We start from the raw sequence: 1,137,570 nt of genomic DNA, 5'->3' as shown, positions 1-1,137,570 counted from the left end.
GAGCCATTCTATTCAATATCTTTATTGATAATCTGCAAGAACCAATCAATACATTTTATGCTCTGAAGTTATAGCAAAGATATAAAGGTCAAAGGTGAGCTGAAAATTATTTTAAGGTTCTTTCTAGAAATGTCAAAAATATACAGGGAGTTTGGCATGAATAAGTGTGGAAGAGAAGAGATTATTTTCCTTTCTGAGCTTGTCCTTTTAGTGTGCACTCTGTCATATCTTTTACATAGAATTTAAATATGATCCAAGGGAATATGTAAGAATTTATATTAATTGTGCATATATACCCTTCTTAGATTATTGCTGGATCTAGGTACAAATAACAGAATCTCTGGGATGTTTAGAATACTGGGACAGAGTGAGACATTAAAAAAGAGTTACACTAGTCAAAGTCAGCAAGAAGTAGTTCTTTGTCCATTTTTAAAGGTTAAGTGTCATATCAGAGGGAAGAATGTGCCCCTGCGTTGGAGGCTATTTAAGAAGAGGTGGTCTTCCAGGGTAGCTGTATTACTGAAGAGGTAAGAGAGACTGTATAAGGAGGGATGCATCATTTTAATGTGATAGTAAATAGACCTTTGCTGATCTTAAGTAAATTTTCAATGTAGTACCAAGAGTAGGAACTGAATTAGCCTTAAGCTATTTGCCCGGAAATCATATATCATGTACAATAAACTCATGGAGTTTGCAAATAAAGAGAAAAAAAATAAAGTAGTTGTAAAAAGGTTCAGGGTTAATTTTGTGCATGACTTGTTCATGACTATTTCCTATGAAAAGAATCTGTGAGAGAAAATGTATTCTAGATAAGGGCAAAAGATGTTATTATCAAGTGGCTAAAGACTCAGTGATGAATACAACATTTGTAAAGTGTTTTCCTTTATGTTTCCTAATATTAGAAATGCAGTGAAATTGTTTCTGGAAAAAAAAAGGTCAGCAATGTATGTTAGCACTGATATTGGTGCATCTTTCTTTTTACTGTATTGCAACTTGCATTTGCTCTAAACAAATCAGAATTCACCCAAATGATTCTTTTCTGAAACAAGTCTAAACAGAACATTTATAAAGGTCCTTGAGTGAGTCATTCAAGATTGTATAATCTTTTCCCATTATTACTCATTTCTGTATGTTTAGATCCCAGCTGGACAAGAAAGAGCAAATGCCAAAATAGAACAAGAATGGTTTTGTTGAGGTGTTTACAGAATAAGCAAAGCCTGGGTTTTAATTGGAATTTAATTCAGAGTTCTGTCTGAGTCTATCAAATGATCCCTGTTGAAGATTAAAAGTTTACTGCCTTAGGCAGTAAGTCTTAAATTATTTTTGATAGTATTTATTCTAAAATTTTAAAAACTGTGTACCTCTCACAGTTTAAGTTGTCAACAAAAATTTTTTTTTCATCATAAAGTTAAACAACGATAGAGGATGTAATTTTTGACCTATTTTAAATATTGCCATTCTAAAACAAGCGTATAACATCACTTTCAGATATATTCAGTGGAATCTAAATAATCTAAATATCATAGTAGTTTGACCCCCTACATCATTCTTTTAAAAATAGTCTTTATTAACAGTCAAAAATTTTTTATTTTTACTTTCTTAGGATTAATGTTAAAATTTAAGTTCCTCTTATAGAATGTTATCAAAAATTATATATTTATATGCTTAGAAGTCTTCTATTAAGCCATCAAACTTAAGTACATCAAAATTTGTAATTTAAAGTTTAAATTTTTTTTCCTTGTGAACATAATCCTATAAAAGTTAAAATTTTCCTGGACTGAGTTATTTTTGTAGCTTACTAATATACAATTGATCAAAACAATATAAAGCTATTATAATGTTTGAAATATTACACAAATTGTAAAATTTTGTTGGAAATATGTCTTAATGAGGTAATTAGGGCTGTTTTTCCCAATCTGCATTTCCATAGGGAAATATTCCTTAAAATTAGAATGTGGCATAGCTTAGCACATTTCACTCTCATTTTGTTTGATAGATTTACATACCGAGAAAATCTGTTTACATAAGTAGATGAAAATGATAGTTTTATTGTGCACTGCTACTCATTTTTTAAAGCAATTTCTGAGTTATATGCCAAAAATCACAGTGATCTCTCAAAAGTTATTTTCAAATTACCTCTCAGCTGACATGTCAAGTCCTCCTTAATTTTTTTTTTTTTTGTTTAATAAACACTTGGTTTGAAAAAGGATTTGTCACACTGGCATCAGAATTATTCAGTGTGAGTTGTCTTTTATTTGTTCTAATTCTTGCATTCCATGGCAATGTATCCTAAGACTCAGAATGGATAAGAGGTATGTTTCATGTAGTGGTTTATTTATTTATTTATTTTTTATAAAGTAGTAAAGGAGCAATTGTCTAAAGTATTGGTCCTCAAAGTTTGTTCCCTGGAACAACAGCATTAGTTTCACGCAGGAACTTGTGAAAAATGCAAATCCTCAGACCTTACCCTATCGAGTGAGAGATTATGGGAGTGGGGACAGCAGTATGGGTTTTTGCAGACACTCCAGTGATTCTCATGCATTCTAAAGTGTATGAGAACTGGCATAAAGGGGGACGCAAAAGCAGAAGCAGGAGCCTCCACCACAGACACCTCCCTAGGCAAATGAGTTTTAGAAAAGCATCCAGGTGGTAATCAAAGTTCTGGAAATGACTTCACTTTTGTATATCCCTTGGAAAGTCTTAGGGCACTCACACCGTAGGAGTACTACCCTGGGAGTATACTAAGTTTTCGCCAGGTTTGGAGAAAGCTGCTTTAAGATACAGAGTCCTTCAAGTGCTTTCTGATTTTTAGTACGTCATCTGTCCATATTTCTGACCTATGTGTTCTACTAGTCTGGTGGTGATTACTTCCCAACCTTTTAATGGGCCTCTGGTTTTAAAGAAAAATGTGAGAAAGGTTTTCTTTACAGGAAAAACTGAATAAAGCAGCATGATTAAAAATACTAATTTCTTAAAGACCTGATACAAAGTTTTAAATGTAGGAATTAAGAGAAATTTAAAAACAGAAAGAGAAGCAAAGAAGATATATTGTAATTTCTCTTCAAGAGCCAACCAGGAAAAGGAACCTCAAATTCAATGATGAGCCTTAAAAGAGGCATAGGTGGGAGAATCCTTTGGAGTGCACTGATCTCTACATTGCTTCAGTTCCCAGATCACCTCATCCTCTCCTATATTCATAAGCCAGATTAAACCCATTTTTCATATAATAATACATATTGAGCACTTACCAGGTTCCAGGCAGTATGTTAGGTGCTGGGGATACTGTCATAAACAAGATTAGCTGAGTTTCTGTTTTTAGGGAGCTTACAGTATGATGAGAAAGATTAGTAATGGCATTAAAGTAGGAAGAGTCTGATTTCTCAAAATGCGAAAGCCTCTGTTCTTGACCATCTTTTTTTTTCCACTCTCCATCTTTGCCAGATTCCATTCGTAACTGTAGCTTAAATCCCTACATGATTACTTCCGTGTCCAGTTGGTTGGATTCTACAGGCACATGAAGATCTTTATCTTTCAAGTTGAACTATTATCTCTCTCTCTCCCCCAACCATTTTTTATAACTAGTAGTCATTCTGGCTCCTAATTTAATGCCCATGTTTAATCAATTGCCAAATTCTGTAATTCTACCTCCAAAGCCTTCTCATATCCATTCTCTTCTCTCTATCCCAACTGTCCTCAATATCTCACATAGCCTTACTATCTCTAGACACACTGCTTTCCAAATTACCTTTCAAACTACTGCAGAGTATTCTTTAAAATGTGCACATCAGAGCTTGGCATTCCCCAGCACAGAATTCTTCAGAACTTAATGCCTACGAAATAGAATCTAATTTCATATGCATAGACTTTACCTACTTGTCCAATCTAATATTCTGCAAAATGCTGTGAACAAAACCCCATACTATTTGATTTCATGTCTTGATTTAGAAATCGTAAGTGGAAAAACTATCGAATTTAAGTTCTAATGTTTTTATTTAATTGATCACTTTGGTTTCCTGTTCAGTCTCTGATCAAATGTCAGACTCTTCTTGTAGCAATTGTATGGGAGGCAGAAATGGAAGACTGAAACTGCCATTTGACTCAGTAGGACATAGGTGTGTCTTTCCAGGTAAACTCTGCACTCTTCTCCTGCTCTGTGCTCTGAGATACTGACAGTATAGACTGCTCCTATTGGGTTCAGCCACGGAGAGCATTGCAGGAAATCAGAACCAGAGAGGATAACTCTATATCAGTGTGTAGCCCCTTGGCTCCTCCCAGTCCTGTGGGATTGCCATGGGCTGGTGGTACTCTATAAGAAAGTTATTAGATCCTCCTGGGCAGCAGTCTCCACAGAGTCCTCTTTGCCTCCTGGTTCCACAGCTGCTCATAAGACCTTTCAGGACTGGCCTAGTAAGAGCTCTCCACTGTTTTTGGCCCCACGGATACTGTATTATGAAGTGTGATTTCCTTAAGCTTCTCACTTTTGTAAATAATCCCTTTATTAAACACTCTGACTAATTTTATTCGTGTCATCTATTTCCTGTTGGATTCCTGGCTGACAGTGTTATTTGATGCATTTCTTCAGGGGAAATGATGGAAGTAACCCCATTCATTTCGTTCATAGGATAGGCATGCTGCATTGCACACTGGTTCCCTTGGGTTATTTCTAAGGCGTCTTATTGTGTACTTATATGAGGTTATAGCTTTAATTCCTTTCTGGTAACCATTATACACAAAGCATGTGATTGTTGTAACTGCCAGCCATTTTTCTGCCTCAGCTATGTATAAACATGGCCACACTGCAGACTTCTTCGTCTGAACGTTGTGTTTTCTGGCTTAAATTTCCAAAATAAAATGTATTACTCCTTAACTTGAGTTCACAATCAAGGTCAGTTTTCAATGCTTGTTTTGTAATTAGGAGGAAAAAAAAGAGGAGGAGTGAAGTAGTATAGGTGCATAACAAGTTTCTCTGAGACTAAATTCCAATATTTTTGGAACTTTATGCTTTATGGTTACCCACAGATAAAGTAGGATGAGAAGGGAGGAAGACATTGCTATTTTAAACCTGCCAACAGATATTGTTTCTTTGGATAGAAGTATGCCTTTATCCTTCAGAGATGAATTTTTCCCTCTAGTTTTTGGAGAAGTCATCCCAGGGGAGGTCTTCAAGTTACACAAATTTAAGACCAAGTTCATACTTTGGGATGAATTGGTAAAAGGAGAAACTGAGCTGCTCTGCATTAAAAAGTAGATGTTGTTCTCTTCTCATACAAAATGTTGTATCTTTTAGATGGAACTTTAATACATATTCTGTTCGTTTTCTCTGGGGTCTTGATAAATTCTTGGCCAAGGCTTTCTGTGTTGAAGAGGAAAGCTGAGTCCAGCAACATGGTGGCAGATGTGCTGAAATCAAGAGAAACCTCTCCTAGAGATCTGTGCAGAGGCCTATACACTCTGGAAGTAGTCTACTAAAGTACACTGTTTTAAGTGTGGCTTGGTTGTGTTAGAATTCTTTACGTTTCCTTAAATTCTCAGGATAATTTAGTTAAGTCTTGGCTATGCTTTTCAGAACTAAGACATGGACCATGGCTTCATTTGGGTAGGGTTGAGCAATAATAGATCAGCAGCAGTCTTGGTAAGCCTCATAAAGATGGTTGGGAATCACATGCGTGGTATGCGAAGGCTTGCTGGGGTCAGAGTGATGTGCAGGGCAATTTATGGAACAGGGCAGCGTTCCTTAACAAAATGTGCCAAGAACATTTTGTGAGAGGGGCCTCATATGATTTTTAAATTTTTGGCAGGTAACGTGTGTTTTTGGGAATGCTGTTTTGGTGATAAAGAGAAGTGCAACTTCTTAAAACTAAATTTGGGAATATCTATATGATTCAGGCTTTCTTATAAGTAGTATCTTCATTGCTTAATATGTGGCAATATTTTGACTTTTAACTTTGAATATCTTCTCCTTAAACATGAGGTAAATTAATAGATAATTTCATTTTGGATAAGGATATGTCATTCAAAAAAGTGATTAGGAAAATTGTTAATGAACATAATAAGCAAAGAAAATAAAAGTAACCCAGCAAAAGAAGTAGAAGAAAATTAGTTCCAATGGTGGGGGAAAAAAATAGAAAATTAGTAAAGTAATTCCAGATGAATGAGAGTAAAACAACAATATCATTATTTTGGAAAAAGATTGAGGAAAGAAAGAAGACTTTCAGGGATTTTAGAGGCTCTAATAATCTAGGTTGAGCCAAAACATACCATTAAAAAGCAGGCTTTGGGATTCAGTGATGCTCTGATTATGAAAGGAGGAAAGATGAAAATGGTAAGTGCAACATTTAGCATACAGAATTGAGGAAAATAGAAATAGTATAAAGCATTAATGTCAACACAGTAGACAGTTTACATGGAACACCAAGAAATATTGGAAGCTCGCTACCAAAAGGACTAATGTTAGTGAAGGGCTTGGGAATTTCAGATTTTATAAGAATGAAACAAATTTAGAATTATTTTTTATTTAAATGAAGGTTTGAAAATACAAAAATAATAGCCCTGCTTATCCACAAAGGAGGAAGTTCAGGATAGAGATTAGACCAAAGGACGAGAGATGCTGAAACAACTGAGAATGAATGGGCCACTGTGCTAAAGCTGGAAAATATGCAGCTAGGCTGAAAATGGCATGGGCAATTAGTACTTATTGAATATTGCCTAAATCATAACTCTCCATTGCACACCATGAAAACATTCCAGATATGTGCTAAATTATGTCCTTGCTCTTTTGTTGTTGTTATTGTTAATTTATTAGCTAAATAACACCTGTTCAGTGTAAACTTGTGGGAAAATACAGAAAAGCACAAATAGGAAAGTAAATATTCAAGAGACTGTTTCCTTCAGATCACTACTTTTAACCCACACGGATCCAAAGAGTGCTCAATAACTGTATGTAGAGGGAACTATTTATTGGGTGCCAGTCACTCTCCTAAGTGTATTGCCATCTGTTTCTTTTCACAAGAAAGTAAACTCCGTGAGCACAACGCCTCCTCTGTCTTGTTCATCACCATGTTCCTAACACCTGCAATAGGGCCTGGCATGCAGCAGGCACTCAATAAATATTTATTAAATGAAGGACTAAATCACCTCTTCCAGTGTTCCTATCGATTTTATTGTCATGCCTATTTGCTGATGAGGAAACAGAGGTACAGCGAGATTATGCTGACTTCCCAAAGCTGCTTAGTGATGGGAGGTAGAGCTAGGATGTACACCTAGAAAGTTTGACTCTGGAGCTCATTAACGCATTTGGTTATTACTCCGTAGGTAGTGGGGAGTCGGTAGAAAATAAGGTCAACGTGATGGTATTAATAACATCACACTGGGCTGGGCGCGGTGGCTCACGCCTGTAATTCCAGCACTTTGGGAGGTGGGCAGATGATGAGGTCAGGAGATCACGACCATCCTGGCTAACACGGTGAAACCCTGTCTCTACTAAAAATACAAAAAAATTAGCTTGGTGTGGTGTTACGCACCTGTAATCCCAGCTGCTCCAGAGGCTGAGGCAGGAGAATCACTTGAACCTGCAAGGCGGAGGTTGCAGCAAGCCGAGATGGCGCCACTGCACTCCAGCCTGGTGATGAAGCGAGACTCTGTCACAAAAAAATAAAAAATAAAAATAAAAAATAACATCACACTGAAACTAAAACAGAAACCCCTTACCTCCATAAGACAGGTATTGTCAATAACCTATTACATTATTCATTGAGCAGTTCTGTCAACCAGCAGCATCAGAAGCTGAGGACAGAAAAAGAAAACTGTAAAGCCATTTGTCTCTCACTACTCTGCTCCAGAAATACGCCATCCATGGTTGTCTGGCACCTAAATTAGTGGCTGAATGATTTAGCAAATAAGAATCACAGAGCCTGTTGGGATTTCTAGAAGTTCACATAAATGAATGTTTAGAAAAAATATAGGTACAATTTGTGTCTATTTAAGACTGCAGAGTCAGAGTGAATGTCAGAGTCATTTCATTCTGGATTTCAGCACATTGTGACTTTTGTTGTTGCCTATTTTACCAAAATAAATATTTGCCACTTATTTTGGGATGCTGGGAACACGCCAGGACATCAGTGGAAATGTCTAGAACAGAATCGGAAGTTGTTTTCCAGCAAGCTGTGGACAAATCTCCATGCAGCCATTTTGCATGATCCTGGAGATCAAGAAATGCTTGCATGAATTTTCAAATACAGTTTACATTTTAGCATTCACAGGAGTCACTGATATGCCTATGGCATACCCTAGTTCACATAAGCATACAAGTCTGTGAATTTCTGAAGTGAATGGAGATTAAATAAAACAATCCAACTTTTACTTTCAAAGAAAATGTAGCAGAAAAAAATGACAACGTGTTCTAAGTTTTGATAAACCTTAGGAATGTACTTCAAATTAGGCTATAAATGTAAGAGCACAAATTCATTCCTTTGTTCATTTAGTTTTTCATTCATTCACAATGCTTTTTAAGCACAAACTACATTTCAGATATTATTTTATTTCTGAGATTCATTTCAGACTTTGTTACATTGTTACTACAATAGGACAAGACTCTTCTGGGTTTTAGTAATTGCTCCTCAAACATGAAACATTCAAGCCTCCAGAAACGACCTGACAACATCCAACACTTATACTGGCACACTGAAAAGATATGTTATCTGTATCAGGATTAAAGACATCACAAGGTAGAGCAAGCTTTGTTGGAAACTAGAAATAGCCTGTGAGTTCAAGTTGGAAATAAATGTTTGGAGGCAGGAAGGAAGATTGGTATTCAAGCAACAAGTAGTTGTAATAATAAGTTTGTAATAATTCTGTGCCAAATAGGGACTCTCTATTTGAAACTATTGCCTCAAATATTTCATTCAACGTCATGTCTTATGCCTTCTTGTAAGTTGATTTAAGACGTACTGAGACAATGTCAAAAAACACAATGTTCTAGCTGAACTTTCTTTTCTTGTGTCTTTCAGTTCCTTGTTTAGGAGTTGGGAACTGGTTACTTACACTCAAAATAGACAGGAAAGCCCCCTTGAGTATCCCGAATGCCACTGAAAGATCCCGAGTTGACCTGTGGACTGGGGCAAGGCAGGATTGTCAGACCACAGTCAACAAAGGCAGAGCAGGTGTGGTAGAAAGCAGATGGGCCAGAAATCAGAAAATGTAGGATCAGGCCGGCGCAGTGGCTCACACCTGTAATCTCAGCACTTTGGGAGGCTGAGGCAGGTGGATCACTTGAGGTCAGGAGTTCAAGGTCAGCCTGACCAATGTGATGAAACCCCGTCTCTACTAAAAATACAAAAATTAGCCGGGCATGGTGGCAGGCACCTGTAATCCCAGCTACTCGGGAGGCTGAGGCAGGAGAATTGCTTGAACCCAGGAGGCGGAGGTTGCAGTGAGCAGAGATTGCAGCACTGCACTCCACCGTGGGCGACAGAATGAGCCCCTGTCTCAAAAAAGAAAATGTAGGCTCATACCCCAGTGTCTATCCAGTAACTGAGGGACTTTTGACACCCAGCCCCTGAGATTTAGTTTCCTCAGATAATGTGGCTGGCTCCCAATTGGACCTAAGCTGGTGGTTAGGATTTGGTACTGTCTGACAAACTGTGAAGAGGTCATTCTTAGGTATCATTTTTATGAACACATGTTTTGGGGGGTTTTGGTTTAGCTGAAAACTAAAGGAAAAGATTTTTCCTTCTTGTTTCCTTGGTGGAAAAGTGAAAGGACAGAGGTCTATCCTATGTATATCTACCATTTAAGGCAGAAGAAGAAGGAACTACTTTTATTAGAGATTGAAACCAAGACATATGCAGCGCTGTGCTTCACAACATGAGGGGCAGAATGTGATCTGTAGTCATAGGGCAAGAGGCAAGGGAAATTGTGTCACTCTGGTACATGAGGGCTTCAGGGAACATGCCAGGGCATCAGTGGGAATGTCTAGACACCCAGACAGAACCAGAGGCTGCTTTGGGAGCTGGAGATGCTGTTAGGGCCTCTGCATAGATGGAATCAAGAGTCAGATGATTAGTTATTTAAGTCATTATGATCCCTTCAAGGCTGTTCTAGTGAAAACGGGGTAAATGAGGCTAAAAGTGTTTCAGACATTTTCGTTTAGTAGTAGTAGAGCCCTTTCTACTCACAATGAAAGCGTATTCTGAACACAGACACATAATACAGATAGAAGTAGAGCTCTCTGTGTTGAAATGGTAAGAACCTGGAGCTATCGACTTCGCTCAACCAGCATCTCTGTTTCTGACAGCTCCCTAAGTGCTTCCAATTTGCAGCCAAGGTGGAGGACCACTGCCTTAGAGAAATGCTTCTCAAACATTAATGTACTTACTAGTCACCTGGGGATCTTGTTAAAATGCAGGTTTCTATTCAGGAGGTCTGGGATGGGGTCTGAGGCTCTGCAAGTCTAACAAGCTCCCAGGTGATTCTGATGTTGCTGGTAGGTAAAACACACTTCGACTAACAAGGTCTTGGAGCACTGGTTCGCTCACGTTCGTGGGCATAAAAATCTCATAGGGTGCTTATTAAAACAAAGATTATTGTGTTTGGCTCTCAGAATGTTGGATTCAGTAGGTCTATAGTAGGGCCTGGTAATTTGCATTTCTAATGTGTTCACAGGTGATCTAGCTCTGGGCATGATCACATAGGGCAATATTTCCAAAACCTGGCAGAACTTGGCAACCTCATAATGTATACTCATGCTTGGCACCGCCACCCCTCCCCACTTCCCTTGGCCCTCCATCCCTGCCACTTGCAGAATCTGCTTTAAAGGCTCCTTGGTGATTCCAATCAAACCATTGACATAAGACCTTGTAGGTCACATGAGGACTTGAGATTCCATTCTGAATACATAATATATATTCATTGTCTCTGCTTTTCAAAATAATTTTTGACTGGATTAAAGATATTTTAAAACAGATCACTGATGAAATCCTAACACCTGAACTATACATTTTCATCTGGTTCCCTATGAATTATGTCATCTGAATATTATCTGATGAATATTATTTCAGCAAATTATTTCATCTGAATAATTCCCATGAGGTAGATACTGCCTCCATTATCTCTTTTATTACAAGTGAGGGAGACTCAGAAATGTTGTTAGCCAGACGGTTCTTTAATTCCTGTAGAGAAATAGATTAAGAGGTTCAAAATTGGTTAATTTTGGAATCTACTCATGCCAAACTAGCTATATTGTTTTCCTCCCACTTTCTATTAACTTGGGTCTGTTCCATTATGGGTTATGTGGCAGAAGCTAATTACTGGGAGCCTGTAATTTGAAGTGACAGGTAATTGAAACTTCAGTCTCTATGAATATCTGTGTAATGCATAATACATTATTAAGAACTAATTATTTAAAACACAAATGAAGCTGATTGAAGTCAGCTGCAGGAATTGGTGGTTAATATTAAAATTGAACTACAGATAATTAACTTGGGTCCAAAAAAGCTCATTTCAAGCTAGCTAGCAAAAATTATTTTTTGTCATTTGTTATTAATTATGACATGCTAATAAGCCTAATTTTATTTGGTCCATGTATATTTGCCTCATGTACTCAGGATAAAAAGCAGAATAGAAGTTCTAAATCCAAGAAAGGAAGAAAATAATCTATCCCACACTTGTATTAATATTTAACTTTTTGTTGAATTAATACTCTGAGGTTGCCAACACAAACCTCAGTGGAAATGGTGATTCTTTTGAAAGAATATTAAATTGGATTTTAGTTTCAAATGGGATGTTATTATTTTATAAAATTTTATCACCCAAATTTTTCTAAATGGAATATCTAATTAGAACAATAGGATGCATATCCCAATAGTTTATGTATATACACTGTAAAAATATATGCTATATAAATAATATATAACATATGATATATCATAATATATTATATAACATATGATATATAATAATATATAAGCTATTATATATGATATATCACATATAATATATTATATATCATATTGAGATATAATATATTATATATCATATTATGATAAAATATATTATATATTATATAATACATTGTATATTATATCATATATATAATATCATACCTAATTTCCTTCTTGGTTTTTGTTTCTGGAATTGTCCACCTGAGGCTTTGTATCCTGCAGCAGCATATGATGATGTATCTTGTATAAGCACAGGAAACAAGTGAAGATTTTTTAAAGTATAGTTGAAGTAGTACCTATTGATAAACATATTTCTGTGGTTTGTGGAAGAGATCCCAGAAGTGTACATTTCTCCAGTACAAATACGCCATAGTGCTATGAAGATAGCAGCTCTAACTTCCTCTGCCACCTATCTGCAACTTTGGGCATTGGGAGCAAAATTAAAATCCTTGCCCATTAAAATCCTTGTGGGGCTTTAGAACTATAACCTCTAGTACTTAGTTTTCTTCAAGAGCAACAATCTCCAAGGCTAGCTACCTTGAGGATTTATAAGTTTAGTATAGATAGAAATGACAGATTTTCCTGCCCCCAGGTCTTCTTGTTGATTATTAAAAAATATAGATTATTTTCCTCATCAAATATTTAGGGGGAAAAAAACTGATAAAGATAAGATTTCTTAAAGGTCCCCTGGCCAAGGTGGACACTTTGGCAGTACTTTTTTTGGTAGCATTTGACTCAGTTGATCTTTCACTTAAACTCCTCCTGTAAACATTTTCTTCATTTGACTTCCAGGAATCAAATTCTCCTGGATTTTATTCTATTTCTTAGACATCTTCCTTGCTGGTTGCTCCACATGTTTTCTATTTATGTTTTCTCTCTTGTTGATATTATCCAGTCTTGTATTTGTAAATGACATAAATGTGTTTATGACTTGACCTAGACCTCTACATTGAGCTCCAAACATAGCCTACCCTACATCTCCACCTGGATGTTAATAGGGATCTCAACTTAACACACCCAAATACAAACTCGTGATCTCCCTCCTACTTGCTCTGTCCATCACCTTCCCTATTTCAGCACCACGACTGCTACCACCCTGGTCCAGGTCACCACTATTTCATGCTTGAGTTAAGCACTAATAGCCTACTAGACTGTTGGGTCCATTCTTTCTCCACTTTGGTTTAATTTTATCAGGGCAGCTAGAATGAGCCGATTCAAACCCAAATCGGACTATGTCACTTATTATTGAATGTCTCCAGTGAGTGCCCATCTATCTCAGAGTAAAAGACACAATTGACTCCATTCCTTCTGCTGCTGTTCTCCCTGCGCTCACTCTGCTAAGGCCTCACTGGTCGTCTTGCTGTTCCTGTGCATGCCAGGCCCACTCCCTTAGTGCTTTGCGCTGCTTTTTGGTCTGCCTGGATCAGTTGTCTTTCAGATACCCGCTTGGCTTTTTCTTTCACCTCCTACAGAACTTTGCTTTAAAAAAAGTGCCACTTTCTCAGAATAAGACTTACTTTTTTTTTTTTTTTTTTTTTGAGACAGTCTCACTCTGTTAGCCAGGTTGGAGTACAGTGGCACGATTTCGGCTCATTGCAACCTCTGTCTTCCAGGTTCAAGTGATTCTCATGCCTCAGCCTTCCACGTAGCTGGGATTACAGGCATGTGTCACTATGCCCAGCTATTTTTTATTTTTATTTTTAGTAGAGACGGGGTTTCACCATGTTGGCCACATTGGTCTCAAACTCCTGACCTAAGTTGATCTGCCTGCCTCAGCCTCCCAAAGTGCTGGGATTACAGGCATGAGCCACTGTGCCCAGCCAGTAAAACCTTTCTTGAACATCTATTTAAAATTCCAACCCCCTTGTTCAACATTCGTCTTCACTGACAACAAGAACAACTGGCCCCTTGTAGGCACCCAATATTTGTTGAATGAATGCATGATTATCTCCCTATACATAATTCTTCTGAACATTTGAGCAATGGGTGACCCATGTTTACAGAACAGTATCTTACCATACTCTTTCTCCATATTTCTCATTGCTTGTTTGTTCTAAAAGCTAGATTTCCATTTTCTATTTCTTTCATTCAATAAATAGTTATTGATTTATTTCCATGTGCTGGACCTGTGCTAGGTGCTGAATAATACAGTAATGAAACAAACATTGTCCCTATTATCAGAGAAAGACATCGAATAAATAACACAAAGACATGTAATATTATAAATTGTTGTAAGATGTTGTGAAGGAAGAAACAATGTACTGTGAGGAACAGTAACAGTGGAGGGAGGGTATTTACTTTGGTGGGATGGGAAGGCCACCCTAAGGAGGTGATATTGAAGCTGAAGTGAGTTGTGAAGAACCACAAGAAACCAATAAAACAAAATATGAAGACTGGGTTGGGTGGGGGAAGTACACATTTCAGGGAAAGAAAACAATCCTATAGGAAAGCTCTGAGAAAACAAAAAACATGGCATATTTGAAAAATCAAAAGGAAGCCAATGTAATTAAGGTGGGGGATTGGCAGTTCCTGTAAGTTCCACAACATTGTATAATGATTAAGGGCTTTGATCCCTAGAGGCCGACTCCCTGGGTCAAATTCAGGATTCACCTCTTAATAGCCTGTCATATTTGACAAGTTATTTACTCCGTGCTTTAGTTTTCTCATCTGTAAAAGAAAGACATAGTGCTTATCCCATATGGTAATTGTGTTACTAAATTAGTGATTGGATGCTAAGTACTTAGGATATCTTCTGCAATGTAGTGTCTTAGTCTGTGTGAGCTGCTATAACATAATATCTTTAATTGGGTGGCTTATAAACAAAAGAAATGTATTTCTCACAGTTCTAGAGGCTGGAAAGGCCAAGGTCAAGGTGCAGGCAAGTTCAGTGTCTGGTGTGGACTTGTTTCCCAGTTGCCTTTTCCTGTGTCCTCACAGGGTGGAAGAAGTCTCTTTTATAAGGGCACTAATCCTATTCATGGGAGCTCCACCCTCGTGACCTAATCACTTCCCAAAGGCCTTGCATTTGTCACAATCCTCCCTTTCTTTCCTACCCAATGAATAACAAGGGTCTTCCAGAGATTTCTGGTAAATAAGATTTTCACAAGTCAAGTCTTCTAATCGACTCATTAACCAAAATACTTCAACAAAGCTTTTAATTCAAGTTAGCACCTAAAAGCTAAACACTGACATCAGGCCACTAGAGTGAACCCAGTAAAGTGGAACATAACTTTCAATATTCTATTTGCATCTAAAACTCGTTTTGCTAAAATAAAAAAAATTTACTAGTTGATATCACCAATTTGCATTAGCACTGGTTGTTCAGTCTAAATTAGTTTTCTTTTTTGCTTCCAGGATACCATTATATTTTTCATGCCTTATTTCTATAAATATAATAAAAATATATTAAGAGTATCCATACACAACTTCTTGGCTGCAGACTAGGTCTGAATGCAGAATTGGCAACACATATTAGAACAATTACCAACAAAAAAGTCTTTTTCAAAGTTCTTTATGTGTTTCCCTTTCATGACACAAAGGACTAAGCAATGCATTATTTTCTATGCTATAATAAAATCATCCATTTTTAGCATTTTAACTGGTGGAGAAAATTATTTTGCTCTAAATGAAAATAGAAATTCTAAGTGCTAGTAGATGAATTCATATCGAATTATCTAAATTCTCTTATGGAAAGGCAATACTGGGATATTTAAGTTGAAATATTCTGCCTAGAAATCAATGCACCAGAAGCCTGATTTTCTGTAGAGAATGTTCCTTATTGTTGTAAAACATATTCCAAATTTCTGTGTATAGATTTATTTAATAAATTTTTACATTAATCCAATTTTAGTATTTAAATATATTTTCAGAGGGAAGGGGAGGGCCCTCTCTTTGCAATAAAAACCTTGTGTTGACTCTTAGGATAGTTAACTTCTTGCAGACACTTACGTTGTATGTTCCCTTTTCTAACAGTCAGATTTGTAACAAGCTATCTGGTATAGTGACAAATAAGCAAGAATTGCCCAAATCACCATGGAAGATCAGGGCACATCTTGCATTTTGCGTCCCCCAGAAGCATCTACTCTGCAATCTGCTCTAGTTGTATCATTTTTCTTTAACCAACCAGATCTGAGATAACAAAGATGAGTCCTAGGGAAAGAACAAGGAAATTTTATGTAGATTATTCTAACTTTGCATTTTATATCTTCTATATTACCCATGGCATCCCAAAATAGTATGATACTGACTTAGGGTAATAAGGGCCTGGAATACAAATGGAGAAAAGACAAAATACTCTACATGAACTGCCTGTACGTGAAATACTCCATTTGTAAGAAGTCCTTACAAAGAATAAACAACCATTTGTAGTTATAAAAATTATGTACAAGGACTTGGACAGTTCCCACCAGGATAGAATAATAGAGACCAGATTTATCCTTTTAAGCAAGAATTAGCAAAACAAAGTATATAAAATAATGGTTTTCAGATATTGAACATCATGCAGCACAGGACAGTCATCTCTGCAAGAAAAGAAAGCAATGTGGCAACTGAAAAGATGCCTTTCTATTTGCATAGATGAAAAGAATATCGCCGAGAGAGAATGTACCACTGGAGCAGGGGCCAGAGGGTGAGAAGGATGCGACATGGTACAGGAGAAAGCAATCCTTAAACTCTGGCATCAGCAAGACCTGTCCTTCAAGCTCAGCTCTTCCATTTACTCAATACACACAGCAGGCATCCAAAAACAGGAGAAAATGTTTATCAGATATCACATTTGAGGCAGAAATTATCACGGAGGGAAAGAATAATGAATTCAGAAATAAAGAGAAAAGGTTGTAGAATAGGCCATTTTTTTTCCTTAAATATTGCTTCTGCCCTATTCTCTCATCCCTTTCCTTCCTATACTCCAATTAAACAGATTTATACCTTTTGATTATGCTTTGTACATCTCTTACTTTATGTTGTTTCTTCTATTTTTGTTTCTCTTTATGCTTCTTTTCTGCATATTATTTTTCTTCCGTTTTCTGATTTACTGATCCTGTTTTATATTGGGTTCAGTCCATTATAAAACCCATCCAATGATTTGTTAATTTCAAATACTATATTTTTCTATTCTAAAGCATCCACTTGATTTTTTTTTATATTTCAATTTTCAGCTTAATTCTCAATCTTTTCTACTATTTGACCAAATTTCCCTCTAATGCCTAAATCACTTCTCTCTCTCTCTCTTTCCCTCTCTCTCTTAGTTTTTAGTAAACCTAATGTATCCTAGGTATTGGAATGCCTCATAGGTTTGGATATTGTGAGTAAAAAACAAAGAACTGTAGAAGTTCTTATTGATTTCTCGCAGAGAGAGTTATTTTTAGTTCTGGTGGGCAGATCTTATTAAGGTGTGATTTTATGCTCTGTTAGGGTTAGGCTAAAGTTTTCTGCCTTATTTGCTCTTACGTGTTGCACTTAGTTCTTGTGAGTTTTTTCCACTTCTAGTGCCTGCCCCATCTGAGTGTCTAATAAAGTTTTGTGATATTTACTGATGCCTCTCTACTTTGGTGGAGCTTAACCTCTATAACCTCTGTTTTCTCAATGCTGTATGCTGCGGAAATCTGTGATCAGTTTTTTAGCTTCCCAGCTGCTCTGGGTTTTGTAGAGTCTCACTAGACCATGTGCAGCTAATGTACTGACCAATAGCTTGTGGGGAACACATATATCATTATCTGAGCTTCTTTTCTGAGTTTGACTCAGTCTCCAGAAATTTGCTTCATAAGCCTGGGCCCTGACCACCAATATCTGTCTCCTCATCCCTGCAATACTTTCTACTTGGACCCAATTTTCACAGGGTTGAATGTGGGAAAAAATGCTTTAGAGAAAAAGCAAGGGGAAATGTGGAGCTCGCCTTGTATGTTTTGTTTCTCTCAAGGGTTATAGCACCTGTATTGCTTTCTCTCCAGTATCAAGCAGTTGTTTTGTATATGTTATCCAAAGCATATGTTTTGTATGTGTTTCATTAATCAAGGACAAGATTCTCTATCATGGCCAGAACTGACTCCCCTTTACTCTTCAACTTACTATAATTTCCATCCTATTATTCCATTTAAGCTGTTCTTGATAGGGTCACCAGTGACTTTCATGGTGCCAATCCAGGGTGTTCTTTTCAGCCCTTATCCTACTCTATCTCAGTAGCATTTGACACAGTTGACCACTTTCTGTCTTTTTTGGATTTCATGCCATATACCCATATACCCTCAGTTTTCCTTTTATTTCAGTGGCCATTCTTTCTCAGTCTCCTGTCCTGACTTAGCACTCCTTTACCCAGCTTTAATGCTGGACTTCCACAGCCCTCTGACAGGAGTCTTAGGTGCTCTTGTGTCCCACTTTACAATCCTTCTGTAGGTGATCCCATTCAAATCCATAACCTAAATTTATCTCTTCTCATGATTGCCACAATATGCTGAAACTTTCAAATTTATATTTCCAGCCCAGGCTCCACTTCTAAGCTTCACAACTTAGATCTCATGGTCTACTTGAGATCTCCACTTGGATGACTTACAAGGATTTCCAAACTTAACAGGTCTAAATCTGAACATTTTTGTGCTCTATACTGATCCCTTGCCACACTTGCTGTCCCAGTTCCCCATTTCAGCAAAGGACATCTTTCTTCCCCTTGTGTCTCTTGCTCCACATGTGAAATTCATCCTTGATTCTTCTCTCTCATTTGAATGCACTAGATTTCAGTACCTTGTATTTTGGTCAGATTTTCAACTTCATGAGAGTCCCATAACTTTGCTGGCTGATGACCTGACTGTTGTTCTGCCCTGGACCAAGTCCACAGTTCTGGAGCCCTCAGAATCTTTCCTGTTAGGGTACTTGAGGGCATAGGGGCTGTGAACCCTGAAATCTCACTGTATCGTAGCGTAGCATAGCACAGATACAGAAATTTGTAAGCAAGACCAAAGTAATAATAAATATTAATTCTTGTCATCTATGCTGTGTTTTAGATGGTTAGAACATTTAGGATTAATTTTTAAATGATTTCTAAGAGTTTTAGAAATGTTGAGAGCTAGAGAGATGGGATAAAGATAGATTCTGTAAGGTTTTTCTTATGGAACAGAGTAACCGTTTCATGAAACAGCATTTGCAATTTCTGAAACTCTATTAACTGGATGGACCATCAATTTATGTTTTACAGGTTGAAATTTCAGGCTTTTATCACTCATAGATAACTGAAAGCTTTAGATTTAGCATATCCTCCAGTCTATTAAATGTCTTAAAAAATTAAAATGCTTATTAAAAAGAACAGTATATTTTAGCTAAAGAGTTCGTACAGAATGATCTGAATCGGGGGTGTCCAATCTTTTGGATTCCCTTGGCCACACTGGAGGAAGAATTGTCTTGGGTTACACATAAAATACACTAATACTAATGATAGCTGATGAGTTAAAAAAAAAAAAAACAAATCACAAAAATATCTCACCTTTTAAGAAAGTTTACAAATTTGTATTGGACTGCATATGGCCTGCAGGCCACAGGTTGAACAAGCTTGGTCTAAAGAAAACGATATTTTTATTTTGTTTTATTTTATTTTTTGAGACGGAGCCTCACTCTATCGCCCAGGCTGGAGTGCAGTGGCGCATTCTCGGCTCACTGCAAGCTCTGCCTCCCGGGTTCACGCCATTCTTCTGCCTCAGTCTCCCGAGTAGCTGAGACTACAGGAGCCCGCCACCACGCCCGGCTAAGTTTTTGCATTGTTAGTAGAGACGGGGTTTCACCGTGTTAGCCAGGATGGTCTCGATCTCCTGACCTTGTGATCCGCCCGCCTCGGCCTCCCAAAGTGCTGGGATTACAGGCGTGAGCCACCGCGCCCGGCGATATTTGTATTTTTTGTAAAATTGCTTTAGAATCCCTAGATACAGCTTAGGACCCACTGACCCTGGGTAACCTTGAGCAGGCCACTTACCTCCTCCATCTTCATTTTCCTCATTTATGAAATGGTGAGCACGATGGCTTTGCATGGGCAACAATAAGTAGCAGTGAATACTTCCCCTGTGCCAGGCGCTCTATGAAGTGACCTGCATCTGATTTCATTCTTACAACTACTCCTCTAGATAGGAGGTAAAAAAAAAAAAAAAAAAAATCATCTTCATTTTACCTGAGGCTTGGAGAAGATAACCTGCCAGAAGTCACACAGCTAGTAAGTGTGGCATCCAGACAGTGTCTCCAGAGCGCAAAGTTTCTAACCACCACTCTGAGATGATCATGATCATTCTTTCCCAGTGGGCGCTTATGTCTTACTTACAGAGTGATGCTTAATTTTATGTGTCAACTTGACTGGGCTGTGGGATGCCCAGATGCCTGTTTCGTGTTGCTGTAACAGATTACCTGAGACTGCCTAATTTATAAAGAACAGAAATTTATTTCTCACAGTTTCGGAGGCTGAGAAGTCCAATATCAAAGAGCCAGCAGACTTTTGTGTCTGGTAAAGTCCTGGTTTCTATTTCCAAGATGGTGCTTTGAATGTTATGTACTTTGGAGGGGAAGAATGGTGTCCCTCACACAGCAAAATGACAGAAGAGAGAGAGCCCACTCCTGCAAACCCCCTTTATAGTGGCATTAATTTATGCCCTTTAAACTTTCCATTAAGGCCCACCTCCCAACACCATTTCATTAGGAGTTAAGTTTCTAACACATGAGCTTTGAAGGGAACAGAAACATTCAAATCATGGTGCCAGATATCTGGTTAAACATTATTCCTGCATGTATTTGAAAGAGTGGTTCTGGAAGACATTAGCATTTGAATTGGTGAACTGAGTAATGCAGAGAGCCTTCCCCTGTGCACTCATTGGGTTGAACATCACCAATCCAATGAGTGCCTGAGTAGAAGAAAAAGGCAGAAAGAAGTCAAATTCTCTCTCTCTGCCTGACTGCTGGAGCTGCGACTTTGCTCTTCTCCTGTCCTTGGGCTGAGACTTACACCGCTGGTGCTCCTGGTTCTCAGACCTTCCAACCAATGTTTATACCACTGGTTTCCCTGCATCTCCAGGTTGTAGATGGCAGATTGTGGGACTTAGCCTACTTCTCTATCAATGTATCTGTCTAAAACTGGTTCTGTTACTCTGGATGACCTTGACTAATAAAGCTTTTGTTGTTGTTGTTGATGGAGTCTCATTCTGTAACCCAGGCTGGAGTGCTGTGGTATGATCTTGGCTCACTGCAACCTCCACCTCCCAAGTTGAAGCAATTCTCCTGCCTCAGCCTCCTGAGTACCTGGGATTATAGGTGCCTGCCACCACACGTGGCTAATTTTTGTATTTTTAGTAGAGATGGGGTTTCGTCATGTTGGCCAGGCTGGTCTCAAACTCCTGACCTCAAGCGATCTGCCCCTCTCGGCCTCCCAAAGTGCTGGGATTACAGGCATGAGCCGGTGTGCCTGGCCCTAACAGAGCTTTTAGGCATTGGAAAGCAGCACAGATTTCAGTCAGGCCTCTGCATTTGAAAACTGTCTGCAGTTTTGTCTATAGTGGTCTTTGAGATTGTCCCCTTATTGGAGTGAGACATCTCTGTTGACTTCTAGTGCAGTTTGGGTCTAGCCTGATTCAGCAGCTCACTATTTGCTTCTAGAGATGAATAATGGGAACTTAGACTGGCCTTTGTTCCTTGATTTTTGGCTCATCTCTGTCATTTCTTTCTTTCTAGGATATATTTGCAATTATGACAAAGAAATCATGCAGACTGTAAGCATTATGTTACCTCTTTAGCATTTTCTCCACTGAATCATGTCCTAGTTTCCCTTGGCAACCATACAGATTAACCTCTTACAAACCAGGTCTCCCCATAGTTTTAGCATTTCATAACTGAATCCTGTTTGTCAATATAATTGCATGTTATCCAGAATCCAGATTATTCTTGCAGTGGTGTTTAGGGGACAGGATATTTTTCCATTTATTATTTAATACCTTTTCAATCCTGATGGTGAGAAGAACAGACCAGGAAGAAGGGAAGGATGATAAAGTGTCAGGGTAGTGTGTTTTCAGACCAGCAGGCTTTTGTGCTATCTATTTAATCACTGTGTTTGGTTGGGGTGGGTGGGGATTTGTCTACTCCTCCACACAGGGCCAGTAGAATCAGTAAATGTTAGTGTTAGAAAGGATCACCCAGCATTCCAGTCACAAAAGAGATGAGGACATAGAGGCCCCTAGGGGCTCATTGCCTTTCTCAAGGTCCAGCAGTCAATATACATTTGACTAGGACCAGCTTCCCTGGCACCAGTGCTGTCAACTGTGTGTGGTGTCACCTCTTCCACCCCCAAACCACTACAAAACTGAATCTGTGGACTGGGATTCATACCTTTTGTGTTTCTGAAAAAGATACGTTCAAGTCCTCACCCCGGCACTGTGAGTATGACGTTATTTGGAAATAGGTTCTTTCCGATGCAATCCAGCTAAGGTCATATTAAATTAAGATGAAACCAAAATGCATGGACTGGAATGCTTACAAGAAGAGGAGAGGACACGAAGAGACTCACGCAGAAGTCCATATGAAAATGGAGGCAGAGATTGGAGTGATGCACTCAAGCCAAGGAATGCTCAGGATTGCTGGCCACCACTAGAAGCTAGGAAGAGGCAGGGAGGGAATCTCCCTGAGGTCTTTGGAGAAAGATGGTTCTGCCACCACCTTATTTTAAACTTCTAACTTTCAGTCTATGAGAGAATAAATTTCTGCTGTTTCAAGCCACCCAGTTTATGGTTATTTGTCATGGCAGTCCTAGGAAACACATACAAGGTGGCTATTACGTATAATTTTATTTTTCTGTAATTCAACATGACATTTATTTTTGCCTGAGTTCTTCCAGGTTAAGTAGATACTTAAGCTCGGTCAATTTAGGTTCACCAGGCTGGGCATAGTGGCTCATGTGTGTAATCTCAGCACTTTGGGAGTTCAAGGTGGGTGGATCATGAGGTCAGGAGTTCAAGACCAGCCTGGCCAACATGGTGATACCCCATCTCTACTAATAATACAAAAATTAGCTGGGCATGGTGGCATGCACCTGTAGTCCCAGCTACTTAGGAGGCTGAGGCAGGAGAATCGTTTGAACCTGGGAGGCAGAGGTTGCAGTGAGCCAAGATTGTGCCACTGCACTCCAGCTTGGGAGATGGAGTGAGACTCCATCTCAAAAACAAAACAAAACAAAAACAATTTAGGTTCACCTGCCCCTTTCTTCTTCCCAAGGTGGTGTCTAAGCTACAAACCCTTCACGCTTGTCCCACCTAGTTGTTGGGAGATACTCCTGTTTGTGTCCCCATGACCTCTACAGGTCCAATGGCCCTAGTAGCTTCCAGCATATCACAGGGTACATGATTCTCAGACAGGCAGTTCACACTCCTGTACACCTAGCTGTGGTGCTATAAACATTTTCTCAGTGAGAGTTTTCGTTGTCATGACAGCTCTGCCAGGGACGAAGGCTTTGGGTCTCCTTTCCCAAGACCACTATGTATTTCTCTCATCTTTACCCTACCTCTGCAATCATGAAAAATAATTAGATCCAATTTTCCCCAACCTCATTTCTTAGCACGCTTCCTATACTCTTTATCTACGTTCTGAATTCTCTTTCTTAGACTTTTAGACCACAAAACCCCAATATTTGACTGCTTTTTCAGTGTTCTGTTTTGTCACATCCCTCCCCTGAGGCAATGACTGCAGAATACTTGCTACAAGGGAGAATGGGAAGGAAAGTGAAAAATACTGATGGAAAACCAAAAAATATTAATTAGTCAAAACTATTTTCTAAATAAATGTGATATGGGAGAAAAATACAGTCCTGAAGCCAAAGAGACATGGAATCAGATACCGATGATGCTACTTTCTAGCTTACTAGGGCAAAGTACATTTTGTCTCTGTAGGCTTTGCACTCCCATTTACTCATATGGGGAAATTAAAAACCCCATCTTCTAGAGTTGTTGTGAGGATGAAATTTAGTGAGATAATACATGCAAAGTCAAAGTGTCTCCCAGGCTGGTGTGGTGGCTCACACCTATAATCCCAACACTTTGGGAGGCCGAGGAGGTCGGATCACTTGAGCTCAGGAGTTCAAGACCAGCCTGGGCAACATATTGAAAACCTATCTCTACAAAAATACAAAAAGTAGCCGTGCATGGTGGCATGTGTCTCTAGTTCCAGCTACTCAAGAGGCTGAAGTGGGAGAATCTCTTGAGCTTGGGAGGTAGAGGCTGCAATTGAGCAGAGGTGACAGAGTGAGACACTGTCTCAAAACAACAACAACAACAACAACAACAAAATGTCTCCTTTCAGCAGAAGCATAAAAACAAAACAAAACAAAACACCTCGCCAATATTGTTGCAGAAATTATTTAAGACTGAGCTGATTTCCCAGTTCTTCCTAAGTGGTTCTTTAGGAAGACCCATAAAGCCTCCATAAAGACACCAGCTATTGAGTTTGAATATTCATGTTGAATGTGGTTTCCCACCGGTAAACAAGATGCTGCTATGGCAGATGTCTGGCTCTTTAATTTTCTTCCTTTTGTGAAGGGAGAAATAACCTGATGATGAGAGCTAGATTTTCAATTCATTATTATCTTTATTTTTGAGCTTTAGTGCACTTTGGCCCTTGTGCTTTCCTGTATCCACGGGAATACGCTATAGACAGAAAAACATTTTATATTTTAATCTTCCTGGCTCTTAAATTGTAATGCTATTGAACACTCCTCTAAGGAATTAGGTGTGCTGTAGCGCTTTTTCAGGAGCTGGCAAAACCCAGGCAGAGCTGGTGTTGACTTTGCCAGATTTTCCTTCTCTAAGAAGTTGTCATGCAGAGGCTGAGCCACTAGATGTCACAAATGGGGAAGTGTTCTGCCCTGCTCTCTGCGGTTTTCTCCTGCAAGGAGAGGGTGAGACCCTATACTCCTTCTTCAGCTGGAGTGATCACCAGCATCTTACCAGTGACAGGCTGGGAATGTCTGTGGTCCATCTTTATAGCCAGGAAGGCTATACATCTTCTCTATCCATATACACACACACACACCTATATATATATTTAATATATGTGCTTATTTTATATATATATATATATATATCTCCAAGATGGAGATTGTTTGAGAAGACTTGACTTGGAATACTGGCTATGCAGGATAAGAGGAAGATAAAATGATATAATTGAGGCAAAGACTACGGAATTACCACCCTAGGGATTTTTTGTATTGTCTTGATAAGTGGTTCCCACAGTGACCTATGACATGTGAGGGACTGTACTAAGGCCTAGGAAAGAAATGGCAACAAAACAGTGGGTTAGTGCAGAACGCAGAAAGGTGGACTATAGTGAAATCAGAAACACAAAGACACGTAGTGAGTTTTCCTGTAGCTAAAGATATTTACCTTGAAGAATTGGCCTTTCAAAATTATTTCTGTTTTATGTTAATGTTGAAATCCTTTTATTTTATGAAATGATAATATTAGTAGGAAGACGTTTTTATTTTAATATTCTTATTGGAAAAATTAAAACTTGGCAGCTTTATTATAGTATTCTTTTTTTTTTTTTTTTTTTTTTTAAATTCTCTGGTCTTTAAAGTCTTCAAGTCTGGGGGCCCTTGATATCTCTAAATGTCTATACTCAGAACTGAAGATGCCTCCCACTACAGATTGTTATCCTCATCACACCCACTTCTCAGCCACTACCACTGGAGAAGCCAACAGAGAAAGTAGAAGGAAACACCCTCCAGATAAATTCAGATAAAACTGAAAATAAATAGAATTCTATATTGGGTAATGAATAGCATTAAAGCTTTCCCTAGGGAAACAGTTTCACTAAAGTACAGGGTTTTGACAGAAGATTGTTGCTACGTATTAAATTTGGATCTCTAAAATTGCTTTATAGAACATACTTTATTTTTTACAGGGTCCCCAGTGGAATTTAACCTATCCAGTATTTTTCTGGCAAACAGTTCCGTGGGGTGGGGTGGTATCAGATTGGATAACTCTCTACCTAAAATAACTGACCCTATCAAATGAACACAACGTTCTCCTTCCCCGTCATAGTCCATTTGGCTCAGATCATTTAAGAATCTATAGACAAACCTGTTACAAAAGGATGTTTGGCTAATGCCCATGAGAATCAAAAAATGATCTACAAGCCAGGCCTGGTGGTTCGTGCCTATAATCCCAGCACTTTGGGAGGACAAGGTGGGTGAATCACCTGAGGTCAGGAGTTCCAGACTAGCTGGCCAACATGGTGAAACCCTGTTTCTACTAAAAATACAAAAATTAGCCAGGCGTCGTGGTGCGTGCCTCTAGTCCCAGCTACTCAGGAGGCTGAGGAAGGAGAATTGTTTGAACCTGGGAGGCGGAGGTTGTAATGAGCTGAGATCATGCCATTGCACTCTAACCTGGGCAACAGAGCATGACTCCATCTCAAAGAAAAAAAAAAAAAATCTATGAATATCCTAAAACTAAATGTGACCATATTAGTGTATGTACCAATAGCCCTCAAGTAGAGAACTTGCTTTTATACTGGGGACAAATGTTTAAGAAGTCAAGAATATGCATGAATGAGAGGAAATGGCTCTTTTCTCTAGAATGGTGAGCAGGACAAAGAGTGAAAAGAACTAAGCTCTTCAGGACAGCTCTGGTGTACTCCAGGATAAACTATACTTCATGATAAGCATCTTCTTGGTGCCTACAAACATGAACAACGCTGGACAAAGAGCAGGGCTCTCCTTGACTGGAGAATTCTAAAGGAAGCAGAATTGGCATAGGCTGGCAAGGTAGTGGTGCAGAGATTATTCGAGTACCAGGCACAGCACTGTGTACCTGGACAAGTGTCCAAAAGAACAGAGTAATTTCCCCAAGACAAGGAGATACATGTGACGTGAAATGGCTCTTTAAGGAAGGCTTATTGGAAGTGTTCAGAAAATGGTCTTTAGCTGTCATCCCTTGAGGAAGTGGCTGTGCTCCAGATGTTCACATCTTGCCCAAAGACACATCCTTCCTAGGGCAGCCCACGTCCAAAGACTGACTGCTATATAAAGGCTCAGAGTCATTTCACCACAATGTGGGACTACTCTGAATGGCCATTTGAACTCCAGGACTCCTCAAGGAATCAGCTGAAGCTGTGCTAGTCTGAATCTTTTTGTCCCTTCAAAATTTATATTTTGAAAATTAGCTGAGCATGGTGGCGGGTGCCTGTAGTCTCAGCTACTCGGGAGGCTGAGGTAGGAGAATGGCATGAACCCGGGATGCGGAGCTTTCAGTGAGCCGAGATTGTGCCACTGCACTCCAGCCTGGGCAACAGATCGAGACTCCGTCTCAAAAAAAAAAAATTTATATTTTGAAACCTGATTCCCAATGTAATAGTATTAAAAGGTGGAGCCTTTAGAAGGTGATTGGATCACGAGGACTCCACCCTCATAAATGGGATTAATGCCCTTATAAAAGGGGCCTCAGAGAATTTGTTTGGCCTCTGTTATGTGAGGACACAGCAAGAAGGTGCTATCTATGCAGCAGAGAACCCTCACCAAACATTACATTTGCTGGTACCTTGATCTTTAAATTTCCAGCTTCCAGAACTGTGAGCAACACATATTTATTGTTTATAAATTACCCAGTCTAAGGTATTTTGTTATAGCAGCCCATAAGGACTAAGAAGAAAAGGGGTAGCAAGAGTGGGGTGCTGATGTAACAAATACCTAAAAATGTGGAAGCATCTTGGGAACGGGGTAGTGAATAGAGGCTGGAAGAATTTGGAGCTGCATGCAACAAAAAACCTGCCTTGTTATACATGTAACATTAAGGTGGATTCTGGTGAAGGCTCAGAAGAAGAGGGGAGATGTAGAGAAAGCCTCAATCTTTCTAGAGATTACCTAAAAGATGGCAGGCAGGATGTTGGTGGAATTATGGATGGTAAAAGCCATTTGGATGAGGTCTAAGATGGAAATGAGAAATATTTTATTGGAAACTGGAGGAAAGGTGATCCTTGTTATAACGTGGCAAAGAAGTTAGCTGAATTGTGTGCATGTCCTAGTGCTTTGTAGAAGGTAGAACTAACTGATGAAAGAAGATGTTTGGTGGAACAACTACCTAAGCAAATTGCTGAGGTACAACATAGCTTCTCTTGACTGCTTATTGTAAAATTTGAGAAGATTAAATTTATAGTAAAACATGAAGCGGAACTTATGCCTGGCCATGTTGTAAAGAACAAAAAACATGTTCAGGACAGAATACCAATGGTGTAGTCAACCTAGCCATTGACAGGGAGATTAGATGGAAGGAAGTCACATGCTACTTATCAAGATGATGGAAGAATAACCCTGAATGCATTCCAAAGATCACTGGGGCTTGCCACTTTCATCACAGGCCCAGAGTGCCAAGGCCCTGGGGACAGAATTATGTCAAAAATGGAGACTTAGGTGACCGTGGGGCTTTGGTGCTCATCCTGTGCTGCCTAAAGTCTCTGCTCCTCTCATTGTGGCACAGCACTCCTTAGCCGTACCATGTGGTTCAAGGTGATTTAAGTGTGGCTCAGGCCACCTCTCTAGAGGGCAGAGATGGTAAACCTTAGCTGCATATGTTCAATGCCATCTCCAAAAATGTGAAGAATACACAAGCTGTGCAGCATTGCTGCCTCCCTTTAGATTTCAAAAGATGCCCTGTTGAGTCTTGGGGCTCTGGTGGAGAACTGCACTCAGGAGTGGGGTCACCACAGAAAGCCCCCACGAGGGCAATGACTAGTGAAGCTGTAGAGGCAGGGGCACTGCAGAGACTCCTTACTAGGGCAATACCTAGTGGAGCTGAGAAAGTGGACTCACCCTCAAGAACCCAGCTCAGTAGAGCTAGCTGGGTGCAACTCCACTCTGGGAGATATGCAAGCACAAAACTCAACCCAAGAGAGTTGTGGCATTGGCCACACCCATCAAAGCCATGGGAACAGGGCCACCTAGAGCCTTGAGGTTCCAGCTCCTGCCCTTGTGTGTCCAAAAGACAGAAGGTCAAGCCAAAGAACATTAGTCTCCAGGCCTAAGATTTAATGTTTGCCCTATTGAGTTTTGGACTTGCTCGATACCTATTAACCTTTTCTCTTTTTCTCTAATTTATTCCTTTTGAAATGGGAATATCTATTTTATGCCTGTCTTACCATTGTATTTTGGAAGCACATAATTTGTTTGATTTCCCAGGCTTGCTGATGGAGGGAAATTTACCTCAGGGTTGAATTGTACCTTGAGTGTCACCTATGTTTGATTTAGCTGATATTTAGGTGAAATTCTGAACATCAGACCTTTGAGTTCATGCTGGAATGAGTTAAGACTTTGGGGCTGTGGGAATGAATGTATTTTTCATGTGAGAAAGACATGAACTTGGGGGTGCAGGGGTAGAATATTAAGGTCTGAATATGTCCCCTCAAATTCATGTGCTGAGATTTAATTCCCAATGTAATAATTAAGAGGTGGGTGTCTTTGAAAAGTGCTTAGGTCATGAGGGCTCCACTCTTAGAAATGGGATTACTGCCTTTATAAAAGAGGCCCAAGAGTGCTCGTTTGGCCTTATACCTTGTGAAGACACTGCAAGAATCTATGAACAGCATCTATGAAGCAGAGAGCCCTTACCAGATACTGGTGCCTTGATTTTGGGATTCTCAATCTGCAGAACTGTAAGAGATAATTTTTTGTTGTTTATAAATTACCCAGTCTAAGGTATTTTGTTACAGCAGCCCAAACAGACAAAGACAGGCTGCTTACTAATCCTATATGACAGCTTGCCTTCCTCCGCTGCTAACTGTTTCCTTTTCCTCTCCTACACAGGCACTCCCTAATAAACATTCCACATGCTAACTCTCCCTCAAAGTCAGCTTCGTGGAGAAACCAACCTGCACTGGAGTAACATTCAAGGTTTTTCTTGTCATCTTGAAGCAAAACTGGGACACCTTTTAGCTGATGTAGCTGGAGGAAATACTGGTTACAAGTATAAACAAACAGTGTTACTGTACATAAAATAGTAGATTCAAAAAAATGGTAGCAAATAATGTTTTACTATATTCTAATTCCAGATAACTTGGTGAACTCAGTTCTTTTCAAAATCCAGTTTAAATGTCTGTGACCCTGTTATTTTCTCTGTAGCTTTCTCAGAAAAAAAATCAATCTCTTCTTTTATTTTGCTCATAGATCACTTAATACCAGTGTCATACCAAGGGTATGGGAGATGGAAGGGGTTTGGAGAAGAGCAGTCAGTCCTGGGCAGGTAACAAAGGGGTACATTGTGGAGAATTTAAAAACTATAATAAAACTGATTAGAAGCCAGCCTACTTTGTATTATCACTGTGTTTGTGCAATTTTAAGTGATGTCAGTAACAAAATACTCCTTCCATCCATGGAAAGTGGTTTCCCCTTTCTACCCTCACAACAATTACACACATACACTCCCTTACACCTTGTTATACTATGACTCAGTGTATGGCATACATCAGCTACCTTGCATTATATTATTAACTCCCAGACTATGAGTTCTTCATGTCAAACTTAAGTACAGCTGATCTTTGCCCCCTCCTTTTCATCTCTGTATGATCCTTATTAAAGTAGCTGACCCGGAGTAGACACCAATAATTTTTAGTTGAAGAAATAAAGGACTGTAATTCAGTTCTTCATCCACATGTGGGAGTAGCTAGTTAGCACAGAAATAATAAAGTCTTCCATCCCCAAAGCTTAACCAATGTCCCAAATCAATGCCATTACATTTCCCTCAAATGTGTTTCTCTTAGTTTTCCACATAGTTATTAAGTCAAAACTTCACTCTTTCTGGTGATGGGGTTCAGGATACAGTAACCCAAAATATGACTGTAAGAGACCAGAATATTTTTACTAAAATGCCAGGGGTTTAGTTTTGGTCCCATTGCTTGTCCCACAGAAAGCCAATCACCAATACAACAAGTATTGCCAGGAAAGAGGCTTTTTATTTAGGGGACGTCAGCTGAAGAAGTGAGAGCCATACCTCAAATTTGTCTCTTCCACTTGACTAAAATTTGGAGTTTATATGGTAGGGAAGGAATATAGTTATGTTCAGGGAAAACAGGAATCAGGGACAAGTAAGAAAGCAATCAAGATGGATGAGGGGCATGGCTTCTCACTGTCTGGATTTCAGGAGTTGCAGTTTTTGCCTGAGGGTTGGTTTCCTGAGGAAGGAACTAGAGCAAGAAAAATTTAAGTTTCAAGTTTTAAAACCAGGGAGAGTCAATTTCTGTGTTTATTAAAAAAATCATAAACACTACTTCCATGGGACAATTGAGCCAGTTTCAATATGCTACCCCAAATAAGTCTCTTTGGCATATGGATTATTTTGAGCTGGTTATTTTGAGAAACTGCTGACTAAGGAGTGGTTCTTAAAGGTTATCCTTTGGTTAGAGAAATTTACATCTATGCAGGAAATCTCCGTGTATAAGAGTGTCTCCCTTTCTGCACCAAGAAAAGGTAGGATGACTAAATCACTAGAGATTCTTAATAGATGGAAAAGGCATCAACTTAAATGTCCAGAAATCCTTACCAAAGGCACCTGGTGTAAGGGGGAAGTGGGCCTGAGTATCAGCATGTGCTCAGCCTATCAAGCAGTGTGTCTGGTGCCATAAGGCGATGTTCTATCTCAAGGTGATATATCTGTCTTCTCACAGATGTCCTGCAGGGTTGACTTTTTTGATTCACAATCAAGAGAATGGTGAGAAGTCTGAATGAGAGAAAAGAAGGGAAAGGGCTAGAGAAGCAGATGGCTAGGACTGAGAAAGGAGGCTTTTAGGAGAGTTAGGGTGAGAAAGGACTGAAGCAGCTCCAGGTTGGGAAGGAAAGGCTAGGGGAGAAAAGGGATTTTAAGAAGCATTGCTCATATGTAGAACCTGAGCTACTTTGAAATTTCTTTTGATTGCTAGGCTATGTTTTCTTTGTCTGCCATAGTGTTAGCAAAATCACATTACATTTCAGACTCTATGTCTCAATTTAAGTAGTTAAACCATCAGTTAAAGTCTGTAACTGCCTTCCAGGTCAGTGTGTGTCTGGGACAATGAAGGAATCCATTCATCTTTGAATTCACCAACTATTTGACCTTGAGAAAGTCAACACTTTTTGAAACATCTACTTTTTTCATCTGCAAACTAAGGTAATAATGGCACCTCTCCCATAAAATGATTGTGAGAATTAAGCAAAATCATGTATGAATGAAGCCCTCCGCTCAGCCTTTGTCAAAGAAGGAGTGCTAAATAAATGATAATGTCCTGTTATTGTTTATGTTGTTAGAATAGTAAAAATCAAGCAGAATTCTTGGCAGTCTCAAAGAAAAATTATGTGTCCTAGCAAACTAGATGGGGCCAAGAAGAACCCCTGGGACTAACTGAATTACAGTGACTGGAATCAAAACATTCTACTCCTTGCAGTGGTTCCTGTCATCTGCAGATGCAACATATTTTTATTTCTAACTGCAAACATGTCATATTTTCCCTAAATAGTAGTTTCCTATGTTAAGCATTTCATATAATTTTAGCATTATTCTGTATCTCATTAGCTTAAATATTTTTCTTCCATATTCCGTCTTGTGTGCTTGCTTCTACTAAATCTTCCTTCTATCAAAATAATACAAAGATTGTAAAACTCCTCCAAATTTGAATTCAGTGATGAAAATGAGCTTAACATCCCACCTCTTTTCTCTCATAGTCATTGCCCTTTCTCTCCTGCTTCTAAGCTTATTCCTTAGACATTTCACCTGAGAATGACTTGCTCCTCAAGATCTCAGCTCTTTCACTTTCAGAGGTAAAAGAGGGAGAGGCCTTTAATCAGTTGAATCTTCTTGTCTCATAAGGAAGCAATAGCAATAACAACAAAACCACACTGCCTTAACAGCTAGTTGTAATTAGAAGCCAGATACAACTTAAAATAAAATTCAAACAAATAAACAAAACACTAGGACAAAAGCTCTTTGAGCCATAGTGGTCCAAGGGGATGCTATCTGTCCCTTTGTTTCCTTTCACTTTCTTCTACAGCTCACTCTTTGCTTGTTGTATTGCAGAGTTCTGTCCTCTCACACCATTTCCATATGTACGTTGTTCTTAATCAATGGTCTGAGGACAGTAGCACAATTTCTGCCTGGAGTCCATGAATTTCAAAACTTTTAACAATGTGTGTGTGTGTGTGTGTGTTCATGTGCACAGGCAGATATTTTCTGGGAAAAGGATCGTATCTATCAGGAAAATTCCAGATGCCCCTCCAAAGTAAGTCATACTTTGCAGGACTTAGATGGTTTATCCAACCCTCAATTCCATTTACTTCTGTTTTCTTCCTGCTCTTCTCATTGCACTTATACTATTTTTGTACACTAATGGTTCTATGTAAACATTTTAGATTTCAAAGCAGATATATTTCTTGCTTTTTCACTACTGTCTGAGAGGATTTTCTTTTAGTTCAATGCCTATATAGTAGGCATTTCGAGTCAAATGGCATTTTCAAACAGTGCAGATGGCTGGTGTAACATGAGAGAATTAGGCATGACTCCTGCTGTCCAGGAGCTTATAATATAACAGGAAGGCAGATAATGTTAAAGAAAAACAACTACAGTAGCAACAATGAAGAATTAAACATGGAGAGCTATAAGAAGTATAGATGAGGAGGTTCTAAATCTGCCCAGGAAAGTTAGGATAAACCTGTTGAAATAGGTGACATTCAAATGTGTCTGGAAAGGCCTTGGTGAGTTTTATAGGGAAAACAGGTAGGAAAGAACATTCCTGGCAGAAATGGAAACAACAGTGACACAGTTTTGCTCTGTGTCCCCACCCAAATCTCTTCTCGAATTGTAATGCCCGTGTGCTGAGGGAGGGACCTAGCGGGAGGTGACTGGATCGTGGGGGTGGTTCCCCCGTGCTGTTCTTGTGATAGTGAGTCCTCACGAAATCTAATGACTTAAAAGTGGCACTTCCTCCTTTACTCTCTCTCTCTCCTGCCACCATGTAAGATGTGCCTTGCCTCCCCTTCACCTTCTGCCATGATTGTAAGTTTCCTGAGGCCTCCCCAGCCATGTGGAACTGTGAGTCAAATAAACCTCTTTCTCTTGTAAATTACCCAGTCTCAGGTATTTCTTTATAGCAGTGTAACAGTGGACTAATACAAACAGTTAGTTTTGGTATCTCTGAGGCATGAGGTGAATGTAGGTGTGGTGGGACCTGGGACTGGAAGGGAACACTGGAGTCACATGAACGATCCCAGTTGAATGACCCAGGATATCAAGCCAAATCATATATGCATATATATGGGTGTGTATGTGTGTGTGTGTGTGCATATGTGTGTGTGGTGTGTGTTGCATCCTTACCTATGTGCCTATGCAGAGAAAGTATACTTTAGGTAGAAGTTTGCTAAGTTGCCAAGCAGTTCCAAGGCTGTGGAAAGCAGGAAGGCAGAGGTTGAGCAGATACGGACCATTCAGGAACCGAGGAATGCAGCATCTGAGGCCTAGAAATACAGGTCCAAGTTCAAGTTGGAGATAGAGACAATTCCCTGAGGCATGAGAAAGGACCTGAATCTGCCAGAGGGTAAAGAAGCTAAATTTGTTATATACATTATTCGATTCTATGAACATTTAAAAAGGCATCATGAATATAGATCCTTAAACATTTATGTTTGTTATTTAAACTGGGCTCTTTCAGCTTATTTTATCAGGAAGATTCCTGAGTTTTGTGAAGAGCATTGTGCAGGGTGCACATGGATCAGGTTATGCAATTATATTCTCAATGAAACCCTATTATGTGCTGATAAAGGTCAAATGTGAAATGACTCTTTTTGTAAAGGTGACTTTCACATAATTCTGTTATACTTTAATAAGTATCATGGTAGTAGACACTTTATTCTGAGCACATTGTAAGTGCTTTCGCAAACAGGCCTACGTGTTGTTTTCACTGATAAACACAGTATTGATGGCAAAGCCTACAGGCCAATTCTGAGACTAAACATTGTAGTTGTTTGTATGTTACAGCACTCTGTGAAAGAAGCCTTTGCCCAGGGCTTTTTAGAGGTAGTTTGGCTGTCAAATAAAGTTACTAAATGGACTTTTAATTTACTGTATATATATTTATATCAGAACCTTAGGATAAGTTTGCAGGTATCTGAAAATTGGCTAATGGAGCAAGATAAATGTGTCTGTTATCACTGCTCAAGGGACTACATTTGAATCATTGTTTTAATTTGCAGAACTGAAGTATTTTTAAGGAGGTGATGATAAAATAAAATTGAATTAAGTTTAGTGGGCAGAGTAACTGTGGAAAGATTTCTGCTCTAAAAATGGGTTTTACCTAAGGCCCTTTTCATGATAAAGATAAAAAATTTTATAGGCTGATGTTTTACTTGCCATTTAGTTTTTGTTTTTCTTTTTCTTTGCCAAGTAATATCTACTAGTTGTCTTTCATGATGACACATTCTTGTTTCTTCATTCGTTACTTGATGATTTTGTCTGAGCATGTGGCTGGTGCATGGGTTTAAATCAGGAAACCCTAGGGTCTTGCAGGAAGCAGGGTGTGTGTTAATGTTTTATAGGATATCACAGAATGTAGGATTTACTAGAAATGTGGGGAGGTTTTTGAGGGAGCCACCATCTGGAAGTAACTTTTCCTACCAAAACCTACAATACACTGTAGAAATTGTGACCAGTAGAGCCACAGAGAGAAAAAGCCTTCCAGAAAGCCCCAGGAAATACGTTTGCAGATGAGAATTACCAGAGAGTGAACGTCTTAGAGTCTGGCCTTTCAGGGATCTAGATGTATTGGATACAGACTTTCATCAGAAAAATTGAACCGTGTTAATAATGGCTGAAAGATATTTCTCCATCTTTGGTATATTAACCTTAACACAAAAATGTAATACATTCAGTGCAGGCCAGTGTAGGACACAGAAGAGGAGAAGCAGACAGTCCAGACTTCAAGGTCACGACAGAAGAAAACCTGGGCAGAACTTTCTCCAAACCTATCTCCTTGAAGGACAGGGATATCTTTAAAATCCAAGTGTGGGGGACTTGACTAGGTTTAGGCAGATCTTTATCGATTTTTGCTTGGGTAGTGGGTTGAAGAAATTATTGTAGCCACTGGCAGTGGAATTCCTGTTAAAGAGGAAGGTGTCTGTATTGAGGGAAATAATTTGTGAAATGGCTTGGGGTAAAAGATGAGAGCTTGGAGTTGGTCAACTAAAAAAAAAAAAAAAATGGCATAATGGTTGTGCATTAGGAATAAACAAAGATTTAGGGGAGAAGAGATTCAAAATAGAAAAGCAGTGGCATGGATGAAAGACACGTAGCAAAAACATTTCAGAATAGACATTCCTAAGGTTCCCTTTCAAGTTTTGTTCCATGCTAGAAAGACATTCAGTCTTTCCAGCTCACAAAGATGGTTAATGGAGTCTGTTGTGTACCCCCAAGCCTTTGTGTAATTGCTAAGACAACACTTTATTTTGGTTATTGGAGGTGTATGCAAATGATAAAAGAATAAAAATATATGTAAGTGTTCTGACACTGATAAAGAACACTTTATCTCTTTAAGTACAGTTTTATGATGTTAAAATGTTAATCAAAATGTTTATCATATACAGTCACATTTTAAAAGCAATTAAATAAAAAATTATATATATAATATCTAGGCTTCATAGGATTAAAGAGTTCTATTTAGAGGTTTTCTGCAACTGTGATTTTCTGGTTTTTATTTTCCTTTTTTGGTAATCCATTTGAAATCCTTTCTGGATTAAAAAAATAACTTTACATAGTGGTTCAATGTGTCTTTATCCTACTTTTTATAAAGCAAGTTATGATTGCTATTTAAAAAGCAATTTATTCGTTCAATGTTACACCTTGTCATAACCAATTAACTTTGGATGCTGGTGCTCTACTTTGATTTCTAAAACTTTATGTATCCCTTACATTGTTAAGTTGTATCCCTTACCTTGTTAGCTAAAAACATTTTGTTCAGAAACGTCACCAGTTAGCAGTTTAACTCTCTACAAAGCTTTCTCTTGTTTAAATAGAAATCATAACTTATGCTTTTATCTAGGGACTACTTATGTAGAAATACAGTTGTTTTAAATTGTGGATAAACCTCATCACATAAAATTATAGGATATTATACATTTCAAAATATTACCATCCTCCCCTAACAAAATTTAGTTATAATCAAAACTACTGCCTTGTAGAAGAACCCTATTAGCTTATTTAGAAATGTTTTTCTCCTAAAGACAAAGACTAGGTCAGTGTTAGTTCAAAAAGATCAATTAGACAGTTGGTGTGTGGCACTCAATGCTAAACACTTTTTATATAAAGATGGTATAAAGCTGGGCATTGTGGCTCATGCCTGTAATCCAAGCTACTTGGGAGACTGAGGTGGAAGAATCCTTTGAGCCTAGGAATTTGAGTTTGAGGCTGCAGTGAGTTATGATTGAGCCACTGCATTTCATTACAGTCTGGGCAACAGAGTGAGACCCTGTCTCTAGAAAAGAGTTTTAAAGGTAAAATCTAATAAATAAAAATTATCCAAGTAGTCACATTTTTAAAAGCAATTAAATCGATACATCTTGGCACATATCAGGTTTTTAAAAATTGTTTTCTCTTCTTTTTAGCCTAATCTTGAGTTGCTTGAGCAAATTTGTTTTGTATCTATTAGTGTTAACCTTAGAAGCTCATTTTTTTCAGCATTTCACACAGGAGCAGCAGTCCTATATTATCATGATGTTGTTGTCAATACTAAATGTTTATAATGTAATTTGTAATTTCAGGAAGTATTCCTGTTCTCAACACTTTAAAAAATGTATATACATGAAAAAAACTAAGTTTCTCATCAATGTTGATAGAGAAATTGTTTACTTAAAATACTTGTTTCTTTAAGGTATTAATAGTTATTCCCTGAAGCTGTTTGTGTAAATGCATAGTTTTATATTTTTGTTTGACGAGAATGCATAAAAAAGAGCTGTTAAAATTTAAGGTATTTTATTATCATGGCTTATGTGTTTCAGAATCTAGAAAAACCAGTCATTTGACCTATAAAAGAAATTATGATGGTAAATTAACTCTGTAGAAATCACAAAAATCCTCATTTGGGCATTACATTTCTGAGCAGTGATGGTGCAGACGTGCTCCTTTGATATTACTACAGTAATTGTATAGTATTCCTTATAACAGGAATGATGATACAGGGCTGACTGCTTCTGATTTCTCTGCAGGGCTGCAGAGAAAAAAATTTATAAACCATAATTTTTAATGTTTGACTCAAGGCATGGCCAGGGGATCGGAATTATCTTAAAATATATTTTTTTACTGCTGATAACCACAGGGCTGTTATACCTAAAATAAGACCTGGGAGTTGCTGATGATTAAAAAATTTGAATTTACAGATTTACTGGGTCTCTTCTGTGGCTGAGAAGGAGGAAAATGGGATTGGAAGAAAACATTTATATCAGCTTGGATGATACTGAGTGTCCCAAACCCAGTCCCCACAGCACCTCCTCTGCCAGCAGCAGCAGCAGCAGCAGCAGCATCTCCTTTCTTGATGCATGAAGCTGGTCCTGCTTGCCTGGTAATCTGAAACCAAAACATCTGAAATGGTTACACTGCAAAGGCGGTGCTGACTTTTCTCATGGCCTACCCTTGCTATCTCTCATTGCTTCCAAATGATGGGGTATAGGAAGCCCTACCCGCAAATATGGCATCTTGACATACTAAGAATTTTAAGCTGAAGGAAACTGAGAAAATGAAGAAGCAGAAAGGTTTCCCTAACCTTCTCCTATCTCTTCTCTCCTGACAGGTGTCCTGCCCTATACCTAGAGGATAGGCATGTTACGTAGAAAGGCAAAGAAGAGTCTGACTAGGGTCTCCCAATTTCTTACCATTAGATCATATCCCCTTTTTGTCTAATCATACTTATACAAGAATGTCTGTTCTTTATCAAACTGACACATAAAAATAATTTTACCTGGGTCTTCGGGTTTTCATTTCTATAGGCTTTCTTGTCACATAAAACTTTGATTAAATAGATTTGTTATGCTATTCTCTTGTTAATCTGTCTTTTGTTATAGGAGTGTCAGCCATGAACCTTGCATTGGACAGGTGAGAAAAGATTCTACTTTTCTCCTCTACACAACTCTATATCTAGAGTCAGGTTCCAGCAAGACCCAGGAAGACATACAAAATGTGACTTGAGAGGAGAATGATGACAAAAAGACCTGCAAGATTTTGACAATTCATGTAATCAAAAAACCAAAAGGTAGACACCACCTCCCACTCATTAGGATGGTTACTATGAAAAAAAAAAAAAAGAAAATATCAAGTGTTGATGAAGAAGTAGAGAAATTGGAACCCTTGTGCATGGTTGGTGGGAATGTAAAATGGTATAGCTGCCATGGAAAACAGTATGGCAGGTCCTCAAAAAATTAAAAAATGCAATTGCCTCCCAGCACTTTGGGAGACCAAGGCAGGTAGATCACCTGAGGTGAGGAGTTCAAGACCAGCCTGCCCCATCTCTACTGAAAATACAAAAATTAGCTGGGTGTGGTTCTGGGTATCTGTAATCCCAGCTCCTCAGGAGGCTGAGGCAGGAGAATCGCTTGAACCCAGGAGGCAGAGGTTAGAGTGAGCCAAGATTGCACCATTGTACTCCAGCCTGGGCAACAAGAGCAAAACTCTGTCTCAAAAACAAAAAAAGGAATTGCCATTCCATTTCAGCTGGATTATTCCAGCCGTTCCTCTTCCGAGTATTTACCCAAAAGAATTAAAGCAGGGTCTCAAAAAGATATGTGTACACTCATATTCATAGGAACATTAGTCACAATAGCTAAAATGTAGAAGCAACCCAAGTGTTCGTCAACAGATGAATGAATAAGCAAAGTATGGTAGAGCCACACAATAAAATACTATTCAACCTTAAGAAGAAAGGAAAATCTGACATATACTACAACTGGGATGAACCTTGTGGATATGCTAAGTGAAAGAAGCCAGTACTATGACTTGAATGTTCATCTCATCCAAAACTACTGTGCTTGAAACTTAATCATCAATGCAACAGCATTGGGAGGTAGGGCCTAATGGGAAGTGTGTAGGTCATGAGGACTCTGCCTTCATGAATGTATTAATGCCACAACAAAAAGACATTTAGGAGTGGGTTCACCCCCTTCTGCTTTTCTGCCATGTGAGGAACAGTGTTCCTCCCCTTCCAAGGACACAATGTTCAAGGCACCATTTTGGAAACAGAGACTGGGCTCTTACCAGACACCAAGCCTGGTGGTACCTTGACCTTTTTGTCATACTGGCATTGTTGACTTTCATTTGTGGTGAATTGGGATGGATTTTGGTGAAGGAAATGCACTGGTGGGTACAATTTCTAGGTGTTTCAGGTTCAGAGAGAAATTGTAATGATAAGGGCCATGAAAAGAGATGGCTGCTGCTGGGGGCCATTGATGAATTAGAGAAAGACAAACAAAAACTGAAGGTAATTACTCATCAGTCAACAGTAAATTGTGAAATTCAGGAGATGTCCTTGGAAGCACATAAAGAAACTTTCACTTCTGTTACTGTACGGCAGAAAAAGCTAAGGCTCAGGCTCAGGACTTAATTAGAAGAGTAGCAAAGCTTCAGAGAAGGTATGTTGAAAGTCTACCCCCAGCAAGTCTGTGTGTCAAAGTCTGGGCCACTACAGGGAAAGTATGGGGTCTTGAGAGTGGAGTTTGATGAAATGATGTACTTTCATCAATTCTACCTCTGCTAGTGGAAATTGGATCAATTGCCAGAGTTGAGTCACAACATAACCTGGCTAGGAAAGTGCTGGGTGTACTAGGGAACGAAAGGCTCTGTGCCCGGAAGAAGCTATAGGACTTAGCTGACATATACCAGTAGGAGTTGGGACCTGATTAATTGGGCAGGATTTTGAGCATGCTGTATCAGGAGAGTAGAGTGTGAAGTTGGGTAAGAGACAGTTTTTTCAATATGGGAACAGCCTCCTGTGATACAAGATTCAACACCTTGACAATGACCTGGAAGATACTGTCAGCACTCTCTAACGACAGCTCTTACAAGTTTGGAAAAAATAATGGCCCACACGAAGTAAAGTATAAGTGTCAGAACTGCTGAGGCAAGTAGTGGAAAAAGATGAGATCCAAGGCTTAAAGTGGGCATGCTCTGTAGATATATTAGGTAAGGACAAAAAACATACCAGCTGGAGCTTTCCAGAGGAAACTCCAGGTATGATGGATTTAGGGATGGTGAGTCCTATCACATTACCATTTAACTCACCTGTTTAGCTCATTAAGCTCACAGATGATTCTGTTAAGTAACCGTGCATTATCGTAAGCTTAATAAAATAAGTGACTTCAGATGCAGCTGACGTTTCAACTTTCTTCACTGGAATAATCAATAGAACCCTGCACCTGATAAGCACTTATCAAGTAAGCAACGCTTCCCACCAATTTATTTAACCTGAGCTTGCCAGAGCAGTTTTCTTTTTTTTGACTAAGACTGTGCATCTTCATTGTTTTACATCAGGGCTACATCAAATAGTCTGGGTCTGTGTCATATTTCATTCCACAGAGACATTGATCACCTCTCCATAACACGAGGCATCGTCCTAGGACATTATTGACATTCAGGGTAAGCCAGAGAGTAACGGACATCCTAGACCCCTTGGTAAGACATTTACATAGCAGAGGGTGAAATATAATCACATAAAACTTCAGATACCTGCCACTGAAACGGAGTTGCAGGATAGTCCAGTGGCCAGGGAATGAAAAGATAGTCTCTCTAAAGTGAAACATGAGTTCTTATACCTTAGATTCCTTATTATTAAGAAAGGGGCACAGCATATGGGAGCAACATATCCCACATTTGGGTGCATTGCTCCAATTCACTTAATGAGAAGTACATAAAACTATACAGTTTTGGCCGGGCACGGTGGCTCAAGCCTGTAGTCCCAGCACTTTGGGAGGCCAAGATGGGCAGATCACGAGGTCAGGAGATCGAGACCATCCTGGCTAACATGGTGAAACCCCGTCTCTACTAAAAAACACGAAAACAAATTAGCTGGGCGTGGTGGTGGGTACCTGTGATCCCAGCTACTCGGGAGGCTGAGGCAGGAGAATGGCATGAACCCGGGATGCGGAGCTTGCAGTGAGCCGAGAATGCGCCACTGCACTCCAGCCCGGGCGAAAGAGCGGGACTCTGTCTCAAAACACAAACAAAAAAACAGAACAAAACAAAACAAACCAAAACAAAAAAACTATAAAGTTTAGAGTCCTGGTAGAGACTGAACTCATAACTAATAAATAGAAAGTATCTATGTGGCTTGAAATACTCTTCATGAACTGCATGTTTCTGATTCAGAAAATGATAGAATTGGATCAAGCCATCATCAAATGAAAGGAGTATATAGGAAATTGGGCTTAGACAGGTCTTAAAGGCATGAAGAAGTTATGCAAGTAGATGGCTCAACCACCCAGTGCACCCATTTGTTTGGCATTACCACCCTTGCCTCAGTCAACATTTGTGACACATTTATTAAGGAAGAAAATATTTGTCTGTTTTATAGGTGATTGTACCAGAAATAGACAGAAGTGGACTGTCATGGTATTATAGTACCATTCAAGAGTGGCTCCCAAGCAGAGAAGGGAAAAGAAATCCTTTCAGTGGGCAAATGTTCATCCATGTATCTTTCTGGTGTTCCTTTTTGCTGGAAGATAATATAAACAGACATATAAACATACACCGCTTTATGGGTAGTGGCTAAGAATAGATCAAGATAGTCAAGGGCCAGATAGCCCCTGAATCTTGGAAATCAGTAAATGAATAAACCTCTCAGAAGTGGTTCATGGGAATCTCACCAAAGTAAACTCACTGCAAAGGAGGCTTTTAATAACCAGGTGGATAGGATGGGCCTTTCTACTCAGATTATTTAGCTTCTCCCCACTACTATTCTGGTGCCTGATCAATGACTTATCAACAAAGAGGTCATGGTGGCAAGAATGGAGATTATGCTGGGTTCAACAATCTGGACTTTCACCAATCCTAGCCTGGCTATCATCACTGTGAATTTAAGTCTGTCAACAGTGGAGAGAAATACTGAGCGGCTAATAAGAAACTATAAGCTGTTAGAACCAACCAGCAACCTGGTTCCATTATGGAGGGGGAAGCAACTCATCCTCACTGGAACGGGTCATTGGGTTGTATCCAGTTTTCATACTTCCTCAGATTTTCTTGGCCCCACCCATCCCACTTGTTTGCTCAATGGAATGCTCCAGTCTGGTCATCACTACCATTGTCTCATCTCAACTCCTGCATGCTTTCCCTTCCTTGAATGAGGGCAAAGGGGAAGCCTACTTTTCCCATCATGTTCAAACTAAATTGAAGCAACCTGCTTTGGAGCATGATATCTGGCTCCCCAGTGACTGCCCAGAGGCACTAAGTAGCACAACTTGGAAGTGTGGGGGAGTTAAGGCCTCAAATGGTGAATTCTGACCAGCAAAAGATAGGGAAACAGAAAGAAGCGGCAGCATAATGAGTGCATATTTGTTTGCATGATATTGGTGGGAGCATGTTGTTGATCCTATTTGTCGTTGTTTAGAAGCTCAAGTATACATAGAAGAGTATACATCTATGTTGAGTAGTCAAAAGGAAGGCTTGCTTTGGCTCTGGTGGTTTGGCAGTCAATATTGATTTTAATCACCTGTGTTGCCTTCCTATGTATTGAAAACTAGAAAAGAATTTTTTAAAGGTACATTTCCAAGTCTTCCTTGCCATGATGTTTTGCTATATAATTTAAGTTCCACTGAAAAGATTCAAAAGATGAAAATATGGAGAAAGTCATTTTTCTGATTCTTTGACTTTCTGTTGGCAAGGACCATTTGGCAACATTGAGATTTTTATGCACTGCTACGGTTTCTAGTCACTAATTTTCATGAATATTGAGAGCCAGCTGCAATTTGCAGCAGTGGTTTTCTCCCTGTGTCACAGCTGTAGCAGTGTCCTTAGCATTTGGCATATAGGAGAAACTCAAAAAGTGCTTACTGAATTGAACTGGATTTCATAGAACTTGTAAAGAAAAACAAAACCAAATTTATGCTGTAGTCCATAAGTGCCAAGGTAGACATCATTTGCAGCCAATAACTGTATTCATCACATTTTGAGCCTCCCTTATTTGTGTATTTTGTTGTTTGTTTTTAACTACATATGTATGCTGAGAAAGAGAGTAAAACAGGGTCTGTGTGCTCCCTCACAATTCAGAAGGGGCTTTCCTCCTCTCCTGCAAGGCACACAAGTCTCCTCTGTTCTGGATAGGTCGGGTAAGGGGCTGGGCAGAGTCTTTTGGTACAAACCATGGTGGATGGTTGATGAACAGGCAGTGGGCTGAATGCTGGCAATTGGTGCTCCTGACAGGGCATCAAATCTGTACTGATTCAGCGCACAAACCACTTCCTAACACTGATAGGGACTACTTAGAGTCTTTCTATTTCTTTCTCATCCACTCTTCTGTTCACATGGCAGCTCCCTGTTCTCTCCCCTCTCACTCAGTGCATCATTTTTCTAGTCCTGGAGAGCAGTGAATTCCCTCTGCAAGCATGCATCTGAATCTCCTCCTGTTAGACTGGAAGGCTGCTGAAGGCTGCTGAAGAATTGAATATTTTAGCTTTCCTTCATAGGCTCTGCATGGGTGACTTGCATCTGCCTTTAAAAACTTGGGAGAGGAAGCCCTCAAGATGTGAGTGAACAAAACCGGTATTTGGTAGAAAAGACACAAACTGATAATTCAAAACATTATTCTACCACAATGTGAATTGCTGTATTGTTTGCTCTTTGTGAGTTGGCAGAACATAATTTGAGAACTGCTAAAATATGTAACATCACTTAACTAGACCCATTAGGAAATATTTCAGTCAAAGCTGGTCTGAAGTATTGGTCTGTTTTAAAATCTGTGTGCCTTCGCAGGTTCCACTAAAACAGGTTACACTCATTTCCACTTAGCAACCATTTCTTTAGAATGCTAGGGACAAGTTGTGGTCTTGGAAATTTATCTTATGATCCCAATTTCTTTCCATATTTACCAAGGTTAACTCATATTAAATCACCCAATAAAACCTGAACAAGCGTCAATAATATTTTCTCCTTACACAATTTGCTTTCTATTGAAGGCTACATGAAGAGGAGAAGCTCAATTATTTTAAGATAAAAATGTTAGATTAGGTGGAACTCTGCATATTTGCCAGCCATCTGGTTCAGTCACAAACTCCCCAGGAATCCTGAACATATTTGCAACCAAAAATAATTTGAACTTGAATGACTGTTAAATTGGGATGTAAAATGTGGTAACCCAAACTATGCACAGATACTTACAAAGGACCAATTAATAGATTTATTTTGAGCCTTATGCTCTGCGATATTTTATTTTCTTCAGAGATAACTAAAAGGATGCAAATATTTGTTAATAATTGAATAAAAACTCTCCCACCTGTAAAATATATTATAAATTTATCCAAAGTGTCTTCTGCTCCAAGGTTTCAACAAAAACAGAATCAAAAACAAGAATCAAAAACAGAATCAAAAACAAGAATTGCATTGTGTATAATCTTTCTCATTTGCCAGTTTGCAGGGAAACAGTAGTTAAGTTCCTTATGCAAAGGAAACTCCTATAAAGGAAACGCAAGGTCATTCATGATTAGTCTGGAGACGACAAAGTAACAAACCTAATTTTTGTTTGTGGAATTATTTTCGCAATTACATCAGACACACCTCTTCAGCTATCAAGCTGCAAACTTGATGGAAGGTATACAGTGAATAGTGTAAATGAGAGCACATGCTGCTGGAGCTATGAAGGAAATAGAAAACTGTGTACAATATTTCATCTCAAGAAAATTGTGATGTTTCTGTCAAAGGCGTTTGAACCAGAACAACTCCATCTTGAATAGGAGTTGGAGAAAATAAGGCTGAGACCTACTGGGCTGCATTCCCAGACAGTTAGGCATTCTCAGTCACAGGATGAGATAGGAGGTCGGCACAAGATACAGGTCATAAAGACTTGTATCCTTGCTGATAAAACAGGTGGCAGTAAAGCAGCTGGACAAAACCTACCAGAACCAAGATGGCAACAAGACTGATCTCTGGTGGTCCTAAGGGCTACACTCCCACTAGCGCCATGACAGCATACATGTGCCATGGCAATATCAGGAAGTTACCCTATATGGTCTAAAAAGGGGAGGCATGAATAATCCACCCCTTGTTTAGCATATAATCAAGAAAAAAACACAAAAATGGGCAACCAGCAGCCCTCAGGGCTGCTCCGCCATGCCTATGGAGTAGCCATTCTTTTATTCCTTTCTCTTTTTTATTCCTTTACTTGCTTTCACTTTACTCTATGGATTCATCTTGAATTATTTCTTGTGAGAGATCCAAAAACCTTCTTTTGGGGTCTGGATAAAGACCCCTTTCCAGTAACATTTCTGTGCCAGAGATGTCATGCATCAAAATGCAAGTCACCAAGTTCTATGCCAGAACACAGCTGACGTTCAGTTTATAGTAGTACGTCTGGCAAACACCAATTTTAGATCTTGTTAAAATCATTGGTAAGAACCTTCCCCCCACCTCATTAATTACCTAAACTGCATTTACCTTCGCTAAGGAACTGCAGACTGTACCAACACAGGCCACATGCTGTGTTCCAGGATTATCATTTAAAGATAATTCAAACTTTTCAAGTATGTAATTGAGAGTGAATAATTTTGAGATATTGACTCTAATTTTGAATCCTAGAGGGAGGATCTTAAATCAATGAAAGAAAGCTTCACTTACTACAAGAAGATTTGCTAAGGTAGGAAGAAAATATTTTCAGTTCAAATGTTACTGGTCTTATATATTGAAAAACTTTAATCTAGCCAACAGAAAATTTCCAAAGGAGTATGTGTACCTTGAAATTTACATTATATTTTGTTTTGCAACTCAATAAATGTTTGTGAACTTACCATGGCTCAAATTTTGGCTGCTGAGCAGGAACTATTTAAGTTTTAAGTTGATCACCTTATTGAAGAAGAAATAACTTGCTTTGTGCAGAGCATGATATACTTATTATAAGCTTCCAGGCTTAGGCAAAAATTGCTATGTGGTACACTGTATACAAAATTGCTATCTGATGTCCTGTGATGGCAAAGGCAATCACAAATAATGAAGGTGATAATGATGAAGAAGATGATGATAATAATTGATGATTGCTGATGAAAATAACATTATCAAACCCTTACTATCTGCCAAGCACTCTTAGAAGCACTTACACACACTAATGAGTTTAATCAGCAAATAAGCTTAACCAATGAGGTAAATGCTGAGATGAGCTAGTTTTTCTCTGAATCTCTGGCACTGGTAAAAGAACTGCTAATAAATAAGAAATTAGGGTAGCTGAAATACCTAGGCACTTCCTGGAGAAGCTCAACCTTGATGGAGCCCATAGTGGGTGGTTGGCTTAGGAAGGAGCATGCTTATCTGGCTCTGGTGACATTAAGGCCGGAACTTGGTTGTGGCCACCTCATAGCAATGTAATAAAGCTCCACTGGGGTGCAGTATAGCTTCTTTAGTCCCCTTCTATCTGATCATTCACTTTCTAACAAAAAAACTCAGCCAGTTCTCTAGAACAGTACTATTTGCTATCTTGGGGATGTAGAGAAATGTGTGTCTTGTGTTTTGAGTTGTCACAATGATTGGAATTCGGTTATCACTGGCAATGAGCTACTGGAGGAATGAGGGATGTTAAAGTGTCTTAAAAGCTAAGATAGTCTCAGATGGTAAAGAATCATTTTATCCAAAATGTCCATGGCTCTCCTTTGAGAAGCAGTGATGATGGATGATTCAGGCCCTCCTCAAGTGACATCCAGACTGGCTTTTACAGTGGCAGAACTGGAATAGAAAATGGTGTGGAAGGGAAGAAATTACAGAGTCAAATCTGGAATATTTTCCCTCAATTAAAAAAAAATATTGTTAGGCTGCAATGAGAACGTACTAGTATTGCAGTACATTTATTTGTTCGATAATTGTTTTGGAATACATCTTTGCGGTGGAAACTTTAGAAGTAGGAGGGAAATATATTTGATGGATGTATTGAATGAATTTCCTTTCAGGCATATTATCATTATCATCATCGTTATTATTATTATTATTATTTTGAGACAGAGTCTCGCTCTGTCATCCAGGCTGGAGTGCAGTGGCACAATCTTGGTTCACTGCAACCTCCACCTTCTGGGTTCAAGCGTTTCTCATGCCTCAGCCTCCTGAGTAGCTGGGATTATAGGCACATACAACCACATCCGGCTAATATTTTGTATTTGTAGTACAGATGGGGTTTTGCCATGTTGCCTAGGCTAGTCTTGAACTCCTGAGCTCAGGCAACCTGTCCACCTGGCCTCCTGAAGTGCTAGAATTACAGGTGTGAGCCACCGTGCCCGACCCTCAGGCATATTAATCGATTGTGCATAGTAGACATCATACAGACAGCACGTATTTTATTTATTTGTTTACCTATTTATTTATTTATTATACTTTAAGTTCTGGGATACATGTGCAGAACGTGCAGGTTTGTTACATAGGTATACACGTGTCATGGTGGTTTGCTGCACCCATCAACCCATCATCTACATTAGATATTTCTCCCAATAGTATCCCTCCCATAGCCCTCCACCCCCGACAGGCCCCAGTGTGTGATGTTCCCCTCTTTGTGTCCATGTGTTCTCATTGTTCAACTCCCACTTATGAGTAAGAACATGCAGTGTTTGTTTTTTTTTCTTGTGTTAGTTTGCTGAGAATGATGGTTTCCAGCGTCATCCATGTCCCTGCAAAGGACATGAACTCATCCTTTTTTTATGTTTCATAGTACTTCATGGGACAAAGCATATTTTAAAATTGCTATTTTGATTATTTGCTTTAGAATGGAGTCTTTCAGAGCCTCACATCAATAGTGTATACTTATAAATTCTGGGCTTCTTTAAGGCTTCTATATGTAAAACACCATTAAATATTTACCTCTCTTTAAATATTTAAAGGAATAAGCTTTAATTATATTTCCAGTGTTCCATTTATCTTTGCATTATTCCAAACAAAATTGGAGGGAATTTATTTATATTACATGTCAAAACTGTCTTGTGAAGGGTTCTTTAGCTAATATTACAGAAAATGATAAGCCAGAGTATGACTCTTTGGTATGCTAAGTACTTTGAACTAAAGGAGATTAGAAGGCCTCAGAAACAGCCTCAGAAGCAAAGTCTCTCTCTGACCTCCTGCCCTCCTGTCTCCTGTCCCTCTTTCTCACTTGAAGTGAGTAATAGAAACTGGAATTCATCTTCCTCTTCCCTAAAGCAAACCATAAAACCTCAAAAGGTCACTCTCTGCCTTCTCCTTCAACAGTCTCATTCCAGCGGGGTCCTGCCCCATTCCCAGAAGGAAGGAAAGCTTCACAGCCAGAAGAATCTGCATAGACAGGCCTTGTGGGTTTCCAGCCTCGATCTATTACCATTAGATCATACTCTCTGTCCAATCACATTTCTATACGGTTATCTGTTTTTTATTAAACCTAAGCATATGATAAGTTTCCCTTGGGTCTTTGGGTCTTTATTTCTGAAAGCTCCCATGTCACATAAAACTTAGATGAAATACATTTATAACGTTATGCTATTCCCTTGTTAACTTGCATTTTGTTATAGGAGTGTCAGCCGTGATCCTTATGATGGGCAGAGAAGCTATTACACCTTTCTGCCCTTACATTAATACGAGGTAGGCATTTCTGTAAAGCAGCTGTCATAGAGATAGCTTTTCTCCATGGACTTTCTACAGCATTAGGCTGCAGTCTCTAGTCACTGTTAGGCTGCTTACCTGCCCAAGAGTTTTCAAGTTTCCAGAGTACATCCTGAACAGTGCTCTCCCATCAAAACGTCAAAACGCTGATGTCTGAAATTTATTCTCTGACCCTTAGAATGAAGTCAGCTCTGAATGAATTTGTCATACTTCATCAGTTTTCTATATTTCTTGATGACAACTAAGTGTTGTTATATTTTTAGTGCACCTCTCTAATTAATATTTATCCTTTTTAATGTGGTAAGATACTTGCTTATTACCCTTTCTTTAGATTAGTCTTCCCAGTGGAAAAGATACAAAATAGGACTTTATTTCTTTTGCACAGAAGTATGCTTGTCTGAAGCCTCTGTGTCTTTAGCTACGTGTCTTTTCTTTGTGTGCTCTAAAACTAGAGTAGGAAGAAGGGAGGCCCTAGTCCCCTGGCACAAATGCTGGGCCTTAACTTGTGTCTCTGTGCTCTGTTAGAGAGCCACCGAATTCAGGAATCTAGAGCATGGCTGAAGGAGTTATTAGGCTAACCCTCCTAGTGGGATCATCCAACATTTAAAGAAGTTTATTATTGAATTTTACTGTTCATATCTCTCACCTGTATCAGGGTGAGTTATAGCAGACTCCAATAGCTATACCATCCCCACAGGTCAGTTTAAACACTCGCTAAATTAATTAATCAATCCTGGAAAATATGAAATATATAAAACTATGTCTTTAAGAAAACTATAAGTGATATTCCTAAAACTCTGGGTATGATGATCTAATTTTGATTAAGAACTATAATTTATTCACATACATAATGATAAATATGATATTTTAAAACAAAATTTGTGTCATTTTGTCCCCTAGATATTTGGATTATGAATTATAATAAATTTTCATTTTCTTTTTGTGCTTATCTGATTTTTTCAATATTTTTTCTATAAATATGTATTCAGTTACAAGGAAATACAAATTGTCAAACTACATTGATAGCACTATGCTAGCCCTTGCAGTGAGGTTGAAGGATTATTAAAATAACATTATGTAGTCTATGCTTTTAGAAACTTATAATTTGGTTTATTGACCAAGGACATATGCAAACAAAAATTGCAGTAATTATATATTAAAGATTTAAAGAGTATAAAAAACAATGAACATATTTTGAGGTAGTATGTAATGATAAGTGACAATGAAGTTTCTATCTTTAAATAATCTTATTTATTTATTAGAAAATAAACCTTATAATGTATTTTGATCCCCTTTGTTAGAATGAGAAAACTGAGGACTGTTTTTTGATCTGACTTGTAAACCTATATATAGATTATAACATAATAACAGCTAATATTTACAGAGTACTTATTGTGTGCCAGGAACCGTTCCATGTTTTCCCACGAGGTTAAGTATGATACAATGGTTAAGAGGGCGTTTCCTTGAAACTTCTGCTTAAGTCTTCACTTTGCTATTAAGAGAAGCCATGTGAACTTGGGCAAATCATTTATCCTGACTGGGCCTTCATTTCTTCATTTTGAAAACTAAGGCAATGATATCTGTCTTACAGGGTATTAAGTGGATTAAATAAATGGCATACATAAAATAGCGCAAATGTGGTATTGTGTTAGCTATTACCACAATATATTAACTCATTCAAATTTTATAACAGTATCAGGTAAGCATTAATGATGTCATTAATATTAATATGTCTACTTTTAGATGGAGAAATCAAGGCCAAGAAATGTTAAATGATTTACCCAGAAATACTAGGTGGCAGGGCTAAATTTGAACTACGGTACTATCACTCTAGTGTCTATGCTTGGAACCACTCTATTGAACTGTGTCTTCCAATTATAAACAGTCCAATATCTTTAACATTATGAATAAGTTGCCGATAAGTAACAAGTAATGCATGTCTTCATTATGCCATAAAATAAATATGCTTTTGATTATCTACGTAACGCATGGTATTAGAGTTTTAATAAGTAAAGAGTTGTCTCTGGTATTTGGTAAACTAATTTAATCAAATCATATATTATTAGTGAGGAAAAGGGTAGAATTCTCTCTCCTCTCTCCTCCTTCTACCCTCTCTCTCTGTCTTCCTCTCCATTCCACACTCCCACCCATTCTTCTACCTAGCTAGAATTGTGTTGCTTTTGTTTGCCTGAGTGTCAGTGTTGGTAATGGAAACCTCACAGTGAATTCACATCTTTTTCTCTGAGATATAATTGAAATCTCGGAAGTCATTGACTTCAATGTGGAGTTCAAATTCTTATTCCAAAATATTTTGCGTGATTATTGCCATACCCTTAACTTTTCAGTACTTTAGATGGGAAAGGGTTTGATAATATAAATGGTTTAAAATAGTTTTAATTGAAGGAGTAACAATAATAGGGTAGGCACATAATTTATTTGACATATATTTGCTAATGTAATCGGAACTATCACTGGAAAAGAAGGCAAATCAAAGCAATTAAATACTTATGCTTGAAGAATATTCTAAGTTCAATAAAATTTAAACCAATTAGAGAGTTTTTAAATTATTTTAAATTGTGAGTCATAAATATCAACCTAATTATATACCTGTGGAATGGCTTTGTTTTGTGACCCTAAAATAGTTAAATCCAGTGGTTCTCACCCCTGGCTGCATGTTAGAATCACGTTAGAATGGGGCATGGGGGTTAAAAATCCTGATCTCCACTTTACACCATTGACCATAATCTGTGGGGGAGGGACTCAGACCTCATTTTTCTGCAGATTCCCAAGTGATTCCAATATGCTGAGTACAATTGCTTTAACAGATTCCTGAATGTTCATGTACACTGAACTGAAACTTTGGCTCTTCAAAGGCATTCTATTAGAATAGCAGAATTTGCTTCTCAGCCACTTGAAGTTTGGCTCTCATCGTAGGAGCAAGCATCTTCCCATAGAGAAAGGATGTTCAATTTGGCAGAACTCTGAGCACAGGAAGAACCATGAAGGACATTATTTATCTTTTCCCTGGGCTTGCGGCAATCATTACACACGAACATGTTTATTTATTAGAATAATAAATGGTTTTGTTTTTAGATTCACATGCAAGAATCTCAGCATCTTCAAAGAAGGACCTTTCATAGTCTCTAAAATTTCAAACTCACTTGTATTTTACCTTTCCTTGCTCTCTGCATGTATATGAATTTTGGCAGGCAGAATTTTCATTGATTAAAATCGAAGAAATATTTTTTTCAAATAATGTTTTAAAAGACCCAGATATTTCCAACAGATGAAAAGCGGCAATTGGGTCCCTTGCTTTGAAAGAAAAATACAAGGATACAATATTCTTAGAAGTCTATTTCTTTCCAAGAATCTTACATTTGTTGTTAAAGCCCATAGCTTCATTGTCAGGTAATAGCAAATCAGAGCATTCTCTCTACCCTGGGGGTACTCTCCTGAATAAATGGAGCTCAGGCTGCTGTCAGACACCAACTAAATTAAAGAGCCATCTTTTAATAGCTGAAGCATGAAGCTATTATCCTCCTGAATATACCACCTACTGGGAAGCAAAGACTACAGAACCATCTTAAGACATGCCTCTAAATAATCCTAAATGGAGGGCTCAAGAAGTAGAGATAGGAAAGGAAATATCTTCTTCTCACACTTCTGGTGTCAGTTTCTTCTTAGTTCATTTTCTTCCTCATATTCTCCAATAATCTGGGCTTTTATGACTCCTCTTATACATCTACCATCATAGACAGGGTCCATCCTGCACAAGAGTAGTCTTATTATAATATTAAGCTCTGTCACTCTGTAGGAAAGTAAGGACATCACAATAGTTTACTTTTTTATTTAAACATTATGAAACTCTGTAAGATCCTTCAATATTAGTATCAAGCAAGTTTCATATAAGACCAGGCCATAATATACAAAAATTGCTGGCAAGGTGAAGATATCATCCATCTGTGTAAGAACTGAAACACTGAAAGTAAATGATTTAATTTCATATTATTCTTGGACTTTTTTCTTCTCCAAGGCAATTAATGTATTGCAGGTAAGTATGGGAAAAATTTTAAGGTACATTTTTATGTACCTTAAAATTGTCAGTGTCAATGACAAACTCATTTAGGTGTGTTTCTGTTCAAGTCATTGCACCAGCAATAGATCCTTGCACTCAAGAATTCATTTCTGTATATCAGAAAAATCCAGAAACTATTTTTTATGTTGAAAATCCAGAGCAGGCATGGAAATATTGCAAAATATATTCCTTGTTATTGGAAGTGTAAAGTGCTAAAGAGAAGAACTTAAGTATGAAAAGAAAAACCTTTCTTTTAATTCAGCACTCATGATTAAGTTATAAAGCATTTAAAATGTGTTAATCTAATCAACAACACCATAGATTTCTGGGATTGCTGAACTGGTGGGCAAAATAAATTATGCTTTGAGTCATACACAAAGAGAAAAAAGTCAGTATATTTTGGGATAATACTATAGTTGATTTAGCGACATCATATATATGCTCTTTTTTTTGACTTTGCAAGAGTACTAGGAAATGAAAATTGTACGTATTTACAATTTGAAGTCAAATGTATCAGAACAAGAATGAATTAAATGCCTTTTTTTTGAAATAATGTATTTACAGAGTTTGACACAAAGAAAAATAGCTAAGATTCTACAACTCAGAAGAATTAAAAGATACTTCAGTAACACAAAATTGACTTTTAATGTACCAGTTCATTGTATCTTACAGAAAATGAAAACTTTTTTTTTTTTGGTAATACAGATTGATTCTTCTTAAATTTATACTTGATGTCTATTAAATGCCTTTAAATATTGGTTTTCTTTCAATCAGGTGGCTTAATTACTTTTGTATTTTTCATCTCTTTCGTCGTACATCCATTGCCGCTCTGGCAGTAGTGAGCTATGATACAGTTAACTTCTTAACAAAACGATGTCAGTTATCCATTGATATTTCTTAATGCATTCTATGCTAAAAACTGATAAGTGATTCCCTTTTAATCCTCCCCTCCTTAGTGGTCAGCTACTCCATGAGACCACCATATTCTTTGGAGTACTAAAATCAAGAAACCCAGAATGGCTGCCAGCAACCAAATTGGAATCTCCTTTGAGTCTACTTCTAATTGCCAAAATAAAAAGTGACTATATTATTGCATAAAATAACACTTTAACAGGTACCGGCCCCCTTTCCATGAGAGAAAGTTTAAATTTACAAATGCCATATTTGGCTTAAAATTACTGTGATACAATATGGCAGTACTCATTTAAAGATGGCTTCCAGTGTTAATGTGAACAACTTATTTTCACTCTTATATTGTCTTTTTATTTGAATTGCTTCTTTTTGTTTGGGTTTTCCAATGCAGATGTCTCAGTGAAATGTGCAGATATACTTTGTTCCTTACACGGTCACCAGTGTTAATTATGGACAAATACATTAGAACAAGGGTTCCTAGCCCAGCCTCCCATCTAATCTCTTTGCTACTCTTGGAATCTAAGTCTGAGGAGCGATTTCTGAATTAGCCAGTGTTGTACCAAACTTTCTGTTAGAAATTGTATTAGAATAACCTTTCTTTTTCAGACATGCTCAATGAGACATCTTGGGTAATGAAGTAGGAAAATAGACATTTGGTGGAAAAACAGCAAAATAAGAACATTAAAAAGACTAATTCAAGTAGGACTATAAAGGGCATGGAAATTCTGATCCTTTGAGCAAAATGAGAAGACAAAATTTCTGCTCAGCAGTATTCATTGTGTTAAGATTTTTTTGTTTTTTACACGAATGGAAAAATGATGTGTAATTGCTATAGATTTTAATCAGCTAACAGTCACTCCAGAGATTTTGATCAGCACCAATTCCTATACTAGTAAGTATTTAAAAGTTAAGAAATACTACTACATTTAACATTATAAAGGTAGAGTTCCGGACATAACTGAAAATTAGATGCTTGCTTCAATAGAAATTTGTTCTACTTGTATTTCCAACAAAATTATCAGAACATACATAATAACAGTTCAAGTATGGACTTCTTCCAGTGAGCTAGCCCCCATATTTGAGGTGTTAAAGTTGTTATTTGGGAGAAAGTCCCCTCTTTAAATAACATATCATCTTATCCTAGACCATTTAGGTATCTTCTTTAATTTAGAAGTGTAAGTTCTATTTATACCACCAGTGTTTGAGTTTAAACCTTACAAAATCTTTGGATTTATAGTTTTGTACAGTTTGCATATCAAACCTAACTTAAAAATGTGCATGCATAACATTGTCATCTTTTAATATTAAAGCATCTGAAAATTTTCAGGTATGTTTTTGATCAAAGAAAGGACCTACTTTTATTACAGTATTTTGTCTGAATAATATATGATTATAGTTATGGTTTCATGGACTTCCAATTGTTCTATACCTTCCACACACGTAACTCTATCTTTATAGAGTAAATTTATTAGAATTATTACAGAGCCTTAAATGCAACCACAATCCATTCAGGAAACAGATTTATTTACTCATGTTCATGGGAGGAAAATCTACATAAAAACATTCATGAAAGCATACCAGCTATGTCATACTTGGATTATTATAGTAAATCCCATTTATTAGAATTCATTGTGAAACAATGGGAAACCATGAAATGTAATTTGAATACAAATATTGGTCCCTGTGGGGTCTCAGCAGTCATAAAAATATAGGAAAACAGAGCTTTATTTAAGATTGGAGCTGCTAATGTGGAAAATTGTGTTTTGAAGCTGGACTTAACCATTTATTCAAAACCCTGAAGATTTTAGTGTAAACTCTTTGATGACAGCTTCAGCATTTGATTTAAGCCAGCAAGGATGACCAGCAAGGAAAGTGACATCATTAACCACATTTTCTATTTGGGATAAGGTTTAGAACTACACTGTTGACTTTTCCCCCCAAACACAGGCACTAGTTGGGTTTTCTAGTGTATATACAAATAGGAATAATAAGAATTTTGAAAGTTGGGTCTTTGTTTCTGCATTAGGGATTCCTTTTATAATGTAATTGATTTTCATATAATGTAAATATGGAATATTAAATAAGTTTAAAGTTATTTGTATAGGACAATAACATTTCATAGGCTAACAGAAAATCAAGCTGCTAAATTTTACAATTTTTCTGTCCAGCAGTTTATCTATATAACTGCCCTGAGTAGATGCTAAATGCTGCTTAGCAAATGGCCCTTAGAATTTAAATACAACTCAGTAAAGCTACTCAAAAGATAAAACAATTCCTCTCAGACATGTGTAATTTTAATTATAAGAAGGTAGAAGTCTTTCATGGTTAAATATTATCTGCTTGTTTATGTGTCATACTTCATATAAATGGGATTATTAAGGAGTTTTAACTGTGCTTGTTACTATGGATTGGAGTTCATATGAATTTTTTTTTTTTTTGGTCAAAAAGGCAGGATTTTAAAGAGTAAAATATTCTGTCTATTGGAGACTTGAAATATTAACTTTTAGAAAGGTATAGATTGTTCCCTTGTGAAACTGAGTTTTGTATAACCTCTCAGTTTATGTAAAGAAGCCTGTATTTCAAATTTGTTGCTCTAATTTGTTTATTGTAGTGCATTTTAAAATTGTAAAAATGTGTAAAGTTTGTGCTTGTAAAACCTGCTGCTCTGAGTAGCTTTACTTTCCTTAATTTAATCCTAGCAATTCTCAAGCTATTGCATGCCCCGTTCATGAAAGGATACTTTATTGGGATGATACAGCTTAAAGAGTTTGGCTCTAAGTCTCCTTACGTAGAGCTTCCCTTAAGTTTATATTAATTTATAATATATATTGAATGATAGCTTTACAAAAAACAAATCAATGAATTGATCTTTATGAAAATGACTCTTTACAGTAAGTAAAAAAGGGTAATCACAGTTTTGGTAACTTGCATGAGTTCATATTGGAAAAAAAAAAACACCTTTCACATGTTCTTTATGACTTTAAAACTGATGTGCTCTAGGGGCACATTCAGTTGTATGCTCTGAAGCAGTAGACACCATACAGCTTATGCTTTTTATCTGGGAAACCCACGAAGCGCACTGCAGCCTCAGTAGGACTGCAGCGCCTTCTTGGCCTAGAGATAGGGTAGCGGACACTGCCATCCGCCAACCAGCCCGCATCACAGCGGTCATATCCAAGAAGTTGCCAGGCAGCAAATATCTGGCCCACTTTTGCAATCTGAGCACCATCATTGAGACAAGCTTGTACCGCTTCATCATAGGTCAGTTTGGTGGGGTGGATCAGATAGTAAAAACGGCCTGTAGAGAGAAGGAGACAGAGTCAATGGGCTGGTCTTCAGTGAAGCCACACAGAGATAGAAGGAACCAAAGACGGAAGTGTTTCTCAATGAAGGGGGATATAGAGCAATGTTTGTAAAGCTTTGAAACATAGAAATGTCAATTGAATGTAGTGTCCCTAGGTCACTTCCATTAAATTAGTTTTTCCCTTGCCCCTTAATATGTGTCCAGACATGCCCGTTTTATAGCTTTAAAAAGAAAAGGGAAATGGCAGATACAGTTTCTGTTAGCTAATTAGTGACTAAAAGAGCCCTTCTGTGGCACTAGAGAAGACAGAATTCCATGTTAAAAGCAAGGGCTATTTAAATTCTAGCTGTAGCAACACTGAACCCCAGCACAAGTTTCTGGAGAGGCAAAATTTGAATGTGAAAGGATCAAAACACATTCCTGACATAAAAGTCCATTTAAAAAAAATCAAAAGCCCTCAAGTCCTTTTCATTACAGGTATCAATTAGACATTATTCTCATTCAAAGACTACGTATGAAAATGCATAAAATACAGGAAGTCACTTGCTACAGATAATACGTACTCAGAATGTAAACTTAGTCTGTGTTGGTTCGCTAGCAAAGAAGACAAATTTGTTTAGTTTTTTCAACTTCCATTTGTTGAAACCCTGACACCTAACTATTTCTCGATTTCACTAGAAAAACAAATTAGTCTCGATCACTTATTGAACAGTGTTAATTACTGAGATTCCTTCAATATATATTAAATATGTGCAAAATGTGTAAAATATGACTTCAACTGACTGAAAGTGATAAATACATACGGACTGAAGATTTTCTTATGCATCTTAGTTTTTGGTTGAATCTAATCAGCCTCTCTTACCTGATTAGAGATTGTAATATGATGTTTCCCTGCCCCTCATTAGATATAGGTTACTGAAGTATAAATTAATGCTTGCCAGTTCTTTCTAGACTGAGATGATGTGATTTGGAGAAAGGGTAGTGGCCACTGGAACATTAACCAGAGGTTAAGTACCATCACCTATACCAGAGTTCAGCAAACTATACTGGAACATTAACTAGAGGTTAAGTACAATCACCTATACCAGAGTTCAGCAAACTATAGCTCAGGGGTCAAAAACTGGCCTCCTACCTGTTTTTGTAAATGGAGTTTTATTGGAATACTGCCATCTCCATCTGGGTTTAGTATTTTGATGGCTGTTTTTGTGCTATAACATACACACTTACAATGAGCCATTGCAGCAGACACCATATGGCCAGCAAAGCCAAAAATATTTACGATACGGCCCTTTATAGAAAAAGATTGTTGGCCAGACACAGTGGCTCACGTCTGTAATCCCAGCACTTTAGGAGGCTGAGGCTGGCTGATCGTGTGAGGTCAGGAGTTGGAGACCAGCCTGGCCAACATAGTGAAATCCCATGTCTCCGAAAAAACAAAACAAAACAAAAAAACAAACCACAAAGCCAAAAAACAAAAATTAGCTAGGCATGGTGGCACACACCATAGTCCCAGCTACTCAGGAGGCTGAGGAGGGAGAGTCACTTGGGAACCAGGGAGGTGGAGGTTGCAGTGAGCCCAGGTCATGCCACTGCACTCCAGCCTGGGTAACATACAGGGTGATACCTTGTCTTAAAAAAAAAAAAGAAAAAGATTGTTGACCCCTGACCTATAATCTCTTTCTATTTTTCCCAAAGCATATCACCAGGGACCTAAAATATAAATGATGGGGCCAGGGCTTGCTTTGTAGGTGTGTGACCTGTGTCCTCACACAGGGTGCCACATGGAGAAGGGCTCTGCATTTAGTTTAATGCTCTGCTGTCACCGTCTTAAAGTTTTTAACATTTTTGAACAAGGAGCTCCACATTTTCTTTCCTTGTTTGTTTATTTATTTTTTTTTTCTTTTAGAGATGAGGTCTCACTATGATGCCATGTCTGGTCTCAAACTCCTGGTCCCAAGCAGTCCCCTTGCCTTGGCCTCCCAAAGTGCTGGGATTACAGGCGTGAGCCACTGCACCCAGCCCACATTTTCATTTTAATAATTTGTGGGCCACACAAATTATGTGGCTGGCTCTGAACAGAGCAAGAGAAGGGTTGAGAGGAGTATGAATAAAATGAATCAGTCATCAACACTGCTGCAACCTTTCCTTCTGCTTTCACCTTGAGAGTTAGTTCTACTTTCTTTTTCTTGCTTATTCCCCACTTTGTCCTGAGTTCTGTTGATCATCTATGAATAAGTGTATATGTGATTGTGAGAGGGACAGCATGGGTAATAATGAAGGCACACTTACTTTGAGAGAACCATATCCTACGGAGGGCACACACTGGCAGCATCATCTTTGACAACAGGTAACAGACCTCAAACCACATAACAGTTTCAACTATTTCATATAAAAATGGGATGAAATAAAATGTAGGAGTACTGAGAATATGTACTTGTGCTTGACTTATGTGGATATTTAAAAATTATGGCACTCAATAACTTTTTATATCTTTTAAAACTAGAGCAAAACTTCAAAGCTTGTTTTCGTTTGTTTTTCTAAGAAGATAAGATTAAAAGCCAAGTGTAGTGTTATAGTATGGAGTAGTCTCTGAGACAAGAAAGAAGGCAGTACAGTTATTATCTTACCATTGAAATTGGATGTAAAACAGAAAACATCATATCTGCTTTTATCTTTATCCCAAAATCCGTAGTTCCTGACTCCAGGCACCGTGTTCTGGCCCCCACAGGGCTCTCTGGGCTTTGTGATGGGATATTGCACAGAGCCGTCACTAAGCCAGCCGGCGTTGCACCAGTCCAGCCCGCCCCGCCAGGCGTCGTACAGCTGGTCGAAGGAGGCGATCACAGCATCCTGGTCCAGACACGCCTGCTGAGCCTCGTGAAAATTCAGATTGTAGCGCCCCAGTCGTGGAAAGTAAGGGAATACCACACCTGTGCAAAGGAGAAAGCAAGGAGTCATTAGAAGCCCCAAAACTAACAACTCTGAGCAAATCCCACCTAACTGGTGAAAAACACAACAGACCCTCCGTCAGATGAGACAGTAGTTTTTCGTCAACTAGCAACTGTTTCTCATGATCCCTTTCCCCTTCAAGCAGCCTGTCGGTTCTGAGAATCTCATGATCAGCTTTTTTGTTTGATAACTTCAGTGATTTACTGCTTTGGCTATGAATTCAACTCAAACCTTAAAATTCTCCTTTCTGAAGACATCTGTCCTCAGATTACAGTTTCCAAATAGCCCTCCCTGAGAACTTACCATTTACTGCCAGTTCCTAGCCCTATAAGGGGTTACTACTGAGCTCCATCACCCAGGGAAAAAGTCAGTATTGAATACTAAGAGTTGGTGGCAGATATAGAAATAGTCAGTATTGAATACTAAGAGCGGAGGGGACGTAGTGCTCAAAGAGAAAGTATTTATCAAAATTCACAATGTTTTTCTTAGTAACTTTTCCTATATAATTAGTTATTAGTTTTATGTAGCCTTTTAAATGTATAAAGAAGCATATTAACAAATGATTCAAATGTAGATATAAAACTCTTTTACATGGTCTTCTAATAACTTGCAGATAAGTAACCTTCACTTAGGGGGGATTCTTATTTGGAGAAACTTGAAAGCAAACTTGTCCAACCCATGGCCCATGAGCCACATGTGGCCCAGGACAGCTTTAAATGCAGCTCAACAAAAATTTATAAACTCTCTTAAAACATTATGAGTTTTTTTGTGATTTTCTTTTCTTTTTTCTTTCTTTCTTTTTTTTTTTTCTTTTCTTTTTTTTTTTTTTTTTAGCTCATCAGCTATCATTAGTGTTAGTATATTTTATGTGTGGCCCAAGACAGTTCTTCTTCTTCCAATGTGGCCCAGGAAAGCCAAAATATTGGATACCCCTGCTAAAGTGGATTCCTTTGCATATCTAACAAGAACATAATTAAACAATCTTATTTCACATCAGACAGATCTGTACGGTGAGGCACGCCTCCATAGAAAGCATCATGATACTCTTATATGTTTACTTTTAATGTAGCCCTTAATGCTATTTTTTTCCTGCCCTTAAATAGCACGACTAAAATAAGGGCTTTAATTTAAAAGTATTTCCATTACTATTTTTCAACTTCCACATGTGTATATTGCAAACTGAAAGTAAGGGGTTTGAAACATTTTTATTATAAACAGGAAAAAAAAAAACTTCTCTAAGCTTGTCGTATAAAAGGTAGGTACAGAATAGACATCCATTGATTGACTAATGCCAAATAATTAAGTTAAATATTTTGAGGACAAAAGTTCCTTAGCAAATGTGAACAGTGTGACTTGGCATTTGATTTTGCCTGGGAAGATGTATGGCTTTCCAAAACATTTCTTTTGGTCAAATAATTATGGGAGGTGACTGAGCTGTCTCACAACACTCTGCCCAATTTCTTTAAAGCCTAAGGATTACCAAATAAGAAAGCAAAGTTACATCACTTGCTGAACTTTGAAAAGGACTACTGTGTCAGAGTATTTCTCCCATGGTTATTAAAAGATAACTAATTTAGAATCATTATTCAAGGGCTTGCCTTGAATTTTTGAATATAATTAGAAATAATTAGTATTTTAGCATGTGGAATGCAAACATTTGTCCCACTGACACAGTAATTTGGTGAGTTATAGCACATGTGCTATTTTACGAGACTGCAGATGCTATTCAAGATGAAGTACAAACTCACTAATAGCATAACCATACACAGGAAATATTTCCTTACTAAATTGTCCTAGAAGACACTACAAGAAGAAATTTCAATGGCCTTAAATCAAGTCACATCCACTGAAGGCCTCCGTAGGACATGTTTGTCCCTGTAGGGCAATCCAGCTGGCACCATCCATGAAAGGCAGAGATCCAAGAAGGCTTCCTGATCTCATTCTGCCTTCTCAGGTTCTTGGCTGAAGGATCTATAATCTGAATCAGAGCCAAAAGGAAGGAGTAAAAGCCTCTCTTGGTTGCCACTAACTCCTGTGGTGATGGGGAGGGAAGGCCTGGACATGGGTCTATCTAAGGAGGGCTCTGTCCAGGCACTGAGCTGGGAACCCAGTAAGTGCTGGGAAAAAACTATTATGGTGCCCTGATCCCTCATATCTTTTATCCTCTTTCCTCGGCAACCCTGGGAGTGCTGATGAAAAGGAAAATATTCAATTTATTCAGTAGACATTCCCTTTTTGGCTAGATCTTAAAGTGACAGAAAATCTCAAAGTGTCTGAACCTGAAGAGAGAAAGAAACCAGTGGGGTTGACTTCCATTTCCAAAATGGCTGAAGATGGTAATATTGGAGAATGCAGAATATTTTAATTTATATTAATTTTAAAGACCTGCATAATCTTTCAGGTTTAAATTCACTGTAGTGTATTTTGGTAGACTCTCATAAACATCGGGAAATTTTTTTCTCTAGTAATTTGTCCTTGATTAACCACTGAGCATTACTTAAATATGATTGATTTAGTTCCACATCCAGTGCTATATATTTTTATTTGAGTTGTTTTCAAATTTAACATAATTTCATACAATCATGTTTTAGAGTCAAAGTGAAACTTATGTTAAAATTTTAGTATTTTTCAATTGTAAGAATTGTCAACTAAGTGTTGTATCAGCTCAAAAGATTTACTTAACAAATTTGAATTACTGTTTGATATGCTGGAAATAACATATTCCAAGTAAATCACGGTAAAGCTCTATGCTTTACTCAAAGTTTTAAAACTTTCCCTATATTCTACAAATTTCACATACACATTTCAACAGCAAAATGTCTCTTACCAGCAGGACCATTTTTGGAACTTCATGATTGTTAGTATTTTATTTGTTTACTTGTTATACTTCTGGCTAGCTCAGATTTTAACATCCAATTGCAGCAACCTTCTTGGCTCTGTAGAAAAAATGTGCAATTCTTGCAGCTGAATTATGGAGCCAATGGTTGCTTTTATCCAGTGTTGCAAAAATAAGAAAAGTTAAACTTTTATGGATGGGAAAGAAGGTGGTATGATTATCCAAGAGATAACTGACTAATTTATCCTTCATACTTATATGTCAAAATATAATCAAAAGGGACATGTAAAAGTTAAAGTAAGTTTTAATAATTATATAAAGTAAATATTTCTAGTAATAAAAAGGCAGAGACCATATAGCATAAATAATATTACCTTCCTTAGTGCCTGTCATAGTGCTTATCAGTGCTATGCACATTATCTGAAATTGTGTTTCTCTTTCTGATAGTTCTCAGACTATAATTTTGTATATTTAGCCCCATTTTCACCAATGGAAGTTTGGAAGCATAAGTGTCATGTTTTTCATATCATTATTTGTGTATTTATTGTTTGCTGCGCTCAGTTGAATTGCTGATTCTGTAGTCCAAGCTTCTCCCTGAATTCCTAGGGACACTCTTTTGTTATATCTGTATAAAGCTTGTTGCTTGTTGGGTGCTATTTCTAGGTAGGTAATTGGCGGCAATCAGAGGGCTCTGTCCTATCCAAGATTCTGTATGAAAATACTGTGTTTCCATATCTAATTCCAACTCAAATGGAGGTCAGTGTTTGTTAAGGATTTACAATTATTATTATTTTTTTTTTGTCAGTGTGATTATACGGACAGTTCTTAAACAACAACTGACAGCAAGGCACTGTGCTTGGTACTCTAGGACATAGGTATGGGTGTGGCCTCTTCCTACATTTGACAGGATATATATCTATATATATATGATTTGAGCTCAAGACAGAATAAATATATGTAGTTTGGAGATATATGTATATATATATATATATATATGGTTTGAATCCAAGGCAGAAAAAAAGCTTGCAATACAAATAGGAGCTATATAATTTAGGCATCATGAAGAATAATTTTTTTTTCTAATTGGTAAAATTCTTTAGTGTAAATAGCATTTAAGCTGGTATTAAAGGACCAACACAATTAAAGATAATGTGCAATTACAGTTGGAAAAGCAGCTCAATCAAGGCATTTAACATGAGATGCTTGCCTGGCCCTTTGGTGCATGTTAGAAGACTGACAGGGAGCTTGAATACCACTGCCTGACTGGTAGATAGTCACATATAAGAATGTAATTGATCATGAAAAAGGTTAAAAATGAGAATGAGAGCTAATAAATGATAACCAGAAGGCATGTCTTTTGCCATATGTGGTTCAGCACAGATTTCAAACTCTTACGCATAAAATCTGCTGCATCTTGAGCGTCTATCCCAGAATACGTGGAGATTGTCCTTAGCTTATGTTAAGTTTTCTCAAATTTTATTTTTATGGCTTTTATTTTATTGTTGTGGCTATCTTAATTTGTTGTAATTTTACTTTGAAATATCAATCCTCATCTTACTCTGAAGTATATTTAGATAAAATAATATCCCATCTGAGTTTTTCTTGAAAATTATTCTGTGGTAGTGGGAGTAAGAAAGCAAACTAAAATAAGATTGGCTATATCATGATACTTTTTGAAGCTGGATAATGATATATGGATTCATTATACTATTCCTTTTACTTTTCCAAATGTTTGAAATTAGCGACAATGAAAAGTTAAAAATTTTTATCCCACCCTGTCACCAATCTGAGACTTAATGCAGGCAAGCTGGAATGCTGTTGGTGGTATCTGTTGTTCACATATTTGCTTTGAGGAATTTCTCTCTCTTATCTATGGTGCCCTCTCTCCTGTTTTTCATGCTCTTTAGCTTTTGAAAGGCTTACCTTCATGGTCCAAATCAAGTATCTCTTTTTTTTTTTTTTTTTTTTTGAGACAGAGTCTCGCTCTGTCACCCAGGCTGGAGTGCAATGGCACGATCTCAACTCACCGTAACCTCCACCTCCTGGATTCAAGCGATTCTCCTGCCTCAGCCTCCAGAGTAGCTGGGATTACAGGCGTACACCACCATGCCAGGCTAATTTTTGTATTTTTAGTAGAGATGGGGTTTCACCATGTTGACCAGGCTGGTCACAAACTCCTGACTCCAAGAGATCCACCCGCCTCAGCTTCCCAAAGTGCTGGGATTACAGGCATGAGCCACCGCACCCAGCCAAGTGTCTCTTTCTTAAGAATGGTTTCCATGACTCCCACATTGCACACACACTTTTTGTATTTGAAAGTACATTGCATGCACACTTTTTGTATTTGAAAGTTTAAACACTTTATTTCAAACATTCTTTTACTTGTAAACTATTTACTGAGCATGAATTTTGTTCTTGGCTCTTGAATGTCCTCAAGTAGATCAAGTTTAACAGACAAATTTACAAATATTTACAAAACAAAATGTGATTAGAACTATAATTGAAGTCTACATAAGGTGCTATGAGAACATCACGGAGGAGGGAAATTTAACAGCTACCAGGAGCACAGGACAGGTCCTAGCTTATTGCTCCAATAACTTTGGGTCTTTCAGAATTTTCTGAAGCCTGAAGCTGCCGAATGCTGCTGGTTTTTTTTTTTTTTAAAGCCTCTCCTCTACCAACAGAAAATTTCTCCTTCTTGCAAACCCTCAAATCACAGTGGATAGAGCATAGGCTTCATCCAATGCCTTTGGTATCTAATTCCAGCTCTAGCTCTTACTAAAGCTAGTCGTGTTATCTTAGAAAAAGTGTTTGTCTTAAGTGTCATCTATAAAGAAGGTTGACTGAACATGAACAAAATAAGTAGAACATATGATTATAGAAATTTGTGCCCACTTATTTTACTGACTTCTGCCTTATTTCATTAAATTATTTGAGAATCTTTAATGGACTATACGTTTGTTGAATGAAAAGAGCAAAGATTGGAATTGTTTCTATCTCATGACACCAAAACAGCACTTGTAAAAATATGTATCAATTAAATTGGTTTCTTGGACCGCATTTACTTAGCTCATATGCACATATGCTATATGGCAGGGAATGTTCCCTAAGCGTGGAGAATCTGGAGATTTGCAATGGTGCAGAGCCTAGGAGAAAAAAAATTGTTTACTTAGTCCCCTTTCAGCATCCCTAATTGTGTCTTGGAGGAGACTTGATTTGACCCTATAATGCATTATGCTGTAACATAGGCTGAAGCTTCTTTTAAACAATGACCTTATTTTTATTATATTTATTTTTATTATTTCCTTCTATTTCTGGTAAGTTATACTGGTTTCTTTTAATTTAGAGTTTAATTTTGTAAAATAAACATAGATAGATAGTAAATATTGCATGTGAATTACTTTAGTTTAGGAAATATTTTGCTATATAAAGATAGGCTTTTAGAAGAAAAAGTAACAAGAGATAATATAATTCAAACTCATTTGAGGATAAGTGACCTGCCCCAATTACAAAACTGATACCGGCAGAGTTGAGGTGAACCTAAGCCTCTTAATATTACTAGCTCAAGGCTCTCTCCAACCTTTAATGCTCCTCTGATAAATAGTTTTAATTAATATTTGATGACCGACTGTCTTCTCTAAGTCAACTCCTTCCATCCTGAATAATGCCAATGTTCATGGATATTAATGTGAATCAATAAAAACTTAAAGCACAAGGTGGCATGTACTCAAGGCTGAGAACTATCTATGAGAGACAAGGAAAGGTCACAAACATGTACTTTACAATGTTGTGCAATTTATTAGATGTATAAAGCAAATAAATCTCCATACATGTGATAGGATTGTATGGGATTCAAAAGGTCAAATAGTCAGTGATACGCTAGTGGACCAAACAGATATTTTTCCAAAAGCCACAAATCTGTCCTCGGGGGTAAAAGGAGCTTCTAGCAAGCATACACTTAAGAGTTTTATGTAAACAAGGAAGGAAGGCATTCTATCAATGCTGCCAAAATCCACCCTTCAGTGTAAAATAATGCTGAAATTTATGAAAAATAAGATGTCTTGTGATCCATGAGAAACTAAGGAGAGGAGTGTCTCTAGACATTGGGCAGAGGGGAGGCAAGGATAGCAAGGACACTTTTTATTGTACGGCTTTGTACACATGTTGGTTATTAAACCTATTGGATGGCTTACTTATTTAAGCAATAGAATTCTCCCACAAAATGCCCTGACCAAATGGCTAACAGACTCTGAACCCTTAGAAAATCACTTCTTTAGAAGAATATTTAAAGCTAGAGGTTACTTTTTTGTTGAATTAAGGTTTTGCAGTCATTTTACAGAATACGATTACATATATTTTAATTAGCAGATGTCCTTTACAAAACATGCCATTATTTTGAAACTGAGATAATTTTAGAAACATCATACAAAGAAGTACACAATCTGAATTTCTCAATAACGATATAACGGAATTTAAATTTTGAGTAGCATAAGGCAGTATCTGAAAACCGTTAATTCAGTTCCACTGCACGTTTCTCCTAGTTACAAACAGCTTCAATTTTGCACATAAGCATTGTGTATACATTTCAAACATGAAAACTGGAATCAAAGGCAGACTATAGAATACAAAAGAATAGAAAAAGATGCTGGGCAAGGACTTTCGGTTTTTCACTTTATTACTGTGGTAACCACTAGACATTACTCCTCATGAAAAAACGCAACTATTAATGATCATTTCTATGTTGAACGTGACTTATAGATACCTACCTTGTAAGTCCAGTGCTACCACAGCAGTATCGTCTTCTAATCCTTCAATCACCTCACACTTATATCTCCCATAATCTTCCAGAGTGAGGTCTGTGATGACCAGAGAAGCATCATTATCACTGCCTCCCTTCAGAAACACCCTACCCTGGTAGCCTCCATAGGTTTTTTTGTGGTATCCCATGGAAACAAAAACATCCACTTCCTTGAGGTAATCCGAAGTTAGCTTGGTCCACTTAATTCGGATTTTATGGATTCCTGAGCCAAATGCTGTAGGGTCTCGATAAAATTTGCATGGCAGTGTAACATTGCCACCTCTGTGTGAGAACACCTTGGCTTGCTCTGCTTCCACAAGTAGACGGGGGCCATTTTCTGCTATAATTAAAAAGGAAAGAAAAAAAAGAAAATAACTGTTAATATACTTTCAGACATTTTTGTAAAATGAAATACGTTACATATACAGGCTATCTGACAAAGGATAGCTTTGGGTGGTTAGCTTCTCTACATAATCTCTTTTGAACCGTATAGAAAGTGACCTCTAATAACTAGAGGGTATCTCTAAAGTAGTCATGTATTTTAAACCAAAGGGAAAGAAGTTACATTATCGTCAGTAAGAAATATTGGATATAAGACTTCACAGTCATTTGAAGGTCAATGATTTCATAATAAATTCTATTTATTATTGTTTCAATTTTTTTCTTCTACATTTACATATCAAAAATATAGAAACAAGACCAAGAGAAGTGAGAGAGTTGCATGACGGGTTCATCAGTATAAACCCAAACATTTCAAGGTAAGGTAAACCCAGCTGGGCTTTCTAATACAGTAAGTTTGTATTGTACTTACAGGCAAAATATGAAGCAACATGATTCACTTTCATTGTACTGTTCTGGCCAAAGAACTCAGAATATCCTCACATTTATGACTTCTAGTCAAGTATACACCTGTGTTAGGCTATTTTGAAACCTTTCAGGAAATATGTATTTCGTTTTCACAGAAAGATTAGACAAAGGTAATTTTAGTAAACGCTTTTGACAAATTCCAGAAGATTTTGAAATGTATTCCTCAAAATTTGAATGTTAAAAGCATATCCAAAGTTATACTTCTTTTCCAATTAACCAAATAATTATTTCCTTCTTTACCCCCTTAAATATCCTTCTATTCTCTCTCTTTGCTTTCTGCTATGTCTTATTTTGCAGTTATCTTATTACTTCCACCTTTCCTTTCCTTGTCCTTTTGTTTTCCTCCAAGGACTTTATTGCCTTCCAAAGAGCACCACAATATCCTGAGTCTGCCAAGTCAGCAGGTCTGCCATTTTTTACATACCAGCTGTTATTTTCAGATCTTGGCTTTCTCTGGGGTTTCCCCCTGGCTAGCACATTGTGCTTTTGACCTTGACAGTGTCTCTTGAGGATGTGCAAGATTTGAAAATGAGAAAGCGATATAAGCTTTCCTGGATATGGATATCTTTGTGTCCATACGCAGCTTTCAAAGCTGCCAAAGCTGCCCTTCACACAACTCTACAGACCTCCTGCCTTGGGCAGATAGGTGTTGAATAATCCTTCACCATGAATCATTTAAGATGTCCAGGTCACTGAGAAGAGTAGCCATGTTGAGACACACAGTTATTGAATGGCAAATATAGGATTTGGATTTTAAAATAGAAAGCGTCCAAAAAATAGACATAGCATCTCTTTTTTTAATCACACAGCAATCAGAATTAATATTTTTAATGAGCATATCATTTCATTTATAAATGAGTCCCAAGCCTCAAAAAGCTGAAAGGTTTAGCAAAGCCATCAATGCCCCTCACTTTGAATAGATAACGAAATGCAAGGATAATGGCTTCATTTAGTATTTAGTTAAGAGGAATCACAAATCCAGCTCATTAAGCATTTCCTTTATATTCCATTCTTGAGCTCATTATTTAGGACCATAGAATCTCAAGATATAAAAGATAAATCTGTGTAATTCTACCCTACATACAATTTTTCCCAGGCAATATCCACAATGCCTGCATGCAAGTTCTACTGAAACATCTCTAGTGTCTTCTTTCTAGGAGGAGGAAAAAGTGCTGTCGACTAAGTTTTCTCAGTAATGCCTGAGGGTCATAGGAAACATTTCCTTACCAGTATCTTCTGGGGGGCAAGGGTTGGGGGTGGAAACTTCCCATACTGGAACATAGTTTAGATAAGACACATAGCTACAAGAGGTCTCAGTTTCATTATTCTTTCAAGTTGTTTGGTTAAAAGTCAAAAATAATGCCCAAATGCACTGGCATAGAGGATATTATACAAGTTGAGAACAAGGGCTCTAATGTGACATCGACCTTGGTCTAACCTCACTTCCTCAATTTACTAGCTCTGTAGCCTTGGGCAAGTTGTGCAACCCCTAAGCCCTAATTTCCTTGTATGTGAATTACAGATACTATTGCCTACAATATACAATTAACCTAATACACATAAAGGGCTTAGGACAATGGCTGACCAATATGAAGTGTACACTGACTACTAAACTGTTCCTACTGCATAGATTTTACACAGTATTTTCCAACTAAGATACTGCCCAATATAGAGCATAGTTTTGTCATACATTAGTCTTCCATAATTTCACTTATTTATAAAGTTTTGAATCATGTGGAGTAAAAAGTAAATATATAAAATGCCACCTGTGAGACTTGGAAATAGGAGACTTGGAAAATTGGGAGGTTCAGTGTAATCATAAACGGTTCCAGAATGAACACAAGGTCTAAATGTTTTATAAATTAAAGGGTTAAGGCAAAGATCAAAACTCTTGTATAAGGGACTCAGACTTCTAATTTTTTTCTGTGGTTAACTGTAAACCATCTTGCAGTATTTTAGAAGTGTAGGCTTCTGATTTTGTTTGTGTTTTACTTCTACTCCAGCACTGTGACTAGAGAATGACTTGTGTGGTATAATGTTGAAAATTAAGCAGACACCAAACATCCACTGACCCTCACCCAAAATAGTTTTTTAAACAAGCCTATCAAAATGTATAAAATTCTACCATTCTCATTTGTTTTGGGGTGTGTGTGTGTGTGTGTGTGTGTGTGTGTGTGTTGAGGTAATAGATGCCAGAAGTCTTTGACTGAAATTCAAAGAACCCTAGCAAAGGTATGTAATGTATTTACTGACTAAGGCCATTAAGTTTCCTTAGGCTAAATCTCCAAAAATGGCCTTGAGAATAATGGTTTTGTTTGTTTGTTTGCTTTTAGAAGATCTACACTGCAGACTACATAGCACTGAGCATTGCTGGAGAAGTGGTCTGTTGCAGGCTCTCCCATGCCTTAGCTGTTGGACTCTGATAAGTCTACCTCATGAGAATCTTGAGCTTGCAGTTTTTACCAGGTGCTATGTCACAGGTTGTCATCACAGGGACCAGCCAGGAAACACGCTGAAGTAGACAGGGAAAGGAAAGGGATGAAGACAGAGGAAAGGGAACCACAAGTGCTGATTACAAACTTTGCACACTCGCCTAGAGAAAGTCTTGCATCTGATCATTGGATTTAAACTCCTGGATCAGTTTGAAATTAATGTTTAAATCAAAACTGTTTGATTGGGGCTGTGTGCAGTGGCTCACACCTGTAATCCTAGCACTTTGGGAGGCTGAGGCAGGCAGATCACTTGAGGTCAGGATTTCGAGATCAGCCTGGTCAACATGGTGAAACCCCGTCTCAACTAAAAGTACAAAAATTAGACAGGCATGGTGGTGCATGCCTGTAGTCCCAGCTACTCAGTAGGCTGAAGCAGGAGAATTGCCTGAACCTGGGAGGCGGAGGTTGCAGTGAGCTGAGATTGCGTCACTGTACCTCAGCCTGGGCAACACGGCAAGACTACGTCTCAAAAAAAAAAGAAAAGAAAAAAAAAGAACTGTTTGATTAGCAGGCTGTTGCACAGCAATTGAAACGCAAAAGATAAAAATAAACCTTGATCATTAGAATAAGTATTGCTTGTTTTTTTTTTTTTAAATAAAACTATGTAGCATACAACTGTCCATTTCTCCTTTCCCTTTCAGTATGAAAAGGTGCACATAAACATTTGCATAGTGTTGAAGAGCTTAATTTTGTCCATAAATGAGGCTGAATGTTGAAATTGGGGAAACTGCAGATGTCCAGTGGGGGACAGAAATTTTTTAAAGTGCAATTTACAAGTAAATAATTTCCCCATTTCCATTAGTGACAATGACTTGAAAGATCTGATGCCCTTCAAAGCTCAGAGTTGTCTCCAGGGGAAACAACAGGGCCTGGTGAGAACACTAATGGGGACTCACTGAACCGCTGGGGCCTCGTTATTATCTTACAAATTCTGCTGTGAAATCCAGAGGACATCATTTAGTTTCACCAAATAATAAAAGAAATGGCCTGAGCAAACAACTGATCTTTCTACTTGCTATGAAATTTAGATGAAGACTTTTAAACAATAGGACAAACACAACTGGAGAAGAAAAACAATTTAAAACTATGACATTGAACCACTGCCTATTTTTCTTAGTCCTAATAAAAGCATAAAAATTTGTTTGGCAGTTCATACCCACAGAAATCTAGGTGACAGGAAAAAGGAAAGGGTGCTTTGGATCAAAGTTTATGTGTGTTTTTGGCTTTTTTTTTTTTTTTTTTTTGAGACAGAGTTTCACTCTTGTCGCCCAAGCTGGAGTGCAATGGTACTATCTTGGATCACTGCAACCTCTGCCTCCCAGATTCAAGCCGTTCTCCTGCCTCAGCCTCCCAAGTAGCTGGGATTACAGGTGTGTACCACCATGTCCAGCTAATTTTTTGTGTTTTTTAGTAGAGATGGGGTTTCACCATGTTAGCCAAGCTGGTCTAGAACTCCTGACCTCAGGTGATTCACCTGCCTCGGACTCCCAAAGTGTTGGGATTACAGGTGTGAGTCACAAAGTTTATGTTTTTAATCCATACAAAGTCACACCTTAAACTTAGGTCATTTGTAGTTATATACTGTATGAATCATCATGGGAAACGATGACGGTACATGAAATTGGGAGCCATCCTGGAGAAGGACAGGGATGATCAGCTGTCAGGGGCTTCCTCACTCCTCTCCAGAGAGCCTTTCCCACTAGAAAGCCGCCTTTTTCATCCCTCCCTTCTCATGGTCCTTACACCACTCATTTTGAAAGTGAAGCCCTTGGGAACCTCCCTGATACAAATCAAAATTTCAATGTTAAAAAATAAGTTTATCTTTTTAAAATGAATTGAGGATGGTGCAAGATAGCCAGTCTTGATGTTGGTTACTTTCTCCACCGGTGTATGGATGAAGTAGCCTTGTGACTTTTGGATTTCCTAGATCAATAATAATAATAATAATAATAGTAATAATAATAATAATAAATCCAACTGGGGAATGTGTTTAAGATGGCTAAATAAGAACATTAAAAATAATCTCTCCAGCCGGGCTCGGTGGCTCACGCCTGTAATCTCTGCACTTTGGGAGGCCAAGGAGGGCGGATCACGAGGTTAGTAGATCGAGACCATCCTGGCGAACATGGTGAAACCCCGTTTCTACTAAAAATACAAAAAATTAGCCGGGCATGGTGGCGGGCGCCTCTAGTCCCAGCTACTCGAGAGGCTGAGGCAGGAGAATGGTATGAACCCGGGAGGCGGAGGTTGCAGTGAGCCCTGATCGCTCCACTGCACTCCAGCCTGGGCGGCAGAGTCAGACTTTGTCTCAAAAAGAAAAAGAAAAAAAAAAAAATCTCTCCAAGAAAAAACTCTACCACCATCATTTAATTTTGTCCACTGTGGTAAAATATATATTTTAAAAATTGCTATTTTAACGATGTTTACATGTATAATTCAGTACCATTAATTACTTTCACCTTGTTGTGCAGCCATCACCACTATCCCTTTCCAAAACTTTTCATCATCCCAAACAGAAAGTTAATTTCTTTCTGACTTTCCAAACTATAGACATAGACTCAGTTGTCAGCTCCATAATGAGTTATTTGGAAAAAAAAAATGCACAAGGGTTTAAAAATACTTTATTTTGTGACTTTTGTTAACACTTTGGTGAATTTGGATGTGTAATACTAACACTTTGGAAGCTGTTATTTTCCTTAATGTAGCCAAAGCCTGCAGGAGAATGAGCAGCCAGGATGGATTTGTGTCCGTCACTGTGCTTACCATAGTCTATTGCAAACAATCACTCTACCTTGTTTACGTTCTTTCTCCAGCACCAACATAGTGCCTAATGTAATAAGTGTCTGTGACTGAAATATACTAGTGCTGCATACAGCTGGGACCTAGCTGTGTCAGTAAACGTGGATATCTGAGCTTGCTTTACACCATACTACCTCTCTAAAATGAACACACTTTATAAAAATAGTTACGCACATTAAAGACACCATATTTAAGTAGAATATGCAATTTAAACATTTGTCTCTCATTGTACTTCACACGTTACATTTTTGTAGGACACATAATTTGGAAAATAAAGAGTGCCTTACTTATTAACCTTTAACTTTATAATTATTTTGTTTCCTTCAGACTGGAAGAAATCTAATTTTTCCTGAAACTGCTCACCTGGAGTCAGAAGAACCTATCTTTTGGTCACACGATTCTAATGTGTCTAATCAGATCGCATCAGAAACCTTTCCAGGTGCCCACCCCCATCCATGCTGACCCCCTCCCTTCGCATCCAGCCTTTACTGTTCTTTCAAATAGTTCATTACTTTTATCAGAGACCAAGTTTTAGCTTGCTTCCTAGCTATTCTTGAATGCAGAGGATCTTGAGCCTCTAGAAGGGAAGACAGTAAGAAGGGTAGTAGAAAAATGATCTCATTCTTGCCTTGTGCCCTCACCTACCTGATTTGAATTTGAAACCTGGAGCTGGGTGCAGTGGCTCACAACTGTAATCCCAGCACTTCGGGAGGCTGAGGCAGGTGGATCACCTGAGCTCAGGTGTTCAAGACTGGCCTGGCCAATATGGTGAAACCCTGTCTCTACTAAAAATACAAAAATTAGCCAGGCGTGATGGTGTGTGCCTGTAATCCCAGATACTTGGGAGGCTGAGGCAGGAGAATCGCTTGAATCTGGGAGGCGGAGTTTGCAGTGAGCCAAGATTGCACCACTGCATTCCAGCCTTGGGTGACAGAGCGAGACTTTGTCTTAAAAAAAAAAAAAAAAAATCTGGAATTTTTCTCTGGCACATCTTTGCTTTCACCTGGAAGTTTAAACTTTGACCTGAAGATACAGAGGAATATGCGTGCTTCTTACCATTTGTGAGAATTCAAAAGTTTGTGTAGTTTGGCATAAAGTATATCTGAAAGGATTCACACGAAACTAACAGCTTTGGTAGACTATGAGAAGCTGTGGGGAAAAGTGGGTAGAGGAAGGCTTGGGACATCTTCACATGTACACTTCCATAGTAAAACAATTTTGAACCCTGTGAATGTACCACCCATGCGCAAACTAAATAAAAATCTTATAAAAACAAGTGTAGAAGTTGAGGGAATTTAATTAACAAATAGACAAACAAAAACCGTTTATCTAGAGTCTCTGGAAATACACACAAGAAGCTGGTAGCCATAATTATATTATATTATTATAATTGAAGGATTTTATTTTCTCAGTATACCTATTGCTGTGTTTACTAAAAATGTGATCTTTAAACATGTATTTAAAACATGAAATACATGTTTCATCGCATTTCCCTATTTTTTTTAAAGATACTATTGCCAAAGATAGTAATTGTTGTCTAGTTTTGAACCATATAGGAAAAAAACCTAACGCTGAATATAGGATAAGTGGAGATTGCTCTTTGATATAAAGTGATTGGTGCTGTTTTTCATTATCGTGACCCTGCTGTTTGGTCTCACAGGCTACGAGATCGTATTCCTCCCATCCAGCCCATTTCCCAACCCTGCCAGGGGCTACCTTCTCCGTACCCACTGTACAGTCTTCATGCTCTGCTCTTTCCTATCAATCTGCAGCTAAATTGTGTTTTTCTAATTTCTCAAACAGCATGTTTTGCCTTCCTGTTGAGATATGCATTATCACACGTGATATGCTATGAAGCATGCTTGTAGGTATTGACCAAATCCATCATTTTCTCTTTCCTTAGAGCTAAATGGATTATGTGATGAGAAACTGCTCAATAACAAAGGATATCTAAGACAAACCTTTTCCATGTAATCTTATAAATGTGAGCCTCTCTGCTTGAGCTGGGCATCACGAGGCCCCAAGGAGCTCTAGGAGGTCAACTGAGCACAGTTTAAAAATCACTGTTCTGAGATGTACACCAGAAACTCTGTTAATATCCTGATAAATATTCTGTTTCCTCTTCATTCTCTTTTCTGAATCGTTTTTTCTAGCAGGAAGAAGTAGAGTGTGAGGAGGAAATTTAGCTCTGTTCTGTTGATAAAGTTCTTTGTGGCTTCTGCCTTTCCACATTCATTATTTCATTTCTTTTCTCAGCAGTTATAGAGTATTAGTTAAGCATATGGACTATACCTTACATTGTGTCACTTAACTTTTCTGTACCTCAGTTTCCTCATCAGTAAATGGAAGTAAGTCATCTTCATCCCTGGGCTCTTATGAGGGTTAAAGGAAGTAATTCACATTAAGAACTTAACTTGGTGCCTGCTCTACAGTGAGTGCCCAGCTCAGGTTGACTCTTACTAGCAAACATTTACATGTCCAAAGTGTGCCAGGTGTACAGAACAGCTTCTATCTTCTACACTGTCTTCTTTACTGTGCTCTTCCAGAAGGCAATTCCTAGAAAGTACTGGTACCTGAGAAGTTCACATCTCATCAACTCTTGAGGATTGCCTAATCTAATGGTTCTTAGCAAGGCAGGGGTGCATTTCAGGACTACTATTTTAGAAGCCTTTTTAAACAAACTTATCACTATCTTTCCACCTCTGTCCATGTCTTTGTTATCTATATCTATGTCATTTATATCTATACCTGTGCCTGTATCTATCCATCTATATCTACATTTATATCTACCTATATCAATAGCATTCAAATCCTATCTGCCCCTTCCTCTATTTCCTTGGGAGTTTCAGAGAGTTTGTCTTTGGGGTGGGTGTGGAATGTATGTATTTGCAGCTGCCATCCATTCCTTGCTCCTCTTACCCCTGTTAAGAATTACAATAGTGGCCTGTGAGAAAAGTTTCTCTAAAGCCCAAGACCAAACTTTCTTTTTCTTAGTGATTTCTTCTGAAACATAGTTATATAAATTGAATGGAATAAAATGGGGACCATTTTAACCTATTGTGTCATGCAAAAGATGCCATGAAAAGGCTTTGATATTGCTGTATGTTCATGTATGGGTTTGGAGCACTGCCTGCATTTAATCTCATCCTCACCACCTAACAACCTCGTGACCTGGGACAAGCTATATAACCTCTCTCAATTTCGGAGTTTAACCATCTTTTTTTTTTTTTTGATACAGAGTTTCATTGTTGTTGTCTAGGCTGGAGTGCAATGGCATGGTCTCAGCTCACTGCAACTTCTGTCTCGGCTCACTGCAACCTCTGCCTCCCAGGTTCAAGCAATTCTCCTGCCTCAGCCTCCCAAGTAGCTGGGATTATAGGCACCTGCCACCATGTCTGGCTAATTTTTGTATTTTTAGTAAAGATGGGGTTTCGCCATGTTGGCCAGGCTGGTCTTGAACTCCTGACCTCAGGTGATCTGCCTGCCTTGGCCTCCCAAAGTGCTGGGAGTTGTGAACCACCATGCCCGGCTGGTTAACCATCTTTATAGCATCTTGTGATGAGTACTTAATGAGATGACCCAGGTAATGAACTTTTTATGAGAAATACACATGGTAAGTGATTTTAAATGTTAATATTAATTTATTACTATTGTTATCATTGTTAATTCTGATGGAACTTGTTATAGAAGTAAAAATAATCTTAGTATCTTTGTCAACTTAGAGTTGCCTGCTCTGGTTAATAATTTTCAGAATTTAAATTTATCTGTGTTATCAAAGATTTATGGATAAATAACTAGCATTTAATTTTTATGTTTTAGACCTAGAAAACACAAACCAGGTTATCATAATTATAGAACGATTAAAGAACACAAGAAAACGAAATAAAATTAGAATATTTCACTAATGTGTTGAGTGACATTCTTAATATAAACATACTCTTCAGGATTTTAACTATATTAGAGGTTTGTTTCAAAGGATATGGAGAAACCAAAACATTAGCATGAGTCATTCTTCTTCATTAGGCTGTAATTATCTACCACTCCTTAATTACTGGAAATGTGCCTTTATGTGGTAAAGGCGTAGAGCTCAACTCTACTTGTCTCCGCTCAGACCACTTCCACTTTGTGGTGAAGTGTAAGGTTAAGTAATTTGTAATTTGTAGAATGACACTGTTGGTTGTATACACTGATAAGGCTAATATCTTCACTTAGTAAAGAAGACGTCAAGATAATACCATTACAGGAGTCAATCCTAGAGGCAATAGAGGATAAAAAGGGAACTGTGATTTTTTTTTACCTAACAAACATGAGTCAGTAGCCTACAGTGGGTCAGGTAATAAGTTCAGTGGGTCAGGTAATAAGTTTAGTGCTGAAACAAAAAAAAAGGTAAGTCAAACACAAATGCCCAGGTGGGCAAGGCTGAGGGGAGTGAAGTGAGCACCTGGGCATGGTGAGGATGATAAAGAGTGGAAAAGGTTGTACCTATTGTGGGGAGCGCAGGCCCTGTTCTAAACAGGCAGCAGATACAGGTTCCCAGTGATGCTGTCCTATGAGGACGAAAGCTGAAAAATAGCAGGCCTTAGGATTTTTCAACAGAGGCTAGAAATGCATCTTTAATGCAAAAATCTCCTATATCCAAGTGCTTGCAACTAATTTAAATTTTTAAAACATCATATGAGAAAAGTAATTCCACACATCAGTGATCAAGGTTCAGACTCTGGGAAGTGAATATGTGACCTCTGCATTTTCCTTTATCCTAGCTGTTGGTATTGAGGGTCTTCAAAACTCATACCAGGTCTGTCTTCTTCCCTTTGTCTGCATATCCCCCCTCCCCAGGTGATCTCATCTGGTCCCATAGTGATAAATACCACTTATGTGCTGATGATTCCAAAACATTCTTGCATTATACTTCTTCCTGAGCATGAAACTAGAAAACTCATCTTCCTGTTGGTCCTATATTAAATGACAAATAACTAACTTGAGTCCCCTGTCCCTTGCCCAAATCTGTTCTCCCAGTCTTTCTCAATTTAGTTTATGCCTCCATCATCCATTCTTTAGTTCATGCCAAACTCTAGCAGCTGAGCTTGATGTGTCTGTTTCCCTTAATTCCTACATCCAATCTATCAGTAATTGCTGCCATTTCTTCCTTCACTTTTTTTTTTCTTTTCAAATTGGTTCATCTCCATCCTTTTCCACTGCTACCATCCTGGTCCCTGCCACCATGATTTCTCACCTGAACTCTCAAGATCCTCCTAAAAGGTAGCCTCGCCTTTACTCTTGGCACCCCGTAATCCGTTATTCACATGGACTTTTATAAATGTAAATCATATTGTGTCACCCCTTGCTCAAACCTTTTAAACATTTTCAAATGATTTTGGAATAAAGTCTGAACTCTGTACTCCGGACCACTTATAAAGTACTGTGGTCTGCCTCCTGCCTACTCTCTGAAAGCACAACCTCCATTCTGACGGGCTGCAGTCTCTTGGGCTTCTTTTGGTTTGAAAGCCCAAGGCCTGATAGCCTATTCCAATCTCAGAGAATTTGCATTTTCTACTTTTTCTACCTGGAATGCTCTGCCTCTGGTTTTTGATATGACTTTCTCCCACTCATTATTCAGATCTCAGGCTGATGTCCTTGCTTAACGAGCACCTCCCACACTAGTCCTCAATGGCGAATGAACGCCATTGAGCTCACTGCCCCCTCAGTGCTCTTTCACAGTCTTTTTTCCCTTAAAAACACTTTTTTTTTTTTTTTTTGAGCCCGAGTCTCACTCTGTCACCCAGGCTGGAGTGCAGTGGCGCAATATTGGCTCTCTGCAATCTCTGTCTCCTGGGTTCAAGTGATTATCCTGCCTCAGCCTCCCAAGCAGCTGGGGCTACAGGCATGAGACACCAGGTCTGGCTAATTTTCGAATTTTTAGTAGAGACAGGGTTTCACCATGTTGGCCAGGCTGGTCTTGAACTCCTGACTCAAGTGATCTGCTACTCTTGGCCTCCCAAAGTGCTGAGATTTTAGATGTGAGCCACTGTGCCTTGCCAAAAAGAACTTTTATATTTATTATTTATATGTACATTTGTTTTCATTTATTTATTCAATTATGTACGTAAGCCAAATAATGAGTTATAAGAAAAAAGGCCGAAGTTCAAGAAGCTTTATTTTGGAACACACTTTGATTTTAATATATTCTGGGAAGTCTATAAGATGCTGTTACTATATGCATCTTTTAGAATAAGGTATTCTGTTTATACAGAAACATTTAAATGAAGCATTAACTATCTAATCAGCTTTTCAGTGCTTCAATACTTTAAGCTATTAGGACCCTTTGTTAATGACTGTGATAAAAGTCAAAGCAAAATGAGGATATAAAGATAATCACATGCAGATTTTTGCACATTTAAAGTCTGACAGCATAATTGACAACATTTTTCAGGATAAAGTAAGAAGTAATTGTTCATAACCCATGTAATACTGGAGAAGAAAATTTGAAAATTTAAAACTTTATAATTTACCTCTCTGTGCTGAAGAAACCAAAAAAAAAAAAAAAAAAAAAAGAGAACAAAAAGCCTTGTATAAAAGTGTTCATTATTTTTTGCTAGCAATATTATTAGTCATAGATAATCATGAAATCATTCTGAACAAATATAGTCATCTACAAAGAAAATATATTTGTGTCATATATCTTGTAATGTATAAAGGCTACATTACACATATCTTTGACTTACATGTCTTTCCTTTCACCTGCTCTTTCTCTACCCTTCAGTAACTCTGAGCCAAAAAGACAAACATAATTTCCAATGCTTTCCAGGAACAAGCTAAAGCAGGGAGGGAAGCAACATTTCAAATAGACTCAGCTAGAAGTGGAAATCTCCTCTCTTCAAGGGTATATTTTCAAAGCGTTTTTAATTTGAACTTTCAATCCCTCTTTAGAAATAAGATAGGACTCTTTGTTCCTACTTTTTTACTGAGTCTCCGTTCTTGACTGTAGTAAAATGCTTCTTGTTCTAACATACTTCATTCGTTTTATACTTGATGGATTACGGCCTTTCTGGGTTTTCCAAATCCAAAATGTCTGTTTTTCTTTTGAGTCGACAGTGTTTGGAAAAGGTAGGCAGAATTCTTATTTAACTTATTTTGTTCAATACACTCCACAGCACAATCCCCAAGCATGTGAAAAATTACTCCACCCACCTTAGATGTGGTGATTAGTCACTGACTAACAGTGAAGTCAAGTAACCAACATGTTGAATTAAGCCAAGATTAAAATGGTACCATTTGTACTGACTACTTGATAATCATTCTTGAAGGCAGACAAGTCTAGGGGTAGTGTACTGTGACAACACAAAATACACAAAATATTTTTGAAGTAATTTTATTTTGAATAATTTCCTATGTTTTTAATGTTTTCATTGGAAATAAGAATATTTCTTTTAAAAAGATTTCATTTCTCCCCTTGATACTATTAGTGTGATAACCTCTTGATTGAATATTTTAATTTGTTAGCATTTTGGTGTTTGTATTCCAAAAGACTCTTCTAAAATGGTAATTTTCCACTTTCCACTTAAAATAAAGAACATAATCAATAAAGAATCTAAAACTATTATTTATTGATATTTGGTAAAATCAGAGCATCATCGTGTTGAAATCACTGTAACACTAAGCCATTAAGCTATAGTTAGTTCTTTAGCTGAGTCAAGGTTCTTGCAGAGCTGCAACCAAAGAGAAAGCCTTTACTATTTAATAGGGTTTTCTTGGTATTTGGGAGAGTTTCCAAATAATCATTGGCTTCACACATACTATGCTGATTACAGCACAAAGGATGACACAGGGAAAGCAATGTCTGTTTAGTATGAATTTGTTGCTACCTGCAAAGATTATTCAATACAAGCTTTTATACCTGGAAATATTATAGAACAATACTGCTTTAATAGTTCACAGAATAACATAGAATTCAGCATTCTAGATTTTTCAATATCAAGTTTAGAAATATTCTTAAAATGTATTTTATGAGTTCAGCTCTATTAAGTGGTTAAACATTTAATGGATATGGTTCAAAGTTCTAAATAGTAAGCTCTTTTAGTTTGTTAACTAATTACTCTTTTCTCCACATTTGCACCTTCATTTAACACTTATTTTATTTTTTCTTGCTTGCTTGTTGCCTTGGTAATATTGTCAGTAAGCACACTGAAGAGATGGTTTATATTTCCACGGAGAATAACCCAGTGTTTTGCATGGAGATGGCCAATGTTCAGCAAACGGCTGAATTCTGTTTTCTCAAAAGGACACACAAATGCAAAGAAGACTAGGACATGGGCTAGCAATTATGCATACTGACAGAAGCAAAGTTGGTAAGAAAATATATATTTCTGTTACCATGATTAATAACTCTTTATTCTTAGTAATGACTGTCTCTCTCACTAGACTATAAGCTGTTGAAGGCAGACACTGTATGTTTTGTCATCATATTCCTAATGTCTCCACATAAGTGCCTAACACATTTGTTGAATAAATAAGTTGTCTATGGGTGTATATGCATGGGTGCAATATATGAGTATTTTTACATATGTATGTATATTCCTACATATATACTTTTGTTCTTTACTTTTAAGCTCATTTATTGTATTAATATGGTGATATTCTAAGTTTGATCAAATGGCAAGTCTATGTTTAATGCGGTAGGTTCTTATTATCATTTTTGGTTTCATGCCCTCTGGTAAATTGATAAGAAATTTTAGATTTAGTTATCTAATATGGATGGTGTGCTAATTTTTATAATTCCATGATGGAATTCTCTGATGTTTTATAGCTATTGGTTTTTAGACAGAATTATTAACTCTCTCTCTTTCTCTCTCTCTCTCTATATATAAATACACACACACACACACACACACACACACACACACACACACACATATTTCCCCCTATGATTTATGAAATATTTGCAGAATTTTTCCTGGTATTTGTAGATTTTGCATTGGTGACTGCAAATAAGATATTCTGCCTCAAAAAGACAAAAATAAATTGATTTAACTTTTCCAAACAGACTCAGAGAGTTCAAATAAGTTTTAGGTGGGAGAGAGAAAATTAAGACTGAGTAACACATATCCAGTTCTTCCATAAAACTTTGGCTGTGCAGATGGTTTGTGATCATACATTATTAAATTCACCTCCTCCTTGTGATACATTTTATGCCACCAAATCCCAACTCTGCAATTATTACATAAGGAACAGTATAGCATTGCAGTGACCAAATGTAAATCCAATACTCTTCAAAGCTGCCTACATGCATGAGGAAGATTGCTGCAACCTGTCTTTGGTGGACTCTCATGGAGTATCAGATGCTGCATGTTATGTGGGAGCCATGCACAAGACCAAACAAAATTTGCTACCCAAATTCATAATTCTCTTGTTCATCTGCTGCTTCTCATTCCATCAATTGAAAATATTTTCCTGGGATTTGGAAAGGCTGAACCAAAACTTGATTAGAAAAAATAACTGGATTTTGGTCCTGGATTTATTTAGCAAACATGTATTGATCACCTACTCTGTGCCAGTTATTGGGTTTATGTGACTGGGATACATCAGACAAAGATTCCTGCCTTTGCAAAGCTGTTCAATATTCTTGTGGTAGAGACAGATGACAAACAATTACATAAAAATAAGTAGAGTATACAGCCATTGCTACAGAGAGAAAGAAAAGAAGGGTGAGAGAGATTAGGACACCAGCGTGTGACAGATTGCAGTAGTCAGGATGACTTCATTAAAAAGGTGAGAAATGATCCCAGATTTGACAAAAAGGATGGGGTTAGCCAGATAAATAGACTTTTATCAGCCAGGTAGCCTGGGACAAGCAATGCAAAGCTCTGAATCTTGATTTCTTCATTCGTGAATTGGAGGATTGGTCTAGACCATCTCCACCAAAGTCCTTTTAAGTTCTTAAATTGTGTGAACTATGATATAGCTGATGCCAACATTACGGAGTGAAAGCAGTCATCTAGCTAATGTTCATTAAGTGCATACAATGTGTCATGTGCTGCTAAATGCCAGCGATGTCACAGCATTCAACAAATGCTCATTATGGTAGTGACAATTTAGAAGTATCTCATTACATTCTTCATTCATTTGCTCACTCACTTAATCAACAAACATATATTAAGCACCCACTATGTGCCTGGCACTGCTGTATAGTTGGAGTTAGTTATAAAGCTGAGAGACAATCTGATGAGGGAGGGAGGCATGTTAGCAGGAAGTCCACGTGAAGACTGAGCCAGATCTGAAGAAGGGGAGGCAGGTTCAGGACACACAGCAGGAGGAGGAACAGTGAAGCTGAGAGAGGAGTGTGCACTTCTGCCAGTGGTTCTGGATAGACATTATTATTTTCTACTTACAGACACAAGCTTCTGGCAATTTCTTCTTTAAGCAAACCTACTTGTTTTATTTGTTGACAAAAGTGACCATTACTTTTACTTATTAAATAGAAGGACACAGTTTTCATTTCTGGGATTTCCTCTTGTTCTTCCTTACAAAAATTTAAAGTAGTGGATCTGTGCTCACACAGTAAGTACATTAAGGGAAAATATTATTTGTTTGGAAAGCTTTAGTTTCTACCAGGAAAGTAAAAATGGTCAGATAATGTTTAATGTGACTGGGGAGCCTAGGCACGGTGGCTCACGCCTGTAATTCTAACACTTTGAGAGGCTGAAGTGGGCTGATCACCTGAGGTCAGGAGTTACCAGCCTGGTCAACATTGCAAAACCCCGTCACTACTGAAAATACAAAACTTAGCAGGGCTTGGTGGCAGGCACCTGTAATCCCAGCTACTTAGGAGGCTGAAGTATCAGAGTTGCTTGAACCTGGGAGGCGGAGATTGCAGTGAGCTAAGATTGAGCCATTGTACTCCAGCCTGGGTGAGAGAGCAAGACTCCATCTCAAAAAATAAAAATAAAAATAATATGAATGGGGAAATTTTAAATTGTGAAATTAAAGAAGGCAAAGAAGAGAACTTATAAAATGTTTACTTTATTAGAACTAAAGTGATGATATGGTTCTGTTAACAAATGTACTTCGAAAAGTATGACTTTTTTTGACCAGTATTTGTAGTCTGTTTTCTATTTAAAAATCAATTTTCCATAACAGGGAGGAAGCAATAAACATAATGATAACAACCACCTGGATAAGTATCAGCTCTTGGGAACCAGGTACTGTACTAAACACTTTCCACATATTTTCTCATTTAATTCTCACAAAGCTCTATGGAATAAGCAGGCATTAGGCCCAATTTTACAGATGAGGTAACTGGGATTTGGAGAGATTAAGTAAATTTTCCAAGGTCTAAGCTAACTAGTGGCATTACAGGAAAGACTCAAACTTGTCATCAGAAGACATCTGCTTGAACACCAGATGCAGGAAGCACTGACTCTGACCTTGATGAAGTCAAGCAGTTACATGTTCATCTATTTTGCTTTGTATATTGGTTAATGGGCAAATGGTCATAACATTTCTCTCTTATCTATAAATGTCTTCTAAAAAGTTGTGTTTTAAAGAGTGTATTCTTCATCTCTGAAATTCTACTGGTAGTTGAAAGGCTACACAAAGTTTTTGGACCTGATACAAATATTGTAAATATTATTCTTTCTGTGTGATTTGATACTCCATATAAAACTCTTCCTAATGGTCTCAAGTTTCAAAGGATTTAAAAGTAAAGTAGCCACATTGTGACATGAGGAACAAAATCCATTAGTTTAGAGTATAGAGAGGGTATTAACAGTAGCCCCTCTTCCTGTAGAAGTATTTGAGAAGATAACTATTGCCTACATTGAGCACAGTATGTTATATACAAGCTAATATCTTGATTGCATATTTTTAGTAGACTTTGTGGACAAATGAAGCTTGCTTTCCTGTATGACCAAATTATTTCAATGAAAAATGAAAGGAAATGGATTAGTGCATGTGAACTTTTTATCTAAAGCTAAGTCTTTTTCCATGGGAAGCTGGGAGAGATTTTTTTCATTACCAGAGAAATGTTTTTCACTAGAAACACTTTGCATAGAGGTCTACACTTGCTATTTTCTTTACTGGTCATCTGCTTTTTTCCCCTTCTCTCTGTTTCTCTCTCTCTCTCTTTGTAATATCCAGATTAAACTTTTTTTGTGTGTCTATATATCTATAAAACCTCTCCCAACAACATTATGAGGAGGCCTTCAGAAAAATAATTAACTAACTCATACACGTGGAACTCAAAAATGTATCATTAAAATGTTGAGCATCTGTATCAAGGCAGCCAAGAAGAATTTGAGGATGATTTGCACTATTTTCCCAATATTGTTCAGACCTTGGGAACTTGGTATCTATAAAATAGAAATTTAATCAAAAACAGGAGAGAGTAAAGATGTTTTTACAGTAACATGAATTTTCAACTATTTTCTGTCACTAACAGAAGCTCATACTGCTTATCAGCACCATTCAAGAATCTGAGATTGAGATAGCTAATTTAATCATCTGACTAAATTCTTCAAAAAATTCGTGAGGATTTCAGCTCCCTAAAATTCCTTCTGGGCTATGTTTGATAAATAAAAGTTTTAAATACAAGAAAATATGCAGTATTTCAAGTAAGCAATGAAGCAAGTAAGTAATCTACTTTGTTGATTCTTGTGCTATCTGATTTATTTTTGCATTGTAAAAGACAACTGGAATTACAGAAGGTCACTTGGAAGCAGTTTCTCTGAAGAACTATGGGATTTGAAAATTCAATCTGAATGCTATCATAAAAAATTGTTGGGAAAAAAGTAATGAGAACAGGTATTTGGTTTATGGGCATAATATCATAATCCTATGACTCAAATCACATTTCAGCATTAAATTTCCACAAGCCAAATACAGTTCTATTACTTGAAAGCTCTTTAGCAACTCTTCGAGGCAAGCCTGCACTTTCTAAGAATATGAATTTACAATTAAAATGAAGTGGACTATCAAGCCTTTTTAAAAATGTGGACAGTGTATGCAAATAATCTGGATGATCCTGATATTCTGGGTCAGAAATCCCTTTGCACTAAATTTCAGCAGAGGAGATGGGAATGGAAAGGCTGGAGTAACGGAAGTTTTCCTGCCTGAGATAACTTGAGTATGACTTATAGGAGTAATTTTTCAAATGTTAGTACATTTTAAAAATACTGGTCTCATACTCTGAGTGCAATTTTGATTAAATGGTTTGTACACAGTTTATAATACACCCTTGGTATCTGTCATCTAATAACTTGAAACCACGGCTTAAGTTTCTATTGCATTGGATATAAAACTGGCATTATTAATAATGAGTAGGTATTATTATTTTGGCTGAATTGAATTCTGTCACTAGAAGGTAAAAGGGTATTATTCCTTATTAGAAATTTCTACGTGTAAATATCATATGGTATTTGGGAAACAGCTCTGATTCTACTATATATCACAGAAACAGCTGAGTCAGCAGCTTGCAGAGTAAAATTTATGATTACAATTTCTTTTCTCAGTTCAACAGAGAAAAAAATAAATCTGTTGGAAGCAAACACAACTAAAAGAGATGTGTCTAAAATAGCTGGACATAGACAAATTCAGAATTCTATTTTGGTAGTCATAATACGTACAGGAAAATACTTCTAGACAGATTTACACTATCATTTGACCTTCACAAGTCATACTTTTCACAGTGAATGCAGTTTACTGAGGCTACGCTTTTGACCTTGAAGATATAACTTAGAGTTTTATGTCTTTTGGCAAACTTATCATGCCTCTGGTACCCCGATTGAGTTTATCTAAAATTATCATCATCTGCTTAAACTGTTAAGTTCTATAATTCCTTTTTTAATTATTCAGCATCCAAGGGCAAGGAGAGAACTGCTCCTCTTATTGCATAAGTCTCAGCTTTCTTAATGCAGGATGTCCCTCATCTGAAGCTGGGACTGAGGAAATAGCTGCATCGTACTGCAGCCTCAAATCTTGCTACGGCTCTCAGGCTTAGGATTCAGCTGCGCTGAACAGAAATGTGGAGGGGCAATGTATTGGTCTATAGGAGCTAAAGCTTTCCTGAAGCAGATTATAAGAGGGTAAAGTACTTTTTTCCTGGACAATAGCTTGTCTAATTTTCATTTTATCTATACTGTTTCTCTTAATGATTAAACAGTTACTGTAACAGAATGACCTTATATCCTAAGTTTTACTTCCTATTTTCTCTCTCTGACTTGCATTTAAATGAACTTTATGCCCTCCATTTTACTTGAAGATAGCAACTGCACCTGACAGCCTTGAACGATCACAGCAACTCACTGCAGCTGGACATTCTTAAGCTACTCAACTTTAATTGTCCCCAATTCTTAACTCTACGGTAATGCAATAGTGCTCAAAAGGCAGGGAACACATTTGCCAATTAGCAGAAAGGGAAAGAAAAAGCCAATGCAGCAGAACTAAAATTAAGAAACACTAGCCCAGCATCTCAACTCTAAGTCACTTGAAATTAATTAGGCTTTGGTAAGAGAAGCTGTGTTTCCTTACCTTGGAGGTGAATAACTCTGTCATGATCCAGAGTGTAGTTGTCTGAAAGATGATCAGCCCAGCAGATTGAAATCAGCACCAGAAGAAGTAGACTCTTCATCTTTATAGCCCAAAGAATCTTCTTCACTGCGAGAGCATCACATACAAAGAGGCTTGTGAGATTTGGAGCCCTTTGGAGTGTTGCACTGCACAACTTATTACCGCCTTATCATCATAGAATGGGTCTGTAAAAATATTTAACCCAATCTTTTCAGAAAGTTACTGTAGCTGCCTTTGAGAGCTGAAGACGGCAGCTTTGAACAGTTCCAGCTACCATCATGCAGCCAGAGTCCAAATAGTGTTTAACTCTATCTTTGCAGAACTGTAAATCTAGAAATTTAAAACACTGTAGTTTTGATACAGAGAATTACAGCAAGTAACAAAGAGATGTGGCAAAAACATAAACAGACCCTTAAAAAAATTTAAGCCTCTGAATTTGCAACACAAGTTAATAAAACAGCAATGTGTTATGTCTCTATATGAGTATTTATCACTTGGTCTAATTAGAAATTGAATCTGAAGCCAGAGCAGATAATATTTGCATGAAACTTGACATCATCATTCATTTTACATGTGGCTTCCTAAGCAGGTTAGACTTGCTCGTTCCAAATAGAAAAGAGGACAAAAAAAAAGTGCCCGATTAAGCAGAAGCAGCACATTTGTTAGAGATTCACTTACCATCTTAAATACTGCTTGGGTCTATGGTGAATAGTTGACAATTATGAACAAACTAGGTTAGAGTTGTGCACGCTACCACTGCAGTCATCCTGATTGATTTTTCATTCATTTCAACCTAAAATGCTGACGCACCAACTTAGAGTGCCAGGTAGGGTCTCTGCAGTCAGCAGAGCCACGGTTGCAAGGAACGTCCCTGCCAGCCTCCCAGGGCAATTAGGCAAATGAAAAGCTGAAACAGACAGGGAGGCACAGCTCTGGTCCTAAGTGAAAGAGGCAGAGCCATCACTCGCCTGTCCTTTATCGAAAGACTGATGTCTTAAAAGGGGACATAACCTCTTCCCTCCCAAAAGTTTGTCATTGGAAGGACCAAAAGTGATTCTAATTGATACGAACCTTATAACCTTTGCAGTATTTGGCCAGGCAAGAATTTCAGTGGAGCTTCTCTGTTTTAATGTGGAAGCCGACATGAAAATTAACAAGGACCTTCTTTTTCTCTCATGCACACAGCAGCCTTAACAATACTGGCTATTTTTAAAACTGAAATTGCACAGTACTGGCTTCTCACACTAATTTGTTTTTTCCAAGAAAGCCTGACTGCCTGGAATACTTATTAAAGAGCTCTGAGTCTGTTCCTGGAGGTCCTTGTAGGAGAGCCTCTACTCCAGAACCGAATTCACTTATTCACAGAAATTCTCCAAGTCTCTTCTGAGACTGAAACACATCTCTGCATTTTCCCCTGTGAAGATTTGCACTACTGTGAAGCTGATGGCTTTAGTCTTTCACGTGTGCTTTAAATCCTTTCTTTTTCTTCATTATATCACAGAAAGAAGATAGTAGATAAGCAAACAAATTGCGAATTTTTTTTTGCCCAGGAAACCAAGAATGTTACCTTCAAAATTCTACCTGATTTACTAATCTTATTTTCAGAAGTTCACTTTCTTTTTCCTCTAAGGACTTTTTTGAAATGCTTATTTTTGTTGTTGGTGGTGGTGGTGGTGGTTTGTAGTCACTAACTTTTGTCCAAAAAATTACAGTTTAAGATGTTACCTATTTTCAGCCCAGGATTGTGCTTTGGGTGAACAAATATAAAGGTGGCCTTTTGGAATTTGGAATATAATTGAGATAACTGTAAACACAAATATGAAACAATAGACAAACAGTACTAGAGGTGTGATGTGCTCTCTGCTTGTTTACAGAAATCAGAGAAGGGGGCGCTGTGGAGGAGAGGGTATAAAGAAGGTGTATAATTTAACGATCAAACACAGGAGACATTCTAGATGAGGAGTCAAGATGAGCAAAAGTGGAGAGTTTGCTAAATTAATGTTCACATTAGTGTGGTCATGTATAGTGTAATTTATAGGAAGGTGCATATGATACACACACTAGGTTAGAGTTGTGCATCCTATCACTGCAGCCACCTTGAATTTCATTCATTTAAAAAAATATGACACATCTGTCTATATATCTCCTTTAATTCCACACCATAGTATTTAAAATTATACTACTAAGGGTCCATTCCAATGCGTTAAAGTACTGACCATCCAACAACCTAATTTAAAATTGCAAACATCTTGAGTGCTTGTGAGGGAGTACGGGGAATAAACAAGGATAAAAACACTTTTCATGGAATGTCTACTGCTCGCCAGCACTATGGGCAGCATTTTGTCTGCAATGGCTCATGGATTCCTTAAAACAGTAATGTGAGACAAATATTTCCATTTCTTGGGATACAGACAGTAATCTTGCTGGAAGGCACACATCTAGTAAGTGGCAAAGTCCGTATTTGCCTTCAAGCAAATTTAATTTATTATTTCTTTTGTTGCCTTTTTAAATTCAAGCTTTTAAACTTACAACTACTATGATCTTAAAACTTTGACTTGTGCTATGTATGAACATACACATTTTTCCCAAGGCTTACATATTGAGAAGGCAGTCAGGTGGTATTTTTCTTAACATGATTTGCCCTGCCTCATTAATTATAACACTCTGGTACCGTGACAAAGTCTTGATAAAACCAAATCAAATAACGATTTGGAAGCAATATACCTTATCCAATGTGAAAGAGTAATAGTTTGATAGAAATGCAGACACACATACACAGAGATACACAGAAAGATAGATACATACCATCTTTGAAAAATTCAAGTACGTTGGACATGTGCAGTAGTTTGTGATTAGAGGCCTCTATCAGTGAATACTTTGGAGTACCCTGTGCTGGCATCAATGCAATCCAGGGAGGTGAGAATGGAAATTATCTTTGCTACCCTGGCAAGCACAACAACCATCTCACCAGCAGACAGGAAACTAGAAAAGTATACTTTAGGGTTCCAGTCTTCAGGTGTCTGAGCCATCAGATATACAAAACAAGGTGCTCCACACCAGACTGAGGTCACTGAAGTCAAGGGCTGTGCCAGGGGTCTGTGTGCTGGTCCCAGTAGAAAAGGACAGCTCAGGCATAGTAGGTGGTCATGTGAGTGAATAAATCCGAGTCCTACTTTTTGCATTTTGTAATCATGCCTCCTCTCAATGTCTAGGTATATTAGGTAAAAATTTGCATGTTTTGATATGAGCTAAAATTTAGACCATCTGGGGGACTTTTACACAACCAGCTATTATCAGCTCCTGAATGAGTGCTCTCAGTTCACCTGCAATTCACATATTGAAGGTCTCCTTTCACAGCCTTACAAACCCTGATGCTCAAGCAGCCAGCTACAAGATGAATCCAAACTGAAATGTCTATGTTCATAGTCAAAGACAGATGATAGGAATGTAATTTTACAGTCCTGCTTTCTTGATAATCGAACAACGATTTGGAAGCAATATACCTTATCCAATGTGAAAGAGTAATAGTTTGATAGAAATGCAGACATACTAATATCAACAGTCTAATACCAAGATGGTCAACTGCTATTTCTTAAGTGTCTACTACATTATCATTATCATGATCATGTTAGGTAATGTGGAGATAAAAGCAAATGAAAGGCATGTGTGCTACTTCATGTACCTTGAGAGCTAACACTATGTATTTCCTGAACTGCTATTTCTCAGAAAAACTCAGTTGAGGTAAGTATGTTGTTAGACACATTTTGCGGTTCTAGAAGTAGAGTCTTAGGGTGGTGAGGTACGCAGCATGTACAGCAAGGAGCTGGTAATCTGGGCAGTGTGACCCCAGAGACGCATTCCCAACTACCATTTTCATTGTCCCAGGTCCCCTGATGAGTGCTGTCGGCTCTCTCCTAGCCAGTCTTGCAACCCCTTTAATGCTTCTTGCAAGCTTGAATTTTCCTTGTCATATTGCATAGTTCTGTGAAAGTTCAAGCTACCAAGTCAGCTTAAAAGCTTTTCTGATGCCATGGACTGGATGTCCAGCCAAGACCTTTTCATTGTGGTGAGCCTTCAGTCTGGACATGGGCAGCCTGTTGTTCCCTTACCCTGGGCATGATCCTTTGGCAACCTGACAAGCTAGGAAAAATCATAGATCAGAAGGAAGAAAAGTGAGCTCTATTCCAGATCTCACAACCAGTACATCAGGTCTCAATTTCTTCACCTACAAAATAGAAATAATGACAACGTCTCCCTGGTTTAAAAGTATTCTTGAACAAGTATACAAATCACAAATACTAAGGTATTGTTATTAAGTTGGTAAGGACTGCCTCAAACTTGATTGATTGTTATGGATAAATGTAAGAAAAATAGCAAATCAAGGACATCTCCATCTCAGAGACAGATGAAATCCTCCCATAAATCTGCTATTTGGAATGAGTTCAGGAGTCAATTCCCAGCAGCAGCAGCAGCAGCACTTGGAAACTGCTAGAAAATGGAAATTCTTGGTCCCCTGATACACTGAATCAGAAACTCTGGGGGTGGGGCCCAGCCATCAGCATTTAGCAGTCTCCTTCCCCCTCAGTGATCCTGATGCCTGCTCAAATTTGAGACCCACTGGTCTAAGTTTTTAAGATTACTGGGCGTTCTTCTTCTGGGTGTGGGTTTGAGCTTCTGAGACTTCCCAATTCTTGGAAATAACGCCATGCTTATGTTCATTTTTCCTCTCTCTACTTTTCCTCATTTTTCTTTTTATCTACAGTGCGTGTGTGTGTGTGTGTTTGTGTGTTGTAATTAAAAATGTTACTTTAAAACACTGGAAAGGAATGCATATAACATATTAGTCATTTTCTAAAAATAATAGGCAGATGGCTGAGTATTTTCCTTTTATTTTACAAACTATATTGTTGCTACATTTGTAAGAATTAAGGCGAAAAATGTATAATCAGAACGATTCTCATCCACAAAAGGTTAACAATTTAAACAATATATTTGTCATTATAAACTATTATTTGCCATGGTTTATTTCCTGTAAGGTTAGGATAATTGTCATTTTACTGATGGTCTCGGAAATATCTAACACTGGCTGTGGACTTTGGATGATTTCAGCAGGACTGGCAGTGCAGGTCCCTCAAAGCATCACTCTGGGCCCACTGCTCTTCTCTGAAGCCAATACACTGCTCTTATGGGCTCAATTATCAAAGGGTAGAAAGTGGGTGGAAATGGAGTAGAAAAGAGGAAGAAGATAGAGGAGATTTTAAGAGAGGACAATTAAGAGGAAGAGAAGGTCACTCAAAAATAAAAGGAAGGGCAATAAAAAAGTAGCAAATGTATAATAAATGGTGAATATTTGGCACACTGCCTCTAAGTTTGAAGAAATGAAATGTCACAACAAAATGAATACTGAACTACAATTCTCAGATCCAAGAACTTCTTAACATGGCTTCTCTATGAACAATATTTGTTATGGAGTTTAATGTCAAGTTTTTCTTGCGAAGATTTGGCAGGGTATGGAGAAAAAGATTCAGTGGCAGAAACAGAAATGAGCAAGTCAACCATAGACTTCCCAGTTTTTTATGGGGGCAATATATACCACCATATTTGAGTGATATAAGGACATATATTTCAGTTTAATATTTATTAGGCTTGCCAATGCCTGAAGTTACTGCTAAAGGAATCTCCAAGTATACCTTAGCCACTTGCATAGAAACTGCTTAGATTTAGAGCAAATCATTTAAAATGACTGCTTTTTGGAGTATCACTTAGCTGTGGATGTTTCCACAATTTACTTGCGGTTTCTTTTCTAATTAAAGATCTCAGAAATCTCACTTAATCATGAATTTGTACCATGCGTATAAAACATGGGAGGCTGAACCTAGGATCCTCATGACTCGGAAACCTGCATTCTTAAATGTACAAATAATTTATATTCCATTTTCTCCTCCATGTTTTGAAATCAGCCTATTTCTATCCTGTTTTTCCCCCAAATTTTTTATTCTCTTTCTAAGCTTTTTCTGTTTTACTTTCTTGATTTTATTTATCCATCCATCACCTCCAAATCTTTCTCACCCACTCTTACATAATTTATTCTTTTCTCTTTTCTCTATATTTCATATTTATTACATTATTTGATATTTGATGTGGTCATAGGATTATTTATCATCGAACCAGGCACAGAGTAAGTAGGATAACTACTTACAACTATACTAGGAAAACAGTAACATGTAAATTGGAGCTATCCTGGGGAGTTGGGGAAATACGGCAATGGGTACAACGGAGGAAAGGTAGAATTTAGTTTCATTTCTTCATCTACCCCTTTTTAGCTGTGTGACCCTTGAATAAGTGATTCAACTGCTTTAAGGTCAAGTATTTTTTATCTGTCAATTAAAAGAGTTGACGCCAAATATTCAAGCTCCATGTTAGTTGTTACGATTATGATTTAATTTTTTCTTACTGGAGATATCAGATTGTATATTCTACTTATGTTGCATTTTAGGACTGTCCTCATTAGCAAATAAATTCGTGGATTTTTAAAGGGATAATATCAATAATGCTTGTTTAAGTAGCAATTCAATTTACTTCCTGTTTTTGGCTGTTGCTCTTTGCTAGCTCTCTCTCAGAGAATATTGACAGAGTTTGAGACAAACTCAGCACCTTTTCACCTAATCGAAGTGCATTTGCTCAGGCTGCTCACTGGCCCCTTAGAACCTGCTTTAGATAATCCTTGAGATGGGGGTTAGACTTCTCCAAAACCAGCTTTTTAAGTGGATTCTGCAGTTGTTTTGTTTATTTATTGATTTTCTAAAACAAATATAAAAGTCCTATCTGAGCAAAAGCACACATCGTTTTTTGTGTTTATAATGTTCATGTCCACAGCCTTTAAGCAAATATTTAGGATATATGGGGAAAGTAGTACACAGATATATTAATAAATGTAGGGATCACGTATTTCTTGTCTCTGAGTAACTAAAAGTCTAGAATACCTATAGATAATATTTAGCATGTTTCTGTAGGTATTCTCACTATCTACTAAAAAATTTTTCAGTTACATGAGATTTCATATAGGTTTTTATGGGCATGTGTTCCATAATTAATAGCCTGTTTCTGGACCAGATAGTAGAGGAAGTCAATAAATAAATATTAAGCAATACATTTTGATGATGATGGTGACATTAAAAGGAAATAAACCTCTTATCTTCCCCTGTGTTTATCTCTGAAAAACTGATCCTATTTTTTATGCCCTAAAATCATAATTTTGCCAAAGAACACTAAAAACTAGACAACCAATATGAATATTACATTGTGATGCTATTAAAAATGCATCCTCCATAGGCTGCAGTAGAAAACATCTATGTTCTATCATTGTACATAAAGATCATCAAAAATAAAATTACCTCATGAACAATTCTTAAAAGACAATTAAATCTGTCAGAATATAAATAAGTAATGTTGCCACTTCTCATGCTAACTCATAATTTCTTTGTGGTTTAATATGCTAAATGCTACCATGGTATATTTGCTTTATAATAAATACTCTTTAATGGATATGCTTGTTAGACATACTCATATAGGAAAGATATCATTTTACAGATTCACTCATTCTTGATTCTATGATAAAAAATCTGATCAATAACAAAGCATTGTATTAAATAACATAAAGTTCGACCTTGAAAATATTTTTCTTAATGTGTAAAATCAAATGACTCATTATTATGATCAGTAATAGTAAATGAATTTTGAACATTGACAAAGAATTTGGCACTAAATTAAGGACTTTACAAAGGTATACATGACTTATTCCCTAGTGAATTTGAATTTAAATAGAATGAACCTAAACAGAGGCATTTTAAATTGATCAGAAGGCCCCTTGTAACCAATTATGTATAATTTTGTCTGGAACACTCTAAAGGAATGTTCTGGGAATTATCAACAGCTTAGATTGCTATCTCATTGTTTCTTATCAAGCACAAATAAAATATGGACAAAAACAAATAAAACAACTTTCATTTAAAATTATTGTTTTACATCATTTTATTTTAATTAATTAATTAATTAATTAATTATTTGAGACAAGGTCTGTCTCTGTCACCAAGGCTGGAGTGCAATGGTGTGATCACAGCTCACTGCAACCTCGACCTCCTGGGCTCAAGTGATTCTTTCACCTCAGCTCTCCAAATAGCTGGGACCACCGTCACGTGCCACCACACCAGGATGATTTTTGACTTTTTGTGGAGAGGAGGTCTCCTTATTTGCCCACGCTATACATCATTTGAAATATATAGAATAACTCTCCTCTTCATATTATAATGTACAAATAAAATTGAGAATTTTTAGGAAATTTAGAATTGGCCAGGCGCAGTGGAGGAAATTTAGAATTTAGAATTTTTAGGACGGCTTTTAAATGTAGGTTATATAAAAATGAGTTTAGACTCTTGTGCTCTCATGCACACAACTAAATGAATACAAACCTCTTTGTTACAGGTTTTATAATTTGAAACAAGAGTTTTTAAAATAAGATTTCTAGCACTAGGGTTTTACAGGTAGGAAATTGATCATTACATCAGTTTCAACTAAATGCATTTGAAAGTGTTTCTAATTGAGACAACAAAACAATATTTTAAGACTCAATTTCATTACAATTTTTAATCTCTTTAAAAGTTCAAAATTTCAACAGCTGTCAGTTAAACATTATATTAACATTGGATCTAAAAATACAACTGCAAAACATCTACATGACAGCTTTGGTGCCATCACAAATGTGGCAGTAACAAGTTCTCTACATATTGCAAAAACACTAAGCTCACCACTGCATCCCATGTGTCATTCTAAAGTAGTTAATAAACAACAAGAATCAGGCAACTCACAGATATTTTAAATGATGACCAGACTCTGAGAAGGCATAGAAAGATTTTAAAATATGGGTCAATTCTGATTTTTGACTACATACAATGAAAAGTTTTATGATCATTGATTTACTGTGGTACCTAGTTATACTAATTCATAATAAAAATAAAAATAATATATTAATAGTTTTTAGCAGCAGAAACGTCTATTCTCTCCAATGTACTTCATGCAGTCAGTCCTCATCTCTGTTGGCTGCCTCTTTTCATGTATCTTCCAAAATCCTTAAGAAAGTTTACTATTTGTCCCCATCCTACGTCAAAACATGACCTCATCAGAATTCAGTTCATTGATTTATAAGTAACAAAGTGTGTTCTAGCCAAAAGGGCTGTGTCTACACAGCTCAAAAAAGGGAAAATACAATATCTTCCAATTAATTTAGCAAATATTGACAACAAAGCTCATTAAATTGAGTTTCCAAATTGGCTTTGTGATGCAGGATATAGCTCAATAATTCATCCTAATAGGTTTTTAAATTATAGTGATCTTTGAAGGTGTTTTTTAAGCTTTTAAAACTAAATAATTCTCATTTACAACTTCTTTGGCTGAGGAATTTGTTCATCCTGAAAACACATGAAATCATTTAACCAACTTTCTTCACAGGCATGGAATCTTAGCTAGAAACTACTACTCAAGACTTCAAAAATATCTACATAATTTGTAGCTTTCTTTTACGAAGAACAATGACATTTAAAACTTTCACGTAAGTATAAAAGCTTGCCATTGACTCAGAACTAAATAATCATAGATGAGCAAAATAGGTAACAATATGGGCACTATTGTCCTAAGAATGAGGGAAGCTGGGTATAAAAAGTCTCAGGTTTTACATTATTCTAAATACTACAAAATTATCAGCTCCACACCTCTCTCACAGATCCTCCCTTTCAACCTGGCCTCCAAATTCCCATCATTACAGTTACCAATACAAAGTTCCCCAAGGTTGTTTCCATTTCAAACGTGCTCATGGTTTTGTGGAGTATTATAGCAGTGAGGGCAGTGTAGAGGTGGCAGGGTTCCTGGGTGAGTACTAACAAAGTTAAGAGGAAATGAGCAGCTACAAAGAACTAAGCTTCTCTCTTCCATAATTTTCATAGAAAGCCATGGTAGTGCCATGAGCAATTACATAAAAGACTCAAATTCTCATCAGTGTTGGACAAATGACAGTTGAGGATAATGTGCCTGCAGTTGAGGATAATGTGACCTTTGAATAATCTCTTATACCTCATTAACTTTAGCAGATACACAGATACATTTAGATCTGGATGATGAAGTGTAATCCTAAAAATACAGAACCTGGAAAGCAAGGGAAGTGGTGACATTACGCACTTCAGAAAGGAACTGGTATTTAAAAATTGTGGAAAAACCTCACATACACAGCTGCCAGTCATCACCCTCAGAGGTTAGTAATAACTGCACACCTCAAAATAAGTCTTAGTGAGCACAGTACTGCAAATACTGAGAGAATACTGACCATATAAATGTCATGGGAAATATAACGTAGATCTGAGATGGACTTCTAAAAGTGTGCATTCTCAGCAGGCAATTGTTTAAAAAACAGGCCCCCTACTGCCGAGAAGCAAACAGAAAAGAACAGGAACAAAACAAAGAGGGAGAAGCAGACTGCGGGGAGGAGGAGGGGGCAGAAGGAGGAGGAAGATAGCAACTGAAAAGAGGTCAAGGAGTAGTGTTTTTTAGTGGTAATGAACATCTACGAAGAGACCAGCAGCACGTCCCTTGAGAATGGGAGCAATGACTTGAAGGATAGGCATTACAATAGGGAAAAAAACCACCAGATATGCAAGTAAACAATCTGAGCATATCCAAAGAGAGAAATTCCAGCCTTATATATCTCAGGGGTGCCTAAATTATGTGCTGTGCCATATGAAGCTGTCATTCAAAAAATTATCCATTGAGAATCCATCTTATACCTGGCAAGTAGAAATAAGGCTCAGCTTCAGATCCCAAAGCAGTTACCCTCAAGAGAGGTTGGGAAGCAATATAAAAGAACAGGGTGGCAAGTACATAGAGGCATAGTCAGGATACTATTGGAAAAAGAGGAGGGGCTCTCCAGCATGCAGTCGGAATGGTGTCCACTGAAACTGTGCAGAGTGGGAGACTCAGCAGGCACCTAACCCAGCCTGGCTGGCGGGATATAGAAACTGTTTCAGAAAGGTGATCATTCAACTGTACTGAAAGACAAAGAGGAGATAGAGAAGAGGGGAAGGGTTTGCTGCTTAATCAAATGAACTGTGAGGGAGCTTGGCCTGCTTGTGTGACCGCATGGAGCTCGTGTAATTGGAGAGTGGGGTGATTATAGTAGAGTGGCTGGAGGTGAGATTGGACAGGGAGTCAGGGGCAAGACAAAAAAGCCTTGAACATAAAATTAATGAGAACTTTCCCTAGTGCAATCAGGCCTTCTAACCAGTGCGACACCACTGCAGGTTACTTACCTTACCTTTACATACCTCATAAGAAGATATAACTGTGTACAAAGTACACAGTACAAAGAGGGAGCTTCTCAATCTGCCATGCATACTCTGTTTACTAGGGAAGATGCATGTGGAGCACACTTTTAAAAGACTTTCCATTTTTTATAGAAATAAAATGTAAAGATTTCAAAATACAATGGGTTAGCCTTTAGCTACTAGATTCTCACTTATTCTTTAGTAAGGGCATACTAACATAGCTATTGTTATAAATTCAATGATCAGTGTAATCATTTATACATCTAATACCCATTTTCATAATGGGTTATATCAAAAGATTGTCAAGCCACATACTTTAAAATGGTACTGGAAAAATGGTATGGGATTTGATAGCAGAAGCCAGCTCATCGTCTGCATGTATAACTACTAGAATGCAAGCTCCAAGAAGGTAGAAACTATGTTTACCGCTGTGTCCTCTGACACACAGTAGAAGCTCAGGGATGCTATGTATGCATCTGTGACTTTGCACTGCACACTGCAGGATAGATGGAAGCCCCCAGAATTATACAGTATACAACCTGCGCAACCATATGCTGCAGACTTCTAGATATTGTTCAGTACACAACCTGTACAACCATATGCGGAAGACTTCTAGATATTAGACATCACACACACACACACACACACACACCACTTATTGACTAAATCATCACATTTCATACAAATGTAAAAAAATCATTTGATTCTCAAACTATTAATGAAGCATCTAAAACAGTTTGACCCCATGCTAATATTACAAAAGTGTAAACTTCCTGAGGACAAGGACCACATTTTATTAGTCTTTATACTCCTGGATTTATTAGTCTTAATCTTGAGTTTTCAGTGAGTGTTCAATGAATGAATAAGGAGACTGGCATTTCTGTAGTTCTAAACATAGCTGTATATGACCGTGAACTAGAGGTAACTGGAATTATCTGAAGTATTTACTAAGGGAATTCAGTTACTCTATTATTGGAGTTGATTGGTGTGACCTTTTCTCTCTTGTCGGTGCCTCGATCTGAACTTGTCAAGGGCAAATCTTCCAAATATGTGCTGCTTATTTGAAGCATAAGATAGAAAAGGGCCATTTTTGGCCAAGAACATATGACTATCTATACTTTCTTGCAATTATTTCCACACAAGTTCTTGAAGTCCATTTGTAGGAGAACATAAAGCATATGGGTTTTTGATTTTCACCATCATTTCCTACTCCATTTCTCTACCCTGGCACACTGGAGATTATTTGAAATTGTACTATCACCAATGACAGAGCCAAAACAACAATTAGAGATATAAAATGTAGCAAATAGAAAAAAAAAACAACAAAGGAAAGGTCAAGACTTGAGGCCAAATTACCAATCTCATTTCCTCCTACGTGCTAATTTAAAATTTGCTTAAGGATTGTCCCCTTTGATCCACTCCTGGCATAATTAGCCTACCTGTCTTAAAAAGAGAAAATTATGACAGGTAAAACAATGAACAGCTGTTGCTAGAGGTGAAAAGGTAGAAGAGGGAACAAGACCAGCCTGTCAAATAGAATCAGTTCTAGTGAGGCTTTCTGAATTCTGCTTGTCCTTTCTTGCCAGGCTTATGGAAACTTCCTTTGTCTTGGTTGAGAGACAAAAATAGTGAAATCTACATATGTTCATTCTTATCTTAGTTGGCAATAGGAATAGCAACAATAAAGTAAGAAGGATCAATGTTGCTAGTTTTCAGGTAGTATGTTCTAGTGATGAACTAATTCAGAGACAACCATGCCACCTCTTCATTCTGTTAATGCTGACTAAAAGTGTTATACATCAAATTCAATGCACACACACACATGCGCCTCATCCCCTTCACCGTCCAGCCCCCAGCACCTGCCGTCCACCTGCCATTTTGGAGACAGCAAGTGAATTTAGGGAAGTTCTCTAAATCCGCACTGCTGGGCCAATGGGTGGGAGTAGACAGTACAGCAGGTGGGGTGCAAAGTGACAGAAAACAAAAGAAGATCACTTAAATTTCAGGGAGTTCAAGAGCAGGATGAGGTTTATTTCCTCTACATCTGGAAGGGTGTGTTGTTTTTTCATTCCTGAATTTCAAGGGAAGAATTTTCATTCTGTAAAAATGCCATTGTTAAAAATAAACAACAATAACAGCAGTTAATAGGCGGAACTGACTGTTTGAAAGTGAAGGTGACACGTATTTTGGAATATAGAACAAGAGGAAATGCCCTCAAAAATTACAAATATGTAAAACAAAACTGGTATAAGGAAGAGCAAGTGGTATTTATAAAGCAAATCCCTCCCCAAAACCCACAGGAAATAAGGAAAAGAAAATGATTCATTTAATTTCAGTGCTGGCGCAGTCAAAATCAATTTATAAAAACTGCAAAAAATGGCCAATTTTCTCTCAGTATGTAGTGAATGGCCTAAGGACACATCTGCCATTCCTCTCATGGAGGAGAATAAAGTAGTCTTCAGTTAGGAACCTCTTGACCACAATTTGCATTTTCTAGTGATAGTTTAGGAAGGTCTTTTCAAAATAAGCCTGTCAGCAAGAGAATAAATTTCTGTTCAGGCGTATGCATAAACAATATAAATAGCTACTTGCTGGCATCATATTCAAAACATTCATTCGACAGTGTTTTAGGAGCAAGTACATAAAATGCAATCTGTGTCCCCAAATATTTCTCACTATTATAGCATCTAAACAAAGAATAACCACTTTAAATCTCAATCTCAGCATTTGGTGTCACACTAAGTGATTAGATACTCAACTTTGCTAATTAGAATGCAACTTACTTGATGAGAGCAATGTCCACATTGTATTATTAATCCTTGTATCTCCAACACATATGCTGAAAAAATTTCTTCATAACTATTTTGCAAGTTATATCTGTTAATTGTAATGTTTTGACATATTCTATTCCTTCATTTATATATTGGGGGGAAAATGAGAGTATCAGAAAGATGGAATATACCTTTGATTTTTGCTCTTTGGTGTTAAAATATTTAAATACTGGAAATGCATTTATATAGAACATTCTGAGTTATTGTTCGTGTACTGAAACATCAAAAGGCTGTTTTTACTCTCTTGGTTTTCTTAAGATACAAGCATTGGATAGACAAGAATTTCTATGACACAAAATAGGCCAACTGGGATGAGGCAAATTTGCTTTCACATCTGCCCATTGCTTCCTTTGTCTCAATCTCTGTCTTTTCTCTTTTTAGAACACTCTGGTATCGAGGACTTTCTAGCTACTCATGCATATACACTTCCAGGATTTCTTGTCAGACCGAAGTGTTAGCTTCTTCCTGACCCTCTCCCATTGAAACCATCATTTTCTTTCCCTTTAGTCTTCTAATACTCTCTTGCTTCTCCACTAATGCCTTTGACTTAAAGGTTTATTTTCTGTAGTGTACATTTTAGTTATGGGGGAACTATTTTGTCCAAGGAGACATCCCAGTGATCACTGACACACCATCCACTTTGGCTACCTCTCATGAGGCACCAGGCTCCACATATCTCGATGTAGCAGCAGAGCTCCTGCCATTCTCTATTTAGTTCTCTTCACATGTTAAACTTTTCAATACCCACAATAGATCTGGCATGAGCTGACTGGCACAGTCCCCACTTTAAGAAGTCCTCATTCTCAATCGTAAAATGAAGTTGCTTCAAAATACTAGCGTAATTGCCAAATCAAATTCTTTCCAATAATTAAACGCACATGAAAAGCAAATGGATGTTGACCTCTTTTGTGGGCATTCACAATTTTGGAAAATTTCCTGTGCTAGTATTTGCCAAATGCAGCTTTTGATTCTTTTTTTTTTTTTTTAAATTAGGAGAATGGGTATTTGAGGAAAGCTTATTTAAATGGAAGACATTAATAGAGACTGAAGAGAGAAGACACAATAACTCTAGAAAACGATGCATTCAGGGCAACGGTAGACAGAAAAAGAACTCTTCTATCACCCTCTGCTATGTACAGTGAGAAAGAGCTACTAAAAATTCCTCTAATAAAGCCATAAACAAAGAAAACTAAACTGAAGACCATGTCAATATTCATTTGCCAACAATGACCATTTGGTCCATATTTGATGAGGCTGAGCAGAACCATGGGAACTTAAATTCAAGGCTCGGTGTTGAGGCTTAAGTACAATTCTTAGTACATGCATTGTATTTGCATAGGCAAAATGCCATTTAGAATGAACTTGCCTGGAAGGATTCACAAAGCCGACAATAGGCACATGGTCTACCTTATTTAAATTTACTCAGTTCAATGGCCAATCAATCCCACATATTAAGCTCCTGTTTGTAGGAAATTTCCATTTTTCATGATAAAATTATTTTGACTATCCTTCCTGTTCGGAAGAGTGGGGCGAGGAGGGTTATGGATCAGTGGATTTAGCTAATACCAAAGTTGAATATGCTGAGCACCTAAATAATGACTGTCCTCTTTGTCAAATGGCTACATACACATAGCTCTTGTATTAATGAAAATCAAAGTTATGGGCATTTGCATAAGGAAGATTACTAATATTACTGGCTTGTCCTATGTTTCCCTGGAAATATAGGTAGCTACCTAAATGAACATTTTCATTAATAAAAGGCCTTATAACTGAACTACAATTTTTTTTCACTCCCCAGACAAGAAGAATACAAGGGAAAAAGGAGTCTCTGGAAGGGAATTAGAGTGCCCACAAAACCAACTTCAACAACGTTATTGTTTTACCTAAGGCAGGCTGCAGTGGAGTGATAACATCAAGGGCACATGCGGGGTGATTTTAGACTAGAAAGTGAAATCAAATGTGCAGAATAGGTTAAATAATGGCCAATTTTCTCAGAAAGAGAGAGTTTTTTTATTTACTACATATCCCCAGATATTTAAAATTTATTATACAGTTATTTTACTATAGAAGGTTGTGTGTGTGTGTGCATGCACCTATAAAAGTAAACAAATCAGATAGTTTACACACATGACCCAAATTACTGGCTAATTCTAAGCCCGAATATATAAACTTAAATTTTTTTCATTGGATTTATATAGAATTTTTCCTTCTGAAAGGTCAGAGATAGGAAATTGTATATGAACAAACAAAATATCTAATTGCTATTCATTCTTTCTTAGCTTCAAAGCTAAAGAAGTAATGTTATTTTACATTTACAGTATTATTAGTGCACTGCTTTCTTCAAAGAGCTATTTTCTAGAAGACCACCCAGAAGTTTCAACTAATTGAGGAGGCAATCTTCAGTTTACTTAAATAGGAAGGCTACGTGGGACACATTCCTGGCATCAGTACTCCTCTGTCGTATCTATTTGTGCTGGATATAATGCAAACGGCAATGTTAAATTCTGAAAATACCCTAGACTGTTTCCCCCCTTCAAACAACCAGAGCAAAAAATAGTTAATTTCAGATACCTTTTTCAGAAAGATTGTTTTATAATCTGGGCTTTGAAAATTCCAGGAAAAACGAGCCACCCAAGGCGATCATAAAAGCCAAAGTTACAGATGTGGAAACAGGTTTTTTAGTAGTGTGATGGATTTCTGAGACTGGGGAAAGTGTAAGATGTTATTTGAAGTGGAGCATTTAAACCACAGAATTAGCTGTTTGGTCATGGGAGAAACATCTGTAAATGGGAACTAAAAGGTTTTATGAACGATTCTTTGAGAAATATGTTGGAATCTAGAATAAGTAAGATTCGGGGTAATTTCTATGTGGAGATACGTTAATGCTGTTTTCACAGATTTCATTGTAACATGCTATGGTTTATTAAATTGGTTTTATATATTTAAAAAGTCACATATTTTTCTTTTCAAATAAGGCCTTTCCATTTTTATCTGCTAATTTATGAATCCGCGCACCCCCTGATGTTCTCTTCCTTAGGGAAAAAAATATCTGACGTAATTTCAATATTGTTAAAGACATTGAAAACTATTTATATAACTATTGTATATTCAGGCATATCATTATGATCAATTACTAAATCTAGTCCTTTAATACTATCCTGAGTATTTTATTAAAATAAGTCACGTATTTTTATTATTAAGTTTTATATGCATGCATGTATTATTTTAGAGAAACTAGAAAAATGAAGAAAAGTAAAACTATGAAAATAAAACCACCCAGGACTTCTGTTTCTGATCCAGATGAAATAAGAGGCGCAGCATTTACCCTTCTTTCTTAAACAACTAAAAAGTTAATGGACATAATACAGGAAAAAAAAAAAGACACTCAAGATATTAGACATCAGGCAAAGAACAGTAACTTCTGATTAATAGAAAACAAATGAGGTGAGTCATATAATTGTCCCAATTTATTGCCTAAAGAAAGTTTTCATACAGTACAGGAAGAAGGAACCTACCTAGAGCCTGTTCAAAAACTTGAGTTGAGGCGATGAGAGCCAAGAGTTCTGAAAATTGACGGTTCCTAGAGGTTGCAAGTCACAATAATAGAGATGAGAGGAAAGGAGAGAGTGATGCAGACTTAACTTGGGATATTTAGAGTTTTCTCCTAGAATATTCAGTTGAGGACTGACCAGTGCATATGTGTGAGAAATCTATCCAAGTCTAAGGAAAAAATGATCCTAAAGGATTAGTCTTCACCCAGCACTGGCAATAGCACCTGTTTCCAATAGGCAGTCTAAAAAGCCTCATAATTCTTGGAGAAGGTTTAAAATCTTAAGAAGAATCTTTACTCAATAGTGGAGGGAAAAGTAATACTAAACTTATGACAGCTCTAGGGCCACCTAACACAGTTTAAAAGAGTGATCTGAAAGAATCACACTGTTTCTAAGTACCTTAACCATATCTCTGAACAATGTATAGTAGTATTTGTAGGGATAGGAAGTATCCAACCTTAAACAAGTAAAATTTAAAACATACGGAATCCAACAGAAAGCTACTGGGATTGCAAAGAAGCAGGGCATACCAATAATAATAATAATAATAATAATATGAAGAAGAAGAAGAAAACTTAGTCAATGGACAGACCCAGAAATTATAAAAATGATAGTAGATATACACAATAGAAATAGATAAGAACATTAAAATGCTATTATATTCATATTTCAAATGTTCAAGAAGCTAGAAGAATTATTGAATATGTTACATAGAGGCACGTAAAAGACATTTATAACCGGCCTATATAAAACATTTAGAAATGAAAATGACATTGTCTAAGATAAAAAAAAATTGAATGGGATTAATAGCAGGTTAAACAATTCAGAATAAAAGAGTGAAGTTGAAGATGTTGTAATAATCAAAACTGTCCAAAATGAAGCAGAGAGAGGAAAAATGGCTGAAAAGTAAAAAGGAAAAGAGCATCTCTAAACTGTGGGACAGCTTAAGTGGCCAAAATAATATGTAATTGGAGTCTCCAAAAGAGAGAAGGGGCAGAAAAAAATTTGAAGAAGTAATGACTGAAAAATTTTAAATTTGACAAAAACTATAAACTTACAGACCCAAGAAGCTCAGCAAATATTCTAGCACAAGAAACATGAAGAATATTAAACCAAAACCCTCAATAATGAAATTGCTTAAAGCCAGTGGTAAAGAGAAAATCTGAAAGAAAGGAAGAAAAAGACCCATTACTCACAGAAGAATAAAGGTAAAGATGAAGGCTGGTTTCTTACCTGAGACAAAGCAAGCGAGAAGACTGTGGAATAAGATCTTTAAAGCACTGAAAGAAAATTGTCCACCTAGAATTCTTTATCCTGCAGAAATATCGCTCACAAACAAAGGCAAATAAAGACTTTGTTAGACATACAAATCTAAAATAATTCATCAATAGCCTACATAGCAATAAATATTTAAGAAACTTCTTCATGCAGAAGAAAAATGATAACAGTTGGTAATCTGGATTTATGCAAAGAATGAAGAGCACTGACTACACTAACTATAAGTAAGCATATTTTTCTCATTATGTAAATGTTTTTCAATGATAATTGACACGTTAAGGTAAAAATGGTATGAATGTATGGTGGGGTTTTATATTTAGAAGCAAAATGCATGACAATACTTGTACAAAGACCATGTCTAGGGGATATAGAAATATATCATTGTAAGATTCTTATATTGATACTTTATGTGAAGTATAGTTGTCCCCCTTATCTTCAAGGGATACATTCTAAGACACCCTGTGGATGTTTGAAACTGTGGATAGTACCAAATCTTACATATAGTATGTTTTTTCCTCTACATACATACATATGATAAAATTTAATTTATAAATTAGGCACAGTAAGAAATTAACAATAATAAAATAGAGCAATTATAACAATATACTTTAATAAAAGTTATATGAGTATGGCCTCTCTCTCTCAAAATATTTTGTTATACTATACTCACCTCTTTTCTGACTGTCATTGACTGCTGGTAACTGAAGCCAAAGAAAGTAAAATTGCAGATATGTGAGCAGGACTACTGTAGTAAACTATCACCTGAAAGTAGACTGTGAAAAGTTAAGGTATATACTATAAAACCTAAAGCAGCCAGTAACAATTTAAACAATGACTCATAGCTAATAAGCCAACAAAGGAGACAGAATGGAATTTTTGGAAAATATTCAAATTATTTCAAAAGAAATAGAAAAAAATGAGGAAAGATAATGAAGAACAGAAGAGGCAAATAGAAAAATTAGCAAGATAGTGGATTCAGAGCCAAGCATATCAATATTTTAATTAAGTGTAAATCATCCAAAAACCTCCATTGAAAGGCAGAGATTGTCAGATTGGATTTAAAAGAACCACTATATATATTTTTAAGATACTCAATCTAAATAAAAAAGACAAGAATATATGACAAGTAAAAGGATGGGAAAATACATAATATGCTAACACTAACCAAAAGGGAGACAGAGACATTATATTAAAATCAGACAAAATAGATTTCAGAATAAGAAATATCAGCAGGGGAAAAGAGAGCAATTTCTTAATGATAAAGTGTCCAATCATCAGGAGAATATTACAACATGAAAAATGTATGCTTCTAATAACAGAGGTTCAAAATACCTGAAGCAAAATGAGATAGAATTATGAAAGATTAGAACATCCCTTTATCAACAATTGATGAAATAAGTAGACAGAAAAATCAGAAAACATACAGAAGACTTGAATACTGTAAACCAACCTCACCTAATTGATATTTATAGAACATTCTACTCAACAAGAGCAAATACACATTCTTTTCAAATGTATACCAACCACTTACCAAGATAAACTATATTCTGGGTCATAAGATGATTTTCAATAAATGCAAAAGTATTTACATGAGGCAAAATATATTCTCTAAGTATAGAATTAAGGTGGAAATCAATAACAAAAAGATATGTGGAATACTTCTATCTATTGGGAAACTAAAGCACAAAATTTTAAGTAACTCAAGGGTCAATGAAAATATCAAAAGGGCTATTAAAATTATTTTAAACTGAATTAAAATTAAAACATAGCATATCAAAATCTCTGGGATGCAGTGAAGTAGTACTTCATTTAAAAAGTATCCCCTAAACACATATTAGAGAAGAAAAGTTTCAAATCAATGACTTCAGATTCCACATTAAGAAACTAGAAAAAGAAGAGGATATGAAACCCAATGTAAACAGAAGAAAATAATAATAATATCAGTGTAAAATAAGTGAAAACAAAAGATGGTTCTTTGAAAAGATCAATATAATTAATAAACCTCTATACAAGCTAATCTGATAAAATATAAAAGACATGAATTATCAATATAATGAATGAGGTAATATCTCTATCAATTCTATAGAAATAAACAATAAGAAAATATTATGAAACTTAATTTTAATAAATTCAGTGAATTAAATGAAATAGTGAAATTCTTTGAAAGATAAAAATTGCCAACACTCACACAAGAAAAAAAAATAGCCCAAATGCCCTATATCTATTTTTTAAAAATCAAATTTTTAGTTTAAAAATTCCCATGAATAACAACAAAAATGAACAAACAAATAACCAAAACCAATTTCAGGCCTGAGTGACTTCACCAGGGAATTTCACCAAACATTTAAAGAAGAAATAATATCAACTTTACACAAACTCTTAGATTAAATTGAAGAGGAGGGAATATTTCCCAATTTATTCTATGAGGTTAGCACTATTTCAATACCAAAATCAGACAAAAACATTTCAAGAAAAGTAAATTATGGATCAATTACCCTCACAAACATAAAGGTAAAGAATTTTAACAAAATTTTAGCAAATCTAATCCAAAAAGATATAAAATGGATTAATACAAAATAGAATTTATCCCAGAAATTTAAGGTTTTCTTTACATTAGAAAATCAATGTAATTCATTATATATATATTTTTGAGACAGAGTCTCGCTCTTGTCACCCAGGCTGGAATGCAATGGCGTGATCTCGGCTCACTGCAACCTCCGCCTCCCAGGTTCAAGCGATTCTCCCGCCTCAGCCTCCCGAGCAGCTGGGATTACAGGTGCCCACCACCATACCCGGCTAATTTTTGTATTTTTAGTAGAGATAGGGTTTCGCTATGTTGGCCAGGCTAGTCTCGAACTCCTGACCTCAGGAGATCTACCTGCCTCAGCCTCCCAAAATGCTGGGATTACAGGTGTGAGCCACCACACCCAGCCGTAATTCATTTCATTAAGAAATAGAAGGCCGGGCGCGGTGGCTCAAGCCTGTAATCCCAGCACTTTGGGAGGCCGAGACGGGCGGATCACGAGGTCAGGAGATCGAGAGACGATCCCGGCTAACACGGTGAAACCCCGTCTCTACTAAAATGCAAAAAAAATTAGCCGGGCGTGGTGGCGGGCGCCTGTAGTCCCAGCTACTCGGGAGGCTGAGGCAGGAGAATGGCGTAAACCCGGGAGGCGGAGCTTGCAGTGAGCTGAGATCCGGCCACTGCACTCCAGCCTGGGTGACAGAGCAAGACTCCGTCTCAAAAAAAAAAAAAAAAAAAAAAAAAAAAAAAAAAAAAAAAAAAAAAAAAAGAAATAGAAAGATAAGACACATCAATCAAACGATTGCTCGACAGATAAAACAGATCCCTAAATAGATGTGTATATATATAATTTATTTATTTATAATATATTTTTATATATACATCTATTTAGTGTATCTATTTTCCTGTATCTATTTTCCTGTATCTACTGGGATGTTTATGTAAATATATATCTCTATATCTCTATAAATATATCTCTATATATTTATATTTATATAAACATCTCAATAGATACAGGAAAAGTATTTGACATAATCCAACATCCATTCCAAGTAAAACTCTTAAAAAAGAAGCAATAAAAAGGAACTTCCTCAATCTGATAAAGGGCATCTATGTTCAACCCACAGCTAACATCATATTTAATGGTGAAAGACTAAATTATTTATTCCTAAAACCAGAAAAAAGGCAAGCATTTATGTTTTTACCATTTACTTTAAACATCCTACTGGAGGTTCCCAGAGAGTTGAATTAAGGCAAGAAAAAGAAATAGAAATCAAACAGATTGGAAAGGAAGAACTAAAACTTTTTATTTACAGACGACATGACTACACAGAAAAATCATATAAAATCTACAAAAAAGTTACTGTAACCTATAAACTAATTTTGAAAGTTGCTGAATATATGATCCATGTGCAAACATCAATTATATTTTTATACACTGGTAATGAATAATCAAAAATTGAAATTTAAAGAATGCCATTTACCAAAGCATAAAAATATTTAGGGAAAAGCAGCCAACAAATATGCAAATTGTACTCTGAAAGTTACAAAGCATGTTCAGATAAATTAAATGAGACATAAATAAATGGCAAGATATGGTATTTTCATGAAACAGGCTCAATATCGTTAAGAGATTCGGTCTTCCCAAGTTGACCCATAAATTCAATGCATTCAAATCAAAATTTTAGCCCACATTTGGTAGAAAGGTACAAGGTAATTTTAACATTCATATATAAATGTAAATTCCCTGGAATAGCCAAAACGTTTTAGAAAAGGAATTTACAAAAGAAAGAACAAAGTTGAAAGCACAAAGAGTTGTGCTACTTGACTTTAAGACTTATAATAAAGTTATAGTAATTAAGAGAGTATGGTATTTGCAATGTGGTATACAAAAAGACCAGATACAAAATTTTAAAAAGAATTTCATTCATATAGCCAAACTGCTCTTCAGAAAGGTTCTCAAGTTTCATTGCTACCAATAGATTCAATAAAGAAAATACTCTTGCCTATGTATAATTTTATTTAAATATATAAATTTGATAGACAAAAATTTGGTAGGCTTATGTTTGTATTAATTTGCTTTGCTCTAATTACAAATGACATAAAAAAATTTTGTCCATGGTCATCAGTCACTTATATTTCTCCTTTTGTGAATTGCCATATTTTAACTGTTGCCTATTAATTGCTATTGAGTTTTGAAACATTAAAAAACTAATGTAATTTGTATGCCATAAAATGCACTCTTTAAGCATACAATGCAGTGGTTTTTAGTACGTTCCTCAAGTTGCGCAACCATTACCACTACCTGTTTCCAGAACATTTCCATCACCCCTAAAATAAACTGTGTACCCATGAGCTGTTATTGCCTATTCCCTCCCCTAGCAGGACCCCTGGCAACCAATAATCTACTTTCTGTCTCTATGGATGCCTATTCTAGATGATTCAATGAATTTAATGATTTAAACAAATTTAATGATTCAATGAATATTCTAGATGATTCAATGAATCTATTCTAGATGATCCAACAAATCATCTAGAATAGGCAAATTCATAGAGACAGATGTATTGATTGATGTAAATTGAATCATATAATTTGCGGTCCTTTTATGCCTGGCTTCTTTCACTTAGCATAATGTTTTCAATGTTCATTCTGTAGCAAGTATCAGTACTTCATTCTTTTTATGAGTGAATACTCTTCCATTCCATCTATATAGGTACCACATTTTATTTATCCATTCATCAGTTGATGGACAATTGGGTTATATCCACTTTTGGGCTTTAATGAATAATGCTGCTATTAATATCCATGCACAAGTTTTTGTATGAACATACTTTTTAATTCTGGGCATTATCTACCTAGCAATGGAATACGGTAACTATATGTTGAACTCTTTGAGAAACTGCCAAACTGTTTTCCAAAGCACTGCACTATTTTATGTTCCTGCAACCATGCATGAGGGTTCCAACTTCTCCACTCTCCACATCCTCACTGACACTTATTATTGTCTGCCTTTTTCATTATAGCCATCCCAGTGGGTATGAAGTGATATCTCATTTGAGGTATGATTAGTATTTCCCTAATGACTAATGATGTTGACTGTCTTTTGATGTGATAATTGGCCATTTGTACATCTCTTTGGAAGAAATATCTATTCTGATCTTTTGTCCATTTTTCAATTGGGCTGTTTATTTTTAATTGTTGAATTAGAATTTTTTATATATTCTGGGTACATATTAGCATGTGATTTGCAAACATTTTTCTCCCAATCTTTTGGGATGTCTTTTTATTTTCTTGATATTGTCCTTTGAAGTACTAATGAGGCCTCATTTATTAATATAACTTTGGTTGCTTGGCTTTTGGCGTCATATGTAGGAAACCACTGCTTAATCAAAGGTCATTAATATTTACACTTATGTTGTCTTCAAAAGTTTTATTGTTTTAGTTTTTATATTTAGTCTTCAATCTATTTTGAATGAATTTTTGTTTATTTATTTTTTTTCAATTGTTATTTAGTTTTTATTTCATAATCATAAACTTAACTCTGCAATCCAGCTAGGCATGGGAGAGAACAAGGAAAACATGGAACCCAAAGGGAACTGCAGCAAGAGCACAAAGATTGTAGGATACTGCGAGCAAATGGGTTGGAGGGGTGCTCTCCTGAGCTACAGAAGGAATGGTCTGGTGGTTAAGATAAAATACAAGTCAAACTTATTCGAGTCGTCCACAGTCAGCAATGGTGATCTTCTAGCTGGTCTTGCCATTCCTGGACCCAAAGCGCTCCGTGGCCTCCACAATATTCATGCCTTCTTTCACTTTGCCAAAGACCACATGCTTGCCATCCAACCACTCAGTCTTGGCAGTGCAGATGAAAAACTGGGAACCATTTGTGTTGGGTCCAGCATTTGCCATGGACAAGATGCCAGGACCTGTATGCTTTAGGATGAAGTTCTCATCTTCAAATTTCTCCCCATAGATGGACTTGCCACCAGTGCCATTATGGCGTGTGAAGTCACCACCCTGACACATAAACCCTGGAATAATTCTGTGAAAGCATGAACCCTTATAACCAAATCCTTTCTCTCCAGTGCTCAGAGCACGAAAATTTTCTGCTGTCTTTGGAACCTTGTCTGCAAACAGCTGGAAGGGGACGCGGCCCAAGGGCTCGCCATCGACGGCAATGTTGAACATGGTAGGGTTGACCATGGCTAGTATTAGGGGACTTTCCTGGGCGGCAGCGTCTGCAAAGCGGCCGAATTTTTGTTTATAATGTGAGGTAGGGTCCAACTTCATTCTATGTCTGTGGCTATCTACTTATCCCAGCATCTCAGGTTTCCACTGAGAAGTCTGCTGCCAGACATACTGGAACTCCATTGTATGTTATTTGTTTCTTTTCTTTTTCTGCTTTGTAAGCAGTATACTTTCCTCATTGAATTTTCTTGGTACTCCTGTCAAAAATCTGCTATTGATTTTTAAAAACTCTTTGCATATTAAAGATACTGCTTCTTTTTCTGTGGCATATGTTTAAAAAATTTCCCTTTATTTTGATTTATAGTTTTTATGTCTAGAATTAATGAACATTTATGGAACTAAATCTATCAGTGTTTTCTTTAATGAATTATTCTGCCATTACTATTATAAGAAATCCACCTATAGTTCCCCTAGTAGTAGTTTATGAAAATAATATAAATAGCTACCAATTGTTCATTACTTTCTATGGTGCTTTACATCTATTATCTTGGTTTTACATATATAGTATCTTGACTACAAACACTATGATGCAAATATTATCAAAAATTCTATTTTATAATGGATAATAAAACTCAGGGCTTAAGTAATTTGCAGAACTGATACACAGTAAAAATCTTAATTAGAATTTAAATTCAGGTCTACTTGACTCCACAGTACAATCTCTAAAATAAGTGAAATGAATTTGAACTTCATCAGCATGGATATAAAAGGTTTCTCCAAAATTCTTCTAATACAATATCTTATACATGATACTCAATTCTATTTAAAGAGCAGCATTTTTCAATTAAGTAGAAATATAATATTTTTAGCAGAGAATATACTATTTTAAATTTTTAAAAAACTTATTAAATGTGTTTTAAATTCCCATTTAGTATATAAGATATGAAACATCAAATTCACTGTTGTGTATAAATTATTAACCATTGATGAAAAAAAGTGCTAAGGCAGTAAAAAATGAACTTTGTCATACAAAGAGTACATTAAATGAAGAGGCTTTGAGAATGTAAAGAGCCAAACGTAAAATATGTATATAAATAAATGCAGTATACTTTACCATCAAACAACTATTGAAGGAGACTATTTTTCTCAAATGTGTCCAAAATGTTTGTTAAAACTATACAGTGACTCTACTTTATTAGGGCAATGTACATAGTGGCTGCTTGCTCTGAATGATGCCTTCCAGCAAAGGTGTCCTTAAGAAAGAACTGTACAGTTTAGATTGTAAATCACCAAGGCCCAGGATGCCACTATTTTACTTCTAGCAGAAATCCTGCGGGCTAGTTAGAAAACTGCTCTGCTACTGAGAGATCTTTAATCAAAAGGTGTAAATGTTCCCCAGAGCATGAATATAATTATGTTAAGATCTAAACTCCACAGTCAATATACTGAGGCATTTTATGTATGCGTACATGTTTTTCCAATTGTGTATCAGAGCCCAGATGATAAAAAATGTTTTACCACCCATTCAAATCTAACTTTTCTGTCCTCTTCACCAATATGCCAAAAATTCAGATTTGTGATTCATGGGAACATTCTGCTACATAAATGAAATGTGTACACAAAGAAATACCTGATTTCTGATATATTGAATATTAAATCAATCCTGCTCCATAGTTTCTGAAAATAAGCTTAACAACCAATTACACTATTGATAATAATAGGAGCATGAAGCAAGCTACACTTCTACTTTAACATTGAGAGCAGAGTACGGAAATGCTTCCTGCTGGCAAACTGAAACAATTGTTTTATTTAAAAACTACGCCTTCACCCCTGTAAGCCCAGCACTGTGGGAGGCCGAGGTGGGCAGATCATGAGGTCAAGAGATCAACACCATCCTGGCCAACATGGTGAAAACCCGTCTCTATTAAAAATACAAAAATTAACTAGGTATGGTGGCTCATGCCTGTAGTCCCAGCTACTCGGGAGGCTGAGGAAAGGTGGAGGTTGTAGTGAGTCATGACTGTGCCACTGCACTCCAGCCTGGGTGACAGGGTGAGACTCCATCTCAGAAAAAAAAAAAAAAAAAAAAAAAAAAAAAAAAAAAAAACCACCTCCACCGCAACAAAAATTACACGTATCTACTCTGATACTGCATACAAATAAAGATTTTTTTTTTAAGAGAAAAGCATGGAATTCCAATTATTGCCAATGTGTCATGCTTGAAGGACCCTTTTCCCATGCATCAGTTTGAGGTGACAATTACTGGTTTATAGCAATATCCATCACCATTCAAAATTTAGAATATTATTACGCAGGAGTCACATACTGTTCACCTCTCATCCTCACCATGGACACTGTCATCCTGGTGTAGGCAAGGAGGAATAGAGAAAGGAGAAAATTTTGCAAAGGAGGAGAAAAATTTGCCAAGAATATATAGTAATATAAATTAAGGTCACATTTTGCTTTATACCAATTACAGTAAATTGGTATTTTCCTTTAAATGTTTATGTCTCAAACTCTCCCTTCAAACTGTTTTGTTTTACTTTTGGGCGACTAATGTACTACCATTCATAATGACTATTAGACTAAGCTAGGTTTCAATTTTTGCTGTGATATATCAGTTTAAGGATTCAGATAGTGAATGATGGCACAAAGCTCCTCTCATTCTGCTCTCTGAAAATTAATTTGAAATAGTAACCATATGAAATGAAATTAGGACACAGTAAAATAGTGCAGGTGATTAATGCCTTCTATTTTCAAAATAAAGTTTTTGAACTCTGCATTAACATTTATTTTGCATTTCTCTCGTGCACTAGCTATTAGTTTAATAAAAGGAGACCTTTCCAGTGACAAGGACATTATCTTATTAATTTCTCTAATTCTGTTACACTATCAGTCAAGAGGTTTACTTCCAAGAGATACTAATATAAGCAAAAGTTTTCCTTTTAGTCTTATAGTTTCAAGGCTCAAAGCCTGTATATGGGTAGTAAAGCTAATACTAGACTAATTGCAATGTGACTTGAGAGCTAGAATAGAACCATCTGCAAAATTTGGAATGATGTGACCAAAATAACAAAATTTTACAGGAAAATCATAATCCTTTGCATTTAGAAATAAATGGCCCAAATATGGAAAAGCTATTAAACTTATTTCGTGTAGCTTCACAAGGCAAAATTAGACCAAGTGGGTGGAAGTTAAAAAATCAAATTTTGCACAATGTCAGGAAGAATTTCCTAATAAGTCATCTAAAAGTGAAATGAATTGCCCTGTGAAATACACAGTGCTTTCTGCCACCGCAGGTGTTTAGGCAGATCAACAAACATCTGTCTATCGTATTACACAAGGGACTTGAGAGTAGGTGGTTTGGAACACATTTGGTCCTTTGATCTCTATAATTTAAAAACTGACCTTTCAGCTCAGAATTTTGAAGGATGTAAAGATGGATAAAACAAACCATTAACAAAGACACTGTAAACTAATAACTAAAAGAAAACTAATAACTAAAAGACATTTCAACAATTGATTATATTCAACACATAAAAAACTATATGAGGCTGGGCACAGTGGCTCAAGTCTGTAATCCCAGGAATTTGGGAGGCTGAGGCGGGAGGATCACTTGAGGTCAGGAGATCAAGACTAGCCTGGCCAACATGGTGAAACCCTGTCTCTACTAAAAATACAAAAATTAGCCAGATGTTGTGGTCCCAGCTGCTTGGGAGGCTGAGGCAGGAGAATTGCTTGAACCCAGAAGACGGAGGTTACGGTAAGCCAAGATCGCTCCATTGCACTACACCATGGGCGACAGAGAGAGACTTCAACTCAAAACAAACAAACAAACAAAAACAAACAAAAAACAACTATATGAAGTAAGGGAGGTACACATAAAATGTTAAGAGAGAACTGAGAAAGAGGTGATTAATTGCAGCTAGTGGTACAATACAAGGTTTCCTGAAGGAAGTGTTACATTAATGATGAGAGCATGAGCCATGTTTCAGGTGGGAGGGATGAAATGATAAGGGATTCCTGCTTGAGAGAAGTGTATGGGCTCAGAATTAGAGCAGTATAACTGCATAAATGTTTGGGAAGAGAAGTCAGATATCCTGAGAGATTTTAATGATTTGAATCTTTGTGATAAATTTGGCATTTACTTTGGTTGCCAAGGCCTGCCTTTCACGGCTTAAAAAATAGAGATAACATTGTCAAATATCCTACATAAATTATAAACTTTTCAGTCATCATTTTTCGTTTTATAATTTAAAATAACACTAGATAGTGATAAAGATGGATATGAACATCTCAAACTGCTTCCAGAATTTTGTCTTGTTAGCAATAAGATTGTACAGCATCTGCAAAAGATTGCAGGAACTGAGTCCCCACTAAAATTTATCTCAGCGCAGCCTCTTCAGGGAGAGAGGCACACCGATAATCCCTCTAGGCTTGAAGAGTTTGGTCTTTCAGAGAAAGCAGGCCACGAAGGTAAGGGTTACCCAGCCCACTGATTTTTGGCATTTCTTAAAGTGGTAAGAAAAGGAAATTTTCCAACTAGCTAATTTTCTTTTTTTCTTTTTTTTTTTTGAGACGGAGTCTTGCCCTGTCGCCCAGGCTGGAGTGCAGTGGCGGGATCTCGGCTCACTGCAAGCTCCGCCTCCCGGGTTCATGCCATTCTCCTGCCTCAGCCTCCCCAGTAGCTGGGACCACAGGCGCCTGCCACCGCGCCCGGCTAATTTTTTGTATTTTTAGTAGAGATGGGGTTTCACCCTGTTAGCCAGGATGGTCTCGATCTCCTGACCTTGTGATCCCCCCGCCTCGGCCTCCCAAAGTGCTGGGATTACAGGCATGAGCCACCGCGCCCAGGCTTTGGTGTTTATTCTATTGGGGCATTGTAGTGCTTCTTGAATCTGTGACTTGTTGGACAGCCACAGACGTTATTTCTAAAATATTTTTTCTGCCCCATTTGCGTTTACTCCTTCTGAGATGCCTGTTTCTGTATCTCACATGTCTGTTACTACCACTAGCCCCTGCTCCTGGAAGTTTCATTTTTCTCTCCGATTTTAGCCTGGTTATTTTTGTCAGACCTATTTTCCAGTTTACTAATCATCTCCTCAATGTTTCTAAACTTTCCTAAACTCATGTATTGAGTTTTTAATTTTAGTCATTACATTGTTTTTAATTCTAGAATTTCCAATTTGAATGATTTTTTTTGTAGTTTCCAGTTCTTTTTAAAAATTCTCTATTTTAATATCTAATTTCTGTGCTTGCTTAAGTAGCACACACACTAAAATTGGAATGATTAGCATGGCCCCTGTACAAGGATGACATACAAATTAGTAAAGTGATCTGTATTTTTTCATAAGTATTATCAGCATAATAGACCAAGCTGAGGGAAGATTCTCAGAACTTGAACACTGGCTCTCTGAAATAAGACAGTCAGACTTATGAGGACTTACAAAGAAAAAAGAGTGAAGAAGAATGAACAAAACCTCCAAGAAGTACGAGATTACGTAAAAGAACTAAATCTACAAATCATTGACATTCCTGAAAGGGACGGGGAGAAAGCCAACAACTTGGAAAGCAGATTTCAGGATATCATCCTAGAATCTGGTGGGGGGTCTCTGTATTTCCTGAAGTTGACTGTTGGCCTTTCTGGCAAGTTTTGGGAAAGGCTCAGAGAGGCCACAGTTAACTTCAGGAAATACAGAGAACCCCTGCAAGTTTCTACACAAGAAGAACATCCTAAAGACACATAATCATCAGATTTTCCAAGATGGAAATGAAAAAAAAGAGTGTTAAAGGCAACTAGAAAGAAACGGCAGGTCACCTAGAAAAGGGAAGCCCATCATACTAACAGCAGACCTCTCAGCAGAAACCTTACAAGTCAGAAGAGATTGGGGTGCCTATATTCAACAGTCTCAAAAAAAAAAAAAAAAAAAAAAAAAAAACCACACACACACACACCCACTTCAAGCAAGAATTTTATGTCCAGCTGAACTAAACTTCCTAAGTGAAGAAGAAATAAGATCCTTTTCAGATATGCAAATGTTTAGGGAGTTCGTTGCCACCAGATCTGTCTTACAAGAGATCTTGAAAGGAGCACTAAATATGGCAAGGGAAGACTGCTACTAGCTAATACAACAGCACACTTAAATATATAGGCAAGTGACGCTATAAAGCAACCACACAAACAAGTCAGGGTAACAACCAGCTAACAACATGACAGGATCAAATCCACATAAATCAATACAAACCTTGAATGTAAATGGGATAAATTTCTCACTTAAAAGGCACAGAGTGGCAAACTAGATTAAAAAGCAAGACCCAATAGTATACTGCCTTCAAGAGAGATATCTCACATGTAAGGACACTCATAGGCTCAAAATAAAGGGATGGAAGAAAATCTACCAAGCAAATGGAAAACAGAAAAAAGCAGGAGTTGCAATCCTAATTTCAGACAAACAGACTTTAAACTAACAAAGATCAGAAACTAACAAAGAAGGGCATTACATAATATAAGGTGTTCAATTCACCAAGAAGAGCTGACTATCCTAAATATATATGCACCCAACATAGGAGCGCCCAGATTAATAAAGCAAATTCTTAGAGACCTGCAAAGAGACATAAGACTCCAACACAGTAATTAAATGGGACAGTTCAACATTCCTCTGACAGTATTAAGACAGATTGTCAAGGCAGAAAATTAACAAAGATACTTAGGATCTGAACTCAACATTGGACCAAATGGATCTGATAGACCTCTACAGAACTGTCCATCCGAAACAACAGAATATACATTTTTTTCTCATCGACGAATGGCACATTCTAAAACTCAGCCAATAATTAGATATAAAACAATGCTCAGCAAATGCAAAAGAACCAAAATCATACCAAACACACTCTCAGACCATACTGCAATAAATAAAGAAATCAAAACTAAGAAAATTGCTTGGCCAGACGCAGTGGCTCACGTCTGTCATCCTGGCACTTTGGGAGGCGGAGGCAGGTGGATTACAGGAGGTCAGGAGTTCGAGACCAGCCTGGCCAACATGACAAAACTCTGTCTCTACTAAAAATACAAAAATTAGCTGGGCATGGTGGCACGCACCTGTAATCCAGCTACTTGGGAGGCTGAGGCAGGAGAATCACTTGAACCTGGGAGGCGGAGATTGCAGTGAGCCGAGATTGCGCCATTACACTCCAGCCTGGGTGACAAGAGTGAAACTCCGCAAAAAAAAAAAAAAAAAAAAAAAAAAAAAAAAAAAAAAAAGAAAGAAAGAAAGCAAATTGCTCAAAACCATGCAGTTATATGGAAATTAAACAACATGCTTCTGAATGACTTTTGGGTAAATAATGCATAAAAGGCAAAAATCATGAAGTTATTTGAAACTAATGAGAACAAAGACATAACATACCAGAATTTCTGGGACACAGCTAAGGCAGTGTTAAGAGGGAAAGTCATAGTACTAATTGCTCACATCAAAAAGTTAGAAAGATTTCAAATTAATGACTAACATCATAACTGAAAGAATTAGGGAAGCAAGAATAAATCAACCCCAAAGCTAGCAGAAGACAAAAAACAATCAAAATCAGAGCTAAACTGAAGGAAACTGAAACACAGAAAAACACTCAAAAGATCAACAAATCTAGGAGTTGATTTTTTGAAAAAATTAATACGATAGACTGCTAGCTAGGCTAATAAAGAAGAAAAGAGAGAATATACAAATAAACATAATTAGAAATGTCAAAGAGGATGTTACCACTGGCTCCATAGAAATATTAATAAAAACAACCCTCAGAAACTACTATGAACACCGCTATGCACACAACCTAGAAAACCTAGAAAAGATGGATACATTTCTGGAAACATGCACCCTCCTAGGACTAAACCTGGAAGAAACGGATTCCCTGAAAAGACCAAAAACAGGCTCTGAAATTGAATCAGTAATAAACAGCCTACCAACCGCCCCCCCAAAAAAAAACAAAAACCCAGAGCCAGATGGATTCACAGCGAAATTCCACCAGATGTACAAGAAAGAGCTTGTACCATTCCAAAAAATCGATAAGGAGGGACTCCTCCCCAATTCATTCTATGAGGCCAGCATCATCCTGATACCAAAACCTGACAGACACAACAACGTCAAAAAACTTCAGGCCAATGTCCTTGGTGAACATTGATGCAAAAATCCCTAACAAAATACTTGAAAACGGAATCTAGCAGCACATGAAAAGCTAATCCATCATGTTCAAGAGTAGGCTTTATCCCCACGATTCAAGGTTGGTTCAACATATACAAATCAATAAATGTGATTCATCACATAAACAGAACTAAAGACAAAACCCACATGATTATCTCAATAGATGCAGAAAAGCCTTTCAATAAATTTCCACATCGCCTCATGTTAAAAACTCTCAATAAACTAGGTATTGAGGGAACATACCTCAAAATATTAAGAACCATCTATGACAAACCTACAGCCCACATTATACTGAATGGGCAAAAGCTGGAAGCATTCCCTTTAAAAACCAGCACAAAACAAGGATGCCCTCTCTCACCACTTTTATTTAACATAGTGTTGGAAGTCCTAGCCACAGCAATCAAGCAAGAGAAAGAAATAAGGGGAATTCAAATAGGAAGAGAGGAAGTCAAATTATTTATGTTTGCAGATGACATTCTATATCTAGAAAACCCTATAGTCCTGGCTCAAAAACTCCTTCAGCTGATAACTTCAGCAAAGTTTCAGGATACAAAATAAACACACAAAAATCACTAGCATTCCTATACACCACCAGGAGCCAAGCCAACAGCCAAATCAGAAACACAATCCCATTCAAAATTGTCACAAAAAGAATAAAGTACCTAGGAATATGACTAACCAGGGAGGTTAAAGATTTCTACAGTGAGGATTACAAGACACTGCTCAAAGAAATCAGAGAATACACAAACAAATAGAAAAATATCCCCCCCATGCTTATGGATAGGAAGAATCAATATCATTAAAATGACCTAGTGCCCAAAGCAATGTACAGATTCAATGCTATTCCTATCAAACTACCAGTGACGTTCTTCACAGAACTAGAAAAAACTATTTTAAAATTCATATGGAACCAAAAAAGAGTCCAAATAGCTAAGGCAGTCTTAAGGAAAAACAAGAAAGCTGGAAGCATCACATCACCCACCTTCAAACTACACTACAGGGCTACAGTAACCAAAACAGCAAAGTATTGGTACAAAAACAGGCACATAACCCAGTGGAACAGGATAGAAAGTCCCCAAACAAGACCACCCACCTAAGACCATCTGATCTTTGACAAAGCTGACAAAAACAAGCAATGGGTAAAAGACTCCCTATACAAGTGGTGCTGGGATAACTGGCTAGTGATATGCAGAAGATTGAAGCTGGATCTCTTCCTTAAGCCATATACAAAAATCAACTCAAGATTAATTAAAGACTTAAATGTAAAACTAAAAACTGTAAAAACTTTGAAAGATAATCAAGGCAATACCATCCTGGAAACAGGAACGGGCAAAGATATCATGACAAAGACATCAAAAGCAATCACAACAAAAGCAAAATTTGACAAATGGGATCCATTTAAACTTAAGAGCTTCTGCACAGAAAAATAAACTGTCAACAGAGCAAACAACCTACAGAATGGGAGGAAATGTTTGCAAACTGTACATCTGTAAGAACTTAAGCAAATTTACAAGAGAAAAACAAACAATCCCATTTAAAAGTGGGCAAAGGACATGAACAGACTTTTCCAAAGAAGGCATACATGGGGCCAACAAACATATGTTAAAAAGCTCAATATCACTGGTTGTTACAGAAATGCAAATCAAAACTACAATGAGATACCATCTCACACAATCAGAATGGCTATCATTAAGAAGTCAGAAAGTAACACATGCTGGTGTGGTTGTGGAGGAAAGGGAACACTTATACACTGTTGGCGGGAGTGTAAGTTAGTTCAAACATTGTGGAAAGCAGTATGATGACTCCTCAGAGAGCTAAACCAGAACTATCATTCCACCCAGCAATCCCAGTACTGGGTATATACTCAGAGGAATATAAATCATTCTACCATAAAGATACATGCACACGTATGTTCACTGCAGCTCTATTGACAATAGCAAAGACATGAAATCAACCTAAATGCCCATTAATGACAGATTAAATAAAGAAAATGGGATACATATACACCATGGAATATTATGCAGCCATAAAAAAGAAAAAGATCATGTCTTCTGTTGGAATATGGATGGAGCTGGAGGCCATTATCCTTAGCAAATTAACACAGGAAAAGAAAACCAAATACTGTATGTTCTCACTTATAAGTAGGAGCTAAATGATGAGAACTCATGAACTATAAGAAGGGAACATTAGACAATGGGGTCTAGTTGAGGGTGGAGGTTGGGAAGAGGGAAAAGAGAAGAAAAAGCAACAATTAGGTACTAGGCTTAATATCTGGATGATGAAATAATCTGTATAACTAACCCCCATGACACAAGTACCTATATCACAAAGTTTTACATGTATCCCTGAACCTAAAATATAAGTTAAAAAAAGTATTCTAAATTAGAATAAGTATTCAACTAGTATCTACTAGTTACATAGTAGATATTCTTCCTTCTGTTACATTAAAAATATTTATACTTTGAAACAGCAGGAGGAGTATGAAAACATTTCTATTAAATATCTAAAATTATCAGTTCTTTCTTTTTCTTTTTCTTTCTTTCTTTCTTTCTTTCTTCCTTTCTTTCTTTCTTTCCTTCTTTTCTTTCTTTCTTTCTTTCTTTCTTTCTTTCTTTCTTTCTTTCTTTCTTCCTTTCTTTCTTTCTTTCCTTCTTTCTTTCTTTCTTTCTTTCTTTCTTTCTTTCTTTCTTTCTTTCTTTCTTTCTTTCTTTCTTTCTTTCTTTCTTTCTTTCTTTCTTTCTTTCTTTCTCTTTCTTTGTCTTTTCCTTCCTTCCTTCCTTCCTTCCTTCCTTCCTTCCTTCCTTCCTTCCTTCCTTCCTTCCTTCCTTCCTTCCTTCCTTCCTTCCTTCCTTCCTTCCTTCCTTCTTTCTTTCCTTCTTTCTTTTTTTTTTGACACAGTCTCTGTCACCCAAGCTGGAGTGCAATGGCATGATCTCAGCTCACTGCAACCTTTGCCTCCCACATTCAAGCTATTCTCCTGCCTCAGTCTCCTGAGTAGCTGGGACTACAGGCATGTGCCACCGTGCCCTATAATTTTTTTTTTTTTTTTTTTTTTTTTTTTTTGAGACGGAGTCTGGCTCTGTCACCCAGGCTGGAGTTCAGTGGCGCGATCTCGGCTCACTGCAAGCTCCGCCTCCCGGGTTTACGCCATTCTCCTGCCTCAGCCTCCCGAGTAGCTGGGACTACAGGCGCCCGCCACCACGCCCGGCTAGTTTTTTGTATTTTTTAGTAGAGACGGGGTTTCACCGTGTTAGCCAGGATGGTCTCGATCTCCTGACCTCGTGATCCGCCCGTCTCGGCCTCCCAAAGTGCTGGGATTACAGGCTTGAGCCACCGCGCCCGGCCCACCGTGCCCTATAATTTTTATTTTGTATTTTTAGCAGAGACGGGTTCCATCATGTTGTTCAGGCTGGTCTTGAACCCCAGATCTCCCAAAGTGCTGGGATTACAGGCATGAGCCACCGTGCTCAGTCCAGTTTATCTTCCTAGCCATGTATTTCTCTAAACTCACAGAGATATCTGGAATTCAACTAACTAAATATGTAAGTAGTGTGCTTGTATTTTTCTGTATTGCCTAACTTATTTTCATATTGGGCAAACGTTCTTTTTACACAGTAAATAAAAGTCAAAATGCTTTCCTAAAAAAATCTAATTTCTTAAACATATTAATCACATAAAGCCTATGTCTGAAAAGTCCAATATTTACACCTCCTATTGGTCTATTTCTATTTTCTGTTTTGCTATCTTGGCTTTTTTTGGTCATTGAATGCTGTTAGCTAGTATATTGGGTAATTTTATTTAATTAATTTAATTATTTTACAAAATTTCCATTTTTATTTTAGATTCAGGGAGTGCATGTGCAGGTTTGTTGCAAGGGTATGCTGCATGATGCTGAGGTTTGGGCTTCTAGTGATCCCATCGCCCAGACAGTGAACATACTGTATTGAGTAATTTTAGATGAGGCTGCTTTCCAGCTAAGAGCTCAAGCCAGGTCACTAAGAACCTTGTAAATCACTTAAAGTAATTTGGACCTAATTGTCACAGCAATGAAAAGACATTGAAGCACTTTAAGTGGGGAAATATTTTCATATTTACATTTTAGAACAGTGACTCTAGCTAAAGTGTGAGGGAATAAATTAGAAAGTAACAAGATGGGAGACATAGAGACTGATGGGTGAGATTTGCAGCAATTCAGTAAGAAAGGATAATAATGAAGGGCAAGAGTTATGCTAATGGAGAGAGATACTTATGAGACAGAATCCATAGGATGACTCCCATGTCCCTGTTTTTGAAAACTGAGTGCCGAGAAAATGGTGCTATTTACCAAACTAGATAAAATTGGGGTGGTTCAAATTCAGTAGAAAGAAAAAGAGTTCCTTATGGACTTGTGGAATTTGACACATTTGTGAGATGTGCTAGTGGAGGTGGTTTAGACACTCAGGAGAAAAGTCTGGATAGATCAAAAGATGTGGATGTTGCCAGCACATAGCTGAGTGCAGTGTGATGCATGGGCATAGATGGAAGTGCACAGGGAGAATATGTGGGGTGGGGACAAGCATCTTGGGCAGAAGCCATTGGAATACAATCAGCCAAGAGGCCAGTAGACTTCTCTTTAGAAGCCTGAAATGGAGACTGAGATAGAGTAACCAAAGAAGCCTGAAATCTAGGAAAGAATGACGTCACAAAGCCCAGGGTAGAGATTGTTGTGAAGGGAACATGGTCACCAGTATTAAAATGCCACTAAGAAAGCACTGAAAAAAAAAAAATCATTGTTGACCCCACTGAGGAGCATTTCAGTGGAGTAGCTGTGGGAGAAAGCACATGACAGTAAGCTGAGGAGAGGATGGGGGTGAGGAGACAGACAGTGAACACAGGTAGTTCAGGAAAAACAAGTGGCTCTCATGAAAAGGAGAAAGATTGATAGAAGGTATGTGACATTAGAAAAGGTTTATGTTTTTAAGATAAAGAAGATTTGACTATAATGAAATGCCAATAAGAAAAACAGGCTGAGCGTGGTGCCTCACGTCTGTAATCCCAGCATTTTGGGAAGCAGAGGCGGGTGGATGACCTGAGGTCAGGATTTCGAGACCAGCCTGACCAACATGGCAAAACCCCGTCTCTACTAAAAATAGAGAAATTAGCTGGGTGTGGTGGCAGGCGCCTGTAGTCCCAGCTACTCTGCAGGGGGAGACAGGAAAACTGCTTGAGCCCAGGAGGCAGAGGTTTCAATGAGCCGAGATCACACCATAGCACTCCAGTCTGGGTGACAGAGTGAGATTCCATCTCAAAGAAGAAAAAAAGAAAAATTACCAGAGTGGGAGAAGTTGACAATACAAGAGAGAATAGATCTAATAAATAGAGATTTCTCCAAGAAAAATGGAGGAAATGAGATCCAGAGCTCGGGGGCAACATCCACATTGGGCTCTTTGAGGTTAAGGAGATTTGAAAAAAAATTATTCTAACAGAAAGGAAAAAAGAGATAATATTTTGGGGGCACAGATCAGAAGCTAATTTTAGGTAAGACAATGACAGGGTGGCTTCTATTTTCACTGTGAATTAGAGAGGCTTGGACATCTGCTATAGGGAGCTCAAGAAACAATGGACATTTAAGAAATATGGTAGAACTGCCATATAGCATGAAAGATCCGGCTGACATCAAATACCATAAAGTTCTAAAGTTGTCCCATTCTGCAGGGTGATATTTACTTTTCTTAGCAGTTCCCAGAAAATTGGAGCAAGTGTGGAGGAAGGGGGCAGTTAGATTCATCATGAAAAAAAGATTTTGTTTGTTGGATCCCTTTTCAAACAACAGAACAAGGACATGGAAAGTGCTGGCAAGTATGATGGACAACAAAGAAAGACGTGAAGATGAAAGGGAATGAATAGATAGGAGGAATGAAGAAAATCTGAGGTAAAGATTCCAGTTCACTGCCCTGGACCTGTAGTTGAGAACAACAAATTTTCTACTTTGGGTGATTGCTATTATAAATATTTTTAAATTATACATAAGTGACCAGTTTGCTTGGAACAGTCTTTGTTTATGCCTTTTGTTATCATTGTTAGTAAGCCATCCCCTTTGACTCTTGAAAGTGTTCTGGTTTGACTAATACATTTTATTTTCTTTATATATAAAGAGAGATGACACGAACTAGGCTTGGTCAAAGGAAAATAATGAGTTCAGTTCTAGAAATGTTAAGTTCATGAGGCTATGGGAAATTCAGATTGAAACGTCAAGGAAACTGAACATACATACAGACACAACTAAATTTATCCATAAAACATAAATTCAGACAGTACTGAATAAATTATAATTTAGTGATTGACTCAAGAATGATATACTAATTTGCAGAGAGACTCAGAAAATATTTGCATTACATTCTTGAAATTATTTTCTGTGTATTAAATTATACAGCAATTTGGATAAAGTGAAAATATTAATCATGTGAGGATGAGGAATCATGTTAACATTGGCCAAATGGTCAAGCTGGACTTTTACATTGGGTAATACCTCAAAGTGTCACAAGGTGGCAGCACAACCACAACATAACATGTAATTAACAAGGGTCAAGATCCTTTCAGGTATTCTGCAGTTAGAATTTATACCTGTTGTACATTATACATATATTTTTCTGAGTGTGTGGTCCTTAATTTAAAAATGATTATTTTGTTTTATCGTTATTGCTGCCTTGAAAATGGAGCATATAGAAAGTTTAATTTTCTAATATGTACATTATTTTAAAATATTTTAGCTAGAATAAAAAACATGATCATGAATGTACATTGATGGCATTCTCAGGATAATTATTAGCGCATAGGGTATATAATGTCATAGTTATAAATGCTCTGTAAGTTTGCATCTTGATTAATATATTTCAGTTCAACAATTTTATTTAGATCTTTTAAATATGTCTATCTCACTAGTAAAATAAAATCTGTAACTTTTTTCACTGACCTGTAGAAGGAGTGTTCAGAAATTTAATGAAAAAATTGTTGTTTGTCATATTCTAGTTATAGTAACTTCAATTAGGGGATAGGGTTGCCAGGTTTAGTTAAAAAAAATACAGAATATCCAGTTAAAATTGAGCTTTAGAAAAACCAGAATTTTTTTGGTATAAGTATGTCCCGTGAAATATTGGGGACATACTTAAACTAAAGTTATTCAATTATTGAATTATTTTTTATATTTTATCTAGCATTCCTATTAAGGGGAGGGAGGAGAATTTGGGGAAAAAAAAAAAAAAAAGGAAGTTGTCAAGAAGTCCAGAGAAATCCAGGATTATGTACTACAAATTCGACCTATGATTTAGAAGTCTTCAGAATCAAGGAACTAGAAAAAGAATTATAAATAGACTTGAATTAGTCTGCATTCTGTGGTAAACTCATTTATATGGTAAACTAAACAACATGGGCTATGGTTAATCAAGTACTCTGGTGAATTACCATCTACACCACACATTGATTACTGATTTTTAAACAACAAAATGCAACAACATATATTTAAAGTTAGTTCGGTATTGGACAAAATGCAATGAACAACTGTAATCTAGACATTTTGGGGTCTTACCCAGGGTTATCATTATGAAAATCTGTCATTAGAGCATCAAGGCACGGAAATACCATTTTAATTTCCTTTAATTCAACAAACATGTCTGGCACCTTCTATATGCAGCGGACTGACTAGGACTGTGAGATATAAGGATTAATGAACATTGCTGTTATCCAACTCAGGGGACATTTATAGTTAATAAAATAAAAAGTTAAATTCATGCATAAATAATGTCAAAACTCATTCTTACTAATTTTTCCCTGGGTTTCAGTTCTTGGTTAACTGCTTCTCCCTTAGTATATCCCTGGGATGATCAATCCCCTGTTCTCTTCCAGATGATTTGCAACTACCATTTTAATGTCAGAGTCTTCCAAATCTCCATTTCCGCCATGACTTCTCCCCTGTACTTAAGAAATGTACATTCAACTCCTATGAGTTTTTGGCTGTCCTGTTGTCACTTCTTCCTGAATTAGACTAATCATTTCTCCCAGAAACTTCTATTCTTCTCTATTCCTAATCTTAGTCAATTGCATCCCTCCTCATGTAATCATCCATCCTTAAAACTGTCACACTATCTCAGACTTCTCGTCCACATCCAGTCAATGCACCCTCATTCAATCATGCCTACACTGTTTCAATGATCTCTAAACGGGTTTCTCACCTCTAGTCTTGCTTTCCTTAAATTTAGAGATGTACTGAAATTAACAATTAATTTTATTTACATGATTAATTTTATACTGTAGTGATTATCATTTACATCTTAAAAGAGTTTATAAATTTAACAACATTGATGGGTAAGAAAAGACATAAGGAAACAAAAACAGAGCTGGGGAATGGCTTGGGTTTGGAGGTATTCAGGCATCTGAAATACAGGCACTTGGGATAGAAAGTCAGGACACCCCTGAAGCCCCATATTCAGCACTGTGCTGGACACCAACAGCGGCAACAGGATGTCAGGCATTTGTATCTCCAAGCCAGGTGAATAATGCAGGCTAATGACCCCTCTCCTCTAGGCTGCTGGAAAGATAGGGAAGGAAATCACCTGTGTAAATCAGGGTCATCAGTCCTAGAAATTTAATAAGCTGTAAGCACATCCTTATGTTGTAAGATCAGAACAATATCTTACAACAGCACCAAACGATGGTAGCATAATCTAATGGGGTATAATTTAAAAAAAAAACTTACATGAATTAATGAAATACTTAATAAAATACGGCTATGAGTATGCTGTATGCTAATTAAACATAGTTATGTTTATGAGAAGATATTTAAACAAATGACTCTGATTCATGTCACTTTTATAAAGCCAAAGCAGATTTTCACTATTTTCTTTTTTTCGTAGTTAGTTTTCCAGAAGCTAAGATCAGCATCAATGCTGAAATGTCTCTGAAAACAATTTTACTGTACTTAGGTACCTGAGCAAATATTTTTAAAAGATGTTGGCTTTGACCCGTATTTTCAACATGATGACTGATTCCTTTGCTTCTCCTATGCATATTCCTTTTTCATCTCCACGACTTTGAGGAATTCTTGGACCACGAATGTGGATTCTCACTGCTCCCTCCCATGAAACCTGGATATTTGGGGTGGCATAAGGGCTCAAAATTGTAGAACTTAAGAAGTTATGGATGCACTACCTGTCCAGGGGCCACAGCTGAAGCATTGTCATGAAGGGCTGAGGGGATCTAGAGCAGAGGTTAAGGCAGAGTGAACAGGAATGTTAACACAAGATGGATGCTGGAAGCCCCTTGGGGCAAAGGGAAGAGGGGAGGTGGAAGAACAGGTTGATCAGGCTCAGCTAAAAGGAGCCAGTAGTTAACATGGTCCTTCAAATTTCTGGAAACAGGCCTTGAGGGAATCCGTCTGTTCTCACACAAGGAGTGGGGATAACTGAAAGGCTGAAGACCTTGGGGGATTGAATCAGGCTTAATTACACCCTTTGGTGTAAGGATGGAAAGGCTCCCAGATGTTTTAAATTCTTTTTACAGAAAACAAAACATTTACTTTAAAGAAATAAAGGACTTAAAATGTAAATGCATGAGTGAAACTCATTCACACTTAAGTGTAATGCATGAGTGAACTTCATTCACAATTAAGCGTAATCAAGAAATCAATAAACCAGAGAACTATCAGATCCTCTGGGATGCAGGGGTAAAGAGCAGGAGTCTCTTTATGAGATAGAGGGGTTAGAACGCCTGGGTAAACGCAAAGAAAGGGAGCCAGGAAATTAGGAAGGCAAATTTCACCTACTTGGCAAATTTTACTAGTGATTCATGATGTGTATCCATCTGTCTCCTCCACTGGTTTGTGAAGTCCTTGAGCCAATTACTATGCAACACCTAGCATGGTGACTGCCTGGTGCAAATGGTAAGCACTACATCATTCTTGCTTAATCTGAATTTTAGTTTCAAACTGGTGGACAACAATTCTGTGCAAATGCATTTTTGCGTTTCCTGTCCATCCAAGCAGACATATTATTGGAACCCTAGGCCTCCTGGGGTTCTGGAGTGTCAGAGCTGCCTTTCCAGGCCCATCTGTGTCCACACAACCAAGAAACAAAGCTCTTATCCACTCAGCTCAGCGTTTGCACACAAGGGAAAATAAGTTTTTAAAATGCATGCTCAAAATTTTCTTAATACCAAAACTATGAGGCGAGAACTTTTTGGTTATTTTTGTTACTCAAAGTACACTTCGGGACCTTGTAACATTTCAGGTTTATGACATCAGTTTTCACTTTCTGATTATTTTAGAATGGACTTTCACAGTGTAAAGTGAGGGGGAGCAGATGGCACTAGCACAGTGCCTGGTAAACAGCCAGTGCTCAATACATTTTTGTTGAATAAACAAACGGACAAATGAATGATCAAATGAGATGATCCCCCAAATTCAAAATAACAGAGTAAAAATGAAAAAAAATTCACAGAGTATGAATGAAGACAAAACCACGGATTATCCATAAGACTTGGTGAAAGGCTTAGGGAAATCCAGACTTACCATAAACATAATTTGAATATTATTTAATTTAATTGAATATTATAGTAATTGGAATTTAGTAAGCAATAGAGTAAATTGTGTTCTTTTTGGATGTTAGATTGGGCAGAAGGGAAAATTTCTGTTGTCTTGAACAGATGGAGAACCAGTTCTTTAACTTTAGTAAGTTTTCCAAGATATTTTCACTCTGAATTTTTCTTTTTGTTTTGTAAATAGTCTCCTGGCCTTATAGCAATACCCTGATCTCAAGTGTCACCCCTGTTAAGCTGTAAAACAATCAATGGATTCTCAAAATAGTCAGCAACATTTGATACTTAAATTCTGGCTATCTCTGGGACGCATAGCTAAAAACTCTTAATACCAGTTATCCCCTTCCATGCCTCTATCAGTGGGAGGAGTTATTATGTGGAGCAAGGGCAATATAACTGTAAGCATCAGACCATTTCAGAGAGCTTGGCTGGTTTTCTCTTGTAAAGTTTGTTCTTGTCTAGTATCCTCAAGTCATCCAAAATCATTAAAACTTCTTGTAACATGGTAGAAGACTTTAGAAGAAGGCCGGGCATGGTGGCTCAGGCCTGTAATCCCAGTACTTTGGGAGGCTGAGGCGGGTGGATCACCTGAGGTCAGGAGTTCGAGACCAACCTGGCCAACATGGCGAAACCCTGTCCCTACTAAAAATACAAAAATTAGCCAGGCATGGTGACACATGCTTGTAGTCTCAGATACTCGAGAGGCTGAGGCAGGAGAATCGCTTGAACCTGGGGAGTGGTGGTTGCAGTGAGATAAGATCTCGCCATTGTACTCCCGCCTGGGTAACAGAGTGAGATTTCATGTCAAGGAAAAGAAAAAAAAAAAAAGAAAAAAAACTAGAAAAGTCCATGATTAAACTTCTACGTTAAGGACCTCTTTTAGGCAGTCTCTCGCTAACTCTCTCACTAGAATGAGTATGCAATTCATTCTAAATCACAAGGATGATCCAATGAAATTATTAACAGAAAGTGGTTTATTTTTTTTCCTAATAGATAATGATGTATTGGAAATAAAGCTTAAAATAATCTGCTTTATTTTATATGATTGATGTGCTAATTCCAAACAGTACCTCCAATCAACACAGGTTATAATTTTGTGATATTAATGAAAAACAACTTAATGGGCAGGTCTCCTTCTTTCACTGTGTGGGTTTCCCTGCCATACAAAAACCAAACGCTTCTAAAGAGGAAACTTCCATTCCACAACAGCAGCCCTAAATCTATTTGTGGATTACACCTGAAAAACTCCCCAAGTAACAAATTCATCATTTTTCTCTACTGAGGCATTTTACCTTCCTATATGAATTTCACAACTTGTTTTGATTCATGCTGATTGTCCTGAGAACTGTTGCAATTGTCACATATCTTGCAAAGAGCTAATTGGAGTAATAATTCATATATCTTTTAAAGAAAAGATTTTTAAAGCTGTCAGTGCAATACTCAAGTGGATGAATCTTCTATGGTATCCTAATACTTCCTTCAAGTGGTGGTTTCCCAAGTAATTGTTTTTGTCTAGGATTTTTTTTCTATTAGATCAACTTAATGGAAGCCAGGTTCCTGCTTCAAAACTCCATGGGAACAACAAGTATAGATGAAGTTGTTTTACATGCTCAGTATTAGTGTTTGAGAGCAGTATTTTATAAAATAGACCTCATTACTCAAAAACAACTTGTACTACTATCCTTTTCAATTTAATGAAATAATCAAAGAATATGAAACACAATGTACAGCTGCGTGGTAACCTTTTAAGCTAGTGGTTGTTTACCCAACTAAATTCAGTAACACTAAACCTTACAGAAGGAACAGTGATTTAAGATGGTCAAACGCTTTCCACCATTCCTTGAACAATTCCATGACCTGTCTGTCTAAAACAAATCCTATATTAGAAGTGAGTTGCAGTTATGAAGCTATATCCTTGTGGAGGCAGAAAGTTAATGGTAAAGTATCCAATAAAGAGTAAAGTGATCTTAAATACAACCACTAGGGATTTCATAAACTGTTGAGTTGTACCTTAATTTTTAACTTATATAAACATCACTTGCTTTATTTTCTACCCTGAGCACCTATTCCAACGTCTGGCACGTAGTTAATGTTCAACAAACGTCAACCAAAGGAGTCAAGAGTATTTTAAGAAGCCGGTGAGAAAGCCTTATTTGACTTATCCACTAGGTGGCACACAGGGACCATGCTTCACACAGTTAACCACCACAGACCCTCCCGTTCATAGTGTAAATAAAGAGATGCATTATTAATTTATACCACCTCGTCCTCTCTACTCCTAATAATTGTTTAACCAGCTGTTTCCTCTAATCCTCCTTAAACACTATTGATTAAAATCCTAAGTATATTCAGGTTTCCATCCTTTCCTACTTCTCCCAACAGCATTTTGTTACCTTTAAATGACAGGCTGAGTACACTTAAACTACATAGCCTAAGTACTATGGTTACTAATCATGGCTGCAGGATGTCAGAAAATTAATCTGAAGCATTGTCAAAGTTATTTTCAAATTTGCCTTGTATTTTGTCAGAATTTTAACTGGTGAGATACCATTATCTTAAAAATGCACTCTGAAAAATAAAATGTGCATGGGGCAAAAAGAAGTGAAAAAGAAAACTAGTTTATTTTCTAGAGAAGGGAGTCATTTTCTGAATATAACTCTTGTTCATCTTTACAAAGATGAAGTGCATTACTACCTTAAGATTCAAAAGACTTCTTCAACTGTTCAGAAAATACCAATATTCCACACCCAAGATGCTAAAAGGTAGGATTGTTTAGTAGATCGTTTACACATAAAGTATCTTTCTGCCTAATCTGAATGTATTTATCCTGGATGTGTTACTTGCTCCCAAAGGAAGGAAAAGGAAGTGAAACCACTAGGGATATAATGAATTGATTCTTCTCTGTGAAAGTCTCTTCAGTACTTCTAAATTATGGTGTCAGTCATTCCTCTGAGAGACAGGGCCTTGCTGAAAATAAATGGCTCATTTTATAAATAAGAACATAGTGTTTCCCCACCTTCTTGTTTCTCATAGAAAACCCAGGCCCATCAGGCATTGCTGTTGAGAATACTGGCCTCTGGGTACATTCTTCCTGTAGACCAGTGGTCTGTAGAGGTTGTTGGTTATCTCTTGTTCATTTAATTAGCCTTAAGCAACATTACTTCTTATCTAGTTCTGTTTTTAAGCTGTTTCCAATTTAGTGGAAGAGGTCATCAACAAAAATATAAATTCATTTCTTAGCTGAAACAATTAAATTTTTAAAAATGAGTAGTATAAAAGTGGCTAAAGACTAAAGCTAATCACTGAAGAGTCCTTTGGTATACATTATATTTTACTGAATGGAAGGAAAACTTTCATTTTTGTAAGTAAATGGAATTTGGTAACTGATGTAAGAATTATGAATCATATCACATTAAAAATTCTCCAACAATAACTACTATGATATACTTTTGATAGAACAATATTCTCATTCCATTAAAATACTGAAATGACTGAAATGTGTATAAAATCTCTGCAAATTTAGTACACAGAAATAATCACATAGAAATAGTTACCAGAAACTGTATTTGTAATGAATAAATATTACATTCATTTAGAAATTAATCCAGAGCCTTAATTTCTTAAGAACTATTAGCTTCCAAGAAGCCAGCCAGTATGTTTGATTTTATGACATCACACTGGAACATGCACAGGAACACTTTCCACCCTAAAAATTCCCAAATGTACTGGCCACTCTGTGTATTTTTCCAGTGATAAATGAAAATAAAGCAACTTATTCTCAAATTAATAAGCCATCTTATTTTGAACACAATAGTCACATTCAATGGAAGAAAACTACTTAATCGAAGCCCAAACAAGTTTAGGTTTGTTTTGGTGGTGAACAGTCTCAACATATAAATAATTTCTTTAAGCAACTTTTAAAAGTAATCTTAACTATGACTATAAATTCTCTTCAGTGCATTAAAATTATCCATCAACATCATCGTATATATGAAATGCATCATTATTCTATGATGTTAATTTCATAATTAGCTGGAGAAGCCTGGGTCAAAAACGGCAACATTTCTAAGATTATTAATCTAACAGGTATTACCTATGCCTTAAAGTAACCTTCTTTTTCACATAACCCTATATATTCTCTAACACAAAATTCATAAGCCTGGCTGGACATTCCCATTCCTCACCTTTCCCTTCAGCCTATACTATCCTTTTTTTCATCTCAGGTGCTATAAAAATGGTTGTTAAAATACAGATAGAAAAGTCACCACTTGGACACCATGACACTACCAGATTTGCAGTAACACCAGCAGAAGCCAGCATACTAGAGTTAATTCTGTCGCCAATTCTAAACCGAGCCTGTTTATTGTAGTGAAATATTTTATCCGACAATATGAAACTTTTTAAAAAGTTGAGGTGTCATATTAAATTAAAATGAAAGCTAAATTCAAAAGAAAACAATAAAATTTGTATAATGTATATATACATTACATGTGTATTGCCCTTTGAAATCTTAAAGGCACAAAGGTATAACCAAAAGAGGGGGAAAATTTTTGCAAGTTTTACCTTGTCCTGAAATCCAGGAGTTCGGATGCTCTCAAGTTCTGCTTAAGTTGGAAGCTGGAGATCAAGTGAAGCTAGCGCTCTTTCTCCTCACCTTAAGTTTGTCTCTGGGCGAGTGTGAGTGTGTGTGTGTGTGAGAGAGTGTGTGTGTGCAGAATGTCTCTTTGTGGCGCTGGATGGCAGAGGTCCTGATCCTGGGAAGAAGGAGGCACTTTCTCACCAAGAGCACAAGAAAAGCAAAGCGTCACCAGGAAAGCTCTCCTCCCAGATCCCCTAATTACAGCCTAACGTGCACTTCATGCAAACTTCAGGGAGGAAGGGAGGGGCAGCTCTGTGCCCAGACCTTGTAAAGCAGCAGCCTCTTAGATGACTTTCCCCTCTGCTCAGATCTCAAGTATCTCGCTCTGGGGTTCAGGAAAGCCGGCCGCTACAACCACACAAGCCCCCACCACACCACACCTCCCAAACCCTCACCCTCACCACTCCTAGGTCTGTCCAGAGGGGATGGGACATGGGGTCTGTGGAATGATCTGCGGGACAGCGATGTGAGCACACTCCTCAGGACAGTCAGTTTGCGCTTTGTTTTATTAGCCTCTGCTTAAAAGAAAAATCCAAGGGTCGGAGAGGTCCTCTCTTTCCCGCCTTCCCCTCCCCAAAGGAAATCAAGGATAACAGACAATGATGATAACAGCACATAAAACTTCCTAAACTGGAGATGGCCTTCCACCCAAATCAGCAGAAGCATATTTTCTGGTTTACTGGACTCAGTATTGGTGTTGAGTTTAAATTTCTCTTAACAAACAACTGCTATTGTATCCTTGGATGACAGAGCTCAAAGAACCTGGATTTATTTATAGAATGAGGAATGCGAGGGAGAGACGGGATGGGTGGGGTTGGGCTGTGGATCCATACCCAGGATTAGAACCAGATGGGCACAGGGCGCCCGCGCCCGCGCGCGCGCGCACACACACACACACACACACACACACACACACACACACTCCTGAAATAACCACTGGGGAAGATGCTGGGACACGCGGGAAAACGCCTCCTGAACAAATAGACATTTATTTATAACTCCTGGGAGAGTATATAGGTCCATTGATTCCCGCCTTGAGTAACCAAGGGTTTTGGAGAGGAAATGGCTTCATATTTCAATAACAGAGCCACCTTTGATGGAGTCTAGGAAGGGGAAAAAAAGAAACACACCGCAGGAAGCAAACGGCTGTTGGAGCAGCCGGGAGGAGGGAGTGGGGCTGGCCCTGGGACTGAGGACAAGCAAACAAGCCCGAGGGGCCCGCGGCCAGGGTGGAGGCGAGACGCAGGCCGTCCCCGAGTAGCAGCGAGCCCGGCCAGGTGGCGCGGGGCGCTGGGGGCGTGCGGGGGATTCGTGTCCGTGCTCCCAGCTCCAGTCGCCGGTTCGGGCAGCGCGGCGCAAGCGGAACTGCGGGCTTCTCAGGGCCGCAGCCGCCGCTCGGGCTGGGGCGCCGGTGGGGTAGAGGGTCCCGTGGGCCGTAGGGAATGGGGGAGTCGTGAGTGCATGAAGTAGTGGGGCAGGAGGATGGGCGGGTCCGGGGCGTCCTAGAGATGCAGGTGGGAGTAGGGACCCGCGAGGCAGCCAAGATGCTGGGGAGGCCGCCGGGACAGGGGCTCTGGTTGGCAGTGCAGGTGGCCCGTGGGCAGATGAGCCAGCACGCAGGGCGCGGGGCAGGGCAGCATCCAGGATGCTGGATCCGAATCGCGCGGGTGGCGGCGAGCGGCGCTATTGTCTTAAAGATAAAGCCTAGACCTCGGGAACTGCCTCCTCCTGGACTCTGGAGAGAGGCAGGAGAGATTGCAGGGGAAAAAAGGGTTCTTCCCGCGTCTTCTGAGAGATTTCACCAGTTCTTGCCTCCGGGCTCCTCCTTACCATTCTGTCTTTGGTAAATCGACACGTGCCTCTTGGAAAGGTTTCATTTCAAAGACAAACCGAACACTCACACACCCTCCCTAAATGAAGACAGTTATATTCAAAATGAATTCTTCATCAGGCAGTTCAACAGTTTCTTGGAATTCCAAAACCGGGGTGAGGGCGCTTCTCTTATTTTTCTGTTTCCCCTCCCGCACAGGGAACAGGCTAAGGGTTTGAAGTTTTATGTCCCTAATCTAGGGGCTATTGAGGCAGCTGTTATGTAGGGCTCTACATTAACTGCCAGTAAAAATAAGATACATCTCGGGTTTTCCACTATGCAAAGGGTTTCTATGCTATTAATATTTCTTGTAAACGTTCAGGGTGGTGTGTATTTTAAAACGAATTAGACTTAAAAACAAATATCCAATTTTTGTATTAAAGCACCATAAAGGTGGCGAGGCTGGTGGTGTGTGGCTATGATATCATATAAAGACAGTTTAAATACCGATCTTGTTCCCTCAGCTTAACAACCTAATTTCTGGCGATTGCCTGGAGCGTAAATCAAATCAGCTGGTTCATGACTGGCACTTGTTCCCCTATTTTGTGGTCTGCTCTATACACTTATTCCGGCACAGCATTAAGAGAATTTAATGTATTCTGTTCTGAAATTGTTTATTAACCACGCAAGACAAACTCTTTTGCAACTTAGTCACACCATTGTGAGCTACCCTAGCTGTGTTTTCAATTTCAGGTATGGCCCCAACCACTGAGATAGACTTCCAGAGATAATGACAGCTACTTACCTCTGAGTCATCCTGTCCCTACTGGTCCTCCCCTATTTCCAACCTTCCCTTCCCCATTGCCTCCTTACTAGTCCTTGTTAAAGATCCCCAGTCTTTTTAATCCCAAGTATTTAACCTGTCAATAGTGTGTGTATGAAGTGTTATTCAGGCTTAATTTAATTGACGTTATATACATTTTTCCATTCGTTTTGGGGTTCACATGGTTTTCTAGTTATTTAAAATTTACATTGGAATTAGCTTTAAGAGTCTTTAGAAAAGATTTTTATGTTCAGTTAATTAATGTTCAGCCAAATTGTGCTTTATGGAGGCATACATTACTTTGATTAGCCCTTATAATTTTTCATCAGGGCACAGGCATTATAATAAGCCATGGTAAAAAATCAAATCAAGTAAATACAGGAATAAATACAACTCTATTTTCATGACTAAATACTTTTACAAAGACTTAAATTGTAAAAATAATTTTTGAAGACCAAAATATCTTCTTAAAGAAAACCATATCAAAAAAGTATTCTGTATTTGAAGATTTCCTGTATTTATTAACATTAGTAATCCATGTAGAAATCCATATCTTTCATTTGACAAATCAAGTTTAGCCTAAAGCTGCCTCCTTACATATTTTAAGTTTGGCCTAAAGGTTTCTCTGTACATTGTGAACTATAACCTAAATGGAATTGTAAACAGACTGAAGCCTACTCCTGTGCCAACACTGAGTTTCAGCCAATCACATGTGGTCAACTGTTCAAACCCTGTTCAAATAAGGCAAAGGCAGAGCTATAACCAGTCCGGGGGTTTCTGTACCTCATTTTCCTTTTTCTGCCCATAAACCTTCTACCACGTGGCTGTGCTGGAGTCTCTGAGCCTACTCTGCCTCTGGAGACTGCCAGAATGGTTCTTTGCTTAATCAAACTCTTTTACATTTAATTTTACTAAAGATTTTTTTTTTCCTAACACACAGCATATTGAGGTTTGTTTTGTTATGTTTTGTTTTGTTTTATTTTAATTTGGAGAAGGCAAAGAAGCCATTTTCTTTTTAAGTTTCAAGAGAAACCAAAGTTTTTTTGATTTTTCAGTAATATATTTTGATCTATTTTTCATTCTTATAAAATACTCTTATGCTAAACAATATTTCAAAATACGCTGACATGTATATTATATATAATTATATATATCAAAATATTCTATATATAATATATACAGCCTATTTTGAAATGGTGTTTTTTAACATAATACAAGAGTATTTTATAAGAATGCAAAGCAGGTCAAAATGGTGTTACAAAATGTAACTTTGCATTCTTTTGCTAATTGTAAGACAATTTGAGTAATTAGGTTGAACCAGATAAAATGGAATATTCAACCTTTTTCGACCTACCAAAAAGCAATTTCAGCTGGTTTTACCTTATACAAATTTGAATATGTACATAGCATAAGTGTAGCAGGAACATTTTCAACACTTAAAAAATATTGATCTGCAATATCATGAATATTTAATATGTAAGAAATTCCCGAGCAGAATAGTATCTCTGCTAGCATATTACACTCGTAACAAAATATACATTTATATTCAAAAGGAGATTATCTAAATTCATCTCCTCTTCAAACTCCAAAAGAGGCTGCCCTTATCCACTAAATTCCAGAGAATTGCTTCCCTCTGAGCTCTTGTTTCCTGGAATTTTTGCCTTAGGCTAATATTATACCTGGTTGAACATCTGCTAGGATAAAGGTGCAGCTTTGTGCACTTTGGAGGTACAGGGGGGAGGAAAGCCATTTGACCTTTCCTGTCTGAGGGCTTAGAACTTCATTAAAGCACCTCCTGGGATTGTAGGCATCACCATGAGAAAGACATCATTTGTAATTAAGTCCTTCCCACTGGCTATATTCCTGTTGAACTCGATGATTAAAATACAAATTCAATATTCTAAATGGTCACAAAGCATTTGATAAAAGGTTATTTTGCTTTTAATGCAATGAGGGGGAGGGATGACTTTCTAAGAGCCCACTTTTTGTGCTCACTCTCAGAAAGTGTCCAGCAGACAGACTCTTCAAAAGGGCACACTAAATAATTAGGCAATAAATTGTTCAAATGTTAAGAGCAGAGCTCTTCCAGAAGCTACTGAGGCCAAATGAGTATCATACCAAGTGATAAATATCCTTGGCTCCTAAGAAATAAACGCCTGCTTGTCCCTATGTTTGTCTGTTGAATTGGTTTTGGGTTCACAGCATCATCCATTATCTTTCTTGTAATTTATCGTTCTGTCAGTGTGTTTCTTTTGTCCAGAACAGCTGAACTCTTCCTTCATTTCTTCAATAAATTGGTGAGTATTTCATTATTGTCCTGATTTTACTAAGTTTGCAATAGGACCGACCCAGATTCAGTCCCATCTCCTTTGTCAACTTTTTGTTTCTGTTTGTACCTTAAATGAATTTTAAAACATAACTTTGTAATACTTTATTTCTTTTAAAATATCTGACACAAGTATGACAAAATATTAACATTTTTCAAATCCGATGATTGAAAACATTGGTCTCATTTTTTTTTTCTATTTCTTGTTTGAGATACAACTAAAAAATATATAAATAAAAAAGATATAAGAAAAAAGAAGAAAAAAATAAGTAAGGCTCACCAGAATGTCAGCTCCATAGATCAGACATCTTTGGTTGGTTTGGTTTTACTGGCCTATAGCAAGCACAGAGAACAGTACCTGGCACTCAGTAGGTACTCCCAGAGATATGATTTGAAGATTTATGGCACTCATGTCACTATTTAGAAGTTGAGATGCAAGGTCACATAAGTAGGGAGTGAAAAAGCTGGCATCAAACCTAAAGTCTGCAATACTTCCCCTGTCCTGTGTTGCCTAGAAAGGCTAGATCCTTCCATGTTTTTTTTGTTTTCTTTTTTGAGACGGAGTCTTGTTGTGTCACCAGGCTGGAGTACAGTGGCATGATCTCGGCTTACCACAACCTCTGCCTCCCGGGTTCAAGCGATTCTCCTGCCTCAGCCTCCGGAGTAACTGGGACTATCGGCGCGTGCCACCATGCCCAGCTTATTTTTGTATTTTTAGTACAGACGGAGTTTCACCATATTGGCCAGGATGCTCTTGATCTCTTGACCTCGTGATCCTCCCGCCTCGACCTTCCAAAGTGCTGGGATTACAGGCGTGAGCCACCATGCCCGGCGATTCCTTTGGTGTTTTTAAAACACAGATATATCCATGTTTCTCTGCTCAGAAATGGTAGAGATTTGAAGGTAAAACTTCCTCTGTGTTTATGAACTTCTCAAGGGCCGAACTTTTAATACTTACCTCATTTCTTACTTTTTTTCGTTCTTTCTTCTAAAAATAAAAACAGGATACATGTGCAGAGCGTGCAGGTTTGTCACATAGGTATGCATGTGCCAAGGTGGTTTGCTGCACCTATTGATCCATCCTCTAAGTTCCTTCCCCTCAACCCATCCTCCACCCCAAGACAGGCCCTGGTGTGTGTTGTTCCCCTTTCTGTGTCCATGGGTTCTCAATGTTCAACTCCCTACTTACCTCGTTTCTAGTGCCCAGCACAGTTCAGTGTGCAGAGTGAATTGTCCTCGTTTTTGTGACCATCTGTAGTAGAGTTTGTGTGATTTGGCAAATGATTCACCCTTCTTCTGTGTGCTTGCTGATAATCCAATTCTACTTAACTTAGAGTTTTTAAAGTAGTTCTAGGAACTTGAATCATCACTGGAGATGAATGTCTTTCTTTCACAACATCAAATATTGGTTCCCTTATTGATGACAATCAATCCAAGTAAGTGATCCTTATATGCAGTTCTGTCTGTTTGGGAGCGGATTGATAAGAAACCAAAAGCAATGGCAACAAAAGCCAACATTGACAAATGGGATCTAATTAAACTAAAGAGCTTCTGCACAGCAAAAGAAACTAACATCAGAGTAAACAGGCAACCTACAGAATGGGAGACAATTTTTGCTGCCTATCTATCTGACAAAGGGCTAATATCCAGAATCGACAAAGAACTTAAACAAATTTACATGAAAAAATCCCATCAAAATGTGGGTGAAGGATATGAACAGACACTTCTCTAAAGAAGACATTAGTGGGTCAACAAACATATGGAATAGAGCTCATCATCACTGGCTCATTAGAGAAATGCAAATGAAAACTGCAATGAGATACCATCTCATGCCAGTTAGAATGGTGATCATTAAAAAGTCAGGAAACAACAGATGCTGGCAAGGCTGTGGAGAAATAAGAATGCTTTTACACTGTTGGTGGGAGTGTAAATTAGTTCAACCATTGTGGAAGACAGTATGGCTATTCCTCAAGGATCTAGAACCAGAAATATCATCTGACCCAGCAATCCCATTGCTGGGTATATACCCAAAGGATTATAAATCATTCTACTGTGAAGACACATGCACACTGTTTACAATAGCAAAGACTTGAAACCTACCCAAATGCCTATAAATAATAGACTGGATATAGAAAATGTGGCACATATACACCATGGAATACTATGCAGCCATATAAAAAGGATGAGTTAATGTCCTTTGCAGGGACATGGATGAAGCTGGAAACCATCATTCTCAGCAAACTAACATGGGAACAGAAAACTAAACACCACATGTTCTCACTCATAAGTGGAAGCTAAACAATGAGAAAACATGGACACAGGGAGGGAAGCATCACACACCGGGGCCTGTCAGGGGTGATAGTCTAGGGGAGGGATAACATTAGGAGAAATGCCTAATGTAGATGATGGGTTGATGGGCACAGCAAACCACCATGGTATGTGTATACCTATGTAAAAGTCCTGCATGTTCTGCACATGTATCCCGGAACTTAAAGAATAATAATAACAAAAAAGAAAGAAAGAAAAAAAGAAACCCTTAACAAAATTGGGACTATTATGGGAAGACTTGGGGCAAATGTCTACTCATTAGGGAGGGACTCCAAATTATTTTCAAAGACTTATTCCTGTTACTTTTGGTGTTTCATTCAATAAAATCTGGTGTATCTTATTGACACACCCATACAGATTAATGCATAGGAGTAGTCAGAACAAAAAAATGAGATATGCCAAAAAAGTGCTTAGGATAAACTGTAGTCACTGAATCTGAAGATCTTTCTCAGTGGTGACTGTTCAGACTGGCACGTTTTAAACTTCGATGAAATCTGAAATGTCTTAGGATCTAAATTTTAAAATTCATGCTGTCAATGGGGCAAATTATTTTTGTGCTAGGAAGAATCCTGAGAATTTGGCAACCTCTTTGGTTCTTGCGTTTTGAGGATTCAGAATTAGAAATGGCCCACTTTTAGTAAATGTTGGGCATAACTGTCTTCCTTTGGACAGTCTCCTTGTTCTTAGTGATGCCACAGTAAGCTTCAACCTCTTGGTCCTGCTCAGTACTATTTCTATTTTAAGAAATATAAAATTTAACTAAAGGAATTTCTAAAATTTACATAAACATTTTTCCCTCATCACCATATGTATTCACTCCTAAAAACTCATGTTTTTTAAAAAACACGTTTACGTATCTTTCCCCATTCCTGCCTGAATCTTTATCTTATTTTTTTTCTTTTCTTTTTTTTTTTTTTGAGAAGGAATCTCACTCTGTCGCCTAGGCTGGAGTGCAGTGGTGTGATCTCGGCTCACTGCAACCTCCACCTCCTGGGTTCAAGCAATTCTCCTGCCTCACCCTCCTGAGTAGCTGGGATTAGCTGTGCACCTCCATGCCCAGCTAATTTTTGTGTTTTTAGTAGAGACAGGGTTTCACCATGTTAGTCAGGCTGGTCTTGAACTCCTGACCTCATGACCCTCCTCCCTCGGCCTCCCAAAGTGCTGGGATTACAGGCGTGAGCCACCGTGCCCAGCCTGAGTCTTTATCTTGACTCCTCCCTTTGTTGGATTGTGTCATAGAGTCAGTTACTGGCTGATTTAGAAGAGCTAATGGTGACTTTGGTCTATGCATTTTTGTGTTTTGTGAAATGTCTGTCTGTGATTTCTGAACTGGTGTTTCGTAAGTTATTTTCCATTCAGCCATTGCTAGTTTGTTGCTCTTCCTGATTACTTTCACCACTAAGACATTTGGATAGGAAAGAACCATTGTCTTTACAAGGATTAAGCACGTATAAGATTGCCATGAAACCCACTTCATGTTGCAGGAGGTTCAACTTTTGAATAAGATTCAACCTTTGAATAAGATAGAGTATTAAATATTTGAATCTATATTAATTGTACATTGCTTTCTAAAGGTTTTTTATTTTAAACATTGATTTTTTAGTGGATAGAAATTGTAATTATTTATAGTGTACAATATGATGTCTTCACATTTGTCTACAATGTAGAAGGGCTAAGTTGAGCCAATGAATACACAGTTGTCTCACAGAAGCATCCTTCTTCTGTGGTGAGAACACTTAAAATCCACTTGCTTACGTCATGCGGTCTTTGATTGTCCTAATATTAAGAAACTTCTTGGCTGGGCACGGTGGCTCAAGCCTGTAATCCCAGCACTTTGGGAGGCCAAGGCAGGTGGACCATGAGGTCAGGCATTGGAGAACAGCCTGGCCAGCACAGTGAAACCCCTTCTCTACTAGAAATAAAAATAAAAATAAATTAGCTGGGCATGGTGGCAGGTGCCTGTAACCCCAGCTACTTGGGAGGCTGAGGTAGGAGAATCGCTTGAACCTGGGAGGTGAAGGTTGCAGTGAGCTGAGATCGTGCCACTGCACTCCAATCCAGGCAACAGTGTGAGACTCCGTCTCAAAAAAAAAAAAGAAACTTCTTTCTCCCTCACAATTTCACATTACTATCTAGAACACCATTTGCTACTTTTATACTACCTTATATTTTTATTTGTATTTTCATGTATTTAGTTACTTTATTGGGTGCACCATAAGGTCTCTAAGGGCAGATATTATATCTTTACATCTGCAGTTTGTAGCACAGAGCCTTGTGGTTAAAAGCTGATCAAAAAATGTTTATTCCTATCTTTGAAGATGACAATGAGATTCTTTATATTCAGGAAAGAAAAGAAAAATGAATGAAGAAAGCTAGTTATTGAACAAACTAGTTCAGAGTGTTTTACATCTAACAGCCAAAGGCATAAATAATAAATCATCAAAAGTTGATTAATAATTTTATCATTGTTATTGATCACATAGAATCAAAAGAAATATAATACATATTTTTCTTCCATGCTTAGCTGATAAATATGATTGTATAAATGTTAATCAACAAAAGTAAAATGTTTATTCTTTTAAAAAGCTAGGTTGAGGTTAGCAACAAAATTAGGTTATTGTCTTAGGATTACAATATCAGTCACTTGAATATTGGCTTTTTTCACTTATATTTATAAAGTTCTTCTAAATTTAAACTAGTTCTAATTACCAGTAAATTTAGTTCTTATTGCCTTTTCTTTTTGCTCTTTTTTCTTATAAGCTTTGCAGAAAAGTTTGTCAACTCTAACTGGGCTACAGTGATTTATATATAGACCTTCTTAGGGCAAAATGGGTGAATTAGCTAATGCATCAAGGTTGGCATAGGGGAAGACTGCTCAGAAAGCCTGAAGGGTAGGGCTTTGATTATTTGGAAGTAATAGAAAATAGTCCAGAGTTGTTAGAAAGACGGAGAGAAAGACAGAAATATATGTATCAGAAGTCTGTGAAGAAGAAGTTTGAAAGGGAGACATTAGTAAAGTTCCAAGTTTATGAGCAGTTCTACTAGAATAAAATATTAACATAAATACTTAAAAGCACATACCTCTTAGTAAACTTTGAATTAAGTGGTTTGGAATAAATGTCTAGAAGGTTTTGACATTTCACATATAAGTCTGTGCTAAACTTTATAGGTAATGTCTAATTTTTCTGAATATCTCCGTAAATACACCATTCTCTCTTTATATCCAAGTTTTAGGCAGGGGCTAGGTAGTTTTTTTAAAAAGAATAGCTAAGGTACATATCTACATCTCCATATACATACATATACATATATCTTTCTTGCATTGAGGTCACCAGAAAGCTCACTTTTGGTTTATTTTAAGTACTGACAAAGTAACAAGACTTTGGAAGGAGCCTTTCAATAGTGGATGTAGAAATAGCCCTACACACATTTATCTTAGCACTTCCTTTCACAGACTTGTCCAGCCAATTGCTTATACTGCAAATTGGAAATCTGCGTGTTTTTCTTTTTCTTTTTCTTTTTTAGCACGATCTAGTTGTTCCAACATGTAGCTAAATTAAGGCATGAAGGCTGAGCTGGAAGGAAGGCTCTAAGAGCAACAGAAGAAAAGAAGAGGAAGTATTTCTCCATTTGTGCCTAATTACTGCTACCCTCACTGCTGAATACATAGTAATTCTTCCCTAATACTGACCTAAATGTCAGCTAGAGAATACTTGCTGGTACAAGTACCTGATGAATCTCTTGTAAGTTTAAAGCAGGTAATTTAGGTACATGGAAACTACAGAAATGATGCAAAGTTGGAGTGACTGTCTCACAGCTCATTCAGGAAAACAGTTGTTGGTAACTTTACAATCTGTGATCTCTGTGAAATTTTCCCCTATTGATGTCCTTTACTCTAAGCTCTCCTTATCTCTCCTCATCTCCTTCCCAACAAATAAAAAGAAGGATAATTTTTTTAGAATTAAAAATAAATCGCCAGACCCAGTGGCTCACGCCCATAATCCCAGCAATTTGGGAGGCCAAGGTGGGCAGATCACTTGAGGTCAGAAGTTGGAGATCAGCCTGGCCAACATGGTGAAACCTCATCTCTACTAAAATACAAAAATTAGCTGGGCATGGTGGCAGGAGCCTGTAATCCCAGGTACTTGGGAGGCTGAGGCAGGAGAATCGCTTGAATCTAGGAGGCAGAGGTTGCAGGGAGCTGAGAGTGCCACTGCACTCCAGCCTGGTGACAGAGCGAGACTCTGTCTGAAAAATAAATAAATGAATAAATAAAAATTTTAAAAAAACTTAAAATGATCTAAGTAAATGCTTCAGTGTTTTGATAAATAGCTGTTCTTGTGGCAGTGAATAAGTCTCATGAGATCTGATGGTTTTATTTTTTATTTTTTTCTTTATTTCTTCTAAAAATAAAAATGGGATACATGTGCAGAATGTGCAGATTTGCTACACCAGATATACGTGTGCCATGGTGGTCTGCTGTCCCTACTGACCTGTCCTCTAAGTTCCCTCCCCTCACCCCCTACCCCCAACTGGCCCTGATGTGTGTTGTTGCCCTCTCTGTGTCCATGTATTCTCCATGTTCAGCTCCCACTTATGAGTGAGAACATGTGGTGTTTGGTTTTCTGTTCCTATGTCAGTTTGCTGAGGATGATGGCTCCCAGTTTCATCCATGACACTGCAAAGAATGTGATCTCATTCCTTTTTATGGGTGCATAGTATTCCATGGTATATACGTACCACATTTTCTTCATCCAGTCTATCATTGATTGGCATTTGGGTTGGTTCCATGTCTTTGCTATTGTAAATAGTGCTGCAATGAACATACGTGTGCATGTGTCTGTATAGTAGAATGATTTATATTCCTTTGGGTATATACCTAGTAATGGGATTGCTGGGTCAAATGGTATTTCTGGTTCTAGTGAAAGGACACAAAGATAGATGTGTACCTGCCCCCCACCCGCTACACCCTTGTTCTGCTCTCTAATCTTTGCACATACCAGAGATTTCGTAAGTTCTGTGAGTACCTGGTTTTCTGCACGTACCAGAGATTTTGTTTTGCACATACCAGAGATTTTGTAAGTTCTGAGGCAAGGTCACAAGACGTGTTTAAGTAAGATAAACTCTTGCTGCCATAAACCTGCTCTCCCGCCTCAAAGTTTGAACCAAAATATCAGAAATGGCGGGAACCAATCATAGTTAGCCAAATCGCCTTGTTCAAACACTAGCCAATCATATATCTGATTTGTATAATAACTCTATGCCCACTTTTCTTAGACTATATAACACTGCTCGGAGCTCAGTGGGGGAGCTCTCCTGCCCGTCTCGTTTCACGAGCGAGGGAGAGTTCCAGGTTCGAACCTGTAATAAAGATCCTTGCTGCTTAGCTTTGACTCTGGACTCTGGTGGTGTTCTTCGGGGAATAAACGGTCTGGGCATAACACTAGATCCTTGAGGAATCGCCACACTGTCTTCCACAATGGTTGAACTAATTTACATTTCCACCAACAATGTAAAAGTGTTCTTATTTCTCCACAGCCTTGTTAGCATCTATTGTTTCCTGACTTTTTAATATTTGCCATTCTGACTGACCTCGCCCTGTGCCTGGAGATGTTACTCAGGGAGGCTGGAGAGCAGCAAAGATGGGTGTCTGCTCCTTCTTCTGGGACCTCTGACCTAGAGGGGCACCAACATGATGCCAGTAGGATTGTTCCTGTATAAGGTGTCTGACAACCCCAGTTGGAGGGTCTCACCCAATTGGGTGGCACAGGGAGCAGGACCCATTTTACAAAGCTCTTTGTCCCTTGGTGGAGAAGGTGTGTTTCGCTAGGGGAAACCCACTCATCCTCGCTGCCCAGATTTCTCAGAACTACCAAGAGAGTCTAAGTCTGCTGGTCCACAGAGACTGCCGCCACCCCTCCCCCTAGGGGCTCAGGCCCAAGGAGATCTGAATTCTGTCCCTGAGCCTCTGCCTGGAGTTCGATTGGAGATCCTGCAGGGAAGCCCCACCCACTGAGAAAGGATGGGTCGGTGTTGGGCCTGAAGAGGCACTCTGGCCGTAGACTGCCCCAGCCAGTGTGCTGGGCTGTGGGGACAAGACTTAGGACCAAGCCATTCAGTCTCCCTGGCTCCAGCAGGGGAAAAGCACAGCCTGGAGCTATAGGAATGGACGCCACCCTTCCGCCTGCCCAGGGAGCTTAGCATGTTAGGTAGCTGCGAGTCCCAGTGCTGGCTGGTGCCCCTCCCACAAGGAGCTCAAAGGGCTTAGACAGCAGCCATCTGCAGCCTGTGCTGGTCGCCCCTCCCCCTGAGAGTTCAGAAGGCTTAAGGAGATTCCTTCTGAGAGGCTGTAAGGATCTGTGCGTTCTGGGTTTGGGACACTAAGCCCCAGTGGTGTAGGTTCGCGAGTGGGATCTTCTGATCAGTGGGTTGCACAGTTCCGTGGAAAAAGCACACTTTCCCTGGTTGGGTAGTGTGCTCACTCACCACCTCCCTTGGCTGGCGTCGGGAGTTCCCCTTCCCCCAGTGGCTCTCAGGTGGGCCACTAGACGACACTGCTCTTCCTTCTCTCCATGGATCATGCCAGCCTTCTAGTCAATTTTGATGAGAGAACATGGGTACCTTAGTTGCCAGTGAAGGATTCACATTCACATGCTTATTATGTTTTTTTTAATGGGAGCCTGCCATCGCTGCAGCTTCTAGTCAGTCATCTTGGCCCCTCCCCCAATCTGATGGGTGTATACATGGGAGTTCCCCTGCACTAGCTCTCTTGCCTGCCACCATGTAAGATGCGATTTATTCTCCTTCTTATTCTCCTTCTTATTCTCCTTCTGCCATGATTGTGAGGCCTCTCCAGCCATATAGAACTGTGAGTCAATTAAACCTCTTTCCTTTATAAATTACCAAGTCTCAGGTATGTCTTTATTAGCAGCATGAGAACAGACTAATACAGTAAATTGGTACCAGTAGAGAGGGACAGTACTCTAAATATAACTGAAAATGTGGAAGCGATTTTGGAACTGGATAGCAAGCAGAGGTTGAAAGAGTTTGGAGGGCTCAGAAGAAGGAAAATGTGGGAAAGTTTGGAACTTCCTAGAGACTTACTGAATGGCTTTGACCAAAATGCTGATAGTGATATGAATGATGAAGTCTAGGCTGAGGTGGTCTCAGACAGAGATGAGGAACTTGTTGGGAACTGGAGTAAAGGTCACTCTTGCTATGCAAAGAAACTGGCAGCATTTTGCTCCAGTCTGTGGAACTGAGAGATCTGTGGAACTTTGAACTTGAGAGAGACAATTTAGGGTATCTAGCAGAAAATATTTCTAAGTGGCAAAGCATTGGAGAGGAAGCAGAACATAAAAGTTTGGGAAATTTGCAGCCTGGTGATGCAATAGAAAAGAAAAACCCATTTTCTGGGGATAAATTCAAGCCCACTGAAGAAATTTGCATAAGTAACAGGGAACCTAATGTTAATCTCCAAGACAATGGAGAAAATGTCTCCAGGGCATGTCAGAGACCTTCAAGGCAGCCCCTCGTATCACAGGCCTGGGAGGGAAAAAATAGTTTCTTGGGCCAGGTCTAGCCCCCACCTGCTGTGTGCAGCCTAGGGACTTGGTTCCCTGCTTTCCAGCAGCGCCAGCTGTGGCTAAAAGCGGCCAAGGTACAGCTCAGGCTGTGCTTCAGAGGGTGCAAGCCCCAAGTGTTGGCAGCTACCATGTGGTATTGAGCCTGCGGGTGCACAGAAGTCAATAATTGAGGTTTGGGAACCTCCACCTAGATTTCAGAGAATGTATGGAAACACCTGGATGTCCAGGTAGAATTTTGCTGCAGGGGTGGGACCCTCATGGAGAACCTCTGCTAGGGCAGTGCAGAAGGGAATTGGAGCACCCCCATAGAGCCCCCACTGGTGCACTGCCTAGTGGAGCTGTGAGAAGATGACTTCTGACCTCCAGACCCCAGAATGGTAGATCTACTGATGGCTTTAACTGTGGACCTAGAAAACCTGCAGACATTCAACATTAACCCATGAAAGCAGCCAGGACAGAGGCTGTACCCTGTAAAGCCACAGGGACAGAGCTGCCCAAGGCCATGGGATCCCACCTCTTGCATCAGTGTTACCTGCATATGCGACTTGGAGTCAAAGGAGATCATTTCAGAGCTTTAAGATTTGGCTGCCCCTCTGGATTTCGGACTTGGATGGAGCCTGTAGCTCCTTCATTTTGGGCAATTTCTCCCATTTGGAATGGGTGTTTTTATGCAATGCCTGTATCCCCATTGTATCTAGGAAGTAACTAACTTACTTTTGATTTTACAGGCTCCTAGGTGGAAGGGATTTGCCATGTCTCAGATGAGACTTTGGACTGTGGACTTTTGAGTTAATGCTGAAATGAGTTAAGACTTTCGGGGACTGTTGGGAAGGCATGATTAGTTTTGAAATGTGAGGACATGAGATTTGAAAGGGGCCAGGGGGGGAATGACATGGTTTGGCTGTGTCCCTATCCAAATCTCACCTTGAATTGTAATAATTCCCATGTGTCAAGGGTGGGACAAGGTGGAGATAATTGAATCAAGGGAGTAGTTTCCCCCATACTGTTCTTGCAGTAGTGAATACGTCTCATGTGATCTGATGGTTTTATGAGTGGGAAGTCCCCTGCATATGCTCTTACCTGCCACAATGTAAGATGTAACTTTGCTTCTCATTCTCCTTCCACCATGATTGTAAGGCCTCCCCAGCCATGTAGAACTGTGAGTCAATCAAACCTTTTTCCTTTATATATTACCTAGTCTTGGGTATGTCTTTATTAGCAGCATGAGAAAGGATTAATAAAGTAACTGAGTCTAGTGAGATTAAAGAATTTTTCCAAAGTCACTCTGGTATCCTGATAGGTCTGTGAAGTTTCCCAGCCACCCATTTCTGCATGTCAGAAAACTTAAAATACAGTTTCAGTTGATGTATGTCTTCTAGAATGTAGCTAGGAGTTAATTTTTTCTACCTCAGTGATCATTATATCTATATTATGGAACTTAGTATAGTTCAATGGATTAGCTAGGTATTTATTGGTCTCTTTCATTATGCTAGGAGCATATTGCTTGTTCATATCTTATTCATTCTTAGATCTTCCAACACTGCTTCCCAACTCACCCCAAGCACAGTGCTTTATTCATGTAGGGGTAGAAACAAATTTGTTGAACTGAATCATGTTAAAACCGTAGAGTACATAATGTTAGCATGAAGAAATTGGGAAGTGATTTCAAGTCAGATGTTCAGGTTTATCTTCTATAAGAAATCGCAATGTGTTTTGATTTGGGACTCAACTTGACTCATTTTGTGGTCGTTGGTCCTTCCCTCCTTCCTCTTAATTTCTGCTTTCAGCATCTTCGTGCTTCACCATGCAAATACTTAACCTATCCTATTACTTAGAAATTGCCATGTCTGAATCCTGTCTCCAGAAGGATATCTGGAATGTTTCTCATACCTGTGTCTTCTTTTTTTTTTTTTTTTTTTTCATTTGAAATATCCTGTTATTACTTGAATCTCACTCTTTTGTAGTAGCATCCTGGTTGCCTTCCCTGTCCTTTCCTCCCCTTTGTGGGCGTCTACTTCCACAAGCCCATAAGGCTATTTCATTCCATCTTAGGTCTGAATGTAGCATTTCCTTTATCAAAAACTTTTTTGACAAGGCTTTCTGGAGAGTTGAGCTCAAAAAACCCAAGATGTGTATTTGATTTTGTGACCTAGATATTAAAACCTATACTGCTTTACTGTATTTGATCTGAGAATGGCATTCTTTGCTCTTTGAATTAATTAAATTGTTTGGAGGCAGGAGAAACTACCTTTAGATCAACTTGATTGAATACGGTTGTTCCTCAGGCTCTGGCAACTACTAAAATACATTTTTTTGATTACCTAAATTGCTAGGCATAAAACTTTCTTAAGTAAATAGGCCTCTGCTGAATGGAATTTTGTACTCCCATTTCATAGACAGTCACTCTGCTTCATTCCTGTATATCTAAATTTATAAAATGATAGACAAACATTTGTGGAGTAAAAAATATACTTGAAACTTCTGTATTATGGTTTGATGACTGTGGATCTTCTTGTAGCTATTAGGTTTAGTATTATTTGAGTATTTTTTATCATTTGGATATTATTATCAGTGTGCAGATAATTTAGAAGCCCCTTCCCTCAACTGGTGTATCATACACACACACACACACACACACACACACACACACATATATATATATATATAAAACCTAAATGTGTACATTGCCTTACTGAGTTTTCACTTTTAATGCCACCGGATAATTTAAGAAGCTAGTAGTAAGCTTCCATGATATCTCATCCCAAATGAACATTCATAGTCCTAACAATCACTAAGAAAACACAGAAAAGCACAAATTTTGAGCTTTTAATACATGCTGTTTCATTCAAAATATATTTTAATATATTCCCTAGCTTCTATATAGCTCAGCAGAAAGAGAGGGTATAAATAAAAGTTTTGAAGTAAAATAATTCAGTGTGTTAGGAGTATATTCCTGATACTTTGATAGACTAAAGCTTTGTTTCTGTTTAGTGTTTTGATGAGAGGACTGTTTTGGGGAAGGTTTTTGTTGTTTTCATTCCAAAATGAAAGTTAATTTTACCTAAACCATGAATTGGGTAGCCACAATTAATAGATCAATAAAATAAACAATAATCTCTTAATGTTTTAAGTCAACTTAGCTTATATTCCTGCATCAAAATGTTCATAAAAAATTATGGGCTTGTTTGCTTTATTCATTCTTTGTCATGCATTGGAGACAAAGTTAATAATTAAACTTGAAACGTGTGTGTGTATGTGTGTGTGTGTGTGTATTCTTTTATATATTGGTAAAATCATTCACTATAGAAGTCTTTATATCTTCCTTTTCAATACAACACATGTCCTTTCAAGGAAAGTTTTATATCCATGAATCATAGATGCTAGGGAAAGTTACAATGGGGCAGTAATTTTAGAATCCTAATTGCCTTGCCAGATAAATTTTTGTTGATTTTTCTCAGACATCAGTTGATTCTCTCCTCCTACAAAGTGTTTACCAGCACATAGGTAAAAAGAACTGTAATCATTTCTGGTTTTATTTGCACTAAAGAACTAGATTTTGGGAAAAATCATCCACTTAACCTGTCAAGATAGTAAAAAACTTTTGCTTATGCTGTCTCTGAATTTCAGTCTCTACAAAATTATATTTTAAACTGAATTAAGCTATTATATTTGTAATATATAAGATCACTACCTACCTCATTCTAGTCATTTTTTTTATAATTAGGAGTACAGTTAGGGATAAACAAGAACCAGAAAAGATCCTCAATTATCTTTTACTCCGTTATTTTCTTATGGTATCTTTCATATGAGGAATAATACACTGTAGAAACTGTAATAGATTTTTAGGTAATGATAACCAAATTTTTCTTCTTAAGAAATATAGCTTCAGCTGGGCATGATGGCTCACACCTGTAATCCCAGCACTTTGGGAGGACGAGGTGGGTGGATCATGAGGTCAGGAGTTTGAGACCAGCCTGACCAATATGGTGAAACCTTGTCTCTACTTGAAAAAAAAAAAGGAATTAATACAAATACAATGTCAAGAAGTTCAAAATACTTAGGGAGTATATGACAGAAAAATTGAAGCTATATTTCTCTCTTTTTTTGTAAGATGGAGTCTTGCTCTGTTACCCAGGCTGGAATGCAGTGGCGCAATCTTAACTCACTGCAACCTCCGCCTCCCGGGTTCAAGTTATTCTTGTGCCTTAGCTTCCTAATAGCTGGGATTACAGGCGTGCGCCACTACACCTGGCTAATTTTTGTATTTTTAGTAGAGATGGGGTTTCGCCATGTTGGCAAGGCTGGTATAGAACTCCTGGCCTCAAGTGATCTGCCCACCTCAGCTTCCCAAACTGTTGGGATTACAGGCGTGAGTCACTGTGCATGGCCTATTTTTATTGTTGTTTTGATATTTGTCTTCTCTGGTGGAGTTTAAGTTAGTTAATCCATTTTAATTCACTGCTTTGTCTTTGGTGCTTGTGGCATAAGTTGTTGACAAATATTTGGCAATTTTTAAAAAAATAAAGTTTTATTTTAAAAGTACAAAAATAATCTAAAAGGTAAAACCCCATCATTAAAATTGAATTTCTGTCCAGAATATCCTTAATTGAAACTTTGAATGGCTTGAAACTTGAGAGAGAAGAGTTTTCATTTTCTCCACACTTCTCCTCACAAATATTCTTCCAAATCTATTAATAAGAAATTGTATTGAATTAGTTTGCACTGGGATGATCCTACTTGTAAACAGAATAGGAGGCAACATTAGGTATAATTTGAGGAATTGAAAGAGATCTGCCTGTTCAAAAACAGCTCGCACCTAGCTACCACGGTATTTTAAATGCCCATCACTGAAGCTGTTTTGTTGTTTTTGTTGTTGTTAAATGTGACTCGGGGGTAGGGGAGCATTTTAAGATTGCTTATTCTGATAGTTGTAAAAAGAAAATGACTTGCCCTTTATGGGGCTGTACTTGTAATTAGGGGTGACTATATGAAAGATAACCTTTTTATTAGTAAAATAGCATACAATGTGCTATTACTTTGTTGAATAGGCAGAGATCTTTTTTTTTTTTTTTTTTTTTTTTTTTTTTTTTTTTTTTTTGTTATGACGGAGTCTCACTCTGTGACCCAGGCTGGAGTGCATTGGTGCGATCTTGGCTCACTGCAACCTCTGCCTCTCGGGTTCAAGTGATTCTCTTGCCTCAGCCTCCTGAGTAGCTGGGATTACAGGCACCCGCCACCACTCCCGGCTAATTATTTTGTATTTTTAGTAGAGACGGGGTTTCACTGTGTTAGCCAGGATGGTCTATTTGAGAGAGAAAAAACTTATAAACCTGTAAAAAGATTTGTTTAGCTTCAGGTAATGATTACGAGATACTTTTTTTAAGGAGAATAAGAGGGTAGGAGAATAAACAATATCAGTGATTAGAATATATGTACAAAGTTTAAGAAAAAAAAAGAAAAAATGAAATATCCATGAAATACAGAAGATCCCACGGAACATGGAAAATTAATATATTCTATGTTTTTTGATTATAGAATGAATATGATGACAGGGCTAGAATTCAATGAGCAGTTATGTGTGGGACAGACGTGGGGTTGAGGAAGGAGAGTTGCTTAGCAACCCAAAGGCCACCAAAGCAATGAGACCTTGTAAGAAGAGATGCTTTGGCTTATGGGATCACCATCTGCTCATTTACCTAAGCCAGGAAGCAAAGGAAAATGGAGCTGGGAGTGGCACAGATTTCACTTGTTTCATAATTTTACTTAAGGCTGACTTTCTTATTTTGAGTTCACCTTTTCTATTTTCCGTTTTCTCCTTGGCAAAGGTGAAAATGTGTTCTGCAAGTGGCTAGAAGGCACAATCAGGAAAGAAGAAAAGAAAATAATAGATTTGAGTTATTCCCGTAATAAGTATTCAGGCTCTTGAGTCATTTAGAACTTGAGTCAATTTCTGTTATTTTTATTGATTTACTCCCTTAGCAAATTTTAAGTACTTACAATACAATATTGTTAGCTATAGGCAGTTTGCTCTATTGTAGATCTCCAGAACTTATTTATCCTGTATAACTGAAACTTTGTACCCTTTGACCATCACCATCTGTTTGTTTTCTTAACCAAAGATTTCCTTCACTGAATGGATGAATGGTGTGCATGTGGAGGAGAATCCAAGGTGAAAAAACTGTAGTGTACAGATTGTGGCTATTTCTATTCACATCTGGGCACTCCCCATCCCTAGTTGCATCCTCAGGCAGGTTATTGAACCTCTCTAAATTGAAATGTAATCCATTATAAAAATGAAGTCAATAAAGGCTCCTGACTGCTGGGTTATGTGAGGGTTAAATGAACTAATGCATGAAGAGAGCATAACCCATACCATGTTGACAAACTGCTTAATAAATGTCAGTTATTATTCATCAGGGGAACACCCCTTTCCTCCCCATAGGCTTGATCAAGCAGGAAGGATCTTAGAGTTAATGATGACCCAGAAATTCTTAAGCTGTCTTTGGAGACACCAGTTTGACACCCTTCTAAGAGTTAAACTACGGGTAATTATACGAAAGCAAAATCCCCAAGGGCTCCCAATTGTAATAAGAGATATCTGTCTCTCTGGCACAAATATGTTATAAAAGGAAACCTTTGATCTATAACAAAAGTGACATTTTATTGAGCCTATTTCTCTCCTAGAAGATTTGAATCATAGGTAGTTTATGTTTCACATGAAGTTAACGTTAAGTTATTAGGGAAATTCTTTGAACTATAGTTGTGGAGAATTTTAAGTACTACATGCCAGATAATTTACTTAACAGACAAGCTATTGCTGGGCAGAACTAATTAAATACCCACCGTTTGAACTTCCTTCTTGCACATTAAGACAGACCTCTTTCTTTTTATATGTTTTTTGGCCCAAGCTCTATCACTGTTCCCAGATAATGCTCTAGAATCTTACAGTAGCTTCTTTCATTCAGCAGTACCCTTTTAATGTTCAGCCGCTGCAGCCTGGCTGCTGCCTCATCCACTTTACTGTTCTCATTGGGGATATTAATGGCATCTATAGTGTCAACTCTAAACCATAGGGTACTCTTCAGTCCATGTTTGTAGCTTTTGGTACTAAGGATCACATTATATGTTTTTAAAATTATTTATTGTATTTGCTTTCATGAGGATATTCTCTCCTTGTTATAAATCTCTGACTGCTGTTTCTTTGTCTGTTTTGCAGGTTTTTCCCTCTTCTGCCATCCCTTTAATGCTTCCTAAGGTTTGATCCTTGGTCTGTTTCTCTTTCCTTTTTCCATATTCTTTTTGGATGATCTCATGTATCTACCATCTATATGTCAATCACTCCTAAAGCTGGATCTCCAGATTTTAGCCTTTTATTTTCAGACATCTATCTGACCGTATGTCCAAGGTCACCCCAAACCACCCCCATCACAAATGTGCTCTTCTTTTTTTTCTGCTTTGGCTTATGAAATCACCATCTGCCCATTCACTTCAACCAGAAAGCCTAAGAATCGTTTTCAACTGCTGTTGCATCATCCCCATATCGAAATCCAGTCAAATTTATTACCTAGTGTTTCTCAATCTGTGCTAGGTGCCTCAGTCTTTACTGCTGTTGCCTTCATCATGTATTTATTATTTCAAAAGCTTTCTAAATGCTCTCAATTTTCCAGTCTTACTCTTTCAATGATAATGATGATGACAGCAGACCCTTAAGTAGCATTTCTGTGTGGGCCTCTGTTCTAAGTGCTTTACCTATAAACTCATTTAATCCCCAAGACAACTCCATAAAGTAGGTAAACTTATTATATGCTTTTTACAGATAAGACATTGTGGTGCAGAGAGGTTAAGTAACTTGTCCAAGACCACAGAGCTAGTAATGAACAGAGGAATGATGTAAACCCAGGCAGCCGGGCTTCAGCATCTTTTTTTTTTTTTTTTTTTTTTTTTTGAGATGGAGTCTCGCTCTGTGGCCCAGGATGGAGTATAGTGGTATGATCTTGGCTCACTGCAACCTTTGCCTCCCAGGTTCAAGCGATTCTTCTGCCTCAGCCTCCCAAGTAGCTGGGACTACAAGCATGTGCCACCACACCAAGCTAATTTTGTAGTTTTAGTACAGACAGGGTTTCGCCATATTGGCCAGGCTGGTCTCGAACTCCTGACCTCATGATCCGTCCCCCTTGGCCTCCCAAAGTGCTGGGATTACAGGTGTGAGCCACTGCACCTGGTCGATTCTTCTTATCAGAGTAATCTGTGTACAAGGAAATGATCTGTGTTGTTTCTCAGCTGCCCATTGCCAACAGAATAAAGCTTACTCTCTTTAATAAGGCCTAAAAGTCTGGTCTTTACCTTTCTGTGCTTCTTCACTTGTCTTCCACTTCACACTATGTTGTAGCCACCTTCTGTTTGTACCGTACTCTAACATTACACATCATGTACTGTACTATAGCAATGATCAGCTCTTCATCTTTGCATAGCCACGATGCAGTTTGGCATTCATTTTCTCTGTTCTTGTACTGATAAGTTTTTTGAACACACAGTTTACAAATGCTCTAACACTTTAGACAGTTTGTTGAAAGTGTAATATACCAGGAAGAATTTTAAGATGGTCATCTCCTCAGATTCCCAGTCCTTGGTGTACACACACCTTCTCCTAGTTATTCGAGCAACCATGAATCTAGGTACTGCCGTACATTTCAGTTCCTGCAAATGTACTGGGGTTTGTCTCATGGGCCAAAATTCCTTCAATGCTGTGAAGGAATTTTGCAGATGTTATTAAAGTTCCAAATCAGTTGACCTTAAAATAGAGAAATTACCTTGTTAGGCCTGACCTAATCACCTGAACCTTTTTTGAAGCAGAGGGTTTCTCCCAGCTTGTCACGGAAGAGGAAGTCAAGAAATTCAAAGCATGAAAAAGATTTGATGCACTGCTGTTACCTTGAAAATGGAAGGGACCCCAAGGCAAGGAATGGGGGAGGCCTGTAGAAGGTAAAAACAGCCTCTGGATGAAATCCTGCAAGGAAACAGGAACCTTATTCTACAACTGCCAGGAACTATATTATGCCAACAATCAGAATGAGCTTGGCAACTAGTCTTTAAATACAAGATTATGCCATCTGCTAGTGGAGATAGTTATAGTTTTTCCTTTCCAATTTGAATGTGTCTTATTTCTTTTTCTGCCATAATTTCCCTGACTAGAACCTCTAGTACAATGTTGAATAGAGGTGACAAGAGTGGACATACTTGTCTTCTTCCTGAACTTAGGGAGAAAATTCTTAGTCTTTCACCATTAATTCTGAGGTTAGCTTTGGGATATCTGTAGATGCTCTTTATGAGACTGAGAAAGTTCCCTTCTTATTCCTAGTTTTTTGAGTGTTTCTTTTATCTTGTTGAGAGTTTATTTTATATAAAAAGGGAATTGGAATATGTCAAATGATTTGTCTGAATTGATTGAAGTGATCATATAGTTTCATTGTTTAATCTATTGATATGTTATATTACATTAATTGCTTTTTGGTGTTAAGGCTACCTTTCATTCCTAGGATAAATCCCACTTAGTCACAGTGCAAAATCCCTTTTATACATTATTGGATCCAGTTTGCTCGTGTTATGTTGAGAATTTTTATGCCTATCTTTGTAAGAGACATTTTCCTGTAGTTTCTTTTCTTATGATGCCTTTACGTGGTTTTAGTATGATAATAATACAGGCCTCAAAATGAATTGGAAAGTGTTTCCTCCTCTCCTATTTTTTGGAAGAGGATTTCATTTTTATTAATTCTTCCTCACATGTTTGGAAGAATTTGCAAGTGAGGCCATCCAGGCTTATGATTTTCTTTGTGAAAAGTGTTAAAATTAGTCATTTAAATTCTTTACTTATAGATTGAGTCTGATCTCCTACTTCTTTTTTTTTTTTTTTTTTTTTTTGAGACGGAGTCTCGCTCTGTCGCCCAGGCTGGAGTGCAGTGGCCGGATCTCAGCTCACTTGAATAAGTTTCAGTACTTTTTGTCTTACCAGGAATTTCTCCACTTAAATTATCTAAGTTGTTGCCATATGATTCAATATCCTTTCGTAATTCCTTTTGTTTCTGTAAGGCTAGTAATTATATTCTCTCTTTCATACTGAATTTAGTCATTTGAATCCTCTTTCTTTTTACACTAGTCATTCTAGCTAAAAGTTTATCAGTTTTGTTCATCTTTTTAAATGATTAGCTTTTGATTATCTAGATTTTCTTTAATGTTTTCTATCCTTTATTTCATTTATTTTTATCTACTATTATTTTATTTTGTTTAGTTTGGGTTTACAGTTCTTTCTGTAACTTCTTAAGGTGAAAGGTTGGTTATTGATTTATTTTTTTTTAACACGTGTTCACAGCATTGAATTTCTCTGTAAGCACTGCATTAGCTGAATCACATAAGCTGTAGTGTTTGTGTTTTTTATGCTTCTCCAGTGAAATTTTCCTTGTGATTTCATCTGACCCTTTGCTTATGTAGTACTACATTGTTGAATTTTCACATTTTTGAATATCTTAAATTTCATTTTTATTGACTTCTAATTTAGTTCTATTATGGCTAAAAAATATGATTTAAAAATTTTAATTCTAGCAAATGTTCTAGGTTTGCATATGGTCCAGCATATGGTCTATTCTGGAGAATGTGCACTTGAAAAGAATGTGTTGTGTAGAGGAGGGTTTTATAGATGTCTCTTAGCTTGTATCATTAAAGTTTTCTATTTCCTTGTTGACCTTCTGCTAGATGTTCTATGCTTTGAAAATAATATCTTGAAGTCTTCATCTATTTTTCTTTTTCTTGAATTGTCTTTCTCCCTCTAATTTTGTCAGTTTTGCTTCATTTATTTTGGGACACTGTTTTTAGATGCTTATAAATTTATAATTGTTATGTGTTTCTTATCAATTGACCCTTTGACATTATAAAATGTCCTTCCTGTTCTCTAGTAACAAATTCTGTTTTAAAATCTATTTTGTCTGATATTGGCATAGCCACACCAGTTCTCTTTTAGTTACCATTTGCATGGTATATATATATATTTTTACATCCATTCACTTCAATGTATTTGTGTATTTAAATATAAAGTGTGCTTCTGTGGATATTTCACATATATAGGCCATTTATCTATTCTTCTAATCTCTGCCTTTTGATTGGGGTGTTTAACCTATTTGTGTATAATACAATTACTGATAAAGTAGGATTTATGCTGGCCATTTTGTTGTTTGCTTTCTATATGTCTTAGTTTTGTTTCTCTACCCCTTTATTTCTTCCTTTGTGTTAAATAGATGTTATCTAGTGTACCATTTTCTTTTCTTGTTGAGTCTTTATGTCATTTTAGTTATTTCTTTAATGTTTGCCTAGAGATTTACAAATTAACACCTTTACTTGAAACAATCTAGTTTAGATTGATATCAAATTAATTTGGATGGTATAAAAAAACTTTGCTCCAACATAGACTCACTCTCTCTCCAATCCTTTTTGCTATTACTGTTATACGAATTGCATCTTTATGAATTATCAGCTTATCAACATAGCTTTATAATTATTGCTTTATTCAGTTATCTTTTAACTCATATAGGAGGAAAGAGTTAAAAACAAAAATACATTGATATTATCTTTATATTTACTTATGTAGTTACCTTTACTTAATCTTTTTTTTAATGTGGATTTGAATTTCCATCTGGTATCATGTCATTGTTACCTGAAGAACTCCTCTCCCTTTATTATTTCTTTTTTCTTTCTTTCTTTCTTTCTTTCTTTCTTTCTTTCTTTCTTTCTTTCTTTCTTTCTTTCTTTCTTTCTTTCTTTCTTTCTTTCTTTCTTTCTCTCTCTCTCTCTCTCTCTCTCTCTCTCTCTCTCTCTCTCTCTTCTTTCTTTTTTGTTTTGATACAGAGTTTCTCTCTTGTTGCTCAGGCTGGAGTGCAGTGGCATGATCTTGGCTCATTGCAACTTCCACTGCTGCCTCAGCCTCCCAAGTAGCTGGGATTACAGGTCACTGCCACCACGCCCAGCTAATTTTTTTGTATTTTTAGTAGAGTTGGGGTTTCACAATGTTGGCCAGGCTGGTCTCGAGCTCCTGACCTCAAGTGATCCACCCACCTCAGCCTCCCAAAGTTCTGGGATTACAGGTGTGAGCCACTGCGCCCAGCATATTATTTCTTAGAGGACATGAATGTTGTTGACAATTCTCTCAGTTTTGGTTTGTCTAGGAACATATTAATTTCCTTGTCAGTTTTAAGGGATATGGAATTGTTGACTGACCTTTTTTTTTTTTTTACAGCCCTTTGACTATGTCATCTTACTTACTTCTCATCTCCATGATTCTTGATGAGAATTCAGTTGTTAAACTTATTTTAGATCCCTAGTAGGTGACAATTAACTTTCCTCTAGTTGCTCTAAATATTCTCTTATCTTTGTTTTTTTGATAGTTTGACTATTATCATGGCCATATTTGAGTTTATCCTATTAGAGTTTGTTGAGCTTCCTGGAAATTTTGATTAATATTTCTCATCGAATTTGTTTTACAATCTAACATATGACCATAAAATATTTGGCCATTATTTCTTCAAATATTCTTTCTGCCCTTTCTCTCTCTCCTTTTTTCTTTTGAACTCTCATTCTTAAAACATGTTTATGGTAGATGATGTTTTACAGATATCTGAGGCTCTACTCATTTTTTTTTTATTTTTATTTTTTCTGTTCCTCTGACTAAATAATCTCAACTGACGTATCTTCAGTTCATAGATTCTTCCTTCTGCCAACTCAAATCTAATGCTAAGCCCCTTTAATGATTTTTTTTTTATTTTAGTTGTTGTATTATTCAACTCTAGAATTTATCTTTGGTTCTTTTTAATAATTACTATCTCTTTATTGATATTCTCTGTTTGGTGATACATTGTTTGCAGTTCTTTTTTATTTCAATTCCTTAGATATGGCTTCCTTTAGATTTTATGCATTTTTGTAATAGCTGATTTAAAAGCTTTGTCTAATAAGTCTAACGTCTATGCTTTGTTATGGATAGTTTCTATTGACTGCTTTTTCTCTATTTATAGGCATACTTTCCTCTTTCTTTCTTTCTTTCTTTCTTTCTTTCTTTCTTTCTTTCTTTCTTTCTTTCTTTCTTTCTTTCTTTCTTTCTTTTTTCTTTCTTTCTTTCCTTCCTTCTTTCCTTCCTTTCCTTCTTTCCTTCCTTCCTTTCTTTCTTTCTTTCTTTCTTTATCACTCTCTCTTTTCCTTCCTTCCTTCCTTCCTTCCTTCCTTCCTTCCTTCCTTCCTTCCTTCCTTCCTTCCTTCCGTCCTTCCTTCCTTCTTTCCTTCCTTCCTTCCTTCCTTCTTTTTTTGACAGGGTCTCACTTTGTCACCCAGGCCAGACTGCAGTGGCATGATCATGACTCTCTGCAGCCTTCAACTCCTGTGTTCAAACAATCCTGCTGCTTCCCTCTCAAGTAACTGAGACTACAGGAGTGTACCACCACACCCAAACTTTCCTGTTTCTTTGTGTGTCTTGTAATTTTTGTTGGAAAATAAATATTTTAAATAATATACTTTGGTATCTTTGAAAACTAAATCACCATACACCATTATTGTTGCTGTTGTTGGTCATTTGCTGGATAGTTGTTGCTGTTTCCTATCGTTGTTCTTATTTGTTTGTTGAATGTCCTTCTTGGACTTACTCTCTATTCTCTATCATAAGCCACTGAAGTCATGGATAAGTTAGCTTAATGATCAGCTAATGATTATACAGTTATTTCCTTAATTGCCTTTATCCAGTAAGTTTCCACTGTGCTGAGAGGCTATCTGTGTGTTGGGCTACATCTTCAGTGCCTTGGCAGTTTATAACTCTGCCTTAGTCTTCATTTCCTTTTTGTTCAGGATCTCAAGTTCAGCCAGGGGTGAGAGATAAGGGCCTTTCTGTGTTTTTCCTCAATATGTATCAATCCCTGTACATAAACATGGCCTTCTAGATTTCCAGGAATATGTTGGAGGTCTTCCAAGACCCTTATGGACATTTAATTACCCAGATACTCCTTTTACATTTTTTTTAATCTGCCTCTTCTTTTCTTCAACTGGTATCACTACTTAAGGCAGTTGCACTGCTAGCAATTGTGGCTAATTATTTTTGGCAAAGATTCTATGAATAGGGATTTTCCTACTGAAGGAATTTTGAGTCAAGTCAAATAATGAAAAGCCCCGTGAATGGAGATTTTCCAGAGAGCTGGCAGACAGAGAAACTAGAAGCAATTCTCAAAGGATACTGCTTTTTAAGGAGCTCCAAACCTAGTCGGCTTTCTCCAGTTGCTGCTAGGCTGATGGTTTTCACAGTTGCCATGGTTATAATGCTGCTGATTTTCATGACTCCTGTAGAATTGGGAAGTAAGGGATGGAAATAGGGCAAGCTAAAACACCACAGAAGCTTGCTGTCCTTACCAAAATTTAGGCAATTTCCTTTAGGCACTCCTTAAATTCTTGCAAGCCTTTAGTTCATTTCCAGGGTTCTGACAGAGTTGATTTTGACAATTTTGTCAATGTTTTAATTACTTTTATGGAGAAGTGAATTTTTGGAGCTCCTTACTCTATCATTCAAAAAGCCTGCCTCCTGAACAGTCCCTTAATAGTGTCTATTCTTCCCTACTTGGAGCAGGTATGTTATTTTTTAATAACATCTCTGAGCTCTAATTTCCTCATCTGTAAAATGAAAATTGTAATATATGCCTTGTGGAGTTGTTATAAATATTAAATGAGAAATTACTGAACACTGTGCCTGGACTATAGTAGGCTGTTTGGAAAGGTTGTTTCTTCACTTGCTCTTTTACACTGCTGATTTATTTTATACCATTTAAATATTTTCAAAATCTAACTTAGAAATCAGCCATGATTATTCATATTTGTTAAAGTCTACTACTCTACTTAGCTTTCAGTTTCTTCCATAATAGACCCCCTGTCTTCCCTACAGATTTGCAGCCATGCTTAGCTTTAGCCAAGCTGTTTCATTCACTTTTCCTTGAATTGCAAGTGATACAGAGTTTTGTTTCTAAGCATTTATTATTTATTTCCTGAATTTGCCTTCCCTTTATTTCTGCTCTCTCACTGGTACTGTGCAAACTATTTTTTATCCTCTAGCCCAAACCAGGGGAGAATCAATGAATCAAGGCATTTCTTACTTCGGTGAAATGCAGATACATTTGGCTTCTGCTAGCAGAGTTATTTCTGGGTTCCTCCACCTGTTTACTAAACAGCCTTCAAACTTCTCTGTCCTCAGTCTATACACCTTTCAGGACTTCAAGTATCATCTCCTTGTTAAACTGTTCATTCATGCTAGTTTGAAACTCTACTTCCGTATGTAGTTACAGTCCATTTATTTATCTTTTATCTTTTGGTCTTTTTCATTGCTTTATGACCAATGCTTTAGCAGGGCCTGTATATCAGCATATCAGTACAATATTACCTTGAGTCGAATTACAAACATCAGAAGAAAACATGAATTTAAAAGATTTGAGTATAAAAGCAAGCAATATTTCAGAGAGGGATTAATAAAAAGAGTTTTTATGCAGTTTATTCCTGCAAATTTTGCCCAAAGCTCCTAAAATAAAAGTGAAATATTTTTAAAACAGTGCGAGTCAGAAAACTTTAACTCTGAAAAGTATCTATTAAATACTGCTGTAAAAGATTAGGAAGTCAGTGCACATATATTTTCCCACTTCCTATGAACCACCTTTGTACTATTGTTGTTAGTCATATTAATTTTTTTTAATATTTTTAAGGCTTATAATGTATAAACCTATTATGCATATAAACACAAATATTTTCTTAACCTAGCCTTTAAAACTGAGCAGTAAATAATTACATCCCTTTAAGATGATAAATATATTTTATAGCATTTGTTTTATGGGTGCATAGTATATTTCATTATATGGTGGTACCATAGTTCATATAACTCATGTCCCATTATGGGGCACGTATGATATTTTCCATTTTTCCTGTGTAAGCAATATCTGATGATCATCCTTAACTAAGTTTTTGTTCACATAATATTTTCATTTTTTCTTTCCTCAGTTTACAAAGAAAAAAAAGACAAGCTTAAAAAATTTTAAGTTTGGATAATCATTGGCTCTCATGTTGACCAAGCACAAAGGAATTTCAATTAATGTACACTGAACCTACTGTAGTTCACCCATAAAATTAAAATGCAATGTCTTTTTCCCCAGGGTGTTTAAAGTTACATTTAGATAACATCTGAAAAAGACATGCTATCAAACAGTGCAGTATATTACTAATTTCATTGTTGAGGCAGTTTTATGAAACTACTGCCACCACAGCACAGCTTTTATGGTTTATTACCTTTTGTCGTAAATGACTACTTACAAAAACTGAAAACACTATGAAAATGTCAGAACAGTCCAAGGTTCTCACATCCCTGGCTTTATAGACTGTAGCAGATCTTAAGGTTTCAAAGGATGCTATCATTAGGAATTCTTAACACATATCCTTTTGGAACAATGAATGATAATAACTTTTTCAAAAATTTCTTTATTGACTATTGTATTCTAAATTACAAATATAAAATTTAATATACAAGATTATTGATACCATAATTGCAGTATTATCCCAGTGATTGCAGTGATGGTATTTTGTTTACGTAAGAATAAAATCATCAGAGTTCAGGTAAGATGGCCAAGTAGGAACAGCTCTGGTCTGCAGCTCCCAGTGAGACCAATGCAGAGGGCAGATGATTTCTGCATTTCCAACTGAAGTAGCTGGTTCATCTTACTGGGAATGGTTAGACAGTGGGTACAGCCCACAGAGGGTGAGGAGAAGCAGGGTGGTGTGTTGCTTTATCTGGGAAGTGAAAGGGGTCAGGGAAATCCCTCCCCTAGCCAAGGGAAGCCATGACAGACTGTGCCATGAGGGACGGTGTTATCTGGCCCAGATACTACACTTTTCCCAGTCTTCACAACCTGCAGACCAGGAGATTCCCTTGGGTGCCTACACCCCCAGGGCCCTGGGTTTCGAGCACAAAACTGGGTGGCCATTTGGGCAGACACTGAGCTAGCTGCAGGAGTTTTTCTTTGTACCTCAGTAGCACCTGGAACCCCAGCAAGACAGAACCTCTCCCTCCCCTGGAGAGGTAGCTGAAGCCAGGGAACCCAGTGCTCTTGCTCAGTGGATCCCACCCCCAGGGAGCCTGCAAGCTAAGATCCACTGGCTTGAAATTCTCGCTGCCAGCACAGCGGTCTGAAGTCAACTTGGGACACTTGACCTTGGTCGGGGGAAGGGTGTCTACCATTACTGGAGCTTGAGTAGGTGGTTTTCCTCTCACAGTGTAAACAAAGCTGCTGGGAAGTTCTGATTGGGCAGAGCCCACCATAGTGCAACAAAGCCACTGTAGCCAGACTGCCTCTCTAGATTCCTCCACTCTGGGCAGGGCATCCCTGAAAGAATGGCAGCAGCCCTAGTCAGGAACTTACAGATAAAACTACCAACTCCCTGGGACAGAGCACCTGGGGGAAGGGGCGGCTGTGGGTGCAGCTTCAGCAGACTTAAACGTTCCTGCCTGCTGGCTCAGAAGAGAGCAGCGGATCTCCCAGCACAGTGTTTGAGCTCTGCTGAGGGTCAGACTGACTCCTCAAGTGGGTCCCTGACCCCTGTGCATCCTGACAGGGAGACACCTCCCAGCAGGGGTCAGCAGACAGCTCAAACAGGAGAGCTCCAGCTGGCATCTGGCAGGTGCCCCTTTTGGGATGAAGCTTCCAGAGGAAGGAGCAGGCAGTCATCTTGGCTGCTCTGCACCCTCCACTGGTGATACCCAGGCAAACAGGGTCTGGAATGGACCTCTAGCAAACTCCAGCAGATCTGCAGAAGAGGGGCCTGACTGTTAGAAGGAAAACTAACAAACAGAAGGCAATGGCATCAACATCAACATAAAGGATGACCATGCAAAAACCTTATCCTAAGGTCACCAACATCAAAGACCAAAGGTAGGTAAATCCACAAAGATGAGGAAAAATCAGCGCAAAAAGGCTGAAAAATTCCGAAAACCAGAATGCCTCTTCCCCTCCAAAGGATCACAACTCCTTGCCAGCAAGGGAACAAAACTGGACAGAGAATGAGTTTCATGAATTGACAGAAGGAGGATAACAGCAAACTCCTCAAAGCTAAAGGAGAATGTTCTAAGCCAGAGCAAGGAAGCTAAGAACCTGGATAAAAGGTTACAAGAACTGCTAATTAGAATAACTAGTTTAGAGAAGAACATAAATGACCTGATGGAGCTGAAAGCACAGCACGAGAACTTCATGAAGCAGATACAAGTATGAATAACAGAATCGATCAAGCAGAAGAAAGGATATCAGAGATTGAAGATCAACTTAATGAAATAAAGTGTGAAGGCAAGATTAGAGAAAAAAGAATAAAAAGGAATGAACAAAGCCTCCAAGAAATATGGGACTATGTGAAAAGACCAAACCTACGTTTGATTGGTGTACCTGAAAGTGACTGGAAGAATGGAACCAAGTTGGAAAACACACTTCAGGATATTATCCAGGAGACCTTCCCCAACTTAGCAAGACAGGCCAACGTTCAAATTCAGGAAATACAGAGAACACCACAAAGGTACTCCTTGAGAAGAGCAACCCCAAGACACATAATTGTCAGATTCACCAAAGGAGAAATGAAGGAAAAAATGTTAAGGGAAGCCACAGAGAAAGATTGGGTTACCCACAAAGGGAAGCACATCAGACGAAGAGCAGATCTCTCTGTAGAAACGTTATAAGCCAGAAGAGAGTGGGGGCCAATTTCAGCATTCCTAAAGAAAATAATTTTCAAACCAGAATTTCATATCCAGCCAAACTAAGCTTCATAAGTGAAGAAAAAATAAAATCCTTTACAGACAAGCAAATGCTGAGAGATTTTGTCACAACCAGGCCTGCTTTCCTTTCCTTCCTGAAGGAAGCACTAAAGTATGGAAAGGTAAAACTGGTATCACCACTGCAAACACATACCAAAATGTAAAGATCATCAACACTATGAAAAAACTGCATCAACTAATGAGCAAAATAACCAGCTAGCACCATAATGACAGGATCAAATTCGCACATAACAATATTAACTTTAAATGTAAATAGAAAAAATGTCCCAATTAAAAGACACAGACTGGCAAATTGGATAAAGTCAAGACCCATTGATGTGCTGTATTCAAAAGACCCATCTCATGTGCAAAGACAAAAATAGGCTCAAAATAAAGGGATGGAGGAAGACTTACCAAACAAATGGAAAGCAAAAAAAAAAAAAAAAAAAAAAAAAAGCAGGGGTTTTAATCCTAGTCTCTGACAAAACAGACTTTAAACCAAAAAGACCAAAAAAGACAAAGAGAGGCATTACGTAATGGTAAAGGGATCAGTGCAACAAGAAGAGTCAACTATCCTAAATATATATGCACCAATACAGGAGCACCCAGATTCATACAACAACTTCTTAGAGACCTAGAAAGAGACTTAGACTCCCACACAATAATGGTGAGAGAATTTAACACCCCACTGTCAATAGTAGACAAATCAATGAGACAGAAAATTAACAAGGATGTTTAGGACTTGAACTCAGATCTGGGCCAAGTGGACCTAATAGACATCTACAGAACTCTCCACCCCAAATCAACAGAATATACAGTCTTCTCAGCACCACATTGCACTTATTCTGAAATTGACCACATAATTGGAAGTAAAACACTCCTCAGCAAATGCAAAAGAATGGAAATCGTAACAAACCATCTCTCAGACCACAGTGAAATCAAATTAGAACTCAGGATTAAGAAACTCACCTAAAAGTGTACAATGACATGGAAACTGAACAACCTGCTCCTGAATGACTACTGGGTAAATAACGAAATTAAGACAGACAATAAAGACATTATTTGAAACCAATGAGAACAAAGCCACAATGTACCGGAATCTTTGGGGCACAGCCAAGGCAGTGTTTGGAGGGAAATTTATAACATTAATGGCCACATGAGAAAGTGCAAAATATCTAAAATCAACACCCTAACATCAATATTAAAAGAACTAAAGAAGCAAAAGCAAACAATTTCAAAAGCTAGCATAAGACAAGAAATAACCTAGATTAGAGCAGAACTGAAGGGGACAGAGACATGAAAAACCCTTCAAAAAATCAATGAATCCAGGAGGTGATTTTTCAAAAAGATTAACAAAATAGGTAGACCACTAGCCCAACTAATAAAGAAGAAAAGAGAGAAGAATCAAAATAGACACAACAAAAAATGATAAAAGGATATCACCACTGATCCCACAGAAATACAAACTACTCTCAGAGAATACTGTTAACACCTCTATGCAAATAAGCTAGAAAATCTAGAATAAATGCATAAATTCCTGAACACATACATCCTCCCAAGACTAAACCAGGAAGAAGTCAAATCCCTGAATAGACCAGTAACAAGTTCTGAAATTGAGGCAGTAATTAATAGCTTACCAAACAAACAAACAAAAAAAGCCCAAGACTAGATGAATTCAAAGCTGAATTCTACCAGAGGTACAAAGACAAGCTGCTACCATTCCTTCTAAAACTATTCCAAACAATAAAGAAAGAGGGACTCCTCCCTAACTCATTAGATGAGGCCAGCATCATCCTGCTGCCCAAACCTGGCAGAGACACAACAAAAAAAGAAAATTTCAGGCAATATCCCTGATGAACATTGATGTGAAAATCCTTAATAAAATCCTGGCAAACCAAATCCAGCAGCACATTAAAAACCTTATCCACCATGATCAAGTTGACTCCATCTCTGGGATGCAAGGCTGGTTCATATGCAAACATATGCAAATCAATAAATGTAATCCATCACATAAACAGATCCAATGACAAAAACCGCAGGATTATCTCAATAGATGCAGAAAAGGCCTTCCATAAAATTCAACACCGCTTTCATGCTAAAAATACTACAAAAACTCGGTATTGATAGAATGTATCTCAAAATAATAACAGCTATTTATGTCAAGCCCACAGCCAATATCATTTTGAATGGGCAAAGGCTGGAAGCATTCCTTTTGATAACTGGCACATGACAAGGATGCCCTCTGTCACCACTCCTATTCAACATAGTACTGAAAGTTCTGGCCAAAGTAATCAGGCGAGAGAAAGAAATAAAGGGTATTCAAAGAGAAAGAGAGGAAGTCGGGTGGGGGGAGAAGGTGTGCCCAAGATGGCCAAATAGGAACACCTCCAGCCTCCAGCTCCCAGCATGAGCGACACAGAAGATGGATGATTTCTGCATTTTCAACTGAGGTGCTGGGTTCATCTCACTGGGGCGTGGTGGACAGTCAGTGCCGGTCAGTGGGTACAGCCCAACCAGCAAGAGCTCGAGCAGGGCGAAGCATCACCTCACCTGGGAAGTACAAGGGGAAAGGGAATTCCTTTTCCTAGCCAAGGGAAACTGAGACACACACACCTGGAAAATCAGGTAACTTCCACCCTAATACTGCACTTTACCAAGGGTCTTAGCAAATGGCACACAAGGAGATTATATCTCACACCTGGCCTGGAGGGTCCCACAGCTATGGAGCCTCCTTCATTGCTAGCACAGCAGTCTGACATCTAACTGCAAGCCTGCAGCGAGGCTGGGGAGGGGTGCCCACCATTGCTGAGACTTAAGTAGGTAAACAAAGCTGCTGGGAAGCTCGAACTGGGTGGAGCCCACCGCAGCTCAAGGAGGCCTGCCTGCCTCTGTAGACTCCACCTCTGGGGACAGGGCTAAACAAAAAGTAGCAGAAACCTCTGCAGATGTAAATGTCCCTGTCTGACAGCTTTGAAGAGAGCAGTGGTTCTCCCAGCACGGAGATTAAGATCTGAGAACGGACAGACTGCCTACTCAAGTGGGTTCCTGACCCCTGAGTAGCCTAACTGGGAGACATCCCCCACTAGGTGCAGACGGACACCTCACACCTCACATGACTGGGTATACCTCTGAGACGAAGCTTCCAGAGCAAGAATTGGACAGCAACACTCGTTGTTCAGCAATATTCTATCTTCTGCAGCCTCCGCTGCTGATACGCAGGTAAACAGTGTCTGGAGTGGACCTCAGGCAAATTCCAACAAACTTGCAGCTGAGGGTGCTGACTTTTAGAAAGAAAACTAACAAATAGAAATGACACCCACACCAAAACCCCATCAGTACGCCACCATCATCAAAGACCAAAGGCAGATAAAACCACAAAGATCGGGAAAAAGCAGTGCAGAAAAGCCGGAAATTCAAAAAATCAGAGTGCATCTCCCCCTCCAAAGGAATGCAGCTCATCGCCAGGAATAGAACAAAGCTGGATGGAGAATGACTTTGACGAGTTGAGAGAAGGCTTCAGTCAATCAAACTTCTCAGAGCTAAGGAAGAACTACGTACCCAGAGCAAAGAAGCTAAAAACCTTGAAAAAAGAATGGAAGAAAGGGTAACTAGAATAATCAATGCAGAGAAGTCCATAAACGACCTGATAGAGATGAAAACCATGACAGGAGAACTACGTGACAAATGCACAAGCTTCAGTAACTGACTCTATCAACTGGAAGAAAGAGTATCAGTGGTTGAAGATCAAATGAATGAAATGAAGCGAGAAGAGAAGTTTAGAGAAAAAAGAGTAAAAAGAAATGAACAAAGCCTCCAAGAAATATGGGATTATGTGAAAAGACCAAATTTACATCTTATTGGTGTGCCTGAAAGTGACAGGGAAAATGGAACCAAGTTGGAAAACACTCTGCAGGATATCATCCAGCAGAACTTCCCCAACCTAGCAAGGCAGGCCAACATTCAAATCCAGGAAATACAGAAATGCCACAAAGATACTCTCCGAGAAGAGCAACTCCAAGACACATAATTGTCACATTCACCAAAGTTGAAATGAAGGAAAAAATGTTAAGGGCAACCAGAGAGAAAAGTCAGGTTACCCACAAAGGGAAGCCCATCAGACTAACAGCAGATCTCTTGGCAGAAACTCCACAAACCAGAAGAGAGTGGGGGTCAATATTCAACATTCTTAAATAAAAGAATTTTCAACCCAGAATTTCATATGCAGCCAAACTATGTTTCCTAAGTGAAGGAGAAATAAAATCCTTTAGAGACAAGCAAATGCTGAGAGATTTTGTCACCACCAGGCCTGCCCTACAAGAGACCCTGAAGGAAACACTAAACATGGAAACGAACAACTAGTACCAGCCATTGCAAAAACATACCAAAATGTAAAGACCATCAATGCCAGGAAAAAACTGCATCAACTAACAAGCAAAATAACCAGCTAATATCATAATGACAGGATCAAGTTCACACATAACAATATTAACCTTAAATGTAAATGGACTAAATGGTCCAATTAAAAGACACAGACTGGCAAATTGGATAAAGAGTCAAGACCCACCAATTTGCTGTATTCAGGAGACCCATCTCACATGCAGAGACACACATAGGCTCAAAATAAGGGGATGGAAAAAGATCTACCAAGCAAATGGAAAACAAAAAAAGGCAGGGTTTGCAATCCTAGTCTCTGATAAAACAGACTTTAAACCATCAAAGATCAAAAGAGACAAAGAAGGCCATTACATAATGGTAAAGGGATCAATTCAAAAGGAAGAGCTAACTATCCTAAATATATATGCACCCAAAGCAGGAGCACCCACATTCATAAAGCAAGTCCTTAGAGACTTACAAAGAGACTTAGACTCCCATACAATAATAATGGGAGACTTCAACACCCCACTGTCAACTTTAGACAGATCAACGAGATAGAAAGTTAACAAGGATATCTAGGAATTGAACTAAGCTCTGCACCAAGTGGACCTAATAGACATCTGCAGAACTCTCCACCCCAAATCAACAGAATATATCTTCTTCTTAGCACCACATCACACTTATTCCAAAATTGACCACATAGTTGGAAGTAAAACACTCCTCAGCAAATGTAAAAGAACAGAAATTATAACAAACTGTCTCTCAGACCACAGTGCAATAAAACTAGAGCCCAGGATTAAGAAACTCAATCAAAATCACTCAATACATGGAAACTGAACAACCTGCTCCTGAATGACTACTAGGTACATAATGAAATGAAGGCAGAAATAAAGATGTTCTTTGAAACCAATGAGAACAAAGATACAATGTACCAGAATCTCTGGGACACATTTAAAGCAGTGTGTAGAGGGAAATTGATAGCACTAAATGCCCACAAGAGAAAGCAGGAAAGATCTAAAATCAACACCTTAACATCACAATTAAAAGAACTAGAGAAGCAAGAGCAAATACATTCAACAGCTAGCAGAAGGCAAGAAATTACCAAGATCAGAGCAGAACTGAAGGAGATAGAGACATAAAAACCCTCCAAAAAAATCAATGAATCCAGGAGCTGGTTTTTTGAAAAGATCAACAAAATTGACAAACTGCTAGCAAGATTAATAAAGAATAAAAGAGAGAAGAATGAAATAGACACTATAAAAAATGATAAAGGGGATATCACCACCGACCTCACAGAAATACAAACTACCATCAGAGAATACTATAAACACCTCTAAACAAATAAACTGGAAAACCTAGAAGAAATGGATAAATTCCTGGACGCTTACACTCTCCCAAGACTAAACCAGGAAGAAGTTGAATCCCTGAATAGACCAATAGCAGGCTCTGAAATTGAGGCAATAATTAATAGCCTACCAACCAAAAAAGTCCAGCACCAGATGCATTCACAGCCGAATTCTACCAGAGGTACAAGGAGGAGTTGGTACCATTCCTTCTGAAACTATTCCAATCAAAAGAAAAAGAGGGAATCCTCCCTCAATCATTTTATAAGGCCAACATCATCCTGAACCAAAGCCTGGCAGAGACACAACAAAAAAAGAGAATTTTAGAGCAATATCCCTGATGAACATCGATGCAAAAATCCTCATAAAATAATGGCAAATCAAATCCAGCAGCACCTCAAAAAGCTTATCTACCATGACCAAGCGGGCTTCATCCCTGGGATGCAAGGCTGGTTCAACATTCGCAAATCAATAAACATAATCCAGCATATAAACAGAACCAAAGACAAGAACCACATGATTATCTCAATAGATGCAGAAAAGACCTTTGACAAAATTCAATAGCCCTTCATGCTAAAAATTCTCAATAAATTCAGTATTGATGGAGTGTATTTCAAAATAATAAGAACTATTTATGACAAACCCACAGCCAATATCATACTGAATGGGCAAAACTGGAAGCATTCTCTTTGAAAACTGGCACAAGACAGGGATGCCCTCTGTCACCACTCCTATTCAACATAGTGTTGGAAATTCTGGCTAGGGCAATCAGGCAAGAGAAAGAAATAAAGGGTATTCAGTTAGGAAAAGAAGAAGTCAAATTGTACCTGTTTGCAGATGACATGATTGTATATTTAGAAAACCCCATAATCTCAGCCCAAAATCTCCTTAAGCTGATCAGCAACTTCACCAAAGTCTCAGGATACAATATCAATGTGCAAAAATCACAAGCATTCTTATACACCAGTAACAGATAAACAGAGAGCCAAATCATGAATGAACTCCCATTCACAATAGCTACAAAGAGAGTAAAATACCTAGGAATCCAACTTACAAGGGATGTGAAGGAAATCTTGAAGGAGAACTATAAACCACTACTCAGTGAAATAAAAGAGGACACAAACAAATGGAAGAACCTTCCATGCTCACGGATAGAAAGAATCAATATCATGAAAATGGCCATACTTCCCAAGGAAATTTATAGATTCAATCCCATCCCAATTAAGCTACTAATGACTTTCTTCACAGAATTGGAGAAAACTGCTCTAAAGTTCATATGGAACCAAAAAAGAGCTTGCATTGCCAAGACAATCCTAAGCCAAAAGAACAAAGCTGGAGGCATCATGCTACCTGACTTCAAACTATACTACAAGGCTACAGTAACCAAAACAGCATGGTACTGGTACCAAAACAGAGATATAGACCAATGGAATGGAACAGAGCCCTCAAAAATAATACCACACATCTACAGCCATCTGATCTTTGACAAACCTGAGAGAAACAAGAAATGGGGAAAGGATTCCCTATTTAATAAATGGTGCTGGGAAAATTGGCTAGCCATAAGTAGAAAGCTGAAACTGGATCCTTTCCTTACTCCTTATACGAAAATTAATTCAAGATGGCTTAGAGACTTAAGTGTTAGACCTAAAACCATAAAAACCCTAGAAGAAAACCTAGGTGATACCATCAGAACATAGGCATGGGCAAAGACTTCATATCTAAAACACCAAAAGCAATGGTAACAAAAGTCAAAATTGACAAATGGGATCTAATTAAACTAAGGAGCTTCTGCACAGCAAAAGAAACTACCATCAGAGTGAACAGGCAACCTACAGAATGGGAGAAAATTTTTGCAATCTACTCATCTGACAAAGGGCTAATATCCAGAACCTACAAAGAACTCAGACAAATTTACAAGAAAAAAACAAAAAACCCCATCAAAAAGTGGGTAAAGGATATGAACAGACACTTCTCAAAAGAAGACATTCATACAGCCAACAGTACACGAAAAAATGCTCATCATCACTCACTATCAGAGCAATGCAAATAAAAACCACAATGAGATACCATCTCACACCAGTTGGAATGGCAATCGTTAAAAAGTTAGGAAACAAGAGATGCTGGAGAGGATGTGGAGAAGTAGGAACACTTTTACACTGTTGGTGGGATTGTAAACTAGTTCAACCATTGTGGAAGACAGTATGGCGATTCCTCAAGGATCTAGAACTAGAAATACCATTTGACCCAGCCATCCCATTCCTGGGTATATACCCAAAGGATTATAAATCATGCTGCTGTAAAGACACATGCACTCATATGTTTATTGCAGCACTATTCACAATAGCAAAGACTTGGAATCAACTCAAATGTCCATCAATGACAGACTGGATTAAGAAAATGTGGCACATACACACTATGGAATACTATGCAGCCATAAAAAAGGATGAGTTCGTGTCCTTTGTAGACATGGATGCAGCTGGAAACCATCATTCTCAGCAAACTACTGCAAGAACAGAAAACCAAACACTGCATGTTCTCACCCATAGGTGGGAATTGAACAATGAGACAACTTGGACACAGGAAGTGGAACATCACACACCAGGGCCTATGGTGGGGAGGGGGTTGGGGGGAAGGATAGCATTTGGAGATATACCTAATGTAAATGACAAGTTAAAGGGTGCAGCACACCAACATGGCACAGGTATACATATGTAACAAACCTGCACGTTGTGCACATGTACCCTAGATCTTAAAAGTATAATAATAATAAAAAATAAAAATAAAAATAAAAAAGGAAGAGAGGAAATAAAATTATCTTTGTTTGCAGATGACATGATTGTATATTTAGAAAACCCCATCACCTCAGCCCCAAAACTCCTTAAGCTGATAAGAAACTTCAGCAAAGTCTCAGGGTACAAAATCAATGTAAAAAAATCACAAGCATTCCTATACACCAATAATGAACAAACAGAGATCCAAATCATAAGTGAACTCCCCATTCGCAATTGCTGCTAAGAGAATAAAATACCTAGGAATACAACCTACAAGGGATCTGAAGGACCTCTTCAAGGAGAACTACAAACCACAACTCAAGGAAACCAGAGAGGACACAAATAAATGGAAAAACATTCCATGCTCATTGATAGGAAGAATCAATATCATGAAAATGGCCACACTGCCCAAAGTAATTTATAGGTTCAATGTTATTCCCATCAAGCTACCATTGACTTTCTTCACAGAATTGGGAAAAACTATTTTAAATTTCATATGAAATCCAAAAAGAACCCGTATAGCCAAGACACTCCTAAGCAAAAAGAACAAAGCTGGAGGTATCACACTACCTGAATTCAAACTATACTACAGGGCAACAGTAACCAAAAAAGCATGGTACTGGTACCAAAACAGATATATAGACCAATGGGGCTCATGCTTGTAATCCCGGTATTTTGGGAGGCCGAGGTGGGCAGATCATGAGGTCAGGAGATCGAGACCATCCTGGCTAACATGGTGAAACCCCATCTCTACTAAAAATACAAAAAATTAGCCGGTCGTGGTGGCAGGGGCCTGTAGTCCCAGCTATACTCGGGAGGCTGAGGTAGGAGAATGGCATGAACCCGGGAGGCGGAGCTTGCAGTGAGCCGAGATCGCGCCACAGCACTCCAGCCTGGGTGATAGAGCGAGACTCCGCCTCAAAAAAAAAAAAAAAAAGATATATAGACCAATGGAACAAAACAGAAGCCTCAGAAATAACACTGCACATCTACAACCATCTGATCTGTGACAAACCTGACAAAAGCAAGCAATGGAGGAAAGATTCCCTATTTAATAAATGGTATTGGATAAACTGGCTAGCCATATGCAGAAAACTGAAACTGGACCCCTTCCTTACACCATATACAAAAAGTAACTCAAGATGGATTAAAGATTTAAACCTGTGACCTAAAACCATAAAATCCCTAGAAGAAAACCTAGGGAGTACCATTCAGGAGATAGGCATGGGCAAAGACTTCATAACTAAAACACCAAAAGCAATTGCAAGAAAAGCCAGAATTGACAAATGGGATCTAATTAAACTAAAGAGCTTCTGTACAGCAAAAGAAACTATCATCAGAGTGCACAGGTAACCTACAGAATGGGAGAAAATGTTTGTAATCTATCCATCTGGCAAAGGGCTGATATCCAGAATCCACAAGGAACTTAAACAAATTTACAAGGAAAAAACAAACAACCCCATTAAAAAGTGGGCAAAGGATTTGAACAGATACTTCTCAAAAGAAGACTTTTATGCGGCCAACAAACATATGAGAAAAAGCCCATTATCACTGGTCATTAGAGAAAAACAAATCAAAACCACTCTGAGATTCCATCTCATGCCAGTTAGAATGGTGATCATTAAAAAGTCAGGAAACAACAGATGCTGGAGAGGATGTGTCAAAATAGGAACACTTTTACACTGTTGGTGGGAGCATAAATTAGTTCAACCATTGTGGAAGACAGTGTGGCAATTCCTCAAGGATCTAGAACCAGAAATACCATTTGGCCCAGCAATCCCATTGCTGGGTATATACCCAAAGAATTATAAATCATTTTACTATGAAGACACATGCACATGTATATTTATTGCAGCACTGTTCACAATAGCAAAGACTTGGAACCAACCCAAATGCCCATCAGTGATAGACTGGATAAAGAAAATGTGGCACATATACACCATGGAATACTATGCAGCCATAAAAAGGGATGAGTTCATGTCTTTTGTAGGGACATGGATGAAGCTGGACATTCTCAGCAAACTAACGCAAGAACAGAAAACCAAACACCTCATGTTCTCACTCATAAGTGTGAGTTGAACAATGAGAACACATGGACACATGGAAGGGAACATCACACACTGGGGCGTGTTATGGGGTGGAGAGATAGGGGAGGGACAGCATTAGGAGAAATACCTAATGTAGATGACGGGTTGATGGGTGTAGCAAACCACCATGGCACTTGTATACCTAGGTAACAAACATGCACGTTCTGCACATGTATCCCAGAACTTAGTCTAATAAAAAAAGAATAAAATTGTCAGAAACTCTGCATGCACATTGTAAATATAAATTTTAGCCAGTTATCTAGTACCTTTCATAATATTGCAAAAGAATATGCTGAAACACACATCTTCATAAAATTAATTGAGATTTGAGGAATTTATGTTTAAGAATCTACCTTCTGAATATGTGCTTAGGTTAAAGGAGAGGCAGTCTGCATTAATAATTCAAAATGCTCTGTTTATCCTTGCCTAATTAAAAAAGGAATCTTCACTGAATCTGTTGAGTGGAATGGTGTGTCCATATGTCACTAAAATCTCTGCACCATTGGCTTTTCTCTTCTCTTTAGAAGTATTTAATAGAAGAGCAAATGCCATTGTAAATATGCCATGGCTTTACAAGGGGAGGACAGTTAATCCCACATGTATTAAGATACTACTACATAGCAGGCACTAAGCTAGGTGTTAGGGGCTCTAAGATCAACGTGACATAATTTCTGTCTTTGATAAGCTTATACGTTAGAGAGACAAATAGATAAAGAGGTCATCTCAAGATCATAGTTTTACATTAGTATTAGGGCAGAAGCATTCAAGGGTTTTTTTGGAAAAAAGAGTGCTGACCCAGACTGGTAAGTTAAGGTAATGCCTGAACTGAGTCTTCAAAGATAAAAGTTAGCCAAGCAGGGATAGTTCAGGCAGTTAGAAAGACACGAACAATTTCAACCTGGTTCTAGTCCTGCTGTGGCTAGTATGCTGAGCACGGTTGTGCAGGCTGTGCTCTGAAGTCCAGCCCACTTCTACCTAAGTACTTTTTTGAAATTCACCTGCCCACCTTTCTATAATTTCTCTATTGAGAATTGAGATTGTTTTATATTTGTTTTCTCAGAAGGGGCACTTTTCTGTAGTTTATACAAAAGCACTGTAGTTTTAGTCTGGTGCTGTTGGTCAGAGGGTGAGGATTTATCTTCACATAAACTTTAACTCACAAGTTTTCTAAGCATCAATTAGTTGTTTAGCCCCTTATTCTCTCTTCTTGAAGCTTGTAAGTATCCTGATGTTTCTGCCTCTGGATTGTGAACAGGTTGCTATGAGTTACAGATTGAGAAATAGGTAAACAGAACTAGGTTTCACTCTGGATTGGCCCTCTGCTGTCTAGACCAGAGTCAATACAAACCGACAGTAACATGGACCACTGGCCAACCACTTAAGGGGGTGCTCCTCAAAAGGGAACAAGTGCACACTGAGTTTGCTTCCAGGAAAGTTAGCTTCCAAGGGCTTGTGCATTCTCCAGAATCTTCTTTCCATGTAGTGTCTCTCTTTTTATTCCTTCCTCTCAACTGGTTGCCTCTAATGTAGACTGTGCCAATTAAAATCTTCCTCTGCCATAAGCCTCCAAATCTCTCCCTCTCTCTCTTTCTCTCTCATGTTTTTGCAGTAGGTGATTCACATCTACATGTGAATCATGCACATGTTTGTGTGCAGACTTGGAAGAGGGAAAATGTCCTCAGAGGCACAAATCGAAGAGTTCACTAAGTTCAGAGAAAGTATGTGTGTAGGCAAAAACAGATGAAAATGCATAAGTATTATATTACCATATGAAATGGAAATCACTTGCAAAAAAACATTTCGGAAACACCTAGAATAGTGATTGGGGCATACAATCACTTAGTTTAACTGGAAGGAGTCATATAAAACAAACTTTTGAAAAATATTGGTCTAGTACTGCTAATGGACAGTGTTCCATTAGGATATCAAACTCAAATAAGCAAGGAGATTACTTTGATTAACCACTGTCTTAGGAGATGTTAGGCAAATATTAACCCCATAGATAATAAAGGATTGAAGATAAGTAGTTTAATTTTTTTTTCTACTCGTTTGGCAAACATGAGGAAGCCTCTAAGTAAATTCAAAAGGTTTTAAATTTCTAGTTTGGTATTTCTGAGGGCTCCAAGGAAAAGGTTGCCAACTGAGAATTATGACTCTGAACAGTTGTGCTTGGGGAAGTCCTAATCCAGCAAAGTTTTGCTTTTACTTAGCAGTCAGACCAAATCTTTGATCCCTAGCCAAGAAAACTAGTAGTTTGTTAGCGGCTATCAATTGGCAAGTAAAATACACATTACAGAGAGGAAAGCGTGTTGGGATAGAGTTATCTGGACAAATTAGAGGATGAGTTCATTTGATCAGGGTTACTGGGAGCAGCGGATATTGTGATATGAGCATGACTTAAAGAGATTAAACAAATACTGCTACTTACAGTAGGCAGGAATATAATTTCTGGCAAGGTTTTTAAAAGTCTGCAGACATTCTGCCACCACCCTGTACACCACCTTATGACAACGCTTCCAAGGTGTAGGCTGAGGACTGCATGCATCAAAATCACCTGCAGTACTCTAAAATATCAGATTCCTGTAGTCTACTCTGGGTTTACAGCATCAGTATCTTTTAGAGTGAGGCTCGAGAATCTGACTATTTTTAAAATCACTGAAGTATTCTTAGGTCCATTACCATTTGAGAATCATTGACATATAGAATACCATGTACTATATACAGCACTGATTTGCAAACATATAGCAGTTTATGCAAAGAAGCTATAGATATAGATTTCAAGATGTAGAAATTCCATGATATGCATGTATCTCCTCATGGGAGGAATAGAGAAATACATTTCTACTTCAAAATAAACCTGTGCCTACTAAACCAATATACTTTTCATTTAGGTTTTCCCTCCTATAAAAAATTTTTTTTAAATACTTCTATATAGATGAACTGGAATGAACTGAAACTGAATAGATGAGCAGGAAGTTGGGGGAAAGTCTGGTATTCACATAGCCTGTTTATAATTAAAGCCATAAATGTGGATAAGTAAGTTACATTGAATGGTATGCTGGTGTTTAACAGCTAGCACATCAGGAAGGAGTCCCGATTTGTAGAATTTGCTGATTTCTATGGTGTGAAACACCTCTAAATTGGTTAATTTAAGCTACCGATATTTTAACAAATGGCTAGCAGAGTTCCTAAATTTGATAAATCAGTTTAGATGAACCAGTATCAGCCAGCTCCACTAATTTTATGTATGTACCATTATTTATGCCTAATTTCTCAAAGTTAACTTTGTAACTTATTTATTACATTGAGCAGTAAATAGTGTCCTCTCTCAGCTCCAGTCAACATTCACATGTCCATGTAATTTTTCCCATTTTGCTGTTCTTTTAAAATCATTATAATTTTGATATGTTAAGACAACCAGTGAACCGCTTTCTTAGAATTACACTTTCTTAATGTGCTTTGAAAAGGAACAAAGAGATCTTACACTAGTAGTGGAAACTAATGATAACCATAAGATGAAATAACTTAAAGTCATTTTTAGAAAGTATTTCTAAAACAAAATGGCATCAATATAATTAGATATCATTTAATTCATTAAAAAAGAACTATCTTCTGCAAAATAATTTGGTTCATAGATTTGAAGAATAAGGAGGTATCTGGCTCAATTGCTTTGAAAAAACCAAAACCCTAAATAGCTGTATTTGATATTCACGGAAAAGTGGAACCTGATTGCTCTGGCAGCCAATAGGTCTGACAGGGAAATAGTTATATAATTTTCCTCTGGAAAGAAAGGAAAGGTATGGAAGAAATTTGAGGGATTTTTTAAATTGTGCCCAAAGATACCCACAAGCAACTTTTCTGAGTAGGAAAGTAAAGTATCATGTGAGAAAGACACATATATTTTGGGAAAGCTCCCCATGATAATTCTGATTGAATTGTTATATACCATCTCTGGACTGCTCCCCTTGCCTCTGCCCTTATCGCTACCCATTGCACGCTCCTTGAGAAACACTTCATTAGAGTATAGGCAGAATACTGGATTTGAGTTTTGATTAATTTGGTTCTACTTGAAAATGTTATTTTTAGAGGAATTTAGGAATCAGGAATTTAATTTTTCATTGTGCCATTAAATTGTTCCTCTAGTGAGTAATTCAGCTAAACTAATATTGGCTACTTAGTAGGGAAGGATATTGTGGTGACATTGATTAAAAATGCCAAATAACTGGACTGTATATTCTTGTGGACTAAACTGTCTTCCCCCAATTTTATACGTTGAAGCTCCAATATGAATATGTTTGCAGACAATGGCCTTTAAGGAAGTAATTAAGGTTAAATGTGGCTACAAGATGTCTCTAAGAGAAGGAGAGGAGACACTACGATGTCTATCTTTCTCTGCATGTGCACAAAGAAAAGGTCATGTGAGGACACAGTAAGAAAGTAACCATTTGCAAACCGGGAAGAAAGCCCTTACCAGAATCCAATCATCTGGCACTTTGATTTTGGACTTCAAGCCTTCAGAACTATGAGAAAATTAAGTTCTATTGTTTAAACCATGCAATCTATGGTATTTTGTTATGACAGCCCGAGAGGACTAATACATATATGTTATAAAATATCATTTTCGTTATTTTCACAAATATAATTAAAAACAGGCCACATATTCTTTCAATAACCACAACTATAACAATAATAGCTTATATTGATTGAATTATTTTTATCAGGCATAGTCTCGATTTCTGTGCTAATATTGACCTGTTAAATCTTTCCAAGGCTATTAAGTTGGTAACCATTATTGTTTTCCCTGCATGAGCAAATAAGGAAATGGAGACAGAAGAGTTTAAGGAATTTGCTCAATGCCACATACCACAGAAGTGGTGGCATTTGGATTTGAGCCCATAATTCTGACTTATGAGTTCAATAAGTTCTTCCTCACTATGCTTTAGGAATAATACATGACTGATAATTATTTTATGCTTATATAAAGGTTTATTTTCTAAAAGCAAGTTCTTTATCTAAATTGCCTTTCATCTTCCTCCATCAAGTTACCATTTGTCTCAGTTCATTTTGTGCTGTTATAACAAAATATCTGAGACTGGGTAATTTATGAAAAACAGAAAATTATTTCCACAGTTCTGGAGGCTGGGAAGTCCAAGATCAAGGAATCAACAGGTTCAGCTCTCCATGAGGGCTTCTCTCTGCTCCCAGGATGTTGCCTTGATGCTGCATCCTCTGAAGGGAAGGAAAGCTGTATCTTCACATGGCAGAGGGCAGGAGGACAAAAAAGATGCCAACTCCCTCTGTCAATCCCTTTCATAATGGCATTAATCTATTCATAAGGATGAGGTCCCATGAATTTTAAGGAAATACATTCAGACCATAGCATTCTGTCACAGCCCCCCAAATTCCTGCCCATTTTCAAGCAAAATAGATTTGTTTCATCACAATAGCTCCCAAAGTCTTAACGGATTCTAAAATCAATTCAAAATCTAGAGTCCAGAGTCTCATCTATATCAGATATGGATGAGAATCAAGACATGATTCATTCTGAGGCATATTTCCCTCCAGCTGTGAGTCTGTAAAATAAACAAGTTATTTGCTTCTAAAATAAAGTGATGGGACAGGCATAGAGAGAATAGACATTTTTATTTCAAAAGGGGGAAATAGGTAAAAAAGAAGAAGTAACAGGTCCCAAATAAGGTCAAAATTCAATATGGCAAACAACACAAAGACTAGAGAATCATCTTCTTTAACACCATGCCCCACAGCCTGGACACATGGCGTATGGGGTTGGCCTCCAAGGCTCTAAGGGACCCTGTTGCCATTGCTTTCAAGACTTGGAGTTGGGTGCCTGCAGGTCTCTCAGGCTGGTACTGCACACTGGTAGCTCTGCAGTTCTGAGATCTCCTGCCCTCAAGGCTTCATTAAGCACTACCCCAGTGGGGGCTGTCTACAGTAGCTATAAGATAGAAGTTCGGCAGGACTGGTTTCACAAGATACAGGTCACAAACATCCCATTGATAAAACAGGATGCAGTAAAGAGGCTAGCCAAAACACACCAAACTCAAGATGGTGAAGAAAGTGCCCTTTGATTGTGCTCACTGCTCATTATATGCTAATTACAATACATTATCATACTAAAGGAAACTCTCACTAATGCCATGACGATTTACAGATTTCATGGCAATGTCCAGAAGTTGCCCTATATGGTCTGAAAAGGGGAGGGACCCTCAGTTCCGTGAATTCCCAACCTCTTTCCTGGAAAACTTACAAATACTGTACCCCTTATTTAGCAAATGATCAAGAAATAACCACAAAAATAGGCAACCAGCAGCCCTCAGGGCTGCTTTGCCTATGGATTAGCCAGTCTTTTATTCTTTTACTTTCATAATTTACTTGTTTTCACTTTACTTGGCCAGCTTCCTCTGGAATTTCTTCCTGCATGAAGCCAAGAATCCATGTGGCTTCCTTGGCTGAACCCCAGTTTTGGCATTCTCCCTGTGACATCTTCTTTGGTGACCCACAAAAGAACAATGGAGACCTCCATGAAAAACCCAAATTAAAACTGATTGGCACCATTTGGACCTGATGGGAGGATGAGTCTCCCTTTGTCCAGATTCAACTAGCTACCTTTTTTCCCCTTCAAGTTTGGCTCCTCTGTCCTTTCCTATGTTCTTTTAACTTTGGACAGACTGAGAAGTAGATGTGTGACCCTGGCCATTTCCCATTGTCTGTGTATCCTGGACAGCAGCATGCCTGGTCAGCCACATCCTTTGTAACTCCCCTTGTTACTCCATCGTTCGAAACTTTTCTCTTTAATTTCGAATGAATGGTCATTTTACTTTTTTCTTCTTAGTGCTGAAATGAATGCTTATGCTCATTTCATTGTCACATTTGTAGTCTTTGTATTGGCTATTTGGGCAATTGTTTAAGGTAGGACACTTGGTTATGAGGGGTCCCCTGTTCTACTGACCTTGGGATGCCAGAGCAATGTTGTTCTATGGCCCCATATGTGTTAGGTCTCACACACACATTTGGTGTTCACTGTTGGCCATCCTTTCAATGCTCTATGTTTTTTGGCATTTGGTGTGGGGAACCTCATTGGCTTTGGTACTGTTGACAACCCCTGGGATGCTCTGGGATTTTCAGCATTTGCATTCCTTCTAGGATTTGTGGGCGAGATTCCCACCCTAGGTGGATTTCGGTCTCACCTTTTCTTATTTTCTACTCCAAAGTTATTTTCTGTAACAGCATTTTTTTTTTCTTATTTTGCTTTTATTTAATGCTTTGCTACAGGAGGTAGGAATTTGCAGGGGAAAATAATTGGACTTTCTCTAGAGTTAGAAAAATGTGTCTAGTAAAGATACTTGTTAGACATGGGGACAATGGTGAGCCCCAAAGGACTCACCACTAGGGTGTCTTTTAGGGAACTGGAGCAAATTCAAATTAGCAAACAAAGTTTAGCCATGTGAAGAAATCCCAATTCTGTCTGATAAATAATTTGGATCCAGCTATCTTTTATAAAATAATGAGTTTGTCTTCCTGTGTCGTGGCTAGAGTTCCAAGATAAAAGTCATTGGATTTTTGCTTACGTGTGCATATACATGTCCAGATGTGTTTATGTGTATGTACATTTATTATGGTATATATTGTGTCTGTGGAGTACCAAATAGCTTATAAATAAAAGAGCATACATAAATTAAATAAGTAAGTCCAAGCATTTTTCAAGTTCACATGACTTGTAAGTTCACTAAAATTTATGGTTACTAAAAATTCATATATAATTCCGTATATAAAATGTGTCAAAGAATATATGCTCTTATGGAAAAAAAAATGTTGGCCCATTCAGATGTTATGTAAAGAGGAGTTTAAAACATGTATTTAGGAAAAAAATAGAAATAAGGTGGAAGGAAAACAAAAACCAGTAAGTAGTGGAGAGAGATGTGAAGAAAATCATGGATATGAAGATGCATTTTCGTTAAGGAAGGTTACAAAGAAAATAAATTTTATGTGACAATATTACATGGTAAATTCTTGTCCTAAAGTAGAATGATTGATTATTTAGGAAAGAAGGAATTATAGGACAAGTCAGAAAGTCCATGCATGTTATAGATGGTCTGTGTAAGTTGTAATAAGGTTCATAGAAGGGAATTTATTAAAAATTGTATATATTTAAATTAGCCATAACTGAAAGGAAATTTATTTGTAATCATTTATGTAAATTTTGATCTCCTATGTTAAAGCAAGTTTGTTTTCTTTTTTTAATGTATTGGTTTGCTTTCAGTAAGATTGCAAGAAATATTGACTTTTGACTTTAAAATCTGTTTCCTTTTAAGGCTTCTCAGATGTATAGCTGTTCCTTTTCCCTTGAAAAGGTATATCCACTGTAAGTTCAAAAATGGCTGCTCTAGACACCTCTGGGAAGAGCAAATGATGCTCCCCTCATGCTGTAGCTCATCAGCTAAGGCTTTAGCTTTTTATGTTGGTGGCCTGGGTTCAATTCCTAACTTAGGGAATGTGTTCTTTCTGGTTTGATACTTGTGGGACTTTTGCTATTTACTTGTTCTTTTTCCCTCTATGTACAGTTTCTGATTTCCTGACTTGAATTTTCTTTTCTCTGAGCTACTGTAGGGGTGATTCTAGATCTTGTAAAAACCACTTGCCATCTCTTTGGAGACACTTCATGTGTCTGTGGTGAAGTTATAAGTTTAGTTAACGCTTATGGGTTTTATTTGGGAAAATACTTTTGAGAAAAAAAAAAAGGCTTAAAAACCAGAGCTTCAGCAGTTTGTCCTGGCTACCATCTGGTCCGGTATTAAGAGATTTAAATATATATTTTTAAAAAAGCTCTATAGATGAAAAACCAGCTTAATTAAAAAGGGACATCCAAGCTGCTATCTATCTATCTATCTATCTATCTATCTATCTATCTATCTATCTATCTATCTATCTTATATATATTTAAATATATATATTTAAAATATCTTTATGCTTTTTCTTTTCTTGGATCTTTTGTTTTTGATAAAAAGGGATTTTTTTTTCCCTTCCCAGTTGACGGAATTATTTCTCCAGTCTGTCTTCTTGCCATCCCCAGTGTCCACATGAGAGAATCTAAGGTAATTTCTGGCAGTCTGGGACTCCTTGAAAAACACAGTGGAGGTGCCACACACTCCATTTTGGAGAAAACCTCTGTTTTCTTCATGGAATCCCTGGGATTGTGAGTGGATAGATACTTCTCCACATCTAGGGCTTTTCTCTGTTTTGCATTGTGCTAGCTGAGCTTTTTGACTTTTGAGAGCATCAAAAATTACATTTTAAAAAGCTTTTAGCCTTGGTGTATAATAGAAAGGAAATATACTTTTGGGGATGGCTAAGGGCAGTTACTGAGGAATGGAATACTTCACTCTTTGATGTTGCATAAGAAAAGTATGCTTTTGACCTCCTGGAAGGTATGGAAGCATTTTCAACCCCCACTGAGAGGTAAGACTCCCATGGGGGATGGGCTAATTATAGATGGGCTAATTGGCTTTGGGTTACCCACCAGCCTGGGGGGAATGCCCTTGCAATAAAATGCACAGTGAAAGCATTGCACTGTGTTACCCATGGTGTTTGCCACTTTTTTAGGGACCAATAATTCAATTTAAAAATGAGATTAATTATTTTTGTGAGATCTCCTTTGGCCTTCTAGCTGTGCTCACCAATGAGGCCCTAGAAACTGCATGCTTTCTTGGTCTTGTTCTGTAAAAGTCTCCACACAAAAGCCAATAATCCAATTAAGATTTTTACATGTTTAAGGAAATCTCCAGGTGTAAGGGTGTCTACTTTTCTTAACTGTTTTGACTAAACTTTCAGCCATGATATTTTCCACTTAAAAATTACCCCTTTAAAATGCAAATTTGGAACTACTTGGCTGACAGTTGTTTAGAACAAGGGAACAGGTAATCAGGAGACTGGTGGTTTAAAATTAAAAAGAGAAACTTTACTACAAATAAAAAACCTTATCAACCTACCAGATCTGCCTCTGTCTGTGAATTTATGTGTGGTATGTGTAGTATTTCACTAACAAAATATATGAAAGAGCTCTAATTAATTGGCTTTTAGAAAAGTCGCTTAGGCCAGGTGCGGTGGCTCACGCGTGTAATCCCAGCACTTTGGGAGGCCAAAGCGGGTGGATCACGAGGTCAGGAGATTGAGACTGTCCTGGCTAACATGGTGAAATATCATCTCTACTTTAAAAAAAAAAAAACTTAGCCAGATGTGGTGTTGGGCGCCTGTAGTCCCTGCTACTAGGGAGGTTGCAGTGGGAGAATGGTGTGAACCCTAGAGGTGGAGCTTGCTTGCAGTCAGTGGAGACAGTGCCACTGCACTGGAGCCTGGGTGACAGAGCAAGCCTCAAAAAAAAAAAAAAAAAAAAAGCACTTAAGTCACATATTTTGTCAGAAAAATAAAAACTTTAATGCTTTTTAGTTCATGTGACTCTAACAGTATTTTAAAAACAAAGACAGTTTAAAGATTACTGGTAAAATAAAATAAAAATGTCTTCAAATTTAAATATTTGGTCTAAATCATGCTGGTCCTACATTAGATTTACTAAATGCTTTAAGGATATAAACCACTTTCATTACTTTTGATAATTTTTGACTTACCTACTCTAGAGCCATTAGATACTAGATAATGCCTGGGGACATATAGAATTAGCAATGCTTCCTAGCTATGCTGGAAAGAGTCAGATGTTATTTGGAGTTCTGTCTTGTACCCTAGGCTCTGCCCCGGTAATTAATTAAAATTGTTCACATTAAAAATAATACAAATATATGTTCTTGGTTAAAAAAAAGTATGAGAATGTGATTTTTTAAAAATAGAGTACTTTTGTCTAATTTAGAGGGTTTAAGAATCATTTTAAGTTAAACTAAAAGTTTAAGTAAGTTGTGGAAAATTTATGAAAAATTTAGCCTTTTAAAGAATTCTGTGTATGAGCAAGTTGACTAAAATAAAAAGAGTATTATTTAGTTTTTCCATAAATAGAATACTCAAATAAAAGCATACTGATATATGCTTTTATTTGGGCCCATATGTCAGACATACTTGGGCCCATATGTCAGAATAAAAGTTTTGGGAAACAATTGATCTGCTCTTTAATTGAAAATTATAAAGGATTATAGAAGGTTTATGAAAATCTTACCTTATGGTAAAATGAATTAAACTTGGATAGATTTATTTATAAGATTTTATTAAAAATTAGCTTTAGCATTAATGATACATTAATGCAAAGATGAAATTTAGTTTCTCTTTTGAATAAGATTATTGCATAATACTGAGAAACAATAAAAGATTTTTGTTTGCCTTTTAAATAAACTACAGGAAAAAAGGGGGTTGGAAACGAAACAGGTTCAGTTGGGCTTGTGCTGTGTTTATTGGATCTTGTTGTTTGAAAATCTGTCTGCTCTCTCAATCAGTAAATATTTTTGCCTTTTTGAAATCTTTGAGTTATCATTTTGGCTAAATAAATGACTTACAGTGACCTGGGATTCTATTGTGTAATATGAAGTGTTTTAAACCTTTGATATTTGGCAAACTTTCCAAAATCAAATTTTAAATTAAGGTTTTTTGGTTTTTTTACCTGTTTAAGACTTTTGATATTAGATCCCCTAATGTCCAAAAGAGAAATATTTGGCCTATTCGATATATTAAAATCATGCAAGGAGTATTGTCAAATATAAAATATAAATTGTTGTCCACCATACCAGATTTCCATGTTAATTGCATCTTAGGACTATGGCTGTCCTAAGGCTTTTGTTACCCATGGACAATTGTTGTCTTGTTCTAATTCTTTTCAAAAGGCAGTTTATACTTAGCTATTGGAGCCTCACTCTGTTGCCCAGGCTAGAGTGCAGTGGCATGATCTCATCTCACTGCAACCTCCACCTCCCAGGTTCAAGTGATTCTCCTGTCTCAGCCTCCTGAGTAGCTGGGATTATAGTCACACACTACCACACCCAGCTAATTTTTTATGTTTTTGGTAGAGGAGGGGTTCCACCATGTTGGCCAGGCTGGTCTTGAACTCCTGACTTAAAGTGATCTGCCCACTTCAGCCTCCCAAAGGACTGGGATTATAGAGGTAAGGCACAGCACCCGGCTGATGGGTACTCTTAAATGCAGGTCTCTGATAACTTTGAAAATTGTGCCATTCAAATAGAGAAAAAACTCCAAAACCCCAAAGAGCAAAATAAAGGAAAAAAAAATCTTCTAAGACTCTTGTAGAAAGTTCACATATTCATAAGGATTGTTGACCCAATATTGGACAAAACAAGAGTTGATAGCATGGACTAAATTAATAAAAGACTTAAATAATCTTTTTATGACTTTTTGCTGGAAATGTTGCGGATCCTTTCTGTTTCTTTTTCAGAGTCAAGGTAGGTTTTTTCTTTTGAGCTATTTATAGCTTTCAGCAATTGAGCAAAGAATACTACTGTAAGAAAACTTTGGAGCATATGGCTTTCTATCTGCCTGATTTATCTAGAATTTGGAAACCATTTTTGGGTATTCTTAACTTATGGCAATATAGTTATCTGCGTAAGTGCAATAGGAATCTGTTTTCTGGGCCGAGCGCGGTGGTTCAAGCCTGTAATCCCAGCACTTTGGGAGGCCGAGACGGGCAGATCACGAGGTCAGGAGATTCAGACCATCCTGGCTAACACGGTGAAACCCCGTCTCTACTAAAATGCAAAAAAAATTAGCCGGGCGTGGTGGCGGGCGCCTGTAGTCCCAGCTACTTGGGAGGCCGAGGCAGGAGAATGGCGTGAACCTGGGAGGTGGAGCTTGCAGTGAGCTGAGATCTGGCCCCTGCACTCCAGCCTGGGTGACAGAGTGAGACTCCGTCTCAAAAAAAAAAAAAAAAAAAAAAAAAAAAAAAAAAATCTGTTTTCTTTCATAACAGGATACAATTAGAGATGATGGTTATTTTACTAACACTTTGGAATGGCATGCTTTCAAATATAAACAGACTGCTTTATGATATCAAAGTTGACTTAAAGAGTCAATAAAAGCCCCTTGGGAAAACTATCTTCATAGTTTGTCTATGTAGTCCCTGTACAGGGTTTCTGACCTGTGGTAAGCAAAGAATGTTACTTTCTGACTTACCACAATGTTACTTACCTCTTCTCAAGAGGAGAGGAATTCACCCAGCTCATATAGATATTTGCAAGCATAGATAAATCTGATGCTGAGCTCAAGGCTTTAAAAAGTCCAACTGAGATTCCTTATGGAACAAAGTTCCATCAAAGCCAATTTTAAAAGGGCCTATCTGCAAATAAATAGTTTTGCTGCACTTTATGCAGATTAGGCCAATAATAATAATTAATAATAATAATGAGGAAACTTATTTTGCAAACAATTCAGTCCTACCATGATTTGTCTTTGGTAAAAAGGAGAGACAGGAGAGAGAAAAATTATGTTTCAAAAAAAATTATAGTATACCTGTTGTTAGATTCTACTCTTGCCTATTGTTTTTGAGTTTTTATTATGTTCTGCAATTTGGACTGACTCATAAATTCTGTCCAGGCTACAAGTCCACAAACTAGCATTTTCAAAGTTTTCTTCCATCTTTCTGACTAAACTCAATAATATTACTAGCACCTTTTTCCTGAGGCCTTGCAAGCTACAGCTTATTCCTTGTGATACAAGCAAGGAAAACAAGAAACAGATTGCCACTGCCTTACTTCCCTATAAGCTAAGGATGTTTTAAGTCTAACAATCTAACATCTGGATAAATTGTGCCCAACATTAATCTTTCTTTGTCTTCTGTTTCCCAAAAAATCCATTTATTATAAATCTGTTTTGCTTTGTATTTTAAACAACAGGAGACTGATTTTCTAGCCTATTCACTTAGGTTTCAAATGGCACCCTCTTTCTTTTTATAAGCATTGCTAATCTGGGCTTAAGCATTTTATGATCACTAGGTGCTATTTGAGTTTTTTAAAAAATAATTGTTTGTTATTTTCAACAGGCTTTCTGACAGCTAAAGTTTATGTTTTGAAGGCTACAACAGTTCCAGACAAAAATGGTAATTGGCCCAAGGGTTCCAGCCTTTGCCACTGCACAATAGATAACATCCTTGTAAGTCATTAGATCCAGTAACAAGAAGTTTCTATGCCTACAAAGCAGGTAGGGACAATGGCCCTTGTTCAGCATGAAGCAGTTACAGAGGACACACTCTCATCCTTCTATAGCCCCTTAAGATTAAGGAAGAATATATAGTATGCAGCCTCTGAGATGGGAGAAGGGGATGAGATAGGAGCTCAGCAGGACTGGTTTCACAGGATAAGGTCACAAAGACCTTGCTCATAAATCAGGATGCAGAAAGAAGCAGGCCAAAATCTGCTAAAACCAAGATGGCAATGAACGTGACCTCTGGTCATTTTCACTGCTCATTATATGCTAATTGTCATACATTACCTTGCTAACAGACACTCCCACCAAGTCCATGACCATTCATAAATGCCATGGCAATGTCTAGAAGTTACCCTACATGGTCTGAAACGGGGAGGAACCCTCATTTCTGGGAATTCCCTGCCTCTTTCCTGAAAAACTCATGAATAATCAACCTCTTGTGTAGTATAAAATCAAGAATAACCATAAAAATAGGCAAACAGCAGTCCTCAGGGTTGCCTTGCCTATAGAATAGCCACCCTTTTATTTCTTCACTTTCTTAATATACTTGATTTCACTTAATATACTTGATTTTACTCTGTCGGGTTGCTCTGGAATTCCTTCCTTTGTAAAGTCAAGAACCTACGAGGTCTCCTAGGCTGAATCCCAACTTTGGGGCTCACCCTATGACAGCTCCACCCCATGGCAGTTCTCTGCTTGGGACCAAGGCTGTCTGAGACTCTCAGGGGAGGTAATCATGCCTCCTCAGCTCTTGCACTCTATGCATCTGCAGAATTAGCACCCTGTGGATGCCACAAAGGCTCACTGCTTGCACCCTTTGGAGTGGTGACTCCAGCTGCACCTGAGCCCACTGAGCTATATAGCTTGGGTGGTGAAGGAGTGCTGTGCAGAATGCAGAGAGCAGAGACCCTCAGTGTCCTTGGGAAGTGAGCTCCAAGATCACACAGAGGGCCTGGGTCTCTTTCCAAAAAATATTCTGCCCCACTGTGGGCTGGGAATGGGTATGGCAGCTCATAAAGTTTCTGAAGTACCTTCAGGGTCATTTTCCCATTTTCTTGAATGAAGATCACCTGGCTTCCTTCTCTACATACTAAAATGACCAGAGGTCATTTTCATTGCCATGTTGGTTTTGGCAGACTTTGGCTGGCTTCTTTACAGCATCCTGATCTATCAGCAGGGTCTTTGTGACCTGTATCTTGTGAAACCAGTCCTGTTGAATTGCTTCTTATCAAATGGTTGCCTGACCACACCCTTGGCTTTCTCTCCTAAACACACTTTTTTATTCTTTACATGGTCAACCTGAGAATTTTCCAATTCTTTACATTCTGCTTCCCATTTAATTATAAATTCCACCTTTAAATTATTTTGCTCTTCTTGCATTGTACTATAAACAATTAAAATAAGTGACACGGCATCTCGAGTACTTTGCTGCTTAAAGATTTCTTCATCAAATATCCTACTTCATCCTTCTTAGTTCTGTCTTCCACAAAGTCCTGGGAACATGGACATAATTCAGGCAAGTTCTTTGCCACTTTGTAACAGAATTGGACTCTCCTCCAGTTTCCAGTATCTCATTCCTCATTTCTAAGTCCTCATCAGAGTGACTATGGCCTTTACTGTCAATATTTCTACCAGTATTCTGGTCACAATCACTTAAGTAATCTCTAAGAAGAACGAAGTTTACCCTACAGCTCTTCTCTTCTTCTGAGTCTTCATCAGAATTGTCCTTAATGCTCCATTCATGTAAACACAGGATTTTTCTAGCATTCACTTCAAAACTGTTTCAGCCTCTACTCATTACCCAGTTCCAAAGTTGTTTACACATGTTTTAGGTATTTATTACGGTGACACCCCATTCCTCTGGTGCTAATTTCTTTTCTAGTCTGTTTTGTGTTGCTATAACAAAATACCTGAGACTGAGTAATCTATAAAATACAGAAACTTCTTTCTCACAGTTCTGGAAGCTGGGAAGTCAAAGATCAAGGCTCATATCTTGATCAAATTCAGCTATCTGGTGAGGGCTGCTCTCTGCTTCCAAGATGGTACCTTGATGCTGTATCCTTTACAGGGGAGAAACACTGTTTCCTCACATGATGGAAGAATGGAAAAGTGAAGAAAAGGAATCAAATTATTCTTGTTAATCCCTTTTTAAATGGCATTAATCTATTCGTGAGGATGAAGCTCTCATGACTTAAGCACCTTCCAAAAGACTCCAAGTCCCAACCCAGTTGTATTGGGAATTAAGTTTTCAACACATGAATTTTAGGGGACATATTCAGACCATAGCACCATATATATGCATTATTCTCATGAGAATGGGAGTAAAGAATAACATTAGACTTATACCCATGTTTCTTCAAAATCCATCTTTTCTGACCTCCATTTCAAGTTGAGACAGCAAGCCCCTATTAGTTACTAACAGGGATGTGTTACATATGACAAGTGCAGAGAAAGAAAATATTTGAGAGCCACTGGTTAATATCACTAGATTTTTTAAATTAATCATGAGAGGCCTGAATGAAATTTCAGCCCAGAAGTTCTGCCTAGTTGATGACAAAGGCAGTATAATTCTTAGAAGCATCATTACTTGAACAAGTCAGTATTTTTTAATATCCAGAATTGTTAAGCAGTATGAGTTAATCAGAAAAAGCAAATCAAAATTTGTCTTCTTTGAGTTTCTGTCATAGTGAGAAAATTCTAAGAAATCTTGGAGAACAAAAAAATTTCAAAGTAAAGAATTATACTTCAAGGTTGAGATGAAAATAATTTAAGGCAAGTATCTATTGCCCAATTATCTGTATTATTTGATAGTAAATATAAATTTTACTTTTCCATAAAATATTTAAGGTGGATTTTAAAACAAACATATATGTCACTATAAACACATATGTTTCATGTATATTCCTATATGTGGCAGCATTACAAATAAAAAGTGAAGTCAGAAATGGCAAAGGGAAAGCAGTTTTTCTGCCCACCAGGGATAAGATGGTTTATAGAAGTACACATTATACTGGTTCTGGGAGTCCTTGGTTTTCAAGGAATGAGTACTCATATAGGTTGCATTGGTCTCCTTGTTCATATTATTTACTTTATCACTGTGGAGGAGATTTTATTGTCCAAACTCTGATTAACATTCTGCTGTGGAACAAAAACAGTTGATTTCTAAAAAATGAATGATGATAGGTTTATAGGATATTAGCAATTTACTTCTGTACAATCTTTTCTTGTGGCCTCTCACTTTCCTTACAAGCTATGTGGATTGCAGTATCCCACACACTCTGGCTTAGTGAAAAGTAAGAAGTGCTGACTGCTGTGTTTTTTTTTTTTTTTTTACCTATATTATCTAAATCTACATAGATTCAGTCTTATTCTCCCTCCCTCCCTTCCTCTCTCTTTCTCTCTGTCTTTCTCGTTCTCAAACACACACATACACAAACTCTCTCTCTCTTAAGTTTCCTGGCTAAAACAAAGGGTGACCTCAGTAGTCATCAAGATCCTTCCTGTCTTTGCTATATTTGGCTTCTTCCTACTTTATTCCCCCTGGCTCCTCAGGTCCTTCTGACTCCCTGACTTGCCCATTTCCTTGAACTCTGAACATCCTGTCCTGTTATCCCTTTCTGTAGTAGTCACACTCTTGTCTCTGACAGTGAAAGGTCTTTGGTGTCTTTGAGGCTTCTAATTTTCTGTCCTTTTTCTTCTTCTTCTTCTTCTTCTTCTTCTTCTTCTTCTTCTTCTTCTTCTTCTTCTTCTTCTTCTTCTTCTTCTTCTTCTTGCAAAGAAAAAACTATCCAAAGATTTATTTTTTGTTTCAATAATTAGAATTTAATTCATTAAAGTTATAAGTTCAAAAACCTAGATCTTCCTTAAGAGTAAGTTCTAAATTTTAGCTTGCAAATCTTACTACTGGAATTCATAAGTCCAGCAACTTTTTAACCATCACATTTATTAAGTACTTTTGGAGTAATATTTGGTACCATTTTACATTTAATTAGCAAAACCTTCACAGATATTTAGCTATATTTATAAATTAAATATATTCAATATAATTCTCAAGCATTCCCATTGTCCAAAAGGGAATTCCCATTGTCCAAAAGGGAAAAGATGTTCATTTTGGAAAGATGCTCATTTCCCATAGTAAATAATTCCAATCGATATGACAAATGTAAAAATACTTTTTATTTTCCTGCTATTTACATAAAATAGTATAACCTTAACTGAACTCTACCCTCTGATGCCTCATCCCAAGAGACTGTGGGTTTCTTCTTGGGTTGTAGTTGGCTGTCATTATGCTGTTGACTATTTTCCTGAGGGGAAGAAACCATATAAATATGATATTATCCCATGCATTTCTTTCATCAGTTTCTGCCTGTTTCTGTTCTCTCTTCATTGTTTTCAAATAGTTGTCTTTTCATAACATGTCCAAAGTTTTCATTGTTTCCTGTGGGAGGGTTAGTCTGATACCAGTTACTTTGTCTTTACCTGAATTGGACCTCTTGAACCAGAGGCTCTTGATTTTTCACCTGTTCAATGATTATAAGGTGAAGGCTGGGAAAATAAAGATGTCCCAGATAAATGCACAATAACAAATTATATCTTATTTTATAAGCAAGGCTGGAAACTTTACATGTAACATTCATACTTGTGTGTCATACCAGTAATGTAAAATGTTTGAAATTCTCTTTTGTTACCTGCAAAGTTATTAGTCTACTAGTAAGGCAATCTTGGCACCAAGAGAGAAGCTGCTTTTTGTGATGGTGTGAGCAGCAGTTCTCTTGAGTTGGCAGTGGCACACAGTTGGATTTTTGAAACTGTGATCCAGAATAAATGTGAGTCATTATTCCTCAAGTTGCCTAGATACCTGACAAATAGCAAAGTATTATCCTTTTAGTCTTCAAAAAATAATGGCTATGTCTTTAGTGTGTTGAGACACTTATGCAGACATTAGTAACTATGAATTTTATTGGTTTAAAATTATAGTAAAATTTGTTACTACTCAGTTTGAAACTTACATTTTTACAAAGTGTTTCCTTAAAAGTTGTGAAGTAAAAGTAGCAAGAAACTAGTACAGAGACGGATTATGGAGGAGATCATTTTCAATGAAACTTGGCACATAAAATGCATCTGAGAATAGGGGAAAAAGGTAGGAAGATGGGATAAGAAGCACTTTTGTGACCCAACCTAAGCCAATTTTGCTGGCCAACAATATTAGCCAGCTCAGGTGAATAGATACAGATGGGTTCTCTATGTCCCCTTTTCACCTTCATGCTACCAGTTGATATTTTCTTATAAAAGCAAGTCTTTGACCCAGATTCTGCCTAATGTACATCTACTAGCAGATAGGGGCAAATACAGTCATATGGTCTTGCTAACTCTATCCATCTCTGTTCTCTGCTTCTCTGACAAGCATATCATGTGAAAGATTCACCCTGAGGTCAATGCAACAATACTTTGATGGCAGGGTCAGTCAACACTTAGTTGGGCCAATGACAGAGTTGTCCTTGAAGTGGAGAGGTCCAAGGTTTTGGACCTCTGAATCCCAAATGATTTATAATTTGATTTTGTTGAATTTTTCTGCCTTCTTTTTTAATGCTCACATCCTCTTTTTCTAGCCAATCATATATCTCAGAAACTATTCATTCCAAAAATGAAAACTTATTGGTAAGCTTTCTTACATGAAAAAACTTCTTGTAAAGATTTTGATAAAATGTTTGAAGTGCTTGAGCGTACTTCCTGAGTGTGGATTCGTCTTTAATTTATTTCAAATGCTATTAAATGCCTCTGTCATGAGGATTCAAGTCAAACTATACATGTTGTATTCATCCATTTTCTGTTGCATAACAGCATACTACAGACTGGGTAATGACAGAACTTTATTTCATTCATGGTTCTGGAGGCTAGGACATTCAGTAGCAAGGGGCTGGCGCCTGGTGAGTACCTTCGGCTGCGTCATCCCATGGTGGAAGGGCAGAGGGCAAAGGACAGGAGAGTGCATGGAAAAGAGAAAGGCACCAGAGGCCAGACTTGCTATGTAACAACCCACTTCTGTGATAACTAACATACTTCCTCAATATTGACATTAATCCTTTCCTGAGGACTTTGCCCTCATGACTCAGTCACCTCTTATTAAGCCCTACCTCCTAACCCTGTTTCATTGGGGATGAAGTTTCATTGGGGGACATATACAAACCACAGCACTTGTATACATTATACTACTTATGATGTTTTTTGTTTTTCCTTTGAGATGGAGTCTTGCTTTGTCTCCCAGGCTGGAGTGCAGTGGTGCGATCTCGGCTCACTGCAACCTCCACCTCCTGGGTTCAAGCGATTCTCATGCTTCAGCCTCCTGAGTAGCTGGGATTACAGGTGCCTGCCACCACACCCAACTAATTTTTGTATTTTTAGTAAAGACGGGATTTCACTGGGTGTGGTGGCTCATGCCTGTAACCCCAGCACTTTAGAAGGCCAAGGCGGGCGGATCGCCTGAGGTCAGCAGTTTGAGACCAGCCTGGCCAACACAGTGAAACCCTGTCTCTACAACAGTTTTAAAAAGCAATTTATTATAGAGACAATACCCTCAATCACAATCAGATTTGTCTAGAATTTCTTAGCCCGAATGAGTAGATTTGAATTACCACTCGTGCACTAACAGTAGACATTGCAAATGAATAATTAACTGCTCCTCTGAGTGGAGGAGGAAAAATATCAATTCTTCTGAGTTCTCAACTGAGGTCTCTGTAACAAAAGATCAATTAACAAGAGAAAAACATACACATTTATTTCATATACGTTTTACATGATGCAGGAGCCTTCATAAGAAAGTGAGGACCCAAAGAAGTGGTTAAACCTGAATGTTACTACAAGAGGTTTGATGAAGAGTGGAGAGTTGTGAAGAAATAAGACAAGACAAAGGGGAAGTGAATGAGGGCAATTATAAAGTGGGGGGAACTTGAAGGCCTCTTTGTTTACATTCCTCCATGTGTCCCTTTGTCTTTGGCGGTAAGGTGCTCCTTTTCTCCAGGTAAAGGAAGGGCACCTCTCACATGAGGGTCTTATGATGTGTTTCTGGGAACGGTCAGAAAGTCCTTCCGGCACACGACATTTCTGAAATTCCTTTAACTTAGAATATTCAACATGCTAAGGTGCAATATTTTGAGGTAGCATGTCCTGAACCCTGCCATCTGCTAGGATTAAATATAGATTCATGATCTTTAACAGAAAATGCAGCCACTACCAATCAGAATCTTCAGTTAAGATACAACATGTTATCCTTTCCTTAGTCCTTCCTCAGTTTAATATCAAACATTTATTTTATTTAAACATCTAGGTAATAAGCAACATTCTCCATTTTACATCTATGACAGCAGTTTCAGGGAATACACATTTGACTTTGCAGTCTTTAAAAATTTGTGGGGTTTTGTTTTTTTTTTATTTTTGTTTTTCCTAATGAAGATGAATAAAGTGGGAGGAAGTTCAGTCCTGAGTATTACAGCTTTAAAAGATGTCAACATTTCAGATGACGGCTTAGAAGCTGAGCAGCAAAGAGACCACCTATGAGGAAAATAGAGATAATTACAAACAACAATCACAGCTGTTAACAGCAGCACTCATAACACATTCTCCGCATGAAAAAATTGTAACTAATGCATCAGTTGTTCAGTCATACGCAGTCACTGTGCTGGATCAAGCATAGACAATGTATAGACAAAGCCAACACTGAAATCATAAGAGGTCAGAATTATAGTCCATAATTTACATTGCATGAGAAGTTTTTAATCATTTCAGAATTAAGGCCCACAGGCTTAACTTATTTTGCATAAGAAATATATTATCCAAAGGTTACATATCAATCAACTCTGCAAAGTTTCTTACCATACTTTAACATTTCCTATAGATGGCACTTGAATCATTATGCTTATTTTTTCTCAACTGCATAAAGAAGCACCCTTCACTGCAGAATATTGTGCTCTGCATTCTGTGGTTCCAAAGCCATTTAGGAAACACTTCATCACTCAAGGACATACGACTTTTAGTAGCCAAGGACTGAATTATGTTGGACTCTTCTCCAGAAAACTAATTATGATTTATTTAAGAATATTAATTTTTCCTGTAAAGTATATTTATTATTGAGATTGTTTTGTAAATGTCTGTTTCCCTCTAATTTCTTTTGCATTAGTTTTTTACCAAGCCCACAGGATAACCAGCAACCATGACAAATCAAGTAATATAAAAAATAAGCCATTTATAAAAATAATAATTGCGTAAGTCCAAGAGATTAATTCAAGTCCTGACAAAATCACGTATAATTTAAACAAATATTCTTCATACTACTTCAAAATAACCAGCATAATCAGAATATGTTAAAATTTAGATATAAGGTAGAGTTAGACAGGATTGCCATTGCCTCTTCACTTTGTGTTCCAAATCTGAAAATCCTGTTAACATAAATTATATGCATTTGAAATGTTGATTGGCACCAAAAAAGGTGTCTGTTCCTGGCAAAGTGTTAGTATATAATGTGTTTGCTTGAGATACTCTGAACTGCAGAAAAATACTGATGAATTTAGTTTCTGTTTGAAGTGAATATGGGTTATCCGATGTGTAGTGAGATTTAGTTGGAGGTATCTAGTTGAGACAAAAGCATACGGATTAGTGCAGCGTTGGCTATAAATGAGCTTGCATGGGGAAATGTATAAAGGAACATCTCCTATCCTAAGTGAAGAGAAAAGCAAATAATGTGTTTAGACTTAGATCACTTAAGGAGAAGGGAGAGATATTAAGGGAATTCCTGTATCATAACTGTTGTTTTCTCTTAGAAGAAAGATGAGGTCAGTTTTAAAACCCATGGTGATTTTTTTCTTAGATATCTGGAAAGTAGCTCCATTTCTTTTTCCTGCCTTAGTCTGTTGGTTTTTTTTTTTTCCCCCAAATCTATTTTATCTCCTGCTAATGGTGATTTTGGGAGAACTTAGTAGAAAAGCTTAATTTTGTCATAAAACCAGACCCATGGCAATGTGAAGATGTGCACGAGTGAGGTGATGACAGTATAAAAACTGCTTTCTTACTTTGATGCTTTTCCCCATCTTTCATTTGTGACAGTTAGTTGAAGAATTAGGAAGGTTTTGAATATCTCCAAAAATAATAATGCTTTCTACCTATGAAGTATATTAAGTTTTCTTAGCACTGTCACATATAATAAATATTATACTTGATTTGAACACTAATTCTGAAAGTAGAAAGATATTCTTATTATTAAGAAGACAGTAACACTAACAACACCTCACATTTACAGAGCATCTGATAATATGCAAAGTGTTTTCACATGATTTTCTCATTCCAATTTCAAACAAATTATTGGAGTATCAGGACTATTTGCAGTAGAATAAATATAATTAGTTAGTATTCACAAAAGTTGCTCAAGGTCACTTATGACCAAAGAAGTATAAGTTAAAATTATTAAAAAATTTTTTCACCTGTCAAATAACTGAGAGAATGATACATTCAATTTTGTCAAAGGCATGTGCTGGCAAAAAAGGTACCGTTATAGGCTGCTGGTAAAGTTATAATTTGTTACACTATTTCTGGATGACATTTTGGCACTAGAACTTTATTCTGAGGGGTAAAGGGAGATATAAACAAAAGTGTACACTCAAATGAATTCATTACTGAGTTATTTATAATGTGGAATATTGGAAATCACATTTATTTGGGCAAACATAATTTAAGGCTGTCATCTTGGAACACGCAGAGACCTTGGAAATGGAGGCCCTATTAAAGAAACAAAAGATGGTAGAAGCCTAGGATCAGAGCTGCCTTAATTGTCTGTATTACACGCTCCTACCTTTTATATGAGAACAATAAAACGCTTGTGTAAGGCACTGCACTATTCTTTTAGGACTCTGTTGCTACAGCAAGATCCAATTCTAACTGGCATATTTATATTTGTTTGTTTATGTATATGTGAATGCATGTATTTAATATTTTAAAAGTTGTGTTTTGGGAAATCTCTCAGTGCTTTTATTATAAACATAGAAAGAGTGTTACCAGATAAATTACAGGGATGGGCCAGGGTCGGTGGCTCACGCCTTTAATCTCAGCACTTTGGGAGGCTGAGGCGGGCAGATCACAAAGTCAAGAGATCGAGGCCATCCTGGCCAACATGGTGAAACCCCATCTCTATTAACAATACAAAAATTAGCTGGGCGTGGTGGCATGCGTCCAGCTACTCCAGAGGCTGAGGCAGGAGAATCGCTTGGACCTGGGAGGAGGAGATTGCAGTGAGCCGAGGTCGTGCCACTGCATTCCGGCCTGGCGAAAGAGTGAGACTCCATCTCAAAAACAAAAAGAAAAAACATAAATAAATAAAAATAAAGATTGCACGGATGAGCCCAAATGGTAACAAAATGACTTGGTAGCTCATTGCAGAGCCAACAGATATTAAAAACCTAAAGTTATTTTTAAAACTATTGGAATGTACTTCTCTGATTAAGCTAGTTTAGGTAGTATCTTTTATTCTGAATCTAAGACTTGATGATCCTGAGATTTATTTTAGCTTTAGGAATCTATGATTGATGTAGCAGCCACGTTTATTGTTTGAAGAAAGTGAGAAAGATGGCGTTAAATATTCCTCAGAGAGAAATCGAAGTTTTAATTATTATAGGACATAATATGAGGGAAAGAGACATTGAACAGTTCAATTCCAAGCCTAAGACATTTTCGCTGAATATTTTAAAATAGAATAGTGTGCTTAGTCAATTAGGACGCTCTTGGTGTTGGTTTTCACTGGGCAAAATTTTGACCACCCAAGGTATTATAATGCTTCCATATTAATAAAGAGAAAACTTTCTTTTAAGTATTGAGTAATGCTCCCTTTTGGCTTCCACTTAAAACTGATGCTACAAAAACCATGTAACATTTTTCACTAGTCTACTATGAATGCATATTTTGTAGTATAAATTAAAGGCCATCCTCACAGTTATTGAAATCTGCAAAGTTAAATTCAATGTATTGGGCTATAGAAAATTCCCAGATTTCTTCTCTTTTTGCCTTATAACAGTGAAGATAGTTGACATTTTAACTATTAACACAGCTTTGCTTAAAGAATAGTGTTTGTCTTCTACTTCAGGTGTCCTCTCTGTCTTCTCAGAAGACATTGTTTCTTTTACGATAATCCTCATACTACTTAATCTTCCTATAGCATCTTATATTATTTAATATTATCTCCTTTCTCCCTCCCTTTGTTCCTTCTTTCTTTTTTCCTTTTTAGTTTTTGAGATCAAAGTGTTGGTACTACTACAGATAAAAACAATGGGAGACTGTGGCTTAATTTGAGCAGCCAATTGGGCATAAAATACTCCCCAAGAATGCATTTATCTACCTGGACACTGGCAGAGATGAACCTGCAGGGCAGCCTGTTCCTGTTACGGTTACTACACTGTGGGGAGCAGAAATGGCCTCTTTACCTTAAGAGGACTTGGTGGATCCAAAGGAGAGCTCTTCTCTTCTGAAAACTCTCTCAGCCCTTGGTTTCTGTCTCTGAACATCTTGTCTATCTAGTTTCTTTTTTCATTGCCGCCTCCTCTTTCTTTAGCTTGCTGTCCTGAGACATGGGCATTCCTGAGGTTCAATTTTCTTCTTTATACCCTCTCCCTTAGGGGTCATTTTCTTCATTTGTAGTTCACCTATTAACTCTATGAGGGCAGGCACCAGATATATTTCTCCAGCCCCAGATTCTGAGCTCCTCACCGGACATCAGTTCGCAAAACTTGTTTTCAAAATTAAATGCATTCTTTTTTCTCTTATGAAAACATCTCTTTGATCTCCCCCCCTTTTTTTTTCTACTGTATCACCACCGCTTTCCAGCCACCCAGACCCAGAAAGTCTGATATCCTCTACTTTAATCAGGCATTCCTTTGCCATGTCTCCTGAATCCATCCCTTCCTTTCCATTCCCATTGATAGATACTGCGCCAGCTACATCCACTGTGAGATCAGTCAATTGCACTGAATCTGAAAGGGCCACACATAGATTAGCTTATACTCCCTGTGCTTTCAGTTTGTCCTTCTTCCAGTTCACCCTGCATCCATCAATCTTCTTTAAGGTTAATCTCCCTCATGTTAGAGATTAAATCCCTTTCTTCTGCATATGAGGGCTCACACAATTTACCTTTTATAAATCTTTTGAGCTAATCTCCTTTTCTCACACAAACCTTTTAATCCAATCCAACTTATCTAATCACTATTCCTTTAATGTTGTTTTCCTCCATGTCTTTGCTCACTTAGTTTTCCCTACCCAGGGGGTCTTCAACACATTTCTCTATCAAAATCCCACTCCTTTGTGGCCCAAATTAAATTTTACCACTCTTTGCATGCTTCTCTCAACTTAAAATTCTAAATGTTTCCTTTTAAACCCAACAATGAGTTTTTATAGCACTTTTTGTTAGTAATCAGTTTTATGTTTCATGGTATTTTTGCTTTTATATCTTTCAATGTCTTGTTTCTAGTTAGATTATAAGCTACTTGAGAAAAAGAAGTTTATTTATATCTTATTCACCATATGGAATTATCAATGGTTAGCTGGAGATTTTCTTCTATTATAAAACTTTTTCACCTCTCACTTAAGGTCATCTTCTGTTTGGAAACTTTTCACCTTCCTCTGAGGCTGTTTTCTATTATATAACTTTTCACCTTCCTTTGCTCCTTTGCTTCCTTTGCATGAGTGATGAATACTTCTGAATTTTATTATTCAATATCAGTACCTAAATAATGGGAATTGAATTTTTCTTGATATTATATGTACTTAGGTTTTTCCCCACTTGGGGTGCCAATGCTTGTTTCAGTTCATTATTACTTTTATTTTTCATTATATTTTTTAATTTAGTTTAAATTTTCATATAGTAATTGTACATATTTAAGGGGTACATAGTAATGTTTGGATATTTTTAAGGTGTGATGAGCAGACTAGGGTAATTAGCATGTCCATCATCTCAAACATTGATCATTTCTTTATGTTGGGAACATTCAATATGCTCCTTTTAGTTATTTGAAATTACATAATATATAATTACATATTATATTGTTAATAAGCTAACCATATAACATATAGGATATAGTTATCCTATATATAATAAAATATATAGGACTATATAACTGTATGTAGTTATACTATATATAACTATAGCCTATATAATTAACTATAATATATAGTTAGACATAACTATATATTGTATATAGTTACGTGTCCATATCTCATATACAGTATATATATAATATATAAGTCTTTCTATAAAATTATATAGTTAATTATATAGGATAAGTAACCGTAGTTATCCTATGGTGCTATAGAACACTAGAATTTATTCTCTTATTTAACTGTAATTTTACATCCTTTAATAAATCTCTTTATATACCATCATCCTATTCCACCCTTGAAGGACTCTTAGGGTCTTTAGGGTTCTAAGGCTCTATTTATCTTTGGTAAATAATATTATCATGCGTAAAAATAATCAATCCCAGAAAATCAGCAAAACAAATTTCCTCCTTGTTTAACCACATGCAAAATTCCCAGATTTAAACTATGTCTGCTCCATAAGAAGATTATTCTGTTACAATCTTTAAAACTTTAAAGAAGTTTCCAAGATTAAAAGTAGCACATAGCCAACCCAGGATCCAGCAAAACTAAGAGAAATATTTTTCCCTAAAAGATAGTGTGGTTATCTTGAGTCTGGGAAATGATCTCCACAATGCCCCCCATAAAGTGATGTGTGTTGACAAGTAGGCTAATAGGAGATTCCCTTTCAACTTTGCCAACAATGTTTGGAAGCTGGCAGTAAGAAAACCAGTACAGTAAAAACAGTTGCTTAATTACAGAAGCCACATTGCTTACATTTCAGCATGAAGTCAAAATTTGTTTGAATCCATGGAATTCATGTTGTTCTAAAAAGCAGCTCAAAAATAAACAAATAAATAAATAAGCAGTTTACATAATTTGCAGTACTTACGCTATTCTTTTGCAAAAGAGCACCACGGGAGAGCATGACCAGCAAGTGATACAGTTGCCGACAGAGAAAGCCCTGTGTTCTCAAATGTGAAGTAATTTTGACTTTTATATATTGAAAGCAGCATTGAGTGGCAGCCAATTCAGAGTTGTAAAGATCTATAGAATTCTCTTTAAAATAATTTTTATTGATTCATCTGTAAGCAGAAGTATGAGAATCCAATTTTCCATAAACTGCTTTTACCAGATATTTGTGACAATATTCCACCAGAAATGCCTCTCTTCCCTATCTCTTCCCAGATGACTGCAGCATATAGACAATCCAAGCTTAAGTCAATTAAAATGTAACTAACCACACCTTTTCCAGTAGCAGACAAATGTGGATTCAAGTCCACTCTTAAATTATAGCACAACCTTCTAGCACATACTCAGTTCTGGTTAATTGATAAACATCATCTCATAAATAGCAAAGAGGGGCTCTCCGAAGTAGATGTATCTGGGTTAAAATACTGGATGTATGAATCACCCTTACAATTGTGATGGTGACCTAGGAAAAATATCAGTCTCTAATTCTGGGAACTTAAGATATTTGCTTGAAGAGCAATTTTGACATCCAGATTTCATTTTCAGGACTCAACAAGACATTTCTGTAATACATCAAATCCAAGTCTGAAATCATTTCTGCAGCTGTTTATGGCTGCTGTCTCAGCCAGTCCAAGTGGAGGTTAAAGTTGATACTTCCATGTAGCTTCCTATTCTGAAGTCGGGCAGTCTTCTGCTCTTTGGCAGTCTGTGATTTGTTAAGGACCTCAGTGTATTGCTTGCAATCTGTATCTTGATTGCTAAGGTTTTCAGACTTCGTTTTTAAAAAACTTTGGATTATTTTATTTGCAAGTACTAGTTTTAATTGATCATGTTCATCATATATTTAGAAATTAAAGAGACAGTATCTGGTTAGATGCTTGAGACATTGCTGAGCAAAAGGCAAAAATCAAATGTTTAAGTAAATAGGTGAAATGTCTGCATCCTGTAAGTGAGCTTCTTAAACATAAAGACTGAGAGTCATTGTGTCAGGTACTTTACTGAAGTTTTATCACATATCTGTCATGATGAGCATAAAATAGGGGTAAGTAGACCATGTCATGGACATCTGGTATTTTTTGAATTGCCTTCATCTTTTTCTTCCTGAAACTACCCATCCAAATAATTCCAGTGGTATATTCTATAATTGTGTCTTCATCTCCTTTTGACATAAATCAAATTCACCAATCTATATCTAATTCCACTATCCAGAGTTATTGTCTCGAGGGTGAGCAGAACTCAAGAAAAGCCATTCAGAATCCATTTTGGAGATTTGTCTGACTTTTGAGGGAGAGACACAGGGCCTTTTTAACTGAATCGTCTAGTATCATGGGTACATATACCTGCAATGGCAGGGGCCCATCTTTGCTGCTCCATGGGGAGAATCCTCCTGTAAACAAAGCAAACCCAGAGGAGAGTAGAGCCAATAAATTATGTTAATCCACACATTCTTTCTTTTTTTTTTTTTTTTGCTTAGAGCCAACTTTATTAGAGTTTCTGGCATTTACAATCAGAAGAACTCTAACTAATATTTCTTTCTAATTGTACACACATGAGATCATCTGAGTTGCCCAAATACACACAGCAAGTAGGTGGTAGGCCTAGGATTTGAACACAGGTTTCTTTGATTCCAGAACATTGGTGATATAATGCCCCTGAGGGAAGCATGGGAAGTGTTGGAACTAGTCTGTTATTTAAACATCAAGATAACCTTGGACTATGATTCCAAATTGTGCAAACCATTTTCTTCCCAAGAAGTTTTTGTATGCCCCTGAAATGATAAGGGGAGGATATGGCCCAACAGATTCTAGCACATACCTTTTTTGTTGTTGTTAAGACAATCTTGAAGAATGCTTGCTTATCTTAAACCGAGGCAAGTGAGAATATTTCATGGAAATTGTCTTTTTCCTTCTATCAGTGCTGGCTTGTATGTGTTATAAATCCTGATGTTTACAGTTGTACAAATAGTCAATGTAATTTAATATCAGTTTATGAGAAATGCTGAGAAAATCCCTTGATTTTCATCACCAACCTTTCCTAAAGTGGACCTTCCTGATATGTACTTTCACAAGTCAAACAGGGACTGTTTTTCCTCTCTGGTCCCTGCTGTGTTTTGATGACCTAGATGGTAAGAGGTCGCTGCTTGGAAGGCACAGATAACTGTAACAAGGGAAAACTGCTTCTTTGATGTACCAGACATTTAGTGAGGTCTAATCGTGTGCTAAATATTCGTGGCCCACTATATATATCACCTTTGATAAGAATTCTTTTCAAACCAGGATATTCCAAAATTTGTTCTAATATGTTGAAAAAGAAGTTACAATGTTGAAACAGAAGGTACAGTTTTTAGTTGTAAAGATGACCACCTTCATTTCGTACTCAAATTTAAATCTCTTAACAAACATTTGTGAGGATAGATTTGCAGGTGTCTAATAATTGAAGTGTTTCAGATTTAACGGACACAATGAGAATTTGTGAACGGTAGATGGGTCTCACAGTTGTTCAAGTTTTTGTTTTATTTTTTGGATCTTTTGTTTACTTCAAAGCAGAAAGGAAACCATTACGATACTGATACCAAAAGTTAGGATTCAAATATTCAACACTTACTAGAGCAGGCATTTTAAACTCAGTTTACCTAAGTTCCAGTACAGAGGCTGAGTTTAAAATCCTATCAAAATGACTTTAAAGTGTGTTTGTATTGCCTGCTATCCAACTATATTTAGTTTTTAAATGAAAGACTCTATCTCTATTGTTAGAAAATCTAGTGTTTTGGGATTATGAAAAATTAGCAGATATCTCTAGTTTAGTATCAATTTTTAAAGGCTTTTTAGAAGAAATAGTATATTATAAAATGCAAATTGGAAAGTTAAATATGGTCAGTTGCCTAGGTGTTAGCCTCTGCTGCCTCCTGAAACTAAAATAAAATGACAGTAAAGGTACTTTTTAAGGTTATAAATAAGCAAAGACTAAAAGATTGGAAGAGGAGACATCAGCAATGAAATGCTGGAAACTGAAGAACAAATGGAAGAGTGGTAATTGACTTAGCAGATCCTAGAAAGCCAAGTCCTAATCAGACACGGGAAGCAAAACACTAGTTCTAAGCAAACTGATTTATACCAGGAGACCTCCAAAGGGCTTGAGAATTGCTGACACTAGACACTGCTGGAAGTGGAGATGAAGGTAAACTAAAAACAATGTTTTTTAAGAAAGTTAGTCCTCCAGGGCTCTCCTCTACTCTGTGCAGCCCAGCATTGCTCCTGCTCATTGCTGGTGGGTTGTTCCTGAGAAGAGAGAAGGTCTCACTTCTAGAACAGAATGCCTCACTGTAGGCGGAATGAAAGTGAAGATTTGTGTGCTCTATGTTGACTCTCCAATTCCTAGATGTTATGATATTTTCAAGCAGGAGAGCAAAGAGCAAAGGAACCATCTCTGGAGAATCTCACTGGACCCTGAAGTAAAGATACTGAGTGTCCTTAATGGATTAATATAGGCAAACAATGAAAGAATACTCATGCAACATTCATCTTCCTCCACCACATGTAAATCTTCTTATCAACAGTTTGTGGCACACACACACACACACACACACACACACACACACATACATTCGAACAGAGAATTAATAACGACCACTTCTGGCATAGAGTGATGAAGAGGTTATAAAATTACATTTCAATTATTTATGTATTCTTTGAAAAAATTTTAAAGCTTGTATTACCTTTATTTTTATATTTAACTTGGTAACTTTTATGAAAGTTATACATGAACATAAGTTAGAATAAATAGCTCTTGTTTCAAAAAACAGCATGCCTCTGTCCTCCCATGTGTCATGCTTCCTGGTGCCCAGAAGCAACCTCTTTCAAATCCTTTAACAACTTTTTTATTAATTTCTATTAATTTGAGTAATTTGCTTCAATTGCTTCTTCTTGACCATTGAGTCTAAAACACTATTGACTTTTCACTGTGAGGAGGAGGTTACCATCATATCCATTCATACTTTCCATCTTTCACTTGCTCAGTATAACCAAATCATAATTTTTATTACATCAACAGTCATTTCTCAGTTGTGGTATACTATGTCATATACTAAGATAACTTTTCTTTTCTGCAAATTTGATTGACACTGTTACCATAACTTTTTTTTTTTTTTTTTTTTTTTTTTAGATGGAGTTCTCACTCTGTTGATGGGCTGGAGTGCAGAGTGATCTCGGCTCACTGCAACCTCTGCCTCCCAGGTTCAAGCGATTCTCTTGCCTCAACTTCCTGAGTAGCTGGGACTATGGGTGCCCGCCACCATGCCTCCCAGCTAGTTTTTGTATTTTTAGTAGAGACGGAGTTTCACCATGTTGGCCAAGATGGTCTCAATCTTGTGACCTCATGATCTGTCCCCCCTTGGCCTCCTAAAGTGCCGACTAATAAACATTTTATTTCTATATTCCCCCACCTGTTTCTTAAGTCTTCTCTAAATTAACTCAAACATGTCAGATATTTCAATACATTTTGGCGAAAAAGTTTCTCATACAGTAAGGATGTGTTTTAATAAAAAGTACTCTTTTGAACTTCTTTCTGGGGATTCTTGTCACTTCTGTCTTATGTTATACATCTTTTCCATTTTATCAATATGTAAATATAGTAGTCAAAATAATAACTCGATGAACTATTGATTCTCTTTACTAATAAAGGTTTATCTAACAGTGCAATCTTCAGATGCATGTTCTAGAGTGTTTTATTCTTCTTAATTTATTTAGAAATTCCAGTGAAAGGTTCAGATAAATCATTTAAGAAAAATTAGATTAAACCAGAATCTTTTTAACAGAGACAAGAATGTGAATACAGGAAACACACATTGGGGGAAATCTTTACCATTTAACATAACAGTAAAATTGTTCAGCACAACTTATTCATTGATTCAAGTATTGTCATTGTACATGCTGTAACAGAGCAATGAGCTATAACAAGAGTTTTTAGACAATCTATGTGTTTTAGATTATAAATAGAAATATCAACTCATCTGAGGAGTACTCACCTCTGTAAGAAATGGTTCATATTAATAACCATATTCAGATTTATTGGCATTTTGTGATTCAGTTTTCAGGCTAAAAATATATTTTCTTTTCTTTGTCAAAACATATGCCTGTTTATTTATACTTAGTCCTGAGTAGAAAAAAAATAATATGGAAAATACCACAATTTAAATATTATAATCTTCTTTAAAGGAAGTTTTATTCTTTGGGAAAAGTTGCATTTTTATGCTTGATGCAATGAATTAATCTTTAGCTCCTCTTACTTCTGCATAAATGGCAATCTGATTGCTTATATATTCAGAGTAGACATTCCTAATTTAAAATACAGAACCTAATCATTCTATTTTCCTTGCTTTGGAGGCCTTGCTTTACCAGCTAACCATTCATCAGAGGACTTTAAATTGCTGTAGGCAAGCAGAAAAGGATTTCCTTCTTTACATTTTCTTAGTATATTTTCACAGAAAAGAAAATTAATAGATGTGTAAAAATTCCCTGAGAACTTTTGCGGCCACTGCAATTTAGAGATGTTATTGAATTGGTTTAAAAAGTATGAAATAAGAAAAACAAAAATATTAGGTTAAGAAAGCTGAAGTTTGGTTTTTTAAAAATATTTCTGTGATAAGCAAGAAAAAACTAAGGTTTCGGCTGCCAACCATAAAGCTTCAAAGCATACAGCTCAGCAAAGACTGACGTATTCACATACACCATCTCACGAACACAAATGTTAGATGATGGTGGAAAATGCAGCCACCAATCTCGCATTTTTTTTGTTTTTGTTTTTGTTTTGAGACAGGATCTTGCTCTGTCAACCTGGCTGGAGCACAGTGGTGCAAACACGGCCCACTGCAGCCTCGACCTCCCGGACTCAGGCAATCTTCCCACCTCAGCCTCCTGAGAAGCTGGGACTATAGGCATACACCACCATGCCTGACTAATACTTGGCTTTTTTTTAAATTTTTTTTTTATTTTTATTTTTTTAGAGACAGGGTTTCACCATGTTGCCCAGGCTGGTCTGAAATTCCTGGGCTTAAATTATCCTCCTGCCTCAGCCTCCCAAAGTGTTGGGATTGTAGGTGTGAGCAACTGCATCCTGTCAGATCTCATTCTTAATAAAAGACAAGTAAGTAAAAATTGTAATGAAAAACTGTTTACAGTATCAGTCCGGCAAAGATAAAAAGGTTTGATAATATACTGAGAGCAAGTGTATGGGAAAAACAGAATTCTCTACTTACACACTATTGCTGGAAATGTAAACGGTGGAAACTCCATTGAAGGTAACTTGGCAATATTTGCCAAAATTAGAAGTGCTCATACTCTTGGCCTAGAACTATATTTTTAAAACTGTATCCTACAGAAAATGTGCATTTAAATGTGCAAGGATATTCATTGTGACTTTTTCTTTTTTTGCAAATAAAATAATTAATAAACCAGGGAGTACATTAACTGTCTTATCAATAGACTGCTGGTGGAATATTCTGCTAGATAAGTAAACTACGGTAAATTTATAATAGGAAAAAAATTATACCATACACAACAGGTATTAATAAGGGCAAGAGCGTGTGTAAAGATGGAGAGCTGCCTTTTGAATTTCTTTTTCCCTTGAACTTTTTATTTTAAAGGGTTTACAGAATGCTTCAGAAAGACTATACAAACCTGGTTACACATTTTTGTCTTGGGAAGGGAGGCTTGAGGAGGTCTAAGATAATCTATTTCTATATACCTTTTAATATTGTGGGGAAAAAATGATCATGCCAAGTACAGCATTTTCTACCAGGTTAAAACTTAAAAGAATAAAACAGCAACTACAGTTTAATGGGTTCACATTCCTACCGACAACTGCAGCTTTAACCTATCACCAATACCCCTAAATGTCCAATGACAGGCTCCATAGCTGAAAGAAAATTGGAAAACAAGTGGAATGGAACAAAGATTGTGACATAAATAACATTAGAAATAATATTACCTCACGTTTTGTGAACACTTGTGATGTATCAGGAGTTGGTATACGCATTTTACTTGTATTAACCTTCTTAATCCTCACAACTGTCCTAGAAATTACGTGTTGTCATCATCCTGATTTTATAGACAAGGTAGGCCTGAGAGACAGAGAGGTTGAGGAACCTCTCTAAGATCACAGTTATTCAGTGACTGCTCACAATTTCAATAACTACAAAAACAGCACTAGCAAAGCAGAGAGCTTCCTGTGGCCCCCACTAGCATGCTTCTGTCCTTTCTCACCAACTGTATTCCCCCCAGCACAATAAAATATATTTTTCTCTGTTCCGTCTCACAAAAGGGAGACCTGTTTGGCTCACTATTTTGATTTGTAGACCTTTTCAAAGACTGTGTGGGTGTTATTAAACCTGTTTACTTCTTCAGAAATTGAAAGGCTAAAAAAACAAAGAAATGAGTGGAAGATACGTCAGACAAATGCCAACTGAAAGATACTGGCTTACCCATGTTAAGATTAGAAAACACAATACAAAAATGATAATATGAGAGGAAGATGTTTTAAAATGTTGACAAAGATTAAATTTCCACAGTGAAAATATCACAGCCATAACTGTTGAATCATTAAATAAAATCTATGAAATATATACAACTAAAGATATTAAAAATTCAAGAAGAAATTGACAAAATTACAGTCATAGGAGCAGACTTTAGCACACGTCTGTGAAGCAGGCTCACTGTACACTGGTTACCAGCTTATCTGAGGCTGGTGAGACAGAACGCCTACACACATCACAAGTTACGTGATGCAGGTTTATTTCTTACATATAGAAAACACGGGTGGTAGAGGCCCAGGATTCATTCTGAGTCTGTCCCCAACGGCTCAGAAAAGCTGCCCAGGATAGAGGGATTCTCATCTGCATGTACCTCGCTTGCACTGCAGCTGAGGGACCCCAGAAATCAGTCTGACCTAGGGTTTTTTTTTTCTTTTTTGAGACAGAGTTTCTCTCTTGTTCCCCAGTGCAATGGCATGATCTCAGCTCACTGTAATTTCCGCCTCCTTGGTTCAAGCTATTTTCCTGCCTTAGCCTCCCAAGTAGCAGGGATTACAGGCATGTGCCACCATACCGGGCTAATTTTTGTATTTTTAGTAGAGATAGGGTTTCACCGTGTTGGTCAGGCTGGTCTCGAACTCCTGACCTCAGGTCATTCACCTGCCTCGGCCTCCCAAAGTGCTGGGATTACGTGAGCCACCACGCCCAGCCTGATGTAGGTTTTATAACCTGAGGGCTAATGACACACTGAATTAAATCAGTGAAGGATATCCTGTTTCTAGGGGTCCCTGGAACACAGCCTGGGCTATTCTGGTCAGTACCCCCCACTTCAGAGTTTTGCATTCTCAGCAAATTCTACATTTATTATTGAGAACTACAAGTGGGGAAGGGAGGACAACTGAGTAAGACCAAGGTCACCCGGAGAACTGTCCTGCAACATCTCCATCTGTCTCTGTTACATCAAATAGATCAATAATAATAACAACAATGACATCAATAATAATAAAGAAATAAAAATGTCTTGGTCTGATTTTTGTTTCTTATAACAGAATACTTAAAACTGCATTATTTATAAGAAATATATATTTTTTTCTGCTTTGAGTAGGGAATATTTCTGTGTTTCTTGTTTGGTTATAATGGTCAAATCGGCAAATTGCTGGTTTTTCAGTGCTTGGCTATTCACTGTGCAGCATCTCACTGGAACAATTAAAATGGTACAGAAAAGTCAGAGCAGTGGAACCAAAGCTGGGGATTTCTTGAGAACCAGTGAAGATACTTAGCAATTTGAACTACATAGACCTTGGACATATATAGGCCAACAACCATGCATTAAATATATTTCAATTTTTCATGGAATCTCTCTTGGGTGTCTTTTTTCTTCTATTTTCAAAGACACAGAAAGAAAGAGGCAGTGTCATTAAGCATAAATTATCTTAAGCATAAATTATCTCATCTCAGAGATGAGATGATGTAGGTCAAGGTCCAGCACCCTGGAAAGATGGAGTCTAGTGTAGCAATTTTCCTAACTTCCTCCATGTCTTCTAGCTTAGGTAAGCTACTTCCTTCTAGTTCTGATATATGCTATAAATGTATAGCCTGTGTATATATTTGACAACCTATAGCAAACCTTGTTTTAGAATGGTAGGGAGAGAATACAGTAGGTAAATCTAACCATCCCTTTTTGCGCAAGACCCTCTGTCCATATCTTTACTTCAAGAGTCCTTTTAGAGTTGGAAATCAATAGAGTGGAATTCTAGTACTGTCTCTTTTTCAAGAAGACAAAAAATCTTCATGACATCAGAGGATCTGGAATTTATTTGTGGCCACAGAGGCAATCCTTTTCATGCAATGAATGAACTAGCTAATAATACCCTGCCTTGAGCATATTATCTCTGGCTGAATCCCTCTTTTTGTCCAGTTGTATACCACAGAGTATTCATTACTGAGAAATGCATTTGCTTGTAGAGTGATTCTCTCCTTGTGCAATTGTTTTGTTGTTTGGATTTTGAGGTCTAAGGTTTGGTCTGAAGGAGACTTGGGTTATTACTAAGCTCATTACCAAGATGTGGAGGAAAGATCTCAGTTCAAATTAAATTGCATATGTTTGCCCACAAATTCACATTTGTATTAGCATCTTAGCCTGCCTTCTAAGAAATGAAATTTATTTCTCACAGTGAAGGCTGGAAGTCCATTGTCATGGGGGCACAGTAAGAGCCTTCTTGCTTGTTGGAACTCTACAGAGTCCTGAGGTTGCATACCTCACACGGCAAGGAGAATGAGTATGCTAACATGCTAACTCAGATCCCTCTTCTTTTTATACAATTACCAGTCCCATTACCTGATAACCCATTAAGCTGTGAATGGATTAATTCATTCATTAGGGCAGAGTCCTCATGACCCAGTGCTTCTTAAATAGTCCACATCTCTCAACACTATCACATTGGGAATTACATTTCAACATGAATTTTGGAGGGAAGAAACATTTAAACCACACAAAATGGAAAAATAAATCAAAGTAAAATAAACCTCCTTAGCGTTGCTCAGTGGCAGTATTATGACCAACGAGCTCCATCTGAGGCATGATTACTGCTAATTGAAAACTTTTCCCAATACAACTATTGAAATATAGTTTGGATTGGCATTTTTTGGACAGTCTGTATGGAAACTAAACTTTGTTAGTAAGAAAATAAAAATTAATGATAAATAAAAAACTGCTGACTTAAGTTGATTTATACTTCTGTATCTCATAAAATTGGAATATACATTTATTAAAATTTGTAGCAGTCTAGGAATTTTGACGCTAAGGTAACAGGTGGAGTTTTCTTCCTTATACACCTCCTTGATGCTAGAATAGGGTAATTTATAAGGCAAGAATAAGATCTGAATATATAATAGAAATTGTTTTTAGATGTAAGCACCAGTAGCATTTTAAGTGAGGCAGATAAAATAGACTGCTAATAAAGTAACTGGAGTTGTGTCATAAGATACTGTCAATCTTAGAAGTAGAAAGCTGTGCTTGTCTTATATCTCTTTCACCCTGATGCTGGATCAGGAAGAGTAGAATTTCTTAAATGTCTTCCTCTTACAAGAAGGGCCTGAGAAAACCATCAAAGGGGACCAAATGACTGGCAGCCCAGGCCAGAGTCCATGCTAAAGCAGCAGTGACATGCAGAGGCATAGAGGGCCATCGAGGGAAATATCTCATTTAAATATTTATTGATACTAGGGTTTCCTCTGTGAACTATCCAGTGGGATCCTTAGATGCATTTTAAAATTAGTTTTCTTATCTTTTACTTATTGGCGTGCAAAAGCTCTTCATAAATTAACTATTTTAGGCATTCGAATAATTTTTTTTTTTATTTTGGGTGTAATGTTTTTTGTAAACAAAAAAGCCTACAATTTTGTTTGTTTGTTTTGAGATGGAGTCTTGCTCTGTCCTCCAGGCTGGAGTGCAGTGGCGTGATCTCGGCTCACTGTAACCTCCGCCTCCCTGGTTCAAGCGGTTCTTCTGCCTTAGCCTCCCAACAGATGTTTTTATTTGGTACGGTGAAACATGTTTATCTCCTTTATGGCTTTTGGGTTCCTGCTAAGCAAAACTTAACAATTTCTAAATGCAACATTTCCTTCAAAATTGGAAATTTAAACTTATATACTAGTAGCTCACCTTACTACTTCTTAGTTGTTTTAATTATTACGTTGATTTCTCTTTAATCTCTTGCGTCTGTTTCTCGCCTTAACCTTGGAGATAATCCTTCACCAAAAGCTCAGTTTTGGAAATACTCTCAGTGACTCTTCTCTTCTTTGTTACACTACTTGGGTGGTTCTTCATTACTTCCTATTTTCTCTTTAGCTCTCTATGTTTTGCTGCCTGTGATCTGCTCAACACTCATTTCCTAAAACCTGGCCCCCAGGAAGAAATAACCACAATTGCCTTGATCAATAACAAGACACAGAATGTTTTCATTTCTGTGTCAGATTTTGCTTTTCCCAATTACCATTTATAATTTCAAAATATTCACTATCTAAGCAACATAGGAGTAAATACACTTACATTTACATTTCCCTATATTTCTCTCCTCCTCTGGGACCTTAACATGCCGCTAATCTTCACTGACTCACATCCCTCAGCTGATCTCTTTAAGTGGCACCTGTCACCCCAAGAGGGTAGTGAGGGCTGCCTCTGCTCTTTAGCTCATATTGTACCCCAATGCTCTTTGGAACTGTCTGGCAAGGACTCTGTTCTCTCTCACTTACCTAGTAGGTGTGCATTTATTTGTTGGTGACCACCTTGAATCTTCATGGTACCAGTGATTTGAGGTGGTCTGGCAGAGTGGATGATAAAGTCTTTTTACTCTTTGTATTACACTCTTTCAATGGAGTTCAAAAGTTGAGTTATTTAGGCCCAATGAGACACTGAGTTCAGTTAGATTAGATTCCTCAAAAGTCAGACTCTGGGGCAAGAATGTGGGAGCAGGTGGTTTATTTGTGAAGTGTTTGCAGGAAGCAAAAGTAAAGGAGTGGAGAGAGAGAGAGGAGGAGGAAGCACCAACAAAGGTGTATTAAACACTGTGTGTATGGAGGAACAGTGGTTCTATCCTACCAGGAACTCTCTGAAATATTGGTTAGAATACGACTCGGAATTCTCCTACTGGGTGTCTGGGAAGGTTGGGTATTTATCCACTGACTCTCATATCTCACTTGTTAAAGGATGTCCCTGGAGGTTAAATCTCCAGCATTTTGGGGCCATCCCATAGCACTGAACGAGCTCCCACAACTCTGCAGAAAGCCCCAAGACTGAAAAACAGAGACATATAGGCTCTGAAAGGCTGTCGGCCATGCACGGGAATGTCCACGATGGGCTGTCAGCATGCATGGGAATGTCCACCATGGTTGTTGGTGAATGAAGCAGGACACTGACAGCACCTGCCTTTGAGAAATTGAAATTGCATTTTGTAATTATAGCCCCCTTGCTGCATTTACGTGAATACATGTTCCATTGTATTTTCTCTGAGCCAGTGTGAATGCTGGCTGTCTTTTGGGGAACACATTTGCTATCAGCCCACTCCCTACCCTCCTACTCTTCTCCTGCTGATACACTTCTGTCTGGCCTTTCAGTTTTCCAGAACTGTGCGAGTATGTCTGAACCCCAGCAATGTAGACAGGTTCAGTTATTTCCTCGGGGTCCCATTAGGCTTCCATGCACATAGATTTCCCAGTAGTTCCCAAGCTATGGCCTTGACATATCTTAACTCTCACCAGTGGACACAGCTGTGCTCAAGCTGAGAATCATACTATACAATCTTAAAAATCTGATCTTTTATGTATTTTCTCTTTCCTGACCTCTGCCAACTGGTATTTGACATATTCTATATAAGGTAAAATAAAATGTACTTACAAACAGTTTTTTGCCAGGTTTCCCTAGATACACTTAGCAACCAGCTTCTTAAAACACAGCTTAAGTGCAGACTTAAAGTGACAGCTTTTCTTTAAAAAGGACAGACAATTAATTAGTTCTGTCATGTGTAGAATGCCAAATAATTATCTTCTTTTCTTTGCTGCATGCAGTCTCCTCCAATTATTACCTTACAAAGATTTTAGAAGAAATATCTCAAAGAAGTTTGACTTTGGGCAAGTGACATTCTGTCAGAACCATTCCAAGGACAGAAGAGGATGACTGGGACTCAATGACTACTGAAGTCTACCCTCTTCCATTGATTGATGTTACAGCTCTAGGCAAGGGGACCAGTTTCTCTGCATTGCATTTCCTTCAGTTTTAATACAGAAATACTAGTATACTAAAGCACTCCAGGGAAGTAAACCCAGAGGGGCAAGAACTGCTCATGGCAGAATGGCAAGAGGAGCCATGTGGTCATGTTTGCAAACTCTTGTTTAAAATTGACATTAGTTGAGCTTAACTTGCATTGAGGATAACTTCCCAATTAGCAGCTCTTCTGAAATTGCCCTTATAGGGCTTAAGCATTTGTTGTTTGGGTTGTATGCATTCTCATATTGTTGCATATGGGTTGCAGTCTGATTGTTGTCTTTCTTTTCTTTTTCTTCTTTTCTGTTCTTTTTTTTTTTTTTTTTTTTTTTTGAGAAAGAGTCTCACTCCATTGCCCAGGCTGGAGTGCAGTGGTGTGATCTCGGCTCACTGCAACCTCTTCCTCCTGGGTTCAAACAATTCTCCTGCCTCAGCCTCCCGAGTAGCTGGGATTACAGGTGCATACCACCTCACCCTGCTAATTCTTGTATTTTTTTTTAGTAGAAATGGGGTTTCACCATGTTCGCCAGGCTGGTCTCGAACTCCTGACCTCAAATGATCCAACCACCTTGGACTCCCGAAGTACTGGGATTACAGGCATGAGCCACCACGGCCGGCCTGATTGACGTCTTTCTGGAGAACTTAGTTTAGTGCTTTATCCACGGTGTATTTAATAAATGCCAAGTGATGTGTTGCATGACTCCTCAGACTCTTATTGATATTTTTCTCCATATTTAGGGAGGCATATCATAAATTCAGAGAGAAATTCAGAATTTATCCTCTTCTATAACTACACAATGAGGGAAGACTAAGCTATCAATATCTGTCTGCATGTCTCCGCAGTTCATATCTGTGTGTCTCTGCCTCTGTACCTCTATGTATGTATCATTCTTTCTCTCTTTTCTACAACAACATACTCTTTAGATTCCCTGTCCCCTCCAAAGAGCATTTCCTACAATTAAGATGAATCACAATCAGTCTTGCCTTTTCAAGACCCATGAAAGGGGAAACTAGGTGGAATGTAAAAAGCCTAGGTTCTGGGCTTTGTTGCCCAGAATTCATTGTTGTTGGGCGCAGTGGCTCATGCCTATAATACCAACAGTTTAGGAGGTCAGCTGGGAAGATTACTTGAGATTGAGAGTTCAAGACCAGCCTGGGCAATATAGCAAGGCCTCATCTCTTAAAAAAAATTAAAATTATTAGCCAGGCATAATAGTGTGTGCATGTAGACCCAACTACTCAGGAGGCTGAGGCAGGAGGATCACTTGAGCTGGGAGTTCAAGGTTACGACGAACCACGATCACACCACTGCACTGCAACCTGGGTGGCTCTGTTACATGACCTGCAAGTTACACCAACTTTTTAAAGTCTTAGTTCCATGAGGTTCAATATATTTGTAGGTCCTCATAGTGAGAGAATGACACATCTCTTCCCATGCCTGCATGGCTCATGGTACGTCTCTCTGAGGGAGGATTAGACATCCCTCCATTATAGTACACTTGGCCATGTAACATTTAGCCAACATAATGTGAACAGAAGCTCTAAGAGCCATCTTATGGCACTAATATTGGTCTTTTCCTTTGTTAAAAGATCGGTACTGGTGTGTCATAGGTAAGGGTTGTTCCTTCAGCTTTGGTCTCAGTAAACAGGAGAAGATGTTGAGCACAGAAACAGTTGATTCACAATGTAGACCTGTAATGTGACCAGGAAATAAATATTTCTTGCCGTAAACTTCTAAGATCACATTGTACCTTAGCATAAAGTGATGTATGTATTTTCAGATCTATAAATTGGGAATATATCATTCATTTTTGCCAAGCTAATGTCAAGAAACAGTGAGATAATACATATAAAACTCAAAATACGGTAGTCAATGCAAGGCTTGGAAATAGTAGCTTAAAAGCTTTGGGGGCAGTTCAAAAGACATATTTTTGGAGTCCCTACTTCTTTATTATTATTATTACTTTTTTGAGAGACAGTCTTACTCTGTCACCAAGGCCGGAGTTCAATGGTGCGATTTCGGCTCACTGCAACCTTCACCTCCTGAGTTCAAGTGATTCTCCTACCTCAGTCTTCCAAGCAGCTGGGACTACAGGTGTGCACCACCACACCTGGCTAAATTTTTGTATTTTTCGTAGAAACGGGGTTTCACCATGTTGGCCAGGCTGGTCTCAAAATCCTGACCTTGTGATCCGCCTACCTCCCAAAGTGCTGAGATTACGGGCATGAGCCACTTTGTCCAGCCAACTTCATTATTTTCAAGGTTGCTTTTGGTCAAGGAAAGGCACTTCTTTCTGAAGTAAGCTTTTGCTTCCCTTTGTAGAAAATATCAACGTAGAATTCAAGATACAGTTCTAATTTCACCTCCTCTCTACAGCTTTATCAAATCCTCTGTCCCTAGCAAAATCAATTGCCTCTGTATAGCCATAACAACATTGTGTTATAAATGTTACATAGTGACTTTCCCACTAGTCTATCCAGGCTTGCTGTGGTTTGAATGTATTATTAAAGCTCCTGTGTTGAAAATTTAATCCCAAATGCAGTACTGTTGAGAAGTGTGACCTGTAAGAGGTGATAAGGTCTTGAGGGCTCCGTCCTCAAAAATGGATTAATGTCATTATTTCAGGAGTGGATTACTTATTGCGGTAGTGGGTTTCTGACAGAAGGATGAGTTCAGCCTTGTTCTCTCACTCTCTAGCCCATGTGATGCCTTCCACCGTGTTATGACACAGTCAGTAGCCCATCACCAAATGTGGTCCCTTGATTTTGGACTTTCCAGCCTCTGGAACCATGAGCCAAATAAGTTTGTTTCTAATAAATTACTCAGTCTGTAGTATTCTGTTAAGACAGCATAAAACAGGCAAAGACAAGACCTTTGGGGTGGAAGTTGATTTTTATATTCATCCAAATAGGCAGAAATTGCAGTGAAGCCTCATCGTATAAACAATTTTAATATATGCCAACAAACAACAAAACTTTATGATTCTATTATCTTGTGCAATAACAAACACATCTAGTAACATGTATTCAAGTTATTAGTTTTATATTATAATGGAATTTTTTAAACCTTGCATGCCAGAAGAATGTTTCTGAATTCTTCACCCTATCCATCTCTTCATCATTGAGTTTATAAGCTCAGTGGTTTGAATGCCTCAGTATCTGGATGCACACTTTCCATTTGTCCTTTTGTAAATCTACTTTTTTGGTTTCCATAGTTTACTCTGCACAAGAATGTCTGTACTGCATACATAATATATGTATGTTTATTATAGCATAGGGGCAAGTTAGTGGGTTTTCAAAGATAACTTAAAAAACTTTATCGGATAGCAATATAATGTATATAGTTAAAATATGCAATTTGAAAAGTTTTGATAGATGTATACACCTATGAAACCATCATCACAGTAAAAATAGTGAACATATATCTAACACCTGGATATCTTCTTGTGTCCCTTGTCATTCTTCTTCATTAACCACTCCCCATTCCCAAACAGCCACTGACCTGCTTTCTGTACTGCAAATTAGTTGTATTTTCTAGCGTTTTATATAAATGGAATTATGTAGTGTGTACTTTTTTGTTTGGCTTCTTTCATTCAGCATAATTACTTTGAGATGAACATTTGTGTCATTCCTACTTGTGGGCTACTACAAATATAATGCTTTTTGGAACATTTCTATACATGTCTTTGTGTGGGCATTTGTTTTTATTTATCTTGGTAAATATCTACGAGTGGAATGGCGAGATCATATTCTAAGTTTATGCTAACTTGTTAAGAAACTGTCAAGTGGTTTTCCAAAGTGGTTGACCATCATAGATTCCCACTGGTGGTGTATGAGAATACCAGTTCTTCTACATCTTTGCCAACAGTTGGTTAGTCCTTTAAATTATAGTCATCCTATTAGGTATGCATCTCATTGCAGTTTTAATTTGCTCTTCTCTAACAATTAACACCGTTTAGAATCTTTTCGTATATGTATCTGCTATTCACGTATCTTCTTTGGAGAAGTATCTACTTACATTTATTTAATTTGTTTAATTGAACTATTTGTATTTTTTAAATTGCATTTTGCATGTTCTTTTTATATTTTCAATAAAAGTCTTTTATCAAAAATAGGCTTTGCAAATATTTTTTTTCCCAGTCTATGACTTTCTTTTTATTCTTTAAGAATGTCATTTGGAGAGCAGAAGTTTTTAATTTTGTAAAGTCTGCTTTACCAATATCTTTTTCACTGATAAATGATTGATATTTAAGAAATTATTGTCCAACCCAAGATCATATAGATTTTTTCCTCATCTTTCCTCTAAAAATTTTATAGTTTTATGTATTACATTTAGGTCTATAATTTCTCTTGCATTAACTTCATTATGATATAAATTAGGTATCAAAGTTCACGCTTTTGCATATGGGTATTCAGTTGTTCCAGCCACTACTTACTGAAATGACAATCCATTCTCTATTTTTGCATCTTTGTTGAAAATCAGTTGTCCATATGTGCAGGTCTATTTCTGCAATAACTACTCCATTCCATTGATCTATTTGTGTGCTAGTACCACACTGTATTTATTGATGCAGCTTTACAATAAATCTTGAAAGTAGTTAATGTTAACCCTCTCACTTTGGTCTGCTTCTCAAAGTTTTATTTGACAATATTAAGTTGTTTGCATTTCCACATGAATTTTAAAGGCAGCCTGTTACTTTTTTTTTTTTTTTTTCCCGAGACGCAGTCTCTTTTGGTCACCCAGGCTGGAGTGCAGTGGGGAGGTCACTGCACGCTCCGCCTCGCAGGTTCACGTCATTGTCTTGCCTCAGCCTCCAGAGTAGCTGGGACTACAAGCGCCCACCACCACACCCGGCTAATTTTTTTTTATTTTTAGTAGAGACAGGGGTTCCACCGTGTTAGCCAGGATGGTCCTGATCTCCTGACCTCGTGATCCACCGACTTCGGCCTCCCAAAGTGCTGGGATTACAGGCGTGAGACACTGCACCCGGTCTATATTATTATTTTAAAATTATAATATCCAATGCCTATTGCTAATATATAAAACTAAAATTGGTTTTAGCATATTAATCTTATATCTTCCACCTGACTAATCTGTACAATCTGTAGTGTTGTCATTTTTCCAATTTCTGATACTGGTAATTTTGTCTTCTTTTTTCCCGATCTGCCTGACTACAGTTTTATCAGTTTTATTGATTCTCTCAAAGAACCAGCAATAGTTGTGTTTATTTTTGTCTGCAGTTTTTTGTTTGTTTGTTTGTTTTTAGTTTTTTATATTTGCTGATTTCCTATCTGATCTTTGTTACTATTTTTTTCTTTTTGTTACTTTGGGTGCAGTGGTTAATTTGCCATTAATCTATTTGGTGTATATTTTATATCCCATATTGTAGGTTTTCTATTTGTGTGTTTTTATGTCTTTCATGTCTTTACTTACTTTTTTTACATATGGAATATGGTTATAATAATCATTTCAATGTACTTGTCTGATAATTCTAATATCTGGGTCAGATTCGATTAATTTTCATTTTATTTATGATTCGTATTTTTGTTGTTCCTTGCATGCCTGCTAATTTTTGATTAAGTGACAGGCATTGTGAATTTTGCCTTGTTGGCTCTGGCTAATTTTTTTTTTTTTTTTGACAGGGGCTCACTTTGTCACCCAGGCTGGAATGCAGTGTTGCAAACATGGCTCACTGCAGCCTTGACCTCCCAGGCTCAAGTGATCCTCCCACTTCAGCCATCCAAGTAACTAGGACTACAGGTATGTGCCACCACACCCAGTTAACTTTTGTATGTTTTTTGTAGACATGGGGTTTTGCCATGTTGTCCAGGCTGGTCTTGAACTCCTGGGCTGAAGAGATCTGCCTGCCTCAGCCTCCCAAACTACTGGGATTACAGACATACGCCACAGCACCTGGTCTTTTTTTTCCCCATCTTTTTTATTTTTTCAGACCAGAGGTATGTTTAATCTAGGACTAATTATTCCTCACTACTGAATCAAGACCATTCTGAGTGTCCTACCTGAATGTCTTTGCCAATTATAAGGCTCTCTAGTCTGGGTGGTGAGAACAGGACAATCCTCTGTCCTTTTTGAGTTTCAAAAACCGTTCCCTGTTATTCTTACAAGTGGTTCTGTCCCATAGACTTGGGTAATTTCCTCACATTTTTGCATTGATATAAACTCTGCTGAATATTTCAGAGACACCTCTTCAGATATCCAGGGTTCTTTCCCTATGCAGGTTTCTATTAAGTCCTCTGTCTTGATAAATATACCCTCTTGGTCTCTGTAGAGTCTCAGCTTCCTTATTTTCAACTCAGGGAACCTCAAGTTCCACCTTGCTTCCCCCTGCCCATAGCATCATCTGGAAGCTCTTGAGACGTAAGCTGGGTAATCCTAAGAATCACTTTCTTTATTTCCCATCCTCAGGGATCACTGTTTTTCTTTGCCTGAAGTCCAGTGTCCTAAAATCCGTTGTGCCAAATATGTTGTCTAGATTTGGTTGTCTCTGGCAGGGGATTAAATACAGTCCCCGTTACTCCATATTGGCCAGAAACAGAAGTTCCTCAAAGCTAATTTTGATTATGTGATTTTTCACCTCATTAAATTAAATTGAGAATAACTAATTGATTTGAAGGATTGTGCTGCTAGTAAATAAAGCCGAGTTTGGCATAGTTAGAGCTAGAACTTATAACCCAGTCTCTGTTCCATGTGACAGTCAATCGCTAACAAATTGTAATTTATAAAATTTTGCATGTACGCATATGTGTATTTGGGCATGTAAGTACAGCTATACCATTTTTTGGATGTCTGATAGCTCAGTTTCAATCATTCACACAAATACCAGCAAAAAATAGTAAATGCAATGATATGGTCGTTTTCACAAAGAAGATATATTCCCAGTCTGCATGCCTACTGTTACTGTAGTGTAAATTTACCATTATCTAGTGTGTTATAAAGCTAACAGATCTAATTTTACAGTTTTTCCAACACCAATCATACAAAGCTGTGAACTGACAGCTATATGTTTATTTTGCATCAAGCATATCCTGGAAGGTGAAAACTTACACCCGTATACCATGATTTTTATGCGGAGATAATGCTTAAATTAACACATGTAAATGAAATTTAATTTCATTTACATATTTTAACATTATGAGAAACTATATCTGCCAGATTTGTTGGTGAAAGCTATGTTGTAGATTGATTATTCTAAAAGTAGAGTTGGCTTCTTTCTGTTCATTATTGGCAAATACATATTAATTGCTTCCATCTGGGAAAAATTCTTAGCACTGAATGAAATGTATCATAGAAGAGTTTCTGGCAAGGGAGATATATATATATATATATATATATATATATGTATATATGTATATATATTCAAAAAATTTATTGAATGAATGAATGAATACTTGCATGTTTCTTCAAGCTCCTAACCATAATTTTTATTGAGTCATTTATAAATTTATAAATATTCACAAAGTACCTGTTAAGTACCAGGCACTAAGAAGACACAAAGATGAATAAATTACAGTTGCTACATTGAAGGAGCTGATGGTCTACATATTGCATGAGCCACAGGTACATTCTATGGTACAAGGTGGTGTTTGTGGGGTTAATGCCATAAAAGAGTACAAAGAAAACTCCACAGGGAGCAATCACTGCAAAATCAAAGAGCGTTCACCTACACTTGGGAGGAATTGGGAAAATAGACAAGACATTAGAAATGGATTTAGAAATATAAATAATGTTTTGGTAGGTTAAAACAGGCAACAAAGAAATTCCCTAGCAGAAGAATATCAGGTATAAAACCATGCCTGCTCAGGTAATCGAAATGTTCTAGCAATCTGGTGAACAGAGAAACTGCAGACAGAGTTAAGCGATGAAGTTGGAGTGGTACAAGGCCTGAAGTAGAGGTTACAGTGTTAGCACCTTTGAAAATGAGCAGGATGGGTTTCTATTTAATGTCATTAGGTAGTTAGAAGACATTCGTGTATTTTAGTAGGGATTTTGCACATGACTGAAAGTGTGCGTATGAAGAACTGACACGTGAATGCAGGAAAGAAGTGGGCAGTATTCAGAGATGTGGAAGCCCAGTTGAAGGTGAAACAAAATAATTTTGGGAATTAATCATTGAAGTACAATATGGGGTCTATCGTAAAGATATTTCAGAGGTAAAAATCTATGGAATTTGGCAATTGGTTGAATACAGGCTATCGAAGTGAAGGAGAGGGGATCTTGCTATCAAGAAAGAATTTTACAAATATATAGGCATTCCTCATAGATATTGTGGATTCTAGCCAAGACCATCACAGTAAAGCAAATATCACAGTAAAATTAGTCACAAATTTTTTGGTTTCCCAGTGCAAATAAAAGTTATGTTTATACTGTAGTGTACTTTATTAGATGTGCAATAACATTATGAATAACAATGTGCAAAACTTAATTAAAAAATAATTTATTGCTAAATGCTAATGACCATCTTAGCCCTCAGTGAGTCACAATCTTTTTGCTGGTGGAGGGTCTTTCCTCGCTGTTGATGGGTGGTGGTTGCTGAAGGTTGGGGTGGCTGTGGCAATTTCTTAACATAAGACAACAATGAAGTTTGTCACATCAATGGACTCTTCAGGAAAGATTTTACCTACCTTTCAAAATTGTAGTCAATCCTTTCTTTTTTCTTTTTTTTTTTTTTTGTTTTGTTTTTTTTTGTTTTTGTTTTTTTTTTTTTGAGACGGAGTCTCGCTCTGTCGCCCAGGCTGGAGTGCAGTGGCGCGATCTCAGCTCACTGCAAGCTCCGCCTCCTGGGTTTACGCCATTCTCCTGCCTCAGCCTCCTGAGTAGCTGGGACTACAGGCGCCCGCCACCGCGCCCGGCTAATTTTTTGTATTTTTAGTAGAGACGGGGTTTCACCGTGGTCTCGATCTCCTGACCTTGTGATCCGCCCGCCTCGGCCTCCCAAAGTGCTGGGATTACAGGCGTGAGCCACCGCGCCCGGCCTAGTCAATCCTTTCAAGCCCTGCTGCTGCTTTATCGACTAAGTTTATAGAGCATTCTGAATCCTTTGTTGTCCTTTCAACCTTGTTCACAGAATCTTCAACAAGAGTACATTCCATTTCAACAAACCACTTTCTTTGCTCATCCCTAAGATGCAACTCCTCATTCTTTCAAGTTGTATCATGAGATTGGCAGCAACTCAGTCACACCTTCAGGCTCCACTTCTAATCCTAGTTCTCTTGCTATTTCTACCACATCTGCGTGACTTCCTCCACTGAAGTTTTGAATCCCTCAAAGTTTGGAATAAACTTTTTCCCAACTCCTGTTAAGATTGAGATTTTGACCTCCTCCCATGAATCAAGCATATCCTTAATGACATCTAGAGTGGTGAAGTTTTTTTAGAAGGTTTTCAATGGACTTTTTCCAGAAGATTTTCAATGGACCTTTTCCAGAAGATTTTCAATGGATCCATTGAAAATGGATCCTAGCAAAAGCAGTTATAACCTCACAAAATGTATTTCTTAAACATTGAGAGTTGAAAGCTGAGATTACTTCTTGATCCATGGGCTACAGAATGGATGTTGTGTTAGTAGGCATTAAAAACATTAATTTTCTTGTACATTTCCGTCAGAGCTTTTGAATGACTATGTGCATTGTCAATGGGCAGTAATATCTTGAAAGTAATTCTTTTTTTTTGGAGCAGTAGCTCTCAATAATTGGCTGAAAACATTTAGTAAACCATGCTGTAAAAAGATTTGCTGTTACAGAGGTTTTGTGTTTTTTTTTTTTTTTAATTTATAGAGGACAGGCATGATAGATTCAGCATGATTCTTAAGGATCCTAGGAGTTTGGAAATGGCAATGAGCATTGGCTTTAACTTATAAGTCACCAGCTGCATTATTCTGTAACAAGAGTCAGCCTATCTTTTGAAACTTTGAAGGACAGGTATTGACTTCTTCTCTGTAACTGTGGAAATCCTAAATGGAATCTTCTTCTGATAGGAGACAGTTTTGTTTCCACTGAAAATCTGTTGTTTAGTGTAGCCACGTTCATCAGTGATCTTAGCTAGATCTTCAAGATAACTTGATGTAGCTTCTACATCAGTACTTGCAACCTCCCCTTGCACAAAGTTGTGGAGATGGCTTCTTTCCTTAAATCCCATGAACCAACCTCTGCTAGTTTTCAACTTTTCTTCTGAAGCTTCCTCACCTCTTTCAGGCTTCATAGAGCTGGAGACAGTTAGAACCTTGTTCTGAATTTGGTTTTGGCTTAAGGGGATGTTTTGGCTGGTTTGGTCTTCTATCCAGACCATTTAAATTCCTGGTCTCAAGTGATTGCCCCTCCTTGACCTTTAAAAGTGCTGGGATTACAAGAGTAAACTACTATGACTAGCTCTGAAGTAGCATTTTTAATTTTCTTCTAGAACATACCCTTTCATTCACAACTTGCTCAACTGGAGCAAGAGGATTAGTTTTCCACCTAACCTGGTATTCGACATGCCTTCCTCACTAAGCTTAATCATTTGTAACTTTTGATTTAATGTGAGAGATGTGCGAATCTTCTTTTCACTTGAACACTTAGAATCTATTGCAGGTTTGTTAATTGGCTTAATTTCAATATTGTTGTGTCTCAGAGAGTAAGGCAGCGCAAGGGGAAGGAGAAAGAGGGGGAAATGGCCAGTCAGTGGAACTGTCAGAATACACACAATATTTATCAATTAAATTTGCCATCTTATATGGGCACTGTTTGTGGCACCCCAAAACAATTACAATAGTAACATCCAAGATCTCTGATCATCCTAACAGACATGATAATAATTAACAGGTTTGAAATATTGTGAGCATTACTAAAATGTGATGTAGAAACACAAAGTAAACACATGCTATTGGGAAAATGGCACAGATAGACTTGATCAACGCAGGGTTGCCACAAACCTTCAACTTGTAAAAAATGAAATCAGCGTGTGGAAGAGGTATCCACACTTCTGTGTTTAATTGCAGCACTAATCACAATAGCCAAGATATGGAATCAACCTGAGTGTACATCAATGGAAAAGGACAATATGATATACAGACATATACATATATGTATTTCATATATATATGAAAATAGTATTCAGTCATAAAACAGAATGGAATATTGTCATTTGCAGCAACACAAATAAGTCCAGAGGACATTATGTTAAGTGAAATAAGCCAGACACAGAAAGACAAATACTGCATGTTTTCACTCATTTGTGGTAGTTAAAAAATGGATCTTATGGAGGTAGAGAGTATAATGGTGGTAGCTAGAGTCTGGGAAGGGTAGGGAAGAGTGGGAGATGAAAAGAAGTTGGTTAATGGCCACAAAAAATACAGTTAGATAGAAGAAATAAAATCCAGTGTTCAGTAGCACAGTAGGCTGACTACAGTTAACAATCATGTATTGTATATTTTAAAATAGCTAAAAGAGATTAATTCAACTATTTCTAGTACAAAGAAAAGACAAATATTTAAGATGATGGATATCTCAGTTACTCTGATTGAATCATTACACATTTTATGCAGCTACCAAAATGTCCCATGTACCCAATACATAAAATAGTTATTATGTATCATTTAAAAAAATGCAATAGCTGCTAGATGTAATAAAGCCAAGCACAACGAGACAGGTCTGCCTATACTGAGTTTGTTTTTAGCTAATATTTCCAAAGAAGAAACCACAGAATACTGAATATGATGATGAAGTGTGAGCGAGCACATGGTAATCTGAATATAAGCTGTGTCCTTAGATCTGTACACAGAAATTGAGGCCAGGCAAGTTAAGACAACACAGCAGGGTAAATAAAGTTTTGAAAACTATTCCCTTTAATAGCTGGGTTTTTTTTTTTTTTTTTTTTTTGGTGAATGATTTGGACATTCCAATATTATATGGCTGGTGGAGGAGGCATACTATTTCTGCAAGTTCAAAGATCAAGCTAATAATTGATTACCATCAATCATATCTCTTCTACATCCCCTAATGGATACTAGACCATCAAAGCAAAACAAAACAAAACAAAATAAGACAAAGAAACACAACGTGATTTTCTTCTCTCAAACTAAAATTGTATTCAAGCTTCTAGGTCAAAAGACCCGACAGGCAGTTGGAAATGTTTATAGCAAAACTAGTATAAAAAACCAGTTAGACAATACCTTTTTCAAGTTGTTTGTGAATATTCTTTGATATTCTTTGTTTTATATAATTGTTCCTGATTGTAAATAACTCATTCCCTACCCCACCTTCACCAGTTTTATGGCTATCAATTATTTTATTATCTTTATTTTTATTTTCAAGAAAATACATACCTCTTCTTGCCAGCACTTATAATATTCCCACTGAATTTTCATTAATCAGAAATGATAGGATGTATGTTGACAAAGCACGACAACAGCAAACACGTTGTAGCCTGGCAATTACCCTGAGAGAACAGATTGAAATGACTGAACACAACTGTAAAGCCCTGTTCTTTGTATGCAGAAAAGAAACAATTTTTGTTCTGCTTGTAAAAATCTGTAGGTTGACAAGTTTATGAATACAGGAGAATGCAGATTGAAATGAGTCTTTCTTTTTCTACTGTTCATCCAGGAAGGGGTAAACAAGGACAGCCAGGCTTTTCCTTTTTCCGCTAAGGAAAGCAGCAGGCTCAGTATGATGAATACTTCATTAATGTTTGGACAGTGCCTGAATTCCCGTATACAAGAAAATAATAAGAAACATTCATGAAAATATTCTTATTGGACTTCTCAGTGAGAAAATGCCTACAACCTACTGGCCTCTCCTGTGACACTATATTCTAAGAGCTCTCAAAGACTTGGGACTTTAGCTAGTCTCTGGTGGGTGCCATTGAGCAGTTGGAGTGGGAACTCTTCTTCTCTCACCAAGCCTGTGCTGAGACAAACGCCTGCTGTCACAACACATTTTCTACTCAGCAAAAGAAGCAGATATCTTAATATTCTCCTTTTTATATATTTCCTTTTGTAAACTCCCTTTTCTCCCCCCTCCCCTGCCCCAACACTATGCTTTACTTTTCTTGAAATTGCACTAGTTCCTGATGTGCAAAGGAAGGGAGAGTTTAGAGGGAACTTCTGGGTCTTAGAAGACATTGGTTACAAGCCTAGAAATTAGATGACAACAGCAAAAACAGGCAAATTGTAAGGTTGGAAACTAAACTCAAAATATACAGGAGAAGAGCTTGTATGCAGCATGGTGTATTGATTACTTACCTTTTGTCCTAAGTAGGCAAAATTTTATAAGGTTACTTTTGTATAAAACAATGACAGTTGTATTTTCCCAGTTCAGTTTTATTGATGGCTTCAGAGAACTGAATGAGACTGAAAATGCGATCACATTTTATTTGCCCCATAAATTAAGTAAGAAGTTGAGAAAATGTCTCTTTTGTAAGAGCACAGATCTATTCATACAGAAGAAGTGGACAATACAGCTACGTAAAAATAAAAATCCATCCAGATAAATATGACTCTATTTACCAGATTATGTATTGCCTATTGACCAAGGATAACATTCTCAAGCTGAAGAGTTACGTGTGGTTGTAACATCGTTTTGTGTTATTATTTGTATTGCTCATACATTTTTACAGTTAAATGACTAGAGCCATATGTTGCAAGATTTATAGAATGCTTTTGATTTCAAACAAGGATTCTCAACAGGGGGTAATTTTGACCTCCCTGACTCCCTGCAGGGACAATGTCTAGAGATATTTTTGGTTGTCACAATTTCAGCGTATATTAGTGCTATTGACTTCTTGAGGGTAGAGGCTAGAGATGCTGCTAAATGTACTACAACTCACAAAACAGCTCCACTATATATATATATATATCTCCATCCTCAAATGTCAGTAAATGCCCTGGTTGAAAAACTCTGATGTAACACATTTTGTCCACTGTTGTCTTGCACGCTTGTCAGCTAATGCGTTCTGGCATTCCTAATTGGGAATTTAATAAGTGGTATCCAGTAATTTTATTCTACAGTCAGTGCCATTTATATCAGGTCTTGCAGTAAAAGTACTTTTTTATCGTTTGCATGTAAAATTGGTGCCTATTATACCACATAAATGTACTTTTTGCTTTATTTCAACTTTGCATTGACATTTCCATACAGTTTGTGCAGGCTTATTAGGCCAGTTACCCATCGGTAACATACTCTAAATCGACAACAAAGTGCTTCTGCAAACATAGATTGGAATAACAAGTTAATAATTTCATTACAAGGAAGTCTCAAAAATTTAAATAAAGAATTCCAAGCTCTAAAACGTGACTTTCTTTTAATGACATTTAATTTGCTGTAGTTTTCACAACCCTATGGAATAGGCACTAACATTCTTAAACTTGGACTAAAGGTGAACTTTTTTACCCAGCAGTTACAGAATGACTGAACATACTGTTCCTCCTTTCCAGCCTCTCCTGCTTCACAAAGGGGCCATTTTGGGTGTGCACATAGCTGGTGGTGGGACTGCAGCTGGACCTATGAGTGGGTGTGAATAATCTTTCTGTGGGTTGAGTTGCACCCAAGAACAAAGTAAGACCTGAGCCTCAGAATGCAGCCTCTGTACTCTGTTTTAGAGACTTTTATTTATCTTTAGGTTAAATAACATTCTAGAATATGTAAGCAAAGTCCCTGCGGCACATGGTATAGTGGTCAGAACAGATTGTACAAAAGCAAAGATTGTATTAGGTATGTTGTGTGCTTAGTGTTCTATGAAATTACCAGGATCTTATGCATTTTCAGAAAAATGTAGGTGTTCAATCTATAAGCCAGTCTGAGTAGGGCATAAATGTGATGCATCTGGAAGTATAAAGGTAAAATCACATCTAACATAGCTGGTGTGTCAAAAGGGCAACAAATTATTCCTAAGCCCTATCTCCTTGACTTTATGATCAAAGCTCACTGTGCGTTGACATTTTAGAAATGAATGTGACAAAAATGTGTTTCTTCATCCTCTTGAGTTTCTATTCCACAGAGAAAACTAGTTGTCTAAGGTTGCTTTCTTCTGATTCATGATACAACATTTGCAGTATGATTGTGTGTTCGTTTTTTCCCACTTACTCAGTCAATAAGGAGGTTGAATTATATAACCTCAGAAATATCAGGTTCACTACAAAAATTGCTCAGTCAAGGTTAAACCACTTCATTGTTATTTGTGGAGAAATAGAACCTCAGAAATATCAGGTTCACTGTAAAAATCGCTCAATCAGGGTTAAACGGTTTCATTATTTGTGGAGAAATAAAGCATATACCACCAAATTTCAAAATACGTGTACAAAATTGAAAATATAATGCAGATATTGATTTTCAGTCCTAGGTTATATCACTTTTGGAAACAGTTTAAAACATTTTAAGAAATTTAACAAAACCAAGGCTGACTTATTTGCTTGAATGCTTCTCGTATGTGAGAAACATTTTTACTGGCCTTCTTAAAAGCAGCAGTTTTAAAATCGGACTCATTGTCTTTGTAGGGCAAGAACTACGAGAAAGAAGAAGGTATTGAGGAGATACGGGAATATGATAATAATGGAATTTCCAATGTTTCTATGGCATAGTATTTGTCCATTTCTTAATGTTGATTTTTACTTTCTTTCGTTTTTCAGCTTTCATTTTAGCAACAGGGGTTACTTGCAGGATTGTCACAGAGGTATATTGTGTGATGTTGAGGTTTGGGGTATAACTGAACCTGTCACCCTGGTATTGAGCATACCCAATAGGTAGTTTTTTAGCTTTTGCCCCCATCCCTCTCTCTCCCTTCTAGGAGTCTTCAGTGTTCCCATCTTTTTTTTTTTTTTTTTTTTTTTTTTTGAGACGGAGTCTCGCTCTGCCGCCCAGGCTGGAGTGCAGTGGCTGGATCTCAGCTCACTGCAAGCTCCGCCTCCCGGGTTTACGCCATTCTCCTGCCTCAGCCTCCCGAGTAGCTGGGACTACAGGCGCCCGCCACCTCGCCCGGCTAGTTTTTTGTATTTTTTAGTAGAGACGGGGTTTCACCGGGTTAGCCAGGATGGTCTCGATCTCCCGACTTCGTGATCCGCCCGTCTCGGCCTCCCAAAGTGCTGGGATTACAGGCTTGAGCCACGGCGCCTGGCCCAGTGTTCCCATCTTTATGTACATGTGTACTCAACATTTAGCTCCCACTTATAAATGAAAACATGCAGTATTGGATTTCTGTTTCTGTGTTAGTTCACTTAGGAAAATGGCCTTTAGCTGCCTCCATGCTTCTGCAAAGGATATGATTTAGCTCTTTTTAATGGCTGCTTAATATTACATGGTGTATATGTATTACATTTTCTTTACCCAATTATCCCTTGATGAGCAACTGGGTTGATGTCATATTCTTGCCATTGTGAATAGTGCTGTGATGAGCATACAGGTGAATGTGTCCTTTAGGTAGAACAATTTATGTTCCTTTGGATATACACTTAGTAATGGGACTGGCTGGGCCAAATGGTAGTTCAACTCTTAGTTCTTTGAAAAATCTCCAAATTACTCTCCACGATGGCTGGATTAATGTACATTTCCACGAACAGTGTATAAGTGTCCCCTTTCTCCCATAGCCTCACCAATATCTTTTTTTTTTTTTTTTTGACTTTTTAAGAAAAGCCATTCTCACTGGTGTGAGATGACATCTCACTGTGGTTTTGATTTGCATTTCCCTGATGATTACTAAGGGTAAGCACTTTTTCATATGTTTATTGGCTGATTGCATGTCTTCTTTTGAGAAGTGTCTGTTCATATCCTTTGCCCACTTTTTAATGGGGTTATTTGTTTTTTGCTTATTGATTTGATTAAGTTCTTTACAGATTCTGGATATTAGACCTTGGTCAGATGCATAGTTTGTGAATATTTTCTCCTATTCTGTGGGCTGTCTGTTTACTTCCTTGATAGTTTCTGTTGCTGTGTAGAAGCTCTTTTGTTTAATTAGGTCCCACTTACCAATTTTTGTTTTGTTGCAATTGCTTTTGGGGACTTCGTCATAAATTCTTTGCCAAGACTGATATAGAGAAGGGCATTTATTTGGGTTTCTTCTAGGATTTTTATAGTTTGAGGTCTTACATTCCTTAATCAATCTTGAGTTAATTTTTGTATATTAGGGTCAAGTTTCAATCTTCCACCTATAGATAGCCAGTAATCCCAACACCATTTATTGAACAGAGTATTTGCCCCATTGCTTATTTTTTGTTGAATATTGGGAGAGTATAAATGTGCAGCTTTATTTCTCAGTTCTCTATTCTTTTCCATTGGCCTATGTGTTTTTGTACTGGTACCATGCTGTTTTGGTTACTGTAGCCTTGTATTATAGTTTGAAGTCAGGCAATGTGATGCCTCTGGCTTTGTTCTTTTTGTTTAAGATTTCTTTGGCTATTTTGGACTATTTTGTCATTCCATCTGAATTTTAGCATAGTTTTTTTTTTTTTTAATTCTGTGAAGAATGTCATTGGTAGTTTGATAAAAATAGCATTGAATCTGTAAATTACTTTGGACAATATGGCCATTTTATCAATATGGATCCTTGCAATCCATGAGCATGGAATGTTTTTCCACTTATTTGTGTTGTCTCTGATTTTTTTTTCAGCAGTGTTTTATAGTTCTCCTTGTAGAGATCTTACATCTCCTTGCTTAGATGTATTCCTAGGTAGAATTAGGCTGTGAATCCACCTGGTACAGGACTTTTTTTGATTGATAGGGTTTTTAAAAATTACTGATTTGATAAAAAAAACAAAAAAACTTGTCAGTCTTTTCAGGTTTTTACTTTCTTCCTGGTTCAATCTTGGGAGGTTGTGTGTTTCTAGGAATTTATCAATTTCCTCTAGCGTTTCTAATTTGTGTGCATGGAGATTTTCACAATAGTCTCTGAAGTCTCTAAGGATCTTTTGGATTTCTGTTGGATCGGTTGTAATGTCATCTTTGTCATTTAGGATTGTGTTTATTTGAATTTTCTCTTTTTTTCATTTTCAATATAGCTAGTCATCTATCAATCTTGTTTATTGTTTCAAAGAACAACTTTTTGTTTCATTGATTTTTTGTATGAATTTTTTTCATCTCAATTTCATTCAATTCTTGTCTGATTTTAGTTATTTTTTCTTCCATTAACTTTGAGGTTGATTTGTTCTTTTTTTCTTAGTTTCTGTAGATGCAATGGTCCTTTTTTTGTTTTGTTTTGTTTTTTGAGACAGAGTTTCACTCTTGTTGCCCAGGCTGAAGTGCAGTGGCACAATCTCTGCTCAGTGCCCCCTCTACCTCCCAGGTTCAAGCAATTCTTCTGCCTCAGCCTCCTGAGTAGCTGGGACTACAGGTGCATGCCACCATGCCTGGCTAATTTTTGTACTTTCAGTAGAGACAAGGTTTCACTATGTTGGCCAGGATGGTCTTGATCTCTTGACCTTGTCATCCACCTGCCTCAGCCTCCCAAAGTGCTGGGATTACAGGCGTGAGCCACCATGCCTGGCCAGATTCTTAATTTGAAATCCTCTATCTGTAAACTGTCCTCTTAACACTGCTTTAGCTGTATCCTAAAGTATCAATAATTTTCATAAGAGCCTAAAGTATCAATAATTTTCATAAGAGCCTCTCACTTTTTCTTTGTTCCTCCTTTGGGTTTACAACTTTCAGGTTTGACTAATTCAAAAACACATACTTAAAAGATTTCTAAGTTTATTCCCCTCCTCCTTCCTTGCATGCATTAAAATAGTCAGTGCAAGACACTCTGTTAAGGTCTCGGGGGATAGAAGATTCTGTGATCCATGGTACTTCTTTCAGAGAGAGCTCAGCACTACTGTAAAATTGGCAGACTAGCAAATAGAGAGGTTCCAAAAAGACAAATCTCCCCTAAAGCTCACCTTCATCAGCACAGTGCCCTCACTTTCCAGTTTGAATTCAAATTTTCACATTGAAAATCACTATTATTTATGATTGCAAATTTACCTAAGCCTATTTATCTGCTTAGCTAATGTTAGGATTTTTTGATTGTTTGTTTGTTTTTGTGTTGTTTTTAGCAAATTTCAGAGCTAGGTGCTGATGTTGTGCTACTATTCCTATGAACTAATAGCTAGATTGTTTGTTACAACAAAAGCACATCTGAGACCAAATTGTGCCAAAGGTGCAAACATTTATTAGTAAAATGTCAAAAGCAAGCATGGATTGTGTACAAGTTCTGTTCTTGTAGCTTGGCTGAAACACCACATACACCCTTAAAGCTCCAGACTAGTACTTGCATGAACAGTTCAATGTGAACTAGATGCAAGCTTTTCTTTCTTACTTTTTATTGAGATATAATTGCAATATAATCATAAACATTAGTTTTTTGAGTTTTATTAATTTCATATACCCATGTAACCATGTTTAAAATAAGATATAGAATATTTCCTCCTTTTCAGAAAATAACCTGGTTCTCCTTCCCAATCATCCCCTACGCCCGCCACTTCCAACAAGTGTTTGGTTTCCATCATCATAAATTCGTTCATCTGTATTTAAATTTCATATATGCAATGATGTTCTGAAGCAAGCTTGTAGTTGAATTTGGAGACTGAACCACTGTGCAGTGGAGGGATATATACACTGCCAGATCAGCTGCGTATTCTTAGTCTTCCATTACACCAGAGAATCGGGGCTGTGAAGACTTTCTAACCAGGTACATACCTTAAATAGCACTCATTTCATGGATGAAGATTATTTTTATACCCATTCTATGAATTAACAAACCCTCTATCATAGATTTCAAGAAGACTATGTGAAGTGGCTGTCCTGAGGAATATATTGAAGTGTTCACACTTTCATTGTATATTCAGAGACAGGGGATCCATAGAGGAAATTGTCTTCCGAAGGTCTTGCTATTGCCTATTCCTTCTCTCTTTTTGAATAAATCCCACTCACTTTTAACTATGTCATTGAATAGCCCCTTCCCAACTGCCATAGTAGAGTTTATTATTTGTTCTGTTCCCCAAGGTTCTTTATTCAAATCTTGATTATAGCATTATAAACAGTGAGTTTACCACAAAATATGCCCTTTCTTGGCATGTCGATTTTTTTCTTCAGAGATTGTATCTTAGATGTCTCTGTATTTTCCATGTCCATTTCTGTATCTTCCAGCACAGAATTCTAACTATGGTTACAATGATGAATAGATGAAGAGTTAAAATACACAGTACCCAGTCTTTCTCAAAAATTCGTTTTTCAAAAATTTATGTCATTGTTTAGTTGTTGAGAATGAAATATGTTTTCTTTTATATTATCAAGCCTTATTAATAGCTCCTTTCTTTTCTTTGATCTTCAGGGTTCTTATCTATAAAGCAGGCTTAAAATGCACATTATTTCTACAGTTGAACAAATCAACAAACGTACATGTATGCAACTCTCAAAATATTCCCTGAAACCAAACCTTAAAGCAATTGAAAACCAACTGGAATGAAACCTGAAAACCAACTTAGAAAATTAGCTAGATGAAAGAACAAGTTTCACTTGTCATTTAACATCATATAGAGCTTAAAAAACCAATGTTTGACTGAAGTTCAATTTTTTTCCCCTTTGACGATAAACTGATTGGTATATAGACACACATAAGCCTTGGCTCATGAAAACACTTGAGTTCCCTGTCACCTCAAGTCTAACTGCTTTGTCTTTGGCTTTTAAGGTTCTCCATCAAAAGGCCCCACTCTCCCTCTCTACCTAATTTCTCACCATTTCCTGATATTCACCATTAACTTGAGTCAGGCTGGTGTTTTTTCTCTGTGTCCTCCTCATGCCTTGCTTATTTGGGAATAGAATATTTTCACTGGGGAGATTTTTAACCACAAATGCTCTCTGGATGAGTGGGCCAGAATGATGCTACCAGATCTGAAATGCACCTCCCCAAGGCTTTAAAAAGAGATAGATGATGGTGCAGTCTACAAAAATAGTTTTCTTTTTCTCCCCTGTAATTATATCTAGGATTTTCATTACTTTCTTACCATGACAGGCTTCCTACTTTCCTCCCTTCATCTTCATATGAGGTGTATTACAAGAGGATATAAAAGGTTAATCCTGTCACTGAGTCAGCTAGAATTCTTTGCAAGATTTGTAAGATTTCATCTCTACACTATTGAGATGACTGGCTTAGAATGAAAAGTTCCTAGAAAAGGATGTTTTGGATATCCATGACCACTTCTTAGCCATGACTTTCACCTTCTGGAGTGATAGATAAAGCCTTTCTCTGAGTAGAAGGACTTATGTTTTGACATATCTTACCAGAAAAAAAACTTCAGTCTAAATTTTATTTGCTTAATGCACCAGAAAACAGTAAAATTCTCAATGACTGTTGCAAGTAATCAATTAATGGATTCTAAGTTGGTATAATCAAAATTAATTTTTTCTTAATTTCATATGAAGGACATGTGCACCTCTTTAACTAGAGAGAAAATTTTTTTATTGCCTAATGGATTCTTAGCACTAATTAGGCTTATACAATTATAGTTCAATGAATTAAAGAAGAATGCTACTGAGAAAATTAGCACACTAGTTAGGTTTTTAAATATGAAAAGGAGAATGCCTTTATCTAAAGAACTCTACTCTTTTGTCTCTCCTTCCAACTCAGGAAAACACTCCATTTCTAGCTATGTACCCTTTTCCTACCTCACCTTTCAATCTCATGACTTCTTTCTTCTGCCAAGGTCTCCTTTGAGTTATTTCCAACATAGAAACCAAAAGGAATCTAATAAGCTGCAAATCAAATTATGTCGCTTCTTTCCTGAGAGCCTTCTTGTGACTTCCCATCTCACTCAGCCCTACAGATCATCATGATCACTATAATGATGGAGTGATATAGTTATATATAGTGATATAGTGATAGCCTATCACTGTCTTCCTAGGCTGTAAGCAACCCTGACCTTCCTCTGAACATGACACTATATTTTCTGATGTTCTTCACTAGATAAGCATTTTTTAATTTTATTATTATTTTTTAATCTTTCTTTTTTATTATTACACTTTAAGTTCTAGTGTACATGTGCACAACATGCAGGTTTGTTACATATGTATACATATGCCATGTCGGTGTGCTGTACCCTTTAACTCATCATTTACATTAGGTATATCTCCTAATGCAATCCCTCCCCTCTCCCCCACTCCATGACAGGCCCTGGTTTGTGATGTTCCCCTTCCTGTGTCCAAGTGTTGTCATTGTTCAATTGCCACCTATGAGTGAAAACATGCGATGTTTGGTTTTCTGTTCTTGTGATAGTTTGTTGAGAATGATGATTTCAAGCTGCATCCATGCCCCACAAAGGACATGAACTCACCCTTTTTATGGCTGCATAGTATTCCATGGTGTATATGTGCCACATTTTCTTAATCCAGTCTGTCATTGATGGACATTTGGGTTGGTTCCAAGTCTTTGCTATTGCGAATAGTGCCGCAATAAACATATGTGTGCGTGTATCTTTATAGCAGCATGATTTATAAACCTTTGGGTATATACCCAGTAATGGGATGGCTCGGTCAAATGGTATTTCTAGTTCTAGATCCTTGAGGAATCGCCACACTGTCTTCCACAATGGTTGAACTAGTTCACAGTCCCACCAACAGTGTAAAAGTGTTCCTATTTCTCCACATCCTCTCCAGCATCTGTTGTTTCCTGACTTTGTAATAATCACCATTCTATCTGATGTGAGATGGTATCTCATTGTGGTTTTGATTTGCATTTCTCTGCTGGCGAGTGATGATGAGCATTTTTTCATGTGTCTGTTGGCTGCGTAAATGTCTTCTTTTGAGAAATGTCTGTTCATATCCTTTGCCCACTTTTTGATGGGGCTGTTTGTTTTGTTTTTGTAAATTTGTTTGAATTATTTGTAGATTCTGGATATTAGCCGTTTGTCAGATGAGTAGATTGCAAAAATTTTCTCCCCTTCTGTAGGTTGCCTGTTCACTCTGATGGTGGTTTCTTTTACTGTGCAAAAGCTCTTTAGTTTAATTAGTTCCCATTTGTCAATTTTGGCTTTTGCTGCCATTGCTTTTGGTGTTTTAGACATGAAGCCCTTGCCCATGCCTATGTCCTGAATGGTATTGCCTAGGTTTTCTTCTAGGGATTTTATGGTTTTAGGTCTAACGTTTAAGTCTCTAATCCATCTTGAATTAATTTTCATATAAGGTGTAAGGAAGGGATGCAGTTTCAGCTCTCTACTTGTGGCTAGCCAGTTTTTCCAGCACCATTTATTAAATAGGGAATGCTTTCCCCATTTCTTGTTTTTGTCAGGTTTGTCAAAGATCCGATGGTTGTAGATGTGTGGTATTATTTCTGAGGGCTCTGTTCTGTTCCATTGGTCTATATCTCTGTTTTGGTACCAGTACCATGCGGTTTTGGTTACTGTAGCCTCATAGTATAGTTTGAAGTCAGGTAGCGTGATGCCTCCAGCTTTGTTCTTTTGACTTAGGATTGTCTTTGCAATGCGGGGTCTTTTTTGGTTCCATATGAACTTTAAAGTAGTTTTTTCCAATTTTGTGAAGAAAGTCACTGGTAGCTTAATGGGGGTGACATTGAATCTATAAATTACCTTGGGCAGCATGGCCATTTTCATAATATTGATTTTTCCTATCCATGAGGATGGAATGTTCTTCCATTTGTTTGTGTCCTCTTTTATTTCATTGAGCAGTGGTTTGTAGTTCTCCTTGAAGAGGCCCTTCACATCCCTTGTAAGTTGGATTCCTAGGTATTTTATTCTATTTGAAGCAGTTGTGAATGGGAGTTCACTCATAGTTTGGCTCTCTGTCTGTTATTGGTGTATAAGAATGCTTGTGATTTTTGCACATTGATTTTGTATCCTGAGACTTTGGTGAAGTTGCTGATCAGCTTAAGGAGATTTGGGGCTGAGACAATGGGGTTTTCTAAATACATAATCATATCATCTGCAAATAGGGACAATTTAACTTTCTCTTTTCCTAATTGAATATCCTTTATTTCTTTCTCCTGCCTGATTGCCCTGGCCAGAACTTTCAACAGTATGTTGAATAGGAGTGGTGAGAGAGGGCATCCCTGTCTTATGCCAGTTTTCAAAGGGAATGCTTCCAGTTTTTGCTCATTCAGTATGATATTGGCTGTAGGTTTGTCATAAATAACTCTTATTATTTTGAAATACGTTCCATCAATACTCAATTTATTGAGAGTTTTTAACATGAAAGGCTGTTGAATTTTGTCAAAGGCCTTTTCTGCATCTATTGAGATAATCATGTGGTTTTTGTCTTTGGTTCTGTTTATATGCTGGATTACGTTTATTGGTTTGTATATGTTGAATCAGCCTTGTATCCCAGCGATGAAGCCCACTTGATCATGGTGGATAAGCTTTTTGATGTACTGCTGGATTCGGTCTGCCAGTATTTTATTGAGGATTTTTGCATCTATGTTCATCAGGGATATTGGTCTACAATTATCTTGTTTTGTTCTGTCTCTGCCAGCTTTGGTATCAGGATAATGTTGGCCTCATAAAATGAGTTAGGGAGAATTCCCCCTTTTTCTATTAATTGGAATAGTTTCAGAAGGAATGGTACCAGCTCCTCCTTGTACCTTTGGTGGAATTCGGCTGCTAATATGTCTGGTCCTGGATTTTTTTTTTGGTTAGTAGGCTATTAATTATTGCCTCAATTTCAGAGCCTGTTATTGGTCTATTCAGGGATTCAAATTCTTCCTGGTTTAGTCTTGGGAGAGTGTATGTGTCCAGGAATTTATCCACTTCTTCTAGGTTTTCTAGTTTATTTTCATAGAGGTGTTTATGATATTCTCTGATGGTAGTTTGTATTTCTGTGGGGTTGGTGGTGATATCCCCTTTATCATTTTTTATTGTGTCTATTTGATTCTTCTCTCTTTTCTTCTTTATTAATCTTGCTAGCAGTCTATCAATTTTGTTGATCTTTTCAAAAACCAGCTCCTGGATTCATTGAATTTTTGAAGGGTTTTTTTGTGTCTCTATCTCCTTCAGTTCTGCTCTGATTTTAGTTATTTCTTACCTTCTGCTGGCTTTTGAATGTATTTACTCTTGCTTCTCTAGTTCTTTTAATTGTGATGTTAGGGTGTCAATTTTAGATCTTTCCTGCTTTCTCTTGCGGGCATTTAGTGCTGTAAATTTCCCTCTACACACTGCTTTAAATGTGTCCCAGAGATTCTGGTATGTTGTACCTTTGTTCTCATTGGTTTCAAAGAATGTCTTTATTTCTGCCTCCATTTTGTTATGTGCCCAGTAGTCAGTCATTCAGGAGCAGGTTGTAGTTGAGTGGTTTTGAATGGAATCAGGAGCAGATTTCACGTAGTTGAGCGGTTTTGAGTGAGTTTCTTAATCCTGAGTTCCAGTTTGATTGCACTGTGGTCTGAGAGATAGTTTGTTATAATTTCTGTTCTTTTACACTTGCTGAGGAGTGCTTAATTCCATCCAGAAATACCCTCACAGACACAGGCAGAACTAATGTTTAAGTATCTGGGCACCTCACAGCCCAGTCAAGTTGACACAAAACTAACCCTCACACTTGCTATAGTCACACAAGTTTCCACAAATTATTCATGGAGACTGATAAGTAAATTATAGTGTTATCAGGATCCAGTGTGCTCAGACTGTTGTGTGCAGGGCCATCTTTACCCACAAATTTTAGATAATCAATCATGGCAGACAGAAGTTTAGTCCTCCTTAGTTTCTCACGTCTGTTGATGTTGATATTAACAAGGTCATGCTAAAGCAACTGAGAATAATGAATTCAGAACTATAAGGGGACAAGGCAATTATCTTTACAATATAGGAAGGATGCTATAAAGATTATCTCCAGATGTTTGATTGCCCATGGAGTTGACATGGTGATAGAAATAGAAGCATTGTACACTGAAAAACAAAATATCCTTGGTTCATTTTTATCAGATACCTAAAACATTTGAAAGTTTCTTAGGTAATGGGGCTCAAAACAGGCAAGGGCAGGTCAGAGTGAAACAAAGAAGATTGTCTCTGAAAAACTGGAGCACTGTGGAATGTATATCTAGCTGAATTAGGAAAATAATTGGAAAAAGGAAAGAAAATCACCGGTGTAGTTTATAACTGTGTGGGCTGAACCTAGCCATCGCTGTCTCTCTATTCACTTTAAGAGGTCAAAAAATCTGCTTTCTTTTTAACATCTCTTGTTTTTTCACATGAACAAATAAAAATTTTAAATCTCTAGATCTGGATTATGGGACTGAATCTTTGTTATTTTCCTTGGACTTACAACTATGGAATATTATGTCTAAGATTATTTTTAAATAGTTCTTTTGAGAAAGGTGCAATTCAATATTTGATTTTTATTCATATCCGATAAAGTAGTGCCAAAAAATAAGTCAGAGGGAACAAATTATTTGACCTGCTTAATTTTTAAATAAAGTGTTTGACAGTTAAATTTACACCTTCATATGTACAATGTATTTTTAAAACAACCTCATAAAATGTAGTCATTATCTAGGTTTCTTCTAAGAAAAAAAGTTTTCAAAATAGTTGTGTTGTTGCTTTTTAGTTCTGAAAGAGTCAGAACTTCACACGTTAAAAATTACCTAAGGTTATTATTTTTAAAAAATGGCTTTTATTCATTAAAATCTCACAAGACTTCAATTCATTTGAAGCTTTAACTTCCCTTTTGGTAACCTATTTATTACTTCCTGAGATTGGCCAATTTCCTAGGTAGAAATGACTAGATTTCTAGAAATGGCACCTCAGTGAGTCATTGTTTTAGTCTGAAAATCCCATTTCCAGCGGTACAACATCAGGGATAGTGGCACACCCATTATGAGACATATATTAACAGAAATGAAACATTTATGCATTAAAAAAATTTTCCTAAGGTTTTTGGTTGAAAACTAAATAAGAAGTCACTCAGTGGGTATGGCCAAGGATTGGTTTGTGCAATGGGATTATGCAACTACATACTAGCAGTGTTTCAGGGAACAGTTCCAGAGAAACTATTGAGAAAAGATCTAGGGTAGGAGGTAAGAAGAGAGTTCAGTAGTTCAGTAGTTGCCAAGCCCAGTTACTAGGAGTCAGAACCAAAAAATCCCAAGGTCAGGTGGCACAGATAACAGAATTAAAATTGTGAATGGACAACCACAATTGAGAACCAGTTGAAGCAAATACATCTGATAGGGACTAGGGAAATAAATAATAAGACATTCTGATGAAACTGGCTAATACAGACTTCCTGGCTAAGCTTACTAAAAAAAATAAAGCTTCATATGGTTCTCATAAAATTGAAATAAAACTTTGTGTTTATAAAATTAAAAATCAAGGAGAGAATTTACATCTTTACAATTTTAAGCCTTTCCATCCATGAATATATCTCTATTTATTCAAGTCTGCTTCTAAGTGTTTTTAAGAAAATATTATTCCTTTAAATTCTTAAGGTTTTCTTTTCTTAAGTTTATTCCTGACTGCATGATGATTTTGGAGTTGCTTTTGTTATCTATAAAGGACAAGAAACTTTAAATTATGTTTTCTAATTGGTTATTATTGGTGATCTTATTAATTTTTATGCTGACCTTGCATCCTGCACACTCTGTGAAATCTACTAGTGAAAATTCCAAATAATCACATAGATAGCCAGTACCTATCATTTTATTTCTTCATTTCCATTATATTTCTAAATTCCAAAATATTTTCAATATATTGCATTGGTTAAGACTTAAAATTCAATAGTGAGATTAGCATCTGCATTTATTTTCTGAATGTTTTAAAAATCATAGTTGTTTGAATTTTATGAAACTTTTTTTTCTGCATTTACTGTTATGATCATGTGGTTTTCCCTCTCATCTGTTCATTAGTGTAATACTTAATATCTTTTCTATTATTGAGCTCTTCTTGTATTTCCAAAATAAACAGAAATAGGCCATGATGTATTATTTTCCACACAAGTTTGCTCATCTAGATCATATTTTATTTAGGATTTTGGCATATATATCAGATTGGTTTCTGAACTTAATTTGGTTTTAAATGTGCTTTATATCTATAAGTGTGTCTTATTTCATTGCTAATTACATAAATGTTTTATTTTATTAATTAGTCTTATTGGGTGCTTTTCTATTTTTTTCCCACAAATTAGATTTTTATTTCATTAATTCTTTTGTTTCTTTGTTTTCTATTTCACTAATAACTGTTCCTAACTTTATTATTTTCTTGCTTCAACTTTCTTAATTTTCCTAAGCTACTGTGTTAAATGTTTAATTCATTTAGCTTTTTAAAAAAGTCATTTAGTTTTAAAGTATTTTCCTTTTCAAATAAATGAATTTAAGTTTACATATTTTCATTCTTGCAATTGTGAAAACTGGATCCCACCTTTTCCCGGTAGTATTTTCATTGTCATTTGTGTCTAAATGTTTCATAATTTCTATCATAGTTTCCTCTTTATCTCATGAGCTACTTAGTAGAACATCTTAAAAGATGAAAAATTGATCTCATCTGAAGAGAAGTCAGAGTATCATTTTAAGGTTCTAATTTGTTTGTGTGTATGTTTGTGTTTATATGTGTCTATTCATTCCTATCTAAGTTGCTTGCATCGTGGGTAGAAAACAAAGTCTGTATTGTATTAATTATTTGAAATGTTTCGAGACATTCTGTGTTCTTTGGTTTCAATGTCTGGTTTGCAGTTCTAAGATTACTTCCATCTAAACTCATAGTACAGAACTAGGTCTCATAATTATGGTTTCAAGTTTCTTCCCTGCAGTGATATTGAAGGATATAAGCAATCTGGAGACTACAGGTCTCTTGATTTAAAATTTTATTCCACACTGTTTCTGCGTTCATTACCTTCTGAAGTCAGTTGCTCCATAGAAATAACCTTAGGAAATGGTTGGGAATAGTTTGTTGCTGTTATTGTTGTTGTTGTTAAGTGTCTTTTCAAGGGATGGAGTAGGTGGTAGGAAACTTCTTTCCTGTCTGTAACTGGAAACAGTGGTTTCTGACTCACCTGGAACAGTTTTGGTGTCTCTTGCTCATAGGAGCTGAACCCTTAACTGCTCTGCCTGCTTTTGGACACTTAGGTGACCAATGGCTTTGGAACCCACTCAGTGTCTTCAATTTATTTTCTGTTTCTGATTCAAAAATGTTTTATTTTGCTTTTGATCTTGTTATGCCCTTTTGCTTTTTCCTTTCTATATTTTATTCCTATGTGTTTGGAACAGAGGGAGTACATTAAAGCATAAACTTCTTGCACTCTATTGACTTAAATGCTTTTATCTTTAAAACATTTTGAATTATTTTTGTGTACAGCATGAAGTGAAAATCTAACTCTTGTTTTTTTTTCCTGTCTTCAAAATAGATTAAAAGTATGTCACTTATTAGATAACTCAGTCCATTCTGTGCAATTGAAAATATCACAAATGGTTGACTTCAGGTTGAAACTGCCTTGTAACTCACAGAACTGCTCCTCCTCCTGCTCCTGCTCCTGCTCCTGCTGCTGCTGCTGCTGCTTCTTTTATCTTTTAGAATTAAAGTAATTTTGAAAGGGACAATATTTACAGTTTGATATAGTCGACAATCTTCTCTATCATCTTACAACTGATTTCACCCATTCGCATAAATTGCCCAACCCTTTAACACACATTCAAGTGTGCATTTTAACTTTTATTTTAGGTTTTGAGGTACATGCGAAGGTTTGTTACATAGGTAAACACATATCACGGGGGTTTATTGTACGTATTATTTCATCACCCAGGTATAAAGCCCAGTACCCAACAGTTCTCTTTTCTGCTCCTCTCCTTCCTTCCACCCTCCCCCATCAATTAGACCTCAGTGTCTGTTTCCTTCTTTGTGTTCATAAGCTCTCATCATTTAGCTCCCACTTATATGTGAGAACATGCTATATTTGGTCTTCTGTTCCGGTCTTGGTTTGCTAAGCATAGTAGCCTCTACTTCCACCCATGTTCCCACAAAAGACATGATCTTGTTCTTTTTTATGGCTGCATATTATTCCATGGTCTATATGTACCAAATTTTCTTTATCTAATCTGTGATTGATAGGCATTTAGGCTGATTCCATGTCTTTCCTATTGTGAATAGTGCTGCAGTGAACATTTGCATGAATATGTCCTTGTGGTAGAATAACATATTTGTCTTACGTGGATACCCAGTAAAGGAATTGCTGGGTCAAAAGGTAGTTCTGCGTTTAGCTCTTAGAGGAATGACCATACTGTTTTTCACAAGGGTTGAACTAACTTACATTGCCACCAACAGTGTGTAAGTGTTTCCTTTTCTCTGCAACCTCTCCAGCATCTATTATTTTTCAAATGTGCAAATTCTTTGTTCAAGTGCAAGTCCTTTATTTCAAGTTCATGCATGCTATTATTTTTTTGTTAATTAGTAGAAAGATTTTTGACAATTTTACTTCACAAAATATTTTTTCTCCCAGTTTTGCTTGCATATAACACTATTCCCTTCAGACTGCAAATGAGGTATCTCCAGAGGAAATGGTTAATGGCTAGTCTAGAATTCTGCAGTAAATATTCAGAGCAATAAATTATCTTGTAAAGAACACTGAACCACACTTGGTCTTAAATTCCTCAATCAGTTAAAATGAGAGAAATGGATTTTCTGACCTTTGGGATTTGTATAGGAATATGGCTGTGCCTACAGCCAGAATCTGAATAGATAAGATAATACGAATAAATGGTATTTGGGATAATCTACCATATAGTTTGCAACTGAGTGTGATACTATGCTTAAACATGTTAAATTAAAATTCTTAAAAATCCATTGGTGAGTTAAAAGACAGGGTGAAGAACATACTAATTACGTGGGCAAATATTCTACAGAAGGAGATGTTACAAATACCAGGAAGAAGAGAAATGATAGATGCGATTTATTACATATGCATATTACATATGCATAGCCAAAAGAAAGCAAAGGACTTGCTGACTAATACACACACATCATGTTTGTTATTCTAGCAAGCATTTTTCTTAACAAGCCAGATTTTCCTATTGTTTAAATTGTTTCCTTAATTATTCCAGGCGATTGAAGTGCTATGCCCTGGAGTATCAAAACTGCCTTTAACGTTACCCTGATGTCCCAAATGATATACTTCCAAAACTGTAGTTTAGACAGTTGAGAAGATCTGGTTCAATTTAATGTTCAATTTTAAGTACCAGGGGCTTTTGCATGATATCTTATTCTCTCCCTGGAGGATTGTATTACTTGGAACAGGAACACTGAAGGGGTAACACACTTAGCATTATTTATCTCTGCATTAGGGACACTAAGGACCTATTTAGCTGATGGGAGAATCAGAAGCATCATTTTCAGTTCCTAAAGAAATCCAGTTTTATCCCTAATCCTCTGCATGTCTCACCAAGCCCCTCTCTTGCCTTAATGAGCTATTCACCTTTACAAAGGAACACTAAGAATTAATAACAAATATGCATATTATCCAAAGGGACCAGCATTTTGTCTGCTTCTAGGCTTCCGAATTTTTCAGATTTGCTGACTGTAGCATAAGTTTGGTTATTTATTCTTTCATATTTTTGTTGTTGCTGCTACCGTTGTTGAACATCAAGGCAATTTCATAATGTTGAATACTTTCTTCTGACGACCTAAGAATTTTATTTCAGCATATCTGTTCAGAATTGCATAGATCAAGTTTAAAACAAATCTCTCATATCTAACACAGTGAAACCGCGTCTCTACTAAAAATAAAAAAAAAAAAAAAAATAGCCGGGTGTGGTGACAGGCGCCTGTAGTCCCAGCTACTGGGGAGGCTGAGGTAAGAGAATGGCGTGAACCCAGGAGCCAGAGCTTGCAGTGAGCCAATATCGCGCCACTGCACTCCAGCCTGGGTGACAAAGCAAGACTCTGTCTTAAAAAAAAAAAAAAGAAAAAAAAATCTGTCATATCTATCATAATGTAATACAGTACATGCCCTTCAAATTTCTTTCTTTTTCTCAGATTTTGTGTGTGTTTGTTTAAGTTTACCCTTAACTGAAGTCTCCCTTTAGAGCTGGCTTTTTTGGTCTTAAAAACGTATTCTTTATGTTTAAAGATTTTAGAGATACTATACAGAGGAACTGAAAGGAAATATCAATGATAACCTATTAAAATGCATTTAAACAGACTTCCACACATTTTTATCTGTACTCCTCCTTTCAAGAATAGAAAAGAGCAGATCATTTGCATTTCTTCTTCCTTACTTTCGTCCTTGAGAGTGGCCATCACAAAACTTGTATTTTCATACATTAAACCAACATTTATTTTATAAACCACTTCTTCTCTTTCATCTGTCTTATTTTTTATATTATAAGTAGTGCATACTCATGTATGCATTGTACAAATTGCTGAATTACATGAATTCCTGAAAGTACACAAAAAGATGCAAAGAAAAAAACAATAAAATATCTCACCCACATTTTTATTTCTCCGAGGTACCTACTGTACCATTTTGCATATTGTTAGTGTCTTCTAAAATTTTTTTGCATGTATATTACGTTCACAAGACTTTTTATCAATTTGGTATTACCTTTGGAGAACAGTGACCATTGACCACCAAGACGTGTCTATTATTCTAACTTTTAAACATTTGAATGTTATTTAAAAAGCAAAGTGATCCATTGCATCATTATTTGCTGGAAAAGCTCAACTGAGGTCAGGGTCATCTCTGCATCAGGCTCCTGAGAACTCAAACCTGCAAGGGAGACATTGCTCCTAACCACTATTGCCTATAGGCGGGCAGTCACAAGAGATAACTGCTTGTAGACATCGAAATGATTCAGCTTTCTCCAGAAAAGAAAAACATTTAATATAGCTTGGATATTTGTCCCCACCCAAATCTCACACTGAATTGTAATCCCCAATGCTAGAGGTGGGGCCTGGTGGGAGGTGTTTGGATCATGGGAGCACATCCTTCGTGGCTTGGTACTCTCTTCATGATAGTCATTTCTCAGGAAATCTGATCATTTAAAAGTGTGGCACACCCCCTTACCCCACCCTCCATTTCTCTTGTTCCTGCTCTGGCCACGTGACATGCCTGCTCCTGCTTTACCTTCCACCATGAGTAAAAGCTTCTTGAGGCCTCCCCAGAAGCAGCCGCTGGCAGTATACTTCCTGTGCAACCTGCAGAACTGTGAGCCAGTTAGACCTCTTTCCTTTTCAGTTACCCAGTCTCATTTCTTTATAGCAGGGCAAGAATGGCCTAGTACAGCAACTGAAAGGAAAATATCAACTTGATAATGAAAATTAATGAAATAGCATTTTATTTCTTTGGTTGCAAAAAAAAATGCATTTAACTGACCATTTTGAACATGTATATAATTTATAATTCTAAAGATGGTATAATGTAATCAATCAGTCTCCCTGGTAAAAGTAATCTTAGTTTGCCTAATTTTGTGATTTCTTTCCCAAATATTTCTGGACTTAGTTGCTAACATCCTGTTAAGACCACAGTACATTTCACTGTACAAATGTCTGAGTTAAGTACAGAGTTTTGTGTTTTAATCATTTCATCTTCTACCAGAAATCACATCTCATATGACTAAAACTCTTAGTCTATCAAAAATGTCCAGTAGGATTCTCCTGTATGTACAGTACTGAATGAGATCAGAGGGCATCAAATGGAAAACCATGAACGAGACCTGCTCACAGTTATCTTCCCTTAGGTATAAACTTTAAAAAACCATTTTAAAATCCTTTGCCAACATTTCAAAATCGGAACAATACACTTCATATTGTGAAATGCTTTTCTTTTTTTAATTTTTTTAAAATTTATTTTTATTTATTTATTTTCTTGAGATGGAGTCTCACTCTGTCACTCAGGCTGGAGTGCAATGGTGTGATCTTGACTCACTGCAACCTATGCCTCCCAAGTTCAAGTGATTCTCCTGCCTCAGCTTCCTGAGTAGCTGGGATTACAGGCTTGTGCCATGCCTGGCTAATTTTTGTATTTTTAGTAAAGGCAGGGTTTCACCATGTTGGCCAGGCTGGTATTGAACTCCTGACCTCAGATGATCTGCCCACCTCAGCCTCCCTAAGTGCTGGGATTACAGGCATGAGCCACCACACTCAGCCGTGAATTGCTTTTCTTTCTCCTTCTCCTTCTCCTCCTCCTCCTCCTCCTCCTCCTCCTCCTCCTCCTCCTCCTCCTTCTTCTCCTTTTCCTTCTCCTTCTCCTTCTCCTCCTTCTCCTTCTTCTCCTTCTTCTCCTTCTTCTCCTTCTTCCTCTTCCTCTTCTTCTTTCTTTTTGTTTTTGTTTGAGACAGAGTCTTACTGTGTCACTCAGGCTGAAATGCAATAGTGCAATCACAGCTCACTGCATCCTCCACCTCACCGGGCTCAAGTGATCCCCCCACTTCAGGTTCCTCAGTAGCTGGGAATGCAGGCATGTGCTACCATGCCTGACTAATTTTTGTTCTTTTTGTAGGGACTGGGTTTCGCCATGTTGCCTAGGTTTGTCTCGAACTCCTGAATTCAAGCAATCTGCCCCGCCTCAGCCTCCCAAAGTGCTGGGATTATAGGCATGAACCACCATGCCCAACCACCTTGCTTTCGTTTTTTGTTTTGTTTTGTTTATAAATCAAGAGATTAGGTAATCTTTGCATTGCATTCAAGCAACCATAGGCTTGAACCCAGTAGTGCTACCCACTTAAATGTGGGGCATGCGCTCTCGCTCACCATCATTCCACCATTTCCAGGTCCTCTACACCTGGCTACTTTTGCTCGTTAACCTATGTCTGTATTTGGGTTTTTGACTTATTTTTTATGTGCTAACCATGATTTCCTCTCACCATTTAACCTCTTCTTAGGCTAATATTCTAGCTGCACTACTCAACCAATTATTTTGCTTAACTTAGATTTGTTCCTACATCTTAAATACCCTTTTTATGTTGTTGTATGTTTCAGTAGGTCCTTTCTCTGTCTATTGTTATAATTATCTCTTGTCATATTTCCACACTCCAGATACATTTAGAATTTTCTGGTTTCACACGGTCTTACACCTGGCGGAATTCCTTCAGCCTGTGATGTTTCTGCTTTTCAAAATACCCTTGCTCTTCTTATCCATTCTTGGATATCACTTACGCATTCTCTAAGAATCACTACCAATGCTACCTTTTTTTTTTTTTCTGACACAGCTTGTCTCCCCACCAGCTAAGTTAGGAGTTTCTTTTATTGTCTGCCAATGATACCTTGGATATAGTTCTATCAAAATATTTACCTCATTTATAGGTCGGGTGCAGTGGCTCACACCTGTAATCCCAGCACCTTGGGAGGCCGAGGCAGGTGGATCACTGGAGGTCAGGAGTTTGAGAACAGCCTGATCAACACGTAGAAACCCCATCTCTACTAAAAAATTACAAACAAAAACAAAAACAAAATATTAGCCAGGCATGGTGGCACATACTTGTAATCAAGGGAAGCAGGAGAATCACTTGAACCTGGGAGCTGGAGGTTGCAGTGAGCTGAGATGGCGCCACTAAACTCCAGCCTGGGCAACAGAGTGAGATTCCCAATCAAAAAAAAAAAAAAATTACCACATTTATCACCCTAGAGTGCATTTGTTGATTTGTTTACCTATAGCCCCTAAGTAAGTTTCTCTACTCCCAGACTTGTTCCTTGAGGTAAAGACTGTGCATCGTGCAGGCTTAATGTGTCCACACTCAACTGCCTGCTCAGAGTAGGAGCTGAATAAACACGGGTCAAATAAATGAATGAGAAGTAAAATATGTTATTAAAGATATAGTCCATTTTATAATTCTCTAATTGTTTCATTAAGTTGTGGTTTATTTGACAACTTTCATTAAATTAATATTTAGTTTTTCTTTTTTCTTTTCTTTTCTTTTTTTTTTTTTTTGAGACAAAATCTTGCTCTGTTGCCCAGGCTGGAGTGCAGTGGCATGATCTCAGCTCACTGCAACCTCTGCCTCCAAAGTTCAAGCAATTCTCTGCCTCAGCCTCCCTAGTAGCTGGGATTATAGGCACCCACCACCGTGCCTGGCTAATTTTTGTATTTTTAGTAGAGATAGGGTTTCACCGTCTTGGCCAGGCTGTTCTTGAACTCCTGACTTCGTGATCCATCTGCCTCAGCCTTCCAAAGTGGTGGGATTACAGGTGTGAGCAACTGCGCTCAGCCTAAACTAATATTTCTAACTTATGTGGGTACAAGTCTTCTCCCTACCACTTCTCTTCCCTTTCTCCTCTTTTCCTTTCAGATCTCCTGCAGTCTGGAGCAACACACATACACTCAGACACAGACACTCACACACACACTACAAATACCACCACCTCTACAATTACATAGCAGAGTAATAATAATAAGTATCTACTAATTTGAAAGGTTTTGGTAGTACAGAAATACAGGTTTAGCATTTGCAATATAAATATCAGACTTGTTACCTGCCACACTGCCTTTTATAGTTTATTAAATTTTATTTAAAAAGTTATTTTAAAGTAAACAATAAAAATGATAATTTCATCTAGAGCTAGAATTGAAAAGAAATTTTAAAGGCTCCAAAGATGTTTACCTAGTATGAATCATGTAGAAGGGGCTGTTTTCAGAAAAGGGTTTAAAATTTTTTCAGTGAGCTGTGAAGGAAGGTAACCACAGAAAGCGCTCCATGATCAGCTTCGTGTCTAGTTGCAAAAGTGGGCCTTGAATACCCTCATTTGTGTGTGCTTAATGTGGAGTTGTCTGTCTTTATGGGATTTTACACAGCTGACAGCTAATGCAGGTGTTTAAATGCAAAATCTGACACTGACGTTTTCCCCTAAATGACACTTCAATTCATAAATTATATGAATATGAGTAGCACTATTCATTTATGAAATAATGCAGCTATCACTTAGTAATGCAATTCAAAACATCTTTCACTTTATTTAGCCATTTCCAACCCCATTACATGTGACTATGAAAAGAATAAAAATTGATTAGACAAGGAGTGAAAAGTGGGCAAAAGCATTTCCCAGCATGTTGCCCGCCTCATGGCAAAATGATGGAGCTGTAGTATTTTATTTCCTATTGAAGAGATGTTTCTTGCTTAGGTGGCCTGTTTCTGATTAAAAGCATCTTTGTAATATTGCATTCATTTCCATAAAAAGAATATGCTCTGTGCCAGGAAAGAGTCTGGTACTAACTGCAAAAAAAGATGTTACTGCGGCAAGACAGGATATTCCTGATTCTGAAGCTTGTAGGAGAGGGGGTCTGGAAAATGCAGCATATCATTTCCCTGTAGCTTCTACTTTCCCTGTGTTGGGTCAATAATAAAAGTGGAAATGATACAACCATTACCAGCAGCTAAAACATCAATGATAGCTATAATTTTTTCAAGGCTTTCCAAATATTATTTTCTTCAAATATATTATTTACAATTGTCAAAACAACCTGGAAATGTGGAATTATTATCCTGCTTTCCAGAAGTGGACTTTGAGGCTCAGCTACGTTAAGTGACTTGCACAGCTAGGTAATGAATGCTAGACCGAGGTCTGTCAGGCGCAAGCCCATGCTCTTTCCACTTTCCCAGAGAGTGACTTTCTCCAGAATGTCAACTCCTCATCTCTCATTCTTGTAACTATGTAATTTAGGGTTTACAGTGCCTGTGTGAGGAATGATAGAAAGCTCCCACTGACTTCTTCCCAAATGTGGTTCACAGGCCTGTATGACAGGGGAGCTATTTGCTTGCTTTCATAATTTTTTGAGATTTCTAATTAAAGCATTTTGCTGTTTAGGGTTTTCTTTTTGAATTTTGGGAAACATTTAGATGCAGATCTAGTCTATCTTTTTTGGGGAGAGAAGGGAGAACGCATGTCTGTCTCTCTGGTGGCACTTGGGGAATGTCGTGCTGGCCAGCCATTCATCCTCTATGAGCTCCGGACTCAGACTGTGGTGTACTCATGCAGGGAAGCAATTGAGAAGCAGCACAAATTAAAGTTCTGTGAAGAATAGCTTGTCAAAGGATAAAGGACATATTTTACATTTACTTTTATGAAATGTGGTATTTGGGACGAGGATCTTGCATTTTGAGCAGAATGTTGCTAATTTCTCACGTAGTCTTTATTGAGAAGTACAAACTCAGCGGGCAGTGTACAGTGCGAGGAACATGTCCCAGGAAGGTTGTGAATTACACTGCCAGATGGCCTCAGCTCCCCATGGGCTGCTCCAAAGTCATACAGATTCTTTTTTCATTAATTTCAAAATTTCCCTAATATTTTCATAGGTATAAGACTTTTAAAGGGGGAAAATATCCATTTTAATTAAAAAAATAGTAAGTTTGGACATACACATTTTGCAGGTGAATACAATCCTATGTTTATTAAAAAATGAACACGTGATATGATAATATCTATATTCAAAATACATTTACATTTGTAATGCATCGCTTATTAGAAATAGGTAAGTTTTATCATTGCTTCCCTCTCAAGATTGTATGCTTATTAGTGGCAGACAGAGCTTTATAGACTGGCTGTTTCTGTGGTCTATTCTAAATGACATGAAATTTATTACATAGAACTTCCCTCCTTTTTCTCTTTTATTTCTTTTCCAGAATCGTATATAATCCTGATTCTGAATTTTCATCAGCTGGACTCTTTACCAGGTCTGTACAAGAAAAGGTATCAGATTGGATTCTCAGGCTAAAATTGCCATAGTTGGAATGAAAGGAAAGGATTTAAGTAAACATGGCCAACCCCGAAAAACTTTCAGTTAAATATAGACAAGAAGAATATAAAATAATGGGTAGAAATAGAATGTGTTTCTTTGTTTTAAAACCCCACCCTCAGGCTTGTAACCATAGCATAATTTCTGAAGCAACTGTCGTGGATATATTCTGGAAGACCAAAGAAAAATTAATCCTATCCTTTTGACATTGATATAAATTCGTTGGGTTTATATATTTTTTCCCTCTATTGTGCAGAAACTGAAAGTGGTATTCTTGAAATTATTAACACAGTACAGATGGCCTATTCTAATCAATCTGGCGTCTTCACAGTCCATGAACACATCATGTTTGCTCCACCTCAGATGGGTTGTTCTGTTTCTGTCTATTCACCTGTCTCCGTTCCTGCCTCCAAGATCCACATATGACACTTTAGTATCACAAAGTCTGCTCTAGTGAGCTCAGCCTTCCCTTGCTTAGAAAAAGTGTAGCTCTTAATTGTTCTTTAGTACTCTTTGCTGTGCTTCTCTTTGGTATGAGTTTGTCTTCACAACTATATTGTGCCTTCCCAACTATATTGTGGGCTCGCTAAAGGGAAGGAACCTGTCATATACGTCCCTCAGCACAAAGCAAAGCTTGGACTCTCAGGAAGAACTCATTGACTTAGAGCCTGCTTTCTGCTACGTTATTTTTTATTGTTTTATGGAGGGCGATTCTGCAGAGCATAAACTATGTCCTTGAAATCAAGCACTCTTGGGAACTATATTAATTTAGGGCACATGGGCCCTATTTATTTACTGTTTCAATATACTGAGTCATATGTACTATCAATCACACAATCTGGCAGTATTTTAAAAATGCAGTACTTCTTCTGCATGTTTCAGCTTTGCTCCTTCTCTGATGACCTTTTGGAAGCAGTGGAGTGGCTCTAGGAGAAGAGAAGTACTTGTCATGCTCCGTCAACTTCTAGAACCTGAATTTAAAAACTTAAAGAGATCAAGAATTCCTTTTGTCATTTTCTTAAAGAAGAAATACCCTCTCCACCAGTACAGAAAAACATAGTATAGGCATACCTTCTTTTACTGTGCTTAGCTTTACTGCACCTCACAGATAATTGCATTTTTTACAAATCAAAGGTTTGTGGCAACCCTGAGCCAAGGAAGTCTATTGGTGCCATTTTTCCAACAGCACGTGCTCACTTCATATTTCTTTGTCACATTTCAGGAATTCTAGCAATATTTTAAACTTTTAAATTATCATATCTGTTATAGTGATCTGTATCAGTGATCTTTGATGTTACTATTGTAGTTATTTTGAGGAACCACTAACCACACCCATATAAGATGTGAACTTAATCTAGAAATGTGTGTGTTCTGACTGCTTCAACAACCAGATGTTTCTTTGTCTCTCTCCCTCTTCTTGGTCATTCCTATTCCCTGAGATACAATATATTGAAATTAGGCCAATTAATAGCACTACAATAGCCCCTAAGTGTTCAAGTGAAAAGCTGCATTGCACGTCTGTCACTTTAAACCAAGCGCTAAAAATGATTGACCTTAGTGAGGAAGGAATGTCAAAAGCCAAAACAGGCTGAAAGCTAGGCCTCTGTGCCAAGCAGTTAATCAAGTTGTGAATGCAAAGGAGAAGTTCCTGAAGAAAATTAAAAGTGCTACTCCAGTGAACACACAAATGACAAGAAAGCAAAAGAAACTTCTTGCCGATATGGAGAAAGTCTGAGTGGTCTGGATAGATAAAACCAGCCAGAACATTCCTTGAAGCCAAAGCCTAATCCAGAGCAAGGTCCTAACTCTCTTCAGTCTATGAAGACTGAGAGAGATGGGGACACCAAAGAAGAAGAGTTGGCAGCTGAAAGAGTTTGGTCATGAAGTTTAAAGAAACAAGCTATTCCATAACATACCAGTGCAAGGTGAAGCAGCAAGTGCTGATGGAGAAGACGCAGCAAGTGATCCAGAAGATACAGTTATATCATTGATAAGGTAACTACACTAAACAACAGATTTTCAACGGAGATAAAACAGACTTCTATTGGAGGAAAATACCATCTAGAACTTTCATGTCTACAGAGGTGAAGTCAACACTTGGCTTTAAAACTTCAAAGGACAACATGAATCTTTTTTTAGGTGCTCATGCAGCTGGTGACTTACAAGTGGAAGCCAGTGCTCATTTACCTTTCCAAAAATCCTATGTCCCTTGAGAATTATGCTAAATTTATTCTGCCTTTGTTCTATAAATGGAACAACAAAGCTTGGATGACAGTATATCTGTTTACAGCATGGGTTACTGATTATATTAAGCCCATTGTTGAGAGCTACTGCTGAGAAAAAAAAAATCATTTCAAAATATTACTGCTCATTGACAGCGCATCTGGTCACCCAAGAGCTCCAATGGAGATGTACGAGGACATTAATGTTTTCATACCTGCTAACACAACATCCATTCTATAACCCATGGATCAATAAACTATTTCACCTTTTAAGCCTTATTATTTAAGAAATACATTTTGTAGGGCTATAGCTGCCATAGATAGTGATTTCTCTGTAGATCTGGGCAAAGTCGATTAAAAATCTGGAAGGGATTCACCATTGTAGATGCTACTAAGGACATTTGTGATTCATGGGAAGAGGTCAAAATATCAACATTAACAGAAGTTGGGAAGAAATTGATTCCAGCCCTTATGGATGACTTTGAGGCATCCAAAACTTTAGTAGAGGAAGTCACTGCAGATGTGGTAGAAATAACAAGAAAACTAGAATTAGAAGAGGAGCTTTAAAATGTGATTGAATTGTTGCAATCTCTCAATAAAACTTGAATGGATGAGGAGTTGCTTCTTAGTGAATAGCAAATAAAGTAGTTTCTTGAGATGGAATCTACTCCTATTGAAGCTGCTATGAGCCTTGTTGAAATGGCAATAAAGGATTTAGAATATTCCACAAACTTAGTTGACAAAGCAGTGGGAGGGTTTAAAAGGATTGACTTCAATATTGAAAGAAATTTTACTGTGGGTAAAATACTATCAAACGCATTGCATGCTACAGAGAAAGAATTCAAAAAAGGAAGAGTAAATCAGTGTGGCAAACTTCATTGTGACCTTACTTTAAGAAATTGAGGCTGAGTATGGTGACTCATGCCTGTAATCCCAGCTCTTTGGGAGGCGAAGGCAGAGGAGAATCACTTGAGGCCAGGAGTTCAAGATTGGCCTGGATGAAACAGTGAGACCCAGGTGCTGCTAAAAAAAAAAAAAAATTAGCTAGGCATGGTGGTGTTTGTAGTGTAGCTACTTGGGATACTGAGGCAGGAGGATTCCTTGAGCCCAGGAGTTTGACACTGCAGTGAGCTATAATCATGCCACTACAATCCAGCCTAGGCCACAGAGACAGACCATGTCTCTTCAAATAAGAAAGAAAGAAATTGTTACAGCCACCCCAATCTTCACCAATCACCACCCTGATAAGTCAGCTGCCATCAACAATGAGGCAAGACCCTCCACCAGCAAAAAGAGTATCATTCATGAAGGTACAGATGATAGTCAGCATTTTTTTTAGCATAAAGTATTTTAAATTAAGGTATGAATATATTTTTTGGACATAATACCATTGCACACTTTTAATAGACTACAGTATATTATAAACACAACTTTTATATGCACTGGGACACCAAAAAAATCATGTGACTCACTTTATTGTGATATTTGTTTTATTGCAGGGGTCTGGAATGGACCTGCAATAACTCCAAAGTGTGCTTGTAATTTTAGTCTGCCTTAGAATTACACTCATTGAATGAGAAGGTGAATGCTTACCTCATAGTAGCATTTGTCAAGGTGCACCTATGACATATTCCTGTTTTTTTCTTTTCATTTAGAAGCCATCTGATTTCAGTATGTCTGAGATGTCATGGTGCATACGAGGCCTATATAGGACCAAGCCCCCAGGCACTCTTAGTCAAGGTACATTTCAATAACGTATTGTAAATAGGGCTTCTCAGGCAATCAGGTTCTGTGGAAGCTTTGAGTTAGATAATGGATCTAGTAGAGAGCAGCTCAGAGTAGCAGGGTTGGGACAGATTAAGTCTCAGGCAGAACCACTGCCTAAATCACTAACTCTATCTGACACAAAAATTTTGTTTATTTTATATTTTTTATTTTTTTGAGACGGAGTCTTGCTCTGTTGCCCAGGCTGGATGCAGTGGTGTGATCTTGGCTCACTGCAATCTCCGCCTCCCAGGTTCAAGCTATTCTCCTGCCTCAGCCTCCTGAGTAGCTGGGATTACAGGCATGCACCACCATGCCTGGCTAATTTTTGTATTTTTGATAGAGACAGGATTTCACCACGTTGGCCAGGTTGGTCTCGAACTCCTGACCTCAGGTGATTCATCCACTTTGGCCTCCCAAATTTAAAATGTATCCAGGTTAGTGTTGCAACGTCCATTGTTTGAAGGATGTCTGAGCAGAGCAAAAAAAGGACAAAACTATCTTGCATAAGGGATACATAAACCTGGAGCCAGCCCAACAAAAAGGTACTGCCAGAAACACTATGAAGAAACTAAGATACAGGTCCTTTTGACCTTAGCAGGGATTATGAATGAGAAAGAGAGATTTAGGCTAAAGGCTCAACAGCTAGGTCAGACCCACATGTAGATGTGGGGTGGGGATGGGGTAATCTGAAGTCTGATGCTGTCACAAATATTCTGAAAGCTAAATCCATCCTGAAAATGTTGGGGCACATGGCAGATCTAGCCCTGACCTTCCTTGCTGGGGTGTGATATCCTCTCAAACTGCTCCCCGATCTCACTCTCATTGCCTCAGGGTTCCACACTCAGCACATTACCGGCCTCACTCATGGCAGTATAGGGGTTATTGGGAACTCTCAGAAAGGCTCCTGAGAGACCAGGTAGGTTTTGGCTTTGACTTGAAGACGGCATTAGGTGGCCCAAGACTGTTTAGCCAAAGTGGTTCTTGCCCCGTCCTAGAGTGAACCCAAAGCCTCAGTCGCCAAATTACTCCGATGGGTCTCGTGGGCTTTCCAAACCGCAAGGGCCCTCTGTGGGCAAGAGTCTGACTCCAGGATTAACCTCAAGCTCAATGTATTTCTTTGGAATCCTTCTGGCATGGAAACAGCCTTCCCCTGGTAGGCAGCCCTTGTGTGGTGCAGCGTTGCTCAACACAGCACATTCCCCTTAATGTATGACTTCAGAGGGAAGGTGGGGCTAAGGCTGGAGGGCTGAGGTTAGAGGTTTCTCAGAAATGCCTGTCTTACAAAGCAGTTATTTTTCTCAGTTGAATGACTTTGAGCCTATTGCTTTCATTTTCCTCAAATATCTATCAGTGCCTTGTACCTTATGAGCAAACAAACTGAAACAGAAAGTCATTTTTAAGTTAATTTTATATTTGGTACAGGATTAGAAACTGTGCTGTATTCACCCACCAGCTATAGTCTGTAGCACAGAAGCCGTGCCTGCTCTTCCAACACATCGCAGTGACATTCAGTTAGAAGGGGATTAAGGATAAGGGGGAAAAAAAAGGTCAGTATCTATTTGTAGGTAATTCTCAAAGTTTCCTTTCAGAATCTCAATTAGTTCTTCTTTCTTGTTTTTTTTTTTTTTTTTTTCCATGTGTGTCATGGCCTTAGATTTTTTGGAAATAGTAACGTCCTACATTCTCATCAACAGCCATGGATCAAAATGCCAATTACATTTTATTGCAGTGTCCTGAGCTGCCCAGTCACCTCATGCTAAATTTAGGTTTAAATAAATAGAACATTTTAGTTCCAGTGGTACTAGAAAGCAGCTGGAATAAAGACAGGTTGGTGTATTATTTTTGTACTGCTGAAATATGAAGGATAATTTTGAGAGTTATTTTTGGTTTTGTTGTTTTAAACTAAACAAATATATTTAAGATACTGATCTTTTTCATGAAAGATCCCGAATAAATTAAATACATAACCAGATCTAGTTTCCATTCTGAAAGTCCCAAGTAGAAACAGAGTTGCCAGCCTCTTAACCACTTTGACTTAACCTTTGACTATGTTCAATGACACACTTCTGGTATTATTCTCTAGTTATTCTTGCCGGTGCATCTTCTCTCCCCAGCAGGTGCCTAAGAAGAAGGACTCGTGTTCTTCTTCCCTGGACTCTCTGGGAGTACCCACCATGGACCTGGTATACAGCAAGGGAGTCAAGAAATACTTGCTGAAATAATTTGCCCTTAATATAAAATTAAAGTTATAATGTCTAGACTTACTTTTAAAACACTATTTTGGCCAGGCACGGTGGCTCACACCTGTAATTCCAGCACTTTGGGAGGCTGAGGCAGGCAAATCATAGGGTCAGGAGTTCAAGACCAGCCTGGCCAACATGGGGGAAACCCCATCTTTACTAAAAATATCAAATATTAGCTGGGTGTGGTGGCGGGTGCCTGTAATCCCAGCTACTTGGGAGGCTGAGGCAGGAGAATCACTTGAACCCAGGAGGTGGAGGTTTCAATGAGCTGAGATCGTGCCACTGCATTGCCCGGATGACAGTGCAAGACTCCGTCTCAAATAAAACAAAACAAAACAAAACAAAACAAAAAAAACACCGAAACACACACACACAGACACACCAAAAAAAAAAAAACACTATTTTTTGAACATACATACATCTATGCAGTACAAAATATAAACTTAGAAATAAGGCTTCTCTTACCCCTATCTCCTAGTAACCCAGGTTTCCTCATGAGAGGCCACTAGAGACTTCCCATGTAACTTTTCAAAAATACTACATTCACTTATACACATCCACTTAGAGAAATATATATGTATGTATCAAATGCCAGAAAAGTATATACATTGTCCTGCACTTGATTTTTTTTCACCTAATAATATATCCTGGAGAATGTCCCACGAAGCTAGTACCTTTGTTGTTGGCATTTATTTTATTTTATTATTTATTTATTTATTTATTTATTTATTTATTTTGAGACGGAGTCTCGCTCTGTCGCCCAGGCTGGAGTGCAGTGGCCAGATCTCAGCTCACTGCAGCTTCGCCTCCCGGGTTTACGCCATTCTCCTGCCTCAGCCTCCCGAGTAGCTGGGACTACAGGCGCCCGCCACCTCGCCCGGCTAGTTTTTTATAGTTTTAGTAGAGACGGGGTTTCACTGTGTTCGCCAGGATGGTCTCGATTTCCTGACCTCGTGATCCACCCATCTCGGCCTCCCAAAGTGCTGGGATTACAGGCTTGAGCCACCGCGCCCGGGCGGCATTTTTTTAAGAGCTGCATAAGAATACAGTCTATGGATGTACATTTCCCTAAACTTATTACTATTGTAATTATGTAATAGTAGTAGTTTTGTACACATGCCATTTTATAAAGGTGTAGGGATAAATACCTAGAGATAAAATTGCTTTGTAAAGGCATTGACAAATTGCTGTCTACTAATTTTCTCTCCAACCAACTTATGATGCATGTGGTATTTCCTTGACATGCCCTGTGATACTCAAGTGAAGAATGTGACATTATTAATGGCAAACACTTACATGGTACTTAGTCTGTGCCAGGCACTGGTCTATGTGCTTTACATACATCATTTCAAATAAGACTCACAGCAACCTTGCAAGGGAGGCCCTTTCATGATCTCTAACTTAGAGATGAGATAAAACATTTTGCCTTAGGTCATCCAGCTGGTAAATAGCAAATGACATCTGAGTCCAGCCTGTCTGGCTCCAGGAGCCAGCTCTTGTAACCATGGCCCTAAACTGTGCTAATTATGACACTTTTTCATAGTTACTCTGTATGAGATAAAAGAAAAATTTCTCAAGAAATAAATGTTCTACAGTTGAATAAGGAGGACTATAACCCTCCTTGTTGTAGTCCTTTACACTGACCGAGTTCCTCCCCATCACTTCCGAAAGAATTGAGCTCCTGGTTCACTAGCATATTCTCTAACGTCAGTGTGGTCATAATTTAGGGGGATATCGATGTGCATGTAGATGAACCTCTTATTGCCTTGGCCTCTCAGTCTCAATGACCTTACCCTCTACTGTACCTCAGGTCTCTTTTCCTGTCATTATAAATGACATCTACATGTTGTCATCATCAGTAACTGCATATCTTTTATCATGTCCATTTCAAGCTTCCCACCCTCAGACCAATAGTTCCTATTTTTCTCAGCCACTCCCTCTAACATCCTTACTCTACCAGACCTTTCACCCCAGTGAGGTCTTCATTCTTTTGATTCTATCATATTTTTCATTGTCTACCCCTACATTGATGCCCTCATTTTCCCCCTTATGCAGCAGCTTAGGTTTCACAGTCCATTGCTGCAATCATTCTTAACAAGCCTCTTAACATAGCCTCTTAACAAGTCACTCTGCTCTATTGCCCCCTTTCAATGTATTCTCAAAACAGCAGGTGACTCTATTAAAATGTAAGTGAGATTAAGTAACTTGTCAACTTAAATTCCTCCAATATCCTCCCATTTTACTCAGAAAAAGGCAAAGTACTTTAAATGGTTTACAAGGTGCCACACAGCATCTCTCACTTTATTTCATATAATTCTCTCACTTCCTTACCCAGCTTAAGCCACACTGGTTTTGCTTTGATTTCTCTGACTCTCCTGACTAGCTTCTGCCTTGAAGCCTTTGTATTTGTTTTGTGCCTTTGCCCAGTACATCCTTCCTCCAGATAGCCACATGGCACCCTCTCTCACTTCCACAATCGCAAGCAAGGTAGCATTGCAAGTATGATAATTTCAGTGGCAGAAGTCAGATGTGCAAATATTTACTTTATTAATTTTTGCTACTGAGTTTAACATCATACATTTCCTTTCATGAACTGAACATCTAATCAAACTCGAATCATTTATTGTTAAAACATTTTGTTAAGTTAGGAAGCTTTCTAACTTAACAAAAAATCCTCTTTCTCATACTCTTTTCCTCGTAAGTAATATAAATTGAAGATAAGAGCTTACAGATCTAACATAAGAATGGGGATGGATTTGTTCCAGAGCGATAGGCTCTGTAGAGATTGATTTTTGCTTGAAATGTATACTTCCTATTTAGCCATTTGCAATTTGTTTGTAACAACAAAGGACTGGAAATTGCTTCGATATCTGTAAGTAGAAGATGATGTCTGGCATATTTATATGATAAAAGACTATATAGCCATTAAAAAAATCAGTGAAAAATATCTGAAAATGTTGACAAGGAAAGGTTGTCAAACTAAGTGAGAAAGAATTATAAATAAGAAAAAGATATAGAGCAGTGCATATGAAGTGATTTCTATATATTTTATTGACATACAGCTAAATGATATTCTAGTTAGTATGATATAAATAAATAAATAAATAATATTTCTTTTAATTATACATGAGAAACCACGAAAAGTTTACTTTGGGAAAAGAGTGGTTAAGGAGACTTAGTTTTTATTTTTTATTCTATTTTGCTACAGTTTTATTTTAAAATCATGCACATATTTTAAATTTTTGTTTAAATTTTAAGTTATACTAAAATATTAAACTGCATTATGTAGTATGAACTTATTTGTTATTCAGTAGACAGCATATCACTTTCAGACTCTTACTGAGAATGTAGTACCATACCAGGTGCTGAGGCCATAAAAGAAGAAGAATCATTGTCCTAAGGAAATTTAAAATATGATAGGTGACATGGACTGGCTGTGTCCCCATCCAAATCTCATCTTGAATTTCAGTTCTCATAATCCCTGCATGTCGTGGGAGGGACGTGGTGGGAGGTCACTGAATCATGGGGGTGGTTACCTTCATGCTGTTCTCATGATAGTGAGTTCTCACAAGATCTGATGGTTTTATACGGGGCTTTCCCCTGTTTTGCTTGGCACTTCTCCTTCCTGCCACCATGTGAAGCAGGATGTGTTTGCTTCCCCTTCTGCCATGATTGTAAGTTTCCTGAGTCCTCCCCAGCCATGCTGAACTGTGAGCCAATTAAACCTCTTTCCTTTATAAATTACCCAGTCTTGGGTATGCCTTTATTAGAAGTGTGGTGCCAGACTAATACAATAGGGAAAATTCAATTCATAGGAACAACAGGAGAAGAGCAAGAAATGCATACCATTCAAGCCAATGTCCATGCAGCAGATGATAGATATCATATGAATTGAGACAAAGAGAACCTTGGTTGGCAGGTGCCATCAGGTAAAGGTGATGTAACCTGAATTTGGTGTTGAAAGAGATATAGGAATTAGACTAGAATAAAGAAATCGAAAAGATAATCCAAGTAGAAATAATATGGATCAGAAAGCTTTAATAAGGCCACAGGTAAGAAACCAGTAAGCTGAAATGTTGTAGAAAGGTAGATAGGTACCAGCATGAAGACTGATAGAAATGGATAGAGAGTGGGGAGGAAATAAGTTTGAAGACAGAGAGAGAAATGAAAGCCTGAGTATTTCAGTCTGAAGTGGAAGAAAATAATTTGCATATAGAGAAAAGGATGAATCCAAAATGTAATGAAAAAGAAAAAAAAAACACTCTCATATAGAGCCTGATTAAATATTAGCACAGTAAAATGATTTTCGGAAAATAAATATTTCCAAAAAATTTTCCATTGCTCTTTGGGCACATATTGATATAGATAGATAGATAGATAGATAGATAGATAGATAGATAGATAGAAAGAATACCATGTCTGTACAAGTAAGAGTTGAAGAATAGGAAAACAGTTTTATAAAGGGTTTGGCAATACAATTAGAGATAGAGGTGGATGCAAGTAACTATAAGTCTGTTAACAAAATTGAATATAAATTCCAATCTTATTCCAAAAAAGCAGGAAAACAAAATAAAACATACTAAGAATAAACGATGGCAAAAATTTAGGTGCAACAGAAAATATTGATAACCTGGGCAGACAGAATGAGAAAAAAAAAAAACACTGTTAACTCATTGTTTCTATGAGGAAGGAAATGAATGGTTCTATGGAACTCTTGATGTAATGCTTCAACCTTGACTCTAGACATGAGGAAATAAAGTGTTGTTTTCCTGGATACTTCCCTGAATTGGCCCTGCCCTCCAGGATGATGTTAATAGAAGGGAGTAGAATCCAAGAGCTGGGCTGACAAGGGCAGGGAGTAGAATTCAAGGTCTAGAATGATTACATTGCCCTGAACTGTTACACAGAGTACCAGAAGACTGAACGTCTGCCTTTGGTGAAAGAACATTTCCTAATATAATAGGGGTTCCTTGCTTTTACACTGTTGGTGGGAGTGTAAATTAGTTCAACCATTGTGGAAGACAGTCTGGCAATTCCTCAAGGATGTAGAAGTAGAAATACCATTTGACCTGGCGATCCCATTACTGCGTATATACCCAAAGGATTATAAATCATGCTACTATAAAGACACATGCACACGTATGTTTATTCTGACACTATTCACAATAGCAAAGACTTGTAACCAACCCAAATGTCCATCAGTGATAGAGTGGATTAAGAAAATGTGGCACCTATACACCATGGAATACTATGCAGCCATAAAAAAGAATGAGTTCACATCCTTTGCAGGGACACGGATGAAGCTGGAAACCATCATTCTGAGCAAACTATCACAAGGACAGAAAACCAAACACCACATGTTCTTGCTCATTGCTGGGAGTTGAACAACGAGAAGACATGGACAAAGTGCGGGGAACATCACACACTGGGGCCTATCATGGGCTGGGAGGCTGGGGGAGGGATAGCATTGGGATAAATACCTAATGTAAATGACAAGTTGATGGGTGTAGCAAACCAACATGGTACATGTATACATATGTAACAAACCGGCACATTGTGCACATGTACACTAGAGCTTAAAGTATAATAAAAAATAAAAATAAATAAAATAAAATAAATAGGGGTTCCATTAAGCAGCAGTGCCATAGTAACTAGATGAGACAACTTGGATGCAAAACTACAACTCCATGATTTATTACTTAGCATCTACGTCAATCTAAGTCAGCAGGAGTAGCAATAAGTCTGCGATACCCAGAAAGTCTTTCTTGTGCTTCATTTTACGAGTGTCACATTCTTCTCCTTCATTGACACTTATCTTAATCTCCATTAAAAATCATTTCCAAACGTCTTCTAGACTCTCCTAATGTGGCACTCCAAGCTACATACAGCTCCTCCCTTAATTATTGTTTACTTCATTTGCAGCTGGGTTTCTTTTCTTTTCTTTTGTTTTTTTTTTCTTTTCTTTTCTTTTCTTTTCCTTTTTTAGATGAAGTCCAGGCTGGAGTGTAATGGCGCGATCTTGGCTCACTGCAACTTCCGCCTCCCAGGTTCAAGTGATTCTCCTGCCTCAGCCTCCTGAGTAGCTGGGATTACAGGCTGCCACTATGCCCATTTAATTTTTGTATTTTTAGTAGAGATGGGGTTTCACCATATTGACCAAGCTGGTCTCAAACTCCTGACCTCAGGTGATCCACCTGCCTCAGCCTCCGAAAGTGCTGGTATTACAGGCGTGAGTCACTGCGCCCGGTCTGCATCTGGTTTTTCTTATGAAAATTTATTTTAATACAATAAGGTTCTTTCGTCAAATCAATACAATAAGGTTTTGACCAGAACTTTTAATGCTGCCTGGTCTGGTTTCTAATATGTTCTGGCCTGCCCTTTTATGGTATACTGAATAAGGGCTCTGAAAATGTCTACACTCTAATCTCGGGAATCCATACATTTATATTAGATGGAAAAGGTACTGTCCAGATGTGATTCAGGTGTAGACCTTGAGATGGAGAGATTATCTTGGAGTATCCATTTGAGCCTAATCTAGTCACATGAGCCTTTAAAAGAGGGGTAACTTGCAGCTGCAGTCAGTTACAGAGAAGTGCAGTGTGAGAACAAATCATCACTGATTTGAAGACAGAGGAAGAAGGCTATGAGCCAAGGAAAGGGGGTGAAATCCAGATGCTGAGAACAGCTCTCAGCTGACAGTTAGGAAGGAAACAGGACCTCAGCTGTACAATTACCGGAACTGAATTCTGTCAACAGCCTAATTTAGTAAGGAAGCAGATTCTTCCCCAGAACGTGGCACTCCAAAATATGCCACTTTGGCATAAGGATGATTTTGAGTTGAAGGCTTTAAGATTTAACAGATGCGGAAAGAAGGCTTCCTTTATCTGACCAAAACAGAAGCTTTTGAGAAATGAGGGCTGTTGTGAACTCTCTCCAGAGGAAGTTTTGTGTCCATGAAGAAAGAGGAAAGTTGGCACCAAGATGACCTTTACAGACAAGCCTCGCTCTATTTGTTTCCTCCTTCTATTTACCTTCTGACAGTTTGCCACCTTGGAAGCCTGAAGCCTTTTGTTTTGTCACTTCTCTACAAATATATTGTTCTTTGTTAAAATGTTTATGTAAGCCCAAGTTCTAACCACTCCTTTGAGTTGCCCGCCTCTAAGTTTCTCCCAGGTGTATTCTGGGAGCATGTGTTAATAAATGAATTCTGCTTGCTTTTCTCTTGTTAATCTATTTTCTTGTCAATTTTATTCACAGGACTTCTCATCTACAGAAACTGTGAGATTATAAATTTGTGCTGTATTAAGCCAATACATTTATGGCTATTTTTACAGCAACAGTAGAAAATGAATACACCTTCCTTGTGTGGTTAAGAGAATGCAGGTTATTCCCTGGGTTTTACTTTTCTCTGTTCTTATTTTATTTTTCTTTTCTGCTCAAGATGAAATGAATAGACACAATTCTTCATTTCATAATCTTTCAATTGCTTCTGGCCAATTCTGATGTTTATCTGTGTAGCATAAATAGATTATCTTTCTGATAAATGCATCTCACTCAACATAGAAGTTAAATAATGTTTAAAGAATATGATTTAAAATAGGATGAATGTGATATGAAACAATAGAAAATAGTAAAACAACTGTTTCTATATTTGTTTGACTCTTTCGGAGTCCATATGGCAGAAATTAGAAAATAAAACATCAATAAAGCATTATTAAAAACAAATAGAAATTATTTAGCAAGTGAACAGAATAAGATAAAATATTTGTATTATAATAAGAGATGTAAATAGGAGAGATTAGTCAGTAAAACAAAATTCAATGACACACTTAAAGAAACACAAAAAGATTAAGCATTAAAGCAATTACAAAAGCATATCTAATACATTCAAATTATAAGAAGGCATTGAATACAATCATATTGGACAATGAATAAAAACAAAAAGTGCAAAATAAGATAAAAGCATTCTTCTTATATTATTAAACTATATAATTTACACACAAAATTTAATGACAATAAGTCTTCTATTTAATAAAATTTTATTAAAGTGTATAAACTAAAACTGTTAAGGAGGAATTAAAAAACAAAAAGTTAAGGATTTAAAAATATCTTGCGGTATTTGACAAAAGAGTAAAATATAAGTAATGGTAGCTGTGCTCTGAGTTGAAGAATATGATTTACTTAAATATACTAAATATATTTAAGCATATGCCTTATAAAAAGATACGAGACCTTTGTCTTTTTCCAGTGCCCATTAATTAGCATGCTAATAAATTCCCGAAAAGAGACATTTTATAGGTCTTCTTTATAGGACCTGTTCTTAAAGTCATATTCCTTAAAAAACTGCTTTATTTAATATTAAAAATTTGCAACAATAGATTAACCTTAAAAATATAATCATTTAGAAATATTAAAATACTTTACTTAGTATTTATTGCCTTAAGGTAGAAATCACCACTATAATACAGAATATTTACAAATCAATAAGCATAAGGAAGCCATATGGCATCTAGCCAAGGGAGCACTCAGAGGAAAATTTATAGGATTAAATAAAAAAATAGGAAACTACAGCACGGATAAGAGCCATCGAACAGGCAAATAAGACAGATGGTATACGCTTTTCTAGGGAAATGTAAATTTAACCAAAATTAGTTGAAAGATAGTATGACTAAATAAAAAATATAAATGCAATTCTTGTTTAAAAATTACCCTTATGAAAGTTCCTCTGACCCCTCCACAAAACCACATTTGTTCTACTCTACCCTGAGTCTAATGCCATTCTAAGAAAGGGACAGGAGAAATTTATGTGTGGGTATAGTAGATGGTTGCCATCCGTGATTAGTTCTAGGCAGCAATGGGCAGACTTCTCTGATAGAAATGTGTACCCCAATAATACACAACATGCCACCCTAAGAAACACAGTTCTTCACAGTTTTTTAAAAGTTCACCTGCCTCTTAAAGATATGAACCATCGAGACTATTACACCTAGATGACTTTATTGGGTTTCTTTACTCCACAATGAAAAGAGCAATGAAGCAAAATGGACCTTTTTAATTAATTAATTAATTTATTTATTTTTTAAGACGGAGTCTGGCTCTGTCGCCCAGACTGAAGTGCAGTGGCCGGATCTCAGCTCACTGCAAGCTCCGCCTCCCGGGTTTACGCCATTCTCCCACCTCAGCCTCCCGAGTGGCTGGGACTACAGGCGCCCGCCACCTCGACCGGCTAGTTTTTTGTATTTTTTAGTAGAGACGGGGTTTCACCGGGTTAGTCAGGATGGTCTCGATTTCCTGACCTCGTGATCCGCCCGTCTCGACCTCCCAAAATGCTGGGATTACAGGCTTGAGCCACTACACCCGGCCAAAATGGACCATTACTGTGGTTTTGGTTTACAAACACTTCAAAGACCTTGTCCCCTCTTCTTTCTCCAGCATTGCTGCAGTAATTAGTTCTTCCCAAGCCTCTACCACATTTGCACAGGTGTAATCTGATGATACCTTGGTTTGGCTGGCTACACACACTTCTGGCCTGTGTTATAGATTTCTTTAATGTGGAGGTACGGGATGGCCACTGAAATTCCCTTTTTACTTATACATTTGTATCCTAGGAGTGTGGGAACATTAGTGTGCAAGGATTATCCTCTACCAAAAAGGGAGGAGAACATATGGCCAATTGCTTCCCCTCTAACCCCGATAGTGGAAGGCAATTCAGTAACAAGCTCTTGACTTGACTTTCACTCCTTCTGGGTTTCAGTTGCCCTGCTACTCATTCCTTCTACCTGGATCACTTCCTTCAATTAGTGGTTAGCTTTTTCTATGGATGTTAAAAATCACTGACTAGTAAAAATTAAAGGAATTAAATTCCTCCTGAAGAATTCTACCTACTTTAGGGCTAGAGAGAATGGGTGAAAGAATGGAAAGAAGAGCATTTTTCAGCCATTTCACTTCATTTTGCTTTCACCTGTTTAGTATTAAGTAACAAGACTAATTTAACAATCCTTTCTCACGCTCATAAACTCTCACATCCAAGAGAGTTAGAAAATATTCCCCTTAAATTTTTTTTTTTTTTTTTTTTTTTTTTTTTTTTTTTTTTTTTTGAGACGGAGCCTCGCTCTGTCACCCAGGCTGGAGTGCAGTGGCCTGATCTCAGCTCACTGCAAGCTCCGCCTCCCGGGTTTACGCCATTCTCCTGCCTCAGCCTCCCGAGTAGCTGGGACTACAGGCGCCCACTACCTCGCCTGGCTAGTTTTTTGTACTTTTTAGTAGAGACGGGGTTTCACCGTGTTAGTCAGGATGGTCTCAATCTCCTGACCTCGTGATCCGCCCGTCTCGGCCTCCCAAAGTGCTGGGATTACAGGCTTGAGCCACCTCGCCCGGCCTCCCCTTCAATTTTGAAGAATGAATCCTGTCTGATGCTACCAATGTACGTGAACTATACTAGTCTTTAAATATGTATCAATTTTTCAAAGCCATAGGTTTAGAATAAAAGGTTAAAAAAACACATTTCAGGAAAGTCAGGGACACAATGACAGAACCTTTGCATGAAAGCCCTTTGGCATTCTTTCAGAAATTTTAAAACTTATTACTCAGCAAAAGAAAGACTGTGTTAATACCCTCTGTGATTTCAGAGAAATTAACACTTCAGCAGATGTCAATGATGCTTTTTTCTTTAAGTGAAGGCCTTGCTCAAATTCAAGCTCTGGAGCAAATTTTCTACAGGCATACTCATAAAGCATTTATGGATTATAATGAAGGTCTATGGTAGGAAATGTCTGAATTATCCAGTTTGGGGAAAAAAGAAAAAGCAAACATTAAAAGCAATGGGGATGAAATATATGAAAGCCTGTGGTTTACATTTTTGTTCACTATTTTTTTCCACTCCTCAGATCAGAGCTTTTTTTACAGCACACCATAAATACATATTTCTGTTTTATAATGTATGTGTTATTGCACCATGGGTGACCAAACAGAAGGTTTTTGCTTTTGTTTTTGTTTTTCCTATTGACTGCTAGCTGTCTGTCTTGCCAATAGTGTTAGAAATGAACAAAGCTGTAGACCTCAAACTTAGGTTATCAACCCTGGAGACACTAATCTGCTCAGAATTTAGGGCTCTGAGATTGGTCTGGATCTGTCCAATTATAATGTCAATCCTGAGGGAGAAGAACCAGAACACAAGGAGGAAGAGTAAGCACCAAGCTGGAGACAGATTCAGGCAGTCAGAAACAGTGGTGCGCTCTGACCTTGAATGATATTTTAGATTACTGCTTCACTCTTCCTTTCTTTGAATGTGAAGGGACACTGTAATTGTGTAGCATAAATTTTCAAGTCTCCATTTTGGCTATAGGGAAAAGTGTAAGAATTCCAATTAGATTTTACGTTTATCTTTACCCTTTTTAGTTCCCCGCTGTGAGTCAAGGGAATTATATATGAGCAGTAGTTAATTGTCCAGGGGTTAGAGATATCTATTATTAAGCACCAATGAGTACAGAAGTACAACCTATTTCAGAATCCACACTCTATTCTAATTTTCCTTTGGGTCGGGGAAGAGCAAAAGCAATGGCATGAATTTAAATTCTTGTTCCACAAGAGAAAACAATGTCCAAGAACCAAATTGTTTTTCAAAAATAATCAGCTCTCCAGTTGGCTGGGTTCCATTATGGATTTACTCTTAATACAGAAGCTGCAGAGGTAAAAAGTGTTCTAGAGGCCGAAGATTACTCTGTAGTCTATTGCAGCCACAAGAGAAGTGCATGCATATGCATCTCTTTATATTACTAGAGAGCACTCTATGGGAAGGATCTGGTGGATTCCTAAATTCCCTACAGTCTGCAGTCTCTGAGATTTCCTTTTCTTACAGTTTACATTTATAGACGAAAAGATCTAAACAGCTTTGCAGTTTCCTAGTTAATCTGATCATTTGGGGCAGGCAGATTAAATAATTCAGGTCCTGGTTGAAATACGATTGACCTGGATGACCTGGTTTGCCAGTTTGCAATTATCCAGTTGACCCAGATATTGCCAAATCTCTACTTCATGGCAGTTTTACAACACTTGGAACCACTGCTTTAAGTATCCGTCTCCTGAGACCTAAGCTGGCTCCTGCTGCTAATGAGATTAGTTACACACATGTTGCCTACTCCTAACCTCCTTCATTGCCAAAAAATCCAGCTTTAGAAGGAGATAAAACACAATGAGATTGTTAGAGAATTAGGGTTCAATACCATTTTGGAGGGTTAGCCAAGGTCATATCTTCATAGTGTAGGAGGAACAGGAATATCATAGGAATTAGGGAAAACTGATAATTTCCATTTTCACTTCAGCCTCACTGGGGGCTTGAGTTAGAGTAGCCACCACATTAATGGGGCTTCTACAACTACCGAGGGCAAGCTTTCTGTAGGGTGTCCTTGGTGACTGGGTCTACGTTTAATCAGGAAATCCTGTTAGAATTTTCACTTGCAGAGCTGTGGAAAGATGGCAAGGCTGCCTAAGAGCCCCACCTCCCTAGTATGTTCTCGTTGGCAAGACTGCCAACCAGAGTGGCTTTGAGCCCAGACTGAGTGGCCAAAGCTGCCCCAATTTGGCCGTGGAGGCATGCACAGTGTGCATTTAGTAAAGCCCTGGTTGGCAGGCATTTGGGGTCATGTAGACTTAATTTTCATTTTCAAAAACATCCCTGAAGCAAGCAGTGGGTACCCCCAAAGAGGTTTGCTGCGTATTTTGCCCCTCGTTCTATATTACCTCATATAAATAAGAGGTAGTTTTCTCCATGGGTTTAGTTTCATGTAGAACACTAAACAGGGAATTACAGCTGTGGCACAAAATTGTAGTAAAAATCGAATCAGTAGGAGCAAGTCACAGAATGTGCTTTTACCTCAAGAATTTTCCTCATTTTCACCCTTGTATTGCAAACTACCCCGTTACATATCACATAAAGAGGTGTGTTTATAAAGGTCAAATTTCTCACTCTAATTTATGCATCAAAAGTGAATATGCAGTCATAAGTAATTTTAGTCTCATAACCAAAAAGGAAAAACATACCTCTAGGTATATTTATCTAAAATATAACAAAATATGCTTATATACGAAAAATAATGAAACAACAGAAAAAAAGAAATTATCTTAAATTGCAGTCAAATAAACTTGTATTAAATAAACTTGTATCTTTACAAGTCCAATAAACTTGTATTGTTTTAAACACTGGTATTCCAATATGTTCTATTAGAAGCTTTCTAATTCTAACTCTGGAATGTTTTCTGAAGAGAAACGATGCTATCTGGTTGTCAGAAGATTTTTTTTAGGTAAGATTTAATTAATTAATCAACAAATTTTCAGAATGACTTGTTATTTAGAAGCAGAAGTGAAACTAAATGATTTTTAGAAGCCCCTTGTGAACCTAGATTTCTATATTCAATGTCTTGATGATAAATTTGCCTTGTGTACCTGGGAGGCATAAATACTAAAGGGCACACTAGACTCTCCCTACTCTACATTCACCCTTTCCTTTTAAGAAAGCCCTTCCTGGAATCATTCAAGACGACTCAGTAAAAAGCAGTTAACTTCAAAGTGATACCAGGAATCGGCAGTTTCAGCCCACATTGTAGTGGTGTGCTAGGGTATATGGATCCTGGATTTCATTATAATTATCTGTTCTTTTTCTCCCCATCCCCCTTACCCCACCTGTTTTTAGAGCAATTTATCAACCCCCTGATAATTAGGGTGGTCAGTCTTGATGGGAGTTTGAATTTCAAAATCTTGAAAGGGTTCTTGGATTGTTAAACAAGACTAAGATGAATGTTATTTGCTGCAGGGGAGGAGGGAATCTTAGGCACTGGAAGGTGTCAGAAGTCCAAAGCATTTTTAGGATTCCCATTAGGAAAGCCCCTGGGAGTGGGAATTGTCTAGTAAATATCAATCAGGTGAAAGGCTTTCGGGGAGTTGACCTAGGTGGTCACAGACAATTTTTTTTTTTTTTTTTTCCTAACTGGAATTTCTACCTTACCTCTCTGTTTCCCAACCTTGTCCCTGATGTTGGGTTGCTGTCTCTCTCTTGAATGTCAATAACAACCTCATTTTTAACCTTTTTTTAACCTCTTTTTGTTTTCCTTAGGCCTCTGGAATTTGGGCCAAAATGACACCAATTGCATACTCTCACGGAGGCTCAGCAGTCTCCTGGACTTCATTTTCATCTTACTTTTTCTCAGTGATGACAGCAAAAAAGAAAGAAAATAAAAATGTATTGAAAACGAGGAAAATATGGGCCTAAAAGGTGTTAAGAAAGAAAGGGGACTAACATTAGATCAGAAGAAGACACTATTATTTAAGCTAGAATATGCTAGAATACTCTGCAAAACACAGAAACTCATTTTCATTGGATTTTTTTTAAATCAAAATCAGACAAATGAGACTGTCAGAAACACCGCATCCACCTAGTAATTGTATCTGCCATCCGTACTGTGATCCTTAGCAACCAATTGTTATTACAAGTATAAGGCTATATGAAATGCCCAGAGTGTCTCCAGATTCTACAGATATTTTAAAAAGATACAGTTTTCATTCTGGCTGCCAAAAAAATAAGCAAACAGAATTATATCATAAAAGCAGGGTCGAAATCAAGCAAAAATTGTTTCATTAACTTACTTGAACTGTCATTTCTCTCAGTGTTTTAAACACTGGTATTCCAATATGTTCTATTTACTCTTTTACAATCAGATAGTCTCTAGTGTCATTTCCATAAGTATGTGGGAATAGTGCCAATCCCCAGGAATGGCACCTGGGCCCAAGGAACATCCCTATACACGCATGCTGCTACAGGGATAGAGGTGTAGTGTTTGCTACCTACATTTGAAGTATTTAACTGTCTTCTCCAGTTTCCTCTCCAGGGCCAGCTCCCAGCAAAGACATAAAGCAAGTGAAATGTGCTTTTGGTGCTCTAAGCTTTGCCATTTTTATTCCCCATTCTTCAGCATTCACTACTCTCAGTTTTATTAACTTTGTCAAAATTCAGTCTCAGGAAAAGGTCTCCTTGAAATATTTTTAAGTCTTGGCATGAAATTTGAAATGTCACTCCTTCTAGGGTGATTTGTGTTTTTATTTTTAGTGCTAACTATAGAATAAAATTCTGTATCACTTTTAAGGAATTCCACACATTATTGGGCAGGTGAGAAAGAGGTTCTGGAGGGAGATCAAAGAAAGCCCTCTCAGTTCACAGAACACTCCTTGAGTTCACACACACACACACAAACACAAAGGTGAAAGAATTAATGTATATCATCTTTCTGGCATGTTTTAGAAGGCACAGCAGTTATCATTGGTGTGTTTCTCACTAAATTCTATGCTGCAAGTAAGATTCAAGAGAGAGGTTAAATTATTTCATGATGGTCACACAACTGTTTAAAATTAAGTCCATAATGAAAACATCAGCCCACACCTAGTCTCTTTTCTCTGTATGTTCTAATCATTTTTGTTGATTTGGGTTTGCATGGAAAGCATTAATGGAGCATTTTCTGGGCTCAAATTCATATAAAATTATCAGAGAAACCAAATGAGAAAAATGCAAAATCCTCTCAGAAACCTCAGGGGGAAGCCAGACCAATTTTAATGTCTGAGGTCTTCATTCATTTTTTTTTTTCCATTTCTGAACAGACACTTCATTTATCATCTTTGTGTCATCCTTTCCTTTGGTTAACGGATGGTGTTACACTTATTCTTTGATTACTAACTGATCTTTTATAACTTCTATTTTGTGAGGCATGAAACATTTTGCACCACGAAACATTGCATTTTCACTGTGGAGTAACTACATATTTATTTCCCTGAAAATGTCCCTGAGATCTGGGTGCTTCATTTTCAGATTTTCCAACTTTTCCCTTTTTATTGATTTAATTATTACTGTCAACTTCTTGTTGCAAAATTGTTTCCTTGAAAATCATAGGCAAAATTAATATAGCATTTGTTCATGAATGCTATGGTATTCTCTACTTCCTATGAGAACGCATGTCCTAACATTAGGTGAACTTACAGGCATCAGAACAGGTAAGAAGTGCCTGATATTGAATCTTTTTAATGTTTGACCTTTCTTCATTTACTGCTCTTTAATTGCCTATGTGCATACCAAGAAGAAGAGGTCATAAACATCATTTCATTATTTAACTATTACTAATTAAGTAAAGGCATATTAAAACAATAGTTGACTTCCATTAGCAAGGCAAGTCAAGCAGTTCATAAGTTACCTGTTTTCATTTATGCAATAAATATTAGTAACCTCCTATCACATATGTCAGGCATTGTTCTTGAATTAGGGAAATAATGGGGAGCAAAAGATGTGTCTCTGCTCTCCTACAGGTTAATTGGGGAGACAAGTAGTAGTCAAACAGAAATGCAAATGAATTTATGATTACAAATTAAGACATGTATTCTATAAGAAAAAAAAAAAACAAAAAAACAAGGCAGAAAAGAAAGAAGGAACCAAAGAAAAAACAACTTTATATGTGAGTTTAAAGCAAGGGAACGTACCCTAAAATGAGTAGTTGAGGAAGTTAAAGGGAAGCTTCAAGAAAAAGGGACCTCTGAGCTGAGATTTGAAAGATGAGGAAGGTTAAATTAACAGAAAAGGATGAAAAAGCTTTTATAAACAGAGAGTATAATCAAATACATGGCATTCGGAAGGAGAATGGAGACTTTAGAGATAGACAGAAGGCAACTTGGCTGGAGCTCATAGATTGAGTGACAGAGTGATCACTGATATGGTTTGGCTGTGTCCCCACCCAAATCTCATCTTGAATTATAGTTCCCCTAATCCCCACATGTTGTGGGAGGAGCCCAGTGGGAGGTAATTGAATCATGGGGGTGGTTATCCTCATGCTGCTGTTCTCGTGCAGGTGAGTGAGTTCTCACCAGATCTGATTTTTGTTGTTGTTGTTGTTGTTTTGTTTGTTTGTTTTTTGTGTTTTTGTGTTTTGAGACAGAGTCTTGTACTGTCGCCTTGGCTGGAGTGCAATGGTGTGATCTCGGCTCCTGCGACCTCCACCTCCCAGGTTCAAGCGATTCTCCTGCCTCGGCCTTCCAAGTAACTGGGATTACAGGCACCTACCACCACTCCCAGCTAATTTTTTGTATTTTTAGTAGAGATGGGGGTTTCACTGTGTCGGCCAGCTTGGTCTCAAACTCCTGACCTTGTGATCCATCCACCTCGGCCTCTTTAAGTGCTGAGATTACAGGTGTGAGCCACCGCATCCGACTAATCTGATGGTTTTATAAGGGGCTTTCACCCCTATTGCTTACACTTTTCCTTGTTGCCACCATGTGAAGAAGGACATGCTTGCTTCTCCTTCTGCCATGATTGTAAGTTTCCTGAGGCCTCCTCAGCCCTGCAGAACTGAGCCAATTAAATTTCTTTCTTTTATAAATTACCCAGTCTCTGGTATGTTCTTATAGCAGCATGAGAACAGATTAATACAATCATTAATAAGGCTAGGGTGATAAGCAAGCGCCAGACCAGGTGGATATTTTAGGCCGTGTTGAGGATGTTGCTGTTTACATTAAGAGCAATGGGAAGTAACTGCAATGTTTTCAGCATGGGGGTATCATAATTAAACAGCTTTGCATTTTGAAAATATTTTTTATGCTACTGACAGAGTTTAGGTTTGCTGAAGACAGTGAACTCAGTGACCAATTTTGTCCTTTAACGTCCAATTATTATTATTATTATTATTATTATTATTTTTTTTTTTTTTTTTGAGACGGAGTCTCGCTGTGTCTCCCAGGCTGGAGTGCAGTGGCGTGATCTCGGCTCACTGCAAGCTCCGCCTCCCGGGTTCACGCCATTCTCCCGCCTCAGCCTCCCAAGTAGCCGAGACTACAGGCGCCCGCCACCACGCCCGGCCAGTTTTTTGTATTTTTAGTAGAGACGGGGTTTCACCATGTTAGGCAGGATAGTCTCGATCTCCTGACCTCGTGATCCACCCGCCTCGGCCTCCCAAAGTGCTGGGACCACAGGCTTGAGCCACCGCGCCCGGCCTAACGTCCAATTATTATAAAGATTTGATGGGAGAGAAAAATGAAGGATAGACTCTGTAATGCTATTAGGGAATTTCTTTCTTCCTTTCTCTCTCCTTCCTTCCTTTCTCCCTTCCTTTCCTTCCCTCTCTCTTTCTTGAATTGATAGTATCACATCCCACTTCTTCAAATAGAAAAAAAGCTACTTGAGAAAGGCATTCACTAAGCTTCACTTAGAAAGATGTGTAGAAAACTTTGAATTCTTATACACAGTGTGAAGAAACAGTAATAAATAATAACCAGTGGCCAAATGCAGATTTATAATCTAGAAGCAAATTTGTTTTTCCATTGGATATAATGTGGCACAAGGGAAATATAATTCCATCTTTACAAAGATGCTCTAATCCAGAGTGGAATGCTATTGAAAAAAAAATGAATGTTTGATAAAATTATATATTAAAAGGAGCCTCTTTATCTAGACAGAAGTACACCAATAAATACTGAGCAGATGTTTATACTATTTCTTTTAGTGCTAAAAGACCTGAATATTTAATTTATTTATTAATTAATTCATTTACTAATCGCATTTTTATGGATCTCAACCCTATGCCAGGCACTGGTTCTTAGGATATAGGAGAGAACTGAGGAGATAATGATTTTGTTTTTATGAGGATTATATTTTGAGTGGGGTAGACAATAAAGAGGTAAGCAAGGATGGTATGTTAGATGGTGCATACAAAGGGAGGTGGGATTGCAAGGCTGTGACTGGGGGGCTTGAGATATATATATATATATGTTTTAAACATTTATATTTATATATTTATAATTGTATATATGAAAAATCACCATCAGTGAGGTTTTCTCTTAATATACCTATCTCACACAGGTAATACTTATGAATGTATTAGGCATGTGTATGCATATCTATATGTGTGTGTGTATGTGTATATATATGAATGTATATATGTATATTAAAGAAAACCTCACTGATGATGTCGCATTTGAGCAGGTTAGAATGCTGACACCCTAAATCAAAGAAAGCCCTTTTACAATTTTTTATCAGCCCACTGGGTAAAGACACTTAACGAGTCACCTTAAATGTTACTTTTTTTTAACATCATGTTTAAATGTTGTTTTCTTGGTATTTGATATTAGAAGATCATGCCTGTGCTATCTCATCCACAATCTGCCATCCCCTCTTCTGCTTCATTTTTAATTGCTCTAGGCCAATCTACTTCTGGCTCTGCCTGAAGTGCCTGCTATTTGATGATTATGGATGCTATGAATAGCATGTTTGGGAAAAGATTCACTTCATTTGCAATACAGTTTAATTATAAAAGAACTTTTTAAACTAATGTTTTCTTGCTAATTCCTTTCTCAAACTTGGTCTTTCTCTTTGTTTAGCAGATGTGTTTTCATTATACACCCATTTGGCAATTTTGAAACAAGTTCACAACAGAGCCCATTTTCTAAACAAATCTGCACAAATATGCAAACTGTGAACTTGACATTCAGCTTTACAGCTGCAACAATCAAAGGATAAATAGTTTTGTCAAGAATTACCATTCTGAGATTGGAGATTAAATCATTTTCATTAATGAAATTCATTTTCAGGGCGGTATCATCAAGTACTATTACCTGTCTTAATATTCAGAAATAAAATATTGTATTTATTTATAATAGCATTGATCTTAAAGTATTTAAGAATCTACTTCTTCAATTCAATAGTATGAAAATATGTCAAGTAAAATCTACACACATTTTAAAAATGGCATTTATGTAAATACTTAAATAGGTTGCCTGTCTGTTGTTGGCTTCAGTATTTCATAGAATTATTTTTAAGTAGATCAAATTATTCAATGTGCACATATGGCTTGTATTATAAGATATTATGGACTAAATGTTTATGTCCTCCCCCACTTCATATGTTGAATCCCTAAGCCTCAGTGTGATGCTATTTGGAGACGGGGATTTTGAGAGAGATTTAGGGTTAGATGAGGTCATGGGAGTCGACTTTTGGTTTGATGAAATGAGTATCCTTGTAAAAGACACCAGAGAACTTGCTCTCTGCCTCTCCTCTCTCACACAAAGAGATCATGACTGCATACAAGTCAAGGGAAGAGGACTCAAAATTAAACCTACCTTGTTGTTATCTCGATCTTGAACTTCCCAGTCTCTAGAACTGTGAGAAAATAAATTTCTGTCATTGAAGCTACCCATTCCATCATATTTTGATATGGCAGCCTGAGAAGACTCAGATTCAAGCTATATCTGTTCTGCTAATAAGTGAATTCATTGATAGATGCAATATGACAGAAATACTAATCTGATGTTTTTCTGTGTAGGACATTGGAATAATGGAGCAAAAATATAAAAAGAAACTGGCAAAGCACATGCAGAACGGGCATTCAAGTCATCTTACTGAACACAAGTACTTAAGAAACACTGACATCATGGGGTCCTGATTCTCCTTACAGACCCTTAAAATTCAGAAGCATATGCAAATGAATAGTCCACCTTCAGGCCTGCCTAGTTTTCAATAATGTTTGACCTCTTAGGCAATACATTAAGGAAAATGAATAAAGTTGACATCTCACTATAGTAGTGATGTTTATCTTATGACGTTGAACTCTTTTAATTTTAAGGAGTATATGAAAATTTTAAACTTTTGTTTGGTTTTTGGACCAGCAGAGAACTATTCAAGACATAACTCAAGAACTTATATAAAATTATTGCTAGAATTTAAGTATGTTTTTTATTTTGTGGAAATCTGAATAACATGACATAGAAAGTTATATTCAAGAACAATCATTAAATATGGTATGAGAGAGATTTCATAACTAAAATTCCCTCGAGGATTTATGAAAAATGCTTAAAACCACATATGATTTCCTGTTTTTTAAACAATCACCTCAGTCAAAGTGAAAGGTAAGTCCATAATGCAAATATTACTTTTACCTAGAGATTAAGGATATGAGAGGGAGGTATTGAATTTATTTTCTCAGTCATGTTTAAAATTAAGCCAGTTTACCTTCTCATTTATACAGTCCACAATAATGTTATAACTTGCCCTTAAATATCTGGTGAGTAACAATTAATGATTAATTACTTGGTCTTTTCAAATTTTTTAAATGGTTTATTATAGGAGATAGTAAATACTAACTTATCCCTTGGTTATTCTTTCTTTTCAAATTAAGTTACATTAAGGTTTAATTCTATCTGAGCTGAAATAAATCATGCAATTGGGTGTAATTTGTTGGGGGAAAAAGTCTCAAAACAAAACATAAATCATATGCACACAAAATTAATTAAATTAAATTTGATTCAGAAAAATCTAAAGCACTAAGAAATCAGGACACTCTTTTTTTTTAATTTATTTATTATTATTATACTTTAAGTTGTAGGGTACATGTGCATAACGTGCAGGTTTGTTACATATGTATACTTGTGCCATGTTGGTGTGCTGCACCCATCAACTCGTCATTTACATCAGGTATAACTCCCAATGCAATCCCTCCCCCCTCCCCCCTCCCCATGATAGGCCCCGGTGTGTGATGTTCCCCTTCCTGAGTCCAAGTGATCTCATTGTTCAGTTCCCACCTATGAGTGAGAACATGCGGTGTTTGGTTTTCTGTTCTTGTGATAGTTTGCTAAGAATGATGGTTTCCAGCTACATCCATGTCCCTACAAAGGACACAAACTCATCCTTTTTGATGGCTGCATAGTATTCCATGGTGTATATGTGCCACATTTTCTTAATCCAATCTGTCACTGATGGACATTTGGGTTGATCCCAAGTCTTTGCTATTGTGAATAGTGCTGCAATAAACATACGTGTGCATGTGTCTTTATAGCAGCATAATTTATAATCCTTTGGGTATATACCCAGGAATGGGATGGCTGGGTCATATGGTACATCTAGTTCTAGATCTTTGAGGAATCGCCATACTGTTTTCCATAATGGTTGAACTAGTTTACAATCCCACCAACAGTGTAAAAGTGTTCCTATTTCTCCACATCCTCTCCAGCACCTGTTGTTTCCTGACTTTTTAATGATCGCCATTCTAACTGGTGTGAGATGGTATCTCATTGTGGTTTTGATTTGCATTTCTCTGATGGCCAGTGATGATGAGCATTTTTTCATGTGTCTGTTGGCTGTATGAATGTCTTCTTTTGAGAAATGAATGTTCATATCCTTTGCCCACTTTTTGATGGGGTTGTTTGTTTTTTTCTTGTAAATTTGTTTGAGTTCTTTGTAGGTTCTGGATATTAGCCCTTTGTCAGATGAGTAGATTGCAAAAATTTTCTCCCATTCTGTAGGTTGCCTGTTCACTCTGATGGTAGTTTCTTTTGCTGTGCAGAAGCTCTTTAGTTTAATGAGATCCCATTTGTCAATTTTGGCTTTTGCTGCCGTTGCTTTTGGTGTTTTAGACATGAAGTCTTTGCCCATGCCTATGTCCTGAATGGTACTACCTAGGTTTTCCTCTAGGATTTTTATGGAATTAGGTCTAACATTTAAGTCTCTAATCCATCTTGAATTAATTTTCGTATAAGGAGTAAGGAAAGGATCCAGTTTCAGCTTTCTACTTATGGCTAGCCAATTTTCCCAGCACCATTTATTAAATAGGGAATCCTTTCCCCATTTCTTGTTTCTCTCAGGTTTGTCAAAGATCAGATGGCTGTAGATGTGTGGTATTATTTCTGAGGACTCTGTTCTGTTCCATTGGTCTATATCTCTGTTTTGGTACCAGTACCATGCTGTTTTGGTTACTGTAGCCTTGTAGTATAGTTTGAAGTCAGGTAGCGTGATGCCTCCAGCTTTGTTCTTTTGACTTAGGATTGTCTTGGAGATGCGGGCTCTTTTTTGGTTCCATATGAACTTTAAAGCAGTTTTTTCCAATTCTGTGAAGAAACTCATTGGTAGCTTGATGGGGATGGCATTGAATCTATAAATTACCTTGGGCAGTATGGCCATTTTCACGATATTGATTCTTCCTATCCATGAGCATGGTATGTTCTTCCATTTGTTTGTGTCCTCTGATTTCACTGAGCAGTGGTTTGTAGTTCTCCTTGAAGAGGTCCTTTACATCCCTTGTCAGTTGGATTCCTAGGTATTTTATTCTCTTTGAAGCAATTGTGAATGGAAGTTCATTCCTGATTTGGCTCTCTGTTTGTCTGTTACTGGTGTATAAGAATGCTTGTGATTTTTGCACATTAATTTTGTATCCTGAGACTTTGCTGAAGTTGCTTATCAGCTTAAGGAGATTTTGGGCTGAGACAATGGGGTTTTCTAAATATACAATCATGTCATCTGCAAAGAGGGACAATTTGACTTCTTCTTTTCCTAACTGAATACCCTTGATTTATTTCTCTTGCCTAATTGCCCTAGCCAGAACTTCCAACACTATGTTGAATAGGAGTGGTGAGAGAGGGCATCCCTGTCTTGTGCCAGTTTTCAAAGGGAACTTTTCCAGTTTTTGCCCATTCAGTATGATATTGGCTGTGGGTTTGTCATAAATAGCTCTTATTATTTTGAGGTACGTTCCATCAATACCGAATTTATTGAGCGTTTTTAGCATGAAGGGCTGTTGAATTTTGTCAAAAGCCTTTTCTGCATCTATTGAGATAATCATGTGGTTCTTGTCTTTGGTTCTGTTTATATGCTGGATTATGTTTATCGATTTGCAAATGTTGAACCAGCCTTGCATCCCAGGGATGAAGCCCACTTGATCATGGTGGATAAGCTTTTTGATGTGTTGCTGAATCCGGTTTGCCAGTATTTTATTGAGGATTTTTGCATCGATGTTCATCAGGGATATTGGTCTAAAATTCTCTTTTTTTGTTGTGTCTCTGCCAGGCTTTGGTATCAGGATGCTGTTGGCCTCATAAAATGAGCTAGGGAGGATTCCCTCTTTTTCTATTGATTGGAATAGTTTCAGAAGGAATGGTACCAACTCCTCCTTGTACCTCTGGTAGAATTCAGCTGTGAATCCATCTGGTCCTGGACTTTTTTTGGTTGGTAGGCTATTAATTATTGCCTCAATTTCAGAGCCTGCTATTGGTCTATTCAGGGATTCAACTTCTTCCTGGTTTAGTCTTGGAAGAGTGTAAGTGTCCAGGAAATTATCCATTTCTTCTAGATTTTCCAGTTTATTTGCGTAGAGGTGTTTATAGTATTCTCTGATGGTAGTTTGTATTTCTGTGGGGTCGGTGGTGATATCCCCTTTATCATTTTTAATTGCGTCGATTTGATTCTTCTCTCTTTTCTTCTTTATTAGTCTTGCTAGCGGTCTATCAATTTTGTTGATCTTTTCAAAAAACCAACTCCTGGATTCATTGATTTTTTTGGAGGGTTTTTTGTGTCTCTATCTCCTTCAGTTCTGCTGTGATCTTAGTTATTTCTTGCCTTCTGCTAGCTTTCGAATGTGTTTGCTCTTGCTTCTCTAGTTCTTTTAATTGCGATGTTAGAGTGTCAATTTTAGATCTTTCCTGCTTTCTCTTGTGGGCATTTAGTGCTATAAATTTCCCTCTACACACTGCTTTAAATGTGTCCCAGAGATTCTGGTATGTTGTATCTTTGTTCTCATTGGTTTCAAAGAACATCTTTATTTCTGCCTTCATTTCGTTATGTGCCCAGTAGTCATTCAGGAGCAGGTTGTTCAGTTTCCATGTAGTTGAGCGGTTTTGATTGAGTTTCTTAGTCCTGAGTTCTAGTTTGATTGCACTGTGGTCTGAGAGACAGTTTGTTATAATTTCTGTTCTTGTACATTTGCTGAGGAGTGCTTTACTTCCAATTACGTGGTCGATTTTGGAGTAAGTACGATGTGGTGCTGAGAAGAATGTATATTCTGTTGATTTGGGGTGGAGAGTTCTATAGATATCTATTAGGTCTGCTTGCTGCAGAGATGAGTTCAATTCCTGGATATCCTTGTTAACTTTCTGTCTCGTTGATCTGTCTAATGTTGACAGTGGAGTGTTGAAGTCTCCCATTATTAATGTTTGGGAGTCTAAGTCTCTTTGTAAGTCTCTAAGGACTTGCTTTATGAATCTGGGTGGTCCTGTATTGGGTGCATATATATTTAGGATAGTTAGCTCTTCCTGTTGAATTGATCCCTTTACCATTATGTAATGGCCTTCTTTGTCTCTTTTGATCTTTGATGGTTTAAAGTCTGTTTTATCAGAGACTAGTATTGCAACCCCCGCTTTTTTTTGTTCTCCATTGGCTTGGTAAATCTTCCTCCATCCCTTTATTTTGAGCCTATGTATGTCTCTGCGTGTGAGATGGGTCTCCTGAATACAGCAGACTGATGGGTCTTGACTCTTTATCCAGTTTGCCAGTCTGTGTCTTTTAATTGGAGCATTTAGTCCATTTACATTTAAGGTTAATATTGTTATGTGTGAACTTGATCCTGCCATTATGATATTATCTGGTTATTTTGCTCGTTAGTTGATGCAGTTTCTTCCTAGCCTCGATGGTCTTTACATTTTGGCATGTTTTTGCAATGGCTGGTACCGGTTGTTCCTTTCCATGTTTAGTGCTTCCTTCAGTGTCTCTTGTAAGGCAGGCCTAGTGGTGACAAAATCTCTAAGCATTTGCTTATCTGTAAAGGATTTTATTTCTCCTTCACTTATGAAACTTAGTTTGGCTGGATATGAAATTCTGGGTTTAAAATTCTTTTAGTTAAGAATGTTGAATATTGGCCCCCACTCTCTTCTGGCTTGGAGAGTTTCTGCCGGGAGATCTGCTGTTAGTCTGATGGGCTTCCCTTTGTGGGTAACCCGACCTTTCTCTCTGGCTGCCCTTAAGATTTTTTCCTTCATTTCAACTTTGGTGAATCTGGCAATTATGTGTCTTGGAGTTGCTCTTCTCGAGGAGTATCTTTGTGGCGTTCTCTGTATTTCCTGGATTTGAATGTTGGCCTGCCCTACTAGGTTGGGGAAGTTCTCCTGGATGATATCCTGAAGAGTGTTTTCCAACTTGGTTCCATTTTCCCCCTCACTTTCAGGCACCCCAATCAGACGTAGATTTGGTCTTTTTACATAATCCCATACTTCTTGCAGGCTTTGTTCATTTCTTTTTCTTCTTTTTTCTTTTGGTTTCTCTTCTCGCTTCATTTCATTCATTTGATCCTCAATCGCAGATACTCTTTCTTCCAGTTGATCGAGTCGGTTACTGAAGCTTGTGCATTTGTCACGTATTTCTCGTGTCATGGTTTTCATCTCTTTCATTTCATTTATGACCTTCTCTGCATTAATTACTCTAGCCATCAATTCTTCCACTTTTTTTTTCAAGATTTTTAGTTTCTTTGCGCTGGGTACGTAATTCCTCCTTTAGCTCTGAGAAATTTGATGGACTGAAGCCTTCTTCTCTCATCTCGTCAAAGTCATTCTCCATCCAGCTTTGATCCGTTGCTGGCGATGAGCTGCGCTCCTTTGCCGGGGGAGATGCGCTCTTATTTTTGGAATTTCCAGCTTTTCTGCCCTGCTTTTTCCCCATCTTTGTGGTTTTATCTGCCTCTGGTCTTTGATGATGGTGATGTACTGATGGGGTTTTGGTGTAGGTGTCCTTCCTGTTTGATAGTTTTCCTTCTAACAGTCAGGACCCTCAGCTGTAGGTCTGTTGGAGATTGCTTGAGGTCCACTCCAGACCCTGTTTGCCTGGGTATCAGCAGCAGAGGCTGCAGAAGATAGAATATTTCTGAACAGCGAGTGTACCTGTCTGATTCTTGCTTTGGAAGCTTCCTCTCAGGGGTGTACTCCACCCTGTGAGGTGTGGGGTGTCAGACTGCCCCTAGTGGGGGATGTCTCCCAGTTAGGCTACTCAGGGGTCAAGGACCCACTTGAGCAGGGAGTCTGTCCCTTCTCAGATCTCAACCTCCATGTTGAGAGATGCACTGCTGTCTTCAAAGCTGTCAGACAGAGTCGTTTGCGTCTGCAGAGGTTTGGGCTGTGTTTGTTATTGTTTACTGTGCCCTGTCCCCAGAGGTGGAGTCTACACAGACAGGCAGGTTTCCTTGAGCTGCTGTGAGCTCCACCCACTTCGAGCTTCCCAGCAGCTTTGTTTACCTACTGAAGCCTCAGCAATGGCGGGCGCCCCTCCCCCAGCCTCGCTGCTGCCTTGCCGGTAGATCACAGACTGCTGTGCTAGCAATGAGGGAGGCTCCGTGGGTGTGGGACCCTCCTGGCCAGGTGTGGGATATGATCTCCTGGTGTGCCTGTTTGCTTAAAGCGCAGTATTGGGGTGGGAGTTACCCGATTTTCCAGGTGTTGTGTGTCTCAGTTCACCTGGCTAGGAAAAGGGATTCCCTTCCCCCTTGCGCTTCCCAGGTGAGGCAATGCCTCGCCCTGCTTCAGCTCTCGCTGGTTGGGCTGCAGCAGCTGACCAGCACTGATCGTCCGGCACTCCCCAGTGAGATGAACCCAGTACCTCAGTTGAAAATGCAGAAATCACCGGTCTTCTGTGTCGCTCGCACTGGGAGTTGGAGACTAGAGCTGTTCCTATTCGGCCATCTTGCTCCGCCCCCATCAGGACACTCTTACAAGTTAACCTTTGTCAATACGTTCACCGAATTTGAAGTTATTTTGAATAGACAATAAAGCTACCCAAACAAACTGTGCTGTACATGTACACATTAAACCTTGACCAACATTAATTAGCAAGCAGGCACACAAGAGTTCATGCAGTATCTTTTTTAAGCTCTCCATCCTTTGAGGAGCTACAATAATCAATTTATACAAATTATCACTCACAGCAGAACAAAGAATCTAGAGGTAAGTTTCTCTTACCGTCTGGTTGCATCAGGCAACCAGAAATCATTTGAATTCAAACACTTGAATTGGCAAGAATAGGGCTTATTTCATAAATATCTTAACCAACTTATGTATATTGAATATCTTTAATTTAACCAATTAAAACTCATTTCTACCATTTGTGATGATAATTGAAAAGTCACTATTTTCACCTATTAAAGCCTACCTCTTACCTTTAAATGTAGTAATTAGCATATCCTTGACTGGTGATGGAGAAATGGATAACAAAATCACTTTGGGCTGTCTCTAGAATGGACTTCAGAAATAGAATGTCAGGGACTGATTTAGCACCAAGATTGTAGCCTAGCCCAAAGAATACACATACAACGTCATATTCATACTACACAAAGAATTTTAAACCTGATGAACTCATCTCTGTCCAACTTACCATTAGGCTATGTCTGACACCAATGATATATCCTGAGATCTAATTTAATGCAAAACAGATTAATGCTAATTGTAATGTCATCTAAGAGTGATTTTAATTGTTTTCATCTTGACTTTTCTATTCATTTTGTGTCACATTTCCAGTATGCCACATATTGTATTAAACCACCCACATTGTTGAACTCAGACTTTGTGATATGACTTCGTTTGACCAATAAAATATGAGTAGAAGTGGAGTGTAACACTTCTGAGAAGCTTTAGGAGGCAGAATATGGTCAACTGTGTTCTCTTTTCTCTCTACCACAAGGCTGACAATATTTCAAGTAGATAATTCTCACCAGTGTGGGTCAAGAATTAAAATATGGAGCAAAGCTGCATTCAACTCTTAAGAGTCATATAGCATAAGTGAGAAATAAATCATTGTTGTTTTTCTGCCACTGAGATATTGGAAACATTATAACATCAATTAAGATATCCTAACAGGGTGTAGCCACAGCAAACCACCCAGAATTACAAGTAGAGGCTTAGTATGGTTTCATTCACAAACCTGGAGTGTGGAATTTGAAAGCTGCTAAGTCTGGGTTACATCCTGACTGCAGCTGTTACTAACTTTGTGACTTACTTGTCCACTCTATTTTCCATCTCATTAATATACAGCTATTAATAATAATTAAAATAGAACTAATAATATTATTCCGAGACTCTAATGAAAGTTAATTGAGAAAATGTGTCTAAAATTCTTATGATAAGGCAATATATTATGTAAATCTTGTTATCTTATTATTATAATGACTTAATTGATGTCCTAAAAAATACTCTACTGTGAATCCTTTCTGTGGATAAACCTTATAGGCATAGCACTTCTACTTACAAAAGGAGTTAGGAGTTTGTTTTTATACTTGTTCATGAAAAAGCTTATTTGCAATTTGATTTCCTAGCACAACTTTGGACATTTTCTTATACTTTTTACATCCAAGGGTGATTATTGGAAGAGCCTCATGATATTGGCAAACTAGAGATATATGCTGAAATATCCACATTTTAGATCAGCAGTTCTCAAAGTTTCTGTTCTTAAAAATTTCTTGGAAATCTCAACAGTTATTGAGGACCCTAATGTGTTTTTGTTTATGTGGGTGATACATAATGCCTTTATTATATTAGAAAAGAAGGCTGAGTGCGGTGGCTCATGCTTGTAATCCCAGCACTTTGGTAGGCCGAGGCAGGCAGATCACCTGAGGTCAGGAGTTTCAGAACAGCCTGGCTAACATGGTGAAACCCCGTCTCTACTAAACATACCAAAAATTAGCCAGTCATGGTGGCGGACACCTGTAATCCTAGCTACTCAGGAGGCCGAGACAGGAGAATCACTTGAACCTAGGAGGCAGAGGTTGCAGTGAGCCAAGATCGTGTCATTGCACTCCAGCCTGGGCAATAAGAGCAAAACTCTGACCGAAAGAAAGAAAGAAGGAAGGAAGGAAGGAAGGAAGGAAGGAAGGAAGGAAGGAAGGAAGGAAGGAAGGAAAGAAGGGAGGGAGGGAGGGAGGGAGGGAGGGAAAGAAAGAAAGAAAGAAAGAAAGAAAGAAAGAAAGAAAGAAAGAAAGAAAGAAAGAAAGAAAGAAAGAAAGAAAGAAAGAAAGAAAGAAAGAGAAGAAAGAAAGAAAGAAAGAAAGAAAGAAAGGAAGGAAGGAAGGAAGGAAGGAAGGAAGGAAGGAAGGAAGGAAGGAAGGAAAGAAAGAAAGAAAGGAAAGAGAAAGAAAGAAAGAAAGAAAGAAAGAAAGAAAGAAAGAAAGAAAGAAAGAAAGAAAGAAAGAAAGAAAGAAAGGAGGGAGGGAGGGAGGGAGGGAGGGAGGGAGGGAGGGAAGGAAAGAAGGAAAGAAAGAAAGAAAGAAAGAAGAAAAAGAGAGAAAGAGAGAAAGAAAGGGAGAAAGAGAAGGAGAAAAGGAAAGGAAAGGAAAGAAAAAAGAAAACCAGGGAATTTCAAATTTTTTATTTGTTAAAAATATTACCGTTACATATCATTAAAATAATATTTTTATAAAATAATTTTATTTTATGAAACAAAAACTAATGAGATGAATGGAATTATTTTAAATCTGTGCAAATCTCTCTAATGTCTGACAATTAAAAGGTAGCTGGATACTCATACTGCATTTTGTATTCTACCTGTTATCATATGTTACTTTGGCTGAAGTTTGTAGAAGAAATATGTCTTCAAACAGATATGTAGTTGCAAAAGGAAGAAATATTTTAGTAGCCTTTTTAAAATTATGGATATTACTCTTTGATATTATACCAAAACTTGATATGTGGTAGTTTCTTAAAGGTCAGTTGTAGTGTAAAATCTGAAATTATGTAAATGAGCTTTTTATATTGTTATATTAAAATTCAAAGGTCTATCTTGCACTTTGAACAAATCTGTTCTGCATTTATGATTAATTTTATAACATCACAGGTTGGTCACTTGAAAATATAGTTTCACTGAGGTACATAGTTTTTTAAAAGGCTGACATATTTTACTTTATATCAAAAAACAATATTTATAGCCAAGCATGGTGGCTCACGCCTGTATGTAATCCCAACACTTTGGGGGGCCAAGGCAGGTGGATCACTTGAGGCCAAGAATTCTTGAGCAGCCTGGCCAATGTGGGGAAACCCCATCTCTTCCAAAAATACAAAAATTAGCTGGGCGTGGTGATGTATGCCTGTAATCCCAGCTACTCCGGAGGCTGAGGCATGAGAATTGCTTGAACCTGGGAGGCAGATGTTGCAGTGAGCTGAGATTATGCCATTGCGCTCCAGCCTGGGTGACATAGTGAGACTCTGTCAAAAACAAACAAACAAAAAATCACATGTATTAATATCCCTACCAATCCCATCAGAAATGTCTTAAGTTTTAGGATGCTCTCAGGTTCACAATGGCAGATATAATTTATCATTCTAATTTCCACGTGGAAGTCATATTTTATTACTCGCAACAAATATCATGAGTTGTTTTTCTGAGCTGACAGGTTCACATCATTCATTTTGACAAAACACATGCCAAATACACAAGTCTGTATTATTGTAATTAGTTTTCAGTCTTTCCTTCAAATAAAAGTTGGTTTCCACCAAAAAAGCAGCATAAGTGCCTTTCCTGGAGATCACTGTCATACTCCTACATGTGGCAAGGGTGTCTTACACATGTTTCCTACTCAGTTACACAAACTACTCAAAAGACGTGAACTCAAATTGATCTCATAGAAGTAAAATGTAGAAAAGAAGATACTAAAGACTAGGAAGGGGAATGAGGGTTATAGGGAGAGAATTGCTAAAAGAAAAAATTACAGCTAGATAGGATTGTTAAGCTCTAGAGTTCAGTAGCACAGTAGGATGACCATAGTTAACAATAATATATGATATATTTTCAAACACCTAGAAGAGAGAATATTGAATATTCCCAAAACAAAGAAATGAGAAATGTTTAAAATGAGAAATATACTAATTACCCTGATCTGATCACTATACCTTGTATGTATTGAAACATCATTGTGTACCCCATAAATATGTACAATTATTATGTTTCAAGTAATAAGAATAAATGATCTAAAAATGTGAACTCAGAGTAGAACCTTAAAATAAAACTCATTTTATTCATCAAAGACTTTAAGTACAATGGTCTACTGTGCTCCCCCCACCCCCATCTTGTTTTTAAACATGGGAGTACATGAAGAATACAACAAAGACTAGTGTGGTTTGATGCCATTGCCCTGATTGTGCTAAGATGGGAGTTTTATCTACAACTGCTTTTGCAGTATGAGTACAAATATCAACACAATGAATAAAAAACACAAATAATGTTATAGTTCCATTATAGAAATAGTTTTTACCTCTTAGATTCACTTAAATGGTCTTGGGATCTGGGGGCTCCAAAGATCACACTTTGAGAACTACTGTTTTAGATAAGTGGTTTCCACCTTTGTTTTTAATTTGGGGATAATGGACCGCTTCAAGAATTTGATGTGAAAACCATAGTGATAATAATGATAGCTGCCATCTATGCAGAGCATCTAATGTGTCAAATATGTACTAAGAATCTTGGACATATTATTTTATTTAACCTAAACTAGAGAGCCATAAGAGATGTATTATTAGACCCATTTTACAACGAGAAAATTGATGGGCCTGAAAGATTAAGTAATGTTCCAGGATCTGCTAGCTTTTAATTTGTGGAGATGAGACTAGTATTTCAATTACAAAACCCTAGTCATTCTTAACTACTAGGTCAATTCATTTTTAATAAAAATACATAGAGTAGTCCCTACTTATTCATGGTTTTGCTTTCTACAATTTCAGTTACCTGTGGTCAATCTGCAAATAAGTGAGTGCAGTATAATAAGATGTTTTGAGAGAGAGAGAGAGAACACATTCATCTAACTTTTATTATAGTATAGTGTTATAATAGTCCTATTTTATTATTGTTGTTAAGGCTTAATGTACCAATTTTTAAATTAATCAATTTATCAATTAATCAATTTTAAATTTATCATAGCATATATAGGATTTGATGCTATTTGTGGTTTCAGGCATTCATTGGGGGTCTTGGAACATCTTCTGTGGATAAGGAGGGACTATTGTATTTGAACATAAATTGGAGATGACGCAGGAACCTGAAAAGTCAATTTATATAGATAGTTATTATTTTTGAATCTATCTAGATCACTTATACGTATTCCAAGTAAGACTTTTTCTTGGATGGTTTGCCATGAAGCAACACTATTTACACCTTTTCCTATAGAAAACCCTTGCTTTTGTTCTATCTTTTGATTCCTATTTCTACATTATTTTCCATTGTAAAAATTTAGTCTCCCATATCATGGAGAGTCATTTATAAAATTTTGTTAGAAAAGTTGACAATGTCTTTTTTAAAGTCTAGATCCGTTTTTTTTTTTAATTGATGGAATTTCAGTGGTTCTATTTTATTCACATGCTCACTTGAGATCCTCATATCGCTCTAGATTAATCAGACACAGCTGCCTTTTCCAAAAGGGTGTTATTTTCTTTTAGATGCTAAATCTATGGGAAAAGGAACTTGTTTGATGTCTATGTTGTCTCCTGTGTGACTCCAGATAAGCAAGACATGGCAATGAGGGGGTGTCCCATATACTTTACCCTGCCAAGGACTGATAACCCAATGGAGTGTGTTCATTTCCTACTTGGATTGATTCTTCCCTCTCAGACGACAAGTTCGTGGAATTTGTGGGAACTCTGCTCAAAGAGTGATAACCAGGTGCCTTGCTAGTCACCACATCTAGGCTGAGGGAGACTGGCTAGCCATCAGCATAGGACACATAGCTGTGTGCATTCTGTGCTTTTCTCAGAAGGCAGAGGACGTGGTTGCTGGCTCTGCGTGGCTGCCATTCACACCCACTTCTGGACTTGAGCTGGCAAAAGAGGAGTATCTATTGCTATTGAAAACTCATATAACCAAACACTCTTACCGAAGATAGGCTTCAACAAATAGTTCCTGGGCACTTATTGCAGGCACAGTGTTGGAAACACGGAAGCAACAGAAGCAAGACAGCAGGTTCCGGCTCTCGCAAAGTCTGTTGTTTATGGGTGAAGTCAGCTGTAAATATATAATTATACACCCAGTTATTGTCTACAAGCAAACACATCGGTGGAGTTCTTTTTACTTCTGCTTGGTTATAAGAAAAAAATTACTTTAGAAAAGGGAAACATCTTTCAAACCACCCACCTCGTCTCACCCCAGGCTTCCGCTGTGGGCTACTAAGCTGCAGCCACACAAAACACCTTCCCGAACATACCATTCGTTCCTTTGCCCCCTTTCTCTTCCAGGAAAGTGACTCCTTCTTTAAGCCCCAGTTCAAGTGTTACCTTATCTGTGGAGCCCTCTTCAACTTTCCAGTGAGAGCAAATTGGTCCTTCTGTTGTGTTTCCTGGAACTTGGAGAAAGCAAAAAGCATGAAGCTTCCTTCCTAGGAGTAGGAATTCAGAGCTCCCGAATTTGAAGCCCAGCTCTGCTACCTCTTGTGTGATAGTGGACTACTTGCTTAAAGTCACCAAGTCTCAATTTCCTCAACTAAGGTATGGAATAAGTTGACTGTGCCCCTTTGTGAAATAACACCAGGAGGCCTAGTGTATAGTAAGCACTCAGGGTTTATGTCTAATAATATCGTAGTGACTGCAATTCATTTCTTAGTAGTGTAATTAGTTGTTGTATATCTGTCTTCTTCATGAATCTGAGAACGAATATTTAAAACCTAAGTTACAGCAGCTTTCCCTCTGCCCAAACTCCTACAATGGCTCCCCTGTCACTCGGAGTAAAAATGAAAGGCCACAATGACTTACAGTGAGGCTCTAGTTAATCTGTCTAGTTAATCTGGCTCTCACTCCACTCCAGCCACACGGCTTTCATGTTGTTCTTATAAGTGAGCAGCCTCCTGCCTTTGAGACTTTGCTCTTGCTCTTCCCTGTCCCCGGAATGATCTTTCCTAAGATGTTCTCTGGGTTTACTCCTCTACCTCATTTGCTGGCTTCCCTGTCACCTTTCCCCAATCACCCACAATTGATGTATTCTTATTTTATTTATTTATTTATTTATTTATTTATTTATTTATTTATTGAGACAGAGTCTCCCTCTGTTGCCCAGGCTGGAGTGCAGTGGTGCAATCTTGGCTCACTGCAACCTCCACCTCCCGGGTTCAAGTGATTCTCTTGCCTCAGCTTCCTGAGTAGCTGGGATTACAGAAGCTCACTACCATGCCTGGCTAATTTTTTTTTTTTTTTTTGTATTTTTAGTACAGATGGGGTTTCACCATGTTGGCCAGGCTGGTCTCAAACTCTTGACCTCAGGTGATCCACCTGCCTTGGCCTCCCAGAGTGCTGGGATTACAGGCCTGAGCCACCACGCCGGGCCTAATTGCTGTATTCTTCTCCCCACACTCTTTAGTTCATTTTCTTGCTTTATATGTCTTTACAGCACTTATCATTGCTGTGTATCTAGTTTACTATCTACTCACTCTACTAGAATATACAGTCTATTAGGTAGAAGTAGAACATATATTGTGTCTCTTTCTTTCACCACCAAACTCCTGAGCACCTCGAGGAGTGCCTGGGGTCTAGTAGGTGCTCAATAGTTACTGCTGAAAGAGAAAAGAGGGCTGGGTGTGGTGGCTCCTGTCTGTAATCCCAGCACTTTGGGAGGCTGAGGCGGGTGGATCACCTGAGGTCAGGAGTTAGAGACCAGCCTGACCAACATGGCGAAACCCCATCTCTACTAAAAATAACAAAAATTAGCTGGGCATGGTAGTGCAAGCCTGTAATCCCAGCTGCTCAGCAGGCTGAGACAGGAGAATTGCTTGAACCCGGGAGGTGGAGGTTGCAGTGAGCCGAGATCGCACGTTTGCACTCCATCCCGGGCGACAGAGCGAGACTCTGGCTCGAAAACAAAGGAAGAAAGAGAATATAAATTGCCTCCCCTATTCCTTGGAGTCTGTGCATAGTTTAGTTTAGAGGAGATACTGAGTAAACACTAATTTAGCTTAAAAAAAAATTCCTTGTGGTAGGTATTTGAATTTATGGATTATCTCATTAGTTTGTATCTTTAAAAGAGACTCTGGGCCGGGGGCGATGGCTCACGCCTGTAATCCCAGCCCTTTGGGAGGCCGAGGCGGGCGGATAACGAGGTCAGGAGATCGAGACCATCCTGGCTAACACGGTGAAACCCCGTCTCTACTAAAAACACAAAAAATTAGCCAGGCGTGGTGGCAGGCCCCTGTAGTCCCACCTGTTCGGGAGGCTGAGACAGGAGAATGGCATGAACTCGCGAGGCGGAGCTTGCAGTGAGGCGAGATCGTGCCACAGCACTCCGGCCTGGGCGACAGAGTTTGACTCCGTCTCAAAAACAAAACAAAACAATAAACAAAAAGAGACTAGGAAGGATGATTCCTTGTGTGAACAAGTTTTTGTATTCCACTGAGCTGTGGATTTTCACTGCTTGAATCGAGGTCATTTTTAGAAACCCCTTCTGAAAGTGTTTATTATTTAGTGCTTTCTTCCCACAGCACTCACCTCACAGCTAGAAAGTGTAGAAAATGTTATTTATTTTGCATTGAGAGGGGTGTGTGTGTGTGTGTGTGTGTGTGTGTGTGTGTGTGTTTTCTCCTGTGTCTGGAAGCTTGAAAGAAGGTAGAACTTATTTTTGCACTTGTGAAAATTTTATTTGGGCTTTTGAATCATAAAAATTTTTCATTAAGAGGTTTAGATAGTCCATAGCTAGTTTTTACTCTAGGAGGCAGTGCCATATTTACAAGAGCTTAGAGGGAATAATTCTAGTGCAGGGTCAGATTACAGCCAGTTTTTATAGTAATTGGCTTTCCCATCATTCCATGGCTATTACCATTTAATAATTAAGTCTACAGCCAAGTTGCAGGGTCATTCTTTCTCATTTGTTCAATATTTTAAAATATAAATTATGTGATGTTATCGGAAAAAAAAATTCAGCCTCCTAATTTTGTTCTTTTGGAATGTGTCTTTCAGTCTTTAAAATATCAGTGTTTATCCTAAGTATATTAGTAAAAACCTTTTGTTCAGGTTACAGGTGACGTGTACGCATATGCACAAATACACTGCTAGAAAAGACAACTACATATGTGTATAAATATAACATTTCTTTGATAGTAGGGGAAGCGAATAAGTAGAGTATTAGTGATGCTCAGACATCAGTTACTCAGAGAAGTACATGTTACAGATTTCTAATAATTAATTTTTTAAATGGCCACAGAGCCAACAATCTATGAAGCCACCAGATTAATTTTGTATTGTTTTGTTGCAATATGATTTTTTTGCTTGATCACTGAAAAAGAAAAAATGAATCTCTTTTACTGATTCAATAGTGTAACACCAAATGTAAAATAAGCCACTAAACATAAGGTGTAAGTCTTTGGGTGGGAAATTGCAAAATTTAAATGGCTTTATTATCAAAGGAAAAGGCAAGAAGAATAGAAATGAGACTCTGTTCAGTTTGGTATGGGGTAATTGCATATGTGAGTGTTCTGTGCTCCCTTGCAGGTCGTTGTGAGTTGTTTTTTGTTTGTTTTTTTTTTTTTTTCACTGTTTGCTTTTATTGGGAAACAGACACAGGGCATATCAAGGGGTGGGAAGCCAGTGGATGCCTTCAGGCTAGACCCACAAAAACTGCAGCCAGAATCGGGAACACCTCCATGGCCAGGCCTCAGCCCAACACCGCAAGGGTATGGGCAAAAGAGGTCCAGCTTTCCAGGAAAGGTCACGAGCCTTTTCCAGGAAAATCAGTGGCCCCGTAGTGAGGTATGCTTTTTTGTCATGCGCCTGCAGTTGCTAGAAGCAGACTTGTGCCACTGTGGGGCAGCCTTCTGGAATGACCTAGAATGCCACAATCACCCTGTTAAGGTGATATGCACAGATGTCAGCATTGTCTTCTACTGGGGACCAGCTACTGGAAAGCTTGCTGAAGGAACAGGCTTTGTTTAGTTGATCTGGGGCTTGGTCAATCAGATTGACCTTCAGATAACAGGTGATATATATTGTGTTTCTGGAGACATTAGCAAAGTGGAAGACATTCACTGTGAATGGGAGAGCCTAGTATAATAGGGCTTTGAAGGCAGAAGAGGCATCCAAGAGACCATCCACAAGACAGCCGTGGAAGTCAAGGATGGTGTGGAGAGGCACTTTCTCCTCTCTACTGACACTGTGGTGGTGAAAATGGCTCATGATTTTCTGAGAAGCAGGCTCTTTAGCCCAGGTCTGTCTGCTTAGCCTGAAAAGGAACCGTGAGTGTCATATATAAAAACTGCTTTCTCACCAGGGCTGAGGCCATGTCTGTGTACTCAGAACCAATTTAGCGTGTAAGAAAAGATGTGTGTGTGTGTGTGTGTGTGTGAGAGAGAGACAGAGACAGAGAGAGAGAGAGAGAAAGAGAGAATCTTTGTAAACCTTACATGTATATTTTATTTTCTCCTAATAATTTTATCATCACTTAGTGACAAGAAAATATATTCCAGAGAAAATGATCATCCCTTTTACTAGCCTTGGAACTATTTACAAATTGCCCTCTCTGGGTCTCAGTTTCTTTATTTGTAAAATGAAAAATGTTAAGGTGATTGTGAAGATTAAATGACTTCATAAATATAAAACACTTATAACTATGTCTGGTTTATAGTGTGTGCTTCAATGAGTATTAGCCATTTTATTGTCAGGATGGTTGTCATTTTCTACCCAATGAATTTGTTCTGCAATTCATTGTCATAAGTAGTGACATTAAGTTTGATGGCCAGGTGTGGTGACTCATGCCTGTAATCCCAGCACTTTGGGAGTCCTACGCAGGAGGGTTGCTTGAGTTCAGGAGTTCGAGACCAGCCTGGGCAATGTGGAGAAACCCTGTCTCTGCAAAATATACAAAAATTAGCCGGGCATGGTGTCATGCACCTGTAATCCCAGCTACTTGGGATGCTGAGGCAGGACAATAGCTTGAATTCCAGAGGCAGAGGTTGCAGTGATCCAAGATCACACCACTGCATTTTAGCCCAGGTGACAGAGTGAGACTCTGTCTCACAAACAAACAAACAAACAAACAAAAACACAAAGAAAAGTTTGACCAAATCTCTCAAGGGAACCACTTTTTGGAGATAAGGTAATGTATACGCTACTACTGTACTCAAATCCAGTTCTGTAACAATTATATTTGGAGTCACTACTGTTGCATGCAGTAAGCACATTTAAGATCAAGGAAACACTTTACTATTCACTGGACGAACTTCAGGTATTTCCTAAAAATAAATGGTTCTCAAATTTCACTGTGCAACATGGACATCAGGAAGACTTATTAAAACACTGATTGGACCATGTCCCCAGAGTTTCTGATTCATTTGTCAGTCTAGGTTTGTGCTCAAGAATTTGCCTTCCTAACAAGTTCTAGAGTGATGCTGATACTGCTGGTACATGGATCACACTTTGAAAAATAAAATGAAATGATGCATTTGTTTACCTGCCTTTTCACTCCCTTTGCATTTCCCCTATCTGTGTTTTTGTCTTTAATAGTTTATTTCTAGAGCTTTTGGTTTTAGGTTTCAGATTGGAAATTGGTGAAGGCTAGATCCTTGGAAGCATCGAAAGAGAAGCAGGGACAGGTAGGAGACTGCAAAGGTTGACAGTGATTTTGACTAAATGGCATTCTTTATACTTCCAACGTTATATTTGAAAAACCACATTAAATTTATTTTCCATTTTACAGTTGCTTTGAAAATCTTACAGAGATTTCCTCTTGTACCCATCTTGTGAGTTGCATGGCCACCATTTCTGGCCTTGTGAAACAGTACAAAACATTAGTAATAATTCACTTGGTGTGTTTCTTTATAAAAATGTTGAGGGATGTTTTGCTTTACTAATCTCCTTTCTCTTGCTCTCACAGAATTTGATAATCACACATTGACTAACAAGTCAGATTTAGAATGTCATGTGAGAGCATGTATAATACTCAGGATGTGAATGAAAATTATCTTTTTAATATTTATTTTATAAGCTGCTTTGGCATATAAGAACATTATTAAGAACAGCAGGATCTCAGTTCTAAAGCTACATTTTTCTTTTTTTAATTTAGGATTCTGAATTCTGGATGAGTACTTTTCAGGGTTAATGGTTGCCATCTCAAGGTGGGTTGCAATGGTCTAATTTTTTGAAAATTAGAAAATCCTCCAACTACAGAAATGCAATAAACTTTGGAACACTTAAAATGAGCAATTGGTGAGTGGCAATAGGATCTGTCCAACTAATTGTAGGCAATATCCACAGACTGTCTCTTCTTATTGGTAAGTTGTTATTTTGCATGTTTTAAGAAGTGGTCATTGATGCAAGCTAGAAATGGAGGCCTTTCATATTCAAGCATGAATTTGCCCATTTAACATTATAGACCTTTCCAATAAAGGTATGTACAGTTTCTATCACATCCGTAACTAAATTCGACCTTGTTTTGTAAGCATATCACCTTGTGTATGTATGCATTTGAAAACACTCATTTTAATTTGAAATATATAATTTAGTATATTTAGCCAAACTTTAATACATAGTGACTCAAAAGATACTCTCCCATATACCTCAAGCAGGAGGCCATTTGTAAGACATCCAAAGACAAGTGACCACAGGCATGAGGCCTGGGCAGGGGATTTTGAAATAGCAGCCAAAGTAAACTGTATCTTGTTAAATGAGCATGTTATTTAGAAACAGAGTTGCCCTATTGAGAAGTGTACTTTTGAAATGTTTCCAACTTTGCGGTGACATTAAGCGAAATAAGAGTTAAAATGGAGTCCTTCAACCTTGTACTCTGTTGATCTCGAAGTTAGGCATCAGGCTCCTCAGCGGAGGTACCATTTTAGGATTGGGATGGAGAAGCAGCTGAAGAGAAAGAAAAGCACTTTGCTAAGATAGGATATGCCTATGTACTCTGTCTCCACAGCTGCATCTTCAAAGAGGATAAATGAGGGCATATTCACTCATTAATCAACCTAGAGAGATCACACACACAGAGAAAGGCTCCAATCAAGTTGCTTGGATGTTTTGGTCCGTAAGTGCAATCACTAATTGCCTGGATTTGTGCCTGCAAGTCTGAGAGTTGGCCCAGGGCCGCTCTCATTGGGAATCCAGTCAGACTTGCAAGATCCAGCTTCCCAAATCCTGTCGATAGCTAAAACCTCAGATCTTGACATGCTCAGCTATCTCTTGCTAGATTTCCCGGAAAGGAAGTGGCAACCGGATTTTAAGCAGCTTAGAAACCTTAATGGCTGAGGAGATAGGGCTGGGAATGAAATGGTGGAATCCTACGTCTTTCAGAACAGCTTCACTTATTTAATTTGGTTTATCTCTGTATTTTTTTCTTTACATCATAGGTAGCTTTTACTTACAAAGAAAACATGTTGAAGACTCTACATTTAACGAATGTCAATGACACAGTGCATGTCCGCTTTAAGCTAAGTTCCTTATGAGCCTGAGAGAAAAGCTATTTCCAGTTTGGAATGAGTTATAAGGCGAAGCTGTGCAGTGGGATCTAGACAGCAATTCTTCACAGCAAGATTTTATTATTTAAAGACACACTGAGAGATGCTTTGATTTGTTCTGCTGTAAGGGGCCCTAGATTCAGTCTCTGCTCTCACCCTTTATTTTCCCTTAGAGGAGACGAGGCTGCAAAGGGTCAATAACTCGCAGAGATTACTCAGTGGTAGATCCCAAACTAGTTCCCTAGTGTTTTGGTTCTCACTACAGCACTTCAGTTTGAAGTGAATTTCCAGATAATTCACATTCAAATGTAAGAACCAAAACACATTCTGAAGTAAAAGATAAATAATTTTTCTCACAGACTGTTTTGCTTGCTTTACTTTTATTAGAATAGTCCATTCTGAATTATTTGCAATGTAAATTTTAAAAGGCGAGTCCACATCTACCATGAAGTGATGGAAATAATCTATAATGTATTAGCTATACTTCGAATTTTACGTCCCGTAGGCACATTGTAGGAAAGTGGGTTTAGTTGCAGATTGGAAAGAGACAAGACTGTTTTATTAAAGCTTTGCTTTTTTGCATGTATGTATTTCTCTTCAGCTCTCTAAACATGACAAAATTTGTTCTTATATCCTTCAGGTTATGTGGACAAGTGTTGTGAGGTGGGATTGGGGGGCCATCCCTTGGACAAACTGGGTAGCCTCCACATAGGCATAGTATATTTTGCTGAGACTTTCAAATATGCATCTTGAGAGAAAGTACGCCAAAAAGACTAAATTAGAAGATGGTAACTGGTATGGTTTGGGCCTGTATCCCCATGAAATCTCATGTTGTATTATAATCCCCAGTGTTAGAATTGGGTCCTGGTGGGAGGTGATTGGATCACGGGGCTGGAGTTCTCATGAATGGATTAGCATCATTCCCTAGGTGCTGTTCTGGTGATAGTGAGTGAGTGAGTGAAATTTCACAATTTCTTCCTCCTAGTCCAGCCATATGAGGTGCTCACTCCCATTTTACCTTCCTCCATGATTGTAGGTTTTCTGAGGCCTTCCTAGAAGGTGAGCAGATGCCAGCTGCTATGCTTCCTGTGCAGCCTGCAGAACCCTGAGCCAATTAAACCCCTTTTCTTTACAAATTACCCAGCCTCTGGTATTGTACAGCAATGCAAGAACGGACTGCTGCAGTAACAGAGATGTTAAAAACATTTTAAAAAGAGGGACTGTATGCGTAACAGAAAACAAGGGAGAGATTCTGCCTTTGCAGGTTTGAATGCAGCAGCCAGGTTTTCCTCAACAGATTTTGACATCATGGAACAGTTTCAGTTTTTATACATCTTGTTTGCCTTGGAAGTTTCTGCAAATTTTACCTTCTTGAAAACTATAATTTTTCTTCAAGAGTGTAATCTTCGTAATTTAAGAAATTATTGTATATTGAACCCAGGTTACATAGAGCCTCAAAAAAAAAAAAAAAAAAAAAAAAAAAAAAAGCATGAACCATACAGTAAGTGGGAATCAGTCCCAATGCTCTTCTTGTCAATAGAAGTAAAAGGTCCAATCAATAATAGGACGAAGGGGTTGAATGGCTGTCATTGGCAATTTAATACCATTCCATTGCACCTCTTCTTTAGACCTGTCTCTCCTTTACTGTCAACCATATCACTTTGCAAAGTTTGGCTTTTTAAGATTTTTAAGATGGCATTGCTGGTGGTAAATCCAAGCCACGTGTACCATAAAAATATTGAAATAAAAAAATTAAGAAAAAATATGTTAATTAAAAAAGGAAATAAGCATGTTAGGTAGTTTTGATAGGAAGCACACAATTTTTGGAGTGGGGCTGCAGTAGGGCTGGGATGTACAATCAGAATGGGGCAGAGATGACCACTTCTAACTCACAGAAACTCAAGGAGAGAGAAGGTTGCCACTTACTCAGCAAGTGTGTTTTGCATGAAACTCTGGATTTGAAGGGAAAGAATATCTTTATGAATCCTCTTTTTGTATACGTGTGTCTCTATGATCAAAACTTTAGTCATAATAGCTTTTGACTCTCTTAAAATTAAAATAGACATTTCTTGTGTTTAAAAATAAATGCACGTTCATTGTAAAAAAAGAAAAGATTGAAAATACAGAAAAGTGAAAAAAGATAACTCCTATAATTCCATAGAAATAAATACTGCTAACATTTTTAAATCTTCCTTCTTGCCCATTAGTCACAGAAAAGAAATCTTTGTATGTTAAACATACTGTTACCTTCTGTTTGTTATATCCTTGAGAGACTTTTAGGAAGTTTGCCATTTGCCTACAGATTCTACTGATTTTGCTTCTGAAACTTTGAGTTAAAAATAAATCTTTGAATTTAATGCTATTCTATCCTATCTTTAATAGTTTCCAAAAATCAACAGTGTAATTACATTCCTTCACATCTTCTTCTAGCATTTTCTTCTTTAAATTCAATGTTATACTTAATTGGGAATATATCTTCGAGTGTAAAATAGTGAATCTGTTAAGATACTTTATTGAATATCAGTCCATCCTCTCCTCTCTGATGTGAAATAACGTTTTCATATGTATATATGCATAGCTGGGTTTTGATTTATATTCTATATATTCTATATTTATGACAGCACCATTATATTTTAAGAATTGTTCTTCTATATTTCTATATCAAGCACAGCATACTTCCCTCAGTCATACATGTATAAAATATTTTCTTGCATTTTGTCAATAATTTATTCTTCTACACATACTGGAAAATCAAACCAAAAAATCCAAAAAAGAATTCCTAAGATTTTTATTAGAATTCACCAGTTTCTAAATTTATTGTTATAATTTTGACATTAAATGATTTCTATTTTAATTTAATGAAGTTTTTCCCATAAGTACTTTATAAATGCTTTAAAAATACAGTTTTTATAGAATTACCAAATCGTTTTTCTATTTTTTAAAAGAGCTACAGAGATGTATTAGAGATATATTGGTCTTCCCCATAAATGGGTTTTGAAAATTTCCTGTATTTCTGACAGTTTAACTCCATTTATGTTGATATTTTATTATGGGGCACATAAAGGTCAATGAGTCTTGTATATTTATTGAAAACTCTACCTATTAGCAATATAAAATAATGAATTTCTGATGTGATGTTTTTCCGTGGATTTGTTTCTTCTTGGGCTCATATTTACCATCACTGTTTTCTTTTATTTACATTTTTCTGATCAGTTTTATTGCTCATTCTTTTATTTCAAACATTTTACCTTATTTTATTTTAGATACTTCTTACACAAACAGCATTTTTGTAACAGAGGAAAATAGTATAATTTAAGATTCAAATTGATTTAAACAGCATCTGTCTTGAGGAACTAGGGGGAGATATGGGAACAGGTGGTAGCATAATTTATATTCGTGAAAAAAGAAAATATCTAGCTCTCTCGCATTTACATAATTTTATAGAAGAGGGAAAGTGAATTGTGAACTTTCAAAGCCTATTCTTCTGGGCCTCTAAAAGATGAGACCCAGAGTAGAAGAGTTGTTTGAGTAGTGATGTTATTGACTTTGGAAGAGCAAAGATAGGATGGAAGTCTATTTGTGGCTCAAAAGCTAGATAAACTACTCTTCTTAAGAAAGGAGGGTTGTTGAGTTTTCCACAAGCACAATGGGTAAGGAGTTCTTGGAATTCTGAGAGGGCTGGAGATTGGCAGGGAGTTTTGATGAAAGAAGGACATACAACAGGGTGACACAGCACTTTCCATGGCACCCAAGCTTCAGTGATGACTGCAACCCCTACCACTGCTTGTCTGTGAGGATGGGAATGGGGAAATTCAGGAAAAGAACAGGAGCAGAAGATGGAGAAACTGGAGGTCAGATGAAAGTGAGATTCTGAGTTCAGAAATGAAAAGACTGTAAGCCCAGCAATGACTATATGCATATACCACCCCAGAGCATTGATCTTGTAAAATATGGGATAATACAAAGAGTGTTTGTTTTAATTTTATAGGAGAGTGTAATCTCACCTACATTTGAATTACATAGATTTGGGATTTTGTTGTTTGTTTGTTTAACTTAGCCTGGCATTCTTTACGTTTTAATAGGAAGCATAATCTACTTATATTAGTCACCATATCTGATATATTTGGGCTTCTTACTATCACATTGTTTTCTATAGTTACTTGTTATTTTATTCTACCCTTTTCACTTCCATGATTTGGAAGTTACATGTGCTGTATATTTTTAATAGTGGTTACATTTGACATTTAAAAATATTTGGACTTACTGTTTCTGCTTAATATTCAATGTGAAGAGTGAAGCTGTAATTAGAAGTTAGGTTAGATGAAAATTAAGTCTTACTTCATTTTCCTTCTCATCTGCCTTACCACATCTTAGCGTCTTATCAACAATCACTTTTCATTCTTGCTCTGTTGTGATTGTTATTTATCCATTTGTGAGTTAAAACAATATCTAATCATTTTCAGAAAGGGTACATGAGTGAATTTCTTTTTTGACCACTTAATGACTATAATGCCTTTCTATTGCTTTTTCACATGAACAGAATCAAAGATGGAGAAATAAATCTTGGGTTTAACTTTTATTTTTTTCTTCTCAAAACTCCATGGCTATGGCTTGATTGTTCACTGGCAAGGAGATATCTAAATCAAACTTGAATTTTGTGTTCATTTGGAAGTGATCTGCTTTTCTATATGGTAATTGGATGCCTCCTAGCCCCCTATGAAATGTAAGGGTCATAACTAGGATATATGACAATATTGTCACTTCTCATTATTAACATTTTATATTTGCCAAATCCCTTTGATAAAGATTTAGGTCTTCAGCCTAAACTTCTTAAAAAAAGTTTTTTTAATTAATTTTGTAATTTCTTAAAAATTGTTTTTCTCTTTCTGGAATGCCTATTATAGGTTGAATTCTCTGAGTCTTCCACATTTAACATATTTCACCGCATTATTTTCATCTTTTAGTTTTGTTTGAGTTCTGGGTTGATTTCCTGAGTTTACATTCCACTACAGTAAAATAACCTTATGCAGAATCCAATCTACTGTTCATTCTCTTTATCAGAGCTTAGTGTGCGGGCAATAAGGGGGTGCATTGTCTGAAGAGACTTTAAAAACAATAATAAACCCAACTAAAAGTCAGTTTGCTTTTTATTATCATCATGTGCTAACATTTGTAATAATGGTGACTTAAGGTATAGCTTGAGTCTTCAATCATCAATTTGAATAGTGATTGTAAAAATTAATAATCAGATCTGTAGTTATTTGTCAGTTTTCCTATGTGATCACCTGGAGTTTTTATTTGTGTTTAAAATGGAAAGGAATGAAACAGAGCGAGAATGGCAAGGTGATCACATTTTTCTAGTAAGCACAAAATTTACTTCAAGCATGAAATATTTTCCTGCATTTAAATATTTTTTAAAATAAAACTTTATTCCATTGAATGTTAACTGTTTTAAAACCAAAAAAAGTAAGTAAAATAATGATTATTACTGATTATTACATGATTATTATTTTTGTCATATAGAGAAAGGTGGTTTAAAAATTATCTACTCTGGTTATCAAATGTGCTAGGTATGCCACTTCCAACTACGATGATAGCTTCTTGTAGCTGCTCACTCCGTGAAGAAGTTTTATCAATTAAGTTTTCTCTTTGGGACAGCAATCTGTTCTTCAAGAAAGTCCCCAGTTGCTGACATTTCTTTATCTGATTGCTGACTCTGGAATAGAAACTCCATAAACTGAGATGCTGTTTGGTGTGGCCATCTGGTGTACCCCAATCTCCTTTCTCTCCCTGTACCCCCAACCCTGTGTGAATTGAACCATGTGGGATTTGTTCAAATTCTCCTCCACTTATTTCCTAGGTAAATTCAATTTTTGCATGCCTCTAGATCTCTCTTAGTCCAGTCCTGTCTGGACTCTATCTTGAAGAAATTCACCAAAGCTTCTGATTTTTGATGGCACCTTTTCTAATTTCCAGATGGGTAGAAGTTTTTCCCTATTTTTTATTTTTATTTCCAAAGACCTTCCATACCTTGAGAGGGTAGTGGGAAAACATCTTTGCTCATGTCAGTATTTTACCCCAAATTCTCTTCTCCTTATTGTTTTAAATTCCCCAAATTCTCCCATTAGATTCATTTCTGGAAGAGGTGTTCACAAACAAGGTACGTGTGTGTGTGAAAGTGTATGTGCACATGAAGCATGTGTGGGTATTAATTTTAAAGACCGCAACTGTTCAAAGGAAGCATTTGAGTAATCCTATAATTATAGTGTACTGAATAGTTTTAATGAATCCATGCAATTTAGTTTTTCTTTCTTTTAATAAAATTCATGTAGGAGTCTGAATAAGGGTACTGTTATGACAGATTATTGACTTAGAATTTTTTTAAGTCTAAACATGCTTGTATTCATCAAAGAGGACACCCAGGAAACAGCTTTAACCAATTCAGGAAATATAACTTTTATAATCCCAAAGAGAACACCCACAGTAGCTTGTAGAGGTAGCAGAACAGGTTAAGAATTATTGTTTTGAAGCTGAAAGTTCAGAATCTGATTAGGGAATTGTGGTATACCTAAGACTTTAAAATTCTTTATTTCTAGTCTGTGTCTTTCAGGGTTGATGTTTTTCTACTCCTAGATTTATCCAATGTAATGTAACTTTGGTAAAAATTGATTCTATACAATGTATGTGACTGATACAATGTGATTGAATCCCTGAATCCCTGGCCTTGAAGGCACTTACCAGCAAGCCGGTAATTCTGGCTGCACGTACAGCAAGGATGTCCAACTTCTGGGAAAGGTCAGAGGGATTTGGATAGTTCAGTACTGAGATAAGAATCTAGGGTTAATAGGTAAAATCCTGTTACGGAGAGAGTATAATTTTCTAAAAGTAATAATTAATTTATTTGAAAAATTAATATTTATGGTGTTAAAGAGGTAAGTCCATAAAGAAGGGGGAAGGAAGGCTATTCAACAAATGCAAAACTTTTAAATAAAAATAGTATCTTACAGGACAAAAACAAATCATTTGTGCAGGTGGGGGCAAGGAGATATTTCAAATTCTAGCTTCCTCTGCGTCTCTGGCTTATCTTCTGAGAGTATGTCTCTCAAATCCATTTCACCATAGGATGTCCTATGCACATCCTTTGCCCTATCTCCAATGAACTGTGGATCATTTCCTGAAAACAATTTTCATAGCATTCTTCCTTTGTATACAGTAATCCTTCTCCTTGGAATGTCTTTTCCATTTTTAATTGCCTTGAAAATTTCTACTTATGCATCAGGGCCCAGTTTGCATGTCCCTTATTCTACAAAATTTTCTAACCAACTATAAGTACACAGTGGAAGTTACTACGATCCCTGTGCCCACAATACCCCATTATCTTCACCACATCCATCATTTTGTTCCTACTAGCTTCTGCTATATTGTTTGTAATGTGTGCCTTTTTCATGTCCCTCTCCACTGGTTTGCAAGCTCCTTGAGAACTGTATTGCAGTATCTTAAACAGTGTCTGCTATTTAGTAGAAACTCAAATAAGTTAAACAAATGAAGTGAATAAAACAATTATATGATATTAGATTCACCTTCATAACATAGACAAAATAAGTTGTCTAAGAAAGATGGATATATTAATATAACTGCATATATTTAACTCAGGAATGAAGAAACATTAGGAGTGCTGTAGTACCTTTGGAAGGTGAGCTTCTAAGAACACTGAAAAATTATAGATACAGATATCATTTATGGGAAACAAGGCACTTGACAATGCTTTTTCCTTGTAGATGAGAAAATTCATTTACATTAAATTTGTATCAGGAACAAGGATATTTGTTAATAGTCTCTTTAAAAGAAGTATATAGATCATGGGTGCAAGTTTTTCTGGATTGGTGATGAAAGACTGCATGTAAAAGAGTTCTGGTATAACAAATATTTTGCTTCTTTCTTAACACTGGCAGGATCCTAAAGGCAAAGAGTATCCTGAGAAACTGAGTAGAGGAACCAGAAAACTCACCCTAAAGTTATGTCATTCCTGCAGTATATTCTATAACACCAGCTACAAGTGATTCATTTGGTATCCTTGACTGAATAAATTAAGAATTTATAACAGGTATATATGTATGAACTTTCTCTGCCATCTGTGATCCACCTGCAATGCTGAAAATTATTTATATAGGATTGCATTGATCATTTTCATCAGCACTGCTCTTACCAAAGATTGTACAATATGGAAGGTCTTCGATTTCAAAGAAAAGCTCTTCAGACCCCCAGTAAAGCATTAATGGAAATTAGGTTAATGTGTATTTAATGTGGATTTGCAAATGTGTCCACTTTTAGGGCATTCATAAACATGTGTGCGGCTTGCTTAAGATGATCTGATAGTTAACCTACGACCTAGTTGATCATATCTGCACCCGAACTCATCCTCTGTATGGTTTTGCCCTTTCCGCTTTGAATGGTAGTTCCTATTTCTAAACTGGTAGAAATGTAAATGGTGTATTTCAGAATCTGTCTCTGTCTTGGAAAACTGTGGCTCTCGCAGCTGATTATAGGAAGCTTATTAACCATTGTGCTGAGGCACATTGTGTGCCTGAAATGGTATAGATGAGACATTGACCTTTTCATTCTTCAGAGTGGCCAGAAGCAAGCCCTAGGATGGTATCTCTGACTACAAGCAGCCTCATACTTTCATCTGAGTCTACAGATTAAATGCAATTCTTCTTTTATGTGTGCCATGATGTGAAAAGCTTGGAAAGCACTGAATCGTAGCATGTTGCTACTGAAACCCATGAGATGTATCTGTAAGAGAATTACAGAGACATTGAGAGGATCGTAGCATGGTGGCCAGGAGCTTGGACTTGATGACATGCTGCCTGAGTTTGAATCCCTGCTCTCTTCTGTATTAGCTGGACAGCATTGGATGAATACTCAGCTTCTCTATGCCTTACTGTTCTTAACTGCAAAATGGAGATAATAACAGAAGCTAGCCTATAGGATTGAGAAGATTGATTAACTTAATGCAGCTAGTCAGAGGACTTAGAACATATTTGACATATAGTAAAGGCTATGAAAGTGTTTACTATTATGATTGATTTTCTTGGTAAAGAATATGTTTAATTAAATATCATAGAGTTGAAAAGAACATTTGTCTTTCGCACTTAGATTGCCATCATAGACATGTCTTCATCTGTAGGAAACATGAGCAAGCTCTCTATGTTCTTAGTTATTTGGGTAAAATGTATAGTGCTAAGGACTTTTCAAATTCTCATTTTATTGATATCAATCTGTAAGCAGAAGCTTCAAATTCTAGATAAGTTTTATAAAAATTAAAATTTTTTTTATTGGGTCAAATCATCTGTGACTTAAATAGATTCATGATAGAAAAACAAAACAAAACAGGCCGGGCGCGGTGGCTCACACCTGTAATCCCAGCAGTTTGGGAGGCTGAGGTGGGTGGATCACGAGGTCAGGAGATCACGACCATCCTGGCTAACATGGTGAAACCCCATCTCTACTAAAAATACAAAAAATTAGCCAGGTGTGGTGGTGGGCACCTGTAGTCTCAGCTACTCAGGAGGCTGAGGCAGAAGAATGGCGTGAACCTGGGAGGCTGAGCTTGCAGTGAGCCTAGATCGCGCCACTGCTCTCCAGTCTGGGTGACAGGGTGAGACTCCTTCTCGGAAAAAAAAAAAAAAAAAAAAAAAAAAAAAAAAAAAAAAAAAAAAAAAAAACGGGTGAATTGTAATAGTTTGTAAGCAGATAATTCAGTTCACCATAATTTTAACTAGGGCAAAAATGTGGGGAGCAAACAGACACTGACAGCTCCATCATTCCTATGAGGGTAGTCAGGTGATGGGCATCTGCTTAGGAAATAACATACAAACGGGTTCCAGAACTTCAGTTGGTTTTGTATGTGGGCTTGAGAGTGGACACCCCTGCTACTTAAAAGCTGAGGGCATGCCCCTGACAGGACATTTTCTCATTCAAACAGTCTCCTATACCAAGCAACATTTTAAATAAGACTTTAGGACTTATCTTTGATAGATTAACATGAGGTAGAGGTCCCAAATGGATTCAAAATTATGATTGAATTGACTCAAACTATAACATTTCATACTTAAAAATGTGTGAAATGTGCTGATTATGACTCTTTTTTGAACTATACGTGGCACGTGTGTAACTTTTTGATTTGTACTTAAAGCTGACAAGACTTGAATATTTCAATAGCATCTTTATTAGTGGTACCCAAAGAATTGTTATACAAATTGAAAACATTAGGAATCTTTCCTTTTACATGTGCCATTATATTTAAAGGATACAAACAAATATTTTTTTCATCCCATAGTGTTAATTCAATGCTTCAGCTCATTTCAGTCCAACACACATCAGATAAATGCTCCCTCCCTGAACATTCTCTATCCGTTAACTAATATTGTGATCAAGCCATAAATTAATCAGGCAGTTTATTCACCACACTGCTTCAGTCATTCTCCAGTAGCAACTTGGATGCTTCAGAGAGTAAGTTGACTATGGAAGTGCACAAAATGGCATCTTAATGACCTGAAAGAGCTAATATAGTTCTGTAAGTGCCTAGCTAAATATCACAGAGTGACTTGGACGCTGGGGAGAGCATGGCTCATTATTCCACTCTGCTGAGCTAAATCATTTGGGTTCTCTCTATTTGCTGTTGGCATTTCTCTTTTCCTTTCTCTGCTCATGCATAAAGGATATTGATTTAAATAAAAGATACTGTAAACATGCACTCTGTTAGGGAAATCTGACTATGCAAGTATAATTTCAAAGGTCAGAGTTCTCCCCCTGCTTGATTTACATTAATTTGTGCTTGAAGAAAATGCCTACTTGAGTAAATAAATGTTTAAAAAATTTGATTCACATATTGTTCTGTGCTCTTCTATCATGTTCTCCCAGAACTGATCAAAGAGGAAAATCATATTTACTGGAAAACCTCATACTTGGAATCAATTCCATGTAGTACCATAGATTAAACCTCCGGGAAAAATAAGGAGCCTGGAATTTAAGTTTGTCTGAAAGAATCTGGAACTCTTCCTAAAATGTTTTGCTATAGTGAAGTAATCCGTTTTTATTTTTAAAGACTATTTTACAACTTTCTAGGACAACACACTTTTTTAGTTCCACAAAGAAATTTTAAAGGTGTATCTTTACTGACATGCAAAAACTGACCAAAAAAAGAATAAAATGATATAAATATGGCCTGTATATTGCAAAGATGCCAAATAATGTAATGCATTTTACTCCAACAAAAAAGTTGCCTTTAAATACCATTGTTTCGCACATAAATTCACCTTTCAGGGTTGATTTGCTCATGTTAAAATGTTCTGCCATCAATAAGGTTAATCAACATTATCTTAGAGGTCTGTTCCTCCCATTTTCAATTGTTTATTTAGCATTTTATCACTTTAGTTACTCCATAGAGCCAAAAGATAAATATGAATTAAATCTTTGTAAGCTAATGACCAAATATAGTTGACAACAGTGATGTAAGCACACAATTTATTAATTAGGCAGTATCACATATACATATTTTTAATCTTGATTTTTTTTTTGTTTGTGTGTTTTTGCCAGACAGATTTGTTTCCAATTTACAGCTTTATGCTTTATTAGATGAATTGTGAAATGGGGATAATCATTTCTACCTGAAAAATTGTTGGGAAAATTACTGATAATAATGGTGACCAGTTAGTGATCATCTTATTGTGCTCACTCTTCCTGCAGCACGCTAAGTACCACATTGTTTTATTTTAACCTTATGACAAAACTTCGAGGTAGATAGCAAGATTGTTATATTTACAGATGAAAAATTGAAGTCAAGTGATGTGATATTCAAGATCACATCGCTACGAAATTGCAGAACCAGGAAGGGAATTTTCCCAGTCTGACTCTCGAGAAAAAGAAAAAGAAGAAGGAGCTTAACCACTGAATTGAGTTGTTGCTGACTCTGGCTGTGAGTAGTGTTTTTAAAGAATGTAGACTGTTGCCTGGGCTCTGATCTGATAGGAGCTCAGTAATTAGTAGCTATAATTAAACATCATTATTGCTTTAATATTCAATAAAAGTCATCTTAATTATTGAGAATTTAAAATTACTGCTGGAATTCGTGAGGTTTTACTTGTCTTGGTAGTTGTAATTCGAGACCTACCATCAGCTTATATTGTTGCATTACAGTATTTCTGATAGCATGGGTTTTTCTGTGCTTCAATTCGAACTGTAAGCCCAATACTTGCTTTCACTCTCAAATCCTCTGGAATTATAAATACTTTTGACAGATTTATAGTCATTAAGTGGTCAGATGTGAATACAGAATCAATTCTCTATCTGTTTTAGGCACATGTGGGTTATTTGTTTACCACTCCAATCCCATAAGATTTCCTTAGGCTTCCACTGCTTAGTTCATAAAACATTCTTTCATTCACTTGAATTATTCCCCATACCCCAATTTACATCCCTTCACCTCTGCTTCTTCTTTTTTATTGACTCCATGCTCATTTTCCCCCATAAAACTGTTATAGTACAGAACATACATAGTCCAACTTTTATGTCACTCTACATATTTCTTTACTATTTGCCTCTGTCTCTAGATGCTGCCAAAATCCTCAATAATGTTTCCCAGGAGGAGAATACTAGAGGCCAGGTAGTTCATATAAAATGCTTTTTGCATACCTTTAATTATTACTCAGACGTTTGTAGTAGTTTTCTTTTAAGGTGAGCATAGCCCTTTGTTGTTTCATGGTATAGGTAATTTTTTCTTCATAAATGCCAAAAGTGTTGTGTTCAGGTATGGAATTATGATGAGGCTTTGTAAACTTGAGGTGTACCTGATATTTTCAAGTCAAGGAAAGCAATTCGGACCTAGAAATAGATCTGGCCATTTTTTAAGAGTAAAATGAATAGTTGTTGCTAATTCTGCTGCTCTTTAAATTATCGTATCTTGAATTATACATTTTGGAATAGAGGGCTAGGAACAAAGATCAAAAGACTATTTAATTTCTATGACGGCATTATTCTGTCATTATGTGCTATAGACCAGAGGGTGTTTATTCACGCCCAAGAAATATAATAGGCTAAAATGTATATATGTATGTGTGTATACATATGTAGAGTTTTGTATATATTTGTATATATACACATGTATTATATATAATGTGTGTCTATATATACAGACACATAAAATCACATGAATTCTAAAGTGATATATTTATACAAATAATATACTATATGTTTTATATGTGATAGAGTATATCATATATAATTCAGTCAAATAATTCCTTTTATTTACAAAAACTAGATATTTAACTATATTTTATTTGGCTTCAATTATATGGCAAAAGGTTTAGTTTTCCATTTCTCTCTGTGTGTGTGTGTGTCTATTGGGCGCATGCGTGCGTGCATCTATGTGTGTGCATCTATAGAGTTAATGCATTTAATGTAATGAAGAGTTTTGTTATTTTGTCTTTTCAATGGTATCATGTATCTTGAATGTTCTTTATGGTGTCGAGTAATTTATCTCTCACTTTAAAAGAGAGTACCTGAAAAATGGATTTATTTCCATCAACATCACATTCGGGCTTAACTTTATCATTATTCTTTTTTCTTTTCTTTTTTTTTTTTGTTGAGATAGAGTCTTGTACTGTCACCCAGCTGGAGTGCAATGGTGCGATCTCAGCTGCAAAGCTCACTGCAGCCTCTGCCTGCTGGTTCAAGCGATTCTCCTGCCTCAACCTCCCGAGTAGTTGGGATTACAGGCACCTGCCACCATGCCTGGCTATTTTTTTTTTTTTTTTTGTATTTTTAGTAGAGACGGGGTTTCACTATATTGGCCAGGCTGCTCTCCAACTCCTGACCTCGTGATCCACCCGCCTCAGCCTCCCAAAGTGCTGGGATTACAGGCGTGAGCCACTGCGCCCAGCCCATTATTTCTCTTTTTTAAGTTTAACAAAGTCAAGCAGGAAGTCAAATACTGCATGTCCTCTCTTCTAAATGGGAGTTAAACAATGCATACACAAGCACATAGAGAGTGGAATTACAGACATTAGAGACAGAAGAAACAGGAGGGTGGGAGGAAGGGTGAGGCATGAGAAATTACCTAAAGGGTACAATGTACACTATTTTTGAGTGATGGTTAGACTGTAATGCCCAGACTTCACCACAGCAGGATATATCCGTGTAACAATACCACACTTGTACCCCCTAAATCTGTAAAAATAAAACTTAAAAAAAACCCCACAGAATCATATAACTTTAGAATTGCAGTGAATCAGAATAGGAATAGGTTATTAAGTCAGACTCTTCATTTTACATGATATTTAAAACTGAGGTGTGTGGGTATGTTTATGCTTTCATAAATGAATAATTAAAACAAAATGCTTGATACTGAAGTGTTGGGGTTTTTAAACATCTTTTTAAACTCTTAGGATTTTCTGTTGACATTCTAACAAGGAAGGAAAAATTATCCATTACTTGGTTTTCAAGTTCCTTTTAAAAATTTTGTAACAGCATCACTTTCTGGGAAAGTGTCTCCTAAAATGGCCTGAGGTAACCTCTATGGGATAATGGTTTATAAATATATTTTAGTTAGTTCAGTTGTAATTAGTGGCACATGAGTGAAGAAGCATATTTTAAGTTCATGGATACTGAGCTTACTGAATGATGTTTTGCTTTATAAGAGTCTGTTGGGGGCCATTATGAATAATGATGAGGAAAGAACATATATTTGCATCTATAGTGCATGCCCCATGGCAGCAAGGCCTTGAGAAACCTCACTGTCCAGGTTCCATTGCCTGAGTGACATTGCAGACTACCCTCCCCAGCAGAGCAAAGCTGCAATCAGCGTGTTTCTACAAGGATCATTACCTTTTTGACACCACTTTTGTTGCTTCTTTCATCCTAAATTTCTTTGAGGATGAGTTTTATTCAATCTATAACTATAATACATCTAGTTTTGACATCTTTTATCAGTAATTACAAAAGAATCAGTAGCATGGAATTTGGAGCAATTCAGATATTTTCTAACTCAACTGTGTCTCTTGCTTATGTAGAGCTTTTGATATGAAATGTGACAAGCAAACTTTCCTATTTTGTACAGTGAGGACCAGGAAGAGAGAATCTGCTCAAAATCTCCTAATTCCAGGCAATCTTTGCACACTCTTTCTAAACCAACACCATCCTCATCTTTCTCTGTTTCTTTTTTTCTACTTTGTGTTCCTTCTAGCATGTATCACTCCTTGACATTATAATATTTAATTATTATTTCACACTCTATATCCTCAATGGAATGTAAGTTTTATGAGAATAAGATTTTTGTCTATTTTCTTCCCCATTGACTCTTTAGTGCCAGAAATCTGTCTGGCATATTTTTATTGGATGAATGAATGATTGGATTCTGAGTATGAGAACTTTGAAACTTTGAAGCTTATATACATTATATATGTATATACGTGTATAATATATAATATATTATATATAATATATATATTATAATATAATATATTATAATATAATATATAATATATAAGCTTATATACATTATATACATATATGTCATCACTTTATAGGTTGACAATTCCAGGGCAGTAGGCTACAGCATTCATCCCATACTAATTCTGACTATGTTCCAGGTTTTAGAATATGTGAAGATGAATAAGATAGAATCCCTCCACATATAGATCTTATCAACTCATAGAACATTATATTAATCTAATTTTCTGGGGCTGGGCTTAAAAACGGTAACAGTAGAAGAGCTTCTTTTACTTATAGAAAGTGTAGGATGCTGAATTAGAATGTCATGAAACACACCCACAGCAAATCCTAGAAGAGAGTTAGTCTAGGAGTTAAGCCATTGTTTACATCAGACGTGAATGAATGCAATATTAGCATATTAGCAAGGGGTGGTAACTTATTCACCCAATAGCACTTATGATAACAGTTTTTATTAAAACTGTTGATTGAACCTAATGTGTTCTTTGTATATCAATATATATTTATGTCTGCAAATTACCTAGAAGGGAGCACAGGAGAAGATCAGATTTGTGGGGGATTGGGGGTCGGGCCTGAGAGAAGTCTAAATGGAGTGCAGAGTTTCATTATGAATTTTAGCCTTACCAAGGAGGTGGATCTGGGGTCAGCAGCGAAGAACGCAAGAGGCCAAAGCACCTAGTAGATGGCATTAAAGGCAAGCGAAAGTCAAATATGGAAGTGATGGTGTACCAAAGAATAATGTTTATGATTTTGGACTTTCCATAGAACTTTAAGTTCAATTCAGATATTAGAAATCATCTAGGTTAATCCTTCATTGTAGAGATGAAGAAAACGAGTCCGAGAGAAATGTCTGGTGACTTGCCTGTGGTCAGTTGCTAGAGCAGTGAATATTTGACAAGCTTGGTTTTATAATCATTCAACGTTCATTTATTTCTTTTGGTAGCAATCTCTGTGTTTTGTTTGAGGATTGGCCCTTCTTTTATTTAAGGTTTTGTGATATATCAGCCACATTCCCTGACTCCAGAGGTGGAGTAGGAGACCTCAGCCTTACCCAATCAGAACACCCCATTTCCCTGGACACACTGTTGGTCTCGGTATGACTCACGTTACAAAACTTAAGTAACACATTGCTACTCCCAATCTTTTGATCTGAGCCAGGGAATAAGTATTCTCTATTTCTAGTTTGACTCGAACTTGAAAGAATGAGAAGTTAAAGCTCCTTCAACCGTCTTACTATCACCAGGTAGAGGCTGTCTGTGACTGGAGCCAAGGGAGAAGCAGAGGGAGCAGAGGGAGCAGGGGGATTCTGGAACCTGGTGTCAATGGAACCTCAGCATAAAGCAAAAGAGAAATATTATCACCTCTTCTGGAATTCTCAGTTACCTGAGCCATTGAGCTCCTTTTTTTATTGCTTATACATGCTTGGACTAAAGGTTGGAGTTGTTTGGTTCTTTTGCAATATAAACGTCCTAACTGAAACACTGTGGATTCCCAGTTCAGTTTTCACCTGTTTGGTGGTTGAACATGTTCCTTTGTACCCTGACATATGGGAGGACAGTCACATAGAGGAATGTGCCTATTTGGTAAGATGAGTTTTAGGCCTAAGAGAAGGCTGTGAAAAAAATCAGTATTGTGTACAAGTTAATAGTACCAAGTCTGAAATAGAAAACCTGATTCAAATCCCACTTCTTCGACCTTTGGTAATTTCCTTAAACTATCTTCTTTTCAACTCTTTCAGATGCAAATGGAGATAATAATTGTACTTGCATCTTGAGGTCATTGTGAGGATTTAATGAAATTATGTGTCTATAGTACCCATCAAAGTCCAGAACATTGTAAACACTCAAAATTATGTTATGGTGATTAACATTGTATTCTGTTAACAATCGCTGAGCAGAGAAACTGGCGTGGCATAATTACTGACTAAATGGCTGATGAAAAATCAGTAGTTTTGACTGGGCAAGGTGGCTCACGCTTGTAATGCCAGCACTTTGGGCAGCCGAGATGGGTGGATCATTTGAGGTCAGGAGTTTGAGACTGGCCTGAACAACACGGTGAAACCCCATCTCTACTAAAAATACAAAATTAGCCAGCCGTGGTGGGGCATGCCTCTAATCCCAGCTACTCGGGAGACTGAAGCAGGAGAATCACTTGAACCCGGGAGGCAGAGATTGTGGTGAGCTAAGATCATGACATTGCACTCCACTCTAGGCGACAAGAGCAAAACTCCATCTCAAAAAAGGAAAAAATAAAATAAAATAAAAATCAGTAGTTTTAGTATGGGATCAGAAGACTTTGACCTTATTGTCTCCTTCAAAGATTTTACTCTTTGAATTTCATTCTGATCCTTTTTCAGTTTTGTAACTTTTACTGAGGCAATGTGTTTTAGGCTCTCGTTTCTCTGTATTGTATCAAAAGACCGTTTCGGGATTTTATTTCCATTACTTCTATATGGTTAGGTTATTTAATAGACAACCTGTCAGCTAATAAAATATGCTTAGAGAAATGGTCGATCCATTTATTTTTGTTTCTAATTTATTCTTATATAATCTCTATAAATGTTTCTTAAAAGTTTTATTTTCAGAGATACCAATAATTTTTGACCCAATAAATATCACTGTGTGCTTTGGAAATATGTATTAGAACAGACAGAAAAAAAAAAGAAAGATCTTTCAGTGTGTGTGCAATGATTTTACCTTTTTCACAAGGAAAAACCTCTTTTTGCATTAACAGTTCTATGTATTTCTTTTTTAAATTAAAGTTTATCCTTATTTTTAAAAATTGCACTATTCAAATTTTGGATTTCTCTGATTATATGTTAACTGTCTCTCATCACTGTTAGCATGTACCAGAAGCACAGTTCTAAGTTAGAATGGACCACATGTTGAAGGAATGAGATAACCTAGACAGTGAGAATTTTAATCAGTATGGTAACTTGGGACTCTCCTTGTAGTTTCCTTACTGGGTGATTAATGAGAATCTGGGTAGAAAGGGTAATTCTCAGGCAAGATTTTCCAAATACTTTTATTTCATTCTATACAATAACTTTTGTTCATGTGTGATGGGTGCTTCTGTATATTTGTCAGAGGCATGTAAACCAGAGCAACTCCATCCTGAATAGGGCTGGATAAAATGAGGCTGGCCTTCATTCTCATACGGTTAAGACATTCGAAGTCACAGGATGAGATAGGAGCTTGGCACAAAATACAGGTCATAAAGATCTTGCTGATAAAACAGATTGCAGTAAAGAAGCCAGCCACAACCCACCAAAACCAACATGGCCATTAGAGTGACCTCTGGTTGTCTTCACTGCTACACTCCCACCAGCACCATGACAGATTACAAATGCCATGGCAATGTCACAAAGTTACCCTATATGGTCTAAAAAGGGGGAGCATGAATAATCCACTCCTGTTTAGCATATCATCAAGGAATAACCATAAAAATGGGCAACCAGCAGCCTTCAGGGCTGCTCTATCTATGAAGTAGCCATTACTTTATTCCTTTACTTTCCTCAAAAACTTACTTTTACTTTACCCTGTGGAATCGCCCTGAATTCTTTCTTGAGTGGGATACAAGAACCTTCTCTTTGAGTCTGGATCAAGACCTCTTTCCTGTAATATATTCAAGCAAAATTCCAATAATATAGAATAATTTTGATTAAAATAATATTGTTTATAGTTCTCCAAATAGAATATCTCCTAAAACCCTAAAAAGAAGTCTACAAGTGACCTAGAATACAAGAATAAATTTTTAGCACATGGGAAAAGCAATGGTTCTGGCAGCCCTTCTAACAACCAGTGTCCTGAGTGAACTACTTGGATAAAAATCTATTAAATGTTTTGTCGATGCTACATAAAAGTATGATTCTTTTATGGATAGAACATTTCTCTGAATCAATGTGACCTGGTAGCTTGAATAATAGATTTTTATGAACTTAGTACATCTAATTTAGAAATTAAAATAGTGACACTCACAGTTTTGTAAATTCATCCAGCTGTAAATTTCTAGGAAACATGAATAGGGTGTCTGAGAGAAAGAAGTATAGTTGAATAGACTGGTTTCTTCTCACAGCATTGACTTGTCCCTCTCCCCTTGTTTCTAGGTCCTACTATAAAATGGAGAAAGAGAGTAATAGTCAGGTTTTTAGCTGCAGAACATAAAATCCATTCTATCTGGTTTTAATTCAAGGGTCTATTGTGGCTTGTGTAATCATCGGCAAACCTCATAAAACAGACACTTTCTGGAATGATTTTTCTAACCGTGCAGCAGAGCTTGATTACAAAGGGAATAACAGATGATTGTTTCAAGAACCTGTTGAATCAAGAAACCACAGCCACAACTGTCAACTCCAGCCTCATAAAACCCATGCCACTATTTGCACCAGAAAGATGCATGTCATACGCTCTGCTCGTCTCCTTCTATGGAATTCAGCTTAGATTCAGTTTTCTGGGAGTATACCAATTGGCAGATCTAAATTATGTCTGGAATCCTAGCAGCTAAAGAGTATGGGAAATCTTGTTTTTAGCCTTCAAGCCAATGCAGACAGGAAGGCAGACTAAAAGAGGTTTGGAATGATTGCTGAGTGAGCTGGCCACAGTATCTGCTACATGGGGTCTGGAGGTGTACATGTTTTAATAATTTAAGAATCTGACTCATGACATCCTTAGAAACAGACAATTCAGATTCAAGTATTGAAATATTTGGATTATAAATATTATTATTTGGCAGTGGGAATAAAAGGGAGGGAGACAGATGGGAGTAAACAGAAAGGATTAACAGAACCTGGGACCCTAGGTTTTGACAGATTCATGTTCATGAGACCACTTTTAGATTAGTCAGTTTCTATATAACTCTCTGTACTCTGCTTTCTTCATGGCGTGTCGCTTGCATAAAACATAATCTTGGCTTACCTCTTTATCTGGCTCATTCAACCTCTTAGTGGAGGATAGAAACCACTTATCCCTTTGGATAGGACAGAAAGTTTTTTTCTGTAAGCAAGGAATAAACAGTTTTCTCTGTGGTTCTTTCATTTTTCCATATGACCAACATCAAACGCGCCATCAAATATACTGCCATCCTCCCACCACCACCGCTACCCAAGAAAAGATTTTAAACTTGCTCTTTACTAGAGGTGTGCACTTTGTAGATTTGGTGCTCCCCTTGCAGAGCTTGATGCTATTGCCAGCAATGTCTTTTCAGGGAATGCTCAAAGACTGTTGGGGTTTGGCATCGGTATAAATGCAGGGATGGGGATCTGATGTATTAGCAACTATATTATGGCCCCACATCAAACTCTCAATTCCCCAGCCTTGCTGAATTAGCTGCTTCTTTCCTTGACTCAAGTGGCAGCATGTGGGCAGAAACTTCAAGATGAGGAGCATCTGTTGCTACTCTTGAATTTTTGGTTTTCCCTAAAACTCAAACCTGAAACCTGGTGCACAGCTGAGTGAATAAGCAAGCTGTGTTTTTGAGTGGCAAATCGCAGTGTGACTACTCCCTCCTGGAGCAGTTCTGTAGCCTTCCTCCTTGTCAGGAAGCACATAGGGTCTGTTGTCTGTGGCTCCTTAAGGCTGTCTCTCTGCAGGCAGGGCTGCACTGTGAAAGAATTGAGTTGATTTTAGAATTTCCTTTCGATGCTCTTTTGATTCTAATTTTCTTTAAGAAGAACTGAGATATTGTAGCCAAAATTGGAAAAGCCATCTTCTTTTCGTTCTCTCAATATGTTCAACTATTGGGAGACGAAGAATTTTTGGCTTCATCAGAGTGTTTTGGAACAAGTATTTGCCAAGAATTACCTAGTGGCCCTTGGTAGAGGACTTCCTTGCATTTTTGTTTTCCTTAGGAAAAGAAGTATTCCAATTGTTATTTCAAAAATTCTGAATTCTGTGAATGTTTTATAAGATGCCAGGCATTATCAAAGGTCTACAAAATAGACTCTTTCTTTGCCTGCACAGATGCCCTTGTCCATTTAAACGATTCAGCACAGTTGACTGGGTGAGTCAATTCCATTAATGTCTGCTATTTGGTAGAAAATAAGTGGTCATTCGACTCTAGTAAAGGACAATAGTTATCTTCTAACAGGGATTGGCAATATTAAATGTTGGATTTAATTGCTGGAAGTATAAAACTGTATGTCAACTGGATAAATGCTTTTCCAAGTGAAGAGAAAATTCAGATGGTTAGAAATGCTTTCATTTTCAAACTTATAGTCCTCAAGTTAATAAAATTTAAATTTAATGAATATATATCCACATGAATGTAATGCTGAAATAATTTGTCTAACACCAGGATATGCTGCTGCTATCAGTTCTAATGGCATTTGTTACAAACATGCCTTACCTAAAATGTTTTACGACAATAATTTCTTTGTCTATTAGTATTAAGTGAGTTTCTTTTGAAATAGCCTATGTAGAGGAGGGTTGAGGGTTTTATTTGCTGTTGTGGGATGCTATCAATACAGTATGAAACATCTACTTTTTGAAATTTTAAATCCTGTTCACTTGTTATTTAGGTGAATTGGGGCAAACATTCTGCATCTGTTTTCTCATAGGTAATCTGACAATAATCTGAAATTTAAAATTTTCTGGACAATTAAATGTAGTCATTGATTTGCTGAAAACAATTTATGGGACACCTACCCAGTACCAGGCACTAAGCTACTATTTTGAAATAAGATCCATTACTGCCACCAAGAAACTATAATCTAGAATACGAAAAAACACTTTGGAAACATGGCCAGTGCTAAACAAATACATGTAGTTACTATTTAAAAATGTAAAGGCAGAAGTAAAACTACTTAAAGACAAAATATTCAGTGGTATAGTCTTAGAAATACCTTAAAAGCAACTTTTCAATATTTGATGAGTTTAGACAGTGCATTCTCTTAAAGAGAATCCCTGCTTCTCAGAGACTTCATCACAAGTAACTATGATGATAATGTTTTTGTAATCCAAACTCTATCACATGACCCAAGCAAAACCTTCACTATCTCACCAACAACTAATTTACAACAAGGCCACGGACTGTTTTATCTAATCACAGCCTCACTTGGGTTTTATAGTGTTTGAAACACATAAATGTGGGGGCCATCTTTAAGAAAACAAATCTAAGCCAACAATACTTTAAAATACATCAGATACCACAAACAACATAAAATTCAAAAATAGTGCTGTAGTAATTAACTTTCTCTAATGATGTTTTCCTGTAATATTGTCTGCTTACTCCTTGATCACCTCTTCTACGAAAATCATTTTTAAAAATCACTTTCTGTAGACACAATAGAGTTTAGTCTCTTGTCAAACATGGTAAATTTTGATAAAGATTGATAATTTTGTTTTCTTTTCGTTTTCTTTCTTTTTTTTTTTTTTTTTTTTTGAGATGGAGTCTCACTTTGTCACCCAAGCTGGAGGGCAGTGGGGTGATCTTGGCTCACTGCAACTTCTGCCTCCTGGGTTCAAGCGATTCTCCTGCCTCAGCCTCCGAGTAGCTGGGATTATAGTCATTGCCACCACACCCAACTAACAACTTGTATGTTTAGTAGAGATGGGGTTTTGCCATATTGGCCAGGCTGATCTCGAACTCCTGACCTCAAGTGATTCGCCTGCCTCGGCCTCCCAGAGTATTGGGATTACCAGCATGAGCCACTGCTCCCAGCCTATTGATGGTAATTTGGAAATGCTTTTTCAGCTTCACAGTTCCTTATTGATAATGTTACGTACAGCTTTAGGGTTTCTGTCAAGTTTAGGAAGACTTCTATCAAGTGTCTTCGGAATGTAAGTTAAACTATTTGGGAGAATTTTCCTTGGTCCTATTCATTTTTAACCTGCTTTCTCTTCTGCTACTATGTACTATCTGCCAGGCATTTGCATACAAATTTATATCCTGATTAGGTCTCTGTCCCTGCAAATATGTGTTGTGAAGCTGGGTGAGCTGGTGTAGCTAGGGGTAGAAGTACTCCTGAAATTCATTTCTACACTGGGATGTCCATCAATAATTTAACCATACATGGAAATGATTGGAAGGAACTGTATAATATATCTCATTAAATCCAAGCTAACCATATCTTCAACTCAACTTCCCCTTAATAGGATCCCCCAAATCTCCACAACCTCTCTAATGCCACCCACATGCAGGGAGAGTAGAGACAGTGGAAGGAGGAATAGAAAGAGATAAGTAATTATGTGAGAACCACCTTAAAACTGTAAGTATAAGAAGTACAAATGACCATGCAAACACACTGTTAGAAACCCTTTCCACCTCCTGGAAGGGCTGTGAAAGGAGCCTGTGCAGTCAAAAAAGACCTAAAACTATGCTTCATTATCCAATGGTAGATTTGCCTCTGTGCTTAGTGTAGGCATTTCTTTACAGAGCAGAATATTTATTGGATGGGTGTTATCTTTGAAATAGTGTTATATAATTGTAGCATTTTAATGTGACAGAGTCATAGGGTTCTATTTTCCCGAATAACACCTTTATTTCAAATATTATCTCTATCAGCTGCTAGTTTGTTTTCAAGCATTTGTTCTTAATTTATTCAGGCAGACATCACACACGCTGGATACTGTGCTAAGCTCTGCAAATGATCAGAGATATAGAAGAGTTATCCACTACCCTCTTGAAATTGTAGTTAGGTTTATAATAGATAATACAGAATTTCCAAACCCATATTATCATTCCTTGGCACTCCTTTTATCTGAGATTTTATGAATAATGCAGAAAAATCACTGTTTCCTGAAATGTCTCTTAGTAATTTTCTCAAAAACCAGTGGCACACTTCTAATAGTCTCTAACATTCTTTATTTTCAAGTGAATTATGCCACATCTTACTAGCAGTATGCAGACTTCCCAGGCTGTCTCTCTTTGCTCCATGTAGCTTTATAATTAAATGTTTATAGCTATGTCCCTTGGCAGAGACCGATGAAGGACAAAAATCTTTGAACATCGCTAACAGTCTTAAAATGCTATCTCATTACTAGATCCATGGGGCTGTCTAAGCACCTCATTTTCTTGTCATGCTTTTTTCAAGCATTTTCACTATGTTGAAGATATTTTCCTTTTGTATTTATTTTATATATAATGGTAATCACCCAGGGTCCTCTTGCGTGTAAGTTGGTGAAGTGTAAGATAGGCTGAACTTGAAAGTATGTGTGAGGACTGTTGTGGTGAGATTGTATTCACACAGGGTAGAGAATATCAAAAGTTATCACTAAACAAGGGGAGAAATGCTAAAGTTTTACCCACTCTTTTTACACTGGCAGTTTTAAACTGTTCTTCACATTAGAAAATAGAACACTTAACCTCCCAGGGAAGTATGTTCCATTGGATTATGTCTCCAAAATATGGAACAATTCATTTCCAGGAAATAGGTACTTGAACAAGAGGCTTTATGAAAGTTATTTTTTCCAGACAAAGTCATATTCCCACTTCCCATCCATTTACAAGAAGCAAAGTCTTAGTAGTGTTATAATGAATAGTTATCTTTACTTCCATTTATTAACACTTAAGAAATATTCAGATCTAGCCTCAAAGTACTCAACCATGTAAGCAAGAACAACTAATGGTTTACAACATAAAGTCCAGAATCCATTAAAAATTGTAGTCTGGTCATTAGGTGATGAGTGGCAAAAGACATTTAAAAAATGTTTTGAGGCATTTTAAATAACACTAGACTAGACGAGAATAGTTTGTATATGGAATAGTGATTCGCACCGTTTTTATATCGTAGATGCCTTGAGAATTTTATGCAAGTATCGACCCCCTTAGAAATATGCACACACAAAAAATTTAAGGGTTTCATTGAACCCTGTAAGTCGAGTGTCTATCAGTGTTTGAATCTTTCTTTGCTCTGGACTTGCTTTCTGGTGCTTCTTTCCTTAGGAATCCACATGCAACATGATGACTGCGGAAAACCCAGAACACTTGAGAGTAATGGAATCACATAGCATACTTCTGAATTTCACGAAACATTGGATTTTGATCTTAATGAAATCGACTCCTGTATTACCAGTGCCACTGTCTTTCTCATGACCTGGTAAAGGCTTGCTTTGGCCGCCGGAATAGCCTCTTAACTGTTCAGTCTGTTACTTTTCTTGCATCTTCCACTCCCTGTCACACTGGCTGCCGAAGCCATCAATCCAAAATATTAATCTCACAATTGGAACCCTTCACTGCCATCTCAACCTCATAAGCCCAAGCCCTGTGCCATGACCTTTCATCTTGCCCCAGGGTATCACTCCAGCATCACATCCCACAGTTCCATTTTCCTCATACCCTCATTACATGCTCAATAATTACACTCCACTCTTGCAGAAACTTTTACAGTTCCCTGAAACACAACATTGTGATCTATAATCTTCATTCTTTGCCCATTTGCTCAGACTCGAGTTTCATCTCTTGCTCCCCTTGTGAACCATTCCTAATTCTTCAAAACTCAATGCAGAGTTCCGTTCCAGTGGGAAACCCTCCCAGACAGTGTTAATCACTTCCCCCTCTGATTCATGGTATCTTGAGCAGGGTTCTAGTGTTGCTCAATAGGAGTCAAATAGATATTTTTGAATGAGTGAATGAATGAACACAGAGAAGATGGGTTGCAAAGCACTTTTTTTCTTTCTTGGGGAACATTGGTTGACTTGTGAGGTGAGAGCACAGGGTACATATTGGGATGCACTAGACAGCTTCTCACATGGCCCCATGCTACCACTTTTTGGTTTTCATGCCCTTGTACAATCCCCTTCTCTAGAGTGTGGGCAGGCCTCACTTCTAATGCATGATGCAGCAAAAGTGATGAGATGAGGTTACCAAAGAATGACTTCATTATTGCTTGCATTCTCTCTCTGACTCTTCTTGCTTCTTGCTCTGTTGAAGCCAGATGCCAAGTTGTGAGCTGCCGTATGGAGAAACCCATGTGGAAAATAACTGAGAGTAGCCTCCAGTCAATAGCCAGGGAGGCTACTCTCATCATCATGTTGACATCCTGCCAACAATCGTGTGAGTGAGCTTGAAAGCAGATTCTTTTTCAGTTGAGTTTTGAGAGGAAAGCAGCCGCAGGTGACATTTTGAATATAGCCTTGAAAGAGATGCTGAGCTAGAGAACCCAATTAAGCCATTCCTGGATTCCCAACCATCAGAAATGGCAAGATAATACATGTTATTTTAAGTCACTAAACTTTAGGGTAACTTGTTGTGCAGCAATGTTACCGATACGTGTGTGGTGGGAGTTCAGACCAGAAAGACAGTTTGAGTCTACGTGGGGAAGGGCCTTGTATGGCGTGTGAAAGAGCAGTAGGCAGAAGAATGTCTTCTCACTACCCACTCCCAAGATGTTCACTTCCCAATTCCTGACAACTGTGAATGTATTAGGTCACATGGCAAGGTGGAATTCCGGTTGCTCCTGGAATTAAGGTTGCTAATGAGCTGACTTTAGAATAGGAAGATTAGTTTATCTGGTAGTCTCAATGTAATCACAGGGGTCCTTATAATGTAATCACAGAGGGCCTCGAAGAAGAAGGTAGGAGAAACAGAGTCAGGGAAAGAGATGTGATGTGATGATGAAGGCAGAGGCCAGAATATTACAATTTCTGGCTTTGAATTTGCAAAGAGGCCATGAGCCTCGGAAGAAACACAGTCAACCTCTTGAAGATAGAAAAGGCAGAGAGATGGATTCTCTCCCAGAGCCTGTAGAAGAAACACAACCCTTTTAACACCTTGATTTTAGTTCGGTGAGACCCATTCCAGACATGTGATCTGTAGAACTGTAAGATGATAAATGTGTCTTGTTTTAAGCTAAAAAAGAAAAATAATTCTAGTTCTGCGTTTATTATACCATACTTCAATTTTTGCTGTTTACTTATTTGAATTGCCAACTAGATAGAGGGGGTTTCTTGTGACTAGAAAGGTTTCTATCTTCAGAGCCCAGCACCATAACCAGTGCAGTATAGGTGTAAGCTGCAAGGCCGTTGAATTGAGAAGTGCAAGAGTTGTCTTTTGAAACTTTCAAAAAAGTCTGTCTTATGCTTAATAATAACTTCTTTATGTGGAGAAAACGAATAGCAACATTTTAATTAATTGTGTATTCAGGCATTAAATTAGTAAAATAGCAGTAGTTTTTGAAAATCATCTGAAGCCAATGCTATAAAACGAATCCTTAGAAGGAAAGAGCATGGATTCAAGTAATATGACCAGAAAAGAAAAGATGAGGGGAAAAAGAGAAGAAAAAAAAAAAAAAAAAAAAAAAGACATGTAGATGAGCATCTTTATGTAATAAATTGGCAAATATTTTAAAATATTACCTCTGGGCTGGCCCCAAATCCCTGACGTCAATTTAAGGTGCAGGAAGTTGACAAATTAGTGGTGATTTTTATCTCAAAGAATAGTGTACTTGACCTACTGAAGCTTGCAGATATCACTTCAAAATAACATTTGAGACATTTTCTAATTCAACTGCTCTAATTACTTAGCATTAGAATTAGATAATCATTATGATTCTAATTTTAAAGGCTAACCTTTGTCTTTTAATATATCTTATTCAGTTATTTATCTCAGACCATTTATTTCAAGAGATGGTTGTTTTAGCCATGAAATATAGCAGCTACTTTTAAAACTTTCTACTGATAAAAAAGGTCATTCTTGATATTTCTAGTAAATACATATATTTATTCTGTTGTAACAATAGGATAAATGCCATTTTATTTTGTAGTTAATTATCTCTTTATTTTGACCTTTTCATGTTTCCTGGAGATATTTTCCTTTATGCATTGTTACCTTAAGGATGACAATATTCTAGTTTGTTGAAACAATTAAGTACAAATCACAAGACAACAGGAGTAGAAGAAATGCTGCTGCACTGTTAGTAAGGCACTTGTTCTGTTTTGTTTTTAACATCAATCTTACGTTTTCTCAGTATATATGTTAATTATTTGATACAAAAACAATAAATCACATCACTGAATATAGAAATAGAATTGACATTCTAAAATTTTAGTTGGCTATAACTGGTGTTATTTTGGAAACCGTGTTAATAACAACAAGCAAAACGTGATAATCAAATAAATTTAGAAAAGTGGAAGAATAATATTTGTGGAGTTTTCATGCACCGGAAGAGTAGATTAAGCTTTAGAATGGGACTTCAAAATAAGTAGTTGATTTTTTTTTCACATATGTGATTGCATAGATGATGTGTATATATTAGAATATGTGTATATACGTATGCATCTATAAATGTGAATAAATATAATTACATATAAACAATAATAATATATGTTTATATATAACACATACAAATTATCTTTTTTATATAATATATAACCTACATTAATATCAGTAAATTACATAATAGTATATGTGTGTATACATATATGTGTGTGTATATATATATCTCCAAGAAGAGAAACATCCATGAAGTAATTAACTTTAAGTGAACTGAAACTTTTTTTTTTAACATTTCAGAAATCAAAGCCTGCAATTATGATGTTAAGATATATGTATGCCAATTACCCATGACACTCAGTTTACCTATATAGCAAACCTACAAATGTACCCTGGAAACTCAAAAAAAGTTTAAAAAATGTGCTGCAGTTACTTGATTTATCAGTTTTAAGTAATTTGTTCCTATGAAATGTGAGCAAATCAGGGCACTAAAGCTTTCTCCCTTCTTCCCCTACTCCGTCTCCTGTTTCTTTGTTATTGATTCAAATTATTTCTTTTTTTTTTTTTTTTTTTTTTTTGAGACGGAGTCTCGCTCTGTCGCCCAGGCTGGAGTGCAGTGGCCGGATCTCAGCTCACTGCAAGCTCCATCTCCCCGGGTTTACGCCATTCTCCTGCCTCAGCCTCCCGAGTAGCTGGGACTACAGGCACCCACCACCTAGCCCGGCTAGTTTTTTTGGTATTTTTTAGGAGAGACGGGGTTTCTCCATGTTAGCCAGGATGGTCTCGATCTCCTGACCTTGTGATCCGCCCGTCTCGGCCTTCCAAAGTGCTGGAATTACAGGCGTGAGCCACCGCGCCCGGCCGTTTCAAATTATTTATCTATTCCAATATTCCTGTTGCTATGCTTTAATTTGTCCTTGCAAACAGTGGCCCAAATCAAAAACTATTGTACTTTATATGAGTGTTTCTCTCATACTGTAAAATATTATTTTCTTCTGGAAATAGAGAAAAAAATCTATTGCTTATATGTGAAAACAAGTAAAATTCATGAAACAAAACAAAACTAAAATAATCACTTCATAATTACAGGGCACTTAAATATGGTAACAGCTTTGTCAGAAGCTGGGTTCTCAGAGGTCTCAGGAAACATCAGCGCCCGGACCTAGAAAGTGTTTATTTACTCTGTGAATGGCAGCAGGTCCTTTCTCCTCTGAGGGTAGGTTGTCAACCGATATATCTTTGAATCGATACCATTTTGAAGGAGTCACCAAGTTAATTTATCCTTATAGTGTCTCCTGTATATGGATTGACAGCTAGGCAGACAGCAAGAGTGTAAACCTGTGTTTCTTAAGATAAAATAGTTGGTGGGGAATTCTAGGCCACTCTAATTATTATCACTCTAACTTAAACATAATGGCAGGTTGCCTTTTGATTCAGACTCTGATGGTGTAAAGGAAATGAAACAAGCTTTCAATTTCCTGTTCACAGAGGATTGAACTGGCCTCATATAGGCAAAGCAGGGACAAGCTTTCAGTAAAACTGATAGAAATAAAACGTCTTAATTTCCATTTAGCCATAATTATGATTATCATGCTGATTAATCACAGGCCATGTCTTAAGTTTCTCAAGATTTAGGGACAGGTGAAATTGGAATAATACCTTTGATCACTTATTGGGTGTTAATGATTCTAAATGGAATTGGTCCTCTTGACCCTTCCCTTGTCACACAGGAAAAGGTTCCTGCTTTGTCCTCCTGAGCCTTGTTTTTGTTGGAGCATCTGCTTCCATTGGCTCTGACAGGAGCTCTTTCCTTAGGGAGTCCCATTCTTGCCTTTTTCCTTCTAATTATTCAGACTGTTTCTCTCTTTCCTTTAGCTACCTGCATCAAGCAAAGCTGTATTCAGTGATTTCTCTTGAGATAATGCTCTGCTGGCAACTCACCATCGACAACACAAATGTGACAAGAAGTCATCTAACAACTTGAAACTGTAAAAAAGTAGAAAATATACCCATGAAGCCTAAGCAAAGAGGATATCCACGTAGTAGCCTTCTTGGTGTTTCAAAGATCTTCCAGAAAAGGGACTTTTTATCTTGCACATAGTGGGTGCTTAAAATATACTCTTTGGTAATACCAATGATGACTGTTGTAGCTGTGCCTCTTCAAAAGGAAGTACAAGGTAATCATTATGGCTTTCCAGCTGCTGAGTTGGGCAGTCTTTCAAATTTGTTTGCTGGTTATTCAATTTTCCTTAATATTAGCTGCACATGGAATAACCTGGGGAAGTTTAAAATATTGATGCCTGGATCTCATCCTCAGAGACTCTAACTTACTTTGGCTAGCATGTAGCTAGGACCTTGGGATTTTAAAAACCTCCTACGTGATGTGTACATGCCGGCAAGGTTGATAATCGTTGTCTAAATTGCATTAGCTGCTATATGCTTGATGCTTTGGTGCCAGCCCTGTACTAGGTGCATTACATATGGCATCTTGTTTGCTCAGCAAAACAATGCCATGTAGTTGCAATTACTACCTCCATTTTGCAGATAAGGGGAACCAAACTCAGACAGGCACAGTAAATTTTTCAAAGTCACGTGGGGCTGGTGAACAGTCAAGAAAGGATTTCAACCAGCTCTGTCCACAGTTATATGCTGCTGACCATCTTCATTGGCAGGTTTTTGACCAACGTAGAACACATGGCTGGTACATGTTGTGCACGGTGTGAGGGAGATTCCTTTGTTACCAGGAGGTTGAGCTGGCTAGTGTTTTCCAACCTTTCCTAGTGATGAGAATTTTCTGGGGTTTCCAAGCTTCTTCCCTGGAAGCTGATTCAGCAGTTCTGGATTGGAGGTCCAACAATTTTGTTGTTGTTGTTGTTGTTTTTGTTAGCAAATGCTTTGGTTGATTCTTACTTTAGAGAAGCTGGGGAAGCTCTGGAAGAGATGACTGGTGAAGAATCCTGGGATTCTGTGATGAATTCTCCAAATCCTTCTAAAGAAAAGCTGGAAAACTCTGTGGTTCTGAATCCCAGTGAACCAGCAGTGACCGGGATAACCTTTACACCATGTTCCTTTAAGTTGCAGGCTCTGCGTATTACCTTGGCCCCATGTTTACAGTCTCCTCTTGCTGCATCCATCCTGGCAGTGTTGGGACCAATGCCTTTTACATACTTTTGGGCCTGCTTCATCATTTAAGTTCTTTTCTCTCATCCGAAGAGCTGATTTTGCTCATCTGTGCCCATCTTACCTCTGTGCTCTGTGATGTCAAATTGATAGCTTGAAATTGGCCATGATAAGAGGTTTTTATTTTATTTTTTAATTTGAATCTTACAATAGAGTAGTTTTATAGGTACAGACAAGTTACAAAGACAGAAGAGAGATTTCTCTTATACTCTTTGGTGGACGTTTTTACAACATAAATATCAGCAAATGCTAAAATTAGGACTCTGCCCCATTTCCCACACACCATCCTGAAGCCCATTTTTAGACATTTAAGGCACACCACTATTTAAGCTTTCAGCACCACCTACAGAGAGTGTTAGCATTACTGGCTGGAAAAGGAAAAGTTTCATTAGATATTTTCAGATGTTTTGTGTTAGTAAGATTCTCACTTAAAAAAAATACACAAATCTAGGAGAATGTATACTCAAAGGACAGGAGATGGAATGCAATGCTAATTCTGCTTGATAAATATTAAACAGTAGTGAACATACTGGGAAAAAAGCAAATGATATCTGTATTTTATATTTTATATATCTAAAGATAAGAACTGGTAAATTTGATCTGAAAAATTCTATAAGCATCTATTGGCTCAAACTAGGCCTCTAGGTATAAAACACTTATTTTTTATGGAGTGTTTATATAATTAGAAGCTTCACTGCAACTCGTATTAAAATTTTGCTTCATATTTACTTCATATAGTTTAATATTTTAAAATTTCTATCTAGGAGACTTATGGACTTATGACTTATTCAAATATTTTAGGGATTTTATAAAGCATTTTAATTTAGGAAACAAAAATCATTGCCAGTTACAAAAGCCATGTTACGTGTCAAATCAATGTGAGCTTTGCTAAATCTAACTTCTCAGTCAAGAGCAAGGCCAGGTCTCACTTACTCCAGAGAGCATTTCCTGCCCACTCCAGCCAAGAATGTTCCTTCCTCTTTCTGATCTATTACTGCTTTTCCCCACAAATTGTTATTTGGTACTTCACATCAGAAGACCTGTTGTAAGGTTGTCTTTCAGCTGTCTTAAGATAGTTCCTGTTTTGTTACAGATCTTTGGCTTTGATATTTATCTTATCATGTGTATTTGTTTCATTTTTCTTGCACAGATTTCCTAGAATCTTAAATTTCCTTTTGTCTTTGGAAGAGATTTTAAAGGTCATCTTTCTGATACCTATTTGGTGATATCCCCTTACAAAATCTCCTCCTTGCTACTATTTAGTCATTGAGCCAAGGTAGGCTTCAAGGGCATGTGACCTGTGCAGTTACCCAGGACTCCTTGTTCAGAAGAACCCCACACTTGATTTAATGCTCTGCAGTTGTGTCTGAAATTCTTAATAATTTTTGAACAATGGGTCCTGAATTTTCACTTGGCACTGGGCCTACGAATTATGTAAGCAGTCCTGCATCCAGCTGTTGATCACTTGAGGACATTAATCACATTTTTTCTTTATAAAAACCCCATTACTTATCATGAATTTAGTGCTCATTAAATATTTTCTGATTGGCTTGGCTTGGTGGCTCACACCTGTCATCGCAACACTTGGGGAGACTGAGGCAGGTGGATTGTTTGAGCCTAGGAGTTCAAGACTGGCATGGGCAACATAGTGAGACCCTATATGTAAAAGATCTCCAAAAGAAAAAAAAATTTTAATTAGCAAGGAGTGGTGGTGCACGCCTGTGGCCCCAGCTCCTTAGGAAGCTGTGGTGGGAAAATCGGGCTTGAGCCCAGGTGGTAGAGGCTGAAATGAGATGTAATCATGCCACTACATTCCAACCTAGGTCACCATGTGAGAGCTAATCTCAAAAAAAAAAAAAAAAGAAAAGAAAAGAAAAAAAATTCTGATGGTATAGAAAAGACTTCCTGCCAATCTTTGCTGACCCCACCAAAAAAAAAAAAGTAGTCTAAGAAGGTGTCCAATCTCTTTGGAGGTAAAACATTTCACAGGGGTAATGGGTTTTATTATGCAATTAAATGGTTGATGTTAGCTATAGAAAATGAGACTTTTTAGGTAAATAGACATGTTACATTATTTTACAAGGTAACTAACATTAAAAGCAACTCTATAGTACTAAAAATTAATGGTTTAGGCTTTGTGTATAACTTCAGTAACAATAATTTACATTAAAATATAATAACAACGTAGGAAAATCCAACTGAGATTTCTTGTCTCATTTTCACTTAAGCCTGAAGGTATAAAAACACCAGTTGGCAAATGTAGGTTTTGAATAATCAACTAGCAAAGCCTAAAACAGTCCTTAATGTTTGTGAAAGTAAAGAAAAAACAAAAGAAAGGAAAACAATTTTTACTAGAGATTCAAACTGAGCTTGTACTGCTCAGTGGGAAACATTAATCAGTTCATTATTGTTGGTTATTTTCCTTCATTGTGTAAGTGAGCAACATTGAAAAATAAAATAATAAGGAAGAAGGTGGTCTTGGGTCTGTATTTGGAAAACCAACAAAACATCCACTAGCTATTTGAAAGCTAAAAGATTCATACAATTGGAGTTTTTGATCACTGTATTTTAATATTTATATGTGGAAGTGGTAAGCATGTATGATATGAAAGAAAAATACTCACTGGTGTATAAGGTGCTACCTAAAATACTGAGCTAAGCAGTTTTATTGATGCTGTATACATACTAATACAACAGTCTCCTCTTTATAACTGAGAGTTTCATAATTGAATGGGAGGAAATACTTAATCATGTAACTATATTGTTGTAATGGTGTATTGACTTCTTAATGTGAGATATAATACTTTTTAATGTTTAGAAATGTAAGGAAACGGCCGGGCGTGGTGGCTCACGCCTGTAATCCCAGCACTTTGGGAGGCCGAGGTGGGCGGATCACAAGGTCAGGAGATCGAGACCATGGTGAAACCCCGTCTCTACTAAAAATAGAAAAAATTAGCCGGGCACAGGGGCGGGCGCCTGTAGTCCCAGCTACTCGGGAGGCTGAGGCAGGAGAATGGCGTGAACCCGGGAGGCGGAGCTTGCAGTGAGCCGAGATTGCGCCACTGCACTCCAGCCTGGGCGACAGAGCGAGGCTCCGTCTCAAAAAAAAAAAAAAAAAAAAAAAGAAATGTAAGGAAACAAAACTCGTTGATCGCTATATATTTTGATACTGAGGCTATCTATACATAATAGTACACACTTTAGGAACAAATAAGGCATTCCATTGGCAGTAATTACTGTATATTGAGAACTTGCCCCTTCTGACTGAACAGGCAGTTTCTATTCAAAAGACCCTGTTTACCAAGTAGTGAGTCAAATTGTGTTATTTTTATCCACTCAAGTTCCATGCTGAGAAATATTTCAGAGTAAGTGTTCAACAGTGAAGAATATAAAGAGTTCTACATTGATGTGTACTTTACCTAAAAAGAAACTCTTTATCTGACTCTTGCAAGATTTGAGCTTTTCAAGAGTTAGATTTCATGTGCCATGTCTGTAGTTAACTGAATTGAAAGGGGCAGCATTCTTAGTTAAAAGCTAAGGTAAAATTATAAGCTAATTTTTGGTTTAAACATGAGAGATTAATAATATGAACACATGTAAAATTGATTGAAAAATGGCAACTTTAGAAATCAGTTAAAGTTTCTCAAATAAATCATTGCATTCTGTTTTAAATTATGATTCATATATACATCAATTTCCTTGTTAAATTGTAAGTTCTAGTGGGCAAGAGTAATATCTGCACATTTTTGCATATAGCATATTTGCTAAAATATATTTATAAGAGGAATTATTGAATTATTGTAAGTGTGGTAAAAACTAGAATAACATGATTAAGTAGCTACACAGTTCAGTAAATCAAAACCATTGGCAACATGTGAAAAAGATGCCACCAGAAATGTCAAAATGTTCACTTGGGCTTTCTAGGGATATATTATTATATGAAATCCATCAAGCCAAAGCTTTGCTCATTTCCCCAAGAAGTCTATATTCTTTAGAATTTGCAGAAAAATTCCCCCATGCTAGCAACCCCACACTAGGTATCTCAGGAAATTGGATCCTCTGGACCACAAATAATCTACACATCAAGCCTGTTTTTCCACTGTTATACTTCTGCAATTTCTATCTTCTGAATATGTTTGCAAGCCCATAGAATACATTATTTCAAATTGTATCTATAATAGCTACTTAATTTCTAGAGGTTATGCACAAAGTTAGGCTCCAAAGTAGTAGGTTGGCTGCTCATCTGCTAGTGCTAGTGTTGGAATCTTGCTAATTTTCAAGGAAAGCTGATCCATGCTAAGGCAAAAGTGGAGGGCAGAGTCCAGGCCTAGGCAGGCATTAGGACAGAGGTCTCTTTCTACCAGGCCCAGGGACACATTATTTCACCTGGTGGAGCAAGAAAAGATAAAGCCTGAAGGCCAGATTTCTGGAAATGCTATATGAAATTTGAAAACAGACTTCCTATGAAATGTAACATTTTCTCATTAAACTAATGACGGGAGAACAGCTGTTGACTTTAGTTCAGTGAGCTTTGGGGTTTTCTCTTATTGCATTTTTCATAATATACAAGTGTTAGTGTTAGGATAAAATCTTGGGCTTGCAGTTAGGTGATCTGAATTCAATTCCCTTTGCAGCACTAATAGGCTGCGTGGTTTTCATCAAGCCTTTCCTCTGTCATGCTTCATTGCCACTTATGAAATAGGGACAGTAATAAGGTGTCTTTTAGAGATTTTGTAATTTTTGTTTTAGCTATTCTATTAACAGGGAAACAGGTCTGCCACTTTTATTAGATGGTTTCTTGTCCTTTTCTAACTCATGCTCTCTCTGTCTCTAGACACTTGTGTGTTAGTTTGCACATGTGCACACTCACATTTTTGGGGGCTTAATGGAAAATATTTGTGGCTAACCTTCCACGCAAAGGTGCTCCAGTCTTTAAGATCATCTAAAATGTCTTTGTGTGAATCTTTATGTAACATTTTTTCAGTCACAGTGAGTTTATTTGATTTTGCAGTTCATGTTCCCTACTCTGCATTTATAGGTATACACTGCACACACCCTTTGGTCAAATCTCAGTTTGCAGATTGTTTTTGCTCACATCGGAGGGTCCATTAGTGTGCTTTGGTTCATAAAAGTCTGCATTGAGTTTGTAGGAAATGTTTAGAGAATGTGACCTTTAAAACTAAATTTACCCTGGGAGAAAGATAGTGTGTCAGTAAATCTGTGGTTACACAATAATTTTCTTTTTATGAAAAAATTAGACTAATGCAAGTGACTTAATTATTTAAGTGATGTAAATTGATGATTATAATTGTATATATTCTATTTCACAGTATGTAAAAGAAACTGAGTATTCTATGATTTTAAATTTATTTTATTTTTTAAACCCAATTTGCATTCAAAATGGTATGGTGAATTGGAGCAATTCCTTAAAATCCATATTTTTACAGATGGTAAAAATGGAGGATCTTTAAGCTGCCTAGTTATTAAATTTAAAGTCAAGTCTTCTGACTAGATTGCACTGTTTCTATTAAAAAAACAAACCAAAAAAAAAACCAAAAAACAACAAAAAACAGAAACCTCAGTGAACTCTATTGTTCTAAACACTTGGTGTCTTCCTGTTGTGATTAAACTGACCTAGTTCCATTTACTTGGGATTCAACAAAGCTTAATGAAGTGTTGAAGCGGTGAATTTATCAAATGACATCAACTGCAAATTTTTTAAAAAATGGTAAAAATAGGACATAAACTACAACAAAAAATGGAAAATAGGATCAAAGACTGTGATGCGGGCAGCGGGCTGATGCTTATGGAACTTTTTGGTCTTATTACCTTTCCCAGTATCCTGAAGCAGCTGTCTTGGTAGAATGGTGGAATGGCCTTTTGAACACAGGTACAGTGCCAGCTAGGTGCCCTTACCTTGCAGGGATGGAGAAAGGTTTTTCAGGAAACTGTGTAGGCTCTGAGTTGACATTCAATGCATGGTGCTGTTTCTCCCATAGCCAGGATTCATATGTCTAGAAATCAAGGGGTGGAAATGGGAATGGCACCACTCACTATTACCCCTAGTGATCCACTAGCAAAATTTTTGCTTCCAGTTCCTGTAACCTTATGCTATGCTGACTAGAATTCTTAGTTCAAAGGGAGGAATGTTTCCACCAGGAGATGCAATGATTTCATTGAACTGGAAGTTACGACTGCCACCCAGCCACTTTGGGCTCCTTTTGTTTCTAAATCAACAGGCAAAAAAGGAAGTTACTTTGCTGGCTGGAGTTATTGATCCTAACTATCCAGGGAAAATAGTACTGCAACTCCACAACAGAGATAAGAAAGACTATGTCTGGAATACAGGAAATCCCTGTCATGTGATTAAAGTCAGTGGAAATTTACAACAACTCCATTCAGGCAAGACTACTAATGGACCAGATCCTTCAGAAGTCAACATTTGGATCACTGCAACAGGAAAAGAACCATGACCAGCTACCAGCTAAAGGCAAAGTAAATACAGGATAGATAGTGAAAGGATGTAGTTGTAAATCCGTCTATGACCACATGACCAGTTACAGAAACGAGGGCTCTGTCAAGTGTTTCTTCCTTATTTTGTTATGAATATATTTGTGTATGTGTATAGTAGATATCTTTGTTTTCTTCTCTTTCTTATCTCCTTGGTATGTAACAAAAGATATATTGACTTTCTATCATAGTGTTTAAATATCATTAACTTTACGTCATAATATGTAAGTTATAGAATATCCAAGAGAAGAGTAAACATCACCATGAACTTTGCAACCCTTCTGAGGAAAGGGTTAATGCATTTTCTGCCACATACAGGTTAGTTGTATCATGTTGTGTAAAAGTATGACCTTGTTATCTTTATTTGGAGATTAACGTGGTTTAAGAAAATGTACATGGGTGCCAAGTGGAAAAAGGATGGGTTTGTGATGGATTATTTTTTTTGTGCCAACTTGGTTAGGCCATGGTACCCAGATATTTGGTCAAACATTATTCTAGATGTTTTTGTGAAGGTATTTTTTTTTTTAGGAGATTCATGTTTAAATCAGTAGACACATAAAGCAGATCATCCATAGTGGGTTAGCTGTGTTCAACCAGTCAAAGCCCTTAATAAAAAAGACTGACTTCTTTAGAAGAAGAGGGAATGCGGCCAGCAGACTGTCTTTGGACCTGAACTGCAACATCAATTCTTTCCTTTGTCTCCAGCCTGCTGGTCTACCCTGCAGATTTTGGACTTACTGTCTCCACAATGTGTAAGAATTCTTTAAACCAAATTTATTTTTCTCTTAATTGTTCTCTTTCCCTCTCTGCCTTTATATATGCATGTATACACACACATCCTATTAGCTCTGTCTCTCTGGAGAGCCCTATCTAATACAGATGAGTTTCTGAAACAATGGAAAAACTATTAATAGTGATAAGCTGTCATAAGTAACATAATGGGATTCCACTAAGATGTAAGCTCAATGATGGGAAGGTATCTGTCTCTTGATTACTGCTCTCTACAGCACACACAATATTCCCCAGCAAAGAAAGGCAGTCAAAAAATACTTGTTAAAGTTATGAATGAGAAGCCTGTGGAGAAGAGTCATCACTTGGCAAATGAAAAACTATGAACACAGCTTATGAAAGGGAATAGTCAAATCTGTTAAATACTTAAAAGCTAGATGTGATGATTAGTTGGTCATTGATAATGTTAGAGGAGTGGATTTACTGAGAAATACAGAAATAATTACTAATAACCTTTAAAAAGTTTGGTAATAAAAGTTTCACTTGCTGTGCTTTATTCAATTTACTCATCTATAGGTGAGTAAATACGTGATCATAGTAAAATGATTATGATTTTATAACACTAGGTTTGGGGTGCATTGTTACTCAATAGTAACTGGAAATCAAAAGGTGGTTGCTAAAATGTCCAATGGGGGATTGCATGTTATCTTCACAGCAAACTTAAAACGAATGTGGTATTATTATTATTCCTATTTATCATAGAATATAACTGAGGCGCAGATATGAAGATATGATAAAGATTCTCTTCCCAGTGTCACAGAATTAACAAAGGTAGGTAGTATTGAAATGCATTTTTTTTTTCACTTTACAATAGAAAAAATGTAGAGAAAAGAGCAGATAGAGAGACAAGGAAGAACCCAGGTGGGGATAGTGTCTGTAGGTCTCCCAGAGAGGCTGGTTTCCAAGAATATTACTGCTTCTGAGAGTGAAGGAAAGCAAAACTGTAATGGTGGGGATCAAGTGGAGCTGGTGAACATGGCTGGGAGCCCTCATCAACTCAAGTCCCTCGGCCCCGAGTAAGGGGCCCTTGTTGTGTCTGAGGGATGAAGGAAACCCATCCTAGGCTAGATTTAGAACACCAGTGTGGGGCATGAGAGGGGAGCTGGCCAAAAAACAAACAAACAAAAAAGGCAAAAAGACCACTGAGCAACACTGGGCAAGGAGTCCATAAGGAATTGCAGATGAAGAATTCGTCACGGCAGCTTCTGCATAGTACTGTGACTTTCCTCTGAGGTGACATCAGTCCAGATACAAGCCTTGAAGAGGTAAGTCTTGGGACTGGTTTAAGGGTAGAGATTTGCAGGATCAGGGTGCTGGAAGCATGTAGTGAAATACGGGGAGAAGGCCATTTACTCAATCATAAGATAAATATTTTTATCTCCTACATTCCGCGCTCTCAATAAATGCTTGAGGAGTCAAGGGATGAATTCCTTTCCCCTAGGGAATGAAGGTCTGAATGGGAGCGACAAGCAGTTATATCAGTGTAAGGATGGGTGGGATCCTGATTTATAGGAGAATGTGGTTAGAGAGTGAGGTATAAAGTTTAAAATATCAAAGATGTAATATATCTTGATGGTGACAAGGTCTTGAAAAGGGTATAGCTATCTCCAATGAGTGAATGATGTGGTAGACATGACGAAGTCAAAGAACTATAACAGCAGACATTATATTTGGCCCATCCTTCTGTTCCTTCAATTTGTTTGACACAAAGACTTTCAGGGTCGACTTTTAATCATGAGTAGCCTACTCCCAGACGAAAAAAGTGAGGAAGGGGATTCTACAGTCATGGAAAGCAGCTTCAATAGAGGATCAAAACAGAAAAACCCTTTGAGCCAAATTGTCTCAATTATTGCCTTAAAAATAGTGGAAACAGAAAGCAATTATCACAAGGCAGAGGAGAGGTTATGCTCTATCCTAGGTAGAAGTACTTTCTCGATTGCAGCCTCTCAATATATTCAGTAATGGTAGCATTTTGAATGAGGTCAATCTGTGTTTACAATCACAAAATAATTCATTCAACTATGAATTTGAGCACATTGCTTATAAAATGTACACCCAGGCTTTGAATAGTTATGTGAAATGTGTAACACTTTTGATATCACTGTGCTCTACATTCTTCTTTTCATGCACACATAGAGGTGAAAAGAACTCTTGATTTGTAGCCAAATAGTATTAGCAGTGAACATGCATGTACATGCCTAATTTAGATCTTGGGAATCGTCAGACAGCTGGACGAAGGTTATGCTTTTCCCTCTGTACATTAAAGAATATCAATAAATGGTTTTATGGCTTCATAATTCAGAGAGCATTATATCAGCCAGTCTGAAAAATAAAAATGTTGGTAACAATTCGGCTACAGTTACTCTATAGAGTGAAGTGTCCCCAAGGCAGCAATGTATGAAGCTCCTGCTACTAATTACCACCTGTGTTCAACATGCTCATCACACAAGCCTGAGCCCCATGTGCCACTTTGGGCTCAGGAGGGCACTGTGATACTGAGCAAAAGGAAGCAGCCACTGAGTTCACAGTGACCAGAAGAGAGCATGAGTTTATATTGTATCACAAAAGAGGACTGCCTGAAGTGGCTGTTCTGAGGCTGCAGCTGCTCAGTGGAGCAATTTAGTAAAGTAGGCAGAATCCATGCTTTTGGCAATACTTGCCTCTATGCAGACATGCCAGCTTCTGGACCTTTCTGATATATGGACAACAACATGATCTTCCTCTTCTCTGTTTCCACCGTCCCTGCTTTAATCAGATCATCAGCACACATCCAGCCTGCTTGATATTCTTCTAATTAATCTCCTCCTTCTCTCCAGACACTCTATTCACTTCTAAAAAGTATGTATCTCAAAACACTGAACTTATTCTTCTGTAAGGCAGAGAATGCTAGCTATTTCATAATATCTATCTTCTCCTCCTTTGATGTAACAAATACTTAAGCTGAAGAATACATTTCCCTGCTTGCTTTGTAGCTAGGTGTGACCATGTGATTAAATTTTGTCCAAGGGGCTATGCAAAGAATTGGTGGGTGCAAGTTCTGGCTCGTGGACTTAAAAACAAAAGCACTATGTCGTCCTCTGCCCTGTTCTCCTTTAGTGCTGACTAGAATGCAGATGTGATGGTGGCGGCTGCATCAACCATCTGAGATACCTGCTAAAGGTGGCAGAGCAACAAGGCGGAAGGGGCCTGGGACTCCAGAAATGGGATGCTGCCCTAACAGCTCTGGATTGCTTATCCTTGGATTGTTGTGAGGGAGAGGAAATAAATTTTCACATTGTTTAAGACACTATTACTTTGGCCTTTATTTTAACAGTAAATAAAGGTAATATATTCTGAGGCACTTTGGTTAAAGGTTTTCATTGGCTCCCCATTGCTTAAAGATAAGTCCATAGCCCAAATGAGGGCATTTAAGTTTCTTCCAAATCCAGGTTCAGTTCACCTTTTCAGCACAATTCTCTGCCAATAGCCTAGACCTGATGGCACCACATCTGTGCTGCTTTCCTGGACTCCCTGTAATTTTTTCCTGGCAGACTGAATTTTTTCTTCCTCAGGGCTTCTAGAGCAGTGTGCATGTGTGTGTGTCTGTGTGTGATTTGCATTTCCTTATAATTGCTTATAGTATAATTTGAGTTTATCTCCCTCTCTAGAGATTATTCCACTGTATCTTATTCACCAGAAGTAGACTCCACCCCAGCCCTCTACCCCTAGTTTTGTCACAGGTGAAGTGAACAGTGGATAATCAAAATGGACAAAAAACTGAGGAATGTGTTTTTCTTAAGGAGTGGAACTCTGAATGAAATTGAGTAAAGAGGAATGGAATGAAGGTTTGAAGGCATGTTGCATCATTTTTAATTAAAATGTCTTTGGTGATGGGATGGGGGTGCAGAGGGAGGTCAGGAAATCAAACAGCATGGGGCAGATGCCTTTGGTTACTGGATTCAAGCTGGAAAAACAGTCCCTGACAGGCTGCAGTCGTTATTGTGTGTTTCTAGAACTTTGAAAGATAAGGAGGAAATCTGCAGACAAGCTCCGTAGGGAGGAAAGGACTTGGGCTGGTGAAGTCCCTGAGAATAGGCATGTCTGGCTTCACTGCATGTGGAGATGGCCTCCAGTATATCTGACATTGACAGATGTCCTTTGACATGCAGCTTCCTGCCGTCTCTGACTGGCGCAGGTCCACTTGATGCCCAGTGCAAGAACTCACAGCCAATGTGTTTAGTTTAATTTGCTTTATACACTGCCCAGCACTTCACCTTAAACAAAAGATATCCTCAGTAGTCAACATTTGTGAATGACGAATGACATGTCTTAGCATTTTAAGTTTCTATTGAAAAATTATCCTCTGCTTAGATGCATACTCCAAACATCTAAGCCTTTTGAGAAAGGTCTCTGGAATAGTCTTACGAATTCTAGTTACATGAAAGTAGGAGACGAGGGGAAAACTGTACCCATCTAAAGTTACAAACTGATTTTGAAAATCAACTTTGACATGAAACCAATGATACAATTTTTGTTCTTGTCCTTTTCTTTTTAAACTTCTGAATAAGCTATAAGCTTTGCACAGTACAGAAGGCAGGATTTTTCATGAGTGAATTGAAGCTTGTCACATAAACATAGTGACTGAGAACGTTGAGTTCAAGATCAAATTGTATGGACACAGGGCCTTGTTCCACTCTATTATAGCAGTATACTTAAACACGCTGCACTTCGATTTCCTCATATGCAACATGGAGACAATATTACTGTCTACCACATAGCCCTCTTGTCAGAATTAAGTGAGATAAAGATATGAGGGCTTCCTTTAGTGTTGCACACAGAAAGTACAATAAATATTAAAGCTATCCATTTTTATTTTATGTAACATTCATTTGTCTATTAATACTCCTTTTCTTTGACTTCTTACACAGTCTGAGACAATGAACTGTTTCAAGGATCATATCATATCACAGGGACTGGTAACCTTATAAAAAGAGAATGTCAAGAATCCAATATCATCTTTTGTGGTTAGATAGTATGTGACTTGGGAAAATACAAGTGGGGTCTAAGTAATGACTCCAGATGTGGTTTAGAAAAAGGGTTTCTATTATGTTGGTTTTTGTGAAGGTGTGGACAGGACTGGCATATGGTGAAATTTTGTAGGTAGGTTTTTGTAGGTGGGTAGTGGATAAAATCATAAATGTGGTGTGTGGGGGTAGGGGGAAGGAATCTTAAAATTAACCCAGACGGCATTTTTGGCACAAATCTTTATGTTGGCCACCCCTGAGACAGTGTAAGGGTTTGAAATGGACTTATGCCCAAATTCTTCATGGCATAATTTAAAAGATTTTAAGCAAAATATGCTGCCACAATGAACACACACTCTGCTTTATGAATGGCCTGTTTATTGCTGTGGTTCCGCCTAGCTAGAACAGACTGGTCTAAACCAGACAAATTCATGCAGAGTCATGAAGTTGTACTTTAAATCTATTCCTCACTTCCAAATCCACTTTCAACTACATTAATGTGTAGATATTGCAGTGAAATATACTGGGTTGTGCACCTTTTAAACAACTCTATGCGTGTCAGTATTTAATGTGGAGCATGAAAGAATCTCTGATTACCAGGATTCAATGTGCTCTTCCAGCCTGCGTGGCTCTGACTGCAGGAAATAGCAGCTCAATCTTTGAAGCAAAGACTTTTCCTTTGCCTCTGAGAGTAAATAGCCTGAGAAAGAGAAAGCTTCCTCACTCCAAGGAAGTCTAGATAAATGTGTGATAGGAAGGGAGAGGGCTGTCTGTTGTGTCTGTCAGAATGACACCTGAAGGAAGGCAGCTGGCTCCTGTGGAGTGATAAGGCGAAGGTTACTGAGGCAAAGATAAAAAGCTCAGTTGGTCAAAATACATTACAAACGGAAAGATCCCCAACAGGAATTTTTAGCGTTGCACCCCCAGTCTTTCTCTGAACAAAATGACAATCTGTTCTGATTTTTTGAGGGAATATAAGAAGCATACTCTGCTAAGTGGAACAAGGGCAGAAAACACACACACACACACACACACACACACACTCTCTCTCTCTCTCTCTCTCTCTCTCTCTCTCTCTCTCTGTCTCTCTCTCTCTCCTGAGAAGCTGGTTTCACTAGCTGTAGGTGGCCGACTCCTTCTCTAATGGAGCACTTTAAGAGAACAAGTCATTTCAAAGAAGCAGGATAGACAAGAGAGGATTTTATTGCTTGAAATGGGAACTTTATTGCTCCAGACACATTCATTTTTGTTGTTGGTGATGGTATTAAAAGTCAGGGAGCTAAAGGAAAAAGACAACTAGATGCATAGGGCCGTGGAAAATCTCACTAACTCAATTCTGTGGTTGGTGTTATTCAAAGATCTTAAAACCCTTACCTGCTTTTGACAAACAGGCACTTTTCCTTACTGTGAGGTATCTTCTATCCCTTCACAATTACCCCCCAACTCTATCCCAATGTTGCTTCCACAGCGATGATATATATTCTACGGTATATATTCCCTGAAAAATTTGTTTCCCCTACCTGCAAAATACAAGATCATATTATCACAGTGACCAGGTTCTTTTCATACTGTAGAATACTCCTTATGTCCACACATAAGGGATTACCTCTCTATCATTCCTCGGCCCCTCTGTGTATTTTCCCAACCTTTATCTATTTATTTAATTTTTAAGACTTACATGCTTCTTGATACTTGCTTTTCCTAAAAGTTACCTGACAAACTATGTGGTGTAATAAGCAGGACTTAAAGGGAGACAGTTATTACTTCCATCTTTCAAAGAATTAAGAAAAAAACATTCCCTTTTGCTAGCTTCTTTGAGATGCCATTTTAACCTCTATATTTTTTTCCATTCCTTCCAGCAACAATCCATAGTGCAGCAGGAATTCCTGAAGAGGCTACCGTTAGACCACTGCCAATTCAGACCTGTCTTCATGAGCAAAACCACCAGGGGGAGCTCCTTGAGTGAGCTTCTGTGGGATCTCAGGAAAAAGGCAAGGCAAACCAAGAAGAGGGTAGTGGATTTGCAAGACTGACATTGCCTGCATTCAGGGGCCAGCCACAAAGACCACCTTCCCCGCTGGGCAACTTACTGGGTAGGAAAAGAAACACCCCACTAGAAAGAAGGAAACTCATAGTGTTTAAAAGGAGATGGAAGGAAGCAATGTTTGACTGTTGGATGGCCAGGGGTGGTGGTGGTAAGAAGTTGAGTGCAGCATGGTGGGCATTCTGATAATTTCTAGGCCTAGATTTTAGGAATCCATAGCTGAAAACATGGATGAGAGCAGATAGTTTTATGAGGAATGGGGTAGTGGATCATCACCAGGTGGTGGTCTACTGATGGAGTAAGTAACAAAAGTGAACGAGAGACAGGGGTAATTCTGTTGGCACCAGTGGAGTTTGTTTGAGCAGAGTATAGAAGCAGCTACAATCATACCAATGTGAAAGGCTAGATCATTTGTCTTCTAAATGATGGAGGAAATGGCAAATGTCACAAGATGGAAGAAAAGGAAAAATGCATAGATGACCTTTTCCACAGACTTTTTTGAGCTAGAAAGAAGGAATTTGAAGAGACTAGAAGTTCCAGGAATTCTGCTCATAGTCCATGAGTCAGATTTATTGTTCTGATACCATATTAAAATCCTATCATCTAGGATGACTTGGGAAAGGCTATGCTGAATATTTTGTTTGCACATACCAATCAAACAATATCCTATATTTCCTGTCACAAAGACAGGGTATTTAGACCTTCAAATATGATATGATAACTTTCTATTTCCAGCATGTCTAAATAATAATTTCCCCCCATATAAGTCATATTTTCTTTGGTAAAACAAAAATGAGAAAGAACCAGAGCAAACTAAAAGGGCTAGTATTTTTCTCCCCCAGTTTGTGGGAGAGAATTCCATCTTCAATGCCATATTTATCTGTAGCTTCACTGTAGTAACACTGGCCTGCAATCTCTCAGAAAGACAGTGAACCATTCCATCAGGCTAAGCAATAGTCTTCCACATAGTGGAGTGACGGGCAGACACATCAATCACGGCTCTAACTGAAAGTTATGGTTGGCACAGTTCTGGCACTGCAAACGTTAGGAAGACGCCACCACAATAAACCCTCCATGGCCCCATGAATGGCTCCTTGAAAGCTGCAGTAGTCTGACCCTGGAACAGCTGGCTTAAAAGAGTTCTGTGTGCAATAGTGTTTTCCAGACCTGCAGGCTGAAGTAAAAGCTGCATGCAGTTAAACAGACATTTTAAATGGTGTGTTTGTATTTTGACACCCATGTTGGGGACACTGGGATAGTTGAGGCACATTAATAACTCCTTTCCACCATGCTTTCTGAACTAAAAAGGGAGTGAATTCAGAAACTTGTGGCTTTAGATGAGTTAAACCTTTACAAGTACATTTCATTTTTCTTTCTTTCTTTTTTGCCTAACCAGCTATTTCTGGATTGATGAGCAAAAATTTCAGGATCAAAAATGAGCTGAAGGAAGATGAGAATGAGAAAGGAGAGATAGAAAGACAAAAACAAATAGACAACAAATGGGCAAAGAGAGAGACAGGGTAACCAAAGGAAAATTTATAGATAAGCTTTCCAATGTCAAAATATTTCTTACCTCTTTTAGTTTATTTAGCAATACCTATTACATTAAATTATAACTATACCAATGACAATCCTTTACTTGAGTATCTATGATTAGCTTTTCATATATTTTTTCCTGCAGAATACAATTACTAAGAATTCTCATGTATCTATTTTGAACTATTTAATTTTACATGCAGTTATACAATCACTCCCAATTGCATTTAAGACCTGCAAATAAAGAAACAACAATATATGTTGTATCACAATTCATTGTGCTTTAATGAATGATTGTGAGTGCTTTACCATTTGCATGTTACTCAGCTCCTTCATTTTATTGATAGGAAAATAAGCTGAGAGGGGGTTAAGTTTTGCTTATGAATTTGGCTCGGTTATGTATTAATTATTGGCTAATGTGTTCATTCTCCATAGACCTTCATATCTTTCATTGCAGTCTTCTCCCAACTCTTTAATTTCAAGTTAAGATAGAGAAACTGGAGTCTAGGTGTCACACAGAAGTATTTTGGGGGCAATCCCTGCTGAATGAGTTACATCTCCTATACTTGGCACTAGCCAAGATCATCTGAGCTTGGGAGGAAAGGTGTAGGGGAGGGGAAGAACAGCTCTTTTGCATTGGTGTAGGGTATACACTCACCCGTTTCTCCCTTTGGTGCTGTGGGGGACATCAATCAAGACAGGAAGCGACCTGTGGCCTGCTGTCAGTCCAGAATCATGGGAGTTGGTAGCCTCACAGATGTGCTTATCCCTTAGTGTCTTGGATTCCCTACAGTGAAAGTGGCTGAGGCAGGGTGCAGAGAGTGTCTAAGGATAGCTCCATGTCTTCCTCCCTATGGATAATCTCATGATAAGCTGTATTAGTTTGTTTCTTCATTCATTCATTCATTCATTCATTCATTCATTCATTCTACAAGTACCTATAGAAAATAGATGTCTGAGTAGGACTATGAATCAGCAGTGCATGAAAGCCCTCATGGACTCTACTCTAATGAATCTTCCCAGACACCCGAAGAAGGGATCACTGCCAGGTAAAGTAGAGGCAGTGGTAAAGGATGGTAGCTTCTGATGGCATGATGGAACAGCAAGTTACCAGATGGAGAAAAAGCCTCCAACATGGATGGCAACAGAGAGGCCATTGATAGGATAGGTTGCTTCTGTATATCTCGTCAGATGCCAGATAAGATGAAGTGAGTGCTTCCTGTTCCACTAATTCACATGGCCTTCTATATGTCCTAAAGCTTAGACTAACCCCAGGATGAAAGAATGGCAGGGGGCAATGAATGAATTTGAGGAGAAACTAGTAAATTTGTAAAATAACTTGGAAATTACGAAGGTAACTGAATTTCTTTTGGAAATGACTCATTTACTTTCGTGTGTGTGTGTGTGTGTGTGTGTATGTGTGTGTGTGTGTGTGTGAGTATTAGGTGAAATGTAAAGAAAATAACAAACTTGTGTGGTTTTGTTTTGGTGTGTTTTTTTGTGAATATATTCCTGCCACAGTGACAAAAATAAAAAAAAATAAAAAACCCCTGAAATTTGGTGAGCACCTCTGATGAGTATCAGGGACAGGTATAGGTTTTATATATATGTATATATACTTTTCAGGTCTAGAATATCTATATGTCAGGTCTAGTATGTACATATTTTCATAGGAATAACTTTCCAGAGGAAAAACTACTCATAAGCTGGAGAGAAGATTTGAACTCTGGAGGTCTGTCTGATTTCCAAACTTGAGATTTCTCTTTTGGAGGCGAAAGCAAAACAAAATCTAGTTTCACTAACTGATAATAGTAATGATACCAATTATTTGCACACATGGGCACTCTGGGTGTGTCAATTTAAAGAAAGCATATCTGCAAAATGAAAGAATGTGCTTCTTGCCAACAGATGCTGCAGAATCTTGTAGGACGTCTAATGTACTCTCTTGGGATAGACTGGGAGAATTAGGTTTGCAAACAGAATTTACAATTTTAAAACACCTAATTTAGGTCTATGCTAATAATTAAAGTTTCTATATTTGTATTTTTTTTTATAATGTCAGAATGTTTGAGCTTGTGAATAACTCTTTTGTTTTGTTTTGTATTTGAGACAGAGTCTTGCTTTGTTGCTCAGGCTGGAGTGCCATGGCGCAATCTCAATTCACTCAACCTCCATCTCCCGGGTTCAAGCAATTCTCCTGTCTCAGCCTCCTGAGTAGCTGGGACTACAGGCACCCACTACCACGCCCCACTAATTTTTATACTTTTAGTAGAGGCAAGGTTTCACCATCTTGGCCAGGCTGGTCTCAAACTCCTGACCACAGGTGATCCACCCACCTCGGCCTCCCAAAGTGTTGGGATTACAGGTGTGAGCCACCATGCCAGGCCTAACTTTTTCTTTAGAAACAAAATCTGTAGCACAGGCAAGACTATAACTCTCAAACGGATCATTATTTTTGTTAAAAGTTAGCTCATAATACTGAAACCACTTCATTGGAATGAATGTCTTCTGATAAATGTTCTTGACACTACAGTAAATTCCAGCTGAGCCACAGTTACCGTTTTAGGGCTTGAAATGTGATAGAGGTCAATTACATTTTTATTTAGCCAGTGTTATATAAATTCTGAAAGATAAAAGGATATGCAAACAACAACAAAAAATACAACTTGTATAGAGAAACTATTGCTCTTATTTCCATGTGGTGGTGAAAGTCAATATATATAAACCAGAAGATAACTGGTTAAAAGATATGTACTTTTAATATGTTAATGTTTTTACTTTTTGTCTCTTGAAAATATACATCAATGACTCTCATTTCCCATTAATTTTTAGAAATGTCCTAATGAGAATAGTGGAACTCTCTATCAATTCAAGTTTTCAGAAACACAACACTTTGCCTTTCAATCCATTTTCTTTTCAGTAATATGCTATTTAGACCATAAACTATGAGACAAATATACAATTATTCAGTTTTACTTGCATCCTCCAATAAATTCTTGATACAAAGAATTACAAATAATGTACTTTGAATGAAAAAGTAACTCAAATATTTTGCAAATAACATTACAAAGTAAATCTTGGCAGTCAATATTTTACCACTTCAAAACATTTTCAAGAGCCTGCGCCATGCTTTTTCTAGTGGCCACCCTACCCACTGCTAGCTCCAAGGCTACATACCAGAGTCCAGGCTCCAAGAGAGCAATGTGCTCAGAGCTCTGCCAGCACAAGAGCTAGCTCCAGGCACAGGAACCTGTTGGATATGCACTGACTTGGTTATTCTGCCTGGGGTGTTGGTTGAGGATTCCTGCTCCAAAATGGCCTACTAGATGCAGCCAGGAGGAACATCTCCCATATTATGTAAAGAGACCTAATATATGACTCACTGGCATCTGTGAAAGAGATGTGGAGAATGGAAGCAACATGGAAAACATATTTCAGGATATCATCCATGAGAACGTCCCCAACTTAGCTAAAGAAGCCAACATTCAAATTTGGGAAATGCAGAGAACCCACACAAAATACTTCACAGGAATATCATCCCAAAGACAGATAATTATCAGATTCTCCAAAGTCAAAATGAAAGAAAATATGTTAAAAGACTCAATGGTATGCTGTCTTCAAGAGACCCATCTCACATGCAGTGACACCCCTAGGCTCAAAATAAAGGGCTAGAGAAAAATCTACCAAGCAAATGGAAAACAGTAAAAAAGCAGGGGTTGTAATTCTAACTTCAAGCAAAACAGACTTTAAACCAGAAAAGATAAACAAAGACAAGGAAGGGCATTACATAATGGCAAAGGGTTCAATACAACAAGAAGACCTAAATGTCTTAAATATATGTGTGTGGAACACAAGATCACCCAGATTTATTGATATGGTTTGCTGTGTCCCCACCCAAATTTCATCTTGAATTGTAGTTCTCATAATCCCCATGTGTTGTGGGAGGGACCCAGTGGGAGGTAATTGAATCATGGTGTGGGTTTTTCCCATGCTGTTGTGATGGTGAATAAGACTCATGAGATCTGATGGTTTTATAAAGGGCAGTTCCTCTGTAAACAATATCTTGCCTGCCGCCATGTAAGATGTGCCTTTGCTCCTCCTTTGCCTTGCGCCATGATCATGAGGCCTCCCCACCCATGTGGAACTGTGAGTCCATTAAACCTCCTTTTCTTTATAAATTACCCAGTCTTGGGTATGTCCTTAGAGCAACATGAGAATGGACTAATACATTTGTAAAGCAAGTTCTTAGAGATCTTCAAAGAGACTCAGTCTCCCACACAATTATAGTGGGAGACTTCAACACCCCATGGACAGTATTAGATAGATTATTAAGGTGGAAAATTGACAAAGATATTCAGAACCTGAAGTTAACACTGGACCAAATGGACCTGATAGACGTTTACAGAACTCTCCATCTTAAAACAATAGAATATAGGTTCTTCTCATTGCCACATGGCACATGCTCTAAAATCAACCACATAATTGGATATAAAACAATCCTCAGCAAATGCAAAGTAACTGATTACTACCAAACATACTCTGAGACCATAATGCAATTAAAATAGAATTCAAGACTAAGAAAATTACTGAAAACCATATAATTACCTGAAAATTAAACAACCTGGTCCTGAATGATTTTTGGGTAAATAATGAAATTAAGGCAGTTATATAAAGTCATTAATGCAATAAGAGAGCTTTTTCATCTGTTGCGGGGGGGCGGGGTGGTGCGGAACTGGCATCAGCTCCTGCCTAAAATTCTACTAGCATTATTAGCAATCTTTCTGAGTTTAGGCTGAATGTCAGCTTGGTTATCTGGATACCCAACTCCACATAAATTTATTGAATGAGTGAAGAAGATCCTAGAATTTTTGTTTTCTTTTTTTCTGTCTAATATACGATTCAGCTGATATATTCTTACAATAACTAGTCTAGCCACTTTTGTAGGAATGAGAGTGAGAAAGAGAGGACTTTCATACTCATTTCAAATGCAATGTGTAATCCTTAGCACAACCAGTGGAGGGGAGATGGGAGCAAAAGTTGGAAGTATCACTTCTATGCTTAAGGTTTAACTAAGATAGGAAATTTGCAGGCTATGTTAAATGCATTGCATGACTGTCAGATACCCATAGTCTCCCATGCTGGAAGGTTGCCTTTAATAAAAACAGTAGACAGGTATTGGAACTTATCAAGACTCCATCCTTAGCATGTAAGATTTTAATTAGAAAAAGGGGGCTCTTCTGCAAATATGATATACACAAAAGCACTATCTGTAGACAGACCTTTGTCAGGACTTTTAGCTTGCCATATCAAAAAATGTTGGATTTTGACTCGCACTCATGCCCCTTGGCCTAGCTACTTTGTGCATGGCACAACCAGTTCAGCCTTATACAGATGCCCTGGACGGAAATTTTATCCTTTATATTTGAATGAATACTTTTGTTTTGGCCATTAGTAGACACTCAGTAAATTTCTCAGTTGATAGAGTGCCTGCAGCACATGTTTCTAATCATTATTTACTGTTAAACGGCTTTAAAAAGAAATAAGTGTACATATATGACAATATACTTTTCCTTAAGAAGGAAAAGGATTTTGGCCAAAGGGAAAGGATGTTAGCCCAAACCAAGACCTAGAATAACTTAATGTATAGAAATCAAGTACTCACAGTAGAGTACAGATTGAACATTCATCAGCCTTATAGGTGCTGCTGATAAGCCTACAAACAGTTAAGGATCTTAAATGATCTTTTCACCACATTCAACATGCCTTATCCAGTTTCATGCCTTACATTTTTGGAAGATTATTGAACATTGGGTAAGTTTGAAAAAATAGACAAAAGAGCAAGGGTATTTTCTTTTTTCAGAAAAGGACAAGAACAAAGTAATTGTAAAGAGACAATAACAACCAGTTTTCAGACTAGTGAAATAACATGGATTCAGCTTCACTAAAGATTAATTCAAATATTAGTAACAGTCATTGGCCATTAGAATTGGTAAAGACTTACTTAGGCTATGCTATCCTTTCTTAAATATTGGATGAATAAATGACCTAGGGAATTAAATATTTAAACAAATGTATCTCAGGGTTGGTGGTCCCTTAATTCCAGTTACCTAACATTTTTTCAGTTTCTTCTGGTTTACTGATGAATAATTAGCAGAGAATGGTCTATTTAAATCAAGTTATATAAATTTAATGTACTCAATACATTAGGTTATATGGGGTTATCTGTAACTGATTAAGGTCCTAATTCTGCTAAATTAAAAGTCACCAGATAATGAAAAAGACAATGTCCCATTGCTAAGAAGCTGGTTCCTTAAATTGTGCTGTCACTATACTTTATTTTCTAAGATATTATTTGCTATTCAGCTTCTCTTCTAGTTAAGAGTATAATTCTTCTTTTACTAAAACTTTTTAAATACCTGATATTTATATACCCGTTATTATTGGGTACATGCTATGTTTTGATACAAAAATAGAATATGTAGTGATCAAGTCAGGGATTTAGGATATCTGCCACCTCAAATATTTATCATTTCTTTGTGTTGGGAACATTTCAAGTCCTCCCTTTTAGCTATTTTGAAATATACATTATTGTTAACTATCAGCACCCTATTGTGCTATCAAACATCAGACTGTATATCTTCTATTTGGCTGTGTGTTTGTGCCCATTAACCAACCTGTCTTCATCTCTTCTTTCAACTTCACACCATTCCCAGCCTCTAGTAACTATCATTATACTCTCCACTTCCATGAAATTATGGTAACTCTTAAATATTGGGAACTGGAACTCATGACAGAGTGTTCTTGAATTTTCTTTGTATTCTTTGGAGTTTTTTGTTAATGGAAATACTTGTGGTTTTTCTTATCTATGAAGCACTGCTTTCAGATTTTTCTTAAATAGAAATGTGTTTGATTACTGTGTTAAAGATTTCATGCTCTTCATATGCAGATAGTCCATTTACTATGTCTTGGAATAGCAGAAGCTTTGACATCTTGGGATTATTACTCACTTTTTAAAAAACTAATGCATCATATAATCTCATAGTAGTTCATTAGCTGTTCAGTCACTTGTGGATTTTTTAAAGTGTATTTGTGTGATAGTCAACACTTCATCCACAAATTATTTAAAATATATGTTATCAGGTAATACCAGTGTGTTAAATTATTTTTACTAATAGGACAATATGACAAATTGTAGAATAAACAATTAGCAACTGCTTGGCTGGAGGCAGGTCCTTCCTGTTGTTCTTGTATTCGTATGTAATGAAACTCATTTTCAGTACAGCTTGACTTACAAGAAGAAAGAGTATTGAACAGGGGTGAAGGATGTCCTTAGATCTATGTACAAATTATAGCCCTGCAACCTGGGCAGATCTCTTCATTTCATTCGGCTTTTCTTTGTCCTCTTGCAAAATGGAAATGCAAATCCATAGTTACCATGAGTAGTAAAGTGTATGTTAGGTGTCACAAATATTAAATTTGAGGGTTTTGGGAATATTTTAGATGTTACCCTTCCAGGATGCCTTCCCTGATCTGCCTCATTGATAGGTATAGGTGCCTCTACTCTATCTTCTCTTTACACATGGGGCATATTTTTGTCATAACATCCATCATAATCATTTGCTTTCTTGTCTACCCCAGCTTCACCCTCTATACTGTGAGTTCCTGAAAATCACTGTATTTTCATCTCTGTATTTCTAGATCATCATATAGTGGCTGGTACAAAATAGATGCTTAGATTTTACTGAAAAAAAAAAAGATTAACAACAAAAGAAGTTGAATAATCTCAATATTTTCTTAAGACAAATACAGTAGTTTCTCCAAGTGTATTTTTTATGAAAGAAATTAGCTTTTCTTTATATCGCCAGTGAAAGTGAAAACATATTTTAAAATTTTACAGTAATTATATTACAGCCTAATGCTACAGTCTGGAAGTACAAGTATCTGTTATATTAGGCTTGGGTAAGAAAACACTCAGGAAAGGAATTAGTGTTATGAGCTCCAGAAGTATGGAATTAGAAGGTTAGAATGAGGGTGTGGAGGGCATTTGATTATGAATTTTTAAACCAGAGGTCGCTTTAGAAAAATCTACTTAAAATGCATCATGGTTTATTACAACAAACAAACAAACACCGAACATATGGATCTGCATTGTGATTAACCCAGAGTGGCAGGTCCCTCACAGGCAGCCTTGACTCATGCTGCAAGCCCACCTTCAGGCCATATTCAATACTTGGGTGAATCTTCTTTAGCTGAACAACGAAATATGATGGGAAGACACTGGTATTTTGTTAGAATATTTTATGGGGAGAAGGGCAAAGGGCTTTACCTACTATATAGGAAAAAATCACACGATTCTGTGTTATACACTTTGTCTCTTAAAAACCCTCTTAGGCTTCCGTCAGCACACCTCTTCTCTCTTCCCACCAAGCCTCTAACAACCTTCTGTTTATAGGAGCCATACAACTCTGGCTCTAAACTCACGCCAGCCACCCAGTATACCAACAACTGGCAGCTAGCAGACACCACCCATTTAGAAAGCAGTTAAGGAGACTGCGTTGCCGTGGTTTTCAACTTTTATGTCTGTCTCTGAGTTAGAAAAATAATTTACACTGTGATCACGAACACATATATACTCAGGAATATAATTGAAATAAAATGTTTGTAAAATAATTTTTACAAGGGACTTATATTTTTCTCTCCTAACTCCTTCCTTCTCGTCTCTCCTCTTGTCCTAAAGTATTTAATTTTTTAAAAAAGATACTACTAGTCTGGACCCAGCAGTTTCCCTATATTAGCAGTTTGAAAACATTGTTTTACTATTGTTTGCATGTGGTTCTCAGACTCTCAGTCCACGTCTCAAGCATCTTATCAAGGTGCTTACACCACTACAAACAGGGATTTTGAGCATGGAGTGGGTAGGGAGGCTGCTTCTACTGTTAAAAAGTAGCATTTAAAAAATATTATTACCTAAGAAACTTGAGAACAGAGGAAATGAGGCTGCCTAATATCGATTATTTAGTGCTTCCTTTGAGATATGCCATTTTTAACCTCTTTGCCCAATTCCTCTTTCCTGGGTCCAGGCAGAAAAGGTCTTTAGCCTTGAAAAGCACTGTGCTTCTCATGTTCCCTAGGGCCACTGGCCTGCTAAGGTTTCTCTTCCTGAAAGGCAAAGCCTTTTTTATTGTTAATGTTGCTTTAAATCCCAGCTATACAACCTCTAAAAAGTGGAAAAATGATAAAATATGTGTAAATTCATGTTTAATCTGTCACTTATTCATCACTGAAAACATTCCTCATCTCTTTGTCATATGCACAGTTGTCTTCCCTCGAATTCTCAGGAATGTTTTTGCCTGATGCTTATGTAAGTTGTCACAAGCTGTTTCCATATTGGCCATGGGGGATATATTGTTTGTTTGTTTGTTTTTAAACGGAGCATTGCTCTGTTACCCAGGCTGGAGTGCGGTGGCGCGATCTACCCTCACTGCAACCCCCACTTCCTAGGTTCAAGCGATTCTGCTGCCTAGCATCCACAGTAGCTGGGATTATAGACACGTGCCACCACGCCCATCTTGTTTTTGTATTTTAGTAGAGACTGGGTTTTACCATGTTGGCCAGGTTGGTCTCAAACTCCTGACCTCAAATGATCTGCCCACATTGGCCTCCCAAAGTGCTGGGATTACAGGCATGAGCCACTATGCCTGGCCAGAGATATATTGTTTAAATGCACCATCAGTCTCACTGCCACCACTCCCTTTACAGGTGGCAGCTGGTTGAGCTTACATTGTAATTTATCATCATTAACATATATATGTGTGGATATATGAAGGGCATTATGGGGATTTTACATGAATATGGAGCAGTGTGGTTCATACCTTTAAGGACATTAAACTAAAATTCAATCAGAAGCAGTCACCACATGCAATGCTTAATCATATAATATGGTGACCATTTGCTGATGGTTCGACACCGTATTTCCAAAGCATCAATGCTTTCAAATGACTCAATCAACTTCTGCGAAGTTATGCAAAAACTGCTAAATGCAGAGCCTTTTATGTTTTCCTATTTTTGCTACCAAATTCATTTAATAGAAATAACTCTTTGAGTAAGTGCACTTGCCTACGGTGGAAAACACTTTATTTGGTGGCAGTGTTGAAACAGCCAATATGAATTATAGGCATTTACTGAAATAGAATCAAGAAACCTATTTCCCCCTTCGAAATCAATAGAAAAATTGCTACTTACACTAGGTATTCTTTGTCTTTGTAAAGACAAATGACAGTGCATTCTGTTTCATGGTAGTTGAAACATTTCTCAACTGGCAAAGTTGTTTGGTTCTCTATTGTACCTGTGCAGATAAAAGGATCCTTTTGCATCTCAAAGGCTAGAGGTAATGTTTTTCACAAATAAATAACATACTAAAGTGAATGTTAAGTTTTTAAAAATTAGCCTTTTGAAAGAGATAGCACTGAATTTCTGACAGTAAAAATTAATGTTTCTTTATCAAAATCTTAATTAAAGTCTGAAATGGTAGATCTTTGAAAATTCAGGTTATATAGAGAGAATATTTTCCATTCATGAAGTTATCATTATTACTTCATAAAAAACACAAATTTCAGCCTATGCAGACTTTTCTTCTTAGAATTTGAAATGCTTTTATTATTTTTGCATCTTGAATCAGTAATCTTAAAAATTTTATACTTAAAAATTTTCTGTTGGATAATTATTAAATATTTTGCTGTCACAATAAAATTTTACCATGTATAGATGTTGTCATGATTCCTTATTAGTGCTACTGAAAATATATATGTATAATTTCTCTTATTTAATAAAAGCACATTTATTGTTTGTTTATGAGTATGTGCAAAAATTAGGCAAACAATGGAATCCCGTTGATCTGCTCATATTAAAATGCATTTAAATGGGAACATGTATGAGTACATAACAGTGACTAGTCGGTACTGGGAGCTATCAGAGATTCGCTGAAGTTCAAACAAGTAGTAACCTTTCATATCTTAATTCTTCCCTAAATTGTTTGCATCCTAAGAAAATATCAAAAAAATAGCAAGTACACAGATTTAGTATTTCACCAGTGACTTCCAGAGAGCTAGAAACAGGATTTATGAAGAATCCACGTTATGATTTTCATTATTCAATAGCTAATGTTACATGGATAAATACATTATAACTGTTGTATTATTGCTTACTACTGACTGGATTTCTTCATTATACTCCTGGGCATCATGAACTGAAAAAACTATAGAAATGACAGCAATATCATCTGATTAACAATGGGCAGATCAGTCCTGGTACACAATGCTTTATACATGAGGCCAAAAATGACTTTGGATTAAGAATATTTTAGTAAAACTTCTGCATCTAAAAGGAGCAGGAAGAATGCACACACTTTAATCATCTTCAAAAGACCAGTTTAGCTAGTATCAATGTATATTTAGAGGTTGTTGTAATTTCTGTTTTTTCTGTAGCTGTTCAATTGTCCTGTGCAAAGCAAAAATAAACCAAGTATGTGGTCAAGAGTAGTGGGCATTCACATTCAGACAATTTGTGTATTCTTATAAATGTGTTTAATTACAACTGCTTCAAAAGAATCCCAGATTTTCAAAAGTTTATTTTAAGTTTGGAGACTAGACAAGGTCATACTGGTTTTACATCCTACGTGATATAAGTATATATACAAAGAAAAAAACAACATTGGAATATTACACAGCTTGAAGGTTTGCAAAGGTTATTTGTGTCTTAGTTATTTCTGTACTTAATGACACATCTGACGCATTGAGTATTATATTTCATAATTTGTTGACTAGCAAAGATACAATCATTAGTAACCCAAGTCTTCAAAATTCACATCAAACTTTATGAAGTCATTCAGAAAGAGAAAGTCAACCCTAAAATTAAAATTGGCAACTATGATAAATACTTTCAAAAGGATGTAGACAAAATGGACATGTTTAAAAGTTTAGTTTCATTAATTGTAAAACTAGCACGTTATAGTTACTCAATATAGTGAAGACTAGGTGATTCTTATGTGTATTCTAGTTATAGTATTTTATTGGTTTTAGCGTGAATTTAAATAGAATAAATTTACTTCACTTTGATGTCACTGACATGAATGACACAAAAGCTACTTCATAATACTACTTTACAATAATTTTCAACATTTCCATATGTTGGAATCCCTTTGCTGTCATCAATTTTGGGTGTCATGGGACAATAGGTATCCCGTTGGACATGATGTACTGTGAAGAGCATATAAAGCAGAGAGAAAACGAAAAAGCAAGAGAAACTCATTTCAGTGTGTTTTCTAAAAGGAAACAAATATAATTTTAATCAACTTCCTTGGAAAATATTTTTAAAACAGGTAACAATAGAAAAAACTATAAAACATCATATGAAATGAAGTAATTTTGGAAAAGTAAATCATCATAAAGGATAAGTAATAATCTTAAAAATATACTCTTAAGAATGCATGTAATTTGCAAAGGAAAATGGCTAGATATTTGATGGGACAGTAAACCTTGAAAGAAATTGGCTAAAGAGTAAGTGTGTGTATATTTCTGAACCTAAGTAATTATCTGTCACATAACTTTAAAATTTAGCCAGTTACAAATATTTTAGAATCCTAACTTTAAAGTTATCTAAAAAAGGCAATATGGAGGAAATTGCAATTTTGTTTTTGAAAGATGTTGAAAACTGATTACCATTTCAGAGGCTTCAAATTCATAATTTCATAATAAGAACAAGAAATACAAAGCATATGGGCAAGGAATCAACATGTGACCAGACAGTCCCCTTAGACCAACTAATTTCGCTCTTATTAAAAATGCCAGTACGATTGACTTTCTCTTTAAATTCTTCACTATTATTGAAGACCACTCCATATATACATCATTAAGAAATGCTGTTAACACATGGACAGACAAGACAGTAACAGTCTAGTGGCTTTTGTTATGCAGCACAAATATTAAAGGAAAAAAATAGCAGTGTTGCGTAGGATCTTAACATTTCGTACACATACCATCCTTTCTTTTCCAAGACATTTAATTTAAAACTCCAATAATTCTGTCTAAGCCTTATAAAATAAATACTTGTAAAGCTTATAAATTAGATGTTGAAGACTTTTATGGAGGCAGTGTGAACTTTAATTTGAGAGACATGTCAATGAAACCTCCAGTATCAATAACAAATTGTTATGATAATTGCTTATTTTTTCCGGATCTTTGAAGCAAAATAAATAGAAATCAATTTTCATTTTGAAAATGGTTTACTACTTTGTCATTAGCAAACACTTTGTTTCTCACAAATAACTCCACCTGTGCTTTCCTGGGAAACTACCACCAGTTTCAAATCTCAATAAGATGTTAGTTTCACAGGAAATGTGGAGATGAACAAAGAAATGATGAGTATGCTTGGCCAAGGTATGCAGCACTATATTAATGTTTCTTTGCTAAATTTTTATAAAATAAACAAATAATGAGTCTGTTTTTAAAAGTAAACATAAGAATATGTAATTACCATCTAAATGAAGATTTAAATTTAAAGAAACATAATATATATATTTTTTGTTCCTTTGTGCAAACTGAGAGTATGGCATTCTTTATGAAGGAAGTATTTGGAAATTAAATAGTTATGGCTTCCTTCAAAAATAAAACTGCAGATTTAATTAATGGATATTAAATACAGATCAATCTACTGATACGCAGTCATGTTATATATATATGAGTAAACATGACACTTCTTTTAGGCAACTAATAGGAAATTCAGTTAGGAAAAAAGCATTGAATTATTCAGGTAATACACAATATAAAGAATATAGAATAGAACCAAAAGAAAAAGAAGTCACATAATGTCTTATTAGAAATAATGAAAGTAAAATGAGAATTATAATGTCAGTACTGCATGTTACATATTCTTCTTTAAAATTTTGTAATAAACATTGACAGTGTTTGGTAGGCACAGGGAAACAGGATAATGTAGAGTCATTACAGAAGAAAAAAACTTATTGCTAACATTGCAGTATTCCTTTTATCAGAATTAGGTGAGTATTGGTTGTAAAAGCTCTATCAACTGTTGCTCTTATTTGATAACTTTGAGATTTTTTTTACTCTTGCTATAAAAAGAAGGCTACTTTCTTTCCCTAATATATTTCTACCAATGTAAATAATTCAGGAAACAATGAGAAAAGTAATTCACACTTAATGTGATGTTACTTAAGTGATTTGACCAATAAAAAAATCAAATTAAATCATTGAAAAGGCAGGCTTAGACCCCCTTAAAAACACAGTTAGTTGCCTACCATAATTTGAGTACTTTTTCATGAAAAAAGAAAAAGAAAAACATTCAGTTTCCTACAGATTTTGCACAGTTCATTCCATGGAGATACTTTTAGGGAAATAGGGAAGAGGGTTGTGAAATGTAGCCTCTCCTCATTCCTCCTCTGTGCAGCCCAGCAGCTCTGACCGCAATGTGATCCTCCCATACCAGGACCAAGGAAGGATTCTTATGTGTCGTGCATAGATGGGAGGGTCGATGACGTTTTTTCTGTGAGTGTCATTGTCAAAATTGCCCTGGAAGACCTAACAAAGAAGAGCAGAAAATGTCAGTCATATAACCTTTTTTCTTTGAAATTATTTTTATGTTCCTGTTTGGAACATTTTCCCCAAACATGATATTTGATAACTATTCATTTTCTTTTCTTCAAACTATATTGCAGCTTCTTTTTAATAATAATTATTTTAAACTAAATGGTCAATTAATGTTTAAAGAGTTAAACCTTGATTGTTTAATGCAGGAATTCATAGATCTGTCATTTTCCTCTGCATGTTTCTCTCAATTAAAAAAATGCAACAGGTATTCATTTTTTGCTTATGTCACAGGCTGAACGTTAGTCAGGTAGTTTGCTGAAGATGCTCTCTTCCAAGGAGTGACTCAGAGATCCAAGCTGCTTGCAAAGTACAGCTGTCATTTGGAGCATGTAGCCTCCACATTCACAAGGGGTACGGGGAGGGGAGAGTTAGCAGACTATGCAGGGTGTTTAAGAGAACAAGTATGGAAGCAGCTTATATTACTTCTGTATTTATCTGTTTCACCCTACCTAATTATATGACTCCAGCCTAACAGCAAAGGAGGCTGGGCACTGGAAAGAAGCAGAAGGCTATCTGGTGAGCACTAACAGCCTCTATCACAGTGCCTTTTGCTCACTTCTTCTCACATACAGAATAAAATTAGCCCATCTCCAAATGAGACAACACAATCAATGCTGTTTTTGAACTGTTTTTTTCTTCTTTTTTGGCTTCATCTATTAATTCCTGGATCCATACAATACTATTGGGATAAATGTGAGTTATAATATCCTGACACTTTGCATAGAATGTCTGTTCTTCTTTGGTAAAAATGCTTTCTTTTTTGTTTTTTGGAGCTTTTCTATTGCCACATGCTCTTCCCTAAAAGACTTTCATAATAACTTGGACAAATGTCTGCTTCAGAAAACAAAACAAATTTAAAACACTGGGACCACGATAGGAATGGCATTAAATTACAAATTATGTTGGGGTAAACTGAGGTATTTACATGTTTTAGTCTTTATCTGAAGAATTTTATCCTTCTTTTTCTTATAGATTCTGAACATTTCTTATTAAAGTTATTTCTAACTATTTTATATCTACATTTTTTTAAAATTTAGATTTAGTTTAGATTTTTAAATTTAGTTTAACTTTTTAGAGTAAAAATCTCTTCAAGACTTTCTGTTTTCACTTTATGAATCATCTTACAATTAGAAGATAATTTTCTTTCTTGTTTGACATCAAATTTATTTTCTTATTTGGCATCAAAACATAATTATGTGGTCAAAGAGACACCTGAAAATAAAATCACCAAAGTAGAAAACAAAAAACAACCAAACTTCATCATCACATGACAGAATACTTAACCCACATCTTTCAGCATTCTGAAATTAAAGAAAATGTTTTAAAAGCCTTCTAGACTAGTCTTATCTGGTCACAAATGTTCTCCTGGAAAGAAAAAATCATATTCTCCTCAAAAGCATTAGGCAGTATGGCACTGATTAACAGAAGCAATAGACAAGACCGAAAAGTCTCTCTGCTGGTTCTGCTGGCATATCTAAGTACAAGTTCATTTAGCAGGCATTTTATGCTTAGTAATGCCCTGTCTTGCAGGCAGGAATAACTCATTCTGGACTGAAATGTGCTACTACTATGTAACAATGTCTCCGTTAGCAAAAGCTCACAGGTACCGGACATACCATAAACACTGGCCAAAAACCTTGAGAGGCTGTTGCTACTGCAACAGCAGAAAATAAGCTCTGGTTTACTGACATCTTATCTGACATATGAGGTTGGATTCAAATGTTTCAATGAGACTGTGGTATTACAATTTAATATGGAATCTAAAATCCAATTTTGTAGCCCTGCTAGTGAACTTAATGTATATCTTTGGGATAATAGAGTTTAAATTCATTAACTTTCATTGCAAGATGTATAACAGCCCAAAATATAGTTTTATACCACTTCTTGGGAAGGAAATACAGAAAGAAACAATTTTCTCTTAAGTGTCTGCTCTCCAGCACAGGTTTTGATAGGAATTATCAACCCAGAAAGTATTAGTTGAATTATTAATTATACTCATTTCTTTATAATGAAGAATACAGACAGAGAAACTATATCATCTCTGAAACTGAAAACAGCTATGAAATTTCTGATTTAGTATGTGAAAGTCATGGATATTTTCATGTTCACTTAAAAAAAAAGTGCAGTTTCATGAAACAGGATGATTTATAAAACAATAACGTTCATAGAAAAACAGCCGAAATCTATACTAGAGTCACCCAATTTACAGCCTCAAAGTACTGAAAATACATTTCTGTTTTCAGAAGCCTCTCAGTAATGACACAGTACAGAACACAAAGCACCCACTTGCTAATTCCAGGATGATATTTTGTACTTGTTGTGTAAACACATGGCACATGTGCTGTTTTCTTATCTCCAGCACTAGGAAGCCCCTGCCTAAGAATGCTACCTAAATATTTCACCTTGCAAAGGAATGCAAACACAGTATTTTTAGTTAACTTCATAAAATCTCTAAGATTTCTAGAAAGTGCTTTCACAGGCACATTTTAGAGACATAAGCATCTGAACTAAAACTGAAGTCTGAAAAGACTGATGGAGAACATTAAATCTCGATATAGGAATGAAAATATTTTACATGAGAAAGACACAGTTTGATTTGAATTTTTTAGAAAAACTATGCACAAGTTTCAGTTCAGGGAGGAGGCTAATTAGCTGATGACAAATTTGCTGATATATTCAAACATGATAATGCTTAGAGGTCTTTTTCTAACATATGCTTTTTCTAACATATGGGGTCTTGATTAAAAAAAACACTAAAGGTACTTTGCAGAAGCTTCCATAATTACAACCTAAGAGAAGATAAGAGAAAGAAAAATACAATTCCCTCAATGTAGCTATCTTGAATTTTTTTTCTAAGGTTAACTCTCTTGTGATGCTGGTTGAAAATACAAATCAGATTCTTGGGAGGATTCAAATCTCAGCATGGAGAGAATATCAGATAAAATAAAACAATAAAATCTTGCTTCTAGCAGAATTAATATATTTTTTGTAAGACGAGCTACTATTCTTTGTTAGGGACCACTATCTATTCAGGCCAGTATAGACATCATAAATAGGAGGCCTCCAGGGATCATGGAACAAAGCAACATTATTCTCCACGATGTAGTCAGAGAGGTGGGGCAAATTTCAGTTTCTTTTAGTAGTCATGGAATAGGACCCTAAATATCACAGAATCCCTTGGGGATTTCTTGCACATATGATTTCTTTAGAAAATCGTCTAGTTTGTAAAAATGTGCTTCTTTTCAGTTATCCTAAACTGATGAAAATTTTTAAAGAGATTCCCATTCTTCTAACTTTTTGGAATTTTTGTTCACATCATTCAAATAGCAAGTGGTTCTAAGCACTTTTAGATAGATTCCCTATGGCTAAACATCAGTATTTTACATCAGTATTAAACATCAGCATTTTAGTAAGATTTCAAGTGACTATCACTTCATCCCTCTGGGCTTTTGATGCCCCCTTATAGGTTTCATTATTTTTCTTCTGCTATTTGGAGACTATAGTTGAACTGCATCTGGGATTTCAGATATTGTGGAAATACAAAGGTTGAACGAGACTTTCTAAAGTTTTTTCTATTGATTGTATTTTCTTTGTTTATGGTATCAAGCATACCATTGACCTTACTGACTGTATCTGTACACTGACCTGCTGTTCTTAAGGGATAGAAGACAAAGGTAAAGATCCATTTTCCTGGGGCAGCATGTATGTGTGTGTGTGTGCAGAGGTGCTGGACTGAAAGAAAGCTCAGAATTCTTTATTTAACACACATAATTTCAATCCTTTGTGCTTTCATCCAGAGAGCTTATGGAGAAGTGAAATAAGACAGTCTTTGGTAGCTCTGATGCTCAGAAACCCTGTTTCTATCTAATTCTACCCATATAACGAAAGAATCTGAGATTTGGAAGAGAACTCAGAGATCTGCTATCAATAACTCTTCTCTCTAATATTTCTAACATGGAACTTTCAGCCTATCCATGGCATGCCTCAATACAACAGGACAAGTATGTATTTAGACAGTTTGAAAGTCTGTCTTTTTATAAGGCTAAAATGTATATATCTCACTTCAGTCTACTGAATCTAATGCTTAATTCTCAATGAAAATAGAACAAATAGCTTATCAAGAGAACTTCTGACATACTTAACAATAATTGACACAAACCTCTCAAAAACTCAGCTTCAGTGCTCTAGGCTAAACATTCATGGTTCCTTAAAAAGTTCTTCATGTTGCGTGATTTTCAGACCTGAAATCTTGATTGCATTCCATTGGGTAACATTTGCTTGAACTATGGCTCAATGAAAGTGTGGTATTTATTGCGACACAGAATATAGACATACTGTGAATAACTCAAAAGATAGAGTGCACCTTTGTTGTAGATACAGTATTTCTATCAATGCAGTGTAAAATGTAGAATAATTATATTGCATTTCGGGTTATAGTTGATTGATTTATGGTCAAGTAGATTTTGGATATTTTAATAATTTCTCCTCAGTGAGGGTTTTCCAATTTTTTTACTTGTATCTATTTTATAAAGCAACCATTTATATATTATATAAGTATATAATTCTGATTTTTGTGGGTGACATAAGGGACAGATGCTTATTAGTTTATAGTTCAGGATCATAAAATTTATTTTTATATACTGAGTGTCAACATTACTTGAATTTTTTTGACTGTCAAAAATTTCAGAGTTACAACTTGAATCAACGCTTTAAGTGATGTAAAGTCTTACGAACATTTTCATGGAATTAGTATGCATGAATCATGTCAAACATAACATTTTTCCATTTGAATAGTTTGGGAAAGAGCCTTCATTGTTTCTAATTCTACAGCTAGATTGTCAGTAATATTTTAGGCTAATCTAAAATTTATGTTCTACTTTGCCCTATATGCAAGCATTTCAAAAATCAATTTTTTTAATTAAAAAGTAAAAAATATTAAAATATGTAGAAAATTATTTTTAAACATTTCAGTTACTGGTATAAATCTATATCATATTAAACAAATCTTATTAGAAGCTTTGCATTTATGAAACTTCTATGAGTGATTGGCCATAAAAAGTCTGAAACCGAAGTTTAATTCTTTTAGCCAAAATAGACTGCAGCTATCATTCAGTGAATTCAATTTTCTAGGAAAATTTACCAGCATCCTGAAACCATTTCATGATTGAATGGCCAGTATATTATTCTTGATGTTTTTCTCTGCAATCAATTCCACTAAACCAATGAAACTCTGTAACAAAATTAGCCTCAATATGAGTACATTCTTCTAGATGTAATAAGGAAACAAGAAATTCATTTCCAGGTAAATTTCAATATTCTAGAAAGTGTTTCTTTGGAAAATAGTGATATTGAGAATTATATTCTAAGAGAGTCACCCAAAAAGTAGGGGTTTCTGTTGGAACCAATAGACTGTGTTAACACGTGTCTCCATTGATCATCAGCCTGCAGAATTGAACTAGGGGGTCGGTTTTCACTATAGGGCATCCCAACAACACTACAGCACAAATTGTCATCAACAGAAAGGAATAAAGAGCTGCCACAGCGTCTTCCATCCCATAGCATCCTGAGTAGAACCATTACCCTCCAAATCTGCAAATGAAATAAGGTCATAGCTAACCAAAACAATCTATCAGGAGGTGAAAGTCAAATGGAAAAAAATTCAACCAAAATGTATACATAGGACCTTAAAGTAGAGCCAAAGACAAGGATAAAGTTACATGTCCCAATTTGTGAAAATATAATGTGTGTAATCTATAGATAAGAGATCGAATGTGAAGAGGACTTGTTTTCATATCAACCACTAACTATAACATATTAGATAATCACTTTATTTTTCTGTATCCAAAAGGAGTTGATCATCTTGTCTTCTTTGCAAGAAACACATATCTAGACATATCTTAATCTTGAGTTTGCTTGTGTGTACTATCTTGAAGTAAATTGCTGACCATCAAATCTTTGCTCTGTTGAACAGTTCTGTGAGTTTAGGATGTGTCAAATCCAGTGTAGGCATAGCGTTTACAGACACATGTCATTCCAGTGATCAGTGTACAGTCTACAAAACCATGTGTAACAGGAGTGTGTATTAGATGTTAACCTTACCCAAGGAGGAGTCTGTTCTTTGCCCTCAGCTCCTTGAAGGTAATTTCTAAGCCCTTGGAATGGCCTGTCTGAGGAGAGTGTTTTTGTTTCCCAGGGGGCCTTGGGCCACACCAGATAGCCCATGCTAACATTGTGGTTACAGTGAGGTCTTCAGGTCAGCTTGACCACTGAAAGGGTGAAAACTAAAGTTAGCCACACAGATGGTCAACCATGTCTAAATGTCGGAGCTTCCATAAAAACTCTGAATACCAAGGCTAATGTGAGCTTCCTAGTTCGCAATACTCTGGGCTTATTGTCACATACCATGGCTGAGAGAACTTAGTACTCTCCAGAAGTCTCCAAGACAACTGAAAGCTTATGCCTGGACCCTCCTGGACTCTGCCCCATATGCCTCTTCCCTTTGATGATCTGTATCCATATCCTTTCATCGTGATAAACTATAACTGTGAGTATGATAATTTTAATTGTGTTTGTGAGTTTTTCTATTGAATTATCAAACCAGAGAATGATCTTGGGGAACTGAGAATGTGCAATTGATGTCAAAAGTCAGGGTGGGTTTGGGGAATCCTGAACTTCGCAATGAGTAATTGGTGTTGAAAGGCTACAGGTTTCATCTAAGTTTTGTTGTCTGAAACACTGACAGTTGGAAAAGGAACCTCAATTGTCTGAAAGGGTTGTATCTACAACTTCCCCAACATCATGCGCCAGCCTGTGACAGACATTCAGGCTTTAAAGTTAATTGTGAACTTACTTTCTATTCTGATTCTTTGACTAAATCCTGAAAGGACAGTCCATTGAAATTTAATTATTTTGACTCATGAGTATCCTTTCTAAACCTTCTACTGTTAGGTTCTACTCCCTCTATTTTACTTGCTCTTCTTATTTTCAATTTCTGGATGATATTTATTCTCATGAGCATAAACCTAATAAGCATATCAAACAACTGGTGTTACTCGTCCTCTTGCATATTTCAGTAACAAAAAATTCAATTTCTTTGTTCTCCTGTATTTCTTTAACATCATTTCCATAAAAGCTTATAGGTCCTTTGAGAAATACTACTTTGTCTATCTACTTGGGATTCTTTTGAAATCCCTTAAGAAACTGCAGTCAGATTTTCTGAAAGGTATTGTGCATGGTCAGAGATATAATAATTCTGCACCATAATTCATATTGGATATTAATTTTTATCTATATCCCTTTTAAAATGATGTTTTGTTCCATAAACCCTTTGAAAAATCTAGACCCTGTTTGCTTCAGAGATTTCTTTGTTTCTCAAGATTTCTCCGTGAAATTACTTGAGGCTTTCAAATTGCCTATTTAACTTCAAAAATCTAATTATAGAACATTTTTGTTTGATGGGAGAAGTGAAAAACAAAACATGGGGACAGGTTCCATAGTCTTTCTTTCACCAGGGCATGATTCATTTTAAACCATTAAAATGAATATATGGGTTCTCTAAAAAAATCATTTCTATTCCCATTGTTGCTCTCAAGAAATTTCTTGTGGCTCTAAAGTTTGCTGTCTATTGTAATTATGTATAAAAGTAGATTTTTGGCTTCAAGAAATACTACATTTCACTGAACTAATCTGGCTTTGCTTCATGTTCCTAGTGTATATAAATCTCTAATTATATCCCAAGAAATTCTTTACTACACCACAAATTTGATGTTCACTTACAATTCCTGTAGCATGATTTGCACTCTACTGCTCCTTCTGTTAGATTTTTTTTTTCTGAAAATGCACCAATGAAAGATTCCAATAATAATTGGCCAAAAGATAGGCAAATGTGTTTTTTTCCCTACCCTGGCAATAAAAGTCCACATTTCTGGCCCTTCATTGCTGCTTAAATTGCCAGATTCTCTTTGGTTTCCATGTAGTTGACCTGAAAGCTGGTTGAGGAACATAATTCTTCATTGGGAAAGACAGCTGTGTGATAGCTTTCTAAAATTCATTCTTTCTTAGATCCTCTGGAATTTGAGAGTATGGGAAAAGAGGAGAAAATAGCACATTTTAATAGTATTTTTTAGAACATTTAACTTCTGACTTTGCATAGAAGAGTTCAACTGTTCCTAAAAAGATGTGGGATTAGGGGGTCCTATTCTCCCCAGTAATATCAACTTGTGTATTACTGGCAAGCTGGCGTAGGTAATACTTGTGATTCCCTAGTGCGCTGTGACAGTGACAAGTTGAGCTAAGACTTGCCAACATCCTACTCAGCCAGATGAGAGACAAAAGGGACTGGGGGCAGAGTGTCCATCTTCATTCATTGTATGGACTGTTTTCTTACATAACCTTGGCTTTAAGAAGCAGAGAGCTGGTAGCTCTTTAGAAAGAGCCCAAAGAGGCTCACTAAGAAGTTCATGTTACCTTTTGTTATTAGGTCTTGACCTTGAGAAAAAGACGTAGTGAAAAATCAAAGCAAAGAGTCCATCCTCCTTGACTGTTACCTTCCTTTCCCCAAGCTTACTGGCATTTAGAATGCAGAACCTAAAAGCCAGTAGGTAGGATACACCACCATATTTAACTTCTTTTATGATGAAAGTCTCCTTAAATAATAAGAGTATCTTAGGAAATATATCACATAGGATGATTGCCTATAAAGATTTATGAAACATAAAATATGCCATTCTAAACTGTGGCTATATATTTAAACTATCTGCCTTCCACTACTCAGATTTTGACTGCCATAAGAAATATTCCTACAGAAAAAGTAGAATTGAGAAATCATCTGCTTTTCAAAGACATCTCCAGGAGATGTTACCAGGAATAGTCGGAAAGTAAAGGCATCTACTTTTTTCTTTTTAGTCGAACATAAGAAATGTAGAAATGCCTTTCCTCTTTTCTATAAAAGTACAGAGCAACTCGCCTCTCTATTGAGTTCAAAGCTCATCTCTCAAACTCTCATCCTAAATCACACTAGGTATTTTCCATCTCATCAGAACAATTTGAGACTTTACCCCTGACTCTACCCTTCATGGTAGGTATATAAATGATGTGGCAGTAGAGAAATTGGTGTGTTTTGGTAATTCTTGCCATATTAGGAGACTTTTCCTCATTTCGAGTCTCATTGAAGAGTTTCACCCTTTCATCCTATCCTTGTCAGAAATGACTTAATATTGAGCTCTATGTATGAACACAGAAGTGATTTAAGCACTCAGTCATATGATTTCTAAGCCAGACTGGTGATGAGGAGAAAAGAGTATTAGGGAGTGAGAGAAGACAATCCTGGAGATGGATGCAGAGGTAGCAAAGTGGAATTGTACAGCTGAAGCAGGGTGCCTAGGTGTGAGTGTAAGTGTGTATTGCCTAGGCACAGAAAGTAGTCATTCTCCTTTATCCTCTCTCCTGAGTATCCTTAGTAGACCATCGTCCAGCTGCAAGACATAGAAGATCTTAACTGGAAACAAGATTGCAAGATGAAATATTTGGAATATACTTACACTAAAGAATGTATCATTTATCTAAATTGAAATTTAACTAGGTGTCGGTATTTTTATTTGCCAAATCTGGCAACACTATATGAAGAACACGAGGAACGCCAGACCTAAGCTGAGCAGTCACTAACTCTTCTTTGGGATAAGCTAAATTTTAGGTCTTTTCTTAAGGAGTTGAGGGTATATTATTATTAAAATACACTTGATCTCAGAAGGGAATATTAAACTTTGCTATTACTTATGGCTATTGAAGTATTACCAAAAGGAAGAAAAGAAATAAAAGTGTAATTTTGTTATATAAAAGTTATATTATTTTCACTCATACATGAGGAATGTCTTCCTTTAATTATTATTAAGTATCAGACATTTCATTTATCTGTTCAAAATTGATTTTGTTTCTAATTTTATTGGAAATAAGGAAATTAGTTCTTATGTTGTTTTCTGAGTTTGGTCCTCTGCTCACAGCTTCAGAAAAACTGAGAGGAATGCCTCTTCACACAGGTATAATCACTGAATCCGTCTTTTGTTAAAGTTATTTTTTAATCAGTTTTGTGTCTCAAATTACGCCAGAAACTTTTTGATGATGACAAATGGGTTCCCTCTTTAATAAGTGTCCCCAGAGGGCTTATTACAGGTGTATTTGTCCCAAGAGTGCTCTATACATATTAACATAGTTTCTCTTTGAGATTCAACCAAAGGAACTACATAAAAATCACTGTCAAATGATTAACTTTATCAGGTGTGGCAGATTCAGAAATCTTTTTATAGTTTCCCATAAACATGGACATATGACAGGTATCATTTATTCTTTTTCAGATTTAAACTGTGAAAAAGTAGAAAAATACTGCCACATTAATTAAGTCATTGTGAAAGTGTTAAAGGGGAGACTTAATTGCTAAACATATTGCAGCTGATGGTGTGATGGTGGATAGTAAAAATGGCATATGTATCATGCAAAACTAATGTCCTTGAGCATTTTTTAGCATATAATAAACAATCAAAATATTAGTTGTTTGGTGATTATTTAGAAATAAAATGGGTTCAAATTTTTGCTGTATTCTAATTGATGTAGTTTGGATATTTGTCCCCTCCAAATCTCATGTCAAAATGCAATCCTCAATGTTGGAGGTGTAGCCTAGATGGAGGTGTCTGGGTCATGGGGGCAGATCCCTTACATATGGCTTGGTGCCCTCCCTATTGTATTGAATGAGTTCTTGCTCTATTAGTTCACAGGAGAGTTGGTTGTTAAAAAATAATGTGGCATCTTCTCCTCTCTCTCTTGCTCCCTCTTCGACTTCCGCCATAAGTAATGAAGGTTCCAGATGCCTCACCAGAAACCATGCAGATTCTGTTGCCATTCTTGCACAGCCTGCAGAACCATGAGCCAAATAAAACTCCTTTCTTTGCAAATGACCCAGTCTTAGGCATTCCTTAATAGTAATACAAAACAGATTAACACCACTAGTCAATGGTTAATGCATACTTCAACGATCAAAATAATGACGTAGTTTCTGTAATACTTAGATTGATCAAGTACTTGTTTTCCTAGTAGGAAAGAAAATGATCAGATTCACCTAAAATAACATCATAGTTTCTTCTATTAAAAATACTAATTTTCTCTCAGGTAACATCTCCTGCTTTCATCAGGCTCATCACTACCTCTTAATGAATGACAACTTCACTGAATTTTAAACGATTTATTAAAGTTTGATAGCCTTGATCATTCTACTGGGGAGCTAATCACTAATCAATACTTTTAATATGTTAGCATTTTTAATCAATGCATAGAGTCACAGTTGGGCTAACACTTGATGATTTTTCACAGTAGTAGTATAAGAATGACCTAAAAAGCATGAGTAATTTTTTTCATTGTGAAATACTGTCATTATGCAATTAGGTCTATTAATAAATAAGTCACACATAAACATGAGATATTCAGAATTTTAAGTGTACACAATTTTAGTGATTTCTGATGAGTGATGGAAAATTGAGAAGATAACAATAAGAAGATTTTAACTTTTTTGGCATTTGAGCACTGGGAAAGGTAAGGTAATAAAACATGTAACAACATTTTTATTATTTTTCATTTATGAATATTTTACTTTGATAGTACTGCTATGTAACATATTCCTTGTGTTTTTCACACTTTTTTTTTTTTTCATTTTTGTGGGAACATGTGCTAACTAGAAAAACTATATTGTTTCAAATTTTAAGGGAGTTTATCAAACTGCCTGAAAATGTAACTCTGAGTTTTGGAGACAAAAGATAATTAGCAAGAAAAACAGTAAACATATATTTTCTCATTATTATCGTATTATCCTGACTTGTTTTCTTCTTTCTCCATAAATTTATTGAGAATGATGTTTCATAGCATCTGTACTAGGTGGTTATCTATCATTAAATAACCATCATAGCAGTAGGGATATTCTTCCTACTCCTTGCCCCCAACCCACCCTAATATTGGTGAATTTTATGAATTTTCTGCCTGATGTATATTTATTTCTACCACCTAATTGTTGTTAAACAGAATTCTGTTTTTGCTCTTTTATTTTTTAATGATGAAGGTTAAAACACCCAAATGCCACCAAAAAAAAGTAAATGCTTCACTGACCAAAATTAACTGCATATCTTACATCGACAGTATTTAATATTAGAAAATGTGAAATAATGTACAAAGGATTTTCTTTGAAATCTCACAATTAATCCTTAAGGAAGGACAACTGGCTTTCCATTGATATTTCCAAATAAACTGAATGACTTCTTAAAATCACTGAGTTCCTTCAGACAGAACGGTTTCTGGTTGTTCCTGCGCTAATGAGTCACTCTGGTTTGTATTTTATTTTCAGCATGTAGCTAGTTGTTCCATTCTATAGTTGCACTTACATTGGGCGCTAGCCCTCTCTCTGATCATCTCTATCCCATAAGCCCCATCTCCTGTTCTCTCCTTCCTTTCCTGCTCTTAAATCCTTCTTTACCCTAGATCTGAGAACAAATATCTTAGGGCAGGTAGGACACTTGGAGCTTATGTTAAACATGGAAATGGAAGCATAATACTTTTTGTAGGAGACCCAGGGCTATTTGCTCGTGGACTTGCATCCATTTTTCTGTCTTGTTTTTGACCCCAGGCCTCCACTTCACAACTGATTCTGATAAGTGGGTCCCTATTATGTTCTCTGTGTACCTTAACAACTGCTATCACACTACTCATTGATGACAATATGCTGCTTTCTGAATTCAGTTTATTTAACTAGATTGTCCTTTCCCAATGCAGCAGGCAGACCTAGGTCTGCAAACTGCATTCACTTTGCTAAATCAATTATTCTGTACTCAGATATTTCCTGATATATTTCATTCTTGGTCAGAGGCCTTAGCAAAATTGACAAGCATCCCATTCTATTTTGGGCATACCAGCATATATCCTAGTCAGGTATCACAATATTAAATTACAAGGAGAAAAGCAGAGAAACTTCTGAATAGCAGTTGATACCAAGTGGTGTTTATTTAAATAATATCCATGATGTGCTTATTACACATTGCATGCCTGTATCAAAACTTCTCATGTATCCAATAAATATACATACCTACGTACACACACAAATTAAAAATATGCAAATTAAAATAAATAAATAACAATGTCCTTATTTTTAGACAATTCTGAAATAACATGATTGTCTTCTTAACTTTAGTTTCAATTAAGTCACTCAGCCACCAAATATTTAAGTAAGTCAAATAAAGTGACTACATGAATTTCTATCATGTAGGGGCACACTTCACTTGCTATTACTGAATCCTAGTGTTTTGTAAAAAGCCATGTATATTTTGGAAATTGCTTTTTGAAAAGCAGCCTCCTTTCTTTCCTTCCCTGCCTTATTTGAAAAGAGTAATAGGACTCTGAATGGATGAAACTAATGGTCTCCAAGTAATATGGAGAGAAACTGTCCTTGATCCTGCTGCTCAGAAACATGCAGCTGTTCCCTCTTGAAAGATAATTCACTCCCTTTGCTTTCCCCTCCCCCGCTATCATCTTCCTCTGTGATTGCCACTGCCGATTCCATTTTATTTACCTCCTAAGGGATTCTTCAGGTTCTGAGTTTCACACCCAGATCAAATTTCAAAAGAACAGCATGACTATTATTGACTACTCATCTGACCTCTGCCTTACCCATGAGCTGGACTTTCAAGGTATTAAACATTCAAATTTAATTTCAGCTCTCCAAAACTACTCACTTCAGCAGAAATGACAGGATGCTCTGTGACATCTGTAATTACTGTTGAATTTGAATATCCTTCAATACAGACCACGGCTGACAGCTTTATTAATGAGGACTGATGATGTTGCTGCTTCTATTTTTCACACCCATGTTGAGAAAGGGAAGGAGGTTGAAAAGGACCAGGGACTCGTTTCTTCTATTGGAGAGTGATGGACTTGTATGAAACTGACATAATCTATGTGCTACTTCTTCCCTAGAGTTGTTTTATCAAATACTATACCTAGTAGGTTATATTTTGACTTTCCAAAATAAACAGATTAAATCAAAGTTTTTCCACCTTTACTAAGCTTCTCATTAGACTGGGAGATTGTGTCATATTCAGATTTTTTTCTCACATGGAGTCTGCCAACCGAATACAAAATTGAATGAATATAAATTTCACCTCCTTTTAGATGATCCCCCCATCTAATCTGCATCCTAAACTACTTAAATATATTATTTCAATTTAAAATTTGTTTAAAGTTAGTGTTTACTTTGTGATTTTCATAAGGGAATTGGCAAACTTATTAAAATTTAATCTTATTTTTAGAAACATTGATTCATATTGACTTCCTCTGACCAATTAGAGGCCAAAGTCCTAAGGAATAATAATAAATTCCATTCTCACTAGAAAAACAGAAAACTACACTTAGTTTCAAAAATTTAATTTTGTTTTTGGCATCAATTAGTCATTTTTCACACACTTGCTTATTATTTAAATTAGCTGGGGCCTCTGTAAACATTTAGATTTCCAGCTCATCTCCAGAGAGTCTGAAGCAGGGCCCAGAAATATGTATTTTTAAACAAGCTCTCCCCATGAGTGTTATAATCAGACAATTATGGTAACTACTGAATTAGAGAGTTCACCAAGATATTGCAGTTTATTTCTTGATGAATATATGTGTGATTCATCTTTAAGGACCAAGAAAGTCTTATTGGAAACAGGGGATTTTATTTTTTATTTTGGAAAATCCAGGTAAAGTTTCAACTTTCCAACTTATGCTTTTACAAAACCCTGGATAATTTTATGGAGGAAGATGAAATACAGTATTACCAGCTTCTTTATTCCTGAAAAAAGAAAGCTCCTATGGTGTGAATTCAGACTTATTTAAACACTATGATGTTATGACTAATATACTGGATGAGAAAACCCATTTTTATTTCTAATTTTTCCATATAAGTACTCTTCCTGAAATTTATTATTGCTTTACTTTGGCTTATAACGTGAAAAATTAAATACTGAAAGTGTTTGTCAAGTTTTGCAGTTTTCCTGCTAAATGTGGTAAAAAACAGCTCCAAGTGTATAAAACAAATGTCACTTTCATAAGGGCAAAGGAACATTTGACTTTCAAATAAAAATGTACCTGAATTAATGCTGTAGAGAAATATAAAAGTTAGTTAAATGTTAGAAAATGCTGTAGACTAGTAAGGGGAAAATACAAATGTATGCACTGTAATGAGAATGTCATCATAGGCTCAATTACAAGAGATTTAATGTGGAATTTAGCTAAAAAACAATACTAAAGTAAACTGCAATTCTTGTGAATGCTATGGGAGGGTATTCAAAAACTGACATCTCAATAAGGAGAACAGAGTATTATTTTTCTTCAATTGACTTTTGGCATGTGTGTGTGTGTACACACACATGTTTATTACATATATGTAAATACTCCTGTGTGTGTGTGTGTGTGTGTGTATGGCATTGCTTTTCTGAGGCTTAGTCATTCTGATTAATAAAAAACAAAAAGGCCATTGATACATTTTTTGAGTTTTATACCACTTACTGTAAACCTAGAAAATTGCATTTATTTTCAGATTACTTTTCTGAAGTAATCTTGTGTCTGGATCTACATCAGACTTCCACACCCACACTCCCAAAATCTATTAAAGCAAGCAGTCAATAAAAACAAATGGCACAAAAGAAGACTTAGAAGCTTTTGTTTATACATATTTCTGTTTGAAAAGTACATCTATAAAACATCTCACAGACACATGTTTTGCCCTGAAACATTCAATTCATCTATTATATTTGTCTGGATGAAAGCTTGTGGTTGAATTGGCACTTGTAAATATTGAAGACTTTTTTTTCCTCTTATGGAAAGTAACCATGGAAAACAAGACAAAAATAATGTTAAGAATCAATAGGAGATGGCTTACTCAGCCCCAGAAAAAATTAATTGCTAAGTAGTATTGAGCCCTTTTAAACAGAAGAGCGCATCTATAAAGGATATATGAAATGATACGCAAAATAGCTAGTAGAACCAGTAATAACAGTAAAGCAAAAGTTATTTTGATACTTATCAAAAACATATTTTATTGATATATATGTATATTTACATATAAAATGACAACATTTTCAAGTATTTAAATAACTTAGGCAATACTTTTTCTCATTTGTTTTATAAAATTCTTTTCTACATAAAAATGGAGATATCTAACGCTCTGTAATTGCTTCTTCCCCATAAAAAATTTCCTTATAATAACACTAATTACTGAATTTTTATCTACAGTTTACTGGTGTCAGTTGTCTTCTTCAATAGTAAATAGTAAACTTAGGCTTTTATCTTAGGCTTTTCTTCATTATGCCTAATTAGTTACAACATTAAAAACAAACTGGTCAGATTTCTTTTTAAAACTACCAGTTAAATTGGCTGAGTTTAGCCAATTGTCATATATTTATAACATAAAAATGCTTTCATTAAAAATTTTTACATTATACAAATAATAGCATGCTTTATGGTCTCACAGGGGAATTCCAGCTCACATTATTTTTAGTAAATAGTATGCATCAATCTACTTTCACAATTTTCCAACTTGCCTAGTAGAGTCTACTTTTTCTTAACAATAATATTTATTTTGGTTAGATGTTTGAGGTGATGGATATCCCAATAACTCTGATGTGACCATTACACACTGTATATGTGTATTAAAATATCATATGTAGCCCGCCAAATATGTACAAGTATGACACATCAATTTAAAAAAGAATTATTTTGGTCATGTCCAAATCGTATGTTATAATAATTATAGTTCCTAAATATGTGGATTGATAGCTATAATCTATTTTGCTTGTGTTTATGGAGGTAAGTTTCTGGGCTTTAACATTCATTTGAAGGTGGATTTCAAAAGTTTAAAATATGTATCACAAATCCTGAAGCAATCACAAAAACAGCAAAATGTTATGGCTGATAATTCAACAAACATGATTAAAATGGAATCACTGAAAATTTGATTAATCTAAAAGAGTGCAAAAATAGGAATAACAAACACAAATAGATGTGACAAGTAGGAACTAAATAGTAAGATGATAAATTTAAATACAATTACATTAATACTCCCATCAAATATAAATTTTATAAATGTTCCACTTGAAAAGCAGAGACAGTCGGACTGGCCAAAAGAAGATCAAATTATATGCTGCATAGAAGGAATACTTTTCAAATATAGAGTACAAATAGGTTAACAGTAAAAGGATGAGAAAAATGCTAAAAAACTATATGCTAAGGTAGCATTCGTAAAAAGAAAGCTGGAGTTAATATCTATTAATATCACACAAAGTAGATTTCAGAGCAAAAAATACCAGGGGTACAGAAGTTCATTTTCTAATGAAAAAGGGTTGAGTTGATCAAAAGGACATTAAGAATCTGTTTATGTACATATTAACAGAGCTTCAAAATACATCAAGTAAACACTGATGTAATGGCAAGAAGAAAGAGACAAATCCATGACAGTTGAAAATTTCCACTTTCCTTTCTCAGTAACTGATAGCACAAGTAGACAGAAAATCAGCAAAGAGATAGAAAACCTGAGTAACACTATCACACAACTTGACACAAAAAGTTTATGTAAGTTTCAGATTGAGATAATGAAATAAAAACACTTTAACAGGAAAATCTCTAGTCTATAAGAAAAATTACTCACATATTAAATCACTTTTTTACATAAATGGAGACAAAAAAGCATTTGAACAGTTTAATGGTTTAACCATAATTTTCTTTATGCTTCTTCCCTAACCTATATAAAGATTTCACTATTATAGATATGCTGTTTACTGAAACTTACACATGGATAAGTAAATACTCATCTGTCTTAAAATTAATTTCAAGCCTGTATAATTTATGAAGTTTAAAAAAATTCATCTTAGGAAATACACTGCATCAGAATGCCTACTGTAAAAGGTGAAAGACAGGAACTGAAATACTTATTTGCAATAAATCATGGCAAACACTTGTCTATAGCTCACAAAGTAAGTTGGAAAATAATTTTACAAAATATCCAATATTTATTCAGTTTAAGATGTCATTGACCATAAATCATGCCATTATTTTATGTTCATCTAGGAAAGAATAAGTGCTCTCAATTAAATTGTGATGTTAGATACACCAATTTCTAAGATGTTAACATGTGAAATGTGCATGTGTCCTGAGATGTTACATGAGTGTGTTCTGAGATGTAAAAATGTGACTAGATGTGGTTTTTTAAATCTAAAGCTAAAAACACATCTCCTCTAAAGTAAATTTTGTATGAACTAAATTTAGACTGTTGAATCACTTAAACAGCCATTCCAGCCCTAGTGTTTCTGGGGAAATTTATAAATTCTCTGCCTTGAATATTTGAAGAAAGAAAGATATTTTCAACACCTCTGTCAGTTAATAATGCAATAACCATAAGGGAGTAAACAGATTACATACCATAAAAATAATTATTAACTTAAATATTTAACATGTATAAAGCAGTGTTACAGTCTCCCCCAAATCCTTGATCTGATAATTTTTGTTGATGTCTTCGGAGAGCTAGCATTCCTTGCACAGTTGCTTAATTCTAAGCAACGAATTAACTTGATTTCACTAATCCAACTGAGGCCATATTCAAACATCTGATCCCAATTAGTCATTGATAAGGCATTGAGTACTTTCATTCTCCAGGGTCTTACAGATACTGAAACCAGTAGATACTATGAAAAGATCCTCAAAATGTTAAATATTAAAAAAAGAATTGTATGGCATTGATTTGTACAGTATGTGTGTATAGAGGTGTGTATATATGAAATTCAAAGTAGATTATATATTTAAAAGAATAATAAACCTATGAATTAAAATACAATGAAGGAAATGGAGCAGAAAAATATCTGGGTTTCTTTGTTGTTGAGCTGTGTAATCACAATTGTTCTTAAAATGTTTAAAATGTTTAAAAATGATTTCATTAACCTTTGAAATATTTTTCTCCAAAGAACATTTTATCTAACATCAGGAATTTATTTTAATAATGAAAATGACAGTGGCATATATTCTAGCAATAACTATTTACATATGTCTTATGATAAATTATTCAATATTCTATTAACTTTATAAACTATTAGGTGAATCTCAGATAGTCAGATGTTAGGCAATTAGTAATATGAAAATGTTATCAGTAAAGCATTTTTTTCCCCTAGGTTGCACCATTACATACCAGACTGCAAACTCCTTTACAGTATATTCTTTAAAGCTTTTTATTTAACCTATATTTTCAGTATATGTAGATATTATTTTCAGTACAGATGTATAAGCAGTTCATTCATTCAAACTTGGGTGTAATGTGATCCTCCACTTCTGAACTTTATAAACCGATTTAGCTGACTTACCTTATCTTTTCTTTGCTTTTCATCCTGGTATACAGTCCAGTGTTCTCCATCATTGCTGTAAGCCAGTTTGTAGGAGCCAACGAACTGTACATGACCAAAATCTTTTGCTCCTTGTGTAATGATGCCAGTCACTTTGGTTGGAACAAGAAGATCCACCTAAAAAAAAAAAAAAAGAAAAAGAAAAAAGAAAAACATATGCTTTAAATGCAACCACCAAGTTGTAAACTTGCAAGTATTTTGATCTAAAGAGAATAAAACTATATATATCCTAAAACTAAAAATTTGGCTATTTTTATTTTGGAATCAATGAGTGGGTCTATTATTGGCTTACAATTTTGATATTGCCACTGGGTTAATGTAGTTCAAGACTCCCTGAACAACCATTTCGACCATTTTAAAGGCAAATGATGGTCACCTCAGTCCACCAATTAATTTTATATTAAGCTGATTCATCTATTTGTGCAGGAGTTTTGTTTTTTTTTCTTTTTCTTTTTTTGTAACTGAGATAGAACAGATGTGGTTGGGCTGACCTTCTTGAGATTGATCACTACCTGCCAGAACTTTACTTTATAGTTCAATTTTCTGATTTTATTGGTCATTTCAATGAAAATAAAAATAACATTGTAGCTGTGTCCACATCAGTAACAAAAATAGTATTAGATTTTCACAATGGAACATTAGTAAATCCTGTTTCCATAAATTTTAATCAATTCACTAATATATAATTGAGTAATAGTAATCATTATCCAGTGAAAACCTCCCTTTAGAAAACAACAATTCTAAAATGGTCGAGGAGGAAGGTAAATATTCTTCAAAAATGCAGAAGGATTAAATACATGCATTCCTGACTTGTAGAGTCTATGCTCATAATGTGTTCTTTTCTGCAAAATACATACTTTAAAGGGCATGAGACCCATGGAAATTCAGTAAGCATTAAAATCATCAAAATGTAACTGAAATGCAAAAGATAGGAAACATTTTCATCAAAGAATACACAATATAGAATAGTTCGATATTTTCCCTTTTTTTTCTCTAATTCATTCCTGCATATTTTTTTACATCTTATGTAATGCTAATTTTTTAAAAATCTAGAAAACTTTGTTTTCTATGTGGACAACTCTTGTAAGATCTTTACCTTTTATGTTTATGTTCCTTGATCTACGGTTTCCTCTGTCTTCCTGCAAATAGCCACTTACTTCCACCTATTTCCTATGACTAAGTGCCTTGCTACATCCTTGATCTTATCATCTTTAACTGTCATGATCCCACGTGTGATCTTGGTGCTTTCAACCACTATGTCCTTTTGTTTCTATTTCAGGTCCTCTATCCTGTGAGATGTAAGGTAGCCACAAATAGATAGCCCTGGGTCAGATACAGGCCATGAATGAGAAGAGAGAGCTGGAGAGAATGCATAGCTTAAGGTCATATTTAGTGACACAGATGCCCATCAGCAAAGGTGTGAAACAGTTTCCAATGTGTCACAGCCTGTGAATATTCAATATTTTTGAATTTATGTGAGCTTTTTGTTAACTTTTTGGAACATGTATTAAAGACTTTAGGCTCAAGTTGCATGATGGATTAAGACAAAAGACCACCTTTAATGCTCTACTAAAACATTTTCAAAAATCAAACTTTCTGGCTATTTTTCTAAACATGTATTATATTATCTAAAATTTCTTGTGTGTCCAGCAGTAATGCAGGATGGCAAAATTACGATATCCTGGGAAGGAAATGGTTGATGTCTCACATTATGCTAAGTGTTTTCTTGTATGTCCTCATTAATCCTCCCAATAACCATGCAAGGTAGGATATTAATTACACTTTGCAGATGAAGAATTTAATATCAAGATGTAACATAATATGGTGTGTGATCCCAATATAGATATTGAATAAAGGAATATCACAGATTCAAATCAAAGGTCCACCATACATAGAAATTCTTAGAAATCACTCATTCATTTTCTCAGTGAGTGATTACTCATTGATCATTTATATCTTCACTCAATGATTTCTTTCCATTCTCTGTGACTCCTTCAGAAATTTCTAAAGCATCACCACACTCGTCAAACTGACAGCAATTTAAGTCAAACAAAAACAATCCTGGATTTATAATATTAGTAAAGCCCTGTGTTTTATCATGAATTTCCTCTCTGTTCTTCAGCTGTCTGGGCTTTAAAATATAGATTGCTTTTGCTGTCCTAAATCCAAACCTAATTGAGCGCAGACAGCAGGGCAAAGCTGCTCTTCTTCAAAGTGTTCTTAATGTTGCTGGCACTCAATAAATGGAGAAAAACATCTTAAAGAACTGAGTCAGTGTTTTGCTATCACAGGCAGCAAACACACAGGAACTCAAACAGTGTCACCAAGAATATGATCACCTCCAGGCTGAATTTCCTCAGGTCCTAAACTTCTATAAGTCTTTAGCTAAGATGACGCATTGAGGAGTTTTCTAACATGCCCTTTTCTGCCGTACTTTTTAAAGCCAGCTGGGTTTCCTGCTGGGTGGAGATGTTTTCTCCCTAAGTTGTGTGTCTTGGCTCTTTCCAACAGGTATGTTTTTCTCCCACTCTAACTGCTCCCCTTCTGCAATTTTTTTTTTCTATCTAGAAATGTTTTTCTTTTTTGTTCCAGTTAAGCCACCTTCTCCACTTAAATAGTCAGCAATCTGTTTAGAGCTGGATTTTGTCCTAAAATTTGCTACATTAAACTTAGAGTACTAGGCCTAAGCAAACCTTCTTTCAGTACAAAAATAATCAGCAACTCACACTGAACATGAGGTTGCTGACAGAGGGCATGTACAGAACTCACCCTGAGAGGCACTCAGACCACATAACCCCAGAGTTCAGCATGCCGAATGATTCCAGAAAAGCTCGTTCCTTAGGACTTAATAGTTGCCCCTGGTCTAGGACCACTCTGCCCTCTTGAAGATCTTCAGGGTGAAAGTCGAGCTGCAAATATGCTGGACAAAATACCTTCTGGTCTTTTAGATCCTCACCTCCACAAAGTTTGGCTAAAATAGGGCAGACTAGGCAGACTAGGGCACTGAGCTGGCTCACGGGTAGATATTTGGCTTCATGCACTGACTGCATGCACTTCATGTCTGGATCTGCCTTAAATGTGTCTTACATGTAACAGGCACTCAACAAACGTTTTGCTGAATTGAGTTGGGACTCATTCTTATGTTCTATGGACAAGAACCAGTTCATGGCTATGAATGTCACTATGTATCAGAGCAGAAGATGCTAGCTACATTTCTCTAGTTTTTCTATGAGGATTTTTCCTTGACACAGTGTCAAGGAAACACAGTGTCACTGTGATATCCATCAATTTTTACTGAGGAAGGCAAGTAGCAAACAATCCTCTCCAATCTTAAGGAATTTGATGCTAAGAGTCAGCGTACTCTAATGGAACTGGGTGGTTTGGGGTCCCAAATTGGCTCAAGGATCTTGTACACACTACTTTATCTCTCTACCTCCCAACTTCCTGATCTGAAAAGTGAGGGTAACAATTCTCACAGGACTTTATGAGAACAAGATGAGATAATATTTATCGTGTGTACAAAAGTAGGTATAGCAATATATAGACAATAGTAAGTATTATGGAAGACTTTGGTAACACCATGAAATAAAGAAATCTGAGGGAAAAATTTAATATTTGTTTCAGAATATCTTGCTAGAAGGAAATGGAAACAGGGAAATGGGTGACTAGATTGTTCTAGAAACAAGTTCTGGATCATAAAATATTTTGTTTACCATCTCAGGATACATACAAAAATAGTTATTTTACCTTCACTTAAAGTTGACAAATTTTGAAAAATCTGAAATTCCCATTTATGAGTGAAATGGTTAACTAAAAACAATGTAACGGGCTGGGTATGGTGGCTTATGCCTGTAATCCTAGCACTTTGGGAGGCTGAGGGGCAGATGGTTTGAGCTCAGGAGTTCGAGATCAGCCTGGGCAACACGGTAAAACCCCACCTGTACAAAAATTACAAAAACTAGCTGGGCGTGGCGGCATGCACCTGTAGTCCTAGCTACTTGGGAGGTTGAGGTGGGAGGAGGGCTTGAGCCTTGGAGGTGGAGGTTTCAGTAAGTCAAATTGTGCCACTGTACTCCAGCCTGGGCAACAGAGCCAGACATCATCTCAAAATAAATAAATAATAAAATAAAATAAAATAACAATGTCTATATATTATGAATCTCTATTTAAATACTGATTGTGATGCAATGGAGATATAGCTCTAAAGTAATATTAAAAGATAAAATAGATTCCAAGTCTTATTGAGTTACTTATTTCACTCTAAGAATGAAAAACAAGAGGGGGGATACTTAAGGAGAGAGGATTAAATGATTCAACAGTAAACAAAAAAGTATGGCATGAGAGTTTTGTGGGAATATAAACTTTTTTGTTGTAAAACATCCTGTAATGTTTTGGCAAAGCATAAATATTTTTAGAGTGTGTCTAACTTAGACAAATGGCATAGAATTCTGTGAGCATTTGTTTGAGGAAGTTAAAGATAAACTTCATTTCAGACATCTGCACAGCATTCTGATCACAGTTCCCTGGAAGAAGATGGGGCAGACTGGAAAATTAAGTTGATTTTCATGGAGACATTCTTGAAGGGGTAAGGACAATGAAAAGTGATACAGATAAATAAGTGTGCGAGAAATGTGAACACAGGCCAGTTTCATCACAGAATTTTGCCACTCAGTTGCATCTAAAATGCTCTTATTTGTGCCTTCATATCATGTATTCTGAATTGTGTATTTTATGACTTCATAGAGTTTGTAAAATTAACTCATTAGACAGAAAGGACTTTGAAGCTAATATGGTTAACTAGCACAGTATTTGAAAACTGATTTATAGACAAAGTATTTAGATAACATTTGATTTCGATACAGAATGTTTTATCTTAACATTACACAAAACAATTGTAGTTAGTCCCAGTTACATTTAAGGCACATAATTAATGGTACCTGGTATTTGGACAACATTGCTGGTTATCAGATGTTGGCTACACTTGTAGTCCAAATTTGCAGGCCAACTAGTTAACGTGATTAACCATCTGAAATATTCAGCTCCTGTATCTGATCTGATCCAGTTCTGATCTAAAGTTCGGAATCCTTACAATATGATTGAGGCCTGATAACATAAGCATTCTAGGACTCATTACTGCATTCTCCCCTTTACTAAAAAAAAATTAATTTTCAACAACATTTTAAAACATTTAAAATAGCAACTGCTTTTTCATGTAATACATTAAAAATACAATAACTAAAACCAAAAACTCATACCATGAAATAATCTGTCAAAAGATGAAGCTTTCTGTTGTATTGGTGTGTTATGGTATTTTTTTCACATGTAAAACCATGTACAACACATGTATGGTACAATAAACAAATGTTCTGAGCTCAAGTGATCATTCAGTGAGTTTTGTAGGACACCTGGCATATTGTAGACATTCCAAATATACAGTAATCATCTTCCTGAATACAAAATTGAGATAATTTTGTACTTAACAATTACCTGTAATTACAACGTGAACAGTGCCATATGTCAATCTGAACTACAACCTATGATTGTGGTCAGCTTATAACTATCAATTTTTAAAAGAACTTATTTAGAATCATGCAAGCAGTTCAACCGCACATTTTTTACTGAGAATGGGAGGTAACATGATAATTATGAATATTTTATATTTAACATTTTAAATTTTAATTATCTTTTTCATTATAAGATACATGCTCTGTAGAAAAATTTATTAATAGAAAGATTAAAAAACAAGTCTGTATTACCATGAGCTATAATCAATGCTTTCCTTCCCAAATCAAATATGTTTCCAGACAAATTTGTTATTCTTGGCATTTGAAAAAAATATTATTTGTTACCAGATGTTGGTTATACTTTTCACCCATATTTGCAGGCAATTAGTTTACTCTTTATTTCTCAATATTTCAATAGTAATTATGTCATTAAAATATTTTTATATTTTCTATTTTTAATATATATGTATTTATTTATACCTAGTACATCATTTTAAGGAGTTACTACAATCATTAACTTATTATAAAACATTTACTCCCTCCACCTTCAATTTTTCTATTAAAATTAACATTCTCATACAATCATAGTCCTTTCATCCTGGGCCACATATCTCTTCATTTCTACAGCATAAATTCAAATAATTAAGGTTACTTGGTCAAAGGAAATGATCTTAAAAATAAACAAGAAAAGGCCTTTTGAACATAAAAGTTATAAACACATATAGTGAAAGTTTTAGTTGGTGCAAAGAGATACAAGGAATTTGCATTTGAAATGAACTATAATTCTACTATACATAGTTAACTCCTGTCAACTTTTTTATATTCATATTTTTAGACATTTCCTATTACCATATATCTTCATAAAGTTAGCTCATATTAGAAAGGGCGTGGTGGCTCACTCCTGTAATCTCTGCACTTTGGGAGGCTGAGGAGGGCGGATCACATGAGGTCAGGAGTTTGAGACCAGCCTGGACAGCATGGAGAAACCCTATCTCTACTAAAAATACAAAAATTAGCCGGATGTGGTGGCAGATGCCTGTAATCCCAGCTAATGGGAGGCTGAGGCAGGAGAATCACTTGAACCTGGAGGGCAGAGGTTGCAGTGAGCCAAGATCATGCCACTGCACTCTAGCCTGGGTGACAGAGCTGGACTCCGTCTCAAAAAAAAAAAAAAAAAAAAAAAAAAATTAGCTCATATTATACATGCACTCTTACAATTTGTATCTTTTCATTTACAACGGATATTTTTACACCTAAATAATAGTAATTTCTAATGACTATATAACATTCCTTATTGTATGTGCATGAATGAATATGAAAATTATTTAACCAATCCCTTACTGATATTCATTTAATTTGTTTCCAATTCTTTTACTATTGGAAGAAAAACAGCCTCAACTCTCACGTGTATTTGTTTGCCCACTGGTGCAAGTGTTTCCCTATGGATACTAAGAACCTGGCATTTGAAATGTGATACACATTGTTTCATTTGTCTTCATAAAAATTACACTCTTCCATGTACTATATAAAATAACTCTTTACACACCAATCCCCTTTTTAAATAAAATTTTACATTTAAATACATTTTATTTTTAAAAACAATTGATATATAATAATTGTACATATTTATGAGGAATCTAGTGATGTTTTGATACTACAATGTCTAATGATCAGATCAGGGTAATTAGCATATCTGTCAGTTCAAACATTTATTATTTATTTTTGTTGGGAACATTCAGAAACCTCCATGTAACTATTTGAAACCATATAACATATTATGGTCAACTATGGTCATCTGATGGTGGTATAGAAAACTAGAAATTATTTCTCCTATCTAGCTGTAATCTTATTTCCTTTACCAAATATCTCCCTAACCTTCCATCCCCTCTAACTTCCCAGTCTGTAGTATCCTTTGTTCTACTTTTTACTTCTATGAGATCAACTTATTTTAGCTTCTACATAAGTGAGAACATATGTGCTTAACTTTCTGTGTATTTTTGACAAATTGAAAAGTGGCATTTTTACATTTAATTTACATAAATGTCACTAAGTGGCATTTAATTTATATTTTCTTAATTGTTCAGTGTCACTAATTATATATACATATAGTCTCTTTCATGTTCTTTATCCATTATCTATTGGATTAGAAATTTTCCTGTCGATTTTTAAGAATTATTTATATAGTATCATATATGGTTTATTATATTTGTTGCATTTTTTTTCTAATTTGCTATTCACTTAATTTTATTTTTAGCACAAGTTTTCAATTTTACTATATTCAAATGTACCAGTTACTGTTTTTGTGATTGCATATTTTTGTATGGCTTAAAAGATAATTTACTTGATTAGATCAGTTAAATCTATAATTTTCTCTGAGTTTTCCTTTCAAGTTTGATTTTATTCTTTCTTGTTCTTACTGAACCCTCTTGGTTTTATGTGTATATATAATGTGACATAGGATCACAGTATATATATATATATATAGTCAAGAACAAATTTTTTTCAACACTATTTGTTTTATAATCTATTCCTTCTTTGCTTTATCCCCCTACCTGAGTGATTGTTTCAAGGTTTGCTCTTTGTTATAGAAATTAATAGTATTAATCATCATCCACCAGGATACATCTTGATAAAGGTTTCTTGTATTGCTTTGGACAGAACAATGTTGGTGCATTCAAGCTGCAGACTGTTTTCTAGGAGAAGACATGCTCAAAAGGTTTTCTTGAGTTGTATTTTAAAGTGTTGCTTCTGCTTTATTTGGTGTCTCATTCTAGAAGGCCAGTTGTCCAAAAGCTGAGTTTTTATTTCCGAGGGGTTTTTTTGGTAAAATTTTCTCACTCATCCTTTTCACTTATTTATTTATTTTTCTCTGCATTCTCAGAGAGTTTCTCCATTCTTTCCTTAATATTATAGATTTATTTTTGATAATGTAATTTTAACATACATTTTAATCTATATTTTGAAACATATTTCAGGGAAATTGGAAAAATACAGCAGTTCCCTCATTTTATCAGCATTAATCTTACCTTCTCTATTATTCCTCTATTATATCATAAAGAAGAAATATCTTTTTTTTTTTTTTTTTTTAAAGAGACAGGGCCTTGTTCTGTCACCTAAGCTAGAGTGAAGTACATGATTATAGCTCATTGCAGCCTCAAACTCCTAGGCTCAAGCCATACTCTTGCCTCAGCCTCCTGAGTAGCTAGGGGCTACAGGCTTGCACCTAATGCCTGGTTAACGTTTTATTTTTTGTAGAAGGTGTCTTGTTATGTTGTCCAGGTTGGTGTTGAACTCCTGACCTCAAGCAATCCTCCACCCTTAGCCTCCAAAAATATTTTCATATATGCTCTTGAAATTTAGTTGTTTTTTCCATAGAGTATTTCTCACTTAAAAAAATTTTTTTTCATACCTTTAGAAAAATCTCTATCCTTTCCTTGATCTGCACACTTAAAAGATAGGACCTATATTATCTTGTTTTCCCTTCCTTTACTTAACTTGAAATGAGAGAGCAGTCCTGGTGTTTGTCACATACCAGTCGTATAAGCTCCTCTTTGTTCCTTACCATCCATCAGGCAGTTGCAAGAATTTCTTGGACTTTTTACAAATGCCCAGCAGACATTTAGGCAGTATAGCTTATCTGGTCTAAAGCACAAGACTCTCCTACTTTTGCCGTTTTCCTCTGAATAAAGAAAAGTTATTTTATTTTCTTAATCATCCAAAATCCAAAGCTTTCTGCTATTTTTTTTTTCATTCAATGGAGATTTTGCTGAGATAACTGAACATCCATTGTTTATTTCTCTATTATATAATTTATGTATTATCACAATATTGTCAATCTTCTCTTGTGAAAATGTAAAATCACAGGGGCAGACAACTTGGTCCATGTTACTTGGCATGTGCCTGGCCTACATGTTTCATGAAATATCCACTGAATGAATTGTTTCATATTTTTGGATTAAGTGAGCTAATGTATCCAATGTGTATTCTATTCATCTTTGTCACATTTGTATTACTAAAGGTTTATTCTGTCTGCAAATAGGAATGGTGGGGTGTTAGGAAGGCAAGTACTGACTACAGCAAGAGGTTTCTGGTTGTGGCAAAATGACCAGTGAGCCTCTATAGCCTGCGGTGCAGGCTCTGGGTCTTGGCCACTGCTACTCTGATTCAGATGTCACAGTTCACACACTGTAGTGACAAGGAGACACTGCCCAGAGACTGGGAAGTTACCAACAGGCATCCCAATGCACATAAATTTGTGCCCATACTTCAGGATGATGGGAAGGGAATGAAAGTCTGCAGCAATCATGACTCATAAGTTGAACGAGTAAAATAATGTATGTGATTTACTCATAACCAAAATATAGGAACATTAAAAATCAGGTATACTTTATCAGCTCCAGGGGAACTTTCCAAATATAGTTGTCAGCAGTGTTTGAGAAAACTCAACCAGGCTTCACTAAGACTCCATGTATACAAATGAAGGTCCATCTATCAAGATCTCATTAAATCTCAAGTAAGTTTAAAAGGTTAAAAACAGCCAAAATTATAAACCTTATTAATAAACTCAATTAGAGTTAATAAAATGATGTTATAAAGATTAAATATAATGCTCTTGCATTAAGTCATGGTATATTTTTTAAAAGCTTGCATTTGTCTTTTTTTTAAAAACGAACAGATCTTTATAATATCCTAAATGCATTTTATTTTGAAATTGTTTTGAAAAAATAATTCTAAAATAATTTTAGTTATAAGTAACTAAAATTGGCATCAAATTAGGCTAATTCCCCAATTTCTTCAAGACCTATGTCAGAGGGAATAAAACATGTTTGAAGAAAAATATAAAACACTGGAAACTTTTAGGGAAAAGAATCACACTTTTCTTATTGGATTACTGAAAGTGACTTTCTGCTGAGTTCATCAAAAACAAAATCACCCTGGGAGAGCAGAATTAACATATCTTCTTTATTTGCCTTTCTAGCCTGATTTTGATTAGTCTGGGGACTTTGGCTTATTACATGAATAAAAAATTCAGGGTGGTGGTTAATTGAATTAGTCTATAATTGATAGGGTCATTATTAATTGGTTAATGGAGATTGAATACAAGTTTTTGATCAAAGAGCATAATGATATTCAATAAAGATTTTTCAGATACTTTAATTACAGCAGTGACAATGCACAAATGAAGTAGAAAACACAGACAATTATCAGTAAATCATTTGCATGTGATTTAGAAAACAATTACATACTTTTAAGTAGGACCTGAAAGAGTTTGTTATTTAGTGCTTTTTGATAGCACAGTGTGAATGCTGTATAGGTAGGCATTGTGTCAGCATCTTTTGGATAGCCAAACACTCAGTGAGCTGGTGATCACACTCGCATGTACTTCAAGTAGCTACAATTTAGTTGATTGTTTACATGTGTAAAAACTATCTGAATATATCTTTGACAATTACTTTACTGAATATAATTTTACACAAAGCATTGTATTATGTATAATCATTATATAAAGACTGGTGTTTCCAAACATAAAACATCTATATAGTAATTTGTGTGTCTATATGTAGAACTACATACATTTTATTCTGTAACAAATAAATAAAACTCATAAGAACTGCAAATATAGGTTGGTGCAAAAGTAATTGCGGTTTTGATCATTAAAAGTAATGAGAAAAACCACAATTACTTTTGGATCAACTTAATAAAACATCCACAGAGTATATTATATTGTAATAGCAAATCATGCTGCATATACTTAATATTAGGAGGCCCTTGACAGGAAAACTGACAGAACACACAATGTATTTTTGTGCTTTGTGCTTGCTGGAGGAGCTATGCATTTTATGTGGATATAAAACTTAATCATTCTTACAATTTGTAAATCGTCCACAGAGTCCTTTATGTGATTTTGTTTCATCAGACCATGTGAGCCTTAATTCTAGATTTTTTAGTCTTAGTTGGATATGTACATGTTTTATGGTGATTGATTTTTAGGCTAAAACAAAAACAACATTCCAAAGAAACCCAGATGTAAATTTTTTCCCTTTGACCTTATCAAAGGAAGTGGGAAGGGGCATGGCCTCGTAGAAATCAAGCAGGAGGTAAATGCTTCAAATTGCTTTGGGAAAATGTGCCATCAACGTCAGCAGTGGAAAAACAGCCCAGGTCAGCAGAGAGTTCTGAAAAGATTGGAGAGGAGAGGAGAGGGAGATGACTCAGCAGGAACAGAATTGCCTGCGGATTCCAGGGTTAAGAGCCACTGACACAGAAAGTGGACTGCCCCAAAGGATGACAATTAAAAAATTTTTTTTTGTTCAAAGGTCAGGTATACATATAGCAGGAATAAAAGAGATACGAATTATTTCCGTTCAAATGCATGGTCCGTAACACTGTCAGCATTGTATTTGTATAAGAAGAGCAATGAGGCTTCAGCAGATCTGGCAGGTCTATCTAGTTGCTCAGCACTTCAGTCATCATAAATTATACTTGTAGTCTTAAAGAGCCTCATTAAAAGTCATTATTATAGACTTTCTCATTGAATACCCATAAAATCAACATATTTTATCTACTCATATTAATTAATTTATTGTGTGTGTGTATATATATATATATCTTATCTATATTCTTCTTTTGTTATTGATGCTAATTTCCATTTGCTTTGTTCCCAGTGGAAATAAGGAGCAGCTGCTGTATTCTTAAAACTCCAATCTCACCCATCTTTTCCTTTAGGTCCTAATATCTATTTCCTTAATATAGTACCAAGATCTTTTGAGCTTAATAAATGGTAGAGTATAGAACCAGATGTTGAATGCTGATAAAATCTAAATATAATTTAATGAGTATATTTTAATTAAGTCCTACAGTGTATGATGTGGCCTGGGTATTTCTATGATGAAGCCAAAAAAACATATATGGCTATAGTTATAAAGTTCTGACTTGAATATAAGGTATAAACTTCCATAAAATATTTTGTTCTTGACTGCATGTGAGCAATAAGATGCTTAGACTTTACTTCTTTTGAGAAATGGCCTACATTTAAGGGACTCATATATATGCCTGTCTCAGAAATTATACAAGGGCTAATTTCTTTCTGCACTCAGCACCAAATAATCTCATATTTTAAAAATCACAGTCTTTAGCTCTAAAACTATTCATGCGCTGTACTTTCTATTACTATAAAATAGCTCATAAACCACAATCTTAAATTAGGTATGGAATTAATAAATCACTTGAAAGAAACTCATTATATAAAACTTATTTTTTTGCATATGTATTCAATATTTTACAAACTTCTGAAGTTATAGCTCACTTAACTGAGGACTCATTTGTAGATTTAAATAAAGAATTTTGTAAGACACCTCCATCTGTTGAACATCTTTTACATAACTGTCTTTGATATGTGATGGGGGACTTTAGTCTCAAAGCTGCTGACATTTTAAACATAATTTGAAAAAAAATCAGATGTGACATCAACAGGAAATAGAAGTATAATTCCTTTTTTATATGATATTGTAAGAGTTTAAGGATCCTGAATTCCAAAGATATTTTTAATGAAGTTCAAACACTGACTTTAACACAAGAGGAATCTTGTAAAAATTATTAGAATGACACTAAAAGTATAATATCAGAAAATTAATTAACAGTGGAACCAATCAACATGGAGGCATCAGAACAAAAAGAGAAATAAAAAACCATTCTCATAAACAACTCACCAGATACGTCTCAAGCTTCTGGCTTGTTGTATTAAAAGAGGTTATTTTGACATGCCTTTCCAATTATGAATAAATCTGTTACATTTCAAGAAATGCTAAAATATCTATTCGTTTAGGAATTAGAATATAAGCTATGACATAAAATTTATGTTAAACAGAATCACTATAGGCTCAACACAAATCACTCCTGAAAGTCTCCCTAAGATACTCAGAACAGAGGTTACACACATATATATATATATACTGCCAGATTAATATTCCATATTTTGAAAAACATGGCCTTGTGTTGGGATGCATTACTTCTAACTCTTTCGTAGAGTAGCATTTTGGCGGGCACCTGTAGTCCCAGCTACTCGGGAGGCTGAGGCAGGAGAATGGCGTAAACCTGGGAGGCGGAGCTTGCAGTGAGCTGAGATTCGGCCACTGCGCTCCAGCCCGGGCGACAGAGCAAGACTCCCTCTCAAAAAAAAAAAAACAAAAAAAGGAACAGACAATGACATAAATTGTCATGTTGACAATATGCTTCAGGAGCCAGAAATATCCTTGTTGTTTGGGAGATTGAAAGGTAAACTGTCAAGACTAATTCTGAAATAACACTTTTTTTCTGGAAAGCTTTCGTGTCACAACAACTAATATGCTGTATTTTCAAGAGGGAAAACATAATAATAATCCAACAATAAAGCCCAAGTATTAATGAATGTGTCAAACACTTATACACTGAGAATGCTTTTTGTTAAAGACTTTTGGCCGGGCGCGGTGGCTCAAGCCTGTAATCCCAGCACTTGGGGAGGCCGAGACGGGCGGATCACGAGGTCAGGAGATCGAGACCATCCTGGCTAACACAGTGAAACCCCGTCTCTACTAAAAATACAAAAACTTAGCCGGGCGAGGTGGCAGGCGCCTGTAGTCCCAGCTACTCGGGAGGCTGAGGCAGGAGAATGGCGTGAACCCGGGAGGCGGAGCTTGCAGTGAGCTGAGATCCGGCCACTGCACTCCAGCCTGGGTGACAGAGCTAGACTCCGTCTCAAAAAAAAAAAAAAAAAAAAAAAAAAAAAGACTTTTTAGCAGATACATTGTATTAAATTGAGAACTTTCCCTCTTCTATTTATTTGCAATGAAAATTTTAAATCATGAATAAGTGCATTGGATTCTATGAAATTATATTTCTCTTCATATTAAGATAATCATGCAGGTTTCTTTTTTAGTTAATTAAGACAAAACCAACACCCAACCAACCTGAGAACTGTGACATGGACAATACCTATGTTAACCCTGTTTAGCCTGTCCTTTACTTCTCCCCACCAAGGATACTCAATCCTAAATTGTTTATTGTGCCCTTGCTTTTTAAAATATAATTTTATAATTATGAATGTGCTCCTACATAATATTTAGTCTTGTCATAAAATTTATAAAGAATTTCATACAGGAATCTTCCGGAACTTGCTTTTGAAACTCAGTGTCATATTACTAAGATTCAACTAAATGTTTATTTATAAAGTTACTTTATTTTTACTGCACCATAACATTCCATGTATACATAAATGACAATATATTTATCTCTTCTCCTGTCATTAATATTTGATTGTTTCCAGTTTTTGGCTTTTAAAATCAGTGTGAGGAACATTCTTATACTTATCTCTTGGTAAAGATACTCAAAATTTTTACTTGAAAATGTATCTAGGAGTAAGATGTTTTTGGTTGATGAGTATATGAATGTTTAACTTAACAGATAAGAACAATTTTCAAATATGGTTTTGCCAATTTGTGCTACCACTATCAAGATAGCTACATCCTTCAGCTTTAATTTCCTAACTTGATGATTACCGTTAGAAGATATTTTAAAGCGAAAACATTCTATGCATTTCTGAAATAAATTTTCCTTTACTAGAAAACATATTTAAATTTTGATGTATTCTATTTACTAATATTCTATTAAAGACTTCTACATCATTGTTCACAAGGAAGATTCTCAATCAATTTTTTTTTCTTGTACCCTCTTTGTCCACTTTTGGTGCCAGGAAGTCGTGGTTTAACAAAAGAATTTGTGAAGCTTTACTCTCTGTTTCCTGTGGAGTAGTGTGTGTAACACAGAGAATATATATTTTCTGAAAGCTATAAAGTCTAATTCGATATCTTTAATTATAAGTCTATTCAAGGTTTCTTTTCATTTCGTTTTCCCTTGCTTTTTCTCTTGAACATATACATGGGTTTTCAACTTCTCTGAGTAAATTTTGGTAATGTTTCTTTTACTATAACAATTTTTACTACATTTTAAATGCATTGGCATAAAGATGTTTATATTAATTTTTTCCTACTTAGTCTATATTTCAGCCCAGTTTTTCACAGTGAATATTTTGTCTTTCTTTATTCTCTTGGATAATTTTGTCAACATTTTAAACATTTCATTAGTTTTCTTCAAAGAACCACCTTCTAAACCTAGAACTGAAAGGCGATTTCTTTTAATGAATAACAGATTTCCTATTCCCATTTGCAGCAAAATTAAATGCAGGGTGAAATTCTGGAAGAATCTCCTTAAAATCAGATGGCAGGTATCATGTTCTAACCACCTCTTGTCTTAAACACTATACTGAAGACTTTATATAAAACAATAACAAGAGAAAAGAAATAAGCATACACAATGAAATAGGAGATCCAAAATTGCTGCTGTAAGCATATGATATAATAGAAAAGGAAAAGATTACAAACACACTTTTCAATGAATAAGATAGTTTAGCAAGGTTAGTTGATACAAGATTGTCATTGGAAATCTGTAACATTTCTATCCACTAGGCTTCCAAATAGAAAATGTAAATTTTAGAAACCAATTCGCTATAACAACAAATGTTTTATGGTACTTACAGAATGGGCATCTACACAGAGATTGAAGTCCTTAATAAAAAACAATTTTAACACCTTTGAATAACTTAACGGAATACCTAAGTAAATGAAAAGATATAACCTATGTCATAAATGAGAAACCTCAATATAAAAAAGATATCAATTTACTCTAAAAGTCAGCATATTTAAAAGCAAAATTCCTTCAGAATTTTGGAGAAATGTGCTAAACTGATCCGAAAATCTATGTGAAAAAATGAAGGACCAAGAAAAACCCAGACAATTGGCTGCATGGCTGGTGGTGGCAATAGGGTGAGGGACTATGCCACTTAAGATTAATCCTTAAAATAAGTAAAACTATATGATTAAACAGTGATACTGTCATAAGGATAGACAAGCAGAAAATCATAACAAAACAAAGACAGAGACAGGATCATCTGAAAGCTTGGTATGGATTGGAAATAACAGAACAACCCAATGGAAGTTGGACTTAAAAGATGCTGCAGAAATTGGCTGTTTATACAGAAAATGAGTCCTTCTTTTCACCATCTCCCAAATTAAATCCCAATAGGCTAAATCTCTTAAATGTAAAAAGTGAAACTTCAAGTATTTCAGGAGAAAATATGAAAGCTAGCATTTGTGACATGAAGTAGAAAGTAATATTATAGCAAAACATAAAAATGACACATTTTACTATATTAAAATGAAAATTTCCATACAACTAAAGCATAGTAAACAAAATCAAAAGGAAACATGGAGCCTGAGAGAAGATATTCTTACAAAAGTCCTAAGAACTATGATAAATCGTTACAAAGGCAAACAAACCCATAGAAAAATTACAGACAAGAGAGACATAGGTAACTCAGACAGTCTGAAACTCTCTGTAGGATGAGATATAAAGGAAAAGATGACAAGTTTCACTAGTAATCAGGGAAATACAAATTACAACAGCACTTAGATTCCATTTCACATCCCAAACTTAAAAGTTCAACAATACTAAGTGTTAGGTGTTGGCGAGTAGATAGAGCAAGAATAACTCCCAGGCACTGTTGATGAAAATCCAAATTGGCTTAACAACTTTGTAGGACAAATTAGTAATATTTAGTGACATTGAAAATGTACATAGCCATTGATTCAGGAATTGCACTCCTAGACATATTTCTGAGATAAATTATCACAAGGGGACATATATAATAAACTTGTCCGTAGCATTACTGTTATAGCAAATAATTATGAAAAGTTATAAAGTCTATGAACAGAATTGATAATGAAATGGGATTAAAATGAATACAAGAGAATTATGTATATCAACTAGGAAAAATCTCAAAAATATATTATTGAACAAATATGAAAACATTAATGTAAATGAGATAATAAGTTGCAGATGAATATGAACGTTTATTTTTTTAACTTTAAGGTAGTATAGAAAGGTACCTCTGGTAGCTGCATAGACATTGCTATCATCACCTTTTTCTTCTAACATTGCCACCAACTGTCCCAGGACCTCCTGGAATGAAGGCAATGGTGAGGTCTAGATTGGACATATAGGGGCTCTATTGCCTCAATTTGACTCTTCAGAGGTCAAGAATTCTCTTACCATTTATGATTCTAATGAATACATGAACCATAGGTTCCTATGCAGTAGCCCCAATGGGCCAGGTAACACAGCTCAGAAATTTGATGACATTCATGTCCTGTAGGGCATACTCTGACCACTGAGAAAAGAAATTGGAAAAAACCTAAAAGATAATATTCTGCTCCCTTCCCACCTCTCATTCTAACCAGTAACACCAATGCACAGTGAAACCCTTGAGACCCTCTGGAGACTCTGAACAACTCAGCACCTATGTTTTCTGGTGAAACTGTAGCTAGTTCAATTACGCACAAACCTTTTACCTATTTTCTTTTCTTTAGTTCTGCATTCTTACTGACCTGGGATTGTACCATCTAAATGATACTTAACTTCAGGTGTTTAACTTCAGGTGTTTGTGTGTTTTTTGTTTTTGTTTTCTATGGGCCCTTTGGCTAACACAACTATTTATAGAGTATTGTTTATTATTTACTATAAAACTGCAATGGAAGCTAAGGCAATTAGGTAAGAAAATTAAATAAAAGGTACCTGGATTGGAAAAAAGTAAATCTATCTTTATTCAGATGGCATGATCTTGTATGTAGAAAATCCCTGTAATCCCAGCATTTTGGGAGGCTGAGGTGAGCGATTACAAGGCCAAGAGATCGAGACCATCCTGGCCAACACTGTGAAACTCTGTCTCTAAAAAGAAAAAAATCAGCTGGGCCTGGTGGTACACACTTGTAGTCCCAGCTACTCAGGAGGCTGAGGCAGGAGAATTGCTTGAACCTGGGAAGCGGAAGTTAAAGTGAGCCAAGATTGTGCCACTGCACTCCAGCCTGGTGCCAAGAGTGAGATTCTGTCTCGAAAATTTATAAATAATAATAATAATAATAAAAAAACAAAACCTCAAAGAATCCACTAAGAAATATTAGAACTAATAAACAAATTCAATGAATTTGTAGGACACAAGATCACTATATGAAAGTCAATTGGTTTTCTATATCCTAGTGATGAACGATCCAAAAATGAAATTAAGAAAACAATTATACCCACAGTACCACTAAAAAGAATAAATGTGAGGATAAATTCAACAAAGGAAATTCAAGACTCATACAGTAAAAACTATAAAACATTGTTGAAAGACATTAAGGAAGACAAATAAATGAAAAGATATCTCATGGTTGTCCGACTGGAAGACTTAGTATTGTTAAATGGCAATATTCTCCAAATTGATCTACAGGTTCAACATATCCCGAACCAAATCTCAACTGGCTTCTTTGCAGAAGATGACAAACTGATCCTGAAATTCATATGGAAGTTCAAGAGGCCCCAAATAGCCAAAATAATCTCAAAAAAACTCCACAAAGTTTGAGGATTCATACTTTTAAATTTCAAAACTCACTAGAAAGCTAGAAAATTCAACACACTGTGGTACTGGCATTTAAATATAAATACATGTATATACATGCTTGGAAATAAGTATGTATTTGAAATAAAAATGGGACAATGTTAACTTTTGTTAAATTTGAGTATTATATCATTCTCTGTGCATGATTACAATATTTTTGTAATTTAATAAAACAGTATATTGTGAACTCCTGGGAATGGAATGAAATAATCTTCATATTTGTTTTTGCTTCTTAAATATTCAGTAGGCGTGAGGAGGGATAGAGTACTTTAAGGTGTCAGTCTAAATTTTCCCAGTTAACACTGACACTATATATTTAGTTTCTGGGTATAACTTAAAAAACACTAAATCTGTGAACACAAAGTAACCAATGATTAGCCAACTTCTGAATATTTTTAAACAATTCTGCTAGCCCAGAGTACCGTAACTTTAGGCCAAGCAGAAACTAATATCAGGACTGTTTAAAATCAAATATCTTTATTTTTACTTTTTGTATTTCACATGACCTCTTTTTATTATCATTTTTATTATTACTACAGCCATAACTAACATTAAGCCATTCATTTTAAAGACGACTTTGCCATCTGTCAGCTTAATTCATTTTGTATTACTTGTTTTCAAATTTCTACATTTCTGCTGCATCTGGCACAAAATAAACATGGCAAAAAATATGAAATACCAATTTAAGCTACAATATTTCATAATTTCAAAAGTAGGTTTTCTAAAAGGACAGATAGACCTGCTCTAGTATAGAAACTATATAGAATTATTTCCCATCAATGTTATCATGTTCTTAAGTTTTACCAAAAAAAAAAAAGAAATTCCAACACATGTGATTTAAAGATTTCTTAAAACCATGAATAACAGTATCAAAATTTGATGAAACTAATTAAAAAATATTTATTGGCTTCCCAATATGTTCTTCCACTCCCTCCCAGCTTTTCTTGTATGGCATAATGCCTAGGACAGAGCTAGATCTTCAACAAATTTTATTTTGTTTTTGTTTTTCCATTACTGAATGAAGCCAAAATTAATATATCAATTAATAACTTAAAATTAATATATTTATATTTGATATTAATTTGAAACTCAAATGTAAGCGCTCTATGCATTTCATTAAATAGCCTCTTCCCATTTCCTCAATTATTCCATGGCAAATCTCTCCAGTTTCTCCTCCCAGGCTTTCCCGAATACTCCTGTCTTTGTTGAGAATTTTGGCTGTTGTCTGTAAATATTTCCTCCTTTTTCTGAAATTTCTAACTCATATTTAAGGGCATAGCATAAGGATCACATATTTTTGTAACTCCTTCCCTGGCATCCTCTTTGTAGTAGAGTTGACTTCTTTTTATATCTCTAGAATAAGATTAATAGTAATTTTGTGTATAATAATAATTGGATTGAATGCTTATTCATCACTAGGAAATGAATAAGTATTCACATGATTCATCTACTCATCCTCTGAGTCAGTTTCTATTACTGTACAGTTTTACAACTCAGGGAGCCTCAGAGAAGCTATATGGCTTTTACAAGGTCACAGAGCTTGTAGGTGACAGAATAAAGATTTTCCACCCAATCTATCTGATGTATGTTTGGCCACTGTGCTGAATTGTTCACGTTGGACCCTACAAACAAGCTCCTGGTAGATGGGGCACAAGTGGAAGCCAAGCTTCAGTCTGTGTTCTGTTTCCTAAGTTGTACACTCTTGAGTGGCTGAAATAGCAGCCAGGAGGAAGGGGATCCATTTTTCTCATGGGTCTCCCCCAACGGAGGTACTTTTTGTAACTTATTTGCTCCAGTGAAAAGCCTTTTTATAATTGTTTCAAAGGAACCATATGGGTTTCAGGCAGGTTCTAGAACCTTTGCTCCCAACGACCAGTTTATAGTCTCTTTAGCATATCCTTCCACTATAGGATGTATCACATTGTATTTGCAGTAATCTGCTTACAAATGTTTGTCCTCTGCTAGATTTCATGCTCCTTGAGTGCTACAATCATGTTTCTGTAATCTCTGTATTTTTAAAACTTACTGCCAAGTCTATACATATTAGGTATTGAGGAACATGCTTATTAATTCGATAGGTTGACAGATGAAAGGAAAGAGATTGGATCAGGAAAAGAAGTTGAAGTTTGTTTTTTAAAATATAGCAAGATCAACTTTTCTTCATAAACAGCAAGGGAAAATTATGTGTAAATAGTCAAAGAAATGTTTGAGTGAAGAAAAAGATCTCCTGAGACCAAAGTTTTAAGGTGGAGTAGTAAGAACTTCATGTTATACTCCATGACACTGTGAATTTGGCAGCATCGAGCCATACAAACTTTGTCAGGAAAAGATTAAACTTAACAAGAACGACTTTAATGTCTTTTCAGTAATGCACAATGAGGGAAAGGTCCCCAGATTCAAAGAGAAGTAATGAGAACCAAAAACTCAGGGACAATCTGACCAGTGGAAGGACAGGGGCTTTCTCCTTCCTTCCTTCCTTCCTTCCTTCCTTCCTTCCTCCCTCCCTCCCTCCCTCCCTCCCTCCCTCCCTCCCTCCCTCCCTCCCTCCCTCCCTTCCTTCCTTCCTTCCTTCCTTCCTTCCTTCCTTCCTTCCTTCCTTCCTTCCTTCCTTCCTTCCTTCTTTCTCTTTCTTTCTTTCTTTCTTTCTTTTCTTTCTTTCTTTCTTCCTTTCTTTCTTCCTTTCTTTCTTCCTTTCTTTCCCTTCCTTCCTTCCTTCCTTTCTTTCTTTCTTTCTTTCTTTCTTTCTTTCTTTCTTTCTTTCTTTCTTTCTTTCTTTCTTTCTTTCTTTCTTTCCTTTCTCTCTTTCTCTCTTTCCTTCTTTCTTTTCTTCCTTTCCTTCCTTTCCTTCCTTTCCTTTCCTTCCTTCCTTTCCTTTCCTTCCTTCCTTCCTTCTTTCCTTCCTTCCTTCCTTCCTTCCTTCCTTCCTTCCTTCCTTCCTTCCTTCCTTCCTTCCTTTTCTCTCTCTCTCTCTCTCTCTCTCTCTTTCTTTCTTTCTTTCTTTCTTTTTCACTGTTCATTCAATCTGAGTTTAAATCGGGATAAAGAGCATGGATGTGACAGCCAATAACAGCCTACAGGAATAGGAATGGGTTAAGACAGCCAGGTAAGAAATGGATAGATAAGGATCTAGGGGCAAGTAGAAGAAATTAGTAGAATAAAAAGTCTGATGCCAATTTGCCAAGTAAGTGTCAGAATCAGGAGACTAAGAAGGGGTATGGTTTGGATTCTCTTGCTAGGGCTGGAAAGGTAGTCTATGCAAATCTGAACCCAACATTGACTTCAGGCCAGAGGAACAATGGACACAGGGCAAGAAAAGGAGGTTAAGTCAGGGCAGTTGGTTGAGAGTGTCTTGGGAAATAGGATGTTAAGAATGAGTGATTAAATTTCAGGGACCCAAGAGTGACAGAAGTCAGAAGAGATGCTACAGAAAGTTGCAGAAATGAAAGAAGTCCAGCAAGGTATACTATATAGAGTATGTGTGAAACAGAATACAGTGTGTGTGAAAGAGAGGATGTGGGATGGGGAATATAAGGGGTTCTGGAAATATCTGGCATAAAACAACAGGTAAAGTTCTAAGTACACAGATACTATATCATAGAGCAGAGACATGGGCATAAGAGTATGTCTTGTCAGTGTTTGGATTCTTTTCTTGGCAAACACTGGTGAGGTTAAATTTGGGAAAGGATGGAATATCATTCAGGGAATCAACTGGAAAACCAAGTAGGGTTGTGGTCCAAAGAAATAAATCAATAGTGTAGCAATTAAAAGCTACATATGGTGACAGAGAGAAACAGCAGTTCTAGTAATGCCTGGCTCAGGGTTTATATGGCAGGGCTTTAAATGTCCACTGTCTAGGACTCTGGGAGGTGAACCTGAAAGTATGCATGAAGCACCCTCAGCATTGGGGCTGGAAGTTTGCAGAGCAGGAAGCCAGGGAGATCATTATGTTGAATTCTATCTGTATGAACCAAGATCTGAGGGTCCAGAAAGATAGGCTGCTCTGGATGTCATCTGCTTCACCACTGTTCCTGGCACAAAATACAATCCATTCACACTCAGCTCTGCCTAGCACAGCTTAGGTATTTTGGTGAAAGAGAGGGGAAAACAGAGCTTACCTTCATGGAAAACACACCAGAGCATTAAGCCAGAATAGCATATGCTACACGCATGCACACACACATATGCAAACACACACCACACACACACACACCCCCCATAAACATGCATGCTGAACAAGCATGATATAATTTCTACAGTTTTTTAATTTCATTGATTCTCTTTTCAAACATTCCCTTGATTCCTTCTTTTTCCCATTCCAGCCTAAATAAAAGGAAAAATACAGGAGAATGGAGAAGACTCTTTCTGCTTGGTGCCTCTAGATTCTTTTTCATGCCAATTGTATGCTATATTTCCTTGTCAATTGATTACACCAAAGGAAAACAATCAGAAATAAGTATAATCAAAACCGCTCATGACCAATATGAGGCATTGCACTAGATCTCTGCTCTAGCATAATGATTTCTCTAGTTTAGCAAGTCTTGGTAAGGCATACCTGCTGGAAAAAAATATGTATATTTTTGTATAAAATTTTGTTTGGATAAAATATTTTTTAAAGACTCCAATTCTTTTCTTTGCTCTCGGTCATAAATATGAAATGTTTACACTTAATATTTTTTAGTGACAGAATTTAATTGAATTTAATTGTGGTGTCTGTATGTTGGTGCGGTGCCCGGAAAGCTTTGGGAAATGGGTGCTTTTTGTACACTAGAGTAATAAATAAGGCCAAACACCCTCTGTTCTAAAATTTCTTGCTTATCTCTGTTCCTGAAATCAAATTTGGGTACAAAGAAGAAACATTCACAACTTGTCTTTGTAAAATAAGTAAATTGGCCTTGATTTTATGTCTGTCTGAACTCTCTTGTTGATTGTTTTATTTATTTTGTCTAGCACCAGCTACGCTAGGTAAAATTATTTTTAAATTCACTATTTTTATTTATGCAACTTTAAATCTGCTTTTCATAGTTGTGTGAATAGTTTTGTGTTGTTATTTCATATATCAAGTTCCGACTTGCTTTGGGTCACTCTGATGTTGGAATTCATGCATTTTTTACTTCTAAGGTTTACAGTGAAACATAAAATTTCATATTACAAAGTATAGGGCTGCAATGTAGAACACAAAACTAAAATAAAAAAAATACAAGGTTATTTCTTACTGAGTAAAGTGAAGGAGAGGTTAAGTATCCTGATTTAGAAATAAGCATGTAGACAAAGTGTTCAGCACCACTTCATTTAATCTAATAAATAAAAACGGTAAAATTAACAAACCACTTCAACAATACAAGTTAAAGCAATAGCTAGTTTAAAAGAGCTCAGTCATCAAGCGATCCCCAATACTTGCAAAATTTCTTAAACTCTTGTATATTGATAAAATTCCAAATAACCAAGATGTAGTTTGTATTACCAAGTTTCTTTCATCATATGCTTTATGGTGTAGAACTAAAACTAGCAGATATGGGTTTAAACTTGAATTTGTTACGCATTAGCTTGGTGACCTTAAATTAACTAACTTTCCTGAACCTCAGTTCTAAAATGAGAGGCATTACTTAGAAGAGTTTTGAGGCGCCTTGCCATTTGAAAATCTCGGCACTTCATTATGCTGCATGTTAATTGGTAGCAACTATCTCTGTTTAATTTGTTTTTATACTGTATTTATCCAAGCATCAATCCAATATTTATTGAGTGTCTACTCCGTGCTAGGCACTCGGGTTACTAAAATTTTGTTGTGGGGTCTGGGTATAGTGCGAAAAGCAGACTTGTGTATGTATATATTATAGCACAGAGGTGGGGCCCCCCAAGGCATAAGAACAAAATACCTGTAGAAGGGACAGCCAGCAGAGTCCAGGTGAACCTGATCATTGAAGATTAGTAGGAGTTAGACAGTGGAGAAAAGAGGAAAGGGCATTCAGACCAGGAGAAGTGCACTTGCAAATGTGAAATATCTTGAAGGGACTTTATTGAAGGGACTTTATGGTTTGGAGAAGAAGGAGAATTTCCGTGTGGCTGGAGCACACAAGAGAATAACCATGCGAGAAGGAGGCTGGAATGGAAGGTTTGAGTGAATTTGGGAAGGGACTTTCTCAGTAACGAGCCACGATCAGGAAGCTAAGAAAGTTACAGTCTAAGAAATGGAGATTTTAACTTAAATGTGCCATATTAAAAACAAAGGTCATTAGGTTTTCACCATGTACTCCACTTGAGCAAATCCTTCAACCTCTCTGGACTTTAGGTTCTTTGTAAAATGTGATCATTAGACTTTCCCAGGCCTTCCCTCGAGCACCATGTTTCTGTTTTTCAGTCTTCTTATGTTTATCTCTAAAACTGCAGATTCTGGTTATAAATTGCTATGCAAGCTACCCCATTTGCAAATAGCCTGGTTTCTCCTTGTTTCAGCCTCAAATAACCTAAAAGTCTATTACCAATACATAATTTGTGAGACTGAAAGAATGCATTCTGGTAACATTTTATACCTTTTTAAAAAGCGGCATGCCTTCCTATGGTATAATGTAAATTTAAATATTTTGATTTAGCCAGACTGCCAAATAGTTGTCAATCTTTACTTTCTGGTGATATTAGTATGCTGACTTTTTAATGTTTACTGTTTGTCAAAATATGTAGCCAATTTTTCACCAGCAGGAGAAATCTCCTACATCACCTTTTAGGTGTGCTAAAAAATGCAGCTGCTAAAAATCAATTTTCAATTTCTGAAAAGTGCAGATCCTGTGTGTATCTGTGGCTTATATTTCAAACAGCATTTGCTGCTTACAGCTTAATCTTTTAAATGGTCACTGCCATTTTGCCTCATTATCCATATATATGTCCAGTATATGCAGACTCATCATTTGTGTCCAAACCTCTGTTATCTTTGCTATAGTCTCTGAGGAGGAATAGTTACATATTCAACAGAGACTGAGAAAGATAATGTAAAAATTCTTTTTCATATTTCTTTGGGTTAAAAAATCATTTTGCAGCTGATAGGATATATATACACACATACATATGTATGTATATGTGTGTGCATATATACGTATATATAGCTTAACAGTTTATTTTTAGAAGTCTCAAATAACATTAGTTATTATATCAATCAATGTCTACTAGAAAGCAAAATGGAACCTGAGCTGAGGCATCCAACAGGAGTACAGTTAATATCTCTTAGATATGGAATGGTTTTCTGACTACACAGGAGGTACTTGTCTGTACTTGCCTTTTAACATTGAAAATAACCTTCCATTTCAAATCCACACTAAGATTGATCATAAAGGTAGCTTTGTAAGTTCTTTCTCATAACATAAAGCGAAAGGTAACTCGACAGCATTAAGGCAGCCAAAATCAACACATCTGTGTGCTGACATTTCAAGTGATTTATGTGCTTATCAGACTGCTCAATACAATAATGCAGAATTACAAAATCTACTGACACATAAAAGAAAACTAATCATACTTTTCTGATTCAGGCAACTTCTTTTTGAAAGACAAATGCAAGTCAGTTTTATATTTATTAAATGTAAATACATTTCCATTTGAAATTTTAAAAATAATTAAAATTTTGCTTCCATAAGTGCTAGAGGAAAACAGTCCTCCTTTCATGCTTTTTTCTAGATTTGGTGTTTGTCCCATTTTGCACAAAGCTCATCTGTTCTCGCCAGGAACGGAGTGGAAGAGCTCTCCCTGTACAGCTGGCACAGGTAGATTCAATGGGTTCTTAGTCATTTATTGCCTGGGTATTCCTGGAAAATCCTGTGTCCTCTCTGAGCTGTTTCTTCTACTGTAAAGTAGCCTTCATAACAACCGCCCCTGACCTCCTTATACAACCACTCACAGGGTCAAATGAGAGAGGTATGAAAATATTTCTGTACAGGTGAAATGCTACACTAAAATATATTTTAAATTAATTTTCCTTTATATCTAGTTAAAACATGTTTGTTCCTAAAGCATAAACGAAGTCTCCTGGAAATAAATTGATACCATTATAAATCTCAATATAAAGATGCAATGAAGAGTAATAAGAAGTTATATAATGGCCAATAAGGATAACATTTTTCAATCCCAGACCAAGAACAAGTACCACTACTTTTGAATTGCTCAACCTTTCAGTTCTTGAACAATCTGAAAAATAGTATTTTTACACCATTGAAAAATGATTTTAAGGGAAAACAAAATCAAATATTAAGTCTTTTGTTGGCGAAGTTGGCAAGATTATAAAGTAAACTTCTGATTGCTTACTTTAGCTTTCATGTAGTTCAGGATAATTGAATAAATCCCTAGAAGTGGAATCATGGTTCCTCAGAAATGTAAACTCCAGGAACTAAGCCTACGGCAAAACATAATTCCTGCTTCATTTTAATAAATGCTGAATAAAGAGAAATAACAACTCCTCCCCATCTGCTCTTCCGCATAAAAGATTCATCCCATTAGATAAAGATCCGGAATCTCCCTGATGTCTTTATTGTCCCCTGCCCCCACCCCCATGAGCAAAAGCTACTTCTCTTCCCAATGTCCAAATGTGAGGCTTTGCTATCAGTGCCACACAACAGAGAAGGTTCCCAGATAGCAGAGATAGTTTGTCCAGAAGAATGTTGTGATTTTCGTTTTGCTGGTTCTGTCTCAAAATATGCATTGCTCCTTATCTCCTGGGAAGTGAATGTGGAGTATCCCTGATGGTTCCTTTGGGTCTTTATAGAATGCATCATTTGAATGAAAGGGGACAAAGAACAGAGGAGAATACAGGATGGCTAAAGGGATAAATAAATATCGTAAGAGATATTTGACTGAAGTGTGGACTTTAGGTATGGTGGACAGAGATTGAGGTGGCTCCCATGATCTCCACTTGCCTGGTATTCTCATATTTGTATATTTGCCTTTCCTGAGAGCAGGTGAGACCTGTGATTTGCTTCTAACTAACAGAGAATGGCAAAGATTAGAGATGTTATTCCCTTGATCATGTTATTAAGCCTCCATCTTAGCAGACTGGAGCTTGAGTTTCTCCTAGCTGGCTTGATACAGTCTGTGACCATGTTGAGAAGCCTACATGGCAAAGAACTGTGAGTGACCTCTAGGTCTTAGCGGGTAGCATCCAGCTGGAAGCCAGCAAGAGGGCTGGGCTGCTCTCACACAGCAACAGAGAAATAAATTTTGCCAACAACTTGAATGTGCTTGGAAGCAGATTTTTTCCCTGTGTGATCTTCCAGATGAGAATACTGCCCAGTCAACAACTTAACTGCAACCTTCTGAGGCCCTGAGCAGAGAACCCAATAAAGTCAGATCTGGACTCCTGAGTCACAGAAACTGTTATACATAGGTATTCTTTTAATTTGTAATAGTTTGTTATGCATCATTAGAAAACCACCCAGGCACAGTGGCTCACGCCCGTAATCCCAGCACTTTGGGAGGTCAAGGCAAGCAGGTCATGAAGTCAAAAGATCGAGACTATCCTGGCCAACCTGGTAAAACCCCGTCTCTATTGAAAATACAAAAATTAGCCAGGCGTGGTGGCATGCGCCTGTAGTCCTAGCTACCCGGGAAGCTGAGGCAGGAGAATCACTTGAACCTGGGAGGTGGAGGTTTTAGTGAGCTGAAATCCTGCCACTGCACTCCAGTCTGCCCACCAAGCGAGACTCCATCTGCCCCCTAATCGCCCCCCCCGCCCAAAAAAAAGGAAAACTAACAAACCAGATTACAAGTGGAAGTCAGAAAGATGACTTGGTAAAATGATTAGTAAAGTAATAGAGAGGTAAGAAAATAGGTTGGCTGGGCACGGTGGCTCACGCCTGTAATCCTAGCACTTTGGGAGGCTGAGGTGGGTGGATTAATTGAGGTCAGGAGTTCGAGACCAGCCTGCCCAACATGGTGAAACCCCATCTCTGCTAAAAATACAAAAATTAGCTGGGCATGGTGGTGGGCACCATGTTGATCATGTTATGATCATGTTAGTAGCTCCTGTAGTCTGAGCTACTCAGGAGGCTGAGACAGGAGAATCACTTGAACCTGGGACGTGGAGGTTGCAGTGAGCCGAGCGGAGATTGCACCACTGCACTTCAGCCTGGGCAACAGAGCAAGACTCCGTCTCAAAAAAACAAAAAAAAGAAAGAAAGAAAGAAAGAAAGAAAGAAAGAAAGAAAGAAAGAAAGAAAGAAAGAAAGAAAGAAAGAAAGAAAGAGTTAAGTGCAGAGCACAGGGCAACATGAGGAATGGATAGTGTAAGAGTTTTTGCATTATTTACAAAGTGTAAAGGACTGTATTTGTGAATGAAAGGTGAAGCACAGTGCTGCACAGCAATATCTTTAGGGTACAAAGTCATTTCAAGTTATGCTGTATTTTTTAGATTCTGAAACTTTTCTTCCTATTACACATGCATATTCTTTGCTTCTTAACTGTTTATTCCTGTACTGCATATTTCATTTGCACAGCTTTGTTTAGAATCCCTACATCAACTGCCCCGTTCCCATGTCTTCTTCTCACCTGGTTGAACTGCAAGAAACTTTTTTTTTTCCAACAACATAAATAGTAAGATCTGACATTGTAAAAGTCCTCCTTTATAAAGAGGAAGAGTATAATGAAGTAGTTAAATCTTTTTTAATTAGAATAAGCTAGATGTACTTTATGGTAACCAATCATTCTATCTTACTGTATCTGCCTCATCGATTCACCATCTGCTTCCAAATTTCATCCAACAACATGCTTTCCTTCTATGATCACACCTCTTACTTTCTCACTTTTATTCAGTTCCACATAAACTTTTGAAAGTTAACATGTTCATTTCCTCAACACTTTATGCACAATCTTACTCTCTAGGTCATTCACTGCAAATTAGTCTTGGCCATGATTTAAGCAGCATAGAGAACATAGTAAGTATCATGGTGACTTGATACTGATGGCACTGGGGAGCCAGGAGAAACATTGGGGTTGTATGTAATCACTCACCATTAGAAAGAGCATCTTTTAGGTTTTGGCAGGATGTTGACATATTCATGGACTACCTGCCAACCTTATCACAGGCCGACCGTGGAATTTCCTTCCTGCTCTCTTTCCTCCTGCTATCTTAGTGAGGGGCACCTATCTCCCTAAAGCTCCCCCTGGCAGAATGTGAATATACTCAGATCCTCTGCCTTGATGAACATATTTGCCATCTACATTTGGAAGATTTGTGGATTCAGATAATTTCAATGTTATGCCCTGGAATCAATCAGTTGGCCACTGGAGGTTTCAAAACCTCAGTATGTGCTGCACATACTGATGTGGTTAGATATTCTTCTTAAATTCTAAACCAGTGGTATTCAAGAATGCCTTAGTTAGGGCCCGTTTTTGTAAACATACATCATCTTCCAATGATTCACATGCAAGAACAATGGTAGATATAAAAGCTATTGTCACTGTGCTACATTTCTAGGTGGAATTCCCACAATGGACTATAAAAGCACTTAAAGGTAGACTGTGTAACTCTGTTGTAGTTCATAATGGTGAAGAATTGAAAGAGCATAACAATTGTGTTCAGAAGTTTATTTTATGAACTTTTCAGATTAAAAATCTATGTTCAGTCCACAGACACCAATAAAGAAAATACTGATCCAGCAATTATCAGGTTGATTTAGACAACATGCTTCATGGATCTTTGTAACTAAAACTAAATACTCCCTTAATTTTCAAAAGCAGCTACATAATACATGGCCTACTACAATTATGTCAATGAATGGTCAAAATAGTGCCGTATAGATACCGATTAACAAAGCAGCAAAAAAGAGAAGGAGGCAAGCAAATAAACAGCTGGAAACAAAATCCTTATAAGCACCAATCATTTAAATTATGCTTATTGTCATATTATTAAAATTATGTTCATAGTCAATTCCAGCTTTAAGTTACTGTATCATTGAAAACACTGAGATATTTACACTAAGATATCTGCAATATTTCACTATTTATTTCAAACAAATCACAGCATGAAGTAACGAAAGATATTTCATGTAAATCTATTCATTTTAATGTTATAGAAATATCATTGTAAACTAGTATATTATTATAATGTATTATATTCTGAGAGTTATGGCCATAGTTATTTTTAAATACTTTTATTTATTAAAGACTATTTTTATCTTCTGGATTAGTAATATGAAACTATAATGTTTAAAATTTTTGGTTCAAATTTAGTGCCTATCCAATATACTGCTGGATACCACTCTATCAGATACTGCTGAAGTATCTGTGGAAGCACGAGTTGCTATTGTGGAAGATTCAAGTTACCTAAATAAGAGAAAATCTTAAAATAGTCAATACGAAACATTAGAATAAATAATTCCAGCAAGGAAGGAACAAAAGAGTCTAATTGGTAATACACTGCACTTTAAGCAAAACCTTAATTATTGTAAGACAATATTTCTTTATTTTATTTATGTATTGAGACAGGGTCCTGCTCTGCCATCCAGGATGGTGTAGTTTCCCAAACACAGCTCACTGCAGCCTCGACCTCCTCGGCTCAATCGATCATTCTACCTCAGTCTCCTGAGTAGCTGGGATTATAGACAAAGCCTCTGTGCCTGGCCAAGGCAATATTCCTTGACTTTATAAAAGGCATGCTCCCTTTGTTGAATATAGAGATTGTACACCCTTCATATTATTTAAAAATTTAAATAAATCCTATGACTTAAAAAATCAACGGAATTTGACAAAGTGATGTTTTATTTATAAACTACACATATTTTCTTCCATTCTCCGTTAAAATAAGAGGCCCTTGGGGTGCGCCATGTTTTCCTATCTGCATCCCTACCTTTGCTCTGTAAATGACAGCCTTTAATCACATCAAGGAAAGAATGAAGAGAATTTTAGAGAATAGCTACTGAATCTCATGATCTCCCTACCACAAGATACTCTTCTTAAATTTGAAACCAGTGGTATTCGAGAAGGCTTTAGTTATGGCCTGTTTTTGTAAACACAGATCACCTTCCAAGGAATTTAAATGTGCAAAATGGTGAGAGCTGACCACTCAGACGGACTGATAAGGCGGTGAGTCTGTTCCAAATTCATTTGTTGAGTCTTCCTCTCTGCCTTCTCTAGCACCCACTCTGTACCCAGGTCTTCCAAGGCAATCCTAAGCCTCTGAGAAATATAAGGGGAAAATGACCAATTTAAAATACCTGTTACCAATTCTACTGTTGCTTATATTACACTCGCCTTCTTATTCTGCTTCATTTTTTGGCCACTGTGGTCCCTAATGCTGTCCATAACTATGTGCAGTGCTCTTAAGGGGAATGTCTTAGTAGTATGTTCCAACATGGTTATGTTAAATGGTCACTGAAAACCTTGCAATTCTTTATATTTCTCCATTGTTTTTATGTACATAGGCATTTTATGCTTCCTTTATGATGCAAACAGTTCTAAGATCCTCCTATAAAGCTTGGGTTATTAAACTTACTTTATAAGGTACTTTCAGATAACTATATTCTGTTTCAATAATTACATATATGTTATTCTTCTGTCTTCAGTAGACTAAGTTAAATAGAAGAGATTTTGATTACTTTATCAAGTTACTTTTTGGAAGAGGATTTACAACCAAACTTACGGAAATCCAATGGGAACAATTCCACAAGGCCTTTTTTTCCATTTCAATTATTCTACCAATTTAGGCTATTATGTAAAGGTTTTTATTTAGAAAAAAGAAATTACCTTTTCAAAAATCCATTTTTTCTCTAAACTGAGGCAAAAAAACAAGTTGCATTAAAGTCACTCATTTAATAAGCTGTTTTTCCTATAATGGCTGAACAAGAAAAAGATCTGAATAAAAGACTTAAGATGTATAGTTTGGTAATTGTTATAGATTCTCTTTTTGGCTGGCATTTTATCAGAGAGAAACACTGTTTACCAATGCCATATTGCTTAGTTCTTTCCAAATTACTTCTTGCCTGGAGAGAAAACATGGATGTACTAGATGTATTTCCACCTGAATTATGAACACAGAAAAACATTCTTCAGTTTGTTTTTTAAGGAAACTTGTTTCCCACTGGAATTGCTTGACTAAAATTAAGATAAATTAGAAAATACTAATATGTGCAAGGATTTTAATTCTGCAATTCCTAACTCCTTAGCTTATCTCCTTTTTATTTATTTCTTCCTCATATATATTTCAATAGACAAATAGTATATGAAAAATGCTTTATTCCACTGTAAGAGCAATTATGATTAAATATATATGTGTATAGTGTGTATAAATTTTGTGTATTTTCCCTTCCTTTATAGCAGCAGTTTTACTTATAATATCTCTTTTTGGTGAAAGACTTAATGACAAATTAAGGTTTCAAGAATTCAGTGACACTTTAAAAAACATTTTTATTTAATTCCCTAAAGCAGTATACACACACACACACACAAACACACACACACAGTTTATTCCAGAGACAACACTTCGTATGTTAGAAACCTATGATACTCCACAGACTATTCAGCCCTCTTCTCCGCTCCCCTAACACCAGGGGGTTCGCAGGACCGTAGTTGAGATTCATCACATTTGTACATAAACACACATTTTGGAGGAGAAGGCTGAGGAACTAAGTGAAGGCATTTATTCCACGAGTGTCACTTCTGTAATGTCCCTACACGGTACTGGGCATTCAACTGATGAGCTATTGAAGAAGTGATCCCTATCTCAGTCTATAGAGTAGAATTATCCAGCAATAATCATTAAAACTGCTGAGTTGTTAAATACTAAAAATGAATATTGAATCTAGGAAGCTGAAACTTTAATCCATTTTCATATACTCTTAAAATTTTTAATAAAATTCAAACTCGGTAAGACATATCACATAATTACTTTAGGGATTAAAAATATCATAATCTCTCCTGACAAGTCATTTTAATGGTCAGTGAAATTTGTATGCTATCTGTGATCTTACTTAGTGGATATGTCTCAATTTCTGCTTTATTACATTCCATTACCATGTTTTATTCATCTGCCTATTCCTCTCCTGCTTGAAATTTCCAACTGAGAAAAGAAAATGCTTTAACTTTCATGAAGGCTGATTCCCCCTCCTACCCAGTAAGCAAGGCTCTGAGTCTGATTATGTTCTTGACGGATATATATTTTTATTCTATAATGAGCTAAGACAATGTGCACTCTAAATTTACCTTGGCTTCTGTAATTGATCAATTAGGAAGCACAAAGTATAGCCACTATCTTCATATTTTTTCCTGACCTGTTTATGAGTAATCTTAAGCTTCTTTCATTTCAGTAGTCAAATTTAATGATCCCTGGTAAATCTGAAGACATTTTGAGATGAATAACCTAGGTGAAAAGGAGAGCACAGTGTTTCTGATTAAGTTTGGTTGTTTCTATAAGCATGGCAGTCAATATGTTATGTAAGTGCATTGAACAAATGCAAACCTTTATAATAATATTGGACACAAAGCAATTAAATAGTAAAGTCTCACTACAGTGTTGAGTAGAATTTTCATGGTGCCTATATTTCTGGACAATTATAGTTATGTTTTCCACTTTGGTATTCAAACAGAAAGAATCTGTTCTGACTAAAAAGACGTTAAAGCACCCCTCTCTTCATCCCAATATATGGAAGAACACTGAGCAACAGAAGGAACAAGGCTGCCAATGCGGCAGGAGACATTGATGGTGCCAAAACTTGCACTCATCCTACATTCTCAAATTAAGAGCCAGCATTGCAGGTGAAGACTTATTTGTTCTTTGAGCAAGAAGCAGACATAGCAGCAGTGACGGTATGGAGCAACGTTGGTTTACCACATACTGGAGAGGACCCAGCATGGGTTCCTGGGCTTTTGCTAGGTTCTGGGTACCATTTTGTGTGATGGTATCATCAGTGCATTAGTCAGAGGTAACATCCCAATAAACAGGAAGTAACAATGCAAGGTAATGAGTGCTATGAAGTGGGGGAATAACCTTGGGAGGTCAGACAAATCTTCCTAGAAAAGGTGATATGTAAAGTAAATTCTAGAACCATCCTACTGTGCTGACCAAAAGCATTAGCATTGTCTAGAAGCAACTGATAGAAATACAGAATATTGTGCCCAGCCTGGGCCCACTGGAATAAATGTATATTTTAACCAGATCTCTAGGTAATTCATACATACATTTAAGTTTGAGAAGCACTGTTCTGGAAGATAACTGGTACACAGCCAAGTGAACAGGCAAGAAGACAGTCTTCTAGGCAGAGGGAACAATACTGGCAAGGGGATAGAGGTAGAAAAAAGCTTGTCCTGTACTGAGAAATGCAGGCATATACTGGTTAGTATGGCAGAAGAACAGGGTTAATGGGAAAGGTGGCTGGAAATGAGGTAGGGGAAATATGCAGAAGTTGGATAATAGTAAGTAGATAATTAGATAATGCTATATTAAGCAGTTGAACTTTCTATAAGGTAATGATTAATAGAACAAGTTTTGTATTTTAGTAAGATTACTCTAGCTGCTAAATGGAGATTTGATAGCAGGAAGGACACTCAGGAGCTTATTGCAGTAGTTAAAGAAATAAAAATGATGAACTAAACTAGATAGTGGCAATGAGGGGGGAAAGAAATGCATACATTGAAGAAATAGTAACATTAAAAATTTGAGAAGACTTGGTGAGTAATTGAGTAGAGAGGGTTAAGAGGGTTTGGGAGTGAGGGTTAAGAGGGTTTGGGAGCGAAAAGAGAAATTCAGGATACCTCCAGAATTCTGGTTTAGGCATGAGAGTGTTGGTGTAACAAATCCCAGAGAATAAAGATTGAATTTAGGTAGAAAAGGTAAGCCTTGTGGAATATGCTGAGTTTGAAATATTCGTAGAATGTCCAAATGATAATATCTAGTAAACGTTTGCTACATAAATCTAGAGCTATAAATTTGAAAGTCATTCACAATGAGTTGTTAACAAAGACTTAAGAGTGGATTATAGTCAAAGGTGGAGAAATATAGCCAAATAGAAACCTCTATTAATCATCCTCTCACAGGAACACCAAATTGAACAACTATCGATATAAGAAAGCACCTTCATAAGAACCAAAAATCAGGTGAGTGATCAGAGTAACTGGGGGAGGGACAGTGAAGTGATTGAGGGACTGTGCATTAGAACTCAGTACTGCTCTGTCACAGTTGAATGCAACACCAGGCAGAACTTAGCCTGCGCCCATGGAGGAAGCATTTAGACCAGCCCTAGCCAGAGGGAAATTGCCCATCCAGCAGTTGGAACTTGAGTTCCTGTTAGACCCAACACTGCAAGCCGAAGTACCTTGGGGTACTAGAAAAACTTGAAAAGCAGTCTAGGCCACAAGGACTGCAATTTATGGAAAAGCTCAGGTGCTGCACTAGGCTGGGAGCCAGTGCATATGGGGCACACACGGCCCAGTGAGACACTAGCTGGGGCAGCCAAGGGACTGCTTGTGTCACCCCTCCTCCAACTCCAGGCAGTGCAGCTCAAAGCTCCAGGAAAGTACAGAGGACTTGGTCTTGCAACTTGGACACAGTAAAATAAATCATGGAGCAGAGTCCTCATGCTCTCATTTCAAGTTCTATCTTGGGTTTGACTATCTCGAGACCCAACCTGGAACAGAAGGGAACTCGCTATGTTGAAGGGAAAGAAGCAGTTCTGGCAGGATTTATCACCTGCTGACTAAAGAACCCTTAGGTCTAGAATAAATACCAGCAGGAGTCAGGCAGTAGTTGCCACCGGCCTTGGGTGAGACCTAGTACCATGATGGCTTTTGGTGTGATCCAGCACATTCCCAGTTGTGGTGGCTATAGGGAGAGACTCCTGCTTGAGGGAACAAGAGAGAAGAGTGAAAAGCACTTTGTCTTGCAATGTGGATACCTGCTCAGGCACTGTAAAATAAAGCACCAAGGAGACTCCCAATTTCCCCAATACCAGGCCCTAGCTCCCAAATGGCATTTCTAAACCAGTCCTGGGTAAGAAGTGAACCTGCTGCCATGAAGGGAAAGACACGCGTTTGGCAGGATTCACCATCTGCTGACTAAAGAGCCCTTGGTCCTTGAGTAAACCTCAGTGGTACCAGGCAATCGTTGCTACAGGCCTTGGGCAAGACCTGGCACTGAGTATTGTGCCAGCTTCAGGTGTGACCCAGCACTGTCCCAGTGGTGGTTATGGCAGTGCTTGCATAATCTTTTCCCCAATTCTGGGCAGCTCAGCACAGTGACTCCATTTGTTTGGGAGACAGTAAGGGAAGAGAATAAGAGATTGCTGGTAATCCATAGAATTCTCCTGGATCTCATCCAAGACCATCAAGGTGGTACCTCTACAAGTCTGCAAGAGTCATAGGGTTACTAGGCTTGAGATGTCCTCTAATGCACATGTGGCTGCAATGACCAAAGACGTAGGTCACAACACTTAATATTCTTTGAATAATTGGAAAACCTTCCTAAGAAGGATAGATACAAACAAGCCCAGACTGCAAAGTTTAGAATAGCTACATAAGTCTTCAATGCCCAGACATTGATGAACATCCACCAGCATTAAGGCTATCTAGACGAACATGACGTCACCAACTGAAATAAATAAGGTACCACTGACCAAACATGGAGTGACAGAGATAAGCAAACTTTCAGACAGATAATTCAAAATAGCTATTTTGGGGAAGCTCAGTGAAATTCAAGATAATATAAAGATGGAATTCAGAATCCTATCACATAAAGTTAATAAACAGAATGAAATAATTCTTAAATATCAAGCAGAAATTCTGGAGCTACAAAATTCATTGGAATGAATCAGAGTTTTTTAGTAGCAGAACTGATCAAGCAGAAGAAAAAATTAGTGAACATGAAGACAGGCTTTATGAAGATGCACAGTCAGGGAAGACAAAAAGAAACAGAATGAAAACAATGAAATATACTTAAAAGATCTAGAAAATAGCCTCAAAGGGGCCAATATAAGAGTTATTGGCCTTAAAGAGAAAGTAAAGGAGATAGGAGTAGAAAGTTTATTCAAAGGGATAATAACAGAGAACTTTCCAAACCTAGAGAAAGATATCAATAACCAAGTACATGAAGGTTATAGAACACCTAACAGATTTAACCCAAAGAAGACTACCTCAAGACATTTAATAATAAAAATTCCAAAAGTCAGTGATAAAGAAAGCATCCTAAAGGCAGCAAGTGAAAATAAACAGCATACAGTGGAGCTCCAAAACATCTGGCAGCAGTCTTTTCAGTGGAAACTTTACAGGCCAGGAGAGAGTAGCATGACATATTTCAAGTGCCAAAGGAAAAACAAATAACTTTTATTCTGGAATATTATATCCAGCAAGAATATCCTTCAAACATGAAGGAGAAATAAAGACTTTCCCAGGCAAACAAAAGGTGAGGGATTTTATCAATACCAGATCTCTCCTGCAATAAACGTTAAAAGTAGTTCTTCAACCAGAAAAAAATGACATTAATGAGTAATAATAAATCATCTGAAGGTATAAAACTCACTGGTAATAGTAAGTACACAGGCAACTACAGAATATTATAACACCATAATTGTAGTGTATTAACTACTAATATCTTGAGTAGGAAAACTAAAAAATAAACCTCTCAAAAATAATAACTACTACCACTTTTAAAGATGTAGACAGCATAATAAATATGAATAGAAACAAAAAGTTATAAAGCGGGGGATGAAGTTAAAGTGCAGAGCTTTTATTAGTCTTCTCTTTACTTTGTTGGATTGTTTGCTTTTGCGATCAAAGTTAAATTGTCTTCTGTTTAAAAATAATAGGTTTTAATATGTTACTTGCAAGCTGCATGGTAACCCCAAATCAAAACACCTACAAAAAAAAAAAAAAAGAGCAAGAAATGAAAACATACCAACAAGAAAAAGAAAATCACCCACGAAATGTGAAAGAGGAAGAAAGAAAAAAAGATAAATCCACAAAATAACCAGAAAAATCCAAGGTGACAGTGTTCCAGAATAGACCATAGGTTAATCCACAAAACGAGTCTTAAAAAATCAAACAAATTGAAATCATTTCAGACATCTTCACTAAGCACAATGGAATAAAACTAGAAATTAATAATAAGATGTACTTTGAAAATTATACTAACACAAGGAAATTAAACAATATGCTCCTCAATGACCAGTGGATCAATGAAGTAATTAAAAATAAAATTTAAAAATTTTTTGAAACAAATGAAAATGGAAACACAACATACCAAAACACAGGGGATACAGCAAAAGTGGTACTAAGAGGAAAGTTTATAGCAATAAGCACCTACATCAAAAAGCAGAAAAACTAATTTTTGTTTTTATTTATTTATTTTTGAGATGGAATCTCTGTTGCCAAGGCTGGAGTGCAGTGGCACCATCTCAGCTCACTGCAACCACTGCCTCCCAGGTTCAGGGAATTCTCCTGCTCAGCCTCCTAAGTAGCTGGGATTACAGGTGCCTGCCATCATGCCTAGCTAATTTTTTTGTATTTTTAGTAGAGATGGGGTTTCACCATGTTGGCCCAACTGATCTCGAACTTCAGACCTCAGGTGATCTGCCTGCCTCGGGTTTCCAAAGTGCTGGGATTACAGGGGTGAGCCACTGCATCCAGCGAAAACTTCAAATAAACAACCTAAAATGCTTTCTAAAAACCTAGAAAACCAAGAGCAAACCAAACATAAAATTAGTAGAAGAAGATAAATAAAGATCACAGTAGAAATAAACCAAACTAAAAATAAATAAATAAATAAATAATGATACAAAGAGTTAGTGTTTCAAAAGATAAACAAAACCTACAAACTTTTAGCCTGACCCCCACCCCCTGCAAAAAAAGAGACAAGACCCAAATAAATAAAATCAGAGATGGAAAAGAAGACATTACAACTGCCACTGCAGAAATTCAAAGGATTACTAGAGACTATTAATATCAACGATATACTAGTAAATTGGAAAACCTAGAAGTGAATGAATTAAACATAGTAATGCTCAAAATTGAACCACAAAGAAATCCAAAACCTGAATAGACCAATAACAATTAATGAGATTGAAGTCATAATAAAAATATCTCCCATCAAAGGGGACTTAATGGCTTCACTGCTGGATTCTACCAAATATTTAAAGAACTAATACTAATCCTACTCAAATCATTCTGAAAAATAGAGGAGGAAGGAATACTTCCTAACTCATTCTATGAGGCTTGTATTACCCAGATACCAAAACCAAAGAGACACACACACACACACACACACACAGAGAGAGAGAAAGAAAGAAAGAAAGAAAGAAAGAAAGAAAGAAAGAAAGAAAGAAAGAAAGAAAGACAAAGAAAGAAAAAAGAAAGAAAGAAAAAAGAAAGAAAGAAAGAAAGAAAGAAAGAAAGAAAGAAAGAAAGAAAAAGAAAGAAAGAGAAAGAAAGAAAGAAGAAAGAAAGAAAACTACAAGCCAATATCTCTGGTGAACACTGATACAAAAATCTTCAAAAAATATTAGCAAAATGAATTCAAACACCTTAAAAAGATCATTCATAATGACCAAGTGAGATTTTCCCCAAGAATGCAAGGATGGTTTAACATACACAAATCAAACAATGTGATGCATCATATCAACAGAATGAAGGATAAAAACCATAAAATGCTAAAAGGTATTTTATAAAATCTAACATCTCTTCATGATAAAAACCCTCAAAAAACTGGGGATAGAAGGAACATACCTCAACATATAATAATAAAAGCCATACATGACACACTCACAACTAGTATCATACTAAATGGGGAAAAAACTGAAAGTATTTTCTTTAAGATCTGGCAGAAGATAAGGATGCCCACTTTTATCACTGTTATTCAACCTAGTACTAGCAGTCCTAGCTAGAGCAGCCAGCCAAAATAAAGAAATAAAAAGCATCCAAATGGGAAAGGAAGACATTAAATTATCCTTGTTTGCAAATGATATAAACTTATATTTGGAAAACCCTAAAGACTCCACCAAAAAGCTATTAGAACTTATAAACCAATTCAGTAAAGTTGCAGGATGTAAAATCAACAAACAAAAATCAGCTGCATTTCTATATGCCAACAGTGAAATATCTGAAAAAGAAATCAAGAAAGTAATCACATTTATGATAACTACAAAGAAAATAAAATCCTGGATGGAATTCCCAGAGATAACCAACAGGCTTTCTGCCATTGCCACTGCAGAGGTACTTGCCATTGCTGCCTTTGGTCAGTGAACTGAAGAAAGACCCTGATTGGTTTGTTTGCACCTCCAGTATGCCGAAGCTACTCTCTATGGGGAGAAGACTGGTTTCTTTTCCCTGTGAACCCTTGAACCCCTGCTCTTCACTAGGCAGGGCCCCTGGTTTGGGCCCACAGCACAGTCACTCTACCACTGGCTGAACATTTCCACTGGCAGAGGCTCTGTGTCTCTCTGGGGTGGAGTTCCTGGAGGCAACTGACAGCGCCTCTGTCACTGCTGTTGTAATGTTACTCACCTTTGCTGCTACCAGGCTTGGGAAGAAACAAAAAGCCTAAAAGTTTTATTTGCATCTCTAGCATATCACAGCCACCTTATAGAAAGGAGGCCAGACTGTCTTCACTGTGAGTCTCCCAGGCCCTTGCTCTTCACCAGGCAGGGTCCTAGTTTGGGCCTTTAGTGTAACCACTCCACACCTGGCTGATCATTTTGATTGGCAGTGGTTCTGTATTTCCATGGGGTATAACTGCAAGAGAGAAGTGGCAGGCCCTCTGCCACTGCCACTGCCAAGGACCCTGTCCCTGTTGCCACAAAGTGAAGAGGGAACAAAAAGCCTGAGCTTTCCCCAAGGTTGTAGCATATAGCCCAGGAGTGCCAAGCTAAGGTCTATGGCCAACCCTCAAGTGGGAGGGGAGCTCACACTCTCAGAGCACTGAGAGGGTGCACAGCTGCAAATGTGAGGAAATATAGAGAAGCTGCAAATCCTTAAAGAAAACAAATTCCAAGCAAGAATTCCATATCTTGCCAAACTAAGCTTCATATGTGATGGAGAAATAAAATCCTTTTCAGATTTTATTCCCCTTAGCAAATGCTAAGGAAAATAATTACCACCAGACCTCTATTACAAGAAGTACTTAAGGGAGTGCTAAATATGATAACAAAAAAACTGTTATTGGCCACTACAAAATATACTTAGGTACATAGATCATTGACACTATAAAGAAACCACATAATCAAGTCTACCTAACAATCAGCTAACAACATGATGACAAGATTGAACCTGCATATATCAGTATTCCATAAATTTAAACAGGTTAAATGTCCCAAGTCAAAGGCACAGAATGGCAAGTTGGATAAAGGTGAGGACCTAAATGTACACTGTCTTCAAGAGATCCATCTCACATGCAATGAGAGATACCATAAACTCAAGGTAAAAGAATGGAGAAAGATCTAACAAGCAACATGGAAAAAAAAAAAAAAAAAAAGAGAGGAGGGGTTGCTATTCTTATTTCAGACAAAACAGACATTAAACCAACAACAATCAAAAAGGACAAAGAAGTGCACTATATAATGATAAATGGTTCAATTCAACAAGAAGATATAACTATCCTAAACATATAGGCACATAACACTGGAGTATCCTGATTAGTAAAACAAGTTCTTAGAGACTTACAAAGAGACCTAAATAATCACACAATAATAGTGTGAGAATTTCAACAACCCACTGATGATATTAGATTATCGACATAGAATACTATCAAAGATACTTGGGGCCTAAACTTGAAACTTGATCAAATGGACCTAACAGACATCTGTAGAACACTCCACCAAAAAAGAACAGAACATACATTCTTCTCATTTCCACATGGCACATAGTCTAAAATAACCACACACTTGGCCATAAAGCAATTCTTAATAAATTTAAAAAAACCCTAAATTATACCAAACATATTCTCAGATCAAAGTACATAAAAATATAAATCAATATGAAGAATATCTCTTAAAACCATAAAATTACATGGAAATTAAACAATTGGCTGATAAATGACATTTGGGTAAACAATAAAATAAAGACAGAAATCAAGTAATTATTTGAAACTAATGAAAACAATAATAATACATACCAGAATCTCTGGGACACAGCTAAGGTAGTGTTAGGAGGAAAGTTTACAGCAGTAATGCCCACATCAAAAAGTTAGAATGTTCTCAAATTAACAACCTAACATCACACCTAGAGGAACTAGAACAACAAGAGCAAACCAACCCCAAAGCTAGCAGAAGAAAAGAGAGAACCAAAATCAGAGCTCAACTGAATGAAGAAGAGATGAGAGAAACCATACAAAAGACCAATAAATTCAAAAGTTTGTTGCTTAAAATAATAAATAAAATTGAAAAGGTGCTAGCTAGACTAATAAGGAAAAAAAAATGAGACAAGATCCAAATAAACACAATCAGAAATGACAATGATGACATTACAATTGATTCCACAGAAATACTAAGAAACCTTATATACTATTTCGAACACTTCTATACACACAAACTAGAAAACCTAGAAGGAATGTACAAATACATTCAATCTCCCAAGATTAAACCCGGAAGAAACTGAAACTCTGAACAGATCAATAATGAGTTTTGAAATTGAATCAGTAATAAAATACCTACCAAACAAAAAGCCCAGATCAGATGGATTCACAGCTGATTTCTTCCAGACGTACAAAGAAAAGTCGCTACCAATCCCACTGATATTATTCCAAAACATCAAGAAGAACGGACTCCTATCTAATTCTATGAGGACAGTATCATTCTGATATCAAAACCAGGCAGAGACACGACAAAAAAAGAAAACTTCAGGCCAATATCCCTGATGAACATAGATGTGAAAATCCTCAACAAAATACTAGCAAATTGAATCCAACAGCACATCTAAAAGCGAATTCTTCACAATCAAGTAGGTCTTATTCCTGGGATACAAGGTTGGTATGATATACACATATCAATAAATGTGTTTCATCACATAAACAGAACTAAAAGTGAAAATAATATGATCACCTCAATAGATGCAGAAAAAGGTTTTGATAAAAATTCAACATCCCTTCTTGTTAAAACCTGCAACAAATTAGGTATCAAAGGAACATACCTCAAAATAATAAGAACCATAAATGACAAACCCATATCCAGTGTCATACTGAATGGGCAAAAGCTGGAAGCATTACCCTTGAGAACTGGAATGAGACAAGGATGCCCACTCTCACCTATTGTATTCAACATATTATTGGAAGTCCTAGCCAGAGCAATCAGGCAAGAGAAAGAAAAACAGCATCCAAATAAGAAGATAGGAAGTTAAACTATCTCTCCTCACAGATGATATGATTTTATATCTAGAATACCCATATAGTCTCTGCTTAATAGCTCCTAGATGTGATAAACAACTTTAGCAATGTTTCAGCATACAAAAATCAAAGTACAAAAATCAGCAGCATTTCTATTTACCAGTATGTCCGAGCTGAAAGCCAGATCAAGAATATAATCCCACTCACAATAGCAATAATAATAATAATAATAGTAATAAAATATCTAGGAATAAGGGAGGTGAAAGATCACTACAATGAGAATTACAAAACACTATTGAAGGAAATCAGACATTGTCACAAACCAATGAAAAAACATTCCATGATCAAGAATAGGAAGAATAAATACTCTTTGAATGACCATACTCTACAAAGTAATTTAAAGATTCAATGCTATTCCTATGAAACTTCCATGACATTCTTCACAGAATTAGAACACTATGCAGCCATAAAAAAATAAAACAAAACAGAATCATGTCCTTTGCAGCAACATGGTTGGGGCTGGAGGCCATTATGCCTCCATTATGCAAACTAACATAGGAATATACTGTGTTACAAACCAAACACTGTATGTTCCCACTTATAAGTACAAGCTAAACATTGAGTACACATGGACACAAAAAAGGCAACAATAGGCCGGGTATGGTGGCTCACGTCTGTAATCCCAGCACTTTCAGAGGCCGAGGAGGGCGGATCACAAGGTCAGGAGTTCGAGACCAGCCTGGCCAATATGGCGAAACCCTACCTATACTAAAAATACAAAAATTAGCTGGGCATGGTGGTGGATGCCTGTAGTCCCCACTACTCCGGAGGTTGTGGCAGGAGAATTGCTTGAACCCCGGAGGTGGAGGTTGCAGTGACCCAAGATCAGACCACTACACTCCAACCTGGGAGACAGAGCGAGACTCCGTCTCAAAAAAACAAAACAAAACAAAACAAAACAAAGGCAACAATAGATACCAGGGCCTACTTGATAGTAGAGGTTAGAAGGAAGGCAAGGATTTAAAAAAGTACTTATCAGGTACTATGCTTATTACCTGAGTGATGAAATAATCTGTGTACCAACCCCTGTGACACACAACTTATCTATGGAACAAATCTAAACAGATAACACCTGAACCTAAATTAAAAGTTAAAAGGAAAATGTTTCTAGTTAATTACTTGAATCCACAAAGCGAAGCACACATGGGAAATAAAATGTTTAACATTGTAAAATTTTAAATATATAATTGTTCTCCTTTCTTTTTTAAGCTTATTTAAAACGAAGACACTTAAATAAACAAAAGAATTATACTACAGAACTACAGTAACCACAGCATTATGGTACTGGCAAAAAACAGACATATAGACCAATAGAATAGAATAGAGAACCAATAAATAAATCCATACATCTACAGTGAACTCATTTTTGACAAGGCACCAAGAACCTACACTGGAGAAAAGACAGTGTTTTTAATAAATGATGCTTGGAAAATCGGATATTCATATGCAGAAGAATGAAACTAGACCACCATCTCTTGCCACCTACAAAAATAAAATCCAAAGATTAAAGATTTAAATCTAAGATCTGAAGCTATGAAACTACTAAAAGCAAACATTAGGAAAGCATTGATCTGGGCAAAGATTTCTTAAGTAATACATAAGTACATGTAACCAAAGCAAAAATGGACAAATGGGATCCTATTAAGTTAAAAAGCTTCTGTACAGCAAAGGAAACAGTCAATAAAGTGTAGAGACAACCCACAGAATGGGGAAAAAAAATAGCAAATTATTCATCTGACAAGGGATTAATAACCAGAAAACATAAGGAGTTCAAATGACTCAGTAGGAAAAAAAACCCTAATAATCTGATCAAAAAATGGGCAGAAATCTGAATAGACATTTCTCAAAAGAAGGCATAAGAATGGCAAACAGGTATATAAAAAGGTTCTCAATATCATTAATTGATCATTACAGAAATGCAAATAAAAACTACAATTAGATATCATGTCATTCCAGTTAAAATGGCTTTTATCTGAAAGACCAGCAGTAGCAAATGCTGGCAAGGTTGTGGAGAAAAGGGAACCCTCATACACTATTGGTGGGAATGTAAATTAGTATAGCCACTTGGGAGAACAGTATGGAGAGTCTTCAAAAAACTAAGAACTACCATATGATCCAGCAATCCTACTGCTTTTGGATATATACCAAAAATAAAGAATCTCAGTATATCAAAGAGATATTTCTACTTGCAGGATTATCAGTATTATTCACAATAGCCAAGATTTGGAATCAACCTAAGTGTCCATCAGCAGATGAATGAATAAAGAAAATGTGGTACATATACACAATGGAGTACCATTCAGCCATAAAAAAAATGATATATTGTCATTTGCAATGGCATGGATAAAACTGGAGGACATTGTGTTAATTGAAAAAAGCTAGGCACAGAAAGACAAACTTCACATATTTTCACTCATTCGTGGGAGTTAACTAAAACAATTGAACTCCTGGAGACAGAGAATACAATGATGGTTACCAGAGGCTGGGAAGGGTAGTGAGGGTTGCGGGAGTAAAGTGAGGATGGTTAATGGGTACAAACATATGGTTAGAAAGAAGAAATAAGATCTAGTATTTGATAGCACAACAGGGTGACTACAGTTAACAATAATTTATTGTACACTTAAAAATAACTAAAAGATTATCATTGGAATGTTCATAATACCAAGAAAGGATAAATGCTTGAGGTGAAGGTACCCCATTTACTCTGATGTGATTATTAAACATTGTATGCCTGTATCATATCAAAATACCTCACATATATCTCATATATACACCTACTGTATACCCATAAAAATGAAAAAAAAAATTAGATGGGAAACGAAGAGTGGATTACACCATCCAGGGAGAGCATTCGATTTGAATGGAAAAGAAGATGGAGTATTGGGCAATACCCTCCTTTGATGGGCAGAGGAAAAACAGCGCTAAAAACATACCAGAAAGGATTAGCCAGAGGCTTAGGAGAAAATGCTGTATTATTTAAAAAGAAGGAACATTTTAATAATGTAAAATGTAAAATCTTTATTGCTGATGTGACCTTGCTAAAAGCAGTTTCACAGAAATGATGGGATAAAAAAGTGAGTAGGACGTGAGAGGGAGGTTAAAAAAAAGTGAGGATAATAATCAGTTGACTGCTCATGAATGAGAGAGGGAATATCTTAAGGAGTTTGTTTTTCCTTTTTTTTTTGATGGGGGGAGACAGGGTCTCGCTCTGTCATCCAGGCTAGAGTGCAGTGATGGGATCTCCGCTCACTGCAACCTCCGCCTTCCAGGTTCAAGCAATTCTCCTGCCTCAGCCTCCCAAGTAGCTGGGATTACAGGTATGCACCACCATACCCAGCTAATTATGTATTTTTAGTAGAGAGGGGGGTCTCACTATGTTGGCCAGGCTGGTTTTAAACTCCTGGCCTCAAGTGATCTGCCTGCCTCGACCTCCCAAAGTGCTGGGATTATAGGCGTGAGCCACCACACACGGCCACTTCAGGAATTTTTAAATATAGAAATCTAAACTTGGTGGGCTCGCCGAAGTTGTTTTGTTTCATTTTAAAATATTTTTCCAAAATGATAAAAAAAAAAAAAACAGCCACTTTCTTTATAAAATCCTGCTTAATGAGGCTTATTTCTGTTTGAGTTTGTAGCATGTTATGCAAACATCAGAACTGCGAAATTGTGGAAGTGATCATCATTAACCTGATGACCATTTTGCTATGGGGCCAAGAACAGATGGAGACAGTGGGATCTCCCGACATTCTTTCCAAACTTGGAAAATCCAGCCTGCAATATGAAAAAATGGTATTTTCACTCCCTAGGACTTAGTAAACCTTTGTTTTGAATAACAAATATGTTTAACACATTAAAGTCACCATCTATCTATGATATAATTAACTATAGAAAAAAACCTACACATGCTTACATTATTGTCAGGCAATTAAGTAAAATTCCAGGTAGATTAATGTTTAATCTAATGAGCTAACATTGAATAAAGATCTTGTGACATTAATGATATCAAGAGCTGTCAAGAGTGAAGAGCCCTGCCATGAGTCAACTGCTACACAAACATCACACTGAGCCTTTATAATGGGGAATTGGATGACTCGAGACCAGAAAGTCTCTAAGCATGACTGGAAACCATGGTCAATACCTGACATTTGAAATATTTCTGGTTGTGGGAAGAAAGAACTTTCCACAGACCAGGTAGATGGTCATCACCTATCATGCACAGTTCTTCTTTCCCTCCACCCTATATCCCTGACCCTGGCCCAGAGGGGAGACCACTACCACAAATTAACGCAGGTTGCCTGCAAAAGTTCTTTATGTTTCATTGGTAATAACTCGATAGAGCAGGCATAACTTCCTCACTTCACAAAGGCTGAAACTGAGCAGAGTGAAGTCAGGCAACTTGTGCAAGTCACACAACTAGAGGACTCAAAGCACAGTGTGGCAGATGCCAACGTTCGTACCTACAACAGCAAAGTACCATTTCCCAGGAACTCGTTACTACTTACATTTCAGGCTTGTGTTTGGGGTTGTGTTTGGAGTATAATGTTTCACATTGACACCTCCTGTTTCTTCATCTTTCTTATTCCTAGAGCTTATCTTTCTGAGCATTGTTTATATCAAGTAACCTTTTCTTACAATCACCTCACATAAAATTGTTACTCCATAGTTTGAGAACTTTATAACCGAGATCCATTTTACTCATTTTATCTTTTTTTTAAAAAGATCTGATTCTTTATAATATTTTGCTTGTGTACTTTCCTATCATACTGTGAAAGGCTGCTAATTTTCTCCAGTTTTGTTCTATTTATTGCACTGTGTTCTATTCTCTTTCAAAATTATTATTTTTCCAAATTATCTTTCCAGTACAGGTTCTATTTCCTCCAAATTTTTAATGTTTAGTTGTAGTTTTTACAAATGTAAGGTACAGTTTCTATTATGTTTCTGTCCAGTTTTACAGGTGTTATTTAATGTGCATAATACTGTATACTCTTTTGTGCTTCCCATTTTACAAAGCCTAGGTATTATCTCAACTAATTATCCTTTTTCATATACATAATAACCCTAATTGAATTACAAATTCTATCACGTTCTTTGTGAATTAAATAAATCTGGAATCTGCTAGCACTGGGTGTTTTGTAAATGGATGTCTAACAGGCAGTTCACACTTATGTTCAATCACATTCTCCCCTACAGGAGAGAATTTCAGATAGGCATGAAGCCTAGGACAACTGAGGAGTGCTTCTGGAAAACAGACCTAGACTTCACCCAGTCACAAAGTAAATTCACCCCAGTGATCAGGTAGAATATATCAAGAGCATCCTGAACAAAGTGGGGGATTGTATGTAAAGTGGGATGAAACAAGTCCTTATAAAAATGGCTCCATGTCACATCTCAGCGTGGGAGGTATCATCTATGCTCCACTGAGAACTTTTAAAGCCAAACCTCTGACTATAACATGCTGTGTTATCTATTGCTTTATATAACATCCCCTTCTATTTCCATATCTTTCTCTGTTAATGACATTTCACATTATCTGTGTCTTTACACATTTTTAGTAGCTACATCATTGTCCACTGCAAACCCACAGAATCCTAGACCTGCTCTTCCTCTAATCTTCTGTATATTAGTAATCGGCCCAAAACACTTGAAATCATACTTGATTTATCCTGGCCCTCAAAGCCTACATTCATTCTACCAAATCATGTAAGTCCATCTTTAAAATTTATACTGACTGTGCATTTCTTCTTATCTCCATTACTATCACCCAAGTTCAAAATCCTTTCTTATTTTTCACCTGAGTATTGCAATATTTTCTTAGATGACCCTAACTGATCTTACTGGTTCTACTCTTGCTTTCCTATAGTCAATTCTCTTCATATCTGCCGACATTACCCTTTAAAAATACAAACAAGTTCAGGTTACTTCTTCCTTGCTCAAAGTCTTGAATAACTTTTTATCACATACAAATCACAGGTGGCCTTGAATGGTCTGGGTCCTGCATACCTCTCCAGTGTCATCTACAGCATCTCTGACTTTCTCACACTGCTCTGGACACAATGGTCTTCCTTTTCTCTAATACACTAAGCTTATTCCTTCTTTAGGGTCTTGACTTTTGCCTTTCTCCCCAAAACTGACATTGTGTGGCTTGCTTTCTCACTTTATTCAATATTCAACAAGTCTTTAGAGAGGTGGCCCCTCTGACTACTCTATCTAAAATAGCGATCCCATCTACATACTCTCTCTCTCTCTCTCTGTCAATTTTGCCTTATTTTGCATTTACTTTATGGCACTTTTCACTACCTGATATTATCATTAATTTCATTGGTTTGTCGACTGGCACCTTCTCCACTAGATTATAAATTCCACAAGGGCAGGAATTTGGTCTGTTTTTGTCTTCTCTAATTCCAGTGCCTAGAATGATTCTTGTCATATGGAATGTGCTCAGTAAATGTTTGTTGAATAAACTATTACTATTTACATCCATCTTTACAGGAACATTTTGAAGGAGGACAGCCTAACAGGGAGGTGTCCTTAATAGCATGATAGATGGTGAAAAGAAGATGTGATACAGAGTTAGACAGACTTCAACTTAGACTGGCTGAAATAGTAAGTTTGCCCTTAACTATTTAACCATTTGATTTGTGAAAAGTTACTTACCTCTCTAAATCTATTTTCTGTTTGTTTGACTTATAAATAAGAATGATAATGCCTATTTTTTCAAAGCTTTTGTAATGATCAAAGATAACTCATATGGAAATATTAGCATTATGCATGTCACTGCAATTGATCAGTTCCTTCAGGGCTATCATCAGTAGGAACACAGTCCTAGGGTGAGGAAATTAACCTTAGTCTGATTTCAAGTGACAAATATCAATTTAATAAAACAAACTCTTTTCATTTCAGGAAATGTTGATGTTCACATTAGAAAAAGGGTCCAGTAGCTTTTGGAAAAAATGCCTGCTTAACATTACTCTATCAAAGCTTTGTTAAACTTTGTATTTTAGTAAATTACTCAGTAAATTTTGAGTATAGTGGAGCACTTCCTCATTGAATTAAAAACATTCCATTTTTAACTGTAAACAAAGGTTCTCAATTTACTATTCTCTATAGGTTAAGACATTTATTAATTATAATCTATACTAAACTATTGAAAGAGATGATAAAGGAATCAAAGAAATTCCAAATCCCTCCAGAAATGATTTAATCTTTTTTTTCTGACTCAAGAAGCCAAACTTATTACTCTACAAATAGCTTTCATTTTAGAAGACTCTAACTGAATGTATAAAATCTATTAGTTACATTACCATTTATATGAAAATTTTATTGTGTTCAGATAAAATGTGCACTTCCAATCTTATTAGAGTTTCCTCCTAATTAAATAAACATATTGCTAGCAGATTCAAAGAATTAAAAATCTTTTGTTTCAGACATATAATTTTTAAATAATGAAAACTTTACAAGCTTTCAGAGAATGATTTTCAACCTATTACACTTATTTTATTTCTAGGAACAGAGGCTAAAAGAATGCATTTCCTATTTTTAAAAAATCATATACATATGTGTGTGTGTATATATATATATGAGATATATTGTATCCTGTACATATGTATAGGATACATTAAGGCAACTCAAAAATTAATTTTCAATTCTTCAATCTAAAAACAATAAGAGGCATTGTTCCGTACTAAAGTGCTATTTTATTAGGCTAACTTGGTCTATGTAATAAGTGTCATTTGTAGTTTAGAGCAAGAGTGATTTAGAGCTAGAAAGATTTAGAATTTAGTTTTTAAAAATAGTTATCTTATTATGAAGACTGAAACTATTTGATATTTATCAAAAGGATTCAGGAATATTCTGCTGCCAAACACAGAGATTCCTCCTTTGTGAGTGATGTTTGTTAATATATTAAATGAAGACATGTTGGAGAATATGAGATAGGCACATCATTCATGTTTCCTTCATTCTATTGTTTATTTACTACATATTTATTGAGTGACAGCTATGTGTTCACCATAGTTCTAAAGAATGGGATACAGGAATGAAGAAAGAAAATGGTGGTATGCATAAGTAGATGTTCCTATTCAAGTTTAAAGAACATGTCGAGCTCACATTGAATGGTGTATGATATACAAATATACCTCTCAGAACACGAAACATTTTGCATATCAAACCTGTCTTCCAGGGAATAACCCTTAAGCTAAATTAACAAAGTGCCAAAATACGGAGTCATTTAAATTAATTTGATTGAAAAGTTGGTCATCCAATTATATTATATCTTGTAGATTGAATAGTAGATAAACTGAAAGCTAGTTTTTTCATTTTGTTTTTAATGGGACATGGTGCACCGTAGATTTAGTCATCAGCTACTTATATCATGTTTGACTTTCCAAGCTTCGAATCTGGGACCCTAACAATTGGACCAGTTCTATAAACCTACTACTACGTAGGATGATATTAATGTTTTATTGAGTTTAAATAAATCTTGACTCTCCTATGCTTAACAGGATTTTTCAATGTGTCATATTTTGGAGCTGGCATTGTATAAATATGAAAATAGTCATATGCTGCTGACTCTGGTTGTTTGGTTAGCTTGAATAATGAACTGATAGTCATCGAAATGTATATCATTGTCATTAACTTCAAACACTTGTAAGCTACTCAACTTCTAGTAGCATCGAAGTGTTGTATCAATTGTATAGCACTGTTAAGCCACTTGTAAAAAGTCTTTGATCTTCTGGGCGCAGTGGCTCAGGCCTGTAATCCCAGCATCTTGGGAGGCCAAGGCAGGCAGATTACAAAGTCAGGAGTTCGAGATCAGCCTGGCTAATGTGGTGAAACTCCGTGTCTATAAAAATACAAAAATTAGCCGGGTGTGATGACACATGCCTGTAGTCCCAGCTACTCGGGAGGCTGAGGTGGAAGAATCTCTTGAACCTGGGAGGTAGAGGCTGCAGTGAGCCGAGATCGCGCCACTGAACTCCAGCCTGGAGACAGAGTGAGACTCCATCTCAAAAAAAAAAAAAAAAAAAAAGTCTTTGATCATATTTTTAACTAAAAATTAAAGACTCTAATGTGGTATAATATAAAATGAAATCAAATGTGAAAATACTACTTTAACAAATAATCCAGGATAAAAAGAAAATAAAAGAAAAACTAGCTAACTGACTAAGAAAATTAATCCTTTGTGTCTTAAAGGGTAGTTGGCAGTGGGTCCTGGCTAACTGAAAAGCAGATACAGAATTCTGGAATACTGAACCATACCACGAATTGATATAAACTGTAGTTTGGCTACAATAATATTAGGACCTAGAAACAAAAGAAGGTTGGACAGAGTACACAGCGATCTCTCTACCATAGATCAATTTTGTAGGCTTGCTTCTCCTGTTGATGATAAAATAAACTGCTCTTCTTTTATGATGAATAAACCCACGAATACTCCAGGACACTTAGATGGGTTGAGGAGTAATTTAAGAATGTAGTACACTTGGGACATAACAGGGTATAGCTAGTGACTGCTCTGTAAGCATGGCTGTCCAGGAAGTGGAAAACACTGTGATGCAATATGGGTTCTGAAGGACAGTATCTAAGTTAAGAAAAGGGCAGCTGTATCACAATAACACAATGGTACCTTAGAACTGATTACATAATAAAAGTCATCTAGTCCAAAGGAAGAATGAGAAAGGTTATTGCACAGTAGGTGGCAGAGTTAGAAACGAAATGCTACTCTGGTTCTCAGGCGAATATTTTAGGACCAGACTCATAATTTCATTCTAGAATGTATTTGTAAGTTTATTTTCTAGACATTCCTTTATCATTTTTCAAATATTGCAAATAAAAGCTTAGTATCAATTAAATAAAAATATTTGATTCCTAAAATGGAAATTAAAAAGAAAAGAAAGTTTTCTACAAAAGTGCATACTTCCTCAACAAAACTCTCAGTATTATATTAACAAAATCACTTAGCAGGGATGAAACATAAAAATGTATACTATCAATTTACACTAAGAGATATAACAAGAGTGTGTGGATAGGAACATAACTGTGTGTTATTTAAATAGAGTGAGAATAACAATGGTTTTCACCAGCTCTAAAACTCATGCACCTTCTCTCTGAAAATAAACCATGCTGAGAAGCCTTTAAGGAGTTAAATAGCAGAAACTCTCTTGTGAAGTAAATGTTAAAACTATGGCAATATCCTTTAGAGATTTCACTTAGAATTAAGGCTTTTCTTTTCTTAATTTTAAAAACTTTTATTTCAGGTTCAGGGGTACATGTGAAGGTTTGTTACACAGATCAGCTCATGGCACGGGGCTCTATGGTACAGATTCTTTCATCACCCAGGTCTTCAGTCTAGTACCTAATAGCTATCTTTTCTGCTTCTCTCCCTCCCCCCACCATCCACCCTCAAGTAGACCCAAGTGTCTGTTGTTTCCTTCTTTGCATCCATGAGTTCTCATCATCTAGCTTCCATTTATAAGTGAGAACATGTGCTACTTGGTTTTCTAGGGAACTATAGTTCTTCTATAGCTTTGTCATTTTGTAAATCTGTTTTATTATATTGTGTGTTACAGTTCTTAGAGCAAATTTGCTCTAAATGCTGTGTGATGTGATTTCTTGCCAAAAGGGAATGTTTAAAGTAAAGTTGAGTAAATCTAGTTTATCTTCATGCATACTAACAGTCATCTCACTTCTTTCTTTTCTTCCTCTAAAACGTCATTTTGATCCTAGTGTTGCAAAAATTAATATATATATATATTTTTTTTAGACGGAGTCTTGCTCTGTCACCCAGGCTGGAATGCAGTGGCTGGATCTCAGCTCACTGCAAGCTCCGCCTCCCGGGTTCACGCCATTCTCCTGCCTCAGCCTCCCGAGTAGTAGCTGGGACTACAGGCGCCCGCCACCTCGCCCGACTAGTTTTTTTGTATTTTTTTAGTAGAGATGGGGTTTCACCGTGTTATTAGCCAGGATGGTCTCGATCTCCTGACCTCGTGATCCGCCTGTCTCGGCCTCCCAAAGTGCTGGGATTACAGGCGCAAAAATTAATATTCCAAATTCATATGTCCCTATTGTGTTTCGTATATGCTGTAATTCATCTAGTTTTCAACAAAATACAGGTTGTGCATCCCTAATCTGATAATCCCAAATCCAAAATGCTCCAAAAATAACAGCTCTTTGAGTGCTGATATGATGTGGAAAATTCCACACCTGATCTCACATGATGGGTCACAGTCAAAATGCAGTCAAAACTTTGTGTAATTCACAGAATTATTAAAAAATATTGTATAAATTATCTTCATGCTATGTTCATAACTGTATATGAAACAAATGCATCCCTGGTTACTCCTGGGCCTCATTCTCAAGATATTTCATTACATATATGTAAACATTCCAAAATCCAGAAAAATATAAAAACATGAAATACTCCCGGTTTCAAGTGTTTTGGATAAGGGATACTTACTCTGCCTGGCTTAATGGAGTGTAAAGTCTTCGTATAAAGAGACATAAGAGATCACAGATGGCAGGCCCTGTGGGAGGACACCGGAAGTGCATTGATTGCTAGGGCTGGAAGCCTGAGACTAGACAGTTAAATTTTTCCTATACTACCTGGCAGCTCTGTAACCTTAGAGCTCATCGTTTTTACCATCATGAGTCTCAGTCTCCTCATGTTCAAAGTGGTCAGAATAAGTGAGGAAGATATCTGTCCTACAACTTTTAGAAAGTTTTTTTTATGAGGATCAATGCAGAAAGTGCTTAATACATCTTTCTGTTGATGTTCTCACTTTCACATTTCCCCCCACACTCAGCCTAGTTCTATTGTCAAGATTTACACTTCTTTTTGTAAAATCTACTGTAGAAATATAGGGTATTGTTATTCTATCTGGTAATGTGCCAGGCTGCTATGCAGGACTTTGCTACTGGTGAACCTTTACTTTTATTCAGTTTGGTACATCGAGAGGTCCCACAATGTCAAATATTATTATTGCTATTCATTTTAAAGACAGTTTTACTTGTGAAACATGTAATCAACACTCTGTAACTTCACTAGGATCACAATAACCTGAACTTTGTTTATTAATTTAAAAGTATCTTTCACGAGCAAATATATTTATTCTGGTGAAACTGTGTGAGGACCAAAGTCACTGAAAAGTTTATGACTTATTATAACTGTAGAAATAGAAACACAAATTTGGCACACCAGTGCAAATTTTCAGTTTTTAAAATCTATATTTTAAAAACAAATGTATAATAACTGTGGGGTCTGCACTCATTGGACGGGACATGTATAACGAAGCATGACTTGGGAAAAATTACAGCATGCACCCATTGGGCAATTACAATAAATTACAAATATTACAAAATGAATTCATTCTGCTGTTTTCTTTTTCAATGATTACTTATTCTGTCATCTGTTAATACTGAGCATAAATTGTGTCGCTTCCAGGAAAGGTTCTCTAATCACAAAGTGAATTCATTCTGTTGTTTTCATTTCAATGATTACTTATTCTGTCATCTGTTAATATTGATCATAAATTGTGTCACTTCCAGGAAATGTTCTCTAATAAACCCAGAGGAACAAATAACACTCGCCCAAAGAGAACTTGTTTTACTCCACAGTGAGTCATCATGGACGTCACCTTTCACCATCATATGAAAAGATGTGCACATATTGACTCTACGCTTCCACATCCAGCTAAATCCCTCCTCAGCTCTGAAGTCTGGCTGCACAAATCCATAACCAACTTCTTGTTCTGGGAACTCTTGTGGCATGGCTGTCTAAAGTACAGAGTCAGTCAAAAGCATATATTAACTCAGATTGCTTTGCATCTTTCTAAATATAAATTCTGACTACATTACATCTAGGTATGATTCCCTTACATCCGATACTTCTCTGCAACTTTTGTCTCAGCACGGTAACTGCCTAACTGGGCCAACATACAAATCCTTGAGGAAATTCATGAAGAACTGATGGTTAAGAAACCTTCCTGATAATTTAACTTTTGCTTCCCTGAGCAGATTCACTCCTTTCATGACAGGGAGGGTGTTTTGATTCCTCTAATTTCTTCAGTTTAACACACTGATAGACCACAGGGACAGGAAGAAATTGCTTAATAAATCTCTCCATAGCTGTCCTCACTGTCACATTTGCCCTCACATTCAACCTTATTCTACTATCAAGAGTCATAAGTGCCATGGCACCTGGCTCCTGTACCTCCTTGTGATGGCCTCTGTCTTCAGTTGGAGCAATCAATTAGGAAAGCTCATATATTTCCCTTTTCAAATAACTGATAAGATCTTAGGAGGCCTGCCTTTCTCTACTCCTGTTGGCAAGTAATTTAACTCTGGAATTGCAAAACACCAAATCCCCAAAGGGCAACAATAACAATAGAAACCCAGACCAAATGAAGAAAAACCAAAAAGTTCCAAAGATCAACCTTTCAGCCTGAGGCTGCTCATAATACACATTGCAAAGATCTTCATTCCTCTCTTAAAAACATAAAAGAGGGAAATGACACAGGGTACCTAATATATTGTTCTTGGGTCTTGATATAATTTTCTTGTGAAGAGTTGATAGGCAAGACCTGTTTTCTAATTAGGTAAATTCGAAAAATCCCAAAATGAGCTAATCTTGCTGGTTATAGCTGAATATTTGGTTTAGCTCCTGAGTTGCTGGAACTTGCATTCTAATTTAGTTCTAGCTTCCCAGTAAAACTGTCCTGAGAGGTCCTGGACTGTTGTCCCACAGTGCAGTGGTCCTGGGAAACTGATAGGGCACCAAACAGCTTCAACACCTACCAAATCAGTTAGCAGAACATTGCAATTAATGGTCCTTTCCTAAAGATTAATAATGAGTATCAGTGCATTAAGATGTAGATTTATCTTTTGTACAAAAAAAAAAAAAAAGAAAAAAAAGAAAAGAAAAAGAAAAAGAAAACCCACAACAAACAAAAACACTTTCCTTTTCTAATCTTATGCAATTCCTCCAGCATTCTAAAGGCATGCTGTATAAAGTATTGGGACACATATAGAAAACATTTCTTAGATGCTGTAAATAAATTCTCCCTTCATCTGAGTCTTAGAATTCATCTACTAATTACTTTAATAATTTAGGAGGCTTGGATGAATTGGAAATGGCTCAAACTTATATTCACCCAAAGGAAATATGGATTAAGAAGATTGCTTTCTTATGGGCCATTTCTCCAGAGATAGTTGCCTGAATTAAGGATGAAAATGTCAGGTCAAACTCATTTCTTATTACAATCTAGCAATCTAAATGGCAGCTGTTGAGATGAGTCCAGAGGGGTTACATTCAGATTTCTAATCAAGGGAACAGCTTTATTGACTACTTAATAATCGATTCTTCTTCACATCTCTTTAACTTTCAGGGGAATAATTTTTACTAGATTAAAGTGGTCACTCTCTGTTTAAAGAAACTTTGACCCTAGGTATAGCCACCCCTCCCCCCATTACACACACATACACACTTTGGTACTGATATCTATTTTAGTGATTTATCTATATAGCAAGCTGTTCCTCCCAAAAAGTATACATAATGGAAAAGTTATAAATATATACATCAATCATTTTCCTCTTCAGAGCATAGTTATGCTTTTAAATTCTCCTTTACATTTCCTTACCTAAATGAAAAGGCTACAAAAGTAAGTCACTAAAGAATCTCACATACACATACATATACCAACAGTTCCTACTCTTCGTTAGAATAAAGAAAAAAAGTTACATGCAACTTTCAAAAGAAGTAAAAGTAAGTCAGAGAGAGAGTTTCTACTTTTAGTTAGAATCAAGAAAAAAATTACATGCACTTTTAAAAAGAATTCGAAGTCAGTTAGAGAAAGAAAATGTCCAATCGAAAAGAACTACTTTAAAGACAATTGTAATATCTCCTTTTTTATTTCTGATTTTGTTTATTTGGGTCTTCTTTCTTCTTTTCCTGGGTAGTCTAGTTAGTGATTTATGAATTTTGTTATCTTTTCAAAATAAATTCTTCATTCTGTTGATTTTTTTTTTTTTTTTTTTTTTTTTAGTTTCCATTTTGTTTAGTTCTGCTTTGATCTTTATCATGTCTGTCTTTCTGCTAATTTGGGACTTGTTATTTCTTGATTTTCTAGTTATCTGTGGTAGAATATTAGACTGTTTATTTAAAAACTTTCTACTTTTTAAGGTAAACATTTATTGCTATAAACTTCCTTCTTAGCATTGCTTTCACTGTGTCTCACGTTTCCATTTCCACTATTTCAAGAAATGTTTTGATTTCCATCTTAATTTCTTCATTGACCTAATGATTGTTCAGGAGCACACTGTTTAATTTCCATGTATATGTATAGTTTCCAAAGTTCCTCCTGGTATTGATTTCTGGTTTTATTCCATTGTGGTTTGAGAAGATACTTGATATAATTTCAACTTTTAAAAATTTGTTGAGACTTGTTTTGTGGGCTAATGTATGTTATATCATGAAGAATGTTCTGTGTGCTGATGAGAACGTTGTATAATTGGCAGTTGTTGGCTAAAATGTTCTGTAAATGTTTGTCAGGTTCATTTGGCCTAAGTCAGCTTAACAGAAATACAAAAGATCACCAGAGACTATTAGTAACAACTATATGCTAACAAACTCAAAGGCCTAAAGAAAATGGATACATTCCTAAAGACATACAACCTACCAAGATTGAATTAAGAAGAAATAGAAAACCTGCACAGACGGCCGGGCGCGGTGGCTCACGCCTGTAATCCCAGCACTTTGGAAGGCCGAGGCGGGCGGATCACAAGGTCAGGAGATCGAGACCATGGTGAAACCCCGTCTCTACTAAAAATAGAAAAAAATTAGCCGGGCGCAGTGGCGGGCGCCTGTAGTCCCAGCTACTCGGGAGGCTGAGGCCGGAGAATGGCGTGAACCCGGGAGGCGGAGCTTGCAGTGAGCCGAGATTGCGCCACTGCACTCCAGCCTGGGTGACAGAGCGAGACTCCGTCTCAAAAAAAAAAAAAAAAAAAAAAAAAAAAAAAAAAGAAAACCTGCACAGACCAATAATGAATAGTGAGATTGAACCAGTAATAAAAAGTCTCCCAACAACAAAAAGCCCAGGATTAGATGAAATCATTGACTAATTCTACCAAATGTATAAAGAAGAACTAATACCAATCCTCCCCAAGCTATTCCAAATAATTGAAGAAGAGGAAATTCTTCCTAACTAATTCTACGAGGCCAGTATTATCCTGATACCAAAACCAAACAAGGGCACAATAAAAAAAGAAAACTATAGGCCCAAATTCATGATGATATACATGCAATATCCTCAAGAAAATACTACCAAAACAAATTCAACAACACATCAAAAATACAATACACCATAACCGAGTGATATTTATACCAGGGATGCAAAGATTTATAACTAAGATGTGTAAATCAATCAACGTGATACATCACATAAACAGAATGATGGACAAAAATCATATGATAATCTCAATAGATACAGAGAAAGTATTTGATAAAATTTCTTATCCTTTCATGATAAAAACTCTCAAAAAACTAGGCATTGAAAGATCATACCTTGAAATAGTAAAGGTCATATATGACCAAGTCACAGCTACACAAATTTAATATTCAGGAAAACTAAAAGACTCTACCAAAAAATTATTAGAACTGATAAAAAATTTCAGTATGGTTGTAAGATATAAAAAAACAACATATAAAAATTAGTAGTTTTATATATATCAATAGGAAATAGCTAAAAAAAAACCCAGAATTTTTAAAAAGTCACATTTGTAGTAGCTACAAAACAATTAAAAACTTAGGAATAAATTTAATCAAGAGGTGAAGTATCTCTACAAAGAAAACTACAAAACACTGATGAAATAAACTGAAGAGGGCTCAAACAAATGGAAAGTCATCTCATGCTCATGGATTAGAATAATTATTATCATTAAAATGCCCATACTTACCAAAGCAATCTATCACAATTCAATGTAATCTCTACCAAAATATCAAAGTCATTCTCCATCTAAATTAGAAAAAAAGTCTAAAATTTTTATTGAACCAAAAAAGAGGCAGAGCATGTTGGCTCACACCTGTAATCTCTGCACTTTGGGATGACTAGGGGAGCAGATCACTTGAGATCAGGAGTTCAAAACCAGCCTGGCCAACATGGTAAAACCCCACCTCTACTGAAAATACAAAAATTAGCCAAGCATGGTGGCATGTGTCTGTAATTCCAGCTACTGGGAAAGCTGAGGCAGTAGTATCACTTGAACTCAGGAGGTGGAGGTTGCAGTGAGCCAAGATAGCACCACTGCAGTCCAGCCTGGGTGACAGGGTCTGTGAGACTCTGTCTCAATTAAAAAAAAAAAAAAAAAAAAAAAAAAAAGTTAAAAAAGAGCCAGAAGAGCCAAATCATTCTGAGCAAAAATAGCAATGCTGCAGGCACCATATTAACTAATTTCAAAGTATATTACAAGGCTATAGTAACCAAAACAGCATGGCAATAATATAAAAATATACATACAGACCAGTGGAACAGAATAGCAAACCCAGAAATAAATCTACATATTTACAGAAAACTGGTTTTCAACAAAGACACATAAAATATCCTCTTCAATAAATGGTGCTAGAAAAATTGTATATCCATATGCACAGAATAAAACTGGACCCCTATGTCCTAACATACAAAAGTCAACTAAAGATAGATTACAGAGTTACACATAAGATCCAAAACTATAAAACTACTAGAGGAAAACTTAGGGGAAACACTTGAGAATATTGATCTAAGCACAGATTTATGACCAAGTGCTCAAAAGCACAGACAACTAAAACAAAAATAGAGAAATGGGACTATATTAAAGTAAAGCCTTCTGCATAGCAAAGCAAAAAAATCAACAGAGTGAAGAGACAACCTGTTGAATGGGAGAAAATATTTGCAAACCATCCATCTTACAAGGAACTAATATAGAGAATATACAAGAAAGTCAAACAAATCAACAATAAAAATACAAATATTCCCATTAAAAAGTGAGTAAAATACATTAATAGATATTTCCAAAAAGAAGACATACAAATGAGCAACAGGTATAGGAAAAATGCTCAACTTAACTAATCATCTGGAAAATGAAAATAAAAACCATAATGAGATATCATCTTACCCTAGTTAGAATGACCGCTATTAAAAATATAAAAAGAACTCAGCTGCTTGTAAAGATGTAGAGAAATGAGAACTCTTGTACACCATTGGTGGGGATGTAAATTAGTACAGCCATTATTGAAAACAGTATGGGGCTTTTTCAAAAACTAGAACTCCCAAATGATCCCGTAATCTCACTACTGAGTATCTATCCAAAGGAAAAAAAAAATCAATATATCAAAGGGATACTTGCAGTGACATGTTTATTTTCAGCATTATTCACAATAGCAAAGATATGAGATTAACATAAGTATCTATCAATGAATGAGTGAATAAATAAAATATATATACACACATACATATACACAATAGAATACTATTTGGCCATAAAAAGAATGAAATTATGTCATTTGTAGCAACATGGATAAAACTGGAGGTCATTATGTCAAGTGAAATAAGCCAGGCACAGACAGACAGACAAATTACCACATGTTCTCACTCATATGTGGCATCTAAAATACTTGATCTCATCAACCCACTATAGTAATAGAATAATAGATACTAGAGGCTGGGAAGGTGTGAGGCTAGGAGAAAGAAATGAAGAGAGATTGGGAAATGAGTACATACAGTCAGGTAGAAGAAATAAATCCTAAAGTTCAATAGCAGTGACTATAGTTAGCAACAACATACTATATATTTCAAAATAGCTAGAAGAGAGGACTTGAATTGTTACCAACACATAGAAATGATAAACACTCAAGGTAATGGACACCTCAGAACTATGACTTCATTATTATTCATTCTATGCTTGTAACAAATACTCACAAGTACACCATAAATATGTAAAATATTATGTATCAATAAAAGAAAACAAACTAAAGCCAAAAATCATAACTTATTTAAAAATAAGTGTAAAGAAGTGACTGACACAAGTTCTGGGAAGCTAGTGTACAACACGAGCGATGATGATGGATGTGTTACTAAACTGGATTATGGTAATGATTACAAAATATATGCATATATTGAATCATCATGTGGTGTACCTTGAATAGATACAATCTTTACTTCTCAATTAAATATTTTAAAGTAAAAACAAAACAAACAAGAAAGAGATGACTGACAAATGCATTTTTTATATTTGAAGATCTTAATTACTTATGATGTTTATATCATAAACAATGTACAGAGTAGTATACAAAGTACCTTTGGCACATCTTCAAATTAGTTTAACTTTATATATTTTAAAGAACAAATAGATACTGGATAGCACAAATTTAGTCGAAACCCTGGTAATGTATTATAGCAACCTGTCTTTTGCAAGAGTATAGCTATTAAGCAATATTTTGGCATATATGTTTCTACTAATTTAACAATTTCAAAACTGAACAAAAGTTTAAGTATAGGCTATCTGCCTGTGTATTGTCCCTCTCACACTGCAATAGCATGCTTAGTGTAAATGCAAAAAGAAATGCATTTGGCTACTCAGATTGCATTCAAATTTGAAGCTTAAGAGATTTGTTCTTTTCAAGAAACAACTGGGTGTCAAGGTTCCCATTAACTTGTCTCATTAGACTTTTCCTCTGTATTGTATACCGTGGACCCAATTAGTAACTGACATGGGGTAAAATGACAAATTATCTCATTATTAATGAAGAAAAACATAAAATTATTTCCATATTTAAATCACTTGCAAGATTATAGTTCAAATGACACAATAGCACTGCTCAATTTAAACACACCTTTCTGTAAAGCTGAAAAGCAGATTAAATTTGAATAATTAATTTTAATGTTTTCATTTATATGGTGCATTAAAATTTTACTTACTCTAAGCCATAATGATGGACTGTAACTCAATTTCTAGGATTTAGAGATTATTTCAGCACAGATTAGCTTCGGTATTTATACCAGGCAAACCTTGTCAGAGGCAATGCAAAATGTGTAAGTATACTTCATTCTTAATTGGCCTGATGCAGCATGCTATGACTAAGCAGACCATTCTTGTAAATCACTCTCCAAGTTATTATATTTATTTTCTGGAAAATATTCTTTGTTAATTAAATTTCAATCACTTTTTAAATACAACCTAGTACTTTGACATTACTGTTAATAGCCTATCTTAACATCAAACATCATTTAGCATAGCCAAGAAAAATGTTTTAATAAGCTTCTTTAATCATCAAGTGTCTGATTTGCTCTTTCCTTCTGTCTAGTAATACATCAAGTTTTCAATCATTTATTAACTCGTTTAATTACTATTTGCTGAGCACCCATTATATATAGGGCCCTGTCCCAGGCTTGTGTCAGGGTATAAATGTATAAGTGCAAAACCTGGTCCTGTTGTCATTTACCCCACAGTAAGGGTGACATGGTATAAGGCAGGCAGCATGGTAAAAGCTGGAGTAGGGAGAAAGGGCCCTGACAGGGAATCAGAATCCAGGAGTCTCTATCATGAATCTGTGACTTGGGGTCTAAGTAGAAGAAAACTTCAGCCCATAATAGTTCAAATATTTAGTGAAAATTAGTATTTCCACAACATGAAATCTTGAAATAGGGTGACTCTAGGGTTGCTGAATTCAGGGGCCCATTAGCACCCTTAAGAACACAAGTCCTTTCTGTTTTTTTTTTTTTTTCCACTCTATCACCTTTTGAGTATTGATTTTTATCTCTCTAAGCAGCTTCCTTCAATATTCCAAGATGACTGACAAAATTTGGGGCAGTAAGAGCCAACATGACAACACTTAACCTTCAGTATTCAACAAAATGGCATTTACCTAAAGAAGAACTATCTCTCTCTTTTTTTTTTTGAACTCCTACTATTAGCAAGGAAACTTTTCCCAGAAGCCCTCCAGTAGATATTTTCCTGTCCTGTTGGCAAGAAATGGATTATGTCCCCACCCTTAAATGTATCCCTTGAAGGACTTTACTTGCTACAGTGACCTTGGCCAAGCAACTCAATCTCTCTTAATCAGCTACTTTTTCTACAGCATTTTCCCTCTAGTCTAGGGGTCCCCAACCCCTGGGCCACGAACTGGTACTGGTCAGTGGCCTGTTAGGACTTGGTTGCAACAGCAGGATGTGAATGGCAGGCAAGGGAGCAAAGCTTCATCTGTATTTACAGCCACTCCACATCATTCCCATTACCATCTGAGCTCCACCTCCTGTCAGATCAGATCATCAGGCTGTCACTATCTCCCATCGCCCCCAGATAAAACTGCCTAGTGGCAGGAAAACGAGCTCAGGGCTCCCACCGATTCTATATTATGGTGAGTTGTATAATTATTTCATTATATATTACAATGTAGTAATAATAAAAATATAGTGCAAAATAAACGTAATGCACTTGAATCATCCTGAAACTATTCCCAACCCAGTCTGTGGAAAAATTGGCTTCCATTAAATCTGTCCCAGGTGCCAAAAAGGTTGGGGTCCATTGCTCTGCTTCTAGTACTCCCTCTATGCACCCATGCTACTGATGTCATGTGCTTGCCAACAGAATCAAAGATAAATTATATGACAGTAATTATGCCAGTATAATGTATTAGGCAAATATTTGGCATCATTATTATATGTAATATGATTATATGTAATAGGATATATTTTAGAGATACTCTAAAACCATGCACACACAAGAGAGGGACTTTGCCACAATGAGTTTAAAATGTGTTCCTTGCAGCCTTTGCCACATCATTAAGAACAGGCAAATCACATTTTCTTAAAGGAATTAATTGGGACTGAACAATGGCTCATTAGTTTGGGCTACTTGCCTGAAAAAAGATGACATAAATTTGGTTCCATAAAAAAAAATCCTATTACCTTGCTACTCAATGTGTGGTCTCTGGATGGGCAGCATTGGCATGACCTGGGGACTGGTCAGAAATTTCTTTCTCACTCCAAGAATATCCAAGATGATCTCACTGAAAGACATACTGACTCAGAGTCTGCATTTTAACATTTTAACAAGATGTCCAGGTGATTCATATGCACACTAAATTTTGTAAGGCACCACTCTTGTAGAATATATGATTCCTGTTTTGATCCCACAGATATTTTAAATCTCAGTATTTTATTATAATTATGCTAACATTGATGCTTCATGAAAAGAGCATTTTCTGAAGCAAATTGCACTGAGCCAATTTAATTATTTAATCAATTTCCTTTTCAGAGAATATTTGTTTCCATCTTTCTGTTTTATCTTCATAAAATTATTTCTTCTATGTTTCAATTTTACAACAGAGATTCAGTTCAGTCATCATTTTTTTTTCATGGAAAGTTTTACTATTTAACCTTCTGCCTCTTCATTTTTCTTGTGGGCATTTCTACCAAGTTCAATTTTCTTGGATTAAATTTATTAGGTCTAACTTTTGTCAAAATATTTCATTATTCCTTTAATATTTAGTCAATACAAAATTTTGCTATCTCTGGATTTAGTGAAAGCCAATTTTATTTTCACTTGATTTTGATTATTTCCAACAGTAATTTTCACTGTGAATTAAATAAAATCTGCTTCAAATCATTTAAATAGCTGCAACTATTTTGATACATCATCTACTGAGTTCTTAAATAGAAAAATCAGGCCTTATCTTCATTAGGCTCAAAATGTCTCATGTCAGAATGTATCTTGTCCAGCACTTTGGGAAGCCACGGCAGGCTGATCCCTTGAGCCCAGGAGTTTGAGACAAGTCTGGCAACATGGTGAAACCCATCTTTACTTTAACAAAAAATACAAAAAATTAGCCAGGTATGGTGACATGTGCCTGTAGTCTGAGCTACTTGGGAGGCTGAGGTTGGAGGATCGCCTGAGCCCAAGAGGCAGAGTCTACATAAGTTGTGATGGTGCCACTGCACTCCAGCCTGGGTGGTAGACTGAGACCCTGTCTCAATAAATAAACAAATAAGTAAATAAAAAGGGATATATATTGCTTTAGCGCTGGTGTCCTTTGAGCTCAAGCTAGATTACATTAGCTATGTTATATATAATATAAAGATATTACCTTGGAGAACAGTATGTGTTGCTCACTATAAGAATGTCTACAAGTTAAAATTCTACTGAAATATAAGCCCTGAAAGGGTAGCCTATATCTCATTCATGTTTATCCCCCTATAAAAATCTGTGGCACATCACAAGTGTTCAAAACATTTGAGTTACAGAGGGAGATTACAAACACATGTCTTCAAACATATGCTATAAGAATTCAGAGAAGGGAAGCTTGGTCCTATCTGTGTTTCCAGATAGTTTTCATGTACTAGTTGGCATCCCTTCTGGAAGGTATAGCATAATCCCAAGATGGAGATGGAAACGTCTAGTGCTTTTTATGGGACACCGTCCATTTTTATTAAGTGTAAAATTCTTATGAGATAGCCTTGAAATGTAAATTTGGAAAAATAGGAAGACTTTGAAGGGGAATCTGAGCATGCTGATCAGTGAGATAATTGATCTGGTAGCCAAGCGCCTATGACACAGGATAGACAGCAGGGAGTGGGATGAGAGAGGGAAGTGGTAAAAAAACTGATGGTGAAATTAGTATCAATGATATTGCAGAGGTAATATGAGTCTGAACTCAAAAAAGAAAATCTGAAGTGAGATAAAAAGGGTATATCCTGAAGACACTTTGTAATATTGGCACCCTTGACCCTTAGGCGTCTTGTTTCCATGTTTTCTTTGAGGAATTTAACCTTTCCTGAGAGCATTTACCTACTCTTTCCTGAACTGTGGACAACATTGAATTCACTTAAGACTGACTCCTGGGCATTTCTACTACCATGTTTTATATGAACTCCAGTGTCCCAAGAATAATCCTCCATGCTTTTTTTTTTTTTTTTTTTTTTTTTCAAATTAAGGTTTCTTTTTCTGGTGACTGCATTGTGAAATGTAATGATCGGCCTCATACTCTACTATCCATGCAGGACTTTCAATTTTATCATGCAATTCCCTCCCCCACTTTTTCCTGCCTATTCCTACTGTCCTTGCTTCACTCAGGGGTTTATTATTTCCCATCTGCCTTTTTAGTATTTTCCTAACTGATCTTCCTGTCTAGTGTCTCCATCCTCCAAGTCCATTCTTCACATAGTAGCCAGATTAATCATTCTGGGTTGCAAATCTAACCCAGTCACCCTTTGACTTAAAATCTTTCAATGGTTCCTAAATCTTGCTTTCAGGAAACGTAGTGAGTTATGATTGAAAAGGCAATACAATGTAGAATCAGATATGTAAACTTAAATCTTGATTCTACCATACATTAGTCACGTGGCCTTGAGCAAACTCTTTATCTGACCCTCAGTTTCAAAAAAATTTACTTTATCTAAGACTATTCTGAAACTTAAGTGAAATTATACACACATACCCACAAACACACACACGTGACATAATCAATGGATACTTTATCAGAAAATGTTTAAGCTTCACAAAAAGTCCAAAGTTTTCTGATAATCTATATTATCAGAAATATAGATAAATACACACATATATATGTATATGTATGTAAAATATATAGTCACGCATATATATTCATGTAAACATGAATATATATACATAGCTATACTAGTATATACAATATTGCTTAAATATATATACATAGATATATTAGTATATATAATATTGCTTAAATATATATACATAGATATACTAGTATATACAATATTGCTTTGTACAAGTTTAAACTTCAATAAGATTCATGATATGGTTTGGCTGTGTCCCCACCCAAATTTCATCTTGAAATCCCATGGTGTGGGAGGGACCTGGTGGGAGGTAATTGAATCATGGGGGCAAGTCTTTCCCATGCTCTTCTCATGACAGTTAATAAATCTCACAAGATCTAACGGTTTTATAAAGAGGAGTTCTGTCTGGGCACAGTGGCTTACGCCTGTAATCCCAGTACTTTGGGAGGCTGAGGCAGGTGGATCACGAAGTCAGGAGATCGAGACCATCCTGGCTAACATGGTGAAACCAACCTAGTCTCTAGTAAAAATACAAGAAATTAGCCAGGGGTGATGGCTGGTGCCTGTAGTCCCAGCTACTCCGGAGGCTGAAGCAGAGAATAGCATGAACCCAGGAGGCGGAGCTTGCAGTGAGCCAATTGCAGCACTGCACTCCAGCCTGGGGGACAGAGCGAGACTCCATCTCAAAAACAAAACAAAACAAAACAAAACAAAACAAAACAAAACAAAACAAAAGACGAGTTCCCTTGCACAAGTTCTCTCTCTTTGCCTGCTGCTATCCATGTAAGACATGACTTGTTCCTCCTTGCCTTCCACCATGATTGTGAGGCCTCCCCAGCCATGTGGAACTCTAAGTCCATTAAACCTCTTTCTTTTGTGAATTGCCCAGTCTCGAGTATGTCTTTATCAGCAGTGTGAAAAAGAACTAATACAATCCATCTATATTGAAGTCCTAAACATAGATATATATATTTACCTTTCATGAAAAATAATAGAAACAAAAGCATAAAAATGAAAATTTCCCTTAATGCTTTTATCAAATGGAGTATTAAACTTTCATAAGGCTAAGTTATACATTCACTTTGAGAAATTTAACCCTCAAAAGGATTCAGATTAAGCTGATAATACTGAAATAAAACAGCAAGAAAACCTTCCACTATGGCGGGCTGCATTAATTAAAGTCTGTGTCTACAAGTCAGAGGCAGGGACATCTTCACAGGGCACTCTACTCAAAATGATTAGAACATTTATGGAGCATTGTATTCAATTCTGGAGACAACACTTTAAAAGATCTATTAAAAAAAATTGCGCCCAGAGAAAGACAAATAAGTTTGCTAAGGATACCATATTCTATTTCAAATGCAAGTACAAGAAAGTGGCAAGAAACTTAGAAAAACTTGATTTAAGGAAGATAAATCTAATAATTAGAATAATCCATCAATGAATGGAGTTATCTGATTGAAATTATCTGGGTACAAGTTTGATGATCATGTATCTATAAAGGTTATGCTTAAATAACTCCAAACATCAGGTCTTACTTGGATTTGAATGACCTAAAAGTCCCTTTCCAAAACAATGATGTAATTTTCAGCAAAAAGATAAACGCAGTACACCACTAAGTTATGGTGTAAAGATATTTTTGTTTTTCTTTTGTGTTTATTTGTGCGTTTGTAGTTTAGAAGTGCTTTTAAAATCTCCTATGTAGCACACTTTATAATTACGCATATATTTGCGTATCTAAAACATAAGTAAGTTCTTTAAAAATTAATTGCGTTTCTCAGATCAAAGCATTAATCTACATTTTTTCATGTTCAACCTTGTAACCTCTACTTCACAAACATTAAACATGAGGTTAAATGGCGTTCCTTAAGGAATAAATGCATCAGGAGTTATTCTAAAAATATCTTGTCTACTAAGCAAAGCGATTTTCCAAGATACAGTTGGGATATGATAAATAGCACAAGAACATGTATACTGAATTTCTGTTTATTCCTAGGGCTGTATTTATACTGTCATAATATAGAAGAATTTCAAACATACTAATTTAAATGTGTATCTTAAAGTAACTGACAGATTATGCTGCAATGCTATACATTTTCAGCCTCTGGGATTTCATTTTCCCATAAACTAGGCAGCATTTTCTGTCCTCTCCGGGTTCTATTCATAAAGAAACACTAGGCTACCAATTCTGAATTCTATAATAGCAGAATCACAGGGGACCTAAGGGCTGGGAAGCAATCAGAGCCTAGTAACTGGTGTTAGCCTGCACCTCCTGACTGTGCCTTCCTCTCATCTTCTCACACAACCTCGACTATTTTCAGATTCTAACCCAGGTTTCCTGGCTTCGGTACACTTCTGTATGCTTGACTACATTCAGTCATTATTATACTAGTGTGCTAGAGTTGCCATAACAAAGTGCCACCAACTCCTTGGCTTAAAAAAACATTTTTTTTTTTTTTTCCTCACAGTGCTGGATGGAGGCTAGTAGTCCAAGATCAAGGTGTTGCCAAGGTTGGTTTCTTCTCAGGCCTGTTATTGGCTTGTGAATGGCCATCTTCTCTCCATGTTTTCACATGGTCTTTCCTGTGTGGGTGTCTGTGTCCTAATCTCTTCTTCTTTTAAGGACACCAGTCATATTAGACTAGGGCTTGACCTTATGACATCATTTTACCCCAATTACCTCTTTAAAGATGATATCTCCAAATATAATCACATTCTGAGATACTTGGAGTTAGGACTTAAACATATGAATTTTGGGGTGACACAATTCAGCTCATAACGGTAACAAATAGTAATACACTAAGTTGCTTTTAAAAATATGAAATAAGTAATTGTTTGACACATATTTTTCAAGCTTTGACTGCATGTTTTGGCATTAAGAAATTTTGCTAAATTCAAAAAATGGATAAGAATTTTTACTTTAGAAAACTGTATTTTCAGACAAAAGTTTGGATACATTTTTGTGGCTGTGACTTAGTTGGTAAATCTACTCATGCAACACTTATTACCAGATGTTAAGGACTAAATGCTTAGTTTTCTTTGGAAGGTAATTCGGTCATGAATGTGGAGCCTTCATGAATGGAACTGGTACCCAAGCAAGAAGAGACACAAGAGGTTCCTATTTCTCTGTTCTCTACCATGTGAGGACACATCAAGAAGATGGTCATCTAGGAACCACGAAGAGTGTCCTCAACCAGAACCCTACCATGCTGGCACTCTGATCTCAGGTTTTCCAGGATCTAGAAGAATGAGAAGTAAATTTCTTTTGTTTAAGTCACCCAGTGTTTTTGTTAGAGCAGCCCAACCTGACAAAGACACCAGACAAGCTCTAACTAAAGATGACACAAAAGCTTTTTTAATAACTTGAAATAATATAGAGGGATTTCAGTTGTAATTTCCAACGCGCTGGATATGTTAGCCCAGAATCTCATTGAAGCCTCCATGAACCATAATGAAAAGAAGCACAAAAGTAGTATTTGAAAAGCGTACTTGTTCTTAAGATAGGGCAAAATCAGTGTTTTCATTTTCTTATGCAAGAGTTTCTCAGAAAAGAATTCAGGTAAGATTGCTAAATGCCTTTCCCTGTTTAATTAAAAATAAAGTTTTATCTGAAATGAATTAAATATAACTACTGTTTAATTAAACCCAAAACCTTTAAGAGGATCACTCCAATAAGATCAATTAACATTCTGCTCCATATTGAACATAATTGGAATGGCAATTCTTGTAATCCACTGGCATAACCTTTAAAATCTGCTTGGTCTTTAAAACATATATATGGCATTTACTTAAAAATCCAAACAGCTAAAGCATAAAACCACATACTAAGTTTAATGTTAGTGTTCATTTTAAAATTAAAACTATTCATAAAATAGAATTATTACATCTTATTTGACAACTGGTATTTCTGAGTTACTTGAGAGTTTTTGCGTGAAAAATAGGCTCCAACAGGTGAAACAGGAGAATTAGATCTTAAATTAGTGAACTGGCATACTGAGCAAATAAAAGAGGAATTTGAATCATCACATTCTTTTTTTAAAAATACAAGTTTCCAGTCAGGGTTTTTAAATATTTGCCTTAATTTCTGAGTCACACAGCTTGTGTAGACATAGCAAAATTTGTTAATGCCAATAATAGTTTGGAAAAAAAGCTTTCATTTTCAAGCACTGTTCTGTAACATCCAGGAAAATCTGAAGAAACAGAAAAAATAATATTAACATGACCTTTGGCCACTGCTACTTTGTGATATGGTGATTACTAATGGGACTTTTTTTCTGTTTTTTTCTGTTTTTTTTTTTGTTTTGTTTTTTTGTTTTATGTTTTTTTTGAGATGGAGTTTCGCTCTTGTTGCCCAGGCTGGAGTACAATGGCGGATCTTGGCTCATTGCAACCTCTGCCTCCCAGGTTCAAGAGATTCTCCTGCCTCAGCCTCCCAAGTAGCTGGGATTACAGGCGCATACCACCACGCCCAGCTACTTTTTGTATTTTTAGTAGAGACGGGGTTTCACTATGTTGGCCAGGCTAGTCTCGAACTCCTGACCTCAGGTGATCCACCCACCTTGGCCTCCCAAAGTGCTGGGATTACAGGCGTGAGCCACTGTGCCCAGCCTAATGGGACTTTTTAAAGTATGCCTTACACTTTCAGAAATGTACATGATGCCATTTGCTACCAATATTTGGAAATATTTGCCGATATGCTGTTATGTTTCTCCCATCAAAAATATAATATTTTTAAGTGTGCGCTATATGACTGGAGAGTAGGTGAAAAGATGTGCAAATGTAACATCCAGCGCAGTGCTTAGGGACTTCCAAGAAGTCTGGCCTTGGGCATGCTCACAAGGCATAGTAGAGCTTCAGAGTCCTCAGGTTTGAATGACCCCTCTGTTGATTTCAACGGCCATATTTTCAAGTCTTCTGGCTGTCAGCCCAGCAGGTATACCCATCAAGGAATTTACAAGTTGTCCCTCAGACTCTCTCCTTTACATAATTTGCTTCTCTGATCCACTATTCCAGTGTAGGATGCTTCTCTGGAGATGGTAACTCCTATGCTTTCTCTACTACCTGCATGTTGCATGGCTCTGCCCCTTGCCAGTTTGGTCATTGATTTCAACTTGATTATTTCCTGATCAAGAAAATAACTTTACATATGAGAAATCAAATTACTTACCATTAAGGATTTGTAATTTATTTTCTTCACCTTTCCCATACTTATTTTTTTTTCCTCACATAACTTCAAAATTGTTCTAGACAATCTATAAGACACATAGAATTCAAAGACAGTAAAATACTAGGCCAGTCATCGTGGCTCACGCCTGTAATCCCAGCATTTTGGGAGGCCAAGGCAGGCAGATTGCTTGAGCTCAGGAGTTCAAGACCAGCATGACAAAACCCCGTCTCTGCCAAAAAGAAAAAAAAAACAAATTAGCTGGGTGTGGTGGCACATGCCTGTAGGCCCAGGTACTTGGGAGGCTGAGGTGGGAGGATAGTCTGGGCCCAGGAGGTGGAGGTTACAGTGAGCCAAGATCCTGCCATTGTACTCCAAACTGGGTGACAGAGCCAGACCTTGTCTCAAAAAAAAAAAAAAAAAAAAAAAAAGATTTGGAAAAGAAATTCAAAGAATCTGGTGTGTTTCTGGAGTTCTGGTACACTTCTCTGTGAGCTGCCAACTATCACCCCTGATATTTATACTCTGTGGGATATATTAAGTTAGTGATCTGGACTCTGAGTTGTATGTGACTTTATATTTTAATGTGATAGTTCAGGCAACAAACATCGGAAACTCTTCTGGGAGGGAACAGGGGGCACTAGCTGGCCTGTGGCTGTGATCAATCCAGCAGAAAGCAGGGCAAGATTCTGAGCCCACAGGAAAAACTCCAGAGTGAACTGGTGGACATAATATCTGTGTGTAGCTACTGCATGTAACTAGAAGACCAAAATTTTGGTCGATAAAAAGCCTTTGGCATTCAAATTTACTCATTTTAAAAGAGTAATTTGTTATGTATTTCCTAAATAGTTGCATCAATTTTACTAAAATTAGAAGAGCCACACATTGCAGGTGCATAATTACACTTGCCATTAAACACAAACACAGATGCACACAACAAAATTAGATGCAATCATTTCATTGAGAAAAGAATGCCACTCCTTTCTCATTCTACATTTTTTATTTAAAAAATTGAGCTTTGATTTTTCTCAATGACTGAAGGATATGCTGTGTGTTATTTTTTTATATTTTTTTCCACATTTTAGGTGGGAATTAGTGATCAGGTTATTATGGAACAATGAAAACTTTATCCAACAGTAGGCTAGGCTTCCTTCAGTATAGTCATAAAAATAATCACTATATCACAGTCAACTCTACATAGTAGACACTGCAAAAAAACAAGTCTGCCTTCAACCCATCTTAGAATGGCCCTTGCTATAATTTTACCTACCGTATCCAAGTAGGGAAAAAGACAAGGGAGGGTATTCATTCATTGGTTATGAGCCTGGCAGTATGGTCACACCTTTCATAGATGCCATCTTATTTCAGTTCTACAATAATCCCTTGATGTAATGTTGGCTCCATTTTTTAAGATGAGGAGTCCTGGGGTGGTGAATTCATAGATCCAGCTGATAAGGATAGCAAAAAGCAGAGCTAGAAATTTGAATTGCAGTAATTTGGACCTAGTTTGGTATTTTACCTCCTGACCCCTGGGAGATAAGTTCTCTCTAGTCTAAGCCAGGCTGGTCATGTCACTGATATCAAGTCCCACGGTATAAATCCTGTAGGCCTAAGTGAGTACATTTCTTCTAGTGTTTGGACTTTCGGAAGACAGATTTTATGATGATTTACCTTAAATAAATTTTTCTGGGACATTGCTTTTTGTCATAGACTGTAAGACCGTACTGATGTTTGTATTTAAAACATTGAGCTTAAAAACTTAGAATGTTTTTCAAGCTAATACCACTTTGGGAATGATTAAACTGAATCCCACATCAGAATTCTCACTAGTATTAGTCCTGGTAAAAATAATCCATTGGAGTATATACATGAATAAAGCTTTTTATTCTAGACTTGATGCAACTTTAGAGGTACCAAGACCAAAGTTCATCCTTATGTCATTATAATGCCTAAATCTTAGCAAAGATTCTGCTGATTAATTCAGTTTTCTCATGGTAGGATCATAATTTCATTTCCCTTCTTTCCAATTCTTATTACACAAACTTTTCAGGTATAATATTGAATAATGTATTTTAAACTTTTTAGCTAAAGGATTAAGAAATAAAACCAGTTATATTTTTAAAAATAATGGTGATCCCTTAAAATTAGATTTATTTAATCCATTGTAAATAGTTCTGTGAATATTTCTTGAAATGGGGTCACTCATTGGTATAACTATTATATTAATATTCTACATTTCATTTTACTATCATGCTATCACTTTATTTAAATGGTATGTGGAGTATGTGGGGTAATGTAACAAAAGTTTCTATCAAATTGTAAGAAACTGAACTTCTTTCAGTTTCTCAAACATGCTATACTTTCTTTTACTTCTTGGACTTCACATAAGTTCTTCCTGGAACTTTTTTTTTTAACTCAATTTTCCTATTCCCATTTAGACACAACTAAATCCTGATCATATTTAAGTTTCTGCTCAAATATCCTTTCTCAGTATATTTTCCCGAATTCTCAGGCCAAATCTCTGCTATATGTTCTAAGTAAGTCTTCTAATTTACTAGTATATACATTTTTATTTTATTTCTTGTTTATATCTCTCTTTATTGGCTATAAACTTCTTAAGGGCAGGAAACTCTTCTTCTATCTTCATTTCTGGACACCAGAATCTAGTCCTAGAATTCATGTGATAAATATCTGTTGCATTAGTGGTAAGTGATACTGAGTTGTATTACAAAAATGTTTAAGTTTGGTTAAAAATCTCATAGGGTAGTGTAATAAAGTCATTGAAATGAGAACCAATGACCACTATTTGTTCCATTCCCTCCTGAGTAACCTGAATGATGATGTGTGATGATGCTGAACACCCAGCAGACTTGTCTCTCCTAGGGATGGCAACAGGGAACATGGCATGTCTGGTTCTTGGGACAGGTATGGGCAGATTCAGTCCTTCTCACTATGGAGGATTATTCTGCACTGTATCTAGATTAGATCTTAATAATATCTAAAGTCTTAATGCACAACTGTAGACATCATACTTTCTTCCTCTGGATTCCCAGCAAGTATCAATAAGAATATAATAAGAATATTTGTTTCCATTTGCGTGATATCCTTTTCACTTTGAAAATAAGAAAATTGTGCTCCAGAAAAGGCAGATCTCTTGCCCGAGGGCTAAAAATAAGTTAGTGGCAAAGTTTAACCTTTCTAAACACCAAAGTCAAACCTTTCTAAACAGCATATTTTAAGACATTTTGTTGAAGCCCAGTAATACCTTGTTGCCTCTGCCTAAAAACCTTAAGCAGGTGGGAATTTTAGGAAGTTCTGCATTGAGCATTGATTTAGAGGTGATTCAACAAGTCACTAAAGACGTGAGGGATTCTAGCACAATACAATTGGAAAATTGTAAAACCTTAGCTCTGTGAGAGAACTGTTCTCATTTAGAGCTCCTGAGTGTTAATAGTCACTGTATTCGTATTAAACTGCCTGTTTCCCTGTCCTATGTTTAATTTCTGCATGTCAAGTAAAAGATAAATGTTTTGGACAGAGAAGGTGACAGGGTTGGCCAAGAAGATTCTGCTTTCCTCAGTTCCTCTAAGGGAGCCCAATATCGTTGAGAAACAGATCAAGCTCAACGTGAAGCAGGAGGCATTTATTGCACTCCTCTTCCCAACTGTCAGGGCCTCATAGGAGGTAACTTCAGGGCTGCGCTGCAAGGCTGTATGGGTTGTGTTTGCATAAGGGTACCCAGCTGAGAGGATAAGAGTGACTGAAAAGCATCCTGGGCTGCGCTCATCAAGGTATGCCCCAGCATCACTGATACACTAGAGGAAAGAGCACCTTTGCACAAATGCAGCCTATGGGTACGAAGTGACCCACACTCACTCATTTTCTTGGGCTGGGACATACTCTTCTTTCTCTCTACTGAGCTACTATGATTGGACCTGAAAGTTCCTAAATAAAGCTGTCTCCTAAAAAGCATTAATCGGTCACTTTAATGCTATTGCTCATCTCCCCATTTTCTTTGTAGTTCTATGCACATTTTGTTTACCAGTAGAAAAATAGTAAGTTTGATTTACTTGTCTTTGGTTAGAAAATAACTTATCCATTGCTTCTACTTTATTTTGGAGATATAAAGAAGTAGGTAAACTGTTTTCAAATCATAAAGAAAATACTACAAAATAAAATAGATTTCTCAAATATGTTTTGCATTTATTTGACCTATTTTAAAAAACCTCCTGGAAAGTGAATATATTTATACAATATATAAACAGATTTCAGTATATTAAAAAAAAGAATAAAACTTCCTAAAGAGATTTTATACTTTCCATATTTAAATCTTATTAGCATTTTAATTAATGACATTATTTATAAGCAAACACTCTTTTAAATGTTGCATTTTCCAGTTGCATTTTTTTCCCTAAGAGTGGAATAATGGGGAGAACACTGTAATTCCATGGTTATGTTTCCATAAAATTCCATGGCTGAACAAACCAAACAATTTCTAGTGGATAGACTTTTCTAAAATATTGTCTTTTCCATGAACTAAAAACTATTATTTGTTATTCTCTGCCTCTTGTTGATTAGTATGATCTGACAGATAGATAAAAAGTTGTCCATTAATGTGAACAGTGAGCTTAGAAAGAGCGAAAGGTGCTCGGATTCTCTTCTCTTTCTTTTTTTTTTTTTGTTTTCTGTTTTTTGTTTTTTGTTTTTGAGACAGGGTCTCACTCTGTCACTCAGGCTGGAGTGCAGTGGCATGATCTCGGCTCACTGCAACCTCTGCCTCCCGGGTTCAAGCAATTCTCATGCTTCAGCCTCCTACGTCGCTGGGATGACAGGTGTATGCCACCATGACTGGCCATGGGATTCTCTTCTCCATTTCATGCTCCTGAGTGACTCTCCTTATGTGATAGGTCAGGGCCAGTCTGCACCCAGCCTATCTCCCAATTTCACACCTGTGTGCCAAATGTAGACTCCAAGGAAAAGGGGGCTGGGAGTTTTTGTATTTTTTTTTTTTAGTAGAGATGGGGTTTCACTGTGTTAGCCAGGATGGTCTCGATCGCCTGACCTTGTGAAGTTTTATTCTTTGTTTTTTTTTTTTTTTTTTTTAATACACTGAAATCTGTTTTTATATCATATAAATATATTTTCCAGGTGGTTTTGGTCCCTATTTCAACTTCCCACAAAGTCTCTCTAAATAATCACTTTGTCATAAATTATGGTGTGCTTGCTCTACAAACACAGTTTAAAGGAATATCTCCTACCCCTGCCTCTACCTTCTCCAAGACAATTCAGACAAGATGTGCTTCTGAAATCCTTTTTACATGGGACTTCTGGACTGTTCACTGAAGGGCTCAGCTGTGGCCAGCAGATGCCTGACTATGTATTTACATCCATTACAAATACGTTGTTAGACCAGGATAGCTCTCCCAAGGGAGTACCTTTCAAAAGAAGGAAAGCTGGGCTTTTAAAACAATGGATAATCTCATAAGGGGTGCTGTTGGTGGTGGTGGGATGTCCCAGCATTTTTCACTGATAGTTAAGTAGAATTGCTGTGGAAAAATCCAGGAGTCTAGATAGCTTTTGGAATATACAAAATAATCAGACTCAAAGCTAGGGACACAAAGTGCCCTGTTTCCTCATTTATCTTTGACTTCTGATTTAAAATAACAGAGCCACAAGATTTTGGATAAAACTTGGCTCCAGTACTACTAATGTCTAGTTTCTATGTTAATACTAACAAAGAGGCAGGGAAAAGAACTCACATGGGCACTTAACATCCTTCTAGACACATACAGGATATTTTATAGGCCTGATTCCATTCAGTCTTTCAACAGCCCTCTGGAATGGGCATTTACTACATTTCTCAGATGAAAAAACTATTGCCCAGGGGTAAAATGCCATTCCCAATTTCACATATGTAGTAGCTAAGGGGATTGAGATTTGTGTTCAAATCCTAAAGACTGTTTTTTTTTTTTTAATTATATTAATCCACTGAGCTAAAAACAACCTTGAGGATTTTAAATGCCATACAGTGACAATTTCTACAAACTGTAGACAAAAGATCCCAAATGTCATTTAGAGTCATTCGGGGGCATTCCTGTTAACTTTAACCCATTCCCCAAAGAGAAAATACTATACTGAGTTCCTATATAATAAAGGATACTGAGTTGATCACCTGAATTTATCTGTGGATCCAAAGGGTTCATCTGATTCCCAGCAATCCACTAAGCACAGGAGAGCCAGAATACAAAATAGCATCTTTTGCAGCAGAACAAAATAGAGATTAAAACTTTTGACGTGGAAGTCAATTTAAGCATATTTTCTTGAAAGTTAATAAACTATTAGACTTTTCAGTATCTATTCACCGGGAATAGAGGCACAATGCAAAACAATTACAGATAAGCAGTCTGCTAAAATCATTATCTATTGACCAAAAATCATCATTATATCAGCATCATAACTCAGATCAATTAGACGTACCAGGGAAATGAAGGCAAATGAAATGGAGTGAAAATAGGATTGCTGAATTTGGTAAAATAAAAGAAGAAATGTCCATCAACTTTGAATTTCAAATAAACTCCATTTTTTAAAAGTATAAATATATCCCATGTAATATTTAGTAAATGTTTATACTAAAACATATTCACCATTTATAAGACATTTAAATTTAACTAAGTTTAACTGTATTTTTATCTGGTAGTCTTAAAGCAAATGCTACATACAGTTTTACAGGGAACCTACTCATTCTAATCAATAAAATAATAGCTAACATTTTCATATCAATTATCCTTTAAGCACGTGATAAATGCTAATTTATTTACACAACCCTATAAAATAGGTACTACTATTCCCGTTTAGAAAATAAGAATATTGAGACAGTAACAGATGGATTTGCCCATTGTCATGCAACTAGTGGCAGAAAAGAGATTTGAACCCAGAAGTGCTGTTACGGAGTTTAACACTCTAACCATGTATCAGTGAATTCAAAATCCTACCAACCGCACATAGATTGATAAATCTTGAAAATACTATTCAACACAATATTAACATGCATCATGCACTTATTTTACCCAAGGCCTCTTTAACAGACAGCAACCGTAAACTTAATATTCCATCTTCACTGACCGTATTTTCTCTCTTCAAATGGTACTTCAGAAATTGGTAATACCTCACGGTCATTGTTTTTTGTTTTTTGTTGGGTTTTTTTTTTTTTTTTTTGAGATAGAGTCTTGCTCTGTCGCCCAGGCTGGAGTGCAGTGGTGCGATCTTGGCTCACTGCAAGCTCTGCCTCCTGGGTTCACACCATTCTCCTGCCTCAGCCTCCCTAGTAGCTGGGACTACAGGCACCCACCACCACGCCCGGCTAATTTTTGTATTTTTTTTTAGTAGAGATGGGGTTTCACCATGTTAGTCAGGATGGTCTCGATCTCCTGACCTCGTGATCCGCCCGCCTCGGCCTCCCAAAGTGCTGGGATTACAGGCGTGAGCCACTGTGCCTGGCCCTGCCTCATGGTCATTGTTAAGAATGTCTGTTATTGTGTTACATATATCAAAGGGCAAAATAAAAAATAAAAATTGATTTAAATTTTATAGTTTAATTTTATATATATATTCTAGCCAGAGAACACTTAAATTACAGATACCAAAACAGATCTTCTTTCTCATAAATTTTAGATTTGATTCTATATATGGATGTTTAATATACTTTATTTCCTACAGAGTTAAGAGAAATTAAAGATTTGTTGTTGGATTTATTAATTTAATAAAAGATCAATATAAGTTTGGATTTTTATCATTTGCATACTGGTACCATAGAATTTCTTTAACTTGGAGTGTCCTGATACTTTAATCTTAAATTGCAATAAGATTCATGCTCAAGTAATCTTCAAAAGTCAATATATCTAAGTAAGTCCCATTAGAATGGGACTTCAGGCCAGGCACAGTGGCTGACGCCTGTAATCCCAACACTTTGGGAGGTCAAGGCAGATAGATTGCTTGAGCTCAGGAGTCTGAGACCAGCCTGGGCAACATGGCAAAACCCTGTCTCTACAAAAATACAAAACTTAGCCAGCCTTGGTGGTGTGTGCCTGTGGTTCCAGCTGCTTGGGAGTCTGAGGTGGGAGGATCTGAGTCCGGGAAGTGGGGTTTGCAGTGAGGCAGGATTGTGCCACTACACTCCAGTCTGGGAGACAGAGCAAAACGATGTCTCAAAAGAAAAAAACAAACAAACAAAAACCCAAGAGGTTGCCTTTAAATGAACATGTTTCAAATAATAAATAACCAATTCCTTTTTTCTTGATCATCATCTTGCACAAGAACCCAAATATATTTGTCCATAAATGCACATTTCTATGCCCAACACAGACCTAATAACATCAGAATCTCTGGGGATAAAATTTAAGAATCTGCGTTTTCAGCCAGCCCATGCCACCAACTGATTCTGATGCAAGAGGTCTCCAAACCACGCTTTGAGAAAATGACTTTGACACCAACATGTAAGCACATATAGGCAGCTGGTGGTGTGCTTTTTCCCACTGAGATCTTTAAAGCTGCTTTATTTTTAGAATTTTCCCTATTTCCCATTCCAGAGCTTTGAGACAGCTTGTAGAAAATGTGTGTGTGTGTGTATATGTGTATATATATACTCACACACTTACATATATACTTATATGTATATACTTATATACATAAGTGTATATACTTATATATTTATATCTCTGTGTGTGTGTGTGTGTGTGTGTGTGTGTATATATGTGTATATATATATATATATATATATATATATATATATATTAGTGTCACAGTCTAAAGTACTTTGGATCCATTACCTTGTATTACAGATTTTCCCACATCATAAGGCATATGCCTAACAGAACAGATGGGTCCTGTGGTATTTAACAAAGGGCCATCAAATCTTACAGCTTTGGGGATTAAAACTGTACAGTGCTTTTTCATGAAATAAACAAAGACTGAACCTTTCATAGGTGGTAGGATGTTAAGAATGGGGTGAAAAGTGACTCAGAGTTTAACTCAAATAATAGCTGCTCCATTACCCTTGTTGTTATTTTATTCATTTACCTTAAACCCTCTTAACCACATTTGGTTTTGCTAATTATGTTGCATATAGAATAGCAATAGTAATTATATACACCCAATGCCATAATGATAATACAACCTTGAATGCAATCACTATCAAATTTTGTTCCATACTTTATTTTAAAACTATAGGACAAGGTATCATAAAAATAGAAAATAATAATATAATTAATAATCGCCATAAATATCACTTTGCTTTTATTTTCTTATGGTGGGTAACCTTGTACAAAAACCTTCTTATCAATTTGCAATAGCATTAAAAAATAGTGCAAATGGAATTTTTTTTTTTTTTTTTTTTTTTGAGATGGAGTCTCGTTTTGTCACCTAGACTTGAGTGCAGTGACTTGATCTCGGCTCACTGTAACGTTCGCCATCTGGGTTCAAGCAATTCTCCTGCCTCAGCCCCCTGAGTAGTTGGGATTACAAGTGCCCGCCACCATGCCTGGCTAATTTTTGTATTTTTAGTAGACACAGGGTTTCACCACACTGGCCAGGCTGGTCTTGATCTCCTGACTTGAGGTGATCTGCCCACCTTGGCCTCCCAAAGTGTTCAGATTACAGGCATGAGTCACCGCTCCTGGACTGACACTATTTTTTTTATTGAACCTATTCTACTGAGTAAAAGTAAACAGGCACACCCCTGCCTCCTTTAAATTTTTTGATTTAAAGGACACCAAGCATGAGAGGAGAAAAATATTGGATACAGAAATCTTATTATTCAAAGAGCCTATAGTATGACTTGTTAAATGAAGAAAACCTGTAAGGCAAAAAATAATGATGCTTTCATAGCAGAGTTCCTGTTACTCAACAAGTGGGAAAGGCTACAAAATGTCTATTACTTATGTCTGGTGTCCCATTTTAAAATGGTGAATATCCTAATATGTATTCTACATTAAAGTTTAATGTTATGTCAGAACCTTTCATTGGAACCAGGAGACAGAAATTTACTTATGAACATAGAGAAATGAACATAGAGAAGGCAAAACCAAAGCATGTGAATATTTACAGAAGGACAAACTACAGTTTATATAAAGACAAGTGGTAGCGATGATCCTCTGTCATTTTAAGCAAGAGAAAACAGTTTTAAAGAAAGTTAAATGCAGTTTAAGAAACAGGACAGAAAATTTTTACAACTTGAGTGACAAATAAGTATTTGTGTACTGTTGTAAACTTCTCTTAGGAACTGTTTCTCAGCAAGTAAAAGTGTTCATTTCTTACTTTCCTTGCTTGGAGTGGTCCATGCATATGACTCATTTTATTCATGACAGGGGTTTACTATTCCTTAGACATACCTGGCCTAACTTTAGCTTATGTGCACCATTCTGAAGATGAAATGATAACAATGCTTTGAATTCATTTAGGTAATTTCAAATGCTTGGTCTACACAGATATGAACCAAGAATTGATGAAATTGTTTGTTATATGAAGTAGGAACAGAGGCATGCAGTGAACTGGAAAACCAAGTTTGTGGATACACATATTTTGCACATATTGTGCTGAACTGAAAAAATCATGTTGATGCAAAAAAAGGCTGTTAAGGTTAAACCACATTCTATGTGATGTCAGCCACAGGCAGCCATGAAGAAATGGAACTCAACAGAAAAGGGAGAGACTGGATTTTTGGGTCAAGTTCTGCCATTTGCAGGATTAAGTCATGTAATGTCTGCACATTGTATTTTTCATGTTTTAAGACAGGATAATTTATACAAATAATATGTACATGTGTATAGACATATGTACACATATTATTAGAAAGATACAGTAAAAAAATAGAAACACCCTTTGAAAACAACAAAGTGCTGTAAAAATACAATTTAATTATTACATGATATTCCAAAGTGGTTCTTATGGGATATTAGGGTAGTTATTTTTATTTTTATTTATTTTTATTCTTATTTTTTACTTCAAGTTCTGGTATACATGTGCAGAATTTGCAGGTTTGTAACATAGGTATACATGTGCCATGGTGGTTTGCTGCATGTATCAACCCATCGTCTAGGTTTTAAGCCTCACATGTGTTAGGTATTTGTCCTAATGCTATCCCTCTCCTTGACCCCACCCCTCGACAGGGCCCCTGTGTGTGATGTCCCCCTCCCTGTGTCCATGTGTTCTCATGTTTAACTCCCACTTATGAGTGAGCACATGCAGTGTTTGGTTTTCTGTTCCTGTGTTAGTTTGCTGATAATGATGGTTTCCAGCTTCATCTATGTTAAAAAGCATTCCATGAAAAAATAAGTTAGAAAATCATCAACTAAAAAAAGAGCAAACAACTCTCTTCCCTATAGGAATCTTAAGAGTCTTTACTATGTTAATATGCATGTGAAAAATTAAGAACATAACAGAGAATATAGAATTTACAAAATGTATTTCAGCCCAGAACCAGTTTTTTGTTGCGGGGGAGGATTTACTGCTTACCTTATGGAAGTAGTGATTTTCAGGATACATTTTGGAAAATGCTGAAATAATTTATCATTTGGAGAGAAAGAGAATGTAATTTGTTTTAAAGGACTGCATTTTTAGGATGAAAGAGTACCATATATATTTTCCTAATTTGATCAGTTTAAAATCAAACAAGGAAAAGAAGGCCATTTTGAAAACTGGGTCTGCCATCAGAAGAACCCAAATCTGGTAGTGGAACTATCTGAAAAAAGGGTCATCTGGGTAATGGAAATTTTGTGTTGGGATAGCAGTTTTGGATTCACAACTAGGACTAGGAACCAAGAGCTCTGACGGTGGTGGAAAGCCTAAGGTGGAAGTCAGCTATGGCAGCAAGCTAGACCCATGTGTACTGAGAAGCCAGAAGTCAAAGTGGCAGCAGGTGGCACCATAAGAGCCAGGGCAGTTCCTGAAACTTCAAGAGATGAGGGTGGGCTGCTGAAAAACAACCAAGTACCCTTCAGAGGGCAGGTTAGAGCTGGAGTGCAAAGCCAAAGAGTAGATGTATTAGTCTGTTTTCACACTGCTGATAAAGACATACCCAAAACTGGGTAATTTATAAAGAAAAAAAGGTTTAATGGATTGACAGTTCCACGTGGCTAAGGAGACCTCTCAATCACAGTGGAAGGTAAAAGGCACGTCTTAGATGGCCACAGAGAGAATGAGAGAAGGAGGGCCAAGAGAAAGAGGAAAACCCTTATAAAACCATCAGATCTCGTGAGACTTATTCACTACCATGAGAGAAGTATGGGGAAAACTGCCCCCATGATTTAATTATCTCCCTCTGGGTCCATCCCACAATGCATAGGAATTATGGGAGCTACAATTCAAGATGAGATTTGGGTAAGGACACAGCCAAAAACCTTATCAATAGATAAACTAATCAACAGGCACCCAGCAAAGCTCAGGTGGAAAAGAAGTCATGGGAGGAGAGCAGTAAGACACATATCAGAAACTGCCAGAAGTAGAGGGCAGGTCAAACGGCAAGAGCAGCATAAAGATTCATTGACTGGGCCTGGGTAAGGAACCTAAGAAATTAGTTCAGAAGTTAAACTTTGGTTGGCTTTAACACTAAGGTCACAATCTCTTCTAGTGAAAAAAATGTATATCTATTTTTTAAAATATAAACTAATTCCAGAAAGTTGTTATCCAGAAGCTGTAAGCAGATAAACGTGTCCTTAGTCACATCTTAAATAATCTCAGAGAAGAATCTTACCAAAGATCTATACAGAAAAGGCTTTGTCTAGGTCCAGAAGATACACCATGCTAAAGAATTATAATAGCGGCATAAAACGAGCAGACATTAGACATTTGAAAGTCACTTCACTGAGGCATGTTTTCCCCACACAAATGCTGATTGTATTAATTAAAAAGAATTGAATGCAAAATTTTCTATAAACAAATTTTATTTTGACATCAGCTAGCAAATCAATACTTCATAAATGAGAGATATTTACAATCATAAATGTAAACAAAGAGTGAACTACCTATTATTATAGCATCACTGGCTTTGAGGAAATATTACGAAAGTCTCTGGGATATACCAAAGCAATTAAGCCAGGTGAGCTTAACTATGTGCAAGCTCGCTGGACAGAGCAGGGTTCTCTAAAACATAATGTATGAATAACAAACATATCGTTGGGTTCTGGGCAGAAAATATTACAATTTACATTCCTATTTCTTATTTATTTTATTTTAAACCAAAAATATAGGAAATTCATTTTCCAAATATTTCATACGTGTGTTTGTGTATATTCAATGCTCAGTAACACTGGAAGGGATATACAATCGTTACAATGTGGCACCACAAATTTATTTTTATTTTTTTTGTTTTTTGGTTCTTTTTGAGACCGAATCTCGCTCTGTCACCCAGGCTGAAATGCAGTGGCGCGATCTCGGCTCACTGCAAGCTCCGCCTCCCGGGTTCACGCCACTCTCCTGCCTCAGCCTCCTGAGTAGCTGGGACTACAGGCGCCCGCCGCCACGCCCGGCTAATGTTTTGTATTTTTAGTAGAGACGGGGTTTCACTGTGTTAGCCAGCATGGTCTTGATCTCCTGATCTCGTGATCCGCCCGCCTCGGCCTCCCAAAGTGCTGGGATTACAGGCGAGCTGAATCCACAGAATCTGCAGAGCCTGGCAGAACTCACCAGGAGCTCTTATTCAAGACAAGGTAAGTGGCTAGAGCTATGCCGGTCAGGACTGGGCCTTGGAGGGGCTTCCTAATCCAACAGATATCCCGTGAAAAAAATGACTCACTTCAATCATTTTAATAGTCTAGAAAATACTATGATAAAAATCATCTCATAGGCTTCCTGACAAGTGAATCCCCTTTAGACAACTGACTGGCTGTGCAATCTTTAACAGGCTTGTCTGATTCTTCATTATAAAACAAACATAACTTAGCTCACGGAGAGGGCTGCTTTAAAGACAAAATGAGATTACTGATTACAATTGATTGTAATTTTATTTAAAAGGCTTTACAAATGCTCATAATATTTGAAACAGTATTCCCAAGCTCTAAATTTTACTCATTGGCATATTTTCAGTTCATATTTTTAGAAGAGAATGGTTACCATTCTTACAGCTATGTTTTGTTACTAAAAAGATAACTTAATATGTCACAAATGAAAATTCATTTGCACACACAGGAATCAGAAGTCATCTAATTTGCATTATCATAAAACAGGAGTGGGCCTGTTGTGCTCATGAAATTCTTTTAATTTCTATCATTGTTTTTCAATGGTTTCAATACCACTTCTAAGCAGAAGCATCCAGCATCCTACATTTCTGTTTCTTGCTTTTGGAATTTTGAATTCATGACAATTAGGGCATCAGTAATCATACATGCAGGCAGACATAATACTGAGTATGTCTTTCAGTTCCTTGCCCATGGCATTGTGTTTTGTTATAACAGGTGCCTCAGATATACTTATTTTAATTCAAAAAGTATAAAGTCATTAATAACCTCCAAACCATAAAACTTCTATGCATTTTTTAATGTACCACTGGAGCTTGTCTTTCCGAGATTGTACCCTGTATCTGGAGCTAATCTATTTCCTTCTCATTGCCACCAGAAACTATTACTTTGGGCCTTTTTCATGATTTTCCATATGTAAGTGCTTGTGTGTTAGTATTTAATAATTGCTTACTATATCTTACTTCCTTGTCTCATGGAAGTTTTTGTTGTCTAAGCTGTTTTTAGAGAGATGTAAGACACTAAACCAAGTAAATGACTCAAAATTCGAATGGATGGAAAGGTAGGGGCAATATTTTGAGTATTAAGTAGACATGTTATTCATTGTACAAAAGTTAACTTTTGATAGGTTTATTTGAAGTTTAGATTGCTATATTTGTATCATTAATTGTTATATGACCTTTTGTTAGCTTCATACTTGTGCTACATTACAAAGAAATCAGCTGGTGGTCTTGATAATTTTCTAATTTCTTTGGATTCGTCCAGTCATCAGTTAGGCACCAGAATTTTACTGGTGTGAGGGATTTTAAAAGGAGAAGATAGGCTGGGACTGATCTTTTTGTGTAATGTCTCCATTTTACATAAAAAAGAAAGAACACTGAAGTCTCAGAGTATTGATATAATTGGTCAGCCCTCACATCTATATTTTGTGCCTTAAATTCTGCACTCCTTACGCTACATTGATATTGACTGCACTTTTCTTTGTACTCTAAGTATTTTCTGTACAAATGCCCTTTCAATTTTGTTTTGTTTATTAAAAGTTCTTTTTTTCTAATTGGATAATGGGGATTCCCTTTGACATCATACAATTATAAAAGTCAAAAAGATTTCTTATTCATGGTATGTGGTTTAAAAAATGAAACAATACATAAGGATGACTTATAGTCCTATCAAAGTCTGAGCATCCTTTGATTCCCTTAGCACACCCCAACATATATCAATACTATAGAAGAATGGCAGCTGTCTCACAATCATACACAAGTTTCATTACTTGACCCTTTTAGATCTTCTTTTTAGGTGAACCCTTCATAAATGAGAAACATTAGAAATCAGAATAATCCTTCCTATTGACAAATGTTTCCAGTGGCCTGGTGGTCACTTAATTTTGAAAACCTTTCCTTTAGTTCTCCTGTAAATAAATTGTTCAGAAGGCAAAAGAAGTTAATGGCTTTAATGAAGTTATAATTTTATGTCTAGAATACTCCCTTTTAAAAATCTGACATGATCTAAATTAAATAAGGCTTATTTAATTTGAAAGCTTACATTCAATTGATTTCTTACACATTTCCACAAAATTAGTATTGAAATGAAAATCTGTAAAGTCAGATGTGATTTTGACAAAGGTCAACACTAAAATGTTCAGTCTAACAACTCTATTAATTCTACTAATTTGGTTGAAATACTATGCAGATTACCTTAAATTAGCAAATGTCTTATGAAATAGACCAAAAGGTCATTTCTTGGGTGGGATTGTGACATTTTCCTTCCTGTTAGTCCTTTATATTATGTTGCCCTTTATGAAATCTGAAAAACGTTTCAGTAGATTTAATTATGAATAGTAAATTATCCATTTTCTATAGTCACCACCAATATGGCAATGAATACACATGAAATGTATTCATTATAACAAAATTTGTAGTATTTTACTTTAAAATAAGTTTTCAGTTAATCCAAGTTAATTCTCTGAGTGCAGTTTTCTTAGTTCCGTGAACAAAACCAAAATGAATCAGTATATTTCTTCACAATTAATAGCATGATCATTAGCAATGTCACTGCTCCTCATAGAATGTCTTTAAGCATCTTAACAATGTTTAATTTCAGTTTGTCTAATATGAGCATAAATAAAAAAAGAAATTAATATTTCTGTTGAAAGCCATTGATAATAGACATAAAAATACATAACCACTTTAGTAAAAATACAGTTTCAGTAGAGAAGATTGGCAAATGAGAAATTATTCACTTTAAATTATTACTACTGGATAAAGAAGCTGAACAATCTGATGTTACCTAGATAAAGACATTTCAAAGTTTTTATGTGCCAATGCCAATATATGTAATTTATCAACACAAGGAAGTGAAGAATACATATGCAAATCTTCATTTTTGATTAAAATTGGTGGTGTCTAATTCTGTTCTCCTGAGGCACACAATCCACCAGAAAGGAAAAGAAGGGATCTATGCAATACTGGGTACCTACTGCATGTTTCCACTGTTCTGTTATTTGTTTTATTTAATCCACCTTAAGAGCCATCACAATTTCTGACTTCTTTGTTTGGAAACTAACTACAGAAGCTAATAGTCGTAACCTAAAAACATCTCTGTGAGTTAAATGTTACTTTATTTTTATAACAAAGATTAATATCTAGCCTAACCATGAGTTAGGAATGTCCAACTAGGAGTATGGAATAATTGGCTCAGAATCTTTCAATTTCAATGTTGGTAAGATTTTCTTGAAAGTTAAAAACTAAAATTTGACCTTTGGGAGGCTTTCAGAAAACACATTGGTAGGCTTTATTGCTCAAAGTATTAGTTGAATTTTAAAGTTTTACAAAACATCATACACAGAGGTCTGAAAATGCCTCTGTTTAGGGCTTCCTGAGGCCCTCACACATTTTCACCGTGTTCAGATAGAAATAGCATAATAATTTTATGAATAGTAGCAACTCAAGAAAGCTAGCCAATTAGGTAGGATCACCTCTTAAAAAAAAAAAAAAAATCACACAAGAACATTTGTTTGAGAAGTTCCAGACATTTTGATCTTATAGAAGTGACTAGATGAAACATTAGAGTAATAAAAATAATAGAATGTTAAAATGAGATTTGAATACATACAAATTCCCAAAAGGACACATAAGAATTCCTTCAGCTATATCACAATTAGGCATACGGGCATTTTGGGGGGCTGAATTTACAATTGTATTGCCAGATATCTGATTAGCTTTTAGAAAAACCTATTAAATGGAAATAAAACTCTATTAGAGGGTCACGTTTTAGTTGGTATGTAAAAGACATTTCTTAAAAAAATAGCAAGAGATTGATAATGAAGGAAGGAAATTTAAATGGCAGACATGACTTTTCTTCAGAGGAGCTACCGCTCAGAACTGATGCATTTTAGTTAAAAATACACTTAATTCAGAGGCTGATTTTATAAATAAATTCAGGATAAAAATTGACCTCTATGTTACCCCTATATAAACAACTTAAAAAGAAAATCACCCCATACATTGTTATCTATGAAAATGTTAATCTTATTTTCAACAAAAACACTAACAAGCATAACAATATACAGTTGAACAGATTATATGCTCTTGAGGGGAAAAAAACAAAAAATAGTCACAATTCTGGGCCTTTTTCTTGGATGATGTCAGAAAATAAATAAGTAAAAGGAAAGATGTAAATTTACTCTGCCCTGGAGATTCTGAATATGTTTTGATACAACAAAAATTAGACATATATTAGAAGAACTAGTCCTTGAATTAACAGAAAGTCTATTATCAACAGAATGAATCAATTTTAGCATGCAAATAACTTTAAGAAGATAGTTGAAAAATCATCTTGAACAAAGTGTTAGATGGAGGTTCACACTGAAGATTACACCCTGATTCATGAAAAATATTTGTTTAATTTTTATCTTTCCAAAGAAATGTGCCATTTGCAATCCCTTTATGTGGATGTTTCTAGAGTCTACCAACCTCCCGAGCTACTTATGGGGTGTAAAATAGTTTGCCTTATTCCACACGGCATTGTGACTCACAAATAACATTAGCAATATGCAGCCAATCTGATACATGACTGGAATATTTACAGTCTTTAGAATATATAGCAACGAAAAATTTTAAATTGATCATTGTCAAGTCTAACAAAAGGAAAGAAGATTTCCTTCCAAGTAAGAACCTGAAAACTTCATGACAGTTATATATTATAAAAATTTAGTTTCCTTATTTTAAAAAAAAAGACCAGTTCTTCAACAAGAAATTTTAAATTTATCTTTTAAATACTGATAAATTAAGAATATGTACCAGTTGGCCTCTTAAATTGGGGATCAAACTTATATGCTATGTTGGCTCAAACCAATAACTTGAATTATTTTTTGAATGAATCATTCATTTATTCATTCAACAGATTTTTATGGAATGCCCACCATGTGGGTCAGTTAGATGCTGAACCACAAGTTAAGAAAGTCAGGACAGGCATAGTCTCAGCCTCTTGAAACAAACAGCTTAGCATAAAAACACAATTTCCAATACAGTGAGAAAATGATATAGTGACAAAATTACAGAGGATGCAGTAGTATACATGAGAAAGATTTAAGTCAGACGTGGGCAGAATGGATTTGGCAGCAAAACCTTCCCAGAGAAAGGTACATCCGAACTGAAGCTGAAGGATTTAAATACAACAGAAGGCAGATAATGCTGTGGGTAGAGGCTCTTTCCATTCATTTCTTATAACAAGAGGACATTTATAAAGGAATGGGAAGAAGAAGATAGTACTTGGTTTGAGTACAAGCAAATTTAGAAGAGTAGGGTAAGAAACAAACTGGGGCCAAATCATGCAAAAACTCTTAGGCTATATTAAGGAAGTTGCACCTTATTCTGAAACAGAGGGAGTAATGAAGGGTTTTAAACAAGAGAGTAAGAGAACAATATTTACCTTTTAGGAAAATACACACACACACACACACACACACACACACACACACACACACACACACACACACGAGTTACAACTTAAGAAATGAATTTTTAGAGAGTAAAACCAGAAACGGAAAAGCTGATTAAGAGGCTTCTGTGAAACCTGGGTGAAAGAGGGTGGTAGCGCTGATGATAGAAGTAGCAGTGGCGATGGTGATACGAAGGGAAACGATTTTAAGATATTTAAGTCATTTTTCCACAGTTGAAATTACCAATACTTGCTAAATCAGTTAATGTGAGTGTGTGGAGCTGGTGAAAGAGATGTTAGCAGGAAGATAATGGGGAGAAGAAGGGTGACCAGGAAAGGACATTGGGAAACATCTGCTATGAGGATGGAAGAAAATAGAAAATAGTGTAAGCTAAGCCAGATAAAAGGAATATTTTAAGCAAGGGGTAATATCTTAATGTCTTAAGAGCTTGAATAGTGTATTGCTCACTTATGTGTCATCACTACTTCTCATGTTATATGATGCTTTCTAGATTCATCACAAACATTTGTTAAATGAATAATTTAATTTAGTAAGCACTGCTACTTATAAGGTTGGGTTCTGGGATGATATATTAGAAAACATACTCCTTACCTTCAAAAAGTTCATAGAACGATAATACAAGAAAGACTTACATAATTACCCATAATGTGTGCTAGCTAATGATAGCTGAATAAAGCTCTAGATCAATAAAGAATGTTAACAGAAAGTAAAGAAAAAAGTGAATATTTCTACTTGTGAGTATAAGAAAAAGCAAGGCCAACTGAAGAAAAAAACTGAAAAAAGAAGCCTGATGTGGTGGCTCATGCCTGTAATTCCAACACTTTGGGAGGCTGGGGCAGGAGGACTGCCGGAGGTAGGAATTCAAGATCGGCTTGAGCAACACAGTGAGACACCTGTCTGCACAAAAGAAAAAAAAAATAGCTGGGTATAATGATGTGCACCTGTAGTCCTAGCTATTTGGTAGGCTGAGGCAGGAGGACCACCGGAGCCCAGGAACTTAAGGCAGCAGTGAGCTATGCTTTCACCACTGCTCTCTAGCCTGGGCAACAGAGTGAGCCCCGTCTCAAAAAAGGAGAGGAGCAGAGAGGAGAGGAGACAAGAGGAGAGGAGAGGAGAGGAGGGGAGGGGAGGGAGGGAAGGAACTATTGCAAATTTCAGGTAACCTGATAAGAACCATTACAGATTTAGCAAATCTTGTTTGATAGGGGTGGAATTCGCTATTTTAAATTGTTTTCATGATTTCTGGGAATGCAATGAACTACTACAGTTTTTAAACTCATGAATACAGCATAAAAATCAACAAGAACAGAACTCGTATCTTTCACTATAAAGTGATCTCATTACGGAATTGAGTTGTCTTACTTTTTGCCACAGAAGCCACTAACAAACCTGTGCATATTTAAACGTGCTCCACAAATAAGTGAGTTTCATGAAGATTGTTTTAAAAAGCACTGACTGTAACCTTAGTTCATTTGCAAATGATAAATAAACTCTGCAGTATCTATGGTTTCCTTCTATAAGCAAGATCTGTTTTGAGAATGTAATCAAATATCTTCATTGCTTAGCAACCACAAGTAAGGAGCTAATATGTCATGAGTCATGATTCTATGTGAACAGTTTGCAGGTCAGTGGCATGATTTCAATGCCCTGTGGATTCCTGCTGTCATGCTTTCAAAGCCAATATTAATACAAAGTATTAGAATGGATGAGAGTTAAGATGCAAATGCTCTCCTAATCAATCAATTGACATACACATAGTGTGATCTGGTACAGTCTCCTGCATCAAGCTGACACTAGCATCTATAAACCAAGGCCAGCATAAAAATAGCCCATAGACATGGCTTCATAAGGAATTTGTGTTTTACCAATTTAGTTAAGCCAAAGATGAAGGCACATTTAAATTAGCATGAAGGTAACGACTCTGACACTCACCTAATCAACAGGAAATCTTCTAAGAAAGAGGAATAGTGGGTAGTTAAACAGTTTTGGAAAATTTTACCTGTAACCACTGTGACTGGTCATTGTGGCCAGAGGTCCAGGCATTTACTTTGCCTTGCTTGTCCAGTCGAGCTTTCCTTGGTTCCCAAGTGAACATGTCCATGTTGAGGGTTCTGAAGACGCTGGAGGCAGTGATCTGATAGTCTTGTATATGTCCTGATTTCATACCCAGAGGCTCAGAACAACCTGAAAGAAAATGAGAAGGGCTCCATGAGAATAATAATTTATCACCCTGGAACTTTTCTGCATTCATTTTGGATAGGCAAGAGAAGATTAAACATAATACTATTCATTCCTTCAAAGAGAAAGCATCTAAATCCAAAAAAAAGCTATAATCAGAAATAAATCTGAAACAAAATCGAAAAACAAGATAGTCAATTCAAGCTATTTTGTCTGAATATATTTTGGAAAAATTGAAAACAGGACAATTTAAACTACTCTTCTGCGATAGATGATTTTGCAAAATGAAAACAATGCTGAAATGCTCTCTCCTGCCTCATTACTGGAGGCCTCCTGACTGCTACCTAGTTTTCAACAGTTTCATTTTGTCTTTAGAAATGGGACATTTTCTCACAAAGTATATTTGTTTTTCTTTTATTTGTTTTCATATTACTGCAAATGAAAATTCCCTCAGTACAAAGTCATTTTCACAAGCTGCTCCACTGTTGTATTCTAAACTGGACAGCATTTTGTTTTTCAAGAAATACGTTAATCTTTATCACTGATTCTTACAGCACCAACATCATTTATTCTGTAAGACAGGAATCTCGTATTTACTGACGGTATGCCATGTGCCAGGCATTGTGCAAGCATAATTTAAACTAATAGATAACAGAAGATAATAAGACAATTCTAGCTAAAACCACCACTGAACAAACCTTTTAATACATTATTTTATTTCAATCATATTCAATAACCTATAAAGTTTAGGTATTTTTGTAAGATTCTCAAATCTACAGCATATATTTTTGAGTTTAATATGGTAAAAATTTTGGCCTGCCTGTCCTTGAAAAATTATATGTATGTACATATATTTGTGTGTGTATACATATACACACAATTTCCCAATCTTGGATTGCAACTGTGACAAAATGCTCTTTACAGTTTTTGTGATAGAGAGCATGATTCTATCATCATACGAGCCAGGGGCTGAGTCTTCTTTATGTGAAACTGTTAAATTGTGGTCAAGTAACTCACAAGGTAAGTTTGATCATCAAAGAAGCAAAGATGACAAGAGGACACTCCTCCAACCCGATACTTTCTCCTCACACTCTACTGTCTCCCATTTCCCAGCTGCGTGGCCTTGCCCTGTTATTTAACAACTTTCTACCTAAATTTTCTCATCTGTAAGATGGTGATAATAATAGAAACTACCTCAAGGAAGTGTTCCACGAAATTACTTAATAAACATAAAGTACTTAGAAACAGTGCTGGCACACAGCATTCAGTCAATGTTAGCTATTTGTATGATTTCTGTAAAACTCATCCCAACAGATGGCAATGGTAAGTCCCCAAATATCAGCATATCAACAAGTACTCAATAATATTTAATTATTGTGTACAGTTTCCAAAACTAGACCTTTTTTGGAGTCTAAACTATAAAAGAGGTGCTTTAGAACTCTTAATTGATCAATAATTCTTAGCTATAACTAATTGCTTTCTGTCCTGGTCAATCTAAATTACTTCTTCCTTCTTGAGGCTCCCCATATTTCCCTTCACCTCCACCATCTAGGAAATGCATATCCTATGAAAACATGGAAAATATGACAAGGAGGGCTGTGTATCTTAACACGAGTGCATTTTGGTATAGGAGATATGTATCTGAAGCCTCATGTTAAAGATAGCTGTAATACCTACCTGTATATTCTGGGTGGGAAAAAAAAAAAGTCATAACAATTCTCTAAGAGTCTAGAAAGTTCTAACAAGCTTAATGGCAAGCTGTTTATCTTCAGGAAGTTAGTTTCACAGTAACATACATTGTCTGCATTGAAAAATTCTGACTTGTTCTTTTATCCCCATCTTTGCCTCTACCTGCATACCACCCCTCAAGCCTTTGAAAACTTTGCTTAGTTTCCAGGAGACACAAAGAAAGAGGAAAGGTAGTTGTTTCTTTCCTTTTGTGATATAACATAGTATTGAAGTACTGGATAGAAAAGGAATGCCTTTACTTTGACCATTTCTGCTTAGCCATAAAATTCACTTTATACCCATTTTGTTGTCTAGTATTTATCTCAGAATTGCCAAATTATTGGTTCATAGAATGAATGGATGAGTATTCCTCCTCTAATTAGGGTCATAATCTATTTTATTCCAAACATTTTAAGTCATACTTCTTTCAGAGAATTTAGGAGTTGATCTTCAAAAGTCTCTGGGAAGAGATTATGTGCTGATCTTCTAGGCAGGGTGAAAGATTTTAGTAACAATTTACTGAATACAATAAGGCTTTACAGTGTTCCACTGGATTGTGGGGAGTAGTTTGGTACATTACATTAGTGTTTATTTCCAAGTGTTACAGCTAACCTCTCTGCCAATGTGCCTCATGCCACATATTTTACTTCTTATCAATATGATTTCATGCATATAAATTAATTAACTCTTTCACCAGCGTGGCCAGCACTTGAACAAAATGAAGTATTAACAATGAAATTGGTATTTCTATAATGAAGTGCTCTAGTTTTTTAAAGCAACCATTGAGAGATATTACTCTCTGCATGCAAGTTCAAAATCAATTTGCTATGCTGGGAGATGCAGCACTGCTTCTTTTTGAGAAAATAAAACCTGTAAAGTGTCAGGTGTAACGTCTTGTCAAACTTGGAAGTAAAATATATTCACGTCTTAGGGGTGTAACCATGCCATGTGTGAAAGACTGACCCTCATGAATCAAAAGACTGAAAAATTGTAGAAGGCGATGTTAAGCAACTAAAAACCATGTGACTTGCAGCAGACCTCATCATATTGTGGCTTCCTCTTGATTGCTTTATGATAAATGGCTTAGGGATGACACTGGTCTGTGGTGATATAGTGACACGGAATACAAACACTGTATAGCAATAAGTCTGCTAAGATTTACTGAATCTTAATAACTGGAGTAAACAAACTGGATTAAATTACCAAAATAAGGAAAAGATCTCTGTTAGGAAAATTAATGGTACTAAAGCAAATGTTGATTGCTTCAAAAAATACACCAATATAGAATATGAAAATGTGATTCTTAAAATAGGTTCACTTGCCTGTACACATTGCTTTAATTCTTAAAATGTAATGGGCTTATTAAAAATTGGCTATTTAACAGTAAATTTTATTTACTTGAAAATCATTCCTTTTTTAGGCAACACAAATAAATTTAGGAAGAGAAACAGATATAAAGTATGTGCTTTAACCTATAGGCAACCTCTTGAAATGAATAAAAAGCTCATAGTTGTCTCTTTGCAGGGACTTGTTCTCCCATTTTTAATTAAGTGGTATTGTTTTAGATTTGGTAAGTGTTTTTCCTCACTTCAAGGTTACACTAAAAAGTGGAGCACACATGCACTTTTAGTTTTCTTCACAGTTATTTGAACAAAATAATTTCAGGCCACTGCGGCAAAGATAGTTTGTAAATTGTGATGCCAGACATATAAGAACAACTACCAAAAATATAATAAGTGAAATGCCTAGATACAATTTTCTATTTCATTCAGAATCTAACTATATTGAAATGGGGCCACTGTAAGACCCACACATTAGGTCTTCATCTTTACATCTAATATTGATGTTCCTGTGGGACAAGAATTATTTAACTCCGAGTCCTTTGATAGGTTATCCTTGAGTTGGATAACCACTATTTGTACAATAAGCAGGTTGCTAGCTAAGAATGATCCAAGAATGAATTTATATTAGCAATCTTGGTATTGAAGTATTGTCCCCTTGGGAGGAATGATAAATTTACATGTTTCATAAAACCTAAAAAAAAGTTCTTATGGTAGACAGACAAAGTTCTTATGGTAGATGGACAAAGATAAACTTACTCTTCTGTGTTATATAGCCTACCCTTAACTGCAATTTATGAGGTCGGGTAGATTCTAGTTCTTACTAAACTTTTGTCAGAAAACATAAATCAAAGTTATTATGCAAAACAATGAGACACATTTAAAAGTGACAAGTTTCCCATGAGAATTCCTTGTGCTTTCTTTGACCACCCAACAAAACACATTACTCTTTCTACATTAATTCTACCCTGTAGCATGTTTTAGAACTTGTTTATTCTACACATAAACACACACTGGTTTTCCCTGAACCATGTTGTAGACAGTTTGCCCCAGAAATACATTTCTGTGGTTGTTGAATTTGCAGGTTAGTAACAGGCTACATACAAATATGCTTTTTGTTTTCTTTAAAGAGAATACAGAAATAGTTAATTTGAGACTTACCCGACAGTTCACAGCCAAGAAGTTCCATTCGCAAAGTGCAATGTCTTCGACAAACTTGGGGATAGAGTCTTACATACTGAGCTTTTATGGGGGGTGTGAAAGAGTTAGCATATGGAGTATTGTTATCAATGTTTCCACGAAACACCTGTGTAAAAACAATACAGAGTTTAAAATCATTCATTGCAACAGCTTCTTTTCCTATTTTTACATATTGACCCTATCTACACCTTATCAAAAATAATTGTTCAAAGATCAGATTACGTAATTTGGGAGCATGGAGCATTTGAGAAGTGCCTTGCCATGAGCACTGACTATAAAATCCACACATAAAATCCTAATTAAAGCCATAAACCACTGTGGCTCATGATTTGCTCTATATTCCACTGTGATGGTCCTGTCAATTTTAAGGCCAGTCTTTCAGAACCAGGGGAGTGCTCTTCTCTTTTTTTGAGAAATGGACACCTTAAATCCTTCAGTTTAAGCTGGGACTGTCTGCCCATTTTGCTACTTAGTATTCGTACTTTTGTGGGTAGAATCCAGTCTTTGCTACTGCTTCCTGATCATCCAGTGTCTCTAATGCTACGATTAGATTTATGATGCTTTAAGGTTTGACTCATCAAGATTATATCTTCATCAGCCAGTCCCAAGTAATTGGATAATAGAATTCTTTATTAAAATTTCCAGCCAAAAACTATGTTTGCCTCTAAAATTCAAGTACTATAATGTGTCATTGTAAATTCATTAAGGTTTATTTTTATTTTACCTTTCATGTAAACCTGATAATCCAAAAACCTTGTTTAAATTCATTTAAGAGGGTAATTTTAAAACTATTTTATATAATTTATTAGAGTCTAGTATAATGCTTGATTTTAAATGGGATGATCTCCAGTTCTGATATTTTTAAAATTAAAATTTTTGATGAAGAGCTAATGAAAGAATTGGGAATATCATAAGAAAAGAAAAGGAGGTATTGAATATTATATCCCATACCTCTAAAATATTTTATTTTGCTATGTAACAAATCTTTCTTCCAATATGAAGCATATAAAGATATATATCTCTTCTATCATTTAGTGCTTTTCTTGCTTTTAAGATAATAGTTTTCATTAATATAATAGTTATTTCATTAAGAAGTGCGGAAATTGGCTGGGGTCGGTGGCTCACTCCTGTAATCCCAGAATCACGAGGTCAGGAGATTGAGACCATCCTGGCTAACACGGTGAAATCCCATATCTACTAAAAATACAAAAAGTTAGCCGGGCGTGGTGGCGGGCGCCTGTAGTCCCACCTATTTGGGAGGCTGAGGCAGGAGAGTAGGGTGAACACGGGAGGCGGAGCTTGCAGTGGGCCGAGATCGTGCCACTACACTCCAGCCTGGGCGATAGAGTGAGACTCCGTCTCAAAACACAAAACAAAACAAACAAACTAAAAAGTGCGTTAATCACGAAAGCAATAAAAATGAAATAAAAATGTATCCTTCAAATAAAGCTTAATTGTCATACAAAAGACTATGTCCATCTGTGTCAAAGTATTTGTAGCACTACCAATTAAAATGTGTGAAAATCTTAAATGTCAGCCATTTTAAATTTATAAATTGGAGAAATCACTACTTCCTTCACCACACTAGCCCAATTAAAAACAAGACGCATCGGTAATTTATTTTCATCAACATAAGTCTTCTCCTGAAGACCTTGTCATTTGATAGTCAATGATTATCAATGACATTTTACTTTTAAATTAAATAGGTTAAATTACTCTTACCATGTCTTCATTGGTGCCTTTCACTTTGTACATTGCCCAAGTCTTTCCATCATTACTGTAGGCAATTTTGTAGGATTTTATATACTCTGGGCTTCCAATCCTCTTGGCTCCTTGGGTAATCACACCAGTAACTCTCATTTTCCTTTGCAAATTTATCTGAAAAGACAAGCATAATCAACAATAACCTTATTGCTTTCAGGATAAAAATACTGAAAATACGAATTTTAGAAATGGAACATTGTTAATGCAGATAAATAATAATATAAAAACTAATAATTTTCATATAGTTTTTACAGATAAATGTTTACAAGAGGCATATATTAAGTTTAGCTTCAAAATTCCTTTCTATACTGGAATACTATTTTTAAGTAAACAAATATTTGTGAACAGGCTTTGAAAAGGGCAATATGCCCCAAAAACGTAAGTATAGAAAGCATCTGGTTTCTCACGACATGCAGATGTAACTTAATAAACTGAAAAATGGTAATATTCTCTTGTCAAAGTAATCTGTGTCATTAGTATAAAACTCTATTGTCAACACAACTGTTAATGTGTATAAACTGATGAAAGCAACAGTTCGCTTCAGGAGTAATATACATCAAATAAAATTGTTAATATTCTTCTCATATTTAATAGAGATATCTTTTTGACACTTAATATTTAATAACAATTAAATGCTACAATGTAGAAAAGTGCCTTATTCATATCTGGTAAACATTAAAATTTCATATATGGTAAACATTAAAATTAAAATGCCTTTATGATGTCTATAAAATCTTTTAAATATTGTTGATGAATTGCTATAAATCACCCTCTCCAAAAATATAAACCAGAAAAAATTAAATATGTCATACCATAATATTAAGTTAATGACTCAGATATTATTTTCCAAAGAAAACCAGAAAATCTTCAGATTCATGTAAGTGATTAGAGTTTTCCACTGTAGGATGAGACTTTGAGAGTTAGCATTTGAAATGCACACACCAGGGTGTGCATGATGAAAACAGCCACTCTATCACCATTGTTTCTGAGTCTCCCAAAGTCTCATCTTCCCCATTGAAACCCCATAAAATCGTTCCCTTAACTATTTCCCACAAGGTGATTCTCAGTCTTATTCATATATAAAGAAAATCTGGAGTTTTGATGAGTACAATTTTTGCGTAAAAATTCTGGGCCGATGTTCCCTTTTTTTCTTGGACAATGCTAAGTGGATGGACTCAGACATCCACGTTTGGTTTTCTCATTTCCATGTTCAGACATCACACAACTATAATCATAATACATTTTAAGTCCCATTCCTCTTTGGAGGTTCAAAAAGACAGTATCCCTCATGAATGTAAATTTTGCTTACTACTCTTAATATTTATCTACATTTATCTCCATTAGTCCTTTAAAGATTGATTTTGGAGTTTTAACTGTGCAACTTGAAACAGGGAATGTTTGAAAGACAGTTTATTTCAGTATGTTAGGTCAATTAGCACACTGCTATGAAAAAGTCATATTCTTTCATTATCTTATGCATGACATTTTCTTTTTTTTTTAAAATCTGAGACTCTTTGCAGTTTAAATATTCCCGATACATACAACATACACAGTGAACACTTTGAATCATGTTTTCTCCCATTTTGGAAGCCAAGTTTCACATTTGATGTTGCTGAACATTCCTTTTTCAATTATCTTTTATCTCATTTCAATTATCTTGTTTATACCTGTTGTAGGCAGCCAAATTATCTTTGCTAGAGTTTTGGCTCATAAGCTATAGAAACTAATTTGCTAAAGCTTTAATTGTAGATGCATAATGGGATCAAAAAATAAAAACCTGAATTTGTATTTTTCTCTAAATCATTAAAAATCATGTAAAAATTCTATTTGCTCTAATATTTAGAAGCTCTGCATATGTATTTTAGGAAGATGGAATTGCAGTTAGTTAAGCATCACCCAGTTTGGGTTGTGTCTAACTTTTAGTAGATATTTGTAATTAAATTTTGGCACTGCTTCCATTAAACACAAAATTAAAATAAAAAAATTTATAAGAATACAGGCTCAGGCTCATTAAGTTTTAGTAATTACAGGTTTTAAACTTTTGACTTTTCATGTATCTAGCACTATTAAGCTTGGAAAATAATTCAGTATAAGGAAGATAAGTTGTCACCATCATAGTCATACTCAAATTTAATACCAGTAAACTATGTTGCTATAGGAAATAAACTAAGTAAGCCTTGGAAGAAATATATAGTATGATTTTAGAAACACCTCCACTTACAAATATCTACAAGTAATTCCTTTCCATCCCATTCCAACATTATTTTGTGATATCTCTGTAAAATAACAATGGCTAAAAGGTGATCTTAATTTTATTCTCCCTGTATGAACTATCCCACATACTATGTAAAAAGTCTACTGAGGATTGCATCAGAAATGTCTAAATTATTATCTATGAGCTTGGTGGATGCCTGAAAAGAAAATAAACTATTTTCATTTATGTATCTGATTTCAGAGAAATTGCTGTTCCACTGGGTGGTAGGAACACTGTGTATCCTTAAAAAGCAGAAGTGCATTCTAAGGTATTTTGAGCAAACGGTGGCCTCCTACATTAATATAAATAGAAAAATGATAATCTGAATCTAGAATGCTTAGAACATATGCTAAGGGTATGCAGAAGGGAGGAGCGGACTGATGGGGGTTTCAGTCTTGTTTTCGTCACTTCTGACCTATATAATCTTGAACAATTTGTCTAAGCTTTTTGAAATTTAATTTCCTCCCTGTAAAGGAGGTTTTAATAAAATATGTGAAGATTATATGATATGTGCATGTAAAACATTAACAACATCTGCCACCTAGAAAGCACTTAGAACATTTTTTTAAGTTTTTTTTTTTTTTTTTTTACATGAAAAGGAGCAAAAAAGCATTTCCTTTACCTCTTCTGCCTTTAACCACTCAATGCCAGAAAATTTGGATTTTGAGAAGTGTATTTATAAAAGCAGATAATCATAATGATATGGGGTGGGGAAAGGGAAGTGCTGGGAGGAGAAGGGCAGGGACCCTGGCGAGGGTTCCACTCTGGGGCCTGTGCCCATGGATCTAGGTGAGGACAAACACTCCTGTTTTCATGTCCAAATGCTGCATTTTCCAAGAGCACCTGGCCCACCATGCTCGCATCCTGTGCCTGTAAAAGCCCCCAGACCCTAGTGGGCACACAGGCAAGCAGCTGGGCATTGAGAGGAACAGACTGGCAGAAGAGCACACAGGTGGCTGGATGTGGAGAGGAGCAGAGGAGCAGAAAAGCACCACCGACAGGCACCAGCAGACGCCAGCAGGCCATCGACGGGTGGAACGATGTGGATACCAAGGGGAATTTGGCCAGGGCAGTTGGAGGAGAGTCCTGCCGCTGAGCCACCAAACTCCAGGGGAAGACCACCTTCCCACTCCATACCCCTCCTGGCTCCCCATCCACCTCACTGAGAGCTGCTTCCACCACTCAATAAAACCTTGCACTCATTCTCCAAGCCAACATGTGATCTGATTTTTCTGGTACACCAAGGCAAGAACCCCAGGATAGAGAAAGCCCTCTGTCCTTGTGATAAGGCAGAATGTCTAATTGAGCTGATTAACATAAGCTGCCTACAGATGGCAAAACTAAAAGAATACACTGTCACATGCACAGTGGGGCTTCAGGAACTGTAAATGTTTACCCCTAGAAGCTGCTGTGGGGTCGGAGCCCATGCTCCCAATGACCTGCCCATCTGTCTCCTCCCCCTAGGGGTTTTGCACACTGAGACAATGAAGAAGTGAGCTATACCCTATCATAAACCCTGGAAGGGGGAAAAGGGAACTTTTCCTGTTTCAATAACAACCATATAAAGATAATTTTGCAAACGACTTCCAAAGCTATATACTAATAAGACATTTAGGGCTGGCTACTATGGTTAGGTGTGTGTGTGTGTGTGTGTGTGTGTGTGTGTGTGTGTGTTTAATCATGAGCCTTACAGTGGGGGGCAGGATTAATGGGTTCTTGACAAGACAGCAACTAGCATGGGTTACTGGCCCTCTCTACTGAACCCAGCACTTAAGATGCCCTGGGACAGAACATTGCTGAGCAGGCTTTGAAATTTATCATACTTGAACACAGAAACTATGGTAAAGCCTTAGTGTAAGTGGAAATTTGAGATCCCAGTGTATGTTTGTGTGTCTGGGGTTTATCGAGGGTAACTCCAAGGGCTCATAAAGGTTATCAGGCTTGGGAAGAACTTTCTAGATGTTCTATTTCTCTTTCTCATTCTCAATTTACTTGTTGAGCTCTTTCTGATCTACCCAGTTTCAACCCACTACCAGTAAGAAGCAGTGAAAAAATGTGTGCCAGGCTTAGAGGGGAGTCTGTAGGCACTAACAGGCCTGAGTGTTGTACCCTCTGCCTTCCACATCCCAGTTTATGGACTAAGGAGGTAAATCAGAGTGATGAGGTCCTGGTGAGAGCAGTGTCTGAGGCAGATGAAGTCTTTTGCCGGAAAGGGGACTGTAGAGTCAGTACAGACTATAACTCTGTTATGAGGTATCCTCTCTACATCAACTCAATCCACCAGTAGTAGCTCAAGCTGGGACATGAATTTTACCCTTCCTTCTAGATACATCACTAGCTGAAGTATTAATAACAAATTCTCTAGGGAATGTAAGCACCATGATCAAAAGGAAAAAAACAACAGAACTAATACTAGAATAAAAAGTAGTCTAAGAGAGAACAGATTCAGACTTTAAAATTCAAAAGAAATCCCTGAAAAGACAAAGAAGATTTTCTGAAACATAAGAAAGGAACAAGCATATAAATAAGAACCAATTGGTGATACTGGATAATTCAATATAAAAAGATAATTGTCTAAATAACATTTCCAATGGAGTGGTTTCAATAGCAAAGAAGCAAAGAGACAGAGCTGAAGAATAAACTAGTAAGCAGCAAGCCAGGGTTATAAAACCCTTTCCAGAAGGGAAGAGGATGGATTGCTGACATTTCTCATATTGGGAGATGATGCAACTAACAATTTACTTTGAAAATTCTAGAAAAGCAAGAAATAATATAAACTAATTTAAAAGTTCTGCAAGTTTGCTTAATATAAGATCAACATATAACTATTCTACACCAGCAATTATCGACTGAAAATATAACCAAAATAGTGTGATACTGGCACACATGGAGACATGTGAATAGAACAGAATAGAAAACCAATAGATTCCAATATGCAGGAAACTTTTGTATATGAAATAAATAATATTTAAATGAGAGGAAAAAAAAAGACAGAGTATTAAATAATTGGGTTGGGACAATTTGACAGATTTCTCAAATAAATTTAGATAATTGTCTATCGTCCTATCCCAGAATAAGTTCCACAAAATAATCAGAGGAAAACACAGAATTAAAAATAATCTCAGAGATGAAAATGGGTTTCTACTCATGACACTGGATTTAAAAATGTTATTAAAGTAAAAACTTCTGCAAGATTAAAAGCAAAATAAAGTCAAAATACAAATGACAAATGGGGATTAAACTTTTACAAATTGTATCATAGCAAATGACTGATCAGTCAAAGATATTATGTTATATATAGATAGATAAAATACAACTAACCCAATAGAAATGAGCAAAGGATTTGATTAGTAGCCATTAAAAGGAATACATATGGATTTTAAACATATGAAAAGATACTCCTATTCATAAAAAAGTAAATTAAATCTACACCAAGTAATCATAATTCACCTATCAAAAACAAAAATCAAAATGTTGGACTACACAATATTAGTAATAATATATAGAACTAGGCATATTTATACCTATGAGACTATAAATGACATCGTTTTCATGTGATAGTGTAACGACATTGTATTTATGAAAGACAATTTGGTTATATGAAACAATGACAACCACATACCCTCTTTAACTCAGCAATTCTATTTTAAAAACGTATCCTACAAATATGAGTAAACCGATGTTGGCAAAAAGTTATTCCTTACAGCACTGCATATGATAAAACACAATTTCAAACAGTTTAAAGTATCTATCAATAGGCATCTAAGTAATTTTATTATGAAAAAGTACAGAAAAGAAGATGCTATTTACTTGTAAAACGTAAGAACAAGAATGAAGGAGGAAAAGAGAAAGGAAGAGGGGGTGAGAAAAGAATGGAGGGATGGTGGAGGGAGAGAGAGAGATCTTAGCATAACACTGTGGAAAGAGTAGTAAGACTTCAGTAACAGGACTGTGTATTGCATACTCCCCCAAAATTTAAAAAAGTGAACATTTTTATCACAAGAACATCACAGGTAAAGTTCACAGGAAGGTGACAATCTGGGAGAAGATATCTGCAATGTCTAGATTTGACAGGGGCTTCTTCTTTCTTCTTCCTTCCTCTTCCTTCCTTCTTCCTTCTTTCTTCCTTCCCTCCTCCTCCTCCTCCTCCTTCTTCTTCCTCCTCCTCCCTCAGCCTCCCTCCTCCTTCCTCCTCCTTCTTCTTGTTTCTTCTTTCTTCTTCTTCTTCTTATTTTGAGACAGAGCTTTGCTATGTCACCCAGGCTGGAGTGCAATGGTACGATCTTGGCTCACTGCAACCTCTGCCTCCCGGGTTCAAGCGATTCTCCTGCCTCAGCCTCTCGAGTAGCTGGGATTACAGGTGTGCACCAACCACTCCTGGCTAATTTTGTATTTTTAGTAGAGACGGAGTTTCTCCATGTTGGCCAGGCTGATCTTAAACTCTCAACCTCAGGTGATCTGCCCGCCTCGGCCTCCCAGAGTGCTGGGATTACAGGTGTGAGCCACCGTGCCGGCCCACAGGGACTTATTACTAAGTACACTAGTTCTCAAACATTTGGTCTCAGTACTTTTTAAAACTTTATAACTATTAAAAGCCCCAAAGAACAAACACAGGCACAAGTGTGCACACACACACATACACACACACAGACACACTCACATGCCATTGTGGGTTATATATATATGTAAATATTTATCATATTAGAAATTAACACTGACAAATTAAAAATATATTAATTCACCTAAAATGACAATAATGAACACCAGTTAAGTATTACCATAAACATTACATTTTTGTGAAAATAACAATATTGTTCAAAAACAAACAAAAATTTACTGAGAAGAAAGAGTTATTTTATATTTTATCAAATCTCTTTGAAATCTAGCTTAAGAGAAGACAGGTTCTCATATTTGTTTCTATATTCAATCTATTGCAGTATGTTGTTTTGGTTGCAGTATAGGAAGAAAAACTAGCTTCACACAAATATCCAGCCAGAAAAGAAGAGATGACTTAGCAACTTTTCCATATAACTGTGGATATTCTTTGATACCATACCAAAACTTGAAAAGTTTGCTTTTTAAATTTTAACGAAAGTAGTTTGTTAAATTTTAGTTGCTCTGTGGAATCTGAAATCTACCAATGAAGTTTTCATATTCCTTGTGTTAAAATCCATTGGTCTATTTTGCACTTTGAATGGATTTTTCACCCATGCATGGTTTTGTAATATTGTACATTGGTCATTTGCAACATACTGGCTCACTGAGCTATGTAGATTTTCTAAATGATGACACATTTCACTATATAATACAAAAAACTTGCACTGATTAATATCACTACCAATTTCATCAGAAAAGTTTTTAATTATTGGAAGGTATGAAACTCACATTGACAGTTACAAGTTTTCCAAAATTTTAAATTTCACTTGAAATTTCCAATTTTATAACTAGCAACAAAGACTGTCAGCTGTTTTCATTGATGTGGCAGGACTGCTTTATTCATTTTCAAGAAAATATCTGCCTGATATCCAGGTATGAATAACTATAGTTGGTCTGTCAGTTGTTCTTTGAAGTAAATATGATACAAAAACGTAGGGGAAGGGAGTTGTTTATCTTGAAACTCACACAATCTTGCATAGGCTTTTCCTGTAGACAATGGTCACATTTCAGTACTCAGCAAAAGTGCTTTATGCATAACCCCCTTTTCATCACACAGAGTATTATACACTTAACAAGGATTGACATTTAATAAAATAATAAAATTAGTTATCATTACTGCTTCATCAAGGATGTTCTTAAATGAATTGGATACTCTCTTTTTTCACTCCTGTGTGTGTAAAATAAAGATAAATACAATGATGACTAGTATAGTCTGCCGCTATTGTCATTACTTCTGCCAAGGCACTAACAATTTTACTCACCACTGTGTGTGGCATCAGTACAAATGCCAACAGAGTAAAAATGGCAAAGATCAATTTATAAATATTATGAAAGTTGTGTTGATTTGTGAATCTCCTGAATGAGTCTTTGGGATCCTCTGCTTCTTCAAGGAATATGTGAACTACATTTTCAGATGAGAATAACTGATCTAAAATATACAAGGGTGTATGAGTCCATTTTCATACTGCTATGAAGAAATACCTGAGACTGAGTAATTATAAAGAAAAAGAGGTTTAATGGACTCACAGTTCCACATTGCTGGGGAGGGCTCACATGGCAGAAAGAGAAGTAGGGGCAAAGTCACGTCTTACATGGTAGCAGGCAAGAGAATGTGTGCAGGGGTCTGCCCTTTATAAAACCATCAGATCTCATAACAGTTATCCACTGTCATGAGAACGAACAGCATGGGAAATCTGTCCTCATGATTCAATTACCTCCCATGGGGACCCTCCCTTGACACATGGGGATTATGGGAGCTACAATTCAAGATGAGATTTGGGTGGGGACCTAGCCAAACCATATCAAAGGTTTTTTCTTCTTTTCTCTTTTCTTCTTTCTTCCTCTTCCTCCCCCTCCTCCTCCTCTTTCTTTTCTCTTCCTCTTCTTCTTTTCTTCTTTTTTTCCTTCTTCTTTTTTTTTTTTTTTTGCAAATCACATAGACACACATTTACACAATGCAAAGAGATGAGGAAATCAATAGGAAATGGAGCAAATGATATTAAAGATAATTCAGAACAAACCTTCACTATTAAAGAAATGCAATTTTGTTAAAAAAAAGATATAACAATTTACAGCCAACAGCATGGCAAAAAAAAAATATCAAATAATATCAAGTATCAGTGAAGCATTCTGATGCTGATGATGGGAATGTAAACTAGCATAGTCATTTCTATCTGTTAGTTGTTAGTAAAATTAAGCAACCCTATTTCTGTGTATTTTTCCCTGAAAAACATTTGCATAAGTGCTCAAGAAGAAATCCATATACATATCTATTGTATTAACTTTTATGTTAGCAAAGGAGAGCAGCTTAGGTGAGTATTCCAAGAGGAATCGAATATTAAAATATAAAATGTACCTGTGTGTATGTGTGTGTGTGAGCACTCACACAATAAATATACTTTCTAAGAATCAGAAATGATGAACTGGACTTTTATATGGCTATCTAAAAAACACAAGAATATGTGAAAAAGAAACAAGATAATTAAATGCACACAGTACCATGTATGTAAATTTAAAAACACACCTTATGATATAACATCATGTGCCCCCCAATAATGGACTTCAAATCAACACAAAGAAGGTAGAATGAAAGGTTACACATCAGCTACTAGCTTGGGCTCACATAGCGGAAGAGGAATAGGAAGGTGGGAAGAGAGTAACAATTTAATATTAAATGGGAAGATACCTTACCCAGACTGATGATAATAATGTGCCTTGAAATAGGGAGGTGTAGTCTTACATCAGTGCTGGCAGGTGAGATCTGAAGTGGGGGAAAAATCATTGATTTCTCCTTCTCTATTCTCAAGGAAAATGACTTAAATATGGCCATATTATGCAATAGTACAGTTACCTACAAAAGGAATAGGAATGTTGAATACAGAGGTCCTAAATCTCTTGGAATTTCTTCAGTGACAGAAACCTCTTTTGTTCTAATGTGATGAGTTGTGATAGGCTCTTGAATAGCCTCGGGATGAGAGTGGTTGCCAAGAGAACCAATCATGTGATTGGAGGGTTGGAACTTCAGCCCCACCCCAATGTCCTCTAGGAAGAGGAGAGGGACTGAAGTTTGAGTTCACCATTACTGGCCAATGATTTCATCAATCAGGCCTAAATAATGAAACTTCTATAAAACCTCCGAAGAACAGGTTTCAGACAGCTTTTGGGTTGCTGAATACCCAGAGGATCCTGGAGGGTGTCACATCAGAGAGGGCAAGGAAGTTCCTCATCCCTTCCCCCATATCTCACCCTATGCTTCTCATCTGCTTGTTCATCTGTATCCCTGTAATATCCTTTATAATAAACAAGTAAATGTGTTTCCCTGAGTTCTGTGAGGCATCCTGGCAAATTATTTGAACCCAGGGAGGGGAGGGTGTAGTGGGAACCCCAATTCAGATGCAATTAGCATTTGAAGTCTTATGGAACTGTCTTGAGGAAGTCTTGTGGGACTCAGTCTTTAACCTGTGGAGTGTACAGTAACTGGGGTAGTGTAAGAGTTTGCAGTAACTGTGGAATACCCAGTCAGTGTCCACTGAATAACTGGTTGTTGGTGGGGAGAATCATTTTTTTGTGACCACAAGTAAAGTGTTAAGTGAAACAGTAGGAAAAAAAATTTTTTTTCTATCTCATACAAGTATGTTTTCAACTGGTCACAGTGAAAACAATTCTCCTACAAGGGCTTTTCCTTGGGAGCTGGCAATACAAATGTGTCTCAGGCAAAAAGAACAGGTAACCATCTGTTTTGGGTGATAGACCTCCAATGATTTGGATGGCAAGTATGTCACTTAAGGGATAAAAAAAGAGAGAGACAAGCATGATCACTGAAAGTTTTGAGTTAAAAAGCACAGTTAAATAGTTACAAGGGTTTGCAACTCCCCTGTTTTTTTACATTATCTTATTAATATATTTTATCAAATGCATCATTAACACATTCTGTGAAGGCTTGGGTGGTGAGAAGCATCATGAACACACCTAAGGAGGAAGGCTTTGGAGGTGTTTAAGGATAAAAAGAGTAACTCTGGCTCACACCTGAAATCCCAGCACTTTTGGAGGCCGAGGTGGGCAGATCATGAGGTCAGGAGATCGAGACCATCCTGGCTAACACGGTGTAACCTTGTCTCTACTAAAAATACAGAAAAAAAGTAACTGGGCATGGTGGCGGGTGCCTGTAATCCCAGCTACTCGGGATGCTGAAGCAGGAGAATGGTATGAACCTGGAAGGTGGAGCTTGTAGTGAGCCAAGATCATGCCACTGCACTCTAGCCTGGGCAACACAGGGAGACTCCATCTCAAAAAAAAAAAAAAAAAAAAGAGTAACTCAAATATAACTAGTCCTAGTGGCTACAATAGAATCTCTCTCTTAAACCACCTCCATATTAGCAACAACCTGAGCACTGACACTCTTCACTGCCACTGTGAAACATAATTGCTGCTCTACACATCTGGCACTTTGGGCTGTTCTCTGCTAAGCCAACTCTCTTCTGTTCTTGCAGATGAATTGCACACTCATCAAGGGTCACTTGTGGTTGTTCCCCAATCTGTTTTCTTTTCAAGTTGTGATTTTTATTCTACTTATGTAATTTAATTAAACATAATTGATAAAATGTGACTGGAAAAGAAAAGTTTTTTTTTTCCTATGAAAACATGAAAAAGCTTTCTGAAAAACCTCAAAAAGGCATAGTACTAAAGAGTCTATAATATTGGGATAAGTAATTGATATCTAGGACTCTATACTTGAATAACTTCACCCATATGTTTAAACAATGAAATAAAAACAAGTATCAATTAGAGATTTCTTAATGTAGTTTATCTAAGAAACATAGTATGGAATGTAAATGCTTTGTTATTTTAATCAAGGTTTTTGATAACTAACCAAACACTAATTCTGATGCTCTAGATAAGAGGACCTTTAAACTATCCTCCACTGTTCTGAGTGCTGGTTAGCCTTTGACATGTGTTCAATTAACTTAACTGTCCTCTTTGAATAACCATGGGAAAAGAACACACATGCATAAACATAAAACTATAATCTCTTTATGATTCTCTGCACCTGGTAAAACTTCCAATTAAAGTGAAATGCCCCATTCACTACACGGCATGTAACAGGAGCAATACACCACCAGGGGTGAAAGCTGTTGGCATTTCCAGGAGTCTGGGCCAGGTATAACCATTTCATCTTAATTTCCACCTGTTTCTGAACGGCTTCCACTATATGGTACTCATTTCCCCTCTCTTGGTACTAGCTGTTAGAGTTTCTTCACATCCTCCATCACTCACAGCTACATATTCAGGAGTGAACTGAACTGTGGCTACATGGTTTTGAAGACTTCAGCTTGTATACCATGTTTGATGAAATTGTAAATATTAAGTTAGTCTTGAACTCTTGTAAATAAAGATAAAGTTGAAGAAGAAATAAGAGGAATAAAAAGAGCAAACAATGTCAGCACGAAAGTAGAAATGCTAACCCCAATAAAAAGCACATTAGAAACAATGAAATTAAGGTCACTTTGCTAATGAATATTTTTGAAAGAAGAAAGAATGTTACCAAAAAGAAAAAAAAAAGTCCTTAATGCACAATCTCAGGGGCTGTAAGTGTGCTATGAAGGGGAGAGGGAAGAGGAATGCTGTGTGTGAGGCTTGACTTTCTTACATTTCTATAGGTGGCTCATGCCAACAAGCATTGGCTCTTTAGTTGTTGTGAAATGGGCTATACAAAAGCAGACAGCAAAATAATCACCACAAACCTGTTCAACCAGAAGAAAAAAAAAAAAAACAGAAAAATAATTGCTGTGGAAACATTTTAAGGAGTTTATTAATTAAAAACTTTTAAAGAGAGAGATGGGGAGGTGCATTACTTCTAAGAGCTGACCCAGGCATGAGGGACAAGAATCTCACCACAGGGCCCATATGAATGCTCTCCTGGGCATTTGCCATCACACTGAGTGGATTTCAAACTGAGTACAGTGCTGAGTGAATAAGAAATAAAAATAAAAATCGAATATCCAATTACTTTAAGTATGGTCCTAACCTAAAAGAATTCTCTGATAATCATGTATCCATCAAGGATGGTAAAGGGTTAGCAGGCAGACGAGAATGGATTGCCAGCTGTGGTCCCTGGTTTTTCTTAATCCAGTGTATTATTTGCAGCATGCAAATAACAATGTCATCAGAACAGTTTCCAAGTTTTGATATGATAATACTCTACACATTTCCATGTGTGAAAATATTATTGGTAGTGGTAGCATGTGTCCTGGTATTTCAAATTCTGACTTGGGATCAATTAAACATCAAGACAAAAACAAACATCACAAATAAAAAGTTAAAAGGTACTTCTGGGAAACAGAAAACTGTGATGTTCTTTATTTTTATGCACTGATGATAAAAGAAGTCTACAAAGCAAACATATACTCTAATGCAAAGGGCGGCATGTGTTCTAGCATATTAATTTCCAACATGGTAGAATATGAATGAATTAACCAAAAAAAGAAACGAGAGAGCTAAACAGAAGGAGTGGGTGCCTTTGGAACAGATATGCAATAGATATTATCAAGGGACAACTTAGCATTCTACATTCTTTGTGTTTTTCTGGCATTATTGTAATCCAAATATATACAATCTTACATTTGCATTTCAAAAATAAAATAAAATAAATACATTTTAGGAATTAAATCTCATTGTCACATTGAAATATATTCACATATGTTCTTAAAAATAACAAAAGGGATTGTCTGGTTTTTCTTAAGAATTTAAGTTTATGACTCAAAAAATGTGTATGAATAAACTAAATATTACTTAGTTGCTTCTCTTACTGAGTTGTTACTATAGACTTAAAGGTAGCTGCTAGGAATGTTTTATGCTGAATTAACCAGATTATTGAATATTAGACATATTAGGAGTAAGTTTTTAATATGTTGTCCAAAATCATACCTACACTATCCATATTCCATAATCTCTTAACATGTCCCCTGATACAAAAGATTCACTGCAGTCTGTAATGAAGTTTACCTGGAAGAGGTCATATCCTTTAATCCTTCCAACTGCTTATACATTTCTATAGCAGGGATTAATTTTTAATTTGCATTGTATTTTCATGGGCATATGGCTACTACACTAAAATATTTAATTATTTTAAAAATAAAATAGGGAAGATAAAACAGCTTAAAGTGTATTGATGTTCTGAATAACTTTATGAATGAATAGATCCTGAAATTTGAAGTCAGTGTTTTGCACAACAAATCAACATTTGGGACTGGACTTACTTGGTTGGGGACCTCTCCTTATTATGTGTTAGGGATAATGGTGGTGCTATGAGAATCCTGGAAAGTTGAGAAGCAAAAGTCTGGAATTGGGAGTCCTGTATTGTCTTTGGGGTGTACAAAGAGGCTCCCTCTTTCTAGGTGTTGATCAGTACGGTATGACCATTGAGGGGCAAAATTTCCTGTCTTGACCCCAGGATGTTAAAAGAAAGAACAATAAAAGTTTTGTTTCTTCCAAAGCAAGTTTTGTGATCTAACAGTTGATGACTCTAGCCAAGAGCAAGATGTTTGTCTTCTGAAAACCAGGCTTGTAATCTACCCGTGCTAGGGTTTTTTTTGAGATGGAGTCTCGCTGTGTCGCCCAGGCTGGAGTGCAGTGGCCGGATCTCGGCTCACTGCAAGCTCCGCCTCCCAGGTTCACACCATTCTCCTGCCTCAACCTCCATAGTAGCTGGGACTACAGGCGCCCGCCACCTCACCCGGCTAGTTTTTTTGTATTTTTTAGTAGAGACGGGGTTTCACCGTGTTAGCCAGGACAGTCTTGATCTCCTGACCTCGCGATCCGCCCGTCTCGGCCTCCCAAAGTGCTGGGATTACAGGCTTGAGCCACCGCGCTCGGCCTTTTTAAACTTTTTAAGCCAAAATTTCTTCATCTATACAACGCTGGTAAAATGCTATCTAACTCACAGGGTTATCTGAGTCTTACAGTTGTCCATTAGTTACCCTGCATCTCTAAGCCTTCAATGGTTGGTTGTTATCATTAACATTCTTGCTCAGAAAAGAGGGAAATTAAATTTATCATTTACAGATATAGAAGAAAGATGAGTAACAAGGAACTAAATGATTTTTTCAATTCACACTGATCAAGTCCTTTTGACTTTTTAAAAATTTACTTTATTCAACATGCTTTTATGTACATGATACAGTATTTCATTTGTTCTTTATATTAACCCTAAAACATAAATTGGATGATTCTGGTCTACCGTACGGTACAAGGAGGGGAAGAAAATGTGGAATTGTGGTCATCTCCGCTTCCTTGGAAGTAAACAACAGAATACACAGAGAAAAACCAAACTCACAACTTCTTAATAAGGTAGGAATATATTTTACATGTTTTCAAAAAATATATACTTTTATATAGCAAGAAATAAATTATTTGAAATTTAGGAGGAAAAATATAGAGTATATCTCATCAGTTAAAAATAATAATTTTACTGAACAGATGTTGGCAGTTAGGAAATCTTCTAAAAACTCACATATTCTATATTTTATAAAGTTTTATTTCTACTTCCTCTGAATAGCATAATATAATCTGATCTAACATTTACTAATGTTGAAGAATAAATTATTTTAAAATGAGAGAACATCACTCTTTTATTTTTTTTGATTTCATTACTCTGACCTAAATTTAGAAAACAAATTATTTTTAATGATCAAAAGCTACCTCATTCTCATCACTGACTAGACTTATTCATATAAGAATTGCATCTGTAACACAAGTTTTACAGTTAATTTTATGAAGAGTGAATAGAGCAATATATATGTTTCTGGCATTCACAAATTCCCTCAAGGACATTACAACTTATTTTTCCAGCTGTATCTCTGATTATTATTACATGTGAATTTTGCCCTTAAATAACAACTAAAAGTATTTAATTCATCAATTTTTTTTTGCCTGTCTACAGAGTCCAAACACTATGGTAGATGCATGGAAATCTATAGACAGGAGAGATCTTTGCACTTGTCACATGTATTCTAGAAAAGAAAAGACACATAAACAACAAATTGAAATACAAGAACATTATAAATGATAGAGGAACAAATGCTTTGCCAAAGTAAAAAATGTACGTGTTTTATTTTGGTAAGAGGTGGAAACCACTGAAGGTTTGAAAACAGACAATACTCTAAGAATGGAGAAAATCTACAGTTCAATTTTTTTTTAAAAGCTACAGTTCAATTTAAAAAAATTACCTTGCGTTGTAATTTACCTTGCATTATTTTGAATGTCCTAATAACATAATTATGGTATTTTGTTAGCAGAAATTTTACATAATTTTAAAAAGCATATGAGTCTTAGGATTTGGGGTTTATAATTTCTAAATGTAAATATGTGAAACATATAAACATGTGGGTTAGAACATGCTCCTTTGGCTCAGAGGAGTTTGTTATTACCCACCCTCTGAAGCCTACTTCTGTCAATTCATCAATCTCATTCTCTGTCCAGTTTTGCACCCTTGCTGGAGAGGTATTGGGATCATTTAGAGAAGAGGCATTCTGGCTTTTGGAATTTTCAGTTTGTGCACTGATTTTTCCTAATCTTCATGGATTTATCTACTTTTGATCTTTGAGGATGATGACCTTTGGATGGAATTTTTGTGTGGGGGTCTTTTTTGTTGATGTTGTTGTTGTTGTTGTTTTCTGTTTGTTAGTTTCTCTTCTGCCAGGCCCTTCTTCTGCAGGTCAGCGGCAGTTTGCTGGAGGTCCATTCACCTGGGTATCACCACTGGAGGCTGCAGAACAGCAAAGACTGCTGCCTGCTTCTTCCTCTAGAAGCTTTGTCCCAGAGGGGCACCAGCCTGATGGCAGCCGGAGCTGTCCTGTATGATGTGTCTGTCGACCCCTGTTGGGAGGTCTTTCCCAGTCAGAAGGCATGGGGGCTCAGGACCCACTTGAGAAGGCAGTCTGTCTCTCAGCAGAGTTGGTGCGCTGTTCTGGGAAAATCTCCCTTGTCAGGATCAGCTGTTCTCTTCAGAGCCAGCAGGCAGGAAAGATGAAGTCCACTGAAGCTGCGCCTGCAGCTGCCCCTCCCTCCATGTGCTCTGTCCCAGGGAGATGAGGGTTTTATCTGTAAGCCCCTGACTGGGGCTGCTGCATTTCCTTTAGAGATGCCCTGCCCAGTGAGGAGGAATCTAGAAAAGCAGTGTGGCCACAGCTGCTTTGCTGCGCTATGGTGAATTCCACCCAGTCCAAACTTCCGGGCCTCCTTGGCACTGTCAGGGGAAAACCACCTACTAAAGCCTCAGTAAAGGCGGATACTCCTCCCTTAACCAAGCTCGATCAACCCAGGTGAACTTCAGGCTGCTGTGCTGGCAGTGAAAATTTCAAGCCAGTGGTTCTCAGCTTGCTGGGCTCCGTGGGAGTAGGACCCACTGAGTGAGACCACCTGGCTCTCTGGCTTCAGTCCTCTTTCCAGAGGAGTGCCGGTTCTTCCGTCTCACTGGGGTTCCAAGCACCACTAGTGTACAAAAAAAATCCTCCTGCAGCTAGCTCAGTGTCTGCCCAAACAGCTGTTCAGTTTTGTGCTTGAAACCAACAGCCCTGGTGGTATAGGCTCACGAGGGAATCTCCTGATCTGTGGATTACAATAAATCCGTAGGAAAAGCGTCGTACCCAGGGTGGGTGGCACAGTCCTTCACAGCTTCCCTTGTCTACCAGGAGGGCAGGTCCCCCTGCTCCTTGCACTTTCCGGGTGAAGTGACGTCCCACCCTGCTTCTGCTCGCTCTCTGTGAGTTGCACCCACTGCCTAATCAATCCAATGAGATGAACTGGGTACCTCAGTTGGAAATGCAGAAATCAACTACCTTCTGTGTTGGTCTCGTTGGGAGCTGCAGACCAGAGCTGTTTCTATTTGGCCATCTTGGCCCCTCCAAAAAGGGCTTCCTTTTTAACACTTAAGAAATTGTTAAGGGACTATCATATTCTGCTTTGAATCTAGTCGTGAACATGGTATTTTGCTGACTCATATTAGGTATGAGACAGTTCAGTTGTGAGCGATAGAAAACCCAACTAACTATGTCTTAAACAGAAAGAGGCTTCTCATTTGAGTAAATGTTCGCAGAAGGGGCTGACAAATCAGGGACCCAGGTATCCTCTGTCTTGTTATCCAGTGTATATACCTGATCTCATGGTCCAAGATGGCAGCCCCTAAGTTCCTGGAAGGATGGAGGCGGGGATGAAGAGGGGAGAAGAGGATGTGTGGGTACTCACTGTTAAAACAACCTAGGAACCACCACATGACACTTTTGCTTATATGCCTTTGGCCATTTGAGAGCCACAACAACAATAGTTGGCCACATCTATTGTTGGGAATGAGAGGTTGGGAAATATATGTAGCTAATAATCTCTTTACTATGAAAACAGATGGAAAGGATGTTGGGTAACAGTTGAAAGTCCTGACTATAACTCTTAATAAATATCCACTGAATTATTAAGAACATGCATTTATTAATCACTGGCTTTGTGGCCAATACATGACTAAACATCCTTTGTATAATCTTCACAACAATTTTAAGAGGTCATCTATTTTTGTCGACACTTTGTATATAAAGAAGACATACCTTAGAGTACCCAGTAACTTTGTTCAAGGTGACAGTCAATGGTCAGTAGAATCCAGGATCACTGATCTTGAACATCCTCTTCCTTCACCATGTAATACAACTGCTTATGTAAATGTGCTTCACTTGCATTAGATTTAAACATCCAGAGAACAAGTAATGTGGTTTATTTATCCTCATGCTATTTATTAATTCGTTCAAATATATTTACTGAGCAAATAAAAATATTTTCAGTCTTGGGGATATGAAAAGGATTATGATAGCACACCTGTTTCACTTTTTTATGAAAGGTTAGGCACTAGTCACCAGGCACTAGTCACCAATCATTGAGATTGGTGAGAATACAAAGTGAGCCAACAAATAGTATTCCTGCCCTCAGGCAGCTTACCTAATAAACAATATCTTACATAGTCTAATTACTAGCTGTGGCAAGGGCTGTGCTAGAAAAGAACAAGAAGCTGTGAGAACATATATTAGAATGGAATCCAGTCGAGGAGAGGGATAGGGTTAGGGAAAGCTTCCCTGAGGAATTGGCATCTAGACAGCAATTAGCGCACGGGAAATAATAAATATATTGAATGAATGAATAAATTCATTAATTTAAATGAAGTTGAGCATCTCTTGGGAATACGTTTTTTTCTAAGCCTGGAAAAAAAGAAGCCACATATGGCTGGAACTTGCAGAGTAAATTCCTCACATTTCCCAGAGCATAATTGTTTGTTGAATGAAATCAAATAGCTTTTCTCTCTGAAAAGTTCACAGAATGAAGTAGAGAACTTCCATATCAGATAATTTGAAATGTTTTCTTCACTCCAATAAGCCCACATGGGGAGAGAAAACTTACATATTGCCCAAATAACTCTCTACAGATAGTAGGTGCTCAATGAATATTCATTCATTTACTGTAGATTTGAGACTCAGAAAAACACTCCAAAAAGTATCAGATAATGCATTGATGTTTCAAAATTTATAGACATCTTTCCAGATCCAGGTTAATGCATGCTCTTAAAAAAAAGAAGCTAAGATACATTGGCAATTATATTTAAATGTCTGGGTTTTTTTTTTTTTTGGTTTATTTTTTGTTTTGTTTTGTTCTGTGAGATAATCACATTTTGGTTTAAGAGCTTCTGGAAAGCTGACATTATGTAAAAATACTGGCTTAGGTTGGGCTCCTGCTAAGAAAAGTAAGATAAAAATATTCACATATGACCGGGAGCGGTGGCTCACACCTGTAATCCCAGCACTTTGGGAGGCTGAGGTGGGTGGATCATGAGGTCAGGAGTTTGAGACCATCCTGGCTAACACGGTGAAACCCTGTCTCTACCAAAAATACAAAAAAATTAGCCGGGCACAATGACGGGCGTCTGTAGTCCCAGCTACTTGGGAAGCTGAGGCAGGAAAATGGCGTAACCCGGGAGGCGGAGCTTACAGTGAGCCGAGATTGCACCACTGCACTATAATGTGGGTGACAGAGTGAAACTCCGTCTCAAAAAAAAAAAAAAAAAAACACAAAACAAACAAACAAACAAAAAAATTACATACACTTCTAAAATTCAGTACTTTATCTCTTAACAACACTAATGATAGTAATAAACTACGGAGACCTGCATTGAACATAGTTTTTCTTTTTTTAATCTGAGAAATGAAAATACAGCCCTTGTATTATGAATTATATAACAGAAGCAAGAAAATGTGAGAGCCTATTTGTAGGGGGAAAAAGGAGAGCTTTATTATTTTCTTCAAGAGCCAAAATCATAACAAAATAAAGTGATCTATACTAAGTACACTAGCATTAGGATGAAATAGCTACTACTTTAATTAAATATATTAGTTTTGGGGAAAACAGCAGCAGTGGCAGCAAAAACATTAAAAACAAATACATGGAGAAAATGTAACCAACATATGATATAAAAACGAAATGTTCTGAAAAAGGCATTAAAGGAGAATAAATACACTTATTTAGAACCTCAAAGTTCAGTGTATCTCTTCTCTAGAGTCCAGCAAAATGATACTTTCAGGCAAGCTATAGTCTCAGAAACTGTTTTGATGAAAATGGAAATAGAAGAAAATGAAACTTTATTTAGGAGTTCCCAAATGTTCCCTAAATATCTTTTCAACTCTAAGTGGATGTCACTCAACCTCCCACTCCACTAGATGGGGTCATGGGACTCATAAATGGCCAACAGCTTAGAAGCAGAAGTGTCACATGGCAGTGGTGTCCGTTTAATCAATTTCCACTCTCTATCCAGAGCAGCAAGTAGTTTCCAACTTAATGCTATACACCCTTATCAGGATTTTCTCCAAGTTAATCAAAAAGCCAATGAACTCCTATTCTTGAATTTGATAGATATCTTAGTAGTTAATGATGCATCCTCAAGCTCTCTTACCATTTCATCTTTTATTTTTATTTCAACAGCTGCCAGTCTAGTTTAGGCCCTCCTTATATCTGCCTCCGGGCAGTTAGCTGTAAAAGCCTCCTGGCTGGTATCCTTGCTCATAGGCTCCCCTATCTCTAAAGCACAATTCAACAATTATTCCATTAAATTTTACTAAAAGCTTTGCCAGTGCTAGGCATTGTATTAGGTACTCAGAGCACTGACCACTTACATGTCATCTTCCTAAACTCTAGTTCTGACATTATCAATACCCTTCTATAATCAAGTGCCACCTTAGTCTAAATGTGATGTATTTTCACATTTTGGCATCTCCTTACCTTTTCAATCTTTTGTCCTCCTATTACCCCTACAGATATCCAACTCTTCAGTATAATAAGGTTTGACTCTGATGCCCGTTGAACTTTCTCCATCCCCATTTCAACTTTGTTCATTCTATTCCCTTTGTCTGGAGTAACTTCCTTAATGTCATCCTCAAAGATGCTAAATCATCTTCAATAATTAAAATGTAAATGGATTTCCGATGTTTTCATTACATTCCAGTTCCACAGAAAACAAGTATTTCTTCTTTAAGAACTCCTAAGACCCAGTTGAAAATTTAACAATAAAACATTTAAAACCTGGTTTTATGAGGTTGTGGGTATTTTCACAACCCTTTTAATATTTAGTCATAACTTAATTATTGAAGGCCTTATGTTGTAGGCAACAATCCAATCCCTTGGAAACAAGCATTATCAGTTTTAGTTCATGGAGGAATGTGGATTCCACCTAAGAATGTCACTAATATAGGCAGGTTAATAATAAAATACCATTAAGGCAGCATAGATTGTTATGTTTTGGATTTGTAATGCCCTGATACCATCCATTGCTTTAAAATGTTTCACACTTATGTATCACTTTGAAAAGCAATATGCTTTTCTCCAACATTTTAACTTATTTAATGAAGTTGTTTCTTATAATAGAAGGACACATCTTAGGTGAAGTTTGTCTCTCTCGCTAGACTATGAGTTCCATCAGGATAGTGATTTCTACATTTTCTTGGGATAACCAATATCAAAATTCACTGGGGGTATCTGCCCACTATGTGTTCCCCTGGGTTCCAACTCTCACCTCCTAAGGGAGGTGTTTAAAAAGCTCTTCAGATAATTTTTATGTGGTTGAAGTTTGAGAACCATTGCCCCAGGCTAGAGATGAACTAACTCCTTGTTTATGGAAATTTCAAATTTTTGTTAGGCGTAGTGGTTCATGCCTGTTATCCCAGCACTTTGGGAGGCAGAGGTGGGTGGATCATGAGCTCAAGAGTCCGAGACCATCCTGGTCAACATGGTGAAACCCTGTCTCTACTGAAAATACAAAAATTAGCTGGGCGTGGTGGCACGCACCTATAGTCCCAGCTACTCGGGAGGCTGAGGCAGGAGAATCGCTTGAACCTGGGAGGTGGAGGTTGCAGGGAGCCGAGATCGCACCACTGCACTCCAGGTTGTCGACAGAGTGAGATTCCCTCTCAAAAAACAATAAAAAAAGAAAAAAGAAAATTCAAATTTTATGGGATATAATAGTTACTTATTATAGCTTTAAGAAAATCCAAGACTGCCCCACAGTCACTACCAGTGTCCACTGTGTCCCCCCAAAATAAAAGGGAACTACCAAGAGTTGTCAAAGAGGATAGTGCAGAGGTCACAAATACTTTAGGGCTGCCCCTCACACCAGCTGCACCGGGTTTGACTCCCAACTTTTCAACTTACTAAGATAAGTAAACTTAGACAACTTACTTAGCTTTCTGTGCGTAGATTTCCCCACCTGAATAATGGGGATAAGAACAATACCAGAATAATGGGGATAAGAACAATATTGAATTACAGTCAATACCTGTAGAGCAGTTGAAATTTCCCCACCTGAATAATGGGGATAAGAACAATACCAGAATAATGGGGATAAGAACAATATTGAATTACAGTCAATACCTGTAGAGCAGTTGAAACTGCAGCGCATCGTGCTGAAGTGCTGTTAGACCTTAAAACTAATACGTAATACTATGGACAATGAAACTAATTTCTAACCTAAATACGGTAAATACATAATTTTTTCTACAATTAAGTCTAACTACATTCAGTTAGTTTTAAGCAACAACAACAAACTCCTCTAAATAGAAATGGTTTTAAATTAATAACCACTTCAAAAAAGTAAACCTTTCAGAATCAGACCAGGTGGCTTAGTACTGTCACATTTTCAACACAAGGAGGTTTTCAGTGAGACACTGGGCAGAACAAATTTGCACAGTGTCTGCTGTGGGCATAAGGGATTCCTTCAGCCCTATGCAAATAGTAATCCCACTAGTTCCCAGAAGATAAACATGAAGAGACAATGAAACCTTTAGCTCAGATGCTCACTTACCTCTGCTTCTCTGAATTTCTCACCTTTGGGGACTTGAGAACAGGCTGCCAGTAAACTTTCTATGCTCTTGCAAGAAGCCCTGATGCAGTTCTATTAGAACTAATTGTTACATTAAAGGCAATATGAGAATCTAATTCATAAATAGCATTTCCCATAGGCATGTCTCATAAACAGTTTTAATACCTTTGGTTGAGATAGTTTCAGATTCACAAGGGAATACTGGAGAATGAAGTTACCAATATAGGAGAAGAGTTACAATAAGAAACTCTCAAAAAAGAAAGGAACTCAGGGCGCTAAATCCTTTAGTCCTAAGTGCCAGAAATTGGGATACAGAGTCCAGGAGCAATCTAGCTGGTCGTGTGAAGAGATACGAAGACGGAACCAGAGTCAATTTGCCATGAATATGACTGAGGTAGATTGTAAAACCAGAGGTTCTCAATTTTGAATTTTTTTCATGATAAAAGCAAAGTGCTATCTTCAATCCATTCAGATTTTCTCCATTTCAATCTACCATTTCATAAACTAAAAAAAAAGAAGGTATTTCGGTAATATTCATGAAACAATGGAAACCAACTCAACTAGAAGGCATTTAAAATCTCGAACTTTATAAATATAATAGCAAAATTGGAAATGTTTTTTCCTCATGGTCAAAATGTACAGCAAGTATATTTAAAAAGTCTTTTATATAAGGTTGGTTACACTGAATTGTCTACTGAGAGTCTGCTAAACTTGTGCTAGTAGATGCTAAAAACTGTGTTAAAGTAATTCTCTATAACTCTTTATGTTCTGTATTTTATGAGAAACGGTAATACAAATAGTTTGTATATTTGACATTTTTGCAAGGGTAAATATTGCAAATTTCATAAGCTATAAATATACTAGTATTTTAAAGTTTTTTTTTCTAAAATAAGTTAATCTTGGAGAAGATAAGTTTACATTAACAATATTACATCTAAAGTTTCTAAACTCTTATGGTGTGATTATAACACATTTATAAAAATGTGCAAGAAACTAAATCAAACATTCTTTTAACATTTGAGAAACAAACAAAAACAAAAACAAACAAACAAAAAACAGAAGTGGGACAGGAGAAGGCATAAGTTTTACGAGGTTTAACTAGTAGACTTCCTGGCAAACGTCCTACAAATATTGCCCAAGCCCATCTAGCCTTGCCTAAAAAAGTGGTTTGCAGTGATTATGGAGTAAAGTATGGTCATTAGGATTTACAGGAAGGATGATTCCTCTGCTCTCTGGATTGGTGAGGCACTCCCCGTATAAATATAAATGCACCACATGTGGTACCAATGGATCATGCTTAGTCAATTAAAATGTGAATGTGTAATAGCTGAACATAGTAAACTAAGTTGCCAGGGTATTCTCAGCATCACACAGTGCAGAATAATTACCTTGTGAAAAAAAAATACTATCTTTTTCCTTTTTTTTTGTTCAGTATTCCCTATTCTTCTGTTAGTCAATTATTGATATTTATTTAACATAGTTTTAATTCAAGGTGCCATGGGAATAGACTTAAACCAACTGTAATTCCTACTCTCAAGTTGCTTATGGTATAGGAGGAGAAGGAAAAGCAAACAATGACTATAAAGGTATTTTAGTTACTATTATTTTAACATACAGTTGACTGAGTGGGATAAAAGGATTGTAGTCACTTCTACTTTGAAAGTAAAAGGCAGGGCTTTCAGGAATTACTTTATAGAGAAGGGAATGATGGGGCTGAATCTAAAGAAGACTGGAAGCTAGTCAATAGATGAACCATGCAGTGTATGTACCGAAGCACAGAGGCAGAATAAGCTGGATTAATTTGAAGAACAGCAAGAAATTCAGTTTAGTGAGGCACTGGGTACTCAAAGTGGTAGAGGAAGCAGAAGAGATTTCACACGCAGTTTTTTTTTTTCTTTTTTTGCTCCAGACGGGGTCTCACTGCGTGGCCCAGGCTGGAGTGTAGTGGCGCAGTCTCGGCTCACTGCAACCTCTGTATCCCAGACTCAAGTGATTCTCCTGCCTCAGCCTCCTGCCTCTAGCTGGAATTAGAGGTGCCTGCCACCACACCCGGCTAATTTTTGTATTTTTAGTAGAGACAGGTTTCACTATATTGTCCAGGCTGGTCTTAAACTTGCGACTTCATGATCCGCCTGCCTCGGCCTCCCAAAGTGCTAGGATTAAGGGCTTCAGCCACCAGGCCCAGTCCTAGACGCAGCTTTTTAAAAATGCAGAGCAACTGCTATATGGTTCATCATGTATTCCAAAGAATCTGGAGTTAAGATCTAAAACACAGCTTGTTAGGGAAAAAAGGCAAGCAATACAATATGCACTACTATTACTATAACTGTGGTAAATGACCAAATAATTTGAGACAAAATATATTATTTTTCTGGACAGAAGCATTAAGACATTTTAACTTAATGTATAGTGCTTTTTTTAATTAAAAAAGAAACATCTGTTTTAAAAACACACAACTATGTATGAAAAACTCATTTCTAATTAACAACTTCAATAGAAATCATAATTTTCTACGTGGGATCATAGTTTAAAAAAAATCATTAGAAAAAGCAATATACTAATGTCCAGATATAATTAGCTTTAAAGAGGTGTTTAGTAAGAAAGGGAATATAGTTTAGTATATATGGGCATGTAGTAATTTTCTTCAAGAGAAAAGGATACAATATTTTCCACTTGATTAAGGCAGTATTAAAAATGAATTAGATTGTATGTAATTCAGGTTCTGTAACTAGAAAAAAAGCTGAAAATGAAAAAAAATCTACTTCTTTAATCCTGATCTTTTGAAAATGATTTTTGTATCTGAAAAACCTCCAGGTGTCTATATATATCAAAAAAGTTTTTATACACATTACTTACAGACATATGAAATGAAATAGATGATTAGTCATTTTTTTTTTCTTTCTTTTCTTTTTGGTAGCATTCTCAATCGCACTGTTAACAAAGTTGTTAAAAAAATCCATGTGTGAAATTTGTACCACAGAAATTTATAACTATTTTTGCTCACTTAACTCCCTTTTGGGCCAATATATTATACATTAACTATAATTTTCTTCAAAATGCAGAAGGTAGATAATTTTGTGTTTGAATATGTTAAGTTTTATAACAAAGAAAAATCAAATAGCCATTTAGAAACATTAACTGTTTCATGACTGATGGATAATGCTTACTTGTGAGTTGCTGCCAAGGCTGCCTGCCTGAAGTTCAGAGATTTTTTATGGGTTACTTATTTCCCATTATGTTTCCTCATTTTCTTCACTGTTCTTTCCTCTCCCTCTAGCTTAGGCAGTCATCACTACTTGCAGTTCCAACAACAAGGTTCCCATATCATCAAGCAAAAGTGTTTTTATTTTATTTATTTATATTTTTACTGCAACTCAGGCAGTATAAACCCAAGATTTATAAGGAGACAAGACATATTTTCACTGTGCAGTCTGAGCATGACCTGCAGTAGGCCTATGGAGCAATTTAGATGTTTCTGTTTTTACCAAGTATAAATTGGTACCAGTAGAGTAGGGCGCTGCTGAAAAGATACCTGAAAATGTGGAAGCAACTTTGGAATGGGGTAACAGGGAGAGGTTGGAACAGTTTGGAGGGCTCAGAAGAAAATAGAAAAACATGGGTTAAGTTTGGAACTCCCTAGAGACTTGTTGAATGGCTATGACCAAAATGCTGATAATGATATGGACAATGAAATCCAGGCTGAGGTGGTCTCAGATGGAGATGAGGAACTTGCTGGGAACTGGAGCAAGGTGACTCTTGTTACGTTTTAGTAAAGAGACTGGCAGAATTTTGCTCCTGCTCTAGAAATCTGTGGAACTTTGAACTTGAGAGAGATGATTTAGGGTATCTGGCAGAAGAAATTTCTAAGCAGTAAAGCATTCAAGAAGTGTATTGGGTGCTGTTAAAGGCATTCATCTTTATAAGGGAAGCAGAGCATAAAAGTTTGGAAAGTTTGCAGCCTGACAATGCAATAGAAAAGAAGATCCCATTTTCTGAGGAGAAATTCAAGACAGCTGCATAAATGTGCATAAGAAATGAGGAGCTGAATGTTAATCCCCACAACAATGGGGAAAATGTCTCCAGAGCAAGTTAGAGGCTTCATGGCAGCCCCTCCCATCACAGGCCTGAAGGCCTAGGAGGAAACAGTGGTTTTGTGGGCTGGGCCCAGGGTTCCCTTGCTCTGTGCAGCCTAGGGACTTGGTAACAAATTGTTACACATTTCTGTAGTACAAATTTCACATATGGATTTTTTTAAGAAGTCAAGAATTGGGGTTTCAGAAACACTGCCTAGATTCCACAAGATGTATGGAAATGCCTGGATGCCCAAGCAGAAGTTTGCTGCAAGGGTGGAGCCCTCATGGAAAACCTCTGCTAGGGCAGTGCAGAAGGGAAATGTGGGGTCAGAGCCCCCACACGGAGTCCTCACTGAGACACCACCTAGTGGAGCTGTGGGAAGAGGGCCATCATCCTAGAGACCCTAGAATGGTAGATCCACTGTCAGCTTGCACCACGTGTCTGGAAAAGTCACAAACACTCAAAGCCAACCTGTGAAAGCAGCCAGGAGGGAGGCTGTACCCTGTAAAGTCACAGGGGCAAAGATGCCCAAGACCACGGGAACCTACCTCTTTCATCAGCATGACATGGATGTGAGATATGCAGTCAAAGGAAACCATTTTGGACCTTTAAGATTTCACTACCACACTGGATTTTGGACTTGCCTGGGGTCAGTAGCCCCTTTGTTTTGGCCAATTTCTCCCATTTGGAATGACTGTATTTAACTAATGCCTGTACCACCACTGTATCTAGGAAGTAACTAAGTTGCTTTTGATTTTATAGGCTCATAGGTTGAAGGGACTTGCTTTTTTCTCAGATGAGACTTCGGACTGTGGACTTTTGAGTTAATGCTGAAATGAGTGAAGACTTTGGGGGACTGTTGGGAAGGCATGATTGGTTTTGAAATGTGAAGACATGGGATTTGGGACAGTCCACAGGCAGAATGACATGGTCTGGCTCTGTGTCCCCATCCAAATCTCATCTTATAGCTCCCATAATTTCCACATGTGTGGAAGGGACCCGGTGAAAGATAATTGAATCATGGGGGTGGGTCTTTCCCATGCTATTCTCATGACAGTGAATAAGTTATAAGATCTGATAGGTTTTTCAAAACAGGAGTTTCCCTGCACAAGCTCTCTCTCTTTTTGCCTGCTGCTATCCACATAAATGTCACTTGCTCCTTCTTGCCTTCCACCATGATTGTGAGGCCTCCCCAACCATGTGGAACTGTAAGTCCATTAAACCTCTTTCTCTTGTAAATTGTCCAGCCTTGGGTGTGTCTTTATCAGCAGCATAAAAACAGACTAATACACCAAATGACCCATGGTTTCTATGCACACTGAAGTTTGAGGAATAACTATCTTTCCTCTCACAAATTCTATGGCACATAGAAAAGGAACATATTAAGATCATAGCCACATTTCTAAAAAGGTAAGAGAGTTCAAAACCGAATTTTCTCAGTGATAAAATAATAGAACTGAAAAAACAACTGGTGAATTAACTTTCAAAAGAAAAATTATGACATTGCCCTAGTATTATACTATATCATACACATCAAATATATCAGCACACAATAGTAATACATAGTATAAGGGAAATTTCTTTCCTTGTATTATATAAATATTATGCTAATGTAGTTTTTACTTTAATAAAAGTCCTAATAAAAATAGGCTGTTTGGATATACTATAATTCAAATGGAGTAGTTAGCAAACCAGGTAAGGCCAGGCCACATATATTTTGTTGTTATGTTTACCCAGATTACTTATATCTTTTCTGGATTCAGAGCATCCTGAAAGTAGGTGTTATCTTTTTTCTATTTCCTAGTAGGGGATAGAGTGTAGAGTATACATTCATGAAGTAAATGTTTGTGGAATACATGAATAAATTAATAGCTGGAAATTCAATGTATATGTATTCTAGAAAAACACATACATATATATAAATAAAAATAAACCCAGAAATTTAAAAAATAAAATTAATATTTTACTACAGATAGCTATAAAAGAAAAGAAAAACACAGAGAAATTGAAAATGAATATCTTGAAAATAAATAAGAAATAGTTATCCTGGCTGAACCTCAGTTAGTTAGCAAAGCACCCAGAATTTAAAATATGTTTGTTATAATCCAAGACATATTTTTATAATTGTGCAGAGTTGCTATTTCTAACATGTTAATCAGAAAGAAAAACTGATATCTAGGATGCTGATGAGCTGATGTTTAATATAGTGGTTAATTATTAGTTGGAAAAAATCTAGATAAAGAAATAAAACTCCCAAAAAACTCGAAAGCTGAAAAAAAAAATGTTTAACTGTATTTATCAACTCTTTAAATCCAGAACCAATTATGAGCATCGTGGTACTATTAATAATTGCATGCTGAATATATAAATATAAAATGGCAATTTCAATTTTCATTTCATCAAGACAATGAAGAAAACGAAATTGAATACTAATTAGTGCATGTTTGTCATGCACCTGAAAGATTAGGGGGTTACTGTGCTCATTATAAGTGAGTTTGAGCAAAGTACTCAAAGGTTTCATTTGAAGGACTGAATATAAATAGTAGAATTAGGTGACGAGGGAAATTAACAATGAATGATCAAACACAGAAAATCTGGTATATCATTTGATTTCACAGAATGTCTTATACATGATTTTATCTTACAAAATTGATAAAGTTTTTCCTTCTAAAAAATAACTTAGAAAATATATTATTAAAGAATGCATTAACAAAATATATATATTGAACATAATGCATAAGTAATTACTGAATAACAATGTTGAGACTAAGAAAATTACTCAAAACTATATGATCACATAGAAATTAAATAACCTGCTCCTGAATGACTTTCGGGTAAATAATGAAAGTAAGGCAGAAATCAAGAAGTTATTTGAAACTAATGAGAACAAAACTACAACATACCAGAATCTCTTGGACACAGCTAATGCAGTGTTAAGAGGGAAATTTATAGCACTAAATGCCCACATCAAAAAGTTAGAAAGATCTCCATTTAATAATCTAACATCACAACTAAAAGAACTAGAGAACCAAGAGCAAACCAATCCCAAAGCTAGTAGAACACAAAAAGTAACTAAACTCAGAGATGAACTGAAGACTGAGACATGAAAAGCCATTCAAAAGATCAACAATTGTGAATGGGAGTTCACTCATGATTTGGCTCTCTGTTTGTCTATTACTGGTGTATAGGAAATACCTGGGGGGATATAACTTACAAGGGACTTGAAGGACCCTTTCAAGGTAAACTACAAATCGCTCCTCAAGGACATAACAGAGGACACAAACAAATGGAAAAACATTCCATACTCATGGATAGAAAGAACCAATATTGTAAAAATGGCCATACTGTCCAAAGTAATTCATAGATTCAATGCCATCCCAATCAAGCTACCATTGACTTTCTTCACGGAATTAGGACAAACAACTTTAAATTTCATATGGAACCAAAAAAGAGCCCATATAGCCAAGACAATCCTAAGCAGAAAGAACAAAGCTGGAGGTACCATGCTACCTGACTTCAAACTATACTATGAGGCTACAGTAACCAAAACAGCATGGTACTGGTACCAAAACAGATATATAGACCAATGGAACAGGACAGAGGCCTCAGAAATAATGCCACACATCTACAACTCTCTGATCTTTGACAAACTGACCAAAACAAGCAATGAGGAAAGGATTCCCTATTTAATAAATGGTGTTGAGAAAGCAGGCTAGTCATATGCAGAAAACTGAAACTGGACCCCTTCCTTACACCTTATACAAAAATTAACTCAAGATAGATTAAAGACTTAAACATAAGACCTAAAACCATAAAAATTCTAGAAGAAAATGTAGGCAATACCATTCAGGACATAGGCATGGGCAAAGACTTCATGACTAAAACACCAAAAAGCAAAGGCAACAAAAACCAAAATTGACAAATGGCATCTAATTAAATTAAAGAGGTTCTGCACAGCAAAAGAAACTATCATCAGAGTGAAGAAGTAACCTATAGAATGGGAGAAAAAATTTGCAATCTATCCATGTGACAAAGGGCTAATATCTAGAATCTACAAAGAACTTAAACAAATTTACAAGGAAAAAAAAAAATCAAAAAGTGGGTTAAGGAATAGAACAGACACTTCTCAAAAGAAGACATTTATGCAGCCAAAAATCATATGAAAAGAAAGCTCATCATCACTGGTCATTAGAAAAGTACAAATCAAAACCACAGTGAGATACCATCTCACACCTGTTAGAAAGGCAATAATTAAAAAATCAGGGAACAACAGATGCTGGAGAGGATGTGGAGAAATAGGAATACTTTTATACTGTTGGTGGGAGTGTCAATTAGTTCAACCATTGTAGAAGACAGTGTGGTGATTCCTCAAGGATCTAGAACTAGAAATACCATTTGACCCAGCCATCCCATTACTGGGTATATACCCAGAGGGTTATAAATCATTCTACCATAAAGACACATGTACACGTATGTTTAATGCAGCATTATTCACAACAGCAAAGATTTGGAACCAACCCAAAATGTGGCATATATACACCATGGAATACTATGCAGCCATAAAGAAGGATGAGTTAATGTCCTTTGCAGGGACATAGATGAAGCTGGAAACCATTATTCTCAGCAAACTAACACAGGAACAGAAAACCAAACAGTGCATGTTTGCAGTCATAAGTGGGAGTTGAACAATGAGACCACATGGAGACAGGGAGGGGAACATCACACACTGGGGCCTGTTAAACAGGGCAGCTAGGGGAGGGATAGCATTAGGAGAAATACCTAATATAGATGATGGGTTGATGGGTGCAGCAAACCATCATGGTATGTGTATACATATGTAACAAACGTGTACGTTTTGCACATGTATCCCAGAACTTAAAGTATAATAAATTATAAAAAATCTGATAATATTTCTTAGCAGATACCTGTATTTCTTTGAGAAATTGTGTTTGTTTTTCAACAAATACACCAATTTTGATTTCAATCTGAAAATTCAGCTCAATTTACTCTGATAGTTTGGAAATAGTCCTGTTATGCTATTCCATTTAAATTGTTAAGGATATTCTTATTACTATTAGAAAGTTATAGAACACAAAAACTTAAGGCCTTTTATCTTTCACCCCCCAAAAAAAAAATTAGTAGAAACCAACCCATCTTACTTTTAGCTTGAATCAAAAACAAACCTGCAATACTAATAGTTCTATTTTTAACTTGTATAATCCTCTAAGAATTATTAATATTCAATCTGAGTTCAGGACATTGTTGACTGGACACCACAACATATCCTCCAATGGTAATTTAATGAAAGTTACTAGTCCAACCTGTGCTGCAATAAACATACTACATTTTTGTATTTGGGAGCTTAAAAATACTGGTCATAAAGAAATTGTAAGAGCTTTGAATTAGGCTAATTATATATTTTGTGTAAGCTTTCTAGTTCTGGCAACTTGGATAAGATAATTAACCTGTTCGATTCAAGCCATCTAAATTTATAAAATGATGATAATTATACCTACTATATGAAATTGTTCTGAGAATTAAATTTAAAAATCACCAAAAGAAGATCAACAAATTCATGAGGTGGTTACTGAAAAAATTAATAAAATAGACTACTAGCTAGACTAATAAAGGATGAAAAGGGAGAAGATCCAAATAAACACAATTAGAAATGACAAAAGAGATACTACAAATAACCATCAGCAACTGCTATGAACACTTCTATGCATAAAAACTAGAAAGTCTAGAAGAAACGGATAAATCCCTGGAAATATACACCCTCCCAAAACTGTGGCAGGATGAAATTCAAATGAGTAGACAGATAATAATCTCTGAAATTGAATCAGTAATAGATAGCTTCCCAGCCAAAAACAGCCCAGGCCCAGATGGATTCACAGCTAAATTCTACCAGATATACAAAGAAGAACTGGTACCATTTCTACTAACACTATTTCAAACAATTGAGGAAGAGGTACTCCTCCCTAACTCATTCTATGAGGCTAACATCATCCTGATATCAAAACCAGGCAGAGACAAAACAAAAACAGAAAACTTCAGGCCAATATGTTGATGAATATCAATTCAAAATTCTTCAACAAAATACAAGCAAATTGAATCCAACAGCACAACTAAAAGCTTATCCACCACGATCAAGTAGGCTTTATCCCGAGGATGCAAGGTAGGTTCAACATATGTAAAATCAATAAAAGCGATTAATCACATAAACAGAACTAAAGACAAAAACCACATGATCATCTCAATAGATGCAGAAAAGACTTTCAATAAAATTTAACACCTCTTCATATTAAAAACTCTCAATAAACTAGGTACAGAAATAACATACCTCAAAATTATGAATCATCTATGATAAACCCACAGCCAACATCACACTAAATGAGCAAAAGATGGAAGTATTCCTCTTGAAAACTGAAACGAGACAAGGATGCCCTTTCTCATCACTCCTATTTAACGTAGTATTGGAAGTCCTGGCCAGGGCAATCAAGCAAGAGAAAAAAGTAAAAGGCATCCAAATAGACAGAGAGGAAGCCAAAGTACCCCTGTTTGCAGAGGACATGATTCCATATCTAGAAAACCCCACAGTCTAGGCCCGAAAGATCCTTAAGCTGATAAAATCCTTCGGCAAAGTCTCAGGGTAAAAAGTCAACATACAAAAATTATTGGCATTCCTGTACACCAACAACGGTCAAGCCAAGTGCCAAATCAGAAATGCAATCCCACCCACAATTGCTAAAAAACAAAAACAGAAAAAACACACCTAGGACAATAGCTTATTAGGGAGGTAAACAATCTCTACAATGGGAACTACAAAACACTGGTCTACGAAATCAGGGATAACACAAACAAATGGAAAAACATTCTATGCTCATGGATAGGAAGAATCAAAATCATTAAAATGGCCATACTGCCCAAAGCAATTTATAGATTTCAATGCTAATCCAATCAAACTCCCAAATGACATTATTCACAGAATTAGAAAATAATACATTAAAATAGCCAAGACAATCCTAAACAACAACAACAAAAATAAAATCCCCACAAAGCTCGAGGTATCACATTACCTGACTTCAAACTATACTATAGGGCTACAGTAACCAAAAGTAGTGTTTTGATACTGATATGAAAACAGATATATATTCCAATGGAACAGAATTAAGAGACCAGAAATAAGGTTGTACACCTACAACCATCTGATCCTCCACAAAGCTGACAAAAACAAGCAATGGGGAAAGGACTCCCTAATCAATAAATGGTGCTGGGATAGTGGTTAGCCACATGCAGAAGATTGAAACTGGACCCTTTCCTTACACCATATACACAAATCAACTCAAGACAGATTAAAGACTGAAATGTAAAACCCAAAGCTATAAAAACCCTGAAAAACAACCCAGGCAATACCATTCTGGACAGAGGAACAGGCAAAGATTTATGACAAAGACACCGAAAACAATTGCAACAAAAGCAAAAAATGACAAATGGGATCTAATTAAACTAAAGAGCTTCTGCACAGAAAAAGGAACTATCAACACGGTGAACAGACAACCTACAGAATGGAAGAAAACTTTTTCAAACTATGCATCTGACAAAGGTCTAATATCCAGCATCTATAAAAAACTTAACTTTGCAAGAAAAAACAAACAACTTCATTAAACAGTGGGCAAAGTACATAAATTGACAATTTTTAAAAGAAGACATACATGCAGCCAACAATCACAGGAAAAAGAAAAAAAACCCTCAAAATCAGTTATCATTAGAGAAATGCAAATGAAAACCACATTTAGGTACTATCTTACAACAGTCAGATATTGTAAAAAGTACAATATCTGTATGGCTATTACTAAAAAGTAAAAAAAATAACAGATGCTGGCAACGTTGAGGAGAAAAGGGAATGGTTATTCACTGTTGGTGGGAGTGTAAATTAGTTCAGTGATTGTGGAAAGCAGTGTGAAGATTCCTCAAAGAACTAAAAACAGAACTAATATTCGACCCAGTCACAGCATAACTGGGTATATACCCAAAGGAATATAAATTGTTCTATGATAAAGGCACATGCACACATATGTTCACTGCAGCACCATTCACAATAACAAAGACATGGAACCAACCTGAATGCCAATCAATTGTAGACTGGGTAAAGAAAATGTGATACATAGACACCATGGAATACTATGCAGCTTCAAAAGAGTGAGATCATGTCTTTTGCAGGAACATGAATGAAGCTGGAGCAAACTAATTATCCTTAGCAAACTAATGCAGGAACAGGAAACCAAATACCACATGTTTTCCCTTAGCACCACTTATAGTGGGTGCTATATGATGAGAACACATGGACACATAGAATGAAATAACAGATAGTGGGACTTCACCTGAGGGTGAAGGATGGGAGGAGGGAAAGGGCCACGAAATATAACTAATGTATACTAGGCTTAATACCAGGGTGACAAAATAATCTGTACAACAAAACCCCATGACATGAAGTATACCTATATAACAAACCTGCACATGTACCCCTGAATCTAAAATAAAAGTTTCAAAAAAAAAAAAAAGAAAATTGGTAAAGTTTTGTAAAAAATAACATTAAAAATATATTATCAAAGAACACAATTATAAAATGAATACATTGAATATAATTCTTAAATATTTATTGAATAACAATATTTTTTAGTTTTTCACCCATTATATTTGAGATTCTTACTCTAATATAAAACCTTTCATATTTACTTTAACTGTTTTTCTCTGAGTGCATTATCATTTTCAGACCAAAAGCAAATTATCATCATCCCACTGACCTTAAAAGTAAAATAAGTTTTAACTATTGTTCTTAAGAGAATAAATCTAAATTTCTGTCAGTGTTGACCACTATCCTGTTCGATTAAGGTTATTTCTGCCTATATCCACTGGGATAAAGGGAATTTAAACATCATGCAATACTTTGAAAGGAAGAATGATGCATAGTGTTAAGTAGGCAATACTGGGACAAAGTAAAGTGAACAATCGGATATGTAACATTAATAAGGTGTTTCTCAGAGTAAATGTTGCAAAAGCGTGCTATTTATGGTTTATAGAAAGATGGCAATCATTGAGGCTCACAAACATAATTTGTCAAACAGAAACCCTGATGTAAACTGGCGATATCATCTCTCAACAGTTCTGAATTTCAGCTATGAACATTAATGTCTAAAGTTTTATCATGACCACAGTCCTACAAATGCATTTCAACTAGAGTGATTAAAAATGTCTCTGGAATGATCATTCATTAGTAAATATGATATAATTATTTTCTATTATTCTATGCATATTTTAAACTTTAATTGATCCTTCACGAGTGCAATCAAAACTGTATAGATGTGCCATTTTCACTATCTGGAGTTCATTTTGCATACATGTCTATAGACTGAAAAAGTCAAGTATAACTTAAGAAGCAATTTTAACAAATGCATGTAAATATAAATTCATAAAACAAAACAAGAACTTCACGTAACCTTATAGAGCTCTATAGATAAAAGAAATGTTTATGAGACATATAAGAATGCCTAAGAAACATGAACAAAGAAAGAATCTGAAGGAGATTTTGGCCCAGTTTTTCATTTATGGAAGCCTTGCCTCTTAGCCATAAATCATTTTTCCTTTATACCAAATGCCTGTAAACTAGTCCTTGTATAGTTATGTCACATCAGGGATTTCCATGTTTCTTTGACTTAAAATATGTAGTAAACAGATAGAACAGATCAATCACCTAAACTAATCGAAATTCTGCAATATCTCCCTACTACACTGAAATAAGGCTAATACCTTTTAGTATGACACCTGAAGCACAGCAAACTCATACACTACATTTGAACATATCCCTCTAGCAACCTTTACTCAAGTCATGATTTTCTGCATAATATTCCCCAGATTGTCACATAGCACCTTTGATCAGGCTATTCCCTGGATGTTTAGTCTCTATTGAAAGCCATCCTTCTCAGGTCTAGCTCAAAAGCTATCTGCCCCAGGTGTGTTTCTCAAGATAATTAATGGATTCTTCCTCTGACCACAGTATACTGAACTCTTCCTCCCTTTAGTACACATCAACAATTTGTTAGATAGTTACTAATGTGCTTTCCCCAACAGAGATTTACTGTTTCACAGGCACCAGTTTTGATCATCTTTCTGTACTCCTAGTACATAGTTCATCTAAATGCTCAAAAAGCATTGAAATGCACAGAAATATAAGCTGTAGGCCTTGCTACCCACTCTGGGAAATCACTTAATATTTCAGTATATTGTTGTTTTCTCCCGTTTTAAAAAACACCTGGTTGATGAGAATGAATAACACTATGAAATGAAACACCTTCAGCTTGAAAGAAGGTGCATTTGAGGTATTGTTACTATGATTCATGGTATATTTTATACTTGCATTTGTGGACCCACTTCTTAGAGGTAGAAAAAAAATAGATGTAATTTTTATGTTCTTGAAGTATCATAAGTTGCTGCTAAATGTTAACACAGTGGTAACGAACACACGGAATACAGAAAGTCTCCTTCTTTGATATGCACCTTAAAATAGTGGTATTTACACCTGAATATTTTTAACGTTTTTGATCTTTTTAACCAGCTTCTTAATGGAATGTGCATGTTTTTTACTTATCAGAATTGTGAGCTAATTTGAACTCTTCACTAAATTACCCTTTCCTCTGACCATAAGGAAGAGTCACACTGAGTTCTCACTTGTCTGCTTTTTAAAATGACCAGAATCCTTTAAAAATGACTTGTAACATTAACCTTGTCCCATCCCATCTGTTACCTGAATCCACGGCCATCTGTCATTTTCTGCAGCTGTCCACGCATTTATAAGCCCCTTCTTATTAAGACGTGCATAGTAGGGATACCATTTTTGGAGTCCAAAAAGAGCTCGGTGAGTAGAGGAAGCCGTGATTTGCTGGTTTGATATAATTCCACCTTCAATTCCCAATGGGCCTGAGCATTCTGAGAACAAAAACAGGAAAAAGTATGAACATATTCGAAATAATGCATGTACAACATATGTCTTTAGATTTGATAGGATTTTTTTAATTTTTTTATTTATTATTATTTTTTTTTTTTTTGAGACGGAGTCTCGCTCTGTCGCCCAGGCTGGAGTGCAGTGGCCAGATCTCAGCTCACTGCAAGCTCCACCTCCCGGGTTTACGTCATTCTCCTGCCTCAGCCTCCCAAGTAGCTGGGACTACAGGCACCGGCCACCTCGCCCGGCTAGTTTTTTGTATTATTTTTTTTAGTAGAGACGGGGTTTCACCATGTTAGCCAGGATGGTCTCCATCTCCTGACCTCGTGATCCGCCCGTCTCGGCCTCCCAAAGTGCTGGGATTACAGGCTTGAGCCACCGCGCCCGGCCAGGATTTTTTTTTTAATGATTTGAATTTGCACTACCATGCCATTTACTCCTCATCTCCTTTACAGATCTGTTATTGATCTCTACATTAAGGAAACAATTCTTGCTTCTCATGACACTGTCTTCTTTCTTAGCTTTGAAAGTAGTCACTTTAAATAGACACTTCCCTTCTGCATTATGATTCTGGTGTCTGTACTGATAGTTTTTTGTTGTTGATCACGTCAACAAAAGCATAATGCTCTTGAAAGGCTTATCTCATATTTTATTTTCCTGGAGATTAGCATGCCTCAGAAATTATAAGCTCTCAACAAATATCTTTCCATCCATTATTTCTTGGTTATCATAAAGCTGAGTTTTTGTCAGTCATTTTTGTATTGATTTAGCATTTCTCATGTCTATAAACTTTATAACTTAAATTTTTATAGCCACGATCAGTTATGCCTCCATAACAAAAGGGAAATGGGTAAATCTGTTAACATTTTAAAATATTATTATAATACCCCTGATATGTTATAAATTATAAAATATATGTAGACAAATTATTTTTATAAAGAGAGCAGGTAAACTCTTTGACAACATTATACGTGACAATGTGTCACTCAGTAAATCAAGATATTAAAATACTTATTAGCACTTTAGTCCCAAATTCACAATTCTACATATTGGGCTTCTGCATGTATATCTTTAAATTTGCAACTGAGAAACTTAAGAAAATTTTCCGATGAAATTTTAAAATACTAAGATTAAAGCACATTATGCTCAAACGATATGTTCTCAGATACCAAATGTGTTTAGTTTTTCAAATTACAAATGGAGGTAAATCCATCTTTAAAAATTACATATATATTTGTATTATATATAAAATTATATACAAATTCTTAATTGCTTTATAAAATTTCAGCAGAAGGTACATTTCTTTTAAATTCAGTTTTGAAAAGTCAGAATAAGTAGGGATATGATATAATGAAAATATTTTCTTAATTTCATTAACATTTCATATACTATACTGAATATTTTGCCAACTTAGATTTGTATAATATATACGATAATTGTATTATAAAAATATACTACAATAATTTATCAGAATTTTTGAAAATAAGAAAGAAGTTCATTGCCACTATTAAATATCAGTATATGCACGTCAACTTGATTGGTGATTATGACCAAGTACATTTTAGATTTTAATTATTATCAAAATCCAACGGTTGTCAGTAATTAAATGTTTACACTTAGATTGAGGTTGAAAACATGAAAAAAATTAGCAGACGAATTATAATATTTTTGAAAGTTAGGAAGATATTTCTCATTGTTAACCATGTTTTTAATTGTCATAAACATGCTTCTTTTTCTATTCCATGCTCAGATAGTAAGTAGCTCTGACGGCTTTCAAATTTTTAAATTTTTTTTTATAAAGAAGATAAAAATATATGGATGAGTAATTATCTTCATCAGACTGTATTAGTAAAGACAATATCAATACAGTATAAATTGCATCTTTGCCATTGACAAAAAGTTACTTGGTATGATAAATTTAGATAATAAGATCTTTTTTTAACATGTAATTAAGACTGTTTAGCACTTTATGAAGGTACACTATATCTCTTTAGAATCATTACATTAAGAAGCCATTCATTAGTAGAACTGAAGTCTTAAGAGCTGCAGATAATAATCTGGTTTTCACATTCCCAAAAACTTAATGTTAAAAGTTCAGATATTAAATCTTTGGACCCTTATTTTGCTTTCCATTTTAAACTTCAAGATCTTTACAGACTTCATAAACGTACTAAGAAACTTTCATGATGACACTGTGATTTTAATAATGGCAGGAGCCTAGCTTTTTAATAATATTGTCATCAAAGGGGTCTCAAGCATCTTGTCCTTGGTTTGTAAAATGTTTGGATGGAGAAATGAAGCAGGCAGGGAGATCTTTTATTGCAGGCCATTTATTGTAGGCCAGTAAGTAGACTAGCAGAGCTAGAGAGCCAGAATTGATTAATGAGCTGTAGGACAGACTTAAAAATAACTCTGTGCCATTTAGTTGCATACCTCTTAAGACCTTATGCTGAATTAGATATCTTCACAGAATTTGTAACTATTTTAAAACAGAGAGTACATCTCAAATCACAATATCCTATAATTCTACTTCATTGGTTAATCTATCAGCCTCCCTTTAGTAGCTAACATATCAGGAAACCCATTGGCTCTGAACTGTTGTATTATCATATAAGTCAAATACCAATGAGTGATTTTGAAAATATATATGCGCAACTCACTCTGCCATAAGGCTCCCAGTCTTTGCTATGCCCTTTAGTCCTGCATATTAATTCTTTCAAAAAAAACCATAATTCAGGCTGGGCACAGTGGCTTATGTCTGCAATCTCAGCACTTTGGGAGACTGAGGCAGGCGGATCACCTGAGATCAGGAGTTTGAGACCAGACTGACCAACACGGTGAAACCCTGTCTCTACTGAAAATACAAAAATTACCTGGGCGTGGCGGGATGTGCCTGTAGTCCCAGCTACCCGGGAGGCTGAGGCAGGAGAATCGCTTGAAGCCAGGAGGCGGAGGTTGCAGTGAGCAACCTGCACTGTACTCTGGTCTGGGTAACAGAGTGAGACTTAATCTCAAAAAACAAAACAAAACAAAAAAAGCAAAACAAAAAACCCCCCACAATTCAAATAATATATATTGACATGATATATTTATTTAGGGCTATATCTTATACAAAGTATTTTTGCATGAGCTATCTCATTGCCATGATGTAAAATTTACAAGTATTACCAGTCCTTAATTCTATATTGTTGCTTTAAACAAACAAACAAACAGAAATATTCCCCCAAAACCCAATTTCCAACATTTGCATACCATACTCTGTCACTTACATATATTCAAAAAAGGCCACCAAAGGAAGCATGACTGTGATCGGGGTTCTTGAGTGAAGTGTGAGTCTGTGAGTTGTCAAGGTACTGCTTTGAGTTTCTGATTCTGCATTTTCCTACTTTTTAAAATTGGGGTTATGATGACACTTAATTTATCAGTTGTGAAGAAGATAATAAAAGCTTTGCTTTGGGAACTATAAATTGCTGAAAAAATAATGAGCTTGGTTCTGTAAGGTTATTTGCATGCTTCTCTTTAGAGGACCTCAATTGAGGTAATCCTGGCTTTTTAGCCCCCTTTGAGTAGGAGCGATGTAGGTCTCACTGTTATATCCTTAGATGCTCATGGTGGCTTGTACACAGGAAAAGCCCAATAAATATGCACTGAACATTGTTATGGGGGGCTTTTTTCCTCCTAAACAGTAAAGTAATAAGCAAATCCAAGCCTTAGATTTATTTCACTCTGCAAAGTTATCACAACAGCAGATTTTCTTCACTAATCATGTGGACCACAATCAAATGGATGTCATCACAATAAAAGGTTCAAAATCCAATTTCCTTTTGCCTGTGCTATCCACTTCCCCAATGTTCTATTAAATCCAACAGTTATAAAAACCAGTGAAGGAATTACAATTCAGAATGCAAATGATTATACACCTAAGATTAAGTGACCTGAAACAATTAATAACAGGATACTTAGAAAGATAATATGAAAATATACATTGCTTTTACTATCAACAAATGAGAGAAGATATATGAAATGATATTTGATGAAGTAATTAATGTCAGATGAGAACTCTGAAGTTTGAAAATTGTACCTATATGTGTTTTCTCATATAATCTTTGAAATAATACTTCAAGAAAAAAATGTTATCAGGCCTATTTAATGAATTAGAAAAATTGTGAGGAGGGAAGTTAAGCTTGCAAAAGATGACTCTAATTTAATGTGGAGAGTTCAGTAATTCTCCAAAATTTGACTCAGATCTTTTCCTTCTGCTATATTATGTGAGGCATCCATACTTCCACATCCTAGGGGAGGCAACAGGAACATTAACATGGAATGAACATACAAGATATCACTAGTAACATTCAGGATGTAACAGAGCTTTCACAAGTTGGGATCCACTATAACAGTACATGACAATGTATGGCACTGATATGGTATGTCTCTGTGTCCCCAACTAACTTTCATGTTGAATTGTAATCCATAGTCTTGGGGGAGGGAACTGGTGGGAGGTGAGTGGATCATGGGGACGGGCTTCCTCTTTGATGTTCTCATAATGGTGAGTTCTCACGAGATCTGGTGGTTTAAAAGTGTGTGGCACATCTCTTTTCACACTTTCTCCTGCTGCCATGGGAAGACATGCTTGCTTCCCCTTTGCCCTTCCCCCATGATTGTAAGTTTCCTGAGGCCTCCCAGCCATGCTTCCTATACAGCTTGCAGAATGGTGAGTCAGTTAAACTATTTTCTTCCTAAATGACCCAGTCTCAGGTAGTTCTTTATAACAATGTGTGAATGAACCAATACAGGCATTCAGTCACAGAATTAAATACCTAGAGTTTATAGTGGTGTGTGTCTCCTACAAATAAAATACAATAAATACAAATAAAATGCTACCATATTACCTGCCATTTGTATTGTTTATTTACCTTTCATATTTATTTTTAGAAGTAATTCCCTCCACAAATATTTATTAAATGTTCACTAAAATTGAAGCTTGCTGCTAGATACTGTGAGGAATATAATCTTTACCTACAAAGGGGTTCTCTATCTTGTAGGAAAACAGAGGGGCACTCATAAACACGTGGGTGAGTTGTGGACCAGGGAAGTACTGGACGTGGTTTGAGCACAGAAGTAGATTTTCACATCTCAATCTAAAATTAGCCTGATACCATCACCGGCCTATATTCCGCTTATCTAATATGGATAGGCTAATTCCATTCTTATTAATTTACTGACCTCTAAGTATATGCTCATCCATCCATTACTCCATCTGTTCATTTAATTCAGTTTTGAAAATATGTGTTTTTTGAAGCCCTTCTACATATTAGACACTTTTCTAGGTAGTGGTGACAAAGGGATAAATAAGGCAGAAAAGGTCTCTGCTCTTAAAAGATTCATACTCTAGTGGAGAGACAAATAATAAACAAACACTTAAACAAGAAAATACCATGAAGCGGTATATGCTATGAAGGAAAAAAAGAAGGGTGAATCAAGTGTGGGTGTCAGGTGATCAGAGATGGTCTTTCTGAGAGGCTACACCAAGTCTGATCTCCGAACAGGAAGAAGGAGCTGGCTATGTTTACAGTACTGGTTTCCTGAAGGGGCTTCAGTGTAATGGGGAGACACATAGAAATAAGAACACTTTTATATAATATGGCAGATGTTGTGATGGTGAATGCAGAAGATTCAGTGGGAGAAGAAAAAAGGGAATAATAACCTAGCATGGGACTCTGGAAATGATTCCTGGAAAAGAATAGGAGCTTGCATAGTGGAGAGAGGAGACAGGATAGATACAGGCAGGGAACAGGCTGCTCTGATGAGGGAATTAGAGGCAGTTCAGTATCACAAGATCAAGATGGGTTGGTGGGGGAATGGTTAAGAGATGAAGTGCAGAAGTAGAAAAATACTAGATTATTTTGCGGAAGACTGTGATGATAGAATTTGGTTCTGTTAGTGATGGGGAGTTTTTGAAGGACTCTATGACCACATTTTCATTTAATTTAGATCATTCCCACTGTGCCATAAACAGTAGATTTAAGAGGGGACAAAACTATGTCCAAAGAGTGAGCTACTACAGTTGTCCATGTGAATAATAATGCAGACCTGAAAGAGGTGTGGAGAAGAGGAAGAGTTTAGAAATATTTAAGAGGTAAGCAGAACTAGTAATGATTAGATGCAAGGTAGAGGAGAGAAATGGAGTGTCTGAGTTTCAAAGGCTCCAGAGAGCAAACATAGGTGTTTCCTTTCATTGAGATTGGCCATGTTTCACAAATAACACCACTGGACCAAATTCCTCTCTTAAATTTTATCAAAAATCATTCTTGCTGTTGGATTGAACGTGGGAGGATCTGCTTGTCTTGCCTTCCTTCTCTCGCTATACTGATTTTGGTGGGCTACTCTCAACATCTCTCATATCAACCAGGCTGCAGGGATAGGATTGAGATGTGAAAATCTGCTTCTATGCTCAAACCACATCCAGTACTTCCCTGGTCCACAACTCATCCACATGTTTATGAGTGCCCATCTGTTTTCCCACAAGATAGAGAACCCGTTTGTAGGTGAAGATTATACTCCTCACAGTATCTAGCAGCAAGCTTCAATTTTAGTGAACATTTAATAAATATTTGTGGAGGGAATTACTTCTAAAAAAATAAATATGAAAGGTAAATAAACAATACAAATGGCAGGTAATATGGTAGCATTTTATTTGTACACTTCATTTTTAATTAAAAATCATTTACACTTACACGATCTCAAAGGTACACAGATATAGAGGCCTTCTTTAGCAATTGTTTATATGCTGAGTAAAGAAGAGCACTTATTTATTACTTTAAAAAAATGTAACTGGTAGTGGTCTGAGTCTCTTCTCTTTCAAATCGGTGCCACACAGCATTACCAGGTATTTCTGAAATTCCCCATTGTTACCTCTAGAGAGGGCATAGTGGCAATTCGATCAATGCTGAATACAAAAATAGAATATGGTAGTAGAATATGGTAGTCTGCATTTCCTGTCTGGAAGATCTGTGTTTATGCATCCTTGGTATTGTGCTTGCTTTTGTCAGGTACAACAATAATCCTAAATTAATGAGTCCATTCAACATTGGCTACCAGAGGATTTCAGGCATCTTTTACGTAGTCATTTAAAATAACTACATTGCCTGAATTGTCTGAGTAGACTGGAAATGCCTTCTGACCTGACACCCTGCTGTTCAGACTAATACTGAGCAAGTGAGTCACCTGGCAGGTTTAGCAGGAGCAGCTGGGCTAGCTGGGGCCAAACTTCAAGTGCCTCCCCAGAGCTACTTTTCTGCTTTGGCCAAGTGGGATGTGAATAAAATAGCTTCAAAGTGGAGTCCTTCTCACTCTGCAAACTCATTCTCTGGAGTGCGGCAAAGAATGGCTTCTGCATTTTATTGATCTTGCAGCTGACAAGTAAGCAGTGCCTCAAAATGTCTCACATCTTGTTCCTGAGTGTGCTGATTAAGCCTTTCAAATAAGTGAGATGCACAGCTGAATCCGTAACAGGAATGTACTGCTTTCATTTGTTCTATCTCAATATCCAGACATCTTCAGAATGAAAGGATTTCAAATTAAAGCCATGTAAGAAACAAATCTCCTTTAAACATCTCCAGTCCTCCCTTTCTCCAAGCATCTCATCTTATACGAGTGAGTCCTCTGCTGTGCTTAGTATAGTGTGATATTTGTGCTGAATGCAAGGACTGGTGAATGGATTAGTGATGACCTCCAGTACTGCAGAAATTAATGCTGATTCAAATATAAGCTTTCCTCTGTGCCACTTGGACCACAGCCTTTCTTTTATTCCTAGCATTTGTTTTATTTTAGAGTTGTCTTGAGACCAGGCTTTAATTGGTGAGGGAGGGACCAAGGTCACTCTTTCTCACGCTGTGAACTGAGGGTTAATAGGAACCCTAAAGGTTTTTTGTTTTTTTTTTGTTTGTTTGTTTGTTTGTTTTTTAATGAGTCTTGTCAGCTAAGCCCCCCATGCATTTGATTTGATTTCGCTCAAGGCTATCATTTTTCTGGTGTGTTAGGAAGTTGTATCAGAAGAAAGAGGGCAAGGGATGGAGTGAAAATGGAAAGTTTAAGAAAGGGTGATTCAGGAACAGGGCCTGAATATTCCAGTTCAGCTGTAGGAGATGGGGAAATGGCCAAAAAGTTTCCCAGATACAGAGTGAGAATGTGAAGGTGAACATGCACCACACAGCCTTAGATTCACTTACTCATTCCCAGACTCCTGCAGAGTACCCCTTGGGTGTCAGCCTCTGGTCATGACACTGAGAATAATCATCGTCAAAGGAATGAGAATGAAAATTCCACTTGGTGAGGTTAGTCTCTCTCCACACTGAGCGATTGCGTCTTTGTATCAAGGTATAAACATTACATACAGTCACAGTAAACTTCCTTAGGAAAACCAGTAATTAAGAAATACTCAATATTGTTTTCAAAAATTAGTTAAACTTACTTGGATTCCATATAAAATGCATGTGTACTTTAAAGAAAAGGCTGTTTCTTCCTATCAGATGGGCAGCATAGCTTAGATAAATGCTAATTTTCCTCACAATTGTGAATATTGTGATTCTGTGATATTTTGCTGGGAAAACATTCTCTCAATTTTATTAGGACCTGTATTCTATTATTTTCCATACTGAAAGCTCAGAAGGTGTCCAGGTTAAATGAAGAGGAACAGCAATTTGTGCTTCTTTTTTTTTTTCCTCTGAGATAATACGCTTCTTACAGGTAGAGACGATGCCTTTTGCATTATTTAGGTTTTCAAAGCACTTAGCACAGTGCTTACAAATGGGTAGTTCTCAATATTACAGGTTAAAGTAAACTAAAACAAATCATTGCTTTTTGGAATTACTTTTCTTTCTTTTTTGAAGGTGGATTAGTCCTCTGAATGTAGATATTATCACTGAAGGATTCAACATACAGGGAGGGTGTTAAAATCAGAAATGCTTTCTTCACTGGCAGGCTTAAAAATATATAAGCATCAGCTCTTAGAGGTAGGGAAAATACTATGTTTGGAATGAAAACCACATTTATAAAGTCACAAATGCAATTATCAGCCATCTAGCGATTTCCTTCAAAATGTGGCTATGTTTTCTTCACATTGTGTGTTATCTCAAGCCAATTATGATATATTATCAGTTTAAATTAATTGTTTTCAATTCAGGAAAAATGAAGCCCATGAATAAACTAAACTATAATAAAAAATTATCTATTAATATTTCTCAAACTGATTTGTGAGCATATTGATGCAGAATAATGGTTATTATTTAAATAGTAGAGCCTATGGACTCTAGCATTCAAAGGCCCAAATTCTTATTGAGATAATTCACAAAAGTTGACAAAATCTAAGATGATTATCCTCTTATCACAGTAAACAGTTGTGCTGTAGGACAACAGAAAAGTTCACGGTAGTTTGCTTAAGATGCATTCTTTTAAAATGGAAGAGTATTTGGATTTTTCAAGTGGTAAAAACTATGTGGATTGATGAGACATTTGTCTGTAAATTCAAAAGCCTGAAATTCAAAAACCTGTAGCTGTACACCTGTTCTTGCTTTCTGACAAAACATATATCTACATAGGAAAGAGCTAAGAAGGGTATAATGTTAAGGTTAAAAAGCTAAAAGAGGGACTGAGTTGCTTGAAGTAACATGAGTCAAATACAAAACGTTAATATTCAAACAGTGTTGTGTAGAAGACAGATTCCCACGCTTTTAAGTTATTTATCTGTTTTAAGATTTTTTGGCAAATGCACATCAAGCTAAGTGCCCTAAGGCCTTTGATGTTTGGTTATAAAGCAATATTACTGCCGTGTCAGGCACTGATTTTTATTTGAGAGATAAATCATAGTTCCAAACCCAGTTACCAGCTATATCTAGTTATTTCGTTTTCTGTAAAATGTAGTTATCTTTTCTTCACACCGGATGTTAATTTAGGTCACGTATGAAATCTTAGTGTTCCAGAGGTCAAAAAAAAAAAAAAAAAAAAAATCCAAGAGATGAAACAGGAGGCCATTGAGGGTGCCAAAAAAAGACATACTGAGCTTTCTCTGATACTAGTACCCTTTGAAAAGTTGTGGAAGAAATGACAGAGAGCAAAATGGATCCTAGGAAAGTATAGTAGATGATTTGTTCATTTGAATTCTACAGACATCTATATTATGCATTTACTTTTAAAAATGTAAGAACGTCTTTTTCATTTAGAAGATAATAGGTCATACCTGCATAATCAGAGAAGTAATAGGATTGGGTCAGGGACCTAAACATTCCTGCAATTAATTTCCAAGCCTGCTCTCAAAGTCACAACCTCAGCTGTGCTGTGTTTCGTCTTTCCAAATTAAAAAAATAAATTGCCAGCATTTCCAGTATAAAGTTAAAATAGAGGATGAATTCTTGATAATATGCATTTACTAACTGAACCTTCCTACAAATAAAATTGCCACAAGTGTTTTAAATATTGTATTTACAGTGGCTTTGGTAATCCTGAAAGGAATAATTCAACATAGAACTTTAAACATAACAAATGTAAAGCTACTAAAACAAAGGATGCTTTACTAGTCTTATAAAAATATATCTAGAAGGATTTAATCGGGTAACAATTTTATTATAAACCTGTTGAAGCTAAGCCAGCTTTTCATACATTATCTCTTATTCACTAGAGATTCATACTGGAATGAATATGGATCAGCCCATTGAAATAGGAAAGTTGACTTCTGTTTCTTTTCAAATTTATTATATGTAACAACAAAGTATATGCTGACATTATATAGTATCCGGGTTAAATGCTTATTTTTGTTGAACAATATTTGTAGTAAAAACAATATACAGAATTTGCTGATACTACCCAATAATACATACATACATACATTTTAGACAAGTGAAACTATTTAAAAATATTAAATCTAGATTTAAATCTTTAGCTGCTGAAATGGGTATGGAATATTAGCAGTGTTCAACAAATTTATCCCATAATGGGATAAATTAGTATTTTCTAAAATGTTGCAGCAGAATACTTTATTGCTATAGGGTTTGGCCTAGTGATTAAGTAAATAAATATACTTCTTATAAACATATTAAAAACATATGACAAATACAAAGTTTTAAATAATCCTATGCTTGTCCATTATGAAGCAGTAAATTTTGAAAAAAAACAGCCAAAAATAGAATTACCTGCTTCCCTTAAGCTTTTAAAGAAAAGAGGACTTAATACTTTTTTTTTTTTTTCATTTTGGCTTTATAAAAAAGACTAATTTCTCCAGAAATTTTCATTCTACGAATGTTGGCTAAGTCACCACTCTAGTATGTTAATTTATGGGATGAACCAGGAACTAGGTAGGGACTATAAAGTCACAAACATAAAATGATGCATATTCATTATCACAAAATGAAAATAACAGAATTAATTTCATTTCTTAAAAATTCTGTACAAATGAGAACAGTGACTGGATTTTCTTAGAAATCATTCTTTTTAGTCCAGTGCTTCAAAAACCAGTAAATGGATATTTTTTAACTTAATAGTCTTATGGATACAGCAGCATATAGTTCTTCCTTTAATATAAAGGGAAGATCAATTGCATAAAAATACACAAAGCAAACCAGAAATGTAAATTTTACCTTACATTAGTAAGAAAGTATCTCATTAGTTTAACATATTTCTTTAATTACTAAAATCCTCTTAAACTACAAAAAAAAAAAAAAAAAAAAAAGGAAAGATTATGTGAGTGAGCTAAAAATTGCTCAGGCAAGGGGTTATGATAATATGTCCTTAGTGCTTTCATATTTTGAAAAGTTATCAGCTCAGCTAACTAAAGCTGCATAGATAAAAAGATAAAAAGAAAACAGAATCATACAGTTTATATTTATAGATTAATTAGATTAATTTATAGGTGTACAACTTCATCAGATCATACAATTTACAAATGCAGGTAATTTAACTGGGAAACAACTATGGTAACAAGTATAGTATAGTGGTAACTTATAATATACACAAAGCACCTTATTGAGTCTTCACAAACTTTCTATTATATCAGTTTATCAAAAGTGTCCCTCATTGCAATTTTGGTTAAGGACATGAAGGCAAATACAGATGCAAAAGTCTCTATTCTGAACAGAACCCTAAAGAAAAAGTGTGTCCTACTTCATGGAAGCATTTGAGTTGTGATGCCAGAAAGTTTTGAGTTGGAATTTCTACCCCACCACTTAACAGCTATGTGGCTTTGGGGAAATTGCTTAATCTTTCAGCAGCTCCAGATTAATCCAGTAGTGTACACATTTTGATGCACATTAGGATTACACAGGAAGCTTTTAAAAATTCCAATGCCAGGTCACATCTCATACAGTACCAATTAAATTAGAATGCCTTGGGGTACGAGCCAGACATATATATTTTTAAAGTTCACAGTGATACCAATATACAGCAAAGTATGGGAACTGTGCTGGTTAATCATGTGTATTCCAGGGAGAGTAACACCCATCTTACGGGTTTGTTTCATAAGTTTGAAATAATACATGGTTAGCACATAGTAAACTATACGGCAACAGACATGCCTTCAGGAAATGGTAGCTTTTACATTGTTGTTGTTTTACTGTAATAAAACAAAAATAAGAGATTAAAAAGTCGTAGTTGGAGGAGACTGACCTCTTTTACTACCTGGAGACACGTGTTTTAAACATCTGCTACCAGTTCAGCCATGTTTTACATGCATTCGTTTTTTTTTTCACAGAAATAAAAATGGAGTAGAACATCTACTCCCATTTTCCATGCAAAACGTTATTCAATAATTGAATACATACATAAGCACAATTATTAATCATGAGCTGTTACCGAAAATGATTCAAACTATCACGCCACTTGGCATCTCCTTAATACCATATTTATCATCAGATATTTCTGTCACCAAAGCATTCAAATTGTCAGATAAAAATCTTTGCCTGGGGGAAATATAAACTATGGCTTCTTGTAATGAATGGAAATGAAATGATTCCCCACAGTATATTGCCAGACTCACTGGAAATAAAAATAACTAATTAAATCATCTTAGTTTAAAATAGGTCTGGGTCTGTCAAGCACTTTTCTTCATTGTGGTGCAAAATGAGGATGTCCTGTGGAAAACTTTCATATTAACACTTTGATAAACCAGATTACAACTCTGAAAAGCACTTTTATAATCGAGTTTTTCCCCCCAATTTAATATCTGAGTAATCGTATCTTTAGGATAAACGGAGATAAAGTTTTACCTGCTGGCAGTTTTGTTGGACCAATCAAAGAAATCTCATCTCCTGAAGTCCATAAATGAGAGTAAAGTAACAAACCATTTCCCCCCAAATTGAATAATACCTGATTTCTGTATCCTTTTTTTGTTTGTTTGTTTCATCATGACTTATATTTCCAATCAATTTGAGAAGAATGTTAATATTCATTGTTTCCAATTTCTAAGGACATAAAGGGGATATCTTGGGAAAAAAATTCACAAAATGCCCCGTGGTACCCAGCCAACTCTTTTCATAATCTGTTTTTGAGATTTTTAAAAAAACTATGCATAACTATTGGTTTCTTATGAAGTATCATACTTTTTTCAGAAAAAAAAAGTATGGTAAATTCAGGGATTGCACACCTTTGCACAAGAGTTGTCAAAAGCACATGATAAGAAATTTCAGGTGGTCCAATAAAATATTCTGGCTCTTTTTGTTTTATTTATAGGAGTGTGGCTTATATTTTGATACAGAAGTCAAGCGGGTAGCAATATCCACTTAAAATCTAAAGAATGGAGTGATTATTCTTACTATATTTGCATCTTCCTTCTCCAGTCATCAACCTCAGCATTGCCTAGCACTTGGCTGACTAGTGGTTGAAGAGGAGACAGATGAAAGGAAGCTTGATAAAATACTACTTTAAATATTTTATCATTTTTATAAAGATTGTTAATGTAACGCCTGGAGTTTAGGACTCTGTTTCCTTACTCCTTCAGATGACACAGATGCCGTGGCACGAAAATCATCTAAAAAGAGCAGTTTTTCCATTGTCATTATTAATTACTTGTCCATGACTAAAAATTCTGTTTTATAAATAAAATTAGAAACTCCTAACCTTCCTTTCCATTAGTTTTGTTCTTGGGTATATCCAAATGTCATCCTGACTGGAAGTCAGCATTTTGAAAGTGTATCAGTAGCATTAGAAAACAAAGATAGTTTAATCACATGAAACCAAAATGTCCTTATACAGGTCTCTTTTTCATAAAGACACGGGTCGAGTACTATCTTTTTAAGGTTTGACTGCACACTCTGAAGCCTGTTTGGGGTTAGAAATGTTAAGCACTAAGTTAACAAATATAAAAAGGAATAACAATAACACTAAACATCTGTGTTCCTAAAAGATCTGTAATTTCAGTAGAAAGATTGCCACTGAGTCCGCATTCATATATACCAATGGGTAACAGTGACAGTAGGGAGGGGACTACTACAAAATGAAAAGTAAATCAGGCTCTTTTAATGATTTAGAATTATATTGTGCTATTGTCTATAGTATACAGTATACGGTATCTGTACCATTAGTTCATTAAGGAGGTGGATCTTCTCTAGTGATTATACTCTGGTGTACATATGCTGAGCAATCCTTACGAGTCTGGGTCTAACCCTTCCAACTTTGTTTCATTACTATCTACATAGTTGCTGAAAGTGAGAAGTCAAAATGCTGATAACTAATTCAGAAGTTTCTATCTGGAAAAGATTTTAAAACAACAAAAATTAATATTTTAAGTGAAGTTGTGAATAAATGGTATTAGTTATATCAGCTATTAAATTATGTGCTAATTTGACTGCTTAACTCATTCTCCTATTTGTCTCATCTAGTCAATTCTGTTGTAGCCCCGAATCTCACTGCCTGTACTACTGCCTCCTTCTTCTTAATGGAGTCCCCTTTATTGATCCTATACACTGCACTCAGAATAAACTTCCCAATTATCTGACCAGTTCACCATCTTAGAAGATACACACACACACACACACACACACACACACACACACACACACACACATATATATATATATATATTCAATATTCAATAGGTTCCCATTGGTCAGAAAAAAAAGGTCATCTTCTTGGCTGCTTGAAATTTACCTTCTAGCAATATCAAACTGCAAACCTTAGACTGAATTTTATTTAGATGACAGTGTAGGAAATATTTTTGTAGCTCACGCCTCTGTCCTTTTCTTCCCTGTCCCAGCGTTCCCCCAAACTGAGTTAATTGTGCCAATCCTGGGGTACAAAAAGACTCTAAGCATATGTGTATCACAGCACTTGGCATTTAAGTATACCTTTAATGGGCATTTATATATTTATAAATTTGTCTTCCACATTAGATTATAAATTCTTCCAAACAACGGTTATATCTGGGTCCTGTCCGATAAACGGGCCCATCCCTTGCATCTTCTAAAGTGCCTGGAAGTAACAGCTGCTCAAAAACATCATTGATCAATTTAATTGAGGTGAACACAGCAGACAGTATCTCCCTCTAGGGTGGTTCCCTACCTTGCAATGCAAACTCTTGTAGCATTTTACCCATTCTCACCTCAAGTGCACTTCACTCTGGTATATCTCCTCATCTAATATCTTTGTCTTCTGAAACTAAGATAAGTAATATCCAAACGTGCTGATTCCTTTATTTAGGTGAACCATCCATACCTCTTTCCTGCTCCCCTTCCAAAGGTATGGATTTATCTTTTCTCTCACAGGCCTTCCTAAAATATACAAATGAAGCCTGCACATACTTACTGCAGAGAAAAATATGTCAGGCATTTTGGCCTTAAAACAACCCCATGAAGAGTATCTTTATTTCCAATTGTAATTGAGGCAATTGAGACTCAGAGAGGTTAAGTAAATCCCCTAAAGTCTTAGAGCCAGGATTTGAACCCAGGTACATCTATTACCAACGGGTCATGATAAACATTGTAACATGATGCGGTGGAGGTGTTCTGTTTGCTGCATATGCCTTAAGGAGTGCAGAGAAACTATAAAAAATAATGAGCAGGGCACTTAGATGTCATGTTTATAAAGATGTAGAACAGTGATCTAACTCACTTTGTGTTCTCCATCACCGTTGTTCTGCTGTGGCTTTTGGACTAAAGGTTCAACATAGACTGTTATTCATTCAACATTTAACTGATATTTACTGAGCCTCTTCCTTGTGCAAAGCAGAAGTATAACGTTTAATGCTTTTGTTTTATAAGATTGAAAGTGATTTTACAGCTGAAGCAGTTTATTAGAAACTAAAGTCAGAATAATTTTATAATGAGACATCCGTAGACACGGAACATGCTGACCTGCCTACCTCAAGAACTTCTATGACCTTATTTTTCCTTTCTCTCACTGTGTATTTTCTCTCTACAATATTAACTATGTTCACATTTCCTCTTTTAAGAAAGCCTATTATGGTATAGTGCATTCTTCTCTGTTTAAGAAAATGCCTCAGGATAAATTGTGCCTCAGGATAAAATGCCTCAGGATAAATTTTCAATGCTAACATCTTCAAACATGAAACTAGCATCTGGGCAATTATGACATTAGTCTGATTTAGCATTAAAAGGTAAAAGTTTATGTATAAATTTCAAAATTTTTATCATTACTTTATCAAGAACTTTGTGTCCCAACCACAGATTGTTTTTGTTGTTGCGGTTAAATTTGTTTCTAATAGTCTTGTGTTTTATGTATGTACACAACAATCCTTAGAATGAATAAGCAAAATACCAATTAAACATTCATATATGCATAAACTTGGATTTTCACTGTATATTTATCTTTTCTATCATATTCATTTTAATGTAGAGCCAACGTTCATTATCTCTGCCAACAGATTAGAAAGTAAATTGAGTAAATTAAATCAATTGATTGATTATGTTTACTCCACACACTTTGCAATCATTTGAAAAGTTAGTTTTAACTCCCATTTCTCAAAAGCATGACTAATTAATCACATGAATTATTAACTGAAATATGACTTTTATAGGTATTTACTTCTCTCTAGTACTTTATTGTTAAGGTAGAGTACTAAAAAAAAAAAAACAACAATAACAACAAAAAAACCTCAGCAAGTAATAAAAGCAGCCTTGTAGACAATTTACTTGTCTATCCAGCTCCTAAAATTTCAAAAACTGTATGTACTGTCATATTCTTGGAAGTAGTGGAGGTGTGACTAGAGTGAAAAACAATAGTTCATTTTTACTTACATATTGTTCAAAAGTATAAGACCAATACTATGCAATTTTCTGCTATTTTTTCTTTTATAAAATTCAGTTTAAACTTGGATTAAATGTATCCAGTTGCCTGTTCATTATGTTTAAACAAGTGATCATCTGCTTCCCAATTTTACACCAACCAAAATAGATAACTTAGGTAACTTTCTCCCTAATGAATTCTTATTAAACTCAAAGAAATCTTAGTCACTCAACTGCCTGAAATTATCAAATGCCCAACTTATCCAGGTATGCATAAAATACTCATGCAGGTATTTTAGGTGTTACCAAGGAGAAAAGTAAGTACACTGAAGAAATAATGTCTGTTTCATTGACAAACTTTAGATCTGAAAAGGGATTTGGCCAATCAGATACAAGGGAAGACACACTGTAGAAAGAACCAAGTAACAATATGTAAACATTATATGCATAGCCTCTGATGGTACGTTACGTGTGTTGATTAAATGAACTCCATTTTAGAATGAAATAAAACTAAATAATTTTGTGGTTCCCAAGTATTTCTGTTCAGATATGGAATACTTTTGTAATCAGAAAACATATGTTTAAGAAAATATTAATGGGCCGTTCAAAACAAGTGAAATGTCAACAGTTCTCCAAGTGATGAAACGTCAACAGTTCTCCAAGTGAAAACTCTATCGGAGATGTTATTTCCCCCTGCTAAGTGGCACAGAGATGTCCACTAGAAATTACTTGGTAGATAATTGTGCATTAGAAAAAATACTTTATTCTTATCATATTGGCTTATCAACTTCATTGGACAGAATTTTATGTATTACTTTGCAATATTGTTAGGTTAATAATACTGCTACCCAAGGAACATAAAAAAATAGTTTTACTTTTTGTGATTAGACCAAATACTAGGACACAGTTAATAACAGCTTTGTGGGAACTTTTGTAGTGTTTTGCATAATGAATGAATTCACCAAAGCTCCTGTGATAAAATCTTCCTGACTACTCAAAAGGTTAAATGTGTATAAATAGATAATATTTTCCTATACTATGAAGAACATTTGAATAATACTAAATGAATTGTTTTCCTTCTCAGGAACACTTATAAACTGACTGCTTTTTTGGTGTTAACCTTTTCATGCACAATCCTTTGAACTACTTATTATTAATTAAGATGAGGAATATTATTAAATTTAAATTCATCACTCATGCAGACAAGGAAGCAGAGTAAAAACAGAAAGAAGCAAAAGTTCTAAAAGACGGTGGGATCTACAAATAGGAATAATGCGAATGAGAATGAGAAAGCGAGGCAGAAACTCAAGTAGTATGTAAGCCTTCATCATAATGTGGTTAACATACAAACTTAAAAATAGTCCTCATGTTAGAGGTAAACTGAGTGGGTCTGTTTTCTTGGAATCAAAAATACTAGATAAATGTATGTCAGAGCAATATTTCAAGTGACTTAATATCAGGGATCGTGTGTCAGTTATTTTGATGTTGGTCTCATCACTTGCATGATGTTATTGCCACAGCCATTTTGCAAATTGTCTAAGTTTTTAGATAAGTCATTTCCATTGTTTTAAAATTCCAGTTTGACAGCCAGAAGTCTGTGAAAGCTTAACTTCCTTAAACAAAGAAGGTCAAGTAGATGATAGTGTCATATATGTCCGTGAAACATACACTTCCTTAAATAACTCTAGGTGTGAGTGCACTCTGATACAAGAATGGAACTAAATTAAAAAACATAATTAAGAATGTGTTTACTGACAGTACCTTGATGCTTTGAAACTGATGTTCACATTAACTAGAAATTTCACTAAGTTAACAGGCAGACTTTCTCCCTCCCCCTGCCCCAAGTACTGAGTGATCCCCATTACTTTATACATAATCCTATGATTCTGAACAACTGGTGTGTTTTGGTGAACTCTTATACCAGCTGCATTATTCTAAAGTGACGGTGTATAAGGTATTGGAAAACCAAATAACTAAATTGATTATGAAATTTTACATGGATACTAATCAGTTTTAAGGAGACTGAAAAGGTTCAGTTGAATATGCTCAATTTCAGATAGCAGCCCCTGAGCAGCAGGTGATGGGGAAGAGGATGTGGGGATGAAGAGGTGGTGGTTGCTCTTTAGTTTACCTCTTTTCCTTTGTCTTTTAAATGTGGGTTAGTGTCCACAGGGCAGGTAATTTAGAATACATCATCTCTCTCTAGGTTACTAAGTGTCTAAATCTGCACAGTTAAGGAGAAGCAGGAATGAATTCAATAAAAGTTCAACCCTGCTAGTAAGACCTCTGTGAATACAATGACAAAAATATTGCTTACAATTTCATCATCTGCTATTTGACTTACATGTTTTTATCATGGAGCTAGAGAACAAAATTCAGCAGAAAGGCCAGGACTGGACATTCAATGAAAATGACTCATTGACAGCTTTTATCTCCAAAAGCTTCACCCACATTATTTTGGGAGAAAATGTCTTTTGAAACAGATAAACCATTAACTCAGGTTTCTAAACCTTTTTTTTTTTTTTTTTTTTTTTTTTTTTTTTTGAGACGGAGTCTTGCTGTGCCCCAGGCTGGAGTGCAGTGGCGCGATCTCGGCTCACTGCAAGCTCCGCCCCGCCGGTTTCACGCCATTCTCCTGCCTCAGCCTCCCGAGTAGCTGGGACTACAGGCGCCCGCCACCTCACCCGGCTAATTTTCTTGTATTTTTAGTAGAGACGGGGTTTCACCGGGTTAGCCAGGATGGTCTCCATCTCCTGACCTCGTGATCCGCCCATCTCGGCCTCCCAAAGTGCTGGGATTACAGGCTTGAGCCACCGCGCCCGGCCTAAACCTTTTTTATAGTATGGACCTTTTTGTCAGTCTGGTGAAGCCTAAAGACCCTTCTCAGAATAATGCCTTCAAACATATAAAATGAAATACAAAGAAATTGAAGGCAATCATCAAAATATTTAAAAATATGTGATTTATCAGTGTATATGCTGATCTATTAATACATTAAATAAGTAGTAGCAGATCTATAGTTTCATATTAGTGAAAAATGTCAGTGATATTTTACATTTGTGACGTATTATGTGAAATGAAAATATCTGTGATTTCTATTAGTGACAAAAATCATAGGTACTGCTAACACTATGATTGGTTGTTGCCTATATTTGTAATTGATGAAAATTTTAAATTTCAGTCATCTATTAATACAAATAAACAGATGATTTTTTGTTTTCTCATCAAAGGACACTTCTGTCTACCTATCGTTTGTGGTCCTTACCTAGGGTTAATAACCTTGCATTAAGCACTTATAGAGTGGGACTGAGAATGCCCTTATATTAATCCTTGTAGGAAAGTGCTAAGGTTCTGAAAACTATTAACAGTGGTAGAATCCAGAAATAATTCTATTGGAAAAGGAAATAGCATTATTAAGTTACTGTTAAATGAGTATGAGGCAACATTTATATATCAAATTGTCATTTCAGGGATGTTTACAAACTTTTGTGTCTGCCCAAGTGTACCAGAGAAAATATAAAGCGGATTTTCTTTTCACCAAACCACCACAAATATCTCTGGATTTTTCAGAGCTAAGAGCTGCGGTTTCAATTTTTCAGTGTTTCGTAGTTAGATAATAGTGCTGAGTATTTATAGGCTTCCTTATATAACTATAGTTCTATCCATTTTTCTTGTCAGAATAGTTTATTTTCTGTCCCTGCTCCTGTTTTCCTTGAATTTTAGTATTGGATTTACTGACTTTGCTCTGGCTCTCCTTCTTTTTATAGAACCATATTCCTCAAGTTCAATTTATTTTTAAATTGGATACTTTATGTTTCCATTCCCTTTGGAGCTCTAAAAAGAACGTGTGTTATTGACCAGATAAAGCTATTAAGGTAACTATCATGAAATTTATTTTTAGGTCTTTAGTCACCTTAATGGTTCTCTGGGGTTTAAGATATGCTTAAAGTAGAGTTCACCATAACCTGGGAGGAGCAGCCTGTGGCTATTATTTTCTACTCAGCACCTGCTCATTCTGGAACACTTGCAATCTGGCATTCTTCTGTACACCCACACAATTATGTAAGGGCCATTAATGGTTTTAGCCTCCACATTAAAAGTATCTTTTCTTAGGCCTATATTTTCTTGACCAGTTTCTATTATGGAAACACTCTTTTCCTTGCTCTAAGTCTGTATTCCTCTTCTGTTTCTTGGATTATCCTTTTATTTTATTTTTTTGTACCTTTGCAAATAGAACTTATTTTACCTGATTTAAATTTTCTCCTTAGCCATTTATACTTTTTACTCTCTTACTTTCTCCCTTTGCAATGCTATCTAATCTTATTACTTTATCATTCTCATCTGACCCATAAATCTGAATCTTTGTTAACAATCCTTCCCTTAACTACGATCTGCATTTTTGATAACTAGCTGTACTATCTTATCAGGATATCCCAATTGCACCTAAAATTCCATATGCCTAAGCAGTGCAAAAGGTTGCTGTGCCCTCATTCTTCAGTTGAAGAAGATTGCTTTGAAGATGGGAACTCAAAACATGTATTTGGCTTTATGTCTTACATGCTGCTGGAAACCATCACTTCCAAGGGTGCTGATTCAGTTGAAAACTGCGGCTAGGGCCACACTAGCTGTTGCTGTCACTGCCAAACTCAGCTCCATAGTTGCCAGTCAAGTTTTATTGCAACCATTTGAAACCCTTGAGAGCTCAGGAAATCATGCCATCATTTGAAAAATTGTGCACATTTGATGAAAGATCAGGAACCATCTATATTCTTTCTTCTCTTCTGAGAAAGTTTATCTCTGCTGTTTAGCAGTGTGATAAAAGCGGAAATCCCGGTGGTTTGTGCTATAATTTCCCCATTGTGAAATAACCAATTGAGCCTCACTCTGACAGTCAGGCCCCAAATTTCACCTAAGTACCCAAGAATGCTGCATTAACATGTAGAAGATATTGTCTGGCCCACAAATTACATTTTAGCAATGTTCCAACTTCCTAGTCCCAGGATGACTTCTTTACTGGTAGTTTCCTAACAGAGAGGTTTTTTGTTTTGTATATATTTTATTTGGGTTCTCCCTCTGCTCTTTTTGTAAGGGTGAGGGGTGGAGTGATAGCTGAAAAGAGTGATATTTTCAGTTTGAGAAAAATGCAATATGTTTCAATCATCCACTACAGTTCTAAATTTTATGAGAACTAAATCAAGTTATGCTGTTCTCGAACTCCCTTGATGTCTGAGTACTTCATCTTTCTTTGTCTTTGAACTGGAAAATATAAGAGCAAGTTTTAGCCTGGAGAATAAATACAAAACTAAATTATAATCCCTGGACATATACAGTTTAGCACATAAGGGGAACGTTGAAATAATTTGAAAACAAAAAGGTCTTACTGAATGTTTCAGTAATTATTTGCAATTAAATACAAAACTGCCAGGTAATGAGAATATGATTCAATTTGTTGGAAGTATTTAACAAGTCCTACATGGTCTATTTGAGCATTTTGCAGATACTTGTTTGTCTTTTCTTTACTACATTATCGCTTTAAGGTACAGTAGGTGAACCTTCAAAGTGTGATAATTCTGTACAAAACTGTTGTGTAACATTTGGAAAATATACCCAGAGGCACCTGACTGAAGACAGAACTTCCATGTCAGACACAAAAAATCTAATTTGCTTTCGTTATTGAGTCAATTTTTTTTGTGTTTATTGTTTCAAAAACTTCATCCTGTAATAACATTGAAATCATTTCTTTCTTTATTGATATACTTGCAGTGTTCTGGATTTTCTTTTTAACTCACAAAAGCATGTTTTAAAAGAAGTGAGAAATTAAGTTAAAACAATTGTATGTATTCAAGTATATATGGTTACAGTTATTTGTAAATGTATCCCATATGTTTATAGGTAGATTTTAAATGTTATGCTCCTCAGATTTACCCATAGTCAACTCCTTTATTTATTTATTTTTAATGTTCACAAAAGGTACCAGCCTGAGGCAATCTGTCCTTCTCCTGTCCCACTGGAGTTCTGGATTAATTTTTATTTTATGTATTTCAAGCAAAGTAGAACAATCTTAAGTTAAATTAGCCAATGCTTTCAAAGACAAAAATCATTACCAAAGTACCCTGTTCAAATTTCTACAACAGAGCAGATATTTGTTATAGGAAATACTATAAGATTAAAATTAAATATTTATTTTTCTTAGTTTCTCTTTGATTTCTTGTTACATTTACAAGTTAAAATATATTCTGATGTTTATCCCTCATGGTTGCACAAAAACATATTTATAAGATGAATTTTTAGTATATAAACATGGTTTAGCATGGATAGATCACAACCCCAATTGAAATTTCATGACTCTATTGTTAAGGCCTAAAAGATAAGATGTACTAAAGGTGCTATCACATGTTGGTTAAATAACACTCTTAACTCATCCACTAAATATTAAGATTCTTAAAGACAAAGGATCTGTTTATTCTTGAGGATAAACAAAGGATCTGTTTATTCCTGAGGATTCTCAAAGGATCTGTTTATTTATCATTCTCTTTATAAAATTCTTATCTCCACCACCCCCTCCTCTTTCTATTTGAGTACATACTACACATTCTTAAGGTCTTAGCTTAAATGTCACTTTCCTAAATCCCCCAAACAGAAAAGGCTTCCCTGTCATAGGCTCCCTCTTTTTTGCCCTCATGGCACTTACCATGTCTTATTATTAAATACATACTTCTTTTTTTCTCTGTCATTATTCTGTATATGCTATGAGAGTAGAAACCAAATTCATTTCAATTACCATTGTTATCCTGGCTTTAGAGGGTGATACAATTTGTTGAATGAATGAGTTTATTCATGTATGTTCTTATAACCTTATACACAGTTATGCTAAGAAAAGCTCAGTAAATATTTGTGGCTAGTTTATTTGATCATATAATTGAATACATTCACTATATTGTAACATCAGACTTAGGCAGTTTTCTCATAAAACTTATGTGTGCTTTCATTCTAATTTTCACTTCCTTATAGACCCTTTTAAAAAAATAATTTACTTCAGAATTTCTCTATGTTTTCCTTTTGTCTTGTCACATCTGGATAGGAAAGAGTAGGATTTTCGTGCTATATAATATAAAACTATAATCTCTGACCACTTTTTTAGAAAATACTGGAATTATTCATTCTCCTCTTGTCATTCACTAAAATTACTGCAAACATTCATTTGCTTGTCATTCACTAAGATACCTGATCAAATAACAGTGACATCTTACAATAATTGCAAACATACAAAGAGATAAATCAAATTGGGTGTTTGTGGTTCATATGTTATGATAGCCTTTTATAAAAAAACACAGCAACTATCTCCTCTAATGATTTTGGGTAAAGAATATGTATTTAAACTTATATTAATGCCACAGGAATTCTTAAATTTATGTATCTGTAAAACATGGTATGCAGGCATTATACCTAACATCTACACTGCTTGTTCTCAAGGACATACACTAATTTACTAATGAAGGACAAGTTGTTTGCATAAATAATAAAACTTAAAATCACACAACATTATGACAAAAGAAAAGGTGAGATACACAGGTATTATTTTTTCAAATAACTAAAAAAAAATCCTATGTGTATACATTTATGCAGTTATTTCCTTATTTATAACATTTATTGACCTAGGTGTTTTATTAGGTATTTTACATATGCTATGAATTTTAATCTGCCCATCAATATATATACATCAAAAGATAGTATCAATTCCATTTGCAGATAAAAAATCTGAGGTTCAGAAGGGGCAATGTACTTGTCAGGACATATAGTTACAAACAGAAAATATTTAAACTTCCAGTTCTATTTGAATGCAAAGCCTGCACTCTTTCCTCTTACGCTGTTGTCACCTGCCAAGGCCACTCATCAAGTGTAAGTGTTTTTAATGTGTAGCATTTAATAACAGCATCCCTTTACCCTACAAGAGACAGGATCATATCACGCTTAGGGCTGCAGGCTCTGCAACCACAATGCCTGGGATTAAGGCCAGGTTCTGAAGTTTACTAGCCAGGTCAATTTATGCAAATTATTTACTTACTCAATAGCTCAGTCTGCTCTGTAAAATGGAATCAGTAATAAAGAGTACCTACTACAAAAAGTGCTGAGAGGATTAAAAAATCAATATTTAAAGTACTTAGGAAGGTGATTGACACATAGTAAAGTCAACATATATGAATTGGTGAAAAGATATAGTTTAGTAAACAAAAACGATTTGCCTGTTATTATTTACAAATTTGTCTTTTAAAAAGCAATAATTAAATACTGAGCTTAAAAATACAAATCTTGTCATGTATTTATCTATACAATGTGTTAGAAATTTTCAGTGAATAAGTCTGTACTTAAACAAATATACTTGGTGGTACATATTGATATCAAAATAAAGAATATAGGGGCCGGGCATCGTGGCTTACACTTGTAATCCCAGCACTTTGGGAAGTTAAGGAGGGCAGATCTCCTGAGGTCCAGAGTTTGAGACCAGCCTGGCCAATGTGGTGGAACCCCATCTCTATCAAAAATACAAAAAAATTAGCTGGGCATGGTGGCAGGCACCTGTAATCCCAGCTACTTGGGAGGCTGAGGCAAGAGAATTGCTTGAACCTGGGAGGTGGAGGTTGCAGCGAGCCGAGATTGCGCCACTGCACTCTAGCCACCTGGGAGACAGAATGAGACTCTGTCTTAAAAAAAAAGAAAAAACAATACATATAATTATATATATATAAAAACTATATTTTTTATTTATATATATTATATATATACACACACACACAGTATATGTTGTCTATGTTTATGTGCTTGGAAATACTAGTTAATTTATATGATGGCTAAAAGAGTTAAAGCTGCTCAAATAATGAAGTTAAGAAAATATTAATTTACCACTTTCAAAATATATTCATAGGTATTATTTTAATATCCTTATAATATCACAGAATTCTTCAATGACTATATAATTATCTAGATTATTTTATTAAATTTGCAAAAACTGGGTAATTATGATATTTGGAAACATCACTTAGTCCTTACTAGAAGATTTTAGTTTTAATTTTTAGTAAAAACCTCTGAGATCACCCAAGTCATTGTTTGTTTGTTTGTCATAATTGTTTGTGGATGTTGCATTATAAGAGCTCCCTTGAAAACTATCTTACTTTCCCAAAGTAGTGCCAGTGACAAAAATGAATTTGAGTGCCATTCCTGAAATATAATAATGTCATATTTAAACACCCAGGAGGGAAATGTATACAGGTATTGTGGGCCACATAGTCTAATAAATGAGAACAATCCTAGTTATTTTTAGATTAGGTAACTAGAGTGTTATTATTTTTCATTGCACTTAATCTAGTTTAAACATCATGTTCAGTTAAACTTATATGACAAAACTTATCTGTTCTTATGAGAACAGTTTTCTCATTCCAATTCATCATCATTTTCTTTTCAAGCTGTTTATGGAAGTAACTGTCAGAACACTTGAGCTTATCACATTGAAAAGGAACGAGGGGCCGCGCACGGTGGCTCATGCCTGTAATTGCAGTACTTTGGAAGGCCGAGGTGAGTGGATCATTTGAGGTCAGGAGTTTGAGACCAGACCAAAGTGGTGAAACCCTATCTCTATTAAAAATACAAAAAAGCCAGGCGTGGCGGTGCGTGCCTGTAGTGCCAGCTACTCGGGAGGCTGAGGCAGGAGAATCGCTTGAACTCGGGAGGCAGTGAACTGAGATCGTGCCACTACACTCCAGTCTGGGCAACAGAGAGAGACTCCATCTCAAAATAAATAAATAAATAAATAAATAAATAAAATGAACAAGGGAATTAAATTAGGACTTTAATTAGAAGAATTGCTGTAATACTGTGATAGATACTACAGGAACATCTAAATGATTTTCACATATCAAATGTAATTTCATGTAAAATATAACAATAATAAAACTTAACCAAACCTGGTAATAAATAAATAATAAAACTAAAAAATAAGTGAGATCTTCCAAAGTAAATACGTTGTATGAATCACATCTAGAAGTCTAAACTGAAATTATTTAAATCAGAAATATGTATTATTGACTTAACTCCCCTATAATTAGAAGATAATCACTTGAAAAGTACAGGAAACTTTTTTTGCCTAGTATTAAAAGATTCATTATTAATGTGAAATAATTTCATTGTTACTGAAAATGTTCAATAGGTAATTAATTTGCATAATAATTTTTACCACATAATTTTGCAACAGGTCATAATGGAGTTAGATATAAATTTGTTCCTTACAAAGTAAAAGTGCTTAATAGCTAAATTAATTAAAGACATACATTATAGTAAATAATTCACAGTTATTTTTGTAATATTTATTAAGGTACTATCTCAACAAAAACATCTTGCTTTTAATTGCTTAACTTAAAATAAATATATTTGAGTTTTTGAAATGTGGTATGACAATAGTTTTGAAAATATTTCATTTAATTATATTGGCAAAGGCAACCTTAATATACAGTTTAAAATTGAAAGTCTGGTAAAAAATGAGGGAAAGGCCACCCTCTGGGACATGTAAGATACAAAGTCCAGAAGAAAGGTTATCAATCATATTCCAGGGTAGACACCAGCACAGGAGTTATCGTCTATGTATTGTCAACAACTTCCAAGGTCTTACCTTCAAGTAGCTTAGAGCTGGTACCACCTGTAACCTGTATGTGCTTCTATATACCCCACAGTAAGTGAATTCTCTAAGTTCTCAATGTGCATAAATCATCAGTGTGTCAGAATGTCCCTTTTTACTCTAAATTTTCTAAAAACTCTAAGAGACTACAGAAAAAAGTAGAGCCATATCCTAAGAAACCTAGACAATAGGCAGAATAAAGAACCTTAATTTGTTATATGTCTTTAAAATTTAATATAATAAAAGCAAACACCCGATAGGAATATATTTTACGGAACTCCCTAAGTGACTCTTTCTGATCTCCTTGTCAGGGCACAGAGAATAGAGGAAATGCTAGAATGTCAGATCATATGACAGTTGAAGGGAGGCATGCCACTATCACACGCATCTTCAAAGAGATGCCTGAATTTAAATATAAATATTATATAGATATAAAGCTAATTCACAGAAAAGTAAAAGTTTTCATTAAACACAACATGAAAAACTGGTTGGAAGACACAAGGCACAAACTAATGACAGGCAGGAGCATTTCTCCCTCTTTCATAGCCTTACTGTCTGTCTCATAAACCCCTCATCCCCAGCCTATCCACTCAACCCGTTTCCCAATTCCTCCATGCCCTAGAGTTCCACATTCTAGGTCTCCTCTTCTAGGACATCTACACCCTCAGGTGTCACTTCTTAGGCTCGTTCCTCACTGCACAGTGAAACTCATCCCTAGGCAGGGTTCTTATGATATGTCCCCCATTCAATCCTCCTTTAGGAAAATGGGAAGGTTTCTCCCCCACAATTGTTCCCCTAATCAGGCCTCCTATGGGTCAGAGGTGGCCTTACCCTTCCTAGAAATGCTGTAATCCAGGTATTGTTTTAAACTATGCTAAAGTTCCTTCCTGGAAGGTTCTCTATTCAGGTACTAATTCTCTATTTTTGCTGAATGAAGGTGAAATAGTCAGTGACATCAGTTTTTTTGTTCATCATGATATTAATAAGATGTTCACTGACAGACATCTTGGAGGTGCTCTTTAGCACAACTTCCAGTGTTGACTGAGCAGCCATCTTCAAGTTCCATGAAACAAAAATGGATGCAAGTGCTGTGCCTGGGACAGGCCAAAGAGGAGCTGAACCTGAGCTTGAGTTAACTTGGTGGGTGGATAGTTAAATGCTTTATGGGAAGGTTTCTAGGTTAGTTGGTTGGATTACTATTGGTCTATTTGGTTGCATGGTCAACCTACTTACTCAGCCTTCCCTTTCCATCCTTCTGTGCCCTGTACCTTTCTTCATCAACTCAGGCTCAATGTCCTTCCTCAATTACTTTAAGTTTAGCAAGTTTTTTTTTTTTTTTTTCCAATTCAAGATTTCTCTATGATAGTCATAGTTTAATTATTTTTGTGCAGTTTGTCAGGACTACAGTAATGAGTATCCCATTTTATATCATTATTTTATTTATATATATTTATATATCAAATTATTCAACAATATTTCCTATTTTATTTTATAAAGACCATGGCTGAAGAGAAAGAAAGAAAAAGAAAATGGGAAATAAATTTCTTACTATGGCTGAAGAGAAAGAACTATGTGGTATGTGTGTGTGTCTGTGATAAAGAATGGACGTGTCATGTATTCACATTTACATTATACCTCTCTATTTAAAGAGGTATCTCAATCTTGAGGAAAGTACACTGAGTGAGGATGGGGAATCACAAATCTGTAGCATTACTTCTGTCACTAAATATCTGTGAAAGCTTGGGCAAACAACATCACATGAGTCTCAGTTTCTTTATCTGAAGTCTCATCTGCATCTACATTCTGAATGTGCGTAATGATGTTGTGGTGCTCAGATCATACAATATACATTAAAGCAGTAGCAGTATGAACTTTCCCCTAACTGTCCAATAATTATAAGGCTATATCATTAGTATTCTTATGAACATGTGTTTGGGCCCACTTAGGCCCCATCCGATTGACTTTAGTCCCGTTACTACTTTTTCCCAGCCTTTTTTTTTTTTTTTTTTTTTTAGGCGAGTGGTGCCTTCTGCCTCTTTGTAAACACTTAAGGCAAATAACTGCTCTGTCATTTGATGCATCATTTCAAGTCCCTACTTTCTTCAGCTTCCAATAAGACAAATAAATAGTGTGCAACATTTTTGCTAGTGTGTGGGACAGCCCAAATGCATCCTCCTTTATTTTTACCTTTTATTTATAATAGAGGCTAACTGACTTATTTTATTTTTATTTCATTTTTTTAGAGATGGGGTCTCACTGTGTTGCCCAGCATGGTCTTGAGCTCCTGGGCTCCTACCGCTGAGGCCTCTAAAAGTGCTGGGATTACAGGCATGAGCCAGCGTGCCCTATCTGGTTTCAACACCCTGAATTTACTCTCAGGACCAAAGTGTCACTCTGGTGGTAGAAATTTTGGTCGTATACATAATCATAAACCAAAATGGGATCCATGTAACTTGAGTATCTGAGGCAATGTTGTCATTCTTTTCAGGTCACAAGATACCACTTCTATGCATATGGTACACTAAGTGAGACATCCTAGAGAATATGTATGCATTAATAACATACCACAAATATGAAAAGTACCATTTCAATGGATTATGCACTCTGAAAGCAAATAATATTGATTTTGGCCCAAATTTCAAAATAAATGTAGATGATGTACATAAAAATGTATATGCATACATATATGTGTGTGTGCATACACACACACACACACACACGTGAATACTTACTGTATTGACAATTTCTTCCCATAAATTCGCCTGGGCACTCGCAGGAATAGTTGGCAACAAGATCTGTACATATTCCACCATTTTTGCAAGGCTCAACTTCGCATTCATTTATGTCTAAGGAAGACAGAAAGGACAGAGGAAGAGAATTGGTAAAAAATGATTAGATACTGGAAAGTTTTAGACATTTGAAATACAAATGCCTTAGTAATGCTATTCCTTTGTGTGTGCAGGCATGTGTGTGTGTTTAGTCAGTAATACAAATGCTGCTTAAAACCAACAATTTATTAACCATTAAATTTAATAAATTTCAAATAAAATTCAGAATCCAGATGAAAGGCCAACAGAACTAAACCACTCTCCCATTCTGAAAATAAATATGAGTAGTTTGGGGAACTATTCAGTGTATCCTTAGAATTAAATCAAACAAATTAACCCTGATGGAAAGATGAATTGGTTTCACTTACAAGATCGAGAAACCTCCCCTGCAGCAACAACTGCCAATTAACACTGTCTCATTTCATCTTAATTCATTAAAATTCTAACTGACAGAGATGTTTTAGTTTCTAAATAGTTCGTCTTTGATGAATATGATGAGAAGCAAATTAGAGTTAATAGCTAAAGCTCGTTAAATGCAAAATATAATAAATGTAAATGGTGATCACTTCCTAATCTCATTCAAGGATTTCTAAAGTTAGGAAGACTAACGGGACTTACCTTTGATATGCTACTATTATATCTGATGCAAAATCACATGAAATATAAAATATTGAGCAAATTATACTACTTCCCTTGCTAATTTTGGACAACAGAGAAAACAAACATGATTTTGAACATAAAAGAAACAACGACTAATTCAATCAAATATCAATCACAGATACTCACAAATCATTCCCTTTTGGCACAGAACCATGCTGGATTCTGTGGGAGCTACTGCAGTAGCTGGAGAGCATGCACCACTCACCATCTTTTCCTCATCCTATAAGCTTTTCCAGTTGAGCTCCCTATCTGCTTTCATTTCCATAACTGTTTGTTGTTGTTGTTTTTAACTGTATTACAGACTTGGAAATTGGCTGTTTATGTGCCTTTAGCCCCTTTCACCTTGTCAGAAAGTGAGCTCCACAAACGAAGTTCCTATTCTGCCCTGTTCCTTGCATTCCTGAAAATACCACACTCAATCTGGACAACTACTGGGGCCCGATAAATGTTTCCTGACAAACTTTCTACCAGAACAATAGAAATAGTCCTGTGCCTAATCTTAAAAAATTTTATTCCAGATTTGTAATGTGCCTTCTGATACCCTATAATGTATCAAATGGTAGTTCTGAAATCTTGGGTTATTACAGTTGCTTAAAGCAAGATGATCATTAAATTACTTCTAAAAGGAAACAAGGAAAAAAGTATTTGAAAATCTCAATTTTGCCCTTTCTTTTGACATTTTGTCTTCTAATTAGTATCCCCTCCAGAAAGCAGAGTTGTTCACCCGCTCATTCTAAGTTCACTGTAGAAAGCCTGGTCTAAATTTTCTTAGGTGATAACTTGCTCTCAAAAAGTAGCCCTTTTGGTTTCTGGTTGACAATCACAGCTTAAGAATAGAGATAATTCGATTATGTAAAAAGACCAAATCTACGTCTGATTGGGGTGCCTGAAAGTGAGGGGGAAAATGGAACCAAGTTGGAAAACACTCTTCAGGATATCATCCAGGAGAACTTCCCCAACCTAGTAGGGCAGGCCAACATTCAAATCCAGGAAATACAGAGAACGCCACAAAGATACTCCTCGAGAAGAGCAACTCCAAGACACATAATTGCCAGATTCACCAAAGTTGAAATGAAGGAAAAAATCTTAAGGGCAGCCAGAGAGAAAGGTCGGGTTACCCACAAAGGGAAGCCCATCAGACTAACAGCAGATCTCTCGGCAGAAACTCTACAAGCCAGAAGAGAGTGGGGGCCAATATTCAACATTCTTAAAGAAAAGAATTTTAAACCCAGAATTTCATATCCAGCCAAACTAAGTTTCATAAGTGAAGGAGAAATAAAATCCTTTACAGATAAGCAAATGCTTAGAGATTTTGTCACCACTAGGCCTGCCTTACAAGAGACCCTGAAGGAAGCACTAAACATGGAAAGGAACAACCGGTACCAGCCATTGAAAAACATGCCAAAATGTAAAGACCATCGAGGCTAGGAAGAAACTGCATCAACTAACGAGCAAAATAACCAGTTAATATCATAATGGCAGGATCAAGTTCACACATAACAATCTTAACCTTAAATGTAAATGGACTAAATGCTCCAATTAAAAGACACAGACTGGCAAACTGGATAAAGAGTCAAGACCCATCAGTCTGCTGTATTCAGGAGACCCATCTCACACGCAGAGACATACATAGGCTCAAAATAAAGGGATGGAGGAAGATTTACCAAGCAAATGGAGAACAAAAAAAAGTGGGGGTTGCAATACTAGTCTCTGATAAAACAGACTTTAAACCATCAAAGATCAAAAGAGACAAAGAAGGCCATTACATAATGGTAAAGGGATCAATTCAACAGGAAGAGCTAACTATCCTAAATATATATGCACCCAATACAGGAGCACCCAGATTCATCAAGCAAGTCCTTAGAGACTTACAAAGAGACTTAGACTCCCATACAATAATAATGGGAGACTTCAACACTCCACTGTCAACATTAGACAGATCAACGAGACAGAAAGTTAACAAGGATATCCAGGAATTGAACTCATCTCTGCAGCAAGCAGACCTAATAGATATCTATAGAACTCTCCACCCCAAATCAACAGAATATACATTCTTCTCAGCACCACATCGTACTTACTCCAAAATCGACCACGTAATTGGAAGTAAAGCACTCCTCAGCAAATGTACAAGAACAGAAATTATAACAAACTGTCTCTCAGACCACAGTCCAATCAAACTAGAACTCAGGACTAAGAAACTCAATCAAAACCGCTCAACTACATGGAAACTGAACAACCTGCTCCTGAATGACTACTGGGTACATAACGAAATGAAGGCAGAAATAAAGATGTTCTTTGAAACCAATGAGAACAAAGATACAACATACCAGAATCTTTGGGACACATTTAAAGCAGTGTGTAGAGGGAAATTTATAGCACTAAATGCCCACAAGAGAAAGCAGGAAAGATCTAAAATTGACACTCTAACATCGCAATTAAAAGAACTAGAGAAGCAAGAGCAAACACATTCGAAAGCTAGCAGAAGGCTAGAAATAACTAAGATCAGAGCAGAACTGAAGGAGATAGAGACACAAAAAACTCTCCAAAAAATCAATGAATCCAGGAGTTGGTTTTTTGAAAAGATCAACAAAATTGACAGACCACTAGCAAGACTAATAAAGAAGAAAAGAGAGAAGAATCAAACCGACGCAATTAAAAATGATAAAGGGGATATCACCACCGACCCCACAGAAATACAAAGTACCATCAGAGAATACTATAAACACCTCTACGCAAATAAACTGGAAAATCTAGAAGAAATGGATAATTTCCTGGACACTTACACTCTTCCAAGACTAAACCAGGAAGAAGTTGAGTCCCTGAATAGACCAATAGCAGGCTCTGAAATTGAGGCAATAATTAATAGCCTACCAACCAAAAAAAGTCCAGGACCAGATGGATTCACAGCTGAATTCTACCAGAGGTACAAGGAGGAGTTGGTACCATTGCTTCTGAAACTATTCCAATCAATAGAAAAAGAGGGAATCCTCCCTAACTCATTTTATGAGGCCAACATCATCCTGATACCAAAGCCTGGCAGAGACACAACAAAAAAAGAGAATCTTAGACCAATATCCCTGATGAACATCGATGCAAAAATCCTCAATAAAATACTGGCAAACCGGATTCAGCAACACATCAAAAAGCTTATCCACCATGATCAAGTGGGCTTCATCCCTGGGATGCAAGGCTGGTTCAACATTCGCAAATCAATAAACATAATCCAGCATATAAACAGAACCAAAGACAAGAACCACATGATTATCTCAATAGATGCAGAAAAGGCTTTTGACAAAATTCAACAGCCTTCATGCTAAAAACGCTCAATAAATTCGGTATTGATGGAACGTACCTCAAAATAATAAGAGCTATTTATGACAAACCCACAGCCAATATCATACTGAATGGGCAAAAACTGGAAAAATTCCCTTTGAAAACTGGCACAAGACAGGGATGCCCTCTCTCACCACTCCTATTTAACATAGTGTTGGAAGTTCTGGCTAGGGCAATAAGGCAAGAGAAAGAAATCAAGGGTATTCAGTTAGGAAAAGAAGAAGTCAAATTGTCCCTGTTTGCAGATGACATGATTGTATATTTAGAATACCCCATTGTCTCAGCCCAAAATCTCCTTAAGCTGATAAGCAACTTCAGCAAAGTCTCAGGATACAAAATTAATGTGCAAAAATCACAAGCATTCTTATACACCAGTAACAGACAAACAGAGAGCCAAATCAGGAATGAACTTCCATTCACAATTGCTTCAAAGAGAATCAAATACCTAGGAATCCAACTGACAAGGGATGTAAAGGACCTCTTCAAGGAGAACTACAAACCACTGCTCAGTGAAATCAAAGAGGACACAAACAAATGGAAGAACATACCATGCTCATGGATAGGAAGAATCAATATCGTGAAAATGGCCATACTGCCCAAGGTAATTTATAGATTCAATGCCTACCCATCAAGCTACCAATGAGTTTCTTCACAGAATTGGAAAAAACTGCTTTAGAGTTCATATGGAACCAAAAAAGAGCCCGCATCTCCAAGACAATCCTAAGTCAAAAGAACAAAGCTGGAGGCATCACGCTACCTGACTTCAAACTATACTACAAGGCTACAGTAACCAAAACAGCATGGTACTGGTACCAAAACAGAGATATAGACCAATGGAACAGAACAGAGTCCTCAGAAATAATACCACACATCTACAGCCATCTGATCTTTGACAAACCTGAGAGAAACAAGAAATGGGGAAAGGATTCCCTATTTAATAAATGGTGCTGGGAAAATTGGCTAGCCATAAGTAGAAAGCTGAAACTGGATCCTTTCCTTACTCCTTATACGAAAATTAATTCCAGATGGATTAGAGACTTAAATGTTAGACCTAATACCATAAAAATCCTAGAGGAAAACCTAGGTAGTACCATTCAGGACATAGGCATGGGCAAAGACTTCATGTCTAAAACACCAAAAGCAACGGCAGCAAAAGCCAAAATTGACAAATGGGATCTCATTAAACTAAAGAGCTTCTGCACAGCAAAAGAAACTACCATCGGAGTGAACAGGCAACCTACAGAATGGGAGGAAATTTTTGCAATCTACTCATCTGACAAAGGGCTAATATCCAGAACCTACAAAGAACTCAAACAAATTTACAAGAAAAAAACAAACAACCCCATCAAAAAGTAGGCAAAGGATATGAACAGACATTTCTCAAAAGAAGACATTCATACAGCCAACAGACACATGAAAAAATGCTCATCATCACTGGCCATCAGAGAAATGCAAATCAAAACCACAATGAGATACCATCTCACACCAGTTAGAATGGCGATCATTAAAAAGTCAGGAAACAACAGGTGCTGGAGAGGATGTGGAGAAATAGGAACACTTTTACACTGTTGGTGGGATTGTAAACTAGTTCAACCATTATGGAAAACAGTATGGCGATTCCTCAAGGATCTAGAACTAGATGTACCATATGACCCAGCCATCCCATTACTGGGTATATACCCAAAGGATTATAAATCATGCTGCTATAAAGACACATGCACACGTATGTTTATTGCAGCACTATTCACAATAGCAAAGACTTGGAATCAACCCAAATGTCCATCAGTGACAGATTCGATAAATAAAATGTGGCACATATACACCATGGAATACTATGCAGCCATCAAAAAGGATGAGTTTGTGTCCTTTGTAGGGACATGGATGCAGCTGGAAACCATCATTCTTAGCAAACTATCACAAGAACAGAAAACCAAACACCGCATGTTCTCACTCATAGGTGGGAACTGAACAATGAGATCACTTGGACTCAGGAAGGGGAACATCACACACCGGGGCCTATCATAGGGGGGGCTGAGGGGGGAGGGATTGCATTGGGAGTTATACCTGATGTAAATGACGAGTTGATGGGTGCAGCACACCAACATGGCACAAGTATACATATGTAACAAACCTGCACGTTATGCACATGTACCCTACAACTTAAAGTATAATAATAATAAATAAATTTAAAAAAAAAAAGAATAGAGATAATTCATGACTGTGTTCAGAAAAAAATAAAAATAATTTGAGTACCTCATAACTTCAAATAATGGGATAAAATCAGAATCTGCTAATCTCTAAAAAGATGGATCTATATGCTATAAAGTGTGAGAGACTCGGCCGGGAGCGGTGGCTCACACCTGTCATTCCAGCACTTTGGAAGGCCAAGGCGGGCTGATCACAAGGCCAGTAGTGCGAGACCAGCCTGGCCAACACGGTGAAACCCTGTCTCTGCTAAAAATACAAAAATTATCTGGGAGTGGTGGCGTGTGCCTATAATCCCAGCTACTTAGGAGGCTGAGGCAAGATAATTGCTTAAACCCAGGAGGCTGAGGTTGCAGTGAGCCGAAACTGAGCCACTGCACTCCAGCCTGGGCGACAGAGCTAGACTCTGTCTCGGGGAAAAAAAAGTATGATAGACTCCTAAATATTTGATACTGAAACTGTACAAAAATGAAGGATGGATGAGGGGGAGGGAGGGAGGTGGGGAGGGAGGGAAGGAGGGAGGGAGGGGAAAGAAAAGAAGGTGAGTATAAGTCATTTCTTTCCTTTTTAAAAATATAATAAAATACTCAGGTCTATTTGCTCTTACCAAAATTTCACTTAGTCTTAATATTAAACTATATTTATATTGGACTAACACGCAAACCATTTTCATTAAATTTTGTAAGCCACATGAAAATCTCCATGCTACTTATTGCTGCCAACTCAGTGTATGACAATAACAATGTCTGGCTACCTTGCAACATGCCCAGTATGTCTTTATCTGTATCTTCTCTACTACAATTTGTTTTAGATGAGAACATGTCACTGGTTAACGTCTTCATATCTTAGAGAAAACATTGCCATAATTTGTAAAGTTAGATGCGAAAATTTATTCTCATATATACTTAGAGAGAGGAAACTGAGTGGTCATGTCCGAAGGACCCACATAAGCAAAAGGTAATTTGACCTTAGACAAGAAGAAAAAGTTTCATTAAGATTAATAAGGATGTGATATAGATGGTGGTCAGTTTCCAAGCTGGGAGCCAGAATGAATCACAACTTTGAAGAAGAATGCTAATGATATGATGGTGTGTTTAGGTACAGGAGTAAAGTATTTTGAGCAGAGAAGATGAAAGAGAGTGCTAGAATCCCATATCAGAGAATGTAGATACGGACCACATTATGATGCATCCTTAGTACAGGCTGAGGGAACCGGGTTTCATTTTTTTGGCAATGAACATTTGGAGCAGGATGAGAAGGATGAGAGGGTATTTCCTTCACCCTTCTACTTTAGAAGAACCTAGTGAAGCCATATGTGAGATGGACTTGAGAAACGAATAAAGGAAGATGGGACAGAAACCCACACAAGATTTGATATTAATAGGTACAACATATATTTTAAGTCTCCTGTAAGAGACTCTGTGCATTTTCTCATTTTAAGATTGAAATATATCATGAGTAAAATCAAACCCAGCTCTTGCTGATTTGTAATGTTAATAGAAGGAAGTTCTCATAGCCAATGTGAGAACAATCAAGAATTATTATACATTCTATTAATGATAGAAAGACCCTGCCGTTTTTTGCCTCCTTAAATCTTCCAAGTCTTTACACAATAAGTAGTAATTAAAATATGTGAGTGTAAATCTAATTGAGACAAATCAACCTTTAAACCTTCCACTTGTAGGCTCATCAGGTCCCATCTATAAACTGTCAGCAAAGCAAGTTATAATTAAGGACATCCAATTCTGAAAAATCAACAGTTAACACCTTTACCCAGAGGTTAACATGAAGTGGAATGAATTGGAATGGCATTTGCTGAAGTGGAAATGCTTTGTAGACACACTCAATTTGTGATAGAATGACCTTTTCATTGTTTAAATGTGCATTTTTCAATGTTTTTAAAACTCAAAAACTACTTAAATCTAAATTCATAAATATACACATTATCTTGAGATACGCATATTTTTTAATATAGTAGCTAAGTTAGTAAAACACTTCCGCATATGTACACGCCCAGTAACACACAAGCTTAGGGAACAGTTGCAAATTATGCAGAAGCATTTACGTATTTGTATAATATGGGAGTTCTTTCAGCAGCGAAGGCTATTGGCACTGTCATTAACACTGCAAACAACCTAGATGGAAACCAACCTCAATTTGTATAAATCATGTTTAATTAAACGCTAGATAAAAATGTTCACAGAATATAATGCAATGAAATGAAACTTAAACATATTTGCAATAAATTACATACATTTATCTTCATCACAGATCAAGACATTATCATTCCCAGAAAAAGTCCACATCCATTCCAAATACACTGCTGAGATATGCCAGTTTATTAACGAAGAAAAAAATGATAAAGTAGTCCCCATATGAAATAGAAATTTCCATATTTGGTCAGATTTATACTTTGTTTATAATAACATCATTTATAAGGTCTTGCTTCATAAAACAACTTCAAAATATGACTTTATAATCAAGACAGTCAACTGAGTCCATAAAACTTTGCTGCTGAACTTCTTGTGTCACCGAGGCACAGTGATGAGAACTGCATATGAGTTTCCAAATGTAAACTCATGACTTACCCTTATTTCCTGAAATGTTATATATATAATATATATGACATTATAATATATATATAAAATATATATTTATATATATATATTACATTTTGTTTTGATTTTTTGGTGGAAGAAGAAAGTAGAAGAAAGAAGAAGGAGAAGAAGAGGGAGGACAGAAAATAATAAAAGATAAATAGTTGAATTTCTCTGAAAGGAAACACAAGTTACTTTGAACCAAAAAAGTACTTTACAAGTATTTCCAGTTCCTTGCTTCTTTTATAACTACACAGATTCATTGATTTTATACACATAACTCAGACTCTTTATCAATGTGTCACGCGTAACCCACATTATAGATTTGTAAATGTATTTGATAGTCTACCCACTTTGGCTTGGGTTTTTCCTAACAGAAATGCACACTCTGGAGATTTTGCTGTGAGAAGCCTTCTCCAGTAATTGACAAACTACCCATATATATGTATATATACATATTAAGATCACGTTGAGGACTCCTCCCTTAGGCAATTCACCTTATGCACATCCACATCCTGAGAAATGCTCAGTTACACCTGGTCTTCTTTGTTCTGGATCTTTGTCAGAACTCTTCTTGTACAGATTATAGCCAAAAGCCCATGAAATTGAATTTGGAGTGGTAGGCTGTCAAAGAGTTAACATGGAAATTATATAGTTAATTCCTTATTGGTGCCTTCAAAACAAAGCATTGTCTGGGCATGATTTCTTGTCACAGAAATAGTGTGGCTTCTTCTCAGAGAATTATATTTAAAAATTCAGTAATCTCATTGTTCTTTATAGATTCCGCTAGTTGGCCAGAGATGAGATAGAGAATTCTTGAGTCTAATTCCCAGGAACCACCTCCTCTGGAGACTTTTAAAACTAATTAATAACTAATTAATTAGTTTGTTTTCAAGTGGCTCACCTTTGCAATCTGCAGAGTAGGAATGGTAGCAGTTTTCACTTCTGGGACATCATTATCGTAGCTCATCCTTGAGTTCTCTCAGAACTCCTCAGGAAAATGTCATTTGTCCCCAGTAGTGTAACCACATTTATTTTGCCAACATGGCTTAGATATTTTGAATACTGACCACCATTTGGACCAGGACATCTAATCCTTCTGGGAATAGATATCTATCTAACCTCCTCCTAGTGAAGACAAAGACAATCTATTTCAACCATAAATCTATCTCCTCTTCATAAGTAAGTACATTCAGGCCCCCACAAACATCAAAAAGGAACATGGTTCTTGGGCTGAACATACTTTTTGGATATATTAAAAGGAGACAATGATAGACGGCGCCCCCTCAACTTTTTTTCTTTTGTGAAGACAAAATTTCTCAACTTCTTTATGTCTTTCCCTTGCGCTATCTTTCCTCCAGCAATATTGCTATTGACTGCTAATTAGTCAGCAAGACCTTCTTTTCCAGAGCCTGCTATTTTTTGATCCTTAACAACACATCTTCCCTGAGCTCCCCATTAGCTATTAAATATTCTCCAGACCTCCCATGAGTGATTGCCTTTTAAAGTTCGACCTTTTATATTTTTCCTTATTTAAAGTATATGGTCTTTCAACTTCTCTTTAAAGATTGAATTTCTCTTTAAGATGAATTTCTAAGAATTCAGTTCTCCTACTCTGATGCTGAACTTAATTATGTCACAATCAGAATTATCTAGATAATTTATTTCTCAGTCATTTCTGTGACCAGTTTGCTATATATTTAAATCTTCTGTTCTTGAACCCCCTTTTGATCTGGCTTTCTGCTATATTACTAGTAATTCATGTTAAAGTAGCTAATTAAAATCAGCATTATTCAGTCAGAACATATCACACACAAACCTTTTATAATAATTTATTGATAATCTTCACTTACCAACAACAGTAGTTAAACAAAAGCCCCAAATCCAAGAGATATTTATCCATTGCCTCTTCCTAACAAAGATCATATTCTCTGTCCATCTCTATCCTGACATCCTAGTATTTATTTTAAGATCTTTATTTAGATGCAAATACCTTTGATACTAGTACCCAGGCAATACTCTTCCCAATTATTTGGGTTGTTTATATTAATTATTCCAATAAAGTTTTATTTGCATTTATACAGATATTTGGCCAGTAAGACAAGACAGCTATTCTAACAGATATAAAAGCCAAAACCAGGGGAGACAGAGGAGAAGTTAAGGAAGAGGTAATCAAGAGGGTGTTATGCCTCTATAACTCAAATATTTGATGACTTTATATATATAAATAAATAAATATATGTATGCAGAAGCCAATAAGAACAGATGCCTCTTTCAGTAAACATTTTCACAAAAAAGCAAACCATAACATGGGATGTTACCTCAGTGACATGTAGCATAGTTGCTTGCCCTGCACTAAATATTTGTTAATTGGTAAGAAAGAACCAGGAATATTAGTAACCTTGGGATCATCATGTATATACTGTAACAGTGAGTCCCTTGCTTGGGTAAAGTGCTCCATCCTATTTCTAACGGGATTCTATTAAGGAAAAATGAAATTAGAGCAAGGATTCTTTTAAAAGTTGGAGCTCTTAAGGCATATCAATGCACAAGTCTTACACTTAGAGATTCTGACTTAAATGGTCTTGGGAGAGACAAAGGGAGCAATACATTTTTTTTTAAAGGCATTCCAGTGACTCTGAAGGGTAGCCAGTGTTTGTAAACACTGAACAGAACCTCTGCTTATGAAGCACATCCATCCATTCACCCTTCCTTCTTTCCTTGCCTCCCTTCCTCCGTCCCACGCTCCCTCCTTTCCTTCCTTCCCTTCCTCCCTGTTTCCCTCCCTCCCTCCCTCCCTCCCTCCCTCCCTTCCTTCCTGCCTTCCTTCCTTCTTTTCCATGCATCCATCCATCCTTAGTTCTATACTAGGTACTAAGAATGCAACAATTAATATGTCACGATCTGTAGCATTTCTGAAGCTCTTATAGTACAGTAGATAGACAAGGAATTAATCAGTTACAGTGTAAGGTAACAAGGGTTATAATAGGAAAATGCACAGTCTCTCAAAGGAACTCCAAATATCAAAACTAAATTGGTTTGTCAGACTAGGGGATGTTGAGTTTTAGAGAAGGAGTCTAGCTGACTAGGGAAAAGTGCTTTTGAATTAGATGGAATTATAAATAATTGACTCTATAAAGTTATTTTTCTAAATTAATATGTATTTCATTTTTCCTGATATCAGTAGTCTGCAGATCTAAGAGTGATTACTCATTGTCCCATAGTTCTTTTCTCCAAGTATGCAAGGTATTTATTTCCTGGTTTCCTTTTTTTTTTTTTTTTGAGACAGAGTCTCCTTCTGTCGCCCAGGCTGGAGTGCAGTGGCACGATCTCGGCTCACTGCAAGCTCCGCCTCCCGGGTTCAAGCCACTCTCCTGCCTCAGCCTCCTGAGTAGCTGGGACTACAGGTGCCCACCACCACGCCCGGCTAATTTTTTTGTATTTTTAGTAGAGACGGGGTTTCACCGTGTTAGCCAGGATGGTCTGGATCTCCTGACTTCGTGATCCACCTGCCTCGGCCTCCCAAAGTACTGGGATCACAGGCGCGAGCCACTTTATTTTTATTATTTATACAATTGCATATTTTGATGCTTTATCTAAAATTAACTACTCTATTCTTTCAGCTGCATGTCAAATTAGTTCTCTCTGGTTTTAGCAGTCAATCTTAATGACAGACCATTTTGAAGTTTTTCCTATAGTGAGTTATCAGAAACCCCAAACTGGCTAGATGAGCTAGGATTTGTACGGGAAACACAGCTATTATTCACATAGCTTGCCTTTAACCATTTGTTCACTAATTCATTCATTAGAATTCTGAGGAGCACTTTCCACGACTCAGGCATTAAAATACATAACTGGATATATCAGTAAAGAGAAACAGCTCCTGTTCTAAGATATCGCTCATTTTCTATTCTTCTACACAGGAGACAGACAATTATAATATGGTGAAATATGTGCTTTAGAGCATTATCTACAAAATATACTAAGATTATAGAAAAAGCAGTAGTTTTGCCTAAAGGAGATATGGAAGATTGCTTGCAGGAGGTAATATATTTGGTGCTTAAAGAATGAGCAGGAATCTTTATAGCTGTATTAAATTAGGAAGAAACACAAAAGAACATGTTTTCAGAGACAGCTGAGCACTTTGAATTTCTGAAGCATGCACAGGGACTGTATGGGGGAAACTCTGCATAATGGCGACTGTGTAGTCTGGGACCAGATTTCTATGGCCATATCAATCAAGTTAAGGAGTTTGAACTTTAGTCCTTGGATACTGGAGAGTTAATAGAGAACTCAAGAAGGGTGGAAGGGGACATGGGATTGAATAGATCTGTATTTTAGAAGCTCATTCACATTCTCTAAAATTTCATTATTGGTATCATTTTGGAAAAATAATTCAAAAAGTGAGAAGGGATATTTATGTTGAGTCCATATTACTCAGACTAGGTAGTAGGATGGCTATAACCATGTTTGGTATGTTTAAACACTTAGCTTGGTTCGAAATGTATATAGGCTTCCTAATATTTACGGTTGCCAGATTTGGCAAAGAAAAACACAGAGTGTCCATGCAAATATTTGAGACATATTTGTAAGAAAATCTTTTTTTATCTGAAACTCAAATTTACCTGGGCACCTTTTATCTAGAAACCCTACTCGAATTGTCAATTAGATGTGATTTCTCCATATTTTGTTTTCCCTTTTCTTTCTTTTTTTTTTTTTTTTTTTTTTGAGATGGAGTCTGGCTCTGTCGCCCGGGCTGGAGTGCAGTGGCCGGATCTCAGCTCACTGCAAGCTCTGCCTCCCGGGTTCACACCATTCTCCTGCCTCAGCCTCCCGAGTAGCTGGGACTACAGGCACCCGCCACCTCGCCCGGCCAGTTTTTTGTATTTTTTAGTAGAGACGGGGTTTCACCGTGTTAGACAGGATGGTCTCGATCTCCTGACCTCATGATCCTCCCGTCTCGGCCTCCCAAAGTGCTGGGATTACAGGCTCGAGCCACCGCGCCCGGCCTTGTCTTCCCTTTTCTATGAGCATTTTAATTTTCAGCATATGATCATGCTTTACATTTTGTATATTCGGCAGACCCCAACAAAAACTACCTAGAGTGGAAAATCATAATGGACAAAGAATCTTCCTTAGGCTTTTGCTGAAATTAAAATTTGTTGCTTGCATTCTGTTTATAATTTTACAGTTTACCTCTACATAAGGTTTAATAATACAAGTATAGCCAAACAGCACTTCAGGATGGCAGTTAATGGATAACAATTAGCATATCCTTCCACTTGTAGATTACTTATTACATACAAAACACTGTTCTAAGCCTTTTATATGTGTTAACACACTCTACAAGCTAATTGCTATTATTATTATGCCTGTTTTACAGATGAGGAAATTAATAGATTGAAAGTGTAAATAAGTTGCCCAGAGTCACACAGGTGGCCAAAGTGAGATTAAAGCCCAGATAATTTAATCTGTCTCCAGAATCTATGCTATTCACCCGTATGTTTCACCATCACTAGGGAATATTAGTACTCCCACTTCACCACCACTTCTTACCAGCCTTCAAGGTATTATTTTATGTGCTAAGAAGGACAGATATAGGATAATATATAGTCTTTGTTCTCAAAATGTTGATAATAACCTAATATTGGCATTTCTCCTCTAGATTAAAGACTCCAGTCCTAAAATGTTAGTTTGGAATACACTTTTCCCCAATCCCTTTATTCATCTTAGTAATTTCCTCAAAATCCTAAGTGGCTTGGGTTTAATGGGCATTTGTTCCCTCTTTATTCCTGAAATCCACAACCACTTGCTTATGTAAAAATGAATTTCCTTGCCTCTTACAGTCTTTTATACATATCTTTTAACTTAACACTCAGGTGAAAGGAGTTACATTTGTTACACAATTTCCTTTCTAGAGCGCATTGATATATTTCATACCCGTAGAATTAAAATTTTGTCATTTTTGCTTTCTGGGTCACAATTCACCTTATGTAAAAATATTTGAAAAATAGCATATATACTGAAAAGGACACAAAACAGTAAAGTTACAAGAATTATTGTAAAGAGACAACCCACATAACAACCACCAAGGTCAAACACCAGAATCCTGCCAGCAGTCCAAAGTCTTCATGTGCCACTTTCATTCAAAACGTCCCCTCTACCCACGCAAAGGTGACAGATCTCCTGCTTGTAATGAGAGTTGCAGACTTGCTCTTTGTATAGTTTATAATTTCATCACCTAAATATGTATTCCCAAACAGTTTATTTTTGCCTATATTTAAACCTTATTGTAAAAAAAAAAATTCCGTATGTGATCTTCTGTTTGTGGCATCTTTCAAAATGTTGCAGGTGACTGCAGTGAGTTCATTTTCACTACAGAGTGGAGAAACTGCTGTAGAGTATTTTACCATAAAATGTACCATATGTTTTTTTCTTTCTATGGTTAATGGCATTTATGGTGGTGGTGGAAATAAAAGCATCAGGGAACATGCATGTACATATCTCTTGATAAACAAGTATATTGAATTTTTTTTGGGGTATACTTAGGAGTGAAATAGTGGAGTCATAATAATGCATATATTTAACTTTAATAGATAATGCCCAACTGATTTTAAGGTGGTTACAGTTACACCAATGTGCACTCTTATCACCAATTAATACCACTTTTGAAGATACAAACTATGTGAACTTGCAGGTAACCACTTATTTCACTTTATGTGGAAGTGGAGGGTGGAAAGGCTTAACACCAATAAATCTTTTTAAGATACGTTTTTACCAAGTGGGGCTTTTAAAGGAATGCAATAAAACCTTCAGTTCACCAAGTTCAATTACATTTTTTTTTCTTCAATCACCTTAACTTAAAAAAATTTTAAAAATCCCAAAATTCACACTAAAAATATTTAACCACTGAAAGCTTGTAAGTAATGTTACATTTCAATAACAGGCACTGATACACAGTTAAATTTTCTTATACAGAGAGATAATTTTGCCTAACCCTTGAATTAATTTCTTAAAAACAACCTAATAAATCAACTATCATACACAGATACATGTAGACTCAGATAATAAAATTAAGAATGCTTCCTGCTTCTATATGCTGATATCTTTGAAATTTTATATTATGGGCATAATTAAACAAAAATGATGTCCCAAATGATACTTCTAAATTATCTTATACATCTAAAGCTACTGTAAGGATTATATTATACTTCTAAAGCTACTGTAAGGATTCAATGAGGTAAATTATGAGAAAATATCTTGTAAACTTTAAAGACTGCAAATATAACTGTCCATATTATTATATGAGTTAAACCATATTCATATTGTTTGATAGAGTGTTTCTTGGTTATGGCCCTGTAGGAAAATATAGGTGAATTTCTGATGAGGTTTTCTGTATGCACATAATTCTACATTTGGGTTTATCATCAGAGTAAATAAATGGGTAGAATTTGTATAAATATTCTACAGAAGAGTAGCCCTGTCTTGGAGAGGAATGAAAGGCAGCATTTATCCAAAAAACTGCAAAGCATGTGGAAACTTTAATACACTGAATGAGATAATTCAACAAATACTTTTAATATACTTCTTTCCAAAATGGTGACATTTACTATTTTTAAAACTAATATGCCAACTCTTATCAATTTTGGCCAATAGATCACTGACATCTGTAGCTTAAAGACTTAAATTGTGGTTGGTAAATACAGAAAAGATTCCTTTTTTAAATACTTAGGAGTTTCAGTCCTCATCAAGGTGAAAGAGCTGGGTGGCTAGATTTCCGTCATTCCAGAATCTCATCTACATAATTATAGGATATTCTGTGGGTTCCTGGCAGAGCTAGAGGCAACAAAACATCTGTTACACTCAAGGCCACCATGGAAGAATCAGCTTCAAGCAGCAAACTCACTACCCAGTGCCAACAACGCTGCCTCCAAGCCATTACTTTTTATATGTTTTTAACCCATATTTATTGGTAAGTATGCCAAATCAGCATATTTTCTTCATTAAAAGTGATAATTTTGGGATTCATGAGAACTCTGCTTCTGGCCTAGACATAGTAAAAGGGACCAGATTTTTCAGGCAGACCCTCTTGTTTAAAATAACAACAACAACAACGACAAAAAAAGAAAAAAACCTCAGACAAAATATGTGAGACAATAGTGTTGAATATACTGAACATTAAGATAAAAAGGACTCTCCTTCTTGGGCCATGGCATAGGGAGGGAGAGTCCGGGCAGAGCCTGGTGAACTCTAGTGAAAGAGAGGGAGCTGGGAGTCTGGAGAGTCCACGGAGGCTAGTGTTTGTAGAACAGAATACCCAAGAGGAGAGAACTACATAGAGACAATCCACCACAGAGATCTGCAGTCCTGAATACTGCCGTGCTCCCTAAGGTACTCAGCAGAGGGTAGATTAGCATTCACAGGGGAGCAAACTCCTGGAGAAAGAGTCATCTGAGCAATACTTGGAGCCCACACTAGGCCAAGAGAACTGCCAACTCCCACCACTAAGACTGGAAAGCAAACTGTTTCATGGGGCACTGGGCAGAGGACTCAGAATGGTTGTGTCTTAGTAGTGGGGGATAATTAAACCTGGATTAAATAAATGATTGGTCCCACCTAACGAATCTTATAAGCAAGACCTAGAAGGATCAAACTGTTTCCAAATAACCTAACTATATAAGAAAACTAAGCTCGAGAGAATATATAGGACTACAAAGAACTGAGCACTCAGCAAGATGAAATTCATGTCTGGATTCATTCATGAATCCAATCAAGATTAACACTCGAGAAACAAAAAAAGATATAGTTGAAAAGACAGTATATATTAAAATTAGCAGACAAGTAATTAAAACAGTTATTAAAACTGTATTCCATATATTGAAAATACTAAGTAGAGATGTGAAAAAAAAGCCTAATTGAACTTCTGGACATGAAAATTACAATGTGTGAGATGAAAAATATGCCAGAAAGAAATAATACCAAATTAGACATTGCAAAAAAAAAAAAAAAAAGAATTTTTAAGACGTTTTAAGACATACCAATTGAAAATATACAGAATAAAATACACAGAGAAAAAAATCTGGGCATCAGTGACCAGTGGAACACATATAGTTAGTCTAAAATAGATGTGATTGGAGTCCTTGAAAATGGAAAGTAGAAAATATTTGAATAGATTATAGCCCAAATTTTCCAAATATGATGAAAACTGTACCCACAGGTCTAAGCAGCTCAATAAATCCCAAGAGTAAGAAACACCAAGAAAGCTACAAAAAGGCACATGATTATTACAAAAGACATCAAAATTACTCTATAGATAAATGTAGTCTTTTCAAAAAATGATGTTGAAATAATTGAATATATGCAAAATACACTTAGAACCACATACAAAAAATCACTCAAAATAGATTGTAGATTACAAAGTGAAACCAAAACTATTTTTTCTATATCAAAACCATAAACTCCTGCTCCCCAAAGTCCATTTTAAGAGATTTAAAAGACAAACCACAGATTGGGAGAACATATTTGCAAATCAAAAATATGATAAAGGACTTGTATGTATAACATACAAATAATTCTCATAACTCAATAAGAAATCAAATAACTCAATAAAAAGTGGGCAAAATATTTGAACTGATAGTTCACAAAAGAATATACATAAGAGTGGTAAATAAACATATACAAAGATGTTCAACATCATTTGTCATTACAGTATACAAATTAAAACTAGAATAAGATGTCACTACCCAACCATTACAACAGCTAAAATTAAAAAGATGGTGTCGGTGAGGATGCAGAGGAATTGAACTCTCATACACTGCTGGTCTGATATAAGATAATGCAATCCATTTGGAAAACAATGTGACAGTTTTTCAAATACTTAAACACATATCTACCATATGATTCAGCCATTCTACTCCTACATATTTATCCAAGACAAATGAGAGTATATGTCCACACAAAGACTAGTATGGATGTTCATAGCAGCTTTATTACTATAGTAATAACCCCAAACCTGAGACAACTTGATCTCAAAATAGTTATGCTGAGTGAAATAAATCAGATAAAAATAATACAGTGTCTATTTTATTTATACAAATTTCTAGAAATGCAACTAATCTATCATTACAGAAAGTAAATCAGTGATTGGGATGAACTTGAAGGGGCAGGAAGGTGGGGTTACAGCAGGGCAGAAACTTCTGAGGGTGATGTGATGCAAATGTTTACTATCTTGAATAAGATGATGATTTCACAGTTTCATGCATACGTTAAAACATATCACAGTATATATTTTAAATTTGCTTATTTTATTCTGTGTTAATTATACTCCAACAAAACCTTCAAAAAGTGATAGTAAAGTTATTTTTATAACCCACATATTTATTGTCTGTAAACTGAAAACTGCATACACACACACACACACACACACACACACACACACACACACACTGACACTCCATGACAACAAAAGGCCCACAGAATTAATAAGGAACATTAGCCTTCTCAAATTCACAAAAGAAAGGTTTTTGTACAATATACTTTTATTTCGATGTGAGAACCATGCAGCCCATGAAAAGAGGCAGGTCTTATGGGAGAGACTGAGTAGTTTAATGAAACATATTAATAGGAGGAGTTATATTCGTAAAGATGACAAAAATACTGATTTTTTTAAGGTAGTTTACTTCCTACTTTGCAGGTTGTTTCCACCACTCAAGAAAGTCTTCGCAAGAAGCCTTAAATAAAGATGAATGGGGAAAGATTAATGTAACTGGAAAAAATTAATATAATTGCACGATTTTCTATTGCTCATATATTTTTAGTTTCAGATTGAATTTATTTTTGTTATCATTGACTATCAGAAATCTTAAGCATATAAAACTATAACGGGGGGTACCCATGCCTTCCCTAATTGTTCTTCTTTTCCAGAAAAATTTTCTGATGAAAGTTCATGAATTACATTGATATGTATGTTTTCTGTACTCCTGTGATCTATTCAAGAGATTGTAATTTTCATACAGGAACAATGAAATAATTTTCTAATTCTCTTTTTTTTTTTTTTTAAGACAGAGCCTCAGCCTCTGGAGTAGCTGGGATTACAGGTACGTGCCACCATGCCCAGCTAAGTTTTGTATTTTTAGTAGAGACGGGGTTTCACCATGTTGGCCAAGCTGGTCTTAAACTCCTGACCTCGTGATCCACCCGCCTCAGCCTCCCAAAGTGCTGGGATTTTAGGCGTCAGCCACACGCCCGGCCCTCTCTTTGCTTCTGTGAAGGATATAACTCTAAAAACTTATAAAAATATATGTTTAAAGGAGATTTTCATTATTAATTCCTTTTAATATACACTAAGATGGAAATCTCAATTCCATTAATTACTTACTGCATAATTTTACATTGAAAAAGGAAGTCTTCAAGACAACAATTTCCATCATATCCAATGAACCTGATTAAAATAATGGGCTACTTTCATAACAAGTGCTTAGATAAATGGTCCTATTCTGTCAGAGAGGAATGGGTCTTATTAGAAACTGCATTGCTGTGTTATGCTATTATAAAATTAATGCAGAAAAAATCTTTAGTTATTTTTAATAAAATCCAACGACTTGTGAATTGTACTAAACATCAGTAAATAGTGAGTATAAGTGTAACATCATCTACTTAATTTGGTTGTTTAATTTGGCCCTTAGTATAAAGATTTGAGTTTATGCAGCATTTTACTTCCCTATACTCATTAAATCTCCTTCTGCTATGTTTCAGAGAATAAAGAAGAGCTTATGTCATTTTGATTAAATAAGCTACAGAGTTATCTTTAGAGGTGATATTAACAACTTCCCAAACTATAATCCATCCTTGAGGTACTGCAATATTTAAAATATTTTTGTTAAGACATGTAGAGGTAGAAAAAAGACTAAGATATATTGATGAATTTATTTTACTGAATATAAAATTATATATATTTGAAACCTTTAGAACATTCTATAGATACTACTAATATACTATACTAAATTCATATGTTATGAAAATGGAGATTACTGTAATTTTGTACAAATAAGCACAACTGGAAACTTATTATCCATCAGCTGTATATTTCCATGAGTGTACTATTATTTAGTCCATGGCTTTTATTTTATTCTGTTCATTACCAATAGCTAACATTTCTCATTATACAAATGGGAAAATAACCCCTCAAAACTACGTCTTACTTTATACTCACTATAGAATTTTATTAAATAATGTATTTAAAGCTACTGCTTGTTCATCAGCTTTAGCCATTAAGGCTGCTACAACACCCTTCATATCTCTTTCTGGCTTTAAAGTCCTATTGTTGTTATTGTTATTAGTACTATTATATTTTTTTGAGACAGAGTCTCGTGCTGTCACCCAGGCTGGAGTGCAGTAGCATGAACTCGGCTCACTGCAACCTCTGCCTCCCAGGTTCAAGCAATTCTCCTGTCTCAGCCTCCTGAGTAGCTGGGACTACAGGCACCCACCATCATGCCTGGCTAATTTTTGTATTTTTAGTAGAGATGGGGTTTCACCATATTGGTCAGGCTGGTCTCGAACTCCTGACTTCAGGTGATCCACCCACTCCCAAAGTGCTGGGATTACAGGCGTGAGACACCACACCAGGCCTTGTTATTATTTTTAACATCAGAATTTTATTTACATTTTACAACACATTCTGTTCTACAGTCATGTTCCAGTCAACTAAAGCTACAGTTAATTGATATAACAATCATAAAACCTCCATGGCTTACAATATTCATGTATTTATTTCTCAGACATCCGAGTGCTGCTGGTGAGTGGTGTCAAGAGATCTAGAGTGGGCTACACTAAGCTCTACTTTGAGATAAAAGGTCTGCTGGCCTTGATTCCTTGCTGAGGTTTGGGCTGAAGTCAGCTCCCTGTGTGATCATTCGGAGATCCAAGCTGAGGGTACAACAGTTATCTTTTGCTCCTTTGCTGTGATGATGGCAGAAGTTATGAGAAGAAAATGAAATCTACAAGGCTAAGGCTCATGAGAAACTTATTGTAATTTCACGTCAATGGCCAAACCAAGCCATATCTCCAAACCCAAAGGGGTGAGAAAAATATATTTCTCCTTATAGTAGGATTTAAAAGTTATAAAACGAAGGGTAAGAATATAGGGAGACTCAAAGAATTGGGGAAATAATGACCATTTTACATTAATTCCTCAATATCTTGTCCATAATTGGTTGTAAAAATTGGAAGAATGAGAACACTTACCATACAGTAATTGTATGTTATTTACTGTAGAATGAAGTAAAAAAAAGTCACTGCACTTCACTAAAAATGTGCCACTTTATGAAGGCTGTTCTAGCATGACGGTCAAATGGACTTCCTTCTGATGTAGTCTACCAGTTGTTGAAAATAGTGACACAGACACACTTAATGCTTCATATTTACAGAGTTTCTTATTTTTTTCTGGAATATTTAATTATTTTTTGTTTGTTAGGAGAAGTATAAACTTATTTACCATGTCCATATTTTTATTGGAATGTATTTTCATGCTTCTTGAAGAGGCCGCCTGGGGTCCTCTGCTACTTCTACTTCTTTTTTTTTTTTTTTTTTTTTTTTTTTTTTTTTTTTTTTAAAGACAGAGTCTTCCTCTGTTGTCCAGGCTGGAGTGCTGTGGCGGGATCTTGGCTCACCGCACCCTCTGCCTCCCAGGTTCAAGCGATTCTCCTGCCTCAGCTTCCCAAGTAGCTGGGATTACAAGCTCCCACCACCACGCCCAGGTAATTTTTGTACTTTTAGAAGAGATGGTGTTTCACCATGTTGGCCAGGCTGGTCTTGAACTCCTGACTTCAGGCAATCCTCCCGCCTCGGCGTCCCAAAGTGCTGGGATTACAGGCATAAGCCACTGTGCCTAGCCTCTGCTTATTCTAAGTTTAGCTGATTCCTTTCTAGGTCTGCTGCAAGCTACATCCTGGGATATCTTCTCCTTGCTTACCTGGGCTTATTCTACCCTTTCTTGGATCCTACGTTTCTATTTTTTATGTCCTCTTTTCATTTGCAATAAAACATCTTTAGGTAATTTTCATGAAAGGAGTAAGTGTAACATTATTTTGAGCCTTAAAATTGTCCCAACACTTGAATAACATTTGGCTAGTCATAGAAGTCTAAGTTCAAATTCATGTATCCCCAGAAAGTTAAAGGTACATTAATTTTTTCATTGTCTTTTAATATATGGTTGCTGCCGGAGGCATTTGAAGCCAATGTAATTTTTGCTACTTTTGAGTTGACCTGTTACATCTCTTAGGAGATTTGGGAATTTTTCTATATAGAGATCTTATAAGACTGTCTAGAAATGGTTTTCATTCATTGTGCTGGTATGCATTAATTTTTTCAACATGAAGGCTCATTCATTATTGCCTCCATTCCTGTGTTTTCTCTGGAATTAGTCCCGTGTTGAATATCTTAAATCCATTCTCCATGTTCATTAAGCATATATCTTCTATTTTTTATTTTATCTAAGTTTTGGAAGATTTCTGTGACTTTAACCTCTCACTACATTTTTTTAAAAATAGGTCACCAATCATATCTTTTATAACTATGAATTCTTTTTCAAAATGACATACAGTACTCTTGTTCTATGAAAATCATATTGTCCTTATGGTCCTAATTAAGATGTTTAAAAAATTCTCTCTGTTCCCTGAATCATACTTTCTTCCTCTTGCATCAGTTATTTATGTGTTCATTTTGGATCTTCTGTTTCATGCAGTTTACTTCAAATATCTGGTGAACCTTGATTGCCTACTTAATGAATGAAAGACTAGATTGATTCGTATACTGAACTGGTGTAGTTTATTCGGTACTTTAATAGTTTTGTTCTTCAGCAAGCTTCTGTCCCATATGGAGGACTGACTGCAACCTCTGGGGTGTGGGGGGAAAGCTGGGAGAAGGTAGCAAGGCTCTCCCCATCTTGCAAAATAAGGTTTTATTCAGTGTTGTTAACTTCTGCCTTAGGAACCCAAGTTTTCCCCTAGTAAACTCTGAAATTTTAGAGACAGTAGTCTTCTAGGTTTAGCCTTGGAAATCATGCAGGAGGAATAGGGAAGGGAAGAGGAGGGCAACCAGAGCAACTGTTCCAGGGTTCTTAATTAGTTTACCTGCTTTCTGTCTACTCTTTTTTCTGTAGCAGCTCACCCCTAGCCTGGACCCTTTCCACTAGGCAGAGAACAGCATCTACTTCCATTTCAGACTTTTCCAGGTCAGGGATGTAGGCTCAAGGACTCCTTCTTTATCAACACAATTCCCTCCTGTATTCTGTCATCTAGAAATGTCAAAATTCACTGGGGTGCTAATAGTCCCTCTCGCTACTTTTAGTCTGTTACAAACTTATTCTTGAATTTTAAAAATTCATTTAATCTTCACTGTCACTTCAACGTGGTTTGAGAATAAGGGGATGCTAAATATGTATGCTCAGTTTGCTATCTTAAAAGGCTAAGTTTAAATGTTGCTAATGAAGAGGTTTTTTTAGCACTTGGAAAATAACCTCCTATCACTATCTCTTGACTCAGATACAGCTCTCTAGGTAGAGTGGCAGCCCCCAAAATAAAAGCATTTCTTCTGACTGCTCAGTAAAATTACAGAAGAGTATATTCCCTATGAGAGCAATAATCTTCGTCCCAGAGTTTGTTCAGGAAAGCCTCAGGAGAAGTAATTCTTTTTTAAAATTTAGCATCCGCCAGAAAAAAAAAAAATCTTTCTTCAACATATATTCATTTGAGACACTAGATGAGAGTACTATCAGCACATCATAGACACCAAAAGAGAAAAAGGGAAGTTAAACACAGTTGAGTTTCTTCCTTTTCTAGTAATGTCTTTATCCATTTTTTCATGCCCCAAATTAACCATGATCCATAATATCTTTCAAAAGGTCTTAGAAAAAAAATAGCAAATTAATAGTAAAGCTCTATGGATGTTTCTTTTACCATTTTTGTTCTATTAAAAAGGTCAAGAGTAATTGATAAGAATCTCTATATAACTTTTTGGTTTTCTCTTTAAAAAGAAGTAGATCTTCCTTAGGGATCAGGAGAAGTAACTAATGGGTACGAGGCTTAATACCTAGGTGATGAAATAATCTGTACAACAAACCCCCATGACACACATTTACCTATATAACAAACCTGCACATGTACCCCTGACCTTAAAATTAAAAACAAAATAAATGGGGTATTTACTCACATCGTTGACTCTGAAACAGTTTTGTACATATTCTAGATGTGAAGTAAGGAATCCAGTAAACAATATTTAAACTAGCATAAATAATCAGTATAAAGAGGTTGGGGGCCATGGTGAACAGAAGGCTTATTTTTTTCAATTAAAAATATGTATGTATGTATGTATGTATGTATGTATTTTCCTATGGATGTAATGTCTACATAGTTTGTGGCATTATTGTCTCATTCTGCATAGTCAACATAACTTCTAAAATGATAAACTCTGGTTCTATGTTTTCTCAAAATCAATTTATTGGACCATTTCCATTTGTGCACATAAAATAACTCTGTTCCTAACAGTGTTAAAGCTACCATTCTGTATCATCTTTGTATGTAAGAAGCCTGTGGAGAGAATAATACAAAAGAAGAAGAAGAGTATTTTTAATCCTTCTAAATTCTTGTTGGTAAATTTGCTTTTCCCTTTTAATTACTTCTTGTAGAGATGTAGTATGAATTAAAAAGTAGCATAAAGCTAAATGTAGAATTTACTAAATGCATAAATATTTGGAAGAAAGAAAATAAAACAGAACTTCAGCATTAGAATACTGCCTATTTGGGTGCCAATCGAAGGAGACTTTTCTGAAATTTTCTAGACAAGGATAACCAGAATCTATTACAGAACAAAGAAGTGTTGCTATAACAAAGCAGCGTGCTGCATGTAATTAAAGCATTAGAATAGCATACAGACAAAACTGTTAGGCACAACAAGTTTTGTTACATACCAGGAAAGATTCTTTAAAAATTGTGAAACCAGATGTGCCAAATGCTTGAAAGTAAAAATAACTTGAAATCTGACTGGTTTATAAATCCATCAATTATATTGGATAGAGTAAAGTAATATTTTGGCATTTTCATTTCGTTACCTTTATTCAGCAATTCACAAAAATGCGTAACCTTAAGGGTCTTACCAATTTACCTCTTAACTCTGAAAGTGAATACTGCTCAGATATTTTAAAGAATGGTATCTGCAGTGAAGGAAATTAAAGTGAATACTGAGAAAATAATTTATCCAACTCCCACTAGCAATACACACACAAATTCAGCTGCATTCATACATATCTAAATATGTCAGCTTTTTCTCAGAGACATGCCCTGAATTATCCTACAAAATAGAATACCTCAAAGATGAAAGAGCATTCAGAACCTCAGCACAGAAATACATCGATTACTAAAACATAATTTTAAAGTGCTTCCAGCATATACAAGATACATTTATATTCCTCAGTTGTGTAGTGCCTAGTACTACCTTATTATAAAGTAAGCTTTGCATCTATTTACTATTTATCCCTCAATTACATGGTAAAATTGGATAGTTAAAAATAGAAGAACACACAAATATAGAAATCGTTGGCTTTATTTTTGGAAACCTTTATCCTAAGATGTTTAGAAATACGCTTTAAAAAAAAAACTGTATTTGTGATAAGTTGTCTTAATTTTGGTAATGGGGTGTTTAATTTTTAAAACCTGAGGTCAATAAATTAAATTCTGTCATTTCATGTTTTGGTGTTGCAGTTCCATTCTCAGCATAAGGGATATTGATCTAATAATCATACTCTACTCCTCCAAATATCTAGTCATTTTATGTCCCCACAAACTCATTCATTATAAAACCCATAAAATTATTCCCTGTGGTGCCTATAACAAAGGAACAAACTGAACAATAAAAAGGAACAATGTACATTTTTATTATGTTTTAATGATATCCCGATTGCCAGTGCATGCACAACCAAGTGGAAACATTTTAGCCACTGGCATTTCCAGAGATCCACTTTCTGCCACTCTGCAATACAAATTAACGGGTAAAAACGTCCATTAACAGAAAAGTTAAAAGGCAATATCTGTCTATTATAAATAAACAGTACATTTATGAGTTAATTCATCTTAGGTCACTACATGAAAGCCAGGCACAGTCATTGTTACAGGTATTTCTCTTCCTGCTGCATAAAATTCTGATGGAAATGTTATAGGGTTTCAAAAATCACAAGTAGACCAAGTGTATAGGCAGAAAATTGTGTCTCTAAATTAGGTAGAATCAGAAAATATGATTAACATAAATGTAATAAAACTCATTTATTGGTTACTCTTATAAGTATAAGCTTACTTGACCCCATATATTGTTAAGTATATATTTTTTTATTCAACAAATATACGTTCCAGTCCTTTCTAGCCATGGTTTCAAAACACTTTATCATATATCCCTATAGTAAAATTTTAACTGTGGCACACACTTTGAATAAATATATACTTAAGAATTTATAAATTATATACAAGTATTAATAAATGAATAATCATGTTCATTATAAAATGTATATAGGGAACATAAATTTTAAAATAATAAGATATGTTTACAATAAACATTTTTAAAGCATGCTCCCAATTGCAATGGCTTCATGTTATCATTAACTAAGATCTCAAATCATAAAACAGTATTCCCTGTGGGTGAGTTTATCAATAATAATGGTGAATGTAAACACATATTATAGATCATGTTGATAATTTCAACTTTGGGATCCAATCTCCTGTTAGATATAATTACTTTGGCACTGCTTTATCTCATAATATTTTGTATTTAGTTCATCATAGGAGAATAAATGTTAGCTATTTTCTCACTGCTTGTATTATTGGCATTTTGTTCATTCTGACATTTCTCTGCAGATTTCTTTTCAGGCCAATTATGTATTTGGTGAGAATTAATCTAATAGATAATATAATAGTCACATTGTGATAAAAGGGTTCTGCTTTGTAGAACTACTACTCTTTCTTCAGAACATTTGTACTGGTGTTTTTTTTGACATACAACTCCAGTGAGGTGCCTCTGTCAATGCATGAGGTAAACTGTAATACACTTAATACATGTACTTGTTAACAATACATAAACATACAAGCAAGTTATCTTATTTTCTTTCCACTACTCAGGGGATTATCTCTTGCACTTTTCTGGGGTGTATACAACCCAACATGGAAACAATTACTTTATAAGTAGTGTCTAGGAAGATGAATCTGGGGATTTAAAGTATCTCCTATTTGTTTTTAAGCATAAAACCATGTTCAACTATTTATAACTTCTAGAGAATAATGAATGCTTGATAGAATTTGATTTTTCTTATTTTAATACTTTATTTTATTTTATTGCTGGAATATTAACCACATTAAAACATGAATTTTGTGTTTTATTTGTTGCTTTATTTATTCCCTCTTCCAGAACAGTGCCTGACACATAGTAGCTGCACATGAAATAGTTTTTAAATGAATCAAAACTTATTCAACTGCAGGTAATGCTTCTTTGTTTGCTCCCAGTTATTCCCAGTTTACCCAGCATTTCCAACATCCTCTCCACAGCCCTGAGAGGTGTCATTTTCATTTTCTTCTTTTCTTTTATTTCAATAGTTTTGGGGAAAACAGTGGGTTTTGGTTACATGGATAAGTTGATTAGTGATGATTTCTGAGACTTGGTGCACCCATCACTGTATGGTATACAGTACCCATTGTGTAGTCTTTTGTCCCTCACTCCCCACCCTTCCCCACAAGCCCCCAGAGTCCATTATATCATTCTTAAGCTGTTATGTCCTCACAGCTTAGCTCCCACTTATAAATGAGAACATACGATAGTTGGTTTTCCATTCCTGAGTTTATACACTTAGAATAATGGCATCTAACGTCATCCAGGCTATTGTGAATGCCATGATTTTGTTCCTTTTTATGGCTGAGTAGTATTCCATGGTGTATATATACCACACTTTCTTTTTCTAGTCATTGATTGATAGGCATTAAATAGATAAACTATTCCCAACATAAAGAAGGAAAAAATATATATTCCTTTGACTAGCTTCAAGACGAATGCCTTTTCAAAACCTGGGTTTGTTATGACTAATGCTTAACTTGGGTCTAGTTATCTGGACAAATTGTAGGATTACAGGACAACTGTAAGATAAGGATTCACCCAAACCAAAGAATGAGCACTGGGGTTTCTCATTAACAAAAGAGCTTCACAGTCTACAATATTTCAAACAAAACAAAAGCATCCTTTACCTAATACTAGATATTTATTTCTACATGACCCTGAATCAAATCTTGAGGAAGCTGCCATTGTTTTTCTGATTATTCCTAGGTAATAAAAATAAAAATGCCCTAAGCTTATTTTTAGCTACTAGACAATTACCTGCACCTTCCATACTAAAATAAGTCTAGTTTTATAGCATCTAAAAATCCATAATGATATCCAAGTTGGAACTTCTCATTCCCAGCTTAGGCCTACCTGGGAAAATTGCAGTGGAGAAGTGGGTCTTCTCCTAAAATTTACAGTCTGGGTCACCATGGAAACTGTCTTATGGGTCTAAATCATTATAAGTTATCATAAGGCTAATAAATTATTTAAAACTTTTGTCTCCTATCTTTCTAACAATGTGGAAGACTAGGCTGGAATTTAGAACTCTAAATTTAGAACTAGGTTGGAATTTAGAATTTAGAATTCAGGACCATAAGAGAAATAGCTTTCAAGCCACTCTTCTCTACAGATACCCAAGCCCAAGCACCTGAGCACTGTCTTTCCCATGCAGTAATCAGATATTCCATGGCATGTCACTGAGCCCAGGTGTGTGCCCACTAGTGACACAGTGACACATGGGAGGACAGATATGGAGAAGGGCCTGGAAGTATTCTCCCATTTGGGCAGACTATTCTGGGGTCTGGATTATCTGGAGCATGGTCTAGAAAGGGGAGCAAGTCTCCAGGTGGGCATGTTCCCTTGTGCCCATGGCTGTCTTGCTCCATAGAGAGGAGTGGTTCCAGAAGAAAGGCAGAGCAAGATCTCCAATGTGAGATCTAGAACAAGAGGTCCCTCCTGGCAGTGTCTAAGGAAGGAACTGGGAGGTGAGTTAAAGTGATATTCTCCTCTCTCATTCCACCCATCCTCCATTCTCTAGTTTGTTTTGACATCTCCAGTACCAAAGTGGATGAGATGAAATCCTTGATGGTCAGGTTGAAACATAGTTTTGGTGATCTGGATTTGGCAGATGTGCTTTGTGGGCTCTTTTTCTCCTGGGACAATGGAAGGTTGTGTGATGACATTTCATCAGTAGGAATTCCTTACCTCTAGCTGCCTTCTCTTATGGGCCTCTATGCTCTGTTCCCCAGATTCCCTTGGAGCACCACGTTGATTGCTCAGGGACCTTCTCTGGATTTTCCTCTTGGGCTCCATCCCTCCCAATATAACACACCTTCTTGGTTTTGAGAAGTCCACATCTGGCCCACAGGAAATCCACACACATTCTTTCCCTGCCATATTCTAGAACTGTACTCCATTCCCCATATTTTTCTCTGTCCTTGATCTGTATCCATTGAGTACGGCTTAGGCCACAGACTCTTGTCTTTGGGTCTCCCAAGAAAGGCACTGAAGCAGCAGGCCATATGTAACTGAATATATAACATCATAATAATAAAAGGAAAAGTTTAGTGTTTTCTTTCTTTCTGACCTTCCCACAGTCCTTTTCTTCCTTTATCAGTAATAACATACTTAATATCAATCACATTTTTAAAAGTAAATATTTAGGGAAAACAGACAGTTTGCTTTTAAATCCACCAAGGCTTTTGAGCTTTGTATTTGAGAAAGCTTTAAAAATTAAAGTTGGGCAAGAAATTTGAACCTCAAAGAGTGATTCTACTTTTAGGTGACAAACCAAATCATGTTTAAAGTCCCTGAAAAACAGAAAATGACCAGGGAGTTCATTTTAAATATACTCTCTAAACCATTTGAGAATTGTAGGCCATAAACTATGGCAGAAAGATAGCTGGCAATAAATATTTTTCTTCAATTCAGTTGCTCTGAAGAGGAAAGGGAAAGACTGTTCTCAGATAAAAATGTCATTTACATTCTTATAAGACTATACCTTAAAGATAAATTGAAATAAGTTATATTCCTATGAGTTTAAAATATCAATTAAAAAATAAAGCTCACTAAGAGTTATTTCAAGGAAATAAGGTAATTTCACGTTTGCTTACTTTTTAGCATATTAAGACCATAAATGCAAAAATATACTAAATATCTTGGATGACTTTATAAATAAAAAAGTCATAGATAGTCCAGAAATTTATCTAATCAGACTTAAAAGACTAATCAGTGTAACTGAAGATCAAAATCAGCCATCCTAGGTCAATTTATCTACGTAACTTAGAATAACGTTAGTAGTAAGGTATTAACATGGACATTGTGACATCTTTTATACCTAGAAAAATGCATAAGGAAAGTTTTAGCGAAAAACAAAAGTAAACAAAATACATGTGTAAACTTGCAGTTTAATTAACTTCATCTTAAATGAAGACACTGAGAATGATTATCCATACTAGAAAATGCTATCCATTTTCACCAAAATACTATTCTGTCATCAAAAGTATGATGTCATCAAATTTTACCTTATGAACTTCTAAATGGATTCCATTGCTTTACTGTATTTAAATATGGTGAATCATTTATAATAATACATAGCTCTTTAGAAGCTTGTAATAATTGACTGCTTTTAAGAAGGCCAACTTGGACCTCTGAAGCTGGCCATAAGGGACTACTGCTGTACATGCTGTGCTGTGATTTTCTCATCATATATGCAGATCCAACTGGGAGGAATCTGAAAACATATTTATTTTTAATATATGCCCTGCTTTTTTCCACAAATCAGTTAAAACAGTTTGCAGTAAAATCCCTACATATTAAGAGAGTAAATATAAAAATAAAAATAGATATCCTAAATGATTGGGAGGAATAGGAACCTAGATTAGGATACTTACTGGATTTGAACATTAAGTTTGTTTATGTAGATAAAATAGCTTTTACAGTTCTCATTACTTGATGACATTGGTATCTTCATACTTCAGAAATTATAAATATGTGCTTCCTTGAATTTAAATAAAATAAATTTAAAAATACACTGGTAAAACATCCTAGCACTGAATCATTCAATAAATATTTATAGTACAGCTACCATGTGACAGGCACCCTTGGAAGATATAAGGGAAAAATTCGTACGTAAAATAGTCATATAACCCTGCCAAGTAGTGGTAAATAATCCCAACTGGTCGAGTTCAAAAGACAAGACAATTGCAATGATCTAAATTCACCATGGTGTTCTCTAAGGCTATGCTTTGGTAGTCAAATCATAAACAAGTGTTTACTGTACTCTTGTTACTCACTCACTCATAAATTCATTTACCCAATATATTTTGAGTACCTACTATGTGCAAATCACAATTCTAGGTTTTGATCAGGAATCATAGATGACTCAGGCAGAAATTATCTTTAAGCTGCCTGGAGTGATGAGAAATATATAAATAAATACAAAAGAAGGGAGAAAGAATGAAGAAGTAAGTGTCTTACAAGGTTGAAAGCAAGAGGACTTTCCTGCCTGAGGAAGGAGTAGGAATCCTAGGAGAGTTTTTGGAGGACCTGGGCCTGGCATTACAGATGAGCGATAAGGGCAAGGGCTTTCCAGGCACAGAAAGCAAATCAGCAAGGGCAGGACAATGGGAAATTAAGGACCTTGAAGGATGGATGGCAAGTGGCTAACTTTAGAGAACCATTCGTATATAAAGGGGTATATGAAAATAAATTCAGATCAGGGTCAGATTTTTGGCAAGAGAGTAGGTTCAGATTGTGAAGCTGGTATCCCTAACTGTGCTTCTTGCTATTAAAATGTAAATAAAGCATACAGCTAGACTACGGTCCTCAGGAACTTTATAATCTAATATGTACATGGCTGGACAAATGTAAGATCCTTGCACTGAATTGTTCCCATATTCCTTTTTTTTTTTTTTTTTTTTACCAGATGATGTTTAGAGTTCTATAAGAAAAGCAAATACACACCTGACACATATTGAGAGCCATCTCACCTATGACAAAACCATCTTCTACCTGTGTTTTACCTTTTACTTGTGACTACCATTTCTCAAGGCAGCATTTCCCACAAGGGCAACTCTTGTGCTGCATTCCTCTTCTAAGTGCTGCTAGCTCCTGCCTTCCAATATTGCTCTTGAAGGATTCGCTGCCTAGGCTGTGAGAATGTAGCATTAAGGCATACACAACTGGGAAATAGTAGCTGACAATGGACTAAAGGTGTGAGAAGCAAAGCGACTCCAACGAAAACAGTGTCTTCACTGTAAACAACAAATAATGACACAAGCTCCAGCAGCAAGAGAGGCAAATGACTCTCTCGATAATCTTGATGGAAAGCACTGTTCATCTTTTAGACAAAGGATGGCACCACATGTAAGGCAACATTAACATAATCACTATTTCTGGGGACAATTCTAAGTGCTGAATAAGTGCTCGTAGACAGTTTATGCATGGGTGGCTGTTCCTCCTACTGTGTATTTGTTATTAAAACATGTGTGTGTGCAAATGCAACAGAACCCTGCACTAACCTTCAATTCCACCCACCCTTGCCTCCTACATATTTATCAATCATTTAACAATAACTCTCTCATCTTTTCTTGCTTTTGCCTCACTTTGTTTCCATCTGCCATCTCTCCTTTGCATAATAATTAAACTCCCCATTTTGAAATTTCCATGCCACTGTCACTCCTGTCTTTCTAAGTAATTGATTTAAACAATCTTAAAAATTTTTAAAAATTATCTAACAGTTATTTGTTTAGCAATTTTTATAAACTACATGGCTCCTCATATTCACCAAAAATCTAATAAACACTGACAATCTCACAATCTGCAAAAGGAGGAGATAATGTACAGTGCTCCTCAACTTATTTGGCCATGGGCCTCTTGTTAGAGGAAGTATTATTTTTCTTCACATTAATTTTATAAGCTCTTAAAGACACATACTATTTAAGAGTTTTTGTTTGTTTGTTTGTTTGTTTGATGTTTTTCAAAGCCCAGTATCATGGGAGATAGATGGCTATTAGATAATACATTAAATGATTTATTGGTTAACACACTGAGGCTTATTCATTCATTTGTTTACTTAGCAAATATTTATCAAGCTCCTATGATGAGCTAGGTACTTCTTAGGCACAGCAAATTTCAGCAGAATGTAAACAAATCAAGTCCCTGCTCTAGAAAAGATGCTTACTTTCTAAAGAGAAGAAAATTATTAAAAGATAAATATAAAATGTGGTAGACGGTGATGACTGCTAAGAAAATAAAGATGAGTAAAAGAGTAAAAGAGAGGGACAGTAAAGAGATGGTGGAGGAAGATGTTACAGAATGCTGTTGTCTTCAGGTTAGTTGGAGGAGGTCACTCTGGAAAATTCTTATTTGAGCTAAGATCTAAGAAGAAAAGGAAAGTGGGCAAGAATCATGGTTATCTAACAAAGAGGAGGCCAGGTAAAGGATCACAATGCAAAGGCCCCAGATTGGAAGCTAGACTGGCACATCTGAGGTCATCAGAGAACTGTGTGACCAAAGTAGAATCAGCAAGGTGGAGTATAGTTGGATATAAGATCAAAAGAGATGAACAGGAATGGGGCATGTCAGGTTATTTTTGCTCACTATAAAGACTTTTGATTCTGCTTGAAGTGCACTACAAACCATGGGAGGTTTTAAACACAGAAATGACTTAATACTATGTATATTTGAAGGTATCAGTCTGGATATTGTTTTGAGAATAAATTAGGAGCAAGTGTAAAGTCAGCAAAATCATTAGGAGCACGTCATAGTGCATAATGTTGCCTTAGGGAAGAAGTGAAGGTGGTAAGAGGTGATCAAAATCTGGATGTGTACTTAAACTAATCACAGAGCATGCAGGAGACATTGAGTATAGGTAACTCTTCTAAGGAGTTTGATTGGAATGTGTAGAACCAGAACAATAGCATTCATGAGTTTGCTCCTTCCTTTCCCCAGACTTGCACACCCCTCCTCTGTCTCCCCTTCTTTTCCTCCTTCTCTCCCTGCCTCTCACCTCAGACACTGAGAAGGTGTACACTCTCAATTATAAGATGTTACTTTTTAAATTGGGTATCTGGTGTTTCCATCCTCTCTACTGCCTAATTTAGCTCAGATAAAATCAGTATCTATTTCTGTTTTATTTTAGTACCGATTTCTTTTACTATGATGAAAGAATATGTATTTTGAAAACCAATAATACCAAGAATGATAGTTTATCAGCATACAGCACATTTAATTGTACAAAACACTATCACATATATTAAATTGACAGGGCATCATATCAAGTGGGATCTGAGAGTAGGCAAGCGGTCCAGTTATTTCTATTCTAAAACCAAGGAAACCAAGACCTGTTATTATCATTACTTAAAGTTGATATGACTTGTTAAGAGTATAGAAGGAATGGAAGTTTAAGTCTTCTCTACATTTAAATTCTCAGCTCTTTAAACAACTATGCTGTCATTATCCAAATAAACTGCACTCACTTTATTTAGAAAAAGTTAGAAACAATTCCTTTACTTACCAACCAAAAAGCATTTTCAGATGGTCAAGGAGAGAATAATTCTCATTTGGAAATATTTCAATTTAAGATATATCATATAAAATGATTAAAAGCTCCTGAATATTCTATTTATTTCCAAATGATACATTGCCTTAAATTTATCTAAACTTTTAGGCTATGGCATAATTATAAAATAAATTAGAATGTTGAGAGCAAAATCAATCATTCTAAAGGCTGACATTAGTAAATATTACATTCTAAAGGCTGACATTAGTAAATATCCACTCTATGCAATTGTGATTTCCAGATTTACTATTCAAATGTAAACGATGCTCTATTTTTCAAAATCTTTGTTGTAGTTTAGCATGTAATTACTCTTTATTTACATACTTCTGTTATAATGTTGTCTTTAAAATATACTGCATTACACTCTCATGACTTAGCTGATGTGAAAGATAAAGTAATACACAATATATCTAAAGACAACCAATTTTATGGGTCTTTTAAAGGTATCAAAAATTAAAAATTCAACATCTTAAATAGCATCGTACATATTTAAGACATTCCTTATATCTGTACATACCTATATATGTATGAACATATGTATTATTTCTCTTTAAATTTCTAGATTCTATCTCAATGATGCTATTGAAAGATAGAAAAAGTGGCAATTACAATGCACACTTGAAATTATAAGAACAATATATTACACTGCCCACATCTATAGTAAAAAGTTAGGTAAAAAGAGAAATAATTATAATGCTACTGAAATTCATTAACAAAAATATCCCATAAATATTTATGATGCTGGTCATAATTGACTTCAAACTATTTTTCAAATATGAACATTGTTCAGCTCCTCCCAAGTGTTCATTACTACCTTGGTCTAAGCCACCATCACCTCCCAGGTGGTTGCAAGGTTCCACTCTTCCACCTGAACCTATTCTTTACCATCAGCCAGAATCATTCTCCAAATAGAAATTAGTTCATTTACTCCCTTGCTGTCCACCTTCCAACAGTGTGCTTCCACAATTACAATTCCACAACTACAATAAAACTAAAAGTCCTCTCTATGGCTTATAAGACCTTAACTATTGCTCAGGTCCTCTTTCTGCCCACCCTCTTAATCATTTACAATGCTCAAGACACATACCCATCTTAGGATTCAATACTTGCTAATCCTTGTGATTCACATGCTTGACCCCCTGACTTCATTCACATCTCTGCTTGTTACTTGGTAGGAGCAAGTTTCTTTGGCCAGGCTCTAAAACAGCACTCACACCCCTTTGTTCCATAATCTCCATTCTTACAAAACATAACAAAACTTGTTATTTTGCACTGCGGTGCTGTTATTTCTAATTGAAATTTTAATTGGAATGTAGATTCATATCCATTTGAAAAACTATAATACAAAGAAATACTATGTATACTTTAATCAGTTATCCTCGATGGTTAACATTTGACAAACTACAGTATAAAAACAGAACCAAAATATTAACATTACTATGAGAGTACAATCTTATTCAGATTTCTCTAGGTTTACTTATATTGATATATGTATGTAATTAGGCTCTATAAGATTGTATCACATATGTAGGTTTTTGTATGTGTCATCACAGTCAACATACTAAATGTTTCCAACACAAGGAACCTCATGTTGCCCTTTTATAACTACACTCACCTCTCTCTGTCCCTAACATCTAGAAACCACTAATCTATCCTCCATTTCTAAAACTTCATCATTTCAAAAACGTAATTAAATGGATCATCTAGTATGTATTCTCTTGGGATTGACTTTTCTTTTTCACTCAGCTTAATTTCCTGGAGATTTATCTAAGTTGTTGTATGTATCAATAGGTCCTTCATTGCATTGCTGAGTAGCAATTCCATGGTATGTATGTACCACAGTTTTTTTAACCATTCACCTGGTTAGGGCATCTGTGCAATTCTGTATTTTGGCTATTACAAATAAAGCTGCTATGAGTATCCAGGTATAGGTATGTGTGTGAACTTTAACTTTTTAGTTATCTGGGACAATGCACAAGAGTGTAATTGCTGGGCTGTATAGTAATGCCTGTGTCACATTTTCATTATCCTTTTCTCCATTAATCAAGTTCTATGACAGCAGAGATTTGGTTATTTTGGTTCAGTGCTACATTCCACTATCCAGATTAGTGCTTGGCACTGAGTAGGGAGTTAGTAACTTATTTGTTGTACAAGTGAGCTTCAGATCCTCATGGAGATTTATTCTCTTGTTTATCGCTGCCCTTCTAGGAGAAATGAGACTGAAAAATGATTTCCTGGGAAAGACAGTAGAGATGAGAATAAGAGAGGTGTGGCCATAGCATCTGTTCCCAAACAGCCTGAGATATCTGAACCTCAAATGAAAGAGCAGTTAAGGAAGAAAGGCTGAGCAACTGTGTTCACAGAAACATTTGGGAGGTTCTGGGAAAAGACACATGCCTTTCCAACTCCCAAGAACATAGGAAGACCCAATGCCATTAAAACGGCTAGGTTTGACCTTGACCTTAGACCATGTACAGTTTCAGTTGGCTAGATGGCCACTAACAGAGAACAGAGTAGTCTTCCCTTATCACCATGTTCAAGGTCAGAACAACAGCAGCGGCACCCTGACAAAACAGTAAGTAAGCTCTCATTAAATATTTATCAAATGGATAAATAAGTAAGTTATTTCCTGACATGGCTGGGGAAGACTTTAGGGGAGAATGAAGTCCTATCTAAGCAACTTACTTGGAAGATGATAACTAAGAGCAACAGTAATTTAGAAATCAGTACCACCTTTGGCTAGAAGGCCTAGGAAATTTGAATTACGTGCAATTTTTTTAAAAACTACATTTATAATACTATTTGTTTCAATATAAAATTATGAATCGGTTCTATTTTATTTTATTTTAATTAATTAATTTATTTATTTAGAGATGGAGTCTCATTTTGTTGCCCATTCTGGAGTGCAGTGGTGCGATCTCAGCTCACCGCAACCTCCACCTCCTGGGTTCAAGCGATTCTCCTGCCTCAGCCTCCAGAGTAGCTGGGATTACAGGAGTGCACCACCATGGCTGGTTAATTTTTGTATTTTGAGCAGAGACGGAGTTTCATCATGTTGGCCAGTTCGGTCTTGAACTCCTGACCTCAGGTGATCCGCCTGCCTCAGCCTCCCAAAGTGCAGGGATTGCAGCTGTGAGCCACCATGCCTGGCTGAATCAGTTCTAAAAGTTCTATTCTAATCAGTTCTAAAAGGCCTATTAATATAAATACACCAGCTTCATGAGTATAATCTTCTGGGAAAATGTGTCTAACATATTTTTGTTCAGAGATTATTGTTTTTCTGGCATTCATATTAAAAATAAATAAATAACAGAAAAGAGAAAATATTTTATTGTTAGTCTAAAGTAGCAATTTTCAAATATTTTGGATTTTATACATATCTGAGTATCATAAAAATCACAAGCTTTGTGTCTATATTGGAATAGTGCATTTGTGCAAATAGCTATTATATATGTCTGCCATGACAATGCTCTTTGTTGGTTTCCAACCAAAGGAGAAAAACAAGAAAATAAAAATGCCTTAGAACTCTGGCTATTATAGATAGGTTATGGGCTAAAAGTTGTTGCAGAGGGTGGATCCGATTAAGTAAGGGTCAGATTTTAAAAGTAGTAAGCTAATATATTTTTCTGCACTGATTCTTTTAATCATTGTGGGGTTTTTGCTATAAGACAATTTCCATTATCTTAAATAAAGGTTGAATTCAATAAGGTTGTGAGTTCACACATTCAGTGTGGGATTATAATAACCTATCCCAAGCTTGATTTCTCTTTGACTATTTCTGCACTTAGTTTCTTTAAGGCATTGTAACCCTTCACATATGGTTCTAGAACACTGATTTTCAGTCTTAGTTGTACATTAGAATTTTCTGGGGAGGTTTTTAAACTCCTCATGTCTATACCATAGTCCAGATAAGTCAGAATCTCTGGGGTGAGAGCCAGGCATTGGTACTTTTTATAATGCTCCAGGAGACTCTAATGTGTAGCCAAGGTTGAAAACCAGAGTTCTAGATCCATTTGCATCACTTTCATTGGGGTCCTTATTAAATAGTCAGACCTGGCTCCAAAACTATTACGTTGGAATCTCTACGGATTGGCAAGAAGAATCTGCATACTTATATAGACCCCCATACGATTCATATGCACAGCAAGTTTGAGAGCCTTTGGTTTACAGAGTTAAAGTGTTTCATACTGACCAGCAAAACCACTGGAAAGCAGGAAAATTTCTCAATTCCAGTCTGAAAATCTTCTAGGGTTGGAGACAAGTCTATTTTGGAAGTATTTTTGGAGGTCTTTATTTCACTAATATTGTTATATAGTTTGCAAGTGTCAGTGATAACTTCAGGTAAAAATTTACAGTTTTTGAAGTGAATTCTTGGCCTGGCATGGTCATTCATACCTGTAATCCCAGCATGTTGGGAGGCCAAGGTGGGGGGAATGTTTGAGCCCAGGAGCTCAAGACCAGTCTGAGAAACATGATGAAATCCTGACTATATAAAAAATACAAAAATTAGCTCAGCGTGGTGGCACACCTATGGTCCCAGCTACTTGGGAGGCTGAGGTGGGAAGATCATTTGAGCCCAGCAAATGGAGGTTGCAGTGAGCAAGGATTGCACACCACTGCACTCCAGCCTGGGTGATAGAGAGAAACTTTGTCTTCCAAAAACAAAACAAAAACGAAACACATACACACACACACACACACACACACACACACGAAAGAAAAAGAGGAAAGAATGAGATGAATTCTTCATTAGAGAATATTGGTTTTCTAGTGGAAAAGTATTCTGTACAACCTCCAGTGTACCGTAGATACACCTGATAGCAATAACTTAAGCATATCCAAAGAATGACCCTGCATGGCACATGCACCCAACAACAATGACAAGCTAGGTAGAGGTTGCCAGTTGGAGGGCATTAAGTGAAAAATACTGTATTAACTGCATGCTTTCTGCAGGCAGTGGTGGCTCTCCTGTCCAGCCTACTGTCACTGAGCAGCACCCTATGTAATTTCCCCGTGATATACCCTGTCTCCTTTGCTGACTTTGGGTTTGCTCTTCAGCCTCTCAAAACCAGTGCCATCCCTACTAAAGTAAACGGAGGTCCAGCATGACAACAAGAGGTAAGAAAACTCCATGAGTGCCCAGAAGATAGGATCTGAGAAGGAGAAATCTGAGATAAATCCTAGGCTAGCCATGCATGTCTATGTGGGGCCTGGTAGCTGCTATACTTGATGGATGGGGCCCAGCGCTTGAGTATAGAGGTGCCTTGAAAACGCTGAATGGTCTGGAAGAGTTGTTGCAGGGTGTGGATCTGACTGAGTGAGGGTCAGATGCCTGAGCTGTGGGAGTTACAGTTGGCTGGCGGCTTCTGACGCTGCTCCAAGCAGCCATAGAGGCCGAGCTCATGGTGCAGGTGAGGGTCTGCCAGTTGCAGGACGAGTTGTGACTACAAAGAGGTGCCAGACAAAATGGAGACCCTAGCTTGTCAGGTAGCCTGTATGAAGAGTCACCAACTCCCCTGCACCCACTGGAAGCAAAGTCGCACGACTGCCGCCACCCCTGCCCCTCCCCTATCCCCCAGAAGACAGCAGCACACCACAATGTGGGACGACCCCACTGTAGAATTGGTGGACATAAAAAATAGGTTCAGGCAGAAGGGTAGAGAGTCAATGATGGGGTAGCTTTTCCATCTGTAGAACATGGAGGCAGAGGCTATTATACTCTCCAGACCTGAGATGAGTAAAATGGCAAAATGGCGTCCATCACAAACCACCCGACCTTGACGCAGCACCTTTGTGGTGCCAGTAATGGCGATGGGGCCATCCCCCTCCTAAGCTGGGTGAGTGTTGCTGCAAGGTAGCCAGGGCAAGTGAGGCAGACGTCCCCACATGGCCTTTGTGATGACAGACTATGGAGGAATTGCAGGGCGCTCCTCCAGGAATTAGGAGTGAAGCATGCTATCTATGCTCAGCATTGCCAAGGTCCCAGCAATGAACTTTTCTTGCTGGCATGAAAGGCACCATCTAAGAGTCTGTGCCAAACCAAAGGGATGGTGCACTCGTCTGTGGGTGTGGTTGTTGGCGGGGGGTGGTGGTGCACTGCTGGGATGAAAGACAAAGGAGCCCAGGGAAAGGACACAGTTGAGGGGCCCACCAGGGTGGCCTGTTGAAGACATGGCATGGCATGCTAGCAGGAATGCCTACTGTGAGGGTGGAGATAGCCTGATGCTGTCTTGGTCAGACTATGGCAGAAGCTCAAGCTAGAACAGAGGTTCTCTAAAGAGCCTCAGGCTCAGTCCACCCCCTCTGCTGCAGAGGGATGGCAGGAGTAGGCACCTTTGGACTTGGATGAAGGCCAAGGCTTCAAAATTCTGATGGGAGCAATGGTGGCTAGGGTGTCTGAGGACCAGAGGTCATATGTAGAACTAACTATACACTGGACAGCTAAGAATAGGCTGTGCTTGCCCTAGTGGATACTAGAGTAGAATGCACTCTCATGTGTGGTAACATTCATCATTTCCAAGGGTCTATAACAGCAATAGATGGTTATGGAATGGAAGGGGTACCTATTTTCCATTGCACTGATGATATGCTGGTTTCTAAGTTTTTTTCCAGCCTGTCGGCTGCAGCCCCCACCTTGTTGTCCCACTAGGCAAATGGAGGATGGATGGTTGATGCAGAAAGGGTCCAAGGTTCAGGCTTTTTGGTCAGGTGCTTGGGTGTCATCTGGTTATATGGTAGGCAGCTAACCTCTTCACTGACTGGGCATAGGCTGTGGCCTCTCTCTCAAACAAGACAGACTGTTAGGCCTATGGAGAGCTGCCACCCTCCACCATGGGCCTGCCGTGGCATATCCAAGATCAACTCCCAAGTGCTTGGAAGAACTATCTTTGCAGTGTGATTGTTATTTGTTTTTTGTTGTAGTTTGTATTGCTGCTGCCACATCTGGCAGCAATGCTCCTCTGCATACCTGGTGCCGGGGACATCACAGAAGAATGATATGATAAAAATGTGAGGGCCATTCAAGGAGATGCTGAGCTGAGGTGTATGGTAAATGCACCTGATAGCAATAACATCTTAAGCTAGGTTGAGATTGCCAGGTGAAGGGTGTTAAGTGAAATGCTATTTACACTGTATGCTTTCTGTAGACGGTGGCAGCTCTGTTCAGCCCGCTGCTACTGGACCACACTGTATGTAACCTCCATGTCTCAATAAACCTCATGTCTCATTGCCTCGTTCTGGGTCTCTTCTCTGGCCTCTCAAAGTGATGCCATCCCCACTGACATTAATGGCAATCCAACACAACAAAAAGCTAAAAGAAGCCATCAAATTAAAATTATAAAGAGTAACTTAAAGTAAGAATTAATGATAAGAGGAATTCTAGAAAAGCATGGAGGTACATAGTGTGCCTGAGCCTCCCCTGCCTTACAACACAAAATGTTTCCTAAAATAATTATAATTGTTTTTAAAGGAAGGGAAAAAGTAAAGATCAGTAGGAATCCCCATTATATTTTAAAGTATTAGTCCATTAGGCATACCTAACTTTTCTTGTAAAGTATGTTCGGAAATACCTCATCTGATCTTAACAAACATCTGTTTAGGGAAGCAGGACAAAGGATTGTTAATGGCAGTTTTTAAAGAACTGTTATTTCCACACTCAATGGTGGAAGTTCTCAGTCAGTGCTTGTTGAAGTGAACTGATTTACTGGATGAGAAACCTTAGGCACAGATCCATTGTATGCCAACTGATGCTTCGTCAACTCACCAAGATACAGCTGCATCAGAAACTCAGGTCTGACCGGAATTCCTCCCCTCACAGCATGGTTCCTCCAGTATCATTTGGAGATTGAAGGTAGTGTTAATTCCTTAGGTCAGTAATCCTCAAGTTTGTTGTATTGAAGGATCATATGGATGCTTTTAACTAAATTCAGGGTACCAACCAAAAATTCTGATTCAATAGAACTGAATTGGGGCCAGTAATCTACATGTTTAACAAATGTAACATAGAAGACAAAGCATGTAATTGCCAAATATGTGATTAATGCAATTAAGAATGATCATGAAAACAGCAAATATCATTGATAAACTCTGAGAAAAGTGAAATATGGAAGTTACAAATGGGACTCATGACCCCAATAAATATTGGTTAAACGTGTGACTGCATTAGTCACTAATATAAAATTAAGACCAAACTGACTTAAAGTAGTTAGAATATACAAAAAGAGGGAAGTTTTTGATTGTTTTTTTCTGGCCAACTCTATCGGTGGTAAATATACATATGTGTGTGTGTGTGTGTGTGTGTGTGTGTGTGTGTGTGTGTATATATATATACATGGAAGCTTTCTACCTTGAGCTAATGTGATAACATGGGCCAATTCTCTTAAACTGTCCTGCTTCTTTCCAGGCTCAGTGGGCTCCCAGATCAGCCTTCCTTTCTTGAAAAGTAGGAACGAAGAAAATGTGTTCTTAAAATGAATCAAAGTCTACGGAGCTCTGCAAACGTAAAGAAGAACATATAGCATGCCTTCTGTGGGAAGATGGGAAAGAGTTCTGGGAGTGAGGAAACAGCCTTTCCCTATGGCATTACATTTGTTACAAGGCAATAAATAAAATATAATCACTCTAGCCAGTCCCAAATGCAGCCACCAGCACAAAACTGCTTGCTTAAAAATGCTTTTCAAAAGTTTGACCTGTAGACAATTTTGGTGCTCAATTCAATCTATAATTTACACACACAGAGATGTATGTGTATATATATGTGTCTCTGTGTGTGTGTGTGTGTATGCCTATGTATGAGCACATGCATATGTGTGTTTCACATTCTTCTATGGCATTTGAAAATATACGTGTGTGTGTATATATATATATAAATGTGGTAATTCTTTTTATTTATTTATTTATTTATTTATCTATTTATTTTTTATTATTATTATACTTTAAGTTGTAGGGTACATGTGCATAACGTTCAGGTTTGTTACATATGTATACTTGTGCCATGTTGCTGTGCTGCACCCATCAACTCATCATTTACATCAGGTATAACTCCCAATTCAATCCCTCCCCCCTCCCCCCTCCCCATGATAGGCCCCTGTGTGTGATGTTCCCCTTCCTGAGTCCAAGTGATCTCATTGTTCAGTTCCCACCTATGAGTGAGAACATGCGGTGTTTGGTTTTCTGTTCTTGTGATAGTTTGCTAAGAATGATGGTTTCCAGCTGCATCCATGTCCCTACAAAGGACACAAACTCATCCTTTTTGATGGCTGCATAGTATTCCATGGTGTATATGTGCCACATTTTCTTTATCCAATCTGTCACTGATGGACATTTGGGTTGATTCCAAGTCTTTGCTATTGTGAATAGTGCTGCAATAAACATACGTGTGCATGTGTCTTTATAGCAGCATAATTTATAATCCTTTGGGTATATACCCAGTAATGGGATGGCTGGGTCATATGGTACATCTAGTTCTAGATCCTTGAGGAATCGCCATACTGTTTTCCATAATGGTTGAACTAGTTTACAATCCCACCAACAGTGTAAAAGTGTTCCTATTTCTCCACATCCTCTCCAGCACCTGTTGTTTCCTGACTTTTTAATGATCGCCATTCTAACTGGTGTGAGATGGTATCTCATTGTGGTTTTGATTTGCATTTCTCTGATGGCCAGTGATGATGAGCATTTTTTCATGTGTCTGTTGGCTGTATGAATGTCTTCTTTTGAGAAATGTCTGTTCATATCCTTTGCCCACTTTTTGATGGGGTTGTTTGTTTTTTTCTTGTAAATTTGTTTGAGTTCTTTGTAGGTTCTGGATATTAGCCCTTTGTCAGATGAGTACATTGCAAAAATTTTCTCCCATTCTGTAGGTTGCCTGTTCACTCTGATGGTAGTTTCTTTTGCTGTGCAGAAGCTCTTTAGTTTAATGAGATCCCATTTGTCAATTTTGGCTTTTGCTGCCGTTGCTTTTGGTGTTTTAGACATGAAGTCTTTGCCCATGCCTATGTCCTGAATGGTACTACCTAGGTTTTCCTCTAGGATTTTTATGGTATTAGGTCTAACATTTAAGTCTCTAATCCATCTTGAATTAATTTTTGTATAAGGAGTAAGGAAAGGATCCAGTTTCAGCTTTCTACTTATGGCTAGCCAATTTTCCCAGCACCATTTATTAAATAGGGAATCCTTTCCCCATTTCTTGTTTCTCTCAGGTTTGTCAAAGATCAGATGGCTGTAGATGTGTGGTATTATTTCTGAGGACTCTGTTCTGTTCCATTGGTCTATATCTCTGTTTTGGTACCAGTACCATGCTGTTTTGGTTACTGTAGCCTTGTAGTATAGTTTGAAGTCAGGTAGCGTGATGCCTCCAGCTTTGTTCTTTTGACTTAGGATTGTCTTGGAGATGCGGGCTCTTTTTTGGTTCCATATGAACTTTAAAGCAGTTTTTTCCAATTCTGTGAAGAAACTCATTGGTAGCTTGATGGGGATGGCATTGAATCTATAAATTACCTTGGGCAGTATGGCCATTTTCACGATATTGATTCTTCCTATCCATGAGCATGGTATGTTCTTCCATTTGTTTGTGTCCTCTTTGATTTCACTGAGCAGTGGTTTGTAGTTCTCCTTGAAGAGGTCCTTTACATCCCTTGTCAGTTGGATTCCTAGGTATTTGATTCTCTTTGAAGCAATTGTGAATGGAAGTTCATTCCTGATTTGGCTCTCTGTTTGTCTGTTACTGGTGTATAAGAATGCTTGTGATTTTTGCACATTAATTTTGTATCCTGAGACTTTGCTGAAGTTGGTTATCGGCTTAAGGAGATTTTGGGCTGAGACAATGGGGTTTTCTAAATATACAATCATGTCATCTGCAAACAGGGACAATTTGACTTCTTCTTTTCCTAACTGAATACCCTTGATTTCTTTCTCTTGCCTGATTGCCCTAGCCAGAACTTCCAACACTATGTTGAATAGGAGTGGTGAGAGAGGGCATCCGTGTCTTGTGCCAGTTTTCAAAGGAATTTTTCCAGTTTTTGCCCATTCAGTATGATATTGGCTGTGGGTTTGTCATAAATAGCTCTTATTATTTTGAGGTACGTTCCATCAATACCGAATTTATTGAGCGTTTTTAGCATGAAGGGCTGTTGAATTTTGTCAAAAGCCTTTTCTGCATCTATTGAGATAATCATGTGGTTCTTGTCTTTGGTTCTGTTTATATGCTGGATTATGTTTATTGATTTGTGAATGTTGAACCAGCCTTGCATCCCAGGGATGAAGCCCACTTGATCATGGTGGATAAGCTTTTTGATGTGTTGCTGAATCCGGTTTGCCAGTATTTTATTGAGGATTTTTGCATCGATGTTCATCAGGGATATTGGTCTAAGATTCTCTTTTTTTGTTGTGTCTCTGCCAGGCTTTGGTATCAGGATGATGTTGGCCTCATAAAATGAGTTAGGGAGGATTCCCTCTTTTTCTATTGATTGGAATAGTTTCAGAAGGAATGGTACCAACTCCTCCTTGTACCTCTGGTAGAATTCAGCTGTGAATCCATCTGGTCCTGGACTTTTTTTGGTTGGTAGGCTATTAATTATTGCCTCAATTTCAGAGCCTGCTATTGGTCTATTCAGGGATTCAACTTCTTCCTGATTTACTCTTGGAAGAGTGTAAGTGTCCAGGAAATTATCCATTTCTTCTAGATTTTCCAGTTTATTTGCATAGAGGTGTTTATAGTATTCTCTGATGGTAGTTTGTATTTCTGTGGGGTCGGTGGTGATTTCCCCTTTATCATTTTTAATTGCGTCGATTTGATTCTTCTCTCTTTTCTTCTTTATTAGTCTTGCTAGTGGTCTGTCAATTTTGTTGATCTTTTCAAAAAACCAACTCCTGGATTCATTGATTTTTTGGAGAGTTTTTTGTGTCTCTATCTCCTTCAGTTCTGCTCTGATCTTAGTTATTTCTAGCCTTCTGCTAGCTTTCGAATGTGTTTGCTCTTGCTTCTCTAGTTCTTTTAATTGCGATGTTAGAGTGTCAATTTTAGATCTTTCCTGCTTTCTCTTGTGGGCATTTAGTGCTATAAATTTCCCTCTATACAATGCTTTAAATGTGTCCCAGAGATTCTGGTATGTTGTATCTTTGTTCTCATTGGTTTCAAAGAACATCTTTATTTCTGCCTTCATTTCGTTATGTACCCAGTAGTCATTCAGGAGCAGGTTGTTCAGTTTCCATGTAGTTGAGCGGTTTTGATTGAGTTTCTTAGTCCTGAGTTCTAGTTTGATTGCACTGTGGTCTGAGAGACAGTTTGTTATAATTTCTGTTCTTGTACATTTGCTGAGGAGTGCTTTACTTCCAATTACGTGGTCGATTTTGGAGTAAGAACGATGTGGTGCTGAGAAGAATGTATATTCTGTTGATTTGGGGTGGAGAGTTCTATAGATATCTATTAGGTCTGCTTGCTGCAGAGATGAGTTCAATTCCTGGATATCCTTGTTAAGTTTCTGTCTCGTTGATCTGTCTAATGTTGACAGTGGAGTGTTGAAGTCTCCCATTATTATTGTATGGGAGTCTAAGTCTCTTTATAAGTCTCTAAGGACTTGCTTTATGAATCTGAGTGCTCCTGTATTGGGTGCATATATATTTAGAATAGTTAGCTCTTCCTGTTGAATTGATCCCTTTACCATTATGTAATGGCTTTCTTTGTCTCTTTTGATCTTTGATGGTTTAAAGTCTGTTTTATCAGAGACTAGTATTGCAACCCCCGCTTTTTTTTTGTTCTCCATTGGCTTGGTAAATCTTCCTCCATCCCTTTATTTTGAGCCTATGTATGTCTCTGCGTGTGAGATGGGTCTCCTGAATACAGCAGACTGATGGGTCTTGACTCTTTATCCAGTTTGCCAGTCTGTGTCTTTTAATTGGAGCATTTAGTCATTTACATTTAAGGTTAAGATTGTTATGTGTGAACTTGATCCTGCCATTATGATATTAACTGGTTATTTTGCTCGTTAGTTGATGCAGTTTCTTCCTAGCCTTGATGGTCTTTACATTTTGGCATGTTTTTGCAATGGCTGGTACCGGTTGTTCCTTTCCATGTTTAGTGCTTCCTTCAGGGTCTCTTGTAAGGCAGGCCTAGTGGTGACAAAATCTCTAAGCATTTGCTTATCTGTAAAGGATTTTATTTCTCCTTCACTTATGAAACTGAGTTTGGCTGGATATGAAATTCTGGGTTGAAAATTCTTTTCTTTAAGAATGTTGAATATTGGCCCCCACTCTCTTCTGGCTTGGAGAGTTTCTGCTGAGAGATCTGCTGTTAGTCTGATGGGCTTCCCTTTGTGGGTAACCCGACCTTTCTCTCTGGCTGCCCTTAAGATTTTTTCCTTCATTTCAACTTTGGTGAATCTGGCAATTATGTGTCTTGGAGTTGCTCTTCTCGAGGAGTATCTTTGTGGCGTTCTCTGTATTTCCTGGATTTGAATGTTGGCCTGCTCTACTAGGTTGGGGAAGTTCTCCTGGATGATATCCTGAAGAGTATTTTCCAACTTGGTTCCATTATCCCCCTCACTTTCAGGCACCCCAATCAGACGTAGATTTGGTCTTTTTACATAATCCCATACTTCTTGCAGGCTTTGTTCATTTCTTTTTCTTCTTTTTTCTTTTGGTTTCTCTTCTCGCTTCATTTCATTCATTTGATCCTCAATCGCAGATACTCTTTCTTCCAGTTGATCGAGTCGGTTACTGAAGCTTGTGCATTTGTCACGTATTTCTCGTGTCATGGTTTTCATCTCTTTCATTTCATTTATGACCTTCTCTGCATTAATTACTGTAGCCATCAATTCTTCCACTTTTTTTTCAAGATTTTTAGTTTCTTTGCGCTGGGTACGTAATTCCTCCTTTAGCTCTGAGAAATTTGATGGACTGAAGCCTTCTTCTCTCATCTCGTCAAAGTCATTCTCCGTCCAGCTTTGATCCGTTGCTGGCGATGAGCTGCGCTCCTTTGCTGGGGGAGATGCGCTCTTATTTTTTGAATTTCCAGCTTTTCTGCCCTGCTTTTCCCCCATCTTTGTGGTTTTATCTGCCTCTGGTCTTTGATGATGGTGATGTACTGATGGGGTTTTGGTGTAGGTGTCCTTCCTGTTTGATAGTTTTCCTTCTAACAGTCAGGACCCTCAGCTGTAGGTCTGTTGGAGATTGCTTGAGGTCCACTCCAGACCCTGTTTGCCTGCGTATCAGCAGCAGAGGCAGCAGAAGATAGAATATTTCTGAACAGCGAGTGTACCTGTCTGATTCTTGCTTTGGAAGCTTCCTCTCAGGGGTGTACTCCACCCTGTGAGGTGTGGGGTGTGAGACTGCCCCTAGTGGGGGATGTCTCCCAGTTAGGCTACTCAGGGGTCAGGGACCCACTTGAGCAGGGAGTCTGTCCCTTCTCAGATCTCAACCTCCGTGTTGGGAGATCCACTGCTCTCTTCAAAGCTGTCAGACAGAGTCATTTGCGTCTGCAGAGGTTTCGGCTGCGTTTGTTATTGCCCTGTCCCCAGAGGTGGAGTCTACAGAGACAGGCAGGTTTCCTTGAGCTGCTGTGAGCTCCACCCAGTTGGAGCTTCCCAGCAGCTTTGTTTACCTACTTAAGCCTCAGCAATGGCGGGCGCCCCTCCCCCAGCCTCGCTGCTGCCTTGCCTTGAGATCACAGACTGCTGTGCCTTGCCTTGAGATCACAGACTGCTGTGCTAGCAATGAGGGAGGCTCCGTGGGTGTGGGACCCTCCCGGCCAGGTGTGGGATATGATCTCCTGGTGTGCCTGTTTGCTTAAAGCGCAGTATTTGGGTGGGAGTTACCCGATTTTCCAGGTGTTGTGTGTCTCAGTTCCCCTGGCTAGGAAAAGGGACTCCCTTCCCCCTTGCGCTTCTCAGGTGAGGCAATGCCTCACCCTGCTTCAGCTCTCGCTGGTCGGGCTGCAGCAGCTGACCAGCACCGATCGTCCGGCACTCCCCAGTGTGATGAACCCAGTACCTCAGTTGAAAATGCAGAAATCACCGGTCTTCTGTGTCGCTCGCGCTGGGAGTTGGAGACTGGAGCTGTTCCTATTCGGCCATCTTGCTCCGCCCCCTCATAAATGTGGTAATTCTATACCAAATGCAATACCAATCATTATTCTTATAAAGTTATAACCTCGTGCTACTTTCATTACCATAAAAAGGACATCTAATAGCTGAAATCCAAAACACAATGAGTGCTGGTAAGGATGTAAAACACAGGGACTCTCAGGCGTTGCTGGTGAGGATACAAAACGGCCACGTGGGAGACATTTGAAGGTTCTTTTACAAAATTGAATGTACTTTTACCGTAAGATCTAGAAATTGCACTACTAGGTATTTACCCAAATGAGTTGAAAACTTATGTCCACACAAAAACCTGCCCTGAATGTCTATAGCAGCTTTATTTATAATTGCCCAAAACTAGAAGTAACCAAGATATTCTTCAAATGCTGAATTTATAAACAAACTATGATACACCCATAAAATGGATTAATATTCAGAGGTAAAAGTAAATAAACTATTAAGTCCTAAAAACACACAGAGGAAACTTACTCTCAGTCTTAAAAGGCTACATACTATGTGATTTCAATTACATGACATTCCAGAAAAGGAAAAACTACAGAGGCAGTAAAACGATCTGTGGTTACAAAGGTTGAGATAAGTAGGAAATGATACACAGGTGTACAGGGGATTTTTAGTTTAGCAAATCTGTTCTGTACGATACTGTGATGGTAGATACATGATATTATACATATTTCAAATCCCATAGAACTATACAATACAAAGAGTGAACCCTAAACTATGGCCTTTAGTAATAAGGTATCAGTACTGGTTCATCAATGATAGCAAATGTACCACAGCAATGAGAGATGTTAATAAGGGAAATTATGTAGGAGGAGGGATATACGGGACTCTGTACTTTCTGCTCGATTTTTTGGTAAACTTAAAACTGCTCTAAAAATTAAGTCTATTAATGATAAAATCCAAAAAACATTTTTAAAAGCATATGTAGGTAATAATGCTGATGCTGGAAATATTTTTTCTAATTTGTCACATATTGATAAAATAGTTGTTAAAATAGATCTATTAGCTATATATTTGTCACTCCTGTATCATGAAATTTAAAGTTCTTTAAATGTCTAGCTATTTTCCAAAAGACATTTAGTTAACATTCTGTCATATAGGACAAAATTTAAAAGTCCCCTCAACATAGCTGTCTGAAGAATTGTTTAAATTTCTTTTTCCAAATGAAATGTTCATGCTATATTTGTATAACTCTCATTTTTATTAATTTTCAGTACAGTTTTGCTTTTCACAAACCTTAAATATTTTGCCTATGTTTATTGTTACGTAACTGAACGTGACAGTTGCTCAGCTATGAAACTATCACTTTTGGCTATTCAAAGCCTTATGCAGTATTTCTCAAATTTCAATGTGTATGAGAGTTAACTGGGAATTATTTTGAAATACAGATTCTGATTCAGTTGATTTCAGGTGATGCCTGTTTATCTGCGTTTCTAATAAACTTCCTGAAGATCCTGATGCACGAGCACATTTTGAGTAGCAAGGTTCTAAATATCTAGGTCATAAAACTATTACCACCATGAAAAACAAACCCAGCTACCTAGCAATCCTTGCAAGAGTTTAAAGAGCTGTTTTTCTGTTTTTCCTAGCTGAGGAAGCTTCCAGGGCCCCTAGCACTTCTATAGCTGCTTTCTCTATATATCATCCCTTTCAATTTCATCTATAAAGAGGAAGGCTTGCTAACCTTTGTACAGTGAGTAAGCTATCCATTTATTCATAATACTCATGGTTTATATGAACCAAAGACCATCTGTTTCCAGTTCAATTCTCCAATTTGTATGTCTGAAATCACAGAAAGATCAAATGACCGGCTCAGCGTCACTTATTTAATAACTGTAAAGGTCAGGTCTCAAATCTAGGTTTCTGCTTCCAAATCCAGTCCTTTTTCCTCTGTTTTCTGTTGCTTCTAATGATGCAATGAAGAAAATAGGGACTAGGTGGTTTAGACAACAAAATCTAAGTTCTGAATTGAATCTCTCAGCCTTGGACTTCCCACTGCAATTCCTGACATGGGTTTAAAATATTGTTGTGGGGGTGGTCAGATGTATCAAGGGGAAAGATTTCTTTGTGCTTTGAAGTAACTCTTGAAATTCAATAAAATTATATGAATGTATAAGTTTGTTTGAATATACTATGAAGCTATGAGATAAAAGACTTGGATTTTCCACCATGGAGAATGGGGAAAAAATTATTTATTTATTCTGTTTTCCCAAACCTGATAGTCCTCTAGAAAGAATTCACGGCCAACTATGTGTAGGAGTCAGACGCAGGTGGACACACACCTGCTAACACCCTTCTGGAGCAGCCTCACTTATATAACCAAAAAAAAGACAAAAGATGACTCGATGTCTTCAATGGGACTTCCAGGCCATTAAAGATAACTAAAACTAACCTGACCTTCCCAACATAAAGAAAACAAGGTCTAGAGATGTGAAAACAATTTGGTACCACTGTATAGATATTTTTAATTAGAACTAACATTTAAAGTTTCCCAACTCTTGGTTTAAGGGCAGGCCTCAACTTCACTCTGACTTCAACAGTAAGTCATGGTGGGAGAGTTAATAAATGTGAACTACTTAAGTGACATCAGGGTTCTATACATGTCTTCCACATATTGTCCTTCCAAATAGGGACATATTCTAACAGTAAGCCTTTAAGTATACTTGTACTTTAAGTATAAAGCCTTTACATACTCTCACCTACTGCCTCCTGGATCCCATACAAAAATAGGAAGTTAGGATAATATGACCTTAGATATAAGACTTGCTTCTGAACACTGGACAGCAGCCCATCATGAAAATCCGATTCTTCCAGAGGCATCCTCTGTAAGCGTGTGTGCTGTACACAAGAAGCTCAGAATTAAGGGGCTCCATTGGGGTGGCCAGTCTGTTTCCTTCTGGGCACTTCTTCTGATACCACATCACAAGGTAATTAAAGGTAAGTAATATTGTCTTCATAGGATTAAGTGAACGTAAAGGCTCCTGAGATTCTGGGCTCCTATCTCTATCTTTCCAGGGCTGTTTTGAAGTGTCCATGTGTGAAGTCTGAGCAGTGATGCTACTATCAGGGAGACCTAGCCTTGGCACCTCTGGGCCCAACCTGAGAAACATCCACAGCCTTTCATTTCTTTGTTGGTGATCTGAGCTTTTAGGGACAATTACAAGCAGTTTAGATGGCAGTTGTACAAAGCACACATGCCCATGCACTACAATAGGTTTCCATGGAAATTCTACAAACTTTTGGCCATGGCATGTCTCCAGAAAAGTACAAGATACTCCCAAAACCACAGAGCCAGAAGGCGGAAGGCGCTCTGTTTTTTCTGATGCTTGGATATCCAGCTCTAGCTGACAAATCCAGCTTTGCCCTATTGTTCTTAATACCATTGTCTTACCCATCGATACAGTAATCATGGCTTGCCTATTCCTTCCTCACTCTTCCTACTATGTGTCATTCCCCTGTCTCTGATCAACATTCTGTCCCTCCTTCAAGACTCAGCTCGCATGTGGCAACCTCTGTGAGAAATCTCCCTGACAGCTTAGAGTTGGCTGTGGTCCCTCTGCTTGCCGAACACCTACAGCACTAAGGCACCACACTATTCATTTGGCATTTATGTTCATCCCTCCTTCTAAGAAGAAATCATCACTAGTGGGATCTAGTTTCTTTAACCTTCCAAGATAAATAAGAATTGGGATTGAACAAAGAAGTACAGGTAGTATACTTGTTGAGCATTCAAAGATTTTCACACTAAAAATGCCAACATGTAAGAAGGAGAAAAACGGCTTAAGGGCAGGGTGGCAGTTTTTTTTTTGTTTGTTTGTTTTTTTCTGGGTATCATCTCTGAACCTAATCACCAGAATAATTTTTGGAAAACTTAAAGGATGTGACTTTAGGACAAATATGAAAGAGACGACAGGTATCAGTTTAATGTCAAGTGCAACTTTTGGCAAGGATAGTGGGGCATTAATAAAAAGGGCTGACCAGAAGACTACAAGCCTCCCATGCCACTGGGAGGATTGAAACCGTCTAGGAATCCTCCGCTGTGGCCATGGCGTAATCCATGGGAGAGAAGCAGCATTAGCCAAATGCCAGGGCTCTCTTCTGCTTCTAAGATTCTATGATTCTACTACAAACAAGAATGACTATGGCTTGTATACTTTGTTACTTTGTAATCAATAATAATAAAAGCACGATGACTATGAATAACTTACTGTGCTGACAGTGAATCCCATTAAATCCTTGGGGACATTTACAAACATAGCCTATGAATGTGTCACCTCGGTATGCTTCACTTATTTCACAGGTTCCTCCATTATGGCATGGATTAGGAATGCAGGGACCTGAAAGACAGAAAAAAATATTTCTGCTTGATGCATATTCTTAAAAGTCGGCATTAGGTCAACATCTTACAATTAATAATTTTACTGAAAAAAGTATTCTGGATATTAGTAGCATAGGAAATGTACTGGTTGTATGAGCTCTGGAGACTAATGGCCTGGGTTTGGATCTTGGTTTTACCACTTCACAGTCATGCAGTCTTGAGATATATACATACCTCTTCTCTGTGCCTGTTTCCTTTTCTGTTAAATATCAATACTAAAACATTTGCCTTAAGAGGTTATAATACAGATGAAAAGAGTTCATACATGCAAAATACCCAGAACAGTGTCTGTCACTTGTAAAGCACTCGAAAAATTATTAGTAGTAAATTAGATATTAAAATTTCTGAATTGTAGGATACTCCTGTGTGTTTCAAAAGTAATACTGTGTGTTTAAAAAGTAAGTATAATAATAATATAAAAATAAAAATAAAAGAATTTAAAACGTAATACTGAATAGCAATTTTTCTGGAGTTGCATTCACAACTCTATAATTTTTTGTCCCCTGCTGGTGCAAGTAGCATATGGCTGTAACCACACAAACCAAGTGAATTGGATAGCTGGTTGCAAAGCTTTTATAGACTCTGAGTTTATGGTGGAACATACCTCCGGGGAAGCATATTTTCTGCCAATCTAAAAGAAGCAGTTCATCAAAAGTTGCATACTTAGAGAAGAAGGGCTGATGGCCATTTTTAAACTTTGAGAAAGTAACAGCAGATTATTTAGTAACTGTGGCTGCTAATGAAAGTGTGGTGCTGCTCAGAGCTCTCTTGGAGAAAACCAGCTGCCAGGAGTGTGGTTAGCTGACAACATCCAACTACTGAACCACAGGATCTGCTGTGGCAGCATTTATTTCAAGGCCAGGCTCCCCAGCCAAAAACTAAATACCAAAGGGGCATAGAGTTAGCTGGGCCAGTCATGCCTGACCTGGGATTTCTCTAATGAACACTCTGTACTCTGAGGTGCCCCACTGGTGTGGCTGAGATTTTTCTTAAAACCATAGCAGTTTGAGACTTTTTCTATGCAATGTTCTCTCCTTCCTTTTCTCCCTTCAAAGTGACAGGCTGTGTCACAGTCTGTAGGCTCATCCTATCTACTCTTGCTCTCTCTCCCCTTTGTCCATCACAGACATTCCTCCCTAAAAACCTTTAACACTTTTAATTCTATCTTATTGTCTTCTTCCTGCAGGATGTTAATTGACTCAGGACAGAATCCAGATTTGAGATCGTGAAGAAGGGAAGAGTCAAGCTGAAGGAAGGAAAAGTTCTCCCTGGGAGGTGAAAAAAGACAAATACAAAAAACTATAGTTTTCTCTAATTTAGTCTGTACTTATTTTAATTGGAGACAGTAGAACATATTTATAAGGAAAAGAAAAGCCAGTGAAGAGGAAGTTAAGATGTACATATTAGGAAAAGAAAGCAAGGATAATTAAACGAAGTGTCTGACTATCTATGAAGAGGTGATTTTGAGAGCCCTGGAAGATTAGTTCAGAAAAGGAGTGAGTGTGTTCAGCTGAAACAAGAAGCAAGGTAGAAGAGCTGGACAAATGAATAATAATAACTTGAGGCAACTGGGTTGGGGCAAGGGTATTGAACAGAGAGTGCTATAGAGAATGACTCCTCCTGCATGGGTCAAAACCACTAAAAAAACAAGGGCTGGACGAGGTGGTGCACACCTGTAATCTCAGCACTTTGGGAGGCTGAGGCAGGCAGGCTGCTTGAGCCCAGGAGTTCGAGACAAGACTGGGCAACATGGCAAAACACTGCTTCTACAAAAAATACAAACGAAAAAAAATCCAGGCATGGTGCTGTGCACCTGTAGTCCCAGCTACTTAGGAGGCTGAGGTGGAAGAATTGCTTGAGCCTGGGAGGTTGAGGCTGCTGTGAGTTAAGATTACACCACTGCACACCAGCCTGTGTGACAGAATGAGACCCTGTCTCAAAAAAGTAAAAGTTAAAAAATAAAATAAAAGTATGAGGAGAAAAAAAAAATCACCATCATCATTTGAAGCACTGCAATCGGATCTCAACCATGGGTGAGGACTTAGAAGGTAGGCAAGTTTGTCCTGCACTGGGGCAAGATTTTATGAATCTATTTCTTCTTCTGAGAGGTGTATTTGACCCTCCATTTCTTTCCATTTAAAATGTTATGAAATTCAATGGTTGTAGAGTCTAATAAATATACACATGGAACAGGAAACAATGCGGGAACTGTTCAGTTCCCGGACCTTGACTTCCTGATAGGGCTGATTTTCAAAAAGTAAAAAGGATTCGGGGGATCTGTGATTTTTTTTTTTTTTTTTTTTTTTGTCAGCGCCACACCAATTAAAAACAATATATTTATTTAAGTAGACAGTTTTGTGCTGTGAAGCACATGTCAATTAAATTATCTAACACCTGCCTTTGAGGTGGTACATTGCCAATATCTGAGACAGGAAAAAAGGTGAATGACCAATGACTAGTTATAGAACAATTTGAACCATTTTCTTTCATTGCTACAAAATGAAAATCATGCTACAGGAACTATCTCTCCTTCTCCTCTTTCTCAGTTTCCACTTCTACCCTCCTCACAAATTAATTAACATTTGATAGTGCCTTACAATTTATAAACTCTTTTCACATAAATCATCTCATTTATTCTTTACTATAACTTACGTATTTGTCATTATCATCCTCTTTTACAGTTTTTTTTTAAATACTGAAGGTCAGAAAGACTATATAATATTTCTCAATCAATATCTACCAGTGACAGACTGAGGCCTCAGACTAAGAATCTGGGATTCTAAAACCTGTACTTCTCAGAACATCAACTAACTGGGGAGGGGAAAAGGAAATCATAGTGATGTTAGAGTTTTGACTCATCAATTCACTTCAAATGAGAGTAAAAATGACAGATTGTAAAATTAACTGATAACTGATAGCAAAGCATATAACAGCTAAAGAAAAAAACATATAAATAACTATAGTCAAAAATTATATAATTTTAAGCAAATAAGAATCCTTGGAGATCACTTAATCTGACTTTTCAATTTTGCAGGTGAGGAAAAAAACTCAATATGAATTCAGAAATGTTCCCTAGAAACCACTTAATATGAGAAAAATTAGGTTTAAGGACTTGTTCCTAGGAGGAAAAATAGTTATTTAAACCAAAACTGGTAAGAAATTACTGAAGAGAGTGGAGTAATTTACATCACAGAGAAAATAAGTCTCTCCTCCATGACAGGGTTGGATGAGGGAGGAATAGAAAATGACGGAAACAGTAAGTCCTCTGCGAGTTCTTGACAGCAGTTAAAACAGTGATTCCGGGTCAGGTGCCATGGCTCACACCTGTAATCCCAGCATTTCGGGAGGCAGAGGTGGGTGGATCACCTGAGGTCAAGGAGTTCAAGACAATCCTGACTAACATGGTGAAACCCTGCCTCAACTAAAAATACAAAATTAGCCGAGTATAGTGGTACATGTCTGTAATCGCAGCTACTTCGGAGGCTGAGGTAGGAGAATTGCTTTAACCCGGGAGATGCTGGTTGCAGTGAGCCAAGATCGTGCCATTGCACTCCAGCCTGGGCTAAAAGAGTGAAACTCCATAACAACAGCAACAACAAAACAACAGTGATTCCAAGGAAGGAGGTCAATGGAAGTCTGTCTAATAAAAATAGGGCAAATAGGAACCTGGAATCCATGATGCTATTTACTCAGGCCTCCTGTGTCTTTGTAAAAGTGAAACTTGGCTAGAAGGTGAGAAGAGCAAGATGACCTAAATGGATCTGCAAAATAAAGGGAAGAACTGGGGAATGGATGCAGAAGACTGAGAACCAGAAATTCTAAAAGGAAAGGCAGAAATAAAGTCTTCAAGGAGAGAGAGAAGTCAAGCAATGTGCTGGGAGGCTGTAATATGTGATGAAAAGTAGCTAGTAAGAAATTGTGATGTCCAAAATTCAGGTTTTAGTTGTTTGCACAGATGCTATGTGAATTGCTTCTGCTGGAGCATTGAGCTCTACAATAACAGCTGCTAAACACATATGCCTGTGAGTGATACTTGGGGAAATCAAGGTGAAAGGGCTGTACTATTGATGTGGCTTATCCTGGCAAAAGGGGAAAAGTATTGCTGCATGTGATGCCCAAGAGATTCAAGAATCCTGTGGGTTCAGGAAGCTGAAGATAGAGCGAACAGTGGTTTCTTAAGTCCCAAATATTCTGGACACTTCCTGAGGGCACAGGTGAAGCCTGTCCAGCAATCTTGGGGCAGCCTCTGGGATTTCCAGATGATGTGAATTGGTACATTGGAGCTCCTTTTATTTACACGCCAAAAGACATCATGACCTTGGCTGACATCTGGATTTTAGAAAAAGATTACATGTTTCAGAGGTTATGGCTGCTGTTATTTTTCATACTCCAAGAAATTCAGCAATTTTCATTTAACGGATGAGGATGGAGTAAAGCAAAAGGGCCAAAGATTAAACCTTTCTGGAGTCCCATGCATGCATACTAGACAATATGAGTATACATATTATTTTTGTAATGCTTTGTAAGACTATAATCTCGTTTTAGAGGCAATAAAATGGGCTCAGGGAGGATAAGTAACATATCTGTCTGAAAAAGCATAGATTTTAACACACTCTGCCTAACTATAAAGTCTATGCCCTTTCCATTAAGCCACATTTCCTGCCATGTTGAAAATCTGTGTATTCATATGTTGGTCTTCACAGATGTAAACAGAATCAGCATGAATTCACTAAGCACATTGCTACAAAAAATACAGGACTCCAAATCCTCTGCAATGGAAATATTTCAGAGTATTTTCAGGAAATGGGTCACGGTGTATTAGATATTATGAAAAGAGATAGACTCTGTAATTACAATGTGAGACTGATGTTATGTTCCTTGTACACACTTTTTTTCAAGTACTCATGACAAAGTGTTGAAATGAATGGTTTCCTATTGCTTTTCCCTACTAGACCATAAATTCTGTGTGAGAAGACTTATGTTGGCACACAGTAGGTGTTTGATACATTTTGAATAAACAAGGATATGGAAATAATGAGTGATAAAAATTATATTTGCTGCCTATACTGTATTCTAATTTTAGGTTTATGACATCATTTTCTTTTGGATTTCTTTTTTTTTTTCTTTTTGACAGTCTCTCTCTGTCACCTAGGCTGGAGTGCAGTCGCTCCATCTCGGCTCACTCCCAGGTTCTTCAGCCTCTCGAGTAGCTGGGACTACAGGTTCCTGCCACCACACCTGGCTAATTTTTTGTATTTTTAGTAGAGACGGGGTTTCACCCTTTTAGCCAGGATGGTCTTGATCTCCTGACCTCATAATCTGTCCGCCTCGGCCTCCCAAAATCCTGGGATTACAGGTGTGAGCCACCACGCCTGGCCTTCTTTTGGATTTTTACTCAATAATTAAGTTAGATATTTTCTGGAACCTTTCTACACCTTTCCAACTTCAAGTCCTTGAATTTATAATTAGATTCCAATGTGTTTTGTCTCTAATACGGTTTAAGCTTCAAACGTATTACACTGAATTGTAAATAACAGACCATTAGAATGTGTACTTTTGCATAATGATTACATGTATCTTAATTCTTTGGCAAATACATAATGAAGAAAAATGTAACTTATATAATCTCATTAACAGTGTTTTAGTCACCTAATTCAACTATTTCTATATAAATAAAAACATTCACTTTATGCATGAGCAAAATAAAATGATCAGAATACAAGTTAGTACATAAAGATAACATAATAAATGTAGTCCAAGGTCTCAGCTTACAAAATTTGCTTCCTAGCCAAAAGTTATGTTTGAGGTTCAATAGCAACAGTTTCCAGTTTTATTGCCCCAAGTGATAATAAGTAGGCTATTCATATGAGAATTAGGGATCCTAGAAAACTTTTGTCTTTGGGGTTACCCCCATTCCATAATCTTCTCTATTTTGATACTGAAAAAAACATATTACTTTAAGGTCTTATAACACTATAAGTAACAATAATCACGTATAGCATATAGTGTTGCTTGTACTGGGAGGATAAGAAAGAAATGGACACTGCCCAGTATGCTACAGAAGGTGTTTCCCCTGCTAATTTCAGGTTAAATAACATTTATTCATTAGGTACTCGTTATGTGCTGGTCTCTGCTAGTAATTTGGGATAAGCACTTTGTATGGCATTAAAATTGTCAGCAGCTGAAAGACAGATCTCACATCAGAAAAATATCCTTAGTTATCTATTTATAACTAGATATCTCATTTTTTAAGGCAATTTCAATGGCTATCCTTTACTGTGAATACTATGCTTGGTATTAATACATTTCTTTGTTCACATAATGGTTCCTGGAAATTTAATTCTAGGATTGCCTAGTGGCATCATATTAAAACATGAAAATTAAGAATTGGCCATATTCTTAATTTTACAGCCAAAACTTTAGTATATTTGAGGCATCTCATATATTTTCTATAACATACCAGAACACACACACACATAAGCACACATGTATATCACTCTCACACTGCTTTGAAACAGTTTAATAGCAGATCAAAGTTTGAGAACAAATGCGTATTACTCAACCACTCAGAGGCTGTAAAACAAAAAGAAGACAAGGGTAATCTAAATTGCTTTTCACTTCAAAAGTCTTGTAAAGAAGTTTGTCTTTCTATGCATCAGGGCATAAAGAAGAAGTATACAGAGTGGTGACTATAAGCTTGTGTTCTGATTAGTATTCATAAAATTCCAAATTATCTGATTAGACAACAATGGTAATATCATTCTTAACCATGAAAGCATAAATGGACTTTCAAGATACATGAGGCTTTAGGGAGTTTTAAAATCAATAATGCTGTAATACTTTTGCAGGTAATCTTTAAGCAGCTCCTAACACAATGGGGACAGCATATGATCAATATTAATGAACAACTGAATTCAACAGCATGCTTTCCAGGCATTTTTTTATGCAAGCTCATATAAGTATGTCAACGAGATTAATTGCTCACAAAAGTAGTAGATCTATATGGTTTGCTACTTTTCTGCATCTATCTCCTCACAATTCCAACAGTAGAGTTAGAGTTAGTTCCATATGTGTAATATGATTAGCTTCTCATACATTTAGAGACTATGCCCCAAATCATGAATAACTTACAGTACATAAGCAGATTATTAGAAAGTAAACAGGTTAACATTCTCCAGTGATAATATGTACTAGACTTTGGTCAATTTTTAAAAAATATGCCCCCAAAACATTGCCAGTTACATATCAAAATAAATGTACACTTTATGTAGTAAGGAAATGTCACTAAGGTAATGGCAATAGCATCGTTTTTTACCAATTGTTTACAAGTAGAATAAAATAGGAATAGCTATGACCCCAAATTTCACCGCAAATTCTCATGTTAAAAACATATCAAAGTTATCTTACGATGTTGCTGTTACATGTAACTTTTTTTTTTTTTTTAAACATTTTGGCAGTTGCCATTTTGAGCCACTGTCACTCTATTTTAAAACCAGTTGTAAAGAAAGAAATTATTCTGGGAATGCTCACATGATTGACATTTGCAAACTATTTTTTAAACACTAGTTGTTGCTTCTCATCCTGCTCTTTTTCCTTCTCCTTTGTACTCTTCCTCCTTTGTAAATGTAAATGTGCAAAATTCAGCCATTTGAGGATAAAAATCGTTTATGAGTATTTTGAATATGAAGAAAGACCTAAACTATTTTATGATACAATCTCAAACATTCCATCATAGTGGAGAATCAGCAAATTTATTATATTTTTCATTAAACAAAAAAGCATTTGGATAGATTATAAAAATTGAAACCTGAAGATAGAGACTTTTCCCCCCTCAAAACCCGTTGATAAATTTTCTCCTCAAGAATTAATACCAGACTATCTTTATATACATCTGTCTATAAGAGGGCACTGAGATGACTAGTGGAGGTGCTTTAGAGGTCCTTGTCCTTGTTTACATTCCTAGGTTAATGTAAAAATGTGCCACAAATGTGGTAGCTTAAAACAATAGAATTTTATTCTTTCAGAGTTCTAGAGGCTAGAAGTCTGAAATCAAAGTATCAACAGAACCTCTGAAGGCCTAGGAAAATATCTTTCCTTGCCTATTCCAGATGCTGGTGGCTCCTGGCATTCCTTGGTTTATAGCAGCATAACATGAATCCCTGCCTGTCTTCACAGGCTTTCTTCTAATTGCTTCTCTCCTCTTCTTATAAGAACCCACCGTAAATCAAATATGTCTTCATCTTTAGATCCTTAACAATCTTTACCCACAAAGGCCCTATGATGGGCTAAACTGTATCCTCCCCAGAACTTCTATGTTGAAGCCCTAATCTGCAGGACCTCGGAATGTGACTATATTTGGATATAGGACTTTTTCAAAGAGATAATTAAGGTTAAATGAGGTCATATAGGTGGGCCTTAATTCAATCGGACTGATGTCCTTATAGGAATAGGGCATTTGAACACACACACGAGACACCAGTGATTCTGCCACTCAGAGGAAAAGCCAAGTGAAGACACAGCAAGTAGGCAGCTATTTGCAAGCCAGGGAGAAAGGCCTCAGAAGAAACCAAATCTCCAGAACCTCCAGAACTCTGAGAAAACAAATTTCTGTTGTTTGATCCACGCAGTCTGTGGTATTTTGTAATGGAAGCCCTATCAAACTAATACCGTGTTTACAAATAAGGTTGTATTCAGGGTTCCTGGTATACATAAATTGGGGGTAGGGAGCACTATTTAACCCATCTTATGGTTCCTGTGTAGTTGTTTTGTTATAGCATTGGAGTTGATTAAGTAAACCAGAGTTTTATGTATTAGAATTGTCTGGCAAAGCACTCATATTATCAATATGTAAACTCGTAGCTAAAATTAATTTTACTTGATTCTCGTCACAGAGTAATGGGGGATAAGCTTTGATGGTGCTGGGGATCAGGAGAGCAGTCTAAATTTTGGGCAGTAACTAGGTAGAATCCAGAATTGGGTACCCAGGGGACATCAAGGAGAGCCTGGCACTGCATGACAGGAGGAAGCATTAAGAAAGGAGGATTTCCTGGGGTTAATCTTCATTCACTTAAACTATTATTTAGAGTTGGGCTTGATAATGGCAGTATTTTTTTCAGGCACTCAGCAACATTCTGAGAAAGTCTTTATATATTAATTCCACAAACATATGTAATCATTGTGGCACAGTAGTTGATATCTCCTTTTCTCCAATAAATAAATATCTTATTAAACATGAATATGACTTTAAAGAAAATTAATAACCAATCATAGTAAAAGATCTATCATTTTGCAAAGTGATAACTATTGCTACAGCCACACTTTGTTAAGAGGCAGTCTCCCATTCTTTCCCCTGTCCATTCATCCTGCACACTGCTGTGAAAACAACCTCCCTAAACCACTACTTGCATAATGGCAATTCTCAGCTCAGAATGTTTTATCATTCAAACAGAACTCTATATCAAAACTCTGTAGTCACTCTGCATATACATTTTTTATCCTTCAAAACATGCTATCTAATTTTGGGCATCTTTGAGTTGGCCAATAATATTTGCTGACTGTGTGATGTTATTGCTTACATAAAAATAAGTAATGAACATACGACAAAAACAATGTTGCTGCTTGGTTTTCTTTCAAAGACTAAGAAAACTAAAGCTGACATAATATACTCAATAATAAGACTGGTATACAGAAGCCTTGTGTGAATTAGTGAATACCATATGAAATTGTTATCATTTTTGAATTTAGTAATATAAGGCCCAGGTGCATTTTGAAATCTTTGACCAATGGGATAAACATGAACATTCCTATAATTTAAGAGAAACATAGATGGCAAAACTATGGGCTATGCTGATAATCAGTATATTTTTATTTTTCTTGATGACCTTCAGAATAACAATAATGATTTCCATGCAAAATGTATTGTAAAAACTTTGGAAACCATAAATGTAATCCAATGTAACTCATAAAGCACACATCAAATAATTTTCCTCAAGCTAAGAAAATTCCTTAAAAAGTCTTTCTTTTTAGATCAGGGAGCTATTTCCAAACAAAATCCTGCAAATCACTTTTTTAAGAAGTATATCTGTCAGAACTCACAAGCCATTCATTATACCATACAATTAAAGTTTGAGAATACACATCATCTTGCAGTGCAAAGTGCTAAGATATCACTCAGGTTTACCATTAGCTACCAAAGTTTGTTTCATTTTCCACATATCAATTAGACAAGGCATAAGTTAAAGACAGACCAGAGACAAGTATTTCTACATATATATATATACACACACACATACACACACACACACACACACACACACACACACACACACACACACACACACATATATATATATAACAAATATCTGAGCCCAAGTTTTAGGGGCATCAAGCAATCTCACTATTTCACATAGTGTCTCTAAGCAACTACAAAAATTGCATGTTCTTCATCAATCTTTCTGTGACAGTGCTTCACCTTTTTCAGGCTCCTACTCAACTTGCTGCCTATACTGCATGATTAGCATCTCAGTTTTCATTGCTTCATCCTCTAATTATTCCATGGATCTCTTTTGTCTCCCTCACTCAATTCTAAATTAGTTTTGCATAGGAACCTTTACTCCTTATATTTTTGTACCCTCATAGTCCCTAATGAAGAGCTAAATACTTTGATACTGCTTCATAAATATGTGATGATTGACTTAAAATTATTACTAATTTTAGAAATGTCGGCATATAACCCAAACTGCAAATCATGATCTATAACAGAAACCAAAAAATTAGAGATTGGATATAAATATCCGCAGCCCTTTTTCATTTACACTAGTAGATTTTAACAACTCAATGTTAAGCTGCAGCCAAGCCCAATTTTCTTTGTTGAATGTTGTAGCAATCTGTAAAATATCAGATTTTGGATAATTTTATAATTATAAACAATGTGTGTTAAAAATAAATATACTACTTCCACAAAGCTACAGTTCTTTCTCCTATAATATAGCAGAGTGATTTTTGATCTTGAAGGCAGTGGCAGGAGGTGGAGGAAAGGATTTCTATTTTTACTTTTGGAATCTGTCCTCTGTGACTGTCATCTTAATCATGAAGCAGAGAGATCCCTGCAGGAGATGTTCCTGCTGCACTCATATGGGAATGGCACCTACCTAGACTTCACAGCTGAGAACACTGGAAGCACAGCTGGACAGGCGAGTTACTGTTTAGATTGCCTTCCTTGTGGCAGATTTGAGGAGGCATAAAACAAAGCAGGCATGGATTCTGGCCAGCTGGCCATCTGTTCCTTCACCCACTGTGATAATTTGGTCTTGTAGAATTCTATTAAGTGAGCATTAAGTAATGATCATATCAAACAGTACATAATGCCTGCTTATAATCACTGGGTGAAAGCTTAAGGGATGCTTGCCCAAACACAGAAAAGGTCACCAAAGCAAACCAATATTTTTTTTTAAAAAAAAAAAGGAACAGCAAAATTGATGCAAAACAGCAACAGTTAACTTTGTTTTCATTTTTACTTTTTATCATATTGAATCTATGTCAAATCACAGAGGATGAATGTGGTACAAAGGAGCTAAGTAAATACACTGAAGTTTCCACTATCCCATTATGGATATAGCAGTTTACATAGACAAACTAAATAAGAATTTTAAAACTAAGAAACTATGTGAGGGGCTTTATCACACTGAACTAAATTTATAGCCATTAACTTCAGGCTTCTCCAAATAGTTTCCCAGAACAACAGCAAGCAGTTACTCATTAGTCAAAATGCTTTTTGTGCTGTTGTTTTTAAAAAGATTAATTGAAGTATTTTATTCTAAGAAAGCAGCTTTTCCTTCATAAACACTTAATAATTGCAAAATCATAAGTTTTTTACTCCTAGAATGGATGCTTAATGATGCATCCAATAAACTGTATTATTAGGATGGTGTCCTAATTGATCTCCCTCTCTTACACATCCTCCATAGCTACACACTGTGCAAACCTAATCAAAAAGCTTCTGATAGCTCCTACAGCCTGGTATTCCAAAGTCCATAAATTTAAACTAATCTTATGTCCTCAGTGTTACCTCCACTGTTCATGATAATGAACCAATATGCTTCACTTGGTTAATCTACCATTCTACCACCTAAAGATCACTTGTATTCCTAGAACTTTGCTCAAGTGACTCTGCAGCTTTAAATGCCAAATGCCTTTCTTCACCTCCTCTTTTCCTGATTTCCTTTTCCTTCCTAGATAGCCCAAAGTTTCACATCAACTCTCCTCTATTGTTTGTTTTTATTCCCTTCACAAGTTTTTCTATTACCCTGTTACATACTATTTCCATCCATTGGTTCATTTGTTCACTTATTGATATAGTTATTCAGTTTATATTTAGAGCTTCTATTGTGTTCCACAGTGCTAAGTATTAGGGTTATAAAGGTGAACAAAACAGGTGCACCTTCTAATCTTGTGAAACATCAGTAAATGAGAGGACTGACTTCAATCAAATAATCACATAAAGAAATGAAATTGTAAAGAAATGTAATAATAAAATAATCAAATGAGAACATGTAAATGCCATGAAGGAAAGGTCTCCTGTGTCCCAATAACCTATTAGTAAGAGGTTCCCTGAAGAGGTGAAGCATAGACTAGAAGTTGGAAACCAAGTAAGAGCTAAGGTAAGAAAGAAATAAGTATTTCTTTTGTAGGTATGTGGAAGGAGAAGCAGGGCAAGAAAAAGGGCCTCTGGTAATTCTAATGTAGCTAGAACAGACACAGCAAGGATAAAGAAACAGGGACCAAACTCAGCAGCTTTAAAAGACCACATATTTAAGAAAAACAAAACAGTATGGATACATGAATATATTTAGACTAAATTTCAATTTTAAAGATAATTAGTTTGCCATATGGAGAATATTTTGAAAGGATCTATTTTCAAAGATGAAAATTGAGCAGTTAAGAATCATTGTACTTGCCCAGGCAAAATGTGGTAGGACACCTGGATTAGAGTGGTGGGCTGGTAGGTATGGATGGAAGTGGACAGATTGGATAGAGAAGGGTTGAAGAAGACTATTCTGTTTCTAGATTTCATGTGTCAGCGGATGAATATTGGTGCCATTCACTGCAATAGCAATCTGGGAAGAGGGTCTAGATTGAAAGAGAAGATCATGAGTAAGCTTTATGGATATATTATTCAAAAGGAGGTAAGAAGTAGGCAGAGGAGAATGTGGCCTGGAGATATTTAATGTTAGCGTTCCTGGATATAGATGGCAATTAGTGGGTAAGGATGTAGTTGCCCATTGGAAGTTTAGAGGTAATATAAGGAAAAGAACAAAGAATCTAAGATCAAGACCCAATTTAATAGCTACATATGGTCTAGGAAAGGCAACATCCAGAGAGGCAGGAAAACCATTAGCAGGGATGTGGTATCATTCTAGCACATTACTGCTTTGTGGTATTAATGAACAATTTAACATGTACACATCGTATCATTTGGAACAGATGTTATGTTCCTGGAAATGTGAGATTTTCATTTTATATTTCTTCTATAACCCCTCTCTGTTTTCTTGCAGAACCCAACAAATACTTGCTGAATGAAAATGTTCGTAACTTCATGAACCAAATATACTGGCAAAGTGTTTTAGGATAAACATATTTTAGCAGAAAATGTTCTCCTTTAAGTGGTGTTATTTTATACCAAATAATATTCTGGTTGATCTTTTTGCTTATATAGGGAACCACTTTCACATATTTTTTAAAAAGTAAAAAGTCAAGTTGGAGAAACTGCCAAAACTTATTGCTTCCAAAAGAAGGCTTATTTGGCTTAGAGAAGTAAAAGTAAAAATATGGAGAATGAAATGCTTGATATTTGGCCAGAATGAAAGAAAGACAGTAAAAGAATACACTGAGAAATTATACATGTTTTCATATTTACCTAGCGTCTTTTTGGTCATCTTGTTTTGTTTTTCATGATCTGTCTTGCTGGTGGTGCTATCAATGTTGTGCCCTCATTTTTGCTGTCCTTAGAAGTCCATTTGCTTGATTATACATCTAAAACTGATTCCTTTAAGATCAATCTGACTAGAAAAGCCAGTTTAAACTGCTTTACTCTTAGGATGAGAAAATTTCTACAAAGGTTTGCCCACAGGGATAAGCAATGTGTGGAAGAAAAAATCAGAAAGTCATTTAGAAATAAAATTATTCCTTGTGTAAAAAATTTCTCTGTATGCTTCCTAGTAGACATGAAAATGTAGACTCAAATATTTGAGAAGTCTGAAAATCCACTTAAAAATGTGTGTAACAATTTATCATTGCAAACCCAATTAAAAATGTTGAGTTATTGAACACAATTCATTTTATAATCCATGAATATATTAACTGTATGTAGCACAGATTTGTGTTACTATAAAAATCTTTATTTCTACTTTTCCAGCATTATGCATTTAAATTTGTAAATTCCATGTTACATTAATCACATGAATATAGATGGGCAATTTCACTACATTTTCTATAAAAGAAATCATGCCTACTGACAACTTTGTAGGAAATTTTGTTACAGATTGACTGTAGCTCTTAAAACAGTAAGGCTTCCTTCATGAAAGTTATTAGACATTTTAGATCCCCTCGGTTTGATTGAAATGATAAAAAATTACACTTTAATATCACTGTCTTTGGACACTGACACTGTTTTTAATACTACACAGAATATGGTCACAGAGTCATTAAAAGAAGTGGCAATAATCTAGGTTTGACTACACTGTGATTTAATATTTATAGTGTTTTCATGATACAAGTAAAATATGCTGATTAAAATGATCACAATGTCACTATCTGGATGGACAAAAAAGCTGAGGTTCACATCTTCAGTACAAGACAACTTCAGTTATTTCTTTCCACTCTCTTTTCTTATTACCAATACGATTTCTATTATATGAAAGGCCATTAGAGTACAGAGAAATAATATGTAATAGAGAAGTCTTTTGTCAATAAATATCTTAAATAATTAATTAGAGAAGTTACTATAAATATTAATTAGAGAAGTTATTATGCTACTTAAATATAGTAGGTCTGAACTGTCCCTCTTTAAGATCAGTGTTATCAAGTGTAAAAGATTTTCAGATGAACAAATAATTTACTAGAAGTGTTTGAATGTTTGTCTTCTACCTGATCCGTACAGTTTTTAATGTGATTTTTTGTGTGTGACCTAACTGAAGTAGGTCAGAAACAATGAAGTAAAGGGATTTAGGATTGTCTATTCAGTCTTTAAAAAAAAATCAGTTACAAACGTGTACACTTGGTAATTTCCAAAGAAGCAGCTAAATAATATCTTTTCTTGATTGTACAAGACATTCTGATAGTTTCTACAGATGTGCTGAATTCTAATAGGAGATTGGCGAGTAGCAAAGAATGACTGTAATTTGGGCTTAGAAGGATAACCATATTGTTGAAGATTAAATATCTTCTGGATGAAGAATGAGACTTGCCCTGATGACCACAGTAGGAATTCTATTACACTGGATGTAATATTTTTTTAGATAAAATAATTTTGAAGAAGCTTTATGTCATAGAACTTGAAGGTTCCAAATTCTCTTTGATCTATATGCTAGAGGGGAACTTGGGAAATTTCAAGGAGAAATTTAGCTCTTCTCACAGGAGCTACCTAAGCCCACCTCTGGGCTAAAAAGTGCAGTCTTTGATTCAGACACCTGTGCTTGTCAGACCTTTCAATTTTTATAAGAGCATGACATTCATGCCTGTGCCTATGCTGTCCCTTGGAGCATAAGGGTCTGTATGCATTCACCCTGCATCTAACACATTAAGAAATGTTGTTGCCTCTACCTTCAAAATGCTGTAAGGCCATAAACTCCAGAAACACAGATGAATATACACAATAAATGATTTATTGATATTACTTTGCAAAAAAATAGAAATGATTTGGGTCTCCACGGCCCTTGTTGCTATGATGAACATGTCAATCAGGTTTCTGCACTAGAAACTCTGATTACAGGGAACTGGCTGTTTCCTCTCCCTGAGATGCTCTTCCTCTAACTCTCACCTCTACTAAACCTTTGCTCAAAATCATTTTCAAAACAATGGTTAACCAGAAGAGTCCTACTTAAAATTGGCAACCATAGTCCAATCCCAATATTTCTATTTCTCTCTTTTTGTGATCTTGTTTTCTCAATGGCTTTAACGCCTTCTAACATAGCATGTAATTTATTTGTCATGTTTTGTGTTGTGTGTTGTTTGTCGTGTTTCTCCCCTGTGCTGTGTTGTTGTTTATTGTCTGTCTCCCATGGTAGAATGTAATCGATGTGAGGACATAGAACTTTGTTTTGTTCACTGATATATCTCAAGTGCTTGGTAATGATGCATTCAACACATCTTTGTTAATTAAATTTATCTCTGCTAGGAATAAAACTTTAAACTTATTCAATATTGATCAAAGTCTGGAATTAGTCCTACATTATTCCAGATCAGCAGTTGGCCATGTCACAGGATCATTTTGACACATAAGAAAATGCTTTTATAGCACTGTATTTTTGTAAATTTGTAGAACTGAAAGAAATGCAATATTGACCTACAAAATAAGACTAGGAAAAATACCATGTATTTTTACTGAGGAATTAAGTTCTTGCTTTGGATGCACATATACTAAGATTGGAATGATACAGAGAATATCAGTATGGTTCCTTACACAAAGAAGTAAGGAATTATATTAATCGGGACCCAAGGATTAGGATCTCTAAATTTCAGGACAAGAATAGTTTTGTTTCTCATGAGCAACCGGTCCCACATATTCTCTTAGACATTACGGTCTTATAACATCATTTGAACATCAGCACACCATTAAGTACATGCCATGTGCGAGACACTGAGTATAATAAGCAATATCAACATATTTAGTCAATGGCCTCTAGAATCCTATGTGCCAAGGGAGATTACAGACAAATAAATAAGCAACTTCAATACTATGAAATGAGTGTCCATGTACAGTGAATACAGAGAGTTCTTGGAGAACATAAGAGGAATGCCTAATCCAACATTGGAAACTTGGGTTTGACATCCTAGAATAATTAGCATCCAAAGTTGAGGTTTACAGAACAAATAAAAGTTGGCTTTTTAGGAAGATGAGTTAGAGGTTTTCAGACAGAAGAGGGAAATAACATGTGTGAAGACTCAAAGTTGAGTAAAGCAGTTAGGAGATCGAGACCATCCTGGCCAACATAGTGAAACCCCGTCTCTACTAAAAATACAAAAATTAGACGTGCGTGGTGGCATGCGCCTATATTCCCAGCTACTCAGGAAGCTTAGGCAGGAGAATCACTTGAACCCGGGAGGCAGAGGTTGCAGTGAGCTGAGATCGTTCCACTGCACTCCAGCCTGGCGACAGAGCAAAACTCCATCTCAAAAAAAAAAAAAAAAAAAAAAAATTAACCATAGCTAAATTTGTAGAACTGAAAGAAATGCAATATAACTGCACCATGAAGTGCAAGAGGGGAAGTGGCAGGTGAGAAAGCCAGAAAGATTTGCATAGCTTGATTATCATAAGCCTCACTAGGCAGATTAAGGAGTTACACTTTATGATGAAGGTAAGGGGAGGTCATTTAAGACATTTAAGCAAGATATGGCTGATTGAATACATATAAACTAGAAGTGTAGGATTAGCTACTTGATGGAATTACTGGGGATAGATTCTATTTCCTCTAAAGAGTATATATCTGCCTCAACAGTGCAAAGGATAGTAGGAGGTAGTGTAATAGGAAAGGAAGTAGAAACATTTTAAATACAACTATGGAGCATGACATCTGAGTAGGCAATCAGAGGACTTGTAGGTAGTGTTAATATTTAGACAGCATTGAAGACTAGGAAACTCTAATGGTACCAATCTCTGCATAGTGTGGCATTTCTTCCAGTGTGATTAGCAGAGAAAGAGGATGATACCATTACTGCAAGGTTAGATGTTTTCTAGTCGTATGTGGGTCAAGGCAAAAAAAAAAAAAAAAAAAAAAAAAGAGAGAGAGAGAAAACATAACGAAATATGCAAATGTGTGCAAGAGAGTGCTATTGATGATAGAATTCTTGGTCTTGGCTAGTAAGGGAAGAAAGGTCAGCCTTTAAGGGACTGAAAGAGTAGGATTTGGAAGTCTGAGATCCAAGACAGATGTATTTTAAGAAACATAATTAAATCTAGATCTGAAACAAGCAGTGCTATAGTGAAGACATATATATGCCTATATACATTAAATATTCTGTGTATATATTTATAACAAGTTTAAAGAGTCTTAAGGATTAACATACTCAGCTATTGTTCTTGATGTGATCAGAATGAGTAAAGCAGAATTAGCAATGAAGTAAAATTCTCACTATGTCATCCAAGGTTATTGATGCCTTGTTTGTCTACCAACTAAAGTTGTCTCATGACAACCAGCTATTAGCATGTATTTTTGGAAATACTGTGTTAAGAAAAGGAAGATTCCTAATAATATGTGCAGCATGTCATGGAATTTGTATATTATGAAATGGGTTCTTACATGTCATAAAAAATGTAAGCAGCAGACATTTGGATCTGGCCAGAGCAAGAAGAGCTGTATGAGAATGGGGATTAGTGAAGAAGATCCCTAGCCAAACCTCTTTCAGTTTTATTGGTCACCAAAGATATTAAGGTTTCTAAGATGGAATGAGATTGCCTGGGTTATAAGATTTCCAGAATAATCAATTCCTAGCTTGCTTGATAGGAGATTAAGACCTCTGTATAAAGAACAAATTGCAACTTTAATTGATTTTGCTTCTGAAGGAGCCTTTGTTCTAGTGGGTAGGTAATGAAGTTTCCTAGTTTCTTAGGATCTTTTATATTTTGAAAACAGTAGGAGCCCTTAAGAAAGAAATGTAGAGCCAATCCTGGTTCATCTTTATCAGAAGAGCCTATGCTAGGACTGTGCAAATCTTTTATACTGAGACTTCACCCTAATTTCATCTTAGTTTGTTGACTTACATTTGTTTTTGCTTTTGTCCTATTTTCCTTTACAGTGACATATAACCATCCTCTCCTTTACTAACTACTTATGGACACAGGATAGAAAATATTTATACTATTTTTGCATATTTTAAAGGTTTAAACATCAGCGAAGTGAAAACAACTGACCTCAAAATGTGATCTAACCCAAAGTGAGTACATTCTGGGAGATGGTTTTCTGCCTGACAATACTTTGTAATGAACTTCGTCTCTTATACTGAGGTAGATGTCACTATTAACCAAAAGCAGGAGCTCTGTAATGGAAGGATTGAATTAAGGTACAGATTTCTAAGCAAAGAAGAGACACAGAGAGACTAGGATAGAGGCACAGGACTTTGATGGAGCGCACCAACAAAGAGAAAATAATGTGAGGCGTTTAACTTTCTGTTTCTTTTACCCTGCATTTGAAAAACAGTCATATTAAGGATCATGTTAATTTTTTATTTGTTCTGTCATTCTTATTTCTTCCAGGTAGTCTCAAATCTCCCGTAAACATTTTTGCAACACAAAGTTTCCATGTCGTGGGATTGAAGGGACTTCAGTGGTGGGCAGTAAAAGGAAAAACAGGCTTCTGTGTATCACAACTCAGTTGAGTTTAAAGCTCCATTAGCAGTGGCATATGGAGGAAAGCAGGAGCCTTGCAAATTTATTCTGTAACCAACTGTAGAGTTAGCAAGGGCTTATAGCCAAAATGAGAGCAACTAAAGCAAATAGTATCTAATGACTGAGGAAAAGAAGCCCTTCCCATGTCTATGAGTTTTTAAAAAGTTCTAATAATGCATTGGTACAAGTCCCCCAGAAGGCTGAAGGATTAAAGAAACCCAAGTGATTGCAATCAGAGCTACGTTCTGGAATTTATTTTCATAAGTGAATTTATTTAGGATATGAGTTATAGATACTGTATGATTTATATATGAATTTAAAGATACCTCTGTAAAATCTTTCTTTAAAAGCAGAGTATTAATTTATTAATCTATCTAATGAGTTTAAATTTTTTAAGGGGTCAATCATTACCAAACGTAAAGAGTTTAAGCAATGAAGCATATTTGTTTCAATAAACCAAACTTGACATAAAAATAATATTAATTATTAATTGAATAAATACAGCATGCTTTATCCCCAGACCTAAAGTAACACCATAAGGTTTGAAACAAGAATCAAAACATACCAAAATATTACCATATCTTCTTAAATTATTACATATCTTAAGTGATAATATTTGATAGGGTTTCAAATTTTGCAGGGGAACATTATTTTATATAACACATCCAAATTATTAAACTTGTTGCACAATTTTGTGATATATTACATTTGTCTTAACAAAACTAAAGTAATTAGTCATATAATTATTCTAATAGCACTGAAACTCATTTCTAAAGAGACAAATTTACATTAAGTCCAAATTTGGCCAATGTTAGTAACAGACAGGCATGACTACTATGTAGACATCGATAGTAAGCAAACACTTTCTTTGTAAAGCACTGTCATAATGGGAAAGAAAAAGAAAGAAATGTCTTCCTGGAGAAAGAGTGAGAACTCTACAAGTCTATATGATTTATCCTCACGGGATAGCTGAAGAAAATTATTTATCAAGTAATTCCATACAGACAAGCATACTTATTTTCATAGTAATATAACTAATCTAAGGTCACTCAGGCATAAAGCAGGGTAAAGTCAGATGTTTTATAACATTTTAACAGGCCTTTTTAAAAATAATGATACAATTTAATTTCTTGTATCTTAAATCTCAACTAAATAATCGTAAACATAAATACTAATTCACAAACACATACCACTTGAGTCTTTAGGAGAAAGCAGTTAAACAACTGGATTATAATCCATTTCTGTTATTAGGGGTATGATCCAAGGGAAAGAAAGAAAGGTAGAGGTATCAATTCCTTGTAAACAAGCTGACAACTAAACCTGCTACCAAATTGACGCTAGGAGGAGAATCCTTACCTATGAATGTTTTCAGTAGGATGTCTCTAGTTTAGGACTGTTTCTGGTAAAGGAATGTATTTACAATCTATGGATTTATAAGGTATAGCTGCATGGAAAATGTTATGTAAGCTACACAGCTATATGAAGACAGTTTATTACCTCAATATTCCCTTGTATGCTTGGTAACTCAAGTACCATACTTAGAGACTTTATCTGTCTTTCTGTCAGAAAGCATGTGTCTAATGCAAAGAAGGACTGGGCAGTTGTCATCAATGTCCCTAAACTCCCTAAACTGCTCCGTCTGTGCTTCTAGAAATTATTAGTAGACTTTGATATTGGGTAATTTCTTGTATTTGCGTAAGCCTGACTTGCCAGTATAATCTTTGGAATTAGTGCAACTCTTTATAGTCCTTTCTAAAAATGTTGTATAAACTAAGAGTAAAAAGCTTGAAATGATCCAAATGCCCAGAAGTTAAAGAATGGTTAAGTCATCTACAACATAACTGTGAAATAGAATAGTATATTGCCAACTATATTTTTAAAAATGAAATAATTAGTTACATGCCAAAATCTACATGAAATTCTATTCATTGCAAAAAGAAAGAGTACACTTCATGTTATGATTAAGTAACGTGGTGTGTAGACAATGATAGGCGTTAGAAGAAGTACATAGATTTTAAAAATAGGATTAAAATAAAAAATTGTGTTGTAAAGAGTTTTAGGAAAGGGAAGGTCAACAAAAACAGTGTGCTGATCTTTGTAATCACCAGATTATAGTCATTAAGACTTCAGAAATATTCCAGCTCTTAAATACACATGGTAGGACTGCACTTCTCCATCCCTTTTCAAGTTATGAGAGTCTATGTGAATTTCTTTGGCCAATAATGCAAGAAGTAATGTGTGCCATTTCTTACATACATTTTTAAGAGTCAGTTTGTAATTTACCATGTTTTCTTCCCACTGCTTTAGTGACTGTGGGAGAAACTGCTGAGATGTAGCCTTGTCAGCCTGAGTCCCTGGGTATCTACAATGAGCAGAGATCCCCTACTGTCTCACCCTGGATATGTACTCCAGGAACTTCTGGATGAGCTTGCTCCTGAGCCATAAACAAGTTCATCTTGACTGACTCAGCAAGAAAAGATTAATAGGAGTGTGATGTATTCATTTCATAATATCTTTTTAAACTATAGAGAGCTAAGCAAAGTTTTTGCAAACACAAAATTTTAGTACTATGGGATATCAGTGAGAAGTACATAGCGGGGAGTGGACCTGATAATATTGTAGACAAGAACCAAATGGGTGCAGAAGGTAACGGGAAAGAAAAGAGTGGAAATAAAGATGGCTTGGATGTTTTACACCTGGCAGATAAATTGTAATGCCATTTATTTAGAGAATACTTGAGAGCAGAGGGAACAAGTTAAGAATATTTATTTTTGCCCTGAGGCCATTAGCTGTATCTAGCTGATGTCTGAAAATGAAAGTCTGAAATTCAAGAGGGAGGTCAGGGATATAGAGAAGAGAAAGCAGTCTCACATGTATTATGAACTGGTAATTCTTCTAAGTCTTTTACATATAATATCTCCTATAATGATTATAATTTTACCATTCCACTGGAAGAAATGAGGCACTCTAAGAGATTAAGCTACCCAGATTTGGCGGTACTATCCATAAAGGAACAAATAAAGCCTGAGAGATATTATAGAGGAAACAGACAAGGAGACAAGGAAGACTATATTCAGGGTCAGGCAAAAGAAACAGGACACTAAATAGGAACAGACATTTTTACAACCAAGTGACAGAGAATAGGTGTAGAGGACTACGTGCTCGCAAACAAGACGTTCCCGATAAGTCCTGCTCTTGCAAATGAAGCAGGGCATTCCTTCCCTGCAAACAGGGAGGACAAAGGAGCCAGCTGCAAACAGCAGACCCTGGGGGCTGATTTATGTGTAAACATCTTCAAAATCCAGAAAGTCAGGAACAGTCAGAAAAACAACAATGTGTCTTGTGACTTGGCAACATTCCACAAATGACTGCATAAAATAAAGCAGAGCGTGTCGTTCGGGGTGGCTGCCATGTTTGTCTCATCCTGTGTTGTCTTGTGTGTTCATTCCTTTGTTTAGGGAACACACGGATCCCAACAATAGGTGCCGTGAGGCCAACGGGGAAAATATCAAGAAGTAACGGATTGTTGTTCATGTTGAATGCTCCAGAGAAAACTAACTAGATTAATCATCTTCAAACTATTTAATTTTGCTTCCAAATGGATAACTTCTGAGAGGCAAAAGCTGAAAATTACTTCATTTCTGATATATTGATATTCTGTAGGCTGTTAAACTGAACAAATCTCAAAGATGAGGCATTTTATGAGCACTACACCTCATGTTTGCCTAAATTAGAATCCAAAGAATTAAGTATCATTAGGAATACTTTTTAAATTTCTTCAGATAGAAAAAGTCTCCAGCAAAGATGACCCAACAGATGTTGAATGAACCCCTTAACACGACTAAGTCATACAGGTAAATTAATTCCACAGATTGCTCTCAAAAGCAATCGGAATCTCAGGGCTGATGTTGGTGTGCCAGCAACACACGTTCCTGATGGGTCATAATGTTTAATGAGATGCATGGGAACCTCTGAACGGGATGAACATTCAAGTGATCTTCAGGGAAATCCTGAATTAGAATGAGCTCCAATAATTTAATTGAAAGGTCACATAGGTGAGTGACTATTATAAAATCTGTAATATAATGGAAGCATTGTTCTCACACAAGTGGCAGTTAAGAACTTTAGGTCAAGGGCTTATCTCATTTTTAGACTCATAATAAGACAATACTCTTTACTTTTAGAAAATGTCAACATTTCTCTAAGGAAAAATTACTTAAGAGAAAATATTTGCACTTTTTCTATTAACTATATCCGAAGAGAGGCAACATTTTAAGTAACAAAGGTATATATCACATCTGTAGAAACATTTAAAAAAAAAATTTTGGACTACTATATGCTTTTGCCAATCCTTAGCAATCAACGATTCTTGCAGGTACTGATTCTATTATTAGAAAACAGCGTTTGATTTACCTATTTGTCCCACAGGGGTCTCCACTTTTGTTGTTTTGTACTTGTATTACTTTTATTCTTAAAAAGCTAGTGAAAGCAAAACTTCAAATACAACTTCACCTAAGTGAAGAATGTTTACAACATTTATTGATCATTTAGTGAACAAACTTAACCAACATAATCAGAATTAATTTAATTTTTTCATTAGAAAGTTGTTGTCAGTTTCCAAGTAAAAACTATGATTTATAGTTAGTCAAATTTACTCTCAAATACTTTAGGGAATAATGTCCACTGTATATCCCTCAAAACTAAAAACAGGACACAGCCAATTTTAAAATTAAAATATTTTGAACATTGTCTACTCTGATTATAATTAGCACAGATATTATTTACTTTTCCTTTATTCTCATCAAATGTAGATTAAAAATAAAATTGAATTTCTGCCATCAAGATAATTAACATTTTTATAATATAGTTCCATGTCATTGATATCCAGCCTTTTCTTTATTTAAATAAAAATTTATTTCACTTTTTAAAAATTATAAAATTTTCATGCCTATCAAATGCCCATTCTTAGGCACTATCCAATTATTTTCCATATCTAGGTATACGTACAACCTGTTCATCCCTTCTCTGCTTGAGTTCCAATTAACTCGGATATTCAGCAGGCTCCTTATGACTGTGATGTCATTATCCTTCAAAGTCTTCTGCTCCATCCACTTTGAAGTAACCTATTAGTGATCTCAAAATAGTTCTTAAAATTTTCTTTCAATTATGCCCACTTATAAGCATAAGTTAATTGGCCCAAGGCCAATATTAAAAAAACAAACAAACAAAAAAAAAAGCCACATGACCTAAAAACGAAATGCTGTTTTTGTATAATTTTTAAATGTAATGTTTCCTGTAAGCAGCCTTGATAACTAAAATAGTAACTTTTTTTTTTTTTTCTTTTTGAGATAGAGTCTTGCTCTGTTGCCCAGACTGGAGCACAGTGATGCAATCACAGCTCACCATAGCTTTGATCTCCCAGGCACAAGCAATCCTCCAGCTTCAGTCTCCCAAGTAGCTAGGACTACAGGCACATGCCACCATGCCCCGGATAATTATTTTTTTCTTTTTTTCTTTTTTTTTTTTTGTAGAGATAGGGTCTCACCTTGTTGCCCAGGCTAGTCTCAAAATCCTGGGTCCAAGTGATCCTTCCGCTTAGGCCTTCAAAAGTGTTGGGATTACAGCTGTTAGCTACCATGCCAGGCTAAAATAAATAGTAACTTTCTAATTTTATATATATATATATGTTTGTACCAATATATATTCCACTTTTCTGTGTGGATTTTAGACGCCCCTAAAATACATTAAATAAACTAGAAACATTTAAATAACAAATAAAAATAATGATGGACAGTCATGTGATAAGAAGCCAGAAAAACAATGAAGCCAGATGTGTCATTGTGAAAGACTCCATATCTCTATGACAGAAGTGATATGAAATGTGCAATAGACAAAATATTTAAAATCATGTAAATAATCTGTGTCGACTTGAAAATCTTGACTCTTTCATGACAGATGGTGAACAGAAAGGCTATTCTCAACTTATATCAATAATGGGGTAGAAAAGTTGGCAGTGCTGTAACACTGAGCAATAGAAATACACAAATTTATTGAGTATCCAGTTCACTGGTAAATAAAATGAAATAAATTCTGTAAAAATGTTTCCTTGACATATTTTTCACAGCAATCTACTGGCATTTTCTGTTCTATCCATTAAGTTACTAAACATGATGATTTCCCAGGGGTCATTTCTATATCACACTGAGACACTTGGCTCTTGTTACCCGAATCTGGAAAGAGCTTAGACTTGTTTCAAAGCACATTCTAATTCACCCTTTATCACTATCCTCTTTAAAGAAAATTTTCAAAGTATGAAAAGTATATTCACTTAACAACAAGTTTTACAGGTTAAAATTAGCATTAAAACAAAAATTTAAATAGTAAAAGTTTAAAAGTTCATGTGTTCGAAATAACAAAATTAAAATTTGGCTTCCAAATTGCTAAAACGAATTTGGACAAATCATTGTTTTTATCGACTACAGTAAATATTTGTTGTTCATTCAAAACAGATAATCCATAATGAGTTGATTTTATCTGCTAATAACTGATAATACTGAAATGAAAATAAAGTAAGGTTTAATTTTATGTTTTAGAATGCTGTGTTACTCTAAACTGACTGGATTAAATAAGTGTATTTTAGTTTTTTGTAATCTCATGTTTTGTATATTTTATTGCTTTTATAAATAAATAAATCTAGAATTAAAGTTGGACAAACTGTATAACATCAAGTAATTATAAAACTATGTTAAAATATTTAAGAATAAATTTGTGAATATAACTTTTGCTTCTTTAAAATAAAAAGGAATGACCTTATAATGTGCTTAAAATATTGCTTATCTGTTTTACCTCTCTCCAGAATTAAAAATATATATATATAAGCATATATAAGTTTAAAGTAATATAAATTATAGTTGCTGCCTAAATTTTTACCCATAACTCACTTCTTAGAACACACAGAGTTTCCACTGAAATCAAAGTTAGCTCCATCCTTACTGAACTGTATTGGCTGAGGTTTTGAAAATATCTTTAGGCTTTATGTATGATATCTATCCTTTTTCATTGAATAGACTATGATTTCATCATTATATTTTATAATCACTTTTTCATCCAGAAATGCAAAATTTGAGGGCTGCAAAAGTAAATATTCCACCATCCTTATAAATATTTCATTATACAATATGTTTATTTACTTAAAAATATTTTGGCAGAGCCAACCTAATTCATTGCACATTTATTTAGTACAACTACTGTTGCTATTGTAGTAGCTTGAATGGTGCTCTGCCCTCTCCCCCACCACCAAAATATATTCATGTTCAAATCCCTGGAACATGTGAATATTACATTACCTGAAAAAGTCTCATTACAGATGTACTTATTTTAAGGACTTCTATGGTTTAGATATGGTTTATTTGGCCATGCCAAGTCTCATGTTAAAATTTATGTCCAGTGTTGAGGTGGGACCTGGTGGAAGGTGTCTGGGATGTGGAAGCAGATCCCTCATAAATGGCTTGGTGTGCAGGAGTGAGTCCTCACTATTCGTATCTGGGATAACTGGTTGTTGAAAAGAGACTAGCACCTCCTCCTGTCTCTCCTCTCCTTTCTCTCCCTGTAATGTCTGCTCCCCTCTGCCTGTCACCATAAATAGAAGTAGTCTGAGGCTCTTACCAGATACAGATGCCAGCACTATGCTTCTTGTACAACCTTCAGAACTATGAGCCAAATAAACCTCTTAATGAATTCCCCAGCCTCAGGTATTTCTTTACAGCAACACAAATGAACTAAGGAAAGGATTTTGAGATGTGATCATCCTAGATTACCCAGATGGGCCCTAAATCCAATAACAAGTGTCCTTCTAAGAAACAGGAGAAAAGACACCGACAAAAGTGGAGAAGGTGATGTGAAGACGGAGGCAGAAATTGCAGTGAAGAGGTCACAAGTCAGTGAAGTCAAGGGATGCCCACAGCCAACACAAACTAAAAGAGACAAGGAAAAATTCTCGTCTAGAACCCTCAGAGAGAGCATGGCCTGGATTATGCCTTGACTTCAGAGTTCTAGCCTCCAGAACTGTGAGAATTAAATGAGTGTTGTTTTAAGCCACAGAGGTTGTGGAAATTTGTTAGCGCAGTCTCAGGAAACGAATACAGCTGTAGACAGTCAAAGCGATTAGAAGATGATATAAATCAGAAAATGTGACTGACATGACTGTAATTTGCACAGATCCAAATGGGTATGGTGTCTACATAAGGATCCTACAACACAGTTTCCATATTTTGTATAATTGAAACTGCTGTGCTCTTTTGATTGCGCTCTCTCTCTCTCTTCCTCTCTCTTTCTCTCCACTGTGACTTTGCTCTCTCTCTCTCTCTGTTGCTGTATGATCCCAAAGAGCATGATGTTATTTTTATGGGTATTTATCTATTGATACTGCACAGGTATTGATCCCTGATTCTGTCTTCAGCATTGCTGGAAATGCAATGGAAGGAAGAGTCCAGTTGAGAATGAGTTCCTATTACAGGTGAAGATACCATTCCAATCGCATCCAGTACATAATGAAGGAATTCAAATCCCTGTAGGGATAGAAATGACTGCTTCTCCAACCTCTGTTCTATTCCTTCTTTCATACTCACAGAAATATGATTTATTTGGGAGAAATTAGTGGAGATTCTGGGATCTCACAGAGAATGGACTCCTTCCCAGTCACTTCTCAGTTACCTACCACAGAAAAACATTCCTAACAGATACACAAGTGAGAACTGCAAAGTGAGAAATCAATGCGGGTTACAGGAAACAGAAGATCTAAGATGAGAGGTGTGTAAAAGGCTGGATACGTTGCAGAGATCTGAAAGGGAAAGGAAAGCGCACTCCAGATAGACAAGCCTGGATTAAAGCTTTGGGGTGAGAATAAGCACAACATGTGTGACCTGGAATAGAGGAGACTGCCCTGCCTCCTAGAGAGAAGAAGCATGGATGTGATAGGATATTAAAACCAGGCACAGGTTTCATGGAGGGGAAGGAAAGAATGCCTTAAGGGAACAGTTTTTATTGGTTCTGTCATTTCCAGAATAAGAATACAATTAAGTGTGAATTAATAGTTTTAACTCTTAACCTACCACTACCCACCAAAGTGTCCGAGAACACTAGAGTCATTTGGTGAAACAAATAGAGAAGACAAAAATAAATAAATAAATAAATAAAATCACAGTTTGAAAATTCAAGTAACTTAAAAATATGCTAATCTTCCTCTTCTAACAGCTCTATAAATTCTCAGAAATTTTAAAAGTACGACAACTTGCTTGAGCATTCTGGCTACAGAATATCAGGCTGGTGATTATCATTCTGTAGGAACTTAACATTGATCAGTGTTTTCAGTGTTTTTTTGATGATCTTATAAATAAGACTTAGTAAAACTAACTCCTTGTGTTAAGATAGACAACAAAGATGCAGAATGCTAAAATGTTTCTGGAAAAAATAAATCCCTAACCATTCTGTTTATAATTTGTCTTATTTTAGTTTCATTTTACTTAGTAGCTGAGTACTTGCACAATTTCTCCTGACACATTTAAACACTAAATTATGAAATGTAATAGTTTCAAAGGTCCTCAGTCTTAAGTTGTCCTTTAAAGAACATCTCAAGCTTTGGCAAAAACCATTGGCTAATCTGTACAGTGGTATTAATTCTTTGTTTTTATTATTGAGAAATGTATAGCTCATTCTTTTTCAAGAGCTTCTAGCAAAGCTTTAAAAGCAACCAATAATGTTGTAACATTTTAAAAACTGGATTAAAACCCTAGATTTTTTTTTATTTAGATTTACATCTAAAGAAAGAACAAAACAGGTGAATAGATACGAAACATATCTAAATCTTGTTGAATTCTAGCAGTTGAAGATCTACTTCAAATAAATATATTTTCTTAAAAAAAGGTATCTCATAAGAACACTATACCCAGGTATGTTTTATTTTATTTTTAAATATGTTACTTAAAGGTTTAAAAAATTCTCTCCATGTAATCTTGAAAATAAATTACTTGAAGATGTCTGTGAGCTTAATGAGACATGAATAACAATGCAATAATGAGGTAGTTATTGTATAAAGAAATTGCAGATCCTTTCCTAATTCCTTGTGGACCTCAAACTTAGGAAGCCAAGTGGATGTGCAGGCTTGCCCCTTCCCCCTGCATGACCAGTGCTGTCCTCTGATCCACCACCTCCCTTAACCTTTCTGACTCTTTTACCCATACCCAGCATTAGATGATGGTGGTTATCATATTTGAGATGTCTTAAAATCACTGCTGCGGTTTCCTGCCAGTGATTACTAACAATGGCTAAATCATTGCCATTGTTACAACACCACACTGAAAGAATTACTAAGCAAAAGTAATTTTCTTCTACTGCAGCAAAAGCAGAAAAACAAAGATCAATGTAATGGATTTTTTCTGCCAAGGAATTTAAATAATACAATTGTCCCTCAGTATTTGTGGGGGATGGATTCCAGGAACCCTCAGGGAGATAAAAATCCTCAGATGTTCAAGTATCTTATATAAAATGGCATAACATTTGCATATAACCTATGTATATCTCCCCCCACACTTCACATCGTCTCTAGGTTACTTCTAACACCTAATACAATGTAAATAGTTGTTACACTCTATTGTTTCCTATTTATATTTTGTATTATTTTATTGTCTTTTGTGTTCAAATATTTTCAATATATGGTTGTTTGAATCCCTAGATGGGAAACCCATGGACAAGGACAGTTGCCTGTAATTTATAGCATCTTTAATATTCTTATCAAATTATTGGGATTCTCCTTTTATTTATTTCATCTATTTGCAAATATATCTATCATCATCCCTCTCTTTGTATCATCCTATAAGGAAGAAGTAAGTGTGATCTTTTTTCTTTTTTTTTTAGAGATGGAGTCTTGCTATGTCACCCAAGCTGGAGTACAGTGGTGCAATCTCGGCTCACTGCAACCTTCACCTCCCGGGTTCAAGCAATTCTACTGCCTCAGCCTCTGGAGTAGCTGGAACTACAGACACACGCTGCCACACCTGGCCATTTCTTTTATGTTTTAGTAGAGACGGGGTTTCACTGTGTTGCCCAGGCTGGTCACGAACTCCTTGAGCTCAGGCAATCCGCCCACCCTGGCCTCCCAAAGTGCTAGGATTATAGGCATGAGCCACCGCACCTGGCCCTATGTGTGTTCTTGAGTTAATAATGCAATAAAGTCAGCATAAAATCTGTATGGCTTAATTTATTCATTAATTTGAACATACAACAAATATTTATGAAGCATCTACTACGTATCAAACACTTGTTCTAGAAGGAGGGGATTCAGTCATGAACAAATATAGACAAAAAATATGCCAGCCCTTAGGAGTTTATATTTAGCCTGGACAGAAATAAATAAGTTACATAAGTAAGATGGGCAGATATTTTAAAAACAACATTAATAATATTAAACATATGCAGGCAAAAGACTGTCAAAGTGGAGAACATGTGAACTTTTTAGAGACAAAGGAAGGTCTCTCTGAGAATGCACCTTCATGTGAAGACATGAAGGATGTGACTGAGTAGTCATGCAGATACATGCAAGAGAAGTCCTTCAGGCAACCCACCTGTGAGTGCCAAGCCCTGCCTATAAGAACAATGTGTCCAGGGTTTATGTCTCATCAGGGCCAGACGAGAGGTACTAGAGGACCTGGGCAGAAGAGTCATAATAACTAATGACTAATAACTAATGATGGGTGCTCACAGCCTTGTAAAAGAATCAAGCTGCCAGCTTTTTTGAGAAGAGACTGAAGAGGGGCCTAGAGTACCAGCAAATCCATGAGTGAGAATATGCTGCCTTGGACTATTTTTTTAGAGTTTGGATATATTTTTAAAATGAAGCTAAAAAGACCTGGCGGACTAAATGTAGAGAGAGGGTGTCATCAAAATAGACCTTAACGATTTTGGCTTAAGCCATTGACACGAAGCCTGTAAGAGGAGCTAGATTAAGGCAGAATATATATTTTTAATGCAAGTATGTAAAATGGATGAAGGCAGTCAGGGAGATTTTCATTTCCTATTTTATTCTTTTCCACAATGTTTATGTGATTCATAAACTGCTGTAGTGATCAGAGAGGCATTTAAAATAATATATAAAGTTTTGCACATATTATAATGTATAATTTTATAATATATGCATAACAAAAAGTTGAATAACTCTATATAACTTTTACAATTACAAGAAATATATGACATTTAAAACTCTTTAGAAATGAATAAAAAGGCTGAGTTTGCTGCTGTAAGATAAGCACCAGTTTTTCCAGAGAAGCTTGAACTTGAATCCTGATTCTGTTACTTGCTTACTACGTAACCTTGCACATATTTCTTCATACGCTTTAATATTTAGTGTTCTCCTCTTTAAATTCTATATATGCAGTATTTGTTAACTGTGAAAATTAAGCAAAATACTCTACAGAGAGGCCTCTGCATATTGACGGAATAAAAAAATCATAATCAGGCCGGGCGCGGTGGCTCAAGCCTGTAATCCCAGCACTTTGGGAGGCCGAGGCGGGTGGATCACGAGGTCAGGAGATCGAGACTATTCTGGCTAACATGGTGAAACCCCGTCTCTACTAAAAATACAAAAAACTAGCCGGGCGAGGTGGCGGGTGCCTGTAGTCTCAGCTACTTGGGAGGCTGAGGCGGGAGAATGGCGTGAACCCGGGAGGCGGAGCTTGCAGTGAGCCGAGATCACGCCACTGCACTCCAGCCTGGGAGACACAGCGAGACTCCATCTCAAAAAAAAAAAAAAAAAAAAAAAAACATAATCAAAATTACAATATTAATACGGCAAACAGCAAAGAGAATAATGACAGGAAAAATAGTAGCTTAGATTTCCTGTGCAGTCCCTATTACAGCATGAGCAACACTGCGATGAGCTCTTTACGTGTATTGTTGAGTGCGATCTTTACAGCAAACCTCTAAGGTGGGTGCCCTTATTGTCCCATTTTACAGAGGAGGAAAAGTTAACTTGTAGAAAGAAAATACTTCATAGACAGTAGACAGCTATTTGTCAGAAGACAAAAGCCCCTGAAGGTGCAGACCTGAAGGCCCATGGCGTTTTATCCTATCCATCCTATCCAGAAAGTTGAATGTCTTCCCTGAGCCAGGAAATCTCCATAATAGTAAGTAAATACCTCTCCATACTCATGTAAGATTTAACATTGGAGTAAATCCAAGGACAGCCAAAAAAAAATTATTCAGGCAAATGGAGATGCTCTTAAAGATGAATCCAGCTAATGCAGGGAGGACTAGAAATTAAAGAAACCTCTAAGTCTAAGTCTGCACAGATAGAGGCCAACATTAATTGTGATTAAACATTGGAAATAATGTTCAATCTATTTTCTCTGAAACACATTCTTTGGTAAATAAAATAGTTTGTGTTTATATTTTTTCTGGTTCTCTGTGATAGTTAAATTTTACATGTCAATTTGACTAGGCTATGGTGCCCAACTTCTTGGTCCAATACTAATATAGATATTTCTGTGAACACATTTTGTCGATGTGGTTAATATCTACAATCGGTTGTCTTTTTTTTTTTTTTTTTTTTTTTTTTTTGAGACGGAGTCTTGCTCTGTCACCCAGGCTGGAGTGCTGTGGCCGGATCTCAGCTCACTGCAAGCTCCGCCTCCCGGGTTCCCGCCATTCTCCTGCCTCAGCCTCCCGAGTAGCTGGGACTACAGGCGCCCGCCACCTCGCCTGGCTAGTTTTTTGTATTTTTTAGTAGAGACGAGGTTTCACCGTGTTAGCCAGGATGGTCTCGATCTCCTGACCTTGTGATCCACCCGTCTCGGCCTCCCAAAGTGCCGGTTGTCTTTAAGTAAAAAAGATGACCCTTGCTAAAAGAGTTGGGTCTCATCCAGTGAGCTGAAGGCTTTAAGAGCAAAAACTGATTTCCCTGAGAAGAGGAGCCTCAAGAGTCTAACACAGAAATCCTCCCTGAATTTCCAGCTTCTTTGCCCTATACATGTTAGACTTGCCAGCACTCACAATCACATAAGCCAATTCCTTAAAATAAATCTACTTACCCATGTATCTATTACACACACATGCACACACACACACACACACATCCTTTTGGTTCTGTTTCTCTGGAGAACTGTATAACCCTGAGAGATAAACTCTTTTCCTTTTTAAATCATTTTCCATTTATATAATTTTATTCCCATTAATAATGGTATCTTTATTACTTTTTTAACTTTGATGCTTTTCCAGTGCTTGGTGTTACTTTGGGTTTAATTTCTGGCTTGTCTTCTAGCATTCTAAAGGTCAACAGCACGAAATCTAAGTATTAATAATTCAAAATGAAAAGAAAATTACGAAATTTCAAAAGACATTTAATCAAAATTTGATTTACACCTCTAGGACTATCTTTCAACATTATAACACAAGTTTTAAAAAGTTGAATTTTTAATGCTGCAGCAACATATAAACAAATATTAAGTCACTTTTTTCCCAAGCTTAAAAATTTGACTAAATTTGAATGGTTATTCTCTATTTTAAAGATAAAATTATTGTGTTTTGGCTGTATGTCATTTTTATATCTAATAAGATAATATCAACCTAACATAACTAATGACAGTATTTAATACTCTTAGGAATGTTCTAGACAATGCAGTTTAACAATTTTGTCAGTTTTTAAAATGTGAGAGAGAAGGATTATAGTAAGCAGTTCCTCAGAAATAAGGCTGAGTAAATTTAGTTGTTCCTATAGAAACCAATCATTAAAGTTTAAAAAGAAAAGATTGGGGGTGGAGGCGGAGTGAAGTGGCTGAATAGAAGCCTCCACCAATTGTCCTCCCTGCAAGAACACCAAATCAACTATCCACACAACAAAGCAAACATAAGAACCAAAAATCAGCTTAGGTAGCAGCTCAGCCACAGTTGGGCAGAGCACCAAGCAGGCTCCTGAGAGCCCAATTCCAGGCCGTGGCTTTTGGACAGTGTTTCTTGACCTGTAATAGACCAGAGGGGAGACTGGTGCCTTGAAGGGAATGTCCCAGGCCTGACAGCACTCACCACAAGTTGACGACTGAAGGGCCCTGGGGCCTGGAATGAACATTGGCTATAGCCAGGCAGTACTCACTGTGAGCCTGGGGCAGTGGTGGCCATGGGGAGAGAGTCTGCTTGTTGTGGAAAGGGGAGGAAAGAGTGGGAAGGACTTTGTCTTGTGCCTTCTGTGCCAGCTCAGCCACAGCAGAAGAGAGTACCTCAGGACCAGGAGGGAATTTGCCACCCTGAAGCAAAGGACACAAGCCTGGCTGGCTTTGTCACCTGCTGATTGTAGAGCCCTAAGGCCTTTAGCAAACACAGGAGGTAGCCAGGCAGTGTGGTTACTGTGGGCCTTGGGTGAGATCCAGTGCTGTGCTGGCTTCAGGTCTGACCCAGTGCTATCCCAGTGTTGGTGGCCACAGAGGTGCTTGTGTCACCCCTACTCCAGCTCCAGGCATCTCAGAACAGAGAGAGAGACTCCTTTTGTTTGGGAGAAAGTAGGGGAAGAGATCCTGAGAGTTCTTCTGCATAGTATCCAAGACCATACGAGTCAATAATGAGGGGAATTTTGGAAACTACACAAAGACATGGAAATTAAACAAAATGTTCCTGAATGACTACTGAGTCAATGAAGAAATTAAGAAGGAAATTTAAAAAATTCTTGAGACAAATGATAATGGCAAGTAGGTCTATGAAAAGGTGCTCAGTAGCATTGATCATCAGAGAAATGCAAATCAAAATTACAACATATAGGCAATATTATTATAAATGACAGTGAGGATGTGGAGGAAAGGCAACCCTTGTATTATACACTGTTGGTGGGAATGTATCTTAGTACAACCACTTACAGAAAACAATTTGTAGTTTCCTCAAAAAACTAAAACAGAACTACCAGATGATCCAGAAATCCCACTACTAGGTATATACCCAAAAGAAAGGAAATCAGTGTATCGAAGAGACAGCTGCACTCCCATGTTTACTGCAGCACAATTCTCAACAGCCAAGATTTGGAAGCAAACTAAGTGTCCATCTACAGATGAATGGATTTTTAAAGTGTGGTACATATGAACAATGGAGTACTATTCAGTCATAAAAAAGAATGAGATCCTGTCATTTGCAATAACATGGATGGAACTGGAGATCATTATGTTAAATGAGATAAGCCAGGTACAGAAAGATAAACTTTGCATATACTCACTTATTTACAGGAGCACTTATTTACAGAGATAGAGAATAGAATGATGGTTACCAGAGGCTAAAAAGGGTAGTACAGGGGGCAGGGGGGTGGGGAGTGGGGATGGTTTATGAGTATAAAAATATAGGTAGATAGAATGAATAAGATCTAGAGTTGAATAGCACAGCAGGGTAACTGCAGTCAACAATAATTTATAGCACATTTAAAAATAAAAGAGTATAATTGGATCATTTCTAACACATAGGGTAAATGCTTGAGAAGATGGATACCCCACTTTCTGTGATGGGATTATTACTAAATGTATGCCTTCATGAAAATATCTCATATTTCCCATGAACATATACATCTACTATGAACCCACTAAAATTAAAACTTAAAAGAATTAAAAGATCAGTTCAATACAGATCAGTTCAGTACAGATAGTGCACATCCAGTTTTGGCACACTTGAAAATGTTTATATAGAACAAGATAAAATAAAGGCTATGGTGAAGCTGGGATTTTAAAAGTTACAATGCATGACAATGCGCATATGAATATACATTTTAGTATTATTGAGATGTACATCAAATTTAGTTTTCAATAATCAGATTCTCAGGGTCTCATAGTTTTTATAAAATAGGATGAAAAACATAGCAATGTATAGAAAAATAACCATGAAGGTAGTTAAAGTGACAAAGAGATGTTATAACCATCATTTCCAATTGGCTTAGTTGATTGGTCACCTAGTGTGCATTTCTCTGATTCTGTTCTTAAGGAGTACCCTCATTTTTGTTCATGTACCCACACCTTAGTTACATAGCTCATAATCTTCAAAGAAAGCTAAAATAAATCTCATACTCCATGGGACAATCTTGATTGGCTGACTTTTTCAAGATAAACAGAAGGGATCTAAGTCTGTCCAGTCAGAGTGATCTCAGGACTCTTGCCTTGAAAGCATTTTTGTGCCCTCTCTGGTCGTGCATAAGGATGCATATGGCCACAGTAGCTGTTGGCAGACATATTACAGCCATGGAGAAACCAGTGTTACTACTAAGATAAATTGTCTGCCACAGAAGATAGAACAGAAATATTGGAAAAGAAGAAGAGAAACCAGACTTTTAGTAATATCATTGAGCCAACTGTTCTCAACTCTGCGTGAGTTATTATTTAATCTATATTAATCTATATTAAATTGAATTTTCTGTTACCTAGAACTAAGGAATCAGGTCACAATACATAATAACTGTTTTTGAATATATGTATTGCTAGATATTAACATCTGTAACTGAAAATATAATGGTTTTAAGGCGGTACCATGAGAGATTTAAATTTTACATAACAATAAGATTTTATTATTTTAATTGTTTATGCTAACTCTGATTTTACAGTTTGGGGGAAAGATGATGGATTATACAACTACATTCATAGATATGTATGTCAAGATGTAAAGATACTATTTTTCACTCTTGTGATAGTTTAATTCTTCCACTTGTCTAAAGAGAAAGAGGTGTATACAATTTTCCAAAGTCCCTACTGGCACCATGATCCTGTTCTACAGCAAAGTTTATTTTAGTAAAAATATGAAATAACACATATAACAGGAACTTAAATTACAATTATTTGTCTCACAGGTAAACATCACTATCACACATCTATCAAGAAGGAAGCTTAATTTTGTTTAAAAAAAAGGAAATGTAAGCACTATTTGGTCTTTCCACTAATGTCTTAGTAAACTGACCAAAGTCACATCTTTAGAAGCAGTGATTTTTTTTCCCTGTTCCTCTGAGAATCTACAAATAATTACTTCTATCTGATTTTTAAATATTGTAGCATTTTTTTTGGTTTTTATATATTAGGTTTTAATATTTGAGCCTGATTAGAGTATATTTATGAACAAGAATATACTCAATAAAACAATTAGTAAAGTTCCTCCAGGCACTAGAGGGAAAATATGCATTTATGTATAAAACAGGAGATAAATTTGTAACAAATGTAAGGCAAACAAAAATGAGAATGTGAAGTTCTATTTCAGACCCCAAGAAAATAAAATACTAAAATCAGAATGCACAAACAACTCTTGCTCATTAGAAAATAATGTGATAAAATATCATTTATTTTCAAAATGCATGAGTTATAGAATAAATTGAGCATAGTCAGCCATGCCAAATTAAACTCCACAAGAAAATGAGAAAGAAATCTGAAAGATATCTGTAGCATAGTTAAGAAAATAAAAAATTCACCATAAACAGAAATGATGTTTTTGTGGAACTAAAATTAAATATTTCAAAAGTTAGAGAAAATATCTAATCACTCTGTATCCTGTGTGTATACACAAAATATGTATTTGTTTTATGAATGACTTTTAACTTGCTAATATAAAACCACAGCTTCAACTCTTTACTACTGCTAGCCCATATTCTATTATTAACCTTTGTATATGAAAATAGTATTGTTCTTAGGTATACTTCTTCAATGTCAAAGCTAGTAATTTAAATGATTAAAATATTAAAAATTTAAAGGAACTGGTGAATGTATGACTGCATTGGTATGCCAAATCACCATTTTCTTCATCTCTGTGGACATCACAGAATTCATAATAAATATTTTATCAGCTACTATGTCCAGTGATCTCTATCATCACTACCAGTTGGAATGAACTGATAAGACGTCACATACACAGCTTTACATTTAAGTAAATTACAATAATTTTAACTTTATAAATATATGAAGAACACTATGGCTTTTGTATTTTTATGTTTTAATATGATTGTCAAAAGGATTATCTTTTTGATATCCTAACGTGTGTGAGGTGCCATCTCATTATGGTCTTCACTGGAATTTCACTCAGTGATGTTGAGCACCTTATCATACATCTATTGCCATTCTCATGTCTTCTTTGGAGAAATGTCTATTCAGATTCTTTGCCCACTTTTTAACTGGTTTATTTTTCTATTTGCAATTGACTCATGTGAGTTTTCTATGTATTTTGGATATTAATCCCTTACCAGATATATGGCAAATATCTTCTCACAATCTGCAGGCTGTCATTTTATTATCTTGATTGTTTCCTTTGTTGTGCAGAAAATTTTTAGACTGATGTGGTCCCACTTGTTTGTTTTTGCTTTTGCTACCTGAGCTTTTGCTGTGACATCCAAAAAATCATAGTCAAGGGGCTATTCCTCTATAGTTTTTTCTTCTAGGAGTTTTATGTTTTCAGAGCTTATAAGTTTTCAATCTATTTTGAGTTCATTTTTATACGTTATATAAGACAAGGGTCCAGGGAATCTTTGAACACTCTTTGTGAGAATGTAATCTGGTGCAGCCATTATGGAAAATAGTATGGAAGTTCCTCAAAAAAATTAAAAATCTAATTACTATATGACCTAGCAATCCCTCTTCTGGGTATATGCCCAGATCAAATAATATCATACAGATATCTGCACTCCCATGTTCACTGAAGCATTATTTGTAGGAACCAACTTTTAAACAATCTGAGTGTCCATTGATTAATAGATAAGAAACTTACATAATAGAATATTATTAAGCCTTATAAAAGAAGGTGATTCTGCCATTTGTGACAATGTAGATGAATCTGGAGGAATTATGCCAAGTTTAAAAAGCCAGACACAGAAAGAAGAATGCTGAATGATCTCACTTATATATGAAATCTAAAAAAAATAAAATTTGAATACATAGAAATAGAGTAGAATAGTGGTTACTGGGGATGGGGAGAAAGAATGGGGGAAATGTAAGTCAAACGGTACAAAGTTGTTATGTAGGATGAATAAGCCTAGAGATCTAATGCACAATATGAGTACCATGACACTAATATTGTATTACATAATAGCAATTTGCTGAGAGAGTAGATTGTCAGTGCTCTAACAACACACATGAAGATAACAACATGAGGTGATGGATATGTAAATTTTTCTGACTATAGTAATCATTTTACTATATATGTATTTAACACATCACATTGTATATCTTAAATTTATACAAAAAAAGAACAAAATATTTTTACCATTTACATATATCTGAAAATTCCCTTTTTAATGTTTTCATTATTATATGAGTTAATCTAATATTAATAGGTACTTTTATAGAAATCCAAACTCAGTTCCACTTGTAGTATTAAAAAACTGCCAAAGTAATTAAAAACCTCCCCTTAGGCAAGAGAAGAGGGAAAAAATAAAATGCAAGCTTTTTATTTGAGGTGATATGAACAAAACAATAAGTTATGGTTTTAATTCGTTTTAACCACCGACTTACTGTATAGCTGTAAGATCTCTACTGTGTCATTTTCTAAGTGATTTTGGTCCCATCCACTAATTTTCCATTCCCAGCCCTGTCTTAAATGATTTCCTTGAGGGATGAATGAATGATTTCCTTGTGATAAATGAATGATATTTCTAAATATTCAAAATTATAGCTAGTAAGACCAAATAAATTAAAAGCAATGAGGAAATTGTGACAATAAACTTGATTTGCTACACCTTATAGTTAATTATATTTTATATAGTTTATTTTTAGTAGTCAATATTCAAATTTATATGTCTTATTCTTCTTCAAAGGAGATAGAAATAAGTATTGTTATGGTCAGTTTATGAAGTGTCTATTGAAAAACTTAAATAAAAGCTAAATGAAAATTGGATTTGTGCAAAATAAGGAAAGCAATCACCGACAACTTTGTTTCAAGGTGTTATTTGATTTTACCTTTCAAAAATACATGTCATATGTTCAGGTGAATGTTGTTAATTTCAAAGTTGTAATCTTATCTGTATTTCATACCCCCTCACATTCTTAATATTTGCAAATCTTTGTTTTTAAAGGCATATATATTAGACCAAAGGCAGATAAATATAGTAGCACAGTTCAGAGACTATAAAATAATAGTTGATGTTGCAATCCCATAAGCAGATTCAGAAGGAAGTTTCAAGAAAGTAGTTTCCAAAAATTATTTGTGCAATAGCAATATAATTAGATTAAATATATCACTTCTAAAAGTGATGCATTTTGGGGTGCAGTTTCTGCTTTAAAAGTGTGAATCTCATTAGTTTGTAATTACATCTTAAAATATAACTCAGATTGAAGAAATTTCTCTATAGTTCATTGATGTGTTTTTATACTCAGTAAAACAAGATGCTTAAATATCTGAATGTAAGATTCAAGTAGGATAAATAAAAAGAAGCTTCTGGTAGCTAAAGAAGCAGATGTTAAGTGAATCTGTCCTCATAACTCAGATGTTACAAAATATGGTCTTTTAGGGTAATATATTCTACCAGAACATTCAGAACTGAAAGTGATTAACAAGCCAATGCTTCACAATCAATAACGGGATGCATGCCTACTATTACAAATGCAGATATGATGTATTATGCATCCCCTCTACGAGTCAACATTTTAAAACACTGATTAAGCACTTGCTATTTGCAAGGCAATTTAGAAGTTCAAATAAAAGAATGTGGGTACATATGAAGAAATAACCAAAGACAGAATGTGATTGTCTAAAGTATAAGAATATTTTCATTCTGAAATTTATTTTATTAAATATAATCTGAGTAACATGGGAACAAAGTGGAGGGATCAATTATCTGTTTTAATGAGGCAGTCTTTCAATAATTCAAAATATAAGGCAAATCAATTGTATTCCATTGTAAAGAAGAAATCCATATTTTTTTAGCATTATAACACAAATAAAACACTAATGTCTCCCTAATTTTCTCATTTATTGTCTTCCTGATGTTTTTCATTCTATGTTATTGAAGATAAATATCTATTATTTACTTTAAAAATAGTTATAAACAATGATAATATATCATAACTATTTAATTATAATTAACCCAACTCTGTGTGCCTATGGAATTAAAACAACCTACATTTGTCATATAATATCAATACATTAAAAATGTTTACTAAATAGTATGATTGAGTGGTAATATCCACTAGGAACTTACATTTTTAGATAAGTCATGTATAGATTTGTTCAAAAAATTATCATTTTAAAATTCAAAATTCATACATTAACAACTATTAATCAGGATGCTGTGACTTTTTGGCAGGAAAAAAATCCTATTTATTTTATTATTTATACTATTACTTTGAGAAGTGGCTTATCACCAATTAGAAAAATAAATATTTAATTTATAGAAATTAACATATATATTTGAAGGAGACACTGTCCAACCTGGAAGAGTATGAACCTGGTAATGATATTATATGGGGACTTGTGAAAGCTGAATTAACGTATATTTTTTCTGGCAAACAAAAGATTTCATTTCATTGACAACTGAAACAAAATGGAGAAATAACAGGGAAGAGAGATAAGTTAAAAGAGGACAATAAAAATAAATCTGAGCTTGGAAAATATCATTCTGCATCAATTCTGTTGGTGAAAGAAGATGAGAGTGAAAACAGAATATTAATGTTGTAATAAATATATTATGAATAACAGCTATAAATTAAAGATATATATTTGATATATATGATTACTAAAAAATATAAGTGAACAGGATAATAACTATTGCTTTAAAAAAATAAGTGTTGAAAAATTCAGGTCAAGAGATACTAAAATGAACTCAAAAATTTCAATCCAATTTTCATAATTATTCATATTCCTTATGAAATCAATTATTTGCAAATCTGATATTTTGCCAAATGTTTTAATGTACTCTTTTTATTATATAGCTTGATAAAATTAAAAGAAAAACATTTGTTTCCCATTGTCTGTTTTTTATACAAAAGGAGTGTCTGCTTTACTAAATGACACATTTTCTCAATGTTAGTATAATCCATATGTGAAATTATGTAGCTAAATATTCCTTAAGAGCACGTTTGTTCTATTTTAAAAGTCTATGCTAAAATCACAACAAAAACATCTGTTCATATCTAGAAATGAAAGTATTTTTAAAACATAATTTAAATTCTATGATGTGCATATCACTCTGGAGGAAGATGAGTATTTTGAAGAAAAAACGTTCAGTTGCATTTCACAAAAAGATCTTCTTAGTGAGCAGAGAAGTTATGAAAATAGATTTAGAATAAGAAAAGTACACAAATAGCTACATTATACTTACATACAGCTTACACTGGGTTACAATTCGCTTTCTTTATACAAAATAATAATTTTGTAATAGCATCAACACTGCTTGGCAGGCGACTTAGTAAGGTGTGGGTAGCAGACAGGAGAAATGAAAATGAATTGGGCTAGAAAATGATGGCTGCTGTCAAGGATTGACACCCAAAGAGAAAGTCCAGTTAAAGTTAAGAAATACAGACAGAGGAAGTCCTAGCCAGAGAAGTCTAACATCCAGAATCTAAAAGGAACTTAAACCAACAAGCAGAAACCAACCCCAGTAAAACATGGGCAAAGGACACAGACAGACACTTTTGAAAAGAAGATATACAAGAAGCCAACAAGCATATGAAAAAATGCTCATCACTTAACAGAGAAATGCAAATCAAAAACCACAGCGAGATACCATCTCACACCAGTCAGATATTATTAAAAAATCAAAAAACAACAGATGGTGGCAAAGCTGTGGAGAAAAGAGAACACTTACTGTTGGTGGGAACGTAAACTAGTTCAGCCACTATAGAAGGTAGTTTGGAGATTTCGCAAAGAACTTAAAACAGAGCTACCATAAGATCCAGCAATCCCATTACTGGGTATGTACTCAAACGAAGACAGATCATTATACCAAAAAGACACATGCACTCAAGTTCATTGCTGCACTATTCACAATAGCAAAAACATGGAATCAAATTAGGTGCTAATGGTGGATTGGATAAAGAAAATGTAATACATATAAATTACAGAATACTATACAGTCATGAAAAAGAATGAAATTATGTCCTTCTCAGCAACATGGATGGAGCTGGATGCCATGATTAAAAAAATAATGCAGTATCAGAAAACTAAATACCACATATTCTCACTTATGATTAGGAGCTAAACATTGAGCATACAAGGATATAAACCTGGGAACAACAGACCCTGCAGACTACTAGAGAGTGTAGGAGAGGAAGGGGGTGTAGGTTGAAAAACTACCTATTGGATACTATCCTCCCTACCCAGAAGCAATATACCCATGTAACCAACCTGCACATGTGCCCCCTGTAACTAAAGTGAAAATAATAATAATAATAACAATAAAGAAATCCAGTGTGTATTTTATACTTATATTAAATTTCAATTTGGAATAATGGAGTGTTCAATAGCCCATGTAGCTAGTGACTACCCTATTGGACAACACAGACCTGGAGTTTTTCTGGAAGAGGACTCAAGAAACAGTTAACAGGAGTTGCCTCTCAGGAAGAAAACTAAGAGACTAGGGGTATAAAGAGAGAGCAACCTTACTTTTAACCACAAACACTTCTGTCTTGCTTGAATTATGTGTCAAGTATATGGATTGTCTATATAGAAAAAATACACCACAATAGACAGACACACAGACAGAGTCTTTGGGCAACACTAACAACAGCAAAGCTTCAAAGTCAGGGCAAACAAAGCAGAAACTAGGCAGAGGAAACTCGAAAACAGATGAGTTGGCTATTGAGTCATGTGATTAGGTTGGTCCTAAAACAGGCTACAGAATACTGCCTAGAGTGGGAGAAATATGATAGGAGTTCCTATCCAAATCAGGTTATAGACTATCTAACAATATTATGAAAATGAAACATCAATTGAGAGTTTGTCTGAATCTCTGATTCCATTTCAAAGGCAGTTATAGTTGTAATGAGTACCATGCAACATGACATTTATATATATCCTTGGAATTTATCCGAGAAATGTAAGATATTTATTTTGTTTTATTCCACTGAAACTTTGATCTTTTGCATTTACTCGTACAGGTAAAATCCTTGTACAGTTTTGCATGGAGATAGAAGTCATGAAGCCATGCTAGTTGAAATAAGTCGAGTCTATGAATTGAACTGACCCTACCTTGTATCTGAGTTCCAATAACTGGGCTATTTTCCCCCCTTCCATATAAGAAAGCACCATTCTGACCATTAATTTCAGGAGCCCCTTCCTGCTCTTGTCTCTCAGGCCTAACTCCTTTTCTCAGTTACTAAAAGGAATCCATCTAATGCTGAGGTCTTTTCTGTTCAGACCAACCACGATCTGCCTACATCTCAGAGATTGACTCTATTTTTTTCCGATGTTGTTGGTATGTTAGTCTGGTCTTTTATTAATTAATCAAGTGAGCTTTTTCTTCCCATTTCATTCTCATAATTGTGTCTGGTTTTTAGTCTCTCTGGCATTTCTCTGACCTGTCTCACTGTCCTGGAACCATGTTGAAAGTGGTTCTCTACCATTTGCATTCTACCATTTGCATTCTTCATTGCACATGGTTCAGGCCACAGCCTGTGTTTGATAAATACTAATTAGCTGGATAAGGAACTAAGTCATGATGCCAAGTTGCAGGATTATTAAATTATAATTGTAAAAATTACATTTTTAAAATAAAATGAATGAGGCAGACATAGTTTCTACCCTTAAACCTAGTAAAGAGGATGTCTGATGCCAGTTATATATGTGACAGTGCTGTATTCTCTCATGAAAGGTATTTCTCAAAGTTTATTTTACCATTTTCCTCTTTTTTAATTTTAATTTTATCATTCTACTCATTGTATTATTTTTCTGTATTTTTCTCAATGTTCTCATTTTCCAATTTTCCTTATTGTTTAATGTCAGTCTGCTATTGTGTAGTGTGTTTTCCTCTGTATTAGTTTATTTCAAGACTTTTCTCCTTTTATTCAAAACTCTTAACCAACATCATGTAGTCTGGCACAGCATAGTGGGCTCAGCAAATATAAAAGTAAATAAATAAACAAACCTGTGCCAGTTTTCTGGTTGAAATCTGAGAAAATATTCAAAAGATTGACTCTCTATTATTAAAGGCATGACATTAAATAAGAAATATCTTTATAACATAGGAACTTTACCTGCTGAAGTTGGTTCTTCTTCATCTGATGCTGTAAGAGGAAAAGGTGAAATGAGGATGGGGTAGAAGTGAAGGGAGGGAAAAGTGGGGAGAGAGAAAGAGAAAAAGAGATATTGAGATTGAACATAAATATATTTCACATTTCCAAACACTAACTACAAGTCCCTGACTTGTACTTTTGTGTATACATTAGAAAATTGTCATTATTTAATAACAGATTAATGAGTATTCACATTAAATCAAAATATATATGCTCCTATACTTTAAAATACCTATTAATATTTATTAGAAAAAAACATTGAATTGTCTGAAATTGATTTTCCTTTGCAAGCAAGATTAGTTAATCTGAGTGTAAATTATTATAAATATTATTGCTGAAAAATATGAATTGTATATAACATAGAGCTAGCCCACCATCAATTTGCTGTTTGGCAAAGAGGAATTAAAAGTCATGGTTGATAGTCAAAAATTGTGTTCCATGAGATAGAAGTTATAAGAAAGGAAGAATTAAACTTCAGGGTAACTCAAAATCACTTCGGACTTTTTCAAAGTAAAACATGAAGATTTCAGTTCTCTCTCTCGCTCTCCGTGTTTCTGTGTGTGTGTGTGTGTGTGTGTGTGTGTGTGTGTCATATACCACACACTTCAAAATGTAGTAGTGATGATTCTGTGGTAAGAACACAGGAACCTGCATTTTAAAGAGTGATCCCAGGTGGTTCTGACTTATGTTCTGCAGCCCACACATGGATACACACAGACATTATAAAAGAGAAGGCCACAATATGAAAATAAAATTTTATCCTTGGGTAGTGGTTGCCAACCCTGTAAGTATATTAGAATCCCAAATTCTGGGCTCCACATAGAACCAATTAAGTTAGAATCTTTACATGGTATTAACTTGTAGCCAAGATTGTGGTATTACTAGGCAATATCAATATAAGGTAACATTAACTGTAACTCATAAACGTGTGAATCATGTTGATTCCTGCTTTAAGAGGTAGGAAGGTTTGAGAGCAGCAAGACTCCAAGGGCAATAACCTACTGCCCTATGTATGTGGAGGATGGAGCATAGCAATTACAAGAGTGAAAAAAAAAAATTTGTCTGAAGCAGCTTCACAATTTTGCCTAGAATCCATCTATTCACTTTTATACTTCAACACGCACTCTGTGAGGAAGTATTTCTGCTCTGTGCAGAAGTACAGTTTACCCAGAATATTACCGTTGAATTATATGACACAAGCCAGTACTATTTCACTTGATTCATGGAGTTTTAAACTAAAAATTTACTCAGCTGAATTGCTTATAAAGGAACTTTGTTCCCAGTGGATTCGTTAATCGAGGTATCACTGTGGAGCCAGGGAGTGGTCTCCACTCTTTTCCGTTAAGGTTGCATCTGCGCAGAGTACACATTAGACAAGCTGACTTTGTGTCCTGACAGTATTTTCCTCTCACACTGTTTGGCTCGCCTCCTTGGCACATAAAGAAATGGAGAGAGCAAACACAGTTGGCATGCATGGCGCGGAGAACATAAATATTTTAAAAGCTGTTTGCCACTTTATCATGTCCAAAATATATCATAACATGCTCAAAGAGGGGAAAAAATGGTGGCTTCCAGGAATTCCCTTTTAGAAAAATACCACAGGGGCTTGTAGAAGTGCTGACTTAGATGAGTTATTGTTAACAAAAATCTAGAGATGCAAAAGAAAAAAACAATCCTTACACTTATGGCTAGTCACTGTATCTGTGTGAACTCATTTAATTGACAAAACAACCAATGAGATTAAAATATTTCTCATTTGATAAAGGAAAGTACAGAGGTTCAGAGTGACTGAACAATCTGTGTGAGTTCAATTTGAATTTGAGCTCATGTCAGTGCGACTTTAAAACTGAACTCCTTCTGCTATGCCTTATTGTCTCACAAAGTGCTGATTCCGTTTCTACTTAAAGATAAAAACCAGATAACACACAGCTTATTGAAATTCACTAGGTATTATTTAAAGTGTTGGATCATGGGAAGGTTATGCTCCTAATAATCTTAGCTGGACTTAAGCATAAAACTGGGGGAGAAAATAAAGAAAAATTGATACAGAGGCTGAGGAGAGAAATCCTTTCAAGAAATGGAGTTCTTCTTTGGAAGCTTCTCCATTTCCCTTACAATCCAGGGACAGACATAGGCAGCTGAGATCCTGACTGGTTAAACAAAGCACCCTAAAGAAGTGATGTCTAAGGAAGGAAGATTGGAAGTTGCTAAGATTTTACTCTTCCATTTTGTAAGAATAAGCAAGAAATTTTAAGAATGAACTAGCAAGTACAGAAATTAAGACAATTCCCAATTTAGTAAGAGTCATAGTAATCAGAACCTTCGAAAAGCAAATCCCACAGGGCAAACTGTGTACCAGTCTACACTTGAATTTGCAATACCTGAAAGTATCTCTGTTACAAATTAACACAATTACAGCCAGCAAATACACAACTTTGCAAAGATTTATCTTTCTATGAAACTTCTACATAGCAGTGCTTCCTTGATATGGGTAGATGTCATTAACCAATATACTATTCACACTCATAAAGGCATATACACAAGGGTTAGTACTGGTAATAATTCAGCTTTAGTTATATCTGTAACACAGGCAGCATTGTAGGCTAACTGCTTTACTGAAAAAAACATCATGAACTATTAACAGGTGGCAACTAGAGCCCCAGAGTAAAAATAAACCTCGTAGTGGGCATTAGTTGCCTTTTTAATGACATTTCTGTAAAACAAGTATCACAGAAGGTACTATCATGCTACCCAAATGATTATTCTCTCTTCCTCTTAGAAGTCATAAAATCAGCAATTAAAATAAAAATCAGAGTCTATGGCACATATAGTCTAATTCTGGGAATTTAAACACATGCACCAAGAAAACCAAAAATAAGCAACCCAACAAATAAGTGTATTGCTCCACTTGGTCAACATGTAGAAGAATGTACTGAAATTATAATCATGGTAGGAAAACAGACAGTAAAAAATATATCAGACATATAGAATTTAAGTGTAATCCTCCTGTCACCCATAACAGAATCTTCCTGGGTGTCTGTTAAAATGCCCCACACCTACTGAATTTGAACATTGGGGTTTAGCCCAGGATTCTGCATTTTTAATAAGCTCTGTAGATAATCGCTATGAACACTAAATATTGAGAATTCTGACTCTAACCCATCAAAGTTTACTTCGCCTGGAAAGAGCCATGGGTACCATTGTTGGAACTACAGCAGTAAATGAGTAGGCTTACAGAAAACCTGCGCAATTTATATTCTGGTTGTTTCACAAGCTTTCAACACTGTTTTCTTGTATCCTCAGATTTCATTGGGTACCTATATCAACGCTTTGGTGAAAGATGACACCCCCTTTGGATTTACTAAATGGTCTGTATCTCAGAACTAATTGATTCTGTTCCCTTTTGTTGGCCACAGTTATTGGCCTAGGTATAGGCATGTGACCCATTTGGGGACAATTATATGTAAGGAGATAGATATTTGTGTGTATTTAGGTGGGGAGAGGCTCTTGGAAAAAAAAAAAAAAAAAAAGGCCTCCGCACTCTTCTGAGACAGTGTCTGGAAATAACCCCTTGTCGTTCTCCTTTAGATGTAGACACAGAGGCTTGTGGCCCCAGAAGTCATTGGCATGCACCTTGCAACCACGATGGGAGACAGATTTAGAAGAAAGCTGATCCTGCTCAGAGGCAGAGTGCAGAAACAAAGATATTAGATTCTTGATGATATTGTTGAGCCACTGAATCATATCAACCATGAATCCTGACCTACCTTTGGACTTCTAGTTCTAGGGAAAAAACATACTTTGTATTATTTGAGTTGAGCTTTTTGTTATTTACATCTAAGTGGCATTCTGCTACAATCCTAACCAGTTTTGTTGTTCCTTTTAAAAATATATTAGAATGCATAAGAAATTAATTATCTGAGGCAACTGAGACCAGAAGTCCACACAGCCCTCAGGCTATGCATTCAGTGGGCAGCTGAGATTTCAGTGCTTTATTTTTCCAGGGAGCTCACCACCATGCTTTGATACAATAAACCCATTTCTTGATTTTTAAGTTAGCAGCTCTTTTGCAGGACATTCCACCAGTGTACATGTTCCTGAGGTGTGGTGGTGCTTGGGAGAACAGGAAGGCATCATACAGACTTTCCTTGCCTTTCTTCATTTCTTCCTCACTCTCTCACAACTTCCTTCATTTCTTCCTCACAACTGTGAATTGTACCTCACAGTATCAACTGTGAAGCACAACTACCAAAATCCAGTGGGCCATATGTTACCCTGATACAACATGATACTATAACCTATAAGTTTCTTCTTTAGACAGATTCCAGTCTCTTTTTGTGTTTTCAACAATTCTTACATATTCTGTTTTTGTCTGTTTCATTTTTGAGTGTTCTAAGTAAACTTTTATAACTTGGAAATTATACCCATTCAAAACAATTTTACACCCAGTGTGGCTTACCACCAAATAGGAAAATCTCATTATGAAATATAAAAACTACATTTCTTAGTATATTATAACATATTTTACATGTGAATGTTAATTCAGAGTGACTTATTAATCCTTTTGTTGGCTATATCATAAATTTGGCTAAGCATGTACCAAGTATGTTTTGCAAGTATATAATTATCTATATTTATAGTCATTATCTCCATAACCAATGTAACAAGAACTATGTATTATTGTATTCTGACAATATTTTAGAATGTCTTATTTAATGCAGTGATGCAAAAATAGCAATTATGATATTTATGCTTGATTATTTATGCCCACCCAGATGTTAAGTGCTCTTAATGTATGTGTATGTTTATGTGCTGGGGGGAGCAGGGACATTACTAAAATTAGAGTAAACTATTATTTCAAATGTGTGAACTCAGTCATTAAGAAGAATATGGAGTTGCCTCCGGAAGTATCCACAGAAGCATTGAGAGAGCGGTCTGGGTTAATTTGGTCTTTATTTTATTATTTGTTTATCTGTTGTTCTTGGCCAATGGCCCAATTGGGATGTGACTTCAGCCTTAAAGGTTGCTATTACTAACTTCTTCCCTGAGAAAAGTATAACAAAGATGATTAGTTTCCCCTGGCCAAATGTTTCAGACAGCATACGATGTGGTCAACTCTACAATCTCAGAACTGCAGAGTATTTGGGTCACTGTGAGGCACAGCATTATATTTGCATAGAAAATGCTTGAATAATCAAAATGTTTCCATTCTATCAACATTTTACATGCATTTTGATTCCTGTGCAAAATTTGGAGAATGGCATCTGTTGAAGTATTTATAATATATAATACATAAAACATAATCTTGTACATATGTGGTTAGCATGTAAACATATATTATATTTTCATTAGTCTCTCCCATTAGACTAGGAGTTTCATGATGGCAGGGCTGTAGCATTTTTTTGCTCACCATTACATCCGTAGTTTTTAAACCAGTGGAATGCTGGAGGAACTGAATAAATATTTGTTGAAAGAAAAGATGCACAAATGTTTAATACAGTCATTTGTATTAAATAAAGCTCAGCTGCTTCATTTTGTAATATTATTAAATTCATCAAAGAAAGCCTTATATCTTTGTATATGTTTCATCATACAAATATATACATAACCATATATAGTTTCTATAACTATATGTAGTTATATAAATCAGATTTTCCTTCTTGGGGTAGGAAGGAAACAATATAATTGTTATAAAGACAATGGTTGCAGACCATTAGATTGTCTCATGAAAAATTAAATCTGGGATTTTTAAGCTAACTCAGAAAACACGAAACTATGATTTATTAATTAAGTAGATTCATTTAAATAGAACCACAAAATGTACTTTTAATATTTAGAAGTGATATAGTTTACATGGGTTTTACAATGTATTTATGCAGTGAATCATTTTAACAGCTATTAGTGGTGCATTTGTGAGTCTCTCATTTTAGATAGAGGTATAAATGAGAAAAATAACAAAAAAAGAATGGAAGCTTTGGGTTCATTTTTTGCCACTGAGTAAAAAAACTAAAACTAAACTGAACAAAAACACATATTTTATAAAAGTAAGCCAGAGTACTGGGAAGCTGGAAAGTAATATGACTCGAGCAGCCTACATTCATATCCCAGCTGTTATTAAAGAGTCTTTGAGAACATAATCAGGACAAATTCTCTTACTTAAAGGAAGTAGTAAATATCTTTAAGTTAGGTGATTTGATATCACAAGGGGACTTACAATTCAATATTTTTGTGTATCTATTCAATTGTCCTTAAATATCCTTTGTTTATTAAATGTGCCCTTCCTCCCTATCCAAACCCATACCATCCTTGTTGACTGAATTCAAGTTTCACCACCTTCAAGTGCTTAGTATTTATTTCAGTCTCCAGATATTCCCTTCTACCCCCACTACCTTTTAAATTATAACCTAAAGCCAGTTCTAAACAGAATGGTACATAATATTTTCCAGCCTTGTTTCTCAAGCTGGACATTATTCTTCCTTGGAGGACAAATGTTTTAATTTTGCACAGTGTATATAATTGGTCCTGAGTAAATATTTTTGGAAAACTGTCCAATTTTAAATTGAGAAAATTTAAAATTTAAAGTCCGTAAGTAAATTTAATGACTGTTTTTACCCTTTTGCTTTTTAGCTTTGTAAAATGAGGATTGAAAATTAAACCTAAGAAAATTCATGGGCAAATAAAAAGAAGAAACTTGTAAGGGATAAAGCGGATCAAAAGTTAATATAAATGATTTCTCAGATTTATCTATTTTCAGTAAAATTAATACATTCATAATCTTTTTGAAAATTTAATATAGGAAAGGGGGAATCATTAATTCTACAACAAGAATGCTGTTTAATGTCACTAGAGAAGCCATGAAGCCTAGGTTGCCAGCTCACTAGATATGAATTTCAGATGGTCACAGCATCCACATTATTTTGTTTCACAGCACCTGATAGCAGGAAGCTGATACTCTCAGGCTCCTTTATGTTGTATGGATTTCTGCTTTATTTATGTGTGGGAGACTACTCACTTCAACCTCAATTCATTTCCATAAGTCTGGACAAATGAGCTAATCTAACAAGCAAATCTGTTAAAACCAAAAGAACAAAAAACTAAAACGTAATGAATAGATCAGTAATACTGGCACAAATCTCAGTGACAGTATCCACTTAAGAAAACCACAGAATCATTGCATATAAAATGTTAATGCTGGACAAGACCTAATGATTAAGAGTGTTGGTAAAAAAATCCATTGGTACAATGGGTTAAGGTTTGCATTAGAAAATAGAAGTATATTTATTAAATCACCTAAATTACCAACTAAAAACTCACCACAAGCAGAATTTTGAAGTAAATTCTTTAACATCAGAATACATACACATATGTCTAAAATAATTAAATATATACTTATGATATAATAAATGAAAAGAGGATTATATAATATATACTGAATAATATTTCATTTAATGGATATGGCATAATTTGTTTAACTAAGTCTTTAGTGAATAATAGTTGGATGAATTCCAGGATTTCTGTCTTATAAAGGAGGTTTCAGTGAATAATCAGATTTCATTTGAATCATGGTAGAAACAAAGAAAATAAATTACCTAATACTTTTATTAAATAAAGTCCATAATCCTAAACACAATGTATAACACTTGCTTTCTATAAGCAAGATTCTTAAAAGATCCTCTTTGATGCCATCAGCCTATTTTTTTTAAAAAGGACTATGCTTCTTAAATATATTGGATGATATTATATTTCTGCCATTTTCCTGTGAATGTTACTCTCTTGCTTTAAGAAAGTTACCACTAACAGAGATACAGTAAAACTTCCAATGTCCAATGTCCAAGTAGCACAAAACACAGAGACAAACAAATGACTGATCCATGTGCCTGGCAGATGCAGCCTTAGACTAATTACTGGTTTCCCTGCCCATCATCCCACCTCAGCAGAGATGACTGGGGTTGAACACTGAATATTCTGTGTCTTCTGAGATATAAATAATATGAAATTTCAATTCTTTTAAAATATAAATGGTGATTAATTTAAAGACAGAAAATTACTTCATGGTAGAATCTTGGCAAACAGAGTGTGTGTGTGTGTGTGCATGCCACCATCAAGTATTTCATATGGTTACAGTTATTTCAAACATGACTTTTTACCATTTTAATATCTGTGAGGTCTTTTAGTAAAATATCATTCCCTTTTCATTCCTTATATTCCAAAATACTTCAGAAATTTTACGATGGCTTTGAAATGATATGTTCCCAAAATATAGATTCACACATTTGGCTTAATTAAAATATATTTTGAAATTCAAAAGATGAAGGGGGAAGAAAAAAAAAAAACAGTCGGCAGGTCTAACTTGAAGAAAGATGAGATATTTCTGTGAAATTCTTACGTGTCTTTTCGGTTAGGGGGAATTATCCTTTTCATGTAGTTTTAACTCATTGCAAGGACACTGACAATAACAGATAAAACACAATTTCTGTTTGCTTACATAGAGCTAATCTAATGTGCTATTGCCTTCTGTAACGGTGAGTTAATGACTGCTTTAGAGGATTTTTTTTTTCCTGTTACAATAGGAGCTAAAATTAAATGTTTTCTTTTCATAATCATTAGGACCTTCTTTAAAGGAAAATAGTGTATCCACATTCAGGTGTTAATCATGTGACACTGACAATGTAATTTTCCTATCTGCAAAACTTGTCTCCCTAGGCTAAATTTCTCCTTAATTGGAATGTCTTTAAAGAACTCAACTGATAAAAAAGTAGACAGTTCTAACTTTAAAGCAATGAAATTGAATAAAGGTACAGGGCTATTCAGGGAGGGCCCACATCAATTTTTCTTATCTCTTAAAATATTTTCAAGTTTTGAATGAAAACTATTAATTTCTAATTTCTACCCTTCTAACAGCCCAATCTGCCTACCAAAAAATCCATATATCTTTCAAAACTTCTAGAGACAGAGAACTCAAAATCTCACCAAGGAACATGTCACATCTCTCTCTCAGAGCTGCCTCTAGAAAACAATGGATTAATCAGGCCCAATATTTGAGATGCCAGTCATTCAAATATTTAAAAGCTATTGTAATTATTTTCTTAACTGAGATAAATATCCCTACTTAATTTTACATATCATGGTATATACACCTGGTCATCATTTTTGTTGACCTACTCTTGATAAACTCAAATTTGATGACATATTTTAAAATACAGTAAAAAGAATGGAAACGGTACTCCAGATGTGATCTAACTAGCACAAAATACAATGGTGTTATTACCTGTCTTGTTTAAGCTGCTTTATAACAACCAGCAATCCAACACTGTAAAGAATTAATTTCCTTTCCTTCCCTCCTTCAGCTATATCTTATGGACCAATTGCTAGAGCACTGGGAACTGGTAATCTTATCTTCCTCCTGCCTAAAGGCAAGATTAGTCAGAGGAGGTCATGCTTGGGGTTGAGTCAAGGGAGAATATAACTGGTATGCAAACAATGTCAAATGTATCTTTGCAATGGGAAAGAATTGCAAAATTTTGAAACAAAGAAAAGCCTTAAAGATATACTTTCAATCTTTCAGTTTCTCTCTAGCAAAGAATCTATTTTGCATATATTTCACATGTAGTTGATTAAAGTCCACAGACAGGAAAACCAAACATTTGTTCTAATGGAAACAATTTCCTTAGTGTCCAAGACTAAGTGTCCATCCAGCAGAATCTAAATATTTTGTAGCTTCTCATGAAATTTTCCACGTCAACTGACATTTCTAGTTGTAGATGTTTCTCCCGGAAACCAGCTTTAAAACTTTACAGTTGTTTCTTCCAATAACTAATTTCTGGTTAGAAATTCTAGATTAAAAGTTAGCATCAATTTTGGTCAATGAGCCACATTCAGCCCTTTCCAAATCAACTGCCTATTAGACCAAGTCCTGTCGAAAATAAAATAATTAATAAATCGAAAAATAAATTTATCTTGGAGGCAGAATAAAAACATAATAGAAAAATTTAAACAACTTATTCCTCAAAAGCCTGAGGTAGTACTTAAATGTTGTTCAGATAAGAGCTTTGTGTTTTTATAATGATTACACGCTTCAATAATAAATTTTCAAGACAAGTTATAGAGTCTTATTTCTGGGATAATTTTGGAAATAACATTGAAGATGTACTTTGGTTCAAGGAGATGAATAGAGGCTCTATATCGAGGGTCTCCAACTCCCCTGGGGCATGAACAGGTGCCTGTCTGCGGCCTGTTAGAAACCCCGGCTGCACAACAGGAAATGAGCCTGAGCCCCGCCTCCTGCCAGATCAGCAGCAGCATTAGATTCTCATAGGAGCAGGAATCCTATTGTGAACTGCACATGGGGGTTATCTAGGGTGTGGCCTCCTTAATCTAATGCCTGATGATCTGAGGTGGAACACTTTCATCCTGAAACTACTCCTCCACTGCGGCTCCGTGGAAAAAATTGTTTTCCACGAAACTGGTTCCTGGTGCCCAAAAGGTGGGGGACCACTGCTCTATAGAATACAGATCCACATTACCGTCCTGGTCTTGCTCACAATCCTCCCCATAAACACCTTATAATCTGAGCAACCACTAATGCTAATTCTTCTAGAAAGTTTCCCCATGTCTATTTTTTTTTTTTTTTTGCTTTCTATCATTCTATGTTTGCTTAAAATGTTCCAATATAGTAATTTCTACAGATTAAATAAATTTCCATCTCAGCTCATCTCAAAAGCCACCACAAACATAAAATCTGATTCCTAGGACAGGAAGTGATCTTTCCCCACTTGATACCCATAGCACTTTGTTCCCCTTTTATGATAATTATTTTCTGCATTGTATAATGATTACTGATGTGCCTGTCTTACCCTTTCTTAAATTTAAGTATTTAGAAGGCTGAGCCTTTATCGTCAGGTCATAGAGAAATGGTAGATCACAAGCTCTCCATGAAGTCTCAATACACATCTGTTAAATGGAGGATCCTAATGTTCTTTTTTCCCTGTGATTCTATCTTTATGCAAAGTCACAAAGAGCTTATTGCTGATCTATCATATCCAAGAAACTACTATTAATGTACTGTCATAAATTCCAACTTGGTATTTATTATACTTTACAAGATTCCCATTTTGCAATCTTATAAAGAAAAAAATCAATTCATAACTTATTTGCTCTAAGCATAAGGAAAGCTATATTCCTAAAGGACTGATTCCTAATTATGCAAGCATTACTTACATTACTCATAAATTTCATATAATAAAACATAGGGTTCTCTTTTGCCCATATGAAATGAGGTGATTTGTCAAATTATGTTGAAGGAAAGAAAGTTTTTGAAAAATTAAAAGCTGACAGCTACATTGCCCCCAGTTTGTGTATTCATGCACAAACAGAAAAAAAAAAAAAAAAGTCAGTACTTACTGGACATTTCAATAATTTTATTAATGACTAAAATGATGAAAGAATAGTCAGAGGCTTAGATGTTTGATTTCTGCATGTAGCTTTAAAATAGTATATAAGGTTTAATTATTTATATCACTTAATTAGTAACTCCTGGGTGGCACTTATGAGCCAGACACTGTTTAAAGATCCTTATACGTATTGAATCATTTAATTTACACAAAGGCCCTTTGACATTGGTACTCATACCCCAATTTTACAGATGAGGAAACTAAGGTGGAGAGAGATTAAGTAACTTGCTCTAAGTCACAGACTTGGCAAATAGAAGTACCAAGATTTCAACTCAGCCTAGCTAGCTTCTTAACCACACCCCCATGATGCAGTCCTTTAAAGAATGTGTTCCTTCAGATGTTTACACACTACAGAATTCCAGTAGAGCATGCTCAGCATGTAACAAACACTGGAATTAGAAGTATTATTTTTGGCTGGGTGGGGTGGCTCATGCCTGTAATCTCAACATTTGGGGAGGCTGAGGTGGGTGGATTGCTTGAGCCTAGAAGTTCAAGACCAGCCTGAGCGACATGGCAAAACCCTGTCTCTACACAAAGTACAAAAATTAACCAGGCTTGGTGGAGTGTACCTGTAGTCCCAGCTACCTGGGAGGCTGAGGTGGGAGGATCACTTGAGCCTGGGACATTGAGGCTGCAGTGAGCCATGATTGCGTCATTGCACTCCAGCATGGGTGACAGAGACCCCATCTCCAGAAACAACAACAACAAAAAACTTCCAAACCAACAAAAAGAAGTATTATTATTTCTTTGGGTTTGAAAGTATTACTCCCCATATGTGTAACAGGCACAGCTTAATTTGAACAAGCACTGCAATGTGCAAAAAGCATGGAACAAAATTGTAGGTTCAACTCTTCTTCCACTGAGCAGGAATCAATGACCTTGGTCTATTCATTACATTTATCACAGAATCCCCTTCCTGTTTAACACTGACATTGACATTAGCTCACTTGTTTATTTCCAGGTTATTTTACGTGTGTGTGTGTATATGTGTGTGTGTGTGTGTGTGTGTAAATGAATGGTGCACTCTGAAAATACAGGCAAAATTAAAGGGAAAAGGATGAGGAAAAAAGTCTTTGTCTTTGGCATGACAGTGACTGATAAACTGCATAAAAAGACTATCTGCCCACACACTTCAGTGTTTATCACCTGATGTGCTAATAACCAGCAGGGCTCATTGAGAAGGGAGCTTTACTACAGTAGTTCTGGGACAGGAAAGCATTGTGGAAAGTAACACAGCTGGACCTCCGTATTTAAGAAGTAATGAAATCTAATCTTGCAAGCCAGAGGCTGTTCTGTGATGCACTCCAATTTATCTATTGTCTGAAAAGCCAAAGTCATTGGTTAAAAGACAGCTAAGCTGACACACACAGAATATGTCTTGTTCTTGAAAATGTTTGAGCTCCTTGTGTAGATGAGTCACAATAACGAGTTCTGTATCCAATGGCTCTCTGTGATTTGGATGAAGCATTCTGGTTTCATTTCACAACGAAACCTTATCAGATAAAGACATTGTGGGGTTATATGAATACATTGTATTAAAAAGGTGTTAATTCTTTTTTGAAATTTGCTATATTTTCCAAAGATTAGTACTTAAGAAAACAAATATCCTTACTGGGTTCTATCTTCAGCTGAGAGACTGAAATTTTGCCCTCCCTATTTTTCTTTCCAAGTCTTGATTAAAATTAAAAGAAGATAACAATAAATATTGATTGTTGTCTATTTTAAATCATAGCTTGATTAATTTTATACTTTCAAATGCCAAAATTAAATATAATCTGGAAATGATTCAGCCCAGTTCTACTCTCATTATATGACTCATTTAGAAATTGTTAACCTTGTACTTTAAGCAATATGGATTATGGATTTTTCTTCACATAAATACTTTGCTATATGTTAAACAATAAGTTGTCTTACAGTACAAAGTCACCTTGAGGTGTCACCTAGTTTTCCTATGGCTCCAGGGAATGTGGCCAAACAAAACTCCACAAACAATGACATCTATTTTAAGCTCTTTGACAAAGAATTCATGCCTCTATTTCATCTCAGTAACCCTTATGCTTTATTCTAGTAATTCCTCATATCAAACAGCATGATTCTAGCACACAGGAGGTACCAATAAGATTTGTATTAGATGCTACAGGAGTCTGTAATATTTTCAAGAAATTAATCCAACCTATCAAAACACTTATGTATTTATTTACTTATTTAGTTAGTTTGAAGCAGTCTCTCTCTGTTGTCAGGATGGAGTGCAGTGGCATGATCCCAGCTCACTGCCACCTCCGCCTCCCAGGTTCAAACGATTCTCATTTCAGCCTCCTGCTTAGCCGGGATTACAGATGTGCACCACCACACCTGGCAATTTTTTTTTTTTTTTTTTTTTTTTTTAGTAGAGAAAAGGTTTTACCATGTTGACCAGGCGGGTCTTAAACCCCTGAACTCAAGTGACCCACCCACCTTGGTCTCCCAAAGTACTGGGATTACAGGCATGAGCCACCGCTCCAGGCCAAAACACTTATTTTCAATGAATTCTTAAAGTGTCCTATCTTTTTCTTCATTCCATCTTCTGTGTTAATAGTAGTATGGGGAGAGATGAGAGCAAAGGCTGTGTCATTCATCCATTAGCCCTTTACTTTCCATCAGAGAAGTATTAGTCATTTTTCCATTTCCTAGCTTTATTTAACCTTCTTAAGCTTTCTTTTTCCACTTACCCTAAGCCTGTTCCATACTTTAGATCAGGGATCCTACCAGCCCGTGGCCTGTTAGGAACCAGGCCACACAGCAGGAGATGGGCAGCAGGTGAGCAAGTATTACTGCATAAGCTCCGCCTCCTTTCAGATCAGCAGCAGCATTAAATTCTCCTGAGAACACAACTCTGTTGTGAACTGCATATGCAAGGGATGTAGGTTGTATGCTCCTTATGATAATCTAATGCCAACCCATCTTCTGTGGAAAAATTATCTTCTATGAAACCCAGTCCCTGGTACTAAAGAGGTTGGGGACTGCTGCTGCAGATGCTCTAAAATATTACTTAAGCTTTATATGATTAAATACCTACTCCTTCTCTTATTAGGCTTGATTTTAGAGAATGTCTCTTTCTTTATAGTTTTTATTAACTAAACTCTTCTTTATATATGCCTACTTCTGTTTTACCCTTTTTAAATGTTTTATGGCCTACTACAGTAATCAAATGTTTGAATGAAAATTAAAGGAAATATAATCACATTATTTTTAAAATATATTGGATAGGATAACAATCTCTTCTTTTTCTCTTCATGTGTATTTTTCTTCTTCTATTATACAAATCAAATAACTCCAAATCTATATTACTATGAATAAGTGAGCATAAGTACATTAAGCTTCCTCTTCATTATAAATCTATCATGATAAACTGTTTAGCCTTTTCTATACAATCCTTAGAATATTAAAAGCTTTCAAAAAACTCTTATCCCAACCATTTACCTTTAAGAATTTAGTCTAAAGACACAATGGCAAATATGCACAAAATTTAGTTATAAGGCACTCTATCAAATTCTTCATAATAGAGGAAATTAGCATACTACTTAAATGTCCACAAGTAGGGGCTCATTAAATAAATGATAATAAATGATGGAATGTTTTCTTGCTATTTAAAAAATTTCAGGAAACAATTTTTAATTAAATGGAAAGATAATTTTATATCCTTATGTGAAAAAACTAAAGGTGACTATCAAGAAATATGAACTGTGTAGTATAAGTTTTATGCACACATATGTATACACATAAACACAAACATGTACATAATTTTATGTAAAAAATCAAATTGCTATCATTCTTTATATGACTATATATAGCTTTAGGTAGGTATAGAAAAAACCAGATACAGATAAGTGAATAAAAAAAGACTAAAAGTGTATATAACCTAAGATTATGATACATTTTGTTTGCTTCTTTTATTTTGTATGTTCTAAAGTTTATATATATATATATATAAAACTTTTGTAAAGAAAAAATTCAATAAATGCCGTGTAAAATATAAACTAAAGGACAGTGGTTTAAATGATATACATCAATATCTTAATGAGTCATTGTCTTTTCTTACAAATAAAAGTTTTACCACAAACTGGCTTTTGTCCTTTGACTGGACTAGAATGGCTTTCGGTATTCAATAATATCTAAGGTTCTTTGATGTTATACATTTTTTTCTCTCTGAAAGTTAATATATAATTGTTACAGCTTAGAATTACAAACTAACAAATTCTATTCATTGTCATTATTAATAAAGCAGAAATATTTTTACATCAATAAGCTAATGAGTTTATATAGTATGTTACAGAATTTTTACACATATAAAACATAATTACTTTTCTATAATATATCCAAAATTAGTACAAAAACTTTCCCTTAATTATCTGTCATCTTAACTTACAATTATATTTGTTTGTATGAACTTATATTTAACCTTTCTTATTATTAGAAAAGTAAGGAAACATAACTGTGAAAATAAATCCCTTTGACCCTAGTTGACTGGAAAATTTCTTAGCAATCATCTATTGGCTAGCAGCTTTAGAGAAAGTATTTTAGTCCATGAAACATAGCTCTCATTATGATAATTTGTAGAAAAATGGATTCAATCATGAGTCTAAGAAGTAATCTTAAGAAGAGGGGAAAATGAACCACCCTGACAACCACTCACAATTTCATCTACTATGTGAAAAATTTAACTAAAATTTACCAAACCCCTCATTTGGTAACCAAAGTCTCGAAATCTAAAATAACCCTACACCACCCAAGAGAGCTACTTAAGGCTCGCTAACTTTCTGATATTTCATGAACACTAACAAGAAGTCTTTCAGACAGCGTCAGACTCTATTATACTACTTGATATTCTGACACTGATTACCTTCTGAAAGATAAACATGAATATGGCTATTCATAGAGTGAAATGTACAGTCAACTTCTAGTTTTTTTAAAAAAATGTGTATGACAGTCTTTATTTTCTGGGGTAAATATATTCAATTTTTCATAATAAAATGAAAGCTGAGGAACAGGCCATTAGTGACAATATAGGGGGTAACAAATTTAATAGAATCTGAATTTGTATTAGAAAAGGGATATCATTACCAAAGGGAAATAAGTTTCTATGGAATATGATAGGTAGGAGAGGATAGGAGAATATAAAACAGAATAAAATGAAATAACTTTTCCTGAATATATATATATATATTATATATTTTTTACATGATATGCCATACACACACACACACACACACACACGGAAATGAGAAGCCTGGCCAGAAGTCGATATAATTACAGAAAAGATAAAAAGAAATTATAAATAAAATGATATACAGTACTATTATCCTGTACTGACCTACTCTCAATAACACACATACATTTAATTTTTTCCAAGTGATGATGAATGTTATATTACTACCACATTCCAATGTTTATATTCTTTGTTTTGTCTGATCATTTTAACAATATTTTACACATATTTATGACAAAGACTATTTTTTAACTGCTATATCCTCAGTGACAGGAAGAGTGGCACATAGCTGAGACTCAAATATTTGACAGATGAATGAGTAAGCAAATAAATAGACAAATGTTTGTTTTAGCCATTTAATTTTTTCCTACAAATTCTTCTATGTGCCACAGTCAAGCTCTTTCTCCACAATGCCAGCAAAACTGATCTTCCGTAAAGCAACAAGATCATCCATAAATCACATGGAATTAAAGTAAATGCTTATCTTGCTTAACTGCTCCGCAGTACTTGACATTGCTGATTATCCACTCCTTGAGACATTGTTAATCCTGAACTTACTGTGTGCCACACTTTCCTGGTTTTCCTTCTACCTGACTACTCTCTCTCTGGCTGCTTTACAGATTTCACTTTCTCTACCTATCACTTAAATATTGACGGCCCTCTTACCGGTTTGCATTTCAAAGTCCTCTATTCTTTCCCATGTCTAGCTCTTCTATTCTTTGTTATTACCCTTTTTCTAGGCAGACTCATCCATTCCCTAAGCTTCAATAACCATCTATATAATTATGACTTCTACATTGATGCTTGACTTCTTAGATAATGTCTATCAAATTTCTCAAATTCAATATGTGAAATACTGCACTCTCTTTCTGCCTCCCAATCCTGTGTATTGTCATTTACAATATCTCAGTAAATGATACCCAGTTGCTCAGGCCAGAAACTGGGGATGTCTTTCTTTACTCTTAGTTTCTACCACACTCTTTTTCTTCATACCCCACAAATAACCAATACTTGTCTAGGGTATCGTCTAAATACTCAATGACTCTCTCCTCTTCATCCCGTTAGTTACCACACTGACCCAAGCTAAGATCATGTCTAGCCTCATCTGCTGCAATTGCCTTCAAATTGTCCCCCTGCTGTGTTTTGCTGTACTTTGCTTTCCATGTTGCACCAACAGAAATACAAATTCTCTCTGTTGTTCTTAGTAAAAAGTCAATTTTTCTTAAAACACTGTACCAAACTCTAGCGTATCTGCCACTTGTCACCATCCTCAGAGTCAGTGCTGGCCACCATGTCCCTTCTCTCTAAGTTCTAGACACATTTAACTTATTTCAGTTCATGACATTACTATATTTTTAATCTGCTGGTTATTCTACACACTATTTTCTCTGTCTGGAATAGGTTTTGTTGTTTGTTGTTGTTGTTTTCAGTCTGCAATAGATTGAAATTATTTTTTAGATTTATGTCTAGATGTTATTTTTACAGGTTGGTATGCATTCCTTTATACTTAGCTTAAGGCAAGGTATTTGTTTTATATTTTTATGGCTCCATGTACTTGTATCACAACACATCATAACATATCTATATATCTGTCTATCATCTATTTTTCTATTTTCTGTTATCTATCTATCTATCTATCTATCTATCTATCTATCTATCTATCTATATCTTCCTGTCTGTCTGTCTGTCTATCTATCTCATCATCTAAACAGCAACTTGTTTATCATTGCCCCTCCACCATTCAGGTCACAACTACTTAGCAAACATTCAATAAATATTTATTTAAAAATAAATAAAAACTAAGATTTAATTTTTTTAAAAAAGATCACTTATTTTTTCCCTTTGATTACATTAAAATACTATGTATTTGAGTTGTAAAAGTTTATACTTGTTACTAATGGATTATTCTGATAATGCACACAGGAGAATTATGCCACAGAACTTGTACAATTTAAAAATTCTCAAGATTTCCATTTATGAACTGTGTAACATATACTGATAGGCCAGTCAAGGTGGCTTACGCCTGTAATCCCAGCACTTTGGGAGCCAAGGTGGTTGAATTACCTGAGGTCAGAAGGTCAGGAGTTCGAGACCAGTCTGGCCAACATGGTGAAACCCTGTCTCTACTAAAAAAAAAAAATACAAAAATTAGCTGGGCATGGTGGCACGTGCCTGTAATCCCATCTACTTGGGAGGCTAAGGCAGGAGAATCCCTTGAACACAGAAGGCGGAGGATGCAGTGAGCCAAGATCATGGCATTGCTCTCCAGGCTGGGTGACAGAGCGAGATTCCCTCTCTCTCTCTCTCTCCCCCCCCATATATATATATATACACACACACACACACACACACACACACATATATATATCACCTCCTGGGTTCAAGTGATTCTTCTGCCTCACCCTCCCTAGTAGCTGGAACTACAGCACCTGCCAACACACCCGGCTAATTTTTGTATATTTGGTAAAGACAGGGTTTCACTATGTTGACTAGGCTGGTCTCTCTCTCTCTCTCTCTGTATATAATATATATAATATATAACATATATAATATATGTTATATATATTATATATATAATATATGACATATATATTATATATATGACATATATGTTATATGTTATATATATTATATATGTTATATAAATATGTAAAATATATATATTTTATACATATAAAATATATAATATATATATTTTGTGTGTGTGTGTGTGTATAGAGAGAGAGAGAGAGGGGGCCAGAGAGATAATACAAAATTTCTACATGAAATGCATGTGTCATAATATAGCTCCCAATTACACAGTGCCATCCAGGAATGTGAGTGAGTAAGTGGGAAGCAATTTGGGGCTTAGCCACGTGGTGGTCTGTGCACAAATCCTCTGGAGAGGGAGGCAGCATTCAGTGCACATCTGTGCAAACACTGGTTAATCTGGCTAATGTCTTCAAATTTAAGAATTTAAAACAAGGGCTTTTTCTTTGCTTTGTTTGAAGAGAAGTTTTCCTACTGCCATTTTCAGATATCAGAAGTGAATCTTAATAACTCTAAGAGGCTGAGCACATTGAGTTGTGCAGGTGTGTATGCGTGATAGCTGTGTGTGGGGATACAGACAGGTAAAGAGAGAGCGAGAATGCAGTATACAGAAATATCAAAAAAATGTCCAAAGAAAAGCAATGTTGTCTAGTGAATGAAGTTCACAAATCTGAGAAAGTCAATTTTGTCAAACTATCCCACATAACACAGGAATGCAAGTGAATGTGAGTATTGATTGCAAATGTTGTTAAGTGTTTTGTACTTATCTGATATTATATGTTTTGTGAGGGAAGAATAAAAGTACAAAATTGGATGAGGATCTCTTGAAATAAGTATCAATAACCTGAAACTAAGCTACTGCAAAGTAGTAGGGTTTGAGTAAAATCATGAAATGTTTTCCTCTAAGCATGCATTTGAAATTCTCCTTTCCAGATGAACTGCAATGAAGAGTATATGTCTGACTGAAGAACAAACTAGGTAAAAATAATTTTAAAAACTGGGATCAAAAAACACTTTTTCTAAGCAAATATAAATGAGAGTATTTTCTTTCCTTTGGAAATTAAAAATAAAAAGATTTAGAATTTCATAATATGTATGGCTCAAAATTCATATGGTCCAAAATGGATAAAAAAAACCTTAGAAACATCTCTATCTTTGTGGGAACTAATATGTAAGGAAAAATACAGACTAGTGACAGCTCAAATGTTTTTTGCCTTTTAAGATATTACCTCAAAATACCCACATGTGTTTTTTGTTTGTTTTTTAAATTCTAATACACTCTTTCCTGCATTGGTGTTAGATAACAACAGAAGAACAATAACAAAAAAGCCTTGGACAAGCCGTTTATTTTTATTTTTATTTATTTATTTGAGATGGAGTCTCTCTCTGTCGCCTAGGCTGGAATGCAGTGGCGCAGTCTCAGCTCACTGCAACCTCCACCTCCTTGGTTCAAGTGAGTCTCCTGCCTCAGCCTCCCTAGTAGCTAGGACTACAGAACCTGTCATCACGCCCAGTTAATTTTTGTATATTTGGTATAGACAGGGTTTCACTATGTTGGCCAGGCTGGTCTCAAACTCCTGAGCTCGTGATCCACCTGCCTCAGCCTTCCAAAGTGCTGGGATTACCGGTGTGAGCCACCGCACCTGGCCTTTTATGTTTTTTCTAAACAAAAACGCAGGATGGTCTTTAGTAATCTAATGATTGAACTACTTGATCCCAATAATTAGTTTTAAAACTATGAAAAGCCCCAAGGTAAGCTAGATATTAAAGGCATTATTACCAAGTATTACTATTCAATCAATATTTAGTATACCTTTCATATGCGAGAAAGTATGAAGGTGAAAAAAAGCAGTAGAAAGGCAAGTAGGGTAATGTTTCTGTCATAAATAGGTGCCTAAATTGAAAATTGTGCTTGATTTCTCATTATTTTCTGATCTTTTATAAAAATTATTTCACAATATAGGAAAGTTGTACTTCAGAAACTGTGAACACTTAAAGTGTTCAACTTTAGGAAAGTTGTTTCCTAGTATTTTAATGTTGGAACACCAGTACATGAAAATAGAATTGGTGTAACTAATATCCTATACTAAATGATCAAGCAAATACAAACTAAATATATTTCTTCCAAGACCTCCTAAATACAGCTCAGAGAATAATAGGGTTGTGAGAAACATACAATTAAAAAATATAGCTTAAAATAATACAGTATAACTATCCAATTTCTGAATATCAGAGATGTATACTAATACATAGTAATGAATCTGAGTTTTAATTTAATTCTATAAGCATTTGATTTCCCAAAGTCACACTAAACTAGGTGGAATATGGCAGCGTGCTTAGTTTTTAAAGTATTGCTGCCCATAGTATCAATGTTCGGACAAAATGGTGAATGTTCAATTAATATCTAAAAGTATAGCCCAAAAGTATACAAGTATTTACTTTAAAATTCTGCTGGCCAGGCATGGTGGTTCCTGCCTGTAACATGAGCACTTTTGGAGGCTGAGGCAGGTAGATCACAAGGTCAGGAAATCAAGATAATCCTGGCTAACATGGTGAAACCCCGTCTGTACAAAAAATACAGAAAGAAATTAGCCACGCGTGGTGGTGGGCACCTATGGCCCCAGGTACTCAGGAGGCTGAGGCAGGAGAATGGCTTGAACTCAGGGGACAGAGCTTACAGTGAGCTGAGATTGCGCCACTGCACTCCAGCCTGGGTGACAGAGTGAGACTCCATCTCAAAAAAAAAAAAAAAAAAAAAAAAAATTCTTCTAAGATACTGATTTCTTAATCATTTACCTACATTTGTTTCTCTGATTCCAGATTTGGATCTTTCTAATGGTGCCAAAAATATTACATACTATTATACAAATCGAAGGCACTGCCAATTGGGGGTTGTTGGGCTTAAAATACAACACTAAAATTTTATTCTATTCATACATTCCTACTAGGGGTATTTATGACTCTAATTTTCTTCAGATATACAGACTTTCCTGAGGATATGATTCTCACATTAAACTCTGAAACTCAAATGTACATATTTGAAGCCCAGGTCAAAGTGGTTACAACAGTTTTATTTCAATGGCACTGTGTCAAACCTCCTAAAATATCAGTGAGTTAATAAAAGCCTTAAAAGAGAATTATCTTTGAAGATGAATTAAATGAACAAAGTACTTTTCAGCAATAATATAATTAACTTATTTGGATAACATATATTCATAATGCAAATAAAATTAAGGAAAATTCATTTAAAAAATAAAACACACTACAATCCAGTAACTAATGGCCAAAGATGGTAAATGAATGGTTTTATTTAATTATTTTTTCTTTCATTCAACCAATAGTTGCTGGATTTTTTACTATGCATAAGGTATTAAGTTAGGTGCACTGGGTACAATGATGGGTAATTCAAGCTGATCCCTGGACGCTATTACTTTTCTTTTTCAAAACTATTTCCCCAAAGACATTGAAGTGCCCTGTTTCTCTAAGGTTTATGCTGGTTGACAAATATTTGATCCAAAACATGTTTGGTTTCCTATGATGAACAGATATATTCCATCTTGTACTCTTCTTGGTACTAATGTGAAAAATATATACTTTTTTCAAACTTACTTGTGGTGTTAACTTTGAAAATCATTTCTCTCTTTAGTCAGAGAGAAAATCTCTGCACAAGTTTACATGATGTTAAATTATTTTAAAGTATAGCTATTTCCTTAATGGGGACTATCTGGAATTACAGAAATTACTCTAAATCCATAAGTATACATATTTTGGAGACTTTTAAAAAAACTATTCTAATATAACCAATGACACATTAATTTTTGCAGAGCAAATTTTTGAGAAAACTTTGAAGAGCACTGCATCTGGAATATCCTCTTCTTTATATGCTTAGAAATATCAAATACATTTATCACCTAAGGAAAGTAATGATTAGAACAGCTACACAATGCTGATGGATATTAGAAGTCCCTAAAAACATCCTGTTTTACCTACAGTGATAATTTAACTTGAATAAATTGACTTTGGAGTTATGTATTTTATTTGAGAATAAAATGTTAAATTTATATTAATATTAGAAATATGAGAAATGTTATATTTATGTATTATTTGTAGTGTCTTTAAATTTAGTGTTAATTACTAAAAATATTTTAAAACTTAAAGAACACAATATAATTTCAATATAAACTGGAAATGATAAAACTGAGAATCCTACACAAAAGTAAACTAATTAGCAACATACAGCAATTTTACACCTAATCTCCATAATGCACCACAGCCAAACTGCCAGTTATTCATGGAAACAAAAAGATAACTACTGAAATGCTTAAATTTTGCACTTACCAACCTCCACAACACTAGAACAGTTGGGGTCTGTGAAGCCATCTGGACACTCACAGGAAAAGGAACCATCAGCCAATCCTGGCAAACAGATACCTCCATTTTCACATGGATTGGGATCGCAAATATCACCTAAGGCATTAAAAAAAAACAGAAATTGACTTTTTTTTTTCCTTCTTAGGCATTGAAACATACTAGTTTACTTTGCTATGGATGTTCCCTTGGCAAAGTCAAAAGTCAGGGTAATATTAAGATTCACACATAAGATTTGCAAGACTCATTTCAAACCATGTACTCAAAATATATATATATATATATTATGTAACATGGTAAAAATTGAACTGCATAATTCAAACACTGCCTCTGAAAGCTATTGGTTCAGTTTGGAGTTCCTTCATAATATGTAAAGAGAATGTTGTCTAATTGGTTAATAAATACTAACCTAAATATCTGTAATAGACTGGTGTCATTGATTACTCTGATAAATACCTTCTTTAGTTCCACACAGTTTACTCTTTAACTCTTTAAAGGACAGGATTTATTTCTGGATCCCTAGAATCTGGGCTTGTCCATGTGACTTGCTTTGGCTAGTAGGTCATTAACAGACTTGAAGACAACAGAGATTTGAAAAGCACTTGAAGATACCTACTTCCTCTCTTGGAGTGCTATGATCGCCATGTGAATGAATTCAGGCTAGCTTGCTTGAGATGGGTGAAAGAAATGTTGAAGGATAAGAGAGAAACTGCTACAGAGAAATAAGGTATGACATACATAATGGAAACCCCACAATGCGTGGCCTTGGCTATGGCAATGGGTGGCAGACAGTATCGGGAAAAGCAGTCATGGCCACGAAAAGCTAGAAAAATGGCTACCCATTTTATGTAGCGAGTAACAATTGATAAAGCTGTCATCTGAGGTAACTGGGGAAGTAGAATATGTATGCGATTAACTTTTCATATGAGTAAGGAGATTTCCAGGCAGACTATTAAAGCATCAGTTGGCTCTTACTGCCTGCATATGATAAGGTGCTACAATAAAGAGATGAGCTAAATAAAGAATCAGTCCTTTTGAAAAGTAAAGGGAAGTAGTATACAAGGACCAGGACTTGTGTTAGAAAACACAATTGTTTCTAAACTCCCACCTCTTAAAGTGGTAAATTATTGAATGCCAGAAAGACATGGCCCAACATAAATATCAAATCAAGGATGTGGCTATAAACCTCCATGTGAAAACATTTCAAATAATTCAGACGGAGCCTGAAAGATCTTCTCAGCTAAATAAAAGGGCTTCCAGAGACCTTAAGGATTGTCCCTAAGAAGACTGACATACTCAAAGTAGCACTGATTAAGTCTGGAGTAAAAAAGCAGACTTCAGACAGAATCATGGGTGTGGCTCTATTGCACAGAGGATTTGAATCAGATGCACAAAAACGCATACAGTTTTACAGGGAGCTTTGTAGGTGAAAGTGCCACCTCCTGGACTCAATGAGTATGGGATTTTTCAAAACAAAAAAGCATCTGGGCACCAACTTCCTACTAGATTGTATTTCTTAGTTACGTTATTCTCTGTAAGGTTTTTCACATGAGAATTATTTAATCTCTTCTCCAGATGAAGCACTTTAAAAATATTTGAAAAATGAGAATTCAGGTTGTGATTTCTGTCAAACATAAACCAAGTCATTAGCCACACTAAGATGATAGACTAAAACAGTACATAAGCACTGGAGCAGATATTAGAAAAGAGAGTCATAAAATGAATGAATGAATGTTTGGGGAATACCAAAGAATTTAGCGTGGCTGGACTATGGAGCATTTAATCTGGAATGGCTAAGAAAGTATAAATATGTTAGATCAGGGAGTATTAAAAAGTGGCATTGTAATTTTTAAGATAAGGAATCAATGAGAGTGTTTAACATTTTTAACATGTGTTTTAAAGTTTGGACATGGTCAGATCTAAATTAAGAAGACAATCCTGGCAGCATTTTGAATGGGGTGGTTGATGACTGATAAAGATATTTCAGTAGACTTGCTATCATTTATATACCTATCATCTATCTATCTATCTATCTATCTATCTATCTATCTATCTATCTATCTATCCATCCATCCATCCATCCATCCATCCATCCATTTATCCATCCACACATATAGCTAGCTAGCTATCCTCCATTCATCTATCAATTTGTCTATCTGTCCTTCTATTCCTTGAGTACCTACTGCATAGTAGACACTGAGGTAAGTGTGGTATATACCAAACTAAATAACAGACTATGGAGCTTAGTGGGAGAGATAAAAATGCAGTAACAATTACAATTATACTAACACAGTAGTAACACCTGCAATTGGTATACATGATCCAAACTGTGGGACCAGTGGAGATTTTTAAGGAGATTCAGTGCTATCAGGTGATGAAGAGGAGAGAGCATATGCTTAATATTACAGGCAAACATTAATATTAAGTGTGTAATATTACCTTTACACACTTAAAGGTAAAAGATCATGTTTCATTCCAGGAAGTTCAGGTAGATCACTGTAGCTAGGATATAAATATGTATGAGAAATACAAAATGATGAGGTCCAAAAGGTAAGAAGGCCATCTGAATCAAGGTCTTTTATGCTGTGCCAACAATTTTGGAGTTTATCTTTAAGCACTGGAAAATTATAAAAGAAATTGAAATACGGGAAAGTATATCGCCACATTTGTGCTTTGGAACAATCACTAAGGCAGCAATGTGTTGAATCAGATGGAGGAGGTTGGGCTGAGGGAAAAAGGGAAATGCATTTATTGTTTGAAATAGTCTCAAAAAAAAATGTTGAAGATTCTCTTGACCCTTCATAGAGGTGGCTACAGACAGGGAAATCAAAGTAGGTATCATTTAATATCAAATCTAGTTAATAAATACCAGGTAATGAAACAAGAATAAAAGTTCCCCCAAATTAAGACCCATCCACCTATGTGGAGTAATCAATGTAAGCACACAGTCTCATATTTACATATTTACCTAAAAAAAAAAACCCTTCTTTCAGATCCCATTCTGTCCTATAACCAAGTTCTTGCATCAGGTAGTAACTGAGGTAGGCCTACAGTCCTGATATACCCAGGGCCAAAGGAGGTCCCTTTGATTATCCCATCATTATGTAGAGTGCCTTAAGAATCCTTTCTGGTGCCTTAAGAAATCTTTCATGGCACTTGTGCTGCCCTCTCTAGATGATAATGCTAAATAGAGTCAATTTTCTACCAGACATGTGTGGGCCAGTCATATCATGCTTCTGTGGTCAAAATGAGAGAGGACTATTTGTTCAAGTCTCATTATATCTTAGCGATGCCAACTGTTGTTTAGCTGACATGTTTTTCTCTCTTATCCTTATAATTTTTGTTCTTTTTTGCTCATGGAAACACATTTCTAATACACTATAAAATTTTCATCTTATTTCCTTCATTAACATACTATCTTTTGAAAGGGAGAAAAGAGGTAATAGATTGGAGAAATATGTACAAGGTAGAATCAAGATGACAATTTGACCAAATTGATCCAGGGGTTGATCAAGAAATTTCGGTTGATTTCCAGAGTTCTTGCCTGTATGAATGAGTAGCCATCCTTTATAAGGAAATATAATGGATTCAGTTTTAGAGGTATTATCGTATTTGAAAAGTCTGCAGAAGATCTAAAATGAAAATGTCCGATTAAGCTATTATATAAGTAGATGTAGAATTAAAGAGTCTCTGCTTAAACATGGGTTGCTAGGTATGAACGTTAATACAACTTTTCACTGAGTGTATTAAGGGAGTGCAGGGGAACGGAGTGGAGGGGATGAGAGCAGAGAGAAATGAAGACAGGAGTGGTCCTTAGGCACACCAACAAGTAAGTGAGGAAAAGATATAAGATTCTTCTTTAAAAGAAAGAAGTTAATGCTTGGCCCATTGTACCCAGGTATAAATGTTCAGTTTATTAAACTGGGGTCTACCATGTCAAAGTCTTCCTGAAATTAATAAGGGTCCCACATGTAACTGTGTTGGGTGGACAGTGGCAACAAAAATCAAAGTTTTGATCTTGGACAAAGTAGAGGATAAACAACAAACATAATTAGGGTTACTATAGATTTTGTTTAAAATCTGTTTCTCTTTACGTAATCATTAGTGATGCTTTTATCAGATGGCATCTGATCAAGGAGATGCTAAGATAAAGATAAGAGTGTAACAAGTTTATTGAGAAGTAACGTCTGCGAATGACAAAATGAGGAGGAAGCAGAAACTAGTAGGAAAAGCTTCAACTTGCGACATAAGTATGACACCAATAAAGATAAATGGAAGACATGAGGGTGCGGATGGTCGGGGCAGGATTGACCACGGAGAGCCTCAGTCTATAATGCAGATTTGAGAGAGTCTTAGCCAATTACACAGGGAGCTCCAGAGCAAAGATTATTGTTGGAAGGATTTCCCCTAGGTCAGGAATGACAGGCACTAGGGCAATCCAGGTAGATTGAGGGTCTAAGGCTCAAGTATGTCCTGAAAGTTCTGCAGGAGACTGCCAGCTAACTACATACTTGCAGTTGGACAGCACATTCTTTCTTAAAGAAGGATTAGAGTTGTACACCTCCATGGGTACCCACAATCCCCGCTCACCTCAGATATGTCCTGATTTGAATGAGTTATATGGTTACTTAGGTCAAAACCATCATATCTCAGGCTATTTCCTCTATTCAGCCATAATCCCAGCGGTTAGTACAGATATGGGTTGATAAGTGAAAACAAACTCTCTCTTGGCTAGAATTTCACGTCTAATTAAAATACACAGTACGGACTTCTGATCCTCTGTTATGTCAGTTTATCTAAGGTAGTAGCACCTCAGGTAAGAAATTCTGACTAAAATGCAATAGGTTCTCAGCCTTTAAATCAACAATTTTTTCTGTTTGTTTCCCAGTAGATATGTTGGTAAAGTTTGTTTTTTTTCTTTTTTTTTTTTTTTTTTTTTTGAGATGGAGTCTTGCTCCGTGCAGTGGCACCATCTTGGTTCACTGCAAGCTCCGCCTCTCGGGTTCACGCCATTCTCCTGCCTCAGCCTCCCGAGTAGCTGGAACTACAGGCGCCCGCCACCTCGCCCAGCTAATTTTTTGTATTTTTAGTAGAGACGGGGTTTCACCGTGTTAGCCAGGATGGTCTCGATCTCCTGACCTTGTGATCCACACACCTCGGCCTCCCAAAGTGCTGAGATTACAGGCGTGAGCCACTGCGCCCGGCCTGGTAAAGTCTTTTAAAACTGCAATGACGACCAGTAGAAGAAGTTAGGCTAAGGAAAGGAAAACAGGGTAATATAAGATTTCATAGTTCTTTATCCTACTGTCAGCATGCTCCTAAAATATACTTCTGCATATTGTAATCTGTGTAGCATTATACCTTGATGTTTCTTGGCTGGCTGGCCTCACCTGCTTTAGATTAGGACAGATGTGTTTAGTTTCATTCTAACCATGTTTTATGGTTCCATCTGCAGTTTATGGCAGATTCAGGCAAATTAAGCTGATGCCAATTTGCCTTTTGGCAATAGAACAAAGCAATTATTTTTCCCAGGGGCAAGAAATCATTGCAGGCTAAATTTAACTTACTGTTTGCCTGCTCTTTCCACCCACTCTCCAGAGTTCTGATCGGACTGCATATTCTGCATGAAATCAATGTTGGCTTCATTCTTCTCACTGACCTCCTACCTGTTGCCTGTCACCTCATGTTCAAGGTGATTTAGGGACTATCTTATTTTACTTCATTACCCATTTGCAATCCATGACCTTTTAGCCTCAACAGCAAAGTGTGTGAGCACCTATAAAATACTATTTGGTACTGCAGAAGACAATGGTTAAAAAAAACCCTAAAAGCCTAAAATAGGTACCTTTATGATTGTGCTCGTGCATTTTCTGTGAGCTTAGTGTATAATTATACAACTTCTCATGCCATACAAAGAAGAAAATTCTATAATGGTACTACTGAGAATCAGGTAGAAAGGACAGCTGATTTTGTTCACGGATAATTAAACCCTTGGATAGTTTATGTGTTCAGGATTCTTTATATGTTAGTGTTTGTCTCCAGTAGATATATCAGATAATTACTGAATCATTTATCACATATTCATATGCCACAAATAAATAAGGTAGCACTCACTGTAATAAAAGCCATGAGAGGAGGGAGAAACAGGCTGATGAGAAAAACAACAAATAAAACTGGTTATTTATGACAGTGAAGCAAGGCCTTCACATGAACTGCACATTCAAGGATAAACTAGAGTCCGTGATGTTAAAGTCTAAGGAAGAGCATTCTAGGCGTAGGGAACAGCAAGTGGTCAGCCCTCATGACAGGTAAGACAGAGATGATTTCAGGAACAGAAAGGAAGACAGGGGAAAAACTCTCAATAAATGTTTATTGCCACCCACACATTTTTAATAGAAACTGATTGATAATTTAAAGCCCAACATTTGATCCTCTGTGTTCCTGGTAATCAAGGGCAATTCTACTAAGCTTATTCTTTATATGCAGTAAACATCTACTGAACATATGCTATTGTATTAATATTTACTGGCTAATGTACTTATGAATTTATATGTTGAAATCTTTCTTACATATTAATGTATTTACATAGTACTGTTAATGTATTTATGTATTGACAGTTATATAAATATCCTAATAATTTATTAAGGTGAATGCATGCTTCTCCATTTTTTTTCTGCTCTTTTCAAAGTGCTGGCAGCCACCTAGAATATGTCTGCACCATCATCCCTGCCCTCTCTCCATTTCTGTAAACAAATTTGTGTACAGATATAGAAGTAAAAGCAAAAAAGTAGTAATATATCACTATAGAATGTTACCTCACTAACACAAGACATTATTTAATTTCTTCAATATCTCAACAAACTAAATGTGAAGGACATTGCAATACATACTTACATGTGAAAAGGTAAAATGCAGACACCATTTAAATTCATGTTTTGCATCTGTGACAATGCAGCTCTGTGCGTTACAACCTCATCTTCAATCTATTGCTTTCCCATTGAACTGTACTATCATTTCACTTAAAAACTGAAAGAAAATAAAGGTTTTGCCTCCTATTGTAGAAATCAGAGTTTTGAACCAATATATAAACAGAACATTTGACAAAATGAGCCAACTCTAGTGCACGAGTAATAATTCTAGTTAAAATTAGATAAAGTTCATGAGCATTTGCATACTCAAATTGGTAAAACTCACAGAAAATGTTAGCACCCTTATGACTTACTGCCTATGAAATTGTGTGGAACTAAATAAATGTCATTTTTAAAAATCAACAATAGCCTCACAGTTTACTTTTGTGCCTCTTTAGAGACAATTTGTGTTGAATATTGATATTTCACTTGTTGAACATTCTAATGAGTTTGATGCATAGGTTTTAATTTAAAGCCTTCTCTCACAATTAAAGCTTATGAGTGTGGCAAATTTTAATTTCAAATAAATGTGTTAAGAAGGTGCAATCTGATTCTTACCTTCATATGTACTTTTAAAATAAATTCTAGTTATTATTGCAGACCACCTTGCAATTTGGAAGTGTAGAGAGGGAAATAAGATACAAATGTCAATAGGAATAATTGTATCTTCATTGATAGAATCTGCCATTTTATTGATAAATCATTAGGCATCCTTGCAGTAAAAGACCATCCATCTCCACCTCAGTGTCCACAGAGTCCAAAAATAACCACGGAGGACACAAGTCAAGTAAATGAACAAAGAAACCTCTTAGACTTAGACTCACTCAAAACCACATTAATGCTAATTTAAAGCAGGGCATCTCTTAGATGTTATTCAGTGGTTTGCCTCACTATTTTTAAGACATTTTTCTTTTTAGTTAGGTTTTCAAATGCTAAGGGCATATTGGACTGAACAAAATAAGGAGAAAATCTTCTGTTCAGTGTTGAGTATTTGAATTTCACAGCTGATGACATAAGGCTTCAATCAAGGTCTATACTGGATATAAAGACAAAAATGTTTTGGGCTCTAACATTTTGAAAAACAAAATCTTTTCACATATTTTTTTAGTTTAAAACACTCTGGAGAGTCCCTTAAAATAACAGAACCCACAGTTTCTAGAATTGAAAAGGGCATTCGAAATGATCTAATACAGTGGTTCTCAGACTTTACTACATATTAAAATCACAGGATAGGGAGAGGCTTTTCAAATATCTTATGCCCAGTCCAGTGAAATCAGAATCTCTGGGGGTGGTTCCCAGCCCTCCACATTTCCTTAAAGCTAATCTGAGTATCTCAATTTATTCAAGAAAAAGGACAAAGGAATATGAGAAACCAAAGAAGAAAAGAAAGGAATTAAAGAGAAAGTTTGGAAGTTAGTTTGTATTTTCCTGCCTTTGATCGGGAGAAAGGCAAATGAGGAAGGTATTTATGTGACCACGTTTCTTTGTTAATTCACTGAGTTAAGAAAAAAATCATTTGCAGGAAGCTACAATCGGCAAATCATAAATAAGGGCACTCACTATGTTAGGGAGAATAGAATAGCTACTATTTAATATTAACATGCATTCCCTACGAATGTGTATTCCTTACAAAATAAGTAGGGAAAATTTTGTAAATAACCAGGAAATTCAACCATAAACTACATTTCTCAAGTTTGATTGTTTTTTGGGATTTTTTTTTTTTTTTTAGATGAAGTCTCTTTCACCCAAGCTAGAGTGCAGTAGCATGATCTCGGCTCACTGCAACCTCCACCTCCCAAGTCAGGCCATTCTCATGCCTCAGCCTCCTAACTAGCTGGGTTTTCAGGAAGGTGCCTTTATGCCCAGCTAATCTTTTGTAGTTTAGTAGATATGGGGTTTCACTGTGTTGTACAGCCTGGTCTTGAACCCCTGAGCTCAGACAATCTGCCCGTCTTGGCCTCCTAAAGTGCTAGGATTACAGGCGTGAGCCACTGCGCCCCTGGTCCCAAGCATTTTTGACTATATGATTTCTACCTATGAAGAATATCCATCCAGTCATTAGTTATTATTTACTGAATATTAACTGAAGCCCATCTATATGCCACTAAAAGTCATAACTGCTGCACATATTACAGGGTCCATGATAGACAAATTCGTGTTCTCAAAGACTCTCACAAAAAGACACAAATAAGTTGATAAGTAGTTACCACTGCTTGTTAAGTCCAAGAAAGCATTAGAGAGGGACACCAAACTCAGAACTGTGAGTCAAGAAGCCTTCTGAGAGCAAGTGACCTTCAATTAGAGACCAGAGTGAGCACCAGCGTTGCATAGTTCTGTGGGTTCAGTTTAGCTAAGGGCTAAGAAGTATTGTCTTGCTTTAGAAAAGGTGATGTTCCTTGATGACCTAGATGAAGGCACATCCACAGGAGTGGTAGGCATCAGTGCCAGCCTGCATTAGGTTAAAGAATCAAAGGGATAGGGGTATTAGAAGTAATGATGCAATTCTTTCAAGAGTTAGATGAAAGCATGGCAGTGTATTATGTGGGATATACCACCGTGATTTAAGAAAATCAGGGGGGCAGAGTTGGCATCCTACTCTGCTACTCTCTAATTATTCTGTGTCTCTAAATCATTGTTTGCTTTTTCAAAAAATGGTAGTGGGTAAAGATTAAATGTTATAATGCAGGTTACAAGTTTAGTGAAGTTCTTGCCATAGAAAGCGCTCAATAAATGTTAGTCAAATACCTATAGAAATCCAGTGGGACACATTTTGGAAATATATTTAAAACATCAGAAACCTGATGATGTACATGCTGATAGAAGTAACTACTAGAAAGAAGAGGTTAAAGATAACAGGAGAGAAGGAATAATCAGACGGGTGAGGACATGTGTAAAAATAAGATGAATGAGCCTCGGAGTACATGTGGAAGGGTTCAGCTTTGACTCAAAGGGGAAGATGTACCAGGAAGTTTGAGCCTGGATGACACAAATTGAAGGAGTTTTGGCCAGGAATGATGGCTCATGCCTGTAATCCTAGCACATTGGGAAGGTGAGGTAGGCAGATCATTTGAAACCAGGGGTTCGAGACCAGCCTTGGCAATATGGTGAAACCCTGTTGGGTTAGAGGCATACTAAGAATGTAAAAATTAGCCAGGCGTGGTGCTGTGCACCCACAGTCCCAGCTACTCGGAAGGCTGAGGCATGAGAATCCCTTGAATCCAAGAGGTGGAGGTTGCAGTGAGCCGAGATTGTGCATCTGCACTCCAGTCAGGGCGGTAGAGCCAGACTATGTCTCCAAACAAACAAACAAATTGAAGGAGTTCCCATTTGAAGTTTTCTGTGTAGTAGGCTGCTGAGAATGTGATAGGATCAGAAGTTTGAGAAGGATAGAAGGTAAAATGCGCCTGCAGTAAATAGAAGGCTGTTGTTTGGGAAAACATAGAAAAATGATGGAGGAAAAGTACTGAAGGACCAAACAAGAATTGATGTCAACACGTACCCCATTGTGTACAGCTGAGATAGTGCAGGCACACAGCAGATGATGGATCCAGGCTTGTGGTTTTTACCAGATAGGTGTAGTGAGGGTCGATAGCAAAGGAGTGACACCTGACCACTTTATGTTTGTTGAAAAATGCACAATATAGCTTACTGAACCTTATGCTTTTAGAATATACATTTTTATAATTATGCAACAATTACAAACCCAGAAAATTGTTCTTTCAGAGAAGATTGCAGTGCTTCAGTTGACAGCAGAGGACAAACTAAAAGATTGAATTTGGCTGCCATATATAAATAATGTAGCACATCATGATGGCAACAGTTAGTCCATCAATCTCTGTCAAGAACACAAACTCACACCGACTTTATAAAAACAATCAAGTGCTACAAAAAAGATGAAATTCAGTGCCTTGTCCAGCTGTAGACATTACATAGAATCTTCTCATTTAGATCTCAGATTGTGAATTCTTACTTTTCTAAGCATAAATCTGGTCAGTCACATATAAAAATAACCTCCAAGAAAAACAAGTCAAACACAAATTGGTTAACTTGATCACTTAATAAGCAAAGTCACCTAAAAGAAGAACAGAACATTTTGCTAATCACTAAACTGTTATATCAATTTTTCAGGCAGAAAGGTATGTAATGTTAAAATTAGAGAAAAAAAATGCAAAGCCTAATTTCATGCTTTAATTATATCTTGTTTAAAAAGTCATAATTTAACACAGCAGTAAAATGTCTTAGTTTCAAATTACAGCACGTAAAAGCCAAACGAGTATGTTTTCCTGTTGAGAAAATTTACCTTATACTGTAGCCCCAACTATTTATTGCCAGGATGTTTTAAGTCCCCTGATTGCATAACATTGTAAACCATGTCACCAAACTTGACTGTGTATGCTTATCTATTTGGTGGTTGGCAAATACAGAGACATCATCAAAATTGAAAGTGGTAATCTTTCAACTGAAAATAGTCAATAAACAGCTAGTTAAATTTCGAATAGAAGTCATATTTTAAAAGTCAGGTTTAGTTACCGTAGCCTTGTAGTATAGATTGAAGTCAGGTAGCGTGATACCTCCAGCTTTGTTCTTTTGGCTTAGGATTTTCTTGGCAATGCGGGCTCTTTTTTGGTTCCATGTGAATTTTAAAGTAGTTTTTTCCAGTTCTATGAAGAAAGTCATTGGTAGCTTGATGGGGATGGCATTGAATCTACAAATTACCCTGGGCAGTATGGCCATTTTCATGATATTGATTCTTCCTATTCATGAGCATGGAATGTTCTTCCATTTGTTTGTGTCCTTTTTTATTTCGTTGAGCAGTGGTTTGTAGTTCTCCTTGAAAAGGTCCTTCACAACCTTTGTGAGTTGGATTCCTAGGTATTTTATTCTCTTTGAAGCAATTGTAAATGGGATTTCACTCATGATTTGGCTCTCTGTCTGTTATTGGTATATAAGAATGCTTGTGATTTTTGCACATTGATTTTGTATCCTGAGACTTTGCTGAAGTTGCTTATCAGCTTAAGGAGATTTTGGGCTGAGACAATGGGGTTCTCTAGATATACAGTCATGCCATCTGCAAACAGGGACAATTTGACTTCCCCTTTTCCTAATTGAATACACTTTATTTCTTTCTCCTGCCTGATTGTCCTGGCCAGAACTTCCAACACTATGTTGAATAGGAGTGGTGAGAGAGGGCATCCCTGTCTTGTGCCAGTTTTCAAAGGGAATACTTCCAGTTTTTGCCCATTCAGTATGATATTGGCTGTGGGTTGGTCATAAATAGCTCTTATTATTTTGAGATATGTTCCATCAATACTGAATTTATTGAGAGTTTTTAGCATGAAGTGTCGTTGAATTTTGTCAAAGGCCTTTTCTGCATCTATTGAGATAATCATATGGTTTTTGTCTTTGGTTCTGTTTATATGCTGGATTACATTTATTGATTTGCGTATGTTGAACCAGCCTTGCATCCCAGGGATGAAGCCCACTTGATCATGGTGGATAAGCTTTTTGAGGTGCTGCTGGATTCGGTTTGCTAGTATTTTATTGAGGATTTTTGCATCGATGTTCATCAGGGATATTGGTCTAAAATTCTCTTTTTTGGTTGTGTCTCTTCCAGAGTTTGGTATCAGGATGATGCTGGCCTCATAAAATGAGTTAGGGAGGATTCCCTCTTTTTCTATTGATTGGAATAGTTTCAGAAGGAATGGCACCAGCTCCTCCTTGTGCCTCTGGTAGAATTCAGCTGTGAATCTGTCTGGTCCTGGACTTTTTTTGGTTGGTAGGCTATTAATTATTACCTCAATTTCAGAACCTGTTATTGGTGTATTCAGGGATTCAACTTCTTCCTGGTTTAGTCTTGGGAGGGTGTATGTGTCCAGGAATTTATCCATTTCTTCTAGATTTTCTAGTTTATTTGTGTAGAGGTGGTTATAGTATTCTTTGAGGGTAGTTTGTATTTCTGTGGGATTGGTGGTGATAGCCCCTTATAATTTTTTATTGTGTCTATTTGATTCTTCTCTCTTTTCTTCTTTATTAGTCTTGCTAGCGGTCTATCAATTTTGTTGATCTTTTCAAAAACAAACAGCTCCTGGATTCACTGATTTTTTGAAGGGTTTTTTTGTGCCTCTATCTCCTTCAGTTCTGCTTGATCTTAGTTATTTCTTGTCTTCTGCTAATGTTTGAAAGTGTTTGCTCTTGCTTCTCTAGTTCTTTTAATTGTGATGTTAGGGTCTCAATTTTAGATCTTTCCTGCTTTCTCTTGTGGACAGTTAGTGCTATAAATTTCCCTCTAGGTACTGCTTTAAATGTGTCTCAGAGACTCTGATATATTGTGTCTTTGTTCTCATTGGTTTCTTTCTGCCTTCACTTGGTTATGTACCCAGTAGTCATGCAGGGCAGGTTGTTCACTTTCCATGCAGTTGAGTGGATTTCAGTGAGTTTCTTAATCCTGAGTTCTAGTTTGATTGCACTGTGGTCTGAGAGACAGTTATAATTTTTGTTCTTTTACATTGGCTGAGGAGTGCTTGAGAACCGGTACCAAAACAGAGATATAGACCAATGGAACAGAACAGAGTCCTTAGAAATAATACTACACATCTACAACCATGTGATATTTGACAAACCTGAGAAAAACAAGAAATGGGGAAAGGATTCCCTATTTCATAAATGGTGCTGGGAAAATTGGCTAGCCATATGTAGAAAGCTGAAACTGGATCCCTACCTTACACCTTACACAAAAATTAATTCAAGATGGATTAAAGACTTAAATGTTAGACATAAAATCATAAAAACTCTAGAAGAAAACCTAGGCAATACCATTCAGGACATATGCATGGGCAAGGACTTCATGTCTCAAACACCAAAAGCAATGGCAAAAAAGCCAAAAGTGACAAACAGGATCTAATTAAACTAAAGAGCTTCTGTACAGCAAAAGAAACTACCTACAGCGTGAACAGGCAACCTACAGATTGGGAGAAAATTTTTGCAATCTACTTATCTGACAAAGGGCTAATATCCAGAATCTACAAAGAACTCAAACAAATTTACAACAACAACAAAAAAAAACCCATCAAAAAGTGGGCAAACAATATGAACAGACACTTCTCAAAAGAAGACATTTATGCAGCCAACAGACACATGAAAAAATGCTCATCATCACTGGCCATCAGAGAAATGCAAATCAAAACCACAATGAGATTTCATCTCACACCAGTTAGAATGGCAATAATTGAAATGTCAGGAAACAACAGGTGCTGGAGAGGATGTAGAGAAACAGGAACACTTTTACACTGTTGGTAGGACTGTAAACTAGTTCGACCATTGTGGAAGACAGTGTGGTGATTCCTCAAGGATCTAGAATTAGAAATACCATTTGACCCGGTCATCCCATTACTGGGTATATACCCAAAGGATTATAAATCATGCTGCTATAAAGAAACATGCATACATGTTTATTGTGGCACTATTCACAATAGCAAAGACTTGAAACCAACCCAAATATCCATCAATGACAGACTGGATTAAGAAAATGTGGCACATATACACCGTGGAATACTATGCAGCCATAAAAAAGGATGAGTTCATGTCCTTTGTAGGGTCATGGATGCAGCTGGAAACCATCATTGTCAGCAAACTATCACAAGGACAAAAGATCAAACAGCACATGTTCTCACTCATAGGTGAGAATTGAACAATGAGAACACTTGGACAAAGGAAGGGGAACATCACACACCAGGGCCTATCACGGGGTGAGGGGAGGGGTGAGGGATAGCATTAGGAGAAATACCTCATATAAATGATGAGTTAATGGGTGCAGCACACCAACATGGCACATGTATACCTATGTAACAACCCTGCACATTGTGCACATGTACCCTAGAACTTAAAATAAAATAAAATATAAAAATAAATAACTTCAAGTTTAGATCTTGATGAAATTTTGTAAAAAGTGAATGATTTCATACACACCTTTTACAACAAAGTTTTCACATGAAGACAACGGTTTATAAAAGAGTTGATGTATGTTCTAATTCCAAAGAATCTCTAAAGTTCCATGAAGTAAATCTTTTTATTCACAGCCACAACAGTCTTAGGGAGCAAAAACATAAATCACTTTGATAAGGCACCCCTCTGTAGACAAGTTTACTGATAAACATGAGAACAAATGAGCTCTTTAATTCTTTTAACAAACGTGGAATCTGTTATTCAGATTTAATGGCTATAAGGCCAATGCATTTCCTTAATGTATGGGAGTTCTTGACAAGGAAAGACAACTGAGCAATTAACTCAGTGGAATTCAGAAATTATGGGTGTTTTGCCACCTTGTTGGTTTTCAACAGGTGTCAGGTTATTGCTGTTAACATTCCAATTTGCATCTTTATAGGGAACAACCTATTTGGAAGGAGAAACTCAAAGTGCCCTTTCTTCAGGAGTTACCGATGCCCGTAATGGAATTCCATTTAGAATACAGGCTTTTACACTAAGTAGATCAGATAAATATTTAGGAAGAGGGGTTTTGTTATCTCTCTGGGCTACCAAGTAAAATGTGACTTGCAGAAAAGGAGACATTAAGCACAGAAAGGGACAGCTTTTTAGGAACTTGAATACATTAAAAAAATCCATTGCCTCTATTCTATCAATAGTCTCACTGCATTGGGTCACACAACATGACAACTTAGTGGTATTCAGTCTCTGTATCCCTCCTGTCCTCATTTTTGTGATGATCTGGTCCCATCAGATCCTTTCCAAACCCTGACCCAGCCCCAACTTGAAAGAGGAGGGCTTTATGCAACTCTAACCCAAAGCTCAGAACCTAGCACTGGTTTAATCTCTGCTATTGAAGAGGCTCTGGCCTTATCTGTCTATCTCTTTTCTCATTGGTTGAATTCTTTATGCAATTTTGTCAGTCACTCTGAAGGGGTGGTACGCATGCAGTTCAGTATCATCTTGGGTACAGGGCTTCAAGTTATGTAAACCCTTGGGGAACTCCTATCCCAAGACCCATATAGCTCTGTTTTGACATGACTGTCTTGGCAAGGAACTAATGGGGATACCCCTGATGCTCTTAGAGTTTAGAAGGATAAAAAAAGATCTTGAACCACTGTATATAAATCCTCTTTTCCACCTTCCTCTCTCTACATTCCTATTACTTATAACTAGCCTTACGCTTAAAATCACACAAACTGTTCCTGACAAATTTTTCTGGCACAAATTACCTGCTTGCACAAATCCCCAAATTTCATATACCCTTGGATTCTTCTATTCCATTTAGTAGCCTATTAGTGTATTTTATTATTTTATAGTAACAGTAGTTATTTTTTTTTGTGCCTTCAGTATACCAAAAATTATACTAAGTGTTTTGTGGGTATTATCACATTTAAGCTTCATAATATCCCTGTGGGAAAATTCTCTGATATGATAAACCTCATTTTACTTATGGAAAAAATAAAATTTCACGAATTGGTGTAATTTATCCAAAGACATAATGGTCAAGTAGCATTCACATACAAACAACATGGCTTCAGAAATGAAATCTGTGTGTTGGAATGGTTTCCCTTGCCTTTATTCTTCTTCACTTTTCTCCCTTCACCTCTTCAAGTTCTTCGCCTCATTCAAGGTTTCTTCATTCTCTACCCTGTGGCCAATTATTTAATATTGTTGTGTATTGCCCATCCTTTTTATCTTGTGGAAAGTTTTGGACTCTTGCATTAATCTTCTCATCACTTGCATATGTGATCTTCCATTTGTGAAAACTGGAATAATTCTGAGTTTCAGTCTGCGGTTATTAACATGGCTATGTCCCTTAGTATGATAATTTATCCTCCTAAGGTGGGTAATGCTTAATGTTTCTAAAGAGAAATGGCAGGCACATGACAGTAGGGCAGATACCAGAATAGAGTAGGTTCCAAAGATACTAGAAAGATATATTGGTTCCATACTGAGTTTTATTTGAGTATTATAAAAAGAACCTATCTATGACTTCCAATCTTCCTTGGAAAATTTTTTGAATGGCCACAGCATATGAATCATGATTTGAGTCGAGAGTGACAAGTCTTGGACAGTATTTGTTTCAAAGCAGGTTCAATATGTATCTGAGAAAGGGATTTCATACATACATTTGAATGTATTTATGTATATGCTCTCTTACCAAAAGAAAGACAATGATGACATTAAACAGTCACATGAAAATGACAAAATATATGAAATGACAAAATGATAGTAATGGAGCCTTTGGAATTCTGAGATTGCACATCTCAGTAACAATTTGGCCACTTTGGGAGGCCGAGGCGGGCAGACTACCTGAGCTCAGAAGTTTGAGACCAGCCTGGGCACATGGTGAAACCCCATCTCTACTAAAATACAAAAAATTAGCTGGGCATGGCTGTGTGTGCCTGTAATCCCTGCTACTCGGGAGGCTGAGGCTGGAGAATCGCTTGAACCTGGGAGGCAGAGGTTGTAGTGAGCCAAGATCGTGCCAGTGCACTCCAGCCTGGGTGACAGAGCAAGACTCTATCTCTAATAAATAAATAAATAAATAAAAATAATTTGAACAAAAAGAGTTAACTGTTCTTTGATAATGATACTATCTTGTGGCAGGTGCACATAAGTGAATCATTAAAATAGAGCTATTAGCAGAATAATGAGCAACTTCTGGACTACATGGCTTAAGACAGCTTTTTTCCCCATTGTGAATACTTTAAGCAACAAAGTCAACTATGCATTCTCTCTGCAAACACCAATCCTTTCTGAATCCATGTTATGCTTAGAAAAATAAGATTATAGCCAGTTTACACATGAGAGTAAAATGGTTAATCACTGAAAATTTAAGAGCAGACATATTTAAAATGATACAGTAAGGATTTCAGACATAGATATCAATGTATTCTAATAATATGATCTACTTCCTTCAGCTGACCTTTATTTGACATTGATATTAGTTTTTAATTAATGTTGCACATGAAGTTGCTCTGTACATAAAGTTTTTCCCTTAGGTTTTTAGATAAAAATAACATGTCTGCTTCACTTAGCATCTCTGATGATTTAAGCACTTTTATTGTTAGAAAAAAAATAAAATCACCCACCTGTATTCACAAGATTTAAACCATGGTAGTATAATTCAGAAGCATATATTATCAATCACCACTTCATACTGTCCCCTTTTAAAATTCAATACATTTTTCTAATTCTAAAAACAGTGTATGCTCACTGTAAACAGTTCAGATAATGCAGTAATAGGGAAAGCAGAAAGCAAAAATTCTCTATTATCCCATATCCTATTACTAATTTGAATTATATTCCACAAATCTTTTTCTGTTTAGCTCTATTCAAATTATTTTCATTTATTTCAATAAAAATAAAGACATATCTATCTGAAAAAGTTTAAAAAGTTATTACATGAACTTTAAACATCCTCTTCTTTTTATTCCCTCATCCTATATGTAGACACTGTTAGCTCTTTCTTATGTATCCTTTCTGAAAATGTATACGTGATCTCTTTTACGTTTCTTTCACAGGAATGGAAATGGCACATTGTTCCATTCCAAGTTTGTTTTGCTTTGCAATATGTCTCACAGATTGTCAGCACAAAGCCATTTAACTTTTCAGCAAATATATGGTATTCAAAAATATGAATATGTCAAAATTTATATGTAGTTCTATACTACTGGACATTTAGGAGGCTTTGATTTTCTTCCTGTTACAAACTATTTATGAATCAATCACCCTTGTACAAATATCTCTGTGAACTTTTACTTGTACAGGAAATATAACCTTAGACATAGACATATCATTCAAAATTTTTATGAATTCTGCCTAGTATCCTTTCAGAAATATTACCTTAATGTAGAATACTACTAATAGTATATCACTTTTTGTTATGGTTGGTGGCATTGTAGCTGGGACTGCCTCTAAATTAATTTATATTTGTGTAAGCAATATGTACATATGATTTCTGTTTCTCCACAACAGTAATTTTGCAAGGTTGGCTCTAACAAGATGAGCTCTGAGTTCTTATGATCTAGGAATAAGCAATACAGTCAAATCTACTTTATTGCATAACTAATTCAAAAGATACAGAAATCTGGGGGCCCTTAGAGCTTTATTCTGGACATTATCCCCAAAGTTAATGTGACTGTTGGCAATTTTCCCAGATCTAGGGTTAGGAAGCTCAAGAGGTATATCAGTAGACACTAAAGAGTTTCCAAATTACCTGGCCTGTCATCTTCTTCTCTAATCTCCCCAACGTTCTCCATTTTGAGTTTGGGATAACACTTTACAGGAAATGATGAGAATTTGTAAAGATGTGGTCACTAAACAAATGCTGTTGGATCTTGTCAAATCCTTTGTTAAATGAAAAAGCAGTGCATGCTCTATGATCTCTCTCTAGAGTTGGAGTGAACGAGAGAAAAATCTAGAACGATATGTGCAAAAATGTCAACATTAGTTATCTCTAGATAGTGAGGTCAAAGGGGTATTTAAATATTATTCATTGTGTTTATCTTTGTTTTGTAATGTTTTCTACAATTATATGCACTGATTTTTTGTAATAAGAAAAAATTTAATTTAAAAACTCACAACATATAAAACCCCAATTAGCAGCAAAGTAGAAGCAGAAATGGTAACTACTAAGGTTGAATGGAAATAAACAAAGGTTAGTGAGTATCATGATGGGCCATGAATGTTTAATGTTTCCTTAATGTAGCGAATATTAAATGTGGGATCTTCAGGAGCCCAGCATATTCTCATCATACATATATTGCAGATGTGAAATATTTAGGTTTATCATAGCTGTTTAACTCATTCGCCTAAGGATAAATACACATCTGTCAGTAAATTTATTGATATTATTTGCTTACCTTACCACGGGATGTCAACTTATAACACCTCTTTGACAAAATTAATGCATAAATTAATTCTAGAACAATTCTTATTTTCATTAATATGTATACTGAGAGGTTGAAATTTGTATTTGCTTTAACAAACACCAACAACATACTAACCCCTGAGAACTAATCATGTGGCAAACACCGTTCTAAAATATTCTCTCTCGTGAACTTCACAATAATCATGACATGAATGCTACTATTATCACCATTTTGTAATAAAAAATTGTTAATAAAAAGTAACTTGAAACTTTAATTTCTTATTCTCTGACCTAGAGCCTGACAGAAAGAATGAAGTGATATCCATGGAGAAGGCAGACATGAAAATATCATAGAAACATAAATAACAGTATAGATTACTTATGTAGCCAAACCTGAAAAAAGTCCCTAGTCATTCATCCATCCCTTCATTCACTCAAAGAACATTTATTGTGCTCCTATAGGATTCAAGGCGCAGGGTTAATTCATGTGAGTTATACCAAAAATTTGTGACACAGTCCTGATCTACCCAATTTATTCTTTAAATTTTATCTAAATATTTTAAAATTCATCTTTTCTGAGACTTTCCAAAAGAAGAGAAATAGACCTAATTGACGCAATTTGAAAATACCACATTATTAATAAGTATTGTAAAATGAAATTAGATGTGAAATTAGAATGCCCCTTTAACTATCACTTAAAATAAAGGAGAGACCTGGCTAACACGGTGAAACCCCGTCTCCACTAAAAATACAAAAAATTAGCCGGGCGTGGTGGCGGACGCCAGTAATCCCAGCTACTTGGGAGGCTGAGGCAGGAGAATGGCGGGTGAACCCGGGAGGCGGAGCTTGCAGTGAGCCGAGATCGAGCCACTGCACTCCAGTCTGGGCAACAGAGCGAGAATCCTCTACAAAATAAATAAATAAATAAATAAAAATAAAAAAGTAAAGGAGAGACTTAGTCTATTGCAGAAGGAAAATTAATGCTGATGTTCAGAGGATCCCTTGTAAATGATTTATGTGCCTTGAGTTGTTCCCATGAAGCCCCCGGTCACTGATATGTTATAAGCTTGTAAGCTACTGAAATTTACTTTACCTCTGGAAAAGAAAATCTATTTTATGTTCACTTAAAACCCCTTATCAAGTTTTTCACTTTGATTAATGAAATTATGTTTCATGCTTTTTCAAGTAATTACTTAATTACTAAATCAGCTACAATCCAATATCATTAGGAATAAAATTCAATTTTAGTAACTTTATTGGCACGATAAAATCTAAAAGCATTTCCAGGGTCAATATAGAAACTCCTCAGGCAGGATGGCATAAATCGATAGCAGTCAAAGGAATTACAGACCACATCCTCAACTGTGGAATGATTCCATTTTGGATACTTAGTTACTTCTATTTTCTCAGAAGATTTTCTCGGAACTTCTCTTCTTCTTAATTTTAAAAAGTTTTCTTTTGTTCTTTTACAAGAAGAAAATCTGGAACTACTGACAATGTATTGATTTAAAAATGTGGAGTTAAAAGCTCAAGAGACACGAGAGTATATGCAATAACAATGCTCACACTTAGGTTAGCCTTCATCGGCTTTCTTGTAACTTCTTTATTTGTTAATGTGAAGAAGGAAATATAATTATTTATATTTTTGAATCTAAACATAGTGGGGCTTAAAAATCTGGAAACTGATGAGATCAATTGAAATTTTAAAATCTTCTAGTTACTACCTAGGTAAATTTTCCAAATCCACATAATTTCTTTAACTTCATTGTCCTAATGTATAATATAAATATAATTATAATTATAAATACCTCACCAACCTCCACATAATTGTCATAAAGATAAATATATATGCTGAAGTCCTTTTTCAAGTCTAAGAAGGTTTTAAAGGTTTTAACTTATTTTTCAAAGACTTGTTGATATTAATAAGCAATTTATTGAATATTTCCTATGTACCAGGAAGCATATCTAGTAACTACACATATATATGTGTAGGTATATATATATGTGCACATATATAATTCATTTAATATGCAAAGGAAACATGAGGTTGGCCTTATTATCAGCATTTCACAAGTGAGAAAGTAGTTTAAGAGGTTTAGAATTTTGCCTAATAAATACAACTGATAAATGGTATAATTCAACACCAGGCTTACCGAGCTATCTGATATTCTATGCTAGGGTGCCAGTTGCTTTGAAACCCAAAAGAACCTGAATTTAGACAGCTGGAGAGAAGTTGTAATTGTTATCCGAACACATTTTTAAAACAGCACTATAAAAATCCTAATTCTTTTTGCAAACATAAAATGGAAGTATGAATTAATGTTTTTTCCTGGAAGCTGCCACGATGGATGTCTTGATTAATATTTCCTAAAGAAAATGGAATGTACGGTTACCACATTGTGTCAATGTTGTTGTATTATTTCAGAAATGTATTGACTTGGGAGTGGCCAGTGTCTCAACCTCTGTTTCTCTACAGTTTTCTCGGTTTTGCTTGTCTCCAGTATCTAGTTAAGATCAGAGATATTTTTCATACAAGTCTAAAAAGACAAAAGCAGTAATTACAGATTCATGTCCAAACCCCATGATATCCAGAAGTCAGAGAATAATAAGCATCCTTTGGTAAGAGCAACAAAATTTCTTTTCCAAAAGAATTGGAAATTTTTCCCTCACTACATTTTGGCCCTCAATGTACAATGCCAGATTCCTGATCCAATTCCTATCTTCAGGGCGCTAATGGCCCTAAGCCTGAATTATTGAATCAATCACTGTGCCAAAGAGAAAGGGATTTCCTTTAGAACAATTGCTCTGCTCTTCTTAGGCACAGCAACATGAATCTACTAATAATGAACTCTGTCAGACTCCTGGGTTCAAACCTAGTTTTCCCACATACTTAAGTCATTTAATCTCTTCGTGTTTTGCTCCCACGTGTAAAAAGTGAGGATAATAACAGCGCCTGCCTGATAAGGTGGTGGTGGGCATTAAAGAAGTTAATATTCATAAAAATGTTTTAAAATGCCTCCCACATAAAATAAGTGTTACTTATGTCTTAAATAAACCCATGAAATCTACTTGAATAGTGAGAAACACAGCATTGCCACAGTGGCCTAAAACTTCTCAACCACACACCTTTTGTTTTAGAGTCTCTATGCAAATGTCCCATTTTATGTCTATTTTCACTTCATCAATGTTTCTACCACACTCGTCACACACATGGTGAAATCAGCACCATGGTTTGTCTACTTCCCATGGTGCTGGATTCTTTCATGCCTCTAAACAGTTCTACATATCTATCTCCTTGTATTTCTATACCTTTATAACATGAGAAGAAGTTAGGCCACCCTGTTTTACACCTGCACAATTCTTTATTATAACCCCAGTACTTGTTAATATTCTTCCCAGTGTGTACACCTATGCCTTGCTGTCAATATTTTGTCAGATTTTGACAACAGGTGGGGATGATCTAACCTATTTTTCCACTGTTTTGACCATCTGCTTTTTCTCCGGTTATTATAGTTCTGATTTGAAAAGTGCTATTTGAATTTGAGCATCCTAAAATATTTTATTTATTTATTTTTTATTTCTTTTAGAGAGAGCGTGTTGCTCTGTCATCCAGACTAGAGTGCAGTGGTGCAATCATGGCTCACTGCAGCGTTGAACTTTCAGACTCAAGTGATTCTCCTTAACCTCCCAAGTAGCTAGCACTACAGGCATGCCCACCACGCCCAGATAATTTTTTTAATTTTTTTTGTAAAGACAGGGTCTCACTATGTTGCTCAGGCTGGTCTTAAACTCCTGGACTCAGGCAATCCTCCCACCTTGGCCTCCAACAGTGCTGGGATTACAGGTTTAATATCACACCAGGCCCTAATATATTTTAATATCATTTTTACTTTTCAACATTTAACCTCTCTATGATCACTATTTCCCAGTAACATTCTAAAACAATTTTCACAAATATTGAGATGATTTTAAGTAGCTGAAAAAATGCTGTATGTATTTATTTCACTATTCATCAGAAAAAATAAAACCAGAATATGAAATCTATTTTAAGGATATTATTGCTAATTTTATTTTAGTAAAATGTGGAACAATTTTTTAATGTTAATTTTTACTTAAAATGGTGGTAAATTGACATAGAAAAAATTCTGGCTATCAGAACAAATGACTAATTTTTGGAAACACCAAAAATGGTGATAACTACACACACACACGTGCACATACACAGAGATAAAGACCTTCAGAGCACGGTAGTCATCAGAGAGGTAATAACAAATAATTCATTGCATTTTATACCAATGTAATCCTTCTAGTGTATGCTCACAATATACATACTTACTGTCAGTCTCACAAAATAACCATTTGGTTTAGTATAAGACATACTCATAAAATTTCAGAGACAAAAAGGACCCCAGAGACTGTATTCTTCATCTTCTTTGCTCTTTAAATGTTTAAAAAAGAGGCCTAGAAATGTAGTGACAAGTCACACAGCCAGGTGGCGGCACATTTTTGGATTGGAATCTTAATCTCCAGATCCCCAAATCAGTGTTTGTCAGTGTGTTGGTGTTTTTACTGTACCAAACCACCTACTCCGTAGTTTAAGCGTGGAAAAAACTGTGGCTCTAGTGCTAAGTAGAGACTAGAAACCAGTTTAAATGAGTCAAGTACCATACTATTTCTCCTATCTGCTAAGCCACAAATATGAGAATGTGACAAAATCAATTTTCCAGTTTGCATACAGGACATGTTTATTGTCCAATGTGCAAAATAATTATCACAAAATCTTGTTGCAGTTTTTGATTTCTCACCTAAACCATTCTTATTTAAAATAGTTTGTTCTTTTAGCAGCACACAAGAAGGAAATTAGAGGTACCTATATAAAATGTATTAACATTCTCTTAGCAATCAATCTCAATTATGTATAAGTTATAATTTGTTGGTCTCATTTACAAACTGAATTTCCACTGGCTATTTTTCTCTTATTTTCAACTGAATTGGTTTTAGTGTATCTGTGCTAGATCTTAAAAGAACTCTCTGGGAGTTATTTAGCTTTATTCTTAAGGCAAGCTAAAGAGGTGATAATCTAGAATACTTGTAGCTCAAATAACTGATTAAAGAAGCATCATTATTTGTAGACGTTGGATATGAAAGGATTGCAACAACTAGGCAACCATATTAACTGAGTCCCTAGAGGAAGGAAGTAGATGATTTTGACAAATGCATGCTCCAAAACAAAGACCTGATAGGTAAAATGCAAAAGTAAATTTTCAACATCAACATTTTTCTTGTCACATAGATCTATTAACACTAGTTCAGGGTCTCATTATGTAAAGACTGAACTGCTTTTTATTCACTGGATTTATACATTTGCTGCCAGGAGATTTTCCAGTTTACATTTTTCAATGCATGACTATTCAGTAAATATTCTGCTTGTGTTGCTGGGATCTCACTTTCTTACTGTCCTGAGTCTTGCAAAGCTACCCCAGAGTCATCCACTGTTTTCCTTCCTGCACACCTTTCTGGGCCTTTATGGGCTGCTCTTTGCCATCTCATCCTATCTTATCTCATTCTTTTGTTAGCTGCTTATTCACATACATTTGTATGTAGAACTTTCAGTTTGCTTAAAATTACAGACAGAAAATCCTCAAATGAGAAATACAGCCCTCCTGTTGCAATCCAGGTTTAGAAGACTAGTGTAAGAGTGTGCCTAAACGTATAGTCAGATGAATTTTTAAAAATATTTACATTTTTTAGATGATTGTAAATTTTGAACACAAATTCGAGATGTGCTTTCAGAATTGTCAGCTCTGGTTGTTAACTTTCCCCATATACAGTACTTAATCTCTAACCATTCTTTAATTGCTTTTCTGTAACTTTTAATCCTTTCCTTCACAACTTGTCAATACTCACGCATTTGCTTTTTGATCTATTTAGATTACCAATGTCTTCATTTTCTCTTTGCCATTGCCTTGATTATATACTTTTTTTTTTAAATTGAGATGGAGTCTTGTTCTGTCACCCAAGCTGGAGTTCAGTGGCGTGATCTTGACTCACTGCAATCTCTCCCTCCCGGGTTTAAGCAATTCTCCTGCCTCAGCCTCTGGAGTAGCTGGAATTACAGGTGCATGCCACCATGCCCGGCTAATTTTTTTTTTTTTTTTTGTATTTTTAGTAGAGATGGGGTTTCACCATGTTGGCCAAGCTGGTCTCGAACTCTTGACCTCACGATCCACCTGCCTAGGCCTCCCAAAGTGCTGGGATTATAGGCTTGAGCCACCGTGCCTGGCCGATGATATACTTATTGACTTTATATTCATGTCAAGTATTTTTACTTATATACAGCACACTCAAAGAATAAATAAACTACATCAGGCATCTTTTTAATCATTTAAACTTTTCAAACATTATTACCCATAATAATCACTACATTGTTATTCTGTAGTCTTAGCTCCTTAACACCAGTAGTCTATAAAATGCTACTTATTACATAAAGTAAACCATTTTAAAAGTTAGAAAGCTATGTCACTTTTTGCTTAAACATTTTGATTATTGGATGCAATGAATGAAATATTTACATCCCCCTAAGATTCATTCATATGTTGAAATTTTAATCCCCAAGGCAACGGTATTAAGAGGTGGGGCTTTTAGGCCATGATTAGTGTCCTTATAATAGACACCCCAGAAACTTCCTTGCCCTCTCTGCTACGTGAGGTTATACCGAGAAGAGAGCCGATCTCTGAGGAAGCAGAGCCTCACAGACACGAAAGCTGCGGACACCTTGATCTTGGACTTCCAGCCTCCAGTACTGTGAAAAATAAATTTCTATTTTCTAATAAGCCACCCAGTCTATATCATTTTGTTACAGCAGTCCAGATAAGATACTGATTATTTGCTATTTTATGTTATATGAAGAACTGCATTTATTTGTAAAAACATTGCCATTTGCCTACACTTGTGTAGCTACACAAATGTGTAGCTACGCCAGTTAAGATCAGTATTTGAAATATACTGTTTATTGCCTAACATTTATAAGACATAATTCAGTATGAGTGCCATAACTTTTCATTGATTCATTCACTCAACATATATGTTGCCTCACATAGTGAAATAGCAACTTATCATAGATATATATTATAAATTTCTATCATTTACACAGGGGCTTTGTAAAATATTTTTTCTAAAAAAAATGGGCTAAAAAAATCAAATTAAAATTGATTCTTTTAATGTAGAAATCCTTTTCAATACAGGAAATAAACCCCTTTTTTGAAAGTTAATTCACATGATAATGTAATTATTGGAAATTATGAAGCCCCTTTTACTGTAGTATACCCCAACATACGATCCCTGAAGATTCAACCTTTTAATTTCTCCATCTGCGTCACTGGAATTTTAATAAAACCTGTTTGTGTGTACCATATTTCCCCCAAATAACTCAAAGTGGTTATGTAAATATCCTTTTTTAAGTCACAGCTCATATCAATCACGTAGTCTAGTCTGTTGTTTCTATTTTATAAATGGAAAGTTATATGCAAACAGACAAAAAGGCGAATGTCTAAGAAAGATTTTAAGGATGAGTAACAGTTTATGAACCAACAGTAGATGGAAGGGTAGAACATTTCAAACAACATATGGAAAAGAATGAAAGCATAACATTACAGACTGTATATTCCTCTCTTGTGTTTCACTGTATATTTCATTCATTCCTCCAAATCATGGCATCTGTTACTAAAGTTAGTAAATGAACTCGAACATACATAGAGAGAATATTTGTTTTTGTTTTTCTAGCATCAAACCTGGCATGAAGTAGAGACTCAAAAATTATTTGGACTTCTACAGAATCAGATGCGTAAATACTTCCTCAAAGTTCCACACTATGCGGTAATAGCTAAAAACACTGATCTTCTCATTTTCATTCTTGCAACACAAATCAACATGTTGAGGACCTACCATGTGCCCAATATTATATCAGGTATAGAAAAAATGTCTGACATGCCCCCATATTGAAGAAAGGAAAAAATAACATATTTCATGTGGGTCCACTGTTACTTCTTAGATTCTAACCTAATCTTGAGAAGAACAAACTTTCTTCCATGTAACAAAAAAGAATAGCGCTGACTGACATTGCATAACACATTTGCCCTGCTGAATTGCCCTTGCTTAGGTAAAAGTGGATGTGCTGGCTCCTCTCCAGAAGACCAAGGATTCCCCATCCTGTCTTCTCCTGTTCTCTTTGATATTTCTGACATCGAGTGGCTAAAGATTGTCCCTACTTGTGTTTCCTGCTGTTCTTGAGACCACACAAAGGAGAGTGTGCTATAATTTAAGTGATACAGGCTTTAGGAGCCATATCAATCTTTTCACACCCCCCCTAGATTTACTACTTTTAGCCTTGTTACCTTGGGAAAATTCCTCTATACCACAATTTCCTTTCCATTCTTAAATTACTAGGCTTAAATAGGATACTAGGATAATGCATGCAAAGTAACTGGTACAATTCCTGGTGTATAATAGGTACCAATGGTTATAAATTTCCTACCTCCCTTATCCTTTTTCATGAAAGAAAATTTATTCAAAGGCTGCCATATTATAAAGGTCATTAAGTCAACTCCCTCCAGGAAGCAGGAATAATTCAAATATATGTGGGTAATCACATCAAAGTAGTGTCTTAACTATTAGTAAACCCAATCAATAAAAATAAATCCTGTAGTTTCCTAGAGAAGTTTTCTCAACATCCCAGTGACATGCTAAAAACTGTTTACTTATATTTACTTATGGGAGTCCTGCCATCTAGATTAGCATAAATACTGTAATCTGCATTCTACATATACATTTTTGGTTTGTACACAATAGTACTTACCAAGATTATAATCACTGTATTTGCTAAACCCAAAATAGCTGAAGCTTTATGAACAGATTATGCTATGGTGTACATATCTTAAAACTGTTTCATTTTAATTCGTAGACAAAGCTATTATTTACTCTGAATAATAATACTTTGCTGTTTGTTACCTTGCCTCTTAGGTTCTAATTTGGATGGATGCCTTGGTCTAAAAAAGAGCTTTCCCCTTTGCTATCACTCTTCCTTGTCCTCTTCTTACTATCATGACCCACTTCGCAGGGTGAAATCATGGGGCAGAAGCTTCGATATTTCTTCTGCCCTCTCCACGGACGCTTTCTCTTTCCCAGCTTCCGCTCCAAAATTGTTTGAACATTTTAGTGCTGCACATTCTCTCCAGAGACCCAGGAACTCTGTACTAAAATAAGCATTCCTTTATTGCCAATGGACTGATACACCCCGGTACTTAATCCCTTGGGGTCTCTTTGCCGTTATTTAATGTACCACTGCTCATGAATTGATGCTGTCCAGTTTTCACAGAAGACTGAAAACTGAACATTTCCTTTGCTTTATGGTGCTTGACACTTTGGCCACATTTGCTTTTCACTCTTCCCACGTGACTTGTATCACTGAAGGGCAATGGCTGAGCAAGAGAGAGGCAAAATGTAATGTTTCTATATCTTTGCTTTCTACAAAATGCCTAGCAAAGAATTGTTTCCTTGTAATGCCCCAGGAATCATATCTCTCTTTGCCCTTCTCTTCCCTTTAACTTTACTAAGTAGAAATGAGTGTCATTTAGAATAGGGGTCCCCATCCCCCAGGCCATGACTGGTACTGCGTTCAGTTTCATCTCCTTGAAATTGATATAATTAAATCAGATAATGATCTCTAGCAGCATTCATTCAATAGTGACTATTTTACTAGTATATTCTAATGATCCAGCATGTCTACAGTGTTTTCTGTACAGTTACTCTACCTGTATGTATGTTTTTCTTATCAGACAGCATTCTTATGGCTATTAATTGTGATGTTGCCTTTATTTCTTTCTTGTGAGCCACTATCTGTGAATATATTTTTTAAAATTACGTTTTCATACCACGACTGTCAGCACTGCACCGTGGTTAAGAATGTGAGCCCTGGATTTCTGTCCTTATCATAGACTAGTTTTGTAAGTTTGGAAAAATCACCGAAGATCTATACTTTGGTGATCACTTCTGTAAAGGAGAAAAACCTAGGACAGGCGTGGTGATTCATGCTTGAAAAACCAACACTTTGGGAAGCAGATGCAGGAGGATGGCTTGAGCCCAGGGGTTCTGGGCAACATGGTGAGACTCCTTCTCTACAAAAAATTTAAAAAAATAGCCAGGCTTGGTGGTGCACACCCATAGTCCCAGCTACTCAGGAGGATGAGGGCATAGGTAGGAGGATTGCTTGAGCCCGTGAGTTTGAGGCTACAGTGAATGAAGGTCACCCCCTGCACTCCAGCCTGGGCAACAGAGCAAGGCTCTGTCTCAAAATAAAATAAAATAAAAGGAAAGAAAAATCTTGGCATCTAACTCACAGGACTTAATTGTGAAAATTAAATAAGTTAATGTTTGCAAAGCCCTGAGAACAGTGGTTGGCACATATTAAGTGTTCAATAAATGACCACCATTATTATCAACTCCATGACCTATTTAAGGAATCTTGTAAGTTTTCTGAAGTCTAATGCATTCTCTTTTTCTTACCAGTTTGTTCTCATTCAATTCAGACTATTTCTTACCTTTATTGTGATCAACAGAATTCAAAACATGACTTTCATAATTTCTAATATTTTATTCATAGTCTACTTTCCAAATCAGTTTAAATTAGAAAAATAATTTGACTATACATGGAGAAATGTAGATTCTATCGTGTTTGACATCACTTCAAGTCCAAACACATTATTCATTTACCTTTGGAATGCCTTTTGCAACCCATATTCCCTTTCAGTAATGGGCACTCCACTATAGTGCATTTTAGATCTCGCTTAAATCTGACTCCTGTTTCCATCTTATCCTAATGCCATAATCCACATGAAACACTCAGCAAAGTATCTAATCAGTGCTTAAAAATGTTAGCTGTTAATATGGTTTGTGGGTGACATCTGTGATCACAGTGTGGAAATGGCAAGAACACATTTTGTCTTTTTCTGCATGGGTAGTTGCGTGTGTACTCTTGACTCCAGCTTGTTCTCTTCTGATTATGATGACCAGATGCTCTCTAATCTAATCCTGGCTCTACTAATAATAAACTATAACCCCAGGCAGTCCAAATACTTATTTTAAATTATGAGATATTTGAAGAGGACAAAGGAGTATGAAGAATAGTGTAATGAACACCCATGCATCTACCACCTAACCGCCAAATTTCAGCATATTCAACTTATATTTTGCTTTTTTTTTTTTTTTTTTTTTTTTTAGGTGGAGTCTCACTCTGTCACCTGGGCTGGAGTGCAGTGGCACGATCTCAGCTCACTGCAACCTCTGCCTCCCAGGTTCAAGTGATTCTTTTGCCTCAGCCTCCAGTAGCTGGGATTACAGGTGCCTGTCACTATACCCAGCTGTTTTTTTGTTGTTTGTTTTTTTGTTTTGTATTTTTAGCAGAGATTGGGTTTCACCATGTTGGCCAGGCTGGTCTCAAACTCCTGACCTCGTGATTTGCCCACCTCAGCCTCCCGAAGTGCTAGGATTACAGGCATGAGCCACCACGCCTGGCCTCACATTTTTTAAAAAACAAAAACATTAAAGATATAGTTGTAAGTCTGTGTGTGCCCCTCTTTTATTCCATTCCTTTCTCTTGCACCTTATTCAGAAGCTACTAATACAATTTTTTATATTTATAATACTAATACATGATTTGTACTATCACATAAATATGTATCCATACAAATCTAGAGGTCTACTTTACTCTCTAAATTTTACATATTTTTATCAACTTTCCTTCTATATGTTACTTTTTTTCCTGAAACAGTGTTTTTGAAATTTATCCGTGTTTACCCAGAAAACTTCAATTCATATACTTTAGTTGCTTTATAGCATTTTATTGTATAAATCTACCATAATTTATTTCTTCATTCTCCTGTTTATGGATATTTGGGATTGAAATTTTTCCTGTTTTCAGCAATTACATTTTAATATACCCTGTGCAAAAATTTATTTTCCTTGTACCCTGTGCAAAAATTTATTTTGGATATGTACCCACAGATAAAGTAGCTGCAACAAAAGATGTGTATTTACTAAACTATTCTCAAACTGTTTTTCAAGCAGTGATATCTACTTATATTCCCACCACCAGTGGGTTAAAGTCTCTACTGCTCATATCCTAGCTTTTTATTATCTGTGAATCAATGAATATAGTATCATATCAATGCACTGTTTTAGTTTGCATTTCTCTGATTTCTGTTCAGCTTTTTTTTTTTTTTTTTACTTTAAGGAAGTTGAAATATGTAGTTAAGTATATAATAATAATATTCAGTAACTGTTACTTCTGTTTCACATACTTTTTGTAAAACTAGTAAAGAGAGATCACATTTTATCATTGAACTTGTTCTTGAAATTACCTGGTCAAATGTTATGTAGAAAAGATAAAAGGATATAAACAAAATGGATCTATTTCTTTATTTTTTTTAACCAATGTTACTGTGAAAGAAGGTAAGCTGGTAAAGTTTATACTTGGCTGGTGTGTTCACTATTCATATAAAAGAGCAGATACAGAGCATAAGAAACATATAAAAGAGCTGACTATAAATGTCCACTAAGCAAGGCTACAATTTATTCCCAATTGTGCCATCCCATATTGGTATTTAATAGCTGGTTGCTGATGATACAATAATCATAACATCATGGTTATAATCACTCTAATCATTATAATATCAGTTAACTATTCATGTTTATGTGTTAGGTTCAGAAACTGCTGTGATTATGGTTGACTGCTCTATTTTTAAAAGCACAATTTTCTTCACCCTAACTTCACTTTTATTCCATAAGAACAAAAGTAAGATAACTCTGGATTTGCTGAGGTATCTTTAAAGGCTTCTATTTTTAAAGTAAAGTGTGACTCTAGGTTTTCCTTCAAAGGCCAGTTTAAATGAAACCCGTCTACAGCTTAAAAACCTTCAGTGGTGCAACACTGAGTTTACAACAATCATCTCAATTATTTGGAACAGCACACAAATCCCTGTCCACGTTTCTAACCATATTGAACACTACTACTTAGAATTCACAAATCTTCCTCAATCTCTCATCATCACTGGGCATTACAGTGCATTATCTCTTTTGGAAAAAGGTAATCTTTTACATATATTCCTTGTGTCCTAGCATATATTCCTCGTTTTCTTTCGACTCCTCTATAAGTTTTTCCTTTGTTTAGTTTGCCCACTAGGTATCTCAAGTCATATGTCTCTATGACACTACACATTTATTATGTTCAAAATTGAACATAAGCTCCCTCAAACCACCCCCCAAAACTTTTCAGTGAAAAGCACACCATTCATCCAGTTGTAGAGGATCAGGTAGAGGAGCCCCTTCCTCTCATCCCCAGAGTGCAGTTTATTACCAAATCCTTTTCACATTCTACCTCCTAAAACATCCTGGTACCTATTCACTTCCTTCCACCTCCACTCTCAACACCATCATCGCAGCTCACATCTCTACTTCAGATGCTCCCTTTGCCAAGAATCCCCACCCTCATTACTATTCATTTTCTCCCTAGGTCTTTTCAATGTGCATGTCTCTGATTTGTCACATTCATGAGCCATTTGGATTGTTTAATTTGCCTATTTTTAAAACAAAATGCATCATCAATATTTGTAAATATTCTCTCTCTACATATGTTTATTCTACTTTTAGTTCCTTTTAGTCTTTCTCTCTTCACTGTGAACTGACCTTTCCAAGTCCCAGTTATCTTCTTTGGCACTCATGAGTGGTGCAGTAATGCCTCCCAGAAGCCCCATGACATTTCTCGTACGGCATGGCTACTATACCCGTGCACTTGTCCTATTTACTGGTCTCCTGTGCCTCCAGACCATGAAATCTTTAAGGACAAAGGCCCATTCTTCCTCACTTTATCACCATCACCTAGCATGCTACACAGGCCATCATCACTGTCCAAAAAATATTGGCTGCAATAATTGGTTATAATCAATGTCACGATATTTATATTTCCAAGGAAAGTAGTGGTAGGGTTACATGATCACTTTTCTGTTTTTGCTGCTTTTGACTAATGTTTCTGCTTGAAATAATGATAATGTTAATTTCCAAAAATCTTTAAATACTTTTGTTCTAACCTCATAATTAAAAGCGATGCAGTAAAAACAAAAGATTGGAGGAATTCAAAGACCAAAGATCATACTTGGAAACAGACACTGCAGCAAACTGCTGGAAAGCTATCTTTGTTTGCAGTATAAAAAAGAAAATTCTATCCCATTACTTCTTAAAAGTCATTTTTTTAAATTTGTAGTTAAGTAACATTTAGCACCCAGAAAACAATGGGGAAAATCTATAAAAACTAACGCCATTGCACTCCAGCCTGGGCGACAGAGCGAGATTCCATCTCAAAAAAATAAAAGTAAGAATAAAAATAAATAAATAAATAAAATAAAAACTATCATTTTCAGTGACATTCTATGTACCAGAGAATGCTCTGTGATGGGTTGAAGTTTAACAAAACAAACATCTGTCACAAGAAGTCAATACCTACAAGTGTTTCTAAAGGCATGTGTAAGTTATTCTGTGTTAAATAGCACTATGATTAGAGTATATTGAACCATATACATAAATATGCATAACAGTAAATTTGAATGTTCTTGAATAAGTGGGCCCCTTTTAAGTGTCAAAAAATCACCAACGCTCACATAACCTGAATTGCACTTTTAATGTTCATTGATTCTAAGGAAAAGCTTACTGATGAAATGCTGTCATTGATTAAGTAAACTAAATTTAAATTTTCTAATTCCAACAGAAATAGGTGTGTATGCAAATCCAGATTACATATGTTTGTGTGAATGATATTTATCTAGCCTTCAAATGCTACTTTGCCTACATATAGACTTGCTAATCTGAAGCCAGTTGGGAGCTACAGTATCTCATATTTAAGAAGCATTACCGGTTAGAAATCAGGAAGCATATCTTGGAGGGTTTTGCATTGCTCATGCCTAGCATGGTGTCTGGCACGTATAATAGCAATAGATATGCAACAAGTGGCCAGATGAGTGAACCAAACCACTTTGTCTTTAGGATATTATAAAATTGATGTTGTTCATACTTACCTGAGACACAATATATTCATGAAAGGAAATCATAATAAAAAGATTATCTTATGTCAGACTTGGGCTTCTAAGTTCCTGAAAATAAATTCACATGTAGTTACTAAGATGTTTGGTCCCACTTGGTATGCATTGGTGCACTTTCAGTGATAGTGGCTGCTTTCACCATGGATTTAATGAAGGGAAGTGATAGGCTGTGGAAGGCCTCAGATAGAAAGTTTTTGCAGAGAAAGTGTCAGGGTGACTATTCTGTCAGTGGCATGAGGGATCCAGTGGCACTGATTAATTTCAGTGCCAGTGCTTTATATGGAAATGGGGAAACATGCAGAGCACAGAATTGAAATTATATTATACATGTAGCTCCTTTTGCCTGTTTGAACATTATTGCTGGCGGCCAGAATCTCAACCTATATAATTCCATGGGAATTTTTTTCATGGATTCACCTAAGATGAAACTCTTGTCCTGTATCTTTAAATTTTTGCTTTAGCTCTAGGCTTACAGTGTACTCTATAGTCAGGCTGCATAAATATTCCTGAGCTTTGGCTTTGTGCACCAAACTCTCCTGAGAATAGCATAGGCATTAGATTGCAGTTAAGGATTTTATAAATGTTTCAATTTTGTGACAGCATGTATTTTCACAAAAACCAATGTGTGCTTTAGCTACACTTTCCCCATTCTATACATTTAGAGGGAAGAGAGTAGGGAGTCACAGAGCCTGTCATTATTTTAAAAGAAAAAGACATAGATGTCCACGTGAAAGAGCAGAAGATTTATTAATGGGAAATGAAATAAATAAAATACTCTCTAAAGTATAAAAAGACTATTCAGCAATAAATCTTGCAGTACAGGCTGATATGCAGCGCTTAAGGTCTTATCAAGCCTATACTGAAGGAATTCAGTAGACAGTTACACTATGAACCAAGACAATATATTTAGCATATACTCTGCATGTGCTTGCTTTTTTATTTTGTTAAACTTTTGCCAGGCTTTGACCACATTATATATTTAGTTGGAGTCTTTATATAAGGGAGCCATGATTTTACTTTTTGTATACTTTGTAACTTATTAGGTAAAATGGGGCAATAGAACAAAAGGAATAATGCAGGATTTATTTGTTCTTTCAGAAGGTTTCGGATACAATTCTTTCTCCTCTCATGGTTTTTCTTTCGCCCTCATAAAACAAGGCTCTGCACCTCAGGTTGGAATGAATTAGGCTGATCCTCAGCTGTTCGGCATTCAAGGTTCCCAGAGAGCAGCCTGTATGTACCTGCTCTCCCCACTGAGGTTTTAAGCTGAACTTCGGGAATTCTGGCCCGCCTTTGGCCAGACACAGTATCTCAGCAATGGTAGTGCAGAAGGCTAGTAGGTAAAAACCTCTTTCATGATTTAGATAAAAATCTATTGGTGCTCTTCTAAAAAAATCCCCTACCTGAAATGCTTGTGACCAAAAAATAACCCTTGCAATTAGAGAGGAAGACAGCCACATAATGAGAGATGTAGAGACTTTGGGTTGGTGAATATTTATATAATAATATTGTTGAATGGTATAATAGATGCATACATTCTATTGAGCTAAGGCTCTATTTATCCACCTGCCTTATTTTCATAAATATATAATTTCTAAAGCAAAATGTGCTATGTGGATTATTTATACAAGAATGAAAGCTTATTTTTTGATGTAATAAGAAATGTGAAATTATTTTAAAAGGAGAACTTATTAAGAAAGTAAGATGTCGGTATTTCTCTTCCAAAGGTGTTGGTCTTCTCTGCATCATATCTCCAGACCATCGTCAGCAGGACTGAGTTGAACAAAAATGAAGAAAACAATAGAATTGCTTTTCAGATTCTAAATAATTTGCAATATTAAATTTGTAGATCAAAACAGCATTTAAATATTTGTCAAAATGATTGCTAATACAATTTGAAATTCAGGTTGAATTTTGAAATTAACAAAACTACACAAGCTTAATGAACATTAGGGATTAAAATGCAAGAATCTCTGTACTATAGAAGGACAGATGCACAGGCCTGCTTTTTACGTGATCACAGGGGAAAATGAAGTGAATTCTTGAAATCAAAACTGCTGCTAAATACAAATGTCAAATCTTAGTCATCGTCTTACTTGACCAATGAGCAGCATTAGACAGAGTTGAATGCTGTCTACTCTGTGAAACATTTTCTTTACTTGGTTTCCGATACACATTTTCTTTGATTTCCCTCCTCCTTCTGTAGCCATTCCTTCTTAGGGGGCTCTTCCTCTTCCTCTCTAACTCTTAATTTTAGAGTGCTCCAGGGCTCAGTCCTTGGACTTCTTTTCTTTTCTATCTATACTCATTCCCTTTGTGACTTCAAATAGTCTCCTCGCTTTAAATACCACCCATAGACTGAGGACCCTTTAACATTTTTGCTATATCCCCTAAAACCCCAGATTTATACTTATGCACTCACTTGGATGACTAATCTGCATCTCAAATTTAACATGTCTACACTCCTGATAATATCCCCAGACCTACTTTTCCCATTATCTTTCTCATCTCAGTTAACATCAACTTCATTCTTCCAGTGACTTGGACCAAAATCTTTACAGGCATTCATGACTCATCACTTTCTCTCATACCTACATCCTCCCTGTGGGTAGTTTATGTTGCCTTTACCTTTAAAATACATCCAGAATGTGACCATTTCTCACCCCCACACTTCTAACACCCGAGTTCAATCCATAATCCTCTTCTGCCTGGGTGACTGCAATAACCTCATAACCGATTTCTTTGCTTTTATTTTTGATGCTTTCACTATCTTCTCAACATGCAGCAAGAGTGATTTTGTTAAAACATGTCAGGTTATGCTTCCCCTTTGGTTAAAATTCTCATTGTGATGATGAAATTCTAAAATTTAGTAGGGAGGGAGTATAACACAGGCCCTGACCAATTGAAATTCATGCCAACATCTACCTACTAAGATTGGACCAATACCTACCAAGTAAATATCAACTGTACTCAGAGGGCTTCACACCGTCCTGTCATCTCATTGCACATCATCCTGTTACCTCAGGATCTTTCCATCTAAACACTTTCTTCTGTTTGGAATGCTTTTGCTCCAAGCAAGAGTCTCATCTTCCTTAGGTCTTTACTAAGAAATTATCTTCTCAGAAAGTCTTCCCCTGACTACTCAACTTAAAATTGTAGGTCTTCTTGACTCCAAATCCTGGGATTCCTTAAGAACACTGATCACCAAATGCCACACTACACATTTTACATAAATACCTTGTTTATTGTCTCTCTTCCCCACTATAATGAATCCCCACAAGAATACAGTTTTTTTTTTTTAACTCCTATACCCATTACTTAGAAGAAGGTCTATATAAAATAAGTGCTCTAGAATATTTGTTGAATTAAAGTTGAATAAATAAATGAATAAAGGAAAGCAATGTATAGTGTAGAGCTAAGAAATGCAGCTCCAAACTTGGGTATTGTGACTATACCTGTCTCATCCTAGAATGGCACATTTAAAAAATGTTTTTGTTTTTGTTATTTCTAGGTGAACTCCTAAATTCAGTAGTTTCTATCTAGACTTCTAAATGGAGCTGGGAATATATAAACAAACAATTAAATAAGTAGAGTAAGTCCACAATGTGCAGTTGGCTTTTTGGTGTTAATGTTACACATTTAACATTCTGAGACATTATCTAAATAAACTTACTTAAAGTCCCCCATTAACAATAAGAGTGTTTGTTTAACTTTTTCCCCCTTAAATTAGCAAAAGAGTTTAATCAGGAAAACAAAGAGCTGCTTAAGTTTCATACACTGTGCCTTCTTCCCAGAACTTACTCTTTCCCAGCTCCTCAAGGAGGAGAGATTTTACCTCTGAGTTCCTATGATTTCCATTTTCTCTTAACAAGCTCTTTCTGGTCAGCATTGATAAATGTTAAAATCATCACAAACACTTCCTCCCTTATGACTCATTCAGTCACTTCACTGCTTGAATGCTGTAGTCTGTCCCCATTTCCTCACCTAAAAAGGAACCCAGAGCCACTTGGTTGTGAATCTACCGTGTATTCCTTGGTCTTTATCCTACCTGACTTTCCATCAGCAACTGAGATGACTGACATCTGATTCTTAGGACACTGTCTTTATTGATAGCATTCATTCATTTCTCTCCTTCCATTCCTTTGACTAACCTCTCTGGGTATTCTTTCTGACAGTATTTGTTTATCAGAAATGAATAGACTTACTGAAGTTTTTTCTAATAAGTTTATATACTTCCAACTTTTAAGTTAAGAAACTGTGTAAGCACTAAAATATGTTAACAAAATGAAAACCTTAATAAATTAGTTCTATACTTCCACAGATATATTCTGACTGTAAATCTTAAGTAATATCATTTTAATATCACACTGCCTAATGAAAAGAATTAAACACATATGCTTTCTGACTTCTAAGTAACAGATTTTAGGGGATGCTTTAGTGGGACCCTCAGATCCTCCATCAGGAACAAAACATTAATTTCCCCAGTCAGGAGTGTTGGACCCTGAAAGCTCACAAGTTAGTTCCTCCCTACTCATTTCCCTGGCCAAGAAAGTTACCTCATCTGCATGTCTTTTCTGAGGACAGCCATATCCAAGGACTGCTTGATGCTGGGGTAAAAAAGCACAACCCCCTTGTCTCAATGTCAGACAATGTGGAAGAGCCACGCTAGCTTCAGAGCTCCCCATAATACCATCTGAGAGCTCTTTTACAACCACCACTCAGTGAGCCTCCCTATCTTCCCAGTGCTGCTGCCCTTCCTCCCTCTAAGAGCTCTTCTTGCACATAAATCTCCATTTCAGACTCTGGTGCCTGGGAAATTCCATCTAGACATACGTCATCTCTAATACTTGAGATACTGAGCGTCTATGCTACCGAACGTTGGCAGAATATGTCACCTCAAAATTAGCCACTTTGGCATAAGGCATTTCAAAAATAGCAGGAAAAAAGAGTCTGACCTTCTTTTTCCTCCCTGTACAAAGAAGAAAGAAATATTTTTCTTACCAGAGATGAGTCAAGGCTGAAAAGTAACTGCACAAACAGATCTTATAAAAATAACTTTTATCTTCCTTAGCAGTCCCATACATTTTAGTTACTTATCCACTTTCACCAGACTTTGTTCAACCTACTGTATAAGCATCTGGGTTTTGCCACTTCTTTGGGTCTTCATTTTCTTGTGGGGATTTCTAGGAGGATGTAAAATAAACTCTACAATTTTCTCCTATTAATCTGCCTTATTTTAATTTAGTCTCAAACCTAGCCAAAGATCCTAAGAGTGCAGAAGTAGAGCTTTGCCTTCCCTACTTTATTTCAAGTGGCTCAGTTTCAACCCTTGAACAGAATGCCACTGAACATTTGTGATTTCGGCTTTAGTCTCACTGCAACATTTAAACTAAAAATATTCTCTACTAAGCCAGAGAAGTTGCTCACATTATAACCTCTTTGATAACCTTCTTTAAAATTTCAATATATAGTACCAGAAAGAAAAAATGCAAGGTAATGCCCTCCCAACAGTAAGATTAGTTGACAGAATCGGGCAAGTTACTCAGTAGCTGCTTGTCAAATTGAATCAAACTAAAGGGAGAAAAGAGCTGATAGGTTTAGAGTCAGGTAAATCAATTAAGGCTTATCATTTCTCCTTACCTAATTGATTTTCATGATCGGCACAAGACTGTCAACCAAATGATAGGACATTTAATTTTATTTTAACTATATTCGCATACACACATGAACACACAACTGGCTTGCCTGAATATAAAGAATATTTGAATCAGGGAACAATCATACTTTTTAAGACAGAGGTTATCAGATTGAATTTTTGAAAATCTGGTATATATCCTTTTAAAAAGGTAAACTAAAAGCAAAACAACCCTGAAAGATGGGAAATAACATGACAGTGTATGTGCCAAAACATTTAACTTAAAGAAAAGCAATGTAAATAACAAACCAAATAGAATTTCAGACAAAAAACTGATACAAAGATTATAAGAGATAGGTGACTATTGACCAGGAAGTGAGAATATTCATTATCATGTATATACGTAACTATAGGCTGTGGACATATAGAAAGTAATAACTTTAACCAAAGTATAGCAGACAGTATACAGAGCATCAAATTATATTTTTGTAGCTCCAACTCCAACATATAAAAGCACATATGCCATTGATATAGCCAGATACAGTTTAAAAACAAAAACAAAAACAAAAAAACCCAGTGCTACATCTCTACTGCCCAATACAGTAGTACTAGCCACAAGTGGCTATATAAATTTAAAATTAAATAAAATTGCAATCACAAATTCAGTGAAAGTAAATTTCTGGTTTTTTTTTTTTTTTTTTTTTTTTTTTTTGGCACCCAGTCTGTGATACTTTGTCACTGCAGCTCCAGCCAACTAACATATCAGGTTTGATATATTTTTACACCATATTCTCTCTGATAGCTACCTACTAACAATAATTGGAAATATCAATAACACTGATGATATTTTTTTAATCACAAAATTATGACATTCAAAATTTAGAGCTTGTTTTCTGAATAAGATATTACAAAGCACTCCGAATGTCAGAACCCATCTCATGCTGAATGAGACATAGTGTCCCAGAGCCAGGAAAACATTCACTTTTTACAAATGCACTTTTGTTTAGTTCTCTCAGCTGTGTGCAGAAGAAACAGGACAGAGAATTGCACAGATTTGTGCAGTATATTGTCCAACCAACAGTAATGATACAAACTCTTAATGGCAGAAGAGATGCCATGAGTGTTTATTGTTAATGGTTGAAAATAAAAAGTGGTACTGCTAAAATTATATCCTATTTTTTTAAGATTGGAATATATCCTACCATTAAAATATTTGGTTCTCATGCTATATACTTTTCTTTATTTCACATACTGAGGAATTTATCAGATATCAGAAATTCCTGGGTATATTGAATAAGCCCAGAGTTATAGTTAATGTGAGAAACACACTCACCCACCCAAACTCAAAGAATGGACTTAGAAGCACGAAGAACAGCAAAAGTGAGACTTTTAATAACAGCCTTGCAAAATCGAGTGTCTGGTAGGCAGGCACATCTAGGGCAGTCACAACAGGTAATTTATCTCCTGGCAGGCAAGTCCCTCCCCTAGTTCCTCACATTACACTGGTTCCTCACTGGTTACTATGGGGTTACAATCTTTCCAGACTTTGCCTAAGTTTCATTATCCCCCTTATAAGGTTATACCCCATCCCCTTCCCTGCTTAAGTTTCGATTTCCCAATAATGAAACTTTCTTCCCTTTTATGGGCTGACCCCTCCTCTACATTCTGTTCGCTTATTGTGACCTTCTAGGTGCAAGAGCCCTGTGGTTTGTTACATTTGCAGCCTGGCTGCCAGTACTTAGATTGATCATGCCTTGAAAATGGACCATTTAAAATGTTTTCTCACATTAACAACACAATCAAAGCTGTTGATATATTTATTTAACAAACACAAGCAATTTACAAAGTTAATTAATTTTCCTAAAACCTTATGAATAAACATTACTATTACCCCAATTTTAAAGTTAGGTAATGTAAGATGGCAGAGAGGTTGAAAAACTTCCTCAAGGACACTGGGGCACAGCCTCAGTTTGAACCCAAGCTTCCTGCCTTTAGAGTCTGTGCTCTTAATTAACCCTTGCAGGTTACAGCTTAACCTGCAAGTAGCTCTGCTAATGCTTGTTTTCAAGCATAGACTTACCCATGTATAGGCAAACATAGGGAAAAATGAATTGTGTCAACTTCCATCCACATGTGCCCCAGTTAAATGTCTACATTAAGGTAAATTAAAGGTGGCAAATCTATAGTATTTAGGGATACATTTTCAGGTTGTAATATGGTAAAACAAGCAAGAAAGTGATTAGTATCAAAATAAATACAGTATTTTGCTTTGCCAGCGGTGGGAGGCTGGGGGAAAGGGGGATTGTGGCTAGAAAAGAGTACTACATGGAGTATCTGGATTAAAACTGTTTTTGTGGGTTTTTTTGACCAAATGATGTTATATGAGTTTTCTCTTGAAAACAATTCAATATGATGTATGTTTGTTTAATTCACTTTTCTGTTTATATGTAATTTCTTTCAACAAAGTCTCAATACATTTATACAGACATACAAATATGTATTTTAGGTTTGTTGGAAACAGAACAATATTATATATCCCATTTGCAAATGTTTATATAAAATACATGAAGTATGGCAGCATCCAAAAAAGTAAGTCAAACTTACATACTGTAAAATTGCAGATTCCCTTTCATTATTGCATATACCATAATGACCATAAATTAAGTCATAATCCAGATGGAAATGCTGTGAAAAGTTTCAACTAGCCAGATATACTAGACAAATATTCATAAGAAATAAAACATTTTGAACACATTAACAAATTTTAGTTTTTTGGCAGATATATTCATATATACATACATACACACATACATATATACATACATGTATGTCACACTGAAGTATTATACCAATTAAAGGGATTCTTTACATTTAAAAAATAATAATTATAAACCAAAATTGATTCATATTGTTTGAAAGCATGACAAGAGTTATGTAGACTGTGCAGTCAGGAAATAAATTGGCCAACATTTCTTGGTTAATCTTTATTAAGAACTTACTGAGTGTCAGGTGCTGTGGTAACAAATTATACACATTACGTTTGTAAATCCCAACAATGAATTAAGCATCCTTACGATTCTCATCTTACAGAATCCAGAGGTAAGTAACTTGCCCAAGTTACACTGCTGGTAAGAAGTCCCACTTCATCAACAACAATTACACTTGAAACAATAGCAAAATTGAAGTGTGACAATAAACGGAATGCAACATACATTACAGTATAATTTATTACTTACACATTTCAGTAAAGTGCAAGTTTTCTGGAGTATTTATCTTGTTCCCATAGATGTTGTACAGGGAACTCAATAATAAGAATAGTAGCCAGAAAAGAAAAAGACAGAAAACTTAACAGTTACAAGAAAATGAAAAATTTTAGTACTTTTTTTCTATTCTCATGCTATATATCAAAACACAGAGGAAATTAAAGAAAATAGTTTTGATTACATAACTTTTAAAAATAATAATTCTTGTAGGTGCGAATATGTATGTGTTAACCTGTATAAGTGATTAATATGTCATTAGAAGGATGTTACCACCCCAAAATAATGTTAGATGACACACACTAAGAGTATGAACCTCAAAACAATTTAAAATTATTCAGACAACAGTACTTACACTTAAAAATAAATTTATCAATATTACCAAAGCAACAGGAAAGTCTATCATCAAAACAGTGGAATATTAAATAATACTCATCATAAAAATTAACTAAATTAAATTATATTTAGTTTTTTGAATATTCAACAAGAATTAATTTGTAAAGTGAGTAAAAGACAAACTTACTGACTTTTCCTAAATATAATGACTAATTTCTGAGAGCTAATCAGAGTTCATTGCTTCATTTCAAAAACAGCAGTAATAATATTAATTTAAACATATTACTCTTAAAAAACATAACTACAAGATTTTCCTAAACAACTTGCAACATAATAATGCACACTGATATTAATTGCAGTTGTTTATACACAAAAACTTGGGTTGAATTATCTCTCTGCGTTGCTTAACTGTTACACACACACCATTTGTCCTCTCCCCAGGGAAACTCTGTTTCTTTCCTGTTCTATGTAGTACTTGGAGCTCCAGGCAGAGAAGTTCAACTTGCTAAGTAGGTGCCTTATTACTGTTGTATCAACATTCAATTTTAGATATTTTAGTGATTTTGTAAGTAAAAGTTATATTCTAGAATAAATCAGTTCTATTCTGCATTTCCCACAGGATCTAGTAGAGTGGCACATACTCAGCAAACATTAAAAATGTATTTTAAAATTAAAATGAAACTAAATCTTGCATCTAAAATGCACAAGATATTTATTACTCATTTTGAGAAAATGTGTTTTTAAGCCGATCAAATTAGTATATAAGTTATTTTTTATGCTACCTAAATTTGAAACAGAAGAGAGGTTTAGGTTGATGTTTTACACCAAGGTAAACTTGTGTAGAACTAAAGGAAACTTGTACAGAAGCTCTTTAGTTTAATTAGATCCTATTTGTCAATTTTTGCCTTTGTTGCAATTGCTTTTGGCAACTTAATCACAAAATCTTTGCCATGCCTATGTCCTGAATGGTGTTGCCTAGAGCAAAAGAAGCCATCATCAGAATGATCAACCTACAGAATGGGAGAAAAATCTTTACAATCTATCCATCTGACAAAGGTCTAATATCCAGAATCTACAAGGAACTTAAGTAAATTTTTAAGAAAAACACAAACAGGCTGATCTCGCTGGCTCAAACCTGTAATCTCAGCACTTTGGGAAGCCGAGACGGGCAGATCAAGAGGTCAGGAGATCAAGACTATCCTGGCTAACATGTTGAAACCCTGTCTCTACTAAAAATACAAAAAAATTAGCCGGATGTGGTGGCAGGCACCTGTAGTCCCAGCTACCCAGGAGGCTGAGGCAGGAGAATGGTGTGAACCCGAGAGGCACAGCTTGCAGTGAGCCGTGTTTGCGCCACTGCACTCCAGCCTGGGCGACAGAGCAAGACTCCGTCTCCAAAAACAAAAAAACAAACAAAAAACATTAAAAAGTGGTAAGGACATAAACAGACACTTCTCAAAAGAGGACATATATGCGACCAACACACATGAAAAAAAGCTTACCATCACTGATGATCAGAGAAATGGAAATCAAAACCACAATGAGATATCATTCATGTCTGTCAGAATGAGAATTATAAAAAAAAAATTCAAGAAACAACAGATGCTGATGAGGTATCAGAGAAATAGGAATACTTTTACATTGTTGGTGGGAATTAGTTCAACCATTATGGAAGACACTGCGGCAATTCTTCTAAGATTTAGAACCAGAAATACCATTTGTTGGGGTGAACAGACCCAACACCAGGTCATGGGGTTGATGAAGTCCGGCGGAGCCAAAGGAATGAGTAAAAGACAGTTTGAGAGAGAAAAGTGGGCCCGGAGGGCCATTGCCAGTGTATGGAGGTTGAGAAGGCCCCGAGCAGCTCCACGCTATTTATTGGTAAGCCAACAAAGAAACAGGTGGTGAGAATGTGGGGGTGGAAAGGGCGTGTTGCATTAAGCACATAATTTACAGCGGTGATGGTTTAGCAGCTGCTCTGCTACTTGAGATAATGGAGATCAGGTTCTTTTAATTCAAGATACAATTGATCTTTGGAGAGCAAGGAGCAAAGAGCCAGCAAGTCTAGACACATTCCAGAGCCACAAGCCCTGGATTGTATCCAAGTCACAAGGGATTTTATGCCCTGGGCTTAGATTATGGTGCATCAGGGTAGCCTCCCACCCTTTAGCACAGAGCTTGGTGTTCCCAAAGGCCACAATGGGTTTTAGACCCTGGACCCCAGACATGTTCCAAGACTCTTTTACATTATGTCAGACATGCAAGCCCTGCCTCAGCTTCTCCCAACACTTAGCTTTTCCCAATACCATTTGACCCAGCAATTCCATTACTGATTATATACCCAAATGAGTAGAAATCTTTCTATTATAAAGATACATGCATGTGTATGTTCCTTGTAGCACTATTCACAATAGCAAAGACATGGAATCAACCCAAATGACCATCCATGATTGACTGGATAAAGAAAATGTGGTACATATACACCATGGAGTACTACACAGCCATAAAAAGGAATGAGATAATGTCTTTTGCAGGGACATTGATGAAGCTAGAAGTCACTATCCTCAGCAAACCACCGTAGGAACAGAAAACCAAACACCATATGTTCTCACTTATGAGTGGGGCCTGACAATGAGAAGACATGGACACAGGGAGGGGAACAACACATATTGGGGCCTGTCAGGGGCTTGGCAGAGGATCAGGAAAAATAGTTAATGCATACTGGGCTTAATACCAAGGTGATGGGTTGATAGGTGCAGTAAACTACCATGGCACATGTTTACCTATGTAACAAACCTGCACATCCTGCACTTGTATCCTGAAACTAAATAAAATAAAATAAAATAAAATAAAAAAGAAACTTCTCACCAGTCTCCTTTCTCACCCACTTAAATGTGGCAACTGACTAGATTACTCCAGGGAAACTGCTCTTGCCAAAATCATATATAATCTCCACATTGTGAAAGCAATGTCACACTTTTGTTCTCCTCTCAAACTGAACAAAATTGACTTCTCCATTCTTGAGACCACTCTGTTCCCTTGCGTGCCACCATCCACCGGGTTACTCTCTTGTCTGATTAAATGCTGATTCTGTCTTTTGTGGTTGGGCGCAGCCGGGATCAGCCCTGTGGCTGCTTCTTCATCCTCTACTACATCCTCTCTAGGCCACCTCACGTAGCCTCATTGCAAGCTGCTTACTGACTGCTCTAACATCTTAATCTCCAGCAAAGAAGGGAGCCATAACCCGCAGCTAAAACTGAAGAGCTGGTGCTGAGAAATGAAATACTGTGAAGGACAACTTGATACACAATATTCTGTAAATAGGTTGCAGTGTAGGTAAGAGAGGACTACCTCTGGAACACACTACGAGGACAGGTATACTTCTCGTTATACATAACAGGAATCCAATGACCAAAGTTGTTGAGCTAAGAGATAGTGGTACACATACACTTTTTAAAAAATGATATACGCTAATATTAGAAGAAGGAGCATGGAATTGGAATACCTAAGGAGCAGAATGGGAGTGTTCCCTCTTTTAGTACTCTTGGCATTATTTTTTATATTTTCTTTAAGCAACATGCATTATTACTTGAAGATATATGTAACCAATAAGTGCAAGTATAAAAGTCTTACAACGCTATCCTTCCTGAGATCCCCACTCCTTATATATCCCTACAAACATTTATACTGTCATTAAAGCTTCCCCAGCAGCTCTACCTCCTTAAATGATCTTTTTCCCCCTATAATGAAAAAATATTTTCTCTTTTAAATTTATCCCCCACTGTCCCAACATAAATATACATTTATATTTAATTGTTTCATTTTTGTGACTATAATTGTTTCGTCCTGTTCTAAGTAGTCTCAATTTAGTCTAGTTTTCATATGTACAAAGTTTCATTTTTCTTGTAGTAATTGCCTTTGTTTTAATATACCCAATGACCTTTGCAGGTATGTATATATGTATGTGTAACCTCTACTTCAGTTAGATCTTAAAACGGATAGGAGGTGAATATATCTAATCAGTTAGCCACCTAATAAGTACCAATATTTTTGTTTGCCTATAAAGCAATCATTATTAGCTCATAAATGTGGAACATTCTGAATATCATAACATATACGAACCTCGTGTTACCACATAAAATATGTATATTTTTTAAATCCACCATGTCTAGTCTGAATTTACTAACATTCCCAAGTATTAGTTTTCTAATGCTATCGTATCAAATTATCATGAGCTTACTGGCTAATAACAAACATTTATTATATTACAGTTCTATAGGCTGGAGGTTTGGCACAGTACTCACTGGATTAAAATCAAAGTGTCAGCAGGGCTGCATTGCCTTCTGGAGGCTAGAGGGAAGAATGTGTTTTAATGCCATTCCATCTTCTAGAGGCTGCCTGCATTGCTTGGCTTTTGGCCCTCTTGCATCAGCAGCCTTGCATCTCTTTGACTACTCTCCCATAATCACATCCCCTCTCTTCTGAATTGAATTCAGGTGGGAAAGGTTCTCTGCTTTTTAAATACCCAGGTGATTAGGTTGGTTCCACCTGGATACTATAGGATACTCTTCTTGTCTCAAGGCCCTTTAGCCTAACGACACCTGCGAAGTGTTTTTTGACAAAGGAAATAACTATTTGCAGTTCCCCTGCATTAGGAAAGACGTGTACATCTACATCTTTAAAAGGCCATTATTCTGCCTACCACATCTACTATCATGTTGCAATCTTATCTATAAAAATGTTTAACAACACTGGATATGTTATATTCTCCGAAAAATTATTTCCTAAGTCAAACATCTATAATATGTAATCAACTATGATGATATAGAAAGTGAAATGCATGTTCTAACAAATAGCACAGAAATTCAACCTTAAGAAATACTTGTTAGTTGAGAATGACTGTAAATAATAACTCAATTATATAAGTGCTTCCATTTATAATTGCCTCAAAACTACACTCTTAGTTAAACTGTATCTTCATACATAAACAAGAAAATAGACAAGGTTATGTAACATGATTAGAATTACAGAATTCTTAGATTGCAATATTTATATACCATCATGAAGTGGTAGAAGCCAAACTAGACCTAGAATTTAGGTATGCTGATGATACACGCACACACACAGACATACACACACACACACACACACACACGTCTCATAAAATATTTAAGAAATTATATACAATCGGCTGGGCGCGGTCTCTCACGCCTGTAATCCCAGCACTTTGGGTGGCCAAGGCGGGTGGATCACGTAGGTCGAGACTTCGAGACCAGCCTGACCAACAAGGAGAAACCCCGTCTCTACTAAAAATACAAAATTAGCCAGTGTGGTGGCTCATGCCTATCATCCCAGCTACTCAGGAAGCTGAGGCAGGAGAATCGCTTGAACCCTGGAGACAGAGGTTGCAGTGAGCCAAGAGCATGCCATTGCACTCCAGCCTGGACAAGAAGAGTGAAACTCTGTCTCAAAAAAAAAAAAAAAAAAAAAAAAAGAAAAGAAAAAAAGAAAGAAATGTATAGAATCATATGGAATCAAAAGTTTAAAAAAAAAGTCAAATGCAAACTCCTGAAGCAAAATGAATTCAACAGCATGAACTATAAAAGATAGTTATTATGACAGGACAAATTTTAGACTTGTCAATCTCAAAATAATCCTGTTAAATAAAGTCATATGTAATAGAGTATATTCTTATTCTTTTAAGCCTTAGTATCTACTTGCTTGCTATCATGGATGAAATACAGAAATGGAACGGTCAGATCCTTCTTGCCAAAGTATGTCAGCCTCCATCTTATTATATAAATCACAATTATCTTTATTTTGTCAAAAGCCTGTCATTCTCTTAGTAAAGAATGAAAGTATCATGCTGCAGGCCACTGTGACTCATGACTTTGGAAAGCAATCATTAATCAAATAAATTTTAAAAACAACGAGATTTAAGCACTTCTGTTTGTGATGAGTGTTGCTTCTTCTTTTAAGGAATATCTCAGAAGTTCCTTAGAACTGACTGGTCCAAAGTAAATAGAGAAGAGGAAGATGAAAAAGAAACAGGAATTCTAAGTATTTCTTCACCTAGATTCAGATGTTCATATTTTTGTGTGATTTTTTTTCCTGACTAGAACTTCCAGAGTTTTCATCATATTATCAAAGTCCTCTGTGACACAGGAACTTAAAATCTATCTTGTGCTGACTTTAAATTGTTGCAGAAGCCAACACTAAAATAGTGTTAAAAACTGATAAAAATATTTTTCTCTAAAAAGAGTATTGACTACCTATATACGTAGAAAATATATCTTATACATATCTGTCTCAAAAATCAGTCATTTAATGCAATTATAAACCTTACTGGTAATGCCTTGAGAAAATTAGTATTAATCATGGAGTTTTCAACTTATTATTTTATCAGTTCCATTTTAATATTTTACTGCTTTTTTTCTTGCAGCTTACATTAGCACATTCATAACTAGATATGCTTTTTTAAAAAAATTCACAATCTCAATTATTTTATTTTATTATTATTTTTTGAGACAGAGTCTCACTCTGTCACCCTGGCTGGAGTGCAGTGACACAATCTCGGCTCACTATAATCTCCGCCTCCTGGGTTCACACCATTCTCCTGCCTCAGTCTCCCGAGTAGTTGGGACTACAGGCACCCACTACCATGCCCGGCTAAGTTTTTGTATTTTTAGTAGAGACGGGGTTTCACTGTGTTAGCCAGGGTAGTCTCGATCTCCGGACCTCGTGATCTGCCCGCCTCGGCCTCCCAAAGTGCTGAGATTACAGGTGTGAGCCACCGTGCCCAGCCCCAATTATTTTATTTTATTTTAAATGGAACCCTTATAGCCTGTACAAGGTTTGGCATGGATTTATTGTGTTCATTTCTCAAAAATGTCCATGAAATGTTATTTCCCAAAGTACTTCCTGTATTATCTATCTCTATTAAATGTTTTCTTTCCAGATCGACTCACTTGCCGGTGATTTGGGGCCCATGGAAACAATAGTAAAAACTAAAGTATTCAAAGTAGAATGTGGAAAAGCCTCAAAATTTATAGAGAAGACTGAAATCATCTAGCAGTAAAAATATCTCATTCATTTCTTTCTATGTGATTTGCATTGTCTTCATGATGCTTACAATTTAGTTCAGAAGTTCCTAATTGAGTCAAAATCAGAGAGATAGGTAGCTTCTGTTCTAAAGAGAATCATTTCACCTTACTTGGGATCTCATTCCTTGCTATATCTAGAACATATCTTTGAGCCATTGGTTCTATCCTTTGTGTAATATCAGAGTGGATCTGTACATTTGTCCTTTGTCCAAGTTGTCGTTTTCCATTTTGTTTCAGTTATCTATTCTCTGCTTTCTTTCTTAGCTGTTTGGCCAGAATGCCCTCCACTCTGACTTCTTTTTACTAGGTGTGATAGCTAAGAAATAGCTGTAGTATATTTGGAATATTCTTTCTGTCACTTATATTCTGGCTTCACAGTCTTGACATCTCACGTGCCTATAAAACACTAATAGAACTAGAGAACCGAGAGCTATCACCATACCTGCAAAGCTGACTGCACTACTCATCCTCCCCTTGCTTTCCTAACCTACATTCTAGCCATGCATAAACATGATAACAACTTTTGAAGTACAGTACTGTAGACTTTTTTGCTTTTTCCATTTTCCAAATTGCTAATCTGCCAACATGCTGAATTACATTCATGGATTAGTCATTTACATGGATTAGTCATTCTGATTTCATGTGTACTAGTCTGCACTACCCAATGGATTTAGAGATTAAAAGCAATGTGGGCTCATAGAAAACAGTCATTATATTATTATCTTTTACATTGGTATTGAATAATTTTTAATTTCAAAAGTTAATAGTGAAAAATTATAGTTAATGTTCTAACAGTACAGAACAGTATATACAACATTTTTTATTCCCTTTTATTCTTCCAGCTCTTTAATTCCACTTCCCAGAGGCATCAACTTGAACAGGATGTGTGTGTGTGTGTTTGCACACATGTGTCCATGAGTATTTGGGTTAAAGCGGATGATGTCATATACACTGTTTTACAGCTAACTTTTCCATTCTACAATATATTGTGAGAATCTTTCCATATCAATCCATATAAATTTATAATATTATTTTTAATGAGTATACAGTAATATATTCATGGGTGTGCACAAGCCACAATTTATTTAAACAATTTGTGAATTTAAATGGTTTTTGAGAAAGCTACTTACTATAATAGTAAATATATGAAAATACATAGAAGTAGATGGTATAGTAAACAATATAGCTCATCCTATATCCTATCATCACCATTGAGTAACAGGGCTGTTTTCTACGTAAAACCTGAACTGGTAACAAAATATCTGGTTTTAACATAATGCAACATGCCTGATTAAATTTTTTGGTATATGTCAATAGACTGACATAAATGTCCAGCTTAGGGTTTTCAACTCAGAGTCACCTAGGGTGAACCAAAATTGTGTGAGTTGAAGTATGGAGGCCGGGCGCGGTGGCTCAAGCCTGTAATCCCAGCACTTTGGGAGGCCGAGACGGGCGGATCACGAGGTCAGGAGATCGAGACCATCCTGGCTAACACAGTGAAACCCCGTCTCTACTAAAAAATACAAAAAACTAGCCGGGCGAGGTGGCGGGCGCCTGTAGTTCCAGCTACTCGGGAGGCTGAGGCAGGAGAATGGCGTAGACCCAGGAGGCGGAGCTTGCAGTGAGCTGAGATCCGGCCACTGCACTCCAGTCTGGGCGACAGAGCGAGACTCCGTCTCCAAAAAATAAAAAAAATAAAAAAAATAAAAGAAGTATGGAGCTTTCTCAATGTGTGACAGAACATCTGGGGCATTTCTGTCATTTAGCTGACATGCATGACAGACCACAAAATGGTGAATGTCAGCTTGCATTTTGTAGTTTTGAACAGGCAGCCTCTATTCCACTTCTCTTGCTTTAATGAAGTTGACACAAGAATTCCAGAGAAAAAAGTTCTAGTTCTACGCATCCTGAATGACTATTTGAAGGTCAATTTTAGAACATATTATTACAAAGATCAATTAAGTATATGAGGTGAAATTATGTTTTGAATGTCATATAAAGGATCTGATGAATGATACATATTATCTTGGGATAAGCCTAATCAAAATCCATTAATTGGTTTTACATATTTATGACTAAACCTTTGAAAAAGTTACTTAAAGGTATGCAAATCTAAGCAGACACATACAACAACTAGATGCGAGCCAGGAAATATTGAGTAAGATGAAAACTTTTACTTTTTAAAATATAAAACTAAAGTCCTCACTTTATATGTGATGGCACACTTTAGAAATATACAAAAAGCAAGGATCTCCCTCAATAAAAATAAGTAAGCAGAATCTGCATCAATATAATCCGGGAGACAGGAAGATAGTTATTTTAATGTAATTTATTTAGCTAAAAGTAAATGTGAGGCTCTTGAGGGGGCAAACCACTGCATTAGCTAGTGATTTGGAACATTTTTTGTAAACTAACAGAATAAAACCAACTTCAGTCTAAGAAGGTAAATAAAATCTAGCAGCGAAAGATAAAAATAAATCTAGAATTAATAAATCCAGGACTTAAGCAGTAATTAAATAATCCAGATTTCACCCTTTTATGATAGAAGAGGTACATTTAAATGCTATTAACATTTTTTTTTTTTTAATTCCAGTGATTTCTCCATGGATACATATGTGAACAAATGTATTAACCATCTCCTTCTGCTCAAATGGTAAAACTGTTTCTTTGGTCCACTGTGCAACTAGTTTCTGAGCCTACCATGTGTATCATTTGTTCCACAAAACTTAGTTCTTACCAGGTTTTGTGTAATCACTCCCAAAGGCTCATATTAGTTCTATTGCCATTGGTCTCAGGAGCCTTTTTCGATATAGGCTGTAATCCACTAGCTAAGTGAAGCAAGGTTTCTCTAAGGTTCTCAGCAGAGTTTGATTTGGTTCTGTGTTTCACAATTGCAAGCTGTGAGTTCTCCTGCTTTTCAGTTAAAAACTAACTTTAAGATACAGGCCGGGTGCAGTGACTCACGCCTGTAATCCCAGCATTTTGGGAGGCCGAGGTGGGTGGATCACAAGATCAGGAGACGGAGACCATCCTGGCCAACACGGTGAAACCTCGTCTCTACTAAAAATACAAAACATTAACCAGGCGTGGTGGCACGTGCCTGTAATCCCAGCTACTCGGGAGGCTGAGGCAGGAGAATCACTTGAACCCAGGAGGCGGAGGTTGCAGTGAGTCGAAATCATGCCATTGCACTCCAACCTGGGCAACAGAGCAAGACTCAGTCTCAAAAAAGAATAAAATAAATAAATAAATACATACATACATACATATATACACTATGTGCGCTTTGTCCTTACTTTCATCTCATGTCTCACCAGATTGTCTGATCTACGAATGAACAAGTTCCTCTCCAGTCTTCAGGGGAAAAAAAAGTCTCTCCTTTAGGGATGAGGGTCCTCTTCTGCCTAGGTTTCTAATTTTTCATGCGAAAACGTCAAAGCATACTCAAGAAATTATCCTAGGAACAGTCACGAATGAGGTCTTCTAGCTATATTTTTTTTCACTGTTGGTGGAGAAGTATTAGATTCAACTGCCAGGTAAGAAGGTCATTGGCTTAAGCTAAACACTGGCTTGAAATAGAGGAGACCAATCGCAATTGCAACTAGCCTGAAAATGCCTTCGGTATGTATTCCTTTAAAGTCATAACATTTGGTTAATTTTAGAAACAGGAACAAATTGAGGTTTAATGTTCATAATATATTTCTAAAAGTAGGACACACTTTATTAATAATACCCACTAGTAAATATTGTTATACATAATGATGATTATTTTCCCCACCTTCTATGAACTACATAGAATTTTCCTTGAGATCTGAGATTATGGCAAGTGGATGAATTATATTCTACAGGCAAATCAACTACCAGTATTTCTTGACCAATACTGTTCAGATGGAATCAGTAAATTTTAGAGCTTACCAGGTTTGTATTAAATCATGAGTCAAGTTTCAAACACAAATCAATTTCTAGTGAAAGCAATTCTGTCCCAGTGCCTCTGTTTTATTATTTTGTGATATGAAGATTGATAGCAAAACTTTTAGAGTTGTAAAGCATGTTCCCTGAATAAGTCATTTCCTAAGATGATTTAATCAGCAGCTGTATCTTATGGAAAGCCACACTTTCCAAACTAAGCTGGTGATTATGCTTGTGCGCAGGCTTTAAACCCCACCTTCACTACTCACCAGCTATGTGACCTTAAACAAGCCATTTTGGCTCACTGGGCCTTATATAAAAGTGATTCATGTAAAACACTTTACACAGTACTTGATACACAGTGAGTACTCAATAAAACTTAATTATTATACATATATTTTTCCAGTATAATCAACTAACTACCAAGTGTCTATTTCTTGTGTACAAAGTGCTAGAGACACAAAAGACATAAATGATACTATCACAAAAGATATATGATCTAGTTAGGAAGGTACAATTGAAGAATGAACAGAAATGCAAGTACACATCTGAAAATAAAAGATAAGTCATTCCAAAGTGAGTGGTAGGAGAGAAGTAGGGTTAGTCAAAGAAGATTTCATGGAATAAGTGAATCTAATCTGCATCTTGAATTCAATGAAGACTGCAGGCTAATGAAAATTGGGGAAGAATGTTCTTGGCAAAGACAAATAAAAAAAGTCACAGTGAAGAAAATTAACATAGGATGAGGAAGTGTGGTGCTAAGGTAATGTAAATAAGAGAAAATAAAGATGCTCCACAAAAATAGAAGAAAACAAAGAGGCCCAACAAAAACACAGAGGTCATTTGCAGGAATGTTACATAAGTTGCAGTAATTAGGAAAAGAAACTAGACGATTGCTACAAAAATGAACAATAAAAATCACTATAGTTTCTGGGAAAAGAAAAATAACTTGTCAAAAATTACGTTTGAAAGATTCTGCCAGCAACTGCAGGCTGCATACATTGGGTCAAGGAAATATCAGAAGCACAGACATGGCAGGTGAAACTCTTCGAGCAAATGAACTCTCTCTGAGGGAGTTATTAGAGGAAATAAAAGCAGAGAGCAAGACCAAACTCGATGAAAGTTCACAATTAGCTGCAGCCTGTACAAGAGAGAGATTAAAAAATACAAGAGGAGAAATGAGAAGAAGGTGCATAAGAAAGTACAGAAGAAAGTTTGGTCTCTAACGCACAGAGCAGTGACGAATTTGAGAAGAATGTGAATTAGATGGAGGGGGAGGAAAATTTGGGTTTGAAAATAGTTATTAGGGTAAAAACTGAAATTAGAAGGGTAGCTTGATGCCAGATCATGTAGAAGTAAATCAATGCAGGATTCCTGCATTGTCCTTTTACTCAATAAAAAATCTGAAGCAGTCATGATTGAATCTATATTTTAGAGATATAATTCTGCCCAACAGTATAAAGAAGATAATGAGGACAAAGCAAGTTGAAGGCAGGGAGATATTTAAGGGATCACCTACAAAACTCAGTGTGAGAGAAGTGGACATAGGAAACAAGGGAAGAGGAATTTTTAAAAAATCTGAGATGTAGAATCAATATGATCTAGTGGCTAACGGGTCTTCTTAACTGCTGGTCTTTATTACAAGTAAATTATCCAGTTTGGGCATAAAGAGGAAAGATTATAAGGCATTTGTTTTGAAAATGCTGAGTGTGAATGGCCTAGAGGATATGCAAATAGGCAGGTACTAACTGGTATCTAGAATCTGCAAGACAGAAGCAGTGATTGTTTGTAGGAAAGACTGTAAACCGTAGGGTGACACGTGCATATGAATATTCCTAATGTGTCTAGTTACTCGAATAAAGTATTTTCCTAGTCTGCTGTACAGCAGTTTAAAATAGTGACTATTTTAATTGTAATTGGCTTTCATATGATGGGTACATGCTGTCTATTGTATTTCAAGTTAATTCAATTTCATTTTGAAGAATTGTTATTTCTTTGGCCATGTACAAAATTAAATTTAGTACTCTTTTTCAGGCAGTAATTTTTAGAAATATTAAAATAAGGCAGACAGTAACTTATTAATTTACAATTCAATTTTATAAAACAGAAATCTATCTGAACAAGATGAGTCATAATGTTATGTGTAAAAGTAAAAATATTTTAAAAATAATATCATTTGTATAAAACGATCTATTGGCTGATACATATTTGATTGTAATTTTTAAAATTGTAATTGGTTTCTTTTTACAGCAGTATATTTTTCAGGATATATTAAAGGATACCGTCAAATTTCTTTTCAAAGTTTATATAAAGATACAGAACTTAATAAAGTATAATGTACTTACATTTCCTCTCGTGAGCTGTGAGTCTGGTGCTACATATTGAGGACACAATTTTTAACTGTAAAGCTCAAACTCCTATGGCATAATTATGTTGAAGATTAGTATCTCCTAACAGAATTTCCCCGTTTATCCTCTCTTCTTCAGAAAAATAAAACTTTTCTTTTTTAAATTAATTGTCAGGGGGTTTGTTTGTTTCTCAAGCCAATAATGCTATCTTTCTTTGTTAGTGGTAAATGTTTTTCCTCTTTCTCTTAAACCTACAGTTTCGCTCCACGTTATCACTGCTTCCCCTCGATTCCAGAGATGCCTTACAAATACCAAATAGAAAACCTCAGGTAAGAGAGAAGAATTTTCATGAAAAATTAATAACAATTCTGACAAAGCTACCACACATTTTTAAATGATACTCTAAAGTCATTCTCTTGACAAGGAAAATAACTGAACCTTGAAATCTATACATTCTTTTATAAAATGCTTTTTAGCTGACAGTAACATTTAATAAATAGTTCTGTTGCATAAAATGCTAATGATGCCAATGAGGTCAGATTAGAAATCTTCAGATTAATGAAAGTAATTTATCCAAAGTGTGAGAGAAAATAAAAATATTTTTACATGTGGGGGAGGTTACCTTAGGGCAATGTTAAGTTTGGAGCCCTTCTGTCATTATGTTAAAACCATGTATTCTAAGAACAGTATGTTCCCTTTCCTTTTTGTTAAGACTGCAATTTTTAAGTCATTTAAATAATTCACAGAAAAAATAGTAATCTTAAAAATTAATTCTAGTATGCCCTAGATGACAGGCAAGTGTTGAAAAAATAACTTTCTCATATAAGCACTATAATGAGTGACATGGCCATCTGGAGTGCTAATTCTAAATCTTCTGAGGTCACAATTAATTTTTCTTTATCCTTATGCAAATATTTGCAGTGTTCTAAGGTCTTGGTCACCCAGAGCCTCTGTCCTTGTAGATCACTTTTTTAAAATAGACATATACACACCCCAACCTCACTGTGGTTGAGTTATAACTTGCCTACAGTAAAGTGCACAAGTCACACATATGGAGCTCCATGTGTACATATCTATGTACCCCTAGCCTCCCAGATTAAAACATGTCATTTCTCACACTCCACAATCCTCTCCAGTGCTCTTACCCAGGCAAAAATCAACCCTCGAAGGTAACCACTCTCTTGGCTACCATCACCACAGATCACTTCTGTCTGCTCCTGGATTTCACATAAATTGAATGTATTCTATCATGTTTGTTTGTTTGTTTGTTTGTTTTACCCAACATTATGTCCATGAGATTCATCAATATCATTGCATGAAGCAGTTTTTCTTCATTTCTGTATTTTCTTGATGAATATGCCAATTTATTAACTCTTCTTGTGGCTGATGGACATTTGGTTGTTTCAATTTTTTAATATAAATAATGCCACTAGAGACATTTTTGTAAGCAATTTATTTTTAATTGCTTAATTTTAGGTTACATGTATGTTAGTTAGTGCGTTAACTTATATTAGCTTCAGAAGATAATAACACACAGCTTCCCAACTGGTGGTACCAATGTACCCTTCCACTATTCAATGTATTTTCTATTTAGCATTTTAACACTCTCAGTAGAATGGATCCTTTTTGTAATTACATTACACTTTTTGTCAGCTGTACATAAAGTAATCCATCAAAGTGTTCTTCTTTTAATCTAGGGTGCCTCTTTCTTCAACAAATAAATGACTTAAATATAAACAGCAATTTTAGCATATAAGATGAAGAGTAGGAAATCCATAATTCAACATAATTATCAAATGTAATATTGGAATATATTGAATAAATATATTTTTAAATGTAATTTTAACAGAGCTCAGCAAAGTGTTTTGAGTGGCATTCTGGTCCTGCCATAAAATTACGTAAGTTACTAATAGAAATGGTCTGGGTTTTGTGACAGGGCCCACAATATTGAAAATACATTCAAATATTTAAATGCATAATTAAAATTAAATAAGGGCAGATTCAAATTTCTTGTCACTATATAAAATACAGAAAATAAAAAACAAAGATCTTCGCGCTGCTGGTCAGGTTAAAAGACAGAACATGCCAATTTAAACTCAAATGGACCACTGCAACTCCGCATTACATTAAGGGGAAAAGTAACCTAAGTCATCTTGCTATTAGATGCAGAAAATTTTATACATAGGTAAATGTTTCTTTAAGTTTATACAAAGATTACTGTTTTAACAAAAGCTTGATACAGCAAGAAAAGAGACTATGGCTTTGCCGAGAATCTGGGTCACAGAACATGAAACTTAGCCTGCTTCTAAAGTAAAGGATAAGAGCAAATGTGCAATAATGTAGAACATGGATAGAATTCTGTAGCTACCACGTACTAGTGGTATTAAGCTAGTCATTAAGCCTTCCTGATATTCCACTTATTTTCCTCTACAAAGGAGTATAATATCTACCTAGAAAAGTATCGTGAGCATTAAGTAAGGCGGTAATTCCAAAGACCCAGTAGACTACCTGGTAGATTTCAGTGGGCTTCAATTACACATCAGTCACCTAGAAAGCTTTTAAAAATCCCAATGCCCAGGCCACATCTCTGACCATTAAATCAGAATCTCTCTGGGTAGGACCACAGGCACCAGTATTTCTTAAAGCTTCCAGGTAATTCTGAATTTGCAGTGAAATTGTACATACTTAGAAGAGATCCACATACTAAAGGTATAAATAGAGAAGACAGGGCAGATACCATTTAGTGGGGTGCGGTAGTGAAGAAACAAATGCAAAACTGGCTGGGTATGGTGGCTCATGCCTGTCATCCCAGCACTTTGAGAGGCCAAGATGGGCGGATCACCTGAGGTCAGGAGTTTGAGACCAGCCTGGCCAATATGGCAAAACCCTGTCCCTACTAAAAATATAAAAATTAACCAGGTGTGGTGGCATGTGCCTGTAATCCCAGCTATACTAGAGGCTGAGGCAGGAGAATTGCTTGAAGCAGGGAGGCGGAGGTTGCAGTGAGCTGAGGTTGTGCCATCGAAATCCAGCCTGGGTGACAACAGTGAGACTCAAAAGAAAGAAAGACAAGAAAGAAAGAAAAAGAAAGAAAGAAAGAGAGAAAGAAAGAGAGAGAGAGAGAGAGAGAGAGAGAGAGAGAAAGAAAGAAAGAGAGAAAGAGAGAAAGAAAGAGAGAAAGAAAGAAAGAAAAAAAGAAAGAAAGAAAGAGAAAGAAAGAAAGAAAGAAAGAAAGAAAGAAAGAAAGAAAGAAAGAAAGAAAGAAAGAAAGAAAGAAAGAAAGAAAGAAAGAAAGAAAGAAAGAAAGAAAGAAAGAAAGAAAGAAAGTGGGAAAAACACAAAACCATGTGGGAATCAGGAGGCAATCCTTACTAGGACTTGGCTCAGATCATGGAGAAGCGGGTAGGAACAGCATGCAGTAACTCCAATGACAAATCTCTCCCATCCTGACTTTGACCCACTCTGCTAGGTCTTTACAGTGTCAGAAACATCTGCTTTATCTTCATGCCCAATTTGCTTTATTCCTTTTGCTTTCTAATTTAGCATTTGACTTTCATAAAATGAATGCAGGCAAAGGAAAGTCTATTTTAGGCTATGAAGAATCTTTTATTAATATAGAAGTACAGAAATATAAGTTAAAAGGTTTCCTAGATTTCATAAATTTCACTATGCTAAAATTATTAGGCCAATTTACCTTTGCAGGAAAGAACATCAATCTTCCTTCCAAAACACTTTGAAGATAAATTGTCATAATTTAATCCTTTCCATTATAGCTCCCCTGTTCTATTATGTGAAATACTTAAGATATAATTTTTCTAAACTGTCCCAAATAGAACATTATAGCCTATAAATTTTTACAAAGTCTTCAAGACAACAAATGTTAAATTCCATGCCTAAGTTAATAAATACATATGCTTATTCAATTTTTTAATGAATAAATCCCAGGAATCAAAGAAATCTTGAGAAAATTATTATGCTAACCCTATTAAGTAGTCCAAATAACTATTTAAAGTATAAATATTTTTTGAATTTTATTCTTTTTATGGTAGTTGTAGGAATAGGGTAATAGGAAGTGTAATGTGTGTTACTAAGTGTTCACAATACATGAATGCTGTTTTTTTGCAATTTTTTATTTTATTTTCCCTCTAGTTTAACAGAACTTATAGTGATGACTGCAAAAATAAAAGACAAACTGATCTATTTCCAGTGAATTTTATGAACTAAGTCATGTAATACCCATGATCCAATTGAAAATACTCATTATGTTTCTCAATGATTGAGATAATTGCCTGGACTCAACATCTGTACTTTGCTGCTAAGCTTATGTATAAATGATTTGAAATGTCATCTATAAGCTACCTCAAAACTCCTATAATAATGAAAGTTTTATAATAATATTAGTTTAGAGCTACAGCAATCCAGAGAAATAATGTAACTCATTCAACTATTAATTCCTCAGATGAAGAAACAGATTTAGATAACCTAAATTTTCAATCATAACCAATTAGAGGTAGAGGAGATTAGCACCCAGGTCTCAGGCTTACAAATCCAGTGTTTGTTTCTTATTATAGCATGATACCTTCAGTCATGCTAAAATTTGTTTAAAAAGATTTAACACCTCATTGACTATAGTGTATCTGTGAAATTAAACAGATACATTGCTAATTAAAGGAATTTAACACAATTAATATTTTTTAAAAAGTTGCCGGCAAGACTATACTTTCAGGGATCATTTCTATAGTTCATTACTAGAGAAGTTTCCCTGAACGTGTAGAGCACCGAAAACACTCTTCAGGATATTATCCAGGAGAATTTCCCCAACCCCTAACAAGGCAGGCCAGCATTCAAATTCAGGAAATACAGAGAACACCACAAAGATATTCCTTGAGAAGAGCAACCCCAAGAAGCATAATCATTAAATTTACCAAGGTTGAAATGAAGGAAAAAATGTTAAGGGCAGCCAGAGAGAAAGGTCGGGTTAACCACAAAGGGAAGCCCATCAGACTAACAGCAGATCTTTCAGCAGAAACATCACAAGCAAGAAGAGAGTGGGGGCCAATATTCAACATTCTTAAAGAAAAGAATTTTCAACCCAGAATTTCATACAGAGCCAAACTAAGCTTCATAAGTGAAGGAGAAATAAAAGCCTTTACACACAAAGAAATGCTGAGAGATTTTGTCACCACCAGGCCTGCCTTACAAGAGTTCCTGAAGGAAGCAATAAACATGAAAAGGCACAACCAGTAATGGTCACTGCAAAAACATGCTAAATTGTAAAAACAATCGACACTATGAAGAAACTGCATCAACTAATGGGCAAAATAGCCAGCTAGCATCATAATGACAGGATGAAATTCACACATAACAATAAAAGTAACTTTAAATGTAAATGGGCTAAATGCCCCAATGAAAAGATACTGACTGGCAAAATGGATAAAGAGTTAAGAACCATCAGTGTGCTGTATTAACGAGATCCATCTCACATACAAAGACACACATAGGCTCAAAATTAAGGGATGGAGGAAGATCTACAAAGCAAATGAAAAGCAAAAAAAAGCAGGGGTTGCAATCCCAGTCTCTGATAAAACTGACTTTAAACCAACAAAGATCAAAAAAGACAAAGAAGGCCATTCCAGAAAGGTAAAGGGATTAATGCAACAAGAAGAGCTAACTATCCTAAATATGCACCCAATACAAGAGCCCCCAGATTCATAAAGCAAGTTCTTAGAAACCTACAAAAGACTTAGGCTCCCACACAATAATAGTGGGAAACTTTAAGACCCCACTGTCAATATTAAACAGATCAACGAGACAGAAAATAACAAGGATATCCAGAACTTGAACTCAGCTCTAGACCAAGTAGAACTACTAGACATCTAGAGAACTCTCCACCCTAAATCAACAGAATATACATTCTTCTCAGCACCACATCACACTTATTCCAAAATTGACCACATAGTTGGAAGTAGAACACTCCTCACCAAATGTAAAAGAGCAGAAATCACAACAAACTGTCTCTCAGCCCACAGTGCAATCAAATTAGAACTCAGAAGAAACTCACTCAAAACCGCACAACTACAAGGAAACTGAACAACCTGCTCCTGAATGACTACTGGGTACATAATGAAATGCAGGTAGAAATAAAGATGTTCTTTGAAACCAATGAGAACAAAGACACAATACACCAGAATCTCTGGGACACATTTAAAACAGTGTGTAGAGGGAAATTTATAGCATTAAATGCCCACAAGAGAAAGCAGGAAAGATATAAAATTGACACCCTGAAATCACAATTAAAAGAACTAGAGAAGCAAGAGCAAACACTTTCAAAAGCTAGCAGAAAACAAGAAATAACTTAGATCAGAGCAGAACTAAGGAGATAGAGACACAAAAAATCCTTCAAAAAAATCAATGAATCCAGGAACTGGTTTTTTGAAAAGATCAACAAAATAGATAGACCGCTAGCAAGACTAATAAAGAAGAAAAGAGAGAAGAATCAAATGGATGCAATAAAAAATGGTAAAGGGGATACTACCACTGATCCCACAGAAATACAAACTACCATCAAAGCATACTATAAAAACCTCTATGCAAATAAACTAGAAAATCTAGAAGAAGTGGATAAATTTCTGGACACATACACCCTCCCAAGACTAAACCAGGAAGAAGCTGAATCTCTGAATAGACCAATAACAGGTTGCAAAATTGAGGCAATAATTAATAGCCTACCAACCAAAAAAAGTCCAGGACCAGATGGATTCACAGCCAAATTCCACCAGAGGTACAAAGACGAGTTGGTACCCTTCCTTTTGAAACTATTCTAATCAATAGAAAAAGAGGGAATCCTCCCTAACTCGCTTTATGAGGCCAGCATCATCCTGATACCAAAGCCTGACAGAGACACAACAACAGCAAAAATTTTAGGCTAATATCCCTGATGAACATCAATACAAAAATCCTCCACAAAAATACTGGCAAACCAAATCCAGCAGCACATCAAAAAGCTTATCCACTGTGATCAAGTGGGCTTCATCCCTGCGATGCAAGGCTGGTCAAACATACACAAATCAATAAACGTAATCCATCACATAAACAGAGCCAATGACAAAAATCACATGATTATCTCAATAGATGCAGAAAAGGCCTTTGACAAAACTCAACAGCCCGCCATGCTAAAAACTCTCAATACTAGGTATTGATAGAATGTATCTCAAAATAAAAAGAGCTATTTATGACAAACCCAAAGCCAACATCACACTGAATGGGCAAAAACTGGAAGCATTCCCTTTGAAAACTGGCACAAGATGAGGATGCCCTCTCTCACCACTCCGATTCAACATAGTATTGGAAGTTCTGCTCAGGATAATCAGGCAAGAGAAAGAAATAAAGAATATTCAATTAGGAAAAGAGGAAGTCAGATTGTCTCTGTTTGCAGATGACATAATTGTATATTTAGAAAACCCCATCATCCCAGCCCAAAATCTCCTTAAGCTAATAAGCATCCTCAGCAAAGTCTCAGGATAAAAAATCAATGTGCAAAAACCACAAACATTCCTATACAGCAATAACAGACAGAGAGTCAAACCATGAGTGAACTCCCATTCAGAACTAAGAGAATAAAATACCTAGAAATACAACTTATAAGGTATGTGAAGGACCTCTTCAAGGAGAACTACAAATGACTGTTCAAGGAAATAAAACAGGACACAAACAAATGAAAGAATATTCCATGCTCATGGATAGGAAGAATCAATATCGTGAAAATGGCCATACTGCCCAAATTAATTTATAGATTCAATGCTATCCCCACCAAGCTACCATGACTTTCTTCACAGAATTGGAAAAAAACTACTTTGAATTTCATATGGAACCAAAAAAAAAAAAAAAAAAAACCCATTGCCAAGACAATCCTAAGCAAAAAGAACACAGCTGGAGGCATCACACTACCTGACTTCAAACTATACTACAAGGCTACAGTAACCAAAACAGCATGGTACTAGTACCAAAACAGAGATATAGACCCATGGAACAGAACAGAGGCCTCAGAAAAAATACCATACATCTACAACTGTCTGATCTTTGACAAACCTGACAAAAACAAGCAATGGGGAAAGGATTCCCTATTTAATAAATGGTGTTGGGAAAACAGGCTAGTCATATGCAGAAAACTGAAACTGGACCCCTTCCTTACACCTTATACAAAAATTAACTCAAGATGGATTAAGATTTAAATGTAAGACCTAAAACCATAAAAACCCTGGAAGAAAACCTAGGCTACTAGTACCATTCAGGACATAGGCATGGTCAAGGAGTTCATGACTAAAACACCAAAAAACAATGGCAACAAAAGCCAAAATTGACAAATGGGATCTAATTAAACTAAAGAGCTTCTGCACAGCAAAAGAAACTATCAGCAGAGTGAGCATACAACCTACAGATTGGGAGAAAATTTTTGTAATGTATCCATCTGACAAAGGCTAATATCCAGAATCTACAAAGAACTTAAACAAATTTACAAGAAGAAAACAAACAACCCTATCAAAAAATGGGCAAATGATATGAACAGACACTTCTCAAAAGAAGACATTTATGCTGCCAACAGATACATGAAGAAATGCTCATCATCACTGGTCTTTAGAGAAATGCAAATCAAAACCACAATGAGATACCATCTCACACCAGTTAGAATGGCAATCATTAAAAAGTCAGGAAATAACAGATGCTGGAGAGGATGTGGAGAAATAGGAACACTTTTACACTGTTGGTGGGAGTGTAAATTAGTTCAACCATTGTGGAAGACAGTGTGGTGATTCCTAAAGGATCTAGAAGTAGAAATACCATTTGACCCAGCAATCCCATTATTTAGTGTATACCCAAAGGATTACAAATCATTCTACTACAAAGACACATGCACACATATGTTTATTGCCACACTGTTCACAATAGCAAAGTCTTGGAACCCACCCAAATGCCCATCAGTGATAGACTTGGTACATATATGCCATGGAGTACTCTGCAGCCATAAAAAAGGATGAGTTCATGTCCCTTGCAGGGACATGGATGAAACTGGAAACTATCATTCTCAGCAAAGTAACACAAAAAGAGAAAACCAAACACCACATTTTCTCACTTATAAGTGGGAGTTGAACAATGAGAACACATGGACACAGGGAGGGGAACATCACACACCAGGACCTGTCCGGGAGTGGGAGCCTGGGGGAGGGATAGCATTAGGAGAAATACCTAACGTAAATGACAAGTTGATGGGTGCAGCAAACCAACACAGCACATGTATACCTATGTAACAAACCTGCACGTTGTGCACATGTACCCCAGAACTTAAAGTATAATAATAAAAAAAAGAATACTGCAAACCTCTTTCCCCCAAAAAACGTTGCCGGCAAGTCATTTTCTTGTAGGTTGAATCTCTGTTAAGTTCAATAAAGTATATTGATTGAGAGAAGTATTCTAAAGATGCTTTAGAAAAAATACGTTGTTATTACTCAAATAGATTTGATCCAGCAGCATTGGCATCAATAAAAGATTGTTAGAAAAGCTGAAATTCAGGCTGCACCTTAAATCCAATTAAACAATATCTGCATTTTAACAGCTTCCCAGGATTTCTGGGAAGCTGTATATTCACTCAAATTTGAGAAGTATGGCAGCCAGCTCCAGCCCATCCAAGGAAACGGACATTAAATACAATCTGGTCAGTAGGCCTGATTGATCAGACATGTCAGTTTGAGACCTGCACTCTTAATGAAGATCTCATAGCTAATCTGAGGCTAAGTTAGAATTTAGGCATTCCAACTGTCTACTATACCGTGTTAGAGCATTATGTGACACTCACTACCTCTGAGCAAATCCGCTCCTCCTTACAGGGAGTAGAAGAAGGGAAAGCAATCTACACCTCAGACTGCTACAACTGTTCTGGTTCCAAGCCATCTTATACTAAATATAGGACTAAAACAAACACACAAAGGGCCAAGCTTTCTTCCACATAGGGATGCTAAAAGGAAGAAAAGTTAAGGCAGTTTATATATGCAACTGCAACATTTTTTGTGAGTGTAAGGTTTGCTGAAGGTTTTGGTAGAGAATATCAATTTAAGAAAGAATTTCCTTTTATTTTACTTTGTGCTGAGAATTTTGGTTATAAATAATGACTTAATGCTATTAAATGATTTTTTGCAATTGTTTTAGATATGTTTTTTCTTTCTAACATGTTAATATGGTGAACTGGTTTTCAAAGTTTGAGCTATATTGTATTCATGAAATGAAATCATAGTGATATTTTCCTACATGTTTACCTTTTTATTTGTTCACTATTCCTTTGTGCAGAATTTCCTAACATTATCATCTTTTTTCTTCTGGAAATAAATAATTTAGGAGTTCCTCTGGTGTATATATGTTGGTGTTGAATTATCTCAGCTTCTGTTATTTTGAAAGTATCTTTCATTTGCCTTTATTTGTGAGGGGCAATTTTCCTGGATATAATTCCAGGGTATAAGTATTCTAAGCTCTTGAAAAACATGAGTTAGTGTTTTCCATCTTCAATTGTTGCCATTAAAATGTTAGATGTAGAGCAGGATTCTGAGGAGACAGTGGAGTAGGAAACATGAAGAAACTATCTCTGTACCTAAACAACAAATGCACTGTCAGAATCTGTTTGATGGAACTATTTTGGAACTACTGAGTCTATTAAAGCCTTGCAAATTCTGGTAACGCATCAATGGTAAATTTCAGCTCTTAGCACAATAGCAGCTCCTCATTCTCAACCCTCATCTTTCTGATGGAAAAATGTGCAGGGATTAGAAGAGCAGCCTACACAGAACTTGTGGAAACCAGGGTACCCTCAAAGCACTCTGTCCTCCAAATATTAGAAATCTGTGCTCCTGTCAGTGATTGTTGCTTCTGACCACAGAGGTGCAAAAAAAACGATGGGCAGCCATTTTGTTACACTTCTCCCCATTGTTGCCAACAAATCCCCCTTGAGCTGAAGTGACTTTCAGAATATTTAAAGGACCACAACATCATCCATCCATTCCTCATTTCTCATTTTTCTATTTTTTCCCATTTTAGCAGCAAGACATAGAAGGACAGGACATTGAAAACCAATTTCATACCTGGAGAACATTAGAAAGTGATCATGTATGATGAGGAAAAGGCATAGATTCAGAAAAGACCTGAGAAGATCTTAAGTTTACACTTCAAAGTAATTCTTATGATAAAGACAGCAAGAAAATTAAATAATAATATGCAAAACTCCCTAAAAAGGGGGGAAATATGGTTTCAAAATTTACTATATAATTAAATTCAAATGTCCAGTTTCAACAAACTTCACAAGATATTCAAGGAAGCAGAAAAGTATGACCCACTCAAAAAAAAAAAAGAAAAAAGAAAAAAGCAACAGTAATTGTCCCTGAAAAAGACCTAATGACAGATACATCAGACAAAGACTTTAAGACAATTGCCTCAAAGATCCTAAATGGCATCTTTAAGATATGGAGTCAAGAAAATAATTTATTTAAAAAATGGAAATATCAACGAGGATTTGAGAAGTCTAAAAAGAACCAAAAATAAATTCTAGAGATGAAAAGTACAATAACAGAAAAGAAAAATTCAGTAGAAGTATCCAATGGCAGAGTTAAGTAGGATGATAAAAGAATTAGTAAAGTTGAGGAAAAGACGATGTAAATAAGTGAGTCTGAATAAAATTTTTAAAAAGATTAAGGAAAGGTGAATAGAACCTATTAAACACAGTCAAGCATATTCACTTACACATCTTGGAAATCTTAGAAGTAAAAGAGAGCTAGATGAAGGCAGAAATACTATTTCAAGAAATAATAGCTGAAAATTCCCCAAACTTGATAACAGACATGAATGTAAACATCCAAAAGGTAAATGAACTTCAATTACAGTGAATTCAAACAGAACAACTTCAAAACACATTATAATAAAACTTTGAAAAGAAAAAGGCGATTAGAAAATTAGCCAGGCAGCAAACAGCATCTCATCACGTACAAGGGATTCTCAATAAGATTGTCAACAGATTTCTCATCAGAAACTATACAGCACAGAAGGCAGTGGGCTATATATTCAAAATGCTAAAAGAAAAAAAAGTCAATCGAGAATCCTGTATCCAGCAACACCATCTTTCAAAACTAAAGGAAAAAATGACACATACCCAGATCAACAAAAGCTGAGGGAACTCATTGGGACTAGACCTGTCCTGCAAGATTTTTTGCCCAAAACAGTCTGCAGGGTAAAATGAAATAAAGCTAGATGGTAACTTGAAGCCATATGAAGAAATAAATATCTCAATAAAGGTAAATACAGAGGCAATTATAAAATCTATTATTTCAGCAATGGTTTGTAACTTTAATCTGTTTCCCCATAATTTAAGAGATTAATACATTTTTTAAAACTATTAATGTAAAAGCTAGTATTATTGCAACTTTGGTTTGTAACTCAGCAGTTTGTTTTATACATAATTTAAGAGAGTAACGCATTTAAAGAATTATTAGTGTATGTTTTGGGGCACACAATATATTAAGATGTAATTTTGTGGCATAAACAACTAAAGTGGTGATGACTACACTGTAAATGAGCAGCTTTTGTTGATTGAAGTTAAGCTAGTATAACAAATTAGAGCACTATAAACTTTAGGACATTAACATGCAGTCCCCACAGTAACTAAAGATAATAGCTGTTGAATACACACATGAGGAAATGAGAAAGGAATTAAGTGTTTCAATATAAAAAATCAACTGAACAAAGAAGAAAATATTAATACAGGACATATGGGACAAAAGGTATAAGGTATAAAGGGAACAAACAGAAAAGTGACAGAAATACATCCCTCTTTATCAGTAACCACTTTAAATGCAAATGGATTAAATCCTTTACTCAAAAAGCAGAGATTTGAAGAATGGGTTTTAACAAAATGTTCCAACTAAATGAGATCTTATAAGACACTCACTTTAGTCCAAAGACACAGATAGATTGTAAGAAAAAGCATGAAATAAGATAGTCCATGCACATTGTAACCAAAAGAGACAGCAAGGGTGGATATACAAATATCAGATAAAATATACTTTAAAAAGGTTATAAGAGCCAAAAGTATATTAGATATTAATAAGTTTTCATAGAGGAAAAAAGTATAATAATAATAAACATTTGCAAATCAAATAACAGACTATCAAATATATAAAGCAAAAACCGACAGATTTGAAGGGAAAAATAAACAATTCTATAATAATAGAGACTTCGGTACCCCATACTGAATAACAGATAGCACAACTGGACAGAATATAAGTAGAAAAACAGAGGACTTAATCAACAGAATACACCAAAAAGATCTAACAGACATATACAGAACTTTCTACTCAACAGCAACAGCATATACATTCTCCTCACATCCACATGGAACATTTTCAGGATAGACCATACGCTAAGACAAAAATCAAGTCTCAATAAATTAATAAAGACAGAGATAATACAACACATCTTCTCCAGCCACAATGGAATGAAGTTAAAAATGAATAACAAGAAAGAAAACTGACATTCTCAAAAAATTGTAAAAATCAAACAACATACTTTTAAACAACCAATGGATAAAATAAGCAACCACAATGGAAATTTAAAAATACTTAGATATGAAGAAAAATGAAAACACACACCAAAATTTGGGGAGCACAGTAAGTATAGTTCTAAAGGGCAAATGTATACTTTCAAATGCTTATATTAAAAATAAGAAGATCTCCAATCAGCAACCTGACTTTAAAACTTAAGGAACAAGAAAATGAAGATCAAACTAAACCCAAAGCTGGAAGAAAGCAGGAAACAGTAAAGGTTATAGCAGAAATAAGCAAAATAGAGAATAGAAAAACACTACAGAAAACGAATAAAACAAAAGTTGATTCCATGAAAAAATCAATAAATTTAATGAACTTTTAACTAGATACACTAAGAAAACAAGAAAAATCAAATTATTGAAATCAGAAATCAAAGTGGGGACATTACTACAAATTCTACAGAAATAATAAAACTTACGAGACTATAGTTAAGAATTCTATGCCTACATATTAGATATCTTTGATAAAATGGATGACTTTTTGAAACACAAGCACTGTCATCACAAAATGACAAAGATATAAGAAATCTGAATAGACCTATAATTAGTAAGAAGATTTAATCAATAGTCAAAATTCTCCTGATTAAAAAAAATCCCTGGTGTCTTCACTGGTGACTTCCACCAAATGTTTAAAGACAAACTAATACAAATACTTTTCGTATTTGAAGAGGAATGAACATTTCTTAATTCATTCTGTGGGTCCAGCATTAACCCTGATAGCAAAACCCAAGGAACTAGAAGAAAAAAACATAAAAGAACAATATCCTTTGTGAACAATGTGAAAATCCTAAATACTAGCAAACTGAATTCAGCAGCATATAAAATTAATTATACGCTGTGACCAAGTAGAATTTATTCCTGGAATGCAAGGATATTTCAACAAACAACAATCAATAAATGTAATGTACCACATTAACAGAATGAAAGGAAAAAAAGAATGTATGATCATCTCAGTTGATATAGAAAAGCACTGACAAAATTTAACAACCTTTGATGATGAAAACATCAAATCTAAAACCATACAACTCTTAGTAGAAAAGCTTCACAACATTGGGTTTGGCAGTGATTTCTTGGATATAACATGAAAAGGCATAAACATCAAAAGAAAAAATAGACAAAATGAACTACATGAATTTTTTAAAATAGTACATCAAAAGATTCTATCAGCAGAGAATTTTATCCACAGAATTGGAGTCTATATTTGTAAATCACATATCTAAAAGGAATTAATTTCCAGAATGTATAGTGAATTCTTAAATCTTAATAGCAACAACAGCAAAAACCTAATAATCTGATTTTCAAAATGAGTAAATGGTCTGAATAGACATTTCTTCAAAGAAGATATACAAATGGCCAATAAACACATGAAACAATGCTCAACAATACTACTCCATGGGAAAATGTGAATAAAAACTTCAATGAGATATCACCTCACAACTATTAGGATGGTTGTAATAAAAAACAGAAAATAAAATATATGTTGGTGAGGATGTGGAGTAACTGCAACCCTTGTGTACTGTTTGTGGGAATATAAAATAGTATTGCCACTGTGGAAAATAGTATTGTGGCTCTTCAAAAAATTTAAAGTAGATTTATCATATGATCTGTTAATTCCACTTTTGAGGACGTACCCAAAATATTGATGGCAGCATCTCAAAGGCATATGGGTACACTCATGTTCATAGCAGCATTATTCACAATGGCTAAAACTGGGAAGCATCACAACAGTCCATTACTGGATGAATGAGTATTAAAATGTGGTCTATAAATACAATGGAATATTATTCAGCCTTAAAAAGGAAGGAAATTCTAACATATGCTAAAATGTGGATAAACTTTGAGAACACCTTGCTAAGTGAAATAAGCTAGTCATAAAAAATAGGTTACTGTATGATTCCACTTAGATGATGCTATGGTTTCAATGTGTCCCACAAAGTCCACGTGAGACATTAATTGCATTAATCCCCAATGCAGCAGTTTTCAGAAGTGGAAGCTTTAAGTGGCTGATTAGGTGACCAGGTCACCAGGGCTCTGTCTGCATGAAATTCTTAATGTCATTATCATGGAAGTGAGTTAGTTATTGTAGGTGTAAATTTGTCATAAAACCCGGTTTGGCCCTCTCTTGATCTCTCTTCCGCTTCCACCTTCCACCATGGAATGATCCATCAAGAGGGTCCTCACCAGATGAAGGCCTCTCAACCTTGGGCTTCCCAGCTTCCAAAACTGTAAGAAATACATTTTTTTCTTTATAAATTACCTACACTGTGGTATTTTTGCTATAGCAATCTAAAATGCTCTAAGACATGAGGTACTAAATAGTAGTAAAAAAATGAGAGACAGAAAGTAGAATGATAGTTACAAGGAGCTGATGGGGGGAAGGGAAAATTATTGTTTAATAAAGATAGAGTTCCCATCATACAAGAAGAAAATAATTCTATAGACGGTTTGTGGTCATGGTTGTACAAATAGTATGAAATTATTTAATAACACTGAAGCCTACACTTAAAAATGGTTAGGATGGGCCGGGCACGGTGACTCACACCTGTAATCCCAGCACTTTGGGAAGCCGAGTCGGGCGGATCACGAGGTCAGGAGATCCAGACCATCCTGGTTAATGCGGTGAAACCCTGTCTCTACTAAAAATACAAAAACTTAGCCGGGAGTGGTGGCGGGCGCCTGTAGTCCCAGCTACTCAGGAGGGTGAGGCAGGAGAATGGCGTGAACCTGGGAGGCGGAGCTTGCAGTGAACCCAGATAGCGCCACTGCACTCCAGCCTGGGCGACAGAGCAAGGCTACGTCTCAAAAAAAAAAAAAAAAAAAAAAGGTTAGGATGGTAAATTTTATGTTATGTATATTTTACCACAATAAAAAGTTTTGGAAAAAAAAAAGTTAGATGTAAATCTCATCTTTATTTCATTGTTAATCATCTGTATTCTCTCTCTAGCTGTCTGTGAGATATCTTTGTCTCTAGTATTCTGTATTTTCACTATGCTATACCCAAATGTAGATTCTTATTTTTCTTGCTTCTGTTTCCAATGTATCCCAAATCTTTCATCATTTCTAGAAATTATTTCAGCTATGTTTATCTTGAATATTGTTTTTTTCCTTACCACATTCTATAGTCTCTCTTTGAGAAAATACAGTTAGATATAGGTTGAATTTTTGTTATCATTCACTCTTTTTAACTTTTTAAAAAGTTTTTCATGTCATCTTCTCTCTATGATGCAATCTAGATAATTTTTAGATGTATCCTCCTCTACTGCAAAAGTCTTTTTTCCCCAGCTCTTTGAGAAATAATTAACAAACAAAAATGTTAAATATTTAAGGTGTGCATTGTGATGCTTTCATATATGTATACATGGTGAAATGATTACCACACTCAAGCTAATTAACATATCCATCATCTCATATAGTTACTATTATTTTGTAGTGAGAACTCATAAGATCTACCCTGCTAGCAAATTTCTAGTATGTAATACATTATTATTAATTGTAGCCAAAATTATGTACATTAGATCCCCAGGCTTTATTCATCCTGACTAACCAAAACTTTGTAACCATTGACTCACATCTCACCATGCCTTTTTAATTGTTCCTAGTGTCCAGTTTTTCAGCTTAATGAATACATTCTTTAAAAAATGTTTTGTTATGGTTTTCCCTTCCAGAAATTCAATTTTCTTCTCTTTCAAACATAACTGGCCAATTTTTATAGTCATTTACACCTTTTTCATGCTTTTAACGCCATCCTTTTTGGTTTGCTCAAAGAGATTAATGTAATTATTTTATAATCTGTATATAGTGATTTTATTACGTAGTCTTCGAAAATTTAATCTGCATTTTAAATCTTTTTATAATGCCTTATTTCTACCCATGTAGTATTAATTTGTTTGTTAAAATTAATGTTCTTTGGAGTTTGTTTTTTCTGTGAGAACAATTAAAATTGTGTATTTTATTTTTTTCCCCATAGAGAAGTCTGGCACTTACATCAGTTACACACTTAGGACACCAACTTCCCAAGACCATTTTTCATTAAAGTTTACATTTGGAGCCGCACACGTTAGTGTGAATGAGGATCCCAATGCCATAGGAAAGATGACTCATGATTAGGAATTCCCAGGGAGACACTTTCTTTTTATTAATTTACCTCTTGCCATTGACTAGCGAGACTAAGAAAGCCACATTTCTTCCTCCTTCTCCCCTTGAGAGAATAGTCCTAATTCATCTCAGTTTTATATGAGGACAGGGCATGGAAGTCTTGCCAGCATACAGGAGGTAGTCTGTATCATTTTGTTAAATGAATAAATAAGTGTTTTTCAAAGAGAAGTTATTTCCAATATTAAATTTACCACTTCGGTAGCGCTTATCAACAGTCTTTAGAAGTAACATTTTCTTTAGCTTCATTAGAGTGAGAAAGGAGCCAACGACATTTGTAGAAAAAGTTGGGTAACATAAAAATTTTCTGAAACATAACTAATAAGCATGTTGTATGCAGTTAAACATGTGAGCCTTTTTCCACAATCCTGTTCTATATAAATAAAAGTTCTATATGTAGAAACTGTGTCTTAAAGTTATACCTTAAGATGGAATCAATTCATGTGCATTATATTTTGGGAACATTTAGGCCATAAAGATGTTGGTTATACCCAAAATGCTTCCCATCACCACCACCTGCCTTCCTTGAATCTCTGTGTTGCAACTTTCTCTAGAAAGATGTAACTCTTACCATAGGAGAATGAGCAATCTGAATAAACCTTTGCATGTCCACACTGAGTGACATAATTCATCTAACAATAATGCTTTAGGTTACTTTTGATTGCTAAAGCTTGAATCAAGTATTTCTGAAATGGATAGAAGGGTCCTATGCCTAGGGTCTCCTCATATATATTATAAATGGCTCTACAGAAATACAAAGTTCACTCTGCTATCTCCTTCCCGTGCTTCTGCTTCAATGCAGAAAATGGCAAATGTCTTCAGTTCAAAGAACACCAGAATTTAGCTTAAGTAAAATGCCTAGTATCATTCCATCAGTAAAAGAAGTGCAGTTCCCTAGCAGAGGTAAAATTCAAATAACTGTCAGCGGTTCATATTATCTCTCACTGCATCTGTAAGATTATTTCCATTGGGAAAAGAAGTAGCAGAAGATACTTGTAAAGCTTCTTACAAACGCTTGCAATTTTCCTCTGGGAACTTTCTACTCTTCTGTCTGTTTGACCCTTCAGAGAAAGTTCATCTTCTGAAAGAACCACAATTCATTTTTTTTGCCACAGAACCATCAGTCTTACCAAGGCTGAAAAGCAGCCCTGAATCTCTCCCACCACTTACACTTCATTATCTGCATACTAAATGATTTTATGCAAAGTATCCCTATTTTATAAATTTATTTATTATAATAAATGTGCAAGTGCATATCTGCTTTGAGAACAAAAAGATTGGTTTTTTTTTGTTTATCCTCATTTTGAGGGAGAAAAGCATGAAAAAGAAAATGACCATTATTTTTTATCTTCTATTGCAATTGCATGGTTTGAAAAGCTTAATGCCAAATCTAATAGCTGAATGCTATTAATATCCCATACTAAAAGTAAGACAGGAAAAGTAAAGTAAAAGTTTGACAATTTCCATTAAATGTGTGCTGATATTTTTCTGTAATACTGAGATTTTTTTCAAGAGAAACAATTTAACTATATTTCCTAATTTTATATATGCAGGATATATGTTCCTTAGATGCCTTGCTATGAAGAATAAATGTGTTCCTGTTACACAGTGCTTGTTATGAAAGACTCTCACAGTTGTATAGCTCATTTGACTACATCATATGACACTGTGAGACATCATTAATTTATGCAATTTTCTTGGACATTAGCCTGTTGGATATACCACCTGTTGTGTATACTGCTTGTCTCTGTTATCGTATTTGATATTTTTGGCTATGTCAAAATTAATAACTATTGGTATTATTTTGCTTCTTCATTCTACTATATAAATTATTTAGCAATTTCTTTAAGTAAATGCCACTTACCACTTTTATTACAATAATGATAAAGATAATTCTTATAATAAAAATGAACAAAATGATAAACATAATAATTAGCATTTTCCAAAGCATTTTCACATATTGTATTCACAACAATACTGTCAAATAAGAAGAAAAGTCTATTATCTTCTTTGCACAAAAGAAAAAATAGATTAAGAATTATCAGGCAACCTGTCCAATATTACATAATTTGTAATTTTTATACAGGATACTCAGATTTGCAAGAGAAATTCCACTTCAGAAGCACCAAATTACCATCACATTGATTTCCAAATGTCTAATTTAAATATCTAGGTATCTAAATATCTGAAGTCATTTTTCAGAAAATGAGCATACAATTTTCCAGACATATATTATAGATAGTGATTAAGTTCTAATATTAACCCTCAAATTACCAATTCATCTCAAATAAATGTGAAATATAAATAAGACAAACAGAGACTAACATTGTTTTTTTAGAAAAACTACCAGTTTCTCCTGAAGTAACTGGTTGCTTTCTCCTTTCAATGTAAAGAGAAAAGGTTTAGCTCTAAAACTGTTCTGTAATGGTTGGGATTCAGAAATGTGCAAGAGTACATCCTGCTTTCATTTAGGTGACAAAAAAACAGAAATGAAATTAAGTTAGTTCATCAATTATTATGGAAGAATTAGTATAATTATAGATCTCAAATGTATACTCAACATCTTTTTAGAAAATAAATTCAGAATATGCATATAGTTGGTAATGTCCATTCCTAGCAGGAATAACTGAAAAGGACAAACATTTGAAATGTCATCCTTACTAATTGATAGTTTTTCACACTCAGCTTGAGCAGAGTCGATAAAAACATTACCTTGATGCAGGTACAAACTTATAAGAAAATGTAGTCAATATTTACAGTAGGGAGATAAATGATAAAAAAAATCCCTATTTGTTTTTGTTTTATTTATAATCCAGCCTGCAGTTCTACTTATCTTGTAAGTAGATAGGGTCACTAAGGAGGCTCCTGCAGGGTACAAGGATGCTTGCAGTCAAACTCACCACCCTGGAAAGCAAGCAGTGCTACCTTCAGCTAAATACAATAGAGAACACTGTCAGTTCTATGCTCCTAGAATATTGTGAGGCACAGAAAATCAAATTAGGAAGGGGTTGGCACTCCAGTCCTGAAAGCAACTTCTCTGTTGTTTACTCCTTTTTATTTCTGTACTGAGTGCCCAAGGCCATGAGACCTCACCTCTTGCATCAATGTGACCTGGATGTGAGACATGGAGTCAAAGAAGATCATTTTGGAACTTTAAGGTTTAATGACTGCCCTATTGGATGTTGGACTTGCATGGGGCCTGTAGCCCCTATGTTTTGGCCAATTTCTCCTATTTTAAATGGGCGTATTTACCCAATGCCTATGCCCCCATTGTATCTAGGAAATAATTAACTTGCTTTTGATTTTACAGGCTCATAGGTGGAAGGGACTTGCCTTATTTCAGATGAGACTTCGGACATGGGCTTTTGAGTTAATGCTGGAATGAGTTAAGACTTTGGGAGACTGTTGGGAAGGCATGATTGTGTTTTGAAATGTGAAGACATAAGATTTGAGAGGGGCCAGGGATGGACTGATATCTTTTGCCTGTGTTCCACCCAAATTTCATCTTGAACTGTAGTTCCCATAATCCCCATATGCTGTGGGAGGGACCTGGTGGGAGGTAATTGAATCATGGGGGACATTACCCTCATGCTCTTCTCATGATAGTGAGTTCTCACAAGATCCGATGATTTTATAAGGGGCTTTGCCCTGCTTTTGCTCTGCATTTCTCATTCCTGCTGCCATGTGTAAAACGACGTGTTTGCTTCCCCTTCCGTCATGATGGTAATTTTCCTGAGGCCTCCCCAGCCCTGTGGAACTGTGATTCAATTAAACTTCGTTCCTTTGTAATTTACCCAGTCTCGGGTATTTCTTCACAGCAGCGTGAGAACAAACTAATACACTGAGATTTACCTTCAAAGTATCTTTTATATGAATATTTAAATGTTTTTCTGTATACTATTTTACAATTTAACACTGGGATCAACTTTGGTACAGAGCCTATTCGTTTATGTTCTTTTTAACACCGCAGGTACATATTCAGAACAAAAACAACATAATCTCAATCAATGCTTCGTGAAAAAAGAAGTAAATGCATTATATGGTCCCAAGGAACTACTCAATTATTCATGCCTAGAGTTAGGGGCAAATTGGTAATTACGTTGTGAGGCAGGATACATACATCCCACTAGAAAACACACTGAAAGCTTCTCCAGCCAATCTATGAAAGGATATTTTCTGACTGATGGAAGATCAGTCTGAAATCTAACATTAGACTCATTCTAGGAAAATAAAGTGGGCAAGGCATGGTGGCGCATGCCTATAATCCCAATGCTTTGAGAGTCCAAGGTGGGAGGATCACTTGAGGCTAGAACTTTGAGAACAGTCTGAGCAATATAGTATTGGGAGAACCCGCCCCCAATATTTCAACGTAGGTTCTTTCTATTTTCCATAAGTGTCGGTAGGCTGAGAAATAAAGGGAGACAGTACAAAGTGAGGAATTTTACAGCTGGACCATCAGGGGTGACATCACATATCCATAGGACCGTGATGCCCTACCTAACACCAGGCCCACCAAACCTTGACGTAAAGGGTCAGTGACCCCCATGGGGACAATTAAAGGCAAATAATTAGGTAGTAAATTTAGAGAAATGGAACTACAGAGATCGACCTCACTGTGGAGGTGGACAATCATTGTACTGAGACAGAAGAAGAGGCTGGAACCCATCTGGGTTGGCTGTAGGTAAATTTGTTTGTGCTGGGGGTTGCGTTGGGACTGCTTGAACCGGAAACATGACATTGGTCTGAGTCTGAGGTGTTTCATTTGATATTGGGGCCTGGGACTGGCCCTGCTTCCCGTTTCCTTGGTTCTGTGGCAAGAGATTTCCATCTATATCAGACTTAGAGCAGCAAGTACTTGCCCAATGTTTACCTTTACAACAATGAGGGAAAACAGTAGCAGGAGCATTTGGCCATGTTTGCTGAGGTGGCTTGGCCACTTTTAAGTTTTTAACAGTGCAATTTTTTTGAGTATGACCAAGTTGACCACAATTATAGCAGGCTCCAAGAAAAGAATCAGTCGAGCCAGTTTGATTGCCGTCCTTCATGGCCTGTGCCTGCAGAATAGCTTTGTGGGTCTCCGATCCAATGCCTTCACAAGCTTTAATATATGCAGGCAACACCTCATGGTAAGGTAAATTTTGTCATTGGATGAAACGCATGGCCATTTTACACTCATGGTTTGCATTCTCAAAAGCTAACGTACAAAGGAGAATACCTTGAATGTGCTCATCAGAGAGGAGATTTTCAACAGCATCTATAATTTAGCCAAAAAATCAGGATATAATTCATTATGACCCTGTTTAACAGTAGTAAAAGAAACAGGAGCTTGGCCCAGGGTGCATAATTTATCTCAAGCTCTCATACACACCTTTGTTACTTGTTCCGTGGTGGGAGCATCAAAGCCTAATTGAGTGGTAGTGTCAGAGTAATTATCGGAGCCTGTGAGTTGAGCCTGAGTAATTGGAATGCCATCAGCCTGATTTAGCTGAGCCTGCAGAAGGGCCTCTACTGACTACCAGGTACGGAATTGTAAATGCTGAGATGGAGTTAGAACAGTTTTTGCCAAAAGGTCCCAGTCTAAAGGAAGCAAAATGACTTCAGTACAAAGAGTCCGTAATACCATTTTATCATATGGAGAAGTAGGACCATACTGAGTACAAGCATCCTTGAATTCTTTTAAAAAGGTAAGACTGAGTGGTGCATATCAACGCACTTGTACCCCTTGAGCACTGGGAGGATCCAGCGTGACCAGATAAGCTCACGCCTCTGATCTACTTGTTTCGTTGTTCTGGTATAATAAGCATTGCACGGAAGTTTCAAGAACAGGCACAAGACAGAGTCAGCACAGAAGTGACAAGAAAAGTATGTGTAGTTAAGGGAAACTGAGGTTGGGGAGGTCAGACCGGTATGAGAGCATGAGAAAGGGGCATTGGAGGAGCAGAAGAAGCAGAACCATAATGGTGATTATTTTCCCAACCCTGTGCAACCAGAGTGGCAGAGGCGTCCATATGTGAAGAAGGGTACAGAGAAGCAGGTTGAGCGGATGGCAAAGTGACCAATTGAGGGACCAAAATGACAGGAGGGTAAGGGGCTGTGGTGGACTGGGGAGAGCCTGCAGAATTACAGGTAAATTGTAGTTTGGTACCAGAGCCATTAGATGACTCTGGAGGCAAAGGTTGCAAAGGTTTGAAGAGGGAGGAGTTAGCATAGATATGGTCCCGGGCTGTCTGAGTCGGGGCCGTGGGAGCTACAAGTACCCGCTCCTCATGAAAAGAAATAAGATCATCAGGGGGTGACGTTAAGCCAAAATCACCGGAGTTAGATATTTAATCCTCAACATCCTCAGGTCGGGGAGGAGTAGGCGAAGAGAGAGGCTGAGCAGATAATGAAGGCTGAGTGGGAGAGGGAAGCTGAGGAAGAGGTAGAGGGTTGCCAGATTCAGAAAACTGTGGTAACTACAGAGGGTCACAGGATTAGTATGTCATTAGGATGGCACATACCAAGGCCCAATCACCCCAAACAGTAATGGGAAGATAATTTCCTGTCGGGACCAGTTCCTGGAATTTTGTACCAACACGATCCCATAGTCCCACATCTAACGTTCCCTTTTCAGGAAACCAAGGACAGTGTTCTTCCACTGCCCTGAATAGGGTGACCATATTTTCCATGGGCACCCAATCTCACCCCTGTTTTGACAGGAGTTTAATATAGCAGAAATAAGCATAATGTTTAGACTCCACGTGACCCATAGTTACCCCAGACAATACAGAGAAAACTCACCAATCATCAGGCAGCCAAATAAGCATTTCTGTAAATCAGATGGATGAACATTTCTACACAACTACTAAAGGGAATCGGGTTCCCATATGCACTTAGGAGAAAAAAAAAAAAACATTGGCACACCAGGTATTGGCAGAACCTGCACCCAATATTTCAACGTAGGTTCTTTCTATTTTCCATAAGTGTTGGCCAGCTGAGAAATAAAGACAGATAGTACAAAGAGAGGAATTTTACAGCTGGGCAGCCAGGGATGACATCACATATTGGTAGGACCGTGATGCCCACCTGAGTCTCAGAACAGCAAGTTTTTTTCCCAGCAAGATGAGAGGGTGTAAGAACAGAGAGTAGGCACAAAGATCACATGCTTCAAAGGGCAAAAAGTGGAACCACTGGTAAGGGTCTAACAAAGATCACAGGGCAAAGAGCAAAAGCAGAACCACTGATAAGGGTCTATCTTCAGTGGTGCAAGTATTGGCTTGATAAACATCATAAACAACAGAAAACAGGGTTCGAGAGCAGAGAACTGGTCTGACCACGAATTTACCAGGGCTGAATTTTCCTAACCCTAGTAAGCCTGAGGGTTCTGTAGGAGACCAGGGCTTATTTCAGTTCTTATCTCAACTGCACAAGACAGACATTCCCAGAGCAGCTGTTCATAGACCTCCCCATAGGGACACATTCTTTTCCCAGGGTATTAATATTAATATTTCTTGCTAGGAAAAGAATTTAGCAATATGTTTCCTAGTTACACATCCATGTATAGGCCCTACGCAAGAAGAAAAATATGGCTCTTTTTGCCTGATGCCACAGGCAATCAGACCTTATAGTTGTCTTCCCTTGTTCCGTCAAAATCGCTATTACTCTGTTCTTTTTCAAGGTGCACTGATTTCATATCGTTCAAACACACATTTTACAATCAATTTGTACAGTTAACACAACTGTCACAGTGGTCCTGAGGTGAGGTACATCCTCAGCTTACAAAGATAACAGGATTAAGAGATTAAAGACAGGCATAAGAAATTATAAAAATATTATTTGAGAACTGATAAATGACCATATTAAGATTAAACCTTCACAATTTATGTTCCTCTGCCATGGCTCCAGCCGGTCCCTCCGTTCGGGGTCTCTGACTCCTGTAACATCTGGATACTGGTAACTTTACTCAGACCTTGGGAATCTTCCCCCTCAGTACATTTACTTAATGAAGTGTTACAATGAATTCTCAAAAGATCGAAGAAATTTGTTTTCACTTTAATTGCTGTGATTATGGGCCTAATTACAGTCACTGCACTGGCCACCACTGCTGGAGTGGCATTACACCAATCTATTCAAATGGTTCATTTTGGTAATGATTGGCAAGCCAATTCCACCCAAATGTGGAATTCTCAACAGGGCATTGATCAAAAATTAGCTAATCAAATTAATGATTTAAGAGAGGCTTTGAGATCAGCTAATGAGTCTCGAACATCACATGCAAATGCAGTGTGATTGGAATACTTCTGATTTCTGTATCATACCATATTCCTACAATGAGACTGATCATTCATGGGAAATGGTCAAAGGACATCTTCTGGGTAGGGAAGATAATTTATCCTTGGACATAACTAAATTAAAGAAACAAATTTGTGAAGCCTCTCAAGCTCATGTATCCATCGTGCCTAGAGCTGAGACATTAGGTCAGGTGGCAGAAAGTCTTTCTGGACTAAACCCCACAACTTGGATTAAGTCTACTGGGGCTCCACTGTATTAAATTTTGGAATCATGTTTCTCTGTTTAATTGGCTTGTTTTTAGTGTGCCAGACCAGTCAAAGAATCCTGCGTGAAAACCAAGAGAATGAACAAGACTTCGTTCCCATGACACAATTATATAAAAAGAAAGAGAGATGTTACGGGAAGTCAGGGACCCCGAATGGAAGGACTGACTGGAGCCACGGCAGAGGAACATAAATTTTGAAGATTTCATCTTAATACTGTCATTTATCAGTTCTCAAATAATACTTTTATAATTTCTTATGCCTGTCTTTAATCTCTTAATCCTGTTGTCTTCATAAGCTGAGGATGTACGTCACCTCAGGACTACTGTGATAATTGTGTTAACTGTACAAATTGATTGTAAAACATGTGTGTTTGAACAGTATCAAATCAGTGCACCTTGAAAAAGAACAGAATACTAGTGATTTTATGGAACAAGGGAAGACAACCATAAGGTCTGAATGCCTGCTGGGCTGGGTAAAAAAAGCCATATTTTTCTTCTTGCAGAGGGCGTATAAATGGATGTGCAAGTATGAAACATACCGCTAAATTCTTTTCCTAGTGAGGAATATTAATATTAATACCCTGGGAAAAGAATGTGTCCCTATGGGGAGGTCTATGAACAGCCGCTCTGGGAATGCCTGTCTTGTGCAGTTGAGATAAGGACTGAGATAAGCCCTGGTCTCCTGCAGAACCCTCAGGCTTACTAGGGTTAGGAAAACTCAGCCCTGGTAAATTCGTGGTCAGACCAGTCTCTGCTCTTGAACCCTGTTTTCTGTTGTTTACGATGTTTATGAAGACAATATGTGCACCACTGAAGATAGACCCTTATCAGTGGTTCTGCTTTTGCTTTTTGCCCTGTGATCTTTGTTAGACCCTTATCAGTGGTTCTGCTTTTGCCCTTTGCCCTGTAATCTTTGTTGGACCCTTACCAGTGGTTCTGCTTTTTGCCCTTTTCCCTGTTCCCTCAGAAGCATGTGATCTTTGTTAGACCCTTATCAGTCATTCTGCTTTTTGCCCTTTGAAGCATGTGATCTTTGTACCTACTCTCTGTTCTTACACCCGTTCCCCTTTTGACACCCTTAATAAAAACATGCTGGTCTGAGACTCAGGTGGGCATCACAGTCCTACCGATATGTGATGTCAACTCTAGCACCCCAGCTGTAAAATTCCTCTCTTTGTACTATCTCTCTTTATTTCTCAGCTGGCCGACACTTATGGAAAATAGAAAGAACCTATGTTGACATATTGGGGGCTAGTTCTCCCAACAATATAGTTAGACCCTCTACAAAAAATAAAATAAAAAATTAGCCAGGCATGGTGCCACATGCTTGTAGTCACATCTACTCGGGAGGCTGAGGCAGAAGGATAACTTGAGCTCCAGGGTTGGAAGCCACAGTGAGCTATGATCGTGCCACTGCACTCCAGCCTGGGCAACAGAGTTAAACTCTGTCTCAGAAAAAAGTTGAGGGAGTGGATAAATTGGAACTGAATACTGTGATGGTTGATTTTCCTAACTCAGTTGAAAATCATTTCAGAGCTTTCAAGATAAAGTTCTAATTATAGGGTTGTTCTCAGTGCAAGATTTCATGAACCCAAGTAGCTGTTTTCTTTAAGGAACTTAAAAGTATCCCTCTTCTTCTCAGGTATGCAGAATACATGTCAGGATCTTAACTAGTAGAGACATACAGTCCTGTGAAAGGAGGGCCCAGGGCAAGTGTGTTTGTATTAGCATTGTTGGTGTTTGTCATTATGCTGGCAGCCAAACTCCTACTGACATTATGATTGTGTGGTTTGGTACTTCTTCTTACTTCTGGTTGTGAAGTAGTAAATCGGTGTCTTATATTTAAGGTGCAAATCATATGACTGATCACAAAGAGCTTGAACTATAATAATAAAAAAAAATTAACAGCAACAAATTTATTTCATTTGTTTAATATCATAATATGTCCCCACTTGAAAATTCAAATAATTCACCTTCTGAAATTGAGATTGAGAGACATTAGTAGTTTTTGACAGGGGAAAAAATTAAGAATAAAAACTGATTTAAATGAAAAACTAATCATGATCTCAAATAACAAAAATATGTACTAACACATTCTATTTATTTAATTTCAAGTAGATAAGCTAATAACACAGCTAGATAGACTAAGAGAAAACTTGTGCAAAACTCTTAAATGCCCACTCTTTCATAAAGAACTAAGAACTAAAAGACAAATATAATTTTTAGAGTCTGACTACTAAATACTGTTTCTATAGAGACATTTGAAGATTAATAATTACATACATTTATAAACCACAAAAATTGAATAGTGAAGTAATTATGAACATTAGAATTTCACTAAGTAAAACACTGTTTGCATAAGAACATTGAACTTTATATATAACAAATGAGATAACAATAAATTAACTAATACAAATAAGAAGTAGAGCTTCCTAGGGAGTAACAAAAGAAAGGTCTTAACATTTCACTGAAAAATATTCTTAAAAAATAGCTCTGGGAAACTGAAGTATTCAAAATGATAAAGTCATTAGTCTTGGTTTTCTGAACAAACAAAAAATTAACAAGAATAAAAGCACAAACATAATGGAAGAGTTACTTGGAAGTGAAAGATAAATTTCTATGTCAAAAGTAATAAATAATAGAAGACTAGGTATAATTTTAGAGCACAGAATTATCTCATGCTAAAGTTTGTTTTTCATTTTTTAAATTTTGGAAGCATATACTTTTCATTAATTAGACTAAAAGGACTTAAAGTAAATTAATTATCAAGTAGAATAAATAATATCCATAAATATTATATGAGTATGTTCTATTTCTTACTACAGCATACTTAACAGGCAAAACAATTGAGTCAAACTTTCCCCTAAAGCATATAATCAACAAAAATAAGTAATTTATTATATTCAAAGCTCACATTTGGAAGAATTTTAATGCTGCCTGACAGAATAGAGAAAAACCAAAGATATCAAGGATGTAACATTTTAGGTGCTTAGGGAAGTAGAGCAAGGACCATGATTTAAAATTGCAATGATTGTACGAAATATGTCTTCCTGTCCAGAAGGTCAAAAGTAGGTACCAGTAGCCAATGAATTTCATTGATCTGGAATCTTGGTATGTAAGAATGATGCCCTTGCACAGGGGCCATGTGGAATAAATGAATTTTTTTTTTTTTTGAGATGGAGTTTCACTCTTGTTACTCAGGCGGGAGTGCAGTGGTGCTATCTTGGCTCACTGCAACCTCCACCTCCCGGGTTCAAGCGATTCTATTGCCTTAGCCTCCCGAGTAGCTGGGATTACAGGTGCCCACAACCACACCAGGCTAATTTTTTTCGTATTTTTAGTACAAACGGGGGGTTTCACCATGTTGGGCAGGCTGGTCTCGAGCTCCTGACCTCAGGTGGTCCGCCCGCCTCGGCCCCCCAAAGTGCTAGGATAACAGGCGTGAGCCACCACACCCAGCCACAAGAGATGAAATATTTTATTCTTCAAATACTGCAACTGAAAAAAGGAAAAGTTTTTCTTAAAATTCAAGTAACCAAATTATTCCTCATTTTAAACTCAATCAAATCATCCCCATATAGAATTTTTTTTTCAGTTTGCCTTGATTCATTGTGACTTTTTAGAGTTTGGCTTTCTATTTCTTATCCTGCCTTTCAGAGATACATACCTATTGATGAATTTGTTAGATATTTATTGAAAGTATTTTATATGCTGGGCAAAAATAATAAAAACAAACCTGGTTTCTGCATTCATTTGAGCTTAAAGTATCATCATCAAAAGATACCATTAACTTTTAATGATGCCCTCAAAGTCACATTTTTTGTTCATTTTTTGCCTCAAATATTATTTTCTTATATCTTCCTAAAGTCATATCTTCTTTTAAATCCTCTTTCAGTGAATATTATTTTTAAAAAATCTTTTTAAATAAACACTGCTGAGCATTTAGTTCATGTGCTGTTTTGTGCTATAAAATTTTAAACTAAATTTGGGTCAGAGGTCTCTTAAATCCTTTACTATTTTCTTATTCCATTTTGTTAGTAATTATGCAATTGTAATTAGCAGACAGATATTATTTTTAAAAAAAGAATTCAATTTTCCTTATAATTCCAAATTGCCTGTAGTGATAACATATTTCACTAAACCCTTTACATATGTTTTCATTACTGGTCTTAGTTTACACAGTGATGACTTCTCATTACTTATTCCTGAAGTCACTTTTAATCTTATGTCTTTGGTTTGTGATTTTGCTTATACCTTTCCCTGGCTTAACCACCATATGTTCAAGAGGTTTAGTCTGAAATTTCTTCTCCATTTAATATTTCTTTGTCTGCCTTACCAATTTTTCAAATTGTTACGAGTTTTCCCCTTCATCTTCCCAGACAAGAGCTTTACAGCCATGCTGTCCCTTTAATTTGTCCCTGCTTTCCAGACCTATTTCTCTTCCTGCTGTCTTATCACTGCAATCTCCTTTCTTCTGTTCATTCTCCTTTTACCAGTAATATCATATCATCCATTTTTACGCCTAGGGTTATTCTCCTTTTATTTTGTTATATATTTGTACCGGCAGGCAAGCCCTAACCTAAGCACTGATTGTGTTGAGTAGTACTATTAATTCAAAACTTTTGTGAAACAACTACTTTAAGTCACGCCTCAAGTAAGAATCTGAAGATATAAAGAAAAGTATGTCCCAATTCTCTAACTTAAAGTATGAAGAAGAAAATGGAGAACACAGCTTGTGAAATAAATACTTAAAATACAAGTGGCATTAATTTTTATAAACAATAAAAGTATATTCCTTGGAAAGGAAGTGAAAAAAAGGAAGAGGGGTTATGGAAGATATCTTAGAGGAGGATGTCTTAGTCTGTTTATACTACTATAATTAACATCTAAGACTGGATAGTTTATAAAGAACAGAAATTTATTTATCACAGTTCTGGGGACTGGGAAGTCCAAGATCAATATGTCAGCAAATTCACTGTCTTGTGAAGGCTCGTTCTCTTCTGCAAAGATAGCACTACTTATTGTTTCCTCAGATGGAGGAAGATGGAAAAGCAAAAGTGATAAACAGTTCCCTCACACCTCTTTCACATGATCTTTAAATCCATTTATGAGGGCTTTGCCATCATGACTAAGTCACTTCCTATATGTCCCACCTCTTAATACCATCACATTGGTGATTAAGTTTCAATGCATGAATTTTAGGGGGACACATTCAGAGCATAGCAGAGGGCATATCTGAACTGGCTCTTGATATACAGATAAAAACAATGAATGGGTAAGAGAACATAGAAGGTGAGTGCAGCATTCATGACAGTGGAACTAGCATGTTCAATGACAAGTCTAAAAGAGCTGCATGTATTCAAGTCTACATGTAGTTGAAGAACAGGAGAGTGGAAGGTGAGACTGCAAAGGTATTTTAAATATGGATCAAGTCATCAGAAGCCTCAAAAGACACTTATGACTTAGGCTACTTCTTGTGAGTTATGGTCTATAACTGAAAGATTTCAAGTTGACAGGATATCTGCAGTGTAAAGGTAATTATTGAGACAGTATGGAGAATGGATTAGAGGAGGCTAAAACATGAGTCAGAATTAGTGGGAAGTAATTACAATAATTCAGGGAAGAAATCATAGGAATCTGGACCAAGACAGTGAGAGTGTTGATGGAAAAGCAGTAAAATATTAGAGATTGTTTAGGAAGGGGCATGAGTATTTAGTAACTATGACTGGGGGGAGAAAGAGGGTGAAGAAGGTGATCCATAATGAATTCAAGCTTTGTCCACAAGGTGAATGGTGGTGTCTTTAACTAAGATATATTTAATCTACAGTAATAATTGAGAGAATGCTAAGTATCACTATAAAATAACAATTTCTGGTAAGTTTATTTGTCTTAGATAATGAAATGTAGTTTCAAAATGGGATGCCAAGGATATATCTCCTCAGTTCTTCCTTAAAGTGAGATGTTATCTCACAACTCTGAGATAAATTTTTAAAAAAGCAAAAAGCTTTGAAAGTTAAAAGAACTTGCTTAAAGTCACTTATCTAGTAGGTAGTAAAACTGAAAATCTAATCTAATTCTTGCCTAGTCTGGCAGTTCTTTTAACCATATGGATGTCATGGAGTTGCACAAGTTGTTCAATACACAAGGGTACCAGGCCAAGCAACTGAGTGGGGATCAAATTCCAGCTTGTGCTCCACCAACACATCCTGAACACTGTTCTGAGTCTGTATATAAAACTTTGAAGGGGTGCCTTTTCCTAATCCATTGAAAAGTCCTCTGATGACCAAGCTTGGCACTCTCAGAAGTTTGTCTTCTTAAGGGAAGTGAATTGTTAGAATTTGTAGAAAGGTACGAAGACAGATCTTGAGGTGTCCATCTTTATCTGTTGTATCTTAAGAACTTGCTCTATCTAGGTACACGTTGATCTGGTTGTGGTAAAAAGTTAATGAAAACTGTCCCAAAATGGAAAGCCTGAAGAGAGGGAGTGGGGAGACTATTGAGCTAGAAATGTCCTGCACTTTGTTACAAATTGTAGTCACATCCTCAAATTAGAGAATATAGGTAACTAATAATAAAAATTGTAGTCATCCTAGTGTGACTAAAATTAATTACTATATACATATATATCTTCAGGACACTTGTTCTGAAACTAGATTAAAAAAAAATCATATCCAGAGCATGGCTCTAGAGCACATATACATAGAATATGATCCAGCTATAACAAAGAATAAAAATCCCTTTTCTGGCATCATATAGGGTTTATTTTATATTTCCTACAAATTTATGACTAAATGACTATATTAGACTGATCTTCAATATTTCCTGTAGCTTTTTCATCATGATAAATGATGAATCATAATGAGAAAAGTGATTTCTTCTATAATGGTGTGAATATTTCATTTTTACTAAAGAAATATAATCTTCAATTTCACGTTGAATAAGAAATCATAATCATATGCAACACTATGCAAAAGCTACGAGGTTGTCCTTTACTGTACCATAATAAAATCTGAGGTTATCAGTCATGCAACTATACAAGAATGTCCATTTTCTTTTCTACTTAAGACATGCTTCTGTGTTTCCCTGAAGTTTCATGACTATTATTAAATACTGACCTATACACACAGATATATATCATAGTGATCAAATAATTAGACATAAAAATACATCTAAAATGTTAACTTCAGATTTATGTTACTTTAAATTCTTATTGTCTTTACTAATAACAGCAATTAGGCTAGAATCTCCATAACCAACCACCACTGGAAATTATACTAATCCTTGGGAATATGAGGACTAAAGAGACCATTCTTTAGGAAGCACACTCCTAACTAAAATTGGCTGTCCCTCTAACTTACTTTGGCCAATAGAATGCAAACAGGTGTGATATGAGCAGGGATCTTAAAATGTGCTTGTACAGTTTGGTGAGCTTCCTGCACTTCTGCCATTTACTATGAGAGGACCATTCCATGTAAGATAAAAATGCATGAAGTAGTTATAAACTCAAGTTGTAGCCTGAGGTCAAGCCCAAACAATTTATAGCAGAAAGAGAGCTGCCTCACTCTCTGTCTCCCTCCCTCCCTTCCTTCCTTTTGCTATCAGAGCATGCTTTTCTAATGGTGGACGAAAAGGGTGGAAGTTGAAGCTAGTACTGCCTTGGGACTTTAACTAGGAACTAACACACTGTCACTTACATCCTTTGGTTAAACAAGCCTCCTAACAAAAATCAACATCACTGGGATGGGGAAATAGAAACTCTCACTTTCATACATTGTAAAGTCACATGATAGGAGGGAGTAAATAACTGAGAACCATCCTACAATCCAATGAAATCTTTTTCTAGGAAAAGAAATTACTGTGCCTCTTTTTCAAGGCTAAGTCAGTTCCCCAGGTCCAGATACATGGGCATATGACCTGTGAAGTCACGCAGGGTCCCCCATAATTTCAAGGGCCTTGCACTTGGTTTAATGCTCTGCTGTCATCATTTTTAAAGTCTTAATATTTTTTAACAAGGAACTTAAATTTATTATTTTGGACTGAGTCATACAAATAATATAGATAGATCTGTAGCTCACTATTCATCCCTCCCCTTCCTTCTGTTCACCCTTGCTCTTTTATGTACTGGGCTCTGTGGTTGGTGCTGGGGAGATGGTAAAAATGATTGACAAGGACTTCACTTTTCTATACGTACCAGATGCCATTTATCATCATACATAAAAGTAAGGACTGTCGAGCCATGCTGTCTGGGATTAAATTTCATTCTGTCACTCTTCACATGTGTGACATTGGGAAATTTACTTAATTTCTCTGTGCTCTAGAACACTGTTAATATAACAGGGATAATGTAATTATAGCCTCTACTTCATAGGGCAGTAGTAAGGGTTGGATGCATTAATAAATATAATACAGAGCTTGACACACAGTGTGCACAATATAAATAATGGCAGCATTATCAGCACTATTGTTACTATTTTGTTTTCAAAAAATATACTGACTTTTATCTCCTTTAACCTCTTCTCAGGCACCCTATCCATCATCCTGTATTTTTTATATTTGGTTTCTCCCTCTTTACTGGCTGTTCTCCCACTGCCTACACATTGGCTTAACTCTTAAGGAAGTTTGTGTAAGGATATGTTCCTAACTACTTATATAGTTGAGTGACTTATTCCGTGAGGTATACTGTGTTTTAAAATACTGTAAATGATTTTTTAAATTTTTGAAACATTGTATAGACTGCTTTTAACAACTACCTTTAGAAAAATCCTACAGGGTACTGTCTGATATACATGGTAATTAATCTTAATTCTAAAATGGACCTATTCATTCTCTGAAAGGCACACTTTAATACACCTATAAGTAGAGGGACTTCTAACTCTGATACTAGAAGATAAGTCTAAGAATTTAGAAAAGACAAGAAATGAAAGGCAGGCTATCCTAGAGACATTTTCTTAAGTAGCCTTAATCTGTTTCAATATACCTAATTACTGAATTGCATTCTTGTTCTAATTGTTTTAAATAATTACAATGTCTGTAAGTACAGAAGAGAACAGAAAGCACAGCATTAAAAATAAAAACATATTTTAGCATAGAAGAAACTATTCTTCAATAGTAATTTTTTACATAGAAAAAATATTCAATTTTATAACATTATAGACTATTAGGGGATTTTTTTGTTGTTGTTTTCTTTTATTTCCTTGTTCAAATATCACGGTGTAGGTACTATTATTGCCTGTGAATAAAAGAATATCTACTTCTGATTCTAAAGTAAAGTATGAACAACAAATCTTGCTAAATTTATAATATGGTCTTCATAAATGTAAATAACTTTTACATTAACAAGAAAAAAAAATCAGCGTCTCAGAGCGTACTGACTCTGGAATTGGGGAGCTCTGCCAGTTATAAGTTCTGCTGCCTTGAAAAGTTATTTAACCCTGCAGTACCTCAGTTATCTATAAAATGAGGATGATAATAATCCCTTTCTTATTTGGAGGACGTGAGGCATAAATCAGTTGACACATGTAAATAATTAGAACAGAGCCTGAGAATTTTAATTAGTAGATATTATTATTACTCATGGAATTTCACAAAGGGAAGATTACTATATATATGTATGTTAGTCTACATATATGTATGTATACATATAATATATGTTAGTCTACATATATATGTATGTGTATATATAAAAAATAGACCTATTACCAAATAATGCATGTCTCTAGTTTTTAGATTCATCAAGAATGCCTACAGTATTTCCACTTTAATAGCATGCCCATTGCATTGTTCCCTCACACCTGCACATACCTTAAAGGTATTACATAAACATAAAATCTCTCCAGTCTTTCCATTGCCAATGAGATAAAGATCAAATGATTTGGCCCCTGCATTAGCCTCCATCAAATTTCAATGCTCTCCTCACTGGTTAGGTCTGTTCTCCAGCTTCACAAATTTTCATTCAGTTTCTCAAAGGCGCTGTATTTCCTCCTGCCACAAGGCTTTGTTGTATACATGCCTCAACTCCCATTCAAACTCCTCCCCTGCCACCACCACATCATCCCTCTTAGGTGAACTCTCTTACCCTTCATGGTTTGGTTCAAAAGTCAGCTCAGGGAAGACTTAACAGAAAGTTGTCCTCATCCCTCCTCCAACATAGGTCTATGCTCTCAAATCATCCAACTGCATTTCCTTTCCAGCTTGTATTGATTGCCTGAGTAACGTTTATCTTGCCTAATGGATCCATCAGGTTTTGTACCAAAACACAACTTTTGGATAAAATAGACTTTCACAAATATTTATGGAGTGATATACACTGAGCTTTTATTTTCCACATCCTCAATATTTTGCACATGAGCAGCCGGGCGCGGTGGCTCAAGCCTGTAATCCCAGCACTTTGGGAGGCTGAGACGGGCGGATCACAAGGTCAGGAGATCGAGACCATCCTGGCTAACACGGTGAAACCCCGTCTCTACTAAAAAATACAAAAAGCTAGCCGGGCGAGGTGGCGGGCGCCTGTAGTCCCAGCTACTCGGGAGGCTGAGGCAGGAGAATGGCGTGAACCCGGGAGGCGGAGCTTGCAGTGAGCTGAGATCCGGCCACTGCACTCCAGCCCGGGTGACAGAGCGAGACTCCGTCTCAAAAAAAAAAAAAAAATTTTGCACATGATAGCATGCATTCAACATGTTTCAGAAAACACTGAATGAGCTCCTACTGTGTGCAATGTTTTAGACTAGGAATAGAGCAGTCAACAAGATAGAAAAGTCCTTGCTCTGTGAACTACATTCTAGTTGAATGAAGAGTTTATACTCAGACAACTATACCTGACTATAAGCGAAAGAATTTACAAGAATCAAAATAGAGCTCAGCCCCATAGAAACAAAAGTAAAGACAATTTTTTTCTGATTAACACAAAAAGACATGTTCCTAATATTTCTATAAGGTTTTGTTAAATATTTCTGTGTAATGTTGTTAATTTTTTGAAATGCTTGCATTGCCCAAGTTAGTATTTCATAGGTCAGGATTTTCACACAATCATCTCAAATCCTTTTGAGATTAGACCCTAAAAAATGCTGATGAACAGAGCAAATTAATCTATAGATTAAACCTGAAAATCTGTCCCATTTCAACTATTTTTTTAAACTCTTTAACTCATAGTGGAGGAGTTTTGAAAACGTCCCTTGTGCCACTGGTACAGTCAAATTTCATATCCAACTGAGTATCTAAATACAGTATCTCTTCTGTATACCCGAATGTCCCTATGTTTTAACTAGGAGTATAATCCAAGTATTATAGCTTATTGTAATATAGATTCTTTTTTCCCAGAAACTCAATACACATTAAATAACTTATTAGATGAGATTAGGCACACTGTGCTATGGCCCTAGACCTACCATTTGATCCAACAAACCCTCTCCCAGGTATCTATGCAAAGGAAAATAAATTGTTATATTAAAAAAGACACCTGCATTTGTATGTTTATCACACTATTCACAATAGCAAAGATATGGAATCAATGTAAGTGTCCATCAATGGATAACTCGATAAAGAAAATATGGTATATATAGACAACAGAATACTTTTCAGCCGTGGAAAAGAATAAAATCTTGTGTTTCACAGAAACATGAGTGGAATTGGAAGTCTTTATTTTAAATAAAATGAGTCAAACACAGAAAGACAAATACTGCATGTTCTCACAAGTGAGACTTAAATAATGTGTACACATGGACATACTAGGTTGGTGTAAAAGTAACTGCAGTTTTTGTAATGACAAATACATTTGCACCAACCTAATAGAATTTAGAATGACAAACAATGTAGACTCAGAAAGGTGGGGGGAATGGGAAGGAGTGAATGATGGGAAATTCCTAAATGGGTATAATGTACATTATTCCACTGATGGATACTCTGAAAGCCCTGACTTCACCACTACACAATATATCCATGTAATAAAATTACAGTTGTACCACCATAGATTTATATAAATTAAAGAAAAAACTTAATGTATGCTTTTTTTGTTATACCATCCTTGAGTATTTAAAAATAACAGCCTTTCTCTTCATTATTAAATGAAGATGATTTACAATCACTATGTGTTTTGTTTTGGCCATGAGAGGTGAATTGATTACTTTTCTTGGAAAGAAATTTTATCCATAAAACTTACGGTTTTCTAGAACTGAATAAGTGTTTGTTTCATCTATTTTTTGAGCACAGAACAGTAAGTCAATCTTTATTTGATGGATTCTATATCCTTCATGATTGCTCACTATTACATTTCAGTTTCAAGTTAGATGCTGACTTAAAATCAAGCTGTTTGCCAGAACCTTATTACTCCTTTTTCATTGTTTCCACCTTATTTCAGAGACTTTCTAACTTTCAGAGCAGAAAGTAAACTTATAAATTATCTATCCATTCATCTGTAATCAAGTTTTCTTTCAATTTTTGATAGTACTTTTTAGCAAGACTAGGACACATAATATAATTTTCAATGGGTAAAAGTCAAAGGACAATAAGATATGTGTGCCTACATTATATATCTTCTTTAGAGAGAAACTGAAAATGGTATTGAGAAGTCATTGAAATTTGGACCCTCTAAGATTTAAAATGTGCACCTTCTTTGGCTGCTAATACCCTGTTTTAAGTAGGAAACTTTCATTTGCTGAAATTCTGCAACTCAAAATTATTTGTTTCTCTTTTATTTAATACTCACTGAGTTCAGTACATTTACAACTTTTTTTTTTTTTTTTAATGTGCTTGGCATAACTTCTATTCTTGGCTAGGTCCCCAAACTTCTGTAACAATGGATCAGGTCTTTAAGTCCTTTTAAACTGAAGTAAAAATAGTGTATTGATATTCATGCTTTGTCATCAATGAATTGCTTTTTATTTTAGGGAAGAAATAAATTTTCTAGTTGATCTATTGTAAGATGGGCCAGCTCATCCATATTTGGGCAGGAAGTATACTTGAACTTAATTTTAGAAAACTGAGAATTAAAGAGTGATATAATATCTCCATGAGAACTTCTTACATTGGTACATGAGAAAGCTAGTCTAACCAAACAAACATTAAGGTATACCCCCTACATACTGGATGATGGCTATACATGTATTTATTCTGATGTGTTTACAGGAGATGTCAAATAGAGATTGCTCTCTGTGGACTCTGGTTTCACTCTAACTCCTAGCCTCTAGCAAAGCCTATCCCCTGGCTTGGAATAGAACCTGGGAAAGAAGTAGGCACTTCTCTGCTACAGAAGAAGTTGTAAGGTTGATCATGAATGTTCAGAAACTCCTGTCTCCATTATCAAAGAGAAATGGAGTTTTAGGCAAAAACTCCAAGGCTCAGGTATTTTCAGATTGAGGTCCCATCAGAATTTTGACATGAAACTGTTGTATTTTTATTATCTGGTGAAGGAGAACACCACTTTTCTGAGAAATGTTCCCTCAACAGAAGAAATCTACTTTTACAAAATGTAGCCCACCTATCTCTGAACACACACAGTTAGTGGTAGCAGAGGTTCTGTAGTTGTGGAAGAGGAGCTAGTGCTTAGAAGAAAGGCACCTAGTATAGACACAAAGTTTGCAAAAATCCAAAATGCCCACAAAACACGTGCCAGTCAATTTTTAGTGTGAAGAATTAGATTTATATAATTTATTATAATTGGCACAATTTACTAATTTCTTTTCATGTATTTTATTATAAGCAAATAACTCACAAGCATTTGAAAATTTTGACCTGTATGATTATTAATGTCCTCCACCTGCACAGTCCAATGTTCACCACTAGTTATATGTGGCTGAGCAAGTATATCATGGCAAGTGTGAATGAAGAACTAAAATTGTATTTTTAAATTTTTAATTAATTTAAATGTAAATATAATATTTAATTTAGCTATTGGAAGAATTTTAAACATGTTAGCAACAATTTGTGTATGTGATCTCCTTTTTCAAATGTAAATTTTATGAAATTTAAATATAAGCAAAGTATTTCTGATGACAATTTAGCATGTAGATTTAAATGTTTATTAATGTAAAATACATACCAGTTTACAAATATTTAGAAATAAAACAAAAATGTAATAAATATCATTAATGTTTTTATACTGTTAAACATTTAAATGAGAATACTTTTGACATTGGATTAAATAAAATATACTATTAAAATTAATCCAATCAATTTCTTTTTATGTTTTTTAGTGTAGCTACTAGAAATTTTAAAATTAAACATGGTTTACATTACATTTCTAATAAACAGAGCAGCCTTAGACAATAATAAATCGTGTACTGTGTCAAATGGTAGAGTTCCAGATTTAAACATTTTATGTTGGTTCAAAATTATAATATCACTTTCAACCAGTCAGTTAGATAACTTATACCAAAGCAAACTGGTGGTTCAATTTTTAAAATTCTTGTAATTGCTTACGAAGGATTTTAGGAGGCTTATGTATTTTCAAATAAACATTTGGGGGACATAGTTATTCTCTCATCTTTTCCCATGGCTCATTTTGTTGGCTTACACAGATGTAATTCTACGAGCTCTGCAGCACAAATCTATTTTGTAACGTCTCCCATTTCACCATGGAAGACATACTTAACCACTGAAATCCTTCTGTAATTATATTATCAGGTAACCTATGTCATTAGTTCCCTTGCCTATAGAAAGATAGAAACCTCCTGATTTGAGACATCCTAAGCATATTCTGCCAAGGAAATGTCATATGAACATACTATTTTCCACAAAGAAAGATGGAAAGTTGCTCAAATGTTATTTTCAAACTACTCATTACCCTTAAATTAGTTTATCGTGGGTAAAAATAAATAGCAATAATTTTAAAAATAAGATACTCTTCCAATATAAAAGCTATGACTTAGGTTGAGTTTAAGGATTGAATTAAAGCATAGCAATAGCTCCAAATACAATGTTGCCAGATGCTGACTTTGAGAAATGGTCTAACAAAATATCTGAGCTCTCCTCCAGATGATTTAGTAGGATCCACTTAAAAAAAGTTCATGTCCTAATTAATTGCTCCCTAGTTGGGCAAGACACAAGGTGGTGCAGAAAGAGATGATGTATTGCTTATGCTCCATTTTTAATGTATATGAATAAATGAACAGATGCCAGGAAAAAGTATATTTATGCATCATGATAAATTTGTTCTTTTAAAAGGTCTAGAAAATTAACCAAGCATTTTTGCAAAATTTTCAAAAAAGAAAACTTAGTCAAAGGCAAGTACAAAAAGAAATTGATATATTTCAAGCAAGTAAAAACTAATTCAAAATTTCTAAGAATAGATACAGATTGAACAACATAAAACATATGAGAGACTCTCACTCAGTAGATCCCTATGAAACCACAGCAATGTTTTCTAAACTACTTAAGTAGGTGATTCAAGAAAACTGCTTACTGGCACAGATTTTAAAAGAACAATATTTGTTTTGCTGTTGTTTTAAAAACTGATGCTTATACAAATTTCATTTACTCTTCTAGTCATTCATTTATTTCTACTCCTTTCCCTTAATTCTCTATATCGGGAGTCACCAAACTTCTTTTTTTTTTTTTTTTTTTTTTTGAGACGGTGTCTTGCTCTGTCGCCCAGGCTGGAGTGCAGTGGCGCGATCCCGGCTCACTGTAACCTCCGCCTCCCGGGTTCAAGTGATTCCCCTGCCTCAGCCTCCCTCAAGCTTTTTAAAATAATAAACATTTTAGGTTTCAGGTTCTTATTGTCTCTGTTAATATTACTCCTCTGCCATCATAGCACAAATGCAACCAGTGATAATACATGAAAGAATGGGCTTGGCTGTGTCCCAATAAAACTTTATTTACAAAATGGACTATGAGAGATGTTCAGACCCTAGGGCCATAGTTGGCTCAACCCGACTTGTCAATTTAAGTTTTATTATAATATTTTCTTGAATATTCTCCTGAGGTAGATGAGTACAGTGTACATTTTTAGTTTTGCCTGCTTCACTTCCGTTCCTTTTCTTCTGTTAATAAATGTTCCTTGGGGAATCCTGCTTTCAACTTTTATCCATTTTATATAGCTATTGGAGTTAACTCAGGGATGACAAGATGAAGCAACCAGGACATCAGAACCAGTAATGCTAACTGTAGGATTTTTGTGAAACTCTTCGGAGAAAAAGTTCATCCTCTTTCTACTAGGAACTAATAAGATGTATGTCTAGAGCCACCAATAATCATCATATTTCTGTATCAGGACAGCCTGTATGAGAATGAATGCAACACAGAACCAAGGGATGGAGTGAGACTCAGTCCTAATGGCATATTACTTAAGCTCCTGGATCCACCTGTGTTTGAAGTCAGAATGATTTCAATTGCATAAAATAATGCATTCCCTTTTTGTTTGAATTAGTTTAAGTCTTTTTCTGCCTCTTGCATGCAACAAGTACTAAAAAAACTATTGAGAAATTATCATAGTATCTTAAGCCTTCTAAGTCCTAGCTCTGGGATTCAAACTTCCCAGGTAAGCCTTGACTTCTTCATCTATATATTCAGGAGGCCAGAGATAGTAACATAGTATCATTTTGCCCACATGTTCTGTCCCAGGCGAGTTAATTATATGAATAAAAGGAAAACAGTAAAACTGTAAAGCTATTCACATCTCAACAAATACGATGCTCTGTTTGTATGTGTTTTTCCATTGGAAAAGTTACTCATCTCACACTGTTCTAAATAATTTCAAACCTTATATCATGAAACAGAAGACAAAAACTGAATATGTATAAGTGGAAAGAAACGCTATGTTCCATTTGAGAATATCTAATTGACATTTCCAGTAAAATTTGCTTTTAATTTTATTATAATGCTTTGTGCCCACATCATTATTATAGTAACAAAGCTCAGCTAACTTTGCTATTGATCTTCTTAACATAAATATACATAACTATATTTTCCCTTTTCCCTGATAATCTCAGATACAGACTATTAGTTTCTAAAGACAGGTCAGGATGAAGACTAATTCTGGAGAAAAATTCTAATCACATTAAAGTCTGAAATCTAATAGGAGTAATTCTTGCATTCGATCTCATATATTATGCCAGTCTATCTTATAACAACCATTATATTCATCGTCTTTCCCAACATTAAGCTGTATTTTCCTTGAACATAGAGAGGTATATCACTAGTTTTTGCCCTTGCAGGAACTATCACAGTTTCTATCATGTAGAAAGGAGTCAGCATCTGTTTAATTGAAATATTTTTATGAGATTCATTCAGATTTTTTTTTTTTTTGGCTTGCATCCATATTATAAAAACTTGGAAGGCAGGAACTGACCATTTTAAATGAATGAGACAAACACCTTCCTTATCTCCTGCCAGTATGCTGCTGTTTCATTCAGGTTCCCCAGTAATAGACCAGAGATGGTCTAGATTCAATTCCCGGTACTGAAGCAATGGTGAAGCAGAGGAAAATGTAAAAAAAAGCAATGGTGAGGGAGAAAAGTTGTCCATGAAAGGAAACACAGCCAGTAAAGAATAATTATTAAGCTAATGCAGAGGGTGACTTGAGCTTAATTCCACTGAGCCAAACTTTGGAAAAGGTGGTAAATACATTTCAGAGAATTTTACCACCTGGAGCATGGCAGCTAGAGCATTTATACACCAAATCTCTGTAGTCATTGCTTGAGGGCTGATTCATAGGGAGGTAATTCCCTCTCATTTCCACTCTCCTTGTTCCAGGAAAAGCCTTTAAGTATATAAATGGTATGGAAGCTGGGCATCAGCCTGGGCACCCCAAAATCTTGGGCATGGGGGATACAGGTGATGCACTAACAGGGCCTGCTGTACCCATCTTGCCTCTCTTTTTTCCACCTGTGCTGTGCAATATTCTAAAAAATAATTATTAAAAAATCTTACTTACTAAGCTTCCTTATTCAAAAATCTTCAATGAGTCTCACTTTGGTTTTATGAAATCTAAAATCTTCCCTTGATTATCCTTTTTTGTCTTCTATCTTCCTCTGTGGCAAAAAAACAAACAATACACCTATTCAAAAATAAATAACTGAATTTCAGGTGCATGTCTATTTGGATTAAAGATGCATACTCTGAAACATATTAATGATTTTTCAATGTGTTAGGTTTCCCTCTTTGGCCATGGTACCCAGAGAATTAACCAACACACAGAAGGTCTTCAATTTCTACTGAAGGCAAAATATATATTTAAAGTACCATCAAAACTTGTACAAGATTCATACATCTAATATTTGTTTAGCAGTGTTACACTTGAAACCTCTTTCATGCTTTGTTAAATAAAAATCACATTTAATTACCTCTTAGATTATGGACATAAAGAAGTTTATTCAATCATTGTTTTAATAAACATAATTCCTACTTAAGATACCTAACAGCTCTAGTCCATAATCCTAACAAACCTTGCTGATAATAGCCTGACTTTAACTATATTATAGCCCCCTTTTCTCTTCTCTTTACTATATAATGTAACATTCTTTTTAAGAGCTGAATAATACTCTAAACTTCTACTGCCAAATTTATAAACATGTCTTGCTACAATTATTTATCAAGAATAACAGCTTTCTTCCCCAAGCACGTTTCTTGAGGCAACAGTACATCAGATTTTTCTGCAGGTTTGTGTTGTAGAAACTTCATGGTCTAGAGGAGTCTAATTGACAACGGCCCTTCCATGTGTGTTCTCTGGCCCTGCTTGACCTGCAGCAGCTTGTTTCTCCTTCCAAGAGCTAAACGTTATGGTGGATTGTAACGAATTGAACTAGTATTAATAGATCAACCAGCTATCCCTCCAATCTAACAGTAGTAATCCACTTAACCATCTGCTGACTCAAAAAGGACACGATTCATTACTGAAGAAAATAACTAATGTGCTGTGAGTTACATTTTAAAATACATTTTTGATGACCAACATAATTGAGGGTCATTTTGAAAAATGAAAACAAGCATATTTCTTTAAATATAAATTCCATTTTAAATGGAATTATATTCACATATTTCCAGTCATCTTTCTGTGACTATACATAAATAGAATAATATTACACACCATGTTGTTATATGATCTAATTTCTTCTCTTCGTACACCAGCAGCACTCTTCCATGTCAGTAAATACAGCTCACATCATTTCAATGACTGCATATTATTTCATAGTATAGGTACACCTTATTCATTTAAATGTTCACTTTTGATTTTTATATTACATGCAATATTATAGATTTGTAAAGGTACAAATATCTTAGCAAATATTTTGATTGACTTAAAAATAAGATAGGTAATTTACTATGTGCCAGGAACTGTTCCAAAAACCTTATCAATATTAACTTGTTTAATCCTTATAACAGCTCTATGAGGTAGATACTATTCTTTATTTATTTCTACAAATGAAGAAACTGAGTTACAGAGAGGCTAGGTAAGTAATTCAAAGTTACACATGTAGTATATGAAAGATCTTGTTGTCTAACCCAGGCATCCTCACCCCGAGATTTGTGTTCTTACCCACTGTAGTAAGTTAGCTTAATGTACTTATGTCTCAATGTTATGTTTTACATTTAGTTATTATATTAAATTCCTGAAATTCTTATGCCTGCTATCAACCACTCCACCAGAACATTTGAACCAATTTACAATGTCTAGAGCAATCCATGCCCAGAATAACATTAATTTTCATTATGAAACTTTTATTTCTTGACTTACTGACTGGTGGTAGAGGCTACTTCAAACAATTTTAATTTCCACTTATTACCTTCCTAGTGAAGTTGAGTTGTCTTTGATATATCTAGTAGTCACTTTAGATGGGTATGCTGTTGAGGTAAATGAGCACCTGTAGTATGGTTTTGCATTCACTTAAAAGATTTAGTACCAATCATGCACATAACTGTACTTAAACTTCTAAATCTTGCATATAGCTAAACCATAGGAAAATCATTTATTTGATAATCCACAGAGATGAATAAAGTTTAGTCCTAAAATAACATAAAGAATACTATTAAATTACAGCATGCTATTACCTAGCTGTTTAAAACATAGTGATCCTTATATTATTCATATTTTAAATCTGCAAACAAAAATATTCCATGGACATATGTTTTCTACTTTTTTTTTTTTTTTTTTTTTTTTTTGTAGACAGAGTCTCGCTCTATCACCCAGGCTGGAGTGCAATGGTGTGATCTTGGCTCACTGCAATCTCCACCTCCTGGCTTCAAGTGATTCTCCTGCCTCAGCCTCCTGAGTAGCTGGGATTACAGGAACGCGCTACCAGTCCCGGCTAATTTTTGTATTTTTAGTAGAGACGGGGTTTCACCATGTTGGTCAGGCTGGTCTCGAACTCCTGACCTCGTGATTCACCCGCCTCGGCCTCTGAAAGTGCTGGGATTACAGGCATGAGCCACCGCGCCTGGCCTTGTTTTCTACTTCTAATTCGAATATTCGTCCTGTTCACTCATACTCTAGCCCAGCACTGTTCAATAGAAATACAAAGTGAGGACGGGCGCAGTGGCTCACGCCTGTAATCCCAGCATTTTGGGAGGCCGAGGTGGGCGGATCACAAGGTCAGGAGATGGAGACCATCCCGGCTAACACGGTGAAACCCGGTCTCTATTAAAAATACAAAAAAAAAAAAAAAAAAAAAAAAATTAGGCGGGCGTGGTGGTGGACGCCTGTAGTCCCAGCTACTTGGGAGGCTGAGGCAGGAGAATGGCGTGAACCCAGGAGGCGGAGCTTGTAGTGAGCAGAGATCACGCCACTGCTCTCCAGTCTGGGTGACAGAGCAGAGCGAGACTCTGTCTCAAAAAAAAAAAAAAAAAAAAAAAAAAGAAAAGAAAAGAAATATAAAGTGAACTGTGTAGACAATTTTAAATTTTCTAGTAGCCACATTGAAAACAGGAAAACTGACATGTAAAGTTAGTTTTAATAAAATAATTTACTTATCATTTAAACATATAATCAATGTAATTAAGTTATTTAAAGAAACATTTAACATACAACCAATATGTAAATTAAGGATATAGTTTTCTTCTCTGGTACTGAGTCTTTGGGATCCAGTGTATTTTACACTCACGACACATATTTATTTGGACTAGCCACATTTTAAGTAATTAATAGCCATGTATGGTCAATCGCTATTGCATAGGACAGCACTGCTCTAGTCCTTCTCAGCACCAGCATCCATCCCCCATTATTTTCCTTTAAACTAGTTTTTTAGGGTATTAAAAAGATGTCTATTTGTCAGCAGGGAGAGATGTTTCCAGGAAACTGTATGCTCTTATTAGTGCTGTTTGCACATTTTTATCTAATTTAACTCTTAGCAGGATTTTGAGATAATAAATTTATAGCATCATTCTTCTTGCAGTATTATCTGCTCCGAAATCTATCTACAAGCTTAGACATTCTTTTAAGACCTCTCACTGACAAACACTAAGTAATGGCCCTGGGTATGTCACTAACCAGCTGTGTATACTTGAGCAACCCAAGCCGTCTATTTTCATCTATGTAGGAAATACATAGTTTAAGCAAAATAATGAATTGGGCTTTAGTTCTTAAGATCCTTTCAGGGATCATTGCTGACGATAAGCTAGGTGGCCTTGAGAAAGTTACTGAAGTTCTCATTTTCCTCATCTATCGAAAGGAGATGATACTAACCTATTAGAGGTGATGTTAGAACAAAAGTATATATGTTTACTTAGTATTGAACACTAGGTTGCATTTATCATTTATCAACTATTGCATGCAAATTTCTTCATCTGCAAAGTGAGTATTGGATCTGAAATAGAATGTTCTCTAAGATTCTTTCCAATTAAAACATTAAATAATTTAGTAAAATTTATAGCAACAATAGCATGTGGTTGATAGAAGTGAATCTAAAAAAAAAACTAAAAATATTCTGCATAGCAAAAGAAATAATCAACACAGTAAACAACAACCTACAGAATGAGAGAAAATATTTGCAATCTATGTACCTAAAAGAAGGCTACCATCCAGAACTATAAGGAATGCAAACAGAGCTCAATAAGAAAAAGAAAAGCCATTAAAAAGTGGGCAAAGGACATGAACAGACATATCTAAAAAGAAAACATACAAGCAGGTGACAGACATATGAAAAAAAGGCTCAATATCACTAATCATCAGAGAAATTCAAATTAAAACCATAATGAGATAACATCTTACACCAGTCAGAATGACTTCTATTAAAAAATAAAATAATAATAAAAAAAAAACAGATGTTGGTGAAGATGCAGAGAAAGGGGAATTCTTATACATTGGTGAAATGTAAATTAGTACAATCTTTAAGGAAGACACTGGAGATTTCTTAAAAAGTCAAAGATAGAACTACCACTTGATACGGCAATCTCATTACTGGGTATCCACTCAAAGGAAAATAAATCATTTTACCAGAAAGACATCTGCCCTGTTATGTTCATCACAACACTATTCACAACAGCAAAATCATGGAATCAACCCAAGTGTCTGTCAAAGGATGGTTAGATTCAGAATGTGGTGTGGTGTACATAGGTTACTTACACACACACACACACACACACACACACACACACACACAACCCCATAGGATTCTATGCAGCCATACAAAATGAAATCATGTCTTTGCAGCAACATGGATGGAGGTTAGAGCTATTATCTTTAGTGAAATGACTCACAAACCAAAAATCAAAAACCACATGTTCTCACTTGAGAGCTAAACATGGGTACACATGGACATACAGGGTAGAATAATAGATATTAGAGATTCCAGATGATGGGAGGGTAGAAGGAGAGTGATAGAAGAAATACCATCTATTGGGTGCAATGTACATTATTCAAGTGATGGGTACACTAAAAGCCCAGATTTCACCACTACACTGTACATCCATGTAACACAACTGCACTTATAGCCCTATATCTATAAAAATTAAAAATGTGATTTCAAAAAAAGAAATACAATGTGTTACAATGGCCCACAAAAAATAATAACAATGAAATAAATAAAATTTTAACAATTCCTCTCTCACTTCTCACTATAGAAGATGGCATGCTAGTTTTGTTTCCCTGATGAGTATACAAACAGCATACGTATTGGGGCAGGAAAAGTAGATTTTTGTATCAGGCAGACTTTGAGTAGGGTACTTCTTAGAGGTAATACTAAGGGATGATAGCCAACATACTTAACAACTTTTAAATTACAGGCATCAATCAATGTGAATAGCTGCTGCACCCAATCAAAATTATGAGCACCAACTAATGTGAATTATGTTAAATTATGGGCACCAACCAACGTGAATCATGTTAAATTATGGGCACCAACAAATGTGAATAGCTGCTGTGACCAATCAAAAGGGAAGGAAGTTCCATGTGAACCAGTTCCATGTGACACACTTTTGTGTCACCATGAGTATCAGCACTGGGAGAAAGGCAGGTGGTAGGGCAAAGCTTGAGCTCTGAAGACTTATTTCATGTGTAACATCAAGTCCATAACTTAAACTCACAAACTTGTGACATTCTCATCTGTAAATGGGGTATGTTTGCAAGAAAAATATTATCCAAAGATAACTAATTCTAAGATAAAGAAATTTTAAACAATAAATTTACCAAAGATATCTATGGTAAAAATAAGTTTGATTGGAACTTATCTTGAACGAAAAACTGAAAGCAAGTTTATTTCAGCTAATACTTATGAAAATTAAAATTACTTTAGTATTCAGAACAAGGAATAAAAATTTTATTGCTTGAAGAGGAAGAAATTTGGGTTATTTTGCCTGCCAAAAATGTACAATAACATATTTTCCACATCAGTGATGAGTCTGACAGTACATACCTACAGGTCATTTTGTAAAACAGTATTACAGATTTTCATCAGTTATCCCAAGGACTGCTTTTAATTCTTTGCCATTTTTATCATTGTCATTTGAATTCCTATTGTTGTGGGTTAACATTCTATTTATTTTGTATTTTTCAAAATTTACTATATCTGATCATTGGTTAGAAAAATCAACAATACACAGGTTCAAGCTATTGTGTTAAACAGAGAGTGCTGTTTAAATGACAACTAACTTTATTAGTCCTCTCTTCACTAGTTACCATTTCAATCCTTTTAAAAGTTTTTGCCTCCATGAGAAACTTCATAACTCTAGGCATGTGGAAAACAAATACTGACGTAATAAGAACCTTGTAGATAAATCACTTGTGAACCTAGTGAGGACCAAATAAAATAATACTGATTAGAATTACAACACAGTAGGAATGTAATAAAAGCCACATGCTGGTAATCTTTCATTTGATTTCACTGGGTAGATACCAGTTTTTGAATACCAAGAGTGCACAGTAACACTAGGAAGAAAGCCATGTGAGTGCCTCTTCTCTTGCCTTCTCTATGGTGACAATGTCTCTAACTGCCAGTGACTCAGCTAAAAATAATTTTTAATACCTCACCATTTGACCATAGTTAAATAGCTATCATATGCAAAGGCATTTTATGGCCAGGCACGGTGGCTCACGCCTATAATCCCAGCACTTTGGGAAGCGGAGGCAGACAGATCACTTGAGGTCAGGAGTTCAAGACCAGACTGGCCAACATGGCAAAACTCCGTCTCTATTAAAAATACAAAAATTAGCTGGGTATGATGGTGCATGCCTGTAATCTCAGCTACTCGGGAGGCTAAGGCAGGAGAATTGCTTGAACAAAGGTTGCATTGAGCTGAGATCATGCCACTGCACTCCAGCCTGAGCAACAGAGACTCCATCTCAAAAAAAAAAAAAAAAAGAAAGAAAGAAAAGGCATTAAAAAAATTAACTTTATAATTGTTTGTAGCTTACACATGTTGCAATTCCTCAAATACATATAACTGAAATATATTCAAGATCTATGTAGTATAAAATTCCATTTGACATCTTACACAATTTCTTTTTTTTTTTTTTTTTTTTTTTGAGAGGGAGTCTCGCTCTGTCGCCCAGGCTGGAGTGCAGTGGCGCGATCTCAGCTCACGGCAAGCTCCGCCTCCTGGGTTCACGCCATTCTCCTGCCCTCAGCCTCCCGAGTAGCTGGGACTACAGGCGCTCACCACCTCGCCCAGCTAGTTTTTTGTATTTTTTAGTAGAGACGGGGTTTCACCGTGTTAGCCAGGATGGTCTCGATCTTCTGACCTCGTGATCCACCCGTCTCAGCCTCCCAAAGTGCTGGGATTACAGGCTTGAGCCACCGCGCCCGGCCCACAATTTCTATACCTTAACAATTTTCATTTCCTTATAAGAATTTCCTTATAAGAATCACTTTACTACCTCCAGTTTATGTTTGCTTCATATTCTTTAAGCACCTCATTAAAAATCACCTATCATTTTTTCCTTCATTTCACCCTTGGTGAATCTGACGATTATGTGTCTTGGGGTTGCTCTTCTCGAGGAGTATCTTTGTGGTATTCTCTGTATTTCCTGAATTTGAATGTTGGCCTGTCTTGCTAGGCTGGGGAAGAGCTCCTGGATAATATCCTGAAAAGTGTTTTCCAACTTGATTCCATTCTCCCTGTCACTTTCAGGTACATCAATCAAACTTGGTTTGGTCTTTTCATATAGTCTCATATTTCTTTGAGGCTTTGTTTGTTCCTTTTCATTCCTTTTTCTCTCATCTTGTCTTCATGTTTTATTTCATTAAGTTGATCTTCAATCTCTGATATCCTTTCTTCCACTTGATCGATTTGGTTATTGAAACTTACGTATGCTTCACGAACTTCTCGTGCTGTGTTTTTCAGCTCCATCAGGTCATTTATGTTCTTCTCTAAACTGGTTATTCTACTTAGCAATTCCTCTAACCTTTATTCAAGGTTCTTAGTTTCCTTGCATTGGGTTACAACATGCTCCTTTAGCTTGGAGGAGTTTGTTATTACCCACCTTCTGAAGCCTACTTCTGACAATTTGTCAAACTCATTCTCCATCCAGATTGTTGGTTTTCCTTCTAACAATCAGGCCCCTCTGCTGCAGGTCTGCTGGAATTTGTTGGAGGTCCACTCCAAACCCTATTTGCCTAGGTATCACCAGCAGAGGCTGCAGAACAGTAAATATTGCTGCCTGTTCCTTCCTCTGGAAGCTTTGTCCCAGAGGGGCACCTGCCAGATGCCAGCGGGAGCTTTCCTGTATGAGGTGTCTGTCGACCCCTGCCAGGAGGTGTTTCCCAGTCAGGAGGCACAGGGGTCAGGGACCCACTTGAGGAGGCAGTCTGTCCCTTAACAGAGCTCGAGCACTGTGCTGGGAGATCTGATGCTCTCTTCAGAGCCAGCAGGCAGGAACTTTTAAGTCTGCTGAAGCTGTGCCCACAGCCGCCCCTTCCCCTGGGTGCTCTGTCCCAGGGAGATGGGAGTTTCATCTATAAGCCCCTGACTTGGGCTGCTGCCTTTCATTCTGTTAAAGTGAATACTATGAATATACGGATCTCTATTTTAAAAAACCTTCCAAGTCAGAGCAGATGGCCCATTTATCTCTAGCAATATTAAACATAATGGCATTTTAGTGCTATGAAATTATATAGGCACCTTTTAAGGTTCATTTTTAACAAAGTTTCCAGAGTGTTGGGAAGTGTGGCTTCACATTGCTGTCTAATTTAGTTGTTCTTTCAGACAAATTCACTCTATGAATGTTTAAAAAATCTTAACTAACCGCATTAAAAGAACGGCCAGGATTATGTAAGTGGGGAACGTGCTCTTCCATCAGTGTCTTAGTGTCCTATTCCAGAACTGCATTTATTTCTGGACACTCTAGGAGAGAATCTGTTACCTTGCCTTCAACAGCTGCTAGAAGCTGCCCACAAAGCCAGTGGTGACCAGCTGAATATTCTGCATAATGATCACTCTGACTCTTCTTCTTCCATCACATTTCCTTCTTCAAATCTCCTGCCTACCTCTTTCACTTACAAGCATCCTTGTAATTATATTGAGCCCAGCAGATAATCCAGGATAATCTCCCCATTTCAAGATTTGTAACGTAATCACATCTACACAGTCCCTTTTATTCAGGGAAGAACAGGTTCAGGGAAGGACATGGACATCTTTGCAGGACCATTTTTCTGCCTACCACAATCAGATAAATGCAGTGCTCTTATTTCTTCTTTCATGTAATCTTAGATCTAACAAACTATACTCATTTTCTTCTAATCATTAAATTGATGATTCAGAGTTTAATTCTTGAAATACTATTTATTTGGCTTTCAGGAACTTGAGAAAACAATCTCTCTCTCTCTCTCTCTCTCTCTCTCTCTCTCTCTCTCTATCTCCCCCCCCTTTCTTTTTAAACAGAGTCTCCTTGCCCAGGCTGAAGTGCAGTGGCACGATCTCGGCTCACTGCAACCTCTGCCTCCCGGGTTCAAGTTATTCTCCTGCCTCAGCCTCCTGAGCAGCTGGGATTACCGGCAGCCACTACCACACCAAGCTAACTTTTGTATTTTTGGTAGAGATGAGGTTTCACCATGTTAGCCAGGCTGATCTTGAACGCCTCAAGTGATCTGCCTGCTTCGACTTCCCAAAGTGCTGGGATTACAGGCATGAGCCACTGCACCTGGGAGAGAAAACAATCTTTCTAATGTCTGCCCCACATTAGTTCTAATTTGTACAATTTCCATTTCCTTATAGTAATTTGTATACCATTGTGCTACCTGTGATCCATGTTTGCTTCATATCTTTTTAAGTACCTCATTAAAAATCATCTCCCAAATTCTGTTAAAGTGAATACTATGAATATATGGATCTGCATATGAAAGAAAATGCTTCCAAATCAAAGCAGATGGCCCATTTATCTCTAGCAATATTAAATATAATGATATTTTGTACTGTGAAATTATACAGACACCCTTTAAGGTTCTATATACTTTTAACCCTGCACCCCCTTTCCACACCTCTGTCCCAGAACTTCCATTAGGTTCTTACCTTTCTGTGACTCAAATGCAAGTGCAGGCTGGGTGCAGTGGCTCACGACTGTAATCCCAGCATGTTGGGAGGCCGAGTTAGGTGGATCACTTGAGGTCAGGACTTCGAGACCAGCCTGGATGGCATGGTGAAACCCCATCTCTACTAAAAATACAAAATTAACCAGGCTTGGTAGCATGTGCCTGTAATTCCAGCTACTTGGGAAGCTGAAGCATGAGAATCACTTGAACCCAGGAGGCGGAAATTGCAGTAAACTGAGATTGTAACACTACACGCCAGCCTGGGTGATGGAGTGAGACTCAGTCTCAGGAAAAAAAAAAAAAAAAGCTAGTGCAAAGTGCAGAAGTGCTGGGAATCCTGGTAAAATACTCCAACCATTTCTTTCTCTACCAGGCTGCTGGAGAGAATTAGTATAGTAGCCACAAGAAATGAAGGTTTACACAGAAATCTCACACACAGAAAACTCAGACCAATTACAAGAATCCTTCACACAGCCAAAGAGTCTTCTGCACACCCAAAAAATGGCTCTGGTATACATGGGAACCCCAGAATTCGTAGGTTTAGAGGGCCAGCTCCAGTGCATGCAATACAAATGGAGACAGTGAATTCTGAAATTACACCTGGTTTTCTCTAACTAATGCATCTTCTCCTTTCCTTAGACTCCAAATGCAGCAGTTTTTGCTAATGATATGTAATCTATAAGGCCAGAGAACAGTTCTGTTCATAATTGTAAATAACTAAATCCAGGTCACCTGCATCACATCAGGTGATTCAGTCTACACAGAAGTTGACTTGAAAGCAAGAAATTCCTTTTTGCTATTGCTTTCATATACTGTGCCAGGATATATTGAAGAACCTAAATGGTGGCAGATTTTGGTTATTTGAGGTGACGTATGATTTTTGGAAGGAGTAAAACATCTCTCAGTGTCATATCTAGTCAACCAAAGATAAAGCTAAGCAAACAGTTTTAGGATAGAAGATACCTACAGCATAAGACAGTATTCATTTTTATCCTGTGGTTTTAAAAGCAGTTCCAAAAAGTGTTTACAACACCATTTCAATAATTGTGGTACATTTGGGGGGAAGAAAGGAACAAGCCTCCCTGGGCAAGTACTTTTAAGGATAGCTCTCATGTAGCTATGGGAAATTTGGTTTCATTTATTAAGAACCAATATATTACTGTTATTGCTGCTCCATCCTGCTCACAAATCAAGATAAACATTTTACAGTCTGTGTTTTGAGTCTAAGATAGTTTAAATATGTGGAGTATAATGTTTTAAATGAACCATTTATTTGATTAAAATATTACCACACGTATCTGCCTGTATGTCATAAATTGTGCAAAACAGGTATATTCAATACAGCAAGAATTTTGGATAAATGTCATCTCTAGTGCCCAAATTTGCCCCAAATTTGGTCAGATAAGTATTTAATTAGATACATGATTTATTACAACATATTACTGATATTAAATGTACAAGCACAAATAATATTTTTAAAATATGCAATTTTATTCTGAAATAAATAACAAACACAAGACTTAAATTTTAACATTTTGGCCCTCTAATGGCTTACATGGTTCATGTATGATTGCAATTTTAAATGGGTTGATAACAAACACAAGACTTAAATTTTAACATTTTGGCCCTCTAATGGCTTACATGGTTCATGTATGATTGCAATTTTAAATGGGTTGATAACAAACACAAGACTTAAATTTTAACATTTTGGCCCTCTAATGGCTTACATGGTTCATGTATGATTGCAATTTTAAATGGGTTGAGAATCCCGGTAACCTGTAAATTGAAAAATGAATTTGCCCTCTGATGGCTAAATTGTAAAATCTCAGGACTGAAAAGATTGACTTTTAGACTAGCTAGAACTGACTTGAAACTAAGGGAATCTATTACTATATCTAAAGAAAGAATGTGCCAAATGAAAATGTTTTGGTGGATGAACAGGATGAGGAAATGGGGTTATTCAGCCATTAAAGCACCAAATTCTGAAAAGTAGAAAGACTAACCATGGCACTGCCCAGACAAAGCACTATCTGAGAGAACAGGAACTGCAGCACAGTCTGTGGAGCAGGTGTAGCCAACTGTGGTCAGGCCATTTTAGCTTCCTACCATTCAACATTCAACTCACGCAACTAAATTCCTCTTTTCCGAGTGTATGAATGAATTCACTAGAATTCTCATATCTCTTTTTGTATCCTTAAAGATTATAATTACCATTATGGAATTAAAAATCTATATTCTTATATCATACTTTTTGAATTATGTATCCCTGGGAGTTCATATCTAGGATATGAACCTGTTCTCAGTACACTGACCAAACCATGTTTCTATGACTTAAAGATTAAACTACTATTACCACGCTCGAACTACTACCAAGTGGGAGCAGCTCAAAACCAGTGGATCAGGAGAGTTGAAGATTTGAAGGAGAGTGGTTAAAGAAAGGGGAAAAATTATGTTTGCTGAATAGAAGGGTAGGAGAAAGTGGGAGGAAAGTTAACAGGAGAGAAAAGGAGAGATTGTATGAGGTCAAAGAACAGGTATTGCAACGGTCACTGAGTAATTCAGAATCTAATTGCTTTCCAACAGTTTGGACCTTACAGAAATATGTGAGAAAATATAGGAACAACCTTTTTGTACATCCTTCCCTGAGTTCAATTAATTCAGTCAGAATGTAGATCATTTACTTAAATAGTGAAGTTTGGCAAATTAAAGGACAAGGTGTTTGAATCCTGGGAATACATTCATTGCCCCCCAAAACATCTCTTAATAAAAAGTGAGTAGATAAATTGAATGCCCTTTTCAATCATTTCCTATTAGATTAGTAAATAAGGAATAAGTAATGCCATCAATTGTGAAGGTTATGACCTCTAGTATGGTAAATACCGAAATGAAAACTGGAGTAAACATAGAAAGGAAAACAGACCTGGGAAAATATCAAAGTAGAACCTGGTATAGATACAAGAAATCTTATCACAGATTGGCATGGCAAAATGTGGTCCTTTAGGAAATTTTGATTTCATTTCACTCTAATCATATGTGATATATCTGAATTGTTTGAGGAAAGAGTGGGCATAAATATATTGCTAGTATTGTCATCTCAAGCAGAAAGAATGCAAATATCATTTCCAATAATCCAAGCAAGTATTTAATTATCTTACAAAATGACCAAAAATAATGTTTTCAAAGAATGCCTTATAATTATATAGAAAAATTCTTCTGGGGATATTTTTCTTAAAATGTTCTAGGCACCAAATTAACATATTAAATATTTTTCCATGTGATAAAAAGGTGCTAGCAATGAGTAGCTCAGAAGCATATATCTTGCCTGTTCCCTAAGTCACTTATCCACTTGCCTAAGTTGACTCTGCAAGTGAGAGTTAAAAAAAAAAAAAAAAAAAAAAGACAGAAAAGCCATGCTTGTGATGATTCTTGCTTTACCTATCTAAAAGAAAATATCATTAGTTTGGATTTGCTTCAAGTGTGAACAAAAATGGAATCAGTCTGAAAAAAAAGATTCTGATGATACCACCATTCTAGTTTAAGGCCATCACAACACACACACACACAGACACACACACACACACACCCTCAGATTTCTAAAGCAAGATGAATGTCTTGCTATACAATGTTCTCTTGCCCTGTGAACCTGACTATTCAATAAAAATCTGGGAATAACTATAGCTATCAATATTTTCATAAATAGAAGAGGCACTTATTTATGCAAAATGATTAAAGTGCAACCTTTACTTCAAAAAGAATATCATGAGCATAGGTACTCTAATTTTTTTGGATTCCATTAACTATTGCCCATTCTTTAAAAACTTCTATTATTTTAGCTTTTAACAGGTTAGATTACTATAAATCTGTTTATTTTTCTGGAAACTTGCATATTCTTACTATATTTATTTTAGTTTGTAGATATCATTATTTGAAATGTTGACATTTTTCTTATACTATTATCTAGTGTGTTATAAAAATATTAATAAAAGTTTTCTGGGAATTCAGTTGGTCTATCAAGTATACCCTATAAATAAAGTACTTTTGTAAGCACTGTGAGACATACCAAAGTGGTGAACAGTCTATATCCTTTATAACTTACTTTGTGTTTTAAAACAAGGTAATGTATGAGTAAAAAGACAACCAATGTGATAATGCTTTATATTTTATAAAAGAACCAACAGATCATCTAAACATAGTAGTCTAATAACCCAAAATGCAAGTCGTAAATACTCTTTGACTACACATGAGTTTTCTGCATGTGGCTTCATAGATGCAGTCTGAGTAACAATAATAAGTTTATGTAGATACATAATAAAATGAACTTAATGTAGAATACATATAAGCCAACTTCCCAAAAGAGCAGTAATGCCAAAGAAACCCAGTTTTAATTATAAACATATATTAACAGGTTTCCTAAAGTGGTTTCCACTTTAATTTCTGGAATAGCAAATTTAAAAGATGCAGCAATATCTTTTGCTTTATTACACACCTTTGTTATTACTCCAACAAAAGAAAGAACAGTGTGTAAATTCCTGGAGTACAACCAAATGAGTCATCTATTCAATTTGCTTTAATTTTCTTTTGTAGGAGAGTCAGGGGACTATTAAACTATGTGAATAAGGCTTACATTTTAAAATTGTATCTTCCTCATTGTCAGTATCTTTCTAAGATTTTCTGAATCAAATAAAATGGCTGATTCATGCTACATTGCATAAATATGAAGTTCTCCTATTAACCAGTACGGACTGATGGTTTATATTCCTAATATTTCCAAATGACCTCAACATCATCTTTATAATGCAATTACATATTAAAATGCATATTCTCACATTGATAATGCCAACATAAACAAACCTAAGAAGTCCCTGTTAAAGTTGGTATGTTCCAATTGCCTGGGCTTATATTCGAGGCGTTGGGCATAGTAATTGACTGCAGAAACAATTCATCCTGGAAGAGTTCTTCAAGCCTTTTATTATCCCCAAATCAATTGACATAATTTATAACATATTCTCAATTAAAGTTAAATCAGAAACCTGAAACCTCCAACCCTAGATTGGTTTACTATGTAGCTGTTATCAGTAGTAACATTTTAAATATTTCAAAAGATACTCTTGAATTATGGGAAATACAAAACAAAATAAATAACTTGCTTAGAAATAAAAAAAAAAAAATTAGTTTAAGGTGATCTATGTCACTTCCCAAAGAACAGACAGAAATTATTTTAGCAGCAATTTTATGTTTTTGTTTTTCTGCTTATAAATTTGACTTCCAAATGCATTTATTTTTTCATAGCAATGAGTATGTAACCTATATCACTAAATGAAGAGGTAATTTAATGTATTTATTCTAATTTATTTAAGTATATTCCTTTATAATAAAATATTAATAACTTTTGTATAAATATATATTTACAATTCCCAGAGGGAAAATCTGAATAATGTCACTGCATTTTGGGTTGGAATCTTAGTTAATTCTTACATTGAGAGGTATAACCAAAGTATTGCTAATTCAGGCTGAGGCAGGTGGATCGGGAGGTCAAGAGATCGAGACCAACATGGCCAACATGGTGAAATCCCATCTCTACTAAAAATACAAAAATTAGCTGGGGCGGGCGCCTGTAGTCCCAGCTACTCAGGAGGCTGAGGCAGGAGAATCACTTGAACTCGGGAGGTGGAGGCTGCAGTGAGCCGAGATCACGCCACTGCACTCCAGCCTGGAGACTGAGTGAGACTCTGTCTTAAAAAAAAAAAAAAAACTAATTCAAAAATAAGTTATAGTCCACATATGATTTTGAAACTAAGCTTTTTAGAAACAAAATCAAACATGATTTTCTAGAAACAATTCCAAAATATTGGCTAAAACATTTTAAATAGTGCAACTGATACTGTTTTAAGGGAAATTTAAGTTAATCTAATTTTTGTAAACTGGCATTGGAACCAGAAAAAGCTGAAATTTTGGGTCACAGAAACATAGCAAGAGAGAAGATGCCTTATTCTTTTAGAGGTGACAATTTTTTCATGATGGTGAATGACTAACTTCTTAACTGTCTAAATTTGTATGGACAAAAAATAATTTTCTAAGCCAACAACTTCTAGATATCAACTGGAGGTGAAAACAATGGGAGAAATCAGGGAAATATGGGGACATCGGATATAAATATACTCATTTTAATATATAGGACTGTTCATATTTTGATCATCACTTCGGTTCTCACACATCACTATCTATATATCAGATTTGTCATCGTTTTTTAGTGTTTCTGTTCACTTTCAAAATAATTGTCATCAAGAGTTTTCATGACATCTTAATATGTACAGTAAAATATACAAACACAACCAACAGAAGATTATAGAAAAAGTGAAATTGTCACTACTTCCAATTTTGCCTGATTCTATAAAGGTATAAAAGACAAATTAAGATTTTGAAGCTACAACCAAAACAGACAATGTAAGGCAGTTTTCAGGTTCTGAAATCATTTCCTGTATATTGCTTCATTTTTATTTTGATCGTTACATAATGCCAAAAAGACAAGTCGTGTAGAAGCTACGGTCTCTATTTTTGCCAAATAAGGGAATTGAGGCTTGGAATTCAGAATTTGCCCAGTCACAAGGCAGGTACTTGTTATAGCCAGAATTGTCTTTTGATACCTAACCTGATTCATATTGCTTTGGAAATTGTTGTACAGATATATACTACAGATGCAGAGTTATACAAACCTATACCTACATGAGATTGTGTATATAAACAATTGCAGTAGGTAGCATTCAGATCTCCATGAACTTCATCCCTTACATGGCAAAAGGGATTTGCAGATACAGTTAAGACTTCTAATCAGCTGACCTTAAAATGAGAAGATAATCCTAAATCTGCACATTACAATTGTTCTTTTATGGAGCCATTTATATAGTACCCCAAAGAATGTTTTAAATTATGACTTTATTTAAAAATAATTAATATACTATATATACATGAAAATCTCACACTATGTAAATTTCATATGAAATCCTACAACAGGTTAATTTTAGTGATAAATGTTGTTACTTTGGAAATAAATACAAATTGATACAAATTGGCCTAGCAATTTTCTACCCCGAACCTTTAATATCTATTTTTTAATTCATCCAAACCACTTAATTAATCTCATATATATTTTCAGTCTGGTCTTTGGGAAACCACAGAGTGTTATACCATTCCTTAAAACATGTTTGTATATATATGTTTTATATTTAACTTAAATAGCTTCTCTTAATGGAAAGTATTGGGTTTTGAGGGTTGTTGTTTGCTTGTTTTGAGAGGAGGAGGTGGCAAAAATAAATTATTTAAAATGCCAACAATTATTGTATATTAAAATCCTAAGTGCAATATGCACTTATTTCTTATTCATTTTTTAGGTATATACGATATTTGAATAAATTTGAACTGCTAAAAGATAGGAAGTAGTAAAGAGTTTTCTGAATACTAAGTACTGACCACAGAAACAATCAGTCATGAACTAGTAGATTATAAAAAATTGTCATGCTCATGGCCACCTTCATTTTAAAATCTAGTCCTATTGCATAGAAACTTAGGTCTAAAATAAGAACGTGTTTCAATTATTTTTCATTTTAACATCCTGAGTTCTACCTTTAAAAAATCTTCCTTTTATACCATATTTACAATTAAGACCTCTAAAGCAAAATGTAAAATAAAAACAACCTAAGATATTTTAGTAGCTTCTGTTATAAGTCATAAATCAAGACACAACTTATAGTCTATTTTCAGAATGAAAAGTAAGCACATCTAGGTGGAAAGAGTAAAAAGAAAGCAAAGAGCACTTGGTGACTTAGGGGACATTAATATTCTATTACAGTTAAGTACTCCCAAAATGCAATAATTTAAAGTCAGAAACATAATAAAAATATATATCACATCAATTCTAGATTGCTAACCTTTGTGGATAAGCCAATTTTTCAGAACATTCCAGGTTCCTATACCTTGCCTATACCATTCTTTTTAGATTGTGTCTCAGAATAACTGTCCCCTTTTAACAGCTAGACCACAAAGAAAATAATAATACCTGACATGTATTGAGGACCTGTATTGTGCCAGCATTTGTAAGCACATTACATGGGTTATATCTTTTAATGTCTACAACAGCTCTATTAGATTACTATTGCTTTATCCACACTCGAGGAATGAGGAAACAGGCTATGTATATAGCCTCTAAAAGGTATCAGGGCAAGTAAATGTTTCATCCAGGATCCAATTCCTAGTCTATCTGATTAGAAAAATCTTTCTCTTAACCAACACAAATACACCAATATGTCAGAAAGTTATAGTCAAAAAGACTGAAGTCTTTTTGATAAGTATTATGCCAAAAAGTAAAAAAAAATATATAAAATAAAATAAAGAAAAACAACAGTTTATTTACCAATAATTTTTCTAAAATCAGAATGTGTACCAAGCAGTGTGCTACAGCACTGGAGATACTATACTGTCGCCACCACCACCACCACCACCACCATCACCGTCATCATCATCATCATGATCATCATCACATCCATCATGGGCCACAGATACGGTTCTACACACATAGCCTCTATTAAACCCTCATAATAACCTTACAAGTCAGGCCCTATTGTTATCCCCATTTTACACATGAGAAAACCAAAGTTAGTAATCTGTTGAAGCAGAAAATCCTGACTCTTGAAACCTAGGAGCTTTACTTTGTCTAATGCTTACTTCTTTACTTCATAATTACCATCCTCTATATAGATTTCTATGATCTGCTTTGTACATTTTTCTTTCACATTATTCTATAAATACGTAACTCTCTGTGAACATTTTAATGCTACACATAATATGTGCTAATAATTTAGAAAACATTGTTAAAATGTTCTATTGTATCAGAAATGATAAATTATCAAAAACAGAAAAGGGATAACAAGAAAGTATTCTACTAATTATGAAAGACTCTAGAAACAGTATTCACAAAAGTACCCACCAAACAGATCAGACTGCTAGTAAATGAGTTATTTCAAAACTTAAGGAACGGAAAACTTATGCAGTATTTAAAGCGTTTCAGGGAAGAAAACCTCCCCAAGTAATTCTACCCATCTGATATTTTTTCCAATACCAAGCTTAATAAAGTTAGCATAACATGTTGTTTTTGAAAATAGATGCAAATGTCCCAACAAAAATATTAGCAAATTATATTCAGATATATTTTAAATAATTATTCACAATGGCACAGACATATAACTGCCAGGCCTCTGAGTCCAAGCCAAGCCATTGCATCCCCTGTGACTTGCACATATACGCCCAGGTGGCCTGAAGTAACTGAAGGATCACAAAAGAAGTGCAAATGCCCTGCCCCGCCTTAACTGATGACACTCCACCACAAAAGAAGTGAAAATGGCCAGTCCTTGCCTTAAGCGATGATATTATCTTGTGAAATTCCTTTTCCTGGTTCATCCTAGCTCAAAAAGCTCCCCCACTCCTACCCGCCAGAGAACAACCCCCCTTTGACTGTAATTTTCCTTTACCTACCCAAATCCTATAAAACGGCCCCACCCTTATCTCCCTTCACTGACTCGCTTTTTGGACTCAGCCCGCCTGCTCCCAGGTGATTAAAAAGCTTTATTGTTCACACAAAGCCTGTTTGGTGGTCTCTTCACAGGGACGCACATGACAATAACAAAATACAGTAGTTAAAACCAACTACTACTGACACACTAATAGAGAAGTGGCTTACTAAATAAGTCCCTGAAAATATGCAAATTATATCATAGCACTTAGTGTATAATACATGTTTCTTTTTCTAACAGTTGTTTTAAGTCATGTGGGGAAGCACAGATAACCATTTGGCAGGAAAAACAAATAGCATTTCTTATACACTTAAATATAATGCCAACAGCAGAAATCATAAGGGGAAACACAGGCATATTTTATAAATAAGTCTGTTTTAAATTTAATGACTTTTTTTTTTTTTTGAGACAGGGTCTCGCTCTGTCACCTCCCAAGCTGGAATGCAGTGGTGTGATCACAGCTCATTGCAGCCAACTTTAGCAACTTTAAACAAACATAATAAGTGCAATATAAAGGCAAATAAAATGTGAGAAAACATATTTGCAATACCTCACTTCCTTAATATTTTTGAGCAATGAGACTGAATCTCAGCACTCAATATAAAAAGGGAATCTGAGCCAGGCGCGGTGTCTCATGCCTGTAATCCCAGCACTTTGGGAGGCTGAAGTGGGCAGATCACTTATGGTCAGGAATACAAGACTAGCCTGGCCAACATGGTGAAACCCTGTTTCTACCAAGAATACAAAAAATTTGCTGGGCATGGTGGCCCATGCCTGTAATCTCAGCTGCTGGGAGGCTGAGGCATGAGAATCGCTTCAATCCAGGAGGTGGACGTTTCAGTGAGCTGAGATGGTGCCAGCGCACTACAGCCCTAGATGACGGAGTAAGACTCTATCTAAAAATTCCTACCACATCCTTTCAACCAACCAGATAATTTACTTATTTTCTGATTTCTCTCCATTACAATATAAGCTCTATGTGAGAAAAGATTTTCAGATTTTTGATCATTGTAATTTTAGCACTCAAAACACTTCTTACATCTGTCTATCTGAACTTAATATAACGTTGTTGAATAAGTACAACTATAAGGTAAAAGGATTCCTGGAAGATTCTGAAGTAGAAAGCACCAAGAATCTGCCTCCCTACCTAGGCAACAATTGCACTGGCAGAATTTGTCTAATGTAACTATTTTGAAACTGTGGAATCTGTTGAGGGCTTGAAACTTTCGAGGATGTTTTTTTTACAAAAAATAAAAAAGACCATCCTAAGATCATATGAAATCTTGAAAAAGAAGAACCAATCTGGAGGACTCACACTTCTGTATTTTAAAACTTATTGCAATGCTACAGTAATCAAAACAGTGTGGTCTGACATGAACAGAGACACAGAAACAAATGGAATAGAATAGAGAGCTCAGAATAAAACTTTCACATATATGGTGAGAGGATTTTTGACAAGCGTGCCAAAGTCATTCAATATGGATTGTCAATGGAGAAAGGACAGGTTCTTCAATAAATGTTGCTGGTAGAACTGAATATACATATACAAAAGAATGAAGCTGAGCACTTACCTACATCATATACAAAAATTAACTGAAAACAGATCAAATCTAATTCTAAGACCTAAAACTTCAAAACTCTGAGAAGACAAAATAGGGTAAAATTTTCACAACATTAGATTTGGCAATGATTTATTTGATATGACACCAAAGGCACAGGCAACAAAAGAAAAAATAAGCAAATTGGATTTATAAATATTAAAAAATTTTGTATATCAAAATACACTATCATAGAATAAAAAGGCAACCCCCAGAATGAGAAAAAAAAAATTTGCAAAGCATATCTGATAAGGAATTAATATCCAGGATATATAGAGAACTTTAAAACTCAACAATAACAAAAACAACTTGATTCAAAATGGGCAAAGGAATTGAACAGATGTTTTCCCATAGAAGATATACAAATGGCCAATAAACACATGAAAAGATGCTCAACACCACTAATAGTTGGGAAAATGCAAATCAAAACTAAAATGAGATACCATTTTACACCCATTAAGATGACTACTAAAAAAAAAAATAAATAAAAACCTAAAAAGCATAAAATAAAAAGAGTTGTAGAGTATGTGCCCTCTTAATGGGGATGTAGAATGCTATAGCTGCTGTGAAAAACAGTATGAAAGTTCCTCCAAATATTAAAAATAGAATTACCATAGAATACAACAACTACATTTCTGAGTATATAACAAAAAAATTGAAAACAGACTCTGAAAGGGATACTTGTAAAGCCATGTTCATAGCAGCATTATTCACAATAGCAAAAACTTTGAATATATACATATATATTATAAACATATAAACACATACATACACATATACACACATATAAACATACACACACAACATATGCATACATATATACATACCTACACAAAGGAATACTGTATGATTTTGCCTTAAAAAGGAAGGACAACACAACATACACATACATACATACATACACAAAGGAATTCTATTTTGTCTTGTAAGGGATGAACATTCTAACATATGCTACAAAACAAATGAACCTTGAAGATATTATGCTAAGTGAAATAAGCCAGTCTCACAAATATGGTATGATTCCACTTACATGAGGTACTTAGAGACTTAGAGTAGTCAAAATCATAGAAACGAAAAGTAGGATGGTGGTTGTCAGGCGCTGGGAAGAGGGAGAAATGGGGAATTATTGTTTAATGACTATGGATGGGGTTTCTCCATTACAAGATAAAAACGGTTATGGAGATGGATGGTCATAATGGTTGCACAACATTATAAATGTATTTAATATCACTAAACTGTACACCTAAAAACATGATTGACATGGTAAATTTCATGTTATGTGCATTTTATCATAATAATTACATTGAAAATTAAACCCCCAAACCCAGTATGATATGATCAATTTTATGATTAAACATATATTTAAAGACACTTGTTTATCTAAACAAGTCTCAAAATGCAGACACCAATATGTCACCATTATACCTTTTCATCAATGAGTGTATACTTGCTTATAGTTCACAAAATAATTGAAATTTTAAAAGAAAGACTAGAAATTAACTGCCTTTCCCCAAACCAAACAACAATAATTGCCAAAAGCGTTTTCTTATCACATAAACCGGAGCAAAGTATTAGATTTTACAGCTTTTATTTTACACACCTTTTTCCACTCTATACCTTTTTAGAAAGATATGTCTATTTGAGACTTTTCAGACTAGAAGTGGAAATCACACAATTACCATGGTAACAAACATATAAATTGTTTTAGAACTATTGAGGCATTTAAGAAAGGTAGAAATACAGTTGCCTAAAGGGGAATAAACAGCAGTTTGCAGTGACATACAGACTGTCATTACACAAACAACTCTAAACAGATCTGTTTAGAAGGTTCTCAGCTCCTAGGCAGACACAGTTCCCAGGTGTTGTCTCTTCCTCTCTGCCAAGTACTTCTGATTTGAGCAGGTGTGACTGCATGGTGGGAGGAGGGAAAGAAGTTATGCTTGGAGGAAAGTTACTGCTGGTGAAGCTGATGGGAGAACTATCAGGGCACTGGGGCAATTAGTAGATCAGAGGGCTACCTGCAGCTCCTTCATATGATAGTTTAAAACACCACTGAGTACTTTGTTTTGTTGCACATACTTTTCCTGTCAAACCTGGCTAATAAAATAAATAAATAAAAGTTTACTGTCTAGCTCCCATATAGTATTAAAACTATTTTATTGTAATTTGGTAACCACAGATAAAACCCGAATCTTCCTTTTAAACTGTTTATAAATCAGACAGCTATGGAAACAGTAGGTCATTTATTTATTCAGCTCTTAGAGTTTGCCACTACAAAAGTATTTACTGTTTTATAATAATGTATCATTTGTACCATGATTCACAAGTCAATGCATCAGTGCATCAAGTAGATAACAATTTATTAAATAACTTAATGAGTCTATCAAAGGAGCACATTTTTAACCATAAAAAGATTTATATACCAGCACAGTTGTTTTTTCATGCATGCATACATAAAGTCAGAAAATAAATATTAATTGAGTGCCTATTAAATGTAAGGTAGCGTGTTTGGAGCTGGATACACACTAAGGAACAGAGATGTTCTTCCTGCCTTCATCAAGCTTACAGTCTATTGGAAATAAGATAATAAATAAATGAGCAAATGAATGATTATACAACTATAATTTTTGAAAAGTGCTATAATATATTTAATTATGATACAGTGATAGAATAGTAACAGGGAAATATGATGTGTATGTATGTGAGCATGAGTTACTTGGATAAGATGACCAGAGAGAGATTCTCCAGGCTGTACAGTTTAAGTTGAGGGATGAGTTAGAAACAGAAAATCTGCAACATATAGAAGGTGATACATATAGATAAGAAGTATATATATATAATGTATATAAATAAAGAGAGAGAGAGAGAAATGATAATTTCAAGATCATGAATACTTAAAGACCCCCCACCAATATGAAATAAAAAAGCTAAGGACAGAAATTTGTGTTGCATTATTATTTAGCACATATGTACATGATACAAAATAACAATAAATAGCATAATAATATTATGTGTAAGAAATGAAATTAGGTTACTCCATATCTATGAGGGGAAAGCATACCTCATATAATAGTAATAACAATTATACTGAATGCAGAGTGAAAAAAAATAAGTTAATTCCAGTGAAGGGAAAAGCAGCATACAATTATGAAAAATGATATACAATCTACTTACATATCATTTGAAAATGTGTGGCCTGACAGAAAAAACTAACTAGCAAAACAATAAATTAAACAATAAACCATCACTTCCTGTCTTCTTATTCATTCCCTTTAGAACCCCAGTTCATCCTTTCAGTCCAACCACAATCTATGGATCCCATCACTTTTTGATAGTACTCATTTTATTAGTGCCAGCGATGCGAAAAGAACTTTAGAAACTATCTCAGTTTGAGATTTAATGTTAATTTAAAGATTACAAATTCAGAATGTAGCTTCAAAAATTAAAAAATACAGACTAATGTATGTGGCAGTATTTTAGAGAAGCACATCCTTAGAATTCTCTGTTGAGTTTTTGGCAAGCCTGTTGAATAAATATGTAGGCTACTTGGATGGATTCCAAATGAAACAACTAAAATGATGAAAGGAGTGGTTTACAAGGACAGATTAAAGGAAAAAATATGTATGACTTCAGCATGTCAGAGAGTAAAAAAGGAACATTATGGTTTACAAATATTTGAAACATGTAGATTTGAGGGAAAAAAAGAACTTTGTGTACAAGGTACACAATTATGAGCATATTAAAAGGAGAGACGAAACTATTCCCCTGGTAATGTTAATTGCTTTACAGTAAGAACATTTGGACAAATAACCCAAGGATGGGCAAGAATTAAAACCGCCAAGCAGACATATTAGACATTCCTAGTAACCTAAACTATGCAGACCTCAAAATACGTAGAGAGCCATCTGAACAAGATAAAGTAGGTCAGGGAACAACTGCAGATATCTTCCTATCCCCCAGCTGTGTTTTAAATTTAGAAGGAATTCTTCCGTGGATTTGGGGCTTTTCTCTGTAAGTGTGCTACAGTGAAAAGATTCCTCGATTTGGATCTATAAGACCTAGTTTTGAGTGCTGATTACTTATTCTATTCCCAGTCCATATCCTCATCTGTCAACAGGGATAATAATAACCCCTTAGGTTGTTGTGGTTTTAAAAGAGATGTTTCTATGAACACATATTATATGTACTTAAAAGCATTGCTCTTAGTGAGACCTATCCATTATTATTAAGAGTGTAATGTGTCAAAAGCTATAGGATGAAGACTGTCAAAGAGAATAATGCCTGAGACTAGGCAATTATATATCTGTCATCTGCTTAGAGTAAATCGGCTCTCCTCCAAGACACTGCTTACCTTGCAGCCCTCTTAACTGGATACTGTTTCTCATATCACTTCTGGGTCTGAACATGTGGTACCAGTTCCTTTGCTGCTCCAGGCCACGTCCAGAACATATTCCCTCCTCTCTCTCTAAAAACACCCAGTTTTAATTTCATGTCATCTTTGCTACTCTACCATTTCTTAGTATAAGTACTCCAGATCTCTGAACTACACCCCCTTATTCCTTAAAGATTCCTGGTTTTGGTTTGCTGTCATCCTCCCCAACATTTCTTGGGGCACAATATTTTGTGATTTTAATAACCACAGAGATGATTTTTTCCAACACCTGGCCATTCATTGCCAATTTTCTTCCAATCATCATGTCTTCTACGCTTCCTGAAACATAACTTCTATAGCCATACTCTCATGTTTATAATTACCAAAATTTTAATTACATTGGAATTATTACAATATCTCCAAAATCTTCCTCCAACCGTCACTTCCTGTCTTCTTATTCATTCCCTTTAAAAGCCCAATTCAATCTTTCAGCCCTACTAGGATCTATAGATGCCATCACGTTTTGATAGTACTCATTTTCTTAGTGCCAGAGAGGGATAAAAGACTTTAGAAATTATCTTAGTTCAAGATTTCATAAAGCAAAAATGTTGAAATCATCCAGATAAAGCAAAAATGGGTGTAATCAATAGAGAAATTTGTAAGTGGTTAAATACTTCTGGAAATGCATAACCACAGAGGCCAGGTTGGGAAAAAGACACAAGAAGGATTAGAAATTAGAGTAGTGACCAAGAGTAGGGTCAGTAGGAATGAAGGGTGAGGAAAGGTAAAAGGCAGAAAATTCTGGTAAGAGACAGAAACTCTGAGAAATTTAAAGTACTGGTAGCCGAGTAATTTCATGTGATGTGAAAATCTAATAAATAGCATTGCCAGTAGGTACTGAAAAATAGAGATGGAAATCATTAATGTTGGGATCTTCCAGGAAGTTTAATATCAGAATGTTAAAAGGGCTACAAGCTCATATGTGAAAGTTTTTAAGGGGACGAATGATGGAGAAGAAACAAGGTTCTGAAGCCACTGAGGAAATAAAACATGTTATGAAGGTTAGTAATGGGCTCCAAAGGGGAAAGAAAGTGTTATGTGCTAATGGAAAGAAAGAAAGTGTTAATGTTGAGAAGCAATTTGAAATAGTTTTTGAAAAAGCAAGCAGTATGCCAACCTCTCCTTTTCATCTCGAGTCCAAAAACTGAAAAAAAAAAAAAGGCACAACTATAATTACCTCAAGTAAAGTAGTACAGGAGAAAGGAGTAAAAAATAAGTTGGAATCAGAACATATAGATTCAAATTGAAACTACTCACTCCTTCAATTCCAGGTCATATGACTTTTTTGAATGTCAAGTCCTTATCTGTTAAATTAGATTAAGAATATCTTCTGTGCTTATGTTCCCTAAAGTAGAAATGTTTCTTAAAGTGGAAAATACTTATGTTTTCTAAAGTGGAAAATGCTTATGAAATGTTAACCACTGTTTTATTATTTTGGAGGAAAAAATATAATAATGCATGTGGAGGTACATTTCAACTGTTAAACAATTTACAGATATGCCAAGGAAGAAAATGATGAGGATGAGCTCATATTAGACGGCATATGATATGGTTTGGCTCTGTGTCCCCACCCAAATATCATCCGGAACTGCAATCTCCATATGTTGAGGGAAGGACGTATAATCCCCAAGTGTCCAGGGAGGGAGGTGACTGAATCATGGGGGGGTTTCCCCCATGCTATTCTTGAATAGTGAGTAAGTTCTCAGGAGATTAGATGGTTTTATAAGTGTTTGGAAGTTCCTCCTTCACTATTCTCTCTCTCGCTGCCATGTGAAGAAGGTTCTTGTTTCCCCTTCGTCTTCCACCATGATTGTAAATTCCTGAGGCCTCTCCAGCCATGTGGAACTGTGAGTCCATTAAACCTCTTTCCTTTATAAATAACCCAGTCTTGGGTATTTGTGTTTTTGTTGTTGTTGTTGTTGTTGTTGTTGTTTTGTTTTGTTTTGAGACTCTGTCACCAGGCTGAAGTGCAGTGGCATGATCTCGGTCACTGCAACCTCCGCCTCCCAGGTTCAAGCAATTCTCCTGCCTCAGCCTCCTGAGTAGCTGGGACTAAGGGCGCACACCACAACGCCCAGCTAATTTTTGTATTTTTAGTAGAAAAAGGGTTTCATCATGTTGGCCAGGATGGTCTCGATCTCTTGACCTCATGATCCGCCCGCTTCAATCTCCCAAAGTGCTGGGATTACAGGTGTGCGCCACTGCGCCCGGCCTTCGGGTATTTCTTTATAGCAGTGTGAAAATGGATTAATACAGCATAATTCTCATTATTTTGTAAAATACTTAAAATTAATCCAGTCTGAGGTTTCATTTTTTAAATAAACCATATTTTGGTTGAATAATTCTTCACATAAACCATAAAAAAAGTTCTAATTGATGTGGTTTAAAACTATTTGGTGCTTTTGTTTGGCTAAAACTTCTTAATGGGGTTATGTGGAAATAAAATTAAATGAGCATGAGAAGTAAGGCAAATTAAATATCTTCATTACACTAGGAGAAATAAAAACCTTGTTAACCTCTAAAGTCATTTTGTACTATATGATGTATCTGAAAATTACAGAGAAAGCACGCTCCTACACATCACATTGAATAGCAATGAAACAATGTAGAGGAGAAATGAAATCCTAGAAAATTAAAATAAATCAAAAAATCATGCTGAAATCAAACTGAATGGCAAGATTTAAAGAAAATATATTTCAAACCACTTCCCAAGTGCTCATCTTCTTTCCATCTTCACTATTCTTACCAACGATGCATTCTAATATAGTAACACTTTCTGACCAAAGGAATGAGCATACTCCTTCATTTCTGAGTGTGAAAAAAAGAACTTTACACTTTACCAACCTAAATTTGAAAATTTTAAATTATTGTCCCAAGAGAATAAGTATAATTTAATCCTTCTAAAATAACTACTAGTTAAATAATGGTTAGGCAAAATGTGTGTGTTTTACAAATAATAAAATCATTTAACAAAATATCTCCATGATATACAAGATGTGTCACTCATTGATACAGAGCACCCTGTAATAGTGAAGAGGACAAGCTATAGATCCTAATTTTAACATGCTACTTAGTAGCTCTATGATCTTGGGAAGTTATTTAACCACTCTATATCTCCATTTTCTCATTTATATTTCAATAATAATGGCACCTGCCTCAACAGTTTTGAGAATTAAAGATGATAATTAGAACAGTGGAGCACATCGTATGCAGTCAATGCATGTTAGACTTGAAAGATATTAGAATGGATGCACCTTGTTAACTTATCTAAGACTCTTAATGCTGACATGGTGGTGGTCCTTAAGCGATTAAAAGAAAGCAACAAAAAAAAAAAAAAAAGGAAGAAAAAACACAGAATGATGCCTGAAAAATAACTGTTTCTAGGCCAAAATTAAACTTAGAAGTGTCAGAACCTTGCACCTAAAAAAGGGAACAATCACTTGGAAGCAGCTTTTCTTTTAATTGAAGGTTCATTACAAACACAGTTAAGTACTTTATATCCTGCCTGCACTTGAATATTATATTATCAACAATGCTCTTGCAGGACTGTTGAGAAATATTTTCAAAGTAGGCTCATTCTACAATACACATTATAAGGAATAGTTATGTAAGAAAGTGAGAAACAAAGCTTTTAAAGTTCCTGAAACTACTTTGACCTATTTTTATATGTAAGAGACATACTGCTATTTAAAATGTGCAAGTACTTTTGCAGGCAAACTGATGAGGGTGGGTAGCTACATTCAATTCAATTTATATTAAGTGTCTGTTTGGGTTTTCTTGTTTGTTTTGCCTGGTACTATTCTAAGCCCTAGCTCTGTAGAAAGCACAAAACATGAAACAAGAACTTGGCATATAAACACTAAAGCACTGTGAATGGTAATTTGGTTTTTGTTTGTCTGTAAACAACATTCCAAAAAAGTTAGGGTTTATAATACAGAAGTTAAACTATAGAAAGATAAATAAACAGAAAAAATAGCATAGTTAAAATGAGAGTTCATATAGCATTTGGAAAGAAAATGTGATTAAAAAAAAAAAAAAAAGAGTGCAGCAGAGTTGTGAGCACAGACCTAAGGCTCAGGCCTGGGGTGGGGTGACAACTCTACATTATAGAGAGGGATTTATCCATTTATTTCAAATAAAATACATTCTCCAATGTTTCCACTCAATTGTTTTGGACTTTTCTGCTTGTGTCATGAGCCCATTTCATCCTGGCTGACCTCATATAATCCCCAGTATCAGTAAAATCGAAATGGTTCCCCTGACCTAAAGTACAAGAGGGGATTTAAAGGATTATTTTGCATTCCCAAAATATACCGCTTTGTCAAATACCAAGCACAAACCTTAAGGAATGCATGGTGGCCTAACCCCATTTAGAGATTATCATCGTCAAATCAAGCATATAGCCTCTAACAGGAGATTAAAACCTTGGTCTTCCCATTTATAAAATATTATATCATATTAACTTATTTTAAGAGATCAATCATTTTGATACAAGCCTGTTTTAGAAAAGAGAAAAGGCAAAGCTAAGTCAATCTTCTTTCTCCATAGTAACAATCACATTCAAAAGTGCTTTAGTGCTTAAAAAGCCTTCACCTAAATTCTTGTACTTAAATCCTGCATTCTAAGTCACACACTATAAATCCGAACAATTCCTACACAGTTACTGTCACTATAATAATGCATATTTTAAAACAAAATAACCAGCACATTTTCTAAAATATAACCAAATAATTGCAGGACATTTTATCTACATTGCAAGGTCTGCTTCTTTTCTACAAAATTGAGTTTTGTGTCTTGTAAAACTTTATTACCTTAGGATAAAATAATTTAAAAATACCAACATTTTATCTGACACAAAGGGAAAAGTCCTAAATAACTACATTGTTCAGATATCTAGCTATTTCATCATTAAGCAGGTTTTCAAGCTTAAACATTTTTGACCAAACGTATTTTTTAATAATGTGCACATTTAACTGCATTTGCACCCCCAAAATGTTGAATATCTTGCAATGAGGCTTTCTCTAGGATGCAAAACCAACATTAGCACCAGTTATTGCATTCTCTTATATGGTGACACCCTTACCACCCCCCACCCTCTACCCCCCAACTGCAGGTACCCAGTTTTTGGTACTACAAAGTATCACTGTTTTTACATATACTCCTCTTTGCCTAAAAGTTGGCATGTTTTACTGCTCTGATTAAGCCTGACCTATTACCACATATGCTTTTCACTTTCTGGATTCAGTTTATAGAGTGCCCAGAAACTTGAAAGCCAAGAGAAATAAGGTTTTCTATGATACATGACCTAAGACCTAAATATGACTTCTATTTTTGTGGTCAGAAGTCTCTGATTCTCCTAGATTCTCAGCTATGTTATATGTGGACGAAGCTTCAAGGCAAGCGGCTTCTCCACAAGTGGAGTGGATATAAATTACTGTATACTTGATAGCTTTAGGCAGGACAGTGTGATCAAATCAAGGTGTAAAATCCTGAGTTGCTCCATAATTTAGATCCCAATTTATTTTCACTTATGTTTTAAACTTCAGATTTGGTAGGCAGAGGCTTGACATTATCATCTTCCTTGTCTTTCCTTACAAAAAGGTAAGTTACAGGTTTCACAATGTTTCAAAGATTTGCGATCTTTTAATGATGACAAAATATCATTACCAATTTTACAGTAGATGTTGTGTCCTATTTGCCATATACCAAGGAAATGAGGGAGGAGGGGAGAGGAGGAGAAAGAGATGGAATGAAGGAGAGAGAAATTTTTATCTTAGGAGAACTCTGACACAGAAAGAATGCCACTGGAAACCGACTATTTGGCACAATGTCAGTGACTGTATAAAAAACTCCTGAAAAGGGTGTAATGGTGAATCTATAACATAGTTTTGAGGACTACATCAGCAGATGCTAGAACTAAAAGTTATCAGTGAAAAGTCAATTGAAATCAAAATAAATTAGTTCAAGTCCCTGACAGCAGTTAATACAGATGAGGCACATATATAAAAATTAATAACTGGCTGAAATGGGGTATAACAAAGCTTCATTTATCATGACATTTGTCTCTTTTGGCCACATGACTTGTTTTATGTAGAATCTTGCAAGATCTAAAAAACATACACTTTACCATAATGACAAAAAAAAAGTAAATAAAAGCACTCATCTCTTTCCAGTGCAATAGATGCACAGGAATAAACAGTTGAGCATATATGTCTGTGTAAATCAATATAACAGAATTTCTATTTATGAAACTTATAGTTCATATGAAGAATAAGCTTAGAAAGGATGGTATAAATTTCTTTAATAATTGTTTTACTACAAACACCTCATAGCTCTCCGTGTTTTTCCTTGGAAGGTACTCAGAAGACTCCCTCAAAAGTAGTAGTTCAACCTAAGTGTGCACTTGAATGTCTGTGTTTCCAAGTTAAAATCTTATGGTAGAAGGATTCTACCTTACAACGCCCTCTTTTTTTCTTTTTCAGAGAAGCGCTGAAAACTAACTGATAACATTAGTTTCATAGAGAGTAGAAAGTTACTTTACGTGGATCTGCAGATTCACATTTATGACTTTACTTCTTTTATTTTTCCTTTTTATTTATTTATTTTTTTTTTCTTTAAAAGATCTTCGTTGATTATCCTGACACCTGCTGGTGAGGGCACAGTTGATTCTAGTCTACTTTTCCCTTCAACAACTTGCTCAAATCAAAGATTTTTAGGGGTATTTTCAGTGACAAGTGGTAATACATTCAGTTTAAGTATTTGTAGTACTTAAATTATTGCTGTATTACATAGGAAACCATGAGAAACATTTTAATAATTACTTCACATTGGCAGCCATTTGACTCTGTCTAGAAATGCATGTTTGCTTTGATTAAGCAAACAACATTACAAAAATGAAGAAATCATTTTAGAGGAATATTTATATAGTCTATAACCATAGAACATCGAAGGAAGATGCTACACATCTTCCTTAAAAATAATAATAGGAATGGCTTAGCTTTGGTTTTCTGCTTTTTAAAATAATAATGTTAATTTTCAACCTACTTAGCAAATAAAGAGTAAATGATTAACTATGATAGAAGCCATAACACTAAACACATATTTGCAAAATTTGCAAAATTTGCAAAAAAAACTGAGTTCTGAAGCCTGCACTGTTTCTTTGACAGAGATACAATGACCCTATTACATCATAATCTCACTCAAAGCTATTGCACCTGCAAGTGTGTGCAGTAAACAACAATTATCAGAATTACTTTTTTAGGCTTCAAGAAACTCTCAAAGGGGGCAAGTTTTAAAAAATTGTAGACAAATGACAACATATACATTTCATCCCATTGTGCAAAATCTTTCAAAAATGAAAAGTTTTACCCAATTAAAACTTTATCTTAAAATTACTAAAATTAATAGCTGGTACTACTAATTTAAAAACTGTCAAGCTTATATTTTGTAATGGTATTGAGTAACCATGCTACTTTATTTTAGTCATGCATATCTTATTCCTTCCCTTTACATTGCTATAATTTTATGAGAAGAAAAAAATCACATGTATCTAGAGAGAAAAGAAAACTTTATTAAATATTTATTTAAAATACCCTAGATTTTGAATACATGATTTATATGAACATTGATGTCAATATATTTGAGAAAATTACATTTTTAATTTAGAAAAATGTTCAGAAGTACAATACATTTGCCTAGTTTTGAAGATCTTTGCAACTTCAAGATCAAAGAAGGAAAAATAGACCATCTCAATTTTTTCCTGATTTTTTAAATTATTGTAAGTCTTTTCCCAAAACCATATACGTTTAAACCAAATACATTTTAATTCTAAGGAAACATTTCAGAAAAATCAGAAAAACTTTTTCAGAACCAGAGGAAAAAATTGTGTGTTGTATCACCACAATGGCCAAAATTTTGCATTATTGCAAACTTTCACATGAGAATACTTTATTTTCACTTAATTCTTACTTAATTTGATATTTCAGAATTATTTTTACATGTTTTGCCTTGACTCTGAAGTTAGCATTTATTTTTAAAGTATAAAATTTAATGATCAGGTAAATTAGGCAATGAAGACATCAATATGTAATCATAATATTATAACAACATAAAAGAAACTCCTTATTTCTGTATAAATATAACTATACTAATCATAAAAGGTTAGTGTTGTTATCTGGAGTGAGACTATTCAGGTATTAATTTATTCTCATGTAGAATTAACTAAAAATCGCCATTGATTAAAAAAAGAAAATGCAAATGCCAATGATTCATAGTATTTAGGACATGTCTAGACATTTTTAGACGGTGCCATTTGCTTAAAGACTTCAGGCACAAACTGCAGGCACAGGGACAGATTGCATAAGATGTCACGTGCTTGCTGCAACTGTATGCATGTTATTGAATTTTTTAGAGCATCCCATACCATGAATAATTTAATAGTTAATAAAATATTCAATCTGACTGATGCATTGTTTTAATTTTAAAATAAAGACGACTCATAAAAGGAGTTACATATCCTTATCAAATCCCAGGCATTAATGCAAGTAAATTGCAACCCATACTTAGGGAAAACACCAATTTCTAAAAGACATGAGATTAATGATTGGGGGCGGGAAGGAGTGCAAGGAAAATTCTGTGTTAGCACTGGCTTCAATAAGTTTGTCCGAAGTTTAATTGTTTGGAGCTGTCACGGAAGCTGTACTCTGCCTTCTGCAGAGGTGAGGGAGAAAAAAATTAGAGAGGTGCAAGTTTTAACAGAAAGGGCTAATGCAAAATGGTCTGTTTCTTTTTCCTAAAGCCTTTCCCCTGTCCTCACAGGCTAGCTGGGGGGGAAAGAGAGAAATCTCCTGAAGAATATGGAGTATCCAGCTTCCCGAGCATCGTCTAAGAGAATCAGGATGGAGAGTCCAGGCAACATCTCCATGGTTGGCTTGTCTGGCGAAGTAAGCTGCGCCCTCGGCGCAGGTATCTTCAGGAGACAGGGCTCCTGGCTGCAGCGAGCCGGGACTCGCCGCGCCCCAGGGCTCCGGCAATCAGACCCAGCCAGGCAAGCGCGGCCACATAGGCTGGACGCACTATCTTCTCCTCCATCCCGCGCCGCCCTCCACCTCGGAGCGGGGACGTATGGTGGTGGCGGTGACACAATGCGTGTGAGTGGATGAGTGTGTTTTCGTATTTGGGGTGGAAACGTAGGCGGGGAAGAGAAGGAGGAGAGGGGAGTGCCTGCAGTCCTTCCCCCTTCCCTTCCTGCTAAGAGATCAAAGTGCAGAGGAAATCCAGACGGGAAATGAGAGAAAGGAAAAACAGCAGCCGTGGAAGCACTCTCTTTTTTCATATCGCTGGATACTCGGTCGAGCAACTACTGGAACCATTACCATTTCTTAACCTTTAGTGGAGGGGCTGCCTCTGCCTGATAACTGGAAGGGCACTTTGTAAACGCAGGCGAGGCACACACCTACACACACGCTTACACGCTGGGGGAAAATAACCACATTCTGGGGGACGGAGGGAGGCCCAGGCAAGTCGCGGCCATGGATCTCTACTGCCAGAGCTGCGAGGGCATCTGGCCAGCAACTCCCGGCTTCTTGGGCAAACTGTCGCCCAAGAGTCCACAATTTGCTTGTGAGTCAAACAGATGGATAGGTGCATGGATGGATGGTGCAGAATATTCATACTCTATCTAATCTCAAGTGGATTGGAGTCGACGCATTTTTAAATCCATCTACCTTTTTTATAGGCACAGCATTTAAAACCCTGTAGTTCACTCAGCTCTCCACTTGAAGCTGCCTGCAGAGGATTCTATTACCCGCGGATCCCTCATAAGGGGCCGCCCGCATCTGTGAGCGCAGGAGTGGCACAGCTCCCCCACGCACAGCTCCCACTCGCCTCCCCACACACCCTGCCTCCCCCGCTGCCCTTTTCCGGCGACAACTTCAGCCCCGGCCGGCGGCGAGACCCGGGTCAGGACAAGGGTTTGTATGGACAAGCTGCACCTCGCAGGGGACCTGGAAGTCGCCTAAACTACCCAGCAGAACACTCGTCGAAGTCCTGCGTTTTCTTTTAAATGCTTTTTCTTCTTTTTAATTTTATTTTATTTTTATTTTTCTGTTTTTATTTTTTCGTGCAATTCACAGAAGGCATCAATCACTCTACAAGCTCTTACAACTTTTCCGCTCCTGGGCGGGGACGCGAGGGGTGGCTTGCCCCGCACTATTCCCCATTACTAAGAGTTAACACTGGTACCCGGATGGGGTGCGCAGCTAAGCTCCAGGCACCTGGGGTCAGAATAGGAGGGGCGGGTTCCTGGGGTTTGCTGTAATCGATGCTGCGCGTCTGGGATGGGGAGGCAGGAGAAAGCCGAAGTGACCGGTCAGACTCCTCTCCACCTCACCCGCGGCCAAAAAGCCCAGCGCCCGGTCTGGGTTTGCGAACGGCTCAGCCCGGGCCCTGCGCCAGAGCACCGCACCCGGGGGCGGACGGCCCTGCAGCTCCCCAGCCTTTTCCCGCATCAAGTAGCTGACGCCCGGGCTCACTGGCTTCCCCCACTCCCGCCCCCACGAAAGCCCTGCCCGGCGTCTGCAGTCAACATCGCCCGCACTGCCTAGGGAGGGTTTGCGCCGAGACCCAGTGGCCGAGTGAGCCACGGAGTAGCTGGTTCCTGCGGACGTTGTCCTCTACCGCTCCCCACCGTCCTCCTCTTTCCTGTATCTCACCCGGTAACCCGCACCCTTCTCCCCGCTCGGCTCCGCGCACTCTGCTCAGACTTTGCAAGCACTTTCTCAGGGCACCCAGGACTCGACGCCTCCTCCGCGCCGCCGGCGGCGCTCGCCACCCTTGGCACGCCCGAGGGACCGCCTCCGGCCCCCAGCGCGGCGTTTCCCAGGGGACTCCCAGCCCATCCCTCACCCAGCGGCCCGGGTCCCGACGCCTCACCTTTGCCGAACTGGGGGACACAGAGGCTGACCCCGACCAAGAGCCAGACGGCTACCAAGCACTTCATATTCCGTCTCCCGGACGTGACCCCGGCTGGTCAGAGGTCGTCGCGGAGGGCAGTGTAGCCGAGGTGGCACCGCAGGGCAGCAGCAGACTCCGCCCCTACTAAAGAATGCCAGAAGACGTTGTCTTTCCGCAGCGCTTTCTTAAACAAATTCTTGGAGAGGGCGAGAGTGGTGACTGAAGAGAGGAACCTTTCCTCCCCTTTTGCCTGCGCTCTGGCGCGCGGAGGTGGGTGAGCTGCGGGGAGCTGCCGGCGGGCTCAGTCCTCTGCTGCGGGTGGGTCCCGGCAGAGGCGCTGCGGGCGGGGCCCGGGCTCCCGCGACCGCCCCGGGTCTCCTGCGCGGGCAGGCAGACCCACTGGCAGACGGGCGGACGGGGCGCTCGGCTCTAGCTGTTCTCCGCGCGGCGGCTGCGGGGCTTCTGACTTGGAGAACAATGAAGCGTGAGCTGGAGGGAAGCGAGCGGGCCGCCGGGAGCGCACTGTGTACAAACAGAGGCGGCGTGCGTGTGAGTCTGAGCCTGGCAGGCGCGCTCCCCACTCCCCCGGCGTCCGCCCGCCCTCCGCCCGCCCTCTTATTCACTGCCCGGGTCTCCCCCTCCTCTCTCTCTCTTTTGCTCTCTCTCCCTCTTTTCTCCCTCCTCCCCTCCTCTTTCAGCTCCTTATGCTGTAAGAGAGAGGGAGACAACTGCAGCCACACCCTAGCACCTAGCACCTGCCACCACCTCTGAAGTTCCTGCATTGCCTGTACCTTCTCCACACGTGCTGGAGACTGTGGGGTTAAGAGCTGCACCCTTGCTGCCGAGAGTCCCTTGGATGATTCCAGCATTGACTTTATAATTAACCACGTTAAGGATTCCCTTGAACTTCCTTTCTCAGTATAACCAGGAAAAGAAGTTAAGAGATTTTGAAAAGTGGCTCTTGGGGCACAAAACTGTATGAGAGACAGAACCCTGCAAAGTGAATTGCCCCGTATTTCTTAGGAAAGGCAACGTAGTCATCAACAAGACTCTAATCAGCTAAGACAGGGCTGCTCTGCTGTTCTGTCTACATTTTAGTTAGCTCCAGGGCTGGGAAGAGAGGGTTGTGGGCTCATCTGTTCACGAGGGCAAAAGGGTGGTAGTGAGTAGGAGACATGCATCTCGTTAGGCAGGACATCTGTTTCAGAGAAGAAGTGGGGCGAGTTTGGGAACTGTGCAAGAACATAAAAGGCAGGGACAGACTCTTGAAGCATCAATAAGGTGGATCAAATTTTCTTTCTATCCGCCAAAATAAATGGACTGGGTTTTGCAATGAAAGTGATTGAACCAAAAATACAGCTCATGGCTTACAATTGTGCTTTCTTCTCTGTTTTTTGGTTAGAAAGATTGCTTACTGTACATGGATCCAATTCCAGCAGGTACAGGTACCAAAATGAAACAGGGCTTTTTTTTTTTTTTTTTTTTTTTTTTGGCTCCTAGAGAGGGAGGTAGGGAGAGAGACAGAAACACAGAGCTAGAGAAATTGAAAGAGAAACATTCTGGAAGGCAAAGAGTTGAAAGGTGAATCTACTAAGAAAAGAATAATAGAGTGCAATTAGCCATGGAACTATATCTCCATTTGCTTCTTTGAGCCCTTTAAACTTCGATTTCTACCTTCCTTTTGAAATTTTAAGTGAAATGAAGAATGCAAGGTGAATGGAACCGTAATGCTGAATAGTGCTAGGGAGGGTTTAAGGTATTGTATCACTGGCAAACAAACAACGAGAGAAAAGGAAGGAAGGAAGGAAGGAAGGAAGGAAGGAAGGAAGGAAGGAAGGAAGGAAGGAAGGAAGGAAGGAAGGAAGGAAGGAAGGAAGGAAGGAAGGAAGGAAGGAAGGAAGGAAGGAAGGGGAGGGAGGGAGGGAGGGAGGGAGGGAGGGAGGGAGGAAGGAAGGAAGGAAAGGGAAGAAAAAGAAAACACCTTTCAGAACAGGGTTTGTTCAGATCTCACGATTGGTGGGAGGGTTAAAACACATTTAAAAAAAAAAAAAACTCAACTTGCTAAGAGAATGAGAGAGATTCATTTATTTACTGTCTATTTATATGCCTAAAGCCACAGATGTTAGAATAAGACAGTATTGTCCAGAGTTGTAGCCAAATCGTTTCAAGGAATCAAATTCTAACTTTCTGATGCATCATCATTACTTCCTTTTCAAAGTATGTTTTCAGTCACCCTGTGGCATGTTCATCCTAAAGTACACTTTAACTTTTGAAATGAGATGTCTGATATTAGTTTTAGGTATTATTGGTAAAGGATGGTACTAAATCCTAAAAATGTAAAGTTGGAAACCAGTCTCTCTGTAATGAGATATTTAAGGAAAAAAAGGAGTGTGTTAAGAATTTTGTGGGCCGGGCGCGGTGGCTCAAGCCTGTAATCCCAGCACTTTGGGAGGCCGAGGCGGGTGGATCACGAGGTCAGGAGATCGAGACCATCCTGGCTAACATGGTGAAACCCCGTCTCTACTAAAAAAAATACAAAAAACTAGCCGGGCGTGGTGGCGGGCGCCTGTAGTCCCAGCTACTCGGAGGCTGAGGCGGGAGAATGGCGTAAACCTGGGAGGTGGAGCTTGCAGTGAGCCGAGATCGGGCCACTGCACTCTAGCCTGGGCCACACAGCGAGACTCCGTCTCAAAAAAAAAAAAAAAAAAAAAAGAATTTTGTGTAGTTTTCTATTTTATTCCGTTTATTTCCACTTTTTTGATAGTATTTGACCTTAATGAACATTTTAAGAAGTTAAATTATTTTGCCAACAGTGTATGTTTCTAAACATGTATCTTTCTTTTAATCTAAAGAAGGGTTTTTAAAAACTCTAGTGGGCATAAAAGTACATTACAATGCGCATTCTATGCCCAAATACTTGGTGCGGGGACAGTAGATGACATTCTGTATTACCCAATAGACAACTTATGAAAGATGTTGCCAGTTTTATATCTCTACTCAATCAAAAATTGATACATAGTCTTAAATCCGTAGCTCCATATTCATAATCATCCCCTCTTTTTTTAACCACTTATTGATAATGATCATCTACCAATAAGCCTTTCATTTTCAAGATTCTAGGCACTTTACCTAATTTACCTTGATAGGATTCATTTCACTCTTACTGCACTCACACATAGCCTGTTCAGAAGTGGAATATAAGAGATGTTAAAAGACAGCAGAAATTGAATTATTTAAAATAAAATAAAATTTAAAAAGTAAAAGGATGAAACTCTATTGTGAATCTTTTACCTCACATAAAGTGCTAAGGGACCTTTGCTAATCACTGTGATCCAGCCTACAGTTTTATAGCTTCTCCTAATAGGAGCCGAAAATGAATCTGTACATCCCTCAAAGACAGTGCTTCTCAAGTTATTTTCTGCAGGCCTCCTTTTCCCTAAGATGTTAATAGGCTTCTGGGGGGAAAAAAGCCATGGTAAAATAATTTGGGGAGACATTGCATATCAAAGCAGACTCTTAGAGATTTGTGGTGAATGTTAGTATATTAAATACTTTGAAAGGTCCTGTGGTTAAAAATTTTTTTCAAAAATATTTAATCCAGCATTTTGCAGACTTTCCTTTTTGTACTATGACAAACTTTTTCTTAGAACACCTGTTAGCATACTTAATATTTAGTGCTGCAACGGAAATAACTTGAAAATGATGCTTTAAAACAAAGCAGAATAAAGTAGCAGCAAAACGAAAAAGAGACTATAAAAAGTTCACTGGGTTTTGTTATGGGCTGAATGTTCCTGCACAACTCCCTCCCCTGCCCCCAAATTCATTTGTTGAAGCCTAAGAACCTACTGTGGTATGTTTAGATGTAGAGCCTTTGGGAGGCAATTGGGCCATAAGAAGAGCCCTCATGAATGGGATTAGTTCCCTCATAAGATGAGACACCAAAGAGGTGATCTTTCTCTGCCCTCTGCTACATGAAGACACAGTAAGAAGACAGCTATGAACCAAGAAGCAGGCCTTTACCAGACACCAGATCTGCTGGTACATTGATCTTGGACTTCTCAGCCTGCCTCCAGAACTGTGAGAAATAAATATTTATTGTTGAAGACACCCAGTCTATAGTAATTTGTTATAGCAGCTGAAATTAACTAAGACAATTTTTAAAAAATTAATCTCATTGACTATCAATTTGGATTCTGGAGCATACCTGGATTCAGGTATACATTGGATTCAGGGCATATCTGAACTGGACTATAGTCTCTATCATTCTAACTCCTTTAACTAAATTAAAGTCTGTTAAGCACCAAACCTCAGTATTCTCATCTGTAAAATGAAGGTAATAATACTATCAAACTCATAGTGGTAGGTTGTGGTGATACACAAAAGGGCCTAGTCCAGCACTGGACACACAGTAGTGATGATGAAAGATAATGATACTGATAAATAAGAAGACAATAGTAATATACATAACTCCAAAAGAATTTTTCCTAATACCTGATCCTCTTCACTCCCCATCTCCCATCCCCATTAAATTACCTAGAGGTTTTAGTCCATCTTTCAGTTTGTCAAGCAACGAATAACACTAAATGTAGTCTTTTTTATTATCTTGTAATAATGGGATTGTTTATTATTTTGCATTTTAAAACTTTGTTTTGAATTTCGAAAACTTTTTATTTAATATCTAAAATGTCCTTCTACTAAAATTTTGCTCTCAGCCTCTGAGACTCAAAGCAGAAAATCCAGCCAAGACCACCTCAACTTCTGACCTACGAAACTGGGAGTTAATAATTGGTGTTGTTTTAAACTCCTAAGTTTGTGGTAGTTTGTGATGAAGACTAATATAGTTGGTTACTATTGTTATTCCAATTTCAGGGAGAAGGAATAAGTCATGGAGCGGTTAGCTTAATTGTCCATCCTCTTAAGTTAGTAAGTATTGGAGTCAATAAGTGAATCTAAACAGCATGAATCAAAAGCCCACTGCATTCTTCTGCCAACAATTATGAAGGGTCAACTGTATGCTAAGCTCTAAGGCATTTTTACATATATTGCTTTACTAAATAAGTTACCTCAACAACCTTTATGAGATAAATATTATTATTTTCATTTGACTGCTGAGGAAACCAAGAATCAAAACCTTTAAGTACATTGCCCAGGATCAAGTTGGCAGTGAGGAATGGAGCCAAGAACTAGTATCAGAGCCCTGCTCTGGTTCCAGGAGTGATTTTCATAGCCATTGTGTTAAAATGCCTGTTTAGACAGTGGTCTAACTTACTTATTTATTGATATTTTCAACTTCAGTGGTTACAATTATAATTGTCATTTTTTAGTACAGTTTGCATTTCTCCCTGATCTTCTTGATGCATCATTTTAGAATATACATTGCTGAAATGTAGAATTTCAAGCACATTTTAAATTCTCTACAATATTTGCATAACTCATAACACTTTTCTTCATTGCTCCCACAAGCACCAAGATAATTCTTTCCTCCAACCCTCTGCTCATGCTGTTATCCCCACCTGAAATGCCCTCTTACAAATCCTACTAGCTGAATTCTTGTTTCCATTTAAGACCTCCCTGAATTATTCTAGCACCAGAGAACCATCATTTCTTAGAATTAATAATGCTTTTTATTTTTTTCTAGTGGTTTCATTTGTGTTAATCATATTTTTCCAAAGAATTATATGGTTCTTACCATTTAGATAACTGCATGTCTTAGACATAGCTAAGTGTTATGTTTTAAATTTCTTCAGTCTTTCCACTATAAACATTACGGACAATTAATTTTTAAGACTATAGATTTGATAACAAATCCCTACTTCCTAATATTTCCCTGCATGATTCCCTAATGGATGCTCTTTCCAGAAAATGTGCAGAGTCATTAAGCAAGAGTGTACTTTTCCTTTCAGAATTTGACCCTGATAGGAGAAATTTCTGGTGCTTCTAATTCTTTCTCTCCAGTTTCCCACTCAAACTCATTTTAGTGACTTGGTTTTTAGCTTCCTGAAATATGTTTGAATAATTAATATATACACACAATAAAAGTTCAAAGGTACAAAAGAGTGTGCAGGAAAATAAAATTTTTCCTCCTAATGACATTCCTTTCTTACACAAGGTTATTCCCTCAGGGCCTACTGCTGGTATCTAGTAGCTAGGCTTGTGCATCCTTCTAAAGATACACACACACACCCCCCCCATATATGTGTGTTTATGTATGCATATACTTGTGCATATATGTGTGTATATAGAGTGTGTATATGTGTACACACATACTTTTTACAAAAGTTACTAAATTATTCAAACATGGATCTTGCCTTTCTTCACAAACATTTTGTGTTTTGAAATTGTATCAAGGACTGCATAGTATCTGTCTATGTAAATCCTTTTTGATAGACATTTAAGTTGCTTCCAATCTTTTGCTATTGCAAGCAATATTACAATGAATACACATTTTGCACATGTGTGCAAGATAAACATATTAGCATAGATTTCTTGAAGTGGCATTGTTGGTGGGGGGAATGTTCATATAAAATTGTGATAGATATTACCAAATTGCCATTCATAAGGTATCTATGAGTTCATCCTTCCACCTGTACTGTATCAGACAGCTTGTCTCTCTTTAGTGTTGCTGATATGATTCTTAGGAACCTTTGAAAGACAAAAAATTGGTATCTCATGGTTTTGAATACCAATTATTTTTACTGAGTTTGAGCAACTTTTCACATATTTAAAAATAATTATTTTCTTTATGTGAACTGGCATTTTATGTATTTTGCTTTTATTTCTACTGATTTACTAATCTTTTTATTGATTGGTAGGAGATCTGTATAAAGAAATTAGTCCATTTGGGGTCTCATTAATGTCAAAAAATTTATCCAGCTGGTTCTTGTCCTTTAACCTAGTTTACACCTGTTTGTTTGATTTTATTGTGCTAAAATAGCTAAAATATTTTATATTTGGGTGATGAAATTTATCCACCTTTGCTTTGTGATTTCTAGGTTTTGATATTTGCTAAGATAGGCTTTCAGAATTCTGAATTTATAAACATATCTTACAATTTCTTATAGTTCTTTTATGAATATTTCATGTGTGTTTTTACAACTTTTACCAAATTAAAATTTGAGAGATAGCATTTGTTACTATCTTACTTGTTTTTTAAAAAACTACCAGTAATAACAAAATCATGTATTGAATAAATTCATATATTTTAAATTGATATGACATGCCAGCTCACTCACTTAGTCACTATGTATTTGGCTCCACTGCTTGCTTTTATAGACTGTTTCCATTGGGTTATCTATTCATATGCCAGTACTACATGCTTAATTGTTGTTTTAAAATGTTTTTTAATGACTACTAGAGTAAACATCATCTACTTCTTTTAAAAAATACTCCCTGACTAATATACTTTTTTTCTTTTTCTTTTTTTTTTTTTTTTTTTTTGAGGCGGAGTCTCGCTCTGTCGCCCAGGCTGGAGTGCAGTGGCTGGATCTCAGCTCACTGCAAGCTCCGCCTCCCGGGTTTACACCATTCTCCTGCCTCAGCCTCCCGAGTAGCTGGGACTACAGGCGACCACCACCTCGCCCGGCTAGTTTTTTGTATTTTTTAGTAGAGACGGGGTTTCACCGTGTTAGCCAGGATGGTCTCGATTTCCTAACCTCGTGATCCACCCCTCTCGGCCTCCCAAAGTGCTGGGATTACAGGCTTGAGCCACCGCGCCTGGCCACATTTTTTTTTCCTATATGAACTTTAGAGTGAGCTTGTTTAGTTGAAAAATTGTAATAAATATATTTATGGTATTAGTATACCTATGTATATATCCACATTTTCTTTTATGTTTCTCTTGTTAAGTTTCTACTTAGATATTTTATATTTTAATTTCCTATCTAAATGCAAATTTATGCATTATATTTTGTAACTGACTCTTCTACATTTATAGGAAGGCTATCTGTGTGTGTGTGTGTGTGTGTGTGTGTGTCTATATGTGTGCACTAATGTTAAACCCACTTATTTTATAAATTGTAAATTTTCTTTTATAATTTACATTAGCTTTTTAGTTTATTATTTTGGGTTTTCTAGACATAAAATCATTACATCTGAAAAGGACATTAGTTTTACCTCCTTACCTCCTCTTCAAATTTTCATGCTTATTTTTTTTCATCAAATTGTTATAACTGGTATTACATAATAGATTTTAAATAAATGGGCACACTTGGACTATTCTTCACTCTGGTGAGGCCACTCTAATGACTTCTAAGGCACAGCACAAGGACTCTTGTCTCCCATTTCCAGTGCATGCACTACGGCCATTTTCTCTATACCAGCATGTGCTCAGAAAAAAAAAAAAAAAAGAGAGAGAGAGTAAGACATTAACGTCAGTGTAGGAAGGAAATAAGTGTTCATGAATGTGCAGGATAGGATAAAGGAGGGAAATTATCTTTTCTCTACAGTAAATAAAAAGAGACTTATCAAGAATCGGTAGAATTTGATGTCTTAAGCTTTGAGGTTGCATTTGACAGAAATTGGAACTCATTGTCATTTGATTTAAAAGAAAGGGATTATAAAATTTTCCACTTCACCATAGCAGGAGTTATGTGGTTATCTAGGGAAAAACGTATTATGATAGTCCAAAGGACCGTCTTGGACTATTTCCCCTTTTGTCTAGTTTTCATTGCCATATTCTTCTCTTTTCCTCCATTTATCACATTGCTGAAAATTGAGTCAGAGATTTATTTATTTAAGATATAACAGATGTCTGATACATCAAGCATAGTAATTGGACCAAATATGACACTAAAGAAAATCTAAAGAAATGTGTACACTATAAATAAATGTCAAAGATTATGAATAGATAAGATCCTCTTGGGTTTTCTCTGTTCCAACATGGGCTACAACTTAAAGAAAAAAAATCTGTCAATAAAATAATTATTTGTTTTCACAATCACTGTTTTATTTAAAAAATAAAATGGAAATGGAATATATTTTAATATATGGTATTTTGAGCAACTACAATTTAAAATATAGCTTGTTTCTCAGCCATTGTGAGAATAACATTTAATTTTATGTGTTTTACATTGATGCAGATTCTGTTCTTTCTGTCTGTAGATAAAATGGGCCTAGTAGTGCATTTTTCCTGAAATATATAGTAATTAATACATTTCATTAAAATAAGATAAAATATTCATGCATGTCCCATAGCACAATTGTAATTTGTCTTAAATTGTCACTATATATAATATGAAATACTTTATTAGAGATTTTAATTATATAAAAACCATAATGCTTATATTAAAATTAGAAAAATTAAGAAAATATCATGATCTCAATACGAAGCTAAGTTCCCAGAAACATTAAATAAATTAAGAAAGGCATGATGTCATTATGTTTTCAAAATATTGTATAGAAAGAATCACTAGGTTTGAATTCTTAGTTTTGTTTTGGTCGCTATCAAAAACCTACATTTATGGATGATGATAATATTATTAAAAAAGAAAATTATAACAACTTAATCTTTTGCTTTTGAGATGATTCAAACAAAAGTAAGAATTCAAACCAAGTGATTCTGTATAACATTTTGAAAACACAAGGACATCATGCCTTTCTTGATTTATTTAATGATCCTGGGACTTTAATTCTAGTAAACTTCCAGTTTCAAAAACAAAATTATAAAGCATATGTAAAAGAGACAATGATGCAAAATTGCACAATTACCTGTCTTAATTTTTAAAACTCAGAAATTTTAGTTTGATTCACATAATCATTTTTTTCTCAAGAACATTTATATGAATACGACTTGATTTGAAAAGTAATTTGTGACCTGAGACATATAAAACTGTATGTTTTGAGGTGACAAGTTTTAAACTGTATAGTAAAAGCCAACTGAGAGCCTTCACTCATCCAGTCATCAACAAATAAAATTGAAAAAAAATTCTTTAACTGAATTATTATTTAACCTTTTATTATGGGAAATGCATTATTTAATGTTTTCCAAAATATAATGAGACATCAAATTGAAAGTACATACTACAAGTCAATCTAAAATCATGACATTTAATTGGTAAATGTGGCCAATCCCTTCAACATTCATAGTGGAGATGAATAAATTAAAAAGGCATCAAAATGGAAGATAGGTGACCCTGCTAAAAAATTGTTAATTGCATTTGTCTACTTTTAAAAATAAATCTTACATTGAATTTCATATGTGAACTATTTTCTAGTACTTTTTTTTTTTTTTTTTGTAGAGATAGGGTCTCAAACTCAAGCATTCCTCCTGTCTCAGCCTCCAAAAAGTGCTACAACACCTGGCCTCTAGTCTTTCTATTTATAAGTTGGAGATATAATAGCATTTAGGGTGAGTGGTGGAAACTTTTGCAGTTTTTCCTGTAACTATCTGACTCAGCATCAGCTGAAAATACCCTTGTATTATTTTAACATTTTCCTTTCCCCTACTAAATAATGTGTCACTCTGGCTATGCCCTGAGCTGCTGACTCAGTTCTGTCTAAGATGATGCCTAGGGATCTTAAGCAATGATTGAAAATGCAGGAAGTTTTCCCCTTAGAAAAGCCATGGTTGGCCGGGTGCAGTGGCTCACACCTGTTACCACAGCACTTTGGAAGGCCGAGGCCAGCAGATCATGAGGTCATGAGATCGACACTATCCTAACACGGTGAAACCCTGTCTCTCCTAAAAATACAAAAAATTAGCCAGGCACCATGTAATCTCAGCTACTCAGAAAGCTGAGGGAGGAGAATTGCTTGAACCTGGAAGGCAGAGGTTGCAGTGAGCCAAGATCGCACCACTGCACTCCAGCCTGGGTGACAGAGTGAGGCTCCATGGCAAAATAAAAAAGAAAAAGAAAAAGAAAAGCCCAGGTTTTGGTAACTAAATGCACAGATTATTGATCCACAACTTTTAGCCAGTTGACTTTAAATAAAGGGAGCTTCTAGGCCTTTTACCTTTTATATTTTTTAGCCACAGCAAAATGTTTTATTGTTTTATCTGTTTTACGTTCTACTGAACTTACTTTTAATTATTATATTTCTTTTAGCTCTTTAATACTTAATTTCATTTTTTTCAAATGCAGAAAAATACTCTTATGAATTCCCTGAGTAACTTGCATTTTTAATGAGGAAGACAGACAGCCTTTTGCTTCTAATTAGTTCTGTAAAATCCTTTTAATGCTTTGAAACAGATACCCTTTTGGGGTCTCAAATGACACCTTTGCCCTAAAACACAGTCTTATGGAGGAAATGGATGGCATAGACCTTAAATCACTGCTCCTGGCAGTCACTGAGACTTTTGGCTAAGGATTTCTTCCCACAGGAGCAATAAGCACCAACTCACAGACAGCTTAGGATAAAGACTAGATTATTGTTGCCTTCTAATTTCTAAGCCCATTCAGTTCTTGGTAAATGAGTTCACAAATTTAAGATAATTTTCTGACAGTGGCAAAGCCTTCCATTTAGCCCATAGCATGGGGTAAAAATAAAATCAGAAGTCATCATAATTCCTTTGTAGATATATATCTAAAAATAACCACTCCATAAAAGATTATATAAGCTACAAATATTCCAATGTAATTTCTATTTTATTTTGAATTTTTTATTATTAATTATTTTTCTTATATTTTTTCTTTCTTCAAGCCATATCAAATTAATTTTTCCCTGGCCAAATATTTAATAAATCTACTGACTTAAAATGTCACCTTTTTCAAATATTACTTTTCATACAAACATGATACCTTGCATACTGTTTCATTTTCACTTTTGTGTTTTCTGGTACCAAGGCCTCATAATTTGACTTTTATGAATGTCTAATATATATTCTACTTGATAAACTTAGATGCCTTTTTTTTAAGTGAAATATAGCCCATTGAAACTTCGGTTTGCTTCAATTATGTAGGTCAATTTGAAAATAGCTTCTATCTTTATAGAACTATTTTATTTGTTCTGAAATATGTGTCTCTACCTGTTAGCTTCTTGAATGCCCTTTAATGAAATTTTTTACAAATATCTCTTTCTTAGTCTGTCTGTCTCAAATGCTTCTCATTATATTTGTTCAAAATACTATGTTCTTTTGTTTCTGTTATGAATTATATCATTTTTTGCCATTATATTTCTAAATGACTCTTTGTTGTATTAAAGAATTTGCCATTTACTCTGTTTTCTATTGCTTAGAACAGAATACCTGAAACCGAGTAATTTGTGAAGAAAAAGAATTTCTTTTTTACAGTCTTAGAGGTCGAGTACTCCAAAGTTAAGGGGCCATGCCTGATGAGAGCCTTCTTTCTGATGGGGAATTTCAGCAGAGTTCCGAAGCTGCCTAGAGTATCACATGATGAGGGGGCTGTTTGTTAGCTCAAGTCTCTCTGCCTCTACTTATAAAGTCAGCAGTCCCATTTGCATGATAACCCATTAATCCATGAGTGGATTAATCCATTCATGAGAGCGAGCCATCAGGACCCAATTGCTTCTTAAAGGCTCCACCTTTCAATACTGACACATTGGGGATTAAGTTTCAAAATGAGTTTTGGAGTGGACAAACATTCAAATCATAGCATCACCCCCATTCAAAGTTCTTTAGTTCTACCAATTTTTCTGAGTCCTTGTTTTTTTTTTTTTTCTTGCAAATAATTATATATGCAAATAATGTGGGCTCTTTTGCTTTTCCCTTATCTATAATTTATTTTGTTAGTTGTATAATGTGGCAACTCCTTTTACAGTTAGTTGCATAGTGTTGCAACTAATAAAGTGTTTTATTCGTTGCACTTCTGAAACAAATCTAAGTAAGTCACAGTGGTGTGGACTTCTACCATGTTGTTTCCAGGCTACAATTCAGAAGTGTGCAAATTTGAGCAACCTATGGAAACACATCCTGTGCAGGCTTGCGTCTGCCTCCAGCAGGACTCTTGTAAGTACTGAGCTGCAAAGAAATATATACTATATTGTATCTTTTTGTATTTTTTAAAAAGAATACTGAACCATTTAAAGAATTTTGTGATTAAAAAGGTCTAACAAAAAGGTTAGTTTCCTGGTTGATTTTTGTCTCTTTAAAAATAGGCAAAGTAGAAAAGAAAGGTAGAGGGTATAAAATGCAGCAATGTCTTCCCAGGAAAGAGAGCAAGAAGTGTTTCTCACTTAGGTTAAGGATATCCAGATGGATAACTGCTAACTGGAGCTCAGAGTACACACTTGGAGTGGAAGAGGTTGGAAAGCTGGGAAGAATGGATGGCATGGTCTTAGAAAGGGCTGGAAGTGGAACACAACAGCCACCAGGAAGCCAAACACCTGGATACAGTATTACAAGTAGAGACCTCAGTCACCCTGACACTTCTACAACCAGGAGAGAAGTTTAAAAAATGGGAAGTTTTGAGTATTGTCTGATTTTTACTTGCCTTCTGAAAATGTAAGATTTTATTTATTATTCTGTGTTATTATTAAACAACATTCTATGAAATAAATCTCAAGAATTTCTGCAAGCAGGAATGTTGACTGTCTAGTACAATTTGGTTTACTGAACTTTATTGTCAATGTGTCAAGTAAAGTTTAATTCTTTCATTTAAAAAAAGATAGACAAGATGATGAGTAGGGAGCTGTTTTCACTTTGACTTGAGCTACCTCACAATATTAGAACGACACTTTACATAAGTGTCTAAATATTAAATCCTATTTTTCTACTGGGAACATCACCTGATAACATTTTTATCAGTTAAATCTCCTGATCAGCGTGTCTCTTTGGTCAGTTTGACAGTGAATTTTGTCTTACCTGTGAAGTTAAACCCATGATAAGCACCGCCAGCTCCTCTGTCATCTTATACTGTTTTCCTCTTTGTATATTCAGCTCTTTGTAAGTTTTCTCAGGCAGTTTGATCTTTACTCTCAGTTAATCTCCAACTCACTAGTAATAAAACCTTATCATGAGACATTCAATCATTCACCTACTCTTTCATGCATTACAAAAATATCCATTTACCATATACTATGTCTCAGGCATTGTACAAAGTAGTTTGTTTTAAGCCACTAAATTCAAGGTCTGCAAAATGCTAAGATAATATTTTTCTTTAGTGGTGTTATTGTGCAGCCCAAGCATTTCAGTAATTTCCTAGCCTTGACTAAATTCACCTGCATACAACCTTATACTCCATATGTACACCAAAAATCCTGGTCTGCCAGGACTGCACATCCACTGAAACTAAAACAATATGGGAATCTATTCAGCTTTACACAACAGGGACAACAGAGTGTCATAAGGAAACCAGCCCCCAGATCAATCCTGTTAAGCCTTGTCTGTGAACGTCTGTTTTATCTATTATTTAAAATGAAAATGCTCACTAACTGCCTACTGTGCTCAGGCAAGCCACATACAGCAGAGAAGTGGACCTAGTAGAATATAATAATGGATGGTGGCAAATTGGAAAATGCACACTCACTTTAAAGGGAACAGCAAGCTACCTAACCACAAATTGTTGTCTTGCAGGATTATGGAACCAACGTGGTCAGATTTGTTTTATGAAACCCAAAATTTAACTTCTAATGTCTCAATTTTTAAGGTGCAGGTATAATTTAATACATCTACAAATCAAATAAAGTGTATATACTTATAGTAATTCTATTTTTTACATAAAAAGAACTTTCATTTCAATAGAGACTAAACTAAATTAAAAATTGATCGACAAGCCTATTATCTTTACTATCAAATAACATAAAATAGAAAAACTTATGTCAATATTTTAAGCTAATTTAGATAAGTAAGAACATTTTAAAAATGAAAATAATAAGATAAGTTAGTGACTAATTTCTCTGTCTACATAAAATGAACACAGAACTTCTATATGTCAGAAAATTATAAAAGAATTCAAAGGTAAACTTCAAAGCAGAAATAATATTTCCCAGTAATATCTGACTCTCATACACCACCAATGAGACTATTGATTGCCTCCACCTTTCTAAGAAAGAGTTTAACAATATATATCAAGAAGGATAAAAATAATATAAGCTTTGACCTAGTGAACCAATTTCTAAGAATTTATACTAAGGAGATTGTTTGAAATAGTTTCATGTATGATTAAAATTTTATTTACATGGGTGATTATTCTAGAATATTGATCACGTCACATAAACTATTTCTCATGTTATTTATTACATCAAATATTGGAAATAGGCTAACATCCAGCATTAAAAAGGATAAATAATCATAACCAATTCAATAGAAATTATTTTACACTCTTCATAACATGATGGTTTTAAATATTTTTTAAGATATAAGGCAAATACTGATATTTAACTTAGCTTTTTAAAATATCATATAAAATCACCTACAATCTACCACTGGTTTTTAATGGCTGCTTGCAGATTAGAATATACCTTTTGGAAATGTTCCTGAATGCCTCCGAGCATAGCACATGAATATGTATATCCTACCATTTTGTTTTTCCCTCCCTTCTCACCTTCATCCTCTTCTCTCTTTCTCATTATGCACTAAGCAATGTATCAGAGATATATTCATGGTTCATTACATTTTTTAGTGTAATTTTAGATGAGTATGCAACATTCCTTCGTATAACAAGTACAAACATAAGCATCTAATCCCTTATTTATTGTTTTTTAGGTCCTCTGCAGTTTTTTGTTGTTGTTGATGATGATCTTCCTGTCATAGACAATGCTGTAATGAACAGACTAGTAAGTATAACTGTATAAACTCCAGCAACTTTTTTCTGTAATGTTTCCTAATTGAGAGGTTACTGGGCAAAAAGCAGACACATATAAAATTCTAATAGATATTCTTAGATTTTCTGTAAAGTTAGTACCAAGTTAAATTTCTACAAGTAGTGTAACACAGTATATGTTTTTCCCAGTACTAAATATGAGCTAAGGTTTTTGAATTACGCAAACCTGATAGTCAAAAATCCTCATTATTGTACTGTGTGATCTTGACTACTAGTGAGGTTAAACACCTTCTTTTTTTTTCTTTTGCTTTTTGACAATAACTTTCATCTTAAATGAATTACCTTTTATTTATTTATTTATTTATTTATTTATTTATTTATTTTTCTTAGACAGGATTTCACTCTGTCTCCCAGGCTGGAGTGCAGCAGTGCCATCATGGCTCACTGCAGCCTCAACCTCCTAGACTCCAGTGATTTTCCCACCTCAGCGTCCCGAGTAGCTGGGAGTACTGGCATGCACCACCATGCCTGGCTAATGTTTGTATTTTTCTTTTTATAGAGAAGAGGTTTCACCATGTTTCCCAGGCTCATCGTGAACTCTTGGGCTCAAGCTCTCTGCCCACCCTGGCCTCCCAAAGTGCTGGGATTACAGGCATGAGCCATTGTGTCCAAGCTGAATTATCTATTTATATTCTATGCCCATTTTTATTATAATATTTGTTTTTTACATAATTTCACAGAAAGTTTTAGTAAAAATTAGGAAAAATTATTACGAAAGATTATTTCTAAGGAATATCATAATGAGTATTTTAACATTGAATTTTAATTTTTTTCATTTAAAATTTTATACATGTATCATTTTTATGCTATAAAATTATATAACCATTTTACTTAAAAGGCAATAAAGGATATGATGATCAGCAGGTAAGTCATAAAACAATATAAAGGTTTCAAAGGATAGAAACCCATTTTTATTCATATAAACCTCCTGTAATTCCAGGCTCATTTTTTTTTTACTAGTTATTTGACTCCAGCATCACTCATACAGCATTTCTGTATGTCTTGATAAGTCCACAGGTTTTCTACATTTTTTGAGCTAAATCGTGATGAAGCAGATGATAATCTGAGGCTTGCCTGCTATATTGTGAAAATCTGTCTGTGCTTGTAATAAAGGCTTCATCTCCACAACACCTAAAGTATGTGTCAAGGGTGGATAATTGAAACTCTTTTTTTAAAATGGAAAATACCATATTACACGAATTATTTGTGTGAATTACTCATTTCTTTATTTTAATATAAAGTATACATTAAGGCTTCTAAAAAAATACTTTTGTTTGTTTTCAAAGGTAAAGAAAAGCAATACACTTTTGAAATTAATAGACAAGAGAAAAAAATAACATATCTCAAATAGAATTGGGCTAGTATAGTGCTGATTATCTCTCTCTCGTATGGTTTACATTATGTGTGTTTGTTTAGAAACATCATTTTACTAATCTTTGGGATATTGTAGCCAAGTAGTCTGCAGAGTTTTGCTGTTCAATTTATCTTATCTTTAATATTGATTTGTGGGCTCTTAGGGCCATCAGCTATACTACGAAAAGGTCCTCTTTTGTTTGTCCTTTGTCATTTACTTCTTGTTTCCAATCCATCAGCACATTTTTTATTAAGTTCCTATTTTGTTAAAGGCAAGACGCTAAGCAAAAGGCAACGAATTCTAGAAATTACAACCTGCCCTTTAAAAGCTCGTAGTCTGTGCGGGAGTGGAAGGACTATAATATTTAAAGAGAATTAAGATAATTTAATAAGAATTATTTCAACAATAAGCATTGAAGATTTTGTTTTCATTTTGTTACTTGTTTACATGTTTTTACCTGGAATAAAATATAAATGTTTTAGTGCCCATAGCTAAGAGAGGCGATAGGGCAGTGAATAACATAATATGTGTGGCTATAATATGGTTGTAGGTATAGACTGTATATAGAAAAATAAGAAGAAAAAAACAAATTCTGAAAGACTCAGAAATAAATCTATTACTGAAACTATTTGGTGAAGACTAAGCTATTGAAATGTCAATAATTGATTTAACATACATTATTTAGCATTGGTCTCTTTAATTGGGAAATTGTTGTTTCCAAAAACTAAATGGGAACTTATTGTTTATGTGATAGAACACGGAGATCTTTCGTGACTCAGCGATGGCTGGATTCAGAGGACAAAAGATTGGTACAAGCAGTGACTTTTCTCCATCTCTTGGTTCTGTCTGCCTCTGTTTTGGCCCTGGGCAGACAAGCATGCCCCATTGTGGTGCAAAGGCGGCTATGGAAGTTTCAGCCTCCTATCATTCTGGGTTTTAGTATATATACATGATATGATATGTTTTTTTCTTTTTTTTCTTTTTTTTTTTTTTTTTTTTGAGTCACAGTCTCGCTCTGTCGCCCAGGCTGGAATGCAGTGACGCGATCTCGGCTCACTGCAAGTTCCGCCTCCCGGGTTCACGCCATTCTCCTGTCTCAGCCTCCCCAGTAGCTGGGACTACAGGCGCCCGCCACCTCGCCCGGCTAATTTTGTTTGTTTGTTTTTTAGTAGAGACGGGTTTTCACCGTGTTAACCAGGGTGGTCTTGATCTCCTGACCTTGTGATCCGCCCGCCTCGGCCTCCCAAAGTGCTGTGATTACAGGCGTGAGCCACCGCGCCCGGCCGATGATATCTTTTTAAAGTCAAGTTGAAAAAAGCCCCAATTCAATGCTTCAAATCAAGGAGCATGCCTATCTCTGAGCCAACCTCTGTTGATGGGAAAACAGAATGCACTAAATGGCTAAAGCCTGAGTCAATATATACCCTTGAAATAGGGGATTTAACCAGCTCCACCAAAACAAGCAAACTGAAAGTGGGGTTTGCCACTCCTGAAAGGAAAATAAAAAAACAAAATGATTTGTAGATGATCTACAAGCAGTAAACTTGATGATATGAAGCAAGAAAATATCAATTAGGTGATTGTGGGGATTCATTTTTAACACTTAGAGTTCACATACTTGTATGTTTTGTATGAACATATGAATAGAATGTTAACAAGGTAGCCAACATATCTAAATGTTGTTTAAAGAAGAGAATTTCAATGTTAGGTGGAGTGTTGGGGAATAAGCACAGGTAAAATGTTAAGAAAAAAAATCAGTAGGCAAATTTAACAGTAAATATCAACATTTTTATAACTGCTTCACCATTTTACCCACAGTCATATCTTGAAATTCATCATAACAAAAAAATTGGTCAAGCAAAAATGAATATATATGTTTATTGCATATGCTTAATATCAACATGGGAAAACCACTAAATGATGAATAATAAATAATTAATTGAATAACCCATATAGTGAAATACTTTGGAAGCATTGAATAGCATAATTAGTTTTTTGTTTGTTTGTTTTGAGACAGAGTCTTGCTCTGTCACTTGGGCTCAAGTGGAGTGGCACGATCTTGGCTCACTGCAACCTCTGCCTCCCAGGTTCAAGCGATTCTCCTGCCTCAGTCTCCAGAGTAGCTGGAATTACAGGCATGCACCACCATGCCTGGGTTATTTTTGTATTTTTTTAGTAGAGATGGAGTTTAAACATGTTGGCCATGCTGGTCTTGAACTCCTGTCCTCAGGAGATCTGACCACCCAGCACCCAAAGTGCTGGGGTTACGGGTGAATGTTATAATGAGTTTTTATAAAATAAACTATTGCACAAAAAAGTTAAAAAAATAGTGTGTGTAATATGATCATATTTACATATATTAATTCTTAGAGAAGGTTTGGAAGGTTGTTTACTAAGATATTTTAAAATTGATTATGTCTATATTGTGGGGCTAGAGGCAATTTTTGTTTTTGCTTAGTTGCATTTTCTATTTTGTGGAATAAAAAAATGTAATTTTAAAATTTATAATAATAGAGGGAAAGGAAAATTTCTTGATTTTCCATTTCAAAGTAAAAGACAATTTCAATGACATTAAAAATAAATGAGTGTTAGCATAGTTTGAGTATTTTAGCTTTATTTCTTTAAAATACATGCAGAATATGGCACATCAGTTAGCAAAAGAAAAAAAAGTGACCTGTGTGTGTAGGCTTGTGTATGTATGTGAATACACATATATTTACACATACATTGTACAACTCTCACCTCGCTTTTTTTTTTTCCAGATTTTATATTATAGTTAGTTTTAACTAAATGCCAGCTTTTTTCCCTATTACCAAGCCACTGAATTACATAAAATGTATAAAATGGAGCATTGCTATTGTGCGTCTGGAATATACATGAGCCAAAGAACCATGCAATTGCGAGTAAGAAGAGAATTACAGTTTTAGCCTCAAAAGACCCTTGATCACACATCACTCATTTTGAAATATAACACTTGAAGAAAGCGAAATAAGGCTTTGAAAGTTTTATTGGAAGATATTGCCAATATCTTGCAGAATAAAATCTACCATGTTTCCAAATATTTATAATAACTGACATAAAAAATAAATACAACTATCTAAATCCAAATAACTTTTGATTTAAAAGGAAAATATAACTTAAAGATGTGCATGAGGGAATCACAGAATGTCAAATCTGGAATGTCTTAGAGATCATCTAGTTTTAATCTTATATTTTATAAATATGACCAGCTGGAAACCATGATGCAAAATGACTCACCTGAAGTCCTGAAGCTCAGTGAGGGGAAATTCAAGATCACATTGCCTGACTCACAGTCCTTTGCTTTTGTTGTTAAGCTACACTGCTAAAGCAACCACAAATGAGCTCAGTACTCCTTGGATTTTCCTCCCTGTGGGTCTGGAGAAACAATGATTTGGCTTGTGCTGTCAAATAACAGATATAGCCTTTGAGTCAAGTAAACTACTTATCTCACAGTTTATTTACTGTGTAACTTTGGACACATTAGTTAAGCTCTCTGAGCCTCACTTTTCTCATGTTTTAAATGTTTAAATACTATCTTCATAAAAGTATTGTGAAACCTTTATATTTTGGAGATTACATGTATGAAGAACCTAGTATATACCAGGTTTTAAGTAGATTGGCCTATTTCCAGTGTTCCCAGACTATCTTGCACAGGACTAAAACTGATCAACCTGTCAACTTCTTAAGAATACTGATAAGGTATTCTTTTTCAGATGGCCCTTAAATTTTGCCTAAGATACAAGATACTGATTCTTAATTCTCCATTTACTGTATTTAGTCATCTCTTTTATTTTATTTAAGAAAATCTGACTTTTTATTACAATGGAAAGGGAGATTTCACATTGATCAATTTGAAAATGAGATAACATAGACATTCTGTCAACCATGTTTTGTCTAAATTTCCAGAGTGTGCATTTCATCTTTTTTATTCTAGAAGATAATGTATGTGAGCATTTCTTTTATTAGGCTTCATAATCTCTCTCTTTTTTTTTTTTTTTTTTTTTTTTTTTTTGAGACAGAATCTTGTTCTGTCACCCAGGCTAGAGTATGGTGGTGCAATCTTGGCTCTCCACTACCTCTGCCTCCCTGATTCAAGTGATTCTGTTGCCTCAACCTCCAAAGTAGCTGAGACTACAGGCACTCATCACCATGCCTGGCTAATTTTTACATTTTTAGTAGAGATAAGGTTCATCATGTGGGCCAGACTGGTCTCGAACTCCTGACCTCAAGTGATCTGCGCACCTCAGCCTTCCAAAGTGCTGGGATTACAGGTGTGAGCCACCATGCCCGGCCAGGTTTCCTAATCGTTTAAATAAGCTTAATTTCTATTTGCTTCAAGATGGGTTATCCACAATGTATGTTTCACTGTCTTTATTTAAAAATACACATCTTTATTAAAACTACATATAGTTAAAACTACACTTATAGAGGTGATTAATCATTATTAATTAATATCTGGGGAGACATTGATACTATTTCTTTACATTAAGCTATTTTAAGATCTCATTTTGAGCAGTAAAAGTTTAATATATAACTGAGGTAGTATTTCTCAGGCTCTAACCACCACTTCAGGGATGTATATCCCATTAGAATCAAGGAAATGGAATACAACCTCAGAGAGACCTTAAAAGTATCATGCTGAAAGCAAAAGGCATTTTCAACAGTCCAGGAAATCATAATGAGGTTCCATCATCAGGGTATGCAAAAACCACCAGAATAACCCCTTAGCACCGAGAGTACCCTTTTGGCATAGAAAGGAAAGTACTTAATGGGATGAAAAAAGCTGTGGGTTCCATTGTGAATAGATCATTCTAGGAAGTGCTTAGATGGGAAATACTGAGTAGAAGTTACCAGGAAACAGATTTCAGCCTGTAAAATGAATAACACTTAAATATTCAGAACTTTTAAAAGCTGCCAAGGAAATGGTGAATTTTTTGGCACACATCTCTTCATGAAAAGATTGGTATATTTAAACGTGCTCCATAATTTCCCTAAAATATGAAAAATTATCTTATTCAATTTATTTTAAAGAAAAATAACAAAATACAGTATTAAAAGTGATTCTTAGATTACAATAACTTTGAAATCTTCTTTACTATGATATTAAAAGTAATTTGCAATGTTAAAATATAATACTGTTTAAGATGTATTTTTAAAAATCAGCTATTGGTTTAGTACTTGAAAATAGCTTTAACTTTGACTGTGCAATGATCTTTAAAACCATGATTTTTATAGACATTAACCTGATACTGTGTTAAAATTAAAATAACCATTATATTTTAAAATTAAATCAAAACAATTATAATATTTTAACTAATTTCTTAGGTTTGTTAATTTCTCGGTTTTAGCTAATTAGATTAGCTTTAACTAATTTCTTAAATTAGTGGCAAACCCAATAAATCCAATGCAAGTCTTTATGTTTATCTTTTTGTGTTGAGCACATATATACATGCACTTGTATTTTGCAGTTGGATATTGAATAAATATAAGAAATTCTCCATAGATCTGACTGGATTTAGAGAAGGAAAATGTAGTAAAACAGAATTGTGATGCATACTTATTCAATTAACTGTATTATTTCCAGAAAAATTCTGTCAATTAAAATAATGGCTTAAAAATAGTAAAATATTAAAAACAATAATAATGAAATGATACTTATTTGTTAAAATCTTTGCATATATTACTTATAAAACATATTTCTTATTTCTTATTATTACATGAAGAGGTGTGAAGTCAGGAGTAGATTTTGAAAGGAAATTCAGGACACATAACTTCCCTGTAACATAACATACCGAGAGCTTAGATCAAGTTGTTGTAGTTCTTGAAATATTTAAACCTGGATGATTAATATAAGTTCTCTGGGGTTCAGTGTCCTCATTTTTAAAACAAGTATGCTCAAACTTCAAATGATATTATAAGCTAACAACAAACATAAAAACAAACCAAAGCAAAACAACTGAAAATCTTACAATAAACAAAAAAGTCTATTATGTTTATTATATCAAATCAATATATACTATATGTGTCACAACAAAACAACCAAAAAGCCTCCTATATTTATTATGTCAATTCAATTCATCCTGTGTGTCTGGTGTCTTGGTGCTGAGGATACAGTGATTTTCAAAAGATAACAGAAATGAATGACAACAAAACAGCCGGCTTCCTGACCTCATACAGCTTTCCTTCATTGGGTTCCCTGACTTAACTTTATAGTGACTTTTTCCAAAAGATAAATAACTGGATACCAATGTTTTAACTAATACATGCAATCTCTGTCCTTGAGAAACATTTTAGTTTGAAATGTGTGCATTAAATCAATTGTTTAACTTGACCCAAATATGTATTCAAATCATATGAATTCATGGCCTTTATGCTCAGAAAAGATGTTTTCATACCTGGTAAGATAGAGTTTTATATATATATATATATATATATATATATATATATATTTTTTTTTTTTTTTTTTTTTTTTGAGACGGAGTCTCGCTCTGTCGCCCAGGCTGGAGTGCAGTGGTGCGATCTCGGCTCACTGCAAGCTCCGCCTCCCGGGTTCCCGCCATTCTCCTGCCTCAGCCTCCCCAGTAGCTGGGACTACAGGCGCCGCCACCACGCCCGGCTAATTTTTTTGTATTTTTAGTGGAGACGGGGTTTCATTGTGTTAGCCAGGATGGTCTCGATCTCCTGACCTCGTGATCCGCCCGTCTCAGCCTCCCAAAGTGCTGGGATTACAGGCTTGAGCCACCGCGCCCGGCCTAGAGTTATATATTGTAGTAAACATTTTTAATAATGTTCAACAATGAATAAGACCTTCCTGGGTTCATGGCTCTGCGATGTGGCCTTGCTGATACAGTCATAATGGAGTCAATTCTCTTTCTTCACCTTCTTGTACCTGGGATGATCTTGATTTCTTCCTTTAGTGAATACAGTGTGACAGAAGTGATGTTGTGTGAGTTCTGGAGTTTTGCACAAGAAGCCTTGAAGCTTCTCCTCTCTACATCTTCGAACCTTGGAATGAAGTTCAATCAAGCCTATGTGAGGTTGACAGGAAAATAAAAATTCCCCAGCTGAGAAGTTGTACTAATTTCTAGGCACGTGGGTCATCCAGCCCAGGCCCCTTTCAGCTGAGTGCAGTCCCATGGTGAGCCCAGGCAAAACCAAAAGAGGAGTTACTCAAGCAACCCACAGATTTGGTTGAAATAGTAAATTATCATTGACTAAGGCACCAAAACGTTGAGTGGTGAGTTCTATCGCATTAGATAACTGATTTTCCTTATTTTACTAGATCATTTCCTTATTTTACTAGATCATATAATAGGGTACAAGAAGTTGTAGTTGTAGAAAATCAATCCAGAATTTATTGATTTTTAGAATGACACCATAAACATGTAACTCTACTGAGATGTACAATAGCAAAAGTGAAAAAGGCTATCCATCAGCAAAATGGAATGTGAACAATTTTATGACTTGTTGAAAGTATATATTTAGGCCGGGCGTGGTGGCTCAAGCCTGTAATCCCAGCACTTTGGGAGGCCGAGACGGGCGGATCAAGAAGTCAGGAGATCGAGACCATCCTGGCTAACACGGTGAAACCCCGTCTCTACTAAAAAATACAAAAAAACGGCCGGGCGCGGTGGCTCAAGCCTGTAATCCCAGCACTTTGGGAGGCCGAGACGGGCGGATCACAAGGTCAGGAGATCGAGACCATCCTGGCTAACACGGCGAAACCCCGTCTCTACTAAAAACACAAAAAATTAGCCGGGCGAGGTGGCGGCGCCTGTGGTCCCAGCTACTCGGGAGGCTGAGGCAGGAGAATGGCGTGAACCCGGGAGGCGGAGCTTGCAGTGAGCTGAGATCCGGCCACTGCACTCCAGCCTGGGCGACAGAGAGAGACTCCGTCTCAAAAAAAAAAAAAAAAAAAAGAAAGAAAGTATATATTTAGTTGTTATACTTGAATGAATAAAACATATAATAAAGTATTCCATTCTTACACAATTATGCAGTAGGTCTACAAAAAAAGTAAATTTGAAGAGTAAAGGCAATTATCCTTTTAAAACAGATAGTTCAAAACCTCCTTAACTAAGGAAAGAGAAGAGGCTTAGAATGAGTCAAGATTTGAGTCACAGCATATCGGATTAATGCTCTAATTCTTTGACAACTGGATGGTAATGACTTAGATTAAAGCAGAGGACTCCACAGTAATACAATTTATAACTGCCCTTTCAGAAGATTTTAGGTCCTTAGATGATTAAATACAAGAAATGTGGATCCCTACTTACTGTTTTCCACGCATTATAGACAACTATTAATATTTAATCAATGTTTTACAGGTACATTGATTCCTACAATTTACTTCTTTCTAAAGCAAGTGTTCTCTTCTCATGGATATTAACAGAACATGATGGAATGACTTTCACTTTCAATTTTCTAAACATTTTGAAGGCTGCTCTATGGAAGCATCCATTAGACTCTGAATATTTCTAAGGTCCAGATGCAATCTCATTTGTCACTGTGTTCCTTGGGGCCAACATTTTGCAGTTCTACAGAAGAAGGTAGTTTTTCAATAAATGTTGTCCTGTTGAATGAATAATTATAAGACAGTAGTAAATCTGAATCTTTATAATTCAGATTCTTAGTAGCTATATGATTCTGGACTAACATGATCTGTCCTCTCCTATGTCTTTTCCATAGCATAACAAGAAAAATGTTGACACCCACAGTTTGCCTAGGCAAAGTTGAATGTATTACATAATTGCCTTTGTATAAAAATCAATGGAGAAAAAATTATTTTCAAAGTACATGTGCTCTTTATGTTTATCAAAATTCTGACATACAATTATATTATTAAAGGAGAATAAGTAGAAAAATGGTAGAAAATTGTGTATAAAGTATAAACACTTATATTGCAATGGAAAAATCTTTGCAAAAAGTCTGGAACGGATTAAAGGGAAGCCAGATATTTTTCCACTACTGTGGCAGTTTCCATGGCCATGCTCACTGTCTCAGGATTACTGAGCTGTTTTTGCTCCTTTGCATGGTCCATGTACCTAACTCCTTTGTCTTCAGCATGAGAGAACAGAGTGGTGTACCGAGCAGAGAGAAAGAAAAACTTTACAGTACCCATTAACTTCCACTGTTCTTTGACTTTGAAATGATTTCTCCAATGGATAAGTTTTAAAATTTTTTTTTCAGAGTGTATTGATTTTCAAAGGTACTTTGTGGTTTCCTCGTAGAAAATTCACTTAGTACTAATAGCATGCTTAAACTGTGCCTCTGATATTATAGAAACAGACCATTTTTTCCAGAAATAAAGACAGAAATATTTTTATTTTAGAATAGGCACTCTTTTTTTCCCATGTGTTTATTTTTGGCTACAGGCCTACCACCTTTTACATTTTATTATTTAAAATAAAGTAGCCTGTAAGATGAAAAACTAAAAATAAATAAACAAAAAGAATAATAGTAGTGAAAATGAAAATTACTAAGTATAATTGATAATCGTAATGAAATATATAAAAATTATCTTCAAATATTTGGACATAGGATAGGTGAAATATACATTCAAAATGTCTTCAAGGCCGGGCATGGTGGCTCATGCCTGTAATCCCAGCACTTTGGGAGGCCAAGGCGGACAGATCACCTGAGATCAGGAGTTCGAAAACAGCATGACCAAAATGGTGAAAACCCATCTTTACTAAAAACACAAAAAAATTAGCCAGGTGTGGTGGCATGTGCCTGTAACCCCAGCTACTCGGGAGGCTGAGGCAGGAGAATCGCTTGAACCCGGGAGGCGAAGGTTGCAGTGAGCCGAGATCACACCATTGCAGTCCAGCCTGGGCAACGAAGAGCAAAACTCCGTCTCAAAAAGAAAAAAAAAAAGAAAAAGCCTTCAATTATTGTATAGACTTTATCAGTTTATATTATTGCCAAATATCTAAAATATTTACCTTATTGAATATTTTAGTAAAATAAAAATATATAGCAGTCTAATGGTAGATATGATTGAGTCTGCTGTTATGTGATTAATTTTGGTTTTTGTTAGATATAACATTTTTACATAGGAAATCTCAGCATTGGATAATGAAATACATAAGGGAAAGCATTTCTTATATATGTGAAATATATATCCTCACAAGGCATTTTGAATTGCCATTTTCTGGAGTAATGCTTTCTAAAATTCCTTAGTATCATGCTATACCTGATCACACAGCATGTACTCCTTAATCAACCTGACTGTGGAAGAAATACAGAAGTATACTTACGTTTGTTCCTTCTGCTTCTTTTCCTGGGTAATTCCTTCTTACCGTAATTAGATGGACTGCGCAAGGTAGGTTTACTTGTGGAGGGGGAGCTTGATAGGGGGAACCGAAGCTCAATCCAGGTAATAAAACTGTCTGCACTGGGGACAACATTCTTACACTGAAGTCTTTCAGAAAAAGAAAAAGTTCCTTGTACTGTACTTGCAACTCTTCTATAAGTTTGAGATTGTTTCAAAATGAAGAAATAATTTTGCAAAGAAATTTATGCTTTCTTAATAACAGTAAAATAAAAACCAATCAAATTTTAAAATTTCAAGTTATTATCTAGATTGTAGATTGAATACGCCCAATAAAACTTCTCATCAAAGTGATTTTTTTCAAAGTCTGCTATAAATTCTTGTTTAGATACTGTGAAGATGACAGAAATCATTATTGATTGTGGATTTTTCCGTAACCTTGTGTAGTTAAGATTGGTACACAGTTCACATAAATACTGACCTACTGAACACCATAAACTAGTAACTTTCAACATGTAAAACACAACTCAGAAGTATAGTTAGGGCACAATCTTTTGGGGAAAAGTTCTAATTATAACCTTTGGCTTGGAAGTTTATTTCTTTTAGATAGTCTTATTTTCTCTAACAGTCACTTTGTGTTTTGTATGCAGAAATGAAACTGTTAGAATGATTAAAGACTTAAGAGATGGTTTAAAGTAGATCATTGTACTATGAAATGATGGTCTTCAGTGAAATGAATTACAGAAATGAGCATGTAGCATGGATAATCTTCTCTTGACTTTGAAGTATTATAGGAACAAAAGCATCATACTTCTGTATCAGTATTTATTTGAGAAGATGTCATCCTCACAAGTAAACTCAACTCTATAATCTTTCTAAAAATGAGGCAGTGTCATAGGAGTCTGACCACTTACTTATACTTTTATTATGAACATACTCATGGATTTTTTATTTTTTCAGAGTTAAAATGGTTTTATGTGTGTAGTAATTGGTAGGGAGCTTAATAACTCATTTTTCAAAAGTGCTTTTAGCTTTATTATTTGCTCAAAGAAATTAACCTGAGAGTAAAAATAGATGAATGATAAAATTTGTGCTAAAACATGTAATTGACACTATGGATTTGAATAGCATTCATATATGTAAGTGAAGTGAATGGGAAGTTTTAAGGTGGTTGTTTCCATTTTCTGTAATTCCTTGCTTAGTAAGGTAAGTTAGTGTTTTGTTTGTTTGTTTTAACAAATATTCAATGCCTGTTCTCCACATTTACATGGGAGAGTATATTTTTCTATCCCAATGATGCTGGGCTTGGCTACACAATGCCTCCCTCCCTTCCCCCCTCCCTCCCTCCCTCCCTCCCTCCCTCCTTCCCTCCCTCCTTCCCTCCCTTCCTTCCTTCCTTCCTTCCTTCCTTCCTTCCTTCCTTCCTTCCTTCCTTCCTTCCTTCCTTCCTTCCTTCCTTCCTTCCTTCCTTCCTTCCTTCTTTTCTGTTAGGAAACTGGAGTCTTGCCTTATCACTCAGGCTGCAGTGCAGTGTCACCATCACAGCTCACTGCAGCCTAGATCTTCCAGACTCAAGTGATCCTCCCTCCTCAGCCTCCCAAGTAGCCACAACTATAGGCATGAACCACCATGCCTGGATAATTTTTTTGTATTTGTAGAGATGAGCTCTTACTATGTTGCCCAGGGGAGCCTAGAACTCCTGGGCTCAAGGAGTCTTCCCATGTTGACCTCCTAAAATTTGGGATTACAGGCGTGAGCCACTGTTCCCGTCCACAACTTTCTTTGGTTAGTAGGATGTTAGTGGATGTGATGCAAGTAATGGTTTGAAAAATGTTTGTAAGATTGGGCTTGCTCTCTTGCGCTTCTACCTTCTGCCATAAGAACGTGCCTCAGACAGCTTATAGCCCAAGGAAGATGAGAGGCTTGTAAAGCATGTCTCAACCTGACCTGAAGCTTAGACCTAAGATCAACCAACCCAGCCTACATTAGCTGAACCCCAGCCAGTTAGCATATGTGGGAGCTAGAAATAAATGTGTGTTGTTTTAAACCAGTGAGATTTTGCAATTGCTTATGACACAGTGTGGTAGGCAGCATATGGCCCACCAAAGAGGTTCATTTCCAAATCCCTGGAACCTGTGAATGTTACATTATATAGCAAATGGGAAGTAAGGCTTGTAGATGGAATTAACATTACTAATCATTTAACCTTAAAATAGGGAGATGAATCTGGATTTTCTAGTTGGGCCCAATATAATCACAAGGGCACTTAAAAAAAAAAAAAAGATTTGATTATCAAGAACCAGTGAGATGGCAGCTTGAGAAAGAGTCAGCCTGCTGTTGCTGGATTTTAATATGTAGAAAGGCAGTCATGAGCCAAGGAGGGTGGGCAGTCTCTGAGAGAAGGAAACAGATTACCCTCAGGCGCTTCCAGAAGCAATTGAGCCCTAGTAACACCTTGATTTTAGCCCAGTGAAACCCATTTTAAACTTCTGACCTTTAGAGTTACAAGACAATAAATTTGTGTTGTTTTAAGACATTAAGTGAGCAGTAATTTGTTGCAGCAAAAATATGAAACGTTATAAAATGCACAGAAATAGCTAGTACCACAAAATTAGCACTGATATGATACCACAAAAGTATCTGGGGATGGGTGGTCAGTGAGAAAATAGTTACAGGAGCCTGGAAAATTTTTAAGGAAATTGTTATAGGTGCTGGAAAGATGGTAAACTGTATGTAATGGTGTACATTTCATAGCTTTTGTGATAGAAATACGGAAATTATACCTAATGAAATTTAGAGCGATGTGAAGATATTTCAAGTCAAAATGTTGAAAGTATGAGCTCGTTATTGTTAATTATGGTATGACAAAAAAGAGACAAAATCAGAAAAAGAAAGGTCACTTTGCAAACAGAATTAAGAAGGAATGGCTGGGCGTGGTGGCTGACGCCTGTAATCCCAGCACTTTAGAAGGCCAAGGAAGGCGGATCACGAGGTCAAGAGATCGGACCATCCTGGCTAACATGGTGAAACCCTGTCTCTACTAAAAAATACAAACATTAGCTGGGCATGGTGGTGTACACCTGTAGTCCCAGGTATTTGGTAGGCTGAGGCAGGAGAAACGCTTCAGCCTGGGAGGCGGAGGTTGCAGTGAGCAGAGATTGCACTACTGCACTCCAGCCTAGAAACAGAGGAAGACTCTGCCAAAAAAAAAAAAGAAGAAATATAGACAGTCCCAGATTTCCAGCTTGCATGATTAGAACATATGAGCTATTTCTTACAAAATCAAGGGGGGACTGCACTACACCCATTAGAACAGAGTCCTAGAAAAATAGACCAAGTCCAGGATGCTACCATTAAGGCCTTAGGGTAAATACCAAATCAAGGCTGTGGTTGTAGCAGATTTGCTAAGATTTCTAAAAATATTAAGATCATATCTAGTTAATTTTTAAGCTAGGCAAAAAGGCTAAAATGGTTAAGGTTATGGCCCCAGAGTAGGCTGATGTGGTCAAAGTGCCTATAAATAGGTCAAAAGAAGTAGGTATATATAAAGATTAATTTTATGTGTCAACTTGGGTGAACCATGGGATGAAAATATTTAGTGAAATATCATTCTGAATGTTTCTGTGAGGGTGTTTTTTTGTTTTTGTTTTTTTTTTTGTTTTTTTTTTTTTTTTTAATGAGAGTAACATTTAAACCTGTGGACTTCCAGTAAAGCAAATCACACCCCATAACATGAGTGGGTCTCATCAAATCATTTGAGGGCATCATAGAACAAAGATTGACCTCCTCTGAGCAAGAAAGAATTCTGCTGGCCGACTGCCTGTGGACTGGAATTGCACCTCTTTCTTGGGTCTCCAGCTTGCTGTACTACTCTGCAGACTTTGGGCTTACCCAGCCTCCACAATCATGTGAACCAGTTTCTTAAAATAATTTTTCTCCCTGCCCTACTATGTTGATTCTGTTTCTCTGGAAAAGTCTAATACATTATGTCTAGCAAAAGCTATGGATGTGGCTTTTGGCAAGCAGATTTGACTAAATCAAATAAACCACAAAACTTGTGGGAGAACTCCAAATATCTATACTATAACCACTTACAGGTTAAAAAGTTTTCCTTTGGAGAGAATAAATATAAAGATTCTGCTTGGAAGGACATCACATATAGTTAGTAGTAAACATACCATGTCAAAAACATGGTGAAAGTTTATGTGAGACCTCTAAGACTTAGTCTATCAGCTTCCCAAGCCCTGGCATTTAGAATTATAGGCTTTCAGAAACAATATTGGAAAAGTGTTTTTTGGGGAATCTGACCAGAGTAAAATAAAGTATCTAAATTCAAAACATGGTTCCCCAAATTAAATGGAAGTCAGGTCATTCTAAAGTGAAGCTTATAGTGCTAAACCACACACAAAGGACCTAATTTTTTAAATCAGTTTTATACTGGAATACTCTTAAATATCTCATAAGGGCTGTCCTTCCAATGATTGCAATTTGAGAGAAAAGCTTTTCTCGTGAGAGGTAGAAACCAAGATAGCAAACAGAGAAAAGACAGTTTAAGAAACAAAGAATACTCAGAGAGAATAAAACTTCTTAAAGAACTATAATTATTATTTGGAAAGACAAAGTAACTTATTCTAGCCATAAATGAAGAATAAGATATATAAAATTAAGCTATATAAGATAAAGAACAAGAAGTGAAAAAAAAAAATTGAACTGCGAAAAAAAATGCAATAGTGAAAAGAAGAAAATTGAAACAGAAAATTTCATTATAAATCTTGAAACATAGAACATAAGATCCAAGAATAAAAAAAAAAAAAAAAAAAAAAACCTGGAGAGAAAGGACAAGACAATGAAAGGACTAGCTCAGTGCTCCAGTTTCTAATTTAAAAACTGGTTGGTACATAATACATGTATATATTTATTGATTACATGAAATGTTTTGATATATGCATGCATCGCATAATAATCACATCAGGGTAAATGGAGTATCCATCACCGCAAGCATTTATTCTTTGTGTTTAAAACAATTCAATTATACTCTTTTAGTTACTTTAAAATAATTATTTTTACTCGAATCCTCCCATTGTGCTATCAAATAGTAGGTCTTATTTATTCTTTCTGACTATTGTTTGTACCCATTAACCATTTCCACTACCCCCTCCCAGACTTCACCCACTGATTACCCTTCCAGAGGCTGAACCATCCTTCTACACTCTGTCACTAAGAGTTCCAACCGTTTTAATTTTTAGCTCCCACAAATTAGTGAGAACATGTGATGTTTATCTTTCTGTGCTTGGCTTATTTCACTTAACATAATGACCTCCAGTTCCATCCATTTGGTTGTAAATGACAGGATCTCATTCTTTTTATGGCCGAGTAGTACTCCATTGTGTATAACTACCATATTTTCTTTATCCATTCATCTTTTGATGGACACTTAGGTTGCTTCCAAATTTTGGCTATTGTGTACAGTGGTGCAACAAACACAGTAGTGTAGATATCTCTTTGATATACTGACTTCCTTTCTTTTGGGTATATATCCAGCAGTGCGATTGCTGGATCGTAGGGTATCTCTACTTTTAGTTTTTTGAGGAACCCCCAAAATGTTCTCCATAGTGGTTGCACTAACTTTTATTCCCACCAACAGTATATGAGGGTTCCTTTTTCTCCATATTCTTGCTGGCATTTCTTATTGCCTGTCTTTTGGATATAAGCCATTTTAACTGGGGTGAGATGGTATCTCATTGTAATTTTGGCTTGCATTTCTCTGATTATCAATGACTTTGAGCAACTTTTCATATACCTGTTTGACATCTGCATGTCATCCATTGAGAAATGTTTATTTAAATATTTTGTCCATTTTTAAATCACATTATTAGATTTTTTCTATAGAGTTGTTTGAGCTACATATATATTCTGGTTATTAATCCCTTGTCGGATGGATAGTTTGAAAATATTTTCTCCCATTCTGTGGTTATTTCTTCACTTTGCTGATTGTTTCCTTAATTGTGAAGAAGCTTTTTAACTTGATGTGATCTCATTTGTTTATTTTTGCTTTGGTTGAGTATTACTGAATACTGTTGAGTATTACTCAAGAAATCATTGCCCAGTCCAATGTCCTAGAAAGTTTTCTCAAAGTTTTCTTTTAGTAGTTTTATAGTTTGAGGTCTTAGATTTAAGTCTTTAATCCATTTTGATTTGATTTTTGTATATGATAAGAGATAGATGTCAAGTTTCATTCTTTCACATATGAATATCCAGTTTTCCCAGTACGGTTTATTAAAGAGGCTGTCCTTTTCCAATCTATGTTCATAGAACTTTTGTCAAAAATGAGTTCATACATAGATGTAAGGATTTATTTCTGGGTTCTTTATTCTGTTCCACTGGTGTGTGTGTTTGATTTTCTGTCAGTACCACGTTGTTTTGGTTCCTATAATTCTATAGTATAATTTGAAGTCAGGTAATGTGATCCCTCCAGGTTTGTTCTTTTTCCTTAGAACAGTTTTGGCTATTCTGGGTCTTTTTGTGGTTTCATGTAAATTTTAGGATTGTTTTTTCTATTTCTGTGAAGAATGTCATTACTATTTTGATAAAGATTGCATTCAATCTTTAGATTCCTTTGGGAGGTATTGACATTTTAACAATATTATTTTTTGAAACCATGAATATGGGTTATCTTTTCATTTTTTGTGTGTGTCCTCATCAGTTTCTTGCATCAATGTTGTATAGTTTTCATTGCAGGAAAATTTCACTTCTTTGGTTAAGTCCTAGATATTTTATGTTATTTGTAGCTATTGTTAATGGGATTATTTTCTTGATTTTTTTTTTTTCCCGATTGTTCACTGTTGACATATAGAAGTACTACTGATTGGCCAGACATGGTGGCTCATGCCTGGAATCCCAGCACTTTGGGAGGCCAAGGAAGGTGGATCACTTGAGCCCAGAAGTTTGAGACGAGCCTGGGCAACACGACAAAACCCCATCTCTACCAAAAAATACAAAAATTAGCTGGGTGTGGTGGCATGTGCCAGTAGTCCCAGCTACATGGGAGTCTGAGGTGGGAGGATGGCTTGAACCCAGGAGGTGGAGGTTACAGTGAGCTGAGATCATGCCACTGCACTCCAGCCTGGGTGACAGAGTGGGACTCTGTCAAAAAAAAAAAAAAAAAAAAAAAAATTATTTTATCTGTAAACAGAAATAGAAATAATTTAACTTCTTCCTTTCCAATTTTGATTCCCTTTATTTCTTTCTCCTTCATGATTGCTGTAGCTAGAAATTTCAGTAATATGTTGAATAACAGTGGTGACCAGTGGGCATCCTCATTGTGTTCTAGATCTTAGAGAAAAGGCTTTCAGTTTTTTTCCCATTTAATACCCTAGCTGTGGATCTGTAATATATGGCTTTTATTATGTTGAGGTATGTTCCTTCTATACTTAGTTTTCTCAGGGTTTTTTTGTTTTTTTTTTTTGTTTGTTTTTGTTTTTTTAATCATGTGGGGATGTTGAATCAACTGAAATGATCATATGGTTTTTGTCCTTCATTCCATTGATATGATTTATCACATTGACTGGTTTGTATATGTTTAACCATTCTCGCATCCCTGAAATAAATCTCACTTCATCATGATGAATCAAACTTTTAACATGTTGTTTAATTTGTTTGCTAACATTTTGTTGAGAATTTTTGCATCCATATTCATCAGTGATATTGGCCTTTAGTTTCCCTTTTTTGATATGTTTTTGTATGGTTTTGGTACCAGGGTGATACAGGCCTCATAGAAGAATGAACTTGAAAGTATGCCATCATCCTCTATTTTTTGAGATAGTTTGCATAGGATTGGGATTAATTCTTCCTTAAATATTTGGTAGAACTTAGCAGTGAAGCCATGTAATACACAGCTTTTCTCGACTGGAAGACATTTTCTTACAACTTCAATCTTGTTACTTGTTATTGGTCTGGTCAGACTTTGGATTTCTTCATGGTTCCATGTTGGTAGGTTGTATGCATCCAGGAATTTGTTCATTTCTTCTAGATTTTCTAATTCATTGGCATATATAATTGCTCATAGTATTCGCTAATGATCTTCTGAGTTTCTGCAGTATCAGTTGTAGACTCCTTTTTCATATCTGATTTTATTTATTTGGGTCTTCTCTTTTTTGTTGTTAGTTAGGCAGGTTCTTTTTTATTGTTAGGTTCCTCAATTTTGTTTAACTTTTCAAAAAAACAGCTTTTTGTGTTATTGACCCTGAATAACCAGCAGGGATACCCAGGTAGGTATCACAGGTTTTGGGTGAGACTCTGAAACTTGTTGGCTTCAGGTGAAACTCAATACATTCCTAGTGGTGGTGGCTATGGAGACAGACTCCTTTTACTTGAGAAAAGCAGAGGGAAAAGAATAGGGAACTTTGTCTTGCACCATAGCTATCAGCTGTGCCACACAGGGGTATATCGAGCACTAAGTGGGTGCTTATTTAAATTGGGTCAAATAAAAGTGGGTAGGAGATATTTCTTCAAAAAGATAAAAAAAGAATACTTAATCTATAGAAATATTGGATGGACATTTATACAACTGGGGGAGGGTTGCACATTGAATTAATGATTAAAAACAAAGACAAAATAAGGCAATTATTAATCTAAAAAAACAAAAATTATGTAGGAAAATGATTGTGGATTATTATAGGCCTTGTTATGAAAATAATTTAAATAATATTAATAACATACTCATTGATTATATTATTAGCCAAATGTTTTATATAACTATATTAGGATGATAGAAAAGTAGAAAGTGTTTATATAAATGCTATGTGAGAAGAGAAGGGGGTCCTTAAAGAAAACGAAATTCTTATCTTTTCTAGTGGAAATAGGTAACCCCTAAACTGATAAATGAGGAAAATAATAATATAATAATATTATTTTCCATAGAGAGATGGAATAATACACAAATAGATTGGTAAAAGGTTTCACTATGCTGACCAATGGGAAATGTGGGTGAGAAAGAGTGAATGGTAGCTTGCATGGGATTCCTGTCCTTCATTAAGAATGCGACGTAAATAATTTATTTCTCATACTATGTATACAAACAACATTGTGAAAAATAAAATTAAGTTATATAAAATAAAATCCTCCCTCTTACATGCTGTAAGAGAGTAATATTTGCCTCAAGACAGACCTAATGAGAAGTTTATTGTGAATTCATCTTTATTTTGTAAATTTTAATTTTGGAATTTATCCTTTCAAGACATATTTATTGACTGCCTAAAGTTGCAAGGCATGAGACTTCTATTTTCAGACAAATTTATTTCTGTCTTGATTCATATTCACTCTTATTAAAACCAGCAGTGGCTATAAGCTAATCATAAATTGTTGGACTTTCCCCTAAGTATGTTTACAGTCCTTGGTTTTAAGTACTATATTCAGTAATCTAACACAGCTTAATATTCATAATAAGAAAAATAAATGTATTTTCATTTCTTCTAGGCAATAAACAGTATTATTCTGAATTTTAAGCAAGATGGGCTGGAGATAATAACTAATGATGATGAAAACACAAATTTTAATATAAGAAGTCATTTTTTGGGTAAAGCTACAAGTTAACTATAGTTCTAAATAGTTTTATTTTGTATTTTATGCAAGACCAAGGATAAAGAGGTGCGAAAAAGGATTTTTTTTCTTTAGAGATAGTGATAACATTAAAATAGACTGTTTCATCAAGTAAATACAATGGTATATAATGATCATGGGAAAAAGAAAAATATATGCACAATGGCAGAAAGCAAAAGTGCATTTAAGAAGTGAAGGTCATAGATAAATATGAAGTTGTCTTTGAGTATATCCATCAATACACCAGTGAAATATATTTCTAAAGGTTGAGTCTTTCTGTGGAATAGTAAGGATTTGATAAAACCATGATGAAGATAGTCATTGGGTGAACTGCAGCCTTGATGTACCTGGATAGATCCATAAGTGCTGATTAAAAAGTGGGGAATGTGTAGATTATAGAATAGTGTTCCTTAACAGGATGCTGACAATAGACTTTACAACTTTATACATTTTATACATTATAATAAATGTAAAAATCTTATTAACATTTTAATTTTATTTCTGTTTTAAACTTTTACACGTCTACTTTACTTTGTGAAAGCTAAATTTATTTTTAAGAACTCAATAGGCAGAAATCTAGGCTTTAAATTCTTAAGTATGTTGCACTGAAACCCCACTACTCCTTTCTGTTGCTCAGATGTCACCTATAATGCTGATTTATCTCTGAGTATCTCTCACTGAAATGAGTATTTTTAATTTATTGTTAGGGATATCCAGCAAATTATCCCAATATTTTCAATTTGCTTACTTTTTCTAGTCCACTGGTTCTCAGACTTGAGAAAGAATCATTTGAGAGCTTGTTAAAACAGATATTGCTGCTCTGCAATCTCAGTTTCTCATTCAGTAGGTCTGTGTTGAGGCTTGAAAACTTACATTTCTAGTATGTTCTCAGAAGATTCTGATAATGCCAATAGGAGCAACACACATTGAGAACACTGCTACTGATTATATATAAAGTTTTGATAATTCAAAAACTTAACCAACCAGAATCTGTTCACTAAGCATCTCTTAGGCATTATGTTAGGGACAGAGATTACAGTGTTATTCTGAATTTGGTAGGTCTGTGTTAAGTCTTGAAAATTTACATTTTGAAAATGCTCTCAGATGATTCTGATGATGCCAATAGGAGCAACACACATTGAGAATACTGCTATTGACTATATATGATTCGTTGTAAGTATGATTGTAAACATACTTCCCACTAAGGGGAAAGTCCAACAACTTACAATTTGCTTACGGCCACTGCCAGTTTTAACAAAGGTGGATGTGAATCAAAAAAGACAAAAATTTGTCTGGAAGTAGAAGTGAGGATATAGCCCTCATGCCTGGGAGCATCAGAGATTACAGGGATAAAAAAGATAAAATCTATGTGCTTAGGGACTATCAAATCTAGACAAAGCTTTTAACCTAATTTTTCATCATGAGGATAAAATATTTGACCTTCTAGAGAAGTACTGTCCAAAAGAAATAGGATATGAGCCAAAAATACAATTTTAAATATTCTAATAGCCATATTAAAAAAAATAAATAAGTAAAATTAATTTTAATAATATATCTTATTTATCCAAATATAGCTAAAATATCATTTTAACATGTAATCAGTATAAGCATTATTAACGAGTTCTTTTACATTCTTTGTTTTCATACTAAGGTATAAATTAGTGTGTAATTTATACCTGCCATCCATCTCAATTTGGACTGGTCGTATTTCAAGTGCCCAAAAGCCACACGTGGTTCATGGCTACCATATTGTAGAGCAGAGTTATAGAGAAGAAAGAAACTATCAAGAACCAATCCATGTTGTCCCGGATTTTAGCTGTGACTTCTAGGAAGACGAGCTCCACATCCATATTTTCATGACTGACCTCTCTCATTAGGGATTCTCTTCTGCATTTCTTGCTGATTATGGCTCTTCTTAGATTTATTTCCATGATCAGATTTGAAACTTCTGAAGTACTTTTTCCCAAGCTAGCTAATTTTTTGGCATTCCTGTTTCTTTCAGTGATTTTTTAGGTTAAAAAATCAATGTCATTTTTAATTCATTATTTTTCTGATACTTTGTCCTGAGAGTCTAAATACTACTCTGGTTTTGGATTGGGCCATTTCAACAAATATTTAGTTTATTCAACTGGCTCCCATCTCTTTCCTGCACTTCATTCAATATTTCTTAAAACATATTGCATTCTTGGCACTATACTGTGCTATAGAGATAAAAAGATAAGTAAGATTCAGCATCTGCCCTCAAGAAATCTGCATTCTCTCTTCCTTTACTAACTCATCTTGTTATGACAGTAAGGCTGTCATCCTGTGCCTTTCCTGCTCAGAATGCCCAGTGTTCAAATATTCCATTGGCTGCAAGATACAACTCCAATATGATTCCATTTCCATACATTATGTTTACAGCCCTATATATAACTGTTCTATAGCGCACAACCTCTGCTCAAGTTGGTTTCTTCACTGTTCCTGCGATCTAATCTCTATGATTTTGTGCATATAGCTTCACATAGCTGATTCTGTGTGTTTTTAACTTATATTTATTATTTTAACTTTTAAAATCTCTGACATATTTTCTCTTTAGAAAATGACTATTATTTCCAAGATAAAGATTGCTTATGTTTGAGTGGGTTCAAAATACAAAGATGTTTACTTGAGATATTGACAAAGCTGAAAACATTCAGGAAGATTTCTTGTTCAAAAAAGTAAATCAACAATAGCAATTACGACAAAAACAAAACACACTTGGAACAAGTATCCAATCTTTATGAAAATTCTTTACCAAAGAATACTGCTTAGTTCATGAAAGAAGAAACCACTTGAAGGAAAACAAAATACTTATTCCCAAAATATTGAGGATTGTTAAGACGTGAACACACAAGGGAACACTCTGCCTCAGCCTCTATTTGCCTTATGGTAGCACATAAATCCTTTCTTCCTAGAGACAGAACTTGCTTATCAGCACAGAGAAGGCACCAGCAGGCACTGGAGAAAACTGGAAACAGATTTACTATTTTCCCACTTTTTCCTGCCGCTTAAAAGACTGAAACAGCTCTCTCTTTTGTCTTGTCACATAGAATGTATGGCTTTTTGTTAAAACACTATTTAAACAAGGCCCCTAAGCCACTGCCTTGAGAGAGAAATACTTCTGTACTGAGGCCTCTCCCTTGTGATGGGTATAGCACATGCTAATAAACTGCTGCTGGGTTTTCTTTTGTTAATTTGACTTTTGTTGTCAGGAGGGTATCTCAACTTAGAACCTGAAGAGAGAGGGGAAAAAAAAAAGGAAAAACTTTTCTCCCTCCACCGCTACTTAATCCTAAATGACTAATTCTGCCTGGAGTTAATTGATTAGACAAAACATAGCAAGGAATTTTCCCACCAAGATGTTTCCAAATAAAATACTCTTTCACTGAATAATATACATTAAAAGGTACTCCTATTTTGGTACATAAACTTCACCTTTTTCCTAAAGATAGAATTCTCAGGTCTCTTAACACTTGTTAACTTTGGAAGAGATAGTATTATTTACTAATTAACACAGAACCTAATGAGGCATTAAAAATGTAAAGAAATTCATGATCTCTTCAAACTAAAGATATATAAAGAGAATCTAATATTTAAAGTTCTTGGACTGGGCACAGTGGCTTACACCTGTAATCCCAGCACTTTGGCAAGTTAAGGCAGGTGGATCACCAGAGTTTGGGAGTTCGAGATCAGGCTGGCCAACAGGACGAAACCCGTGTCTACTAAAAATACAAAAATTAGCTGGGCATGGTGGCATGTACCTGTAATTCCAGCTACTCAGGAGTCTGAGGCAGGAGAATCACTTGAACCAGGGAAATGGAGGTTGCAGTGAGCTGAGATAGTTTTACTGCACTCCAGCCTGGGTGACAGAGACTCTGTCTTAAATAAATAAATAAATAAACAAATAAATAAATAAATAAATACAATTATTTTATATCAGTAATGATCTATATTGGATCTCAGGAAACAGACTTTTTGCCAAAATATGTACTTTCAAATAAAGTTGACATTGGAAAACAAACACAAGTTATGAGTTTTTTAAATTAAAATATAGTCAATTGAAAACAACATAGAAGAATGTGACTTAAATGGGTTACTTGTGGCTCTCTTGTATAGGAAAATATGTAATTTTTCCTACATATTAATTAGAGGACATTCTTTGGTCTTGTTTTGAAATAATAAAGCCATGATAGCATAATAGTGTGATATGTAGTGTCACAGTATCTTATACTATGATTCTATTTTTAGGTTCTTTACTGAGATAGTCTCCTGAAAACAAAAGTCAAATTAACAAGAGAAAAACAAGCAGAAGTTTATTAACATGTGCTAATATTGTGATACATAGTATCATAGTATTATGATACACATGTATCTATGATATACATGATATATAATACCTTGATAAATCAAAATCACTATAGCATAACTGAACTTTGGAGTCAATAGAGATTCATTATATATGCGTTTCTCACTGAAAAGATGGAAAAAGTAAGAGAAAATAAATCAGATCAAGTCTTTAGAATTTCAGTAGGTTGCATTATAGGAGAGGAACCCTCAGTTTAGAAAACATGCAGGTTTGTTACATGAGTGTATTGAATGATGCTGAGGTTTGGGGTATGATTGATCCTGTCACTCAGGTAGTGAGCATAGTACACATACTAATGTCATCAAATAAGCAGTTTTATTCCAAGCAGATACAAAAAAAAATCATTGCCACATAATCGAATATAACAGGATATTGTATATTTTAATGCATGATAACATCAAAGTATAAAAAGCTATGTTAAAATTAATAACCTTCATTTCTTTATCTATATAAAAGTTCTAGTGTGTATTGACCTTTTAAGACCTATAAAGCTCTTTTTAGAATTTCTCACAGCATTGGTACAGTATTGACACATTCCCTCATCAATTACTTATCTGAGAAAAATTTATATCTCCTTCGTTTATAAAATTTAGTTTCGCTGAATATAAAATGCTTAGCTGACAGTTATTCTGTTTAGAGAGACTGAAGACAGGACCTCAGTCCCTTCTGGCTTGTAGGTTTCTGCTGAGAAATCTGCTTTTAGACTCAGAGGTTTTCCTTTATATGTTATCTGATGCTCTTGTCTCACTGCTCTTGGAACTTTTTCCATCATGTTGACAACTGCCTGATGACTACATGCCTTGGTGCTGTCCTTTTTTGCAATGGATCTCCCAGGAGTTCTTTTATCTTCTTGCTTTGAATGTCTAAATCTCTAGCAATGCCAATGAAGACTTTGTCAATTATTTCTCAAATAGGTTTTACAAACATTTCGCTTTTCCTTCTCCCCTGAGAACACAAATAATTCTTAGGTTTGGCCAGTTTACATAATCCCATATTTCTTGGAGACTTTGTTTCTTTTGTTTCTTTATTTTGTCTGATCAGTATAATGTCTTTGACCTATGAAATTCTTTCTTCTACCTGGTCAGTCTATTAAAACTTTCCATGAAATTTTATAGTTCCCTAAATGTGTTTTATTGTTTCCAGAAGTTCTGATTGGTTTCTCTTTAAAGTATCTATCTCCGATCTCCTTAGAAAATTTTTCATGCATATCCTGAATTGTTTTTTAATTTCTTTGTTTTCACCATCCTTTTGTATCTCCTTGAGTAACTTAATAACCAACTCTTTGAATTCTTTATCTGATACTTCAAAGATTTCATCTTGGTTTGGATCCATTACTAGAGATTTAATGTGATCTTTGAGAGTGTTATAGAAACTTGTTCTTTCATACTGCAAGTATTATTTTTCTGGTTTCCTCTCATTTGATTGGACTATTCTAATTATTATTATTTTTTATTATACTTAAAGTTCTAGGTTACATGTGCACAACATGCTGGTTTGTTACATAGATATACATGTGCCATGTTGGTTTTCTGCACCCATCAACTCATCATTTACATCGGGTATTTCTCCTAATGCTATCCCTCTCCCAGTCCTCCATTCCCTGACAGGCCCCGGTGTGTGATGCTTCCCTCCCTATGTCTACGTGTTCTCATTGCTCAATTCCCACTTAGGAGTGAGAATATGCAGTGCTTGATTTTCTGTCCTTGTGATAGTTTGCTGAGAATGATGGTTTCCAGATTCATCCATGTCCCAGCAAAGGACATGAACTCATCCTTTTTTTTATGGCTGCATAGTATTCCATGGTGTATATGTGCCACATTTTCTTAATCCAGTTTATCATTGATGGACATTTGGGTTGGTTCCAAGTCTTTGCTATTGTGAATAGTGCCACAATAAACATACGTGTCCATGTGTCTTTTTGGTAGCATGATTTATAATCCTTTGGGTATATACCCAGTAATGGGATCGTTGGGTCAAATGGTATTTCTAGTTCTAGATCCTTGAGGAATCACCACACTGTCTTCCACAATGGTTGAACTAATTTACACTCCCACCAACAGTGTAAAAGTGTTCCTATTTCTCCACATCCTCTCTAGCATCTGCTGTTTCCTGACTTTTTAATGATTACCATTCTCAGTGGCATGAGATGGTATCTCATTGTGGTTTTGATTTGCATTTCTCTGATGGCCAGTAATGACGAGCATTTTTTCATGTGCCTGTTGGCTGTATGCATGTCTTCTTCTGAGAACTGTCTATTCATATCCTTTGCCCACTTTTGGATGGGGTTGTTTGTTTTTTTCTTGTAAATTTGTTTGAGTTCTTTGTAGGTTCTGGATATTAGCCCTTTGTCAGATGAGTAGATTGCAAAAATTTTCTCCTATTCTGTAGGTTGCCTGTTCACTCTGATGGTAGTTTCTTTTGCTGTGCTGAAGCTCTTTAGTTTAATTAGATCCCATTTGTCAATTATGGCTTTTGTTGCATTGCTTTTGGGGTTTTAATCATGAAATCTTTGCCCATGCCTATGTCCCAAATGGTTTTGCCTAGGTTTTCTTCTAGGGTTTTTATGGTTTTAGGTCTTATATTTAAGTCTTTAATCCATCTTGAGTTAATTTTTGTATAAGGTATAAGAAAGGGATCCAGGTTCAGCTTTCTACATATGGCTAGCCAATTTTCCCAGCACCGTTTATTAATTATTTTTAATTTAATTATTTACTTGAGATTTTTAAAACATGTCTTTCTTTCCCCTTAAGGATATGACTTGAATGTTTATAGTTTATTGCTATCTAGCTTTGGCTCTGGGTGCTTTCAGTGGTGAAGACTTTGTATAAGTTTTTTGGTTCTAGGGAATCTTTGTGTGATGGCTTTCTCAGATGCTGATTATAGTAGCAGGGTCACTTTCTCCTGTGGGGCTGGAATGGCAGAGGTCTTATGAAGCTTATCTCATTCTCCAGTGGTGTTCACTTTACATTTATTTCCCAGCATTTTATTCACTGGATGAACGGCTCAGGCCTCAGGCCAGTAGGAGATACCCATGGGCAAAAACTGGCTGTTGCTAAAGCAGGTGGGTAAATGCAATACCCCAATTGTGGGCAGAGGTCCCAGCCTTGACAGAGGCAGCTGCAGAAGCTGTCAGTGAAATGTGCTGAGGTCTTTTCAGGGGAAAGAGAGGCAATTACCACAGGTCCCCTTTCATGCCAGCAGGAAAGCAATCTGCTTCCCATTCACTCTCCTGACCTGGTGTGCCAGCTCTTCAGACCAGACAGGCATCTTTTTTTATTTGCAGGAATGCTAATGTTCCAAGGAGAGAAGGATTTTAACTCTACCTCTCATGCAAGCCTAAACCTGCGGGGCACTCCTCCTATGGGGATGCATTCACCATGAAGTGTTCCAGAGAGGCTGTCTACAGATGTACCCATGCAGACACCCATTGGAGAAGCCCTAGCTGTGTCTGCCATGGTGGTTGAGAAGAAGTCCCCTTCTCCAAGACCCTTCATAAGCACTTGGACTGCCTGACTGTTGGGGTAGAGCTGCAGACTTTCCCCCATTGAGCCTAGTACTGCACATGTGTCTCTACTGAAATAAAATTTCTACAAGTGGAAAGTTGAAATCTGTGCTATTTTTGGTTTTATTTTGCTTTTGTCTATGAGGCATTTCCTTCATGTGGTACACTACCCTTTTCCCTAAGTGTAGTTATCCCTGAGGGCCAGAATGTTGTAAATACTGCTGCTTCTCTGGGTCTAGCCACTAAGTAGGGATGCCACACCTCAGGCTGGTGTTGGGGAATGTCTCTAAGGGATCAAGTTATGTGACCTGTCCTCTAGTCTCCAAGCAGTGGGTGCCAGCACTAGTTCTGGTGGGAGTGGAAGGACAGTAATGTAGAATCTGAGATTTCCCTTGTTATAAATAGCCTTAATGTGTTGACTTTCTCAAATGTTAGCTGTAGTAGTAATGTACTAGTCACATGGACAAAATCAAGACCCCATGGATAGCCAGGTTGTGCAAAAGTTTTCTCCTTCCTGAGCATTGTATTATTCTACTTGTAGATGTCTTAATGGGTTATGCCAAGTGGCCTCCAACCAGGAGGTGGCTTTGCAAAAGAACACCAGCTGCGATGGTAGCAATGGTGTTTGTGCTTGCCTTATGTTACCCAGAGGAGGTACTCTAGTGTCTCAGGCAATGGATTGGGCCGTGGATCTTTCAGAAGACCTTGTCCATTGTGTAATGCTACCAGGGTGGATGGAGAGGCAAAGCCCAGTGAGGTCTGGGTCAGGCAAGTCTGCACTTGGCTCCCCACACGCAGGTGCAAGCAGCGGCCCCAATAGGGATCTCAGGGCAGTTCCTTGGCCACTAGAATAATGTTCCAGAAAGGGGCACAACTGTATCTGCTGCACAAAAGACTCTGCATGGGAAAAGGAGGTAGCAGGTGGCAGTAAACCCCACTCAGTTCCCGTGTACTTGGCAAGGCCGGTCTTACACCCACAGTGTTCTGCTAGCAGCTAGCTGTAATCTAGGCAGCCTGTGCTCAGATCTCAAAACTGCCTTAGGCCATAAGCCTTCCCAACCAAAACACAAACCACAGCTTTCAGGCCAAGCCCCTCCTGGTCCACCTGCAAAGCGTGAGCATCCAGCTTCTGTGCCTATGGCTGCAACACACTTCCTGCTCACCCCTTGGTTCTGGCTGAGGGAGTTATTCCCACTCAAGATTATATTGCAAATCTCAGGCACTTCTCTCAAGCTGTGACCACTGTCTGAGTTCCCTGGTTGACTTCTACCAGGTTACCTGTGGGGTAGAATCAGGAATGGCATCCCTCCATCCCCAGAAAGAACATCCTGATGCTGCTCCTTCTCATATATTCTTCACCACTCACTAAATCAGCCTCAGAACTAGGTAGGGTTGGGCATTCCCCCATGGCCTAGATTGCCGGGCTGCCCAGTGGGAGTTTATGTCACAGAAGCAGTCTCTCTTCCTCTCATGCTCTGGAAACTCACAGTTTTCTTCCTGGTTCCTGGTGTAGACTGTTTCCCGCTGCTTCCTTCAAAGAGTCTGTGGTTTCTTTAAGCTTTTCTGTTAAGTTCTTGTGTTGCTTCTTGGTAAAAAAAAGTTCACAGTGTGAATCTCTACACACTGTTTTGTCTTTCCAAGCAGTAGAGGCATGCTAATAATGCCTCTAACCCACCATCTTAGGGGGAAAAAAAGGGATTCTATAAGTTTTGACAGATTTTATTTTCATCTTAACTTAGTTCAAAGGGCTTAGAGGCTAAAAATACTTATTGTTTTAAGAGAGAGGGTCTCACCATGCCCGGGCTGGACTCAAACTCCTGGGCTCAAGTGATTCTCCCACCTCAGCCTCTTGAGTAGCAGAAACGACAAGCATGCACCACTGTGCCTGGCCAGATCTAAAATATTAATATTTAAGTATCTCTCTTGCAGATTTTCAACCCAAGATATTGAGGCGAGTAAGGTTGTTCTGATTCCTTGTTAAAAAACCAGACATAAATTCTCTTCCTTATCAGATTAGTTCTCTAACATATTTTTCTTTGCATAAGAATTGCTTGATTCTCCAGATCAGAAGTACTTTGGCTACAATAAATCCTCAGTCCCCTGCTGTCCTTTACATCAAACGGCACAGTGCCTTTGTGGAGACTACCTATAAGCCAGCTGCTTGCCATGCTGGTAAACTCATTCTGTACCTTAACATTTCTGGGCTGCTGTACCCTAATTGATTATCCCTACGTAATTCACAGTGTTTTCTTTCTGATGGTTGTATCAGGCTGATAATTCAGTTTAATTATTTGAGTTTATCCTCAAGGTTTTCTTTACATGTAGAAAGGTTATCTTTAAATTGACCTCTTAAAGAAAGACTGATCCACTTGGTAATCTGTAGCATAGGAAGGGTTGCCGAGAATATATGAACAATTAATATCTGAAAACTTACTAATGGACTACTAAGAAAATATATTTTTGACCACTTTTAGTTTTAGATGGTTGGTATTTTGTTAAATAAAAAAGCAATTCAAGCTTTCAAAATACTCTTTTAGGAAAAGGATATATTCACTTCTCAGAATAGGAAGCCATTTATCTATTAAAAAGGATGATGTGGGCGTATATTGTATTTTTCTTTCTATTGTTGGCAGATAATGTCAGAGGCTTGATTTATAATGTGTGCTTTAGCAGAATAATTTTTTCTAGTATGTTTTATAAAACCTTACTTCTTTTCACATCACATACATCTTTTTTTCTTTTGTCTCTACATTTGTGCATCTTTTCTACATCCATTCATTTATGTTCAAATGTACTATCAATACTTATTTATCAATAAAGCAAATATTTTAATGTCTATGCAAATGACATTTATTTTCCTATAACTTAAAAATTTGAAAGAAAATAATGAGAGGTTTTTTTTTTTTTTTTTTTGCCATTGGTATCTGTTCAAGGTTAAGTGAAGGCAACAAAAGACTCCTAGATATTTAAAACAGAAAATGAAAAAATTAGGATCTTATGAAATGCTGCTGAAATACAGAATCATTCCCAGAATAATGAAAAGTTGTCCAATCATGAGAACTACTGCTTCAAATCCTACCACTAGAGTTATGCTGGAATAAGAACCTACTTTAGTTTTTGTTGTCTTTGCCCCTGACCTCCCTGTAGATTTGAGAAAGAAACATCATAATTATGAGTCAGGAATTAGGAAGTCATAGGAGTTACTGATGCTATTGCTGATGCCACAGCTAATCTAGGAAGCTGGACAGTGGACCCTGGATCTTATTGCAGGGAGACCTCACATATCTACAACTAGGCTTGCCAGCACCACTATTCATAAGTTATACAATGACTATAATCTTCCATCCATGAGGTTCAACTCTAGTTAGAAGTCTAGAAAATATTGTAATTAGTTATGTTTAAGGTCAAATTATGGGTAAATTCTTAAAATTAACTTGGAAATAATTGGATTTTAAGCTACTTAAATGCAAATAAATGATTTAAAAAGAATGAGTTTTAAAAATTACATTACTATGATTTCTCATAAATATTAATTGGATGCAGTAAAATGTTCACTTTAAAATAGTTTCATTTTTCTCTAACATCAAAAATATACTTACATGCAAATCTTCCATTTTTTGATGCTTGGCATCATCATAAATTTCTTGTGCCTTTTCCATGAAGTAAAAAGAAAGTGGTCAGTTTTTACTTTCCAGGTTTCTACTTACCTCTGTCCAATAGTGAATCATCAAATTCTAAGGAATTCCAAAATGATTATTTTCAAACTCTTTGATTGCACCTAGGATTTCTGCTTCTTCATATGCTTTGGACATGCTTTGTTAGTTGGCATTGAAACTAAGGGTAGCGGGGGAAATGTGTCTCATTTCTTGTCTACCATACTGTGGGTTGATATTAAAAACTCCTAACTCTCAACACCTGACTTTTAACCTTGCTACCATATGTGTTTATTGGATAGAGAAAATATTTCAAAGGGAAAGGGGAAATATTCCTAAATTACTCATTTCTCCCTGTACTCGTTCCTGTTATCCAAAAATTGTTTTGTTGTTGTTAGGTTTCAGTCACTTGTTTATAATGTAAGCTTTATGTAATCAAGGATTTTGTCTGTCTTGGTCTTTTTTGTCTAGCACCAAGAACTAGTACTGAAACTGAATATACTGTACAGAAGAAGGAGGGAGAACACTCTTACAGCACTAATACTCATTAGGTACACAATATTTTCTGGAAATAATTTAAAACCAACACAAAGTCAGTGAGTTTTACCTTATAAAGAAATGTATTAGGGTTCAAAATTATCAGTCAGGATTTATGAACCATCAATAACAATTCAATGGTTAGATATAGAAACTGGGAGTCTACTTTATGTTATATTATTGGAGCCAGCTTCTCTTATGAGGCAACATTTATGTGAAGGCCTAAACAGTGTAATGGTAACAGGATGCATGAAGAATCAGAAAGAGGGTTTTCCCCATTCTGCTCCTTTTCCACCAGTGCTGTCATATCAGATGCAGTGGCTTCTTTCTCATTGGCTCCTATGATCAGTTCAAAAGAGGAAGCATCAATACTATAGCCTGAACTATTGGGAGATAGAAAGCCAATAATGTCAATAAAGCTATATACCAAATATTTTAATGGCAATAACTTGATTACTGTTATATTCTGAATGTTTTTGTTCCCCCAAATTGATATGTTGAAATCTAGTCATCAGTGTGATGGTATTAGGAGATGGGATTGTTGAGAAGTAGTTAGGCCAAGAGGACAGACCCCTAATGAATGGAATTATTGGCCTTATAAAAGAGGTCCTAGAGAGCTGCTGTGTGCTTTCTAGCAAGTGAGCATGCAGTGAGAAGATGGCTATTTACAAACCAAGAAGTGGGCCTTCATCAGACACCGAATCTGCTGGCACCTTAATCTTGGACTTCCTAGCCTCCAGAACTGTTGCAGGAAGTCAGGGACCCCGAATGGAGGGACCGGCTGGAGCCAAGGCAGAAGAACATAAATTGTGAAGATTTCACGGACATTTATCAGTTCCCAAAATTAATACTTTTATAATTTCTTATGCTTGTCTTTACTGCAATCCCTGAATATAAATTATGAAGATTTCATGGATATTTATCACTTCCCCAATTAATATTCTTATAATTTCTTATGCCTGTCTTTAATCTATTAATTCTGTTATCTTCATATGCTGAGAATGTACATCACCTCAGGACCAGTATTGTATTATTGTACAAATGGATTGTAAACCATATGTGTTTAAACAATATGAAATCAGTGCAGCCTGAAAAAGAACAAAATAACAGCAATTTTCAGGGAACAAGGGAAGATACCCATAAGGTCTGACTGCCTGAAGGGTCGGGCAGAATAGAGCCATATTTTTCTTCACAGAGATAGCCTATAGATGGATGTGCAAGCAGGAGAAACATCGCTGAATTCTTTTCCCAGCAAGGAATAACCCTGGGGAAGGAAAGCATTTCAGGGGTAGGTCTATAGATGGCTGCTCTGGGAGTGTCTGTCTTACGCGGTTGAGATAAGGACTGAAATATGCCCTGGTCTCCTGCAGTTCCCTCAGGCTTACAAGGATTGGGAAATTCCAGCCTGGAAAATTCTAGTCAGACTGGTTGTCTGCTCTCGAACCCTGTTTCCTGTTAAGATGTTTATCAAGACAATGCATGCACAGTGGGACATAGACCCTCATCAGTAATTCTAATTTTACCTTTACCTTGTAATCTCTATTGCCCTTTGAAACATGTGATCCTTGTGACCTAATCTCTGTTCATACACCGCCTCCCCCTTAAAATCCCTAATAAAAACTTTCTGGTTTTGTGACTCGGAGTCGGCATCACGGTCCTACCAATATGTGATGTCACCCCTGGAGGCCCAGCTGTAAAATTTCTCTCTTTGTACTCTTTCACTTTATTTCTCAGACTGGCTGACACTTAGGGAAAATAGAAAAGAACCTACATTGAAATATTAGGGGCTGCTTCCCTTGATACAGAAAAGTGCCAAATACATTTCTGTTGTTTATATGCTACTCAGTTTATAGTACTTTGTTACAGAAGCTATAATGAGCTAAGACAGTGGCCTATATAAATTTATCTTTAAATAACCAAATATTTGGTTATTAAATAACCAAAATAATACTTTCTATACTATTACATCTTCCCAAGAGAGATTAATATAAAATATATTTATTTAAGAAATTATCCATACATGAACTGACTCCTGTTATCTCAGATGTTATTCATTGTTGAGAATTTAGAAGTCAAAAAATAATACTTCTTTTTTATTTTCTGAGTCTGGAATCAATTAAGAGAATTACTCAATAATTCATAAATATGGCAATTAAAGTATAATATATAGAATATGATGGCTTCAGTAGGAAGCGAGTGGAAAGTACACTTATTCTTTCACCATTGTTCTTGCCACTTTGCTTATTTAATATATTTAATCAATTCGATTATGCTCTATTTTAATTTTCTCCCCGGAAAATGAAGAGAAAATTGTTTTTGCATGATCTAAGATTTCAAGATTCTATGTTTATGGCTAAAAGCTTATGCTTGGTGTATGAGTGAGACACTGATGATAAAGTCCCTTTTTCTGTACCTCCAAAGGCTTATAAGGCTACAGATGAGTCAGACATGCAAACAACTGTAATGAAAGGAAAGGAAACCTGTGAGCCAGGACTATGTAAAAAGATCCAGACAGGGTAAGTGGCATGAAGACAAAAATGAAAATACTTCATTTCAAGGACTTCTTAGTTATTTTATACAGAAACCAGAAAATTATTTCACTGCAAAATGTCCTTGGCTACTGAAGAGACCACAGACTTTAATATAAAGATTATTAACTGTTCCAAAAATGAGTAAAAACCTATCTTTTAACAGGCTAAAACTTTTTACAAAAATGTTTAGGTTTCACTGATAAACATTTAAAGACCTAAAAAGTGGAAGAAATATACATTTTGAGAAACACTAAAAATTTTTCCAATGTTTTTTAAAAACAAAAAAACATATTTTTGATTTAAAAATGAGCATGAGCTAGACAAATTTTTCTGCATATATTTTTAGTTCTTTCTTTAAATACTGGTATGCACATAATTTTTAATACTTTCAAATATATTTTAAAGACTTCAGATTTTTTGAAACACTTCAGGTTTCAGCAAAGTTTGGAGATTATCATTCCTATCCTCAAAAGAAAAAAAAAACAAAAACAAAAACAAAAACAAAGAAAACAGTTGTACAGACTGAAAACCAACAATTTTTCTTAGGTTCATTAGAAAACTGAGGTCACAGGGCAAATGACCATACCAAAATCTGAAGAGAGTTAAATACAGAGAGATACAGCCCAGGTCAACTGATTTGAATCATAAACTGTTAGAGCCAGTAACTAACTGCAAGCATGACTCAGAGATATGGTGGGTTTGATTCCAGACCACCCACAATAAAGTGAATATCATAATAAGGTGACTCATATGAATATTTTGCTTTCCCTACACATATAAAAGTTATGTTCACACTATAATGTAGTCTATTAAGTGTGCAACAGCATTATGGTAAAAAATGAACATATCTTAATTTAGAAATACTTGCTTAGAAATGCTTACCATCACCAGAACCCTCAGTGAGCCTTAATCCTTTTGCTGCTGGAGGGTCTTACCTCAATATTGATGGCTGCTGACTGATCAGAGTGGTGTATGGTGAAGATTGAGGTGGTTGTGGTGCTTTTTAAAAATAAGACAACAATGAAATTTGCCACATTGATTGACTAATGTTTTCATGCAAGATTTCTCTGTGGCATGCAATGCTATTTGAGAGCATTTTACTCATAGTGTAACTTCTTTCAAAATTGAAGTCAGTGTTCTCAAACCCTTCTGCTGCTTTACCAACTTTTATGTAATATTCTAATATTATGTAGTATTCTGAGATTACACAATATTATGTAATATTCTCTTTGTTGTCATTTCCACGATGCTCACGGCATCTTTACCAGGAGTGGATTCCACATCAAGAAACCACTATCTTTGTTAATCTCCAAGAAGCAACTCCTCACCCATTCAAGTTTTATAATCAGATGGCAGCAATTAAGTCACATCAGTTGGCTCCACTTCTAATTCTTTTTCTCTTGCTATGTTCATCACATCTGCAGTTATGTCCTCCACCGAAGGTCTTGAACTCTTCAAAGTTATTCATGAGAGTTGGCATCAACTTCTTTCAAACTCCTGATAATGTTGATATTTTAACCTCCCACCATGACTCCAGAATGGTCTTTGTGGTATCTAGAATGGTGAATCCTTTCCTGAAGGTTTTCAATTTCCCTTGCCCAGTTCCATCAGATAAATCACTATCTAAGGCAGCTATATCCGTATTTCTTAAATAATAAGACTCCAATTTGAAACGGTTCCTTGATCCATGGGCAACAGAGTGGATGTTGGATGTTGTGTTAGCAGGTATGAAACATTCATGTCCTCATACATCTCCATTGGAGCTCTTGGGTGGCCAGTGAAAGTCCTAGATGACATCGTCTTCCAATATAAGGCTGTTGTGTCTACATTGAAATATCTGTTGTTTACTGTAGACACCTTTATCGATCTTAGATCTTCTGTACAACTTCCTGCAGCTTATATATTAGCACTTACTGTTTCACTTTGTGTTTTTAGTTATGGATATGGCTTCTTTTCTTAAACCTCATGGATCAACCCCTGCTAGCTTCAAACTTTTCTTCTGCAGTTTCCTTACCTCTCTCACCTTCATATAATTGAAGAAAGTTAGACCATTGTTCTGAATTAGGCTTTGGTTTAAGGGTATATTGTGACTGGTTTGATTTATCCAGATGGCTAACACTTTCTCCATATCAGTAATAAGGCTGTTTCACTCTTTTACCATTCCTTTGTTTACTGAAGTAGCATTTTTAATTTCCTCCAGGAACTTCTTTATTAGTATTATGTCTGTCATGATGCTCTGTGATCAATGATCTTTGATGTTACTAATGTAATTGTATTGGGGCACCACGACTCACACCCATATAAGAAGGCATATCTAATGGGTAAGTGCTGTGTGTGTTCTGACTTGCTCAACTGAACAGCTCTTCACTCATTTCTCTCCTTCTCAGCTCTCCCTATCCCCTGAGACACAACTAAACAGGCATATCTTAGAAATATTGTGAATTTGGTTCCAGATCACCTTAAGAAAACAAATATCATAATAAAGTGATTCACATAAATTTGTTGTTTCCCAGTGCATATAAAAGTTATGTTCAGATTATGTAGTCTAAAGAGGGAAATAGTCATTTCAAAAAAGCTCAGGTGAAAAGTGACTATATTGAAATAAACTTGGATTGTTCTCTGTAACAAAGGCCCATGCTTCAAGGGAAACTACTTTATCAGAGCCTTGTGAAATCTGAGGAAGGGACAAGTACCCAACTCCAGTACCCTCTAGCCTTCTTGTCTTTCATCAGATAAAGAGCAAAAAAGTCTAAGAAGCACTGCTGAAGGTCACAGAAGGGGGATTTTGGCCACTAAAAGACAGATTTAATCATAAGTTTATAGAATGCTTCCCCTCCTCAACATCTTACTAGCACATTAATACAACTCTAGTATAATAACAGTGAATTGCAACTGAGAGAACCTGAAGGCAGATTCTATTAAAGAAGTCATTCTTAGGAAACCCAAAGGTAGGAGGATGGAAAAAACTAAAGTAAACAAAATGAGGAAACTTGAGAAAATTGAGGTCTCTTGGACCTACAACTGCTGCAAACATCACATGCAGTCCAGCTCCTAGAAGAATTAACATAAAACCTCACATTAAAATCCTAATTCTATGAGTTTATATTATCCAGTAATAGTTGAGTTTCTTTCAACAACAACAACAAAAAATTGCTAGACACACTAAAAGCAAAAATATAACAATAAAAAACAGTATCTGCAAAAACAAGGCACACATTAGAACCAAACTCAGAATTGACACAGATTTGAAAATTATTAAATAGAGAATTTAAGATAACTATTTTTAATACTTTAAGAGCCCTAGTGGAAATTTAGATAATAAGAAAAAAACAGGCAGCTAATATAATCAGATAAATTGAAACTCTAAGAATCAATTTAAAAAATTCTAGAAATAAAAACACTGTGACAATGTTAACTGTTCAGTGTAATACTAAAAAATGACTTTCATGATCTCAATGGTAGAATGGATATTGCCAAGGAAATAATAATTGAGCTCCAAATATAAATGCAAACACAGAGAGAGAACAAAACAAAAATAGACATCAAATAACTATGGAACAATTATAAAAAACATAATATATAAGTAATGGAAATAGCAGAAGAAATAAGAAATAAATGAAAGGAATATAGTTGAATCAATACTATCTGATAATTTCCCAAAATTAATGACAGACACCAAAGTACAGATCAAGAAAACTTAGAGAACACTAGACAATAAATAATTATATATATGTGTATATCAAGTGTACCTAGACACATCATATTCATACTCAAACTGCAGTTAATCAAAGACAAACAGAAAATCTTAAAAGAATCTAGAGAATGGAAAACTTACATACAGAGAAACAAGGGTTACATCAAATATCTATTCAGAGACATTACAAGCAAGTAGAGAGTACAGTTAAATATTTAAAGTGTTGAGAGAAAGAAACCAGCAATGTAGAAATCTCTCTCCAGTGAAATTACCCTTCATAAGTGACAGAGAAATAAAGACTTTCTGAGACAAAGAAAATGAGATAATTTGTCATAAGTAGACACACTTTGCAAAAAAATTTTAAAAGAATTTATTTAAAGAGAAGAAAAATGATATGTGTCAGAAACTGAGATCTACATTAAGGAAGAGCATCAGAGAAGAAATGTATGAAGGTAAAATAAAATAATGCATTTTTATTATTCACAATTAACCAAATAGATAATGTTTGTTCAAAGTAATTATAGCAATAATATATGGAGTGATTACAGCATGTGGATGAGTGAAATTAAGAAACAGGAAGAAGGAATTGAAAATACTCTGCTATATGGTGTCTGCACTACTCAGGATTGGTATAGTGTTATTTGAAAGTGGGTTTAGATTAATTATAAATGTATGTTGTAAACCTTAGGGTCAACACTAAAACAAATTAAAAATGTATGATGGAAATGCTGAGAGGAGATAAGATGGAATAATATAAACTGCCCAATTAAAACCAAAGAAGGCAGAAAAAGGAGTAGTAAAAAATGCAAGAAAAATGACAAAGAATAAAAAATTGTTGCAAACATGATAAATATTAATTCAACTGTATACACTAGTAATCACTATAAACATAAATGGTCTGAATACACCAATTAAAAAATAAAGACTGTCAGAGTGAATTTAAAAAAAAAGACCAAAGAAGAAGTCTCAAGGGAAATTTTAAAATACTGTCAATTAAATAAAAATTAAAATGCCACTTATTAATATTTGTAGACTTAGTAAAAGCAGTGCTAAGCAGGAAATTAATAGCATTGAATTCATATATCAGAAATGAAGATCTAAGCCTCATTAATCTAAGCCTCCACCTTAAACCTGTAATATGAGAAACATAATTCTAAAGGAAGCAGAATAAAAGAAACAGAAAACAGTGTATAACTTGACATTGAAGACAAAAAAATCCATAAAGAAAATCAATAAAACAAAAAGCTGATTCATTGAAAAAATAAATACGATTGATAAAACTCTTTCCAGAATAACCAAGATGAAATAAAAAAGAAGATACAATTTACTACTATCAGAAATGAAGGAGGGATCATCATTATAATCCTTTTAAGGTCCTTGGGGGTTGATGTTATGAAAAACTCTATGTCCATAAATTTTACAAACTAGATGAAATGGGTTAATTCATTGAACGACATAAACTACCAAAACTCACATAATAAGAAAGAGAATAAGAATAGACCTATATCTAAGAAGGAATTTAAAAATAATTAATAATCTTACAAAAAAATCTCAAACCACCAGGCCCAGATGGTTCACTGATAAATTGTGTAAACATTTAAGGAGAAAATGATACTAATTTTTATATGATCACTTCCAGAAAGTAGAAGCAGAGAACACCTTCTAAAATCATTCAATGAGGCCAGAATTAACTTAATACTAAAATCCAAAAAATATTACAAGAAAGGGAAACTACAGACCAATATTCTCATCAATAGAGTTTTTAAGAACCTTAACCAAATATTTGCAAATCAAGTTCAATAATGTACACAAAGTATTGTGTACTATGACAAAGTAGGATTTATTCCAGGCACGCAAGGCTGATTCAACATTTTAAAAAAATCATTAAGATATTCCGTCCCAATAACAAGCCAAGGAATAAAAATTATATGACCACTTCAATAGATACATAAAAACATTTGACAAACCCCAACACTCATTTGTGATTAAAAACAGCACACTAGGAGTTCAGGGGAATATTTACACTTTGATGAAGAACATATACAAAAATCTTACAAGTTTACTTCACTAATTGTGAGAAACTAGATGCTTTCCCTTAAAAATGGGAACAGGAAAGATGTCCTGTTTTCCCATTCTTATTACATATTGTACTGGAAGTAGAGCTAACTAATTCAATAAGACAAGGAAAGAAAATAAAACTATATAAATTGGAAAGAAAGAAAAAAACTGTGTATATTCATAGATAACTTGTCTTTTTTTTAATATTTTGAAAATTTATTGAAGTTTTTAAAAAATTATTGTATTGCCTTTTATCATAGGGGACTCATAACTTCTTTTTTTCAAAATTTTTTTATTATACTTTAAGTTCTAGGGTACATGTGCATAACGTGCAGGTTTGTTACATATGTATACTTGTGCCATGTTGGTGTGCTGCAGCCGTCAACTCGTCAGCACCCATCAACTCGTCATTTACATCAGGTATAACTCCCAATGCCATCCTTTCCCCCTTCCCCCTCCCCATAATAGGCCCTGGTGTGTGATGTTCCCCTTCCAGAGTCCAAGTGATCTCATTGTTCAATTCCCACCTATGAGTGAGAACATGCGGTATTCGGTTTTCTGTTCTTGCAATAGTTTGCTGAGAATGATGGTTTCCAGCTACATCCATGTCCCTACAAAGGACACGAACTCATCCTTTTTTATGGCTGCATAGTATTCCATGTTGTATATGTGCCACATTTTCTTAATCCAGTCTGTCACTGATGGACATTTGGGTTGATTCCAAGTCTTTGCTATTGTGAATAGTGCCGCAATAAATATACGTGTGCATGTGTCTTTATAGCAGCATGACTTATAATCCTTTGGGTATATACCCAGTAATGGGATGGCTGGGTCATATGGTACTTCTAGTTCTAGATCCTTGAGGAATTGCCATACTGTTTTCCACAATGGTTGAACTAGTTTACAATCCCACCAACAGTGTAAAAGTGTTCCTATTTCTCCACATCCTCTCCAGCACCTGTTGTTTCCTGACTTTTTAATGATTGCCATTCTAACTGGTGTGAGATGGTATCTCATTGTGGTTTTGATTTGCATTTCTCTGATGGCCAGTGATGACGAGCATTTTTTCATGTGCCTGTTGGCTGTATGCATGTCTTCTTTTGAGAAATGTCTGTTCATATCCTTTGCCAACTTTTTGATGGGGTTGTTTGTTTTTTTCTCATAAATTTGTTTGAGTTCTTTGTAGGTTCTGGATATTAGCCCTTTGTCAGATGAGTAGATTGCAAAAATTTTCTCCCATTCTGTAGGTTGCCTGTTCACTCTGATGGTAGTTTCTTTTGCTGTGCTGAAGGTCTTTAGTGTAATTAGATCCCATTTGTCAATTATGGCTTTTGTTGCCATTGCTTTTGGTGTTTTAGACATGAAGTCTTTGCCCATGCCTATGTCCTGAATGGTATTAGCTAGGTTTTCTTCTAGGGTTTTTATGGTTTTAGGTCTAACATTTAAGTCTCTAATCCATCTTGAATTAATTTTCGTATAAGGAGTAAGGAAAGGATCCAGTTTCAGCTTTCTACTTATGACTAGCCAATTTTCCCAGCACCATTTATTAAACAGGGAGTCCTTTCCCCATTTCTTGTTTTTCTCAAGTTTGTCAAAGATCAGATGGCTGTAGATGTGTGGTATTATTTCTGAGGGCTCTGTTCTGTTCCGTTGGTCTATATCTCTGTTTTGGTATCAGTACCATGCTGTTTTGATTACTGTAGCCTTGTAGTACAGTTTGAAGTCAGGTAGCATGATGCCTCCAGCTTTGTTCTTTTGACTTAGGATTGCCTTGGCAATGCAGTATGTAGAAAATACCAACCATTCCACAAAAAATATCCAGGAACTAAAAAGTATTTATGGTAAGATTGCAGACACAACATTAAAACAAAAGTCGGTTGCTTTCCTATATGGTAGTAATAAATTAATGAAATTTGAAATTAAAAACACAATACCACTTATATTAGCACCATAGAAATGAAATACTTGTATATAAATCTAATAAAACACGTAGAGAATCACTATTAGGAAACCTACTAAACTCTCATGAAGAAAATCAAAGATGATCTAAATCAATGGAAAGATAATTCATGTTCTTTTATAACAATACTCAATATAATTACGATGTCAAGCATTCCCATCTTTATAGATTCAACTCAATCCCAATAAAAATAAAGGCAAGTTATTTTGTGGATATTGATGAACTGCTTCCAAAGTTTGTATGAAAATTCTAAAGACCCAGAACAGAGAGCACAATACTGAATAAGAAAAGTTCACGGACTGACACTACACAACTTTAAGATTTACTATGAAACTGCAGTGTCAAGATATTGTAATATTGATGAAAGAAAAGACAAATAGATCAATGAAACAGAAAAGAGAGCCCAGAAATAGATTCAGAAATATAGTGAAGTGATCTTTGATAAAAGAATAAAGGCAATTCAGTGGAGAAATGATAATCTTTTCAACAAATGTCCTGGAAAATTGGACATTTCTATGCAAAAATATAACTCTAGATACAGACCTTTTGCAAAAATTGAGAAGGGTCATAGATCTAAAGGTAAAATGCAAAGTTGTATAACTCCTATGTGCTAACATAAGGAGAAAATGTAGGTAACCATAGGTTAGGCCATGCGTTTTCAGATTGAACACCAAAAGTACGATTCGTGAAAGAAAGATAAGTTGGACTTTATCAAAATTTAAAAGTTCTGCTCTTTGGAAAACCCTGTTAATGAAATAAAAAGGCAAGCCATAGACTAGGAGAAAATGTTTGCAAAACACATGTCTGATAAAGGAGGTGTGTCTAAAATATACAAGGAATTCTTACAACTCAATAATGAGAAAACAGTAAAAACTGGGCAAAGGATCTGAACAGGTATTTCACCAAAGAAGATATACAAATGGCAAATAAGCCTATGAAAAGATGCTCAACATTGTACGTCATAAGGTAATTGCATATTAAAATATTATAATGCCAGACACTTATTAAAACGGCTAAAATCCAGAAAATAAACTGAGTATATCAAATGCTGACTAGGGTGTAGAACAACAGAAACTCTCATCCATTGCTGATAAAAATTTAAAAAAATGATACAGTCACTTTGGAAGACAGCTTGGTAATTTCTTACAAAGCTAAACATGGTCTTACAATATGATCCAGCAGTCATGTTCCTAAGTATTTATGCAGTTGGGTTGAAACTTATAGCTACATAAAGACCTGCAAACATCTTGATAGCGCATGTATTCATAATTTCACAAAACTGGAAGTAACCAAGATATACATCAATAAGTGAATGGATAAATTGTGGTATATCCATAAAATGTAATAATGTTCTGCAGTAAAAAGAAAGGAGGTATCAAGTCAAATAAATGACAGGAAGGAGCTTTAAATGCATATGGCATTTAAGTGAAAAAAGCCAGTCTGAAAATAATACATTCTGTATGATTCCAACTATTTGACAGTGTGGATAAGATAAAGAGTAGAGACAGTAAAAGTCGGCTGTTGCTGGGGATTGTGGTGGTGGTGGGAGATATGATAATAGGTGAAGCATACAGAGTTTTTAGGGCAGTAAAACTGTTTTGTGTAATAGTCTACTACCAGATATATGACATTGTATATTTGTCAAATCCCACAGAACTGTACAAATAGTGTACAAAGGAACAAAGAGTGAATCTTCATTTAAGTCATGGACTTCAGTTAATGACATGTCAATATTAGTTCATTAATTGTAACAAGTGTACTATACTAAAACAAGATGTTAAAATAAGGAAAATTGTATGTGTATCAGGGTCAGGAATCTGAGATCTCTGTACTATCTGCCCAATTTTATGTACACCTAAACTCTTCTAAAGAATCAAGTCGGCTGGGGTGGTGGCTCATGCTTGTAATCCAAGCACTTTGGGAGGCCAAGGTGGGTGGATCACTTGAGGACAGGGGTTTGAAGCCAGCCTGGCCAACCTAGTGAAACCCTGTCTCTACTAAAAATACAAAAATTGGCCGGGCGTGGTGGCGGGTGCCTGTAATCCCAGCTACTCAGGAGGCTGAGGCAGGAAGATCGCTTGAACCTGGGAGGTAGAGGTTGCAGTGAGTCAACATCATAGCATTGCACTTCAGCCTGGGCAACAAGAGCAAAACTCTGTCAAAAAAAAAAAAAAAAAAAAAAAAGAAGAAGAACGAAAGAAGAAAAGAATAAAGTTTCTATTGGTGAAAAAATGTATATAAAGTTGAACAAAAATGAGTATCTCTGTTATAAATGATGAAAGTTTAATTCTGGCAGCATCTTTTATTTTAAGATATGAAAACAATGGATACACTGATAATGCGCTTTCAAAAGAAATCTAACAAATCTGAGTGTGCAGACCATCAGAAGCATTAATATATCACTATGAGAAAGGCAGAGCAAAAACTTTTTCTTTTGTCTTTTGTTAATATCTTAACCTGAAGAGAGTTTCTTTGTAGCCTAGGTTATGATAGCATAGGGAAATGGAGAGAAAGCAAGGGATCATGAAATCTACTGATACCTGTGATCCAAATTAAGACATTAATTCCAAGTCTGTTTTGTGTTAGATCAAATGACACATTACTACTTATTTAGTATACATTAGAAATTCTATAAAATTCCTTGTTTTATGAATTTATTAACATGAAGGCAGTCTAAAATAATTTCTCTATTTTATTTCATATGTATACTTACCAAGCTAAATCAAATTGATTAGTACCTGGATGAGAATTTGGCAGATGCAGTAAACGATGCATATTGCCTTGAATTCTAGGAAATTCCAAGCATATAATTATTACTTGGTTTTTTAAGGACCTAATCTCGGAATTCTACTTTCAAAGACAGAGAGAGAGAGAGATGAGAGAGACAGAGAGATGAGATAGAGAGAGAGAGAGAGACAGAGAGAGAGAGAGATGAGATAGAGAGAGAGAGAGACAGAGAGAGAGAGAGATGGAGACAGAGAGAGACAGAGACAGAGAGAGAAAGTATGTGTGTTAATGGCAGTGGGGTGGGGAGGAAACTAATGATTATGAATAGTATTTTGTAATTGTTTTCCTTAAAAATCAGCTTGCATATGACACTTCTTATAAATCTTATGAGCAAGGAACTTACGAATAAAGTTATTCTAAACTTCAGTGTCTGAATTTCAATGACACTCTTCTACTTACAATGCCAGTAGCTCATGAACCCAGGATTTCATAGTGATTCACAAATGTCTTTAACCTTTATTACCATATTTCTACAACTGAGTAGGGTAACTAAGGCATAAGGATACTTCAATAGTAGCTATTCACATTTCCACATACCTTCACATCTTGGCAATTCTTTTAGGAATAGTGGCAGTCGATAGAAATTATTGAACATTGGACATTTTCAGCTTACTCCATATTCTCCAGTGAAACCATTCAGTTATCTTCCCTGATGTAACTTCCTATTTGAAGACATTCTCAGCACCCCCTGTTTCTTACCATCTTTACTGAATTTCCAAACATTATTCCAGCCATGCCACTTGTTAAAACAAAACAACAAACCAAACCAAACGAAAACTTCCTTTTATCCTTTAAGCAATTGACCTATTTTATTTTAAAATTTTCCACAAAACTCATTCCACAAGTTACCCATTTTTTTTTTTTTAAGATGGAGTCTCGCTCTGTCGCCCAGTGTGGAGTGCAGTGGCGCGATCTCAGTTCACTGCAACTTCCACCTCCTAGGTTCAGGTGATTCTCCTGCTTCAGCCTCCTGAGTAGCTGATATTACAGGAACGTGCCACTATGCCCAGCTAATTTTTGTATTTTTAGTAGAGATGGGGTTTTACCATATTGGACAGGCTGGTCTTGAACTCCTGACCTCGTGATCTGCCCGCCTTGGCCTCCCAAAGTGCTGGGATTACAAAGACTTTTTGTATTCAATTTTTCAAAACAATAAATGAAAATTCAAAATAGAAGTTATAGAACTTGGGCTTAAATTATAATAAATGGAAAAGTTGATCAAGCTCATTTTCATAGTCCATCTGAACAATTAGTTCATTAAAAATATATATTGATATCAACTATTTTCTAAGCACTCAAGAGAAAAAAAGATGAATAATAACATTGTTACTGCCCAAACTTATTATCTAGATGGTATAAACAACTAATACCAAGACATATGAACAGTTGTAAACTATTAAAGGTATGAAGGTAAAAGGGATATGATGAAATCAGAAATTTATGGGTCTTGAGAAATTTGATAGTCAAAATTTTTACATCAATTATGCAGAACTGCTGCTAAAATTATCATTCTATATTAGCCAAATAGATGACTTCAGTTTTCTTTTTGGGCTCTCTTCTCAGGACTACGTAGCCATAATCCTTTTTTCAGCTTTCAGGAGGAAATTAACACATCCGTTAAAGTTTTAGTCCATGAGCTTGTTTTCCCAATTTCTAAAAATATAAAACATTAAGTCCATGTTTTTATAGAAATCAGAAATTATCTTTGAGCAGCTGCAATTTTTATTCTGCATCTTTCAAATTTGTTTTAAGGTGCTATAAAATTAACAGATGCTCTTATTTCTCAGCATCCCAGTGAAGGAAAGGAGATTAAGTGGAATTTTTGTAGTAGCCATTTCTCCTGACTGTACCTATTATAAGACCACTCACTTATATTAAAAGAACTATCTAAAATTATCTTGACTTCAGAATTTGTCATATTCTTTGTTCATATATATTGACTTCTTTTTAGTTTTAAAAGGATGAATAAAATCTTTTTTCCATAGAAAATGAAAGAGTGTCAGAAAAGAAAGGTCTGCAGTTGATTTCTTTTCATTAGAAGTAGGTGGGACAAAAGTACATGAATTTATATGGGCAGGAGTGGATTGATGGGGAAGTAATAATTCTTAGTTATCTATCATATTCTGGACACCATTGTAGACATGTAGACATCATTTAATCTACATTGTGATCCTTTTAAACAGTGTGTATAAGTGACTAATTTTTAGCTAATACTCCCATCCTGACACAGCAGGTAGCAGCTTATTCATGCAAGAACCTGATATAGTTTTATTACCACACTTTGGGAACTCTTATTTCTCATTCACTGTAAAGGTCTTCAATTTACAAGTTACTGAAGAGAGATTGTTCTTATATTGTTTCTTAGTAGATCCAGCTTGTAGTTGACTAAAATTTGGGCCAAATTTTTCTTTTCCTATTATGCTAATATTTACCCTCAGACTATACCTTATGGTGATATCAATGTCAACACCAATGCTAGTATAACATCAGTACCAATACGAACACTCACACAACTAACATTGATTTATCGTTACAAACATGAATACCAATACTGAAATCAGTGACGATATCAATACCAATGACAGCACAATACAATTAAAGTATCAATATCTGTATTTTATGTCAAAGACAAAGATAACTTATTTTATCTGCATTAAATTATCACAATAAATATATATTGCCATTACTATCAGCATCTATTATAAGATGAACAAACTGATGCTCAAAGACACCAACTAACTCATTCAATGTCTCATAGTGAAGTGGCAGAATCAGAACTAGTTTTCAAATCTGTCTGATTGCAACTAATATAATGCACTGCAGTCTTTTTGATACCACTTCTGAATATTTCAAGAACAGTGTAATCTCTGCTCTTTTCCCCATGTAGGCTTTCTTCTTAAAATTAAACAGATGTAAGCCTCCTTTCAGTTCCCAGAAAGAGATTAAGTTATTCATTAAATTTAATTTGAATTTTCCACTCAAATTGCAGAAATATTCATTGCTGATTGATTTTTTAACAATATGTGTAACTGTTCATCGAGTACCTTATTAGGCTTTCAGTGGGCCATGGTTCTTCATCCATGGTTGAAAAATGTGTTAAAATATTTTTGAAGCAACACATATTTATATTCTTGGCACTTGAACTTTGGGTCATAGGTGCCTTTTTGCTAATCTGGTAACATCTAGCTGTTAGCATGAGAACCCTCCCATTAGAGTCATGACCTTAGTCACCACAGTGATTCAAGCATCACACTTTTTCCTTCTAGACAAACTTGTGTTCATATCATTTAGTATAGTCGAGGAGTCAGTTCTGTCTCCCAGTTATCTCATACATTCTAAGCTTTTCAGTGTTCAAATCACCACTTTGAGAGAAATATTCATGTCTGTGTAGCTCCTCTTTACCTTTACTTGAAGCCAGCAAACCTGAGTAGTGGTGCATAGACCCATTTCCTTCATTTATCTTTTGTAACCTCTTATCGCATAACAAAGAAGGAAAACAACTACAATTTTCAGGTGTATGGACAGATGTTGATAAGATCAAATCAAGATGGGGTCCTCAAACTTTGTTTATCTCCGAGGAATCTCAAATAGTCATTTACTCAAATGTGATTAGCTCCCATTATGGTCTCAAAGCCCATTGTCAACTGCTAAAAACAATTTCCTCTCTCTGTTTCCAATTGACAATGGAGTATATACTCTGTTCTTTCAGTTGTTTCACAGCTTGCCAAAAAACTACTAGATTTGTTCTGGGTTTGCTTTATTTTTTCCTAACTAGTATCTTATTCTCTCTGTCTTTACAACTCTTCAAGAAAGCTGTTTGTTCTATCTTCAGATTTTTAAAAAAATAACTGTTATTCATTGCCCAAATTTCTCAAAAAATCACATGCTTTCTCTTTTCGAGAAAGCCATTACTTATGTTCTACTTTACTTGTTTTTTCTTTTCCATAGTACTCCTCATTTGAAACCTACTAGATGATACAATCATTTTCATATTTCTTGTTTAATATCTGTCTCTTCCCATTAGATGTAAGTTTACGCAAGCAAAGATCTTGGTTTCCACAGATATTTTAAACCCCAGTCTCTACAATAGTGACTGAACACAAACTGGCACTCTATCAATACTTGATGAGTGAATGGATGGCTCAGTATCTCATCCATTTTCTTCTATTTATGAAAACTTTAAAACTCATGTTTGATGATATGTAAACAATTTAATCTACTTTTCTCTACTTTCCCAAACATTTGAATGAATTTAAAGACAAATTTTAAAATTTATATGGTGATGATTAAAAGTAAAATATTGAGACTAGGATGAAAAGTTTGTGTAGAGTGTGACAGTTAATAAAACTTTCCCATTATGATGATAGCTGTATTTGGCAAGAGTAAAAGTAAGATTCGATGAACAGGTTCTAGACGGGGAAAATAACAAAAGTAAATGTGGAGAACTGGAGACTTGTGGAGAAATAGAAATTAGTATGGCATTCAGGAAGGTAGCAAGAAGACAGGATTGAAGGACAGAATAGAGACAAAATTAGTTAGCCAGGGAGGAGCCAGAATGAATGGCTGAGGGCTCTGGCCAAAACAGTTTGATCTTAGAATAGAAAGAAATAAACAAATAAGCTCTTGATTAGGGAAATATAATGATAAAGATGTTAAAGAAAGATTAAGTTCTTATCATCACTTGCTACTTATAGTTTGATATATATGGTGTACTAACAGAAAATTGAGTTAATAATTTTTAGTAACCACTTCATGCCAGTCTACGTCCTGCATGCATTAAATATTTAACTTAACTAAAAAGTAATCATGCAATAAAATGACTTTTTCTGTGCAAAGTATATTAGCCTCCCACTCTTACAGGCAAAATTAGAACTCATTTCATAACCTATTACTTTTGTAGATACGGTCTGTTGAGTTCTACAGTATATTTCAATGTTTTATGAAATTGTACCAACTACACTGATAATATTAATTTACACCTGCTTTTTTCTTTAAACCAAGCGTATTTATATGTACGGATATGTGCATATAAACATAATAAAGTGATATATCTATTCTGTATATTACACATTTAAAAGTTGTCAAGAGTATAGAGTTACATTGAATTAGTATAGATCTGCCAATTTTCTAAGGTAATAGTCCATATGTGCATTTTAGGCAGTTAATAGATGCTTAATTAGATAATATTAGTGTGTTACAGTACTTTCTGCATAAGGAGAATTTAATAATGAAAGTCATTGAAGACAGTAGAATTATACTGTGATCAGTTCATCATCAAGGTGATTGGTTCTCCTCTTCCAATCATTTCCTATGCTCTTTAAGGTACTTGGGGGAATTCTTAGGCATATCATCTGAATGTCCCACCATAATTTTTGGCTCTTTTTCTAAGAAAGTTAATATAACTTTGGCCTCTGTTTGAATTTTTATTCAGAGAATAGGTATATATTTTTCTCTATGTCCTCTAAGAGCAGTACAAGGAATGTGAGTTAGATATAATGAAAATGTTCTTGACAGTGTTACCTGTTAAACATTGGAATAAGTTATAACAAGGGAAGGTTAGAGGGCTTTAAAAATGAGATGAATCATCATCTTAATAACATAACATAAAAGCAACATAGGGAATGTCATTCAAGATCAGAACAGTGGTCTATTCAGCTGCTACTTTTTCTGTAACATAAATATCTAGAATGTAGCAGTTCCCTTCCCCAACAGTGGCCCTACAATAATGTAACTCAAGTATTCTTAGTTTCACTTTAATATCTTCCTGAGAAGTGAATTTAATCTGCCTTAAGCCTGTTCATCTTCTTATACAGTACAGCCTCTTTTTGGATATCAGAGAATAATTTTCTTTATGTTTTTATACCTAAGCCATTCAGACTTTTTGGGAAAATCCACCATTAATGAATTAATACATTCATTCATACACCTGATACATATCATTTGAAATATCAGAATATACAATATTGAAGAAATTGACTTAGGCATTATATGAACGCAACATAAATGATACATTTTAATCTGACCTCTATAGGTATCAGTTAAGCATTGCACTCAGAGCAAGATGGCAGAATAGGAGTTGTTAGGCTTCAGTCTTCCTCCATAGTGGAAATGAAACTAGCAACTATCCACAGGCAAAAATACTATCATGAATATCCCAGAACTTGGGAATGAGGCTGAGACACCTCTTTGGACCATATAACTGAAAAAAGCTATAATTTAATGGTAATAACAGTTCTTTGATCATGCTGCCCCTCACCCAGCTGGCACAGCATCACACATGGAGAATGCCCCTAGATTTATGATTTCTATGGTGGAAAAATTGATTTGGAGGTAGACATCCAGCTTCCCTACCATTCTGGGACTCTACAGGAGGCTCACCTTCATCTTGTCCCATGGGAAACTCTGGTAGTACTGGCAGGGCTACATTACCTAAGGTCAGTTAGAAACAAAGAATGAGGCTGGGGCTCACATCAACTAGCATGTGGATCTTGGTAGTTGCTCTGCATTCTGGCCAATGGAAGTACCACACCAGAGAGACTAACCAACAGTGCCATGCTGCAGGAAACACAGCCCATGGGACTTCCAAGCCCAAATCTCTAGCCAGCTTCCTCGCACATCCTGGATGTTTTCGTTGGTTTTCCCAGTTAAGAAGCAACTGTGGCCGGGTGTGGTGGCTCACGCCTGTAATCCCAGCACTTTGGGAGGCCGAGGCCGGTGAATCACGAGGTCAGCAGATCTAGACCATCCTTGCTAACACGGTGAAACCCCGTCTCTACTAAAAATACACAAAGAAATTAGCCGGGCATGGTTGCCGGGGCCTGCATTCCCAGCTGCTTGGGAGGTTGAGGCAGCAGAATGGCGTGAACCCGGGAGGCGGATCTTGCAATGAGCCGAGATCTGGCCACTGCACTCCAGCCTGGGCGACAGAGCAAGACTCAAATATTACCTGTGGATAGAGCATCTGGCCCTGACTAACCACTGCAGGCAAGAAGTGATCCAACTAAGCCCTGGTTTTCTTATTAAATATTCTCCATGCTTGAAGGCAATTGCAGGTCAGTGATTACCAAGGGAGAGAGTGCCTTGTCCTGCCCAACCTCAGTTGCTGAATGATGACTTCACCAAACTTCGGTGCTGTGCTTAAGCATATGCCAGGCTGGGAAACAAACTCAAGTTCATGCATACCTGTGCCACATAGCCTCTGCCCTGCCCATGCTTTGTGGCTGAGCAGCAACCCAAGATACTTCACTCAGCCTTGGAGTTTAGTACGTGGCCTTGCCCAGCTACAGGTTTGAAACAACAACATCTCCACCAGGCCAAGAGTGGTAATCTGCCACTTTGCCCAACCAGCGATTATTTTCAGAGCCCAGGCAGCAGCCAAATCTGACGGCAGAGTCCATTCAGTGGTCTTACTAGACCACAGAGCTCAGCCATCATTACCATTCAACCTCAGAGCATAGGAAGTGATCCAGCCCAGTGGAAGAACCTGACACCAAAGTCTGCCTGTCTATAGCTACTACTAGCTGGATTACCTGCAATCATAGGCTAGACAAAATAATAAAGGTCTATCACCACCAAAAAATACCTGCAAAGATTGGAAAAGGTACCTGTCTTATCAAGTGCACAGGTAGCAATGTAAGTACACAGGATTATTAAAATTCAGGGAAATGTAACACCACCAAAGGAAGTTAATCGAGCTCCAATAATGGAACCAGAATGAATGGGGTTCTAGGAAATGACTGACAATTAATTCCGAGTAACTCTCTTAAAGAGTTTTAGAGAAAGTCAAGAAAATGCAGAGAGAAAATTACATAAAATTTGTTAAACAATTTATGAACAAAATGAAAAGTCTGACCAAAAAAGAATAAGAATTTATAATGATAAAGACTGTAATAACTGATTCGAAAAATTCAATAGAATGCTTCAACAGAAGGCATGATTAAACAGAACCAATGAGCTTGAAATTAGAAAATTTTAAATTATCTAATTAAATGAGCAAAAATAAAACAAAATAAAAAAGAAAGAAGTCCTACAGAAATTATGAGGTACCATGAAGTGAACTAATTTTTGCATAACAGGAATTTCTGAAAGACAAGAGAGAGAAAAAGCACTAGTATGTACATTTAAGGGAATAATGGCTGAAAATTTTTCCAAATCTGGGGAAAGATGACAATATCCAGATACAGGGAGCTCAGAGGTTGCCAATCCAGCCCCAAAAAGGGTTCATCAAGGTGCAGCATAATCAAATAATAAAAAATTACAGGCAAAAAAAAAAAAAAAAAAAAAAGACTACTAAAAGCAACAAGAAATTTGAAAAATCTCATTCAAGGGTATCCCAATGCAATTTCAGTAGATTTCTCAGCAGATATCCTGCATGCGAGAGGATAGGGGGATGATATAGTCAAAGTGCTAAGGGAAAAAAAACAAAAACAAAAATACTGCCAATGAAGAATACTTTACATGTCAATGATGTCATTCAGAAATGAAGGATAGATTAAAACTTCCCCAGACAAACAAAAGCTAAGGGAGTTTGTCACCACTAGGGGTATCTTTACAAGTATTGTTAAAGGAAAATCTTTAAGATAAAACAAAAGACTGCTAATTAATAACAAAAAAAAGAAAGTAAAAAAAAAATTTTTTATGTTTGGTGTAATTAATACACATTCATAGGATTATCAAATATGTATGAGTGTTATACATCAACTTTATGCATACTAGGAAGATTAAAAGACAAAACTATTAAAAATAAATACATTTACAATACACTGTAAGAGATACAAGTTCAAAAGAAAAGCAAATGTAGAATTTGACAGGGAAATTATAAAAGATGGGGGATAGAGAATGAAAGTACAGAGGTTTTGTACATGATTAAAGATAAGTTGTTGGGCCGGGCGCGGTGGCTCAAGCCTGTAATCCCAGCACTTTGGGAGGCCGAGACGGGCGGATCACGAGGTCAGGAGTTCGAGACCATCCTGGCTAACACGGTGAAACCCCGTCTCTACTAAAAAATACAAAAAACTAGCCGGGCGAGGTGGCGGGCGCCTGTAGTCCCGGCTACTCGGGAGGCTGAGGCAGGAGAATGGTGTAAAAACCCGGGAGGCAGAGCTTGCAGTGAGCTGAGATCTGGCCACTGCACTCCAGCCTGGGCGACACAGCGAGACTCCGTCTCAAAAAAAAAAAAAAAAAAAGATAAGTTGTTATCAGCTTAAAGTAGCCTAAGATATTTTATGTAAGCCTCAAAATAACCAAAGCAAAAATATATAGTCATTGCACAAAACATAAAAAGGATGGAGTCAAAGCATTCCACCACATAAACCCATCAGACTACAAAGGAAAACAACAAGAAAAGTAGAAAGGACCTATAAAACAATGAAAAAGTAAATTACAACATGGCAGTAGCAAATCGTTACCTATCAATAATTACCTGGTGTAAATGATTATATGCTCCAACAAAAAGACATAGAGTATTTGAATGGATGATAAAACATCCACCATATGTGGCATACAAGAAACTCATTTTACTAGCAAGGACACATATGGACTGAAAATGGAAGCATAGTAAAAGATATTCCATGCAAACAGAAACTGAAAGAAAACAGGAAAAGCTATGTATATCTCAGACAAAATATAATGCATATATCAGTCTTTAAGCCACAAATTATGAAAAAGGACAAAGAAGCTCATTACAAATTCACAAAAAGGTTAATTCACCAAAAAGATCTAATACTTGTAAATATGGGGTGACTTTAACAAGTTCATGGAAAAATGGGAATTAAAGATAAAAATATAACATATAAACTTTATTTCTCAACATAAACTTTATCAACTTCAAAATACTTTTGCAAGCAATGATACCAGCCATTTAATTCATCCCTAAAGAACTGAGGGTCCCGGAAATTTAACCTAGTTAATGCAGTCTTTTGTTATTATTAACTGAAGAAAAATGGGTGCCCTTTAAATATTATTTGAGATTAGGGAACAAACATAATTCAGAAGCTGTGAAATCAGGACTGTGGACAAAATGTCTGATTATTTCCCCCTGAAACTCTTGTAAAATTTTCCTTGTGTAAAGAGAAAAATGAGCAGGAGCATCGTCATGTTGGAGAAGGACTCTGTTGAGGCTTTCTTGGGCATTATTTGTTTTTTTTATTGTTTTCCTTTTAAATATATTTTAAATTTTAGAAGAGTTTTAGATTTACAGAAAATTTGAGAATATAGTACATAGAATTCTCATATACCCCACATTCAGTGTCTTCTATTACTAACATCTTCCATTAGAATGGAACATTTTTCATGGTTAATGAGCCAATAATAATGTCTTATTATTAACTGAAGTCCATAGTTTGTTCAAATTTTCCTAGTTTTCACTTAATGTCCTTTTTCTCTTCCAGGATCCTATCCAGGGTACCATATTACCTTTAATCATCGTATCTCCCTAGGCTCCTCTAGACTTTGACAATTTCTCAGACTTTACTCATTTTTAATGACCTTGACGGTTTGTTTTCAATATTACAAAAATATATAACGTACAAAAAAATTTCACTTCAAGGGGTACATGTGCATGTTTGTTTCATGGACATATTGCATTGTGCTGAGGTTTGGACTTTGAACCTGTCACTAAAATAGTGAACATAGTACCCAATGGGTAGATTTTCAACCCTTGCCCCCCTCCTTTCCTCCCACCTTTTGGAGTCCCTTGTGTCTATTGTTCCCATCTTTATGCCCATGTACACCCAGTGTTTAATTCCCACCTATAAGTGAGAACATGCAGTGCTTGTTTTTCTGTTTCTTTGATAATTTTCTTAGGCCAAGAGCCCCCAGCTGCATCCATGTTCTCACAAAGATCATTATTTCATTCTTATACCATGGTTGTATAAGAGTCCATGGTGTATATGCACCGCATTGTCTTTAATTCACCATTGATGGGGACCTAGATTGATTCCGTGTCTTTGCTGTTTTGAATAGTGCTGTGATAAATGTGCAAATGCAGGTGTCATTTCGGGAGAATGATTTCTTTTCCTTTGGGTATATACTCAGAAAAGAGATTGCTGGATCAAATGGTAATTCTACTTTTAGTTATCTGATAAATCTCCAATCTACTTTCCACAAGGGATACCCTAATTTACAAGCCCATCAACAATGTGTGATCACTCTCTTTTCTCCACAACCTCGTCAGCATCTGTTATTTTTTGACTTTCTAATAGTAGCCATTCTAACTGGTGTGAGATGGTACCCCATGGTGGTTTTGGTTTGCATTTCTCTGATGATCAATGACATTGAGCATTTTTTCATGTTTGTTGGCCACCTGTATGTCTTCTTTTGAAAAGTATCTGTTCAATTTTTGTCAACTTTTGTTTTCATTGCCTTTGCTTTTGAGGACTTAGTTGCAAATTCTTTGCCTAGGCCCATGTCCAGAACGTGGCCATTTTTCTGCTAAAGCTTTGGCTAACATTCTCAAAACTCTCATAAGAAGCAAATGTAATCATTCTTTGACCCTCCAGAAAGTCAACAAGCAAAATGCCTTGATCGTCTCAAAAACTTTTGCCGTTACTTTTGCTTTTGACTAATTCGCTTTGGTTTTGACTGGATAACTTACACCTTTTGTCCTTTGTTTTGGATTGTACTTTGTCTTCATGATTATACTGGTAAGGCCATGTTTCCTCTCCTGTTACAATTCTTTGAATAAATGCTTCAGGACCTTGATCCCACTTTTTACAAATTTCCATTTAAAGCTCTGCTCTTTTCTGCAGCTGATCTGGGTGCAATGGTTTTGGCACCTATCAAGTGGAAAGTTTGCTCAACTTTATTTTTTCTGTCAGAATGTGTAAGCTGAACCAATTGAGATGTCTGTGGTGTTGGCTGTTAATAGTGGATTCTCTTCAGTTGAGGCACAAACAAAATGAATTTTTGTATTGCGAATTGATGTGGATGGTCTAGTACTGTTGACATTTTTTTCAATATTGCCTCATCCCTTCTTAAAACAAGTTATCCATGGATAGACTGCTGATTTCTTTGGGGGAATTGTCCCCATAAAGTTTTCATAAAGCATCAATAATTTTATGATTCTTCCACCCAGCCTTCCCCATAAATTTTGTTTGTTCTTGCTTCAGTTTTAGCAGAATTTATATTGCTCTAATAGGGTGGTCTTTTCAAACTGAAGGCTTATCCTTCTTAGTGCCTCAAACTACATTCTGTTCAGACACGTTATAACAAATTAGTATGAGTTTACTTTGGTGTAAAAAAAGCTTAGAAACATCTTTGTGGAGTGTGGGAAAAAATAAATAAAAATGAGAAAAAAACACTTTGAAACTCATGCACAATTTTTTCATAATACACATTTTCCATGAAACTTTTAAATACCCTCATATATGCACCCAAAACTGGAGCACCTAAATAAATAAAGCAATTATTAATCATCTGAATGGAGGGATAGATTGCAATACCATAGTAGCAGGGGACTTCAGTACTCCACTTTCAACAATAAACAGATCATCTAGAGAGAAAACCAGTAAGAAAGTATTAGACTTGAACTTCGCTTTAGATCAAATTGACCTAACAGACATATACAAGACATTCCATACAACAGCAGCAGAATACACATTCTTTTCAAGGGCATAGGGAACATTTTTTAGGGTAGACTATATGTTTGGTTACAAAACTATGGTTAACAAATTTACAGGAATTGAAATTATATTACGTATCATTTTGGATAATAATGACATGAAACTAAAAATCAATAGAAGGAGAAACCTAGGAAAATACAAAAATATCTGGAAATTAAACCACATATTCCTAAATAACTAATGGGTCACCGTTAATAAATAAAAAATAAATTAAAAAGGAGTAAAAATTATACTGAGACAAATAAAAATGGAAACACAACATACCAAAAATGATAGTATGTACAAAAACATTCTTGAGAGAAATCTATAATAATAAATGCCTAGATCCAAAGAAAAGATCACAAATAAACAATCTAATGTTACACTTCAAATAAGTAAAAAAGAACAAACTGAACCCAAAGTTGGCAGAAGAAAGAAAATAACAAAGGACAGAAATAAATAAAATGGAGAATAGAAAAACAATAGAAGAAAATCAATAAAACTAAGAGTTAGATTTTAAAAAGGTAAACAGAACTCACGAAGCCTTAGCTAGACAAAATAGGAAAAAAGAGAAACTACTCTAATAAATTATATCAGAAATGAACAAGGAGATATTACAACTGATACCTCTGAAATCTAAAATTCTAAGGAATGACCATGAAAAAGTATGCAACAAAAATTGTATAATCCAGAAGAAATGGTTGAATATCTAGACACATATAATTTACCAGGAGTGAATTATGAATACATAGAATATCTGAAAAGACCAATAACAAGTAAGGTGATTGATTAAGTAATTTAAAACGTCTTCCATCACAGAAAAACCTAGAACCCAGACTTCAGTACTGAATTATACCAAATATTTAAAGAAAAACTAATATTAATTCTTCGTAAACTCTTTCAAAAAAATTGATGTGTAGGGAATATTTCCAAATGCGTATTATGAAGCTAGTATTACCCTAATACCAATTCCAGGCAAATCTACAAGCAAAATAATGTATAGGCCAATATCTCTGTTGAACATAGATGCAAAATTCCTCAAAATAACATTAGCGAAACAAATTTATGAACACATTAACAGGATCACTCAGCATGATTAAGTGAAATTTGTCCCTGGGTGCAAGAACGGCTCAACTTAGGCAAATCAATAAATGTGATGTAATACATTTAAAAAATAAAAGATAAAAACCATACGATTATCTCAATAGATTGAGAAAAGGCATTTGACAAAATTTAGTGCCGTTTCATAATAAAAACTCAATAGATTAGGTATAAAGGGAATGTACCTGAACCCAATAAAGGAGATATATCATGAACCTGTAGCTAACACTCTTAATGGTGAAAAGTTGAAAGTTTTTATTTCAAGGCCAAGAACAAAAGAAAGATGCTTAATCTCACCAATGCTTTCAATATAGTAGTGAAAATTCTATCTAGAGCAATTAGATAAGAAAGAAATAAGAGGCATCCTAATAAAAAGAAGTGAGATCATCTTTATTTGCTGATGGCATGATCACATACGTAAACAATTCTTAAGACTCCACCAGAAAACTGTTAGAGCTGACAAAATAATTCAGTAGAGCACAAAATCAACATACAAAAATTAGTACTTCTACGTGCCACAACTTATCTGGAAAGGAAATTTTTAAAATATCCCATTTACAATAGCAATGAAAAATTAAATACTTTGGTATAAATGTAATCATCAAGGTAAAAAATTTGTATACTGAACAATGAGAACACATGGACACAGGGAGGGGAACATCACACACCAGTCAGGGTCCTATTGGGGGGTGGGGGACTGGGGGAGGGATAGCACTAGGAAAAATACCTACTATAAATGACGAATTGATGGATGCAGCAAACCAACATGGCACATGTATACCTAAGTAACAAACTTACACTATGTTCACATGTACCCCAGAACTTAAAGTATAATTAAAAAAGAAAGAAATTGCAAACTCATTTATCATAACAGAAAAAATAAACTTGTATACTGAAAATTACAAAACATTGATGAAAGACACTGAAGAAAACACAAATAAACAGAAAGATATTCCATGTTCATGGGTTGAAAACATTAATATTTTGAAAATGTGTAAAAAAATCCAAAGCAATATACAGATTCAATGAAATTCCTATCAAAATGCCAATGTCATTATTCACAGACATAGAAAAAGCAATATTTACATTTGTATGAAATTATAAAAGACTCTAAATAATAAAGAGTCATGAGACAAAAGAATAAAACTGAAGACATCACACTCCCTCATTTAAAAACATATTATAAAGTAATTGCAATCAAAACAGCACAAATGATAGTGGCATAATAACCAACATATTGATCAATAAAACAGGATAGAGACACCAGAAATAAACCCATAAAATTCTAGTAAATTGATTTTTGATGAAGTTGTTTTTGATACCCTTGGAGAAAGGACAGTCTCTTCAATAAATGCCGTTAGGAAAACTGGATATCCACAAGCGGAAGAATGTAACTGAACCCTTACCTCTCACCATATGTTATAGTCAACTCAAAATGAATTAAAGAGTTAAATGTAAATCCTGAAACTGTATAACTACTAGAAGAAAACATTGGGGAAATTCTCTACAACATTGGCCTGGGCAAAGATTTTTTTGGTTATAATCCCAAAAGCATAGTCAACAAAAGCAAAAACAAACAAATGGAATTACATCAAACTAAAAAGCTTCCTCATAGCAAAGGAAACAATAGAATGAAGAGATAATTCATGGATTGGGAGGAAATATTTGAAATAATACATCTGATAAGAACCTAATATCCAAAATATATAAGGAATTTAAAGCAACTGAACAGCAAGAAAACAAATAACTCGATCAACTAATGAAAAATGAACCTAAATAGACACCTCTCAAAATAAGACATACAAATAGCCAACAATTATATTTAGAAAAATGATCATCATTGATAATCATGGAAATGCACATTAAAACCACAAAGAGATATTTCCTCACATCTGTTAGAATAACTATTGTAAAAATGATGAAAGATAGCAAGTGTTGGCAAGGGTGTGGAGAAAAGGGTGCACTGTGCATTGTTAGTGGGAATGTAAATTAGTATAGTTAATATGAAAAACTGTATAAAGGTTCCTGAAAAAACTAAAAATAGAACTACCATATGATCTAGTAATCTCACTTCTAGGTATATATCACAAATAACTGAAACCAGAAAATTGAAGGGATCACTGAACTCCCTTGTTTATTGTAGCCTTATTCACAATGTCCAAGATATGCTATCAACTCAATTGTGTATCAGTGGATGAATGGATAGAGAAAATGTGGTATATATGTACAATAAAATGCTATTTTGCTTTTAAAAATGAGGAAATCCTGAACATGGATGAATATGGGAGAAACTGCAAAGTGAAATAAGACAGGCACAGAAAGACAAATACTTTATGATCTCTCTTATATGTGAAATGTAATAAAGACGAACTCACGGAGGTAGAGAGTACAATGATGGTTACCACAGACAGGAGAAATTGGTTTTAATATTTATCTCACAGCAGGGTGGCTATAGTCAACAGTAATGTATATTTCAAAATAACTAAGAGTATTCTGAAATGTCTTATCATAAAAAATGATAGGTGAGGGGATAGACATGTTAATTAGCTCGATTTAACAATTCCACATTGTATACATATAGCAAAACATCATATTGTACCCTCTAAATGTATATAATTATGATTTGTCAATTAAAATTATATGAATAATACATTTTAAAAATTAAGTAATCAGAGCTATAATAGGATTTTAATTCTGCCATTTTGTTGTGGTAACAATTTCAGATTTTGTTTGTTTGTTTGTTTTTTGTTTTTTGAGACAAGGTCTCAGTCTGACATCCAGGCTGGAGTGTAGTGGCAACATCTCAGCTCACTGTAACCTCTGCCTCCTGGGGTCAAGTGATCCTTTCACCTCAGCCTCCCGAATAGCTGGGACTACAGGTGTGCACCACCATGCACAGCTACTTTTTCTTTATTTTTAGAAGAGATGGGGTTTTGCCATGTTATCCAGGCTGGTCTTGACCTCTTGGACTCAAGAGATCCACCTGCTTTGGCCTCTTAAAGTGCTGGGATTACAGTCATGAGCCACTGTGACTTGCCTGAGATTCTTTTTAAATAAAAAATTGTTATGACATTAAGAAAAATATATTGCAGTCAGCTCTGAGAACAAAGTCCCACAACATTAGCTTAACAAGACAGAATAGTTTTTCAAAAGAATTTATGAAAGCATGCTGTGAAATCTGAGAATAGGCTCTCCATCAGTGGTACAGCATGTCCGTTGTATCATCAGGATTCAGGATCCTTCTATTCTTACACTTAGCCTTTTTAAGGATATACTTATTGCCTCTTAGTTATAAGAGAGCAGCTGAACCTACACTCTTCACAACTATATTCAAGGGAGGAGGAAGGTAAATGGCAAAGGACAAAAATTGCCTGCCAGATGTCAGCCTCTTTTTAAAGAACTTTTGCCTAGAGCCTACTCAATAAATTTGGCCAGAACACAATCACATGGTGTCTTAATCTGTTTGTGTTGCTATAAATGAATACCTGAGGCTGGGTAATTTATAAAGAAAAAAGGTTTATTTGGCTCATAGTTTTGCAGATTGTACAAGAATCATGAAAGCAGCAGCTGGTGAGGGCTTGAAGCTTCTTCCACTTGTGGTAGAAAGAGAAGAGGAGCTGGTATGTGCAGAGATCACATGGATAGAGAGGAGAAGGCAAGAGAGAGAGAAAGGGGAGTGAAGTGTGGGCTCTTTTTAACAATCAGTTCTCATGGGAACTAATAGAGCAAGAACTCACTCTTTACCTCGAGGACAGCATCAAGCCATTCATGAAGGATCTGCTGCCATGACACAAACCTCCTATCAGGCCTCAACCCCAACATTGTGGATCAAATTTCAACATGAGATTTGGAGGGGCCAAATATTTAAACTATATCACATAACCATCTTACTTCAAGGTGGCTAAGATATATTGTTTTTTAACTTGGGAGCATTTCCACTACAAATAAAATTGGAATCCAGTTAATAAGGAAGCGAGCAAGAACAGATATTAGCTAAGCAATGAAAGGTCCATACCATATCCTCTACATATGTACTCCATGCTTATTGCACGGGACTTTCTCACCGTTTGTACACTATTATGTTCATATTTCACTGCCTTTGCTTCTTTTTTGCTCTTTCTTGTGACTAAAATGTGCCTGTCCTTTCATACCAGTTGAAATTATAACTGTTTTTGAAGGTACATCTCTGCACCTTCTCTATAAAACACTTTTCATCTTCTTCCTCAAAATTCTTTACTTTCTTTTCTATTCTCCTAAAGATTTTCTTCTTATTGTACACTGCTTATCCAGAGTAATGGAAATTACATGAGTTTCACATACTGTCTTTCTCCAGGATGTTTTTAACTATCAGAGATCAGGAACTTATTCTATTTATTTTTATGTCACATATCAGTGCCTGGTATATAATATTTAATATATTTTTATAATTAAATGTATAAGTTACACTGTAAAGAAATTTAATGTTTGGTAGGGGAGACAACCTGCTTTTATAAATAACAAAATAAAAGAATGAATTTGGGAACTGCCAGGCAGGGTCCACAGGAAGTACAGTGGGAGTTATCTCTGAATTTTGTCAAGAGCTGACATGAAGTATGTATATTCCCTATTCCCTTGGTCATTTCGGTGTTACATTTGTCATTGATATGGCAGCCCTGACTCTAAATCTTTGTTTTCTCAGCTATTCCTTTCCACATATTCTTTAATCTCTGTCAATTTCTGACTTCTTTGTTCTTAAGTATGTACTCAGCTCTCTTACAGTAAAAAACCATTTATTATTTTGATATTATTTTGCTTTTCAGTTTCATGTGTTTTTTAAAATCTTATATTCATCAACTATTCTGCTTATTTTCTGTTTCCTTTTCAGATCAAGTCTTCAATCTTCTCCACTATGAATGGATTATGCCAATGGGTTTGCAAGGCTTCAGGTGTCATTTAGGTTTGGCCAAAAGGAGATTAGAAGGAAAACAGAAATTGGAGTGGAATATTCATTAACTCAAATCTTGAGAAGTCAATTTAGGTTACTGTGTCTTTTGACTTTTTCACGGCATCTTTCAAGACAACCTGGATTTTCTGACATCCATCCAGGCTTCTTTACTGTTATCTCAGCCTTTAGCCTTTTGGAGTAGTAAGAGTTTAGTCATGGCTCCCCCAAACCTGCTCCTGCAGTTGTCTAATTATTCTTTCTGTAAATAAACCCTTTTAAATCCTGATGGGATACTACTGTGCATATTTTCACAACATGAATTTCTTTCTTAACTCTATATGATCTGGATTGCCTTCTTTTCTATTTAGTAAGGTAATTTATTGCTACATAACAATGATGACAGATAGAACACTGAAAATCTATTCCAACCCAAATACTCTTCTTTAAGAAAAATGATGCTTGTTAGGAGGACATCTGTGAGTTGGTGAATGAAAGCTTTAGACTAGAAACAGGCCTTAAGCCTATGGCACAATATCAGTGAATGATTAAGCCTGTTTTTTATTTATCAGAGGAAAGTGATGCAAAAATGGTCAAGTAATTTGAAACAATTTAAGGCTTCCATACTACAGATTTTAGTTGGATGCCAAGCATTTCTCTATATTCTAAGAGCGTATTCCTTAAACATCAACACTTGCTATACCATAGCTTATCAATGGAGAAATTTGTTACTTTACTAAAATATATATCATTTAACCTCATTAATTATGACATAAGTTCTACCCTAGAAACATGACAAGATATAAAATTGTAGGCAAATTTTATATACTTGAAAAATGTAAAATAGTTAAAAATCATAGATAAGATTGCATAAATGAGTTTCACTAGTTTTAATTCTATTGTATATAATTCTATTAAATTTTCTTACCTAAACAAAATAAAAAACTAATTATAAAAATGAAAAGAATAAAATACCAACTCATAATTAATACTATTTGATGATATTGATATTATTAAATTAACTAGATAACTTAAATTTTAAACATTTAGTTAAATTAGCTAAATTATTCTATATCTCTAATTGGATTTTTTAGAATAATCGTAGAATAATATAAAAGTAAATTAGAATCTTTTGCTGACTGTTTTTACTGTTATATATGATCAGTGAAAAAATGGTAGGAGACAAGACAAAATAAAGATTGAATTTTTAGCATCCTGCTTCTATAGTGCTCCCTAGACAATAGTTCTAGACTAATTGACCACAGTTTTCCTTTATCTACCTTGACCTGGTAGCATTTATCTTGTTCTCTCCATTGAGAACACATGTGTAGTATACCTTGGGAACAACATCTGTAAAGATATACACTGAATTTTAATAGTAGTTACCCTTGGGTGGTAGAATTTTAGATGATTCTATTATTTCTCTTTTGGTTCATTTGCATTTCTGACTTTTATCTGCAATGTATATATGTTTCATGTAAAATTAAAAAGGCATAGTCAAAAATCTCAGAATGTTCATTTTAAGAATTTCTTATGATAATAATATATATGCAAACAAGCCAGAATTACACCTGAGCTGCCTCTTCCTATTAAAGTCAACATTTAAATTTCACTGATTTTAGAATTTACTTGAACTTAACTTGCTTCAACTAGGAACACCCTAGTGAGCATCTATGATGTGTCCTAGGTACCATGCTAGGCCCTGAATAAAGATGGAGAGATGCAGTTTCTATCCTGGAGGCAGCAATAGAGATATGACAAATTTTAACAAAAGTGAAAGAGAGGGTTTGACTAGAATGAACCCTACTCTAGAGGTGTACAATTAAACTACAGATAGACCATCACTACTTTTTATTTTTCTTTTGGGAAGTGTCTTTTAAGGATTTTTAACAAAATAGCAATATTAACCTGAATATTTAAGGATGAATAAAATCTTAGCATATAAAAGGGTAGAGCAGCATAGAAAGGATACATGGATTTTTAATGTGGGGAAAAAATACTCAGATGACACCATAGTTTAGTGCCCTTCAAATATGTGCCTGACTATAATATAGAAGAGGAAATAGATATGCTATGTTGCTGTAGTCAGCAGGACTAGGGCGTATCTCTCTCTTCAAGATCACCTATTGTTGATTATGTCTGTGATTTATTCCAATGCTTTGGTAAGATACAAAACTTTCAAATACTATATTGCTATTGGAGAAATGAGCCATTTTATGAATACCACTTTTTGACACGGTTTTTAGCAATTATTTGCCATCAAAATACAGGTTGCTTTTACATATACATGTACATATACATATAAATTAAATCAAGCCCACCTCAGTTTAATATGTCTTAAAAATGTGCATCTTTGATATTAGTTTTATGTGCAAAGTAACATGATGCCAATGGTCTGTACGACTACAGATTGAACGGATGAGGAAAACTAGAAAATTGGAAATTGTTATTGAGTAAAATCTGTTGAATAATTTATGTTGATAAATGTAAAGAGTCTTAGAGATTGTTCTCTTTCTGCTATTTTCATCAATGAACTTAATACAGAATACAATCAGAGTCAGAAACTTTCAACTGTAGAAATGAGAAAGTTTACTACAACAAGAAATCAACAACAAAACTTTAATCTGTGCTGTGATGTTCACAAACAGATAAAGGTTTACATACAATCTTTAAGGCTTGAGTTATGAATTCAAGTTTGAATTCAGGAATTTGGATAAGTGTTTTGAGCCTCCATTTGTGATTCTTCAGAATCTGAAAAAATAGAGTTTACATTAAAATAAGAGGAACCCGTAACGAGGAAGCAAACCCTTTAGGAACATATGCAGGTTTAAATGGAATTTATTCAGTATGCTTTGTTTGTCTATTGCTACAAATACTTCTAAGTCTACAGTATAAGAAATGAAAAATGAAATAATATAGCTTTGGAAAAAAGAATGCTTTCCTATAAATATCAATTATAAGCAAACATGTAATTTTTAAACCTGAATATGTTAGAATTCTAAGAGAAAGCTGTGGTTTGAGTTTTCTGATTAATTGAAGACAGACTTAATGTTTTGCAAATTTCCTAAGCTATGATTAGAAAATACCTTAATAAGATGGGCAAAGCATAATTACATTTGTCTGTAGTTTATTTTATTGAAGTAACTCAGATTAAATATCCTTAGTTTGAAACATGCTTATATTCCATAAATTTAGGGACAAAGCACTATGTGCTTGTACTGCTCTAGGTATTAAAAAAACCAAGATAAAGAACAAACTATTAGATAACGAAGGCCAGTGCCATAGTAGTAGAAGACACATGGTAGAAGGCATCAGAAGCTGGACTGAATTCATTCCACAATTATGTTTGAGCTACTATTTGCTTGTTATTCTGGGTGCTGGGAGCATAGCAGGAAACGATATAAAAAGACAAAACAGAACAAACAACCTTGACAAAACCTATTGTTGAGGGAAGAATCAGACGGCATTACATGAAAAGGATTTAATATGACAGTGAGAAGATAAAGGATATCTCCTGTAGTCACTTCTATTTGATCAGAGAAATAGTGATTAAGATAATCAGAAGAGAATGTGGTAGAAGAAGATTGCTGGTGGTGTGGAGAGAGAGGTATAAAATACTGGTGTAGGAGAGAGGGTTGTGGGATTGACTGACAGCACTAAAGACCTATTAAAGCTCTGTCACCATAAATTGACTTTGAGCATGCTTGTATTTATTTTTATTTATTTTTTTGAGACAGAGTCTCACTTTGTTGCCCAGGTTGGAGTGCAGGGGCGCTATCTTAGCTTACTGCAACCTCCACCTCCCGGGTTCACGCCATTCTCCTGCCTCAGCCTCCTGAGTAGCTGGGATTGCAGGCGCCCACCACGCATGGCTAATTTTTGTATTTTTAGTAAAGACGTAGTTTTGCCATGTTGACCAGGCTGGTCTTAAAAATCCTGACTTCGGCTGATCCACCCGCCTCGGTCTCCGGAAGTGCTGGGATTACAGGCATGAGCCACCACGCCAGGCTGCTTGTATGTATTTCTTAAAGCAGATGTGAAATACAAAGTTAGTTGGAATTTTCCTCAGCAAATTTAATGGAGCAGATAAAGGAAAGGTGGAAGGATCTATGCAGAAATAATTATAATTGTTCTCATGGAATCTAAGCCAGATAAGGAGGGCACTGAGGCAAAGATGGAGTTTCAGGAGAATGAGAAGGATCTATGGTAGGATCAATGAATTGAAGGTTTTTGTGGAGTCAAGGAATTATTGAATTAGGATACTAGAGAGAGTGAGCTGAAAAGACACAAAGTTATAAATAGAGAGTTGGATGCTTAAAATTGTAAGTATAGACAGGGTACCATTATCAGGAATAACAAGCTCTAAAGGCTGATTGTGATAATTGGTTGGCTGTGAAAGGAGACTAAGATCATTAGAAATGAGGAGAATCGGGGGGCGGAGCAAGATGGCCGAATAGGAACAGCTCCAATCTCCAACTCCCAGCGCGAGCGACACAGAAGACCGGTGATTTCTGCATTTTCAACTGAGGTACTGGGTTCATCTCACTGGGGAGTGCCAGACGATCAGTGCTGGTCAGCTGCTGCAGCCTGACCAGCGAGAGCTGAAGCAGGGCGAGGCATTGCCTCACCTGGGAAGCGCAAGGGGGAAGGGAATCCCTTTTCCTAGCCAGGGGAACTGAGACACACAACACCTGGAAAATCAGGTAACTCCCACCCCAATACTGCGCTTTAAGCAAACAGGCACACCAGGAGATCATATCCCACACCTGGCCGGGAGGGTCCCACACCCACGGAGCCTCCCTCATTGCTAGCACAGCAGTCTGCGATCTCACGGCAAGGCAGCAGCGAGGCTGGGGGAGGGGCGCCTGCCATTGCTGAGGCTTAAGTAGGTAAACAAAGCTGCTGGGAAGCTCGAACTGGGTGGAGCTCACAGCAGCTCAAGGAAACCTGCCTGTCTCTGTAGACTCCACCTCTGGGGACAGGGCACAGTAAATAATAACAAACACAACAGAAACCTCTGCAGACCCAAACGACTCTGTCTGACAGCTTTGAAGACAGCAGTGGATCTCCCAACACGGAGGTTGAGATCTGAGAAGGGACAGACTCCCTGCTCAAGTGGGTCCCTGACCCCTGAGTAGCCTAACTGGGAGACATCCCCCACTAGGGGCAGTCTGACACCCCACAACTCACAGGGTGGAGTACACCCCTGAGAGGAAGCTTCCAAAGCAAGAATCAGACAGGTACACTCGCTGTTCAGAAATATTCTATCTTCTGCAGCCTCTGCTGCTGATACCCAGGCAAACAGGGTCTGGAGTGAACCTCAAGCAATCTCCAACAGACCTATAGCTGAGGGTCCTGACTGTTAGAAGGAAAACTATCAAACAGGAAGGACACCTACACCAAAACCCCATCAGTACATCACCATCATCAAAGACCAGAGGCAGATAAAACCACAAAGATGGGGAAAAAGCAGGGCAGAAAAGCTGGAAATTCAAAAAATAAGAGCGCATCTCCCCCGGAAAAGGAGCGCAGCTCATCGCCAGCAACGGATCAAAGCTGGACGGAGAATGACTTTGATGAGATGAGAGAAGAAGGCTTCAGTCCATCAAATTTCTCAGAGCTAAAGGAGGAATTACGTACCCAGCGCAAAGAAACTAAAAATCTTGAAAAAAAAGTGGAAGAATTGATGGCTAGAGTAATTAATGCAGAGAAGGTCATAAACGAAATGAAAGAGATGAAAACCATGACACGAGAAATACGTGACAAATGCACAAGCTTCAGTAACCGACTCGATCAACTGGAAGAAAGAGTGTCAGCGATTGAGGATCAAATGAATGAAATGAAGCGAGAAGAGAAACCAAAAGAAAAAAGAAGAAAAAGAAATGAACAAAGCCTGCAAGAAGTATGGGATTATGTAAAAAGACCAAATCTACGTCTGATTGGGGTACCTGAAAGTGAGGGGGAAAATGGAACCAAGTTGGAAAACACTCTTCAGGATATCATCCAGGAGAACTTCCCCAACCTAGTAGGGCAAGCCAACATTCAAATCCAGGAAATACAGAGAACACCACAAAGATACTCCTCGAGAAGAGCAACTCCAAGACACATAATTGCCAGATTCACCAAAGTTGAAATGAAGGAAAAAATCTTAAGGGCAGCCAGAGAGAAAGGTCGGGTTACCCACAAAGGGAAGCCCATCAGACTAACAGCAGATCTCTCGGCAGAAACTCTACAAGCCAGAAGAGAGTGGGGGCCAATATTCAACATTCTTAAAGAAAAGAATTTTAAACCCAGAATTTCATATCCAGCCAAACTAAGTTTCATAAGTGAAGGAGAAATAAAATCCTTTACAGATAAGCAAATGCTTAGAGATTTTGTCACCACTAGGCCTGCCTTACAAAGGACCCTGAAGGAAGCACTAAACATGGAAAGGAACAACCGGTACCAGCCATTGCAAAAACATGCCAAAATGTAAAGACCATCGAGGCTAGGAAGAAACTGCATCAACTAACGAGCAAAATAACCAGTTAATATCATAATGGCAGGATCAAGTTCACACATAACAATCTTAACCTTAAATGTAAATGGACTAAATGCTCCAATTAAAAGACACAGACTGGCAAACTGGATAAAGAGTCAAGACCCATCAGTCTGCTGTATTCAGGAGACCCATCTCACACGCAGAGACATACATAGGCTCAAAATAAAGGGATGGAGGAAGATTTACCAAGCAAATGAAGAACAAAAAAAAGCGGGGGTTGCAATACTAGTCTCTGATAAAACAGACTTTAAACCATCAAAGATCAAAAGAGACAAAGAAGGCCATTACATAATGGTAAAGGGATCAATTCAACAGGAAGAGCTAACTATCCTAAATATATATGCACCCAATACAGGAGCACCCAGATTCATAAAGCAAGTCCTTAGAGACTTACAAAGAGACTTAGACTCCCATACAATAATAATGGGAGACTTCAACACTCCACTGTCAACATTAGACAGATCAACGAGACAGAAAGTTAACAAGGATATCCAGGAATTGAACTCATCTCTGCAGCAAGCAGACCTAATAGACATCTATAGAACTCTCCACCCCAAATCAACAGAATATACATTCTTCTCAGCACCACATCGTACTTACTCCAAAATCGACCACGTAATTGGAAGTAAAGCACTCCTCAGCAAATGTACAAGAACAGAAATTATAACAAACTGTCTCTCAGACCACAGTGCAATCAAACTAGAACTCAGGACTAAGAAACTCAATCAAAACCGCTCAACTACATGGAAACTGAACAACCTGCTCCTGAAAGACTACTGGGTACATAACGAAATGAAGGCAGAAATAAAGATGTTTTTTGAAACCAATGAGAACAAAGATACAACATACCAGAATCTCTGGGACACATTTAAAGCAGTGTGTAGAGGGAAATTTATAGCACTAAGTGCCCACAAGAGAAAGCAGGAAAGATCTAAAATTGACACTCTAACATCGCAATTAAAAGAACTAGAGAAGCAAGAGCAAACACATTTGAAAGCTAGCAGAAGGCAAGAAATAACTAAGATCAGAGCAGAACTGAAGGAGATAGAGACACAAAAAACCCTCCAAAAAATCAATGAATCCAGGAGTTGGTTTTTTGAAAAGATCAACAAAATTGACAGACCACTAGCAAGACTAATAAAGAAGAAAAGAGAGAAGAATCAAATCGACGCAATTAAAAATGATAAAGGGGATATCACCACCGACCCCACAGAAATACAAACTACCATCAGAGAATACTATAAACACCTCTATGCAAATAAACTGGAAAATCTAGAAGAAATGGATAATTTCCTGGACACTTACACTCTTCCAAGACTAAACCAGGAAGAAGTTGAATCCCTGAATAGACCAATAGCAGGCTCTGAAATTGAGGCAATAATTAACAGCCTACCAACCAAAAAAAGTCCAGGACCAGATGGATTCACAGCTGAATTCTACCAGAGGTACAAGGAGGAGTTGGTACCATTCCTTCTGAAACTGTTCCAATCAATAGAAAAAGAGGGAATCCTCCCTAACTCATTTTATGAGGCCAACATCATCCTGATACCAAAGCCTGGCAGAGACACAACAAAAAAAGAGAATTTTAGACCAATATCCCTGATGAACATCGATGCAAAAATCCTCAATAAAATACTGGCAAACCGGATTCAGCGACACATCAAAAAGCTTATCCAGCATGATCAAGTGGGCTTCATCCCTGGGATGCAAGGCTGGTTCAACATTTGCAAATCAATAAACATAATCCAGCATATAAACAGAACCAAAGACAAGAACCACATGATTATCTCAATAGATGCAGAAAAGGCTTTTGACAAAATTCAACAGCCCTTCACGCTAAAAACGCTCAATAAATTCGGTATTGATGGAACGTACCTCAAAATTATAAGAGCTATTTATGACAAACCCACAGCCAATATCATACTGAATGGGCAAAAACTGGAAAAATTCCCTTTGAAAACTGGCACAAGACAGGGATGCCCTCTCTCACCACTCCTATTCAACATAGTGTTGGAAGTTCTGGCTAGGGCAATTAGGCAAGAGAAAGAAATCAAGGGTATTCAGTTAGGAAAAGAAGAAGTCAAATTGTCCCTGTTTGCAGATGACATGACTGTATATTTAGAAAACCCCATCATCTCAGCCCAAAATCTCCTTAAGCTGATAAGCAACTTCAGCAAAGTCTCAGGATACAAAATTAATGTGCAAAAATCACAAGCATTCTTATACACCAGTAACAGACAGACAGCCAAATCAGGAATGAACTTCCATTCACAAATGCTTCAAAGAGAATAAAATACCTAGGAATCCAACTTACAAGGGATGTAAAGGACCTCTTCAAGGAGAACTACAAACCACTGCTCAGTGAAATCAAAGAGGACACAAACAAATGGAAGAACATACCATGCTCATGGATAGGAAGAATCAATATCATGAAAATGGCCATACTGCCCAAGGTAAATTATAGATTCAATGCCATCCCCATCAAGCTACCAATGAGTTTCTTCACAGAATTGGAAAAAACTGCTTTAAAGTTCATATGGAACCAAAAAAGAGCCCGCATCTCCAAGACAATCCTAAGTCAAAAGAACCAAGCTGGAGGCATCACGCTACCTGACTTCAAACTATACTACAAGGCTACAGTAACCAAAACAGCATGGTACTGGTACCAAAACAGAGATATAGACCAATGGAACAGAACAGAGTCCTCAGAAATAATACCACACATCTACAGCCATCTGATCTTTGACAAACCTGAGAGAAACAAGAAATGGGGAAAGGATTCCCTATTTAATAAATGGTGCTGGGAAAATTGGCTAGCCATAAGTAGAAAGCTGAAACTGGATCCTTTCCTTACTCCTTATACGATAATTAATTCAAGATGGATTCGAGACTTAAATATTAGACCTAATACCATAAAAATCCTAGAGGAAATCCTAGGTAGTACCATTCAGGACATAGGCATGGGCAAAGACTTCATGTCTAAAACACCAAAAGCAACAGCAGCAAAAGCCAAAATTGACAAATGGGATCTGATTAAACTAAAGAGCTTCTGCACAGCAAAAGAAACTACCATCAGAGTGAACAGGCAACCTACAGAATGGGAGAAAATTTTTGCAATCTACTCATCTGACAAAGGGCTAATATCCAGAACCTACAAAGAACTCAAACAAATTTACAAGAAAAAAACAACCCCATCAAAAAGTGGGCAAAGGATATGAACAGACATTTCTCAAAAGAAGACATTCATACAGCCAACAGACACATGAAAAAATGCTCATCATCACTGGCCATCAGAGAAATGCAAATCAAAACCACAATGAGATACCATCTCACACCAGTTAGAATGGCGATCATTAAAAAGTCAGGAAACAACAAGTGCTGGAGAGGATGTGGAGAAATAGGAACACTTTTACACTGTTGGTGGGATTGTAAACTAGTTCAACCATTATGGAAAACAGTATGGCGATTCCTCAAGGATCTAGAACTAGATGTACCATATGACCCAGCCATCCCATTACTGGGTATATACCCAAAGGATTATAAATTATGCTGCTATAAAGACACATGCACACGTATGTTTATTGCAGCACTATTCACAATAGCAAAGACTTGGAATCAACCCAAATGTCCATCAGTGACAGATTGGATTAAGAAAATGTGGCACATATACACCATGGAATACTATGCAGCCATCAAAAAGGATGAGTTTGTGTCCTTTGTAGGGACATGGATGCAGCTGGAAACCATCATTCTTAGCAAACTATCACAAGAACAGAAAACCAAACACCGCATGTTCTCACTCATAGGTGGGAACTGAACAATGAGATCACTTGGACTCAGGAAGGGGAACATCACACACCGGGGCCTATCATGGGGAGGGGGGAGGAGGGAGGGGTTGAATTGGGAGTTATACCTGATGTAAATGACGAGTAGATGGGTGCAGCACACCAACATGGCACAAGTATACATATGTAACAAACCTGCACGTTATGCACATGTATCCTACAACTTAAAGTATAATAATAATAAATAAATTTAAAAAAAAAAAAGAAATGAGGAGAATCGGAAAGCAAAACTCAGAATTTTGCGAAGCTCAGTTACAGAGAAATTGAATTAATCAGAGGGTATTTGCCCTGGTCCAAGGCCAAAGTCTGAGAGAATATTCAAATAATCTTGCTTATTATTATTTTTCCTTAAAATTAAAGCGCTTAAAACCATTCTAAATTTGAATACTAGGTATTCAAATATATTAATACATGGGCATATATTTAGGTGTGAATTCAAGATAATACTAGATGGTCTTTTTCTTATGCCGTGTCCAATGTCAGCATGGTGACACATGCAAAGAAAAACAACTCTAACTCTGAAAACACTGAAGATTGCAGAAACTTTTAAATCTAAGTTTTCTTGAAGAATATATCAAAGGAAGTACAGCACACAACCTTCATCAAAACTTTTAAAAAGTTCTCTTAAATTACATTTTTGTTCATTCATTTTTTTTCCCCTTAACTGCCTTTCCCATCTATGCTAGTTCACTTCTCTTTCTTATTGCTTAATATCTTTGGCTCTTTGGTCACCCTGACAAAGCTGTAAGGCAGTTGGGGGCTCTGGTACTTCTGCCATTTGTATCTTCACCCATAATGCAGTGTGGATCAAAAAATTTTTTAAAAGGCATGAGAGGGGAAAAAAGTCATAAATACTTACACTTACATGTATTTAGTCCCTGTGACATGTGTTTATGTATATATAATGTGCATAGATATTTGTGTGTGTCAGAGTTTATTGAAGGACATGAGATATAGTGATTTACCTCAGTTGTCGAGAATCAGAAATGTGAGGGGAGTAAAGATTTATTAAATGACAGATATTCAAGTAACATTGAGAAGATTACTGTAAATAAATAAATGAGAAATTGAGTTTGATGTTTGCATGATGAAATATGAATTTTTCAATAATTTCAGTGATCCCTTAAATATCATTCAGAAATGTTAGCTGACCTAAATTTCCATTTGGCTAATGACTTTCCTTGCAGAGCATATGACAAACTGTCACTGCCACAACACTAGCAATACATCAATAAATTCCACCTTTTGTGAGTTTTTGTATATTTATACCTAAAACAATGAAAAAATCTCGGGGTACAATAGAAATGGACACAATCTCTTATAGAACCAAGAGAGAATATTGATGTTTAAAGCATTCATGTATTTGAATATAATAGAAAACACAGGGCTGTATACTCTCATTCATCGTTTTTGGGTATAAACAAAATAACCTTCAGAAGTCTATACAAAATTTTTTTTTTAAATAAAAGGTACTTGTAAAGCCCAGAGGATTTTAGTAGGCCCTATGTTGCTTTTTACTTTTTCCTAAACAGGGTTAAATCCATAATAAATAATACTGGTATGTTTTTCCCTTACCTTCGTAGGTTTCTCAATAGGAAATAACAAATAGTAAATAGGCAGAGAGGAGACAGAAACCTTGAAGCACATATGTCAATTTTTAATTCAAATGCTGTGAACTTACATTTTTTTTGGTTTATATACTTGAATAGCCTTTAGTTTATAATTAGGTACTCTCTTTATTGAATGATGTAAGATCTTTTTAAATTGAGCTGTTAGAAATGGTTTGGTATTTTCATGAAAAAAATAGTACTGTATTGGTGAAGATCTATTACTGTAGGCAGAAATTACATGATTTCAAAGAAAAGAAGCAACACAAGTTAGCTCCTGAAATAGGGAAGATACTTGGCAGGTGCATACCATATTACTCAGAAGTAAAAGCAGCCGAGTCTCCCTAAGGCCCAGAGTTAGACAGTTGCCATTCATTGCTATTCATTCTTATTCTCTCTCTCTCTTTCTCTCACACCCCCCTCCTCTGGGGCTCACCTGACTCTGCAACCCTATCTTGGGGTAAATACTGTCTTATTTCTGGTTACCATGCATATCTGCTTCTTTTACTTTCTCTTTCTAGATAAACTCATTTAAATTTACTCACCAATGTCCCAAATATAGCCGTCTTGGTGAAGTCTTTTACACAGCCTCTAGTTTAAGGACCCAGCAACACCAAAGTAGAAACTGAGTTGCAAATTCAGCCACTTTCATTAGCTGAGTACCCCAGCACCAATGAATTATGACAGGGAAAGGGCTACACGGACTTAGGTAAAGTGGTAGATCATCCTCAGAGCATACTCTCTTGGACCAGAGATACAGATGGTTAAAATTCCCATTTAAGACCAGTGATACAGATGGTTAAAATTCTCATTTATTTACTATTTTAGAAACGTCAGGAACATTCCTTATTCCATGCACCCTTGTACAGTTGCCTGTAGAACTCCCTAGAATTTCCTGTTCAGAAATCCATTTCTTCTTGGGGAAAACACAATTTCAAAAACCTTAGAGGAAGGTAACACCTGATAAAACAAACTGTGAAAAAATACATGCTTGTTTGAATGGACTCATTTATCTGTTTATAATAATTTATAATTACAAGGATGCTTAGACATAATATAATCTCACTGTTTTGTAGGGAACAAAGTACTTTGCAGAGGTTGAAAGCCTTGCTCAAGTTCATTTGTTTGGTTATTTTGTAAAAGTCAAGACTAAAATCAGGGTTTTTTGACTTCAAGACAAATACTATTTCCACTATACCAAAGTGTTTCCTATTTAACTCAGTTTGATCAGTGTACCAAGGAAATTGGAATTTTGTTGCATTGGAAGTATCTGTGTTATTTTTCTATTGTTCCTATGATAAATTGCAACAAATTTGTTATCTTACAGTTCTGAAAGTCAGATGTCTAATGCAGATCTCATTGGGCTAAAATCAAGGTTTTGGCAGGTGGTGTTTCTTTCTGGAGGCATTAGGGGAAAATTCATTTACTTGACTCTTCCAGCTTGTAAAGGCTGCCCAATAACTTTGCTTTAAAGCCACCTTTAGTCTCCAATCTCTGCTTTCCATCCTCATATCTCCTTCTCATTTTCTTGCACTTTTAAAGACTGTTATGATTACATTGAACCCACCTGTATAATCCAGAATTTCCCTATTTTAAGATCAGCTGATTAGTAGCCTTAATTCCATGTGAAACATTAAGTCTCCTTTGCTCTACAACCTAAAGTATTCACAGGTTCTTAGGATTATAATATGCAATCTTTGAAGCCTGTGCTTATCCTTATCCTGTCTCCTGCGATTTGAACTGGTAATCACTCCCTTTGGAAGCTAATTATTAGGTCAGTATACTCCTTGACTCAACTCATTCCTGGCTTTCTCTTGGAGATCCTTCTTGTTCTCTGCTGATATTTCAGCCCATTTTGTAACCGAGTGTGTGTGAAATATAAATAGTGACAGCAAAGGAAGAAAGAGGAAATTATGAAGCACATGACCACAAGGCATGAAACAGATTTGGGTGCCATACTGGCATGGGGACTGTGCTCAATTAGAAGGGCGATTTCAGGTAAGATTAACATTTAAATTAGTAAACCCTGCGGAGAGCAGACTGCCTTTCATCATGTGGGTGGGTCTTATCCAATCAGCTGAAGACCTGAATAGAACAAAAAGACTAACTTCTCCAAGCCGGATGAAATTTTTTCATCAGACTGCTTTGAGACTTAATCTATACCATCAATTCTCCTAGGTCTCCAGGCTGCCAGTCATTAGGACTGGAACTACATCATTTGCTCGCCTGCATCTCCAGCATACTGGCACACAGAGCAGATTTTGAACTAGTCAGCCTCCATAATTGCATGAGCCAATTGTTTATAAAAAGATCTCTCTCCTCTCTCTCTCTTTACACACACACACACACCCCTATTGATTCTATTTCACACATACATACACAAACACACACAAACCTATTGATTCTATTTCTCTAAAGAACAGTATTACAGGTGGTCTTTAGCATCCACAACATAACCTGGTGGTATTTATTCTTACTTTATATCAGTCTTCAAAAAGCATTACCTCACTTTGAATTTTGTTAGCCAGCATTGTTTTGCTTTCAAGACTTTATATTCTCTTTCTCCAGCCATGGTTTTCTTGTCTTTCTCTCTATCACTCGTAACTGTGACCCTACTCTTTATCTTCACCAGAGCATCTTTTAATGACACTTTTCACCCAACTTTACAGAGACCACTAACCCTCTTCTGTTTGTTCTTGAACCATATCCAGCCAGCTTTGTTTGACTGTAAATTTCTATGTTATAACCTCTAATCTCTCGGAAAATAAATAAATAAATAAATAAAACTGATTTTAACCACTGCGAAATTCAACTGTGAATTATCCCCTGAAACTGTATTTGGCTTAGTTCTTATCCTTATTATCTGAATGTGATTGTAGAAAATCAGATAATCTATCCCATGACCACTACCCATACTACCTATTTTATCTTACTGATTTCTAGCATATTTCCCTGGTTGGAAGTTCCAAAGTTCTCCAATGCATTCATTTCTCCCATCACAATGAATGCATGAATCTTCCCATGTAATTTTCCTCATGTTCTAACTATTCCTCTAAGAAAATTGAGGCCAGCCCTTATGACCTCATAGCCTAATATGTACATTAGGCATGAAAATGAATATGGCAATAGAATGAGATTCGTGCTTCACTAGACACATGCAACAGTAGCATGTTGGCTTAAAAGAGGGGATTGATCGCCTCTATAAAAGCGGAGCAGTGGTGGCTGCAGGGAGATTCAAAGGAGGTTCCTCAAAGGAGATTATTCTTGAATGGGGTCTGGGAGAGGAAAAGAAGCTTATAAGGGAGAGGCTGAGTTGCTTAGAAGACAGTTTCCTTGCTATCTACCACACTTGGAATTCTGTTTTTCTCTTTCGGCCTTCTAAGTTTTCTCTATCATTTAAGTTAGGCTCATATCCTTCTACTATACCTCCTCTAAATATAGGCATTTCTCAAGATTCAATTTCAAGCCACCTATTCAGTTACATCTTTCAGAAAATTTACCTACTGTCAGAAGATAATTCTTCACTTCATCCAGTGAGTCATCAAATCTTATTCTCAATACTTCTCACTACTAACAATTTCCTTTTTCAACCTAAGATATGAGGCTGGTATAATTGCATTCTGGGAAAACTGGTAAGAATGTCAGTTGAGCTACTTGCCTTCATTCTCTAAATTTGCTAGTTTATTCAAGATGAATCATTCTCACGTACAATTTTTCAAAATATGCTCCCTGATTTTCACAAGGAAAAGTCCAAACCTTTTAGTTTGCTGTGCAAGAGTCTCCATAATCTAGAACCAAACCACCTTCACAGATGTGTGTCCACTACTCCCTAAAATAATTATTTTAGCATGGCATACACCAGCCTTCTCAACTGATGGCCCAGTCAACTCCTTCAGACTTCTAGCTTTGACTCTTTCCCAGTCCCAATTAGCTTTATGCTGTAGTCATGTTGAACTCATCTTGGTTTCTTGAAAATGTCTCCTTTCTGTCTTAGTGTGTGCTCCTTTGCATGTGTCTCTTTTCAAACTTGTAAACTCATTAGGATAGGATATATGCTTCATTCAGATTTATATTCTCCCATCTTGACCCCTAGAAACAAGTTATTAAATATGCTGATCAAATGAAATATTGTTTACAACTCCTTTAAAATCCTGCACTTCAGTGGGATAGCCTTTATCTTCTTAAAAAGGACATGTAATAAAGATACATTTAAAATCTGATTCTCTCCAGTTATTTGTGGGAAAAATAGCCTCTATTTGTACCTGTGGAAACACAGAGAGATAATTGCTTTGGTGACTTCCCCTAACCCAAAGCAACAAGAGAGTGACATAGCTGAGAATAGAGTTTAGTTCTTTGACTTCCAATTCATATTTCCTACAAAGCATAACTTAACAATAAGGAAAGAAATTCCATATGAATTAAACATCTTTCTTTGAATTGAAATAAGTTTCTTTTCAACATCAACACCTTCACCACAGGGTATTCTGTGAACTGAAAAGAAAGGCTCTGTGCTGAAGCTGTGTCTCGCTAACACTTCAGGTGACATATTAACTTCTCGTTGAAAAGCTATTTAATTTGAATAGAATAGAATACAGCAGTTACAGTGGTAGGAAGATTTTATTTAACCCTCATTTTTCTATTGATGAAAGCTTCACTACCTTTAAGATCTAAAAAGGTAAGACATCTGCCATTAACAAAAAAAAAAAAAAAAAAAAAAAATCACCATTATCTGGAAGATACATTCACAGGCAGTTAACAAATATTGTATTAGGCTTTACACATTACCAGTCCACAGAAAAGGTGAAGAGGTAAAATCAGAGAATTGATGGACTGTATATGTTAAAAATATTATTGACTATTAATTAAATGTATAATGAAACTTCAATATACAAATATTTTTCTCTTACATGTTAAAGCTCATCTTGGAAAGAGTTTAAATTTCAATAAAGAATATAAGAATGAAAGCAAATGGCCAATACTTCAGCTACAATTCAATGAATATAATTTTCTTGCTTATAAATATGATTAAAGCTGCAGCACTTTTTAAAACATGAGAATCATGTATAGAGGCATGTTTATTGAGTTTAAAAAGACTCTAGCAATGTACCATTTGACCACTGAGAGGTCTGAGGGTCTTTGCTTTTATCCCTGAAAGGATCCACAGTTTTTAAGGATTGTGTTTTGGTGCACAGAAGAGCATGCTCTCATGCGTAAGTAAATAAATTGGCATCACACTCTTGGAATATATTTCCTTTATCCATCCTAGAGTAAACACATTTTGAATTGCTTTACGTGAGTTATGATAATATCCTGGGCTCTACTTTGGCATGTCAACAGATGACTAAGGGAAGATCTGGTTGAATTGTGAAGATTAGGCTGAGTTATTGATATTGTCTGTTAAAATGGATAAACATTTTAAAATTGCTATACTCATTTGAACTCTACAATTTATTCACAACAATGTATAGAGTATCTGTATTCTAGTCGCTGTGCTAGAGTCCAGAGAGCTAAAGATAGATAAGATGCAGTGGGAAAGAAAACACATATACAAGTCATTATTAAGTAATGGAAAAGGATGATCTTAAACACAAAGAGAAAACCATATAGGAATTTTCAAGGTGAAGGGTGTGAGTAAAGGCATTCCCATCATAGGAAACTTCATTTGAAGAGCCAGGAAGACAGAAAACAACATAGTGTGGGTGGAGAGCTGTAGTTAGTCTGTTCTCACACTGTTATAAAGAACTGCCCAAGACTGGGTAATTTATAAAGGGGAGAGGTTTAGTTGACTCACAGTTCTGCATGGCTGGGGAGATCTCAGGAAACTTACAATCAGGGCATAAGGGAAAACAAACATATCCTTCTTCACATGGTAGCAGGAGAGAGAGGTGCTGAGCAAAGAGAAAAGCCCCTTATAAAACATCAGATCTCATGAGAACTCACAATCATGAGAACAACATGGGGGTAACTGCTCTCATGATTCAATTACCTCCCACTGGGTACCTCCCATGACATGTAGGGATTATGGGCACTACATTTCAAGATGAGATCTGGGTGGAGAGACAGCCAAGCCTATAAAAAACTATAAGCAAATCAATGTTGTTAGATTATGAAGTTCAGACAGAGAAGAGGAATGATATACCTGTAGCAACAGAAAGGGTCCTGGTCAAGTTATATTTGTTGTGTCATACAGGGCAGTTTGAGCTTCAACCTACAGAAAAGACCCATTGAAGAGTTTGAAGAGATGCTTTGTGTTTTAAATAGAACACCTTGGCAGTGGTGTGTAGAACAGATTTGAGAGGATAAAATTATGAGCCTGAAGATCAGGTAGTTAAGAGATTATTGATAAGAGAGAGGTGTTTTGAATCTAAATGAAAACCCTGATAGTAATGATGAATGTATGGGAAAAGATTTTTTAAAATATTTAGAAGATAAATTTACCAAAACTGTCTGTTGGGGAGAGAGACATGAGGAATTAAGAATAATTATTCTTGGGTTTTTCTTTTGAGTGATTATATATTTTGTGGCATTAACTTGGTTAGAGAATAAGGAGGATGACACGGAAGAGAAAGAAGAGGAAGGTGAAGGGAGGGAGGCAATTTTAACTGACTGTTGCATATTTAGGCAAACTGGATTCTTTTATATTAGTTGGCTGCTCAATGATAAATGTAATGACATAAGAAGGTGTTCATTATCCTTGAAAAGTTTTAATACAACATGCATATTCTCAACTGAATTAGCTTGATTATTATTTTGACTTTTACTTTGAAATACTATAGCATTTTTTGAGAATACTTCTGTTTTTCAAATATTCTTTATATAAGTATATGAAAAGAAATATCTGAAAATCATCCATTTATAGAAAAAAGAAATAGTAGATCAGACTGATTTTTGAGGTATCCCATCATTCTGTTCCAGGGATAATATTTAAGAAAGAACTTTAATAGTTTAGGGATATCCATCAAACCTCTCTAGATTCATTAATGAGGTAAGGACTTACCTGTCTTAATTACTTTAATGCAGGAAATTATGGCTAAAATAAATAGATAGCTCAAGCTATTCATCTGATTCACATTTATTGAGATTAATGTTTTTGTTTCTTAGATTTGGTCATTATTGGCCGGGCGCGGTGGCTCAAGCCTGTAATCCCAGCACTTTGGGAGGCCGAGACGGGCGGATCACGAGGTCAGGAGATCGAGACCATCCTGGCTAACACGGTGAAACCCCGTCTCTACTAAAAAAATACAAAAAGCTAGCCGGGCGAGATGGCGGGCGCCTGTAGTCCCAGCTACTCGGGAGGCTGAGGCAGGAGAATGGCGTGAACTCGGGAGGCGGAGCTTGCAGTGAGCTGAGATCCAGCCACTGCACTCCAGCCTGGGCGGACAGAGCGAGACTCCGTCTCAAAAAAAAAAAAAAAAAAAAAAAAAAAAAAAAAAAAAAGATTTGGTCATTATTTCATTACTAAGATGCAGTTGGTAAAATCCAAACCAAATAAAAAAGTCAGCTAACAAAAAATATTACTTCATAATCTAATGACCTCCCTTTCATCTCTAAGTAGCAATAACTTAATGTTTGCTTTGACTATGAAAAGGATTTCAAAGCCAGCCTATATGGAAAAAGGAAGAGCTGTATTCCAGCGACTGATCCTGGAACTATACACAGTTTATGCACTTGTTGTTAAAATAAATTTTACAACACTAGAAATATTTTATCATATAATGAAATATCTGATGACACAAAATTTCCAATGACACTAAAATAAATAAAATACCTCTAGATTTCACACATTGCTATGACTTCAAACACTAAACATTTCTTTATATACATTTACAACAGTTTCCTCTAGTAAAATTATACTTGCAATACTGATGTTAGGAAGTAATTTATACCATGATTTGTTATACATGTGATGCCAGTGATTTATCTTCATTATGATATAGTTTATTTTAACTAAAAGGAATTATCTGTAGGGACGATAAAAAGATAGCCCATAGGAACAAAGGCCTTTTTAACTTCCAGGTTATGACTTTGAAATATTTCTAAATCATTACTGCTACAGTGCATTAAATGACACCCAAGTGACCTAGAAGAGTTTATGTGCTTCCCTAAGCACATGAAAGAGTATTAGATTATGACACTGGGGAAAATCTAGCATTTTATGTTTAATCAACTAGAACAAAGGGTATTCTACATATTTGTTTCTTATTTTACCAACTATTCTTAGAATAATACTTAGCTCTCAAAGGAATGAGTGCAATCCAATGGAAATCATTACAGTATTAATCTAAAACAACTTCAATACCCAATGGGTAATCAGAGGCATAGTCAATCTATATATGCCTTTAAGACAGTTCAGTGAAAGGCAAGACTGATTTCTGCTAACTTCTTGGTGTTCTCTAGGTTAGTAGCAGTTTGATATTTGAAATTGGGTCTAGAGACAGTTATGATTATTTCCAGTTTTCTTTTCAAAGGAGGTCACAGTTACTTTTTTGTCAGATGTTTTTGTTGCAATTGTCTTCAACATTAATTTCGGAATGAGTTTTAACATGTTACTCATAAATGTTTGAGAGCAATTGAACTAAGACATTTTTCCCAGGAAATGAGAAATGATCATTTTAATACCACCATGAGAAGCAATAACTATTCCAGGGCATCGAGCGGTAAGCCCAGCAGCCCTATAAACCTACCACAAGAGTCAAGTTCATCTGAATGACTATCTTATGGGAAAATCTGGCAGAATCACTTTGAAGCATTTTTAACATAAGAAAAAACATGTACCTGTTAATCTCCTAGTCACCAAAGGGCCACATTAAAAAGATTTGCTATAGTTGAGGGATTGTTCAAGGTTATGGTATCACCTGTCAAACATCAAAACATGAGGTGCATGAGACTCAGAAAAGAAATTCAGAAACTTTCAGTTTCACATTCGGTAATGGGTCCCTGGGAGTAACTGGGTGTCCTTGACACTGTAATATGGTTAGTTTCTGCTGCTCTAGGCATTTTTCTGAATACTATTTTCATACTTTTATAGGCATGCAGTCATAAACAATACCAAGAAATGGCAAAATAAGTATATGAACTTATTTGGTCTTGTTTACAGTATAAATTCAGAAAATGTGGAACTCTTAGGATTGAATGAATGCTTATTGCTTTTTATGTTTTGAAATAATTGAGTGTGTTTTTTAAAAAAATTAGAGTGGAATAAATTTGGAACAAAAACATTTTTTAGTCTGTGACGAATGTTTAATTTTACTTGAAACTAAGTCATTAGGTTTGAAGTATACTGAGTGGTGGAATTCCGGTTTATTTCTTCATAGCGATATATCTCCATCTTAATAAGAAAATCAATACAATTGAGTCTTGGAATTTTAACAATGTTAAAGCCAAAAATATATTATGATTCATAATCTAGGGTTTCATACACAAATCTGTAGTAATTGCTTAGTACATACAAATATGCAGAGAAAGGACAACTTTCTTGTGATAGAATTATACTATGCTATGATTCATTATTGGTAGCATAAAATATAAAAACATATATATACATAATATAACATTTATATATAACATTATATATAAAATACAAAAACATTGTATTCTATGCTGTCTACCAAGAATGAATCAGGTTGTTTCAGGTATATACAAATTGAAATAAATGTCTTACATAGGATTGTTAATGCCTTAAAAGACAATGTCATTTGATTAACTTTGTGTCCCTGTGTCAGATAGCAGGAGCTCTATAAATGCTTCCCACATGAATGGATGAATTTGTATACAAGTGGCCTGAGGAATTCACAATTCATAAATGTAGTGCACATTATCTCATTAGATGTACAAAGTGTTTTGGCACAATAATGTTACATCATTCATTTGATGTAAAACCAGAATTTTGAAAGCTCTTTTGATTAATAAATTCAGTGACTTTTTGGATTTATAATTTAGATAACAAATAATTGTACAAGGCATAATGACATGCATATCCCCGACACATACAGCTCACCAGAGGTTTTGATAACCATGCTGTATTCCCACATAAATATGAGTAGGTCTTAAGCTATGTTTATGACTAATTTTCCCTAAGATGGGCACTATTTCCTGCTAACCATAATAATTCCTGTATAGGCTATTCACTACCAGGTAATGCAGAAATGAAAAAAAATATATTCTTAGATGAGTTTAGAGTTTCTAAACTTGCATCCCTGACCATGAGAAATTCTTAATAGAAACACAAGATAAAAGAATTAAAAAGCATATATGATATAAACTGAAATGCTATCATTCTTGACTTGTATTTATTCATAGTTTAGTAAAAGAGTACATTACATCTATTATTTTGACAATTTAATTACTATTAAATTCCTCATGGGGTTTTGTTTCTCATAAATATGGTCATTGTAACTCCAACATACCTAAATGCAGCCACTCAAGGTGAGGATGATAGATTGCACATTTTTTAACATAACTGTAAATAACATTAACATGAAATTTAGAAAGAAAGCTAAGAAAGTGTCAACTTTAAACTTTCCCTGTGTCAACATCTGAATAGCCTTCACGGTCTCAGTCTCATTTCTTGCCGAGGAAGAGTCTTAGAACAGAGACTTCTAATGTCTATTTATATTTTAAATGTCTCTTTCATATAATACATTTATTATCATCATCATTATCATTTGTTTCCATTATCATCATTATTAGTTTTGACTAATAGCTTCAAGAATTTAAAAGCCCCAGGGATTGTTCCATCAAAAGACATAGCTTTATCACTCTTCCTCTGGCCTGATGGTTGTCTCACCCTCTAGAAAAAAAATCCAATGACTATAGATGATGATTTTTTTGAATATAATCATTTTTTGATGACTGGGTTATAACATAGCAAAAAAGGTACAGTGAATGAAAAGCATATGAGAATGTATTTCTCACTACAGCACAATATTTGTACTACATATTATACTGTTTCTCTACAAATTTAAACATTAGTTTCTTACATTTTAACGTAGCATCTTCATAAACATGATCTAACTTATAATTACATTGCAAAGATTTGAAAACTATGACAAAATGCAAGTAAGTTACTGCAGGTGATTTAATGAGGTAGTTGCAAAGCCCTGACTGTTATGAGAAATCTGAGATGGTCTGATGCCTACTGAGAATATGCTTTATCCCTTATTTCATCATTCTTCTGGGGTTTTTCCTAAAATATTTTCAGCAAATTAAAGTTTAAATGCTTTCCATTAACACTAAATCTAACTAGATCATGTTTTTCTATACACAATTGAGAGGTGTGTCTCACATTTAAATAAAGAAAAAAGTGTGTTTCCATATCCAGTAATTTTGTCTGTTAATCTAGTACTTTATTACTTTGTCATACAATCAATATCACTATTTAATTTTAAATCAGCACTTTAGGATACTCTAAAGAATTGATGTTTGGGCCGGGTGGGGTGACTCATGCCTGTAATCCCAGCACTTCGGGAGGCTGAGGCCAGCGGATCACGAGGTCAGGAGATCAAGACAATCCTGGCTAACATGGTGAAACCCCGTTTCTACAAAAAATACAAAAATTAGCCAGGTGTGGTGGCGGGCCTCTGTAGTCCCAGCTACTCCGGAGGCTGAGGCAGGAGAATGGCATGAACCTAGGAGGTAGAGCTTGCAGTGGGTCCGGATCTTGCCACTGCACTCCAGCCTGAGCAACAGAGTGAGATTCTGTCTTAAAAAAAAAAAAAAAAAAAAAGAAGAAGAAGAAGAATTGATGTTTCAAGATATTTTAGTATAAGAAAGCTTGAAGCATCTGTGCTTCAAGATTTTATTTTGGGAACTCTCAATTTGACACATTTATGTCTTAATAACATAACCAGCAATCTTTAATTTTCTATTGTGATGCCAGGAAATATATATTTCATTCCCCATAAGAGTTGGTATCTGGTGGTATGTTCTACATATCAAAAACATGTCATGTTACCAAAAAAAAAAATGTTGTTAGAACATAAAGGGTGGGCGAATCATTACTTCTAATTCTTTCCCTAAAAATTGTGTTTTTAAAATACTTTGCATACCCTTGAAACAACATAGAATGAAAGTTGTGTTAGAGCTTCCATAATGAGAGATCCAGTGGTCCTCAAACATTTTATCAGCAGTTTTTAACTAAAAAATTAATACAACTTATAAATTAGGGGTGGAATGTAGTTTTAATAGCATTCTCTTTTATGTCATGTATGTGTGTGTGTTTGAGTAAAGGCCATGCCAATTGCTAACTGCAAGATTTAGTAATTCAGTTCCCCAGACTAGAGATTCTTCATTTGTAAAATGGCGCAAATAATAGCTTACCTCATGGAGTAACTGTGACGATTAAGTAAGACAATGCTTGTGCAGTCTGAAGCAGAGCTTTTACCACTAAGAAAACAATAGCAATATTTACAAATGAATCGGATGAGAAGCTCTGGTGAAGTGCACAGGTTGGAACAACTTAAGTCTCACATTCTTAGCTTTACCCTTCCAGGCATTGTTAATGGTTCAGAAGGTGAATTTCAAACACTTTCTGCTCTTCATTCCCCCATTAAATTGAGGTTTTATCTATAAGCCAGAGAAGAATAGTTTAGATAAATGATGTGTTTTCCTTATTATATCCTGGATTCTTCCCCACTGTTTTATTAAGATAAGGAATCATAATCATTTCCCCCGATTACAGGGACCCACACATAAAAGCAGCTTTAGAGTTACAGTACAATGAAGAACTAGCACTCAGAATGGCTTTCACCTCTCACACAGTGGCTGATATTGGTAGGGAGTAATAAATATCAAAAGAGGTGACATTAGCTATTCATTGAGCTTCATGGAGTTCAGAAAGTCTGGGATTGTCTGCCAGAAAGTTCAGGATTATCTGCCATTTTCCAGTCTTAGAGGCTAACCCTATGAGAACAGGAAACAACAACAGCAAACAAAAAACAATGACAACAACAATAGCAACAACAAAACACTGATTTGGGACCACTGATCCTTGTTCTTTATTGACTGAAAATATTCCTCCCTATTAGCTCATAAGACTGACAATCAGATTGACTTCCAGGGTTAAGGAGCCCATGTATTAAAACACAGGGGTGGTTTTACGTGCCAACCGGGGCATTATGATAGGTTAATACAAAAATATTTTGCCTAGCACACTGGATAAAAGTTATAGGTTAATAATTTTAGATGTAGTCTGCTGGTAAGTTCTTCTGAATTCAGCTTGACTTCCTCATGCATCTGTGGTCTACAGGTCAGCCAGGAGGTTCTCTGGGGTGACAAGAGCAATGGAGTCATGTGTTTCTCATCTTCTGGAACGCTAACTGAACTTAATTACGTAACTCCAAAGGCAATATATGGTACATCCATCCCAGGATCTTGCAAAATGTCATCCAATCATGGCACCAGGCTGAAAGCCATGAAATTGAGAATCTGTATCAACCCTAGATGCAGCTCTTTGGATACACTCCCTTTGCTCCTGAGACCTGTGAAAAACCTAGGAAAGAAAAGTTATCTTTCTTCTGTACCCCAACAGATAATTGTGAGACAGAACCAGAAAAACTACAGAAACACTCTCATCTTGAGGGGAAAACAGAGGAACATTGCAATCACTGCTTTATGACAATTCTGAAATGCAGTGAGGCAAATGTCACCAGGTCTACTTATTCTAGGAACAGAGAATTTTCTTGATCAGGGTTTGGTTCTGCTGCCTAGAAATCAGTCCATGTTTCATTGCATTTCTTGCCTTTCATCTCCATCCTCTTGGATGTCCTTTTATTTCCACTCTTTTGGCCACTTCTGAAAATGTTATTGGAAAATATACCTTTTGAGGACATTTCTTCCAATTCCTGTTGAAAGAAACATAGGGACCCATAGATCTTTTTTTTTTTTAAATTTTGAAGTACTCTTTTCATCCTTGCAAGCAGTGCCTTTGTTAGTCTAATTCACCTTAAAATTTTGTAGCTTTCAATACATTTGATTATATCAGTTCCATTCATCAAAAGTCATACCCACAGTACTGTCTACTTTGCTTGGGTATGCCAGGCTGCTGTGGGGTACCCTTACGACTTTTAGAAACCCTTTTGTCTAGTTGAGAGGGTCTACTATGTACTCTCTGAATTCTCTCTGATGTTTTAAGAAGGCATCTTACAGCCATACCCTTGGTTTTGACATTGCCTCAGACCATGTTTAAGAATATTTTATACATTGTGGAAACTAGATATTAAAATCAGTTTTATTTTCCATCACAGTGTTAGTCAAGTTTGGTGGCTCCACTTCTGGGGTTTGGTGTGTGGCTGTCTGGCATAAGGGGTGGGGAACAACTGGCCACATATGTCTCATGCTCCATGAGACCAGCTCTTGTCTTAATTCACATGGCATGGTATAGTTCTGAAAAGGAACAGAAAGGAGGAAGGCCTGAGACCTGATGTATGGTTACGTCCATAGCAATCTTTTGGCCAACTCAGATTGAAGCATTAGGAAAATAGACTTTGCCTCTATGGGAGAGTGAAGGTTGGTGGGCATTTTTGCAATCTGCCATAGTACTATTAATAATAACATGAACTATTGGTTGAATTTCCTGAGCATCAGACAATCTGGAATTGATTGCTGCCTTTTGTGTTCTCTGTGAGCATCCCACACGATGTGAGAAATAGAAATGAACAGTGGTTGGGGACCAAGGAGAGTTTTTTGCTTCTACCGTCTGTTAAGATTTCTCTCTGGTGTCTCATTTAGTCTAAGAACCAGGATCACTGGGGCAAGGAACATGGGCAGAATTTATGTACCAATCTGGGCATTAGAAATGGCAAATGCAAAATATCATGTATACCAAAACAGTTAAAAATAGACCCTCATAAGACAAAAATTACTGTGACTTTTAGATTACTGGAGTCAAAGAAATGTTCTCCAAGATGAAATATAAACAGATCGCCAACAAAAGGATCAAAATCAGGATGACTCTGAATTTTTCAATAGCCACAGCAGAAGCAAGAAGATAAAGGGGCAATGCCATTTAAGTTTTGAAGGAAAATATTTGCAACCTAGAGTTCTATACTCACACAAACTACCAACCACATGAGACATTAAGAATTTTTAAAAATCTGCTTCTTTCATGCACTTTCTTAGGAAGTTATCCAAGGGTATGATCCACCACTAAGGGAGTAACACAAAAACAAGAAAGAAGGAAAGAGAAAAAAAAAGAGAGGGAGAAAGGACGGGGAGGGAGAGAGGGAGAGAGAGAGAGAGGGAGAGAGAGAGGGAGAAAGAGAGAGAGACATTATATACTAGAAGCAGATCTCATGCTGAAGATAGGAGAAGAAAATTTCTGGATGATGGCATGATTGAAAGTACGTCCTGGGATCATTTCTGTGTCCAGGTATAAAGGTAAACTTGCTTAGTTTAGAGTAAGTTCAACAACTTGTAGACAAGGAGAGGGAAGAAATTCATTATTTGTCGACCTAATATAACTCAGTGGAATTACTATTATATAGATTATGTATATCTGAAATTGAATCACAGAATAGTGAATACGCATGTTTCTAACCTGTTGGTTACACTAAAACCTAGTGTCTTTCTGCTAATCAATATGTCTGCAAGAGACTTCTGTTTACTGTAGACTACAATAAGAAAGAAAACACAAAATTTCAGAATAAAAAAGAATTACCCTACATGTTGATATATGTTTATATGTTCATAGAAGTATTCCTGGAAAGATATTTGACAAGCAGGGAAGACTGGTTGCCTCTGGATAAGGAAAATGCCAGGTGGGATATTAGATTGCAATTTTCACTGTTTACCAATCCCACTAAGATAGAAGAAGAACATTTTTCAAATGTAAACCTTTTCATAATTTTATTTTTGAAACATAGATTTATAATAAAATAAAAAAGAAAAAGCTTTCACTTTAAATGATAAAATTATATAAAATTTTGACTGTCCTGGAAAACTGAGGTTGTTTCCAGACTACTGGTCCTCACTTGCTCTGCAATTTGTTCCACAGCATACCTTTAGTCCAATGATGTAAGCACGTTATTAAACTCAATTTTCTCATCTAAGGTTCAATAACATTGAACATAATAACATTCAAAATTCATGTTTATTGTAATTTATATTAAAACATGATGACTGCGTAATGTTCTGTTCTATGTAACACAACTTTTTGTTTTGTTTTGCTAAATAAACCAGTTAGCCCCTAGAACGGTGTCTGACATTGAGTGAACACCAGAGGTTTGTAAAGTGAATGATTGAATATAAATCATCTCAATTATTATTAAAACAATCTGCTGAAAGTCTGACATTTTAGGCAGAGATTGATGCTAGTTAAGCTGTTGATATGCAATTGTGCCCTTTTAGGGGCTGCAGCATGTATCAAAGTGCTTAGAGTTGAACAATCTAGAAAGTAAGGTTTTGTTCAGACAGGAGCTGTTGTTTGCTCCTATCTTCTCTCTCCCTCTCAGTGGCTGCAGTGACACACATTTAGCCCCAAACTTATTTGTGATTAGATGCTGGATATCATTATTCCAATTAGCATAAAGGTCTCCAGAGAATGAGAAGCAAGTTGCCTCATATTATTATAACTTACAACCTGAAAAAATACGAATTCTGTAGAGAAAACCTATACTAACTTGTCAAATGAAAATCTGATTTGTTGGAGTTGGAAACCTTTTTTTATATATTTATAATAGATGTCTGCTTCTGATTCAATCTAAAAAAAAAAAATTCCCCACAATTTGACTGTGTGAAGGTTTGAGTAGCATTCAAAAGCTATTTTTAAATGATTAATGAATAAAAAATATGTTGCAAGAAATATATCAGAAACCTAATTAATGTTCATCAGCTCTGTGACTGCTTTCCTGTGGGTGACATTTGTGAAAATAATTAATTTTTCATTTCATAGAACACATGACTTTGCAAAAAGTTTTGAAGGCTACATTAAAAAGTTATAGTTTGAGGGGAGAATATTCTAAAACTGAATAATATTGCTAATTCCATGGGTAAAGACATTCTGTATGTTTAATATGAAATAATCTCATGTTTCTATATATTTGTAGTAGAAAAGATACACATATTATAACTTTTCCCACGACAACATTAAAATAGAGAAAATAAAAATGTATATGCATATTAATTCAATTATTCAACAGCTACTGATTAAGTATCAGTGAAGTATAGGCTCTGTATTTTGTGTTTGGGAGGTATAAATATGGATTATATGTTAATAGTACTTTTTTGACTCCCAATGGCTTCATAGATGTGTACCTAAAGAAATATAAGCAACAATTATTTTTTCTTTAAGAAAATGCAAATCTGAACTGTATACCCAAGATATGCAAGATATGGGTTAGTGGTACTTCCATGTCTAAGAGTTCTAGCAAATTTTGCTCAGGTGTAAAGCTCTTGAGTTTTACATTCTAATGCATTACTGATAAAAACCTAGATCGATAAAATTCTCATACATCCTCTAATCTGCTTATTTTGTAACAGCCCGTTCATTAATTACTTAATTCCGTAAATGTTTCTTGAGTTCCTACTGTGTGCTCAGCACTACTTTAGGTATTAGAGATACACAGTGAACAAAACAGACACAAGTCTCCACTTTCATAAAACCTAGTCTGTAATGGAGCTCCAAATCGCAGAATTAAAAAGGAATTAAGTGGAACGGGTAGAGCCTCTCTGGCTGGGTCAGCTAGCACACTGCCAAACATGAAAGGGAAAATGAATGAATGGTCAATATATTTTGCCAGTATGGGCTATCTGTTAACTGGAGGTTACGACTAAGCCTTTGCTACAATTATTTAACCGAAACTCTTCTCACTTCAAACCCTTGACTTCATCAGTCATTCTTTAACTCTCTAAATGACCAACATTTTTTTAATTACTATATCCAACGTACTGTCCATGCCCTCGACTCATCTCCTGCCTTACCTCAGCAAGATCCCTTTTAATCCCAAGGCTTTGGTTTTTTTCTCTCCTAGTACTTTTCACACTCTACTTACCTTCCTTGCTTTGAGTTCCTGGTTTACTGTCCATCTCCTCTACTAGAAGGTATGCTTTGTGAGGGCAAAATCCATATCCATCTTTTTACCGTTACTAAGCACAGTGTCTGGCATATAAAAGAATCTCTGTAACTAATGAATAAAGCAAGCTATGAAACATTTAAGAGATACGTGGAAGGATGAAGAAGACTGTAGGTAGTGAGTGAGAACTCTGAGGACATACAAAGAAAATGTGACCCAGGTTAAAGCTAGTGCATAAGAGAGCGTATAATTTCCTGTTATTAACAAAAAAAATACTCTTAACAAAAATACCCAGAACACTATTTCTGCCTGAGACTCAAACTGATTACCTGTTTTGTACTTAATTTCTGTGAGATTCTGCCTCCATTCTTGCTTCATATAAATTTCTATAGTAATTTTGCCCTCTTCAGCTAACCTGGACGAGACTCAGTCAAATAACATAACCTATTTACTCGAAATAACCTTATTTAACTTATGAGTTCCTTCCTTAGAGACTTGTGTCACAATATCTGTGATACAGGATAACTTAAAAGAAACTTTCTCCTCAGAGAACTGACATATTTTTCTTCACAGTATTAAACCAGTAAGAAATGAAATTTTTCTAGTGATGTGAAAAGACTTACCCTAGTCCAGTCGTTTAACATCAGTTCAGACTGCGTTGACTATCTTCCGTACAATCTGGAAACATCAGAATATTTCCTGGTGGTAATTTATATCACAATCACAAAACCACAACACACAAGTTAGGTCTCAGTCATCAGCAAGATGAAACAATTTAATGAAATATAAAAGCTTTTTGGCTACCCTAGATATTCAGCTCAATTGAGTTATTCTCAACTGACAACTGGTTATAGTTACGAGGCTTAAACGCTACAGAATTTGGAGGTTTATTATCTCAGAGATTACCTCTCCTCTCAATGACCACACAGTGGCTGAAGATTGCTCCATTTTAGAGATAATAGGTTCTCATTTTTATATTTAGGTACTAGAAATAGAATATTTTATCAAGTGCTCTACACACTAATGGAAAATCTTAGCGTTGACTCCACTGAGGGCTAAACATTCCACTCATAAGCTAATGAAGGCATTCTGAGATTTATATAAACTCTAAAAATTTATCATGAGTTTATTTCTTATGGATATTTGGAGGATTTGTGAGACTTGTGATTTGCATATTATTCCAGAGGTTAATTTATATAAGCAAGTAGTATAGGTAAATAAGATCGGTTAGTACTTTCATTTCCAAGACTTATAGGTCTTTCATACACAATTGGGAAAAAAGTTTTTGATTTTTATAGTTTTATCTTTGAAGACCTAGTGAGATAAGAGAAAATGGTTGGCAAGTTGTTGGCTGTGTTCATTCCAGTTGGGGCAGATGTGGTAGTTGCAACTGGGTGAAATGAGACTTCTTTCTTAGACATTGGCTTGGCAGGATGCCTTCTCCTTCTCCTTCTGGCAGGAAAAGAAGCAATGTTCCCATCATCTCCCACATCAGCACACACAACTACTGGCATTGGTATTTTCTGATGTCACTACAGATGACTCTTATCTATCTCAGGCCAATCTTTTTCTCTTGGGTTCTGGATCCTGTTCCCTCTTTCCTTTTTAAAAACTCTACCGCTTTTGCAATAATCCTCACTTCCATGGATTTTTCCTCTCAAAGTTCTTATCCTCAGAGAATTAACTTAAGTTGTATCTCAACATAAATACACTGTTAAGAAATAAAATTATTCTAGTGATGTGAAAAGTCTTATTCTACAAGTATCGTCATATAAATAAAAAGTATTTTTTAATCCTAAAAACAAACAAACAAAACTTCCCCAGGCTCAGTGGTATGGTTTGCTAGCAAATGTTAACTAACCAGTTTTCCAGGGGTTTGAAGGGAAGGAGGTTGGTTTATAGTATTTTCCAATGTCCATGTTATAATTATCTAATGATGGCTGTTTCAATTTACCAGTGTACTATCTTCGAATACAGAGCTGGGAAGAAATGTGCAATAGCACACCATTATATCTTCCCGCCATACAGAAATGATAGATGTAGATGACCTCAAGGGCAAATGTGATGGACTGGATGTTTGTGTACCTCCAAATTCATATATTGAAGCCATACCCCTTAATGTGATAATATTTGGAGATGGGTCTTTAGGAGGTAATTAGGTTTAGATGAAGACATGAGGGTAGGGCCCTCCCAATGGAATATTCATGTTCTTATAAGCAGAGGAAGAGAGACCAGTGTGCTCGGGTGCTCTCTCTCTGCGATGTGAGGACACAGCAAGGTGGTGACACCTTAATCGTGAACTTCCCAGCTTTGAAAATGGTAAGAAAGAAATGTTTTTTGTTTAAGCCATCCCATTTAAGGTGATCTGTTTTAGGAAACTGAACAGAATAATACAGCGTTAATAATAGTAAAGTGTTGTAAATTATTAGAAAATGATAAATTTTGGGCTTATTACCATTGTTTTCCCTTTTCCTCTTATTTTTAAATAATAGATTCATTGAAATATTTAAACATTCTGTATAGGTGATCCACCTCAGGTCCACAGTTTAAACACCATCAATAGAGTAAGGATTTAAAAATCTGTATCTCTAGCCTTAAGCCTTAAACTAAAAAAAAAAAAAAAAAAAACCAACAACTTTCTACACCCCACAATCATCTATGTAATTGCCTTCTTGGCTTGAACATTTAAGAGGTGTTGAAACTTAATATATTCAAAACAGAACTCTTCCTATAAAAGGTCTGTGCCTTCAAGAGCCCTATATCTTATCCTTATTAGTTCACAATATTACAAGGTCCTGAGTTACTCAAACTGACAAGCTGTACATCTTCCTTCATTTCTCTTCCCCTTACCTCCCAGATCCAAGTAGAGTAGATTCTACTTTCAACATGTTTCTCAAATCCATTTACTTCTCAGATGACCACCTTTAACCAATCTCTTCACTGGTACTTCTGCATCCCTCTTTTCTCTCTGACTCATCTTTTGCCCTCTTAAAATCTATTTTCCAAACTTTCCAAAATGCAATAATAGCTAATGCTTTTTAAGTACTTATTAAGGTCCAAACTGTTCCAGAGTACTTTAAATTTTAAATTCATTGAATTCTCCCAGCAAATCTGTGAATTAGGGCATTATTACTATCCACATCAACTTGATGAGAAAACTAAGGTGTAGACACTTGAGAGACATCGTCCTCTGTCACATAGCCAATAGCTATTATGAGAGAATCCAGGATTCAGCCCAAAGGTGTAGTGTACCTGACCATAATCTGATAACCAATACTGATTTGCCTCGATGAAAATCAGACCATCTTGTTCCTCTAACACTAAGCCCCTCATTCTCCACCCACCCACAAATCCCCAAGTTGTTCCTTGAATGTAGATAAAATTTCAAAGTTCTTTTACTTACTTTCAATGTTCCAAATGATCAGCCCTCTGCTTATCTCTCAGTATTAGTTTCGTAAAGATGCCACAACAAATTACCCCAAACTAAGTGGCTTAAAATAGCAAACTTTTATCGAGCAGTTCTGGAGGCCAGAACTCTGAAATTATCCTGACAGCAGGTTCTCACTCCCTCTGACTCTAGGGGAGAAATCTTAGTTGCTTCACTTTCCTTGGCCTCCTTGGCTTATGGCTACCTCTTCTCAATCTCTGCCTCTGTTTTCCTATTATCTTCTCCTTTTCTGTCTGTGTTTTCTCTTTTCTTGTTTGTGTCTTCTCCTCTTCTGCCTTTATAAAGATACTTGTCATTAGATTTAGAATCTACCGGAATAATCCAGGATGATCTCATCTCGCAATTCATTCTTTGTATCTGCAAACATCCTTTTTTCAAATACAGTAATATTCTCAGATTTCAAGGAGTTAGACATGGACATATTGTTTATGGGGGAGAACCATGCGACTCCTCACATGCTCCAAACTTATACTGCATGTTTTCCTGTCTCCACCATTAGATTTTGGACACACTGGCTTTCTTTTTCTTCCCAGGAGATAATAAGTTCACTTTACCTCAGGACCTTTGCAACAGCTCTGCCCTGTGCTTGGACTGATCTGCCACAGAAACTTAAAGTCCAGCTGATTCTTATTCTTCAGATTCCAGGTAAAATATCACTCCCTCAGAAAGGTTTCCCTCCCCACCCAATCAGAATTCACAGCCCTGTCATATAACTTTGTTTAAATTCTCTGTAAATCACTTACCCTCACCTGATATATTTATTTTCTAGTTCTTTTTATTTGTTCATTCATTCATTTTTTTTTAAAAAATTATTGGTTGTCACTTTCAAGAAAGTTTAATACAAATTGTGACCTTGCCTCTTTAGTTCAGATTGTTACTTCAGGGCACTCAAATATAATTCTGGAGTAAATTAGTAAATCCATGAATAAGTTACTGAATATGTTTTTGTTTCATGTGGAAGGGCAGAATTGTGTTTCCATCAGAAGTAACAACATAATATCTGTATAGTGTCTTAACATGGGTGGAAATCCAGTGATTTCTTTCTGCATCACTGATAAGAGTGGTTTGAAGAAAATTTTTCCTTTGTGACAGTGCAGGTAACTGAGAGAATGATTACCTCTCTGCATCAAAGCAAGTCCTGATGAAAAAAATGAATGCAAAGCAGAGTTCTAGAGATTGTTTGCTTCTTCCATTGTTCATCTTTCCTAGATGGACAGGGGAAAGTCGGAGCTAATAAAATAGAATTTAGTCATGAGGGTGTTGAAGAAATATTCATGATCCAGATAAGTCATTATATACAGTGCCTACTGACGTGTCTTGTACAAAATAAATGATCCAAAACAATGTGCACGTTGTTTTCAAATAGCTTAAAAAGGAGGTAATGCTAAGTGTATAGATTAACCTAAAAGACCCCTCAGTTTCTTGGAAATCAGCACCCTCATCTGACCAAAAGAGGTTGGAACCAGGGATGAACCAGTGTTAGGGTTGGGCATGGGGTAAAGAGGGTTGACAAACAGCTGACACTTATAACCACTAAAAATATCCAAATAGATATTAAGGTTATATTTAATAAAATACGGTTGATCATTTTCCTGAGGAGATAGGAAAAAACTCATTAATTGCAACTTTCACATCTGTGGGTGCGTGACTGTGGATACATGCATATGCTCATCAAGATTTTTATGGAAACACTAACAAGTGAAGAAGAATTAATAAGATGAATATGATATGATAGCCTTGGCAACCAAACTAAGTTCCTGCTTAACAGAGGGAAATCTCAAAAAGAGAAAATAGAAGACAGATAAAAGAATCACTATAGAATTCTGAGAAATGTAAGTCACAGTGTCAAGAAGTTAATGAACTATAATTACCTAGAGATTGCTGTATCATTTTGGAATTGTTTATGTCTTGAGAAAAGGAAGAAGGCTTGATCCTTCTAAAGAAAAGAATAAAATTCAAAATTCCAGATGTGTTTGAAAGTATATCGGTAAATGAGTTACTCAAATATCATTGTTGCTATTCAAGGGCGAGTGCTGACTCCTAAGTGTTAAGTGGTTGCAAGGGACCCCAGAATCACACTGGAGGTGAAACAGTGACAGAATGGGCACTTCCAGTAAGACACTGAAGACTGGCTCCACATCAACGCACTCAGGGACTGGAGGTAGAGCTTTTGGAAATAGGTAAGTTACTAAATGTGAAATTCAGGTGATGAAAAGGTTTTGACACCAAAGCAACTAACTTCATGCACATTTTGGCATTCTTTGTCTCAGAGAGAATTAGCATTTAGAAACTGCAGTCTCAGAGAACTGTGAGAAGGGTTTCAGGCACTGAGATGAAGGAGCTCCTAGTAGATCAGCCCAACACGGAGTTGTAAGCAAGTACTACAACACAGAGTAAGAAAAGCCACAATAAGGTAAATACTGAATCACCTTTATTTTCTAGGCAGATTTTATTTTCTATATTGTAGATTTTGTTACTATTCTAGTTTAAATGAACTTATCTCAATTCATAGTTCAGTTAATCTTGATTTATTGTAGAAATTCTTAAAATGTTATCCCCTTTAAAGACAATAGCTAAATTTTGTACTATAATTTTTAACCCCATAACACATCAAATAAGTAGAGTAAAAAAGTAATATTTCAATATAATGCATTTAGGCAAATATAAAGTGTACTAATTAAGTTTATACTACTTTTTAAAATCAGAAAATATCCTGTGAACAAAACTTAGATTATACATCACATTTGATGAACCCCAAAGAAGGACAGGCCTGCGTATGGTTTATAGGGTGTAAATGCTGCTTATTACAGGATATTTTATTCTAACTACTATCTCAGAAGAAAAAAGTGGAATAAAAATCAATGTTATGGAAAATAACTGAATATTTTAGTTTAGGTGCTAGAGAGAATCTATTTTTCATTTTTATTTAAGCAGACTCTATGACTACATGTAGAAATGCTAGTAGTTGTATCATCTGGGTCCTATAGAAGCCTGTGACCTTCTGGGGAGGGTGTGTCAATTCACCGCTATTAGAAAAGTAACCAGTATTAACTCAGGGCAGACTGACTTGGAATAATGCAAAACCAAACCAGGATATCACAATGTAATCTAAGAGCGTATGTAGAAGAAGCTAAAATGCAAAATTTCAAATATTAGCTCTAATCAATAGTCACTGGAGAAAATAGGTACATGGGTTTAAATTGTGAACTTTTGAAATAGTTGTACAAAAGAGAAAGACCTTCAAATCTTTATGTTTTAGAAATTTGAACACAGAGTGCTTCAGCAAAGAAGAATCCCCTTTCTAAATCCTTTGCTGCTTGTGAAATATTTATGCAGGTGAAAATGAAAGAAATTTTTCCATATGAAGAAGTTAGTAATGGAACTTGTCATTCTCTTTTTGTAGTCATGTATTGACTGTATGTCATTCAGTTTCCTTGGCTCTTAGAGAATGGCCACACCACAGAATGACTAGGAGCAGAAATAGTCTCCAAATAGTTCAGATTTGATATTTCAATGTCTTAAATATACATGTCAATTATAGAAATAATATTATGAACATGGCCAGTCAGAATCTGAAGCATTACAACATCAGAGCAGTCACATTTTATTGTAATAAAATGAATGTGGGCTTTGGGGCACACTTACCTATATTCAAACTCAGGTGCTTCCACTTTCAGTGAGTGTTCAGACAAATATTTGTGGGTTTTTTTTTTCATTTTTAATGTTTATGTGTACATAGTATTATACACACACACACACACACACACTTATGGGATACAGCAGACTTTTTAACACAGGCATACAATGCTGGACAAAAATTTTTAATTTCACTTTATTAATAATTAGTAGTGGTAGCACAGTCAAAACAGTAACAATAGCATTTATTGAGCACTTACTGTGTTCCAGGCATTATTCTAAGTTCTTTTCTGTATTCCTTTAATTCTCACAAAATCTAATGAGATAAGTATATTAACATCCTCATTTTACAGAAAAAAAATTGTCACAATTTTTGAATAATAGTCCCCAAGAACTATTTGTATATTAGAATTTCTTGAATATGTTTTTAATTACACACTATGTAAATATGTAAAATGGATATAATGGATATCTTGAAGAGATAAGTCTCTGTTAGTAGGTATTTATTAAAAGGTAGGTATAATTTTATTACTGTAGAGAAACTGATTATTCTTTAAATTCATAGTAATAGCCCTCCTTCCTTCCTTCCTTCCTTCCCTCCCTCCCTCCCTCCCTCCCTCCCTCCCTCCCTCCCTCCCTCCCTCCCTCCCTCCCTCCCTCCTTCCTTCCTTCCTTCCTTCCTTCCTTCCTTCCTTCCTTCCTTCCTTCCTTCCTTCCTTCCTTCCTCCCTCCCCTTTCTTCCTTCCTCCCCTTTCTTTCTTCCTCCCATTTCTTCCTTCCTCCCCTTTCTTCCTTCCTCCCCTTTCTTCCCTTCCTTCCTATCATCTTTCCTCCCTCTTGCTTCCTTGCCTTCCTGCCTGCCGTGCCCTCCAGCCTTTCTTCCCTATTCTGCAGTCTTTGCCTCCCTTGCTCCATTTGTATCTTCTTCTCTTCCCTCATTACCTTTCTCCTTCCTTTGGTCAGATAGTCATCCCAGTAAGTATTTCTGTGGGACTACATACTGTGCTAGTCATCCCAGTGAAAATCATGTGGTGAATAAGACAGATACAGTTTTTACCTAGTGGAGCTCGTGGGCTTGTGGTGGGGAATTGAGGAGCTGTATTAGTCTGTTCTCACACTGCTATAAAGATATTATTGGAGACTGGGTAATTTATAAAGAAAAGAGGTTTAATTGAATCACAGTTCTGCATAGCTGGGAAACTCAGGAAACTCACAGTCATGGAGGAAGGTGAAGGAGAAGCAAGCACCATCTTCACAAGGCAGCAGGAGAGAGAGCAAGAGCAAGGAAGTGCCACACTTTAAAACTATCAGCTTTCATGAGAACTCACTCACTAACACAAGAATAACATGCGGGAAGCAGCCGCCATGATCCAATCACTTCCCACCAGTTTCCTCCCCTCAACATGCAGGGATTACAATTCGAGATGAGATTTGGGTGGGGACACAGAGGAAAACCATATCAGGAAGTAATCATTAAAGTCATTAAAATACAATTAACAAATTGTTAAAATAGAAGAAGATGCTTGAGAACTTGTAACAGAGGGCCTGACCTAGGCTAGGGACTTTTTCTCAGGTTAAATAATTTAACATACAGAGATATAATTACACTTAGCTAAATTAATTTTGTTGATTCTGTCAGAGATTTAATTTTAATGTTAGATAATTTAATATGACTTTGAAATGATGATTTACATATTACATTCATCTTACCTAACATGATTTTAAAGATGTGTTGCAGGAAATCAGGGACCCCTAACAGAGGAACCAGCTGGAGCCGTGGCAGAGGATCATAATTGGGAAGATTTCATTTTAATATGGACATTTATCAGTTCCCAAATAATACTTTTATAATTTCTTATGCCTGTCTTACTTTAATCTCTTAATCCTGTTTTCTTCGTAAGCTGAGGATGTACGTCACCTCAGGACTGATGTGATAATTGTGTTAACTGTACAAACTGATTGTAAAACATGTGTGTTTGAACAATATGAAATCAGTGCACCTTGAAAAAGAACAGAATAACAGCGATATTTTAGGGAACAAGGGAAGACAACCATGAGGTCTGGCTGCCTACAGGGTCGGGCAAAAAGACCCATATTTTTCTTCTTGCAGAGAGCTTATAAAAGGATGTGCAAGTAGGGAAGATATTGCTAAATTATTTTCCTAGTGAGGAATATTAATATTAATACCCTGGGAAAGGAATGCATTCCCGGGGGGAGGTTTATAAACGGCCGCTCTGGGAATATCTGTCTTATGCAGTTGAGATAAGGACTGAGATACACCCTGGTCTCCTGCAGTCCCCTCAGACTTACTAGGGTGGGGAAAACCTCCACCCAGGTAAATTTGTGGTCAGACCAGTTCTCTACTCTCAAACCCTGTTTTCTGTTGTTTAAGATGTTATCAAAACAATATGTGCACCACTGAACATAGACCCTTATCAGTGTTTCTGCTTTTGCCCTTTGCCCTGTAATCTTTGTTAGACCTTTATTAGAGGTTCCGCTTTTTGCCCGTTGAGCATGTGATCTTTGTATGTACTCCCTGTTCTTACACCCCTTCCCCTTTTGAAACCCTTAATAGAAAACTTGCTGGTTTGAGGCTCAGGTGGGCATCACAGTCCTACCGATATGTGATGTCACCCCTGGTGGCCCAGCTGTAAAATTCATCTCTTTATACTGTCTCTCTTTATTTCTCAGCCAGAGACATTTATGGAAAATAGAAAGAACCTACATTGAAATATTGGGGGAGGGTTCCCCCAATAAAGATTAATTCAAATTTTTGATTTATATTAAAATTAAGACAAAGTTTTTTTAAAAAATTATCTAAACTTTTCAGAGTATATGATTATTTTATAGCCATTTTTTCCCTTTGGAAATGCACTTCTAGAAAAGCAATGAAGAGAGGCGGTGGAGCAAGATGGCCGAATAGGAACAGCTCCAGTCTCCAGCTCCCAGCGCGAGCGACACAGAAGAGAGGTTATTTCTGCATTTTCAACTGAGGTACTGGGTTCATCTCATTAGGGAGAGCCGGACAATCAGTGCTGGTCAGCTGCTGCAGCCCGACCAGCGAGAGCTGAAGCAGGGCGAGGCATCGCCTCACCTGGGAAGCACAAGGGGGAAGGGAATCCCTTTTCCTAGCCAGGGGAACTGAGACACACAACACCTGGAAAATTGAGTAACTCCCACCCCAATAATGCGCTTTACCAAAGGTCTTAACATCATTTTCACTGGGTCCACCCACACTCAAGGGAAAGGGAGAATTCTGCCTAACATGGAAGGTTTCCCCAGGATTATTGCCACCTGGATCATTTTCAAATACTAATAGATAAAGAGAATACCATCAGGAGAGAATTATACAGTAGTTGATATTTCTTCAATAAATTAGTTGATATTAAAAACAAACTTTTAGTAAACTTTATAACTTCAGAAATACAAAAACTAAATCAATTGACTTTTAATTAGAAAAAAGTGTGAAAATACATTGCAACATTATACAGTGTATATTTTTGGTATAAAAATTAAAATACGACAATATTTTTGAAAAGGTATTTATGTGTTATATCCTATTTGCATACCTATTTTAAATTAGCAAAATTTTGGTGAATTGAATTTTTAGGCACAGCAGTAAGACTATTCTTTTATTTTTTTTGAGACAGGATCTCACTCTGTCTCACAGGCTGGAGTGCAGTGGCATGATCTCGGCTCACTGCAACCTCCACCTCCCTGGTTCAAGTGCTTCTCAGCCTCCAGAGTAACTGAAACTACAAGCAAATGCCACCATGCCTGGCTAATTTTTGTGTTTTTCATAGAGACAGGGTACCCAGGCTGGTCTCAGATTCCTGGGCTCAAACAAACCGTCCACCTCGGCCTCCCAAAGTAGACTATTCTTATATTTTCCTTTCATTGTGGAGTAAAACAAAAATTGTTTCATATGAATACATTTTCACAATAGGAAGGAACCCAGTTAACTGAAATTTACAATGACCAGGAATTAAGCCACTCCTAAAGTCATTAATTGTTTCACCTTTGTCTGCTTACCTTCCATTTACTGAAAATCAGAAGAAAGGCTGGGTGTGGTGTCTCATGCTTGTAATCCCAGTGCTTTGAGAGGCCGAGGGAGGCAGATCATGAGGTCAGGAGTTTATGACCAACCTGGCCAACATGGTGAAACCCCATCTCTATTAAAATAAAATACAAAAATTTGCCAGGCCTGATGACGGATGCCTGTAGTCCCAGCTACTCAGGAGGCTGAGGCAGGAGAAGCACTTGAACTCAGAGGCAGAAGCTGCAGTGAGCCGAGATTGCACCACTGCACTCCAGCCTGGGCAACAGAGCGTGACTGCCTCTCAAAAAAAAAAAAAAGAAAATCAGAGGATGCAAAGTTGCATGCCCTATTTGAAATATTCTGACTTCTGTGTTTTTGATTTAAATACGGTTTTAGAACCATAAAACTTTACATTTAAAATACTTAGGGCCTTGGATCAAAAAATATATATAATTTTATAAAATAAATACAAAATATACAATAATAAAATTCACAAATGTTGAAATGACAAAAAGACATGTACATAACATAGATTAACAATATAATTAAGTAAATTATATATATAAAATTTTAATATTTAGAATTGTTCCCTTGCATCCATACACAAATAGAGCATCAGGGGCTTCTGTTCATGAATTTTATGTAACATTTAACTTCCAGTTTGCTTATTTATTTAAGACCTCTTAACAAACAGTTAATAAACAACAAGATTAATCTTTTTTTTTTTTTGGACAGAGTCTTGCTGTGTCGCCCAGGCTGGAGTGCAGTGGCGTGAACTTGGCTCACTGCAAGCTCCGCCTCTTGAGTTCACGCCATTCTCCTGCCTCAGCCAGGCGAGTAGCTGCGACTACAGGCGCCTGCCACCACGCCCGGCTAATTTTTTTTTGTTGTTGTTCTTTTTTGGCAGAGACGGGGTTTCATCGTGTCAGCCAGGATGGTCTTGATCTCCTGACCTTGTGATCTGTCCGCCTCGGCCTCCCAAAGTGCTGGTACTACAGGAAGATTAATCTTTTCTTAAATACGTCAAAAGTAACTTTAGAAGAAAGATATTTCTAGCACCTTTTATATTTATTTACTTTTACAACTTTTCATGTTTTAGGAATGACTTTTTTACATTTCTACTGAATCACATGTATAAAAGAGTTTGGAAAGACTGTAAGAAATTATTTTCATGCTGTACCAGATTAACAAATACTGTTTCGAAAAGTCTTCCCCAGGTACATAACTCTTTTGCAGTAGTGTTTATTGAAATGAATATGAATTTGTAGAAGGCCACATAATACAGTCTGAGCACAGACTTTCGAGTCAGACAGAACTTAAAGGCACAGGCACTTGCCACCTGTGTGACCTTGGCTTGTTATTTACTCTTTCGGAAGGTCAGTTTATCTCTCAAGTAATATAATATAGAAATGATGTATAGAACATTATTAGCATGTTATCAGACACAAATCATGTTCTGAGCAAGCAGTGGTTAATGTTGTTACTAAAATATGAGCATCCTATATTTTCTGATAATATCAAAATGAAATTTTTGACTCTAATTTTACTCTTATGAAGCATTGGAAGAGATTGTGACAACGGTGTAAACAAAATAACACAATAGTTCATGTTTTCGCATCATATGCTCTTGGTTAAACAGATGAAAGGTCTGTGTTACTTAACTATCTGCCTGTCAACCCCATATTGGTAATATTCTACATTATTTCTGTGATTTGGAAAGCCTAAGCATCATTTCAAAGCTTCATGTTGAGAGCTTGAAGGAAAATTACATTATGTCAACATGACCTACTCCTGATTTGTGAACCTTTAATTTTAGAAGTACTTGTGTTTTTTCTTATAAGCTTGAGGAACAACAACAACAACAAAGTACATGTGATTGAGGTTTTGAGACCGTTTAGAATTCATCACTTCGAAAAAAAAAAAAAAAAAAAAGTGCCTGTATCCAAGATAGAGATCACCTGTAATTGCTAGATTTTTAACTCTGGGAGATGTTGACATTCTACCTGCCACATGTTATCGAAACATGGTCGTCTTTAGCAAAGACAAATGCCTACTGATCTCCTGAGCTAAGTGCTGATCTCACTTTGCCTATCTTTTGCCAACCACTTGATGTTCACATGGGAAGTCAATGATCACTATCCCAAAATTTCCTTTATAAAAAAAAAAATACCTTCAACTAGAAATCCACATACTGTCCTGAGTTCCAAAACCAATACACTGGGACCTTGAGGTGTCTTTTGACTCCAACATACCGAATTCTGAGTAGTTATTATATATTTACTCAATGATATAATGAAAAAAAAAAAACGTCTCTTTATGACTTGAGCGAGACTGCTTATGTCTCACCTAAAGAAACAAATATATTATTGAGATGTGCTTAGGAGACTAGGCTGATAAGCTCATTGATTCAGTCAATATGTTGTTATTGAGAACATTACAATAGCGTTCTTTTTACATAAGTTCTAAAGAAAACTGGGGAACAAAATAAATGATCCTTGTCTTTGAAAAACTTAAAATTTTGTTCATAAATTTATAAATAAGGGTCTATAGAAAACATAATTTTAAATTCATGCCCATCATCCAAATTATCCTAATTTTTCTTTGATTGCATGCCTGTTCCTTCACTCTTCAGGCTTCATTCTTTGTACTTTCCAGTTATGTGACCTTAGTCAATTCATTAAGCCATCCAAGCTTCAGTTTTCTCATTTATAAAGCAGAAATAATAATAGTAGTTAATAATTTTCCTGAGGAAGAAACGAGATGATTGCAAAACAATCTGTCTGGTGGTGAGAAAAAGCTAAATAAGCACTAGCAATCAAAGTAATAATTACAGTTGTCTGAATAATAGTAATCACAATAATAATAAAATTACAATAACAGTTTTTATGTTGTTTGTTCATGATTGAGCGTCACTATATTGCTGACATTAGAGCAAAGATAAAATGTAATTATAGCCATAGAACAACAGAATATTGCTGTTAGATTAAGCACAAAAATCAAGTTACTGCAATACCAATTTTACACAGATACTGATATTGAGAAAGGCTATGCTACCTACTCATTGATGACAGGAAACTTAGCTCTTTTCTACATCACTCTGCATTATAATAATACCTAGAATTGATTATGCACTTACTAGGTATAAGTAATGGAATAAAAAACAGTAATTTAATTTTAATTTAATTTAATGTACATTCACAGCAATCCTATGATGGGTGTATAGATCACTGCTACTATCTCTATTACTATATGGGAGGAAACTGAGCTTCCTCTGCTCTGAGTGGCAGAGCCCGGGTATGAACATGGGTAATCTGACTCCAGAAGCCAAATACATAACCACTCTACCTAAGATGTATAAATTTGTACATGTATTTCTCTGTGTATGTGTTTTGTGTTTAATTATATAAATACAATATGTAAGTTAAATACATATATGGTAATTTTTACAGGATTTCATTGTCCTTATTTTACCTCTCTTCTTTTGGCTCTAAAGAACATATATTCTAATATTTTTTAAACTTTTAAAATATTTATTTACAATGGTGGCTCAGAATTTGAGAAATTAGTGACTTAGGGAAGGAATTTCTCATTTTAGTTTTATCATTTGTAAATTGAAATAAGCTGGGTTCAGATGACCTTAAAGTTTTGTTTTTTGTTTGTTTGTTTGTTTTTGCTTTGTTTTTTTTGAGAGGGAGTCTGGCTCTGTCGCCCAGGCTGGAGTGCAGTGGCATGATCTGGGCTCACTGCAAGCTTCGCCTCCCGGGTTCACGCCATTCTCCTGCCTCAGCCTACTGAGTAGCTGGGACTATAGTCGCCTGCCACCACGCCGGGCTAATTTTGTGTGTGTGTGTTTTTTTTTGGAAGAGACGGGGTTTTACCGTGTCAGCCAGGATGGTCTGATCTCCTGACCTTGTGATCCACCCACCTCGGCCTTCCAAAGTGCTGGGATTACAGGCGTGAGCCACTGCGCCCAGGCCCAGATGATCTTAAAGTTAACACTTTTAAAACAAGAGGCAAAATAAAACTGATCTAAATAAATAAATCTGGGATATTATTTAGCAGGAGGAAGTTTATGTTCTTTAATAACAAGAGGAAGAAAAAAGGTGTCTAAATGATACGGACATGGAATTGGGAAACACTGGTTCCTTCCATATAGCAAGATAAATATTAAAAGAAATATAGTATTTTAACAAAAGTTGAATATGGTATGATAAATTTTTTTTTCTTTTTTCTTTTTTTTTTTTTTTGAGTCAGAGTCTCGCTCTGTCTCCCAGGCTGGATCTCAGTGGTGCAATCTCGTGCACTGCAACCTCCGCCTCCTGGGTTCAAGAAATTATCCTGCCTCAGCCTCCCAAGTGGCTGGCAGCCTGGCATTACAGGCAAGCACCAGCATGCCTAGCTAATTTTTGTATTTTTAGTAGAGATGGGGTTTCACTGTGTTGTCCAGGCTGATCTCGAATTCCTGATCTCAGGTGATCCACCTGCCTTGGCCTCCCAAAATGCTGGAATTACAGGTGTGAACCACTACACCCAGCCAACATTTTATAAAGGTTGTAATATATAAGAGTTCAATGTCAAACAGTCCCATATATATTCATTAAATATACTATGAATATATATATATATGTCAATTATTAATACCAAAGATTAGTAGACAATTCTCCGTGGGGCTCATGTGCTTCTGGATGTCTTACAAGAAGGGCTGAATTTCTTTGTTCCAGAATTTCTTTTCAGGGCTATTTTTGTAGCAAAATATCTGGGAAGACAAAGATGAATGGTACCTCTCTCTGGAACAAAGGGCAAGCAGGGCTTACTATCCAGTATAAAATATTCAGGTTCCTTTAGTGCAGAGTTCCTCTCCAATAACACCATCCACTGCATGTGCAGGTGTCACCTGCCTCTTTCTCTATCACCTTAAGCTTTAGACTCAAAGAATAGGTGCCACATACACTGATACTTACACTGCTTACTGTGTTGAGAGAAATACACATTTGCCCATGACTCAGGAACCTATCTTTTGCCAGTGTATAGTTAGGGTTCTCCAGAGAAACAGAGCCAGTAGGTTATCTATAGATATATAGAAAGAGATGCATTATGAGGGACTGGCTCACACGATTATGGAGGCCGAGAAGTTTGCAAACTGAAGGCCTAGGAAAGCCAGTGGTGTAGTTCTAATATAAGCCCACATGCCTGAGAACTAGGGAAGGCAATGTTTTAAGACCCAGTCTGAGTCCAAAGGCCCAAGAACCAGGAGCACCAATGTCCAAGAGAAGAGAAGACGGATATCCTAGCTGAAGAAGAAAGACTAAATTTATCCAAAGGTGAGGTGTAGAGATCTCTTACCACTAGGGAATGTATCCAAGTCATGCAGCAAAGTATGTTAGTGGTGGAAGTTATCTGAGTTACACGGCACCAAAATATGTTAGTGGTAGTGAATCCATGCGGGTCGGCAGCAACCTCAATTCTTGCCTCCTCAGATGAAATAATTTGACTGAGGGGCAGAAGGCAGAAGTACAAACTGAGGCAAGTTTTAGAGCAGGAGTGATGGTTTATTAAAAAGCTTTAGGACAGGAACAAAAGGAAGGCAAGTATACTTGGAAGTGGCCAAGCAGGTGACTAGAAAAACAAGTACACAGTTTGACCTTCAGACTTGAGATTTTATATGCTGGCATGCTTCTGGGGTCTTGCATCTCTTCTCTGATTTTTTCCTTGGGGTGAGCTGTCCAAATGCACAGTGGCCTGCCAGCCGTTGGGAGGCATGCACAGTGTGTTTACTGGAGTTGTATGCATGCTCACTTGAGGCCTTCCCCACTTACCAGCTGCATGTCCCCAGGTGGTCATGTGCCAGTAAACTCTGCTAGTTTGCCTCTTAGTACACATGCTCAAGTCTACTCACGCAACTCCTGAGATCTTATCAGGAAGCTGCTGATCACACCAGTTTCAGTGTTTTACTGTCTGTAGAAAGATCGAATTTTCCTGGCATTACCTGCGACCAATTTTTATTTTAGAGAGACAGTTAACAACCACCTGACCATCACTTGATGGTCACCTGGCATTCCTGGTTGGTGGGGGTCGGGGCCTCTTCTACTCTGCTCATGTCTGTCTGATTACCTACAGGAACAAATAGACTGAATGATGGCTGCCACATCGATGAGGGTGATAGTCTTTACTGAGTTTACTGATTCAAATACTAATCTCTTTCAAAACACACTCACAGACACACCCTAAAGTCATGTTTTACCAGTAATTTGGGCATCCCTTAGCTCAGTCAAGTTGACATGAAATTAATGATCACAGACAGCATTTATTAAATTGAGAGTTTTTAGCTTGCAAGTAGCCTAAAATGTCAGACCTTTCACCATTCTCGACATTGAGCTTCTCAAATTACATTAAATAACTGATGTGTAGGGCCAGTTGGCCCTGCCTAACTTTACTAGATACTTGCTTTTTCCCCACAAAACAAGATTTGGAGTGGGAGGCTGGTTTCTCAATTTTCCTAAGATACTTGATATTTGTTTTTTATTTTTATTTTTTCGGGTGTGGAGGCATTATTTAAATATATTTTTAAAGTTTCTTGCTTGCATCTTGTCTTCCACTTTGTCACTTCACTTTTATCTCTTAATCTACATTTGGCCTTTTGAACAAACTCAGATACCTATTTACGCTGCATAGGAGAAGCTAATTGGTTTGGGTATGGATTCCTTCATGCTGTTTTCATATGTAAGTACTCGAAAGCTACACTGTAATACAATAATCTTCACTTTATCATGGCAATGAAAAAAGAGGGTTTTTTTTTGTTTTGTTTTTAGTTTCTAGATATAGACAAAAACATAAAATAATGTATTCATACTCATTCAGAAAATTGGAAAGGAAAGAAAATTAAACTTTATCCTAAAACCAGCTACCTATTAGTATTGATCAGCTGCTACTAGATTTGGAAAATATATCTGGTATGCATGAAAGGCAGGAAGGGACTAAACTATTCCATTTTCACTTTGGTCTCTGCATTTAAGCATCTATTTTTCTTTTTGTGATTATGAAGATGCTGAATTATTTTCTCTAGCAACTTTACACTCTGTATTGATGCTGAAACTTATTTAGCAGTTAAAGTTGCATTTGGAATTGAAAGCTATTAATCACAAGTGTCGAAAATAAAAAGAAAATATATGATTGGCTAAAATGTCATCAGTAAACTTTTTTGAAAATCTACTGTAACATGCTCTATACTAAGACCTAGGTCATAAGTTAAAATAATAATCATGCCAACATGTTTCTCGTTAACTGTAAGACAAAAACAAGGGTTAGTCAACTTAGTCATAGAACTTTTTGGTATTAAAAATACTTAGCCCTGAGTGATTTTATATCATTCTTCTCTAGGAGTATTTGTGTTCACAAGATGAAAAAAAATCTGTATTTTCTTTCTTTGAGTATCTCAGACACATCTGTATCTTTTCAATATTTCTACATTATATCTTAGTATGTGTATTTTTCAATGTTTCTACATTCTATAGTATGTGTATTGGTGATTCAAATAAGTCACCACAACAATATTTCATAATTTAGGGAAGCTGCGCTTATTTAGACTTCAGATACCTATTCTTGATAGTTTAACAAAGTTTGCCTTTGTAAAATCTACTAAGAAACTTTTCTAGGCAAATTGATACAACAGAGATAGAAGTTATCTATTTTAGAAATTAAATTCAAAATGCATTTTAAAAGTCTTTTAACAGTACAGATGTATAAGATAATTAAAGCATTTAGTTTTGCCTATATGTGGTCTATAAATACAATTTTAGAAAGCCTTTACATCCACATGTAACAGTTAATGATAGTATATATCAAGATTCTCAAAATAAATCATTAAATTCATTATAATTATTTCATAAAATATATGTTTATTATAATATATTATAAATATTGGTTAAATTTACCCTTAATGTTTTTAATTAGAGAGACTTTTTGACAACATTCAATCATGACAATTATTACCTTTTGTGAAATCCATTTTTGAAGCTAAAACTGTTATTTAATGAGTAACTTCTCTATTCCAGGGAGTGTACTAGGCACTGGAATTACAAAGATGACTAAAATAATTATCGTTTTTTGCATATAACACAACTCTAAGATAAATCTGCTAAATATGATATCTCATTATAATTTTATAAAAACTACAGCAGGATGGAAAACTGGTATAAAAGTATATCTAAGAGAATGAGTCATTTTCTATGGATAAGTGTATGAAGATGGAAATAATTTAGAATCCTAGAGAAGTATGTATATTTTTGAAGGTTGTTTAGGAAATCAAGCCAAGAAGTTTGATAGGTTTAAGGTTGAGAGAGGCTTTATGACATAACAAAGAAAAAAGCACAGGCTTAAAATCATAAAAGTGGTAAGAATATCTAATGGATGGTGAAGTCTCTGGCATAGCAAGGCTGTGGAGTTTTTGCATATAAATTTAGAAAATAAGGGGTAAAGATTAATTGGGGACATATTTTGAAGGGTATTGTACTTCAAGTGCTGAGGTGTTTGGATAGTTTTCTGCAATAATTGAAGCCACTGGAGATATTTGGATAGAGAGTGATGTGTATTGATTTTCGTGTTTTGGAAAAAATTTATAAAGCTACATGAACTTTGGATCAGAAGGAGCAAAGATGGGAGATATAAACTTATTGCAATTTTTCATATATTTCATTTTAAAGTGCTCTTGGCAATTTATTTTTATGTTTAAGATTGCTTTTCTTTGAAATCTTTAATAAAGCAGTTATTAAAGACTATTTTATAACATGATAATAAAAATAAAAATCTAAGCCTACAACTAGTATCTTCCAAAATGTATAATTAGACCAAGACAAGTGTTTTCATTATCACCATTATTGATTTAAAACTCTTCTGGAAGCAGTATCCAATATAATCAGACAAGAAAAAAATGTGTAACAATTATTTATAAAAGGAAAATTACTACAAGTATTTGCAGATGGTATGGTAGGATACATGGAAATCCCTAAAATAATTAACTGAAGAAAAACACTAAAACATATTAAGGGACTTAGAGAATTCAAACAATTACAAAGGAATATGATATTTTTAACATTATCATCTCCAAGTTAAGTTCAAAAGGTAACATGAGTTCAGTAAATATAATATCACTATATTTTTATTTTGAACAAGGTCACTCTAAAATTTACTTTAAGAAATAAAGTAAATAAAGAGCACAAATTGCCAGGTAAATTAGGACAAAAAAAAAAAGGTATAATGAAAAGGGACTAACTCTACAAATACTAAAATAAATTATAAACTATCAATAACTCAAATCATGATTTAATTTGCTAAAGCAGAACAGGTGTCTAGAAATAGACACTAATATGTCCAAGAACCAAATGTGGAAAAAGGATTTTTCACTCACTAATTTGTATAATTGCATAGCCATCTGGAAAAAAAAGTTGAATACAAATCTATCTGGCTTATGAATACACATAATTTGAATATGAATATACATATTCCATAATATATATTAAAGTAAGCTTGGATTCCCCAATCTAAATTTACAAATAAATAAAAAATAGACACACCACTCAATAAAATTGAGCAGAAGATATGAACACACAATTCACTGGCAAAGGAATATCAGTAGCTATGAAACACTGTTATAGAAACTCAACTTCACTCAAGAAAAATGCACATTCAAACTACATTTATGATCCATTTTTCACCTACCTTATTTGCAAATGTCAAAAATTTAGTAATATACTGCTTTGGCTAAGTTGTGGAGAAAACTAATTTTCTTATATTGCTGGTAGAAATTTAAATGGGTATAGCCTCCAGTGAGGGGAATTTGACAATATCTATCAAAATTATTAACACACATGTCCTGAATGTAGTAATTCTGATATAGTAGTGTATGTGTGAAATAAGGTGTTTAGAAACTTATTTTTTTTGGCATTATTTCTAATAGTAACAAATTGGGGTAAAGGAACCCAAAACATCTAAATGCTCATCAGTAAGTGACTATTTAATTAAATCATAGTACATCCACCAGACGGAATAAGAATGAAAAAGTTCTTAGCAAAACTTGTATGGTGCCTGACTGGTACAAGTGTCTTAACAGTGTGGAAAGAGCATTTCCACTGGAGTAAGAAAAAGTGACTTATTTGTATACACACAGACTATCCCTGGGAAGATGCGTAAGGTATTAGTAATGTCAGCTGCTTGTAAGGAAAAGAATAGGGTACCTGGAGGCAAAGACAGGAGCAAGGCTTTCTAATTATTTCTTACATTTTTTTTCCCAAATTTTAACTGTTAATGTGTTTCCTATTCAAATTAATTTCTAAATATAGTTATAAACAATAAACATGAGATAGGCATTCCCATTTTTAAAATGATGATATTTCTTTTCATCTTTGGAAATCTGAATTACCTATTCAGACGTGTATATGTTGGCATCATTTGTGGGGTGGTTGTGGTGTGAAGATATGAAAATATATGTGGCAATCTCCTTCTCAGGGTTGGTCACTGGAGTTAAAGTTTCTGTTATCATCATTTTTGAGCCCCTGTAACATTAGTATCATGTTTACAACATGCGTGGTACTCAACATCATATACACTGAATAACTACAGAGGCAGCAAATTTAATTACTAGCATACAGTAAAGAGCTATTGTGCTCACAAAGGTGACTTGATGAAGAGTCCGGAGTGTCATTAAATCTCCCACTAGGAATTATGAAGAATGGTTTGCTTATAAATTGTAGACTTAGTGGTAGCACATGGATTACAGCCCACAAGTTCAAATTTCAGTATCCTTCAACAGTTCTAATCACCTGGAAAAGATCTTGACTTCAACTATACAAAGTACAAGGGTGAGTAGCACGCTGGATAATATCTGAGATATAGATGACAAGAAACAATTGCAGGGGAAAATGAAAATAAAATAATAAAGCATAAATAGAATCTTCTAAAATGTGACAATAAACTTTTACCCATTAAAAATGTTATCATGGGACCTATTAATCTTTATCTGAGAAATCATTTATTCCCTAATGATATAAAGGTGTTAAAGATTTGAGTTCCTGCCTCTACAAAATATAAAACATCTCCCTAAAGTAGAGATCACATCTTGTGGATAAAGTCTTTATCTTTTTTAAGATGGCAGAAAGTGTCTTTCGTATTATATGCTTTTTAAATATTGCAAATTGGATTTTTTTAATGTTGCAGGCTTACTTTGTATATTTTAGGATTCTATACCCTTTAACAATGTAAGCCATTTTTTTCTAATTTTTGTAGTTCTTGACAATTTGATTCACTGTTCTGTTAATGTCAATAACACCTCTTCAGATCAAAGAAGTTCTCTTCTAGAGAATATATATGACTGAGTAGATTTTAAACTTAGGATTTGGAAATTTAAACTTACCAGAAGGTTGCTTTCCAGAAACTTGCAAAACTGTATAGCCTTTAAAATATTTTCTTAAAGTTTTGTGGAAACTATCTAGACCATATTACTTTGCTTTAAAATAGTGGTATCTTAAACCCTGAATAGTCTGGTTTTCCATGGCTTGTGATTTAATAGCAGGCTTAATATAGGTATAGCAAAATAGATGTAGAAATGTCCCGCCCTGTCTGGAAGACAGCTTTCCTGGCAGCCTTGGACCAACCCAGTTGTCCCCTTTTCTTGCTTGTAATTCTTAAGAGTACCGTAGGATGTACTGAGAATAAGATATTCTGAGACAGGGAGGAACTCCCTGAAACAGTGCATGCCTTATTTCTGTCCCTCCTAGGAAATGTAACATCTTGGGGAAACAGCCCAGTCTTTGTTCCTCTCTCTCATAGAAGCAGGATCTTCTTCAAAGCTGTGCCCAGTGTTTCACATGGCCCCTGAAATACATAATCTGGGGTGGGCTGCCTTTTGGGATCCTTCAGCTGTGGTGCAAAGTGGAGCTTGTGCAGTCAGGACATCATCCATCTTGGGCAGTAATGGGCATAGTGATGGTGGTTGGCATAGTGATGGTCTTTACTATTTTCCACACAGTGAGAGCCATCTTTTGGGACTGATGGTTAGCAAACCTGCTTTATATTCTCCCACTAAATGTATTGAGAATGATGGCATGCCAAGTCCAGGAAATTCTTGATGTTTGTCACATAGCTACATTTTTAGGAAAGGGGCTTCAAAATCTTTTCTACCATCTAATCTCCTACTTCTGCCATTTTTCTTAAAATTCCTCTTGTGGTGTTCCCTTTAAAGAGGTACAGACCGCTTCTTCCTTAGTTCAGGGTAAGTCAGCTAGAACATGACACGTTTGCTGAAAATGACCTGAATTCTTTCCAAGCAAGGACCTTATTTAACATCAAGCCAAAGAAATCAAAACATATTTCTTAGAGGTGACTCCTCTAAGGTCGCCGTCTTGAGGATGGCTGTGGAAAAATTCTAGTTGCTTTAAATAAGCCATTTTTTTTCACAGCAGAGTTAGGAGAAAACCTCATGGTTCTACATTGCTATTATGAGCATCATTGCCATGTCATTTCCTTGTGCCTCTTGCTTGTGATCCTAGGGAATTTGTCCCTCTGGAATGATAGGAAGTGATACACTGTTATATGTTGAAGGACAGATGGCATAAGTTAGAATTTTACCGAAGTTAAATTATGGTATTCGGAATCCAACCTTGCCATGTGGAACTGTGAAGTAAAACAGAATATATGGATTTATATTACTGGATTTATATCACTTCAAAAACTGACCTGCCCTTTCTTTTTGTGTTTTAAAATATTGAGGGGAACATCCTTCATCTCCCTCTACATGACAACCCATAGTTCATTTTAGATTTTACTCTCAACTATATCTTAGTACACAAACATTACACACACCCCACATATTTATCTATGTACATGCATATATATGAGTATATATGTATATGTAACGAGGAGGAAATTTCACAAAATATATAAAACAAATGCAATGTATGTATTCACTGATTTTAAAACATAAATCAAACACAAAACAAATCTAAATCCAAACTTCAGATCAATTCAAGATACCCCCCAAAATAGAAAAAAAAATAGCATTTCTCTTTTGCTACTAACCCCCAAAGAACTAAAGAACAACTGCTGTGTTCAGAGTACTTTTCTATTTTTTATAAAAAGCTGCATAAAAAAGCCAAGGCCCATACATGAAAATTGTTTGATTCTATTTGAATGATTGTCCTGTGGGGAGCAAAGTCCTCTTCACACCCAGAGATCCAGAAATCTGTCAGCTTCAGAAAGCTCCTAAGGGTTGACTCCAGAGATGCAAAACCTCTGAAGGCTGCCAGAGTCCAACACTCCTTGAAGTACAAAAAAAAAATTATTCTCTGCATCACTTTCTTAAAGTCTTTCCAATATTTTTCCTTCAACTTTCATAATTTTGTTGCCCTTAGCTACTTTAAGAATGTATGTGCTCATGTGGAAACCACTGTGGTCTATCCCTCATAGGGAATGGTAGGATTAAAGTATTTTGAGACATGAAAATCTTTCTCCATAATAATGCTTAGAAACTTAGTAGTGCTTAGAAATTTATTTATATTAAAACATATATATTCAGTCATGTGTCACTTAATGACAGGAATATATTCAGAGAAATGTGTCATTAGGCAATTTCATCATTGTGTAAACACAGGGTGTACTTACACAAACTAACTAGAAGGTATAGACTACAAGACATCTATGATCTATAGGGTATCCTATTGCTCCTAGGCTATAAACCTGTATAGCATGTTACTGTACTGAATACTGTAGGCAGTTGTAACACATGGCAAGTATTTGCGTATCCAAACATATCTAAATATAGAAAAAGTACATTAAAAATAAGTATTAAAACCGTATGGGACCACCGTTATACATGCAATTCATTGTTGACTGAAATTTCCTTTTGTGGAAAAAAAAAAAATATATATATATATATGTAAACTGTTGTCACTTCAGATTCTCTGGGAACCATACTACTTATTGGAACAGCTACCAGAAGTCTACTCTAAAATGGTTAGATTAAAAATAGAACAGCTCTGAGAAAATAGAGATTAAAGAATTATAATGCAGAAAAAAAGAGAAAAAAAGAAAACAGAACTGAAATGTCATGATGTGATCCTTCTAAAAGAACTAATACTAATAAAATGGTCATATTTCTTAAATGTTTAACAAACAAGGTATCACAAAATTAGAATGTGAAAGAAAATACTACCTGTGTATTTGCTAGCACTTTCCTCTTTAGTAATTCTGACAACAGCTGTGATCCTACCTCCTTCTATTCATTTTAGACTTGCTGTGTTTGACAGAAGATAAATACAAAACAAATAAACTTATCAGAGTTTCAGAAATTAGATCTATCTATCTATCTATCTATCTATCTATCTATCTATCTATCTATCTATCTATTTGTCTATCTATCTATCTATTTGTCTATCTATCTATCTATCTATCTATCTATCTATCTATCTATCTACCGATCACAATCTCTTTTTAAAAATATCTCCTCTACATATCTTCCTGTAATTGCACAAATTTATATAAAATATGTATTTGTTGAATGAAGCAGTACATCTTTTAAAAAGAAACATATCACAATTTATAGTTGTCAAAGTTACATTTAACATTAAGACATAATTTTGATTTCTATGCAGATATTGAAGAATCCCCAGGAGAATAAATATAGCAAAATTCATGCCCTAACTCTCTGATCACTAGCTCGCACAATTCCCTTCTCCCAATTAATCTTATCTTTTTAACCAAGAAGTCTGAGTTCTTTCTCTTTTAGTTACTTAGTGCCAAGTATATGAACTACCTCAGATTCTTACTGAGTACCCTTAGATTTTTTTTTTTTTTTTTTTTTTTTTTGAGACATCAGAGTCAGTATCTGGGTTTAAATCGTATCTCCACTATTAAGAACTGGGTATGAATCAAACTAGTAACAGAATGGCATACTCATGAGGAAATTCATGAGAAAGCAGGATAATATAGAAATAAGAAGTAGATATTTTTGGAAAACAATTTTCAATGGGTTTCTCTCTGTACCTCCTGCAAGCAGAACCCCAACTCCCTCATATTACAGAGCATCTTTTTAATGATGTTGGTATAGTGGTCAGTCTTGAGTTATAGAGTGTCTTCCTCTGAAGTAGGATAAAAAATATATAGTAAAATAAAGTCAGTAAAATAAAAGAGTCTCTTTCCAGAGCAAAAGTTAAGCAGGTTGCCTTAATTATCTATCACAAAGCATGAGGTTCCATAGGTTTGGATTTCCTCAATAGTGACACAGACTCACTATTTAAACAGCACCAAACTAGGTTCTTCCATGTTGCCCATGTGGGACTTGGAGGCAAAGAGACTGACACAAAGATGAAACTTATGATGTTTGCTGTGCAATAAACAATAAAGTAATTGATCTCTGACCCAGAAGTATTATACCTTCTTCCAGCATCCATGAAAATATGGTATAGAATCTTGTTAGCTTGCAAGAGGGGAAAATTCTCAGACCCTTCAGAGTTATTGACAGGTATCTCACAAAACTTACTTTTTTAACCTTTTTTTAAGTTTAGGGGAACATGTGGAGGTTTGCTATATAGGGAAACTCATGTTGTGAGGGTTTATTATACAGATTATGTCATAACTCAGGTATTAATCCCAGTCCGCATTAGTTACTTTTCCTGATCCTCTCTCTCCTCCAAACCACTACTCTCTGGTAAGTTCCAGTGTCTGTTGTTCCACTCTATGTGTCCTTGTGTTCTCATCATTCAGCTTTGACTTATACGTGAGAACATCCAGTACTTAGTTTTATGTTCCTCCATTAGTTTGCTAAGAATAATGGCTTCCAGCTCCATCCATGTTCCTGCAAAGGACATGAGCTCATTCTTTTTTATGGCTGCATAGTATTCCATGGTGTATATGAACCACATTTTCTTTATCCAGTCTACCATTAATGGGCATTTGGGTTGATTCCATGTCTTTGCTATTGTGAATTGCACTATGATGAATGCACATGAGCATGTGTCTTCATGACAGAACAATTTATATTCCTTTGGATATATACATAGTAATGGGGTTGCTAGGTTGAATGGTGATCCTGCTTTTAGCTCTTTGAGAAAGCCACATTGCTTTCCACAATAGTTGAACTAATCTACACTCCCACCAACATTGTATAAGTGTTCCATTTTCTCTGCAACCTCACCAGCATCTGTTTTTTTTTTTTTTTTTTTTTTTTTTTTTGACTTTTTAGTGAGAGCCATTCTGACAGGTATGAAATGGTATCTCATTGTGGTTTTGATTTGCATTTCTCTAATCATCAGTGATGTTGTCCTTTTTTTCATGTTTGTTTGCCACAGGTATGTCTTCTTTTGAGAAGTGTCTGTTCACATTCTCTGCCCCCTTTTTAATGGGGTTATTATTTTATTGTAAATTTATTTAAGCCCCTTACAGACGCTGGATATTTGACCTTTGTCAGATGTACAGCTTGCAAAAAATTTATCCTGTTCTGTAAGTTGTCTATGTACTCTGTTGATAGTTTATTTTGCTGTGCAGAAGATCTTTAGTTTAATTAGATCCCATATGTGAATTTTTGCTCTTGTCACAGTTGCTTTTGGCATCTTTATCATGAAATCTTTGCCTATTCCTATGTCCAGAATAATATTTGTTAGGTTGTCTTCCAGGGTTTTTACAATTTTGGGTCTTACATTTAAGCCTTGAATTCATCTCGAGTTGAATTTTGCATATGTTATAAGGAAAGGGTCCAGGTTTAATCTTCTGCATATGGCTAGCCAGCTATCCCAGCACCATGTATTGAGTAGGGAATCCTTCCCCCATTGCTTGTTTCTGCCAGGTTTTTCAAAGATAAGATAGTTGTAGGTGTGAAACCTTATTTCTGGATTCTCTATTCTGTTCCATTAGTCTGTGTCTGTTTTAATGCCAGCACCATGCTATTTTTGGTTACTGTAGCCCAGTAGTATAGTTTGAAGTCAGGTAGCATGATGCCTCCAGCTTTGTTCTTTCTGCTTAGAATTGCCTGGACTATTTGTTCTCTTTTGGTTCCATATTAACTTAAAAATAGTATTTTTCTAGTACTGTGAAGAATGTCATTAGTGGTATAATAGTAATTGCATTTTATCTATAAATTGCTTTGAGTAGTATGACCATTTAAACAATATCGATTCTTCCTATCCATGAGCTTGGAATGTTTTTCCATTTGTTTGTGTCATCTCTGATTTTTTTGAGCAGTGTTTTGTAGTTCCCTTGTAGAGATCTTTTACCTCCCTAACGAGCTGTATTTCTAGTTTTTTTTTTTTTTTCTTTTTTGCGACTATTATGGATGGGATTGCATTCCTGATTTGGTTCTCAGATTGACTGTTGTTGGTGTATAGGAATGTTAGTGAGTTTTAACATTGATTTTTTTGTATCCTGAGACTTTATTAAAGTTGTTTATTGGCTTAAGGAGGTTTTGGGCTGAGATAATGGGTTTTTCTAGATATAGAATTATGTTGTCTGAAACAGGGATAGGATGACTTCCTCTCTTCCTTTTTGGATACGCTTTATTTCTTTCTCTTGCCTGATTGCCCTGACCAGGACTTCCAATAATGTGTTGAATAGGAGTTGTGAGAGAGGCCATCTTTGTCTTGTGCTAGTTTTCAAGGGGGGAATGCTTCCAGCTTTTGCCCATTCATTATGATGTTGGATGTGGGTTTGTCATAGTGGGCTCTTATTTTGAGGTATCTTCCTTCAATATCTAGTTTATTGAGAGATTTTAACATGAAGGATTGTTGAATTTTATAGAAAGCCCTTTTTGCATCTATTGAGATAATCATGTGGTTTTTGTCTTTAGTTCTGTTTATGTGATAGATCACATTTATTGATTTGCATATGTTGACCAACTTGCATCCAAGTGATAAAGCCTACTTGATCATAGTGGATAAGCTTTTGAATGTGCTGCTGGATTCAGTTAGCAAGTATTTTGTTGAGGATTTTTGTATCAATGTTCATCAGGGATATTGGTCTGAAGTTTTCTTTTTTTGTTGTGTCTCTGCCAAGTTGTGAAGGGAGGAGTCCCTCCGTAATTTTTTTGGAATAGTCTCAGTAAGAATGGTACCAGCTCTTCTTTGCTCTTCTGGTAGAATTTGACCGTGAATCTGTCTGGTCCTGGGATTTTTTGGTTGGTTGACTATTACCGACTCAATTTTGGAGCTCATTATTGCTCCGTATGGGGATTCACTTTCTTCTGGTTCAGTCTTGGAAGACTGTTTGTATCCAGGAATTGATCTATTTATTCCAGATTTTCTTGATTTTTGCATAAAGATGTTCATAATATTCTCTGATAGTAATTTATGTTTCTGTGGGGTCAGTGGTAAATCCCCTTGTTCTAATTGTGTCTATTTGGATCTTCTCTCCTTTCTTCTTATTAGTCTAGCTTTCTGCCTACCTACTTTATTAATTTTTTTTTTAAAAAAACAACTTCAGGGTTTGTTGATATTTTGAATAGTTTTTTCTTTCTCAATCTCCTTTCATTCAGCTCTGATTCTGGTTATTGCTTGTCTTCTGCTAACTTTGCGGTTTTGCTTTTTGCTCTCTGCTTCTTTTAGTTTTGATATTAGGTTGTTAAATTAAGATTTGTATAACTTTTTGATGTGGGTGTTGGGTGCGTGGTGCTATAAACTTTCCTCCTAACACTCTCTTAGCTGTGTCCCAGAGATTCTAATATGTTCTATTTTCATTCTCATTAGTTTCAAAGAATTTATTGATTTCTGCCTTAATTTTATTATTTACCCAAAAGTCATACAGGAATAAGTTATTTAATTTCAATGTAATTGTTTGGTTTTGAGTGATTTTGTTCAGTCTTGATTTCTAATTGTATTTCACTGTGGTCTGATAGAGTGGTTATTATGATTTCAATTCTTTTGCATTTGCTGAGAATTGTTTCCTGCTTGATTATGTGGTCAGTTTCAGAGTATGTGCCATGTGGCCATGAGAGCAATCTATATTCTGCTGGTTTTGGTTGGAGAGTTCTGCAGATGTCTACCAAGTTCATTTGATCCAGTGTTGAGGTCAGGTCTGAATATCTTTGTTAATTTTCTGCCTCGGCGATGTGTCTAATACTGTCAGTGGGGTGTTGAAGCCTCCCACTATTATTGTGTGGGAGTCTAAGTCTCTTTGAAGGTCTGTAAGACCTTGCTTTATTTATCTGGGTGCTCCTGTGTAGAGAGCATATATATTTAGGACAGTTAGATGTTCTTGTTGAATTGAACCCATTACCAATATGTAATGCCCTTCTTTGTCTTTTTTGATCATTCTTGTTGTAAAGTCTGTTTGCCTGAAGTTAGAATTGCAACCTCTGCTTTTTCCTGTTTCCCATTTGCTTGGTAGATTTTTCAGCATCCCTTTATTTTGAGCCCATGGGTGTCATAACATGTGTGATGTTTCTCTTGAAGACAATATACAATTGGGTCTTTTTCTTTATCCAGCTTGCCACTCTGTGCCTTTTAATTGGGGCATTTAGACCATTTACATGCAAGGTTAGTATTGATATGTGTGTGTGTTATCCTGTCATCAAGATGTTAGCTAGCCATTATGCAGACTTGTTTGTGTGACTGCTTTATTGTGTCACTCGTCTGTGTACGTAAGTGTGTTTTTTGTAGTGGCCAGTAATGGGCTTTCCTATCCATGTTTAGTGCTTCTTTCAGCAACTTTTGTAAGGCAGGTCTAGTGGTAACAATTCCCTCAGCATTTGCTTGTCTGAAAAAGATCTTATTTCTTCTTTGCTTTATGAAGCTTTGTTTGGCTAGTGGTAACAATTCCCTCAGCATTTGCTTGTCTGAAAAAGATCTTATTTCTTCTTTGCTTTATGAAGCTTTGTTTGGCCAGATATGAAAATTTGGGTTGGACTTTCTTTTCTGTAAGAATGTTGAGGCCGGGCACAGTGGCTCATGCCTGTAATTCCAACACTTTGGGAGGCCAAGGCGGGTGGATCATGAGGTCAAGAGATTGAGACTATCCTGGCCAACATGGTGAAACTCATCTCTACTACACATACAAAAATTAGCTGAGCCTGGTGGTGCATGCCTGTAGCCCCAGCTACTCAGGAGGCTGAGGCAGGAGAATCACTTGAACCTGGGAGGCCGGGATTGCAGTGAGCTGAGATCACACCACTGCACTCCAGCTTGGTGATAGAGAGAGACTCCATCTCTAAAATAAAAAATAAAAATAAAAATAAAATAAAATAAAAATAAAGAATGTTGAATATTGACCCCTAATTTCTACTGGCTTGTAGGGTTTCTTCCGAGAGGTTTAGTATTAGTTTGATGGGCTTCCCTTTGTAGGTGACCTGACCTTTCTTTCTAGCTGCGTTTAACATTTTTTCTTTGATTTTGACCTTGGAGAATCTGATGATTATCTGTCTTGGGAATGATCATCTTGTGAACTATCTTACTGGCATTCTCTCCATTTCCTGAATTTGAATGTTGGCCTCTCTACCTGAGTTGCAGAAGTTCTTGTGGATGATATCCTGAAATATGATTTCCAAGTTGCTTCCATTATCCCCATATCTTTCAGGGACACCAATGAGTCATGGATTTGGTGTCTTTACATAATCACATATTGCTTGGAGGTTTTGTTAATTCTTTATTATTCATTTTTCTCTATTTCTACCTGTCTTATTTCAGAAAGCCAGTCTTAAAGTTCTGAGATTCTTTTTTCTGTTTGATTTGTTCTGTGATTAATACTTGTGATAGCATCATGAAATTCTCGTAGTGTGGTTTTTAGCTCTTTGAGTTCTTTTCTATACTGACTATTTTGTCTGTTGGCTCCTGCATTGTTTTATTGTGATTCGTAGCTTCGTTGGATTGGGTTTTAATGTACTCCTGCATCTCAGTGATCTTCATGCCTATCCGTATTCTGAATTTCATTTCAGCCATTTCAGAATGATTCAGAACGCTTGCTGGCGAGATGGTGCAGTTACTTGGAGATAAGAAGGCAGTGTGGCTTTTTGAGTTGTCAGGCTTCTTGTGTTGGTACTTTCTCATCTTTCTCGGCAGATGTTCCTCTAATCTTTGAAGTGTTGACTTTTGGATGGGTTGTTTTTTTCTTTTATCCTGTTTGATGACCTTGAGGGTTTGATTGTGGTAAAAGGTGGGTTCAGCCGACTGTTTTTTTTTCTGGAAGATATTTGGGAGCCAGCACACGCTGCCAACTCCTAGACTGCATGCTCTAACTCTGGGTGACTCATATTGGGCACCAACTTTGTTATCTGGCTACTTGTGGTTAGTGATCCACTGTGCTAGGGGGTCAGTGTGCTCCCGATAGACTGGTCACTACACTCCAATAGGTGCTGTCAGTAAAAGCATTTTGTAGTGCGGTGACAGTGGCACACATCCTTATTGGCACGTGCCAGCAGTGGCAGCAGCCACAGCAGCAGTGTGTCATGGTGTATGTTCATTGGCTGTGCCAGGGTGCCTGCCTCCCTGCAGGTGTTAACAGCAGTGGCAGAGGCAGTATGGCTCAGTGGGGTGGAGGTTCCCACTGGCAACTGTGCATGTGGTCATGCTGGTGGGTTGTGTTATAAGAGGGGCAGGGTGCTGGTGGGCACAGGTCTGTGTGCGCCCTATGTGTGCATTTGCACAGATGGGGGTGGCCGCTTAGGGTGAGGGAGGGCCCAGATGGGCTGATGTGTGACTGCAGGGGTGGGTCTGTTGAAGTTGTCTGCTGGTCAAGCATGGTCCGCCAGTGTGGGAGCTGTGATGTGGGCCAACAGGGTACCCAAGTCTGCACTGCAAACAGGTATGGCTCAGTTGGGATACTGGAGAGGCCAGTAGACCAAGGAGTGTTCAGGTCAGACTACCTCCATCCGATGGCCAAGACTGTGCTGCAGAATTCAGGTTGGACAGTTCTTCTTGGGCTAAAGTCTCCTATGGGAGCAAGTGGAGCCTAGCAGGATGGACATCCCTTGCTATGCTTCACTATAGATGCTCCCACTGGGCTCTGCACTGGCTGGTAGGCTGCCCCTAGCACTTCTCCTTGCCAATGCAAATGTTCATGGTGGTAGAGGAATTTCCTCTTGCTTGGATTCCAGAGGCCCATGGCAAGAGTAGACTGCTCCTTGCCTGTTCAACTCATCTTTTCCTCCAAAGTTTTTAGGGGCCAGGAATGAGTCCTGGTATGCAGTAGCCCCATGCAGGGTTCCCAGCTTCCTCCCACTTCAGCCCAGCTTCTGCATCTTCCCTTTGTCCCCTCTCAGCGCCTTCCCTCTGAAGATCTGTTAGAAGTGTGCCAGTCATCCTGGTCCCTTGGCGGTAGCTTTTCCACCTGGCTGTGTCTAGTCAGCCATCTTGCCTGGCTACTAAAATTATTAAATTATTAATTACCATCAAAATTATTAAATCACTCTATTCTTTAATGTCTTACTATGTAAAATAAAAGATTGTAAAAATAGTTTTATAATAGTATCCTTGACAGCATTAAACGACATGATAAATCCAAATTACTTAATCTGGTGCCTACCATATAGTAAAAGTAGATAAAGATTAGATAGTATTACCTTACACTTACATATCATAAACCAACAATGCTTTAATATAATTTAAGGCCATATATTTAACAACAATCTCATCCTATCAAAGCAAAAATGAAAACTTCCTTTTCTCCCTATAATTTTTATTGTTGCAAAACTCTGCTAAGTTTCCTAAATTCCTTCTTGGGTAATTTTCCCATGTTGTCCCAGATTTTCCTATTTATTTCACCTCAGATAAATAAACATTTATTAAGCAGCATTGGGAATACTCAGTTATATAGTTTATAACACTGAGTGGATCAGAGAGGGAACAGTTCACACTCATATGACTTCCCCTAAATCAATTTTTAATAATTATATTTTTAAAGTCAAGACAAAACAAAACATTTATTCACCCTTGAAAAGTACAGGAGCCAAGTACACCTTGAACTGCACATACATATTCAATAATTGATTTGAAACCAAATGTCCTTATACCTCCTGAGCCTGTAGGTCCAACCAGGTCACACTAATATAAATTCTCAAATATTGCTGGCTTGTTTTTGCATAATTTGAGGATATCGATGTCTACTTCAAACTCTCTCCCAGTTGTTTCTGGTAGGCCCTAGAAGTTTTCTGAAGTGAATCACAAAAATAGCTGCTCTGGTCTGATTTCTTTGCAGAGCTGCTTTGCCCGGCAGGCCAATGGCTGGTGTTGGTCACTGCTGTTCCTCCAGTGGCAATATCTCTCCTCCAATGGTAGGTACCATAATCCCTGAGCTACTAAATTTGAGCAGATGCCTGAAGTAGAGAGTGGGGGCAAGGGGCACTTTCTATATCTGAATCGTACGTCAGCACATGGGCCCTGAGTCAGCACTGCTTTTGTCAAAACTTCTAAGTGTCCCTTATGAAGGAGTTTGTCTTCTGCCCTTATTCCTTTCCCTGTGGTAGGCCAAGCTCAGTCACCGGGGACTGGCTGAGGGAAGGCATTCTGTTTGTTATCATTTTCCTTCTTCTATGACACATCATCAACATCACAAACCTTTGAAAGCTTTATTCCCAACATTCATGTCATCTCAAGAAAATAGAGAAATTAGAACATAATCATTTCTCAGGGGAAATTCCAATGTTTATTAATTGGTTGTTAAATTTGAGGCAGAGAGGATCATCGCCTCCTTTTGATTTCCTAATTCATTGCTTAAGACTCATCAACTCTTTTTTCAGAACCCCATGAATTTGTCAAGTATCCTAATTTCTTAACAATTCAAAACTGATCATTCCGATTCCTACAGATAAACAGAGAAAGTGTTAAAGTCTGATTAGTCCACCCCTGGTATTGTTTTGAAGCCCAACTATATTGCTATTGAGTTTGTGGTCCAGTATAAGTAGACAGGCCTTTGAACATCATGCTATCATCCTTTGGTCAAGGGACCTCCTCCATCTCAACCAAAGTTGTAGCTCTTAACTACTCATACCTTTTTAGTTCCTGTGAACAATCATATACATGGGTATCAGTAGGCTCCAGAAGCGTCCCCCACGAAAGGCTCCAGAACATAAATGTACTTCCTATAGTTTTCACCTCCTTATCCCCCTTCACCTGTATCATCTAGTGCTTTTAAAGGTTTTTATGGTGAACCCTCAAAAGCCAAAGGGTTTACTCATGTCCTTTGCTTCTCAAACTTTCTAAAAGAGGTAATTCTTAATGGTTTCAAGATAGTTGCCTAGAAAAGAAGAAATAAAGACAATTTTATTATCAAATGGGGTACCTGCTATCATTTGAATGTGGGTTGTTTGTCCCCATCTAATCTCATGTGAAAATTTGATCTTCATTGTTGGAGATGGGGCCTAATGGGAGGTGTTTGGGTCATGGAGGCATATCTCTCATGAGTAGATTAATGCCCTCCATCTATGGTGACTGAGTTCTCACTCTATTAATTCCCATGAGAGCTAAATGTCAAAAGGAGCCCAGCACCTTCCCTCTTTCTTTCTTGCTTTCTTTCTTGACATGTGATTTCTGCACATACTGACTCCCCTTCACCTTCCCCCATGAGTGGAAGCAGCCTGAGGCCCTCACCAGGTGCAGATGCCCTATCTTGATATTTCCAGCCATCAGAATTGTACGGCAAACAGACCTCTTCTTTTTCATACCTAACCTAGCATTGGGCACTCATTTACAGCAACATGAAATGATTTAACACAGTACCCATCTGCTAGAGTACCCATTACACAAGTAATCTCTGAATACTAATTGAAGCTTAGTTTCAACTCTAATTAAATATTTATTACTATTATCAACATGGCTTTAGAGTTTTACCACAGGGTCAGAGAAAGTCACAGGATAAATTTTCGACCCATTGGGAGGTCATCTTAACATGTAAAAGCTGTTAATTTGCAAGACGGGGAAAAAATACAGAAAATTATATAATGTGCTTGCCAGCTAAATGAGACAAATGAGTTCAAAATGATATAAACGAGTGATACATGCATGTGAATTTTACAATGGTAAGGAGTCTTTAAATGGAGAGAAGATATCAGCATGTCTTCAAAGTCAAATAAATAAATCATTTAGACATCTAAAAATTAGTAAAACTGATAGCTAAAATCTGGGGATGGGGTTGAAAATTAAAATGGAAATAAGATGATATATAAACTAACACTCATGTTTTGAAAGCTCAATCCTTTGGTATCATATTGAAGCCTTGTTATAATAAAAATAAACAGGACTCTACCAGAGATGGGGGAAGGAGACAGCAAATATCAAATTCTTGCCAAGAACGTTTTTAGCTGCGTATACTGAAAAAGATGTAAATGAACTTCCAGTTTATTTGAGTTGCTCTTACTATTTCCTTGTGATGTTTTTAATTGTAAAATGTTTAGTATTAAGCACAGACATAATTATATTAGAGTATCTTTTTGATACTTAATATCATTTGTCATATTGAAGTACTCAACAGTTTACCCTTTTAATCTTCATTTGAAATGTGTATTTGGGTAGTTAATATAGATTTGCGATTTTATTTGACATATTAAAGAAATTTTTTGTTAATTTTGTTGTAGAGAAATATTTAAAAGTATTAAAAGATACAATATGTATACGTAAACTTTGTTAAATATCAAAAGATCTCTGGAGAACATGGGAAGGTTTTGTTCATTATTTAGAGTATAGAAATACTTAAAGAGATGTTTAAGTATATTTTCTTTGGAAATTCAAGCAATATAGTTAAACACTAAATGATTTCTTAAGTATGACAAGATATATTAGAATTATATATTAAAATAGTCAAGATTTAAAATTAAAATTGGCTGGATTTATAAAAAATATTTATGAATCCTTAATTATAATAAATCCAGTATAAGTTCTAAAAACTAAAGTAAATGCTAATGGTTTTTTATTTTACCTGAATATCAAAATAACTTACTATGAAAAACATATATCTGGTAAAACATTCCAGTAAAAAAGAGATTAGTAAGATTAATCTTACATACATTAGAAATTGATGAAAATAAAAACCAACTATAATTAAAAGTCTACATTTTGGAGAACTTTCTCTTCAAATTTGAAAATCAAATAAAATTTAGGACCCGTGTGGTGGCTTATGCTTGTAATCTCAGCATTTTGGGAGGCCTAAGGCGGGTGGATCACTTGAGGCCAGGAGTTAGATACCAGTCTGTCCAACATGGTGAAACCCTGTCTCTACTAAAAATACAAAAATTAGCTAGGTGTGGTGGCTGAGGCAGGAGAATTGCTTGAATCCAGGAGGCGGAGGTTGCAGTGAGCAGAGATCGTGCCCCTGCATTCCAGCCTGGACGACAGAGCGAGGCTGTCCAAAAAGTAAAAAGAAAATCAAATAAAATTTAACCAAAAAGAGATTTTATTTATTTTTTACAGTTAACAGATACATTTTTCAAATAAATAAAAGTCTTTCAAAAATAACTTGGAAGATTAAAAAAATGAAAATTTGTTTAAATGAACTCTATTTCCGGATTTTTTTTTTTTTAGGTTGCAAGTAGTATTTTTATTTTCTTTTTTATTACATCTTAGAGTATTATATCTCAGTTTTATCTAATTTCATACTTCACTGACATTAGAAAATAAAGGATTATTAAATGGCAATGCCTTTGTAATAACACTACGAATTTGGGAATTTCTGCAGTGACATTGATTTGTGCTTTTAGACTCGATTATATCTCTGAATAACTGGGCTGCACCTCCTTATAGCAAAGCATCGGAGTTCACCTTTATTTATGTCCATTATAGAAACAAAAAACAAATTGTTCAAGCACAACATCAAAGTGGTATCTTGGAAGAACACAGGAATATTGGAAAACATTCAAGGATAAATTTATGGATGCCCTAAATTAAGTTAACTTTTAAAGTATAATATAGGACTCCTGGATTGCTGTAGTAATTGGAATGTGTTTAAAAATTACTACCATAATGTAAAATAAGTTGCTCTTCTGTATACTTATTATACCAGCATTTTAATCTTACACAAATGAATAAACCTATCTATTTTAAATAAATTGAAACCACCTTAGATAAATATTTTTAAATTTTATTAAAATAGCCATAATGACACAAAATAGAGGAATCTCAGTAGAAGAAACAAAAGGTAGGACTGACGGTTGCCTATTGGCAGATGCTTGGAGGATTTTCCATTAATTACAAGCAGGTTCAGCCTACCTCATGTGGGCTTCGTGCAAGAGTGCAATTTGAGATACATGGACTGTGGTAGATTGATTGCAAAAATGGCCCCAATTTTCCACTCCTTCCAAAATTCTCATCTCTGCAATGTGATTTTGTAGCTTCTCTCATCAAGTGATGGAATTTCCCCATACACAAATCCAAGCTGACTCGGACTTGTTTTTTCTGATACAATGCAATGGTAATAATACACAGTTTTGAAACTAGGCTTCAAGAGACCTTGCATGTATCTGTCCTTTTTCTTCAAATGCTGTCACAACCATGAAACCATATGGGCTAGCCTCATGGAGTGCTGAATCATAACAGCTGAGACCATTTTAAACTAATCAGACCCCAGCCAACCAACTAGCTATTCACCAACAAGAGGTCAGCCATGCCTGGCCCATATCCAAAGAATTTCTTAATGAACCCACAGACTTAGGAGAAGTAGAAAAAGGTCATTGTTTAAGCCAGTAACCTTGGGGACATATGTTATGCTGCATTCACTAATATAAATATCATATCTAAACATTTAAAACCATTAATCTAGCTTAACTGTTAAAGAAAATGCTTTAACTTCTTATCATTATAATAATTTCATAACAACACAGAAGGCCAGGTTTAAGTTTAGAATTCACAAACTTTTTGTTCCAGATCATAACTTAGAGGAGAGAGAAGAACCTGCCTCCTGGCCTTACCCCAAGCCAGTGGCCTGCTCCCACTTTTTCTTGCTACTTTCAGCTCCCTTCTTCACGAGAAATCCAATGCACAAATATGGATATATCATCGCACAAATGTGAACTCTGCTGACAAATTCGTACTCTTACATATAACTAGGGTCACTGCTTTGTAGAAGTATACATGCACAGTTATGGTCAATCTTTGGAAGGAGAAACCCAATGAAGAGATCTTACAGGCCCTGCAAAGAGGCTTGGAGCTATTCGGGCAGGGATTTATAATGATTCAGGTACACTCAGCGTGAGAATACGGGAGAGGCACAAGGTCCAGACAAGTACGTGCCTTGCCCTTGCAGACCTTTGTCTCATAAGAAGGAAACAGCTAGAAAAGAGCCGGTTCAGATGTTTTCTAAATTGTGGAACCCAGGAAGACAGTCTCTCTTGACCAGGTCTAAGGAGGCTACTGACTACAAGGCCGAGAGAACTATATTAAAAACACCAATTTTGATGCAGTAGAAAATAGAAAGAGTAACTTTTGTTTATTTTCTACTGTCTGCTCCTTATTCACAAAAACAAAATTTTAACACTTAGACAACTGGACAATCACACTACAATTAAATGGATAGAAACTTATGTATAAATATATGTAAATAATAGCATCTTTCTTAATTGTGCTGTGCAAATATTCTCTATTTTTGCTGATTTATTTTTCTCTTTTTCCGTGAGACAGAGATTTTGCTAAAATTTTCCACTACAATTATAAATTTTCCTAGTTTTCCTTTTATTAAAGTCAGTTTTTGTTTTATATAGTTTCAGTCTAAGTATTGATTGTTAACACACTTAGAATTAGTATACTATCTTCCCAGGGACTGAGCATTTTATCATTACAAATATAATTCTTTAACTGTAGTAACACTTTTTATTTTAAAGTCTATTTTGTCTGATTTTCGTCTAACTATACCTGTGTTCTTTTTGTTTTTACTTTCTTGGTCAAACATTGTCCATTCTTTAACTTTCATGTTTTCTGAATTCTTTTATTTAAGGTATGGCTCTTCTATACCACATACACAAGTAGTCTTTTATAATCCTAATGATCTATAAAATACGTGATTTTTAGAAATGTTTTCTACTTACCTTCGATTCAATTAATAATATATTTCTGTTTGAATTTACTTTTGTACTCTCTTTCTTTCTATTTATCCCATATACAGTTCAGTATATTTCTTTTCCCTTATTTTCTTATTATTTTCTGGATTATTTACGGAGTTTTCTTACTTCCTTATTCATTTATAAGTTACTTGTTCTATTACTCATCTTTTAGTCATTATCATGGAAATTATAATGTGCATCTACAAATTGTTGGTTTTCTACTTCCAAATATTGCAAATGTCTTATTCCTTTACCTTTTGAGATATATTTATATGTTTATATTAAATGTAAATATATTTAAATTTGACATGTATTAAACACTACATGCTGTCATTGTTTTTGTTTAATATTCATGTAGATTTATCCTAATATTAACCATTTCCTTTGCTCTTTATTCTTTTATTTAATTGTTTGCATCAAGGACTCTTTCTTTCTGCTTGAAAAAATTTCTTTATCTCAGTTTTTGTTTTTATGTAAATACATTTATTATGACTTCATTATTGAAGGATATATTTGCTGAGTTTTGAATTCCAGATTGAAGTTTTATTTTTAAAACTCTGAAGATATCATTCCAGAATGTTCTGATATCTTCATTTTTACTGAGAAATCTATAGTTAGTCTTATTGTTATTCCTTTTAAGGTAATTTTTTGAAGTAATTCCTTGACTGCTTTTATAATGCTTTCTTTGTCTTCAACTTTTACCAATTTTACTATGATGTGCCTAGGTTTGGATTTGTTTTGGAAAAAAAAAATCTACTTGTAGAGATTCAGTTGCTCACCATATCTTTGGCAGCTTTATAAACATTTTTGTCATTATCTCTTCAAATATTATTTCTACCTATTTTCTCTCTTTTCTTTCTAACATATTAGACCTTGTCAGTGTGCCTCTTATATCTCTTACTCTATTTTTCATTATACTTCTCCTGGTTTTGATCTGGATATATTCTGCTAAGTTATCCTTACTAACCTCTTTTACTTCATCAAAATTGCTGTTACATTTATTTATCTAGTACTTAATATCAATTATTGTAGGTTACTGTTTTAGAATTGCCATTAGATTATTTAAAAATCTAAATACTAATTCCATACTAAAATTCTCTATCTTGTTCCCTATTATTTAAAATATATTATCACAGTTATTTAAAATTCATGTCTGATATCTTCAATGGGTTTGTTTCTATTGTCTACTATTTTCCTCTTGGTTTTCTGTCTTGTTATCTCATCTGTAGTATATCTGGTAAGTTTTGCTTGCATGCAGAATATTGTGTCTGAAAAATTATGGATATAATTTTTGGTTTTGGTTGATGCTTATTGTCTCCACAGAGAAATTATTTTGTTTTGTAAAGACAATTACACTGATAGAAGATGATCTTAATTCAATCAGTGTTTGAGCTAATTTAAAAACAAAAACAAAACCAGGGTTATAGTCTTTGTGAAGATGATTCTATAATTTAGTTTTTCTTATTCCTGGATCTTATTCCTATGGGAGAGGTAACTGTTTTTGTGGAGGCTGATAGATTTCTATATTCCATTACTTCTAGGAGATAGCCCGTCTAATTTAAAACTTAGTTGAAAACTTAATTTCCTAATATAAAACTTGAAGAATTTTCCAAAGTTTTTCTTTTCTGCCAGGTCTTGAATTCTAATTTTTCTTTCACAACCCCATTCACATCTTAATGTTTCTGCTCAACTCCTTAACCTCTTTTCCACAGTTATTAAAAATTAGCAAATATGTCAAGGCCACAGAGGAAGTGAGAAACAAGTACACAAAATATTGGGTTTATGTTATTGTAGTATTCTTTTCTCTTGGACCCCGGTTCCTCAAATGTGGCTGCAACTACCTCTCTAATGTTCGCAAATTAATGTTTCTTATATGTTTTAAAGCTCTATTTTTTTTTTTTTTTTTTTTGCAGAAGAATTAGGCCGATTTAAGTAAAGTCACCATATTTCCCCTTTTGTATTTGCCCTTTTATATGTTTTGGCAAATATTGTTGATTACATATAATTTGAAGAGTTATCATGATGCATAAAATCTTCATGAAAATTAAAATATGATACATTTGCACCTTACTTCTGTTAATGTAGTATTTTGGTATATAGAAAAGGATTTAATTTGTTTTACATTTACAATAATTAGTTAATCTAGCAATTCTAATCTGTGAATCCTATTTAATCACTAAATATATATTCCTTATTATCATATTGGATGCTAATTGTAAATAGAATATACATTTTAATATATGGTCATATTTTCCTCCAGTTTCATTCATGGCCTCAACTTTCTTTTTTTAATTGTCATCTTAAACTTTAGGATTAATAGGTAATAGCCATTCATTGTTCAGTCATTATAATTATTTTTTTCCAATTATATATTCCAGTGCTACTCTCAATGTATTTTTCAAGCTGTATGTGACAGCACAATTTCTGTGTTTTCCGATGAATTGATATAACCTGATTTGTTGTCTGATAGATGGTCCTTTGCTATTCTTCATCTATATTCTAAATTTTAAGTTCCCGTAACCAACAAAAAGATCACAGTAACACCCTGGAAATCTTTATCTCCCAGGGTACTTTAGTAAATAAGACAATAATTTAGTTTTGAAAATAGGGGCTCTAAGCTCAAAACTCTAAAGACCAACACAGGAAATTATCTTGAAAAAAATTAAAAAAGAGTAATAAAATATGATGAAATATAGTTATATCATGTATGACAGAAGTGAAAAATTTACTGAATATTCAATGCTTATGAAAATGAATGATTTTTAGGAAGGTACAGGTCCAAAAAAATATGCTTTGTGATAATATTATGGATTAGAACAAGAAAAACAACAGGAGCAAGATACTTTCTAATAGAATTTACCTGAGTTATTTACATTTTTGCCTTTCAGGATTTCAATTATTAAATTTACTTCAATTTTAAAAATGTATAATAGCACTTTTCAATAATATAGGAAAAAAGTAGCTAAAATAGGTAAATATCCTTGGTCATATTATGTTATTTCTAAATAGGCTATATGATGTAATTTTTAGATAATTTTTGCAGATAGTTTTTAGAATTTTTTCGAATAGCTTTGCTGATTTCAAAAGTTGATCATAAAAATGATATTTGTTACACAGCAAATTGAGTTATAGTGTTAGTACGATTTAAAACACTGTATTAATAATTTTTTATTTCCCATTTCTGTATCTTAAGTAGTAATTCAGTTATAAAAATAAACCAAAACAACAGTGTTTGTTTATTCCTCAGTGGGTAAAAATGCTGAAATATGGAGTAGCACTAGAAAATTTATTAAATTAGAAAAAAGCATGTATTTAAAGCAAAAAATATATGCTTGGGATGATATATAAGAAATTTAATTATTTGTTTATAAATCTTCTTTTGAGCCCTCACCTGGTGAATCATTTGCTATTAGCAAGTAGTTTTAAAAAATCAATTTATACAGAGCTGTCTAAACTCCTCTTGACTCTATTTCCAATGTATATCACTTTAAGCATTTCTGACATTGAACAAAGTGAAATCCAATATGTTTAATGACACTGCAATTTATTTCAGAAGTCTTTTTCAAACAAAAATATGGCACAGTATATGATGGGTAAATTATTTATCCTGTCTAAATGTTTTAATTTTATACTAAAAATTTTACGATACCTGTTATCAACATTTTAATGAGTAGGAACATACAGGAAAACATACTAATGAAAAACTCTTTTTTAAATGAAGTACAACATAAATCTTTGAATATTGTCATGTGTACTTGTTGTTTGTATTGTACCTCAGACTCTATTCTAATTTTTAAATTGTTTTACATTGAAATACAGATCGAATATCATTATATTAAACTCCTCAAAGTGATGTTTACTTTTTTCCCTCTAATATAATGTGCTCTGTCCTATTTCATTTATATTATTTAAACAAATTATTGATTGTGGCTAAGCACATTATGTTTACTTTTGAGAGTTATACAGCAAAAGGAACGTGTGTAATCCAAAATACCTCAAAGAAGAAAAAAATTGAGAGGATGAAATTCTAGATAACAATGTTATAGTAAGTGTCATGAACAGAGCTGCCTCGCATGGAAAACAAATATTCGGGGATACCGTACAGGGTACCATTATATCCCTTCTGCATGGCTCCATTAAATAAAGTGTAGAATAATTGAATGCGTACCACAGAGAAACAGAGTTAAATCCACATAAGTATAAATTATATAAAGGTGAAATAAGTCTCTGAGAATTCCAGCAACAAATTGGTGAGAGACTTGAGAGTGGACACAGGAAAAAGGTGTATTGGGTTTGAATGTCTATATCAACACTTATAATCAGTTATTGACAATGATCAGATAATCTATGAATTATTCTATATAGCAAATATAGGATTTTAATCTCTGTCAAGGTTATACATTTATTTAAATTATACACTCATGATGTGACAAGTGTCAGGATGTTAAGATGTTTTGTAACACTAATAAATTTTAAAGCAAACTACCCCTCTGAGAAGGGATTAATAATTATAATATATAAAGTGCTCAAACAACTCTATAGGAAGAAAATCTAATAATCTTATCAAAAAATGGGCAAAAGATTTGAATAGACATTTCTCTAAAGACACACAAATGGTAAACTGTCATATGAAAATATGCCCAACATCACTGATCATCAGAGAAATACAAATCAAAACTGAAGTGAGGTATCATCTAACCCAAATTAAGATGGCTTATATCCAAAAGACAGACAATAACAAATGTTGGTGAGGATGTGGAGAAAAGGGAAACTTTGTATACTGTTATTGGGAATCTAAATTAGTATAACCACTATGGACAACAGTTGTGAGCTTCCTCAAAAACCTAAAAATTGAACTACCATATGATCCAGCCATTCCACTGCTGAGTATATACTGAAAAGAAAGGAAATCAATGTATCAAATAGATATCTGCCCTTGTATGTTTGTTGCAGAACTGTTTACAATACCTAAGATTTGGAAGCAACCTACGTGTTCATCCAGAGATGAATAGATAAAGAAAATGTGATACATACACACAACAGAGTACTATTCAGGCATAAAAATGAATGAGATCTAGTCATTTCCAACAACATGGATAAAACTGGTGATCATTATGCTAAGTGAAATAAGCCAGGCACAGAAAGATAAGCATTTCATGTTCTCACTTATTGTGGAATCTAAAAATTAAAACAACTGACCTTATCGACAGAGAGAGTAGAAGGATGGTTACCAGAGGATGGGTTATGGGGGTGTATGGGGAGGTGTAGATGGTTGATGGGTACCAGAAAATTTAGAAAGAATTAAATAAGACTTAATGTTTGACAGCACATGGTGATTATACTCACTAATAACTTAATTGTATATTTTTAAATAACTTAAAGATTGTAATTGGATTTTTTTGTAACTCAAAGGCTAAATGCTTGAGGGAATGGGTACCCCATTCTCCATGATGTGCTTATTTCAGATGGCATGCCTGTACCAAAACATCTCATGTACCCCATAAATATATATACCTACTATGTATGCTCAAAAATTTAAAAAATAATAATTTAAAAATTTAAAAAACTTATCTAATTCAACTATTTATTTAATAGATAAGGAAATCAAGGCCAAGATATATGAAATGACAACATGATAAAAATTTTTATGTAGTTAGAATGAAAAACATAATTTTTAAATCTATAGACAATGGTACTCTAGCAGAGTGATAAGATCGTTGGCATTGGTGTGAAAGATGACACACTATGCCACATACAAGATTTGAGACTTTTGGGAAATTATTTAATTTTTCTAAACTTTAAAAATTCTAAGTGCTAAAAGAGAATAAAATAAAAGTGTATTTTAGAGTCTTCTAGTCATACCAACAGTAATTATCAGTAAAGTAACATATTTGAAAATATGCTATTTATGACTTTTTCTAAAAACTCAGGAGAAGCTATAAATTAATTGAAACATATTTGATATGGTACTGATGAAAATAATATTTCAGATAGAGTTTCCCAGACTAGAGTAATTCTATGAGACATGAATTTGTAATAGTAAATCCCAGATATTATTTTTGGGTTAATTGCAAATATTACAACAAGGCTAAGACATGGATTTTGGATCACCTGTAAATAATAATTTATTTTAAAATACTTAATGATCAAAACACTTCTGAATACCAACACAGCAACTGATAATACTAATGTTATATCAATATTTTTTAATTCTCCTGGACTCATTAACTTTTCAAGCAGGGCTATTTCTCATAGCTCTTCCCAGAAGACTACTTAAAGTTTCTCCATGATATGAATGCAGTATGATTTGGTTATGTTTTAGTGTTTGAACGAGTTATGTTATTTTGTGCCTATAGAAAAAAAACATGCATCAGACTTCCCTAACACAACCATGCCAGTGTAACTCCTGAAGTACTCCTAAAAATTCTCTCTGTTCTATCCATTTACGAGAAATATTTATTCCTCTCAAAAGCATTTTCCATTTTTAATAGAACAAATAAAAACATTATTGTACTTTTCAAAGGTATTTCTAACCTTGAAAAGGATATTTCCCTTGTCACTAAAAAGAACCTTTGAACATTATTCGATATTGTCAGTGTGCCAGCATAGGGAACTTGATACTTCTTTAATTCATTTGATTTGCCTTTACTTTTCTAACGAAATAAATGGCTTTGTGAAAAGAAAGTCATCATAATAAGAACTATTTTTGGAAAAGAAATGGATATATTTTGAAATACGTTAAAGAGATGTATTCATCTACACAGTCATTTAAATAACAAAGTAGCTACTGATTTAGCAGAGCATCTTCTAAAGATTTAATGGCATTTTATATCAAGACATACAACAAATATCCATCCTGACTTTCTGCAGTAGACAAAGGCATGTGTCTTACCGACATACTAAACAGGTGAAAGTGTTCTGGATGAAAATGGCTTAACCTAAACAAAATAGTAAACACCTCAGTTACATAGCCATTCATCAACTGAACTTGGAATAAAATTTCAAAGAGTCTTTAAATAACTTTGCTTATGAAAATTCAGGTAAAAATCTTTAATTGGTTGTGTATAAAGAGCTTAAGAATTCAAGTAGCTTACAATTAATACATTATATTCTATTTAGTTAATGATAGTTACACATTACTGTTGTCTGATTTGTATGACCCCAGATACTTGTCAGCAATTTCTTCTTATGGCATCATAAAATAGAACCTGGTGTTCGACATTTATGAAATTTACTTAAATTGTGTTTTTGTATTATATGGTTGTGTTCCCTATACACTGTAACATTTAATCATTTTATTATTTTGTAATTAATCAGTTTATTCATTCTGACATTTAATGCATTGATAATCAATATTAATCAATTTAGACATGTTTCTTTAAATTTTTATTGCATGTAACCAATGTCAAAAAACTAAGGTAAATGTAGAATTTAATTGCTATTGGTTTGTAACTAGGAACTGTTGGTTTGATTGCACTAAGAAAACAGCCTATCATGGGGAGGGGGGAGGGGGGAGGGATTGCATTGGGAGTTATACCTGATGTAAATGACGAGTTGATGGGTGCAGCATAGCAACATGGCACAAGTATACACATGTAACAAACCTGCATGTTATGCACATGTACCCTAGAACTTAAAGTATAAAAAAAAAAAAAAAAGATAAATACACAAAAATCACAGGGTTATACCCCGATGACGGATTGGACTCATTATTGTTAAATTGTCAATCATCTCCATATGTATAAATAGATTCAATAGAAATCCCATAAAAATCCTAGCAGGCTCCTCTGTGGAGTTGCTGATAGCAAAATTTATTTTGAAATGCAAATTAATTAGAATAACCAAAAGATAATCAAATTTAATATATCTTGTCTTGATTGCTGTACTATAAAGCTACAGTAATCAAGACAATAATAATAAAAAAAAAGAAAACAGAATTGGAAGCATAGAAGTCACATATAAAGTAGAATCTATGGCAAAGAAAGATAATAAAAGAATATTAAAGAGTTTATTAGAAATCACATCAGAAAACTGTGACTTAAGTAGTGAAGGGATCATATATTTCAATAAGAGAAAGACATAGGCGAGAAGAGGAATGCCTGATTCCCATAGGGCTAAGAGTTCACCTAGTACTCAGCTCAATCCAGGGAATAAAAGATGATCATAGAGAATATAGTCATTTGGTTTTACATTTTGTTATAAAAATTTCAAACATACACAAAATAAGTGAGAATATAATAAAGACATATTTCTACTATGCAACTTCAATATTTATTATTTTGCTAATCTTTATTTAAGGGCTCTATTTATTTGTTTGTTTCAAGGGAATTTAAAAGTTAAATCCCAACATTGTATCATTTCCCTCATAAATATTTCAGTGTGCATCTCTAACTAAAGAAGGAAATAATCCCCACAATTTTATTTATATACATAAATCACTATGCTATTGTTACACCAAATACAATTAACAATAATTATTTTCTTTCTTCTCATGAATCTTTTTATGGTTGGTTTGCCCAAATAAAGACCTTGAAAGTTCCACTCGTTTGTCTGGGTATGGCTGATCTCTTTTATTCTAGAACATTCTCTCTACATTCTTCAATGTCATTGATTTATTAAATTCAGTCATTTGTTGTAGAATTCTATAGGATGTTACACATTCTGAATGTTTTTTAATGCCCTCACAGTGTTATTTTGTTATGCCATATCATGTTTTTGTGCTTATATGGTCTTGAAGCTTGATTACTTTTAAGTTTAATTTTAAAAGATGAATATTTATAGGTGAGTCTATGTATTTTGTATTGCATCCTAGCACGAAGTACGTCATGTGGAGTTGCCTCATTAAGGATACAAATACTAATCAGTGGATTCAGATGGTGACAGCCTCAGCTTACCCATTACAAAGCTCCCTATCAATATTTCACTGTTGAGTTTAGCTTTTAATAATCATTACATAGGCAATTATTTCATTAAGGGATAAAAATGATGATATTTCTAATTTAACCACTAATTTTATCTTCAATAACTTAAATTACTTTATTAAGAAATTTCCTTTATCTACTTATTTCCTTGAAATAAAAGGCTTTTAGAGCCAGGTGCGTTGGATCACGCCTGTAATCCCAGCACTTTGGGAGGCCACCTGAGGTCAGGAGTTCGAGACCAGCCTGACCAACATGGTGAAACCTTGTCTCAACTAAAAATACAAAAATTAGCTGCGCATGGTGGTTCATGCCTGTAATCCCGGATACTCAGAAGGCTGAGGCAGGAGAATTGTTGGAATCCAGGAGGTGGAGGTTGCAGTGAGCCGAGATTGTGCCACTGCACTCCATTCTGGGTGACAGAGCAAGATTCTGTCTCAAAAAAAAAAAAAAAAAAAAAAAAAAAAAGACTTTTAGAAAGGTAGAATAAACACTTGATTCTTTCTCTAAAAAGCTAACTGGTCAAAGAGATAAATGTATGGATATCCTACTTTGGTTACTGATTTCATTGATTAAAAGGCCTGTGTCTTGATTCCTACTCTAAGAAATAATTTTAAAAAATATATACATATGTATGTTTTCATTTGTTTTCAACCTGGGGTTTTCAAAATGTGCTCAGTGAATCCTTGGGAATGAACGAGCACTAAGGCAAATGCCTAGCCTTTGAGTTATGGGCTAGATCGCTGGTCTTGTCTTCTTGCTCTGCCAGTATGAGGAAACAGGAAAAATCTGTCTCCTTTCCTACATATCCTGTAGACTCTACTTCTGCTATTAACTGTGCATGGAAATTTTTTGGGGGGACAGAGTCTAACTGTGTCACCCAGGCTGGAGTGCAGTGGCGCTTTCTTTGCTCACTGCAACCTCCACCTCCCAGGTTCAAGCAATTCTCCTGCCTCAGCCTGCCAGGTAACTGGGATTACAAGCACCCCCCACCACGCCCAGCTAATTTTTGTATTTTTAGCAGAGACGGGGTTTCACTGTGTTGGCCAGGCTGGTCTTGAACTCCTGACTTCGTTATCCACCCGCCTCAGTCTCCCAAGTACTGGGATTACAAACCTGAGCCACCACACTTGGCCAACGGTGCATCTCTTATTGTGCCTCAACTTTAAATACCCCAAAGGAGAGCATTGAGATGAATTAGCTCTCATTCTCGCAGGCATGAGTGGAGAATCACTAGTCCGGGGTGATTGGATATATAGGGCCAACTAATAACAATCCAACTTACAATAATTGTTACAATTTATGTCTAAGAAATCACTTTAAATGGACTGTGCATGCAATAGCATGAATCACACTCAAAATATCTTGCTGAGTAAATGAGAGAAGTCAGACCAAAAAAAGAAAAAAAAGAGTACATGCTTTCTATAAACTTCTAAAATATGCAAACTAGTTCACAATAACAAAAAGCAGATCAGTGGTTGCCTGGAGGTGAGGGAAGAGGTAGAGGAGAAAGAGATTTCAAAGAGGCATAAAGAAATTTTGGTGGGTTATAAACACATTTACTATCTTGATTTGCTAATTAATTTGATGATTTTACAGGTCTGTGCATATGTTGAAATCTGTCATATGGTATATTTTAAATATTTGAAGCTTATTGCATGTTATTTATTCCTTAATAAATCTCTTTTACAAATAGATTATTAAAGTAAAGAGCAACTTGAGGACTAGATTGTCTACTTTATTGAACTATAAGGAAGTAAATTTTATTGAAATGGAAAAAGAAAAGGAAAGAATTTGGAGTATAGAGTGATGCATTAGGAAATCAGCTTAAGATTAGATATTCTAATGGTAGACTATCAGAAACCTTAGAGTAATACAGGGCATTTGCCCACCTAAACAATCCAAATATATTGTTTGTATTCTCATGTTAAGCTGTGAAGATGTACTTGTTATTTACTTAAATTTAAAATTCATTAATAATTAGTAATATTATGGGGCATTATGATCTAATGAGTAATGGAATCTTACAAGCATTAGTGTTGAACCAGAAATTTACAGAATGATTCTGATACTGAACTATGTTTCCAGGACTAGATACTCCCCAACTTTCTGTAAGGGAAACAATAATGCAGAAATATAAAGTGATTTCCATTTATGTAACTCCTACACCCAAAGTGTTCCCGGACACTGTAGGAAATTCAAGGGTATCACACTAGAATAATTGAAGGATTAGATTCAAAACAGAAGTCCCAGTATAAGTTCACTGTGTGCAACAAACAAAATGAATGTGTAGATGATTAAACACACAAGAGTAGAACACTTAAAAATCATGATAACTGAAGATGTCAGAGGGCCAAACAAGATGGATGGCAGATCCATTGTTAAGTGGTTAACAGATGTGAGGGAGCAGCAGCAAGATCTTGCAATTGAAACTCATGCAGCTTCTAACAGAAAACTTCACATGGGGTTTCAATTTTGTTTGGAACTAATATAGACTCTGATGATAGCAATTCATTAGTCATTGGTTGTGATAGTTGTGGAGAGGGTTTCATAGAATTTGCCATATTCTATAAAGCAAATATAGAAATCTAATAATAGGTGGATAGTCAGGATGTTGAATAAGGACTATTCTTAAGACAATTAATGTCCTTGAATGTGGGCTTATATCAACAATATAGCATTTTAAAAGTATAGTGCTTTGATGATGTTGAATAGGGAATATTTATTGATCAAGTTTTAAACATATTCCTACATGAATATTATCTAAAATTCTTCTTTCATGTAACTGATGAGGAAACTGAATTATATTGGGCTAAAGTAACTGGACTAAAATCACGTAACTCATTAGTGGTAGCTTCAGGCTTAAAACTTTCTGGCGGGGATTTGTTAATACCAGTGGCTATGTCCCAACCTTAGAGCAGTACTAGACACGTAAATAAAGAAGCCCCAGATGCAGCAAACTTTTGGCCTACATGCAAGATGCACTGATTTCAAAATATTAGTACATTCAGGTTCCCCATATACAAGGTCTGTGAGATAAGAGTTCATTGCTAGTATCCTATTAATTCCAATTGCCTTTTAGAGTTTCTCATAGAGGCCTTATACATGCAAGATTTGACAGCCAGTTAGAAATACTCAACTTCAAATGCAAGATGTCTCCCTTTTATAATGCTAGAGGAAAAGGCTGACACTGAGGTTTATATTGTTTTTACAATATTCCATTGTCTTTTTCTAAAAATCATTTTCAGAGTGTGAAATCAATCCATTTCTAGTTTAGATTAATGCAGAAGCCAAGAAACGTGAACTCTGCCTTCAATTTTCAACTGAGCAAAATGCCAAAATGTCTTGTGATTTAACTGACACTTGCTTAGTCTTCCACTATCATATCTAAAACTGAGTTGTTCTTACAAGATTTTGTGATGTAGGATATTTAACAAGAGTGGAAATGTAAGGTCTAAAGATGCTGTGGCAGTGGATTCTAACAAGGAGTTTTATTGTTCTCTTTCCTTACCTTTAGTTTCCCCTGACAATCATTCTTCCTGGTACTAACTTATAGTATTCTCCTAAAGTTCCCTCCACTTGATGTCAAATTGTATTGAGGATTGAAAAGATTTTATTCTTAGAGAAGGTTGTATTGAAACTGATTTCTTTTTAACTTACGTTTGATTTTGCCATTGCTGGATTTGGGCTTGGATAGACTTTATAAACACTGAACAGATACATTCTTATATAAGACTAACTTGATTTGCTTGATCTTTCAGCAAAGTGTTGCACAGATTGAAACTTCTCTCATATGTAATATACTTGAATTTTGAGTTTGTTATTGTAGTGTTGTTTCCTAGTAGAAATGGTTAGAAGGTTGCTCTTTTCATCCCAAATATGGTCAGATGCCTATAATTGAACTCTCTTTTGGTTATTAAATATTTTACCAATAAGTAAAACAATTCAAAATAGCAACTGAACAGGGATAAAATAAATATTTATTTATTTTTTAGTTATGGAATCATTCTTGAAAAACCAAAAGAGCTTTATCTGTAAATGAAAACTCAGAAATATCAGAGGAAATCACAAAAACCAGTCAAGGAAGTACAGCTTTGCAAGTAAATGGAGTGGAAGATTTCAGCCTTTATTTTTGCTTTCTCTCGGGTTAAGAGCCTCCACTCATTTTAATGAGAAGCAAAATGTTTTTCCACTTAAAAATTCTTGGCTTTTCTAACTTTATGTAAGCACCTAAAACTGAAAAACTATAATGTTTATACTTTACCTATTCATTGTCTGCAATTTATTTGCAGATTTTTTTAACTAAGGAGATTATTGTATGGATGTAAGCACCTGTTAATTCCTCTTTTTCTATACAGTAGGAAGCTATATGGATTTCATGGTCCTATACTGTTAGGTGGCATTATCTTATTTCTTTATAATAAAGAATGTAGCATTGTAATTTATAGTCATTTATCTAAATTATTTGTAATAAAATGTTAACATGTAGAATGTTTTAATATAGACATGCCTTTTTTTCTGTTTCAGATGCATTAGAAGAATTGTAATATTAGGTATTATCTACCTTTAAGAAAATAGAAGTGGCCAGGTGCAGTGGCTCATGCCTGTAATCCCAGCACTTTGGGAGGCCAAGGCAGGTGGATCCCCTGAGGTTAGGAGTTCGAGACCAGCCCGGCCAACATGGTGAAACCCCGTCTCTACTTAAAATACAAAAATTACCAGGTGTGGTGGCACTTGCCTGTAATCCCAGCTACTCAGGAGGCTGAGGCAGGAGAATTGCTTGAACCCAGGAGGCGGAGGTTGCAGTAACCCAAGATCACGCCACTGCACTCCAGCCTGGGTGACAGAGCAAGACTCTGTCTCAAACAAACAAAAAAAAAAAAAAGAAGAAGAAAAGAAAATAGAAGCTAGGACCAGGCATAGTGGCTCATGCCTGTAATCCTAGTGGGTTGGGAGGTCAAGGTAGAGGAACGGCTTAAGGCCAGGAATTCCTGATCAGTCTGATCAGGGTAGTGAGACTCCATCGCTAAAAAAAAAAAAATAAAAAATAAAAAAAAAATAGCTGATCGTGGTAGTGGCATGTATCTGCAGTCCTAGCTACTCAGGAGCCTGAAATGGGAGGATTGCTTGAGCCCAGGAGTTTGAGGCTGCAGCTAGCTATGATTGATTGCTCCACTGCAGTCCAAGCTGGTTGACAGAGCTGTTGAAAGAGAAAAGGGAAGGGAAGGGAAGGAAAGAAAAGGAAAGGGAAGGGAAAAAGTAAATCTAGGTTCCTCTTCAAAGACTTTCCTCCCCATCTAATTAGGAATAAATAGTAACTTCTCTTAGAAGCAAAATTTATTCAAAGACTTGTGCTAATATTCTTAAATATCTGCTAGCTGTAATAAAGAAATCAATTACTTTATGTTCTTAGCTCCCACAATGTAGCCTAAATATTTGCCCTGGCATGCTCATACTAGGCCAAGCAAGCATTAGGTCATAGCCTGTTCCTCTTCCTTCTTTGAAGTTCTTTTTACTTTTCTCAGCATTCCACAAGTTATCTCTTCCTTCTTTTGTTCTTCTCTGCCTTTGCCTCTTTTAAAAAGTTCTAAGTTGCTAACCAATCAGGACAAATACAGAATGTGAAGTCCTGTTCCAGCAAATAGAAACCAGACACAGCAGTAAGGTAGACGTGTCAAGTTATAGATGACCCTGTCTCCTTTGTTCAGTGTACTCTTGTGGCAAAACTGCTGGGGAGTGTACCCTTTCTGCAGAAAGTAAAAAAATAACCTTGCTGAGGAAATTAAATTTATATTCAAGTGCTATATCTTTATGGCACCAAATAACAAGAATTTCTAACAGAAAGGAAGGAAAGAAAGGAGGGAGGGGGGCCGTGCATGGTGGCTCACACCTGTAATCCCAGCACTTTGGGAGGCCAAGGAGGGTGGATCACGAGGTCAGGAGATGGAGACCATCCTGTGAATGGTGAAACCCCGTCTCTACTAAAAATACAAAAAATTAGCTGGGCATGGTGGGGGGCGCCTGTAGTTCCACCTACTTGGGAGACTGAGGCAGGAGAATGACATGAACCTGGGAGGCGGAGCTTGCAGTGAGCCAAGATCGTGCCACTACACTCCAGCCTGGGTGACACAGCGAGACCCCGTCTCAAAAAAAAAAAAAAAAAAAAAAAAAAAAGAAAGGAAGAAGGGAGGAAGGAAGGAAGGGAGAAAGAGAGGGAAAGCTAAATTTTGTGTTTTGTTTAGTCTATGGAAACAATAGCCATCAAAATATATTTTGATAAAACAGTGGGCATGAATTGTTGATTGGAGAGAAGGAATTTACAAAAGAGAAAAAGAAAGAACATACCCCATTGGCAAGGATTTCCTAAAGATCTGTAGGACGTTAGAAGATGGAACAGAAAGTTGAAGAGCAAAAAGCATTATCAGGTCAGTGGGACTGACCCAAGTAAGTTGCTGAGAGAGAAAGAGAGTCACTTTGCAAATAAATGCTTGGTGGTTGAATCTATCAAAAGACAATGGTGAAGAGCACTATATGAAGATTCAGGAGGCAAACAGGGACCAAATTATCCTTATAGTGACCCATAGTCAAGTTATATAACCACTCTAATTATTACTCTGAGACCCAACCTTCGTTTGAATGAATTGCCATTTGTTGGTCTATAAGAACGACACCTGTCCTTCCAGCAGTAGCGTGTAAAAATTAGTCTTCACCAGAAGCTAGCATCTTCTCTGGTCAAGCAACAAATGCTAAACGTATTTTTGCTATATATGTATTTATCATATGTTAAAGGAGAAAAAAAAAAAGAAGCCACTCAGTTTGTGGTAATTTTCTGTAGTAGTTCCAGAAAACTAACACAATGGCTTACCGATATTCTCTCTCATGACTCACTGCAGCAAATTAGCTCACTTGGTGGATTTTTCTTGTGGTTTTTTTCATAAGGTTACATTCAGATTGACTGAACTTAATTTTTAAAAATGTATATATTTTTTATTTTTATGACTACATAACAGTTGTACATGTTTATGGGGCACATGGGATATTTTGATACATGAATACAATGTGTAATGATCAAGTCAGGGTAATTTAGATATCAATCACCTCAGACATTTATCATTTATTTGTGTTAGGAGAATTCTAATTCCTCTCCCTAGTTATTTTGAAGTATACAATAAATTATTGTTAACTATAACCACCCTGTTGTACCTCCAAACACTAGATCTTATTTTTTTCTATTTAATTGTATTTTTTTTTACCCATTAATCAACCTTTCTTTATAGCCCCTCATGATGTGGTTTGGCTCTGTGTCCCCACCCAAACCTCATATTGAATTGTAATCCCCAGTTTTGGGGGAGGGACCTGGTGGGAGGTGATTGTATCATGCAGGCAGATTTCCCCTTTGCTGTTATCGTGATAGTGAGTGAGTTATCTAGAGGTCTGGTTGTTTGAAAGTGTGTAACACTTCCCCTTTCACACTCTCTCTCTCCTGCTGGCCATGTGCTTTCTTCCCCTTCACTGTCTGTTATGATTGTAAGTTTCCTGAGGCCTCCCCAGACATGCTTCCTCTACAGTCTGCAGAATCTTGAGCTGATTACATCTCTTTTCTTTATAAATTATCCAGTTTTAGGTAGTTCTTTATTGCAATGTGAGAACAGACTAACATACCTCTTCACTACCCTTCTCAGCCTCTAGTAACCATCATTCTTTTCTCTTACTCCATGAAATCAATTTTATTTTGCTCCTACATATGAGTGAGAACATGCAATATTTGTCTTTCTGAGCCTGGCTTATTTACTTAATATAATGTTTTCCAGTTCCATCCACATGGTTGCCAATGACAGGATCTCATCATTTTTCCTGGCTAAATAGTATTCTATTGTGTTTATGTACCACATTTTCTTTATCCATTTATCCTTGATGGATCTATAGATTGATCCTAAATCTTGGCTGTTGTGAATAGTGCTGCAATAAATATGGGAAAGCAGCTATCTCTGTGATACACTGATTTTCTTTCTTTTGGATATATACCTAGCTGTGGGATTGCTATATCATATAGTAGTTCTATTTTTAGTTTTTTGAGGAAACTTCATACTATTTTCCATAGTGGTTGTACTATTTTACATTCCTACTAATAGAGTAAGAGCCTTCCCCTTTCCTTTTTTCTTTTCTTTCTTTTTTTTTTTTTTTTTTTTTTTTTGAGATGAAGTCTCACTCTGTCACCCAGGCTGGAGTGCAGTGGCACATCTCGTCTCACTGCAAGCTCCGCCTCCCAGGTTCACGCCATTCTCCTGCCTCAGCCTCCCGAGTAACTGGGACTACAGACTCCCACCACCATGCCTGGCTAATTTTTTTTTTATTTTTATTTTTTAGTAGAGATGGGATTTCACCGTGTTAACCAGGACGGTCTCGATCTCCTGACCTTGTGATCCGCACACCTCAGCCTCCCAAAGTGCTGGGATTACAGACGTCAGTCACTGCGCCTGGCTAAGCCTTCCCCTCTCTTACCATCCTTGGGTTGGGCTGTATTTCCAAAGTATTGACTGGACTGAACTCTAGGACAGCTGACAAACATGACTGAACATTGATGCTGGCTATTGGCTAGGAACTCAGCTAAGGCTACTGGCTGGAGCATCTCCACCTGGCTTGGGCATTTCACAGTATGGCAGCTGAATTCCAGGAGGGAGCACCCTAAGTGGATCCTGAGAGGGAGCATTCCAAGAAGCCTGAGCTGATGCCACAATGCTCCTTATGACTTAGCCTGAGAAGTTCCATACACAATTTCTAATGTACTGGATTGGCCAGGAAGATCAACAGCAGTTCCCACTCAAATATAAGTGAATTAGTCTCTACCTCTCAATAGGAGAAGAAAAAGTATTTGTGGCCAGCTTGAATCTACCATACCACGTTACACTTTTTAATTTAAAAAATTTCTTAACAATATTGACTAATTTCAAATATGTGAGCCTACTCCATTTCTTTAACAATAGTCTATACCATAAAACCTGTTTAAGGAATGTGGCTCCTTGATTTTTTTTTATGGAAGCACTATGTTAAAATGTTCCTTTAAAGCTTAACACATAGTCTTCAGTTCTTCACTTCTGCCAAATTGCTATTTAAACATTAGTACATAGTTGGTGTCCCTCCTCTTCCATTAATCTTTTTCTTTTTCTTTTATCTTAATTTTTAAATACTCTACATTATGTTTATCCCTTTTCTGAATTCTTCTTACAATTTTATTCTTGTCCATCCACATCCTCAATGCATGTGTGTGTGTGTGTGTGTGTGTGTGTGTGTGCATGCGCATGCATGCACACATGCCAGTGAGGGGATCCATATGAGACTGAGAACTGGTTTAGATGTGGCAACTGCATGAGGGGAAGCAATGGTTTTATCGCAACAGCTGGCATCAGCCTTCTGCTCGGTCATGATTTCTTCTGACTGTGTAAATGCAGTAATACACTATGTGACTCTCCATCTATCTTACCCCTCGGCACAACTTGACCCATTGCTATACACACTTGCAGGTTGACATGCCCTAATTGTCATGTTAATCTTATTTCCCATTGATGGAATTACGTTGGAATTACATTGATCTTCTGGTTTACAGTTATGCATTTACATCTAGTCTCTCCCACTGTGCGTTACCATTAGCCTCTGATATTTGATGGCAGCAGCCCTGCATCACTGCCATCCTCCAAAAGACAGCTTCTACTGAGCATCTAGATGCTGATACCACCACTACTAGTGTGTTTCTTATTTCCTCAGTGAAGGCTGTGTCCTCTAGGAACTCCTAAAGAACATAGTGAAGTAATGGTTTCCCAGGCCAAACAAAATTTCATTTTAACATTCCCATGTCCTAGACTCTTCTAAAGAGAAAGAAAAAAAAAAAAGTAAAAAGGAAAGGAAAAAAATATAGGGTGATAAAACTATAAAGTTAGTACAAATATGTAATATATAGGTGTAATCTAAGAGCAACTTTAGATTGGATGATCAGGTAAGGACTTCTGATGAAATATTTAATCTGAGAACTGAATGAAATAAAAGGGTCATTTAGTCAATAGAAGAAAGTTTCAAGAGGAATTTTTAAAAATATATTCAGCTCAGATCTCTTTTTTAATCTTCAACTTTTATATTTCCAATTCCTTCTAAATTTCTCTACAATGACCTCAAAATTAGCCAAACTGAATTGCAGTTATGAAAACAATCTGAATCAATAGTACCTTCTTCCTCTACTTATCAGATTGTTAATGGTATTGGTTTCCTTTGTCTGTTATAATAAATTACCACAAACTGGTGGCTGAAAACAAAAGATAATTATTCTGTAATAGTTCTGGAGGTTGAAATCAAGGTGTTGTCGGGGTTGGTTCCTTCTGGAGTCTCTGAGGGTAAATCTGTTTCAGGCCTCTCTCCTAGTTTCTAGTGGTTGCCAGCAATCCTTGCTATTTTTTGACTTGTAGCTGCATCCTCCCAATCTCTGTCCCCATCTTCACACTTCGCTCTGTGTGTGTTTTTGTAGGTACCCCCTTATTCTTCAAAGGTACCAGCTACTGGATGCAGGGTCCACCCTAATGCAGTATGACGTCTTCTTTACTTGCTTACATCGGCAAAGACCCTATTTCTGAATAAGGATACATTCACAGATTTCAGAGATTAGGACTTGAACATATCTTTTGGGAACACACAATTCAGCTCACCACACTTGCGATCTTGTATTCCCAATGTTCATGCTGGGACACCTATCCTAGTCTATCACTTTCCACACCCAATTGCAAAGTACCGTTAATTCAGCAGTTTTAGCATTTCTTGAATGTATCTAACTCTGTTCATACCTTGTTATATTACTTTAATTTAGACACTCATTATCTTTAGAGTCTTCTAAAAGGGCCTTAAAATGTGTGTCTCTGCTTCTAATATTGCCTTCTCCCATATATGCACTTTTTTTCTAAATGCGTTTTATAGCCAGAATATTTAAAAATCCAAATAAATAAAATTTACTTGTATCATCTCAAACCCTCCCTAAAAACCATTTAAAGAGTCTCCTTTGCCATCAATTAAAAAGTGTAAGCAAGTAAAAGCAAATAAGCAAAAATAAAAACAGAAAATTTAAAAAATAAGGTTTTTAATGTTTTCAGTCCACAATTAAAAACTCTGCTTTTGAATTAAGGAAGACCATCATTTGACTTCACTTCTTGTCACACTATATTATAGGTCGTTGCTTACTTTCTGAATTTCATTTTTGTAACTTGTTAAATGGGGCTAATATAATTAAGTTGAATTATAGGATTATTATGAAGAATGAGTGTTAAGCACAATTCCTGGCACCTAGTGAAAGTCCAATAGACCGAATTACTTTCTGCTATCTTTCCAGTTCCATCTCTAACTTTATCTCATACCAATCTCATCTTTCTCTTTGTATGTTTGCTTCTTTTGCAGAATGTCTTGCATTTCCGACATTATGGTCTTTACTCTTTTACTTCTTGGCTTTTAACTTGACTTGAAAAGTTGTTTCGTTCCCTGCCTTTAACATGTTAATTTATTCATGCATTTTTAATACTGTTGGACACAGGCATCAGCTATACCAGGAACCTGAGTTGACTTTTTAGTCTTAATTCAGGTCTCTCCTTTGTGCGTACTCCTGTCCCAGCATTTATCAATGTCAAGTGCAGCTATCATTCTCTATTTCTTTATACTTCAATATGCTATCAGCTCTTTGTGAGAAGGGACCACATTTTATGCTTCTCGTTATTGCAAGAGCTGATCCTAGTGCTCCATGTCTTGGAATGTATGAAAAAAAAAGAAAGAAAGAAAGTTTTGTGAGAGTATCTATCCCTATCCCTGGGATGAGAACAAATTTATATTTTAGAATTACACTCCAGGAGAGCATTGATATCATCTATTGAGTTTCTTTTTTTCTTTTTCTTTCTTTCTTTTTTTTTGTTGTTCTATCTCCAGTTTTAAAATAGGAGCTGACTATTCAGAGAAAATAGTGAATGTTCAATAAATACAATAAATACTTGTTGATTTTTAGATGGGTGAAATAACTGATGCACTATTTATTAGCAAAAATTGAAAGGTATTTACCAAAAATTTCATTCTGGTTCTTAACAATAAGCAAGTGTAGTCCAAACCCAGGAAGAAAGAGGCATAATTATTTTGACAAATAAAGTCTATTACCTGGCATAATGTACAAACACTTGTTTGGTAGCTAGGAGACCTGGCTTCTAATCTCTCTAAGTGGCTGTATAGTTAAACACTTGGAATAAGTTACTTCATTTTTGCTAGGCCTCAGTTTTCTCTATTGAGAAGTGGTGGCCTTGGATTATCATCTCTAAGATCTTTTCTATGTCTATTTTTTTTAAGTTTTGGATAAGCAGTCATCTGTAGGTAATCTAAGACTCCATGGCATATGTTGTGAGGGGAATTGACCTATATAACCTATATAGCCCTTGTATTAAAAATAAATCTTGGCCAGGCGCAGTGGCTCACATCTGTAATCCCAGCACTTTGGGACGCCTAAGAGGGTGGATCACGAGGTCAGGAGATCGAGACTATCCTGGCTAACAAGGTGAAATCCCGTGTCTACTACAAATACAAAAAATTAGGCAGGCGTGGTGGCGGGGCAACTATAGTCCCAGCTACTTGGGAGGCTGAGCCGGGAGAATGGCATGAACCCAGGAGGAAGAGCTTGCAGTGAGCCAAGATTATGCCACTGCACTCCAGTCTAGGTGACAGAGCAAGACTCTGTCTCAATAAATAAATAAATAAATAAATCTTGGGTGAGCCCGTTGGCTCACGCTTGTAATCCCAGCATTTTGGGAGGCCCAGGTGAGTGAATCATCTGAGGTCAGGAGTTCGAGACCAGCCAGGCCAACATGACGAAACCCCATCTCTACTAAGAATACAAAAATTCGCCAGGCGTGGTGATATGTGCCTATAGTCCCAGCTACACGGGGGGCTGAGGCAGGAGAATTGCTTGAACTTGGGAGGTAGAGGGTGCAGCGAACCAACTGTATCACTCTACTGTACTCCAGCCTGGTGACAGGGCGAGATTCTGTCTCAAAAAATAATAATAATTAAAAATGAATGAATGAATGAATGAATAAACAAATAAATAAATCTTGCCCTACCAATTTTCAATAGAAATATTCAGCTTCCTAATTAGAGAGATATATTTCAACTGGAATGATAGGGTCTTGCACATTTCCTTATTGTTTGTTCCTTAACTTAATATAAATGTACAGTACTAGGTTAACTTCTTGTAGTTAAAAATGAAAACCAAATATGCCAGTAAAAATGATATTACTATTTAAAATATTAATATTTTAAATACTTCAACACGGGAAGAGATCTGAAGGCAATTATTTAAATCCTCACCTTTTGTGGATAGCAGAATGGAGACACAGAGGCTACACCTGACTGTTCAAAGTAACTATAGGGTTGTTTAAGGGCAGCCAAGTGAGAATCCAGCCCTTCCAATTATTTCAGGGGTGCTCTTTCTAGTCCACTAGGCTTTTCTTATCTTCAGCACATTAATTGATAATCTGACTTAAGAGAGAAAATAGAAGCAATCGAAATAAGCACCCATAAGCACATAGTACATCTACCCAATTACCAGCATCTGTACTGAGATGTTTCTGCCTTCACTCCTGTTACGATGGATGGACTCTCCATGCCCCACCAAGGTCAGCTCCTTCACTTGTGCATAAGATCCTGTTCTCTCTAGCCTAATCAAGGATATTATTTCAGTTTTTCTGCCCTCTTCACACTGTAGAAGATCATTCCCATTAGCAGACAAACATGCTGTTATTTTTCTCATTTAAAAACAACTTATTTTGGAGGAGGCAACAGCTGAGGAAATTTAGAAAACAGTAAGATAAAAACAACTTATTTTGACCTCACTGCTTTATATGCCCTATAATACTCTTTCTAACTCCTTTACAGTAAAATTTCTTTTAAAAAGTTGTCTCCAAATTCCTCTGCCTTCAATTTCTTTTCTTCTTTGCTCACTTAAATTTACTCCAATCAAAATGAAATTGTTGCTAAGGGAAACATTGTTCTCTACATTAAAATCCAATGGTCAATTTCAGTTCTTATCTTACTTGACCTGTGCTATGATTTAAACGTATCCCCTCCAAAACTCATGTTGAAACTTAATCCTCAGCATGGGGTATTCAGAGGTGGAGTCTTTGAAGACGTGATTAAGTCATGAGGGCGCCTCATGGATTATTGCCCTATAAAAAAGCTGGAGGGGGCCGGGCGCAGTGGCTCACGCCTGTAATCCCAGCACTTTGGGAGGCCGAGGCGGGCGGATCACAAAGTCAGGAGATCGAGACCACGGTGAAACCCCGTCTCTACTAAAAATACAAAAAAAAAAAAAAAAAAAAATTAGCTGGGCGCGGTGGCAGGTGCCTGTAGTCCCAGCTACTCAGGAGGCTGAGGCAGGAGAATGGCGTGAACCCGGGAGGCCGAGCTTGCAGTGAGCCGAGATCGTGCCACTGCACTCCAGCCTGGGTGACAGAGCAAGACTCCGTCTCAAAAAAAAAAAAAAAAAAAAAAAAAAAAAGAAATACTACTGAAAAAAGCTGGAGGGAACTAGCTTAGGCCTTTTTTAATTTTAATTTTTATTTTATTATTATTATTATTTTTATATTTATTTATTTATTTATTTATTTATTTATTTATTTATTTGAGACAGAGTCTCACTCTTGTCGCCCAGACTGGAGTGCAGTGGTATGATCTGGGCTCACTGCAACCAGTCTCCTGGGTCCAAGTGATTCTCCTGCCTCTGCCTACCAAGTAGCTGGGATTACAGGCACCTGCCACCACTCTCAGCTAAATTTTTTGGTAGAGATGGGGTTTCACCACGTTGACAAGGCTGGTCTCGAACTCCTGATCTCAGAAGATCCGCCCACCTTGGTTTCCCAAAGTACTGGGATTACGGGTGTGAGCCCCTGCACTCAGCAGCTTAGGCCCTTTTTACCATTCACTCTTCTACAGGTGAGGACACAACAAGAAGGCTCCCATCAGACACTGATTGCCGGTCCCTTGATTTTGGTCTTAGCCTCCAGAACTATGAGAAAATACATTTCTGTTATTTATACATTATCCAGTCTGATATTTTTGTTATAGTAGCACAAATGGGCTAAGACAAGCTATCAACAGCATATGACAGAGCATAACACTTTCTCTCATTTGAAATATATTTTACTTGCACACATGATATCATATTCTCATGATTTTATTCCTACCTTACTGAGCACTATTTCTCAGAATCCTTTGCTATCTTTTACTTATATTCCCAAACTCTGATTATTGGTATCCCAATGTCCAGTTCTCAGTCTTTTACTTCATAAACTCATTTACTTGGTTATCTCATTTTGTCTCATGGCTTTAAATACCATTAACTTACTGATCAGAGACACAGACCAGACAAGACGATTACATCTACAACTCATAGATACCTTCAGGCTCATATATGCAACTGTCTGTCTCTCCTCTTAAATATCTCATAAATATATCCAAAATTGAAATCCTGCTTTCTCTCCATCTCACATCTGCTCCATATATATTATGCTGACTTTCACTAATTGGTTAGTTCATCCTCCCGGTTGCTTAGGTCAAAACCTTTTAAATCATTCTTAATTTCCACTTTCCTCTTACACCCTACATTCCTTCAAGTCAAAACCTTATTGGGTTTTCATTATAAATATATCCATAATGTAACTACTTCTCATCACATTCATGGTTACCATTATGTTCTGACTCACCATCATCCTTCACCTTAATTTTGATAGTAACCTCCAAACCAGCCTCCCTTATTTACCCCTGAAGTCTATCTTTGACCAAGCAGAATGATCCTTAATCAGATCTTGTGACACCTTCATTCACATCCTACAACAGCTTTTCTTTTTACTTAGAAGAAAGGCCAAAGTCCTTTCAAGGGGTTATGAGGTCTTATTCAATCTGCTACCTCCTCCATATCCCTGTGATACAGTTTGGCTCTGTGTCCCCACCCAAATCTCCAATTGCAATCCCTGTGGGTCAAGGAAGGGGCCTGGTGGGAGGTGAATGGATTATGGGGGCAGTTTCCTCCATGGTGTTCTCACGATAGTGAGTGAGTTCTCACAAGATCTGATGATTTTAAAAAGTGTTTGGCAGTTCCCTTCTGTGTTCTTCTCTCTTGCCTACTGCCATGTAAGACATGCCTGGCTTCCCCTTTGCCTTCTGCCATAAGTTTCCCAAGGCCTCCCCAGTCATGTGGAACTGTGAGTCAATTAAATCTCCTTTCTTTATAAATTATCCAGTCTCAGGTACTATCTTTATAGCAGTGTGAAAATGGACTAATACACCCTGTATCTTCTCTGAATATACTTCCTCATCTTCTTGCCCTTACTCACTCTCTGCCAGCCCTACAGTGCTACCTGCTGTTCCTGAATGCTACAAACATTCTAAACATGCTTCTGCTTTGGAGACTTTGTATTTACATTCTCTCTTTCTGAAATGTTCTTCTGTTATCTGCATAGCTTGCTCAATCACCTGACTTGTTGTTTAACTGAAGTATCACCTTCTCAGCTGGGGTTTCCTTAACTATCCCGCTTAAAATTTTAGCCCACCCACTTAGAACTCCTCCCTGTTTCCTGCTATATTTTTCTGTGTTACACTTACCACTTCCCAATATAAAATATCATTTATGAAATAGCACTATATTTATTAATAATTTTTTAAATAATTTATAATGTAATGTATAATATAACTCTTGAATTTTTAAACTTTCTTCTTTCACCAAATGTTTCTAAGTTTCCCAGAGGGAGGGTTGTGTCTTTGTCTTTACTGTTAGGCCCTCAGTTCACAGAACAAAGATTAATGCACAGTAGGTGCTTGCACTAGTAGGATTATATAATATCCCCTATAATTTCCAACCCCTGATGTACACACATCTTGACCCAGTTATTCAATCAAAGAATAATCTAGGTACTGATGTGAAAGGACTTTGCAGATGTAAATTAAGGTCACAAATCACTTGCAGTTAGTTAAGATGATCTGGGCTGGCCTGATCTATTCATATGAGAAGTCAGAGACACAGGAAGTCAGAGAAATTTAAAACATGAGGGATTTAACATGAGGGACTGTCTCTGTTGTTGGCTTGGAGATGGTTGGGGCTATGTGACAAGGAATGGGAGCAGCTTCTAGGAGCTGAGACCCTTGGGTGACAGCCAGTCAGGAAATGAAGACCTTAATCCTACAACAGCAAGGAACTGAATTCTACCAATTTTGATAAGAATCTTCCAGATACTTCCCTAGAGCCAGAGAAGTCAGCCAAGTTGACACTTTGATTTCAGCCTTTGAAACCCTGAGTTGAGAATCCAGGTAGACTTTGCCTGGACTTCTGATCTAGAGAACTGTGAGCCAATAAATGGGCATTATTTTAAGCCACTGTGATTGTGGTAATTTGTTAAATAGCAATAGAAAACTAATACAGAAATCAGTAAATATGTGTTGAATTAATAACATTATATTTTATCATTGCGATCCTTCCAAAATAATTGGTATTTTTGTTATAACATAAACGCTGATTTTATTTTAAATAAAATAATCAATTTCTCTCCTGAAGCATGTCTTCTTTATTACTGATTAAATGTATGGTATTATTTTTCAATTTCACAGCATTAAAAAAGTTATTTGATAATATTAGAGATCCATTCAACATTATGTATCTTAGTTTCTCTGGATATAATTATGTTTACCTCTACATTTTTATTAAATAAATAATTTTTTTACCCCATCCCTGGTGATAGGTAAGATTAAAATTTTTACTAGTCAATGATATATTTGAGTCTTAGAAATCTAACCTACCACTTTGGGGGATCGAGGCAGGCAGATAACTTGAGGCCAGGAGTTCGAGACCAGTCCAGCCAACATGGTAAAACCCTGTCTCTACTAAAAACACAAAAATTAGCCAGGCATGGTGGTGCACGTCTGTAATCCTAGCTACTTGGGGGCTGAGGCACGAGAATCGCTTGAATCTGGGAGGCAGAAGTTGCAGTGAGCCAAGATTGTGCCACTGCACTCCAGCCTAGGCGACAGAATAAGACTGTCAACAAACAAACAAAGCAAAACAACAAAAAACTAACTTAGAGAAAGCTGAGCTTAGATTTTATCCTTTTCCACAATCCTGAGGTCAAATGTATTCTCTCTCTCTCTTTTTTTCCTTGCTAGATACTAATGACAGCTGTTCCATTTTTACTTTGGGTGATCACAATTTGAAAATGATTGAGCATGGCAAATTAGAGAGCATATGCATAATAGGTTATCACCTAGCACCTACTTTCCAAGTTCTTATCTATTCTGCACAGCCTCACTAACAAGCAAGTGTTACATTTTAATCACACTTTCTAACATAAGCTTATTCTTTTTCTGTTGAGAAATAAATTAGATCATCCCATCTGTATACCCTATCGTAAGTACTAAGTGATAGCTGTTTGATGTTAATGTGATGTGAAATAATATAAAATTTGACATAAAAAGCATTTTATATTGAAAAAAATTTTCACAAAATCCAAAGTAAGTGTTGGCTGATTACCCATTTTTAGAAATGTTTAATGTTAACAGCTAAATATAAAAATCAATTAAAGAATAGACTTTAAATGTTCATAACATATGAAAAGTCCAAGATAAAATGTAATATGTGGTAGCTAAATTTTGGTATTCATCATTTTCCAGAGAGTGAAAATTATATAACCATTTGTTCAATTTTTCTTTTGGTTGTTATCTGTTTGCAAATATATACATATTTAACTAAATATATATATAGAATACTATCCATATATTTGATATTTTATATATACATATATAATTTTAGTAATTTAAAAAATGGAAAGAGTTGTCTTGCTGAGATAGGCGGTGTGAATTACATTTTTAAAATAAATTAATAATACTCTTTTATTTAGCTAATATTTCTGATAAACTGTTGTTCATAGTTCTCTTGGTTGACTGCCTCTGAGAAGAATGTAAATATTTACTCTGGATAACTATTACTACTTAGTGGAAAAATTTTTATTTCTTCACATTAAAAAAGTAGCAAACCTGCAGAACATGCAGCTAAAGGGAGTCAGCATTTTTTTTTTCTTCAGTCTTGGTTAAAAATAAAAGTAGCAGGAGGCTTAATTCAAAGAATATTGTTTGATTGCACTGTAACCTAATGCGATTTTTACGAAAATGCGGTGAATGTTACAAAAAGTGGAAAAATGAAATGTCAGAATTCTTGCTGTTAACTACAGAAACGTGCTGTGTTAAGACATAAATTGTATGAATGTGCTTGATTCCTGACTTCATTGTATTGTTTTCCTTCTTTAATTTTCTTGGAATGCTTACTTCCTTTCTTATATGGCCTTTCTCCATGTCGTTTAGTAAATTATTTCAAATCTTTTTGGAAAAGGTGAAAGAAAACAGTCTTTACTCTTTGTTTTACTCTGTTTTTTAACTCTTACATTAAGAATAAAAGAGGAGATATATTTATTATCAAGTCCAACATATCTACACATTTTAAATGTTTTGCTTATTTATTTCTTTTTTCCACTGAGTTGCTGTTGATGAGCTATCCATCTATAAAATAGATTGAAAATACTCAGCAACATTTAGTACAAGGAAAAAAGTTATATTGGCTCTTTAAAAGCAGTCTTTTGGAGAAGGTGCTTTTTGTTTGTTTGTTTTTGCATTTTGCCAATAACTGAAAAACTTCAAAAAAATTGCCATGAAAAATAATTCCAACTCTATTATAAAAATTTGAATTATAAAAATTAAACATATTTGAATAAAGTGTGACGTTAATGCCATAAACATAGAGTTACCAAGTTTAAAGTATTACATTACACTGAAGAAACATTTAGGTAATAGGACTCTTTGAGTCTCAGTTTCTCCATTTGTAAAATAAAGGGGTTGGAAGGAATTATATTGGCCTTGTCATATTCTCAAATTCCATGACTCTGTTAATCAGTTTATTCTTCCTTTTAATATGCTGAAAAAGTTAAGTTTTTTAAAATTCATTCTTTACAGCTTTAAGAAATTCTTCAAATTAATGTATATCTGTTATAGCATCTTTTCTAGATAAATAAAAATAAAACTAACATTTGTAATTCTGTAGAATAAAATTTGAGTTGCATTTGTGGCTATGCTAAATGCTGTTTTGAATATGCCTACAGCCAATAAGCTGGGACAGTTTAGCTGAATTTATTGAAAATAGAAATTGCATAAAGTTAGGAGAGCACATACAGAAGAAATTCGATTAGTCTGTTGAGATGAAACAAGTTTCAAGAGATGAAAACAACATATGGGCTAGGGAAGCCTTGAGACTGAGGAAGTAGAGATGAGTTTTTAAAGAAAAGGGGTATTTTTAAAGCTAAGTAAGCCTGAATAGCATGGGGACAAAACCGATAACCTATTTTTGTTGTTGTTATTGTTTATTTTACTTTAAGTTCCAGGATACATGTTCAGAATGTGCAGATTTATATAAAAACGCTGGAAGAAAACGTAGGCAAAACCATTCAGGACATAGGCATGAGCAAAGACTTCATGACGAAAACGCCAAAAGCAATTGCAACAAAATTCAAAATTGACAAACGGGATTTAGCTAAACTAAAGAGCTTCTGCACAGCAAAAGAAACTATCATCAGAGTGAACAGGCAACCTACAGAATGGGAGAAAATTTTTGCAATCTATCCATCTGACAAAGGTCTAATATACAGAGTCTACAAAGAACTTAAACAAGTTTACAAGAAAAAAACAAAAAACCGTATCAAAAAGTGGGCAAAGGTTATTAACAGACACTTTTTAAAGAAGACATTTATGCGGCCAACAAACATTTGAAAAAAAGCTCAACATCACTGATCATTAGAGAAATGCAAATCAAAACCACAACGAGATATCATCTCATGCCGGTCAGAATGGCAATTATTAAAAAGTCAAGAAACAATAGATCCTGGCGAGGCTGTGGAGAAATAGGAATGCTTTTACACTGTTGGTGGAAATGTAAATTAGTTCAACCATTGTGGAAGACAGTGTGGCGATTCCTCGAGGATCTAGAATAAGACTTCTTTCCTCTGAAAGTGAAAAACTGCTTATAGGGTCCTCACTAGGCAAATCTCAGGGTCAGACATTCCTAGGGTGCTCTCTTGTGAGTGTAGTATAAGTCTTGCCTCAGAAGTTTCATTTACAGCAAATGAATATTTCCATAATTTAATCTCTTTGATTATTAACAAAAGAATCCTTCACATTTGAAGAAAACAATGACTTTTCCATGGAAAGTTATACAAGGATTAGCTTATTTCATCAAAACAAACATTACAGTTTCTTTTTTTTTTTTCTTTAACTTTTATTTTAAGTTCAGGAGTACATGTGCAGGATGTGCAGATTTGTTACATAAGTAAACATGTGTCATGGTGGTTTGCTGCACAGATCAATCCATCACCTAGGTATTAAGCCCAGCATCCCTCAGCTATTCTTCTGAGGCTCTTCTTCCCCCATCGCAACCCCTGAGGTGTCCCAATGTGTGTTGTTCCCTCTCATGTGTCCATGTGTTCCATCATTCAGCTCCCACTTATAAGTGAGAACATTTGGTGTTTGCTTTTTCTGTTCCTGCAGTAGTTTCCTAAGGATAACATCTTCCAGCTCCATCCATGTCCCTGCAAAGGACATGATCTCATTCTTTTTAATGGCTACATAGTATTTCATGGTATATATGTTTCACATCTTTTTTATCTAGTCAGTCATCGATGGGCATTTGGATTGATTCCATGTCTTTGCCATTGTGAACAGAGCTGCAATGAACATATGCATGCATGTATCTCTATAATAGAATAACTTATATTCTTTTGGGTATATACCCACTGATGGGATTGCTTGGTCAAATGGTATTTCTGCCTCTAGATATTTGAGGAATTGCCACATTGTCTTCCACAATGGTTGAACTAATTTACGCTCTCACCAAAAGTGGAAAAATGTTCCCTTTGCCCTGCAACCTTGCCAGCATCTGTTGGTTTTTGACTTTATAGTAATTTTCATTCTGACTGGCATGAGATGGTATCTCTTTGTGGTTTTGATTTGCATTTTTCTAATGATCAGTGATAATGAGCGTTTTTTCATATGCTTGTTGGCCGCATAAATGTCTTCTTTTGAGAAGTGTCTGTTCATGTCCTTTGCCCACTTTTTAGTGTTTTATTTTCTTATAAATTTGTTTACATTTCTTGTAGACCTTGCATATTAGACCTTTGTCAGATGAATAGAGGCTGCAAATTTTTTCTCTCATTCTGTAGATTGTGTATTCAAACCGATGATAGTATCATTTGCTGTGCAAAAGCTCTTTAGCTTAATTAGATTCCGTTTGTCAATTTTTGCTTTTGTTGCAATTGCTTTGGGTGTCTTTGTCATAAAATTTTTGCCCATGCTTATGTACTGAATGGTGTAGCCTAGGTTGTCTTCCAGGGTTTTACAGTTTTTGGCTTTACATTTGTGTCTTTAATCCATCTTGAGTTAATTTTTTGTATACGGTGTAAGGAATGGGTCCAGTTTCAGTTTTCTGTATATGGCTACCCAGTTCTGTGAGCACCATTTATTGAATAGGGAATGCTTTCCCCATTGCTTGTTTTTATCATGTTTGTCAAAGATTAGGTGGCTGCAGGTGTGTAGTCTTATTTCTGAGTTCTCTATTCTGTTCCATTGTCTATGTGTCTGTTTTTGTACCAGTACCATGCTTTTTTGATTACTGTACCCTTGTAGTGTAATTTGAAGTCAAGTAGCATGATACCTCCAGCTTTGTTCTTTTTGCTTAATATGGTCTTGGCTATTCGAGCTCTTTTTTGGTTTCATATGAATTTTAAAATAGTTTTTCTAATACTTTGGAAAATGTCAATAGTAGTTTAATGGGAATAGCATTCAATGTACAAATTAATTTGGGAAGTATGGCCATTTTCATGATATTGATTCTTCCTGTTAGCATAGAATGTTTTTCCATTTGTTTGTGTCCTCTCTGATCTCCTTGATCTGTGGTTTACAGTTCTTCTCGAAGAGGTCCTTCACTTTCCTTGTTAGCTGTCTTCCTAAGTGTTTTATTCTTTTGTAGCAGTTATGAAAGGGAATTCATTCATGATTTGGCTCTCTGCTTGCCTGTTGTTGGTGTATAGGAATGCTAGTGATTTCTGCACGTTGATTTTGTATCCTGTGAATTTGCTGAATTTATCAGTTTAAAAAGCTTTTGGACTGAGACAATGGGGTTTTGTAGATATAAAATTATGTCATCTGCAAACAAAGATAATTAGACATTCTCCCTGCCTATTTGAATACCCTTTCTTTCTTTCTCTTTCTGATTGCCCTGGTCAGAATGCCCACAACTTCTAATACTATGTTGAATAGGAGTGATGAGAGAAAGCATCCTTGTTTTGTGCTGGTTTTCAAGAGGAATTCATCTAGATTTTGCCCATTCAATATGATACTGGCTGTGGGTTTGTCATATATGACTAATACTTTGAGGTACGTTCCTTCAATACCTAGTTTACTGAGAGTTTTTAACATGAAGGGATGTTGAATTTTATCGAAGGCTTTTTCTGCATCTATTGAGATAATCATGTGGTTTCTGTCTTTAGCTCTCAAACATAACAGCTTTTAGAGTGTTTTTCAGAATGTTAAGCTGTAGTACTTGGGAGAAATAAGAGGTAGGACTTTCAAGAGTTTATTTTTAGAACATTAGCAAACAGCGAAGCGTTGTTGAGTTAGAAATTGTATAAAATTTATTTCATTGATTTAATATACTGAAAATCTGCTAATATGTCATTTCTTCTCAAGAAAATTTCCTGGCAATGCCCTTACCTCTGGCAGAAGCTACTATCCTCCAAGTCTGATCCTATCCATATCCTCTATTGGCACTTACTTCTCAGAAGTGTAATTACTTTTAACATGGCATATCCATTATGAGACTGTGTGTTATTGGAGAGGAAGTGGCTGTTTCTTATTCATATATCTGTCTTCGTTGCCTGAGCCTTAGGCTAGTTGCATTAAAGGTATTTAATAGTTAATGAGTAAATGAATGATTACCAATACAAGAAAAGCATTTGTCATCCCAACTATGAGTAACACTTATGCCAATTTATATGTAAGAGCTTTGTCTCATAGGATATTGTCTGAATTTTTTTTTTAACTAAAAATGTATTTAGTTTGAGATAGAATCCTAATAAGTCCCAGAAACCCTGAATTCTTATCAAAATTCCATGAAATCTTTAGAGATTTGCTTATTGCCTAATTGATACATCATAAATCTAAAATCTTCCCCAATCTTTTATTTATTGCTTAATACACATAAAGATAGCAGTGTCAATCTCAAAAGCTGAATATATTATGGAATTCTGAAATACTTGTTTCCAATTGCATGCTTTAATTTTGTCCTGTGATTCACTTAAAGAATTAACAAATACATCTTCAGAATATCTAGAAAGGCCCATAGCATTTAAATTCTTAATATTAGTTATAATAAACTTTAAGTTTTAGATAATATAATTTTAAGGTCTATCAACTGATGAAAATTTAATTTTTTCCCTAAAATGACTAGAACACATTCAGGTGTGAAAGGGTATTAATGTTTATAAAACTAAAAGTCTAAGAATTTGAAACCAGGCTGTTAGTTTATGTAAATTTATAGCTAAGGTTACATGAAAGGTTAGCCATGCATTAATATGCCTTGGCAGTTGTTCCTGGAAACTATGTGATTCTTTACCCCTGATGAAATTTTATTTATTATGAGTTGTATTTATTATGACAGCCAAAGAAAGATTCTTAAGAAAACCAGAAACTGTAATAGAATAAGAATAGATAATATAATGATGGCATTCTGGCACACTGGGATCACACAACCATATTGGCAGATCCTGGTTTTGCCACATAGTAGTTAAGTAGTTATTTGACTCTCTGGGACTCAGTATCTTTATCTGCAAAACTAAGGCTCAGAATTCTCAAGATTGTTTTGAACATTGAATGATAGGAACATAGATAACCCTCAATAAATGTTGGATGTTACTATTACTTTGCTAACTTGCTTTCTTTTTGCTTCTGTCCCTTCCATTTTGCCAATTCTGCCTCCTATTTCCTTTTATTCTTATTTCATCTTTTTTTTTTCTAGTTCCTTGGTTTGATGATGATCTCATTATTCACTACCACACCCCTCCAAAACTGGAATTTGGGGCTAAATATTCACTCCAGATAAGATACAAAACTAAAAAAGAGACATAATCTTCTATTTCTCTGTTACTTCCCTAATCTTACATGGTCTCTCTCTCTCTCCCCCTCCATGACCAACCTTCATTTCCTCTCTCCCTCTCAACCTACTTTAATTGGGAAAAAAGGTAGATACATGAAAGGACAAAAAGTAATGAAGATTCCACAGATTGGCTATTTGTGAACAATGATGCAATGAATATCATTAGAGGAATGGATAAAGAAGATGTGATATGTATACAACATAGAATAGTACGCAACGAAGGAAATCCTGTCATTTGTAACAACATGGATTAACCTGAAGGACACTATGTTCGGTGACCTAAGCCAGGCACAGAAAGACAAATTCTACATGATCTTATATTTTAAAAGTTTCAACTCACAGAAGTAGAGAGTAGACTGGTGCTTACCAGGAATTAACAGTGGAGTGTAGATGTTGGTCAAAGGATATGAAACTTCAGTTAGACAGTAGGAAAAAGTTTAAGTAATCTATTTTACAACATTATAACTATAGTTAATACGAATGCATTGTGTTCTTTAAAATTACTGAACAGATTTTATGTTCTTAACACAAAAAGTATTTATGTAATGTACATTTATTTAGTCTTTCCACAATGTACAGTATACATATTTTAAAACATGCTGCATATAATATATATATGCAACTTTTATTTTTAATTAAAATAAAATAGTAAAAATATGCAGATACAACTAAAAATAAACTAATGAAAATATCAAAAAAATTACCATGCATATCAGAAAATGTACTGAAAACTTTTCCAATCTTTTGATTAAAAGATGTGTTGAAAGAAAACTTTGAGGAGCTTCAGATTTGTCTTCAACTTTTAACGTATTTATATTACAAGAGAAAATGGCCACGCCAATGCCAGAAAAACATATAGGCTCAATTAAAAACAAATGAATTCATAGATTGAAGGTTCTGACAATGAAGAAAGCCTTGATTTGGGGGAAGCAGCATCACCAATCAGAATTTTAGCCTTGGCATTTTAGCTCTTCTGAGTCCAGTCTTTAAGTGCTTCCAGAGTGCTTCATTATCCAAATCATGGTCATGCCTGATGCAGAGAGCAATTTATTCTCAGTCTGTTTTTCTCTGTGCTTCGGCTACAGGGCTTGCTGGACCAGAGAGATGTTTCTAAATTGTGTCTTTCTTTTCTCTTCTGTATCACAGAAATTGTGTTGGCAGCCTATAGAAGTCATGAGAAGCCAGTCAAAAACCTCATGGGGTGGGGTAATGACAACGTTACAGAATCACTGTGTCAACTGAATTTGAAACATTTTATTAGGCTTTTGGGATGCTTGTTGTCAGTAAACTTCAGTCAGATGAGAACACTCATTTTTACTGATCTTATATAATCAGAATTATATCTTGGAAAAGTGCTTTGCTAGTCTTTGAATGGATACTATAAAACTTTTCATTGACATAAGACCTTGATTTCCTGTATTCATTATAATCTAGTTGGTGGATGAGAGTCTACTTATCATTTGACATTTTGGAGAAAAAAATTTTTTGTTTTACCATCTCATTACTAGGAAAGTGGGAAAGATGAAAACTTAAGCTGTAATAAAGAAATATTGCTAAAAGATACACTTATATAAACATTTGTTAAGAGAATTACAGGTAGTGGGGGAAGACAGTGAATACCTTAAAAAGAGACTGTAGATAGCCTTTCAAATGTTGACTTTGTGAAAGTCAGCAATCCAAGAAACACCAGACACTTTAACCTGCTGTGTTACTTTTAACCACTTTTAGGACCCTATAATTGTTCATATGACAAAATATAAAAGGTGGAAAATTAAAAAACACTATTGACCTTCCAAACGTTTCATTGTGTATTTGACGTACAAAGGTCAACTGCAGTTTCTTTAGGTTTATAGGTAATTCTTGAAAAATTTAAAAAGTATCAGTGTTGAACATATGTAAGAATTCTTTTTTGAATTGAATTTACTGTGGTACAGTAAAGCTTTTATTCCTCCAGAATCCTGAAAGAAAGCTGAAGCCCTCACAGCAAAGAGCTTTAGAGGGAAACATTTGGGCTTCTGAGGTGAATACAATCATAATCCAAAACTGTACATTTGTAGACGGAAGAGGATGAAAAGGTTGAGTACCTCTATTATGTATTTATGACCATATTTTATCCTGACCTCATTTCTGTGAGGTACTTGAGAAAAGAGAAATGGGGTAGGTAATTTATCCAAGATAACAAACCTGAGAAACTATGAGACAGAATCTGAGAAGACTGGGAAGTGAATAAGGGGGCTGTGCAAAAGAAATTCAGCAAGGTCATTCAAAGCCATGAGTGTTCTCAACAGAGAGGGTAAGCAGAAGTCCCCAAATATAAAGCTTGTCCTTAATAAGTCAGTCTGCATTTTCAGGTCTTCGAGGCAAAGCATTTTCTTTATATATGCTTTGAAATTTGTCATCAAAATGTTTTGAAAGACGAATAAGATTATTTTTCTTCTGAGGAGCAATAGCAGTAAGACACTTTTATTGTGTTCCAATGGACGTGAGACACAGGAAGTCCAATGCCCTCCAAGTATTGGCATCATAGCACCTGTCAGACCATGCTAGGTAGGGACCACCAATTAGAACTCTCCCACTCCAGGGTGATCAAGATGAGCACCCCACTTTGACCTGTTTTCCCCATGTTCCCAGCCTCAACTGGTCTCCAGCCTTAATAGAACCTGTTCAACTTCAGCCCCTGGCAATTCCACAGGGTTGGCCCCAACCTACAGCACCAGAACCTGTACTCACAACCAGCCTCCACCTCTGCTCCAGAGTCTGTGGGCAGCACTTCCAGTGGAGGAGCCATGGGGTGTCCTGTCACCGGAGGAGCTGAAGAAATAGATTTATGTATTGCTTAGTATAGATGGCAACTAGCTCATTCTTTCATCCAACAAACAGCAGTTCTTCATCTTTTTCAGTAGCTCTATAATTTTTAGCAAATATTGTTTCCAGTGGGGCTTTCCCTCATGTCCAACCAAATTCTGTTTTGTGAACATTTATTGCAAAATTCTTATTATCTATACTTTATGAAAACTGGGAACATTTGCTTAGTGAGTTTTTTCAGCCCTCTCATAGACAATGCATACTGAAGATAATTCAATTGTTCTTTAGTTATTATGCATCTGTAACCAGTCTTAAGATTCTGCTACTTTAAATTTGACTCAATGAAGATTTTTAAACATCCAATAATTCACATTACTTTCTCTTTTCCAATAGTATAAATTTAATAATTTATATATTGATTTAGGTTTTCAAATAGCCTTATATAATTATCATTTAATATATTTATAATATATATTTACATTAATATTTATAACTCCAAATACTTCACTCTCATTTTGCTGGAAATCATAAGTAATTCCACCTTTTAAAATTTATCTTCTTTAATCTTAAAATGGTACTACCATTTATTTTACTCTGAAGAAAGTCAATCAGTTCTGGAAAGGCCATTCTCTAAATTCTACTGCTCTGTGGTAGCAGTGCTACGTAGTACTACAAATGTTGTCATTCTGTTCAACTTGATCATGTTATTAATAGCAGTGGCAAATCCGCATGGGTCTGCAGCAACCTCAATTCTTGACTCCTCAGAAGAAAGAATTTGACTGAGGGGCCTAAGACTGAATGAGAGACTGAGGCAAGTTTTAGAGCAGGAGGGAAAGTTTATTGAAAAGCTTTAGAGTGGGAAATAAGAGGAAGTAAAGTACACTTGGAAGAGGGCCAATCAGATGACTTGAGAGATCAAGTATGAGGTTTGATTCTTGACTTGGGGTTTTCTATGTTGGCATTCTTCCAGGGTCTGCGTTTAGTCCTCCCCTGCTTCTTCCCTTGAGATGGGCTGTTCACATGCGCAGTGGCCTGCCAGCACTTGGAAGGGGCCGCATGTGCAGTGTGTTTACTGGAGGTGTATGCATGCTCACTTGACGCATTCTTCCCTGACCAGTCAAATGTCTCTAGAAGGTCATATGCCACTTAAACTCCACAATTTTGCCTCTAAAGGCCCATGCTTGAGCCCACTTGCCTAACTCCTGAGATCTTATCAGGAAGCTGCTGATCACCAGTTTCAGTTGTTTTTATCCATTGCCTTTCCTTGGTGCTGACTGAGACCAATTATTATTTAGAGATACAGTTAACAACCACCTGACCATCACCTGATGGTCACCTAAAGTTCCTGGTGGTGGGGAGGGGCCTGTCCTGCCCTGCATATGTCTGCCTGACTACCTACTCTAATAATCACACTGGGGATGTTAATTTTCTATTGCCACGTAGAAAATTGCCACACACTTAGGGGCTTAAAAGGTATCCATATTTTTTATCTCACAGTTTCTGTGGTCTGAGTTCAGGCATAGGTTAGCTGAGTACTGCGCTCAGAGTCACAGAGGCTGCTGCAACCAATATTTCCACCAGGTTGTGTTCTTATATGGAGGCATGACTAGGGAAAAATCTGTTTTCAAACTCATTTAGATTATTGGCAAAGCTTATTTCTTATGGCTGAATGACTTAGGGTTCCAGCTTCTTGTTGACTATCGGCTATAGGCCTCCTCAGGTGCTAGAAGCTGTGTAGAGTTCCTTGCCATGAAGCCTTCTCCAGAGGCAGTTCCCAATACATGTGCTTGCTTCTTTAAAACCATCTAGGGAATCTCTCCCTGTAGTCTTTTAAAACTGTGTATTAGGCCAGGCATGTTGCTCAGCACTTTGGGAGGCCAAGGCGTGTGGATCACGAGGTCAGGAGATCGAGACCATCCTGGCTAACACAGTGAAACCCCGTCTCTACTAAAAACACAAAAAATTAGCCGGGCTTGGTGGCGGGAGCCTATAGTCCCAGCTACTTCGGAGGCTGAGGCAGGAGAATGGTGTGAACCTGGGAGGCGGAGCTTGCAGTGAGCCAAGATGAGCCAATGCACTCCAGCCTGGGCGACAGAACAAGACTCCATCTCAAAACAAACAAACAACAACAACAACAACAACAACAAACTGTGTATTAGGATTCTCTACAGAAACAGGACAAATAGGAGATATATAAAAATACACACACACACACACACACACACACACAGAGACTATGGGAAATTTATTATGGAAATTGACTCACATGATTTTGAAGGCCAAGAAATCCCACAATATGCCCTCTTCAAGTGAGAGAACCAGGAAAGCCAGTGGTGTAATTCAGTTGGAGTAGGAAGGGAGGGACACCGGGATTACTGGTGTAGATCTCAGAGTCCAAAGGCCCAAGAATCAGGAACTTCCATGGCCAATGACAGGAGAAGACAGATGTCCCAGCTCAAGAAGGAAGAGAGAATTTTTATGCTTCATCCACATTTTTTATTCCATTAATGCCTTCAACAGATTTGATGATGCCTTCCTACATTGCTGAGAGTGGGTCTTTTTTACTCAGTCTACTGATTGAAATGTTAATCTTTTCCAGAAACATCCTCACAGACACATGCAGAAATTGCATTTTATCAGTTATCTAAGCATTCCTTAGCCCAGTCAAGTTGACACATAAAATTAACCTTCTTATGTAATAAATATGCATTTTTTTTTTGGCCACATTCTATTGGCATGAAGTCAATCATAGATTTCTCCTGCTCTCTAGTTTAAGAGATCACACAAGGGTGACTCAATGAGAGGTCACCTTAATGGTGTCTACCATGAGGGAATAATGAGTATTTCCTAAGCTCATGGTTAAGTGACACAGTGCAAGCACCTGAAGACTAAGCATGTATCATTTAATGTATTCTCCCATATTTCTTGTGAGATTGTTTTGTATGAAAGTATGCATCTCTAGCTGAGCACAGTGGCATGTGCCTACAGTCCCAGCTACTTAGGCGGCTGAGGCAGGAGGATCACTTGAGCCCAGGATTTCAAGACTATAGTGAGGTATGATCATGCCACTGCACTCCAGTGTGAGCAACAGTACAAGACACTGTCTCTAAAAATAAAAAAAAAGAAAAAAGAATTATGCATCTTAAAATGATTCAAATGACTTTTTAAAAGGACTTTTATTCTCAATAATATATTTTAGCACTGGACGTGGTGTCTCATGCCTGTAATCCCGGAAATTTGGGAGGCCAAAGTGGGCAGATCACTTGAGCCCAAAAGTTTGAGACAAGACTGGGCAACATGGTAAAACCCCTCTCTACGCAAAATAAAAAAAATTAGGCAGGCATGGTGGTGCACACCTGTAGTCTTAGCTACTCAGGAGGCTGAAGTGAGAGGATGGCTTGAGCCGAGGAGATGGAGGTTGCAGTGAGCCAAGATTGTGCCACTGCCCTCCAGCCTGTGTGATACAGCAAGACACTGTCTCAAAATATACATACATATACATATTTAAAAACAAATACCTCTTATTTATTGCTACTTAGGCTATTTATTGCACTTTGTGAGACAAACATTCCACTTGGTTTACCATTCTATTTTCCCTTTTCTTCTAATTTTTGTTTTGTTTTATTTTGTTACGGAAAGTAAAGAAACTTACACTTTCCTCTATTTTGCATTTATTTATATCCTGAGATTTTTTTTCTGTGGCAAAACAAATTTTTGATCTTCAGTAATGGTTTCATCAACAATCTTTCTGTTTTCTTACAAAAAGGGAGAGTGAGTACTAGTTCTAGTGCTAGCAACTACAGCATTCAGAATAACAAAGATAGGCATTGAAAGGCAAGCCTGGATTGACATCAGCAGCAAAAACAAAGCATTATTTATGAGGCTTGCCTGGCTACAATTTTCCAATGGTAATTTCTGTTCCCTGACTCATTCCTCTTTTAGCATACACATTTAATGAAAACATTATGGAACAAAACCCGAAAGCAATCTGATGCCAAAGCACACTTAAGTATTGCTTAGCATGATGAAAAATGTTGTAAGAACAAATCACTGTGACTGGGATATTAATGGGACAAGCCGTGGCTTCTGAGTGGCTGTGGTATAGAATTTGGTACACCAGGTAAACAAAGCAGCAGCTTTTGCCTTTGCACAACATACAAAGTCACACTGTTATCTAATTGCCCGGATAAACCTTCCTACTTTTTCCATAAGGCTGTAGTGTTTGTTCACAGAAGCTGTTTCCCTGTGGAAATTATCATGACGGACCAGACAGCTGAGGTAATGATGTAACCAGGGTTACTGAACATGTCACTGCTTGCATTAGCAAGAAGATTATATAGTTAATCAATCCACAAATACTTCCTGAGTTCCTATTAAATGCAAGACACACAGTGGCAAACCAGCCTATAATCAAATGAGATAATGCTAATGATAGCACGTTGTTAACTGTAAATCCCCATTAAAATATGAGTTATGATTATTTAAAATGTTCCAGTGTAGCCTGCCCTCCAAGTGGTAAGATAGTGCTTTTACCTATTCTGTTGGGAATGACCTAGAGTCTTCTGGATGGAAGCACATTATGATTAAAACCAAGTGTACTGGGAACAGGGTCAAAAGGTTGACGGAAAGCAAGTCATATTCTTAGGAAGGTGCCTTCAAGATTCCATTACATTCATGACACAATTAGCAAATCTTTGCTCCCTGTGGAAAAAATGGACCGATGTGGGGAAAGAACAAATGCATTTATAGATGCCCAATTTTTCAGGCAAATTTAATTTATTAAACAGTGCTGTAAATTAATGGTGTTTTTCTCCAACGCAAAATGCAATATGCCTCAAGACCATCATGTTATCATGGCATTTACCTTTGATTATAAATGCACAGGTGGCATAACATTGGTACATTTTGTACATAGAGACATTGAGAAATGGTTTTTACACATTTCACTGCTTATGAAAAGGAACTTATACTTTAGGCTTACGCCAACTTCCCCGACTTGAGCTCTAGGCTTTTTTTCTTGTTTTCTATTTCTTTATCATTTACCGAGCAGCTTCTGTTATTTTTCATTTCTCTTCCACAAATAGAGCCTGAACTCAAGGCAGCATTCCTAAAAGAGAGCGCTAATCCCAGTTACTTATTAAGTGGGCTTTGAACACTCATAATTCAATGGTATCTCTTAGACTTGTCAAGCTTGGTGTTGCCTTCAGCTGGAGGGCGTATACAGAGAACTTTTTTCTCTTCTTTATTTCTTTTTGCTTCGCAATCAGCAGCAGTAATATCAGAAAACAGACATCCAACAACTTCCAACCCAGATCGTTCTGGTGCTGCCTTCATATTGTTAAGTGAAAGAGGGTGAGACTTTGTAAACCACTATAATGTCCTTCCTATCTGCAGATTGCCATTTTGATGCTAATGTAGTATTCTTACAGAGTATTCCCCAAACTGCAAGTTGCTAAACAGATGCATTCTCCTGACATTCTCGTTCAATTTATAGGAATTTTCAAATTTAAAGGCACATGAAACAGTCTTCTTGCAGTGAAGGCTCTTGTTTCTATGCTTTCCAGTGAGAATTGCAAACATTTAATGCCTTGATATTAAATTTAATTTTCACCTGCTTTATAATGTTTCTAATCTAATAATCAAGACACCATCATATTTAGCACTTTATTTAGCACTTTATTTTTTAAAATGTAGGGGCCTGAAGCCTAATTAAAATCCTGTGAATTTCAAAGGAACCTAGTGTATTCTAGCCCAATGCAGATAAGGACTGAGCTCAAACCCTTTAAAACAGGCTTGAAAAACTCAGCAATCCACCTGCCCAGAGTTCATTTGACCAACATTTTATAGCAAGCCCTTAAAATCCAAAGTAGTTTTGGCTTGAGATAGTCTGTTACAACATGAATAAATCCACAGTGATTTGGCATTTTTCTCAGAACATCCTGCTATTGTTTGGAAAATTCCTAATCAAGACAGGTAGATACTAGATACTACAGGAAGAAAGCCACCGGGCAAGAAAACCTCAATGAATAGACAAAATAACTAAACTTTAAAAGAAATGAACTTTTCCTGGGTCACTCTGTTTAAAAATAAAAATGTGGCCTTGTGGTTTATTTTGCAGAGTTCCTTGACAATATTGTGAAAGAATATATACCATCTTTAAACAGAACAACAGTGCTAATGTGGGTGAGGGAGATGATGACAGCAAGAAAGGCATTTTTGCTTTAAATTGGTTTATATTAGGCTAAACTGTGCCTGACAAAATACAATATAATAAAATTTAAAATGAAAAGAAAAGAAAGCATGTCTTTTAAAAAGATGCCAAGTTTCCTAATCTAATCATTATATTATTGGTATATTTTGGGGTACATAGGGTGAGTTATAAAAAGATCCACTACTGATAGCGAAAATTATCGGTTTGTAAAACATTAAGAGAAAAATAGAATATTTTATACATGTGGTGAGTGGAGAACACAGTAACTTTAAATGAAAGTGTAAGGCAAATTTTAAGCACAACAAGATATATCAGATCTGAGAGGTGCCATGCTAAACCATGTCCATTAAATTGTAAAACTGGATTATGAAGTATTTGCATTCAGGGTGTCCTGAATGTGATTGATTCTGTATTAGATTATGTTCTAACTTTCTCACTATTTAAGGATTGGTTCTAAATCTTTAGAATATAAAAGATTAAAAATAGTGAGAGGGAGCTATCACACAGGTACTATGAAAAGCTGTATTTGGAATATGTATGCCAATATCAGTTTCCTTTTGTAATACTGAATGACAGCAGAAGAATCATCAACCAATCCCCAAAGTTCACATCATTTAAGGAAATGGGGAAACAAAATTCCAGATAAATAACAACACTGAAATACTAGATTTAAAATAGTGGTTTTAGAAAACAGGATATCACAAGTTACAGTTTTTCAAATGGATTTTTTTTAAAGATAAAGAAATTTATAAAAACAGGGTAAACAATATAATGGAGAGAAGGAGAAAGAGTGATAGGTCTATTTTGCAGTAAAGTTTATGCAGAATGACATTTTGCAGAAAATAACAGAAGCACCATTTTAAAAAAAATGTGATATCATTAAGAGCCATGAAGTTAAATGATGAAAGTAAGTGATATACTTTGAAAGATTTTTGAATCCAGAAAATTCTAAATAGTGAATGAGTCTTCTCTAGGTTTTGATTTTTTTTCTTCAGATTATTTCCAACAAAGTTGGGCTATAAACTAACAGAACATCTATCTACAGGAATTTTGATAGGAAAGAATTAGAATTTTAGACTGATTGTTGATCCTTTAAGTGTGCTTGTAGAAAATTCAATCGAGTTTCAGGGATTTTTCTAAATGGGAGGGAAAACAGTATTGATTTAGGATTACTTTCTTTCATTTAGGATTAGAACAGTTAAGTATCTTTAAAAAGGATTTTAAAAATTATTTTGATATATATGATTTTTAATTGTTTTTATATTTTCCAAATACCATGTTAAAATTTTAATGAAATTTTAAAAAAGGAAAAAAAACTAAAGTAAGAGGATCATAAACAAAGCCATTCTTCCTTCCCTCAGTTAAAAGTCAAATATGCAGTTTTGCAGATTGCACCACAGTGTCAGGGACTCAGGCACCCCATTGTTCCATGGTATGACCTTAACCTCAGTTCACAAATGACAGCATCTCTATTTCAAGCAACAGGGTAGAAGGGCAGAAAAAGCAAGAATATGGGTGTATGCTTGCTGTTTTTTGAGAATGGTTTCTATAAGTCATTGCTTAATATTTTGCTTTCCTTATAACTCATTGTCCAGACTGTCCAAACATAGGCATGTTGAGTTCCAACGGGTTTGGAGGACTGTGGTCTTCAAGATGAGAAGGAAGGACTAGATAATGGAAGAGGAGCAGTATCAGTCATAGCTGAAAATAGACAGGAAAACAGTTAAAGAGTGAGACTTGAATAAGGGTTTCTGTCGACTGAAATGTTATCAAATGCTCATAAAAAGTTTAAATATATTTTAAAATAGAACAATTAAATATAATACATTGTATCCTTGCTGTGAGAGTAAAACTATGCCATTTAAAATAGAGTCACTACTGTTAAAATAGTCACCACTGTTAGAGTTAAAATATTTCAATCAAATATTTATATTTCAAATAATTTTGATGATAATAGTAGAGCTTTGGTGAAGAGTTAAGTACAACCAGTGATAAAAAATACCACAAGATTATATTGTTGAAAATTTTTAAATGCTAGATCAATAAAAGAAATTTTAAAAGTTAGGTTAAAAATGTCTTGAATAGATTTGTTTCTTGAAGACAAGTACACGTTTTTACTCATTGATATTTGCATGAAATCTAGTATATAGGAGACAGTCAAACATCTTCTCTATCTTGAATTTAAAATAATTCTAATTTCAGTATAGTCTCACATGATGCATAATCTTTTCTTTTACATTTTCGATGATGAATTGTAAATAACCACCTGACAACTAATATACTGTTATATACTTCTTTTAAATCATAGTATATAAATACATATTGAAACACATATATTTAAATTCGAAAGGTCAGCATGTGTGTGGAGTCAAAAATGTGGTAAAGATAATTGTTACATATTGTTTATATTTAAGAGTTGGTGGCTCATGGGCAGAAGAATTAATTTTGAATGCACTAACTTTTGTGCATTTAAATTTATAGACTTCAGCATATTTTGATTATTGAATAAAGCTTTATGCCCTTTGGAACTTAGTTATCTGAATGACAGGTTTTTCTCACATGCATTATGTCATCTCAGATTTTCAAACTTCATAAGTTAGTTCCTTTAAATAATCAGGCCAATGATTTTTTTTTTTTTTTTTTTTAATGGCAGGCCAGTTACATTGCTAACCACTTGTTCAATTTTAAAGGTTGTTGGAGAGACGTTATTAAAATTCTGGGATAATTCTGCATTAACACTGATTTTGACAGCTTTTCAGTAACATGATGTTATAGTAAAATTCATATAAATCACATCCCATTGTAAAAGAATAAGTCTTAAGCTTACTTCTTGAGTCAGAGACATTTCTATTAATTGTTCAAGTATCAATAAGACACACAGCTGAGCTCAGAAATGTTGATATAATTGTGATATAAGTGCCATGCCACATTCATTTATCCAGTGATGGATTCATACCTTAATTTTTAAGTTTCTCCCACTGCGCCCGGCCTTGAGTGATTTTATCTAAGGAACTTAAGTATCCTCAGGTCCTAGGGGGTCGTGAAACCAAAACCCCATGGATAGCAAGGGACAACTGTGTCTTCAAATTAGAAAAATGACGCAGGGCACGGTGGCTCACTCCTGTAATCCCAGCACTTTCGGATGCTGAGGCATGCGGATCGCCTGGGGTCGGGAGTTGGAGACCAGCCTGGCCAACATGCTGAAACCCTGTCTCTGCAAAAATGCAAGGATAGCTGGGCGTGGTGGCGTGTGCCTGTATTCCTAGCTGCCTGAGCGACTGTGGCAGTAGAGTCTCTGGGGCCTGGGAGGCGGAGGCTGCAGTGAGCCAGGGTGGCGCCACAGCACTCCAGCCTGGGTGATAGAGTGAGACTCTATCTCAAAAACAAAACAAAAATTAGACAAACGCTACATTAATGTTTGGGTGGTCAGATTCTACTTTGAAGTCTAAAGGTAGCAAATATGCCTATAGATTTTTGGAGTTTACCACTTTCTTACTCTGTATCATTAATGAGGTTTTTTTGGGTTTTTTTTTTTTTTTTTTTTTTTTTTGAGACGAGTCTTGCTCTGTCGCCCGGGCTGGATGGAGTGCCATGGCGCGTCTCGGCTCACTGCAAGCTCCGCCTCCCGGGTTCACTCACGCCATTCTCCTGCCTCAGTCTCCGGAGTAGCTGGAACTGCAGGTGCCCGCTACCACGCCTGGCTATTTTTTTTTTTTTTTTTTTTTTGTATTTTTAGTAGAGACGGGGTTTCACCGTGCTGGACAGTATGGTCTTGATCTCCTGACCTCGTGATCCGCCGGCCTCGGCCTCCCAAAGTGCTGGGATTACAGGCAGGAGCCACTGCGCCCGGCCATCATTAATGTAATATTTTAAATTACTGTATATTTTACCATTTTTCTGGATTTAGTAAGAAATTTGCATTTTTTGGTTTGATGTAACAAGGGTTTTAATGTAATTTATGTTAAATTTTGCATTTTTTCATTACTGTTATACTTTAACCTGACTGAATGACTGATTTAATTGTATTAGTATTGTGAATAATCATGTGAAATGTTTTGAGATAGAATACTATATTTGTGAATATAATTTTATGGCTTTTTTCACTTAGTAAGAACCTTTCTGTGTGGAAAACTAAGAAAATTGCTTTCTGCTGTGTAATCTGGCATTCATTGTAGATTAAAGCTTATTTTTCTTTGAATAAAACTTATTCAATAAAATACTATTCTTTAAAATTAAAAAAAAAATTAAGTATCTCTTCATGCCTCTTACCATTTGGGGACTTGCATGGAGTGGTGATGCACCATGTCTAAATAGTTACATTATTGCATCCTTTCAGTTCACAGGCTAAATAATGCCCTTTGCCCATTTGTAAATTCCCATCTATCTTTATTGCCCTTCTTACCCTGATTTTATTTCTTGATCCATAATAATCACACTCTTACAAATATCTTCTGCTATCCTTTTTTTTTTTTTTTTTTTTTTTTTCATGCATGGACCCCTAAACTTAATAATTCTGGTAAAAACAAACCAATCTAAAACTAAACAAAATCCCACAACTGGGGAGATTGATTTCACTAGAAATGCATAATCACCTCCTAAGTATTGGTACTGTTTTCTTCTGTCTTTTTCCATACCACCAACACAAAGTCTCTTTCCTAAACCTCTAGAATAGTCTACAACCTTTGCTGTTGCCCACTCCATTATCTAACCTTTACCAGCGTTCATAGTCATCTTTGTAAAATGTACATCCTTTTCCATTACTCCCAGGTTTATAAACCTTTTAATGGCTTTCAGTTGCCCTTAAGTAGTATACTTATACCTTAAGGAAGTTATAATACTCAGTAGTATGCAACTTTTGTCTGCCACTCATCCTGTCTGTTTCTCCATCATTTGTAAACTGTTATATTATTTCACTTCCTCAAACACAATGACCATTTTCTCACCTTGGGAAATAATTCATATCTCCAGTTAGGCTGCCTGAAAGTGTTTTCTCATTTTCTTCCCTCATCTCCAAATCTAAAGTAGACTTTTCATTATTACCTCTCAAAATACCTTGTTCTTTTCTTCTAATTAGTTGCTATCTGTAACCACATCTTTCTATTTTTACTTACTCTTTGCTTCTCCCACCAGATTCTGTGCTCTAGGTAGCAGGGAATACCACCGTATGCCCAAGCACAGCACAATTACCTAGAGCATAGACATTGGTTGAATGCATGGATAAATGAAGTATGCTGTTAGTGGGCAAATAAAGTAATTGGAGAATATTATATTTTAAATACCAGTACAAAAGCCAATAAATAATCCATTACATTTTTTTTAAATCACCAATTTACATGTGATGTAGTTTGGATTTTTGTCCCCTCCAAATCTCATGTTGAAATGGGATTCCCTAATGTTGGAGGTGGCGACTGGTGGGAGGAGTTTGGTTCTTGGGGATGGATCCCTCATGAATAGTTTCGTGCCCTCCCTTTGGTAATGAGTCCAGGCAAGATGTTGTTGTTAAAAAGAGTCTGGGACCTCCCCTCTTCTCTCTTGGGCCTTACCAGAGGTGGAGCAGATGCTGGCATCATGCTTATTTTATAGCCTACAAGCCAAATAAGTACCTTTTCCTTAAAATTACTCAGTCTTGGGCATTTCTTTATAAGCAATGCAAAATAGACTACCTCATGCTTTGCAAAATAGACTGCTACATGGGTTTTGAAAAAGAATTTTATCAGTTGAATAGTATCAACGTGTAATTTAATACGATGAGCACGTCTACTTCCTCAATGAAGATCTAATTATGCACTTATTTTTGTATTTCTAATAGAAAGAACTGAATACACCATATGGTTCTAATCCAACCTCATTGTACAGAGGCAGAGACTGGAAAGCCACAGAATTTAAATAAATGTCTATACGCTACACAACCTGTACATGGCAAAACTGCTACCAGGATCTATGTATAAATCTTCAGTCTTCTTTTTAACAAGCTGAAATGTAAAAATCTTCCCAAAAATTGGATTTAGTTTTACACAGCTACTTATGAAAAATATGAGGACAGGGCTTTTATATGGTATAAGTTACAGAGTTATCTTTGTTTATAAATACTAATGGTAGCCAAATAATACTTGATAATTAAATGGAAGCTAGTGTTCAGTGTAGTAGGTTTCCACTGAGCCTGAGCTATTTGTCTTATTCAGTTGTTTTCTTTACTCCTATAGAAGTCTTCCTATACAAATGATACTTACTTACTAATGTGCACAATGATATTTAAGGTTTGTTTAACCTTCCTTAGGTGTCACTTTAAATTTAGTGAAGTCGCCTTTGGTTATTGATTGAAGGCTGGAAATAAGACCCGATCTGTCAACTTTCTGTTACCTCAAGACCTCTGGATAGATTTATAGGTGAAATATAAGGACACAGGCATCTTTTTCAGTTGCAGCTCTGTTCATCCCTCAAGGTAATAAAATAGGTAGAATTTGTTATAATTACATTCCTTTCTAAATTATAATATATACATTTATATATCTATATGCATATATAAATATAAATATTTTTCCCTAGCCCAATTATTGTTAATACATTTGAACAGTAAGGGTTTTTTGTTGTTGTTGTTGTTGTTGTTGTTGTTGTTTTATTTGGCCTGTTACCTTATTACTACACGTTCCTAATTCTTTTTTGTCCCTGTCTCATTGTTTCGTCTTTCTAGGACACAGCTTTAAGTTAACTCGAAAGGATATTGGGGCTTCAAAAGAATAACTGTCAGAGAAATGATTCCAACTAGGAAGTTTCATTCAATTAAAATAAAATGAGCTGTATTTCATCAGAATAGGTAATGTTCTAGAATTCCAAGGCAGAGAAAATTGAATCTACAGGTCCTGCTGCTTTTATTTATGGTTTTATTACATTGTATTGCTTATTACCATGTACAAGTTTATAGCCCACACAGTGATATTGTGAAATCTATATTTGGTCTTTGTTCCTGTTTACTGACATATAACTCCTAAAATCCTTGAAATCTTCAAAGTACTAAGTATCTTTTGTAAATGAGTCGACTGATGGCTGGCAGCCCCTAGGTAGCCTTAGGATGGGGTTGGAGATTGATCACCAGAAAGACCAAGGTAGGATTAGAGGTTTAGGGCTTTTAGGCCCACCTCCCAACCTCCCAGGAGGGGAGAAAGGCTGAAGGTTAAGTTGATCACCAATGGCCTATGATTTAATCAATCATGCCTACATAATGAAGCCTTCATAAAAGCCGAATGATAGAGTTTGGATGAGTTTCTGGATAATTGAACACATGGAGGTCCCTTGAAGGTGGCTCGAATGAGGAGGACATGGAAACTCTGCACCCCTTCCCTCATACCTCACCATACGCATCCTTTCATCTATGTCCATTGTAATATCCTTTATAATAAACCAGAAAAGATGTTTCCTTGAATTCTGTTAGCTGCTGTAGCAAGTTATTTAAATCCGAAGAGGGAGTTGCGGGGACCCCACTTTATAGCTTGTCGTCAGAAGCACAGGTAAAAGAACCTGGGGCTTGTGATTAGCACTGGAACTGGGGGACACTCTTCTGGGACTAAGCCTTCATCCACTGTGATCTCTGTCAGGATTGAATTGGAGGAGGCCCAGCTACAGATTCCTCTACAGAATTGATTGCTTGTTTGCTGCTGGGAGAAATCCCACACAGCTGGTGTCAGAAACATGTTGCAAGAGGACAGTGAGTGAAACTGAGTTTGTTTTTTCCTCTCACATACTTACTCTGATTTAAAAAAAAAAATTTTTCTATGTTTCTAAAGAACATTATGCCTCTATATTCATTTCTAATTTCTTAGTCATAGGTTGTTTTATATATTTTTCTCTCTGGCTTACACTGTGATTCTTCCCACTTCTTGGAACCTTCATATGGTGATCCTAGAGAGCATTAGTGAGAGCTAATCATAGCTCTTGTCTGATTGCAAAAGGTGCAAATATAGTTCCTACGACAATAAGCCTTTCATCTGCATACCAGTCACATTGCAAATCTCTTGATCTACAAGTGGTAAAAATCTCAATATGCACATATTTTATCTTGATCAAGTCAAAAATTTAAATCTCAGTTTCTTTGGGGATACTAATACTAGCTTAATTCATAAATTATTGCAAAAATCAAATGACGTATTTCTTAGTAAGCAATTTGTAATAGATAAAGAAGAGATATCATAATAAAATGAGTTATGATGGTGTCATTATTTACTAAATCCCAGACAGCAGTTCCTATATATGGTTGTTATCCAATGGCATATCTCCAAAATGTTTTGTTGGTTTTGCAAGGTCTTCCTCAGCTTCTCTTCTATTCAGAGAAATAGGAGTATAGAGTTCCAGGCAAAAGTAGACATTATACTTTAATTTCTAATGTTTCAAGTTAAGTAAAATGCAAAAGTTTTAAAAATGAATTCAGATTGTTTTAAGCAAAGCAAAACTTAAGCGTGTCAGTTAGCAAAAACGTTGTGTTTAAATTTTCTCAGCAGGTTAATTTTTATTTCTATGTTTTAAAATATGTACTCTCCTCTAAGCTGTTTTTTTATACATTTAGCATTACTATGTGTTTGATGGCTTTACTATTGTAAGGGCCATAATAATCTCATTTACTTGGAGCCTATTTACTAAAGTGCTGGGAATTTTATGTGTCTTAGTTCACTTTGTGCTGCTATAGTAGGATACCTAAGAATGGGCAATTGGTAATGAACAGAGACTTACTGGTTTGCAGTTCTGGAGGCTGGAAAGTCCAAGATCAAGGTGCTGGCGTCTGGTGAGAGCCTTCTTGTTTTGTCACCCTATAACAGAAGGGCCAAGAGAAAGGAAAAGAGAAAACTCATAGCTTCAAACCCTTTTTGTAATTGGCATTACTCCATTCATGATGGTGGGGCCCTCATGACGTAAGCACCTCTTATAAGGCTCCTCTTCCTAATACTGTTACATTGGGGATTAAATTTCCAGCAGAAGCTTTCTTTAAGACACATGAAAACCATAGCAATATGTTATCCTCAAAATCATGTTGTTAATTTGCTTAAACTACTTTACATTCACATTTCTACATTAATATATATTATAAATCTAAGATTCAATTTGAATTAGTGAATATTTACAAGAATATCTTTTTCAAAAATCTAAATTACATATGTGTTTGAAGTTATGCTTTAAATGTCTAATTTGATTTTCCAAAAATCTTTAAAAAAGATTTAATTGATCCTCATTATTTGCAGATTCTATATTTTCAAATTTTCCTACTTTCTAATTTCCTACTGGCTTATTTGTAAAAGCAAAATCAAAGCTATGACACTTTCCCAGTCATTTGTGGACATGCTCGAGTGGTAAAGATTTTAAGTCATCAATAGTACTTAAAAGTGACAGGGTTCAAAATGGCACGGGGTTTTGATGAACCTAGGGCAGAAACCTGAGTAAAAAAATTTACTATTCTTCAGCAGGGCATGGTGGCTCATGCCTGTAATCCCAGCACTTTGGGAGGCCGAGGCAGGTGGATCACAAGGTCAGGAGTTCAAGACCAGCCTGGTCAAGATGGTGAAGCCCCGTCTCTACTAAAAATACAAAAAGTAGCCAGGCATGGTGGTGGGCACCTATAATCCCATCTACTCGGGAGGCTGAGGCAGAGAATTGCTTGAACCCCAGAGGCGGAAGTTGCAGTGAGCCGAGATCATGCCACTGTACTCTAGCCTGGGCAGCAGAGTGAGACTCCATCTCCAAAAAAAAAAAAAAAAAAAAAAAAAAAAAAAAAAAAAAAAAAAAAAAAATTACTACTCTTCTTATTGCTACCCATATATAATCAATTACTATTTCCTTTGGACATTATCGGATAAATAATATGTTTATGAAATCCACCATTTCGGGACTTACTGAATAATTTTCTAACCATTCTTCCCAGTGGCTTCAATGTTGTATTTCTCACATCCATTTCATTGTCAAAGTTCACCATGATGTATTATTTAAAATAGCACATTAATATTATTCAATAACTGAAAAGAACTATTGTAAAAATTTAAAAATTATTTTTGTTATTTAAAATGTATATAATTGGATATTGATAATTTTTAATTGTATACATTTATAGGGTTCAGAGTGATGCTATGATATATGTATATAATGTGGAATGATTAAATCAAGCAAATGTATATACCCATCACTTCAAATATTTATTATTTATTCCTTCCTTCTGAAACATTTTACCCTTTGACTATTACCTCTCAGTTTTTCCCAGTCCCCAGGCTCTAGTAACCACCATTCTGGTCTCTGCTTCTATGTGCTTGATATTTTTAGATTCCACATATAAGCAAGTCCATGTGGTATTTGTGTTTCTGTGCCTGGCTTATTTCACTTAGCAGAATATCCTCCAAGTTCATTCATGTTGTCACAAATGGCAAAATTTTATTCTTTTTAAGGCTGAATAATATTCCATTGCGTGTATATTCAAAATCTTTTCTTCATCTATTCTTTGGTGATGGACACTTACATTGAATCCAAAACTTGGATATTGTGAATAGGACTTCAAAAAAACATAAGTGTGCAGATAGCTCTTCAGCATACTGATTTCAAATCCTCTGGATATGTTCCTAGAAGTAAGATTGCTAGATCATATGGTAACACTATTTTTAGTTTTTTAAGCAACCTCCATAGTGTTTTCCATAATGGCTGTATTAATTTACATTCCTTCCAACAGTGTGTACATCCTGACCAACACATATCTTGCATCTTTCTGATAATAGCCATTCTGGTAGATGTGAGGTAATGTTTCAATTTGCATTTTCCTAATTATTAGCAATGCTAAACATTTTTTAATGTATCTGATGGCCATTTGTGAAATTTCTTTTGAGAAATGTCTATTCAGGCTCTTTGCCCATTTTTAAATCAGGTTATTTGTTTTCTTGTCTAGCAAAAATTTTAACCCTAAAAACAGTGTTTAGTGGGTTAGGATGCCACCTGAGATTGTATGCAGAATGGGGTTAAAATGCTTCTTAGTGATTTGTGTCACCCTTGGAAAATATATACAATCTTTTATCAGATTATACAAAGAGTCTTGATCATGTATCCTACCAAAATAAAAAATCTAAAGTCCTTAGGAAAACCTAAAAGGATTTTATTGTACTCTTGCTACATTTCCAGACTCGTCTCTTATCATTCCTTATTTATACTGCAGCAACATTAGACTGCTGTGGTTCCTAGCACACACCTTAGCTTTCCTCATAGAGACCACATTGATTGAATGCTTTTGTGTTTGTACATTCCTACACAGTACCTGGTTAACTCTTCCTCATTCCTTAAGACACTTTACCAAAAATTGGAAATGTATTAAATGGACTAAAAAAAAGGTAATAAGACCAGTGTATCTGAGCACAGCAGGAGGGAGTCCAGTGGTATAGCAGGATGTAAGAATGTCAGAGAAGTAGTCAGGGGCCAGATTACATGAAATGTTGTAAACTGGGCTAGGAGGTTGGAATTTTATTCTAGTGTGATGAAAAGCCATTAGAAAGTTGTAATAGAGAAGTCTAACATGAAGTGATTTCCATTTCTTAAAGCGACACTCTGTGTCTACCTACAAATAAGGGGAAAAAAATTCCAAAACAACAACAAGAAATACGACTCTGATGTTATATAGAAAATAGACTGTAGGAGGAGAGATGGGAGTAGTGAGACAAATTTTGAGGATATTACAATACTCTATCCAGGACGATGGTTTTTTAGCAAGGATTACAGCAGTGACATTGGAAAAAAGCAGTCCTTCTGGCTTTAGAATGGGATATGCTTTGGAGGTCAAATTGATGGGGCATACTGATGAACTGTATGAGAGAAAATTGAGATAACTCCTAGATTTTTGATGCTAGTAATTGGATAGATGATTGTGCCATTTATTGAGTGAGGAAAAAAAAGGAAGCATGCCTCCTTATATTCTTGCTTGGGAGATTGAATGAAGGGTAATAGGCATGATATAAATATGTAATCTATACAGAAAAATGAGTTTTCTATCAGGTAGATAGGGTTTCTATTTAAGCATGTTGAGTTTTAAGTATCTGTGAATGTCTAGGTCTAGAAAGTTATATCTAATTCTAGGAAAGTTTTTGTTTTCCATACAACATTAGAAATAATTTTAACATTTAAAATCATTATTTTAATAATACAAATTAGGTTATTAATTAGGGATAATTTTTACCTTTAAAAGCAGTATTGCAATAATATTGACCTTTAAAAGCAATATGCTTCCTTTGAGGATGTTTATGAAATAACTCTGTGTACAGTGCAAACTATAAGGAGATGAAGGCTTCTGAGCTCATGCAGAAAGATTCACATTTAATTAGACTCATCCACATAATGCTTCAGACTTCTTTTGTGAGTATTGATGATAGGGATTTATATATAACTTGACTTGATTAATTGCAGTTAATCCATTTTTAGACAATTGGCTTTCTAATAAAGTAATAAATAACCCTTAACAAAATCCTTTGAGAATATAGGCTGCAATTTTTAAAGTTTGACAATTGAAAGGGCACTAATGGCTGTAATATTGAATCCTAAATAAAGATGACAGATTTTGGCCTTTTGAGATTATTGCACAAAGTAATATTTCAATATTATTTTCTGTATATGTGTAATAAATACTTTGATAGTTTTAAGCATGATACATTATGATTTAAATTCAGGTACCTCATAAACAGGCTATTTACTTTTCTTAATTCTTTCTTTTGTCTACTCATTGGGTTAAATTTGCCTCACTCTGTGTCATGCTGGCAATGCTTTCACTTCTTTGTTAGCACTCATCCATGAAATCAAGACATGTTACTGACATCTCCTATCAGATGTCTAATAGAATCTCAAACTTCACTTGGTCCATGGTAGCTCCTGCTATTCCTTGCAGCAAATGCTTTCATTGCCCCTCAGCATGCCTCCATTCACTCTCTGAAGCTTGTTTAAACTTTCTCAGGTAAATGTTCTGGCTGACTTTCCATTTTCACCTGCAGTAACTGCATCTTTGTCTCCGAAGATTCTTTACCCCCACAAACTGTAGAAACCCACTAGGATGATGCCAACTATGCAGAGGAATTAACACCATTTAACAAATTACTACTCGGAGTTGATAAATACTTCAGTTCCTCACCTCTAAGGTGGAATAGTTCTGAGCTATCTGTGGTGCTCTGTTTCACCAAATTTTCTCACAGTCACTCCCTGGGTCAGCTGGCTTAACAGGACACATCTGTAGTGACAGTTTTCTTTTTCTTATTTTCCCTCAACACTTCCCTACTCATTCTTTGATCTTCTCAAATAGACAGCTTGTGCTCAACTCATTGTCTCATGGTTTGCTTCTAGAGTCCAAAGCGAGAGTCTCCCAAGAAACTATCTCTGAGGGTTCTATAGACTTTTTTTGCATATTGTTTTGTAGTCTTATAGCAATTCCTGTCCTCAATATGTGGTAGAGATAGACAATGAATATTTTATTGTAATCCAATGTCAAAGGTGAATTTCACCTATTGTGTTGTATATAATAGATAAAAGTACAGGAAAATAAAAGAGCTGATTGAAATTCAGCACATTCAGACTGGCAGTTTCCAGAAGGATTTCCAGAATGGCATTATCATTTTAATATTTCAGTGAAAATAATTGCTCGACTAGCAATGACTTGTTGATTATTGTGACCATCCCAATCACTTCTTTAAAGGCTGGGGGGAGGGGGAGGTAGAAAGATAGGGAAGATCAGGTCTCTGTTTAGGAGTTTGTAGTCTTTTCTCCTACCTGTTTTGGACTTATAGTTTCTATCTTTTTGGGGTAATGAGGAAGAAAAGAAGAAGGATGAGGAAGAAATAGAGATAGAAGAAAACAAGGAGAATAATAAGGAGGAAGAAGATCAATCATCTGTTTGTAGAACTAAATTTCTAAGCAAATAGAAAGCCCATTAAAGGGGTCTTCAGGTAGCTACATGAGAAATGTTCCTTCATGACTGAAGAGATAGGAAAAAGGTACCCGCAGAATGATAGCTTTGAAGCCATTTTCTAAGGGCCATAGTGTGTCTTCTCTTTGCTTTGACTTTGGCACAATTGATCTCTGGGTCATTACAGGAATAATAGCATAAGTGCTCAGGCAACCTAAATGAGGCTTCTGAAATTCTACAGGTGGATGGGGAATGCACACAGTATAAAGAGCTATTGAATTGAGAGCAATTTCTTATTTACAAACACATATTTCTTAACACATGGTTTTCCATCTTTTGGAGAAGCCTGAACTTGATTTTGTTTCTGGCCATGTGTGTTTGTGTGTGAGGAGAGAGGGGACTGAATGGAAAAGGGCTTAAACCTGGGGTATGATTATGGCAGTTCCAATGTTCCCTCACAGGAACATAATAATTGCCGTTAGCAATGTCTTTTCCAAAGTTGAAAACTATAGCGTAAGTAAAATAAATGTTTATAGATATCAGGCCTTAAAGCCGGTGAAATTGAAACAAACATTCTTAAGTTGCTCCTTAGAGATGCACACAATTAATTGAAGTCAGATAATTGCATGTGTAATGGCTTCTTGTACACTAAGTACCTGTTTACAAATCAAATTATTCAATTTGGAGTCTCAAGTGTGTGCTTTCTATGCTCAATTAACCCCTTATGACTATGCATAAACACTAGTTTATAAAAATGTGACTTTTAATATTTTTAAGATCATCTAAATTATAGTACAAATTTATACAATGAAGTATAAAATAAAAACCTGTTATTAATTTGTAAGTTAAGAGATGCAACATATCAAGTATTGCTCTGAGTTATTTGCTGCTGTTGTTTCAGGTTTACATGTTTATGTGTGAAGCTTGTATTTAAATAAGTTTTCTATGCAACTGAGATACACTCTAAGAGATACACGCCTCATAAAAACATGCCTGATAAAAATCTAAAAGGGCAACTTTCTGAAGACATTTGAGAGTAGCAACCATGCTGCTCCTAACAGAAAAGTACCATTATTAGAATTATTCATTTAATTATTTACTCATTTGAATGTTGTTGCACACCTTATATAGAGTACCATTGAAAGTGTACAAATAGGAAAAAGACTTGATCCCTACATTCCACACATGATTATATAGATCCGATCCATAACTCTAAGGATGAAATAAGCATAGTGGTGTGAGCTCATACTCTTAGACAAACAAGCTTTAAAGCCCAGTTCCATATCTTAAGAAATGAGCAAAACAAGAATCATTATATCATCACTGAGCTTTAGTTTTCTTATCAATAAAAGTGAGCCAGTATAACACCTTGCTCAGGTATGAATCTGAAAACTATAAAATGTTTATCATATTCTAAAGGCACATAGGAAAACATGCATCTTATTGTTCTCAAAGTTACGGAAAAATATTCCACTCTTTTTAGTGATTCAATTTCTATCATTTTTATAAATGGGTAAGATAAAAAAAGCTCTTAAATGGATAATGAATGCCACAGGTAAAGTAAAATCCTTTCATAGGTAGGCTCAAAAGAACCAAGAATAAGATTAAGATTCATATAGTGAAGTTATATTGTCAGCTTGAAAGCTGTGTAATCATTTGGCTAAACAAATGGTAAATAATAGGGTCAGAGGACAAATTATAGAATGTATAAAGTAGATAAAAATTGCATTTAGTACTGTCATAGATATAGGCCTACTTTCAGAGCTAAAAGGCCTTTGATGCGAAGAATATGGTAAAAACTAGAAAAAAAAACCAATTTGAGTTAAAAATTCTCATTTATTTCCTATTAAACTCTTCAACTAGAGTAAATATTTGAAATAATTATTCTCTCCAGATAAAAACACAAGAATATCATATAGCACTTGGGATGAAGATAGAACATAATCCTATTTAATTTTTATATTATCACTTTAAAAGGTTCTCTTCAGTAATAAAACTTTGCTTTTCAGTGGTAGGAAAGAAAAATAAAGAGATATTCCTGGCATTGGTTTTCCTACATACAAGAGAATTGATAGAGGGCTATTTATTAACTTCCTGAACATTACTGCTTTTAGCATTCATTTTGGTGACTGAATATTGACTGCTTGAATTGGGTAAAGTTCACTCGAGTAAAGGAGTCTATATTTGTTTTACTTGGTTCCTAAAATATAATTATATTTTATTTTTATATAATATATTTAAGGCTTATAGGGTCAGGAAAAAAAGGCCTTTAAATATTTGTTTCCTCTTTTATTCCCTCCCTTCCTCTCCCCTTTCCTCCTTTTCTAACATTTTTTGTCAGTCTTTTCAAAATGAGATGGGCAGTGTTCCCTATTTATGTTCTCTTGAAGGGAAGAAGCCCTTGAGACAAAAAAAAAAAGTTAATCATTGACTACTTGTGCCCCTGATGATTTGACTATACATGTTTAATATCTACAATGAGTTAGGTTTAAAAGGCTGATAGGCTGATTCTTCTATTATAAAATAACCATAGAGCTGCCAAACTCCACTCACTTTTGTTTGTGGCTAAGTAAAGGATATATATTAAAAAATAACCACACACCCATCATGTACTTTGCACTGATTTTTATAAATCATGCTTCCTATAGTAGTTGCACATTTTAAGCAGTAACCCAAAGCATTTAGGCTTGACATGACAGGCCCTTATGCATGACAGGCTTTTGTGACTCCGTCAGACAGCTTCTGAGTATGTTTTTGCTGTAGCGATTTTCTTCATAGTCTATCTCGTTTTCACAAATGCATTGGATTGTTAGCTGAAGTGTATTAGTTATATAGTCAACACTGGGAACAGGATATACCTGTAGTTCCATTAGATGTAAGAGGAGTTTTGAAAAAACCACCAGTTGATCAAGTATTCATTACTGGAGAGATGATATTTTATAGCTTTTCAAAATAGTAGGCTGTGGCTTTACTTCTTCCTGAAATAGTGGGAAAGAAATGGAAAAGCAATCTCATTTACTCCATCTGTCTCATTTAGCTTTCATTCCAACTCTTTGTATTAAAAGTCATTTTTTCCATGGTTATCTTTTTAGAACAAATGTGATTTAAAACATGGTGGTTATGTAGAAGAAAAAAATGGCATTTGAGCAATTTGAGGCATAAACTCAGCAAGTAGCTGTCTTTAAAAAAATTGTAAAAGAAAAAAATGGATACATGCAGAATATTTGTATCAGTGGCACCAACATTTCTTTTAAAAAGCAGATCAATTTTCCAGGGACAGAAAAATGTGACTTTTTGCTAAAGATGTCATAGTAATCTTCATGGTATTAATAAATAGACAAGAACATTTTCAGGAGTAGCACTTAGTAATGGCAAGCGCCTGAGTTTTCTGAAATAGCGTAATGTCACAGAATCTGACCATTGCTTTTTTATTTCCTTAAAGAAAGTATGACATTGAAATATCCTTATGCTTTCTACCATTTCTGATGGTAAATATGTAAAGAAACAATGTTACTTTCACCAACCTAAAGAAAAATACAAAACCAAAAGAACCATCAAGATATATAACCTACTGATATCAACTTATTTACTGAATGGAACAGATATTTTCCACATCTTAGAAAAAATTAAGACTAAAATCTGGCATTTTTCTTCTTTATGTGCTACTCATCATCATGTATTAGAATTTCTTAGGTCTAAAGTTTATTTTGTGGAAAACAATGAAAATTGTTTTTGTTTGTCATAAAGGTGATGAACAGGTGATGTCTATTTTACATGAAGGTATTTTGAATACACAAGTAATAGTGCGTGTGCTCTGGGTTTCTACAGCCAGTGGTGACTTAAGATGGCCACGTGTATTGTTCATGGTTCTCATCAGATCCCCATTTGGCAAGGTTATGCATTTTCATTAGACTGGCCTGCATACTACATTCTGACTTATGGAAGATTCTATCTTCACAAGCTAACAATTTGAATTAACAGCTAACCATTCTAACAATATTGCATTAGAATGGTTGGAATCTTGGTCATTGGTTCTTTTGTTTTCTGGTTTTAAGTGTGTGGTAATGGAAGCTTTTAACATAAACGTGAATTATTAGTAATAATTGCAGGCCTGGCCCAGTGGCTCACTCTTGTAATCTCAGCACTTCAGGAGGCTAAGGCGGGCGGATCACCTGAAGTCAGGAGTTTGAGACCAGTCTGGCCAGCGTGGTGAAACCCCGTCTCTAGTAAAAGCACAAAAATTATCCAGGCTGGTGGTGGTGCCTATAATTCCTGCTACTCTGGAAGCTGAGACAGGAGAATCGCTTAAACCTGGGAGGCGGAGGTTGCATTGAGCCGAGATTGGGCCACTGCACTCCAGTCTGGGTGACACAGCAAGACTCTATCCTTAAAACAAAACAAAACAAAACAAAACAAAAACAAAAACTAAAACTAAAACTAAAACTAAAAGAACCATGAATAATAATTGCAAACTTCCTGTAAATTCTACTAGATTATAATAATTCAAACTCAGTATGGGTCTATGTATTGAGAATCTCGCTGAGACAGATTTTTAATTTGGAGAATACACTTCATTTTCTTAATCATGCTTTCAAATGGATAAGATTCTTGTTACTGACTTTTTATCTTTGATTTTTTCCCTTGGATCCACTAATTATGAGAATAAAAGCATTATTTGTCAATACCAATGGTGTAGGTGATGATACTATTTTTCTATTTTAATTCTATATTGTTGAACCATATGATTGGCAAGACAAATAATGCTGAAGATTTTAAGGAGAGATGCATGCTCTGCATTTAATGAAGAAAAATACAAAGGATTGGATCCATCAAGATAAAAATATTTTGAGAAAAGAAATAATAGTATTCAGTTCCCCGATTGAACTTAATGGGTTTACAATGATCTCAGTATTTTGCATTAATCTGTTCCCTCTAATTCATTCTCTTTCTCATATAAAATAATATAAAAATGCTACCATTTGTTTATATCATTTTTTCTTCAATGAGCTTACATATCATTTACTTCATAATATTTTTAAAGTGACATAATTCTTTAATGTATCAGTACTTTTTTGAAGAGCAATTATCATGTCTTCTTGATTTGCAAGAGAAATGTGAAATTAGATTATATTCCAAAATATTTTGTAAGAGTCATGAAATAACCTGATAACCTAAAAAGTCACAATAGGAGATAAATACAATGAACATGATTTTTTTTTTTTTTTTGAGACGGAGTCTCACGCTGTTGCCCAGGCTGGAGTGCAGTGGCGCGATCTCGGCTCACTGCAAGCTCCGCCTCCCGGGTTGCCGCCATTCTCCTGCCTCAGCCTCCTGAGTAGCTGGGACTACAGGCGCCCGCCACCGCGCCCGGCTAATTTTTTTGTATTTTTAGTAGAGACGGGGTTTCACTGTGGTCTCGATCTCCTGACCTTGTGATCCGCCCGCCTCGGCCTCCCAAAGTGCTGGGATTACAGGCTTGAGCCACCGCGCCCGGCCACGAACATGATTATTTTTAAGGTATGATTTTCATCATCTCTAACCAATATTAATAGAAAGAAACAGATGCAGCTGAACACAGGCACATGAACAGAGGCACATGAAAAAGAGATGAGTGAAATGTGAAAATGGTTGTTGAGAAATACTCTCCAAAAATGTTTAAAATAATGGGGTACAGATCAAAGTATATACCTAGTCAGATGAAGCTTCATCTGTATTTACAGCCACTCCACATTACTCAAATTACCATCTGAGCTCCACCTCCTGCCAGATCAGCAGCAGCATTAGATTCTCATAGGAGTAGGAGCCTGGGTGTGAACTGCACATACGAGGGATGTAGGTTTTGCGCTTCTTAAGAGAATCGAATGACTGATGATCTGTCACTGTCCCCCAGCATCCCTAAATGGGACCATCTAGTCACAAAAAACAAGCTCAGGGCTCCCACTGATTCTACATTATGGTGAGTTGTATAATTATTTAGTTATATATTACTATATAATGGTAATGAGAATAAAGTGCACAATAAATGCAATACTCTTGAGTCATTCTGAAACCATTCTCCTTACCCAAGTCCATGGAAAAATTATCTTACACAAAACCGGTCCCTGGTATCAAAAAGTTTGGGGACCACAGCTCTATTGAATTTATCATTTTATTATCACTTTTGTTTTCAGAAATTTTCACTTATAGCTATATCTTAATCTAGAGCTTCTTATACTTGAAAAATATAAATGTCATTTTTAAAGGAAAAAATCATAAACGCACAATCTTATAATAATGTATGTTAATTGCAATAGTATTTAAAATGGTGGAAAAATAAAACCAGATACAAGTCCCTTATGCTAATAGTGCTCACAAAACGATAACGCCAAACAAATTAAACATAAACTATAAAAACAATAAAATTCAAATTAACAGCATTAATTTTTCTTCGACAAATAAGGCTGTTTTGCTGCAACAAAATTGCCTTTCATGAATGTGGAGACCAGCTTCTTAGGCACAGGCTCTTCCAGGCAAACTGTCATAAAATTTTCCATTTCAAGCTGTCCCAAGGTTTTTATGCATATATCAGTGACACTACTTACTGTTTTGTTGGTTTGAATTGTGTTATTGTGTCCAGTTTCCCTCTCAACCCCTAATAAGGAGCCTGTGATAAAGTACTGCTATTGCCAACTCAATAACATGGAATATAGAAACATAGCCACTCAAATATTAATATTTAGTCTTAGGCAGCCAGATGATCCAAAATGCTTCAAGTAATTTTTAAAGGTTTTCTTATTGAGTGTTCAGGGATCTTAGGAATAGTTTTGGAAAGTCCCAGGGATCCTCAGAACTCAGTGGAGGAGTATTAAATCAGCTGTGACCAAAATACAAAAGAAATTACTTAAAAAAAATCATGCTCACATATCAGACTAAATATGTTAGTGAAAGGAAACAATGTACAAAAAAAAAAAAAAAAGCAAATAACATAAAAACAAAAGGAAAATTCTCCAAACATAAGGTTGCAATATCAAAACAAGAGAAATTTAGAAAAAATTATATAAAAGAACAAGAAAATTGAATTTATTTAAGGTATAGAGGGTACATGTGCAAGTTTGTTATATAGGTAAATTATGTGATGCTAAGTTTTGGGTCCTATTGATCCTGTCACCCATATAGTGAACATAGTGCACAATAGGAAATTTTCAGCTCTTTTGTCTTTCCCTCTCATACCCTTTTGGGGTCCTCAGTGTCTATTGTGCCCATGTTTATGTCTGTGTGTACCCAAACACATTGAATTTCTAAAAATGAAAACCATAAAATACAGGGTATTGTGTTGTAATGTGGTCCTCATATATTTTTCCCTGTGAAAAGAAAGAAGAAAGAGAAAGAAAGAAGGAATGAAAGAAAGAAAGAAAGAAAGAAAGAAAGAAAGAAAGAAAGAAAGAAAGAAAGAAAGAAAGAAAGAGAGAAAAAGCAGTGCTGATTTCAGGGATAATAGTGGTAGAAGGATAGAGTCAAATCGAAGATAGGCTACGGTTAGGACTAAATACAAAATAACTAGAGCTCAAAGAAGGGTATTCAAACTCTAGTCAATTTAAACAGAATCCAAAACAAATTAAAGTGTGAAGAAAATGTCAAATGTGTTCAAAATTCTTCTTTAGGGATTTAGCTTTGGTTGGCAGCCAAGTCTTTGTCCTTTGATATGAATTGACATCTATCTAAATTTGAGATGATTTTCATTTTCTTTTATTACTTTTGCCTCCTGAAGCAGAATCCCATCAACAACCCCTTCTTACCAATAGAAAAGAACAGCCTTGCAGGAGAGAAGAAAGGACCTTAACTACGTGACCTTCCTGCAGAAATGTAGGATGGCTTTATGATGTTTGGCAGCAGGGCCATCTCTGTGGCATTCTGCATTGTTGTTTTGCTTTGGTAATTATTGAAATGCTAATTCAGTTGCAGTTTATAAAAAAATGTTTGTAGTAACATCGCATTACTATTTTTCACCAAATTCTTTGTTACGATTTTCTCCAAATGTGAATGTGAAATTGATATTTGGGTATTACAATTCAAAGCAAATTCAATTCTTAAAACTTTTATTGGACATATCCAGTTCCAACTTTCAATTTAATTGAGGTAAAAGATAAAGTAATAATGGGAACTTGTAAGAGATTCTTTCTTTGTTTGCCTGTGTCAATACATTTTCTGTTTGTGATAACAAAAAGGAAAAAATAAACATAATCATACAATATAACTTTCACTTTTATATTTTTTCCCTGTGTATTTGCTGAAACATATGTTACATATATGTAATCCATGCCTTTTGTATTCTTCTGGCTCCCATGAATGATATATTGTAAGCATTTTCATTTTGCTATATAGCATTTTAATAATATATAAAATTAATTTCATTAATTAAATTGTGCCATAAAAGATTAAATTATCTCAGAATCCAAAAAAAATTTAGAAGCTGAACAGAAGCTTCAAATATAATCACTCAAATATCATCATTGTTAACATTTTTATTTTTTGAAATATATATGTGAATATAAACACATTTGTAGGAATTTCTGTTGGTGCTGCACAAATATCCCCTAGACCCTCATTGGCACGTGCCCATGATATCCTCTTGAAAACATCAATGATGCTGTTCTTGAGAACATTCTTTCAGTTGAAGTGTTGCTGAGTCAATGCCCCAGGAAACAGTTTTTAGCCCAATGATGAGAATTAGAAGATAAAAAGCTCAGCTTCCTTGAAACTCAGATGGAATGACTTTAAGACATTGTGGTGGTTTATTCCTATTAGATGTGGAACTCTTCTAAAGAGAAACTAAGGCTGTAGCATTCTCCATTAGCCTGACAAAGCTTATGGAGTTTCTTCTTAACCAATCATCTTTTCTTCCCCTCTTTTCACAGAGGTCAGACCTGTACCATGATCTGAAGAGTCTTTCTTCTAACTTCTTTCTACTCTTTACTCTTCACATGTGTTTCCCCAATAAATCTCTTGTATATCTAATCCTATTTTGCCTGCTTTTCAAAAAATACAAACTAACACAAGTAGTGCCAGGACTAGTGGGAGAAAACAAAGGTAAAATGAAATTTTGGGACTGGTCAACGAATGACCTAATGGTCAAAATGGTTGCAATTGGCATAGCAAAGATAACACTAAAGTAAAAGCTATAGCTGCTACCAGGATACTCTGGACTTCAGATGAAGAAAGGAGTCACCACCTTGGCTAGAATAATTGATGATTATAAGCAGGAAGTGGAAGGACTGCATTTACACAGTTGGTGCATGTAGGCAAATATATGGAAACTGGGTTACCCATGTGGACCTCTTGAGTGCCCTCATCCCCATTGTAACTGAGTGGACATTTACAACAATTAAAGCCTGAGAAGCCCATGATTTCTGCTTAGGCCCTCAGGAATGAAGATTTGGATCACAACACATTATTAGGCACCAAGATCTGTCAAAGTAATAGCTGAAGGTTAGGGGATTGTTTAGAATGGATAGAGAAGAGAAAGGATGAGTATAATTTATGACCCCAAAATCAACTACAGTGGTGGATGGTGTAGCTGGTGTTGCCAGTCTCTCGATTTTAAGTTTCCCTTAAAGAAGGGAAGGTCATAGGAAAGATGGTGATGCCACTCCTTAAACTTGCATTGAGAATCAGCTTTGTGCAATGCAGTGGGTGAAATGTACAATCTGTGAAACTATGCCCAGATATTGCTCTGCAAGGAGCATAGTTGACAGACAGTGCTAGCTGCCAGCTTTCTGGATCCACCACTACATTTGTGCAGCAGGCATACTTCCTCAGAGCTACTCTGAGTGGAAAACTGAGCAGAGTGAATTACTAATGCCAGCCCATTCTTGCTAGGTCTGGGATTCCTCTAATGTGTATTGGCCTAAAACTCTCAGAATTGCACTGATGTTTGAGACTCTCCCTGTCAAATCCTCCTTCCGCAGGTGGTAGACCTGGACTGCACTCTAAATGCTCTCTCTGACCACTCTTTCTTCCATTTATCCTTAATAGACATTTCCTCTAATAAATGTATAGCATGTTTATTCTGCTTCGCAGAGTACTCAAACTAACACAAGCATATTCCAAACCTTCTCCCAGAGGATTCCATGGGAATCTAAGTCCAGTTGCCCACAGCAATTATTAGCCTGCACATTAGCATACCCTGTTTTGAACTCTTTGCATTCTCTGTCTTATATCCCTATTCCTCTACTAGTTCCTCCTGAGATTAAATTAATGCAGTGGTTTTAAAATAAATCTACAAAGTTTTTAATACTCCTTTCAAGAGATGGAGCCTAATTTTCCTCCTCTTGAACATGAACTGGTATTACTCACAGAGCTCTAATAAAGAGAATGTGGCAGAAATGATGTATGTGCTGCTAATAGCCAGCAACAAACTAAGACCTCCATCTAACAGCCATGTAAGCAAGCCCTTTCAGAATCAGAACATCTGTCCCAGTTAAACCTTCAGATGATAGCTGACAACTTGAATGCAGCTTTAGAAGAGACTTTGAAGAACTATCAAGCCATTTCTATACTCCCAACCCTCAGAAACTACATGCGATAAATATTTGTTCTTATAGCTACTAAGCTATCAGGAAACGTGTTATGCAAAAATAGACAAGTAATACACTATTAAATCCATCACATATACTCAAATCCTTCTCTCAGGATCAACTCTGGAGAAATACTTGTTTTGCTTTGTTGTGCTTCATTTTATTGTGGTTTGTACAAATTGAAGATTTGTGGTGACCCCGTGTCGAGTAAGTCTGTTGGTGCCATTTCTTCCAAGAGTGTGTGCTCACTTTGTGTTTCTGATCATTAGTATTTTTATTTTAGCAATAAAGCATTTTATAATTAAACTATTTGCATTCCTTTTTTAGACATAATGCTATTGTGCACTTAACAGATTATAACATAGCATAAATATAACATTTGTAGGCACTGGAAAACCAAAATATTCGTGTGACTCTTTATTGTGATTTTCACTTTATTGCAGTGGTCCTGAACTGTACCTGCAATATCTCTGAGGTATGCCTGTGGGATTCTGAGAAGTTATATTTGTGTCATACATTTGCATTACTTGTCTAATGTTGCTCAACAAGTCTGCTAATAACTTAGTAGCCTAAAACAACAAAAATTTATCTAACATAGTTTCTGAGGGCTGGGAGTGTATGTGTTTATGTAAATGTACACACAGGTAAAACTATATATAAGTATGTATATATGCACACACATACTTTATAATATATGTACATATGTATATACACACATACATATTTTAGTGCACAAGTCATTTAGTCACAAGAGTTTTTTACTTTAAACATATTTTGAGTAATTAAAAAAATTATGTATGTGGCATCATTATTAATCACTTAGTAGTATTCTATTATTTGAATGGTTTATAGTGTTTATTTTCTGTTTGGTGAGAAATTCAAGACATTTCCCATTCATAGGCTCTTGCTTTCTACTTCTTAAAAATTGATTAAAATATACTGGATTATAACCATTGATTAAAAATGCAAAACATTTAATCACTTGTGCCTTATTCTGTGACACAATTCGAAATTTTGCTCATCTTGCAGCTATAATTAGAGCAAAGGACAGATGGTAAAGGTTTAAAGTGATGTGTTTATTAAAATTATGTAGGCTGCCAAATAATTTCGCACCATCACATGTGTTTGTTCATTAGCTGCTTCATTGAGACAGGGTTAATGAAATTTGAAGTTGGATGCATAGAATAATAAGTGACTCCGGTGTCTACATATACAATATCTGTTTACTATTAAAGGGGACAGAAAAGAATGCCATGACCAACTCTTTTAAATAGTTTTAGTTTAATCATATTTCAATATGATAAAACCTTCTAAGAAGTCTTAGATGAATTAATAAAGTAGATAAACATTCTGGGTGTACGGAGGATTCTGATACTAGGTATGGCTTTTCTGTGTGAATGTAGCTATATCTCAAATAAAAGTAAGCACTAAGAGATTTTATTATGAGATAGGCCAGGTGCAGTGGCTCATACCTGTAATCCCAGCACTTCGGGAAGCCAGGGCAGGAGGATTGCTTGAGCCCAGGAGTACAAGACTAACCTGGGCAACATAATGAGACCCCTATCTCTACTGAAAAAAATAAATAAATAAATAACTGGGCCTGGTGGTGCCCTTCTGCAGTCCCAGCTACTCTGGAGGCTAAGTTTGAGTGACTGCTTGAGCCCAGGAAGTTGAGGCTGCAGTGAGCCATTATAGGGCCATTGCACTCCAGCCTGAGCAACAGACCAAGACCCTGTCTCAAAAAATATATATAAATAAATACAAAGAGATGAGTACAGTGGCTCATAGGAATTCACTAGACATTAAAGACAATTGAAGTCAGGGACTCCAGTGCCATTAGTCTATTTATTGACTCATTTTCTCTAAATGCAGGTCAGTGTCCTCTAATTTTTGATCTATAGCATTCCTAAGTAACAATAAAACAAAAATTGTAACAACCAACACCATCAGTTATTAAGTATTCACTGTCAGGTACTCAATATATATTTTATTCTGTATAATCCTCACAGGAGCCCAATAAGGTGAGTACTTCCATTATAACCAATTTACATGTGGAAACTGAGGCACATAGATTAATAACTAGCCTTTGATTGCATATCTATTGAGTGATAAAGAAAGAATTCAAACTTAGTCCTTCTGATTTGAGAGGCTCTGCTTTGTTGCTACTGTTCCACACTACAGTTCAGAGAAGCCTCTGAGAGAGACTAATTGATTTTCTGAGTACTAAGTTCAAATTCACCTGAAATGACTTCTTGTCACAGCTTGGATAACATCCCCACACCTAGTTCAAGTCTGCTGAGAGGACTAAACTATATCGTGCTGAATGGGCTTTTCTGCCTGAAACAATAGGGATAATTGGATCAATGCAAGTCTTTTCTAGAAATTAAAAAAAAATAAAATAAAAGCATATGACTAGGATACTCAGGAGAGTCTAAAACGGTGAGAAAATTTGAAGAAATATCAAGTTTTTGCTAGATTTGGAAAAGTGAATAATGATAATTTTTTCAGTTTTTAATAGATGATTAAGTAGTACTTACATAAAAAAGAGCACAAAGTGATTCAAGTAAGAAATGTTTTATTCAAGTACTTCAGTGACAGCTGATTCAATTTTACAAGCTTAATTTTTAAATGAATGTTTTAAAATCAGGAGGTATTCTTTGCTATGGCTCAATTGTAAAGTACAGTTCAGGGTTGAAGGACACAAATCTGTATAATACTAAATATCCTTGAGTGTTACATTTTATGCCTGGCAGAGTGCCTCTGCAAGGATTTTTGGTGAATTTATGGATTGTAGAAAGTTTTAGAAAGGTTTACAGTGAGAGGTGAGTAAAGCATGTCTCATCTCTGAGTTATTTGCTCAGGAAGTTTTCCTATTCTCCTACTGGATCTCTGGTACTTTGTGTCTCAGTTTTTGAGAGTACTTTAAAAATTAGGGATATTCAGCTCTTTTGGTATATGTTGCAAATATTTTTCTCCTTGTTTGTCAATGTGTTTTGATTTTGGTTATGTTATCTTTTTTGTCATGCAGTAAAATCAATGTTTTTATGTAACCAAATATATTTTTGAGTTATTTTGCATCATTTAGAAAGGAAAATTTGGAAGGTTGCTTGTTACACACCAATATTGTTTACAGTTTTAAATACTTCTGGAATACTTTAAAACTAGAAAGCTCAAAACTACTATAAAACCTTGCTAGAGGACCAAAAACAAAATAATATTTTACTGATGTCTTTATCAAAAAAAGCAAATTATTTATAAAAATTAGCACATATCAGTCTGGGCACAGTGGCTCACATCTGTAATCCCAGCACTTTGGGAGGTCAAGTCAGGTGGATTACCTGAGGTCAGAAGTTTGAGACCTGCCTGGCCAATATAGTGAAACCCCATCTCTACTAAAAATACAAAAAAATTAGCCGGGCATGGTGGCAGGAACCTGTAATTCCAGTTACTCAGGAGGCTGAGACAGAAGAATCGCTTGAACCCAGGAGGCAGAGGTTGCAGTGAGCTGAGATCGCGCCATTGCACTCCAGCCTGGGCAACAGAGTGAGCCTTCGTATCACAAATAAAAAAATTAGCACATAGCAACCCTTTGTATCAAACTTAACTCTTACTATTCCCTAACGTGAAGCTTATCAGGTAGAAAGATCTCTGTATTATGTTCCCCGTGACCAAACTATGTTTAGTCTGCTCTGCATATGCTATTCCCTCCTGAGAAATTTCCTCTTGTCTGTTGCAAATTGGTTTTTAGCAAGGTGTTCTGTATTTTACTGAGAAAGTCGTATATTTTATATAATTAAGTACTATGTACTAGAGAAGTGTGACAATAAAGGGGGCAAAGGAACTTAGTTATTAGAAGGGCTTAGGTTCAAATGCTGCAACTACCAATCCTGTCACTTATTAGATGCTGATCATGATACCTAACCCAGTTGAGCCTATTTTATAAATTGGGGATTCATATTTAACATTCTCAGCTGTACTGTATAAGTGTTATTTTAAATTTTTCTTCAATTTAAATTTCCTTTAATTTTCAATTTTCTTTGGCTTCTTAAGACCTTTCCATGTGCGCAACGGTATTTTATCCTTTCTGCATTCTGAAACTGAAAATATTACTAGAAACTTGTTTAATTATAAATTGTCTTATTATAAATTGTCTTCTTAATTATAAATCTTCTCTGGTGCTTAAACGTTCATTACGAATGTAATTTTCTGATAGATTATTGATTGTTAAATCCTCTCTTTGCTTATACAGGTTTACAGGAAAAATCATGGCTGTGTCTCATGACATTGGTAATTTGAAAAGTGCACAGTATGACCTAGTCAAACCAGTAGTCTAAAAAAAAAAAAAAAATACTTGCTGAATTAAACCACTTATTTCCAAAATAATTGGGCAAGTAAATAAATAATTTTATTTTATGTTATCTGCAAATGAACTATCTGTGTATAAAGATATAGTATTAGAAAGTTTTATATATTTGTATAGTAGTTTAATGATAAGTATAAATAGATCTGCATGAAAATACATTTATTAAAAAATGCAATTGTGATTTTGTGTCTACATTTTTATTCTACGTACACAGCCTTTTCTTTTAGTATGTAATCTTCATGATCATGCCAAAAAGTTTTATAGCTGTTCATCAATTCATAAATTAAAAAAGATGAAACTATCTTAAAAACTAGCATGAGCCCAAGGTCATGCCAGGCTATTGATGGCATTGTTATATTTTCCTAGTTTTCTTTTCTACATATGCATCTTTGAAGAACTAATTTCATTTGGCGAAGGATGCTTTGTAAGAGGATGATATTTTAGTATATTCCAATATTTCTCATCCTTTTCATTGTTACATCGCAAGCAGTCTTTTTAAACATTAAAAAATTTTTCTACTATGGAAATTTAATATTACAGATTGTATCTATTTCTGTAATGCATAGATAGATAGATAGATAGATAGATAGATAGATAGATAGATATAGATAGATACACGCTCTCTGTATAAAATAATTATGGTTCTTTGTTCCCCCTGAACCTCGTCACCAAGAACCAGTTGTTGTTCCCACTGGGGCAATTTTGAGAATGCACAGCATAGACTCATTAATAAACTTAAAACCTGGCTAATTTAGACATGTCAGGACTGCATCTGATTTTCAAAACATCAGCTAAAAATCCTAACCATACTCTGAGTATTGAGGTAAAAGTAGTATTATCTCGAAGAACTTTGGATTTTCTTCCAGATTGCTCCCAACAGAACTTTATAAAAGTTGAAATTCTTTTGTCTTTTAAAAATTATACATCTTGGTATAAAAATATACATATTTATAACATATAACATATAAAACTTTCGTGTTTAACCTAATTCTTAGAAAATCGGAGTACAGCAGAAGTCAATTTTTAACCAGAGGAAAGGATTTTCTGTCTTTTTTTATCCTTTTGTGCATATAATCTTATATTTCTTATAAAAAAATTTATAAATGACTAAAAAGAGAATATTTGAAGATGAGTTACAAATTCTTTCAAACAGTTATTTCCTTATTACCAATCCCTGTAAAATTTCTTTAATAATAGTGTTTTTATATCTATTTAATTTTTTATGTATTAATGTCTTTCATAGAACTTGCAGAATATTCTCACCTGATCTTGCTACAAAATTTTATTTGAAAATTTAATTAAGTTGATTTCCAAACCTCCTATTATTGTATGATTAAAATTATTAAAAAATTAATTTTTACTTATCATGAATCATGACTCTTAGTTTCTTCTAATTAGAATCTATATATTTTTTCTCCCATTGACATCTAAATATTTTGTGAAAAGTAAAAATAAATAGTTGTCACTAAATTTAAAAAGGCAACATTCTATTATCAAGAGATTACTTTTTTCCTCTGAGGTGAGCGGGTGGATAGCCTATATTAAGCAGGCCCGTACAGTTGCAATAACTAAAACTTCCAGGTTTAGTCTCTGGGATTGGAACGGTGCAGAGTGTAAGTGGGTAGAGCTGGAGAGCAGAGGCACATAAGGGGCAATGACAATAAGCTCTTCTCTATTCTTCTTCACGTGAACCCCTTTCTCTCCTATCTGATTTATATATTGAGCTTCTAGAAATGTTTTTGTTGGAACCAGAGGTTCTTATATCATCAAACCAAATGAAAACAGAAATTTACAATCACACTTGGAACTTTCAACCAGAAGGATAGTGGTTGAAGATTTAACCCAGAAAATTAACTCTTTTTTTTTTTTTTTTTTTTTTTTGAGACAGAGTTTCACTCTTATTGCCCAGGCTAGAGTGCAATGGTGTGATCTCGGCTCACCGCAACCTCTGCCTCCAGGGTTCAAACAATTCTCCTGCCCCAGCTTCCCAAGTAGCTGGGATTACAGGCTTGCACCACCATGCCTGGTTAATTTCGTATTTTTAGTAGAGACATGGTTTCCCCATGTTGGTCAAGCTGGTCTTGAACTCCTGATCTCCGGTGATCCGCCATTAACACCTGAAGAGGCTCCGTGACAGTGTTTCTTAGATTTCTGTCGCACATACATACAAATATTCCAGGGGAAAACATTCTATCTTCCCTAGTGCCTTCAAATAACATTTGTTTACCTTAAGGATATACATACAAATTATTCCCAAATAAACATTACTTTCTTTAAACTTTTTATGAAGCTTCACACTCACATTGTGTGGCTAATTAAATCATTTATGTTTTCAACTTTTTCAGCTGGATTTGCTGAATATGTACTACTTTCCAATCATTTTTTTAAGAACTTGGAATACAGCAAGAAACAAAACAGTATGTTCTTCTGCCAGAACACCTATCTCGCTGTCCTGTAGTCACTTCAAAGATTATTTTGTCGAGAACTCCTGTTACCCCTACTATGATTAGTAGTTTCATGATTTAACTAATTATGTGTACTGCATTAACATTAATAATTTGAAGCATATAATCATTCATATTGTTCCTAAGGGAAAGGAAAAAATTTAAATCTAAGGCAATATGATCAGATTTCCGTTTTTCAAAAAAGTATTTATCTATGTTTAGATTCTTATGTAAAATGGTATGTATTTATTGTGTATAATATGATGTTTTGATATACACATATCTATATATGATGAAACGGTTAAATTCAGCTAATTAACAAATGCATTACTTCACATAGTTATTATTTTTGTGGTGCAAATGCTTATCCACTCTCTTAGCATTTTTCAAGAATAGAACATATTGTCATAAGCTGTAGTTACTATGCTGTACAGTAGATCTCTTACACTTACTCATCCTATCTGACTATAAATATGTATCATTTGATCAACATCTCCCTAATGCCCCACGCTTCTACCACCCTAGTCGCTAGTAACTACCATTCTACTCTCTATTTCTATGTGATCCACTTTCTTAGACTCCACATTTGATTGAGAACATACAATATTTGTTTTTCTGTGCCTAGCTTATTTCACTTAACATTTTGTCCTTTAGGTTCTTCCATGTTATCACATATTACAGAATTTCCCTTGCTTTCACAGCTGAATAGTATTCCTTTTGTGTGTATATATACCACATTTTCTTTATCCATTCATTCATCTGTTGAAATTTCCATTTTAAAGGAGTGGATTTTTGAAAGATGGTGGTAACAGGAGCATAGTTGAATCTATCTAATCTTTGTATAAAGGCAGGCAAGACAACTAGTAAGTCTAAGCCAATGACATGAACAATATTCACAGAATAAAACAGATAATAATGCATCCCTGTGGATTTCATATACCACCAAGTTGGTAAAAATGCCAACATTTACATGACCTATAAATTATTGGCCTCTCAATGGGAGGAAGTTGAAGAAAGAAACAGAAATTCTGATAGCTTAGAGAAATGCTCCACAGATACACACTGAAAAGATTTGGGGGAAGATCTGAGGAGAAGAACAAGTGAATTCATTCACAGCAATTCACAGGGAAGTGCAAAGGGCAGTGATGTGACAAAGTATAACAGTTATGGCGCAGAGGAATCCTGGGTCTTAGTGAAACTAACAAGACAAAGCCCCATGCTAAGGAGAAACTGCTGGGAGTTCAATTAAAAATGAATAACAAAAGGAAATAGAGAAAGAGAAGATTCAGACAAAAGTAGAAAATCAGACTAAGGAAATTATATAAACATTTTTGATCAATTTGCCGAAACAATAGAAGAGTGATCTATAGAGATTAAAAAAAAAACAAAAACCAAAAAACAAAACAGAACAACAACAACAAAAAAAAGCATTACTTTCCAAAAACCTAAAGTTTTCCTATGTCACTCAAACATCCTAAAAACATGGAAAAATTAATTCCACATATTAAAAAACAACAACAAAGTTTTAGTCAAATTTTATCCTTAATTTATGTTTTTAAAAAAGCATAAAAAGCAGAGTAACATCCCAACGAGCAATAAAGTGCATTCGAGTGACTTGCTCACAGAACAGATGAATACAGTCACCTGGTATCTCAAAATGATCAAAAACTAATTTTAAAATGATAGATGCTATGAAAGAACAACACAAATCAATTCAGAAATAAAATGATTTGAGATGCAGATTTGATGAAAGAAGATACACTCAGAAAATAAAACGTCATTTCAGAAATCGAAATGAAATAGAAAGGAACATCACGGCAAAAATGAGTGATATTAGAAAAAATGTAAGATTGAAAGTGTGAAAATTTTACAAATAAAAAAACATAAAAATTTAGAATAACATATGATACACAGGAGGTATACACACATATATAATTCCTCCTTTTTTTTTCTTTAGGATGGAAAGAGCTCCTGAAGAACAAAAAGGAAAAACATTCCTATGAAACAAAGCGAAAAATAAGCATAGTTGAAGAAAAATTTCTTAACATAAAAGATAACTTCATGCTACATACTCAAAGGACATTGCTAAAATCAACTGAGAAAGGCAAGACATTATACTGTCAAACTTGACAAACTACAGAATTGTAAAGAAAAAGGAAAAAAATCTTTTGGGAATTCAGGCATAAAAAGCAAGTCATTTATAAAGAAAAGGAATTCAGATTGTTTTTATATTTTTCACAGGAACACTTTATACAAGAAGAAATTGAAATAACATATTTAAGATATTTAATAAAATAAAATATGGGCCATAAAGTTTTATATCTAGTCAAAATGAATTTTAAATATATAAGCTTCCAATAAACTGACTTGCATGTGCAAAGATATTCTCATAATCACTTACTGAAAAATCTACAAACTTAAGGCAAATACAAAATGAAGACATTGACATCAGAAAGAGATGATAAGCGTAAATACATTTTTTCCTATTTACTGGAGTAAAATAGATAACTTAGTAATGCAGTGCTCTCTGCTCTGCCAATGTGTATATGCTAAATTTGTTAAAAGTGTAGGAAGAAGCAGGACCGTGTTTGAGTATTAAGTGGGATAGTAAGGCAATAGCCTACTTCAACTGAGATCCTGGAGTGACAGGGTGTTTTGGGAAGGAGAGGTTACACGCTCACTTAAATATACTAGCTCACATTAGGAGACCATAAAAAAATAGAGAGTGTCAAATTATTATATTAACTTTTTAGTCTAAAATTAAAATTTTGAAAAAATAAAACACTCCGTAAAAGACAAAATATATTCATTCCTCTGAAACAGAGAAACAAAATAATATGACATAACTGATCAAATATAATGATGTAAATTGGATTAACTCAATAAAATAAAAATATCTTCAGAATGATTGACTAACAAAACAAATTCAACATTCTGCTATTTGTACAAGGCTCACTTAAATACATACAGAAGGTTAAAAATTAAAAAGATAAATATACAAGAGAAATTCAAGCAAAGGGAGGAGATCACAATATTAATATCTGATTAAAACAGAAATCAGGTAAAAAGTGAAATGTGATAGTTCCTTTGACCCCTTTGTGAGACTTGAGAAGGATTTGGCTGGTTTACTCAGCTCGCAGCTCTCAACCCCTTGCAGGAGGGGAAGCACACAGGTGAGCCGGTGCACAGGCCAGTACAAGCGCTTCTGGGCAACTGGCAGTAATAGAACTATGTGCGGGCCTGTGGCAGCATCTATGTTCTCACTTAGGTCAGTGCAGTTCAGGCAGGCTGTAAGGGATCTGCTGGAGCAGTTTGTTGCAGAAAGGTAGCAGCGGGGTCATTAACTCCTGCAATTCACACTGAGTATGCCTCCTTTTTCAGTATTGCCAAGTCCTGGACCAATTTGTGTACAGATCTCTGGCCAACTGTGAAACCTCTTCAGCCTTTCACCTGCATCATCAAATGTGGAGGACTGGAGGCAATGAGAGACTGATGCACACTCTGGAGAGAAACTGATGTGAGTTCTAATTCCTTCTCAAAATTCCAATATTCCATCTTCCTTTCCAGACTTCAGGCCCACCACTAAACTAGGGACTCAGACTTTACATTGACTTCTTCACTGGCTGTCATAATTACTTTAATTCTAATCCCTATAACAAATTTCTTATATCACTCCTAGTGGTTCTGTGAAAGATTTCATTTTTCAGAACTGGCTTTAACAATATTTCCCACCCCACATGTTCTTCCAGAACCTTATAATTCCTTCATGAACAGGTAAATTCTATTGCCCCTATTCTTGCTTCTTGAAACTGAAAGACCCTTTGTATTGCCTCAACTGCTGAAGTAGGACGGAAGTGACTACTGAGATTTCTGAGTCCAGGACATGGAAAGTGATAGAGCTTCTGCTGACTCTATCTTAGGATGCTTGATCTTGAATCTCAGATACCAGGTTGTGAAGAAGTCCAGGACACATAGAAGGGCTCACATAAAAAGAAGCAAGACTTTCATCACTCAGTCTAAGCTAAGTTCACAGCCACATCTTGCAAAAACTCGCCAGCCATATTAATGAATCATCTTGAAAGCAGATTCTTCAGTTTTCAGTTAAGCAATGCCAATTGATGCTCAATGGAACAGAGACCAGCCTTCCCCACTGAGACCTATTTACTTGCAGATTTCATGAGAAAAATAAGTGGTTACCATTGTTTTAAGCAACTGAATTTTGGGATAGTTTGTTGCCCCATAATAGATGACTAGGGCAGTCGTTTGATATTGCTCTAATGAATCAGCCTATAGTTCTCTTTCTTCTGTATTATGTCATGTTTGGATAGCCGTATGCTTCCAGTAAGCATGAGGTATTCCTGCTGTCCTCCAAAAGATGTATTAATAAAACAAAAACAAAAATCTCAATCGTAAAAGAAGCTGTGGTTTAGGTGGCAATGCATGTTAATTGTTTTGTACCTTTCTTTCCTTCCTCCTTTTTTACTGGTCCTTTTAACATACCTAGGAGGCTGGGAAGGGAGTGATTATTTTAACCCTTCTCTGGAGTCAGTTTGCACGGAGCAAATGTCAGCCAGCTCAGCACTTGATTCTTCTGATAGATATAGTGGCAGTTTCTTAAGTAGACAAACTGTAGCTGCAAATATTTTCATCTTGCCTAATTATTGGTCCAAGGGGTTGTTGTCATTTCTCTCATTAACAGCTTTGCAGGAATTAGAAGCCATTTGTAAGACCCAAATTTATTAACAAAGCTCTAACAATTGATATATTTTAACTCAGATGATATATAGAAAAAGATAAGGAAATATTTCATTGTTAATATGCCTGATTATCTTCTAGAGAATACACAGAGTATAATGCTAAACAAAAAATAGTTCAGTGATCAAAAGCATTGTTTTAGGTTATCATCTGTATTGAGTATATAACACTTCAGATAATATAAGCTTTGAGAATAAAGAAAAATATAGAACATGTTTGCAAAATATTTATTTCCAGTAAAACTTGTGGCATGTCCATAACTGATTGATTGATCAGATTATCTAAATCTCCTTTGGAAGATTATCTAAATCTCCTTTGGAAGCTGCAAGGAGAAAGGTTAGAAACTTTCAACAGTGACTTTTAGTTGGTTTCCCATAACTTATTTACCAGCATCTACTTGAACTTTCTTACAAAAAGTCCCTACTGATATGTTAGTGAATATTGGTTTTAAAAAGTATCAAATTAACAACATTGTTTTTTAAACAAGACATGTTATTTAAACTGTCTTCATTCCCTTATACTAAGTCACTAGAAGAATTTAGTTTTTCCAAAACAGGATATGGTATTCACTGATACCTTGTTTAGAGAATTAGAAGGATAATGAATACTTTATTCATCTCAACTTCTAAGACTATTTAAATTATTTTTTCCCATTTCCTCTTAGTAAGGAATTAAAATTTCTAAGAACTCTTTCTGTTCAGAACCTGAAAATGTGTTCTTTACTTGTAAGTACTGAGTTGACTCACTGTTAATTCAAACCAGGCCCTGGGCACGTTGCCTCAAGTTGGAGGTTGTGGTTGGAAATTATACCATGGGTGTTTTTTAAATGGTTCTACTGTATATTACATAACACATGTGGGATTTTTGTGGAGGCCAAGGACAAGAAGTAAAAGATATAGTGCCACCAACTTCAGACTCTAACTACTCATTTGTCACTCTTCATGTTTATACGTGACAGGTAATTACAACACACATTTTTATAGGCCTTCTCTCTGGAAGGTAAAGGTTCACAGTTGTCTCTCCTTATGGAGTTAATGGAAATAGGTTATTGGAAGAATGTTTTATGCCAGAGCTTGCACTAGGTGATAGAGGAGAGATTGGAAGTCAATTTAGATAGGACATGGACTGGCCCTTGAGGAGCTGATAGCCAAATATGGGAGAAAGACCCACACCCTCGGATATACTCTGAGAAGTATTCTAAGAGATGCCAGAACATGCTACTATGGAAGAATTTTAAAAATATGAATTAAGTAGAAGGAAATTAAGGGAGGGATTTTGGAGAAGAAAGAGAAGAGTTATTCTATTTTAAGGGAAAAAATGCACACTAAATATAAAAACTCAAAAAGCATATTTTCTAAGGATATGTAACTAAGGTTATAGCATATAGACACATAACTATAAGGGAAAACTTCCTTATGTCCACTTTGGAATTTAAGTGAGTGTAATGATTTCCTTGATTTGTGACTTGTGAATTAAAATTGCAACATCTGACTTAAAAAAAATAGGTCCTTAAGTTTGTTTATTTCAACAGCTTTGCAGGCCTCTTGTTTTATTGTTCAGTTCTTTGATTTCCTGTACTTCAAACTTATTTCTGTCAAGTTTCATTTTCTCCACTTATGCAGCTGTGTCATGCATCTTTAATTGACATATTTTATAGATGCAAGTATAAATCACTTGTTATATGTTCCTTTTCCAGACTCCTAAAGGTACTGTTTACCACAATGAACACACTTTTATCATGTCAACAGCTTCCATCTCTACATTTCCCTGTGTAAGAATACACTGGGAGCTGATATAACCTCAGTGATGGTAAAACAGGATATGGAATCCAGCAAACATTCCTTAAATGGACCTAACATCAATATTCTGAAACAGAAGTGGAAATGAAACTGAGACAGAAAAAGAATTGGGTAATAAATGTACTAAAGAGCAATTTTTCTAATAGTTGGCAGAAGGTGGTAAAAGGTAAGTTGAAAAAGTTCATCTGTGAGTAAAGGCGCATTATTGTTAGGTGGCTTTCTTAACAGGTTCAGGAAGCTTTATTCAGAATCTTCATACACTGTGTTTGTGCATGCTATGAAATCCCAGTGGTAGAAATATATTTTAGGGTTGGGATCTAAGTTAAATAGTGGTAGAATGAATTTGACATATTCACATGATTGGCTTTGTTAGAAATGTGTCTGAAAACTTACCAAACCAATTGCCTCAGTGTCATTTGCAATAATCCAGATGACAGAGTATGTCAGTGAAATATTTTCCCCAGCATGTGGGAGCATCATCAGCTGTCTCAGTGTAGGCTATTTTTACTATAGGAAGTGAAAATGTTTGTCTTCCGTCTTGTAATACAGAAAAGTAAACTGTATCATCATAATATCAATACCCAGTGGCCATGAATTTTGAGACTATGAGAAGAAACAATAGAATATAAGATTATAATATGACTATGAAAAAGATAGAGAGGATAAATCAGAGCTGAAACGCTCAATTATGTAAATGAGCAAGAGAAGTTTGGATAATACCATCAGAGAGACAGCAAGTTATAATATAAAGAATATTAGGGGCTGGGTGCAGTGGCTCACGCCTGTAATCCCAACACTTTGGGAGACCAAGGTGGGTTGATCACGAGGTCAGGAGATTGAGACCAGCCTGGCCCATATTGTGAAACCCTGTCTCCACTAAAAATACAAAAAAAAAAAAAAAAATTAGGCAGGCGTGGTGGTGGGCGCCTGTAATCCCAGCTACTCTGGAGGCTGAGGCAGAGAACTGCTTAAACCCGGGAGGCGGATGCAGTGAGCCAAGATCGTGCCAAGAGCGAAACTCCGTCTCAAAACAAAAATAATAAATAAATAAATAAACATAAAAAAAACATTAGGGCTGGGCTCAGTGGCTCATGCCTGTAATTTGAGCACTTTGTGAGGCCAAGGCACCGAATTACTTGAGGTCAGGAGTTTGAGACCAGCCTGGCCAACATGGTGAAAACCGGTCTCCACTAAAAATACAAAAATTAGCCGGGAGTGGTGGTAGGCACCTGTAGTCTCAACTATTCAGGAGACTGAGTCAGGAGGATTGCTTGAACCCGGGAAGCAGAGGTTGCAGTGAGCTGAGATGGCACCACTGCACTCCAGCCTCGGTGACAGAGTGAGACTCTGTCTCAGAAACAAACAAAGAAAAAAAAGAATTATCAGGCCCCATGTTTTGAAAGAATTGATCTAACAAACTGCAATTATAAATCCTAATCAATTTTCCCCTTCTCAGTTTAATAATCTCAATCATGTAAACATTTACAATTGCCCTTTCATCTTGAAACATAGCTTTAGACATCCATTATTACCTTCATGAATGTCTTGGCATCACACTTCTGCGATATAGGAACTACTTTCTCTACTATTTCATGATCCAGAGGAGGTCATTGGCTTCCTCATGTTTGCATGGGAAAAAGGGTATGCATTTGACAAATAAGCATATAACAAGATGCTCCACATCATATGTCATTATGAAGTTGTAAATTATAACAGCAATGAGATACCACAACAGACCTATTAGAATGACCAAAATTCAAAACACTGAAAACACTCAACACTAGCTGGGATGGGTACCAACAAGAACTTTCATTCATTGCTTGTGGGAATGCAAAATGGTCCAGGCATTTGGGAAGTAAGTGTTTCAATTTCTTACAAAACTATTCATACACTTATCATATGATCTAGAAATTATAATCCTTGATATTTACCCAGAGGAGTTTAAAACTTTTGTCTGTGTAAAATCTTGCACACAAATGTTTACATTACCTTTATTGCCAAAACTTGGAGGCAACCAAAAGTTGTTTAGTGAGTGAATGAATGGATGAGCTATGGCAAATTTATAGAGTAAAATATTATTCAGCCATGAAAATGGCAAAACTATGGAGACAGTAAAAAACAAGAGCAGTTGCCAGGAGTTTGTAGAGAAGGAGAAAGGGATGAAAAGGTGGAGCACAGGCAATTTTTGAGAAGTGAATGAATATATGCTGTATTACACTGTAATGGTTCATATATTTCTTTACAAATTTCTCAAAACCCATAGAATGTATAACACAAAGAGTGAACTCTAATGTAAACCATAAACTTCAGTTAGTGATGTGTCAATATTGGCTCATCAATTTATAAAAAAATCTACCACTCTAATTTAAGATGTTAATAATGGAGAAAACTGAGGGAAGAAAATGTTACATGAGAACCCTGTGTTTTCTGCTCATTTTCTGTAAACTTTAAACTAAAAAAAAGTCTATTAATTAAATTTACAAGCTAACTAAAAGATTGCATGGGTAGTTTCAGTTTGAATGAGTACAATTAGTGTTCTTAAGCCCTACTACATTGCTACTTTTAATATATTATCCTGACTCCTTGAATATTATATTATCTTGCTTTTGATTAAATAATCCATATTGAGGAAAAATGAGTTAGAGTCACTTTCTAAAATGGAATTGTAGACAAAGTTATTGTGTTAGGGTGTTTTCCAGGGAAACAGAAGTACACTGTATTACACTGTGTGTGTGTGTGTGTGTGTGTGTGTATATATATATATATATCCTATATAATATACAAGAGACGGGATAGGGGATTTATTCTAGGAATTGACTCAAATGATTATGCTGTCTGAAAAGTCCTATGATATGCCAATATGCCATCTGCAAGCTGGGGAATCGAGGAAGACAGTGGTATAATTGAGTAAGATTCAAAGGCTTGAGAAACAATGGAGACGATGTTGTAACTCTCAGCGAGAAGCCAAAGGCCTGAAAACCTGAGCGGCTGCTGGTGCATGTTCCAGAGTCCAGAGTTTAAGAACCTGGAGTTCTGATGTACAGGGGCAGGAGAATATAAAGACGTCAGCTCCAGAAAACTGAGAGATTCTTCTTTCCTCTGCCTGTTTATTCCTTCCCTCAACCAGTTATATGGTGCTTACCCACGCTGATGAGGATGGATGCTAATCTCTTCTGGAAACACCCTTGTAGACATACCCAGAAATAATGGTTTGCCAGCTAGCTGGCTATCCCTTAACCCAGTCAAGTGGATGCTAAAAATTAACCATCACAGTTATTAATATGATGTAATGAATATGACAGTAATTCATGTACTTAAAAATATAAGTATTATTAATGACAATGGCCACTTCTTAACTCCCTAAACTCCTGTGTCATAACTTGAGCTAAGCATTTTTCATATACCAATTTCATACTTAGTAACCTGTAAGTTGGTTTGGTTATTACACACATACAGTTGAGAATAAATATAGATTTTTATCACACACATATAGATTATATTATTTATCATAAACATATAGGATAATCTCAGAAATATTAAATAACTTGCCCAAGCTCACACAGCTAGATAGTGCCAGTAGCTATTATTTCAACCAAGTGTGTGCTGCTTATGACACCACACTGACTTTCCATTTTTCTCCAAATACCTCATATAATGAGTGAGAATCCTTTGTTATCTCGAAAATAAGTAACTAAAAGATGGGAAATTATTACCGAGGTTAAGAACAGAAACACACCTCCTCTTTTTCTCAAATTGTATGAATAAATGTATGTAACAGGAGTAAAGACCAACTCAGTACAGGCAATCTGTTTAAATGAGAAGCTCAGTTTACAGCTGGTGAGGTTACATTTTTTCTGCCCTTGCATCTTGAACCCATGAATTGCTCTTACTGCTGCTGAACACCTAGTACTCATTCACTTAAACTCGTATGGTTATATTGTTATCTTCTCCAGAAATCCATGCTTCCTAACTTCTCACTTCAAGAGCTTGGAAATGTGCAAAAACCCAAACATCTCAAAGTAAAACAATAAAACAAAAACCAAAACTAAAAACCTCTTGGTATTATCAGTTTATTATTTTTTTTAAAAAGCCAACAAAGACCAAAAAAAAAACCACAAAAAAACAAAAAACAATAAAAATTGTATGATAGTACCAACAGTAATTTGTGCTTGTAGAAATTTTCCTGCAAACTATTCCTAATAACAGGGAGAGTGAAAACTTTTCCTACGTGGTGTGGACATGTAGCCAGAAGCAGCTCCCTGTAAGCACAAGCTATTTTAAGGTTTTTCTCTCTAAATCCCGTATAATTTTTCCACTTTCTCCATCATCTATTCAAGCCCATTTGTCTATTTAAAAATATTCTCTTTTTAAATAATGTTTACTTAAAAAAATTCTTGATACTGGAAGATGTAACCATTTATTCTGGCGTTAATTACCTGTATCACTTTTTGGCATGCTTTTATTTCTGCAAGCACAAAATTCACTCTAGATTCTACTTGGTCTATTCTTTGGATGTTTAGGTACTTGAAGTAGGTAATATGTAATCAATGTCACTCACATTTTAATGAAATTAACTGAGTAATCTAAAACATTGTTTGAATCATTTTAAGTATATCATTATTTTCTCTAGTTAATAAAAAAGTAGGTATACATGGCAATGCTCAATAAGACTAGCTGATGACTAATAGCTGTGAATGTGTTGGTGTGTAAAGGGAGTAAGTGTTCCTATTAAATATATATGTGTCCCAAAACACAGATGACAATCACTTTGATTTTCTAAGCTATATTGTGCAATTGTAAGCCAAGGGTCTTGAAACTCTCTGATTTCATTGTATTCCCCGGTTGCCTTCAATCTGACTATATTAACTTCTGAGATGAACTACATATACAGCTTAATGAATAGGTTTCAAGTTCATTATGTCTTCATATGAAATAGCAAGGAACAATCAACAAGAACTTCTTCCCAAGGATATAAAGCTGGGAATGACTTCCCATGGTGTTCTAAGGGTCTCTGGTGGTGAATATTTTTGAGGCTGTCCTTTTAGAAATAGTCTGATTTGCTTATTCTCTAATTTCTGAGTTCATTATATACAATCATGAGATAAAGCATAGTTATTTTGCTGCTCAGCAGTCTAGCTTTACAAAATCAAACCATCTTCTTCCTACATCCTTGAACAAATGGAATGATCATGGCTTATGAACGGAGATTCAGTAATCCGTTTGGTGGTGATGATATTTCAAACAAAAGCTCATGATTTTTGAAAGGTAAGTCACGTTTTTGAAAGAAAAGCTACAAATACATTATTTATAAGATACATTTAATAGAGAGGGATGAAAAATGAAAATCCATTCCAAAAATTTCAAATTTCAGCTTTATCTTCCATGCATTAAATTTCAAATGTGTTTTTATTTAGATAGAGGATAAGTAAATCTATGTTTTCATATATTTGTATTAAATTCATTGTGTGATTTATTATTTATGACAAAAACTCAAGTTTTGATAAAGCATATACCTAAGGAAAATAACTTTCTATATTTTTTGCACAGAGGATTGAATGCCTCAGAAGCTTTTGTTGAATAATATCAAGGGTAATAAATAGTCTCCTGTTTCTATTTACAATTCAAACTTGGAAATGTAGTTGATTTTGTCTTTGCAGGCTTTACTCTGGCACTGGACTCCTTTTTTATATTTTCTTGGATAAACCAATTGTAACTAGAATTTCTGTACTGATTGTGACATGCATTCCAGTCCCAGGGAAGACACCAGATCCATGAGTGCTAATGATGGGTAGAGAAGGCTAATGAGACACAGAACCCATAATTTGTCCCCCTTCTAGTTGTAGACTTTGCCTGCTTTGTCTACTACCTGCTGATCTGCCATAATAAAATTTATCGTATCTGGTATTTTGCTTCATCCTAAAAGGATTTCATAGACTGGTGAGCTAATAACTTTCGCATAAGGAGACTAACACGAAATTGTTAAGTGACAGGCTTTCTCTACCCCTTCTGCTCCTAAAATGTGCATTAAAATTCTTTTCTAGAGAGATCTTTTCTATTGAATCCCTTTGATAATGAGACACTGGGGATTGTTGGGGGCTAAATGATTTCACAATGCTGCAAACATTTTCCACTTTACTTAAGTGTTTATCATTAATTTAATTTTACCACTACAGTGTAATATTTCTTACCTGAAAAATTTTGTGATTGAGTGTGATTCTATGATATGTCAAATGACACCAAAAATCCATATATATATATATACACATATGTGTATATATATATGTGGCCCTAGATTGGCATAAGAGCTCAGGAAATAATATCCAGGCAACTATACATAAGAGAAAGAAACTTCTGAGACAAACACATAAATTTCTTGGTTAAGTGTCTTGAGTTACCAATATAAGAGAAGCTCCCAAAGACATAGTTCTCAAGTTATAGCTTTGCTAGAGAAAAAAAAAAACAAAAAAATGAGAAAAAAAACCCTGTCCATTAGTCATATCTATTTCTCAACAAAAGAAAAAACAGTTTTCTATAAAATTCCTTTTTAAGGCAGAACCTCAATTTACAAAAAAACTAAAACTGTACTTCAGCTTTGCCACAATCAAAGAGATAATTATAGCTAAACTAACCCAAGATTTACCACAATATACTTATTTCTACCTCCAGTGTTTTATGATGAAACATTTTTTTCTAAGTCGGCTACTAAAATGCTAACTTTTCACAAACTCTAAGGCCAACTAACATTACAAAAGACATAATTTATTTTTAATAAACAATAATGCATGCATGCATGTCTTATATCACCTTAATTATTAAAGTGTCCTTTAACCACTAATCCCTAAAACCAGTTACCTCCTAGCCATACCAAATTTTAAATTAAAAATATAATGATAACCTAGAAGGCAACGTAGTAAGGTGGAGAAAAAAAATAGCTCTGTGGAACAGCTAAATGTGAATTTAAAGGCTTGTTTTTATATTGCTAGCTCTATGCTGCAGGACAAATTTCTTAGCTTCTCTGACTTTCAATATCCTTAAATGTAAAATGCCATGTGGCACATATTGTAAATACAATTTGCATAATGTGACTATTAGGTACTAGGTCTAAATAAATATAATTAGTAAAGAAACTACAGGGGCAAAAGTATTGGAAAGGCAAAGACATCATGAAAAATCCCCGATTATGACCTGAAGTCAAAGAACCCCAAGCTTAGTAAAATTATTTGGACATTCTCCACCAAGAAACTGAAGATGAGTTTTCCTGATGTCACACCCCCAAAATGAATTCTGTAAGAGGAAAAATCACATTCCTCCAAGACACTTCAGTGTTTGCTCCAACAAAGAAGCTCTGGAGCAAGAGGCAGGAGCAGTGTGAAAAGCAAAAATCTTTGTTTTTTTACAAAAAAAAAAAAAGCAACACAATACCTTACTTCCAATTTTCAAAATGTAAATTTTGGATCATTAACAAAATAGGACTTCTGGTCTTAATTTATCATGCCAGAAAAAAGAAATCAAAATTCAAAACTACATGGATTTAATAAACTCAAGTCAATCCCATGTTGACTATTTCATTTTCAAAATGCTGTTGCTAAGGAGAAATAGATAATATAAACACATCCCAAATGATGTTTAAAGGAAGCCAGACACACCTCTTTGAATGTAAGGTGCTCAAGTGTCCTAAACCATGACTGTTCCTGTGGGCCAGGTTTGTATACTATTTAATAAGAGCACTATCTGAGAGTTAGCCTTTGTTATAGTACCCAACGTGGAGATATTCCTTCCACATTTGTAATATTACAACATGTAACATGCTCAACCAGTTACTTCAACTTTGAAGCTTCCGTGATTGCAAATTTAAAGAATGCAAACTTTAGAAATATTAGCATACAGAGAGGAGGGATGGAAGGAGAGGAGCAATATTTGAATGTCTGTAAAAATCATTGATGGAAATAAAAGGAATTAGGTAGAGAGTCCCTTATTGCCTTGCAAACATAATGTGATAGTTTTTGTAAAACCAGATTGAAAAATAGGCAAAATTTCAATTCTGAAGGAAAAAAGATTGGCATAAGTATGAGATGAATAAATGTTTTAAAGAGAAGAAAAAATGGGCAGGCTATGGGGTGAGTAAAATTTGGCTCCCTTGAAATGAGAGATTTGGTTAATTACTAACCAAACAAAACAATAAAAAAGTAACAACAAGTAACCTAGTAGAAAGTAGCTGGAATGAAAAGCAAACATTTGTTATGACTCTGACATTACGTAGATTTTGTAGTGTACAATTTATTTTTAATCTCAAGTATGCAACAAGAGCTCCAATATATTCTCCAATTTTTCTGAAAGCATCGTAAATTAGAATAAAGTTTCAAACATATTAATGAGTAGCAGATCATTCTTAAAGGGATGTTTACATTATCGGACCACTGACTCATTCATTTGGTTGATTCCCCATATTTTACATATTCTTTTAATATAGTAAGTATAGAATAAAATATTACCTGAAATTTTAAAAATCATCAACCATCAATTAATTATATCTTCATTTTTCTTTAGTCAATTTAAATTGACATTTAGCATTTAAAGACAGATAGCCTATGAAAATCTTATAAAATCATTGGTAGGAAAGTTTCAAAATGCTTATCAGCTAAATTTGAACAAATACTGCAATATCCTTTATGAAATTTTACCCAAAGAATTGCAAAACTCGGGCCAGGCACAGTGGCTTATGCCTGTAATCCCAGAAATTTGGGAGGCCGAGCCGGGCAGATCACCTGAAGTCAGGAGGTCGAGACCAGCCTGGCCAACGTGGTGAAATCTCGTCTCTACTAAAAGTACAAAAATTACTTCAGTATGGGGGTGCATGCCTGTAGTCCCAGCTACTCAGGGGGCTGAGGCAGGAAAATTGCTTGAACCCGGTAGGTGGAGGTTGCAGTAGCCCAAGATCACGCCACTGCATTCCAGCCTAGGTAACAGAGCTAGACTCTGTCTCAAAAACAAACAAACAAACAAACAAAAAAAAAAAAAAAAAAAAGAACTTAAAATCGAATTAGGAAGTTAAGCGTAATTTTTTTTCTTCTTTGACTGACAAACTGTAGGAGTTGAGTAAAATAGATTTTTTCAATGTTATGCTAATGTACTTATGAGTTTATTTTAAATAAAAAATGTATAAGTATGAAAAATAATATTTGTATAAAGAGAGCCGGGAAGGTATTAAATATCTATAGTAGTGTTAATACTAATAGACAAGTATTTTAAGATTTAACTAAACATGACACCATCCTCCATTTTGATCAGTGATATGTTTACATTGAATAAGAAAATAAAACAAATACCCACAGGATACTTTATCTAGACCTTTTCCACATGTCCAAATTATTTGAGAAAGCAGTTTTTTCTTCACTAACTGGATTTTAATTAAGATATAATAGTTATAGTATTTTAAAAACTATTGTATGAAACCAACAAGGTTTGCATTGACTGCTGAGATTCATAGGACACTGACATATTTTGGCACTACTAAGGAACATACTGAAATCTCTGCAAGCCATCAAACACATCATCCAGGCCATTAGCAGTTATATATATATATATAAAAGTTTTGTTTGTATTTTCAGGAAAGATTAGGAGCAGCAAGATGTTTTGGGTAAAGTGTGAGCCAAAGTATTGATGTGTTAGTTAGAAGTGCTAATAGAAACCTTTTTTGGTTCGTTGTTCCCCTCTCAGCTTAGATTTTACTTTCTGTCATTGTTATTTATTTCTTATTTATTTATTTTGGAAGAAACAGCAATTCTATGCACTGCCTTGGTAGCCAGAATGAACAGCTGGTATTTTCTATTCTTGAAAGGGGTGCCAAGGATAGAAATACGTGGGTAACTGGCGGTGTAAAAGACTTTGAAATCTGTCTCAGCAGCTGTCACTGCAATGGGCATAGTACAAATATGCAAAATGTTGCTCTTCACTGCCAAAGCCTTCTGTACTTTTGGCAACATGTTCCCACAATTCTGAATATTGCATGGTTGCCTTCAAGGTACCAAGGCTGTGTGGGTCAATGTGTAGAAAGATGCTGGATCTTTCCTTCCATGGAATGCTTGCCAAAGGAAAAACTAGAGGAAGGTGTTGCTATCTTTGTTTCACTGACTTCATATAAGCCAATTAATTTGATTTTTTTTCTTATAGTCAACTAAATTTTAAAAAATCTATTGGTGATTTTGAGAGTTAAGTGATCTTTTAGAAAATATGATTTAAAGGGAAGTTGAATCCATAGGTAAAAGATTTATCAGATGGCTCAGTTGTTTAAAAGGAATTTCATGTGAATAGTTACTGTTTTTTATTTATCTGCAATTAAACTTCAGCAATAAATACCGGAAGCTTGAAAAGACCTCAAATGAGCGAATATGAATGACTTAATGGATCAACTTACCAAGAACTCTACATTTCTACATTTTTAAATGCTGTTTTCATTTCAGAGTATATTTACGATGTTTGCAATATAATTCTATAGATTATTAGTATATAATTTGGCAAGTATTATAAGAAAAAGGTAGATAATATTGATCCTATCTTGTAAACAAAATATTAAACCTGAATAGATTAGGGGACAATTAGTTTCCCAAAGTGATAACTGCTTTAAACAAATACTTTAAATTATCTAACACTTTAAGTGAAAAATGACATTAATTGGTCAAATATAGCTGGAACCTTTATAGCAAGTATTTGGGTTTTAAGCTAAACGAACACTTAGTAAAAGCCTTCTTGAAGGACTGATCCTCTAATGGGCCTTCCCACACCTCTCAAACTATTCTTGTTGAATAGATTGAAAGGCTGAATAATATGTTATAATACACATTTACTATGCCTTTAAACTTGAATAGGCCATACTTTTATAAGTGCATTTTATAAAGTGTTAAGAGTAATTTATATTAAATGAAAATGATAGTACCTCAAATTTCAGCAGCACACTATTTAGGAAAATATGAATGATGGAATTAATATAAAGGGCTTAGATTACAGTAGATAAAGACAGTCACCGATTAAATATAGCCCATGCATATGTTGTAAACAGTTCTGTTTTTTCAAGAGTATTCTTGTTCACACTGATATACTACAGGTTACTTTAGAAATTTCTAAACATAATTTGTGTTTGTTTTCCTGTATTTTTGAGTCAATTTATGGTAACATTTTAAAATTATTTTTTCTGGATCATTTGAACTGGTACTTAATGATATAAAATGAATTATTTTTCTAAAATCAGTATATGTAAACATCAAAGATATTATTGCTATTTCCTTTAAGAAGATAGTGAAATTCCTTTGCCACTTAATCTGAAATTGTTTTAGCAGCTTCTACCTATTTATATCCTTACAGCATTTGAAACCTTAGGAAACAGTACATACATATTTACCTGGCTGGAGAAACACACTAGTGGTGAGAGTTACTTGTAGATTTTAATGGTATTCACGTTTTACATGTTAAGTATATGGTGGGTTGAAACTATTATTTTGTATATCCTTAACATGCCATAAATAATTCATAAAATTATATGTATAATTTTCTAGTCTCTCATTTGATTTGACTGTATTCGTGGTAAAGAAAATAAAACAGAATAGATCATGGGCAAGTATAATGGACAATTATAGTCAGCATAAATAATCTGTTTCTGAACTTTTTAGAAAATTAATACTTCTACTAAAGTATGTGTTTTTCTCACTTTTCAGTTTTTTTCTTCTTTATTGTGTCTTTTCTCTAGATAATTTTCATTTGATGAAAATTCAGGTTAAAAAAGTATTTCTGGGCTGGGCGCAGTGTGGTTCACACCTGTAATCCGAGCACTTTGGGAGGCCGAGGCGGGCGGATCACGAGGTCAGGAGATCAAGATCATCGAGGCTAACACGGTGAAACCCCATCTCCGCTAAAAATACAAAAAAATTAGCCAGGCGTGGTGGCAGGCACCTGTAGTCCCAGCTACTCGGGAGGCTGAGGCAGGAGACTGGCGTGAACCTGGGAGGCCGAGCTTGCAGTGAGCCGAGATGGTACCACTGCACTCCAGCCTGGGCGACAGAGCCAGACTCTGTCTCAAAAAAAAAAAAAAAAGTATTTCCTTAAAGTTTCGGGCTTACCATAATATATACATTGACTTAATACATTTGTATTCCTTATATCAACTATAAGATTAAACTTCTAAATTTAAATTTATTTGCAAAATACATAAAGTAGTAAAAAGCTTAAAATATACAAAAAAATATAAGCATCCAGGAGGTTTTCTGATATTTGACAACAAAAACATCCATTTTAAGTTTGGACAAAATTTCAATTATTGTTATTCTAAAATATGTAATTCCTAAATCTTGAAAGATAGAGATTATTTATCTTCACAATTGTGAACTATATGATGCAGTGAATATTAACCAGACTTTTAGTGTTTTATCATTAATAATGTATATTATTTAGTTATTGTTGAATATTACCTATAACTAAAAATAAAAGCAGGAAAAATGATTTAGTATGAAGTACATAATAATGTTTTATAAAATTGTAACTATTTTATTAATATTTGATTTCTTTTTTATACTCTACAATGACAGAAAAATCAAGATCAGGAACTATTCGTTTAAAGGTGACAATTCTTAAATTTATTTTCTCCTCTTTGGAATTAGCTAGATTTAAAAAAAAAAAAAATAGTACTTTCCTATATCTCAAAAGATTTTCTGTAAATAGTGTCAATGTCATTTTCAGTATCGATTCTGACCTGATATGAGCCTACACTAACATACACTCACTTCTGCATTATTATAAGGAAGATATACTAATATAAAGGAGGATGCTGAAACCTTGTAATAAGGCATTCTCTACAAAGTGGTCATCTGATTGTTTGGCTTTCATCAATTTTTGTATTTTCTGACTCAGTATAAATTTTAAAAACTAAACGTTTTTCTTAAGAAATTAAAAGTCTTATGACATTATCAAAAGGAAAATATATTTAGAAACTCTTGCATAACAAATTTAACAGGAATTTTCAAAGAACTGCTTTATTTTCCACATGATATAAAGCAAATATTTGACTGCCTTACACCAAGAAAAACGAAGTGTTACTTCTATTGATCAGAGCTCATATTAATACAAATAGGTAAAATAATAAAAACTGTGTATTGTATTCATTTTTATTTGAATACAAATGTCAGAAATCATGATCCAAAATTTAGACGAAAGTTTAAACAAGTTCCTAGAAGTTGGTTTATGACAGTGTTATTAGGACAAACATAAGAACAATAGATATTGGTACTTTACCCTTGTTAGAAATCAGAAATACTTTAAAAAATACTTAAAAATTGTGAAAACAGGGCGGGCGCAGTGGCTCATGCCTGTAATCCCAGCACTTTGGGAGGCCGAGGTAGGTGAATCACTTGAGGTCAGGAGTTTGAGACCAGCCTGGCCAACATGGTGAAACCAAATCTCTACTAAAAATACAAAAATTATCTGGGTGTGGTGTCACGTGCCTGCAATCCCAGCTACTTGAGAGGCTGAGGTGGAAGAATCACTTGAACCCAGGAGGTAGAGGTTTCAGTCAGCCGAGACTGCATCACTATATTCTAGCCTCAGCAACAGAGCAAGACTCCATCTCAAAAAAAAAAAAAAAAAAAAAAAAATTTGTGAAAAAATATATGTGTATAAAAGATGTATTTTACATGGTTGATGTCTTGCAGTTTCAGTCATCTGGAAGCAGACATTGAAAATTAGGGGCGCAAGACGCTCAACAGAGATTAGCAATTGTGACCAGAAAGAAAGGAAGCAGGTTGGACAAAAGTGGTTGTCGAGGCCTGCAAGGCTTTGGCCACCCCAGTGGGAGTTCTGGAGTGGTTGTTGTATCTTAGTACCATGTTGGTCATGCCTTCATTCCAATGCCACACTCTGTCAGCCTGGATGGAGCTGACCTCCAGCCAACTGAATCTCTGCAGTGAAGGCAGATCTTAAGCAGTGAACAGAAAGTCCTTTCAATCAATTTTTATTATATATTTTTGATACCAGGGTACTATAGTGATCTATGCCAAGATCCTCTGATTTTTAAAAAGTATATAAATAAGTAATAAAAATATCTAAGGGCTATTAAGGCATTAAATCATGGTTAATTGTCAACATGGTTCTTTTTAAAATTGATACACAGATTACTGTTCACATCTTACAATATTGTTTTAAAAATAGAATCTATTTTTCAGAGTAGTTGTAAGTTCATAGCAAAATTGAATAGTAAAGAGAGTTCTCATATACTTCCTAGCCCTCACTGCCTAGCCGTCCCTACTATCAACATTTCACACCACAGTGGTACATTTGTTATAATCAATGAACCTGTAATAACACACCTTTATCACCCAAAGTCCAGAGTCTACATTAGGATTCAGTCTTGGTGTTGTATATTCTATGGATTTTGACAAACATACAATGGCATGTACCCACCAATATGGTATTACATAGAATAATCTCTCCACCCTAAAAATCCTCAGTGCTCCTTCTATTCATCCTTCCTGACCCCTAAACTCCTCCTGGCAACCACTGATCTTTTCACTGTCTCCATAGTTTTGCTTTTTCTGGAATGTCGTATAGTTAGAATCATATGATATCTTTTTATCTAAGCTTTTTTAGATTGGCATCTTTCCTACAGTTATATGCATTTAAGATTACTGTATGTCTTTTCATAGTTCATTTGATAGTTCATTTCTCTTTAGCACTAAAGAATATTCCATTGCCTGGATGTACCAGAGTTTGTATCTTATCATCTACTGAGGATATCTTGGTTGCTTCCAAGTTTTGGAAATTATGAATAAAGCTGCTATAAATATCTGTTTTTATCCACTTGTGGGGATATATGTTAGAACTCACTTGTGTAACTACAAAGGAGCATGATTGCTGGGTTATATGGTAAGAGTATGTTCAGATTTTTTACAAACTGTCTTTTAAAGTAGTTTTTCATTTTACATATCCACCAGCAATGAATAAAAATTCTTGTTGGTGACATCCTCACCAGTAGTGATGTCAGTATTTTGGATTCTGGCCATTCTAATAGGTATGAAGTAGGTATCAGTTGTTTTTAATATTCAGTTCCCTAATGACATACAATATTGAGCATCTTTTCACATCTTTATTTGCAATTTGTATACCTTCTTTACTAGGGTGTTTGTTCAGGTCTTTTGCCCATTTTAAAATCAGGCTGTTTGTCTTCTTACTGTTGAATTCTAACTGTTCTTTTTATACTTTGGATACTTTAGGAGACTTGTCTTTTGCAAATAATTCAAACTGGTCTGTGGCTTGTTTTGTGGTTTCATGATAGTGTCTTGAATTTTAATGAAGTCTAGCTTATCAATTATTTCTCTCACGGATCATGCCTTTTGTGTTGGGTTTAAAAAGCCATTGCCATACTCAAGGTCATCTAGATTTTCTCTTATGTTATTTTCTAGTTGTTTCATAGTTTTGCAAAAGGTCCAGCATATCCGACACAATGTTGAAGGAGAAGAACAATGTCAAAGAACCAGACACTACTAGAATTTGAGACTTTCTACAGAGCTACATTAATCAAGACAGTGTTGTATTGGCAAAGAACAAACAAATATAACAGATCACCAAAACAGGATAGAGAGCCCAGAAATAGACTCACATGCATATAGTCACCTGGTATTTTATTTATTTATTTATTTATTTTATTTATTTTGAGTCAAGATCTTGCTCTGTTGCCCAGGCTGCAGGTGCAATCACAGCTCACTGCAGCCTCAAACTCCTGGGCTCAAGCAAGTAGCTAGGACTACTTGCATGTACTACCATGCCCAGTTATTTTTTACCTTTTTTTTTTTTAATTTATAGAGACAAGGTCTCACTGTGTTGCCCAGGCTGGTCTCAAATTCCTGGTCTCAAGTGATCCTCCTGCCTCTGCCTCCCAAAATGCTGGGGTTATAAGTGTGAGCCACTGCACGCGGCCATCAGATGATCTTTGACAGTGGAGCCAAAGCAATATAATGGAGAAAAGATAATCTTTTCAACAAATGGTGCTGGAACAACTGGATATTCACAGCTAAAAAAATGAATGGTGAGACACAGACCTTAAACCCTTCACAGACATATAACTCAAAATGGACCATATACCTAAATTAAAATGCAATTATCATAAAGATAATATTAAACATGCCTGGCAGTTTTTTTCTGCCTCCTTGGCTCCCCTTTCTCAATTTTGAGAATATTTATAACATTTAGGATATTTTGTTCTTAAATATTTGATAGAACTCCCAGTAACATTGAGTTTTATCTTTCATTTTGTCAAATATTTAAAAAATTGTTTGACTTCTTTACTGCTTACACTTAATTAGCCTCTCCCTTATCCCCTTTGATCAGCTTTAGTAAGTTGTATTTTTTTAGTAAGTTCATTTTTTCTAGATTTTCAATTTTATTTACACATATTTGTTCACAATTCTCTCACCTTTTAAAAAACCCACTGTCTCTACAATTGACATATGTTTGTTTCTACTAATATTTATTCATGCTTTCTTTGTTCTCTTTTGTTATTAACCTTAAAAAAGGTACTTTGTTTTATTTTATGTATTAGCTTAGGTCCTATCAGAAGCAAATAACAAGATGAAATTAAATGTGCAGGGGTTTAACTAAGAGAAATGCCTGTGCAGAAAATATAGCGAGGAAGCTGGTGAGGAACTGAGAGAGCTGTCAGACCACAGACAGGTCTCATCCAAAAAAAGGAAGAAAAGAAGAAACGGTTAGACAAATGTGTCCTTTACTGTTGTCCGTTCTAAAGAAGACATGGCAAGATCTTTGGGGAGTCCTTGAGCTAAAGTCAGACATCCCATATGTGGTTTAATAAAAAATAAAATATATTGGGCTAAGTGCAGTGGCTCAGGCCTGTGTATTAATGTTTATATCTTTTAAAAAATAATTCAAGGACTTATAGACCTCTCTGTCTCCGGCCATGCTCCTTATCCTGGCTCACATGGCATTTCAAGATCAGGCTCACATTATTATCCTTGATGTGCTTAGTCAGTGAGTAGGAGAAGGCCATGAGCATCTTGGCCTTAGTGCAAGCATGACAGTTAGTGTTGGTAAATTCTGCTCCCTTTACATGGAGGGCTGTGAAGTGCATTCTCAGAGCCACTACAATCCATCTGTCAAAGAACAATTTTCCCGTCTGTGCGTTCTATTTTGTTTTTAAGTTCAATTTCATCAATTTCTTCTCTAAATTTTATTATTTCTTCTTTTCTAATATAAACACTTAGGGCTTCCTTCTAAAGTATAATTTAGCTGCTTTCTATAAGTTTTTATGCATAATGCTTTTATTATCATTTAATTTTAAGAATGTTGTAATTTTTATTGTGATTTCTCCTATGACCATGAACTATTGGGAGATTTACTTCTAACTTTACCACTTTTTAAAAAGTTATTATTTGGTTTAGAAGTTGACATATGTCTTCAGTTGACTTGCACACATATTTTCAGGATCTTTGTTTTGTCAAACACTAAGTCCTTGATAACTCTGAAGTCTAGGTTTTTGTTATCTCAAACTGGTGATACTGCTGATCCTTTGATCTTCACTTTTGTGCTCTTAGCTCAGATAGGCAGATGCATGTGGCTTCCAAAAGGAAAACCACAAGCAGAATTCAATTCTCACATCAATGTACCCTTATCCCTGTTCTTGGCCTCTGAATTCTGGTTGTTATGGTTGTTTTGTAATATTTTTTAAAGAATAATATATGTGTGTGTATGTGTATTTGTATGTTTGATGTATATATTGCATATATATCATATAATACATAAAATAAATGCATTCATACAGATGTATAACACACAAATATATGTGTAATGTTTAAATATTTCTATAAATGTAAATATAGATTTACATTATCTACATATACTACAAATATAACACTGCATATATTTTACATATATATATATATAAATCCATCTCTTTATATATCTCTCTATCATCTGCTTTTCTAATATTTAGCTTATATCATTGTCCTCTGTGGAATGTGAGTTTGATCCTGGCTACTCCAGAATAGACACTACCCGAAGTGTGATTTTTCATCACATTTTTGGCCTTTTTTAGCCCTTTTGGATAACATTTTTTTTAATGTAACATTATTCCCACATGCATTTGTAAGGTACACATTCTGTTTTTTTCTTTTCCTTAAAGGTTACCTTTGGCGTTTTAATCCCATATGTAGTTTAATAAAATTTAAACGTATTGGGCTAAGTGCAGTGGCTCAGGCCTATATATCAATGTTTATAACTTTTTAAAAATAATTCAAGGACTCATAGACATCTCTGTCTCTGGTCATGCTCCTTATCCTGGCTCACATGGCATTTTAATTAAATGTCATAGTTTTATCTTTTACCCCCTTTTTATTTTAACATGCTTGTCATTCTTATTGCTCTTTTTTATAGCCAGTATATGGTTAGATTTACCCAAGGGCTTACCACATTCTTATTCACCATTTTTTCTTGTATATCAGAACTTCATTTTACATCATTTTCCTACTCATTGAAAAGCATATTTTATTCCATTGTCTCTTATTTCTATTTTTGGTGTTGAGAAGTATGCAGTTAACTCTAGGTAATTTATCTTTTGCCTCTGCCCACTTTTAATGTCTTCTCTTTGTCTTTGGTGTGTAGTTTTGAAATGATATGTCTAGATGTGTATTTATTTTTTATTGATCCTTTTTGCATTTTCTTATTTATTTAGTTTGACTACTTATGTCTGTCATCAACAGAAAACATTTAGTCATTGCCTCTGCCCTATTTCTTTTCCCTCATTTGTTAAATTTTCTCCCTCTATCTTTTGAGTTTTGTAGGCCCTCCTTCCTATTTCTGACGCTTTGATTTTGGGGATATATTCTGGATAATATTTTCAATTCTCACAGTTACTAGTGTTCTCATGAGCTGTTTCAAATATTTTCTTAATTCTGAATTTCTAATTGAAGTAGCTATATACATATATTTTCAAATCTACCTTTAATTTCATAACTTAAAAACTCATTTATATTTTGATAACCTTATTTATTTATTTAAAAATATTGACTGACTTCTTTTGCATTGTGTATGCCAGACTTCTAATTCTTACCTAGTTTTGGCCTAAAATGTTATGCTACCCTACTGGGAAACAGAAAATTCATCTATGTCAACCATGTGAAATTAAGTAGGCCTTTGCTTGAGAACCAGTCAGAATAGTATAAATCTGAAACCATATTTCACTAGAAACCCTTAAAGATTTTCTTTGCTAATATGTTTTTGTAATTAATAATATGTGAAAGTACTTGCAAAGTGTTAAGTGAGCAAATAAAGAGGAAGACCACAAATATGCAGATTATAATTAATATTTTATGTAGATAACTATGTGTGTCAATATACATATATGCATATGTCTAATAATTATGTTACTTCTCCATATTCATATACATATATGTATATATACATATACATATATTTACAAACGTGTGTGAAGATATATATATATAGAGAGAGAGAGAGAGTGAGTGACTATCCTTGTATAATACCAAAAATATATATTGGTGTAATAGAATTAAAGATGACTTTTATTTTATATAGATTTATAAATAATTTTATATTTTTCCCTAATAAAAAGGTATTACATTCTTATTTGATAAAAAAATAAAGAATTTCTTAATTATATAAATCTTTTAGTAAAATCTTTGTGATGTTTTGAAATAATGTCAGGAGAATGGATACTGTTTCTGTGTTGGCTGCCAGGGAAGCATTTATCTTCTCTAGTCAAATGGAGATAATATGGGAGAAATGTATTGAGAGCACTGGAGGATGCATTTTTCTGCTTAATATAATAAGTTAATAAATTATCCTATTTGCATAGTGATTTGAGGAAGATAAAAATGATCTCTGCTCTTAAGGAGTTTATTTTCTAGTGACAGGAGCCATACCAAAGATTAAATTGAACAAAAGACTATGCACATGCTAGGTTTGTTGTTTAGATATGAGGTGAGCCAGCTTCTCTCCTAACCCTGCTACAACTAATGAATATAAGTAAATCAGTGAACTATCTTTGTATAGGCTTCCTGATTTGTCAATGCCATTTCTGCTCTACCTGATGTGTAATAATGCTGTGATAATAAAAGTTGGCCACACACAAAATAATGCCTTGAAAAATTCAAAGTTGTTTAATCTTAAGTGATATGTGATGAATACGACTTTGGAAAATAAATTAGTTCAGTTAAATGTTGATTCATTTCTCAGATAGTGAACCTAAGCCTCATGGTTTAATGAGATTACTCTTTTTAAGGAAACTTATAAATAAATGTGGAAAAGATAATAGGCAACTAGTAGGTAGATTCATTCTGTTCTCTGTTCATAAACTAAAAATCTAATTTTCAGCAACTCCCTTTTTAAAAACTTACAAGGGAGATTGGAGAAGATTAAAGGATCAGCATAATTACTATGAAAACAATATGTCACATGATATGTCTACTATCTAAAACCCCACATGATATGTCTACTATCTAAAACCCCACATGATATGTCTACTATCTGAAACCCCACATGACTAGGTAGGGTTTTGGCTTGCAAAAAGTTGTACAATACCACAGCTTGTGGGATAAAGAATCCAGTGATCCCTAGGGGCACCTAAGAGCAAATTTACATGGTGGTCAAAGAGCCCCTTGAGAGAAAAAGGTTAACAGTTTCCCACTTTTTTCTTTGATTTCACTATCATAGGTATATTTACAGTGGTTGAAAAGGAAGGTACTTATTGACACTGACTAGTAGAAAAGGATACAAAATTCTACAATGAGAAAAGACTGTGAACAAATTTGTTTGACAAGTACTTAATATGTTGTTTGAGTTGGCAAGAGAAAGGGCATCATAAGAAGCATGATGTTTTGCTGAATCCAGAAATATTTCCTGACAGCTATGGGTAACCAATATCTATTCGACAATATTTTTGTTTACTTAGTAAGTACAATATGCTGTCCTATGCATTTATGGTGTTATGTAAATGATTATAAATACAAACCCTCAATCACAATCTTACATGCCAGAAAAAACAAAAGTTATACAAGTTAACAATTATATTATGAAGCAGAAATTGGTAAGCACCAAACTTAGAGTTTAATTTTTATATAAAAGGAGAAAATGGAAGCATTATATCTATTATTTGCAATTGGGAATGACTGCACAGATGAGATGGCATTTAAGTAGAACCTTAAACTTTAAATATGAAAAGTGTATAGATTAGCATGATATAGAAACATAGAACAAGGCATTCGTGATTGAGAACAGTCGATAACTAAGAAGAGAGAAAGAAGAAAACAGAGGATGGACCTGGGTAACATGTATAGTATTTTTTTAGAAGGATAGTGATGAGAGAGATAAAAAGACTTAAGGAAGGTATGTGCCAAATCACCATAGGCCTTGAATATTAAATTAAAATTAAACTTTTCATTCCATTTGGAAAAGGATCCTCTAAAAGATTTAAAGGAGTATAATCTGACATCATGTAAAATTTGCTTTGGATTGAAGAGCATTTATAATCAGGGTGACCCATCGGAAGACTGTCTTTCACAGGGTAAACCATAGATAATAAGGTTGGAAAACAGGATAGGGGAAGTGGGAATGGTGAGAACAGACAAAGGCCAAGCATTACAGAGGAGCAGCTTGGCAGCTGCATGGTTTGCATTCTACAGGGCTTTTTCTATATATTTTCAGTGTTAATTCTGTCCTGCATTGATTTTCTCTTCCCATTCTTCTGTTCTTTTTTCTGTTCTTTATTCTTTGGTACTCTTGTCTTACAAGTATATACATATTTGCTTTGGAAATATGATTTTAAAAAGCAGAAAGATATTAAACATCTACATTCCTATCACACAGACTAATCTTCAAAAACTGGATTTTATTTTTAATCTCCTTAAAATAAATAAGTACAAAATAAAACTTAAGATGTTATTATTCACCACCCTCCTAGTCAAAATTGCTATTGTGAGTTTGATGTATGTAATTCATGTATCTATATATCTGCCATATTTGCTATTTCTAATGTACATTTACATATACATGAAAAAAAATCACCCACATCTTGCTTTTTCACTCAACATTCAAGAACAAACTGAATTATAAAAACAATGCCAAGATTTTGAGTCTTAAAGACTGAGAGGGTAGTATAATCAGTAGAAATATACGGTGAAAAAAGGAGAATAGAGGGCCTGGTTTGGAGGAGGAATTGTGCTAAAAGTTTTTTGAGACCTGTTTAAATTGATGTGCTGGCAAGATATCCTGTTTTGGGCCTATTAGGCAGGTTGAAATGTAAAACTTGATAGGCAGAAATATATCTGAACTTGATGGAAGTGATTCTCAGTAGCACTGATATTTAAATCATTTAAGATTTTGTATTTTAAAACTACCTCCTTAAACTTCAAAGTGCTCCAGGCTCATCTGCTCATACTCTCATTTCCTAGACTTATAACTGAAAAAAATTAGAGTATATAAGTCACGTTGATATATGTAGGCCATTTTTACATGTTTTAATAGAAATTAGAGTCTCCTTAACTTGAGATTTGAATGTTTAAATTTCTCTGTTCAAAAAGTTAAAAGTTTAGAGACCTTGTCATTTTTATATGTGTTACCAACATAAGAATAAATAGTTGCTCTACAGTATATATTAAAAACAAATTATATCTTCAAAATAGGTAATAGACACTGCTTTCGAGAGCATAATTTGTTTTAAATGCATGTTTTTAATAGCACAATTTCTCTTCTTTTTTGCATACATATAATTTGTTTTTAATTTTGTAGTTTTATACCAGCTTTCAATTAAAATTTTATTCCCAATTGGTCACATCATTTTATTTAAGTTACTTATTTAATACATATTGAAGTGTGTACACGAGAAGCCCTTTCCAAATAATTAGAACGTGTCTTTAGTTTAACCTAGATCAAGTCCTTATATTTTAAAACTTATGTGAATAGGCTGCCTGGCAATTACCTGAAATCTGTCCCTGAGCTTTTGACATTAAATAATTAAGCTTTATTTCTTGACTTTCAATTAGTATAGGCACTATCCCACTCCATATTTGATAAGTTGATTAATGAACCACGAGAACAATTTCAATCCTATCAAAATAATGGAGAATTCATGATATTTGCTCTAACTAACTAAATTTAAAATGCTAATTCAGGCTCTGAGACAAAGTCTAAGATTGGGGATCAGAAGGAAAGATGTGGAGTGGGAGAGAAAGGGGTAGGTGTTTCCAGAAAGGTCCTAGAGATAGTACTGGGAGGAGAATTACATGTGAGCAGTCCCAGAGACCTTACCACACCGAATGCAATTCTTTTTTCAGCTCCATGTTAAGGTTATATTTTTGATTATTGAAATGCTACAAAAAAAGATTCAGAAACTTCTTCAGTTCTTCCAAATGGAAAGAACTGCTTTAATGATTTTGTTTGGACATTGGATGATGCCTCCCATTCCTCTAGGAACCAATTATTCCTGCTGAAATATTTGTCTGCTGTCATGTAGAAATGAGTAAGGTGACAGAAATCACAGAATTTCAAAAGATTAGCCTAGACAGACAAAAAAATCTTTAAAGAGCCTTGGGGGCAAACATAGAAACAACTCGCGTGAAAAAATTGAAACAATGATGAAAAATTCCTTCTTTGATGTTTTACAGAGGCAAATAAAATGTGAAAGCAATGTTGCTTAAAGTAAATGTATTTTGTACTTGTATGAAACTACTATAAGATTACATATTGTGTGAGGTGAAAGATGAAAGGTTTCTACCTTACCTAAGGACTTATGTAGCAAATGTATCCTAGAGTCAGATCTACTGATACCATATATGATAGGATAGAGTGTCACTAAGTATTTCGGGGACAAATGAAGTTTTCGGAGCATAAATATCAGAAGTAATTTGTACCTAGTTCCCTAGACTTAAAATATTTAAAACATTAATGAATGTAAAAGATAATTTCAAAGCATTCTAAAATTACTGCGGCTAGGACCTCTCTTTGATGCTTTAGAAATGTAGGAAGATCAAGCTCACAGCACTGTCGATACACAATCCTTAGCCAACCTTTCTCTCCCACTCAAATATTTTGAAGAAACCCTCTAGGTCCCAGATCTATTGTAAACTAGAGTTTCAAAGTGCTACCATTTATAACTTGCCTTTCCAACATTTAGGCATTCAAATATTTTAGTTAAATGGAAACTACTCACCCTTCAACTTTCTCTCTGAACACATTTTGGCTGGACTAGTTTTCTTTTATCCATCAGCCAACTCCCAATTGTTGTCATTTTCCCTGAACTCTCATGTCTTTCATGATGAGTCTGTCTACCATTTTTCTCTGCTGCAAAGGAGGGAGCTTCTTATAATAAATGACTGAATTCTCTATACCTCACCTTCTGTCCCAGGAGAACACTTATTTTCCGAAAATACTCTTCCTGTCAGCTGTTCTGTCACATTTCCATGTCTGAAATCTGTAATCTTTCCTCAAATTACACTTTTCCCAGAGCACAACCTCAGGGAGGGTTCACCTTCTCCAATAGCCACAAATTTCCAAAAGAGAAAACCAATGAACCTACCCCATTTGCCAATTCCAGATCACTGTTTTGTCTTCTTTTTTTAATTCATGAAAAAAGAGGTTTAATTGGCTCATACTTTGCAGGCTGTTCAGGAAACCTGTTACCAGGCATCTGCTCAGCTTCTGGGTAAGGCCTCAGAGAGCTTACAGTCATCATAGAAGGCACAGGGGCAGCCTTTGGCAAGTGTGGTGCCACACACTTTTAAACAACCAAATCTCCTGAGAACGAACTCACTTTGGCAAGCACAGCACTAAGCCATGAGAGATCTGCCCCTGTGACCCAAACACCTCCCACCAGGCCCCACTTCCAACTGTTTTTTCTTCTTGATTACTCAAAAGATTCACTATTTTGAAGTGTCAAGTTACATTACAGAGTCAGACTCTACATTTTAGAACTTTCTCTGCATCTGCGTCATTATTTCTCCTGATTTTGGAAGGACCCCTCTAGGTCTCAGGATGACTGTAACACTCAGGTCTTTCTTCCTTCTCTCTGTTATGGTATCTGGTTGTATGTCATCCACAGTGATGGCAGATTGTGCACGTTAATGGCCAGATTCTTTTGACTAGAGTTCCTTATGTTTTATTCAAAAAAGCCCAGACTCCAAGATCTAATTTTACACCTCCTATTAATACATGTTAATAAAACGTCTTTTTTTTAAAAAAAGATCAAAGCCATTGATTCCTATCACCACATATATTTTTGTAATGCATTTATGATTTGGTCATGCTAAGCATCTTCAGTTAAGTCCTTACTACTTTTCAGCTATTTTATTTCTTATTTTCTCCCAATTGTTTCCCCAGAGTGACTGTTTCAAATATTTTCTCACAATATTTTACTGAGGAATCAGAGGCCCTGGATCCTACATCTTTCTTGAACTTTCTTCATAGGATAATCTTCTCATAGATGATTGAATCCACACTGCCTAAGTTACCAAATTTTCATCAGCCTCAACAATCAGAACCCCCTCCACAGCATCTCAGAATATTTGTGTGCCATTTCCTCATCTTCTATCCTCTCTTCATAAAAGGGTTGACACTCCTCTGCCTTCTAAGTCTAAGGTCCTGTCTATATGACCTCTGTTCTCCTTTTATCAACCTGTCTGCCTTAAGTGTTCAATGTCTGTGATGTTTTTCAAGCTAGACGTGGGGTAGGGGTGAAGATCATGGGCTCTGATATCAGACTATATGAATTCAAATTCTCACACTGCCACTTAGTAACCCGGGGAACAGTTATATATCTTTTCTATATGTAACATGTATGTAACCTTTATATATGCTGGTTTTCTTATGTATGAAAGGAAATGATTATAATGATACATCTCTCAATGAGTTGTTGTGAGGAATAAATGGGATAATACATACAAAGTGTTTATATATGTGGTGAGCACAGTGTTTTCTATATTTTGTCCTATTTTCTGCAGGTACCTTGCCGGCTCCTTTACTACAACCTATTAAAATGATCAGATTACTCATATTTTAAAATAAAATTCCCCATAAATGGCCAATATAATTGAAATAAAATAAACTGTAATAAAACATCTGTTTAACTAGACTAGAACATTTCCATTTTTGGATTTTAGCATCACATATGTAGGACATTATGTTTTTAGATTGATATATAGAAATTACTGTGTTAAAAATATGTATATTTAATCAAAGGCATGACTGCCTTATTAATGTAAATACTTATAATAGGTGGAAATATGTTGTAAATCTCCCCCTTGATATTTTACATTAAGATACTAATAAAGATCATTTTCATATATTTAATGTAATGATAAATATTTCTATATAACTTTTACAATGTCTTTCATTCTTGGTTCTTGGAAGGAGAGAAAGATCTTCCTTTTAGCTATTCAAATTTTATATTCCCCTGTTCTGTTCTGCTCAAGAGAAAGCACATTCTTTCTTGAATCCTAATTGAAGCATAGGAACTTGCCTGTCATTTCCAATCCAGCAGATGTTAACTACACTATACCTATGTTTCTCAGTTGTTAATGGTACCTGACTGTGATGTTTAAAGAAAACTTACAAGGGTGATATTAGAGTTAGAAGATACTGTTAGGTACCCAAGTAACTCTAAGGAATAGGTTGTACTTTGTTTCCAGGAACATGACACTTATAGCCATAAAAGGAAATGTACATATGCCCACATGCATATTCAAATATTAAAAATGTAAAATAATACGTAAAGGTAAAGAACATTGGAAACCAAAAAGTTTCCTTATTGTGAAATTTTGCAGGCGCTTAAGACATATAAGCAATAATTTAAAGCATTAAAAGGTCATTTGCAATTCACATTGAAGCCTATATTTCTCTTGCAGGTATTTTAAAAGGTTGTGTGCATCAGAGTAGAAAAAGAAATTGCCTTAATCCAAATATAGTTTTGCTACAACCATATGGGACAAAAATATGAAATAGGATTCTCTTATATTAGGTATATTCTGCCTTCGACCATTATTTACAACCCTGCTGGCACTGTTACAAACGTACAGCAGGGATTCTATGTTTAAACAATCAAGAACTACAAAAATAATATGTTATGACAAGAAAAAGTCATGGTGAATAGTTTTAATGTCTGATGAGATTTGTCTTTAAGCTGTTCAAAAAGTTTTTTATTTAAATCTAAGCTAATAAAAAATATTCTTTAGCAAATTTTGGACCAAATATACATGAAAGAAGTTTCCCTGAAGGAGTAAAACTCAGAGGTGGAAAATGTATATTTTTTTCTTTAAAATTTAATTTTAATAAAATTCCCACAGTGAACTACATTCAAATATAATGAAAACTGACAACTAATTAGAGTTGAATAAAATGCATGTCAAATTTAATTGTCTTTGGTAATTCAGTGTCATTAATTTATAATTGAATTAGATTTCAATACTTGGAGAAAAAATGTTTCTGTGGAATAATTATAAAACACATTTTCTTACATAATTTCCTCATTGAGTATTTCTTTTTTAAATGTTAAAATAGATAAATAATGCAAATATGTAAGAAAAAATATTATTTTCTATGGCTTGGGAAAAAGTCCAAGGGCTTAAGAATAATAGCATTAAGCAACATTTTAATCTTATCAATACCATTGTTATAAATTGATTCCTTAAAACAATCCATGGGTTTACTTATCTATTTACTTATCCTGCAACCCTCAAGGCGCTGTTGTTAGATCCAGTGCATTATATAATATCTTCTTATTTTGAGTTTGTTCTTTGAAATGATGCTATTTTTAACTTGTCAGATTGCCTTTATTTATTTAGCTTAAAATATTAATGATATTACTTAGTTGTTGCTCTGTGATAAAATAGAAAAGTCTTTTTGGCTCATTTTTTTCCCAGAGGTTTTCACAGTGTGTAGCAGAGACCAAAATATTTGGAAAATAGCGATGATAATTCATGGTTTTCTATAGACATTATAACACTGAGCACCTTATCACTTCCACATCTTTCAGATCTGAGTATGATTCCGGCAGTTTCTAAGTGGGGTGAAAATGTAATGGAAGCAATCAGACTGTCTATTCTGCAAACATCGTAGTCTTTTATAGCTCTTTTATAAGCAGGTTTTGTCAAAGAACAAAATAAAGTAACATAGTCTATAAATTCACTGATAAAAACAGAACAATGTACAGATTCTAGGGGTTTCTGAATTTTGGGTATGGACAACCCTGAAGCAAATGAAGCAAATACTTTTCCCTGGTCATTTTTTTCTCCTTATGTAGATTTTTTTTTGTGTGATAGTGTTACAGGATCTTTGGGATGTTGCTTTTCTGGCCAGAAACCTGTGGCAGGTGGCGCCTTTGCCCGTTTTCCTTGGGACTGCCCGGCTGGTTCTGCCCAGTCAGTCTGGCAGGCTGTGCTCCACTCATGCTACAGACCTGGATCCCATGCCTCCAAGGGAGACTGCGAGTCAGGCGTGGAGCAGCGAGGAGTGTGTGAGAGAGCTTTGGGTCCAGCCACTGCACAGTCAGACATGCTGACTGCTGCCTTGGGGCGGGCAGCTCCAAGTCCCAGCATGGATGCTGGCTCTCTGCAAGGCTGTAGTTGGGCCAGGTGCACTGTAAGCAGCTTCCAGCTCTCACCGGGGAATGCGATGGTGCCTGGAAGTTTGGAGACGCCAGGAACTGCAGGGCCCCAAAAAGGGAGTCATAGCCTTGGCTCAGGGAACTCCCAAGTCTGGGTTTTCCGAAGGGCTGCAGCTCTCCTCTCCTTCTCTTCGCCTGCAATGTGGCAAACAATGGGCATGTTTCAGCCCTGTTTATGTTATAGCTCCTTTAGCCTTGCCATTCAGCAAGTCCCAAGTTCTTCTCCTGAGACCAGGAAGAATGAGGTATACAGACAACTGAAGGGTGAGCAGGACGAAGAGGAACTTTATTGAGCAATAGAACAGTTCGTAGGAGACCCGAGGGGGACAGCTCCTTTCCACAGTCAGGGTGTCCCTACAAGTGTTCAGCTCCCAGTAGAGAGGGTAGCTCCTCTCTGCAGGCAGGTCGTCCTACCAAGTATTTAGCTTCCAGCAGAGAGGGTAGCTTCTCTCTGCAGCGGGTCCTTCCATCAACTATTCTGTTCTGGCTGAGCCGGGGGGTTTTCTGGGACTCAGAGCAAAGGAAATGCATGCTGATTGGTCCATGGGCTGCCATGAGTGGGCCAGGAAAAGACATCAGAAGTTCCCAATCCAGTCTGCGGGACTGTCAGCCTGGCCCCAGCCTTCAGGCTCTCCCTGGCCTGAGGGTGCAGCATCACCGGGGACCCTCTCCCTTCCACCCAAGAATCTTTGTGCTCCCGCTACCGTCCATGGCACCCAGAGTGCTTGTGCCAAGGGCATCTGCAGGCCAGCACCCAGCTGCCCTCATTCCCCCTCGGCTTCCCCTCCATGCTCATCAGTACTTAAAGTCCAGAATGGGCCGAGGAGGTAGGGGCCTGGCACACACTGCCCGAGCCTGCACACACTCAGCTGGGCTGTGACCGCACCCAGGCTTGGCCTCAACTTCAGTCCAAGATCAGAGCAGGTGCTGGGAGTGAGGAGAGTCCAGGAAGATGAAGAAGATACCGTCGAGACTGCCGGGACATATGGGGCATTCCCAGGCACCTGACGTGCAGGGTCTAGAGACACCCAGGTCTGTACCTGGGAGGGTAGACTCCATGGGACGTGCAGGCAGTCCCAGTCATGCCTTCTTGTAGGCTCTGATGGGGACTCCAGGTCCTCACTAGGCCCTTTTCTGTCCTCCCCTCTGTGCCCAATCGTCCTGCGCCCCCCGCCATCGGGCAGCTCGCCTCGTCCCATCAGGGTGGCCCCTTGGATTGGGCTCCGGGGGTCTCCTGATTCCCTGGCTTCTGCAGGCTCCGTGGAGCAGCGCACTGCCCCGGACTCAGCTCTGGTTCCTCCCTGAGCCCTCCCTGCAGAGACAGCAGGGGAGAGCAACAATGGAACCAGTGTGCAGAGTGATGGAGGCTCCGGGCCTGGGAGCAGGTCCCACCCGGCCATGCCAGAGTGGAGGATGATGGCGGCACAGTTGGCTGCATCGGAGACGTGGGGCACACGCGACTCACTGTCGCAGCCGCTTCTGCCGACCCCTCCCACGCCTCCTCGTTGTAGCCTCCCTGCTGCAGCTGGTGTGAAGGCAGGGGCTGCTATCAATAGAGTTGTCATTTGTTTAATAGTATGGCTATTGTTTCTGCCGTTTGAGGCACTCGTGAAGGAGGCATGCATAACGTAAACCAGGGAGGGATATCCTTGAAGCTACCTGCAAAAGGCCTCCTCTTTTCGGCCTTCAACTTTATCAAGAAAAAAAAGATGGCTACCTCCTTCCCATCTCTTCTTTCTGCAGCTGAGTTCTGTTCTAATAAACATCCCACCTCATAATCTTTGGAGTTCTTTTGCCTATCTTCATGCAAAACGATGGGCAAAAGATGGGTTTTAGCACCCACCCTATGAATGTTAGGTCAGTGATGATGTTTCTGTTGTGTTAAGGGGCAAGCCCAGATATATGGGATAATTCCACATTTATAGCTGATGAGTAAGTAGCTATTCCTTGAAGAGTGGTTGCCTTTATGATAGAAATTCAAGAGTCACAGGGAAGACATGTGACTACCTAAAATGCATCTCTTTCTCTTGGTTAAATTTTGGAATCTTTGGACAGGGCAACTTCTTGTAATCATAATTTTTTTTTTCTTTCTTAGAATTTTTATTACATTTTACTTTTTTTATTTTTTATTATTATTATACTTTAAGTTCTAGGGTACATGTGCATAACGTGCAGGTTTGTTACATATGTATACTTGTGCCATGTTGCTGTGCTGCACCCATCAACTCGTCAGCACCCATCAACTCGTCATTTACATCAGGTATAACTCCCAATGCAATCCCTCCCCCCTCCCCCCTCCCCATGATAGGCCCCTGTGTGTGATGTTCCCCTTCCTGAGTCCAAGTGATCTCATTGTTCAGTTCCCACCTATGAGTGAGAACATGAGGTGTTTGGTTTTCTGTTCTTGCGATAGTTTGCTAAGAATGATGGTTTCCAGCTGCATCCATGTCCCTACAAAGGACACAAACTCATCCTTTTTTATGGCTGCATAGTATTCCATGGTGTATATGTGCCACATTTTCTTAATCCAGTCTGATGGACATTTGGGTTGATTCCAAGTCTTTGCTATTGTGAATAGTGCCGCAATAAACATACGTGTTCATGTGTCTTTATAGCAGCATGATTTATAATCCTTTGGATATATACCCAGTAATGGGATGGCTGGGTCATATGGTACATCTAGTTCTAGATCCTTGAGGAATCGCCATACTGTTTTCCATAATGGTTGAACTAGTTTACAATCCCACCAACAGTGTAAAAGTGTTCCTATTTCTCCACATCCTCTCCAGCACCTGTTGTTTCCTGACTTTTTAATGATCACCATTCTAACTGGTGTGAGATGGTATCTCATTGTGGTTTTGATTTGCATTTCTCTGATGGCCAGTGATGATGAGCATTTTTTCATGTGTCTGTTGGCTGTATGAATGTCTTCTTTTGAGAAATGTCTGTTCACATCCTTTGCCCACTTTTTGATGGGGTTGTTTGTTTTTTTCTTGTAAATTTGTTTGAGTTCTTTGTAGGTTCTGGATATTAGCCCTTTGTCAGATGAATAGATTGCAAAAATTTTCTCCCATTCTGTAGGTTGCCTGTTCACTCTGATGGTAGTTTCTTTTGCTGTGCAGAAGCTCTTTAGTTTAATGAGATCCCATTTGTCAATTTTGGCTTTTGCTGCCGTTGCTTTTGGTGTTTTAGACATGAAGTCTTTGCCCATGCCTATGTCCTGAATGGTACTACCTAGGTTTTCCTCTAGGGATAAAATTGTTTTAACTTTTAAAATGAAAATATTTCTGACAATACATTATTCCTAAATTTATAAGAAAATGTAAATATATAAAATCACAGAAAGGGATGCCAGGAGAGCCAAGTGGCACTGATTTTGAAATAGTAAAGAAGGATAGACAGGGAATAAAAAAGAAGCAAAAAGATCGAAGTCAATCTACACCTTCAAAATAAGAAAAAAATACAATAAACCTAGATAAACTTGAGAGATCTGTTATAATAGCCAAGATATAGAATTAACCCGAGATTTCATCAATGTATGAATGGATTGAAAAATGGACGAACAGATAAAGAAAATGTATATACACAATGTTACTTTATTTTCTTTTACTCTGCTTTGAGTTTGGGGCAAATGGTTGATACTCATAATTAATTATTAAACAATTTCTCTTTTCAATGATGTGTCTTTTAAAAGCCCCCTTAAGCTGCTTTTCCCTTAGTCAAATCTTCACTGAGGCATAATAACCAATTAAAAACACTGATATGAAATTGTTCTCTTCTATAAGCAGCAACCCACCCAGTTACATATATATGAGTAAATGCATGGATTAAAAACTGTTAAAGTTAGGCCTTGCTTTGATGGCTAAGGATGATCAAAGGCAACTAAGGAGAAAAGTAAACTGACAATCTTCGAATGCTGAGAGAATATTTTTAAACTTTTTGGCTGGGTGTGGTGTCTCCCACCTGTAATCCCAGCACTTTGGGAGGCCGAAGCAGGCAGATCACCTAAGGTCAGGAGTTTGAGACCAACCTGGCCAACACGGCGAAACCACATCTTTACTAAAAATACAAAAATTAGCCAGGCATGGTGGCAAGTGCCTTTAATTCCAGCTGCTCAGGAAGCTAAGGCAGGAGAATCACTTGAACCCAGGAAGTGAATGTTGCAGTGAGCTGAGATTGCACCACTGCACTTCAGCCAGGTTGACAAGAGCTCCATCTCAAAAAAAAAAAAAAAGAAAAATAAATTTAGCTTAGGGCATATATTCCAAATAACTATAACATTATGACAGTACTGTGATAATATATCCTTCCTTCCTTCCTTCCTTCCTTCCTTCCTTCCTTCCTTCCTTCCTTCCTTCCTTCCTTCCTTCCTCTTTCTTTCCTACTTTTCTTTTTTCCTTCCTTTCTTCCTTTCTTTTTTCCTTCCTTCTTCCTTTCTTCCTCCCTCCCTCCCTCCCTTCCTTTTTCTCTTCATCCCTTCCCTCTTTCCTTTTCTCTCCCTTTCCTCTTTTCTCCCTTTCTCTCTTAATTTTCCAAAAATATTGCCACATTCTACCACAATTTCCTTTCCGTGAAGCTTTAGGAAAGTATTGAATGGCAAATCACAACACCCGAAAAGTTATTTCCTTTGATATTTGTTGACGTTTGTATGTTTCTTGCCGACAGGAACATGACAAGAACAGGTATCAAAACAATCCAGGAAGTAGACATTGATCTGCAATTTTGATGATTAATTAGAGAATCTGGTAGCAACAAGAAGTGTGTAGTTATGATCTGTGAAAATAAGTCCCTTGCTATGTTCCTTATGCATTATTTAAGCTACAGTACCTGGCTGTGATGAGTGCAGTGTGAGAATTCCATTTCTCAGCATAATAAATAGAAATCAGATGGAATCACTCATAATACTTCACAAAATTGTGCTGAAAGCATGTTTAACCATTAATGTTCTACTGAGCACTTTTTGTTTGAGACAGTAGAATTTTCATTATTAAAAGACTTTAGATTCTGGATCATTTTGTATTTATGCTGTTTACAATAATAATGGGTATGGTCATTAAGGTACTTTGCAAGTGACATTAATTTTATTACTCCTGTCCAGGTTAGATTTGGCATTAGAGTTTTCAGCCTGTGTAGTTAAATGTATAGCTCTCTGGTTTTCTTTTTTATATGTGTTCTTTGGAAAGTCTTTAGTGTTTACACTGGAGGAATAATATGATATTTACTTGTTACATAGTGAGTGTGTTTCTATAATTTAGAGTTGAGAGAAGCAAATTTTAGCCTTTCATTTTCCTTTCTCCACCCAGAGATTTCTACTTTCATATCCATAAATAAATAACAGAATGCTTGAGACACCCTATAGTATTAAAATGGTAAATATTTATATCATAAGACAAAAAGTATTTCCTCTCTAAAGGAAACTGCCCACAGGGGACATAAGGAGCAGCTTTTTAAAATCTGAAATTGAAGAACCTCATGGTCAGTTTCAAAGAGTAAATAAAATGTGTTTAGGAATAAAAGTCATTTTTTTCCTCCCACTTCATAGTTGACTGATTTTATAATTCGAAAAAATTGAATATCAGTATTTTTAGACTGCTAAAACAAAATTAGATTTCTAGAATATGACATGTTTTATGCCAAATAAATTTGTAAATTAAATAAGACCTAGAAAACAAATGCTCTAAAGAGACTTCAAGTAAAACATTGAAAAAAAAAAAAAAAAAAAAAAAGCTTTCTAACTTAACGAAAACAAAAGTTCTTGTTTTCATTTTTTAAACTCCTCTTCCTACCAAGTGTACCATTTTGTCATTGGTTAAGGAGCATAAAATAACCCAGAAATATGTGAATCATGATGTAGAATCTTGATAAGGAAAATGTTTAGAGTAAGTAAAAAAACACACACACACACACACATATAATGTGTATATATACACACACACATATTTCTATGTATACATGCATGTAGTTATATATAGGCACATACATAATATATGTTTTGTATACATAAACACATATACATTATATTTTAGAATTGATATAGCTTCCAATTCTCATTCCCTTATACAAAGACTATTTCAGCTTCTTTTTGTTTCAGAGCATTTTCAATGTTAACACTGTTGAAGTTTTATAGAAAATATAAAGTTTTTATGTAAAATGTTTTGGTGCTGCTGACATTTAACAGAGAACGTTTCCAGTACGAAAATTAGTTGAAATATTGGGCTCCAAGTCAAATTTGTGTTTTACTCCATAATTCTGTGAGTATACATACTTTTTTACAAATAAATGCATTTAAAATATATATGTTGTAAATGATAAAAGGAGGCTGTAATAAATTTTAAAACCTAACCCGAATTTTGTGTATTTATGTGTAATTTATGTATTAAGAGAGAGAAGTATGAAATATAGAAAAAGGATAAAAGTGTGAGTGGGTGAAAAGAAAGACAGAATCCAGCATGTAAGTCCTATAATTGGAAGAAGAGAAACATAATCTTTTTGAACTTAAAAATAGTTTCAGTTTAAAATATGGCAAAAGTTTCTTCTGTGCTTATCATCTCTAACATAGATCAATTTTTGACTTGCATGAATAATTTGAATGATCTGCTTGAGGGACAATTTGACTAGTACAAAAAAGTTCTGAAAACTTAATTTTAACAAATTCAATGACTTCTCTGAAGTCGTTAATGGGGCATGACAATACAAGGTTGAGAATCTGCATGCATTTACTAGCCTTGCTCACATAATTTCCAATTCACTGATTCCTAGTGAAGAAAATAAGGTTTAGGAAATTTTAGAATATTTGATAGAGTTTTTAAATTAAAAATCTGACATAAATCTTGTGGTGATTTTGAGTACATTTAAAGCATTAGGTTGGTGCAGAAGTAATTGAAGTTTTTTCATTAAAAGCAATAACAAAAACTGCAATTATTTTTACACCAACCAAATATAAATCAATATAAGTCCAAAAGTACTTTAAAATATAAACACTGAATGAATACCCATCACTAAACTATTTCTATAGATAGAGACTTACACGATTTAAAAACATTTCTTCCCAGGTGGCTGCACTGAAAAACAAAATTAATTTTTTTCTTCTGTCTAGACAAAGATGTGATGCTAGGGTAAATAGCAAAATTAAAATTGGTTTAGCTATTTTGATATCCATATAATAAAAAAAGTTACTTAAGATTCTCCTTCTACAGTTTATATCTAGAGAATGCTTGCCTAGCTACAATGTATCATGATACAAGTATATAGGTATCTGATCTCTTTAAAAGGAATGTATGGAAACACACTAAGTGCTGTATTTTACATTAAATGTTCAGATTTCACATTGTAGTAGCTTTTAATGTTATCTAAAGTCTACAAGATTTACTACAAGTCTTAGGCCAAGACATTTTAATAGGGTTTAAGGCCAGAAATCTATCCTATTTGAATATATATTTAGTTTGACAGTGAAAACCATAAAAGGATCCACACATCTGACTTTATTTCATGTCAAATACACCTAACCTGATGAATTTCCTGCAAAAGCATGGGCATGATGCTATGTATCTACTTTCTTCTCTTATCAAGGTCATAACCATCCTTTAAGACTAATCTTAAAATCACAATTTATGCAAAATTTACCTTAATGTCCCAGAGTTTATTAATGCCTTCTATGAGTTGACATAGCCCCCTGTCTACCTCTAGTATAACACTTGAACAATATCGTAATTTATTTGATTTCAATAACTGCCTTTTCACCAGACAGTTAATTTTGTAGACAGAGTATCTTGCAGTTGGTAGGTACTCCAATTTGGGAAATGTGTAAATGAATGATCAAATTAAGTATATAGGTCATGAACAGATGTTACGTGAACCACTCATTCTGTCCATTTAAGAAGTGGCTCCTGGCCGGGTGCAGTGAGCTCACGCCTGTAATCCCAGCACTTTGGGAGGCCGAAGCGGGCGGATCACGAGGTCAGGAGATCAAGACCATCCTGGCTAACATGGTGAAACACCATCTCTACTAAAAATTAGCTGGGTGTGGTGGCGGGCACCTGTAGTCCCAGCTGCTTGGGAGGCTGAGGCAGGAGAATGGCATGAACCCAGCAGGTGGAGCTTGTAGTGATCTGAGATCCCACCACTGCACTCAAGCCTGGGCGACAGAGCAAGACTCTGTCTCAAAAAAAAAAAAAAAAAAAAAAAAAAAAAAAAAGAAGAAGTGGCTCCTTCAGCACTGAAATCCATGTTAAAGGGCCTCTGATCGCATTAAAACACAGGGTCAATAAATTAGGATTCTTGCCCTAATAACTCAAAGTGTGCTCATCCTGAACCACCCTGTGCTTTACTTTTTATTTTATTTATTTTTATTTAAAATTCTTTGTATTTAGTATATTTTTGTGTATATTTTAGATTTACAACATGATGCTATAGAATACCTACAGAGAGTAAAATAGTTACTATAATAAAGCAAGTTAGAATATCTAGTATCTCACATAATGACCTTTTGTGTGACAAAAGCAGCTACAATGTCCTTATTTAACAAAAGTCTCCAGTATACAGTTTTATTAGTCATAGTTCTTACCTTAGATTTCTATCTTGTTCCATCTACACATCTGCTTTTTTGTATCATTTGAGTTCCATCTCCCCATTTCTTCCCCACTTCTTCCCCAACCCCTGATAACCAAAGTTTTATTCTCTATCTGTATATATTTGACTTATTTTTTAAAAGATTCCACATGTAAGTAATATCATGCAATATTCTTTTTGTGCCTGGCTTATTTCACTTAGCATAATGTCTTTTGAGTTCATTCATGTTGTTGCAAATGACAGGATCTCCTTTTCTAAGGCTGAATAATATGCCATTGTATGCATACACCACATTTTCTTTATGTATTTGTCCATCGATAGACACTGTTTATTTCTGCAGCTTGGCTATTGTGAATAGTGCTGCTATGAACTAGGGAGTACAGGTATTTTTACAAGAGGGTATTTCATGTCTTTTGGGTACATACCCAGAAGAGGAATTGCTGAGTCATATGGTAGTTCTAGTTTTAATTTCTTTAGAAACTTTCATATTGTTATTCATAGGGGTTGTACCAATCAACACTCTCACTAACAGTGTACTAGGCTTCCCTTTTCTCCACACTGTCACCAACATCTATTGTCTCTTGTCTTTTTGATAATGCCATCTTAATGCGCATGAGGAGAAGGCTCCAAATAAACCAGTGAGTGGGATTGCCAGCACCAGCCAGAAGAGGTCGGCTGGGTGGTTTGTGCTTTCTGCAATGGTGACACACAGGCCCTTTCCTGGACTCTATCGGACTGAAGCACAGTGGAAGGATTCTTGAGAGTTTGAAATCTAGGGGAACATATATGAATATAGAGACTGAAATCTTTTTGTCCAGAAAATTCTGGAAGTCTAAGACTGCCTGAAGTAGTCCTTAATCGCAAGGAAAAGAAAGCAGCAAAAGTAGAGTAGTTTACGTTCCTATTATGTGTTTTTCCACTGGGAAAGTTGAAGGGCTTGGAAGGAAACCAGGTTTGAGTCATCTTGAAATTACTGAACTCAAAAGAATAGCTGTCTAGGTAAGGGAAATCTACAGTGAGAGGCGAAAGGAGAATTGTTGGGAACAGGAGGTGAATATAGTTGAAAGAGGTCAGTAAAAGACCTGTTCATAGAACAGGACCCATAGGACTTTGATGGACCTGCAAACATGGCTTATGAGAGAGCCTGCATCGAAACACTTACTACAAAGAGGGCATTTGTAGCCATATTACAATAGCAAGAGTACTGTAAATGTGTGCTTGACACTGTCCCTCATTTCCCTATTTAAATAGGGATTTTTCACCATACATGCTGCTTGGCATCTGATGTAGTTAAAAAAAATGACCAATAGCACGTTTTACTAAAACATAAACTAAGGGCCAGTCTACATTCTAGTTAAAGGTAATAACTTGATATTATTGAGTTGAAGGAAATCAACAATATGGCTATTACTATATGAGGTTCAAACGTTATCATATTATAATCTTCTCTTTTATGTTGGGACTCAAAACTTTTACATAGAATTATGGCAGATATAACAGCATAAACCTAAATACTAGGCCATAGCCTGGTGATAAAAATAGACTATGACATGTAGGGAATAAAATGTCTCCAGGTTTTCACTCAAAAGTATACTCTGTTTTTAGATGGATTCTATAAGTACAGTTGCAATGTTTATCTCACATACAGGAGCCATTTCAGAAAGTATAGTGTATATTACTTCTTGTCAGAGTGATCCAGAACAAAAGAACAGAAATTTGACTTTCAAAATTACTAGCGCACCCTTCACATGGTTTGTTTTTCCCTTTTTCTCTTCCCTATTTGTCTTACTTCCCACCCCAGCACTGTGTCACATGTCATTTCATTCTTCAGTTGCCCCTTTTCTGTATGCTGCTTTGGAGCTGCTCAGCTCAGGAGTATGAGTTGTCACCTTCCCTCCCTTCTCTATGTTCAAGCTCCACATTCTTCGTTATACCTCTCAACATGGCCTCACCTGCCATGCATCTCTGCCCTCTGTCAGAGCATGGACTAAAATGCTCATAACAATACACCATGCTTACACCTGTATAAAGCCTGATTTGACTCCAAGGAATATGCTAACACTCAAAGAGGCACAAAAAAGTCATTTCAAACTCAATGAAAAATTATGCTTCTGCATTAAGAGGATTTTTTTAACTGCCAAAAATGATGCCATTTTGTCTCCTGAATAAGAAACTGGAGGGTGTTGAAATCGATAATATATTTATAACATAGTATTGCATGTGGCATTTACAACACAATTGTTTCCTTCATCTCACTAAGAAAAGATCATTTAAGTTGAAGGATATTTTAGGGCATCAGCTCTCTCTTCTGTTTAATTCTAAGACATGTTCTGATGATGTTTTTTTCCTTCTCTAAAGAAAAACGTTTGATGAATAAGCATGGTTGAGTTTAGTTCTAAAAAGAAGGAATGGAATAATATTATCGACTAACTTTGGCTGGGATAAAGAATACACAAAGTCATTCTAAATTATTAGACTGTAAAGGATATTTAGAAGAACAATATTAGGACTTAGCTCCGAATTTTTGGAGGGTAAAATTTTAAAATTGAATAAACAGTTTGATATATTAATAATGAAAAATTATGAGAAAACTTTTAAGGCTTTCATTATTTTTGTGAATGTAATTTCATCATAGTTAATATAAATAAAATCAAAACTCAAGTTAAATAAGATAATTAGAAAACAATAGAAAGAAACTTGTTCTCTTTATTTGGTAAGATTGGAGCCGAATATTAGAAGGAAGAAAATGAGTAAGTAAAATGTGAGGATTTTATGTAAAAAGAATGGCCAGTAGATATCCCAGAATAAATTATGATTACATAAATTCATTAATTTTATAATGTAAGAATAATGAAAAGACACAGGAAAATTCAAGTTATATGTATCTCTGCTGACTTCCCAATATCAGACAGAAGAATGAAACCGGAGAAATGGTTAATCATCTGATACAATCCTTTTTATAGTATTATAATACTGGAATACGTAATAGACCATTATCAATAATATTCACACCTTTGTCTCCAAGTCTGTTTTTCATCCTCCAACAGTTGCAAATATTTCATGGTGAAATGTATGTAACTCTTGATCGGTGTGACATATTACGATTTTTATCTTGCTGGGTCCTTGATATTTTTGTATTCACACAAATATTCAGGAGCTTTGGGACAGTTAAGTTACTTAGAGGCAGTTTGATCCTTTATCATTTTGCTTTTAAAATTTGTTGGATAGGACAAGGACAGTGCTTAATCTGGGCTAATTGTTCTCCACTGCAGAGGTCAAACCCTTCTGTATATTCCACCAAATGCCTGTGAATCATGAGGTTTTCCAGTCTGCGTGAGTGTCTGGCACTGTTACCTACAATCCTTTGGGTAGTTTATCCCTTCCTGCGGTGGTTTTCTGACATACATGATCTGCTCAGTACTCATCTGTACTAGATGGATACCCTTTGCAGATCTCCAGAGTAAAGTTCGTTTTCTTGTACTCTGACCCGCAAACTCTTATTGATATGGGAGGGGTCAGAGAAGTGCTGGGTAGCCAAGGGCGGGATCCCTGGCGAAGGCTCCACCCTCCGGCCCACAGACCCAAGTGAGGACAGGCACTCCTATCTTTGTGCCCAAATGTTTCATTTTTCAAGACCACTCTGCCCTGCCACGCGCTTTATCCCATACCTCTAAAAATCCCGCGACCCTAGCAGGCACACATACAAGCGACTGGAAGTCGAGAGGAACACACCAGCAGAAGAGCACACCGACAGAGGTCGGCAGGCCATTGCCGGCGAAATGAGGTGGAAGTCGAGGGAAATTCGGCCAGGGGTGGTCGGAGGAGAGCCCAGCCGCTGAGCGGCCTGAATCTAGGGGAACACTGCCTTCCCGCTCCATCCCTCTTCTGGCTCCTCATCCATCTGCTGAGAGCTGCTTCCACCACTCAAGAAAACCTTCTCCACTCAGTAAAACTCATTCTCTTAAGCCCACATGTGATCTGATTTTTCCGGTACACTAGGGCAGCAGCCCCGGGATACCGAAAGCCCTCTGTCCTTCCAATAAGGCAGAGGGTCTAAATGAGCTGATTATCACAAAGTACCTGCAGACGGCTAAGCTGAAAGAACACATTGTAACACACTCCCACTGGGGCTTCAGGAGCTGTAAACACTCAATCTCAGATGCTACTGTGGGGTCAGAGTACCAAGACCTGCCCATCTGCATGCTCCCCCTAGGGGTTTGAGCAACAGGGCACCAAAGAAGCGAGCCACACCCCCATAGCATGCCCTGCTATGCGTGATAAGGGAAAACTCTTCCCGTTTCATTGTTGCTTGGACTCCCTGGATGCTCAGCTCTGTATCAACCGATGGAGCCTACGAGGCTCCGCCTGGGTTTCTTCTCCCCAGTGCTATATCCTGGAAACTTTTTCACAGTCAGGGCATATCATTGCTAGGAGGACGATAGGACTCACCTAGCTTGTTTATTGTCGTTTAGGGCTCACCATCCTTAAGTGCCTGATGTCAAGTATTTTTTTAAAAAAATTGTTTCATATAATTTGTACATATTTTAGTTATTTCAGGCAGTAAATCTTGTGCCCATTGCTCCATCTCATCTGGAAGTGGTAGACAATTTTTATGAAATGTTAATTATCCCTTTAGTTTCCATCTTTCCGCATAAGCCTGGTACATTTTGCCAAAAGAAAAAAAATAAAGGACACACCTATACACCAAGTTCTTCACTTATTCTAATTGGGTAACTTCGAAATTACTTTTAGTTATTTTCTGCTACACAAAAACTAGTCCAGACACTGTTTGGGGTTAAGTTATGTCCCCACTTGATTAGATTGACAAAAGTAAAACCCTAATCAAATTTTGTTTTGGATTAGACATGTATGCAGGGTAATTGGAATCAATAGCTCTTATTGGGAAGCACCCCAGCCCCAGTAGTCCACTCATGGTAGGGATAGTATTGACAGTGCAGACTCTACATTTTGACAAAAAGATTGTTTCCCAATAAATCTACATTTTTCTGAATGCTAGTAATTTTATTCTCTGTTACCTTTACTGATGAATCTATGTGTGTTATTGGTTGTGCACACAGAGAATAAACCAGAGAGCTGACTACACCAAGCTCACACAAAATTAATGGAAAAGCAAATACAATAAAAGTTCTAGCTGACATTTACTGAGCCTTTATCACGTGCCGTGCACTATTTTAAGAGTTTACGTGTATTAACTCATTCAATCTTTACAATAACACAGTGAAATAGGTACTATTGCTACCGCTTCAAGATGAGAAAACTAAAGCACAAATTTGTGGTGATTTTATGCATTTTCATATTTATCAAATCAAACTTAGGGGAATGAAAAAGAAATGGAACTCACTGATAATTACGAACAAATTGGAAAAATAAGAAAAATAATTAAGAAGTATTTAAATGACAAACCAAATAGATATAAGATGAAATGACAAACAAGTGTGACAGACAATAAAATTATGAGCATTCAGTAAAATTTAGGTGCATTGGGAAACAATATTTTTGTCAGGGTTAAGAGTTTTCACTATCAATACCATTTCTGCCAATAGTTGAGGGTAGAGGGAGCTTTTTCTTAGAAGTTTTGTGAAGTGTTGTTGGCTAGTTGGGTAAGAAAAACGTGACAACCATTAGAACAGTACGGAAATAAATCAGAGTGGGTTGGGAATAGAGAAGAAAGGACATTTGTGAGAGCTAGAGTGAAAGCATAATTGAAAAGGCTTAGTAAGCACATATGGACTGAAATATTTTGGTGGGGAATAACAAGCAAAAGAGAGAAAACAAATCTCTGGTGTTTGGAACCTGTGAATGATGCTTTAGAATGCTGATGTTTCTAATGGAATTTTTAGGAATGCACTATTTGTGGATTGTAATCACCAGATGGGAGTGTCTTGTAGTAAGTTGATAATGTTTTGTTAATCAATAATGATGTGACTACTTGAAATATTAATGTAGCTTCCAAAGGCATTTATTTTATAATTTGAGAGAATTTAGTCACCAGAAGTGTTTACAGAAAATAATTAGTGATTAACTGTCAAAAGAAAGAGACGATGAATAACGCAATTCACAGGGGAACAATATAACATATACTCTATTTTTTTGCCATTTTACAAACTGATTTTTAGGCTACAACATGGATTTATGATTTGTGATAACAACTGTTTTACATATATTTTGTGAAACCAAAGATCATTCATTCTATAGAAGGATAATTATACAGAAAGTTATTTATAAGATTTTCAGAAATGTGAATGCACATTAAAAAGCAAAACTATCATTTCCTCTTGGTGTATAAAATTGCTATTAGATTAACATCTAGGTTTTATTCCATTATTAAACCTTAATTGTGAATTCTAAAGTATCTGCACATGGTAAAGATATCTAACAGAACATGTATTCAGGTTGTCCTAATTCTCAACAGTAGCAGTTTCAGAAGACCCTGGACTCATTACATAGTATATAACGAATTGATTTCTTTCCTGTGAATTTAGAATACTACTAGATAGATGCCATCATTGGCAGAACTGAATTTTTTGTGTGTGTTCTGTAATTCAGATGATGAACCCTTTGAGAAAGCTACAGAGAGATAAAGTCAAAACTAATTAGGCTAATCACACTTGTAAGATCTATGTAATTTTTACTTCAGTTTTGGTAAGTTTCTACATATGCTGAATATTTTTATGCTCATTCGTCTTGTTTCTTGAAGGTAAGTTGATTCCAAAGCTACTAAATTTATAAATTATATAAAAAGTAAAAAATTAATAACTTTTTAACTCTGCCTAGATTGATGTTTCTCCAAATTTTATTCTCTACTTTCTGAGTTCAACTAAATTTTTCAGATTCCATTAGTATCATACTGACCCATTGACGAATAACATTAATGTCTATTGATTTTTACATATACTAGTTACAGTTCCCTAATCATTTCTTTATTATGAACTATTATGTGTCACTCACATTTTCTTACATGACTCTTATATGTCACTCACAAAGTGCAAAGTGTTAAAATGATGAAAATGTTTCCCCCTTATTTTGTCAGCCAAATAAAGCAGTTAAGAGCACTGGCCTTGTAGATAGAAGTCTGAAATTAAATCCTGCCACCAATATTCAGTTGTAAGATCTTGGGTGGCTTGCTGTCCTCTCTGTGCTTCAGTTTCATTATTTAGTAAAATCAAATTGTAGGAATTACCTATAGCAAACCCAACACAGCACTGATTGCTGGACATATTTTATGTTGCCATTGCTTGGAAAGAAAGATAGTAATTTCACTAATTCTGAGAGAGTGTTGGCCTGGTTAAAATAGAATTAGAACATAGAACTATAACTAGCTATTTGAAGGTCTGTAGATAAAAGGTAAGAGTTAGTGTGTGTTTGTGTAAGTGAGTTTGTTCACATCTGTGTATGTGAAAACTGAATAAAAGTTGTACTGAAGTAGAATTGTCATCTATAAAGAAGAGACTGAGTAACTACAAGGCTGTAATTATTTAACAGGCTTCCTCACAAATTAGTGAGTTTCTGTTCCCATAGTTAGCCAAGCAGAATCGTATTACCATGACTGGCGATTTTGTTGAACAAAGCCATGCACTTAAGAAGGTTTGACTCAGTGACCTCCACTATCCATTCAAGTTAAGATTCTGTGAATTTAAATCCACACAGTAACCAACTGTCCTAGAATAAAATTAGTCTCTCTGGCTTTTCTCTTTTTTATCACTCATTATATGAAAGGTACAGCCTTCCTAGAGGCCGACTCTAGTTCTTTTTTTTTTTTTTTTTTTTTCTGAGTCAAGGCAGGATGTATACCTTCAGCTCTTGAGAGGCAGAATTAAGTATCATGGTCCCTTTGCTATAGGGACAACTCTGACTCTGACGCATTGTGCATCTGGTTTTAGTAGAATGATAAACCTAGTGGCTGCGCAGTTCTTTTACTTGGTGATAAAACTAGCATTAATTCCCATCTTACTCCATCCTCAAACTAAATTTCCTGAAAAAGATTAGTTAGTTCAGAATTTTGGTTTGGTTGGTTGGTTCAATATACTTCACAAATACTTTTTAATGCAAATCCCCAATCCAACAATATTGACATCAAATAATTTAGTGTGTTATCCTTTCCTACAGACTCAATGTGCAGGGACCACAGACACATATATACTAAATGTATCTGACCTGTTGGCACAGATCCTTTGTCACAGTTTATGTATCATTTACTTGAGTCATAGCTGGCACTTACTTCCTAACCATCACTTAGCATTCTGTCCTCTAACCTTCAATCTCAGAGTCATTTTCAAATGACTCTTTGTGATTCCATTCAATTTGCAAGCTGATTTACATGCTTCCTGTCTGTGGGAAATGCCATAATATTTTCAATCTGTTCCACTTAACAAATTTGTTGCACAGTAGGGAAGCTATACCAATCATTCTTTCATGATATAAATTTGCAAAGAAAGGAGATGTCCCTGTGTCCGATTTTGAAGGATGTGGGCTTCACCCAGTTTGTTAATGACAAACACTATTCATTAATGACAAACAATGTAAAGATGCAAATTTCAAGTCAATATTGTCTCTGTGTTTTTTAATTTCTTTTTATTGTTTGTAGAATTTTAATTTATGCTGGGCAAGCACAAACAAAAAGTACGTCAGAGGGAAATTAGGCTTTTCAAAGAAATAAACACATTGTTTTTAGAATTCAACCGATGTTAAGTATCTTATTTATAGAAGCAGGAAATAGTTATTCGTCCTCTTCTTTACCCATTGCTGTGTTTATTACAAATATAAACTGGCTAGAAGAACACAGGCATCCTGCATTCTTGAGCTTACTAGACACCATACTGTCAAGCACTATAATTGCATAATCACATTTCCTCTTCATAACAACTTTCAGAATTGGATATTTCTATTACCATTTTTACTGAAGACTAGGTTGAAGATTTGAGGAACTTGATGGCCCACCTGCAGTCATTTTTAGAATTTAAGCATGGTTTTTCTGTCTATAAATTCATGTTCCTTCCAAAACACCAAAAATGATGGCATCCATTGAAGGTTTCCAAATAAAGAACATTATGATCAAAGTCGTATTTCTTAGCAGCTCTTCCTCTCTACCTGCATTTTCCCCATTCATATGCCCTATCTAGTTAATCCTTTTAATAAATAAGGTTTTAGATCTTTATTCCATATTGTCTTTGCCTTTTATTACTTTGAAACAGGCATTGAAAATAATAGCAGCAACATCTACATCAAAAATTCATAATACAATTGACAGTCCTAAAGCCTAATATAACAAGTTTTACGGGGCTTATTTGTGTGTATCTAAAGACGTGAACCTTTCATAACATGTGATTTTAGAGGTAAACAAAGGTCACCTGATACTAAAAGGTTAAAATTTAACATTATGATTTCATCCAAAAATGAAATTCTCTTTGTATTTGATGAATTTTTAAAGATTAGTCTATTTCTACATTCATATAAATATGGAAAATAGTATGATAAAAGGCTAAAAGGACACAGGCCAAGAACAGAGATTATATAAAGACTAAGGGTGTTAGGGCAGTGGACAGGATGAAGAAGTTAACTGAGGTAGTTACTAGAGAAATTAAGGTGAATGCTACTTAAGACAGTCTTGCTGAGAACAGAATGAAAATTAAGTGATGACTAGATGATAAATGCTACATTTCCATAACTCTAAGACATTATCGACTTAATAACAACCTTTCAGAAAGTGATGTATCACAATTTGGAAATGTTAAAATATGCAACTGGAGGTTGGAGAACCTGTTCTTAAAATACCTATATGCCTTAAAATGGGTTGTAGTAGACAGTGTGAAGCTCAGGCTAGACTTCATTCTTCCATTCTTTCTAATAAGTTTGTAAATATCTAACTCTTACATTAAATTAGTCTCTCCTTTAGAATATTTAAGGTGGTTTCTACATTCTTTGCCAAAACCTGACTGATTCAGTGCTTGGTACTAGGCATGTTTTCTAGCAGCAATATTAGGTTGCTTCTCATGGGAAAATAGTATACTGAAAGTCCATGGAATGAGGTGGCTAATGAGTTTTTCAAATTGTGTTAGTGGTCACCTGGAATGAGGGTCTGTGAAAGACGAAGAATTGATGAACCAAGTGGCTGTTGCTGTAGGTAATTAGTATTGGAACAATGAATACAAGTACTTGGGATGAGCCAGCAACTTCTGACTGAACTGGAGAGGTGAAAGAAAGATAATATGTCTTGATCAGGTTTTAAATTCTTGACTCAAGAAATACACAGAAGGCCAGGGAGCTACAGTACTATACTAATATAATGTCTTATCTCTTTAGTCACAAAAGCTGATGTAGCTAGAAATCAGACACAATTTAAGTTTCATCCGTAGTCCTTTAAGCCTTCTTATTTGAAACAATGCATTGACAAGGAATGACTAAAGCCCTAAGAAATAAAATGTATGGAAACCTTGGGTAAATTCAGATGGATATATATTATAGTCTAATAATTCCAGACCTACTGATTCTCTTGACAGCAGAAGCAACTTCTTACTCCCCATCACTCAAGACTTCATCTTTTGAAGCTGGAACTTCCTTGCTTATGATGATTATACCTGACATAACTTTCCTGTGAGCAAATTCCATTTCCCTTTATGCCCTTTCCCTTCTATTTCTCATTTCTTCCAATTTCTAACTAAAATAAGATCCTAGCATGCTAAAAGAAGCAAAGGCTTAAGAATCGGTAGACTATAATATATTGGCAGAATGCTGGAGAACATGTGTGGGGACAGATTCTAGGAGTGATTCACTGGGGGAAAAGGAACATAGTATTTTAATTTAATCTACTCTGTCTATATAGGTGAGATTACCGCAAATCTCACCCATTTAGATACAGTATAATTAGCACCCAGAAAATCTGAATTCAAGGACTTGACTAGGGCATCTTGAATAGTTGTAACTTTGCTTGACATATTAGCTGACATTTGGACCTAAGGATGGCCTGTAATAAACTAATTTAAGATCCTAAAAACTCCTAGAATTGGGGTGATGGTGAAGGAGTCTGAAGTTTGAGGAACATAAAAATGGAACTCTCCTCATAGCTCCTAAATATTTTTTGGGAAGGTAGAAAAAACACCTATTTAGCCAGTACATTGAAAAATACACGATGAGGAAACAATCACCATCCTTGAATATCATCCTAATATCTGTCCTCTATAGGTGAAGGGTGAAGACAAGCAATGGTACTACTGAAATAAGTATTTTATTTCCATGGACATGATAGATTCTAGAGTGTTAGAAGGAACTTAGCTGCTTAACCACCAGGAGTAATGTGCATGTGATTTCTGCTATAGGTAAGTTAACAAGAAACAAAATCAGAATGCTTAAATCAATAAAGATAACTGCTGTAGATGAGTGATCTTGCAGTTTCTAGGTGAATGTGGCTGTATCCTCTCATATTATTATAGGAACAATTAACAAAATTTTTGCCCTCTCTTTCCATGATTTAAACATTTTCTGGGATTTACTAAGGGTCTTACTTTAGGGTCTTACTAAGACCCTAAACCCTCAAAGTCACAGTGATTGCAAGGGGAAATCAACAATTATTTCACCAGACATTTGAAACTTCCCATGTTTCTGAAGCTGTAGATAAAAGAAACGAAAAGAAAAAGATAGTAAATTTAGGCTGGGGCAATGGTTCTAATTATCAAAGAAAAATAGAATTACTGCTACTCAACTGGGAAAGAGAGGGTCATTCATTTTCCTGAGTGATTCTCTGGGGAACCTCTCATTTGCCCATAACCAGCGACATGTTTAATGGAAGACTATTGCAATGTGGTGCTGGTGGGACACCCAAGTGCTTATACCTTTTAAGAATGAAGAAGCAATTCACCTATCATGTAAAGAAATGTGATCAGTTGAGGTGCTGGATACAGGCTAAAGGAACAATAAAGGGGAATAAGATGAAGAGAGGTACAAAGGCCAACTCTAGGCTGTGATCTCAAGATCATTTTTTAAAATAAGAACTTTCACTTACCACTGTTTTTTCCTTGCTATTTATTTTCTTATTCTATTTTTTTTTTTCCATCTTGGCTTTATCTTAATGCTATAAGTTTAACAATCCCCCCCCCATGGCTTTATATACTATGTATTTATGGTACTTAAAAATAACTTATTCTTTAAGTAATACAATATAATGGCATTATTGTGCCTGAACAGAAGAGAGATAAATATCACACAGAAATGAGAAAAAAAAAATGACTGTTGGGACTCCATGAAGCCAATTTTGGGAAACACATTTTCATTTGTTGGTGCATACCTTCCAGTTTAGGTGATAGTGTATTATTATTGCTGTAGTTGGAGTTTGGAATATAAGTAAATGTAGAAGGACACATAAGTTTAAGCAATGGTAAAAATAATTTAGTTTGACCAGCTACCATTTCACCTTTCTTCTAGTGTGTTCTATGATATTGTACAAACTGCAAGGCTTAAAATTGCATTCATATAACTCCCTTATGGCCAAGGTTCTGGGTATGAATTAAAGCCCAACAACTGGCTGCTCTCATGTAATTTTAAAGGCAGAAATAATGTGGAGCCATTTTCTACTATTGCTATTTTCTGCTTGCAAGCAAAACTGTGACAACATGATATTGTGGCAAATTCTGGTGTCCATTCTCAGGCTTCTTGTATGCTGAGAGACAGTTGAGGCAGAGCAGTCATAAGGTTTTATGTTCCAATACCTTTCATCAGCTTACGTGTGCCTGGAAGGAGTAGTGGTGGTAGCACACCACAGACAATAGCTTCTCCAGACTGCAGTTTTATAATCCAAGATTATAACTAAGCAGTATGGTCTTTAGCCCAATAGTTTTTATTGTATTCTCAGAGGTAGTAGTTCTCTGGTATAGTAGTTTGGCAGATTTCTTAGTAATTGCTGAGGCTCAGTCTAGGGTCTGTTTCTCCATCCCTTCCAATGACTTTGTAGGTACCTATTTACCTATATTAAATCCCTCTCTTCCTTCCTTACACTGGATAGTTTCTATTTCTCAAACTGAAATTTAATGCAAGGGTAGACTCTATTCATTGGAAATCTCTGATTCTTTTTCAGAGCTTCTTAATAGATCTCAATATGCAAAAGTGTGCATTGCAAAAGGATTTTGGCAGTACAAACTAGGAAGGAATTAATTACTCTGCAAAATGGAAAGAAAATTATTTGAAGATCCTGGATAATTCACACAATAGAAGTGATGGAGAAGAAATTATTTAGTGAAATGACAAAAAGACAGGGAAACAATTTGAAGTGAAATGAACTGAGGAATGGCTGAAGAAACTTACATAAAGAGGTGTAGTAATATCTGCATTGACATGTTTTTAAAAATCCCCCTCTTACCTCTCTCTTAGCCTTCCCAGTAACTTAAGTGAAGTTTATTCTATTTACAAATTACCTGTGAATCTGAACTTTTTCAGAAAACTGAGACAAAGCCTTAAGTTTTATATCTTAGTTGATCAAGACTGAAACAGACAGAAGCTTCAGGATTGAGATATAATACATAAACCTTTTAAGGCAAAGAAAAGGCATTTAGATCGAGAGGTGATTGTGAGATTATAACTCCTTAGCAATTCAAAGAAATCTTGGACAAGGTTTGATCTTCCACAGGATGTGGAAAGGTGAATTCAGAGTGATGTACATACATGCTACAAAGCATCATAAAAATAGAGAAATTTTGTCTACTAGATTTTCTTTTGCTTTATTTTCCTTAAATAACTTAATCTTCCTGAAAATCTTGTGAGAAAAATATTAAAACTAGTTAAGACAAATATTACATCACTTTAGCATGGATAAATTAAACAGAAGAAAAAAAATTAAAAGAAGTTCTTCAAATATTCACTCTTTAACTGATAAATATATGCCTAAGTATTTTTTTTTTTTTTTAGTACTTCTCTGCTAATACCCAGGGATATTCAGTGGAATAAGATAAAGTGCTAGTGCTCTAAAGCAGTGGTCCCCAATCTTTTTGGCACCAGGGACCGGTCTGGGTGTGGGAAGGGAGGATAGTGTGGGGATGAAACTGTTCCACCTCAGATCATCAGGCATTAGTTAGATTCTTGTAAGAAGCGCACAACCTAGATTCCTTGCATGTGGAGTTCATAATACAGTTTGGGCTCTTATGAGAATCTAATGCGGCCACGGCCACGGATCTGTTAGGAGGCGGAGCTCAGGTGATAATGACCACTGGCCAGCTGCTCATCTCCTGCTATGTGGGCCAGTTCCTAACAGATCATGGAATGGTTCCCCCGGGGTTGGGGACTGCTGCTCTAAAGGGTCAAATGCTTAGACAGGGTTGCTTCTTTAGTTGAGAAGCAAACACCACACTGATAAAAGAATTAACTACAGGACGATGGAGTAAGTTAGAAAAAGCCAGACGAGGAGAATTCATAGGGCTCAATGGCAATGGCACTGAAATGTCTAAAGATGCAAAATAGTTAGACTAAGTATAGAAGATGGAGATGCCTTAGTCAAGCAGAGAGAGTAGTATCTGCAAAGATATATGACTTTTAAAGCTTGTTCTCCATTACAAAAACTGCAAATAGTTTAGTGTGGCTGGAGAACAAAGTCAATGTTGGAGAGTAAAAGGGTGCTACATGAGTCCAGAGAATTGAAAAGGAAATAAACAATGAAAGAGTTTGTATTTTATTCACAAGGCAATAGTAAGCAGTCAAAAAATTTATGTGAGTGATATTATGTTATTGTATGAAAAGTAACTTGAAATGTTTAAGATAAGAGGCAAGGAGGGCAGTTCATGGTATATCATAATAATCCAATTGCAATGAATAAGGACATGGAATTAAGTAGTGCCAGTTACGATAAAGAGAGCTACTAATTCTAGAACGATTGAGAAAGAAAAATAAACAGGACCTAACAATGAATGTAAGTGGAAAGAAAAGCAAAGAGCCAAAGATAAATTCTAGGTTTCTATCTTGTAGTTAAGAGTTGGTATATGGGTGTTAGTTATACATACAGAGGTTACTGGAGTTAAAAAAAAAAATAAAGAATAGTTTTTGGTCCTAATGATTTCTGAAATTATTTGTTACACTGGACTAAAACATTAAGCATAAAGCTTTTGTGTCTCTAGGGCTCAGAAAACATTTCATGGTAAATTAGCATGCAGATAATTACAGCTGCCTCGTCTTTACAAACACTTAGTCTCAGCAGGCAAGTGTGTTTGCATGTGTAATAAATGCTCCCTCCCAAAATCATTATCTATGAGGACAAGCCTGTTTTATTAGAGACAGAAAACAGTTACAGTTAAATGAGTTATAGATCTGCTGCTATCATATACAACAAGTAAAACAAACAATAGATGTAGGTATTATGCATTAAGATGTAAGAATTATTTAATGTGACAAGATGTGTCTAATGTAATCAAGATCTACTCATTAATTCATTTATTCATTCATTCTCAGTGGGCAGAAGTAGCCAAGTATCACAGTATTGTGATACACACCCAAATTTGATGAGAAATTAGCCAATAAATGGAGAAGGAATTAAATGTTAGTGAAGTGTCAGGTAGAGCAGACAAGAATCCATTCATACTTGTTTTTTAAAATTTATTTATTTTATAGTTTTTGGAGAGATGGGGTCTCCCAATGTTGCCCAGGCTAGTGTTGAACTCCTGGCCTCAATAAATCTTTCCGCATTGGCCTCCCAAAGTATTGACATTACAGGCGTGAGCCATCATGCCCAGCTCATTCATATTCCTTGTTCTGTAATGGCATGTCCATAGTTTTGTTAATTTGCAACATATTCTTTTTTTAAAAAATGGAATTAGATTGTGATGTCCCAGAGGAAAATAATACAATATACATTGGAGAGGGTGAATTATTTACCAGGTAAAGAAATCAATGACTCATGATCCTTGCAGGTAGAAAAACTGACCTAGAATCAGAGATCCCACTTACCACTTGCTCAGAGCCTGGCATCTCCCTTTTATTTATGAGATGAGTAGAAGTGGATATCATTGCTTATACAGCTAAATTCCAGGTATTGGACTGTAACAAAGATTCAGGGGCTCTCAATGAAATTTACCTGTAAATTAGGTAGACATTTTCCAGAAGAAGGAGAATGACTTCTACTGGACAAAGACATTTAGAGAGAGAGAGAGATGCATTGGTAGAGACATGCAGACCTATGAGAGAATTCACAAGATCTATTATTTTTGTGAAGGCCTTTATCTTAAATCTTTCACCCTTGTTTGGTACTAGGAAAAGTTTAAGTCAGCTAGAATTTCCACCTGGTCCTTCCTGTATTATAGCTTTCTTCTATAATTCACTTTACCTTTCAGCAGTACATTTTATATTTGAATTCCAGTCCAATGCATCTGTCTTGTGAAACCTGATATGATACAATGGTTTGGTTCTGCTTCATCCAATTTCCTTCAGGGCTCAGTGGAAGAAGGGATGTTGTCCCATTCAGTGGTCTACAACATGAAGAATAGTGGCTATAATTAGTGGTGGGGCAACTTACAACGTGGAAGTATCAGACAGAAGACATGTAAAAGTAGCCAGAAAAGTAAGCCTTTTAATTGGCTGGGTAGGCTAGCGGCAATTATGCTTAAAAAGTGTGGTAGATATTAGACTAGCACATTCAATAAACTGTCCTCTGAGCCAAGCCAGGTGTTTAGTGCTATGAATATATGGAGAAAGAAAATAGATTACACCCTCAAAAAGTTCACAGTTCCTTAGAAAAGTAAAAGAATAGGCCGGGCGCGGTGACTCAAGCCTGTAATCCCAGCACTTTGGGAGGCCGAGACGGGTGGATCACGAGGTCAGGAGATCGAGACCATCCTGGCTAACACGGTGAAACCCCGTCTCTACTAAAAAATACAAAAAAAACTAGCCGGGCGAGGTGGCGGGCGCCTGTAGTCCCAGCTACTCGGGAGGCTGAGGCAGGAGAATGGCGTGAACCCGGGAGGCGGAGCTTGCAGTGAGCTGAGATCCGGCCACTACACTCCAGCCTGGGCGACAGAGCGAGACTCCGTCTCAAAAAATAAATAAATAAATAAAAGAATACAAATGTAAGGTTATATTTTTTATCAGGTTAAAATGAAGGGTTGTAAGTATGAAGAAGAAGGTATTCACAGAGTGATAAGAGCCCAGGGAATAGGACATTTAACATTTGATGGGCAGGAGTAAGACAGTTTCAAGAGGAATTAAAACTTCAGCAATAGCTTAAAGAATGAAATATAAATTCTCATAAATTATAAAAGCATAGCCCTTCCTTTTCTTGTTTGTTTTTGGACAAAGTTAAATGTTTATTCCTTGAAAAGGTGAATATGAAGTTTGTTTGTTTATTTGTTTTCTTTAAGTAAACAAACTTCTAGAAAGATTCATCAGAGAAAAAAAGAGTACAGATAACTAACATCGAGAATGAAAAGGGGGACATAATTACAGAACTAGAAGGGAGTAGAAAATTAATATGAGAGTCTTCATGACATGACATTTGAAAATTTAGATAAAATGAAGAATTTCTTTAATAACTCTTAAAAATTGAAAATAACTCTAATGAGACAGTAGTTGTCTCAGTGGTAATAATCTGCCTAGTAAATAAACACTAGGCCCTAATTGTTTTATAGGATTGTACTCCAAACTCTCAAGAATCTTTTTAAAAATTTTTATTTTTAGCTTTTCCTTACTGACAGGCAAATTAAAAGTATAAGGGAATTTAAAGTGAATAAACTTATTTGAGAATTATACTGTTATTATGAAGCAAACCTGAATTATATTATTAGTGAATACTTGTTTCCCCATATAATTTCCCAATTTTTATCTTATTCAGAAACCAGGCCATCCAGCCACTATATCTTGATGTTCTCCCCCTTGTAGGGCATCCAAACTCTTTCCTGTTTTCTCTTTCCTTCTACTTTTGTGTTCTTTCATTGTTAAATCTTCTCAGAGTCCTGGCTTTTTCTAGGGCTCCAGCCATAGATTTCATTCTTTTATCATTTTAAATGACCTCATAGGCATTTCTTGTCCACGTCACAGATTTTAACAATTATTTCTGGGTAAATTCCCTACCCCTCAATTCTTCTGTTGGCTTTGGATCTTAATATCATCCTGTTCAAACTGAGATTTGCTTCCAAACTTATTATTCATTGTATATTTTCTCTCTTGATGAAATTGTCACTATTCTTTCAATTACTCTATAAAAACCCCTATACTGAAATGCTTTCTCTACCTCAGCCCTCAAATACCATTAATGGTGCAAGATTCTCTCTTCTAAACCTTTTTCCAGCTTTAGTCCCATCTTAATTTTTTACTTCTGTTGCCTTAATTCAGGTCCTCGTTATCTTCAGTTTAAAAAATTGAAATAGTTAGTTAATCTCTCTGACATCATTCACTTCCACATATAATCCATCTTACACAAGAGTGGTCTTAATAAAAATTAAAATGTTATTCAGTCTATTGCTTAAAAGCCTTCATTGACTTCCATTTATTTGCCTAAATGATAAACACTAAATTCCTTAGAAACTCACTCCAGCTCCAGGTGCTACACAAATTGGCCACTGTGTTCTCTTGCCAACCTTAGATCAAAATCTCTCTGCTCCTGGCCCCACTGTGGTTTATGGTCTAACGAATTAAAAATACACAGTATTCCCTTCTCCTCCTTTTGGTATACACACACTCTAACAGGGCACTTTTATTTCCTTGGCTTTGATTGCCACTTCCATGTTGATGACTCCCAAATCTATATCTCCCTCCAGTATATATTTCCTGTACTCCAGACAGGGACATCAAACTGCAATGTTTATTTCTGCTAAAATGTACTGCAGATATCTCAAACCCAACATTTCTGCAACTGGATTTATCATCTTCCACAAACCTATTGCATATAGCATTTTTAAGGATTTGTAGGAAAATTCGTGTTATTATGGCAATACTTCGTTTTATATATGTAGAAACAGACTCAGAAATGTTTACTTGTCAAGATGTTTTGTATTTTAGAAACATCAACTCAAACTAGATTTAATGAAAAGGGTATAAATTGTGTACCATAATTCAAAGGTCAAAAGCTCTCGTGAGACTTCAATTACTTCAATCTAGCTGCTTTTTTATTTCCTCTCTCTCCACCATTCAGTTTAGATGTCTCCCTTTTGTGGTCAATATGGCAGCCAACCTCTCTGGACTTATATCATATCTTCTCAGCAGCCACTGGGTAAAAATGGAACTCTCTTCCCAAATGGTTAAAAAAAAAATTCCCAGGGGGAAACGTTGTCAATCCATGAAAAATATGGAACATGTACCCCTTCTATGAAGCAATAATGTGACCATGGGGATGGCCTATGTTAAGATATGTGTTATTTTGGAAAGTAGGAGATGAAACCTCAATGGAACTATATGGATCTAGTAAATGGTAGAAGTAATTTAGGAGGTGGGAGTGGGGGATTATGAAACTGTTACCAGAACAAGGCGAAACAGATGCAAAGCAGGCAAAGGCAATAGCTACTTGCTCATAATTAAGTCAGCAAAGTGATCAGGCAAGAACTCAGACTCAGGTCATTTAGTTACCATACTATCCTTGTTATGTTCTTCAATGAATACCTTCATCTGTAACTTAGCAAATGGAGAAATGGAGAGAGAGAGATGTAAAACACAGCTCCTTACCTTAGGGAACTATAAATCTTATACTGTAGGTCAGTAGTTCCCAATCATTGCATCACCAACAATTTATAGTGTTTCCTCCTCTGAAAGCTATGACTTAAAAAAAGTGAACTTATAAATGACATTTATTACATAATAATAAAGAGATTGCTTATATTTTATTGATACAGTACATTACCAGTGCATTACTTTTCTTTTCAATCCAGCAAAGTATTTACCTAGGTTGAGAATGACTATTTTTGGTGAAGAGCACTAAAAGCTAGTGAGCTGGGACATTGCTTCTGCATGGCCTTTCTCGTCACAGAAATAGATGGTTGGCCTTGTGTTTCTTCTGTGCCTCCTACATTTGTTTGTTGGGCTCCAAAAGCGTCTTTTCCTTTTACCCCTCACATATAGATTTCTAACCCTCAACCCAACTAGTTTTCAGCCAGAATGTGGTATAAGAACTAACTTACCACGGTGTGGTATTGATCACTAAGATGTTCGCAAATGTGCTGTTTTTCTTCTGAGTAGGACTGCACTTTGCCACCCTCTTGAGATTAGACATGGCCATGGGAGCCACTTTAGTTAACCAATTATGAATGGTGGCATGTGCCATTTCCAGGAGGAATTTTCAAAGCCAGTGTACAATCCAATGCCTTCCCTTTTCCTTCCCTAGCAGTCATGGAGACATGTGAGGAGATGGAGTCTCCATTAGCCTTTGTTCCTGAGAGACTGTGATGGGCAACGCCCTCTGCCAACCCACATTAGACTTGTAGCATGAGAGAGAAACACTTTTTGTTGTGGTATTTGGTGACTGAACTTTTGGAAGGTGTCTGTTATTGTAGCATAACATAGCCTATTCAGACTGAATCAAGCATATTCCCTAAACCACCCAGTTGTGTACCCGTTTCCAGCGGTATTTACAGTTTTAGAAAATGCTTGGAAAGAATCCAAAGGAAAGAATACATAGTGGTAGAATTTTAACATTTGGGAGTCCCATAAAGTATTAATATTGGAAGAGTTCTATATTAGGCAAATACTCTACTTCTTGTTCTGGATCAGTAAAAAACAAAACAAGAAAACTAATGAAAAAACAGTCATAGAATTTGAATTTGGGCATATGCCCATGAGGATTTTGTTTTATCTCATTATTCTCTGAAGCAAATATATACTTAGACATGCCCACATTTTTTAAAAATAAAATATGGAAACTACCAAATGGAAGGAGTTGTTGCTCATTTACAGTAACTTCCAATTTAGTGACATCCAGAACATTAAAAAAAAAAAAAAAAGTTTTGGATCCCTCTGCTTCTGTTCAAAATTCTGTCTTGAAGAAAAGAACATGATGAACTGCCCTTGAGTTGCTGTGAAAGGGAAATAAAACTTTATTATCTCTCTCTAAAGTTAGTTAGGGAAGGTTCTTCAGCCTGTCATAGGAAACTGGGAGGAAGGCTGAAGTTAATGAGCTGCTTGCATTGTGATGGCTTATTTGAAAGAAGCTGTGCGTCTCCATAGTGGAGCCATCAGAAAAAAAGAATCAGCACGGCGGCAGAAAGCATCATAATTAATAAGGAACCAAAACAGAATGGTGTTTAATCTAACATGACTATTCCAAACTATAGACGATAACAGTGTGAGTCTTCATTTACAAAGGGAATCTATCACGTGTCCTCCCAAGAAAATGAGAAAGTATCAATCTCTTTAGCTCAAATTTAAAACTGCCGCAGAACAAAATAAACTTCATAGAGACCAAAAAAGAAAAAAAATAGTTTAAAAGATGTGGAGAGAAATGTGAGCAAAGAGATTTAATCTCTGTTAGCTGGGAAGCAGCAGACAGTGGAAGTTCCATTTACCATCTGTGACTAAATGCACTAATGCCAAACTTTCACTCTCAGTGGTACCTTCAAGTGGTCTGTGGCTTATTATCTAAAGGCTTGGGAATTATAAGTTCTCTCTAATGACACAGTAATGCTGGTAAAGGATGACTTTAAATATTTCTTAAAGGAATGTCTGATTAATCAAGAAATGGAGTTTGAGTTTGCAGTCCTCAAATTTGCATTCTGAGAATTTGAGAAGGAAAGAACTCTAAAGAGAGGAAGCTCTTTTACAACCACCATTCAGGTGTTCAGCTTTATGTCAGTGCTTCTTTTATTATAATGGTATTTTTTTTTTGTCTACACATGTTATAAGTATTTGAGGCCTGAGGATACATTTTACTCCAATAGTAGGAAATCAGAGATAACCAAAAATATGTGCATCTTCCTAGTTTAAAGGAAAAGCTTACCCTTTTCTATAGAAAATAAATGGACAAAGATATAAGAAACCTGGATTAACTTGAGGCAATTCAATTTATTGGTAGGTATTAGCACTAGTTAAGTCATCTAGTAGGAAATTCACATTGGAAGATTAAAAATGTGAAAGATTTTTGTAGAAGCAATGACCTCTATTATGAATTATCTACCGAGGTTTCACTTTTATTAAATTGTGTTTTAACAGCACACGTTTTTGCATTAAATCTATTTGCAAAGAGAAAATGAAAAAAATGGCTGAAAGTATGTGATAGGAGAAGGCTTTAAATGCTATTAAGTGAGCCTTGATTCTTGCCAATAAGCATTAGAAAAACAGGAGGTCAGAAAATGTGGTTTGAAGTACCATGCTTTCATTAGAGTGAACTTTATTTTTTTATTTTGTCTATATAGTTTTCAGTTTCCTACTATAAAATAAAATCCTTCTCTGAAACAAAATTAATGTAAAGAATTGTCGGAAAAAAGTATGTGTCAACTTTAAAATAACAAATTTCTAATTATCTGTGGGAAAGATGAAAGTTAAAAAATTTTAAGTTTAAGATTGAAGATGAAAATACACATCTATAAAGATTGTTTCTTGGTAAATTTGACATAGTCTAATTTTCATTATGTTTGCTGTTTTTTTATTTACATTTTTATTTCATATGTACCTGATGCTGTTTTAAAAAAATAATTTTGTGTGAATGCATATAAAAATTTAAATTACTTATCTGTATTTTACACTTTATTTTTACATATAGTTTCATTATATTTCCAGATTAAAAGCCATCTCTATTATTCACATGAACTAAGATGGCCAAGAATCGTTTCAGTGATTTTTCTAAACAGCTAAACATAGTGTAATAAGAATGTTGGAACCACCGTGAATATTATGCCTAATTTACTATTGCAACTGACTATTTCTTTTCTATTAGGACTTAATTCAGATGCTGAACTTTATGTCTTATGTTTTACATTATGATGTCTCTGTACAGAGAGCTAAATTTTATTTTCATTTTATGTAAATTGTTGGATATTTTAAGATAACAGTGATTTTGAGTTGAGGAAAAAACCGGTAGTGGGTTTAAATATAAAGATAATTTTTTATTATGGCAAAACCCACAAAACATTTACCACCGTAAACTGTTTGTAAGTGTGCATTTCAATACCTTGAGTATTTTCACATTGTTGTGAAACAGCTATCCTGAACTTTTTCATCTGAGAAAACTGAAACTCTGTACCCATTAACCAACAATTCCCCTTTTCTCCCTTCCCCCAGGCTCTGGCAACCACCGTTCCACTTTCTCTTTCTATGAGTTGGACTACTTTAGATATTGCATGTAAATGTAATCGTAGAGTAAATATAGTCATTTTGTGACTTCTACTTCACTTAGTATAATGTTCTCAAATTTAATCCATGTTGTAGTATGTGACAGGATTTCCTTCCTTTTTAAGGCTGAATATGATTCCATTGTATATATACACACCACATTATGTTTATTCATTAATCCATCAATACATATTTGGGTTGCTTTCACCTCTTGGCTATTGTAAATAATGCTACTGTAAACATGAATCTGCAAATATTTCTTCAACACCATGCTTTAAATTATTTTGGATATATATCCAGATAAAAGATTGTTGGATCATATGGTAGTTCTCTTTTTAATTTTTAAAGGAACCTACAAATTGATGTCCACAGGAGTTGCACTGTTTTACAATATCACCAACAGAGCATAAAGATTCCAATTTCCCCCCACATCCTTGCCAACAATTCTTATTTTCTGTTTTTTGGATAGTAGCCATCCTAGTGGATGTGAGATGATATCTCATTATGGTTTTGATTTTCATTTGTCTAATAATTAATGATGTTGGGCATCTTTTCATATGCTTCTTGACCATTTTGTATCATCTCTGGAAAAATGTCTGCTCAAGTCTTTGTACATTTTTAAATCACTTTATTTATTATTTTGCTATAACAATTCCTTATATATTCTGGATATTAACTCCTTATCAGATATATGCTTCACAAATATTTTCTCCCATTCAGCAGGTTGCTTTTTCACTCTGTTTATTTTGTTCCTTGGTGCACAAAAGTTTTTAAGTTTGATGTAGTCTCATTTGTCTATTTTTGCTTGTGGCCTGTGCTTTTGGAGTAATATTAAAAAATCATTGTTGAGTACAATGTCATAAAGTTTTTCTTGTAAGTTTTCTCCTAGGAGTTTTACAGTTTTAGGTCTTATGTTTGGGTCTTATCCAATTAGAGTTAATTTTTGTATACGGTATAAAATAAAGCTCCAATTTCACTCTTTTGCAACATAGCTATTCAATTTCCCAAACGCTGTTTGCCAAAGAGACTGCTGAAGAGATCATTTGACTATATACATGAGGGTTTATTTCTGGGCTGCCTATTCTTTTGTTTCCATATATTTGTCTATCACTATGTTGGTATCACATACTCTTGATTACTGTAGATTTCAAATATGTTTGTAGTATTTTATGTTTGTAATATGCTTACAAATAAGAGAGTGTGAGTCCTCCAATTTTATTCTTCTTTTTCAAACTTGTTTTATCTATCGTAGGAGTCTCTAGATTCCATATCAATTTCTGGATGAATTTTTCCACTTCTGCAAAAAATATCTTTGAGGTTTTGATAGGCATTATATTGACTCTGTATATCATTTTGGGCAATACGGACAATTAAAGAAATCTTACATCAATGATCAGTAAATATGGGCTGCTTTTCCATTTATTTTAGTCTTTTAAAATTTCTTTCTGTAATGTTTATTTCATTGTAAAAATTTTCACCTCTTTGGTTAGGTTTATTCCTGAGTATTTTTTTCATTTGTTGTTATTGTAAGTAGAATTAATTTATTTTACAGATGGTTCATTATTTAGTGTATAGAGGTGCAATTAGTTTTTGCATATTGATTTTGCAGCCTGCAACTTTGCTGAATTTATTTATTTAGTCTAACAAGTTATCCATGGAATCTTTAGAATTTTCTGCATATAAGATCATGTTATCTATGAACAAAGATAATTTTACATCTTCCTAAAAATTACATGATTTTAACACAAAATTTAAAAGTGTATGAATTTCACACATTGCTTTCTGTGACATAATTGCAATGGCCCTAGTAGGTCTAAAAAAAAAAAAAAAAAGAAAAATACACTTGAAAATATAATACCATCACCAATTCTGGGGAAAATATAATACCATACACCAATTATGTAATTAGTTTCTAGTTGAAAATACCTTACATAGACCTTCATCCTCTAATCTATTAACTTCCTTAATCATACTTTTTGTTACTACCTTATTTATTACCCAAAACGATGTTTTAATTTTTGCGTGCTTCATGGTTACTGACATTTTCAATTACATGTCTTAGATTTTTCAATATTCAAATAACAGTTAAACATTGAACAACAGTAATTCTGAAAAAATGAAGACAACCACTACATATATACCTTTCAAATAGTAATGTTAATTGCTGTCTCTCTAAAATGTTAATCATGTATCAGTGAGACCAGCATGCAATCATCCTTCCCATGGTCCCAATTATATATTCATAATATCTGTGATTTACATGTGTGACACAGTTTTATTATTATGCTTCAATATAAATAAAAATGGATCAATACACCACCATGTGAATAAAATTAAAGAATTTTTACATGGATAGATATATACTTACTTTTTCAAAACCATAACGCCTGTGCAAGATTTGGGCAGTTGTTTAAATTATGGACATAACTTGTTTTATTGAGTTTCACTTTATGATTTTTGGCTTAAGTTAATTTACTATTATTGAAGGAGGTTAGACTAGAGTAATCCATAAGATCACTTCAACAGAAAAAATATGTAATACGTACTCATAACCCACGATTAAGAAGATATTATCTATGGAATATTGGTTATACTAGATGAATCTAACAGGCTACATATATTGAAAGTTTCAAATATTATTTTTAATAGAACAAAAGCATCAAGTCAAATAATAAGAAATCATTTTTTTTCAACACATAGTAGTTTTAAGTTACATTGTAATGGCTTTCTAAAACATTTTAAAAATAAAATTTCTTGAAAAAAAATCCTCTCAGTGGTCTCATCTACTTATTTATATCTGAAAATAAAGGTACTGGCAATTGGTGGGAAATTCGAATAATTGGATACAGATTGATAATCTATGGCAGGGATCCCCATGGCCTGTTAGGAACTGGGTCTCATAGCTGGAGGTGAGTGGCAGGCAGGTGAGCATCACTACCTGAGTTCTGCCTCCTGTCAGACCAGTGGAGGCATTAGATTCTCATACGAGTGCAAACCCTATTGTGAACCTTTCATGTGGGGAATCTAGGTTGAATGCTCCTTATGAGAATCTAATGCCTGATGATCTGAGGTGGAACAGTTTCATTTGAAAACCATCCCCTTTCACACCCAGGTGGAAAAATTTTCTTCCACAAAACCAGCCCGTGGTACCAAAAAAGTTGGGGACCACTGGTCTACGGAATAAAAATATCAAGTCTATTTTACATGAATCATCTTTTTTTTATTCAAACATTGACTTTATCCAAAATATTTAATTTGGCTTTCAAAGCCCTTTTTTTCAGTAACATATGGATGAAAGCATTATTCCTAATGACTTATTTCAAATTAAAAACAACAACAACAACAAAAACAAATTAAAATGTCTGATGGTGATGAGCTTACAGATAATCAAGGCAACCTTAGCAACAGATAGATTCTGTCTGTATTCTTATGAATTTTGACATTTTTATCAAAATTGAACTCTCGGTACATGTATATATTCCCAAATACAGTGTCAGTATTTTTATTTCACTTAAAAAATTCGTACATTAGGCAGATGAATTCTTTGAATGTATGACACCAGTAACAGCATTTTTAATAGCATTACATTGTTCTTATTTTCATACATAATCGTGCCACAGATTGAAAGAGGAAGCACAGCACAGGCAATTATATATCCATTCCCTGGCCCCATTTATGTAAAATCGTGGTGATTGATTTCCATAGACTGTAGTACATTCATTCCATAGACTGTAGTACATATACTACTTGTTTACTCCATTTTTCAATCTATCACTCCTAGGGATTATGCCAAGTGTGATGATTTTGGTATGATTTGATAGATACTGAGCTTACATGTATATGTAGTACATATACATATGAATAATACATTCATATATTCATTCATTCAACCAGTATTCATGTGACAACGATATATTAAATGTCCATAGTACGCCAGGAAATAGGCAAAGCTTCCTGGTTTTAAAACACAAACAAAAAATATATATATATAAACTCTAACTTCAAAGAGTTTAATGATAGAGAGAGATGAGGAAAGAATTTATCAAACTGTTTGTATCAGTTAGAAGACAGAGATTTATATAGGATAAATAAGGAGAACATAGATAAGGTGTTAGTGTTATCTGATGGGAGAAGGAAGATAACAAGATCAAGGGAAAATAGTAACAGTATAAAGATGACTCAGAGGCAGAGAACATCATGGTTTTCCGAAGGAACTCTAAATGGATTGACATGGAACTGAGGGTCCTGGTATGGGAGGACAGGGTGACCTAGAGTGTACCTTACCAGCAGAAGACATATAATTGAGGCAACAAGTTTATGGAGTGTCTTGCATGCAATAAAGTTATCTCACAAGTGGAGGTATTATTTTACATATTGCTAAGAATATGCCATGAGTAGATTTATACACTCTATGGCAGCAAATGTTTTGAAGTGGCTTAGAAAACTAAGGTGGCAAAAAAGCATGCAATGAATCGTTGAAACGATCAGGAGAAAAGTAGGAATATGATAAAACCAGGGCTAAGCGGGCAAACAGAAATGTGTAATGTATTTCCTATATACAATTATTAGGGAAGAGGACCAAATTTGATTCTGAGTTTACTGAGTGCAAAGTATAAAAAGAAAGGGAGATACTAGCAAGGTTCCTAATATTCATGAGAAAAAACAGTTTCCTAGACAAAAACTAGAAAAGAAAAGGCAGTTGGTTGCAAGATTTCAAGCCCAAAGAAAAAAAGCAAACAGAGAGCTATTAAGAATAAGCTTTTAAAAAGTATATCTGAAAGAAATGTCTCTTGTGGGTCTTCATACAAAAAACATTGTGTGATACACGGTAGGATATTCTCAACAGCATCTGCACAATAGATCCAATGACAAATTTATATTTTTAAAAATTATTTTTAATGTCCTTGAGTGTAAACTGGTAGCCTAAAGCCAAAACTCAAGTTAATAAAAACAATTAGAAGAGAAAAGTGCAAATGGTGCAATCCAAATCCAGAGCTCTTTAGTGTTCTAGACAGATCCAAGGATAAAGTAGAGACTATTACATGGAATGTCTGAGCTAACTGATTGTAGTGGTGAATCCCCAAAATCAGGGAAAATTCCTTCTAACGTGAAAGATTCTCCCAGTGTTTGGGATGTAGTGCCATTCATCATTGATTAATGTCATTTACGCTTCATCCAATGGAACATCAAGACCTCATTCTATAAATAAAAATCACCAAATCCCCATTCTTCTAAACTCTAACAAAAGAAATACAAACATTTCCAATATTTTATTTACTTCCATCAGTATAAAAGGAGGCAGTATCTTGCTAAGTAGGAAAAAACTATGAGCTCCATTGCAACCTCATTATCATGCAGTGCCAGAGTGAATTTTTCCTCATAGAATGCCTAGGCCTTGAAACAACCCAATTCTAAATACTCAGAGTGGGGAAAAAAAGTATATAGGATCTAAAAATAGTGCCAAAAAGTATTAGCATAATGAAAATGTTGAAAATTAAGAATATCACCATGGCTTAAAATTATAAGCCTACTTGTTTACTCCATTTTTCAATCTATCACTCCTAGGGATTATGCCAAGTGTCATGATTTTGGTATGATTTGATAGATACTGAGCTTACATTTTATTGGAGGGGTCAGGGAGTAAACAAACAAACAAACAAAATAAATGAAATAATCATGAGGTGAGGCATGGTGGTTCATGCCTGTAATCCCAACACTTTGGGAGGCCAAGTCGGCTGGATCACCTGAGGTCGGGAGTTCGAGACCAGCCTGACCAACACTGAGAAACCTCATCTCTACTAAAATACAAAAACTTAGTCGGGCATGGTGGCACATGCCTGTAATCCTAGCTGCTCAGGAGGCTGAGGCAGGAGAATCGCTTGAACATGGGAGGCGGAGGTTGTGGTGAGCCAAGATCGTACCATCACACTCCAGCCTGGGCAACAAGAGTGAAACTCCTCCTCAAAACAATAAAAAATAAATAATAAATAATCATGAACCTGACAATGGCTATGAGAAAAGTGCTGATTATTAGTAAGTCAAATAAACTTAATATTAGAATACTGAAGGATGTGTCATCCTTCCTAAGTCATGATATCAATTGCACTGGTATTTTTTCTAGACTATATTTCACTTTAGACCAAGCCTAATTTTGTTCAGGCCAGAAAACCTGCAGGTCTGTGGTAATTTGCATGACTGAAAAAGAGACTTTCATTATCTCTTTGAGCATGATAGAAAAAAAAAAAATCAGCTGAAATTGTTCTCTTGGAGGTTGCTTCAGGCCAAACAGGCAATAACAAGGTAATAAATGAGACTTTATGTGAGTCCATGGAAAGAACTTATTGAAAGATGAGTATATTCCACTCCAAAACTATTCTCTTAGGTAGTTTTGCAAAGCAGAATTTCAGAATTTAGAAGATTATTACTCTGATGTGAGAGTCTGGCTGTGCCTGTGATGTAGTCTATTGTAAGTAAATAAAGTAAGATGTGAATTCATGTCCTTTAAAAAATTTCTTCTTCTTCACCTTGCTCTTAATATAGTTCTTCAGTGAGCATAATTCTTGATTTAAGTTTTATTTTACTAAATAACACACCTACTCAGTGTTTCGTCACTAGTATAGATCTTCTTATTTTCAAAGCGAACTAATGAGAAGTTCAGACTCTCTGGAAAAAAAATATATCTATGATTTTTCTTTTGCATGTGAATTCCACCAGCAGCAGTAGGGCCTGTTTCATGATTTATTATGTATGAGGCCATTTTGTTCTTGTAATACACATGAAGGAGCATTTTCTGTGCTTCATAATTGAGCAATAAGACATCAACAGCAAGCGCCTGCCTCTGACTCCATGGAATATTTACAAGAATGAAGGCTGAAGTGCAAGTGATTTCAATCATCAGAACAGTGCAATAATCTCAAAGAAAAAAAATACTTGTAACTCCTAATGCGATTCAAAATCGAAATTATAAAAATGGAAACATCTGCAACTACTGTATCCATTCACTGTGTATTATTAATTTGGGGATGCTGTTGTTAGCAAATCAGAAAATTCCATTTGTGCTAAGAGTTCTGAAACTATTCCACAATGAGAAGTTACTTATTTTTCTATTGACGTTTTCTAAGAAAATGGCTTATTCCTGCAATTCACTTGATAGTAAAACTGTACAAAGATTTCTTAGGGGAATCCAGTTACTTTGAACAAAGAAAAAAGTCTCATTGATTATTTGTTTGTTTCCAGATTTGGAAGCTGGAAAATGAGACTCTGTCTCTGATAGAAAACATGCATTTTAGGAGCTGAACACATGGAGGTTCCTGGAAGATGGTGAGCCCAGGGAGGGTATGGAAGCTCCACGCCTCCTTCCTTTCTTATACCTCGTCCTATGCATCTTTTCATCTGTATCCTTTGTAATGCCCTTTATAATAAACTGGTAAATGTAAGTAAGTATTTACTGAGTTCTGTTAGCAGCTCTAGCAAATTAATAGAGCCCAAAATGGGGCCGTGGGAACTCCAACTTGAAGCCAGTCCATTGGCAGTTCAGGAGGCCTGGACTTGTGACTGGTGTGTGTGGGGGATTTGGGGTGCATTTGTGGGGATTGGGCCCTCAAGCTGTGGGGTCTGACACTGTCTCCAGGTAGATAGTGTTGGAATTGAATTAGAGGACATGGAACTGGTGTCTGCTGCTTGGTGTGTGGGAAACCCTACAAATTGGTCATAGAAGTCTTCTGTGTTGATGATTGTTGTGGTGGTGTGAGAGCAGAGGAAAAAGAGTTTGAGAGAGTTTTTTTCTGACATACTGGTTGGTAGTGGTGGGACATGCCGGACTGGCCCAGGCTTACAGAAACATCAGGTTTGGGAAGAGAAAGGTTAAAATGGTGAAGAGATGAAGAACCATTGATTCCTATGTGGCCACGTGGCCACCCACTGTATAAAGCTACAGCTAGGTTGAGATCAGCTACTAAAGGTAAAAGTTACCAGTGGACTTTACAGATGAACCTAACTTCCAGTGAATTGGTTCACTGGGTATATAAGGAAATGCAAACTGTGAAAAAAAGGCTCTTGTTATGTATAATAGCTAAAATGAAACCAAGAGAGCATTGGGTTGGGCCTTGAGGCTGGACGAAGCTCAGATGTGTATTTGTGTGAGCTCAGGCCACTAGCCTGAATGCCACCCACAATGGAGAAAATTATACCAGTACAACAGAAACTACCTCTGAGACCTGTGGTTGCCAAAAATGTAGTTAATATGGGGGAAGGGCAAAATCAAACACAGTGGTTTGGATTTGTGTCCCAGCCCAAATCTCATGCCCCCAATTGTAATCCCCAGTGTTGGAGGAGGGACTTTAGTGTGAGGTGATTGGATCATGGGGGTAGATTTCTCCCTTGCTGTTCTCATGATAGTGAGTTTTCATGAAACCTGATTGTTTAAAACAGTATGGCACCTCCTCCTTCACTCTCTTCCTCCTGTTCTGGCTGTAAGACATGCCTGTTTCCCCTTCATGTTCCTCCATGATTGAAGGTTTCCTGAGGCCTCCCCAGCCATGCTTCTGATATAGCCTGTGGGAGCATGAGCCAATTAAATGTTTTTTATTTATAAATTACCCAGTCTCAGGTATTTCTTCATAGCAATGAAAGAACAGACTAATACCAAAGACTGGTACTGAGGAATGGGGCACTACTATAAAGACACCTGAAAATGTTGAAGTGCCTTTAGAACTGGCTAACACCCAGAGGTTGGAACAGTTTGTAGGGCTCAGAAAAAAAAAAACAGGAAAATGAGGGAAAGTTTGGAACTTCCTAGAGACTTGTTAAATTGTTGTAACCAAAATGCTGATAGTGATATGGACAATGAAGTCCAGGCTGAGGTGGTCTCAGATAGAGATGAGGAACTTACTGGGAACTGGAATAATGTTCACTCTTGCTATGCTTTAGCAAAAAGACTGGTGGCATTGTGCCCCTGCTCTAAGGATCTATAAAACTTTGAACTTGAGAGATGTTTTAGGGTATCTGGTGGAAGAAATTTCTAAGCAGCAAAATGTTCAAAATGTAGCCTGGATGCTTTTATAGCCTAAACTTCTATTTGTGAGCAATGAAATGATGTAAAACTGGAAATTATATTAAAGAGGGAAGAAGAGTTTAAAAGTTTGGAAAATTTGCAGCTCGGCCATGTGGTAGAAAAGAAAAATCCGTTTTCTTGGGAGGAATTCAAGTCTGCTGCATAAATTTGCATAAGTAAGGAGGATCCAAAGGTTGATAGCCAAGATAATGGGGAAAATGCCTCAAAGGCATTTCAGAGACCTTTATGGAGGCCTAGACCATTGGAAGCCCAGAGGCCTAGGAGGTGAAGATGGTTTCCTAGGGCAGGCCCAGGGCTCTGATGCTCTGTGTAGCCTTGGGACATGGTGCCCTTTATCGTGTCCAATCCAACTCCAGCCAAGGCTAAAATGAGCCAAGGCACACCTCAGGCCATTGTTCCAGATGGTGGAAGCCAATAGTCTTGGTGGGTTCCATGTGATGCTAAACCTGTGGGTGTAAAGAAGGCAAGAGTTGAGGTTTGGGAGCTTCTGCCTAGATTTCAGAGGATGTATGAAAATGCATAGATGTCCAGACAGATGTCTGCTGCAGGCTTGGAGCCCTCATGGAGAACCTATACCAGGGCAGTGTAAAGGAAAAATGTTGTATTGGAGCCCCCAAACACAGTCCCCACTGGGACACTGTCTATTGAAGCTGTGAGAAGAGGGCCACCATCCTCCAGAACCCAGAATGTTAGATTCACCAACAGCTTTCACCATACACCTAGAAAAGTTGCAGGCACTAAACATCAGCCCTTGAGAGTAGCCATGGTAGCTGAGCCCTGCAGAGCCACAGGGGCAGAGCTGTTCAAGACTTGGGAGCTTACTTCTTGAATCACTGTGGTCTGGAGGTGAGACATGGAATCAAAGGAGATTATTTTGGAGCTTTAAGATGTAATGACTAGGCCGGGCACGGTGGCTCAAGCCTGTAATCCCAGCACTTTGGGAGGCCGAGATGGGCGGATCACGAGGTCAGGAGATGGAGACCACCCTGGCTAACACGTTGAAACCCCGTCTCTACTCAAAAAAATACAAAAAACTAGCCGGGCGATGTGGCGGGCGCCTGTAGTACCAGCTACTCGGGAGGCTGAGGCAGGAGAATGGCGTAAACCCGGGAGACGGAGCTTGCAGTGAGCTGCGATCCGACCACTGCACTCCAGCCTGGGCGACAGAGCCAGACTCAGTCACAAAAAATTAAAAAAAAAAAAAAAAAAAAAAAAAAAAAAAGATGTAATGACTGACGTGCTGGGTTTTTGACTTGCACAGGTCTGCAGCTTTTCTCATTTGTCTGATTTCTCCCTTTTGGAATATGTGTATTTATCCAATGTCTGTACCCCCATGGTATCTTGGAAGTAGCTATCTTGTTTTTTCTATTTTATAGGTTCATAGGCAGAAGGGACTTGCCTTGTCTCAGATAAGACTTTGAACTGTGGACTTTAGAGTTAATGTTGAAATAAGTTAAGACTTGGGACACTGTTTAAAAGGGGTGATCGTATTTTACAAGCTGAGAAGAATATAATATTTGAGAAGAGCCGGAATAATATGGCTTACATTTGTGTTCCCATCCAAATCTCATGCCCTCAGTTATAATCTCTAATTTTTAAGGAGGGGCCTGGTGGGGTGTGATTGGATCATGGAGGTATATTTCCCCCTTGTTGTTCTCATGATAGAAAGTTCTCATGAGATCTGGTTGTTTAGAAGTGTGTAGCAACTCCTCTTTCATTCTCTTCCTCCTGCTGCAGCCATGTAAGATGTACCGGCTTCCCCTTCACCTTCTGCCATGATTGAAGGTTTTCTGAGGCCTCCCCACCCATGCTTCCTGTACAGCCTATAGAACCATGTGCAAATGAAACCTTTTTCTTGATAAGTTACCAAGTCTTAGGTATTTCTTTATAAAAGTGCAAGAACATACTAATATACCCAGTAACCCAAGAACAAACTAATATACCCAGAAGGTATAGCGTGGAAGAAGTTCTTCATTTTATAGATTAGTATCATCAGCTTTCTAAACAACCTTTACTCAAATGAATTATGAGAGTGAATAATTATCTCTCATGGGGTGATATCTTTGGTTTCAAATGATGCAGAGTGGAAGAACACATTTAGGTTGATGCAGAACCCAGAGCTCAAAATTGAGCAATGGGTATATCTGATCCAGACATACAGGAGATTGATAGTCCTCTGTGGAGTGTTTACTGGGGCTTTTTTCAAAAGCTGTGAGCGCTCCCCATCAATATGAGTACTGAGGCTTTGAACTAGAGAATTTCCACTTGATGTGCACTTACTGCCATAGCACCGGCTGTTGACTGAAACTACCTTTACAACTGAAGGATATTAAGTAATTTTGACACCTGAAATACCAGTGCTGTTTTGGATGTCAGAGAAATGCTTTAATGGGGATGGCAGAGCTCAGAAGTGTTCCATAACATGATAGCAATGGTTTATACAGGAGCATGCTACCCAGGGAATGCAAGGAGGAAACACTCACAAGCTAGGAGCATCTTTAACTCTCGGACTGACTCTGAAACTGTGTGAGGTGCTGCTGGATCCTTGGACATTGTGCATTGACACTTGGACAATGCACTATGAAGGGCTCTTGGTTGACAAACAAGGAGCTGCTTAGTTTATGGATGGCAGTTCCAAAGGGATTGAACAACATTCTGTTTGGAAGTCTGCTGCTTTGATCAAAGAAGGTAAAAACAGATCAGTTTGATGGGGTGAATTGCTTGCTGGTTTTGAACTGAATAATTAAAGAATGGTACAAGCCCCTGTGTTTGGGTTTTTACTCACTCACGGGCAGTGACCAATGGCCTGGCCATACACTTAGGCAAGCAGGCAATGGAAATCAGACTTATTAAATGGATGCTCATAAGCTGCGTAACCCTGTGGAAGTTTGAGGGGTGCATTAGAGTAGAACAAGTCAATGCCCATCAGAATAATTCCCTTCAGGTTCAGAAGGTGACAGAAATTGACAAGGAGGTAGTCCCGTGCGCTCCCTTGAGGTATCCACCTGTGTTCATAAAATGAGTGGATATGGTGCTACTGCAGCAGCAGAGATGGGCTGAATCAAGACCTCTTTCTTTTCCACCCTCTCAGGCACATAATACCAGTTAGAATTGTTTTGCTTCTCAGCAAGAGAGGCAGAGACTGCTTATGTCTATAGGGCAGATTCCCTGGTGGGAAGGCCCTGAACAAAGCTTACAATTGAGACTGAGGCCAGTAGCTCTGAGGGGCTGCAAATGGGTCTTGACAGGAATAGGCACTGATTTTGGACTGGCTTTGCTTACCCAGTAGAAGATGAAAATGCTTACAGTGCTATTAAAAAAAGAAAACTGAAACAGAAATGTTACATTAATTTGGATGATCTTTCTTTCTTTCTTTCTTTCTTTCTTTCTTTCTTTCTTTCTTTCTTTCTTTCTTTCTTTCTTTCTTTCTTTCTTTCTTTCTTTCTCTCTCTCTCTCTCTCTCTCTTTCTCTCTCTCTCTTTTTTTTTTTAGGCGGAGTCTTGCTCTGTTGCCCAGGCTGGAGTGCAGTGGCATGCTCTCGGCTCACTGCAACCTCTGCCTCCCGGGTTAAAGTGATTCTCCTGCCTCAGCCTCCTGAGTAGTTGAGATTACAGGTGCCCACCACCATGCCCAGCTAACTTTTATTTTTAGTGGAGAAGAGGTTTCACTATGTTGGCCAGGCGGGTCTCAGACTCCTGACCTCAGGTGATCTGCCTCAGCCTCTCAAAGTGCTGGGATTACAGGTGCGAGCCACAGTCCCTGGTCCATTATGTCTTCCGATCATGGAACACATAGCCCATATGTAATGTCAATAGTGGGCAGAGAGATACTCTCCTTCGAGTAAAAGCTTGATAGAGAAATAGATTGGGGCAATTGAAACACTGGTTTTCTAAAACAAGGGGAGATAAAAACATGCAGGGTGGCTTACATGTCTTCACTAGTGTGTGCTCACACTCAACATGATTGGGACTGCTGTCCCCACTAGAATTTTCTCTGTTTTCCTGGGTTATCTGAAAAGAGAGGGTTGGGAAGATGGTGGTATGACTATGCAATTCTCACCAAGGGAGGAGTAAAATGGTATAATGACTATAATTTTTTTCCTTTCAATTCACCTAAAAAAATATTTTATCTCCTACCTGATGCAGTGGTCCTAGTACCAGGGGTGCAACTACACATGCTGGAAGCAGAGATGATTTCTAAGCAATAAACTGTAACTATGGTTTTAAACCTTATGTCAGAATTCCTAAGGGCCTGATGGCAGTGTGTGTGCCTTTACCCCATCTAGCAAAATTCAGATTGAGAATGAATGCAGTTGTATTACCTGGTGGTAAAAACAGCTCACTGGTTCTGCAGCTCTGTGACTTTACCTTATCTGAGTGAGAGTGGACTGGGGAGAAGAAACTTGGCAGACTTGACAGCTGCCTGCAATCTAGACCAGCAGAGTGGTGATTTGAAAGTTCCTTCCAAAAGTGAAAACATTAGGTAGGGTATTAATGGAGAGAAGTGTAAATGAATGAATAAATGGGTTATAAATTGAGAGAAATCCAACATTACATTAATACTTTGAAAGAGGCTCAGAGCAAGCAATGACATTGTTTCTTAGCTCCATTATTCCAGATGCCTGAAATGGTGAAGCTGTGTGTTTACTGAGACCACTCCTCTTTCAGAACCTGACAAGATTGAAAGGAAACCTGCACTCCTGAGTAGCCTCACCCTGGGAGGCATTCACAGAATATGATGGACTGGACTCATTATTAATGATTATATTATATATATCCTTTTTATGTAAGGGATCAGTGGTTGAAAAGCAGGCATGGCCTGTGGTGGTATAATATATATTAATCATATATCTGCATATGATTTGTCCACAGTTCTTGGTTCATAACTCCTATAGTCCTTGCTACAGACTTTTGCTATAATGCTGGGTGTGTTAGGCCTCAGGAAACAGTCTCTCTTTCACCTGCCTCAAGGTAGAACTCTAATCTTCACCTACCTTTCTGATTGTGGGTCTTACGACCCCTCCCTTGAGAGGGTCCCACCCTATACCCTGGGGGATGAAATGCTGATTTTATGAAGCTTCCATAAAAATCCAAGAGGACAGGGTTAGGAGGGTTTCTGGATAGCTGAACACATGGAATGTCCTAGAAGGTGGTGCTCCAAGGAAGTCAAGGAAGCTCCAGGCCCTTTTCCCCATACCTCCCCCTACAAATCTCTTCATCTATATTCTTTGTCATATCCTTTAGAATAAAACAGTAATCATAAAAAATGAAAAACAAAACAAAACACCCATTTAAAATCCTCCCTGAGCTGCACAAGTTCATCATTTTTGTTCCTGTTTTAAGTAATACACGTAAATGGAATAACATTTTGTTCTACTATATACGATTATTGTTAGAAGGCATAGAATTTGGCAGAAATCTTTAGCTGGGTCCGTTTATTGAAACCGAAATAACTTCAATGCAAATACTTTGAAATACTAAAAAAATTTACAGAAAAATTCTGAAATAATTGCAATGTGGTTAAAAAGATAAAACCAAGAGAAAAAACCAGGGATTTTACTATGATCTTTCAAGAAAAAAAAAAATTTTAACTGTAAATTAACTGCATGGTTGTTAGGAAAGATGACAGTTGTACAGAGGATAAGTAAGTTATTTTGCAGAACCAGAGATGTATGCAATCAAGAGAACCTGATCAGCATCACCACCTTATATTGTTGGCCCTAATTACTACTAAGTCCAAAGGAGGCTTGAGGCCCTGAGAGGCAGTCAGCCTTTCCAGGAAAGACTAGTGTAATTTTTTTCTCAATATGAACACAGAAACTCATATATGATACCTTTAAAGATCATCAAGGTCATAATTCCTACACAAGAAGCTGAGGCATAAACCCTAACATTTGAAAGACTTTGGGCAAGAGAGGAAAGAGAGGCCCACATATATCTAAATCTTTAAGAATCATGAATTGAGCCATAGATTTTAAGTAAAATTTTAGTAAGCATGTTCTTTCCTCTTTCCTTGACGATTAACCTATACTGTCAAAATAACATTAGAAAACCTGTGGGCTCACAATGAACTAAACTTGGTAAAATATTTTAAACAACTGAATTTAATCATTACTACATGTCTGAGTATTTTGGTTGTGTTTGCATAAGCAATAAAATAAAGACATGTAAGTCATATTTTTGTTTTATATTTTTCATTAAATTTGTATCAAAGGGTAGAAAGTTTCAGTCATGCAACATGAATAAGTTCTGGAGGTCTAATATACAATATGAGAACTGTAGTTAATGATGACATATTGTATACTTGAAATTTGCTAAGCAGGTAGATCTTCAGTGTACTTACCACAACAAAATAAAAACTATGTGAGATGATGAATATGTTAACTAGCTTGATTGTGGTGATTATTTCACAATGTATACCTATATTAAAACACCTTAAATATCTACAAATTCTATTTGCCAATTATATCCCAATAAAACTGATAAATATTTTGGTGCTTTTGTTTTAATTTCAGAAAAATCAAAATTTCTGTCTTTATAATTAAACATTTCATGTAACTTGTTCTCTGTTGCAAGTAATCCCAAATTAGAACACTTTTTTGAGTGATTTTACTTCTTAGGTAGCTCTTTAACATTAATTTCAGCACGGCAAAACTTGACTCTGCTGAGACAATGGCAACTGGAAGTATAATTAAACAGCATAGTCATACTTAGATTTGGAAATGAGCAATTCATTTTAAAAATTGTGTACAAACATTGTAATGAGCTTATATATCATGAATTCATTACCAAACCCACAAAATAATCTAATTTCTTCATATAATTTTCAAGTCACTTAAGAATCATACAATATTTCTGAAATTCTTTCATATTTTTCATGCTGGAATATTATAAAGAAAATGTTAAAAGAAGGATGTTGATCACTTTGATAAAAGTTCTCTTCAGTCAGGAATATATATTGACATATAATGGCAAAAAAAGAGTGTCTATAGTAATTAGTTTTGACATTACTTCTCTGAAAAATTTTCTTTTCCATAGTCACAAAAATATTTTTGTTTCCTTGCTCTATTTTCCTTATATTTGAAAGTCAATTTTGTCCCATATTCCTCTATTTTTTTCCTAAAACGATTTCTATCTTTTAAATATTTTATAATTATTTAAAAAATATTTTAAGTACAATTGACAAATGTAAATCTGTTCTTTTATGTTTTTACTAACATTAATAGCAAACAAAAGTTCATATCCAATTACTATGTACAGAAAAAATAAAAATGAGCACAATTTACAGTTTACAGAAACTCAAGTTTCCTTTTGGCTTAAGAATCATTTGCCACTTTAGAAACTTTTCTTGTGCATTTTGGTAAACTTAATAAAATTGCTTTGACAGCATTTAGTTGACATTTATATTTTGTGCCTGAGAGTGCCTATAAGTTGAAGTTGATATATGTGTCATTCATCAAGATATTTCATCTTTGGGTTGATTCAAAATATATTATATTTAATCTATAAGTTGTTCCAAAAAGTATCATCTATATAGGCACAACTGAGGTCATGTCTCCTTGAAGAAAATTCAGGCTAAGTATTATATATGACACTACACACACACACACACACACACACACACTGCACTTCTGGGTTTGGAGCTGAACGAAGTAAATGCCATTGTCATAAGATTATTTTTAACAATATTTTAAAATACTGTAAATAATACTGAGGATTTAAATTTACCTTGAAATTATTTTTTTATTAGGTATAGATTAAAATTGTTTTTGTTTCTAGCATTCAGTATTCATACAGGTACCAATTTAAAGACTGATGTGATTCTTCATGCATGTTGCATCTAGAACTACATAAGAATAATATAAATTATTAAATAATACTGTTTTTTAGCCATCATGTCCTACTATTGAAAATGTGTATTAATTTGTTACACCTCTAGAACCATAAAAGAGAGGCAAAGAAAATGGACACTTGGCACTGCTAGAAAATAACACTTCTTTGTGGGGGAGGTTATTATATTCATGCTCTCTGAGATGAAGAATTTGACAAATTATTCTGCACTACTCCAACTGAAGTCCTCCCCATTCTCTGAAGCAGTGTTTATCTCCTACATTGTCAGTGGCACAAACTGCATCTTTCCCTCATTTGGATATTGTGGTCTTGTGTCAAAGACACAGAGAAAGAGAAGTGGCAAAGTGATTCCTGGGCTTATTTTAGGTATTTAACACCCTCTGATGCTAGTGACCTAGGACAAAGTCAGAAAACAAAACTGCCTAGGAAAGGAGATTTAATTGTTCAAGATGTTTCACAGCCAAGTAGTAATAAAGCCAAGTGCAGTACTATGGTTTCTTAATCCCTGTATGGAGTTGGTTTTTTTTTTTTTTTTTTTTTTTAAATAACCATTTATTTTCTGTGAAAAGCCTGTATAAAGTTATTTTAGTAATTCTTCCTAATTTTATTATCATTCAAAGAAAGCATGAGAGTTATGATAAATCATATAGTGACTTTGTCTAAATGAACTGTATAGTAAATTGCATGCTATAGCTCTGAAAAGCCAAGGTAATATAGTAATAAAAATTGGCATTTGATATTTTTGTGACATTTCATGCTTTTTTTTTTGTTGTTGTTGAGACAGAGTCTAGCTCTATTGCCCAGGCTGGAGTGCAGTGGTGCGATCTCGGCTCACTGCAACCCCTGCCTCCCAGGTTCAGGTGATTCTCCCAAGTAGCTGGGATTACAGGTGCATGCCATCACGCTCGGCTAATTTTTGTATTTTTAGTAGAGATGAGGTTTCACCGTGTTGGCCAGGCTGGTCTCTAACTCCTGATCTCAAGTGATCCACCGGCTTGGCCTCCCAAAGTGCCGGGATTACAGGCAGGCATGAGGCACCACACTAGGCCACATTTTATACTATTAACTAGATAAATCTTAAAAAAAGGTACAGGAATTTGAGACTAGTGAACTCAGAGTCAAGAAGCCTTGATTTTAATCTCAGCTCTGTAATTGACTACACATTGTAGTTTCTCTGAGGCAAAACAAATAAATAAGAAAACATGAAACTTTTTTAGCTCTGTGAGTTTATACGTAATAAGTTTAACAAATAAGTATAAGGAAGAACAATTATTTTATTGTATGTCAATAGATTTTTCTCTTCAATAAAGAGAACTGTTTTGCTTCTTTGTTCAGAGCTGTGATTTCAAAATGAGGCCCCTCATAGAACATCATCCACATTACCTGAGAGCTAGTTAGAAAAGAAAACGCTCAGGGCCTATACCAGACCTATTGAATTAGAAACTGGGGCTGTGTGAACCATCAATTTCATTTTATTTCTAGGTGATGTCAATGTATCCTCATGTTTAGGAACCACTGCTCCAGAATACTCATTTAGACCTAGGAAAAATGTAAAGAGAAAGTGATAAAATTTGGTGTGAATTAGTTATGGAAACATTTGGCAGATGTTAAAGATAGAATGCCATAAATTAATTTTGTATAAACAAAGTGGGTTAAATGTAACCTTCACAATATGAGAAAACAGACTATAAAATGTTCATGCTCCTTACCTAGTGTTTCTCAGAAAATGGTTAATCATTTGAGGTGGTAAGCGCCTTTCTATTAGTGGCAATGGTTGGTCCTTTATGCAGTGCAAAAGGGGTTTACATTGTTCTGTTTTTCAACAAAGCGAGTAACAAAATGTGGCAAGGAAGGTAGAGACAGAGAGTTCAGATTTAAGTACACAAAGAGGACCAGGACTCTTTAACCATTCTAGTATTAATAGGTGAAACCAGAAGCAACCTTTATTTGTAACATTTTCTTTGTGAAAGAGACCAAAGTTTTCCATGAAATCAGTTTTCAAAAATAAAACTAAGAAACAGTATGAGAAAGCCCAAGAGCTAAGTGACAAAAGTTCTAAAGAAAGAAGCAGATATCCCAGGACACAGGAGCACACTCCAGTTGATTCCAAGAGCCTAGAAGAATACCATCTGGATTATTGCCCTTGAATCTCCTTGTCAGTTTAATTATGAGTTTAATCAAGAATAGATACTACCAACTAACATTGAAATTCATTGTATGTCATGGTACAGAAAGTCTAGAAAACTCATTTTACTGTGTGTTTTCAGTCTTTTGATGCTAATTAGGAGGCATTTTAATAAAGCTTTGAGCATCAGAAGAAAACCTCTAGGTATGATCATTCACATACATGTGAATTGGGTGGATTCTAACCAACTATATAGTTTGCAGACTGCATTAATAAAATAGCTGTAACAAGGCTTATTTCTTTGTGTGTATGCTGTATGTTATATTAGCATGATAGCTGAGGGAAGAGACAAGTAAGTAAATGTGTTTATGCACTGAAGAGCTAAAGAATAGTCAAAGATATTAAAATAAAGGAGAAATAATGTTTGATAAATGTAAGGAGACTTGAAAGCACCAGGAGTACACTGATATATGCCATTTACGCAATATTAATTCCAGCCATTTATTTCAAACTTTGTGTTATTGAAAAATACCTAAACTTAAAGTCATTCAGAAAGACAAATAAAAAGGAACAAAATGTAGTATAAAAACATTAGAAGGATATATGTAAAATAGATGCATAAGTTAATCTTCAACAAAAATGTTACTAGTGCTGTTTTGTAGAAAGAACATTTTCCCTTTTGAAAATAATAGAAACATAATAAAAGAAATTAAAATTATTCTACAAAATTCTTGTATTAGTATTAAAGAGCCTATCAAACCAGACTCCTTAAAATTAAACTCAAGATTTCTCTATATCCAAATTACAAGTTAAAATTATTTTATTATTTGTTAATGTTAAGGTAACTCTGGATCAAATTTATTATGCATTGTTTGAAAAGTAAATTAGTAATCAGCTCAATATATTTGAATTGAGAGT

The 1,137,570-nt window shown here is 36.1% G+C and overlaps 2 protein-coding genes, 4 long non-coding RNA genes and 4 pseudogenes across 12 annotated transcripts; 6 read left to right on the top strand and 4 right to left on the bottom strand.

Moving 5' to 3' along the window:
* Nucleotides 1-56,213: 56,213 nt before the first annotated feature.
* On the bottom strand, nt 56,214-138,627 carry LOC105475037 (hyaluronan and proteoglycan link protein 1). 4 transcript variants are annotated; one of them, XM_071098706.1, is made up of 5 exons: nt 138,372-138,627; nt 89,276-89,401; nt 68,566-68,937; nt 60,642-60,944; nt 56,214-58,008 (listed from the first exon to the last, which is right to left on the bottom strand). In XM_071098706.1, exons 2-5 carry the CDS (start codon nt 89,373-89,375, stop codon nt 57,719-57,721), a joined length of 1,065 nt encoding a protein of 354 aa, XP_070954807.1. In that variant the 5' UTR covers nt 89,376-89,401; nt 138,372-138,627; the 3' UTR covers nt 56,214-57,718. The 4 variants fall into 4 exon arrangements, with proteins under 4 accessions (XP_070954807.1, XP_011728278.1, XP_011728276.1 ...); XM_011729976.3 differs by lacking the exon at nt 138,372-138,627 and adding an exon at nt 90,386-90,490; XM_011729974.3 differs by lacking the exon at nt 138,372-138,627 and adding an exon at nt 89,993-90,245.
* On the bottom strand, nt 114,591-115,068 carry LOC105475038 (peptidyl-prolyl cis-trans isomerase A pseudogene; annotated as a pseudogene).
* On the top strand, nt 120,305-120,400 carry LOC112425465 (U6 spliceosomal RNA; annotated as a pseudogene).
* Nucleotides 138,628-221,035: 82,408 nt separating the features above from the next.
* On the top strand, nt 221,036-221,167 carry LOC112425489 (U4 spliceosomal RNA; annotated as a pseudogene).
* Nucleotides 221,168-299,302: 78,135 nt separating this feature from the next.
* Nucleotides 299,303-348,683, bottom strand: LOC139363832 (uncharacterized). Its single transcript, XR_011624869.1, has 5 exons — nt 348,067-348,683; nt 329,802-331,422; nt 326,449-326,499; nt 302,770-303,234; nt 299,303-300,112 (listed from the first exon to the last, which is right to left on the bottom strand). It is a non-coding gene; the product is annotated as an uncharacterized lncRNA (long non-coding RNA).
* A 20,957-nt stretch (nt 348,684-369,640) lies between these two features.
* On the bottom strand, nt 369,641-825,855 carry LOC105475034 (EGF like repeats and discoidin domains 3). Its single transcript, XM_011729971.3, has 11 exons — nt 825,283-825,855; nt 687,019-687,147; nt 663,418-663,447; nt 617,486-617,614; nt 562,600-562,713; nt 531,782-531,963; nt 493,562-493,717; nt 491,801-491,945; nt 487,393-487,577; nt 392,099-392,254; nt 369,641-372,623 (listed from the first exon to the last, which is right to left on the bottom strand). Exons 1-11 carry the CDS (start codon nt 825,347-825,349, stop codon nt 372,474-372,476), a joined length of 1,443 nt encoding a protein of 480 aa, XP_011728273.1. The 5' UTR covers nt 825,350-825,855; the 3' UTR covers nt 369,641-372,473.
* Nucleotides 592,246-639,699, top strand: LOC105475033 (uncharacterized). Of its 2 annotated transcripts, none has more exons than XR_011624867.1 (5): nt 592,246-592,325; nt 592,507-592,603; nt 618,842-618,930; nt 636,750-636,804; nt 639,563-639,699. It is a non-coding gene; the product is annotated as an uncharacterized lncRNA (long non-coding RNA). The 2 variants fall into 2 exon arrangements; XR_011624866.1 differs by having other exon boundaries at nt 636,667-636,804.
* LOC139363831 (uncharacterized) lies at nt 600,619-606,721 on the top strand. The gene is made up of 3 exons (XR_011624868.1): nt 600,619-600,757; nt 603,241-603,300; nt 606,584-606,721. It is a non-coding gene; the product is annotated as an uncharacterized lncRNA (long non-coding RNA).
* Nucleotides 749,260-749,359, top strand: LOC112425479 (small nucleolar RNA U3; annotated as a pseudogene).
* A 182,566-nt stretch (nt 825,856-1,008,421) lies between the features above and the next one.
* Nucleotides 1,008,422-1,133,438, top strand: LOC139363830 (uncharacterized). 3 transcript variants are annotated; one of them, XR_011624863.1, is made up of 7 exons: nt 1,008,422-1,008,543; nt 1,025,614-1,025,778; nt 1,026,028-1,026,150; nt 1,052,548-1,052,694; nt 1,053,972-1,054,107; nt 1,124,841-1,124,998; nt 1,131,295-1,133,438. It is a non-coding gene; the product is annotated as an uncharacterized lncRNA (long non-coding RNA). The 3 variants fall into 3 exon arrangements; XR_011624865.1 differs by lacking the exons at nt 1,124,841-1,124,998; nt 1,131,295-1,133,438 and adding an exon at nt 1,057,094-1,058,047; XR_011624864.1 differs by lacking the exons at nt 1,124,841-1,124,998; nt 1,131,295-1,133,438 and adding an exon at nt 1,057,042-1,058,047.
* Nucleotides 1,133,439-1,137,570: the final 4,132 nt, after the last annotated feature.

Source organism: Macaca nemestrina, chromosome 6 (assembly GCF_043159975.1).
Source record: "Macaca nemestrina isolate mMacNem1 chromosome 6, mMacNem.hap1, whole genome shotgun sequence".
In the NCBI taxonomy this organism is placed as follows: Eukaryota; Metazoa; Chordata; class Mammalia; order Primates; family Cercopithecidae; genus Macaca; species Macaca nemestrina.
Note: the sequence above shows the minus strand (reverse complement) of the source record. Positions and strands in the feature narration are given on the sequence as shown.

Excerpts from the sequence above, each read along its gene's own strand:
- LOC105475037 (XM_071098706.1), bottom strand. The coding sequence starts at position 89,375 with ATGAAGAGTCTACTTCTTCTGGTGCTGATTTCAATCTGCTGGGCTGAT. Across the intron at positions 60,945-68,565 it reads GGTAGCACTGGACTTACAAG|GTGTGGTATTCCCTTACTTT; the intron begins GTAGGTATCTAT and ends TCCTTTGCACAG. Across the intron at positions 58,009-60,641 it reads TTTTACATCCAATTTCAATG|GCCGTTTTTACTATCTGATC; the intron begins GTAAGATAATAA and ends TTCTCTCTACAG.
- LOC105475034 (XM_011729971.3), bottom strand. The coding sequence starts at position 825,349 with ATGAAGTGCTTGGTAGCCGTCTGGCTCTTGGTCGGGGTCAGCCTCTGT. Across the intron at positions 562,714-617,485 it reads TGGGATTCACTGTCAGCACA|ACATAAATGAATGCGAAGTT; the intron begins GTAAGTTATTCA and ends TGTCTTCCTTAG. Across the intron at positions 372,624-392,098 it reads AAAAGCAAAGAAAAGATAAG|GTCTTCCAGGGCAATTTTGA; the intron begins GTAAGTCAGCTA and ends CTTCTTTGTTAG.